At 43.1% G+C, this 1,037,356-nt stretch overlaps 7 protein-coding genes, 1 long non-coding RNA gene and 2 pseudogenes across 14 annotated transcripts; 4 read left to right on the forward strand and 6 right to left on the reverse strand.

Annotated features, from left to right (window-relative positions):
• Positions 1–282: 282 nt before the first annotated feature.
• Positions 283–22,218, reverse strand: PUS7L (pseudouridine synthase 7 like). 4 transcript variants are annotated; one of them, XM_006126498.5, is made up of 9 exons: positions 21,876–22,218; positions 17,262–18,182; positions 16,289–16,448; positions 11,227–11,422; positions 9,732–9,830; positions 7,461–7,542; positions 4,174–4,454; positions 2,785–2,838; positions 283–2,096 (listed from the first exon to the last, which is right to left on the reverse strand). In XM_006126498.5, exons 1-9 carry the CDS (start codon positions 22,216–22,218, stop codon positions 1,767–1,769), a joined length of 2,466 nt encoding a protein of 821 aa, XP_006126560.3. In that variant the 3' UTR covers positions 283–1,766. The 4 variants fall into 4 exon arrangements, with proteins under 4 accessions (XP_006126560.3, XP_006126559.2, XP_006126561.2 ...); XM_006126497.5 differs by lacking the exon at positions 21,876–22,218 and adding an exon at positions 21,661–21,851; XM_006126499.4 differs by lacking the exon at positions 21,876–22,218 and adding an exon at positions 21,564–21,851.
• IRAK4 (interleukin 1 receptor associated kinase 4) lies at positions 22,105–54,770 on the forward strand. Of its 2 annotated transcripts, XM_006126501.5 has the most exons (12): positions 22,105–22,243; positions 22,558–22,722; positions 25,343–25,488; positions 25,789–25,986; positions 26,957–27,117; positions 30,985–31,049; positions 32,220–32,334; positions 38,208–38,317; positions 47,484–47,667; positions 49,225–49,287; positions 52,441–52,599; positions 52,692–54,770. In XM_006126501.5, exons 2-12 carry the CDS (start codon positions 22,562–22,564, stop codon positions 52,722–52,724), a joined length of 1,395 nt encoding a protein of 464 aa, XP_006126563.1. In that variant the 5' UTR covers positions 22,105–22,243; positions 22,558–22,561; the 3' UTR covers positions 52,725–54,770. The 2 variants fall into 2 exon arrangements, with proteins under 2 accessions (XP_006126563.1, XP_006126565.1); XM_006126503.4 differs by lacking the exon at positions 22,558–22,722.
• A 2,424-nt stretch (positions 54,771–57,194) lies between these two features.
• On the reverse strand, positions 57,195–82,016 carry TWF1 (twinfilin actin binding protein 1). Of its 2 annotated transcripts, none has more exons than XM_075930323.2 (9): positions 81,516–82,014; positions 77,122–77,199; positions 74,475–74,653; positions 73,113–73,208; positions 69,652–69,756; positions 67,103–67,228; positions 66,806–66,956; positions 65,978–66,099; positions 57,195–61,438 (listed from the first exon to the last, which is right to left on the reverse strand). In XM_075930323.2, exons 1-9 carry the CDS (start codon positions 81,538–81,540, stop codon positions 61,268–61,270), a joined length of 1,053 nt encoding a protein of 350 aa, XP_075786438.1. In that variant the 5' UTR covers positions 81,541–82,014; the 3' UTR covers positions 57,195–61,267. The 2 variants fall into 2 exon arrangements, with proteins under 2 accessions (XP_075786438.1, XP_089635576.1); XM_089779450.1 differs by lacking the exon at positions 57,195–61,438 and adding an exon at positions 62,608–62,748 and having other exon boundaries at positions 81,516–82,016.
• Positions 82,017–114,065: 32,049 nt separating this feature from the next.
• On the forward strand, positions 114,066–486,388 carry TMEM117 (transmembrane protein 117). Its single transcript, XM_006126495.5, has 8 exons — positions 114,066–114,552; positions 116,872–117,176; positions 171,575–171,707; positions 298,208–298,307; positions 350,985–351,082; positions 399,268–399,427; positions 467,618–467,747; positions 484,290–486,388. The coding sequence occupies exons 1-8, from the start codon at positions 114,242–114,244 to the stop codon at positions 484,928–484,930; spliced, it is 1,878 nt and encodes a 625-aa protein (XP_006126557.4). The 5' UTR covers positions 114,066–114,241; the 3' UTR covers positions 484,931–486,388.
• On the reverse strand, positions 157,372–158,379 carry LOC142826545 (P2Y purinoceptor 1-like). The gene has a single exon (XM_089777548.1). It carries the CDS (start codon positions 158,377–158,379, stop codon positions 157,372–157,374), a length of 1,008 nt encoding a protein of 335 aa, XP_089633674.1.
• Positions 484,549–530,195, reverse strand: LOC102444385 (uncharacterized). Its single transcript, XR_001368522.4, has 4 exons — positions 530,053–530,195; positions 528,287–528,348; positions 494,566–494,725; positions 484,549–484,680 (listed from the first exon to the last, which is right to left on the reverse strand). It is a non-coding gene; the product is annotated as an uncharacterized LOC102444385 (long non-coding RNA).
• Positions 530,196–533,780: 3,585 nt separating this feature from the next.
• NELL2 (neural EGFL like 2) lies at positions 533,781–833,196 on the reverse strand. The gene is made up of 20 exons (XM_006126494.5): positions 832,603–833,196; positions 832,024–832,152; positions 795,869–796,019; positions 777,370–777,543; positions 777,159–777,255; positions 772,626–772,698; positions 772,364–772,446; positions 770,884–771,012; positions 769,452–769,554; positions 720,604–720,695; positions 713,976–714,078; positions 704,874–705,002; positions 681,210–681,335; positions 610,408–610,530; positions 609,031–609,126; positions 561,597–561,737; positions 550,236–550,429; positions 548,701–548,877; positions 537,200–537,424; positions 533,781–534,552 (listed from the first exon to the last, which is right to left on the reverse strand). The coding sequence occupies exons 1-20, from the start codon at positions 832,655–832,657 to the stop codon at positions 534,502–534,504; spliced, it is 2,451 nt and encodes an 816-aa protein (XP_006126556.3). The 5' UTR covers positions 832,658–833,196; the 3' UTR covers positions 533,781–534,501.
• Positions 833,197–921,914: 88,718 nt separating this feature from the next.
• Positions 921,915–927,298, forward strand: LOC149525570 (uncharacterized; annotated as a pseudogene).
• A 220-nt stretch (positions 927,299–927,518) lies between these two features.
• LOC102456053 (prolactin-like) lies at positions 927,519–934,796 on the forward strand (annotated as a pseudogene). Its single transcript, XR_016349958.1, has 4 exons — positions 927,519–928,201; positions 928,788–928,895; positions 932,683–932,862; positions 934,224–934,796. The product of XR_016349958.1 is annotated as a prolactin-like (transcript).
• Positions 934,797–944,353: 9,557 nt separating this feature from the next.
• Positions 944,354–970,728, reverse strand: DBX2 (developing brain homeobox 2). The gene is made up of 4 exons (XM_075930383.2): positions 969,681–970,728; positions 953,668–953,763; positions 948,158–948,345; positions 944,354–945,062 (listed from the first exon to the last, which is right to left on the reverse strand). The coding sequence occupies exons 1-4, from the start codon at positions 969,997–969,999 to the stop codon at positions 944,733–944,735; spliced, it is 933 nt and encodes a 310-aa protein (XP_075786498.1). The 5' UTR covers positions 970,000–970,728; the 3' UTR covers positions 944,354–944,732.
• Between the last annotated feature and the right edge of the window lie 66,628 nt (positions 970,729–1,037,356).

Below are 1,037,356 nucleotides of genomic sequence, written 5' to 3' on the forward strand. Positions count from 1 at the left end.
GAGACAACATATTTGATTTGAAAAAGATGAAATCAAAGTTCAGCTAATCCTTTAATTTGGATCATTGTTCTTCTGCTGCTAGTTTCTGGCATCCAAGTGCAGAACACAAGGAATGTAAGACTGGGGTTATTAGCTGAGTAGAATAGATGAGATCCTCAATTGGTGGAAACTGAAACTAGTATAGAAGTTAGAAGAGCTCTACAGATTTACACAAAATGTAGATCTGAGCCCCCTTTCCTCCCCCCAAAATCTGACTTCTGAAGAACAGAAATGCACAGCATATGAAGAAGCTTTTTGTCATGTGAACGTAATATAAATACATTCCATTCGGAAAACTCAGCACATTCTGATTAAATAAGATATTTGTCCAGTCTGAGTCAATAACATTAACTATTGCACATAAAAAGAAATTTTAAATTTTCCCCATGAAAAAAGCACATTTATCATCAATGACCAAAAAAATGAACATGTCACTAAGATTAAAATCACTTTTGTTAGGAAAAAAAATTCAGAGCCCTGCCTTCACTAGTATTAGCAAAATGCCTAAAAGGAAGAGTGAATACCAATAGAAACACGAAGAATAAAGTTGAGGGTTGATCAGCTCTTTGATCTTTCCGTCTTAAAATCAAATCTGTGCACAGTGATTATCTTTTTATTGGCCTGCTATAGCTCTTGTGCCTATGCAGAATGGCTTTAAGAGTCTAGTACCATGTTCCTTTCTCAGGCAAAGCTTTCATTAAAGTCAACAGTTTTTACATAAGTAAGGGTTACAGAACTGACCTGAAGGCTAGATGTATGAACAAACCTTTTGATTATTTTTACTGAAATATGACTTTTTAAATATAAACTAAACTAAGCAGGCAGAAGATCATCATATATAGAAACAATTTAATGACTACCTTGACTTTTTCCAAGTAGAATGCTTCTATTGTAGGAATTATATCCATGGACATCAGTAAATTAGCTCTTTCCACTCAGAGCTGCTAAAAGAATGGTTTGCTTAAGAAGATTAGTCCTTCCAATGCTCAGAAGTAATACTGACAAATGAGCCTAAAATTACTATAGATTAACTCAATTAACACCATCTTCTGAACATTCTTAAAATGGTAGGCCTTTCTTTGAAAAATCTTTTAATCGAACCTTTTGTGTGTCCCTTCAAATCAAGTAGCAGCTATTAACACACATTTTCCACATTTAAAATTTCATTTGTTGTGTTGATGCCAGTAAAAACTGATGATCCTGAAAACTATTCTGAACCAAGCAGTGTGAGAAAATTGAAGCATTTTGTAATTTACATATCCATTCTCAAAAAAAAAATTGCCAAAATAGATCTCTTCCACTAGTTGTTTTAAAGACACAGTGCCATCTACAGACTAACATATGCAACTCAACCTTTTGGGATAGTTCATTCACCAAATTCCCCTTCTTCCTGAATCCAGCTTTCATTATGTGGCGTAAAGATTGTGCAAATATCACTGGTTAAAAGCCAGACTTGTGACTTTTAGCTCCCCTCAATAATTATGACATTATATATAGTTTAGTATTGTTTGGCTCCAATGTAGTCAGGACTATAAATTTAATTTTAAAAAACAAAGTAATAAAACCCCAAGTTACTCATTAATTCTCTCTGAACTTCCTGACTTTCAATTGTACACTACACATGATGAACAAGATTAGCTTTCCCTATTTTACAGACAACATATGTAAAATATCTCCATTTATTATATTACTCCTGTAACTTTTTTTTTTTTTAAACAGTGAACATTCTAGAGGTCACATTTCATTATTTCTCTCAGACAAACAGTTGCATAACATGAAGGATCAAGGTCAAATGACAAAAGAAGAGATGCTTTTGATTCATTTAGATGACTGTCTTCTTCCGTTTTGATTCCCTTTACACTGTCTTCTAAGAAATGATAGGACAGATTGTGGATATATTTCAAAATGTTTCTGTAGCATCCAGGTGTGTTCAACTGTAACACAGGGACCCTGAACCTACATGTCTGCAGTCCATCCTTGGCAAGCCTTTCCTGGTACCATTGACCAACTTCATTATTGGGATACTTGATACTGTGTCCAACCATTGGAAGAACCACCTTAAGGAAAACAGAAAAGATGTGAATTCCAAATGTGTTTAAACTAAAACCACCACCATCCCCTTTAGAATAATGTAATTCCTTTAAGTTTTGGGGTCAGATTCTGCCAAAAAAAATGTGACTTTGCTTCCACTCTATGAAAGTCCAAGCATTGCTATGAAGACAGTTATTGGAGGCTTAAAATGAAAGGCACAGAAGCCAGTCAAAATGTCAGTACTCTAAAACCACAGTATACATACAAACTGATTGTTTTCTGGATTGTTCTGAGATACAGAAATAGAGAATATGTTAGTTTTCTTTATGTGTCTCCTAACCCTTGTATCTTCAGCCTTTCTGTACCCTGACTTTCAAATACTCTTGAACATTTCTCTGAGCATTGGGGGATTGAAATAAAATGATGTTTCAAGGAAATTAGAATTAGTCATTTGCTAACACTCAACTGACAGTAATAGTGCACAAAAAACATATGAAACCAAAATAACATTGGCCTTTCTGTTCAGTACATGAGTGAAGACTTTCATTTCTGTGTTTTCTGTGAGTCCAGATTAATTTGTATCCCCATTTTCCATGAAGATGCATTCTGAAGAGAAATAAATTTGTACCTGTAAGTCAATCAGATCTATTTTTAAAACAAAAGTGATCATCAACAACTCAAACCCATGAAACATGATTTTTCACACAAACTTACTTGGCTTAGGGCATATTTGTTAGCTGACTCTTCCAGAGCAGTTACTAAGTGAACCTGGTATAAAATGTTAAAAAAATACATATAACTTGACAAACAGTAGCAAAAACTAGATTATGAACCAATCATTTATTTGTATTATTATTCCCAACCTCTCTTAAAAATCAAGAATTCTAACCGTCTGATTACTCCAAGAAGAAATTATGTTTCACTCAACAAAAAATTAGAAATATTTAACACAAAGTAATCATTTTATTAGAACAAAGCCTTGCATTAAATATAAAAATAAAACTGTTAATTACTGTTATGCATGAACCTACCATTATAGTTCTAATATGCTTGCCCATCTCAGTTTCAAGGTGCCAATGTAATTTCCTGCTAGAAGAGTGGTTTTCATGCTAAGTGTGAATGTTGCAGCATTAAACTCCATTTTTTAATATTAAATTTAATAGCTCAGCTTTTCATTGAAGTTGGCCTATTCCATTTATTAAATTCACTTTTTAAAACAGCATATTGGCAATATCATAATAACAATCAGAAGTTTCTGTTTTAGCACTCTGAAGGCTATTTACAGTGACCACTAAGCTGCTCTTACTCACAGAAACATTTACATGAAATTCACTCTTCAATTAAACAATCTGGGTGACATTCTGGCTATGTATGTGATGGTATGCACAAGGCAAATAAAAAATGTATAAAATAGTAATCACATAACTGATCAAAATTCTATTGGTTACACAAATATGTTACCTGGGCATGTAGGGTTAGGGAGGGAAGGGTGCTGGAGAGCTTCCAGCTGATAGCTCTGAGGACTCCCAGCTGCAGCTGTCAGTTCCATGGGCTTCCAGCCCCATGTTCCGTATCAGAGTTTAACCATTAACAGAAACCAATAAGCACCAGTTTATCAGTTAACTGGTTACACTCTTATGTCCCTATAATATGCACACAGTTACAATAGTGCATAAATGCTATACTGGTACTGCTATGCATGAGAAAGAGAGCTACCTTTTAGGTCCTCCATGACTAGATTCACAGAAGGATGCACAAGAAAATGGCCAAGAAGCATCATGTATGAGTGACCATTCAGGCCAAGTCTAGGTCCCTACAAACACCTTCATGCATTCCTACTCTTCCCGTGAATACACTACACAGTCAGGATGGAAAAAAACTTTTATGGTGTACACAGCAGGTATATCTATTTGTGTGGGAGTGGATGGAGGACTAAGTAACTCCACATTAGCAAAAGGTAAATAGTATTTGAATAGAGTAGTAAAAGGAGCAAAAGCGGGTTAGAATGCTGAGCTAAATATAAAAGGCAGTGCTCCTATCTCTTACGATTTTTAAGTGTGTTAAGATAGTTCTACATGAAATATTTTGTGAACTCATACTCACTCTGTCATTCACAGAAGAATTTTCATCAACATTTTCTCCAGCGAGCACCAGATCACCCTCCACTACTTTTGAACCATAGGTTATAAACCTAAAAGAAGCAGCTTCATTCCAAATTTTACTGCAATATGCATGAACATAGAATACACGCATGGAATGAGGAATGCTGAGCCATCCTCGAGTACAGCCCTCTTGGTTTATACCATAGCGATTCAAGGCACGAAGCAACATCTTCTCTCTTACTTTAAATTCGGGCAACATTCCCAGAGTTCCCTTTGCATCCTCTAAAATAAACAGAAAAAATATTGGAACAATCATCTGCTTTTCAGGCTTAGTCTGATGGAAAGTGAAGAACTTAAAAATAAAGGGATAAACTAAACCAGATTAGGAAAAAGATGTCACTCATTCGTTTATACTGTTTTTTATGGTTTTATTATTCCTTGCCTTCAACTTCTTATGTCAGATAAATTGCATCTTATCTGCCTTACAACCTATGCTAATTAATTCAATTTTCTGTAATTTATACTAATCATAAATTAAAGTCTGAGCAATTTAAAACAACCTTCTTCTTTACAGAACACCAAACACACAAAATAAAAGTAATGCAATTTAAATGAAAATCCAGGATTATAAGTGAGGTACAAAGTCTTGGCTACCAAATATTTGTAAGTTAACTTTCATGTGTTTAGGAAATGCTGAACTGTTATTGTGATATTTTCCTGTATGGTAGTTTAAATAAGTTGCCAAAACAAGTGAAACCGGTGTGATTATATTGCATTATTTTGACAAATAAAATATGCAGAACTTTGCAGGTTTTTGTGGTATTGTCACAGAATTTTGGATTTCTGGTGCAAAATTTTGCATATTTTGGCAAAGACCTCCACTAACAGTAGCATCTGTACCTCATGAAGTCACATACCCTAGTTTTTCTTGAAATATAGCTGATAACCCAAATTACAGACATGGGAGATTTGGAGTCAAGAGTGACTTCAAGATTCCTGACACTGGGATAAAACAACAAGGAATCTGGTGGCACCTTAAAGACTAACAATTTTAGTATGGCATAAGCTTTCATGAGTTGCAACTCACTTCATCAGATGATGTCTGAATAGGGACTGGGAATGGCTCTCTCATTACAAACATCTGAAGAAGTGGGCTGGGCCCACGAAAGTTCATGATACCATCTACATGTTTTGTTAGTCTATAAAGTGCTACCAGACTATTTGTTGTTTTTTTAAGTTTATCCTGCACAGACTAACTTGGCTACTCCGTGAAGTTTTTTTTCTCTCATTACAGTAAGTAATTTTCCACTTTAGGTATTTTCACCTTCTTATCCACATCCACTCTGACTGAATTAGCTCTGATATAACACTCCCATTTCTGTATTCCTACTCTCTGTTTATTTTCCTTTCACTTCATGCATTTGAGTGCAACTCACGAAAGCTTATGCCATAATAAAATTGTTAATCTGTAAAGGTGCCACCTGACTCTGTTGTTTTTGATGAAGCAGACTAACACGGCTACTTCTGAAAACTGGAATAAAAGTGATGGTCTGAAGAATGGCAACAGAAAGAGATGTGACAAACAAGGCATTTTACTTAGAATATTAATATTAGATTTTGAAAATATGTTTCAGTGAAGAATGATACTCAAGACAGGAAGTAGGTCAATCAGAATGAGAGAGGGGGGTGGTGATAAATGCAGAGTTTAGTCAGTTACACAGAGGTAAAGGCCAGAGTTCTAAAATAAAGCTGTGATTTTCAAAAGACCTCAGAGAGTTTGGCATCCAACTTTCATTCATTTTCAACTGCAGTGGGACGCCTAAATTTTGTATACTCCTTTGAAATTCCCAGTAAAAAAGAATATGACAATTCAAAAGAAGAAAGGAGCTGGAGAGCACCAGAAGAGCACAGCCTTTAGGAACTTTTCCTATCTTTTCCACTACCCAGACGTAAAACCTTCACTAAAATAAAGATTTTCTGTTGCCTTGCACTTGGCAGTTACTAGCATTTTACACTCAAGGTGTAAATAATTACACAGAGTACAAGGCAGAGGAGAATCAGAAACCAGAACATTTTGAGGCTAGAGATATAAAGGAGTAACTGGTTACTTGGTAAACATTGCCTTACCAGCCTGCTTACCAGGGTAACAAGTTAACTGGGGGTCAACTCAGCCAGAGCAGTCCCCCGTCCTGCCAGGCCCAACGTGCACAGATGGGAGGCACTCCAGCCCAGCCAGAGCATCCCCTTGCCTGTGGTATGGTGGACTCTATCTGGCTGGGCTGAAGTATCCCAGCTGGGCCCACTGCACCATGGGCAGGGGACTGCTCCAACCCAGCTGGGCCCATTGTCCCGTGAGCCATGAACATATAGTTTAACCAGTTAACATTTTAAATGGGATTTTACATCTCTATTTAAGGCGCAAAATTCCAATACTCTTAAGATGTGTGGAGCGATTTATCACATTGTAAATTTACATATAAGAATGAATCAACTAGTGGCAAAAACAGAAATAGAATGAGAAAGGATTACTATTAAGAATAATTTAAAATTATAATAGAATTATTAAAAACTCATTAAATTTACACTAATTGCTAAAACTGGCTTCAATTAAAAATGTATAGGGCCAAATCCTGGGGTCTTTGGCTTTTACTCAGTTTTTATTAAGGGAAAACTCCCAGAGCCTGATTCTCCTATCACTTCTACCAGTGTAATTCCACCGGCTTTCATGGAATTATTACTGATTTACACCAGGAGAACTTAGGGTACGTCTACACTTGCTCCCTCGTTCGAACTAGGGATGCAAATGTAAGCGACCGAAATTGCTAATGAAGCGGGGATTTCAATATCCCATGCTTCATTAGCATGATCTCGCCGGCGCGTTACTCCGCTCAACAGCTGTTTCGAAAGTAAAAGTGCACGCCGGGACACGTTAGTTCAAACCAAACCCCTTGATTCGAACTAACATTACTCCTCAGAAAGTGAGGAGTAATGTTAGTTCGAACCAAGGGGTTTGGTTCGAACTAACGTGTCCCGGCGTGCACTTTTACTTTCGAAACAGCTGTTGAGCGGAGTAACGCGCCGGCGAGATCATGGTAATGAAGCTCGGGATATTGAAATCCCCGCTTCATTAGCAATTTCGGTCGCCTACATTTGCATCCCTAGTTCGAACGAGGGAGCAAGTGTAGACGTATCCTTAGAGAGAAACTCAGGCAGTGAGCAGCAAAACTGTCATCCCTAAAAACACATGCTCTAAATAATCATAAAAATCTTTTAAAATGTGGAATTTACCAGTTTGAAGAAAATATCTCTTTGCCTGATTTACAGGATCATCTGCATCTTCTGGTGTGAAAAACAACTTCACAGCTTTTACCTTTAAAAAAAACAGCACATACAAAGTTACTGCATTTTAGTGTAACTACTTTTTCAATTAAAACGATAGCCATATGTCAGTTGTGTGGTAAGACACTATATAGCAGTGCTACTCAACATGTGGCACGTGGCCTGTTTGTTTGCAGCCCGCGGTGCAGTTTGTGTTTATGCAGGGCTCAACACGCGGCCCGAGTGTGGGATCCTTTGAATATGGCCTCCACTAGGAACACGCTCCATAGTGGCAAGTCAATATAATGGTCTTCTGTTGATATGCGTTTTAGTAGGTCAATTCCTGGACTGTCATTGCTCATTAAAAGTGTTGTCATATGGGTGGAAATAAGGTCAATATTGCATTTTATTAATATCAACAGAACTGACTTAAATGGGGCCTGCGTGTTTTGTAATCCTGCCTTAATCTTTGTATTCATGCCAGTCAGTGTAAAAGAAGCTATTTGCATATGTATTTGCATGTACATGCAACCACACTTAAGATACGGCCCTCAGTATGTGCTGTATCATTGTTGCCCCCGGGGCTTCCAAAGTTGAGTAGCCCTGCTATACAGCATCTCAAAATTCTGACCATTTCTTATGCACAATGACTCAAATTCCCTCCTCCAACAGAAGAAAGTCCTCAAATGTTATGAATGTGAAATCAGAGTGCTTATTGTATTCTCCCCTTAAAAATCAAAGAGAAGGGCAGGGTATACCCTCCAGAACCTGAAAAGGAGAAGTTAACAATGCAGAGAGTGTTACTTTTTCTCTAGGTTTTGACCTGGAAATCTTCCAGGTTGCTAGGTGAGCATGCTGCTAAAGCAGTAGCCTACAGAGACCTAACTATACAAAATTCACATGGAGGGGCTTACATATCCTCACACAGAGAAAGGACAATGATTAGAAGATATAAGGAGAGAAACACCTGCACATGGTCTGTATTACAGCTTCCATTCTTCTTCTACCTGTGAAGCTATGTACTGTATGGTATTTTGTAAGTGTATGTAAGATCTTCATTGCTTTTCCCTTCACCTGTCAGTTTCAGGCAACTAGCACCTTTTTCCTGCTCATTTGTCCCCATCTATATCAGACAGAGTAGCAGAATATGTGCCTCAGAATTTTTTAGTAAAAATTGCTTAATATATTTTTATTAAACAATTTTATAATCAAAATGGTATCAGAACCAAGACAAGAGATTTAACAACTACCAATCTGCAGCAAACTAGTAATATTTATTTCTACCTAGTCTGAACTAAAAATTTTGTCAGAGTGCAAGTTATTTTGGTGGACAGCATCATGTGGGATGTAAGTGCTTGATTCTCTTTGCATGCAGGTATAACTATATTTACTTTTATTAAAGTTCTCAGATTTCTATCAGCGTAAACAAAGAGGAGAATCAGAGCCTCTATAGCTAATTCAACAATAACTTCTGATATGGACCACATTCTCAACTTCCTGGTACCTCATGTGATCATTTACTTCTGCAAACTGCCCCCCAATTAATAACAGAAAAAAAAACCAGGACATACATCTCAGGAATTATTATTTGAGAAATTAATTCAGACTGGCTTGCACAAAAAAACCCAACGTATGTGGAAACAAAACTAGTTGAGGGACAGTAATCAAAGGATAATGAGAAGACAATATAATGAGAAATGCAGATACATCTATTGTGATCTTAAAGGGTTTGGGTTTCAGATCTGGTCATATTCAATATTCTTGTGAAATTTTAGAAAAAAGTGCCTCCCAGTGTACTTAACCCAACAGACTGAATAATCACAAGTTAAAGAGCACCTGTCATCGTAAATACATTGGAAAAAAGGGCTTTTGATTTAAATTGTTCTGAGGCTAGTATTAAAAGCAGATGGTTTTATGAAAAGTTATATTACTTATGAAAATTGCAGTGCGACAGCCCTGAAAATTACTTTCCACTCTATTTAAAATACATAACCTTTAAGATTAATGTTAAAATTAAACATTTTGTTTAAATGTTAAAACACTGATGTTATGACACAATATTGTTAAATCATGGTGGGAGCTGGTTTTGCAGTCTCCTCCAAACAACACTCCCACTGCTACTGTCACACAAGGAGTTCACTGTTCAGTAGGATAGTAACCTCCAATACTTGACTCAGACATGCCAACTGTAATCATGGAAAAGAACTAGACAAGTCACTTGGATTAAGAGGTGAATTATACCATTTCTTCATTCAACAAAGCCAGTCCAATTTGATCTGTCTGAACAGTCTGTCCTTGCCCAAATCGCTGAGGTCCATAGTAGTTTACAAAACCTTTTGTCTACAATCAAAAAGAAATCAACTGGTTAAAGCATGAAAATATTAAATATTCATTAAAACAGTAAGGTGCATAGTTTTAAAGGCATTCAGTTATTGCTGGTCTACACTACATGGGAAGGTCAAAGTAAGATATGATCTTACATTGTATTTTCATGCTGTCCATGCAGCAGGAGGCCAACAAGAGCAAATGCTCCCATTGGCTTCCCTTACTCCTTGCAAGGAGTAAGAGCACTGGCACTGACGAGGTTGCCCTTTGAGTTTGATCTAGCATGGGGAACCTAAGCCCCAGGGCTGGATGCGGGCCCCTGCTTGCCTGGATCTGGTCGCTGAGGCTCAGGGCTCCCCCACCCCCAGCATCAGGGAGCCCATGCTGGCACAGAGCACACAAAAACTATTAGCCTGGGCCCCCATAAGCTCTGGTGTGCAAGGGAAATATGGGGAGTGTCTCCTGCTCAGCAATCATGGCAGTAAGGGATTTTTTTTTTTTGGCCTCTCACTTACGTGTGGCCCAGACTGATTTTTCTGTGGGTTAACAGTCCTCAACCCAAAAAAGGTTCCTCAACCCTGATCTAGTGAGTCTATACTACACTCACTAAATCAAAGATCAATTGTGGCAGCGTCAATTTCCATGTAGTGTAGATTTCCACTTAAAGCCTACGTCCCATTAACTTTCAATGAGAGGCTGCTAAGGCACAGATCCTCAAAGAATTTCAGAGGGAATTAAGCACTGAAATACTGTTGAGGATCTGGGCCTTAGGCCATGTAATGGTGAGCAGAGCAATGCCTGAATATCTTTAAAAATCTAGCCCTAAACATGTCAAATGTAAATTTTGTTTCAACGCTTATTCAAATCATTATTACAATCAGAGAACATCACTTTTTATCACTTTCTTCTGCTGCTGGCATTTTTTCCACAGTTATTATTTATCCCATCCCATTCCCATGAAAAGTCTGGCTGCACTAAAAAAAATGCAGCCAAAGTCTATAATTGGTTGGTAGGTATTACTTTACTTTTTCTTCCAGTCAGAAGTTAAGAGCATCTCCACCAGAGCCAGCCTCAAGCCTCAGCAGCTCTAGTTTAAACAAATACTCCGTATCTGTCACATTCCTCATCTGTTGTCCTGTACTACTCTGGGCTCAGAAAGCTGTGGCACAGAATGAACTCACTAAACTGTCCTTCCTTTTTGGCAAGTTGCACCATTTGAGCCACAGAGACTAGTCATCAAAGGGCACACAGCTTCTAAAATAAGTGAAATGTTGCTAGAGCTGAGTAGAGATTGCAGGTAAGAGGTAGCATGAGAACCATTTTGTTTGGGGGTGGGAGGAAGGTAGCACAATTTTTAGATGAGACAAAAATATTTCCTTGTTGAAAATGAAATCATGGCATCTCTTTTTACCTTAACATTCTCAATTGCTTCAAAAATTCTCTCTTTCAGATCTGCAGAAGAGTCATTGCTCTGAAGTTTTAGATCTCTCACAATTATATCAAAGTGGTTTCCCTTCAGCTGACCAAGTCTGAGGTGCTGGCATACTGAATGGATATTATACACATTCATTCCTTTTTTTACAATTGTGCTTCCAATTTCTTTCAACCTACACAAATGATAAATTGGGAGTTTATGAAGAACTGCTGAGAAAACATGTCAACTGGAAAAAAAATTCCTTCACAAACCCTTGCTTTGCCTCAAAACTAGTTGTGTGTCGGTATGTTAAAGACAAGTCAACTATCCGATAAGCATTTGCTTATCGGAGAGTCTGTCAACTAATCGATCCCCACCTGCTGCTGCTATAAGATAGAGGCGGCAAAGGGGGGAGGAAGGGGTACTGCAAAGTGGCAGCACCGCACAGTTAAGCCGGGGATCAGCTGTGCTCCACTGCCGCTTTGAAACCCCAAAGTGGTGTTTCAAAGGGGCAGTTTGTGTACAGCTGATCCACGGCTCAGCTGTGCAGCACTGCCCTTTTAAAACGTCGAAGTGCCATGGAATCCAGGGTCAGCTGGGGACTCCTCACCTAATCCCAGGTTCCAAGTGGCATTTCCCCAGGACTTGGAGTCAGCTGGGGAGCCCCCAGGCGACCCTGGGCTCCACAGCTGCCCCTCTGAAATGCATAGAGGTGGCATTTCAAAGGGATAGCTGCTGCACAGCTAATCCCTGGTTCAGCTGTGTGGCGCTGCCCCTTTAAAACGTGCCTTGGCACTGACCCTGGGTTCCAGGGAAGCTCCACATGGAACCTGGGTCAGCTGGGGAGTCCTCCACTGACCCTGGGCTTCATGGCTTTGAAATGCACAAGAGCCCCTACTTGGGACTCTTGTACATTTCAAGGTCGGGCTGCACGGGGGGTGCCTGAGTCAGCGGGACTTCATGCTGGCCCCAGGCTATTTGCAGAGTTCCTCATTCCTCCTTGGAAATGTACAAGAGCCCCCTAGCTCTTAATAATTTAAAGCCTTAATAATCTACTTCCTGTCTCCATATTTTTTCAGTTGCTTTTCTTGTGGTCTTCGTTCTGAACCACAGGGAAACTGGCTTTGCAATAAGGGAAAGTGATATACAGATTATTAAGGACCTGAGGCCACCTGAATATTTATCAGTACAGGTTGAACCTCTCTAATCTGGCACCCTCTGGTCTGGCATGATTTTAGTTAGCTGAATGGCCACTTATCATGGGTGTGGCCAAATTTCCTGTGGTCCCATGAGTCTGTTTACAGCCACCAGTCCTAGTTCTCAGTGTTCTGTGCTGTTATTTAGCTCTAATTTACCCCTAAAGATCTTCTAAGAGTCCAGTAAGTAGTCAAAGTGTTTGTAATGCTGCTAGACAATACTGACACCCCATGATTAGGCAAATTCTCTGGTTTGGAACTGGTCAGGTCGCCCGGGGCTGCCAGACTAGAGAAGTTCAACTTGTAGTAAAATTCTGCTCCAACTGGTCTTAAAAAACTAACTCAATAAATAATAAATTAACATAATTTTGCATTGATATTTGAATCTATAAGCACATATGCATAAACAGTACTAGCGTTCCATCTGCGGAAAATCTACATTTATGAATATATTAAAATATTTATAAATGTAACTCAAAATTCCAGATCAATCCTGCAGCTCTTATACACACAAAGCTTCTCTTGACTCAAATGATTATAAGAACTGAAAGATTAAGAGCCTACATAAAGGCCAAATATTTGAACTGTCAGTTGTGTTTTCAATTACAAGCATGTACGCTCACACTCAAGCAGAAAAATCAATGCTCAGAGTTTGCTTTTAAAAGGCTGACCAAAAGAGAGTAATTGTGTTTTAAAGACAGTTACTATAGTATAACCTTTATTATTGATGAGAAACAAATAAAAATTCAGTATAGTCAACCCTGTGAATGCTTCTAAGATATTCAAGTAACTCCATTAAGGAGCATGTCCAATAAAGGCTATAAATACAAATCAACCAAATATGTTTTTAAATATTTCTGATGTATCAAACTGACTACATAGAAGACCATCTTTAAAAAAGTTGCAATTAAAAATTAGCTAATTTTTTAATTAAGTAGGACTTTAAGATGACAATCCTGTATATGTTTATTACCGAGTGCAATATTTATTGCTGAAGTTCCACCGATGCTACGTTAGAGAGTAAGCGAACATTTGGTAGCAATTATTTGCAAGATCAAACTAAATACCACAAAGAAGGGATGTTCTTGTGATACCAAAGGAAAAAGGACCATACATTTCCCAATCCCTGGTGTTCAGTATTTATCTAGAAACTAGTTCCTGAAGCTTAAGTTTGCCACAAAGTTTCAAAATAGATGGAGAGGGGCACTACCTAACTTGCCTACTTTAGCAGGCTCTAGATAACTTGTTTATCTTGGAGAATACGTGTGTGTGGATGTTTGTGGGTGTGCTAGAGTTAATAATAAATATCTACTGAATAGTGATTTAATAGGTAGTTTTGTACCACAACTAACTTTTTCCACTTTCCAATAATGTGAGATAAATGAGTTTCTGTTCCAAATTCACGTCTCCTTTATTTATTAATGCAATCCCTAAATTTCTGAGGGGAAGCTAAAGTTACCTCAAGCTTTCAGTCATAGGAAAAAAACTATTGTTTCAGACAGACAATACTTGAGAGAACACTTACAGGGAAAAACTATTACTGTCCTTGGTCTTGTGGGGCATCTACACATCTTCCCCTCTTCTGATCCAACAGTGCTGGTTTGTTATTCATAGTCTCTGAGGGGAAAGGGCTATACAATACAGTCACCTGTTTGAGTGACATGTAGCTTCTACTCTTCATCCTCCGGGCCTAGGTCTACACTAGGGATGTTAGTTATTTAATTGAATAATCATGTATCCGCAAATATTCTCAGTCACACAATTATCTATGGTCTCCAGGGGCAGGCCAGCAGCCAATGTGCTCCCAGCCCCACTCCCAGGGAGCCCCCTGCTACTCCATGCTCCTGCCTCTAATACAGAGGCAGCAGGCCAGGGTTGCAGATAGGAGCCGATCCATGAGGGGAGCTGGTTTAAAAACTAGCTCCCCACACAAACAAGCTCCTGCCTGCTACCCCACGCTGCTGCTTCTGATACCAAGGTAGAAGCACAGGGCGGCAGCAGCCTCTGTCCACGGGGGGGCCTGAGTTCCTTGTGGACAGAGGCTGCTCCACCATCCCACGGAGCAGCCCCTGTCTGCGGCAAGCCATGGCCCACCATGGACAGAGGCTGCTCTGGGGCAGCAGCCCTTGTCTGTGGGGAGCATCCCATGGAGCAGCCTCTATCCTCGGCAAGCCTGGATCCGCCATGACAGAGGTGCCTCTGTGGCAGCAGCCCCTGTCCATGGAGAGCCCAAGCTCCTAAGAAACAGATGCTGCTCCACCACCCCATGGTGAGCCTGGGCCTGATACAGAGGCAGCAGCATGGGACTCAGAGGGACAGGTACCTCGGTGAAGCTGGTGCTCATGGGGAGCCAGGTTTTTAGCTGGCTCCCTCCAGCACTGGCTCCCACCTGCCCCTGCCCCTCCTCCCTCCCCCCCCCGCCCCCCGCTGCCTCTATGGTAGGCATGAGCCGATACGTGTGGGGAGCCGACTTGAAAGTTGGCTTCCCACGTGTACCAGCTCCAGCCTGCTCCCCTTAACCTCCGCTGCTGCTGCCTCTATATCAGATGCTGGGTGGGGGGCTGCCGTCAGCATTTGAATTGGGGGTCTACTCTACACCTGCTAAATTGAATGCTAAAAGATCGACCTCTGAAGAGTTGATCTTCTCCATAGTGTAGACATGTCCCGAGGGACTAAGAGTTTAGGACAGAGAGGGTTGATGGAATTGCAAGTCACACCCTCTCCATCCACATATTTACAGATGACAACTACTGTGCTGTTCTGACAGACAAAGCCAGGGAGTGGAGAAGAGAGCAACTTGACCTGGTTCTCATATACTGGGTGACTGTATGTCCCTAGGGAAGACACCCCTTTGTCCTCCAGTGCAACTTCTTCAGTGACATAAGTAGATTTAAGATTCGGTGTATTCCAGATGCTGCACCCTGATCACTAGATCACTGGAAAGGGAAAGGTCTCTGCAACAAGCAAGAATAAGAAAATATATACTTTTTTTTCCAAAAAGTCCAAGGTGAATCAGTGTCAAACCTGATATTCCCTACTAACAAATGCATTAAGTCACAACAAAACTGGCCTAAGCAGGCTCAAACATCAGAGGAGATGGTCTAATATAATAAGACTAGCATTAAAAGGTGCTTTCACATTTATTAACCTATTCCAGTGATGAAATTGTGGAGAACCAAAGCCACATCTACACTTCCATTTTACTGCACTGCAACTTTTTAGCACAAGGGTGTGAAAAATGCCCCCCAAATACAGTAAGTTATAGTGCTGTAAAGTGGCCATGTAAATGGGCTCCCAGTACTAGGTGTTACTGTCCTTGTTTAGGTGGTATACATAGAGTACCGGGGCCATGGCCATACTTTCACTTTAAGGGTATGTCTACACTACAGAGTTTTTTTGGAAAAACAGCCGGTTTTCCAAAAAAAAAAAACTTCAATTACATCTACACTGCAATCACATTCTTCCAAAAGAAAACTGAAAGAAGAGGGGATTTTCTGACATTGGTAATCCTCATTCTATGAGGAAGAAGGCTCTTTTGGAAAACAGCATGTGTTTTCCCTGGAAAACGGGGAAGAGGGAGTTCTTTCGAAAGAAGAGGAAAGAGGAAAAAGCACAGGTGTCCTAGTGGCCGCTCCATCCATAATAATCACAACTTACATGTGAGATAGTGTCCACACTGAATGGTCGCTATCTTTCAAAAAAGCAGATCGCTTTTTTGATGTGCTTTTGCAGTGTGGAGGCTCTCTTTTTCTCTTCCAGAAATGCTTCTTCCAAAAGAAGCCTGTAATCTAGACATAGCCTAAAGTGCTGCCACAGCACTGCTTTAATTTCCTAAGTGTAGACTTAGCCCAAGTTATTAGTACCTCTCAGGAGTCACTTTTTTCACAACCATAGCTTGGTAGGTGATGGCCTTTTTGTCTTTGATGCCTGTGTAACTGAAGTCTGAAGGAAGCACACCAAGTTCAGTAGACAAAGAGCTAATTGCTTCTAATGTTTCCAGATTTTCTTTTCGAAGGATAAAACCTGCAAAAAAATCTCAAAATTATTAGAAAACCTCCATACCAAATTATATTGGGAACTCTATCTTCACTAATGAGCTAGCCATTATTCTTTAACAATAGAATAGGATGGGATTTGATAAGAACACAGAATCAACTGTTCCCCAAACTAAACTGTAGGTAAAGAAAAACATGTTTATGTATTGAAAGGGAAAGATATAGATGACAACTGATACTCAAACTACAGCTACTATAAACCATAGCTGGACATAAAAACAACAATATTTTCAATGCTTAGAAGATGCAAATCTCTCCATATTCATTATAAAAACAAAACAATTTTAAAAGGACATACTGAACATTTCTAAAATGGTATATGGATTTAATGCTGGGCCTATAAACCACTCTAACAGGAATATCATTTTACATTTCAAAAAGTAATGGTTTTTAAAAATGAATTCAGAAATCAAACCTGACCTTATTGTAAACTGTGAGAAATAACCTAATTAATGTTATATCTTTAACATATAAAAGCGTAGGAAGACCTAACAGAACACCCACAATTCTTCAACTTATTTTAAAATGAGAAACTATAATGCATGCTATGTACACACAGAAAGAGGTTGCACTGAGGGTATTTCAAACATTTAATTCGGTGTGGTAACTGGATTAATCTCTCACACCAATTTTACACTAGTTTAACTAAACTGACATAAGTAGAATTATTCCTGATTGATGTCTGTGTAAATAAGAGGAGAACCAGGCTCTGTAATCTTTTAGAGACAATTATTTTAAAACAATTAACCAAGGAAATTATAAAACATTATTAAATGTTTACCTGTATAGACATCTTGTTTTTTCTGGCAATCAGTAGCTGGCCTTTTCCTGGACCAACTCTTCTCTCGAAACCTTACTATTATTGCTACATTATGCTGATCACAGAAGTCTGTCACAGAAAAAGACTTTGTTTCTAGAAGTTTTCCAAACTTTTGACTGATAAAATGGTGGACTGCCTTTCTGTGCTCTTTATTCCCATCAGGCTTAAAAGAAAATTTAGAGTTTTCCAATTTTGCATCTAAAAATTTAAAAAAATCAAATGCTTCCTTCTCAGATACTAGTTGACAGAGCTGTTTGTAATCACTGTTTGCTTTGACAATAATTTCATTATTCTTTGTAACAGTCATTAAGAAAGGAAATTTCTGTCTAATGGCGCTGTGTAAATCAGCTCGATTCCTCTTGTCAAGGACTGGCCCCAGTGAGAACTCGGCAGGATGAGCAGCTGGGTCGTGTTCTGAGTCCCACCCACCTTTTATGTTACAAGCAAAATGATTCAACAGTTCGTTCACAGATTCGTCTAACAAGGAATCCAATGTAGCTCCTTCATGGTGCCCACCTTTGGATGAAGCACCAGCCACAGGCTCTGTGCTGTCCTTGGCTGGCAACAAGCTCTCCTCTGGAGCAAGACTGGGATTGTCAAATGGGCCTAGCCTCTGGTAACACTCTTCACTGTGGAGCTCCAGAGGCTTTGGCCAATACCTGTGGGTGTTCTGTGGGGAGGAGCTGCTTGGGACTGCAGGCATACCACCGAGTCCAGGAAGAGTCTTGTCTACATTCTCACTAAGCAGTCGGCCGAGGGTATCAATTTCTGTCACAATGAAGTCACTGGCAGAAGTTTTTATTCTACCCTGGAAGCCGGTGTGATCACTCCGTGTGCACAGGGCACCAGGCATGGCACCTGCTCTGCCCCGAGACCACACACCTGCAAGAGAGAGTTCACCAGTCACTGCACAGCAGGCAGGGCACCCCCCACTTTTCACAAAGATCATCACTGATCACCTGCTACTAGTGGGGCCCCCTGAAACAAAATATTAATGCAAGGGTCACCGTTTCCCACCCAGCATGGGCAGCTGTCAGTGGACATGGCTCCACCCTACCCTGTGTATGCAAGGTGGCAGGAGCCTTCAAACACACTCCTGCCCTTACCCTTTATGGGGGGTCAGGAATCAGAGAAGCCAGCCCCCACCGCTCACCCTGTGTGCGTGGGGAACAGCAGTCAGCAAACCTGGTCCACCTATTGCCCTGTACGTGCAAGGGGGAGAACAGTCAGAGCAAAACCCAGGGACTGGACAGAGGACCATCAGGCAAGACACTGCCCGACCTGTCATGGAGAGTCTGCCAGCAAGGGTGCTGTCACCACAAACCCAACTAGTTCGGCTGCCTAGTGTCAGAGCCTTGGGATCAGCCTGTGTGGATGTTGCTGACTCAGGGCCGGCTCTGCACTGAGTCTCGTCATCCCTCTTTGACGATGCTGCACGTGCTGCAAGTGGGAGGGTGGAGAGGGGAGGTTACTGTGCGACATACACAAGGCTCCACAGTGCTGTCCTGTCATGAGAGGAGTGTGGGCAGAGTGACAGTTAGTGGAGAGAGGTGAGTGGACCCAGTCAGTGGGCCACCTATCCTGAGTGATTGATCAGTGGGGCAAGTCCTGCTGTGAGCTACACCCTACTTTCAGCAGCACTAATGTTTGCAGGGGTTGGGCTGACTTAGGCTCTACAGTGAAAGCTGGGCAGACCCTTCTTTCTGGCCCTGAGCGAGCCATGTAAGATCCACGTTAGGGATGTGAACAACTAGCCGATAAGCAAATGCTTATCAGATAGTCGACAGGCTAGTCGACCAGTCGCTTCCCCCCACCTTGCTGCCTCTACCAGAAAGAGGCTGCAGGAGGTGGGGGGGAGGGGAGGCAGTGTTTCAAAGCAGCAGTACTGTGTGGAGCCTGGAGCCAGACCTCAGACTACGTGCGGCACTGCTGCTCTGAAACACTGCATGTAGCCCAGGTCTAGCTGGGGTGTCCCCAGGCTACACGCAGCATTTCAAAGTGGCAGCAATGCGTGGAGCCTAGGATTAGATGAGGACTCCCCTGCTGACTCCAAGCTTTGTGAGGCGCTGCCACTTTGAAGTGCTGCGTGAAGCCTGATGCTGGGCTCCCGGCAGCGTTTCAAAGTGGCAATGCTGCATGGAGCCCAGGGTCAGTGGGGGAGTCCCCAGCTGACTCCAGGCTCCACATGGCTGTGCCACTTTGAAACCTGACTCCAGGCTCCATGTGCCACTGGTCTCCCCGTGGTGTTCCAAAGTGGCAGCGCTGCATGGAGCCTGGGGTCAGCAGGGGAGTCCCCCACTGACTGCGGCTCCTCACAGTGCTGCTGCTTTGAAATGCCATGAGCATGGAACCAGCAGAGGACTGCCCTACTGGACCCATGCTCCCCACAGCACATTTGCCTCTGAAGGCGAAAGTCACCTACAAAGGCAGAGGCACCCTATCAACTAATTGAAATTTAACATCTCTAATTCATGTCTGGCACTGGGAAGCAGCATGCTCGGTGTTGCAAAGCAGTAACTAGGCATTTTAGTCCCCAGGAGAGCAAGTATATTTGCACAACTCACCCTTTTTTTTTTGGTCATTTTCTGCCACCACACCTTTGCAGTCTGGGTTCCATCTCTGCCCTCCTGTGGCTTCCAGAGAAAGAATCCTATCTGCTAATACATATCCCAGTAAATGGGATCCACTACTATAGATGGACTCCAGCTGAGCCCTTTCTACTGTTAATAATCTGCCTCTCCCACCCTAGCCCAGAGGTAGAGCCCTGCAAATCTGCAGCTATCCACTTTATATCTGTGGGTATCTGCATCTGCAGATGTGGGTGCAGATATCTGTGACACTTTTTTTGCGGATATGGATACAGATTTTGTATGTGCTTTATATCCGTGAAGGTGGATAGCTGTGGATCATTTTTGTGGATGTGGATACCAAATTTGTATCAGCACAGGCTAAACAGCTCTCATCTGGGTGGCACTCTCACACTCAAGTCCAAGAGGCATAAAAACCTTTTCCATCAGGCAACACCAGATCAGTGTTTTGCTTCCAGAAAGGAAAGTGCATGTTTTATGGTGAAAGTAATTTCTCTGTCTCTTGATTAATAACAACAAATCAACATCCACAGCCTGGAGAAGAGAACAGAAATTAATTGACTCTGTTTTGAAACAGGGGTTCAAGTTAGTCAGTATCACCTTTTCATCCTGGTGAACTGGAATGAAATGTGATTCTTTACAGCTGTCCATTGGTAGTCTAGTTTCCACCATACACACAGCCCTTTCAATACACGTGTCAAATAAAGTAGGTACCTTCCTCTTTCACAGGTTCTGTTATTTTCCTCATTGCATTACCAAAGGTACATATTTTAACCCCCTCTCCCCTACACTTATCTAAGCTACCTATGTTTCTCCTACAAATCAAGATGATGATATCTTGGGGGAAAGAAAAATAAAAAAGAAATGGCTTTGTACTGTTTTGTTTTTCCAATTAAATAATAAAGCCATATCCCAAAGCAAATTAACAGTGTCTAAGTGTCAAAAGAGCAAGACATGATTCTCAACAGCAAAGGCACTGGGCTGGCACTGCAGGATAGAAAATGCAAGTGGAATCAGTGACATCCAAGTAACAGTAATAAGTAACGTCTGGCAATTCTCATGGCAGAATTCTGCAGTAATGGTACAAAACACAGCAAGCACTAACTGTAAGTAGGGTTTATTGGGCAGGGTACAAATCTGGAATCAGATCTGCCTCCATCCCACCTGTGCCAGCTCCCACCTGCTCCCCCTGCACTGCTGCCTCTGATACAGATTTTATCAACTTATTGTGAAGTTGACTGCACATTGATACCCCTACTTTGGATGCTGTGGAACAATTCAACAGCTTATGATTAGGGGACACCCTATTGCTTAGCATGTTTAAAATTCACCTTGACAAATAGTACTGAATGCACAAGTGGGCACAATCCTATGCTGGCCAGGGGGAAGACTAGATGGTCTACCTGATCTTTTCATTTCCACCATCTGCGATTTACAAACGTTAACTAAAGAATTCACAATTGTCCAATATGAATGGAGAGGAGACTGGAATCTGATGGTCATCAAGAGTGCAGGCTTATTTATTAAGGTGTAAGGAGTAGGCAGAATGGCTGAGAAATAGATTGGGCACTGGCCTGCGAGTCAGGAGCGGTCTGCCCAGTTCCTGGCTCCGCCACAGTCTGACCCACCATGTAATTTTAGGGTTAAGCTCTCCGTGCCTCGGTTAATTACACACCTACTAGGTCACGTTTGTAAAGTGCTTCAGCGATAGCAGGGAGGTAAGTAAGTGCAGGCAGCTACAACACTCAGGAGCGCTGCCCCCCGGAGCTCACCAGATCAATCTGCATCCGAAGAGCAGGCGGCTGTCACGCACCAAACATCACTGTTGCACTTTCGGCGGGGGGGGGGAGGGGTCCCCTGGGCAGCCCCGCGCTGGCCCACGCGCTGCACACAAACCCGCAGGCTCCGGCGCGTTCCATGTGCGCGCAGCTCAGCCCCGCCCCCCCCGCCCCCCTCCCGCCAGCCACTTGGCGCAGCGACCTCCTACCTCCGGCGCGCGACGGCGGCAGCACGTAGCGCGCGGCCCTTCCCAGCCGCCGGGGCGTTCGGGGCCCTGCCGCTGCGGTCCTAGCGCCGGCCGAGCCTGCCGGGACACCGGGCTCGCGACCCTGAGAGGAGGCGGGGCCGGGCACGAGCCCCCTGGGTTGCGGTCCGGCCCGATCCTGCGCCTCCCCGGCCGCTACCCGGCCCAGGGGCGGCGCTGCCCGCTTGCTTCCGGCCCAGCCGCCCGATCCCGCGGGCCCGGGGAAAGTGCCGGGGCAGAGGGGCTCGGGAGCCGGGCCTGGTGTGCGGGACAGGGACCCCGCCAGCCTGGCGACGAGGGTGGCCATAAGGTCACGTGGCGACGCAAGTTGGGTGCGTGCAAGTTTTAAACCCCGTGTTAGGCAACAGGCTTGCATGGGGGGGGGACTAGTGAGCTGTGTGGGAGGGAGCGGCTCGGAGGTAGACACCGATGGACACGTGTTCATCTAGCGCCTCACTCAAAGGAGCCAAACCTCATTGGCTTCTTCAGGTACCTAATGTCAACCGGGGGAAGGGTAGTGGGAATGAAAGCAGGCCGGGGTGTGATTACAAACAAGGGAATTAAAATAAGATAACAATGAGTCTTATGCTTGATGACTATTGTACTTGTAAAATCCTGTGTTTAAAAGATGCAATGCATTTGTTAGGAAGATGAGCAAATCCATAACTCCTTCAACATATTTGCGCTCCATTGGCTATAAACTCATGATGCAACTGGCTGATTTCATTGATCCCCAAGAAGGATGGAAGAAGCTAGCAGTAGATATAAAAAATCCTTCTGGTGAAAACAGATACAATCAAATGCATATAAGGTATTGTATAAAAGTCATGATAAAATAGGGTTTTTTTAATCAAATTGAGCTACTTAATATAAATATTGCTTCCTCATTCCTGTGACTTCTAACAACCTCCCTATAAGGAGAGATTAAAAAGACTGGGTCTGTTCAGCTTAAAAAAGAGACAACTGAGGTGGATATGATAGAGAACTATAACATCATGAATGTGTTGAGAAAGTCAGTAGGGAATTGTTATTTACTCCTTCACATAACACAAGAAAACTAGGGGCCAGGTGTTAACAGGTAACAATTTTAAAACAACCCAAAAGGAGGATTTGTTAACACACTGCACACTGTGCAAATCATTGCCATGGATTGTTGTGAAGGCCAACATTTAACTAAATTCAGTAAAGTTCACAGGTAAGGTTGAGATTTTTGTCAGGTTTATTTTTAATAAAATTACAGACAGATCTCAGGTGATAAAACAAAAATTCAAAACAAACATTTCAGTGATTGTTACTAAAATAAGGAGGGTGAGGGAGCTGATAACTGGGGATGGGTGACAGCTCCAGCCCCTGCTTTCTGTGGCAGCTTCTGACAGCTGTAGGGGGCCTCAAGTCTGCTTAGAGCTACAGGGCTGGAGATGGAGATTGAAGCTGAAGCAACAAATGTAACAGAAGTGTCTTAAAGTCATGGAATATGTGTCCTTCAAAACAAAATCTTGTCTTTCCTCATGGAAGATAGGAAAAATCTTAGAGACTAACAAAAATTTAGATGGTATCATGCATGAGCTTTTGTGGGCACAGCCCACTTCTACAGATGAATGGAGTTTAAGGGGTCCAGTTTTCAAATAAATAGCAGAGAGAGGGAGTGGAGAGGGGGGGAGAGAAGGAAAAAAAGGGGAAAGAAATTGTCAATTAGAGTGTCCATGCTAAATGAAGCTGGTAAGAGCACTTAGTACCCACTGATAAGTGCTCTTAACAGCTTTATGTAGCATGGACACTAATTTGATCATTTCTTTCCCTTTTTTTCCTTCTCTTCCTTCCTCCCCCCCCCCCCCCATGCTGTTTATTTGAAAACTGGACCCCTTAAATTCCATTCATCTGAAGAAATGGGTTATACCCATGAAAGCTCATGAAACCATCTACATGTTTTGTTAGTCTCTAAGATGCTACAGAACTAGTCGCTGTTTTTTAAGTTTTTCCAGTTACAGACTAACTGCTACCCCTCTGAAACTCATGGAAGGTAGGTCCATCAGTAGCTGTTAATCAAGATGGTCAGGGATACAACCCATGCTCCCGGTGTTCCTAAACTTGCACCTGCCAGAAACCAGGATTATGTGACATGGGGTGGATCACTCAAAAATTCTGTCTGACAAATATGTCTGACAAATTGGGTCAGGCCAATGGTTTATCTAGCCCAGTATTCTGTATTCTGACAGGGGCTGCTGTCAGAATACTGGGCTAGATAAACCATTGGCCTGACCCAATTTGGCCATACTTGTATAACCTGATTGGGTTTCTGAATTTCATAGCTGTTATTGTAAAAGACAAACTAAAGTCAACTTTTTAATTTGATTTATCACATTTATTTTATTCTGAGCCTAAAAAGAATGCTGGAAGATATTTAGTATTTGAGACATTAAGGTTTTAAGCCTTCATTGTGTTTTTTTTTATTTGTTTGTTTATATGAACTTGCAGAAAGTTACCATTCCAGATAGCTCCTGTCTTGTATCTCTAGACCACTACATGGATAACAAATTTGAATCTGCATCTGTATCTGCAAAACGAGCTGCAAATATCTGCAGATTTGCAGGGCTCCAAGCTTCTCCCTTACAGTAACATAAGCTATTATAAAGATTCTCAGAATGGGACAGATACAGGTGATATGGGACCCAACTAATTTCAGATGCAATTCCATTCTTTATGGAGATAAGCCAGTGAGGAATTTAGCCTATATCACTAATTAGAAGATTTACCTGACATTACTCAGCTCTTTCAGGGCAGGAGGCTGAAGGTGTGGGGGTACAGGGTTGGGGGGTGAGGAGAGGCTCAAGGTAGGGAACTGTGAGTTTGAGGGGTGCAGGAGCTGGCAGGGGCTGTGCTGGCTGGGTGGCAGCTCCCTGGTGTACCCCCCTGGCTGTGGGGTGGATCTCTGGGGCTGGCTGCAGTGGGGACTTCACTGCCTGGGTGGTGAGTGGTCAGTTTACCCTTGCCACCCAAATGAACTTATAGCTATTCCAAGCCCCATATCTGGCCCCTTGCTGCACCCTTGGCCATTACACAGTATAACTGTCCCTGCCAGCAGAGCTCGTCCTTTCTGTTTTACAGAAAATAATCTCATTCCAGGCAGATCCAGGCCCTTAACAACTAAACCCTTTCCATGCTTTAAGGTACAATAAGAGGAAGCTGTATGCTGAATTTGGTAGCCCTCGCTCTTACTGTTTAAGAGGAGTTCTTGAATAGACGGACGAAGCGACAGACTCACTCAGACAAACTAACTCTCTAAAACATTAGGAATAAACAGAAGAAAGCTTTTAAAAAAAACCCAACCTTTTCACACCTTCTCTTTATGCTATGAAGAAACCTGGATGTATCACCCTTCCACTCCCCCATATTTGCAGGATACGTAATTTGATTTTAATTTATCTTTTAAGGAGATTTGAAGGGCTAATGAAAATGGGAAAGAGCCCCACTTGTGAATTACTGTATGACTGGGGAACATCAAACTGTACAGTTGGTGATCTTGTGGAATTGTTGATCAAGAATCAGTTCCTAGCACCAGCTAGCCTTTTGCTTCCAGGTAATTCTGTTCTCCGTGGTATCTATAACTTCACAGTAGCTCTCAATTTAAAAGAAATAAATAGCTTGTTTAAATGATACACAAAGGTAGTTACATCTCTTCTTACATATTTTTTAATAATGTAGATTAAGAGTAATTGTTTAGGATGTTACATGCATATTTAAGTTTTAGACACATGTAAAACTTTTCACATTTAATGAAGCTTAGCTATCTGTTAGCTTTTATTAAATGCTGGTATTCTATAACTTATCATTTTCTGTTTCCCAGCGTTCTTAGATATATTTTTAATTTCATTTGCAGATGCTGTTAGGGTGGCAAATGATTTTACAGTACCTTTTTCTTCACAAGAAACTATGCCTATACATGAAAAACAAGTGCCTGTACAGGAAAAAAAAGTAATATCTAGAACGCCTCTTTTAGCTCAGAGTAATGTGGGACAACTTTCAGCTCCTTCCTGCTTACCTCAAGAGAATGACAATCTGCAACTTAGTGACACAGGTATGAACTTTGGAAGAATTAAATGCAGCTTCAGCTGTTGCCTTTTGTTATTACGAATATCCTTGAGCCAAATTCTGGAAGTGGAAAGGATATACAGTAGAACCTCAGAGTTACAAACACCCCAGTTGTTCGTAGTTCATAACTTGGAATAAAACATGATTATTCAGTTTACTTTTAACATAGTACAGTACTTCATTTTTGCTGTGTGTATGTGTCTCCTCTCTTTCTCTCTGCTGGTGCTGCCTGATTGCATACTTCTGATTCCAAATGACTTGTGTGGTTGATCGGTAAGTTTGTAACTGGTGTTAATAACTCTGAGCTTCTTTAGCAAACAAGGAACCAGATTTTGCTATACCTTTGCAAGTCCCTGTAAGAAACCTCCTATCCTTGGTACAATTTTTGTGCTGCCTGTACAAAGGGATTTTGGCCTGTGTTCATCAAACTTTCAGTATGCATGCTCCATCTGGATAGTGACAAAGCCACTGAGGTGGAGTATTGGATATAGAAGCTTCTCATTTCAATGTGCTCTACGTCAGTGTTAGTGATGAGGTTGGACTGTTGGAGTACTTGTTTCATGGGCTATTGGTCTCTGAGCTCCGAAATTAATGCTGAATTGATTGTGTATCTGGTTTCTTCCACACAAGGCACTGGAAGATTTGTACTTGAATTACCTGGAAGTAGTGAACAGAGTTATCAAAGTATAGCTAACGCTCATGTGATTTGTTTGCTTTTCTTTCATTCGTTCGTCCATCCGTCCGTCAACTGAGAGAGGAATTCTGGCTTAAAATGCAGAATTAATCCAAAATTAAAGATCCAAAATGCCTATTTGTATTCTGATAAATCTGTTGATTAAATAGAGCTAAAACAGGGAGATAGCCACTTTGCACACCTGTACCTTTGCACACCTGTACCTCAGTGTGAAACTGACATTTTGGTTCCATCTTATATGTGAAATATTTCTTTGTTTCAGGTTTCCACAGCTTTTGGTTCCATGAATTGAAAAATGTTACGAACAACTTTGATGAACGACCTATATCGGCTGGAGGTAATAAACTGGGAGAAGGAGGCTTTGGAGTTGTGTACAAGGGCTACATCCATGGCAGAATTGTGGCAGTGAAAAAACTTTCTGCTGTAAGTTGTCCTATCTATTTTGTATGAGTCTCATATGTTTTATGGTGTTACTATGGTGTATTTTAAGTGGACACATTCAGTAATCTTATGACAGAGATACTTCAGAATTTGACATAATTGAAAACTCAGTTGGCTGAGAATATTTCTCAGATTTTAACTCCTTTTAAAATGCATTATGATGTCATCCATTTATTAGTCACCTGTCACGACTTTTAGTAACATAGATTTTGTTTTATAAGAGGTTAATGGCTGTCTCCAAAAGGGGCCAATATCATATGTTTCAGAGGATGACACAAATTCTCTCACCTTCTGTGGTACACCAGAGGATTCAGTAGTATGCGATTGACAGAAATGAATTTTTTTCTTGGTCCGGTGATCAGTTTGTGTGCCGAAGCTTCAGAATGGGTAGTCTTTGTAATTTTATCCTAGATAAACTTAGATGCTTCCAAGATGACATGGAAGCTCAATTTAAAAAGAGCTATTTAAAGACCAAGACATTATTATAAGGAACCAATCCAGTTAATGGAAAAGGCTGGAGCAATGATTTTGTAGGTCTTTCCCATTCTGATTTTTGTGATTCAGTGCTTCAGATGTGTCTGGTCATTTTTAGGGGAGGTGAAGGGAGGTTGTTTGTTTTTAAGCTCTCTACCTTATTAGTGGGTAAGTGACTCCACAAGCTAAATATACATTCCATTAATATTTTGACTTTTATCTATTATAAACTTGCTGATTTAATATAAATATTTACTTATGTAAATGTTAAGCCCAGTATTGCAATTGGGGGGGGGGGGGGGGTAAACAGGTGATCGGGCTGCTATGCTGACATCCTAGATCCAATTACCTTACACTTAAGGAAGTATATAGTAATGCTGATGTGATATTTTCAAGTTCCATTTAAAACAACACAGTAAAAAATTAATATTTTCCAAATGTGGAAGGTAGAATTGCTAAGAAAAGACCCCTTTTAATTCTTGAAAAATATTACTACATACTGTTTTCTTGCTTTTTAAAGTAATTGACATTGTCCATTCATGAGTATTCAGAGGAACAATGTAACATGATTGTTTTGGGAGGCAAATGTAGCTTGTCTCAGATTTAAAGTGAAAAAGATACATTTTTATCTGCATTTTTGAGCTGCTATATCTTGAAACGCTGAGTAAAATATCTTAAGGTTTAGCTGCCATAATTTTGTGTAGGAGCTCAGATTTCTCTTTCTAATGGTACAGGTTTTAGCTCTTGTAACCGTTGATTTAACTGGAACCATTTGTGGGAGAATAGGCTGGAGAAGCAGACTCCCATTGTTCAGTTTACTAACAAATACAGTAAAAACGATCTGTTGGCAAACATTCACATACCAGGGAATAAGCATCTTTCTCCAACCCTGTAAAAGTTCTGATATTACCCTCCCCTCAAACTTTACTGCTGCTTTTTATCTCAGGCCCTGGATGCTCAGTGTCAAGATCACCATCTTGACTGTAGAGAATTTGGCAATTTAAGAGGGAGAGAAGTCTACGTAGTTACTTCTTTTCTTACTAAGGGGACTATTGAGAGTTCTGTGTGGAAGACCCTACACAAATTCTGTCATTCTAATCAGCATTTCCAAGAACAAGAGAATACAGTGTAACAATAATAAAGAATAACTATATAGTGTCAATGATTCTATCACAAGCAGTGGCAAAATGTTATTGTATAACCAGTCACAAGAAGGAAATGGAGAGAACATCCTTCATTGGTCCCCTGAGAAAAGTCCCTGTTGCACAGAAGCCAAATTACTTAGTCAAGTGGGCAAACATTGGGGAGGAAGGAAAGCTGTTTAACTTACAGGAAAGAGTCACAAGAATAACTGACACCAAACTGTCTATGAGTTAATTTATGCTGAAAATTAGAAGGTTTTCTAACCATCAGAGAAGTAAGGCTGTAGAGCAGTCTCCCAGTATTCCTAGTGGGAGCAAATAACCTACATAGTTTTAAAATAGAGGTTGATGCATCTGAGAAAGGGATTGCATAATGGGTTTACCTACAGGGGCACAGGGCTGAGCTCAGTGGTACATGTGTTTCCTTAAATTTCATGGCTTCTTGACTTCAGCTGGTCACCTGCAGGGGGTCAGGATTAGAGATGTTAACTATTGTTTATTTGTGTAAATGTGTAACCTGAAATTTTTAGCAGTTACATGTTTACATGCAAGGGGGAGCAAGCAGGAGCCAGTGCTGAGGGGGTGCTGACTTTTTAGATGGCTCCCTGTGATTACTGGCTTCTACCTGCCTCCACCATCTCTGATAAAGAGGCAGCAGCACAGAGGGTGAGGGGGACAGGCAGGAGCTGATACATGTGGAGAGTCGTGTTGAAAACCACTTCCTGCATGTATCAGTACCTGCCTGTCCCCCATGCTGCTGCCTCTCTTCAGAGGCAGCCGGGCGGGGGGGAAGGCGGGTGGAGGGGGAGAGACAGGCTGCTCCATGGGAGCAGGTGCTTGTGGAAAGCGGTTTTTAAGCTGGCTCCGCCAGGCACTGGTTCCTGCCTGCTCCCCATGCTGCTATCTCTGTGGGAGAAGGAGGCAGTGTAGGCAGCTCCGCAGGAGGCAGCACTGTGGGCTAGTGCTCCAAGACAGATAATCCTTTCTCATATGTTTGGCTGGTGTGTCTTGCTCACATGCTGTGCATCAAACTGATAGCTATTTTGGGGATTAGGAAGGATTTTTTTCACCATATTAAATTGGCAGCAGCCATGGGCTTTTTTGCTTTGGTATAGGTTGGGGCTGCTTGTTAGGATTATCTGGGTATATTTTACCAAACCAATTCTCTTAAAAAACAGGGGGGCTTTGCATTGGTTCATTCAGTCCCTCCTGCTCTCTGTTTGTGGCACATAGGGTTGCCAGATGGTTTCAACAAAAATACCAGACACACTTGACATTACATCATAATCTACATTACATCATATTTAGAAAATACCAGACATTTATATTTTCTCAATTTTGTTTGTTTCCCAAACAAAAAGCTCAAATACTGGACTGTCTGATTCAAAACCAGACACTTGGCAATCCTAGTGGTACACTATAGTTTAATCTCCTGAGGGTCTTAATGTTTTAGGTGGTCTCAGTACAGGAATAACTGAATGGGATTTATGATCTCATGTGCAGACTACATGATCCGGTGATCCCTTCTGGCCTTACACTCTGACTCTGTAAGGTCACAAAAGAAATCTGGGGTATTGCTAGGAATAGGATCTAGTTCAATTTCTGTAAAATATGGAATAAGGAAGTGCTCTGACTCCGTCCCCTCCTCTCTAAGTGCTGAGCACCATCTAATTTCCATTGACTTCAACTGGTGCTCCATTTATATGCTTAGACATGAATTTAAGAGCCTTACTTTAAGCATCTGTTTTTTTTTCTCTTTCTTGTTAAATCTTGGTCCAGATCTCTTAATTCTTACTCTTATGATTTAGCCACAAGACCAACCTTCCTTCCTGTTGGGATTAATACAGGAAGAACACAGTCTGTTAGATAGGACATAACAAATGCAATGACCAATGCAGTATTAAGTGTGAAATTTCCTTGCAAGAATGTGGGCATAAGTGGAGCTGTTCATCAGTTTCTGCAATGTGATATTGTTTGGGAGAGATATGGGGGAGTGGGAAGGAGTTTCATCTGTGAGAGTTACCACCTGAATATTAATCAGTACCAGTCTTTCTGGATCAGCAAAGATGTTTGATTAAGGATGTTACATAGTACATATTATAGTGCCAACTTTTTAAACTAATTTTTGTGGTTTACAAAAAAGAGATGTTCCCAGGTAAGATTTACAGTGAACTTGTTTTGTATGTAATATATCACCTACAAAATTAATGGAGAACTAATATATTTTTTGTAGATGGTTGATGTAAGCATTCAAGATCTGAAAGAGCAGTTTGATCAAGAAATTAAAATAATGGCAAAGTAGGTACTAAGTCATGTAAATTTAACATAACTGTGGATACAGACTGCCTACATTTGAAGCTATCTCCTTCTTAGCATGCTGCCTTAGGGGTTCCTTGCTATACTTTTGCACAAAATAGTTCAGAAACTGTTAAGTGAAAACATTGCAAAGCTAATATGAATCTTTTCTCCTCAAGATAAAAATTTAGGTTTATGATTAACTCTATGTAGTTTAGTAATCCCATTGAGTTTGCAGGCTGTTAGCCAATGTGATATATTCCCAAAATGCCTTGCATTTAGGCTAAGTTGTAAAACTATGAACTGAATTCCTAGAATGCTTTGTAATCACACTAAGCCCGTGGTCCCCAACACGGTGCCCGTGGGCGCCATGGCGCCCACGGGGGCCTTTGGCGGCGCCCGCCAAGTGCTCAGGGCTGGCCTGGCCCCGGGCGCACGGCGCTTGGGGGGGGGGGGGGGAGAGCGCCGGCCCGGGCGCGCGGCGCTTGGGGGCGGGGCGGGGGGGGGGGAGAGCGCCGGCTCGGGCGCGCGGCGCTTGGGGGAGGAGGGGAGAGCGCTAGCGCCGGCCCCGGGCGTGCGGCACTTGGGGGGGGGGGGGAGAGTGCTAGCGCCGGCCCCGGGCGCGCGGCGCTTGGGGGAGGGGAGGGAGAGAGCGCCCGGCAACCCCAAATGGTTGGGGACCACTGCACTAAGCTGTATTGTAGACATTTACTAATAGTTAACTGTTCAAATGTTTGTTCTCCCCATGAGTTGAATCTGTCAGAAATAAGATTTATGTATTGTTACTAATTTTATATTATATATATATTATTAGCACAAAACAGTTTATGTCTCTACATGAAACTTGTGTTTCATACTCTGCTAACATCTGGAATGTTGTTGTTTATGGTTGGTACAGAGGAGAGTAATGTATATTAATCTTCTACTTGTCATAAACAAATGGACTATTTAGGTCAAATTAAGCTCACACTTTGAGACAGACTAAACTGCTACATCTGTGTGAGCTTCTCTAGTTGTGCAGATCTACCTTTGATGAATAAACTAATTGAGCTGAGTTATCTAATGTCTTGCAATCAATAATTCACACTGAAGCACTAACAGAACTAAACTTTTTTCTAAATGTTGGAAGTTTCATGTAGCAGAACTAATTTAAAAGATTTCTCTTTGTCACAGGTGTCAACATGAGAACTTAGTAGAACTTCTTGGTTTCTCAGGGGATGGTGATCAGCCTTGTCTGGTATACGAATACATGCTCAATGGTTCACTACTTGACAGACTGGCTTGTCTGGTAAATGAAATTTATTATTTGTTTTCTAACTTTGTCGTGTACTTCGGTTGATGACTAGAAAATTATTATAATGTCCTTGAGACACTAAGGCTCTGTCTACACTGACACGATTTTGCACAAAAGCGGCCACTCTTGCGCAAGAACTTGATGTCTGTCTACACTGGCCGCATGTTCTTGTGCAAGTAAACTGACATTCTAATGTATAAAATCCGGGCTTCTTGCGCAAGAACTCAGACGCTCCCACTCAGGAATAAGTCCTCTTGCGCAAGAGCTTTTCCAAAAGAGGCCAGTGTAGACAGGCAACAGGAATTTCTTGCACAAGAAAGCCCTATGGTTAAAATGGCCATCAGAGCTTTCTTGTGCAAAAGAGCATCTACACTGGCATGTGCTTTTGCGCAAGAGATGCTCTCTTGTGGAAGAGTTTTTGCAGAAGAACTCTTCCACAAAATAGTTTTTGCGTGAGAACGCGCCAGTGTAGATGTAGCCTAATGGATTTGAAGTGGTCATACTGTGATATTCTATTGCCTTCCATTTAGAAGGCAAATACAATTAACATTTTATATAAACATTTTAATGTATTAGGAGAGTAGATATAATATAATTATATTACAATTAACTAATTATTAGAACAAGACAGACCGTTATGATTAACAACCTGTCTGGAAAAAATGGCAGCTCCCTCCAGAGACTGAAAGTTTTGTGAAGTGTTTAAATACCTGTAACTTTGTTATCAGTGACTGCCAGAGTTCATTGTTTGTTCCAGTAACAATGTCATTTAAAAACCAATCTGTTATCTTTTGTGATAAATTTCTCTCTTCCCACCCTATTTATTGTAACCATTTTTGTCAGGCATACAGGTTCTAAAACTTTGTTTCTTGTCCTAGTCCAGGAGTGGGGAACCTGGGGGCCAGATGTGGCCCCTGGCTTAACTGGATCTGGCCCCCAAAGTTCAGGGCTCTCCCCCAGCATTAGGGGGCCCACACTGGTGCTCCAGCCCTCTACCCACCCTCCCTCATGGGACTGATGCACACAAAAACTACTATCCTGGACCCCCCATGCTGTGGTGTTCCAAAGGGAATGTGGGGAGTGTCTTTCTCCTTCTCAGTTGCAGGCCTCGTCAGTGAGATGGGTTTTTTTCTTTTTGCTTCTCACTTGTGTGCAGCCCCCAACTGATCTTTCTCTGGGTCAGCTGCTCCCAACTCAAAAAAGGCTTCCCACTCCTGTCCTTGTCTCTATCCTTGTAACATCAGTTGTAACTCCAGGAACATGGGAGTCAGTGTCAACAACTGTAAACCAGTTTGCATAATGGCTTAGTAAGCAGAATGATAGTAAGTACTATTTTCTGTTAAGTACAATTCTTGTAGGTTTGAGCCCCCTGGTAACTGTAACAAATGACATCTGTGTTTGGCAAGGTGTGCAGCTGCCTACATGAGGGAGAAAATGTTAGCACAGAAATGTCAGTATGATTTACAGATATAATTTACAGAAAGAATATGAGAAGAAAGGCTTCTTACTTCATGTACAGTGTAGGGATATTAAGTATCGGTTAATTGAATAGTCGAGTAATCTCGAGAATTCTTATCGGTTAGTCGACTACTCTATAGTCCCCGGGGGTGGGGCCGGAGCCAGTGCTCTCCGGCCTAACCTCCTGAGGATTCCCCTGCCACTTCTCACTGTGTTTCTGTATTAGAGGCAACAGTGCAGGGTGCCAGGCAGGAGCTGGTCTGCGAGGGGAGCCAGTTTAAAAACCAGTTCCCTCACGGACCGGCTGCCTGTCACCCTGTGCTGCTGCTTCTGATAAAGAGGCAGCAGCGCAGGGTGGCAGCAGCCCCTCTCTAGGGTGGGTCTGAGTTCCTGAACCTGGTGTGAGCCAGAACTGAACGGGGCTGCTTGCCCACCTGGTTCCTAATACGCTTTAAATGCAGAGCCGCAGCAGGGGTAGGTCCCAGACCCATTTCAAGCCAGGACTTGATCTGAACTTCTGGCCAGCCTGCTAAAAAATTTGGGAGGAGAGGGGGGAAAATGCATGTAGTCTATAGCATTAACCTATAATCTTTTGCTTATTGGTTAATCGACTGTACTATTACATCCCTGACCAAATGAACATTACTGCCTTCTACCCACGCTGTAGTATTGCCCCTTTAGAAGACTCTGACCAAAAAAATAGTGTGTTAGTAATAAAACTAGTCAAAGATTATAAATTGAAGTATACACATTCATCTCAAGAACTTTCTTTGCAGGAAAAGAGACCTGAAAGATCACATCTTTTTTACATTTGTGACTCGGTTTTTTTTGCATTAATCTCAAGAGGAAAGCAATTGTTTAAGAAAAACTAATGATAAGAAAAAACTGTAATATGACTTTTAAATGGACCTTACATGTTGACATTTCATAATCAAGCTAAATCACTTTGTCAGGGTTAAGCTTTTAAATGCCAGTCTTGTCTATACAGAGACTTGGACCTGTTTCAGAAAAGGTGTTTGTTTGAGGTTTTTAAAACTGATTTAGTTAAACCAGTGCAAGTCTACTTGCAGATGTTCTTTATTTTGGTTTCAGAGTAGCTTATTTCAGTTTCACTTAATCCTGTAGAAAACTGAAGAACTAAACTCAAATAAGACACTCTTAAACTGAAATAAGTTTTGGTGTAAAACAGTGTCACTGTTTTAACGAAAGGGTTAAATATAGTTAAATACATTTAGTTAAACTAAGCCATTATAAACCTGGGTTAATCCACTAGAAGAGTGTCCACTTAATACTGGTATCAGTTTAATAAAATCATATTAAAAACTGACTTAAAACTAATGCAGCATCTGAGTGTAGACTAGCCCTAAGTGTCTCTGCTGCTGTAAATAGATCCACTTAAAAACAGCCCAAAACACTTTAAACTGATGCAAGTTGGCTTGTAGGCAAGCCTTGTTTTATGGAAGGGGCATATGTGAAAACCTTTTGCAAATTGTTTCTGTAACCTCAAGAATCAGCACTAAGGGTACAGCTAGATTACTAGGGTTTTTCAGGATACTGGAGGTATTCTGACAAAGACTTTGCCACATCCAGGGAACTTGTTTGCTCTTCCACCTTTTTTTGAAGAAGAGCAAACACGCTCTTTCAGAAGCCCCTGTATTCCTTGTTCCACGAGGAAGATGGGGGCTTTTGAAAGAGGGGGGGTTTCCAAAATTTGGCCCAGTCTAGATGGGCCAAATTTTGGAAAAACCTTTTCTAACAAAAGTATCGGAAAAAGATAAGCAAAATGCGGAGCGCAATTTACATATCTTTTTCCGATAGATCTTTACAGTCTAGACATACCCTGGGGAAAAAAAGAGCTGAGCAGAGCACTCACTACCTGAAGGGGAGGCAGAAATAGGCCAGGCCCTTGCAAGCAAGGGAGAGCACAAGCTTATTCCCTATTATGTGTCCAAGGATTGGCCATGCAATGACCAGAGGGGGAAATTGTGGGTGTCAGAATATTTATTATTTGCTGATTTTCAAGAACTTAACCGGGTACTTGGCACTGCTTTTTTGGCTCATCTCCTCCACTACACAGAGCCTAGGCTGAGCTGAGCTGAGCTGGAGAAAGGGCAGGGAATTCATGCCAATCCTTTTCCCTAGGTGGTTCACTGGGCTACAGATGGTGGGAGTTAAATGCTCCCATTCTTCCTGTCTAATTAGTGCCATGAACCAAAATGAAAATCTTGTGCTGGTAAATTGTATGTTGGCAGTCACTTCAAGAAAGAACATTAGCTTTTCACTTAGTCATTCGTGTTCATGAAGTTCTTTATTGACTGGCACAATTTGCCTTGGTTGTGTGGATGTGATATTGTGACTGCTGAGGCTGAAATAAAATCTAGGAAGTAAGTGTTGTTGATGTAGTTAGCTATTTGTGTTGCAATTTTGTGATTGCCAGTGTGTAATCAAAGAAATAAAGAGCATGTTGTGAAACAACCTCATGCAGCTCTTAAAGTAAAAAGAGGTGAGGGATTGATTGGGAGGGAAGAGGAAATGTAATGGGACAAATCTACACATTGCTATACATGGGAAGAAAGAGAAATGTTTACAGTATTAATCTTTAAAATGGCCTACTGAACGCAGCTATAAAACTGTCAGACCAACGTTGAAAGCAGTGCAAGAGATATGAAACATATCAGATTATCATCTCTTGAAATTTTAATATAGCCAAATGAGTTTGGATATATAAATACTGACTTTCAAGAACTTTAGTCATGTCTTTAATTATCTTAAAATGTTTCCTTTTCCATAGGTCTCTTGAGAGTTAAGGAAAAAAAAGTGTTAATGATCTAATGATAAATAGTGTTGCCTCAAGTTTATATGGCATCCAAAACCTAGTGTCTGGAATTTAGATCTTGACCTACTACATAAAATTATTTGTTGGGGCCTGTTATGGTCTATCAGTATTGAGAGAATCACAAGGGATGGCTAAAATTTAAAGTAAAAAAACTTAAAAAAACAATGAATAGTTCTATAGCACTTTAGAGACTAACAAAGTAGATGGTATCGTGTTTATGTGAGCACAACCCACTTCTTCAAATGAATGGAGTAAGGGGTCCAGCGTACAAAAAAATAGCAGGGAAAGAGAGGGGATTGGGTGGGGAAAAGAAGGAAAAAATAGGAAAATATTGTCAATTAGAGTATCTGCTAAATAAGACTAATAGAGTGGGCTATAAGTACCCAATGCTTAGCTTTTTATGACATTAAGATGTGGAATATAGCGGTCCATCCAGGTCAGGTCTTTGTTCAAACCTTGATTACAGGTGTCAAACTTGTAAGTGAAACAAAGTTCAAATGAAAAGCCCACTAGATGCCTAATTCTTATTGGCTACGTCTACACTGGCCCCTTTTCTGAAAGGGGCATGCTAATTTTACAGGTCGTAATAGGGAAATCCGCGTGGGATTTAAATATCCCCCGCGACATTTAAATAAAAATGTCCGCTGCTTTTTCCGGCTTTTAGAAAAGCCGGAAAAGAGCGTCTACACTGGCCCCGATCCTCCGGAAAAAAGCCCTTTTCCGGAGGATCTCTTATTCCTACTTTGAAGTAAGAATAAGAGATCCTCCGGAAAAGGGCTTTTTTCCGGAGGATCGGGGCCAGTGTAGATGCTTTTTTCCGGCTTTTCTAAAAGCCGGAAAAAAGCGGCGGACATTTTTATTTAAATGCCGCGGGGGATATTTAAATCTCCCGCGGATTTCCCTATTACGACCTGTAAAATTAGCATGCCCCTTTCGGAAAAGGGGCCAGTGTAGATGTAGCCATTGTGTCCATTGACTTGGGATCAGGCCTTTGTGCTGCTTTCAAGAGTTGAATACAGCCTTAGGAGGCCTTCATCTGTCTTCTAATATGGTTCAGCCTCTTTTGACTGTATTGGATTATTATGTTCCTCTTTCTGGATAGAAATGTTCCTGGATCAGAAGTCAGGCCAGATCAGCACTATGGGGACTACAGCAGCACAGCCATGGCACCATAGTGTAAATCAGCCTAAAGTGATGGAAGGGTTTTTTCTGTCTCCAGGGAAAAACCACCTGCCTGAGTAGTTAGGTCCACACAATTATTCTTCTATTGAGCTAGCTATGTCTATATGGGGATTAGGTAGGCATAACTGTGGGACTTAGTGGGTTTTTTTCACACCCCTGAGCACTGTAGATACATCAACCTGAACTTTAAGCATAGACCAGACTTCATACTTATCTGTTATCACTATAAGCAAATGTTTTCTGGGTGGAGAACGGAAACTGATGTGGCAAATAAAGAAACATGTACCAGCTAGTCCCTCATAGATTTACCTCCTCTTTTGGGATCCATATTTGTAAATCAAATACATATATTGATGCATTTTCACTTTTCCCCCTCTTTTTTTTTTTTAAGGATGACACTGCACCAATTCCTTGGAGTACAAGGTGTAACATTGCTCAAGGTACAGCAAATGGCATCAGCTTTTTACATGAAAACAATCATATTCACAGAGATGTTAAAAGGTAAAAGCTGCTAATACTCAGTAATACCCACAAAGTTTCCCACTGAATTCACTTTAGAGAGAGAGGAGAGGAAAATGGATTAGGATATCAGTGATGTAGGTCCTCTTTGCCAAGTTCTTGCAAATACCTGTGTGACAGAATTCTTATCACAATGTTTTCTGTTTTTCTATATCAGGACTGTTTACCTAAGATTTCAAGGCCTGCTTTGCCAGTCATTTTAAAGACAACTTCATTTCTTAGTGATTCACCTCTGAGAATATCAGAACAGCTGTATATCTATACAGAAACATTTTAAGCGAAGTAAATCTTTTCACATTTTCCAAAGTTTTATAGGCTTTGTCTTCACTCCTTGGAAGATAGATTTTGCTGCGAGTCTAGTTAAGACTTGCTAAATTGAACTCAGAGGGCATCCCCAGGACTGCCAGTACTCCTGGTCCTGCAAGGAGTAAGGAAATCCAATAGGAGCATTTACTCCCATTGGCCTTCTGCTGTGGGGACGATGCCAAACTTTGCTTAGAGTAAACTAACTCTAGGTATGTATTTTATGTAGCTGGAGGGGCACACCTTAAGCCAAATTTCTGGGTCTAGTGTAGATCTGGCCATAGTGGCTTTGCAACTTACTCTCACTTTAACAGTCTTTCTGGATTTTGTTTTATGCCTAATGCTTGCACTGTATGAGCATATTCTCTCTCTCTCTCTCACTTATTTGTTGTCTCTTACTAAAGTCTGCTTCATCTTTCCTCCTAAATGAAATCTTAGTGATACTGAATAGACCTACAAAACATCACTTCCAAAAGTTACTCAAGGACAGGTGAGAATTTCCATAGCTCAGAGTTCTAAAACATTGCTCCTGTCGAGATGGTTTGAGCTGCCACTGTAGAACAGCTGATGTGTAATTATTAGTGTATTCAAAAATCATTTCTTGTCTAACTGCAACTAATGTAATAATTATTGCTGTGGAACACTGCTGCACCATGACAACTTTGATGGGAGATTTTTCTGCTGAAAACGCTCTTCTTTTAAGCATTTCATCTGAATGCCTCCTGTGAGTTACTGATATTTTTAATAAAAAACTACAATCAAGTTTGTATGTCAATGGTGTACAGAGGCCTTAAGCAGAAGGGAGATTTTCTACTTGTTATCCCCAAAGCAATTTCTGCCATATCCAGCTCTTGGAGCTAAATTTTTGCATAGCATTTTTTTTAAGTAAATCAGTCCAGCTTATTTCAAGAAATAAGAGCAGTCAACCCACATCTCCTGTAGACAAGCATTTTAGTCCTTAATAAGGACCATGACTGGCTGAACTATAGGATAATGTCATGGAGAGAGGTCCTGAAGAACTTGCTATCTTCCACAATGCTTCTGCTGAATTCAGTGTCCTTTGATTCTGCAGTCCTCTTTGGGTGCTGGAAAAGAGGAGTAATTCTTACTCCAGCTCCCAACCCAAAGCCTCCTTGCTGCTTTGATTCTGTGTGTCTCAGAACCACGCCACTGCTCAAGCTCCCAAGTTGGAATTTCTAGGGAACAGAGTCTCTTCTACTTTATCTCTTCTATGGTCTCCTGACTCCTGCAAGAGGGAATTGTTTTTCCATCAGTACCACTTTGTCCTCCGTCTTTGCTTCCCTGCTTGGACTCTGTCTTTTGTCCTTTCCCACAGTGAATAATTGAATGTGAGACTGCTACTGCTGATAACTTTTTCCAAGTAGCAAGAATGCATTGTAAAGAAGGCAATTCTTGTTATAATTTCTATGTTCAAGGGGTTTCTGAATTACTGTGGAGAAATCAAACAAGATTCTGGTCTGTTTTCCCATTGCTGCAGTTTGGGAAAATGGAATAGTAACAGAAGCACTGGGGTGAGGTCTTTGCAGATTGAGGAAGCCATTATTGAACTGTTGTTTTCATTGTCACTCTTAACTCTTGATTGTGTTGCATGCAGGAAGAAAACGGGTTGGTCTTTTGTAGTAGGACGCAATCACAATAGAACAATAACAATAGAATCCTTTCTACTTTGTAAAGCATAACAAATTTTGGTCTCTCTTCTAGGCTTCTTGCCTTCTCAAGCTGAGAAGAAACTATGACTTACTCAAAAATTGTTTTTTTCACATATGGTGTTCTGACTGGTCTAGATACTATGATCATGAATTAGGGATCCTTTTATAGATAGTCTATTTATAAGATTAAGGTAGCTAGTAATCTTTCATAAGTGATGGCTAAACTTTTTGCTTAAAAGGCTCTAAGAGTAAGACTAAGAGGTTAGTGATACTAATGTTTCTAATAAGGCTTTGTCTATGTCTACATTGCAAAGCTTTTCCGAGATACTTGAAATATCCTAGAAAAGCTCTGCCGCATCCAAGGAATCCGTCCACTTTTTCGGAACAGTTTCTGAAAAAGCGTATGCATTTTTTCAGCATCCCTGTATTCCTCATTGTATGATGAATAAGGGATGTTCTGAAAGAGAAGGTTTTTCCAAAATTTGGCCCCATGTAGCCTCTTCTGAAAAAAAAAAACCCGAAAAAGATACGCAAATTGCAGTTAGCAATTTGCGTATCTTTTTCCAACATTTCTTTGCAGTCTAGACATAGCCTTTGTGTACTTCAGATGTTTCCTATTGATCTGTTATGGTTGCAAGTATGCATGTTCATAAAATGGAGAGAGAATGCCTAGGTTCAAAGTTACTTTAATACTGTTGCAGGTTCTAGAAGCCAAAAATATTTACATGTAAAAATAGCAAAATATATAACTATATTCACTAAAAAGTTCAGTTTCCCCTTCCATTGAGCTGAGTCTAGTTCAGCACAGTTTTTCTTTGAGACCATTAAAGGCATATGTGCATGGAGTGTTGCTGAAGCTGTGTTGGTCCTAAGGTGTTAGCAATACAAGTAGAGTGAGGTAATAAGTTGACATGCCTGCATAACTTCTCTTAACTTGTTATGTTCATGTCTCATGGGGAAAAGAAGCATCCTTGTATTCCTTCCACTTGCTTGGTAATTTTTGGAGGCTTCTGGATATGCACCAAAAGCAGCTCTTTGGTGTTTTGTGTAGGATGAGCTAAACTGGAATTCAGAGAATTTTGTGGAGGATTCTGCCTCAAGAACTTTACTAAAATTAATTAGGCTATACAGTTTTGCTTAAAGAAGGAGTGTTCAAGCTGTGCCTAGAATTTTGGGATGTTAATGTTACAGAATTAAGTAACATTAGTTTTGCTCCCTGTTAGTCTCCAGTTTTGCTCCCTTTTAGTCTCCAGGAGAGCTTGTGAATAGATTATTGTGCTGGCCAGACAGTTACTGATTATTTAGTGAACTATTTGTTCTTCTTCGAGAGGCATCCCTGGGGGTGCTCTACAGTAGATGCTGAGCATCCCGGCACCTCTTGATGGAGTTTCCTCTAGCAGTGCATTGGGAGCCACACGTGCGCGGAGCACACGGGCCTTCCAGGAGCCATCACACATGTGCGGCCGCCCTCCCCCCTTCAGTTCCTTTCTAGTGTCTCCGGACTCCAGACGGAACTCGGCAGTGCTCTCGTTTCTCTCAGCATAGTTATAGAATTTCTCTTCTAGTTTAGTTAGTTGTTAGTTCTAGTTCACTTGTTCAGTGTTGCTTTAGTGTTAAAAAAAACAAAATGCGGATCGGCTAGCGTGTCACTTCTTAGCCGCGTCATTGGATCTCCCAATTTCAAATGCTGCGTGCTCTGCAATGAGGTAATACTAGCCTCTGGTGGACTCAACAACTGTGTCAAGTGCCTTGGCAACTCACCTTCCCAAAAAGACTGCCCACACTGCGCTAAGCTCAAAGCGCGGGCACGTAAGTATAGAGAGCTAAGGCTTAAAATGCTGATGGCTGATAAGAGTGGACACCCTTCTTCTGACCCAGGCTCAGGTCACATTACCACAGCAAAAAGGGTTAAATCCCCTGAGGCCGTAAAAAGACAGGCAAGCTCGCTGCCTCAGCGCTCTTCTAAGAGGCACCCTGCTGACAGGCAATCAGATTCTTATAATAAGCACCTCAGCACTTCTGACCACCCAGGTGTCTCAGGCAAACAGCACAGTAAACACAAACAAAATACAGGACTATGTATTTTGTTTCAGCTACACCAGACTAACACAGCTACATTTCTATCAGTAAACACAAAAGCACTAAAACAGCTGCCCCCTCAAAGGCAACAGGCCACATAGTGCCTGCCTCCATCAACGCGGCACCGACCAGGACGCCATTTGCCTCAGCATCACTTCAGCCAAAATCTCAGGACCGCAGCACAGCACCGCCCCTCTTCCCCCCCCCCCCCATGGTTCAATTCTTCTTCCATTGTCAGGAGCAACTCCTCAGGAGGCTAGCTCTGTTCTCTCTGCACCGCAGTCAGTACACTCTGCAGCAGCACAGCTCCCACATTCTCTCGTCAGGAGCTACAGGGAGATTAAAGATTTAATAATGTCTCCTATGCTCCAATCTCCTATTCTGAGTGACAACCGATATCCTCACTCCCCCTTTTCTGAGTATTCACAATCACGTTTCCCTCTCTCAATGAAAGAGGCAGAGGACGTGGCTATGTTTTCACCACAACTATCTCCATGCTCAGAGGGGTCAGGAATGCAAGTTAACCCTGTGCAGCCAAATTTTTTCCCAATATAAACTGCTCACTGGACTTTATACCCATGGATGCCTTCACCCATGGTTTGCCCTCCACAGTGGCAAATGTGGAATCAATGCCCGCAGCAGCAACATAGAAAAAAACCATTCAAAACCAAACATTTAGAGAAACCTTGCACTTTTCTGATTAAATCACCCTCTGTACCTACTGACAGAAATGACGGTGAGGATCTATACTCTCTACACTCTTCGGTGGCATCTTATTTCAGCCTAACTCTCTTTCTACCACAGAGGTGGCAATCCTACCCCCATCTGCTAGCAATACAGAGGATATTTCGTCCTTTCAGGACTTTTTAAAAAGAGTTGCCACAGATTTAAGTATCACCATGGAAGAGGTACAAGACTCTCACTATGAGCTCACAAACATCCTCCAGGTGACACTATCTGCTAAAATAGCTCTACCTATCAATTCAGCCATACTTGAACCGGCAAAAACCTTGTGGCAGACTCCTGCCTCAATACCACCAACATCTAAAAAGGCAGATAGGAAGTATTTTGTTCCCCCTAAGGGCTCTGAATTTCTTTTTTCACGCCCTTCACCAAATTCCCTGGTAGTGGATGCTGCGCAGCAAAGAAATAAACAGCAGAACCGATCCACTCCATCTGAAAAAGACAATACAAGATTGGACTCTTTTGGTAAGAAGCTTTGTTTCTGCTACTCCTTCAGATGAAGGTAGCGAATTACACCGCATTACTCGGTAAATACGACTTTAACAACTATTCAAAATTTAACACATTTATTGAACATATCCTGATAACAAGAAGACACAGTTTAAAACTATGATTTCAGAAGGTCAAACGATATCACATATAGCATTACAACCTGCCCTTGATGAAGCAGATACAGCCATGAGGACAACAGCCACAGCAGTCACCATGAAAAGGGCCTCATGGTTCAATTCTTCTGCTTTTCCCCGTCAAGTCCAACCAGTTGTGGAAGATCTCCCATTTGATGGCGATAAGCTGTCTCAACAAAGACTAATGAACTTCTGCAGTCAATGAAGGACTCAAGGTCTATACTTTGGTCACTTGGCATCGAAACACCTGCAACAACACCAAGACAATTCAGATACCAACTATATCAGAGACAAAGGTACCCACAACCCATGTACTATTATCAGAGGCAAGACCATCTGCCATACTAACAATGCGGGCAGGGTAGACAACAAAGACAACGTACTCCGAATAAGCAAATTTGAAAGGCCAATCAAGAGACCAAAAGCCACATCACCTACCCTGGAGTCTCAAAATACATCAAACTATTCCATTTTCGTTTGTTCCCGTTAAAACAAACAAACAAAAAACCCTGAAAAACTAGTACCTCTGACAAGTGGGTAATTCAAACTATCCCCCTGCCCTCCCTCCCTTTCCCTCTTCAGAGTCTCCTCTCACAAGGCAATCTTACAACAAGAGGTGATTCACCTCCTCCAGTTAGGGGCAATAGAACTAGTGGCCCCGCACTTCCCCAGAACGGGGTTCTATTCACACTATTTCTCACAGAGCCGTCTAACAGATGTTTTCTTCGTTTTACTGAGATCTCCAACATTATCAATACATGGTCCTACCCTTGGGACTTTCTACAGCACCCAGGGTAATTTCCAAAGTGTTGGCAGTCGTTGCTGCCCATCGCAGAAGATGTGGAATCACTGTCTGTCCTTATTTAGACAATGGCCTCATCAAAGCAAGGCCTGAACATCAGTACCACCAGCATACCCTCATGGCCCTAAATTATCTGGAGGTCTTAGGACTCCAGGTAAACCACAGCAAATCAATGCTCACACCTACTCAAACCATACAATTCACTGGGGCAGATCTCAATTCCATCACAGCCACAGCCTCTCTGCCTGCTGACAGATTCATCCGTATCAGACAACTGGTACAATCTTTCCAAGAGATGCCCTCAGTACTGGCTCATGACTATCTACAACTATTAGGCCACATGGCATCATGCACCCCAGTGGTCCCCAAAGCATAACTTCTCATGAGATGTTTTCAAGGCTGGCTCCGACTCAAATACAAACCTCAGGTCCATCACATGACCAAATCACTCAGATTACCATGTGCAGTAAAGGCATCCCTATGCTGGTGGAGAAGTTCATCCAACCTGTGCACAGGGGTATCCCTTCAAATCTCAGATCCCACAATAATTATTACCACAGACGCATCCTTCATGGGATGGGGCGCTCATATGAAGGGCCAAACAGCACAAGGCCTACGGTCCTCAGCAGATCGCATCCCTCACATCAACATCCTGGAACTCAGGGCAGTCCACCTGTCATGCCAAAGACTACTTCCCCATACTACGGTGAGTCATATCTATATACGGATAAAACGGCATGCATGTTTTATATAAACGGACAAGGCAGTGCATGCTCACAGGCTTTCTGCAAGGAAGCCATAGCGCTTTGGAACTGGTATCTACCCCAAGACATATGCATAACTGCATGTTACCTCCCAGGCATCTTAAACTCCACAGCAGATGCCCTCAGCAGAGCCTTACCATGGGACCACAAGTGGGAACGCGATTATACAGTCCTCAATAATATACTCAGATGATGGGGCTCACCACTCATAGACCTACTCGCCACCAGAGCAAAAAAAAAAAAAAAAAGCCAAAGCTACTGCTCTAGGGCAGGCATGGGAAAGCACTCACTCAGAGATGCTCTCACCTTAACATGGAAGGCACCCCTGCTTTATGCGTTCACCCATTTCCCCTCCTCAACAGAGTCCTAATAAAGACACAAAGTGGCAAAGCAAAACTCATTCTCATGGCACCCTGTTGGCCTCACCAACCATGGTTTCCCCTCCGGCACAGGATGGCATGGTACCACCCAATACGCTCCCATGCACTCCGAACATCTTATACCAACCGGGAGCCACGTCTCCTCACCTTCAGTTCCAGAGACTCCACCTCAAGGCGTGGCACCTCGATGGTTCACAGGCATAGAATTTCAGTGCTCCAAACAGGTGGAGACATCTTATTACAAAGCAGAGCTCCTGCAATGAGAAAAACATATTAACAAAGGGACCCATTTCACTCACTGGGTGACCTCGCCTAATATACCACTCCCGGCTATTTTAGAATACTTACCACATCTTAGAAGACACCATAGTCTTTGCACACCCGATAACCAAATGACTTCTAAAAGGTCTACAGTCTATATACCCAGACATTGCAGCCCTAGAGAACCATGGGATCTACTTATGCCATTATCAACACTCATAAAGTCGCCATTTGAACCTATGGCTTCATGCTTCCTACGTCATTTAACATTAGAAAAACGGCTTTCTTGGTGGCAATAACTGCAGCTCGTAGAGTGAGTGAGATGGCGGCCCTTATGCCTAACCACCTTTTTACTATCTTTTTGTTTAAAGACAAACTCTGTATGTGACTATACCCAAAATTCTCACTGAAGGTGCGCTCCACTTTCCACCTCAACCAAACGATATACTTACTGTTATTTTTTCTTTTCTAAAACCTCATACGAACGCTGTTGCAGATCAGATGCACACTTTAGATGTCAGAAGGACACTTTCCTTCTATATCAGTACGACCAACGTTTCAGGTTGTCTTCGCAACTCTTCATCTCCATTGCAGATCACAGCAACAGAAATGGAATATCATCACAAAGATGATCACATTGGACTTCTGACTGCATTACTACATACTACTCTCTAAATGACTTACCTCCGCCATTTCCAATCCAAGCAAACTCCACAAGAGCGGCTGACACTTCCATCACTTAACTAAGGAAAATTCCCGTGGAGGACATATATGCAATGGCCACGTGGTCCTCAGAAGACACTTATGCAAAGCATTATGCATTCGACACGGGACCTCTCCAGCATACTAGATTAGCAAAAGCTGTGCTACAAACAGCATACTTATCTGATCCGAAGTCCCTACCTCCATACAATGTACTACTTTATAGTCACCTATTGTGGAGCACCCGTAGGGACGCCTCTCGAAGAAGAAGAAGAGGAGGTTACTCACCTTCCAGTAAATGATGTTTTTCGAGATGAGTGTCCCTGGGGGTGCTCCGCTATCCTCCCTTCTTCCCCTCTACTTTGGAAAACTTTAATATCAAGACATCAAACATCCTCGCCGGGTTCTGAATAGAGAAGGAACTGAAGGGAGGGGAGGCCGCGCATGCGCGATGGCATCGGGGAGGCCAGCGCGCTCTGTGCACCGCGCATGCGCAGCCCCCAATGCACTGCTAGAGAAAACTCTGTCAAGAGGCACTGGGATGCTCAGCATGTAATGTGGAGCACCCCCAGGGACATTAATCTCGAAGAACATCAGTTACTGGAAGGCAAGTAACCTCCTCTTTTGATAGTTATGGCAGATTCCCACCAGTGGTCACTTTCATATATGTTACTTACTAAAGTAAATCATCAACTTCAGTGAGTTTTCCAGATTCCAAATATTGGTTAAAAATGAGTACAGTTCACATACAGATATTTAAATGCTTTTTTTAAAGTGTGATTAAAAACATGTTGAGAACATTATTTTTGTTTTTCAGTGCAAATATCTTACTAAATGAATCATTTATGCCAAAAATTTCTGACTTTGGACTTGCAAGGGCATCTGTGAAATTCACACAAACCATCATGACTGATAGAATTGTGGGAACAGCAGCCTACATGGCACCTGAAGCTCTGCGTGGAGAGATAACACCCAAATCTGATATTTTCAGTTTTGGTGTGGTGAGTAGCCAAGAGAACACTGTTGTACTTACTTCCTCTTTATAAATGATTCATGAAGCTGAAAATCCAACAGTTGTCACCATTTTTTCTTGCATATACTGTGTTTACTAAAGGAAACCACTTTGTACCTTAACAGTTAATGTATTACAGGGTTGTACTTCCCTGGTCTGATATTCTCAGGACCTGACCGGTCTCGAACCAGGGAATTTGCTGCACCAGGGAAGGTCAACATGGACCCCACTGCTGTCATTGGCTGCCGGGCCCTGCTTTGGTGGCAGCAGATGGGTTGGCATTGACTAAGCAGGAGTTGTGGGAGGGGACACTCTGGGGAAGAGGCAGGGTGGCTGTGGAGTCCTGTGGCCAGGGGCTAGGAGCACAGCCCGGTGGGAACACACTAAGCCCCAATGGCTGGCTATGGAGCTGCACTTTTGGCCCCCAGCCACAGGGCTCTGCAGCCACCCGAGTATTCCCCGTTCCCATTTCTCCCTCCCTCTCACCATCCTTTCTGAGCTTGCAGTGCATTGGAAGCTCTGACAGAGTGAAGGAGGAGTTGCTGAGTGGGGATTAGCCATTCTTCATGAGTGCTCCAGCCCGGGACAATTCATGGGGATGCCAGACTGCAGAAGTTGCTGGATTATAAAAATCCAGATTACAGAAGTTGAACCTGTGTTCTGTTGTGCTGTTTGAAGATATTTGAAAGTGCTAATTAATTAGAGCTGGCATTTGAATCTTACTACTGGTGGCTGCTATTCTGCTGTAAAGTGAGTTTGATGGTGTAACTTAAGTTCCAATTTGCTTAAATACTGTCTTTACAGTCCTTAAGATGAGTTACGTTTATATGTTAAATATCGTTTCCACATGTGCACCTTAGAACAGAGAACTGGTTCTCTTAACTTCTCTGCTTTTAAAACCAACAACCCCAAATTTGACTGTTGTGTGCTGCTAAAGCACAGTAATTTATGCCAATCATGCCTGGCTTGCTCTTAAATCAGCATAAGCAGCGTATTAGTGTTCCTTGCTCTACCCGAGGGTATTCAGGAGAGTGGTGAATCCAATTCTGGAGAGATTATTCCTCATCACAAGAGTTGCTTTCTGACTAGCAGCTTGTGAGATGAAAAGACAAGGAAGAAATGTTTAAGTACCTGAAAAACACCAATCACCTGCTGAGGAGAAATGTGGTTATGAATAGGAAAATAAACACCACCCTGTGGGGTCAGGGAAGAACTGCAGGGAATGTCCATACTGCACACAAAGTGAAAAAGGAAATAGGGTGACAAACCAACTTCTACCATCAGACAGGCAGGAAAGCAAAACAATGGAGAAGCTCATTAGGAGGCGTGAGGTGAGAAAAGCCAAGGAGTTCACCTGCTCTTCTAAAAATGAGGAAAATGAGGGAAGCAAGAATCAGCTAGTTATGTCCAGAAATGCTCTCTACTTTGCAAGCTGAGATCCTAGGGACTTGCACTTGAAATTGTTATAAGTACAAGCCAAAGATTTTGTTCCTTTGTTTCAAATGATTTATGTGTTAACTATTTCTGGATGCTTTTTTTTTTATAGGTTTTACTGGAAATAATAACGGGGCTTTCACCAATAGATGAAAACCGCGAGCCACAATTACTGGTACTGACCTTTTTTTTTGTTTCATATAAAACTTTAAGTTCCTGTTTAGGGATGTCCCAGCTTTGACATCAAGCAGGTACAGATAGTGCATCCCGGTGCTGTGTCAAAGTCTGTATCAGGAGTAATGCAGGAACCCTTTCTTGAACTAGTGGGAAAGAATCTAATCAAAACCAAGAAAAACACATTGCCAGTTTTGAGGAAGCTACCCTATCTTACCTCTCTGGGCCATGGGTATCACATGGCATCAACATCTGGAAAAAGGGCCTCAGGGAATCCATAAAAGTAAATCTTAACAAAAGAAAGGTATCATTCATACTGCATCATGCATCCATCATTTCCTAAGGTAAATTTAGTTATATTGTGGCTGCTGTCATTGTAAAGAGCAGAATTGGGGAACTCAGTAAGGGATTGTTGCTCCTTAACTTGTTAAAAGTTCGCAGCTTGTATTTCACTGCCAGATAGATGCTTTAAAGGGGAGTGAACAGAAGAGGGCAATTTTTGAGTGATCCATCCCTTGTCATCCAGTTACAGTTTCTGGCAGGGAGAGATGTAGAGATACCTGATGTTGCTGCTTTGATGATCCTGGCTAATAGGTCCATAAATGGCTAGCCAAAACAAACTCATGTAATTCTTTTCTGCACTCAGTTATTCTTTTGGCCATCATAACATCACCTGACAGTTTCCACAGGTTGACTGTATTGTGTGAAGAAGCACTTCCTTATGTTTGTTTTAAACCCGCTGCCTGTTAATTTTCGTTGTGTTACTCTTGGTTCTTGTGTTATTTACGCCTTCCTGTAATATTTCCATGTTCACTTTCACTACCCCTTTCATGACTTTATAAACCTCTGTCATAACCCCCCCCCCTCTTAGTTCTTGCTTTTCCAAACTGAACATTCTTTGTGTTTTTAATCTGTCCTCATATGGAAACTCTTTCATACCCCCTAATAATTTCTGTTGCCCTTCTTTATACCTCTTCCAACTTAGATACATCTTTTTTAAAAAAAATAGGGTGACTAGAACAGTATTCAGTATTCAAGGTGTGGGCATACCATGGATTTATATAGTGGCATTGTGATATCTTCAATCTTCTTATCTATCCTGTTCATAATGGTTCTTAATATTTTGTTAGTTTTTTTACTGATGCTGCACATTGAGCAGATGTTTCAGAGAAATAACCATGATGATGCCAAGATCTCTTTCTTCCTTGAGTGATAGCAGATAATTTAGGCCCCATCATTTTGTATATTAGTTGGAATTATGTTTTTCAGTGTGCATTACAGGCAGTCCCCGACTTACGCGGATCCGACTTACGTCGGATCCGCACTTACGAACGGAGCTTTCTCGCCCCGGAAGTCGGGGCGAGAAAGCCCCGTTCGTAAGCTGCTCCGGTGCCCCTGGTCTGCTGGAGACCGTCTCCAGCAGACCAGGGGCACCGGGCGGGTTCCCGCGCTTCTGAGGCTTTGCCAGAGCAAAGCCTCAGAAGCGCGGGAACCGCTGCTGCTGCCCCTTGAGACCCAGTGCCTGTGGTCTGCTGGGGACGGTCCCCAGCAGACCACAGGCACCCGGACTGAAGCCGCAGCCGCGGGGGGTCCCGCGCCTCTGAGGCTTTGCCAGAGCAAAGCCTCAGAGGCGCGGGGAACCGCCGCTGCTGCCGCTCCAGTCCGGGTGCCTGTGGTCTGCTGGGGGCCGTCCCCAGCAGACCACAGGCACCCAGACTGAAGCCGCAGCCGTGGCGGGGTCCCTCGCCTCTGAGGCTTTGCCAGAGCAAAGCCTCAGAGGCGCGGCACCCCGCTGCCGCTGCGGCTCTGCTCCCCGTGTCCCTGGTCTGCTGGGGTGGGGGGGCGCAGCTAGTGTGCTCCCCCCCCCAGCAGACCAGGCTTTTGTTTTGGACTCTGGGGCAGAGCAGCTGGGGCGCTGCCGATTGGTCCTGCAGCGCCCGTGGGCACTACTGGACCAACCCGGCAGCACCCCAGCTGCTCTGCCCCAGGTCCTGATTCAGCCGCTGCTGGTCAGTTTCAGCAGCGGCTGAATCAGGACGTCTGGGGCAGAGCAGATGGGGTGCTGCTGGGTTGGTCCAGTAGCACCCCAGCTGCTCTGCCCCAGGCGTCCCCAAGTCAGCTTCTGCTGAAACTGACCAGCGCTGACTACAGGAAGCCCGAGGCAGAGTTGCTCTGCCCCGGGCTTCCTGGAATCAGCTGCTGATCAGTTTCAGCAGCAGCTGACTTGGGGACGCCTGGGGTTCTTAAGTTGATTCTGTATGTAAGTCAGAACTGGCGGTCAGTTTCAGCAGTGTCTGAATCTGGACGCCAGTTCCGACACATACAGATTCAACTTAAGAACAAACCTACAGTCCCTATCTTGTACGTAACCCGGGGACTGCCTGTATTTTGTGCTTATCAGCTTTGAATTTCATCTGCCATTTTGTTGTCCAGTCAGCTAGTTTTGAGATCCCTTTGTAATTCTTCACAGAAGAGGCCTGATGACTTAGTGTTTATCAATTTGTTCCAGTACCTCTTTTATTTACACCTCAATCTGGCACAGTTCCTCAGATTTGCCCCCTAAAAAGAATGGCTTGGCCACGGGCATCTCCATCACATCTTCTGCAGTGAAAACTAATGCAAAGAATTAATTTAGCTTCTTTACACTGACCTTGTCTTCTTTGAATACTCCTTTAGCACCTTGATTGTCCAATGACCCCACTGATTGTTTGACAGGCTTCTTGCTTCTGGTGTACTTTAAAAAATTACTGTAAATTTTTGTGTCTTTTTTTTGTTGTTGCTCTTCAGATTATTTTTTGGCTGCCTACTTAAACTTTTACACTTGACTTGCCAGAGATTATGCTCCTTTCTTCTGTCCTCATTAGGAGTTGGCTTCCAATTTTTAAAGGAAGCCTTTTTGCCTCCCGACTGCCTTTCTTATTCTGAGACTTAGCCATGGTGGCCTTTTTTTGTTCCTCTACATGTATATTCACCTGCTCGTGCACATATTTAAATCTTATCTCTTTCACTAACAGATGTCGATCCAATAAACAATATCATCTCACCCATTTTCTCAGTCAGTAAAATGTAAAGTACTTACATGTTTAAACCTTGCTGCTCCTTTTAAAAATGTTGTTCTATTCAGAAGTTTTAACACTACCATATCCTCTTACAGTTAAGTATCAAAGACGAAATTGAAGATGAGGAAAAGACAATTGAAGATTATGTTGATGAAAAAATGAGTGATTGGGATGCCATTTCCATTGAAAAAATGTATTCAGTTGCTAGTCAGTGTCTGAGTGAAAAAAAGAACAGGAGACCAGACATTAAGATGGTACATGGATTTTCACTTCAAGGTTTGTGTAGCCCATATGTTTTGCATGGTGGTGGTAATGTAACTAATTCATACCTATTCTATTTTTGCAGGTCCAGCAGCATCTACAAGAGATAAGGGCCTGATACCTGTTTCTGACCAGTTCCGTGCCATGCCAGCATTCCAGGCTTTTGTGGCATATATGTACAATCTTTTGTTGGAGTTTCCTCACTGTACATTCTTCCCTTGACAACTCAGGCAAGGAACTTTCTCCAAGACTTTATGCATTAGTCATTTGGAGATGATGTCTGATTAAAACAATGGGTGTCTTAGCCCCTGTAAGTCAGAATGTCTCACTTCCAGAAGACTTTCCTTGGTTGCCTTAGAGAGCAAGAATGCTGAGATTCTTATGGCAACATATTGTGCTTCTGCCACACCATCTCCACTTCGTTTTCTTAATATAGTTCCTGACTAGAATCCAGGCTTCTGCAGCAATCTGGGTAACATAGAGCTGTTACAAAGAGACAATGGTAAATAAATTGATGCCTGGTAAACTGTTTCTAAGCAGGAAGACTAGCCCTCTTCAGTTTCTACTGTAAGCAAAAACTTCAACCCCTCAACAGAAGCATTAAAAGTCTCTCTGGGCACTGCTAGAGAACACCTTCCTAAGAAATATTTGCTTTCCCATATCCCCTGGAGCTTGTGTGCACCTGTACTACCCTCTAAAATATGAAATAACATCTCAAGCATTTTTGCTTTAGTGGGTAGAGAAAGACAGACAATATCCCTTCTTGCCAACAATGCAGTAGAATAATTTGATTTATCTGTCAAATGTGCATTTGTAGTCAGCTGTTCTATAGCATTAATGGATCACTCATTTGTACGGGGGCAGCCAAGGATTTTTACAGGTTTCTAGCACAAGATTTTTTTTTCCAGCCCTGTTGTGCTGCTTCGTGCTCACCTGCAGCTCTATTTTCTATCCATACTGCAATTATAACAGTATGCTCTTTCACTCCATTATTGCAAATGATGGGTGATTTCTACTGTTCCATTTCATCAGCTGAGTGGAGTCTGTATCTCCTCAGTACACATGGATGAGTTCTTATTGTCCAATGCAAAATATTCCTTATAAGTTAAAGTACTTTCTTTCTTTCAAAAGAAAGTACTAGGCTGTTTCTTTGTAATGAAACAGGTGTAAACATAACTAGAGGGTCTTTAGCAGAGCGTTAGAACCACTGGGTGGGAGCTGATGACAGTCAAATTAGGCACAGTTGTATGGTTTTGTTTTTTAACAGCATAAGTAGCCATTGGGACAAACTACCATTGGAAAATAGTGGAGTCTCCATCTCTTGTCTTCAAATCCATTCCATTCTGAATAGTACACTTTAAGCAACCCACTTTTGAACATTTGGCTATGAACATTCTTCCTACTCTCTGCCAGAGGAGCAATAGGCAAGGCCCCCCTCTCCTTTGGGGCAGTGGGAATGCTGTTGTGTGTGTCACATGCCGATGTGGTTCAAGAAATGAGTATAATCAATCATGGTTTTCTATCTACAGAGATGAAGTGTGCTGAAAATGGAATAGACTGGTTAAAAATTAGATGTGATTAAAAGGATTTAAGTATACTTACTGTTAATAATGACAATGGCCTGGACCACTTAGGCCAGAAGATGATCCCAACTAAAACACCTAAATGGTTTTATTGAATTTAGCAAATGAAAAGGGTTTGACTCCATAACTTTTTTCTAGACTAATGCAAATTAATTGGACAGAAACTTAATACTTACTCAGAATTACTTGTGTTGCCATTTTCAGTCACTATTTTACTCTTTTGTAGTTCAGCCATAGATATTCCTATGAGCCTGTCTATAGATTTAAACCATCAAACTGGGAATATAGTTTTTACCTACATACATTTATGTTTTTTTTAAACAGGAAAAAATATTTTCATATATTTTTCCAAATTAACTCAACTCTTCATTTTAAAAAATGGACTTCAACTTAGTCTATAAAAGTCATGCAATACAGTTAATAGCAGTGGGTTATGTCAAAACAAAATCAAGTAATCTTAATTCTGTAAACTAATTATGGAATTAGAATCAACTCAACATTCAAGGGACAGATTGCTCCATCAAAGTTACTAAGTATGTACATGCAGAGAGGGGAATAAAGACTTCAAAATAAATTTTAAATGTGGCTTCTTTTGCTTCCTAACTTTAAGTATTTAAATCAATGCATCATACATACATTACCTTTCTGTAAACAGAATACTTCGTCCTTGGTCTTGCAGACTGAAAGTACTAACAAATGTGTTGGTGGTTACTTATTTTTTTAAAAAAGTCATGTACGTTAAATGGCTGCCTTGGTAGTTTTCCAAATACTTTCCTTAACATGCATAAATTCCGTGCTTACCTTTTGAACAGACACAGTAAACAACATTTTTATTTTTACAGATTAATTGTACAACTTAAGAAAAACACTCTTCACCTAAATTCAGCTACGTGTTGTGACTAGTTAAGCCCTTTAAAGAGAGTATATTCCAGGGGTGTCCAAACTTTTTTCAAAGAGGGCCAGATTTGATGAAGTGAACATGCGTGAGGGCCAACCATTTTGCCTGACATTCTTTGAACCATTAAAATTAAATGCAAATTAACTATTTTATGCAAAGTTTATTGCAAACGGCATACTTTTCATTTCGTCACATGGATGACAAATCTAAACAGGCGTTAAATCACTCTGCCTTTCATATCTGAAGGCCAGATGAAAAAAAAATCCAGGAAGCTGAAATATGTCAGGAACATTGTAAAGTACAATACATATTACTGGTAATAAAGGTTGTCTGTCAACTTTTAAGTTAAAAAATTATGAACAGGAACATAACACCAAGTATATATGTTGTGTCCAAATATATTTATAACTGATTTAGACCAACTGACATTAACTGAGATTTTACAATGTATTCATCTCAATACATATGGATTCGTTGGGGGCCATAAAAGATAGATATTGCCAAATTACCTGTGGGGCCGTATTAAACCGGAACACGGGCCACAGTTGGCCCGCGGGCCGGACTTTGGACATGCCTGGTATATTCAAAGTACAGTTAAAGAGTAACAGCTGTTCTTATGCTACCTCCCCCCCCCCCCCCCCCCCCCGCATCTAACATGGATATTTTGGACATGGGCGAATTACTGTGTGAACAAACATTAGTTACCAATAGATACTGAAAGCCTTTAGAATGTTAACCTTTAATTAGATATATTTGCATTTTGACATAACTGTAGAAAACATTTTTACTTTGAGTATCATAATAGTTAAAAGAAATTGGAAAACAGAATAATCTAAAACTACATCTTATTATTGATGTTACTTCAAAACAAGAGAAATGATGATCAAACGGTTAATACACCTTCCTTTTTGTAAGTATTTCTATGACCTTCAAGCAGTAAATGATAAAGCATCTGACAGAAGACAGGATGCACTTGTGAATTATACTAACCTGTTGTTTTTAAGTTGAGCACAACTGTGTCCATTTTCACATGAGAATGACAAGAGTGGAAGGCCAGTGTTAGTTTACACTAATGCTTATTGTACCTAAAACATTCATGCTTTGAGATTTATTTTTCTGTGTTTGAGCCCATGCACCTGAGGTACTTTAGATCATGGTAGCTCAGGTGCTAAAAGACTAAATATTTTGCAGACAACATTTCACTGATTTAAAGTGAAATTTCACTGTCTTATCTGCCTCTCAAAGCAGAAACTAAATGTAACTCTTAGAATATCTCTGCATTATGGGTATGGTTAAAGTTCAATGAACTCTTAAGAGCTGACCTATATCCCCTGACTTGGGCTCATGGGACTCAGGCTATGGGACTAAATTCACAGCGTACATGTTTGGGTTGGCACCCAAGCTCTGGGATCCTCCTTTTTATGGGGTCCCAGAGCCCCATCTGGAGCTTAGACATCTGTACTGCAATCTGACAGCTCCATGAGCCCAAGTCAACTGATACAAGTCAGATGCAGGTGTGTTATTGCACTGTAGACATACTATAAAATAGCAGCATGTTTATGTTGCCATAGCCTCATAGTGCAGATACATCTACACTGACAGGCTTTTTCTGTCTTTGTAGGAACACGACTTTCCTGGACAGCATTAATTGTATCGACAGAAGCAGTCTTCTGTCTACATAGCTGTGTGGATGCACGGGGGGTTAGCTGCATACTTGGCCACAGTTAAACCAAACCTTAGCTATAGACAGTGCTCAGTTGGTGGAAGAATTGTTCTACTGACCTAGCTGCCGCTTCCCACAGTGATGGGAGAATCAGCACTGGTAGTATCTATACTGAAGCCTAGAATAGTGCAGCTGTGCCTCTGTAGTATTTCAAGCATAAACAAACACTAAAACTCTAGTAAAGCTCTTCAGAGCAGTAATGTAGCTATGTCATTATCGACACAACCAAACTGGAGGATTGTTTCCAATCAGCACCTCTCTCCCCTAACAATGTTTTTATTCTGTGCTGTTTCTAAACATATGTTTACAGGTATGTACTTGTGTATGATAATTTTGTAATGTGAATTCCTGCTGAAATTTAATATAGAAAACCCTCACAAACACTGAACCAAAACTTCATCTTTATTGATAAATTGAAATTTACAAAATACAGGAAAGAGAGGCTTATTTAACTGAAATGTTTGAAAATGTTACATTCAATACATATATACTGGAGATAAGTTTCCATAATCAATATTTTAATGATTTTTAGATTTAATCCAATGCCTACATAGCACAAATGATATTAACAGCTTGATTCATTATACAAACTAACACAAGTGAATGTAAAAATCTCATTTTTCCCATGTTACTTTTGAAATAAGCTTTTGCAGTGTAATTTATCACTTGCTCATCTGTGTTTTTCTGGCAACAAATCTACTAAAGGGGAGAGGGAGGATTTGAGGAGTTAGTCCAGACATTCATTTGTTCTAGCAGCTACATCTTTCCCCATGTGCTTTATGAAGGCAAACAACATTTTAAAAAAGATTCATTCAACCATCAAATGACCAGTAACATTTCAAGGAACAACAGTCCAGGCTTTTATTAATGCCCTAATTGTGCGCTGCTTCTAAGCATTGACTGACAAAGTATTAACCAGATGCTAGTAGGTGCCTTTGTCTAGTGTCCATATATGACAGATTAGATAATATGGTGAATATTTCAGTAAGCGTAGCATAAGGCCCTATTCTACTCCATTGCTGTTTATGGCAGCTTCCTATTCCAATATTGTAAGCAGCTTTGTTTTTCTGGGTTGGAGTGTGGAAGAAAAGTGCAGTTACACCCCACCTTGCATGTTGCTGTATATTGGACAGACTACACAGTGCCTGCTGACCATCAGTTGACATGAAAGGCTACAGTCTGACATGGTCTGGCTTTGGGTGGGCACCAGAACAGCCCATTAGGTGATTGTGACAAGGAGCTCATAAGCAGTTGTCTGATTAAGCAATGGGGACAACAGTCTAGCCTACCCACCCTGCAGGTGGAGAAGCCAGTTCTCTCCCCACCCAGAAGCCCTTACCTCCTGATATAGGGATGATCATGTCAATCCATATCTCCCTCCATGGATCTTTAATATCATCCATTTCTCTCCCTACTGACCAGGGGTTTAAGCCTGCATAGCTGCCTGCCTTACGTTGTGATGTTCCTAGTAAGTCAGTTTGTCTAAAGGTCCATGCCTCTGCTATATTTTCTGTCCAGCGGCTATGAATAGCCTATAGCTAGCTGTTACCAGTTACCACCCAGTGTCTCTCTCAGCAATCACATTTATTCTTAAAAGTATTACACAGTAAAACATTTTAAAAAGCCAAGTTCCTATGCAGGTGCTAAAGTTTAACAGAAGTCACCCACCTTTCTGGGGACCACAGTCAGTTTTAAATCAGCCTTTTTATTTCAAAAAGCACTTTTTTGGCTGTTGGTTTCTAGTGTGACCCAAGCCTCCCAAGGAGTGGTACCTCTCTGGAGGTGTTTGCAAACAATGATTCACCTTAATAACTCCCTATTTTCAATTCCTGGTAGAGCTGTGACAACTCTCACCCATTAGAGCTGCATACAATTTCTGGCCCAAGTATTGCATAGACCTCTCATACACTTAAAGCAAAATGGTCCTCATAGCTATTGCATGCATTTGTAATATTGGTCACAAAAGCTATGAACAAATTCCTGCAGACCTACAACATGGGATCAACGGGTAGAGAAAGGACCTATAGAGAGCATCAAGTGGTACAAAGCAGCATTTATTTTGATAATTCTCACAAGCTGTAAAATTCCTTGACGAAACTGAAGAAGAATTATGTTTTTCTGTCTTTTTGTAGCAGGACCCCGGGTAGGTTACAGTAATGAAGCTACAGATTTCAGAAAGTTGCAAGGATCAACAGATCATATGATCTGTTCTATTTGATTGAGTCCTGGATTACTATAGCTAGTCCGACTATTTTAATTTAAAAATTATATTTAAATTTCTAACCCTCACCCAGTTAGAACTGCAGTGTAATAATTTTTACATATATCCTACTAGTATTGATCATTATCAAAAAATGTAAGACTAAAACTATAAGGCCTTTAATATTCCCACTTCAAAAGTAAAAGTTTAAAAAGGCACAAGTCAATTGAGCCACAAGTACAGGCTGATAAAGTTTCTGACAGAAACAGTAAGAAAACTTTTTCACTACTGAAGGGTGTTTCTAAAGTTTTGTTTGTAGCAATGCTTTTTCTTCATAAGGCTCTAACTTTACACTTTTTAAAAATGGAGTTGGGAACATGAAGTAGCTCCTTATTCAATTATTTTAATTGAACACTTCGTAATTTTATAGTGATTCATTTTACATACTGTACAGATACGTTGTGGTTAAACTAAAACATGAGTGTCTGATAGGTGCAGATGGAAGGAAAAAACCCTCTTACTACACCTCTTGGTATAAAGTCACTTGCAAGAGAGACAAAAGAAGATCAAAGCATCAAGGAAGGCGATTAACTGAAGATCAGAGAAATATTTTGAACAGTACAATATATACAATTTTTAAAAAATATAACAAATGTAACATTTTATTGCTGTATAAAATAGACTTGAAAATCTCTATTGTAGTCTTCAGATTGTTCAGTGCAGTCTCAAGAGATTAGGTAACATGTCATTGTTAATATTGCAAATAATAGGTGGAGCTAAAGTAAAATCACCCCAGGTAGTATTAGTGTCAAAGAATTATCTCCCCAGAAAATGAGATTAAAGTACATTCCCCATGAAGTAAGCATAATTGTGATGTTGCCATCTGTCAGTGTACAGGCCCAACACCTACGATATATTATGAAATGAGTCAAGACCTGAGAACCCTTTTAAAAAACAAAACAAGTGCCATTATTAAGAATATATTTTGCTCACTGGATCACTTGTTGCAATTAAGCACGTGTTAATTATTTAAGGTCATCCAGAATTTACTGTAATTCACTTCTGATACTTTATTTTTACCTACTTATTCTGAAATGTGTTTTTGCTATTCCTATTGAACAGATCACTCTACTTTAAGCAACTGTAAATGCTTCTTGGCTTAGTTCAGTAGCTGATTTTTTTTGGGGGGGGAGGGGAAGGGAAAGAGGGAGGAAACAGTAAAAGGACCAATATGAAAGTATTAAGGCTCTGCCAGAGTTGTTTTTTTAAAGTAGGTTTTGTAAATGTTCCTGCTATGAAATTTCAAACATTCTACGAAAAAAATCACTACCATAATAATACCTTTAATTCATTACATAGCAGTAGAAATGACAAATGCTTTGTGAAACCATTTGTAACCAATTTGTTTTCTCCTAAGAACTGATTTAGTATTGTGATTTAGTATTAAACAATTTTGTATCTGAGTGTACAGATGATAGTTTAACAGCATGATTTAGAAATATCTTTGTATAGTGATTATTCAGCAGCTTCATAATTGACTAAATGCACCCACTGGTGTAAACTTGTAGTGTGTTACCTGATCATACAGTATTTAACAGTTTAAGTATAAAAGTATGAACAATTCTAGTGTTTTTTACATTCAATTTCTTTAAATGACAGTTCCACAAAACTAGAAATTATTTTCAATCAGCAAATTCTCTCTGAAAAATATTCTAGCTATTCCTGAACATTTGCATCAGGTATACTAGTTTCATTCATCTCTTTTTGAAAAACCTTCAGAGATAGACATTACATACAATGAAATGTTTTGCTTCATGATGACTGCAAGCAAAAAAAAAAAAAAAAAAAAAAGTCTTATTTGGAGCGCTACCACAGAATCCACTCCTGCAAATCTTTACTAATATAAGTAGTCTCACTGGTTTCAACAGGCAACTACTGAGAGTAAATGTTTGCAAATCTAGCCCCACAGTGGCATTTAACCCAATAGTAAGAAATGACTGCAGATTACAGGGAATCAATATACAGTACAGAAATCAGGAGAAGTTGACAAAGTGTATAGCAATTAATTAACAACATTTTTTTTCCTAGTTTTGAACTGATTAACAACTCTTCCACAGTATGTGGACAATATAAATTCTAAAATATCAGAGCAAGATAAGTGCTGTGGAAAAAGAAGGCTTATTTCTAGCATATCAGTGTAGAATGATTGGAATTTTTCATCTCTTATTGTCATTACCACCAGTGAAAGTTATGGATTTTAATCAGTAGGTGTTTCAGTCTCTGCAGGACCCCTAATTAGTCTTCGGATTCCCCTTTTTCCTGCAGGACCTTTTGGCTTAGCAAAGTTTTGTTTGTGTGCATGATGTTTTGGATGAACTTCTTCATAAAGGAAGTCAGGAGTTAACTCATCACCATTATCTATTTCAATCTGCAAACACGGATAAGAGATAGTGAATCAAAATAATGAAATACACCTTACCTGTGAGTTTATATTTACTGAACCACTAAAAATACAAGCAAGTAAGTTCAATGTTCAAGGTGAAATGTTGACCCTTAATTCATGGCCAGTGCCCTCTACAAAACTGAACAAAACTTACATTTGTTTTTGAGTTTGTCAGACCCTTACTGGTATGCAGTTTGTGGGTTAGCTTCACCATTTTTTTCAAGAGTATAAACACAAATGTGCAATATATCTCATTGAAAGAAATCCTACAATCCTCATGCTATCAGTTCTTACATTTTTCTATTTAAAGTTGAGTCATTTTACCTATTTAAAAAGTTTTAAAAATAGTATTTGTAAATGTAACCAACATGCACGTTCCTTTCCCTGAAGAGAGTAAAGTGGCCTGAATGATTTGCAGCCTAATGCAGCCCAGAGTAACTGTACAGCCACAGAAGAAACTATAATACATTAAAATCTTAATCTATAAAAGCATTAAAACACAACCTGCCTGGAAGGAAACAAACAATTTTAGGCAATGACTCTAACTTTAATTGCTATCTTTCTCACACGTAAATTAGTGCTTACTAGGATTTGTAAGTAAGTGCATGCCTTTCTTATAAAGAAAGAATTGCTTCTAAACTCAAGAACTGATACTTCGGGCATTCAAATGACTGTATTCTGTGAGGTTACATTCTTAAACTGCAGCAGCTACAAATGGGGGAGAGCTTTTTAATTTTGTTTCTGTGGATCACATTTCAGTGTTAAAACATGGCAGGATTAATATTAACCAAATATTCTCTTCCATTGCACTGTTGATCGGTTGAAGCTATGTCAAATAACTTTGTGTATCTCTCTCAGATAGAGGTCAATATGCTCTCCGTTCTTTAAAATTAAGTAATGGCCTGACATGACCTTTAAAATGACTAGTTTTTCTTGAAGATTTGTTTGACCTCTTGCAGCCAAGCCGTCTCTTACTGGGCATGTTTGATGTACCAGGAAATTCAAAATGCTCAGTGGTACAGGGTGGAAGAATTTTTCAGAGATCTAAATTCATACAATAAAACCAATGGATTTTGTGTTTAGAAGAATAGTTTTTTAAAATGCACTTTATCATGAAAGTGCAACTTATAAATAGCTTTTTAACATAACTGTACTTAAGTTTCACGTGGTTTTATTTTTAAGGAAAACTACAAATAGAAGTCTGAAGGGGCATAGGAATGTTTAGCATATCTGAGAAATCTTGCAATGCTGGCTACAACAGTGACATGCAGGTATCTTCTCACTTTCAGGTGACACTGTAAATATGAAATTGGCAGAATTATATGCTGTAGATATAAACAAACATGTTTATCTTATTGACTGGCTGAACAAGAAGTAGGACTGAGTGGATTTTTATTAAACGAATTGAAAAATACTATATCTTTTATTTATATTTATTACAGTGCCAATATTTGTTATAAAAATATAAAGTTAACTCTATACATGTGTTGTAGCTGAATTAAATGTATTTGAAAAATAAGCAAAATACCAAGAATATTTAGAATAAATGTAAATTGGTATTCTATATTGCTTAAAGGGACAATTAACATTGTGATTAATCATGACTTTTTTTAAATCTAGTTAGTTTGTTTTGCATTATTCACATGCATTAACTGCAATTAATTGACAGCCCTAACATTTTTGCTTGACCTCACAAACCATTCTTAACCAATACATTCAGGCAGCATTTGGTATGGCTATGGTATGAATATGATATATATTAGTAACTAGAATCTCAGAATCATAAGGTTGGAAGAGATGTCAGGTGGTCATCGAATCCAATCCCCTGCTAAAAGGACCAATCCCAACTAAACCATCCCAGCCAGGTCTTTGTCAAGTTAGGACTTAAAAACCACTAAGGATTAGGGATATCAATGTGTAGATGACTATACAATTAACCAATTAGCCTAGACTAATTGGTTAATCTTGTTGTCTACACGCATTCCCCTCCCCACTCTGAGGCAGCAATGGGGGGGCGAGGAAAGAGGCAGGAGAGGCTGCTGCACAGCAACATCTATCTGAGACAGGTCCAGGCTCACCATGGACAGACTCTGGTCCATGGATGCCGGCGCAGCCTCTGTTTAAAGGGAGTGGAGGAGCACATGGATTGGACAGAAACATCTCTTAAGGTAGTATCTATTAATAGAGATTCTCTATGTTCTAGTAGAAGGAGAAGATGGAAGATAAAATATGGGTAAAATCAGATGAGATATAATCACATGAAAAAGAGTGCCATTGAAACACATCAAGTAATGGCAGACCGCTAAATAGTGAAATTTTTAAAGCGCTTATACACAAATACTAGAAGTCTAAATAATAAGATGGGTGAACTAAAATGCCTTGTATTAAAGGACAATATTGATATAGTAGGATCACAGAACTTGGTGGAATGAAGACAATCAATGGGACAGTCATACCAGGTACAAAATATATTGGAAGGACAGAATAAGTTATGCTGGTAGGGAAGTGGCACTATAAGTGAAAAAAATGTAGAATCAAATGAAGTAAAAATCTTAAATGAACCAACATTTTCCAAAGAATCTCTATGGATAGTAATTCCATGTTCTAATAATAAGAATATAGCAGTAGTGGTATTACTGACCACCTGACCAGGACAGTGATAGTGACTATGAAATATTAAGGAAGATTAGAGAGGCTATAAAAATAAAGAACTCAAGAACAGTGGGGGATTTCAACTATATTCATATTGACTGGGTACGTCACCTCAGGATTAAATGCAGATACAAAATTTCTTGATACCTTAAATGACTGCTTCTTGGAGCAGCTGGTACAGGAACCCACAAGGGCAATTCTCGATTTACTCCTGAGTGGAGCGCAGAATCTGGTCCAAGAGGTAACTGTAACAGGATCACTTGGAAATAGTGACCATAATAGAACAACATTTAACATTCCTATGATAGGAAGAACACCTCAGCAGCCCAAGACTGTGGCATTTACTTTCAGAAAGGGGAACTATGCAAAAATGAGGAGGTTAGTTAAATAGAAATTAAAAGGTAGAGTGACTAAAGTAAAATCCCTGCAAGCTTCATGGACACTTTTCAAAGATACCATAATAGAGGCCCGACTTAAATGTATACCCCAAATTAAAAAAACCCCACAGTAAAAGAACTAAAAAAGAGTCACCGTAGCTTAACAACCATGTAAAAAAAAAAAAAAAAAAAAAAAAAGCAGTGAAAGACAAAAAGGCATCTTTTAAAAAGTGGAAGTCAAATCCTAGTGAGGTAAATAGAAAGGAGCATAAACACTGCCAAATTAAGTCTAAAAATGTAATAAGAAAAGCCAAAAAGGAGTTTGAAGAATAGCTAGCCAAAACCTCAAAAGGTAATAAAATGTTTAAGTACATCAGAAGCAGGAAGCCTGCTAAACAACCAGTGGGGCCCCTGGATGATAGGAGCACTTAAAGATGATAAAGTCATTGTGGAGAAACTAAATGAATTCTTTGCTTCAGTCTTCACGGCTAAGGATGTTAGGAAGATTCCCAAACCTGATTCGTCCTTTGTAGGTGACAAATCTGAGGAATTGTCACAGATTGAAGTGTAATTAGAGGAGGTTTTGGAATTAATTGATAAACTTAATAGTAACAAGTCACTGGGACCAGATGACATTCACCCAAGAGTTCTGAAAACGCACATGTGAAATTCCGGAACTATTAACTGTGGTTTGTAACCTATCCTTAAAATCAGCTTTTGTACCTAATGACCGGAAGATAGCTAATATGATGCCAATATTTAACAAGATCTCTAGAGGTACTCCTGGCAATTACAAACCGGTAAATCTGATGTCAGTACCAGGCAAATTAGTTGAAACTATAGTTAAGAATAGACTTGTCAGACACATAATTTGTTGGGGGAAGTCTACATGGTTTCTGTAAGGGAAATAATGCCTTACTAATTTACTATTTACTAGAGTTCTTTTAGGGGGATCAACAAGCATGTGGACAAAGGGGCGCCAGTGGAGATAGTGTACTTAGATATCCAGAAGGCCTTTGACAAGGCCTGACTCAAAAAGGGCTCTTAAATAAAGTAAGTTTTCATGGGATAAGAGGAAAGGTCCACTCATGAAATACAGTGTTTGAAGATAAGAGATAGGAGGGGTATACCACGGTACAAGTAAAACAAGATTGTTGAGGAATTTTACTCTGGAAAGTGCCTCTTACTTGTAAGCATGTCTATTATAAAGAGAGGTAGTTTTAGGGGATGTATTTTGGTATCACCCTTTCTGTGAAATAACTGAACATGTAGCAAGAACTGGTGATGTATTAAACTCTTCCTTTTTTGTACCATACTGTTTTTTCCTATTAACAATAAATTGGCTCAGCTTGGTTATTTGGTTTCCAATATTGACTGGCAATTGTAAGCAATTGGCTATACATTAACCAAAACAATTCAGGTATACTCAAAGTAAAATTAGAGATGAAGGAAATTAACATCATTCCCTCACTCCACAGACCTCTATTATGCTTACCTTTCTAATTATCTGCATCCACAGTTGTCTTTCTACGATTTCTAACAGTGGGTTCTTGCAACTAGAGTATAGCATCCGTTCTCGAATACTGCACGTATACCCAGGCATAGAGTAGATAAACACTGCAGAAGGAAAACGTAAGATCCTGTTAAAATGATAGCTTGTTACAGACGTGTTGAACAAAATCTAACATGAAGTCTGAAAAGGATGAAATAATACCACTATACATCATTCATTACAATGTAAAATAACAAGTCATCAATGAATGGAAAGATATTGGCCAATATTTTCAAGTAACCAATAGTTTTGGCTGTCCAACTGGAGAAACACTAAACAGTGCTTATTTTCAGAGTGCACTTAGCACTTTCAAAAAAATCCATTTTAATGTTTAACACACAAGGGCACTGAAAATCACTTCCAGGGCCAGTCCACAACATTTTGGCACCTGAGGCAGGGAGCTCAAATGATGTCCCCATGCCCCTCACTTGGGCCAAAACTTTGAAAGGTCTCTTAAGCTCTCCTTCCTCTAGCAAAGCACTCTACCATCTCTGTGCATCTAGAGCAGAGAGAATACATACGCACCAGCAGCAGACAATTTTCTACACTGAGTCCTAGTAGCACCCCCCCCCCCCCCACAACGTCTGGCACCTGAGGCGGCTGCCTCAGTTCACCTCATGCTAAGGCTGGCCCTGATCACTTCTGAAAGTCTTGAGCACTGACACTATGCTGAAACTTTTATCTTTTAAATATCCTCTTCCCCATCTTAAAGATTACTTTTAAGTTACAGAAAATGAAAAAATGAAATTTCACAGATAGGAATTCTCATACCTATGGATTCCAAGTAATCTCCTTCATGGGAATGTTTATAAAGGAAAAAATGATAGCGTGCTGAATCCTTTGGAATCCTGTTTGGCAAATCTTTAAGTTCAGTATGGAGTGTGTTGGCCAAAACAATAGTTTCATTCTGTATATCAATTTCCTGTTAAACACAAATTAGAGCAGATACAGTGAGCCATGTAACCAGAGACTGTGATATGAGAAAACAGATAAGACCACACAATTTAAATAGTTATTTCATAATTGTACTCTATAAAATAACTTGAATACACTTATTTTTTTACTTGCCAGTTGCACATAGTTGAGTTGTTTATTTTTCAGTTTTTCCAAAGCCTGGATAGCTTCCTTGGTCAAAGGGAATGCTACCCCCTGTAGTGTCTGATGCTTCGTATCCACACCAACTTCCACTTGCACCTGGAATTAATATAAATCAATTCAGATTATAATCTAAAATCTTCAAAGTTCTCTCACAGATTAAGACTCAGGGTAAGTACTATTTCATTCTGCATTCAGGAGCTGACAGATTTTAAAAAGTGATTAAAATGGCATCACCTTACTCAATGGCTCTGTTTAATTTATGTTTCCATAGTTACATCTACTTACTTTTCGAAAACATACAATTTCCTGTTTTTTAATATCAGTGCCCCATAACTATTCTCTCTGCAGTGCTGAAGTATTAACAGAATAATTAGTTAATCTGCAGTTTCAGAATCTTTAATACTGGTGTCTCTGTATAAACTAGGAAGAAAAAACAGCTTGACTTTGATAGTCAAAGTAAAATCCTAGTGCTGGTTGACAATTAAAAAAAAATCCATTTTTTTTATAAGAAAAGTGCAGAGTTGATTTGGACCCCATCAAAAGCCTAGAGAGGTGGAACCAATGAGGTCACATAGGGCATGAATACACTAGGGAATTATTTTGAAATAACCACTCCCAAAGTAACTACAGGAAACCACCAACTTCCAAACGCCCGAGTTACAAAAATGGTTGTAAGTGTGGGGGATTGTAAGTGCGGAAGGGGCCAGCCTCCCCCCCCCCCAAACTTACATCCTCGCCCTGCATTTACAACAGCGCATGGCACCTATCATAAATGAGAGTTCCAGTTACGACGTCCCCAACTTGAGACACTTCCCCGGAAACAAATTGCGTTGCAAGTCGGGGGCTGCATATATTTCAAAATAGTGTTTCCACACTACAGGGAAGCCTTGGAATTAGTTGGAGGCAAGGTCCCTTAATGTGGAGGTACTACTTGAACTTTACTCCCCAGTGATTCCTGGGCTCTATGACTCTGGGGAGTAGTTATTTCAAAATAGCAGCAATGGAGCATCCATAGTACTGCTATGTTGAAATAAGCATTATTCCCCATGGAAAGCAGGAGTTATTTTGAAAAAAACAACCCCTTATTTAGAAACAACAGGCTTGGTAGTATGGATGCTTTACTTGTTATTTCGACCTACCTAGAGAAGACCAGGGCACAGAGTCATTTTCAGAGAAGAACCATTGTGGAAATGAACTGAATTCACTGCTCCTGAGTTTCATTTTCCATAGCTAACTGATCAGAATTTATCTTAGCAGCTTATTTATATAGACTATATTGGCCAAAGCCACAAAAGCATTTTCCAGTGGCTGATTTATGTTCACCACCCAAGTACAGCATTAAAAGGTTTAGATCTGATTCCAAATGAAGAGAAGTTGTTAATGTTAAATTTACAAACTGAACTCAATGCAACATTCAAGTTTAAAAATCCAAAACAATACAAAACAGGAAATGAAAAGGATGAAGTATTTGGAGCAATGCAAGATCACACACACTGTATGTGTTAAGGTATGCATTTACATTCCAGTTAGTAACTGAAAATGTGATATTCTTCATGCTTGGGCTTAGCAAGCCAGTATTGACTAGTCACAATCAGTTGACTCCAGTCAAACTGTCAAATATTCCTGCAAGAATGTCCTAATGTAGGCGTCAGCCTATATGCAATCCTACCTAGAAGTCTCGATCACTCACTAAATGCCAATTTCAGCTGTTGGGACAAAAAGATGAAATAATTGAAAACTGAGCATTGTGATTTGCTGGTATCTTTTAAAACTAGAGTGTGTGTGTATCTTTATTTGTGTGTATCATGCAATCAATGTATATAATGGTTTACAAACCACATTAAACAGGTTTAAAAAAGAATTATCTGCCTTAAAGACTTCCCCCCTGCACTTATTAAAACAGAGATCAACTCAGAAGGAAGTATGGAAAAGTACCACTGTCGTTAAAATTCCTCCTACAACGCAGAGAAAACATGCACCACCACTAAACTTTTTAAAGGGTTGGACTGCTGTCTACTTAGTATAAGTGCATTTTAAAATTACTTTTTCCTTTTATATTTGCTATATTTTTATTTTATGTTTAATTTCATTGTTCTTTTCTAACAATACTCACACTGAAATGCTAACCTAACGTTACTATAAAAAGTAACAGAAGTCATTTATTATAACTTTTTTTTGTTGTTAGTTATTTTTTAGCTCAGAAAAACACAAAGTAACTTGTTTTTTGTAATTAGGCCCAAGTATCTGTCTAAGGCTAGGCCTACTGAAGGCCACCAAATCTTACTCTTTTTTGTTACCATGCTAGTAAGTTAGTACTTTAAAATACCGGATCATTTTTGCATTATTTGACTGGTCAATTGGCCAATTGTTTGAACTACTCAAATGCCTAACCTTAGTTCATATCCCACCCATCAAACTTTCTGAAGCTTTTCAATCATTTGGTTTGCTTCCCCCCTCCTGTCAGTTTCCTCCACCAATACTTCAGGAATCCTCCACTCATCCCACAGACAATGTTGTACCTCATTAATCTTAATTTGTCGAAGTTCCTCTTCTGCTGTAGTCAGAGGGGCAGGTGAGGACTGTGATATCAAGTATTTTTTGTATCCATTCAATGAAACATCATCCTGAAAACACAAACAGTATTTGCCATCAATGATTCTTCAGTTAAAAAGTTTTCTTTGAAGATACTTAATACTCAGAAGGAAGAAAGGGAAAGAACAGTTCATTTACCTTAAAGTATTTGGTGGGATTTTTTTTTAAATGTCTGATCTGTGTGGATCTCACTCTAAGTATGCATTCACCTCACGAGTGTGAGATCACAATCTCTGAGCAACAGTGTTCTGTAGATCATAGAATCATAGAACCATAGAGCTGAAAGAGACCTCAGAAGGTCATCAAGTCCAGCCCCCTGCTCTAGGCAGGGCCAATCCCAACTAAATCAACCCGGCCAGGGCTTTGTCAAGCTGAGACTTAAACACCTCTAGCGATGGAGACTCCACTACTTCCCTAGGTAACCCATTCCAGTGCTTTACCACCCTCCTAGTGAAATAGTTTTTCCTAATATCCAACCTGGACCTCTCTGACCTCAACTTGAGACCATTGCTCCTTGTTTTGCCATCTGTCACTACTGAGAACAGCCTCTCTCCATCCTCTTTGGAACCTCCCTTCAGGAAGTTGAAGGCTGCTATCAAATCCCCCCCATCACTCTTCGCTTCTGCAGACTAAACAGACCCAACTCCCTCAGCCTCTCTTCATAGGTCATATGCTCCAACTCCCTAATCATTTTGGTTGCCCTCCGCTGGACCCTCTCCAATGTGTCCACAACCTTTTTGTAGTGGGGGGCCCAGAACTGGACACAATACTCCAGATGTGGCCTCACCAGAGCCGAATAAAGGGGAATAATGACATCTCTGGATCTGCTGGCAATATTCCTCTTAATGCAACCTAAAATGCCATTAGCCTTCTTGGCTACAAGGGCACACTGTTGACTCATATCTAGCTTCTCATCCACTGTAACCCCCAGGTCCTTTTCTGCAGAACTGCTAATTAGCTGGTTGGTCCCCAGCCTGTAACAATGCTTGGGATTCTTCCGTCCCAAGTGCAGGACTCTGCCCTTCTCCTTGCTGAACCTCATCAGATTTCTTGTGGCCCAATCCTCCAATTTGTCTAAGTCACTCTGGACCCTATCTCTGCCCTCAAGGGTATCTACCTCTCCCCCTAGCTTAGTGTCATCTGCAAACCTGCTGAGGGTGCAATCCATCTCCTCATCCAGGTCATTAATAAAGATATTGAACAAAACTGGTCCTAGAACCGAACCTTGGGGCACTCCGCTAGAAACCGACCGCCATCCTGACATTGAGCCGTTGATCACTACCCGCTGGGCCCGGCCTTCTATCCATCTTCCTGTCCATTTATCCAATCCACATTCTCTTAACTTGCTGACAAGAATATTGTCGGAGACCGTATCAAAAGCCTTGCTAAAGTCAAGGTATATCACATCCACTGACTTTCCCACATCCACAGAGCCAGTTACCTCATCATAGAAGCTAATCAGATTGGTCAGGCACGACTTTCCCTTTGTGAATCCATGCTGACTATTCCTAATCACCAAGGCTTGCCAGCTGCGCTGTCTGGCAATCTGCGCATGCGCAGATCATTCTGCGCATGCGCAGATTGCCTGAACCCAGCTCTTCCGGGTTGCAATCTACTCGCCACGGGTGAGTAGACTGCATTATTTGTTGAGCCCAGCTAATCACTTTCCTCTCTTCCAAGTGTCTCAAAATGGATTCCTTAAGGATCCTTTCCATATCCTTATGGTCTTTCCACATGAGAGTAGAGTAGCCAGAGCTATCTCTCAGTTCTTCACTAATCCAGATTAACAGCTAAAAAAGACTGAAGAAGCAAGGATGGAAGTGAATTGTGGGGTCCACACAGATACAATAACTGTGGTTCTTCAAGATGTTCTAAGGTAAATAACAATTCTTTTGAGTATTTGGCCACATGAATTGCTCTCTCTACAAAATAATATCTGTATAAATCCTTTTTGAGGCATAAAGATCTTGTGCAAAAGTGCACAAAGAGGACACCTCTAAATAGTAACGTCCAAACTGTAAAGGATTTGTGAGTGAGAATCATGCAAGATGATTCCTTCAGAGAAGCAGAATTACAAGGCAAAATGATTTTTCTTCCTCTCAAGGTATCATCTGTGCAGGAAGAGCACTTCAGTTGCAATATGAGCTCTTACATCTGTCGACAAAGGGCAAAAGGAAAGCCTTGAAAGGCATAGGGCTTTGTGGCAGCCTGACAGATGATCAGAATTCACGGGGCCTAAATTGTAGAAGATCTACCATTACTTGAACACTGTCCTCACTCTAACACAGTGGTTCTCAAACTTTTCAGCATCATGCCCCTTTTTGATTTTTGAGAAACCCTCATGCCCCCCAAAACAAGATAGCAGCAATACTTGTTGTGCAAAAAAACCCCCAAAAAACCCAACAAAAACAAAAACTGACCGGGGCCAAAAAGCAGCAGCAGCAGCCGCTTTAATTCCCGGGACCAGTATAAAAAAGGCTGCCGGTACTATAGGGGAAAAGTTGTTGACCCCCCTCCCTCCACCCCTCCAAAACTGCCCTTTTAAGAGCAGAGCAGGCATTGCCCTTTTAATGTGGCCATTTTAAAATCTGCCTGGGATGCTCTATCCTCCCTCGCCCCAGACAGCTCGAGCGTGTTCAGGCAGACATCTGAGACAGGAAAAACAGAATACACCAGACATTTCACATTGTATTTTCTGAAAAAAAATTTTTTTTAAACACACCAGACAGAGCAGGCTCCCTTTTTTTTTGGGGGGGGGGGGGGGGGGCAGGAAGAGAGAGAAGAGAGGCTATTGATGGGGGGGAGGAGGCTAGGTCACCTCGCGCCCTCCCTGGAATTTCTTCATGCCCCCAAGTTTGGGAACCTATGCTCTAGCACATAAATGCAGGATTGGAAAATCTGGAGCTCTTGATATATGGAGAAGCCTCAAATAGCTTTCTCAAAGGCATACATCACCTACATATCCACATACACCAACGTTGAGAATCATGTACGTATCTGAGTATTTCATGTAAATTTCGAAGAAAAAACAACCATCTCTCTCTCTCTATCAAGATGAAATCTGAAATTCTAGAGCACAATCTTAGGCAAATAATTTAAAAACTTGAAGATCCTCCATCTGTTCCTAGAGATGATTGATTGTTTATCCTTTATAATATTTAGGCAGAAAAACTAGACAGCCTCAAAACAAACCATAAAAGGAATAGAAAATGAAAAGATTCTTAAAATAGAACTGCTGGTTTTTTACATATTTTATACTGCTGTTCTCTTTCTAAATAAAGGAAGTTTTATATTTAAATTATTATTTTAAATATTTTACTATACAATTTAACCCATATAATTGTATTATTCCTGAAAAACAACATATATGTGGACATTAAAAAAATACCTTTGTTGTTCCAAATACTTCATCTTTAATGTGACCACCTCCAAATTCTTTCTTTAGTGTTGCCCGTGTTGCTGCATACAACATTTTTTGACGAACCTGTTATGTTGCAAAAATAATTGCTTTTGATTTGTTTATGTACAGGAAAGCTAGTGTGTATGCTAAAACTATTACTCGACTTCTAAAATATTTCTTTAAGCAAAATAAGTTACAAGAAGAACAACAGTTACATTTGGAAGTTATATTTCATAATAATAGAAATACTGTATACTATGTACTACAATGAGCTTTGGAATGAGATAATTTGAGATACTATTAACTATTTGAAGAGAGATGTCCAAACAATGTTTGATGTTCAATAATGAGAAATGTTTTACAACAACCCAATTAAAGTGATTCTAAATTGCAACTGTTAAGGTCATTTTCACAGTATTGGGGGTTGTTTGCAGAAGTTACCAATTACATAGTAACATCTTTTTTTTAAAAATGTTCTAGATTCTGTTGTTGCTGCTCCCAACACTGATGGAAGCAACTGACTTTATTATAAAAAAGAGACATACAGACAGAACAGTCTATAACTATCCCATTGATCCCTGTTTTGGTTCAATGATGGCTCTGAACAACTGTTATAACCACACACAGAATAAAAAAATAACTGGTCTATTCCATTTCAGTATTTAGATGCACTTAAGAAAAACAAATATTTAAAAAAGTACTAGAGCTTGTAAAAGTAGTATTAATCACAGGCAGCTGCCTAACAAATAGAAACAGCTCCATAAATCAGCCTTGTCAATCCGATTTTCCTTCCTGACTAGAATGGAATTTAAGAAGAGTTAAAGGAAATGACTTTTTGAGGAAGAGATATCTGTATCAAAGAAAATATTGAAGTTCTTGTTTACTTTATAGCTAAATGCTTCTAAAAAGATGGAGCATTCCTTCTTGAATTTAATTAAGGAAATAAAAATTTAGACTTCAAATAAATACATCTAATATTTGATGAAACCTTTTATTTCAATTAGCATGAAGTAGATTGTAATCTTTTCAGTTCTGGACTTCCTCAGTTACCCAGTTTTCTCTTGTCCTTTTCTTTTCCACAACCTAATCCTGAGACAGGCCAACTAGCCTACTCATTTATCCACTGTATTTGTAGAGTGCCAGTCTCCAGAGCATAATTTCTTGCTAAAATTGGCTAAACTAATAATACAATTCCTAAATCAGCATCAAATAAATTTCAAGATGCTTGCCCACATCCTTCCAGAACCAAAACACTGCCAGCTCCTACTCACCTAGAATTTAGATTGGGTGGCCTTCAGATGTTAACTTTTTTACTTTTTTTCCAAACACAAAGATAGTAATATTACTTACATGAGAATGATCTGGTGACCACGCAATAAAGATCCATTCATATCCCTGAGCATTCTGAGAATCTAATCTGTATAATATATAACATGGTTGTTTGTCTTCAAGAAGGGGAAGAATAAAGGAATCATAATCCTTTTCCCATGATTCAGCAGGCTGCCTGGAGGATCCCACTACAAGCTGCTCTATAAACAAAAAACAAACTGTAGGTAAGTACAGTGGTTTGAAACATCGAGCTTTTGCAATTAAAGATACATGTGACTTAATTCTGCAAAGATCTATCCATGAGAATGGAAAACAATAGTACTCCATGTAGAAATAGTTATACACACAACTGTAGGATCAGGGCCTACATTGCTTCAACTCTTCAATACTAGAATATAATATAATATCCACCGGTTAGTCTCCTTGGCTGTGTCTACATTGGCATCCCTTTCCGGAAAAGGGATACTAATGAGACACATCGCAATTGCAAATCTGCAGGGGATTTAACTATCCCCCGCAGCATTTGCATTTACATGGCTGCCGCTTTTTTCCGGCTTGGGGATAAGCCGGAGAAAAGCGCCAGTCTAGACGTGATTCTCCGGAAAATAAGCCCTTTTCCGGAGGATCTCTTATTCCTACTTTTATCCGCAAGCCGGAAAAAAGCGGCAGCCATGTAAATGCAAATGCCGCGGGGGATATTTACATCCCCCGCAGATTTGCAATTGCGATGTGTCTCATTAGCATCTCTTTTCCGTAAAGGGATGCCAATGTAGACACAGCCCTTTTATTGTTGGCCTGCAACATCTTCAGAACAAAGACTATTAAGTAGATGTGGAAGGGATTTTCACTTAAAATAAATCTGGTTTGAATAGAAACTAATATGTATGTAATGCTATGTAAAGAAAATCAACAGACAATTCTGTTTTTCTTTCTATATAAAAGACAAGTTCATGGGAAGCCAGGATGTTGTCCTGAGAACATTATTATTTATTGTACCTAAATGCCCCAACTGAGATCAGAGTTGCAACAGACCTGTGCATATATGCATAGGTACATCAACACTGGAAAAAATGACCCAGAGCATAGTCATGGTAGGCCAGGGTCAGCTGACTTGGATTGCAGGGCAGACTGCAGAACTAAAATTGCATATGGGCTAGCCCAGTGTTTCTCAGTGTAAAATGTTTTTAAACAAGGCTTGTGAGGGGGCATTGACAAAAGGTTTTCTTTAGATAAAGGAATCTAGTTCTGTCTGACTGACTGACCATATCTCCCATGTAAATTTAGCAAGGTGTAATCAAAGACAAACAAAAGCTCAGAACTCATTTGAAGAACAAGAAAGGAAAAACTGGTGAATTATTCTCAGTGGAGGATGGAGATTGCACCATAAGGATGCCTAACACCTTCCTACCTCTTGAAACAGGGTCAATGAATTTGAAAAAATATTATTTTTAAAGGTTACTGGTCTATACAAGAGGGACAGAGAACTCCAATGTTATCCTTCACTTGAAGAAATAGGCACAATCCCCACACGCATTGCTGGAAAAAGGAAGCTTAGTGAGAAAATTACCTGTAGCATAGGGGCTTCTCAGTTCCGAGTGTCCAGAACAACATAATGCTGTTTTTTGTTTCCACTTTTTGTATTTACACACTGAGTGTTAAATTCCCAGTGGAAGATACTCCCTACTTATTGCCTCAATACCTTGTTGCATTGTACCTTGCCAATATCAATTAAATTCAAATGGTATACAGCAGGTCAATATTTGCTATCCTCACCTGGAAAAACCCTACCACATTGCCCTGCCTACACTAGAATATCTACTGTTGCTTATTTCAGTGGTATGGATCTATAGCAGAGTTATTGCAATGGTGGGACCCTACCCAAAAATGACATGTAGAGTGGTCAGAGCAGACTCATTTACATTGAAATACCAAAAATGTTTCTGCAGCTTACAGCCCTTTCAAAACTGCTCTGATGCCTGAGCTCTGAGAACAAACTAAAAAGTCTGGTTGTGCTTAGCTATGCAGTAAGTTATGCAACGTTTCAAACAGTTTGATTCAACTATGGACTTAAAGCCAACAAGCTTTGTTTAAAAAGCTAATGGCTATAATTTAATTTAAAATAAAAAAACTTGTGAATGCCATATTTGGACTATGTAGCTTTGCATATTTGCCACAAAATATCAAAGTTCCATGTATTTCATAAAATTATTGTCAATGAAAAATATCTAGTTATTTGAGCATGAGAACTGAGGATAGTTAGCTATCCTTCTTGCAGGATGGGGGTTATACACTATATTACTGTAGTTGCAGGAACATTTAAAATTCATCCGTAAGGCTTTGTGTCAGTGTTAAAATCTTGAGTAAAAGCAAACAAATAAAAGTACACAAATATTCATAACACTCTTTACCCATTTCTCCTTTTTAACTGTTTTCATAAATTGTTTCAATCCCTTGAGATTTCTGACAACCAAACAACACTGCTTATTCTGACATGAAATGACAACTATTTTTTCCAATATAAAAATACTGGAAAACACTGAAGTGTCAATGAAATTCAATCCCATCTTCAGAATATGGTAGATCCTAGCAATGGTCAGGTTTGTGTGTTCTTTATTTCTCATTCTTTTTTCATATTGCGAGTAAAGATATATATTAAAATATAACTAACCATTTTCAATAGCTATTTTTAAAATCCTGTACTGTCCATATCTTGCTCTGGCAAAGGTATCTTTAACATCTCCACTAGCTGGAAAAGAAAAAATATATATATTAATTAATGCATTCATTTATTTAAGCCATGTGTATGCTTAAAGTACACTTGTTCATGTGATTGTAAAAAGAGATTAGTCCTAAACCATTCAGCTGCACCTTTACCAGAAGGTCAGATTGAAAACAAATACTGTAACTGTTTATATTTCCCCAATTTCCATTCACTACTTGTGCTCCACTCACATTATCTTACGAAGGTCTGGATTGCCAGTTTTGGCTAGATAGATTATCCTAGGTTTCGTCGCAATCTTTAATTAAAGATTAATCTTTAATTCTTTAATATTTAATCCAGTTCTGGAGAGCTGGCAACCCTATCTGAACAGTCATCTCTCTTTCTTATGTACCTTACTCAGCAATGAAACAGTTAACAATGCTGATATTTACGTCATCATTCTTAGGTTTCACTGAATACTCCATGGAGATGGATTTATGTTACATTTCTTGAAGCAATAGCTTCAGGATTCCTACAAACTCATGTATATAATTTTCAAATTTATAAACTGCTTATTCACTAGATACAATGAAAAATGATGTGCGAAAGAAAATCGCAAAAAGCATACATGTGGATATTTTTAGCATTTGGTTGTTTGCTTTTCCTAAAGTCCCTGAGTACTACTGATGAAGCTCCCCTTTCATCTTTCATATCTACCTCCCACATGTATGCCTCTGATAACAACTTTCAGTCTCTCACCTGTCATAATAGGACAAGTTTAGAATAAATCATCTGATTTAACCTCTAATTTCCTTTGTAGCGCTTATTTGTTGCTTTTTACAAACTCAAATATACTTTGCAAAGTCACATTTTTTCATTTTTGTAAATGAATTAATTGATTAGACCATCCAGGATGTTTGGTGTACCAGCAGGATTTGGGATTGAACTGGGACAGCTTTATTCCCCTGGAGTGTTTTTTTCCTTGTGCTCTACCATCTACGTTGTATATACAAACTAAAATACATGTGCATTTAAAAAAGGAGTTGACAGGGAGGGTTTTTTTGAGGCACTAAACGCAGTTTGACAGTCACTAAGTTAAGACACCTTTGAAAACCTCTCTGAAAGCCCTAATGATTGTGAAAATAACTTTCAAAATGCAAACTGCAAGTAAATCAATGAAGCATTGCCTCCTAATTGCTGAAAGTGAAAAGCCAGTACTGTATTTAGTTGCTGTCATCCTTCATTGCCAAGCACAGTCTACTGGGCCCTAGGAACGGAGTAGGAGAAGGTCTGTTACTCCACTTCTTCCACCAAGAAATTCAGATTTGTTTATAACTGGAGTATAAACCCCCCTTTTAAAATGAAATCTGCAACAGTCGAAAATGCAGACTGGATGCTTGTGGTTCCATTTTCAAAAGTGAAGTGATTAATATACTGGGGTTAGTAATCATAATTAGGTTTCAAATCTACCCCATCAAGATAAACAGTGGAATTCCAACATTTCTACTATTGCTATTATTTTTCTATAGCCCTATCCGCACTCTTAAACTACTATTTAAACAAAAGAAAGAGCAAACTCATTTATAAAAGCGTGTTAAAGAATTGTGTGTGGACCTGTAAGGATTATTTTAGTCTTAGCAACTCTATTGAATATATTTGAATTTAAGTGAATTTAGTTATAAGACTTACTACAGAACTGTGCATGTTGGTTTCCCAAGTAAACCCACGATATATACCGTAGTGACAGCAAAATAAAAGTCTATCAAACAGAAAAAACCCCATAAAGTCTTCATTTAGTCACATGCCCACATCAAACAGAGAGGTACATATGCTGTGTCTTACTACACTATCATCCATGTTCATGTATAAATGCTTCTGTTAATTTTCATCAGTGGTTGAGATTATCTTCTACTCTTCAAATTTTTGGTACAGGGAGCCTTTATTTCTTCCCATTATCAACCCAACACACAACTAATTAGACTAATTTCTTCCCCTTCCCCAAGGACTAACATCAGCTCTATATAATATGCTACCAAGTTTTCTTTGTCTTTCCCCTTTCCAGAAATTCTCTTTCCCCTCAAAGAAAGATACATTCACTCATCTTCCTAAGAATTGTTTTTCCCCTCCCCTAAAAATGTTATCTGCTGCTTCTTTTCCAGGATTAAACCTATGCACCAAAATGATAGCAAAACATGTAACTAGTTTTGTACTGGCGTCTAAACTGTGCATTTTCTTGAAATTTCTCACCACTGCACTATCAGTAGTACATTTGTACCGCTTGAAGTAATAAAAGGAGACAAGACCTGAATGCACAGCAGCATTTTTGCCACCAGGTCATTTATACTTTTTCTAATTAGGGTTAATAGCTTTTTAAGGCCCAAAAGGACTATTATATGATCATCTAGTCTGATCTACATAACACAGGGTCACAGAATTCCAGTAAGTGTTTCCTGCAGCTAGACTAGAAATTTATGGTTTAACTGGGGGATATCTTTTAGGAATAGGATAGTGATAAAAAGAGAGTTGAGAAATATGGTTAGTGGTATGTAAAGTAAGATTTTGTATTGACCAAAGTTGCAATACAACAACCTCAAATGTTGTGAGGTCATGATGAAATGTGACTGTGTCCCATGCAGACCAAAATCAGATAGCAGGCAGATTAAGATTGATGCCTGTATCAAAGATATGAATTTGATCTCATTAAGTTTTCCTATCCCATGTTCCAGCATGGAATTAAATAAAAGCAACATCAAAACTAGCTTGTATTTTTTTTAAAGCAGAAAACAAAATTCCTCAAAACGAGAGAGAGTCAAATACTCTGACCATCTCATTAATGCACACTGGATACAGTAAGTAACTGCAAAATAGGTTTTAAAGTAATACATCCAGTTAATATAGTATAAGCCACAACCACACACTCAAATTTACTCCAAAATGGAGCAAATAATAGATTTATATGGGGTACAAGGAAGGAGCAGAGAAGCTATAATTCCCCATCTCTTCTAAATCATCAGATTACACCTAAAACATGTAATCATTTCCCAGCCATCTCAAACACCTGTAAGGGAGAGCCTAGATTTATCTGGTCCTACTCAGTGCAGAGGGCTAGACATGACCACTTCTCAGGATGCTTCCAACCTTGCCTTTCTATTCTCCTCCTTCCAGCTATATGGTACAATCATTTACAAAATTGTTGTGCCCTACTGTTCTTCACCTTGTCCCACAAAAATACTGCTAATAAATCATAGCTGGATGCTCTAGAGCAGCACAGGGTAACAGAAGATCCAAGGGCCACAGTCAGGAACTAGGTGGCTTGTTAACACAGACAGGAAAGGGGGAGCTTGCTCTAGTTTCTAACTCAGAAAGGAAGAGGCAGAAGAAGGGGGCAATTTCATGGTTTGGAGAAGGAAGGGAAGACCAGGCAGTTCAATGCCCCAAGAGAGCAGGGGCAGTTAAAAAGTCCTAGGCTATGTCTACACTACAAGGTTTTTGTGCAAAAACCAGCCGTTTTTCGTGCAAACACCAGCAGAGCATCCACACTTCAAATGCGTTTTTACGCAAGAAAATCAACAGAACAGAGGGCTTTTGCTGGTAGAGTTATTCTTCTACCCATGAGGAATAACTCCTTTTTGCGCTACACCTTTTGTGCAAAAAAGGCATGTGTGGACATTCCGGAGGGGTTTTTGTGCAAGAAACCCCTATCAGAAAAAGCACAGGTCAATGGCAATCAGAGCTTTCTTGCGCAAGAGTGTCCATGCAGTGTGGACGCTCTCTTGCGCAAAAGCACATCACTTTTGCGATGCACTCTGAGGTCTGGACACCTTTTGTGCAAGCAGTTTTTGTGCAAGAACTCTTCAGCAAAAGGCTTCTTGCACAAAAGCTCTGCAGTGTAGACAAAGCCCTAGAGTGGGATGAGGCTTAGCTAGAAAAGAGGAAGGAGCAGTGTAGAAGCTGGGGAGACGAACAATGTGCGGTTCCATAGAGCGGGTGTGTATAGGCTGGGGTAGAGGGGAAGGGAGGAACTGTGGGGAGGAGAGGAAGGGCTACTGGGGAGCCTGGGCCCAGCAGGGGTTGAGGTGGTGAAAGGGGCACCAGGAACAGAGGAAGGGACGCTCAAGAGCCCAGGGCAGTGTAAGGAGTGGTGGGCACCAGGGGACGGTGCAGTGGCGGGGGAAAGGGGACACGGGAGAGCCCCAGGACTGGTGGGCACCAGGGAAGCCCTAGGGAGCGGCGCAGGGACTGAAGAGATGGGGCATTAGGGAGCCCCAGCGGCAGTGCAGGCGCTGGGGGAGACGGGACCAGGGCGCCCCGCGGGCGGGCAGGAACCGCGGAAGAGGCGCGGGGGAGCCCCGGGCCGGTACCTTGGATGCCGGTTTGGTGGGACATGTTGCGATGGCGCCGGGGCTGTGTCCGTCCGTCTGTCCGCGTCTCCGCCAGCAACCGGCGGGCTGGGCGGGAGGGTCAGGCTGGCCCGGGACACGCACGTGACGCGCCCTCGCCACTCAGCGGCCGGGAGCTCACCGGCTCCTTCCGGGCGGGCCCGGCGCCGCGAGCCGGTTCCGGAGGGTCCGGTTCCCGCCCAGGGCCGCCCGCGCTCCGGCCCGCCCCCCTCGACCCGAGCGGGCGGGCCAGAGCGAAGCGGCGTTTTGCCCGGGATTGGGGCGCGCTGAGCGCGCGGGGGGGTGTCTGACCGCGGCCCGCAGGCCATAGCTCAGCTGCTGCGACGCTAGGGAGTCCGCCAGGCCTCGCGGGGACCGCTGGGGGCTGCCGTGCGGAGTTCAGTGCCCCCGAGGCGGATAATGCCCAAGGACGCACCGCAGCCCCTCTCGGGCACTGCCTTTGCCTTGCCATGGAGGTGACCGCCGCGCACATCAACGGAAGGGCTTTTCGTTAAATGACTCACACGGATTGGTTAAAACCTCGCTCCTTGAGCCCGCTTGTCTGCTGAGCCTGACATTTTGCCAAGGGTCTCCATTGGCGGCAGCAGACCACAGCACAGGTGCAATTTAAGGGGCGGTAGAGATCTAACGAGAGAGTTAGAGGACGGAACCAAGTCAAGTCATAAAATGGAAAACGCTTCTCGACTTTCTGATAGTTGTGCTTAGTAATTGCAGTGATAGGTACATTGAATATGCTTGGGTAGATTGGATTCAGATATGCCACAGAGTTAATTAGTTGCCAAAGTATTTGATGAAAACACCAGATATGATCTCATGTTTTGGCTGTCTTCCGCAGCAGTATCAGTTACAGGGCAAAGGTTTCCCTAAAGCTATTCTTTCTGTTATGGCACTACTTTTTGTCCTCCTGGCATGCATATGCCTATGGTATGGAAAAACTGTTGTATTTCATTATTGCAATTTGGATGATAATTTACCAGATGACATACATCTCTGATTCCTATTTGAAAGTTTTATGCCATGGGTTAGTTTAATCAGCAGTTTCTGGGAGGATACTGCCAGGTATGGAGGGCAGAAAACAGTCAATTGACTGTTAACTCACATAAAATTACATTAAAATCTCAAATGTAATGTTGCATTAATTATACAGGTTCACAGCTTCAGGACCTTGCTTAGACCTTGATCCTGCAAAGACTTACTAACTGCTTAACTTTATGCAGTGAGACTATTTGTGGTGTTTAATTGAGCACTCACTTACGTCTTTCCAGGATAGGGGTGTTAATTTTTGTTGGTCTTCTTCATCAAGTGAGCTATTTCTGAGTAAGGACGTATTTGAATGAACTTTAACTAGGGGTAACCCTCAGGAAAATGCCTTTCAGAGTGTAACTGAACTGTAAAAGTGAGGTAAAAAACACTAAGTTCTCTCTCCTTATCTATTTCTCTCTTGTGACCTAAGAAGTTAAAAAAGAAGGAAGCATTGGGAGTAGATCTTTACCTAAGAATTTGGTAAGTAATGTTACAAGAAACTTTTTGATAAGAACTTCACCTTAAATCAGTGTTCATCAAAGTGGTCCACAAAATCTCTTGGAGAACCCTGCTAACTGACCGCTCCAGTTTGTTTACTTACCAGTGCCACGGCCATGGAGTCTTATGGCTCCTATTGGCTCTGTTTTGCCATTTGCAGCCAAAGGGGAGCCATGGAAAGTGGCATGGGCTGGGCCGGGCCGCTGTTTCTCGTGATTCCCCGTGACTGCAAACTGTGAAACAGAGCCAATAGGAGCTACAAGGCTCTGTGGGTGTGGTGCTGGTATGTAAACAGATAGGAGCGGCTACTTAGCAACTTCTCAAAGTGGTTTCAGGGACCACTTTGAGAAACACTGCCTTAAATCAAGGCTAGTTTATTAAGGCCTTGTCTACTTACTGCTGTGGGGATCAATCTCCCAGAGATCGATTAAGCAGGTCTAGTGAAGACCAGGGATCTCACTTTGTCTGACTTACTAAGGAGAGTCTGACTTACCTGAAGAGTGAGGAAAGGGTTAAGAAACTGGAAATGCACCTAGGGAGGGGGTTCAGGCAGTCAGCCAATAAAAATGTGGATAGGAATTTCAAACTGTGATGGGGGATTTTCTTTTTTCTTTGTTTGAGATCAGGGCAGTTTCTCCCAGGTATTGAGAGAGATGGGAGACAGGTTCTCCAAGAACGGACTTCTTGAAATGTGTAATTAGGGTTTATTGATTTCCTTGTTTGGGGGTTTGGAAATCATGTCTGAGCTGGCTAATTGTTTTTCTCTTTTGTAACTAAGGATTACAGCCCAGGGACTTTCCCTGAGTCTGTCACTTCATGGCTATTTAACACCTAGTCACCTACTATGCTTGCAAGGATAGTTTTGTGTTGATAATAGAGTTTTCCTTTTTGATTTGATTAACTGGTATTGGTTGATTGTTGTGTCTTTAAGTTCATGAGCCTAGTTGCAGGGGCAGACTCCATTGTTCTCAGCAGATTCCTTCTGTTTGTTTTCCTAACTCCAAGCAAAAGGGAGGTTGGAGGCAGAGGGGAGAACTGCTTTAGGAAGGGGATTCTCAAGTGATCTCTTCCCTGGAAAAGGGTTTATTTTATATTTTCTTTTAGTCACTTGGGTGGTGGCAGCGAGTGAATCAGTCTTTGGCTTTATTTGGATCTCAAGGGGACTGAGATCGAACAAACTTGTCTCTGGGAGTCACAGAGATAGGTTTTGCAGAGTTTATTCTCTTAGCTGGCCCCCATCTCTACATTCGATGTGTCAAGTTGGGGAATTGAGTCATGACATGCTTCCATCAACTTCAGCGCTACGCCAGAATGAGAGAGTCAACAAGACTGTTTTCCTTCGATCCCTCACAGTGAGGATTCGGGATGTAATAGTGTTAGGCCCTAGAGAATTGGGCCCAGAGCAGTTATGTTAAGACAAATCAAGGAAAGAGGTTAACAAAGGTTTCTGAGTAGTCCCTGAGCAGAACTAGAGACATGGTTCGAGCAAGGAGGCGCTCCCTACATACTTGCTTGAGTTGCAGAAGTAAAATAAGTAAAAGGCTGCATTCCTATACCTGTTGTAATGGGAACAGCTAGTTTGAGAACTGATAAAGTAACTCCCTGTTTCTGTTCTCACCCTGATCTTAACGAACTGTCTCTGCCCTCTGTTGTTTTAACTCCCTGTCTCTTTGTTGTTTGGTACTTGCCTTCTGGGCTGATAAGAAAGCTGTTGACGTATTATGAATTGCTTAAGGCCATGAAGTATACACATTAACACTAGAAGCTTCTAACTAATTAAGGGGGGGCTAAGATGCTTAGGCAAATGTTTTATGACGCGACGGAACTGTCTATATAATCTTACTTGTTACTGAAATCGTGGCTGGTTCACTTGGGAGACGGGCCGCTCTCTATTGTAGTGCGCACTATTCAATAAAGAGCTCGTGATTGGATCTTGCTGGTGTTGCCTGTCTCTTTGCGGTCAGACAACGAACGGAGGCCGTCCGGGTTAAAGTCCCCGACAAATTTGGCGACCCAGATGGGACCTGTCTGACTCTCCAGTGCAGAGGATCAGACTCCGAAGCAACGCAGCGCGCATCCTCTGGTTTTGAGGAGCCTTGCCAGGTGGCCTGATCTCTGCTTCGGCGATAAGGCGTGTCCTGCGAACCAGCCGGAGCCCGTAGAAATCCAGCAACGTCGACCTACCCATTGTGTAGGATCCAGGTCTTTGGGGTTAGAGTCCCTGGAGTCTTCGGGGTTAGAGTCCCTGGAGAGGTAAGTGAGCGCTCGGTATTTAGAGGTTGGGGTTAGAGTCCCTTAACCGTGGGAAATGGGACAGGGTGGCAGTAAATGCCCGGGGGACGCCCCGTTGTCCCTGGTACTCAGAGATTGGAAGGGTATCTCTGGAACAACCGGTTTAGCTAAATCTAAAATGAAAAATTTGTGTCAAATTCAATGGCCTTCTTTTACTGCCCATTTGTCCCCGGATAATGATTGGCCGGACTGCGGAACTTTCTCTGTAGAGAGAATGGATGTTTTGAGAGATGTATTAGTCAATCTTAGACTGGGACAAATGGAATATTTATTTGTATGGTACAATTATAAGCCAAAAGAGAGAGAGATGGCCCTGCAGGCCATTTGTATGAAGGAGTCTGTTAAACTTCCCCCACCCTATGCCCCGGAGGTGGTAGAAAGAACATTCCGTACCATTTTCTCTATCCATCTGCCAACCTGGGCTGATGTGAACCAATTGTTAGATACCCTCCTCATGGAAGATGAGCATCAAAAGGTTAAAGAAAAGGCTGTAGCATGTCACCAGAATCAAGCTTAAGGAAGTATGTCGACTGCTGAGCCTAATTGAATTCGGACGGGATGCAAGGGAAAGGTTTACCTGAAGTGGTTAGCATTGTGACACGGGTGTACAATGGGAAAGAAGAAAAATTAAAGCCCTGAGGGATGGAAGTAAAGCTCCGAAAAGACAGACCATAAGAGAAATAAGGAATTCTACTGAAACTTAATTGAACTGCATAAAAGAATAGAATCTATACATTGTAAATTTGTAAAACCTGAACCCTAAGGGTTAAATGTGTCTTCCAAGAAAACTAATTATTGTTTTAAAAAATCCAAGCCCAGAAACTTCACTGTGTTTCTGTTCAAGGCTAAGTTGATAACACTTTTGGCTTGCTTTCAGATCCAAGGTTGTGTGTGTCTGCAAACTGCCTGTCTGTTCTGGAAGGGGGGGCACTGTCCCCCACAAGTAAGCCTGTAACATTGCATATGATTCTTTTCAGGAAAAGAAAACCTTTTTGCTTGCTGAAATAGTAACCAGCAAGGGCCTTGTTCTCAGAAAAAGTTTCTGTGGCAGTAAATTATTTGAAGCTTCACACATTAAAGAAAAAAAAAAGAGCCTGGTCTACAGTACAAGAGGGAAACTGAAGCATGTCATCTTTAACTTAATAATTGAACAATGAAGTAATTTACTCAAACCCTCTGAAGCTGGTGTGCAAAACAAAGCATACCATTATGTAACAGCAGGCTAATAAAAAATTAGCAAAGAACACCTGTAAAGAAAAAGTATTCTAAAATATAATGCACAACCCCAATGTGGGTAGAAATGTTTCTTTGTCTTTCAAATCATCAAAAAGCGCTAATATTAGCTGAAAAGTAACTGAAGAAAAAAAAAAAAACATGGTTCTGTGTCATGACATAATAAGTTTGTGTTCTGTGTTCTATCCAAATTTGTCTTGTGTGTCCGATATTGTGATATATGTATTTCAAACATTGTTGTGTGTACAATATTGTTGTTTTAATGAAAGAATAATTGAAATCCCTTAAATAATTTTACCTTTGTGCTTTACATAGATGGTTTTTGCTTTTATAATTCTAGTGAAGTTTTAGTTTCAGACTATGCAGTTTGTACTGTCTGGAATGTAGCAGAATCTGCTCCTGTATCTGCTGTTTTTTCCCTTCTCTCCTACGATCGCCAGCTCCTTTGCCATCTCTTTCGGAACTGGCCCTCCTGCAAGACTAAGCCCCAGAATTGGGAAAGCAGGAGTGGAGACTGGCAGGGTGCACCTTGCACCCAGAGCACTACTGGTGCAGCTCTGATGGCCACATTGTTGCCCCAGTGGTCTTGCTACCTCACCTTGCCTCCGTGCTCCATGGATTGTCGCATGTTGACAAAGGTAAAACAAAATTGGTTTGCTCCCAAATTCTCCCAGGCAGCCAAAGATTATAGCCTGGCTTGCCCTGTCTGCCAAGCCCACAATGTGAGTAAACCTGTAAAGACAGTTCCGGCAACCAGACCTCCGCCTTTAGGACCATGGCTGAATTTACAAATGGACTTTATTCAGTTGCCTAAATGTAAATCTTTTGCATATGTGTTGGTTATTGTTTGCTTGTTTTTAGGATAGATAAAAGCTTATTCCCTGCAGGAAAGCTGATGCCATCACAGTGGCAAAGAAACTTCTAAATCATTACATCCCATTATGAGGAATACACTTTGTGATCTCCAGTGATAAAGTACCCACTTTACTGGACAAATTGTTTAAAAAACTGGCAAAAGTACTACTCTATCAAACAAGCACTGCACTGAGCGCGACACCCGGAGAGCGCAGGAGCAGGAGAGAAATGAAATGAGATTTTAAAGAACAAACTTGCAAAAATATGTAAAAACTCTGGCTTAACATGGGTAGAAGCACTCCCGATTGCCCTAATGAGCATGAGAGTGACTCCTAATCGGAAAACTGGACTCAGTCCACATGAAATTGCATGTGGCCGACCTATGAAATTGTTAAGCAGCCAAAAAAATTGACCTGGCTGATGCCACACTTATTAAAGAAAGCATAGTCAAGTATTGTCAAGAACTTATGAGGTGTGTACAGTCTTATCATTCTCAGGTTAAGGACGCCTTCCAGGAGGCCCTGACTGTGCCGTGCCATAAACTACAACCAAGAGATTAGGTTTGCGTGAAGGTTCACCAGTGGAAGACTGCCCTGGAACCCAGGTGGAAGGGTCCCTACCAAGTCCTTCTGACCACCCATACTGCTGTAAAGTGCGAGGAATTGCCTACCTGGATTCACACCTCCCACCGCAAACCAGTTCCAGTGCCTACATAGGTTAGCCCCAACAAGGAGCACTGCAGACCTAGTACCAGAAACCCAGGTCCAGAAGGAGACGGGGATCAGCACAGGCCTGGTACCGGCAATCCAGGCCCAGAAGCAGATGACATCGGACTTCAAGGGAGCCACGCACGTTCACCCCACCGCGAACCGGGTGAACCAGAAGCAGACGACATCTGTGCCCAGGGAAAATAGACTGCAACCCCTTTAGGCGACCTAAAGCTTTGACTTCGACTAAAGAAACCTTAAACTGGTGGTGTCCTTTCCCGAAAGGAAGGCCTCGTTTCTGGCCTGGGTTCTTATGCTTTTACTTTTATTACTTGTTATCTTTCTCTTGTAGTGGTATGGGATGTAAAGGCTGTAGAAACTAACAGCTCTCACACCTTTATTCATCTTGCACATGAGCTGAAAGCTCGAATGCCAGAATTACATAATACGTCATGTTGGATGTGTGGTAACAAGGCATACTTAATTCTTCCTCCCTTATAGAGCAGATCCTGCTACTTAGCTTGGCTAGAGCCACCTGTAGCACCCATCTTCCCAGTGGAAAGATTAGAAATGTAAGAGACGCTAAGACAGATGTTGAGAAAACTCGTCCTCTTACTTAGCGGGCTGTGAACGATTAGAAAGGCGCTTGTGCGAGGTTTCCCTTTGCCTGTGGAGAGGCCACTTATCGATTAAGAGAAGGAATAATAAGACTCCAAGAAGTCTTAGAGATAATAGAAAATGCCACTGCCGATGCCTTAATGGACTTGGCAACTGAGCAGAAGAAAATAAGGCAAATGGTTCTTCAAAATCGCTTGGCATTGGATATTCTGTTGGCCTCTCAAAGAGGAACATGTGCCTTAATTGGACAAGTGTGTTGTGTGTATATTCCTGATGTTTATAATGCCACTTAGGACAGAGCAAACCATCTTATGCAGGTAGCAAAGGACCATGGAGGAAAAAAATAAAGAATTCCTGGTAGAGTGACCTGTTTAACTGGTTTCCAAATATAGGTGGTTGGCTCCATAACTTACTTCGTAGTGCTGTCATTATTATTTGTAGTTTAGTAATTTTTTTATGCCATAATCCGTTGTAGATGTTAGATAGGCACTAAGATGTGCTCCCATCAAGTAGAAATTGTTGCAGTATGTCCCAAGAGTCCCTTCGTGGTACTCTAGGGACAAAGGGGGGACTGTTAGGCCCTAGAGAATTGGGCCCAGAGCAGTTATGTTAAGACAAATCAAGGAAAGAGGTTAACAAAGGTTTCTGAGTAGTCCCTGAGCAGAACTAGAGACATGGTTCAAGCAAGGAGGCACTCCCTACATACTTGCTTGAGTTGCAGAAGTAAAATAAGTAAAAGGCTGCATTCCTATACCGGTTGTAATGGGAACAGCTAGTTTGAGAACTGATAAAGTAACTCCCTGTTTCTGTTCTCACCCTGATCTTAACGAACAGTCTCTGCCCTCTGTTGTTTTAACTCCCTGTCTCTTTGTTGTTTGGTACTTGCCTTCTGGGCTGATAAGAAAGCTGTTGACGTATTATGAATTGCTTAAGGCCATGAAGTATACACATTAACACTAGAAGCTTCTAACTAAATAAGGGGGGGCTAAGATGCTTAGGCAAATGTTTTATGACGCGACGGAACTGTCTATATAATCTTACTTGTTACTGAAATCGTGGCTGGTTCACTTGGGAGACGGGCCGCTCTCTATTGTAGTGCGCACTATTCAATAAAGAGCTCATGATTGGATCTTGCTGGTGTTGCCTGTCTCTTTGCGGTCAGACAACGAACGGAGGCCGTCCGGGTTAAAGTCCCCGACAATAGGATAGTTTATTAGTCAATTAACCGATCAGCAAAAGCTTATAGGTTAATGCTATCCCTTCAGTGGCTCTGCATTTCAAGTGTATTAGGAGCCAGGCTACTCAGCCTGGCTAAATTCTGGCTTGTGCTGGCCCCACTCCCAGGGAGCCCTCTGCCACCCTGTACTGCTGCATCTGTATCAGTGCAGGGTAGCAGGCAGCCAGTCAACGAGGGGAGCTGGTTTTTAAACTGGCTCCCTTCACGGACCAGCTCCCACCTGGCACCCCACACTGCTGCCTGTGATGGAGATGCAGCAGCATGGGATGGCAGGGTACTCCCCAGGAGTGGGGCTGGCATCCTCAGGGTAGAATAGTCGACTAACTAATAAGAATTCATAAGGTTAATTGACTATTCAATTAACCGATATTTAACATCCCTAATAGGGATGCTGCGATAAGTCGAACTAAGATATGTTGACTCGAGCTATGCTATTCACATAGCTGGAGTTGCGTACATTAGTTCGATATTGGCCTCTAGTATAGGCCCGGCCCAAGTTTACAAAGCATTTTATCTTTATTTTTCTTGTAATCGTTTCTGACTTTAATGTCTCATTACTTGTACTCCTTGAAACCTATTCTATGTAGTTGAATAAACTTGTCTTATCTTTTAATTAAAACTAATGCAGTGTTGTGAATTTTTGGGTAGCTTCACATTAGTTAGCAGACAGTTGTAGTTTGATCTTATTGATAAACTAGGCAAATATAACTTAGATAGGGCCACGATAAGGTGGGTGCATAATTGGCTGGATAACCGTAGTCAGAGAGTTGTTGTTAACGGTTCTAAATCCTGCTGGAAAGGGATAACAAGTGGAGTTCCTCAAGGGTCTGTTTTGGGACCCGTACTATTCAATATCTTCATCAATGATGTAGATATTGGGATAGAGAGTACGCTTATTAAGTTTGCAGATGATACCAAACTGGGTGGGGTTGCGACTTCTTTGGAGGATAGGGACATAATTCAAAATGACCTTAGCAAGTTAGAGAAATGGTCAGAGGTAAACAGGATGAGATTTAATAAAGAGAAATGCAAAGTGCTCCACTTAGGAAGGAACAATCAGTTCCATACATACAAGATGGGAAGCGACTGTCTAGGAAGGAGCATGGCGGAAAGGGATCTAGGGGTCATAGTGGACCACAAGTTGAATATGAGTCAACAGTGTGATGCTGTTGCAAAAAAAAGCAAATATGATTCTAGGTTGTATCAACAGGTGTGTTGTAAACAAAACTCGTGAAGTCGTTCTGCCGCTCTACTCTGCACTAGTTAGGCCTCAGCTGGAGTACTGTGTCCAGTTCTGGGCGCCACATTTCAAGAAAGATGTGGAGAAATTGGAAAGGGTACAGAGAAGAGCGACAAGAATGATTAAAGGTTTAGAGAACATGACCTATGAAGCCAGGCTTCATGAACTGGGCTTGTTTAGTTTGGAAAAAAGAAGATTAAGGGGGGACATGATAGCGGTTTTCAAATATCTAAAAGGGTGTCACAAGGAGGAAGGAGAAAATTTGTTCCTCTTGGTTTCTGAGGACAGGACAAGGAGTAATGGGCTTAAAGTGCAGCAGGGGAGGTTTAGATTGGACATTAGGAAAAAATTCCTAACTGTCAGGGTGGTCAAATATTGGAATAAATTGCCAAGGGAGGTGGTGGAATCTCCCTCTCTGGAGATATTTAAGAACAGGTTAGATAGACATCTGTCAGGGATGGTGTAGACGGAGCTTGGTCCTGCCTTGAGGGCGGGGGGCTGGACTCGATGACCTCTCGAGGTCCCTTCCAGTCCTATGATTCTATGATCCTCTTACAAGGGCAATGGACTTAATAAATCTGGACTGCCCAGGAGAGGTATGGAAATTGCAAAACATGCATTTTGGGGAGGAAATCTGTAACTGGGCGTGTTTTGAGACTAGGGATGTCAACATGTAGACAACTAAACCATTAACTGATAAGTCTGGGCTTACTGGTTAATCCTGTCAACGACAAGCACTCCCCACCTCCGGTATCCAAGATGCCCTATCAGACACAGCAGAGCTGGTGGGAGGGGGGTAGGCGGGAGCCGATATACATGGAGAACTGAGCCGCCTGTCCCCTCCTTGCTGCCACCCATAGAGGCTGGGGAGAAGCTTAAAAGCCGGCTCCCCCTGAGCGCTTGCACCTGTGATGCTGCCTCTATCAGAGGTAGCAGCAGGGAGAGGGGCAAGATAAGCTGTTCCATGGGATGCCGGTGCAGCCTCTGTCCGTGGGGAACTTGGGCCCCCCGCGGACAGGGGCTGTTGCCATAGTGCAGTCTCTGTCCATGGCAGGTCCTGGCTCACTGTAGACAGAGGCTGCTCCATGAGATGCTGGCACTCAGGGAGCTCAGGCCCCTTGTGCTGGCCGGCTCCCGCCTGCCACCCCTTGCTGATGCCTCTGGTACAGAGGCAGCAGCACAGGCTGTCAGGGGGTTCCCTGCGAGTGGGAGTGGGGGCCGGGAGTGTACTGGCTGCTGGCCCTGCCCCGAGGGACTATTGAATAGTTATGTATCAGAGGGGTAGCCGTGTTAGTCTGAATCTGAAAAAGTGGCAAGGAGTCCTGTGGCACCTTATAGACTAACCGAAGTGTTGGAGCATAAGCTTTCATGGGCAAAGACCCAATTTGTCAGATGCATGTCATCTGACAAAGTAGGTCTTTGCCCACGAAAGCTTATGCTCCAACACTTCGGTTAGTCTATAAGGTGCCACAGGACTCATCGCTGCTTGAATAGTTATGTAAACATTACAAATTGATAAGGTTACACGAGTATTCAATTATATGCTATCCAACATCCCTAACTGAGGTCACCATGCAAGTATTAACTGAGGCTGCTGGAAGCCATTGTGTGGTTTGTGTTTGCTAACAGGTTGCTAGGGGCAGAGTGACTGGACCAGGTGTGTGGCCAGACACAGACACTCCGGGTGTGATCAGCATGCTGTTTTGGTGTTTGTGAGCAATCCTAGTTGAGAGTTACTGCAGCAAAGCTTTGTGAGGCAGTACAAGGGTGACTTAACCCCCAGTTTGCATGACAAGGGTGACCCTACTAGTCTGGATTGTGCTCTCGAATGTCATGCCCTATGTATTATTTTTCAAGGCCATGATTGTGCTGGCACAGGGATTGTATTCCAGGTCACATTATGAGAAGGTTCTTTGTTATTGTTCAATGCAGGACTTGGAATCAACAAATATTTTTATTTAGTTTTTCAGAAAATATTCTCCATATCACCTCTTGTGTGCCTTATCTTTGGTGGTTTCTTCATTTACGCATTTCATTTTCATGTTTGTTAGTTTGTGGTTAGTTTAAAAATGTCCTCTCTATTTCTTTTAGTTTAGCATTCCTGTGTGTGGTTACAATCTCTGTCTTCCCTTAGTTAGTATGTCACTGCTTTTTTAATATTGTGTCTACGTTTCCTTTTACTATAGGTTTGCTGTGAGGATCTAGTTAAATTAAATTGCATGTCCCTCCTTGATTGCCTACAATGCATAAACCTGGCCAGGGGAGCCACATATTTTGGCCTTCAGTTTTGATTACTGCCCTCTATTTATTCTTCTGGGGGAATTCTGTGCCAAAAGCTAACAATTGTGCACACAATTTTAAAATTCTTCTTTTTTGTCAAAATAATACAATATAATCATGCCCATTTCAATTGTTTTGGTAATTTATTTCAAAATGCTAGTCAGCAAGTATGTCTGTAAAAATACAGACAAAAAAGATTCAGGATTTTTTTTTTTTTTTTTACAAATGAATTTCTTATTAGGCATATAAATACTAGGCCTGTCAAAGGATTAAAAATTAATTGCACAATTAATTGCACTGTTAAACAGTAGAATATAATTTATTTAATTTTTTTTGATGTTTTCTACATTTGCAAAAATATTTAAATTACAACACAAATGTAGAGTACAGGTCAGACCTCCCTGATCCTGGATGAGGGAATTTGCTGGACAACTCAAGGTCCCCTGACACCAGCTTCTCAGCCTGCTGCCCCTCCCTGCTGCCAACTCCTTTAGCCTGGCTGGGCTACCTGCTGAGTAGCCCCAATCCCAGCTCCACTAGTGGCCAGGCAACATGCTGCCGGATTGGTCTGCCACAGCTCCAGTCCCGCTGCCAGGCAGCACGTGACCCCAGCTACACTGCTTCTGCTGGCCTACTGCAGCCCCGGCCTGGATTCCCCTTCTGGGCTGCTGTGGCCGCAGTCCCTGTCAGGCAGTCAGGCGCGGCCCGTGAGCATAGGCAGACTCGGCGTTCACCTAGAGTGCCGCCTTCAACTGGGTGCCTGGGGCGCCCCATGATGACATCATGCCATTGATGGCTGTGCAGGCGGGGGTGCCGATTGTGCATTCTACCTGGGGCGCCAGCTACCGCGGCCAGCCTCAGGTCACTCCTCCAGGCAGTAAGCAGCCCCACTCATGGTGCCACCTCTGGGTGGGCTGCTATACCAGGCTTCCCCTCCTGGGCTGTCGTGGTCCCAGCCCTGCTACCAAGCAACAGGCAGCCCTGATCGTGTTTGCTGCTGCCCAGGCTGCTGTGGCCCGGCTGCTACCAGACTTGCCTGGCTGCACTGAGCTCCCAATTGCTGGCCCTCCTGCTCCAAGGCTCTCTCATCTAGGAACATCTGTGATCATGCCAGACCACAGATGTTGCTGGACCAGAGAGTCCGGGATTTGGGAAGTGCAACCTGTATTCACTTTATAGGGTGTTTTTGGTTACAAATATTTGCATTGTAAAAAACATGAAAGATACTGTTTTTACTTCACCTAATACAAATACTCAATGATGATCCAAAGCAGTACAGACCAGCACATGTTCATCATCTTAGTCAGATGCCATCAACAGATGTTTGATTTCCTTTTTGATGGTTCCGATTCTGTTTCTGCATTGCAGTTTTCCTCTGTTAAGACTTCTGAACGCATGCACCACACCTTGTCTATCTTGGATTTCAGAAGCCACTTCAGATTCTTAAACCTTGGGTCGAGTGCTATAGCTATCTATAGAAATTTGATCTTAGAACTTTCTTTGTGTTTTATGAGATCTGCTATGAAAATGTTCTTAAATCAAGCAACATATGTTGGGTTGCCATCCAAGACTACCATAACACAAACTATATGGCAGAATGCAGGTAAAACCATGGAGTAGGAGACATACCATTCTCCTCCAATGAGCTCAGTCATAAATTTCATGAACACATTTTTTCTTTTAAAAAAAAAAGCATCAGTAGCATGGAAATCCCTCCTCTGGAATGGCGGTCAAAAGTGCCATGCGAACACCTGTTCTCAGTTTCAGGTGACATTGTAAAGGAGAAACAGGCAGCTTTATGTCCTAACTTGTTTCTGTTAGCAATTGGCTGAACAAAAGATATAGAAGTGCGCGTACTTGTGAACTCAAGTTTTGCATTGTTTTGCTTTTGAGTGCAGTTATGTAACAAATAGGGTTACCAGATGGTTTCAAAAAAAATACCAGACATACTTGATCTCAGATGCGGGGGAAGAAGGGGGACCAGTCAGGAGGAGAGTGGGGGGAGCGGGGCTGGCTGGCAGGGAATTGGCCAGTGGGGAGCAGGGCTGGCCGGAAGGGTGTCGGGGTATAGCCAGACACGAACCCCATCTTGTTTTCCCCCCCCCCCAAAGAGCAAGAGAAAGGCAGTCAGCCTTTGATGCCCTGGGAACGCAGGTGTGGTGCCTGTCCCTGACTCTACCATAAACAGAAACCAGACAGTAAATGGGCTAGCTGACGACTGGGAGGCCTCCCGTCGCCATGATGGCTAGTATCAGTAGTTGACACGCCTGCACTGTCTCAGGAGAGGAATCTTCGCCCATCACATACCAGAGGTGCCCATTGTCTGCATTTTCCCAGGTGTAAATTATGCTTTGTACCCTTCATGGGAAACTTGGCATTCAAAGCCATTTTTCCTAATTGGCCACTTGAGACCAGGAAGAAGCCCATGTGACCCAAGGGGTATAAAGAGGGTTTAGTTGCCCACCCCCTTTGAGCTCCAATCACCTACACCTGCTGGCAGGTATTGATTGTCTCCCGAGGTCCGTGGGACGCCCAACCTCGCCCTACTTCTTCCCGAGGGATTGAGAGAAAGACGCTGGCCACGCCAAGTCTGGAACACAGGGGTGAGAATTGTACCTGCAATGTGTTTTCTTTATGTGTACACTTTAATTGTCACTCTGTTGTAAGTTTAGTTACTTTATTATAGTTTTCTTAAGTCAAGCTGCTTCATTTCTATTGTACACTGCCTTTGGTAAGGTGATTTAGCTATAAACTTTGGGAATAAGTGGGGTGCCTTCATTCACTTATATATATATACTGAACCAAGTTTCTTTATTTCTTTTCTCTTTCTTTCTCCTATAAATAAGCCAGTGCGTGTCAAGCTTCTGACTTGAACCCATGCTGCTATACCCGAACCGAACACAAACAAAAGAACTTCAGCCGGTCAAAAGGGACAGGTATAGGAAGAGCTTGGGCGTTTTGGATCGTGTTGCTTCCAGGGGACAGATCCGTTGGGGCACCTCTCAGCCTCCCCAGGCTGCCCGCTGCGAAGGGATTTCTGTATCCTAGCAGCTAAAATCTGAGGTGTAATAAGCTCTTCCTATAAACTCGGGGCGTCTGAGAGCCTGTTGGCTGCCCTCTGCAACGGGACCCCGGTCCTAGCAGTAAAGTCACAGACATTAAACTATTTTTCGGGGCGCCCTCCAGCCTCCTAGGCTGCCCACTGCAACGAGACTTTGCGTCTCAGCAGTTGAAGACTTGGGTGTAACACACACGCACACACTGCCCTGACCATTTCGGCTGACACGGGGGGAGCAGGGCTGCCCAGGACAGGAGCAGGAGGGGAACTGGCTCGCGGGGAGCAGGGCTGGCCCTGGGCGCATGCAGATCCTGGAGTGCTGCCAATCCCGTGCACGGTCCTGGCAGGGTGCACGCAGATCCCAGGGTGCTACGCGTCCCGTGCACAGTCCCAGCAGAGTGCATGGGTGAGTCCAGCTCTGGGGATTCCATCCCACCCCAGAAACACCCCCCTCCTCTCTACTGTGTAGTTGCATACTGCCTGGCTGGTAGACACGCTCATGCAGTGTGAGCGTGTCTACCAGCCAGGCAGTACACAACTACGTATTGATACTCATTATAATAAAACTTACTTAATTAGAAAATACCAGACATTTATATGTCCGGTATTTTCTCAATTTGTTTCCCAGACATAAAGCTCAAATACCAGACTGTCCAGTTCAAAATCGGACACCTGGCAACCATAGTAACAAAACAAAATCTACATTTTTAAGTTTCACAATAAAGAGATTTTATTACAATGATTGTATGAGGTGAATTGAAAAAAAACTATTTATCATTTTTACAGTGCACCTATTTGTAATAAAAAATAATATAAAGTGAGCACTGTACACTTTGTATTCAGTGTTGTAATTGAAATCAATATATTTAAAAATGTAGAAAAAAATAAAAAATATTGAATAAAGTTCAATTGGTACTCTGTTGTTGAACAGTGCAATTAAAACTGATTAATCACAATTGTTGAGCTAATTGCATGAGTTAACTGCCATTAATTAACAGCCCTAATTAATACAGAACTTTGAATAATAATTCATTTAAACTCCATTGCAGAAATATATTTCCTGCATCCCTCTGAAGCAGTTCAAAGGATTGGGAGAGTCAGGGTAATGGAGGAGCTGAGGGAGGGGGAAGAAATTGCTGGGAAGGAACTTGGTTTGAACTTGGAGGGTTGTTAGGTGTGGATGGGAGACATATAAAACATTTTTTGGTTGGGGAAGGGAGCTTGAGGAGTGAAGTCGAGATGACTGGCTGAGATGACTGCCTCCCCTTATGTGCACAGCTTACTGTGGAAAGCTTATTGGAGACTGGACTGAGACCCAGTGTGGGCTACTGAACAATGGTGCTTGGTTGGTGGGAAGAATTGCAGAATCTTGGATAGGAATTGACTTAGAGACAAATTCTAAGGGCAAGGATGGTATGGGACATGAGGAAGTGATCCAGGGAGTGAGAATAGCAGTACAACATTAATGTAGGGGACACAGTAGACAATGTTATTTACAGGATCCCTGGGCAGGACCAAGAGTCGTGGGCAGACCTATGTTCACTCCCCCACCTCCCCGGCAACCCTCCAATAGCTACTGGAGGGATGGATGGAGAAATAAGTTAGTCCAGAGGAGGAAGTCACCCTGTCCTGGAGCTGGAAGAAGTAGCAAGAGTGTGTTGGCACATGCCTTCAGACAAACAGGACACTCATGAGAAGAGGACAAAGCCATTACAGTTACAAAAAGCAAAAGCACTTTTCTTTAGTACCACAAGTGACTTGTGCTTTACTCTCTGCACTGGTTCTCTGTTGAATCATTCTAAAATTTCTGACCTGATTATATTCAAAGCTCTGCATCCGTTTGTCTTCTCATTCAATGACTTTACCATAATATCTACATTTAACCACTACAGGCTAGACCTCCCTGGTCTGGCACCCTTTGGACCTGATTGATCCTAAACGAAGGGATTTGCTGGATCAGGGAAGGTCTCCTGCCATGGGCTCACCGGCCTGCCTCCCCTTATAGCCTGTGCCCAACTCCACTGCTTGGGCTTGGGCTTGGGCTCTGGTCCAGCCCTGCTGCTTCTTGGCTCTGGCCCCAGCCACCTTGCCACCAGCCAGGCCAGAGCTCCATGGGGCAACAGCTCCTTGCCAGGGCTCCCTGCTGCACCACCTGTATCCCCCCATGGGGCTCCTGGCTGAGTTGCCCACCCCCCACCGCATTCCTGGCTCAGCTGCCACACCTCCCTGTTCCTGGGCTCTGGTCCAGGAGCATCTGTGGTCCAACATGTTGCCGGACCTGAGAGTCCTGATTTAGGGAGGTACAACTTGTACAGTTACACTTGCAACAGTTCAGGGAAGTTAAACCTGGTCTCTGGAATTCATCCCGATACAATGGAAGAATGACCAGAATCCCCTTTTGAGAGCCAAGTGTAAAAACAGTATCTTCAGCTCAGCTCACCCTCAGTAATCCTTTTCTCAAATGCGCATCAACTAAACAAACCAACTAATCACATGATTTTCTCCTCTAGGCTTGAAAGGCTTGGAGAGACTGTTGTTTTTTTTTTTTTTAATATTAACTAATTTGGAGCTGTTCAGTACTGTAAAGATAGGGGCTACATGAATATCAAGATAATCTCAGTTCATTTGTCAAGAGTTTCAGCTTTCATCATTCTGAATTTTTTTGCTAAACCTTTGTATAGTCCTGTATCAGCCACTTTACATATTTTATTTAAAAAATGGACTAAAAATAGATACAGCTATTTTTTTTTCTTTTGTTTGTAATGGCTAAAATAGTCAGTTTCCAAGGTAACTTTGAACCATCTCTGTCAAAATAAAAGGGCTTAATTTTAAATGTATTGTTCTCTGTTTATAAAAGCAACCATAAGAATTTTGAACTTCTTTGCTGTTATAACAAGGGATCTTAGGATAACCAAGCCCCCCCCCCCCCCGGTCCCCCAAAAAGCTCCACACTTAGACTGACAACTTTAACTTTGTGTAGCTCTGTGAAAATGCACTGTGCTACCAGTGTACTTTGCTATACAGTTCTGAAAGTTCTGTGTCACATATATATGATAAAATGAACTAACACAATCACAAATTTAAATAATTGTTTGGAAAAATATCCATAATCTTGAAGAGGTTTCACATTCTGGTTGCCTTGGACATTTAGGATACATCTAGACTGCAAGCTTCGTTCGAAAGAAGCTTTTTCAAAAGAGATATTTTGAAAAGGCTTCTTTCAAAAGAGAACGTCCAAACTACAAAAGCAGATCAAAAAAGCAATCTGCATTTTCGAAAGAGAGTGTCCGGACTGCCTGGATGCTCTGTCGAAAAAAGGGCACCTGGAATCACTTGTGACAAGGCATGGGGGCAGCATTTACTTCCTGGTGCTGCAGCATGCCTCTTGCTTTAGAGACACATGCTGAAAGGGATCCTCCTGGACAGCCATTTCTCTGCTTCTGCAGCTGGCTTCTTGCATGCTTCTTTGAGAGCAGCAAAGCTCTTGCAGTGCCTACTGTGGTTGCCCAGCTTTCTTGGACACTGCAGCATTTTTATTTATTTATTTTGGCAACGGAGCCGGAGCTGCCACATGGCATCCGATGGCCCCACACTGCCATGTTGCAGCTTCCGTAGCAGTTTAATCGGACCGTCTCGATGGTCCTGGCCCAGCACCACTCAGAGCTTGGCCTTGAGACCCTCACCCTGGATTGGGGAATACTGGCCTTGCCCCCTAACCTCATGTTGGAGAGACAATTTTGGAGGCTGGACACCAGTTCCAACTGGTGGGACCGCCTCGTGATAGAGCGGTGGGATGACCAGCAGTGGCTCAGCAACTTCCACATGCGGAAGGCCACCTTCCTCGAGCGGTGTACCTGGCTCACCCCTGCCCTCCATCCCCCTGGAGAAGAGGGTCACTATTGCTGTGTGGAAGCTCGCCAACCCTGACAGCTACTGCTCGGTGGGACACCAGTTCAGCGTGGGGAGGTCCACCGTCGGGGCCATCATGATGGAGGTAAGGCACCCTTGGGGGACAGTCCCTGGGGGGGCGGTTTGGAAAAGGTGGACTGTTGGGAAAGGGCAGAGGGATTGCGGGAGGAGGCGGAGTGGGGACAAGGCTCGGACCCCGGGGGAGCGGAGAATGTCCTGGCCTCACCCATCCCTGCTGCTGGGGGGTCGTCCTCCAGGGGAATGGCCCCTGGTTTCTTAGGGGGAAAAGAGAGAGTAGTGGGATGGGCTCCTTCCAAGGGCTCAGGGCCCCTCTCATTCTCTGTTTTGTGTGTGTGTCTAATGTCTCCTTCTGCAGGTGGTGAGGGCCATCAACTCTGTGCTCCTGCGCAGGGTCATCTGCCTTGGAGACGTGGACCCCATCGTGGCCGGATTTGCTGCCCTTGGTTTCCTGAACTGTGGAGGAGCAGTCGACGGGACACGCATCCCGATCTGCACACCATCCCATCGGGCTGCCCAGTTTATTAACAGGAAGGGCTATTTCTTGAAGGTGCTGAGGCCCTGGTCGTCCACCAGGAACAATTTACAGACATTTGTTTGGGTGATCAGGCTGCACACATGATGCCCGCATATTTAAGAACTCCTGCCTGTACTGCAGGCTGCAGACTGGCACATTCTTCCCACAATGGGACTTTATTCTTGGGGACCTGCAGATGCTGACTTGCATTGTGGACGACATGGCCTGCTCACTGATGCCATGGTTCATGAAGCCCTGGCTGCCTGGACCTGAGCAATTTAATGCACACCTAAACCAGGCTCAGATGCAGGTGGAATGTGCCTTTGGGCATCTGAAGGGGACATTCAGATGCCTACTGACCCGCCTTGGCATGGGGGAGCACAACATCCTCGAGGTGGTGGCCGCATGTTGCGTGCTCCATAGCCTGGGGGAGAGCAAAGGGGAGGCCTTCTTCCCAGGGTGGGGGACAGAGTCTGGTGGAGAGGAGAGGCTGTTTGATCAGCCCCAGACAGCTGCCATCCGCCAGGCCCATCAGGGGGTGCGCATCCAGGAGGCCCTGAGGGAGAGGTTCTCTGAAGGAGCCCAGTAACTCTCCCAAGGGTCTCCCCAATGGGGGCTTGTGTCTTGCCCCCCCAATACAGTTCCCAAGATAACCCAAACCCTTTCTCCATTCCCAGGAAAATCAAAACAAACACTGTTTTGGAATTGAAAATAAACTTTTGTTTTAACCTGAAAATAAACTTTGTTGTAACTTTGTTTAAAGTGTGTTTTAAATTTTTACAAAACTGGTGTGGAGGGGGGGATTCAAAACCTGGAGGGGGGAAGTGGGAGGGAAGAGGGTAGGTAAGAAGCTGGAGGGAGGCAGGGAACTAGGAGGGGAGCTCAGGACTGGGAGTGCCTGCACCTGCCGCCTCAGGTCCACGGTCCTCTACATGCTCGACGGTGGGTGGGGCTTGGGAGAACAGGGGCCTCTGCGGCAGGGAGGTGGGGCTGCAGCTGATTCAGGAAGGACAGGGGAGCAGGGAGAGCCATGGGGGCAGGACCTGGGGGAGCAGCAATTGGGACACGACCTGGGTAGGCCATGACCTCCAGAATTGTGGCACAGATGTTATCTCCCTGCCGCACCATCTCTCTCAGCATGCGTTCGCTCCACTTGGCCTCCTCACGGAACTTCTGGATTAGAGTTTGCTGCATATCCCACATAACTGAGATGTGCTGGCGCATGAGTTCCCGGTGGGTCTGCCAGTGCCTGCGACTTTGGCTTCAGCTGGCCAGCTGGGCTGGTGTGGCTTATCCCTCATCAACGGCTGTTGCAGCTGTGGAGAACAAGAGGGAGAGGTGGTCAGTCATCCCTGAATACACTGCCTTGGTAGAGGGGATGCTGATGTCCAGAAACCCAGGCCCCATGTGGCCTGTCCAGCAGCCCCAGCCTCACAGGGGCCCTGAGGTGCCCAGGGGTCCATCCCGCATGCTTCCCCCTCTGTCCCCCCCACACACACTCCATTGACAAGCAGGCCAGGAAAGTGTCCATCCGGAGTGGGTTCTCAGGTGCAGGAGAGGGTCCTGGAGTGGCCTGGCAATCCCTGCTCGCTCTCCCCCCCCCCCCCCCCCCGACACACCCACACACAGTTGCACCTGGCCCATGCATGCTCTGGGACTAGCTCCTGAGACCGCATGTCGCACACTGCCACTGCACATGCTTGAACGTGCACAGCCAGGCCAAGCACGCTGTCCAGGCCGAGCTTTACAAGTGATGATCCCCTGTGAACCAGCCTCCCCCACCCTGTTCATGTGCCAACCTCACAGCACTCACCTGATGTTCCCTCCCCGGCGTCAGATGATGCCTTGGAAGTATCCTGGGCCTGAGGACCGGATCTAGGCTGAGGGTGATGGTGTCCTCCTCCTCCTGTACTGGCTGGTCATCCTCATCCCCCTGGGGCTCCGGCTGGGTGACCACAGGTGTCTCCGTTCCCGACTCCATTAGGTACCTCGGAGACTGTGCATCCCCACCACCCATGATCTGGTGGAGCTCTCTGAAGTACAGGGCAGGATGTTGAAGCTGCCCCGGAGCAAGAGCTGGTGTCACGGGCCTGAGCATACCCTTGCCACAGCTCTTTGACCTTTGCCCGTATTTGGTTAAGGGTGCCAGGGTGGCGGCCTCTCTGTGCCAGAGCAGTGGCCATCCTGCCATATATGTCGGTGTTCCTTCGCGGCGATTAAAGAGCCTGGAGTCCTCTTCAGTCCAGAGCTCCAGCCTGGACTGGATCTCAGCCCCAGACCATGCAAGTGCCCAGCATTTGTTCCCCCGGGTGGATCCTGGGATCCCTGGGGCAGCTCCCTGGAAGGGCTAGGGGGGCCTCGGGAGCCTTGTGACTGTGCCATTTCTTCTACCTGTTGTGGCAGGGTGAGCTGTGCAGTCAGTGTGCTGTCCTGAAGTCGGCTTCCTGCCACAGTGGCTTTCCTGTGTGCTTGTGCCTTTAAGTCTTGCCTGGAGACAAAAACTATAGAGCTGTGATTAGTGTAGAAAGATTGTCCACCAGGGTTTTTCCTGGAGGCCTCTTTTTTCGACAAAACTGGCTCCCCTGGGTCCACACATGCCTTGTTTTGAAAGATCTCTTTCGAAAAAGGCATTATTCCCTGTAAAAAGAGGTTTACCACTGTCGAAAAAACCACCACATTCTTTTGATTTAATTTTGAAAGAATGCAAGAGCAGTCTAGAGAGCGGGTAAAATTTTTTTGAAAAAAGGCCATTTTTTTCAAAAAACCTATGTAGTCTAGATATACACATAGCCTTTGAAGTAGGAATAAGACCCTCCGGAAAAGGGCGCTTTTTCCGGAGGATCGGGGCCAGTGTAGACGCTCTTTTCCGGCTTTTTTAAAAGCCGGAAAAAAGCGGCGGACATATTTATTTAAATGCCGCGGGGGATATTTAAATCCCCCGCGGATTTCCCTACTACGATAGGTGAAATTTACATGCCCCTTCCGGAAAAGGGGCCAGTGTAGACGAACCCCTGGTCTGGTGTTTGAAGGAACATCTACACTGCAGGGCAAAAGTCGAATTAAGATATGCATCTTCAGCTATATCAATTGTATAGCTGAAGTCGAAATAGCTTAAATCAGCTTTTGGCACTGTCACACAAGAGGAAGTCAAAGGAAGAACACTCTTCCTTCGACTTCCCTTACTCCTTGTGAGTTACAAAAGTTGGAGTAAGAAGTCCGCCATCTTGAAACTATTTTGAAATAACTACGGTACTTGCTGTGTGGATACACACTTTGTTATTTTGAAATAATGCTGCAGCGTAGATGTGCCCTCAGTGGCAAGAAACATGGAAGGTAAATAACTGCTACAGAGCTATATAGAGCAGATGACCAAATTTTCAGGGACTAATATTTTGCCAGCACAGGTGATATAGAGATCTGATAACTTTTGCTGTATTAAATATTATGGACAGTTAAGTCTCAGTATAATTTGGTAACTCTTTGATAGTGTGAAACATAGTGCAAAATGATGTATCATGAAAGATTCAGACCCGTGTATTGTGTTCCCAAAGCATAACTGGAAATTGTTCATGTTTTGTGTAAATTGTCTACCACATATAACTGGAATAAACATAATGGTATTACACAGTGTGACTCTGCAGTATCATCATCTGTTGAAGAAAAGACAGTTTCAAAATTATGTTTAATACTGTTAAATCCTAATAGATGAGCTATGAATTGACATGACAGCTGTGCTCCTCTAAGACTACAAAGCCCAGAATGAACCATGAGAGGTGAAAACAAAGCATTCTCAGTTGAAGGGTTCTGGCTTCTGGAACAAATGTCAGAGGAAACTGGATGAATCTGGATTCCAACTGTCTTTAGGAAATATTACAGAACCTTGTCATTCGAAATGTCCTTTTCCACCGTATGAATGACATTTGGAACACTGAATCTTTCTTTCTTTTCCTAAGCTCCTAAACATACCCAATCTAAAAAAAAAAAAAAAAAAAAATTTGAATATACAGGTTAAAATAAACAAATCCCTACTCCAAAATGCTGGTGATGCCATTAAATCCACTAGAGACTTTATTACTGCTTATGATTTTTATATGGAAAAGTGTTCAAATGTACTGGGGTGGCAGCCATATAATACCCTAAGGGTGCGTCTAGACTACATGGCTCTGTCAACAGAGCCATGTAAAGTAGTTTACTCGGCATAGTCAATGAAGCAGGGATTTAAATAATCCCAGCTTCATTAAAATAAACATGGCCGCCGCACTGTGCCGACAATCAGCTGATCCGGCGCAGCGCAGCAGTCTAGACGTGGAGCTGTCAACAAGGGAAGCCTTTGTCGACCGCTCCAGTATACCTCGTGAAACCGGAGGTATACCCGCAGGATGGCCCCTATCCCACGGGGCTTCTGGTGCTGCACAGCCTCTTCCTCTTCCACATATGCAGGTGGCCACTTTTACAGTGGCCGCTGCTGCTGGAGAGGGAGGGGTGGCCAGAGCTAAGGAGCCGCTCCCAGATCTCAGCATTTTAAAACTGCCGCCTGTGTCGAACCCGGCTCAGGCTCTGCCACCCCCCCACCCCCCCACCTGGGGTGCGTTCAGACTCTGCTGTCCCTCCCTCGGGGCACACTCGGGCTCTGCTCCCTCCACTCCACCTGGGCGCACTTGTGCTCTGCTGCCCCCCCCTCGGGGCACGCTTAGACTCTGCTGCCCCCAATGCGCTGCTGCTCTGTCTACCCTGTGCCCCTCCCTAGCCAGCTGGGGAAGTGGCAGAGTTTATTCTGGCAAAGACGGTCGGGATTTCTACTTCCCTCTCCTCCCCACCCTACCAGCGGGAAGCCTGGCCTGGTACTTCAGCTGCCCTGGGTTCCCCAGCGCATGGGTGGGCGAGAACTGAGCTCTCAACCCTCCCCGCCTCCAGGAACAAGAGCATGGTCCCTGGAGGCTTTCCGTGCTGCAGCAGGGTGCCAAGCCAGGTAAGTGTTCACCCTCATGCTCAGACCCCGCACCCTCACTCCCCTCCTCTGCCAAGACCCCACATTCCCAGCTTTCTTTGACACCCTGCCCCAAGTCCCCTCCTGCATCCTCCCTCCTGGCCAGACACCCTGCCACAAGACCCCTCATCTACCCTCCCTCCTGGCCAGACACCCTGCTGGCCCCTCCTCAACCCTTCCTCCTGGCCAGACACATGACCTTATTTAGCATGTTTATTATTATCCTTACTTTTTTGTGGTCTATGTTTTCAGCTCCATGTACCAGACTCTTATTAGGGCAGTCTTCCTGGGGGAGGGGAGTCGTGGCGCATTTCTACCCCCAGGTTTGGTGAGGTTTTTTTTTTTTTTTTTTGCTTAACAAAAAAAAATCTTTGGTGTTCCCCATAAAAAAAAATGTTTGGTGTTCCTCAGTCTTAAGAAGTTTAAGAAACACTGCTCTAACTACTTTTCCGTGTCATTTAACAAGTTTCCCACCTCTTATTTTCCTTGATCAATTTTCTCTATGATGCTGAAAAAATAAAGCACAAACTATTTTCTATTGAACAATAATTTGAGATGTATTTATATGAAAAAATGTACAGACATACAAATACTAAACAAAAATCCATTTGTTTCCTTACCTATGTTCAACAGGATCAGAAAACATCTTCCTATTCAAAATTCAATGATCTGGAATTTGCTTGTGTCCAGTTTATCATGCAATGTAGTTTGTGCTGCAGTGCTGATCTGCCTCTTTTTTTTTTTTTTTAACAACTCTCTCCATCTTTATGTCACCTGCAAACTGTATCAGTAATTGTAACACTGGCAGACCAATACTCCTAGTCCTCACTGAACACTGACAAATGCATAGCTGGAAAGCACTCTGATTTACCGGTGTGTTAGTATTGTTAAAATCAGCATTACATTTAGAAAAATGTGTTTAGACTTTATAAAATGCTTCAGAATTGCTACATGGATTAATCTCTCTTATAATATCTGCATCCCATATAATAAGGTAATATTTAAGTGTTTGCTCTAAGGCTTTATCTACACCACAGACCTTAGGACAGCATAGCTACACTGCCACAGCTTTGCCATTTGTAAGATATCCCGAGTAGCTGCTCTTTGTCAACAAAAGAGAGCTTTCCTGCCAGCATAATTAAACCATCCTCAATGAAGGCATTAGTGAGGTTGGTATGAGAGCCTTCTCTGCTGACCTAGTGCTGTCCACATCAGCACTTTTAGCAGTGAAATTTATGTTGATCAGGGAGGTATTTTTTTCACACATCCCAACTAACAAAAGTTTTACCAACAAAAGCCAGGAACTGCAGACCAAGTGTGAAATGCTAGTTTACCATGAGAAGCGTTAGTTACTCTCCAATAACAGAAGGCCCATAGCCATCACACAAGCCATTGTTGAATATCAATAGATAAGACTATGCTTCCCTATACCTATGAAGAGGAGACATGCTCAAACATTCATCCTATCAACTCAAGGCTGGGAATATAGAATTAAAATCTATGTCAAGAAGAAGTTGTTATCGGGGGGAGGGCAAGACTTCTAAGCATACACAAGTGTTCCCCAGATGTTTAACATGGGTTAGACCTAAAAGATATGCAGAGTTTGCACATAACAGCAGCTTCTATTACATTTTGAAATTAAAACTCTAACTCATTGTATCTGTAAGTTTCCCTCCTTTAACTTGCAAATAACTCTCCCCCCAGTAATAAAGCCTTAGCTAGTGTATTATAAGATTAGTTCCAGGGGTTCTCTTTGGTGTTGGATCTGAGATACAATTGATCTTGGTAAGTGGGTAGTTCTTTGGGACTGTGAGTAACCTGAATATTGCTGTGATTTCTTTTTTGTGTAAGGGACAAAAATTAAAATAAGCATTAAAAGTCCAGCAAGCTCCTCACTTCTTTCAAAAATTCTCAGATGCAAATTATCGAGATTGGTTGACTTAAAAATGTCTAATTTTAATAGTTGCTGTATCTCCCCAGTTACAATTTGAATAGAAATGATATAATCATGTAATATGAATACATCATCGGGTTTTTTCCCAAATACAGGGCAGAAATATTTATTTAACACTTGTGTGTTTGGGGTATTACTATAAACATTTTTAGCATGTGCAATCCTAACAGCATCTCAGTGAAAGAGGATCATAATATCTGGTAGTATGTTTCAGCTGGCCTGAACAGTTCAGTGTACTCCAGCTCACTAATGTCATAACCTGAAAAGCATCATGTATGACATCCATAAAAAGCTAATATAATATTGATCATATTAGTGTGTGGTGTATGTATGGAGGACCAAATTCAAAATTACAACATGTTGGAAATTGTTAGCAAAGTTTGTGTCAGACAGAGCTACAGTTACCCCACACTAGACAAAGGAATGTGGTTCAGCTTAGCCACCTGGAAAGTAGTTCCATGGTACATCAAGAGACATTGGGAATGCAATTTACATAGAATGTAAGCAGGACCATCAAGGCAACAAATGGAGTAAATTGCAGGAAATTGCAATTTGCATGTTAGAAAACACCAGTGGGGGAAGAAGCCAGTATAGTATGTTGGTTCCATGCTGAAAGTTCCTTCAACCAGGAGATTCCATGTTGCCTTCCTCACTGCTTGAATAAACTTTACTTGCGGGGAGATAAAGTTAGAAGAATCCATTTAAAGGTTCACTGGACTATAAGAAGAGGAGCAGAAAAAAACAAGTTATGTATTATCTAAAAAAAAGGACCCAGGCACTGTGGACTTTTGTGGGAAATCCTGATGAGAGTGCTTGGTCAGACATCTTGCAGAAGATAGTTTACTAAGGAAACTACTTTGAACAAAGGTTGTAGCTTTTGTTGTTAAGTACTAGCCTCTAGAATGTGTTATTCACTTTTTCTTGTGTGTAATAATTTCTAACTCTATCTTTTATATTCACTTAAAATTCTATTTCCTTCTATTAATACATGTTTACCTTTAATCTAAATCAACCCAGTTCTATGTTTGATTTAAAGTGAAAGTTAACTTCAGTTAATGTGGCAAACTACTCAGTACAATATCCGTAAAGCATCAAAAACTCCTTAATTTCTATTTGAATCATGCAGGAGAGGGTTGGACCATGCAGAGCATAGTTTTTGGGAAAATTCAGGTTTTTGGGCTTTCAGGGTCATCTTGCCAGGTGAAACTAAGGCTGAACGAGGTCAGAGTGTCACAAGGGTGTAACAAGCAGGCTGCTGGAATCAGATCTGCTTGAAGACATTCATTGTCTGCTTGCCTACTAGCTGGACACATCCAGACAAAGAAAACTGCAGTAGCAGAGCATTTTGAGGCACTCAGGTTTATAAGGCAGGCCCCTTATTAGCCTGGATTGCATCCTAGAACATGACACCATTTCCCACAAGTAATGAACCAATAGGATTCCTTTGTTCCTGTGTCATTACAAAAAAAACCCCAACAACCCTCCTTCATATTATCTATCCTTCCTTTTGATGGGCATCCAGGTTTGTGTATGTACTTTTGCTTCCCTTATCAAATGCCTACAGTTCATAGCATGAATATAAATTAGAAGCTATTAACTTTCCCTTTGTTCCCTTTGTTTTATATTATATATACAAATGTACAACTGCTTTTGTGTCCCTTCTGTTATCAATTGGGGATAACCTTGAATGTAGTATAAGCAGCGGCGGATATAGGGCAGGGCGAGCGGGACGGCTGCCCCGGGCCCTGCACTTCAGTGGGCCCCATGCCAGTGCCAGGGGTGGACTGGCCTGGCGGGATACTGGGAATTTCCCAGTGGGCCATCCACCGAAGGGCCAGCCGACGGCTGCTGGAGGAGGAAGGGGGGGATTGTGGCGGGGCGCCACAGCCCCGCACTTTTGAAATTCCCCAGCGCCGGCCTGTACGGGCCACGTGGGGCCGAGGGAGCGCAACAGCTGATAGGGGAGATGCCTGGGCCTGGTGTGGCGTGACGCCACGGCCCGGGACTTTAAAACCACATGGCCCAATGTTGCACTGCACGGTTCAGCACGTGGCCTGGAGCCAGGGCTGGGGCCGCAGCCACCCTGCACACTGGAAGGCAGAAGGTGGATGGCAGAGGAAGGGGGCTTGTGCTGAGGGGAGGGGGACAGGTCAGGAGAAGAAAGAGGAGGAGAGACAAATGCCAGGGGTCAAGTGGAGACAATGAGGAAGAGGGCAGGAGGGGAGGTGTTAGTCGGAGGGGGGACAGGGTGATGCTGGGAGAGGAGAGGGTAAGGGCATTGGGAGCTAAAGGGGGGAGGGGGAGGTGCTGGGAGAAGGCTTGAAAGGAGGGGTGGGCGTGAGGAAGGCGGGGATGGAGCAAGGCATGTGTGAGGGCACAGGGGCATGAGAGGAATGGGGGCAGAGGATGGCGAGGGGGTGGGCATCAGGGAAAAAGAAGGCAAAGGGCGCAGGGGCAATGAGGGAAAGGGGAGGCACCAGGAGGGTGCAGGGATAAGGGAAGGTGCAGGTGCCAGGGGATTCTGGGGGTGAAGCAGAAGGGCAGACACCTTCAGGGGAGGGACCAGCACCAGAGGAGAGAGGCATAGCAGGTGTGTAGAGGGAGGTGTTAGGAGAGGGGATGAGGAGGGGGTAGCTCACATGATCAGTGTGGGGCTACTGAAGGAGTGGGCATGGGGGGGACACCCCTTTTTTCTGTTTTTTTCCCAAAGGGGGGGCGCGATATTGTGCTGTCCTGGGCCCCGCAAAACTCTCATCTGCCCCCGAGTATAAGTATGTAAATGAGGCCTATTTACTGAAGCCATATGTGTGGATTTCTTGGCCTAGGGATACACTTTTTAAGGGACTGGATACAATTCATATTTGTATATACACTTCAAGGTTCATTTACAAATCCTGAGTAAATGAATTAGAGAATATGGATGGAGCAATACTTTTTCCAGTCACCTGTGCAACCAGTCCTTGGAATCCATATGTTGTAGGCAAACATATTTGTATCTTCATGTTGGTTTTGGACAGCACATATATACAGTTTGTAGATTGACTAGACAGACACCTGGCCTATATAAAATCCCTTGTGCTCCCACTGAGTAGGGTGCCATGGCACTTGGCTCCATCCTACATGGAGCTATGGTATTCTCTTCCTCCTTCAGAGAACCTTTCATTTTCCTGTTCCTTCCTCCCCCACCCCCCACTGTCTAGTGGAACTGCAATGGTCAGGCTACCTACTGGTTATTATACAGGTGAGCAGACTTCATTCTTGATAAAGGAAACTGCAGGAAGTACATAAGTTCGTGTTTGTTATGCATACCAATATGCATTTTTTAGAAGTACAGGCAGTCCCCGGGTTACGTACAAGATAGGGACTGTAGGTTTGTTCTTAAGTTGAATTTGTACGTAAGTCGGAACTGGTACATGTTGTAGGGGAAACTCTAGCCAAACATTTCTCCAGAGCTCAGTTTTATTCTCCCACACCTCACTTCCTTCAGTCCTTTATTCTCAAGCTGAGGTGTCTGCTGAGAAAAGCCGCTCCGCGTCTCCCTGGTCTGCTGGGGGGGGGGGGGGGCGCTAGCTTTGCGTCTCCCTGGTCTGCTGGGGGGAAGCAGCTAGTGCGGGGTTGCCTCACCCCGTTTGTAAGTAGGGATCTGATGTAAGTCGGATCCATGTAACCGGGGACTGCCTGTAGTACAAATGATATATAAATCCTATAAACACCAATCTGCAGCCCTTTACTCTAAAAGGCTTTTTTGGGTTTTTTTTAAGTGTATACACTTTGAAAGATGCAGTATTCTGGAAGCTATAGCAGCTAAGCTTGTTTTCTTGTGCTGAATAGATTTATATTTGAATGAGACAGCAGATTCTTTCACAAGAACTTTACAAGGGAAAATTACCGAACAATGCACGGGAATTCTATTTTTCCCTGACATAGGTGAAAAATTGGTTTTGTAGTGGTTGATACTGCAATAAAATAAATAGCTTCAAACTGGTGGCAACTGAACATGAAAAGATTATTCCCACATGTTACTATTACTTTATCTAGCTGCTGGTAATACTTGTGAGAGAAACCATTTAAAATGAGCCTTACTGTCAAGATGACACATCATCTTGATTCAACCTTCTTTATAGGTTTGAATAACTGATTTTGACTGGTGGCCAAAAGGGATAATTATTTAGCTGTTTGTATTTTATATTTTTGTACCACAGACAGGTTCATTTTTCAGTGAACCAAAGTATTCCCATCTACTGAAGTTATTTGCTTCAGGGCTGTTTCTCAACACCATCAAATCTGGGTTACTTTGAAAACAATTGTGTATATACACTTCAAGGTTGTGTAAGTATTTATGTTCTAAAGGATAATTTATAAACATGCCAAATTACATTTCTGAGCTGAAATTTGCCCCATTTGTTCATACTGTGCTTCTACACTTTTTATGAAAATATAAGCAAAAATAGTTCCATTGTTTTTTTTAAACAAAAGAGAATGGGGGAAATATCCAATTCCTGCAAGGATGTTTGGAGGAAGTTTTGGTTTTGGGGGGGGGGGTTCAATTTTTTGAAGAATAATAGCACTCAAAAGGAGTTGTTAGAAACATGAAATTGGTAAGGAGATAACATATGAGTGTGTGAATATGTGTGTGTATGTGTTGACTGAGTTGCAACAATTTAAACTTAGTTTGTTCTGTGGGTACAGGAAGCCTATTTGGAGAGTATTTGTCCTCCAATACACACTTCCATGTTTTCAATTCAAAGAACAGAATTTCATACAATATGAGGTCACAAACAAGGAATGGTGCCATATACAATGTTCTAGTGCTGGCTAGTAAATCGTCATATATGATGGAATTTGTTTATTTTTACGTTTCCTTAAAAAAACCCTAGAACTTTCCCTTTACAGTAAAAGAATCTTAAGGTTGCAAAGTGAAGTCCTCAAAAATCAGGAATGCCCTGGCCAATTATACCTAGCCTCAAATGCTTTATGCCAGGTCCAGCATGACCCGGGAAGTAAATGTTTCCCCTAAAACCATCTTAAAGGGCCCCAAAATTATTCTCAGAGAGGCCAAAATTATAAACTACAGCAAAATATTGACAGTGACCAAATATTACTCTCTTAACACTCTTAAAATTCAATATTTTTCAGGGATTTAACTAACCATTCCCTGGATGCCAGGTAGATGTGTGTGTGTTTTAAATAGTGACATCAGAAGTCCTCAAAATACCCTCCCCCCAAATGATGAAACCTTAGAAATGGCCCTAATTTATGCATTATCACTTACTTACTTTTGCCCACAAAAGCTCATGATACTATATATTTTTGTTAGTCTTTAAGGTGCCACAGGATTACTCCTTTTTAAAGTTACAGACCAACACAGATATCCCACTGACACTTACTTTACAGTGCAAATATATTGCTAGCATCCAGAAGTTTGTCTGTGGGAGCTAGTTTTAAGGATCAAATCCTGCAGATGGAATAAAGCCTGTATAAAATACCGAAGTATAAGCAATAAAGAAGAGCCTGGACAACCTCAGCCAGCCACACAGCTGTTCAGCTAGATTTCAGCAAATAATACATTAATAATGGGTGTGCACTACTGCTTCTCACTGAAAGCATGACTTTGATTCATAGCCACAGTGACCTTATCCCTTTCTTGTTTACAACCTGTCCCCCATAGATCTGCTGTGCAGGCCCTCTTTCCAAACCTGCAGAGCCTGCTGAGTCCTCTTGAAAGGAGCCTCCACTGTTACTATTCCCATATTTTAAACTGCTTTGGGGCCTTGCAGAGATGCCTCAGAATTTGCCCCAACAGGGGTTAATTCATCCCTTTGTAAGAGTTCATACAAGATTCAGGGACCAGAGCTGGGTGATGGGAAGCCTTTCCATGTGGATAGAGCAGCCAGTCCCTCTCCCCTTACAACTGCTTTTGAAACAAAATAAAGGACAATGTAGCATTTTAAAGACTAACAAGACGGTTTATTAGATGATGAGCTTTAGTGGGCCAGACCCACTTCCTCAGATCAAATAGTGGAAGAGAAGTGGCACCCTGGCTGTGGTTCCCAGTTCCAGCATCGGCCTGGGGGACCAGGGGGCACCCGGTGTGTAGGAGAGCAAAGGCAGCGCCCGCACTACAGAGCGGCAGGCTGCGTTTGCACAGGTGGCGCCTGGCTACAGACCCGCAGAGCAGGAACCCCGGCGGGGCACCCACGCGTGTTTTCCGCTCCGGGCGCCCCGTTCCTTCAGGCCAGAGCAGCCGGGGGGGCGGGTAATATGCAGCGGCTCGCCCCGAGCGGCGGAAATGAGATTCCCGCCGCATCCCTGCTAGTGTGCGCGGTTCCCGCCCAGCCCTCGGCCCGCGGAGCCGCCGCCCAGCTCCTGCCCTGGCGCGGGGATTCCAACTGCGGCAGGTCCCAGGCTGGGCGCGCTGCGCAGGCTGCCGCTAAGGAGGGAGGCCCTGTAAGGTCGGCGCAGCAGCAGGAGGACGCGGGCCAGCCCTCTGCAGCAGCTGCCAGTGCCCTGGCGGAGCCGGAGCCGGAGCCTGGCTCGAGTAGCAATTTCCCCTTGGAGCAAAAGGTGGCTTGGTGAGTAAACTGCGTCTGTGTTTGCGTGCAACAGCCCAGCTCCCCCCTCCCCCTTCTTGTGCTGAGGGAGTTCCGCCTGCCCCCGGGGGCGGCCGTGACCGCAGGGTAACGGGACTGAGTCTTCCCCGTGGGAAGGGGCTGGTGCAGTGAGCATCGTGACGCCCCAACGCGCGAGAGGGCAGCTCCTCTTCTGCCAGCATGTGGGCAGGAATTGTCCCCCCGCGGGTGGGGGTGGATTCCGGGAGCAGGTCCTGTTTTCCCTCTTAAAACCGATGGTCTCTGACGAGCTCCACTTAGTGCTAACAAAATAATTCTAAAAAGCAAACTCCGTGCATTGCCCGGGAAATAAAACAGGCTCAATAAACATGTTGAGCCCACACCTGTTTTTAGATCGGCTCCACATTTCCAAACCGTTGCTGGATGCAAAGAGGACTCGTCTGTTTATTTGCTAACCTAGTGCAACTAGTTAACGCATTGGTTCTGTTGTTACCAAATAATATCCACTAGGATATGTCTTTTGCTCACTATGTGGTACCTCTAAGTTAACCTTTTGGCTAAAAGATTCGTGGATGCATTTTTGTCTTGTTTGCTAGCCATCTCTTAAATTTAAGATTTCCAATTTAATAGAATATTTACAACTTTTCTTCACAGCAAAGGGTAGCCCAAAAATGACAGGAATGCATTGACTTTGTAGTGGAAGGCATTTTTGTTTTTTTTTTCAATCTGTGACCTTGCTAGTGGTCTGTCTATGTCCTTAGATTGTTTGAGTAACAACTTCTCACTTCAAGTCACTTTCTTCAATTCATAATGTTATTTCAAATATGACATACTTGCTCCTACTGGCTAATCAACTTTTAAACATGCTAATATATTATGTGCTTTCTCTGATATAATTTTTGTTTTATATGAAGTTTGACATTGTTGCCCTGACCCATAAATACATCTGTTCTTTTAAATGTTTACTGAATATTGGAATCTGACAATAAGAAAAATCAGATTTTTAAAGTTCCTACACAAAGAGCTATATACTTATCTTATGTTTTTAATTGAACCAAGTATTATTCCATAAACATTTTCAGGAAGCATCTTATTTTTTTCTAGTTTGTATAATACTGACAAAAACTGTATTGTTCAGTTGTGTATGCTATATTTTTAGATGATCACTCTGTAAAAGGAATTGTTGGATTAGTTCTCCTCTCCAGTACCCTGTCCACCCCAGTCTGGATGCTTTGACTGACTGTAGTACTCTATAGCACTCCTGGCTTGGTGTATGGATGAATACACAATGAACCGATACTATGAAATGGTTTGTTTATTATGAACAGAGAGACAAATATGTAGATGGAGAGCACTGACAGAGACCACATGGCAAAAAAATATAAATGTGTGCTCTAATAACTAACAGCATTTCAAAATCAGAATTGTTCTTGTATTCAAACAAAAGTGTTTTGAAGTGCAGGAACTGGGCATGCCCTGCTTATAAGGTTGCATTTCATTATGGTCTTTATCCCAAACCAATTGAACTTAGTAGGAAGACACTCATGATATCAATGGGTCATGCCCTTCAAAGATTAACTCTGGGATTTGTCCATTACTCCATGTGTAGTAATCTCTAATGCTGTTATTGGGAGACTCCTAAATCTTGCACGTGATGAAAGAATGGACTATGTGGCTTTCATGGGGACTTAGTTCAAGTTCTTTTCAAAAGGCGATGGAGTGGATTTACTAGTAGGCCTGAGATCTGTATGTATGTGTTCAGGAGTGTTGGAACAATTTTTAAAATGGGGATACTGAGACCCATTTAACCAAACTGAATAAATTCTGTATATAACAGAAATCACCTCAAGCCAGGTGGTGTAGAAGCACTCTTAGGTCCAGCACCTATGTATGTGTGTCAGAGAAGAGCTAGAATGTGAGAAGAAAGGTTTGGAATCAAAATTTGTGGAGATTTTTTTATATATTTTTGAGTGCATAAGTCAAGAAGTGTGAATTTCAGGTGTCATATAACATGTTTTGTGCTGACCCATATTCATATGCCACATTAATGTTGATGTATGTCTACTTTAAAAGAACGTAGACATTTTAAAAATAAAAATGATGTGCTAAAATTTATAGTATAGCATGGCTTTATGGAAATTAGCAGGAAGTCTTAATTTTTCTTTGCCTTGATACATTTTTGATTGGAACTTTTTATCACTGGATCAGTCAGGAATATCAAAAGTAAATCACTAAAATTTAGCTTTTGAAATGTCTAGGCTGCTTCTGAATTCCATGGTGATTGGTTGTGTGACAATGTACTGATATATCTTTTATATACAGGAAAACAACTGCACTGAAATATTTAAGAATGTGTAAGGACTTCCGCTACTACTTCCAGCACCCGTGGTCTCGCCTAATTGTGGCTTATTTGGTGATCTTCTTTAACTTCTTAATATTTGCTGAGGATCCAGTATCTCACAGTCAGACAGAAGCCAATGTTATTGTTGTTGGCAACTGCTTTTCCTTTGTAACAAATAAATACCCTGGAGAAGGAAGCTGGAGGTTTCTGAAGGTGCTTCTATGGCTACTTGCCATTCTCACAGGACTGATAGCTGGAAAATTCCTCTTCCATCAGCGTTTATTTGGTAAGTTCTATAACACATTAAATAACTTCACATTGTTAACATTAGTTAGTAGTTACCTCTTTTTTAAAACTTTGTATTCATTGTAATGTTTAAAGCTTTGCAATAAAAACTCTAAAACAAAGATACACTATAGCATAAACTTAAAAAACCAATAAAAGGTCTGGTAGCACTTTATAGACTAACAAAACATGTAGATGGTATCATGAGCTTTTGTGGGCACAGCCCACTTCTTCAGATGACTGTAGCGTGTGGTATAACAAAGATTACATTCTTGTGACACAGAGGCCCATTGGTGGTGTCAGCAATTCCTAACAGGCTTCACAGCTCACTTCAAGTAAAACACCACTTTCATAGTATGGATCCATAAAGAATATCATGTAAGGTATCTAGTACAAGCATATGTCATACTGATCTTTATCATTGTTGTGAGATGTATGGATAGATGATATTTGAGAAGTTATGTGTGTCCTGGTAAAATATATCCTGGTATGAATCACCAACACAGAGAGGTTTCAGATCAGGAGTGTTTGTTCATCTAGCAAGTTGAGATGTACATTGAGCATTGTATATTGTTTCACAATGGGGCTCTCTCCCATCACTAGCTTGAAATGGATGCTAATAGAAAAAGAGAGAGACATGGGAAGTAGGGATGTAAAATCCCATTTAACTGGTTAACCAGTTAAGGCAGGATGCTCCAGCCAAGCTGGGCTGGAGCACCCCTTCGCCCGCTATGGACAGGCTGCAGTAACCCCCCCATTGCAGACAGCTAATCAGGCCACACTAGTTAATCAGAAATGGTAAGTATCACCTCTTACGGATGATGCTTACAGGTTAATCAGTTAATCTTTCTTGTTCTTAGTGGTAAGTCAACAGAAAAAATAAGCATCAGGGGAAGAGATTTTATCTGGGAGTGTGCTTCAAAGGTTTACTGTTCTAGAACAAGAACAAGGTGACAAGTAAAGCATTTTGTTGTCCTGCTCTTCAGGATGTAAATCAGGCAATGTGATTGCATCTGTGAGAAGAGGCTGTCAACCGGGCTTGTTGGAAAATTCGGCAAAAAATTGGCTTTGGGAGAAACTACTTTAGACAAGGATTTTAGCTGGTTAAAATCTAGTTTATGAGATGCATGGTATACTTTCTTGTTTTCTATATAATCTTTTCTGATCCCATTATCCTTAGTATTTCTTGAATTTTAATCTTTGATAATAAATTTATTATTTTCATTATAAATATGTAGTTCAGTGCTGTGATCCTATCCATGACTTGATCCTGAATTGTACCTGGCTGCCACGCTGTGTGCACACTGTTCTTTTGGGGACAGCTTACTGGTATTTTCTATGAACCTGCAGTGATAGGGGCTGGGTGGTACAGAGGGAATACTCAAAAGTTAATGTGAGCTGTTACTAGGCTGAACAGAAAAAGCCCTGTCTGTGGAAGCCTGGAAGACAAGGCTATCATTGCCAGAGGCTTGTTCAGTTCAGAGAGCTGAGCTGCAGCAGGCTCAGATGAGACTGCTTCACTCAGAGAGAAGAAAGGTGCTGGGGAAGTGCCTCACAACCCTGGGTAACCCTGAGGAGCATCACAAGACTTCATCAAGCACTTAAATGTATATCTCAGCTCTACAAGTGGGGCTGCAGTTTAGCCTGTCTTTCTCCATCCCATCTTTTACTTCATCTACATTTTTCATCGCTTCTATTTCTGAGTTCTCACTACCACTTTTTCTTATCTCTTCTCCTCCTCCCACCTCTCTCACACACTAATTTTTGTTCCCTTTTTTTGGTTTTTTTTGGTATTCGTTCCCTCCCCCACCTTTACTACCAAGTTCTGTTTGCCAAGGGAACCATGAGCTGTTGTCTTTGCAGTCTGTCCATACCTTCTGCAGCAAGTATGAAGCTGAATGACCTTAATGAGTGCGTTTTCCTGTGTAAGATCTTGGCTCAGGAAGAAGCTGCAAAGTGAAACTGAGAGTGACTAGTCAGTTTCTCTGTGCAGCTGAGTTCAATTCAGATGGAGGGGAGAGAGAGAGAAGAGGGCTTTTCTTTTCCCTCCACCTCCTTCTGGTCAAGTCCACATCTTGTTAATTTCACTTTGTTGCTTGTCTTACAGGTGGAGTTAGGCAGGGAGAGAGTTAGAACAAAGTGTCCATCTGCATGGCCTACCATATATATCCACATTTGACACCAGTTCAACAAAGACTGATGGTATAGATTATAAATGCAGTGCTATTTGGTTGAAACATCCTAGGTTGCTACGCACAGTACAGGAGATGGGAGCAGAGTTTAGACATCATATTTTGGATAATTCATGGAGAGTTAAAGGGGTATATTCTCCCCTTGATGTGTTCTTATTAAAGTGTGTGAAATAATGGTAACGATTGGATATCTTGATTGTGAAGGGTATTTGTGAAATGCTTTACTACCCATTAACATGAAGTTCAGCCTTTGAACAAGAAGCTCCACAAGAGTTTCCCATTTTTTTTTCAGATGACTTTAATGTAAAGCATATGATAATCTGTGTAAGGAATAAAATGACAATTTTTCTCCTGTTCAGTCAAACAAGTCCTTATTTCATTTGATGATCGTCTCCAAAGAAAACAGCCATTATCTAGCATTGGTCTTATTGTGTGTGGTAAGAGTAAATTAAACTTTAAAGGCACCTTTTGGCTGTTAACACCATTACATTCTTCTTGACTTATGCTTAAGTATCTTGGTATTTGGTGAATGACAGTATTTTTCTATGCATCTAATTTTTAATTTGAAATGGAAAGTTCATAAAGGAAAAACCCAGGAGAAGAGCGATTAAAAAATATGTACCTGTTGCTGAGAAGGGAACAAACAATGACAGTTACTCAAGGATGGGGAGACGACAGCTGCCTGCTGTGCACTTACTCTAGGGATTCCCTCAAGCTTGATCATTTGTTGTCTGCTTTGATTTAAAAAAAAGCAGAAACAACTTACAAACTATCCCATTAAATGGCATTCTGTATGTAAAAATCACATTTTGCCCCAAAGTAATCTGAATTAACTCTTGTACATTAAATTCTTTTGGCTATAGTATTGTTCTAAAGGCAACACAACATCCAGCAGTATGAACAATGTATGTATTATTAAAGTTTGGCTTAACTTTATCAGATCACATGCTGGAATTATTGCATCTTGTAAGGACAAGTCATGGAGTCTTAACTTGTGCCAGATCTCTCCCACTAATTCCAAGTGTAGTCTCTAGTATAATGTGTGACAGAACAACTACATAAACATGACCCAACAAATGAACTTAGAGCATCTTCCATTTAGTAGATTCTACCTCTGAGAAGGAGACCCTGTACTAAAAATGAGAAATACATCTGAAATGGGCAATATCTGTCAAAAAAGGAGAAATATTTTCATCCCCTCATATGTATGTTGTGGTGACCTTTGTCATAATTCTCATCTCATGCATGCTCACTAACATTATATAGAAATATTCACCATCTAACAAACCTATCCACATGCATATTTATTTATTAGCTTAGCCAGAACCATAAAAGACAGATTAAAAACTGATTAAAATTGGTTGTTACAGAGACTGAGTTCAGCTTAGTGGCTAGCCAGTGTGCCTAGAGCTTTATGCTTATTTTAGCTCCTTTCTAAATAGAGTTGAGAGAGGGTAAATGCTGAGTATTTTAGGTGCAGGCAGCTATCTCTTATTTAAAACAGGAGGCACCATCATACTGCAATTATTTCCTTCAGGCAAGCAAATACTGAGTTTTTTATTAGCTCCTACCCTACAATATATAGATATGAAATACAATGATGCATTTGAATTTGAACATTGGAATGAATGCCAAATACAACCTTATTTTAGGAATTGTATTTGCCTATGGTCCTATGACGACAGTTGCACTTCAAAATAGACAAATATGTGTTCACGAGTTCACCTGTCCTGTGGTTACTAATTTAGACAAAACTCCCATTGAGTCAAGGCTTTCCAGTAGCAAGACCTATTGTGTGCAGATATCAGATTTTAAGTATTTTGCATTTATATAGTTCCTCTTTATCCTGGAGAGCCCAAAGTGCTTTGCAAACTATATAAACATATATAGCAGTCTACCATTGAAATGTATCCACCTCTGCATAAAATAGGGCATCTTTTATGCAACAATTTAGGAAATGACATTATAATAGTCAGATTGCAGAGGGAAGTTAGCTAGACAAAAATGAATTTCGGCCAAGGCAGCAAGGCCCTGAAAGTTAACAAGTCTACTTTTGGAAGAAATTTAGATCTTTAGGCAGCTCAACATAAGTTTTCTTTATCACATGGCAAGAGTTCATGAAATATGCCACCTTGATGAGTGAGCATTTTGAAATATCAAGGTGTTAACATAAAAGTTGATAGGCAAAGCATGTTCTTCATTTGCTGTCAGCAGTATATGAGATATTACAAGTAGATTTGCAGCTGTAAATAGCCAGAAACTACTTTGCAGATATTTGATTTCTACTTGATGACTCTTGGAAAATAAGAACTGACACATCTGGTAATGAATAGGTAAAAGATACTGTACTCAGTAGCCCACTCAGTATAAATGCCAGTGGCAATCACCAAGTTAATGTCATAGATGGCATTCAATTCAAGGTCTAGCTCACTGCTTCACCACAAACGTTCCTCTTTAAGTGTGTTTCTTAGCATTAGATGAAATAAAATTAGTTTTCTCCTTCACGGTCAATAGGCCCAATCTATGAACTAACTAAAAATATTTCTCCTTCCCTTCCATCACACAAGTGAATATGAGTGAGGGTTTACAAAAGTAAATCAAAATACTTGAAAAAACTGACAATCAGTCACTGCTCATGAATGAAGGTTGGTCAGTTTCCAGCATTTACTGATAGTCAATATCAAATGTTGGCTTGAAATAATCTGGGCACCATTCTTACCTGAGAAAGTCCTTCTAGTAGATATAGTGTACTTAGATTTCCAGAAAGCCTTTGATGAGGTTCCTCATCAAAGGCTTTTAAATAAAGTAAGTTGTCATGGAATAAGAGGGAAGGTCCACTTATGGATTGATAACTGGTTAAAGACAGGAAACAAAGGTCAGGAATAAATGGCAAGTTTTCAGAATGGAGAGGGGTAACTAGTGGGATCCCCCCAACGATCCTCACTGGGACCAATTCTTTTCAACCTATTTATAAATTATCTGAATTTCAGCCAAGGCATCAATGCCCTGAAAAGTTAACAAGTCTACTTTTAGTGAGGTGACAAAATGTGCAGATTATACTAAACTGCTCAAGATAGTTAAGAACGAAGCAGACTGTGAAGAGTAGGGGTGAGCAATAATTTTTGACCTGGGGCCATTTCAGAAATTTTTGAATTATTGACTGGGGCCTCATGCAGAAGGGCTGGGGCCAGGACACTTCCATGTTTCCCCACCCGCAGACCCTGATAGGTCTGAGGGTGGCAGAGTGCATGAAGTCTTTGCCCCCGCCACCCCTCCCCCAGCTGGTGGTTCTGAACAGCTGGTGGTTCCCCTAAGTTCCCATGTCTGATGGTGGGAGAAGATTTCGCATGCTCCCCTCTGCCCTCGGCCAGTCGGGTGGGGGGGAGCATGCAAAGTGTCCTCCCACCCTGCCCCCATCCTGCAAGGAATACACGGCGCTTAGAAGCGCCACAACCCTTGCAGGGTGGGAGGAGACGTCACACGCTCCCTTGCCCCCAGGCTAATCAGAGCTTGGGGGCAGGAGAAGCGTGTGAAGTCTGCTCCCGCGCTGCCCCTTTTCTGATTGGCTTGGGCGCGGGGAAGCACAAAGTCTCTTGCTCCCTCCCTCGGGCATGCGGTGCTTAGAGTCAACCACCAGGTCAACCCACCTGGTGGGCTGAATTCAGTTCACTGAGGCCCTTTTGCCCACCCCGGTGAAAAGCTTCAAAAAGATCTCACACAACTAAGTGATTGGGCAACAAAATGGCAAATGAAGTGTAATGTTGGTAAATGTAAAGTAATGCATATTGGAAAAAATAACCCCAACTATACATACAATATGATGGGGACTAATTTAACTATAACTACGCAAGAAAGAGATCTTGGAGTCATTGTGGATAGTTCTCTGAAGATATCCACTCAATGTGCAGTGGCAAGCAGAATGTTAGGAATCATTTAAAAAGGAATAGAGAATAAGACAGAGAACATCTTATTGCTGCTATATAAAACCATGGTACGCCCACATCTTGAAAACTGCATACAGATGTGGTCTCCTCATCTCAAAAAAGATATCTTGGCATTGGAAAAGGTTCAGAGAAGGCAACAAAAATGATTAGGGGTATGGAACAGGTCCCATATCAAGAGAGATTAAAAAGACTGGGATTTTTCAGCTTAGAAAAGAGGAGACTAAGAGGGGGATATGATAGAGGTCTATAAAATCATGATTGCTGTGGAAAAAGTGAATAAGGAAAAGTTCTTTACTTGTTCCCATAATGTAAGAACTAGGGGTCACCAAATGAAATGAATGGAAAGCAGGTTTAAAACACACAGAGCACAGTTGGCCTGTGGAACTCTTTGCTAGAGGAGGTTGTGAAGACCAGGACTTTAACAGGGTTCAAGAAAGAGCGACATAGATTCATGGAGGTTAGGTCCATCAATGGCTATTAGCCAGAATGGGGAGGAATGGTGTCCCTAGCCTTTGTCAGAGGCTGAGAATGGGTGACAGGAGAGAGATCTGGTGATCATTCCCTGTTCTATTCTATCCCTCTGGTGCAACTGACTTCGGCTGCTGTTGGCAGTCAGGATACTGGGCTGGATGGACCTTTGGTCTGATCCAGTATGGCCATTCTTATGTTTTTGCTCTAGTTATAAATAGAAAGGAAGCAGGTTTCCTAACTCTTTTTTTCTTTTTTCTTTTCCATTTAGAAAGGCAAAGTGACATTTTTACCTCTTCCTTTTTTAGGGCTTGAGCCACAGCCTCCAGTGAGTTTTAGGATATATCTACACTATGCTGTCATTATAGTGTTGTGTGTAAAGTAACTTGCCTTTAAACAAAGTGAAAGCTGAGTTGCTAATTCTCATGGCATTGTTGTGAGTCTCATGGTAATTATTGTTTCTTTTAAAACCCCAGCTCCTGGAATCAAGGGACTACGTGATGATTTCAGCCTCCATTCCTAAAGAAAAATGAAGTTTCTAGTCCTCATGGTTGTTGTCAGGGCTGTTCCCTATCTGACACTCAGAGTGCAGAAGGTGAGGAGGGCCTGCAAGAGAGCTTCAAAACCATGCCTCTACAGGCACTGGTTACAAAAACTTCCCCCCAGAATCACAATGCACAAATTCTGGGGAATCACTGCTACCATCAAGTGATTTTTTTATCCCTAAAAATCAGAGGTGAACACTTGAAACCACCCCCAAGCTCTTTTGCCCAAAGAGCTTGAAAAAATAAAAGAGAAAAATAAGCTGCCGTCTCTAGTAGCTGACCCCCTCAGTCTGAGGCATGCAGATACACACAGACTAACAGATCTTCCAGATACCTTCCAGGATACAAGAATCAAATATCATCTTTAAAAAAGTGATTTTTATTACAAAACAAAAGATACACTTGAGGAAGCACACTTGATTGCTAGATGTTACACAGCATCTAAGGAAAACATTAAAACACAGAGAAAAGTCTCTGGGCACAATGCAAAGTAGTAAATGGGGAGAGGGAGGCATAGAATCACGCAGAGCAGTTCAAACCAAACCACAAAATAAAAGAAAATTACCCTGAACATGACTAGATTCACTTTTCTTTTTACTTACTTACAATTTTCTCTTTGTTCCGTCCACTCCCATGCCCCAAATTCCTTGGAGACATAGTAGTCCTACCTGGGTTTAAATAATTCTGTGTCTCTCAACTCCTGGTTTATCTCTCCCACACAAAGAAAGGCAGGGGACCTATATCCAATTCAGATTTCAACACTCTATCTCAATTGGTTCTCCAGGCACTTTGGCTAACACCTTTGCTAGCTCCCTGAGTTTAACCCCTTTGTCACTGGGTGCTGGTCAGCACTCCTGTTTATTACAGTTGAGGTGAAAGCTACAAAATGAGATCCTAGCATAAAGGCTCAAAAGCAGAAGGGAAATAAAAACACTAAAGCTGTTATTTGCACATAATCTCATGAGTTTAAAGGCAATCTTATGATTTTTGAACATTTGGGGTTGGCAATACTGTGGAAGTGACTTGAAAGTGTCAGTTAAACATCTATTTAAAGCCAGTTTCTAATTAATTTTTGCAGTGGGATAGCACCCCAAGAGCCTAAGTCAGGTACACTTCCTTGTTAGGTCTGTTAGTTGAGTGGTGATTTGACTGTAGTGGGATACAAATCACCAGCAATATCCTGCCAACCCTAGGAATGATTGTACCTGTTTTTTTTTTAAATTTAGGGACAGCCACATGATTGCTTTTGATATATTTGGTATTAAAAGAGAACAAAAGGACCTGAGTCTTCCCTGTCAAAAGCCACCTGCGGACGTGTTCCTTGGATGCAGCAGAGCTTTTCTGGGATACTGGAGTCTAGTCTTAGCTAGTGATTGTGGATTATAATTTAGCCAAAACTGAATGGATGAAGTTCTGTGTCCTGCAATGTATAGGAGGCCAGACCAGATAATCATGATGATCCCTTCTACCCTTAAAGTCTGAGTCTATGAGACGTCTTTTGGCTTGCTCTTGGTCTCTTGACTGCCACTGCTCTGACTACTAGGCACGACTGCTCAAGCTTTGAGTCCGAGGGCTTTGTTTGGGGAGATGCTGTTGTTATGCCAACAGAAATACTTCTGCATGTATTGGCTGCATCTAACTAGGGGGCTATGCTGTCAATAGCCATATCAACATAGAGTGTAAAACACTATGTAGTGTAAAACACACCAGCTTTCATGTAAAAAGTGTTTCAAGTCCTCAGGTTTGCAGGGAAAAAACTGAAAATATGACCTGAGTGTATCCCCAAGGTTCAAAAAGCAAAGGCACATAGAAGGCCCACAATCTTTCTCTCCATTATTTTAAGCCCGTCTCATCATTTTTTTTATTTGGCTCATGGTGGTAATGCGTCTGAGGTAGGCTGTCCTCCCAAAACAAAGAATTTTGCACTGATGTAGCATCTATAAGAGGCTAAGTTTCAATTCTGCTGTTCCAGGAAATTAGGTAGGAGGCAGCAGCTGGCAGGAGACTATAGAGATAGTAGAAGATTATATAAATTCATATATTTTAACTATAGTTATGTGTATTTTGGAACTATATAGTAACTTTTAGGCCACTTCTGGCATGTAGATATAAGTAGCATGTAGACACAATACTTTTGTTCCTGGATTACAAGTTTCTTTACTGGTCAGTGTGCCCAGATTTTGTAGTGCTTAGAGGAGAGTGTTGCTAATGAGCAGTTTGTTTTACTTAGCCTAAAGGGAGTTGCTATAGGAACTGCTTTACTGTGTGTGGTGCAGTTTCTGGTATAGGTGCTGGAACTAGGGGTGCTTAGAGTGTATTTAACCCCTTGGCTTAAAATGATTTCCAACATATACAGAGTTTACAGTTTTGTTCAGTGGCTCTTAGCATCCCCACTATACAAATTGTTCCTGCACCATTGGTTCCTGGTGTGTCGGGTGGTTTGGGTTGGGGCTCTCACTTGGCTATTCTCTGTTGTACGTGAACAGATGTTTCATGGCATTGACTGAAGTTCTGCTTGGGCATATTTAGTCACTTTAATAGTCATGAAAATTTCCTAGTTCCCTGCAAGCTGTTGTGCTCCGCACCTCTGGGAACCAGGTGCCTTCATGTGAATTTAGCTGCCTAATTTAGGAACATCTGATTTGCCAGTTTGGATCAGACTAGAGTCCATCTAGCCATTCTCCTGACCCTAACAATGGCCAGCACCAGCTGCTGTAGAGGAAGGTGCAAAAAATATGGCAGTGGACAAATGTGGAATAGCCTGTTCACAGGGAACATTCTTCCTGACCTCAGGCAGTCAGAGTTCGGATTATGTCTTAAAGCCTGAGGGTTTCTTTCCCTTCTAAATTTCTGGTTGATTTTTTAATCCTTACTTGTGTCTCCTTGGGAATAGAACTTTCTCCATATAAAGGTTGAATCCTTTTTTGAATGTTGCTAAGATCTGTGTCTCAATGATACATGAGTTCCACAAGACCATTGTGATAGGTGGGGAAAAAAGGGATTTTTTTAACCAGTTTTAAATCAGCTGCCATTCCAAGTCCTTGAATATTTCCTTGCCCTTGAATTATGGCAAAGGGCAAAAAGATGTTCCTGATTCTCTTCTCTAGCTCAGTGGTTCCCAACCTTTTTTATACTGCAGACCAGCAAACCCAATCACAAACTTTTCGCAGACTGGTAATATTTTATTTGCATATGTTCATATTCATTATGCAAATAATGAATATGCAAATATACAGTTAACTGTCTGCCAATCAGCTCACCCGCTGACCTCATCTTGTCACTACACATTCCTCTGCTTCCGACCCTGGAACCTCCAGACCCCGGCCAGCCAACCCTAATACTCTGTGTCTCTGTATTATTAAACCTGCCAAAACTATCATCTGATATCCTCTATAATTATCCCACTAACCCCATTACCTCACAGGTCTGTCTTGCCAAGCCTGTCAGCCCAGTGCCCACCATCTCCTGCTTCCCAACAGTCTCTCTGCCAACTTCCTTTTGTCAACCACCTCCGTCTTGTCTGGAGCCTGTTCTGCATCCTCTGTCACTACCATCCTTGGCACACTGTGTCCCAGCGACCCCTGACTTAAATTGACAACCTCCCATTTCCCCAGATCCTGCCCTACCACGCCCCGTGCTCCCTGATCCTGCCCCATTACCCCAGTGCCTCTTGCTCCACAAACTCCATGACTGCTTATTGTGCCAAACACTGATCCCGCCCCACTGACCTTGCAACTGCCTGTTCTACAAGCTCTCAGCCCCCCCCAACTCTGTTCAGACACTTTCAGATCTGCTTCCCCCTGAGACAGAAGCACAAGCTGCGCTGAACCTGGCTCCATAACCACTGACCCACTGCAACCCACCCCCTCTTGTCTTTTGACCTCAGACCCCTACCCTTATTCAGCTCCAGTCCTCCCCCCTCACCTCCTAGCCCCAACCCAGCCCCTTGCTCCCACTGCCTAACACCCTTTGACCCTCACCCTTATGCCCCGTGCCCTTTGACCCTTTAATCTCTGATCCCTGCAGCCCATGCCAACACCTGCGTGGCCTGAGACCCCACCATGCCCTCACTCAACACCTCTTTGCCCTTTGACCCAACCCCCATGTTCCCCAGAGCTAGGCTGCCCTCAGGGAGTGTGGCCTTTACTCCCACACAGGCGGGAGAGTGGCCATTGTTGGCACATGCGCCCTCTCCCTCCCCAAGCATATCTCACACCCGCATGGGTAGGGGCTGGGGGTAAGTGTAGAGCCCTGTCCGGGCCACCATTTTACCCGGGTGGGAGGTTACGGGGGGGAGGAAGCAGGGAGGTGCCTCCTGCTCTGCGTCCTCTTACCGCCACCTCAGCCCCATTGCTGCTGCTGGGCAAAATCAGCTGCCACGGCTGCCAGAGCTGAAGCTGGCTGCTGTGCGGTGGCTCAGGAGGCCAAGGTGAGCTTCAGCCCCCAGAGCTGCCAGAAACATCCGGCTTTAGTTCTGGAAGCCGCTGTGGCCCAGTAGCCAGCGGACTGGCAGTTGGGAACCACTGCTCTAGATCATCTGTTATTTAGTGTAAGAAAGGGGTAAGCAGTGAGGTAGTAAAGTTTACAGATGATACAAAACTGTTTAGGATAGTCAAGACAGAAGCAGACTGTGAGGGACTCCAAGAAGATCTCACCAAACTGAGTGATTGGGCAACAAAATGGCAAATGAAATTTCATGTGGATAAGTGTAAAGTAATGCACATCGGGAAAAATAACCCCAACTATACGTACAGTATGATGGGAGCTAATTTGGCTACGACAAATCAGGAAAGAGATCTTGGAGTTATCGTGGACAGTTCTCTGAAAACTTCTACGCAGTGTGCAGCGGCGGTCAAAAAGGCAAATAGGATGCTAGGAATTATTAAGAAAGGGATAGAAAATAAGACCCAGAATATCTTACTGCCCCTGTGTAAAACTATGATATGCCCACATCTTGAATACTGTGTACAGATGTGGTCTCCTCACCTCAAAAAAGATATTTTGGCCTTGGAAAGGATTCAGAAAAGGGCAACTAAAATGATTAGGGGTTTGGAACGGGTCCCATATGAGGAGAGGTTAAAGCGACTGGGACTTTTCAGTTTAGAAAAGAGGAGACTGAGGGGGGATATGATAGAGGTCTATAAAAACATGAGTGGTGTGGAGAGGGCCGATAAAGAAAAGTTATTTATTAGTTCCCTAAATAGAAGAACTAGAGGACACCAAATGAAATTAATGGGTAGCAGGTTTAAAACTAATAAAAGAAAGTTCTTCTTCACACAGCATGTAGTCAACCTGTGGAACTCCTTGCCAGAGGAGGCTGTGAAGGCTAGGACTATAATAGAGTTTAAAGAGAAGCTAGATAATTTCATGGAGGTTAGGTCCATAAAAGGCTATTAACCAGGGGATAAAATGGTGTCCTTGGCCTCTGTTTGTCAGAGGCTGGAAAGGGATGGCAGGAGACAAATTGCTTGATCATTGTCTTTGGTCTGCCCTCTCAGGGGCACCTGGTGCTGACCACTGTCGGTAGACAGGATACTGGGCTAGATGGACCTTTGGTCTGACCCAGTACGGCCGTTCTTATGTTCTTATGTCCTTATGTAGTGTGCTATTAAGATGTCCCTTCTTCTTTGTCAACTACTTGCTACAGAAAAAGACCTGGACTCAGTTCAGTGCTGGGACAGAGATTTGGGGTGCAGGGTGAGGGCTGTGGCTGGTGTGTGGGCTTTGGGGTGGGACTAGAGATGAGGAGTTCTGTATGCAGGCTGCCCTGGGGAGAGAGAAGTGTCACCAGCCTTCTCTCACCATGGTAGGTTGGCACCAGGTGAGAAGCATCTCTCCATGGTCCCCCGCAGCTCCAGCAGACACAGAGAGGAAGGAGTGCCTGTCCCCCAGCCAGGGCAAGTCCCGGCTTGGCTGGGTGGGATTCGTGGAAGGGCAGCAGCTCTGGGGCAGATCTTGGTAGGGCACTATGTCTGGGGGGGAGGTACCCCCGGGCCCTACCACCAAGCTACCACAGCCAGGGCGTCAGAAACGGCCCGGCCCCTTCACCAGCCCCATCATGGATCAGCTGTGGTGGTTGTGTGGGGAGCGGCCTTTCCCCAGCCTTTGCATGGAACTGCCACAGGCGGGGGGAAGAGAAGCCCTCTCCCTGACCCCAACACGGACCTGCCGCAGTATGTGGAGGGGAATGGCGCCCGCTCTGAGCCCTTGCATGGGGCTAGTTGGGGAGTGGCCATGCAGCTTAGACAGAACTTAGCTGCCTACCCCAATTACCTTTGAATATAGGATGCTTTCTTAAATACCTGTCCTCAGCAGGCTTTCAGGGGCTCATTTTAATGCTGCACAACTATCACCTTCCACCTCAGGCAACTGCATTTCATTAGAAGATAAAATGGTTCCTTTTTCATGAATTTGATTCAAACCCAGTGAAGTCAATGAAGTTGACACAAAGACTCCCATCGAGTGCTGGTTCAGATCCTTTAGTCATTATGATGATTGATGATGATGAGTAGACTGGATCAAACCTTTCCTAGAGGTATCAGAAGGGCCTACTACAAAGGTTAATACAGGTTGACATTCCGTAATCCAAACTTTCGTAATCCAGCAACACACCTGGTTTGGCCTCATCGGGGTGACCCTGTAGGGCCAGGAGCATTGCCAGACTGGGGCAGGCAGAGCAAAGAGTCCCAGGCTGCAACGGAGCTGCTGCGGAGAGCCTCTGATGGCAGCAGGGCTGCTGCGCAGAGTGCAGAGGTCCCCCTCCCAGGCAGCAGCAAAGCCACTGGGCAAAATTGGAGCCCTGGGTGACAGCAGAGCTGTGGGAGAAGGGGAGCGGAGCCCCCCCTCCCATGGGGAGAGCAGAGCCCCAGATGGCAGTGTGCCTGCCAGGGGGAAGAATGGAGACCGCGGTGCATTGACCTCTCCTGGTCCAGCAAATTTCCTGGTCTGGGACCTATCAGGTCCTGTTTAGCAGCCTTTGGAAGATTCCTTGCTTATGCATCGAGTGGATTTCAGGCCAGTGAGAAAAGCAAAGGATTCTGGAGTTTTGACACCTCCTATGAGGGGCTTCATTGTAAAACAGGAAAATGAATGTATAGAATTTTTTTAAACTATAAATTAGTTTAAATTTCAAAACAGCATGAAGTCCAAAAAATTAGAACTTCTTTGTTTAGAAAAATGCTGAAAAGTGATGATGGTGAGAGTGTCTTTCAATAATTTTGAAAAGATTTTTCCCTTTTTTTGTTTAAGCAGGAAATTTGTCACAATCATTCTTCTCCCACAAACTGTTTCAGTTTCAACAAATCAGCATTTTGCAATGAGAAAGTCTTTGACATGCCCACCTGGCTCTGAACACGAGGGTTAGCCCTAGTGATGCTGGGATGCTGCATGTGGCCAGAATACAGAAACTATCAGCTCAGCTGTGAGCTCCAAGGTGACCTCTGGCCCCTTGCTTAGTACAATCCAATTCAAAGACTAGAATGCTCACTTCAGACCAGAGGCAGCAAAATATACTTAAGACCAGGGGCAGGCAAAATACGCTGAAAACCAGAGGGCAGGAAGGTGGGCTCAGTGGCTTGATCAGCGCACTGGGTGACAACCCCAAGTGGACTTCTGTGATCCAACCCATCATAAAAGGTTTGCCAGATGCCATAGGCCAGACAGTTCTGTTGTACCCCTTTGGGCACTATGACCTAGCTGAATCCTAGAATAGTCATGGGTGTGCTGTATATACGGTGGTATAACAACAACTCCTATGATATGATAATAGATAGGTTCTAGGCATTGGTGGCTGGTGAACCCCCCCCCCCTTCAGGAAGGCTAGCCTCATGACCCTGCATCCCCATATCAGGAACCCTGAGTCGTCCCAATGCCCCCTTACACAGGTAGAGAAGCCCCACTACAGCTTCAATCCTAAGCTGCCATCCTCTCCCTTTACCCCCCATGCTGCTGGAGGAGCCCCACCCCAGCTAGCCAACAGACCCAAGCCCTGGCCTGACTTTAGCCATCTGACCCCAGCCCATGGCCATCCTGAGCTGTCGCAGCCAGCCAGCTAACTCCAGTCCTGGGCCTGCTCCAGAGATGGCTGCATTCTAGTGCTAAGTAGAGTGAATTTCTCTGTAACCCTTACCTATCTCCTACCTTACAGGAGGGTTGAGAGATTTAACCAGCAAATGCCTCTGGTTCTCCATTGCCTATCTGCTTGGATACCACAGTTGATGGGAGTGGTATAATGGCCTAACTAAAAGAGAATTTCACCTTGCAGAGTCATTTAGACCTGTGCAAGCAAGACTCAGACTTGCCATTTGTAAAGGGCTTGAAATCCTTGTATGAAAATTTTAGAAGTGCAATGTAATGTTACCTTGCTATTTTTATGGCTCATTGTCAAATTTGTGAAAGCAGGTTTAAAATGCAAAAGTTGACAATGTTATTTAGATCCACCAGACAAAAATGTATTTGAAAAACAATTAAGGTCACTGAAGTGCATACACTGAAAAAAATCCAGAAAATACGTAGCTAAGCCATTCCCTGCCCACTGCAATATACAACCAGACTTTTACCTTTCCCATTATTCTACCCACATATATCACTTGCAATACACATACCTTCCTTTTGCCTTCACTTCCATACACGTGCAACCTCAAATTCCAGTCAAATGGAGTGATCAGAAATGGATGCCTTCTTAAGGTTCAGATTAAGTGTTGAACTGGTTTGAATTGTGTGGTGCAGATTTTTAGTTGGTTATTATTTTGTTTTATAAATATATTGAAAAGAATTGCTAGATACCTTTAACAAAGGTCATGGAGACAAAGAATAAAGCTAGCTGCTAACACCAATCTTTTTAAAGTCCCTCCCTATTCCCAACAAAAATCAATCTCTAAATAAAAAGTTTGGAGAAATATCTCCAAGCACAGCAGCAGAAACATTTCATTTCTTATTTACTTGAGACACTAAGATCAAAGCCTGAAATTTGGAACAATCCAGTACTTGACAAGAAATTCTAGCTGCCCGTGGACAAATGATTAGAAAAAAATACTTTCCGAGCCTGCTGCTTTACATGACTTTTCAAATCAATGTGGTTGCATAGAAGTGAGAAGAGAATATTAGTGATAATTTGCAACGTTAACACACTGGAAAGTGTAACATCTTGAACATTTTTGAGGAATAGAAAGCAGATCTGACATTAATGTTCTCCAGTGTCTGATAGACTGTTAAGGACCATCTATGATTTCTGAAATAAGTTCTGTGTATATTAGATTCAATTATATATAATTTTTTAAAAAGAGGTCACATTTTGGGACTAAAGTACCTAGATGTGTTGACTATTATTAACTAAGCATCTTTACTTAAATTATCTATTTTATCTTTCTTAGGCTCCAATTTAGGAAAACACCCCTATTTAGGAATAGCACTTAAGCATGTGCTTCAATTCATTTAATCTATTCTGTCTAGTTACTTCTTTGATGAGCTTACTGTGAGAAGCTATCAAGTACAGAATCTTATATTTGAATAATAATAAATACCTAGTAGCCCTCATGCTTCCATGGATTTAGCCACTGAACTGTGGATTAATATATACACATATATCATTTATTACAATAGTAAAATATGCAGGATTAAGTTCTGGAGCAGCTCCCATTGATGCCGGCTGAGGTGGATCGCATCTGTAGTTCACAACCCATGGCTTGGAATTGAACTTCTAGAGTTCTTGATTCTCCTTTACCAGAGATAAAGAAGAGATATTACAAAAGGAACTTTATTCCAGATAGGAGGTCAGTCTGTCCTTCAGCACTTGGATTTTTGTGTGTATATACCCAGTGTAGTCTCCTTGTTGGCTGTACAGAGTGCTAAAAGCTATTTCCAAAGAGAGAGAGAGAGGTAAAGAAAAAGCATGAATCAGTATAACTCTTGGGGAGAGTTTGTGTTCCTCAGCCCCAAACAGCAGAGTAGGTTTGAGGCTGAAAAGGGGGTGGAAGAAGGAATGAGTAGATAAAGTTCTAAGAAGGGATGAAAGGGTAGAAAAAGCTCCAGTCCAGAGAGGATGAGAGTGGAGATGAGGAAAATGGCAATCAGAATACAAAAAAATGAACTCCACTGGAACTATAGCAAGGAGCTCTATAAGAAGAAAGAGAGAGGCCACCTCCACAAGGACACAGAGAGAATTAGAGCGCAAATTGCTCGAACACAAACAAAAGACAAATAAATAAATAAAGAGCCTGAAGAAGAAGAAGGCTAATGGAGCTAATGGCTCCTACGATTCTCTACCCAGCCACCCCACTCATGCTTTAATTTTGTTGCTGAATCAGCTTAGCTAAAATGGATATACCATTTTGAATAATTTTCAGGAGGAATCAGGAAATAAAGAGTTAGGAATACCAGTATCCCTATATTCATCATGAGGGGAAAAGACAGATGATGTTCTACAAATATCAGGCTTCACTGAAAATCAACAGAATTAGTATGAACAAGTAAAAATAATGCTTGTTTATTTCACTGAGAAACCTGTGTTATCCCAAGACATTAACCAAAAAAAAAAAAAAGGTAGATGCAAGGAAAAAAGAACATAGATGATTGCATAGCATGTGCAAACTGTACAAGAATCCAGTAGAGTAAAAGTAACAATTGGAAGCATGAAGGCTATGGCAAAATCCCGGATCTATAAAAATGGAGTTTTCATAAAGACTTTGTGAGAGGAAGAGCTGAAAGAAAGGAAAGAGGAGACCACAGCAGGGAAGGCTCCAGAGCTCTCAATCTGATTGCAGCAGTGTTGAGAATAGTGAAAAAATATCCCAGAAAGAGGAAATTTCTACAGCAGACCTGGCAACAGAGTAGCAGTTATTGCTCATGGCAATAATGAGAGAATGAAAAAGAACCAGAAAAAGAGATGTCTCTGTCAGACACAACTGTACAGCTGCAGATGTCCGAGTGACATTCATCAGAATGAACTGCTGATTCTTTTGCGTCTGAGGAGCAGTTCAGTGACCATTGTAATAATAAACCTGTGCTGGATTTATCAGTACATGTAACAGATCAGCCCACAAATGCAGAGACTCTGATGCCAGTCACACAAACTAGATCAGTCCAGGAGTTTATTGCAGATGAAAACAAATAAATTCACTGGATTCAAATTAGGTTCCTCACATAATATTGGTGCTACTGTGACTTGAAAGGTGCCTAATTCACAGGAGAACTTGCAGACTGTTGCAAAAGGCAGGGAAATGAACTCTTGTTCCACAGACAGCGAGATGACAGAGTTCATGGCTGTAGTGAGAGCTATAAGAGATGTAGACTTGCAGTTGATACACATTATGAAAAGTGTGAACCAGACACTCTGGGGAACCCAGAGTTATAGAATTAAAAAAGCAGCTCCAAAGATAACAAACAAAATCAAGCCAAAGAGCAGGAAAAGGGCAGTACAGAGACAAAAGAGAATGGTCAAGAGGCAGGAGGAAAAGGGAAAGCCAAAATTGCAAGTAAAAGAAGGCAAAATAAAACTTGGTAGCAAGAAAACTTCAATATATAACACAAAGTGAAATAATTATTAGAGGTGAGGCCAGAGCAAAAAGTTTTGGCTCAAGAGCTTTAAGAAGATTGTAAATATAAATAGTTTTAAATGATTTGTGTTTTATTTTGAATTGTTTACATTAAATAAAAACAGTTTGAAAACTAGACAGAAAAGGAAATGTGGAGCTGTGTTGAACTTCCAGAGTCTTAGCCCTTAGTCTTAGTCTTAGTCCTTAGGCACCAGTAAAGACCAGGATATGTGGTAGGGGGAACTGAATAGAGAAGGACATTTAAGGTAAGAGCTCATGCTCTTGTCCTCTCTTGCTGCAATAGGGGGCAGATACTCAACTGATTTAAATTGCCATAGCACCATTGACTTCAGCATATTTACATCATCTATGGGTCTGTCACTTGCATCTGGTGTCTAACTACTCACACCACACATGGTACTGCAGTGTAGTTCCTAATACTGAACATTTTTAAGCTCAGTATTTTATGCCTACGGTTTAACAAAGGCTGTGATCAGTATGGTTATTAAATATAAATGATGCATCACATTATTATACAAAGAGATATAAGGTTTATAATAAATTGGGAGAACAGAAATAGAGGAGCACCTTCTAGTGGGACTTGCTGAAAATTACAGCTAGCTAAATAATGAATTTCTAATAGCTCAGATGAAGTGTATCATGTAACAATGGAGAAAATCTAGAATAGTAATGATTTCATTTCCTCTTAACGTTTGTTGGTAAATGGAAAATTTCTTAAAATCCTAGGGAAAAACAAAGCTTGTTTAGTGGAGAGAATATAAATGGTCACATTTGCATGCAGTGTGGTAGCCATGTCAGTCCCAGGATATTAGAGAAAGAAAGGTGGGTGAGGTGATATCTTTTACTGCACCAACTTCTGTTAGTGGGAGGAACCCTGACTTGAGGAAGAGCTCTGTGTAGCTTGAAAACTTGTCTCTCTCTAACATAAATTGGTCCACTAATAGATACTACCTAATCCACCTTGTCTATTGATCACATTTGACAGTTTTGCAGCAATTTATTTTGGAAGATCTCTTAAAATAAAAAAATGCAGCCTGTTTCTTAGCTTTTGATATGGAACCCTTCAGTGGCTCTCTGCAAAAACAAATAAAAACAAACAAACAAACAAACACAAAAACCCAAACCAGTGTAGGTGCAGCTGGACAGATGGAAGTGAGAGGTGTCAATTGATTTCTAGCATGTTGTCTGAATTACCTTTTGAGGCAAGTGATAGAAATGTAGCCGTGTTAGTCTGGGGTAGTTGAAGCAAAATGCAGGACAATGTAGCACTTTTGAGGCAAGGTACCAAAGAATTGCAAAGATGCTAAAATAACCTATTTCAATGCAGCAAATAGAAAGGCTGCCATTCTAAGGCATATCTGTGGGGTAACTTCCCTTTTCACATCTGTTTTAAAAAGTACCAGTTTTCCAATTTTTGACAGATGGATTTGGAGCAGCTGCAGCTTCTGAAAGGGTTGAAAGGTTCCCGGGGCTAGCTGCCTGCCTGCCTGATGGCAAGTAAGCTGCCTGGCTAACAGGCTCTCTGGGCTTCCCAGCTCCCTGAATGAAATACTTAGCAGGTGAGTCATTACTCAGCTGGCTCAGTGAGGAGCCTAAGTTTTGGCCAGCTCTGCAGGTCATGGCAGGGGGAGACTATGAAACCAAGTAGCTGCTGTGGGACCAGGAAGGCATGTAATGTTTTGGGAGCGCCAAAACTTTCGTACTGAGGGAGCCATTTGGTGCTTCCAAAACAAAATTTTGCAGAATTTCAGTTCAACAAAGCATATTGAGTTGTTAGTTTTTTGTCCTGATTTGAAATTTTTCATGGGAGGGAAATTCTGTTTCTCAGCGAGCTCTATTTTTTGGTTTTTGCATGGAATGCTTATCTGTCATCCTCCTTTGTAAGGCATGGAATAAAATTTAATGCTAAAACATAATGTCTTTTGCTTATTTTAATTAATATTTTAAATGCTGCAAAAATAGTCTATACTGTGAATGCATCACTAAATTATATCTAGGATTTAATACAAAGTAAATTTTACGGGGAATGTATTCATTACCTTAGCCCTGGAATTTGGGTACATTTTTGAATTCACATTTGTACATCTTCATCTGTGTCTGTGTTTTCTACAACTGTGCATGTAAAACAGGGCTTGCCAGATGCAAATAAGTATTTAGGCATTCACGTACCCAGTTTGCATATACAAATATATGCTCGGACAGCTTCACAAAAGTAAACACAAAAACCCATGCAAAATTTGGATCTTACTCTATGAAAATCTTACCCCAAACTGAATGTGTTTGTCATCTCTTCCTTCCTTCTAAAAGGAGTCCAATATTTCCTTGTCAAAACTTTGATTAACCTCCTGTTTTTTCTTGTGTTAGACTGTTGAGGGCCAGATCTTCAGCTGGTATGTATCATCTTAGCCCCCTTGAGGACCTGGCCCCAGATCATGCAGCCCTCTTGTTATGGTGAGTTGTGGCTTCAAAACTTCCATTAGAGCCTATACAATTATTTCTTCTTTGGTCCAGTGTGTCACCGTTAACTAACACAAATTGCTCCATCTCCCAGGGGATGAATTCTCTTTTAGCCTACTTGCCAGGTATTAACTTTCTGAATATAGTAATTTTCTTGAGCTAGTTTAGTTTATAGGCAACATACTGCAAAATAAATCTGCATTTGCCTATAGAGATCTTTAAATGAAAAGGTTTTGATTGTTTACTTAACATAAATTTCTACATCGGTTTGTACACATAGAAAATATGTCTTTGACAACATTCTGAAGCTTGACAACCTTGATGAAGATGCCTATGTAAATAAGATGCTGGGGCTTTCTAACATGATTGGTGAATGTTACTGAAGTCTCCTTTTCTGAGTGGAGTTATGAGCCTTAATGGGAGCTACTTGCATGAATTTTTGAGAGTCAGTTGAAGACCTGGGCTTCTATTAATTTGTACAGTATAAATATGAACTTTCTTGAGAAGCATTATTTCCAGGGTCATTTTTGCAGAGAGCCAAAAAGGGGAAGACTTAACTGAAGTTCTTCTTTCTACTTCTATGAACGTTAACTCTTTTAAGGCAGGGCTACTCAACTTTAGAAGACCTGGAGGCCACAATGATACTCATAGCATGTGCCGAGGGCTGCAACTTAAGTGTGGTTGCATATACATGCAAATAACTTCTTTCACACTGATGGGAATGAATACAAAGATTAAGGCAAGACTACACAACATGCAGGCCCCATTTAAATCAGTTCTGCTGATATTAATAAAATGCAGTATTTATCTGATTTCCACTCATATGACAGCACGTTTAATGAGCAATGACAGTCCAGGGATGTAACTACTAAAACGCATATCAACAGAAGACCATTATATTGACTACTTTTTTGTTTTGGCTCCCACCCGTGGGCCACAAACAAATGGGCCACGGGCCATGTGTCGAGTAGCCCTGCTTTCAGGCCTAGAGGCCTGGGGCCAACCAATCCTAGTTCATAAGGATTTGTCTACACTTCAAATGCTATAGTGGTATAGTTTTGTCATTGTAGCATTTCAGAGAACCTTTGGCATGTTGGGCGCATATGGGAATGGGTGATGGGACATTATTCCTACCCATCCTGGCTACCCATCCTGCTAATAGCCTAGCCTCCATGAATTTATCTAGCTCTTTCTTGAAACCTGCTAAAGTTCCGGTCTTCACAATCTCTTCTGGCAAGGAGTTCCACAGGCTGCATTGTGTGAAGATCAGATCAATCTCCTATGAAGAGCAGAAAGAAACTACAGAGATTATTTCCCAGTTTCACTGGGGCCTTTGGCTTTGTGACTGTGGGGTCTGGGCGTGAATAATTAGTCTTCACAAAATCAAAGTAAACTGGGAAGTAAAGCTTTCCCTCCACCCTTCTCAGCATATTCCTGTTGTTCTTTATAGGGGAAACCACTGATCCCTGTTGTGCAGGTGTCCCTACGGATTAAGCAGGGTTGGCTGGCCTTTGCCCTACGGCGCTTAAAAGGGCAAGCAACTCTGTTATGATCCTTAAATATCAAAGTCCAGAACTATGCATTTTTTGCAAAGGAAACATTAAAAAATCCTTAAGGGACTTCAGTTGAAGTCTGGCATATACCCCAAACTAGTGAAAGCCCATTCATATATCTCACTGTTTTCTGGTGTGGAATCATTAAACACATTTATTGAAATAGCTGATATTTTTGCTGTTTCCAGTATCTCCCGGCTTCTGAATAGGGATTGCATGGTATCTGTAAGGTAATCAAACACCTGAGACAAACTTAGTATAGCTCCTAGTTAAGATTCCCTTGTTAGATGTGTTACCTACTAACCACAAGGTCCAGATTTGAGGCTTGGTGGCTGTAATGTTCAGGTTGCAAGCAGTAAGTCAAGCCACTGGCTGGAAGACTTGATTAATTAGTTGCATCTACTTTAGTGTCTGCCACCAACAAGTAGACATGCCTGCCAATTTATAAGATGTTATGTTAGTTTCAACAGGATATGGGTGAAGGAAAACTGGTTTAAATAATCAGTTTGGAACATATTGAAAGTGCCACTCTGTTGCTGCATGAAGTCCCTCCTACTGCATATCATTAACCTTGGGTGGTAGAGTAGGGTTCTTGGTGTAATTACTTTTCTTGAAGGTACATCAAGGCATAAGAGATAGTGTTTGGGGCTGCTCAGATGTTCTTGCCACAGGGCACTCAGGAAATCAGTTAAGAACTTTGAGACCATCACAGCATTCCAAAGGCACTAAGTGAAAATATGACCAAAAAACCAAAGGAATTAATATATACATGGATTTCAAGGCCAGAAAGCACCATTGAGATCATCTATTCTGACTTCCTGTATAAGATATTACAAGAAATCATTCCTTAAGCCACAGGTCACAGAACTTCCCCAAAATAATTGAGGTATTGAGTTCTAGTGGCCAAAGCATGGTAAATAGACAGTCAAACAAAGGAACATAATCTTGTAGTGTTCAGCTGTGGCATGTTCCTTTTGGATGGCAAAACACAAAAGACTTTGTATGTGTTTATTATAAATGATGAAAGCCCATGACTACGTGAGATGTAGAAGAAGGTTAGACAAAAGACAAAGGATCACTTGGGTTCTAACTGGTGTCAAACTGAACAAATGTTGATTGAGGTCCAATTTGATTAGTTCAGTGATCTAGAACTGTAAATTGCAATTAGAGCAGAGAAAGATAGAAATAAAAAACATATGTTTTTATTTTTAAAGCATAATCTTTGACTGGGTCATAATCACTCTGGTTGTGTGCTCAGTACTGTCACTACAGGTTGAATCTCTCTAGTCTAGCACTCTCTGGTCCAGCAACCTCTGTAGTCCAGCCTGATTTTAGTTAGCTTATCCTGAGTGTGACCAAGTTTCCTGTGGATCCATAACATTTGTTGACAGCCACCAGTCCTGGCTCTCAGTGTTCTGTGCTGCTATTTAGCTCTAATTTACCTCTAAATGCCTTTTTAGAGCCTAGTAAGCAATGGACTTGTTGGTAATGCTGCTAGACAATATTGACCTCCCATGGTTCTGGTCTGGTTTGACACAAGTCAGGTCCTAAGGGTTCCAGATTAGAGAACAAATGAGCAATCATAGAAGCTCACAAAAACACAATGGAGTTTGATAGATGTAGATATTAAATAAATTGCAAGAGATGAGAGGTTCATATTCTGTGTTAGGATCGATGAATGTAGAATAAGGAATATAGCTTAAGGTCTTGATTTCTTGTAATATCTTTTTCCTCGGGACACAGTGAGAAAGAAGAGTGTACTGGGGGTGGGGAAAAGAAAGTAGAGCTGCTATGTAGTAATCTTTCTAAAGGGGCCTCTGACTTCTACTTGGAGGATCCTTTGTGCAGCATTCAAGCCCTAGAGACTATAACTCCCATGAGCCCTTGGGGAAAAATAGGGGGATGGTGGGTCTTCCAGGCATGGAGAGAGAGTTAGGGTAGGCTCCATTTTGGAGAGAGGAGCCAGACTGCTCATGTGGAGCCATTTCCAGGCCAGAAGCTGTTGTGTTGCAGCTAGAGCCTGTTACTGAGAGCCTGCTGTGGCTTGGATCTAGCAGGCTGCTTTGGGGGCTGCTGTTGATTGTCCCTGGAGGGGAGAGACTCTGACTGTGCCTGTGGCTGGGAAGAGCATACATAAACCTGCACAGGAGGTGACTGTGAGTAACTGGGATGTTTGGGAAAGTGCTGCCTGGGATGGAGAACAAAAGACAAACTGACTCTGGGTGCAACGAGAACCAGAGTGATCTGCCCAGTGAACCAGAGCTGCTGGCATTTGGTGGGGCTTGCTCCAGTGGCAGAGGGATTTTGCAGCTGGCTGCTCAGCCTGGACTAACACACACAAAACACAGTGCTGTTTCCACTCCAGCTTCAGATCTTTAAGCATGCCCATGCAAGTGTCTGGGTTTCTGAATCCAGAGCAGTGCACACCCTGGGGTGGAATAAATGGTGGCAGTGCAAATGCCAGATAGATAAGTTTCCTTTCCGTGTACTTTTTACTTTATTTTGTTCACTTTTAATCTGTTAAACCTGATTCCTTTAAGTTGTTAAGTAAAGGTGTGTGAATTCTAATGCAATCAATTAGATATATCTTATTTATAATTGTTGTCTTGTAGTTAGTTCCAGTTTATTACTGGAATAATTTTATTCCTGGAGGCTCCCAAGGCACACCATAAGTGTGTACAGAGCCAGCCAGGTGGAGGCACCGCTATTGTATATTCTTTAGGAGCAAAGGACTGCAGCAAAGAGGTGGGAACTGCAGCAAAGGGGTTTAGTTTAGGGAATCCCCAACTAAACAACATCACCGCTGGGGTATTCAGGATCTCTTTTTATATTAAAACATCAGGTGCCCAGGCACATATGTGAGCGTGACCTGCTTCTGAGAAATCCAGGGAGGAAAAAGGGGGTTACATAAGAAGAGTAATCTGTATGAATCCTATGAATGCTGTGTGTGATAATTACATGAGATAATGAGAACAGTGATGCAGCATGTCTTTTCAATTGTCTTTTAAGATTTCCTCGCTATTTATTGTTGGATGGATTAGTGTGAATCCCCAGAGGGTGAGTCTTGAGTGAGCTAGGAGGTAGGACTTTCATGATAGTAGGCCTTTCATGATAGTAGGCCTTTGCCTCCAGAATGTTGCTACCAACCACCAGAATTAATTTGAAGCAAAGACTAATCATCACAAAAGCACGTGAAAGGCAGATTTTAATACATTTCCTGAATATGTTGTGAACAATTTGGGAAAACGCATAGACTCAAATACATTTGTAAAATATATTGGTCAAAGAGTTATAAATAACAAACTCATAAATCATAATCAGTTTGTAAGCAACTCCTGAAGAGTGGAATGACTTGATTCAATGAATAAATGCTTCACAACATTAGTTTGGTAACTTCTATTTCATAGTAACATTAAATTAGTATTGAGACAGAAATCATAGCACTGCCCATTAGAGGTTAATGCTGGCATTACCTTGGATATTGAATTGAAGCTAGAGAAACAAGGAAGGTGGGTGAAGTAATATTTTATATTAGACCAACTTCTGTTGGTGAGAGTGATAAGCTTTTGAGCCTACACAGAGCTCTTCTTCAGATATTACCTCACCTACCTTGTCTGTCTAATAGCCTGGGACCAATATGGCCACAGCAGCACTGAATTCTGTACTGGAGCCATTTTTTTCAAGGCTGAAATGTCACCTTTGAAGAATCTGCATTCTAGTTAAACTCTTTCTCTGTGAAGTACTAGGAAAAAGATATTACAGGCAGTCCCCGAGTTACGCCAGATCCGCAGTTACGAACGGGGCCCTTCCTCTCCCTGGTCTCCAGAGGAAGCAAAGCGGCGGAACACGCGGCCAGCTGACAGCCCAGACGCGTCTGGGCTGTCAGCTGGCCGTGTGTTCCGCCGCTCTGCTGTGCTCTGCTCCTCCTCCCCCTCCCCCTCCCCCTCCCCCTTCCCCTCCCCCTGATCTGCAGACCAGGGGGAGGGGGAGCAGAGCAAAGCCGTGGAGCCCGAGGGCAGCAGGATAACCACGGCGCGTCTGGGCTGTCCCGCTGCCCGCGTGTTCCGCCGCTTTGCTCCCCGTCCCCCTGGTTTGCAGACCAGGGGGACGGGGAGCAAAGCAGAGCAAAGCCACGGAGCCCGAGGGCAGCAGGACAGCCACAGCGCGTCTGGGCTGACCCGCTGCCCCCGTGCTCTGCGGCTTTGCTCCGGACGCCTGTGGTACAGCAGCTGGGGCGCTGCCGGTTGGTCCCATAGCGCCGCTCTGGGCGCCACTGGACCAACCCAGCAGCACCCCAGCTGCTCTGCCCCAGGTGTCCCCAAGTCAGCAGCTGCTGAAAATGACCAGTGGCTGACTACAGGAAGCCCCTGCCCCAGGCTTCCTGGAATCAGCCGCTGATCAGTTTCAGCAGCAGCTGACTTGGGGATGCCTGGGGTTCTTAAGTTGAATCTGTATGTAAGTCAGAACTGGCGTCCAGATTCAGCCACTGTTGAAACTGATCAGTTTCAGCAGCGGCTGAATCGACGCCAGTTCCGACTTACATACAGATTCAACTTAAGAACAAACCTACAGTCCCTATCTTGTACGTAACCCGGGGACTGCCTGTATTGCCTTGGTTGGAAGTTCTGAACCAATTTATGCTGAACAATAGAATGAAGAAAGATATTGTATTAGTTTAGGAGTATAGAAGGCTACGGGAGAATTTTAATATGTTGTAGCTCCAACAGTGAACAAAAATTGGGTTTCTTTGAAATTTTAAAACTTTTCAAAAGGGGAAGACACTAAAAACATACCACCACATAGTCCCCACCTGCCTTTTAACTAACAATTTTCTATACATTGAAATTATCTAAAGAAAGAAGGAATTTATTCACTAAAATAACTTTCATTGGACATTTCATAATCTGGAATGCAGTTACATATGCTGAGCTCAAAAATCTGCACGTCAGCAAGAAACATAGTTGCTTTTTCAGCTGCTAAAAGCGGATTTCTCATCTGCTTGTTTCCTTACTGATAATTGTTCTAAAGCATTACAAGAAATCAATATCTATTTTTCACTGTTTTCTTTTAAATTGATTCATCAGCACAGTTGTCAGCCTGATGGAATACTATCAGCAATAAATACAAAATTTACATTTAAAAGGACATTATAGGTCTACTTTAAATTGATCAAAGCAAAGGAATTCAGAAATAAATTTGTCTGCTCATCATAACTCAGTCATTGGCATTAAGAGCTGGTTTAGACGATGAGTTAGTACACAGCAATCTGTTGTTTGAATCTACAGCATGCTAACTTGCTATACACTTAGTTATTGTGTGGACTCTGCTACTGTGTACTGGGAAAGGGTACATCCACACAGTGGAGATGGCTCGTCTGGGTCAGCTGACTCAGGGGCACAGGCTGTGGAACAGAAAAATTGCACTGTAGACATTTAAACTTGGTCTGGAACCTGAGCTCTGGGTCCCTGCAAATTTGGGGCATGCACCAGTACGTCTATTTTTAGCCCCATAGCCTGGGCCCCATGAATGTGAGTCAGCTGACCTGGCCCAACTATGCCTGCACCGTGGGTCTTCTATCCCTATGCAAATGTACCTAAGTTCTGTAGAGCACTTTGTCGTGCTCCCAAAGCAGACGACTGAACTTTCAGTGTGCCTTCGCGGGGTCCCAACAAATTAATGTGCCGTTATGATAGCTCTTAACTTGCCTAATCATGATTTAACTTTGACCCCTTGCCTGCTTAAGCCTGATGAGCCATCCCTGAGCCAGGGAGTGTGATGAGTCATCAGAGGCAATTACCTGCAGTCTTGTGATAGGCACCCTGTGCCATTTAGTCAGGCGAGGATCCATCTAGGTGATCTCAAAGCTGGTATACAGGCTCTTAAGGGAAGCAGTCCCTCCAGTCTGCTCAACACCACTACCTGGGAATCATGAGCCATCAGAGCATACCCACTGGCTGTTGTTCCAACAGTCTGCTCTCACTCTAGCTCCAGCCAGTCCTTACTCCTGCTCCTGCTGTAACCTATGCCTGTGAGGCATGACTTGAGGAGGGACACAAAGGAGAACACCAGCTAAGGGAGAGGTTCATGACCTCCTCACGTGACTCCTACCTGCGTCATCTCCAGTTCCTTCCCCATTCTCTGAGGGCAGGCCCCTCTGTCCTCCCACTGCGCAGACTCCCCCTAGCATGCTTGGCTGCTCTTCCTAGCATCCACGCCCTGGAGCCACTCCCAGACGCAGCCCAATGCAGCCCAGCAGCTGCCTAGGAGAATGCCTGGCTCTCCCAGACAGCCATTGCACAGCACCTGGCAGCGTCCCAGGCAGTGAGGCTGGAAGAGGAGAGGCTCTGGTCTGGCCTCTTCCCTTCTGTCTTTGTCCCCTCCCCTCTCCCTACCCAGCTTGTTGAGCATTTGACTCTGGGGGAGTCATTTGACACATTGTGCTCTTCGCATCAGTTGCTTGGTAACTCAGACAGCTGTAGATTCACACTCTGGTTTGCTGCACGCCACCTTGACATATAGATGAGGCCTCTGCCTTCCCAAAATGCCTAGATATTGAAGTTGTTCAATAATGGCATGTCTGGGTATAATAGCATTTATGTTACATTGGGATAAAGTGAAAGTAGATATGATACTTATAGCCCTTCACACTTCTTGGGTTCAACTGTTAAATGCTCTCTGCTCACACTTAACACTACAAGGGAAAGGAGACTCATTTCCCCTATGGGAAATTAACTTTACCCAGTCTGAGGTTACTTGCACCTTCCTACAAAGCAGCTGGTACTGGCCATGATCGGGGGTAGAGAAATCATTGGTTTGCTCTATAGTGAGACATTTATGTTCCTTTATGAAGTACTTGCCTTTGAAGATACAAATAGCATATCTAACAGCTAGAGCAAAATGCAGGACAATGTAGCACTTTAAAGACTAACAAGATGGTTTATTAGATGATGAGCTTTCGTGGGCCAGACCCACTTAGGCAACCTGTGCATGCCGTTATGAGGATCCACTGGCAGAACAAAATTGTCAACCTCGAGGTTCTCCAGATGCCTTGAGCATTGAGGCTATGCTGATAAAAGCTCAACTACGTTGGGTTGGGCACATCATTAGAATGATGGAACATGGATTGCACAGAAAAATTTTCTATGGAGAATTGGCACAAGGGCATTGAAAACAAAACAAAGCAAAACAAGGATGCCCCAGAATGGGCCATAAGGGCAGTGTCAGTAACTTTTATTTTACAGGCAGTCCCCGGGTTACATGGATCCGACTTACATCGGATCCCTACTTACAAATGGGGTGAGGCAACCCCACACTAGTTGCTTCCCCCCAGCAGACTAGGGAGACGCGGAGCGGCTTTTCTTAGCAGACACCTCAGCTTGAGAATAAAGGACTGAGGGAAGTGAGGTGAGAGAGAATAAAACTGAGCTCTGGAGAAATGTTTGGCTAGAGTTTCCCCTACAATATGTACCAGTTCCGACTTACATACAAATTCAACTTAAGAACAAACCTACAGTCCCTATCTTGTACGTAACCCGGGGACTGCCTGTACTGTATTTACGTAGATCAAAATGAAACCCACAATTTCTAGGAAAACTTAGTTAAGGTTATTAAAGAAGAGCCACTTTTACTTCTTAAATTTCAGTTCAGTGCAGCTCATTCTTGAGATCACAGCATTACAAAGTAAAATGTTTGTTAGTGCAGGTGTAAAGAAGCTTTTTCATATAGAAATTTCAAGACACAGGGCCTGGGCTCTGATTTATCTCTTCTACTGTAGCACTTTAATTCTTGCTTCTTTGATGAAACATTACTCAGCTCAACTGTAATAACCAATGGAGCTGGTCCTCTATTTCTGAACATAGTCCATCACATCCAGAAATGTTCAAATCTTTAAGGACTCTGCAAATTTGGAACTCGTCTGTCTGTATCCAGCCAGGCAGGGGCAGATGACCATTTTGTGGGGCCCAGGGCAGCACAATTTTGCGGGGCCCCCCTTTGCCACGGCGCATGCGCGGGGCTTCTTGAAGTGCGGGGCCCAGGGCAGCCGCCCCGCTCGCCCTGCCATATATCTGCCCCTGCAGCCAGGTTTCTAAAATGGTGCTTATCTACGAGTCTGGAAGGTGGTGCGCAATACAGTATGACCCAAATGGTGTTTGTCTAAGAGTTTGGAAGTGTTACACAATACATTATGGTCCATACCACATAAGTTGTTTTGTGGTCTAATGAATTATTATAGTGTTTAACTAATGTGTACTAACTTATTAAGAACATCTGGGCATTTTATTAGGCACCATATCTTCAGAATTAATGTAAACAGTGACCTAGGAGAACACAGTATTGCAACATGTAGTGTAATCAGTGAAAATGTTGACTTTGCTTCTTTATTATTCAGTTTATTGTTCTCTTATTGCAGCAAAATGGAATAATTTTATTTCACTTTATTTGTATATGTCAATCTGAAACGCGGAATATTATAATAAACCATTTTAGGACCATGTGTTTCCAAATGAAAATATATCTAGGTAAATATAAGCAGATGTCTCAGTGCCTTTAAACTTTTGTTTTGTAGGGAAACATTAATTTTAATCAGGATAACATGAGCATTAGCTCTTCATGGTTGAGTAAACATGTTTTAAAAATATATATACTTATAGCTGATTAAGTATATTTATCAACAAGACAGGGACCTTGCAGCAATGTTATCAGCCATAGAGGACTATACACCGTTGAATGATACAGAGATGAGTCATGGCTAGGTGGTGGTAGTAGAAGAGGGAAGGAATTTTCATAATAATCATGTAACCTAAAATTTATCTCTAAGGGTGCACGTACAGAGCAGCTGGGATATGTGATTCCCAGCTCTGACAGATGGACACACACTAGCTCTGCTCCAGCTAGTGCCTCTAACTAGCAGGGTGGCTGTGGTAGCATGGATGTTGGCTCAGACTTAATACCATAGTACCTACCCAAGAGGTTGGGTGGGGTTCTGTACTGCTGGCTAGCCTCAGCCTCTGCCTATGCTATTGTGGCTTCACTGTTATTTTTAGATACTAGTTTGAGCAGAGCTTTGTACATTTGCCTGAGCTGGGAATCACACTCCCAAGCCAATGTATAGACATACTAGAGCTACATTTTTGGCTTTGGGCTCAGCCTCGAGCAAGATGTGGAGCCTAAGACGTACCACCTTAGGAGCAGCTGCAGGGAGGCATTATGGCCCGTAGGCATTGTGCTTTGGACATATTGCTGAGTCACAGTTCTTCCTTACTTGGGGATTGAGAGCAGTCATTTGCTCCTGGCCTCTACCAATAACAAACTATAACAGCCCCTATGCTTCCTCAGCTGTGCTGGCAGTGAGAAGTGGGGATTAAGCTAACTCCCGGTCCTATTCCAGATTATGGAAACAGACACGTAGACCAGGCCATACTTTCTCACACAGAGGCCCACATGCTCTCTTCCTTTGCACAAGTGCTTTGAGTGGAACACATTCATACCGAAACTGTGTAGCTTTATTAATGCTACAAAGGCCAAATAGACTGCTGCTGGGTGTGCAGAACCACAATAAACATGAAACAGATTAGAGCAGGGGTTCCTAAACGTTTTAACACGGGGACTAGTAAATCCATTCACGAGCTTTTGGAGGACCGGTAACATTCATTTGCATATTTGCATATTCATTAAACAAATGATGAATATTCAAATAAATTTGAATTGTTTCTGGTTCTCCCAAAGCCCCCAGTGCCAGCTTAAGCAAAGCTTTTGATACGGCCACCCACAATATTCTTGCCAGCAAGTTAAGGGAACATGGATTGGATAAATGGACTGTAAGATGGATAGAAAGCTGGCTAGACCAGGGTTTCCCAAACTTTTTACTTTAGTTGGGAACCCGTTTTTTTCAGTACTGTTTTTTGCAGCCCAAAAATATAAATGCATATAAAAAAAGAATGAAAAATGAATAAATTTTCAGTGTTTTCCCCCGGCTGCATCCTCTGCCCAGCCTGGGCCAGGGCTTCAGGGACCCGGCGCCGCACGGGCACTCCAGGAGGTGGGAGCAGGAGCAGATTGGGGGTTGGGTATCTGGCTAAAAGGGAGGGTGCAAGGAGGGGTAGGTTTGCTAGGTGTCTGGTTTTGTACCGGACATTCTGGTATTTGAGGATTCTGTCTGGGAAACAAATTGGGAAAATACCAGACATATAAAATGTCCGGTATTTTCTAATTAGGTAAGTTTTATTATAATTAGGTGCATCAGTCGGTAGCTGTGAACTGGCTGGCTGGTAGATGTGCTAATGCTGTGTGAGTGTGTCTACCAGCCAGGCAGTTTTCAACTACTTGAGGGAGGGTATGGTGGGAGGAGTGTGGGGGGGCAAAATGGAACCCCCGGGTACGGACTCATTCATGTGCCCGGGTCTGCATGTGCCCAGGTCAGTCCCACTTCGCGCCGGCCAATTCGCTCTCCCCCCCCCCTTTCTCCTCCTGATCTCCCCCGTCCAGCCCTGCTACCCCCATCCTGCTCTGCTTCCGGCAGCTGGCTCCCCCCCGCTCCCCACCAATGTCCCCTGGCCAGCGCCGCTCCCCCTGACAATCCCCCTGACCAGCCCCGCTCTCCCCACCCCCTCCCAGCTGACCAATTCTCCCCCGCTTCTCCTCCCGATCTCCCCTAGCCAGCTCCGTTGCCCCCTGTCCAGCCGTGCTTCTGGAGGCTGGTTCTCCCGTCCTCCTCCTCCCGATCTCCACCAGTCCAAGCCCCCCGTCCAGCCCTGCTTCCGCCGGCTGGCCAGCCACCCAGCCCTCCCCCCATCTCTGCTGAACAGCCCCTCTAATCCCAACCCTGCTTCCCAGCGGCCAGTTTCCCCCACAAACACACCTCCTCCCAGCTCGCCCCACTCCCTCCCGGCAGCCACTCTGAGGCCCGGTATTTTTTTCCTGCTACCTGGTACTGGGCCGCAGCCCATAGTTTGGGAAACACTGGATTAGAGGATTGGGCCACAAGAAATCTGATGAGGTTCAACAAGGACAAGTGTAGAGTCCTGCACTTGGGACGGAAGAATCCCAAGTATTGTTACAGGCTGGGGACTGAATGGCTAAGTAGCAGTTCTGCTGAAAAGGACCTGGGGATTACAGTGGATGAGAAGCTGTATGTGAGTCAACAGTGTGCCCTTGTAGCCAAGAAGGCAAATGGCATATTAGGGTGCATTAGGAGGAGCATTGCCAGCAGATCCAGAGAAGTGATAATTCCCCTTTATTTGGCTCTGGTGAGGCCACATCTGGAGTATTGTGTCCAGTTCTGGGCCCTGCACTATAGAAAGGATGTAGATGCATTGGAGATGGTCCAGCGGAGGGCAACCAAAATGATTAGGGGCTGGAGCACATGAGCTATAAGGAGAGGTTGAGGGATTTAAGTTTGTTTAGTCTGCAGAAGCGAAGAGTGAGGGAGGATTTGATAGCAGCCTTCAACTTCCTGAAGGAAGGTTCTAAAGAGGATGGAGACAGGCTGTTCTCAGTAGTGACAGATGGCAGAATAAGGAGCAATGGTCTCAAGTTACAGTGGGAGAGGTCTAGGTTGGATATTAAGAAAAACTATTTCACTAGGAGGGTGGTGAAGCACTGAAATAGATTACCTAGGGAGGTGGTGGACTCTCCATCCCTAGAGGTTTTTAAGTCTCGACTTGACAAAGCCCTGGCTGGGATGATTTAGTTGGGATTGGTCCTGCTTTGGGCAGGGGGCTGGACTTAATGACCTCCTGAGGTCTCTTCGAGCTCTGTGATTCTATGATTAGCAGATTTACTGATGTTGCTCCAGTCCTTAAGGAGGGGTTCAGGATGGGGGGGCTGAGGTTGTGGGGGGTGCATGAGTCAGGGTTGGGGGGTGAAGAGTGGCTCAGGGCAGGGAACTGTGAATAAGGGAAAGACAGGGAGATCAGAGTCCCCTCCGCCTACCGATTCATACCAGGGCTGCTTGCTCTTCCCCTTCCTGTTCCTATCAGGGAGCAAGAGCAAAGTGCACAGCTCATCTGCCCCCCTGCACTCCCCAGCCAGAGTGAGGAATTTAGCATACTGTACACTTTCTATTTGCTTCCTGGGGGAGCAAGGATGCCTGGGGGGTAGGAGGCTTGGGACTGGGGCAGTCCCAGGGTGTGTGTGTGTGTGCCCCCTAGATAGGCTCTTTCACCTGCTTGGTGAGTCTGTCTCTTTTCTGTATGGTTTTATGAGAAGCAATCCCATTCCAGGCACATCCCATTTTCCTGGCACAGCCAAACCCTGACATTGTCTTTAAGTTATGATGAGTGGAAGCTGTATACCAAATCTGTTCTCTCTGACCTCCCAGCAAGGAGTGTAGAGCAGAGCCTGGAGGCTTGTTACTCGGGCTGCTGGGTACAGCCTGCATTTTGCTTCTCAAGGTGGTACTGAGGAAGCCGTGGGAATTGCTATTGTCTTAATTCTTATTCTATGAATTGGCTGCAGTGTCAATTTTTCCCAGGGTGAGGCTGTTCCCTCTCTGCTGGCTTCATCCCCATTGGCCATGTAACTGACTGTGGAGGGAGCAAAGGTAGCTGTGGGGAAGGGGATGGCCATCCCATTTTGCCACCTTCACTCTGCATGGCTTCGTTGCACAAAGGTCTGCCCTGGATAGCATAGCACACATAGTGCATACACAGCATAAAGGCCCTTGTAAGCAATGACATCTATTTACTGTCTGGTCACTGGATACCAGTGTGGTTGTGGCAATTGTTGCTCTTTGCGGATATAAAGTGTGATATAAAGTGTGTAATGTTATATTGGCTGCCAACTAAACCATTTCTTCGCTGTTATCCTTGAAAAATCATAATTCCTCCCCCCTTTCTTTTACCATGGAACGCAAGTTTCCAAAGCACTCTTCTAGAGAATCTCTGCATCCATTTTAGCAATGCTTAGAGAAAGTATTGCATACCAGTTGTTTTAGGGCTATCTATAGAACTGTCTGAAGCTTGCTATGCCTCTTCAATCCAACCTCATATGGAACTTCTAATAATACAGTCCCCAACTCTTGGTTCCTTTGTGAAAAGAGGCCAAATTCTCAGGTCTTGTAAAGATTGGCATTGTCAGTGGAAACAATTCAATCTTGCTTTCAAATCCAAAAAGTGACTTCAAGTTCAGTTCACCTGATTCCTTTGACAACAGCAACAACCACAAAAAGAACTTTCTACTTACTGTGCAATAATACTACGAACACCCAGAGCATCTAATTTGTTATCTTATTGTTGCACAAGATGTATCTTAATAGAAAACTAGCTGCCCTCCTTGCATTCATCAGTACAGGGCTCAGCCACAGGGTATATAAACTGATATAAAATATATCTAATATTTTCTATAAAAAGCTCACAAATGTAAGGCTCCTTCCTGCTGGGTGTGAAATAGCAATTTCTCTCTTTCCTATGTCATGGAGCTACTATTCCTAGCTCTGCAGGGCCATAGGGTTTGTCAGATGTTTGATTTTTACCAGAATGCCCAGTCAAAAAGGGGTTCTAGAAGTGGTGCCAGCCAAACTATGAAAAGTCCAATAGGTAGTCCAGTAGGAGGTCTGGGACTGAAGCAGGCTCCTTTCTACCCTATCTCTATGCAGCTCTCAGAAGCAACTGCCAGATCCTTGCAGCTCCGATTGGCTTGGAACCCTGACCAATGGGAGCTGTGGGGACAATGCCTGTGAGTACAAGGGATGCAGCTGAAGCCTCCCTGGCCCACCATGCACCTAGGGGCCTCAAGGACCTGGCGGCTGCTTCCTGAGAGCTGTGGTAAGTGCCACTGGGACTCTGCACCTGTCTGCCCCAGCCTGGATTTCCTTCTCTCATCCTGAACCTCCCAGAGCCCACTCTGCCCTTCACACTCCAACCTCCTAAGCCCGCCCAGAACCCGCTTGTGCATCCCAAACTCCTCATCCCCAGCCCTACTCTAGAGCAGTGGTCTCCAACCTTTTTACACCCAAGATCACTTTTTAAGTCTCAGAACAGGTGAAGATCTACCGCCCTGCCCTGCCCCTTCCTTGAAGTCCCGCCCTCTCTATTCTCCTGTCCATCACTTGCTATCCCCAACCCTTATACACTGTTAAACAGTTTATTTTTAAATTATGCAATATATAAAATTAAAATCACATGTTTATAGTTATGAAATAAATGGTCTGTTTTTTAATTCATGCTATTTAAATGTCAAATGAAGCATTTACAGTTATACATTTTGTTCTCTGCTATTTTGTAAATCTAAAATCAAGTATTGATAATTATATATTTTTTCTTCCAATAACAAAGTCTCAGTGTGACACCTGTGACTGAACAGTATCTGCCAGTGTCTTGAAGTCTGGGTTGTAGTCTGAGATTGCTAGTCGTATACAGTCCATCAGATGGGCATCTGTGATCCTGCGCTTAGCCTGGGAATCTTGCTCCAGCACAGCTGGAGCTAGAGGGCTGAACGCAGGGCAGCCGGGCTGGAGGGAAGAGAAGTGGCTGCCCAGCCAGCTGGCCATGGTGCTCAGCCAGGGTGCACCAAGCTCCACGTGGGCAGGTGCAGAGGAGAAGCTGCCGATCAGCTGGAGCATGGGGCAGCCTCTTTCAGCTGAAAGCCACAGTCAGCTTGCTGGGGTGTTTCAGCCCTCCCGACCTCCCAGCTCCCACTATTCCTTGCAGCTACTCACCTGTGTTGTTGCTCGGTGAGAAGCTGCTCCTCAAATGAGGAAATCTAATGTAAAAGTACTGCGCAGGCATGCAGTTCAGAGAGGGCTCAAGAGCTACTCTTAGAGCCCCTGAGATCTACCGGTAGCTCGCGATCTACTGGTTGGTGACCACGGCTCTAGAGACTATACTACCAGCTAGAGCCTTCACCCTCTCCTGCACCCCAGCCCCCTGCCCCAGCTTAGTGAAAGTGAGTGTTGGGGAGAGAAAGCGGCAGAGCAAGGGGGAATGGAGCGAACAGTGGGCAGTGCCTCAGAGAAGGGGTAGTGCCTTGGGGAAGGGGGTTGGGTAGGAGTGTTTGGTTTTGTGCAGTTAAAAAGCTACTAACTTTATAGGGCCAGAAGATATGTTGGACTTTACACAGGTGACATTATGACTAGGAAAGCTGTTGCTGGTCCCATACTGAATTTGGCTCACCCTGTGTTCACTGTGGCTAACTTTTAGGGCAGTATTACATTGGGAGTGGAGATGTGCATGTGGCAGGTCAATGTAAAAAAAATGGCAGCTGTTTGAAACTGTTCAGTGGGATGATACTACAAGAGATGGCCTGGTATACACAGGGCAGGGAACACCATCAAAGATATACATATTCATTCAGCCCGCGGCTGTGTAGTTCTTCACATGGAACCAGATTCTTGTGTCCAGTCTCATGAGGAGATGAACCTTACTTAATAAATGGTGTCCGAATCTGACCTCTGAATATTACTTCCACATATTTTGGATGTATGCATACATTTAATATTCTCAGTATTTGTTCAGTGTAGGGATGTGACTAGTCAACTATCAGATAAGCAAAAGTTTATTGGCTAGTTGACTAGTCCCTCAACTAGTCACTCCCTCCTACATGCTGCCTCTGTCAGAGGCAGCAAGGGTGGGGAGCAGGAGCCGGTGCTGGGGGGAGACGGATTAAAAGCCACTTCCCCATAGCACCGTCTCTGCAGGGAGAAGGGGGGTAGCAGGGACTGGGTGGCTCATGCCCAGTCCCAGACACCTCGCCTCTGCTTTTTAAATGTATTAGGAGCCTGCTGCTCTTAATACATTTAAAAATCAGAAACACAGCAGGGGGGACCCAGCACAAGCTGGGACAGCTGATTCCTGGCTCACGCTGGGTCCTCCCTGCTACACTTTAGCCTTTTAAATGTATTAAGACCCAACAGGCTCTTAACCCATTTAAAAGGCAGAGCTGCAGCAGGGTTAGCTCCTGGGCCGGGAGTTAACCCTGCTGCGGCTCCCCTGTTTATCGACTAATCATCTAGTCGATGGAAAATCCATCGACCAGTCAATTAGTTGGTTGAACTAAATTTAACATCCCATGTCCACTAAAGGCTTACACAGTGCTTTGTTAATAAGCTTGTCCAGTTTGCATTGGACAAGCATGGGACAAAACAAACTAAAAACTATAGTTTTATTTTTTCAATTTAAATAAAAACACATTTAGGATTAAGGAGCATTTGGAGGAAAGGAAGGAGCTTGTCATCTCACTGGAGTATATAACTCCTTAGGAAAGAACCAATTTAAAGGTGTACCATTTCCATTTGAAATATGGTACCTGTACTTCCATTTGCATCAGTTTAACAAGTATTTTAGATGCTTAAGACATAGTTCTTTATTTCATGGTCTCAAATAGGCAGAGACAACATCAAAAATCCATTGGACTAGATAAAGACAAATATTGTTTTTGCTTGACAGAGTTGAAACGTACTGTGTAGTGAATTTGGTCTGCATATAACATGGAATTAATTTTATATCAAGTCATGTTCAAACTATAGAAATGAAAAAATGACTTAACTATACAAATACAAGAATAGATTAGCCACAAGCTCTTGGAAAATGATTTAATATGTTTACTGACATAGCTGCTTTAACAATTAACAACTTATTGTGTAAGTGCTGTTAAAATACCTCCTCAAAAACATGAATGGATTTTGCCAGTGTAAGGTGTTCAGAAACATGTTGGAGAGCATTTTGCAGTCAGTTGCTCAGTGATCGATTACATGTTTTCCTCTTACTATTATGATGATGCTTCTGTATTTTTAGTTTGGAGATTAAGTTTCGAACTTGCTTTTTCAAGCTTTTGTTGAATTAGGTTTTGGATTTACAAACAGAGAATTTCAGTGAGATGTGGGCGCCTGACTCCATTAGTCTCCTTTGAAAATCTCTCTCAAGCTCTAGTTCAGCAACAGTTTATATGCAAATGATTTACTGTATGAAATGGACTTAAGCACGTACTTAAGTATCATGCTCATTTGGGACCCAGCTCGCTTTGCAGATAGTTTTATTTCCCACTATCAGGGTCAATGGAACTCTAGGGTGGATAAGGCATGAGTGTTTGCGTCATTGTAGGATTTCAGTCCTTGAAGGACATCAGCCTTGTGCTGGGTGTTGGTGCAGGAGTTATTTAACCCACAATGAATAAACTGCTGTTTAGACCCCTTTTTGGTTTATTCGTGCTACACTAAATATTATGCATTCCTGAAAAAGAGAGAGAGAGAGAGAAAGTGTTTGTGTGTGTGTGTGTGTGTGTGTGTGTGTACACTTGGATAAGGATATTTAAAAAATGTCATTGTTGGGGGAGGGGCTGGAGGGGGAGTGAGGGGGAGGAAAAAGCCCTGGCCTCCTTTTTCAGTGAATCCATCTGGAATTCATATTTCCCAAATGGCTTCTCAGTATTTTTGCTTTCCCCACGAGACCGTTTCAGCCATGCTGAAAACAAAATATTTAAAAGTCCATGACAGTGAATCTAACTGGCTTGTGAGAGACACCTGGGGATGTTTGGTGAATTGCAATTTAATTTAATTCAGCATTCTCTGCTGGGCCACAGTGATATCCCTGACTTTCCGTGAAAGGCAGCAGTGACACCCGGACTTAGCAGGGCATTTTATTGTTTGCAGTCTTTGATGGAAATTCTTACTTACCAGTATAAAAATGATCGGGTCTAAGCAACTGCTAATACTGCAGATGATTTCAGTGAGTTCATAAATGGTAAATATCATGCTTATATTGTTGGAGTTTAGTTGGTAATTCAATCTGTAAATTATTATTGCTATCATCATTACATGATAGGGAATGAATGCAATGGCAAAAACAATCATTGCCACAAAAACCAACAGCAGAGGTTTAATCGTCCTATTTCTTCTCTGTTGACGCTTCTTCAGTTGTCGTAATGCCTTTAGAGTCAACATGTAGCATGTAAATATGACTGTGGCTGGAATTAGGAATCCAAATACAACTCTAGAAACTGCGAATGGTACTATGAGGTGTAAAGGTTCTCCAATGTATTCGAGGCAAGCTACAGTGTTGTTTCCTTTTCCATCTGCAAACGTGTAATAAAAGTCAGGAATTGATTCAATAAAAATGAAGATCCATATTGCAATGGTACAAAATGTTGCCTTGTCTTTGTCCCACCACCTTAATGAACTGATAGGATGGACAGCACCTATATACCGGTCAAAGCTGATGACTGTCAGAAAATAGATACTTCCATAGATATTAATATTGAAAAATATTCTCTTGAACTGACAAAATATCTGACTGGAGTATATGACTAGCTTCTGGAGATTATAGTAAACTGAAAAAGGAACCATGAGAATCCAAGTAAAGTCACACAGTGCCAGATTGAACAGAAATATAGTGTTACTAGTCCATGACTTTATGTTGTATGCATAATGTATTATTGCAAATATATTTCCCAGAAATCCCAATAATAAAGCCAAAAGACAAATCATAATCAGAAAATAACAGTACCACTGCAGTTTACTATAGGTGTTGCAGATGAAAGTAATGCATGTAGCATTCAGCATCTTTCCATGGTCTCCACCTAAAAGGGAAAGTGAGACCAAAAGCTTTTAAAATAAAATAAAATAAAAGCATGAATTAATGCTATTTAATTTAGAGTAGAGAACTCTGAGGAAAACAGTTCAGAATCGACAGGCTTATTCTGTAATAGCTCATCTTCAGTACCTGAAGAATGTATATATTTTTAAAAGATAAACCAAAAGCTAGCTCAGGCTATCATCATGAACCTATAGCAAAACATTTACATTCTTTTCCGCCTAATATTTGCAAGGGGGGGGGGGGGAGAGAGAGAGAGAGAGAGAGAAAAAAACACACACAAAGCATTTTCCCACCAAATGTGCCATTACCCTGCTCTGGAGGAAATACCTCCAAGGGCAGGAGTGTAGTTAATGGTCCACACTCATTGCATTCTTGGCCTTTTTGTCTTGAATGTCAATGAGTGTTCCTGTATTAGTAGTGGCATTTGTAATATGGGCATCTGCTCTGAGGATGGCAGCCTGAGACCTGGAACTCTGAATCTTGACAATCTTGAATAAAATCCTGATTGCACTGAACTCAATGACAGTCTTTTGCCTTGAACGCTGGCTAAGTCCCTTTTTGTATAATTCTAATAACAATCCAGTCTATCAACAAAGCTTTTGCTAGAACCAAGAGGAATGAATTTTGTCTCACTTTCTATGGCATTGCCTGCACAAAGCCCAGTTACTTGACTTTATCTGATAGGAGGGATGGCAAGCAGTAGGAGGGAAAATGGTGATTTTTGACCCTGCTAGAGTAGCATAGTGTGTAGCAATATATATATTTCACACCTGGTTTTATGCTGTTAAAGTATTTTGGTAAATTGCAGAAAATAAGGGTGGTATTTGCTATTGAATATTTTTTAAGTCAGGTTAACTCTGACAAGTTAACAAGTCTCTCTTGAATGAGAGGGTTTCTTTTACTGTATCGTATGATCGTTTCAAATATTCCTTTGATCTGAGGTTCTATTAATAGTTAGCATTAGATGTATCATTTTCAGTGATTTACAGTGTTGGAGTGAAATCATACTCTGCCTTAGCTTAGCTTGCCTTTTATTTTTTCTAAGAATTTGGCATCCACAACAAATATTTTAATTGATGGTTGAACATTTTGCCAGGCTGTCTCACAATTACATCTAGCTGGTTATGTTTGTCACATCTCTGTCCAATTTACTGCAGCAGCTCCCAACTGTGGAATATCTGCCCACAGCAAAGGTGAGAGCAAGGCAATCTGTTCACTATACACACTCCAGTGGAGTTGCTCTCCATTTCTGCTGCCTAGGGAATATTCAGAAGCTTTTACCCAGAATAAAACACACATACAGCAATACTTTGTGTGAAATGATACACTGTCTTCTAACACACTACTGATTTCCTAAAAACATCAAGAATGAAGTGTCATTTCCATCATGGATCACAGACCTGCAAGTTAAGCAAATACTAGTACTGTATATGCACTTTATTAGATGGCAAAACTGAGGCTCAAATTTAAGAGTTTGATGCAGCAAAATGGTAAGGAGAATTAGTCTCTTCTGGGGACATGTGACTCTACATTGCAGTGCTATTTCAGGATACTTTCAGTATCCCAAAATAGCTATTCCACTTCTTTTGAACAAGTCCATTATTTCAAAATATAACGGGCTCACTATTAGACATTCCTGTAAACCTTGTTTCAGAACAGCAGTTTATTTTAAAATTTGTCGCTGTGTGGACAACACCAAATTTCAAAATAAGCTATTTCAAAATTAACTCGAAATAAGCTACACAATTTGCATAGCTCCAATTCTGTATCTCATTTCAAGCTCAGGGTGCAGTTTAGACGCACACTAGTTGACTTTTGGTAAAGTTTGGAAAGAGCCTGAATTTACTGACTTCTGGCTTGTAGTTGAGCAAGGACATTCTGATTATGGCTGGATATAAAGTTTTCCTTAGTAAACATACATTTGTGACTCACTCATGATGGCTAAATGATAATACCCATATTGGAAATATTAAAATAGTTGTGATGCCTGTGAAATTATTATCCTTGATTATTATTAATATTACAGTATTGATTAGAGCTTCAATCTGGATTAGGGCCACATTGTTTTATCTGCTGTAAAAACAGTCACAAAGACTTTATAGGTACTGATGATGCTTATTGTACCATACCGTACATTTATCAAAAATTTCTCGTGATAACAGAAAGTGTGTGAGAGAGATGTTACATGGAATTTATGGTAACATCATTTAAAATATTTCCTGTAATCTTATTTGAAATATTAGTTGCTGTCTTGGATTTATTACTTTCACAGGATGTTTTTGCCCATCAATTTTACCCGCTTGATCCATACTTCCTCCAGTTCCCTGACACTGTCTGCATTTGCCTGTCTGCCCCACATCACTGTTGAGTTCTTTCTTCCCACCCTGGCATCTGGTCCTTACCCACTGAAATAGTTCTTTATTGCTATACCATTTAGCACTACAAGGCTGTGTCTACACTGGCATCCCTTCCGGAAAAGGGATGCTAATGTAGCACGTTGGAATAGGCAAATCCGCAGGGGATTTAAATATCCCCCGCGGCATTTGCATTAACATGGCTGCCACTTTTTTCCGGCTTGGGGAAAAGCCGGAGAAAAGCGCCAGTCTAGACGTTATTCTCCGGAAAATAAAGCCTTTTCCGGAGGATTTCTTGAAAGTAGGAATAAGAAATCCTCCGGAAAAGGCTTTATTTTCCGGAGAATAACATCTAGACTGGCGCTTTTCTACGGCTTTTCCCCAAGCCGGAAAAAAGCGGCAGCCATGTTAATGCAAATGCCGCGGGGGATATTTAAATCCCCCGCGGATTTGCCTATTCCAACGTGCTACATTAGCATCCCTTTTCCGGAAGGGATGCCAGTGTAGACACAGCAGTATGATCCAATGGATTTGATTAGGTCCATTTAGGATTATAACATTACACTCATGAATTATAAGAATTTTGTCCCCACAAATTGCAGTGTTCAAGGCTGAGTCTATGTATTATTAATCCATAAATAACCCTTAATGATGACATAAGTAGTGGAAATTGTTAGCTCAGTGACTAAAACAATGAACAATAGAGGGATGAAAATATACTTTGTGGCTTGTGAGCAGTTGCATATGCTGCTAGTGCCCATTCTTTCTCTCACTTAAGTTGGTTTGTGTTTTGCCTTTGATTTCATCAGAAACAAGACTGTGCTCTTGGGCTTAGAAATATTCCGGAATTCTTAAATGTATTTTTTTCAGTTACTCACTGCCAGCCTTTGACCAGAGATGGACAGTTAAGAAGGGTAGATGCTAATGATAAATCAACTGATGGCGCTTCCAAAGTAAGGCAGATTCTAATGATTTGGAGATTGGGTGGATATTGGGGATTGGGTAGAATATTTGGAGATTGGGTAGAATGCTCTGTAAGCACCTGGCCAAAATCCCAGTCATCTCAGGGGCCACACTGACCTGTGCAATGTCCCTGATTTGGGAAGATGCTAGGGGAATTAAAGCTTCTTTAACCTCGTATTCACATGCGCTGCATGTTTCGTACAATGTCTAAGAGTACAGAGCAGAATTTCCTTTGTGCTTTGTTTAATAATATGCTACAGCTCTAAATAACAAAGAGGCATTTTAAGTTTTAAAATGTGATCTATTTTGTTGGGTTGATTTCCACATCTTTTCATTGGCAATGTGTCTTTTCTTTAGGATCAGAAATAAAAATGGGTTGAAACTCTGGCATCTAACCTCCCTGACTATAAATAGCTACACACGATTATAGGAGCCATGTTAGCTTCTGTTGCTAGAAAAAATCAGGTAGCTCAATTCTTTTAATTATATAGAACGTATAGGGCCTAATCTTCACCTAGTATAAATTGCCTTAGCTGCTTGAGGTATATTGCTTGTAACAGGTATGCTAATTCACATCTTGGCTTGCCTTCTGTGCTGTAAACCCCAAGAGCTCCACATCTTTCCATTGAGGGAATAACTCTTAGAATCTATACATTCTGGCAAGCAGTGAATAATGAGATAACTGAATCTTCTTTGGCGGCTACACCTGAATTAGCCTCCAAATTGTTGGGCTTAATAGAATTTGGCAGGGGTTCCCAAACTTTTTGACACAGGGACCAGTAAATCCATTCACGAGCTTTTGGAGGACCAGTAACATTCATTTGCATATTTGCATATTCATTACACAAATGATGAATATTCAAATAAGCTGTTTCTGGTCCTCCCAAAGCCCCCAGTACCAGCTTTAGCAAAGCTTTTGATACGGCCACCCACAATATTCTTGCCAGCAAGTTAAGGGAACATGGATTGGATAAATGGACTGTAAGAGGGATAGAAAGCTGGCTAGACCAGGGTTTCCCAAACTTTTTACTTTAGTTGGAACCCGGTTTTTTTCAGTATTGTTTTTTGCAGCCCAAAAATATAAATGCATATAAAAAAAGAATGAAAAATGAATAAATTTTCAGTGTTTCCCCCGGCTGCATCCTCTGCCCAGCCTGGGCCAGGGCTTCAGGGATCCAGCGCCGCACGGGCACTCCAGGAGGCGGGAGCAGGAGCAGATTGGGGGTTGGGTATCTGGCTAGAAGGGAGGGTGCAAGGAGGGGTAGGTTTGCTAGGTGTCTGGTTTGGTACCGGACATTCCAGTATTTGAGGATTCTGTCTGGGAAACAAATTGGGAAAATACCGGACATATAAAATGTCCGGTATTTTCTAATTAGGTAAGTTTTATTATAATTAGGTGCATCAGTAGGTAGCTGTGAACTGGCTGGCTGGTAGATGTGCTAATGCTGTGTGAGTGTGTCTACCAGCCAGGCAGTTTGCAACTACTCGAGGGAGGGTATGGGCGGGGGGGGGAAATGGTATCCGCGGGGCCGGACTCACTGATGTTCCCGGGTCTGCATGTGCCCGGGTCAGTCCTGCTTCCCGCCTGCCAATTCAGTTCCCCCCTCCCCCGCTTCTCCTCCCTATCTCCCCCATCCAGCCCTGCTTCCAGTGGCCGGTTTTCCTCTGCTCCTCACCAATCTCCCCTGGCCAGCCCTGCTCCCCCTGACAACCCGCCCTCCCAGCCTCACTTACCCCACCCTCTCCCAGTTGGCCGATTCTCCCCCTCTTCTCCTCCCAATCTCCCCTGGCCAGCCCCGGTGTGCCCCATCCAGCCCTGATTCCAGAGGCTGGTTCTCCCATCCTCCTCCTCCTGATCTCCCCCGGCCATCCCCTCTCCCCCCTCCCTGGTCCCAGACCCCCGTCCAGACCTGCTTCTGCCGGCTCCCTGCCCTCCCCCTATCTCTGCCGGACTGCCCCGTTGGCCCCAACCCTGCTTCTCGGCGACCAGTTCCCCCCCCCCACACACACACCTCCTCCCAGCCCGTCCTGCACCCCTCCCGGCAGCCACACTGAGACCCGGTATTTTTTCCCCACGGCCCTGTATTGGGCTGCAGCCCATAGTTTGGGAAACACTTGAGTTCGGTGTTTCTACAGAAATGGTTTATTAAACACTTTTAGACTAGGGAAGACTATATTACATCACTTAAAGGAATCTGGGCTATCCGCAGTTAATTTGTGGTTACAGCTTATTAAAAACAACCATTCATATAGCATCTAACATACAATGTTAGACAAAGATTGTCTTCCATTATATTCAGGCCAATGTACAAACGTCCTGCTCTGGTGTAACATTATTGATTTCAGTGGAGTTACACTTGGGATTAGTCTGGCTGTCTTTATTATTGAAAGATTAAATCCCACTACAGAAAGCCATTACATCACATGGTACTTATATCATTTAGTTTCTTTAGACCCAGTCTCTGTCATTTCATTTTCCTTTCTTGTCTGCTATTCATTGAAATAAATGCTGGGATTTTAAATGAATTGCTGTCTTTTTCTTTATTGATTCCCACAGTGCAACCTAGCCATTCATGACTGTATTTGAACACGTCTGGTGCTATTTAGGTTGTATTACTAGTTTTGTGGTGCTTCTTTGGTGTCTTCTCTATATTACTGTCTGTGCTACATGTAATGTATTCCCATTAATGACATATGCACTCTATACCGTATCTTGTTAGTTCATGTTCTACACAGCTTTATAAAAATAATCGAAAGAGATAGTAAGTAGAGCTTTGTTATAAATGTATTATCAAACTTAATTTACAATGTTTGTTCATGTAACATCTTACCTTTTTGGTTATTAATTGTTTGGTACATTATGTTTGCTGAACTTAGTTGCTATAATAAAATGCAATGAATTGTTAAAGTTGAACATTTCACATTTCAAGTTCAATTGCAATCAGTGTATTATATTTTCAGAATTTATATCTGTTAGAATGAATGGAACAATGCATAATATAAAACTATTCCTAGGATATTAAATGAGCACATATTGGTATTCTCTAATCTTTTGTTATTCGTTTAACATTTTAGCAGATAATCCACAGTATAAACTGTTTCTATCACCAGCCAGTGAAAGGTATGCACCTATCTGAAAGATAGAGTAAATTGAATCCCATATAGCAGAAATAAACTACAGGTGTTGGATATTTAAGAATTTGCCAAGATGAAGCAAACATTACTTCATTAAAAAGTTATATGTATTGTATGTATGTTTGTATTAATTATTGTGATTGATAGATGCATTTCTATAAAATAGGAAAAAAGAAGGCATTTTAAAAGAATAGAAAAGGAATGAATATTTAGCAAATCTTTCCCTTACCTTGACTGAAAATGCTGAAATTATCTGTGATACAGGATTCTGTGTTCCAAACCATGATTTTACTTTCCATTAATCTGGATCCTTTTCGTGGAACAATACTATTTTGCAAATATTGTCAGTAATCTGTGGATTTAGTAATAGTTCCTATACTGTGATTACTCTTTTGAGCAATCGTCAAACTGCATGAGAGAGATGTGTTTTACCATTAGGCTCCTCCTTTCAGTAAGGGAGGATACATTTCTATTACCATATCTTGTTCTGCATCCACCCAGTTTTGCCATAAAGGACAACAGAAACAGAACCATGAAAATATGCTTCAGTTACTATAGCTGATGTGTTAGGAGGGAAGAGTTTTTCCTCACTGGGCTTTTTGGAATGGAATAACTCCCTCAGCTCACCTTTGGGCAGAGGACATGCAGTATGATCACAAGCCTTGAGAAGGCATCATGAAGAAACCACTATGACTGCACCAAGTTACACATATTATTCAGTCTCCGGTGCTATTATGAGGTGAGGATAATGTATTACCAGAAAAGTCAACACTGGTTGCACATTAATTGAGCAGAGCACACCTTCCAGATTACAACATGGATGGGTCTCCAGAACACATTATCTATCACCATGCTAGAGTAACTTTGCCTCTCCAGCGGGAAATTCCACATAAACCAATAAAGAACCCAACAGGATGGAGTGTTAAAATCAGTGAAATGATTCATTCTCCAAGCCAGAGCTCAAGGAGCAAGCACCAAAGTACTTTACTCCTTAGTATCAAGTGAGGGATGAATGGTGTGTACCAAGCAGGTTTTTGTTTAAAAGGGAATAAGCACTAATCCCATCTGATTTAAGATCAGACATCATTAGATGGATATATTCTTCACACCTTGGTATAGACACATGCCTTGAATAATCCAGGGAGTATATACTGGCCAGGGATAAATATCCAGTTGAGCGTGTCCATGGGACAGTATAAAATGTGCAGAAAGTATACAGATCAACATCATCTCCATGAAATCCCAACTCTGTGAAGAGGTTGGAACAGACTTGTATACTTTTAATGATCGCAACTACCAGATGACAACAGACTACTAGTGCCATTACTGGCAGGTGAGCTATCTGCCAATGCTCAGGCAAGAATGGTGGGCAGGAAACTGATGCTTCTATTTAGCAAGGTGTGGCATACCTGACATGCTATGCTCAAAAGCTCAATCAATGAGCACCAGTACTCTGCAGCATTATTCGAATGATTTAGCACCAAAGGAGAATTTGAGCACAAGAAGTGTTTCCCTAGGTAACCAGAGTTGGCAGTAAAAGCAGTGTAGACAAAAGTGATAGGGAGGAATCCCTTGCTGGCAGCATTGGACCATTTTACAATACATTCCCCCACAATTTAGATCGGGGTGGGCAATTAAAAAACAGCAGCTCACAGGGTTAGTCCTTGGCAGACTGCCGCTGCTATGTTTACATGCACCTCCATAGGTATAGGAGGATCGCAGCTCTGGTTGGCCACAAACTGCTGTTTGCCAACTGGGCTCTGGACTGACGGTCCCTTAGCCACGGGATTGGCTCTGGTCCCACCAGACTTCCAGCCACTGGAACCCTCTGCTGCTGGACTCCCAGCCAGGACCTGTTCCCAGCTATTGGGATTCTCTTATCTTGGGTCTCTCTGGTCTGGCAATGTCTATGCTGACACGGATGTTGCTGAATCAGTGAACTCCTGGACCAGAGAGGTTCAATCTGTCTGTACCTGTAAGAAATGTAAGTGCAGGATGAAGTGTGGAGTGCTTGGATAAGGGCTTTGGGTTGGGGCGGTGCAGGAGTCAGAGCAAAGTTGGGAGGCACACAAGTCAGGGGCAGAGGGTTGTGGGGGAGGGGAGCTCAGGGCAGGGAGTTGGGGGGCTGAGAGTGAAGCTCAGGTTTGAGATTAAGGCCACCTCTGCCTGGCCACCAGCTCCTCAGGGCTGGCCATGGCAATGGGGACCATACTGCCTGGCCGCCCAAGCACCAGGGCAGTAAGGACCATGCTGCCCGACCATTTGAGCACTGAGGCTGGAGCATTGAGAGCCCTGCCCACAGCTGGCCTGTTTCTTACCAGTGCATCACACCAGTTTTCTTTCACCTTTGCCTTTGGCCCCAGCAAGTCAGCATGCTCTGGCACATGAGATAAAACAATGAATATTAAAAGGAAAGTCTTGGTACCTCCACCAACTATTTTTTCCTGTAGTCTGAGAGCCTCCCTTCATGTGGCTGGTACATGAAGGGAGGCTCTCGGACTACAGGAAAAAATAGTTGGTGGAGGTACCAAGAAGTCAGTCTGTTTTGCATAGTGCTTGAATTCTAGCTGCAGTTGCAGCATGTCTGTTAAAAAAGAGCCTGTTTAGTTTTCGAAACATGGAATGCTCTCATGTTATTATCCTGGACATGGTATGGAAATCACAGATGTTCATTGGTTAGTTTATATTTTATATATCAATATCATTATCAAAAATTTCACAGGGGTAGCTGAGTTATCAAAATAATTTTTTCCTCCACGAAACTCCTTATACAAGGAAGTATTGTTACTTATAGTTTACAACAAGGGAAACTGAACTAATACTACTATCCTCCAGAAATTATGTATTCTTGGTCCTGGATTTACTTCACCTTCCTACGCTCAGATCACGGGATCAGATTTGCCTTGCAACATGCTGATAACAAAATAATTTTTTAGAAACCAAGAGTCATGTGTCTTGTTCACAAAATCCTAATGCGGTCAGACATAAGGCCCCTTATGCCTTTTATAAAGAGCAGTGGTGCTGACTTATAAAGACAAATACTTTTAGCTTCATTTTCACATTCACCAGTGCACATTTAGGTGCTGGGACTGGTGTACATGGGCAGTGTCTACAGAAAATATACACTGATTAGAAATGAGCTGTTCAAATCTAACACTCTTGGTCAATTACATATTTCACTGCTTGTTCAAAATTGCAGTGCAGAAGCACTGTATAGAATGGCACAGCATGAAATTAAACCAGAGTTTCACATTGATTACTTGCATTTGTCATTCCCCACTCCTCCCCAAGTTCTGCTTTTGGGCTTTACCTTTATTACAAACTGTTCATGAGACTATTTGTATGTGTTGTGTGAAATCATGGCAAACATTTCTCAGACCTAGCCCTCCAAAAGACAGATGAGAGAGGGTAGGATGAATGAGTCAATAGTTGAAATGAATTGTAATGGTCAGTAAACCTTTCCAGCTCCACCTCAAAAATGCTGGTAATCTGTTGCACCGAGTTTCATATTTTGCCTGCCATGTTTGCAGATATAATATGGGAAATGTGTGGGTAAAGCACTGAGCATTTTCAGTGATTAAATGGTGAGAACATTTTAGCGGATGACCCTTTCACATTGCTGCCTACAGCTATGTACAGTAGATCACCACCTGTCATATTTAATCAGACAATCTCCTTGACTGGTTAGCAACAAGTTTCTTATGTTTCTCATATGTCGCCTCATCAGTAGAATATCCTTCTGTAGTTATTAGGTTTTTAGTAGGGTGTTAAATGTAGTGTGCTGATCTAAACCCTTTTTAAAATCTAATGTGATGTTTTCTTTCCGTTTCTGAGGGGCCTCAGGCACTGAATACAAAATAGCTTTGAACCTTCCCAATTTCACCCACCCACTCTGCCTTTGATCTTTAATCTTTACTCACTGCAAACGAAGATCCAAGCAGAAGCTAGGAGGCATTACAGCTAAGTGTAAACTGTAGACCTGGGGGATGTTATTACATTGCAGAAAGACTGTTGTGCCTATGGCAGTAAAGCCAGTCCGACTCCAAATAAACTTGTGACATGGCAAGCACATTAACATGAAAATAATCACAGCTCAGATACTCCAGAGAACATTCAGTCCTCTGATTCAATGACAAAATTGGTGTATATTTCTGGCTAGGAAATTAGAAATGATTATACAGTTTTGTTAGTAGCACAGCATGCTGTGCTTTGCAATGTGATTATTTCTGTTTCTGTTACATTAGCACTGAGAGCATTTCTACACTGAATTAGGGGAGCAAGCTTCTCAGGCTATGTACACACACTGTATTAGCTGTGTGGATGTAGCTCTAACACTGTGCTCTGGGCTCCCAAATCCACCCATGCCCACGGGCTCCCAAACCCACAGGCTTCAAAGTCCAAGCTGCAGTGTCTATGATTAGGCTCGCCATTGAGCAGGGCAAAGAGGGAGTTGCCTCTGGGCCCAGTGAGTCAAAAAGCCTGGGCCTTCTGGACACTGCTACCAAAGGAAAGATGGTAGCCAGAGTCCTGGAACTTCTGAATTGCCTCTGGAGCTCTGCACAGTGTGCTCCAAGCAGCTTTGAAGGCTGGCTGCCTCCAGACTCTCCCTTCTGCCTGAGGCCCCGCCCCTCCCAGCAGCATGGAAGAAGTCTCCTCCACCTTGTCCAAGGGCCTAACAAATCTGTTGCCTCCTCTCCCACCTCCTGTCTGTGATGCTAGATTCAGAGGGCTAGCATGAGTCTTGATAAAACAAGTCTGTGGATTTGGACTGGGAGGCTTAATCCCATGTGTAGAGGAAGTATTGCTCTTCCCATTTTACAGGTGAGAAACTAAGGCACAGAGAGTGTAATCAACTTGACCAAGGTCAGATAGGAAGTCTGCGGAAGAATCAGAAACTGAACTAGCTGTTCTGAGACCGTTCAAACCTTAGCCACCAGACCTGTGAGGCTGTCCCATCTCAGCAGCTATGCAGGGGTGAGCCTGGTCAGTACTGGAATGTGAGCCCTTCAGTGCATTGCTACAGTAGTGATTTTCAGTAGTTTAAACCATCTCAAAATCTCCAATATTGGCATTACATGGATATAGAACAGGACACATGGCAACCTGCAGAATTATGTGAACGTTTTTATTTGTTTGTTGTTTTTGGAAAGTGGTAGGCTAGGCCAACTTCTAATTTAGGAGTTCCCCATCTAAGCTTCAGTCTAACGTGCGGAGCACTGTGGGCGTGATTCAGTATAGCACTTAGCATGTGCTTAGCTTGAAGCCAATGGTATTGATCGTCTCTTTAGACCATTTAAAAATATGTTAGTGGAGAAAAAGATGATAGATGCTGAAAAAGATATGGATGTAATATTAAGTGGAAAACATATGTTTGATTGTTTATTTTACTTCTTGCAAAAAGAAAACCTATTCTTTTGCTCTAGTATGGTATTTACAGTATTTTTTCTTTTTAAAAAATGTCTTACTATTTTGCTTTTTTGTTTGTCCTGCGCCTAACTGTTTGTTTTTTGCACAGGTTGCCATTTCTTCTCGCTGCTTGCAACATGGTTCATTTTGGGGCAGAAATTACCCTACTTGTAGTAAAAAGCTTCTGAAATCTAAGCCATTTTGTAAGGCAGCTCTATGAATTTTAGCACTACTGCCAGATCTTAAAATTAAGGAACTCTACTGATGCCCTAAGACATAGATATCATTTACGAGGCGTTTAGTGGGGAATTTAAGAAGTGTGAACACAGAACTCTAAGGCACGTCCCTTGCAAAAGTATACAGTGTAAAATAGTTTTAACATTCAGCACAGCACAAAAAATGTGACTCTTGCCTTGAATATTATGTTGGATTTTAGACTGATTCCAGATACACGTTCCCCTTGTCTAGTAATTTGTTTTAATTGTTTTAATGTTATTCTCTGTGAAAAGACTAAGGCTGAAATGCTAGGCTGTGTCTACATTGGCGTGATCTTGCGCCAAAGTGGCCGCTTTTGCGCAAAAACATGCTGCCTGTCTACACTGGCGGGGAGTTCTTGCGCAAGAACACTGACGTTCTAATGTGTGAAATCAGTGCTTCTTGCGCAAGAACTATGATGCTCCCGCTCAGGAACAAGCCCTCTTGCACAACTGTTCTTGCGCAAGAGGCCAGTGTAGACAGGCAACATTAATTTCTTGCGCAAAAAAGCCCGATGGCTAAAATGGCCATCAGAGCTTTCTTGCGCAAGAGAATGTCTACACTGGCACAGATGCTCTTGCGCAAAAGCACATCTCTTGCGCAAAGGCACATGCCAGTGTAGACGCTCTCTTGTGCAAATACTTTAACACAAGAACTCTTGCATTAAAGAGTACTTGCGCAAGATCATGCCAATGTAGACGTAGCCCTACAGTTTGAGCCACTTTGAAAAGACCCTTGCTCAGCCCTTGGGATTCTGCATAGGTACAGCTGTCCATACTAGTGTATCTGATGTAAGAGCCGGGCCTAAGTTGAGTGGACATCAGTGTATGAGGTGCACACCCAAATACTTTATAATATTGAAGAATATTGAAGAAATATTCTCCAGTTACGCTAAATGCAAAATCCTGGAAAAAATTACAGAAAATTGAGCAATTGAATTTCATAAGTAAGTACATTTTAGCAAACTGATTTGCTCTTGCTATAATGTAGAGATACATTTGCATTATGGATAAAGTGGAATTGACTGCTCATAATATTCTCACCACAGGTCAGTTACTCCGGCTAAAAATGTTTCGAGAGGATCATGGCTCTTGGATGACAATGTTCTTCAGCACCATTCTCTTCCTCTTCATTTTTTCTCACATTTACAATCTCTGCCTCCTTATGGCGGAAGATATGAGGTAGGTCATGTTTTTTTTTCCTTTTCTTCTATTGGTGCATATATTCTCTCTGGGATTTATTTTATAGTGTGCCCTGTATGATTAGCAGTTTACTATAAAGAAAACTCATTAGCGTTTGAAGTCTACCTTCTTCACACCTCTGTTTTTCTCCATTTAGGCATGATGGTAATTTAGCAGCCTGACTGATTAAGAGGTTTGGATGATCAGTGAAGAGCAGTATTAAGCTGATTACTTCACAATTATAAAAATGTGATACAGTTATTAATTATTAACCCAACTTACTAATTTGTAGTTTGTTCACAGAAAAACCTTCATTAAATTGAAAGTTAAGGTTGAGTATGTATCAGTAATCTAAGGGCAAAACTATTACAGGAACAATGTAATTATCCCCATATGAAGCATTACAGCTCAGGAAATTCAGATGATTAAATGGGTAAATATCTTGTTTACTTAACAAGCCAAAAAAGATTTTATTAAAGAATGTGGTGTGTTGTTTAATGGACTGAAATGCATCAGGAAAATATAAATGTGATGTATTATGAGTCCCATTGTGCTTCAAAAAAATATATGCAGCATCTGAGGTTTCATTACCAAGATAAGATGAAATAAAAGCTGAAATTAACTAAACGGTAAAACAGTTGGGGTAATAATGTGATCACCATAATAACACCAAACAAATTATGAAGTTGTATTGGTCTAATAGAAATGAAAAAGGGTGTTAAATGTAGGATAATTCTCCCAACTCATGGGCTACGTCTACACTGGCATGAATTTCCGGAAATGCTTAAAACGGAATAGTTTTCCGTTATACGTATTTCCGGAAAAGGAGCATCTACATTGGCAGGATGCTTTTCTGGAAAAGCCCTTTTTCCGGAAAAGCGTCTGTGGCCAATGTAGATGCGCTTTTCCGGAAAAAAGCCCCGATCGTCATTTTCGCGATTGGGGCTTTTTTCCGGAAAAGACTACTGGGCTGTCTACACTGGCCCTTTTCCAGAACAGTTTTCCGGAAAAAGGACTTTTGCCCAAGCGAGAGCAGCATAGTTTTTCCGGAAAAGCAGCTGATTTCTTACAGTAGATCGTCATTGCTTTTCTGGAAATTCAAGGAGCCAGTGTAGACAGCTCGCGGCTTATTCCGGAAAAGCGGCCCAGTGTAGACATGGCCATGAGGTTTAGGCTTTAGCAGTCCATCTTGCATTTTTATCTGTTATTGACTGTGTCATTTTGTTATTATCATGCTATATTTACCTTTGATTTCCCAAAAAATAGAAGATAGAACTAGCTTTTGGAGTTAGTGGATAGTGGGTTCTGCCTTGTGACAGTCTTAAATTTGTTGCTGTAACCATGCTTCGCATTCAGAAAGTTAATTCACTGTTTCCAGCACTTCAGGGCCTCACCTTTATTACTTTTTCTCTTCATTTGTTTGCATACTGCCAGCTGTGCTGAAACAACCCTGTGGTAGTCAAAGCCCATATGCATACAGACAGAAATGACCTATTTATAAAATAGCATGCATCAGTCAAACTATCCATTTTCTTATATAACATGAAATAAAATCTCCCCATGCTTGGGGTTTATGCCAGTCTGATATATATAGAAAATTGTTATGGCACATTGACTGTACTATGCCTGGTGAATCATTTGAACTTACCAAATGCTCTGAAGGTTTACTGGAATTTGTTTAGTATATTTCTAGCATAGTGGGTAAAAATGTAAGCAAACAGTAAAAATGTCATTCTTCAATGCTGTGACTTTGATGTAGAATAAGATCACTTTCTTCCACATCAAATATGTATTTGGTATATAGGCAGTCCCTGGGTTACGTACAAGATAGGGACTATAGGTTTGTTCTTAAGTTGAATTTGTACGTAAGTCGGAACTGGCTCCAGATTCAGCCGCTGCTGCTGAAACTGACCAGGGGCTGACTACAGGAAGCCTAAGGTAGAGTTGCTCTGCCCCCAGCTTCCTGGAATCAGTCACTGACCAGTTTCAACAGCGGCTGAATCTGGAGCCTGGGACAGAACAGCTGGGGCGCTGCTGGGTAGGTCTCCCCAGGACCAACCCGGCAGCACCCCAGCTGCTCTACCCCAGGCGTCCACAACAAAAGCCTGGTCTGCTGGGGGGGGGGGGGGGGGGACGCACTAGTTGCGCCTCCCGCCCAGCAGACCAGGGAGACGCGGAGCAAAGCTAAGTTAGTTCAAATTAGCGCTGTAGTGTAGACATACCCTTAGAGAGTGGATTTCCTCTTACCATAGCAAATGTAATGCTCATGGAAGCTGCTTGTTTGACTCCATGGTTATTGCATAAACAGCAGTCTTTGCAACATGGCCTTACCAGTGCAACCCAGTCCTACTCTGGAGAAACTAGCATTGAAGGTAAAAAGGCATATCTGTAATTATGGTCATACAAAATCAATAAGGAGTCCGGTGGCATTTTAAAGACTAACAAATTTATTAGCGTATATGATTTTGTGAGATACAACTCACTTCCTCAAATGTGATATCTGTCCTAATTAAATCACAGTGAATGTGGCTCATCTCCAACCGTGATAAGAAGGTTGGAGTACCTGAAGGGGAAATTACTTACTGTAATGTGAGAACCAGTCCATGTTTCTATTTAAACCCCTTTTCAGGGTGTCAAATTTGCATATGAATTTCAGCTCATCAGTTTCTCCTTTTTTTCCCCCAAGTTTTTTTGCTTGAGAATGGCAACTTGAAAGTCTGAAACTATGTCCACAAAAGTTAAAGTGCTCCCCCACTGATTTTTGTATGTTGCCATTCTTCATGTCTGATTTGTGTCCATTTATTCATTTGTATAGAGACAGTCCAGTTTGTTCAGTGTACATGACAGAGGGCCATTGTTGGCACATGATGGCATATATTAACAGGTATCAGGTTTAAAACAAACAAAAGGAAGTACTTCTTCACTCAACACACACTCAGCCTGTGGAACTCCTTGCCAGAGGATGTTGTGAAGACCAGGACTTCAACAGGGTTGAAAAATGAGTTAGATAATTTCATGGAGGTTAGGTCCATCAATGGCCATTAGCCAGGATGAGTAGGAATGGTGTCCCTAACCTGTCAGAATCTGGGAATGGGTAACAGGGGTGGGATCACTTGCTGATTATCAGTTCTGTTCATTCCATTTAGGGGCACCTAGCAATGGCCACTGTCAGAAGAAAGGATACTGGATTAGATTGACCTTTGGTCTTATCCAGTGTCGCCGTTCTTGTGTTCTTCTTACATTAATAGATGTGCACGTGAATGAGCCTAGCTGATGTGATTAGGTCCTGTGATGGTGTCACTAGGGTAGATGTGTCACTGGCTGAGTGACTGTCTGTCTGAGAAGCTGGCACAGAGCAATGTAGTGCTATCATTTCCAATTGTCTCTCAGTTACCAGCCCAACCCAACTTGATAAGTTCAGACACTACATTTAAAAGGGGAATTCTCCCTCAGAAGGGAGTGTGTGTGGCATATCACAGCCAGTGTGCAGAGAGACTGGGTTAGGGAAGCAAAAGATCAGAAGAGCTGCTTATCCTATGGGAGAGACACCAATCTCAGTACATGGAGGCAGGGTCGTGATTTTAGGATTGTTATTTTCCAAAGATCTGTAACTCTTTAATGCTGATGAAAAGTAAAATTCCTGTGGTTAAGAAATACTTTGCTAACCCTGAGTTCCTAACCTGCCTGCCATTTTGTCTTTGCTGGGGTCAATAAAGAAGCTCAAAGCACCTACTGAGGGAATGTGCATAACTGAGTAGAAAGGCTCTAAAGAGCTGGAATGCTCTTTTGGGAATGTAAGGGAGCTAGGACTGAAGGACTTGATTGCCAGACACAGAGCATGTATCTGGGAATATGCCTGACATTCAAAGCTATAAAGTGTGACCAGCCACCAGTAGAGCAGGTTGAAAATTTTCTACAGATGTTTGTGGAAAAATGCCAATCTTTTGAAACAAAAACATTTTGTGGAAATTATTCACTTTTGATAGAAGAAGCATGTAGGCAGTGATAGGGGTGAGACAGAAAAAAAGGCCCTGGACTAACCTAGTGGCTATGGTACTCATCTGGAATATGAAAACCCTACCTTCAGGATCCTGCTTTGCTTGATTCAAAGTAAGGATAGGGTCTCCCATGTTATAGGTAAATGATCTTTGCCTCTTTTCAGTTGGAGCTGTTTCTCATTGTATAATATGCTTTGGGCTAGAGACACTGACTATGCAAGAGGTTAAGGAACACAAACAGAATGTAATGGAGCTTCAGGGGGTAGCTGAGTTAGTCTGTTATAAAAAAAACAGCAAGCAAATGGTCTGGTAGCACTTTGTACACTAATAAAACACGTAGATGGTATCGTGAGCTTTTGTGGGCACAGCTCACTTCTTCAGATGACTGGAGTTATGATTAGAGGATAAGGAAATTCAAAATAAATAGGAGAAGGGAAGGGAGGGGCGGGAAAAGGTTGTTCTGTCGCCCAGCCCCCTACCTCTAAGCATAAAGTATCAGGAGAAAGGGTTTTTCCACAAAAATCTGTAGAAAATTCTCAACCTGCTCTACTGGTGACTGTCACACTTTATAAATTTGAATGTCAGGCATATTCCCAGCTACATACTCTGTGTCTGGTCATTCAAGTTCCTGTGACCCTCACATCCTAGGAGAATTCCCTGACCCCTGGGAGTGGGTCTCTCTGTTTTTTCATTAAAACTTTCTGAAGGTTGCAGTTTTGTCCCAGCATGGAATGGGAAAAAATTTGAAATTTGTGAACATTTTCACAGGAAAGGAAAACTATTTCCTACCCAGCTATTGTCACTCTCTACACCACGGAGGCTGGGGCGATGCGGTATACAGTGGTTGGGTTTAGGGATGTTAAAAGGGTTAACCATTTTAACTCAGGGCCTGCCGCCTGGCCTGCCAACCAGCCCCAATGCGACCGTGGGGTCCTGCTGCAGGTCCTGCCATGGCTGTGAAGTCCTGTTGCTTGGCCTACTGGCCTTCCTTGGCTGGGGATGCTCTGGCCTGTCATGGCTGGTCACAAGCAGAGTTCACTGGAAAGAGCTGGTTAACCAGATAGCCAGTTAACCAGTAAGCATACAGGTAAGTCTCATGCTTACTAGTATGCTTACTGGTTAACTGTTTAACATCCATAGTTGGGTTCACTCACAACAGAATGGTGTCTGTCCAGAGAGAGGGATGAGGCCACATTGTAACAGTGACCTTCATAACAGTGTTGTCTTCAAGTCATCATTGTCAAGTCCAAGTCGAGTCTCAAGTCACTACAGTTCAAGTCTCAAGTCAAGTCTCGAGTCCCTAAAGTCACTTTCGAGTCAAGTCCCAAGTCGAGTCTCAAGTCTTAATTTAAAAAATGTCAAGTCACTTTTGTACAAGCTATCAATATCAGCATTTTCGGACAATTTTTTCACCAAGTCAATTTAACAAAATTAGCAAATCTCAAGTCGAGTCACCTAGGCGACTTAAGTCAGACTCAAGTTCAAGTTGTGGGACTCGAGTCAACAACTCTGCTTCATAATACTGAAGGGGGGGAGGGTGAGTCAAGGTGACTTTATTTCAGAAAATTTTCTTTCTTTTTCAAGAACACTAGAATTTAAAACTGATTGCAGAGAAACTGAAGAATGCTAGCATGAGTGGTGATAAAAGCTGAGATTTTTCAAAAGATCCTAAGGCGGCTATTTCACCCAACTTTCACAGGATTCCATGGGGTTTGAGTACTTAAGGCCCCTTTGAAAATCTCGTCCAGAGAACTTTGCCTGGGATCTGCCTGCTTGAGAGACTGCCTCCCGCTGCCGTATTGCCAGGACTGAGGCAATAGTGAAAAGGGTGCTTTCGAGCAATAATCCTCAGTTTTTCTATAGCACTTTTCATCCTTGGGTGTCAGAACACTGTACAAAGGACAGTGTATGTCAATGACATTGAGTGACATTGAGTCACAGAGATGAGTGATGTTCAAGGTTACATGGTAGCTACAGCACCCATGTCTCTGGACTACCAAGCCAGTGCCCTGTGTGTTTAGCCGCCTTCATATAGTTTTAATTTGCTATGGCCTTGTGTGTAAAGTTTTGCCTAGCTCCTGATGTCATGCAGGCATCTCTAGAAGATTATTGGCTCCACGATGTAATAATGCAGACAAGACTTTCAGCATCTGCTGGGGAGGTGAATAGTATGTATATGACAGGACCAACATACAGATGAAAAGCAATATTATCCTTTCTATTTCAGTGTTAATTAGAATTATTAAAGCAATAGTTGGTCTTTTGCTCTTGTGCAGTATTGCGTAATTGAGACCATTCACATTCTTACAAAACTCATCAGTGATTCTGATGCAAGAATGGAACTGATAAATGAGAAAAAGGCTGTGTTAATTTAAAGCTTCATTTGAAACATATGAAAGAAGGGGAAAATCCTTCTTAGTTAAGTGGAAAAGAATGAATTGTGAGAGAACATGGTATAAAACCAACCACCATGTTGTAATCACATAGCATTTGACATTTGTAAATGTGTTCTGGGAAAAGCCACATGAGGGCAGCAAAAGTCATGTTTTAAAAATAAATATATAATAAATGGCTGTGAGTTAAATGCAGCAGATTTTTTTCTACTAAAAGCCATTTCTTTCTGTTTTTTAGTGTCATAATCTCAAACACTGAATTTTTCTTTTCTTTTCAATCTGTATAGTTTCAACTAAGCCATTTTTCTTGAAGTGTCTATTTCATACTTCTATTATTTGACTTTAGCCCATCCAATTATACTATCGTATGGAAAGATGGTATAAGTTCATAACAAGATTAATTGAAATTTGTTTCAAATGGGAATACTTTTAAATGCAATATTGATCTCCTGTTTAAAGAAAGAGTTGTCTGTGGATGTGCTCAGATATATCATTATTCAATAGCAGAAAGTGACTTTAAAGCTAGAGCCACAACATTCTCTCTGTTGATTATGACCTTCTACTGTTGTTAATACAGTTGTCACTATAGTCTCATGTGAGAGTTGGATCTCTCATATCAGTTTTTGAAGTACTTTCTGTATGTATTCTTTCACTGGGATTCAGTTGTTTTTATATAGTTCTAGATTAATGTTTCTTGGTATTCCTGTGTCTTTACTTTTAATGTAACATATTTCAAGCGTATGCATAGGTCCTGTTGAAGTCAGCATGTGAAATGCTGGCTCCATTGAAGTTAATGACAAAACTCCCAATGACTTTAACAGAGTTAGGATTTCATCCAAAGATTGTGCTGAATCCACAGAGATCCTGAAGCCCCTAAGTTGGGTTTTTAGGGACTACTGTATACCACCAAACACCTGCTGAGTTGCTCTCTAACCCCAACAGGGGCCCGAAGTTGATCGGTTACTATGTTTTTCAGTAAAAGTTCCCTAGGTTCGTTTGATTTGGCTTCTAAGCAGTCAGGCTGCTGTCTCACTTCAGGCAAGCAGGCGCCTGTCTCCTGCCTAAACCCCAGCATAATTCGTGAACCAGATGTGCGTGCGTGTGTGCATGTGTGTTTGTAGGATTTGTCTTAGAACGTTCATCCCAGTGCATAAAGGTTCTCCCCTGGATGTAGGAAATCCTAGTTCACACCCCCTTGAGGAATAGGGAGTGGAATATTCTCCCACCTCACAGAAGAGAGCTCTCTAACCACTAAGCTATGGAAATGTTTCCACTTTAATTAAATATTAATTGGCCAAAGAAAGACCAAGAATGACACTGTAGACTAGTGGTTAGGGCACTCACCTGAGAAGTGGTAGAAGGGGATTGTGGTGCAAATATATTTGAGAAATGCTATAGTTCATTCCTATTGGGGGCACAGAGATATGTTGGCAACATCTCTTCGTCAGTTGCTGAAAGGGGTATGACAGAACTGGAACTGAGCTATTACAATTTACGAATATTGTATGTTGACCTAGCTGTTGGGATGTTTACTATGTGAACATATTGGTTTAGTTTTATAGAACCTGTAAGGAAAAACAAACAGGGTATGCAAACACATAAGGGTGTTAAAACAATGCCTGGGCAGCAAAAGACCTGGGAACATACAAGATCAAAATACTGTAGCAATTATAAAAAAAAAAAAAACCAGCCTATTTCTTAAGAGAGAAATTTTTCACAGGAATCAGCCTGAGATTCAGCCATCTGCTGGGATGTTTGAAGGTAGGCCTTCCTATATTACTAACGGAAGATGTTTACATTTAGACCTTTGTTGTTTTAAAATCCTGGAATGTTTTTTTTCTGCTGTTTAAAATAAACTGTACTTAGGATTAAGAAGGCTGTCTGATCACACTAGTGGTCACGGTCCTAAAGTGAAGAACTATAGTTGTCAGATCCTAGCTGGGCCTGCTGGGTACACACGAGTGATGCAAAAGATGCTGTAGACCAGGGCCCAGGCTAAGAGTCAGAGAATCATGTGATACATCCCTAGGAGAGGTAAAGGCATGACTGATATGAAGGGATGCTCTCAGAGAGACCAGTAAGGGGCAGAGGTGCAGCTGACCCTGCAACTATGACACAGGAGTCCAGTGGAGTTGCTATGGTGACAACTGGAATATCTTTGTGATGTAGCTGGTCGCTACACACTCTGATTCTCCCCTCCCACACACCTTACAATTAATGTCCTTTTAAATGTAAGGAATAACACAAGGCGAAATAAATTGATCATAAAGCTATATATATTTACACTTCAGGCTTAAGTTCACATACAACCCTGTTCTGTGTTTGAGATATCATCTTGTTCTTTTGAAATAGTGTATTTGTTTAACACCGGGGTGGGGAACCTTAGGCCTGGAGGGGGGGAGGGCAGATGTAGTCCCTGGCTTGCCTGGATCCAGCTCCCAGGACTCAGGGCTCATCCCTCACCACAGCACTGGGGAGTCCGTACTGGCACTCCAGCCCCTGCTGCCACCTACCCGACTAATTTTTCTGTGGGTCAGCAGCCCCCGATCCAGAAAAAGTTCCCACCCCGGTAACAAAATAAAACGAGCAATCTAAGATGCTCAAAATTTCAACTAAATGTATCTATTAATTTGTGGTAAATACTGTATAAAATTTAGCCATTACAAGACTTTTTTTTCCCCTTTTTGTTCATATTGTAAATTTGTTGTTTTTGAAATATTTGTTTCAAATGGTTAATGTACTGGCCAAATTCACTGACACTACTGAGGCTTTGCTAAGACCAGTGTTGTCACTGTGCAAACTTGGAAGCAAAAGGGGCAGTTGCCCTGGGGCACAGCAATTCTAAAGAGCTCTGGGCTCCCAGCTGCTGCCACTGCTATGGTAGCACTCGGACCCCTGGACCCTTTAAATCGCTGCTGGAGTATTGTGCAGTGCATTCCGAGCGACCCTGAGGGCTGTGAGGGGGGGGGGGGGTCACACTGTGGTCCTGCTAGTGCTGAGGATTGACTTCCCTGGCCCTGCCCTTTCCACTGGAGGCTCTTTCCCTTCTGGGAATGCGGAGCTGCCCCTTCCCTCACCTTGAACAGGGGTCCTGTGAGGCTGTCGGCTCTCCTGTGACTGACACTGCTTTGTTTCACTTTTTACATTTCAGAAAATTGCAGTATTAGATACCAATAAGGCTTTTTATTTAATCATTCTGCTCTGTTGCAGCTGTAATCTTGGATAGCAGTAGCTTTGTCCTTGTTCAAATGGATTTGGCATTAAATTTGCACTGGGCCAGAGCTTCTGCAGTGGTAATCAACATAGCATATTACAACCCTATACCAATTACCAGCCCATTTTTTCACTTTCTTATCACTGCTCAGTGAAAACCAGTTGAAGTTGCTGTGGCACTGTCATGCAAGCTTTCAGCTAAATCCATATGCAATTTTAATAGATGGAGAATTAATATGGTACAAAAAACTTCATGAAAAGTTTTTCAAGATGAAATAATTTGGGTTGTCAAAAACTATATTATTTTAAAAGAAAAATGATGTATCTGCAATATTAGTCATCAGTCCCGCAGAGACTTGCACATGTATTTAACTTCACGTTTGAATAGTCCCACAGAGTTTTGTGTAACTACTTTTGTGCATTAAAGTAAGCACATAAGTAAGCCTGTGCAGGATTGCAGCCTTAATGTTTACAGATGAGACACTAGCTAGAAAGGGCAATGTAATGATTTGAAATGTCTAAAAACAATATTTGTATCTTTTCTTCGCTAGATTCAAGTTTCAAAGTGTTTACTTTTTGAGAGAATGTTTTAATAGTATATGAGCTTGATGGAATACTTGTGATATGTTACCGCCCCAAGAATGTTAACACAATTGTAAAACATGCTACTGTATATTGTTGTCTGAATGCAAAATTAGGTCATAGAAATTGATATGAGTAATATCAGAATTTAGCAGAAGCTAATATATGGTGTCAGCCTCTATTGTTGCTTTATCCATTGTTATGCTCATCAGTCAAAACGAAACCACAGAAATCTAATTAGAAAAATTTCAACAGACTTTCCAGTTGAGAAAAAAAATCAAACATAAGATTTAGCTTTTCAGCAATTGCGAAACTTTCAGGCCCATTGAAAGGGGAAAATTATGGAAACAGAATAGAGGCATATTGACTATTCAAGGCTGAAGTGATAAAACCTGCAACACCAAACCTATTTTTCCAAGATCTGGATTTTAAACATTGAATGCCAGAGTGCTAAGTGCACAGCCAATCATGTATAGGCACACATACCTGTAGACATAAGCAACTCAGGAGCTTAGTATAAGATCCTCTGCCCTTTGAACTAAAAGCCACTTGCCTCTCAGCCTGTGCTGTAGAGGTCTCTTGTTCTTATCTGTTGCTGTGATCTAGGTGCCACTGCATGGGGCAGTGAACCACACTAGGGCTACGTCTACACTGCAGAGTTTTTGCGCAAAAACTTGCTGAGTGACCACACTACAAGAGCGTTTTTGTGCAAGTAAATTTACAGTAAATTAGAAGAAGAGAGGACTTTTTGTACAATAGTTATTCCTTTTTCTACTAGGAATAAGCCTTTTTGAGCAAGAGCTCTTGCACAAAGAGGTATGTGTGGATGGCAAACAGGTTTCTTGCGCAAAAACAGCCTATGAAAAGAAGCACAGGTACTCTGGTGGCCATTCTGTTAATGGCAATCAGAGCTTTCTTGCTAAAGAGAGTCCATGCAGTCTGGATGCTTTCTTCTGCAAAAGCACATCATGTTTGCGATGTGCTTTTGTACTGTGGACACGCTCTTGTGCAAGACTTTGCGGAAGATCTCTTTTGCAAAAAGCTTCTGTGCAAGAAGCCTGCAGAGTACATTCTTACACATCATAGTGTGTGTAGGGATTTTGAGAATATGTTTAGTATTAACTAACCATAGCATGGATCCCGGGGTCAGCGGGGGACTCTGAGTCCCCCACTGACCCTGGGCTCCATGGCTTTGAAGTGCACAAGAGTCCTCGCTGGGGACTCCTGTGCATTTCAAATGAATAATGGAATTTTCAAAAATTCTCTCCTAGTTCTTGCTACTGTTAAAAATTGAAGGAGTTGAGTATTGAAAAATGAATGAAAAATGTATTTTTATCACAAACTATAATAAGCATTTGTTTATTGGATAGTCTGTTGACTAGTCAATATCCCCCAGATAAAAGCACCAAAATGGGAGTGGGGAGGGGTTCTTCAAAGTGGCAGCACCACACAGCTGTGGGATCTGGAGAAGTGCTTCGTGGAGCCCTGGGTCAATTGGGGAGCCCTCAGCTGATCCCAGGCTCCTAGCAGCATGCAGTGTAGCATGGAGCCTGGGGTCAGCGGGAGACTCTGAGTTTCCCGCTAATCCCGGGCTCCATGGCTTTGAAATGCACAAGAGCCCCCGCTGGGGACTCTTGTGCATTTCAAAGCAGGTCCCCACATGCAGCCCAAAGTCAGTGGGACTTCTGGCTGGCCCCAGGCTGTATCCGAAGTTCTGCATTCCTCCTTTGAAATGTACAGGAGCCCCAGTGGGGTTTGTTGTACATTTCAGAGGAGGAATGTGGAAGTGCGTTATCGATTAGTTGACTAGTCAATGGAAATTCCATCGACTGGTTGACTAGTCAATTAACCTCATTTTAACATCCTTACCATAAACCCAATGCTTTTTGGACAAAAACTGAAAAAAATTAGGTTTTGGCTGAAAACTCTTCAGTTACTATTCAAAAATTTCAATAAAAAGCAGTTGTTTCTAGTAAAAAATGCATTTAGTTGAAAATCCAATTTTCCATTAAAAACATTGTAGGCAGAAAATCTTGAACCAGTCCTGCTCAGAAGACATTATAATGCAAAGGTGGAAACACCTCTTTTTGGCTCACAGTTCACTCTACAACAGTATATATCAGTATATAGCTAATACTTATACCTTCAAATACAAAAATCAAATACAGAATCAGCAAAGTATATGCTTTTAATAGACACCTCATTTAGCCCACTTTGTACGAAATTTTGGGGCAAACATCAGTGGATGCATTGATGTTCTGCATGTTCACATAAAAAATCCAATAATGTCACAGTTGCTAAGGAATAGCTTCCTTCCTAATTGGATTTTCTTGTTTCCGGGTTCTAAATATAAAAACTTCTTTGATGAATATGCTCAAATATTTGGATAGTTATAACCAATCATCACATCTGGAGTTTAAATATTGAGAAGTGAATATCCGCCATGAATTGTTCATGGTCATTCCACAGAATACTAAATTTACTCAAGAATTCATAGACTAATATTGAATTCTATTTATCTATCTCTGATAACTAATTTACTCCCGAGTGGCAGAAAATGAATCAAATAACCTTTTTATAATAAATATTTATTGAGATTTCTTTATATATACACTATTGTTTTGTTTCCTCTAGTGTTAATATTCTGAAATTAACATGGCGTTTTAAAAATCAATTAGAAGTCCTGTAGTGCCTTAAAGGCTAACACATTTATTTGGGCATAAGCTTTCATGGGCAAAACCCCACAGGACTCCTCTTCAATGATCCCTCAAATGTTTCCATGCATGTGCAGAATAAATTTTGTTATGTGTGCTGAGGGATGTGCAGATGTGCATCACCAATAGAAACACATGCCCCAGCTGTGGGTGGCTGTGGGAGCTCTGCTAATCAACTGGGCAGCATTTGAATCTCTCTTGGGTTGTCACCCAAGTGCTCATCTTACAGGTAACAATACTTCACATTTGTTTAGTGGATATAGACTAACATGGTTACTCTTCTGATATGGTCTTTTCAGTATCATTCAGATTAGGTCGATCTGCATGTATTGAGGATTCTTTCCCCATTCTACTAAATAGAACTATTCCATGAAAGTGAGAAACAGGAAGAGGAGGAGGGAAGAGAAAGAAAAAGTTGCATGTGGAGATGGGTAGGTGCATAAAGAGACTGAGGCCTTGTCTATGGTATTCCAAGCCATCGACCTACATTACACAACTTCACCTACATGAATAACAGCTGAAGTCGAAATACTTAGCCTGCTTACACAGTATCTTCAGAGCAGTAAGTCAACAGATGACGCTCTCCTGTTGGTTCTGCCTGCTCTTCTTATTTTGGTGGCATACTAGAGGCAATGGGACAATGCTCAGTAGTCAAGTTATCATGTATACACTAGATGCAATAAATCAACCCCCACTGGATTGATCACTGCTGATCAATCCAGTCGGTAGTGAAGTCATGACCTGAGGCATATTAATACACTGTTGTTTCTAAAGGACAGAAAAGAATCTTCATTAATCTAAAGCATTCACTGAATGAAATCATTGCTAAAAGTCTCTTCTTTGGAAATTTTTTCTAGATCTGTTCAAAATAAGTAAAACTCATTGCATATTATTAATCTAGGAATTCTTGAGGTAGAAAATGATCGAAGAGAAAATTCCCATGTACTCCTACAAATCTTTGTATGCAAAGATTTCTAACAGTTACTTGAAATTCTTGAGTGCTCAATGGTTTGATTAGACATTTTTTAGCTGTCATCTTCTATACTCACCTACTAAAGTGTGGGTTGGAAAGTTATTTTTAAAGCCTTTTTTCTGCAAGGGAAGCAGCAGGACTGGGATGGAGAGTATATCTTTGAGTAAAAGTTAAAATGAAACATTGACAATTACAAGCTCAGAGTCCATTTAAATGAAAGTAACTTTGTGAAAAAATTGTGATAACATTATTTTTAATTTGGAACATGTTCTGAAGTGAGGAGCAAAAAAATGTAAAATAAATAAATAAATAACAAATTAAAGGTTCCCTTTATTTCACAATACTACCATTGTACTCAAAAAGTAATGAAAACTAAGAACATAATTAATAGTGGTTAACAGTAACATTTAATACCTGGGATTAGTGCTATTAATTAATAATAAAATCAAAATAATTTTTAACAATAACAAATTCATGTACAGTAGTGAGGGTCAATTTCTGCCGTATGTAAGTCCCTATAGCTGCTGAGGGAGCTCCACTGTGCAATGAAGAGAGCAAGATTTGAGGAGATTGCACAGGGCTTCTGGATTTTAATAGCCATAGAGCTGGAATATTCCAGACTACTCCCTCTTGGGCAATGGAAGCTTTCTGCAGTCAACTATGGAAGGTAAAGGCAAGATTTTTCCTGTTTATCCTTTGAACATCGACTTGAACCACTAGTCACTATTTCCTAATAGAAACACAGATATTTATAACTGGAAAGAGTCTGAAACACACAGCAATACCCTAGCTTCTGTGCACGTAGGGGTGTAACTGGAAACTTCTCATGAAACTTAAAAAATGTGTGGCACAGAAACCAAGGTATTGCTGGGGCTAAGTTCATCCTTCTTCCGCGGGTTCTGTTGACCCACAGCTTGCACCACTGTCAATATATACTGTGACAAAAAGAGGACACCTTCGGATTTGGAAAAGACTAATCTGTGATAATGAAAAATCCTTTGTCTGGAGATAATCCAGATGTTACCTTCTGAAAGTATTTAATGCTCTGCAGTTATAGGAGTGGGATTTACATATACATACACAAAAGAGGAACATAAATTATGATAAAGGAATTATCACAGAAAAAAATCCCCTCAGTAAATTTAAACTTAAATCAATCAAGCCAGTATATAAATCTAAATTTAGTTTATGCTCAATTCCTGTGACTCAGAAATATCTGCCTTCTTAGCAGCATCAGATTTTTTCCAGTTATAATTATTTTACTCCAAGGAAATGGAGAATAAACACTCAATTCTTAGTTTAAGCAGGATCAGACAGAAAAAAAATCTGATTTTCATCTCCCAGGGTTGATTGCACAAAGATTTCAGTGTCCAAGAGGTGGTAATCTGGAATACAGACAGTCCCCGGGTTACGTACAAGATAGGGACTGTAGGTTTGTTCTTAAGTTGAATCTGTATGTAAGTCGGAACTGGCGTCCAGATTCAGCCGCTGCTGAAACTGATGAGTTTCAACAGCGGCTGAATCTGGAGGCCAGTTCTGATTTACATACAGATTCAACTTAAGAACCCCAGGCATCCCCAAGTCAGCTGCTGCTGAAACTGATCAGCAGCTGATTCCAGGAAGCCCGGGACAGGGGCTTCCTGTAGTCAGCCACTGGTCAGTTTCAGCAGCGGCTGACTTGGGGACACCTGGGGCAGAGCAGCTGGGGTGCTGCTGGGTTGGTCCAGTGGTGCCCAGAGCGGCGCTACGGGACCAACCGGCAGCGCCCCAGCTGCTGTACCACAGGCGTCCGGAGAAAGCCGCGGAGCACGGGGTAGCGGGACAGCCCAGACGTGCCGTGGCTATCCTGCTGCCCTCGGGCTCCGTGGCTTTGCTCTGCTTTGCTCCCCGTCCCCCTGGCCTGCAGACCAGGGGGACGGGGAGCAAAGCGCGGAACACGCGGGCAGCGGACAGCCCAGACGCGTCTGGGCTGTCCGCTGGCCACGTGCTCCTCGGCTCCTCGGCTTTGCTCTGCTCCACGCTGCTCCACGCTGGCCACGTGCTCCTCGTGCTCCTCGGCTTTGCTCTGCTCTGCTCCCCGTCCCCCTGGTCTACAGACCAGGGGGACGGGGAGCAGAGCAGAGCAAAGCGGCGGAACACGTGGCCAGCTGACAGCCCAGACGCGTCTGGGCTGTCTGCTGCCCGCGTGTTCCGCCGCTTTGCTCCCTGTCCCCCTGGTCTGCAGACCAGGGGGACGGGGAGCAAAGCAGAGCAAAGCCACGGAGCCCGAGGGCAGCAGGATAGTCACGGGACGTCTGGGCTGTCCCGCTGTCCCCGTGCTCCGCGGCTTTGCTCCGGACGCCTGTGGTACAGTCTGGGCTGTCAGCTGGCCGCGTGCTCCTCGGCTTTGCTCTGCTCTGCTCCCTGTCCCCCTGGTCTGCAGACCAGGGGGACGGGGACGGGGACGGGGAGCAGAGCAGAGCAAAGCGGCGGAACACGCGGCCAGCTGACAGCCCAGACGCGTCTGGGCTGTCTGCTGCCCGCGTGTTCCGCCGCTTTGCTCCCCGACCCCCTGGTCTGCAGACCAGGGGGACGGGGAGCAAAGCAGAGCAAAGCCACGGAGCCCGAGGGCAGCAGGATAGCCATGGGATGTCTGGGCTGTCCCGCTGTCCCCGTGCTCCGCGGCTTTGCTCCGGACGCCTGTGGTACAGTCTGGGCTGTCAGCTGGCCGCGTGCTCCGCGGCTTTGCTTCCTCTCCCTGGTCTGCTGGCGACCAGGGAGAGGGAGGGCCCCATTCGTAACTGCGGATCCAACGTAAGTCAGATCCGCGTAACTCGGGGACTGCCTGTAGTTCAACTCTATGTCCATTAAAATCCAGATTCTCCCTACCCGAACCTGCCTTAAAATGTGCTTCTCCAGATGAAGTAATTCACAAATAATAAGCATAGTGCATGGACTATGAGAAACAGTTCTTGGATACTATGGTGATGAGCATCATAGTAATTCATCTGGGCTTTTTCATTACATTATGAGCAACCAGCTGTGTTTGTGCCTGAAAATTACAGCAAAATAGAAGTGCCTGTAAATAAATACATTTTTAAAAAATCATGAGCTTGTGCAAAAATTAAACTTTCAGGATTTACATGGAAAAGGATTAGAGCAAAACGGGATTGATTTTATTTTAAAAAGTGATACTGGTACACCAGTTTCATGGTGAGAATAGTGTTATTGCAAACCCCAGAAAGAGATGGGCTCAACAGTAATACAAGAAACATCATCCATTCTGCTTATGGCCTTAGATGTCTATGAATATGACTCTCAGAACTGCTAATTACACAATGTTGTAGCCTGCTGACATCACTTCAGAAAATTCTTGGTCTGGCTTGTGCAGTCATGATAATATATCACAGTTTGTATTCCACTTCACAATAAGTCTGATCCTTAAATTATTGTCTCTAGTCTCACTTAATTATCAATTCTAGAATTTTCCATAACTTTGAATTTAAAGTTTCAGGTTCTTGACTATTTCTCCTTTGTTGCTCATTGTCTGTTTCTCTGACTGTTGGAGGCCTGAAGAATATCGAAGCTCATTGTTAGAGCCTGATTTCCACCTGCCGCTGGTATTATTTCATTTACGTCAGTAGAGAGACTTCTCATTTACACTGATGCAAAAGATACCCTGTACTTTTTGGTTATGTTTGTAACCCTTCGCCCAAGTGTTGTTGGCAGTAATACGTGCTGGGTTCAAGTCCATCTACATATATTGAGAATTCTTTGATATTCCTCTTCAAATGCACCATCAGTGTTGAGTCTATAGCCAACATTTCTGGGATCACTACATACCTACTTTGAGTACCTTTAATAGGCAATCTTCCCCATTCGTGAGCATTGAGTCTGTGTAATTGCGATGGGTTGGTCGAGGTACACAGTTCTCCTGCTGTAGGCCTCATGGCCTGGTCTTACCCTACCCCAGAAGAGAAGAGAGAAGTCCTCTAGGTGGCTGCAGGTGGCTGCAGGGGGCAGCCAATCAGGGGCCAGAAAGATCATATAAAAAGCAGTAACAGGCAGGACAGTCAGTTGCTACATGGAGCAGGAAGAGCCTGGCTGGCTGGAAGAGCAGCAGGACTGGGGACAACGCAATGTGGGGAAGACTGAGACCAGGAAAGGCTGCTGAAGACTGTGGGGAGCTAAAAAGGAGGTGGCTGAGGGGAGCTAGCAAGGCCTGAGCCCAGAATTTAGCCAGACCAGGCGAGGGTACTATGATAGGCCCTTCTAGTCTGATCAAAGACTAAGCCCAGGAAGGCTGCCAAACAGGACACAGAAACAGAGTATTTCAATGGGCCCCTGTTGGACTTTTATGAGAGGGCAATGTGTCTAGGGAGAAAGCCTTGGCAAGAAGATAAAGACTATATTCTGGAAGGGGTTTGTTTGTTTGTTCCACTTGAAAGCTTGACTTGGCAGAGGGCTGATTCACTGAAGAAACCACTGGGCATGGGCATGGGCATGGGCATGACACTCCTGAGAGGTGGATACCACCCCATTCCAAACTGAGAGACTACAGACATGGAACTAGTCAAAGGGAGTGCTCGCAAGAGCGGGTGCTGACTCCATTACAGTAGTAAACAAGAAGAAACATTATTGGGGAAAAGAGAACACAATAACAATATACATCTACCAGACTGATAACGAAAACACTTCCTTAGAGTACTTTTGGCCATAGTCAATTCTGTTTCCTAACTCTCACCATCTGTATTCAATAGGCAAATGTCTTTTTACTACATCAATTACTCCTAGGATTGCCAACTTTCTAATTGCAGAAAAACCAAATACTCGTGTTCCACTTGCTGCCTTACCGCTTCCTTGAGGCTCCACCACTTCTTCAAGGTCCTGCCTCCCCACTCACTCCATCCATCTCCCTCCATTCTTGATTTCTCTTGCATTTCTCTGGCCTCATAGGCTGCTCAAGTCTATTCCTGGGGAGAGCAGTCCAACTTTAGCCCCATGCTTCTGCACAACCCATTCATCCCCTGGAAGAGACCGACCAGCCCTCAGCTCTTTACCTTCTGGATGCATGGTCCCAGGACAAGCCCAGTGCAGCAGCCCTGGGGAGCTGGCTTTGGGGCCTGAGGCAGGTGGTGGCTTGCATTGTCTTCCTCCCCTGCCACCAGCTGCATGCAGCCCGTGAGGAGTGAGCCAGCTTCTTTCTCCATGCCCATTGGCCAGGAAGCAATGGGCAGGGCAGGGAGGGGGCTGAAGGTACTGCCTAAAGGCCAAAGTGCCTTCTCTGCAGGGTGCCCCCAGCCACTTTGGAAGCTGCTGCCTGAGGTTAACCCTATGGATTATCTGTTATCCAGCACTCAGTTAACCAGAAATCCCAGTTAATTGGCATTTCTGATATATCCCAATACAAATCTTCATTCTAGTAACTAGGACCAGTATACTGCCCAACAAGTTATGCATTTTCACATTCTTCACTTGTCTTCTGCCTCTTTTGCATAGAAGTAAAGTAAGCAAGCTGAAATACAGGATTTATTCAAAAAAGCAACTTCCAGGGTGTGTCATAGGGTCAGTACAGATTCAGCCCAATCTCTTACACTTCCACATCTACAATGATATAATTAATGTTTATAATGATGACCTCGAGGCACTGTAAACTCCTGAAGTTTCCCCTGAATTATGTTCTGTATAGTTTTAGTGTTTATACTTTTAGTGATCTGGGTGTATGCCAGGCGCTGCCCATAGTGATATATAGTGCCATAAGATAACCTACTGTATAGAAAACTTTACTTGTATACACTGATGTGCTTCAAGAAACCAACCACTCTGCAGTGCAGTACTAGTACTGGATTGATGAGTATCTGTACACTATTTTATACTTTATTCATTTTATTGTGTTCTGATTCTTTGAAAAGTTGTTTTTCATTGGTGAAGTGTAGCTCTCAGAGAAGCAGAATACTTGATTAACTGGCATCCCCTTTTCCCCAACATGCTGGATAGCAAATCTTTAACTGTATGTAATAAAAACAAACATATTAGACTGTAAGCTCCTGTTGCACAGAACTTGTATTCTTGTATGTGTATAAAGTACCAAGCATATTTATGATGCTAGAAATGTAGCCGTGTTAGTCTGGTGTAGCTGAAACAAAATACAGGACTATGTAGCACTTTAAAGACTAACAAGATGGTTTATTAGACGATGAGCTTTCGTGGGCCAGACCCACTTCCTCGAGGAAGTGGGTCTGGCCCACGAAAGCTCATCATCTAATAAACCATCTTGTTAGTCTTTAAAATGAAGCATATTTATGACACTCTATGATTTATAATGCAATACTAAATATTGCTAGGACTTAATCCTGAAAATTTTTGAGTATTTGCACCCTACAAGATCAGGTCCATATTTAATTAATATCAAGGTATATTATACATTTGTGACAAGCATTCAGGAGAAAACCACAAAGCATAATGACTGATATCAAGTAATTATACTCTTGAGGTTAAGATTTTAATACTGTTGAAGGAACTACATAACTGCTGTCTGCATTTGGATAACAACTTAGTAGTCAGATACTTCTGCAAACATTTTCTTTAATACCCAGGCCCAGAAAACTCATGCAAATAGGTTTTCTAATTGACTTCCAGTACTTCCTTTACAAGACTGATACATCTGCATCAAGTTGTGAACTTCATCTTGTCTTGTAGATGTCATGTGGATTCAAGGGCTCGATTCTGGTTTGTAACCTTCATGTTGAAGTGTGACTGCTGTTACGGAATAGAACATTAGTTTTATAATAGGGGCTTGATACTTTTATCAATGACAGCCTCTGAGACATAGGTACTGAATGATATAGTACCATCAGCTCTGATTGTCTCTCATTCATCAGCTCATCCCAGGGAACTGTAGAGACTCTGTACAAAAGCATAGGGGATAGGGCTGGAGTTTTCTTAACCTCAGTCCAGTGAAAAGATGGTCAGAGAAGGGGTGAGATGATGGCAATTTATGTCTGTTTATTATTTTGTAAGGATCTGTACTTTTAGAGCCTTCTTAAGAGTATGGTGGCTGGGTAAGATGTTCCTTTCCTGAGCCTGTCTTCCTTATTTGTCTGCCACTTTGTCCATGAAGGAGTTAATCAAGATACTCAGAGCATGCACAGTGAGGTGGAATTCTGAGGGAACATCTGTGTAGCTGTAGGCTTAGACGGTCTAGACACTGGTTTCGGAGGCTAAGGTACCTTGATTGGAAGCTCTGTGCCCCAAAAAATATTAGGCAGACTTCCCCTGGGACAGTGTCTTAGAGTACAAGAGCTAGGGACAGTGACCCAGCCCTGCCCAGATCCAGTTGGGTGAGGAGTGTGTGCGATCTAGCAGCTGGGTCTGCTCTTTACTCTCAATAAACAAGTGTCTATCCAGAATGGGGACTGAGCCAGGTTCCAACACATCCCATATCTGATTAGGCTGAAACTATCACAAGAAGAGTTTTTTTCCTTTGGGTATGTCTATACCGCATTCCTCTTTTGAGAGAGGAATGCAAATGCAGCCGAGCGAAATTGTAAATGAAGCACGGATTTGAATTTCCTGCACTTCATTTGCTGGCTGCTAGTTTGAAATACCCTATTTCGAGATAAAAAATGCCGTGTAGACGCGGTTATTTTGAAAGAAACCCCTTCTTTCGAAATAATCCTTACACCTTAAAAATGAGGTTTAATGGTTATTTTGAAAGAAGGGTTTTCTTTCAAAATAACTGAATCTACATGGCATTTTTTTATCTTGAAATAGGGTATTTTGAAATAGCGGCCGGGTGCGATTATGCAAATGAAACGCGGGAAATTCAATTCCAGGCTTCATTTGCAATTTCACTCAGCTGCATTTGCATTCCTCTCTTGAAAGAGGAATGCAGTATAGACATACCCTTTGAGTCCTTGTTCACATTGATTCCAATCAGTTGTGTGCATGATGCATGCGCAGGTCTAGGAGAGTTTTTCCCTTAGCAGTTCCCATTGGGTCAGCTGTGGAGCTCCCGGGAGTTGTACCTTCATGGCTCTCAATACATGGCCCTGCTGAATCGATCCCCCTTCAGTTCCTTCTTACTGTCCGTGATGGCCAGTGGAACAGAATTCACTTATTCAACACGTGCTTTCCTTAGTGTTCTCCCTAGTTAGTTTTCTAGTTACTTGTTGGCTGTGTCTAATTGGCACCCTTTTCCGGAAAAGAGATGCTAATGAGACCAGTCGGAATTGCAAATGCCGTGGGGGATTTAAATATCCCCCGCAGCATTTGCATGAACATGGCTGCCGCTTTTTTCCGGCTCGGGGCTTTGCCGGAGAAAAGCGCAAGTCTAGACGGGATCTTTCGGAAAATGAAGCCTTTTCCGGAAGATCCCTTATTCCTCTTAAAATCCTCGGGGTGGAAGCTCTCCTGAAGCCCCTTGATTGACCCCCCCCCCTCCGGATGGCAGCCTGTGGCAAGTGCAGCCGGTCTGATGGCCGAGTGCTGTGATGTGCCGAGTGTGGGCACTCAGGGCACTCCAAGCCAGGACTGCTTTGCAAGCGGGGAACCCCTGAGAACTGTCTGTCCGGGGTGGAGGTTGGGTCCCTTTAAGCACAGCCCTCGACTAGCCTGAGTCAGCAGCTCCATGCTCTAAGTCCTAATCTGATGCCCTGCCGGCACTGCTTCCGGCCATCCTTAACCCCGGTTCAGGGTCCACTCAGTGTGGACATGCTTGTTCGAATTAGCAAAACGCTAATTCAAACTAGTTTTTAAGTCTAGATGCACTAATTTGAATTAGCTTAGCTCGAATTAACTAATTCGAACTAAGTTAGTTCGAATTAGTGCTGTAGTGTAGACATACCCAGAGATAGTGGAGTGAGCCAAATCATGATGAGTCAGACACCACATACCACACCACTTAGTGTGTAAGTATAGGCTGCTCACAGGGTAGCCCATCCTGTACCTTAAATTCCATGAAATCTGAATGACTGGCCCTATAGGTCCTCAAAGTCCACAGGAGAACAGAATACTAGTCCTACAGTTGTCTTAAACCAAGGTGCCAGAATTTTTATGTTGCCTGCAGATCCTTGCTATCCCAAAGGTGAATTCCCGGAATATGTCATTCTGAACTCGAGCGCCTGGGCAATACCATTACCCACTCCCAGGACATGCACTGAATGAAAAGGTGTGTTAACTAGGCTAGCAAGTACTGTAAAACAAAAGCTCTCACCAGGCTTCTCACCCACACAGTCTTAGTCAACTGTCTATTGACAGACCGTGAATTGCAGATTGGTTGTTGCATCAGAAACAGACTTTTTTTGTTCTGAAAGTTTGCTGCTCAAGTAGCGACTGCCACCAGTATAGGAAAAAGTTCAAGGAAGGTGATGTCTGCTATAAAGCTCTGAGCCACCCAGCTTTAGAGCCACCTCTGTGTACATCATTCGCCTTATGAGTAAGCCCCAAAGCATTTGTCTCCTGAGGCCTGGCATTGTTAAAATAGTGCTAGCTCTCAAACTGAAACCTAAACTGAAACCTGAGGTGCACTGGAAGCAGCCGAAATACAGACTTGAAGTTGCATTTTGCCAACAGTGGCAGGATCACCCGGCATAACCATGGCTAGTGGAGCATCAAATGAGGAATATCTAACTGAACACTGCGGGGGACCAATGTGGTCATTGGCAGATGAGCCCTGCGGATAGGACAGATGATAATCAGCATGTATTCCCCCGTCACCTCCTTCAGTATGACACCCAGAGGAGATGTGCACAATTCTAGCATTGGAATACATCGGAAGGGGCTGCCACTTTTGCTGCTGCTCAGAGCTTCAAGAGACTTCAGAGTCTATGCCCAGAAGTGACAACGCAAGCTTATTTCCACAAATAAGCAGTAAATAAGCAGTGTTTTTTTCCTAGGGTTACTCCGTTAACAAGTTCCATGACCACTGTATCTTAAGTGGAGAAAGAGGCTTTCCCATTGGTATTGCCTACTTCTGTAGTATCTGCTAACACCCTCGGAGTTTGCAATCCCCTCTTGGAACTGCCTTCTCTTTCATAACAGGAGAGTGTGCTGTGCTGATGCCTTCACTACCCTACAGCCATGTATGTGCATTCAGAGTGAAAACATCTTTAAATGCAAAGCACACATTGGCTTTTTTATCTGCATTTTGAAGCTGAGGTTTTGCACTGATGATGCCAGCTGAGCAAGGTTGTAAGGAGTCATACACTCCAGCCAAAGGTCCCAGTCTATTTTACCACAAGGTAAACCGGGCTTTTCTGCGGCCCTCTGCCAAAATTCCCTGTCATAACTTAATCATGCTACCCACCCCCATGTGCGATGAGCCCCCACTAATTAATCCTAATACTTAAACAAGGAAATGCACTTTTTAGGGCTTCTCACATAAATTATTCTCACATAAATGCGAAAGGCTGTGGACCGGTTTGCTGGAGTTTGAGGCACCTTAGATCTGTAGCATTTGTCCTCATTTTTGTGCTTTTTGCACCCTTCCTCTCTCTGCTCTTACTTAACAGTAAGATAAATGAAAACACAGATCCCCTTTCCAGATCTTTCCTTTAACTGCTTTAGACAGATGATTCCGTAGTGCGTGATCCAATCCCGCGTAAGCTGTAGGGACATCAGCTGCCATGTCTCCTGCCTGTGTTCCGTTAGGAATGTGGAGGGACCATCCTAATTGCTCTGTATTTTCCACAAGCATCTCCCTCCATGCACACCAGAAGCTGGATGAGAGGTGTGTGGAGCAGGGCACAAGGAGCAGTGCATGTCTGTGACTTCTCCTCCTACATGCAGGAGATCCCTACCAGGTGTGTGGGAGGATGGTGGTCTCATAGATCTGGCTCCAGTAGGGCCACCTGGCACACAGTGCCAAGGTCCATTCCATCACCATAGTGGTATCCAGCGACCAGTGTTCCCTCTAAGCTGCCTGGCAGCAGAGCTTCACAGGGGACTAATCAGCCCTACCCAGTCAGTCAGCTCCATGCAGGGACTCCAGAGCCTCTGACTGGTGGGGCTGATTAACCACCTGTGAAGCTGTGCTGCCATACAGCTTAGAGGGAACACTGGCTGTGAACCCCAGCCTTCTCCAGCAAGGGCAGAGAGGAGGGCCATGGCAAGAAATTCTGCTCTCACTGGGCCACTCACAGCTGCACCAAGGCACTTCTGACTTTCCTCTCCTGGGCAGGAGGGGCCTGGACTGTAGGCTCAACCTGGGCTGTACCCTTCTGGGAACCAGGATCCCAGTGGCTTCCTTATGCAGCCTCAGCTCCCCCTTATTTTGTGCAGGGAAGATGACCAGGGAGCCCACATAGTATCCATCCGCAAGGGGGCTCCTGCTTTTATGCGGGATGCGTGTAGGGGAGGGACCCCTCACTAGGCCAGATCCTCTGCTCTAGGGAGACGGACCCCAGAATCCTTAACTCACCTTTTTCTTCATCTTGAGGAGGAGCAGGAAAATCCTGCTGCTAGAAGCTGAAAAAAGAGGCTTTAGATGGTCCTTGCACTAGGCTAAAGCCTAAAAACTGAGAAATGCTGACCAATCAGAACCATTTTCCCCCAGCTGGCCAATGGGTGCTAGTGATTCCCAGGGGAGGAGCTACCCATTGCCCCTTAGCAAGTCTGCCTTCATAGCTGCAGAAATGTCCCTGTTTCACTTCACTAGCCCCATTAATTTCCCACACCTGTTGATGCAGGTGGGTGGGATTTCATGCATCTGTGCTTTGACAAGTTTTCTATGTTCTAATGTCAAAGCTGACTTCAGTGTTGCAAAGTACGGTTGCATATTGAATTGTGGGAAGTACATAATACAATCAGTTAACATAAATTCCCAAAACCATATCAAGTGGTGTCAAGCGTCGTGCCCCAAGGGTCAATTCTAGAGCTAGTTTTGTTCAACATCTTTATTAATGACCTGGATGAGGGGATGGATTGCCCCCTCAGCAAGTTTGCAGATGATACTAACCGAGGGGTGAGGTAGATATATTGGAGGGCAGGAACAGGGTCCAGAGTGACCTAGACAAACTGGAGGATTGGTCCAAAAGAAATCTGATGAGGTTCAACAAGGACAAGTGTAGAGTCCTGCACTTGGGATAGAAGAATCCCAAGCACTGTTACAGACTAGAGACCGACTGGCTAAGCAGCAGTTTGGCAGAAAAGGACCTGGGGGTTATAGTGGATGAGAAACTGAATATGGTCAAGTGTGCCCTTGTAGCCAATAAGGCTAATGGCATATCAGGGTGCATTAGCAGGAGCATTGTCAGCTGTTCTAGGGAAGTGATTATTTCCTTTGATTTGATTTGATTGATTTGGCACTGGTGGGACCACATCTGGAATATTGTGTCCAATTCTGGGGCCCCATTACAGAAAGGATGTGGACATATTGGGGAAGGTCCAGCAGAGAGAAACAAAAATGATTAGGGGGCTGGAGCATATGAGGATAGGCTGAGGGTTTGTTTAGTCTGCAGAAGGGAAGAGTGAGGGGGGATATGATAGCAGTCTTTAATTATCTGAAGGGAGGTTCCAAAGAGGATGGAGAGAGGCTGTTCTCAGTAGTGACAGATGGCAGAACGAAGAGCAATGGTCTCAAGTTGCAGAGGGGGAGGTGTAGGTTGGATATTAGGAACATCTATTTCACTAGGAGGGTGGTGAAGCACTGGAATGGGTTACCTAGGGAGGTGGTAGAATCTCCATCCCTAGAGGCTTTTATGTCCTGCCTTGAGAGAGCTCCAGCTGGGATGATTTCATTGGTCCTGCTTTGGGCAGAGGGTTGGACTTGATGACCTCCTTAAGTGTCTTCAAGCCAAAATATTACCTATCTCTCTCTCTATCTATCAATCAATCAAATTAGTACCATGGTTATAATACTTATTAACGTGGTGAATATATTACATTCTACTTTTTCAGGTCATGCTAAGATAAAACAGGTTGATAGATTGTGACCTATTTTTATACAATCCATAGGCCAGTCTCCCCTGTTCTTCTTCTTTGAGCGATGTCCCCATGGGTGCTCCACATCAGGTCAGTACACTGCCACTGAGCCTTCAATCGGAGTTTCCAGAGCAGTGTCCCTGGGGTCACGCATGCACGCATCTGCAACCACGTGCTCCTAGTTTGCAGGCATCGCACATATGCGAGCCCTCTCTCTCCGTTTCTTCTCTACCGCCTCCAGCCAGAGACGGAGCTCAGCAGTATTCCCTACCTCATCCCATGTTTAGACAAGTAATTCCCCTTTCAGCCTATTTATTCCCCTGTTAGGTAGTCATTTAGAAGTTCTTAAAAAAAGGCTTTTTTATCCCAGTTAACTCCTTCCCTTAGTTAGACAGATAGCCAGTGCCATGGCTGGCTCATGGGGTTTTAAATGCTGTTTCCCATGCAAAGACCCAATACTGGCGTCTGAAGGACACACACAGTGTGTCCAATGCCTCAGCGAGGCACACATCTCTCACAAGTGCCCACACTGCGTGAAGTTAAAATCCAGAGCTCAACAAGACAGAGATATTTGCCTCTTAAACTCATTCTCCTTGAGAAATCACTAAGACCAGTCTCTGATCCAGGCCAGCGGCCTAAAGAGCCACAAAGACACAAAAAGCCCACGAGAAAGCGAGCTTCTTTGCCTCAAGAAACCCTGGCACCGAAACAGCCCTAGAGTAATGCTGAAACCATTTGGTACCATCAGCCACGGCAGCACCACACCTGAGCACCTAAGATGCACTGGGCATCTCTGGCACTGCAATCAAAGCAGATTGCTCAAAACCCTGCTCTGACACCTCAGGCTTTAAGTTGCCTACCTCATCTGCTGCAGTATCATCTGGCACCAATAACATTCTGCTGACACCACAAGCAACGTTGGCGCCAACTTTACCATCTGACACCAACTCTGGCACCACAGTGTCACTGACTACATTGCCTGGCTGATAGGTACCGAGACCCCATCCATCACTACAGAAAACATCAGTGCAGCTACCCATGGCACCGTCAATGCCAGCATAGCAATATATGCAACACATGGACTGCTTGGTTTCCTCCACTCTTAATTCACCTTATTCAGTACCGACTGTTCCCCCGGTATGCTGGCACTGCAACCACCTGTGTCACCGGGGAGATTTTCCTCCGACTCTGAGGATGACATGGATGTGTTTTTTTTATCTCCAGATAATTCTTCTCCCACTGACCACTACATATACTCTGCCAAAATCCATCCACCACATTCCAGACATAGAAACGTACCACCATGATACGGTAACCCCTGGATGCCACCCCCCATGCCATACCCACAATGGCAATACTGGAGCCCCTGGCATTCTCGACATAGACACCATTACACTCGGAAACATCATAGTGTACTACAACATTCCCTGCCACCACAGTCCCCATCTCGCTATCGACAGCAGACCTTAGAAGGGGGCCACTCTGATCCTTCACTTAATACCTTCCTGGACACAAATGAACCCTTATCACCAGACAAAGCAGCCATGCCTCCTCCTCCAACTACCAAAGATGATTTCACACATTTCCAGGATCTTTTTAAAAGAATATCCACCGACTTGAATATTCCCTTCCAGGTGGTCATCGAAAACCAACATGAGTTGATGGACATTCTATATTCTGTGAAATCTTCTAAAATAGCACTACCAATCAACCCAGCAATTATGGAGCCAGCAAAGACAATTTGGCAAACTCCTGAAACAGCAACACCTACTTGTAAGAGAGCTGACAAAATAATTTTGTGTTCCACCCAAGGTCTCTGAGTTTCTCTTACTCACCTTTACCTAATTTGTTGGTGGTAGAAGCTGCACACCAAAAGAGCAAGCAGCAACATTTCCAATCCACACCATCGGATAGTGACAGCAAGATCCTTGATGTGTTTGGATGCAAAGTGTACATGTCTTCTACATTACAATTCTGAGTAGCCAACTACATTGCTCTATTAATTAAATATGACTACAGGAATTATACTAAACTTAGTGATTTTATTTTTGACATTTCTAAAGCTAAGAAACAACAGTTCAAGGCCATGATTACAGAGGGCCACACAGTTTCTAGAACATCTCTACAGCCTGCCCTGGAGACAGCCAACACAGCCACATGGTCTACAGCAACTGTGATGGTAATGAGATCCTCATGGTTCAATGCCACTTCTTTCCCAAGGGAAATTCAGTCTATCATCGAAGACCTCCCATTCGATGATCAGAAGCTCTTTGACTGAACACTAACAACATCCTCCACTCAATGAAATTTTCCAGGATGACGCTCCACTTCCTAGGCATTCATAACCCAGCACCTAGAAGAAGACAGTACAGGTAGAAGGCAGTACAGGTATCAGCCTTATCCTAGGTCACGATATCCACAGTACACCCAGCAATACAATAAACAAGATCAACATCAACAGAATTGTGGCACAGGCAGAAATCAATGACAATGCCTTCCTCTTAGTAATTTGCAACAGTCACAACAATCTAACAAGCAAATTTGAATATCATGTCAAGGGTGGAGACAGACTCTCACCTATTCCGATGTGGCTGCGTCAACCTTGGTTTCCCTTCTTAACCATGATATCCCGTATACCACCAATCTCCTTACCACATACTCAGGACCTCCTCTTACAGCCTGGTATCCAGACCAGTAATCCAAATCTCAACACACTGCATCTGAAAGATTGGCTCCTGAATGGTTCTCTGAACTAGAACTAGAGGTGTTCACAACAGGTCAAAAGAGTTCTTTTGCACTGTAGAGCACAGAGCACCTGTAAGATCTACTTTCAAAAATGGAAAAGATTTTTGATAAGGTGTTTAGATCATCAGGTCACCCTCTCCCCATCTTTCTTACCCATCATTCTGGATTACTTGCTGGCAAATTTTAGGTTGGATAAAGGCCCTTGTGTAAGTGCCTACTGCTTTGCAAAAGTGTGATCTGATGGCCATGTAGTAGCTGTGCAAATGTCCTTTCCACCTTGCATAGGAATGCAATTGAGGTGGACATGGCCCTAGTGGAATGTGATCATATGTTGTTAGGAGGAACCACCTCTGACAGTGAGTAATAAAGTTTGATACAGTCCAAAATCCAGTGGGAGAGTCTTTGAGATAAGACAGAGAACCTAAAGGGTGTAGTGTGTTGTAAATAAAAGGAAAGTGCTCTGCGTAAATCAAGAGTTTGCATTTTCGCATCGAAGGAATTCACATGGGGTGTGGGAAAGAAGGTAGGAATGTGCATAGTCTGGTTGAGGTAGAAGGATGACTGTACCTTAGGAAAGGAACTTAGGGTGGGTATGTAAGGTGACCTTGTCCTTTAAAAAGGTTGTATATGGGAGGGAGGGGTCTGCCAGAAAAACTGCACTTTCTCCCACCTGTCTCGCCAAGATAATGGATACGAGAAAGGCGGTCTTCATTGATAATTGCAGAAGAGAAGGAGTAGCCATTGGTTCAAATGGAGGTCAAGTAACGGCGTTCAACACGAGATGTTGGTTGGGTGACCGCTGGGTAAAGTGCGTATAGGCCTTTCAAAAACTTCTTAGTGAGTGGATGTACAAATACCAATGAGTCATCTATCTCAAGCTGGAAGGTTGTTAAGCAGCAAGGTGAACCTTGTTGGAACTCATGGCAAGGCCCGCTTGTATAAGATGTAGTCCTCTCCACCACATTTAAGCCAGATCTGAAGACCCTACATCCATCAGTGGATATAGCTTTGTAGTCACCTGTTGTGGAGCACCCACAGGGATATCTCTAGGAGAAGAAGAAGAGGAGATTACTTACCTGTGAAGTAATTGATGTTCTTCTAGATGAGAGTCCCCATGGGTGCTCCATACCCTCCCTTCCTCACCTCTGCTTTGGAATTCTGGCCTCCTTAAGGTGTCTCATTTTTGGGGTGGAGAAGGAACTGTGAGAGGCGGGGCTCATGCATTCATGATGCCTGCAAACTAGGAGCAAATGGTTGCAGACAACCACATGCATGGCCGAAGGGACACTGCTTTGAAAACTCCTATGGAAGGCTCGGTGCCAGTGCACCGACCTGATGTGGTGCACCCACGGGGACAATCATCTCGAAGAACGTCAGTTACTACACAGGTGAGCAACCACTTCTTCTCTCCAGCACAGACACAAATTCCTTTCACACTGTTACAAAGCTACTAGTTCATTCAAGAATTCACTGTTTATGCATATAGAAAATTGTACTGAAATTATGAAATCAGAATTAAGGCAGCTAGAGGGCACTGTGGTTAAACATTTGTAATCTGTTATTTAACAAGACATACTTGCTAGAAAGTAGTTGTAATTCAGAATTGACAATAGTTTTAAACTAACCCCTCATGTCTTCTGTCATTTGTTACAATGCTGTGGATGGCTTAAAATTACCACGAAAAAATAAGCAGCCGAAGGGTATTTAGTTTGCCTATTTGGAGAGTTTCTGAATGAAGAAGAGAATGACTCCCCACAGAAGACTACAGTCATTACAAAGAACATGGATGTTTACCACATCTGTCTGCGCTTTTTCAGATGTTGAAAGCGTCTATACATTAATCTGTGTATCTAATTATTTTTCCATATATGTTTTACATAATTTATAAGGAAAGATGGTATCCGTATGTTATATCGGGACCTTTCAGAGTGTAAGCAGATGACAGATGGGATTTTTCTATATATGCCAAAATTTGAAGTCAACTATCTCTGGCTCTCAGAGAAGCTAGAGAACAAATCTTAAGGAGAAATCTAATGCATGTAGTCCATAAAATATATTTTGTATTTGATATCTGATAAGGATGATTGCAAAACTGAGTTAAATAGAAATATCTTCACTATAGCCAGATCAGTCCCATCACACAATAACAAGTAATAGTTTTACCCATGGAATGAATTTTCCTTAAGGAAGAACTTCATGATTTGACTTACTGAGAATGACAGCTTTTGAACATGCAAGGAAAGATTAAAGGTCCGATTCTGCCATCTTTCTTTCCTCTCAGTAGTATTTTACTCCTTGAGTATTCTCATTGAAATCTGTGGGATTACTTCTAAAGTAAGCTGTTACTTGTTGTGACTTAGGCTATCTGAACCTGGCCTTAAGTAAATTGTTATGAATTAAGAGGGACAGGTGCTAGATAACTCTGTCTAAATCCATCTGCTAATCTACAGTGGATATGCTATGTGTGCATAGCTGATTGATAAAATAATAGTTTGTTTCTGCTCAAAATCCATTGAACAAAGTCTACAGGATATTATAAGGAAAGATTGAGTCTTGGAGAATCTCAAAGCATGTAATAACACACAATTAGTCTGCCTTTCCTGTATAGAAAAGATGTCTGTTATGTACAGGATTACATTATTTTTTACAATATCAGAGATGTTTTGGCTTGGTGTCCCATAAAAAAAGAATGTGCATACTGATCATGGTTTTGTATCTATCTATCTATAATGCAAGTTTTATATCTCACATTTCTAAAGGCTGTTAGCTACATAAATTGCATGCTAATTAGTAATTAAGCATATATTTAATTGGACTGTCTATTTGGTGAATCATTCATTAATCACACCCACTTTGGTGTGTGCCGGCTGTTGGTGGAGATTGTGCATCTCAGCTGGGATTAGTTTCATGCTGTGTGTTGCAGCTGCACCATGACTCAATTGTTCTCTGCCTTTGTATTTTAGACAGGAAGGTAACAGTATTGGTAACAGCTGACTCTACTTATAAGTATTGGGTTTAGTAGTGGATTAGAGCTCATGCCCAAAGCAAAGATAAAATCCTTTGTCTTTAGGGGTTGATATTTTTTTTTCCACAGGCTGCTCGTAATCTAACCAATTGTTCCAACATTGTCTTGTTATTTTCCAGCCTTGCTGAAAAATGCATGTGCACGCCTTTGCACAAATTCTAAGTATCCTAAGCCAAACAGTAAATACAGATAATGAATTCTTGTTGCCCAATGCTTAGCTATCCTTTTCCTGTGAATGTTGTGCGAAGTGTACTTTAAAGAACGTTAACTGGAAACTCCTGTTGTGGTTAAAGACAAATGGTTGTTGTAAATGTGTTAATAATTTTTAAGATTTGTTACCAGCTCAACCTTCAAGACTTTTAATTAAAACAACTGATTTTATCGGTTAAGTTGTCCTTCGCTTTCCAACAGACATACTACTATAATAAACCTTTGGAAGGAAATGAAATTTTAGTGGGCAAGGCATGAAAAGAACCATGCTGACCTAGCTTAGTCCTCAATTTACAGAGAAACCACTCAGGATAATTGATTCCACCCATAATGACTCTGAGCCTCAATATGAGAGTAAACTCCTGCACATTAATGTCCTATTTGTTCTAGGGTATGTATGAAGCAGCATGACATGCAACTGATTGTTGTTATCTCTTTTTCCCCTCCCTCCATCTCAAAGGAGACTTACTTGGGTCCCTTCTCTTTGTGGTGTTAAACATCAATCTTGCAGAACATTAGGGACTCACTAGAGTGTACAGTATATTACCCATTTTAAATACAAACACTGTATTTAATAAGGAAATCCAATTCATATCTCAAAAGTCTAGGGATAATAGTTTTTCTTTTTATTTATTCAAGTAAAACTAATGTAAATGACGGAAGTTTTGCTCTGCACCATTTTTTGTGAGTGTTTAAACTTATGTACACGACTAATGAAGCCTGTAAACCACTTCTATTTGATCATTTAATAATCCCTTAGGTACAAACTTGGTCCCCTTCATATTTTTGTTGTTGTTGACATGGCACTGTAGATCTGTATATTTGAAAAACTGAGCAAGCAGAATTACCTTGGCTTGCACTTGTTCAGTCTTCCTTCACGTATTATATTCTGAACTGCTGTAGACTGGCTGGGGCTGAGCCAACTCTCACTGAAGCTAAAGCAAGACTTTCTATTGCCCTCATTGGAGATTGAGCAGGTCATACAGGATAAAGACACACAGAAATAGATGTAAGTGGTTTGCTGCAATTTTATTAACTTAATACTTGGGGTGGGACCAGGTGCTATAAACCCCATCCTCTTCCTCTCTTCCCCTCCCCCCTAACTCTCTTCTCTCAGAGATACAGAGGGTTTCTACCACATAATAATCTGTTACTTGGGTCAGACCTTACTCAGCCTGCCCATAGGATTCAGCCATGGGAACCAACAGCTTCTGTGAGTCCCCAGCAAGGTGTGTGTATGGGGAGGGTGTGGCTCTGGGCTCTCAGAAGGAGCAGGGTCTCAGGGGGAAGGGGCAAGGCTGGGGCAGCCTGGCTTCCCAGCAGCCTTGAGCGCAGCACTGCCCCTCAGAGCCCTTAGCGCTGCATGTGTGGTACTCCAGCGCCAATTTGAACAGGCTCCAGGGCCACCTCTGCTGCAGTAGCAGCGGCAGCTGGGAGCTCCAGGCCCCTTTGTATCACTGGGCAGTGGAGCAGTTGCCCCCTTTGTCTTCCCGCCTCCTCCATTGGCAGGCCTGGACTCAGCTCACTTCTGAGTCCTCTCTACCTAAGAGAGGAGTAAAAGGAAAACCCTCTTATGTGAAGATTTCAGGTTCCCCCTTCTCCAATAGGCTCAAGATCCACTAATGAAATCTCAAGGTCTCTTACCTGTGGAAGCTCGCCTTTGGCTTTATCTGCACTGACCATTGGCCAATAGTAGATCCACAGAGCTTAAGGTCAGAAAAGGCTATTAGATCACATAGTCCAGCCTTTCCTGTTTATCACAGGCCATTACATTTCACACAGTTAGCTCTTTCACAAAGGCAACCAGCCTTGATTTGAAGAGCCCAAGACGTGGAGAATCCGCTTTCCTTAGTTATTTGTTCCAAATGGCTAATCACCCTCACTGTTAAATTTTCTCGCTTCAATTCTTATTTGAATTTGTCTGGCTTTAACTTCCAACCATTAATTCTTGTCATGCCTTTCGCTGCCAGATTTAAAAATCCTTTAGTACCCTTTAGTCTCCCTGGGAAAGTACCTATTCTCTGTAATCAAGTCATCTATCAGCCTTTTTATGCTAAACTAAAAAGACTGAGCCCTTTTAAGTCTTTTCTTTTAAGACACTGGTTCCCAACCTTTCTTACACCACGGATTGGCATTCACAAACTTTTGGCAGGCTGGTAATGTTTCATTTGCATATTTGCATATTCATTATGGAAATTAATTTTAAGAGGTCACATGTTATTTTACATTGCATCTGTACGCACACAATACATGTTGTAATGGATCAGAATTTGCAGATATCTTCTTCTTAAACTCTTGTACTCCTAGTGGAGCATAGGTCATCTACAAGTCTCCTCCACTTCACTCTGTCTTGAGACAAAACTTCTAGCTGACTCCAGGAGTACCCCAATTGTCCTTCAATGATGTTATGCTAGGGGTCTATTACAGGTCACCTACCCAAGTGGACGAGGTGAACGAGGCTTTTTTTAAACAACTAACAAAATCATCAAAATGCAGGATTTGGTGGTGATGGGGTCTTCAGCTATCCAGACATATGTTGGGAAACTAACACAGCAGGGTACAGACTATCCAATAGTTCTTGGACTGCACTGAAGACAACTTTTCATTTCAGAAGGTTGAAAAAGTTACTAAGGGAGAAACTGTTCTAGATTTGATTTTAACAAATAGGGAGGAGCTGGATGAGAATTTGAAAGTGGGAGGCAGCTTGAGTGAAAGTGATCATGAAATCATAGAGTTCATGATTTTAAGGAATGGTAGAAGGGAGAACAGCATAACAGAGACAATGGATTTCAGGAAGGCAGATGTTGGTAAACTCAGAGAGTTGGTAGGTAAGATCCTATGGGAAGCAAGACTAAAGGGAAAAACAACTGAAGAGAGCTGGCAGTTTTTCAAAGGGGTATTATTAAGGGCCCAAAAGCAAGGTATTCTGCTGCGTAGGAAAGATAGAAAGCATGGCAAAAGGCCACCTTTGCTTAACCAGGAAATCTTGCATGATCTAAAAATAAAAAAGGAGTCATAAAAAGTGAAAACTAGGGCAAATTACAAAGGATGAATATAAACAGACAATACAGGTATAAGGGGAAGGATTAGAAAGGCAAAGCACAAAACGAGCTCAAGCTAGCTACAGACATTCCACAAGACTGGAAAAGGGCAAATATAGTGCCCATCTACAAAAAGGGAAATAAGAACAACCCAGAAAACTACAGAGCAGTTAGTTTAGCTTCTGTGCCAGGAAAGATAATGGAGCAAGTAATTAAGGAATTCATCTGCAAACACCTGGAAGATAATTAGGTGATAGATAATGGCCAACATGGATTTGTAAAGAACAAATAATGTCAAACCAATCTGATTGCTTTCTTTGATAGGATAATGAGTCTTGTGGATAAAGGAGAAGCGGTGGACGTGCTATACCTAGAGTCTAGGTCCTAGACTTTAGTAAGGCATTTGATACGGTCTCGTATGATCTTCTTATCAATAAACTAGGCAAATACAACTTAGATGGGGCTTCTATAAGGTGGGTGTATAACTGGCTGGATAACTGTTCTCAGAGAATAGTTATTAATAGTTCACAATCCTCTGGAAGGGCATAACAAGTGGAGTTCTGTTGGGGTCTGTTTTGGGACTGGTTCTGTTCAACATCTTCATCGACAATTTTGATTTTGGCATAGAGAGTAAACTTATTAAGTTTGCAGATGATACCAAGCTCGGAGGGGTTGCGACTGCTTTGGAGGATAGGGTCATAATTCAAAATGATCTGGACAAACTGGAGAAATGGTCTGAAGTAAATAGGATGAAGTTTAATAAGGACAAATGCAAGTGCTTCACTTTGGAAGGAACAATCAGTCTCACACATACAGAATGGGAAGTGACTGTTAAGGAAGGAGTACAGGCAGTCCCCGACTTACGCGGATCCGAATTATGTCGGATCCGCACTTACGAACGGGGCTTTTCTCGCCCCGGAGCTCGCAGGCGGCGGGACCGCCCAGAGTGCAGTGGTCCCGCCACCACGTCCTCTGGGGCGAGAAAAGCTGCTCCGGGTCTCCCTGGTGTGCTGGGGGGGGGGGCGCATTAGCACAGCAGGGAGACCCGAGCAAAGCCGCACAGGCAGCGGGACCCCGCTGCCCGTGCGGCTTTGCTCCTTTGCCCCGGAGCAAAGCTGCATACGTGGTGGGGTCCCCCGCCTGTGCGGCTTTGCTCCGGGGCAAAGGAGCAAAGCCACCTGGGCAGCGGGGTCCCGCCGCCTGTGCGGCTTTGCTCGGGTCTCCCTGCTGTGCTAGTGCGCCCCCCCCCCCAGCAGACCAGGCTTTTGTTCCGTGACGCCTGGGGTAGAGCAGCTGGGGTGCTGCCGGGTTGGTCCTGCGGGGACCTACCCGGCAGCGCCCCAGCTGTTCTGTCCCAGGAGTCCAGATTCAGCCGCTGTTGAAACTGATCAGCGGCTGATTCCAGGAAGCCGGGGGCAGATCAACTCTGCCTAGGGCTTCCTGTAGTCAGCCGCTGATCAGTTTCAGCAGTGGCTGAATCTGGAGCCAGTTCCGACTTACATACAAATTCAACTTAAGAACAAACCTATAGTCCCTATCTTGTACGTAACCCAGGGACTGCCTGTATTGCAGAAAGAAATCTAGGAAACATAATGGCCCACAAGCTAAATATGACGCTGTTGCAAAAAAAGCAAACATGATTCTGGGATGCTTTAACAGGAATATTGTGAGCAAGACATGAGAAGTCATTCTTCTGCTCTATTCTGTGCTGATTAGGCCTCAATTGGAGCATTGTGTCCAGTTGTGGGCACCACATTTCAAGAAAGACGTGGAGAAATTGGAGAAGGTCCAAAAAAAAAAAAGTAACAAGAATAATGAAAGGTCTAGAAAACATGACCTATGAGAAAAGACTGAAAGAATTGGGCTTGTTTAGCTTAGAAAAGAGAAGACTGAGAGGGTACATGACAGCAGTTTCAGGGGGTCTAAAAGGAGGAGGGAGAAAAATTATTCTGCTTAGCCTCTGAGGATAGGACAAGAAGCAATGGGCTCAAACTGCAGCTAAGGAGGTTTAGGTTGGACATTAGGAAAAACTTCCTATCAGGGGGGTGAAACATTGGAATAAGTTGCCTGGGGAGGTTGTGGAATCTCCATCTCTGGAGATATTTAAGAGCAGGTTGGATAGACACCTATCAGAGATGGTCTAGATCAGGGTTGGGCAATAATTTTTGATGGGGGGGGCCACGCCAAGATTTTGGAAAGTGGTCAAGGGCCACACTCTTCCATGATATTCATCATAGAATCACAGAATCATAGGACTGGAAGGGACCTCAAGAGGTCATTGAGTCCAGCCCCCCGCCCTCAAGGCAGGACCAAGCTCCGTCTACACCATCCCTGACAGATGTCTATCTAACCTGTTCTTAAATATCTCCAGAGAGGGAGATTCCACCACCTCCCTTGGCAATTTATTCCAATATTTGACCACCCTGACAGTTAGGAATTTTTTCCTAATGTCCAATCTAAACCTCCCTTGCTGCACTTTAAGCCTTGTCCTGTCCTCAGAAACCAAGAGGAACAAATTTTCTCCTTCCTCCTTGTGACACCCTTTTAGATATTTGAAAACCGCTATCATGTCCCCCCTTAATCTTCTTTTTTCCAAACTAAACAAGCCCAGTTCATGAAGCCTGGCTTCATAGATCATGTTCTCTAGACCTTTAATCATTCTTGTCGCTCTTCTCTGTACCCTTTCCAATTTCTCCACATCTTTCTTGAAATGTGGCGCCCAGAACTGGACACAGTACTCCAGCTTGAGGCCTAACTAGTGCAGAGTAGAGCGGCAGAATGACTTCACGAGTTTTGCTTACAACACACCTGTTGATACAACCTAGAATCGTATTTGCTTTTTTTGCAACAGCATCACACTGTTGACTCATATTCAACTTGTGGTCCACTATGACCCCTAGATCCCTTTCCGCCATGCTCCTTCCTAGACAGTCGCTTCCCATCTTGTATGTATGGAACTGATTGTTCCTTCCTAAGTGGAGCACTTTGCATTTCTCTTTATTAAACTTCATCCTGTTTACCTCTGACCATTTCTCTAACTTGCTAAGGTCATTTTGAATTATGTCCCTATCCTCCAAAGAAGTTGCAACCCCACCCAGTTTGGTATCATCTGCAAACTTAATAAGCGTACTCTCTATCCCAATATCTACATCATTGATGAAGATATTGAACAGTACGGGTCCCAAAACAGACCCTTGCGGAACTCCACTTGTTATCCCTTTCCAGCAGGATTTAGCACCGTTAACAACAACTCTCTGACTACGGTTATCCAGCCAATTATGCACCCACCTTATCGTGGCCCTATCTAAGTTATATTTGCCTAGTTTATCAATAAGAATATCATGCGAGACCGTATCAAATGCCTTACTAAAGTCTAGGTATAGGACATCCACCGCTTCTCCCTTATCCACAAGGCTCGTTATCTTATCAAAGAAAGCTGTCAGATTAGTTTGGCATGACTTGTTCTTCACAAACCCATGCTGGCTATTCCCTATCACTTTATTACCTTCCAAGTGTTTGCATATGATTTCCTTAATTACCTGCTCCATTATCTTCCCTGGGACAAACGTTAAACTGACTGGTCTGTAGTTTCCTGGGTTGTTCTTATTCCCCTTTGTATAGATGGGCACAATATTTGCCCTTTTCCAGTCTTCTGGAATCTCCCCTGTCTGCCATGATTTTTCATGGATAATAGAGATGTGGGGTCTGGAATGGAGGTTGGGTGCAGAAGGGAGCTTGGGATAAGGGACTGGGGTGCAGGAGGGAGACTGGAGTTTGGGAGGGAGTTGGCGGTTGTGATCTAGGGCAGGGGACTGGAGTGCAGGGGTTTGGGATGTGACCTAGGATAGAAGGGGATTGTGATCTGGGGCAGGAGATTGGGGCTCCAGATCTGGGAGGGGGAATGAGTATAAGAGGGGGACAGAGGGTTTGGGTATGTTGACTGGGAGGGGGCAGAGAGTTGGGGCAGGAAAGGGCTGGGGTGCCAGAAACAGGTTGTGGCCAAGAGACTTACTTGCCAGCTGCCAAACTTGCCTGCCTGCCTGCTAGGGTTGCCAGGTGTCCAATTCTCACCCGGACAGTCCGGTATTTGCAGGCTCCGTCCGGTTAAAAAACCAGGAAATACCGGACATGTGCAATGTCCGGTATTTTCTATTTCCTTGGGACGGAAGCTCAGTAACGACAGTTTTCCCCTGCTGCGTCGGGCGGGGCGGGGGAGTGAGGAGTGCAGCAGTCTAGTGAAGGGGGGGCAGGAGAGGTCAGTTGCCGTGTGCCATTCGGGGGTGGGGTTGGGTAGGGGTGGCAGCGGAGCGTGCTCTGGCCCACATGACCGGCAGAGACTGGGAGCTGGCCACGTGATATCTCCCTCTCTCTACAATGCGAGCCAAGGCAGTTGGGTCGGGTGGCAGGAGCAGCCACTTTAAAAGTCAGATTGTTCTTCCGTGCCTGGCTGTGCGCGGGGGAGGGGGAGATTTGATTGGAATGGGGCTCCCAATGCTGGGGATGCCTGCCTCAGGGTGAGGGATGAGTGCATTGGGATGGGGGGCACTAGGGGAGCCTGGGTCTGAGGCATGGGTGAGTCATAGGGATGGAGAGACTGAGGGGCCTGGCTCAGGGGGAGTGGTGGGTGTATTGTTGGTTAGTGTGTGGTCCCAAATTGGAGGAAGTGGTGCAATTTTTGCTTAACAAATTTGACTCCCCCCCACTTTTTTTTTTTTTGCTTATCAACTTTGGTCTCCCCATTTTTTTTCTTCTACAGAATTTTTTCCTGGTGTCTTTTTTTATTTTTATTTTTTTTGGTGGGGGAGGTGGCTGTTCAGTATTTTTTGTTAAACCATCTGGCAACCCTATTGCCTGCAGAGCTTAAAATGTTTCCCAGCTAGCTAGCCTGCTTGCCTGGCCATGTGCTTCATAAATAACTGAGCCTAGGAGAGGCGGTGTGATTCTTCTTATCTGCCTGTTATTCAAACAAGCAGCTCGCATTGGCTGGTTTCTGCCAAAAACCTGCCAGTGGGAATGTGCTGGGGGTGGGACAGCTCCTAAAACTTCCACCTCCCCTCCAGATTCAAAACAGAAACAGAGTCCCACAGTTCCTTCTGCTGGGCAAGCTGAGGAACCTGACTGGGGCTCCCCCCTGCCTCAGTGGGCCAGATCTGGTGGCTTGGCGGGCCAAATTTGGTCCACAGGCTAAATTTTGCCCAGACCTGGTCTAGATGGTACTGGGTCCTGCCATGAGAGCAGGGGACTGGACTTGATGATCTCGAGGTCCCTTCCAGTTCTAGTGTTCTATGAATCTATGAGCAGATTTCACAACATGCTTCATGTGCTGAACACTGAGTGCAGATGACTTCAGTCTTGAAGCTCAGATGTAATTCACCTGCCAAAATGGCTGCCCACTTGTGGGTCCAAGGCAAAACAGATTTCCTGCAAATTCAAACACTGGCTTTTTTAGGAATGTCTTCTGCAATTACAGGTAGAGGATTGTTACATTGTTTGCCTATTCCAGCATCATGCCTGTAGAGTGAGCATGGGTCTTGTAAAAGTCTGATTTCCAGCATGCTACTATCTGGGACCTCCGGGAATCAAATCCCGCTAATGTGGCCAGTGTTGCTGCTCTGATTCTGAGGGAATGTGTGCTATAGTTTGTTTAAGAAGGCTACTGCATTCTTCATTACCACTGCAAGGTGATAAGTGCACAGGTTGCTGCAATCCCCATGGTTGGACAGTGGGGCTGATTTCCAGTTCCATAAGACTAGAAGGCTTTGAGGTCTTGTAGGGGGACACATATAGATCCAAGTGTTCTCCTAGCCCTACTAATATCCCTTTTCTGATTTGGTTAATTTTTGAATACCTCAGTTTCAAGGATATAGTTCCTTACTTAAACTATGGATCTAGCCATTCTAATGCACACTGAACCTGTCCCCAGCTGCCTTTGGCTCCTGCTCAGTAACTCTGCAAGAACCAAAAAAGGCATTGCAATTGCGTTAAATAGAATTGCCTCCATTCCATCCAGAGGCAGAGTGGGGCTGGGGTGGCACAGCTCGCTGGTTTCCCAACACTGAAAGCAACACTGCCCTCAGCAGCAGCACAGAGGTAATTCTGGGCAAGCCAGGATGTCTGAGACCAGCCCCTATCTTATGTCCCCATCCACTACATAGGCCATGTGTAAGGTCTGGGGCTCCCCACAGCAGTTCAGCCTGATCTGTTCTGGCCTGCCCTGCCTGCCACAGTTGCTACTCCCTGAAGTCCCTCCACCCAAGTGGCTTTTTATGGATTGCAAATAGTCAAAGGATGGTGGGGAGGTGAGGAGAAGCCATAGCTCAAGCAGTGGCAGCAGTAGGAGGTGTTTGGGGTGCATCATAGCACCAGCCAGGATTGTGGGGCCAATTAGCCCCCAGCTTCCCTCCCGCTATCCAATGGGAGCTAGAGAGTCCCTGGAGAAGGAGGAGCCTTGTCCAGTCTTCCCAGGAATATCTCTTCTTTCCAGGCTGCATATTCCACTGCCAGGTCCATCAGCCACCCCACCTGGTGAGACTGGAATGGGTAGCAATTGATTGGACACTAAATACACTTCCTTTATCTTTTTTTCAGTTCTAAACTATGTATATGCATTGCTTAGCCAGAAAGCACTAATCAATAAAACTGCCAAATGGAAGTGGGAAAAACCCAGTCCAGTGATACTTGTTTTATCCCCAAGGGATTTCAGGGGATTTTTCATTATTTTTAATTTTTCAGCTGTAGGTATTTAAATGACTACAATACACTGGAAAGCTCTTGTTACAAAAACAAAAGGTCTGTTTTCAAGGTGGGAAAGAAAATGTTTAGACTTTAATTTTTAAAAGTTCAAGGGTACTGATGAAGCCAATAGGTCTACACTACAATTATTTCGGAATAAGCTATTCCACAATAGTAATTCCGAAATAGCTTATTTTGGAATAGCATGTCTGCACTGCAGGGAAGCCTCAAAATTAGTCCAAGGCGGGCTTCCCTAATGTAAACGTGCTATCCTGATTTAGAGCCCCAGGAGGAATAACTTAGAATGGCCCTGGTGAGGGGCGATTTTCAAAATAGCAGTCGTGGAGCATCTACACATGCCTTATTTCAAAGTAGCTATTTTGGAATAGGCATTATTCTTCATAGAATTAAGTTTACAGACATCAGAATAAGCTGTCCGTTATTTCCAAATTGTTTTGGAATTATACTGAAATAACGGAATTGCTGTGTAGGCGCTTCACATAGTTATTTTTTGTACCAAACATACAAATCACAGAGTCTGCTTACCAGCTGACCCCCAAGTATCATCTGAATCCATCCATCAAAGCACTTTGAAAAGACCCCCTTGTGTTTCTTGTAAATCTTGTTTTGAGCATACCTTAAATACTGGTTGTTGCCACAAATTTCAGTAAAGAGGAGTGAAGCAATTAAACATCCCTACTGCTAATACAATTGGAAAAATATCTTGGCTTATATCACATTTCAGAGTAATAGCTATACAATAATTTAATAATTACAGTTTATTTTGGAAAGACAAGGGGGATCCAGTAGATATAGTATACTTAGATTTTGTTGAAGCAAAGGCTTCCCTCTGCTTTGGCGGCTAACAAACAACTTTATTGATCAGTAAGCCACAGTGTGAGCCAAATATAGTCCCAGCAGAGCCCGGCCCAGTAAGGTTGGCTAATACAATGAATCCTAGTATCTTTATTCCCTTAACCAAACAGACTGATGTCAGGGCATCCAATTACAGAAATCACCAATTAAACTCAGAAAGACAAAACCGTTATCAGCAAAGATGGAGGGCAGGTACTAGGGAGTAAGGCTCCCTTTACAACCATCTCAATTAACACATTTCAATAGCACATCTGTCTGGCCTGGCACATGGGGTGATAGAAAGTTCACTCTGGTCTACGTGCTAAAGCAGGAAGCTGAAATGGTTTCTGTTATACAAGATGGCTTCTGGCTAAATATGAAAATGGTTTCCACAATTTCCAGAAAGCCTTTGACAAGGTCCCTCACCAAAGTCTCTTGTGTAAATTAGGTTGTCATGGGATAAGAGGGAAGATCCTTTCATGGATTGAGAACTGGTTAAAAGACAGGAAACAAAGGGTAAGAATAAATGGTAAATTTTCAGAATGGAGAGGGGTAACTAGTGGTGTTCCGCAAGAGTCAGTCCCAGGAACACTCCTATTCAATTTATTCATAGATGGTCTAGAGAAAGGGGCAAGCAGTGAGGTGGGAAAGTTTGCGGATGACACTAAACTGTTCAAGATAGTCAAGACAAAAGCAGACTGTGAAGAACTTCAGAAAGATCTCACCAAACTGAGTGATTGGGCAACAAAATGGCAAATGAAATTTCATGTTGATAAATGTAAAGTAATGCACATTGGAAAAAATAACCCCAACTATGCATACAATATGATGGGGGCTAATGTAGCTACAACTAATCAGGAAAGAGATCTTGCAGTTATCGTGTATAGTTCTCTGAAAACGTCCATGCAGTGTGCAGCAGCAGTCAAAAAAGCAAACAGGATGTTAGGAATGATTAAAAACAGGATAGAAAATAAGACGAAGAATATCTTACTGCCCCTATATAAAACTATGGTACGCCCACATCTTGACTATTGCATACAGATGTGGTCTCCTCACCTCAAAAAAGATATTTTGGCATTAGAAAAGGTTCAGAAAAGGGCGACTAAAATGATTAGGGGTTTGGAACGATTCCCATATGAGAAGAGGCTAAAGAGACTGGGACTTTTCAGTTTAGAAAAGAGGAGACTGAAGGGGAATATGATAGAGGTCTATAAAATCATGAGTGGTGTGGAGAAGGTGAATAAAGAAAAGTTATTTACTTGTTCCCGTAATATAAAAACTAGAGGACACCAAATGAAATTAATGGGTAGTAGGTTTAAAACTAATAAAAGAAAGTTCTTCACACAGCACAGTCAACCTGTGGAACTCATTGCCAGAGGAGGCTGTGAAGGCTAAGACTATAACGGAGTTTAAAAAGAGCTAGATAAATTCATGAAGGTTAGGTCCATAAAATGCTGTTAGCCAGGGGGGTAGGGAATGGTGTCCCTAGCCTCTGTTTGTCAAAGGCTGGAGATGGATGGTAGGAGACAAATCACTTGATCATTGTCTTCGGTTCACCCCCTCTGGGGCGCCTGGCACCAGCCACTGTCGGCAGACAGAATATTGGGCTAGATGGACCTTTGGTGTGACCCAGTATGTCTGTTCTTATATTCTTATGTTCTTATTTCAGAATAACGGCCTTTATTCCGAAATAACTGTGCAGTGTAGAAGTAGCCCAGATGACTTTGTCTTCAGCAAAAGTATTTTAAAGCATATTGAGCAGCAAAACTGATTAAGTCATGGATAAGTACTTGTAATTAGCCAGCCCTCAGCCTTGACTCAGATGTAGTCTCTTTGAGTGGCTTACACTGGGCTTCTTATGGGAGCCCCCACTCCTGGGCAATCTCATTGTTCCCAGCATGAGGTCACTTCACTTCCAAGGTCTATTCTGTGTCCAGCTACAGTTCACTTGTGTCTAGTCCTTGGAGGTATTCCCTGGCTCCTGCCACAGGTCACTGGCAAGAAGCAGTCCAGCAGGGTTGCTCATCTGTAACAAGCTTGTAGTGTCAGGTGGCCCCAAACAGAGGGAGGTGGGGAAGGAAAGGCTGAGCTGACAAGCACTTGCTAGAAACCTTTTTGATCCTGCGAAAACTCTTCCCCCTTGTCTGTGGTCAGCCTCACTTGTTAAGTACCACGTCTTCATGTGGAGCATCTTCTGCACGTGTGTCTAATGCATGCTGTGCTGCCTGAATGCAGGAATGCTTGTTAGCCTTTCTACCAGAAGGCTGGGGAGAGGTCTTCTCCTAGTACTTTTCTGTCTTTCTCTATCTGTTGATTTTTCTCTTACAGTTAGTGAATTTTTTGGGCCAGAGGCCATCTTTTTGGTCTGTATTTATACAACACCTTGCACAAGGTGGTCCTGCCCCATGCCTGGGGCTCCTCAGTGCTACACAATAAGGGTATGTCTACACTACAGCACTAATTTGAACTAACTTAATTCGAATTAGTTAATTTGAACTAAGCTAATTCGAACTAACGCGTCTAGAACTAAAAACTAGTTTGAATTAACGTTTTACTAATTCGAACTAGCATGTCCACATTGAATGGACCCTGAACGGAGGTTAAGGATGGCCGGAAGCAGTGCCGGCAGGGCATCAGATTAGGACTTAGAGCGTGGAGCTGCTGTCTCAGGCTAGCCGAGGGCTGTGCTTAAAGGGTCCTGATCCCCACCCCGGACAGACAGTTCTCAGGGGTTCCCCGCTCGCTTGTCTAACTCGATGAGGGACAGCAAAGCAGTCCTGGCTTGTAGTGCCCTGAATGCCCACACTGGGCACATCACAGCACTCGGTCATCAGCCCAGCTGCACTTGCCGCAGGCTGCCATCCGGGGGAGGGCCAATCGGGGAGATTCAGGAGAGCTTCCACCCCGAGGAGCCCGCAGAGCCAGCCCAGTCTTCCCCATCAGGGGCTCGTACTCCATTTCTCCCTCACCTCCTTCCACTTACCCCTCCCTAGCCCCCCTTCCTGATGTACAAAATAAACGACATGTGTGTTCAAAAATAGAAACTCTCTTTATTGAACAAAACTGGGGGCGACTGGGAAAAGGAGGTGGGAGAGGGGAAGAGAGAGGGTGGGAGAGGGGAGGGCAACTAAAATGATCAGGGGTTTAGAACAGGTCCCATATGAAGAGAGGCTAAAGAGACTGGGACTTTTCAGCTTAGAAAAGAGGAGACGGAGGGGCATATGATAGAGGTCTATAAAAGCACGAGTGGTGTGGAGAGGGTGCATAAAGAAAAGTTCTTCATTAGTTCCCATAATAGAAGGACTAGAGGACACCAAATGAAATGAATGGGTAGCAGGCTTCAAATTAATAACAGAAAGTTCTTCTTCACAAAGCAAATAGTCAACCTGTGGAACTCCTTGCTGCAGGAGGCTGTGAAGGCTAGAACTATAACAGAGTTTAAAGAGAAATTAGATAAATTCATGGAGGCTGGGTCCATGGAGTGCTATTAGCCAGGGGATAGAAATGGTGTCCCTGGCCTCTGTTTTGGAAGGCTGGAGATGGAAGGCACGAGACAAATGGCTTGGTCATTGTCTTCAGTCCATCCCCTCCTGTGTAGCTGGTGTTGGCCGCTGTCGGCAGACAGGCTACTCGGCTAGATGGACCTTTGATCTGACCCAGTGTGGCCGTTCTAAGTTCAGGGCTCAGGGTCGGGGGTCTCACTGGACCACCTTGATTTTCATGCACACCTGCTCCTGGGTGGCCAGGCTGGCAGCTATCCTGCCCTAGATGGCCACTTTCCTGTGCCTAGTGCGGAGGTCGTGGATGAGGTCCACAATGTCCGCACTAGATCAGGTGGGCGCCCACCTCTTGCGGCCCCGGGCAGGCTCCTGGGAGCCGCCAGCCTGGTCCCGGGAAGAGGTGGAGGGCTGAATGGCAGCGGGTGGCGGGCTCCGTAGCCAGACCATGCCCCTTTAAGGGCTCCGGGGCCGGGAGGGGGGCAGATGAGTTTCCCTGATGGTGCCCAGAGTGGCCACCAGGGAAAGCTGGGGAGAGCTAGCCTCCCACTAGTTCGAATTAAGTGGCTACACAGCCCTTAATTTGAACTACTTAATTCGAACTAGGCGTTAGTCCTCGTAGAATGAGGTTTACGTAGTTCAAATTAAGCGCTCCGCTAGTTCGAATTAAGTTCGAACTAGCGGTTTGTATGTGTAGCGCTTATCAAAGTTAATTCGAAGTAATGTCTGTTAGTTCGAATTAACTTTGTAGTGTAGACATACCCTAAGAGAAATAATAATGATTAATAATGAGCCAAAAATGAAAGTGTGAGATCACAGTGAGTCTGCTTTTAAAATTGCAGCAATACTAATTTACACCAGCTCAGGAGCTAAGCAATGCATTTAGAATTATAGAAGTCGGCCTCCCTAGGGGTGTGTCTACACAGCAGGGCATAACTCGAAATAAGCTACGCAAATTGAGCTATGTCAATTGTGTAGCTTATTTCAAAATAGCTTATTTTCTAAATTGGGAGCGTCTATGCAGCATTTATTTCAAAATAGAGCACTCTTCCTCCAACTTCCTTTACCCTTGTACAATGAAGGTTACAGGAGTCAGAGTAAGAAGTCCTCCATCTTGACAGTATTTCAACATTATTTTGAAATAACTGCCTGCTGTGTAGATGTGGACTAAGTTATTTCTAAATAACACTAGTTATTTCAAAATAATGTTGCTGTGTAGATGTACCTAGAAGATTTCTGCTGATAAATGTGTTTCTGAGGCTATGTCTACACTGCCAGTTTTTGCTGGCAGAGAGTATGCTAATGAAGTACTCATTAGCATTCGTCACGCTAAGGAGCATACTCATTAGCATTTGTCATGCTACCATTAGCATATTCTCTGCCAAAGGCTTTTTGTGCAAGAGGTTTTTGCGCAAAAAACAAGCAGTTTAGATGGATCCATTTTGCACAAAAACTCCCTTTTGAGCAACATCCTTATGCCTCAAAATAGGAGGTATACAAATCTTGCGCAAAAGGGAGTTTTTGCACAAAACGGATCCGTCTACACGGATCTTGCACAAAAGGGAGTTTTTGCACAAAACGGATACTTGTACACGGATCTTGCACAAAAGGGAGTTTTTGCACAAAACAGAGCTGTCCACAGTGCTTGTTTTTACGCAAAAACCTCTTGCACAAAAAGCCTTGGGCAGAGAATATGCTAATGACAGCATGATAAATGCTAATGAGCGCTTCATTAGCATACTCTCTGCCGACAAAAGCCAGCAATATAGACATGGCCTGAGATTACAGCATTTCCTGGTATTAAAGGCAATTACTTACATTGAAGATCTGTTAGTAAAACTAGATCTGAACAATGCTTTCCTAAGCATATTAGTCAGTCCAGTTTAGAAAAAAAAAATCCTCAAATTCGATTGGAGAGGGATTGCATATCACTACGGAGTGACAAGTTAATCTTTTTAAAGATTATCATGGATATTCAGAATGCTTCCGTTTCCTACAGTAAGTTTCCTGAGAAGTCTAGATGTGAGAGTGTTGATCCTGTCAGCAATATTCAGATTGCTACTGCTTCACGCATATTTAAGTCTTTTATTCTTGGCAGTCCATTTTCTGATGTCCATAAAAATTCAGATAACGTGAAAGATTAATAGCTTATTTCTTTAGTACATTGGTGGGCAATCTGTGGCCCACCGAGGATCTGTGTGTGTGGCCTACAAGACATTTTGTTTATCATTGCCCATGCACGCAGTTGCCAGAGTCTGCTGGTTTTAACTGCATAGATTTTTTTTCTACCATTATTACAGTAGTGACCTGCAGTTAAAGCAAGGGCATATGAAGTGAGTTACATGCTCAGGGAGCTAAGAGCCTCCATGGGCCCATAGGCAAGGTGTGTGTGGGAAGTTCAGTTCGGCGCTCCCGGAAAGGGCGCGGCCAGGGCAGCCAATCCTCTGCATCACCTGGGGCGCAGTGTGGCCCCCTCCAGCCCTGAGACCCACATGGAGCATGCAGTGCAGTACTCCAGTGGCAATTTAAAGAGGCACAGTAACAGCATCCAGGAACCCCAGGGAACATCGGGGCCCAGGGGAACAGGTCTGTCAGCAGGCCCGGGCATGCTGATTGCACACAACATTGTGAGAGCCGTGTGCTCCCTCAGCATCTAATCAGTGCTACTACAATTCAGTCAGCACACTCCACAAATTCTAGGTGCACAAAGCACAGTTAGTAAAACTGCCCTATCCCGGGTGACCATCTTGGTTACAATGATCTTGCAGCCCACTGAGATGAAGGAGGGCCACTCATGCAGCCCACTCACTAGTCTAGGTTGCCCAGTATTGAGTCAATGGCCTCCATTTATGTGATTTAGTTTGGATAAACATGGTCTGACCAGGGGACAATACTCTTCTTTTCTTAGTTCCAGTCATACTTCTACTTAAGCAGTGGGAATTTGACTATTGACTCAAACTGATTAATATTGGGATCTTTCTATTTATTGGACAAATCCTGAGGAGCATATTAATAATGACTGTGCCTCAAATAATGACTGTACAATAATAATTTTACCAACTGCTAAGCACAGCCACATGCAAAGGCAAAATGTGCCAATTAATGGTAAACCTACATAACTGGTCAGAAATACAGTCGATATGAACAATAGAGACTTTAAATGAATTAAAATAAAACAAATCCCTTTCATTAAAATTTGTATTGTTCTCTAAAACGTATTTTAGTCCTGGGAGAATTCTTCAATTGCTGAATTTGGAGCCATAGTAAAATTTCAGAAGTCTCCTAGGACTGATATTTACAACGTAAGTACAGTATTATTAGATTTGGTCTTGAGACATCTGTATTAAAATCTTAATTTTATTTTTCAATTAATTTGTGGAATTTTGTTTCTTTTTTGACTATGGTTGTGAATGTTGAGTCACACGTTTTTAGATTTAGGAGTTATTCTAGAGAAATCATCTCATCTTTGGTAATAATTTAATCAGATACAGAAACATACATAGGCTGCTTCAATTGCATGTTCATTTCGAACCTTAAGTCTTATCTGAGCTTTTATATCAGATATTTGGATTATTATAGAATCTTGGGACTTTATCAGTTAATTATAATGAATTGTAATAAAGCATATTTGTGATGTTCCTGCTTTATTATTAAACAATTATTTTCTGAGAATTAAGACTGCTCAGCAGATTTCAGAGCAGATTCTCAGTGTTGGCAAGTTGCCATAGCGCCATGGAAGTGGATAGAGCTATGGCAACTTACACCAACTAAGACTATGTCCCTTTGGGTTTCCAAAAGCCAAGTTCAGGTTTTCTAAAATATCTCAAATGCTCTATTTTCCAGGACAACAAAATGAAGCAGATCTGCCAAGTTTAAATACATGCAGCAGCCTGCACTCACATAGGCACACACACAGGGTATGTCTACACTACAAAGTTAATTCAAACTAACAGACGTTAGTTCGAATTAACTTTAATAGGCGCTACACTAGCGCTCCACTAGTTCGAATTTAAATCGAACTAGCGGAGCGCTTAGTTCGAACTGGGAAAACCTCATTTTACGAGGATTAAGCCTAGTTCGAACTAGCTAGTTCGAATTAAGGGGTGTGTGGCCCCTTAATTCGAACTAGTGGGAGGCTAGCCCTCCCCAGGTTTCCCTGGTGGCCACTCTGGCCAACACCAGGGAAACTCGTCTGCCCCCCTCCCGGCCCCGAACCCCTTAAAGGGGCACGGGCTGGCTATGGTGCCCGTGCCAGGTGCAATCCTGCCAGCACCCAGCCAGCAGACCCTGCACCTGGCATGGATCGAGCCACCCACCCGATGCCCCCCAGCCCTCCCCCTCTTCCCGGGACCAGGCTGGCGGCTCCCGGAAGCTTGCCCGGGACCACAAGAGGCGGGCACCCGCCTGGGCTAGTGCAGACATCATGGACCTCGTCCACTATCTCTGCACTAGGCACAGGAAAGTGGCCGGCTAGGGCAGGAGAGCTGCCAGCCTGGCCACCCAGGAGCAGGTGTGCAAGAGAATCAAGGGGGTCCACTGAGACCCCCGACCCTGAGCTTACAATGGCCGTCCTGGGTCAGACCAAAGGTCCATCTAGCCCAGTAGCCTGTCTGCCAACAGTGGCCAACCCTAGGGACCCTGGAGGGGATGGACCGAAGACAGTGACCAAGCCATTTGTCTCGTGCCATCCCTCTCCAGCCTTCCACAAACTTTGGGCAGGGACACCACTACTATCCCCTGGCTGATACCACTCCATGGACCCAGCCTCCATGACTTGATCTCACTTCCCTTTAAACTCTGTTCTAGTTCTAGCCTTTACAGCCTCCAGCAGCAAGGAGTTCCACAGGTTGACTCTTTGCTTTGTGAAGAACAACTTTCTGTTACTAGTTTGAAGCCTGCTACCCATTCCTTTCCTTTGGTGTCCTCTGGTCCTTCTTTATGGGAACTAATGAAGAACTTTTCTATAAGCACCGTCTCCACCCAACTCCTGCTTTTAGAGACCTCTATCCTGTCCCCCCTCCGTCTCCTCTTTTCTAAGCTGAAAAGTCCCAGTCTCTTTAACCTCTCTTCATATGGGACCTGTTCCCAACCCCTGATCATTTTAGTTGCCCTCCCCTCTCCCAGCCTCTCTCTTCCCCTCTCCCACCTCCTTTTCCCAGTCTCCCCCAGTTTTGTTCGATAAAGACAGATTCCATTTTGGAAGACACGTTATCTTTATTTTGTACATCAAGAAGAGGGGCTAGGGAAGGGTAAGTGGAAGGAGGTGAGGGAGGAATGGGGCACGAGCCCCCGATGGGGAGGACTGGGCTGGCTCTGCGGGCTTCTGGGGGTGGAAGCTCTCCTGCAGCCACCCAATTGCCCCCTCTCCCCAGATGGCAGCCTGCGGCAAGTGCAGCCGGGCTGATGGCCGAGTGCTGTGATGTGCCCAGTGTGGGTAGTCCGGGCAATCCAAGCCAGGACTGCTTTGCAAGTGGGGCACCCCTGCGAACTGTCTGTCCGGGGTGGGGGTCGGGACCCTTTAAGCACAGCCCTCGGCTAGCCTGAGACAGCATCTCCACGCTCTAAGTCCTCCTCTGATGCCCTGCTGGCGCTGCTTCCGGCCATCCTTAAGCCCGGTTCAGGGTCCACTTAATGTGGACATGCTAGTTCGAATTAGCAAAACGCTAATTCGAACTAGTTTTTAGTTCTAGACGCGTTAGTTCGAATTAGCTTAGTTCGAATTAACTAATTCGAACTAAGTTAGTTCGAATTAATGTTGTAATGTAGACATACCCACATATACAATGTACATACCTGCAGAAAATATGCATATTAATAGCCTGATAAGGCTCTTAAAATTCAGCTTTTACCATAGTGGCTAAATGCAACCAAAATGGCAAAGAGCAAATAAACTATCCAAAAGGTTACAGTCTTCTGCCCCCTTTGTTTCATTACATTCATAGAAACACAATTGTGCATGGTGTCATGACATTTGGAATGGCTTATCACTGTGAATTTCTACGTCAGGGCAGACTGTCACAAGAAGTTTGGCTGTGTGCCTTGGTTTTATGTTCTATAATGAGATTTCCCCAACCTAGTAACAAATGTGAGCTCCTGAATTACTATAACAGTCTTACAGTGGAGTCACAGACAGTCCCCATAGGATCTCCAGTCTTTCTTGTAGTTTAGGTAACCTGGACATAGTGATGAATGACCACTTACACCAAAAATCACAAAATAGTCAGGTTGCTTCCAGTTTCAAGGGACTCGTCACTTCTTTTAGATCAACTGGTTTCTTAGATCAGACACTAAAGACAATGCCTGGAGCCAAGTGTGTAATAAACAATCTAAAAGTTTATTAACTGTGAAAATGAAGCAAGAGAGCTATTCACAGGTTAAAGAAATACACATTAGATTCAGTTTACCGGTATGTCCTTAGAGTGAAAGAATTGTAGTGATCCTGTCAATCCAAAATGTCTTAGAGGGCAGAGCCAGTTTGACCTTGAGGATCTCTGCTTTATTGTAATGTATCTGGCCTTATGAGAGTTCAGATAGCAAAGAGATGAAAAATCTTGTCAACTATTTTTTTCCCTTCTTCAGTATTCAAATTGGTAGGACGAGATGTTCTGCACTTCTCCCTGGATGAGTGGGGCAATTAATGAAGCTTCTGTCTTATGCCCCATCTTGGGTGATGGTGGTAGGGAATGATTCCCATACCTAGGTTCATAAGTTCAGGGCAATTTTTTTCAAGATTATAAAGCAAAATGTACATATTGGCATATATCATGGAATACAGACATTACAAGTGAGATTAGTTTACAAACATTTCATAGAATCTGAACTCTAAATATATTCAGATAAGAATGCTATCTGCTTTAAGCAAAACTAATACATAGGCGAGCTGATTTGGTTTCCAGCTAAATGAGTTTGTCAGTTCTTAGCTAAATGCCTATGGCCTTAGCCCAAGCTGGCACTTGGTTTAGTAATGTCACCTTTCACCCCATGCAAAACTGGTGTAGGAAGGGGTGTCATTGCCATATCCTATTCTGGATAAGGCATCAGCCACTATATTTTATTTTCCCTTAATATGGATTGTTTCCATGTCAAATTCCTGTAGTGTTAAATTCAATGCATAGTTCTATAATTAATTCTCTTAGCTTGGTGTAACCATATGAGAGGGGAATTATCTGCTGAAACCTGAATTTTTTAATTGTACAAATAAAGTATAAATTGCTTCTCAGCCCAAACAACAGCATAGCGTTCAATGACAGCATAGTTCTCTTCAGTGGAGGCTAGGTTTTTTTTACTCAAGAAAGCAATGGGATGTCTTGTTTTCCACCTTATTCTCCATTAGCACTGCACCCAATTCAAAGTTAGAAGCATCAAGCATGAATGGTTGGCTGAAATCAAGGCTTACCAAATCTGCTTTTCATATCCTGAAAGCTTTTTTTCATTAGTTGGCCAGACCAATAAAGAATTGAACCTGCTTCTTGGTTTTGGGGGGCAGGCCAGCTCTTACTAGCTTTTACTTTTAAATGATCAGGTGAACAGAACCACTGCCCACCTTGTGTTAAAGATAACTCTGTAGTTCCCATTTTACACTTGAAGACTTTAATGGTGAGGTTGGCTTCCCTAAGCCTTTGTAACAGTATTCCCACATGATTCAAGAGGTCTTGCCAGGAGCTAGTGAAAATAACCAGATCATCTATAAGACCCTGGCAAAGCTCTATCTCTGCAACACTCCATAGCCTCTGAAAGGTTAATTAATTAATCTAAAAAGCATAACCTTAACCATATAAGTCAGATTCAACTATAAAAGGGGATTTTTCTTGGGCCTCAGTATCTGAGGAAATTTGCCAGTGCCCGTGAATCAGATCCACTGTGCTTATGAATTTTTCACCTCCAAATAGATCCAACAGATTCTCTAGTTAGGGTGTAGGGAATGGGTCAGGTTAGGGTGATAACATTTAACATCCTGAAGTCCACATGGTTTTATCCGTTTTAGGTTCCATCACAATAGGAGACGCCCTTGGACTTTTTGACTTAGAAATTACCCCCATCTCCAGCATGCTAGCTACATCTTCTTGTACTTGTTTCTGCATTTTTTCCTTAGCACAATATGTCTTGGAAGCCTTGAAGTTTCACTGGAATTTACAATCCTGTCAGTTAAACCTGGCTGGTTGGAAAATATGTCTGTGGTGCTTCCAAGGGGTTAACATTTCCTGCTTCTGGTCGAGATTTAGATCTTCACACATCTGAGTGCTTTCAAGGGGACTCTTTTTCTTGCTCTCCCTGACTAAACCAATGAAAGTTGGTGTGATCGGCACAACAAATTATATTCACTTTCATATCCCTTTTGTGGTAAGCTTTTAAATCTTTGACATGTACAGTTTTTACAGCTCTCCTGCCTTGAGGCGTCTGTGTACTAAAAGTAATTTCATTCACTCTTCTCATCACCTCACCTGTTATACCAAATCTTTTGAGATTTCTGACTTCTATGAGGGTTCTCTTGCACTAAATCCATCACAGCCTATAAATTATCTTTAAAATAAGTTATATATTCCCTTACAGGCCCTCCCATCTCCTTGGTACCGCACTTCCAAACCCCTGAATCAAATCTAAGGGCCTCCTCACTTGCTCCCCATACAGCAGATGAAAGGGGACAAAGCCAGTAGATTCGTGGGGATCACTTCTGTGCACAAATAGTAAAAAAAGGGAATAATCCATCCCAGTCACTCTCCTTCCTAGTGTCATGCATGGCTTTCAAAATTCTATTAAAGCGTTCTATTAGGCCATTCGTTTCCGGGTGATATGGAGAAGCCATTATATGTGCCTCTCCACATAATTCCCATACTTTTTAAAGAACTATTGTCATTTAATTTGCACAATGGTCTGTCAAGATCTCCCTGGAAAAACCTACACTCCTAAAAATGGTGAAGAAAGCTATAGCCACCATTTCAGATCACTTCTATATTAGATAGTGCTGTGGTTTCAGAGTACCCAGTGGCAGAATCCACTACAGCTAATATATATTTCTTTCCATTCCTGGAAGGTTTAGTGAGGGACCCACAATACCCACAGACACCTGGGCAAATAACTCTTTAATTATGGACAGAGGTTGTAATGGTGCTTTTCAGAGTCCCTTCAATCTCTTCTACTTCTGACATAAGTGACAACTCTTATACTAATCTTTTGAAAACAACACGTGGTCCTGTGGCACCTTAGACACTAACCAAAATATACAGAATCATGAGCTCTCATGGGCACTCCAGTTCATCTGATATAAATATCTTGGTTCCTGTTATTTTCATATAAATATATATAAAAACAGCAAAAGGAGTACCTGTCACTTGTTACATATTTGAGATGAGTGATATTGTCAAACGTTTTAAGATTTTTGTACTTCAGATCGATAGGGCTCAGGGATAATTATAAACCTTTTCAGTACATTTTCTTTAAATTTTGTATACAACTTAGCATAATCCTTCTCCATATTATTAAAAATTTGTTTTGCCTTCCCAGCTTTGCCTTCCCAGTTAATGCGACCTTATCCTTTGAAATCTTGTGGAGGTCACACAGTCTTTCAGTACTAGACAGAATTTTCTCCATACAGTCAGTCTCCTGATAAATTGAATGAGGAGGTGTTCTCACTGGCCAAGGCTGCTGCTTTTGCTACTCCAGTACTTCGAGCTGCAATGCTTGAGCTTCCATTCTGTTTTTAGCATGCTTTCTCTTCAGCTTGCAATTGTTCCATAGATCTGTGGTGTGCTTCTTCCCCAATTTCAGTGCTTGGTTTGCGTCTTTGGTAGGCTTTCTCCTTCGTCCCCTTCGTTTCCTTCTTCTTAATCTGGAGTTCCATCCTTCTGGTGCTCATGTTCTCCCTGCACTGCCTGGTGCTTCTGCCAAACCACTTCTACTGCAGTGGTCTCTGTGTCATTTGGTGTAGTGAGGTGTAGACCCTGTTCTTTGGTCAAAGTCTATGAGCAACGCTCTCAGTTCCTGATTTGCGGCTTTCTTTTAATGGACTGTTCCCCTATTTTTACATAATTTTTCAAGGTCTTTTGGGTCAAGACTTTCCTATCACTGTGATTCACACATTGTGACTAATCTTTAGCCTTTAGAAATTCTCAAATTTAAACTTAACAGCACTGGAGTTATGATTTATAACCATTTGACCTGTGGCATGTGAATCCCGCCAAGACTATACCAGTTGTCAGGCTGTCTGGAATGGCTCATGTCCATAAGTGCCTACCTGAGGACAAACTGTCAAAAGCAGGATGGAGACCTGAAGCTAGGTGTGACGGGGCGTACTCTCCCCGCAGTGAACAGAAGGGGGTTAACTCAGCCCTGAGAGACGAGAAGGCCACGGCCCCTTTACCTTACTGGGCATGCTTGGGCTGGACTGCTATAAAAGACAGCAGCTCCACTGAGTTGGGGCTGGCAACTGAAGGGAGAGGATGTGCTTGGCCAGCTCCCTGCAAACCCCAGTGACTGCCCAAATGCCGAGATCCTACCACACAGGTTCAAGACCCGAGGCATCTAGAGACTGTACAGGTTCCAGAAGCAAGTGGAAGTAGCCAGATCCTAGAGGAATGAGGGGAGATGGAGAGCCACCAGCAAGTGGAGACAAATGAAGCAGGAAGCAGCACAGGGTCAGCGATGGCTACAGGGTGAATGAGCCACTGTTGGAGAGTCAGCGTGTTGCAGCTGGAATTTCCCCACTGACACAGTGGCTACAGCAAGCCACTAGCAGGGTCCTTGGCTGGGGTCCAGTGGAGTGGGAGGGCCTGGATCCCCCTGCCAGGGGATGTAAACTTTTCCCCTATCAATTGCCTCTTAAATAGACTCTGATCATTGGGTCACATTGGGACTATTGAACTGTGCTGCCCTGCCAATAGGGGCTAGATGTAGATTCTGATCAGGGGACTAGAGGAAAGGAGTAGACAGACTTCGGTGTGTGAGGTTAGAGACACCGGCTGAGGAGAAAAGGGGTGAATGCAAATGTGGCAGGCGTCAGGCAGACGCCTTCACCCCCACCCTGAATGGGGTCTTTACCTCCGCCATGGGACACTGGGATGATATGTTCTATAACTAGATTTCACCTACCCAGTAACATGTGAACTCCTGACTTACCTATAACAATCTTACTGTGGAGTCATATGTAGTCCTCCTAAACTCTCCGGTCTATTTTACCACCCTGGTAACTTGGGCAGAGCTCTAAATGGTAACTTGCACCAAAAATCACAAAATATTCAGGTTGCTTCCAATCCCAAGAGACCAGTCACTTCCTCTGATCATCTGAAGAAGTGGGTTGTACCCACGAAAGCTCATGATACCATCTACATGTTGGTATCTTAAACCTGACAACAAAGACAATGCCCGTGGCCAATCCTTTAAAAAACTATCAAAGGGTTTATTTACTAGGAAAAAATAAGAGATTTATTTAAGGATAAAACAAGTAAGCATATAAGAGAAATTAGTTGCAATTTAAATCCCAAGAGTGACAGATTTGTAGTGGTCTGTTGGTTCAATATGTCTTTCAGAGCAGACCCAGTAGGATGTGTGTACATGTGTAGAGGGCGGGTTGGCGCACAGGCCAGCCTGATGATAGAAAGGAGAAGTGTGGTGAACATATACACTTCTGTAGTTCTGTACTAGTAAATGGGCATGGCTGATAGCATTGATTGTAATACGTTACTGTACTTTTAAAAATAATGTCATTATGATACTTAAATTTGCATACAGCTGCACTTATTTGGTGCCCAAGATTTCCCTCCATTTCATGTGGGCTTTTACCTATGGTTCTTTGAAACTGTTCACAGTCATATGTGAAATTACTTTGTTCTGCTCTTGCTGAGGGCATTCATCGTTCAATATTTGATTTTTTCTTGCCCGCTAGTGCACAATAGATCTCTCCTGTTTGTTCTTTAGTCAATAAATAAAAGTGGCTTTTACCAAACAGGTTGAGAGTTCAGCATTTTTCACTTTTCAGAGAGGAGCATTCAAACACATTTCTGAAGAACCATTCATTGGTTTCAAAATACTGCCTGCCAAGATGTGAGCTTCTTCAGACCAGAAACACTTTCTGTAAGCTCAAAAGTGTATCTCTTTCTCCAATAGGAGTTGATCCAATACAAAATATTCCCTCATCCACCTTTTGTCTCTAATATCAGGAATGATAAACCCTGGCAAATAAAAAAGAATAGTTTTAATAAAAAACACTATGTCACTGTTTTGTAGATGAGGGATGACATAAAGAATTCAGCGTTGGAAGAAGTTTTTTTCTTTTCCTAATTCATTGTTGCCAAAAAAAAAAAATCAGCAGCCAGTTGGTTAGCAGGTTTGTACTTTAAAAGATCACTAAATAATGTTAACAAATTGTAATATAATAGAGTCTGAGGGCACTGCTGAGAGGATCAAATCAGGGTGAATTGCTTAGAAACAGGGCTGCTTACAGCCAAAGACTGGGGATTCTTCATTATAAGGCACCAAATCATCCACAAGGAACACTTCAGCTGCCACACTGGCCAGCAAGAAGTCACACAAGCAACTCCCCTAGACACTTCAGCTTTTCCTGTGACACAACCAGTACCATACCCTACACTGATGAGAGGTTATGAAAACCAGTCTCACCAAATCCAAACAAGTTCTTATCCCAAAGGACCAGCCACATTCACAGGTCCACTTATACCTTAGATTTTACCCCAAAGAGCATGCTGTGCCAGTCCTCTAGAATCTAAAGATTTATTGAAAGAAAGAAAGAAAGAAAGAAAGAAAGAAAGAAAGAAAGAAAGAAAGAAAGAAAGAAAGAAAGAAAGAAAGAAAGAAAGAAAGAAAGAAAGAAAGAAAGAAAGAAAGAAAGAAAGAAAGAAAGAAAGAAAAGGTTGAAATTACATTATATGCACCAATCACAAAGTTCCTCGTGCAGGCTCTGAGCAGAAATGAAATAAACTGCTATCTTAAAAGTCTCTGGAGTACATCCTTTGTTAGGATGGGCCATCAGTTCTTTTGGGTCCAATTCAAAGCAAAGCTGCTTCTGAAGTGATAAGCTGGAGTGAAGACAAATGGAGCAGCCTCTAGGGCCGTTTTTATAATTTTGCCCATGTGGAGGGAATCCCATTGTTCTCGCTGTGTGAAGGTACCTCCCAAAATGGAATTTTTCACATGAGCAAGTCCCCTTACCGTACATGACTTGGTCCTTTTTTGGTAAGTGACCACAGTGTACCTGCTTGACTGCAGGTTTACAGCAGAATTCCTCAGATGTTTATTGGTAACATGGCCCATTGTCAAAGAAGCACTGCTATTCACTCAGGGTGTGTCTAGACTACACCTCTCTGTTGACAGAGAGATGTAGATTAGGCACATCGAAATTGCTAATGAAGCGGGGCTTTAAATATCCCACACTTCATTAGCATAAACATGGCAACTGCTTTTTTCGAAACAGAGCTTTTTTGAAAAAAAACCCCGGCAGTCTAGACACGGATCTGTTGAAAAATAAAGCCTTTTTCGAAAGATCCCTTATCCCTCATAAAATGTGGTTTACAGGATCTTTCAAAAAAGGCTTTATTTTTCGACAGATCCACATCTAGACTGACGGGTTTTTTTTTCAAAAAAGCTCCGTTTCAAAAAAAACCCGACGGCCATGTTTATGCTAATGAAGTGCGGGATATTTAAAGCCTCACTTCATTAGCAATTTTGATGTGCCTAATCTACCTCTATCTGTCAACAGAAAGGTGTAGTCTAGACACACTCTCAGTAGCCACCCTTCATACTAGGTGGGTGATGCCTGTTGCTGTCTCTCAGAAGCAACAGCGGGTGCAACAAGGATCTGCATGTTCATATTAAAATCCAGTAACATCACACAAGTACAGCAACACCATTTCAAAACCTTTGAAAGAGCTTTCTGGTGATTAACAGTGTCCCATTTTTGGTGTGCTTTGCGTAGCATGTTTTGAAGATGGACTGCACTGCTTAATTTGAGGATTTGGTAAGGAGCTGAGCTAGGATAACTATTAGGTTGGTGCCCAGTCTAAAAATCAATATAAGTAAAAGTTCATTAAAATTTGTGTGTTTTCTCCCAGATAGCCTGTATAGAAGATTATGATTGAAATGCCACTAACCACAGACCTGTTAAGTAGTGAAGGAGCCTGGCCAGTCTTACTATTCATGAATCACAGTCCTAGTATCCTGCAAACTCTACAGGGCCACTAACGCGTGTCTGCCTATCATAGTGGACCAGTCCAGTCAGTGGTGGGATTTTCCACTTCCCGTAGGCCAGTCAGAGACATTGCCTCTGGATCTTAATTTATACACCAATACAAACAACTTACATATTGCACTTCTAACATGGTCAGTTACCACCACCAGCAGAGCTTCACAGACGATTAATGAGCCCAGCCCCGTCAGTCATCTCCATGCATGGAGCTCTGAGCCTCTGACTGGGTGGGGCTGATTAAACACCTTTGAAGCTCTGCTGCTGTGTAACATAGAGGGAACACTGGCTACCACCCTCTGATGGGGCTAGTTGCCCCCCATTACTTTGTACATATTGGTTCAGTCAAAACCTCTATCCACCCTGACCTTATATTCAGTATATTCAGTATATTTCTGTATCATCCTTTGGGAGAGTGTCTGTACCATACTCACTATAAGGATATTCTGGTCCCATCCTTCGGAAATATGTTTGTGTGAGCATCTGTGTGTTTTTTGAATAACAGTCCAGTTCTTGCTAAGTTCTGTGAGCCTACACAGAGGCAGAGCCTGACTTCTGCTCACAGTCTGTCTCTTGCTAATTTTGCTTTATATTAGCAAGATTTGACCACTACTTTAGTTCAGCCCTTAGGTCTCACACTAGGCCTTTGATATAAGAGTTTATGTCTTAGGCTTCCTTTCCACTACAGATGGTATGATGACCCTCCAAAACTAAGAATATGCTGAGCTCTGAAGGGAAATCTAGCACATTTGGAAGATAAGTGATCTCACATCAGGGCTTGATGCTCTCCAACCTATCCTACCTTAACCAAATCCCTTCCCACTTTTGAGAGCTTCCTTTTGGATTTGCGGGAGAGAGGGACTCATCAAACACAGGCAGCCAACATCCTTCAGTGGGCAGATGGCTGGAAGTTGTGGCCATGTTGATTTATGCCAGCTGAGGATCTGGCCTTGTGACTAAGTTTATATAGTTTCCAAATCCTAATATGGAAAATCCTGCATATGATAGCATGCCATGTGTATTACTAGATATTAAGTTATGATTTCAATCAAGTTCTTTTCCTTCATTTTAAAGATACATTAATTAGAGTAGGAAAAGCTTTATGTTCTCATGATGCTGTTCAAACACGGGGGAGGGGGAAGCGTAATATAAAACAACAGAATGTAGCAAAGGAGATGGGAGTGAGTCAGATTATTATGAAGTATATAACTAAGTTAGAATTTAAGAATAGTCATACTAGGTCAGACTAAAGGTCCATCTAGCCCAGTATCCTGTCCTCCGACAGTGGACAGTGCCAGGTGCCCCAGGGGGAATGAGCAGAATATGTGATCATCAAGTGATCTCTCCCTTGTCACCCGTTTCCAGCCTCTGACAAAAAGAGGCTAGGGACACCACTCCTGGCTAATAAGCATTGATGGATCTAACCTCACTGAATGCATCTAGTTCTTTTTTGAACTCTGTTGAAGTGAATTGTGAGTATTGAATAAATGAAAGCTCTGGTAATGCCATATAAATATTCTTACTGTTTCTATTAGCAAGCTTTGCATTTGGGTTCTCTCAACAACATTTACAATTGTTATGAACACTTCTTTTCCCGACCTTGTTTCCTTAGGTGACAATGCAGATCAGAGAAAGAAGATGTACAGTTCAGGCATAAGATGATGGGAATGTAAAGTGAGGTTTTGAAAAGTCTGTTGCAGTGCGTTTAGATAACACTGTGAATTCAAAACGATCCCTGTATTTTCACAGTTGTATATCAGAGGTACTCTACCTATTCAAATCCTACCTTTTTTAACAAGCTTGTACAAAAGAGGAACGGCCTATTTATAGCAAAAAGTCTACCTTTTATCATTCATTTGTTGACTTATATAGCACGTTGACAGTTGTGACTACGTGCTTTCCATCAAATATTTATTATTTTTCCTAGTGTCCTAAAATAATTGCTCAATAAACCATGAGTAGCCTGTCCCTGAAGATGTCTTTTGTCATTCATATAAATGAAAAAGAAATTAAATGTTCACTCAGAAGCCTGACAGAACAGTAAATCTGTCTTTCTTCTGTCTGTTTAATATATAAATATTAGCAGATGTACCTGACGTTGCTTGGGTCTTTAAGCGAAGTAATGGGTTTTCAGATTTGTTTGGAATATAAAAGAAAAATGTACATGCTTTATGGAAATGGTTGTATTTTTAAAAAATGAAGGGAAAAAAGAAGTTTCTCTTAATAAAAGAAGGAAAGTGATTCAAACATTAGATAGAGCTTGTGGGTAGACAATATTTACAGTTTTTCTGTCTTTTGCTAGAATAAGAAGAGGGTGGGGGTGCAGGAGTGAGGGCAGGGTCTGGGAGAGTTGGGGGGCCCAGGGCAGGGAGTGGAGGGAGTTGGAGTGAGAGCAGGAGGTATGGGCTGAGGGCACAGGGTTCAGTGTGGGGGGGAGCTCAGGGCAGTAAGTGGGGGAGCAGAAGTCTGGGCAAGGATTTGCAGTATGGGGGCTCAGGGCATGGGGCACAGGGGGTAAGAGGTGGGGTGCTGGAGTGAAGGCTGGGAGTGGGGAACTCAGGTTTTGGTAAGGGTGCTCAGGGCAGCGTATGAGGCTCAGAACGGGGGGGAGCTCAGGGTGGGATATATGGATGCCGGAATTAGGGCTTAGGGTGGGAGGTACAGGACTCAGGGCAGGGGGCAAAGGGCAAAGGCTTAGAAGGCCAGGAAGGGGAACTTAAATGGGGCTGTACTCCCCAGCCAGTGGTTCCTCTTGGAGGGTTGGGGCTGTGCTCCCCAGCTGGCCCCTCCTCTGAGAGATTGTCCAGTGGCGGGGGCGGGGGGGTGGTCTGTGGGCTGACCCTGACCTCCAGTTGCCTCCCCTCACCCTGCAGCTGGTTGGAGGGTTGAGGCTCAGGAGGCTGACCCCAGGCTCCTGCAGCCCCCACATCCTGCAGCTGGTCAGGGGGGGTGATCCGGGGGGCCCGGACCCTTGGCCTGCAGCAGCCCCCGCACCTTGCAGCTGGTTGGGTGGGGTGGGGTTCTGTGATTTCTGACCTTGACCTGTTTTGCGCAGGGTGCTCTCTTGGGTGGGGGCCAGGCTGCACTGCCCAACCCCAGGGATGGTCCTGTGGAGCCTGGGGCAGAAGGGGGACTTCCCCCCATTCATCACTGTGTGAGATAGGGGACCACTTACCCAGTCCTGTGGTTGACCATGTGGTGTTCCATCCCCAGCTGGCCACTCTCCTGCTGGTGCAAGTATTTCCAGTAGTCACTCTGCAGTATAGCTGTCTCATATGCTTGCTGCCTCCAGAGGTCACTCAGAAGTATCATTGTCCTCCAAATAGCCCCTCCTCTTTCCATTTTATGGAAAGCAATCTCATTCCAGGCACTTCCCATTTTCCTGGTATAACCAGACCCTGACCTTGGCTTAAATTAGGGTAAGAGGAAGCTGCATACCAAATTTGGTGGGCCTAGCTCTTAGGGTATGTCTACACTACAGCACTAATTCGACCTAACTTAGTTCAAATTAGTTAATTCGAACTAAGCTAATTCGAATTAGCGCATCTAGACTTAAAAACTAGTTCGAATTAGCATTTTGCTAATTCAAACTAGCATGTCCACACTGAGTGGAACCTGAACCGAGGTTAAGGAAGTCCGGAAGAAGTGCCAGCAGGGCATCAGATTAGGACTTAGAGCGTAGAGCTGCTGTCTCAGGCTAGCCGAGGGCTGTGCTTAAAGGGACCCGACCCCCACCCCGGACAGACAGTTCTCAGGGGTTCCCCGCTTGCAAAGCAGTCCTGCCTCGGAGTGCCCTGAGTGCCCACACTCGGCACATCACAGCACTCGGCCATCAGCCTGGCTGCACTTGCCACAGGCTGCCATCCGGAGGGGGAGTTAATCGAGGGTTAATCGAGGCTGCAGGAGAGCTTCCACCCCGAGGAGCCCGCAGAGCCAGCCCAGTCCTCTCCATCGGGGGCTCGTACCCCATTCCTCCCTCACCTCCTTCCACTTAACCCTCCCTAGCCCCCCTTCCTGATGTACAAAATAAAGGACACGTGTGTTCAAAAATAGAAACTCTCTTTATTGAACAAAACTGGGGGAGACTGGGAAAAGGAGGTGGGAGAGGGGAAGGCAACTTAAATGATCAGGGGTTTGGAACAGATCCCATATGAAGAGAGGCTAAAGAGACTGGGACTTTTCAGCTTAGAAAAGAGGAGACTGAGGGGGGATATGATAGAGGTCTATAAAATCATGAGTGGTGTGGAGAGGGTGCATCAAGAAAAGTTCTTCATTAGTTCCCATAATAGAAGGACTAGAGGACACCAAATGAAAGGAATGGGTAGCAGGCTTCAAACTAATAACAGAAAGTTCTTCTTCAGAAAGCAAATAGTCAACCTGTGGAACTCCTTGCTGCAGGAGGCTGTGCAGGCTAGAACTATAACAGAGTTTAAAGAGAAGTTAGATCAAGTCATGGAGGTTTGGTCCATGGAGTGCTATTAGCCAGAGGGTAGGAATGGTGTCCCTGCCCTCTGTTTGTGGAAGGCTGGAGATGGATGGCATGAGACAAATGGCTTGGTCTATCCCCTCCAGGGTAACTAGTGTTGGCCGCTGTCGGCAGACAGTTGGCCGCTGTTGGCAGTGGGCTAGATGGACCTTTGTTCTGACCCAGTACGGCCATTGTAAGCTCAGGGCTCAGGGTTGGGGGTCTCACTGGATCACCATGATTTTCATGCAAACCTGTTCCTGGGTGGCCAGGCTGGCAGCTATCCTGCCCTAGACGGCCACTTTCCTGTGCCTAGTGCGGAGGTCATGGATGAGGTCCACGATCTCCGCACTAGACCAGGCGGGCGCCCGCCTCTTGCGGCCCCGGGCAGGCTCCCGGGAGCCGCCAGCCTGGTCCTGGGAAGAGGCGGAGGGCTGGGTGGCAGCGGGTGGCTGGCTCAAGCCGTGCCAGGTGCAGGGTCTGCTGGCTGGGTGCCGGCAGGCTTGCACCTGGCACGGGCACCGTAGCCAGCCCGTGCCCCTTTAAGGGCTCCGGGGCCAGGAGGGGGGCAGACGAGTTTCCCTGATGGTGCCCAGAGTGGCCACCAGGGAAAGCTGGGGACGGCTAGCCTCCCACTAGTTCGAATTAAGTGCCTACACAGCCCTTAATTCTAACTAGTTAATTCGAACTAGGCGTTAGTCCTCGTAGAATGAGGTTTACCTAGTTCGAATTAAGCGCACCACTAGTTTGAATTAAGTTCAAACTAGCGGTTTGCATGTGTAGCGCCTATCAAAGTTAATTCGAACTAATGTCTGTTAGTTCGAATTAACTTTGTAGTGTAAACATACCCTTACTGTTTAGGAGGAGTCCTTGAACATACAGACTCGCAGACAAATGGATAGACTCGCAGAGAGATACATGTACAGATCCCTAAAATATATTTATAGATACATACACAAACAACAAAATCCTATAGATATTTTAACCCGCCAAAATTAGTTACATGCATGCCACCACATCTCATTTGCATCTTGTTTGTAATTACAAATGTATGTGCCCTGCGGTTTCTATTTTATAAATCACATATGAAACGTAACAGCATTTTATTGCATGTCATTGTACAGATATATAGTATATATTTTTTATTTTTGTCAGCAGAGAACTAAACGACAGTCAAGTGCCTGCAGTGTGTATAAAGTAACATCTTGTTATGGTCTGCAGGTCCCATGTGAGAACTTGCAGTGCGCTCATTAAAATTACAGCAGCAGGATAGCCAGAATAAATTGCCACCAAACATTTGACTATGACACTTATGTCTGTTATCTCTTGTCAACGCCTATAGACATGTCACTGTGAATTATCCATGAAGATCACATTGACAGCATTATGGACTTCAGTTACTGCTCCAGCCTCCTATTTAGCTACATGGTCATAGTCTAAATAAGAGGGGATTGAGTGAGACTAGCACAGGAATAGTTATATTGTTGTGATGTGATAAATGTGAGACACTCACAGTATTGAGAGTCTCCAGGGATTTGTAAAGAGGAAAATTAGGGCAGTTGGTGTCATTCTAATTATACTCAAATAATGCAAACATAATTTCAACTCAAACAGATATTAAATTAAAAACAATTATTACAACAAGGCAGATCAAGGTTAAAATGAATATCTTACTGATTTTGTTTCAATTTTTCCAAAAAGTAGGTATTTTAAGCCTGTATTTAATTTTTAAATGTTATAATGTTTAGAAATTCTGGGATTATGATTTCATTTCTATTTGGTGTGCTAATTCCCACTGATTTATGCTTGTGTATGTGTCATAGATTTTAAGGCCAGAAGCAGGCCCGCTGACCGGGGTGGGAGAAAGGGGACAGTTGCCCAGGGCCTGGTGATTCGAATGGGCCCAGGGCTCCCGGCCACTACTGCTGTTATTACTGCAGTGGTGACAGGAGCCCTGGATCTCTTTGAATCACCACTGGTGTGCCAGAGCCACTGAGGGCTGCCCAGACCAGACCTTTCTTCCTGAGGGAGCCGGGTTCCCCTACACCTGGTCCCAACCCCACTGGCCAGAAGGGACCTTTAGGGTAATCTAGTCTGACCTCATATATCACACCTAATAATTTCTGTATCAGGTCCATAACTTCTGGTTGAGCAATAGCATATCTTTTAGAAAGATATCCAATCTTGTTTCAGGTGATGGAGAATTCCCTTAGTAAGTCATTCCACTGGTTAATTATCTTCACTGTTAAACATTTGTGCTTATTTCAACTTTGAATTTTTCTAGCTTCAGCTTTCAGCTACTGGGCCTTGTTATGCCTTCGTCTGCTAGATTAAAGAGCCCTCCATTATAAGAAATCTCTCTATGCAGCTACATGTAGACAGTGATTAAGTACCTTCTCAACCTTCTCTTTCATAAGGTAAATAGATGCAGGTTCTTAACTCTGTCAGTATAAGGCAGTTTTCCAAACCCTGTCATTCTTGTGTCACTTTTCTGAATACTTTCCAATTTTTCAGTATCTTTTTTTAAAAAGCCTGAACACTGACCTAGGCCCAATATTCCAACAGTTGACTCATTGCTATATACCAATTGTGTAATCCTATTTAATATTGCCCTGTTTATGCAGTCAGGGGTTATATTGCCCTTTTGGCTTGTGTTCAGCTGGTTGTCTGCCAGGGTCCCCAAGTCACTGCTTTCCTGGTGGGAGTTCTCCACCCTGTAAGTGTGACCTACATTCTTTATTCTTAAATGATTAATTTGTATTTGGTGATATTAAAATTTTGCGTGAATGAAAGTTTAGCAGATTACTCTGTGTCTCTAAGCTGTCATTACCACCCCTTGTATTTCTGTGTCATCTGCAGACTTTTCCAGCCATAAATTTTGTATTTCCCCGCAGATCACTGATTAAGATTTTGAATAACCCTGAACCAAAAATATACCCCTGCAGGACTCCACTACAAAGCATATCTGTTCAGTGATGAGTCCCCTTAACAATTACTTTGAGATGTGTCAGGTAGTCAGTTTTTAATTCATTTAATATTTAACTTTGACCAAGTATTTAAATCTTAGTTGCTGAAGTAGTTATTCTCTCAGATTTACACGCAACTTTGTTCTTCTGAAGGATACAGTTGTACTGCAGCTACATCTGCTATATCTATTTGGAAAGTGGACTTCTATTACTGGAGCTCTCAATCCAATTCCTGTAGGACTATTCACATCCTTAAAGATAAGCACATGTTCAAATGGCATGGGGAAGAGGCCAAAGTTCTTACAACTTTGAAATATTGATCCCTAAAAGAGGAACTTTATAACCAAATGCTCTTCTCAAGTATTTCCAAATAGGAATCCTCCCTTGTCTTGCTGAAGTGCTGATTTTCCTTTTTTTAAGGCAGATAAATCCTATGTGCAGCGTTCCCTTAAGAATGGCACAGACCAAATAAAAAGAGACCAGTGTTATAAAAAGTGCTGCATTGAGGCCCTCAGAAATGTGATATTTATCCTTTCTAGCCATTGAATTCAATGGAGCTATACCAATTTACACCAGCTGAAGATCTGCCCAGAATACCTAAAGGCTACGTCTACACTGGCCCCTTTTCCGGAAGGGGCATGTTAATTTCAGCGATCGCAATAGGGAAATCCGCGGGGGATTTAAATATCCCCCGCGGCATTTAAATAAAAATGTCCGCTGCTTTTTCCGGCTTTTAGAAAAGCCGGAAAAGAGCGTCTACACTGGCCCCGATCCTCCGGAAAAAGCGCCCTTTTCCAGAGGATCTTATTCCTACTTTTCTAAAAGCCGGAAAAAAGCGGCGGACATTTTTATTTAAATGCCGCGGGGGATATTTAAATCCCCCGCGGATTTCCCTATTGCGATCGCTGAAATTAACATGCCCCTTCCGGAAAAGGGGCCAGTGTAGATGTAGCCTATGGCTACGTCTACACTGGCCCCTTCTTCAAAGTAGGAATAAGAGATCCTCCGGAAAAGGGCTTTATTCCGGAGGATCGCGCCAGTCTAGATGCTTTTTTTCCGGCTTGGGGAAAAGCTGGAAAAAAGCATCTAGACTGGCGCGATCCTCAGGAATAAAGCCCTTTTCCGGAGGATCTCTTATTTCTACTTCAAAATAGGAATAAGAGATCCTACAGAAAAGGGCTTTATTCCGGAGGATCGCGCCAGTCTCGATGCTTTTTTCCGGCTTTTCCCCAAGCCGGAAAAAAAGCGGCGGCCATGTTTATTTAAATCCCGCGGGGGATATTTAAATCCCCCGCGGATTTCCCTATTCCCAAGTTCAAAATTAGCATGCCCCTTCCGAAGAAGGGGCCAGTGTAGACGTAGCCATATAGTTTTGAGTTCACTGACCAGCTGGACAATTAGATGTTTTGAATTTAATGATCTAGGAAAAAAAAGTTGTGACTGCTTGAGATATCCATTTCTAATATTTGCTGTTTTTTTCAATACTATTCTCTGTACTCTCAGATGAAGATGATGCTTTTCCCAACTGCATAGTGCCAGATAAAACCAAAAAAGTCCTCTCTTTCTAGACTGGTAGTAATTAAAATATCCTCTTTTCATAAGATGAATACTCTCCACTGCTCCTTTAATCTCCTCCTCTACATAGCAGTTCTCTTTCTCCCTGTTTATTCTGTAACAACTTCTCTCTTCTTTTCAAAGTCAGAGACACTAGCACCCTACAAAGAATAGTTCCCATGATGAGCAGCTGTTGCACTTGTTTTCAAACAGGTATTTCAACTGCTTGGAGATATAGACACACAATGATCCCTTGTTAGTCATCACATTTTGCAGGATGTGAGGATGGACTAGCAGACAATTAAGGGAATAAACTGCTAAAATACTATTTTGGGAGGGCTGCTTTCATTCTTTAGAATGATGCTTGCTGCTGTAGACTATAGGTATGAAATAGTTTTGATATCACAATAGGCAATGTTTTCTTCTTGGTACCATCTGTGAAAACTTGTAGCTTGAAGATGAAATATTTGTGATTAAAAGTATAAATATCCTCCCCATTTATGTGTGGAATGTGCTATCCTTTGAGTTTTATAAATTAATATTACCTTTGTTCACAACATATCATAGTTGACTATAATTTGAACAGTACACATCTTTTTTTGAAAATGGCTAACATACTTATTTTATGATGGAGTTTGATTATGTGTATACCTAATTTCTCTTTCATAAGGAACTACTGTACATGTGGAATTTAATTTGTTTTTCTTTAGTATTGCACTTTGGTGTTGACATCAGTTAACTGAACACAATTAATTCATTAGGTAGAAATTACAAAATTGTAAAACAGGTGGCCATAGAAAGGGAGAATAACAACATTTGTGGGAGATTGAAACAATTATAGTTATATTCTAGAGGTCAGAGATTTTTTTCAGATGTTACTCATGTTGAACATTATTCTAGAGATTCAGTGATGACATGTCTGTATTGAATTGTGAACCCAGTTTTGCATTGTGACTTCCATTTTGCGTGATACATGACTTTTGATGTTCTCTGTTGAAAAGCCAGTCTGCCAAGACAAGGCTAGTCTATTCCAGACACTTTCCTGCCAGGGAGGTCTGTTGGACAGCTCAGAAAAGATTATCAATGAAAGGATAATAAGGGACTATCAACTTTGAATGACTCTCAGTGACTTCCCCCCACAGAAGACAGTTGGGACTCACATAGATAGGGGCTGGAATTTTCTAGTTTGCAGAAAGGGTTTTACTTTACGAAAAGGGGAGGTCTTCCACTGCCATTGACATGTCAGCAAACTGGGCTGAAGAGCAAGAGAAAGCAACAACCTGCCTTGCTTGAACTGCTGACCTTACTCCCAGGTCTGTGTTCCCTGGAGTCTTTCTCCTGACTGACCCAAGGCTACTTTAAACCCCACAGCATGTCTCCTGTTAGTCTCATGCCTTGTTACATGTCCCTTATACTCATACTCTGGCTGGGAGGTTGGCACAAGTAAGGTGGAGCCAGCTTATACAATTCTTTAGATAGTTTACCCTTACATTTCTTTGTATTGAGAGTTTGCATCTGCTCTAAAAGAAGTGTGTTTTTGAGTGTATATATTAAATGTGTATTTTATTAGGGGATAACTTGTCTATACAAGGGGGAAGTGGAGGCACCAGGAACATTCTTTCTCTTGCAGCCCTGAGCAAGTAACTAGCACTGACACTGTGCTAGGTCAGTGCCACTGCTAGCCTCCTTTAGGGGGTAAGGTGAAGGGGAAAGTCATTTTCCCTTTACTGGCAGCAGCCAGCCACACTGAGCCACTGCAGAGAGAAGTGCATGCTGTACTCTTTGTAAGGGTAGCAGAGCATCAAGTCCAGGAACTATGGCTATCAGCCAGTATTTCTCCTCAACCTCTCTTGTGCCAATTCAGACCCTATGCATATTATTTTATGTCACAATATGCCTATGAAACCAGTAACAATAGCTAATAAAAACTCCAGTTCTGAGCCATTACTTCTCAAAAGTACTGTTCATTGTAAAGAGTTTTAAAATGCTTACATTAAATTATGAATCAGTGATTGTCATTGCAGAGCCTTTGCCATTATCTTTGAAAACTCATGGAGATCAGGAGAGATACCAGATGATTAGAAAAAGGCAAATGTAGTGCCCATCTTTAAAAAAGGGGAAGAAGGACAATCCAGGAAACTACAGACCAGTCAGCCTTACCTCAGTCCCTGGAAAAATCATGGAGAGAATCCTCAAAGAATCCATTTTGAGGCACTTGGAAGAGGGGAAAGTGATCAGGAATAGTCAACATGGATTCACAAAGGGCAAGTTGTGCCTGACCAATCTGATTAGCTTCTATGATGAGGTAACTGGCTCTGTGGATATGGGAAAGTCAGTGAATGTGATATACCTTGACTTTAGCAAAGCTTTTGATACAGTGTCCCACAATATTCTTGCCAGCAAGTTAAGGGAATATGGATTGGATAAATGGACTGTAAGATGGATAGAAAGCTGGCTAGACTGTCAGGCCCAACAGGTAGTGATCAACGGCTCGATCTCAGGTTGGTGGTCGGTTTCTAGCAGAGTACCCCTGGGATCTGTTCTAGGACCGGTTTTAGTTCAACATTTGTATTAATTACCTGGGTGAGGGGATGGATTGCATCCTCAGAAAGTTTGCAACTGACACTAAGCTAGGGGGAGAGGTAGATACACTGGAGGGCAGGGATAGGGTCCATAGTGACCTGGACAGATTAGAGGATTGGGCCAAAAGAAATCTGATGAGGTTCAACAAAGACAAGTGTAGAGTCCTGCATTTGGGAAAGAAGAATCTCAAGCATTGTTACAGACTGAGGACCGACTGGCTAAGTAGCAGTTCTGCAGAAAAGGACCTAGGGATTACAATGGATGAGAAGCTGGATATGAGTCAACAGTGTGCCCTTGTAGCCAAGAAGGCTAATGGCATATTAGAGTGCATTAGGAGGAGCATTGCCAGCAGATCTAGAGAAGTGATTTTTCCCCTTTATTAGGCTCTGGTGAGGCAACCCCTGGATTATTGCATCTAGTTCTTGCACCCCCCCCTTCCTCTTCCCACTATAGAAAGGATGTGGTCGCATTGGAGAGAGTCCAGCGAAGGGCGACCAAAATGATTAGGGGGCTGGAGTGTGTGACCTATGAAAAAAGACTGAGGGATTTGGGTTTGTTTAGTCTGCAGTAGAGAAGAGTGAGGGGGGATTTGATAGCAGCCTTCCATTTCCTGAAGGGAGGTTCCAAAGAGGAGGGCCTATTTGAAATCATGGGAAGGTGGGCAGGCAAAGCCTGCCCACGTTCTAAAAGCCCCTCCCCAACCTTATGGGAGGGACACTGAACCCATGTTCAACTGAGTCCGGGGGATCCAAAGAGGAGGGAGAAAGGCTGTCCACAGTAGTGATGGATGGCAGAACAAAGAGCAATGGTCTCAAGTTACGGTGGGAGAGGTCCAGGTTGGACATTAGGGAAACTATTTCACTAGGAGGGTGGCAAAGTACTGGAATGGGTTACATAGGGAGGTGTTGGAATCTCCATCCCTAGTGGTTTTTAAGTCTCAGCTTGACAGGGCCCTGTCTGGGTTGACTTAGTTGGGATTGGTCCTGGCTTGGTCAGGGGGCTGGACTGGATGACCTCCTGAGGTCTCTTCCAGCTCTATGATTCTATGAAATAGTTGTTTTAATAAAAACAACAATTTTGGAGATTCCTACAGTGAAAAGTTCCATGCATCAGAGAATAAGGCCATCCTTCTCTATCTGGCTGGTCACAGAAATGTATGCCACTGGAATTCTCACGTTCCTGCAGCTAATGATATTATGAATGAGTTTAAATTGGCCTTGCTCCTCTCTCTTCACTTCTCTCCCTATCCCCTGATCTCTTCTGTTTTAAGCTTTAGTCCCTTTGGGTATGTCTACCCTTGCACACTCTTTCGATAGTGGGATGGAAATGAAGACATTTGAACTTGCAAATGAAGCCAGGATTTACATATCCCATGCTTTATTTGCATAATTGCATTATGGCACTATTTCAAAATACAAAATGTGGTGTAGATGCGGTTATTTCAGGAGAACACCCTTCTTCCAAAATAACTGTTAAACTTCATTTTACGTAGTTTGCCATTCTTGGCCAATGGGAGCTGCAAGAAGTGGTGGCCCAGCCCACTTTGTGTAGCTTCCATTGGCCGGGAATGGTGTACCGCAGCTACTGAGAGCTGCAAGCAGCTATGCCTGCGGACGCTCAGATAAAAAAAAGCATCTCATGACCAGCTAGCAGCTTACTTTTACAAGCCATGGCCCAAAGTTTGAAAACCCCTTTACTAACTGATCTAATGTGAGTTTAAATCCTTCTACACTTACCTATTTTAATTAAAGATGTATAAATGTTAACTAGATTTAGATATGTCTGGTTCAGTGAGGTATATTTTGTGTCGTGGGACATTGTAGCTGTATGCCAGTATGGACATTTTCTTCTTCTTTTGAAAGAGAAGGTGGCAGTGACATTAAGCTCTGGTTAAAAGTAGCAAAGTAGCATCACAGAATTCTTAATAAAGCTTTAGTTTTGTCTGCAGGCAAAGTAGGCTGTAGTCCCTCATTAATGTTTCCGATCATGAGTTTGAATGAACTTCACCTTGCACTGGAAGGGGAATTGATAAGTATAACCAGGGTCAGAATGAACTGTGCCTTCACACCTAGAGATAAACTGGAATAAAAGACTTCCAGAGCACACCGTGTTTGCACAGACACATTTACTCTCCCTGATTGTGCAGCAGATGGAGCCGCTTTGCCAAAATGATCAATTTGGGCTGATTTGGGGTTACAAATCACTCTAGTGTTTGAATGCAGGAGTAAGGAAATGTTATCCTTACTGTGTGAGTAAAAGGTCACAGAACTGTGTGCTTGCATATCCTGATTAAGTCACTGTAAACTGAATCTCACTTGCTAAGGAAGGGGTAGAAATGCCAAATCCCAAGAAAAGGAAAGGAGTAGAAACAGGTGTTTCTGTTTGGTGGTATGGAGTTCTAGACACCATTTGACCTACCGCTCTCCCATGTTTAAAGACAGAGCTGACTGGACTCAATTGAGGGTATGTCTACACTACAGAGTTTTGTCGGAAAAACAGCTGTTTTTCTGACAAAACCTGAGTTGTGTCCACATTGCAGTTGTGTTCTTTTGAAAGTAAATCAAAAGAACAGAGGGGTTTTTCCAACTTTGGTACTCCTCTTCCTACAAGGAAGAAGCCTAGTTCTGAAAGAGCTCTTTCGGAAAAAGGCATGTGTGGACAGGGAGGAGGGTTTTCTTTCAAAAGAAGAGGCTCCCAGGAAATAACACAGGTGCCCTGGTGGACACTCCGTCCATACTGATCACAACTCTATAGTTCCTGTCTCCTGCCAGCTCTTAAAGCTGCAGGCACCCTGAGCAAGCCTTGTGGCAGGAAGCCTGTCTGAGAGCAGCAGCCTGACTGCGTAGTTCTCCCTGCCACCTCCATGGTGGAGCCACAAGCACCCCGTGACCCCCCTGGCCCTTACAGGGAGCAGCCCCAGGACCCACCCATGGGGACCAAAAGGCGGGCACCCTCCTGGTCCGAAGTGGAGATCCTGTCCCTCCTCGAGCTCAGGGGTGAGAAGGAGACATTGCAGGATCTCTGCTCCAAGCACCTCAACACCAAGATCTTCGAGCGCATGTCTGAGTCCCTTGCGGAGCGTGGACACCCACCCTGGACCTTGGAACAGGTCCAGAGTAAGGTGAAGGATCTCCGCCAGGTATATGTCCAGGCCAGAGAGCGCAGCTTGTGCTCAGGGGCAGGACCCCACACCTGCCCCTATTACCAGGAGCTCCACCAGATCCCAGGGAGTGGGGAAACGTCTTCCCCATCCGTTCTTGTGGATGCTGGCCGGAGGTCACGGCGGAGGATGAGGAGGGCCAGCAGGAGGAGGAAGAGATGGACACCGTCACCCTGTCCTTGGAGCCAGTGCCTGTCACCAGGATGTCTCCCAGGCCTCGTCTGACATCAGGAAGGGTTCTTCAGGTGAATGCTCTCAGTTTGTCACACACAGAGTGGGGGAGGCAGGCACACGGGGTGGGGTGCAAGTGTCTCGGGCTGCTCGGGCTGGACATTGTGCTGCAGTCTGTGCATGTGGAACCATGTGCAGTGTTAGTGTGTGGCACACAGATGCAGCAGGCAGCCCCTGAGCATGGGTGGGATTCTGCTGCCAGGCTCAGGAGAGGCCACACAAGTCCTGTCCCTCCCTTCCCCCCCCCTGCTCGGGGGGGGGGGAGGAGGCCATCCTGGCACCTGTCATGGCTGGAAGCAGGCTAGCCACAAGGGTGCAGGCACAACCCCAGACACCCTGAGGAGCGCTGCACATAGTACGCGGGCATGCCTGCACATGTGAAGCACATCCTGCATCCACAGACAGTGCTGCAAGCCGCAGGTGTGTGCAGACCCCAGGGAGTGCCAGGGTGCTCCCGGCTCTTCTGCCGCCCGTGGGATCCCACTGTGGATGGACACTTCCCTTGTCTGCTTGTCCGGAGGATGGGGGAAGTGGGCAGCATGGTTTCCTGGGCACCTTGGGGCCCCGTGAGGCATGGCCTGCTGTGCAGCCCACACATGGCCTTGCTCTTGGGACATACCTCTCCTCTGGCCTGAGGATTGTTGGTCGCTGCTCACACAGGAGGGCATGGCCTCAGGGACAGTGTCTGCATGGATGACTGACCATCTCTCCCTCTTTGTGTTCTCCTCAGCCGGACCAGTCGGGACTGAGGGAGGAGCCATGCCACCCGTGCCAGCTGCCTCAGCCCAGAGGAGCCAAAAGCTCCCCAGGGTCCAGGAAGACCTCCTGCAGCAGCACATCAGCCTCCTGCACAACATGCAGCAGACCCTGGCAGAGAAGATCCGTGAGGATGCTGACTTCCTGTGACCAGCCCATGCAGCGGTGCGATAGCATGTGTGCTGTCATGAGAGAAATGACGGCACACCCACCTGCTGACGCTCCTCCTGCCTACTACCCTCCTGCCACCCCTGCTATGCCCATTCCCCCTCCCCACGTGATGCCTATTGCCCCTGCCCCCCCTAACCCTGGTCCAGCCCTCCCTCCTGCCCAGCCCCTTCTGGTCCCTGGACCCACCCAACTCTGATGAGGTCCCTGCACATCTAGCCGCTCCCCATGACACTCTGTGCCCCCCCTTCCTCCAGGTTATCAGCCCCGCCCTCCTTTTTTTAATGAAAGATAAATACAGATTTCATTTTGTTGGAAATGAAACAGATGTTTTTATTAAGATGTGAGGGAAAGAGCAAAGGGGGAGGGGTTGTGTTGGGAAAGGAATGGGGCAGCAAGCCAGAGGCCCCTGTTGGGGAGGCCCTCGGGAGACTTACTGGGATCTTTGAGACAACCTCTCCCGCAGGGCCTCCCGGATGCGTGCCCCGGCCTGATGGGCCTGGCGGATGGCAGCTGTCTGTGACTGCTTGAAGGCTCGCCCCTCATGGCTGGCGTCTGCTCCCCACCCTGGGAGGAAGGCCTCGACCTTCCTCTCCACAATGTTGTGGAGGACGCAACATGCCGCTACCACCTCGGGGATGTTGTGCTCGCCCACGTCCAGGTGGGTTAGCAGGCACCTGAACCATGCCTTGAGGCGGCTGAAAGCACACTCTATCTGGATTCTGGCCTGGTTCAGGCAGGCATTAAATTGGTCCCTGCTGGGGTCTAGGTATCCGGTATAAGGCTTCACAAGCCACAGCATCAGGGGGTAAGCTGAGTCCCCCCACAATGCACAATGACATCTGCACGTCCCCAACTGCTAGTTCATGGTGGGGGAAGAATTTGCTGCCCTCAGCTTTTCGTACAGGCTACAGTTCCAAAACACGCAGGCATCATGTGCCCTTTATGATCACCCGACAAAAATGTCTGTGAATTGTCCACAGTGATCGACCAGGGCCTGTAGCACTATTGAGAAGTAGCCCTTCTTAGTAATATACTGGGCCGCTCAATGCTCTGGTGCACGGATCAGTATGTGGGTCCCATCTATGGTTGCAGTGTGGTTTGGGAACCCCAGGGCAGCAAATCCAGCCACGATCAAGTCCAGGTCTCCCAGGCAGATGACCCTCCACCTCAGGATGGAGTTGATGGCCCTCACAACCTGCAAGAGACAAACAAACACAGAAACCAGAGAATGAGAGAGGGAGTGCCTGAGCCCTTGGGAGGTGCCCGCCCCCTTTCCTTCCCTCCCCTCCCATACCCCAAACACCCCAGGGACCACCCCTTATGAAGCGATCCCCCCAGCAGCAGGCCTATGTGAGTGCAGGATGGCACAATCCCACAGGGACGGGGCTTTCCCCCACAGCTCCCAATCCCCCTGTCCCAAGGGACCCCCTTTTCCAGGGCTCCCACCCCCGCCACCTACAGGGACTGCAGTCCCAGAGTGACTTACCTCCATGAGGAGGGCCCTAACGGTGGACTTCCCCATGCCAAACTGGTTGCCCACCAATCGGTAGCTGTCTGGGGTGGCGAGCTTCCAGATGGCAACTGCGACCCGCTTTTCCGGGGGGGGGTGGCAGGCTGCAAGTGGGTGTCGTATCTCTGGAGAGGAGGGGCGAGTCAGGCACATAGCTCAAAAAAGTGGCCTTTTGCATGCAAAAGTTTTAGAGCCACTCCTGGTTGTGCCACCAGTCCATGATCTGCCGGAACTGGTGTCGAGCATCCAAAAATTCCTCTCTACTGTAGGGCGCAGTTGCCAGAGTATAACTCATGGTTCCAGGGAGAGGGTCCCTAGAATGAGCTCAGGATCAAGCTCAGTCAGAACCAGGAAAGCCGCCAGCACAAAGTTCTGCAAAAACTGCAGCATGGCCATGTGGGGCCATCACATGCCCCGTGGCAACTCTGGCTCCATGGCATCAAGAGAAAAGCTATTTGCATAGTGTCATTATGAATATCTTAAGGTAGCTGAGTGGTAGAAATGTAGCCGTGTTAGTCTGGTGCAGCTGAAACAAAAAACAGGACTATGTAGCACTTTAAAGACTAACAAGATGGTTTAATAGGTGATGAGCTTTCATGGGAAAGACCCACTTCCTCAGATTCCCACGAAAGCTCATCACCTATTAAACCATCTTGTTAGTCTTTAAAGTGCTAGACAGTCCTGTTTTTTGTTTAAGGTAGCTGAGTTTGGAGAGGTCAGTGAAGAGGAATGCACTGTGTTCAAGGACCATTCAAGACATGGAAAAGGGTTTTCATGGTGCCAAAGGCCAGGTTTTGAAGATGAAATGGTAGGATTGAGGAAGTATAGGTACAACGAGAGAAAGGACAGTGCTTAAAAACTGGGGAAGAAGAGGAATTTAGTGCAAAGATGATTGAGGAATAGCAGATTTGAACCTTGAACTTTTATAATCAGTAGCCTGCATAGACTGCACCACCATATTTAATATATAGCAAACTGCAGCAGCATTGTGTGCTTTAGGACTTGTCAGGCCACATCTGGCCACCTATAGTAAATCTGAAATTATGCTTCTGCACCTTTCAAAAGGCTCAGTCCAGGAGGAGGAGAGTCAAAGAGGCCTATTTAGCCATAAGATACTGAGCTTCTTCAGGAGTAAAAGTTGATCTACAGTCAAATTTATAGCAGCCCTAGAGGTTGCTTTAATTTATGACAGCCTTCCCCTGTTGCCTATGGCTGTTCTTCAGATCAGAATAGCCAGAATGATTATCCTGCAGTCAATCCCTCTCAAGCCCCTGGCTCTACCATAGCATGGAAGGCCTGTGTGCCGCACATACCAGCCTTGTGCTAGTCTTGCACCAGGACTGTTTCCTTGGTGACTGTACACCATTCAAGCACAATCAGGCCCAGTGGCTCTTTGCAGAAGAAAAAGTGACTTCCTTTTATTAGGGTAGGAAAGAAGCACACTGTGGGTATGTCTATACTGCATGCTAATTTCGAAATAAGCTATTCCGGAATAGTTATTCCAAAATATCTTATTTCAAAATAGCATGTCTACTCTGCAGGGAAGCCTCAAAATTAGTCCGAGGCAGGCTTCCCTAATGTAGACGTGGTATCTTGATTTAGAGCCCCAGGAGGAACTGGGGAGGAATAACTTAGAAGGACCTGGTGAGGGGCTATTTCAAAATAGCAGAAGTGGAGTGTCTACACATGCCTTATTTCAAAATAGCTATTTTGGAATAGGCATTGTTCCTCGTAGAATGAGATTTACAGATTTTGGAATAAGTCATCTGTTATTTTGAAATTATTTCGAAATAATTCAAATGGTGATATTTTCCATTATTTTGAAACACCGGAATGGCTGTGTAGACACTCTCATTGTTATTTCAAAATAATGCTAGTTATCTTGAAATAACGGTGCGGTGTAGAAGCACCCATAAGACCCAAAGTAATGAAAGAAAGGTGGACTGGAGTGCATTATTTTTTGCATAGTATCTCTTCTATTCAGCAGTTGTCACATTGTAACTAAAACAGCATTATTCCATTTGCTATACAATAATGCTGCTCTGCAGGCTCAGGAAAAGACAGTATGATTGAAAATACCACACTTTTAAGAATTTCTGCCCACCTTTTATTTATTGTATTAGCATGTACAATTCCAAATGGATAAGATGACAAAAATATTATGTTGCTTCTCTAAACAATAAAGGACCCTTTGTCGACCTGCATCTGTCAGCAGATGTGGTGCTATTAAATCTGGCAGGCCAAAGTATGACCTATTTGTGTTTTTCACTGTGGATTCACGTACTAAAAGCTTTTCCTCACTGTGCTTTTCTACTCACAGAGAGCCATCTTATAAAATTGTATCTTACTATCTGGAAGCAGAGCCAGCTAGAAAGGAACAGAGACTGCCTTGAGAAGCGTACAGAAACACTGGGTGCTGGAAACTCAGGAGTGTTGTTCCCATGTCCATCATTGTGCTGCTTCTGCTGTTACACTCTTGCATGGTACTATTGTAGTTAAAAGAGATACTGAGTCAAGAAGCAGTGCTTTCTCTTCTCCAGTACGTTGTGAGCCTAAGAGAGCTCTTCATTCTGTGTGAAGGGGCATTAGGTAGTTGAACCTTGGAAGAGCAGAAAGTGTGGCAAGAATTGCTAATGAGATCAATTGGTGTATGAAGGGGTGTCGTGAGTAAAAGTAAGGAGGCAATTTTAAGCTATATATGGAATTGGTTGGATTGATACTTGAATACCACATACAGTTCTAGTGTCCACATTTTTAAAATACTTGAAAAACTGGATATGGTGCAGAAGAGACACAAAATGATTCGATGGCTGGAGAAAATGCCTTCCAGTGAGAGACTGTAAGTGATTAATTTGTTTTGTTTATTAAAAAGAAGACCGAGGAGTGACTTGATTACTATAAGTACCTTCCTAAGAAAAATACCAAGTATTAAAGGACTGTTTAATTTAGCAGAGACAGGTAAAATCAGTGGGTGGGAGATGATGCCAGACACATTCAAATTAAAATCAACGGATAGGTGAGAATGATTGTCCACTGGAACAAACTACCAAGGAAAGTGGTAGATTCTACATCTCTTGATGTCTTCAAATGAAGGCTAGATTCCTTTCTGGAAGATAAACTTTAGTCAAACAAAAGTTATTGGGCTCAGTACAAAGTAAACCGGATGAGATTTAATGGCCAGTGATATATAGGAGGTTAGATTAGATCTAATGGTTCTTTCTAGTCTTAAATTCTATTAATTTCTGAAAGTGCCTTGTAGTGGAATGAACAGGGGAAGGGAGAAGGGAAAAAGAGATCTTGTATGGGGAATGGGAAGTGATAGGATTGCCTTTATGCACTCTGAATATAGATGAGATAGTTTGAATTGGGAGACTGTTCTGTTTGCCTGCAGAGTAAAAAGACTAAAGAGCGAGAAAAAAGAGTGTAGGGAAATTATGGTAGATGAGAATGATGGGATAACATTGCTTCCATTTCATTTGATTTAACTATTGCAGCAGCTATAGAATGGTGCCAGTTTATGCTGGTGGCTACTTGACAAATCTTTGCCAGTTTAGCCATTTAGCAATTTAAAATATTTTGAGCCTCTAGATTAAAATCTATTTTTGCTACAATAATAAAATAGCAATTCTACTTAGCACCTATGCAGTTCCCTTAATTTCAAGGCAATATTCAGACTTTATTTCATTCCACCTCAGTTCACCCTTTGTGGTAGATAATTAAGTATTATTATCATCACCAGCTTGTTAATAGGGAAAATTAGACAGACAAGTTAAATGACTCTCATATGTTGACAAAAGTAATTCTGGGGAAATACTCTAGAGCTCTTGGTTCCCAGCCCTTTGGGGACCAATGTATTCACTAAAAGCTTTTCACCACTACATCATGTCTTTCTTTTATATATCATTGCTCACGTTGGATCTATAAAATTAGGGCTGTCAGGGGATTAAAATAATTAATCATGATTAATTGTGCAATTAAAAAATTAATCATGATCAATTGAGTGATAAATAACACAGTTAAACAGTAATTGAATACTATTTATTTAGGATGTTTGCTACATTTTCAAATACAGTAAAACTCCAGTGGTCCGGGATCCAATGGTCTGGCGCTCCTGATGGTCCGGCACCATCTGGAACCAGGAAGTGCTCCGGGCAGTCGGACAATTGGAGCTGCTTTGCCCCTAGCTTCCCCGATTCAGCCGCTGCTGAAACTGACCAGCTGCTGAAACTGACCAGCTACTCTGCCCCGGGCTTCCCGAGTCAGCTGCTGGTCAGTTTCAGCAGCTGCTGTCTTGGGGAAGTCTGGGGCAGAGCAGCTGGGGTGCTGCTGAGTTGGTCCTGCAGCGCCGACGGGCGCATCCCCCCCACTCCACTCTAGACCCCTCATTGCCCCCCCTTCCGATAGTCCGGCATATCTGATAATCCGGCACCCCCTGGGTCCTAAAGGTGCTGGATTATCAGAAGTTTACTGTACATTGCTTTCAGTTACAACACAGATTATAAAGTGTACAGTACTCGCTTTATATTTTTTATTACAAATATTTGCACTGTAAAAACCCCAGTTGTTTGGTCCCAGCTGGCGGTCATGGCTACATGCTCAAAGGTTACTAAGTAAGCCTCTGGATTGTCATGTGGGCCAAGTTTGGCTAGCAGTATCCTGAGTTCTGAAGTTACCGGATTAGCAGAAACTGGGGCCGCCAGTGGTTGGAGTATTGCCTCGTGAAACTGGTGTTCTTGCTGTTGCCTCCGCTGCTGGAGCTGAAGCACCTCCAAGAGAACGTTCTGTTGTGGTGGGGCTACTTGCTGTGACTCTTGCTGAGCTTCTCACAGAGCACTGCAGAGGCACAGAGGGCCATGTTGCCGCTCGGCAGGCAGCCTCACCAGCCCCTCCATTACCCCTTGAATATAGGGGTGGCTCAAAACCCCACTCCTGGTATCAGTGTAGAGGAGTCCACCCTCTTATACGTGCCTGTGATGGACCAGGTTGGGTCTGAGCACCGCTGAGCGCATCAGTTCAGGGTGAGCTGATCAAAACTTACAGCCCTCGACTGGAAACTTTTCTCATATAGACCACAAACCAGTCACTCAGAGCACTTCAGCTGCCAATCTAACCAACAGGAAGCCTCACAAGCAAAATCCCTCAGACATTTCAGCTTTCCCTGTGCCACCATCAGACCTAGACCTTACACGGATGAGAGATTATAAAACCCAATCTCCCCCACCCTGGGATCAGAATGATCTGTTCAAAGAACCAGCCACAGTCCCAGGCCAATTTATACTTGAGATCTTACCCACAAGAGTATACATTACATCCATCACCAAATGCTTGATGCAGGCTGTCACGTTACTGGAATTTGAGGGAAGCAGCCAGATCATGGCTGCACCCATAGGTGGGAGTGCTGGCCCCAACAAGGGTATAAAAGGGGGCCACGAGGAGTAATGGTAGTTCGAACTAGGAAGCCTAGTTCGAACTACCTAGTTCGTGCCGCGTGTAGCCGCGCGGCACGGGGTTCGAACGAGCGGGGATTTAAAAATGGCGGCGCCCCGCTTATGCAAATGAAGCCCGGGAAATTCAAATCCCGGGCTTCATTTGCAATTGCGGTATGCCTACATTACCCCGCTAGTTCGAACTAGCGGGGTAGTGTAGACATACCCTGGGTGAGTAGGTAGGAATCTGTAATCTGTGTGAAAGCTGAATATTTCTCTGAATGTGGTTGAGCATTGCTATGGACAGGCTGATTAGCGAGGCCCTGTGGGACAATGGCACTCGATGGGCGAAGGACACACCTAAAGCATGAGGGCAGAGACCTAAGAGCTGCCAGCAGAGAGAGGCTGGGGGCCAGGTAACTGGCTGCATACGAGAAGAGGCCAGGAAGGAGGTATAAAGAGGCCATGTGGTTGATGCCATTTTGTTCTCAGCTCAGCACTTCATCCCAGAGGCAGCATTGCAGGGATCGAAGAGCCCGGAAGATCTGTGAACCCATCCTGATGCTAGGATGTGCAACAAGAACTTTTAAACCAGCAGCTGTAACATCTCTGCTAGAGCCTGCATTGAAGACTGGGAGATTCGGTGCATGTAACGTACTATTCTTTAACAACCTTACTCCCATACTTTTCTTGCTTGTGATAATAAACCTTTAGATATAGATTCTAAAGGATTGGCCCAGTGTGATTTGTGGGTAAGATCCAGAGGGTAAATTGACCAGGGATCTGTGGCTGGTTTCTTGGAACCAGACAGAACTTGTTCGGGGTAGGTGGGATTGGGTGCTAGGATCCCCCCCCCACCACCACCTGTGTATAGGCCCGGGGCCATCTGGGGCACGGATATTGCTGGGGTGTCGGAAGGGTTTTGCTCATGAGGCTCCAGGCAGGCAGCTGAAGCGCTCTGTGGGACTGGTTTGTGGCCTGTTTGGAGAGGTCACCATTCTGGGGACTGTAAGGAGCCCCGAAGTTGAGCAATTCGCCCTGAGCGGACGCCCTCAGTTGTGCCCAGACACAGCCCGGTCCGTCACACAGGCCCTTAGCAGAGATGTTACAAACTGCCAGTTTAAAAGTCTCTGGTGTACATCCTGTATTGGGACGGGTCAGCAAATCCTTCCTGGCTCTCTGTCACTAGCAACGGTGCATCTGGAATCAGGAGCAGGATTGAAGACAAGATGGAGATGGACTCATGGGATTTTTATATTCCTTTTTATATTTTGTCTCCCAAACTGGAGCTGGTCACATGATCAAGTGACCTGTCTGTGTTTCACATGCAAGTAGCCATTATGCACTGACTGGTCTGCAGGCTTCCAGACGCATTCCTCAGGTGTGTATTGGCCACTCTGAGAGCCATTGTCCATGACACAATGCTAGTTGGCACAGTCATCCTTCCTCACAATAGGCAGTCCAGGCCCATTGCTTCCTCCCAGACAGAAAACATTTAAAATACAAGAACAGAGCCTGTATTCACAACTTCATACAAAAATCATACAAGTACATGAGTAGCATACATAGAATCAGCAGAGCATAAGCCTTTATTTGATAGCTCACGTGGCCCACTTTGTGCAAAATTTGGGGCAAACACCCTCTGTGGCTACAACAGTGATCTGTCTGCTCACTTTAAAATCCAATAACATGACAATGTCCCTCTATGGCTGAGGGGTGTCTGGTAAGGTCTCTTCCTGGCCATCTGTGACAGAGGAAAAGTTGGTATGTGGCCTAGGACCAGGCTCCTCCTTACCCCTTTGATGTGGCTGCTTGGGAGGGGGAGGTTAGTGGGACCCAGGCACCCCACTCCTCTGGGTCTCAGCCCAGGGACCCTATAAGTAGCAGGTGCCTGCTACATCCTTGTTCCCTGGGCCACTTTCCCAGGATACTGCTCCGTCTGGTCATCTCAGGGTTCTGAGGCTAGGTTCTCAATAGACCCTGTCCAGGGTGCTAAGAGCTCTTGTAGTCTGCTTGTGGCTAGTCTTCAGCCACTGGAACTGGGCCTTACCCAGGCCTAAAGTTCAGCTTGCACTCGGAGCTGTCCATAGTGCTGCTGTTCTCCCAGTCAGTGCATAGATCTGTCTGGGTCAAACTCCTGTGAGGAACTACCAGGTCCTAGCCCTGCAGCTTCTTTTATACCAACCAGTCTGCTGGACCCTGATTAGCCGCAGCGGAGGCAGCCACTCTATCCTGGCTGGAGGACTTCTCTTCTGCTCCTCTCACTGGAGTGGGGCATGGCAAGCAAAGCAGCATTTCGAAACTGAAAATGTTCTGAACATTTTTTTACATACTACATATTTAGCCTATATTTTGTCATGTGCCTTTCTGATGGTCTAGAATAGTTCCAAATCAAACCATGGAGCAATAGTCCTGAACCCTTTCCTTTCCTTAAATCCTTGTGATTTTCCGGAAAAAATGCCTCATTTATAATGAGGTCACATAGAAATAAGAATGAAGGGGACGGGCGGGAGAATGAAAAGCTTATACAGCCTTCACACCATATCTATATATGACACGAGCTACATACGATGAAGTGATGCTGAGGTCGTTAATGATGAGCCCATATTTATATTATAGATTTAAATACAGGTACAACACTAGCTAATAACACAAATTATTCACTGAGTTTGTCCTTCTGAATAATCAGTGTTCATTCCTCTCTGTTAATTATCAATTATATTAGCATAAAAATAAGATTTTGCGTAATAGTTGCATTTGTGGTATAGTAAGTAAAAGCCACTTGAAAACAGCAGTTGAGAAAGAAAGTTAAGGCAGCAGTAAGATGCAGCAATGAATACATTAGTTTATTTGAGGGAAACTACATTAGTTTTCCATACTACCGGGCAGCGGAGCTAACAGACTCACGGAAACCCTGGGCAAGGTGTGTGTGTGTGTGGGGGGGGGGGGGTAACTTTGTGCTCCCAGAAGAGGCAGGGCCTTGGGCAAAAGGGGTACAGCTTGTGCAGCCAGGCCTCAGCACTGCTCAGCCCCACATCGTTTTCCACACTCTACCCCTCAGCATCATCTGGAGCGTGCCACCTGGGGCTATAGATTGTGCTGTGCGGTACTTTGCCAGCAATGTAAAGTGCCTGAGGTTCCAGCCACCATCACTGTTGCAGTCGCAGCAGCAGCAGTTACCCCTTTGAATCTGGGCCCTAGGGTAGTTGCTCCCTCCCCATTTCCTCACTCGTGTCAGCAGATCTGCTACCAGGACAGCAAGAGTCATGTTCTCCCCCTCAGACTGTCCATCGGAAGCACTATGCTTTATTGAAATATAGGCCAGTTCTCAACTCAGACTTCTATAAGGCTGTCAGGTCGGCTGTGTAGATGAAATATGTAAACTATCAGGACCTCACCTAGGAGTTTTCCTCCTACCTGCTGGCAAGTGCAAAATTTAGTAGCATCTTATCCTTAACAAGAGGCATTATGACAAGTTCCTGGGGAGATAACAAATAGAGAATATCTAGCCATGCTCTGCAGAAAAAAAGACTTAATATTTTTAACCTGCTGAAAGCAGTGCAAATGGTTCATAAAAACAGTTGCTTAAATGAGATGCATCAGTATTGTTTTCTTGTATTAAGACTTGTTACTGTCTGCAGCATTGAAACAAGATGTTTATGCAGATAAAAATGCTGCAAAGGCCTCTGGAGTTCTTTCTCTGAAACATTCCCAAATGCTCCATTACACCTTCCTTTTTAGATTTTTTTTCTCTTTGGGCAAGGGAAGATAAAGGAGAGGGCCTGAAAATAGCATTCAAAAACAAGAGTCCTTTTTTTGTTTATCATGAGAGGTAAATGTAGATGAAAATGTAAACAACCCACAGAACATTATCTAATTGTGACTAGACAGGAAATAAATGTGTCATGTTTCAGTATAGAGTTTGCTTAGTAAACTGCACCTTTATGTTGATCTGAAAGGACCCATTCTTTTTTGTAGCCCTAGGATTCATTTGAAATACCATCTGTTAAATTGCTAAATTTTGTGTAGTGTTTTTTGTGATAGGGGTTTTCTGTCTACTAGGGCCTAAAATTTAAACTAATTCTATTTATGATTATGACCTTGAGCTCTATTCAGGAAAGTCAGCTCTTCTGCTTTTGGCACACTCTTTCAACTGAGACAGACAGTTTCAGTAGTACAGTTTTATTTATTCTGCTGCATGGTACAGGAGGTTTTCTTGGTCTATATTCAGAATACTCATTTTAAAGAAAGCAATTTCCTTATCAACTAGGCAGATTTGCCAGGTAAGCAGCTAATAGTTCACTGTTTGGCGCTGTAATCCCTAATCTAAACAGAAAAAATGAATATAAAGAGGAGAGTGAGAAAACAAAGAACCAACATAAGCAATGAAAAGGTACAAAGAGAATTGGGAATCAGAGAAAAAGGGAGATATGCAAGGAAAGAAAGTCAGAGAAGCCTTCAGATGTCTACGGCTAGGACTGATGATGAAGTAGCACCAGCAAAAAAACAACCAAATAAACAAACAAACAAAACTTATCTCCAGTGCCAATTAATGTAAAATGCAGTAAAACAGAGAAAAGAAAACAATGCTAACAGCATGGGTACATCTAGACTACATGGCTCTGTTTACGGAGCCATGTAAAATAATTTACTCGGCATAGTCAATGAAGCGGGGATTTAAATAATCCCTGCTTCATTAAAATAGAAATGACTGCCGTGCTGTGCCAACAATCAGCTGATCCGGCACAGAGCGGCAGTGTAGACGCTGAGCGGTCAACAAGGGAAGCCTTTGTCGACTGCTCCGGTATGCCGAGGTTTACCGGAGCGGTCGACAAAGGCTTCCCTTGTCGACTGCACCGCATCTAGACTGCCGCGCTGTGCCGGATCAGCTGATTGTCGGCGCAGCGCGGCGGCCATTTTTATTTTAATGACGCGGGGATTATTTAAATTCCCGTTTCATTGACTATGCCAAGTAAACTATTTTACATGGCTCTGTCGACGGAGCCATGTAGCCTAGACGTACCCCATGTGTTTCTTCTTCTTTTAGGCCCTGAATCAGAAATGTTAAAACATCTGTTTCACTTTCACCATGTGAGTAATCTCATTGATTTCTCTATGGAACAACTCACATGCTAAAAGTTAAACATATACTTAAATACTTCATTGAATTGATTCTTCATTGTATAGCAAATCCAGAATATAAAATGAATAATATTTTGTCAGTTATTTTTCAAAACAAGATGCCTTTAATATGAAGATGCATGAGACATAGGTTCCAAAGTATAAGGGTCATCTATTTAACACACTATAGCAAATATGTTTTCTTAATATATGGGTATGTCTAGACTACATGGCTCAGTCGATGGAGCCATGTAGATGAGTTTACTAGACATAGGAAAATTAAGTGGCGATTTAAATAATTTATTAAAAAAAATAAACCTCATTTCACGAGGCATACCGGAGCGGTTGACAAAGGCTTCCCTTGTCGACCGCAGTGCGTCCAGACTGCCCTGCTGTGCCGCCAAACAGCTGATCGGCACAGCGTGGTGGCCATTTTGATGTAAATGAAGCGGCAATTATTTAAATCGCAGTTTCATTTTCCTATGTCTAGTAAACTCATCTACATGGCTCCGTTGATGGAGCCGTGTAGTCTAGACATACCCTATGAGTTAAGCCAATGACTGTAGACTTGAAAAATGTATAGATTAAAATACAAATAAAAAATAAAGGTGACTGGCAGAGATTTTCAAAGCAGTACAACATGGTTGAGACTTTGAATATTTCAACCACAGTCTATATAGATTTCCATGGTTTTTCTTATTAGTTTAGGATTATGTGAGTTTGTAATTTTTTGTAATGTATTTTTTAAAAGTTTTATTGTGAAGAGAATTTGGAATTAGATCTTCTTAAAATACAAATTTATTGGAATCCTATTCAACAATTTTATTTTAATTAAAACCTTTTTCTTAAACTTTTGCTTCTTTTGTTTGGTTAATTTGGTCTGAAGCTGTACAACTGAGCTTTTAGAATTATTGATTATAATTACTTTGAAAGCAAATGACTCCCACTGGGACTTCTTTGGAAGATGCAGTGAATCCAAGATACGAGCACTCTGACTAAGTTAGTGTACACATAAATCCCTAATCTCATCAAGCAGGTTATTTTAGGGAAGCCTCGTAGATTAGTAACATGATGCCCTTAATGAAGTCCTGTCAGAATAAATTAATGAATCACATACTGACTTTTTACGATTTTGAGCTGAATTCACAAGTAACATAGTTGGTTAACTCATTGGGTAAATCATTTTCAATATTGTTGATGTTAAAATGACAATATGTATCTTGTTATACCATTTTTCATTTTAAGGGGCATTCAGTTCATTTGTTGAAAAGACAAAAGTAATGTAATTATTTCCAGATGGAATATACTACTACAAATTACTTAGGGCACAGTCCTATGAGCTTCAATGGGAGTTCTGCACACAGAGGCTTACAGGAACAAGACATCTGGTTTGGAAAGATGTTCATTTTTGGATTCAGAATAGTTTTTTCTCTCCCAAGAACATCATCATAAAACCCTGTGTGAAACTGTATCAGGAATGAATGAATCTAACTGCCTCCATGCAGAGGAGACATAATGGATCCTTTTAAACAAAATGTCTTCTCTATCTACCGACACAAATTTTACATTTTAAAATTGAAAAAGCAATACAAGAATACATCCAACCTTGTTAGTGAAGAAGCCTGCAGCAGCAGCAGGAAGCAATCATGTCTGATAATTTTAAACATGAACAACTTAAGATCTTATTTTCACAAAGAATTATTGCACAGATGCAAAATGAAGCTGGATTGTGAATCTTTTGGGTCTTACCAAGAAGCTTTCAGCACAAGGGACCCACATGCCATGACATATTTAGATGTACCTCAGAGTGGTGTTGAAACAGTTTGTACAGCCGGGGTGCTGAAAGCCATTGAACCAAACTGCAAACCCTGTATATGATAAAAACCTTGTCAAACCTACTGCACCAGCACTCCTTGTTCTAGCACCCCTGGTACCCTAAGAGCAGTACTCAGACAGCAGTAACTTTGGAAACTCTTCCATTTGAAATGGGATGCCCGTACTTTATTCTTCATGAAACTGTGTGAAAATGTCATAAAAGGCAGGGAGAATTAAAAGGGAGGGGCAGAGATAACATACAGCAACCCTTAGCATGTATGTAACTAGTTTGTATGACAAAAACAAACTTTCAAAAAGCCAAAAATTAGGGCTTTGAAACTAGAGGCAATGCTATGTGCTGCCTGTTTTTGGTTTGCTTGTTTTGACTTTGGTGCATTTATGTTACCCTATTGAAATATAACTGTGTTTCATTGCTCATTTTTAGCTCTTTCTCTGCCATTGTAGAGGACTCAGTTCTGGTCAGGTCCCATCCAATCATCCATGGAATCAGCTGACTCTCCTAGCACGGAGAAGCGCTGCTGACTAGCGGAACCACTCAAGGCAACTTACACTGAGCTGCCTCCATCCTCAGGGACAGCTGTGCTCCACCTTTTCCCACTGCCACACTTCTGGTTTTAGCATCCTCAGTGGAGTTTGGGAAAGATCCTGGATTATTGGAAAAAGGCAAATGTAGTGCCCATATTTTTAAAAGGGAAGAAGAACAACCCAGGGAATTACAGACCAGTCAGCCTTACCTCAGTCCCTGGAAAAATCATGGAGAGAATCCTCAAAGAATCCATTTTGAGGCACTTGGAAGAGGGGAAAGTGATCAGGAATAGTCAATATGGATTCACAAAGGGCAAGTTGTGCCTGACCAATCTGATTAGCTTCTATGATGAGGTAACTGGCTCTACGGATATAGGAAAGTCAGTGGATGTGATATACCTTGACTTCAACAAAGCTTTTGATACGGTCTCCCACAATATTCTTGCCAGCAAGTTAAGGGAGTATGGATTGGATAAATGGACTGTAAGATGGATAGAAAGCTGGCTAGAATGTCGGGCCCAACGGGTAGTGATCAACGACTCGATGTCAGGTTGGTGGTTGGTTTCTAGCAGAGTGCCCGAAGGATCAGTTCTAGAGCTGGTTTTGGTCAACATTTTTATTAATTACCTAGATAAGGGGATGGATTGCACCCTCAGCAAGTTTGCAGATGACACTAAACTAGGGGGGGAGGTAGATACACTGGAGGGCAGGGATAGATGCCAGAGTGACCTAAACAGATTAGAAGATTGGGCCAAAAGAAATCTGATGAGGTTCAATAAGAACAAGTGTAGAGTCCTGCACTTAGGAAGGAAGAATCTCAAGCATTGTTACAGACTGGGGACCGACTGGCTAAGTAGCAGTTCTGCAGAAAAGGACCTGGGGATTACAGTGGATGAGAAGCTGGATATGAGTCAACATTGTGCCCTTGTAGCCAAGAAGGCTAATGGCATATTAGGGTGCATTAGGAGGAGCATTGCCAGCATATCTAGAGAAGTGATTATTCCCCTTTATTCGGCTCTGGTGAGATCACACTTGGAGTATTGCATCCAGTTCTTGGGCTCCCCCTCCCCACTATAGAAAGGATGTGGACACATTGGAGAGGGGCCAGTGGAGGGTGACCAAAATAATTAGGGGGCTGGAGCGCATGACCTATGAGGAGAGACTAGGGGTATGTCTACACTACCCTCCTAGTTCGAACTAGGAGGGTAATGTAGGCATACCGCACTTGCAAATGAAGTCCGGGATTTGAATTTCCTGGGCCCCATTTGCATAAGCGGGGCCCTGCCATTTTTAAAACCCCGCTGGTTCGATCCCCGTGTAGCGTGGCTACACCGGGCTCGAACTAGGTAGTTCGGAATAGGCTTCCTAGTCCGAACTACCGGTACACCTCGTGTAACTGGATCCCTCTGTGCTGCACGGGGTTCGAACCAGCGGGGTTTTAAAAATGGCGGCTCCCTGCTTATGCAAATGAAGCCCGGGAAATTCAAATCCCGGGCTTCATTTGCAAGTGCAGTATGCCTACATTACCCTGCTAGTTCAAACTAGCGGGGTAGTGTAGACATTCCCTTAGGGATTTGGGTTTGTTTAGTCTGCAGAAGAGAAGAGTGAGCAGGGATTTGATAGCAGCCTTCAATTTCTGAAGGGAGATTCCAAAGAGGATGGAGAAATGCGGTTCTCAGTAGTGACAGATGGCAGAAAAAGGAGCAGTAGTTTCAAGTTACAGTGGCAGAGATCTACGTTGGACATTAGGAAAAACTATTTCACTAGGAGGGTGGTGAAGCACTGGAATGGGTTACCTAGGGAAGTGGTGGAATCTCCATCCCTAGAGGTTTTTAAGTCTTGGCTTGACAGTGGCCTGTCTGGGTTGATTTAGTTGGGATTGGTCCTGCCTTGGGTAGGGGGTTGGACTTGATGACCTCCTGAGGTCCCTTCCAGCCCTAGGATTCTATGACTCTATGATCTTGATGCTTCAAAATACAGTGATGAATGTTACAGTTAACAATCTGGCAGGCAGATAGCTATTCCCCGCTGCTGGGAAGTTGCATTCCCCATCTCCAAAGCTCTTTTCTCTCCTCTGCAGCCTGTATTTATTCCTCTGGAATGAAGCGGCAGTTTGGTGTCAGAAGCATTGCTTCACTGACTTCCCCAAAGAGCCAGCACTGCTGCAGTTCTGCAGCAGTTGTTTAACTTTTTAGCTACTGCCTCAAGATTGTTTGCTAAACAGCTGCCTCTCCTTTTCTTTGCTTCTCCAAGAAAGCTTCTCCAGCTCCCCACCTTTATGTCTCCTTAACATGTACAGACCAGTTATTGGTAGATTCCTCAATTTACAGGTCAAGATTGGAGCAGCGGAAAATCAAAACATTCCTACTTTGTTGGGGAAGGAGTGGTAATTTCATGATATATAGAGCCTCTCTTAAAAATAAATAAAAAAATCAGTACCAAAAGGAATACATGTTCCATTTGTAAAGCATCTATTAAGTACAGGCTATTGCTGCAGTATGCAGTGGTCCTGTCAGCAAGTCAGCTAAATAAGTTAGGCCTTCCTCACTGCCTAGCCCCAAGTCTCTAAGCTGTCTAGTGTTTTCCTTCAGACACAGCTTAACTACCATTTTTGCAATGGTCATGGCACCACTAAACTCAGGAATCTTTCCTTCAAGCATGTGCACTTTTCACTACTCTTCATCCAGATGTTAGCAGTTAGCTCACTGCTGTTCTCTCCCTTGAAACAAGGAGGGATTATTTTCAGCTTCAACAAATAAAAACAAAAGATGTGTCCTTTCTATCTGGAAAGGTAAGAGAAGACTCACAACACGAAAAGAAGATAGATCTTTTTTCCCCTTTCTTCACTGCTGTATTAAAGGAGTAAACAACTTCTATTGTTCCATCATAGAAGAAAGGAATGTCAAGGTCTGAGAATAAATCCAGGAAAACATGTAAAATGACATCTTACTTGCTCTGCTGCTCCCTTGTCGTTTACCTGCTCACTGCTCTTCACTGATGCTCTCCTGGCTGCTCCTTGCACCTCTTTGTTGCCAGCCTCTTGCTCATCATGCCTCTCTGCCATCACCCTGCTGGCCGTCAGTCACCATCCGCTGCCACCCGCCGCTTGGCTGTGACTTCTGGCCATCAGTCTCAATTGGTATCAGCTCCCACTGATTTCAACTCATAGCAGAGTAGAAAAAACACAGCTCAACATAATTAACATAAGAAAGAGGCTCCTAATTATGCTTATTTAGCTCTATTCCTTAAATAGTGGGGGAAGAAATGGTCAAACCAATCCAAGCAGTACTCCTGGGGAGGGTCTATAGCAGGGGTGGGGAACCTTTTTTGGGTTGGGGGCTGCTGACCTACAGAAAAAAATCAGTCGAGGCCACACACAAGTGAGAAGCAAAAACAAAACAAAAACAATCCTCACTGATACTGCCCCCGACAGAGAAGAAGAAAGCCATTCCCTGCATTCCCTTCGCACTAGGGATGTAAGGGAATAGTCTACTACTAGTTGACTACTTGCATTCCTCTGCCCACTTGCTGTCTCTGTGTCATTTGATTGTGTCTCATCTGATCCAACCCATACTTCCCTCCTCTCCTCCTGACCAGAACATAGAACATCTATATTAATAGAACCTCCTCAGTGGATGTCTCTGTTTGATCCATATGCTCCTCCATACCTGCCGGCTTTCCCCTAGGCCTTAGTTTAAAAACTGCTCTATAACCTTTTTATGTTAAGTGCCAGCAGTCTGGTTCCCATTTTGGAATAGGTGAAGCCCATCCTTCCTGTATAGGCTCCCCCATCCCAAAAATTTCTCTAGTTCCTAATAAATCTAAACCCCTTCGCTCTACACCATTGTCTCATTCATGCATTGAGACTCTGAAGCTCTGTCTGCCTACCTGGCCCTGTGCGTGGAACTGGAAGCATTTCAGAGATCACTACCATAGAGGTCCCGGATTTCAATTTCTTTCCTAGCAGCCTAAATTTGGCCTCCAGAACCTCTCTCCTACCCTTCCCTATGTCATTGGTACCTACGTGTACCATGACCATAGGTCCTCCCCAGCACTACACATAAGTCTATGTAGATGTCTCAAGAGATCCTCAACCTTCACACCGTATGGTTCTCCACAAACCCAGCTATCTAATGATCAAACCCTCCATTACTAACACCTGCCTTTTCCTAACAACTGGAGTTCCCTTCCCCAGAGATGTATCCTCAGTGCGAGAGAATACGATAGCACCCTCTGGAAGGAGGGTCCCAACTATGGGATAATTTCTCTCTGTTCCAGTTGAAAGTTCTCCTTCTCTGACCCTTTCATCCTCCTTAACAGCACAGGGACTGTGACTGGAGGAGGGGTAGTTCTACAGTGTCCTGGAAAGCCTTATCTGTGTACCTCTCAGCCTCTCTTAGCTCCTCCAATTCAGCCACCCTGGCCTCAGAGCCCGTACATGGTCTCTGAGGGCCAGGAGCTCCTTGAACTGAATGCACACATATGCTACCCGCCCACAAGGCAGGTAATCATACATGTTACATTGAGTGCAAGAAACAGGACAACCCCCACTCTGTTGCTGGGTTTCTGCCTGCAGTCTCTCCTATTTAGATTATTGCGTAGGTTATTGATAGCATTTTTATTTAAATCAGGAAGTTTTGTTTTTAGTGGAGTTTAACAGTTTTAAAGAATGGCAAGTGTATTTCACCCTCTTCCAACTCCCCTTCAAAACTCCCTCTTGAAACTTCCTGTTAGCTGCCTCTGTTCGCAAAGCTCCTTGGTTGCATGCATGGGCTTTATAAAGCCCTGGCCTTCCTGATAGCCCCGCCCCCTGGCAGAGGCTTGACCAATTAACAGAGGGTTCTAGATTTCAAATCCTCATTAAGAAGCTCACAGCTTTCAACTGCCAGCCACAGCACATGATCCTTCAAACAAATAGTTCAGTACTTGAATCTCCAAACAAACAAACACAAGCTGAGCACACAGTTTCTTTCAGGCAACTAGCAAGTAACCCCAAACATAAACACACTACAGACAGCCACTTACTTCAAGAGTCCTGTATTCTCTCTCCTTCACCTGGGGAATGCCCTCAAGAAACTCCCTGTTAGCTGTCCATGTTTGCAAAGCTCCCCCCTGTTCGCAAACCAGGAGCATCAGCTCCAAAATGACCTATGCAATAATTTGCAGGGCTTCCCTGTTGTGACTAAAATCCCTTTCCCGTAGGAAAGTGTGGTACAAACTTCTCCATTCCACTGTACTATAAGCCATTTGTTTTTCTCTCACCTCTATTGGAGGACATTCCAAGACTCTGGAAAGAGTGTCTCCCAATGACATCAAAACTATGCTGGTTCAGAGGCCCATTCTGTGCTAGGTGAGTTCTAAATTGAGGCCAGTTCAGCTTAAGACAAGTGGGCAGGAGAGCAGTGAATGATAAGAGTTCTGTCAAACACCCCTGTCTTTTTCTAAATCTCTCTTCTCTTCAACTAAGTCAAAAGTTCTTCAGTCCTTTCATAAGTTTAGAGAACTGGGATCAATTGCTACAGTCTCAGTTGAAGAACAAACTACTCCAACTTTTTTCTTCATTCAAAATGTACTGAAGACTTTTTTATGATCTAGAGGACCTTCTACCATTGAATTATTCCTAAGGAAAACAAGATTTTGAAATAGAAAATATAACTCTTCTCATCCAGGAGGCAGTCCAACAGATTACCAGTTTCCATGTTTCTAATCTGATCAAAAGCCATTTTGAACTTCCACATGGATTCCAAGCACAGTCTACTGTGTTGTTATTACAAATGGACACATTAAGATATTAAGTTACTCTTTTTGATGCCACATCTTTAGATAGCTGCTATTTTGAATTACTCCATTTCTGCAAAGGGCCTGGTCTAATGATGAGCAACTAGGAAAGATGTGTTTTTAAAAATGTGTTTGGGAAAAAAGGGAAAAGGTAATATTAGAATTGATTCAATCCAATAAAATGCTAAAATTAAAATAGCTTAAATGGCAGAGAATCAAGAATTCAATCCACATTCATTTTGGGAAAAAATCCTTTTTCTCTCTTTTATGTTCAAGTAAGGTATCTCAATGGGGGTTTTTACCTAGTTCCCTGGTAGTATATATATTTTGAGAGAAATGAAAGCACCAGTTAAACACTGAATCTTGGCTCATCAATTTTTTTTGTTGAGATTAAAACTGCCATTATAGCTAACAGCAACCATAGTTAGATAATAGAAAGGACAGAAAAGATTAGAACATGCCTCTCTCTGTTGTTCCTTCACCGACATGCTCCATGCAGGATATCAGGGCCTCTCACTCATTCTGTGGATCCTGGCTCACTTCTTTAGCTGGAAACAACATATGGCTGGCACTCTCTTCTCACAGGCTCTCTTTCACAAAAAAAAAAAAGAAAAAAAGAAGACTGTTCATGTTGTTATAGCTATTGCTATACTAATTATGGTAGTATAGTGGATTGGAGTCAGTTCTAAAAGCAGTTAAGGTTGGATATTATTAGACAGAAGACAGTAAGATAGGTAGAAAAATTTCAATTTATTTAAAAACTATGTACTAGAAAAGGAGTAGCATGAATCTAAAATCATATACAGGCAGTCCCCGAGTTACGCGGATCCGACTTATGTCGGATCCGCAGTTACGAATGGGGATTTTCTCGCCCCGGAGGACTGGAGCAGCGGGACGCCTGGTCCCGCCGCCTGCCTCCTCTGGGGCAAGAATAGTTGCTCCACGTCTCCCTGGTCTGCTGGGGGAGCCAGCAGACCAGGGAGATGGGGAGCAAAGCGGCGGAGGACCCGGGGCCAGACCCGCGGCGCTTCCAGATCAGCTGGAAGCGCCGCGGTTCCGGCCCCGGGTCCTCCGCCGCTTTGCTCAGCGTCTCCCTGGTCTGCTGGGGGGGACGCAGCTAGTGCCCCCCCCAGCAGACCAGGGAGACGTGGAGCAAAGCCCGGGGCCTGTGGTAGAGCAGGTGGGGCGCTGCCGGTTGGTCCCGCAGCACAACTCCTTGGCGCTACTGGACCAACCCGGCAGCACCTCAGCTGCTCTGCCCCAGGAGTCCTGATTCAGCCGCTGCTGATCAGTTTCAGCAGCGGCTGAATCAGGATGCCTGGGGCAGAGCAGCTGGGGTGCTGCTGGGTTGGTCCAGTAGCGCCGAGGAGCGGCCGCACTACTGGACCAACCCAGCAGCACCCGAGCTGCTCTGCCCCAGGCATCCCCAAGTCAGCCGCTGCTGAAACTGACCAGCGGCTGACTACAGGAAGCCCGAGGCAGAGTTGCTCTGCCCCGGGCTTCCTGGAATCAGCTGCTGATCAGTTTCAGCAGCAGCTGACTTGGGGATGCCTGGGGTTGTTAAGTTGAATCTGTATGTAAGTCAGAACTGGTGTTCAGATTCAGCCGCTGTTGAAACTGATCAGTTTCAGCAGCGGCTGAATCTGGATGCCAGTTCCGACTTACATACAGATTCAACTTAAGAACAAACCTACAGTCCCTATCTTGTACGTAACCCGGGGACTGCCTGTATTGATAACTGGTTAAGAGCTAGGCAAAGAAAGGTAGGAATAAATGGCCAGTTTTCAGAATGGAGAGGGGTAATTAGTGATCTCCCCCAGGGATCCATACTGGGACCAATCCTATTCAACATATTCATAAATGATTTGAAGAAAGGGATAATCAGTGGGGTGACAAAATTGCTCCAGATAGGTAACTTCACAGCAGACTGCGAAGAGTTTTAAAAGGATCTCACAAAACTGGGTGACTGGGCAATAAAATGACTGATGAAATTTAATGTTGATAAATGCAAAATAAAGCATATTGGTGTGGAGAAAGTAAATAAGGAAAATTATTTACTTCTTACTATAGTATAAGTACTAGAGGTCACCAAATGGAATTAATAGGCAGCAGTTTTAAAACAAATAAAAGGAAGTACTTCTTCATCCAGTGCATAGTCAGCTTGTGGAACTCCCTGCCAGAGGATGTTGTGAAGGCCAAATCTTTAACAGGGTTCAGAAAAGAACTAGATACATTTACGAAGAATAGGTCCATTAATGGCGATTAGCCAGGATGGGCTGGGATGTTGGCCTTACTCTCTGTTTCTCAGGGCTGGGAATGAACAGGACAGGTAATTGTTAAGTGACCTGTTCTGTTCATTCCCTCTTGGGCACCTGGCATTGGCCACTGTGAGAAGACAGGATGCTGGGCTGGATGAACCGTTAGTCTGACCCAGGATAGCCCTATAGTCAAATTTTTAAACATTGTATCCGAGCAATCACTTAAGACCCAGCTGTCTTGTAGGGAATTCTGATCTGTAGTCTAGTTTCTGTCATTCCTTAGTGCTCTGTTTGTGATCTAGAAAAGTGCTCTGGTGGATAAATGCCTGCTGACAGCTAAAGACCAGAGATGGTGGTGTGTTGAATGAATATCTATTTGTGTTCCCCTACAGAAATGTTCATAAGGAATCACTAGGGGGCTATGTCCCCTGCTTACTATGCTCTCCAACCCCCCTCTCTCTGGGGGTAGGCAGCTCTGGCTCTCCCCCCAGCTGCTGGGAAGGGTCAACCAAGGCCATGGGATGGCAGCCCCAGCTCTCCTACCTGACTGCTGGGCCAAGGCCGTGGCATGGCAGCCCCAGCTCTTGCCCTCCCTCCTCCAGTCATTAGGCTGAGGCTGCGCTAGCCCTGATTCCGCCCCCCACTCCGGCCAATAGGGAGAGCTGTGCCGAGGCTGTGGCATCCCTGGCTTCCCCCCCCCCCTCCCAGAGCACTGAAGAGGGAAGGGAGGGAGGAGGCCAAGTGGCTGAGGGTGGAGCCTGTGGGATGCAGAGTGACATGATGACGTCACTCTGTCGTCCCGCAGGAAAATAATTCTTATATATATAGAGAGAAATGGCCAATCCTTATTGTCAAATTCAGATGTCCAGGCAAAGGAGGTTTCTGTGTTTAGCTAAATTGACGTATCTCCTCCTGTTTCAAGAAATTTTTTATCAATGTGATGCTAATCGTTGTAGGCAGAGATGTCAATGATTCATCACCATGTCATTTTTAGTCCAAAGCCACTTAACTCTTCCTTAACATCTTTAGATAACAATATATTTATTGACAAGGTGGCCAGAAATCATGACATTTTTTCAAAATTTTATTGAAACTTTTAATTAATTTGGAATGTTGGTCAAAAACCAAAACAAAACAAAGAAGAAAAAATGGAATTTTTGACCAGTTCAAAGATGGTCTTTTTCACTTTTCATCAACCTTATCTTAGTTTAAAATGTAAAGTCATATGGCATATAGGTTTCAACACAGAACTGTGAGTTAGAGTTTAAGGCTAGAAGGGATCACCAGCTCATCTATCTCCAGTATATCACAGGCCACCAATGCCACCCAGCACACACATATTAAACCTCATACTGAAATTAGACCAAAATTGGGATTTTATCCTTAGGACTTTCTTCTACCTCCAGTTATTTTTAAGCTGACGGTGAGTGCAGTATCCAAGCTTCAAGAAAGGATAGGCATATTTATCATGATATCTTAACAATAGACTCATCAGTTTCCAAAAAACAAGCTAGAGTCATCAAGTTCAATTCTGCAGCATTATAGTTGAATTATTAATCTCAAAACAGCTCCATAATTCCTTCCAAGGATTTCATTATCTATCTGGGGGTCTCTCACACATTCGTTAGTTTTGTTCATGGGCATGTTACAGAAATTATTGCATCATGGTCACCTTCAGTCATCCTCAAAAGTTACAGTATGGCAGTGCCTTCAGCTTCTGAGAGATATGATGGAGATTGTACTGCAGGCATTTGCCCACCTCAGACTCCTGCAGGAGTCCTGGAGATTTTGAACTTGTAGCAACACTTCTAGAAAGAATGTCCTCTACTCCTGAGTCTGAAATTGTGGCTCTCAATAAAAAAGGGTCATGCTAGGAAATCTTTTAAAAATCAAGCCTCACAAAATCCACAATAGCAGAAATCAACATGTTATTATAGGAAGCCCCCAATGAGGAGCCATTTCTGTCAAGTAAATGGTTTCTCCTGGGACTAGCCCAGGGGTGGATAATAATTTTCTCAGGGTAGTCATTTCATGAATTTTGGTATATGGTCATGGGCCAGCTCTGTGCCCCCTGGAGGGGTGGTAGGATTGGGTTTCGGGGGCTATATATAGAGAGAAAGAGTGTGTGAGTGTGAAAGAGAGACTGTGCGAGGACAAACTTTTTGACACAGATTGAGTGTGTGGAGATGGGAGAGTGTCTGAGGCAACCTGTGTGTGTGACAGTGACTGTGTATGTGTGGCACAGACTGGGTGATTATGACAGTGACACAGACTGTTTGGGCTCGTCTACATTGGCCCCTTTTCCGGAAGGGGCATGCTAATTTCAGAGATCGCAATAGGGAAATCCGCGGGGGATTTAAATATCCCCCGCGGCATTTAAATAAAAATGTCCGCCGCTTTTTTCCGGCTTTTCTAAAAGCCGGAAAAAAGCGGCGGACATTTTTATTTAAATGCCGCGGGGGATATTTAAATCCCCCGCGGATTTCCCTATTGCGATCTCTGAAATTAGCATGCCCCTTCCGGAAAAGGGGCCAATGTAGACGTAGCCTTTCTGTAGGCTACTGCTAGGTAAGTTTTGGAGAGAAGCCACAGCGTGTCTCTTTAAGACAGGAAAAGCTGTCCTGCTCTGTTGTCCACCTCCTCCCCCACTCTTCAGAGATGGTGTATGAGGGGAAATGTGGGTATGGGGGTATGCGAGAGAGAGAGAGCATGAGCACTGGAATTTTAGAATCAATGCACTCACTGCCTCTTGAGACAGGCACTCCTCTGAGTCACTTACCATCCATGCTTCAGATTCCACTGTGTGTGTCCCTCTCTCCAAGTCCTATGCAGGAAAGACGAGGTACAGGAGCAAGGGGACACCTTGATTTCAGCCCTCCCCTCCAGCCCCCTTTTTCACAGCTAGCAGGAGAATCTGGGAGCAGCTCGGCTTCAGGATGGAACAAGGTGGTGGGAGGGGAAGCTGAACAGAGGCTGCTGGCTGTATGTATATGCGCACTGCTACTCAGCTGGGCAGGCTGGAGAGCAATGCTTGGTGCGCCAGATGTGGCCCCTGGGCTGTATTTTGCCCACTTCTAAACAAGCCTCAGGCTAGATTGCCTGGAACTCAGAGTATCATCAAAGGCCAATGGAACCTGATATCCTAAAACTTCAAAACAAATCTGTACAATTCTGCTAGTAAATAGCAGCTGAACAAATCTGGTTTGTACAAACCAATAAAGAAATGCCAAAAGCTGACCTCTGTGGGTGGATGTAGTACAGCTAGATATAGCTGGAAAGTATACCAATCACAATCAGAGCAGATTACACAAAAAGAAAGTTAAACCGTCCGGTATTGTAGCTGTGTTTTAGACTGTCTCGCAGGCTAGCTGAGCCTTTGTTCCTCAACACTGCAGAGCTATGGGACCCTTCTTGTTCAAATCTCTTCTGTTATTTAATACTGTGGAAAAGTTACAGATTAGCCAGTCTAGTTGATTATGTGAATGCATATTAAGACATATAGATCTGATGCATCTGTTGTTGAAGTCAACCAGAATCTTTAATTTGACTTCAAAGACAGATGGGTTAGGGCTCTAAGAAAAAGCCATAATATAGAAGGGGAAATGTTGGAAAGCTTTGGCAGTAACTACTTTTCTAGGTATGATATATAAACGTTTTTAAATGCATTTAAAACTGTTTTTCCCCAAAATACGATATTAAATCATTCAGTAGTGCTATATAGACACTCCTGGTCAAATTTCATGTTAAAAATATTGGTACTTGTTTTTTTTTAAACTTCCTTTTAAACCAGCTATTTATTACTTAAAAGAACAGTCTTAGGAACTGATGTGCTCTATGCAAAACTCAGATACTTTTGAAATATATAAGATCTGTGAAGTATGCAAAAACCAAATTTAATCATGGACTTTTTTTCTTTTGCATTTGCATAACTTGTCCTTTTTAAAAATTGGAACAAAAAGTCAATTTGTAGGCCAAGTTTCAATACCAAGTAGACTGAAATATCATAGCTGTTTTTTTTTAAAGGGAGTGATGACAAATGGCCACCCTATAATAAAAAGTAATGCAATCTTCTAGTGAAACTAGATTCCTGCCAGGCGCAGATCTTCTGCCAGCTTCAAGCTGTTTAACCTTTCCGGGAAATCAAAGTGATGACTCAGTGTGATGCACAATTCCTGTATAACCAGTGAATCAAAAAGGACAGGGTCACAGACCATTATTTTTCCAGTGATGTAGCAGAGTATTTTGTTTTCATACGGAATATGCAAGAAGAAATGAACACACTGAATCACAAAAGTTGCAAGTTCTTGCACTGAATGTCAATCAAGGGAAGACTTTATAAAAGTTTTGTTATAAAAGAGTTACATTCCTCAACCATTTTTAACTATCAATATTTGTTTTCTATAATTTCCATTGATCTTCAATGCCTTTCCTGTTTATATTGAAATTTGTCATTGGTTAGCTAAGTAAGGTGTTTTGAAGGTTACCATTCCATAAAATTTAATAAAAAAGACTAAAGGCAGACAGTGACTGAAAGAGGATATAAGATTAATTTATAAAATAAAATAGAGTACTTTTGCAAAAACATGATTGAATTCTGAAAAAAGTAAAATGGAATTTTACAGTGTGTGAACCTTTGGTGATGTTCTTGTAAATAAATAACTTAAGTCAGTGAAGAGCTCGTACATATTTGAAACAATTAATAGTATGCTGTTTTAAATATGTCTGGTAAAGTTTTGAAAAATAGTAATATTCAGAAAGACAAGTTACCTAATTTTAATAGCTGCTGAGTGTCTCTGACAATCAGGTCATCAGCTTTATATATCACATGGCAAATTATAATTCACGTTTGAAATATTGTTGCCATAATATTTAAATAATATTACCTTAAATCAGAGTAAGTTAACTGAGAAATGCCTTTTTAGTAGTGATGAGCTCTATTTGCTACAGTATAATAGGATATAAACCAAAGGGAATTAGAAGACTGCACTGGGAGGTGTGACTGGCCACAAAACGTTAAAAATCTGCTTTAGTGCAAGTTTAATAGTTTTTGTTAAATTTAAAAAGTGCCAGAAATTAGGGGTTTTATCTGATGCTATAGCTATTTAAAGATCTCACTTTTGTCTGGAATGAACAAAAATTAAAAATAGTGATTTTTAAATGTCTGTTATAAAATGGGATTTTAAAAGTCCTAGAACATAACTGATTAAACCATAGTCTGTCTTTCTGTTGAGCAGTCATTATGGACAGGTCATCTAACATCTTATCTCCTTCAACCTTAACTGTGCATGAATGATGTATTGTGTGCCTATTACCACTTGAAAGTGCCTGAAAATAACATAGAACTATATAAAAAATAAGAAAAGCATTCCCCTGTGAAGTTCAAGTTTAAAAGTCTTGACTCTCATCATCCCTTATCTGCACTAGAGAGTTATCTCGAAATAATCCCCCTTATTTTGAAATAATAAGTGGAGCATCCACACTACCAAGCTAGTTATTTCGAAATCTGTACTCCTGCTTTCCTCAGGGAATTGCACTTATTTCAAAATAGTTATTTTGAAATAGGGTGAGCGTGGACACTCTGCTGCTGCTACTTTGAAATAACTAGTCCCCAGAGTCATTCAAAGTAATTATTCCAAAGTGCTTCCTGGGGCTCTTAAGTTGATGTAGAGTGTCCACAATAATGCAGTCTGCTTTGAGGCTCCTCCCTAGTGGGGACACACTGTTTCGATTTTGTTATTTCAGGAGTTATTACTTCGAATTTAGTTGTTTTGAAATATTTTCCTAGTGTAGACATGCCCTCAGAGAAGAACATTCTGTCTCATTTTTTACTTCAATGTAGACCTTTCTAACCACCCTCCCAGCCTCAATTAGTTTTAAACTGCCATGGGAATGTTGACAGCTGCTTTTTCTAAATAGAGACAATGATTTAAAATTGTTCTGCAAGGCTAGCCAACTGAACTATTACCACTTACTGGCTTTCAGGATGGAAGAATATCACCTTAATTAGGTAGCCTCTTCCCATAAAATCAATCATTTAAGAAAATATATATAATAAATTACACCTTTATAATTGTTCTCCTATATGTGCATCCAAAAAAAAAAAAAAAAGCTCTCCATGCATTCTTTGTAATGACCCAGTAATGGTACAGATTGTGGCATGCAGCTGTTAACCATTCAAATAGTTTAAAACAGTTTCTGAAGGAGAACATCCGTAGACAGTGATAGTATGATGTGCCTTCAAACTCTGTCACTAGGCAAAGATAGACTAGAGTTTTTACTTCAAGTTGTATCTTTTGCGGTACTCTTGAGTTCAACTGTAAAAATTAATTAATCTGTGATTTTTATTATTGCTGTCATTTCAGTTTATAATATTTTCCTTAATGTTTTAATCATTCACAATATCTTCTGTTCAATATCTTCATCAATGATGTAGATATTGGGATAGAGAGTACGCTTATTAAGTTTGCAGATGATACCAAACTGGGTGGGGTTGCAACTTCTTTGGAGGATAGGGACATAATTCAAAATGACCTTAGCAAGTTAGAGAAATGGTCAGAGGTAAACAGGATGAGGTTTAATAAAGAGAAATGCAAAGTGCTCCACTTAGGAAGGAACAATCAGTTCCATACATACAAGATGGGAAGCGACTGTCTAGGAAGGAGCATGGCGGAAAGGGATCTAGGGGTCATAGTGGACCACAAGTTGAATATGAGTCAACAGTGTGATACTGTTGCAAAAAAAGCAAATATGATTCTAGGTTGTATCAACAGGTGTGTTGTAAGCAAAACTCGTGAAGTCATTCTGCCGCTCTACTCTGCACTAGTTAGGCCTCAGCTGGAGTACTGTGTCCAGTTCTGGGCGCCACATTTCAAGAAAGATGTGGAGAAATTGGAAAGGGTACAGAGAAGAGCGACAAGAATGATTAAAGGTTTAGAGAACATGACCTATGAAGCCAGGCTTCATGAACTGGGCTTGTTTAGTTTGGAAAAAAGAAGATTAAGGGGGGACATGATAGCGGTTTTCAAATATCTAAAAGGGTGTCACAAGGAGGAAGGAGAAAATTTGTTCCTCTTGGTTTCTGAGGACAGGACAAGGAGTAATGGGCTTAAAGTGCAGCAGAGGAGGTTTAGATTGGACATTAGGAAAAAATTCCTAACTGTCAGGGTGGTCAAATATTGGAATAAATTGCCAAGGGAGGTGGTGGAATCTCCCTCTCTGGAGATATTTAAGAACAGGTTAGATAGACATCTGTCAGGGATAGTATAGATGGAGCGTGGTCCTGCCTTGAGGGCGGGGGGCTGGACTCGATGACCTCTTGAGGTCCCTTCCAGTCCTATTATTCTATGATTCTATTATTCTAATTTATAATTACTTGAGTGTACAGTCTTCAACCTAACACATAATGGATACATTTTTTCCACTTAAAATTAGTTGTTCTCATGGTGCGTGGTTGTTAGGTTTTTAAAGTAATTAACATGTAAAATCACAGTTTAGGGTCTGTGTAAGCACAAGTTTTGGCAGCAGCATTACTGGACCTTCAAAATAATTATAAAAAATAGTGCCATTCTTAAAGCATAATCCTTGTCAAGTCTTTATTGCTTAAAGACAATGGTAATATAGGGAAAGTATTTAAGTAGCTGCTTAAGTTAAAATGTGAGTAATGCCTTTAAGACATAAGCAATGCTTAAGGTCAAGTACATGTTTAAGTGCTTTACTGATTTAAGTTTGTGTTTGAATTCTTTATTAAACAAAATTTTGGACAAGGTTCCCAGCTGTGTAGAAGGATGATATCTCTCATAATAGTCAGGAAGTAGAAGCAGAAAGGAAAAATGGTGTCTCTTATTTAAGCAGGGAGTTTGTTGTAGATGAGGATAATTGGCACCAATAGTTATATAATAAAGCCATTTGAATGTAAACATTTATGAATGACCCATTCACACCTAGTGCTTAAAAAAACAGCCAAGCTAGAAAGTTCAAACACTTGTGTAACAGATATATACATATGTAGGTGTGTCACTCATACTGGGTTGTTTTTTGTTTTTGTTTTTGTTTTTTTGTTTGTTGAAGACGTGCTGGTTTTTCACTTGGGACAGATTGGAAAACTGTTCCCTTGGGGAGGAAACTGACATCATAATCTCTGTTTCCATCTCTGTCTTCTCCTTCTTGGTTTCGAGACGACAATGATGGTTTAGCAGAATCTCTTGTGGACTAATGTCCTGACATTACTATACATGATTCATTGCATGGGTCATTACAGAAAACTTTGAGTTGATTTTAGGGTAGAAACTATGCAATGGAGCATCACTAATTTATACCAGCTGAGGATCTATAAAACAGTAAGTAAAGTAACAGGGACTAAGATGGATGACAGAGCTTGTATTTTAATGTTTCTTCAAGTAATATCAACCAACAAGGTAGCCCGAAGCGAGCTGCCGGCAACTGGGGCCCTAGGTGGAATGCGCGATTGGTGCCCCCGCATCCAAAGCCCTCAATGGCGGTGCATCATCATTGGGCACCCCATTTAATGCGGCGCTCTAGGTGACTGCTGAGTCTGCCTATATGCACGGGCTGCCCCTGCAGGTGACCAAGTAATAGCAGTGTATTCTGTTTTGGTTTGTTAGATAATGGGTTATGGAGTGAGCATTCTGCTTTCTCATTGCAGTATCTGATCACAATGTCTTGATTATACCCCAAATCTTGCAGAATGACTGGCACTGGTTACTGACATAGCAAAGAAGCAACCTCGTAATTTGTTAATTTCTTTGGCACTCAATGTCTGATTCTGTCCCATCTGCTCTGCAATCTGCTGCTGTTCTGTTATAAAGGAAGCCAACCTGACCCTCAGACCAGCTTGTCAATTGTCATCCCACTTCTTCCTATCTTTTCATCTCAAAAGTATTAGTGAGGCCAAGGGTAATTATTTCTCCTCAAGGCCAACAGCTTCTATATCTCAGTCAGTCTGATTTTGTGAGCTGCAGTAGAAGGGAAAAAGCACTGGCTCAGCTGACTAATCGACTCCACTAGACATCAGATTGTGCATACTTAGCAAGAGCAAGAGATTTCTTCTGCTTTTGCTATCATAAATCATGTTTTATGGAATTACTTTCATTCCCATTGGGACGTTTGCCCACAGAATATTCATTGTTCATCGATTTTGGACTTCACAGAACTTGGATGTCATTTTATCACAGAATGTTTCTGAAATGTTTTCTTTGGAAATCTGATGTTCTTAGGGGTTCAGTGTTAACCCCATTATATTGTGTTCCAAATCTTTTATCTCAGGGAGGCAGAGCTAGTGTCTTTAGACTGAATTATCATTTTTGCAGGGATAGGTCTTTGAAGATTCTAGGAAGGATAGTTTGTCAACAATTTTTTTTTTTCAAAAATGATTCATCATTGCACAGTTCTAAACCGATCAGATGCAATTTTTCTAATGGCTTATATTCATCTTTTCATTATAAACTCTTCTTATCTACATAGGCCCTGCTTCTGCAAAGCACTTAAACATATGAGTAGTTGTCCCAGTGCCTGGGCTGGGTCACAGCTGAGAGGGCCACTCTCAGTAAAATTTTGATGAAAAGCAGCTATTAATTGGGCTATGAATGTCCATTGTTCAACACAAAATGACCCTTGTTTCAAGTTAACATTCTATTTCCTATGCAAGTACAAACAATCGAGTCACAATGATATACATGATTTAATTACAAGATATTCTTTTCAATAAGAATGGATAGGTAAGAACAATACAAGCATCTTTCCTTAATATTCATGCAGTTTTTCACATTAAGTACAGGCAGTCCCCGTCTTACGCGGATCCGACTTATGTCGGATCCGCACTTACGAACGGGGCTTTCTCGCCCCGGAGGTCGAGGTAGCGGATTGCTACCTGCGAGCTCCGGGGCGAGAAAGCCCCGTTCGTAAGCTGCTCCAGTGCCCCTGGTCTGCTGGAGACCGTCTCCAGCAGACCAGGGGCACCGGGCGGGTTCCCGCGCTTCTGAGGCTTTGCCAGAGCAAAGCCTCAGAAGCGCGGGGAACCGCCGCTGCTGCCGCTTGAGACCCGGTGCCTGTGGTCTGCTGGGGACGGTCCCCAGCAGACCACAGGCACCGGGACTGAAGCCGCAGCCGCGGGGGGGGGGTACCGCGCCTCTGAGACTTTGCCAGAGCAAAGCCTCAGAGGCGCGGCACCCCGCTGCCGCTGCTGCTCTGCTCCCCGTGTCCCTGGTCTGCTGGAGGGGGGGGGGGGCGCGGATAGTGTGCCCCCCCCAGCAGACCAGGCTTTTGTTTTGGACCCTGGAGCAGAGCAGCTGGGGCTGCCAATTGGTCCTGCAGTGCCTTCTGGGCACTACTGGACCAACCCGGCAGCACCCTAGATGCTCTGCCCCAGGTCCTGATTCAGCCGCTGCTGGTCAGTTTCAGCAGTGGCTGAATCAGGACGCCTGGGGCAGAGCAGATGGGGTGCTGCTGGGTTGGTCCAGTAGTGCCGAGGAGCAGCGCTACTGGAGCAACCCAGCAGCACCCCAGCTGCTCTGCCCCAGGCGTCCCCAAGTCAGCCGCTGCTGAAACTGACCAGCGCTGACTACAGGAAGCCCGAGGCAGAGTTGCTCTGCCCCAGGCTTCCTGGAATCAGCTGCTGATCAGTTTCAGCAGCAGCTGACTTGGGGAAGCTTGGGGTTCTTAAATTGAATCTGTATGTAAGTCAGAACTGGCGGTCAGTTTCAGCAGCGGCTGAATCTGGACGCCAGTTCCGACTTACATACAGATTCAACTTAAGAACAAACCTACAGTCCCTATCTTGTACGTAACCCGGGGACTGCCTGTAAATCGTTAGCCTGATACTACGAACTTGTGATAAACAATAAACAACAGGATATAGTCAAGAAGCTTAACAATACAGTTCATCTTACAAGTGAATTGGTTTGAACACACTATGTTCTTTTAACATCAGTTTCATTTCTGTTAAGATGTGAGTGAATTAACTTGCTGGCAACCTGTGAGGCAGCATCACAGTAGTCCAATTCATGTCAATGGATCTGCCCATGTACTTAAAATTAAGTCCATGATTGAGCGCTTTGCTGGATAGGGGCCATAATTTTTTTGTCCTTTTCATAACAGTATTTGCTTCATGGTGCACCTCTCATGACCGAGCAGCAATTTTGCAAAGGGGCCCTAAAGTAGAATTGAATATGTACACTCTTCTTTAAAGAGGATCCTAGGCAGTTCCCAGTATACTCTTCCATCCCCTGAGTTATTTGCACTCATGATTTTATTTTTTCCTTTATATTGTAACTTGTTTACACTTTGCTCCACATTGCTCTTACGTTATGTTATTTCCCTCCCCTCTGATTTAGCACTACCTCATGCTGCTTGTTATTCAGTTTTTTCTCCATTCTCCTTCCCCAACCCCTCTTTTTTAAACATTTTTTATCGTTCTTCTTTCCCTTTTGCTTTTTAATTTTCTTTGGTTTTGTCAGATTGCTTTTATCCTTCTTTAATTTGATTGTCTCTCTGTGGTATCTACGAGCTTCAGTGTTTGAGAACTTGGCATGCTGGTAGATCTAGACACCTGCTACTGGAATCTGGGGCAACAAGGTGTCAAAAATGAAAGCTAGTGGTGAAAATGTGAAATGTGGGGACAAATGTGAAAGTCAACTGAGCAGAGACAAACAAACATTCATTTCTATTAAGATTTGCCAAGTATTATATTTCCAGTTCCCTTGTACACAACTCACAAACCCTGAGGAATGCATATTTTAATTTTACTTTCCTCCTGTAGCTTTGGATTATACCATTTTATTTTTTAAGGATAAAATTCATAAACTGAATAAACTCATTCATATTTGTATGTGTGTGTACATTTATATGTACCTAAGCATAAAATATGTCTATCTCATTTTATTTTATTTTGGGAACCAATGGGAAAAAACTCCTAAATTATGGAGTAAAGTTGAATGAAGTGAGTGGCAATTTAGTCTTTCTCCAAAGACTTCAGTGTAAAGTACAGGCAGTCCCCGGGTTACATGGATCCGACTTACATCGGATCCCTACTTACAAACGGGGTGAGGCAACCCCACACTAGCTGCTTCCCCCCAGCAGACCAGGGAGACGCAAAGCTAGCGCCCCCCCCCCCCCCCCCCCCGCAGCAGAACAGGGAGATGCGGAGCAGCTTTTCTCAGCAGACACCTCAGCTTGAGAATAAAGGACTGAGGGAAGTGAGGTGTGGGAGAATAAAACTGAGCTCTGGAGAAATGTTTGGCTAGAGTTTCCCCTACAATATGTACCAGTTCCGATTTACATACAAATTCAACTTAAGAACAAACCTACAGTCCCTATCTTGTACGTAACCCGGAGACTGCCTGTATAGCAGAATATGCTTGGCTATATGTGAATCTCCCCACCCCATGCTAGGAGTGGTTCAATGGTGATGATGATTATCACATAGTGCCTAGGAGATGTACCTGTGGACCAGGACCGATATTTTAATTAGTGGATTATGTACCAGATCCTTAGCTGCACTAGAGCTGTGTCTGAGGAAGAAAGCTCAACCCATCATGAAACTGACCTCCTTAACTAGAGGATTGTGGTAGTCAGTTCTGAGCTTTGCCTACTCTACTACAGCATCCCTTTGTTGTCCTTATTTCTCTCTGTTCTTCTAATTCTGACCACTGTTCTTAAGGCTGCACACACTGATGTTATGTTACTTTGCCATTGAGATTAGTCCACAGAGATGTTTTATTCTGTTTAAAGAGTATCATTTTCAGGGACTTAGTTTTATTACCTGTTCTTACAGCAGTTACCACTATAACAATTAGATAATATATTTGTAAATAATAAAATATGATAATTATAGTCAAGTATTGAAACCAAAACTGAACAGCAATTTACCTCTCCTACTTTTAGAGGTTACGAAATGATAACATCCTCAAGTAGACTTTGAAATTTTGTATCGTTAATTTCTCTTTCTGAATTTTTCCTCATGCAGAAATATTACTGTGCTTTGCATACCATTTTTTGAAGGAGAATTGTTTCTGTCTAATTAACACCTTAGGGATTTAACTAGAGCTGAGTGGGAAATTATTTTTTGAAAAATATTCCTATTTTAATCAAACTGAAAAGTTGAAATACTTAATAATTTCACAACCCAAAAATTTGAAAAAAATTAATATTAGATCAATCACTACATGTTGCGTGATAATTTCAAAATATTTTGTTTCAGTTTTTATTTTGTTTGCTTTTTTTACTATTCACTAACTTACATTTTGAAATAAAAAGTTGTTTTAATTCAAAAAATGAGACATTCTGATAATTTTTAAACTTTTAAAAAGTTTTTACTAGCATTTTTTCAAAATGGGAATTGCATTGAAATTGATCCTTTCCAACAAACATGGTAAAGAAATGTTTAGCCAAAAAATCCCTATTCTGCTCTTTTATAAATGCCTGTATTTCATATACTGTATTCATTTACTGTAAACTGGTTATACTAGTACACTTAGCAACAAGGCACTTTTATAGTTAATTTGTAAAAGACAGAAAGCATGGACCTGAAGCCTTATTATTAACTGTGGATTTGTGGTTCATGTGCTACAGAAACTAAAGGACTTTCTTCTTTTCTCTTTTGTTATATTTAAGAACATCCTATAAGCAAACTCAATGAGCAATACAAATTAAACTAACACATTATATTGGTATATTACATTGGTAAGAGTAAGGGACAGATTTTTAAAGGTGTTTAAGTAGAAATTTTAGGTAGTGGAATTTTTGGACCTACCTATATGTCTAATGCTAATTGTTTTCCATGCAAATTAGGTGCCTAGATGTTTTTGAAAATTCTGCTAGGCATCTAAATATCTTTAAGAATCTATCCATAAGCCTTTTGGGGACCCTTGGCAGCAATGCTCTCTGTCATATGCATGCATGTGCAATTTTGATGTAAATAGAGACAGAAGTTGCCTGTTGAATCTAATTTAATTTAAAAAAATGGGCACCCACAGACAAATTGTAAAAATTTAAAGTTCTTAAGGGACTATATACTGAAGGTGGCAGAGGAAAGTACCTGCAAATAGGTTGGGTCTGAAAGGGACCATTCCAGTAGTCATGTGATAGTTCTAAATCTGTCTATGAATTCATAAATTCCTGTTTGATTTTATGAACATTTTGTTTATACCCTTACAATTGTCTTTCACTGTGCTAAGGGAAGTAGGACTGGCACCTGGCTATCTGCCTTGGAATAGTACATTAATAAGAACCATCAACAATTTAATACTGGAGGTTAGGTCCATAAAAGGCTGTTAGCCAGGGGATAAAATGGTGTCCTTGGCCTCTGTTTGTCAGAGGCTGGAGAGGGATGGTAGGAGACAAATCGCTTGATCATTGCCTTCGGTTCACCCTCTCTGGGGCACCTGGTGCTGGCCACTGTTGGCAGACAGGATACTGGGCTAGATGGACCTTTGGTCTGACCCAGTACGGCCATTCTTATGTTCTTATGTTCTATGTTCTTTTGGCTAGTAGAACAGTGAGACAACTAACCCCCAGGGAAACCCATTCTTCCAAATGACCTGGTAACAACATCTGATGAGAGATTTGAAGTCATCTGACAAAGCAGACTGCAACTTTATAAAAGGGAGGTTCTATCATGCACCATCCTGAGAAAATCAGGGGAGCAAACCAGGACTGGAAGCAGAGAAGGCTGAACACTAGGAAAAGGGGGAATCATAGGTCCCTGACAAACACTGACCACAATCAAAGGGCTCTTTGAATGGTGAGGAAACTAAAGCAGGATTTGGATACAAGTTTTGATGCTTTTGCAGAGATCTATACATGTCTTGGGCTCTCTAAGGGCTGGTCTATAGTAATGCTGTAAGTTGATCTACATTATGTAAGTTATGTAACTGAAGTCAACATAACTTAGGTCAACTTACATAGTGTTGACACCATGCTATGTCAATGAGAGATGTTCTGCCTTTGACATAGCTTCCACCTCCTGACAAGGGGGGGTACATACTTCAATAGGAGAGCTGTCTCTCTCTCATTGGCTTAGCATGACTTCTCGGGGCTTGCTAAATCGACACTGTAGACATGGCCTAAGATTAAAGTATGTGTGTAGAAATTCCTTTGCAGAAACTATGCAGTACATGCATTGTGTCATAATCTTCAAAGAGGGAAACAATATTCCTCAGAGTCCACAGCCTTTGTGGGAAAGGTGGGGAAAGCTGGAACTGATTTAAGAGACTAGGCAACAGGACTGCACGGTCCCCACTGGCAAAGATGAATGTCATACATGGGGTCAATACTTGGAATATGTGCCTGGGCTCAACCTAAAGAGACAGGCCCAAATTTTGCACAACCCCAGAAAGCCAAGAGCAGGCGGGACCCAAGTTTTGGGTTCAATGCATCAGCCTACAGATTGTCCACCAGAGGGAGCTGATGAAGGGCTGTAGCAGGCATGTTCCAACTCAGCACATACAAGTAGATAAAAGGTGTCAAAAAGAGGGTATACAATAAAAAAACCCTTTTGTTTAAAGTTATATATATCTAATGATAAACAACCCAGCACACTCAATAGCCTGTAAAACTAGATTAATATTGCAACCCTGATAGGATTCTGGTCCATATTTGATTTCACAGTATATAGTAAGGATGTTAAATTGTGGTTATCTAACTAATCATATAGCCGATACAATTTGTATTGACTACATGACTAGTCAATACTATGCAGAGCTGCAGCGGGGGCTAGCTCCAGGAGCTGGCATGAACCTGGACTGAGCAGTCCTGGCTCGTGCTGGCTCTGGGAACCACTTATGCCATGGCTCTGCATTTTCAATGTAGTAAGAGCTGCTGGGCTCTTTCTACATTTAAAATGCAGAGGCAGCGTCCCGAACCAGCACGAGCCGGGACTTCTCGATCACAGCTTATGCTGAATCCAGCAGCCCCTGTTCATGGTGGGCTTTTGCTTTTGCTTACCAAGTGGTTCACTGGGGGTACGTCTAAACTACGTGCCTCCGTCGACGGAGGCATGTAGATTAGACAGATCGGCAGAGGGAAATGAAGCCGCGATTAAAATAATCGCGGCTTCATTTAAATTTAAATGGCTGCCCCGCTCTGCCGATCAGCTGTTTGTCGGCAGATCGGGGCAGTCTGGACGCGACGCGTCGACAAAGAAGCCTTTCTTGATCGGCACAGGTAAACCTGGTTTCACGAGGCATACCTGTGCCGATCAAGAAAGGCTTCTTTGTCGACGCAGCACGTCCAGACTGCCCCCATCTGCCGACAAACAGCTGATCGGCAGAGCGTGGCAGCCATTTAAATTTAAATGAAGCCGCGATTATTTTAATCGCGGCTTCATTTCCCTCTGCCGATCTGTCTAATCTACATGCCTCCATCAACGGAGGCATGTAGTCTAGACACACCCTAGTTGACTACTTGCTTACATCCCTAGAAAGGACTTACTGTTATCAGAAAGGAATGAGCTTTAAGTATTTATGTGAAGAGTTCAAAACTTAGCACAATATTGTTCGGAGGGCATTTGACCTTTCCTTGACCCGGCAGTGGAATCCTTTCTTCTCATCAGTAAGCAAACAAGTGGTATCAACAGCTAAATAAAGCATAAATTCAATGATGTATGTTACTAAAATATAATAAAACATTGAAAAAAGTTGGTTAATATATATATTGAATGATAACAAATGCAAGACTAAACCAAAATCAGTTGATGCAATTCAAAATGTGACTGGCATGACTGGGGAATATAGGAGTTTGGAACCTGTTACATTCCTTCTGCTAGTGGAAAACAAAGGTTCCAATGTTGTCCCTTTGAAATCACACTGAAAATTAATAATATGATCAGTACAGTGTTCCTCATGTGATAAATGGGAATTAATATTGGTATTGTCCCTCCCTTTTCCCATTGTCATTGTGCTTCATATTTTGTATGTAAATACAGAGCATTGTGAGGGGTCAGAGCAGCAGAAAGTTTGAGTAGCTAGGAAGAAAAATTTGATTTTTTGGCACCTGTGAAGGAGTCAGAGTTAGTTTTTGAGACTGTGAGGTAAACATATTAATGGGAAATTTCTCCTTAATAGTTAAAAATGTCGGCATATAACTTTGAAATGAAATGTTGAAAGTATAACTCCAGATTGAGATGAAGCAGTTCTTGTCTCTCAGAACTGTTGCCTTAGGATGACAGGAGTGCATCATTTCATACTTGTTTTCAGGCCCGCTGTTGGCGGGGGGAAGGGCGAACAAAGTGGGTTGTTGCTGTAGGGCGTGGGAATTCAAAGGGGCTTGGGGCAGCTGGATGCCATGGTTGCTGGAGTAGCAGCAGCAATGTGGCTGGAACCCGCGGACTTTTAAATCACTGCCAGAGCGATGCACCACAAGCTACATGCAGCTCTGAGAGCTTGCAGGTGGTTTGCTGAACTCTGGGCGGCGTGGAGGGCTTGTTGCTCGTGGCCCCACCTCTTCCACCCAAAATCCCACCCCTTCTGGGATCATGGAGCCACTCCCCCCAATACACAGGCTGTTAGCTCCCTTGCTTTTTACATTTGAAAGAATCTCTCCACAACCTGGAGTGCTAGGAGATTCTCTCTTTTGTTTTAAGCTTGTATTACAAATCACAGTCTGAAGCAAAGAGTAGCTTCTATGGCAATTTCTGTGCATATGTAGAATCATAAAGTACACAAAGTACTGATAGTACTAAAAAACTTTCCCCTGTTTTTTCCACCATCTAGATTTGTCAGGTTCTTATAATTTGCTCAGGAATCTGAGTGCCCAGTCTGAGTATCTATCTATCTATCTATCTATCTATCTATCTATCTATCTATCTATCTATCTATCTATCTATCTATCTATCTATCTATCTATCTATCTATCTATCTATCTATCTATCTATCTATCTATCTAAGCAGCGGTGGGCAATAATTTTTGGTGGGAGGCCACTCCCAAGATTTTGGTAAGTGGTCAAGGGCTGCACGTTTCTGAAGAGGAGGTGCGGGGTCTAGGTTGGAGGTTGGCTTCAGAAGGGAGCAAGGAGTAAGGGACTGGGGTGCAGGGGACAGTGTGGGGTCTGAAAGGGTATTTGGGTGGAGGAGGGGGTTGTGACCTGGGTCAGGGGATTGGGGTGTAGGGTCAGGGAGAGAGTATGGGTGCAGGAGAGGGTTCTGGCCTGTGGGAAGATATAGGAGGGGGGTACAGAGTCTGGGAGGGAATTGTGACCTGGGGTGGGGGGTGCAGAGGGTTTGGATGGTGACTTGGGGGAGGGAGTTGGAGTGTAGGAGGGCTGGGGTGCCAGAAACAGGGCTGGCTGGGAGGAGTTTACCTAAGTATCTCTTGGCCAACAGGCACCAGCATCCCCAAGGCAGGCTGGGCTCCCTGCCTGTTGCAGCCCTAGACCACCTGAAAATACAGGCTGCTCCCTCCACATGGCTCTCAATTCCAGGTGGGGAAAAAGGCTTGCACTGTCCCAGTCTCTCAGGCCAATCGCTCAGCTCCGATTGGCTGGTTGTTTCTGGCTAATAGGAGCTGAGGATTAGGCTGGAGGTGGGGAGATCGCACAAAGCCTCCCCATCCTTGCAGAGCAGAGACCCGCAGGGACTGTGTTTTAAATTGTGGCAGCGGTGTGCCTGAGGGTCCCAGCAAGGGAGTCCGTGGGCCGGATCCGGTGGCTTGGCAGGCTAGATCCGGCCCCCTGGCCGTATTTTGCCCAGCCCTGTTTTAGAGGCATCCATGAGTCTGTTTGTCTGTCTGCGAGTCCATTTGTTAAGAACTCCTCCTAAACAGTAACAGCTAGGACCACCAAATTTGGTTTGCAGCTTCTTTTTACTTACATCAAGGACAGGATTTGGGGTTGCAGGAAAATGGGAAGTGCCTGAAATTTGATTATTTTCCATAACAAGACACACAATACTGCACAGTCACCACTGGGGGCAATGAATGCGGAGGATAGATATACTGCAGGGTGACCACAGGGGGCAGCCATACCAGAGAGGCAGTGGCCAGCTGGGGATGGGACTCACCATCTTGACAGCTACTGGTCCAGCTACGTGAGCCTCTTGCCCCAAATCCTTCCCCCTCCAGCTGTCAGCCCCACTGTTGGACTAGGGGTGGGAGCCCCACTGGTCCCATGGCTGTGCCCCCTGGAGCACCACTGGGGCGGAGCAATACAGTCCTGCCACTCCCCCAGAGAACCCAGAGGCAGCTCCTCCCAGTACCGCACGGCTACCCAGTATGGCCATGCCAGCAGGCCTGCACCGCCTGCTTTCTGCCCCCTTGTCCCAGGCCTGGGGAGTGCCATTCACCTCAAGGCCCAGACCCAGGAGCACTGCTGGGAGGTCTCCCTGTGCGCCCTCCCCCCCACCCTTAGGCTGGACCAGGGCAATGCTGGCTAAGTCTTCTAGTTTGGTCATGAGTGTAAAGGTACCTCTGTCTTTTATTGTAATCTAGGTCCTTGTCGGCACTGCCAAAAAGGGACTCATATTTCATCACTGGTGTAACTCCACCTGTGGCAGCACTGATGGAAGCTGTAACTTGCATAGAGTCAGGTGTTTTTTACCACTGTCTCTCATCTGCTCTGAGCTGTAACCAGAGTTTCATGGCATTTAGGTAAAAATCCCCATCTACATTACATACTTTCCACTATTGCTGTTACTAGTGGCGAGCATCAGTGGAGATCAGGCAAAAGAGAATTTGTCTCAAACTTGCTTCTTTGCATGCACATGAGGATTTTGCTACGTTGAAGTTAATCCCTTGGGTAGCACTGTGAAAATGTATTCTTTAAAATCAAATAATGGTGCTGTGTACTTTAAAGAAAATATGTACTTTAATTAATTCTTGAAAAGTGAGACTGCAGTAATTGAAAACAAATAAAAATTTATATTTCTAATAGTGGCCAAAATTTCTGCCATTACATATTTTGTTGTGTTCTCAAATTAAAATTATTCAAGGGTAACATAAAAGAAACAGAATAATTTTATGCCAATAGCATTAAAAAGGAATAGAAAGTATTGCATTCCTTTTCTCATTTCTAATGAGGAAATGACAAAGCCAGATATTGTTTCCTGATGTTTTAGATGAAATTTCATTTGTAGTTAATGAATAGAGCTAAAATTATACCCAGGTTATATTGCTTAATAACATCTTTATAATAATTTACTACTTTAATTATAATCCACAATTTTATGTTCATCTACATTATATCTAAATTAGACTATACTTATTTTTAAAATCAAGTGCATCATTTATATAAGGTTATTATATATTTAAACCATGTATGTGAGAGAGAGAGAGAAAATGGCAAAAGCTGTGGATTGGTATAGCAGGTCAGAGAAGATGGCATTTTGAAATTGGTTAGCACTCTTTCCTGGGTGCTCTATTCTACACTTTATTTTTGAGGATAAACTTTATGCAACCAGATACCTGTAGTCTTTATATTTTCCCTGTTCCAAAACAACAAAAATATCCTGACTAAAGGTCTGTTTTAGAGGTGCCTGCCTCCAAATTGATACAGAGCCAAAGGATGAAAACTAAACCAAAAATAAAGTGGACAATCAGTACAACTGGATTCCTTCCAGATATTTCTCCATATTTGGATATTATTGTCAACTGTCACAATTTTACCATGAATCTTAAGGGAGTTTATGTTCTTTTTAAAGCCCCAGCTAAAGCAGCCTTTAACAGACTCAGAGAACTAGTAGGTAAGTTCCTATAGGAAGAAAATCCAAGGGAAAAAGGTCTGGAGAACTAGCAGTTTCTCAAGGAGACAATATTAAAGGCAAAATGGCAAATTATCCTGATGTGAAAAGAAAGCTAGGAAAAATAGCAAGAGACCGATATAGCTCTATCAGAAGCTGTTTAATGACCTGTAAATCAAAAAGGAATCCTACATAAAGTTGAATCATGGAAGAATTGCTAAGGGGGATTACAAAAGAATAGCACAAGCATAAATGGACAAAAAAGGATAAGACACAAAATGGGTTACACTTAGCAAGGGACATAAAAGAAAATAAGATCATATTCTTTAACTACATTAGGAGCAAGAGAAAAATGAAGGAAAGTGTAGGATCTCTACATAGTTGGGAAGGAGAGTTAATAACTGATGGCATCAAGAAGATTGAAGTTGCTGGTTGCACTTCAATCTTCAATGAAAATGGTGATCACATCAAATGGTTGATCACAAACGTAATGCAGCTGCAAAAAAGACTAATATAATTCTAGGGTGTATTAACAGTAGTATCATATGTAAGACATGGGGGCTACATCTACACTGCAGGCTTCTTGTGCAAGAAGCTTTTCTCAGACAAGATCTTCTGCAAAAACGTCTTGTGCAAGAGTGTGCCCACTCTTCAAAAGCGCATCAAAAAAATGGTGTGCTTTTGTGCAAGAGAGCGTCCAGACTGCATGGACGCTCCCTCGCAAGAAAGCTCTGATTGCCATTAACAGAATGGCCACCAGGGCACCTGTGCTTCTTTTGATAGGCTGCTTTTGCGGAAAAAAACCCTGCTGCCCATCCACACACACCTTTTTGTGCAATAACTCTTGCGCAAAAAAGAATGATTCCTCATAGAAAGAGGACCACCCAGATCGCAAAAAGTCCTCTGTTCTGTCGATGAACTGTAAATTTACTTGCGCAAAAATGCGCTTGAGGTATGGACGCTTCATGGGTCCACAGTAGACGTAGCCAGGAGGTAAGTGTGCCACTCTACTTGGCTCTGGTCAGCCCTCAGCTGTAGTACTATGCCCTGTTCTTGGCACTGTACTCAGGGAAGATGTGGACAAATTGGAGTCCAAAAGAGAGCAACAGAAATTGTAGAAAACCTGACCTGTGGGAAAATATTAAAAAAAACCTGGGGATATTTAATACTGAGAAAAGAAGACTGAGGAGGTGACTGAAAACAGCCTTCAAATATGTTACGGTTTGTTAATTGTTCTCACTGAAGATAGGACAAGAACTAATGGGGTCTGCAGCAAGGGAGATTTAGGTCAGATATTAGGACACAAATTTCTAACAAGGTAGTTAAGCAATGGAATAGGCTTACAAACACCTGTCAAAGATGATCTAGGTTTATTTGATCCTGCCTCAGTGGAGGGAGCTGGATTTTATGGCTTAAGGTCCCTTCCAACCTTACATTTTTCTGATTTTCTGATTCATGGTGTCAGGTGAATACTTGAGAATTTGTGCCTTCGTTAAAAAAATGAAGTTAATTTCTAGTCCTTAGGGTTGTCGAAGAAAGCTTAAATATGAAACCTAAAGGCTCAAAAAATAGAAGAGAAAAAGAACCCCGGATGTATTATTTGAGAACATATTTTGATTGTTAAGACAATCTCAGGATGGTGTGTGACATGATTTTTGAATGCTTGGGGTTGGCAGTGCTGAGAAGGGGATATTGTAGATAAACCTGTTATTTCCCAGCATGCCTTTCTCTCCTAAGTCTCAGAGGGAGACTGACTGGAACAACCAAGAATCAGCCATTATGAAATCCTTGCTCTTTAAAGTAGGATGATCTTGGGGATTTAGTAAACTTGACATTGTTCCTTTTCTTTGTGCTTGTATTCTTTTTTTTTTCCTGTCTCAGAAGGATTTGCAATCCTACTGTAAGTTTTCAGGATGTGTTTCCAGCCTTCTAAGGGAATTCTTACTCATTCACAGTGTGAATTGATTTAATCACAGCGATTTAAATAACTGATTTAAATCACAATTTAAATCACCAAAAAACAGTGATTTAAATCAAGTTTCCCACTGATACTTCTTCACATATTTCTTCAAACAATGGTGCAAATCTGACCACTAAAACATGTTAATATACAGCTTAGTACAGCATTTCATAATATCTAAGAGGGTATTTTTTTGTGTAATTTTTTAGATAACTTGATTTTTATCAATTTAGGAAATAGTACATAATCATTACTTGTGTCAAGCTGCAGATGCAGCAGCAGTACATTAGGAATAGTAATAACTAATCACACAAACACAATAACATATTTTATGAAGCTAAATCTTTAATGTTACATAAATATTTCACATTTGCAATTTAAGCAGTCTTCTGAGTTGCCAGCTAATGGCTGTCCTTAGTGCTCAGAACACTAAATGTATGGTGTCCTTAAAACTTTTACAACTCGTTCTCATCTTCCAAACTCCCACTATCATTTTGATGCAGATCTTATTACAAGTTACCAAAAAAACCCTAAGACTGATTGTGCTTAGAGTTCACTTAATTTTGGACTAAGCCCCATTGAAAACAACTATAGGACTGGGTTAAAATGACCATCAGAGCTTTCTTGCACAAGATAGCATCTACACTGGCATGGATGCTCTTGCGCAAAAGCACATCTCTTGTGCAAAAGCACATGCCAGTGTAGATGCTCTCTTGTGGAAGAGTTTTTGCAGAAGAACTCTTCCGCAAAAGAGTTTTTGCATGAGAACGCGCCAGTGTAGATGTAGCCATTGTTTTTCTGTCATGAGACAATGCCCTAACTAACTCTACTGTGCTTGGCCCAGGTCCATCACCATATAAGCACAGAACAAAAACAATCTTGTTCAGCCTGTGTCTGTTTTTTCCTGTTTCTGTTTGCTGAGAAACAGAAACAGAAGACCCAGACTTTTCAAGAAGCAAGACCTAATTGTTCAGCTTAACAGACTAGAGCCATTGATTGATTTTTATGAGATTGAAAGTGGAGGTGTAACATGTTTGTGATAAGGTTTAATTGTAAAAGTTATTATTAAATGAGAAATTTAATATTTTATTGATGATTAAAAAAAGATGATTTAAATTAAAAAATCTGATATTTTTAAAATGTCACTGATTTTTATCAATCCTGCTTATTCACACCCTCAGAAGATGTGTGTAGTGGAGGGTGTATTTTCTTGAATTACTTTACATTATGTGGTAAATTCTCCTGGTCACAGTACTAATGTGATAAACAGTGTATGCTTCATTTCTTCAGGAGAAGCTGTCTGATGTACACCATCGGATATAGTGAATGCTCTTAAAGTTAATTTATTCAGATGATTTTTCAATGTCCATGTCACCACAGTTGTGAAATCTGCTTCCTGATACCTGTAAATGATGCCAGAATTTTGCTTTTCTTTTGTTCTTCTGACAGAGATTTTGATTTTTATTTTTTTGGGCTGCTTAACTGAATATGACAATGGTTTCTTTGTAGTATTTCATTTGTCATTTGATTAATATTTTGCATTGGTACAGGGACTTTTTTGAATACTTGGAAATTTCATAATGTGATCCAGTCCTTGCACAATTGCAGTGGATAGCAGTCAAGTTTTGCATTAATTCTAAAAATGCACGTTTTTTTTTTAAAATAAAGCCCTTCACAGAAAGGAACCAGATAGCATTTGTGAGTTAAGGCGTCTGTGTCTAGGGGCCACTCTGCAGGATTTAGAACCTACAGAAAGTGGAATGAACCTTCTGCTAGTTCATTGTGGTCTGTGTGGCTTATTAACAGCATCAGTTTTTAGGAAAGGCTGGGTGGCTGAGGCTTATGTTCGTTAATACTAAGTGAGTTCTCAATAAAGCCAAAATCTCAGGAAAGAACAAGTTTGACCTTTCACTGCGTGTATGGATTTAATCTGGGTCAGCATGTCCCTTCCTCAGACTGGGTCAAAATCTGTGCTACGCGTCTCAGGAAAGGCAACCCAGAATGCCCAGTCCTGAAGAGGGAGAGATAAAAGTGGCTTTACTGGCTTCCTAATTCTGCCTGTTTCAGTGGCTGCACTAATTTACAGTAGTCTTGCATAACTGCCTATGGCTGGCTCTCATGAACCCTTGTACACTTATATGCCAGGGGCTGTGAGCTGGGGAGGCAAAGAACCACATAAGGAAATTCCCCAGAATTTCGTTCCAGGCCCTTATGCAGGAGAAGCTAAAGAAGTGGCCTGATTTTCAGAGAGAGTGAGATCCTGTACTTCTTAGTACCTTGTGCTGTCATTTGCCTGTTGAAAATGGTTCTAAAAGGCTACTTGCCAGAATTACATTGTTTTACCTCAGCTTTATACAAGATGACACAGGGTGTGGAGGATCAGGCCGATTGTGCTTTTTTGGATGTCACTTATCAGGCATCACCACTGTTTGTTATGTTAATCATATGTTTACTTTGACTTCATGGGACTCATTTAAAAATTGCTTATAACATTTCTCTTTTTTGAGGAGTCCAACAGGAAATCTAAGATTACATTTACATGCTGTTCAACCAATTAACAAAACAGACACCGTCATGTTTTGTTTTGTTAATGACAGGCTGGCTAAGATAGCTCTAAACTGGTGTTTAAGGTTATTACCACACCGTGTACCTTACTGTTCCCAAATAAATACACAGGGTCAGATCCTGCTACTGGATCCATGCAGGCAAGATTTGACTTTAATAGGGTTCCATATAGGCACAAAGGTCATGGATACAATTGCAGGATCTGGCCCTAGATTGGGGTGAGCAATAATTTTTGCAGGGGAGCCACTTAATGAATTTTGGTATGTGGTCATGGGCCAGCCCCACTCCCATAAGGGGCAGAGCCTAAGGCAGAAGGGGCGGGGCAGTGAACTAGCCACTCCACAAGTGTTGTCCGGGGCCTGACATTTTGAATTAAAAACACAGCAAAAGGCTCACAGCTCCCAATCTCTCCCCATTACCTGGCAGCCACCTGAGATTGCGGTGGCAATTTGGGGTTTGTGGTACCAGCCCCTGCCAGGGTAGCTCCACAATTGGGAGCCGGGAACCATTTAAATAGGATTCTGCTGCCTGAGCCACCACCTTGAAATTCAGTGGTATGGGCAGCAGGATATAATAGGCTAGATGCAGTCTGTGGGCCGGATCAAAGTGTTAGGTGGGCTGGATCCAGTCCCTGGGCCACATCTTGCTCAGCCCTGCCCTACATACTATGGTGATGGAGGCATAATAAGCATTCAGATTTGCACAGTTGCTAACACTAGTTTCCAAATTGTTATTGTCAGCCGGCTGCATCACACATATTTTTTATTATACATAACATTTATATAATCTGTTGTTTTAAGAAGCCAGTAAATACATGTTTACTTGAAAAGATATAGTGGAAGACCTATTATTGTTCAGCATATTAGCTCTTACATAAATCAGTAAGAACAGGTTTTTCTTAAAAATAAATAAAAAGATTGCTGATAAAGGAAATAAATATGCACTAAGCTCTGAGTAAGAAAGACATTTCAAAATTTAGCATTGTAATATGTAGTTCCTAACTATTCCTTTTGTGATGAACTTGAAGTGGATAGAAGACCATTGAATAATGTTACAGACTCTATTTGGTCCATTGCTTGATCAGAAGGTTTAGGTTTTTGTTTTGTTTTTGTTAACTTTGAGGCTGTCTAGACTACAGAGTTTTTTCGAAAAAAGTGGCCTTTTTTTTAAAAAAAAACTTCACCTGCATCTAGAATGCCGCTGCATTCTTTCGAAATTAAATTGAAAGAACATGGCGGTTTTTCGACAGTGGTAAACCTCTTTTTATGAGGAAGAACGCCTTTTTTTGAAAGAGCTCTTTCGAAATAAAGCATTCTTGACCGCAAACAGGGCTTTTTCGAAAGAGAGCATCCAGATTGCCTGGGTGCTCTCTTTTGAAAAAGCGGATCGCTTTTTTGAAAAAAGTTGTGGCTATCTAGACGATCTTTTGGAAAAGCTTATTTTGAAGCTTCTTTTGGAAAAGCTTCTTTGAAAAGAAGCGTGCAATCTAGACATACCCTCAGTCCTTCCCTGAAATATGTCCATGAAGATTTTGAAATGTAAAAAGAACATGAAGCAATTGCTTCTCACTAGAATAAGGAAAAGGGTATTTGTACCACTATGATAAAAGACATGTGGTTGTATGACTCACAGAATTTAAGGTTAGGTGGTTCAGTTATTTTTAAAGAGACAGGAAAGGGCTTTATTATCATGGGAACTCTCCAACTGACAGAATGTGTATAGTTCTGTTTGTATTGAGGAAGAAGTGAAAAGTATAAAATCTTGTTACAGTCTTCAGAAACTTTTGTCAATCTTTTGGCTTAAAACAGTGACATGGTAGTACAACCATATTCACATATAACAAAAGAATGTGCATATCTTACAATTTGTGTGCTTATTTCCACAGGGCATACATCATAACAGACTTCATGGGCATCAGAAATGAAAGTTTTATGAAAGTTGCAGCTGTAGGAACGTGGATGGGAGACTTTGTCACTGCTTGGATGGTAAGAAATGTAATAGCAAACTTTAAATGCAAAACACAAAAACTGTATAGCTGCCGAGTAAAGCAAAACAGTCCTGAACACCTTGAAATCTAAACAGTGTTTCAACTCAGACAAGTACTGAGGTAACAATGGCAGGGGTTGGAAATATGCTGGGAATCCAAAGGAGAGTTCATTAAAATGAATTGAGCCTAATTTTACTTTTTTGATGTCAATGGCAGTTTTCTCATTGAATGCAGTGGAAGCTGAATTGGGATCCTTCTTTGCTGTGAAATAACACCAATGCAACATAGTGGTAACGTGAAAAAGCAAGTGACAGCACAAACTCTGTCTCTAGTGACAAGGAGAAAGCTGAAGAGAAAGAGTTGATTGAGTGAGATTCTAAGAATGTATCAGGAAAAGAAAAAAGAGAATCAATAATATGTCTAAGATACACACAAATGTTGTCTGGAAAAAGCCATCTAAAGGGACATTATCAGATTAAATTTGCCCCACATTTAGGTTTTTGTAAAAATAAGCTTTTCCAAAACCTAAGACTAAATGTTTTATTAAAGCTGCTTTAAATTCTGATGAAAACCATTTTTAAAACCGTGTTCCCTTGCCATCTTAGCAAACCAAACATGTTAGCAATGCATGAGAATGAGAAAGTGACAATTACACGCCAAAGTGAGTTTGCTCATGTATTTCTTTGAGCTGAGAAAAATACACTTTTTAAAAACAGGATGAATAGATAAAAATAAATAAGATTTTTAAAATTATGTTGATTTAAATAATTGAAACTTTAAGGAAAGATTTTTTTTAGAGAGAGATCTCATTCTGCGACCACTGAGTTCAGTAATGGCTTTGCAGAGAAAAGTAGCAGGTCTATGATTTTAGCCTTACAGAATCTATTGAATAGAAGTTCAATTGCCATTTTCCTGTTAGGCAGTGTCACTTTCTCTAACCAATCAATGATGCCTCAATTTCTGACTCCAAAATAATCAGAAGTGTTGAAGTTGCTTTTCCATTGATGCAGGAAATACAGCTGGAACTTTTATGACCACATTTCAGAGGAGTACAGACACATGGGGAGAAGGTGTCAGCATTTGACATGTCTAGTAATCACTGCTACCTGTGACACTGAAAACAAAGTACCAAAATAGAAAGAATTTTAGGTGATCTATAAGAATTAAGAGCAAGCACCATTTGTTAGTCCTTGGAGAATCATCTGAGTTTCTCCTCATTTATCTTCTAACCGCCACATATGTGGAGCAGCATCAAGGATTCTTTCAGCATATTGTACAGTAAGTGTCAATGGCTTGTCCAAGACAAATTACACTTTGTGAAATGCTGGCCATGAAAACCAAGTACACTTCAAATCATCCACCTGAACGGGTTTAGCATAAGAACATTGCACAGCTGATCTATGGAACTGATGTTGACATTTAATGTGTCTTTCTGTCAATCCAGTAATAAAAGTCATGGCTGCAGCTGACCCTTATTAGCATGTTCCTTCTTTTATGGCCTTCCTTAGCATTAAGCAGCTATGCAAAGACAGACAAGGCATGATCTAAATCAAACTGAGTGGGGTTGTGTCTATTCTTGATATGTGGCTCATGGTTCAAGTAGTGGATTACATGTTGGTCACAGTACGTTAAGCAGTGTTCCAATTAGTCAGCTATTCACTCCTCTCGTCCAAATTAAGTGCCACAAAGAATTAAGCAGCACTGTATATTATAACTTTAATCATTGCATAAAACAGTTGGAAAGTTAGGCTGCCATGCAAATGTCTAAGTTCAGAGACCACTAGCATCCAGAATCCTCTTTCCATATGTGAAGCTTTCTCTTTCACCCTGTAATCCTCATTGCCAAGCCTATTAAAACACTTGGTAATGTTATGCATGTTAGTTAATTCTCTACTTCCTTCTGCTAATTCTCTGCTTACTGCCGCTGTGATTTGCTGAATTTGAAGGTTGAACACTATGAAAAAATGGTTTACGGCTTCCCTCCAGTTTTCACTGATTTCCCCCTAAAACATTTGCTTCTGCATAGCAATTTAACTGTTTTTTATCTGCAAATATCAGTGTTCCCCAGGGGGAAAGGTAGTATATCTAACCTTCTGAAGTGCGTGAATTCTCATAAACACTTGCAAATATTTGAATTCATATGGATAAAGCTTCAAAGCAAAAAGGAACAGGGAGACTGCTGCTGCTGGATCAATCCTGCTATAGCTCCACCTTGCTGCAGATAGTGTGAAAAGAGCAGACTATAGCAGTGGCAACGTCTCAGAGCATCTAGGCCTAGCAACATAAAAAAAAAAGTACCAGGAGCAGAGTTATCAGGGCCATGTTTACACTAGGAAACTATTTTGAAATTAACAAATCCCAATTTAATGAATCCCAATTTAACAAAATTGAACTAAGCTATAGGGAAGCATTGAAATCCGTCTGAAGAAGGCTCCATTAATGTGGACACGCTACCTTGGACTTAGACCCCCAGGAAGCAATGGAGGGTAATTAGGTTGAATTACTCTGGGGCATAGTTATTTTGAAATAGCTGCATTGGAGCATCCACACTTTGATTATTTCAAAATAACTATTTCAGAATTAGCATTATTCCTAATGAAAAGCAGGAGTACAGATTTCGAATTCTGCAACCCGTCATTTTGAAGTAACGGGCTTGGTAATGTGGATGCTTCGCTGACAAATTAGACTGTGGCGGGATTATTTCAAAATAAAGTCCTAGTGTAGACCAGAGCCAGGAGGCACACTAATGGTTTCAGGAGAAAGCTCCTGAGTGAAAGTCTCCCCTAGAACATGAATATTTTTGTGGAAAAATCCGTCACAGAATTCAGGAACAGATTATTCTACTATTAATCTCAGTGACCATTCCTGTTCACTCCACTGGCAGCCATGGCAAATCATTTTAGCTTTGAACAGGTACTGTATCATGCTGTTTCTGCCATTTAGACTTGCTTAACACCTTTGTGAATGCTAATCACAGTACTGAGCTATATTGAAGTGGCACAAGTGATTTGTAGGCACTTTGTATTCTGAGAAGTCCCCCCGTACTGGCAGAGCTATAAAAAGGAAAAGAAGGAAAGAAACATCCCATTTTGTTGTAGGTTCTAATTTACTGTAACCATTTCACTTTGATATGCTTAAGAGGCTTCTGCAATAACTAAAAGTCAGCCATGCCTATTCTGTTAAGTATAAGATGAGAAAAAGCAAATGGTAACCTCATGTTTTTGTACTAGAATCCTGTTGGAATTTAGATCCCAAAGCTCCATTGAATTGGTGGCCGCAGAACTCAGCACTGATTCTGTCATTTGCCAAATGAATAAGAAATACAAAATGCTACACTAACACAGGGGCAAGACATTTCTTAGAAGCTGTCTTAGGACACTAACATCAGAAAATATTTGAAAGGGAAGAGTGTCCTTTGGAATTATTGCATGGTTCCTGTGTTGAGGCCATGCAATTCAAATCAGATTTACCTCCTAAACCTAAACCCACCTCTTGGGGACACTGGCTCACTCTGTGTCAGGGTATGACCTAACTCTAACTGAAGTTGATGAGAGTCTTTCTTGTTAAGATTTATAGGAGCTAGCTGAGCTGGAGGTGTGCAAGCAGAGAGCATGAGAAAGAGCTGCTCTCCCTTTGTGTCCCTGCATAGTGGCTGACTAAGATGTACTTCCCAGGGTCTACTAGCAGTGTCAGACTCTCCAAATGGGGAGGGAAAGGGACAGTAGCAGACAAGACACTGACCACCAGTGTTTATTCTGCACATGGATGGAAAAAATCTGCACATGATGGAAAAGGTTAGCAGGAATATTGCTGACCACCCTTCCTTTCTGTACTTGTCCAGGTGAGAGACGGGGGAATTATGCTACACTTGTGAAATGGGGGCAAAGCTTCTGATCTGTTGTGCTCAACCCATAAGTCTCCAGAAGCAGAGGCTCAATAGGTCGGAATACTTCCAGAGAGTCCTGTTGCAGTGTAGACTCTCTTCATCCCTTACCTACAATATGAACTGAACCACTGCCTTTGGTTTTTTGGACAGAATAATTTGTTTATCAAGTAACTGCCAAGGAGGTTGCTTAGCTCTGTGTTTCAATCTTGTTAGCAACATGTTCTTCATACATATACTACTTCAATATATGACGTGAAGTACGTTCAAGTAATACAGCATATATATTATATTTTTAAAAAGCAGTGGCTTAAACCTTCTGATATATCAGTAATAGCTGTAAGCTTTCTTCAGATTGTTTTATTGGTTGCTCTTTGTAATAAGAACAGCTCATTATTCATGGCCCTGAATTAAATTTTGTAATAGTTCTGCATATCCCATTGGCAAGAATGTGTTTTATTTTTACAGTATTTGAACACATTTATGTGTCTGTTTTGTTATCATTGTGATTCCAAAAGACTGCATTTATTTGAAGAAAGTGGGAGAACAAACTGTTAACATGACATTTTTTCACAGTGCAGCCCAGTGTCTATTAAAACAGAAGATTATTCTCACCCTCCCTTGTTCTCACACAAGCCTGCCTATCTCAGCATCCTAGAATGAAGGACACACAGATATCCAGCAATTAGTAGTTTGCACCACAACTTTATTTCTCTTTTATCTTCTAATTTGTATGTTTTGTTATGGTTTATTAAAACAAATTGAACAGAGAAGGAATTCCACTTGATGCTGGCAAAAACTGCTAAGTTGCTGGAAATAGCCTGTGCTAAAATGTACTTCAACCCAAATGGACAGAAAATAAAATAATGAAGTGGCTAAAAGAGAAACTTCCTTTACTACAGGGCTGAATTAAAAAAATGTGTTTCTTATATGCAAAAATAAAATGCAACATATTTGATAGCAATAGTAAATTCCTGAGATTCATTGTTCCCTAGAAGTAGGTTTTGGACAGTCGCACATATTCACACTAAAATTGTTTGTAAGTGAGAAAGTAATCCATCTGTCCACACATATGGTGAGAAAAGCAGAGAAATGTGTTCTGTAAAGCGCTGTACATTGTCTCATTCACAAACAGGGAAAGAACTACCATTTTTGCTGCACCCTCCATGGCAGTTTGGCGAGTTATGAGCCCTGGAGTGACTGACACCGACTCTAACTCATTATTCTGTCAAGGGTTGGGCATGACAATTCAGATTATGATCAGTGTCAGTCTTTTTGATTGTTTCCTTTCACTGACATATCAAATGACAGAATAAAACTGTAATTGAATTTGAAGAGGCATCTGAAATACAGGATAGCTAACAGCTCTGCTGTGCTACAGAGGTGGAAATGAAATTAAACTGTGAAGCATGAAATGGAAGGAGTGGAATGGATGAGAGACATTACTAAACTCACTTAAGCACATTGCACCTGCATGTAACTAATGACCTCATTGGAGGCAACAAGATTCTGCCCATTCATAGAAGCATGCCAGGTGTCAAGAGCCATTTTGTCTCATATTCCTTTCTCTTTGATATTTCACGTCTTTCTCCCCCACTGGGTTGCTAACATGAAGGGCAAAGAAGTCCAGGAGAACTGTCTGTATTTTAAAAGCCTTAATGAAGGCACAGGAACAAACCATCCCGATGCACAATAAGAAAAGCAAATATGATTGGTTACCAGTGAGTCTTAACAGTGAAATATTTGGTGAGTTTAAACACAAAAAGGAAGCTTATAAAAAGTGGAAACTTGGACAGATGGCTAGAGAGGAGTATAAAGATACTGGTCAAGCATGCAGGGGTATAATCAGGAAAGCCAAAAAGCAATTAGAATTGCAGCTAGACAGGGATGTGAATGGTAACAAAAAAGGTTTCTTCAGGCATGTTAGCAATAAGAAGGTGGTCAGGGAACATGTGGGACTCTTACTGAATGGGGGAGGTAACCTAGTGACAAGATGATGAGGTATTCTAGGGCTACTCAACTTTGGAAACCCTGGGGCCACAATGATATCCATAGCACATGATGAGAGTCTTAACTTAAGTGTGGTTGTATATATATGCAAATAAGTTATTTCACACTGACGGGCATGAATACAAAGATTAAGGCAAGACTACATAACACACAGACCCCATTTAAGTCAGTTCTGTTGATATTAATGTAAGCAGGGACTGAAGGACTGCTTGCAATGCAGCCAGCTGAAGTTGTTTAGCCCTGCAAGATAATTAACTGTGGACATGAAAATACAGCTCATGCTGGGATGGGGAAGGAAGCTGGGGCGTGGTTATGTAAATCCAATTCAGCCAGGGCTGATGGAGGATCGGTTGTTAGAATGGAGTGTGGTGTATTGTAACTAATTTGGCTGGTGTGGGGTCACAAACCATGCTACCCCTAAATATTGGAACTGTAAAATATGACATGAGTGCTTGCAGGAGAGAGACCATCATTGTAAGGGGTCTCAGATAAACAAGTCTCTCCCTTCCAGAGTTGAGTGAACTTAGTTGGGGGGGCAGGGAAAGGACTTGAGCCAGCCTGCTTCATGCCTGCCCAGTATGAGCTGCAAGACTGGTTCAGCCTGTCTCTTTCTCCCCCTTGTTCTAAGGATAGACCTAAAGCAGACTCCATCAGGAGTCTTTTTGTTATTCCAGTGAAAGCTGGAATCTTTTTGCTAGCCTAAGTGGTGGCTAAAGAGTTGAAATCACTAAGAGCTAAAGACTCTGGTGTGACCTGGAGCCAGACCCATTGCGGCCAGCAGAACAGCTGGTGAGAGCAAACAGCAGGTGGCCGGTAGGAGCAGTGGCAGGTGGCCAGCAGGGCAGCTGGCGGAAGCGACTGGCAGGCGGCCAGCAGGGCAGCTGGTGGAAGCAACCAACAGGCGGCTGGTAAAAGAAGCGGCTGGTGGCCAGCAGGGTGGCTGGTTGGAGCAACCAGCAGGTGAGTGAGCGGCCAGTAGAAGAAGTGGCAGGTGGCCAGCAGGGTGGCTGGTGGAGCAAGCAGACCACAGGAGTAGCACAAAAGTGACATGGCCTCAGGCTCAATGAGTGGAGTCATCAGGGTGATATGTCTGGGTTCGCACTGACTGGACAGAGTTATAAGTGGGGCGTTTGAAGTGGGGTACGGAGAATGCTTGGGTAGGTGAATGGGACCCTTACATTGTTGGACTAGTGAGCCTGAAAGGCAAAGGACATTGCTCAATCCATTTGAGCTGGGACAGTTACTCATGAGTTGGTTATGAACTCTGGTTATGGCATTTTCGCAAGCTAATGCCATGTGACTTCTCTTTCTTTCTTTCATTAAAAGTTTCTTTTCTACACTCAGACTCTGTGCTTGCGAGTGGGGAAGCATTGCCTCTCAAAGGCACCCAGGAGTGTGTGAATTTCTCAGGCTACTGGGTGTGGGCTCGAGCTGGTTGTGTGTGAGATGGATGAAAAGGGACCCCTAGATATTGAACCTGGCCCTGGCTGCTGCCGGCGCTCCCTGGTAGAAGGGTTACATTAATAAAATGCAATATTTGCCTGATTTCTACCCATTTGACAGCACTTTTAATGAGCAATAACAGTCCAGGAATTTAACTACTAAAACACTTATCAACAGAAGTCCATTATATTGATTACTTTTTTGTTTTGGCTTCACAATTTTAACAAATCAAACAAACTGCTAATACAATATTTACTGAAATATAAGTACAATCCATTTGAAATTATAAAGGCACTAAGGGAAGAAGTGGCATGGCTAGAAAAGGAACCCAGGAATCCTGCTTCCCAGAATCCCTCCCTTTCCCACGCCCATCACCAGGCACCACCTATCACAGTCCTCACAGAGCAGAGACTGGAACCCCCAAATCTAACCAATCTAACTGCCCATGTACAGGAAAGGAAAGCCAGAGTTTTAACATCCAGTTCCCTGCTCTAACCCAAAGCACCCACCCCTCCCACAGAACCAGGAACCCTCCAGCCCTCCCACTCCAATCCAATGTCCCTCCCCTCCCCCAGAGCCAGGCACCCCAGTCCCTTTGCTCCAGCCCAATGCCTTTTCCCTCCCTTAGAGCCAGATACCCCCCAGCCTCCCTGCTCTAACCCAACGCCCATTTCCTTCTGCAGAGCCGGGGACATAAATCTAGCAGGGTGGAGGGTAACGCCCTGGGTCTCACTGGAGCTACACGCTTTTCCCTCCAGGCACGGGGACCTGTGCGCAGAGCAGCTGTGAATGGCCCGGGTGAGTGGCTCTGAATGTCCCATTGAAGGTACATGCCACTGCTCTCTCCCCGATCCCCTTGGAAGGGCAAAAAATCATTTTTCCCTTTTAAAAAACCCATCGGGATAGTGATTTAACATGTGAAAACACGGACATGTCAGGCAAAAACCGGACATGTGGTAACCCTAACCAAGCCCCAGTGCCGACCTTTCTCACTCCAGCCTCGCTGCCTGGCTCCGCTGCCATCTCATTCTCTCAGTGCCCACTTCTCTCGTTGCCCAGCTCTGCCACTGTCTTGCCATGTGCCACGCTGTCTGGCTCCTCCGCTGGTTCTTGCTGCCCCAACAGTTCCTGTGCACGCACCGCGCTAGTCAAGCTCAGTGCCGCACCATTGGCTCTGTTTGCATGGAAGCCCTGCCACTCTGGCCAATGTGGCAGGTGTGCTCTGCCGCTGCCTCTTGCTGCCCACTCCCTGCCGTCCAGCAGCATCTGAACACGCAACCTGTCTCAATGTGGCATGGCGAGGTTCGCAGGGAGGCACTGCCACTGGAGCCCACAGCAATGAGGCAGGCAGGTAGCCCGGGAAACAGCTCAAGGTGCTGTGTGTCGCATGGAAACTTTCTTTACAAAAGGGAAGAAGGAGAATCCAGGGAACTATAGACAGGTCAGCCTCACCTCAGACCCCAGAAAAATTATGGTGGGAATCCTCAAGGAATCCCATTTTGAAACACTTGGAAGAAAGGAAAGTGATCAGGAATTGTCAATGTGGATTCGCCAAGGGCAAGTCATGCCTGACCAACCTGATTGCCTTCTATGACAAAGTAACTGGCTCTGTGGACATGGGGAAGTCAGTGAATGTGATATACTTTGACTTTAGCAAAGCCTTTGATGTGGTCTCTGATAGCATTCTTGCCAGCAAAGTTAAAGAAGTATGGATTGGATAAATGGAAGGTGGATAGAAAGCTGGCTAGATTGCAGGGCTCAATGGGTAGTGATCAATGGATTGATGTCTGGTTGGTGGTGGGCATCAAGCAGAGTGCCCTAAGGGTCGGTTTTGGGGGCTGGTTTTGATCAACATCTTTATTGATGATCTGAATGAAGGGATGGGTTGCATCCTCAGCAAGTTTGCAGATGATACTAAGCTAGAAGGAGAGGTTGGAGGGTAGGGACAGGGTCCAGAGTGACCTGGAAAATTGTAGGATCGGGCCAAAAGAAATCCAATTAGGTTCAACAATGACAAGTATGGAGTCCTGCTCTTGGGACGGAAGAATCCCAAGCACTGCTGCAGGCTGGGAAATGACTGGCTAAGCAACAGTTCTGCTGAAAAGGGCCTGCAATTTACAGTGAACAAAAAACTGAATATGAGTCAACAGTGTGCTCTTGTAGCCAAGAAGGCTAACGGCATATTGGAGTGCATCAGTAGGAGCGTTGCCAGCAGTTCTAGGGAAGTGATGATTTCCCTTTATTTGGCACTGGTGAGGTCACTGTTCTGGGCCCTCCATTACAGAATGGATGTGGATGCATTGGAGAGAGACCAGTGGAGGTCAACAAAGGGGACTGGAGCACATGACTTATGAGTAGAGGCTGAGATATTTGCACTTATTTAGACTTCAGAAGGGAAGAGTGAGGGGGGATTTGATAGCAGCCTTTAACTACCGGAAGGCAGGTTCCAAAGAGGATTGAGACAGGCTGTTCCAGTGGTGACAGTTGGCAGAAAAAGGAGCAATGGTCTCAATTTGCAATGGGGGAAGTCTAAATTGATAAAGCCCTGGCAGGGATGATTTAGTTGGGATTGATCCTGCTTTTAGCAGGAGGTTGGACTCAATTAACTCCTAGGGTCTATTCCAACCCTATGATTCTATGATTCTTTTTCAGGGCTCAATCAAATGTGTGAGGCATTTCTGATTAAATGCTGTCCTGCAACTAACTCTAACTACATAAATGCTGCAGGGGAATATATACAATCAAAATTCAAATCTAGTAAAGTTTTCTTGGACCAGAAGAGGTCTTCACTTCCCTTTAATCAACCAACAGTACTAGGCTAGACCTTCAGTGAGTCCCCTTGGTGCCAACTCTGCCCACATATATACACCAGCAACACCATCACAGGACCTAACCAGATCAGCCATACTGTCACTGGTACGTTCTCCTGCACATCTACCAACGTAATATACGCCATCATGTGCCAACAATGCCCCACTGCTATATACATCAGCCAAACTGGACAGTCCCTACGTAAAAGAATCAATGGACACAAATCAGATATTAGGAATGGCAACATACAAAAACCTGTGGGGGAACACTTCAATCTTCCTGGACACACAATTGCAGATCTAAAGGTAGCCATCCTGCAGCAAAAAAACTTCAGGACCAGACTTCAAAGAGAAACTGCTGAGCTACAGTTCATCTTCAAGTTTGACACAATCAACTCTGGATTAAACAAAGACTGTGAATGGCTTGCTAACTACAAAAGCAGCCTCTTCTCTCTTGGAATTCACATCTCCAGATCAGCTGCTAGAAGTGGGCCTCATCCTCCTTGATTGGATCCACCTCGTCATCTCCAGCCTGATCCTGGCCTGCATATTTATACCTGCCTCTGGAAATTTCCACTACATGCATCTGACGAAGTAGGTCTTTGCCCACGAAAGCTTATGCTCCTACACTTCAGTTAGTCTATAAGATGCCACAGGACTCCTCGCCGCTCTTTCATGTACACTGCTGTTCCTGATTCCTGGCTGTAGTTATTTGACATGGCATTTGTTCAACATGGAAAGGTTTTGTGAAAGAAAATTGTGCACACATGTCAAAATAGCACAGGAATAACTATACTGGAGTGACCACTGGTCCATCATGTTAGTATCTTGCCACCCTGCTATGGTCAATACTGGATGCTTCACTTCCCTCTTCGCAGGGCACTGAGACAGTTGTACACTGCTATGCCTGGAGGTTATGGTGATTTCCTGCTAGACTTTACAGTCATGACTACAGCCCTGCCTGTCCACGGATATCTGCTTCCTATCTGTGCATAGTGGAGCAGATCCCCAAAAGGTGGAAGGGGCACTGGGGTAGCCCCCTGCATTGCCAGCAGGGAAAGGACGTAAGAAGCTGTGTTCTAAATTTCCCTCGAGGAGGGGCAAAATAGTGGTCCTACCTCTTCTCCCCCCGGCCTGGTAAGCACTGACCTGCAGAACCCTTGGCACATTGTTAAAACGACCAGCAGTCTCCACAAGTGTGGAAATCTAACAGGTAGCTCTGGATTCCCCTCCCCATTTCTGTATCTAAAAACAGAAATGGCAACGCTCAAAAGAGACTAATAATAAAATATCATATGTGACAACCCCCCCACTTATACACATACATTCTCCCAGCTGCTACTTGCCTCTTCCCTGCATGACCCTGCCCCATTCTTACTCATTCATGCTCCCTCCCCCCTCCCATCTCCAGATTTCTTGTGCAGATAAAATAAAATCTGGATCGCAGATTGGGGAGTTGAGCCTGGCGGATGCAGATGCACATTTTTGTATCTGTACAGGGCTTTTGAGATGACCCTCAAGCCAAATATTTGTATTAGGCTTATCTTAGACCTATCTACATATGTTGTTATTTGCCATAATGTTTCTTAAAGTAGATCCGTACCTTGTCCATTCTAACAATATCCAAAAGTCATATGATTCTGAGATTTTTTTTAACTGTAAATATAGTATAATGCTAAATCTAATGAAACGCATTAGGCTAATCTGTTTTCCAGATGTTGCAGTAGAAAAATTTGGCTCCATTGCTTTCTCAAAAGACACAAGAGAATGAGACCGAGAGCAAGCAGAATTCCTTTTATTGGAACATCTGCTTCCAGAATTCTTAATTCTTGTCCAGTTGATATGTTTTATTGCAAGAATCTATTATGCAGTAGGTATATATATTCAGACAGAGCAGAGAGCAGAGGATGATGCCTGAACTATAAAGTACAACAGAAACATGTTGGCTGTGTCTAGACTGGCCAGTTTTTCCTGAAAATCAGCCGCTTTTCCAGAAAAACTTGCCAGCTGTCTACACAGGCCGCTTGAATTTCCGCAAAAGCACTGACTTCCTACTGTAACAAATCAGTGCTTTTTGCGGAAATACTATGCTGCTCCCGTTCAGGCAAAAGTCCCTTTTGAGCAAAACTTTTGCACAAAAGGGCCAGTGTAGACAGCTGAGATTTGTTTTGCGCAAAAGCGCATCTAGATTGGCCATGGACGCTTTTCTGCAAAAAGTGCTTTTGCGGAAAAGCGTCCGTGCCAATCTAGACGCTCTTTTCTGAAAATGCTTTTAACGGAAAACTTTTCCGTTAAAAGCATTTCCGGAAAATCATGCCAGTCTAGACGTAGCCATTCTGTACTAGAGGAGGCACATAGTCTTATCTGGGTAACTAAATCACATAATTGCATATTTAGGTATGTTATACCCAGATTCTGAATACAGTGAGGTCAATGTCAAGCTTTCTACTGACTTCAGTAGTTATAGGATCAGATCTTTTGTTTCCCTAGATGTTAATAATGAGGATGATTGCTTTCAGTCTTTCTTTTTGTGTGTGTGTGAGAATAATGCCCAGACAGAAGAGGGAAAACATAACAAGAAAGATACGTGTCCTGAGATTGTAAATATTCAATTATATCAGAATTCCTTTTCTTCCCCTGATGGACTTTGTATTGTTGCTTTTGAGATCTTTCTTCCTCCCACTTTTGATGATTAAAGAAGAAAACCATGGACTGCTTTTTTATAATAGATTTATGTTCCCATTTTTTAAATGTTAAGTTATTTCTGGACTTCATTTAAAGAAATATTTTTCTCTGTATCACTAAACACTCTCTTTTGACATACATTGAGGAGATGGGGGAGTTAAATTAAATGGAAATCAAAAATATGTGCCATCAAAAATAAATATAACAACAAAAATACAATAGTAGTTCTTCGCTCAAAATTCCTTGGCATGGCATCCAGAAATCCTGCACTCAGGATGGTGCACATTGTGACTGATGGGATACAAAGGAGAGACTATGGAAATAACAGCTCTGAAGAGCTCTAAGTACAGATGACTACCATGTAACTTGAAGCATCTGTTAGAGCCTCTAGCATGGAACACATCCTGTCAGGAACAGTTGTCTGAGTCTGTAACCTAATGGCTGACTTGTAGCATGCACAAATCTTTTACATTGCCAGAAAAATAAAGAATAATTTTCTTGGTAGTGCTGGAACTGAATCCCTTGCCAACAGCCTCAACAAACCTGCCAGGAGACATAATGAGCAGACTTGTACCAAACTTGGAGCAGCAAGGTTGATATTATCATAAGAGAAGGATTCAATTGACCATGCAAATTGAGGTAAAGAACTCCAGTGGACTAAATATATGATCAAATAAGACCCTGTGCAACTCCCAAAGGGAAGGATTAGCCGCAAATGGCAGCGACACACAGCAAAGTTTTTCTTTAATCCTAAATTCCTTCGGGGTTTGTAAAATGACATATCTGAAACTCTGAGCAAAGGAAAGAGGAAATCAGAACGCTTCGTGTGCTGATAATGCACAGCCACGTCACTCTTGATTCACAAGATGATACATAAAACTGAGTGCCCTTACTCAGTGGAAAACGCACATTTGAAATTGATATGCTTAGAGAAAGAGAGAGAACATATCTGGTATTCAAATGTGTTATAATGAAACTGTCTGGCTGTGTACAACCAGGATTATATTGTAAAGTCCAAAGAAGCAGCTGGAAGAGTCTGCTGATCCAAGTGCCTCAGCCCAAACCCTCAAAGACGTGTTGGTTCCTAAATCCTACCTTTAGGCTCTACTGTAATCCACAGAACTGCCACCTTACCCTATAGGTGCCAAACCTTACTCAGCACCTAAGTTTCATGTTCCCATGACATCTATTTCTGCCTCTGGGCATGTGCCCTGCTGCCTCTCTAAGAGCCTATGCACCTGTTTCCTTCCTAAGCCCCAGTGCCATCTGTAGAGCAGGAAAAGATAGGCAAAGGAGCATCTCTCTCGCCTGTGGCACCTGATCCAGTAAGTGTGCTGCAAACTTAAGAGATCAAATGCCATGTAAAATCCACATCGAGGTGGTGCTGCTGCTTCTGACCACCTTATAACTCTTAGCCCCATGGTTAGAGAACTCCTCAGGGATGCAGGAGAGCCAGTTTAATCCTTCCCTTTCCTGAGATAGAGAAGTGATTTAAATGGGGGCGCCTAACAGATAGTCTGATGTGCCCAGGGGGTCCCTCAGTCACTGCGACTGAAACTATTCAATTTGTATGAATAATAAAATAACCCTTGGAGTGAGTGGGGACTAGATGTCTTACTCCCCATATTCATTTCCTAACCACCACGCTATTGAGGAAGCTCCAAGGTTGCTCTTACACTGGCCCAAAGACTCCTGGGCTATGTCTACACTGCAGGCGCAGTCTTGCACAAGTAAATTTACAATAAAGCATTGGAAAAGAGGGCTTCTTGCACAAGAGTTATTCCTCTCCCCACGAAGAATAGAAGGCAGTATGGACGGGCAACAGAGGTTTCTTGCACAAGAAAGCCCTATGGCTAAAATGGCCATCAGACCTTTCTTGCACAAGAGAGCATCCACACTGCCATGGATGCTCTTGCGCAAAAGCACATGGCAGTGTGGCTGCGCTCTTGTGGAAGACCTTTTGTGAAGAACTCTTTTGTGCAAGAGCTTCTTGCACAAGAAGCCTGCAGTGTAGACATAGCCCTGATGTATTCACACACAGTGGAACAACTTCACTTGGAAGAGAGAGAGCGAGCACATCCGCAGCCCAAAGTCTGGGCCCGTTTCTGAGAGTTGGGAAACCCTGGTTCTAATCCTTTCTCCCCATCTGTCAGACTCTGCCTGGAGTCCAGGTCTCACATGTTCTGCAGTGAGTAATCTAGCCACTAGGCTAGAAGTAAGTTATAAGGCTGCCACTGCCCCCAGCACATCATCCTTCAGGCAGGTGCCTAATTCAGTCTCAGAAGCAATAATGTGGACACCTCAGCTGCCTGACTCCAGGAGAGGAGTTCCTGGCTGGGGACCACAAACAGAAATAGGTTTCTTCCTGCAGCCTAGATTTAAGTGCCAAGCTCTGTGAGAGAGATGACACTGAGGGCACCACCCTCTGGTTAGCATTTCTCATTGGCTAGTTTAGATGGCTCCTCACCATGTGTGCTAGCTTCTGTAGATCACATTCTAAGGTGCCCATCTTTCAGCATGCGTTGTATAGGGTGCCTGGGAACCTAACTCAGGCTTTGTGGACCCCACATTCTTCCAGCAATTTTCTAGGTGCCCTCAGTGTCATAGCACCTTAGTTCCTTGCGGATCCAGGCCATCCTTACCTCCTCCCATTTGTTTGAAGCCTTATGTCTTCCATCATTAAGCTGTTACTTGCCTGTATGAAATCCAGATCCCACTGAAATCAATGGCAAATATCTCATTGATTTCAGGGGGGCAGGATTTCACTCCTGTGCTGTGATTTTGGGGGCAATGTGTTTAGACTGTACCCAATATGAGAAGAAAACTCTTTGTGAATTTTCTGACCGAACAAAACCAAACACCCTTTCCCTGCCCCTTCTCCAAGGGCCTGCCCTGCTCACTCCCTCCCCCCTGCCTCACTCTCATTTTCACAGAGCTTGGGTAAAGTCCCATTTCAACTAGGTATTCGGTTGAAAACAGGGCACCTGTCAACCGTACCGGGAAGCTCTGCTGCTGTCCTGTGATGCAACAGTATTTACACTGGAATTAGCCTGAAGTGTAAAATAAAATACACTCAGAAACTGGGGGTTAACAACTGCCAGCTGCACTACCTAAGAGTATCTGGTGTTACCATAAAATATTTAGTACAGCTGGGTGCCCTGGTTCAGGAAAGCATTTAAGGACACGCTTACATCTATCCCAGTGCAGACCTAATTCTCCTTAGCAGTGTTTAGCTATTATAGGAATGGGCTGTAATAGGGTGGTAGGGCTCTTCTGTTAACCCTTCCAATTAGCAGATGTTGGAAACCTGCAGGAAGTTGTTGATGTTATATTGTGGCAGGTGCAGCTCATTAACTCCACCTAGACTAGTGGGCTCCAACCTTTTTCAATTTAAGGGCAATGTAAGACCCACCTCAAACCCAACTGCCCTGCCCTACTTCTTTCCTGTTCCTTCTTTGAGGCCCTGATGCTGATCCACCGCTTCTTTGAGGCCTCACCCTGCTCATTCCATGCCCCTTCCTCCCCTATCCTCACTCACTTTCACCAGGCTGGGGCAGGGGGTTGGGGTGCAGGCTTTGGTCTTGGGCCAAGGGGTTTGGAGTGTGGGAGGGGCTCCAATCTTAGCCCAGGGTGGAGGATTGGGGTCCAGGAGGGGTTTCAGGGAGCAAGCTCTGGGAAGGAGTTTGGGTGGAAGGGGACTCACATCTGGGGCAGGAGGTTGGATGTAGGAGAGGGGTTCAGGGCTGGGACAGGGGTTCAGGATGCAGGCTCTGGCTTGGCACCATTTAACTGAGATGGCTTCTGGGTGGTGGAGCAGTCGGGTAAGGCAGACTTGCTCCTGCTCTGGCCCTGCACCTCTCCTGAAAGCAGCTGGCATGTACAGCAATGGCTCCATGGCACCATGTGCTGCCCCTCATCTATAGGCTCTGAGCCCATAGCTTCTACTGGCCAGGATTCCCGGTTACTGATCAATGGGCATCACAGGGCTATGTGTACAGTGGCGGGTTATTGCGCAAGAACATCTCATGCAAGTGTTCTTGTGCAAGAACTCTTGCACAAAAACACGTCCACGCTGCCATGTCTGAGATGTGCTTTTGCACAAGAGTGCCCATGGCAGCGTGGACGCTTTCTTGTGCAAGAAAGCTCCGATGGCCATGTTAGCCATAGGGCTTTCTTGGGCAAGAAACCCCTGCTGAGCGTCCACACTGCCCTCTTGCGCAAGAGCTCCTGCACAAGAGGGCTTACACCTGTTAAAAAAGAGTACAGCTCTTGTGCAAGAAGCCCTCTCTTACCATGCTGTACTGTCAATTTCCTTGTGGAAGAGCGAGTGGGCAGTGTGGACGCTCTGCAGATTCTTGCGCAAGAAGGACCATACTTGTGCAAGAAGCCACGAGTGTAGACATAGCCCCAGGAGTGGTGTCTGCTGGCAAAGACAGCATGGAGAGACCACCTGCCCTGCCTTTCTCAATGGCTGCAGAGACATGCCAGCCACTCCCAGGAGAAGCAGTAATGACTTTGGCATAATTACTCCATCTTTAACAGGTTAGGCATTTGAGAACTCACTTCTCAACAAATTAGATTTAAGTGTAAGAGAGAAATGAACATTATGAAATGCACAGACCAGTCCAAAACCAAAATTAACCCACTTTGCAAGCTGTAAAAGAAGTAACAACAACCCGCCATGTATGTGTTGGGTCAGGTGATGAGAGTGAAGGACAGTTGGTGTTTGTGAGAATGAAAGACACACACACAGGCTGTGTCTAGACTGGCATGATTTTCCGGAAATGCTTTTAACGGAAAAGTTTTCAGTTAAAAGCATTTTCGGAAGAGAGCGTCTAGATTGGCACGGACACTTTTCTGCAAAAGCACTTTTTGCGGAAAAGCGTCCGTGCCAATCTAGACGCGCTTTTGTGCAAAAAAGCCCCGATCGCCTTTTTCGCGATCGGGGTGTTTTGCGGAAAACAAATCTGAGCTGTCTACACTGGCCCTTTTGCGCAAAAGCTTTGCGCAAAAGGGACTTTTGCCTGAACGCGAGCAGAATAGTATTTCCGCAAGAAGCACTGATTTCTTACAGTAGGAAATCAGTGTTTTTGCGGAAATTCAAGCAGCTAGTGTAGACAGCTGGCAAGTTTTTCCAGAAAAGATTTTCTGGAAAAACTGGCCAGTCTAGACACAGCCATTGTGTGTGAGATTGACAGAGATTTGCATTACCAAGCTCCTTTCATCCCCTTCTTTCTGTGTGGAGCTAGGGTACAGAAGTGGGGGGAGGAGGGACACCCTAACATCAGCACCCCCCCCCCCTGTCCCTCTCACACCCTGCTCAGCTAGCAGGAAGCTCCCAGGGGAGCAGCTCCAATGCAGAGGGCAGGAGCAGCATGACAGTGAGTGGAGGGGCAGCTGAAGTGCCTGCACTTGATCACTTTCTGGCCAAACCAGTCAGGATCACCTGTCAGAGGCTCCAAGAACTACCGGAAGATCCCGATCTACTGGTTGGTAATCCCTGACCTACACTAGAAGGGAGGTGGCTGATGGAATCCAGGGCTAGGATGGGGAGGTTTCAGCAAAGGAACAGCCAAACATAGACTGATGTTCATTGGCTGAGTTGTTAAAGTCAAATCACAGGAAGTGGGTAAGATTTCTGGACTAGGGCCTGTGTGCTCTGCTGAAGAAGAATAGAGATTCATCATGTTCATTTGGCTGATATAGAAAAACTTTAGATGGTATGACAGACACTGCAATACCATGCCATAGCTTTGGGGAAAGAGTGTATTAGCTTTTATGAAAGGTTCATGTGTTACTGTGGAATGGAGATTGTATGCACCTTGGAGGGCAGAGAAGTAGGTGGGTGCTAAATATAATGGGGAGTGACTAAGGTGAGTCACTCAGGCTATGTCTAGACTACACCTCTCTGTTGACAGAAAGATGTAGATTAGACACGTCAAAATTGCTAATGAAACAGGGATTTAAATATCCCATGCTTTATTACCATAAATATGGCCACTGCTTTTTTTGAAATGGAGCTTTTTCAAAAAAAAAAAAAAAAGGCTGTCTAGATGCGGATCTGTCAAAAATAAACCGTTTTGCGACAGATCCTGTAAACCTCATTTTTTGAGGAATACCGGATCTGTCAAAAAAGGGTTCATTTTTGACAGAGCCATGTCAAGACTGCCATTTTTTTTTCCGAAAAAGCTCCATTTAGAAAAAAAAGGCAGCCATGTTTATGCTAATGAAGCACGGGATATTCAAATCCCTGCTTTATTAGCACTTTTGATGTGCCTAATCTACATCTCTCTGTCGACAGAGAAGTGTAGTCTAGACATAGCCTCTGAAAGTAAACGCACTCAGTGAGGTCCCACCTGAGGAGGCTTGCGTGGACTGGTACCAACAGAGTATTTCAGAGACAAACAGGCAAAGAAAAGGGTTTTATTGATATAAAAAGGCTGAATTTAAAAGTGGATCAGAGCTATTTTTCTGATCCAGCGACCTGACAGGAGCTTCTTGCCAAGGAAAGGCCCAACTTTTGAGGAAGGGTTGGAAGCACTTTGGCTTACAAGGGCAAATAAAATTAATGGCTGACTCCTGGAAGATTTAGAATGTGCTTTAAATCTGGTGTTTTTTTGTTTTTGTTATGTGCTCTAACACTTTTTTCTGAAGAATGAATGTGCTTGCTTAGAAGGGTGGTAGCTAGTAATTGCTGGCAATGTTCTGTTCCTAGCCCTTGGAGCAGGAAGGAGGGTCAGGGGGAAAGAGTGCCATGCATAGATACTGGCCTTTAGGCACTTTGGCTTGCTGGGGATCTCAGAGCAGGGGACTGGGCAGCCTTAAATCCCCCAGCAGAAGGGAGTGACAGACAGGAGTCACTTCCCAGAGACTTGAGATCTGACTGGACACTTCAGAAGTGGAACACGGAGAAGGGGAGGGAATACAGAGTCAGTTATCCTGAAAATATGACAGTTTCTGGTAATTCAAAGCTCAGCTGAACCCAGGTCCTATTCTGCTGAATATAGACAGTAACATCAGAAGTGAATTTGGTCCCAGGACCTTAAAAATACAAGTGTATTCCTGAAAATTCAGACATTAAAATGAAAAATGTCAGTGATTCGCACTGAATCTCATTTTAATATTGTGTTTAATGAAATGGGCTTGGTACAGATCAATCTCTTGTCTTTGCTCTTTTTGTATTATTGCTTTACATGCCTTGAAATGGGAACTTCAAGTGCTTAATTAAATGGAGAAAGGTTGCTGAGTTTCACTCTAACTTTTTAAAGTACCATTTGAAACCTCCATTAGAAAGCTATTTTTACAATTTCTTACAGCAGCACACCTCTGCATATCATAAAAGTAATTGCTTCTTCTGTTCTGGATAGACTTTGTTTTTTATTTCCACAGCTAAGGAATTTAACTTCACTGCTCAATGGTGCTCCCACTTTACAAATAGGGAGACTGAGATATGTGGCCATTATGGGGTTTGTCCTTGGACTCACAGTGGCTGTGTCTAGACTGACAAGTTTTTCCGCAAAATCATCTGCTTTTGCGGAAAAACTTGCCAGCTGTCTACACTGGCCGCTTGAATTTCCACAAAAGCACTGACGATCTCATGTAAGATTATCAGTGCTTTTGCAGAAATACTATGCTTCTCCTGTTCAGGCAAAAGTCTTTTTCCGAAAAACTTTTGTGCAAAAGGGCCAGTGTAGACAACAGAGATTTGTTTTCCGCAAAAAAGCCCCGATCGCGAAAATTGCGATCGGGGCTTTTTTGCGGAAAAGCATCATGCCAATCTAGATGCACTTTTCCAAAAATACTTTTAACGGAAAACTTTTCCGTTAAAAGCATTTCCGGAAAATCATGCCAGTGTAGATGTAGCCAGTAAGTCTATGGTAGAACTGAGAATAGAATCTATATCTCTTGACTCCAGTCCTGCATTTGTACCATAAGGAGATCCCTGTTCCCAATTGTAATTGTGATAATTTTTCTTTATCTCCATCAATGGCAGATCTCTAGTGTATCTAAAAGGTGTGTCTTCTCTGCACAGTTTCCAGATATAATCTTTTAGGGAAAACCAAACCCAAATGCTAGGTCAGGTGGGCAGGGAATTGAGGAGATTTATAAGGGAAGAAGTTGGAGTTTCTCCAGGGATCCTGCATAATGCCTGGATCAACTTATATGGTTCCTCTGTGGAGAAACTGTGAATGGGAACTGCACGTTCTCACTGATTTTTCCACTGAGCTGCCTCCACCTATGCCATGCTCGTGCCTGGGAAGATCTCTTCTGGCATCACTCTCCATTGACTTGGGCTGAGTTCACACCTGTCCTGATTAATCCCATCACGGTCAATGGATTTATATTAGGGTAACTAAGAATGGTGACTCAGGTCCTGTGCATGACATCTTACCTGCAAATCAGAATATCTGCATATTGAGCATCCTGTACCCCACCGAGGACTTCACAAAAAGCAATTTGGCCTGAGCCCAAAAGGCAACACTACCATGAAACAGCCCCTTAGCCCAAGCCCCATGAGCCCAAGTCAGCTGACACTGGCCAGCTGTGGGTATTTAACAGCACTGATGTGCCCTGAGAGATGACTGCACTGAGCTATGGTATACAGGACATTAGTCCATGCTCTCATAATCCACTGCCTGTTACCACAACCTTCATCCCTTTGGTTTGTCCCACTCTCATCTCTTCTGCTCTCACTCCATCCGTCTGAACATCCCTGCTATTGTTGCCAGGTGCAGTGCACTCTCTCCTGGTCATACTCTGTTGAATTTCCCTTTTCACCAGTTTGCTCAGTCCAACTCGGGTTACCCCACATGTTTAGAATAAATTGCACCCAGCTCTATCTAACAACCCTTTGTTTTAAGGCACTAAAAACCCATCTAACCCCTGGAACATTCATGGCACAATGCCTGCAACTTCTCTCTATTTGTTCTGTCTGACTTATATGGTTTGCTTTCACTGATGCCTTTATGCTGTTAACATTTGAGGGCAAAGACCTGTTGTTTCCTTGACCCTGGTTTCCTAGTTTACAGTATGTTGTACAAGGCTATGTAAATGCTGCAGAAAGAATAGTAAATACTGGCTATAGCTGATTTCTTTGAGCTTTAGCTCACTTATGTTGCCTGCCTTCAGTATTTTTGTCCAGAGTCACAGGGCAGACAGTACACACGTATATGTCATACCATCTCTGCTGCAATTATGCACTAGCGGAGGGAGCACATGAAATTACAGCTTTCCGTCACCAAGTACAAGATCCCAGAGTTATCTGCATAGCATTGATGGTGTTTCTTTGCTATCTATGGGCTTGAATGCAGCTCAGTGGACAACACCGTGTCAAAATTGTCAATAAAATGTAAACAATTGAATACATTTTATTGAGATTTTCATCAGAGTATCCCAAAAAACTATACAGGAGCCTAATAGAGACTAAGAGAAAGACAGGAAGACAGCAGGAGCATGGCCGCACTCTTGCACTAATCAGTTCCCAGGGCTGTAATTTGACAAGGCTCTTTGAGCAAATTACAAAAGACACAATGGGCCAAATTCATCCAAGGTGTAAGTCCACTGACTTTTATGGAGTTACACTAGAAAGGAATGTGTATGGGGTAGTCTTCTATGTGCATGCTAAGTATATTCCCACCCTTACATTCAGTAAAAATGTACCATTGTGGCAGTGCCTATCCTATGTATTTGAATGGAAATGTACAGATGGTGGCTGAAAGCCACTGTCTGTAGTACTAAAAAACAAAGGATAGAGGAAATTCAGATTGGCTTCAGAAGAGTAGAGGCTCCTGAAAGTGCTAAAATATGATATGGTTCAGAAATATTGGCAGCAAATTTATAATGTATTTTTTGGTAAAGAAAATCAGATTGGGTCTATTTGTTTTGAGATAAATATGGCTTTAGGAATACAGTGTTAGCACAGGGAAAATATAATCACCTTGTTGTCTGCTGTAGCCAACACCAAAACAGATGAGTGACATCACTGGAAAAAAAAACAGTACTTTTCACAGGCATTAGTAAAATGGTAAATACAGTATACCTCTCCTTAGGGTAAAAGTCTTTGTACGCACGTTTGTCCTCTTTAACACCACCAGTACACTTAAAACAAAGTACAACTCCCACTCCTGTAGTTACATTAGTACAAAAGTGCTTATTCCTAGAAGAGAAGGGTGAACCTGTATCCTTTACACCACGATAACTGCATCCACGCCTGGGGTCGTACCTATATAACTATTTTGGCAAAAATTCACACCCCCTAACGGAACTAGTTGCACCACAAACACATTGTGTAATGGGATCACTGTTGTACTTCTTTACATGTAGACAAGGCCAAAGCAAGAGAATGTGGAAGGACACAGAAGGCAAAAGGAAGGCTCTCTTTCCTCATTCGCAGCCCTTCCCCCACCCCTTGTTCAATCCACTTTGAAGACTGAACACTCCACCCACCCCCTCTACCGTCTCACTGAGGTTACTTGGGGAGGATTGTAAATTATTCATTGTGTGTTAGACTCTTTCCCAAACTTTGTTTATAATCTATTCCATACAAAACACTGTGTCTGACTTCAGAGAAAATGTGGTTTGGATTTGGCTCTCAGGGGTCTGTTGCTGTTCACAAGCCATTCTAACAATGTTCTTATAGTTTACGATGTCAGTAGTATAGTCCCTCAAATATATTATATAGTTCACTTTAGGTCATCTGTTACCCTGTATTTTATAGTTAGTTGTATTGTTTCTGATTTTGAAATGTCTAGGAAGCTCTTACTTCATGTTGATTCTATATTATAGCAAAAGAGAGTGGCTCAGACTTTTCATTTCGATGGCTGATAGCATGAGGAGGGAAGCATTTAGGTTTCAATCCAGAGCATCCTAATAAATGTTTATAGTGGACCACATCCTTTTTCTCTTTCATACTTAGTTTTTTTCCAGTTAACTATATCTGTATAGACAAGCAATCTGAGACTGAACCTTTTTTTCTTTAATTAAAACTTTCAAAAGTATGCATTGACCTTGCGCTGGAGCAACAAGTATAATATTGCTTATTGTTTGGCGCTTGTAGGCTAATGGAAATTAAATTGGATATTACTGAAATGAGTCATTCCATTGGTCATCTTTTATTTTTTAAATAACATATTGTTCTAAGGGCTAAGTAAACTTATATGATTTAGGGCATAAGCCATCTATTAATTGGGTTTAGGATGAACTTTGTTTTAGGGTAAGTTATTCCACGCGTGGCCATTAGAAGGCTCTGACACCTTTCTTGGAAACTTCTAGCACTAACATAACCCACTGGCGTGTTCTGGTATGGCCATTCCTATGCTTATATTATAACTTGGTTTGGAAGAATTTGATTTTTATCGATGAATGTTAATTTCACTATTCTTAGAGAAACTGACAAAAATATTTGCCTCAGTAATAGAATTTGCAAAATAAGAAAAATGCTGTTTGGTGGGTGTTTTAAAAGTTACAGAGCTGTATATTTTTGAATCTCAGTATCTATAATTCAATAATGACTGCTTGACCTACATATTCTCTGATAATTTCCCATAACTAAACATTTTAATCAATTAAAATAAAAATAAAAAATGCTTAAAATAGACACCATTATCCACTGAAATAATAAAAAAATAATTTTGCCAAGCTTGGTTTTAACAATTATAATTGTAGCTCAGAAATTAGGTTAGTTGAACTGAGATGACTATACTTATTTAACTCTGTCATTAACCTTACATGAAGATAAAGAAGCCTTTACCTCTCCCACTTGTTTGCACCCTGGCTACTCCATAAGTGTGTCTACACTGTGATAAAAAATCTGCAGCACAAAATTTTGGAGTCCAGGTCAGTTGAATCAGGGCCAGGCTGTGTGGCTAATAATTGTAGCATGGATGTTTGTGCTTGGACTAGAGCCCTGCCTCTGAAACCCTTCTCCTGCACTGAGTCTCATAGCCTGGGCTCAGCTCAAGCCCAAATGTCTGCATGGTGATTGTATAGCCCCCTAGCCAGAGCCTGACTCAGCTAATGTAGGCCTACTTTGCTGAATTAGGGCCTTTCTGTTTCTCTCTCTTCTTTCCCAGTCTGTTTAAAAAAATATATTTTTTATAGTTTTTTTATAGCTTTTTTTGTTTGTTTGAGGAGTGTGCTTATGTGAAAAATAAATTAACGGAGGGAAGTTATATCCAAAAACTGAGTTTTGTATGTATTTTGTAGAAAGTGAGCTCTGCAGTTACCTTCATCTCTTGAGAATTCTCTAGGTTGAGCTTCTGTGAAAGCTAGGTCTCCTGCAGTCATGAGTAGGGTTGCCAGGTGTCCGGTTTTGAACTGGACAGTCCGGTATTTGAGGGTTCTGTCCAGGAAACAAATTGAGAAAATACCAGACATATAAAACGTCCAGTATTTTCTATTTAGGTAAGTTTTATTATTATTAGGAGTATCAGTACATAGTTGAGAATTTCCTGGCTGGTAGAAACACTCATGCTGAGAGTGTCTACCAGCCAGGCAGTACGCAACTATGTGGCGGGGAGATGGCTCGGGAGAGAATCCCTGAGGCCAGACTTGCTCGTGCTTTGCCGGGACCATGCATGGGATGGGCAGCACCCCGGGATCTGTGTGTGCCTGGGTCAATCCCACTCCGTGATGGCTGATTCTCTCCCCCCGTTCCCTCCCCTCCCCCCCAGCAAGCCCCTCGACCCTCTCCTGGACACTCCTGCTTCCCACTGGCCAGTCCTCTCCCCCACCCCTGATCTTCCACAGCCAGCCCCGCTGCCCCGTGTCCCTCCCGGCTGGTTGCCCTCCCCTTCGTCTGAGATCAAGTGTCTCCGGTATTTTTTTGAAGTCACCAGGTAACCCTAGTTATGAGCCTTTTCCCTTTGTTGACGATTTCATTGTCCTGGACCACAGCTGCAATAAGGGGTCATAGTTGCAGAGAGTGAAGCAATCAATCTGGTAGCCAGGGCCAGTCCTTTGGAGAGCTTTACATTTCATGGCAAAGGCTATAGACCCTGTACTCAGTAAGAAACCAGTGCAGAGAACAAGGGACTAGGAGAATGTGTTCACAGTGGCTTCTGCTGCTAAGCAGACTGGCAGCAACTTTTTGTATCAGTGGGAGCTTTTTCCACAATGTGCGGTTTCATTCCTGGATATAATGAGATGTAGTAAATCAAGCTTGGAAGTCAAAAATCACGGATCACAATGGCCAGGTCTGTTTCTGCTAGGAAGCCGATAAATGTGAGTGTCTCAGTTAGCAAGGACTTTTTATAAGAAAGCTTCAAAATGTGGCAGGGTCCAGACATTTTCAGAGATTGGCCACAGCGGAGAATTCGGCTTGCCTTGCAAATGAGGGAAGTTGTCATTTTCACTTGGAGGAGGAAATAGTCTGACAGGGAATAGTTCTTGCATTTGTAATGTCCACATCCAGCCCAAAGCTCCAGTCTCCAGGGTTTAGTATAACTGTTTATGTGAGTCCATTAATTCCCTATAAACCCCCTCCTAGGGAAGACACTTTGAATAGGAGATTAAGAATTTACTACTAAGGATGGTGACTAAAAGCCACAATGTAGCTGTTATTATTACACATTTGTAGCATACAGAATAATGGTTCTACTATAATGCCGTTGCTAAACACGTTTTCTAGATAACGGCTCTATTGCTGCAGAGACAACAGATGATTCATTTCTTCTAATCTGACATTTAAATTAACTTTGAAAAAAAAGTATCATCACCACTGGTCATTTGCTCTGTATAGTCTAATAACTGTTGCTATAATTTTTAAGAATTGTGTGTGTCTCTCTCTTCTGTCTTTCTCTCGTGGTAAAAAGGATTTAGTGCTCATTAGCATGACTGACAGTTGGCCTGACTATTGTGTCCTTTTCAATTTTCATGCCATGTTCTTAAATATTTTAATACATCTGCCAGGAAGATTTTTATGGATTATTCACTACAAGTTTTTGAAAATATTATTGTGCTAAAGGATATTGGGGGCTCCTATCAAGTGTGTGTCTGATCATTACACAATCGTATTTCTCTCTGAGGCTGGTGAATATGCTAGCCACTTTTCATTCAGGATGAATGTCAGAAGCAGATTGAGCAGGGCTTTAAGAGGAAGACAAGAGAGAGAAGGTTTCTTTGGTCATAGTGTTGGCCAGAAAGAGGCTTGGAAATGTGAATGAAGAAACTGCTTCCTCATGGTTGTTCCGCTGTGTTCTGGGAAACAGGACTTTGTGAATAAGCAGGATAACACCCACAAAATAACAGAGATTCTATCAGTTTTCCTTCCTATTAAAATCAACCCTCAAGCCCTGAATATTGGCCAATTGGTTGCTCAGGCCCATCAGGATTAGCAGTCTGATTCTGCACATGCTGATGTGGGCCTATCTTATAGTGCAGGAAGGGACCTTGAGAGGTCATTGAGTCTAGTCCCCTGCCCTCACAGCAGGGCTAAGTACCATCCCTGACAGATTTGCCCTAGATGGCCCCCTTAAGGATTGAATTCACAATGCTGGGTTTAGTAGACCAATGCTCAAACCACTGAGCTATCCTTCCTCCTCTAAATAACTAGTTTCTTAAACCACCTAGAGGTGTGTATTATACACCAGAGGTTAAGGTTGAACATTATAAGAAAAAGTGAACAGGCAATATCATTTGCAGTCTCTTACATTAAAGAACAGAATAAAATCTAAGTAATTGCTTTTTAATTTGTCCCCAGAAAAAATATCTTTGCTTTATAAAAAGCAAAAACAAGCTAGAACACGTTAGGATTAGTTCACACTGAACAAAAACATTTTTCTTTCCCACTTTTTATCTTTTTCCAGTTTACTCTCTTTTGTTTGAGAATCCTCATACCTCTAGGGCATGGGCGGGGAGCCTAAGGCCCAAGGGCCAGATGCGGCCCCTGGATTGGCTGGATCTGGCCCTCAGGGCTAAGGGCTCCCCCCCAGCATTGTGGAGCCTGTGCAGGCACTCCAGTTTTCACTGCCCGGGGCTAGAGCACACAAAATCTACTATCGTGGGGCTCCTAGCAGCTGGTGTGCAGGGGGAATGTGGGGAGCGCCTTTCTCCTTCTTAGTCAGGGGCCACATCAGTGAGGGTTTATGGGGTTGTTTGGTTTGTTTTACTTCTCACTTGTGTGCGGCTCCTGACTGATTTTTCTGTGGATCAGCGGTTCCCGACCTGAAAAAGGTTCCCCGCCCCTGCTCTAGGGACTGTACAGATATTGTCATTTAATAGACTACAGTCACGAATCAGGAGAAGAATCAAGTAAAGCTTGGTTAATGCGCACACAGATACTGCTGGTTGACAGGGTACTGATTTCAGATGCACAACCTTAAATCATTGAGAGCAATGATCTTGTTAAGTCAGCCAAGTTCTACAGGGTTGTGCCTAGTTAGTACTTGGTTTTAAGCCTCCCAAGATGAGCCCAGAATGGAACTGATATACTTATTTGATGTGAAATTCGTACAAGAGAGTGTCAGTGATGGTTATTCAAGAGTCATGCAATAACTCCAATATAAAGAGGCTAATGTAGTATGCTTTCCATGAAGGCCCCATTAGTGCTCCCAGGACAGCCATGAGGAGAGTTCATGGTAGTATATCTCCATTGGAGTCATGGTGCAAGGCAACCAAGAGCGGAGCAGGCAGTTCAGTGATGGAGGAAATGGTCTTGGCTCCTGTGGGTCTCTATTAGGTTTGAGGGTAGGCTCTGTTATCTGTTCTCTGAGGGGAAGGAAAGCCCATCCCCATGACAAGACAACCAAGAACTCACAGGGGACACTTCATTGAGAGATTCATCCACAGAAATAGTCCCCTCTGCAGGCTTTACCACGGTACAGGATGATTGAGGCCCTTACTCATTTTTAATCCTTACGCAGGCAAATCCTTACTGAGTTCAGTGACAGTACATTAATTTTTACTACATATGCAGATATGAAAAATTATCATCATCCAAAATTATTTCTAGCATGGTGCAAGCAGCTCATTTGCAGAAGGTCACCCAGGAACATGAAAAAAATGTAATGCAAATGTGTGGCCAGCCTTGCTAGCGCTAAAACAAACAGATCAGTATTATTTTTGTTTGTGTTAAAGTCTGGAAAACTCTTCATAATTTTAGAGAAGGGCTTCAAGTGGGACCACCAGGACTAATTTAACCCCATGTTTGGGAAAACAAGCTTTTATAAAATCTAAAATGAAATGCTTATAGTCCATCCAATAGACAACCATGAAAATAATCTTTAAAAACTTTGTGCTGCACTTGTCAGTAGCACAGAAAAAAACGAGATGAAACAGAAATGTTGACACTAATTTTAATTGTTCTCATTGTTCAAGATTAGAGGACTGGGGGAAAACCCAGAACAAGAAACCAAAAATAAAATAAGCATAAGCAAATCCCAACATAAAAGCATCAATAAAAGCAAATTAAGTTCAAAGAATTTTTTTTGCTACTAAATATTGTCCATATTGGTAATCTAGGACATTATCAGTAATTAAGTAACATTTTAAAAACATTAATATGTGCTTTTAATACATGTTAAGAAACATGAAAATGGTAATAATACAGTCTTGGTATAATACAACTCGGTAGTGAATGAAGTTTATAAGAAGTACCTCATCTTGCTGGTTTATTATGTTTCCACATTTCATTGTCCTGTCTATAGAAGTAAAGCTCAGAAACAATTAAGGTACAACTACAGAAGAATTCAGTAGCAAATCCAGTAGAATAACAAAACTGCTTTAAAGTCAATAGTTTAGAGGAAACAGCTGTGCAAGAACAATGACTTTTGAAGCACACTGGATCTTGACAGGAGCTCAGATCCCTGATATTTCAGCCTTGTTCATTTGTCAGCATAAAGGCAAGATAAAGTCTTGTGGGATTAAGCAGACTCCATGGCTAAAAATATAGTTTGACAGTTCTTGTGTGCATTTGACAAGTTTACACAAAGAATATATTAGTATTCCTTTCAGCTATGAAGGAATATATGTTTTAAGAGAGACTGCAAGCTGTTATTTGAATTTAAATGTTATTCTGTGTTATCATGGTACCTTCAAAGAATTGCAACCATGTGAGTTTCATAAGTGTACATGATAAAGATATCAGATGACAAATATTTTGCAATATCAAGTTGTATTTGGAAACTATCTTTCAATTAGTCTAAATTTGTAATGAGAAATAAATAAATAAATACATGGTTTTTCTTTTTTTAATTTCCAGCAGAAATTATTGGAATAAGGTGTTCAGAATTACTCAAAATTTGATATTTGGAGTGAACACTTCTGAAATCTTGGATTTATTTCAGATAGCGTGACTTTTTGCCAAAGTTAGACGATGGGGTCAAGAATGTGAATTTTAAGTGTTGAATGCAGGCAGGAGTGGAACCGTAAGAGATTTCTGATTTAACTGTACCTCTCATTGAGTAATATTTACAAAAGCTTATTCTTAATTTGTCCATGCAAGCCATATGAAAGCTAATTTTGCTATATGAGCTATATATTATTCATAGGAAATAAATGATAGCCAACAGTAACAGGTTTGTAATTTACATCAAAGTTCTGATGAGAATATAATAAACTGCAACTGTAAAGTGTGACTGATTTGTGATGCACCAGAATTCTAAAATAGAGTTCCAGCTTTTGAGCCAAATTTTCTTGTCTCTACCTGGTGTCTGAACTTCCTAGTTGGCATCAGTTGCATCAATGGTCTTAACTCTGGGTTTGCAGCACAAGTGCTGGAACTAGGAGCATGGGGTATGCTGCCACCCCTCCACCCCGGCTGCTGCATCCCGTGATTTTTATTATTTACAATTTGGTTCAGTGACTCCCACCATCCACACTATAAAAATTGTTCCAGCACCCCTGGTTTACAGTCACATAAAGAGCAAAATTTATCCCTTTAAGCTTTTTATCATAGTTTTCTGTGATATCGGTTTTTTTACAAGAAAAAGCTCCCACTAGAACTGCTGTGGGCCCTCGGAACTGCACCGAAGATCTTTCTCCTGCATCTCTGCTTTGCTTTTTCTGACAATCAAGTTTAACTTTCAAAGCAGTTAAAGTTTCTTTCTCATGCCAGAGGATCATCACATAACTGCTATTGCAAAGGGCAGCTGGGGATGAGAAGAAGGCCAACCTGCCCTGCTTGCCTGGTTTGAAATACAGTCTCTTGAGGGGTTTCTCATCATAGAGACTGCCTTCAACATCCAAGGATTTTGATGGTGTCACAGCCATGTCTGTATCACTCTCATCACTAAATAGACTAGAGGAAGAACAAAAGAATCTGGCAAGCCCTTATCAAATCTCACCATGGTCTGAATCAAGTAATGTAGGGCTACCTAAGTGACACAATTTAGTGATGCTTGTAGCTACAACAGCATTGGAGGGACTGGACAGAGCACAAGGGAATGTGACATGGCACTTTTTGCTGATTGCTAGCTGTCCAAAAGGTCCCTCTAGGGATCTTGGCACACATGCCTAATTTAAAGCATCCTGATCACTAAGAACTAGATCAGATTCTGGGCAGCCTTGGGATCATCACAGCTTATATGTGGTTTAATGCCATCCTTTGTCCCTCATTCCCTGGTCTTGAATTTAGCACAGCTCATCCTCATAGAGGATCTAGTCAATTACTGTTATTCTCTTTAAAAAATTTCTGAACTCAAACCATGTTAAACTGCTTTCTTATGCAAAAAGGAGCTTTATATGTTTTAAAACTGGCTGTGAATACTCAGTCCACAGAAAAAGCATGCCCAAGATGGCGCCCAGCCTTGATACCTACTGTGAAAAAAGATGTTGGTATCTTCATTATGGAACACTGTTCCTGCCTCAGTCACTGCACCATGGACACGTTCACTCAATCCACCCTAAGAGTTCTGTATACTGCTGTCTTATGTTCTTTACTTTCTAAACCACTGTCTATGGGACTGAGGGCCTTTGCCTAGTGATCTTCTCACATCCTGTAGTATCAGCGCAGCAGCAGATCTCAGAATTGCTTGTTGCCATTTCAATTTCCAACTATGACTTTTTAATATAGCAAAGTTAATCTGTAAATTTAGCAGTGCTCTTGATTTTACTTTTTAAAGATAAATTCATAAAGCTAGAGAAACTGCAGGAATCCATTACTACTTGCTTTCTAATGGACATTTTTGCTTTTATTTTTAGCCATTGTACCACACTATTTCTTGCTGTTTTGCCTCATACTGCTTGTAGTTCCTGGGAATATGATGCAGCCAAAAATATAAGATTTAATTTCAATCTGAAATCTAGTTGATTGTACCTAACAATATTTGTAAATACACTCTTATAAATAAATATGCTTATGTAATTATTTTAATGACCATGCTCTTTATAGTTAAAACATAAATTCTCCTGGGCTCATTTGGTTCTGTTTTGTACCCCTCCCCCCCTGCCCCCAAAAAACAAAAAACAAAAAAAAAGTTCTGCAAAATTGAAAAAAGCTAGAAGATTTCAAGTAAAAAAAAATACAAAGACTGAAATGAGTGAAGACAAAGAAAGAACTGTGGACTGTGTAGCCAAACATTCATCTGAATACAGGGTTTCCATCTCAGAAATTAAAATTTACATAATAATCAGAGTGTAAAACAGTAGCCAAAATAATGTAGAATGAGAAATGGTATATCTTATACTAGCAGGACTACTGTGCTTGCCGACAATCAAAGTGAATATTTCTTTAAGATTTTCCATCAGAAGTTATGTATATAGTATCACTACTTATAATGCATTGCTGTATCAGTGTTTGTATACTACTTACCTCAGCATAGTTATATTAAGAGTGGCATATAAATCCTCCGTATAAATGCTGTCTTCAGTATGAAAATGATTACTCATATAACATTGCAACTAAGAGTATGTATAATTTGCTTCACAGCATGTACCGATACAAGAGCAGGAGATAAGCTATTTCAGACAGTAGAATTTGTTGCACTTCTGCAATGTAATGTCTTCAGCTTTCTGCTTGCTTTCCTTTTAGAAGCTCTTGCTCATAGCCTGCTTTTACAATTCCCCCGCTTTTTATGTGTGGGTTTTTTATTGTTTTCCATATTGACTTCAGAGGAGTTAGGCCAGTTTACATAAGCGCAGCATCTGGCCAGCTCTTTACACACAGCAATGCAAACTAACATATGCTCTGTTTTCTCATTTACTCCAAAAAGAAATCCTTTTAGGCCCCTCCAGTGGCCATGAATGTGAGTGTAGAGACTTCCATTGAAATCAAAGGTGGCGGGTTTGGGCCTTAAATGTATACAGCACCACAAGAACTCCCCCTTATGCCAGACAACATTCTTTTCAGTTAGGAAGACAGGTCTGGGCATACTGTGGTGTGGTCAGGAAGGGCAAGGAGCTGACACATACAAAAATGAATGGCAACCCAGTATGTATGAAGTGTCAAGTCTGGTGGCTTCCTGCAGAGGGGATCTGGATGGGCAAAAGCTGTAGCATAACTCAGGAAGGTTTCTGCCTCATGGCCAGTTACAATAATTTACCATTCAGATTCATCCTGGTGTGCATCCCAAAAGAGGTGCTGGATTCATAGATGATTTGAATGTGAATGGAAGAGTCTGAAATAAGTAACAGTGGGCACTGGAATACTAGCCTGTTGTTCATAAATTGGATGAGAAGTTCAAGAACATCATAATTGATTCATGGTTTTATTTTTCATTAATGATCACTCCCCCTTTCATTTATGAATGCTACTAATGTAACTACCAACCAGTGTACTGAAGGGAGATTTTATAGGAGCTTTGTTAAATATACCAAAAGCCAAGTTTGTCATGCCAATAGCCTCACACTGACCATGTCCCTTCTGAAACCCAATCCCCTTTCTCCAGTTTCAGTCATTATTCTGTAGATTTGTTTTGTGGGGCCTTTGAGCAGAGACACTCACACTTTTAGTCCAATGTAAGGCCAGGCTATGCCATACTTGCTACATTACTCAGGGTGCGTCTACACAGCAGGGCTTAACTTGAAATAAGCTATGCAAATTGAGCTACGTCAATTGCGTGGCTAATTTCAAAAGTGGGAGTGTCTGCACAGCACTTATTTTGAAATAGAGCACTCTTCCTCCGACTTCCCATACTCCTTGTACAATGAGGATTACAGAAGTCAGAATAAGAAATTCTCCAGCTTGACAGTATTTTTCCATTATTTCAAAATAAGTGCCTGCTGTGTAGAAGCGGACTAAGTTATTTTGAAATAATGCTAGTTACTTTGAAATAATGTTGCTGTGTAGACGTACCCTCAGAAATGTTTAAAAAAACACCCCACATCCCAGAATGATTTATTAAGCCAGCCTAACTGGAGAGGTGGATAAACTACAGTGACAGAAATGGTTTTCCCATTTACACTGAAGCAATACAGCCACAGAGCTGCAGTGCATCTTGTGAAGCCTTATCTTTCTGGAAAGATGTTAGCCATTTGATTTCAGTGAGACTATTCATAATGTGCAACATTAAGCCTTGTTATAAGTATTTGAAGGATTGGGACATATTTTACTATGTTGCTGTATCTTCTGGCCTGTTTCCTCAGTTGAGAAATGACTTCCTCCTTGCAGGAGGAATAACGGTAGTTGGAATTAGTAGCTTTAATTTGAACTATCTAGTCCATGCCACGTGTAGCTGCGGGCAGGTAGTTCGAACTACGAGCATTTAAAAATGGCGCCCGCCCTGGAACATGCAAATGAAGCCCGGGATATTTAAATCCCAGGCTTCATTTGCAAGTTCGAATGCCTACATTAGCCACCCTAGTTCAAACTAGGGTGGCAATGTAGACATACCCAGAGAGGGGAAACTGATTCTGCAGTCACAGACAGATATTAAAATTAACATTAACCCAGGAATTATATGATTTATTTTTCAGAGTTAAACTGGCTAAGGAAAATGAATATGCAAATATACATGACAAAATATATCTTATATTAGTGTTAATTTTTATTTAGATTTAAATAACAAAAGATACCTATAAGACGCTCTAAGTTCCCTAACATGCAATTAGCATTGCAACAAAACCCCAGAAGCATTAGAACAATAATTCAAACAAAAATTCTGCCAGCCAGAAACCTAAAATAGAAACTCCCTTAGTTTAAAATATGTAATGCATATATTAGGCTATTCTGAGAGTCTCCATAGGACCATTTTTCTTATGGGATCTTTGGTGCCACAACCACCTTCATCACTAACACACCAAGGACTTAATCAAGAATCTCCAGAACTGATAGCATGAGCTGCTATAGGTTAAGCTAAAAAGCCAGCCTACTATAGGTGTGTTATAGCACCTCCTAGGCAGAGACTATAGAAACTCAGATCCTCTGTGGGTTGGCACAGAGGGCAACCTGTAATACATATTTTCAAGTAGTTTACATATGAAGCTACAGTACACAGTTACGCTGCCTCATCTTGCCACTTACATAGGAATCTCAGGAAAAAAACAAGTACACGTTGAACCTCCCTAGTCTGACACTCTTGGTACCTGACTGGTACTTGATGATGGATTTTGCTGGACCAGGGGAGGTCATTTCTGACCCTCTTCCTGCCCTCCCCACTCTGCTGCCCTACCAGGCTTCCCAGGAGCCCAGCTAGGTCATGTGCCAGGCTTTTTATTCCTTGTTTTGTTTAAAAAAACAAAAAATCTACATTTTTTTGACCAGCTCCATAGCTGACTAAAAAACAGTGTAATTGTTTTGGTGAAAATAATCACAAATATGTGTTTGTTCATTTAAAAATGAATTTTGATATATTTTGTTCAAGCAGCTGTAATTACTGGTTACCTTAAGACAGATTGGTATTGTAGGCACACATGTATAATACGGGTGAATATACTAGAACCAGAGAAGTGAAAGTTAAATATGATTATATCTTATTATTGGCTGAAATTTATGTGCCCCTGGGTTTTATGAAGCAGTTTTAAAATACAGAAAAATAAAAGCAGAAAAATACAAGCTGTACAAGCTGACCAGAATGTTCCAAGATTAAAACAAGGGCATTTGCACTTTTCCCACAAAACCAATAAAAGTCTTGTTAAAAGATCCTTATTGGCTCTGAATAGTATATTGTTTTCTAGGAAAATGGAAAAGAGAAAGGAGCAAGTGTAGAGGGTTTTTGGAAAGAAGGTTTTTGGAAAGAGACAAGTCTCATGGGGGGTAGCCATGTTAGTCTGTTTCAACAAAAACACCACAGTTATTAGGTCTTAAGTTTTCATGAGATTCAACTCACTTCTTCAGAAGTTTGCACATTTGCAACACCACATCATACTGACACTATCTGGCACCAATCTCTCTGGAGGAGTTTATGGCTGCCATGGATCTTCTCTAACCCTGTTGGTGCTGGTAAACATTTAGTATGGTATGACACTGGTATGAACTAACACTATTGGACATAGGGTAATCAATAGAATTGCTAGAGTGCTTTGTACAATGCCAGACTCATTTAACCCTGATGGCTCAATATCATCAAAGAAAACCCATGATGCTTGCTTCTCTGTGGGCCTCTCCATCTTGGCACCAATTGCCAAAACAGTATGGAACCTCACCTCCATCAGAAGGAGAATTGTCTACTTCCAAATCAGACATCATGTCTTACATTTCTTGTCCTTGGAGCCACTTACTACCTCTCCTCCAGATGTTTTCACTCCTGTCACAGGAGTACCATTGAGTGGTTGGCCAGCAGGTCACTGGAGGCCTATCCCGGTCCAGTCGTGACTTTGGAATCCATGGAGGGTTTTCCCCCAGTTTTGGAATTGTACTCCAAGCACTCCTATTTGATAGCCTTTGGAATGGCATGCAGCACCTACCCAGAATCTGGGCAGAATCTGTCCCTCACTCAGGTACCGAGCCCAGTACAAGACATCAAGAGCAAGCTCAGCAGGACTCTGTGGATTAAAAAAATGGAGTCCTCTTCTTCGTCCTCCCTTGAGAAGGTAGTATCAGTAAGGGGCATTTTGCCTCTCCCAGATGACAATAAGAGACACCATGAAATGTTAAAGTGGATTGCTGCACGTCTGAGCATATGGGTGGAAGAAGTAAAATAATTCTCTCTGCTTGGTCAATCTTTTAGCCACTGCGGCTCCTTTTACAGGGGCCCTGACACTTAGTGAGACCATGATGGGCCCAATTAAGGGGCTTAGGCAGACCTCTTCATCCCTTCCACCAACTTCAAAAAGGGCTGAGTACAAGTACCCTACCAAGGGTTATGAGTCTCCTGACTTTCATCCACTCCCCTCCACTTCCCTATGGTCACTGGTCGTACTATCGACTGCCAGTGGAAGGGGCAGGCAGGGGCATCAGAGTGTAACTCCAAAATCAAAAGACTCAAAGAGGACAGATTTGTTTGGTAGGAAAGTTTATTTTTCAGAGGGGTTGCAGCTCAGGATTGCAAAACAGCATGCACTTTTGTGCAGATATGAATTTAACACCTGAGACTCCCCATTAAAATGTAAAGATGTTCTCAAAAGGTGCTAAGTTCTCCTCACTAGTGGTTGAGGGGAAAGCTGTTTCAAGCGCTCAGGATAGGGCTGGCACAGTTGCCTGGTCTGTGGCTTTGGCAGTGGCCATGCATAGGATCTCCTGGTGGCATAAAAAAGCTTGCCCATGTTTCTTTTGTCAGGGAGAAATTCACTTGTGGGGATTTTGCATAGCTTGTCCAAGCAACCTGGAGTACTCTTATCTTCCAGGGCAGCAGAACAAGCTAGCAGACCACCTGAGCAAATCATTCTGAGCCATCCAGTTGGTCACTTCACCAAGATGTAGCAAGATGTATTTTTAGCATGGGAGACTCCACAGAGTTGTAAATAAATCTCACAAAAACATCACCAGAGCTCCTCTCAACAAGACCATCTAGGTTCAGTCAGAGGTGCCTGCCTCCCTTTTATCTTGGACAGGAAAGCTTTATTATGCTTTTCTCATGATATCACTCCTATGCAGAATGCTACCAAAGATCAAGCAGGACCATATCAGGTTATATTAATAGCCCCAGCATGCCCCACCTGTACTGGTTCTCCATTCTACTGTCCAATCTTACAACCATTACACACAGATCTGATCTCCCAAGACATAGTCAGATGCTTCATCCAAACCTGCAGTTCTTTCATATAATAGTCTGGAAGCTCCATGGCTAAAGCTCAGAGAACAGACTTCCTCAGAGCAAGTTTGGCAGATCTTACTAAGTAGCAGAAAGCCCTCCATCAGGGCCCCTGACCTGTCAAAATGGAAACGGTTCTCTATCTGGGATTGTCATACCAGAATTTCACCAATGCATTTGTCCATCCAATATACTGTATACTTAATCATCTGCTGCAACTGAAACAGCAAGGCTTAGCAAATTCCTCTGCCAGAGTTATCTGGCACTAGTATCAGCTTTTTGCCTTTATATGGATAACAATTGGTTTTATGACAATCATATTCCTTAAAGGCCTGGAGAGATTGTGCCATCAATAAACAGAGCCTCTTGCCCTTGGGACTTCAACTTGGTCTCATCTAGACTTATGGGACCACCATATGATCTTTTAGCAACCTATTTCTTACTACATCTTTCCTGGTATGTGGTTTCCTAATTGCTGTTACTTCTGCCAGAAGGTTCTGTGAACTACATCCACACTGTACTTAAAGCCTTTATCAGAGTTTCCTCACTAAAATAGTTTCAAATTTTCATATTAGTCAGTGTGCTTTGGGGTTTTGTTTTGTTTTGTTTTGTTTTACTCCAAGCCACATACAAATAGGGACGAGCAATGGCTACACATGTTGGATGTTAGCCAAGCTTTTGTGTTCTACTTTGACAGGACCAAACTATTTTGGGTGATCCATCTAACTCTTCGTGGCTTTAACTGAATTGAAAGGTTCTGCAAGTTCCCTACTGAAATTTCACCTCAGATAACTTTCTGCATCTGTGCTTGTTCTGACAAGGCAGGCATTTCACCACCAGACAAACTGATTGCTCACTCACAAGACTGCAAGCATTCCCAAATGGCATTACCGTCACAGATCCTTAATCAGCAACCTTGATCTTTGGTGTACATTTTCTCTTCCCATTGTGGTGTCACACAATACTCAAGGGATGGTGCCACTGCCCACCCTTCCACCCTTTACAGCAGAATTTTGAGAAAGGAGGAACTGAAGGGGCTTGGAGTCTTCTGTGCCCACTATACTGACCCCATGAGGCAAAGCAGCAGAGAGTTTGCAAGCCATCCCAGTGGGTACCACTGAGGGAAAAATACCTAGCGCCTGTGCATGGGGTACATGCACATCAAGAGTGGGGTGCAATGGAGATGTGCAATGCATCCTGAAAAACACTTATGAAAGGTTAGTAATCTTTTTTTAAATGTAATTTCCAAGAAGTTCTCCCTTAAGAGAATTATGTTAACATCATATGAGTAGCACGTGTGACAGGTTGAATGGAAAATTTGATTTTTAACCAACATGCTGTAGGTTATTTTAATATACTTGTATTCACGATAAGTATCATTTGAGCTAAATTTCATGAAAACATTAGGGAAAATATGGTGTTTACCTAATTTACATAATTAAATAAAGCAGCAAATCTTGTTGATGAGAGAAGGAGGGGTTATCAAAATCGAGAGAGAGAGAGAGAGAGAGAGAGAATAAGTCAATTTGGCACTTAAAAATAATTTTTATATGTGTAAAAGGCAAGAAGGTCAAAACTTAAGACAGGCAAAGCAAGGCAATCAAATCCTGCTATTCTCCAAGGCATTATACTGAATGTAAACAGCTTACCAGCATCATCAGAAGCTGCTTAGCAACATCATTAGTACAGGATTTAAAAATGATTGGGGAATATTTGTTATTGTTTTATAACTAAGGCAAGGCATAGTTTAAAATATTGCTTCTTAACCCTTAAAAATGATGAAACGAGGAAAAGGGTTACCTGAATAAAATGATGGAGTTAACTAGTTATCAACTAAATACCATCCAAACATGATTTCAGCAGAAGGTGCACAATCCTATGCAAAACACAGGTTCATTTAATCAAGTTAGCTGAGATGACAAACAAGACCAGCTGTAGAGCAAAGATTGTGCTATATCAGCTGTGCACACAGGTTGGCTAAGACCTGAGAATTGTCCACATTGCAGAAGTCATGATGTTGATAATTTATTGTTCAGAACAGAATCTAGTGAAAATCTACATTTCACCCCATTGATGGGATGCAGTATTTTAAAAATTGTGGTGTCTGCATCTTTGAGAGGCACCTTTCCTGTTGGTTTGTGGGAAGCTGGTCTCTGTTCATGTTCTGATTTTCTCTTTTGTTTGTTTTCTGAATACACATGTTGGTAGGCATTACAACATGTTTTATGAATATATATGAGATAGAGATGCATTTTAATGAGTGACCATTAGTAGAGTTCATATGGCTTTGTGTATGGACAATAGAGGAAGCCTGTGTTGAACAAATGATCAGTAGTTGTGTAGCAGTGAGCTAGCATTGCTTGCTCAATTACCATTCCCTATGGGAGGACTGTTTGTGAAGTAGCAATTGACAATGTGAAGTGGGGGAAGGGGGCTGAGAAGTCACTGAAATGGTATTTATGTAGAAATTTTCCATTTCCAAGTAAAGTGTAACATGAAAATAGACTTATTTTGGGAGCAGAACTTAGACATTCCTTCTATAAGACCTCTACAAGACCTGGTCTGCTTCAGAAAATTAGGTTGGATTTAACGACATCAATCAAGGGAAGAATTCTTCTATTGTCCTAGCTATTGATTTTTTTTCAGGAGGAGATTACCCATGCTAGCAGGAGAACCCTTCCCACCAGCATACCTAATATCTATACTAATGCATTACACTGTTCCTACACTTGTGTTAAATGTAGACAAGCCCTAACTGACTCACTTGAAGCTCTTAAGTTAACATTTACCGACTATCTCCATTGGTTGGTAACTACAATAGAACAGTACATCTATCTTTTATGTTACAAACCTCTGTGATTTTATAATGAGTCTTTGGTATTTCTTTTTGAAGTATTTCTCTGATATCATGTACATATGTGAAAATCTGAGCTTCCTTTAAAACATATTTTTTGACTCCATGGTTGCAGAGAAAAGCTTGAAAGCATACACCTTGAAAGCTCAAAAAAGAGAATGAAAATAACAGAAAACCTCAAAATATTTTTAATTCATGATGTTTAAAGAAGTCTTATGATATTTTGTGGGTTAGCAATATTACAGTATATTTAGCACAGGAAATGCATCCAATATTTAGGCACTGTAGTGTGGTAGCTATTGGTAAAAGCTGACTTTAATAGGAGAATCATTCTTTGCTTAACAATTAATCCCCTCAGAGTAAAATAACAGAGAGAATGAATTCCTCCAATGCGTGTGTCATCTTCTTAGTATTAAGGATGCTGGTAACCAAGCACAATCTTCCAGGTTCAGTCTTAGAGGAGCTGCTCTTTCTTGCTGTATCATAAGGGTCCCCATCTGTAGAGAGCCTCAAATCATTGCCTTTCTTTAGTGCCAGGCCTTTTAACATTTTTTTCCCTGTTAATTGAGTTTTATAAAAAATTGCTTGCCTGGCTTGTTTTTAAATAATGTAATTTAGATTGAAAGTAAACTGTCATTTTCACATGCTAGTAGTCTGTTTCAGTTTACTGGGATACGTGTGACAGAGACAGAGGAATAGTCTGGTGATTATTGGGTGTGATCAGTACCAGTAGAAGCTTAGCTTCCAGGCAGCACCTTTGTTCCCAGAAGTCTGATAGTAGAAAAGCTTTGAAAAAGTGGGATTGGCTAACTAGAGATTTATATGTTATGTGGAGAGTTTCTGTTTGCTCCAAGGGCAATATTTTTTCCGGAAATGTAATAAGCTATTGCTTAATGTAGGGATTTCTGAGCTGCTGAGGCTTTTGGTTTTTGACTGTGGTTGTAGTTTCTATACACACGGGTAATTAAAACAATATTAATGTTGCACATGTGTAATTTAAAGGATGTTTGGCAAAGGCTTATGATCTGAACAAAAATTCATTTAGTTGCCTAATTCCCTCTTGTGTGATCAAGTCAATGTTGAAGAGAGGCTTGGGAAAGGTTGCAAAATGTATTGCATAAGTAGCTTCAGTTTATTTTTTATTGACAGCTTCCATTTGCTGGTTACTCTTTGGAAAACTAGAAGCTAGTTATTTGAAGAATAGTCACAAAACATTATCTACATTTCTGTTAAGTGCTTGCATAAAATATTGTGGTAACTGTATTGGTCCCAAGATAATAGCAAGGCAAGGTGGGTGACGTAATATAATTCTTATAGGACCACTTCTGTTGGTGAGAGAGACAAGCTTACACAGAACTCTTCCTTAGGTCTGAGAAATGAACTCAGAGAATCACAGCTAAATATGAAGTAGAACAGACTGATTAGCATAAGTAAATAGGGTTGTAACCAATTAACCGGTAAGCATCACTGTGCCATGGGTAGGAAGGTGGGAGGGGGGAGGTTGCTCCAGCTCGGCCAGGCCCACAGTGCCTCAGGTGGGGGCCACTCCATCCCAGCCAGGCTGGAGCAGCTCCCCACCTGTGGTTAGATATGCTAGAGCAATGCCCCACCCATGGCACAGTGCAGCAGACCCAACCCATCCTTCACAGCCCTCATCTGCAATAGCCTTGGCCTGACCTACACAGCCCCTCACCCCAGCACAGTATGGCAGGCCAAGCCCAACCTGAGCAGCTCCTACCCATAGTGGTCTTCGCCAGACTGAGCCATGCTGCAGGCATAGAAGACTTTGGTTTAATTCCTTTTTTACCGGAGATATCCTGTGTGATTTTGAGCAAGTTGCTTAGCCTTTCTGTGCCTGAGTTTCCTATTTCTACAATAGGAATTATACTACTTGTCTTCATTAAAGGAGTGTTAGATTATGGGGTGTTCAGATGCTCCTTCCCTCCCCCCACAATTGTGGAATCTCCATCACTGGAGATACTTAAGAGCCGGTTGGATAGACATCTATTCAGGATGATTTAGATAGTGCTTGGTCCTGCCTTGAGGGCAGGGGACTGGACTCGATGACCTCTCGAGGTCCCTTCCAGTTCTGTTATTCTATGATTTTACATTATGGGGGCCATATTAGTACATAAGACAAATAAAGGAAAAATGTCTTTGTGACAAAAAGAAACCCCCAGTGTCTCAAGGTGGAGAATGTCCTTACTCCCTGATTTCCATGAGATTAAAGGGTGACATAGATATCTTCTGCCCCAATCTAATAGGAATGGGTCTATAAAAAACTCTCTGACCTTGCTCTGAAGGAGCATAGAACACATTTATCATTGCTGCTAGTTGTGAAGAGGTGTATTGATTGAGCCAGCAATACGTCCACTCTGTTCTGCATCAGAGACCTCTCATGCTGACCTTATAGTCTGTGAATTAAGTAAGTTAGCTGTCCTTTCCAGTACAGAGCCATTGGATATACTGTGTCACAGGTATTATTACGATTCATAGATTTCAGACAAAGTAGCTCGGAATGAGCACTCCCTGTTTGTTGGTACAGTTTGGACCTCCCTCATCTGGCACCCTTGGGACCTGAGTGGTCCCAAAGGAGGGATTTTGCTGGACCAGGAGAGGTCATTTATGCCACCTGCCACTGGCCTCCTAGCCTGGCTCAACTTCTGGTCTGGCCTCTCGGTGGGCTTCCCATGTGCAAGCAGCCCTGCCGCCCTGCCATGATATCCCACAGTCCTGACACTTTGCCTAAGCAAACCACTGCCTTGCCACCGGTGCGCCCAGCCCCACCAGCCCTGCCGTGGCAGCACCAGCTCCACCAGTCTGGGTCCTGCCACTGGAACTTCTGCCTTATCCTGCCCATGGCAGACTGCTGCTCAGCTGCCAGGCTACCTGACCCTGCCAGCAATTCCTGGGCAGCACCTGCCCTGCTGCCGGCATTTCTGGCCCCACCTCAGCAAACCGCTGCCCCTCCAGAGTTGGCTGGTGTTCTGGCCTCCCTACCACCAGCTCAGCCAGATTCCTGCAGCAGGAATCCCAGCTGCGGGCCTCCCTGCAGCCATCCTGGCTGAGTGCCTGGCCCCTGCAGAGCTCCTTCCTCTGGCCCTCCACTGCATTTCTCTGGCCCGGCAACAGCCATGGTAATTCTATGCTCTAATAAGAATACAGCAGTAGGGATATATTATTGACCACCTGATCAGGACAGTGACAGTGACTATGAAATGCTAAGGGAGATTAAAGAGGCTATTAAAATAAAAAAACTCAACGATAATGGAGTATTTCAACTATCCCCATATGGACTGGGTACGCATCACCTCAGGACGGGATGCAGAGATAAAATTGCTTCACACCTTAAAAGACTGCTTCTTGGAGCAGCTGGTTCTGTAACCCACAAGGGTAGAAGCTATTCTTGATTTAGTCCTAAGTGGAGTGCAGATTCTGGTTCAAGAAGTAAATATAACTGGACCGCTTGGAAATAGTGCCCATAATGTAATAGAATTTAACTTCCCTGTGGTAGGAAAAATGCCTCAGCAGCCCCAAACTGTGGCATTTAATTTCAGAAAGAGGAACTACACAAAAATGAGGAAGCTAGTTAAAGAGAAATAAAAAGGTACAGTGACAAGAGTAAAATCTCTGCAAGCTGCATGGAATCTTTTCAAAGACACCATAATAGAGGTCTAACTTAAATGTATACCCCAAATTAAAAAGCACAGTAAAAGAACTAAAAAAGTGCCATCGTGGCTTAACAACCAGGTAAAAGAATCAGAGACAGAATAAAATATGCCTTTTAAAAAGTGGAAGTCAAATCCTACTGAGGAAAATAGGACCATAAACTTTGTCAAATGAAGTGTAAAATATAATATGACAAGCCAAGAAGGAGAATGAAGAACAGCTAGCCAAAAACTCAAAAAGTAATAGTACATCAGAAGCAGGAAGCCGGCTAAACAACCAGTGGGGCCCTTTGGCAATTGACATACTAAAGGAGCACTCAAATACGATAAAGTCATTGAAGAGAAACTAAATGAGTTCTTTGCTTCAGTTTCATGGCTGAGGATATTAGGGAGATTCCCAAACCTGAGCCATTCTGTTTAGGTGACAAATCTGAGGAATTGTCCCAGATTGAAGTGTCAGAAGAGCAGGTTTTGGAACAAATTGATAAACTTAACAGTACCAAGTCACCAGGATCAGATAGCATTCACCCAAGAGTTCTGAAAGAACTCACATGTGAAATTGCGGAACTATTAACTGTGGTTTGTAACCTAACTTTTAAATTAGCTTCTGTACCTAATGACTGGAAGACAGCTAACATGACGCCAATATTTAAAAAGGGATCTAGAGGTGATCCTGGCAATTACCTGGCAATTACACATCGGTAAGTGTAATGTCAGTACCGGGCAAATTAGTTGAAACTATAGTAAAGAATATCATTGTCAGTATCATAGATGAACATCATTTGTTGGGGGAAAGTCAACATGCTTTCTGTAAAGGGAAATCTTGCCTTTCTAATCTACTAGGCTATGTCTAGACTACAGAGGGATGTAAATGAAACACTTCGAAAGAGCAAATGAAACCGGGATTTAAATATCCCACGCTTCATTTGCATAATCACTTAATGGTGCTCTTTCAAAAAAGCACTATTTTGAAATTGAAACCGCAGTCTAGATGCAGTTCTTTCGAAAACAGTTTACAGGAGGTTTACAGGATCTTTCAAAATAGCGCCCCGTTTTTGAAAGAACCGTGTCAACACTGCGGTTTCAATTTTGAAATAGTGCTTTTTCAAAAGAACGCCATTATGTGATTATGCAAATGAAGCATGGGATATTTAAATCCCGGCTTCATTTGCACTTTTGAAGTGCTTCATTTACATCCCTCTGCCGACAGAGGGATATAGTCTAGATGTAGCCCTAGAGTTCTTTTAAGGGATTAGCAAACATGTGGGCAAGGGGGATCCAGTGGGTAGAGTGTACTTAGATTTCCAGAAAGCCGCTGACAAGGTTCCTCACCAAAGACTCTTAATTAAAGTAAGTTGTCATGGGATAAGAGGGAAGATCCTTTCATGGATTGAGAACTGGATAAAAGACAGGAAACAAAGGATAGGAATAAATAGTAAGTTTTCAGAATGGAGAGAGGTAACTAGTGGTGTTCCCCAAGGGTCTGTCCTGGGACAAATCCTATTCAATTTATTTATAAATGATCTGGAGAAAGGGGTAAACCGTGAAGTGGCAAAATTTGGAGATGATACTAAACTGCTCAAGATAGTTAAGACCAAAGCAGACTGTGAAGAGCTTTCAAAAAGATCTCACCAAATTAAGTGATTGGGCAACAAAATGGCAAATGAAATTTCATGTTGATAAATGTAAAGTAATGCACATTGGAAAAAATAATCCCAACTATACATACAATATGATGGGAGCTAATTTAGCTATAACTACTCAAGAGAAAGATCTTGGAGTCATTGTGGATAGTTCTCTGAAAACATCCACTCAATGTGCAGTGGCAGTCAACAAAGCAAACAGCACGTTAGGAATCATTTTTAAAAAGGGAGAGATAATAAGACAGAGAATATTTTATTGCCTCAATATAAAACCATAGTACGCCCACATCTTGAAAAAAGGTATATTGGCAATTGGAAAAGATTCAGAGAAGGGCAACAAAAATTATTAGGGGTTTGGAATGGATCCCATATAAAGAGCAATTAAAAAGACTTGGATTTTTCAGTATAGAAAAGAGGAGACGGGGGGGGGGGGGATATGATAAAGGTGTATAAAATCATGACTGATGTAGAAAAAGTGAATAAGGAAAAGTTATTTACTTGTTACCATAATATAAGAACTAGGCATCACCAAATGAAATTAATGGGTAGCTGGATAAAAACAAACAAAAGGAAGTTTTTCTTCATGCAGAGCACAGTCAACCTGTGGAACTTCTTGCCAGAGAATTTTGTAAAGACTAGGACTTTAACAGGGTTCACAAAAAGAGCTAGATAAATTTATGGAGGTTAGGTCTATCAATGGAATGGTGTCCTTAGCCTCTGTTTGTCTGGAAGTGTATGATAGGTGAGGGATCACATGATTATTCCCTTTTCTGTTCACCCCCTCTGGGGCATCTGGCATTTGTCACTGTCAGCAGATGGGATACTGGGCTAGATGGACCTTTGGTCTGACCCAGAATAGCTGTTCTTATGTCGTGCTGCCAGGAGTCTTGGTTGAGGGAGGTTCAACCTGTGTACAGTGTTGGTGTCGTGTGGCCTATTAGAATGTAAGCTACTCAGTGCCCAAGTAGAGGCAGAAAACATTTCAGAGTCCCGTTAGAGGCTTTTAATTCTAGAGTGCACCATGGATTCCCATTATTCCATCCTCTGTTTGCTATTGAATGCTTGATCTGGTGATGACTATGTAAAGTGGTGATGACTACGTAACTGAAATATTGAAGGAAACTCCAGTGCACGCAACATGCTCTAGTTCGGGCATTTCCAAATATTTTCAGGGGGCAGCTCACTTCCTTCCCTTGATCTACATTTGTCATCTGAAGAAGTGGGTTGTACCCATGAAAGCTCGTGATACCATTTATATGTTTTGTTAATCTCTAAGGTGCTACAACACCATTGTTGTTTTTTAAATTATCATAATAGAGAAAGTATCTCGGGGTTCATTTTACACTTACTCCATTTGTTTGCATAGAAAAAAGGTTGTTATGAAAGCATTTAATTATATATATTATATATATTAATTATATATTAATATATTTTAATTATTTTAAGATGCAATTTAGCAGCTGGAAAAAAAGATGATCAGCCAGCATCAGTTGACAAACACTCTGTAGACTGCCAGTGATTGCTGCAATGACTCTAGTGTGAGAACTTCTGCTTTAGTTCCTTTCCAGGAAGGGTTTTGAAGATTTTTGAAGGAATGGTCAAGTATCCCCATGTTGTTCTTGCAGCTGGCCAGTTTTTGGAACAGGCTTCCAGTGTTTGTCTGAAACACTAGTTAGCAGAGATTGATTGAACTGTGAAAGAATTAAGTAGTTCCAGTGTTCCACTGAGGTGGCAGCACCTTTGAAGTGACTTTCCTGAGGGGGTATGGTTTGAGCCGTCCTGAGGGAAGACCTCTAATAACAGCAACTGTGGCTTTATTAAAGAAAGTCAAGCATCAGAGGAGGAATGAATTTGGACATTATAGTGTGGGATGTGCTCACACCACAGATTGGGAAAGGTTGCTGTTTGTTGTGCTTTTTCGCTAATGGATGTATCTTGTAAGATTCTCTCTGCCCCTGCTGTTTCTTCTCGAGTTGGGAGGTTAGCTTTTGTGTTGTGTTCACACTTTGGTTTTTCATTTTTTCTCTGAGGCACATGGTTTGATCTTATGTTGCTCATTTTGAATTGAGATTTTTGTTTTTCCTCCTGGGAGCTTCACCTCCCACTCAAAAGGATAGATGGGAATATTCAGCAAGCAGCATTTATACTCAGCACGGGGTGTGGTTTGCAATACTGCTTTGCTATCATGACTCTCAAAGGTTGAAAAACCTTGAGAACTAGAGAAGTTCTGTCAATCTCACACTAAGAATCCTGCAAGATGTCTTTTAAGAAACAGAACTGCACACTAATTTTCTCTGTCTGCTGTAGGTGATATCATGAGAAAGATGTGGTTTGACCAGTGGCAAATGTTGTTTATGAAAAATGAATGCAATGATAAGAATAAATAAATGAATAGCTTGCCTATAACACTTTTTTTATCTGAGTATCTCAAAGCATTTCACAAAGACGGTTACATAGGCCCAGAAACTAGGGTCATGGAATGTACCAAAGCACCCTCGGAATCCAGGCTATCGGCCCCACATTCCAGGGACCTCAGTTGTTGGACCCATGTGCTGCTGGGCTCTACTGCCAGCCTCACGCCCAAGGTCCTGGCTGCCAACCCAGCATGCAGGGCTTTGCTTCTGGCCACAGCTGGGGGGCGGAGGTAGACAGAGGTAAAGGGGTTGGATTTCGGCACCCCCACTCTTAAAAATGTTCCCATGCCACTAGAAGGATAGGTAGCTTTATACCCAATTTATACATATTTTCTACTGGTAATTGTTTTGTCTGGTAGTGGTATTTCCCATAACAAGTGCTCAATGCAAAACTTCCTGTTCTTACATGGTTGCAATATGCCATGTCAAAATGGGCCGTATCTAATTTTTTTAATCTTTAACAATTATTGTGACTCAGTATTTCAGCATATTTGACCTAATGATATAGAGAAATGTGCCACTAAGGTATTTCTGGGTTACCCTCATAAATAATGTGCAGTCACATTAATGTTTGATAAGGTAGTACTAGAAATGCCAGTTTTATTTTTCACTGAACATGCATCTGACTGCACATTATGAAATGGTAGTTTGTTAACCTTTATAGACAGTACCCATTTTTCTAATGGAACATTAAGTGAAACATAGGACTATAGATATGCATAAAAACACACACATTTTTAAACTAAGTGTGTGTAATCAATGTTAATACAGTATCACATTCCTGGTTCTTTCTTAGTTATAGATATAAAATTAATGAATTGAGTAATGGGTATTTTTAAGTGGCTTTTCCCATTTTATCTTGATTGTACAAGAGATACACATAGAATGATTAAAGAATGCATGTATTGCGTACCCTGGGACATGTACTCTGTAATATACACAACATTTTTCCTGGTAGTCTGATCTAAAGACCCTGAAGTGGGTCTGGCCCACGAAAACTCATCACCTAATAAACCATCTTGTTAGTCTTTAAAGTGCTGCATAGTCCTGTCTTTTGTTTGATCTAACAAAGGTGAATGTTTGCCAGGCAGTGCATTGGATTTTTTTAAACATGAAGAGAGAAATAAAGTCTTTTAATTTTGTATAAAACAAATAAAAGGGTTGATTTTTATTTTATTTTATTTTATTTTTTAATTTTCTGACAATGCTGGTGGAAGTTAAAATACCTTGTTGCTATTATATTGATCCAATCCAAACAAAATAATTTATATTGTGACAAAGCTGAGTACTTTCCTTCCATGCATTATTTTCCACAATGACTGTTCTTGACCAACACCAGAAAATGAATTTGATTTCTCTAATGCAAAAGGTAATTGGATTTTTCTTTATTGAATGCATCCCTCTAATGACTGCCTTTGCTTCTGCCAATTTAGCTGCAAGTGACCTGACATTGATCTGATGATAAGACTTAAAATAAATGCTGGAGCTAAGAGATGAAAAAGACCAGCTGTCTGATATCAGAATGAACATTTCCTGCTTCATCTTGCCATTTTCCTCAGCAAATGTCACTTACTTGAATGCCATTCTTATAAAACATGCTGTTGTAATAACTGATCATACAGCAGCAGATTGCTTCTTCCTAACAAATATAATAAGTATTTCCCAGAAAGTACTCCAGAGAAAACATTTTGAAAATTGAATAAAATTCATGCAGTAATCATCCTTTTCCTTGCAAATATTTATTACCGTGCAGAATCTTCCCAGAACTGGAACAGTATTTCTGAATGAAATTAATTAAAACTTGATAGGGGCTATTTAAGCATTAAATATGTATCCAAATATTTATTTAGTTAATCTTGGGGATCTTATTAAAATAAAAACTATATCATAATATGGGTGATTGGAGAGAGGAATTACCCATGGAAAACCATTAGAAATGGTAGTATTTCAGGTTTCCATCAATTCTTACATAAGAACATAAGAACATAAGAACGGCCGTACTGGGTCAGACCAAAGGTCCATCTAGCCCAGTATCCTGTCTACCGACAGTGGCCAGCACCAGGTGCCCCAGAGAGGGTGGACCGAAGACAATGATCAAGCGATTTGTCTCCTGCCATCCCTCTCCAGCCTCTGACAAACAGAGGCCAAGGACACCATTTTATCCCCTGGCTAATAGCCTTTTATGGACCTAACCTCCATGAATTTATCCAGCTTCTCTTTAAACTCTATTATAGTCCTAGCCTTCACCGCCTCCTCTGGCAAGGAGTTCCACAGGTTGACAACACGCTGTGTGAAGAAGAACTTCCTTTTATTAGTTTTAAACCTGCTACCCATTAATTTCATTTGGTGTCCTCTAGTTCTTCTATTATGGGAACTAATAAATAACATTTCTTTATCAGCCCTCTCCACACCACTCATGATTTTATAGACCTCTATCATATCCCCCCTCATCTCCTCTTTTCTAAACTGAAAAGTCCCAGTCGCTTTAGCCTCTCCTCATATGGGACCCGTTCCAAACCCCTAATCATTTTAGTTGCCCTTTTCTGAAACCTTTCCAAGGCCAAAATATCTTTTTTGAGGTGAGGAGACCACATCTGTATACAGTATTCAAGATGTGGGCGTACCATAGTTTTATACAGGGGCAGTAAGATATTCTGGGTCTTATTTTCTATCCCTTTCCTAATAATTCCTAGCATCCTATTTGCCTTTTTGACCGCCGCTGCACTCTGTGTGGAAGTTTTCAGAGAACTGTCCACGATAACTCCAGCTATAATTCTTCCAGCTATTAATGACAGAGTCCTGGAATCCTGGACTACATTTGTGTATACGCCATACTTGCTTAAAGTTCTCATCATTTAGGACCCAGTTCTGCAAAGTATTGAACATTCTTGCCTTCTGAGATTAAGAATCCTAATGTTGGGAGATACATTTGATTCAAATGTGGTTTGGATTTAAATATGGGCTACGCGTGCCTTTTGATAAACACTATCAACTGTCTTTGAATGAAAGTACTAATTCACATACTAGCTGATTACATTACAAAACCCAAACCAAAACAACTCCATACTTCAAAAATAAACCAGGGAGAAAATAAAAATAAGAGATTCTCTGTAAAACTCGATTCTATTTGGAAACGAGTAAAACTATGGTGGGGGTTTTTCCTATTTAAATCACTTCAGGAGGTGCTTTTACATTTATCAAAGCAAGTAACAGTTTAAAAGTGTACTGATGGTAGTGGTAGATAAACAATTGTTTTACTGAATTTCACAGCAAGGACTATGTACTGACTTTTTTTTAAAACTTCTGTGTGTTTCCCCCGTTACTGGGTTTTCAAAGTACGTAATAGCATGGTGGATGAAATGACGATATTATATTTTTTAATACTTTACAAGAGTGTTAATCTGAAAAAAAAAGAATATGGTTTTTTAACATGCCCAAAGATCATAGATATAAAAATCTATTGCTTCTGTTCAGGCCCATTTCTAATTCTTTTTGTAAATCATCCAAAAGTAGTACATATGTATGGGTCTCTGGGTGCAGTTTGACAGATGGTATGTTTAAATATGAGTACTGAAAATTAGAATAAGCCTTTCAATTTTTAAATACCAAGTAAGGGAGCAGCACAAGTTTTAGGTCCTATATGGCCTTTACTTTGTGTGCAAATTTCTCATTTGCATCTGGGACTGAGTGCAGATTGAGGGTAGCATATGGCCCTTAGTGTACAAGGTTTTTTGGCATAGATACTCCTGAACTGTAATCCACATTTCATAGCCAAAATTCTCCTGATACTGTGCTCCTTGAACTTGGACTTTCCTCTGTGGCTGGACTGGAACAGTGCTATTTGTCTTACACATATGGTTATGAAGAAAGTAAACTGCATCCAATTTTTTTTCTAGATCTTCGTAAGTAACTTGCTCATTTAAATTAGTGTCAGTCTTCTGTGCATCTTTGTCAATACATGAGCCTTCTCATATCTCTCACAACTGTGTATACCCCAGTTTTAGAAGGCAGACCAAAGATCAAGTAGGTTTTGAATAAGAGAGCTGCAGGTAATGTCTTTGTTCAGATTTTCAACTTAGCTGTTGTTATAAATGTTGATTAGAATGATATAAAATGAAAAAAACCTTTGTAATCTAAAAGTTTGTGTTTTAAACTTTATGATATTGATTTAAAGGTAAATTATTTCCTTCTTCCGCCATAGGTCACTGATATGATGCTTCAGGACAAGCCCTATCCTGATTGGGGGAAGTCTGCCAGAGCTTTCTGGAAGAAGGGAAATATTAGGATCATTTTATTCTGGTAAGAAAACAGTAAAAACCAATTTATTATAAGTGAACCCTGAATAAACATCCAAACCTCTGTCAAAATACCTCTAATGTTCTATGGCAGTGAAGAACTTTGAACTGACACATGATAAGAGTACAATTATTCTTAGGAGTAAAGGATTCATAGGAATAAAGGAATTAAGCTATATTTTCTAACAGTATTTGTCAGTCTATTAAAACAAGTTATATACAAATAAAAATGCTTTATGCCCATTTCAACCAATGCTGAATATGTATGTGCACCCTCTAATAAGAGTGTGACATATGAGCTACATTTTAAAATTGCCTGAACCTAGCTTCCATTTTTTTGTCCAAGCAGTTGTTGGCACAAAACTGTAGGATAAAAATTGTTGGCACATGTGATCACATTAAGATAGCTAATTACCTGTTTGTTCCTGGAAATAAGGTAATTAGACATCTACATGCCCTCTTGGGTGCCTCCAATTAAATGTGGCAACATTTTGCATTCACAACCTAATGTGGATTCAAAAATAGATAGATTGTTAAAAGAAAGACAAGAAGAAAACCTGTATGAGTCAATAACAAGGTAGAAGAGTCATATCATTAAAAGGTATGCTTCACAAAATGTAATTCCAACACAAGTCATGCTAATAAAAAGGAATATAAACTATGGCAAGTAAAATGAAAACTAGATAATCTAGAAAGGAATTTGAAGAACATTTTGTCTAAGACATTCTTTGGCTATATGAGACCTGTGACAATATCAGTGGGTCTGCTGTTCTAGCAAAGGCTAAAGGGAGAAATTCAGGAGGATATTTTCAGAGGAGATAAATGATTTCTTTCCATCAGTCCACATTCCAGTGGATACTGAGATGCAATGATACTGAGATACAGTATCCCATCTTTATTGCCTGAAAAAAGTAAGTAAGAAATGGAGGTGTCAAAAAGGTATGCCAGAAGAAATTGATAAATTAAAAAAACGACAAGTAACCAAGATCAAATGCCACACTGGAAACACTCACATGTTCTGGAGTAACTTAAGAATGAAGGGGCTGAGTTAACAAAAACAGGCAATTCTCTTTCATAAATCAAGTATATTGGTTGTGCCTATTTTTTTAATGCTGGAATGATTCTGGCAATGATCAGCCATTGACGGTTCAGTACCAGGTAATCTGATTGCAATGATAATTAAGAATAAAATGTAAAGAATCCTTAAACTATCATATGACAAAAGAAACCAGCAAAGCTTTTTTAAAGGAAAATAATCCCTCTCTGATCTGTAAGAACACTTTTGAGCACGTAAGGAAAATAGTGCATGAAGGAAAATTAGGGTATCTAATGTATTTGGATTTTCAAAAGGCCTTTTACAAAGTTACTCACATGAGTCATGGAGTGAGAGAGAAAGCAGATTAAAAATTCGTCTAAGAAATAGAAAACCGAAAGAATAAAATAGTAATTCTGCCATGTTGCAAACTAAAATGGAGTGCTCCAAAACTCTGAACTAGGATTAATGTTTAACCATGATTGGGGAAAAGGATGGCACAGTATTATGGTAAAATTTGTGGATGACATTACATCAATTAAGACTATGTGGGATATAAGAAAGCTAGGTTTATGGGCAGCACAATTGAAGATGAAATTGATTGTTTACAAATGCAAGCTAAAGTACATTGGAAGCAATAATGAGATATATTACTGTGCCTGAAATCAACTTTGTTCAGGGAAATACAATAAATGCTGGGCACGTTGTTGTGGACAGCACAATTAAAGCCTCTATTTCAGATCTAGTAGTCAAAAAGGCAAACAAACACAATGCTCAAAGACATGTCTATCATGGTAGAAAAGATCAAGTCATGACATAAATCAATGATACGCCTTCATCTGGAATAGAGCATTAAATTCTAGTCAACCTGTCTCATAAAATAGAGAGCGTCTGCTGGAGTGACTAGTTAGTCGTGAAGAGACTGTCATTTAAGATTGAAACTACTGAGACTAGTTAGAGAAGTGACAAATAAGAAACGAAATGGTAAAGATATTTTATTTTTTAGAGAGATTATTGCAAGACACAGAGAGCAATTGATATAAAAAATTTTCGTTGTCCTTACAAAAGATGTTTTGAATTTTTTAAAGGCCAAAATTGTATAAAGCGTTAATTGCTTTCACATAATATTCACACTAAAATTGCCACAAGGAGTTGAAAATAGAAATGGATTCAGTAAAAAGATGTTTCTTTTCATAAATACTTTTTAAAATAGAGCGCTTTTAATGAGGACTCAGAAGCATAAAGGGCAACATAAACTCTTTTATTTGTAGCTATCGGCAATGAAATTAAATCACCCTAGGCAAGACTCCATATTAAATAGAGACATAGTAATAAAGTGTGTGTCACGTATACAGTAACAGTAGACTTTGTGGCATTTTTTTATGAGGAGAAGAAAGGGAGAGGGAAGGCTGACTAAAATTATAGGTGGTAACATACAGTATTTGTCTTTTCTTTCTTTGCTCTGCTTAGCGACTTGTGACATAAATGGGTTCATTTTGGTAAGCTGTCTGAAAGGAACATCCTAACTAGAAAATGCCACTGAAATATATATATAGTAGAATGTGCTTAATTAGTATCTTCTAAATGGCACATCTGCTTAATTGGGATAAGTGTCAGTTGAGTGTGCTCTGGTTTAGCTACTCAAAATAAGGGATAAGTCACAAAGATGACAAAATTTTCAAAATGGCAGAAGCCTAGGGATAAAAAAGAAAATATGTGTGCTATTGAATACCTGATGCGTATGTGAAATTACAAAAATAGCACAGACTGCATATTTGAACAGACACATAACTGATAAGGGTCTAATCTTTCAAGATGCTCCTTCATGGGCGTTCATTGTTGCATAGTAAATATGATACAGTCCTTAGTCACATGATCACATAAAATTTTTTCCACACGTCCCTTGTCTCAGAGGCTATGTTTACACTGTACCATAGTTCAAAATAAGATAAGCAATTTGAGCTATGCAAATTGCATATCTTATTTCAAAATAACTTATTTTGTAATTTGGCGCTGTCTACACAGTGCCAAATTTCGAAATAACCCGCTATTCTGAAACATCTCTTGCTCCTCGTGGAATGAGGTTTACAGGTACAGGCATACCCCAACTTACGCGGATCCGACTTATGTCGGATCCGCACTTACGAACGGGGCTTTCTCGCCCTGGAGCTCACAGGCAGCGGTCAGCCACCTCGACCTCCGGGGCGAGAAAAGCTGCTCCCGGTGCCCCTGGTCTGCTGGAGACGGTCCCCAGCAGACCAGGGGCACCAGGAGCAAAGCGTCCCTCGCCAGAGCAAAGCCTCAGAGGCGAAGCACCCCCCGCTGCCGCTTTGCTCCCTGTGTCCCTGGTCTGCTGGGGGGGCGGGCGCAGCTAGTGTGCCCCCCCCAGCAGACCAGGCTTTTGTTGTGGACCCTGGGGCAGAGCAGCTGGGGCGCTGCCGGTTGGTCCCGCAGCGCCGCTCTGGGCACTACTGGACCAACCCGGCAGCACCCCAGCTGCTCTGCCCCAGGCGTCCTGATTCAGCCACTGCTGGTCAGTTTCAGCAGCGGCTGAATCAGGACTCCTGGGGCAGAGCAGCTGGAGTGCTGCTGGGTTGGTCCAGTAGCGCCGAGGAGTGGTGCTACTGGAGCAACCCAGCAGCACCCTAGCTGCTCTGCCCCAGGTGTCCCCAAGTCAGCCGTTGCTGAAACTGACCAGCGCTGACTACAGGAAGCCCGAGGCACAGTTGCTCTGCCCCAGGCTTCCTGGAATCAGCTGCTGATCAGTTTCAGCAGCAGCTGACTTGGGGTTCTTAAGTTGAATCTGTATGTAAGTCAGAACTGGCGGTCAGTTTCATCAGCGGCTGAATCTGGATGCCAGTTCCGACTTACATACAGATTCAACTTAAGAACAAACCTACAGTCCCTATCTTGTACGTAACCCGGGGACTGCCTGTACGTCGGAAATTCAGAATAGTGAGCCCGAAATACCAGGCTTGCTGTGAAGAGGTGGGATAGCTATTTTGGGATACTCCAGTATCCTGAAATAGCGTTGCAGTGTAAACATAGACAGATAGTGCATAGAATGGACACACCAGGGGAAAAAAATTAAAGTCTTACTGGCAATTGTGAATCTGGCATTTAATAACATTCATGGGCTTGTCTCTGGAACCTAAATAACTTTCTTATAATATTTTTGTGTTTTATATTTAGCTAATTTTCTTTACATTTCAGCATTTTTTTTAACTAGAAGTCATCTTAATTTGATTAACCAAGAAAAGAATATACCGTATTTTCCGGCGTATAAGACGACTTTTTATACTAAAAAACATCCCCCAAAAATCCGGGGTTGTCTTATACGCCGGGTATAAACATACAGGCAGTCCCCGACTTGCAGGTACGAACGGGGCTTTTCTCGCCCTGGAGGCCACGGACTGCGGGACCTCGTGGTCTCGCCGCCCGTGTATTCCAGGGCGAGAAAAGCTGCAGACCAGGAAGACGCGGAGCAAAGACGCGGAGCAAAGACGCGGAGGGGCTCCGGCAGCGGGGCAGCCCAGGTGCGCCTGGGCTGCCCCACTGCCCGAGCCCCTCCACGGCTTTGCAAAGCCTCGGGGGAAGCCAGCAGCAGGACAGCCCAGACGCGCCACAGCTGTCCTGCTGCCGGCATCCTCAGAGGCTTTTCTCCCGGTGTCCCTGGTCTGCTGGAGACGGTCCCCAGCAGACCAGGGGCACCGGGAGCAAAGCCGCAGCAGCGGCGCGGTGCCGCGCCTCTGAGGCTTTGCCAAAGCCTCAGAGGCGCAGCACCGCGCCGCTGCTGCGGCTTTGCTCCCGCTGCCCCTGGTCTGCTGGGGACCGTCTCCAGCAGACCAGGGACACCGGGAGAAAAGCCAGGGAGGGCGCTGCCGGTTGGCCTCTTAAGGGGGGGTAGTCTTATACGGCGAGTATAGGCGAAAACCTATGTTTTAACTAGAAAATTAGGGGGTCGTCTTATACGCCCAGTCGCCTTATACGCCAGAAAATACAGTAGGCCAAAAAGAGTTAAAGTGGTATGGGTTACACTAAGGAATGAATCAAAAGTTACTGTTATACATGGTTCCGTGTGGGAATTTTTTTACTATGTAAATATGGGAGCGTCCATCTGAGATTGATAGGCATGTCTCCAAAATGGAAATTAAAAATAGGCTTTTTAATTTGGGGGGAGGGTGCTTCTAATTGAGGCTTTGACCTGATCAGCTGTTTTTCAATACTTTTTTTTTCTTGCAGTAGTTACAATAATACATTCATTACTGGAGTAATACTTTCCTTTTACAGATTTGAAAGCAGCTCTTGTATTTGTTTCAAAAGAGAACTTATTAAAATTAGTTATTTTCATTGTGCATTGTGTTTAAAAGGACTAAGTAAATTTCTTAGTTTTGTCAGACTAAATTAAAAACTGCCCCAGACAAAACAGTCCTTTCATTAAAGTTCAGATTTCTAGACTGCATGTTACAGAAGTGTAAATCATAAAAAAAGCAAAGATGTAACTAGTTATGTTGTTCACCTTCCCATATTTCTTTCACTTGGGAGAGCTGACGTTTAGCAGTCCCTTGGTCAAGGTATCTGTCAGGGAGAGGGCGGCAGCTCCATGCTCCTAGAAGAGGTGGAGCCTCAGACAGACAGGGCGTGGCTAGGGGCAGCCAGCTGTTGGTGCTGCCCAGACCACAATGAGCCCCCTTTTCCCCAAGCCTTATTGTCCAGAGCATGTGGCCCAGACTTCTGGCAGCAATTTAAAGAACCTCGGCCTCCCAACTGCTGTTGCCACGGTAATGGTGTTGCTAGTCAGGAGGCCCGTGACCTTTTGAATCGCCAGGCCTCAAGGCAGTTGCCTCCTTTGCCCCTCCTGTTGGTAGGCCTGACTTCACTCATTAGCTCTTTCTCATTTTAAATTGGTGGAGGGTAAATACACGCTGGAGGTACACAGAGGGTACCTCAATTCATTTAAATATTTGTCTAGTTTTACAACAGGCTGCATAAAAACATTATCGAAGTCATTACAAACTAAATGACCTGTTTATTCTGCTCTATCTACTATACCCTGAAATATAAGTACAGTATTTATATTGCAGTCAACTGATTTTGTAATGATATGGTCAATATGAGAAAGTAAGCAATTTTTTAATAATAGTGTACTGTGACACCTTTGTAATTTAATGTCTGGGTTTGTAAGCAAGTAGTTTAAATGAGATGTAACTTGTGGGTGTACAGGACAAATCAGACTCCTGAAAGGCATGCAGTTCTCTGGAATGTTTGAGAGCAACTGTTCTAAATGGCTTCCCTTCCACCACCATGGTCCATGTATCAGTCAACAGATAGTGGTATGTGTCTCTAGCACTCCATCTTGCCAGCAGGCATTGATCTTGCTCAGAAAGTATTAAATGGGGTCTTTGAATTCACCAAGGCAGGTGGGTGGCTAATTACTGTGCTTGTAAATAAGGGAAGTTCTCTGGGTAGAGAGAGGAGCTAGGGTGGGGGTGACAAGTGCTGAGAGAGGAGGCCGAAGAGCTACCAAGCCTAGTGAAAAGATTTGAGATTAACTTTGTTGCTAATTTATTTTTTATAAAAAGAAAACCCAGGAAGTGCTGAGTTTGGACATTACCCAGTGTGTGGAGGGCATTTTAAGAGTCAGTGAAGATATGCACTTGCTCGCGCACAAAGCATGCTGTGGTTGAACAGTGAGTGTTTGTGCAGCTGCCATTAGGGACCACATCAGCATTGTTCTTAGAGGAGCTATGCTGCCTCAGGGGAAATAGGAGTCAGAGGGAACAATGTGTGTGGAGGCAGCAAGCCTTTGTATAAATGCCTCTTGGAACTGTGGACATCTTGGGATCTTTGTAGGTCTCAAGATTTCCTTTGAGCTCTTAAAACACAGCCCACTGTGCCAGTGTGGTAGAAAAGGGACTTGACACTGATATAATTGCCTACATGGGGTTATCCCCTGGATATCTTAGGACTGGTATGGAGGTTCCCATGATACCCAAACCCTTGCAGCCTACTACGTTTCCCTGATGTCAAACATTGAGATGGCTTTTCAAGAGTACAGTCAGTGAGTGTAAGATAGAATAGATGTAAGGGTCCAGCCACAAGCCAAAAGTGTGGTTCAGACCTCGACCTGTTCTGTGAATCTTATTCTAAAACATAAACTTCCTATTTATTTAAATTAGATTCTCAATTACAGGATTATTAGTCTTAAAATCCTTTGAAGAAATAAATACAGTAAAACTCCAATAGTCCGGCATCCAATTGAACGGTACTCCCGATAGTCCGGCATCAAAATGGCAAGAGCCTAGTGAGCGAGCTTCGGCAAAAAACAAGTCACAAGGCAGCAGCAGCAGCAGCTGAACTGAGCGAAGCCGGATGGGACCGAGTCAGTCTGCCACTGGCATTGTGTGATGCTGGACACTGCTTGTGCTACAATAAAAAGGGTTAAAAACACTTCATCTACAGTATATACTGTATACCATTTTATAGTACCTCCTGATAGTCTGGCATATCCGATAATCCAGCACTACCTAGGTCCCAAGGGTTCTGGATTATCGGAAGTCTACTGTGAGGGTGTGTCTAAACTACATGGCTCCATCGATGGAGCCATGTAGATTAGGCTGATCGGCAGAGGGAAATGAAGCCGCAATTTAAATAATCGTGGCTTCATTTAAATTTAAATGGCTGCCGCGCTTTGCCGACCAGCTGATGATCAGATGTTTGTCGGCAGATCAGGGCAGTCTGGACGCGCTGCTGTCGACAAGGAAGCCTTTGTCTACCAGCGCAGGTATGCCTCGTGAAACAGCCGTTTCAAGCCCTGGCACTGGTGCAGGCACTGGCACCACATCCAGCACCGGCCTCAATCCCAGCACCAGCCCCAATCCTGGCACCGGCACCAGCCGCCAGCTGGGTGCTGGGTGCCGTTCGCGGCACCAATGCTTCCCCCCTCCCCCGGGGGGTTTCGCAGAACACAGGGCACCAGGTCAGATGGTGCAGCAGCAGCAGATGACAACCCAGGCAGCACCAGGGACAGGGCACCCATTGTGGCCGGCGAGACGGCACCGCCGCTGAAACTGCCAATGGGGCCGGTTGTGGCACCAAGCCACTTACCATAGTCTTTGGTACTGGGGCAACTGGCGGCGTATGGCGTACTGGCACTTCTGCCCCTCCCACAACCAATCCTGGCACCAGGCCAGTTCCAGACGGACCTATCGTTGCAGCACCATCTGGTACCACAGACAACCACGGTGCTGCAGGGATATCTCCCGGCGTACCAGTTGCCGTTGGACTGTAGGCAATCCCAACACATGCCTCCCCCGGCACCGCGGCCAGGACGTAGGGGCAAGCTGTCAGCCATGGAGAGAGCAAGGTTCAACATCCCCACCGAGTCAGACTATTTGTCAGAGTCTGAGGCGGAATCAGTGAGATCTATAAGGTTGTCCTATAGATCAAGGTCTCGGCACCGGTGAAGATGAAGTATTAGGTCTGGGCCTAGTGAGCCTGCCAACCAACAGCAGTGGCAGACGTAGTGGCAGTACCAGCCTCAGTGGCTGTTCTGGACGCCATAGGCGTACCACCAGGCCCAGGGACCCCACCCCCACTCCCCAGCGGCATCAGTGGTGAGGTCATCCAGGAGGAGCAGTGTCCCTTCCACCACTCCGTTGCAGGCCCCAACACTGGACCCAGAAACCTCGGCCAGGCCACCTGCAGTGGGCTAGGTTCAGGGGTCAGCAACTACATCGGCGGCCCTGCTACAAATGGATCTCCCTCCCCTTGAGATTACAGAGGCGCCAGAGGGTGGAAAAGAACAAGTGCCACCCGGGGAGTCGTCCTCTTCCTCACCTGATGAGGCGCTGACAGACCCGGCACCCCAGCTCCCCTCTATGGATGCCAGAGCATACCAAGAACTTTTGAGGAGACTGGCAGCCAATCTGGTGGTCCAGGTAGAAGAAGTCCAAGAGGACCGAGACCCCATGGTTGACATTTTGTTGGCCTCAGGCCCCAGTAGAGTGGCGCTGCCATTGAGTAGGACTGTGGATAAACTATCTAAGATGCTGTGGCAGACACCTGCGTCTATCCTGTCAATGCAAAAGGGGGTGGAGAGATGCTACTATGTGCCCCAGGCGGGGCACGATCATCTCTTTACCCACCCCATCCCAGGATCTATAGTCGTGCAGGTGGCAGGGCAAAAAGAGTATCAGGGACCCCTGGACCCAACGCCGAAAGCCAAGGACCTCAAAAAGCTAGACCTCCTGGGTGGAAAGACCTATGCCATGGGAGGCCTGGAGCTTCGCATCGTAAACCAGCAGGTGATACTGGGGTGCTATGCCTTTAACGCCTAGGCGTCGGTGAAAAAATTTGGGGAGCGTCTTCCCCTAGAGTCCCGTCATGAGTTCGGGGCACTCATGCAAGAAGGGAAAGCAGAGGTGTGCACCACCCTTCAAGCATCCCTAGATGCAGTGGACTCTGCAGCTCGTACCATGGCCACAGCAGTGGTAATGAGGTGCAGCGTGTGGCTACAGGTATCCGGCATCCCTTCGGAAGTACAAGCAACCATACAAGATCTTCCGTTTAAACAGCCGGCCCTGTTCTCCAAGCAAATGGACTCGAAACTCCATAGCCTAAAGGACTCAAGGGCAACCTTAAAATCCCTCGGCATATATACCCCGGCATCTCTGAGACGGCCCCTCAACCGTAGACCATACCAGAGGCCGTTCCACAGGCTGTTTGGGCCAGACAGAGAGCAGTGCAGGGGGCGTAACAATGGCCACTCTGATCAATTCAGGAATAGGCACAGAGGACCTAGAGCGGAGTCGTTTTGAGGGTACGCTCGGGAGCAGAATATCAGTAGCCACCCCCCCCAACCCCCTCTTTGGTTGCCGCCTTTCCTTCTACTACCAGGCATGGGTGGAAATTACATTGGACCGCTGGGTATGGTGGCACAGGGATACACCATACCCTTCCTCAGTGCCCCCCTTCCTATCCTCCTCCTCGTCCCTTCTCAGGGACCCCTCTCACAAGACCCTTCTAAGACAGGAGGTCTCCAATCTTCTGTCTCTTGGGGCCATAGAACCGGTTCCGAAGGGACTCAGAGGGAGGGGATTCTATTCCTGATATTTTCTCATCCCCAAAGCAAAGGGAGGCCTGCGCCCTATCCTGGACCTAAGAAATCTGAACGCTTTTATAAAGAAGACAAAGTTCAAAATGGTCACCTTGGCCTGCATCATTCCATCCCTTCAGAAGGGAGACTGGTAAGCTGCTCTCGACCTAAAGGACGCCTACTTCCATATCTCAGTGACCCCCGTACACAGGAAGTTCCTCAGGTTCGTGGTGAGCTGGGACCACTTCCAGTTTACAGTGTTCCCGTTTGGTTTATGTACAGCCCCGCGGGTATTTACCAAGGGTATGGCAATAGCAGCCGCATTTATGCAATGCCACAGGATCCAAGTATACCCTTATCTAGACGATTGGTTGATAAGGGGCACATCCTGGAAACAGGTGCAAGACCACGTTGAAAGGACAAGGTTTCTGTTCAGCAGCCTCGGCCTCATAGTAAACGATGCCAAATCGTCACTGAACCCCACGCAAGTGATAGACTTTGTGGGGCCCATTTGGACTCGGTCACAGAGAGAGCCTCTTTGCCGAGACACAAGATTCTCACAATGCATTTGTTGATAATAGAGCTGCAGAAATTTCCTACTACTATGGCAAGGATCTGTATGAGGCTTCTAGGCCATATGGCGGGGTGCACATACGTGGTCCGGTACTCCAGGTTACGCATGGGACCACTACAGGGTTGTCTCAAGGCGGTGCACAACCCTGTAAGGTCACCCCTGGATGCGATGGTTGCTATTCCGGGAATGATACTTCGCTCTCTAGACTAGTAGAAGGATGAGAGCATGGTGTATATGAGAGTCCCATTTGCCAGGCAATCCTCATTGATGCGGCTGGTCACGGATGCGTCAGGCATGGGATGGGGGATGCACCTGGGCAGCCTCAGGACACAAGGTATGTGGTTACCAGGGGAAATACCCCTTCATATCAATATCAAGATGCTCAGGGTAGTTAGACTGGCATGCAGGGCGTTCCTCCCTCAGCTGGAGAACAAGATGGTGGCAGTGCTAACAGACAATACAACTGCTATGTACTATATCAACAAATGGGGGGAGTGGAGGGGGGTCTGGGGCGTGTTCCTCTCTCTGTGTCAGGAAGACCTAGAGCTTTGGGAGATGTGTATCTCTCACAATATTCACCTGGAGGCGTCGCATCTGTCAGGGGCCAAGAACGGACTGGCAGACAGACTCAGTCATTCTATTCAGGCGCATGAGTGGACTGTAAGGCAAGATGTATTACAGGAAATCTTCCACAGGTGGGGGTATCCCCAACTAGACCTGTTCGCTATGGCGGACAATGCAAAATGCTGGATGTATTGTTGATATATGGGCCACGGGCTGGGATCCAAAGGGGATGTACTACAAATAACGTAGCCCAAGGGTCTCCTGTATGCTTTTCCCTCATTTCCTCTGGTTCACGAGGTATTACTCAGGATGGTGAAATTCGGGGCACAGATGATTCTAATAGCGCTGGTGTGGCCTCGCCCACACTGCTTCGTGACCCTCCTAAAGCTGGTTAGAGAGGGACCTCTTATGCTGCCCCTAATACCGGACCTGATCTCACACAAATATGAGAGTGGGATGGCCATCCACCCGAGTCTGTCATCAGTGCACCTGGCATGTGGTGCCTGGGTGGCTGTCAGCTCTAGAGCAGGCTTGCTCAAGAGGGGTCCGGGAGGTGCTGTTAGAGAGTAGAAAGCCATCCACTAGGGTGCTGTATGAGGCTAAATGGAAAAGGTTCATGTCGTGGCTGGGGAATAGGGTGCTTACCCCAGGGGAGGTGGTGGTTCCACTTATCTAGGAGTACCTCTTCTACCTGAGTGGGCAAGGCCTTGCCACGTCCTCGCTGAGGGTTCACCTGGCAGCAATAGTGGCCTTTCACTCGGGTGAGGGCCAAAGGTCTATATTCACTAATGCAATGGTTAAACGATTTCTGAAGGGAGTGGACAGACTGTTCCCACACGAACGACCGCCAATCCCAACTTGGGACCTCAATCTGGTCTTGACTGGCCTCATGAAGCTCCCTTTCGAACCTATAGCCTCGTGCTCCCTGAAACACTTGTCATATAAGGTGGCTTTATTGGTTGCCATTCCGTCGGATAGGAGGGTGTCAGAACTTAGAGCATTGACCTCTGAGCCCCCTTATAAAGTATTCTTTAAGGATAAGGTGAGGCTGCGTCCTCACCCAGGGTTCCTACCCAAGGTGGTCTCGCACTTTCACCTATCTCAGGACATTTACCTGCCAGTATTTTACCTTAAGCTGCACTCCACACCCAGGGAACAGGCCTTGCACTGTCTGAATGTCAGGAGGACATTGGAGTTTTACAGAGATAGGACACAGGAATTTTGTAAATCACCACAGTTGTTTATTTCAGTGGCAGAGAGGATGAAAGGGACACCAGTATAAGCGCAGCGCTTATCCTTGTGGATTACTTCTTGCATCTGGGAATGCTATGAGGGTGCGGGCAAGCAGGTGCCTTAGCTGACTGCCCATTCCACGAGAACTCAGGCGACATCGGCGGCGTTTGTAGCGCATGTGCTGATCTTGGAAAGCTGCAGGGCAGCCATATGGTCATTGGTGCATACGTTCACAGAGCACTACGCAATCACGCAGCTGGCCAGGGAGGATGCCACGGTTGCAGTGGCAGTTCTGAGATCTGCAAAAGTATAGTCAGGCGTCACCTTCCAACCCGCCTCCTAGGGAATGGCTAGGGATTCACCTAATCAGAATGGACATGAGCAAGCACTCGAAGAAGAAGAAGAGGTTACTTACCTCATAACTGTTGTTCTTCGAGATGTGTTGCTCATGTCCATTCTATATCCTACCCACCTCCCCTTGTTGGAAGGAGCTGGCAAGAAGGAACTGAAGAGGTAGTAGGGCCAGCACGGGTATATATGTACCGGTATACCGGCGCCACTCCAGGGGGCTCCCACTGGCCCTATGGATACTGCTAAGGGACCGGAGACCTTGCACACGGTGCACATACACCTAATCAGAATGGACATGAACAACACATCTCGAAGAACAAAAGTTATGAGGTAAGTAACCTCTTCTTTAAGTTCGACCAGAACAATTATTTTATTTCAGGGCTTCCAGCAAACAGAAATTAACCCAACTCTGTAAGGGGCCGGATTTTACCAATGCAGGCAGTAACATGATCATCCAGACTGAAAAAAAAATAGTGTGTGGCTGCATGCAATACATAATAAATAACGGACACCCTTCCCAGTTAAGAGCTTCATAGTAAAAGTACATCATTGTTCACATCAAAACAAAATTAAATTCAGACTGTAAAGATGAGAAGCAGTTTAATCCTGGGAAATCTTCAGGCACAGAATATTTTTCTCTTTCTCCCAGGCTTCATTGTGCAGAGGCCTTGTAGACTCATGCCCCCAACATTTTACATTGGTGCTTCAAGTTCCAGCTTTATTCATCATGCTTTCAAAAATCTGTCAGACAATGACAGAAATCTCTGTGTGGAAAATATAGCCTCAGACAATGACCTATGGAAAATATGTGCTCTCAAAGACCACATTGGGCTTCAAAACTCAGTGTAGGTCAAAAACAAGCATTTCACCTTCCTAGTAGTTATAGTCGTTGTTCACAGCCTTTGTCATGGCTGAGTGCCAAAAATCAGTTCAGTTCTGCAAAATAAATATAATGATTAAAGCAATTATGGCATGTTGGAGCCATTTTTTGACTGTACAGTTCCATAATGGTATATTTAAAAATATGTGTTAGAATTTCCTGATGGCCAGTCAGACAAGCTTTCATGCATCTAATTGAACCCTTGACTCATTCTCAGAGTGTCCATTCATGTATTTTTCACCACTGTGTATTTACTCATTTTGTTTTAGAAAGCATATTAGCATGTAAGCAACCCTAAATTATACCCCCTTTTGTCTCTTGTTCATCCTGATGAGCTGACTTTGATTCCTTTTTGGGCATCATCAACAGAACTGTTTGCTAAATTATAACTGCAGGGCCAATTGGTATTGCCTGGGCAAATTCGGTCAAGACAGCAGGGTTATTCTGCTACTGCCGCTGAGAGTTGTTGACCAGTGATCCAGGACCTGATCCTATGGAGATTGAGGCAATTTAATTCATATAATTGCTTGCTAAGTTACTTTATTAAATATACATGAGATTAATGTAGGTGAAATGCAAGTAAAGAAGCTTGTAAAATGAGGAGTTTTGTTAAGGAAGGCTTAGTAGGAGGTTGAGGCCTAAGTGAGGCCTGATGGCATCGGTAGAATGTTTAACTGAGGTCAGGGATTGAATGATGTATAGCTTGTGACAAACAAACTTTGAAAAAGCAAAACTGAGTTAAAATAGCAGCTTTTTTGGATGTTGGGACACACACATTCATTAAGCAAACCCATACTGATGTATCAAAATTATTGGGAAAGGGGTTGACACAAATGACTTATGCCAGCCTGAGAAGTTTTAAGTAGCCAGAATAGCAAACAAGATTCTCTGGGATAACACACATGAGCAGGTAGGCTGTAATCTCATCAGATTTGGTCTGGAGTATGTGGAGGTTTAATGAGACAAAGGTGTACAAAGAAGCTGTTTATCCAACTCTTGTTGAGCACATTGGCTTGACAGGATAGTGTAAGCTGAATCATCACATCCCAGTTACAACGCTCCCCAATGGTTATCATCTTCTCTCTGCATTTTCTATGGTCTTGAAAGTGTGCAAGTATGACCACCCTAGGTACTTTTAAATTGTACATATATTTTGTGGGGTATGATTAATATTTTGCATAAATTTCAGTGGTAAAGTCCTTGTGTGCTTATGGATATTACTCATCCATATTCTCTGTTAAAGAGATTTGTATTTATTAAAGAGATTTGATGAGTAAAGGGTCTGTTGTTTGTGAAAAGTGAAAATTTTACCCCCAGATTAATCCAGGATACAGAGTGTAATCTGAAGACAGAATTGGATAGGCATAATTATAGTCACTTTTTGGCTCAATAAACCTTTGTACCTGGTGGTGACATGCCCAGCTTGACTGCCAGATACTAGTTTGATGCAAAGAGGTTGGGATTTTGTTTTCTGTGTGTTCTTTATATTTTTGTTTTACTTGTAAACTGAGTACATTTGGGCCTCAAATCTACAGTCATATTCACCTGGGCACTAGGTTCTGCCTTCAGAGATTTTATGCCTTAAAGTGGACAAGAACACTGAAATAATGAAACAGTGAATTGAATAGTGTTAATATTAGAAAGTCTTTTCTATTCTTTTCTATTAGGTTTTTATGCCACAACTATCGCTGGAGTAGAACCACTTTTTAATTAAAATAAATACATTATCAATGTGTATTTTAACACAACTATAAATGAGTTCACTTGTGCTCAGTTAACTTATATATAAGACCTAAATGTAAGAGTTAGGGATCTTTCTTATGTTTTTTTCCACTTGCTTTTGTATTTTGCAAAATTTATAAAGCTTTTAAACTGAAAGACTCTACTGATGGCTATCTATATTGGACATCCAACTTCTTCTTCCTTCTGGATGTAATAATGAGAATGTTGTGTTAATATTTTTATTTCATGTTATATGTAGTCTACCCATAATTATGACAGCAGAAAAAGCAGGAGCCGAAACAAAGAATGGATTAATATGTCAATAAATCACACTGTGTTAACAAAAGCTGCCCAGAAGCTTCCTGTTTTCTAATGCACATGCTGATACTTTCTTTTTTTCTTTATGGATCTCTGCTTTTTTTAATCCCTAAGAAAAATCATGTTAACAATTAATGTTCCAAGTTCTTACAATAAAACTATTTAACTGTCAGAATGTACATATTCTAATTATTCTATTCTAGCAGGTTATTCTGAGAAACATAAACCAGCTACTGTGCTCACTACAGTCAAAAGCATAGGTAAACAGCTTGTAAAACAAAGACAATGTCAGTAGAATAGTCAGTCAGTAATTATTTTGCATCTTCCCTCTATTCAGATGTTACCTACTGAAATGAGTGATCTTTCCTTGAAAAAGACCTTGACACACTCTTTTAGAGTGCTTTGCTTTGTATGTAATGGTTGCCATGGTGTGTTTGTGGGCCCCATCCTGTTTCTAATTAAGTCAATTGGAAAAGACCGTGGTTTTTAATCGAAATCGCATCAAGACGTTGTGTGTGAGGACTACAGGGGGAATGGCATTGCCATGGAAGATTATTTGAGAAAAAATTATTGGGAGAGGCTAATTTTTGGAAGCTTTTTTTCCCACATTCCTACTAGTCCATTGCCCACCAGCATCCACTAGCTCTGCCACAAAGTAACTTGAATTTAATTTCAGTAAGCAACAAGTACCAAACAATTACAAGAGGAGACACAAGCCAAGAAATTGTCAGAAGACTACATTCAAATGGAGTTGGCATACATTTAAATTCCATTAGTTGCTGCAGCAGCACTAGCCTCTTTAAAGACATGCTTGAAAGAAAAAGAACAAAATGTTGCTAAGATCAAGTATATTGTATGTGGCTTTTTCCTATAGTTGAGTACATTTTTCTCTTGGAAATAGTCTGAATCTATTTACCACCACCAGTGCAAGCTCCAAGGCCAACAAGGCTTTTGGGAATGGTGAGGTCAAAAGGAGCTTAGCGACATTACTTGTGGTGTTTGTGGTTCTGTTTGGTTGCTTGCTTTTTTATTCAGATGAGTTTGACTGAGTTTCTTATTTTAATTTTTGTAGGAATTGTTACGGGTATTTATTCAATCAGGCTATTTATTATTATTATTTAAAAGCTTCAGAGAGGTTGACGAGTTAGTCTGTAACAGGAAAAACTTAAAAAACAACAAATAGACTAGTAGCACCTTAAAGACTAACAAAACATGTAGATGGGTATCATGAGCTCTCATGGGCACAACCCACTTCTTCAGATGACTGGAGTATTAGAAGTCCAGATCCAAGAATAAATAAGGGAAGGGTGGGGGGAGGGAGAGAGGAAAAAAATGGGGGGAGAGAAAAAAGGAGGGGAGAAAAGAGAGAGACCGTGAGTAGATGGTTCAAGTACTTACAAGAGACTCATCAGAACAATTAGCATCTCCATTGTTGTGTTGGTTGGTTAAGTCATTATGATATGGAAGATAGTGTGTGAGCCAGCAGATATTATTATTATTATGCAATAATATTATGCAGTATTATTATTATTATGCAAGCACTTTGGGTTTTAAATGGGCACTTAAACACTGGAAAAATACTAAACAATTCTTTAGTAAATAAGAAAAACAGAAATAGATTTCTCAGCAGTCATCCATATATATATAATATATATATATAATTTAAAATGAGCCCATCTATACATTCTGCCTGCAGGTATTATGTACAGTAAAACTCTAATAGTCCGGCATCCAATAGTCCGGCACTTCTGATAGTCGGGCATCAAAATGGCAAGAGCCTAGTGAGTGAGTTTCAGCAAAAATGAGTCACAAGGTAACAGCGGCAGCAGCTAAACTGAGCAAAAAGGGTAAAAAAGACTTAAAAAAACTAAAACATTACAGTATACTGTATACAGTATGTACAATAAAAAGGGTTAAGAACACTTTATATACCGTATATAATGTATACAGTATATATATAACCTGCTTATAGTACCTCCTGATAGTCCGGCATATCTGATAATCCAGCACCACCTAAATCCCATAGGTTCTGGATTATCAGAAGTCTATTGTATTTGTATTAAAGTAGTACCCAGCGACCACCTAGCATAGACCAGGAGCACTTTGTGCTAGGTGATGTACAAACACAGAACAAAAAGTTGATCCCAGCCCTAAAAAGCTTACAACCCAGACATCTAACTTAGAGCAGTAGACAAAGGGAGCACAGCGCTATTGTAGTCCTCAACCATGGTGATTATGTCAACAAGACTAAATGACAACTTTCCAGCGTCACCTACTATAAGGCGCTCAAACATCCTACACCACAATTCACACAGGAATTTAAAAATATTATCAACTCCTCTCCCATATAACTCCAAGAGAAATTCTATGACCTCATCCCTTATGAACTCACCCCAGGGCTCTTAAACATGCTTCCCAAGGTACACAAACAAGAAAGCCCAAGCAGACCCATCATATCTGGCCATCACCCTCTTGAAAGAATGTCAGGGCTTGCAGAAACCGTGCTCACCACACAGAACCAACTTCCTCTGGGATACAACCAGCATCCTCCAGAAACTCTGCAACATTAATAATCTCCTTCAAAACACCATCCTTGCCAACATCAATGCTTCATTCCTCTACAGCACTAGTTGTCACCATGACAGCATCATTGCCTGCCCCAAATACAGGATACCCTTGTAATTCACAAAATCACTATTTTTGGTTCCACATATTCATGGGTGTCTCCCGTTTCAGCCTGGCAAAAATGTAGGAATTTGTTTAGCATGCACAGTAGCAGGCATCATTAAGGACAGACATTCCTGCATATATACATGCCTCCTTAGTCATCAGCTGGAAGCTCCTGGCCAGTTAGTAGTGAGGTCAGAGGTACAAAACTGGCAATCTTTCTGACCATTAGTCAGGTCCAACCCAGCCCTGCAGAAAGAAAGTAGAGCAACCAGCAATAATCCCGACTGAATCTGTGGGTTAGCTCTCAATGCACTTTTCTGTAATTTTACAGAAGTCAGTGGAAGTGAGACTGGGAAAACACCATGAAGAAGAAATCACAGGCTGGTTGTCAAATGTCTTTGTTAGGTATATTATGTTGTAGAATAAAAGACAATGCGTGAGCCTAACAGCTACTATCAGTATCGTTGTTTTAACATCTACAGACAGTATCATTTTTTTCATATTTAAAGTTGTATATGCTGAAACAATTGGTTATGTAGTACAACTAAATATTTTACAATGATATTAGTAACCAATGTGGTCTTAGCTTTCATATGATACCTGACAAACCTATACTGCATAGCATCACACAATTACAACCCAAGGGTTGACACTTGAAGGAAATCTTCCTCAAACTTGTTCTTATGGCCTTCAAACAACCATTCAATATTACCAAGTGCATCATTAGAAGCAAGTTCCCCACAAACCAGGACAGACCAAATCAAAGCAGCACCAGACCCTTCTAGATCAACAGATGCAAAACCTGCAGACCTATTTCCATCACTAGGATGGTCAATACCCCACCACAACTCACCTTTCAAGATTCCTGGGTCCTAAACATGTATCACAACATGATGTAGCTCATCGAGAGTATTAAATGCACCAACAACAAATTAGGTGGCTGGAACCAGACAATCACTATGCTCTTGACTGAACTTACAAAGAAAAATGATAAAAGATAAAAACTCCACATCACCCATGGACCTCTCAGTTCTCATCTTCAGAGGAAATCTTCACAACAACTTCAAAAGGCAAACCTCGGAATTCAAATTCACAACTTGTTTAGACACTAAAAATCATGGTCTCAACAGTGACACTGGTTCTGTGTCTCTTTTTACAACAATTTGCAACCTACTAACTCCCATTTGTCCTGTGAGTAAAGCTGTGTCTCCATCATGGAAGTTGCAAAAGTCATGGATTCCTTGACTTTCTGTGACCTCTAAGACTTCTGATGCAGCAAGTATGGCTGACTCTGGGGACCACCTGATCAGTAGTCCAGGGGCAGCTAGAGGCACCAGCTGCTGCTCAGTGGCCCTAGCTGCTGGCCCCAGGGACTACCCAGTCTGTTGGGCTGGCCTTGGGACCTTCCCAGTGTAGCGAGCCTCCTGCCACCTCCAGAGCAGCAGTGTCCTAGGGCCCTCCAGCTAAGACATAAAGTCAAGGGGTAATTTTAGTAAAAATCAGGCCATGAAATTTTGTTTATTGCCTGTGACATGTCCATGACTTTTACTAAAAATACCCATGACTAAATTGTAGCCTTGCTTTTTATTGCAGAGGTGTTAATTGCCTACTTCTTCTACAATCTTAACTGGTCTCCTGCAATATGTGTTATTTTCTTATGCTTAGCAATCTGTCCCACCATGTACTTTGGAATGACATTGTGAATGTCTTTCCCAGACCTGAAGAAGAGTTCTATGTATCTTGAAAACTTGTCCCTTCCACCAACATAAAAAGATTTTGCTCCTTCCCTGTTACCTTTTGCTTAATGATAACCAGGGATCCATTGATCCCGTTCACTTCTGGACCTCACCATGTGCAAATGGTTGACTCTACCCACCTGAGGAAAAACCTGGAAGAACGAACAAATGGGTCTTGAAGCATGACCAAAACTTGCTTTTATTCAGGTCGTATTTGTTGAGAGCCACTCTAACCTCTTCATGCTCAAGCAAGGGGACTAGTTTTATACACCTCAGCTTGTCTGGATTGCTACTTCATCGTGAAGAGATTGAGGCGCTTTCTAAGGCAAACAGGATACCTTTAAGACTCTGTTGTCTAAAAACTGTAATCTTAAAATATACCCATTAATAAAATGGAAGCCGTGGTACACCATGTAACAGAGAAGTAATATGCTGTAGATGAGAAATACCCCATACCAATGAGATTAGTGTGTTCTGTACCTGCTGAATGTTTCCATCTGGTAATGGGATCTCCAGGTAGTAGAGGTGTGTGTAACTATAGTGAGTCCTGTGACTCAGTGACACAGCTGCAGGCTTCTATTGAAGCATAGCTGAATTTCTTAGTTCAATGTGGACAAAATATTTTGCACATTGTTTTGAAATAACATTTTGCCAATGAAATGTCTATTTGAATGATACTCTCAAAAAAATGTTTTGACATTTAAAAAAAAATCACTTTTCTAGCAGAACCTATCTTCCAAATTTGACCTGAATTTGCAAATAGTTTCAGCACCTTGAAAAATGTGTTGTCCATTGAATTTGTTACTCACTGCAAAAAAATTAGCCCAGCTCTGCTCTAGGGGCTCTAATTTCTAGACAAGTCACCTGTCTGTTTGGAGTCACCATAAGTACAAGGGATACAAACCTTTTTTTTATAAGGAAAGCTAAGACACTTGGGTTATTATTGGTACCAGTGGTCTGGGCTTTTGGCTGACAATGGCCAGACTGAAGCTCGAAGCAAGGGCAGGGAAGGCACTAAGCAGGGTATCCAACAGACTCGGTGGGCCCCTGGGCAAGGTGGGAGGGCTCTGCACTCCTGGAAGGGGTGAGGCCTTGGGCAGAAGGGGCATGGATGGAGCAGCCAGCCCTCTGCATCACCTGGAGTGGAGCTGGATCCAGGCAAGCCGGGGGCCAGATTCAGTCCCTGGATTTCTTCAGCCCTGGTTTATCGACTTCACTGTGGATCATATCACAACTATGGGAAGAACAGTGTTAAGTTAAGCTTCTGCTTTCTGGTTCTATCTACAGCAGCAGAGTGCAAAACATTGCAAAGTTTCCAAAATTGTGTTTAATTTTAATTTCTCAGTAACATTGCTGTAATAGTGTACGAATTGGAGAATGTCATTATGATCAATTTAAAACGCAGCTCTGCTCTTTACAAAAGTGATTTTTGTAAAATGGCACCTACTTGCTCTTATTCATTTTTTTGTGTCTGAATTACATCTTTTTTATTTTAACTGATAGAAATAAGATTTTGCTACTTTTAACTCCTTTTAATAGTGCATGGCCAACACTGCTATAGGGGAGTGAGCTGGGTTGTATTCTGGTTCACACAACATCACAATTGTCATTCACATTCCAGTTGCTGAGAAAAATTCTGCCCTTGGTTTCACCCATGCAGTCCTATTGAAAACAGCACAGCTGCACAGGTGTGGCTGAGGACAGCATATAGTTTTTAGGCCCCTTATTTCTTGTGATAAGCAAAAAGAAAAGAACATAGTTTGACTCAGATTATATATTACTCTTACAGAGCTGGAAATTAAGGGGGAAAGCACTCTTCTTTTATCTGAATAAATTTGATATGGAAAACCTTGAAGGGCTGAATGCACATTTCAACAGAATTACCTTTCAAGTAGAACCTCACTGTAAGGCTGGCCAATTGTAAAGTCCAAGCTACTTAGGAGTAGCCTATCATATAACACACTACTGTTACTGTACTTCGTGAATCAAATATTGTAAGAGAGTATGTTTTCCTAGGAAATCTCTAAATATCAGATGTAGATTCATCTAAACTGCATGAACATTAGCTGCAGCTTATGGAATTCTATCAATGAATGTGTAGTCCTGTTGATATTTATTTTCTTTTCAATTAATTTAGTGAAGGGAGAATTTTAAACTAGCCATAGCCACATAACCTTAAAGTGAGCTAATGTGAGACCTGTACGATCAGTTTGTCAAGCTGAGCCACATCACAAGTTGCTTATATTTAACAACTTTTATATGAAGATGAACGTTTGTTTTATAATGTAATAATTTAAAATTCATATTATCTCTGTTTGAATACCATACAAAACATTTAACTCTTCCTCCCAAGTAAAGCTGAACTGTTAAAATTATTGGTATTTCTTTAGTTTTATTTTTATGAAATGTAAAAAAAATTTATACTATCTCCCAAAGCAAATTAAAGTACAAGACACAAGTACAGATGAAAGCATCTGGCATGCAGTATTAATATTTCAAAGAAAGTTTGTCCTGTGTTGCAGAAAAGCAGTCTGTTGTTGTAAGTAAAAATCTGTTTTAACTTTTGTTTATCAGAATTTGTGCAACCCATCATGTATAAGTTTTCACCAGCTATTTCTTGAAAGGCTTCTTCAGAAGGGAATTTTGATGTCTTCAGTTAAAAAGTGGCACTTTCTTCTTGTGTCACGAGATATTTCAATGACAATATATTTTCAAGTTTCGGAAAACATGCAATTTCCTTTAATCTATACACAACCTCAATTAGTGTTCAGGTCAGTAAGTGGGAAGACATTTATAGAATCAATCATTTTAGGTTAAGGAGTACATATACTGCAAGCTCACTAATGTAATCGAAATAATGCCTGGAACATCTCCAAAACAGTCACTGTCTCAATGGAGCAATTAAATATGTATGAAGAATGTTTGCAGTGAAGTTCAAACACATCAGCCTAAGGCTTATATTTTTGGTTTAATTTATTCACAGCCTTTCTGTGTGCTGCTGCTTGATGGTCCAAAAACATTTCTGAGCACGGTGCCTATTGCATCATGTATGTAGCCATTGACTGACAGATACAGTGACAGTTGCTACTTTTGATCACCATCTCAGAAACCAGAAGTAGACTGTATAGTATAAGAGACAATGTTAGTATTCAAGTTAGCAGAGTTCTATTCATTAATCCATTCGGCATCATTCCGGCTATGCGAAGCAATCTTCAGCTTTAATTCATACCATTTATCTTAGGATATGGGTGCTTAACTAAACTTCCTATTCTGGTTGCTGCAGCATTATTAGAACTTCAGATAAGAATTCCCTATGATATGGCCTGAATCCTGTATCTTCAGATCATTACTTTTATCCTCCACAAAAGAGAAGCTTATGCTATAGCTAGAAGCTGCTCTTTATACCCTCTGTGAATAATGGAGCTCTTTAGAATGTTACTGATAATATTTCCTGATAATTACACTTCTTTGCAAAACATATAAAAGAACACCTGTTATTTTGAGGATCAGTAATTCTTTGCTCTCTCCACAATTTGAAATGATAAAGAAACTCAACCCACTGCAAAGAGATTTCGTTTCAGAGTTAGATTTTCTTTGCTCTTAACATTGTGGTATGTTACTGATAAGAGGGCACCACCACTTCACTTGGTTCATTTTGTTATTAATTCATGGGCCTCGGGTAAGTGGGATTTTCACATAATTAGGCTTCTTGCTACTGACAGGGCATCTAAGCAAAACCGATATTTTCAGAGGATTGCTGATAATGTAATCATTTGTGGAAGATGTGTATGGATAGCCCCCCTATCAAAACAATATCATCCTAATGTGTTATTTAAGCAGCAACATTAGTAGAACGAGAGTTTGCACTTCAGTAATGAGATATGCTCTTGACAGATAGTGGCGCAGTGAAGCAAAGGCATTTGCGTACAGTCAATGCTGAGGCAGAGTTAGAAACATTTGGTTTTTTGAGTAAGTTTTCAGGCTGTTGTTAGAACAAAAACCTGCATTCTAATGACATAGCAACCATTTTACTAAATGCACTAGGGTTGTGATCCTTCTAAAGCTCGAAGTTTATCTCCTGTGCTGAACAAAATACCAAAGCATAGCTGTATTTGAATCTCTTGTGGCTAATAATAATGTTTACCATAGATCTGCAGTATTTATGTGGCCCCCATTGCTGTAGCATCTAAGTATCTCTGAGTCCTTAATGGATTAATCATCACAACACCACAGTGAGGTAGGAAAGTGCTATTATTTCCATTTTACAGATGGGGAATTGAAGCACAGCAAGACCAAGAGCTGAAGGCTTGAGAGTTGAAGGTTAGGAGTTTAAACAGAAGTTAGGAGCCTAATTCCTTTTGAGGATTCAGCCCCAAAAGCCAGATTTTTAATGGTATTTAGGAATCTAAAGATATAGATGGCCCAGTGGAATTTTTGAAAGCATCTGAGTGCCTAACTCATGGGATCCTTTCTACAGCTGTAGGCACAGAATACTTTTAAAAGTCTTGCTCTAAATGCTATAGACTTCCTCACACAGGAAGTCTATAGCAGGACAGGGGATTACATTTACATGTCCAAAGTCCCAGACTAGTGCCCCAGCCACAGGACCTTCCTTCCCTTCTATTTGCACTTTGACATGCTAAACACTTTGATGTGTTCTACTCCAAAAATTAGGTAATTAAGAGCATAAAAACGGAGATACTGGGTCAGAGCATAAGAACAGCCATACCTGGGTCATCCCAGGCTCAGCGGTGTGGCACTGCACCTTTGAAATGCTGAAGCGGAATTGTCCAGGGTCAGCTGGGAACTCCCCATCTGATCCCGGGCTCCACGCAGCATTTCAGCGGAACCCAGGATCAGCTGGGGACTCCTCAGCTGACCGCAGGTTCCATGCAACATTTCCCTAGAACCCAGGGTCAGCTGACCCCTGACTCCGCATGGCATTTCAAATCGGCAGCACAACATGGAGCCCTGGGACAGCAGGGGACTCTTGAGTCCCCCGCTGATCCCAGGCTCCATGAGGGTGCTTCTGTTTAGAAATGCACAAGAGCCTCTGCTGGGGTCTCTTGTACATTTCAAAGCTGGCATGCCCACATGCAGCCAGGAGTCATTGGGGCTTCTCACTGGCCCCAGGCTGCATGCAGAGTTCTGCATTCCTCCTTTGAAATGTACAAGAGCCCAACAAGAGCCCAACATTTCAAAGGAGGAATGCAGAACTGCCTATTGACTAGTCGAGTAGTTGCTGGAAATTTCATTGACTACTTGACTAGTAAATTAACCAATATTTAACATCCTGCTGCCTCGGTGTTTCAAAGCAGCAGCACCGCACAGTGGATCCTGGGCTCCGCTGTGAGACGCTGCCACTTTGAAGTATCTCCTCTTCCCCGCACCCCCTGCCCCTTTGCTGCCTCTCTCTGATAGAGGCAGCAAGGGGGAGGAATCAATTAGTTGACTGACTATCCGATAAGCCTTTGCTATCGACTAGTCCTTAACATCCTTATTCCAAACCCCTAATCATTTTTGTTGCCCTTTTCTGAGCCTTTTCTAAAGAAGGAACTCAAAACCCAGACTATTCTATTTAAAATTCTACTTAGAGCATATTGGACTCAAAAACATGAACTTTAGTATGTCAGTTCTTACTGGAGAAGTCCGGAACAAATGGGAATATCCATAGGAAATAAGAATGCACAAATATCAACATGGAGGCAGGTTTTAATACTTATGGTCAGTGTTCCCTCTAAGCTGCACTGCAGCACAACTTCACAGGTGATTAATCAGCCCCACCTAGTCAGTCAGCTCCATGCAGGGACCCCTGAGCCTCTGACTGGGCAAGGCTGATTAATCACCTGTGAAGCTGTGCTACTGTGCAACTTAGAGGGAACACTGCTCATGTTTGTGACTGCATCAGGATCTTACAGTTTGCGTTTTGAGGCCACTGATATTGGAAGTACTCCAAGGTTAAGGAGACTTGGATGTCTGCAAGAAGCTGTGGTTGTTGGCTTTTGAAGTCTACATTAGCAGGTAAGATGCTGGAACATCTCATATATATATTTCAAGGGAATAAAGGGCTGATCCTTGTCCCATTGAAATCAGTGCTGAAATTCCAGTTGACTTCAATGAGGCAGGATCAGGCTTGAGGTTGACAGATATTTAACTTCAACACTTAGCTTCTACAGTTGTAAACAAATTCCATGCTGTATATACAAGTAGATCTAGAAGCCTTTAACTGACAGGTGAGGCTTTAACTTGATGAATTACGTCTTAAAAACATTCTTCTTCAGCTTTAATAGCATCTTCCTGGATGTTACCCTAATGGTAGTTCCTTTACAATGCTGAACCATATTTTGTAATTATTCCACATGCAAAACTCCCATTAAAACCAGTGAAATACCAGTGGTAGTAAATTCTGTCCCATGATATAACTGTTTCTTGGAATATGTTTTTGTATTTGTGTATATTTCCTCTTCCACATTCCCTCATCCCTCTGTTCAGTGAGTTTTCCTTTTGGCTGGTTGTTTTTCTTAAAGGTTTATGTTCCAGTTTTGAGCAGTAATATTTTCATGATTTATGATGTATTGGAAGCCTGCTCTGCTGTTATTTTTATGACCTAGGCGTACCCAATATAGCTTTATAAATTGTAGGGTGTCACATTCTTACATTTTATGATATGAGTGTGTGAACTGTAATATTAATGTGTTCGTCTGACAGAAAATAAGAACATAAAATTGGGCAAATTGGGTTAGACCAATGGTCCATATAGCCTTCCAACAGTGGCCAGTGCCTGACACTTCTGAAGGAGTGAACAGAACAGAGCAATTTAACCGAGCCATCCATCCCCTATAGTCCAAGTCGCAGCTTCTGGCAGTCAGAGGTTAGGGCACAGGGGTTGCATCCCTGGCCATCTTGGCTGCGAGCTATTCTCCCTTATCTTATCTAATTTTTTTTAACCCTGTTTATAGTTTTGCCCTTCACAGCATCCCCTGGCAAAGAGTTCCACAGGTTGGATGTGTAAATAAGCACTTCCTTTAGAGTATGACAACTCATCTAATTAGGTTCCAACTCCCTTACAAAACCTGTTATGTTGGGGCACTGAATTACCAAGAAGGATGGTTAAAACATGGTTTGCTCATGTCTGTGTAGCGTAGAGCTCAAATTTAAGCATGCCACAGTACTATCAAGCTTCAGCTGGATGCCCTAGCAAAGTGGTAGTACAGATGGAAACTCTGCATAATACAATGCACTTATATTTTAATTGTATTAGTAAAAGCTATATATTTGAGGGTTTGTCTACACTACAGCACTAATTCGAACTAACTTAATTCAAATTAGTTAATTTGAAGTAAGCTAATTCGAACTAGTGCATCTAGACCTAAAAACTAGCTCGAATTAGCGTTTTGCTAATTCGAACTAGCATGTCCACATTGAGTGGACCCTGAACCGGGGTTAAGGATGGCCAGAAGCAGTGCCGGCAGGGCATCAGCTTAGGACTGAGAGCGTGGAGCTGCTGTCTCAGGCTAGCCGAGGGCTGTGCTCAAAGGGACTCGACCCCCACCCCGGACAGACAGTTCTCAGGGGTTCCCCGCTCGCTTGTCTAATTCGATGAGGGACAGCAAAGCAGTCCTGTCTTGGAGTACCCTAGGTGCCCGCACTTGGCACATCACAGCACTCAGCCATCAGCCCAGCTGCACTTGCCGCAGGCTGCCATCTGGGGGTGTGTGTGGTCAATTGGGGGACTGCAGGAGAGCTTCCACCCCAAGGAGCCCGCAGAGCCACCCCAGTCCTTTCCATCGGGGGCTCGTACTCCATTCCTCCCTCACCTCCTTCCACTTACCCCTGCCTAGCCCCCCTTCCTGATGTACAAAATAAAGGACACGTGTGTTCAAAAATAGAAACTCTCTTTATTGAACAAAACTCGAGGAGACTGGGAAAAGGAGGTGGGAGAGGGGAAGAGAGAGGGTGGGAGATTTTTACAGATTTGATCTTCTCACCCCTGAAAAGATATTTTGGCCTTGGAAAAGGTTCAGAAAAGGGCAACTAAAATCATCAGGGGTTTGGAACAGGTACCATATGAAGAGAGGCTAAAGAGACTGGGACTTTTCAGCTTAGAAAAGAGGAGACTGGGGGGGGGGGGATATGATAGAGGTCTATAAAAGCATGAGTGGAGTGGAGAGGGTGCATAAAGAAAAGTTCTTCATTAGTTCCCATAATAGAAGGACTAGAGTACACCAAATGAAATGAATGGGTAGCAGGCTTCAAACTAATAACAGAAAGTTCTTCTTCACAAAGCAAAGAGTCAACCTGTGGAACTCCTTGCTGCAGGAGGCTCTGAAGGCTAGAACTAGAACAGAGTTTAAAGAGAAGTTAGATAAATTCATGGAGGTTGGGTCCATGGAGTGCTATTAGCCAGGGGGTAGAAATGGTGTCCCTGGCCTCTGTTTGTGGAAGGCTGGAGAGGGATGGCACGAGACAAATGGCTTGGTCATTGTCTTCGGTCCACCACCTCCAGGGTACCTAGTGTTGGCCGCTGTCGGCAGACAGGCTACTGGGCTAGATGGACCTTTGGTCTGACCCAGTACGGCCATTCTTATGTTCTTATGTTCTAAGCTCAGGGCTCAGGGTCGAGGGTCTCACTGTACCTCCCTGATTTTCATGCAAACCTGGGTGGCCAGGCTGGCAGCTATCCTGCCCTAGACGGCCACTTTCCTGTGCCTAGTGCGGACGTCGTGGATGAGGTCCACGATCTCCACACTAGACCAGACAGGTGCCTGTCTCTTGCGGCCCCGGGCAGGCTCCTGGGAGCTGCCAGCCTGGTCCCGGGAAGAGGCGGAGGGCTAGGTGGCAGCGGGTGGCTGGCTCGTGCCGTGCCAGGTGCAGAGTCTGCTGGCTGGGTGCTGGCAGGCTTGCACCTGGCACAGGCACCGTAGCCAGACCGTGCCCCTTTAAGGGCTCCGGGGCCGGGAGGGGGGGCAGAAGAGTTTCCCTGGTGGTGCCCAGAGTGACCACCAGGGAAAGCTGGGAAGGGCTAGCCTCCCACTAGTTCGAATTAAGTGGCTACACAGCCCTTAATTCGAACTACTTAATTTGAACTAGGCGTTAGTCCTCGTAGAATGAGGTTTACCTAGTTCGAATTAAGCGCTCCGCTAGTTCGAATTAAGTTCGAACTAGCGGTTTGCCTGTGTAGCACCTATCAAAGTTAATTCGAACTAACGTCTGTTAGTTCTAATTAACTTTGTAGTGTAGACATACCCTGAGAGAGCTTGTGAGAAAATCTGTCTGTCCCTACATTTGTTCAAGAACTCCTAAATGGTAAGAGCTAGATTTGGTATGCAGCTTCCTCTTAACATAACTTAAAGCAAAGTCAGAGTCTCATTGTGTGTATGTGTGGTGGAGGAGCATTCAGGTATGTATAAAACTATATAGAAAAGAGAGAGAATCATCAGACAGGTGAAAGAGGCTGGTTTGGGGCATGCCCCCCATCTGGGACTGCCCCGACCCCGAGCCTTCCATCCCTCAGGCACCTGCTAGGGAAAGGAGGGGGCTATAGGTCCCCCCTGCATACAGGGACGTTGCTGCTGGTTCTCCTTCATCAGGGAGCAAGGGGAAAGTGCACAGTTTGCTGCATTCCTCACTCTGCCTGGGGAGCGCAGGGGGCAGACAAATCTGCCACAGCCGCAAGACGTGCACCCTTCCTCCTGGCTGTGCCTGCTGGAGCTGCAGTGGCCATGGAGAGATGCTTCTCGTCTGGCCTCAAGATGCAGTTTGGGAGACAGGGCTAGGGTTATCCTCTCTCTGGGGAAGTTTGCATACTGAACCCTCATCTCCAGCCCCATCCCAGAGCAATGATTTAAACGAAGAAAAACAAAAATTAATTGAATTAAAGGCCCAAGCAATGACAGGTAAATTTTCTAGTATGATTTTTTTATTCATTATCTATATAGTTCCACATGCTCTTCTACAGGCAGTCCCCGGGTTACGAACAAGATAAGGACTGTAGGTTTGTTCTTAAGTTGAATTTGTATGTAAGTCGGAACTGGTACATATTGTAGGGGAAACTCTAGCCAAACATTTCTCCAGAGCTCAGTTTTATTCTCCCACACCTCACTTCCCTCAGTCCTTTATTTTCAAGCTGAGGTGTCTGCTGAGAATAGCTGCTTCGCGTCTCCCTGGTCTGCTGGGAGGAAGCAGCTAGTGCGGGGTTGCCTCACCCTGTTTGTAAGTAGGGATCCGATGTAAGTCGGATCCATGTAACCCAGACACTGCCTGTATATAGCTATAATTTCACAAATTTCACAAAGCCTGGCAGAATTGAAAAAAAATATATAAAGATACATTTTCCATGTGTTAGTAGCTTTCAGGTTAGAGTGAAACAACTATGGTAGGTTAATAGTTTTCCATGCTTCCCATTATATTAGCTTTGTATTTTTTTGCTTTCTATTAGACTGATGCGATAGCAAATTTTCTGTTATTTTAGACTTCACACACTGATATCTAGCAAGATGTAAGTTCTCATTCATCAAGACTTTTGTAAATACATTTAACAATTAAATTTATGCAAAGCTTAGCAAGGTAAAATATAATTACAAGTGTTTTGAATAACTCTTTAATGCTTTTTCAAAGAGTTTCAGTAAGTATGTCTCTTTCATCTAAAAATGATGAATATGCTACTGCTATGTATATTTACAAAGAAGAAAATCCTGAAAGTATAAACTCTTTCCCAGGCAATTTATTTTATGTTAAAATAAAGAGAATACATCCCAAATGTCACTAAGGAAAGGAGGGGGTTTTTTTGCACAAATAAAAGACCCCTAATAACCAGATACATAAGTTTTGAATCAATTACACTTGTGAAAGAAATATAAGAAATCATTCAATGGAGAAAAATCTCCTTTGCTTGTTTTAAAAGATAGTAATTGAAATTAGTAGCTTCAAACAAAAAATATAAATCCTTATTATGAACTTTTACACCACAAATACAGCAAGATAGATTTATTACTGTTTGAATTAGTACATAAGAACTATAAGCTTCAGCTGTCACATTAGCATCCATTAATATTTTAAAAAACTACCTATTCAGAACGTCATCTGAAATTTGTTGCCAATAGGTACTATTTTTAGTATACATGGCTTAACCAGAGTTGACCCCTATCAATACAATAAAAGTCACAAGTGACAAATGAACATTTGTCTTTTTTAAAAAATTGAGGATAACTCACTACTTAAAAAGATATTCTTGATCTTAGACCAATAACAAGCATAAAAGATGCCGAGTTTCATGCTTTCCATTTATCTGATAATTTATCTTAAATTAAACTTTTCAAATATGAAACTAGTTTTGATAGAGGACTAAACAGAAAGAAGCTGATGAAGAGATTTGCCAGAACATACAACAAATTTGAGAGATTACATGCTTTGTGTTAAGACTAAGGGTGTGTCTAGACTACCTAGTCTAGCGGCTGCTTTTCCGGAATAAGTGGCCCAGTGTAGACACACCCTAGGAGAATTCTCCTGTGAACAAAACATGGACTTTAAAACGGATCTGACGTGGCAATGGGATTAAGCTTTCACTGCATGGCCCAAGTATGTGGTCAGGGTTCCAACTCCAGGATCCCTCATCCTACATTTGATAGCTACAGGGAAGGCATGCTGACTCCAATCTTGGGCATAGGGCCTTGTCCTGTGGAGTGCTTCCCAAGCAGAAAATTTGAAAGCCCAGAAAATTAAGATCACCTAACCCTAAAATGATCTCAGAGAAGTGTGGAGGCAGGATCTGCCAGTAGGGAAGGATTCAGAAGGGAAACATGCTTGCTCTCATTGCCACTTCCAGATATTCTGAGCTGGCTCCAGACCATGCAGCAGAATCTAAAATTCAAATCTGAATTAGTTTGGAAACCACACTAGGTACTATGGGGCATCTGTGCGGTCATCTCATTGGAGCCAGACACTGGTTGGGGGAGATGTGCCTCTGAGAATCTTTGCTATGTGAGCATAATGGATAAGCTCTTGTCTTGATTAAACTGAGAATGCAACTACATTTTAATAAGAGAACATGTTGGCTGCAGATTGAAACAGCCTCAAATTAAATAAGTGTTTTAATTTTTTTTTCAGAAATAGAGGAACAAAAATAATTTTCAACTAGGCCTTGGGTTACAAAGAGAGAAAACGTAACAAATTGTAGTAGATGTGATACAAAGAGTACTACTGTCCATCAACTACGAAAGTTCCTGGAAAATGTTTCAAAAAGTTTTACAGCAGATCCCAAAGCAGAGCTTTTTGTAGTGAAATCAGTAGAATGGCAGCCTAATTCAGATATCTGTCTTTTGGTAGGAGGTGTACTCCTTATATTCTATATTAAGCAGCAGTCAAGTTTTTTATACAACCTTCTCACTAATGACAAGCTAATAGTCTGAGAGACATTTCTAGACATAAGCTGTTCTTGCTACTGCCACTCTAAAAAGAAAAAGAGGTATGGGAATATTCACCCAGTCAGTACATCTAGCTAGTGGATGATCCTTCTGAGATCCTTTATAATATCACAAATTTAAACGAGTGCTCCTACTCGTGGGCACCTCAGCGTGCAGGCTGCCCCAACGCGGTCTGCCCAGCGTGGGCAGGCGCTCGCAGGGGCCACCCGTCCCAGTAACTGCCCCCCCCTTCTCCCAGTTAAAGGTCCCCCCCTCTCCTTTGTAAATAAAAAGTTCTGTTTTCATTTGAATCTTGTGTGGTTATTGTGTTCCTCTAGTAACTGTACAGAAGTTATGTGAGATGCCAATTAGCCACTTCAATTTAAGAGGGTTACAAACTGTGGACAACAAATTCATGACTCTATCACCAGGGGGGAGGGGGGCCTTTTTCAGTGGTCATTGGTTTGCGGCACATAAAGAAATAACTGAGACTTTTCAGTAAAGATGTAAACCAGAAACTATATTTACATAGCAACAAACAAGCAGAAAAAAAATGGTTAAAAGATGCAGTACAGTACAGATTCAAAAACATAGTTAGGCGCAGGGAGGACGATTGTGGTGTTGCTGGCCACCTCGATCCTTTGGTTCTTCCGGGCCTCAGGAGAGGAACAGCCAGGAGATCCCTCAACGGACGATTGTGGTGTTGCTGGCCACCTCGATCCTTTGGTCCTTCCGGGCCTCAGGAGAGGAAGAGCCAGGAGATCCCTCGACGGACGATTGTGGTGTTGCTGGCCATGTCAGTCCTTTGGGCCTTCCAGGCCTCAGGAGAGGAAGAGCCAGGAGATCCATCGAAGATGGCACTGATGTGAGCCTTCCGCACAAGTCCCAAATCCTGTTGGCTGTTCTTCAGGATGGCGATGGTGGCCTAAACCCTAGCCTAACTTAAAAGAAAAACCCTAACTACACCCGAGGCACCCGACGAACAGACTCGATGACGGCCGATGTACTGTGACCCGACGCTTTACTATACTATGGGGTGGGGGAGGTAAGGGGAGGCGGTGGGGAAGGGTAGGAGCTGGGACGGAGTACTCTGGGGTGACCCAAGCGACCCTGCTACGGGGCTTGGGCAAACATGTCCACCAGGGCCTCTCTAATGCGCACCGCCTCCTGGCGCGCCTGGCGGATGGCAGCTGTGTCGGGCTGGTCCAAAGTCTGTGCCTCAGCTGCCACCCATGCAGGGAGGAAGGCCTCCCCACTGCGCTCCACAATATTGTGGAGCACGCAGCATGCGGCCAGCACCTCCGTTGCATTCTGCTCACCCATGTCGAGACGGGTGAGCAAACAACGGAAGCGGGCTTTTAAGCGTCCAAACACCAGCTCCACTGGGTTTCGGGCCCGGTTGAGGCGGTCGTTGAACCGGGCCCGGTTCTGGTCCGGCTGCCCCGTGTAAGGCCGCATGAGCCAGGGCATCAGGGGGTAGGCCGCGTCCCTGACGATGCAGATGGGCATCGGCACATCCCCGACAGTCAAGTCCCGCCTTATGTTCTTATGTTCTTATGGGAAGTAGGTGCCCGCCTCCAACCTCTGAAACAGTCCTGAGTTCCGGAGGATGCGGGCGTCATGTGCCCGGCCGGACCAGCCGCCGTAGATGTCCAGGAAGCGGCCCCGGTGATCCACGAGGGCCTGCAGGACGATGGAGCAGTACCCCTTTCTGTTCATAAAGTGGGCTGCTCGATGCTCCGAGGCCTGGATGGCGATGTGGGTGGCGTCCAGGGCTCCCCCGCAGTTGGGGAACCCGAGGGCAGCGAAGCCGGCCATGGTCGCGTCGAAGTCGCGCAGGCGGATGATTCTCGGCAGCAGGACGTCATTGATGGCGTGGACGACCTGCAGAAGGGTGCAGAGAAACACAAGGGAACACATTACATACAGCCAGGGGTGAGTGTGCACTCCCTTGGGTCTCCCCCTTCATTCCCTCTGTCCTCACACACACACACACACCCCAGGACCCCCCTCGTCCACGCCCGCCCCCCCCCCCACCAGTGGGCCTGTGCAAGGGAGGGACGGCCAAAACCCCTGGGCGACCCAGCCTGGAGTCTTGGGTGTCCCTGGGCCTGGAGTGGAGCACCCTCCCCCCATCCCACTCCCCCTGGGACTTACCTGGATGACGATCACTCCAACGGTGGATCTTCCTACCCCGAACTGGTGTGCCACCGAGCGGTAGCTGTCCGGTGTGGCCAGCGTCCATAGTGCGATGGCGACCCTCTTGTTGACGGGTATGGGTGCCTGCAGCCGGGTGGCGGTTCTCTGCAGCGCGGGGGTGAGCCAGGTTCACAGCATCAAGAAGGTCCACTTCCTCATCCGAAAATTCCGGACCCACTGGTAGTCGTCCCATCGTCCGAGGACCACACGGTCCCACCAGTCGGTGCTCATCTCCAAAGTCCAGATGGGCCGGTCTATCGTCGGGTGCTGATGCCACGCGGTTGCCAGGACCTCCCTGGTGAGGGAGTCCAAGGCGATCTCTGCCTCCTGGTACATGAACACCAGGGCACCAGCCTGCAGCACGAGCTCCAGGCACCTGTACAGGTCCAACAGGGGCCCGAGCAGGTACATGGCCACCCATGGCTCCATGGCAGATAGAGCAGGGCAGAAAAAAGAAAATGCCAGGAAAAGCAGTTGGGGGGCCAAAGGGTGGTGTCCCCAAAACTCACAGGGCAACCACTGACCCTGCGAAGGGTGCCAGTCCCTGGCAGAGGTCACAAGGCACGGGAGCACGAGACCAACGGCTGCCCGGCAAGACCCCTTTAACCACGCGTCTGGACGGAGCTCCGGCCCCGCCCCCGGAAAAGTCTGGTGGCCTTTGCCCTTTTCAAAATGGTTCCGGGCTTTTTGCTTTTCCGGAAAAGTGCGCCGCCAATGTAGACGCGCTTTTCCGGAAAAGCACATCGTTATCACGGAAACTCCGCGGCCAATGTAGACGCTCCTTTTCCAGAAAAGCTGAAAACGGAATAGTATTCCGTTTTAAGCATTTCCGGAAATTCATGCCAGTGTAGACGTAGCTCCAGTGTAGTGGAATTACTGAGTGGTGTAGATCCACTTGGGAGTGGCTAGAGAAACTGTGGGCATTTCTGACAACTGCTATTACAATGGCAAAGTAGTACTTCCCGAAGGAGCTGTGTTATCACAGGAGAACAAGGAAATGTAGCACACAGAAGAATCCACAAGGTTGTCTTCCACTTCCTTCATCTCTAGGCCTTCCATGTCCTGCAGATCCTGGCATCTGATGGAGACTAAGAGACCAAGCTATATACCAGTGATGTTGAAAATCTTCTCACCTACTGATACATGTAAGATACCTTGTAATTTGCATTAGGTCATCCTGGTGGGTCAAGATTTTTAAAATTATGAGCCAAACGTTGGAATCCTCAAGATAGACCCAAAAGAGAAAATAACAGAACTCCACTTGTTATCACCTGTAGTCCACAACTCAGACCCCTCCAGCGCATTATACACAATCTACAACCCATCTTGGAAAATGAACCCTCATTCTCAGAGGCCTTGGGAGAAAAACCTATTCTCGCTTACAGACAACCCCCCCAACCAGAAACGAATTCTTTCTAGTAACCATGCCACACAACCAAATCATAAGCAGCCAGGAACACAGCCCTGCAGCCAAACATGATGCCAATTCTGCCCACATATCTATACTAGCGAATTCATCACTGGAGCCAACAACATAAGCTACCAAATCAAAAGGTCATTTGACTGTACATCCAGTAATTTGATCTATGCCAGCAATGCCCCACTGCCATATTTATTGGACAAACTGGACAGTCTCTGAGGGAAAGAATCAATGGACGCAAGTCAGATATACATAAAGGAAACATACAGAAACCTCTTGGGGAACACTTTAATCTTCCTAATCACTGTTTAAAAGATCTTCAAGTGGCTGTCTTGTGTCAAACCAATTCTACTAGCCAGATACACAGAGAAGCATTGGAATTAGAGTTCAACTGCAAATTCAATTCTCATGCTAATGGACTTAATCGTGATGAAGGATGGTTGGGACATTATCTACCTAAGGGTATGTCTACACTACCACCCTAGTTCGAACTAGGGTGGTTAATGTAGGCAACTGGAGTTGCAAATGAAGCCCGGGATTTGAATTTCCCGGGCTTCATTTGCATATTGCCGGGTGCCGCCATTTTTAAATGTCTGCTAGATTGGACTCCGTGCCCGTGGCTACACGCGGCACGAACTAGGTAGTTCGGATTAGGCTTCCTATTCCGAACTACCGGTACACCTCGTTCCACGAGGAGTAACCTACCCGGCAGCGCCCCAGCTGCTCTGTCCCAGACCAGGGAGACACGGAGCAGCTTTTCTTGCCCCGGAGGATGCGGGCGGCGGGACCACGGCGCGTTTGGCCAGTCCCGCCGCCCGCGTCCTCCGGGGCGAGAAAAGCTCCGTTCGTAAGTACGGATCCGACATAAGTCGGATCTGCGTAACTCAGGGACTGCCTGTACTTCAATTTTTGAATGCCCAACTTGAGACATTTTACAGAGGCCTGATTTTCAGAGGGTAGTTGCTTAACATTTTTTGAGTACTAGGCTCTTTTTATGTGCTCTGAGTTTGGGCACCCCAAGTTTGAAGTACCCTAAATAACTTCTCACTTTTTAAGATTTCATTAAGTCCACAGACAGACACCTTTATGATTTTTAAAAGGGCTAAATTCCCAACAGTTACTATTAAGTTCAATGGAAGTTAGGTGCTCACATTTTTGAAAATCAGGGAATATATGTTAAAAGCCTAACTTCAGGCTCTTAGGGAAACATTTTTAGCACTTTGGTTTTCAATATGCGATTTAGTCTCCTAAATCACTAAGGCGCTTTGAAAATTTCCCCCTAATTTTGAAAATTGACTTGTCTGTTTCCTGGACAAGCTGCAGCTTGCCTCTCCCCTCAAGTTTTGCTGGGAATGTAATCTGTCTCACATAAAGTAAGCCTGAAATATCATTTTATTTTTCTTTATATGCCCCCTGCTTGTGTGTTACATTTATATAAGAATTGTTTTTCAAATAGCTTCCTACTGGAGAAGAGCAATTAACTTTCGACTGTGAAAGTTGACAGAGAGTTAGAATTCTGTGACTAGAATTCATGGAAATCATGATGCTGGTGTGCCTTCCTTGTAGCTATCAAAAGTAGGATGAGGGATTTTGGAGTAAGAAGCCTGACTAGTTACTGGGGCCATATAGTGAAAACTTGTTATAAGTGTTGATTGAAGAAACTTTACAAGCAAGATCATGAACTTTCTTAGATTGCTTGCCTTTTTCTGTGTTATAGATAGGGAATGGCATTTGAAACTTGAAGCTTTAAGGCTGATGAGTTTAATTTAAATGAGCTAGTGTTTGAAACAGATAACACTTTCATTTTGGTGAATTAATGGTGTGGCAAAAGAAAACTCAAAGATGCTTCTACCTATAATAAAATATGATGCTCTCTAAAATTCTAATACTTTGCCATATAATTACATTGTCTAATCTGATTCATTTTACTGCCTGGAACACAGAAAAATATTTCCTCTACACATTAACATAAATGTAATTTTAGATTTTATACAAAAGTTAGTGGAAAAAATCAAATAATTTTGGAATCATATATTTATTGGGCATTTTGGATAATGGCTGATATCAGAGAAGAATGTATTATGGTTTATTTTGTTGGCTTTGATAATAGCATATATTATTTTGCTTTGGTGGCATAGAACATCCATCTGCATCCACATATGGATTTAAGATTTGATTATAACTTATCAACATTGCTTAAATTTTCCCACAAATATCTGATTCCAGTTTTAAAATGAACTTGTTGCCCATTTTTTCTCTTTTCTACCTATTTCCAACACATACTTGAACAAGTGAGGCCTGATCCAAAACCAACTGAAATAATCAAAATACTCCCTTTGATTTCAGTGGTCTATGTATCAGGCCCTTCAGGGTTATGAGAATGAAGGTTAGCAGAATTTCAAAATCATATGTACAGCATGTAAGTATTGAATGCTACTAGAGAATATAAGGGTGAAATATTCTAGCCGCATCAAAAAGTGGGTAAATCCACATAGCTAAGAGAGGAGAGCCTCATAAACATTTGCAAGGCCATCTCATTATCCTCCATCAAAATCCTCCTTAAAACTCTCCTTTGCCCTGATGCCTACAAAAATCTTAACAGGAAAGTTACTGGTGCGCAGAGATCACTGCCAATCAGGCTGACCAGTACTGGTCATTGAATGCGTATGAAGAAGAAGAGGACATGCTATCTACCACACAAATCATGGGCCAGTGGGCTTCCCAGGTCTCTCAGGCACTTGGGGTTGGAACAACAGCTGCAACCCCTCTACACCAGTAGTACAAATGTTTTGGCCGTTAGCAATATGAAATGTTTTGGCACACGTGAAGTGGCCAAAGGATGGATTCCAGCACATATAGCAACTGTTCAGATACCCCACGTGGAACTGTGGCATCTATATTCCTTCTGCACCTCCTATGTGAGGTTAAGATGTGTATACTCAATGCAGTTTTCATAGTAAATCAACTTAGGACTCTTTTCTCCAGCTATGGAACTTTTTGTCTGTTCACTCTTGCCTGGTCCCTTCATCTCACCTAACAGCAAAGCTTCATGAATAAACCAGGGACATCTCATGGGGAATGAGATCTCATCCCCCCATGTTTAATTTCTATTCTTTTAGAGTCCAAGGCTTGTATTCTGAGGTTACTATTTAAAAAAATCCATGTTTCTGAATGGTTCCGCTACATAGGTCCCTCTGTTATTTCCTATCCTAAGTTGAGGAGACATGTGGCATTTCAGAATTGTATGGACAAATACCACTTTTTTAATAGAGATCACTTTCCAATTAATTTCAAGTGGATGGAGAGAGATTCGGGTGAAATTTTGTCATGGTAGTGTTTCTGTCTGAAGGGATCATAGTATAGAAAGTTTAAAACAAAATTATATTTTCAGTTAAATGATATTCAACTTTGGGAAATAAAATTGCACTCTTTGCAGGTGTTTTTAATATCAGAAGTGTACAGTATCTCTAAAATATAGATTGGCATGTTTCTTTTTTCAGAACTTTTCATTAAGGCAAAGTTATAATAAAATATTAACATAGTATATCGTACATTTTTTATTACTTATTCCAGGTCATGTTAATATTTAATAAAGATTTTGGCTTGCTGGCTGGAGAGCTTGCCCCTTCTGAGCTCATTAAGAAGAGTGACCAAATTTCTAAATACCTAGCCTCTTATTGGCACTTCCCTTGTGTAAATACTTGATGTGAAAGATTTTTCATAACCGGGACCATCCATATTTTACTATATCACAGTTCCACAGGAGGAGACATCATGTTGTTCCAATACATGTACAATACACATTCATTAATTTCTAAGTGTTATCTGGTGAATGTATTGGGTAACACTACAGTTTGAGAAAGATAGCACTGGTGCTAATCCTCATTGGCCTACAGCTATAGGCTCAGTTTTGTTACCAGATGCTGCTACTTTACACTCTTATTATACAGCATCCCACAGCAAACCAACTGTAAATGAATGAATGTTGAAGTAGCCTTTGTGAATCTAGTTCTGAGCTCACTTACACCAGTGTAAATCAAGAATACCTTCATTAAAGTAATTGGAATTACATGACTGTAAAAACAAGTAAGTGAAGTCAGAATCAGGCCCACTGCTCTGAAGTGACATCATTACATGCAATAGGTCATGTCAAGAACTAAAGTCAGATCATATAAAATAAATCAAACATTACGTTAATGTTGGAATTTAAGATACTAACTGAACTATTATTATATTTGTGGCATCATTATTGCTACCTGCCTTCCACATACACCTATCCCCACTGTAGGAACAAACAGAGTCATTATTCTCTCTGATCATAGTTAAGCCAAAGGAACCCAGTGTAGATAAGTCCCGCAGTGTGTCCCCTCTGGCATTCCCAGGCTCTGCTATCTCGAGAGCAAGAACTCAGAGGCCATTCTGAAAACCAGGAAGCGGAGCCTGAGCTGGTGTAAATGATCATCACTCCACTGAGTTCATTGGAGCTGTGCCATTTTGCACTAGCTAAGGATCTGTCCAAAACGGGTGTCCAAAAGAGCAGCAAATGTTGCTGACAGCAAGGCGCTGGGCTGATTAAAAATCTTACATTTTATTTTTAAATGAATTGGATATTCATTTTTTAAACAGATTTCATACTGGAAACCTTCCTAATTAAAATAAGAAAAATAAAAAGTGTTGGCATTTGCACATGAACAGCTGCAGCTGTGTAGTGCGTTACAAGTTATTGCACACTATGGGATGGCTTTTGAGCCAGTTCTGAAATTAAAATTGATAGAAATATTTAACTTGTCAGATGATTTTTCTTTTGGAGGTTTGCAAAGCATTTCTAAAAATTGCAAAATCTAATTTTGTTTTTGCTTGTTTTTACTTTTTGCTACCCTGGCATGTTTTTGAAATATATGTGGTTATAGCTCATTGATATTCAGTGTTTATCTAATGAGTTTGAAAATGATGAATATCACTGTATTTTATGTCCCTTTAACACCTTCATCCAAGGAGCTGAAAGTGTTTGACAAATATTAATTAATTATTAATTAATATTTCCAGTTTCACTGTCCCCGCAGAAGATGCCAGTTTGTTCTATTACATAAGTACACATTAAATAAATTATTAAGTGCACATGCTTCATGCGATGATAATGATTGGTAAGTTGATATCTGATTCTTAACTCCTTGTTCAAACAAAACTTCCATTGACTTCTATGGAACTTTCATTCCAAATATTAATTCTGGGTAACTGAAGTAACGTCCTACCCAAAATAAGAACAAGTATTAAGCTGTATTCTCTTCAATGACCATTAATGGTCTTTGCCAACTCTCAGGGTACGCCTACACAGCAGGGCTAAAGTCGAATTGAGCTATGTAACTTCAGCTACATCAATTGCATAGCTGAAGTCGAAATAGCTTAATTCAGCTTGTGGTGATGTCTGTACAGCAGGAAGTTGAAGGAAGAGCACTCTTCCTTCGACTTTCCTTACTCCTCGTGAAATGAGGGTTACCATGAGTCAGAATAAGAGGTCTTCCAGCTCAACACCATTTCAAAATAAAGGCTTGTATTGTAGACACGCACTATATTATTTCAGAATAATGTCAGTTATTCCAAAATAATGGTGCTGTGGAGACATACCCTCAGTCAGCTGAGGTCAATGGGGATTATGCTTGGTTGTAAGTTCAATACAGGATTCTTAATATAGTGTGCGGCACATGTTTCAAAATTTATTTTCAGCAAGGATACTGATTTTTTTAAACAGAGAGGGAGTTGTGAAAGGGCAAAATAATATACTTTTTGCCTATCACAAAAGACAAAGAACTGAGCATCTCATTCAGAGTAGGAAAACAGTCAAAGTCTGACTTTCATCTCAACACTTGATCTTAGCAGAACTCTTTATCTCCTGATCATCAAAGCCACAACATCATAAAGGCTTTTTCAGAGGAGGAACGGTCAGGATGGGTTTAGAAGAAAATTCTAAATAAGACTTGTAATACGTAGCTCAAAGTTGCTGCAATGGTAGCTAATAATATCTACCACCTATATATGCCTGGATTTATCTTGTATGCAAACCTTCTACATTTTCAAATTTCACCTTGGAAAACTTTATTCTTGCCATGTTGCGGACTGGGAAACTAAGTTACAGGTTGTGACTTGCTTCAGGTGTGCTGTTAGGGTATTTCTACACTAGCCCCCTAGTTCAAACTAGGGAGGCTAATGTAGGCTTTTGAAGTTGCAAATGAAGCCCGAGATTTAAATATCCCGGGCTTTATTTGCATCTTCCCGTCCGGGCGCCATTTTTAAATCCCCTTAGTCTGAACTAACTGCCTGCGGCTACACACGGCAGTCAAACGTTAACTCGAACTAAGTCCTTAGTTCGAGTTAACTGTTACACCTCGGTTAACAGGTGTAACCGCAGGCAGTTAGTTCGGACTAAGGGGATTTAAAAATGGCACCCGGATGGGAAGATGCAAATAAAGCCCGGGATATTTAAATCCCGGGCTTCATTTGCAACTTTGAATGCCTACATTAGCCACCCTAGTTCGAACTAGGGGGCTAGTGTAGACATACCCTTGTAGTGGAGCAGTCATAGACCTGAGAGTCTGGATCCCAGCACTGAATTTTGTGGCCTTAGGCAGGTTACTTAACTTATCCTTAGCTTTCCAAGCTCAGATTCTGTGCTACTCAGACATCTACTCAGCACAAACAAGTGGAGGACAGGGGATCATGGTTGTTATGTTTTCCTGTTTCTATAAATTGATCTAAATTAGAGAAGCCAGCGATTACTATAGCTTGTGCCTCCCAGCCATGATCCCCAATGGAAAACATGCCATGTGAGAGATTTGGCCAGGCACAGCTGCATTCTCCACTTCTCCTGACATGTTGTCTATGCAGAGGAGAGGGCAGTTGATCGAAGATGTAGGTGTAAATTGTTTGTTTTTTTTATAACTGAGACATCTGTATCGTGGAGGGAAAACTTATCAGGCTAAACAAAGCCAGTTTCAACTGGTGTGTAAGAGCTGGCCTGATGGGAGAGAATCTGGTCTCCAAACTGTGAATTGGGGGTAATAATATTTTAACTACTTCACAGGGTGTTACAAGGCATGGCTTAAGTAATAGATGTAAAGCAATCGTTTAATTGTGTCTATAAAGATATGTGTAGAGTGAGAGAAAATTACTGTCCATCAGTTAGAGGCAAAGAAGCGAATATGACTCACAATTTCCAAGCTCTCCCCCCCCCCCCCCCCCCCGCCACATACACACACTTCCTGCCATTAGATCATTTGAATGAGGGAGAATTATTCATTTTTCTAAAGTAAACTGAGAATGGAAAAAGGTTTTTCAGGCTTTTGCAAACATCTAGAGAAGCAAAATGTTAGATTTTCCCCCCCAATATTTTGTAACATTCACCCCAATCTCTCAACTCCAAGCACCAGCAGGGAAAGAAAAACTCTGGGCCCCTTTAAGGATTGATACCCCTCTTTTTTAACTCCTCTCCTCATGGGCTTGAGGAGGGAAATAATCCTTGGCTGATTAGTTAGTTGGACAGAAAGTTACAATGCAAGCCTGCTGACTCCCATGCATCTTAGAGGAGAGCTTATAAACCTTTCCGCTTTCTAGGGCTGCATTCTGTACCTGGCAGCCAAAGATTTGTGATGGGAGTTGGGCCTGGCTTTTAGGCTTTCCTGGGGGCATGATGATTGCTGTCTTTTGGAGGCTGGTAATCCTAGCCAACTACCCCCCACCTCTCCGTCCCATTGCTAGCTAGAAAGGCCTGGGCAATATGACCTTACTGTCAGAAGCCAAGAGAACTGTTGGGAAAGGTAGATTGTTACTGTCACTATTTGGCAGGCAGCCAGTGCTGTTGTCACTACTTGGCAGGTATCTGGTGCAGGCCATTGTTCAATAGGGTGCTCAGTTCCTTGATAAGCTGGAAGTGGAAATGTATTTGAAAAAGAATTTCCTAAAGAAACTGGGGAATGGGAATGGGACTCATAATGTTTAGTACACCAAAGAGACATTTTCTCCACTATCCACTTAATCCTTGTATAAGGGGAGCCCGGTGAGGTATTAGTTATACTGTTCAGACCAGAATAACGGCTGATACGTAACAGTCCTGTCAATGGGAATGGGGGAGGCAAAGTGGGCAACTGCCCAGGTATCTGGGTCACTTCAAAGGGCAGGAGAGGGCCCTGCCATGCAGGAGACAGTAAGCTATACAGCATCTTTTGAGTGCTCCTGTTATTTTGAAATATAATGGGCTCGCTATTCTGACATCCCTGTAAACCTCATTCCACGAGAAGTAAGGGATGTTTTGGAATGGTGATTTATTTCTAAATAAGTGTTGTGTAGACAGTGCCAAATTTCAGAATAAGCTATTTCAAAATAAGATCGAAGTAAGATAAGATACGCAATTTGAGCTACGCAAATTGTGTATCTTATTTCAACCTAAGGTACAGTGTAGAAGCACCCTTCCATGCCTCCTAACTCAAAGATGACATGTGCCCCTCCCCCCGACATTGCTCCTTCCTGCTTCAGCTCATTGATCCTGGACCCTCCTGCTAGCTGTATAGAGTGAGGGGAGTGCTGATTTCAGGGTGCCTCTGCCCTGTACCCCAGGTCTGCAGAGCAGGGAGTAGGAGATAAAGGAAGCTCTGGCTCATGAGTACTCCCTTAGGTCAGAGCTGCTGCGTTCTACTTCGACGAGGGGCATGTGTTTGTGTGTTTGTGAGACTGAGTGCCAACGGGGCAACAGCCACCATGGGTAGGGTTGCCAGGTGTCTGGTATTGACCAGAACAGTCCGGTATTTTCGCCTCCTGTCTGGTAAAAAAATTCAGAAAATACTGGATACCTAACCTGTCCGGTATTTTCTGATTTTTTCCCTGCCAGAATGCAAAAATACTGGATATCTGGCAACCCTACACACACTCAGCAACTGGGCCCGGCCCCCAGGCCTCCCCGGAACCCTCTCCCACACTTACCTGGTTCCGTAGGGGAGCTGTTTTCTGGCTCGGAGCGGGAAAACAAGATGGCCGCCAGCAAAAATGCCTCAAAGGCATTTCTTAAAGGGGCCATGCTGGGTGTTTTAATTTTTTTATCTTGCTCAACAACTTTGGTCTTCCCCTTTTTTTTCCTCAACAGAATTTTTTACCCTGTTTTTTTTGGGGGGGGGGGGGGGTTGGGGAGGGTTTGGTATTTTTGGTTAAACCATCTGGCAACCCTAACCGTGGGCCCTGGAGGTGGGAGGTGGGGGCAGGTGGCAGCCAGCCCTTAGGGCTTCCTCCCCAGCCCTCAGAGTCATGGAGACGATTCAAAGGGGCCCAGGGCTCACCACCACTGATATTGAAGCAGTGATGGTAGCTGGAGTCCTGGGCTCCCTTGAATCGCTGGGCCCCAGGACAACTGGTCCCATTGTCCCCCACCTCCTGCTGGCAGGCCTGCTAAGTGCCTTCATTAAAGAGACAGCTAGACACTATTTCTGAGATTTCCTCAGTAGCCCAGCTCATACAGTCTGTCTGTCTGTCTCTCTCCCCCTGCACATGTACCCCATCTCCTGTGAGTCTCTCAACTTTCCCCAGTAACCTTGTTGTTGTTACTGCTTGGTATATTTGGTACTTCCTGCATTGCACATTCAGCCTCTGTAATTTTATTCTTTCAAAGTGTGCTATTTTAGTGTTTTGACTAGTTTCTGCATTTCATAATTTTTATTTCTCTTCCACTTAAATTTAATTCTGAGTAGTGAGTTCTAAAATGTCTAACTTGTCCTGGCTGGAGTAATTACCATTATGGTAATTTTAAAAATATATGTATTATAGCCAGGATTTTTGTTTTTACTGATGCACATCTCTGCACATGTTTCACTGCACATAACAAAATATGTTGCTCACATGGATGAAAAAAGTAAGAGGCAATGTTCTGGCAATCAGAGGGGCTGGCAGACTTGTCAGGCCCCTGGTAAAGGTGGGAGGGGTTGGCTCTGCACCCCCAGAAGGGGTGTGGCTTTGGGCAGAAGAGATGGACCTGGGGGCATTCAGCCCTCAGCACTGCCTGGAGCATGCCTCTCTACGCCTCACTATTCTCCAGGTAGCCCTCAGAGCCACCGGGACCACAATACATGTTGCTCTGGCAGCAACAGTGGCTAGAAGCCCTGAGCCCTTTTGAATGGCTAGACCCAGGGGGAAATGCCCTCTTGGCCCTCCCATCCCATTGGTAAGCCTGCCAGCAGTGCAGATACAACACCACACAAATATCAGGCAGAACGAGTTGTAGGGGTCCCATTGTCTATTTTGCCCTAGGACCCAGAATGGCTGTCAGTGGGCTTGTTATATAGCAGCGAAGGAAAGCCCTTCCCAGGTAGTATGGGTTACAAAAAAAGAGTGGCCTGCACTGGATGAGTTATTGCTAGAATAGGTCATGGTACTTAATAAAGCTGTTGTTCAATTAAAAGACATTGCTGGTATATTCTCTTTCCTTCTTCAGTGTCAGGACAGTGCTCCAATATTGCATAAATTTAGTGAACTCAAAAGCATACCAATTTTGTTTTTTATAAATAGCTACAAAAACTTGTATTAAATATTTTTCTCTGCTCCAATTTCATATGTTAAAAAAGGCAAGTGAACATTAATTGTGTTCTGTTTAATTTAGCCATTTCAAATAACCTTTCTAGTGTGACTATTTTATTGTTATCATACCTTTACTTAACTGAAGTCCCTCTGGTTTGCCCTGGTTTAAACATATAAAAAGCCAGATTTTCAAAAGTGCATGTACCCAGATTTATGCATGAAAATGCTAGTTCTCATGTTCAACCTCCATTTTGTGTATGCATCAGGATCTGAGTACAGGCAGTCCCCGGGTTACGTACAAGATAGGGACTGGAGGTTTGTTCTTAAGTTGAATTTGTATGTAAGTCGGAACTGGTACATAGTGTAGGGGAAACTCTAGCTAAACATTTCTCCAGAGCTCAGTTTTATTCTCTTCATCATCCTTGGAGGCTTCCTGTAGAAGCAGTAGTCTCTTTGCTGTTGCAGCACTGTTTTGTGGCTTGCAGTAAATAGCAGCATATATACATCAGACCAACCTTGTTCTGTGTGATGATAACATGCGTTCAGTGTATTATCAAAATGTATCTGATAGTCCACTCATGTATGCCATAGGAGTAGGGAATGAGCAATTTGCCCAAGGCCTTGTGTTTGAGAGAGTCCCCAAACTGAGTAGCAAGTTTGGCCTAGCTGCCCCTCCATTAGGTGGCTCCACTGAACCTGAGTGGCGTTGTGACCCTATATGCCATGTCACAATGTCTGAAGCAGGAAGCCCAACTTATCCCCGGCAAGACTAGCAGTTAACGTGGGGCATGCCAGCTCTCCAGTGCCTCACTCCATGCTTTTATCAGTGTTTTTGTACTGTTGGCATTTAGTGGGGAAGGGGAATGAGAGTCACTTTCAGATTTTACCCCAGGCCCTAAAAGACCTCTGAGTAGTTCTGTATGCCAAGATGCCATCTACATTTCTATTTACTCTCAACGGTTGCTTCTTCATGGCTACCTTGGGTAAGAAGAGAATCAAGGGGAAAACTTTTAAAGTGAGTTGGGTACCTAACTTTACCTTGAGCCTTGGAAAACATCCTTCTAAACAGTTCATTTGAATTTGGGATGAGCAATGTGGTCTTTTACATACAAATATTCATTTGTTATACAGTATTACTTTTGTTTTTAATAGTCTTTACAATATACATGAAATGTATGAAACTGAAATAAAAAATGATGTAGCTCAGCATTAATTTTTCAGCTCTTTTGGAAATGGCTAGCACATTTCTTTGCACTAACGATATGTCCAGCACCTTTTATACTTTGAATAAAATTACCTACATTTGCACATCATTTTCTTCAACCTCACTTGGTCTTCTGTGAAGTTCAATAAAATATTAGTTAACTGAAAGAGGAGAGAGAAAACAATGTAGGGTTTTTTTATGTAACATTTTTTCTGAAGTATTTTTTTCCTTTGCAGGACTGTTCTATTTACTTTGACCTCTGTAGTTGTGCTTGTCATCACTACTGACTGGATCAGCTGGGACAAATTGAATCGTGGATTTCTGCCAAGTGATGAGGTCTCAAGAGCCTTCCTGGCTTCTTTCATCCTAGTATTTGACCTTCTTATTATAATGCAGGTACACTGTCTTTAATGTTCCATTCAGAACGCTGAAGCTGCCTACTCACCGTATTTCCACTACAGCAAACACTGGTCACTTGAGACTTCATAAAGTTAAATAAATGTTTCGTTTGCAATCACTATTGAGAGATTTTACATCAACATTCTCAGGGACTTTGTCAAAAGCCAGTTGGCCCTTTATTGTGAAAATATTGCTGATTTGTTTTGCTAAGAGTGCCAGGTAAGAACTTGGTGACTTTCCAAATGAGAAGGTATCTTCTGCCAAAACTACAGGGGGGTGGAGAAGAGGGAAGCTAGTCATTTTGTAAATGTAAAGCCTCTATTATGAGGGTGAGAGAAACTCAACAAAGCAAGGAGTAAAAAGACTGCCAGTCAGATCAAAGTCTTACAGTATTTGAAATGTACACGATATCTGAATGCATTTTGTGATGGAAATTAACACACATTCTCAATATTCAATATTTCCACTTTCATGTAAACAATATTTTTACTCTATTCAGTGACAGTTTGCTGCATTGCAATGTCTTTCACTAGTCAGTCTAACTAAATAGATAATTTGTTGTACTCCTAATGAGTGCTCTTCTGTATATAAATCCAAATACTCATTTCATGTGACATTTCAAGGCCTTACCCTTCATCTCTGTTACTTGAGTTTTGTCATAGTGGTTTCTAAAGACAACTCCAATGCTCTATCAAGAAAGGTCACTTTGGCTGATTTGGTGCAAGAGGCTGTTTAATGTTTAAAATGGATAACCTTATTTGTCCTGAAATTGCAACATTTGGATGGAGTTTAATGAAGAGATCCATAACTGGTTCTCTTGTTTGGACATACTTTATTCATATTTACTGAAATCAACTAACAGAGGTAACCAAATCTGAGAGGTGTCCAGTGCTCTCTGATGAGGTGTCAACTTTTCTGTAAATAGTAACAAATATTACCTCATCTCCAACGTAATTACTACAGAAATGGCAATGTCATGGCTGCTAGATTTTATCAACACTATAATGGGACATCAGAGGGTTTTAAACTTCTACAGTTTTGCTTCATTTTAAGCCTCCAGGAGTAAAGCAATGTGCTATTTGTTGTTGAATAGACTTATAAGAAAAGAAGTTCAGATTAAATATCTAGTGAGCCCTTTCGAGTGACAAGGTAGGTGAGGTAATATCTTTTATTGGACCAACTTGTGTTGGTGAGTATTTTTTCATACTTTCTTTTCTCTCACTCTGCATTTTACTTTTAATTTGGTCTGTTAAATCAGGACCCTGTGATTATACTAAAGAGGAGCAAGCACATTTTGGAATTACACATTCTCTGTAAGGGCAGTGTCTGTTTTTACAGATCTCAGCAAGCTTTTCCAGGAGACTAAACAAAATCCAGTATTGGGTAAAGCCCTCTGATTTTCATCGAAGGATGGTGTTAATTAATTGCACACATGAAATCTCATTTAGTGTTCCAGTTAAGCATTGTATGGAAATATAGTTTTCTGCATTTGAATGGTAGCATTTCTTCTATTAGTTAGACTAAGTTTAGCAACAGGATAAAAGTACTGTAACTGAGTTTGGAAAGCCATTCTTGATGCTGTGAAAAATAATTACATGAATGTAAAAGAGAAGTTTGTCTGCTTAATATTATTAGAATGTAATCTTTAGACAAGCGCCCTGTGGAGCTAGGCACTTTAGAAACAAATAAAGTGACAGAACTGTGTCCTGGTGGGTTAACATTATAAATTGGTCATAACACAGCAAGTGATGCTATAAACAAAGGGTGGGAATGGCAATATGAGAGGCCAAGTGAACACAGGGAGAGTTACTAAGATATGCTGATTGTTTTGTGCACTTCTTTTTACTTCCTTTTCAGAGCCAGGAAGCATCAGGGAGCTATAGCCATCTCTTCCCTCCCCACCAACCCCACCATAATTCTATTTACTATGCATAGAGAAATAGCTCTTTCAGCTTGACTTGATGGGTGGGCATTGAGAAAGAGAGAGACTCGGACGCCATTTGCTGAAAGGTAGATTTGAGAGTCATGAATGTTGACACAGTAAATGACTCCATAAAAGCAGATACTGAATTAAATTGAAAACCCACAAAGCAGAGAAAGTTAAGGCAGGCACAGGGTGGGGGAAGAGGCTGATAGGCAAAGGCAGCAGATAGACCAAGAGTGATGAGATTGGAGAAGGCTCCTTGGATCTGGCTATAGGTACCTCACGAGCATAGAGTAGAGCAGGTAGATGTTGGAGGAGACAGCATCAAGAAGAGAAAGGAGAGCAAGTTTGAAGCCATGAGAATTTGAGGGTTAAATGCAGGAGGGAGATGATTTGGTGATTGTATTTTTTAAAAAGAAAGAGAAAACAATTTTTTTCATGCTTAAACTCAACTTTAGACATGGTGGAATCAGGTGCAAGTTCATTGACTCTAATGGAGGTCTGTTTGCTTAAATCAAGTCAGAGTTTGGCCCCAGTTTTGTCATCCTTTTCTCACATTGAAGCTAATCAAGCTGCCCATGATTCTAGTTTGGTTGCATTTTTCCTGCTATATGTGATGCCACCATCAACACGCATAGAGCCATGCAAATCCACGGGTATCTGCATCCTAGGGTGTGGTTATCTACATACCATTTTTGCACCTGGATGCATATACAAATTTTGCATTCACACAAGGCTCTAAATATAGTATCTCAAAGGTTAGGAAGCAAGCTGTCTGTAGCTTGTAGCCTATGAGGCTGCTTCACCACCTTTCAGATGCTATATTTAAAGCCCTATATGTATATTTAGTTTGCAGAACCAGCTGCCTCCATCTCCAGCTGACCTAATATGATAGTAATGAAGTCGGGAGAGGTTTCCTAAATAGCTTGGCTATTTGAACTGCTGTGATAGGAGTATGGGGGGATTTTGCTGTTTTTCTTGATCTATCATCTCCCTTCCCTCTCCCCCATATACAGAGAGAATATAGGTGGGGAAACAGCTTCATAGGTTATCAGCTGCAGACAGTTGCTTCCCCACCTTTTAGATCTTATGTGCAGTATACACGCATGCAGTATACAAGATGCTCCTTGTGGGAGGCAAAATGAGGCAGCACACTGCTTTGGATGCAGTGTGGATACGGCTATAGATAAAAGACTGAGTGCACATTGCAGAGGGGATTCAAGTTGATTCTTACAGATGCGGATCCACATTTGTGTATCTGAGCAGGGCTTTACATACAAGCAGCACATTTCTAGAGTTTCAATAGTTTATTTCCTTGGCACCACTGAAATCTTGCACCTTCATTTGATTGCCTGTAAGATCACACTTATTAATGTAACATAACATACTCTGTCTTATTTGTAATGGTTACACCTATGGATTTTTCTTCCATTTGGTGTTAATGGAAAGCTGATTAGAATAATAACAATTAAAAAAGAATCTAGCCCCCAACCCCTAAAGTACTCCATTTTGATTAATTACATTTCAGAATGTGCATTACAGTACTTATGCTATGAAGTAAAATTTTTTATATCTAGTGTTTGAAGTAAGTTTCTTAATGGCTAGAAGCCAATGGCAACTAGATGATTAAATACCATCTGTCCAGCCGAGATGAAGCACTGGATTCCTGTAGAGTATGCTGTGCGCACTTACAGGACTCTGTGGAATTGTGAAAGACGATGAAATCTTTCTAGTATGTCTGTGGAGTTACACTCTATGGTGGCCTCGCTGTGCACTTTGCAAATCTCAGGGTATATGTTTCTATACTTCTTACAATTAGTGATTTTTTTTTAACTGACAGAGCAATAAGATACAACGTCTGAAAAATATTAAAGCTGTGCAAGAATACCGTAGCATTTATCATTTGTTTCTTCAGGAAACAGAATAAACTCTGAAGTAGTACAGTGGAACAGACTGAAACTAGGCAATATTTATGTCTCAGCCTCTTTGAGAAAATGGTATCTTGGGGATATAGGGCCAAATCATGAAGTCCAGAAAGCCATAGAGCCACCGTGCCTCAATTAAGGAAGAAGACTGTTTTGCTTAAAAAAATGACCTGGTGTAGAGAGGAGGTGTAGGTACATATGCAAACAGTGAAAGGTATATAACAGATGAAAGAAAGATGAAGCTGGTCATAATGAATATAAATCAGAAACTGGAAATGGGAGAAGGTTGATCAGGACAGCAAAGAGACAAGAAGAAATCCATGGCCTGCAGAGTTAAGAAAAATAAAGAGAGTTTAGTATATTAAGGGAGAAGATCCTTTCAGTGGTATTGGTACACTCCAAGATAGAATCAGTAGTATTATCAATAACAATGTGGAAAAGACAGAGTGTTCAATAAATACTTCTGTTCTTTATTTAAGGGGAATTGTAGTAATATCATATGGTAACATTCTTCTCAAGCAGAGGAACCCCACAACAGAGGAAGAGAACATAATGGCTAAGTAAGCTGCTATGCTAAGGAGAGTTTGGCTACAGTGATAAATCAGCTAAGGCCGGGGAGGCCAAGAGATCATAATAATTAGAAAGGTACCAAGAAAAGTTTCTGGCACCCATAACACACCCATAACTTAGGCTACATTAAAAAATCCACTCAAGTGATAAAGAAAGCAGGTAGAAAACCAACAGCGTGGTGAGAGCTAACCAATTTAATGCACTGAATACCACATGTATGATTACCTGCCTCATATATAGAGAGAGAGAGACGGAGAGGGAGAGGGAGAGAGTGTGTGTTGCAAGCAACTCAAGTATCCCAGAAACAGAGTATGGGCTCTAGATGCCAGATTGACTCAGCTGGAGGAGTAGAGAGAGACAGAAAGATTCATGGAGACTTTTATAGACATAGTAGAGTGGTCCTACCTTCTGCTCAACAGCCTTTGTGTTGTTGAAGAGGATAAAAGTTTTGGGTCAGGAGTGCATTAGAGGGAAATAATTCTATTGTTGGGAGCCACCCTCCAAATGATGTAATGACATGATCTTACACTAAGGATACCCCTCTAGAGGGAGGGCCCTCTCTTCATAGGAAAAGACAGTCAGCTGCAATGAGGGACTGGATGTCTAGAAATGTGAGTAATGGGCTTTGTGATGACTAGAAGAGCCACATGATTAATTGCTTACCAGGTGCAAAGGCAACTGATATCACAAGACATCTAGATAGTCTTAGAGGCAGTGCTGTGGAGGAGCCAGTGATCATGGTACCTGTAAGTACCAGACATAGGGAAAGCTAGGAGAGAGGTCCTGGAAACCAAATTTAGGCTGGAAGGAAAGAGATTAAAGTCTAGGATCTCCATGGTAACATTCTCTGAATGCTTCCAGACCTTCCCACAGGGCCAGTAAGACAGGCTGAAATGTAAAATCTAAATGTCTGGATGACACAGTGGTGTAGGGAGGAGAAATTTAGATGTATTAGAAATCAGAGAACTATTTGTGGATGGAGTTGTCTGTACAGAGGGATGGGCTCCATCTTAACCAAAATGGAACCAGACTGGTGGCACATAAATTAAAAGGTGACAGAGTATTTTTTAAACTAAGTGGTGGAGGAAACCTGGCCATGTGGGGGAGCTCACAGTTCAGGTGGACACAATCCTTAAAGATGAATTTATTAAAGGTGGAGTTCTATATCCAACTATAGAGAATAGGAAAGAACTTGGTAAAGTACAGATGGGCACTAGTGAGGAGCAGACAATCATAAAAGCCCATTTAAACATAACACACAAAGGCAAACAACTAACTATTGACAAAATGTACATGTGTTATATTCAAGTGCTAGAACTCTAAATGCTAAGATAGGTGAATTGGAGTGTCTGGCATTAAATGAAGATATTGATACAGAAGATATTGCAGAAAGTTGGTGGAATGAGGATGAGCAATGGGACATGGTAATACCAGGGAACAAAATACACAGGAATGACAGAGTAGCTTGCACTAATGCAGGCTAGGGGTGTTAAAATTAGATTAATCAATTAATCAAATAGTTGATGGAATTTCCATTGACTATTCGATTAGTCGATAAGGGCACTTCCACTTTGAAATGTAGCAAGAGCCCACTAGGTCATTGCTACATTTCAAAGGTGGACATGCCACAAGGCACTTGTGTATTTCAAAGATTGAAACGTGGCATGGAGCCTGGAGCCAGTGGGGCACTCTTCTCTGCCATGGAGCTGGAGCCGGGGGGAACCAGCTTTTAAGCCGGATTCCCCCCAGCACCTGCTCCTTCCCCCACCCTTGCTGCAAGGGGGGGAAGTGACTAGTTGGTTAGTCACTTATATCCCTAATGAAGGAGTAGCACTGTGGCTGTGTCTACACTGGGCCACTTATTCCAGAAAAGCGGCTGCTTTTCCGGAATAAGCTGCGAGCTGTCTACACTGGCCCCTTGAATTTCCAGAAAAGCAACGACGCTCTACTGTAAGAAATCAGCTGCTTTTCTGGAAAAACTATGCTGCTCCTGCTCGGGCAAAAGTCCTTTTTCCAGAAAACTGTACCGGAAAAGGGCCAGTGTAGACAGCACAGTAGTCTTTTCCGCAAAAAAGCCCCATTGCGAAAATGGCGATAGGGGCTTTTTTCCGGAAAAGCGCGTCTACATTGGCCACGGACGCTTTTCTGGAAAAAGGGCTTTTCCGGAAAAGCATCCTGCCAATGTAGACGCTCTTTTTCCGGAAATACTTATAACGGAAAACTGTTCCGTTTTAAGCATTTCCGGAAAATCATGCCAGTGTAGACGTAGCCTGTGTGTTTTAAAAAAGCTTAGAGTCAAATAAGGTCTGAAATGAAAATCTGAAATGAATCAAACTGTATCATAGAATTTCTATGGATAGAAATTCCGTGCTTGAATAATAGGAGTATAGCAGTAGCAATGTATTACCGACCATATGACCAGGATGGTGACAATGCCTGTGAAATGCTTAAGGAGATTACAGCAGGTAAAAAACCAGAAACACAATCATATATGGGTGATTTCAAGTATCCTTATATCGATTGGGTAAATGTCTCCTTAGGAAGTGAGGCAGAGATAACATTTCTAGACACTAGTTTCCAATTTCTTGGAGCGGCTTGTGCTGGAATCCCTAAGGGGAGAGACAGTTCATGATTTTGTCCTTAGTGATATGCTGAATCTGGTCCAAGAAGTAACCCTATAGCTGAACTGCTTGGTAACAGTGATCATAATGTAATTACATTGAACATTCTTGTGGGGAGGAAATAGCCCTACCCCCTTCCAACATGGTAACATTCTAACTTTAAAAAGGGGAATTGCGCAAGAATGAAAATGCTAGTAATTAGGGTGTAAAATACTTGCAAGCAGCATGGAGTTGCCCTAAAAACACCATACCCAGGTCAAAGAAGATATATATTCCAAGTTAAAAAAAGACAGCAAGAGGCCCCAAAGAATGCCACCATGGCTGAATACCAGAATAATGGAGTCTGTTAAAGAAAAAAAAAATCCTTTAGCATTTGGAGATCAATACTTAATGAAAATAAGAAGAAGCACAAAGTCTGACGTGTAAAAGATATAAGAATAAGGGCGTAGCATTCCTCCAGCAGAGTCTGCAGTGCCTCAGCCTTCGTTCATGCTACAGCAGCCTGCCCCGGGGCAGGACCTGCACCACGTGACCCCGTAGCACTGGAGGTGCCAACTTTCTAATCGCACAAACCCAAACACTCTTGCCCATGCCTCTTCCCCAAAGCATCACCCATGCCAGGCCCCTTCTCTGAGGCTCTGTCGCCACACACACCATCCCCTTCCCTGTCACTCACTCTCTCCCACTCTCACTCACTTTCCCCAGGCTGGCATAGGGAGTTGAGGGGCAGGAGGGGGTGAGGGCTCGTGGGTGGGCCACAAACAAGGGGTTCAGGCTGTGGAAGGGGACTCCAGGCTGGAGAGGAGTTTGAGGTCTGGGAGGGAGTGAGGGATTTAGCTCAGAGGTGCAGGCTCCAAAGTGAGGTTGCGGAAGAGGGATTTAGGGTGCAGAAGGTGGCTCTAGACTGTGGCTGAGGGGTTCAGCCTGTGGGAGGGGACTCGTGGGAGGCAGAGGGTGTGTGAGCTATGGGAGAAAGTCTGGGTGTGCGAGTGGGCTCAGGCCTGGGACTGGGGGGGGAGGGGTTGGCGTACCGAGGGGAGTAAAGCATGTGGACTCCAGCCGGGGAGGGGGGACTCTTATCTTGGGCAGCTTCTGGAAGCTGCTGACCTATCCAGCTCCTAAGCTCGGGAGCGGCCATGTGGCTCTGCATGCTACCCCTGCCTCCACAACTCTCACTTGCCACAGTTCCTGGTCAGATAGAGCTGTGAAGTCAGTGCTCAGAGCAGGCTATAGGAGTAGCGTGTAGAGCTTCCCTCTCCCCCTCTCCTCACACACACACACACATTGGCTGCCCTTGAACCAAGAAGCTGAACCTACCATCCATTTCTGGGAGGTTTGTGGAGCCAGGGCAAGTGGGGAGCCTGCGCTAACCCTGCTGCACTGCCAACCAGACTGTTAATCTATTAAAATTTCCTGGATTCCTTTCAATAGTCATTGGATGATTGAGGCCAGTCTGGGAGGGGCAGCAACCCTACGTGGCACAGGTATTTCACTGACCCATCCAGAGCCCAGTCCAAAGTTATTCTTTGCAACAGCACTTCCCAGCCAGGAATGCTCCTACTCCCATATAACAGGCTCCCTTGGTGTCTGGCCTATCTTGGATCCAGTTCCTGTCCCTGCCCCATCCTTGACTGAACCTTGCTCCATCTGCCCCTGTCTTGTCCTGGCCCTCCTCTGACTCAGCTTCAGCCCTGTTACTAACCTATTCCAACCCTGCATTTCCTTCTTGCCCCCCAGATCATTGGCCTTCCTCCAAACTTCCTTCAGCCATTGGCCTGTATCTGGTCTCCAGCTAAGATACTGACCTGGCTTGTTTTTGGACTCTGACCTTGGTTCTGACTCTTGGCCTGTCCCTTGACTCTCGTCTTAGTACTGCCCTTGGCCCAGTCCTGGCCCTACAATCACCTGGCTTTAATCATCACTACAACCACCAGCCCTTGCTGCCTGCAACTAGAACCTTACAATAAGGCAGGCCAAGAACAAACTGAGAAATGACTTGCTAAAGACACAAAAACTAAGAGTAAAAAATGTAGATGAGAAGCAGAAAGCCATAGAGGCAGTGGGACCTCTAGACAACAAAGCTGTTAAAGGAATATTTGAGGAGGTCAAAGCCATTGCAAAGATAATTCTTTGTATTGGTATTTAGTGCAGAGGGTGAGGGGAAGAATTCTTCTTTTTGGATGACAAATCTGAGGTACTGTTTCAAACTGATTAGCTTACAAGTTTGTTAGATAAAGATAGATACTCTATACTTAGAGTTCTGAAAGTCTTTTCATGATACCACATGATACTGGATTAAAATCTAAAATAATATAAAAAGCCATCGCACAAATTAAATGGAGTGAAAGCTGGCTAACTGATAGGTCTCCCAATGTAATTATAAACAGGGAATGTTTCTAGTGGGGCCTTTTCAGGATCAGTTATTCTTTAACATTTTTGTCAATCTTCTTAGAATCATCTCTGATAAAGTTTGCTGATTTTACAAAAATTGGGGGTGTTGTAAATTATGAAGAGGATGGGTCACTGATTCAGAGAGATCAAAAATACTCAGTAAGCTGGGCTCAAACAAGCAATATGCATTTGAATGTGGCTAAATGTAAATGTACATATTTGAGAATAAAGCATGTGGGTTATGCTTGCAGGATGGAGGACACTGTTCTGGGAAATGGTGACTTGGGGGCTCGGTGGACAATCTGATGAATGTGTAAATTCCTGAGTCCACTGTGGCCAAAAAAGCTAACAGGGCAACCGGTGAAGCATGACATGAGGAACCACTGGCCACGTGACCACCATCCAGCCCAGAGAAGTGCCAGGACAACCCCCTTCTGCCCAGGCCTCTCGTCCCCCTATCTCCACCCTGCTCCCTCCCTGCCTTTCCTCTACCCTCTCCCAGTCTCTTCCCCACACTTTCTCTACCCATACTCCACCTCTTCCCCCAACCAATGCTGCCTGTGGGACAAGCGGGGACAAGGGACCGCCTCCCTTCTCACTGGCAATGCAGAGAGAGTCTCCTCACCTGAGCAACATAGCCAGGAGAACTGAGAGAGCCGGGATCATGTTGCTCTGCTTTCCCTACCACTCTCAATGAGTGCAGCGGGTGCGGATCCCTGCTGCAGGTGCCAGGCTCCCTTGCTCCCCTGCACGTCACCCCTCAGAGCTAAGGAGATCCTGGGAAATAGAAGAAACTCAAGAAAGAACAGAAAAGTTATTTGACTTCTGTATTTGGCCCTGGTGGAACTGCTTCTGGAATAATTTGTCCAGTTCTGCTGTCCCCAAATAAAAAAGGATGTTGGTAAATTGGAGAGAGTGAGGAGAAAAGCCACAAAAATGAAAGGATTAGAAAACATGCCTTATAGTGGTAGACTCAGCGAGATCAATCTATTTAGTTTTAACAAAGAGATGGCTAAAGAGTCACTTGATCACAATCTATAAGTAACTGCCTGGGGAATCAATTTTTAATAATGGGCTCTTCTGTATAGCAGAGAAAGATATAGCATGATCCAATGACCAGAAGTTTGAAGTTAAACAAATTCAGACTGGAAATAAAACATACATTTTAGACAAAGAGAGATTAACCATTGAAACAATCGGCCAAGTGTTCCTGGTGGATTCTCCATCACTGGCAATTTTTAAAAGTTCTGATCTAGAAATTATTTTTGGCAAATTCTATGGCCTGTGTTAGAAAGGAGATCAGACTAGGTGATCAGAATGGTTCTTTCTTGCCTTTAAAGCTAAGAAGCTATGGTCATTTATCCATGCAAGTAATCCCACTGAAATCTTTTATAAATAAATCCAGTGAAATTTAATCCACTGGATTACTTGAGAGGAAATATGATCAAATAGGTTTAAATAGTTTTTAGTCTTCTTCATCATAGGTATGGGCTCTCTGTTATTATTAGAAAAGATTAGAAGCCAAATGACAAAGATTTTAATATTTTCCGTTCTCCTATAGATCTTTTCCCAAATCTCTTCATCTGTATCTCTGAGGAAAATAGTTAATTCAGGCATTTCTCAATTAGCTATAAACCCAATACTATTAATGAATGTATATGTGCCCCTCAGAAGAGGTAGTGAATTTGCATGCACTTTACAAAGAATAATAATTACATTGCTTCATTTAAACAATCTGTTTTGTTATTCAAAGCACGTATAATGTACTCCTTTCATTGTATATAAAATTATTGGAGAAATAATTCTCATGCTAAATCATACTTTAAAAAATCTCATGCTTCTTTAGTATCAAGAGGAAGAGTTAAACATTGGCAGCAGCTTAGTAAATAGTAGAAATATAAGGAAGGTTTCACAACTGAGAGACTGATATGATTGAGAATTGGGAACTTGAATAGAGAATCTTTTAAGAGAAAATCATAACCATGAAGACGAGCATGATTCAAAAGATTTCCACACTTTCCTGGCATATACAGTACATAAATACTGTCACAATTTGTCATTAAATATGAACTATTCATGATAACTTTTATTTTACTATAGAAAATGTTTTCTAATTCCCAAGTTTTATGGAAGCATCAGTCCTTTTTTTTTGAATTTAGAAATGCTGTCTTCTCCCTTTCAATTAAGTTATGTGCTAAACTTAATAATGAACTATTATTAATAATTAATAATATAACTATTCTTTTGGTAATTTCTTCTCTGTAGCTGATACTGTAACTTTGGATGGCAAATATTAATAGGGAGATTAGAAGTTTGGTAGATAGAGAAGATTTTAATACATATCATTTTCCTATTTGTATTTCCCTCAGCCTCTTCATCTATTTCCCTGCTAAAGAAAGTAATTTATTTAGACATTTTCCATGTCTGGTATTATGAATGCTTTAATTAATACTTGATGGCTTAACAATGACATATAGACAAAATCAACAAGATTCTAATCTTATTTTCACCTGGATAAAGTAGGAGTAACTCCATTTACTTTGAGTCAGTCTGAGTTAACAGTGATGTACTGGTTAGATTAAAATTTGCTCCAATTAATAATTAATTTGTATAGTACATGAAAAAAAATCATTTATTAGCAATAAGCTGTTGATTTGAATAAATATTGTACAGAATAAAATCCCCAAACCAGGGTTCCCTCTAAGGTGCGCGCCTGCACGGCCATGCACAAAATATTCTAAGCCCGCCCACCTCCTCGGCAGAGCCATGCAACAGCACTCACCTTCCTACTGGATTTGGAAGGTGAGTGGCGTGGCTGCTTCCACAGCTGGGGCTATGTGGTGGGCAGGGCCAGAGCTGGGGGGGCGCTACTCTGGCGCTGGGGCTATCTTAGGGGCTCTTCCAGCTGCTGCTAGGTTTGAGGCTGTGGACAGGTGGCTGCTGCTGGACTTTGAAGCTGTGGGCAGGCAGGCAGGTGGCTGCCTCCAGGGTTTAGGGCTGCAGGTGGCAGGCAAGTGGATGCTGCCAGGGATTGGGGCTACAGACTGGCAAGCGGGTGTCTGCCGCCAGGGTTTGGGGCCATGGGCGGGCAGGGTGCTGCCATCGGATTGTGGCAGTGGGAGGGTTGCTGCCTGGAGTTTGAGGCAGCAACTGCATGGTGGGTGGGCAACTGCTCTGGGGCAGGGCTGTGTGGCTCAAATGCTGGGGTGGGGGTTAGAAAAGACAGAATCAGATAAAGTGAGAGCAAAATCATTATTCCATCAGTCTTGAGTGGGACTGATTCTTCTCACACACAGCTGCAAATCAGCACTAGTGATAGAACAGGTATGCAAATAAATGTTTACACTTTTTTAAAAAAGACAGATACACACAAAATAACATTTTGGGAGCTGTTTTACTACAGCTCTGGTTTTGGAGCTTACTCTGTAAATTTATATTCTGATGCATTAGAAATGGAATCACTCTGTTTTGAACTGTCATTGAAGACTAAAATGTAGAGATTTACAGCTGTTGGTGGTATGCTTAATGCACGTGATATTAGACTTCGTTCTCCCATACTTGTACTGAAATAAAAGAATCTTTAAAAATGGAAGGAAAAGGAGATTTGCTGTAGTAATCATAAGCAGTGGAATATGGAAAATCTAAACATTCTTCAATATTGCACAAAGCAAAGTCTCAGTCCATTAAACTATACATCTGTTTTTCTCTTAGCTTTAAAAAGAGTGTTGGGGTGAGGGTAAAGGTTGTCTGAGTTTCAACCAGAAAGGAGAAATTGCTGATTGTGCTTCTAATACAGTAGACTTCCGATGATCCGGCACCTTTCGGACCTAGGTGGTGCTGGATTATCAGATTTGCCAGAGAATCGGGAGATCCGGTAAAACTGCATGGCTTAACAGCTGGCCAGGACACAATCTCCCTCCCTCTCCCCTCCCCTTTCCTCTTCCCGTCTCCTCCATGCTGTAACCTGATCCTCCTCTCCCTCCCCTCCCCTTTCCCATTGGCTGAAGCAAAATGCTCTTCTCCATACTGTAACACGATCCCACTCTCCCCCCACCCCAAACCTTATGCTCCATCTGGTTACAGCCAGCACCTGTGCTGAGCGGTAGGCTTTTTAATCAGCTGGTCAGGAGCGCTTGGCATTTTGATGCCGGAGTATCAGGAGTGCTGAACAGTTGGATGCCGGACTATCGGAGTTTTACTGTAGTAACAATAACAGCACAGGCAGGAGGAATGCTGTACAACTCTTTCTTTGTATTCTTCATAGAAACATTATTAATCTGAAATTATTACTTACTTGGTGCTCTCTGTGAAACTACTGACAGTGAAATTTTTACTAATAAATGCAACTAAAACTGTTGTCAAATGCATTCTTCATCTCCCAGTACTGGCACAAACATTATTTACCAGCTGAGCGTACCATAAGCTTCTTGTGCGTTTGCCATAAATTGCATGTGTCATTAATAGTACTCATTTCTGGTTACTCTTCCCAATACAGTACAGAAAACGTATTCCACTTTGCTCTAGCTATAGTAAGTAAAAGAAGTCTTATATTACATTATTGTAATTTTGAGTCTGCATGGGTATGTCTACACTACAAAGTTAATTTGAACTAACAGCCGTTAGTTTGAATTAACTTTCATAGGCGCTACACATACAACTTAATTTGAACTAGCGGAGCGCTTAATTAGAACTAGGTAAACCTCATTCTACGAGGACTAATGCCTAGTTCGAATTAAGTAGTTCGAATTAAGGGCTGTGTAGCCATTTAATTCGACCTAGTGGGAGGCTACCCTTCCCAGCTTTCCCTGGTGGCCTCCCTGGGCCAAACCAGGGAAACTCTTCTGCCCCACTCCCGGCCCCGGAGCGGCCAACATCAGCTACCCCAGAGGGGATGGACCGAAGACAATGACCAAGCCATTTGTCTCGTGCCATCCATCAAACAGAGGCCAGGGACACCGTTCCTACTCCCTGGCTAATAGCACTCCATGGACCCAACCTCCATGAATTTATCTAACTTCTCTTTACCAGCTGAGCGTACCATAAGCTTCTTGTGCATTTGCCATAAATTGCCATTCTAGCCTTCACAGCCTCCTGTGGCAAGGAGTTCCACAGATTGACTATGAGCTGTGTGAAGAAGAACTTTCTTTTATTAGTTTGAAGCCTGCTACCCATTAATTTCATTTGGTGTCCTCTAGTCCTTATATTATGGGAACTAATGAAGAACTTTTCTTTATTCACCCTTTCCACACCACTCATGATTTTATTGACCTCTATCATATCCCCCCTCAATTTCCTCTTTTCTAAGCTGAAAAGTCCCAGTCTCTTTAGCCTCTCTTCATATGGGACCTGTTCCAAACCCCTAATAATTTTAGGTGCCCTTTTCTGAACCCTTTCCAAGGCCAAAATATCTTTTTTGAGGTAAGGAGACCACATTTGTACACAGTAGTGAAGATATGGCGTACCATAGTTTGATACTTCCCCTCCTCCTTCTTCCCCTGGCTTCCCCCTTCCAGCTCCCTCCTCCCAGGTTTCCTCCTCCCCTCTCCCACCCTCTCTCTTCTCCTCTCCCACCTCCTTTTCCCAATCTCCCCAGAGGTTAATCGCCCCCCACCCCCAGTTTTGTTAAATAAAGAGAGTTTCTATTTTTGAACACGTGTCCTTTATTTTTTACATCAGGAAGGGGGGCTAATGAGGGGTAAGTGGAAGGAGGTGCAGGAGGAATGGGGTACGAGCCCCCGATGGGGAGGACTGGGGTGGTTCTGCGGGCTTCTCGTGGTGGAAGCTCTCCTGCAGGGCCTCCTGGATCCTGACAGCCCCCGATTGACTCCCCCCCCCCGGATGGCAGCCTGTGGCAAGTGCAGCCAGGCTGATGGCCGAGTGCTGTGACGTGCCGAGTGCGGGCACTCAGGGCACTCCAGGACAGGACTTCTTTGCTGTCCCTCATTGAGGTAGACAAGCAAGCGAGGAACCCTGAGAACTGTCTGTCCGGGGTGGGGGTCGGGTCCCTTTAAGCACAGCCCTCGGCTAGCCTGAGGCAGCAGCTCCACGCTCTAAATCCTAACCTGATGCCCTGCTGGCACCTGTTCCGACCAGCCTTAACTTCGGTTCAGGGTGGACATGCTAGTTTGAATTAGCAAAACGCTAATTCGAATTAGTTTTTAGGTCTAGATGCACTAGTTCGAATTAGCTTAGTTTGAATTAACTAATTCGAATTAAGTTAGTTCAAATTAGTGCTGTAGTGTAGACATACCCCATGTTCCTTTGGAAGACCCAATGAATTAACTGTAGATGCACACTGATAAATAGTTCTTCCTTGCTGCTGATTTATCTGTCTAGGATACTGTCATTGTGTCTTTAACTATACACTGAAGACATTTGTCTAAATATAGAATATGAATTGGTCCAATGATGGCTCAGTTACATGTGATTCTGTTATTGTAATTGTGTGCACCCAGGGTTCTGAAAAGCTACAATTTTCAGGCTGCTGAAGTTCAGTTGTCTGTCAAGAAGCTTGTCTATGTCTACAATGGTCACTGAAAGACAAAGTTTATGTCCTTCAGAGGTGTTACCCTGCACCTCCCTAGACAAAAGTTTTGTAGTAGCAAATACCAGTGTGATCAGTATGTGGTGGGCAGGGGCCCTCTCCTGCTGACAATGTGAATGCTGCTTGTAGGGGGTGGAAGTATTTTGTCAACAAAAGAGCTGATAAACAGCAGCTGCACTGCTGGACTTCTAGCAGCATGCATGTGTTGCTGCGAATCCCAGGAGCTAGTGCCCTGAGAGGCCCGTTGGCTGGGGGTTGGGGGGTGGGCAAAGAGGACAGCTTCCCTGGGTCTCAGTGGCTGTATCTAGACTGCATCCCTCTGTCGACAGAGGGATGCAAATCAAGCACTTTGGAAGTGCAAATGAGCCCGGGATTTAAATATCCCGGGCTTCATTTGCATACTCACGTTCCGATGCTGTGCCAATCAGGCTCAGTGTCGAAAGTGAAAGTAAAGTGTAGCCGCGGTTCTGCCATGGTTCTACCGACAGTGGGGGCTTTTCCGGCAGATCAGTATAAGCAATGCTGCACTGTGCTTCTTTTTGGCCTCCTATGACTTCTGTGGACAGTGCAGAGTTAGAGCAGCCTTGAAAACTTTGCAATATTAATTTTCTTTTTATTTGACTTCATATTAAATAAACATTTAAAGCCATGCACCTTGTTAATTATCCCTTGTTTTAGTATTCTTTCTGCCATAACATTTTAATTATATATTAATGACTTGGGTGCCACAGTGACACACATCCAAACAAGTACACATGACCTCAATATTGGTGCACAAAGACAAAACTCACTCTGCTCATAGATGGAAAATCTTAGGAGGAACACTGCCCAGAACCCTTCTACCTGTACACAATAGCGTGAAGATTTAAGATTAACATTCTTCGCAATACTTTGAAAATCTACTCCACTGTAACACTATAATTTCACTATGGTGAAATTAATTTAGTGATGTAAATGAGAGAAGAATTCAGATTTATACTTGTGTAAGTGAAAGGAGAATCAGACCCCATAAGTACGTTGTTGTTGTTTTTTTAACTGAAGAGATGATTTTGTGGTTAATAGACAAAGCTGGAAGTACCAAAAAACCCCGAACACTTAAATGATGCATTCCTTTGAAAACAATATCCTCAAAGTGGTACATTTAGTTCAGGAATTGTGTACGTGTTTCCCTGTCTCCTGACAAACAACAGAAGAGAATGTCTATGCACAGTTTGTTCCTGAGGCAGTTTCCAAAGTTTGAAAGGCAAACTCAAGAAAAAGCTCTCCCTTTTGTCAGCTTGTTTTTAATATGCTCCTTTCCCAATTTGCATGGTTTTTGTTTGGATTAGGTTTCAGCAAATGTCTTTTTAAAAACCTCCCATTCACTGTGAAAACTTCTAAAGAAGTGAGTCTGTGAATGTCACAGTACTTTCCATGGTGCTTTTATTGGGTTTTGTAGCATTTGAAAGCACAGGAAAATGATCAAACATTAGCCAAACCCAAGGAGAGGCAACTACACTAATAGAGTTAGCAGCAATTTTGGAACTTCTCTAATGCTCTTTATGTGAGATGCTGTTACATTTTTTAAAATTTGCTGCTGTTTCTCAGAGGGAGATTTAGAAATAAGGGTGACTCTTCGATGGTTGATATTCTAGAGGAGTTAAGAAAAATGGATCTGTACCTTTAACAAAAATGTGACGACAGGTGCAAGTCTCTCACTTTCGTTCCTGGGCAATGTCATATGGCAATATTTTATTGTTAGGTGTGCTAAGCACTATGCTGTTTCTTTCACTGGTTAAATGAGGGGTTCTCTCTAGTTCAAAGTATATTGCCTTTCACTGGCAGTTTTTAAAAGCATCTGCAACATAGCATTGTTTAAAGTTTTATCAGGTATTTTGAAGATGGGCGGTATTCAGCTAGCTGCAATCCCTTTTGTAAAGGATGGTTCCACAGCACCACATCTCTCTCCTTGACATACAGGACCTCTGAAGACTGAAATAACTAAGAAGCATCAGCTCTTCTCACCTTATAACGTAACTTACAATTCCTGGATAACATGAATCACAATGGCAGACTCAAGCTCATTCATAAATACAGTTTCAGAAATATATCAGTAATGCTCCTTGTGCCATTAGTGATATCACTACAGTTCCTGCTATTGGCTCAAGCACTGATCTTTCTGGTGTACTCTTCAGCTGCTATCCTTTCTGTATCTGCCATCTCTGCTGCTATTTTTGCATTTGCGTCTGTACTATATTTTGCAGTCCTAAAGCATTTTGTTCAGTTTCCTCTTACAGTCTTCTCTGCCTCTGGGCCAAGTCCTGGCCCTTCCTGGTTTCATGGTATGGAATGCCAGAGCTGGATAGGCTGAAATGCTTCTTGAGCTCCTCAATCATGTCTCCTCAGAGCCACTTCCATAAGGCTTCCATGGATGTTTCCTGTCAGACTTCCGGTAAATCTGCCTATTGTCAGGACAGGTTGGATCATGTGATGGTTATCTATTGTGTTTTTTCCTCTCAGGCACCTGGCATTGGCCACTGTTGGCAGAGAGGACACTGGGTTAGATGGACCTTTGATCTCATCCAGTGTGACCATTCTTATGTTCCTATTAACAGGTTTTTTCCTGTCTGTCACTTGTCCAGATGAACTAAGAGGGTCAGTGGGGTCCCCAACGGTGATCCCCTAGTTCACAGTTCAGGAATGGATTTAGGATTCCCACGGAGTAAAGATAGCACTTGCCCAGTGGAGAGAGAAGTGTGAGAACTCAGACTTACCAGGGCATGGTCCCCATGCCACCACTTCCCCAACACTGACATACTCTGTGACCCAGGCAATGAGAAAAGAAAGGTGATGTATCTATAGAGGGTTGCTTTAAGAGATAGCTGGTTCTTTAGCTTTTCTTCTTGGGAAGCCCATCTGCATCCCATTGGAGCATGGTCTGATTATTCTCAGAATAGCTTAAGTCAGTTCTTTGCCATAGGCATGGGAGCAAGAGATTTCTGTGACTCTTGTTTCTGCATATAGCTCAGAACTTTATTGTCTGTTTCCAGCTTCCCATCCTCAATGCTTGCTCTGTTGGTTTTGCCAGGAAATAAAGTCGAGCTGTGCCTCCTACTAAGACTGCTAGACTTCTGGGGTTTACTTTTCCTATTAAGAATTAGTTTTGTATTTGGAAATGAATTAAAACAAAATCCTATGCTTTTATTATGTATGGAATCTGAATGAAAACTACTGTTTGGGGAGGAATTTAATATTGTAACTAGAACTGTGTGAAACATTCATAGCTAGGGCCCTACAAAATTCATAGTCATGAAAAATACACCACAGACTGTAAAATTTGATCTAGCTATTGTTGGGGAGATCAGATTTCATAGAGTTAGGTAACCAGGAGCCCAGTTCTGAAAGCAGCATTGTCACCAACAGCAACGCAGAAGGGAGGGTGGCCTGGTATAGAGAGTCATCAATTGGGGAGGGAGAGTAGGGCTGTCCTTACAGGTGGGCCCCATGGTCAGGGGGTGACATAGTCAATCCTCTCCACACAGCAAGCCCAAGGCCCCTTTGAATACCAAACACTGGACCTGGAGCTCAGGACAGGCACAGCTGATGGTGCCCCAGCTGGGCAATCCTATTGTGTGCTGGGCTCCAGCTGCTAGTCCTGTATAGACTGTAGAGGAGCAGAACTTCATCTTTTTCTGCACGGACTGCTCCCAAGGCTGGGTCAAGCCCTTCTCTGAGAATCTCCCTCAGCTGCAGGAATCTCCCACTGATGGTTGGGAGTCCAGTTCTGAAGGTAGTGCTGACGCCAGCAGCAGTACAGAAGTGAGGGTGAAATGGTATTACCACCCTTATTTCTGCACTGCTGCTGTTGGTTGCATTTCCCTCAGATGTTCTCCAACTGTTCAGCTCTGAAGGCAGCAGCACAGAAGTAAGGGTGGCAATACCACAATCTCCAAAGCCTTGCAGCCCACCTACCCATGATCCCATTTTGGTTCGGGACCCCCACAATTACAATGCAATGAAATTTCAGATTCTAAATATCTGAAACTATGAAAAATTTTATTTTTTAAATCATCTACATAAGAACATGAGAAAGGCCGTACTGGGTCAGACCAAAGGTCCATCTAGCCCAGTAGTCTGTCTGCTGACAGAGGCCAGCACCAGGTGCCCCAGAAAGGATGGAATGAAGACAATGATCAAGCGATTTGTCTCCTGCTGTCCTTCTCCAGCGTCTGACAAACAGAGGCCAAGTACACCATTTCTATCTCCTGGTTAATAGCCTTTTATGGACCTAACCTTCATGAAATTATCTAGCTTCTCTTTAAACTCTGTTATAGTCCTAGCCTTCACAGCCTCCTCTGGCAAGGAGTTCCACAGGTTGACTACACGCTGTGTGAAGAAGAACTTTCTTTTATTAGTTTTAAACTTGCTACTCATTAATTTCATTTGGTGTCCTCTAGTTCTTCTGTTATGGGAACTAATAAATAAATTTTCTCCGCCCTCTCCACACCACTTATGATTTTATAGACCTCTATCATATCCCCCCTCAGTCTCCTTTTTTCTAAACTGAAAAGTCGCAGTTGCTTTAACCTCTCTTCATATGGGATCCGTTCCAAACCCCCAATCATTTTAGTTGCCCTTTTCTGAACCCTTTCCAAGGCCAAAATATCTTTTTTGAAGTGAGGAGACCACATCTGTACACAGTATTCAAGATGTGGGCGTACCATAGTTTTATACAGGGCCAGTAAGATATTATGTGTCTTATTTTCTATCCCTTTCTTAATCATTCTTAGCATCCTATTTGCCTTTTTGACCGCCGCTGCACGCTCTGTGGAAGTTTTCAGAGATCTATCCACGATAACTCCAAGATCTCTTTCTTGATTTGTCATAGCCAAATTAGCCCCCATCATACTGTAAGTATAGTTGGGGTTATTTTTCCTGATGTGCATTACTTTACACTTATCCACATTAAATTTCATTTGCCATTTTGTTGCCCAATTGCTCAGTTTGGTGAGATCTTCTTGGAGTCCCTCACAGTCTGCTTCTGTCTTGACTATCCTAAACAGTTTGGTATCATCTGCAAACTTTACCACCTCACTGCTCACCCCTTTCTCCAGATCATTTATTTATCTGATCGTATAATTGACACATTGGGTTCTACCAAATGATTCATGAACTTGGTAGAACCCAATTCATAGCAAAATCTCAAACAAAAAAGTGACCCTAGTGGGTTTGTGGTTTCTCTCTGGAGGTGGGGAAAAACCATCACATTTCTGGGTATAATTTTCCATACCAGAAAATATTTTGTCCAAGTTGAGTTTGGAATATTTTCCATTACCTGGATGCTTGTAGAAAAATTCCAGGGCACTTTATAAATATGACTGTAAGACCTTCTCTTGTCTATCAAAAAAGACTTTACCACCTATCATAACCATGAGGGTTAGCCAGCAGCCTGGGGACTAAGGGGTTAACTGTACCTAGATAGGTAGCAGTTAGCCAATAAAAATGCAGATAGGGATTTGAAACTGGGACAAAGGAATTTTTGGTTTTTCCCTCCTTTGTCCCTGAGCAGTTCTCTCTCCAGATACTGAGGGGAACAGACAACATGTCTCTCTCTAAGGGTACGTCTAGACTACAGGGTTTTGTCGACAGAAATTTTGTCGACAGATACTGTTGACAAAGCTTCTGTCGACAAAGAGCGTCTAGACTACATCCAGTTCTGTCGACAAAGCAAGCCGCTTTGTCGACATAACAGTGTGGACGCAAAGGATGGTGTAGATGCAATAAAGCCTTCTATCGACAGAACTCTGTCAACAAAAGGCGTTATTCCTCGTAGAATGAGGTTTACATATGTCGACAAAACTGCTGAGTTTTGTCGACGTTATGTCGACATAACTCAAAGGCAGTGTGGACGCAGGTATAGTTTTGTCGACAAAAGTGGACTTTTGTCGACAAAACCCTGTAGTCTAGACACACCCTAAGAAAAGACTCTTCACCATCTGTAAGTAGGGTAAAGTTTAGATAAATCCATTAGGTTTTATTGTTTTATGGTTTGGGAATGGGAATCTGATGTCTGCGCATTTAGAAATGGGTTTTCCTCTCTTTTGAAATTAAGTTTTGTTCCCATGGGAAAATTCACTATGAGTTTATTAATTGGTGGCTCTTACCATCTAGCCAATCCAACTATGCTTGTAACAGGAGTATTGTTGTGATAATAAAAGTTCTTTTTTTTTTATTAACCTGGTATTGGTTCAGTTCTGTGTCCTGGAAAATCTGTCTATGGGATCTTCATGCCTCTGACTAGAGGGCAGCTGCCACACATTGCAACTGGTATTTTCTCTTTTCTTTTTCAAGCTCTTTGGGGAAAAGAGCTTGGGGTACCCTGGGGTTGGTTTCAGTGTCCACCTGTTTGTGGGTCCAAAAGCACTTGATGGTGGCAGCGGATTTTTATCCCCAACATCTAGGCTTTTAGGATTTTGGGGGGGGGAGTTTTATACCAAAGCCTGGGGAGACAAGATTCTGGGATACTTTTGTGAGCCCCCACTTCTGCATTCATTGTGCCAGAGTGGGGAATTAGCCTTGACACCACCTAACCTACCCTTTGTGTTCTCAACAATTGCAGTTTTGGGGACAAAAAAATGGTAAGAAACCAATCGTCCTCTGGAGAAAAATGTGTATATATTTTCTCCCACGTCTCACTTTATTTCTTCTGCTTTTCCAATTAGTGCCTTGTGATTTGGCAGGAGGCAACATTTTCATTTTGCAATCGTCTAGTTTGTTGAGCAATACTATCATTTTATGGCAGAAACTTTCTAAAGCAAGAGATGTGGGTATTGTATTTTTAAGTCAGCATTCCTTACTGCATTAATAGAGGATGGTTGAGTTTGTAATTAAAGCATTAAATGAATGTCAGGTGATACAGATTCAATTCATGGTATCACCAGACTGCCTCAATAATTTTGAGGAAAGTATTTAGGGCCATATCCTCAGTATGAAAAAGTGGTACATGACCACCGAGCTGCTGTTTACACTAGTTAAGGATTTTAGCCCTTAAACTGTATGCCACAATCCCTCATCTGTCAGAGGTGAATAATACTTTCTATCTCTTCCTAGGTACAGCCTCTAGCATAATAAAGCCCCAATCTTATTAGGGGCCTCCACATAATACTGTAATATAAAAGTAAGGCCCTACTTGATGTGTGATACTGCAGAAATTGCAGATCCTGCAATATTAGACTTCTACCACAGTTTTGATTTTAATTAGTTTACTTTGCACAGTCTAAAATTTTGCATACATTTTGAGGTATACAATATGCACTTTTTCCCCCCTCTTAGTACAGTAGAATTCCGTTTATCTGAACTGATAGTGGCTGGGAACATGAATGACTATAATAGAGTTTAAGAAAATGTCTAAATATTAAAAAAACATAGCAGGCACAACATAATACTTAAATGTTTATATTATTCTAGCAAATATTTCTTAAATAAGACTTCTCTGGTTTTTCCAAATTATTAAAATTAATAAAGGTCCATTATTACTTTTCTGCAATTTTCCATGTCTTGTCCTCAACTAACCTGCAATTATTTGACAGTCCCACAATTCAAGTAGGACTTTAATAATGTAATAGTAATAAATAATAATAATTAATTAGCACAGTTGGCTTTCAATGGCCACAGCCTTATCCTTTTACCATGTATCTGTTGTGCTAATGCCATTGTTAAAGGCCTAGTGGGTGCATCATGTGATTGAATGGCTCTGCAAAAATGGATGTAGTATTGTTCATGTACTGTTCAAACCACCATTATTGCTAAAATTCACAGAAAAGTGAACTTCCAGGAACAAGAATAGGCCTGAATTCTTTGCAATTTTTTCTGTTTCCTCACAGCTCTAATTGCAGCTCTAATACAAAGCACAGCCCTTGAAGTGATTATCCATCTGCTATAGTCACTGTCTGATAGACTTCATTGTTATGTGATGTATGTTGATGATTGCTTTGTTGTTTTGGCACATGTTAACATGAAAGGAGTTAAGAATCTATGAGCGTTTTGACTATTCTAAAGTAACATTTAGCAATGCATCATTTGACCAAGAAAATCTACTTCAGACTGAAACTTGTTACACAATTCTTCATCTTAGTGTCATGGGGCTTTTAATTGATTTGACTGTTTTTAAGTTGCAGAATTTTGAAATAGCCAAGAACAACCATATGAATGAAAGACAGAATGAAAATCCTAACTTGCCTTTGTCAGATGAAATCAGACTCTTAACATTATCTTAAGGTAATTCTGTGTATTCATATTTTTAATAGAGCTAGATGGAGTGCTGGATTTCCTGGCTGAAAGGATAATATTTGTGCATGCAGAAACACTTAGAAAAAATATTGAACACAGTAAATAAGAGGGTCTGAAGCAGTTTGTTCCCTATTAGGTTGATTGTATAGACACGAGGATAAGATATGTATTATGGTCTCAGATTGAGTGCATAATTTCTTCAAAGCTTATTAAATGGCAGTTTATAATTCCTTAGAAAGTTTGATATAGTATGTTAACTGAAAGATTGCTTATTTTTATTGTCTTTGAATTCCTGTAATGTACAATAAAGCTGCTGCATTTTTTTGCATAACAAAAGGGATGTGCATAGTCAATCACTGAGTGTCTTGGAATAATGAGTACATTAGGTATTTTAACATCTGTTGTAGTTAGACTTTATTGTGGCCCTTAATAGATTATTCTTGCACTGTACAGAGATAGGGAAATTATTTTCCCAGTGTTACACAGCAATTTGAAGTGGTAGTTGGAGTCTTTTCTTGCTTTGAAGTAATAGTTAATTATTCAACTATGTTTTATTTGGAGTCAGGTCTCTGGACAATGCAGCTGGAGTCTTAATTCAGCAAGATTTCCAGCCTCCTACAGGTCAGAACCTAAAACGTTTTAAATTTATTTTGTATTTCCTAATATTTGAGTTTGTTTGTCTGGCTATCGTGTAATACTTATTACAGGAAATGGATTCCCTAGCGTGACATTTAGCAGATCTCACAGCTAGACTGGCAACAAGCACTGCATGACACTGTGAATCTGTTTTTCCCACTGGAGCAGTGAAGTAGCTAAGACAATATGCCTGTACAATCTGCCAGACAATTTCTATAGCTGACCATAGTCATTCTGGAACCTTTTTATGTCACATCTGGACTCAAATAATTAACCCATTCTCCACCTTCGCTTAGCTAAATTGTACCTTTCAGTACATTTACAACATTGTTTAAGTGTCCCAAGTAGGGTTGCCAGATGGTTTCAACAAAAAATACTGGACGCACTTGATATTACTATTACATCACAATCTACATTACATCTTATTTAGAAAATACTGAACATTTATATTTTCTCATTTATATTTTCTCAATTTGTTTCCCGAACAGAAAGCTCAAATACTGGACTGTTCGGTTCAAAACTGGACACATGGCAACCCTAGTCCCAAGAGCCCTGGGGGAGTTTATCATTGAGTGGTATGCTATGGGAGCAATAGCATGCTGTCACTGTCTTTGAAATAATATGACTAGTGCTACACAAATTCATATTATAGTTTATAGTGAGAAAGTGACATATCTCCATAACTCTGCTTCTATAGGTGCAGCACTGTCTAGTTTCCATGCAGTGTCTCATGTCCTCAGTGTAACTCCAGTGGCCACTGGAAGTACTCTATACTCCATTAAGCAGAAGCACTGAATTTCTTTTATCCTATTAGTACTTGATTAGTCTGTGAGAATTCCATTTTTGGCAGAGCTGGTGGACTCTTGAATGTCCAAATAGTAATTCTATCATACCTGCTAGAAGGGACACTCGATAGCTGTCAGCAGCAGCAGAACTAATGTCAGCTGATCAAGAAAGGTGTAGATTTCTAGAGTAACATTTTCAAAAGGGCTCAATGATGATCATACTCTATTCCATGGGAGCCAGTGCAGGGAATCCTTAGCTGATGTAAAATAAGCATAGCTGGCTCTGTGCCACCACTTCTTACTCTACCAGCAGAAAGATTATGTCAGAGTGGCTGGTACATTCTGTGATCTAGCAGTTTCTCGGGGCTATGTGTACACCGCACCACTCTTCCGGAAAAAGCTATGCAAATTGTGAATCGCAATTTGCGTAGCTTTTTCTGCTTCTTTTTTTGAAAGAGGCTTTTCTGAAATTTGGCCCGTCTACACTGGGCCAAATGTTGGGGGGAAAAAACTTTTTTGGAACATCCCTTCTTCCTCATAAAACAAGATGTACAGGGATGCCAAAAAAGCATGTCTGCTCTTCCAAAAAATATTTCAAAAGTGCAGATGCATTCCCTGGATGCAGCAGAGTTTTTCCGGGATACCTCCAGTATCCTGGAAAAACTCTGCAGTGTTAAACATAGCCACTGTGTAACAGCGTCAAAGGGCCATTACATATCACTGCAATTTACACAAGCTCAACCAACTCTATGTCATGTCAGTGACTGAAGCAGCTCCTGGTTGGCCACAGGCCTGGAGGGTGGGGTGGGAACTGGGAGGGAAGATGGTAGAAAGCTATCTTTGTTTCCCTAGAACTCAGATGTGTATAGGCTCACTGTGCGTAGATTCAAGCCCAAATATACAAATTCTGAGAGAGAGAGTTCTTGTACTACACTATTTCCTACACAAGGTGTGATCTGAGGAATTAAATGTTATAAACAAATATAGGTCCAGGCGACTTATTCTAGCGAGTATAAATGTAAATAAGAAAATAATGCAAATATCTTCTTAAATCTATCTTGTTGGAGATTTAAGACTATAATCCTATAATCCATTTTATAATCCATCTTGGATAGCTCTTCTTTTTTAGATTCTCTCCAGTGTTCTCTCCAGCATGGGTACAATTTGCATTGCACATCAAGGTTAGAAATTACATTTAATTGCATGTTCAGAACCAAGCACACAAAGCAAACAATCTCGAACAGCAACAAAGGATGCAATTCACAGAATGCAACTAACTTTAAAAATAGGTTGCAAACTAGAACATAGCAGCATCCACAGCGATCTTCTCAGGCAGCCAGTGTTAATTGTTATTCCTGAAGTCACAGGAACACTTTTATTACCACTTGGCTTTGTTTCTAATACATATATATTTATGCCACACATTAAAGTGCATCCAAGGTGCAAACTCAGCATCCAATGGAATTCTGGAGTCTGCCCATTCCTTCTGTATCATTAGTTGTGAATGTCTAGTTAGCTACTTTCAGGCAAGATCAGCAAAATGACCTTTGGCTCCAAGAAGTTACTTTGTCCTGGCCTTAAATTATGAACAAACAACTATGTATGTTGCGTGAATGTTAAATACTCCTGGGGATGTTTCTGGAATCTGGTCCAAACAATTACTGAACTCATCTAAATTATACAGACTCCTACCATTTATCAAGGTCAGTGTGCAGAGATTTGCATAGCTAGACAAAGAGTTCCAAATACAGACAAAGCAATGAAAAGCATTGCACAAAAAAGACCAATCTCAGAAATGGTACTTGATCATTTAAACAAACATATATAATTACACACAAACCCCCTTGTTTTAAAAGAACGGTATTAGGGTTGCAAAATCAAGTTCTTGGAAGTTATGAAAAGACAGAAATAAGGTTGTCCCTGAAACCTTAATAAAGCACTCATATGCATATACATTATGATTAAGGCCCTACCTTTTTCCACAGTATTGTGGATCCCACAATATTAGGCTCCCACTCTCCTAGGCAGCTGACAGCAGAAAAAATCACCAAAAAAATAATAATAATAAAAGAACCTTATTACCATAAATGATAAGATCCCTTATTACTTTTCTGCAATTTTCCATATCTCATCCACAACTCAGTTTCAATTTTTGGACAAGCCTCCTGTAACTCAAATAGGACCTTTATTATGATACAGGCCTTAATTATGATATAATCTTTAATTAGAGGATCACGTGTTATTTCAGTCCACCCGATGGACAGTACTTAATTAATGAATTAATATTAATTCAATATTTTGCTGTGTTGTCTTAATGCACTATGTGGCCCCATGCCTCATGTACTGCACACCGTTCAAATCATGGTCTGAATCCAGAACTATTAATTTTCCTGTAAGATTGTCTATATACACCTCATCACTGTAGTATTTGAGAGCTTCACAAACATTCATGGATTTATCTTCACAAAACCCCTGTCAAAGGAGGAGCTATCATTACCCCCATTTTATATAGAGGGAGCAGAGACACAGAGAAATTAAGGTAAAAAATATTCACTAATTTTGGGTGCCCCATTTAAGACATGATTTTTTTCCAACTACATAACACTCTGTGTTGTTATCCCTTTTACCCAAGTTTAGTCAGTTTTGGGGGCCAAACAGGCTATTTTTGTTAGGAGGAGAAAATTGGTGATGGCAACAGGTATTTCTTTCCAACTCTGTTTGCAAAGAATGTTCAAAGTCTTGTTTCTCTGAACACAACTGAGATCAAACACTAGGACACCATTTCCTTGCTCACAGTTCCAAACCTCTTTCAGACCACATTTAAAGGGTGATGCTGGTGTTTCTCTGGCTTCTTTGCTCCTGTTCTGTGTCCTATGTGTTTTTGGTGCTTCTTTCTTATGCACAAACACACATAGCGCCACCAATCAAAGCCCCAGCCCCTGTGTTTGCTATATCAGTTTCCAAGGAAATCCCTTGTGTCACATGATCTAGTTTCTATTCAGGCGCTGCTATGTGCCTGTGGTTTTGGGTGGTGACACCACCAGCTTCAGTGGGTTTCACTCAGTGTTTTCCCCAGGAATTGAAATAAGGGGCGGTGTTCAAATTTATGGGAGGAGGTGTCAGGGCCTCTGAGGGGTGAGACTGTGAGTGTGAAGGTGGGCTGTATGGCACCATAGAAAAAACTGAAAATTGTTTCATGACCATTTTATTAGATTTAACTCATATTTTAAAATCACACAAATTAAAGCTGGCTACTCAAGCCTTCTATGAAGCACTATGTCTACATCCTTCTTGGTTTCTTGTTATAATTTTGCACAACTTTGTTAATGAACTTCTCGAATGCAATGCGTTCATCTTCAGTGGCATCTCATGTGTCCGGTACTTCCATTCCTTCAATTGATATGCTCATTAGTTCATTCACATGATCAGGCAGAAAGCGACTTCTTTCAGAACACAAAATTCTATTCAATGATGAAAAAGAACGCTCAACTGTAGCTGTTGTGACTGGGAGTAGCAAGAGATGAATTCCTACATCTCTCATCCCAGGAAACATAGCACAAAGATCCAGTCGAGCCACTAGTGATGATAAAAAAGAAGTTGAAGTCAAATCTTTATTCAGTCGTCGTATGATATTTCACTCTGTGTTCAAATTCTCTATTCTGTCCTGAGTACATGGCAGCCCCATTGCTGGTAGTGCCTCACTCCACTCAACTGTCGGTGTTTTATAGGACAGGCATCTGTAAAAGCTACATAGAGGTTGAATAGAATCTAGAAGTCGCTGTTATGGATTTTTAAGAATCAAGTCTGTGTACTTTTTCAGTTGACTTAACAAACACTTCCTGTCCTCTTCATTTAAGGATTCAATATAAATGCCTTCATTAGTCAACTCCTGGACTGAAATCTTTGCTTCTTCCAGTACTTTTTCAATGGATAGCTCTCTGATTGATCCAAATGTAGCTTCTATTGCTGGACAAAGATCTACCACTGTTGTAGGCGATGCCTGGATGCCATTGTTTAATGACCCAAGTGGTTTCAACAGTAGATTTATGAAAGAGAGACTGGCAATAGTCTTCTCTGAATGTAGTAGCAAAAGTAATCCACCAGACTCACTACTTAGATCCATCCCATCTTGGTAGATACTTTCCAAAGCCAGTAATAATGGCTGGAGTAATTTTAAGACAATAGCCAAAGATCGCTCATGAGAAATCTAGCGGATTTTCCCAGGTTGAACTAATTTGAACTTCAGTCCCAGTGTATCTTCTATATTTTCTAAGATATTCAGTCTTTTTGGACTCTTGATGAAAAAATAATATAATGAAGACATTAAATTTATAGCTTTTTGAATGTCTTTTGAAGATTCTGCAGCTCGTACTAGTGCTAGTTGGAGTAGATGGCCTCTGCAGTGTGTATAGGAGAGATTAGGGTTACACTTTTCTCTGAGAAAAGCTTGTACTCCACCATGTCTTCCAGAGCAGTTTACAGCGCCATCAAATGCACAAGCAGCCATCTGTTTGGGGTCCGACTGACAAGCATTTAACTCTTCTAAGATGTGAGTTGTCACAGATGCAGCCAATGTGTTTTTTATAACTTGAACATCTAGAAATGCATCTACTGGCCTACCACTGACATTAAGATAACATACACAACGACTTAATACTTGACGCCCATTTGCATCGGTGCTTTCATCAGCCATGTATGCAAATGTTGAAGTATTGTGGGGCCATGCGGGTGCATAGCATAACTGTTGGCTGAACTCTGCGAATTTATCCTCGCGCACAACTGTTTCAGATTTGGTGACACTATATACCTCCAGACCAGTGGCACTGCTATGGGCACCCGCATGGCCCCACAATACGCCAACATTTTTATGGCTGACCTGGAACAACGCTTCCTCAGCTCTCATCCACTCACGGCCCTTCTCTACCTATGCTACATCGATGACATTGTCATCATCTGGACCCATGGGAAGGAACTCTGGAAGAATTTCACCACAGTTTTAACAGCTTCCATCCTACCATCAACCTCAGCATGGACCAGTCTACACGGGAGGTCCATTTCCTGGACACCACGGTACAAATAAGTGACGGTCACATAAACACATAAACCGAAAGCCTACCGACCGCTATGCTTACCTGCATGCCTCCAGCTTCCATCATGGACACACCACACGATCCATTGTTTATAGCCAAGCACTGAGGTACAACCACATATGCTCCAACCCCTCAGACAGAGACCTACACCTACAAGATCTTCAACAAGCATTCTGGAAACTATGATACCCACACAAGGAAGTGAGGAGTCAGATTGACAGAGCCAGACGTGTACCCAGAAGCCTCCTGCTACGGGACAAGCCCAAGAAAGAAACCAACAACACCACTGGCCATCACCTATAGTCCTCAGTTAAAACCTCTCCAACGCATCATTAGTGATCTACAACCCATCCTGGACAATGATCCCTCGCTTTCACAGGCCTTGGGAGGCAGGCCAGTCCTTGCCCACAGACAGCTCGCGAACCTGAAGCAAATTCTCACCAGCAACTATACACTGCACCATAATAACTTTAACTCAGGAACCAATCCATGCAACAAACCTTGGTGTCAACTCTGCCCACATATATACACCAGCAGCACCATCACAGGACCTAACCAGATCAGCCACACTGTCACTGGTTCATTCTCCTGCACATCCACTAACGTAATATATGCCATCATGTGCCAACAATGCCCCACTGCTGTATACATCGGCCAAACTGGACAGTCCCTGCGTAGAAGAATCAATGGACACAAATCAGATATTAGGAATGGCAACATACAAAAACCTGTGGGGGAACACTTCAATCTCCCTGGACACACAATTGCAGGTCTAAGGGTAGTCATCCTGCAGCAAAAAAACTTCAGGAACAAACTTCAAAGAGAAACTGCTGAGCTACAGTTCATCATCAAGTTTGACACAATCAACTCGGGATTAAACAAAGACTGTGAATGGCTCGCTAACTACAAAAGCAGCTTCTCCTTTTTTGGAATTCACACCTACAGATCAGCTACTAGAAGTGGGCCTCATCCTCCCTGATTAGATCCACCTGGTCATCTCCAGCCTGATTCTGGCCTGCATATTTATACCTGCCTCTGGAAATTTCCACTACATGCATCTGACGAAGTGGGTCTTTGCCCACGAAAGCTTATGCTCCTACACTTCGGTTAGTCTATAAGGTGCCACAGGACTCCTCGCCGCTTTTGCAGATTCAGACTAACATGGCTACCCCTCTGATACTTGACAGCCATGTTTGTTCGCATGAACTGTGTTGTTTCTCCAGCATTCTTAACAGCCTCATTAAGTACTTCTAAAATTGACTTTAAAAGTGGGCTTATAAGGCTTTCTGCACGTTGATGCAGTCCAGAGGCCTGGTGTTTTGCTGCCTTTTCACGTAGTTTGTCAGCATTGTCAGAACTGCCTTTAGGTTTTGGAGACACTGTTTCTTCAGTAGGTATCTGTATTTGTGCTTTGGGTTGGTCGGATGTAGATACACCACTTGACCCTTCAGATGACATGTTGATATATTCTTGGTTCTTGATGTGTTCTTCACCTTGGTTAGTTTTTGAGGCCTTTGAGTGGAAAAATTGTTGTATTGTTTTTTGTCTTTTCATTTTCACTTTGACCTGCAATATATACAAGGGAGATGAATAAATTCAATGTTTTGTTAGAATAATGCAAATTTAACATAAGGATAATGAAAAATACACCAAAACACATAACAGAAAATATCATATTGCCTCTATATAAATCCCTGATACGTGCACACCTTGAATACTGTGTGCAGATCTGGTCACTCCATCCCAAAAAAGAAATATTGGAATTGGAAAAGGTACAGAGATGGGCAACTAAAATGTTTAGGGGTATGAAACAGGAGGAGAGATTAAAATGACTGGGAATTTTCAGCTTAGAAAAGAGACGACTAAGGAGGGATTATGATAGGGGGTTTATAAAATCTTGACTGGTGTGAAGAAAGTGAATAAGGAAATGTTATTTAATCCTTCACATAACACAAGAACTAGCAGTCACCCAATAAAATTAATAGGCATAAAAACAAAAGGAAGTACTTCTTCACACAACATAAAGTCAACCCGTGGAACTCTTTGCCAGGGGACGCTGTGAAGACCAAAATTATAACAGGATTAAAAAAAGAACTAGATAAATTCTTGGAAAATAGGTCCAGCAGTGGCTACTAGCTACTAGTGAAGAGCTGGGGGCTGGGGGGAAAGGCTTCAGGACCAGATTGTATTTACATGCACACCTAATCTACCTTGGTATCCAGCAAACAGAGCTGTGTTGCCCAAGTGATAGATTTTGGCTGGGGTTGGGTTACAAATCACAAATCATTTGAAATTATTAGGTTGGCCAACATCACCAAAATGAATGCACTGAAATTGTCAAAAAAACAACAGCTGTATAAGGAAGCTAGTCTATGTTCATGCTTTTCTAATCTATTATACTTTTTCAGATACACATCTTATCATACACTGTATATGCTTTTAAAATGTGTATTAATGTTTCAATTTCAATTCAAATTTCCAAATAATCACTAAATTGACATGTAACTAGTTCAGAAAACTGGGGAGGGGTGTTGGGGAAATTCTGGGGGGATATACACCCCCCTACTTTCACTGAAGCTTCCCACCACTGTGGCCTGATAGTATATTCAAGCACAACTCCCTTTGATTTCTGCGAGGGATCAGTGCGTCTGCAAATCAAACCCTAGGGCTATGTCTACATTGGCGGGTTATTGTGCAAGAATGGCTGTTCTTCCGCAGAGCGTCCACACTGCCAACCCGCTCTTGCGCAAGAAGATTTACAGTAAAGTATGGTAGGAGAGGGCTTCTTGAGCAAGAGCTACGCTGTTTTCTAACAGGTGTAAGCTCTCTTGCGCAAGAGGGCAGTGTGGATGCTCGGCAGGGGTTTCTTACGCAAGAAAGCCCTATGGCTAAAATGGCCATCAAAGCTTTTTTGCGCAAGAGAGCGTCCACACTGCCATGGATGCTCTTGCGCAAAAGCTCATCTCTCACATGGCAGTGTGGACGTGTTCTTGCACAAGAACCCTTGTGCAAAATGTTCTTGCACAAGAAGCTGCCAGTGTAGACATAGCCTAGGATTTCAAGTTTGGCACCCAGAGAAAGAGGAACACATAGCTATTGACCACCTGTGAAAAGTTTGTTTTAAGTGACTTGCCCTACATTGCATAGGAACTCTGACAGAACAGGGATAGAACTGAATTCTCCAGAGCAGCATTCAACTGTTTTCCTGCTGTTCCCTGTCTCATTCACTACATACTGTCCATCTTCTACAGGAAACATTGGTCATATAGGCACTACCCAACCTTGATTCACCCACAATGCTGTTCCACCAAGTACATTGAATGAGGAAGAGGTCCTGTGGAAGAAATAGTATGTGACTATATAACTAAAAACTGCATTGTAACACATATACATGAGGTGGCCAAATTAAGGGGTGACCCGCAACATTAATTCTGACATTTCTTTTATTTTCAGTTTAGACTTTTAACTTTAATATTCTCCTAACAGAGTTTTTTGCTTTTTAAAAAGTCAGTGTAATTACATACAATCCAAAAGTACTGAAATTTTATCACATGACATATTGACATCTTGTGATGGGGGGTGTCTTCCCCACGCTGACTCTTTAAGGATTAAAACCCAGCCATGGGAGAGAGCTGGAGTTTGGAGCCAGCAATTGAGGCAAAGACAGCCAATTACAGCCCAGCTGAGGATAGTATAAATAAAGGCTTCCGGGAGGATGGAGGCAGCCTGGGGCCACTTACTGGTGCTCCAGCTGTGGAATAGGAGGTACCTAGCTGCTTGGGAAGCTAGAGGCTTTCTGACATAGAGCAGGGCTGAGGAAAGGCAGGCAGAGCTGGGGAAGCTCTGGTCAAGCAAGCTCCCAGGCTGCAGAGCCTGAAGCAAGGCCTGAGGTAGTAGGGTTGCAAGGAGGCAGCCAGGACAGCAGGTCCACACAGCAGTTTGCCCCTGAGGAAAGGAGCTAGATGATGACTGGCAGTAGTGTCACTGAGGCAAGATGGGCATAAGGGGTTGGGAGTCCACTGAGGAGGAGGAACCCAGAGTATGGGGGCACTGTGGTAGGGCAGTACCCAGGTAGGAGAGGGTGCCATGGTCTGGGAGGAACATGGGTCCTAACACAAAACGCTAGAGAACAAAAGATAGCAGCAGGCATGACACCAGCCAAAAGGGGGTGTTTGAATGCTGAAGAGCTGATTCTGTGAGTGTCCAGCAGGAGGCGTCCCGGTGGTAAGGCGCACTGGGTTACACACCCCTGGGTTATGAGTTGGGTTGAAGCCTGTAGATCCTCACACAGATCTATGTTGCTTGAGCTAATGGAATAACTGATAGCAGTTGCTGGTTTTTCTTCTCTATGTGGATGGGTATTAGATGGGAATGAGACACACACTTTGTCAGTAGGTTTCAGATATTTGCCGATGGCAGAGGAATGCTGAGACTCAGGAATCAGGTTCCATTCCATCCTTTGGAGGGGTGTGTGCTCCAGTGGGCACAGACATCTGCCCTTTTTCCCTTGTTTTCTTGCCCCATTCCCTCCAATCTTTGCCTGTCCCAATCCTGTCTCTTCCCCATGCTTCCTCTTTCCCATTCCATTCTCCTTACCTACCCAGTCCCAGTTTTCACTCCCTCAGACTATTCATCCCTATCCCATTCTTTTTGTCTTAATTAGGCTTCGTCTCTCCTTCTGAGTTTGCACGTGAAGTCTCCTACCGTCCTGCAAGGGGTGTGGTGCTTCTAAGCATCTCTTGCTTCTTGCAGGATGGGAACAAGGTGGGAGGAGATTTTGCGCATTCCTCCCACTCCCAGGACAATCAGGGCTTGGGGGCAGGGGGAGCACATGAAGTCTCCTCCCTTCCTGCAAGGGCTCAGCACTTAAAGTCAACCACCAGCTGCCCCTCAGCAGGCGGTTGACTCTAAGCACAGCACTCCCTTGCAGGGTGGGGGCAGGAAGAATTCATGTGCTCCCCCTCCTCAGGAGCTGATTGACCTGGGGCTGCAGTGGGGATCATGTGAAGTCTCCTCCCACCGCCAGGGGCATGGGTACTTAAAGGGAACCACCAATTGTTGCGAACAGCTAGCAGTTCTCTCTTGGAAGGGCAAAGACTTTGAACGCTCCCCTACCCCCAGACCAATCAGGGTCTGTGGGTGCTGAAGCATGGAAGTGTGTTGGCCCCACCCCTTCTGCCTGAGGCCCTGCCCCTTCTGGGGTGGCCCGGGGCCACTTCAAAAATTTCTGAAGTGGTGCCCTGTCAAAAATTATTGACCACCCCTGCGTCTCTCCCATATCCTCCCCTTTGGTTCAGAATACCACTTTCCTCTTCCATCACGTTTCAGTCTCCCTGCCCTACCTGTCCCAGCCTACCCTCTCTCACCTCCCATTCCCAGTTACCCTTTCTCTTCCCACTTCAGTCTGAGACTCACCAGTCTTCTTGACCCATTCTACTTCTTTCCCTGCTCTAGCTTTTGTCTGTTCTTCATTTGAATCATATGTACAGTGACCATATCTTCTGAACCAAAAATGGGGACACATGATAGAAGGGCCCTACCATCAATCAAATGTGGAATGTAGCCATGTCCCCTGACACCGTTAGCCACCCCCTGACCTCTTAGGCCCTGCCCACCTATTCCAGACCACTGCCTCTGGGACATTTCTGTGCTCAGGGAAGGGATGGTCACTGAAAGCATAGGAGAGACTGTCTCCTGGCTCTGACTCCTGGTGCCTGCCTCAACCACACCAGGTGCAGCAATTATAGGAAAATTCCTTCTGTACTCTTGTAGACTTTGGATGCAGCTTTTTTGTTTGTCTAGAGATGGTGCATGCATTGTGCTAACCACATTAGGAGTTGAGCGGCTCAAGAATGCTCTAGTGAATGTGTTGAAATGCAATTTTTCAAAGGCTTATAATGTGGCTGCATTTGGGTGAAGGCTGCATTTGGATAGACTTCCATGTGAATGGCAAACGGCACATTCTTGACAAAAGTCATCCCTTTGCCAAATTTCAAATCCCTGTTCTAAAGCTGAGGGACAATAAAGCTTCTCAATTTTGTTTTTACCTGGACAAAATAGAGGATTTATTCCTAGTCTCGGTCTCAGAAATGGCTGAATTGTTTAGGCTAAATTTTTCCAAGGATATTCAGCCTGAGGCAGAGAGTGGGTAGGGAAATGTTCAGTCCAAATGGTTAAAGTTTAGCAAAGTTGTAAGCAACTAAAAGCAGGGTCTTATAAAAGGATGTCAGGCAACTTTAATAGGCAGCAGTACCCGTCCTACTTACATAACTATAATAAAACTCCACGTACTAGTACTCCTATTTTTATGTGGCACCTGTTACAAAGGTATCTGAGTAGCTTTTATGATGTAGGTTACATACATTATTCACCACTTTTTGCTACACAGCTATTAGAAATTATGTCAAAATTCTATTTTGGTATCATGTAAATAGTCTGTTCCATCTCTTATTTTTTTTACATCTACATTGCCTACGGGTTGAAAAGGAGGAAATCTGAGATTCCCCTTACAGAATGTTCCTGACATTTCCAAATCTGCTTGAGAGGCATTAAAGTGGGGAAGACTCTGCAAATGACTTCTATATGCCCTCCTTACTTGCTGAATTTTGGGGGTCTTCAGGGATGAGGCTCCCCTCACTGTGAGCTATTCTGGGATAGCCTCTGGCTTCATTTTCCACACCCACTCACTGATAGAATGGCCCGCAATAGAGCCATGCTGTCAGTGTTGAGTATGTTCGATTATTTTGAAATGTTTAACACTGGATATCTTCAGAGGCTTAACCCAGGTACTAGGATAATCACATCCATGCAAGCATTACATTATCTAATTTGACTAGTCAACCCTGTAGCAATAACTTAATGGATTTCTTTATACCTTCCTTTTTTTAGTTTCCTTAAATGCTCTAATACCCATTGTTAGTGCAGGAATAACATACCCATATTACAACAGGCTTACATTTTGAAAAATTATCAACTTTCCTAATTTTTTTAAAATCAGAAATATAATTGAAAACATCAGCATGGTTATTGGATATTTTTTTTGCCAAAAATCTCACCTTCATTAAATGGGGAAAAAAATTATTTCATTGGTGTTTCAGTGTTCTTTATACTGGAGAAATTGGAGTTGCAGACACATTTTGAAAAACAATAAAAATGGGTCAGTTCTAAATAACTTATAACTTGAAAATAGGTTTTCATTTTTCAGCTTTGACTGGTCAGTGAATTTGTATAATGTGTCCCAAAGCAAATATACAGGTTGAACCTCTCTAGTCTGGCATCCTCGGGACCTGATCAGTGCTGAACTACAGAATTTGCCAGACCACAGAAGGTCAATATTATCTAGCAGCATTACCAAGACTCCCACTGCTTACTGGCTCTTAGAAGACATTTAGGGGTAAATTGGAGGTAAATAACAGCACAGATCTCTGATAACCAGGACTAAGTGGCTGTAAGCAAACTTTATGGGATGGCAGGAAAATTGGCCACACCCATGATAAGTGGACATCTGGCTAACTAAAATCATGCCAGACTGCAGATGTTGCCAAAGAGTGCCAGACTAGGGAGGTTCAACCTGTATTATGTTTATTTTGTATGGAAGTCTTTATGTGGAATTAGCTGGAGGCCACACTGGCGTCTGTCAAATATAATTATTTACTGGATGAATTTCTGATTGTCTCAATAAGATTGTTATTTCTAGCACAGGAAAGTACAGTTAATCTGGTTCTGTATTTGGAAGGTAAAACCAAGTATTCAGATTATAAGATCCTTGAGGAACAGGCTATTGGATAAAGGCTATATAAAATTAAATTTAGGGTCAGAACATGGTGTCTCTGTCCTTTTAGTAATATCAAGTCCCAATAAGGTAAAAAAGCAGGTGCAATGAATTGCTTGTGAAAACATTACGTTCAATTACACAAATTAGAGGCTCAGTGATCAGGCTAGAGGATGGTTACTGATGCTACACCATTGAAATTAATGAGCGTTTTTGGCATTAGCTTCAATGGGAGCAGGATTTCGTCTCTGGTGCCAGTTAAGCAATGTAGCCCTAAATTACGGTACTGCTTTTTTGATAGAGGAACACTGCTTCATAGAAAACTAGCCCTTTTAATTTTATCTCGCTATTTTACTATCCAGGTAATTCTGCTCAGATGGGGGATCCAAATTATCCAAAAGTTTAGCTGGAATGAGAACCCATAATAAACAATGAAGCTTTTTGTCATAGGTGCAAGATAATGTAGCTTCAACCTGCAGAAATTCCCAGAACAGGAAATATTTCTGCAGGCTTCTTAAATAGTTATCTAAAAGGTGTATAAAAAGAGACCTGAGTGATATTATCTTTGTAATTTGATTCACAGTGTGAATCAAAGAGGTTAGGCACACAAGGTGAATCTTATTGGCAGCAGATACTGGCTGCAAGAAAACTCATTTGGGAAGTTAGAGAGGACGTAAAAAAAAACCACTGGCCAAAAAAATCATGAACATTTTCAGAGGAGACTGCTCTTAAAATGGCACTGTGTGCTGCTGCATAGAACTTTGTTCTGTGTGTCTGAACACTTGAAGCCATATAACTAAGCTATTTTAAGTCAAATTTCTAATTAAATTGTGTTTTTATTGGCCCTGATTACCGAAAGAGAAAGGACAAGTCAGTGAGTTTCTTCTAAATGTGTACGCTAAAAGACTGGAAGAAGCAGGGGGGTCAGCTCCGTGGCTCCTGGCCTCTTGCATCTCTCCCTGAGTTCACTGTAGAATCATAGTGAAAGGGGTTCTGCTGTGGGAAAACAACCCAAATCTAGAGAGAGTTGAGTGGCACCCTTCTAGGCACTGCAGCAGTTAATCCAGCCTCAGGGCGCTTTAACTTCTGAGTGGCCTCCCTTTGGGGATGATGGGTATATGCTGTGGCTATGCTCTAATGTGGGAACATGTGCCAAAGACAACTGACACCTCTCATTAATTGCTCTCCCCCCCTCCCCCCCGGCGCTAGTGACACTCTGAGGGTGTGACTGCATTGCAGCCAGCGGATAAGATTTTCAGCTAGGGTAGACGTATGTGTGGCTGTGCTGCCCAAGCTAAAAATAGCAGTAAGGCCAAAGCAGCAGCTTGGGCTAGTCACACAAAAACATACCCTGGGGTAGGGTAGGGTCAGTGGTGCTGGAACAGTTTTTGGAGTGGGGGTGCTGTGCTGCACATCATCTTACCTCTACCCGCATGCCTCACTGCCCCCTAGCACTGGGGCTGGGAGCAGGGCCATGGTTCTGGGAGAGGAAGTCACAGACAGGGGTAAGACAGCAGAGGCTTGGGTCAAAGCTAGGGGTGATGCAGAGCCCCAGGTGTGGAGCTAATAGCCATGACCCTGCATTCAATGCTAGAAGCCAGAACCCCAAACCGTGTGGCCAGCAGGACCCCAAGCTGGTGGCCAGAATGCCACAGGTAGGGCCAACTGTTAGAACCCTGGGGCTGGCAGTTGGGTAGGACCCTAGCGCCGGCAGCAGAGCCCCCAGGTGCGGGGCTGGCAGCAGAGTGTGACTCCAGGCCCAGGAGTGGATCCCATACATGTGGGACCAGAGGTCAAGTGGGACAAAGGGCCAGCAGCAAAGCCCTCAGGCAGCAGCAAGGCTGGTGGCCCGGACTCGATGGGGCAGGGGCAAAGGGTCAAGGGCTGGACACCTGGCACAAAACCTGGGGTAGCTGCAGTACCCCCCATACGTATGGGTGGAGTTGCATTTGGGTGCCCACAGGTACTGCTCTTTTTAGTATCCTAGCTCAATCAAAGCTAGTGTGTCATTTGCTAGAGCTGGAAATTATAACCTTGGCTGCAGCATAGACATACCCTAAGGCTACGTCTACACTGGCCCCTTCTCCGGAAGAGGCATGCTAATTTCTAACTTTGGAATAGGGAAATCCGCGGGGCATTTAAATATCCCCCGCGGGATTTAAATAAACATGGCTGCCGCTTTTTTTCCGGCTTGGGGAAAAGCCGGAAAAGAGCGTCCAGACTGGTGCGATCCTCCAGAATAAAGCCCTATTCCAGAGGATCTCTTATTCCTATTTTCAGGTAGGAATAAGAGATCCTCCGGAATAGGGCTTTATTCCGGAGGATCGCGCCAGTCTGGACTCTCTTTTCCGGCTTTTCCCCAAGCTGGAAAAAAAGCGGCGGCCATGTTTATTTAAATCCCGCGGGGGATATTTAAATGCCCAGCGGATTTCCCTATTCCAAAGTTAGAAATTAGCATGCCTCTTCTGGAGAAGGGGCCAGTGTAGACGTAGCCTAAGAGTTCTCTTCCTCTGCCTAATCCAAACCCACTGGAGTCGCTGGAATAATTCCCCTGTGCAATCACAAAGGGATGATTAGACCCATTATTTATGAATTATTATTACATTCTGTTGTGTTTCCTCTAACTCAGTCACCTAAGGCAGTGGACTTCAAATTTTTTCTCACAACACAGTTGAAGAAAATTGTTGATGCCCTCAACCCAACATAATTATGTCTCCTGACTAGAATGTGAGCGATGGGATGGGCCGGGAATGAAGGAGGGACCTCAGGGCTGAGGCAGAATTGGGGCACAGGCTTACTTCCAACAGCTCCCAGTCAGCAGTGCTGCAAGGGTGCTAAGGCAGGTTTCCTGCTTGTCCTTGCGGCCAGCAGCGGGTCTAGCTCCAAGGCAAAGATATGCAAGCAGCTCTGGGAACTGGTCTCTCCAGGCACTGCCCCCTCTCAGTCCTGCCAGCTCCCATTGGCCAGGAGCCTGGTGCTGAGGGCAGGGGCAGCACTTGGATCGCAGGAGCCTCCCCACCTAGGAGCTAGACTTCTTGCTGTCCACTTCCAGGGCACAGGATGGTCACCCTACAGCAAAGTGTCACCGTGCCTGACCTTCTGGGACCCAGTACTGGTTCATGAACCGTACTTTGAAAGCCACTAAAGGATTGCCATGTGGCAAGGCCCCCTTTTGTGGGGCCACCAGGCATCTGAGGTGCCGCTCAAGCCTGCATGTTTACCAGTTTGGGTAAGGAGGGTGCTGTGCCTCCCCTCCTGACTACACCTGTAATTCATCCTCTACCATAAGTTGTGCAGTTTCAGTCAATAACAACACCCTCCTTCTGCAGTCAGGCCTGGCAGCCAGAATCAATAACAACATCCTCCTTGCATAGGGCAGTATGGCCCAATGGTCAGTGACCATAAGAATGCCCTTCTTCCCCAGACCAGTGCAGTCTAGTGGCCAGAGGCACAAGCAATGGGTGTGGCTCCCCTTGTGCAGGTGAGGATGGAATAGGGGGACTTCAGGGGAAGCCCTGTCAGTGATGGAATGAATCCCACCAAAAGATGCTGAGATCCCAGGGATACAGCTCCCCACTCTGGGCTACTTCCTAGTAGTCTCTCCAGTGCAGTCCACCTCAGCTCTTCCCTCTGGCCTCCGGGCTTCTCCTGCAGTTCCCCCACTGACTGGTCTCCTCATCTCAGGCCATCTGCAGCTCCTCCTCAGGCACCCCACCAGAATCTCCTTCCCCATCAGCACTCAGCCCAGACTCAGCTGCTCCACAGGTCTTTATATCTGGCCTCCCCCTGGAGCATGCCCAGCAGGGCTTCTCAGTCAGTTAACCAGGTTTAATCCTTGCATTACCAGTACCGTCCCCCCCCCCCCCCCATCACAGGCACATGCAAACTAAAAGGGCAATACAAAAAAATGAAAAAAGTTCCTGAACCAGTTCCAGAACTTGAATGTGAGCAACAAACTAGCGCATTAGCTTCCTTCACACAATCAAGACAAATGGTATTTGTAATAATTCAGCGTTTGAACTTTAATGTGCAGAAACTTGTTCAATAGCTTTCAGACGAATTCACAGCAACTGGCCAATGTCAGTCACATCAGTCATTGCTGATGCAATCCTCTGGCCCAGTATATTTTAATTCCTAAATAGCACATTGCTCTAGTAATAACCTGTAGCAACTCAGTATTGCTTTACCTGTTATATTTCTCTACCTCCTATTACAGGGTATTAATTCTTTAAAACTGCAACTCTGCTTGTTACAATTTGTATGGTTCTTATTCCTTTGATGCATTTTATGCCTCACAGCTAATTTACAGGTATTCATCTATGAAAACTGGATTGTCCTCTACAAAAATTGAATTTTGTCTGCAGGAATGTTTGAGCAATCTTTCCTGTATTCAATTTAAAACATTACAGCAAGTGTATTGATCCCCAGTTCTGAATGAATTTACAAAACTTAGCAATGGTGGTGTTTCAGACAATAGTTATCCAGCCCTTGAAGGCAGAGAGGAGATCTGCTAACATGCTATGTTTTGTGTTTCTTTGATGCCTAGGAAGCTTCATTTAAGCTTGTATTTTTGAGCGTTTCTTTATTAAGATTGCCCCATACCCTTCAATGTATAATTACGTATTTGAATGAGCACAGCAACTTCAGGAAGAGACATTTGTTCTGTGATAGGAGGGTTATAATTGATGCCTCTTTTATCACTGAATGTGAAAAGATAAATGTGATGCTATATACTGTAAGTCAAAATAAATTATGGAAAATGTATAATTCACATAATGACTGTCCCTTTCATATTCAGTAACCATATCATTTGGGATAATGCCTCCTTTAGGAATGCCAGTAAAGAAAGGCTCATTCATTATCCTGACTTGGTGAATTGCTCTAAAATGGTCCCTCTGATGAGAAAATTGATTTAACATTTCTTTAAAAAATTGAAAATAAACCTTGAGTCTTATCTCTCCCCTTTCCAGAAAGTCCAAAGTTAGCTATCTGTTTTAGCTGGCTTGGTCTGGTTAAAACAAAATTCTTCTGCAGATGTTGTCCCCTCACCAGACAGACGTACAGACATGCAGTAACCTTTGAACCATCACCTGTTCTACTAATTGTACTGAGCTAGATCCTCAGCAGCTATAATGTAGCTCCATTGATGCAAATTGAGCTCTGGTAGTAGAGGATGTGGTCCACTGATCCTAGTTTGGGGTTTGGAGAACTATGTGTATATGTACATATATTTACATGTGTATATGCATGTTTGTATGTAACTTTCCTGGTAGGAATGCACCAAAGGGCACATTGAACATTTTGGGGCATCTCTACCTAGAAGTACAAAATTAAAAATGAGCACAATCTAATCCTGCCACCTGCTGAAGCTGAGGGGAAGGCTATGGCACCTCCTGCCTAAGGAAAAAAATTCTATGGGTAGGAAAGTTGTACACAGATACAGTAAAACCTGTGTTATCCAGCATGCTCAGGGATTAGGGTGTTTCATTTATCTAAACATTCCGGTTATCTGAGGGTCCCATCAACCTAAGAAAAATCAGTGAACAATAATATGGGGAAATGAAGTACAGAGCCACTCCTCTGAGAGGAGTGCAAGTAAGAGTACCTGCCCCAGGTCAAAAGGAATAAGGGTATCAGCAAAGGTTGCAGAGCCTACCCTGAGTAAATTCTCTGCATAGGAGAGCTGGCAAGCTGCTTTCCTGAAGTTCTCTGGCAGTCAGATGGGAAAGGGAATCCTTCCCAGATCAAACGTAAGGGCTGAGAAGGAAGGTTGCAGGAGGGCATCCCTGTAAATTTGGATAAGCTTCAGCCAAACATTTGAAATATGAATCCTTATCTAGACTGAATTTCTGAACCTTTTGAGGTTTGTCCATCATGCCTCGAATATGCGATTTCTTTTAAAAAATTATAATTTAGCTTTTTTCTTTTGAAAAGAGATGGTTGCTATATATAGATTCACCTCTGACTGGAAGAATTTTTTAATTCATTCCAAGCTCGCCACCGACTGATTCTGTCTTTCAGATTAAAAAAAAAGAAAAGCTTTAAATACATGCGCACTCTTTTCCTCAGGATTCTGATGAGAACAGTTTTGAAATTTAAACCAAATTGTTTTGTTTGTCAAAGCCATGATGAGTCAGTGCAATTAGAATTTGGTTCACTGTGTTTTTGACAACTCTTCCCAAGTGATTTTTAAACACTGAAAACCTTTTAGGATGAAGTTCATGTTTTCTGCATGGAGCTGGCAGAGGTAGATATATTGCTCTGGAATAAAAAGCTGAAATTGCATTTCGCTGCTTTCACACACAGTAAGGGAGCTTTTGCACTGGGATCAGATAGAGGGCTAGAGAGGAGATTTATCTTCGCTAGGTTTTTATTCACATTTGAGGCTATATTTATAGTTTTTTTATTTTGTTCATACATTAGGGTATGTAATTTATGGGTGCCTTGCATACAGACTGTGCTAGAAGCATTTCCCCAAAGGGAAGGGAGAGTGATCTGTTTGTTTTTATTTCTTAAATAATTTCTGCAACTATTAAGTCACCAAGGGTATGTCTACGCTACAAAGTTAGTTCGAACTAACGGACATTAGTTCGAACTAACTTTCATAGGCGCTACAATAGCGCTCCGTTAGTTCGAATTTAATTCGAACTAACGGAGCGCTTAGTTCGAACTAGGAAAACCTCATTTTACGAGGATTAAGCCTAGTTCGAACTAGCTAATTCGAATTAAGGGGTGTGTAGACCCTTAATTCGAACCAGTGGGAGGCTAGCCCTCCCCAGGTTTCCCTGGTGGCCACTCTGGCCAACACCAGGGAAACTCTATGCCCCCCTCCCGGCCCTGGACCCCTTAAAGGGGCACGGGCTGGCTACGGTGCCCATGCCAGGTGCAAGCCTGCCAGCACCCAGCCAGTAGACCCTGCACCTGGCACGGATCGAGCCAGCCACCCGATGCCTCCCAGCCCTCCCCCTCTTCCCGGGACCAGGCTGGCGGCTCCCAGGAGCTTGCCCGGGACCGCAAGAGGCGGGCACCCACCTGGGCTAGTGCGGACATCGTGGACCTTGTCCACGATCTCCGCACTAGGCACAGGAAAGTGGCCGGCTTGGGCAGGAGAGCTGCCAGCCTGGCCACCCAGGAGCAGGTGTGCATGAAAATCAAGGGGGTCCACTGAGACCCCCGACCCTGAGCCCTGAGCTTACAATGGCCGTCCTGGGTCAGACCAAAGGTCCATCTAGCCCAGTAGCCTGTCTGCCGACAGCGGCCAACCCTAGGGACCCTGGAGAGGATGGACCGAAGACAGTGACCAAGCCATTTGTCTCGTGCCATCCCTCTCCAGCCTTCCACAAACCTTGGGCAGGGACACCACTCCTGCCCCCTGGCTAAGACTACTCCATGGACCCAACCTCCATGACTTGATCTCACTTCCCTTTAAACTCTGTTCTAGTTCTAGCCTTCACAGACTCCTGCAACAAGGAGTTCCACAAGTTGACTCTTTGCTTTGTGAAGAACAACTTTCTGTTACTACTTTGAAGCCTGCTACCCATTCCTTTCCTTTGGTGTCCTCTAGTCCTTCTTTATGGGAACTAATGAAGAACTTTTCTGTATGCACACTCTCCACCCCACTTCTGCTTTTAGAGACCTCTATCCTGTCCCCCCTCCGTCTCCTCTTTTCTAAGCTGAAAAGTCCCAGTCTCTTTAGCCTCTCTTCATATGGGACCTGTTCCCAACCCCTGATCATTTTAGTTGCCCTCCCCTCTCCCAGCCTCTCTCTTCCCCTCTCCCACCTCCTTTTCCCAGTCTCCCCCAGTTTTGTTCAATAAAGACAGATTCCATTTTTGAAGACATGTTATCTTTATTTTGTACATCAAGAAAAGGGGCTAGGGAAGGGTAAGTGGAAGGAGGTGAGGGAGGAATGGGGCACGAGCCCCCGATGGGGAGGACTGGGCTGGCTCTGCGGGCTTCTGGGGGTGGAAGCTCTCCTGCAGCCCCCCAATTTCCCCTTCTCCCCAGATGGCAGCCTGCGGCAAGTGCTGCCAGGCTGATGGCCGAGTGGTGTGATTTGCCCAGTGTGGGTAGTCCGGGCAATCCAAGCCAGGACTGCTTTGCAAGCGGGGCACCCCTGAGAACTGTCTGTCCGGGGTGGGGGTCGGGACCCTTTAAGCACAGCCCTCGGCTAGCCTGAGACAGCATCTCCACACTAAGTCCTCATCTGATGCCCTGCCGGCACTGCTTCCGGCCATCCTTAAGCCCGGTTCAGGGTCCACTTAATGTGGACATGCTAGTTCTAATTAGCAAAATGCTAATTCAAACTAGTTTTTTAGTCTGGATTCGTTAGTTCGAATTAGCTTAGTTCGAATTAACTAATTCGAACTAAGTTAGTTCGAATTAAAGTTGTAGTGTAGACATACCCATAGACTCTTAGTAACAGACGGTTATTTCATGTCACTGAATTGCTGTGAGTGAGCAATGGAATACTGTTTTCTGGGTGAAAAGTACGGTATAATAATCCAAGCAGCTCACTAGTTTTATCTTGCCTCTTATTGTTAATATTGAAAACAATAAAACTAGTAGACCCTGCATTAATGTAAGAAGTCTATTGTTTTCTTCTTATTCTCAGAGTCTGACGACAAACCCTTGAGTAAATGAAGCACAGTAAAATGAAAAGTGTATCTTATGACACAAACCTGGCAGGGATTATTAGTCAGAAGTACTTTAAAAAATGTATTTTAGCATGCTGATATCTGGTTTGTAGATTATTTTACAACTGAAGAATATCTTGTCTTGTCATATGTGAAATGCGAAAGGATTTTGAATTTATGTGGCACCTCTGTTTTAAGCCCAGTTCCTACGATGAGCTCCATGCAGGTAAAATCCTCACTGAAGTTAATGTTATTCTTGGTGCCCACCCAGATTTCTGTGAAGACATGGGGCCATACGCTGTAAATTCTTTGGGACAGGAGCTGTACCTCTCCTTGTGTTAGTATAGAAGGTATTACTGCTTCTTCCATCACCTGCTAGACTCTTTAGATTGTCTGGGAAAAATAAGAAGATTGCTACATGTCCCTAAGATGGTGATCCGGGGCAACAGGCCACCCTCCATTGCCCGCACCTTTAGCATCAGCCAACTGTCAAGGTTCATGGTACCTTTGTGTTGAGAGACAGAGCCACAGGGCTCAATCAGTACTGTAGATTTGCTAAGCTTAGGATAAGCCTTCTGTCATTTGGATGCTTATCTAATCTGAATCTAAACATTTTTATGTTTCCTTTCAGTGCAGTTTGTGTGTGTGTCAGGGCACGTCTACACAGCAGGGCTGAAGCCAAAATAAGCTATGCAACTTGAGCTATGTCAGTTGCGTAGCTTAAGTCAAAATAGTTTATTTATTATTTATCAGCTTTTGGCGCTGTCTGCACAGCAAGAAGTCCAAGAAAGAGCACTCTTCCTCTGACTTCCCTTATTCCTCGTACAATGAGGGCTACAGGAGTCAGAGGAAGAAGTCCTCCAGCTCAACATTATTTCAACATTATATTGAAATAACTGTTTACTGTGCAGACGCAGACTATGTTATTTCAGAATAACATCAGCTATTCCGAAATAACGCTGCTGTGTAGACATAACCTCAGAGAGCTACAAGAGAAGAGCATATAAAACCAGTGCCACTATGATTTATATAATTTTTTTCAGTATTAATGCTAGTTTTGATGCATGCCCTAAAAATACAAATGTACAAATGGCAGTGGTTTTATTATATGCATAGTTAGTAGGTCTTATATATTCTCTCATATACATTTTTGCTATGCTGATATTGGGTTTCCCAGATTGTTTCTATTTTATTCTTCTGATTTTCCTAGAAGAACAGCGAAGGCTACTTAAAGGGCACAAGGAAATTATTATTTCCGTTTGAGTTAAAATGAATAGAGGCAATAGGGGAAAAAACCCACAGTCTATATTACTATTTGCTCTAAAACTAAAACACTTCTAGCCAGTTTTTGCAAAAAGCAAATGCTTGTGTTTTCTTGTCATACCTATTTTAGATTTCTTCACATTACAACATAATTCTTTGTAAAATAAAAAAAAGGTTGAAGAGAAATAACCATTCTGGAAGGAGTTCACACATGACATTTTTAAAACATGAAAAATATTTAAATTTACACAGTGTATTCAACATAGTCCCTTTTTTTAGTTTATGAAGGAGGGCAAAATTCCATCACTCATTTCATATACACCCTATTTCTTTATATGTCCTGTTCTCTGTCATTTTTAAGTTCTGTGAATTCTTCACATATTGCTTCAAATGCAGCACATCATCTTGTTTTCTTTTTTCAATGGCAAATGCGCATTACAATCTCACCGCCCTAATCACAGCAAGTTGTACATTGGACAAACTTTGCATGCAATTGCACAGGTACTTTTAATTAGAGATGAGTCAAAAGCCAAGATCAGAAGGGAAGTTTCATAATCAGACCCCAAGTCCAAACCTATGCCTTCCTTCTACATGTAGTTTGACATATTTTTGAGGTGTGTTTGTTTAGTTTTTTTAATTCAGGCCAAAGAACAGTGTATGTTGCAAATCTCCAAAGTACAACTCTCCATGTGGGAGTTCTATTTATTGTGGTACCATTTTTTCAAGATAATATAAGAACATAAAAACGGCCGTACTGGGTCAGACCAAAGGTCCATCTATCCCAGTATCCTATCTACCAACAGTGGCCAGCACCAGGTGCCCCAGAGAGAGTGGACCGAAAACAATGATCAAGCGATTTGTCTCCTGCCATCCCTCTCCAGCCTCTGACAAACAGAGGCCAAGTACACCATTTTATCCCCTGGCTAATAGCCTTTTATGGACCTAACCTCCATGAAATTATCTAGCTTCTCTTTAAACTCTATTATAGTCCTAGCCTTCACCGCCTCCTCTGGCAAGGAGTTCCACAGGTTGACTACACACTGTGTGAAGAAGAACTTTCTTTTATTAGTTTTAAACCTGCTCCCCATTAATTTCATTTGGTGTCCTCTAGTTCTTCTATTTAGGGAACTAATAAATAACATTTCTTTATCGGCCCTCTCCACACCACTCATGATTTTATATACCTCTATCATATCCCCCCTCAGTCTCCTTTTTTCTAAACTGAAAAGTCCCAGTCGCTTTAACCTCTCCTCATATGGGACCCGTTCCAAACCCCTAATCATTTTAGTTGCCCTTTTCTGAACCCTTTCTAAGGCCAAAATATCTTTTTTGAGGTGAGGAGACCACATCTGTACACAGTATTCAAGATGTGGGCGTACCATAGTTTTATAAGGGGCAGTAAGATATTCTGGGTCTTATTTTCTATCCCTTTCCTAATTATTCCTAGCATCCTATTTGCTTTTTGACCGCCGCTGCACACTGCGTGGAAGTTCTCAGAGAACTGTCCACGATAACTCCAAGATCTCTTTCCTGATTTGTCGTAGCCAAATTAGCCCCCATCATACTGTACGTATAGTTGGAGTTATTTTTCCCGATGTGCATTACTTTACACTTATCCACATTAAATTTCATTTGCCATTTTGTTGCCCAATCACTCAGTTTGGTGAGATCTTGTTGGAGTCCCCTCACAGTCTGTTTCTGTCTTGACTATCCTGAACAGTTTTGTATCATCTGCAAACTTTACTACCTCACTGCTTACCTCTTTCTCCAGATCATTTATGAATAAGTTGAAAAGGATTGGTCCCAGGACTGACCCTTGGGGTACACCACTAGTTACCCCTCTCCAATCTGAAAATTTACCATTTATTCCTACCCTTTGTTTCCTGTCTTTTAACCAGTTCTCAATCCAAGAAAGGTCCTTCCCTCTTATCCCATGGCCGTGTAATTTACACAAGAGCCTTTGGTGAGGTACCTTGTCAAAGGCTTTCTGAAAATCCAAGTATACTATATCTACTGGATCCCCCTTGTCCGCATGTTTGTTAACCCCTTCAAAGAACTCTAAGGGTATGTCTACACTACCCCGCTAGTACGAACTAGCGGGGTAATGTATGCATACCGAACGTGCAAATGAAGCCCGGGATTTGAATTTCCCGGGCTTTATTTGCATAAGCCGGCCGGCGCCATTTTTAAATGCCGGCTTGTTCGAACCCCGTGCCGCGATAGTTCCACGAGGCGTACAGATAGTTCGGATAGTTCCACGAGGCGTACAGATAGTTCGGAATGGCTTGCTAGTCCGAACTATCTAGCCCGTGCCGCGTGTAGCCGCGCGGCACGGGGTTCGAACAAGCCGGCATTTAAAAATGGCGCCAGCCGGCTTATGCAAATAAAGCCCGGGAAATTCAAATCCCGGGCTTCATTTGCACGTTCGGTATGCATACATTACCCCGCTAGTTCGCACTAGCGGGGTAGTGTAGACATACCCTAACAGATTAGTAAGACAGGATTTCCCTTTACAGAAACCATGTTGACTTTTGTCCAACAAATCATGTTCTTCTACATGCTTCACAATTTCATTCTTTACTATTGTTTCGACTAATTTGCCCGGTACTGAAGTTAGACTTACCGGTCTGTAATTGCCAGGATCGCCTCTAGAGCCCTCTTTAAATATTGGCATCACGTTGGCTACCTTCCAGTCATTAGGTACGGAAGCCGATTTAAAGGATAGGTTACAAACCACAGATAATAGCTCAGCAATTTCCCATTTGAGTTCTTTTAGAACCCTTGGATGAATTCCATCCGGTCCCGGAGATTTGTTAACATTAAGTTTTTCTATTTGTTCCAAAACCTCCTCTAATGACACTTCAATCCGTGACAGTTCCTCAGATTCATCACCCACAAAGGACGGTGCAAATTCAGGAATCTCCCCAACGTCCTCTTCCTTGAAGACTGAAGCAAAGAAATTATTTAGTTTCTCTGTAATGGCTTTATCATCCTTGATTGCTCCTTTTATAGCTCGATCATCTAGGGGACCCACAGGTTTTTTAGCAGATAACGTAGAGTGCCTTGTGAGAGTTCTACCTCGTGGGGCTAAATCTTGTGAAATAAGTGTGTGTGATTTCAGCCCTGTCAAATCAGTATCCACTTTAGTCTTGAATGGCCTTCTCATTTGAATCCTAGCATACAACCACTACAGAAGTGAATACTGCTTCATTCGCGCCTCTCTAATTTTGAGGCTGAAGCCGTGCCTTCCACCAGCAATGAGAATATACATTCCCCTGGCCTCAGATAGTCCTCATCTTTTCTTAGGGTTCACTACCATTCTGATGGCACAGCAAAAGCCCGTGGCTACTACAGCAGACTTCCGATAATCCGGCACCTTTGGAACCCAGGGGATGCCGGATTATCGGATATGCCGGACTATCAGGAGGTACTCCGGCAGGGGGGCTGTGACTGGTGGGGGGAGAGGGGAGGAGGGTCGGGCGGGGAACGGCGTGGGGTGGGGCCAACGGCGCAGTGTGGTGCTGGTGAGAGGCAGCACTGCAGGACCAATCTGGCAGCACCCCAGCTACTGTGCCCCACGGCTTCCCCAAGCCTGCCGCTGGTCAGTTTCAGCAGCAGACTTGGGGAAGCCATGGGGCAGAGAAGCTGGGATGCTGCCAGGTTGGTCCTGCAGCGCTGCTCAGGGGCGGTGCTGAGGGACCAACCAGGCAGCACCCCAGCTGCTCTGATGGTCCTTCCCCAAGTCCGCTGCTAGTCAGACTTGGAGAAGCCATGGGGCAGAACAGCTGGAGTGCTGCTGGGTTGGTCCCACAGAGCCGCTTAGGTGAGGGGCGGCACTGCGGGATCAACCCGGTAGCACCCCAGCTGCTCTGCCCCACTGCTTTCCCCAGTCCGCCGCTGCTGAAACTGACCAGTGGCGGGCTTGGGGAAGCCGTGGGGCAGAGCAGCTTGGGTGTTGCCGGGTGCTGACAGGGGGGTGAGGGGCGGCACTGCGGGACCAACCCGGCAGCACCCCAGCTCCTCTGCACCACACCGCTTCCCCAGGTCCGCAGCTGGTCAGTTTTAGCAGCAGCAGCAGACTTGGGGAAGCTGCGTAAGCAGCTCCAATTGTCCGGCTGGCCAGAGCACTTCCGGGTTCCAGTTGGTGCTGGACTATTGGGAGTGCTGGACCACTGGATGCCGGACAATCGGAGTTTTACTGTATTAGGAGAATAGCCACTCACATGTTTTACTCATCCTCAGCAGCACTAAAATACACCAGTCACTCTTTCCTCTCATCCAGCGATGGAAATCTATAAATGTGAACATTTGGGAAGAGAGAGATGGTGGTATATCTTTCAACTCAGTTGGAAAAAACTGGATCCCGAAAAATGTTAAGGGGGAGAAGAGGCAAAACAACAACTACACAGCTCAAAATAGAAACTTATCTTCTTTAATGGGGACAAACAGCATCAATACTTTTTGAAAGCCTTGAAATAGTCCAGTTTTTATATTGTTGTAGAACAGAGGGCATACCAGTTCACAACCGTGTATTTAATTAGTTATTTTATCCTTCACATTAGTAACAAGTGTCAGATATTTGGGATTTTTTTGGTGTTACCAAATTCCCAAAGTCATTAAGCTCTGTCTCTTTTCCTCCCTTTTTTTCTAGTGTTGCTTATTGACTTCATGTTGTTTCATAATGGTACAAGGTATGTTTCTGTTCATTCTAAAAATACATTCAAATACATTGCCTCCCCTCACAGTGGGCTGCAATGGTAGGAAACCTGTAAATAACATATATTGAATGTTATCAGCAAATGATCTTCACTCCTAAACTTGACACACAAATGATTTTCACAAAGTGTCTTGCTGAAGTAATTTTTAAAAACAACATTGAGGCTGTGTCTAGACTACATGCCTCTGTCGTCAGAGGCATGTAGATTAGACACATAGGCAAAGTCAAATGAAGCCACGATTTAAATGATCGCGGCTTCATTTAAATTTACATGGCTGCCGCGCTGAGCCGACAAACAGCTGATCAGCTGTTTGTCCGCTCAGCGCACTAGTCTGGACGCTCCCCTGCCGACATCAAAGCCCTTTGTCGGCAGCCCCATTATTCCTCGTGGGATGAGGTTTACCGGGGCTGCCGACAAAGGGCTTTGATGTCGGCAGGGGAGCGTCCAGACTAGCGTGCTGAGCAGACAAACAGCTGATCAGCTGTTTGTCAGCTCAGCGCGGCAGCCATGTAAATGTAAATGAAGCCGCGATCATTTAAATTGCGGCTTCATTTGACTTTGCCAAAACAACAAATCTACGTGGCTCTGTCGACGGAGCCATGTAGTTTAGACGTACCCTGAGAGATAACTTGTTGGTGATTTTTGAAATAGGACATGACAGGGTGTGGTGGCTCTCCAAGAGCTGGTTTATTTGTTTTTCCCAGGTGTAAATAATGGAACGTTTCTGACATGTTTGGTAGCAATATGACTTACGAATTAACTTCAAAAATTCAGGTTAGTTTTAATAAGCCAAAATAACTACCTGACAGATACATAGGGTGATACAAGTTTAGACTAAGTTGTAGGCAGTTAAGCAAGAATAAAGATTTAGGAAAAAATGTGCATTGGATTAAATTTTGTAGTGTGCAAAACTAGTAAAATGAAGAAAAGTAGAGCATATGCAGAGACAAAAGAGCAGCAGCACACTCATTTGAGCAGCTTTTCAGTTTAATTTTTGATAGTCATGAACAGCTAAGCAACATACAAGAATTAGATATGAGACCCAATACAGTGTTAAGGTGATAAATTAGAGCTCACTGGTGTCTGATAGGCAGGCTCATTGAGGGGGCCTGGGGGCTCCCAGAGGACACCAGTCTCCAGAAAGAGTGTACCTATCGCTATTTTTAGTATAGTATGGGCTTTCCTGAAGACATGATCTCTTCTGCTAGTCAGTGGAAGGTCCTTGCCTTCTCCCTGCCCCTTCTCAAATGCTCTGGGGTGAGTAGGACTTTCAGAAGGGCTAAGAATGAGCAGGGGAGACAGTAACTATGATTGTGCAGTGCCTACAAACAGTGTGGCAAAAAGTAGGAAATCTTTCCATGCTCTTCAACTCATTGGGCACCTGCACCTGAGTAGGATGCTATCCGGCTCAAATATAATTGATATCAGTACATATTAATATCTGTTCAAATAGCCTATCAGAAATTCAACGTTTGCCAACAGATACCACATTTTACTGCAGTTATTTCTTATTTTAAGGAGTGTGAATAAAAAGAGACTTCCCCAGGATCATTGTGTGGGAGCTATTGGCAATGCTGTCCTTTTAGTAGCAGAGACTGGCTTGTGGATTTCTACATACATGTGAGATAGATCTCAGCCAACAATTCAATGTGGATGCAAAGTTCTGTGGTGTTGGGTACCATGGCTCGATTTGGGGCTGTATGAATCCATTCCTCTTAACTTAGTTAAATGGGAGCCTGGGCACCAACTTCTGCTCTAATCAGGGGGTGCTCAACCCTTTCCACTTCATCCCAGGCCCTGACCCCACTCTAGGCCTTCCCCCCAACTCCTGCCCCTTTTTTCTCCCCCTCTCCCAAGCATGCAGTCTCCTTGATCCTTCCCCTCCCTCCCAGAGCCTCGGAATGCTGTAAACCAGCTGTTTGTCCAGGCAACAGGCACTGAGAGGAAGAGTAGATCAGTGGGGCCACAGGCAGGCAGGAAGCACTGAGGGGAGGAGAGGGACTTATGATGGAGCTTGGCTACTGGTGGATGCTGAGCACCCACTAATTTTTTTCTGTGTGTGCTACAGCCCTGAAGCACTTTTGGTATTGGCACCTATGTCTGGAAGTCGGTATAAGAGCCCCAGTTGGTTTCTTCCTCTGGTCAGGAGGCCCCAGTCCTCCTGTCAGAGTTGGGGTAGATTACAGACATTACTGTCTCTCTCTCCTCTCAAGAGCTGCAGTTGTACTTTAGGTCAGCTGCAGGGCCTCAGGCAACTGTTCCTCCAGCTAGCCCTTTTCCCATTCAGTCTTCCTGCCTTCTGCTGTCCACCCTCCTATGGAGAAGAAGGCAAAACATACGCTGGTCTCCCTTCTAGGGCTCATCCTCAATTGGTTGGGTAAGAGGGGAGCCTTACCTTGCCCACTCTGCAAGACTCGTGATCCCAGGCCCTTAAGAACCAGTGTCAGGAATTTTTCTCAAACACCACTTATTGTTCTCTTCTCATATCCTATTTATGCAGATTGCCTTGATCTTTCTATATGTCAGACTTTTCCCTATCTCAAAAGGCTACACCACATGACATGGGTGGGCTGGCCCCTAGTCATCCCCATCCTTAAGGGAGAAGATCCTGCCAGAGCATTTCATTTATTAGCAACCTCTGGGTTCCCACCCAAAAGTTGCTGCTACTCAAAGATTGCCAATAAGGAAAAGGCAGGTTGGGGGGGGGGGCTGCAGCCAGGGATTGAAGCGCGTAGTATGCCTAGCCCGGGTCCCCTATGTCAGAGCAGGGCACAGCCATAGAGTGCACAGAGAGGCACTATGTAGTCCTCAGGCCCCTGCCCTCCAAGGAAAGCCCAGCATCTGGGCTGCAGCTCCACTGTCTGCTGCTGCCGAGCCCACAGGCTCCCCTTCCAACATCACTCTGATACTTCCCAGAGATACCTGAGGTTGCGAGGCGCCTCTCTACTGTCTGCTCTTAGTATGAGGAAATTTTGCCTTTCCCTGCTGTGTATCAACTCCCTGAATCTACCAGCCTCTGGCAATACAAGGTCCTTCCTACCCATTGTATCACTCTCTATAGGGAGGGAAGGTGCACACCAACCCCGAGTCCTCCAAGTGTCCTTCGGGAGTGCTCAGCCCATGGTACACTGGCCACCGCAGAACTTTTAGGTCCGCTGTTCCCAAAGGAGCAAGTACCCAACCGGCATGTGGCATTCACCTCAGGACCTGCTCTGCTTAACATACAGCCCGTAGCATTTGGCATCTGGAGGCTTGGGTCACACTCCCCTCCAGCAGATCCTCCCCCACTAGAGAGGATGTGGGATCCCCACCTGCAGGCCAGTTTGCGAGTCTACAGTCAGGGAAGGCAGGTCCTAGCTCTGCCTGCCTGCAGTGTGCTCTTTCTTTCAAAAAAGGTTGTGAATAAGTGGCATGTGGCTCAATCTCACAAACATTATAGTCAATGGCACAGGATTGGTTCCCTGCAGAATGTGGCTTTTAACAGAACGTTATTAATATTGGGGTGGCTGTGTGTGTGTTTACATCATCTGCTGAGATTGAAAACTAAGCTCTTTAAGAGGTATCCAAGTATGAAAACATCTGAAAAGTCTCAGCATCTGAACAGTGTTTTTCTTCCCTTCACAACCCCCAGGAAACTAAGCAGATTTTTCTGAAATTAAATAATAATTGTTCTGGGCTAAAACTAAACAATTTGGACTGAAATAGACTTTTTGGGCCTTCTCAGCCTAAACTACAGTATTTCTATTGCTCCATTCCATTTCAGATCTTCCTTTGAGGGTCTGGGGGGTATGTCCTGTTATTGATTTGGGAAATTAGATGCAGTACAAGGAAATCAAAATAGTTTTGGCCTCCAGCTTGATCTCCTTTTTGCTCCTTTCCTGGTGCTCTCAGCACTGAAGCATGTCAGTTTAATGAGGCAGCCTCTGGAATTGTAAATCAGAGGGGCCCACTTTGGTGGCTGAGAGCCTGGTGTGAATTCCAAGGGCTTTAAATGCACCTGTGGCTGCTCACTCCCTGTAACTGCAGGATGAGATCAAAATGGATCAGGAGCAGGACTTGGCACTAGGGAATTCAAAGAAGCAACCATTTTTAGCCTTCTGTTCTGAGCGATACCACAATGCGCAATGCTACGAATAGCTGCATGCATTTATTTTTAAAATTACACAAATGTATATGATTGCAATCTGGTTCTAGCATTCAGGGTCCTGTTGCTAATGAAACCCTGGATATTGCAAAGCTTGGGCACCACAATAGCAAACACTGAGACTGATCAAGTAAAATATAAATTATCATCAGTTGAGAAGTGAAAGCCCACAGAATATGTCAGATGCAGTGATTAACCTTTGATGTGGCAGCAGATATCATAGTGTGAAGACTGCAAACTGTAGAGAAAAAAATATGAGGTGCATGAAGGCATGATGTAAGATACAAAATTGATTTCTAACACAACAGTGAAGAACGTGTATTTCTGTCGGATTGTAAGCTGGAGCTGTTAATTACTTCTCCTCATTAGTGGGGATAATTTCTACTGGATTCCTTGGTCTTTCTGCAAAAATTGTTGTCTATTACAGAAGCTGAGCTGTGTTTCGATCACCAATGAAGAACAATAATACCCATGCTGGGACTGCTCTGGTGACTGTTTAGGATGGTCCCCATGCGCTGTTGTTGTAGCCCAAGATATTAGAGAAATAAAGTAGGTTGGTCCACTAAAAAATATTATTCACCCACCTTGTCTCTGGATGGCCCCTATTAGTCTCAGGGTACCTGCATCTTTGGCCCTCTCCTGGCCTGCTCAAGCAATCCCTTAGGTCGCAGACCTGCAGCCTTCATGGGTAGGCACCCGCATTTCTATCCCTCTTTGCCAACCCCCTTTTACATCACTGTATTTATCACAGCCAGTGTGACTAAAGTCCAGCCCCTGCACTTTGCTTTCTTCCCCAAAGGCTGTGCTCAGTGTTGGTAACCCATAATTGAACAGTTCTCCAAAAGCACAGTACAGTTATTTGGGACAAAAGCATACAGAGAACACACAGAGTAATAAAAACATCTAAATTCATGCTAAGCGCACCAGCCATCACCTGTCTTCCCCACAGGGGAGTCAGGCTGATCAAAGTTCCCCCAAAGGAACTGAGGAACTGAGTTCCTCTTTGGATATGTCCATTTGCTGAATCAAATAGAAGGCCCCTGTGCCAGTTCAAAATGGCTCTTTATAGCCCAAGTTCTTTCTTTTTTTGGCCTGTGTCACTTGAACCCCTGAATCATTATGTGCAGACCACCTCAGGTGGGGCCCTTCTCTGGAGCTGTTTTTCATTCCTGGAAAGAATGCAGTTATCTTACCCTATGGCACAGAATACAATCCTGAGCCTACACTGGCACATTAAGGCACTAGTCCCCAAAGATACCACCTGTGGTTGCAGTATGTGTCACAGTCATCAGTTTGTTAGTTAGAAAATAGAGGGGTTCAGAGTGTGGCCAACAGTTAATAGGCTCCCCTTCCTCTTCTTTCATTGGAGAAGCAGAAAAATTTATCAAAGGGTATGTCTACACTTTGAGCTGGATATACCTCTGACCAAAGCAGTGTGCTAAAAATAGCAGTGTAGTTGCAGTAGTCCAAGCAGTGGGGAGCTCTCCAAGAACATACCTAGCATCTGCAACAGAGGGTACATCTAAACTACATCCCTTTTTCGAAAGAGGGATGTAAATTAGACATATTGAAATTGCAAATGAAGCCAGTATTTGAATTTCCCGTGCTTCATTTACATAATTGCATCACGGAGGGGTTTTTTTTGGGGGGGGGGGTTGAAAATGCTATTTTCAGGAGTACAAGATCTTTCGAAAAAGGCTTTTCTTTTCAAAAGAACCACATCTAGACTCTGAGACCCCTCTCTGCCTTTTCCATGCTATTACTAATTTGTGTAAAATGAGTATTTTTTCCGTTAACAAGATTTTCATGTTTAAGTTAGCAAGGTGTTGTTTGCATCAAAATCAAGGACCAACTCCTTGATTTCATCCCAATGGTTGGATTCACTGTTGATTATGAATACTTCACGGGAAATTGGAATGAGATTACTACTGGTTTGCCCAATCACAGTTTGTTCGTGGAATAAAGCAATAATTGAGATGGTGACACCACATTTATGACTCCCATAAATATGCATTTTATGATCAGTAAGGAAAAAGTTCCATCTGTCCATATTATAAATTACAATCTCCTCTGATTGTCTTCACTTGGTTGTCCTTAATGGACATGAGACAATAGCGACATGGCCACACAGCAGAGTAGCAGTGTCAAATACATCACATTTACACAAGTCAGGAAACTTTTCAGTAAAAAGTAAATCTTAGTTCCCATCATGACAGAACTGGTTTGTTATTTTTCCCTATTGTTATTTATACAGTGCAGAAAATGTGTCAGGCACTTTACAAAACAACTTCAAAAGACGTGATTCCTCACCAGAAGGCTTCACAATGTAATTTTAGATTTGTCTCCATGAATGAGAGTTAAAAGCAGATGGAAACATGGGGGGTGTGTCTAGACTACATGGTTCCGTCGACGGAGGCATGTAGATTAGCCAGATCGGCAGAGGGAAATGAAGCCACGATTAAAATAATCGCGGCTTCATTTAAATTTAAATGGCTGCCCCGCTCTGCCGATCAGCTGTTTGTCGGCAGATCGGGGCAGTCTGGATGCGACGCGCCAACAAAGAAGCCTTTCTTGATCGGCACAGGTATGCCTCGTGAAACCATATGAGCTTGGCTATCATATGTATTCCAATCTTACACTTCACTTCCACTGTGGATCTTGTCAGGCTTCAGCAGAAGTGATTAAGCAGAAAAAATCTACTGACTAGAGGTTTATTTAAATAAAGAAATAAACTGACAGCAAGCTAATGTCCCAGGAAAGAGGATTACTGTGCAGAGATGGGTTCTATCTATCCAATAGTGGGAAAAGCATCTTTGGGCATCATCTGACTAACCTAATAAGGAATGCTTGAGACTGGGCCTAATGGGGAATGGTGACAAAAATCTGGCCAATATGCATCAAGACTCAAGTAATGAAGACAAGGGGAAGAGGCTCATTTCTGGGGAAGGGTCAAGAAATTATTTGTGCATTGAAAAGGCAAAAAGAAAAGCCAAAGGACACTCTGCAAAATATCTCCAATGCCTGTGTACAAATGCAAGGAGTATGGGGAACAAGCAGGATGAACTGGAAGTCATGGGAAAGGAAGGAAATTATGACTCAACTAGCACCACAGAGACTTGGTGGAGCAACTCCCATGATTGGAATAGCATCAATGAGGGATATAATTTATTCTGAAAGGATAGGGGATGGGAAAAAAGGACGAAGTGTTGTGCTGTATGTCAAGAAGGCCAACACTTCTAGGTCAAAGGGAAGGTGAGTGACAGACCTATTGAGAGAATGAAAATAACACGGGGAAAGAAAAGTAGCAATGTCATTATGGGGGGGGGGCTAATCTAGACCCCCAGTTAGAAAGTAGGAGTGGAGGAGTCATTCTACAAGCAGGTAACAAGGTTAGCTCTCACACATGAGCTAATATTAATGGGAGATTTGAACTTCCCTGAGAGATGCTGGATGATTATTGCAGCAATACATAATGCAACCTGCAACTTCTTAGTGGGTACAGGGGACAGCTTTCTGATTCAGAAATTTGAAGGAACAGTTAGGGAGGTATCCATTTTGGATCTGGTTTTGACCAACAAGGATGAATTAGTTGTGAACGTGGATGAGAACTTGGGAGGAAGTGATCACAATTTGATAGAGTTCAAGATCCTATGGAAAGGAGGACATGAGAACAGAAAACAAGGACCCTGGACTTCAGAAAGGCAAATTTTGGCCAACTTGAAGGAATATTAGGCAGGGTCCCATGGAATGACCAATTAGGAAAAAAAGGAGTAAATCGGGGCTAACAGGGTATAATTTAAAAGATGTAATTCTAGAGACTCAGCATCAAGCTATTCTGATGCAGAGGAAAGATAAAAGCCACAGAAGTCGACTATGGCTGCACAAGGAGCTTTTTAGCTATTTAAAAATCAAAAGGGATAGACAGGAAATGGAAGGAGGAGCATGCCACCAAGGAAGTATACCTGGTAATGGCATGACTGTATAGGGACCAAATCAGAAAAGCAAAGGCAAAGAATGAGCTACAGCTGGCAAGATATGTTAGCAGCAACAAGAGGGGGTTTGGACAAGAAAAACCTAGGCTAGAGTGGGTCTAGTACTCAGTGGAGAAGATGGGTTGGTAAGTGAAGATAATAGCAAGGTAGAGCTGCTCAATGCCTCCTTTGCTTTCACAAAAAATAACACATGCCTGGATGACTAGTGCAGGTACCATAGACAATAAAGGGGAAAGGATGCAGATCGGGATAGGTAAAGAACACATCGGAGATCTTCTGACCAATTTAAATGAATTCAAATCAGCGGGACTTGATGCTATTCACATGTGAGTACTGAAGGAATTAGCCAAAAGAATCTTGGGGTCACTGACAATAATATTTATAAACTCATGGACAATAGGAGAGGTCCCAGAAGACTTGAGAATGGCTAAAATAGTGGTGGGAGGTTTCAAGTGGGGTTCCACAGGGATCTGTTCTGGGTACAATGTTGTTTAACATCTTTGTTAATGACCTGGATGGAGGTTTAGAGAGCATGTTCAGTTCGCAGATGACACAAAGCTAGGGTTACCATAGTTCCCTATGCTGAATACGAGACACCTGGTAAAATTACTCATATTCAAACAAGTTCAGTGACAATCAGTCAGAACAATGCAGTACAAACTTTCAAATTAACATCAAGTTGACTGAGCCCATTAAAAAGAAATACTGTGTCACTGGAGTCTTTTTATTTACCTTCAAAACTTTAAGATTTGCGTAGGGAGAGGTGACACATTCCCAACAGTTCGTACACAGGGAATGGGGGTGACTGACCCATCCCTCCCTACCCAGTGCACTCCAACATGGATACAATGTCTGCCTGGATGGACCCCCAGGAGAGACCCACCTTACCCAGTATCTGGAGTCATGTCTTCTCAAGGCAACATGTGGGGAGCACACAGGGTCACAGGCCGCCCTCCCCAGATTTCTGTCGGAATTCAAACCAGAATGTGGCCAGCAGCAGTCTTTCGGCACTGTGTGGGAGAGGTGGGATGGGAGCTGCTTCCAGGTGAAGGGGATGGGTGTAGGGATGATTTGACCTGTGTGTTTCCAGAGGTCATCTCCTCCCTCCCATCCCTGCTCCCCTTTGGTTAGAAGCAGCTTGTCCCTTCCTTAGAAAGGAAGCTAACACCTCCAAGCTGCTGCTGGTTCCTGACATAACCCAGCCACCTCCCGTTGCCTGGCTACATCTTGGGCAGGAAGGGGTTAATTCCTAAGGAGGCATTGAGCTCCGGGCCCCATAGAACTTAGCTGCAGGGCCTTCAGAGAACCCAGCCAGAGAGGTGGCTCTGTAGGGGAGGATTTCTAGGGACAGAGCAGCCCCACATTCCCTGGGGTCAGAACCTAGGTTGGGGGTCAGCATGTGAAGAAGGTGTTAAGTGCCCCTGCCTGGGGACCTACTGGGTCAGAGCTTTCTCTGTACCACTCTAGAGCTTAGCTGAGGGAAAGAGAAGCTTCCCCCATCCATGCCAGTGCTGTACAGGGCTTTGGCACATACAGGACTTAGCTCTTCCTGCAGCATTCAAGCCCTGGGAGAGAGGGATAGAGCATGAATTAGCCAATTCATGGTGCTCCAAAAGTGCCTGTAGTGGGGGGAGGGAAGGAGGAGTTGGTAAGTGCCAGGCTCCAGTGCCCCAGTGTGCGAGAGGCATTGGAGATGGGAGCAGAGGCTTGGGCCTCACGTGGAACCTCAATGGGCTGCATGCAGCCCAGAGGCTGCAGGTTGCCCACCGTTGTTCTACGCGGTACCCAACTCTACTTCTTAATGATTCACTTAGAAAAGTAGCTCTGGTTTCTTGTTCAAAACCATTTGTTGTTGCTGACAATTTTCCTTTTTCACTGCCCCATCCTGGAGAAAATGGCAATGATTATTCAAGTTAGATGATTACATAGGGCAAGCGTCCATGTGAATCAAACATCCTGTACCCTCTTAGGCAGCTGGTTCCTTTGTTTTATTTTTAGTAGTTCAGATATCTGTTGTACCCTCCTATGTGACATAAGTCCAGGTGCATATACGGGAACAGATCCAATCCTGTTTTATCAGCAGAGCTTCAGTGGTCTGCAGCTCACACTGTAACTACTCAGGCAGCAATTAGAGTGAATCTGTCAGCACTACTAGAGTTTTCAGGTTCTAGGCTTAAAGGAACATGCCATTATACCCTATTTCATACTGGCTACAACTTGGGCAGGAAGCGGTTAATCCCTAAGGACACATTTTGCCCCACGGCCCATGGGACCTAGCAGCAGCGGCTTCAGAGAACCCAGCCAGAAAGGTGGCTCAGCTGGGGAAAGTGCCTAGGAGTCAGAGCAGCAACATGTTCCCTGGAGGCAGAACCTAGGACAGGGGTCAGTCAGCATATGAAGAAGGTGCTAAGCTGGGAACCAACAGGGTTGGAGCTTCCTCCACACCACTCTAGAGCTTAGCTGATATGTAATTAAATAGGAAAATTCCACCAAATGCAGTGCCTTGCACAATAGGGCACCGGCTGGATTGGGGCCTCAAGAGACTACCATCATATAGATAGTGGCATCAACCGGAGCACTCCTCTCACTTTGAATTGGCTGCCTTAACTAGACAGCTAATTTGAACCCTGGAAGATTGAGAGCAGCAGCTTCGATCTTCCTCTATAGTGTAGATATACCCTAAGGCTATGTCTACACTGGCAGCTTCTTGCGCAAGAACAGCCGTTCATGCGCAAAAACTTGCCTGCTGTCTACACTGCACGTGTTGCCTGCTGTCTACACTGCACGTACATTCTTGCTCAAGTAAATTCACAGTATAGCGTTGTAAAACAGGGCTTCTTCCGGAAGAGTTATTCCTCTCCCCACGAGGAATAAGCCCTCTTGCACAAGAGCTCTTCCACAAGAGAGCAGTGTAGACAGGAAACATGAATTTCTTGCGCAAGAAGCTCCTATGGTTAAAATGGCCATTAGAGCTTTCTTGCACAAGAGAGCGTGCACACTGCTATGAATGCTCTTAAGCAAAAGCACGTGCCAGTGTAGACATGCTCTTGTGGAAGACTTTTTGCACAAGAACACTTCTGCAAAACAGTTCTTGTGCAAGAAGCTGCCAGTGTAGATGTAGCCTAAGTGTACTCCCTATGTCATTATCTAAATCATTGATAAATCATTTTATAGGGATGGTTCCGATCTTTGGGGCTTTCTCTTCTACAGTGCCTATTACCACAAGCCCTTTGTCCCGGTTTTTCACACTTGCTATCTGTTCATCGTATGTATAGTTATAACAACATGTGGTGTACCTTGTCTGTTGTATCAAATGCCCCCAAAACATCTATGTAGGTGAAATGAGACAATCACTGTACTCTCAAATGAACTCATACAGAAAAATTATAAAAGCAAAAAAAAAAACCTAGCACCTGTGGGTAAACACTTTCCACAAGTGATCATTCCATATCTCATCTTTGTCCTCAAGAGAAACCTTCACCTCACCTTCAAAAGGTGAACCTGGGTATTTAAATTCCTAACTCTGGTAGCCACCAAAAGCCCCTTGCCTTAACAGGGAGACTGGCTCATTCTAACACATTGTCATGCACCACAATGCCTGATTCAAAACCTTCATGCATGATAATCGAGCACCCAATTGCCCCCTTCATTTCGAGTGGCTGCCTCCAACATGTTACCTTGTCTCTCGATAGTCTGTGCCAACTTGTATTTAGCTCGGACACTGCTTCCTTCCCCAGATGTGAAGAAGAGCTCCGTGTAGCTCCAAAGCTTGTACCTTCCACCAACAAAAGTTGGTCCAGTAAAAGATATTATTTCCCCTGTCTTGTCTCTTTTGTATCCTGGGACCAATATGACTATAGCTGTGCAAACAAGTAATTAGGAGGAAGTATTTGAGTTCATTGAGACAGATTATGTTTGAGGACTATTAATAAAATTGTATAGCCAATTGCTTTACCACCACCCTTTGGTTTGTTGTGAAAAATATTTAAGGCTAAATAACCAATATCAGTCCGATTTATTACTAAAAGTCAATAATAATATAGTACAGGAAGAAAGGCTTAATCCGATACCAGTTTTCAGGAAGCTTCTCATGCAGGCTATTTAAATTCATCTCACAGAGAAGGTGTGCCCTCAAACACATACTTTTCAGCTATTAATATTTATTGGATGATTTTACAAGATACATAGCCCCTTACATATTACTAAAATCCAATACATCATTCCCAATTCTTAGCTTTTTCTTCTTGGCTGTGTCTAGACTGGCAAGTTTTTCTGCAAAAGCAATTGCTTTTGCGGAGAAACTTGACAGCTGTCTACACTGGCCGCTTGAATTTCTGCAAGAACACTGACTTCCTACTGTCTGAAGTCAGTGCTTCTTGCAGAAATACTATGCTGCTCCCATTCGGGCAAAAGTCCTTTTGCGCAAAGCTTTTGCGCAAAAGGGCCAGTGTAGACAGCTCAGATTTGTTTTGCGCAAAAAAACCCCAATCGCGAAAATGGTGATCAGGGCTTTTTTGCAGAAAAGCACGTCTAGATTGGCATGGACGCTTTTCCACAAAAAGTGCTTTTGCGGAAAAGTGTCCATGCCAATCTAGACGCTCTTTTCCGCAAATGCTTTTAACAGAAAACTTTTCCGTTAAAAGCATTTGCGGAAAATCGTGCCAGTCTAACTTGTGTTTTCCTTGTTTTTGTTTTGAGTATTACCATTCCAGGTACTGGTCCAGAAAGGTACCTCCCCAGCTTGTACAGGAACAGAACATTAATGTATTTTGCTTTTGACAAGTTTTTAATGCCAAAATTGATTCCAACTTTGCAATTTTATGGGATATTTAGCATAAATAAACAGGATTGTAAAAAGGCAATTTAGAACATGCAACTGCTGGAAATGTATGCAATGTAATGTTATATTGATATTGTGTACTTAATGCATATTAATGTAGGGGATGTGAATGGCACATATTAGTAATGTCATATGTATTAGCCCAGCATATATCAGTCAACAGATCTGACATTTGTTGCCTTGATGATTGCTATTATCAAGTCAACATCTTTGCCAAATTTAATACGTGAAACAGTGGTGAGGGCATTTATATGTTTTATATTGTTTTATGAAACTGCCTATGCAGCAATACATGATTAACACAACTAAAATGAATTATCTTGTGATATAAGCAAAACTTAAGGTAAGTTCTATCCTAGTATGGAAAAATAGTATTTTAATATCCCCTATTATGGCTAAGGCTTCTTGTGTCTTGTACATGTCATTGATAATTTGAATGACTTTTTGATTTAATAATGTTTTTAAAAATTAAGGTAAGTAGATTAATATGCACATTAAAACTGGTCATGGATTCATTTTTCAAAAACTGGACCAGTCATTATTGCAGTGTGTTCCACCATGCTACATCTGTGAGAAGTCACACACACATTTGGAGCAATTGTCTTCTGTTGGACTTCTGTGTGCACAGTACTTTCAGGATGAGGCCACTGATTGCCAGATTTGTTATCTGTAAATTGTTTGCCAAGTTAATCACAGGAGCTAAGAGTTAGATACTAAAGGTTTAGCATATCTAAGTACATAATTATATGCATTTAAAAAGTCATCATCAAATCATATATTTCTAATGTAAACAATATTCCAGTTCAGGTGGCAGATTAAGACAGAAATATCCAGAAGCAGGTGGGTATAAAAGAAAATAACAGAATCATAGAAATATAGGGTTAGAAGGAACTTTGAGAGACTATCTTGTCCCACCCTCTTTGCTGAGACAGGACCAAGTATACCCAGACCATTCCTGTTTTTCCAACCTGTTCTTAAAAATCTCCAGTGATGGGGATTCTGTAACTTCCCTTTTCCAGTGCTTAACTGTCCCTGATAATTAACATAAACCTCCCTTACTACCCACTTACTTCTTGTCCTCCCTTCAAAGGGCATGTAAAATAACCATGTTAAGAGGCGGGTAATTATCTAATCATGTAGTGAATACAATTAGTATCAATTTCATGATTAGTTGATAAAGGAAGGCACTTTGTCCCAGCTCACACCTGGTCCAGGAGCTACCCCCGCTGTGGCTCTGCAATTTAAATGTAATTTAAATGTAGTAGGAGCCGAGTGTGCAGACAGCCTGGCTCCTCCTGTATTTAAACGGCAGAGCTGTAGCAGGGGTAGGTCCTGGACCTGGCAAAAGCCAGGACTGATTCAGACTTGCTCAGTCCCGGCTCGCACTGGGTCCAGCAGCCCCTGTCCGTGAGGGATCCCAGGAAACTGCCCCCCCCCCCCCCCGCGCAGACAGGGGCTGCTTCCAGAAAAGCCTGTGTTCACGGCCAGCCTGGGCCATCATGGACAGGGATTGCTTCGTGGCACAAGCCCATCTGTGATGACCGGGGCTGGCTGCGAACAGATGCTATTCCAGCAGCAGCCTCTGTCCGTGGAATGTGGAGCAGCCTCTGCTTTTGGCGAGGCTGAATCTGCTGCAGGCAGAAGCTACTTCACGGAATCTTCCCTTTCCCCCACACTTGGGATAGGCGGCACCACAGAAACAGTGCTGGGGGAAACTGGCTATCAGGTAGTCGACTACTAGTCTAGTCACTTACATCCCTAATGTAAAACACTGATCACTATTCTCTTTGCAAATACTCTTACTATATTAAAAGATGGTTATTTGGTTGTCCTCTCCCTACTTCCTAATGTTCTTTTCTCAAAACTATACATGCCTCATTTTTTTAAACTTTTCTTCCCGGGTCAGATTTTCTAATTGCTTTATCATTTTCATTGTTCTTCTCTAGAATTTCTCCAGTTTGGTATTTTACAATATTACTTGTTGAAATTTGTGTCCTTTATTAATTTGGAACATTGTAGGGAGATAGTATTATTGTGAGAAGTTATATTTTCTGTTCTTTCTTTAACAGGATTGGGAGTTTCCACATTTCATGGGTGATGTTGATGTAAATCTTCCCGGCTTGCCATCTGCACATATGCAGTTTAAACTACCTTACTTCCAAAAGATCTTCAAGGAAGAATATCACATACATATAACAGGTATGAAGGGTATACCTGATGAGATCTATCTCACTTTTTTCTGTTGGGGTGAGTCTGTTGTCCATATGACTTTTACCCAGATTATGTTTCTTATTCAACATTACTCATTAGTGAAGAGAACAAGAATATACATCCCATGAACCAAATAGGCTTACTGTTCTACAGAGAGTTCCCAACTTGTGCCATTAAATGCCACCTATTGTTGCAGCAGAAATTATATTTATCTAAAATGATAATCCTGAGGAATTAACAGCTTATTACATTTTCATCTCTGTTCCACTTTTAGATTGCTTCAGTTTGATTTTTCATTATATTCTTTCTTAACGCTAGTCATTCTCGTTCAGGAAAGGCTGTCTCAGGTTACACTTATATATGATCATTCTACCAGCAGCTACCATGATTCTAAGGCGGTGTGGCAGGGCATTGCCCTGCATTGGCCCTTTAAGGGGCTGAGACTTGGAGTCAGGGGGAAGCCCAGCTGAGGCAGATAAGGAGGGCCCAGCTGGAAACTATAAGAGCAGCTCCTGGGAGGAAGAGAGAGACCTGTCTGCCTGCAATGAGAGTGGCCTCAGCCTAGCAAACCCAGGCTATGTAGCCTGAGGCCCAGGGCTGCAAGGTGGCAGTCATGGAGGGCGGTGCTCACATGGAGGCAGCCCTAAAAGTCCGGGCTGCAAGGAGATGGCTGCGGTAGGCTGGGTGAGTTTGAGCCAGGGAAGTCCCATGCCATAAGACCACAAGACAGGGTTGCAGGAGGCAACTGTGAAGGCAGAGGCGTGCCTTTGGCCAGGGAGGAATGGCTGGGAGAGACTACGGTCCACCTGGAGACAGGGTTAGAGAGGGACTGGTAGTGGGCCACTGAGGCCTGGAGGGTGCTGAGGAACTGTGTGTTCCAGGAGGGAGCTGGGTGTTCTCAGGAAGAACTAGGGTTCTAGGGAGTAGGGAGGACCCTGGAAGGAGGTCTGAAGGAAGAACAATGGCCACCCCCTTGGCAGGGGGGGCAGACCAAGATTGGAATGGTCACTGCCAGAGGGCAATGCCCTGAAGAGAACACCTCACCCAAAGGGGGTGCGTCGGCATCGGAGCGGCCAGCTACTTCCCCAAAGCCACCCTGAGGGAAGAAGCCGTGCAGAAAGTAAGTGAACCTGCTACAGCGGGTCAAATTTAGAAATAAAGGACCCAATCCTAAAGTATGACTGAGCTGTGTTCTGTGCTTGAGCCATGAGGACAAAGGGGGCTTTAAAATACGGCCTGAGAGGTAGTAGTATGCCTCATGGAATAAGTGTGTGTGTGTTTTAGAAGAGATTTTAATGTGAAAGGGGTTTCTTCCTGCAACATAAGGAAGGGAAGCCATTGTGTACACAGGGGCAGCATGTGACACGGTGAAAATGCACGAGCTGCAGAATGTTGAGAATGGCAGTGTTGACAGTAAAGGAAGAAGAAATGAGTGATACAGTGAAAAGGATCAGATGTGTGGTCAAGGTGGAGTTGAACAGAGGCTTGAAGCAGAGCATGGCTAGTTTAAACTTGGTACCCTGTGCAAGCAGTAGAAACCATGGTAACAGACAGTATTGTCCAGAGGTAAAATATAAGTGAAGGGGTCAGTGATAGAGCCATGTGCAAGTCCCACATGGAAGAAGAAGAAGCTATCCAAGATTATGTCTAAAATGAGGTCAGAGAGAAAGTAGGTGAATCGTGAGAGAACAGGCAAGGAGAAAGATGTTACCAAGAAGGAGGGACTAATGAACAGTACTGAAAGTCAATGAGGATGGAACTGAGCACCTCTGATTAAGACAGGAGGATGTTTTGTGACACTTAAGAGCTGGCATTTTCAGTGAAACAAATCTGATAGGAGTGGACCAAAACATGAGTTAGAGGTAAGGAAGTCAGTGCAACAATTATAAATTGCTTATTGAAAAGAAGGGCTGGTAGTAGAAAGACGGATGGGGGAAAAGGTAGTTTTGGAGGATGTGTTATACAGGGTATGCCTTAAAACTGATAGGAAAGAGATGAAAGAAGGAGTAGGTAAGAACGTAGCAAGAGAGGCCAGTAAGGGTATGTCTACATAGCAAAGTTATTTTGGGATATCAGAGGTAGCCCAAAATAGCTGCCATGAATCTTTTGAATGCGTCCCCTACTTCGAAATATAGCAGATGTGCTATTTCACCATCCCTGTAAACGTCATTGTACGAGGAGTAAGAGATGGCTTGAAATAGCACTGTATTTCAAAATTTATTGCTGTGTAGACAGTGCCAAAGGATGAAATAAGGTATTTCAAAATAGACTCGAAATAAGCTACGCAATTTTGACTTTCGGGTGCTGTGTAGACACACCCTAACAGTGAAGTACTGGAGACCATGGGATTGGAGGAGGGATTGGAAATTAGGAACATATGTGTGACCTCAAGGCCACTATACAGCGAAAGGAGGAGAAAGTAGAGAGAGGGGAGTGTCAAATGTGTATATGAAGGGAGAACAAATACATCTTCTCTTTAAAGTCAGCAAAGTCTTGTATAGAGAGAGAGACAGGAGAGGAAGAGAGAGCTGAAGGAAGGTGTCAGAAGTAGCAGATACATGACATGGGCTGTGGGTATGGGATTCAGCAACAGTGAGATGTCTCAGGTGGTAGCCATGTTAGGATGAGTCTACACAGCACCCTAAACTCGAAATAAGATGTGCAATTTGCGCTATGCAAATTGCATTTTTTGAATCTATTTTGAAATACAGGCAGTCCCCGGGTTACGTACAAGATAGGGACTGTAGGTTTGTTCTTAAGTTGAATCTGTATGTAAGTCGGAACTGGCGTCAGCCGCTGCTGAAACTGATCAGTTTCAACAGCGGCTGAATCTGGATGCCAGTTCTGACTTACATACAGATTCAACTTAAGAAACCCAGGCGTCCCCAAGTCAGCTGCTGCTGAAGCTGATAAGCGGCTGATTCCAGGAAGCCCGGGGCAGAGCAACTCTGCCTCGGGCTTCCTGTAGTCAGCCCCTGGTCAGTTTCAGCAGCGACTGACTTGGGGACGCCTGAGGCAGAGCAGCTGGGGTTCTGTCGGGTTGGTACAGTAGCGCCGAGGAGCGGCGCTGTGGGACCAACCCGGCAGCGCCCCAGCTGCTCTACCCCAGGCGTAGGCAAGAAAAGCCTGGTCTGCTGGGGGAAGAGGGGGAGCACTAGCTGCACCCCCCCAGCAGACCCCGGAGACACGGGTGGCGGGACCGCCCGCGTCCTCCACGGCTTTGCTCTGTCTCCCTGGTCTGCTGACCAGGGAGACGGGGAGCAAAGCCTTGGAGCACGCCCGCAGCGGGACAGCCCAGGCGCGCCCGGGCTGTCCTGCTGCGGGCGTGCTCCGCAGCTTTGCTCTGCATCTCCCTGGTCTGCTGGGGGGGCTCTTCCCCCCAGCAGACCAGGGTGACGTGGAGCAGCTTTTCTCGCCCCGGAGGACGGGGGCAGCAGGACTGCAGCGCATCTGGGCGTCCCGCCGCTCCAGTCCTCTGGGGCGAGAAAAGCCCCGTTTGTAACTGCGGATCTGACATAAGTCGGATCCACGTAACTCGGGGACTGCCTGTCGTTTATTTTGAAATTTGGCGTGTCTATACAGTGCCAAATTTTGAAATAATGCGCTATTTCAAGGTATCCTTTATCCCTCGTGCAACAACATTTACAGGGATGGCAAAATAGCACGCGCCCATTATTTTGAAAAATATTTTGAAATAATGGGTGCTTATGTAGACGTGGGGCAGCTATTTTGGGATACTTCCAGTACCCTGAAATAGCTGTGCAGTGCAGATGTACCCTTAGTCTGTAACTAAAAAAACTTAAACAATGAATGGTCCTGCAGCACCTTAGAGACTAACAAAATGTGTAGATTGTATCATGAACTTTCATGAGCACAGCCCACTTCTTCAGATTAAACTTCTTCAGTGGAGAAGTCGCGTGGTTTATGAGGAGCCAGTACTGTAGGGGGACATGAATTTGCAGTGGAGCAAGCCTACAAGGTCCCTAGATTTCATGCAGAGCTGTTAACTGCAGTTTGAGCAGGAGATAAGGAATGAATGGGAGAGTGAACCCTGGCTAAGTGCTTGTGGGGGAGGCTGTGCAGGGAAAGAAGGGGACAATGGAATAAAGGGTAGTAGAGAGAGTGTAGATTACAAAACAATGAATGGAAGGAGAGAGTAAAGGGAAAAGAAGAATGATGCAGAGAAGCCAAGAATATTGAAGCTCAAAGGTTGTGGAAGAGAAGGGAGAATGCGCAACATTAAAGAAAATAAGGTAGACATAAGAAACTACAACTGCTGAAATCTTTGCTTTCTCTATTGTCTGTGCTGCTGTTTGGAAACAGACAGTCTCAGGGAAACGGATACCTATGCAGTATAGAGTTCTCTGTAGACAGAAATGGAAGCCTCTTTGATTTTTTGGAGAGGAGATGTTCTTGAATGAGAATGAGTTTGAGAATAGGGACTGAAGAATATATTCTCTCCCTGCTCAGAATTAATAAGACTCGTTTATCAGATTTATTAGACAAATCAATCAATTTGAGCTCATGTCACATATCCTGGATACCGAGTGCCTGTTTTATCTGATTGCTATGCTACCCTTCAAGAGGTCTAAAAACAGCTGTTAACATAGATGGCATAAGAACCTTCCTTTGGGTGGGTGTTTTACCTATACCATCTGTTCTTGCCTGTGAGCTCTCCATCATCTTTCGGTATAGTCAGACTAGTTACTGTGTGCACATACAGCAATTCTCCATTGAAATCAAGGCGCTAACGAAAAAATAAAGAAAAAACAATTAAAATATTTAAAGACAGTAGCCTAACAAGAAATTCCCTTTCTTTTTAATGACAGTGGTGGTGTAGAGGAGTCTAGGGGTGGAAACAATGTTTAGTTTAGTATAGGGATGAGTTCAAGCTGCAAAATTGGGATCTGGATCCAAACTTTGAATATTGTCCACCCCTGAAATCTTGACCAAGGCTCAGATTGTGAGCTCTGGTCAGATCTGATGCAGATGCAGCTGATTTGCGTTGTACCCCAGGGTAATCTGTTAGTAAAACCAGCCTAGCGAAAGAGCACATGCATGTAAGGGTAGTTCTGTGTTGGCATAGAATTGGCTGCCACTAGCATAACAGGGAAGAGGAGGCATGACTGGAGAAAAGGGGTCATAGGTGGTCTGTTTCTTTGCCACCTGGAGACTGGGCTGTTTTTTGACCCTTTGAAGCAATTGCAAATCAGCATAAATTAGAGCAGCACAAATATCAGGTAAGTGCAAAGAAGGGCTCAGCCACTTCTTCTCTAATCTGCTCAGTGTGTGTTAGCCGTATTCATTGCAGCTTGAAGATTTTTTTTTTAGTTACAGCTCTCATGATTTTATCATACATCTTGTGATATTTGGTGTTTTCTTGGCTCCTAGACTCATGTGATTACACAAGCATCTCAGGGCCCATCTGAAAAAAATTGACTGCAACATGAGAGCACCCAAAACGCTCAAAAAAACCCTCACCTCCACACCAGATAAACAAAGAGGACAAATAAAAGGAATCCCACATTTATTGCTTTTAAGCCAGTCATGATTTTTTATCCTTTTGAAGTTGGTAATATTGCAGAACTAACATCTTCATACCCTAGTTCTTATGCTTTAGTGTAATTGTCATTTATTATCAAACGACTCATTTCTACTGGAAAGACAGTTTTGCTTCCTGCTTTAATTTTGTACCCAGGAACTCCTTAGTGTGTGTTTAGTCCATGCTAAATATTTCTATCCTGTTTTCATCCTTGCTTTTATCTCTGAATCTCAGAAAGAGCTTGAATTTTTGCATCTGCTTAAGTCATCTGGATTTCCCTTGACAGATGGTTCACTGCAGTATGTGTGTGTTTTCCTTCCTGGGTTGCAGTTTACAAAAGTACACAGCATAGCCTAGTTTCTACAGTACCCAGGGAAATCTGTATTACTTAAAAGTAAATGTTGTAACTGAACCTTCATATCCTTTCGTTGTTAAAAATGCTCTTTGAGGCCAGGCAGGGCTTTTTCAATATCAACCAATGTATTCTTGTGCACAGGAGATCCCGAATCTTGAGCTGCCTGATCTCAGTGGACAGGATTCAAGCTCGAAATGCTGTGTCAAAACAAGTGGTGAGCAGGGAGATTGGGCTCAGTGTTCACTAAAGCTCCTTACTGAGCAGTGTTTGGAGTGGCATTAACACCCATCTCAGAGAGGACTAGGCACTCCAGCTAAAGTTGAAAATGTCTCAGTGGTGAATGGTAAGGATGGCTTACGGAGTTAAAAGGAAAGGAGCGTATTGAGGTCTGGGATGAACACTGCCTGCACAGAGATGCCTGAGGGAACCTGTAGGCAAAAATAGAACAGTTAGAGGCAAAAACAAAGCAATCCAGGCACACAGGTTCTGAGAGAAATCTCAGAGGGTTTCCTGTTTAGTTCAGCTGCGTATAGTATATGTGTATACATCTGTCAAATGGTAACATGGCAACAAAGCACGCAGATATTCAAGTGTCTTACAGAGGTGTGTGAGCATTTTTATTCACATATTGCAAGTGGGGTAACAGACAGAAGGGCTTATGACTACTGTTTTCTTAAGTAGACTCAGATTTTGGGTGCCTAACTTGAGCCCAATGTCATTTTAGTGGGAATCCCTAGGTAGTTTAGAGCCACTCATAGTTCTCATAGCTCTTGTGTCTACAACACAGTTTCCATTTCATTTATCAAAGCAGCTCATCATATGTACAATTGTGTGGGTCAGAACGACATCAGGACATTAAAACCAACAAGCAAAAAAACACCAGAAAACTAGGTGTTGGTGTTTTGGTCCCATCAGGAAGGAATATGATCTTAATCTAAGTCTAAAGACATGGTGGTTGACGTAGTAATGTCTAAGATTAATTAGCTAGTATTTATTCGTTTTCATTGAATGCAAAACCAAAATTGCCTTGAGAATCGCAGGTTTCAAAATCAATGTTTCATTATGCCACCAAAATATAAAGCAACAAAGCTGCTAAAAACCATGAAGTGAATGCAGCAGCCTTTGAAGGGACAGTGAAATAATTTCATTAGAAAGGATAATAGAAATAATAGATAGTTTACTACCACAGCTCCATGCAGAGATACATTACACCAGTGGTCTCCAACCTTTTTAACCACAAGATCACTTTTTCAATTTAAGTGCAATGTAAGATCTACCTCAAACCTAAATACCCTTGCCCCACTTCCATCCTGCCCCTTCTCTGAGGCCCTGCCCCTGCTCCATCCCTTCTCTGAGGACTCACCCTGCCCACTCCATCCCCCTTCCTCCCCAAACCTCATTCACTTTCACCAGGCTGGGATAGGGGCTTGGGGTGCAGGCTCTGGTCTTGGGCCAAGGAGTTCAGAGTGTGGTAAGGGCTCCGAGCTTATCCCAAGGAGGGGAATTGGGGTCTAACAGGGAGTTCAGAGTGCAGGCTCTAGGAAGTCCAGGGCTTTTTAAAAGAGTGAGTCAGCGACTAGGGAGCTTGTGACCTGAAACTGCTAACGGGGAGTTTGGAGAGGGAGTTGGGAAGGAGGTGAGATACACTCACCATTCTTTAAAATCTTTTCATTACACTCCTGCCCTTCAAGGAGGCAATTAATAACTGAGGATTCTCTCAGAAGGAAGGCAGGTATGGATGGTGATAGGTCTGCTGTTATTACCTGCATGGCATGTGCCATGTTTGTCTTCCTCCCGGAAGAAAGAAAGGATTTCATCTGCACTAAGTGCAAGCTGGTCACCATTTTGGAAGAAAAAATTAGAGTACTTGAGGCCCAAGTATTGATCCTAAGTTCTATCAGGGTATGTCTACACTTGCTCCCTACCTTAAGATAAGGATGCAAATGTAGTGTACCGAAATTGCTAATGAAGTGTGGGATTTAAACATCCCGCTCTTAAATAGCATAATCGCATCTGGCCGCCATTTTGAAATCTAATTATTGTGAAATAAAATGCCCTGTGTAGCAGCATTATTTTGAGAGAAAACCCTTCTCTTGAAATAACGCTGCTACACGGGGCATTTTATTTCGCAGTAATGTGATTTCAAATAGGCGGCCAGACACGATTATGCTATTTAAGCATGGGATATTTATCATTAGCAATTTTGGTACACTACATTTGCATCCTTAACTCGAGATAAGGAGCAAGTGTAGACGTACCTTCAGAGAGGAAAGTCTATGCATTAAGTTTAGAGGTGGAAGCAACAGGGGTAATGTTGTAGTTAGTGTCTGCTATAGACCACCGGATCAGGTGGATGAGGTAGACAAGGTTTTCTTTGGACAACTGAGAGAAGATTGCAGATCGCAGGCCCTGGTTCTCATGGGCAACTTTAATCACCCTGACATCTGTTGAGAGACCAATACAGCAGTACACAGACAATCCAGGAAGGTTTTGGAGAATATTGGGGATAACGTCTTAGTACAAGCGCTGAAGGAACCGACCAGGGGCCGTGTGCAGCTTGAACTGCTGCTCACAAATAGGGAGGAACTAGTAGGGGAAGTAGAGGTAGGTGACAACCTCAGAAGCTGTGATCATGAGATGGTAGATTTCAGGATCCTGACCAAAGGAAGAAAAGAGTAGTAAAATACACACCCTGGACTTCAGACAAGTAGACTTTGACTCCCTCAGAACTGATGGGCAAGATTCCCTGGGATACTTACATGAAGGGGAAAGGAGTCCAGGAGAGCTGGCAGTATTTTAAAGAAGCCTTATTAAAGGCACAGGAAGAAATCATCCCGATGCGCAGCAAGAAAAGCAAATATGGTAGGCGACCAAATTGGCTTACTGGGGACATCCTTGGTGAGCTTAAACACAAAGGAACCTTACAAGAAATGGAAACGTGGACACATGACTAGGGAGAAATATAAATATATTGCTTGAGAATACAGGGGAGTTATCAGGAAGCCGAAAGCGCAATTGGAATTGCAGCTGGAAAGGGGTTTTGAAGGATAACAAGAGATTTCTACAGGCATGTTAGCAATAAGAAGGTGGTCAGAGAAGGTGTGGGGCCCTTACTGGATGAGGAAGGTATCCTAGTGAGATGATGTGGGAAAAGCTGAAATACTCAATGCTTTCTTTGCCTCTGTCTTCACGGACAAGGTCAGCTCCCAGACAAATGCACGAGGCAACGCAGTATGGGATGGAGGTGGACAGCCCTTGGTGGGGAAAACAAGTTAGGAACTATTTAGAAAAGCCAAATATCCACAAATCCATGGGCCCGGATTTAATGCATCCGAGGGTACTGAGGGAGTTGGCAAATGTCACTGCAGAGCCTTTAGCCATTATCTTTGAAAACTCATGGAGATCGGGAGAGATCTTGGATGATTGGAAAAAGGCAAATGTGGTGCCCATCTTTAAAAAAGGGAAGAAGAACAATCCAGGAAACTACAAACCAGTCAGCCTGAACGCAGTCCCTGGAAAAATCATGTTGGGAATTCTCAAGGAATCCATTTTGAAGCACTTTGAAGAGGGGAAAGTGATCAGGAATAGTCAACATGGATTCACAAAGGGCAAATCATGCTTGACCAATCTGATTAGCTTCTATGATGAGGTAACTGGCTCTGCAGATATGGGAAAGTCAGTGGATGTGATATACCTTGACTTTAGCAAAGCTTTTGATGCGGTGTCCCAAATTATTCTTGCCAGCAAGTTAAGGGAACATGGATTGGATAAATTGACTGTAAAATGGATAGAAAGTTGGCTAGAATGTCAGGCCCAACGGGTAATCAATGGCTCGATGTCAGGTTGGCAATCGGTTTCTAGTGGAGTGCCCTAAGGATCGGTTCTAGGACCAGTTTTGTTCAACATCTTTATTAATGACCTGGATGAGGGGATGGATTGCACCCTCAGCAAGTTTGCAGCTGACCCTAAGCTAGGGGGAGAGGTAGATACACTGGGTGACCTGGACAGACTAGAGGATTGGGCCAAAAGAAATCTGATGAGGTTCAGTAAGGACAAGTGTAGAGTTCTGCACTTGGGACGGAAGAATCCCAAGCATTGTTACAGGCTGGGGATTGCATGGCTAAGTAGCAGTTCTGCAGAAAAGGACCTGGGGGTTACAGTGGATGAGAAGCTGGATATGAGTCAACAGTGTGCCCTTGTAGCCAAGAAGGCTAATGGCATATTAGGGTGAATTAGGAGGAGCATTGCCAGCAGATCTAGAGTAGTGATTATTCCCCTTTATTCAGCACTGGTGAGGTCATATTTGGAGTATTGTATCCAGTTCTGGGCCCCCCACTATAGAAAGAATGTGGATGCATTGGAGAGGGTCCAGTGGAGGGTGACCAAAATGATTAGGGGGCTGGAGCGCATGACCTATGAGGAGAGACTGAGGGATTTGGGTTTGTTTAGTCTGCAGAAGAGAAGAGTGAGGGGGGATTTGATAGCAGCCTCCAACTTCCTGAAGCGGGGATGCAAAGAGGATGGAGAAAGGCTGTTCACAGTAGTGACAGATGGCAGAACAAGGAGCAATGGTCTCAAGTTACAGTGGGAGAGGTCTAGGTTGTATATTAGGAAAAATGATTTCACTAGGAGGGTGGTGAAGCACTGGAGTGGGTTCCCTATGGAGGTGGTGGACTCTCCATCCCTAGAGGTTTTTAAGTCTTGGCTTGGCAAAGCCCTGGCTGGGTTGATTTAGTTGGGATTGGTCCTGCCTTGGTCAGGGGGCTGGACTTGATGATCTCCTGAGGTCTCTTCCAGCTCTATGATTCTAAGGTGTTTAGGTGCAGGAGAACTCGTGTCTGGGGCTTGAGGGAGTTCAGGACTGGAACAAGGATTGAGGATGCATGCTCTGGCTGGACACCGCTTAATTGAGACAACTTGGCCCTGCACAACTCCTGAAAGCAGCTGGCGTGTACAGCAATGGCTCCATGGTGCCATGAGCTGCCCATCTGCAGGCACTGACTTCACAGCTTTTACTGGGTATGGTTCTGTTATTGATCAATGGGAGCTGCAGGAGTGGTGTCTGCAAACAAGGACAGCATGTGAAGACCCCCTGCCCTGCCTTTCTCAGGGACTGCAGGGACATGCCAGGCACTTCCAGGAGTAGGAGTTACCACAGGAATAATTACTCCAGCCACGACAGGTTAGACATTTTAGAACTCACTACTCAAAGAATTAAATTTAAGCATGAGAGAAATAGAAATTGATGAAATGCGCAGACCGGTCAAAAACCAAAAATAACCCACTTTGCAAGCAGTAAAAGTAGTAACAACAACTCATGTTTCTGTTGAGTCAGGAGATGAGTGAAGGACAATTGGTGTTTGAGAATGTGTGAGTGACAGAAATTTGCATCACCAAGCTCCCTCCATCCTCTTCTCTCTGTGTGGAGTCAGGGTACTGTAGTGGGGGTAGGAGGGACACCCTGACATCAGCACTTCCCCTTGTCCCTCCCACACCCTGCACAGCAAGCAGGAGGCTACCAGCGGGCAGCTCTGAGGCAGAGGGCAGGAGCAGCACGACAGCGGGTAGAGGGGCAACTGATGTGCCAGTGCTTGATAGCTTCCTGACCAAACCAATCAGGATCACCAGTCAGAGGCACCAAGATTTACTGGTAGATCCCGATCTACTGGCTGGTGACCACTGCATTACACTCTCTGAAATAACAGGGGCATATAGTTAAAGTAAAAATACAAAGTCTTTCATTTCCATTGACTGTTTGGTTTAAATACCTTTCAGTTATAAGATTCATTCATATAAAAAAGTCCTCATCCAGCAAAAGCCCTACGTAGTTGCTTAACTTTAAACACATGGGCAGTCATACAGATTTCAATGGGATGTATGTCCCAAGGATGCATGTTTACATCCTTTGCTGGTCCAGTAACTAAATGTTGGCCCATTTCCCAAATGCATGTTAGACATTTTGTTTTGGCTGCTTGATGACTTGTACTTCCACCCTGAAGTGCAGTTCTGAATATAATTCTATATACAACAGCTTCCATAGGAGAGGATGGGAGGGGAGGGGGAAGAGACTAGGATTGTTCAGATTGGGAAAGCAGTGATAGAGGGAGGAGATGATGGAGGTCTATCAAATGGTAAGTGGTATGGAGAAATTGAATAAGGAAGGGTTTATCTAATGCACAAACTGGGGTCACCCAATGAAATTAATAGGCAACGGGTTTCCCAAACAGAGTTCAAAACCGGACACCTGGCAACCCTACTGATGAACCGGGACAGCTCAGCTCCCTCTCTGGGAGGGGTCAGCCTGACTCAGACAAGGAAAGTAGGGTTAGTTTGAGTTTTAAAAGCTTTTGAGTTGGGAGCTGAGAGAAGGAGAACAGCTTAGGGAATCTCTGCCTTCCCCAGACCCTATTTTCCTGCACCCAATAAAGTCCCAATAGTGTTGTTTTGGGTGTCATTCTTTTGCTGCAGTTGTGCTGTGTTTGTTTCTTAAGAGGTAACTTGATCGCAGTCTCTAAGGCATAGATTCTTAAAGTATGTAAAGACCTAAAATCCATGGATTAAATGTTAGATACCTAAAGACTTTTGAAGCTCTGAGTATAAGCACCTACACAGGGAGGCTTTCTGGTAGGAGCTCTTTAATTGAGCAGACAAAGGCATAAGAACCCCTAATGGCTGAAGCGAGACAAATTCCAATTGGACAAAGGGCACATTGAGGTAATTAACCATTGTAACAATTTACCAAATGATGTGGTGGAGTCTCCATCATTTGCCGTCTTTTAAGTCAAGAGTGGATGTCTTTCTAAAAGATATGCACTAGCCCAACTAGATGTTGTGGGCATGATGCTGAAATTATTGGGTGATGTTCTTTGGTCTGCATTATGCAGAGGCTAGACCGTTAATGGTCCTTTTTGGACTGGACATCTATTGATCTATGGAGGAGTAGCAGTCTCAGTAATAACTTCCATTGCATTCTGCTTAATTTTTTTCAAATTTCCATCTCTTCCATTACTCCCCGTTTCCCTTCATTTTCATGAGCCTGAAGCTCAGTGTTGTATTCTTCCTATAAATGCCCAGAAAAGCCCACCCATTTCCTACCATCCTCTGCACCTAGTGAGACTCTCTGCAGAGCTGCCTGCCTTGTTTCCATAGAAACAAAAAGCACAGCAACATAGCCTGTTTCCTAGTGGTGCCAATCAAAGATGAAAGCATGTGAGGAGAAGCTCTTCCAGGCAGGCTGAAGAGGCATTAGAGGACCCACATAAATTCAGGTGATGGCCTCGTAGCCTGTGTGGGAGTAAGTGTGAAAACTACCAAGTGACCCATTTCCAGCTCAGAGCTTGGCATGCACACTGAACTGTACGAGCAGCCCATCAGGAATCCTCACATTCAGAGTGAACAATATAGCAGCGGTTTAGTGATGAGTATAGTGCCATAAAATATTACAATACTGGTTACTGTTGCAATCAGCACTACAAAGGGAACTGACATACACAAAAGGGGTGGTGAAATAAAACCCTAGTTTTGCATCTAGGGGCATGGTGGCTTAGAATTTGTATGTGTGTTTCTTGATATTTTGTGTTTAGTTTACATTTTCATTAGTATGATTACTGTCTCAGCGACCACTCAGGGGACTAATGTAATAGGAAATATGGGGCAAACTTCTGCTTTCAGCTACACTAGTGAAAATCCAGAATAATACTAGTAGCATAAATTGTGTTCTGAGGCTTGTTGAAAATGACAGAAGAATTTCCTTACTGGTCTTCAAGTGTAGTTTAGTTCTGGACAGGGTAATACCACAAAATTAATGCTCGTGTTTAATCTCATCGGCTATGTCTACACTACAAAGTTAGTTCGAACTAACTTTCATAGGCGCTACACTAGCGCTCTGTTAGTTCGAACTTAATTCGAACTAACGGAGCGCTTAGTTTGAACTAGGTAATCCTCATTCCACGAGGATTAAGCCTAATTTGAATTTACTAGTTTGAATTAAGGGCTGTATAGACCCTTAATTCGAACTAGGGGGAGGCTAGCCTTCCCCAGGTTTCCCTGGTGGCCACTCTGGCCAACACCAGGGAAACTCGTCTGCCCCCCTCCCGGCCCCAGACCCCTTAAAGGGTCACAGGCTGGCTACGGTGCCCATGCCAGGTGCAAGCCTGCCAGCACCCAGCCAGCAGACCCTGCACCTGGCACGGATCGAGCCAGCCACCCGATGCTCCCCAGCCCTCCCCCTCTTCCCGGGACCAGGCTGGCGGCTCCCGGGAGCTTGCCTGGGACCGCAAGAGGCGGGCACCCGCCTGGTCTACTGCGGACATCATGGACCTTGTCCACGACCTCCGCACTAGGCACAGGAAAGTGGCCGTCTAGGGCAGGAGAGCTGCCAGCCTGGCCACCCAGGAGCAGGTGTGCATGAAAATCAAGGTGGTCCACTGAGACCCCCGACCCTGAGCTTACAATGGCCGTCCTGGGTCAGACCAAAGGTCCATCTAGCCCAGTAGCCTGTCTGCCGACAGCGGCCAACCCTAGGGACCCTGGAGGGGATGGACCGAAGACAATGACCAAGCCATTTGTCTCGTGCCATCCCTCCCCAGCCTTCCACAAACCTTGGGCAGGGACACCACTCCTACCCCCTGGCTAATAGCACTCCATGGACCCAACCTCCATGACTTGATCTCACTTCTCTTTAAACTCTGTTCGAGTTCTAGCCTTCAGAGCCTCCTGCAGCAAGGAGTTCCACAGGTTGACTCTTTGCTTTGTGAAGAACAACTTTCTGTTACTAGTTTGAAGCCTGCTACCCATTCCTTTCCTTTGGTGTCCTCTAGCCCTTCTATTATGGGAACTAATGAAGAACTTTTCTGTATGCACCCTCTCCACCCCACTTCTGCTTTTAGAGACCTCTATCCTGTCCCCCCTCCGTCTCCTATTTTCTAAGCTGAAAAGTCCCAGTCTCTTTAGCCTCTCTTCAAATGGGACCTGTTCCCAACTCCTGATCATTGTAGTTGCCCTCCCCTCTCCCACCCTCTCTTACCTTTCCCTATCCCCTTTTCTTGATGTACAAAATAAAGGACAACTGTGTTCAAAAATGGAGTCTGTCTTTATTGAACAAAACTGGGGGAGACTGGGAAAAGGAGGTGGGAAAGGGGAAGTGGAAGGAGGTGAGGGAGGACTGGGGTATGAGCCCCCAATGGGGAGGACTGGGGTGGCTCTGTGGGCTTCTGGGTGTGGAAGCTCTCCTGCAGCCCTCCAATTGCCCCCTCTCCCCAGATGGCAGCCTGCGGCAAGTGCAGCCGGGCTGATGGCCGAGTGCTGTGATGTGTCCAGTGTGGGTACTCCGGGCACTCCAAGCCAGGACTGGTTTGCAAGCAGGGCACCCCTAAGAACTGTCTGTCCGGGGTGGGGGTCGGGACCCTTTAAGCTCAGCCCTCGGCTAGCCTGAGACAGCATCTCCATGCTCTAAGTCCTCCTCTGATGCCCTGCCGGCACTGCTTCCGGCCATCCTTAAGCCAGGTTCAGGGTCCACTTAATGTGGACATGCTAGTTCGAATTAGCAAAACGCTAATTCGAACTAGTTTTTAGTTCTAGACGCGTTAGTTTGAATTAGCTTAGTTCGAATTAACTAATTCGAACTAAGTTAGTTTGAATTAGCGCTGTAGTGTAGACGTACCCATCAAGAATGGCCAACTAGATTTAAAAAGCCCATTTAAAAACACAAACACCAAACTCTAAGGAATTACTTTGCTGAGACATCCAAATTAATGGCAGAGCATCAGTGCACAGCCCGACAGTAATTTCAACTACTCCACTCATTACCAAATCAATAAAGTAACTCATCTTTGAGATTCTCATGTGTATATATTTATTTACTAAAACTTAACATCAACCCAGATTAATGCCTCATTGTGGAAAATCACATAATGCAGCAGTTAGTTATGCTTGTGCATCCATAGTCCTAAAATGTCTTTAATTGTATGTGAATGTGATGGGTTCTTGGATACTGCTAATACTATGCCAAGGTAAGATATTAAGATGTGTCGTGTTAATAAGTAGGTCCCAACAACACTGCAGTGGCATCTATACAAATAATAGTTAGGAAAGTAGTATCTTGTATGTACTTTGGATACCATGTCTCAGAACTGTCATACCTCCCATGTAATGTACATATGTCTGGGCTTCATTGAAAGAGTACTCAATCACAGTACATACTACTAAAGCAATGTAATTTTCATCCTTTCAAAGCATCTCACCACTAGCATACAAAGAAAGCTATCAAATGAAGCCTTTTCAAGGAGAGTTTTCGTGCAACTATTTTTGAATTCCTGAAATGAGTTCTTTTTAGCTTGATTTATGTAAACCACATCACCTAATGGTTTAATCAACAGGTCACCTACAAACTGCAGTGTGAATTCAATTGATATACTGCTGTATTGCTTTATGAAATGATTTATTACATGCCTAGACATAATTATGAAATACCAAGAGATTCAAGACTACACCTGATATACTGAAATTCTCAGCAGAATATTGTTTTACAGGTTAATAGAAAAAAAATTCTGAGTGGCATTTACTTTATCAGCACAGTTGTAATACTTATAAAAAGGGCATCAGATGACAGTGTTTTCTTTTCTTTTTCAAACAGGTAAATGGTTTAACTATGGCATTATCTCTTTGGTTTTAATCCTGGATCTAAATATGTGGAAGAATCAAATATTTTACAAACCTCATGAATATGGTCAATATATTGGTCCTGGCCAGAAGATCTACACAGTGGAGGACTCAGAAAGCTTAAAGGATCTTAACAGAACCAAGTTATCCTGGGACTGGAGATCAAATAACACAAACCCTCTGACTAACAGAACTTATGCTGAGGGAGACATGTTCTTGCATAGCAGGTATATAGGGGCTAGTCTTGATGTCAAATGCCTGGCCTTTATTCCCAGTTTGCTGGCTTTTGCTTTGTTTGGGTTCTTCATCTGGTTCTTCGGGAGATTTCAGAAAACTGAGCAAGGCATGGAGAATCTGGACAAATCCTACACAAGAATGAAAAGGAAGTCTCCATCAGACATAGGAATGACACGAGAAAATACACAGGTTTTAGTAGAGAAACCCTTAAGTTTTCAAGATCCACATTTAGTCTCCATCAAATCAGACTTAAGTGAAATTGTCTTTAAATCTTCCCTTCTAACTTCTGAAAACTTGAGCTTACAGTTGAATGAACAAGACAGCCCATTACAACCAATGTCAGAGTCTTCTGCCCCAAAGAGTGATCCCATGACCTAGAGCCAATTACCCTGAAAAGAAAGATTTAAATAGCCAATTATTGTGAGGGTTCAGTTTTTGTAAGTTAAGGTTTACATAGCATTTAGAACAAAATCTAACCTGTACCACAAAGGTGCTCAACATGCTTTTTCTAGGAATTTTGTTTTCTATTTGTATTATATGTGCCTACTGTATAGCTGACATTCCTTTCTAGATGGCTTCTCAGAATTGCACAAACTATTTATTAATAAATTGACATTACTGTACAATTCTGTATTAGATATTTGCAGGTATAAAATTCTAACCGTGGTTGTGCCTTGAAACATTAAACTGATTTTTAACTCAAAACCTAACGATACAGAGAACAGTTCTTCTAACCTATCTTGCAAGGAATTTTTGTATACAACTATCGTTAAGAAATCAAATGACATTCTAACTAGATGTAGATATCGCTGATGAAAGGTTTCCGATAACATGTCACACGAAAGGTTGACTTTGTTATTCACTCAGCTGTAGTGTCCATGACTTTGATAACTGGACCGCAGAGAAGCGTTTTGATTACCTTTTAATTTTTTGTTGGCTGGCTGCCAAACACCTTCATAATACAGTAACAACAGAGTGATAATGCAGCATGGGTCACTAATTATGAAAATAGGACTTTCTCAATCAGTAATTGGAATGAGATGATAAGGCCAATTATGTTTTTCATAATTAAAGATAAACTGCTACTTGATTAAAAATCCTGCCCTTCACCTTTTAGAAACAAAGGTTAAAATGCATAGTTGGAGCAATAGTCGCATATCCAGATACCCAGTTATCAGCACAAACCTGTGCGGTGCCAAAGAATCAGTGTAGGGATTACAGGAAAGTGCAGAGAGCCCATAGCCTTCAGTGTTTGTACAGCTTTGTGTAACTGGTTTGGGATACATTGTATTGAAAAATGTACAACACAACTGGCAACTCTAACTTCTTCAAAGGCTGCAGCAATGATGTAGGGGGTCTTGGAGTGAATGCATGGAACAGATTAGTAAGTGAATTGTCCTGAATTTTTCCCCTCCTTTCAAGAATAAAACACTGTCCTTTAATAAATAATGGAACCCAGCAGCAAAAACATGGAGGAATTATTTTTGCAGCCTTTTTAAAGGCTACTTGGAATCTGAATTCCTCTGCTGTCTGTTCAATTATATACACTGAAAACATAGCAAATCCAAAATACTGGAAAAGCTGAATTGCCTCTAATTTAGTTTCATAAATTGTTGTTACAAGTTACTAAAGAAGTCATTTTAAAGTCTGAATTATTTCCCTGTCACTTACAGTAACATCAGTATTTTGTCTTCATGTTTTTTTTTAATCTCGCTTGTTTTGATCTATCTGCTTTTAAGTTTTCAGCATGGTGAATTTAGCATGCATAATAGAACGATGCATTTATTATCTGTCACTTGAGAGCCAATTTAATAAACATCATTCAACAATTATTTATCATGTGGCAGGAACCTATCCTCTTTGGTTTTTTGTTTTTGTTTTGTTTTAACATTTTGCCCATACTTTGTCCTATTTAGAATCATAAATATTTCTGACATTAAAAAATAGACATCAGAATCATTGTAATATCAAAACCAACCATTTTTGCCTATGGAACAGTTAATATTTTATCAAGAGAAAGTTTCCTTCTAATGAGGCTGAATTTTAATCCACCAGAAATTGTAGCTATAAAAAATATATTAGCATTTGGTTGGTTCAGTCTGTAAACTTGTTCAGTATATTTATACCCTGTATATTCAAAGACAAGCTATTAGCTTCTTGTGATAAAATAGTCAGATTCTGCCTTTACTAGTAGGAGTTGATTATGTTTATTTTTTATATTCAAGCAGAATTTGATATGGACAAATAGCCATTTTGTCTAATTCATCTTGCAAACACATGGGTCCTCTATGTGATTTGGAAGACTTACCCCAAAATGTCAACTCCTTCTGTGAATTACTTTGTTTTTCCTGTGCAAAGTTGATGGTGACTAATTCCATTAATATAAGTACAAAATGAAAGACTTACTTGAGCCTTGCTGCTTGCATGATTACATGACTTTAAAGCAACCGTTATTAAGCAACTGATCCACAGCTAAAATAATTCTGTGACCTTACATCAAGTTAATGCTTTTAAGGTCACCACAAGACTGCATACAAGAAAGAGAAAATCAAATAATCCTGAGATTTTCCATGAACGCTCAAATTAAGATTCAAGCAGAGAAATGGTGCCTAAAATGCACTCAAACGGCATTATGGGATTCAGGCACAACCCTTGCTGTCAACTCTGCACTTTAATTAAAGGAAGCAATTGAAAAGCCACTAGCTTTATAGTAACAGTCTCCATATGAATCTGTCAACACAGAAGTCAATATGTTCATTCTTTCAATGTTTTCAAACCCTTTCAGGGTATGTCTACACTACCCTCCTAGTTCGAACTAGGAGGGTAATGTAGGCATACCGCACTTGCAAATGAAGCCCGGGATTTGAATTTCCCGGGCTTCATTTGCATAAGCGGGGAGCCGCCATTTTTAAATCCCCGCTGCTTCAAACCCCGTGCAGCGCGGCTACACGGGGCTCGAACTAGGTAGTTCGGACTAGGTTCCTATTCCGAACTACCGTTACTCCTCGTGAAATGAGGTGTACAGGTAGTTCGGAATAGGCACCCTAGTCCAAACTACCTAGTTCGAGCCCCGTGTAGCCGCGCTGCACGGGGTTCGAAGCAGCGGGGATTTAAAAATGGCGGCTCCCCGCTTATGCAAATGAAGCCTGGGAAATTCAAATCCCGGGCTTCATTTGCAAGTGCGGTATGCCTACATTACCCCGCTAGTTCGAACTAGGAGGGTAGTGTAGACATACCCTTATAGACTTTTGTACATCAAAATGGAAACCTTTTCTAATCTAAGGGCCTGATCCACCACCAATGGCCTGATATGAATGTACTACTGACCATACAAAACAAAATAACGCAGAGGGACTTCAAGCTGTGTCTTCATCAGTGAGTTGGGAAGGTTCAGAAAGGAGAACTTGTGAAAGTGAGCACCCTGCCATCTGTCCCCCACACAATCACAATTTCAAGCCAGAACCATACAGGAGTTGCTGTTCCTTTATAGTTGAATTATGTCTGTGAGAGAATGTATTTGTTTCAATCACTTTTTTATTCAGATACATTGCAAGATATAAGATCTCTAAAAATAGTAGCAAAGGCCATCCAAGGGATAAGGATACAGGATTTATGAGCATACAAATGCTTAAAACATTCTCTGTATCTATAATGATTACATTTGTTGTCATAGGAATGACCTGGAACAACTAGAGGATAAGTGCATCTGTGAAACAGCCCTGCAACCCAGACTCTGCTGATTTGGCTGTAGGTTTTTATTTTTTTAATTATTTATTCAGAAGAAATAGCCCATATCCTCAAGGATACACTTTAATAACCTCTCTATTGTATTGTGTTCTATGATGGGGTGTATCAACCCTGCTCTGGGCCTGAAGGATTTAACCTGTCTCACTGGCTGAGGAAGCCCTGCCTCCACATCCTTGCTGCACATGCTCCAGCTGGAGACCGGTTATAAAGACCTATGGAGTTGCTCAGTCAGGGGGTGACTGCAGCAGGGGAAGAGGGTACCTCAGAAGCTCCAGGGAAGAACTACTAATGGACCAAGCCATAGTGGCTAGTCCACGAGGGACTGTAGATGAAGACCCCAGGCTGGAGCAGAGGGACAGAAAGGACTACCCACAAGAGACTGGTAGAATTGTATGGAGAATTGTAACCCACAGGAGGCTGACATGTTGTGCTGCTCCACTGCTGACAGGGTCCTGGGCTGGGACCCTATGGTGAGGGAGGGCCTGGGTCCCCCTACCCCCTCCTCACCAACCCCAAATGGGGATCTACACCTATTGTTCTGCCGCTGGCTACTAGGCTGTACTACCCTGACCACAGGGGGTGTTATATTGTCTTTTGGCCTCTAGGCCCTACTAACCTGACCACAGGGAGGATTATAGTGATTCCTTTGGCCATTGGGCCACACTATCCTGAAGGAGAGAGGTGTAGAATTGGACTGTGGCCGTTAGGCCACACTACCCCAAGAGACAGGGGAGTACACAGAGTTACATACAGTTCAAGGGTATTCAGGAGGCCCATTGCTGTCCTCACAGGGGTCGGGCAAGACGTCCCTCAACATGCTTCAAGAAACTCCTTCACTCTATCTCATTTCTTCCCCCATTCCTCTGGGCTCTCTTGTGACACTGATTTCATCTCTAGTCCTTCCTAACATTTGGTATTATTAGTTCTAGAATATTCTCCTCTGCTAGTGCCATTATCTGGAACAATTCTTCTAGATTCTCCCACCTGTTAGCTCTCCATCTATGAAATTCTAGCCAAACCTATATCTTTTCTCCATAGTACATGTCTCTTCTTCTCTAATAATTTTTTTAACATTTAAGCGCATTTAATGTTACATTAAACTAAATTTCAGTTCTGTTATTTGCCTCATGGAATGCTTTTGAGTTAAAGTTATCTTTTCATACAAATTTTTTGTTTTCCACTTTCAATCTAGGCACAGTAATTTGGGTTTATTTCTTGACACATTTACATCTCTCACCCCCAAATGAGTTTAGCTTTCATCTTTCCTTCTTTGAATAGCCTCCATGTTACTAGCCACGTGATAGCACATCCAATCTCTATGGTATCATAGAAGATAGAGATCTAAAACCCAACTAGATTATCAAGTAATGCAGGTAGGGCTCCATTAAATGATGCATCAGACACTCAACATACTCTCTAGATTTTTAACTAATGAATCCAATGAATTATTGTACAACAGTCTTAGTAACATGTTAACAGAAGTACAAGTGTAACCCACTTTTTCCTCCCCAGGTTACGTGGGAGCAGGTCACACTCACAGGTGTGCCTGGGTGCCTGATGGTTTTAACATAAAAGGAGATCCTGAGTACCCCAGTGGTGATGTTGTTTAGTTGGGGAAACCCTATACACCTCCTTGCTGCTGTCCCTTACTCATAAAAAACATATAATGGCAGTGCCTCCACCTGGCTGGCCCTGTACACACTTAATGGTGTGCCTTGAGAGCCTCCAGGGATAAAATTATTCCAGCAATAATCTGGATCTAGCTCCAGAACAATTCCAAATCATAAATAGTATACATCTGATAGATTACAGTAGAAAGAACAACCTTTACTTAACAATTTAAGGAAACAGAGTTTAACAGATTAACAGTGAATAACATTAACAAAGTACACAGAAATAATAGGAACGTATCTATCTGGCATTTGTACTGCCCCTGTTTATCACACACCAGAGTATGCACTCCTCAGGACTCTCAGTACCATACTCTTGCTTGCGTGGGCTCGCTTGAAGATTTTGCAGCTGGAGTGGATGATTCTAGTCTCCTTCTATGTGCTGAGTGCAGAGTAGTACTTCTAGCCACAGGTACAGCCAAAGGGCAATCAGAAGCAGCCTGCTTGATTCCAGTCCCAAAGGCTCTGAATCCAAGTCTGTAGCTGCAACATAACAGCTCCTGGACTGGCTAAAACTCCTCCACAGTAGCCTGGCTCCTCTTTTCCAAAAACAAAGGGAAGAGTCCACAGACTGCTGAGAGTCTCTCTCCACACACATGGAGAGACCCAGCACCCAAACAAAAAATCACTTCCTTCCTGGGTTCCTCTAGGGCTCATGGGAATGGTAGTCTCTGGAGCTACATTGCAGTACACAGGATCTTCCCAGAGAATAAGCAGAGGTACCTTTAGTAAGGGGACTACACAAGGAAAGTGTGTATCCCAGAAGTCAAGAAGCTGCATGTGGTTTTGACTGGCTCTTTGGATAGCACTTACAAGGAAAAGTATGAAGTTTTGAACAGACTATAAGACTAATAAAAATTAGAGATGGCTCCTACCTTGTGTAGGTGCATAAAGCTGATTATCTTGCAATTGCTGAGTATAATATGCAGATGAGGAATGAACTATATCAGATGTTAAACTGATACTATGCTTGGACTTGTGTGACGGAAATACTCAGGAAGACATACTGCAGATGCTTTGATTTAAGTTGGATTTATGGGCAAACAACTGCAAACCTTTTATCAATACAGAGATATCCCACTTAACTGCACACACATCAAATGCACAAACAGGTGTAGCGCAATTACTGCACAGCCATTCTTAGGCTAAGCTAAGGAGATGTTCCTTTTATCCATCCTCCTATCGCGAGGCACTTAAACTAGTCAGACTGTAATGCTTAGTTTCAAACTACTAGAAAGGTCCACATGAAGAAAAGCAAGGATGGACAAATTAATAATGTGTTGAATTTGTACCCCACACTTGTGATGGTGTTGAGGGCAGGGGAGTGAGAGAAATCCTTTATTTAAATAGTTCGGAAACAACCAGAAAGTTCTGGATCTTTGGCATTCTCAAAAGAAGGTGTGACCAGCACCGTACTCATATACTCTGAAATATCAGCCCCCCCCCCAAGTTGTTAAAGGAACGCATAAAAGAAACTGTACCAAATAGGGCATTTCAGTACCCTGTCTAAAGGCATAAAGAAATCTCTTTTTCCAGCCTTTAGGAAGATTTTCCACTACAGTAGGAGGGAGTTAGGCTATGCTGATGTAGAGGGTGGTATGAAAGAGAGGGTGTCATGACTTGAGAAGGAGTGAGAGAAAAGGAACACTGACTAAGTAAGGGGCACAGTCTTGAACTTCAACCCTTTGATATTTTGAGGAGGAAGAGTTTAAGTCTAACCTTCTACCTTTCACTCCATGGCAGCCCCTTACTGGAGAGGCCAATGCCCCCAGAAGAGGAAACACCAAAGACCTTTCTTTTTGCCAGCTCTTCCATAGGACAACAGAAATCCTTCTTCCTCCTTTTCACCAGCCCTTCTTGCTTCACATGAAGGAGAGCAGGCCTCCTCTTATTTCCTAGTTCCAATAGGGCCTAATCTCTTTGCTAGGTCTTGCAAGGCCCCTCTTTGAATTAGCTCAGCAATTAGTCATAATCCCACTAATAAAACACCCTGGTTACATCTACACTGGCATGATTTTCTGAAAATGCTTTTAACAGAAAACTTTTCCATTAAAAGCATTTGTGGAAAAGCACGTCTAGATTAGCAGGATGCTTTTCCTCAAAAGCACTTTTTGCAGAAAAGCGTCCGTGGCCAATCTAAACGTGGTTTTCCGCAAAAAAGCCCCGATCGCCATTTTCACAATCGGGGCTGTTTTGCGGAAAACACTACTGTGCTGTTTACACTGGCCCTTTTGCGCAAAAGTCTTTCAGAAAAAGACTTTTGCCCAAACGAGAGCAGCATAGTATTTCCGGAAAATCACTGATGATCTTACATGAGATTGTCAGTGTTTTTCCGGAAATTCAAGCGGCCAGTGTAGACAGCTGGCAAGTTTTTCCGCAAAATCAAATGATTTTGCGGAAAAACTTGCCAGTCTAGACACAGCCCCTGTGTTTACAGTGTGCTTTTCATCTGCAGAGCTCAAAGCACTGGATAGGTATTTCAAGCCACATTTTACAGTGGGGGAAGCTGAGGCATGTCCTATCAATAAGTCCAAGAGTTAGAGGGGCTCTTTAAGGTGGCAGAGTGATTCAGGCCCAGATGGAATTCAGTGGAAGAGCTGGCTTCTGCAATGGGCTTCATTTGTCCTGGGAGAGAGTTGTGGCTGCAGAGAGCTGATGGAACCCAGATGGCTAGAAGTGGAAGGCACATGTCTTAGGCTAACTCTTCAAATGAATATTCTGTTTACGTTTGTGTGAGTCTCAGCACACCTATACCATCCAGCCTTAGAAAATCCACAGTCACAACATCCTGTCTACTGGGGCTGCGACTAGACTGCAGGCTTCTTTTGGAAGAAGCTTTTCTGAAAGAGATCTTCCGAAAAAACTTCTTCCAAACGAGCACGTCCACACTGCCAAAGCACATCAAAAAAGAGATCTGCTTTTACAAAAGATAGCGTCCATACTGAATGGCTGCTATCTCGCATTTAAACTGAGATTACTATGGACGGAGAGGCCACTAGGGCACCTGTGCTTTTTCCTCTTTCCTCTTCTACGGAAAGAACTCCCTCTTCCCCATCCACACACGCCTTTTTCCAAATGAGCTGTATCACAAAAAGGCTTCTTCCTGGTAGACAGAAGATTACCAATGCCGGAAAAACCCCTCTATTCTTTCAATTTTCTTTCAAAGGAATGTAATTCCAGTATAGACGTAATTGAAGTTTTTTAGGATACCCAGACTAACACGGCTACATTTCTATCACTATTCTACATGTTAGGATAAACAGGTGTTTTTCTGAAAAAAAACCCTCTGTAGTGTAGACATACCCTGGCAGAGGGAATGAACAGAACAGGTGCTCTGGCAAACAGAAGTTAGGGACCATCCCTGCCCATCCTAGCTGGTAACTATCCTCAATGAGCTTATCTAATTCTTTTTAGAACCTGTTACATGCTTGGCCAATACAATACCCTTATAACAGCAATACTCTTAATGTTACTATTAATAGCACTTTTTGTCTTTGGTGTCAGATGCGGCCTGCAGAAATTAGGGTGCTGTAGCTTATTGTTGTAGGTGCTGCACATGGCTTCTGAATAGCTTCTCTGTGGTAGAATTCACCCTCCACTGTTTTCTCATCAGGGTTTGTTTGTTTGTTTGTCTCCTGCTTTCCCTTACATGTGCTTTATTCTTCTGACAGCCCTGAGTACAAAATGCCCATAGAAAGACCATTGTTGTTTGTGATTGTTTATAGAGTGCCATTTGGGCACAAAGCTGTGCACAATTGACAAAACTGTACCTCAGAAACAACAGGTTCCTTCCTCATAGAGTTAACAATTTGAAGACACAATGGAGTCGAAGTCAGTTCATTACAATACTGCAAAATGTTTGGGTCTGATCTTTATAACCAGGAGGTTTCTTGAAATATGTAGCGTTTTAGATTTCTGGATTGTTCATGGAACATTTATATTGGTTCAATAATATGCAAAGAAGCATAGCATGGAACAATGTCTGCTACATTTCTCTTATTCTTAAGGGATCGCTCTCTGCCCCTACAATTGCAAGAGTCTGGGAAAAGGTGGGGCTGCACGGAGAGTTGTATTTCTTCCCAGTCCCCAGCCTCCTTCTACTGCTCTCTGTCTCTTAGGCTGTGTCTAGACTGCAGGCTTCTTTCGAAAGAGGCTCTTTCGAAAGCATCTTTCGAAAGAGCCTCTTTCGAAAGATCGCGTCTAGACAGCAGGCGGATCTTTCGATAGAGGAAATCTGCTTTTTCGAAAGAGAGCACCCAGCGAGTCTGGATGCTCTCTTTCGAAGACGGCCTCTTTACATTGAAGAACGCTTTCCTTCGAAAGAGGAACTTTCGAAGGAAGGCGTTCTTCCTCGTGAAACGAGGTTTACCGCCATCAAAAGAAAAGCCGCGTTCTTTCGAAATAATTTCGAAAGAACGCAGCTTGAGTCTGGATGCAGGGGAAGTTCTTTCGAAAAAAGGCTACTTTTTTCGAAAGAACCCCTGAGTGTGGACACGGCCTTAATTCCTAGGAGCAATGTGTGACTTCAGCCCCCCATATATTTTTCCAAAGGCACAGATGATCTTTACATACATAGCCTCTACCCCTTCTCCCCACCTGCTGATTACTACAAGTTCTTGGTGCTGCTTTGTCTTTCCACAGCCCTTCAGGCTATCTGCTTTTAAGAAACCTCAGATCCTCCTTTTTCCACAACGGCTGCCCTCTGTCCCCCAGCAATGGTTCGATGGCACGGGATTGTATCTGCAGACCAGGGAGGCTGTCAGGAAGGATAATGAAAACAAGGGAGTCAATCAATCAAAAAATAACATGTAAATTTTCATTTTTAAAAATGCAAGACCAGCTCCACTCGTCCCCCCCCCCCCCCCCCCCCCGCATTGTAATTTGGGGCAGAATGGCACATTCCTTTCTTCAGTTAGGTAGTTCTGATTTTCTCTGTTGTTCCATTTTCCCATATAATTATCCCCCCCTTCCCACATTTAAATCATGCCCTTTTACATTCTTTGCATTATCATCAATTCCCCAGTACCCTTCCATTCTCCCCACTCACACCCTTTCCTGGCTCCTAATTTTGCTCTCTTTACTCAGTCCAATTAAAGAGAGCCAAGTGGACAAGGGAAGGCAACTGAGCCATTTTTTGCTTTTTGAGAGCTTTACCCTTTGGAAAGGAAGGGTTGCCGCTAAAATCAGAAGGATGCCTGCACTTTTATAACTTTGTCGCCAAGATGCTGGCAGTTGATTTAAACAGTTTTGGATGAAGGTTAATGTTGATAGAAAGGAGGAAATAGGAGTAGCAATAAACAGCAATCACACAATATGCAAGTGGCCAGCCACCACCAATGCAGACACCCACTCCACTAGAGGGACAAATTCTATACCGAACTCATAGTGCAACAACTGGAAGTCGCACATGAATAATTAACAAGCACAAATGGCTTTTCAGAGTTGAAATGAATTCAAGGAAGATTCTTTGTGATGCTGAAATGAATTGCAATGATACTTTGTACAGCTATAACTAGTATCTGTTTATTGCCTAGTATTATATTTGCATATTGATGAAGCCAATTAGCTCTGTAATTTGCAGTCCTTCGTTCATGTAAACAATTACCTGGAGTCAGTCTTTGGAATTATTCATACAAGTTACACTTGAGTGTTATTCAACTAGGAGAACTCTAGTAACATCCATTAGTTTGATTAATTTTTAAAGATTTTGGGAAAATCCCGATGGAGGCGATAGTAGAGAATCAGTATAAGATCATGATCTCAAATGTTATTAATCTATTATCTCTAGTAAATGCAAAAAGTAGAATATTAACTTAAAATGAAAAACAACATTCAGTCCAGCATGGTACAAATCAATACCATGGGCTTTATTGGAGTTTCCATTTACGAAGGAAAAAGAGAACAGCAAATATTCTGTATGTGCAACATGGACAAGCTGCAGTTGCTGGGCTTTTGTTGTTTGCTTTTAATTAATACTTACATGTTGGGCCTAGATTGCCTTCCAGTGTTCCTTTACGAATAAAAAATACCCTGCAGTAGTGAGGTTAACTGGAAGGAAGAACAACCTCTGCAGATTCTTGTTGGCAAGGCTGCAGACAAATTAGAAAGAGAACAAGAGTGGGCCAGCGACTGTGTAGAATTTCAAAGGATTAAGCACTAGCAAAATGGTTCAGATGTGTAAGGGACAGGTGGGGAATGGTTGAAGCAAATCTATATGGGAATGAAACTCGTGGGCTCAGTACAATGTGTTATTAAATGTTTGTTGCTTTAAGGACTTGCTTACAGAAAGATATGGGTCTAACATAAAGGACAGACAGACAAAAGAAACCAGAGAGATAATGTTAGCTTAAAAAGGATTGCAAAAATTTAATAACAATATTTTTTTCACTTAATAGAAATGATAAATTAGAGTCATATTAATGCTTCCTTTTTGCAACCACTTGGTCAGTTGCTACAATACTGGTGGCTGTACAGATGCCTCTATGGAGGGTTTTAATAAATTTAAACTGAATCATAGTAATGGCTATTACTTATTCTTCTAGTTGAGTCAAACAAATATTCAACCATGGTCAAAGCTTTGTCAGTTAGTCACTTGTACACATGCTGCTTCACAGCAGACACAGCTAGGACAGGTGCGTTCCAATGAGTTCCAGATCACTGTGGGTTAAAGCTGGTCCAGATGCTGGAGCTCTGTGTGAGTTTCCTTACATGTTGACTGTGAAAGCTTTGCCAGCTAGCACAGCTTAACATGCACTTGTGTTTCAGCTTGTGTGTCGTCTGGAGATAATGCAAACCTGTTCTCTCAAGTACAGATCATTTCCAATAATCATTGTTTCCATGGTGACTGTAAAAGCAAAAATGTTCTGGTTTTGCATCGTGACATGATATGAAACTGTTCTCCACAATTTTTATGAGGTAAAAATGAAATTTGGAACCCACACACAATATCCACATTATCCACCTTCCCCCATCTGTCCCTTGCCTCCTTCCACTCCCTTTACCACCCACACACGTCCCACTAGCACCAAAGAAAAGGAATTATTTAAAGAAATCCTTTGGAATCCTCTTGTACGTCAAGATAAGAGTGTAGTCCTTTAGGGACTCCTGTGCTCATTGGTGCAAAGTCAATATGTTGAGTCCTAGGGTTAGAGAGTACATTATTGACATGAGAATTGCTGTACTGGATGAGACTCAGACCCAAGAACTTGGTCTTTCTCAGTTTACACAGTGAATCCAGACTCGGTGAGGTTATTTAGGTGTTGTGTTGTGTCGTGTCTTGTGAATAGATGGCATTCCCAGGCTAGAGTGAGCCAGAGAAATCCAGCAGAGACACATACAAAGTTCTATTCAAAAGAGACCTGGATTTTTAACTTTCCTTTTATGTTGTTTATTAATGATTATTAGTCACTGGGGCGGGGCATTCACCCTCTGCCAATGAGCAATTCTAAAATTCTACAGAAATCATGCCAACATTCTAGTTCCATATCATAATTGACCATTTCTCAGGGGTGTACTTATTATGTGCTGGTATAAAGTTGTGCAAAACAACAACACATCAAGAAACCAGACAACCCTACTAGTTTCACATCACTCTATTTTTGCTGAGCGAAGCATAACCTCATCTCAGACTTTAGCTGGGCAAGCAAGGCTTCCTGAAGGCCTCTTTCTCATCTGCCACGTGCTATGGTGGAAAAATGGATTTTAGCTGAGCCACATTCCAATCTTTTCATTGTAGTTATCCTGTATATTATATTAGCAGCTAGAAGCCCCAGCCCAGGTGGGGCTCCATTGTGCAAGGTGCTGTACACAGCTAGGAAGAGCCAGTCCCTACCCTAAAGAATTTAGTACAGAGAAGACACATACAAAAGGTTTTGAGGGAAAACAGCAGCAGAGTGAGGTGATATCCCTTGCCTGGATAACTGAGCTGGTCCTGAAGCCAGGTATCCTGAGTGCTGTGCTAGTGCCCCTATATTCTCCCAGCATGCTTGAGACTGACTTTTCAGCTCGCCCACAACATAAAGGTGGGCATGTTCTGTGTTCCCTTAGGTTAGCATAGTAGGTGAAGCTCTCAGTTTGCATATTAAATGGACTTGGGGGTCCAACATTCTTTCCATATTATATATTCAAGTTTGAGGAAGGCAAGTTTTGATCACAAAAAATATTTTTGCTAATGAGTCCATATGCACCTAGTGATTTGTTGTATCCAGCAGAAATGGAAACTCACCCCAAATGTGCTGGTCTTATTTTGTAGGCAAGTATTTCATAGCTCTAAATATAGCATAGGCTGGTGCAAACCTGTATGCAAATTACACAGAGACGCATACTGGCCAGGAAATTAAAGTACCTCACAGCTGTACGTTCTTTTATTCCAAGGAATATACTGTATATATAAATTCCTGGCTTCTTTGAATGTTTTTTCTTACATTTCATCTCCTCTTATAAGTAGGTGCAGGGTTTGCTGTTTCTGGAGTTGCACTTTTAGAATTGGTGCCCATGTGTGTTCTTTTCTTAGGTTATATTGAATGTCACCAGTGAGCAAAGCTCGAAATTCAAAAGCCATGAAGTGAAAAATATCCATTTAACAGGCTCCTAGCATGTACGTTGCAAGTGCATTAATTCTTGTTTGAATGATGGGATACAGAGACCTGTAAAATAACAATGCATTTGTAATGGAACACTGCACCAAGAAACCTGATGCACTGTCTCATCCCAGATGTGAAAGAGCAGCCAGCATCAGCACGATAAATTGTATTTTTAGTGACCAGATGAGTAGAAACTGTTAGCCCAGTGAGAATCATCACAGGCAGCAGACCCACGAAAAGATCCTTGCTAGATCTCAAAATACTCACACCCAAAATGGTGTGCTCCGTCAATCAATATCAGCCATTTCATGACTCAGGAAATATGGTCTGTGGCACGTAAGAAATGTTGGGTTCTGCCGATATGCTGGGCCAAGCCCAGTGTGCTTGGCGAATCACGGAACATAGCCTGTGCCATATGAAAAACCTGACCATCCACTACTTAACTTGGGTGCCAATTCACTCCTGAAAGCAGATGGGAACTCACTGTGGGTGGACCTGCTGCTGCCATAAACTTAAGTTGCTAAATGCCATCATATTTATAACTCACTCCTGGGTGCGCTGGCCTTTAATTAACAAGTTTCCCTACCAGTTTGAATTCCAAATACAGTCTGGGTGGCTAATGGCACCATCCACAATGCTGCTCTCAGACCAAATCTGAATTGCTATAGATGTGTCGCTCCTGTTAGAACCACCTCTTCAATGAGTGGCTACTGGTTATGCTCTTTTGTAACACTCACTACATGTCAACAAAGGTCCTGATCTTACCTATATGTGGCACCAAAACAACATTAGCTGGCAGGTGCAAACAAAAGGTGAAGTTCTAGCAAATACTGGGGGAGAAAAACAGGGACCCAGCTGGGAATGCCCCTACCCCCAGAGTACTCCAGTCCCAGCAATGTGCAAAAGTAACCTTCTTCCCCTCTGGGGGGCACTAGGACCCACGTGGCACCCATTCCCCTGAGCTCTGTGGATTGGAGAAGAACACCATTCCAGGGAGGACACAGCCTCTTCAGCCAGTAGGAGTAGGTCCAGAGGCAGCCTCAGCAGGGATTGCAACAGGAGCCATGAGCACTAGTGCTGTCATCTCCTACTTAGTGCAGAATTGTCTGTGGACAGTCTCTCCCTTGTCCTGATTGGCTGATTGAGCCAACTCCCTTCTGTCCCCACCCTCACACTCTCTCTGCCTCTTCCTCACATTCTACCTACCTTCCCATGCTCCTCTTTTGCCCTCTCTGCTGTGTCCCTCACCCTTTATCTCTCCAGCTAGCTGATCACAGATAAATTAAACCTCACCCAAAAGAATGAAAGGAAAAAATACATAGCACTTTAAAGACTAACAAGATAGTTTAATAGGTGATGAGCTTTCGTGGGGCAGACCCACTTCTTCAGACCCACTTCTCTACAGAAAGCCTACTGACTGCTACACTTACCTACATGCCTCCAGCTTCCATCCAGGACACAACATATGATCCATCATCTATAGCCAAGCCCTTAGATACAACCGCATCTGCTCTAATCCCACTGACAGAGACAAAAAACTTCAAGATCTCTACTAAGCATTCGTAAAACTCAATGACCCACTAGGGGAAATAAAAAAGGGCCAGAGACATACCCAGAAACCATCTACTTCTAGATAGGCCCAAGAAAACCAACAATAGAACACTACCTGTCATTAACTATAACCCCCAACTTAAACCCCTCCAATGCATCATCAATAACCTAGAACCTATACTGGAACAGGATACTATACTCTGAGGGTATGTCTAGACTGCATCCCTCTGTCGACAGAGGAATGCAGATTAGGCAGGTCAACATTGCAAATGAGGCAGGGATTTAAATATCCAATGCCTAATTTGCATAAAAATGACCACCGCATTTTGCCGACTTAGCACTTTATCGGCAAAAAGAGGCAGTCTAGAGGGGGATCTGTCGAGAAAGAAAGCTTTTTTCGACAGATCCCTTATGCCTTCGGCAGACCTATACTCTTATAGAAAACCACCTAACCTCAGGAAGATTCTTACTAACAACCACAGGACATACCATGTTAATACTAACCCTGGAATTTTCCCTTGCAACAAACTCCGTTGCCTACTTTGTCCACATATTTACTCTGGACACACCGTTACTGGACCTAACCATGTAAGTTATACGATCAAGGGCTCATATTCCTGTACATCTGGCAATGTGATGTATGCCATCATGTGCCAGCAATGTCCCTCTGTGATGTATATTGGACAAAGTGCTCAGTCACTTCACTAAAGAATTAATGCCCACAAATCAGACATCAAATATCTTCACACTGAAAAACCTGTTAGTCAACATTTTATCTAACTGGCCATTTCCTTAAAGACCTGACAATGTGCATCTTACTTCAAAGAGACTTTAACACCAGATTACAGAGAGAGACTTCTGAACTTTTATTCATGCTTAAATTTGACACTTTGTGAATGGGCCTTAATAAAGATGCCAATTCCCTTACACATTACAAAGCCAGCCTCCCCACCTATTGATAGTCGTAGTAACTCCAGATTAACCACTTAGGGCTCATCTAGACTACGGGGAAGATATGAAAGAGGTTATGCAAATTCTTCTGGAATTTGCATATCTTCTTCCGATTGCACTTTTGAAAGTGGAGCTTCCGAAAATGAAAGTAGTCAAGACACGGGTTTTTTTGGCAATCCCCCCCTTTTTTGAAAAGGCGCTTTTCCCAAAAAATGAGGTTCACACGGCTTTTCGAAAAAGGGGGGGCTTGCTGAAAAAAATGCATCTTGACTACTTTTACTTTCAAAAGCTCTACTTTGAAAGCTCTGCTTTTGAAAGTGAGATCGGAAGATGTGCAAATTCCCATGGAATTTGCATATCCTCTTTCGAATCTTCCCCGTAATCTAGATGAGCCCGTATTGACTTTTAATAAGCTATTTCCTCCTCTCTTATCTCTTCCTTGCCCTCTCACCCTCACCTGCTGTTCCAATATCTGATTTGTCAGTACATCGTTTGTTTATTTTCTTCACTGTATTCCTTGTTATATATGGTCATGCCAATTCACTTTCAGAATATGATCTGAAGAAGTGGGTCTGCCCTATGAAAGCTCATCTCCTAATAAACTATCTTGTTAGTCTTTAAAGTGCTGCGTGTTTTTCCTTTTGTTTTACGAAGATCAGACTAACACAGCTACCTCTCTATTACTTTCCAAAGAATGAAAGAAGCATAGTGCTGGCATGCTGCTTGTAAACCATCACCTCTCACTTTGTTTGTTCTAGCCCTGCCCCACCTTGTGTCTGTTTGGATTGTAAATTCTTTGGGGCAGTGACTGTCAGCTACTCTATGCCTGTCTAGTGTCTAGCAGGGCCCCCAGGCACCCATAATAAAAAATAGCAAGTGTTATCAGAAGAGTCATTGGTACTTGGCAGCTTTCAGGACCCAGCCTCTTGTACTCAGATTGCATATAGTTGGGTGCAACAAATGCTTCACGGACACTTGCTTGAGTGATGATTATAAAAAATTATAATCCCTCATTATAGATACACTTGTGACAAAACTCCTATGGATTGGTGGCTGGAGTCTCATTAATGGTTCACAAAATTAATTGGTAATTATGGTCCAGGTTAGTATTAAACTAAAATAAGAATTCATCTCTACCTGTCTGCTGTTTGAGAATTGGAAGTACGATTTGAGTCCACGCACTGCCAGAAGAGGAGGGAGGAGGCATTGCTTCTAAGAGCAAGGTCAAGGTCAGCTGGCAAATGCTTTTTCCCTGCAGCCCCTGACCTCTGTGACAAGCTGATCTTTAAATTTCCTTCCCAAAAGATCAGCACAATATACTTTAGCAAAAATAGGCTTCAAAAGGGACAGTAGAGGTTATATTCTGTCTTGGCTTATAGCTATGCACGTAGCATTGATTTTTAGGCATTTCATTAGAAATAATCCAAACAGGAACCTTTTACCTGAACCTCCACTGAACTTTAGAGGTTTCAGATACATGGACTACAGACCCAAGCCTCTAAAAAATGTGGTTTTGCAATATTGGCTTGCAAGGGCTGTGTCTCCCTTACTGAAGAATCTTTATGCAGCTATGTCAGGAAATGGCTCACAGTGCTTAGGCATGTGTGTGTATTGGGTGCAAAAGGCTGTGACGCTCAGTTGTTTCAGTTGTCACGGTTTTCCATTAAACTTTTCTTTGGTTTTGGGTCACTGCCAGTGCTGCCTCTTGAATTTTGAGCCCAGTTTTAAATCTGAGCCCTCCTCACTCCCCGCCAAACCTTAGTCAAAACCACAGCATTTAAATTGTTAGTATGTGGAAACCAGAGACGGACTGTAAATCATAGATTTTTAAGACCCAAAGAGACAATTATGATGATCTAGTCTGACCTCTTTTGGAAGGTTCACAGTTGAGATTTGAATTTGCAGTGAAACCTAGGCTATTTTGTTTGTTTGGGGAAATTAAAAGTGTCAGACAGTTCTAGTTTGCAGTCTGTTACATTCCACTGGAATATAAACCACCAATATTTGTGGAAAAATTCCCCTTGTGACTTGAACAAATTGAGCTGCTCTCATAGCTCTCTGGAAGATAAACTGCTGAAAATGTAATACCTGCATTTGAATGTTAAATACCTCAGATTGATGTATAAATAGCCACTCTAGATGGTATCATGTTATAGATATTGGAGTGTTAAAACTGGGCAACACTGGTGTTCTCTGAGCTATGTTGATGATACACGCCCTACTGCAAAACAACCACAACAATGCTGTTGATTGTTAAGTTCCATTTATGTGTGACATTGTTTAAGGCTACTACTGTCCATTCCCAGTCATGTAACAGCTCTTCTACGTGAAACATTTGCACTGAATCCTTGAGTCAATATTCCTTACAAACTCAGACTAAGTTCATGTAAATATTTTACAAATGTTTGTGAGCATAGCACATGAACACGGGCATTCTTCCTCCACCCGGTCACTCAGTTGCCAGACTCCCCCCCGGCCTGCTACTCCCCAGCATCTGGATCTTTCAATGCTCCATTCCTAAGGTGCCCTGGCACCCTTAACTGTGGCATTGCGTACATTTTGTGTGCATGACTTTGCTACATTAATATTCTTTTAAGTCTCAGAAGGGTCGCCGTGTTAGTCTGTATCTTTAAAAAATCCACGAGTAGTCCCGTAGCATCTTGGAGACTAACAATAAATATAGTAGCCAAACTTTCATGGGCAAAACCCACTTCTTTTAAGGTATTTTTGGCTGTAATTATATTCTATAGGTAGGTGATCAATAATATGCTCAGTTATATAAATGCGCATATTCCCAAAAAGTTACATGCTTTTGTGGACATTTTACAATTTTGGTATAGCACTTTTAGACAACATTTAACACAGTGTGTTGATGTGCATTGTAACAGTACTTCAGAAGCGGATATTAAAATTGATGTTTTGTTTTGACATGTCCCACGATAGCAGTAGTGCTGAAGAATACAATCTCTGTTTCCAAGTAACCTGCCACCAGTATGCACTGCAGTAGACTTTAAGAGCTCTTTCATAGACATATACAGGGGGAAATAATTTCTTCAAAATGTACAAAAATTAAGTTTCTGTTGTATGGTCAGATAATTCTCATTGATATCTTTCTGTACACAGCAGCAGAACCAGGCTGCCTAGCAGTCTGATTAACTGTGGGAGAATTTCTTTTTAAAACTGGCGCCTGCAAGTAGGAAGCACTGTTCAGACCTATATGTGTTCACTTAGGCAGGGCCATCCCGAGCCATTCTGGCACCCTGGGCCCTGGGCATGTGGTCCCGGACCTGGGCATGTGGTCCTGCCCCCGGGCACGCAGTGCATGCACAGCCCCGCCCCAGGCGCGCAGCGCATGCGTGGCCCCGCCCCCGCCCAGCCCGGAAGCACCGCATAGCGCCCCTTACAATCGGGCACCCTGGGCTGTCGCCTGGTTGGCCCGTAGCTTGGGCCGGCTCTGCACTTAAGCTTCCCTAGTGTTGGAGGTGATTCAGAACATCCATACAATTTCTTGGCCACTCTGCATTGAGCATATTCAAAGACAGGTACCACATACAGAATTTATAATTGTATTTGGCTGGTGAGGGTATTTAGAAATACACTTACAGCAGACTCAGTATAGCCTTGAAGCTCCACCATGATGGATCTTACCTGGGAAAAGTGCTGTGAAGTTGTCAATAGCTATGTGTAATCTGTAGAGCTTGAAATAGGAAAAACATGGGTTTTTCCCCCCCTGTCAGAATGACACAGGTACTCAGCTACAGCCCTTGTCTAGCCTATCCATCTGGCTGAAGTGCAAAATAAGAGATTGATTTTTTTCTCAGACTGCACAATCAAAAGCCTAGAGGAGCCCCAAAACTGGCAAGCAACACATTTTACATTTTAAGTGAGCTGTTGGAAAACTTTTGCTAAAATATAACTCCGTATTTGGCAAAGGCATTTAATTCACTGAATTAATCAAGATGTTCTAAAACCCACTGGTCCACAGGCTCAGCCGGTGTACTTCGGTGTTGCTGGGACAACAGCTAGCCAGTTGCAGATTATGCATTCTCTAGAAATAATTGCTTTACTTGAAAATTATCTACTACGGCTAAGATTTTTTCCCATGTTATCCAACAGATTTAGACACAAAATACCTAGTCATTGTAATGGGCATCTAAATCCCCAAATCTCCTATACTTCTTTGAAAAATCTCAGCCTAAGTGCCAATCATTAGAAGCATAAGATAAAAGTGTCACGAGATCTTGTAGTCTTTCAGATCAAGTTACCCACCTGCAACAGCCAAAATAGAGAAGATGGAGGCTTCAGAGATACTAATAGGAGAGCGAGATGTTTCTCTCTACAGGATTTAGCATCATTAGCAAGTTGGCTTTATTATATTTCTGTTAGAGAAGCACAGTAGTTTAAATCTTTCTTAATAAGCTGAGCAGTCCCAGAGGGGCGTATCAGTCTATAGGAGGTCTTTTAATGATGGGCCAGCACTTGTAATATATGCCTCTGTGGTACTAACAGCTATTCCTATAATAGTCACTCTGTCTAGCTTTAAACATGAATGTGGATAAATAAACCTATATTGATTTTAAAATGTCATTACCAGTGTAATGGATAAAACAAACCAGCTGCATGACCCCAATGAATAGCTGAAGTCCTGGCAAACAAGTGCCCCTCAAGGTCACAGCATTTAACAGAATGGGCTTTTGGGTCTTATAAATTCTAACGGCAATGAACTCATTGGTCACTAGTACAGATGAAAGGTGCTCTAATGAGAGTCTTATTTAGGCAAAACAAAATGCACACAACTATTCATCGGATGGGACTATCTGACTTTTTCCACGGGAGGTGCGTGTTTGCCCTAATATTTGAAAATGAGAATTCAGGCCACTCGAAGGGAAAAGGATGATGAATATTGTACATGCTAAACTTTTGCCCTCTTGTGTCCATGTATGTAATAAGGGTTATAACTCAATGCCATGAAAACAGAGATTTGCCTAATTGGGACAATTGCCTAGGCTGAAGGAATTTAAAAAGAACTGAGTGAAATTGACACTTTCCCAGACTATAACCACCTTCCACTTCAAGAGTCATGGGCCTTGATTTCCACTGCATAGGCCAATGGAAACACAGATTAAGTTTAACTCTACAATAAGAAAACAAAATCCAAACCTAGAAATGGACAGAGCCAGACTTCATATTAAAGGACCCAAGAAAACAGACTTGCCATAGCTAAGGTACATATGTACATAAGGGTAATAATTCAAAATGATCTGGTCAAACTGGAGAAATGGTTTGAAGTAAGTAGCATGAAGTTTAATAAGGACAAATGCAAAGTACTCCACTTAGAGTATGTCTACACTACAGCATTATTTCAAAATATCTAATTTCAAAATAGTTATTTTGAAATATCTTATTTCAAAATAACACGTCTACACACAAAATGCATTTCGAAATAGCTTTTTGCATTTCAGAATAGCATTTCCACACTGATTGGACGCTGAATCGCATTTAAGACCAGCCACAACTAGTTCCGGCAGGGCATCCAGTCAGAAGTTACCTTGTGGCCAGAACAGCCAGCAGGGCACCCTGGGAAGGGTTGGAGGACCCCTATTTCAAAATAAGCTTCTACACAGCGCTTATTTCGAAATAGCAATTTCAAAATTGGCGCTATTCCTTGTGGAATGAGGTTTACCAATTTCGAAATAAGCCCTCCGCTATTTCGAATTAATTTCAAAATAGCCGTTGGCTTGTGTAGACGTTAGGAAAGTTATTTCAAAATAACGACTGTTATTTAGAAATAACTTTGCTGTGTAGGCATACCCTTAAGAAGGAACAATCAGTTTCACACATACAGAATGGGAAGTGTCTGTCTAGGAAGGAGAACTGTAGAAAGGGATGCAGGGCTCATAGTGGACCACAAGCTAAATATGAGTCAACGGTGTGACACTGGTGCAAAAAAAGCAGACATGATTCTGGGACACATTAAAGGAGTGTTGTAAGCAAGACATGAGAAGTCATTCTTCATCTTTACTCTGCGCTGATTAGGCATCCATTGGAGCACTGTGTCCACTTCTGGGCACTACATTTCAAGAAAGATCAGAAGAAGTTGGAGAAGGTCCAGAGAAGAGCAATAAAAATGATTAAAGGTCTAGAAAACATGACCTGTGAAAGAAGACTAAAAGAATTGGGTGTGTTTAGTTTGGTAAAGAGGAGACTGAGGTGGGATATGATAGTGGTTTTCAAGTATCTAAAAGAGTGTCACAACGAGGAGAGAGAAAAATTGTTCTCCTTGGCCTCTGAGGATAGGACAAGAAGCAATGGGTTTAAACTGCAGCAAGGGAGGTTTAGGTTGCACATTAGGAAAAACTTCCTGTCAGGGTGGTTAAACACTGGAATAAATTGCCTAAGGGGCTTGTGGAATCTCCATCACTGGAGATATTTAAGAACAGGTTAGACAGACACCTGTCAGGGATGACCTATATGGTGCTCAGTCCTGCCATGAGGGCAGGGGACTGGACTTGATGATCTCTCGAGGTCCCTTTCTGTTCTAGTGTTCTATGATTCTATATCAATCTAGTGAGTGCAGCGGAGTTATAAGAATCTGAGGTTGGATATTTATCCATGCTACAATGCTATTGAACGTTTGGAGACTATGCGACAAGTGCTCCTTGACAAACTCTTCCATGGGCTTGTCTAAATACAAACTGCTTCAGTGGCACCACCCCTGCTGTACTGCTGTAGCATTTTCATCAAGATGCTACCTACACCAATGAGAGAGGTTCTTTCATCAACATAGATAATCCGCCACCCTAAGGGTTGACAACGAGGACAAAAGCAGCATTCTGAGCTATGTCATTATGTTGACTTGATTTCCTATGTAGACCAGGTCCTAGCTGTATGTTCTGTGCTCTCATGTGAGCCAATGGCCTGAGCTCCTCCAGAGTATTTTGAGGAAAGAATCCCTCCTCTCCAGTGTCTTGGGAAGGCCACAGTACTCCTCAAATTCTCCATGGTCTTGGGGTGGGCACTCTCCCACTGCATCAGTTTTGCCAATGTTTCATGAATTTAACTAAGGACAAACATTGTGCTGTACAGTTGTCACCAAGCTCTAGCTTTGATAAGCGGTAGCTTCACGCTTAAGTTGCATGCAAGTTAAAGGTAATCTGTCTGGTAGCTTTGAGCTACAGATCTTTAAAGGGCATTCTTGTGGCTATATATGTTATACATGCAAAACACCCTATGAGAACAAATCAAGGCTGTGCACTTACAAAGGAGCATAAGAACATTAGAATAGCCATATTGGGTCAGACCAAAGGTCCATATAGCCCAGTATCCTGTTGGCCAACAGTGGCCAATGCCAGATACCCCAGAAGGCATGAATACAGGTAATCATCACATGGTCCCTCTCTCGTCATCCATTTCCAGACAGAGGCTAGGGACAACATTCCTACCGATGATGGCTAATAGCCATTGACGGACCTAACCTCCATGAATTTATCTAGCTCTTTTTTGAACCCTGTTAAAGTCCTGCTCTTCACAACATCCTCTGGCAAGGAGTTCCACAGATTGACTGTGCACTGTGTGAAGAAAAACTTTCTTTTGTTCATTTTAAACCTGCTATCAATTTCTTCTGGTGACTCCTAGTTCTTATATTATGGGAACAAGTAAATAACTTTTCACTTTTTCCACACCAGTCATGATTTTATAGACCTCTAGTATATTCCCTCCCCTCCCCCCTTAGTATCCACCTTTTAATCTCTTTTCATATAGGACCCATTCCAAACCCCTAATCATTTTTGTGGCCTTTTTTTATGAACCTTTTCCAATGCCAAGATAGCTTTTTTGAGACGAGGTGACCACATCTGTACTTTAAATCATTTGAAATCTTTAAAGCGTTTAAATTTAAACTTTTTGAATCTTTGGGAATTATGTAATGGCCACACCCATTACACGTGGTCCAATGAGGTCGAGTCACTTGCGGGTTCCATTTATTAATTTGAGGGGTCAGTGTTCTGACTCATTGCTTGTTCTGACTCATTTTTTACCTTTCCCACTTCTGTCGATTTGTCAATTTCTTCTTTTTTTTTTTAGCTTTTAGGTCCAGACTCAGAAGCATATTTGTTCAATTTAGAATTGGTCATAAATAGTGATGCACTATGATGTGGTAGTTTTGGTTGCTTTATCCAGTGAGCAAAACAAAGTGATTGTCACCTGCTGGTTTTACCCAGTATTTATTTGGCAGACTAGAAAAAGGATCATAAATGTGTCAGTACATGTAAAACAAAACTGGTTATTTATAGAGAACTATATTAGTTTTTTCGAAATTGCATTGGACTCCTACAATACGATCCATAATAGAAAAAAAATGCTTAAAACCCTTATGTTTGCACCACAATGAAAATTTAAATAGATAAAAATTATTAAAAATAAATATCCACATTATCTTTTAAAGTTGGACCAAGATAAAAATCAACTTCTGTCAAGCCCAGCTTATAGAACCCAAATCAACAAGGGAGTCTGAGCATTGTTCTAAGAATACTAGCCATTTGGACACCATTGTTTTTGTCTTTCTGCAGTGACCTAACACTTTCAAAAAGGTGTATTATTTATAGAGACAATTAAAGCTCTCGTGTAGAATTTGTTGTTCTTATGGAAGAATCAGAACATGGTTTATTAAGTGTGACTTGCATGACATTTTGTATATTTTCAGAACTTAATGCCCCATAGGAACACACATTTGATGAGTGCTTGCAGCCTTTATATTTAATTTTTATTAGTGGTTTTTTTTGTAATGCTCAATATGCTTCTGCTACATTGAGGAACTAATATGGGAGTTCTCCAGTGACTAATTTTAACATTTGTAAATTCCCATGGATGTTAACAAAAGACTGAGCAGGCTACTGAATAAAAGTTATGTAATAGATTACAATAGCCTTGAGCTCATATCCTGTGCGGTTTCTATTTTATTAAAAATTGTTCTTTTCTTCTCTTACCAGGCTGAATTTTCAAAAAGATTTATGTATCCATAGATGAAGTGGGCAGCTGCATGGTGAAATACCTCTTTCTCCATAGTTTGATTTACATTAAATCAATGTGGACTGTGATTGCTCAGCACCTTTCAGGATTAGGTCCCCAGTTTGTACCATTCTCATTTCTTTTTGCCTAAAATTCAAATTACTGGGAGGTATTTCACTGTGAATGCACCTGGAATTTATCTTATTCATATTAGACTTTATGAGAAAGTATTCTATGTTCTGCAGCTCAAATTCAAAACACAAACAGGGGCAAAAAGCAAATACAAAACATAAAATACAGTAGACAGGACTATGTAGCACTTTAAAGACTAACAAGATGGTTTATTAGGTGATGAGCTTTCGTGGGCCAGACCCACTTCCTCAGATCAAATTGTGGAAGAAAATTGGCATGACCATATATACCAAAAGGATACAATCAAAAAACACATATAAAATAGACAAATCAGATTTTAGAACAGAGGGGGGATGTTAATGTCTATGAGATAATGATTATAGAGGTGATAATTGGGGAAGCTATCTTTGTAATGGGTAAGATAATTAGCATCTTTGTTAAGGCCCATTCGTAAAGTGTCAAATTTAAGCATGAATGACAGTTCAGAGGCTTCTCTTTGAAATCTTGTGTTAAAATCTTTTTGAAGCAAGATGCAGTTAATCAGGTCATTGAGACAATGCCCATTCTGGTTGAAATGGCAAGAAACTATTTTTTCTTTGTGAAACTGTCTGATGTCTGTTTTGTGTGCATTGATTCTTTGGCAAAGTGTCTGAAAAGTTTGTCCGATATACATAGCAAACAGACACTGTTGACAAACCCCGTTGCCGGCTTTGTCCACATATTTACTCTGCTGACACCATCATTGGACCTAACCATTTCAGTTATAAGATCAAGAACACATACTCCTGCTCATCCAGAAATATAATTTATGCCATCATGTGCCAACAGTGTTCACTTTTTTTGATCGTATTCCTCTGGTATATATGGTCATGCCAATTTTCTTCCACAATTTGATCTGAGGAAGTGGGTCTGGCCCACAAAAGCTCATCACCTAATAAACTTTCTTGTTAGTCTTTAAAGTGCTACATAGTCCTGTCTTTTGTTTCAGCAAGACCAGACTAACACAGCTACATCTCTATTACTATAAAATACAGTATAACAGTTTGTATTCTTCTATCCCTAACAGGTACATATGGGGATAGTAAGCAACTCTCACATCATCTAATAAAAAAAAAACCTTGTTTGAGCCACAAACATATACTTTCAGGTTGCTTTTCACAGAGGTCCTGATTCAGCAAAGTTCTTAAGCATGTGCTTATGTTTAAGTGCACAAGTATTCCCATTGACTGCAGTAGGACAACTCATACATAAAGTTAGGCACACACTTCTATAGCTCACCTTGTTGACTCGCAGTCATAACAAATAACATTTGCTTGGAAAGAAAGATCCACACTTGATTTATTTCCTCACTGCTCCATAGAAGAACATTGCCAAATCTGACAATATATTGCATAGCTCAGTGATCTTCTATGTTAGTTTTCAATATATGTGTTGGAAAACATGTCTTTATGCCAATGACAAAAGGCTAGGTTTTGCTCTGTAATGGAGAAGAAAGTACAACAGATGTATAGGACTGATAACCTACTATTTATCTGTACATCAGTGAGGAATCAAACGTGATTAAAAGGAAAAATCCCATCTAATGTTAAATAACAGTTTTGTCCCAGTATAAATCAAAGTAAGCTTTCATCTGCTAGGCTGTGTCTAGACTACATGCCTCTGTCGTCAGAGGCATGTAGATTAGACACATAGGCAAAGGCAAATGAAGCCGCGATTTAAATGATCGCGGCTTCATTTAAATTTACATGGCTGCCGCGCTGAGCCGACAAACAGCTGATCAGCTGTTTGTCCGTCCAGCGCGCTAGTCTGGACGCTCCCCTGCCGACATCAAAGCCCTTTGTCGGCAGCCCCGGTAAACCTCATCCCACAAGGAATAATGGGGCTGACGACAAAGGGCTTTGATGTCGGCAGGGGAGCGTCCAGACTAGCGCGCATGTAGTCTAGACACAGCCCTACAGTATTATTCTTGGCTGTAGAAGCTATTGATGATTTGACCAGGAAAGAGTGAAAAGTTTTAAGTCAATTGAGGGCTTTGCTATCGAGTTGAATAAGAACAGGATTGGCCCAACTGCAAACGAGAGCAGAATTAGGAAGAATCACGTCTTTTAATTAGGACATAAGTATTTATTGGGGAGCCAGTCTTCTTCTTGAAACCACTGCCAATATGCAGATAAGTTGTATGTGCAGTTGGGAGTGCTAAGGTGCACAGCTATACATCTTTATCACTAACACTTAGGTCAGTCAGGGGTGTGAAAAAAAAACCCATCTGACTGACAAAAGTTTTGGTGATAAAAAGTACCAGTGTGCATAGCACTTTGTCAGTGGGAGCAGTACCCCTGTTGATGAAGCTACTGTCCTTTGTTAGGGGGTCATTTTAGTTTGTTGCCAGGAGGCTGCTCTCCAAGCAGTAAAGCACATCAAGACTGCCATTATAGCTTTAGACAAGACATTCTTCTTTCAGATAGGTTAGGTGTTTCAGTCACACATCTGCAAGTCATGCTGTTTTTGTTTTGTTGTGTGTGTGCCTCTGTGTGGGTATGTCTACACTACAGAGTTTTTTCGGAACAACTTCTATTACATCCACATTGCAATCGCGTTCTTCCGAAAGAAAATGGAAAGAACAGAGGGGTTTTCCCGACATTGGTCAACTTCTTTCTATGAGGAAGAAGCCTCTTTCCAAAAGAGCTCTTTCAGAAAAAGGCATGTGTGGATGGGGAAGAGGACGTTCTTTCAAAAGAAAAGGAAAGAGGAAAATTCACAGGTGCTCTGGTGGCCACTCCGTCCATTGTAATCACAGCTTACATGAGAGCTAGCGTCCATTCAGTGTGACCGCTATCTTTTGAAAAAGCAGATCACTTTTTCGATGCACTTTTGCTGTGTGAACGCTCTCTTTCAGAAGAAGTTTTTTCGCAAGAGCTCTTCTGGAAAAGCTTCTTCTGAAAGAAGCCTGCAGTCTAGACACAGCCTGTGTGTGTGTGTGTGAGACTTTTTTTTGTATTTTTGCTCCTAATTGCACAAGTGACATATACTGCCATCTGTCATATGGGCCATTATATTTTCAATACATAAAGAAACACTAGGGGGCTGTGCCCCTGCTCGCTTCATTCGCCAACCACCCCATCTGTCTGGCTGCTATGCACCCCCCCCCTCCAGCTGCTACGCTTGCCAATCCCTCCCCCCTCCCTCCAATCTGCTATACTCTCCCACCCTGGCCGCTATGCTTCCCAACCCCGCAGTCTGGCTACTATGCTCATCAACTTCCCCCTCTCTCTGGCCACTAGGCCCTACCACCTGCCTGCTTCTGCAACCTTCCCCCTGGCCAGACACTCAATCCCTAGCCTGCTCATGCACCGTCTGTCCTGGCCAGACCCCTACCCCCAGCCTGCTCCTGCACCCTCCCCCTTGATCCCACACCCTACCACCAGCCTGCTGCTGTACCATCCCTCCTGGCCAGACTCTGCACCCCACCCCCTCCTGCACAGCACATCCTGCCCATATCCTGCATCCCCATCCTTATCCCACTGACTGGCAGAGACAGGGGGCTCTTGTGGGAGGAGGAGGCCATGCAGCTCCCGCTTCCTCAGCCCCCGGAGCAACAGGGTCTGGGGAAGGATGAGGCCACATGGCCCTCACCTTCTGGGAGCACCCGTGTGCGTCTCTTGCCTGTGTGCATTTGTGGCAGCGGCTCTTTCAGGGGATGAAGGGTGGCTGGGATCGGGCTCAGATGGCAGCTGGGACCCAGCCACAGCAGCAGCTCCTCCCCAGCGGTGCAGCTCCCCAGGGTGTGAAGTGAGAGCCAGTGCTGAAGCAGCCCATGCCTGGAGTGGATGGCACTGAGGCTGGCCACAGCAAGTGGTTGAGGATGGGGACAGAGGTGGGCGGCAGTGGCATGAGGACGCAGATGACATGATGACATCACTCTGTCATCCCACAAGAAAAAAATTTTTACATGTAGAGATGGATGATCAGTTGAGAAATCCATGTATACAATAAACTATTGCCTTACTTGCTAACACCAGTATGAACACTGAAATAGCTTTACAACATCTTGGTTTTTCCAACTACTTTGGACTCTGAAAAACTATTTTGTTTCTCTCCAAGCTCAATTTCAGTTGTATGCCTTCATCATATAGGGTATGGCTACACTACAAAGTTAGTTCGAACTAACGTCCGTTAGTTCGAACTAACTTTCCTAGGCGCTACACTAGCGCTCCGTTAGTTCGAACTTAATTCAAACTAACGGAGTGCTTAGTTCGAACTAGGTAAACCTCATTTTACGAGGATTAAGCCTAGTTCGAACTTACTAGTTCGAACTAAGGGCTGTGTAGCCCTTTAGTTCGAACTAGTGGGCGGCTAGCCCTCCCCAGGTTCCCCCTGGTGGCCTCTCTGGGCACAACCAGGAAAACTCTTCTCTCCCCCAGCCCCGGGCCCTTAAAGGGGTAGACTCTGGCCAGATGGCACTAGAGTCAGCCAGCCCTGCCAGCAGTCTCTGCCCCTGAGCCAGTGGCTGCATGATGAGCCAGGCAGCCAGTGGCAGCGAGACGTCCCCTGCCCAGTCCCCAAGCACCCAGGGGCCAGCCAGGGGCCTAGACGGCACGCGGCCTCCTGGTCTAGTGTGGAGGTCATGGACCTCATTGAGGTTTGGGGGCAGGCCCCCAACGTCCATGATCTCCGCACTAGGAGAAGGAATGCGGCCGTCTATGGCTGCATAGCAGCCGCCATGGCCACCAGGGGACACAGGCGCACCCAGGAGCAGGTGCGCATTAAGGTGAAACAGCTGCGGCAGGGGTACGCCAGGGCCACAAGGGGCGGCGCCGCTGCAGGGGCTGCCACCTGCCCCTACTTCGCTGCCCTCCACCAACTATTGGGGGGCAGGGCGGTCCGTGCCAGCCCAGGGGACATCGAGCCAGGACCAGAGGGCCCTGACCTGGGCGCACCAGAAGGGCCACCGCCAGCAGTTCCAGCAGGGTCGTCCAGGGAGACCATACCGGGTAAGTAGTTTGAATTAAGTAGTTCGGGGGGGGAGGTGGGAGGGAGACCAGAGACCGCGCGCGTGGGCCATGCCTTCCACGGATCACGCAGACACCTGTGCACGTGCGAGCATGTGCCATGCCACCCTTGGGCAGGTGGCTCCAGCTGTGTGACACCCAGGGGCCATTGCCCAATAGGCAACTTGTGCAAAGAGACGTGACATGCTCCCGACCCCGGGGCAGGACCCAGCAGGATGATTTCCCTTCACATGTCCCCTCTACATGGAGGCAGGGGACATCTCCCCTTCCCCCCCACCACCCCGGCCACACTATACATGGCACAGGGACATGGGTGCGGTCTTGGGGCAGCTCCCAGTCCCGGGGAGAGCCAGACATCCTGACCATGGCCTCTGTACAAGCACAGCGGCTGTGACGGTGCAGGACATGGTCACCCTCACGTTGCAGAGGGGGCTGGGCATCATCCTCTGCGTCCCCAGGGAGAACTGACCACTTCTCTTCTTTCTCTACAGCTGCACCAGCTGCTCGTGCAGGGCGCACCACCCCGCCCGGGACATGCTCCCGCACCCGCGGCCTGCTCCGGACCGCCAGCACGGAGCAGGAGTACTGGGACCAGCACCTGGGGGCCCTGCGAGCCGTGCACCGCACACTACAGGCCTGGATGAGGGAAGACCTGCAGGTCCGCCACGAGCTGCTGGCTGAGCTCCAAGGGCTGAGCACCAACCTGCAGCTCCTGAGCTCTCAGAGAGACCACAGGCTTTGCAGTGTGAAATGAAAGTGACCAAATTTTGAGTGAAGTCAGATATGATGCATTCATTAAAGTACTGATACCACAAACAAATATACTTAATGGCGGTCACTGGGAATATTTGTAGTAGTAAATTTACGCCTGAGTGTAAATATTTGCAGGATCGGGGCCTAAATGCATCAGGCCAGTCTTATACCCATAGAAAGCAACAAGAACTTGACATTAATTTCAATAGGCCATGGATGAAACCTACTGTGCCCAAGCAAAAAATGTCCAAGTGTCACTTCAAATAGAGTTCATCGCCATAGTCAATTCTGCAAGAGGTAATCAGGTTATGGAAATTATAGGCCAGTCTGTGGGCACATGCCTAATGCCTTAATGTTTGCATAACAAATGCTCATTTTTAAAGGTGACTTGTGAGAATGTTACCTCTCTGCTCAACATGTTGGATCTGACTATTTCTCATTGGCTCATCGTGTGTTGTTGGAGTGGTGGACGTGAACCCACATGTTCATGATATTGGACCTTTTGACAGCAGTTACAAAGTTGACTTGCTGTTGCTCTGCAGTGATTAAATGGCTCAATGTGCAGTGTTACATTAAGAGAAGACACTACTGAGAAATCCTATTTACATCGTTGCTGTGCTATGTGAAATATTGGTTAATGACTGTTTCACGCTGGGAATGAAACAAACTATTAGGGTTGGAATTTATTAAGCAGTTTCACTGTAAACATGGAAAATTCAGGGGTTTTTTTTCCTGTGCTTTCTTTTTTATTTTTTCTCCTCACATACAAATTAGGAAGTGGTGAATGTAAAGCTGAAAGACCTGTGAAGTAGTCAGCATTGGAGTTCTGTGCATTTCTGCAGCATGGCACAACTGGCAGGCCATGTTGGCTAATCTTGTGCAGGTAACAATTTTTGCTGATGTGCTTGCTGCTTTGTGAGCATACACACAGCAGAGATACAAGGTCATGAACAAGCCTCTACAAGGATAATTACAATAAACAAATTTGAAGAAAGAGTCTCTGGCAAACTCAGCACTTTGTGTTTAGGGCCTGTCTTGTCTTCCAAGTACACTGAAGAACCCCACTATTTTCCATGACAACATAGGAATCGGTATAATCAGGGCACAAGACATATTTCCCTTCTCTAATTTATATTATTTGTTTTATTGCAAGAGGTACAACCAGTGCAGTAGCACTATATACATTATGAAACTAGACAAGGGAAACAATTTATATATGAAATTATCAGGAATTGCAAGTTTCATGAATTTTAGAACAGCCAAAAAGACTTCCCCCCTACCTGCCACTGCATTCGTATTTAAAATGTTGGTTATTTCCTCCTGAAGAAGAAAATAGGGGTCATATCTTCAGCTAGTTGCAAGCATCATAGCTCCATTAATATGCCTGGAGGATCTATCCCCAGATGACTAGTTACACATGGGGAATAGCTGCATTGAATAGCCTGCAAACAACCCTGGTGAGTGAAATATGTTTCCATCAGTTAAACAAACTAGTATATTAGTTAAAATTCACTAGAAGAATTTTTGTAAATGGGCCCATGCCTCAGCTGGGGTACGCTGGTGGCGCGCCATTGATCTCAGTGTAACTATGCCACTTTACACTTGCTCAGGATCAGGCACAATGCCTATTTCCCAAACACAATGTATAAGGTTAGTTATTAAAATAATGACTAGCAAATAAAAAGTGGCAGCTGTGATAGATACCTGCACGGCGCCGTTAGTTTTATAACTTCCTATTACAATTCTGAACATTTACAGTACTTACCTTTGCTAGCCTGATTCAGCCACCTCTACTCACAGTGAGTAGTAGCTCTTTGTTTTTTAAGTAACTGTATAGAAATTAGTGAGACTGCTCATGGAGTCAAATGCTTTTCAACATGAATAATGCAGAAGTGGGGGGGGGGAGGGTAATATCTGGTTTTCTGTGATTTTCTGATTTTTTTTTTTGTAATATCAGTGGCTTGGGGGAGAAACTGACAAAATATTCACTTTGATCTTATTTAGAACTGGAAACTGTGTGTGCAGAGAGGTTGAGGGGGCTTGAGCATGTTACTAAACATGGTTTAATTAACTCTTGTTTAAACACTGATGCAACTCATGCCTATATTCACACCTTACATCTTCATACAAAATATGCCTTTCGAGGTATCGTTTGACACATTGGTCAATAATATCATGGTGCAATGTATGTATTAACAGTAGATATCATGACATGAACATAAACATATTCCAGTCATAATTTCAATTGAGCAGATTAGTCTGTGGGAGAGGAAACCAGTTTGCGAAAGACAAAGGACAAGCTGATGCCTTTAGTCAGGTGTCATCTGAGTTCATTAATGAACACTGGTCCAATGGCTATTCTTTGACAACAGGAAGTATCTGAGGGTACGTCTACACTACAGCGCTAATTCGAACTAACTTAGCTCGAATTAGTTAATTCGAACTAAGCTAATTCGAACTAACACATCTAGAACTAAAAACTAGTTTGAATTAGCGTTTTGCTAATTCGAACTAGCGCGTCCACACTGATTGGACGCAGGGGCGCATTTAAGGGTGGCTGAAACCGGTTCTGGCAGGGCATCAGGTCAGTAGTTGCTTTGTGTGGCTGCTGTCTGAGGCTATCTGAGGCTCGTGCTTAAAGGGACCCCCCCGGACAGCCGGTTCTCAGCTTTTCCTGCTTGCTTGCCAACCTAACCTAGGGACAGCAAAGCGTTGGTCTCTGCGCCCGTCTGTGTCGGTGTTTTCCTTCGGGGACGCCGCCGCAGGTGGCAACATGGAGCCACAGCTTGCCCTGCACCTTCTGGTGCACTTTCTGGACTTGCTGCTGCAAGCCTGCCAGCAATGGCTCGAGGCTGCCTGGCACCACCTCGTGCACGTCAGCCTCCTGCCTCTCCACCTGGCCGCCCTCGGGGCCGTGGAGGAGCCGCGGCAGCGCCCCGGCACCGGCGTGCCCCGCCGCATCTGGTGTCTGGACACGAGCAGCGACTGGTGGGACCGCATCGTCCTGGAGTGCTGGGAAGACCGACAGTGGACCCAGAACTTCAGGATGAGGAGGAGCTCCTTCCTGGAGCTCTGAGAGTGGCTCGCCCCTGCTCTGCACAGAAGGGACACTCACATGAGGCCCGCCATCCCCCTCCAGAAGTGGGTGGCCATCGCCCTCTGGAAGCTTTCCATGCCGGACAGCTACCGATCCGTCAGGAACCAGTTCAGCGTGGGGAGATCCACCATCAGAGCGGTGCTCATGCAGGTATGGCACTTGTCGGCCACTGCGCTGGGGGAAGAGGGAGGCTGCAAGGAGGGGATGGGCCGCCCCAGGGACAAAGGGGAGAAGGGAGGAGGCGAAAGCACCCCGCTCCGGAGGGGTTGGTCTGTCCCGGCCGTACTACATGCCGCCAGGGGGGTTGCTTCTGGGAGTGGGGCGCGGGGCACTGCCAGGGCACGAACGCTCCCAGCCACCCGGGCGCCCCACTGATTGGCGCTTTGCTGTGTCTCTCTCCACAGGTGGTCAAGGCCATCAACCGGGTGCTGCTCCGCAGGGCGGTCCACCTCGCCGACCCGGACGCCGTCATCCGGGGATTCAGCGCCCTCAGCTTCCCCAACTGCGGGGGGCCATCGATGGGACGCACATCCCCATCCGTGCCCCGGAACACCAGGTGTTATCGCAAGGGGTACTTCTCCGTGATCCTGCAGGCCGTGTGTGACCACCGGGGACAGTTCACGGACATTAATGTGGGCTGGTCCGGCAAAGCACACGACGCCCGGGTGTACCGCAACTCCTCCATGTGCCAGCGGCTGCAGGATGGGACCTTCTTCCCCAACCGCCACATCAGGGTCGGGGACGTGGACATGCCCGTGTGCCTGGTGGGGGATGCCGCCTACCCACTGCATCCGTGGCTGATGAAGCCCTACACGGGGCACCTCAATCCCTCCCGCCAGGCCTTCAATGCCAGGCTGACCAGGGCCCGCATCGTGGTGGAGGGGGCCTTCGGACGACTGAAAGCCCGCTTTCGATGCCTCCTCACCCGCCTGGACCTGGCCAAGCACAACATCCCTCCCGTGGTGGCAGCATGTTGTGTGCTCCACAATTTATGTGAGAGAAAGGGGGAGGCTTTCCTGCCAGCCTGGATGGTTGAGGCTGACCGCATGGCTGGCCACTACGGTCAGCCCCACACCGCCGCCGTCCGGGAAGCCCAGCGGGGGGGCCGTCCGGATCCGGGAAGCCCTGCGGGAGAGCTTCCTGGTGGAGGAGGAGGACTGACCTCTTCCTTGCATGCCCCACTGGGGCCTTCTTCCACCCTACCCCGCTTCCCTTTTCCCCTCCCTACCTACTGTCAAATAAAGACACCTGTTTTTCAAACAAAAACGTCTTTTTATTTCACATAACTGGAGTGGGGGGATGGAGGAATGAGGGTGCGAGAGGGGAGGGGGAAACCTGGGACGAGGGAGCAGGAAGGGGAGGGAAGGGAGGAAGGGAAAGGAAAGGTCAGGGGTGGGGGTCCGGCTGCCTCTCCCATCTCACAACACTGTGGGTCCGGGGGCGTTGGTGGGGAATGGTTGTGGAGGGTGGGGCAGGAGGGACGGGGTGTGTGGAGGAAGCAGGAGCGAGAGCAGGAGGGGGAGCAAGGGGAGCAGGAGGGGGAGCAGGGGGAGCAGGAGCAGGAGCAGGAGCAGGAGGAATTGGGAAGCGGTCCAGCAGGCTCTGGAGGTGGCCTCGCAGGGCACGGTCCTGCTCCTCCAGGGCCTCCAAACTCCTCTGGTGCAGCCTCAGGTCCTCCTGGACCCAGTGCTCCTGGATACGGATCTGTTGCTCCAGGAACCGGAGGTGCCGCCTCTGGTACTCCTCTTGGTTCCTGGCTCTCCTGCTGGCCCGGGCGCGGGCGGCTGCTGCAGGCGGGGTGGTGCGCCCTGCAGGCCCAGGTGCTGCGGCTGTGGTGAAACCAGAACAGCGGTCAATTACCCCAGGGGCCCAGGTGTGTGAAACCCAGCTCCCCTCTGCAAGGCCAGGGCCCCTGCAGGATCCCCGGCTGCTGCTCCGTGGTGGGCAAGGCCCAGGGGCACGGTCCCTGGGCTCCCTCTCGCCCCAGTCCCCCGTACACATAAGGGGAGCACGATGGTACTCACATGTGGATGCCTCCCCGGCCTCGGACGACACAGGCGAGTGGCTCTGTGGGGTGCCTCGGGGGTCCCAGGTCCTGGGCAGGCTGCCGGCAGGCTCCTGGCTCTCGGAGCCCTCCTCCTCCGTCTCCTGGAGCGGTCCCTCTGCCCCGGGGTCTATCACGTCCTGGGGGGCAGGGACGGCATGAGCCCCCAGGAGGTGGTCCAGAGCCTGGAAGTGGGGGCAGGCCTCCGGGTCGGCCCCTGGCAGGCAGGCCCGGGAGTAGGACTGCCGCAGGTCCTTGATTTTGCAGCGCACCTGCTCCTGGCTGCGCTGGTGGCCCCTGGCGGCCAGGCTGGCAGCCATGCGGCCGTAGACTGCCGCGTTCCTGTGGCTAGTGCAGAGAGCGTGGACATTGGAGGCTTCCCCCCAAACCTCAATGAGGTCCACGATCTCCGCACTAGACCAGGCGGGCGCCCGCCTCTTGCGGACCCGGGCAGGGTTCTGGGAGCCGCCAGGCTGGTCCTGGGAAGAGGGGGAGGGCTGGGTGTCATCGGGTGGCTGGCTCATGGGTGTCAGCTGCTGGGTGTGCTGGCACGGGTGCTGGCAGCCTTGCAACTGGCACAAACTGTGTAGCCAGCCTGTGACCCTTTAAGGGCTCCGGGGCCGGGAGGGGGCAGTAGAGTTTGCCTGGTGTTGGCCAGAGTGGCCACCAGGGCAAGCTGGGAAGGGCTAGCCTCCCACTAGTTCGAATTAAGGGTCTACACAGCCCTTAATTCGAACTAGTAAGTTCGAACTAGGCTTAATCCTCGTGGAATGAGGTTTACCTAGTTCGAACTAAGCGCTCCGTTAGTTCGAATTAAATTCGAACTAACGGAGTGCTAGTGTAGCGCCTATGCAAGTTAGTTCGAACTAACTTTGTAGTGTAGACATACCCTGAGTTCATTAATGAACACTGGTCCAATGGCCATTCTTTGACAACAGGGGGTGGAAGATGTGGAACAGCTTAATCTGCATTTTAGTAACAACATGGAATCTCAAGGTTCCATCTCTCCATTCTCGCCATGCGAAGGAACTTTACCTAGGGGAAACACTCAGGAAAGTTTATTTCAAAGGGTGACTGGAGTAGAAAAGGGAGGAGCAAAAACACCCTAGGAATTCTCTCTTCCTTTCTCACCTTCTCTCACTCTTTCACCTAAGAAGACAAAGGAAACAGCCTTTGGACTTTGGGATGGGGTTTGACCTGAAAATGTGATCAGTCTTGTTGCTTGGAACATGTGGTGAGCATTTTACCTTGAATTAAATCTAGGTTGTTATGTTTTAATTGCTGTATTTCTCTTACATCCATTTTGGATCTGAATGCTCCCTCGTTGTAGTGAAATAAACTTGTCAGACTTTAATCAAAACTAAGCCCGTGTTGTAGTTAAACTGAACTGCTTGGGTCATTCCAGTTTAAGAGTAAATTGTTGAATATTGACCTCACCCTGTTTACAAACAGGACAGACTTCTAATATCTGAACTGGCTAGGAGAGGACTGGCCAGGGCAGAGCACACATAGTTGGGGGCAGGTCACCCTGCAAATGGCAACCAAGGCTGGTGGAAGCCCAAGTATGACTGGAGTATTGTTGGCTGGCTGCAGCTAGACACAGACACTTTGGTTGTGACCAGCATGCTGTTCGGCTGTTTGTGAGGGGTCCAGGTTGGGAATTATAGCAGCAAAGCATTACAATGCAGGCCGGGTTGCAGGGCAAGTGATGACCACTCACTAGTCTAGATTTCATTTCCAGGATGTGATAAACCTGTGTTAGCACCTATTGTAAACAGAGTTTAATACATTGTTAGAACTGTGGCTGGCATTGACTGACCTTATGGGCAATTAGTTAACTTGTTTTAAAGGTTCTTAAGCCCTGTCTACACTGCATATCCAAAGTAATTAATGGTGGGAGGTTTTGCTAGATGACATTCTTAACCTTGACTAAATTATCTCTTTATTAACTGGGCAGTATTTGTCCTAAGTAACTACTATTTCCTGTGGGTTTGCAGGTGATAAAAAGTACAATAATGACCAGCCATTTAATATCTGCAGTTTTGTCTCATTTCCCTCTTATCTTTCATTAAACTAGATAATAATGTGCCACTTCATTAATCTAGCACATCGCGTCTCTCGCTTTAAAGGAAAACCATGTAGTTGTCAGACTGCAGTAAACTGTATGGCAGTATTTATTACTGTAAATTTTAATGTCTCTTAGTTTCACAAAACACTAAACTACAGATGGGAAGAAATGGCCTCACGCTACCCCCTACTGACTGACTGTTCAATCAATCCATATTTACATTTCTAAAGTGCGTTAATGTACAGGCCCTAGGGTACCACAGAAGGCTAGTATAAAAATGTTTTAAATGCCAAATCTCCAAAAAACAAACAAACAAAAAACCCAAACAAACCATGATTTCAGCTTTCAAATTCAGCCTAGGTATAAGAGGTGTTACTCTGCTGATTGGCACTACACCAGGATAGATTTACTATGTGAATCCCAAATTCTACTAGATTAAAAAAAATGAAATGCAATAGCTGGGAAGCTTTATGCACAAGTGCACATTACCCATAAAAGACAATCCAAATTCATGAAGCATACAAAAAAACATTTAAAAGCCAAATGAATGAGGGAAACCTGGTTATGAGAAATAAAAAGGTCTCTTAAATGGGGTGTACGAGAGTCTGCGGGTACTCATAGCTTTACTTGAAATCAGTGAAGTGCATTCAATCTTGCTGTGATGTGATTGAAGGACTTAGATATGGGGAAAGAGCTCAGCTTACAAATTTTGTATAAACTGCAGATATTAAGCTATTGCTGGAAGACCTGGAACAATGATTTGCTATAGATTTCAATCCAGGATGAAACACAAGATTGGAAGTAAAGTTTCAGTAAAAGAAAGGAGACTCAACTAGAAAGTTTGAAGCCAGATTCAGATGTGACTCCAAATTTTCCAAGATTTGTGAGCATTAAGCCTTAAAAGGAACACTTTATGGTGAGAGGTATTTGCTGTTATAGAAACAGTTATCATTGACTAAGACATTCATAGACAACACCTCAAGCTGCTCTATCAGAGAACTGTGTGTTTAAGAAAGTTTGAAGGCCTAAAAAGTAAAAACACTGTTATGGAAAGCATCCAGAACCCTCTCAAGATATGCAGAGACTGAAAAGTGTACATCTTGGACTAGAGCAGGATGGTTAACACTTAGAGGTATCATAAGTTAGCTATGGAAGGATGAACCACCAATTTTCCACGACTGTCCAAACAGAATTCCACATGGAGGCTAATGTCACTACGAGCGGTGGCGACTCTTCTCCAGAGCTTCCACCCCATCTTTGAAGGGTCAGCCATGAGATGGTCACCAGCAGCAGTACTGATCTTAAGTGAGTCTTTCTGCTGGGAAGGAAGGGTGCGCAAAGCTTAAAGCACACAGAGAAAAGGGCATCCCTGAGACATCCACTGATTTGCAGAGTTGGCTTCTATTTTCACCACAGATTCTTTGGATCCACAGGATTTGTAGATACACTCCAGACATTGCAAGCCCTTCGCTTTTGTAAGGAGAATCAGGCGAGTTGACAGCAGGGTTTACTTTGTTGAGATAATGAGCTATTTCCCCCCTCTAGCTGAGTTGGCCATAGGATCATCAAGCTCATATATAACCAACTAGTCAGTGGAAGCATAGAACTGCAAAATACATTCCTATATAAAATTCATTCCTTTAGGGACCCCATAGTGTAAAGTCTGCATGTTGATTCCCTAGAGCTCCTGACTACATTATTATTGCTGTTAACATAGGAATTGCCGTACATCAGGCTCACAGTCCACTGACTCCAGCCTCCTGTCTGTATACAGTGGCCAAAAGCAGATGCTTAGGAGGCCAACACAAGAACCAACACTGTAGGTAGAGTGAGAGACCCTCTTTCACCCATCCAGTCCATGGAGACCTCATCCAAAACTTGACTAGTGAGAGATTGGTTTGCTCCCTGAAGCATGAGATTTTTATCCCTCCAAAACCATTTTTTTTTGCTTTAGTTGTTGTAATGATGGTTACTCTTGTTATCCCTACAAACAATTTCAATGTATATTATGAAAGCACAAAATATACACGAAGTGGTTTAAAAACAATAGGTAAATGGGCATTGCGCCAAAGAGCTCGCGTTCTAATGCTAGTCGTGGCACAGCACAAAGCAGTTAACATAGGAAGGGAAGACAGGTGCAACAGCAGTTAAAGATTATAAAAGTAATGGCACATGAATCCTTAGTCATTGCATGCCTGTATGCTGAGAACTTTCATTTCCTAATATGTACAAGATGCCTCCACACCTTAAAAGCCCCTTTAAGAGCACCATGCTCCCTAACCCCTACCAATCTATGCAATGCTGTTGAAGCAGTGTTGGTCCCAGGATACTAGATAAAAGGTGGGTTCAATAATACCTTTTATTGGTCTAACTTCCGTTGGTGAGACAAGTTTTTGAGCTACACAGAGCTGAAGAAGAGCAGAGGTCCATTGTGCTTCACCTCCATTATGCTCCTCGTGTTGCAGGTTCCCATGGCAATAGAGGATGTCACCATTCCTATCCCCAGTACCCTAATACAGTGAAAAGAGCTGGCAATGTCTCTCATGGCAGGATGAGGGGAGCTAATCCTTACAAGCTGTAAAGAGAGACATTCTTGACCCATGTGGTACCATGGGGATCCCTTGGTCCTTTTCTTGTCTGATCCCACCCTACATGGGGGAGGGGGTTATCACAGAAAAAAAACAGCAAAATCACAAGTTCTAGTTCAGCTATAAAGTAGCAGAAGGAGAACTTGTTCCTTGGGCAAGGTGTCTGCCACCTGCCACTCTGCTATGCAAGTGCCTGGATCTTGCCTGAGGGACAGGGGTTTAGTCCAGATGAGCTCCTCTTCCCCATCCGTCACTGATACATCTGTACTTGCTGTTAGTGAAACGTCTGGCTTCTAACAAGGCTGCCCCTCACCTTTGTGATATTCTGATCACAAACTATTCTGACATATTACCAGAAAAACAGACTAGGAAAAGCAATTGCAAATGGTCATAGCCAACAAAGTCAAAAGTAACATTCCAAGAGCAGCATTATATAAATATGCTATTGGCTATGGAATCTGTGAGAAATTTGTTAAAGTGGCACATACAAAAAGTTAAAAAAAAATCCACTGCCCTCTAATTTTTTCCTTCATCTTAAATGTGTCATAATTAAAAGGGAGAATGTATGCCTGAATTATTAGCAATGGGATGCTTTGGCTGATCTCATTTTATAAATTTCACTGGATGCAGAATTTTTATGGGTGATCTGCTTCTTTATTTAGGATAATATTCTAGAAGCAATGATGCAGATTAGTTTGTTTTGGCTTTGGCTTGCTGTTCAAATATGATTGTTTTTGCAGTTTAAAAAGGACCCACGGAATTGTTTATATTAGTAATTCCATACAGTTCCTCTGATGAATCCTGGGAATTATATTTACAGTACAACTTAAATGGTACAATGGTATTACTGAGAAAAAAGTCTTTTAAGAAAAATGTAATAATTATATTTGGCTACTTTACAGATAGAATATAATGTGATCGGTAGACTAGTATGGTTTGTAGTAATTAAAGTTTTGTGTTACTGAAATGATACACTAAAGTGGGTAGATCATAAGGTGCACATTTTCATTTATATTAGATCACTTGCTCTTAGTTAGCATTTTACAGATGGTGTAAATTCTGGAAATAACAAAAATACTAATGAATACCGCCCTATTTGTTGAGCTTTAGTGTGTTGGCATTTATACTTTAAGAAGTAAAGGCGTATCTATATCTGGGATTTTCAAAAGGCACTGAGTGAGATAAGCGATTAAATTCCACAGATGCAATGAAAATTGTATAGCTGATTTCCTTAGGTAGTGTAAAGATATGCCCACCTATACAATTCAATTTTCTGGACAACCTTTTTTCCAGGTTACTTTGTATTGATTGAATGGCTTATATTCTGATCATATTTTTAAAGGGACTATTTTAGATTTGCATGTATTAACTGAGATCAGAATCTAACTACAAGACTGATGCAAGCAAGGCCCATTTGAAATTAGTGGAAAAATTCCCACTTTAATGGACACTGAATCGGGCCCTTTGTGCAGCACCACTGGTCATAATAACCCCATTGTGCCCCCCAAATAAGAGTGATTAGGAGTAATGGGAAGCTGACCACCAAGGCTTGAGACACAAGCATACTATGTTACATTTCTATTATCTATTATCCCTACTACTGACACTGTTTCTTCTAATAAATATTGAAGCTCTATTTTGAGGCAAGACTGAAACAGATGGAAACTTTGGAGAAGAAAGCAACATATACTGCACCATAAATTATGCACTATTCTGTGCTATTCTAGGCTACTTTTCTAGGCTACTTTTCCCTAAGAACACAAAGAATCTCTTTCTCTTGTTTAGGCAGTTTCAATTATTTCCACAAAGTTGAAATTTGTGAACTGAGTACTTGAGCATGTATTTTTAGAATAACTCTCTCTCTCTTACACACACACTCACACCCCTTCAAAGATTTTCTCTCTCACCAACAGAAATTGGTCCAATAAATGATAGTACCTCAACCACTTTCTCTCTCACACACACTACAGACAAAGTTTCATGCGTAGTTTTAGTACTACACATCTATTCATATAAGTTTATTGTGCAATATGAGCAATATTTGGGACTCACAGTTCTTCTTCTATGAATTTAAGCTTTGGAATGAAGCTAAACATTTCACATGGAGGCTCAATTTGTTTCACATACAAATATTTAACACCAACACTGAGTGAAGAGAAAGCTAGCTTTCTCTCTGCTCTTACCCGGGGTGAATTTATAGATAACAGAACTTTCCAGTTAAAGAGTTTAATTTCAATAGTTTACAATCCAAGCTATTCATTGCCAATTTGTTTCACCATAGAATTTAATCCAATATAACTGAAGACATTTCTGCCTTTGTATCTGCAGGTCTATTAACTTAGGGAAATTACTCTGCAAAGACATAACAATTCTTCTATGAAAGTTATTGAATTCTAGTACTGAAAACAGTGCATCAATAAGGAAAGGTCAGTAGAAAAACACCACAGATCAGCTTCTTCCTGGCTGTTCATGTGAGATAGCAAAGAAGTACTGCAAATGAATTATTTTTTTAAGGAAAGTAAATGCTTGATATTACCTGTCATGGCTTCTTTAGGCCTGGAATATCTGGAGATCAGTTTTAGGTAGTAGTAACATTTTCTGTTTGGGGAAAATTAGAAACATGAACTACTAATTGCAGGATTAACTGAGCTAAGGAGCCATTGAGATGTCTTTGTGGAATTTATTGACCTTTACAAGAACTTCCAACTAATTAGCAATCCTGAACTTGCTAGATTAGAAAGCGCTCACTCAACCCATTCTCATTTTTTATTCATTCAGTTTTGTTCGACTGAATACCTTCTGCTCCTCAAATACATATAGTATTGATTGGCTGTCTAAGGATTTCAAACAAGGTTCATTTTGATAAAAACTAGTACCGTATGTCTTGGCTATATTTGATCTAGTTGTTGGTGATCGGTGGGTTGTTCAAGGAGATGGCAACAACAACAGAAACAAATCCTGTAAGACACACTGTTCCAGGGATAGGTTGGTGATGAAAAAATCTGTTTTCCATCATTCACATTATTAGTTCTGAAGAACATCTGGGATGAAGTGTAAATATTACTGTGCCTCCAAGAACCGGGGTGTGTGTGTGTGGGGGGGGGGGGGGAATTAGAAGAACCAGGGACAGGGAAACAGGGAAAAATAATCCCAATTATACATACAATATGATGGGGGCTAATTTAGCTGTAACTAGTCAAGAGGGAGATCTTGGAGACACTGTGGATAGTTCTCTGAAAACATCCACTCAATATGCAGCGGCAGTCAAAAAAGCAAACAGAATAACAGGAATCTTTAAAAGAGGGATAGAGAATGAGACAGAAATCATCTTATTGCCTCTATATAAAACCATGGTACATCCACATCTTGAATACTGCATACAGATGTGGTCACTTCATCTCACAAAGGATATATTGGCATTGGAAAAGCTTCAGAAAAAGGCAACAAAAATGCTTAGGGTTTTGGAACAGGTCCCACGTAAAGTGATATTAAAGAGACTGGTACTTCTCAGCTTACAAAAAGGAGACTAAGGGGAGATATCAAATCATGACTGATGAGGAAAAAGTGAATAAGGAAATATTATTTACTTGATCCCATAATATAAGAATTAGGGGAGGATGTCACCAAATTATATTATTAAGTTGCAGGTTTAAAACAAACAAAAGGGAGTTTTTCTTTATGCAGCACACAGTTAACCTGTGGAACTCTTTGCCAGAGGAGGTTGTGAAGACTAGGAATTTAACAGTGTTTAAAAAAGAACTAGATAAATTGATGGAGGTTAGTCCATCAATGACTATTAGCTAGGATGGATAGGAATGGTGTCCTAGCCTCTGTTTGTCAGAGGCTGGAAATGGATAACTGGAGAGGGATCATGTGATGATTGCCTGTTCTGTTCTCTCCCTCTGGGGCATCTGGCATTGGCCACTGTTGGCAGACTGGATTCTGGGCTAGATGGACCTTTCATCTGACCCAGTATGGCCATTTTTATGTAGGGGAGTGAAGAGAATTTTTCCTCGTGATTTTGTCTGATCTGTGAGCACAACCCAAGCCAGACTATAAGCAGAGATAGTACACTGGAAATTAGAAGCATATCTGGAAACAAAATCTTTCTCCAGTTCATGGAAAAGGCATTGAAAATCCATCTAGCCTCTTTGCGGTAGCTAGTATGACTCCAGGGATGGAGTAATGCCCCAAGCCTGATACTTAAGTCTCTAACAAAGATTAAGCAAATGGATTCATGTAGCTGTGGACAAATAGGACAGACTCCCCCCACATAATCTGCATGACCATTATATTCCCTACCTCTGGATCCAACGTAGAGTGCACATGCAGGTGGGCTGTGCATCTCTTGTCCTTTCTGTGTAGTGTCCATTCAGGGCTTGCTGCAGCCTTTATTTAAGCTAGAGGATTTTGCCCTCAAGCAATATGTTAACTCTTTTTTTACCCTGCACAACAAAGAACAGTCTGAGCTCTGTGTATTGGGATACAAGCACACCACTGCCATTGAAATCAACAGAAGATGTGCCTGTGTGTCTGGGGGCAAAACATGACCCCTTGGCAATTATTAGCAGACAGGAAAACAGTGCATAAAACAGCCTCTTTTTTCAAGGAGCTAACATGCTTCTTCAAGAACATTGATTGCAGCTTGTCAGAAACTGTGGATAAAACAGTAAATCCTTCGAGTAGCTATTATTTATGGACTAAGTCTTGAAGAGGAAAAAGATTTATTCAATTGAAAACCTCTAGAGCTTCAATGGTCTACTGCAGAATGTTGCACTGGCCCCTTATTTCTGAATGTTTTAGATCTTTATTTTATTTGTATTTTTTTGTCTTTTCTCTCAAATAGCACTACAGAGCTTTGGTCATGTTGCCTTCTTCTTTATTGTCACACCAGTAAGGAAAGTAAGGGTGTATCCATTTAAGATTAATTTAAGATGGCTGGATGACTGTCCTTGTATCAACAAAAATAAGTATACAGGGAGGAATCATCACATATTAGCAGAGGCTATTTTTTTAAATACAAAAATGTCTAAATTAAAGTTGTGGAGTTTAACAGCAACAAAAATAGGGCTTAGAATCTATAGAGAATTTCCCACAAGCTAGAACAGCTTTCAGAAAAGCCAAATATTGCAGCTAATCTGTTTGGCAGTGTCCTATCAACACATAGGATTTGAACCTTCAAAACTTTATGCACATGAATAGTCTCATATAGGGCTGACCCAAAGGGGTGTGCTGACCTCTTCCCACCCCTGCTCCATTCACACTCCACCATTCCCCTAAGCCTCACCTCCACTCCACCCTCACCCCACCTCTTCCCATCCCTCTCCCACCTCCATTGTACCCTTTCCCCAAAGCCTCCTCTCCCAAGTTGCATGATGTGGAGGAGAAGGACTGGCACAGAGCACCAGCTGGGATTGGGCCCCTCACGCTCACTGTGGTGGCTGACACCAGAGTGACACAGCAGCCAGCTCTGCTCCACTGCCCATCTCCCAGTCCACTGTGCTCTACTTCACTGTGGTGAAGGCAAGTGGAGCAACCCGGCCCCAGCACGTTCTGCTCCCCTGGGCCCTGTGCGTCCTGTCCATAGGAAGGTTGAGGTGGCTGCCATGGGGTCCCCCAAAGCATGGGACTTGGGGTGGCTGCCATGAACCATCCTATGGATAAGATGGATCTGGTTCTATAAAACTCAGTGGGACTGCTGACAGGAATTAAGTTATTACATGCATAACTATTTGCAAGATTACGTTGTAAAAGGTTAACACAAATATGAAATATTGAGACTGCGGGGAGAAATAACAGCTTTCAGGTATCTACAGGCTTGTTACAAGAAGGAGGGAAAAACATTATTCTACTTAACTTCTGATAAAAGGACAAGAAGCAACGGGCTTAAATTTCAGCAAGGGAGGTTTAGGTTGGACATTAAGAAAAACTTCCTACCTGTCAGGATGGTTAAGCACTGGAATAAACTACCTAGGGAGGTTGTGGAATCTCCATCATTGGAAATTTTAAAGAGCAGGTTAGACAAAATCTTGTCAGGGATGGTCTAGATCCATGGTCATCAACCAGTAGATTGCGATTGACTGGTCGATCATGGGGGCATGACCAGTCAATCATGAGGTGTTCCCAGCCCCCATTTGCTCCTCCCCAACCCCAACAAGGAGCCCACACTGGCGCTACAACCGCCTGCCTCCCACAAAAATAGAGCTAGCTCCATCTTCCTGTGGTGTGAGGGGGAAGCACCGTGGCTCTGCACCAGATCCGGCTTCTCAGGAAGTGCACTTCTTGGGAAGCCGGATCTGGCCCTCAGGACTCCCCACACACTGCAGGAAGGAAGGAAGGCAGCATGGGAAAGGAAGGGAAGACAAGAAAGTGCATACTCTTCCCCTGCCCATAACAGCGTGTACGCTTTCTTGTCTTCCCTTCCTTCCCTGTGCTCTGGGTAGGCGGTGGGGGATCGGGTGGGGTGTGTATTTAAGATGGCAGAGCAGGATCTGGAGCAGCAGGATTTTTTAAAGGAGCAGTATGTGCATTTCATCCAGTGCTGCTCACAGATCCTGCCCCAGAAAGCCTTGTCCCTGGAGACCCTCAGGTACCGGCTGAGCTGTCCCTGCCCCCTCTCTCCTGGCCTAACCCCCCGCACCACCCTGCTCCTTCCCTCGGCCAGATCCTCACCAGCACCCTGCCCTCTCTCCCCTGGCCAGACACCCACGAGAACCCTGCCCCCTCCCCCTGGCCAGACCCCCATTTGCCCCCTGCTCCCTTCCCCCTGGCCAGACACCCACCAGCAACCTGCCTCCTCCTCCTGTCCAGACACCACCAGCACCCTGCACCTGCCTCCGGGCAAGACTCCGACCAGCACCCTGTCTCCTGGCCAGACCCCCACCAGCACCCTGGCCCCAGGCCAGACACCCACTAGGACCCTGCTGCTACTCCCTGGCTAGACCTCCACCAGCATCCTGCTCTTGCCTCCTGGCTAGACACCCACCAGCACCTGCTCCTGCCCCTTCCCTCTTGGCCAGACACCTTCCGCCAGCTTGCTCATGTACCCTACTTCCCACCCAGATTCTGTACTCCCCATCCCTATCCCACTCACTGGCAGCTCTGTCCCGCAAAAATGAATCCCTCATTTTGGGTCCCAGCTCAGAGTATAGAGGGGCCCACAAAATCCACTAACCCTGGAAGCCCAGAAGAGCTAATCTGGCCTGAGGCCTTGAACCTCAGTCCTACCTACCCTCCCCCGCCCCATGGGGCTGGAGTGAGGTGTCTCAATTAGGGCCATATCAGTGAGGCTTGGAGGGTTTCAGAGGGGTTCTTTTTTTGCATCTCACTTGTGTGGTCCAGACTGATTTTTCTCTTGGTCATTGGCCCCTGACCCAAAACAGGTTCCCCGCCCCTCCCATAAATAAAGACAATGTTGAAATGTTTTGTGGTGGACATAATATTTTATTTAAAAATGAAGTCTGGCCAAATAATCCCCACATCCACAAGCCTGCAGCTTGTTCAGCACCCCAACCCTCCACCTGACTCCAACCCTCTCCAGCCTGGAGCCCCATCCCTGAGCCAGCACCCCCTTCTCCATCTCCTCCTACACCCAAATTCCCTCTCAGAGCTTGTAGCTCTCACCCCTTCCCACACCCAAATCCCTCATTCTGCACCTCCTGTCTCAAGCCATTGAGAGTGAGTAAGGGTTGGGGACAGTAAGTGATGGAGAGGAGGGAAAAGGAGGGGGCGGGGCCTCAAGGGATGGGGTCTTGGGGAAGGGATAGGGGAGATCTTGGCTTCCTCTGACATTTAAAAAGTGATTTTGGGTGTAAAAAGGTTGGAGACCGCTGGTCTAGATAGTGCTTGGCCCTGCTGTGAATGCAGAGGACTGGACCTGATGACCTCCCATTCTATGATTCTATGATAGTGTCACTGCTTTGTGACTAATAGAAACATCTGTATACAACCTTATTTAGAAAGGACAAAGAGTTATCTATAATATATAAAAATACGATCCATAACAGTGAAGGAACCACAAAACTAGAAATATTATAAGGTAAGAGAAATATTTATTTTAATTTTGCACAAGAACGAGCTTATACTGAACAAATTCAATCAAGAAATAATAAGTGCAGTAAACCAAGGAAATATAGTTGAATTTTCCCATCAGAAAACATTAAGTAGCCATGCCTGTGCATTACTTTATTACAATAACTTAAATCTTTTTTTCAGAGCATGTACTATACATAACACATCTTAGCTGCTATATTCTTTGTTCCTGAAAACATCCTCCCTTTACTCAAATTTCTGCTAGTTTCTGCAGTGAGCAATCAAACAAAATTTGTGCAGATTCAAATATTATTAGGTAAAAATCTCTGTGCCTATTGGTGTGTTGGACTTGCAAAGCTTCAGTAGGCTCAATGATCACTTCTAGTTGTCTCTGGATCTTGACATTGTTAGGCACAATGTTACAATGTGTCACTTTGCACTAACTTAATATTCTGCATAATGATGTCAGACACAGAAATAGCCAGAAGTTGAGCCTGACCTCAAAGAAAGGTTTACACATCTGAGCTTTTCTCCGGTTCCATAGATTTCATTCTAATTCAGGTAATAGTAAAGCTCACTCAATTCAGAACATTTCTGCACTTTAGATGGATAAAACTGATGTGATTTCAGTTTTGGCTTTATACAATTTTTGGTCTAAAGGTCTTTTTGTGAAGGAAAATTCTGTAACCAGAAACTGCTTGTGAGACACGGTTGTTAGCTTCACAGTTCCTGAAGGCACTGTGGATCCACTGAGCAACAAACGTGACCATTCTGTGAGAGGGGGAGGAAGGGTAAAAGAAGAGAATTAAATGGTTAGCATTATGTAAAGTCAAATTAACAACAAGAATAATTTGCCCGGTAGAAGAATTACAAATACATGTGTAAACTGGTTTTTTTTTTAGCTCTTTCTATCTTCACTTCAGTCCCATGCTCTGTGTAACATGAATCTAATGATATCCCTCATTAATCACTGCATTGTGATCCATATAATAAAATTAAGATATAGAATTGAAGTAATTTGGCAATATGCTATTTATTTCAAATATTTCAGCATTTGGTCCAGTGTGGGCTATAAAGATGGCAAAGAGAACAAAGCATTAGAACAGGGGTAGGGGACCTTTTTGGGAGGGCTGCTGATCCACAGAAGTCGGGAGCTGCACACAAGTGAGAAGGAGAAAGACACTCCCCACATTCCCTTTGCACACCAGAGCCCAGGGGGACCAAGCTAGTAGATTTTGTGTGCTCTGGCCATGCAGGGCTTCCCAATGCTGGGGGAACCCTGAGCCTCGCAGGCTGCATTAGGAGTTTTATTTAGATTTGACACAGGGAACTACAAGTTTTATTTAGCATGGATATCTCAAGTTAAGACTTGGCTGTAACTCTATCAAAGGTTAATCTTCGAATTTTTCCCTCCAGATCTTAGTTTAGACATTTTTCTATGAATGAATATTAGCAATTAATGGAACAGGTTGCTTAGATGAATAATTAAAGTAATGAAGAAAAGATATGTGTTGCATTTCTACCTCTTCTCAATATGACTCTCTTACAGGGTGTATAATTTTAAAATTACAGTAAATAAATGTAGTCAATTGAAGTACAGGGTTGATTAAAGATCAGGGAGGTAAGACTCATTCATTCATTTTCTTGACTGTATGTGGCAGTGACTAGATAACTATGCCAGAAATCCTAGCGTTCACCGTCTTGTGATTTGAAATGGTTTTGTAGCTAAGTCAGCTTGAGCTGATGCCTGGCTTTCTGATTTTGTGTAAACCTATTTTGCAATAGCTTGGTTAGAGAGGCTTATCTTAAAGCTTTGGCCTGCTATGTGATGCATTGCTAGAAAACGGTGAAATGAAACACTACAAATGAGACACATAGTGGTATGGTATTTATATTTTGTGCTACAGAACCAAACTATACAAGCTGTGCTATAGTATTTGCCTTGTTTGCTTGGATTAGACTGCTTGGGTAGAAAACAAAGTTAAAATTCTTACAGTACATGTCAAACAAGAACATGGTGTTGGAAGGAAACAAACTAGGTTTAATACTTTGACAAATGGTTCAAGTAATTTTTAAAGATTCTGGCTCTAATTATACGGTTATGCCTTGTAACACCTGAAAATTCATAACATGGAAAACCTAAAGGTAAGTAGTGAATCTAGTTTAAACAGGCATAGTGACTATTTGGTAAAAGTATTACACCAACATGGAGTACACTGGTTGAACTGGTTTCCTCTGTAAAGCCTTGCAATGGGGGCTTTGCATGAGGCATTGGGAGTCCACAGAGCTTGGTAAAGTACCTGTATTACTCTTACTGGGTCAAATTATGCTCAGAGTTTATAAAGCAATAGTTGGTACTGGTAGCTCATGGCTCTGTATAAACTGGTTGTGAAATAGAGAGATCAGTCTTGGAGTACAAAAGGGTAGAATAGATGGGAAATGGTCCATAGCTGACAGCGAGTGGAATTGATACAAATAAGTTCCATCTACATTCCCCAGGCATCTCAACAATAGGGGATTCTAATCTTGTTTCTTCTTCTAAGTGGAGCCTTAGACATTACTCTAGCCCTAGGGAAAGGACATGGGTTGAGATATGAAATTACGTGGCAGGGCTACAGATCTCCATCCTAATGGATCCTTCACTTTCTCCCTCTCTTTGTGGCTGGTCACTACTGTTGTGGAACTGCTATTTGCCATTCTTCAGTTATACACAATACAAAATACAGTGCCCCTCATACATATATAATGGAAACACTTTATTCTGGCATCCCTTCTTTACTTCTTTTTGAAGAGACAGCAGAATTCACTGAAGCTTTTCACCATTAACCTTTCTTCTAAAGATAATGTGTGCCTTAACCCTGAGGAATATTAAAGACCCAAATTATATGGATTCAGCTGTCAGTTTTAAACCAAGAAAAAGTGGAGTTTTTGCCATTACAAAACTGAAAATATTTGATCATCACAATTGTCAAGGAGAAAATAGCATTTCTGGTAATTTGATGCTCATTCCATAAAATGTATTTCCTGTATGGGGTCAGATCTTACTGACCTTTGGAAATCATTTGACACTATAAGTATCTGCAAAATAGCATGGGGCTGGCAGGAGTAAGATCTGCCATTACAGTCGAAGCAAGATGTTTCTGTGGAACAGATATGTTCAAGGTGAGATACAACAGGGACTATGATGCTATAAGATTTCTGTCTCGCTGGTGAATTTAAACCATCTGGTTCTTAAAAGCTCTCTCCCACTGACAGAAGAGACTGAAGTAAACAAAGCTGAACATTTTATATTACAACCTTTGAACAGCAAGTGTGGAAACAGACTTCCCACTGACCAGACTAAAAGTATTAATATTTATAAGCCCCGCAACCACCTGGTCAGGAGGATCCTTGGCTTGATAATCTCAATGCTGTTTACCTTGCATTGGCAGAGGGTGCACTCTGTGCCGTGTTTAATCCAAGAAGATCCAGTGAAGCGAACGACATTAGTTTCATCCAGACATGTCTTAGTGATGTCATTACGAATGGTGTCTGCCTGGCAGGGGTCAGTGACACAGCGAGGGCAACACTCACTCTTGGGGAGTACACTGAATTCACATTCCATCTCTGGACAAGGCAAAGGCCAACAGTCAACTTCACCCTGCTGTTAAAAAAAAGGAACAAAGAGAGATCACTTTAGGTATTCTATTCTGTTTCTGATGTATTTTTAGTTGTTTTATGAATCAATGTATTGTCTCTTTGGGTACGTCTACACTACAGCGCTAGTTCGAACTAACTTAGTTCGAATTAGTTAATTCGAACTAAGCTAGTTCGAACTAACGCGTCTAGAACTAAAAACTAGTTCGAACTAGCGTTTTGCTCATTCGAACTAGCAAGTCCACATTGAGTGGACTCTGAACAGGGCTTAAGGATGGCCGGAAGCAGTGCCGGCAGGGCATAAAAGGAGGACTTAGAGCATGGAGATGCTGTCTCAGGCTAGCCGAGGGCTGCGCTTAAAGGGTCCCGACCCCCACCCTGGACACACAGTTCTAAGGGGTGCCCCGCTTGCAAAGAAGTTCTGGCTTGGAGTGCCCTGAGTGCCCACACTGGGCACATCACACCACTCGGCCATCAGCCCGGCTGCACTTGCCGCAGGCTGCCATCTGGGGAGAGGGAGTAATTGGGGGGCTGCAGGAGAGCTTCCACCCCCAGAAGCCCGCAGAGCCAGCCCAGTCCTCCCCATCGGGGGCTCGTACCCCATTCCTCCCTCACCTCCTTCCACTTACCCTTCCTTAGCCCCCTTCTTATTGATGTACAAAATAAAGATAACGTTTCTTCCAACATTGACTCTGTCTTTATTGAACAAAAACTGGGGGAGACTGGGAAAAGGAGGTGGGAGAGGGGAAGAGAAAGGCTGGGAGAGGGGAGGGCAACTAACATGATCAGGGGTTGGGAACAGGTCCCAGATGAAGAGAGGCTACAGAGACTGGGACTGTTCAGCTTAGAAAAGAGGAGACGGAGGGGGGACAGGATAGAGGTCTCTAAAAGCAGGGGTTGGGTGGAGAGGGTGCATTCAGAAAAGTTCTTCCTGAGTTCCCATAAAGAAGGACTAGAGGACACCAAAGGAAAGGAATGGGTAGCAGGCTTGAAACTAGTAAGAGAAAGTTGTTGTTCTTGACAAAGCAAATAGTTAACCTGTGGAACTCCTTGCTGCAGGAGGCTGTGAAGGCTAGAACTACAACAGAGTTTAAAGGGAAGTGAGATCAAGTGATGGAGGTTGGGTCCATGGAGTCCTATTAGCCAGAGGGTAGGAGTGGTGTCCCTGCCCAAGGTTTGTGGAAGGCTGGAGAGGGATGGCATGAGACAAATGGCTTGGTCACTGTCTTCGGTCCATCCCCTCCAGGGTCCCTAGGGTTGGCCGCTGTCGGCAGACAGGCTACTGGGCTAGATGGACCTTTGGTCTGACCCAGTACGGCCATTGTAAGCTCAGGGCTCAGGGTCGGGGGTCTCAGTGGACCCCCTTGATTTTCATGCACACCTGGTCCTGGGTGGCCAGGCTGGCAGCTCTCCTGCCCTAGACGGCCACTTTCCTGTGCCTAGTGCGGAGATCGTGGACGAGGTCCACGATGTCCGCACTAGCCCAGGAAGGTGCCCGCCTCTTGCGGTCCAGGGCAAGCTCCCGGGAGCCGCCAGCCTGGTCCCGGCAAGAGGGGGTGGGCTGGGGGGCATCGGGTGGGTGGCTCTGTGCCGTGCCAGGTGCAGGGTCTGCTAGCTGGGTGCTGGCAGGCTTGCACCTGGCACGGGCACCGTAGCCAGCCCGTGCCCCTTTAAGGGGTCCGGGGCCGGGAGGGGGGCATAGAGTTTCCCTGGTGTTGGCCAGAGTGGCCACCAGGGAAACCTGGGGAGGGCTAGCCTCCCACTAGTTCGAACTAAAGGGCTACACAGCCCTTAGTTCGAACTAGCTAGTTCGAACTAGGCGTTAGTCCTCGTAAAATGAGGTTTACCTAGTTCGAACTAAGCGCTCCGCTAGTTCGATTCAAATTCGAACTAGCGGAGCGCTAGTGTAGCACCTATTAAAGTTAGTTCGAACTAACGTCCGTTAGTTCGAACTAACTTTGTAGTGTAGACATACCCTTTCTGAGGGCTGGTTCTCCCATGTGGCTCTATTTAAAAGACAATGAAAAGAATTCTGATGTTCATTTCCTGTTGACAATGTGTTTTAAAAATCAATGTATCATTTCTGAAGAATGGTGAGGGTGGCAAATGGAAGGGTGAATTGGCTTAAATCAAAACAACTTAAATTACTGAACTTGATAGATTGAAATCATTCATTTCAATGCACAGGATGGAAATTCAAATTCAATTAATAGTGAACCAAAATAGAATTGTATTTATTGATTAAATAAAACTAGCTTAAATGCACTGGAAATGTGAGAAAAAAGTGTATCTAAAAGTTCATCAAAATATGCATTGCATTTAAAACAAACAGATTTATTAAACAAATGAAGCCTTGTTTGTAGTTAGTGAATTGAAATGACTGTTTATGGTCACCATCTCCTTCAGGATTTCAGAACTAGTATATCTCATCTTCTCTCGTCTAGCTTTTATTCACAGATTGGAAGAGAAAAACGAGCTTTCCTGCTTTTATAACTCCCAATTGGTTTCTTAACTTTTAAAGACTTGGCCATTAAACTGTACTATTTGAATAAATTGGAAGCAAGAAAATATTCTCTCTGCACCTACAGATGCTATTGCTGTCAAGAGCTGGTTTAGCACTTCAAAAATCTTTAGTTACAGCTGGTTAGCCAGGAACTTCCACCAGTTCAGTGGGACTGTCTTTAAAACTTGGCTGCAAACATGCACTACTTAATATTATTTCTAGAATTTACTGTAAATGTTTTTAATATATTATATCAGGTTTAAACGTCAAAATAGGCAGTCATTATTTCAAACTTAACTTTATATAAGTTTATATTTAAAAACATACCTGTATTTAATTTAATTTTTAACAATTATTTAAATAAAAAATCTAATTTTTATTATTTTTAAATTATCAGTTTTTAGCCATCCTAGTAAATGGACACCTTTACCTCCCCATCCCCTTTTCATTCGAACATCTTATTTTGACCCTGCTATATAAGGAGAAAACTGTACTCTGATCAGAGGCACTGACTTTTACTTTTCCCAGTGGGTGCCCCAAGGTCCCACCCCAACCCACTCCAACCTACTCCACCCTTAAGGCCCCACCCTTGCTCTGACTCTTCACGCCCCTACTCCTCTGAGGCCTCATGCCAGCTGCTGAGCAGCTAAATGGCAGCCTAGCTGAACAAAAATTACGTCCAAATGCATATTGGTGGGTATTGACCACCCGCACTATTTTTAACTTGGGTGCTTGAGCCCAGGAGCACCCACAGAATTGGTACGTGTGCTTGATTCTCTCCTTACTTACAGCAGTATAAATCAGGAGCAATCCCAGTGAAATCAGCATTATATGGATATAAAATTAAAGAACTACAGGTGGTTCACCAGTCTTGGAAGTCATCTGATGAGTAGTGCTTTGGTTCATCAGCAGATATACACCCAATCTGACAAGCCAGAAAGGGCAGAGCAGACTTGTAGTACCAGCAGAATCTGAAACACACTTCTTTAATTGAAGAGTGCACTAAACTGGGGTGAGTGAAGCTGGCATAGCTATACTGCCAAAGGCACAGTAGTGTAAACAAGATCCCATTTTTTGGGCATTGTTTCTTGAACAAGAGGTGCTAGTGAGGAGACATGATTGGAGGGCACAGATCTTTAGCTATCAGCTCTGTCCTCCTCTGGCCCAACTATGCCCCTAGTAGGCTGGAAGGGCTATGGGAAGAAAGGAGGAAGGTAAACAATTTGCTGTGAGGATGCAAGAGAAATAGCAGGGAGACCCAGACTTTGTATCTACTTCAGGGAATTAATGTAAAGGAAGGGACTCATTCTGTCACAAGCCTCAGTAGTATAGATGTGGGGAGTGGCCCATTCACCTTAGTGGGGTGTGCTCAGATTAATTAGGAAGCGCCAAAAGATGTCGAGGTTAGCACAATAGCTCTGGGTGGTGTGAAATAAGCCAATCATCAGAATAGGAGTCCCCTCTCACTCAGTGAGTGTTGTCCAAGGTAATCTCACTATGCATGTCAGTTTTAGTGCAACTGGAATTTTTTATTTTTCTTATTTGGGGGGAACAGTATTTGAGGAATGCCTGAACCAAATTATTCCAAACTGGCACCAGTGCCTCTGTTGTAGCGGGCCAATATCCTTGCTAATCTCATTATGCAAGTGGATTGTAAAGTACTTTGAAAATTAAAGTTCATAATGCCTAAATCTGCACCATAAATTCTACTCTGGTCCCCGAATAGCTTTTTATTTATTGTTTCTGTCAATAGGAAATGGTGGAAATTATTCACGATTGATCCTGAGAGAGTAATATCAGGATCAGAGACATAGTTTGAGGCCCACATATGTGTAAAAAATGATTAAAAGTGTAAAATTTGGATGTTTCATGATTATTTCAATGGGACTATATCTCACTTAAATAACCTCAAAAATCTTGACTACTAAACCACCCTGTGGTTATTTTCAACACAAGATTTTTTTTGAGTGCCTCTCCCCTAATCAGCTTTTTCTTTTCCTAACCCAGGGGTGGGGAACCTCAGGCCTGGCTTGCCTGGATCCGGCCCCTGAGGCTCAGGGCTTCCCCTCCCCTGCGTTGGGGAGCCCATACTGGTGCTCCAGACCCTCCCTCCCCACAGGACTGGAGCACACAAAATCTACAAGCCTGGGCCCCACTAGGCTCTGGTGTGTGAGGAGAACGTGGGGAGTGTCCTTCTCCTTCACAGTCAAAGGCCACATTAGTGAGGGCTTGTTTGTATTATTTATTAATTATTATTATGCTTCTCACTTGTGTGCAGCCCCTGAATGATTTTTCTGTGGGTCAGCGGCTCCCACCCCAAAAAAGGTTCCCCCATACCCCTTAACATATTCTGTAAGGGTACAGAACATTATTTCGAAATAAGTAGCATTATTTTGAAATAACTTAGTCCGCGTCTACACAGCAGGCAGTTATTTTGAAATAAGTCAAAATACTGTCAAACTGGAGGACTTCTTACTCTGACTCCTGTAACTCTCATTGTATGAGGAGTAAGAGAAGTCAGAGGAAGAGTGTTCTATTTCGAAGTAAGTGCTGGGTAGACACTCCCAATTTCAAAATAAGCTACGCAACTGACATAGCTCAATTGGCATATCTTATTTCGAGTTAAGCCCCTCTGTGTAGATATACCCTAACTGTTTTGCTCCTAGAACTCTGTTGGAGATGTAAATTAGTCAGATTGAAAGTGCAAATGAAGCAGAGATTTAAATATCCTGCACTACATTTGCATAATCGCATCACAGTGTTCTTTTTAAAAATGGTATTTTGAAAGTGAAACTGTTGTCTAGATGCGATTCTTTCGAAAAAAACCCTGAAGAGTACAGGATCTTTTGAAAAAGGGTTTTTTTAAAAAAAGAACCTCGTCTAGACAGCAGTTTCACTTTTGAAATACCCTTTTTTGAAAGAACGCTGTGACACGATTATGCAAATGAAGTGCAGGATATTTAAATCCCTGCTTCATTTGCACTTTCAATCTGACTAATTTACATCCCTCTTTCAAAAGAGGGATGTAGTTTAGACATGGCCTGGGAGATGCAGATTTGGGGGCCAAAGTGTTTTTGTTTGTTTGTTTGTTTGTTTGTTTTGGGGACAGAAGATGTTGTCTCCTTTCATATAAAAAATCCAGATCCTGTCTAGCCTAGGAGACGTATGCTTTGGCTTTGTTGAGACAAGAGTTTGTGATCCTGTTATTGAGCTAATTGATTGTAAATGCTAATTGTGTTGAGGCTCTCCACAGATGTTTGTCATGAGGCACAAAATTTTGTGGTTTGCCTAAGGCTGAGCCACCATGTCCAGATACTTTGCCAATGTTTTTGTCTAGATTAGCTTTTATAGTCACTTAACAAGCAACTGGCAATCAATTGCAACAGGATGACAAATGCCAATCCAGGCAAACTATCTCCTATGATAATGGGAGAACTAGTCACATGATAAAATCACGAGTGGAAATAGAAAATTGAGCAACGGAGAGGACAAGGGATTTTAAATCATACTTTGAAAAATTCTGTTTTGTCTGATTTTGTTAACACTTATTTAACACCAGTGCCAAATGAGTATTTTGGATAAAGGATGCATGGGTAAAAGGGAGGGATGACAGAGACAAATTTGCCCAAGATTTTTCCTGCCCTGGGGGGCCTGGACAGTCTTTCCCCTTCCTCCGTTAAATGGCACCCATTAGGACAGATTCTTCCCCACCTAAGCAGAGCAGAGCAGCGTGGCACTGACAGAAATGGGGGAAGGCAAGGACTCTGCAAACCCTCCAGTGCACAAACTGTGCCCATGGTGGTCTCCTCCTCCTCTCTTGACACTGAAGTGACCTGGCTCCATCTGCCTGAAACAGGACTCGCCTAGTGCTGCCCGCACTTGGAGCCGGCCATCAAGGCTATCCTTAGGAGTATGCAGTGCCCGGGTCAACTCCTGCTCTGCCCCAGGCCCCATTCCTGCTCCTTCCCTCATTCCACCCTTTCCTCTGAGCCCCACCCCTACGCCATTCCAGCTCCACCTCTTCCCGCCCTTGGCCTGTCCCCTCTCACCCCCATTGCACCCCTCCCCCGAAACCCTCTTCTTCAAGAAATGTGGGAATTATATGGCGGGGAGAGGGCCGGAGGAGGCTGGCAGAGGCTCCCCTGCACTCAGCACAGCAGCAGAAACTGCAGGAAGTGGAGTAACCCAGCAGCCTGCTCCTCTCCACCACCATCTCCCAGCCAGGTTACTTCACTTTACCACGGTGGCAGCAAGCGGAGTGACCCAGTCCCAGCCCATTCATGGGGAGTAGAGTAGAGCTATCTGGGGCTCATGGGCTAACAGCAATACCGGAGGGTGGAAGGGCAGGGGCAGACTGGCCTGGCGGGATACCGGGAATTTCCCAGTGGGCCATCGTCAGTAGGCCGTCGTGTCCGCACGCCGTTGCCCCTCACTCCGAGTGAGTCTACGTCTGTGCTGTATGCAGCATGAAGAACCTGACCCGCCGCCTGCACCATGTGCCGGACATGACACGGGGGGTTGAGTTTCAACAGATGATCACTTGGAAACTTCATCTGGTGCAGAATGTGGCCACTTGTTTAGAAAATCACATTTTTGACAGTAGCAAAAGCCACAATGGACTATACCATTCTTGGTAGTCTACAGGTACTTTCAATTTGCTTCTGACTACAGTGCAAACTGACGATTTTGCCCTATAAATCTCTAAACAGCTTAGCATCTAGCTATACTAGAAATCACCTTTTGATATCATATTGAGCAGATTCAATCAGCATAGGCAGTAAAGCTAAGTCTCCTAGATATAAAATGGAGGAGGCTGACGTCACAGAATTTTCAGTGAGGGTCCTTATCTCTGGAGTTTACAGTGCCTTTGATCGGACCCAAGAACCAGATTAGTTGACTTCCCAGGCCTATTTTCTCAAGCTTCCACAAGGAGCTGGGTTGAAACACAGTAGGAGTGACCCAAAACAGATAATTTTATTTGTTTGGAATCTGTAGATTCTTCTCGTGATATTTCTCTATTTGTAATTTTGCATTAAAATATCAAGATGCCTCGTGCAGTAGCACTCAATGGCATGGCTTTCAGTGGGGCTACAGGTGTTTGAAGCTGGCCAAGGGACCAGTATCCAACACTGCCAAAGTATGGATTTTCAGAAGTCACAGCTGCTTGGTTGTCCTACTGTATTACTAGGTTTGGGCTCTGGAGTAGGATTCCATTCCAGATCTAGTATCTGTGTAGGTCCCTTGAACCTGGCTGGTATATTCAGGGTTTTTGTGAAGAAACCAGCATTGGGCTGTAGGAAAGTAGCTCATTTACAAAAACCACATATAATGCATTAAACAGTGATGATTTAAGTGGTCTCCAAAGCACAGAGATGAGAAAGATCATCTAGGAATCTGCTATAGCTTTTGCTTTACTTTTCCCCTTTGAGAAAATATCAGAAAGATGCTTTTTTTATACAGTTCCCTCCTGGCTCACATTTTCCTTATTCTTTAGAATCACATGAGGCTGGGAATGAACGAAACCTTAAGAAACAATGACTGACCTTGCCATTTCAATTGATTTTCTTGGATTGAAAGGAAGTACAAAGAGAAAACAGAAGAGATATCACCTAAGACATCCATTTGGTAATTGAAGGAAAGCTGGCTGTAGTTACAAAAGTAGCATCTTGAATAAAGGTGAGCTCTGCATGGAAATTACAAAATATGGAGAGCTGTATGTTTTATACATTTAATTAATCACACGGGGATCTATTTTATTGCATTTTAGCAGGAATGAACTTGAATCCTACAAAAGTTTGCCCATTTGGAATCTGGACAAAGTTCCTATTATTATTCATATCTATCAGACCAGTGAAAGCCACTGGATGGACCAAGATTTACTTTTGAAATGGAGGTAAAACACTATACATTTTCATCTGAGGATTATTTTTGACAGGAAAGTTTATTATTCCACAGGTTTTACAGGTTTTACCATTAGATCATGTAATCTGACCTCCTGTACATCACAGGACATTAAATTTCACCCACTTACCCCTATATTGAGACCAATGACTTTAGCTAGACTAAATGTATATGAGTCATCACAAGACTACACTGTTGTGTGTCACAAGCAGAGAATAGGACAGATCAAGATGGCACCAATGCCTGAAAACCTTGCAATAGCAAAGAACTGATTAACTACAATATACCCAGATGATCCTGGAAGATAAGACATCCTCCAAACTTCAGAAGGTGAAAAATTCCCAAGGTCCTTGCCAATTGGACCTGGGGAACAAACCCTTCCTGACCACAAAAAATTTCATTGACTTTTACTCTAAGCATGTGAGTAACACACATCAGCCAGGTATCTGTGTACTAGCTCACAGAATGGGTTCACCCTATTACATGTTCCATCTCCTGCTGTGGCTAACACCTAATGTTTCAGAATTTGCCAAAACAAAACAAAACAAAACAAAACAAAACAAAACAAAACAAAACAAAACAAAACAAAAAACACTCTATCCAAAACACATTTAACCAATAGTTTATTGGGGAAACATATTCCTTCCTGGCCTTTAAAGGTAACTGGTTGAAGCCCTGAAACATGAGATTTAATTATAATCATTGTCTTAATGCAGAGCTGAAAGTGCAAGTTTGAAGACAATGCAGAGCTTCTTGCTCATGCTGTGCCCCATGAAGAAAGAAAATAAACCACAGGATTCATGGATGTATAGATGCTAGGATGAGAAGAGACCACCAGGATCATTCAGCCTGACCCTTTGCACGAACAGACTGTAGGATTTCTCCCAGAAACTGGATTGAAGCTTTATTAGATATTTAATCTCAATTTACAGTCTCCAAGTGATGGTGAGTCCTTCACCATGCCTGGTGACATGCTCCAATGTTTAACTGCTCTCACTGCTAGGAAATGGAATATTATTTTAAGATTTATTTTGTTTAGCTTCAACTTCGAGAAATTGGATCTTGCTATGCCTTTGTCAACAAAACTAAAAAGCTTTCTGATATCTTCTCCATGTGTCAGTATTATACAGGGTGATCTAGTCACTTCTCAATGCTCTCTTTGACAGGTTACGTAAACTTCAGCTCATTTAGCCTGATACTATAAGATCATTTTTGTGGCCTTTTTTGAACTCTCTCAAGTATTTTTACATCTTTTTTTAAGTATGGACATCAGAACTGGAACAATATTCTAGAACAGGGGTGAAGAACCTTTTTTCGGTCGGGGCCGCAGAAAAATCAGGTGAGAGCTGCACACAAGTGAGGGAACTCCCCTAAACCCTCTCTGATGTGACTCCCATCTGAGAAGTAAAAAGACACTCCCCACATGTTCCTCATACGCCAGAGCCTAAGGGTGCCCAGACTAGCAGATTTGTGTGCTCCAGCCCTGTGGTGCGGGAGTGGGGGAAGGGGTGCTGGAGCATACCACTGCCTCAGGGGGCAGATCCAATCAAGCCCTGAGGTTCCCCACCCCTGTTCTAGAAGCTGTTTTAAAAATGCTGTGTATAAAGGCAAGATCACTTTCCTGCTGCTATGTAATATTTTTCCTTTTATTCATCCAAAAACCAAATTTGCCCTTTTTGATACACTGTGGCCTCATATGGAGTTGGTTAGCTTTGATGATCCCTAAGACCTTTTCTGAGACACTGCTTTGTGAGACAGAATCTCCCATTCTATAGCTATTGCCTGCATTTGTTGTGCTCTGATGTATTACCTTTCATTAGGTTGTATTAAAATACATTTTAATTAACTGGGTCCATCTAACTAAATAATTCAGACCACTCTATAACAGAAATCTACCCTTCCCATTATTTACTACCCAATCAATCTTTGTGTCATCTACCAATTTTATATAATTGTACAGATTACTAATTAAAAACAATTAATGGCACTGCCCCAAGAACTTATCCCTGGGATACAGCATTAGAAATGGTCCCATCCCATTAACAACTACCTTTTGAGATCTAATTGCACGGCATTATGTCTAATCTATGGAGTTTCTCTTAAAACTTGGAAGGGACATTTTTTCAAACCCGGGCAGTAAAGGGCATCTGGGTGAACAATTCTCAAGAAATAATGTATTCAGGGAATTTAATCCTTTTTAATGTTTGTGAATTGTTCAAGAAAAAACTGAGTTTTTACTAACTTGTCTTGTATTTGAAATATTCCACAAACACTTAATATCAGGCTATACACTGATCAGAAATTGCATGCTGTAATATTCATTTAAAAATTCAATATTGAGAATTCACTCTTCAGAATGTGATTGGTCACTTAAGCCACTTTTTAGTTTCTTTGACTGGATGATCCTCACTCTCTACTCAAAAACAATTATTTTCATAATTAAACAAACTTCATTTTTGTGATTAAATGAATCTTGACTATAGGCCTGAAAATTACTTTCTGCACAGAAGTTAGCAAACAGGAAACAGAAAAGGATGCATTAATTAAAAAATTCATTAAAAATGGATTCCTATTAGGTTTTGCCAAAATGCTTGGAGTTCATTTTTGTCTACACTAAAAGCGCTACATTGGTACAGCTGCACTGCTGCAACACACTTTCCTGAAAGACACTTTCCTGTTGGCATAATGCATCTACTTCAATAAGAGGCAGTAGTTAGAGAGGTGGGAGAAGTTCTCTTTCCAACATGGTGCTGTCCACCCTGGTACTTAGGTTGGTGTAACTTGCATCACTCAGGAGAGAGGTTTATTCACACCCTATAGCAATATAAGTTATGCTGACGTAAGGGCTTCCTATAGACTGCTGTTGTTGGAAGACTTACCAAGCATCGACACTGCTGACAGTTCTGCACCCAGGTATCTCCGCTGTTATATGACAGCTCCCCACTTTGATGTAGACATTGACTGCTGAGCCTTGAGTCACATTCAGGGCAACAAAACAGGTCAACTGTAGGGTTCTCACAGTCACAGACCATCCGTCGACACATCACGTACCCACTCTGTTGTTCCAAAGCCGATCAGCACATAGAGACAACAGAAATTTACATAATCTGGTCACTATACAAAATTAGGTATGTTGGTTTAATTCTAAATCCCATGGTAATTTGCATGAATTGCTGTTTTGTATATTTCATTCATAACAGCAATTCTTCCAACAGCCCTTTTCTGAAGTAATGAAATATGTATGGTTTTTCTGAGACAGTCAGATTAACAGATTTTACTAAAATTATACTAAGATTATACTTTTACTAAGAGTATATTAATTTTTGTATGCATGTTAATAAGTGTTGGAAGAAACTTTCAGACCAACCTATTTCTCCTACACCTATTGTAAAGGGTTCATATTAGAAAGACTAAACTTGGGTAGGATTCCACTAAAATTCTGGTGAAAACCTTAGCTTTTAGGGCAGGGTGGGGAACCTTATTTGGGTTGGGGCCCACTGACACATGGAAAAATTAGTCAGGCTCCTCACACAAGTGAGAAGCCAAAAAAAAAATCCCTCCCAAACCATCACGGACATGGCCTCTGATGAGAAGGAGAAAGATACTCCCCACATTCTCCTCACACACCCGAGCCTATGGGGCCAGACTAGTAAATTTTGTGTGCTCCAGTCCCTCAGTAGGCATGGGCTCCCCAATGTTAGGAGGGGAGCCCTGAGCCTTGGGGGCCAGTTCCAGGCAAGCTGAGGGCTGCATTTAACTCCCAGGCCTTAGGTTCCCTGTCCGTTTTAGGGAGTTGTTCCTGCTTTGGCCAGCAGCAAATTTGATCCAGGTTCTGTTTCAACATTTTCAGCACTAAGCATGAGTTTAGGGGGGGAAAACAGCTTCAGTCATACCTGAGAAGGATGGCCCAAATTATGTTGGGATATATGAGAGGCAGAGAGGGGAAGCAGATTTTTTTTCTTCACGTTTCATTTATTCTATCCAATCTAATTCTAGGCCTAACTAAATCTCACAGAGCTATGCATGGAGGCAAATAATCTGGGCACAAATGTGATCTCTCCCACCTGGCTAAAGGGAGACGGTATCTGTGATGGCTCTGCTTTCCTTTTTGCGGGACTGCACAACAAAGCCTCCGAGGCAATGATATCTATCTAGGGGAAAATGGCAGGGACTGAGCAGGAAAATGGCAGGGACTGAGCAGGACTGGGATGGGGAGCTCTGTGTTGGGTACACGAAGGTCAGGGAGAAACACACTGACCCCAATGGTCCTGTGGAAATCACCTTTCCTGTGATATCACCTCCATGATGGAGAGGGCCCAAGAAGAGCAGTAACAGAGTAATTTCATAGCGTTTTCTTCTACCCTTAGCACTCTTTCCCCCCAGTGACTAAGAAAACAGTGAACTTTATACTAACCTGGCATGAGCAGACGGAGCACCGGTCATTCTCCAGCACCCAAATCTGCCCATTGTGTTTGATTTTGTCATCATGGATACAGTCTCCGGTGCAGTTTTTTCCATGAGGGCATCGACAGTCATACCCGCCATCCAAGTTAAAGCAAACAGTGTCATTGGCGCAGCTGTGCCTTCCAGTCCCACATTCATCAATGTCTGTGAAAACATGCCATGTTATGCTTTTATACCACATTCAATTAACAAAAATGGTCTTGCTAGTGCCAGTATAAATGATTCTCAACCATTAAAGCCTTCAGCTGAAAATTAATTTGCACTCCACCAGTCTAGAGAGAAAAACTCACAAGTTCACAAAATGTCTTTGAAAACTCTGTTTTAAAAGAAAAAAATCATCATTTGAACTTTTCTATATCATTTTCAAAGTGAATGTTGTTGAGCTATTTAGCAAGAACAAGGAAACGACAAATGCTAGACAAGAGACACAAGATCAGAGATAACAGTAAGCCCCGGTAAGACCATTAGTTTATGAAAGCCTACATCCATGAGAAGTAAAAGGATACTTAACAAGCAAAGCAATAGACAACTGAATTTGCTTCCAAATTCTTTTGCTAGCTTTGCCTAGTGCTTTTGAGTTTCCTACACATCTATTGAAAAGTTAACATGAAAGGTGAAGTCTGACCTGTAGTTTCATTCTGTAATAAGGATCACATGGTTTATCTAAGGTACCAACTAGAGCACATTAGTTATTCGAGTTACAGAGACATCTATGATCTTTGTATCTAACATAAGAACAAAATGAATCTCAATGGGGATTAAGCTGAACAACTCTGACACAGTATTACATTTCAAAGATTTCTGAGTACGTTACAGACACATTTCATTAATGCATACACATACATCTTTCGCAAGGACAAACTAACGGCATACACTGCCATGCACTTCAATTATTTTATTTAGCTTTCTGAGCTGTCTGTCTCCTCCTATCACTAAAGGGAAAATCCCACCCACTTACTTCAGCACAGAATTCTGAAAAAGCATATAAACTCGCTATAAATGCATTGTGGGATATAGCTGAAAAATCAAAGGTCACATCCTTGGTTGTACAAATCTGGGTGGTTCCATTGGCTTTAATCAGAAATGAAACTTTATGACAATCTTACCCCCATGTTTTTAATTAGTGATTTCACTAAAAAGTGATATTTGTGATATTTATTGGGCAACAGACCAATAACAATCAATAGTCATGTGTGTATCTCTCTCTATTTTTGGTTTCAAAATGGAAAGGAACCTTCTCCAGACTGATCTTAAACCCAACTCCTAAAGCAAGACAGCTCAAATAAGTCTTTGTCTCAATGTGTAGCTACTGTCAAAAAAGTAAACAAGGTATCAGGGTGCAAAGAAATAAGATGCAGAATAATATAGAAAGTTATGTAATACTATTATCTAAATCAATGGCATGGATTCAGCTATTCAGAAGAACTGGTAGCCCCCTCTCAAGAAGGATACTGAAGAATTTAATGGGAGTCAGACCACGCTGATGAAAATAATCATAAGCCTGGAAAAAACTCTTGTAAGAAGAGAGATTAAAAGACTAGAATTATTTATCTTACAAAGCAGACAAACTAGGGGAGACATGAGAAAAAGTATTTAAAATAATGAATGGCCTACAGAAATTAAATGAGGAGATTCTGTTCTTCCAGTCTCCTGACAAAGGAATAAGGAGATGTGCAATGAAATTGAAAGGTGGTGAATTCAAATCAGATAAAAGGAAAATACTTTTTCAGAGAACACATAAATAGTGGGAATTCGTTGCTACGGGATGTTTTTGAGGCTAAAAATTTAGCAAGATCTAATATGCGACTGCACATTTATAGGGATAACAAGAATACCCAGAGTTGCAATAATTAACACTTAGGCTACGTCTACACTGGCCCCTTTTCCGGAAGGGGCATGTAAATTTCATGAGTCGTCGTAGGGAAATCCGCGGGGGATTTAAATATCCCCCGCGGCATTTAAATAAAAATGTCCGCCGCTTTTTTCCGGCTTTTAAAAAAGCCGGAAAAGAGCGTCTACACTGGCCCCGATCCTCCGGAAAAAGCGCCCTTTTCCGGAGGCTCTTATTCCTACTTTGAAGTAGGAATAAGAGCCTCCGGAAAAGGGCTTTTTTTCCGGAGGATCGGGGCCAGTGTAGACGCTCTTTTCTGGCTTTTTTAAAAGCCGGAAAAAAGCGGCGGACATTTTTATTTAAATGCCGCGGGGGATATTTAAATCCCCCGCGGATTTCCCTACGACGACTCATGAAATTTACATGCCCCTTCCGGAAAAGGGGCCAGTGTAGACGTAGCCTTACAGATTTTGGAGAAGATACTACATTTAATGCTTCAGTGTCTAACTATTAAGGATAGGAAGGACATTAAAATATAGCATGATCTAGTATGTTGATTTAAAGCACAGGATAATGCAAAAGTGATCATTATTCTGGTCACTATAGTTTGCAAGCTGCTAGAAGGACCCTTCTCATCTATGATATCACATGATTTCTGATTGGATGTCTATGTACAAGGTGTGGCTGCTAGGAACACAACCGCTCTGACAAATGGACAAGACAAATTTTTCTTTCAGAGAGTGTCATGTACAGACTGTCTTTGACTTACGAACTGGTTATGGACCAAGCAATTGGTCGTAACTCGGTTTATTCATAAGTCGGACCCCATTGAGTTACACGTGACTGCGCTGTTTGTAAGCGCGGATCGCGTTCGTAAGTTGGGATCCGCCATTTACAACATTTTTGGTCATAACTGCGAATGGCCGTAAGTCAACCGTTCGCAACTCGGGGACCGGCTGTATTTCTCTTTACTACATCGCTATACCTTTTGAGTTGTTAAATGCAGGCACTCAGGCAACTGAGTCTATTGGACACATTTCCTGCTATATGTATGTATTGTGACAGGGTCACTTAATATGGAGACATATTATTCCACCACAGCTTAAAGAAAGATTTCTTATACATCCCTTTGAAGCATCTGGTGCTAGTCACTATCAGCAAAAGGATATTGGATTAACTGGACTATGGATGTAATCCAGTGTGGCAACTGCTATATTCCTAAGAGATTAAAACACGACACATCCTGAACCTATTATAAAAATACTGCTGGCACCCAGGTGAATCAAAACTGGCATTTTGGCATTGCCTAACTACTCTATAAACTAATTTCCAAACTCCTGCAATATTGGCTATGGTAACAAGAAAAAAAACATTTACATGTTTAATATTTTAAATAGATATAGAGGGGTAACCGTGTTAGTCTGAATCTGCAAAACCGGCGAGGAGTCCTGTGGCACCTTATAGACTAACCAGTGCTGGAGCATAAGCTTTCATGGGCAAAGACCCACTCATGCATCTGACGAAGTGGGTCTTTGCCCATGAAAGCTTATGCTCCAACACTTTGGTTAGTCTATAAGGGTATGTCTACACTACCACCCTAGTTCGAACTAGGGTGGTAATGTAGGCAACCGGAGTTGCAAATGAAGCCCAGGATTTGAATTTCCCGGGCTTCATTTGCATATTGCCGGGCGCCGCCATTTTTAAATGTCCGCTAGTGCGGACTCCGTGCCCCGTGGCTACACGCGGCACGGACTAGGTAGTTCGGATTAGGCTTCCTATTCCGAACTACCGTTACTCTTCGTGGAATGAGTAACGGTAGTTAGGAATAGGAAGCCTAATCTGAAGTACCTAGTCCGTGCCGCGTGTAGCCGCGGGGCACGGAGTCCGCACTAGCGGACATTTAAAAATGGCGGTGCCCGGCAATATGCAAATGAAGCCCGGGAAATTCAAATCCCAGGCTTCATTTGCAATTCCGGTTGCCTACATTACCACCCTAGTTCGAACTAGGGTGGTAGTGTAGACATACCCTAAGGTGCCACAGGACTCCTCGCCACTTTTGCAATATTTTAAACAAGAGGATCAATTTCTAACACTGTAACTTTCTTTATTATTGTTAAGCCATTTTTATGGAGGGACTTTTTCTTGCCTAAAATGCTGTAATATACAGGGCTCCCACACTTCTAGTATCACAAATAAGTCATGTCACTTTTCTGGGTGACATTCATGTCCATGTAAATGAGAGTATCTCCATTTCAGTAAGAGGATCTGTGCCCATTTACAGCAGGCCTGAATTTAGCCATTCATATTCAGGCACATTTCACAACTTATTTATCGTAGTGGAATTTTCCAAAGGCTTCAGTGATAACTTAACTCTGTTTCCACAGAAGTCAATGGGAGCTTTTCCACTGATATTCTGACTTCAATGGAAGCAGAGTCTGGCTAACACCATCTGCTTCTGAAATTCCCACCCTTCTGCTTTTGAACTTTCAGCTTGCTAAACTCAGAAAAAGTAAATAATTTCATTCACAAAATAGTGAGGTAGCCATGTGGCTATACCTCTGAGCCTTTTCGCTATGCAAAGCACTGCATTTAGTCCGATGAAGTGGAAATTGACAAGATAGGTTAAATATCCTCAGGCCAAATCAGCAGACATCCATATTGTAATTCTAACTCAGTCTGAAACAGCAATATGCTCAAAATACAGAGAAACACAAACTTGCATACATGAACTAATATCTGCATTATTCATCAGTATCAAACTTCAGTCTTTATCTGCAAAGTGCTTAAGCACAAATCATCTTTCCCTGGCAAAAGCTTACTTCAGTGTTTTGATGTTGGACTTGCAATAAACCGTGAATTATGTTGCTGACATTTTGTTTACAGCCTTAACCGGGGCACCAAGCACCATAAACTATTGAAGGCTGGGGACTGAGCTCAGCTGCTGCTATTGCTGAGCACAATGAATGGGGAAAATAGCCCACAATGCAAATTTCCAGCAATTTCAGACCTAGGTGTTAGATCACTATTATCACTCCCATGTCGTCTTCCAAAAGCACTTAAAGATACTGCAGCCAGCTTACAACACAGTGCTTCAGAATCTAGTCATTTGAATAGTAATAGAGATGTAGCCGTGTTAGTCTGGTCTTGCTGAAACAAAAGACAGGACTATGCAGCACTTTAAAGACTAACAAGATGGTTTATTAGGTGATGAACTGTCATGAGCCAGACCCACTTCCTCAGATCAAATTCTGGAAGAAAATTGGCATGACCGTATACACCAAAGGGATATATACCAAAGGGATATCCCTTTGGTATATATGGTCATGCCAATTTTCTTCCACAATTTGATCTGAGGAAGTTGGTCTGGCCCACAAAAGCTCATCACCTAATAAACCATCTTGTTAGTCTTTAAAGTGCTGCATAGTTAGTCACTTGAATAGTATAGATAGGGATATGTGAGCCTCAAAAAAGTTTGGAGGATTGTGTTGGATAAATCTTGCAAAATGTGAATAACTTAACAGAGGGCCACATTTTGCTTATCTAACCTATATGCTATGTGGAATGGGTTTGATCTTGCACATTTGAAGGTCTTCTTTCTCCCTCCTCCTATCCTGTACCTCCCAACCATATCACATCATACGAGCATAATACTGCCTGATCCTCCTGCCCATTGCTCTGATCCCAGTGGCCTCTGTATTTCTATTTCATTGAGAAAGGAATCAAGGTTGGAACAGCCTCTCTTTTGAACATTGTCTGGTGTTTTTATATAAAGTTTGTAAAGTCCAGGTCTTGCCTAGGTCAGAGACACCTTTAAATACCCTGGTCCATTGATACAACAAGAAGCTCCTAAATCAGAGATGGGTAAGAGGTGGCTAGGAGGATGAATCCAGCCTGCCAAGCCACCGGATCTGGCTCATGACAGCCTCGCTAGGACCCTCATGGACAGTGCAGCTGTAGCTGCTTTAAATGTGACTGCTCTCAGCAATAGGAGCTGAGAAATTTTGCTGGAGGCAGGGGCAGCCAATGAAGCCTCCTCACTCCCTTCCCCTCCCCTGCCCGGATCAGAGCCTCATGGAGCAGCTTATAGATGCAGCTCAGATTTCTGCAGAGCTGCTCCTGGGAACCACCTAGGTAAGCACCTCCCAGCTGGAGCCTGCCTCTGGCACACCCTCCCCAACTACCTGCCTCAGGCCATCACCCAACACCCCCCCTTTTCCGCAGGTCACAACTCCCTCCCAGACCCTGAACCCCATCCTAAATGCCTCCCCCAGGCCAGAATCCTTTCTGGCACCCCTCCCCCCTCCCTGACCCTTCACCCCATTCCCCTGCCCCAGGTCACCACCCAAACCCTCTGCACCCCCTTCTCCCAGGTCACAACTGCCTCCCAGATCCTGCATCCCTCCAAGAGCCTCTCCCCTGAGGCCAGAATCCTCTCCTGCACCCATACCCACTTCTGGATTCTGTACTTCAACCTCTGTCCCAGATCACAACCCCCTCCTTCATCCAAACTCCCTCTCAGACTCCACCCCCCATTCTGTACCCCAGTGCCCTACCTCGAGCTCCCTTCTGCATCCAACTTCCTTCCCACTTACTCCTCCCTAACCGCCCTCCCTGATATCAAATAAAATACATGTATTTTCATGAACACAAACTCTCTTTATTTAACAAAACTGGGGGGGGGGGGGGAATGAAACTCTGGTGTGACTGGGGAAAGGAGGTGGGAGAGGGGAGAAAAGCGGGTGGGAGAGGGGAGGGGGAAACCTGGGAGGAGGGAGCTGGAAGGGGGAAGAAAGGGGAAGAAGAGGGAGTGGAAGCTCAGGGCTCAGGATTGAGAGGTCTCGCCGGACCAACTTGATTTTCATGCAAACCTGCTCCTGGGTTCACATGAGGCTTTGGGTGGCCAGGCTGGCAGCTATCCTGCCATAGACGGCCACGTTCCTCCATCTAGTGCGGAGATCATGGACATTGGGGGCATCCCCCCCAAACCTGAATAAGGTCCATGATCTCTACCCTGGACCAGGAAGGCACCCTCCTTCTCCGGGCCATGGCAGGCTCCTGGGAGCTGGCAGACTGCTCCTGGGGAGCAGTAGAGGGCTGGCTGCCAGTGGCTTGCTGCCTCATGTTTTGGGGTCACTGGGTATGGAGCAGTGACTGCTGGCTCTGGGCTGGCAGGCTTGGAGCTGGCACAAGCACTGTGGCCAGAGTCAACCCCTTTAAGGACTCTGGGGAGGGGGCGAGGGAGAGGAGTGTTCTTGGTTGAGGTCGATGTGGCCACCAGGGCACCCTGGGAAGACTGGAGGCCCCCTATTTCGATATAAGTGTCTACACAGCACTAATTTCAGAATAGCTATTTCGAATTTGGCGTTATTCCTCATGGAATTAATTTCGAAATAGCGGCTTGGCTGTGTAGACACTAGTGAAGTTATTTTGAAATAACAATTGTTATTTCGAAATAACTTTGCTGTGTAGACATACTCAAAATGTATGGTTTTGCTTACATTCAGATCAGTTTGGATACTTATCTAGACTGATAAAAGCCCCTTAGGCCTAAGAACTGGGTTAGAAATTTTGTACTTTTGTGATATTTCTCCTGCTTTGTTTTTCTACATGGGTCAGGCAGAGTATTCTTTTGCTGCCTTTGGGATCTTCCACTCCTGTTCTGGACACAAACCCACAAAGTGGAGAGACATCAGAAGTGAGGAATTTTTTTTTTTTTTTTTTAAGTTTATGAACTTCAGAAAAGCTTTGTTTTGATTAGAGTTCTGGACAGAGGTTTACCTTGGTTCTTGTTTTGTCTAATATTGCCCCCTAAATGTTCATCACTCTTAATTCCAATAAATTAGGTTGTGTTATAGCATCACACTTTTTCAGTCTTTTCTGGCCCATGCCTTCATATTCAGGCAATGAGGGCACTTCTGGATGACACTGACCTGCATTTCTCTGTGGTACTGATGGCACCGGAGAATGAGAGGCTCTAGGCAGCTCGGACAGGGAGCATGCCGGGGAAGCCCTTGTGGCTTGAGAGCCTTTGTGGGGTGATGAAGCTGCCCTACCCGAGGGCTTCTGCTGTGTCCACACCTGCTCTGGTTTGTCCATTGGTAATTGAAGAGACTTTGTCCAGATAATAGTTTTGAGCCACGGTTCGTGGTCTTTTCTTACTTTGCCATCCTATTCAGGCAATGAGGGCATTTTTGTGCCAAATGAGACTCCCCCAGGCATTTGACACATGAGGCATGGCCATCTGAGGTAGGCATTGAGTCTCCGCAGGAATCGCATTTTTTGAAGCTGGGGAAACCTGGCATTGTTGCAGTGAAGAAAAGCTGCGGCGGCTGCTGTGTTTTTTTTTCCTTTTCAGCAAAGTCAACATTGAAAAAGGACAAACTAAACAAAATGATGAGGTAAAGAGCTAAAAATAACAGAGGATTTAAATTTTTCCTGTCAGAAAGAAGAGCACTGCTGTGAATTACGTCTTCAGCCAGGGATAGTTAAAAAGGAACTGATGGGACTCACGTTGTGTGTGCATTCCACAGTTTCCGGGGGGGGGGGGGAGGGAGGGGACTGTTGTGTGCTGTGGCACGAGGGGCACTGCTACCAAAAATCTCCGATTTTAAGCATGCACTGAGACCTGAGTAGAGCACCCACAGAGACACCACTTGATGAAGAAGTAACCTTCCTTGTGTAAGCAGTGTCTGAATCAATGCTTCCATTATAGCCAGCTGGAATGGGAAAGACATCCCGGGTGTGGTTATGGAAATACAGTTCACTCAGTTTGCTTAGGCCTGCTAGATAGTCAATTGTTAGAATGGTGTTTGCCCATCATAACCAATTTGGCTGTTGTAGGGTCACAAACTGTGTTAACCCTAAATGCAGAATTGTAAGATATGACCACCAATGCTTGCAGTTATTGGGAATGCAGAAAAGTCAACTGTGTTTAACTCAGTTAAAAGGAGAGAAACTGTTGGTGTAAAGAATCTCAGATGGACAAGGCTTCCTCTGCCAAACTCAGTTAACTGAACCAGCAGGCTACATGCCCTCCAGGTGTGAGCTGTAAGACTGGTTAAGCCTGTTTCTCACTCTCCCCCGCCCCCGTTCTAATGATAGAACTAAAACAGACTCCATAAGGAGTCTCTTCATTATGGATGCTGGTATCTTTTGGCTGGACTGTTCTTTGGGCCAAGAGCTGAAATCACCAAGAAGATGAAATCACTAGGTTTGGCTCAGAGCCAAATCTATTACAAGGCCAGCTGCAGAGGCTGGCGAGAACAGCAGGTGGTAGGCAGGAACAGCAGCAGGCACTCGGTGGGATGGTTGGTGGGAGCAGCAGCAGGCGGCTGGCACGATGGAGAGAGCAGCAGCCAGCATTGTAGCTGGTGGGAGCAGCAGCCAGTAGGAGCGACCAGCCGGTGGGAGCGGATGGCAAGCACATGGTGGGAGCAGCAAGTAGATGGCATTGCCACATAACAAGGGGAGACATCATGATGATGTACCTATGAACTCCAGGTCTGCACTGACTGGGAAGAGCCACAAGTGGAGTGTTTGATGTGGGGGAAAGCACACTACATGAGTTGGGGGTTGGACTAAAGATCTTTAAGCAAAAGGCTCTGCTCTTTGGATTCTGGGGATGGTCTCTTGCTTATGGGTTTTCTTTGTTTATGTGTGTTTCCGTAGATTGATGCCCATTTACTGTTATTAAACAGACGTATCTCTATCTCTGACTTAGTGCTTGCAAGAGGGGAAGAATTCCCTCTAGAGGCACCCAGTGGGTAGGTCAGATAAAGTTTTAAATGCTCATCTTTAGTGATGGACACACTGCAAAGAATTTTAGTCCATCTAAGTTTTAATTTGGTTGTCTAGTAGCCATCACCAAATCACAGTGCTGAAGCTACAAGGCAAGTGCAGCATTACAACCCCAGATAAAAACCTGTGCTAAATATTTCCATGGACAATTGGTTAGTGCATCACTTGTGAATAGATAGATGGAGGTTCTTTGGTCAGAAAGATCAGAATTTTTCCAAACGTATCTGGCGTGTTCTAAAAGCTGATGAGTACTGAAATTTAGCTAGTTTTTGATGGAGAAGCCTAGCCTTACAAAGTCAGTAACTCATTCAAATAGCCAGGCAGCTCATCCACATGGTAGTACAGGCTTTCAAATGTAGTAAAAATGCACTGAAGAACAGGTGAGACAGATACTGAAAAGGTCACTCTTGCTCTTAGTGGAGAGCATTCTTTGACTCTGAATTGCTGAAATTAATTCCATTCCTTCCCTTTGGGATTGATGCTGCCTATAGACTGAGCTTAAACAAAGCTGAGCAGCTCCCAATGTGCGAGTGTTCCAAGTTCATAATTACCAGACACGAAGGAATATGAGCAAACCAGAGAACACGCAGGCTTGTTTGTCTTAAAACAGCCTTTCGAGTAGAGGCTCACAAATGTTTAAAGATTAAGTGCTTCATACTAGGAGAGCTGCACCTTAATATAATTGTATGCCCACTAACTTGCTGTTCCCATTTGCTACAGCTTCTGGAATGATTCTATACAGCCCCCACCCCGAGCCCTGCCAGCCTGCAGTGTTTCCAAGCTTCTGATGTTATTCCTCATATTGCCACTTTCTAAAGGCAGTAATTCTATGAGCAGGAAAGGCAGCATGATAGTACCCTGGGGGCGAGCAGTGGTTATTAGACCCCCTGAATCATTCTTTGCAATAGGACAAGTTTCTTATAGAGGAATATTTTAGCGTACAGGGTAACTGGAGAGGAGGAACTGGCTTCATTTCTGCATGTAAAAACTAGGTTCCCCAGTCAACTTTACCCTCTCTGTGATGTCACTGGTGAGAGACTAATGTAATTGATCATTCCAGCCTGTTGTTGTGTATAGGGATCATCTGGTAGTAGCATTTCATTTTGGAAAATCGCTCCCTAACCATTGGACTGGCCTTCCTCTCTTCTCCGCTTCTTTGCAGCCAGCTAGTGAAAAAAGCCAGTACATAGAGAGGCTGGAACCATCTCCTTGCTCTCTCTGGAGTGGAGGTTAATGAGAGTGAAGATCCTGCCTTCCAAAGAGCAGGGACTGTGATTCTGATTAGCTTATACTAGCTGGGCAAAGAGAATGGGAGAAGAGCTGCACACAATCTAGCCTCAATTATTACTGCACACAAGTAGGTATGAGGCCAAAAATATTCTGTTTCTGGCTCAGCCACAGACTTTATATGTGATCTCAAACTAGTCATTGAATTCCCTTGTGCTCTTCAGTTCCCCAGCTGTGCAATAAGGAAAATAACACTTCCTTTCTCCCGTTTTGTTTGTTTTATCTATTCCCATTCTAAGGTCTTTGGGGTAGCAATCACCTTTCACTTTATGTCCAGACAATGCACAGCACAATGGACGCCCACCCAGTAACATCTGGGGACTCTGTGCATTACTCTACTATAAATGATAATAATGTGTGACCTATTGGACATTTGCCCCTTTATTAGATACTGACCTTCACATGATTCTCCACTCGGTGAAAACATCCCATTGTCATGGTAGCCATCCCTGCACTCACAGTGGTACCAGCCAGGCAGGTTAATGCAGTTAGCACGGCTGTCACATTGAACAAAGCCATCTGAGCATTCATCAATGTCTGTTCAGCAACCAAAAAAGAAAACAGGAAGTCACACAGCTGAATCAACTACATCTGTCTGGCTGACAATTCAGTGTCTGCTGCATTACGGAGTTTTATAAAAATGGCTTAAATCAGTATTACTGGATCCCTATAATGGTTTGCAGTAAATCAAAAAAGAGACTGAATTTTTGAACCTCTTCTCATAAAAGCTGTAGAATAATAGTAAGACCATACTAATGAATGAAAAGGATGATTAAATCGCCTTCTCTATTGTTAAACATTAGTAACTAATTCAAACACAACAAACAGTAGGTAGTCTGTTATCTAAGTAAACCTTCCAAGGCACTAAGAAAAAAAAGAGTCCCAAGTCAAAGAATAAAAACAATATTTCCAACTATTCACCCCTTGATCAATCCAGACTGTCTGACATAACCAACATTATGTATTTCAGTAGCATATCAAGACAACAAATCCTTACTCTCACTATTAGAGAATTAATGATTTTATAAAACATTGGGGCTACGTCTACACTGGCATGATTTTCCGGAAATGCTTTTAACGGAAAAGTTTTCCGTTAAAAGCATTTTCAGAAAAGCGCGTCTAGATTGGCAGGACGCTCTTCTGGAAAAGCACTTTTTCCGGAAAAGCGTCCGTGGCCAATCTAGACGCGCTTTTCCGCAAAAAAGCCCCGATCGTCATTTTTGCGATCGGGGCTTTTTTGCGGAAAACACTACTGTGCAGTCTACACTGGCCCTTTTCCGGAACAGTTTTCCGGAAAAAGACTTTTGCCCGAACGGGAGCAGCATAGTTTTTCCAGAAAAGCACGGATGATTTTACATTAGATCGTCAGTGCTTTTCTGGAAATTCAAGTGGCCAGTGTAGACAGCTGGCAAATTTTTCTGGAAAAGCAGCTGATTTTCCGGAATAACTTGCCAGTGTAGACACAGCCTGGATGTAATAACTGAAGCAATCTGGCTGTATTAAAAAGAGAGTACCTATAGCTGGGAGGTAGGAAAGAAATTTGATATTTCACCTTAAGTATTAGTCTGTTTTCCAAACCAGACCAGATTTCTTTCCTTCAATTTTTTTCTTTTCCAAGAAGAAAGGGACAGCTTCTGGACTTGATTATGTTCCCACTTGCACCAGCTTTACATTGGTGAAATGCCATTGCACTCAAGGGATATAATCCTGATTTACACCAGATACTCCTGCTCTGAGTGTAAGGGAGAGCAGAATCAGCTTTCTATTACAAATAACTTTGAAGAGTCCAAAAAACATGGCCAGGTCTTAAGGACACAGTACAACTTACTTTTCTCCTCCGAGTGTTACCTAGTAGTTCTGTGTGATGTGGCTCTCTTAAAAGGTAGCTTTCCACTAACTAGACTTCTTCCAAAGATCCCACCCTTGAAAGGATTGCTGGACATCAGCAAGGCCTGCCCTACTGATTTCTAAAAGCTCAGTCTGTAAACTGATTTTATAAACTAAGCTTACCATACTGTGTTTATTTCCAGTACCTTACATTACATATAAAATATGATCTTCATTAACAAATACAACATACATTTCTGGAAATCTGGAAGGAATTGGCTTTTAAACCACATGCGGGATAAATCTCTAAAATTCAGCAGAGTGAGTCTAAAGTTATAGCAACCCTGCTGAAGATAACAGAGCCTATACCAAGGTCCATAAAGATGTGCTTATGTAACACGAACAGGCAGAACTGAACCTGGGACCTCTGCAGCTTAGTGCTTGAGCCTCAATAGCTTGAGCTAAAAAGCCAGCTGCCTCTCAGCTAAGGATGTAGACGTAGAGGAAGCTCATTAATAAGTAGTCTAAGTGCCACTACATGGGACAGTGCACCACACCCATCTTGCATCATATATATGTGACACCTGGCATCTTGGCCAAAGCTAGAGACTAAACCAGAGATATCCATTGCAAAAAGCATGAGTCTGTCCAACTGGAACTTAAGAGCTATGACCAAATCCTGTTTGGCTCAGGCACAGAGGAAGACACACAATACACACTGACTGTTGGGTTACACACTTCCTTTGCATGTAGGCAGCTCATCTCATGCATGCGAGGAACATATCAAATCAAATATCAGATCACCCCACATTCTTGCAATGACTGATCACTTGGTCAATGCTCATGATTGAAATGGGGATCTCCAGTGCCAGAAACATGAGTTATAGTTTGAGCTAGAGAACAAGGATCTGAAGTGTGCAGCTGAAATGGACCCCGTATCTTCTGTCGATTGGTCACACACAGTGGGTCAAAGTCCTGCCTTCACAGCCTGGCTCACATGAATGTAATCTGTTATTTCCATAGAGGACAGCATGATGCTCTTGTTCAAAGACTTAACTATAAAATGTACTAGTAACAGTAACAGTAGTATATATTGCCACTCTTATGAAACCATTCTTCAAAAAGTACATTTTAAAAAGTTCTCTCATTTCTGTACACACCACCACTAGTTTGGAGGAGCTAAGGTAGCACATTATTTCAGGGACATCTGCGTACTTCACTGCATATCCATCCTTCTTGTTGCATTTTTCCTATTCATGCTGCGAGCAAATTGCTGTTGGGTGTTTTATTTACATATGACACAGACTCAGATCTACCCTTCTGCATTAAAGGGCTGACACAGTTACTTTTACAATTATAGATAGATAGATAGATAGATAGATAGATAGATAGATAGATAGATATAGTCAAATTACCACCATATTTACTTTTAAATGGGTTATAATTAATACCAGAGTGTTTATTTCTGCTCATTCTTACTTCTCTTTCCTGATTATAGCACACACTCTGTCAAAACTCTCTAGTTACTCTACTTTACAGCATCACACTCTGTTGTCACAAAGTCTCATTCAAAAATGCTTTTACTTTTGTCTGAAAAGACTGGTGGCCATGCTGCAGATTAGGGACTTAGAAGGAAATATCCTTTGGGTCAATAACCAGAGTATTCATCTCTATAGTGTACCCCAAAGCAGGGGTTCTCAACCTTCTTCTTCCTGAGCCTCCCCCCTACTATGTTACAAAAATTCCATGGCCCACCAGTGTCACACGAACTATTTTTTCACTAGATTAAAAGCCAGGGCCAGCACTAAATAGAAGCCAGCAGAGCAAATGCCCAGGTCCCAATGTTATGGGAGGCCCTGCAAAACCAAGCTGCTCAGGCTTTAGTTTGAGCCCTAGGCAGTGAAGCATAGGATTTTCCTTTCTGCCCTGCCTCACTCCAAGTCTAATGCTGGCCCTGTTCTCTGGTTTATTTTGGCAGAACCCCTGAAATCTGCCCTCAGCCACTCCGGTCATCTGAAGAAGTGGGTTGTGCCTACGAAAGCTCATGATACCATCTACATGTTTTGTTAGTCTATACAGTGCTACCAGACTATTTGTTGTTTTCTTCTGTAACAAACTAACTCAGCTACCCCCTGAAGCTGTTTGAGAACTGCTGTCCCAAAACACCAATACAAGAAACCACACCATAGTACTAAGAAATGATAATTCTTTACAACTTTCAGCTGTTCAGTCTGTCTAGCTCTCAAACAGTACAAAGCTTCTTTATAGTGAGGAGTTGGGAGACTGCAAAAGTTCAGGAGAGTTCAGCAGAGAAAGATAAAGGAGAATTCTGTTGCTTATGTGAGAAAAAAAATGGTCTCTGCCTATGCCACTAGTGTTCCCTCAGATACTGGCAGATCTTAAAAAAAACAACAACAAATGGTCTTATAGCACTTTAAAGACTAACAAACCATGTAGATGGTATCATGAGCTTTCATGGGCACAGCCCACTTCAGATGACCAGAGTGTTGGTCCAGAACTAAAATAAATAGGGGAAAAAGGATGGGGTGGGGAGGGGGAGAAGGAAAAAATGGGAGGGAGGAGAACAAGAAGAGGTAGTGGGTATAAAAATATCAAGGGGAAAGCCGAGCTGGAATGTAACAGGAAAAACAAATAATCTCTAAGCGCCTAAAGACTGGATAGTCAAAAGAGGCTTGTTTCCCCACCCCCTCATTTTTTTCCTTCTCCCCCCCTACCCTCCTCCCGGTCTGTTTATTTTAGTTCTGGACATCCAACACTCTGGTCATCTGAAGAAGTGGGCTGGGCCCACGAACGGTCATGATACCACCTACATGTTTTATTAGTCTTTAAAGTGCTACCACATTATTTGTTGTTTTTTACGTTTATCCTGTACAGACTAACTTGGCTATACCCTGAAGCTTTAAAAAAAAGGGAGAGAGAGAATGAGAGAAAGGTCTGAAACCTTGAAACTTCCCACATCAGTTTGAGAACCAGCTTGCTTGCCAGTATATGATCGAACTCATTGTGCTAAAGGCTGGGAATTATATGTTCAATAGACGACGGTTTGTTGGGGTGGGCTGAAGCTGCAAACCCCACAGAATCAATGAAGCATATAGTCTAAAAGGTGGAGAGGGTAAAGAGTTGTTCTGACGATGCAAAACTTTAAAGCTGTTACAAAACAATATGAACTAAAATGACTTGATGGGACATTTCTCCCTTTGAAAAGTCGAATTTTCTTACTGGGGGTGACGGGGAGGCAAGAGGGTTATTAAAGTCAAAAAAGCATATATGAATTAAAACAGACCTGCGTTCCTCTCTTCAGAGAAATTTATTTGTGGATCTGTATGCTTTCTAATTATGAACACAGCACTGAAGGCACAGGCTTTATGCATCTTGATGAGCTTACTTACTGATTATTCAGGAAAAACAAGCTTTGAATGACATGCCAGTATTGGCAAATTGACAGCCCAAGTAGCTATTCTGTATTTATTTACAAACTAACTGACAAAACCTATATTACAAAAATATTACTTGGGATGAAATGATTTTATAGATGTCAATAAGCAACAAAATGCATTTTTCCCATTTCCTTATGGCTGAATACAAGATGTTGAGTGGAGTTATATCTGAATCCTTAATATGAAATGTGCTGATGGAACCATTCTGTTCATCTTTAGTTGTCATATTCTTGCCTGATTGTTTGCCTCCAAACCAATTCACTGTAACTAGTGTCTGCATCATGTTGAACAATCCATTTTCTTTTAAATGATTTTGTAGCAAACAATAGACACCCCAAAGCTTCTCCCAACAAATAATTTTTTATGCAAAAAAAAAAAAAAAAATCCAGTGTGTCTTTTGGTCGTTATTAAAACACAGATTTCTTTCGGTATGAAACCAGTTCCTAAGAAACTACAAAAAATGTAAGCATTAATTACAATAATGAGTTTTACTCTGCAGCAAGACAAAATATAACCACCACAACTTTAGGAAACAAGTAGAAAATGTGGCAGGAAAGCATTTTAGAACTGTTGAACTGCTGATTTCATGGAAATTCTTCTTGACATTTGGATAAAAGGATTTCTATTTTCAAATGGTCATATGATGTCTCAGGAAGGGCTGTGAAAGGATCTACAACTCACATGATTTTCTTAGCAAAGGAAAAGCAGCCAGAAGTAATTTTTCTCTTTGCTGTGGAGAAATGTTCTCCGATGAATCATCTTGCAGCTGCTCACTCAGAGGTATGAGTTGACAAAGGAAGAAGAACTGATTGAAAAGTTTTGCCTGGCTAGTAGCTATGGTATATCAGTGGGCTATATGCAGCTTCAACAGCTCTAATGAGCTCGTTTTATGCTATACTGGTTAGATACAAGAAAACGAAATGCTACTCACATAAGGAGGTTACCAAAACAGACATTATCCTACTTCTTTTATCTTTAAAAAAACACTTACAAAGAATGGTGTAATTCGATGAAGGGCTGTGCTTGGCATATGCTTTGTTCAGAGGGAGCTGGTGACATCTGAAGGTTGACAGGCAAAATTGACAAGTATAGGTGATGCTCAGAGCCAATTTATTTTAGCAGGAATGATCAAACTGTATCCCATTTTAATAGGGCAAATTCCTCTCATGTGTATGCTGAAGAGACTGTTGGTTTTGTTTTGAGGAGTTCCTTGTATAATCAGTGTTGCATTTTAAAGAATATTTCATTCCACAGCTTTCACTTTGCTCAACAAAACGTTTGGACAGTGGCATGAGAAATCATGAAGTGGGGGGATGGCTTAAAGAGTAAAGCCTACCATCAAACATAGGTGGGAGAAGATAGCATTTAAAATCTACAACATGATAGAACTCTTTTGGCCTATGGCTGAAATCCTGGCTTCACTGAAATCAATGGCAAAACTTCCATTGCCTTACAGGGAGCTGGGGTTTCACCCAGTATCTTTTCCCTTGGTCAGATATACAGCACAACATGTCCCAAATCCTTCATCCCACTAGGCTTTGTGCGTGGAATTATGTGGCAACTGGTGAAAACAATCTCCATACTCAAACTGGAAACAGCCACAAAGCCCACAACTGCCACCGTAGTCCAAGGCCACCAGAGTCCCTGCCCCTGCTGCAGTCCAGCTCAATGAGCTTAGATGCTGGACCAATTTGTACAGTGGGGGTCCTGAGAGCTACTGAACCAAACTGTAAACCCTGGATATAATGGAAACCACTTCAAGTCAAGGAGTATGGAAGCATACCCCCTCCCCCCACAAGCATACCCTTAGTTCCAGCAGCTATGTCACTGAGAGCTGCACAGTGACAAATCTGTCACCGAAATTCCTGCTGTTCTGAAAACTAACACTCCCGTCCCTGGGACAATGGCACTCCAGATGTGCTAGATTTGGCAAAATGGAGGGGGTGTGAAAGCTCTGCCCATGCTTCCTAAATACTCAGCTCCTGTGAAACAGTAACACATTGGCTCTACTGTCACAAAACATGGCGATTATCCTCCCCCCACTCACTATTTTTAAAAAAAATAATCCAAATTGAACCTATCTGTGATTTTTAACACTAAAATAAGCCAAACAATTCATTTCTGCACTTCTTTAAGGAAGTCTGTTGTTTTGGATGAACAAATGCTTCAAAAATCTTGTAAACGAGTCTAATAAAACACACTGGTAGCTCTTAAACCTGGAATTTTGGAATGAAGAACCACATACCTCTAACTTCTTTAAGTTGTTGAAAAAAACCCCTTTGCACCTGCTAAATCATCTATATTTATGCTTCATGAGCACTTGTTTTCTAAACTGTAGTGACAGCTTACTGTAGAGCTCAGCTATTGTATCCCTTGTTTTTGGGAAGACTGGAGCTACGTCTAGACTATACCTCTCTGTCGACAGAGAGATGTAGATTAGGCACATTGAAATTGCTAATGAAACAGGGATTTAAATATCCCACGCTTCATTAGCATACACATGGCTGCTGCTTTTTTCCGAAACGGAGAATTTTTCGGAAAAAAAAAAGAAAAAAAAAAGAAAAAACCTCATTTTTTGAGGAATACAGGATCTGTCGAAAAAGGGTTTATTTTCTACAGATCCGCATCTAGACTGACTTTTTTTTTCAAAAAACCTCAATTTCGAAAAAAAAGCTGCGGACATGTGTATGCTAATGATGCACAGGATATTTAAATCCCTGCTTCATTAGCAATTTTGACATGCCTAATCTACATCTCTGTCGATAGAGAGGTGTAATCTAGACACAGCCTAAGAAACTCTGCTTCCTAGAGAGCTGGCATATAATAGTCTACATTGATAACTGATAAAATCAAAGTAAAACACAATCTTTTCCTAATTATTGACCAGTGCCATACACCATTGTGGCAGTGAAGGAAATGGAGTAGCTGGTAGCCTGATCAATATAATTAGAAAATGTCTCCATATAAAAGCCTTTGAAACCTCACTATGGAATCAAATTGCCTTTTTAAAGCCAAGGTAATTCTTTCATCCAGTTACCTGCCTTTTGTCTGGTCAACACAGGATTGGGGGGTGGGGAGCAAAGATGGATTTACACCACCTTTGCATTCCTCTTACTTCAGTGGTTGCTGGATCAGGCCCTTATTTAGTGGAGTTATTCATATTTAACAGTAAGTACCAAATTCTGCTCTCAGAGATGTTACATCAGAGGGGTTACATTGGATAGCAGAGCAGAGTTCAGCTCTAAAATTCTTCCATTTGTGAACAACTTGTTCATCTTGATACAAACTGAATGCCTGGTAACCGTTTTCCCTCCAAATATCTGCAGGAATTTCACTTTGGTTTTTTTTTTCATTCTCTAGGCTTTTCTATGATATCCTACATTTTTAGTCTGTCAGCTGACCCTGCCAACTAGAAAAGACTTAATAACCAGTCCACTGGTAGTTGGAAAGACACTACTGTTTCACATAAGCTGTTGAACAGCCAATAGATGCTCACAGTTTTAGTCATTATTGACCTTGGCAAAATGTAAAATGGCAACTCAGACAGCCCTACGCTAACTCCCAAAGCCACATTGTCCCCAGCCGCTAACTTACTGTCAATGAGGTTCATGTGGTGAAGACACTGAAAAGGGAAATGATTTCAAAACAGATCACTGCAGAATAAGGAGACACAGCAACACTAGAGATATTTTAACTGTGAGTAGAAGGTGAACCAGAAATGGCTGCTACCTTCCAGCATCCTTTGGCTCACCCAAATACTGATATGGCAATAGATACATACTACAGTCCACAAGAGATGGCTTTTCTGCAGAGGATGCAGAAGACAGTGAGGGTGTTCATAGCAGTTAGCAAGTTCTTAATAGACAATACTATTGCTAGGTCAGGCTTGTTTGACAACTCATTTGGTTCATCAAGACTCAGAAAACTCTGTGCACCCTAAAGAAAGGACTTTGTCCCATACAGTGTTCAATACCCTTAAAATCCATTGAACAATATACCCATTTTATTAACTCACTCCTTTAGAGTAGCTGGCAAAGTGTTTCATTTCCCTGCAGCAAGTTCTAATTCACCATCTTTTATACTTAAAAACAAAAAAACTGTTTTTGTTGTTTTCATGTCACAACAGAGTTCTAATACTTGAAGAGACCCTGCTGTTCAATTGGACCTTTGATGTGAGGATCTGACCTGGATCCATGGCCCCATTGGGGAAACCTAACAGTCTGAAACTAGTTCGATATACAGCAGCTATCTCTTTTAAAACATATCAGCCTCTGGGATTTCCATCCTGTTAAACCACTGCTACATATTGTTAGAATATAACATCATACAGAGAGGTAAAAAACAGAAGAAAATAGAGCTGCCGTGGTTGAACTAAGTCGGAATCATTTCAGTTTTAGAAGAAAACCAAAGTTATTCTGCATGCCTCTTCAATTTGTTTTATAAAAGGCCACTCAGCTCTTCTAATGCTGTTGCTTATATCCAAATAAGCTTACTTTCTTAGGGTGTGTCTAGACTACATGGCTCCGTCAACAGAGCCATGTAGGTGAGTTTACTAGACATAGCAAAATGAAGTGGTGATTTAAATAATAATCAGCTGATTGTCGGAACAGCACGGTAGTCTAGATGGGGATCAGCTGACCCCAGAACCCTTTATCGTCAGTTCCTGTAAGCCTTAAACCAGAGGTGGCTAAGATATGGTCTGTGGACCATATCTGGCCTGCCAAGCCATTTGATTCGGCCTGTGGATCACACTGACATGCCTCTGCCCCTAGGACAGTCAAGATCTGGGGGCGGGGAGTGCGCAAAGTCTCTTGCTGTTCAAAGTGGCTGGTGGCTCCACCCCCCACCAGGGGCACGTGGTGCCTAGAGCGTGCCACTAGCTGTTTTGAATAGTGAATGACTTCACACACACACCTGCTCGCTGGTTCCAATTGGCCTGAGGACGGGGAAGCATCAAAGTGTCCTCCCCCTGCCTGGAGCACATGACACTAATGGAACTGCCAACTGTTCAAAATAGCTAGCAGTTCCCTGTAGGTTCTACGTACCCCTGGCAGAGTGGGACGGGGGCGGGGGAGAGCAAGAGACTTTACATGACGTCTCCTCCCCACTGCCAGGGCATGCAGCACCTAGCGGGATCCTCCCCTTTTGCTCAAAGACCCACCCCTTCTGGCGGCTGCAGCCAGCCCACGACCACTGCCAAAATAAGTGAAGTGGCCCCCCTGAAAAAGTTATTGCCCTCCCCTGCCTTAAACAATAACAGAAAACCATTTACAGTAAAACTCCAATAGTCTGGCACCCAATAGTACGGCACTCCCGATATTCTGGCACCAAAATGGCAAGTGAGTGAGCTTCCGCAAAAAACGAGTCACAAGGCAGTAGCGGCAGCAGCTGAACTGAGCGAAACCAGAAGGGATTGAGTCAGTCTGCCACTGGCATTGTGTGACGCTTGACAGTGCTGTTTTGACTTTTGAATATTTTTGCCCATCGGTGTGTACAGTAGAAATGGAGTCACAAGTGAATGAAGGTGCTAGTGTTAGTGGTAAGAAAAGTATAAAAAGGAAGCACGTAACAGTGATATTGAACCAGAAATTAGAGATAATAAAAATGCTAGATAGAGGCATAATCGAAACACTATTATAAGTGAATTTAACATTGGATCTTCGACAATCTATGACATAAAGAAACAGAAAGATAAGTTGAGAGTATTTGTTGCTGAAAATGAAGTGCCTACTAAATGTACCGAGGTACGGCAAACTCTGAAAAGACCTAAGATGGCGCAGTTGGATGTGGCTTTGTTTAAGTGGTTTAGTGCAAAGCTTTCTGAAAGTAAGCCCATTACTAGGCCAGTGCTCATAGAAAAAGCAAAACAGTTTCACAGTGAAATGAACATTAGTGAATCATGTGTGTTTTCAGAAGGTTGGTTACGTACTTTTAAGTACTGGCATGGGATCCGTAAGTTAGATATCAGTGGTGAGCAAAAGTCTGCTGATCATGTAGGCGCTGAGGAGTATAGCGCTATTTTTGAGCAGTTGGTGGAGGAACACGGTTTGTCACCTTCTCAAATATACAATGCAGATGAAACTGGGCTCTTATGGCGTTGTTTGCCGAACTGTACTCTGGTTGATGGTGGTGAAAAGTCTCCTCATGGCTTCAAAATGAACAAAGACCGCATTATAGCTCTGGTATGCGCAAATGTGTCCAGCATGCATAAGCTTAAGCTTTTTGTTGTAGGGAAGTACAAAAAGCCTAGGGCATTTAAAACTCTTACGAGTTTGCCAGTGATTTATGAGTCACAGGGGAAAGCTTGGACGATGGCAGAAATCTTTAAGGACTGGCTTTTTAATTATTTTGTGCCTGCAGTTAAGGAGAATTTTAGAAAGTGGGGGGGGGGGAGGGGTCTACCGGAGGATAGTAAAGCTGTTCTTTTGCTCGATAACTGCCCGCTTCGAAGCTTGTTAGCGGAAATATTTTTGCTACATATTTGCCAGCGAATGTGACATCTTTGATCCAACCTATGGATCAAGGCATGATACAGAACTTTAAGTGTTTCTACAGGGGGTCTTTTGTCTAAAAGCTGGTTAACTCAGACTGCAGTGTTTCTGAATTTCAATCCAATTTCAATCTTAAGGACGCTGTGAATATGGCTGCATTGGCTTGGAAAGACGTAAAGAAGGCTACACTATGAAAATGTTGGAGGAAACTTTGGCCTAGCATCATGTTTTGAGATGATTCTTCCGATGAAGAGGAATTTTGTGGCTTTAATGTTAGGCCTAAGCGCATTGGTGACATACAAGAAATAACTGAAAATATCCCTGATAAAAATGCTGTTGCAAAGTTCACAAAAAATGAGATTGAACAACAGCTTGATATGGACAAAGATGAACCTATTGTAGAAATTTTGAGTGATGCTGCTATCATTGAAACTGTTATGAATCCACAAAAACCTCAAGAAGAAGAAGAAGAAGAAGAAGAAGAAGAAGAGGAAGTGACGGAGATAGCAAAATAGACATGGCGAGAAGCAACTGATTTTATTTCCAAATTCATTGAATTTGCAGAGAGTTGCAGCCAATATAATGCAGCTAAAGTGATGAACCTTCATATTATCCTGAATAACTTTTATACCAAGAAGTCACAGTCCTCTAAGAAAGCCGATCTCAGGAATATGTTTGCAAGGGCATGGAAGATAGTTCAGCCTTTGTCTTTACCACCACCACCACCATCTATTGTTGCTGACACCCCTAAGGAAGCAGAGGAGGATATTGATAACTCGGATGATGAAGCACGGGTTTCATCAGATGATGAGTAGTTGTGCAGCATGGGAAATAAACAAAATTATAGATTTAAGTTTCAGTGTTTTGTTTAAATTCATGGTTTTTTTAGTGTTTAAGTGAATAATTTACAGACTGTATTAGTGTTGACGTGTATATACAGTAGTACCTCCTGATAGTCTGGCATATCTGGTAATCCGGCACCACTTAGGTCCCAAAGGTGCCTGATCATCGGAAGTCTACTGTATATAAATATTTTTGTATGTTTATCATGTTTTCAAATATGCTAATTTCAATTACAATATAGAGTATAAAGTGTAGGATTCTCAATTTACAAATGCAGAATTATGTACAAAAATAACTGCATTCAAAAATAAAACAATGCAAAACTTTAGAGCCTACAGTTCCACTCAATCCTGCTTTTTGGTCAGTCAATTGCTCAAACATTTTTTATATTTGCAGGAAATAATGCTGCCTGCTTCTTGTTTACAGCCTCACCTGAGTCAGTGCAACATAAGAACATAAGAATGGCCATACTGGGTCAGACGAAAGGTCCTTCCAGCCCAATATCCTGTCTTATTCTCTATCCCTTTTTTAATGATTCCTAACATCCTGTTTGCTTTTTTGACTGACGCTGCACACTGCGTGGCCGTCTTCAGTGAACTATCCACGATGACTCCAAGATCTCTTTCCTGATTAATTGCAACTAAATTAGACCCCATCATATTGCATATATAGTTGGAGTTATTTTTTCCAATGTGCATTACTTTACATTTATCCAGATTAAATGTCATTTGCCATTTTGTTGCCCAATTACTCAGGCTGCGTCTAGACTGGCCTGATTTCGCGCAAATACTTTTAATGGAAAAACTTTTCCGTTAAAAGTATTTGCGCAAAAGAGCGTCTATGTTGGCAAGTGCCTTTGCGCAAAAGATTTGCTTTTGCGCAAAAGCATCTGTGCCCAGTATAGACGTGGTTTTGTGCAAGAAAGCTCTGATGGCCATTTTTGACATCGGGGCTTTCTTATGCAAAAAATTCCTGTCCCTGTCTACACTGGCCCTCTTGTGCAAGAACACTTGTGCAAGAGGGCTTTTTCCCAAACGGGAGCATCAGAGTTCTTGCGCAAGAACACTGGCAATCTTACATTAGATCGTCAGTGTTCTTGCGCAAATTTTCGCAGCCAGTTTAAACAGCTGGGAAGATTTTGCGTGAAAGCGATCGCTGTTGAGCAAAATCTTTCCAGTCTATACGCACCCTTGGTTTGGTGAGATCTTTTTGAAGTTCTTCACAGTCTGCTTTGTTCTTAACTATCTTGAGCAACTTAGTATCATCTGCAAACTTTGCCACCTCACTGTTTACCCCTTTCTCCAGATCATTTATGAATAAGTTGAATAGGATTGGTCCTAAGACTGACGGTTGGGGAACACCACTAGTTACTTCTCTCCATTCTGAAAATTTACCATTTATTCCTACCCTTTGATACCTGTCTTTTAACCTATTCTCAATCCATAAAAGGATCTTCCCTCTTATCCCATGACAACTTAATTTACGTAAGAGCCTTTGATGAGGGACCTTGTCAAAGGCTTTCTAGAAATCTAAGTACACTATATCTACCGGATCCCCCTTGTCCACATGTTTGTTGACTCCTTCAAAGAACTCTAATAGATTAGTAAGACTTGATTTCCCTTTACGGAAATCATGTTGATTTTTTACCAACAAATTATGTTCTTCTATGTATCTGACAAAAAAAAAATTGGCATTCACATGGCACCTTAGTAGCTGGCATTGCAAGATATTTACATGTCAGATGCATTAAACATTGATATTTCTCTTCATGCTTCAATCACCATTCCAGAGGACGTGTCCATGCCAATAATCCAAACCAGGGCAGACCACTGCATGTCCATTTTCATCATTTGAAGCAGATGTCATGAGCAGAAGGATGATTTTCTTTCTTGGTTATTTGGGTACTGTAGTTTCTACATCACAATGTGGCTCTTTTAAGATTTCTGAAAGCATGCTCCACACCTCATCCCTCTCAGATTTTGGAAGGCATTACAGATTCTTAAATCTTAGGTTAAATGCTGTGGCTGTTTTTAGAAATCTCACATTGGTACCTGCTTTGCATTTTGTCAAGTGTTCTTAAACAACATTATCCAAAACTGCTATAATATGAAATATATGGTAGAATGTAGGTAAAACACAGAAAAAGAGACTTATAATTCTCTCCCAAGGAGTTCATAACAAATTTAGTTAACACATTATTTTATAACAAGTGTCATCAGTCTGTATTTATGTCCTCTGGAATTACGGCTAAAGCAAGAGGGGACATACAAATATTTAGCATATCTGGCATGTAAATACCTTGCAACACTGGCTAAAAAAGTGATTTTCAAACACCTGTTCTCAATTTTAAGTGACATTGCAAACAAGTAGTGCACAGCATTATCTCTTGCAAATGTAAATTAACTTATTATTTTAGCAATTGGTTGAACAAAAAGTAGGACTGAGTGGATTTATTGGCTCTAAAGTTTTACATTATTTCATATTTGAGTGCAGTTATGTAACAAAAAGGTCTACATTTGTAAGTTGTAATTTCATGATAAAAAGATTGCCTTAAAGTACTTGCAAAAACTTTAAAAAACAATAAATAGTTCTGCAGCAACTTAGAGAGTAACAAACAATGTAGATGGTATTATGAACTTTCATGGGCACAACCCACTTCTTCAGATGAATGGAGTAAGGGGTCGAGGGTACAAATAATTAGCAGAGAAAGAGAAGGGGTGGAGAGGGAAAAAGGAAAAAATAGGAAACAAATATTGTTAACTAGAGTGCATCGGTTAAATGAGGCTAATAGAGTGGGCGATAAGTACACGGTACTCAGTTTTTTATGCCACTAGGATGTGGAATGTAGTGGCCTATCCAGGTCAGGTGTCAAACTTGTAAATGATATCAAGTACTTGTATGAGTGAACTGAAAAATACTATTTCTTTTGCTTACTATTTTTACAGTGCAAATATCTGTAATAAAAATATTATAAAGTGAGCATTGTACACTTGGTATTCTCTGTTGTAATTGAAATCAATACTTATGAAAATGCAGAAAAACATTGAAAATATTTAATAAATTGCAATTGGTATTTGTTGTTAAATTGTGCAGTTAATTCTTTTAATCATGATTCTTTTGAGTTAATTGCATGAGTTAACTGTGATTTATTGACAGACATAATTTTCACCTTGTCCCACAGAACAGCACAAACCCCTGAACACAAGGACTTCTTCACTATAGCACAACAGGTACTAGCCAAGGCAAAAAAAGAGGAGTTATAGGAAGGGATGGAAGGTAGTGCTATGGCCCCTCCCCATGCACCATTCTGGGGAACTGGGCTAGTGCAGGAGGAAGTGCACCTTCAACTCCTTGTGAAATTGCTGCTGCTGTCTGTCTGTCCTCCCCAGAGCTCCAACAGAAATGCTGGTTGAGTCATCTTGAATCCATAATTTAGGGGTAGGAAATTAGAGCGGCGGTTCTCAAACTATGGGTCAGGGCCTCAGAGTGGGTCAGGACACCATTTTAATGGGGCCACCAGAGCCAGCATTAGATTTGCTGGGACCCAGGGCTAAAGCTGAAGCATGAGTGCTCTCCTACCCTGGGGTAAGAACATGAGAACATAAGAAGGGCCAAACTGGGTCAGATCAAAAGTCCATCCAGCCCAGTATTCTGTCTGCTGACAATGGCCAATGCCAGATGCCCTAGAGGGAGGTATTCATCACATGATCCCTCTCCTGTCACCCATTTCCAGCCACTGACAATGGGGTTTGGGCTACAGCCCCCTCTCCACCCACCCAGGGCAACGTGGCTTGTGACTACCCTGCAGAGGTTATGTAGTAACTTTATTCTTGGGGGAGGGGAAGAGAGGGGGATCAGGATGCAATGAAGTTCAAGTACCTCTGAGTTAGAGCAAAGAATACAAAAGTACATTTTCAAAACCACTTCTATGGGCTGAGTTAATACTGTAGGTTTGTTCTTCCCCATAAATTTTCTACTGTCATGTTGCATGAAAGAATAAACCTATTTTTAAAACAGGTCAGTTTTTGTACCCAAGCACGAGCATGATTGCATTTTTTAAAGTACCCTGTCCATGGAAAACTAATTTAGTTCCATTAATGAAAAAGAAGCAAAGTGTGATTGAGGATGTAATACAGAATTATAGTTCATTAATTCTTCAAGTGTGTAATTTTCCAGACTTCTGATCCCCCATTGATTTCTGTACACCCCCATAGGTCCCGCTAAATGCCAGCAAAAAGAAATTCAATTGCGTTGTTATTTCATGTGTGGCAATGGCAGCGCTCCAAAATTAGATAGAAACATTATGAAAGAGATTTTTTTTCAGTTACTGCTTCACCATGCAGCCCTGTTAACATTTCTTTGTTGTCAAAAATTGATCAATCACAGACTCACAGACAGCTGAGACTATGACAGTTTCTCATTATACAGCCAATACCATCAAAGGATATGACACTTGTAACAATTGAAGATGATAATGCAGAACACCTAATTAGGCATGATGAATTGGATGCATGCTTGAATTGTTTAAAAAAAAATCAGGTAATATATTTTTTCCATTAGGATTTGTGAAATTGGTTACGTCAGTGCCCATTAAAGAGTTAGACTAATTGATAGTACTGAGGTTCTATTTTTAGATGTTGACTAAGATGCAGTTTTGCTTTCCATGTGTTTATATTCTGTAATGCAGCAGCTAATCTTCAAACATAATTGCATGCTTCTGCTTCATCACTATTAAACTTTCCTCAAAAAAGTAAATCATTTTCCCCTTCAAAGTATATGGAAATGGCTATTTTGGGCTACAAACTTGTCTTTGGAACTTACATTGCTTCATTTGCATGTAACAGCAAGAAGACAAATTTACTTGCAGTACTTCCTTAAAATACTGTCAATTAGTGGCTTTTGGGAGCTGAAGCCTAAAGCGCTTGCATAGGTACATTATATCCAAACAGAAAGGATTTCGTTTCACAAGCCAGCATCTGAGTCTCTTTTCAAAAGGACTAATCTTTGTCTTCAATCCACATAGTAGAGACCTTATTGAAAAGAATGCAAGTTCCATGTATGGGTCAGGTATATGACCCTGAGCTTATACAGAATATGCTTGATCCTAAATATTGCAGATCAAAGTCTAGCTACAGCATACCATGGCATGCTAGAAACTTTGCTTCCAATTGTAGGGCCAGGCCCCACTGAAGCCTTTGAGTCTTGCCATCAACCGCAATGGCTTTTAGTTCAGGCTCTAGCAATATGAGGCAGAAGTTCCTGATCCTTTGGATGCATTTCAGATCCTTGTCCATATTCCTCCATGAAAAGAAACCTTGAGGGGCAAGCCAAGAGGTGTGACTGAATGTTAATGTGTGTGTTGCAATAGAGCCCGCTTGTGGAATGGAACTCATGCTGGCAAGCTCTCACTCACTTACTCATTGACAATATTAATAAATACTGAAATGTCCATTTGGGTGACATGCGTGTAATCATATGGTCAGAATCTCTAGAGGGAAGAAGCTCCCTGCCACTATCTATAGGGGAACCAGAAGAAGAGACAGAAGGAGCCAAGCTTTATTTTCATGTTGGTTACCTACCATCTCACTGCAAATATTTTGGTTAAAATATGTTTAGGTTTTGGATGTAAGGGTAACTAAGTGTTATCTTTACTGGGGAACAAAAGGGTAAGAGCACTATACTTAATATAGCTGGAAAGAGGAATCACTCTACCCAAAGTCTCAGTCCTGCATTGTTAGGTGTAGAACTTGGAGAGGAGAGAGGAGTGATGCTCCTACTTTTGGCTAGGAATGAATCCTTTCTGCTCAAAGATGATGTATGACATAGAACTACCTTCCACTGTGCAAAAATTCAGCTGAGTGAATTCTAAAAAGGGCCCCACTTACCAGAACCTGTGGGCTGGGCCAGATACAGAGAAGGCATTTCTGTAAGAGGCAGTGGTAAGGTGTCTCTTCATGGAAACCAGGCAGCATGTCTGCCCATAGTGTTTGGTCCTGTCCAAGTGCACTAACAGGCTCTAGCAAAATGCAGGACAATGTAGCACTTTTAAAGACTAACAAGATGATTTATTAGATGATGAGCTTTCGTGGGCCAGACCCACTTCCTCAGATCAAATAGTGGAAGAAAGTAGTCACAACCATATATACCAAAGGATACAATTTAAAAAAATGAACAAATATTAAAAGGACAAATCACATTGCAGAACAGGACAAAGACTTTATGCGATCCCCCACCCCCAGGCTAATTAGGGACTGTGGGTGGGGGGAGCATGCAAAGTCTCCTGGCCCTCCCCCTTCTGTCTGAGGCCCCACCACTTCCGGGATAGTCCACGGCCATTTCCAAAATTCATAAAGTGGCCCCCCTTCAAAAATTATTGCCCACTCCTGCTTGAGGATTTCACTAACCACTAACAACAAACCAGACATAAGCGGCAGCTGAGGGGAAAAGGAGAAAATGGCATATTAAAAGGATATTTAATCATTGAATGTTCATATGATCTGGTGGGGGAGGCTCAAGCAAAGGACTGGCAAAGATAGAGCTTCTGGTGGGGGAAGCTCAGGCAAACACCTGGAAAAGGTGTTTTATTATTTGTATAAAGTACTGTTGATATATTTTTGCTGTATTTCCCCCTTCATTCCTCCTTGTTTTACACAAAGGCTCACTGTGTGTGAGAGGTCAAATATTGACTGCTAAGAGCATGCAGTTAAGGTATTTAATTTTTCCTGTGTTGTTCATTGGTTAAAATATCACTGAACCTGGTAGGTGAGCATCCTTCTATTTCAGATAGCCAGGCACAACAATGAAAGCCCAGCTCAGAGAAAAGCCTAGAGAAAGTGCTTTTGAGCTGAGTGTTTGCTGAAAGGACCTTGGAACTGCAAACAAAGAAACTAATTCCTGTGGGTTTGATTTCTCCTGTGTTCAGGGAAACAGGAGTTTGTACATTCTTTGTAAATACACGCCACTGCATTAGAAAAACCTGATTCCATCAGCCATTTCTCCTCCTAACAGATAGAACCACCAGGGACCCACACTTTGGTGAAACATTGTGGTCAAAAGGAGTTACAGCAAGTTCCTGGATGGATGCTCAAGCTAGGACTTTTTGTTAATTTTAAGAGGAACCTTTGGATATGTGAATCCAGCTTTTTTTGCTGCCACCACCACTACATAGAAAATATTTTCTTACAAACTGAGAATTTTTAAATGTGTTTACAAAACTCAGTAGATCAGCAAACAGGTGACATATCCAGGAGTTAAAGCCTTCACTATTATTCTTTAGAATGAAAACAACTAGATGTAGCACAAAATGGATGAGCTATAGAAAATAAGTGAAAATACTGTGCATTTTTTCATGATTTAGTCATAAAAATACCAATGTTTGCAAATTCATTTTGGCAGATTTTTAATGGCTAATAATACATATAAATTTCAACTGGAGACTGATGCCTTGGGAACATAGTTGGTGCACATAGATATCCCTCACAATGACAAGAGAGAAAGAAACAAAAAAAAGATATAAGGATGGAAGACATTATAGACCTTATTTCCACTAACAGTAGAATGTCTCATAATTCATAAAAGAAAGAACTGAAAATGAGTTATGAAGGCAATTCCTTATTTCCTTCATATATGGCAAGACATTTTATGATATTGTTCAGCTGTGTTATACATATTCTATTATTTCATATTCCATTTTAAGAACCTAAGAATTCAGATGTTTGCTTTTAATTTTAATAAACAAATCATGTGATTTTCAAAAACAAAATAATAAGGTTAAGGCATATTTTGATAAAATATTAGAACTTTCTTTCTCCCCATTTTTTGTCTAACATGTTACTTTTTTGATCTCCTACAGCAGGGATGGGTAAAAATTTCTTAAGTGGCCCTGGGCCACACCGGAAGGGGCGGGGCCTTAAGCGGAAGGGGTGGTGCAGGGATACTTCCAGTTCCCCAACCCCAGACCATTATTGGTATGGGGGTAAGGGACCACCTTTGCCCTCCTGTCCCTCCTTCCCCCGAGATGTCCATGCCCCTGGCTGGGAGGAGACTTCCCATGCTCCCCCACCCCCGGGTAAATCAGGGTCTGGGGAGCATGCAAAGTTTCCTCTGCTCTGTCCCAGCCCTGCATGGCACTTTAAAGAGCCACATGCTCCTGGCAGGGTGGGAGGAGGCTTTGTGCGCTCCCTCACCCCCAGGCCAATCAGGGCCTGAGGGGGGGAGTGTGCAGCACTTAGAAGTGCCACGTGCTCCTCACAGAGTGGGGCCAGGATGGAGGAAACTTCGCGCGCTCCTCTGCCCCCAGGCCCTGATTGGCCTGGGAGCAGGGGAGCAGCAGGGCCACCATGGGCCAGATCCAGCCCACGGAGGCCCTTTTGCCCACCCGTCCTACACACTAGAAAGTATAGGACTGGCTTAAGCCAAACAAAACATCTCCCTCCCATTCCAGCCCCTCCTCCCCCCAAAGACATGTGGCTAAAATTTGGCTTTCTAGCATTTTTACCCTTGGTATAGAAAAAAATACCTTTTGTTATTTCACAAATACTCTGAGGAAAGAGCGGTGGGAGGCAGAGTCTCAAGCCCCTTTGAATTGCCACCAAAGCACTGCTCCATGTAGCTCTGACAGTTGCGGGGGGATGCTGCAGTCTGGGCAGTGCTAATGGCTTACTGCCATCAGCCCCACCCCTTCTACTCAATGTCTTGGCCCCTTCTGGGGGTATGGAGTCATGCCCCTTTCACCTTGCCCCATGGCGCACAGTGGCTGTGCTGGCTCTGTGCTTAAGCCCCTTTTCAGGTTATTTTTCCTCATTCCAAGTCCCCATTTTGAAAAATATAGAACTATACAAAGACATAGTACTTTTGGGACAGGCTACTTTTGTCACCCCTAATTTCGAAATGTTACTGGTCACCTCCATGGCAATGGTCTTAGTACTTTGGATCTCTCCATGATATCATTTAGGCCAAGAATTTAGCAGGCCTCAAAAAATGATTAGACATTTCTACAGATGAGAATAATCACAGCTACATTACAGACAGACAGACAGACAGACAGACAGACAGACAGACAGATAGATAGATAGATAGATAGATAGATAGATGCTTATGCCAACTACTAAGGCTACGTCCAAGGAACGCATCTGCTTTTTCAGAACAGTTTCCGAAAAAGTGGATGGCGGATGTGTTCTTTTGGCATCCCTGTATTCCTTTCGGTGAGAGGAATAAGGCATGTTCAGAAAGAGGAGTTTTTTCCAAAAAGTGGCCCTGTGTAGATGGGCCAAATTTCAGAAAAGTGTCTTACAGAAAAAAATGGAAAAAGATACGCAACTTGCGGTTGGCAATTTGCGTATCTTATTCCAACTTTTCTTGGCAGTGTAGACATAGCCTTAGTGATGGGATCAAAAGTTATTCTATAAATGTCCATATCAGAGACAGAATATTGAAGTAATGTTATCTGCAGGGAAACTTCTAAATTTCTGCTGCCACAGGCTGCTTGAACCTGCCATGGGGCTCTGGCTGTGGTCCTGTGATCTCCCCAGCCAGGCTGCTGACCCTGTTGCCCCTGGCTGGCTGGCCCACTTGCCCTTAGGCTCCCATGCTGTATGGTCCAGGAGCATCATAGTCCTGCCAGACTGCAGATGTTGCCGGACCAGCGAGTGCCAGTTTTCGGAAGTACTACCTATATTACTACTCTATGAACACAAATGTTTATAAATTATCAGAGGCACTGGAAGCTCAGGGAAATTATTTAGAGAAGACCAGTGCTAGAAAATCAATAATTTAAGAAGTTTCTCATTAATGACTAATTAAATATTTATTTACACTTATATTGGGGTTCTTAAAATGAGGGCTGGGACCCCCCAGTGCAATGTGACTCCATTTTAATGGGGTTGACAGGACTAGACTTATTGAGGCCTGGGGCTGAAGCCCTTCCACCTGGGATGGTGGGGCTTGAATTCAGGTCTCAGGTGGACTCTGGCTTACTCCGCATGGGGACATGTACAGGCAGTCCCCAGGTTACGCGGATCCGACTTATGTCAGATCCGTACTTACGAACGGGGCTTTTCTCGCCCCGGAGGACGCAGGCGGCGAGACCGCCCAGACGCACCGCGATCCCGCCGCCCGCGTCCTCCGGGGTGAGAAAAGCTGCTCCACGTCTCCCTGGTCTGCTGGGGGGCCCACCCCCCAGCAGACCAGGGAGACGTGGAGCAAAGTCACGGAGGACCCGGGCGGGGGGACAGCCCAGACGCGCCACGGTCCCGCGCCCGAGTCCTCCGTGGCTTTGCTCTGAGTCTCCCTGGTCTGCTGGGGGAGGGGGAGCCAGCAGACCAGGGAGACGCGGAGGACCCGGGCAGTGGGACCGCGTCGCGTCTCGGTCCGCCGCCCGCGTCTCCCTGGTCTGCTTGGGGGGCGGGGGGTGCAGCTAGTGCGTCCCCCCCCCAGCAGACCAGGCTTTTCTCGCGGACGCCTGGGACAGAGCACAGAGCAGCTGGGGTGCTGCCAGGTAGGTCCCCAAGTCAGCCGCTGCTGAAACTGACCAGAGTTGCTCTGCCCCAGCCTTCCTGGAATCAGCCGCTGATCACTTTCAGCAGCGGCTGACTTGGGGACGCCTGCGGTAGAGCAGCTGGGGTGCTGCCGGGTTGGTCCCCGCAGCACCGAGGTGCGGCGCTGCGGGGACCTACCCGGCAGCCCCTCAGCTGCTCTGTCCCAGGCGTCCAGATTCAGCCGCTGTTGAAACTGATCAGCAGCTGATTCCAGGAAGCCTGGGGCAGAGCAACTCTGCCTCGGGTTTCCTGTAGTCAGCCGCTGGTCAGTTTCAGCAGCGGCTGAATCTGGACGCCAGTTCCGACTTACATACAGATTCAACTTAAGAACAAACCTACAGTCCCTATCTTGTACGTAACCCGGGGACTGCCTGTAGTTATTTGAGTTGTTAGGAGGGGGGTCACGGTGCAGTGATATTTGAGAATCCTGAACTCTATCATCCATTTAATATTCAAATATACAAACAAGGAGGCACTGAGTTACTGTATTCCCACCATTAAATCAATAAATATGACTATGGAGGTTGTATGTCTGCTCACTCAAGAAGAGGACATTATATTTGTCTATATTTGGTCCATGTTTTGAATTTTACCTTTGCAACTATAAATAATGGAATCTTAATTTAAGCTTAAACACTGTAAAACATAAACACAAATTATCTCCCCACATACACACCCAGCAGAGAAAGACCCACATTTTGAGAATCCCTGATAAATAGATCTTTCAACCCATCAATAACAGAAAATTGGGGAAATGAAGGCAATTAATAAAGATAATAAAAATGCTTAAAATGTATATGACTCTCTCCATTTTCCAAGCATTGTGCAAATGTTAAATAACTAATCCTCACAAATTCTCATGTGGCAGGAATGTATTACTACCCCTCTTCATACAGAAGAGAACCTTTCACAGACAGATTATGTCACTTGCGTAGGGGGGAACACCCGGAGATGGTGCCTGGGAGTGGAGCAGGGTGTGAAGGCAAGTAAGTGGCTCCCACCCACTCATGCCAAGACCCCAGCTCTCCCATGACCACACACCCCAGTCTGCTCCTGCACCCTCCCCCCATCCAGACACCCTCCCCCACAGCCTGCTCCTGTACCCACCTGGTCAGACATCTTACCCCCAATCTGTGCCTGCACCCTTCCTTTGTTCCTGCATTCTCTCCTCTGGCCAGATACCATACCCCCAGCCTGCTCCTGTATCCTCCCTTGCTCCTGCACCCTTCCTCCTGGCCACACACTGTATGTTCTCTTGCTCCCACACCCTTCCTCCCATCCAGACCTCGCACCTTCACCCCCTCCTGTACCCCACCTCCCACCCAGATCCTGCACTCCCATTCCTCTTGCTGTCACCCTTGTCCTGCACATTGAACCCCCCGTTTTTACCCAACCCCAGAGACTACAGGGTCCAGAAAATCCACTAACCTTAGAATCCCAGAAGAGTAAATCTGGGGTTGGTCCTGTTTTGGGAAGGGTGTTGGACTCGATGACCTCCTGAGGTCTCTCCCAACCCTATTTTTTTTTCTTTCTGTGTTTTTGGGTGAGGCTTTAGAGAGGGAGTTCTCCAGGTAGAGGAGAAGCAGATACAGGACTCCTGAGGGAAGTGTGCGTTGTGTTTGGGGCTTTCTTGCTGTATGCTGAGCTTGTGTTTGTGAGTGAGGGTTGGTGTGTGTTCTTTTTTTGTTGTGTTTGGTTTTTCCCCTGTGTTTGTGAGTGAGGCTTTTTTTTTCTCTCACTTTCCCTTTGCCCTCCCCTTCCCCCTTCATGGAGTGTGTGCTGTGATTGGCAGGTGAAAGCTGTTATCTTCTAATTAAAGTTTGAATTCTAGAAGCCTCTGCTGATTGGCTGAGCCTTGGTAGGGGGAGGGACTTTCCGGCACTCCAGGGCTTTATAAGGCAGTAGGCAAGCAACCAAGGAGCTTGTGAACAGGTGAGTGCTAACAGGAAGTTTAGAGAGGGAGTTCTCCAGGTAAAGGTGAAGTAGATACAGGGCTCTTGAGGGAAGTGTGTGTTGTTATTGGGGCTTTCTTACTGTGTGCTGAGCTTGTGTTTGTGAGTGAGGGTTGGTGTGTGGTGGGGTTTTTTTTCTGTGTTTTTGAGTGAGGCGTAACGGTAGTTCGGACTAGGCTTCCTAGTCTGAACTACCTAGTTCGTGCCGCGTGTAGCCGCGCGGCACGGGGTTCGAACGAGCAGGGATTTAAAAATGGCGCCGCCCAGTTTATGCAAATGAAGCCCAGGAAATTCAAATCCCAGGCTTCATTTGCAAGTGCGGTATGCCTACATTACCCCGCTAGTTCGAACTAGCGGGGTAGTGTAGACATACCCTCAGAGACCTGATGGGCAGAAACCTCGGGGATGTTAACATAAAGGGAAAAGGAGTCCAGGACAGCTGGCAGTATTTTAAATAAGCCTTATTGAAGGCACAGAAAGAAACCATCCTGACACGTAGCAAGGATGGAGAGAGGCTGTTCTCAGTAGTGACAGATGGCAGAACAAGGAGCAATGGTCTCAAGTTGTGGTGGGAGAGGTCCAGGTTGGATATTAGGAAAAACTATTTCACTAGGAGAGTGGTGAAGCTCTGGAATGGGTTACCTAGGGAAGTAGTGGAGTCTCCATCCCTAGAGGTGTTTATGTCTCGGCTTCAGAAAGCCCTGGCTGGGTTGATTTAGTTGGGATTGGTCCTGCCTAGAGCAGGGGACTGGACGTGATGACCTTCTGAGGTCTCTTCCAGCTCTATGGTTCTATGATTCTATGACTCTATGGGAAGCCCTGAACTTCAGTCCTCCCCATTCCTTCCCTTCTCCCGGTGGGGATGGAGTGCCAGAGGAGTGAAGTGTCTCATTTGGGGGCCACATTAGTGATGGTTGGGAGTTTTTGTAGGCTAGCTTTTTTTTTTTTTTTTTTTGGTTCTTGTGTGGTCCCCAGCTGATTTTTCTAAGAGTCAGTCCATCCAAAAAAGGTTCCCCATCCTTGCCATAAATAAAGAAAACAAGGGAACCTTTTGTGTTGGACATAAATTAATATTTTACTTTATTTAATATTTTTACTTTATTTAAAATGAAGTCTGAAAAACTAACGTGGGAAAGTTAAAGCACTTAGTCTTACTGGTTAAATTAAACTATTCTCCCTAGCTGCAGCACTAGCAAAATGGCTCGGGTGTAATTAAGAACGAGTTTCCATTAGCAACTGGTGGTCCATGGAGTTTTCATTTGCATTGAGCCAGGTGGGCCACAGGTGAAAAATTCTGAGAACGGCTGTGTTAGGGGAATGGGAGAATGCTGTGTTGCAGGGTGGAGGCAGAGTGGCAGGGCTGGGGGAACGGTACCCCCACCTTTGTGGAGCAGCCTGAGCCCGGCCCCACTGGCTGGAAAGCCCACCTGCACTTGTCCAGTGCTGACCTCGCCGAGCTGGTAGAGCAGGAGCAGACAGGGGAGGCCAAGAGAGTGGGAGGCCATGGTGGCTATGCTGCCATCCATGATCCCTGAGGGTATGTCTACACTATAGTGTTATTTCGAAATATCTTATTTCGAAATATTTTATTTTGAAATATCTTATTTCAAAATAACGCGTCTACAAACAAAATGGATTTTGAAATAGCATTTTGCTATTTCAAAATAGCACATCCACAGGGAGTGGACTCTGAATTTCATTTAAGGCTGGCCAGAACCAGTTCCAGCAGAGCACCAGGTCAGGACTTACTTTGGGGGGCTGCTGCCTAAGGTCTGTACTTAAAGGGATCCTGCTGGACAGCCAGTTCTCAGGTTTCCCTGTTTGCTTGTCTACCTCTATGAGGGACAGCAAAGCATTTTGTCTCTGCGTGATCTGGTGGCCCTCACTTGGGATACCACAGCACTCTGCAACATGGAGCCAGAGCTGCCCCGCGGCTCTCTGGTGCTTTTCTTGGATGCACAGCTGTGAGCCTGGCTGCACTTTCTGCAGGCTGCCATCCAGGAGGTCCATCGGGGGCTGTCAGTATCCAGGAGGCCCTGCGGGAGAGCTTCCACCCTGAGGAGCACTAAGAGCCTCCCTGGTCTGCCCCACTGGGGGCTTGTGCCTCATTCCTCCATCATGTCCTTCCACTTACCCCTCCCTAACCCCCCTTCCTGATGTCAAATAAAATACATGTATTTTTATGAACACAAACTCTCTTAATTTAACAAAACTGGGAAGGAGGGGCAGATGAAACTCTGGTGAGACTGTGGAAAGGAGGCAGGAGAGGGAAGAGAGAGGGGAGGGGGAAACCTGGGAGGAGGGAGCTGGAAGGGGGAATCAAGGGGAAAAAAGGGGGAGGGGAAGCTCAGGGCTCAGGATTGGGGGCCTTGCCCGACCAACTTGATTTTCATGCAAACCTGCTCCTGGGTTCACATGTGGCCTTTGGTAGCTATCCTGCCATAGATGGCTGCGTTCCTCCATCTAGTGCGGAAATCATGGACGTTGGGGGCATCCCCCCCAAACCTGAATAAGGTCCACGATCTCCACCCTGGATCAGGAAGGCTCCCGACTTCTCTGGGCCGTGGCAGGCTCCTGGGGAGCGGTGGAGGGTTGGCTGCTAGTGGCTTGCTGGCTCATGTTTTGGGGCCACTGGGTCAGGGTCAGTGACTACGGGCTCTGGGCTGGCAGGCTTCGAGCCAGGGTTTGGGGGAGGGGGGGAGGGAGAGGAGTGTTCTTGGTTGAGGCTGGAGTGGCCACCAGGGCACCCTGGGAAGGCTGGAGGCCTCCTATTTCGAAATAAGTGTCTACACAGCTCTTATTTCGAAATAGCTATTTTGAATTTGGCATTATTCCTTGCAGAATGAGGTTTAACAAATTCGAAATAAGCGCTCTGCTATTTCGAATTAATTTCAAAATAGCGGTTTGGCTGTATAGATGCTAGGAAAGTTATATTGAAATAAGGGCTGTTATTTTGAAATAACTTTGCTGTGTAGACATACCCAGAAGATAAGCACTATAAAAGCTTTATTACTGTATACATTTTAGTAGATTACAGCAAAATCATTTTACCCATCACTGTTTCCACTCAATTTTTTTATTAACCTATTATGCACACTCATTGCATGACTATTTTGAACTCCTTTATAGTTAAAAAAATTGCAGTCCATGTTTACAAAAAAAGCCCAAACACACCCTCCAAAAAATTCCTGCATACCAGCCTGCTTGCCTTAGATCTGTGGTAGAACCAGGAAGAGAACTGAGGAGTTTATATCATCTAGTCCCTTTCCTCAGTCGACTAGACCATGTTGCCTCAGAGCAGAAGATCAAGGAGGAAAAGAAAAGATATGAAACTGCCCAAACATATGCACACATACCCCTACAAACTCAACACATTACAAAACTAAGGAGAGATATGACACTGGAGACATTTTAAAAACTCAACCAAACTTTGAAAATAGTTTCAGGAATTAATTAAGTACTAGTATTACTAAAAAGTTATTTTTTCTGTTTCTACAGTGGTCAGTAATGACGGTGGATGAAGATAGATACACACAAACCCCATTTATTTTGAAATGTTACAGACATTTCTGCAGTACAGTACAAAGTCTTTAATGCGTCTAAAACTGTAGTTTGTTTCCCTTTGCTTCCAGAATGAGGGTATCCAAAATAGCAGCTGTAATCAACGTCACTGAGGCCATGTTAGAAAGTTTCATTTGCATCAGAAAAATTGTATGAACAAATACAATTAAAAAGATCATTTTAAAGCAAAATAATACTTGCAAAGCATCTAAAACCACCAGCTGTTATTTCTCTTGTTACTGAGAAAAACTGCAGATGGTGACTGTGATTAGTCCAGCTTCCCATAGGACTCTGCATCCAATCAGAAACTAGCTAATTCTTAGAAGCATAGCTTTCCTGTTTGCTTATTTCATAGCTAATTCAGGCTTTTTCTGCAGTTTTATTACCTATTTTAGGATTGTTTTATCAGTCCTTTTAAAAGCTTTTGTAAAAAGATACATTTTCTTGCAATATGACCTGGACAATCGGAAAATGGCAAATGTAGTGCCCATCTTTAAAGAGAGGAAGAAGGAGAATCTGGGGAAATACAGACTGGCCAACTTCCTCTCAGGTCCTGGAAAAATCAGGTCCTGGATGATGGATTGGATTGCACCCTCACCATGTTCATGGATGACTAAGTTCGTGGGAGAGTTAATACCCTAGGCTATGTCTAGACTGCAGGCTTCTTTCGAAAGAGGCTCTTTCGAAAGCATCTTTCAAAAGAGCCTCTTTCGAAAGATCGCGTCTAGACTGCAGGCGGATCTTTCGAAAGAAAAATCCGCTTTTTCGAAAGAGAGCACCCAGCGAGTCTGGATGCTCTCTTTCAAAGACGGCCTCTTTACATTGAAGAACGCCTTCTTTCGAAAGAGGAACTTTCGAAAGAAGGCGTTCTTCCTCGTGAAATGAGGTTTACCGCCATCGAAAGAAAAGCCGCGTTCTTTCAAAATAATTTCGAAAGAACGCGGCTTGAGTCTGGACGCAGGGGAAGTTTTTTCGGGAAAAGGCTACTTTTCCCGAAAAAACCCCTGAGTCTGGACACGGCCCTAGAGAGCCAGGGATAGGGTCCAGAGTGACCTAGACAAATTGGAGAATTGAGCCAAAAGAAATCTGATGAATTTCAACAAGGACAAAGGCAGAGTATCCCATGCACTGCTACAGGTTGGGGACTGACTGGTGAAGCAGCAGGTCTACAGAAAAGGACCTGGGAATTATAGTGGATAAATATGAGTCAATAGTACACCCTTGTAACCAAGGCTAACAGCATATTGGGCTGCATTAGCAGGAGCACTGTCAGCACATTGAAGGAAGTAATCATTCTCCTCTGTTTGGCATTGGTGAGACCACATCTGGAGTACCGTGTCCAGTTTTAGGACCCCTCTACAGAAAGGATGTGGACAAATTGGAGAGTGTCCAGTAGAGATCAATGAAAATGATTAGGGGGCTGAGGCACATGACTTATGAGGAGAAGAAGATGGAACTGAACTTATTTAATTTGCAGAAGAGAAGAATTAGAGGGGAGTTGATTGCAGCCTTAAACTACCTGAAGGGAGGCTCCAAACAGAATGTTCTCAGTGGTGGCAGATGGCAGAACAGGGAGCAATGGTCTCAAGTTATGGCTGTGATCTAGGTTGGGTATTAGGAAAAACTATTTCACTAGGATAGTGATGAAGCAATGGAAAGAACTAACTAGGGTTGTGGTAGAATCTCCATCTTTAGAGATTTTTTAAGACCTAGCTTGACAAAGCCTTGGCTGGGATGGTTTTATTGGGTTTGTTCCTGCTTCAAGCAGGGGATTGGACAAGATGACCACCAGAGGTCTTTTCTAACCATAATCTTTTATGATTCTATGACCAGCTGATAACAATTCCATTTAGAATAATATGTTTTAAAATAACAGCATGTCTCTTTTCAGTGGTAATAAGCATGGTCCAAGTAGCTAGAGCACAGGCATAGAAGTCACGAGGCTATACGTTCTGCTTGACTTTCTGGCACTCACTTCCCATTTGACACTTGATGTTCACTTTGCTTCTTTATGCCTCATTTTCTACACATGTAAAATGGGGATAACAATGCTTACAAACCTTTTTAAAATGATGTGAGCTCTATGGCTGAAAAATGCTAAATAGTAGTATTTGGTATTACAGACGATACACAACTCTTGGAAACTCAGATTTGGAGCTGCCTGAAGTTTCATGAATCGATTTGGCTTATTTAAAATAATGTTTAATTTATGGAACAAAAGAGTATTTTGAAGAAAATATTATACATTTTGGAATTTAATATCTGAAATCACACAGAGAGGATCACTGCCATCCAGACACTGAAACTTTATTACGTTACCTACTGCTAGCATAGTCTCTAGCACAAGAAAGAGGAGCTACATTATTCAGATTAGGAAATGTAAGTTTTATTATTGTGCATTTGGATGACTGTATTGTTATTGTGGGGTGAAGCAGCACCACACGCTGTTGATGGAAACTTAAATGCAAGCTACTTAGCAATTAAAACTGCCACCAAAGCAGAGAGGAAATCAAAGCACAAGGTTATGTGCAACTCACTGTTCTTGTCTAGAATAGGCTTGGCAGGGCTCATAAATCTGAGGCAAAGAAATCAAGAAATCATAGCTTTGTGCTTTCTGAAAAACCCAGATCTCTGATGGGTTTTTTTCATCTTCAGTTAGTCTTATCGAAACCAGATCTAATCTGCAAATGTTATAGAGGTTATGCTGATCAATACTAATTGAAGTTTTGTATTTCTGTTTACATAGTAGAGATCTCAACTGAAGGTTTGAATTTTTTTGTTCCATGAAGAAAAATTTAAAGCTGAGGATTTCCTTTACAATATTATTGTAACCTTCTGGCAATTTTCTTTAAAGAGTAATTTGAGGTGTGGTTAAAGTAGTACCATCATATGCAAATAACTTTCGTCTATAATATAGATGTATAGAGTACAATCTGCACAAGAGAGCATTTGTTTACACCTGTATGTTGAATTCCATCCATGAATGTGTAGGTTACAAACCTTATATTTCTATACTGCCTGCAGAATGCCTACATATATATTTCTGTGGATTTTGCTAGGACTTGGAACTCTGTTCAAATCTAGCATTTGTTGTGAGAAAGTCTCATTCTCCAGAGGTCAGGGGAACATTCTGTAACAATTTCTGTGATTAACTGTAAGTAACTGTAAATCTAAAGGACAATTGGCTCTGCTTTTGCTGGCTGTCATTCAGCTGATGTCTGACAGTATTATGTGTTACAATCACAATTTAGCCAATTTATTAACTGTTTACTAAATTTTGTCTGTAATGTGGAATATGCAATATTGTTATTTCTTAAGGGGACAAATCTCTTCATACTTTATTTTACTGTTAGACTATCAGGATCAAATGCCACAAGTCCTGAAGCCAGTCTGTGGTCTAAAACCTGCAGATCCTTTTCATGGCCAAAGTATGCCCACTTGTGAAACACTTGAGGGGAGGAGGGAATGATAGAGGAGAAGTCACTAGAAACAAAGCACAACAAATCTCTATCTTTCTAATTCCTGGAGAGGATTTTCTGAATTCACTGGGAGCGAGAGGTGAGCTTGACCTAGAAACTGGAGCCTGACTACATCTGTAATACAATGGATAATTCCAGCCGTTGCAATGAAAAATAATTCAGATCGTATGTGATTGAGACCACCAGGAGGGAGTTCAATAGAAATAATTTACTTTACTTCTATGGTTTGCTCCTCAGAAAGAGCAAACTCTGTATATGACAGATGCAGCACGAGAAGCAGATGACCCACAGCCAGCCACTGCACCTAATGCACAGTCAGATGACCAAGTTGTTACGTGTTTGGGTGATGTAATTAGAAATCCAGTATGATTCACAAAAAGACTGATCTGTAGTGAACTTCAAAGAGCACAATAGCATAAATATTGTAAATGGCAGGAATATAGAACTTAAAAGGGGAAGATGGAATGGAATGCTAAGCTCTATTATATGTCCAGCCACTAGGGGGCAATGTGTGCAACATACCTTATTTAAGCTAACAGCAGCTATACTGGCAGAACATTAAAGGATCTTAAGTTGAAATGATGTGGTGTGTACCTCACTGAGAAGCAAGCTCTATAGCCAGTCTATATCTGGAAAAAGAACATGGCAACATAATTCCCAGGAATCAACAGGGCTGGTCTCAGCCACACAGCTAGGATGGATAGAGCAGGTCAGCATTTTGACCAACCAGTCTCCCTGTCCAATTGCCCAACCAGCCCTAATCAGGCAGCTGCCTAGGAAACAGGATGAAACACTTTTTTTTTTTTTTGGTTCCCCCAAAATGCATTTTTAACAATTTTTCTTCCCATGAGAAATTTGAATTTTAGATTCAGCCTGATTTGCGGCAAATTTCTTTTCCAAAAACTTTAAATTATTTGCAGGCATGAAATTGCCTTCTCCAGGCAGCTGTACACAGAAGTTATGCTGCCATGGTTTCATATTTCTGTACCTCTTTCTAACCCTCCATCTTTACTTGAGTGAAAGCATCATTAATTCCCCTGCAAGTTAGAATTAGCTCTTAAGCTTCACCAATTCTGTAACCCTCTCATTCTGTTAGCTTCCATTTATCCTCTCCCTGATTTCTATCAGGTTTTGTTCCTCTTTACTTGAGTAGAGGGGAATACTTAATCTTCAATTAATGGAAGTATTACCTGAACAGAGGCTGCAGGATTTGATCCCATACTGCTCCATGTTCTTTAGGATGTAGGGTACTAAATGTTGTAGGGTGACTTTGTAGATAAGAAAATTCAGGATGTTTTTTGTATAGAGAGTTAGATGGCTTAGAAAAAATGCATTGCACTAGATATCCTTATGTCACAAAGCATCTGTTGTAATTGACCCTAGTTTGACTTTTATTAAATCTTGGTGTATTTCTTACTTGATGAAGGGTGCAGACATTAATGGTAACCTGTTTTATCTTTATACGTGCTGAACTGGGCATCCATTCGTACAGAATACTAAAAAGGCAGGTGATTTATGGGAATGGAACTCTGAATATGTTGCACTGAATGTTACAGCTCCTTCACCCAGACTCTAGCTTAATAGAATTCCTGCTCACCCAAGTCCAGATCTACAGAAAAATTTTAAAATGTTGAGCTGTATGCAGCAACATGCTTTCTGGGTCCCAGGTTTTTTTACTACTGGTTAAATACATCAAAATGATCCTGGCAGACATTGATAGCTGAGTTGTTGTTAAACTACATTAAATTATACAATCATTTTTAGTAAGCAGGTCAGTTCTTCTTGCAGTTTTATTTTTTAATAAAAACAATTTGGAGAAAAAGAGGGATCATAACTAAAGATTAGGGGCCACAATCTTAGCTAGTGAGAGAAGCCATAAAATCACTGATTTCAGTGGGCCTACATCTATTATACCAGCTGGTATTTGGGCCCAGTTTTTCCAGAGACTGACGGCGGGATGAGGATAGGGGAGGAGGAAGAAGGGGTGGTTACTTTTTCTAAATCTGACAAGAAGGAAAACAGAAGATGTAATAAATATTTGATTGATTGCAACAATAGGAAAAATACACAATGAATGGATGCTTCTGAAACATTAGAAAAGATTAGCAGACAATTTGTTTTGTTTGTTTATAATTTTTGCTACAGATTCTGAAACGGATTGGAGAGGTTTAATCTTAGAAAAAGGTAACGACTGGTTGCTTCAGATGTGAATCTTGAGCAGACCAGCAGAAGCCAGATCTTTACAGACAAAATAAACAAAATAACCCACACAATCCTGCGTAACTCTTAATAGAAACCTTCCAGAGATGTCTTCATCTGTCATGGTGCTGAGATTGCTCATTTGTTTGACCTCAGTGGGAGCTGAAGGTGCTCAGTACCTCACAAGATTAGGCCCTTACTTTGAAGTCGAGCTTTCCAGTGCTTGTTCCCCCAGCAAGCATCCCATATGAATAGAAGCTGCCACGTGGAAACAAGGCTATACAGACAATAACTCCAGACCATGTTGCTTTATGCAAAATATAGTACCCTGGGTATGAGAGACAAAAGTCACTTTGGCATTCACTATGCTAGATCAGCCAAACAAAATTCTGGCAGACCTTACTAGGAGTCTAGGACATGACATTGCACAGTCTGGATCTGGCCTGCTCTTGTTGAGATAGCTGTTACCTTCTATTACACTGAATGTTTTTGCATATGTTACATGCCAAAAATCCTATTTTATTAGTCACATGTTACAACAACAGATAATTATAAAATGGATAGGACATGATCGATATTAACTGCTGATATACAGAGGGACTAAAGCAAATCTGAATAAAGCGACCTAAGAGTACTAAAAGTGGCCAGAACAGAGATTCAGACATATGTATTATTTCCTAAAGCTACTTTCTTGAACCAGAGTAAAGCCAGGAAGAAGAAACTGAATAAAAGCCCTGCTCAAGCATAAAGAATGCTTGAAGGCCCTGCCAACACCTCACATTCCCCTGGGGCTGCATAAGGCAAAATGGGTAGATTAATAAAATGCCAAATTTAATATTTTTAACTTACATGAAGGGTCTGAAGGTTTCCATGAGGTTTTCTGAAGTCAGTGTAATCACAGTGTTCTAATATTAGTGAAAGTAAGAGGTAATTTGCACCCCTTTTAATGAATTCTAATTTCACTGTAACATTGTGATATTATGGAAACTTACCACTCCAAGCCACTGTCAAATTTTCTATCAAATCTGAAAAAATTCTGGGGCTGATCTTCAGCTGATATAAACAGAGATAGCTCAGCAGCTAGGTCATTTTTGTTATGCTCTTCGTGCCCTATCATAGCAAAGTAGATGCTAGTAGTACAGTATCTTTTACTTTCAACAACATGAAATCTAGATGAAAGAATCATAGAACACGAGACCTAGAAGGGACCTTGAGAGGTCATCGAGTCCAGTCCCCTGCCCTCATGGCAGGACCCAGTACTGTCTAGACCATCCCTGATAGGTGTCTAACCTGCTCTTAGATATCTCCAGAGATGGAGATTCTACAACCTCCCTAGACAACTTATTCCAGTGTTTCACCACCTTGACAGTTAGGAAGTTTTTCGTAAGTCACAAGTGATGATGAATTTAGTGATTTCAATCTATTCCCAGAAAATTAGGGTGACCATCCGTCTCGTTTTTACTGGGTCAGTCCCTTATTTAAGGCCTCCTCTCAATGTCCTGATTTCAAAAAAAAAAAAACCAACGGGCACATTGTCCCATATTTCCCCTGCAGGAGGACGGGGGAGGGGAGAGGGAGGAGGGACCCGCTTGTGCTTGAAGCTTCAACCACTGGAGCCCTGAGTGCTGGTGGCTCCTCTCCTGCGCCCTGCAGAGCTGAAGCCCTGAGCGTCAACAGCTCCCCTCCCCCCACACTGTGATACCGAAGCTCCGAGTGGCGGTGGCTCCTCCCCTCCCCTCCCCTCCCCTCCCCTCCCCTGCATGGATGAAACCCTGTGTGCCCATGGCCCTCCTCTTCTCCCCATCCTGCAGGACTGAAGCCCTGAGCAACCGCACCACCCCCCACGTGGGCCTGAACCCCCAAGTGCTGGCAGCTTCCTTTCCCCTTTGTGGGGCTGAAGTCCTGAGCGCCAGGGGCTCCCCCCTCCCACTGTGGGGCTGAAGCCCCAAAAGCTGGCAGCTCCCCTCCCCGTCTGTGAAGTTGAAGCCCTGAGTGCCAGTGGCTCTCCCCTGTAATGTGGGGCTGAAGCAATTCTGGTAATTCTCTGGCAATTCTCCTCTCCCTTCCCCGGCCTCCGCTGGGCTGAAGTCATATGTGCTGGCAGCTCCCCGCCCCGGCTGGGCTAAAGCCCTGAGTGCCAGAAGGGCCCTCACCCCCTGCGGTGTCCTGTATTCCATATAGGAAAATATGGTCACCCTACAAAAAATGTCTCTCCACACTGTCAAAGTCCCCTCTCTGTGGGCCACCAAGGGTTCCCACTCACACAATTCTAGCTCTCCAGACACCATTTTTCTTGGTCACAGACATGAGTCTCTACTCATGCTAATCAGGGTAATTCCAGGTAACCTATACAGTGAATTCTCCAGCAAGTTAGACTTGGCTCAGCAGACCTGCTCTGCTTTTCTCCTCAGTGCCTAAAACAGGTGTCACAGCCCATCAGGCCTGGGCAAAATATGGCCCACAGGCCAGATTTGGCTTGCCAAGCCACCAGATCCGGCCCGTGGATGCAGCAGGGAGTCCCAGACAGGTTCCACTGCTTGCCCTGCACACTGCTCAGAAAAGTGGCTATGGGGCCATTTCTCTTTAAAAACTGTGAGCCCAGAGTGGGAGGGCTTCAGGCATAACTCCCACCCCCTAGCACAATCCCATTGGTTGGCTTCTAACCAGAAAATGGCCAATGGGAGCTGCCTGTTTATATAACAGGCAGCACACGAAGCACCCCCCCCCCCCCAGCTCAGTTATTCACACAAGCACACGGACGTGTAGGTGCAGGGCGGGCAGGCTGGCTGAGAAACTGTTTAAGCTCTGCAAGCATTTAGCTCTGCAGGCAGGCAGGCTGGTTTGGGTGCTAGCTGGTAAGTTTCCTGACCAGAGCCTGCCTCTGGCATCCGAGCCCTTCTCTTCCCCAATCCTCTGCCACCACCCCACTCAAAATACCCAAACCCTCTGTCCCCCTCCTGCACCCATATCTCCTCCCAGATCTGGCACTCCAATCCCTTACCCCAGATCACAATCTCCTCCTACCCTAGGTTACAACCCAAACTCCTGCACCCCAGTCCTCTGCTCTAGGTCACAACTGCCTCCTTTACCTAAACTCACTCCTAGACCCCACTCTTCCTCCAGCACCCCAATCCCTTACCCCAAGCTCCCTTCTGCACCCAACCTCCATCCCAGACCTTACACCTCCTCCGTTAATATCATGGAAGAGTGCAGCCCTTGAACACTTTCCAAAATCTTGGAGTGGCACCCTGTCAAAAAATTATTGACCACCTCTGGCCTAATAACAGTATCATTGCTTACAGATAAGCTACCACACAGTTGTTTCTATGCAAATACATTTATTTTTACAGCAGAAATATTTTAAAGACAATATTAAAAACAACAGAAGAACATATGTAGATGCTAATAAACTTATCGGACATCAGCCCAACTTCCAGCAAAGGCTCTGGCAGGTGATCAGTCTTTCAAAATCCACCAAAGGGTTTATTACAATGTGGTTATAAGTTTGTAACCACACTGGCTCAGAACAAACACACTCATGAAAACTGTAATTCCTTCTTCCCAGGGCCTGGGTCTTGGATTTGTGAATAAGTAATCCGTAGACAATGGTTCTCTCCCCAGGGCCTAAATTCAAAGTTGGGATTTTTGCATAGTCTGAGGAGTTGTATTTGCAAATACCTCTCCTTACAGATTTCGGTTAACTTAACCTCTTCCACTTAATTTAAAACTTCACATTGTTTCAAATACTCCTTTGAAGCTCAGAATACATCTAAAGGTTTACAGTAGCCAGGTCTCCTCCCAACAAATTTTACATGCAATCCTTCATCAGTATTTCTAAGATGAGTTTATATTTTAAATTAGGGTTACCATATTTGAACTTTCAAAAAAGAGGACACACCTGAGAGGGAGTGTATTTGTATCTGTATCAACCAACTCACGTTGTATTAATATGTTCATTGTTTTAGAAAAAGGAACACTAATTTATTGTGTGTGATCTGCATAACAATAGAGATGTTCATGAAATTTCACCATATGTTTATGCCAAAAATATATTTAAAAAGATTGTAGGCATAATAAACGAGTTTAGAGCTTACTAAGGTACTAATTTTGATGGAAGGTTCTCTTAAAATTAATCAAATACTAAGAAATAAATAAAGGGAAACTCATTTGTCCAACTATCTGGAAGAAAAGGAATGTTGTCTCTTTGGGAATGTCTACACTAGGAAATTATTTAGAAATAACTTACTTGAAATAATAACTCACAAAATAACTATTTCAAAATATCATGTCCACACTACAGAAAAGTTTTGGCATTAGTCCAAGGCAGGCTCCCTTAATATGGATGTGCTATCTCAAATTAGATCCCAGGAAGTACTGGAGAGTAATTACTTTGAATGACTCTGGGGAGTAGTTATTTTGAAATAACAGCAGTGGAGCATTCACACTACCGCTATTTTGAAATAACTATTTTGAAATAAGCATTATTCCTTGTGGAAAGCAGGAATTATTATTTTGAAATAACCGGCCCCTTATTGAGAAATAATGGGCATTGTAGTGTGGACGCTCCGTTTATTATTTTGAAACTAGCCAATTAGCCCATCATAAGATGGGATTTTCTGGTCTTTCCTCCCCTGAGCCTCCGGTCTCTTGCTCTGTCTCTCTCTCTCTCTTGCCTCCCGCTCTCTCTCTCAGCTCTTCTCCGCCTTCTGCTTCTCTCTCCATCTCTCTCTTTCTCTTCTCCCCCTCCTGCCTCTCACTTTTCCTTTCTCTTCTCCTCCTTCTCCTGCCTCTCACTCTCTCTCCGCTCCGTCTCTCTCTTTCTCCCCCTCCTGCCTCTCAGCCAAGCGCCACGGTGGGAGGCAACAGCACCCCCCAGAGGCAAGATGTAATGCTACAGCGTTACAGAATCACAGACATTGGGCTACTATATATATGATGAGGGGAGTTATTTCAAAATAACTCTCTAGTGTAGACCAGGGTTTAAGGGTTCTTTTCAGAAAAAAGGGGCTGAAAGGAGAATAGAGATGGTCATAAAGGGCAGGAAGACTTTGGAAGCATGTTTTTGTATTATAATAATTAAAATTAAAATGCATATTTTAGATAAGGGTGGAATTTTGAAGAATTTATTTAAAAAACTATATATCTGAAGATCCAAACATTTAAGTCTCAAGTTGAATATTCAGATTGTGCATCTAAAAATCTAGGCAAAGATTTTCGAGAGACAGTTTTATAAAGATTTTATCATCTTCAGCAACAAACCAGTGAAATATTTAAAGAAAATGTTGAAGAACCTGCAGATACAGTAATGCACAACTGTCAGTAAATTCAGGGTTGACAAATGTGTGTTAAATGGTTTCATTACCACTTGCTGGCTCTTTCATGGGTTCAATGTTATGCTAATAGGTCTGGTAACCTGGAAAGGTTTTCACTTGGACATATCATATATATTTCAAAATAACTTGCCTTATTTCGAAATAACAAGGTGAGCATCCACACTACCAAGCCCGTTATTTCAAAATAATGGGCTTATTATTTTGAAATAATAACACCTGCTTGTGAAAAGGAATAAGCTTATTTTGAAATAGTAATTGCAGGAGTTGTTATTTCCAAATAACTTATTTTGAATAACCTAGTAGTATAAACATAACCTAAGTTAATATATCCACTTCACTTTCAGGGAAGACGCACCATTCTGCAACAGCTTGCTTTGGGAGCCTTCAGGAACAGTCAGAATAGAGATACGACAAGGGGAGAGGTTGAACACTAAGACCCAGGGAAGGCATTGCCTCCCCTTGTCTCTCATACCCACCACCCATGTACTTAATTCAATAAAGTTTGTCCAGGATATTGTCATATCTGTCATACACATCTTGTAAGCCATCTCAGCACTTGGAATGACTTGCAGACTCTGCAACTAGTAAGAGATACAGACTCAGAATAAACGGGTTATCCTAAGTCTGATCAATATATACATAATATATAGTAACAATAATAAATCTCAGTTAAATCCGTAAAATATTAAATTGGCTATGCATTTTGGTAGGTTTCACCAAGAACAAAAGCCTGTTATTGGTGGTTGAGTTTTATTTGCATTTGTTTGTGAAAAGGTGGAGTCATAATCAGCTTAGCTAGTAAAATATATTCATTTTCAGAAATTTCCCCAAAAAATGTTTTTTTCTAAAATGTCTTAAGTTCTAAATAAGACAATTGAAAAGTTCATTGTGAATTTCTAATACAATTTTGGTACTTAGAAACTTTAATGTTTCTGGTACTAGACATTCCAGCTGTTTCAAAATGACATCAGGTCTCTACAGAGTACTGTTTAATAGCTGGGTCATATTTTCAAGTACTATTTATGACATCGTTTCTTAGATTTAGTACCTACTTACCTGGGCAGGGGCTGGCTTTGTTCCTTCTAGCTGAACACTGGGAAGCAAGAGATTAAGTCAAAGCAGTTCTCTTGTGATGTTAAAAGTGCTAAAATACTCTACCAGGTTTAGCAATATAAGCAAACTTAAAAGGCTCTGTAGTAGATTTGATAAAGAATTATATTCTGAGTACTGGTACAACTATTTTCCTAAAAGCTCTGAGCACTGGAATTAAAGGATTTTCACAAGATCCCCTAGGAATAGTAATAATCTGAACTTTTCTACTATCATGGTCAATGCACCTGAACAAATTAATTTTAAATTCCAGTAAAGAGCAACAGTCACACATACTAAATATTTAGCGTGTACAGAAAGCAGCACACAACTCTAGAGGGATCTTATCTACAGCAATTACATGGGCAAATCACTGGCATGAGTTGAATTTTAATCTTACAAATTATAGATATTAAAAAGAGTTTACTAAATTAGTTATAAATTAAATCTATTTTGAATTTTCTACACCATCAACTATTCACAAAATGTATTCTATTTGTGTGTGATATTTTCACACACTCTTAACACTTTATTAGGATAAAAATCCCACCTGGAAAAAAGTTAAAGAAAGTATATTTCTCTGATCTCTGCTACACTATATGGGTACGTCTATACTAGCTCATTAGTTCGAGCTAGGTAGGGTAATAAGGGCAAGCGGAGTTGCAAATGAAGCCCGGGATTTAAATATCCCGGGCTTCATTTGCATGTACCCGGGCGCCGCCATTTTTAAATCCCCCTTAGTCCGAACTCCGTGCCCACGGCTACACGCGGCACGCAGTAGGTAGTTCGAATTAAAGATCCTAATTCGAACTACCTACTCTGTGCAGTGTGTAGCCGCGGGCACGGAATTCGGACTAAGGGGGATTTATAAATGGCGGCGCCCGGGAACATGCAAATGAAGCCCGGGATATTTAAATCCATGGGTTCAATTGCAACTCCGCTTGCCCTCATTACCCTACCTAGCTTGAACTAACGAGCTAGTCTAGACATACCCTATGATAATAGTAGATTCATCTAGACACAGCTTTGGATGCTTTTTAGGCTACTTTAATTTAATTGATCAGAGCTGTTACATGTAGCTAGAACCCTGTGAGGATAGTAAACTGGTATCTGCATTTGCATATGTAAAAGTGATCTGTGGATATCTGTATCCACATCTGCGGATGTGGATACCTGCAGATATAAAACAGATAACCTCAGTTTTCAGGGCTTTACACATAGTATACAGTGTAATGAATTTGAAGTCATGTTAAACTGCATCTCAACAATGTAATTTAAATGACTGCTTTGTATATTCATGTATTTTCAGTAGACTGTCATGAACTGATTTATCGAAGGTTAGTAACCATATAAATAATAGACATTTCATGGCTGATTCGCTTGTCTGATGCAGGTGCAGTTACAGAATGGTAAATAATACCTAATCCTCCCCCATGTTCCCATCCTGCTAATTACAAAAACTGCCGCAAATCCCAAGAACACCATCAAAATCTTCCTACTTGATTTGATGTCCTAGCACCATAAAAATAGTTCAGAGAAATCCTCACAAAGCTCAAAATAAGGGTATGGCCTGTGAGAGGAATCAGAGAACAGCAAAAGTGCAGTAGCAACACTGGATGTATGAACTACTGATATGATGGAAGACATTCTCAGGGACACCTGGGAGTCCACTGTTAAAATTCTGGCAGCATATCAAAAAGAGAGTTGTGACAATTTCTCTGTCTCTGATAGAGCCACCCCACTCACAGGATATTAGTAAATAATCCTCTCAAGATAAAGATTTACCTCTGGGACTCAAATATTTCTGAAGAGTAAATTTTGTGGGTTTGGAATGAAAAAAAGTCTGTGATGCTGTCAGGTATTTTCAAAATATTTCCTGGGCACAGCTGTCCCCAGACTTCCCATAGATGTTTTAATCCCCTCTTATTACAACTACTGAACCCTGTGCTATACTATCAATTTTTCAAGAGCAAAGCATAAAGTTGGTTTGCTAAATAGTTCTGTCCCCTCTTTTAGCAGTGAGAAATGGCTTTGCTTTAAATGGAAAAACAAATCAACACATTTTCCATTCCCTCACCCTCATCTAGACAGTGCCTGAGGTAATCACAGGCTCAGTGAAGATTTTTTTGTGCCAGCTCCTTGTTGAAATGATTGGCAGCACTTCACTAAGCTTCACCTTGTGTGGAAGGATAAGAAGCATTTTAGAGAAGTCCTCTACCACTGTAAATGGTTGGGTTAGATGGCTTTCATTTCCTCTCCAAAAATAGCACATTTCCGCCCATGGGGGGAAAAAAACGTGAAAAGCTGTGATCAGATGTGGTACTTGAGCAGTTACCCACCTGATTCAGGAGTGAGGGAGCTGCTAGAAGTTTCTGTGCTCTTGCTTAACCTCTAAACCATTGGTCCAAAATAGCATGTATGTGTTGACCTTTGAAGCATGACATAAACATACCTATTTATCCAGTCTTCTCGGGAGGAAGGGCCCAATAAGGATTGGTGATTGTGGATGCTAGGTTATCAGATGGACTTTGATTTAATCTCCGGTCAACTGTTTTACAGTTAGGAGGTCTGGAACAAAAGTTTGTCAATTTTTATGTGATTGTTTAATTTACTGCAAAGACTCCTAAAGGAGAGTGCTGTTTGGAGCTCAGTTTTCACTTGGGAGGACACTATGATAGTTTTATGTCTGAATCAGACAGATTTTGCCTGTTATGAACAGAATTGCTGTTTGGTGCTTAGAAGGTATTTTGGATACTGTGTTTCAAAGTGACAAATAAGCTAATTAGGATCTTCTTCCAGACCTAGAAAAGAGGTATAAAGTGCAACTGGCTATCAAAAAATGTACACAGCAGCATTTCTGTCAACATTAATATTCAAACCAGGTTACCAAATCTCCTTGTACTCTTCTAGGGCTATGTCTACACAGCAGCATTATTTCAGAATAACATCAGTTATTCCAAAATAACACAGTCTGGCTGTGTCTACATTGGCAAAGATAGTTGATAAGCTTGTGTGATACTTTTCCTTTTATAGGATGTGCTCTTTGCAGCATTTCAGTATTATCAGCAAACTATACTGCAAGGCTGTGTCTACGTTGGCATCCCTTTCCGGAAAAGGGATGCTAATGTAGACTTTGGAATAGGCAAATTCGCGGGGGATTTAAATATCCCCCGCGGCATTTGCATTAACATGGCTGCCGCTTTTTTCCGGCTTGGGGAAAAGCTGGAGAAAAGCGCCAGTCTAGACGTTATTCTCCGGAAAATAAAGCCTTTTTCGGAGGATTTCTTATTCCTACTTGAAAGTAGGAATAAGGGATCCTCCGGAAAAGGGCTTATTTTCCGGAGAATCGCGTCTAGACTGGCGCTTTTCTCCGGCAAAAACCCCGAGCCGGAAAAAAAGCGGCAGCCATGTAAATGCAAATGCCACGGGGAATATTTAAATCCCCCACGGATTTGCAATTCCGAAGTGTCTCATTAGCATCCTTTTTCCGGAAAGGGATGCCAACGTAGACACAGCCTTGCAGTATAGTTTGCTGATAATACTGAAATGCTGCAAAGAGCACATCCTATAAAAGGAAAAGTATCACACAAGCTTATCAACTATCTTTGAAACTAAAGCATTATCTTAGCATACAAATCACTACAGGTACATCTACACAGCAACATTATTTCGAAATAACTAGTGTTATTTCGAAATAATGTCAAAATACTGTCAAACTAAAGGACTTCTTACTCTGACTGCTCTAACCCTCATTGTACGAGGAATAAGGGAAGTCAGAGGAAGAATGCTCTATTTTGAAATAAGTGTAGTATAGACACTCCCAATTTCAAAATAAGCAAAGCAATTGGCGGACCTCAATTTCCTTAGCTTATTTCAAGTTAAGCCCTGTAGTGTAGCTGCACCCTACAAGTAAAAAACTCTGAAAACCAAAACCATGAAACAGTACATGAAAGAGACCTTTATGTATTACCCCACATTATGTCCAGTACTGGAAAGCAGGGGTGGAGGACCTTTTTTGAATAGGGGGCCACTGACCCACAGAAAGATCAGCCAGGGGCTGGAGGCAAGTGAGAAGGAAATAAACCCCAAACCGTCACTGACATGACCCCCAGCTGAGCAGGAGAAAGACATTTCCCATATTCCCCTCGCACACTAGAGCCTAAGGGGGCCTAGCTTATTAATTTTTGCGTGCTCCAGCTCCATGGTGGGAGGGCCGGGGGGCAGGAACATCAGCATGGGCTCTCCAATGTTGGAAGGGGAGCCCTGACCCGTGGTGTCACACCCCAATAGCCCCCTCCCTCAAGGGGTCCTCCTGGGGAGATAGGTTAGCATTGAATATTGCTAAGGCTGTTGCAAGCATCGCAGGGCATTTTGGGGAAGGGTCACAGGTGTGAGTGTGGAGTGAATGAAGGATTCCTTTGCAGGTCGCGAGAGGCCAAGGGCGGGGTGTGTGTGTGCGGGGGACGGGACGAAGAGAGCAGAGAACGGGTAACTCCACACTTCTGCTAGGCACGACGATAAGACGCTGCGTCCAGCCAGCTCAAGGCCACAGCATACATCTGACTCTTGGCTACCAGCCATAAGAAAGACAGATTCAAAAGTACAAATCTGCAGAGCCAGCCCATAACAAGCAAGAAAAGCAAAGGCCAACATGGAGGAAAGCAAAGAGAACAACAGAGTCTAGCTGGTGTGTTTTGGGAAAGTCAAGGAGACCACAGAAAGCCGGTTTGGACTGTCACAAAGAGCACCAGGACTAAAGGTTGCGGAATGGAACACGCCCAAAGGAGCCCAGAACGTAAAACCCTCCTGAGAGCTGGAGCAATTCGGAGAGATCTCAGTGGACCCTGGACAACCTGTGCGCACAGGTCCGAACTCCCGTCCACCCTTTCCCCTCTTCTTCTTTCATTACACCCTGGCCTGGCCAGTCTCGGGTAGTGAGTGTGTGAGTTACACCTGCAATGAGGAGTAATGGTAGTTCAAATTAGAAGCTTTAATTCGAACTACCTAGTCCGTGCCGCGTGTAGCCGTGGGCAGGGAGTTTGAACTACGGGGCATTTAAAAATGGCGGCGCCCGGGAACATGCAAATAAAGCCCGGGATATTTAAATCCCGGGCTTCATTTGCTAGTTCAAATGCCTACATTAGCCACACTAGTTCGAACTATGGTGGCAGTGTAGACATACCCTCACAGCGGGGGCTGGGCCCAGGCAAGGGGCCTTAGGTTCCCCACCCGTGCTGTAAAGCAAATGCAATTGTCAAGAATGTTTGACATTCCTCCCGAAATAACTCAACTCTACCCGGTTGCAGCTATTTCACGCAGCGCCCCTCCTGTTCAGAACAGCATTATCCATTCTAGTTACTATGACATACAATGACAACAAGTTAACATTTCACCTCTCAAATGAACCAGAACCATTTCAGTATAAAACTCAGATCAGCCAGTATTTTTATTAAACTGGACAATATTTGCAGGTAGAACAGAGGTAATGCTTCTAAAACTACCTCTTCAACACCATGCAGAAGATTTATTGAAGACAATACAGAACAGCAACAAAAGTCAATCATTGGTGGCAGACTGTCCTTTTAGTAGGCATAGTGAGGCTAATCAATCTAAAAGAGCTTTCTCCTCTACCCTGAGGCCATTTACTGTTAGAATCCATTTAAAAATTCAACAGCCAATAAAAATGCTGAAATAATTTATTTCTATTTAGAAAAACTAAAAGACTCACCCAGCCCGAGGCAGGGGAAGGGCTGTGCACCCTGGCTGCTAGCTTCTTCCTGGTGCTGGCTGGGGGAGGGAGAAAAGGGCAACCTGACCGCTGGCTTTCCCTAGGTCCAGCCAGGAGACAGGGGCTGTGCAGGCCTCCCCCTGATGCTCCCTGGACCCAGCCTTGAGCGGGAGTGTAGGCTGTGCACCCGGACGCCAGCTTTGCCTCAGGCTCAGTGGGAGGCCACGCAGTGGCCGGCAGCTGCTCCGCAGGACAGTACAGGGTGTCGGATGCTGCTGGCCAGCGGCTTCTCACTTCTCGTTGGGGTGCTTGATGCCCTCCTGTGGTCATTCCACAGTATGGCTGTTCCTCCTACCAAACTCCTTCCTTTCCATTTTATGAGAAACCATCAAATTCCAGGCACATCCCCTTGTCCTGGCACAACCAAATCCTGACTTTGCTTTAAGTTAGGATAAGAAGAATCTGCATACCAAATTTGGTGGTCCTAACTCTTATAGTTTAGGAGGAGTTCTTGAATAAATGGACTCATAGACGGAGGGACAGACACACTTTTCTAAAAGATATAGTTAGATTATTAAGAGGCATTCCTGGTGCTAAGTATGAACAATCGAGATATCCTGCTGGACCCAAATTTTAAAAGAAAGCTTTAAAACAAGGTTTTCTTGTACTGTCATCCCCAGAGATGTCAAGAATGAAAGAAAGATTGTGAGGGCAAGTAATACAGTGGGAACCATTGAACATAAGAACATAAGAACGGCCGTACTGGGTCAGACCAAAGGTCCATCTAGCCCAGTATCCTGAGTCAGCAAAATGTGGCAGCCATTTTTATGCAAATTAGGCACGGGATATTTAAATCCCTGCCTCATTTGCAATGTCGACCTGCCCAATCTGCATCCTTCTGCAGACAGAGGGATGCAGTCTAGACATACCTCTGGTGCTGCTAACTACTTCTTTTGCAAAAGGCGGTTTACATAGACCGCTGGGAAAGCTTTCTATTCCAGTGCTTGTGCCAAGGCCACACTTTCATTCAGTTTAGAGCACTGCCGTTGCTGCTCTTTAAACTGCTGTTGCCACTACTCTTCGAGCTATTAAGTGTAGACAAAGCCTATATAGGAAGTCAATATGCTGCTATTTCAAATTGCAACCGTACATGTTTTTGTGAGGTATGTGAGAAAAGTGAGTCACTGAGTTGATCAACTGCATAACTTGAGTACTTTCCAGCAGCTGCTCCCTCTTTTTAGGAGGCACTCTAGAAATGTGGGTTTTGGTTTTTTGTGGGTTTTTTTTGAATAGTGCAGAAGGATAATTTTATACTAAATGAAATTATCATCTTACCAGTTTCACAGTTGGGTCCAGTGAAGCCCTGTGGACAGGCACAGACATTAGAAGCAATGCAGGCTCCTCCATTCCTACAACCATCTTTGCAAAATGCTGAAACAGTAAAAATAGAACATATCAGAACCTATGAAGGAAGGGCCAAGTTGCATCCAGTAACTGTGCAAGTATTTGTACCCACCCCCTGCAACTCTTCAATGCAGCTGCCAGAGCAGATTTTCTTAAATCAGAAGCTGTTCCAGTCTAGAGATACAAACCACTCTAAAAGGTGCAGGGAGGAAGCTGGGTTATGCCCCCATACAACACTAGTGCAGAAAGGGGACTAGACTGCACCATCCTGAGACATTTCAGCCTGTGCACTGCCTCTTGCTTCACAAGGGACTGTCCCTTTGAAGCATAAACCCTCCTAAGGGCTTTGCCGCTCTACAAAGCCTCCCAATATTAGACACAACTGAGCAAAAAATCAATTAGCTATTTGATTCTTGGTATTCAGCTATTAGATCCAAATTACAAAAACTAGTAGTATCACCCCAAGGGATAAAGAGCTTTATAAATTTCATCATTTATTGTCCAAAATATGTCCTTGCATTCATGCTAATGCCAATGAAGCTGCATCCATTCATGTAAGGGCTATTGTCTTCAGATACACATATTGGAATCCTGCCAGGAATCTGGGGATTCTTCCATGTTACAAGTAGTCAGCATCTTGTCTATCCTAAAAATGTGATCACTATCAGCATGGGACCCAATGCCCTCATATCACAGTAATGTCTGTAAAATGCAGCACTATACAGTCTAAAAGCTGCTTTGTAGCTCTATAAAATCAGCTTTTTTGTAAAACTAGCAATATAATGTGTACAGTTTACCAGGAGATGACAGTAGCTATAAGCAATCTGCCTCTTCTGGGGAGTAAAAATTTCAGGTTGAACATCTATGGCTGTCTTTTTCCACATACAAAAGGACACTGCATAGCCAACAACATACAATTCAATATACAGTTTATTCAGATATAATAGCAAGGGATTGATGGTGAATAAATTGCATTTGGAAATATGCTTGCCCAGCTGTAAAGTTGTTGGTTACTGTGGTTATTTTGAATGGTTTCCTCTGCATGAAAATAAAATTAGTTTGGGATAGATGTTAATAGTATTTACTCCACCACTTCAGAGCCTGCAATTTATAAATGCTAAATACTCAGACTACTTGGAACTTTGCAAAAGACCGAGTCAATGGCTATCAGCCTATCCAGTCCTCTTTGTGGAATCAGGGCTTAAATGATAATGTTCTACAGTGTCATCTTCCAGGCACACCAATAGATTAAACATTATGAGGTCCAAAGACAATGCATGTTACAGCCCAGGGTTTCTGATAACTTACCTTTACACACAGTACCATTCCCGGTATAACCAGGCTTGCACACACAGTTATGCCCACCCACAGTGTTGAAGCAGAGTGCATTTTCATCACAGTTGTGCTGGTTTGTGATGCATTCATCATGCTCTGTGAAATGAAACAAATGACTGTTATTGAATTGTGACCCTACAGCAACATAACAGCTTTCATATATTTCCATGTAAATAAATCACAAACTCTGTAGTAACTAAGCAGGATCTTCATATTGCTCAGACATGGGTTAATCAGTGGGCAACACTGAAATTTGACAGGCTGCTTTCCTTTGTTATTCACTAAACACTCAGTTCTGATCTTTGGTCAGAAAAAATGAGTAACTTGAAAACAAACAGTGTGCCTCCTGTTTTAGGGAAATGGGACCCTTATTCTGTTCTTGGTTTTGTCAGATCAGCACTCACAGGCTAGCTAGGCTACTATCTATGTTTCCATGCTGCTTTTAGCAAATGTGGTCACTGTTAATACATTTGTATTTATTTACCATATGCCTTGCTCTGGCTGTCCAATCCAAAACAAACTTCTACTTCAGGCATGATCTAATGGCCTCAGCATGGAATTGGGACCCAGGAACTGCTGAGATTTTAATTTGGACTCTGCTACTTTCTTCTGTGGCCTTGATCACATCACAAAGCCTGGGTTTCCAATTTGGGCTAATATCATCTACTTCACAGGGCTGTTATGAGCATTAATCCTGTTAGTGTTTGCAAAACACTAAATAAGAGGTAGTTATGATAATTAACCATCTATTTTCTGGATATAAAATTCTGAGTGTACAGAATTTGTTTTAATGACCTCTGACCCATCGTGTCTGTAATTCTGGCTCTTGTAATGACAAATATCTTCTGCTTCAAATGATGGTTAAAGCCTCTCCGATGTAACTAGCCAACTATACATTACTGTATGGGTAGAAGAAAGGTGGAGAACTTGTCTTTTCTTTATATTCACCTACAAGCCAGGGAACCTATGCCTGAGCAATACCTCTGAGTACTAGAAGAATACCAATAATAACAATACAATACAATACAAGCTGAGGCCCCAATCCTGTAATCTTCACTGAGTTGAGCATCCTATTGAGTTTAATGAGTAAGGACTGCAGGCATGACTCTTGTGGCATGAGATTTAATTACCCTGATCTCAGCAAACATTTACAAATGTTCTTGTTCATAAAATGATCTGGCTCTTTTTAAAATCCAGTTGCTGTCTTCAGCTCTGACATCCTGCACCAGTGAATTCCACAGGTTAACTTCATGCTGGGTGCAGTAATATTTACGTGGGATCAGTGCATTATGAAAAAGAACCCCCCTTCCCCCCCACACACACAAATTAGGCACAAAAGTATCAGTTGTGCTGTACTGATTTCCTGGCTTTATGTCATTTTCTTAATGGTATTTACATATAGTTTAATTGTCTTGCTTTTTTCATTCCATACAACAAAACAGAAGAACAACTATGGAAGTCTCAGAGGGGTAGCCGTGTTAGTCTTGGGCTATGGGAAGGTTTGGCAACAAAAGTGCTGTCAACATGCGAAAGTCGCCAAAAGTGAAAACCGATAATAATGTTTCTTCTGCTTCCCATTGTCAACATTTCTAGCAGCCTGTCTACCGATACCAGCAAAGCAATGGGGGTAAGCATCCCACAGTGCTGTGTTATGGGAAGGCAGAGCTGAGCCCTGTGCTTCTTGGGATTTCCTCGTAGCTCTGTGAACTTTCCATGCTGAGGAATGTCAAAGCAGCATAGCAGATTCTCCAGCCCTCCCCCTGCAGCAGCAGTATGCCTGCTGCTGTGTTCCTAACAGGAAAGAACAGAAGTATTCTACTTGTTTGCTCCCCAAATGGAGCAGCTCACTCAGCTGTCAGATGCTTCCCAGAGCTTTGAAAGGGGAGGGGTGCATGCCTGTAGGGCAGCAGAGATCATAAAGCACTGAACACAGCCATCAGAGCAGACATTGTGGGATACTGGTAGAAGCCAATTCTCTCGACAAAACAAACAGCAGAGTCCACACTGGCTTTTTGTTGACAATAAAGAGAGGGAAAAAGAAAAAAATCTCTTGCAAGGCTGGAAATTTTTTGTTGCCAAACCTGTTTTTTTTTTCCCCAACAAAAGTCGCACAGCAGTGTAAACGCTCTCACTGTTGTGTCACCAAAAGGTAGTTTTTTGAGACTAAATGCGTCAATGTGTACAAGACCTGGATCTGCAAAAACAACGAGGAATCCTTTGGCACCTTAAAGACTAAAAGATTTATGTGGGCATGAGTGGGTAAAAACCACTGATATATCCAACTGTGACGGGGCAGAGCAGCCCCGCCACTCGCTAACGTTACCCGGAGCCGCCGGGGGGGGGGGCACGGACGCGGCAGGCCGCTCAGGCCTAGAAGGAGGGAGCGAGGAGGGCGTGGCGCGTCATCACGGTGCGCCCAGGAACGTGACGGGTGACGTCACGGGTGCGACGACGGAGGGGGAGGGGGGAACCCGGAAGAGCCGGGACAGTAGAAAGGAGGCGAGGGGAGACGCGAGGGAGACGGACGGCGTGGAGGGAGCAGAGAGAGAGGGTGCAGCAGTGGGGGAGACCTCTGCAGGAAGAGCCCCGGAGGAGGAGGCCCCAAGCGGGGCGGCCGGATAGCCGGCGCGGCAGGCCGGCGGAGTGGAGGTAGACCCAGGGCGGGTCGTGGAACCCGGGAGCAGGTGTGTTTGGGGTGCTAACCCCCCTGCTACCACCGAGAGGCACGCTCTCGGTGTCAGGGCCCTGGGTCGGGGTCCGGAGTGAGGGTGAACCCGGACCCCCCACTCCGCCTAGGAGGTGCGGAAGCGAGCGGTGCATTGTGCACAATCTAACTTCTAGCGGGGCGGGGCGGCAGTCTGAGCCGCGCCCCGTGACACCAACAAAGTGGTTTTTACCCACAAAAGCTAATGCCCACATAAATCTGTTAGGCTACGTTTAGACTACATCCCTCTGTCGGCAGAGGGATATAAATGAAGCACTTCGAAAGTGCAAATGAAGCCGGGATTTAAATATTCCACGCTTCATTTGCATAATCACGTAATGGCGCTCTTTCAAAAAAGTGCTACTTCAAAATTGAAACCACAGTCTAAACGTGGTTCTTTTGAAAACGGAGCTCTTTTTCGAAAGATCCTGTAAACCTTGAGGATCTTTGAGGTTTACAGGATCTTTTGAAAAGCGCCCCGTTTTTGAAAGAACCGGGTCTAGACTGCGGTTTCAATTTCAGAATAGCACTTTTTCAAAAGAGCGCCATTACGTGATTATGGAAATGAAGCATGGGATATTTAAATCCTGGCTTCATTTGCATGTTCAAAGTGCTTCATTTACATCCCTCTGCCGACAGAGGGATGTAGTCTAGACATAGCCTTAGTCTTTAACTGTGGAAGTGTAGGAAAAATATTTTCCCATGCCATTCTGATGGTATTTCCTGAATCACAGGATATGTACACCAATACTTTGTAGTTACTGGGGTCCTCATCGCAACATACTGGATTTTGCAAGTTAACTATCACACTCAGCCATGAAGTGTGCCCAACTGCACTGTTACCAGAAGATTCTGGGGTAGGGTAAACTCCTTTAATATCATTCCAACATTCTCCACTTACCCTAGTTTACAGACAAATGTATCCTGGAGAAAGAGAGCACATCAGAGGCTGCAGAGCTAGAAAGGGCAGTACTAAGCAGCTGATAGGGAAAGCTCCAAAAGACTAGAGTGGCATACACAGTTGCTGAGTTATGGAGCTGTTGTGGGCTTCCAGACCAAGGAGACTTGGCTCTACATTCTAAACACTTAAATATATAAGTACTCCCACTGAAATCAATAGGCTAATTCATGCATTTAAGAAATCAATTGGAACCTTAGCGTGGCTAGTATGATATATGTCCTACAAAGAAATACAAAACTACTATACTTTGAATGTTGCTCAGCCTAGAGATTACAGTATTTTCCTTAAAATAAATGGTTATAGATTAAATAAATTCTTTAGCAGCGAAATAATAGAGCTTGGATTTTAAAAGTTTTTTTTTTTTTTTGCCTTTTCTATCTCATATTCAAAGTGAGAAAGTTCATGGCAAAATGGCTATTATTCCTCCCAGACCTGTGGCTAAATTGCTCAAAATTGTGCTAGATTTTTTTCCTTTCTATCTAATACAATATATGATTCTCAAAATGACACTTAGATAACTAGTTTAAAAGAAAATGTGTAAGAGCAACAAGATTTTTAGACTCAGATACAGAAAGGGACTTTATATTATCTATCATTTGCTGCTGGTATATTATTGTTGAAACTGTTTAAATTTAAGGCTCAAGTCGCTAACATTTATGTAATGTAAAATGCACCAAAATCATGACAAAGCCATGAACAGCCAATCAGAACTTTTTCAAAGCTGTTGATCTATATTTACATATATATTACAATATAGCCAGAGTTACACGATAAGGTCTATTAGACCTTACACATTTTAAATGAACATTTTAAAAATTGAGTACATGCTTATTTATGATAGATTGTAAAAGCATTATTTTGTTTAAAAGCTAATGAATTCTCAAATCTGTTATTTTGGTTTCTTTTTCTAAAATGTTAAATTTAAATAAATACAGACATGATAAGGACTTACGTTAGCAATCTCACACACATAACAACCATATGTTGCAAATAGCTGATGTGAACAGATATCATGAAGAAGAAGAAGAAGAAGAAGAAGAAGAAGAAGAAGAAGAAGAAAGGAATAAAATCAACATTTAAAAATACATTGCAGCTCATCCGTTTGGTAAGTATAACAAATTCTACACAAATGAGAACTGTAAATACAGAACAAACATACTATTTCTTACAGAAGAAGTATAACAGGACTTAATATTTAGGCCATTTATTTCAAGTACCTTTAGTAATAATGTGGCAGATTTAACACAAGTCTAATATTCACTTCACTGCACATCATTATGATGATGGCATGATCATGCCAGCTACAACAGTAATAAAGACTCAAGGAAATAAAATTACTTTTGCAAAGAGATTTTAATGATTTACAAATCTGAATTTGCATAAATGCACTTTCCATAAAAAGCAAATGTTTCACTGATTACTTCTAAAGCTATATTATCTAATACATCTAAAATCCATTTAACACTGGCCAGGACTCTGCTCAAGTGCATTAACATTCATAATATCTTTGCTTTGGGAATCAACTGAAAACTTAAATATGGCATTCACATTGCTTAAACTGTTTCTAGAGCAATGGACTCTACAGATACAAAAACCATTTTAGCTGCAAAATTCAGCAAGCTTTTGCTACTACTTCACAGTGACAATACGTGCATATGTATGTTCCACCCATATCCTTCAAAAAGCAGAGGTCTTAGTTAAAGAAATATAAAAGTGTGACTCTGCAAGTTGTTTCTCTATAAAGTTCACAGGTCAGTTAGAATACCATCACTTTATTTCATTTTACTTCTTTACAAAACAATGTTCAACACTGTATTTCAGTAACAAGGCAGACTGGACCCTGCAGCTAGAAAGGGCCATAGAGAAGTCCTGCAGGCTGGCTAGAAGGGCTGGGAAGAGACCAGCCAATCAACCCTGGGCTACGTCTAGACTACATCCCTCTGTTGGCAGAGGGATGTAAATGAAGCGCTTCAAAAGTGCAAATGAAGCCAGGATTTAAATAACCCGTGCTTCATTTGCACTTTTGAAGTGCTTCATTTACATCCCTCTGCTGACAGAGGGATGTAGTCTAGACACAGCCCAGGTGTACACTAGGGAGTTATTTTGAAATAACTCCCCTTATTTTGAAATAACAAGCAAAGTGTCCACACTACCAAGCCCGTTATTTTTAAATAGTAACTCCTGCTTTCCATGAGGAATGGTGCTTATATCAAAATAATTATTTTAGGAGTTATTTTGAAATAAATTATTTTGAAATAATTTCCTAGTGTAGACATGCCCTCAGGGACCAGGACGAACTACATAAGAAGCTGCAGCACTAGAGTCAGTATAGTTGCAGCCCAGACCTGAGGGAGAGAGGACGGGGGGGAACTGAATGGCCTAAGGGAGTGGCTCCAGGGGGAGAGCTGCTTAGAGACTATGAACTTGAAGATAAAGTCTTGTGCTAAGGGCAAAGGGAGTTGTCTGCAGGAGAAGGAGCCCAGGAGTCACCACTCTTGATCTGAGTGCGGCAACAAACTGAGAGAATGGACTGGACTCAGACACTCTACAGAGGGCACCGGGATGGGCCCCTACTAGAAGTGTATTCTGGGAAGGCTTGCAATTTCACACAGCAGTGAGACTCAGCTGGAGGGCTGAGTAGCCAAAAAGTATTTTAAAGAGACAGTGCAGGCAAATACACTCAACCAGATGGGGGCTCTCATGGGAGATGAGTGTGCCCTGTTACAATTTCATAATGCCTTCTATTTGATAAAATGTTATTATTTTGCTCCAAAAGACTATAAAATCCTGAACATAAATTCAGTTGATCATAACTCCTGCTTGTGAAAATAAATAACAGGAATTCTGAGGGCAAAAGTACTTCCTCAAAGGGACAGATCCCCAGCTGTTATAAATTGTCTTAGCTGCAGAGACTTCAGTAAGGTAGGACAAGTTATACCAACTGTCTCAAGTGATATGGAGAGTCCAGAAGAACTAAGGTAGTAAAATCCAGCGTGTACACAAGAGACATGAAACCCTTCCCTTCTTTTCCTACTCCCTTGTTCCTGTGAACTAAACTTGATCATATTTCCCCTCACTCCATACTCTACTAATATATTTTTTAAACCATTTAAAAGAAATATGAGACTAATATGGCTTTCACCACTCTTCAATCTGCTTATGTGATGTGACCCTTTTCACTCTTCCTACGTTTTTCTTTCTGTATTTACATTCTTCAGGACATTGGCCCATTATCCAGGGCAGTGAGAGTGTAAGAATAATTATATTAAAAAGGTCCATTATAAAACCAGCTTTCCTTACATTCAACATTCCATTGACATCAAAAGCTAAGTATGGGACACTCCCAGACCACTCAATTAGCCTCATTAGGTAATTGATAGCTACTTCCCACCCCTTCTTTTTCTGTTATCAACTCTTAGGGTCCACCACCACCCTTTTTTTCCCCACTCAAGCTCATCTGAAGAAGTGGATTTTGCCCATGAAAGCTCATACTATATATTTGTTAGTCTCTAAGGTGCCACAAGACTACTTGTTTTTATATTAAAAAGAAGTTAAGATTGAGAGTATAGCAGTAACATGAGGGTAAAACATATTACCAGGATACTATAATTATTCCCAAACTAAGTATTACAAAGGCAAGAAATTGAGATTTAAAGTCATACTTAGAAGAAATAAAAAGTGGATTAAGGAATGGAAATACACAAATGAGGCACCCACATAGACCTAACTCTGCCCTGTAGTGATACCCTGATTTTGTAATTCTGGCTCAGATAAGGTAAATGGTTTTAAAAGACATTATATTTTTTTCATATTTTCCTTCTTATGATGTGATACAGGGGCTCCATTTCAGATTTTGATGGGTGTGTGTTTGGAGGGTGAGAGGCAGCTTTAAACATGATTCCAGGGTCTACTTAGGCACTTGAAAACTCTAGCTTCCTGGCAGATAATTTAGCTGTTAACTGACAGGAGCCCTGTATCTAATTCAGGGGCGGGCAATAATTTTTGACTGGGGGCCACTCCAAGATTTTGGTAAGTGGTTGAGGCTGCACTTTTCCATGATATTAATGGAGGAGATGTGGGGTCTCGGATGGAGGCTGGGTACAGAAGGGAGTTTTGGGTAAGGGACTAGGGTGCAGGAGGGAGACTAGAGTCTGGGAGGGAGTTGGATGAAGCAGGCGGTTGTGACCTAGGGCAGGGACTGGACTGCAGGGGTTTGGAATGTGACCTACGGTAGGAGAGGATTGTGATTTGGGGCAGGAGATTGGGGTGCCAGATCTGGGAGGGGGTATGCATGTAAGAGAGGGACAGAGGTTTGGGTATGTAGAGTGTGGAAGGGCAGAGAGTTGGGGCAGGAAAGGGCTCGGGTGCCAGAAGCAGGCTGTGGCCAAGAGACTTACTTGCCAGCTGCCAAACTAGCCTGCCTGTCTGGCCATGTGCTTTATGAATAACTAAGCCCAGGAGAGATGGTGTGGATCTTCTTAGCTGCCTGTTATTCCAACAAGCGGCTCCCATTGGCTGGATTCTGCCAGAAGCCAGCCAATGGGAATGTGCTGAGGGTGGGGCAGCTCCTAAAACTTCCCCCTTCCCCTCCAGTTTCAAAACAGAAACAGAGCCCTGCCACCTGCATTTTTGCACAGCGCATGGGGCTGTGGGGCAAGCTGGGGAGCCTGCCTGGGGCTCCCCACTGCCCCCACAGGCCAGATCCGGTGGCTTGATGGGCTGTATTTTTCCCAGGCCTGATCTAATCCCTGTATACAAGAAAGACAAATAAATATTTGACCCACTCAGCTCTAATAATAACATGCTCTGACATCTTGTGGCAATTAACTTAAGGAACATAATTAGATTGTTAGCTCTGGGAGAGGAATGGGGTCTAGCAGGTTACAGCAGGGACAGATACGTCTGGGCACATGATAGCGGTTTTCAAATATCTAAAAGGGTGTCACAAGGAGGAAGGAGAAAATTTGTTCCTCTTGGTTTCTGAGGACAGGACAAGGAGTAATGGGCTTAAAGTGCAGCAAGGGAGGTTTAGATTGGACATTAGGAAAAAATTCCTAACTGTCAGGGTGGTCAAATATTGGAATAAATTGCCAAGGGAGGTGGTGGAATCTCCCTCTCTGGAGATATTTAAGAACAGGTTAGATAGACATCTGTCAGGGATGGTGTAGGTGGAGCTTGGTCCTGCCTTGAGGGCGGGGGGCTGGACTCGATGACCTCTTGAGGTCCCTTCCAGTCCTATTATTCTATGATTCTATGATTCTATGAAAAGCACGAGTGGTGTGGAGAGGGTGCATAAAGAAAAGTTCTTCATTAGTTCCCATAATAGAAGGACTAGAGGACACCAAATGAAATGAATGGGTAGCAGGCTTCAAACTAATAACAGAAAGTTCTTCTTCACAAAGCAAAGAGTCAACCTGTGGAACTCCTTGCTGCAGGAGGCTGTGAAGGCTAGAACTAGAACAGAGTTTAAAGAGAAGTTAGATAAATTCATGGAGGTTGGGTCCATGGAGTGCTATTAGCCAGGGGGTAGAAATGGTGTCCCTGGCCTCTGTTTGTGGAAGGCTGGAGATGGATGGCACGAGACAAATGGCTTGGTCATTGTCTTCGGTCCACCACCTCCAGGGTACCTAGTGTTGGCCGCTGTCGGCAGACAGGCTACTGGTCTAGATGGACCTTTGGTCTGACCCAGTACGGCCATTCTTATGTTCTTATGTTCTAAGCTCAGGGCTCAGGGTCGAGGGTCTCACTGTACCTCCCTGATTTTCATGCAAACCTGGGTGGCCAGGCTGGCAGCTATCCTGCCCTAGACGGCCACTTTCCTGTGCCCAGTGCAGACGTCATGGATGAGGTCCACGATGTCTGCACTAGACCAGGCAGGCCCCCACCTCTTGCGGATCTGGGCAGGCTCCCGGGAGCCGCCAGCCTGGTCCTGGGAAGAGGCAGAGGGCTGGGTGGCAGCGGGTGGCTGGCTTGAACCGTGCCAGGTGCAGGGTCTGCTGGCTGGGTGCTGGCAGGCTTGCACCTGTCACGGGCACCGTAGCCAGCCCGTGCCCCTTTAAGGGGTCCGGGGCCGGGAGGGGGGCAGAAGAGTTTCCCTGGTGGTGCCCAGAGTGGCTACCAGGGAAAGCTGGGGAGGGCTAGCCTCCCACTAGTTCGAATTAAGTGGCTACACAGCCCTTAATTCGAACTACTTAATTCGAACTAGTGGGAGGCTTTAGTCCTCGTAGAATGAGGTCTACCTTGTTCGAATTAAGCGCTCCACTAGTTTGAATTAAGTTCGAACTAGCGGTTTGCTAGTGTAGCGCCTATCAAAGTTAATTCGAACTAATGGCTGTTAGTTCGAATTAACTTTGTAGTGTAGACATACCCTATGTAAGAACATCAGAGTGGCCATACTGGGTCAGATCAAAGGTCTTCCAACAGGTGCTTCAGAGGGAACGAACACAAAAGTGAATCATTGAGTAATTCATCCGGCTACCCATTCCCAGCTTCTGGCAAACATAGGCAAGGGACATGCAGAACATGGTACTGGATCCCTGCCCACCCTAGCTAACAGCCATTGAGGGACCCATTATGCATGAACCTATCTAGTTTTTTTTTAGTGCCTGTTACAGTCTTGGCCTTCTCAATATCTTCTGGTAAAGAGTTCCACAGGATTTTTGTTTGTTTGTTTGTTTGAAATCTGCCTATTAATTTAATTGCATGACTAATAGTTCTTATGTTATTGGAAGGAATAAATAACACTTCTTCATTCTGAATGTATAGACCTCTGTCATATCTCCCCCTTAATCATCTCTTTTCCAAACTGCAAAGTCCCAGTCTTTTTAATCTCTTATCATATGGATTGTGATCAGAACTTCTAGTAATTTCTGTTGTACTTTTCTGTACCTTTTCTAAATCCAGTGTATCCTTTTTGAGATGAGGTGACCAAATCTGCACATAGTATTCAATATGTGGACATACCATGGATTTATATAGAAGCAATATGATATTTGCTGTCTTATTTTCTATCCTTTTCCTAATGGCTGTGTCTACATTGGCACCCTTTTCCTGATTTTAAGAGGAATAAGGGATTTTCCGGAAAAGGCTTTATTTTTCAAAAGATCCCGTCTAGACTGGCGCTTTTCTCCGGCAAAGCCCCGAGCCGGAAAAAAGCGGCAGCCATGTTCATGCAAATGCCGTGGGGGATATTTAAATCCCCCGTGGCATTTGCAATTCCGACTTGTCTCATTAGCATCCCTTTTCTGGAAAAGGGTGCCAATTTAGACACAGCCACCAAGTCCCAATATTTTGTTAGTTTTTTGGATTACCACTAGACACGGAACAGATATTTTCAGAGAGCTAACCACAATGATTCCATAATTGCTTTATTGATGTAGTCAGATAATTTGGACCCCATGATTTTGTATGCATATTTGAGATTGTATTTTGTCATGTCCATTACTTTGCATTTATTAACTTTGAATTTCATCTGCCATTGTGTTGCCCAGTTACCCAGTTTTGTGAAATCCACTGGTAACTCTTTACAGTCATTGTACTTAATTTTCTTGAATTCATTTTGTATCTTCTGCAAATTTTGCCAACTTATTGTTTATCCCTTTTCCCAGATCATTTATGAATGTGTTAAACAGTCCTGGTCCCAGTGAGGAACAACACTGTTTACTTCTCTCCATTCTAACAGTTTATTCCCACCTTCTGTTTCCTATCTTTTAATGGGAGTGCTTGACCACCTTTTGGGATCATCTAATGACCCTTAAAATTTACTTTAATGACAAACCTTTTGTTATCATAATCACCTTGCCTCTGTTTATAAACAGGCTCCTTGCCACAAAGGCTGTGCTATGTTGCAGTTAAGAACTGTTTGGGGTTAGGGTGAGTACACCCTGGTACAAAATTCATGAGAGAGCTATAGCTCTTCCTTCCCACATTCTCCTACATCAGTGGTTCCCAAACTTTTCAGCATCATGCTGCCTTTTTGATTTTTGAAAAACCCCCATGCTCTTCCCACACCCCTCAACAACAAAACTTGTTGAACAAAAAAAAAAAAAAAAAAAAGGAACTGACCAGGGCAGTTTGGGAACCCGTGTCCTACAAGGTGCTTCTGATGTCATGAGTCCCGAATGTCTCTGTGCTTTAAGAGCTCCTCATACGCCTCAGAAGTGGAGCTGAGACAGCAAGGCCATGGGAAGCTTTTCACTCCCTAGGAATCTTTAAAGAGCAGGGGATACCTGAGCCAAATAATCTACCACATACATCCAATCTCAATTATTAGAATGGTCAGGATTGGTTGAATTACCTCAATGTCATAATGACTAGACTGGTGTGAATCATGGACTTTTCAGTTTATTAGCAATTCCCTTCACCCATTTTTTAAATTTTGAACAAAAAATGAAATTATCTATGAATTGAAAAGTGGAAAAATGCCATTTGGGTTGAATGAAATGTTGTTTGATCCAAAAAATGTTTTATTGATTTAAAATATTTAATGTTTTCACATTCTTAAATAAAAATTAAAGGACATTTTGAAAAAAAATCATTTTGAAATGAAAAATTGAAATGTTCTGTGGAGTTCTTTGGAATTTTTTAACATGAATAATTCAGTAAAATTGATATGAATTTAGGCAACATTTTGGTGTCAGTGAATCCGTATTTTTTGGCTACAAGTTTTGGCTGACAAATGCCATCCAGCTCTAATTCTTATACTGCTTGAATGTCACCTGAACTGTTGGACCCACATGAGGCTATAGAGTGAGTAATCAGAACAATCACTAATAATTTAGCTTAAATACAAATAATTCCTTCTTGTATAGCTCATGCACAAGATTTAAATTAATTTTAACTAAATGAAATTACACAGTCTCTTCAAACTTTCAGTAATTAGGATCATTTGGGAAAAGACAGATGTTACATTTCTTAAAGGACCCCGTTTTAATTAATTTTAACTCAAACTAATTAACAGTTTTACTTGCAAATTCTCAGAAAATTCATTCTAAGCTCAAAGCAGTAAGCTTGAGGATGATCTGCCGTGTTTTTTATACATAAGCAATTGGCCCCCGCTTTAAGTGTAACATGAAATCACCCTTAATTACAGAATCATGACAAGTGCCACTACAATGAGTTTGCAGCATAAATAATATTAGTAGTAATAAATGGTTCTGGCGTGGAATGTTCCTGAAATGGTTCTTCTCTTTGTAGCCGTATAGAGACCACTGTGATCTCTGAAATGCCATTTGTCTGTAATTACTCAGCCCATCATTGTTCTTCAGGGAGAACAGAGCTACCATTATGCTCATCCAACTGTCAGCATCTCTTTGTTTTTATTTATTGGTTCACTTACTTATTCTACATTTGGAGTCAATACAACAACAACACAACACCCAGTTTAGGACCCACTAACAAAACTTCAGAGAAAAACCCTATCATTGTACACAATAAACATGCAGCATCCATTTTCACATCCATTGCTAGAAAGATTCAGGAGCTCACAAAACCTGGTACTAATGAGCAGAACAGAAGGGGAGAGCATGTCATCAAATGAGAGAAGTAGATCAATCAATCGGCTGAGCAGTAAGAGGTCAGCAGAAGGCAGTGGGAGTGACAGTGGAGAAGGAGACTGGGGACCAGAAGAGGCAGTGACAAGGCAGCTGTTCTTGGTGGCTGGCAATATTAAGTGAGAAGGGGTTTCAGGAGTTGCCCTGGTACAGTTTGCCCTATCTCCATTTGAGGTTAACAGAATTCATGTGCATAGTGTAAATGAATTATGAATTCTGTAATGCTGGGTTTCTCTAACAACAGAAATTGATCTGCTGCATGGCCCTGAAAATTGACAATGCCTAGGCTGAGAGACCTCAATTCAGTTCAAGGCCAATTTTGGGAAGGGGGAAGGGAGGGCGATATGGAGCACTTGGATAGAAGCGGAATTGACAAATACAGAAATGCAGTGGGATACTCATTCCTGTTCCCATATATTTTAAATAATTTCTCTATACTGATACTACCTCTGTGCCTTTTCTTTAACCTCTGAAGGGGACTTCTAGCCCTGCTGCTTCCCATGCTTACACACCAGTAGCATTAATAATATCTTCACCTATCAACATGATAAAATCTTTATGTGCGCACTGACATTGTTTGTCAAGTGAAGAGAAATCCTAAAGCTTTTGGTCTGGTAGCAAAACCCTCTGCTAAAATATCTCCGGTCTCTAACCTCACATGATCCTTTCTCACTAGGAAAGCCTGCATTGCTTTCTACCTCCATGAAGAGATAAGAAAACCTCTTAAGCCAGTTAAACCTAAGAGAAATGTTTCAGTATTATCTTCAAATACAGCTTTTCCATATGAAATCTAATTCCAAATCCTTCTGAACTGTGCTCTTTGAGAATGTCATTTAAGAAACTCACCACAGATTTTCTGGCAAAATGTCTCATTTCACTATGAACTCTCACACTCGGGGAAAAGACAGGGGCAGCTTCACAGACCACAAGGCCTGCTGCAGCAGCAGAATTCATTCATCTTCTCACCGTGTTTGCCTCGCAAATTGGAGAAATAGATAATCCTCATCTAGGAGTCTCTTTGGGTCATGCTGTAGTGATTCTAATTATGGATTTTATGGCTCAATGAGAACAGGATATTTTCCAGCCTCCTCCAAATACTGGACAGCTGGTATGTAGGTAAAACGTCACCTCTTACTCAGGTTAGGCTCTTTCACATACCATCTTTGCCCAGTCAGATGTGTCAGTCTTAGGGCATGCTCTTCCATTTCTCTCAAACTCCCCATGTAACCTGGGAGTTGCCAGAGAACCCTAGTGTGTAAGTATTCCGTGGTGTCTGACTATTCATGCGCCAGTTTTATTACTTCCTAGAGCACATAAGAGCCCAAAAGTGTTCCCTATCTCATCTCACAACAGTTGGTCAGGGTAATAACTGAGAAGTCTCCACCTACTGTCAGCCCTCCCAAACTCCTATCTACAGCAATTAAGGATAAGGATAATTAGGTCGGGAATATTTCCAGAAATCCTCAGCGGTCACCTGGGCTTTGGTGATCCAGGAGCCCACTTCTAACTAAATCCTTTCACACTAATGCCTGGGGAAAGCTCAATATACTAGACCACTTGCTATTCTCTTCTTATCTGCATGGGCCAAGTCCACACATGGAAATCCCATTACCTCAGTAAGACCACAAGTCTCTTGAACAGAAAGACTCCATATATGGACGCAGCTTTAAAAGCCCTTGTCAACAAAGAAAGGAAACAATCAGAGGAGCTGGGAAGTCTCCCTTCAGTTCCAGGTAGGCATCCATGTCTTTTTTGGGTCTCCTCTTGGAGTCTGTGAATCCTTCACCTTAGGCTATATTGACTTCTTGACTTTAGGATCCAGCCATAGACCTGATAGTCTGAAAGGCAGCAGTGTGGGGTAGCAGGCAGCTGGTCTATGCTGGGAGCTGATTTTCAAACTGGCTTCCCTTGTGGATTGGCTCCCTCCTGGCACCCCAAGCTGCTGCCTCTGATAGAAAGGCAGCAGCGTGGGCTGGCAGGGGCTCCCTGAAAGAGGGGTCGGGAGCACACTGGCTGCTGGCCTTGCCCCCACAGGGACTGTTGAATAGTCGTGTAACCGCTAAAATTTCATGCAGTTACACTACCATTTAATTACATGATACATCCCTAAATGAAACCCAAATAGGTAGCTCAAGATTACTGCAGCACACTGGAAGGAATGGTCACTTTACTCAAATGAACAAGATACATTTGTGAATCATGTTTTGCTAGGGAAAGATGGGAAAAATAGATTAGAATAGACTTAGAGAAATAGAATGTGGTTTCTTGATCATCCTTGACTTTGTATTCAAGTTATTGCTCACTCTTGGCTCAACATATCCTGAGATATGCAGTTTCCTTAAGGCACTCACTAGGGATTGTCCCTAAATAACAGTATCCAGGACCACCCACCCACACCCTTTTATACTAGAAGATTTAGGCTTGTGTCCTTAACTTAATAATTTTTTTTCTTCATTTAAATCATTGTTCTGGGGTGGGGCTAGGGATGAGGGTTCCAGTATTCAGGCTTCACTTTTCTCACCACAGCAGTTTGGGGACAGGTGAGAAGTGCCTCTCAGTGGCTCCTGTAGCTCCAGTGGGCAAATCTAGGGGAGTGATGTGTCCCCTGGCAGGGGTAGGTACAGGTTTGTCTGCCCCCTGCATTCCCCAGCCAGAGTGAGGAATGCAGCAAACGGCACTTTTCCCTCGCTCCCTGACAGAGAACAGCCAGCAATGTTCCCATCTGAATCTGAGAAGAGGTGGGAACTTCAGTGCCCCCTCTCCCTAATGGGCACCTGCGGGATGTGTCAAGCTGGAACAGTTCTGGATGGGGGGGACGCACCCTCAGTTGGCCTCTTGCACCTGTCTTAAGAAACAATCCCACTCCAGGCAAATCCCATTCTCCTGGCACAAACAAATTCTTACCTTGCTTTAAATTATGATAAGAGGAAGCTGAATACCAAATGTGGTGGTTCTAGCTCCTACCAAATAGGAGCAATTCTTGAACAAACAGACAGACTTGCAGATAGACAAACTTTCTCAAATATATAGTAGATTTTGTAACATACACATATATATTTTGAAGCACTTGGAAGAGGGGAAAGTGATCAAGAATAGTCAATATGGATTCACCAAAGGCAAGTCATGCCTGACCAATTTGATCAGCTTTTATGATGAGGTTCTGTGGACAAGGGGAAGTCAGTGGATGTGATATATCTTGACTTTAGCAAAGCTTTTGATACAGTCTCCCACAATATTTGTGCCAGAAAGTTAAGGTATTATGCACTGGATAAATGAACTGTAAGGTGGCTGGACAGTTGGCTGGATTGTCGGGCTCAACAGGTAGTGATCAATGGCTCAATGTCTAGCTGGTGGTTGGTTTCAAGCAGAGTGCCCCAAGGACCGGTTCAAGGGCTGGTTTTGTTCAACATCTTCAATAATGACCTTGATGGGGGGATGGATTGCACCTTCAGCCAGTTTGTGGATGACACTAAACTAGGGGGAGAAGTAGATATGTTGGAGGGTTGAGATAGGGTCCAGAGTGACGTAGACAAATTAGAAGATTGGGCCAAAAGAGATCTGGTGAGGTTCAACAAGGACAAGTGCAGAGTCCTTCACTTGGGACGGAAGAATCCCAAGTATTTTTACAAGATGGGGACTGACTGGCTAAGTAGCAATTCAGCAGAAAAGGACCTGGGGATTACAGTGGATGAGAAGCTGGATATGAGTCAACAGTGTGCATTAGGAGAAGCATTTCCAACAGATGTAGATAAGTTATTATTCCCCTTTATTCAGCATTGGCGAGTAGTGCATCCAGTTCTGGGCTCCCCCAACTATAGAAAGGATGTGGGTGCATTAGAGAGGGTCCAGTGGAGCCTCTCTAATGGTTAGGGGGCTGGAGCACATGGCCTATAAGGAGTGGTTGAGGTATTTGGGCTTATTTAGTCTGCAGAAGAGAAGAGTTAGGGGGGATTTGATAGTAGCCTTCAACTTCCTGAAGGGAGGTTCCAAGAGGATGGAGAGAGGTTGTTCACAGTAGTGACGGATGGCAGAACAAACAGCAATGGTCTCAAGTTACAGTGGGGTGATCTAGCTTGGATATTAGGAAAAACTATTTCACTAGGACGATACTGAAATGGGTTACCTAGGGAGGTGGTGGAATCTCCATTCCTAGAGGTTTTTAAATCTCAACTTGACAAAGTCCTGGCTGGGCTGATTTAGTTGGGGTTGATCCTGCTTTGGGCAGGGGGCTGGACTTGATGACCAACTAAGGTCTCTTCCAGCTCTAGGATTCTATGACTCTATGGTTCTATAATTCTACAACCAGGGCCTAAGTAATAAATTCTTCTTACCAAATATTTTTACACTCCCATATTTCCAAATTTATTAAAAGCACAGGAAAAATCTGGAGCAGCAATATTCCAAGAAAGCAATCCTAACCAAAAACTGCCCAGTTATGCACTGTCTACCACTTTAAAACCTTCATTTTCATTGTGTTTTTAAATGTACCATCACTAAGACGTTGTACAGTTTTTCAGACCCTTGAACGTCAAAGCTAACAGTGTGTGACAGCTGGTATGTCCCAAACTCGTCACATTCAGTGGTCTGTAACAGGGTAAATGACACTATTACCTGCTGTAATTACTGTTGCTGACAATATATTTTCCCTAGTGATTTCTTTACGAGATTCAAAGCTGCTTATCTTGTCAGTCCAATCCAAACCTCAGTTTGCATGTAATGCAGATATTAACTTCCTAAATATTTAAGAATTAATTCCAGAATCAATAGAGACATATATTTAAAATGATGAAAATAGTGTAAATATATTTTGCATGGTTAAACAGCCTATGAGTTTAATGTTTTGCACTACAAGGCAAGTATTCATAATGAAAATATGTTTTCTGTTCACATTCTGTGGTCACTGATCTTATGACTACATTGGAAGAGGTGTGCAAAGTTATGGGTCATAAAGAGGGCTGGATTTACACAGTATGTGCCTTTGGGCACAGCAACATTAACCTACAGCTGACCTTTGTGTTTTCCATAAAATATTACATTTTTAGCCCACTTTTTAACTTTTCAGTGCTCCTAGAATGCCAGCATCTCTAGGCATGCACCTAATTCGAGATCTGGCCCTGGTCATAAGATGGATAAAAAAAATTACAAAATTATCATTTACAAAAGTAAGACCTGATTTAAAAAATACAGCCACCCAGATTAAGGCATTCTGTTCTTGATTGTCCTCTCACTCTTACAGTATAACTCTACTGATTACTTTAATAGTTATTCCTGATTTAGACCAGTGGAAATGACAGACTAAATTCTTACTGAATTTCATCCATGAATGTATGACAGTACTTATGTAGACATATGGAAAGTGTGAGGCTATGTCTACACTGCCAGTTTTGCTGGTAGTGAGTATGCAAATGAGGCGTGAATTAACATATCACCACACCTCATTTGCATAATTTATTCAATGCATATTTGCACACAGGAAAACCAGATTAGTAAACCTCCTTTTTTGGGGCATAAAGATCTGGCAGGAAAAAAGGTTTTTGTGCAAAAAGAAGATGTCCACACTACTTTTTTTCTGCAAAAACACCTTGCCTAAATTATGCAAATGAGGTGCGATGATATGCTAATCTGTGCCTCATTTGCATGCTCACTGCCAGCAAAACCGACAGTGAAGATGTAACCTAATAGTTTGCTGCTTCAAGATCTGACAAACAGCCATAACCTCACACAGGATTACAGGCTATAGGTTATAGGTGGCTTGTCAGAAGCATGAAAAACATTCACTGAAGCCTGGTAGGTAAAACAACCTCCTCTTAGTATTAAAATTATTCCCCACAATGCTAATTCTTAACACAGAAGCTAAGAATTTCATAATATCTATTGGAACTATAGGAATTATTTTTTTACAAATAGTAAATTTGGAAAAAATGCTTTCTGGGGTTCACTAAGATTATTTGAGAATTACTTGATTAATAGTTTCGAGTGAAAGAAATATATAATTTGTCAACAAGTCAAAACTGTACATTAAAGGCATTTCAAAATTAAACATTCTGACTTTGTTTCTAAGGCCATGTCTAGAGTACAGGCAGTCCCCGGGTTACGTACAAGATAGGGACTGTAGGTTTGTTCTTAAGTTGAATTTGTATGTAAGTCGGAACTGGTACATATTGTAGGGGAAACTCTAGCCAAACATTTTTTTTAGTTTTGGATAGCATAGGGAAAGGTTAACTCCCCTCTAATGTTTGTTTTGCTGTCTGTTCCCCTGTTCAGAAGATTTCACATCTATTTCTGTCCCTGTGACAAACTCAGGACTAAAGGAGTAACTCATCAAATACCAAACAGCTCTGCACCATGCTTTGAGCTAATAGCTTTATTTCCACACACCACCCAGGGTTCTAGGAGGAGGGTCCTTTTTTTGCTAACACAATGAGGCCAGCACTTTGTTTGTTTTGGTGGAGTCTTTGTTTGCCCAGGGAGCCCAGCATGTATAGGGGGAGGAGGGGCGGAGAGGCTGCTTTTGTCTGCTGTTCGGCAGCCTGTTGCTCAGGGGAGGGGGCAGCCTGTTGCTGGCAGGGGGGGAGGGGGGAGGCGTGCAGGATGCGAGGCGGGGGGGGGGGGCAGCGGGCGTGGGGAGGCACTTTTCCTCTGCCCGGCAGCTCTGCGGGATCCCTGTCCCTGTGGCCAGCTGCTGCAGGCAGAGGCCAGTTGGAGCCGGCCGAAGAGGAGGAGAAGGTGGATTCTAGGACCCAGGAGAGCGAGCCCCGGGGACGCTGCTGCGCTCTGGGAGCCCGGCATGTATAGAGGGGAGGAGGGGCAGAGAGGCTGCTTTTGTCTGCTGTTCGGCAGCCTGTTGCTGGCAGGGGGGTGGGGGGGGCACTTTTCCTCTGCCCGGCAGCTCTGCGAGACCCCAGTCGTAGCCGGCCCGAGGAGGAGGAGGATCCTAGGACCCAGGTGAGCGAGCCCCGGGAATGCTGCTGTGCATGTGCGGGAGTTGCCTCACCCCGTTCGTATCTAGGGATCCGACGTAAGTCGGATCCACGTAAGTCGGGGACTGCCTGTACATCCCTTTATTGAAAAAGGGATGTAAATTAAACATATCGAAATTGTAAATGAAGGCGGGATTTGAATTTCCTGTGCTTCATTTACATAATGGCGGCCGCGGCTTTCTTTTGAAAAGCCGCTTGTTGAAAAAAAAACATGGTTAAGATGGGGATCTTTTGAAATAAATGCCCCTTTTTGAAAGATCATGTAAACCTCATTTTTTGAGGATTACAGGATTTTTTGAAAAGGGGCATTTATTTCAAAAGATCTCTGTCTTAATCGCGGGGTTTTTTTGAAAAGCGGCTTTTCGAAAAAAAGCCGCGGTCGCCATTATATAAATGAAGCACGGGAAATTCAAATCCTGCCTTCGTTTACAATTTCGATATGTCTAATTTACATCCCTTTTTCGATAAAAAGGATGTATTCTAGACATAGCCTAAATGTTTTATTTAGAAATTTAGCCATATTCATTAAAAAAGGCAAAACAAAACAAAGAAATTGTTTTGGATCAAAGAACATCCTGAAATTAAAATAAAACCTGAAAATGCACCAGTTCAGGTCTTTGTTTCATTTCTGATTTTTTTTACCTAAAATGATTTGGGGGGTTCATTTTGGCAAGAAAAGACAAAAATCATTTTGGGCACCCAAAAGTCACTAGTAATTTTAAAAGATTTTAGCGCCTTTATATTATTCAAATATTCACACATAAATGCAATACTTTGGACACTCTGGTTTCAAAAGCATGCTCCTGCAATTTATACCTTAACTCATCAGATCAGACTTCATGTAGTACAATCATAATTGCCTAATACAAACAGTGGGGCTTCCAATATCTTTTATATCTTAATAAGATAGGTTAATACTTCTTCCAGGATATAAAATGGCCCCCTATATTAATATATGAAAAGTTTGGGCTTTTTTAGTGTATTTAAGCTTGTCTGAGTTCCAAATTCAGTAACATTATGCATGGCATATTTATAGAAATAAGAGATGAACAAAGCGTATTGAGTCATTTTGGCTTCCTCTCTTGTGATGGCTCACTCCACCTAGGGTGCATGCAGGATTATTCAGAACAGTATATTGTATCTTACTATGGCTTGCCTATATAGGTTTAAATGTCTCCAGGAATAGAGCTTCCCTTGGGATTCTATTCCAAAACCTAAGAGTTTGCACAGAAGTGAGCTCTTATCTTTGGAGCTCTTATCTTTCCTCATGTGTCAGTTCCTTTAGCCCCATCTACATGTTTTGTTAGTCTATAAAGTGCTACCAGACTATTTGTTGTTTTTTAAGTTTATCCTGTATAGACTAACTCGGCTACCCCCTGAAGCTTCTTAATTATTTTAATTACTCTACTCTTTACTCCTCTCAATTCATCTGCATCTCTCAGGTAATGAGCTTTAGCACTGACGGCAATATTCCAGGGGTGGTTTCAGAAGACCTCGTACGAAGATATGCTTTTTTTAACATACTTTCATTGGCTTTTCTTGCTGCCATATCACATTGCAAACTCTTGTCTAATTTGTTGTCCCCTATTATTACTAAGTTTCTACTAGCATTCCTGTGTTTCAGGTTTCTCCTTCCCACTGACCATCACCTATTACCACATTGGACGCCATCATCAAACAATAATAGTGCATATCAATGGGAACCCCAGCTGGAAATAAATCTTTCCAGAACCCCCACTCTGGTCTTGAAACACTCCCCAAACTTCTCCAATCTCATCATCAGAAGCCAGACCAGGACACACCAACTCATAGAGTATGTCTACACAGCAAAGTTATTCCGAAATAACAACCGGTATTTCGAAATAACTTTACCAGAGTCTACACAGCCAAACTGCTATTTCGAAATTAATTCAAAACAGCGGAGCGCTTATTTCAAATTTGGTAAACCTCATTCCACGAGGAATAATGCCAAATTCGAAATAGCTAAATTGAAATAAGTGCTGTGCTGACGCTTATTTCGAAATAGGGGGCCTCCAGACCTTCCCAGGGTGCCCTGGTGGCCACTTTGGGCCAAACTTGGAAAACTCTTCTCCTCCCCACTAAGCCCCGGAGCCCTTAAAGGGGTAAGACTCTGGCCACAGTGCCTGTGCCAGCTGCAAGCCTGCCAGCGCAGAGCCAGCAGTCGCTGCCCATGGCACAGAATGAGCCAGCAACCCACTGGTACCCAGCCCTCCACCGCTCCCCAGGAGCAGGCTGGCAGCTCCCAGGAGCCTACCAGGGGCCACAAAAGGTGGGCGCCTTCCTGGTCCAGTGTGGAGATCATGGACCTGATTGGGAGGGAGGCCTCCAATGTCCATGATCTCCGTACTAGATGCAGGAACGTGGCTGTCTACAGGTGGATAGCTGACAGTCTGGTCACTAAAGGCCACATGTGCACCCAGGAGCAGGTGCGCATGAAGATAAAGGAGCTGCGGCAGACCTATGCCAGGGCCACAGGGGGCAGCTCCCAAACAGGGGTTGACCCAGATCCCTGCCCCTATTATGATGCCCTGGACTGCATCCTGGGAGGGCAGATGGTCCGTGCCCCCCAGGTGGTCATTGACCTTAGGGCGGAGGGCCCTGACCAGGGCATGGAGGAGGAGAAGGAGGATGACGGCCAGGAGTCGCAGGAGCCTGGTGGGAGTGTGGCACCAGGACCCCCGAGGCATCACAACAGCCATGTCACCGGTGTCGTCACCAACAGAAGGTGGTCCAATAAAATATATTACCTCATCTACCTTGTCTCTCTATATCATGGATGGCCAGACTGTGGCTTACAAGTCACATGCAGATCTTTTACCTTAAAATGAGGCTTAAAGTGTCCCCCATGACCTCCCGTTCTCCACCTATCAAACTGTGAAAGGGAGTTTGAGAATTCTTCCTTGCAGCAGGGTGATAGGATAGGAGCTTCTGCCCAGGGAAGCAGGGAATCTTGGGCTACTGCCCTATAGAGGAAATCTGCCTGGGCTTGGAGTTTCAGCAGGTGCAGGGATAAAGCTCCAATTCCTGGCAAGCACCTACCACAGGGCTGAAAACTTGAACCCCAGCTAGCATGCCCCATGTCTCAAACTTTTGAAGATTGTCATATATGAGTCACAGTCAATAAGCTTGGCCCCTTGCTCTATATTATGGTTAGTAAACCACATCTTATTAAGAGAGGCGGTGCAAAAAGCAAAGTGGGATTTTCCAAAGCGATTCTGGTGACTCAGCCAAAGAATCCTCAAGGACCACCACTGTACATGTCACATGATGGGCTCCAGTACCTTTCACAGCAGGCAGCACTGATTCCTCCTTGCCAACTTAGTTCCTCTGGGTGACATGGCAGGAGAATGAGTCCAGGGGACTCTGCCGCACCCAGTCATCTTGTGGGCTCCATTTGGTAGCTGCTGTGCTCAAGGAGGGTAAGCTCCAGAATTATAGGAATGCACGGATAAGAGAAGTTTCCTTTGACTTCTCATACACAACCGTGAAGGAGCAAGCACAATCTTGCATGGGATCATATACTAATTTTAGTGTGAACAGTCATGTGCAGAACTAAAAATATATGTGTTTTGGAATTACATGTGGGAGTGCAGACACTGAATGAGGAGTGAGTGAGTGAAGTGGATAAGCCTGATAGGTATATTTTGTGAGCCAAATCTTTTCAGAGAAAATTTCACCCAAATGTGATATGCAAGGAAGTACCAATAAGGGTTGTCTAAACTACATGCCTCTGTCGGCAGAGGCATGTAGATTTGTTTTTTTGGCAAAGGCAAATGAAGCCGCAATTTAAATGATCGCGGCTTCATTTACATTTACATGGCTGCCGCGCTGAGCCAACGAACAGCTGATCAGCTGTTTGTCGGCTCGCGTGCTAGTCTGGACGTTCCCCCTGTCGACATCAAAGCCCTTTGTCGGCAGCCCCGGTAAACCTCATTCCACGAGGAATAATGGGGCTGCCGACAAAGGGCTTTGATGTCGGCAGGGGAGCGTCCAGACTAGCGCGAGAGCTGACAAACAGCTGATCAGCTGTTTGTCGGCTCAGCATGGCAGCCATGTAAATGTAAATGAAGCTGCGATCATTTAAATCGCGGCTTCATTTGCCTTTGCCTATGTGTCTAATCTACATGCCTCTGCCGACAAAGGCATGTAGTCTAGACACAGCCTCAGTGTGCAACTCCTGCTGTTGATCGGAGGCACCACATGAACCAAGCAAGTAAGACCACTAATCCAAGATGTATGTGAAAAAGACTTTTCCAATGTGTGTCAAACAGTTGTGAATCGTTTTGGCTGCTGCAGTGACCAATTACCTTTAATTTAAAGAAACAGTTTGATACAATATTTAAGTAGAATCCATTTGTTAAGCTGACAGACCCTGGTTGTTAGCAGAGGATTGAACCTGTGACCTTAGAGCCTAAAGCCATGTGCTTCTACAGCATGAAGGAATGTCTGCACTGAAGACTTTTTTCAGAAAAATGGCCGTTTTCCTGAAAAAAACTTCACTTACATCCACACTACAATCACATTCTTTTGAAAGAAAATCGAAAGGACAAAGGGGTTTTTCCGACATTGGTAAACCTCTTTCTATGAGGAAGAAAAGTTTTTCTGATAGAGCTCTTTTGGAAAAAGGTGTGTGTGGACGGGGAAGAAAGAGTTACTCACCTGTGCAGTAACATCTGTTCTTCGAGATGTGTATCCCCGTAGATGCTCCACTAATGGTGTCGGGCTCGTCCCGGTGCCGCAGCTTGGAGAGTTTTCTCTAGCAGTAGCCCCTGCCGGACCGCGCATGCGCAGATGCCGCCTCATGCCGTTCACGCCCTTTCTGCGGCACGCGGTCCGGCCCACTAGTTCCTCCTAGCTGGAACCACCTGAAAAACACAAAGACAGTAGTTCCGAAGCATGGAGGAGGGCGGGTCGTGGAGCACCCATGGGGACACACATCTCAAAGAACAGATGTTACTGCATAGGTGAGTAACACTTTCTTCTTCGTCGAGTAGCATCCCTGTGGGTGCTCCACTAAAGGTGAGTATGAAGCAGTGGTTCAATGTTAATGCTGTGCTTCGGAATCAAGGTCTCTGCACCGTGGACAGGACCGCCTGAGCCACTGTAGCATTGGTCACTAGCATGCTTGTGAGGTATTCCTGGCAAAGGTCAAAGTAGAGGACCATGCAGCAGCACAGCGTATGTCCCGCAATGGTACACCCTTGAGGAAGGCCATGGAAGTTGCAAGGCCTCTAGCAGAATGTGCCTTTGGTCTGCAAGGTAATGATTTATTACGGAAGGAGTAGCAGCGAGTGATGCAAGATACGATGAAGGTGGAAATAAGTTGTGAGGAAAGTTGCTGGCCCTTAAAACGGTCCACCACAGATAATAAGAGATGCTGCGATTTCCGAAAGGGGCGCGTCCTTTCCAGATAAAAGGCAAGCACTCTCCTGATGTCCAGCGTATGTAAGCGCATCTCTCCCACTGTGGAGTGCAGTTTTGGGTAAAAGGTAGGTAAACTTATAGGTTCGTTTATATGGAAAGGCAAATTAACCTTTGGCAGAAAGGCTGGGTGATTGCGAAGTGTTACTCCCTGCTTGATAAATAACGTATACGGGGGATCAGCGGAGAGTGCAGCAAACTAACTCACGCACTACGCGTAGGTAATGGCAAGCAGGAATGTCACTTTCATAGTGAGCGTGTGAAGGTCGCATGTCGCTAATGGTTCGAAGGGGGGACGAGTCAGCATGGCTCCGGAGGTGGTTTATGAGGAGGATATAGATTTGCAATCTCCTTTAAAAATCTTTTGGTCAGTGGGTGAGCGAAGACTAAACAGCTGTTGATAGGCGGATGAAAGGTGGAAACTGCTGCCAAATGGACCTTAAGTGAGGACATTGCTAGGTCTCCTGACTTCAGGAGTAGAATATAATAGAGAATTTGTTGGATGGGTATAGACAGAAGGTCAATACCTCTTGTGTCACACCACAACTGAAATCAATACCATTTGTGAAGGTAGGTCTTTTGTGTGGTCTGGCGTCTACTATGGATAAGAGTATTTTTCACTGCCTGACAAGTCATTTCTGGGCCCTAGAGCCAGCTAGGAGCAATGCTGTAAGGTACATGTCGATGTGAGGGTGAAGGAGTGACCCTTGCCACTGCGACAGTTAAGTTGTGTAACAGTGAAAGTCATCATGGTTGTGATACAGACATCCGCATTAACTGGGTCAGTCACGTCTGTCAGGGCCAAAATGGTGCTCTCATTATTGCTGTCGTCCCATCCATAGCCATTTTCTCTAGCACTAGTGGAATGAGTGGGATGGGGGGGAAAGCGTACAGTAAGTGGTGCGTTCCCCAATCGATAAGGAAGGCATCTCCCAGGGAAGTTGTGCCTATGCCTGCTCTCGAGCAATAGAGGCAGCACTTTCTGTTGTCCCGAGTGGCAAAAAGGTCCATGTTGGGATATCCCCAGTGCTCAAAGAGGCTGCGGGCTACTTCGTCGAGCAATTCCCACACGTGTTGTAGAGGAAAGGTCCTGCTGAGAGCATCGGAAATAGTATTGTTCTTGCCAGTGAGTTATGTGGCCGTGAGTGTGATTCTATGCTGAATAGCCCAATTCTATAAGCGGATGGACTCAGCGCAGAGGAATCGGGATCTGGCACTCCCATGCCGTAGGATGTAGTAGACAGTGCAAATGTTGTTGGTTAGGATCTGTACTGTGAGGCCTCATATTATGTGCAGGAAATGTTTGCAGGCATTGAACACCACCCGCAACTCTAAAAAGTTTGTGTGCAGCAGGGATTCCCGATGCGTCCATAGTCCCTGAGTCCGGTAGTGGCGCATATGGGCTCCCCAACTGATTAAGGATGCATCTGTGGTGATTTGTGTGGCTGGTTTGGGCCGTGAAAGGGAACGCCCACTAGGATATTCTTTGGATTGAGCCACCACAGTAACAAGTCTCTCATGTGCTTGGGACAACAACAGGTTTGCGTGTACTCTGGGTGCCTGGTGTATATATCGTGAGTACCCAATGTTGAAGGCACCTCAAGTGGAGTCTCACATGGGGAACCACATAAGTGGTGGCTGACATGTACCCCAGCAGTTTCAGGAAGGCGAGTATGGGAGTTTTGGGGGCAGTGAGTAAAGTGTTCCTCAGGTCTTGGATGGTATGAAACCTGTCCAGCAGTAAGTAGGCGGCAGTGATTATGGAATCTAGTCTCTCCCCGATGAACTCAAGAGACTGGGAAAGAGTCAGGGAAGACTTCGGGAGGTTGATAATGAGTCCTAGGGCTTCGAATGTTACCCTGGTTGTGTTAACTGCCGCCATAGCTTCGTCTGCTGTAGGGGCCTTCAGTAGGCAGTCATCCAAATAGGGAAAGATGGTGATGCCAAGACGTCGGAGGTAGGGTTTTGGAGAATACACTCTGGGTATGTCTACACTACCCTCCTAGTTCGAACTAGGAGGGTAATGTAGGCATACCGCACTTGCAAATGAAGCCAGGGATTTGAATTTCCCGGGCTTCATTTGCATAAGCGGGGAGCCGCCATTTTTAAAACCCCGCTGGTTCGAACCCTGTGCAGCGCAGCTACACGGGGCTCGAACTAGGTAGTTCGAACTAGGATTCCTATTCCGAATTACTGGTACACCTCGTGGAAATAGCGGGGTAGTGTAGACATACCCTCAGTGCTGCCGAGAGGCCGAACGGTGACATGCAGTACTGATAATGTTCTTCGCCCAGTGTGAAACAGAGGAATCCCCTGTGAGCTGGGTGTACCTGGAAATACGCATCCTGAAGATCGAGGGATGTGAACCAATCCCCTTTGTTTAATGCTGGAATGATAGAGGCTAACGTGACCATCTTGAATTTTTGTTTTCGAAGGTGACGGTTGAGTCTGCGCAGGTCCAGGATAGGTCTCCATCCTTCAGACTTCTTTTGTGTGAGGAAGTACCAGGAATAGAAGCCTTTCCCTCTGAATTGATTCAGTACCTTCTCCACTGCCCCGATGGTAAGTGGGCGTGGAACCTCTTGGTGCAGAATTGGTTCGTGAGGGGATCCTCGAAGAAGAACGGGGAAGGAAGGGTGGAAGGGGGCCGGGTAGAAAACAGGATGGTGAGGCCGGATGTGATGATCTCCCTGACCCAACGGTCTGTGGTTACAGCAAACCAGCAGAAGTGGCACGGTCTCAACCGATGCTGGAATAATTTGGTCGTGTTGTGTGGAGCCTCTGTAAGGGGAATAGCACGCATTCAGCACGTCAAAGCTGCTGCCAAGCGTATTGTTGGTTGGACATTTTGCTGGAATGTTGGCAGTGTTACTGAGGTTGTTGCCTCTGCCTCGGCTGATCATATGGCCTGAAGCGGGGCGCAGCATAGAAGAATGGTCTCTGTTTATTATAGGAGCCAAATTTCTTGCGCCTGTATGGTGGAGTGTACATTCCAAACGTCCTCAGAGTGGTGCGACAGTCTGCCGGAATGAAAGATCTGATCAGTATTCTGAGTGAACAGCAGCTGACAATCGAAGGGTAAGTCCTCTACTTTTGGTTGTAGGTTTTTCGGTACGGATGCCAGGTGAAACCAGGAAGCACATCACATGACCACCAATGTCGCTGTGGCCAAGAGGCCATGTCGGCAATATCGAGGGCAATTTTCAGCGCTGTATGGGCTGCTGTGTAACCCTCCTGTACTACAGCCTTCAAGACTTACCTCTTAGCCTCAGGTAAGTATTCTATGAGAGCGACAAGTTTGGAATAATTGTCGAAATCATGATTGGTGAGAAGAGCCGCGTAATTAGCCATCCTGAGGGTTGCCGTGGCAGAAGAATAGATTTTTCTGCCCCACAAGTCCAATTGTTTTGCATCCTTGTGAGGTGTTGCATTCCTGCCCAGTGCCGTCTTTGATCTTTGTTGGGTGGCATCCAAAATGATGGAATTGGGCTAGGGATGCGTGAATAAGAATTCCGTATCCTTAGTGGCTACAAAATATTTCTTATCCGCCCGCTTGTTCGTTGGTGGTGCGGAAGCTGAAGTTTGCAATATGTTGTTGGCAATTTCCAGGATGGCCTTGTCAAAGGGGAGCGCCAACTTACATTTCTGGGGAAATGGAGGAGGTGGAAGAGAAGGCTCGGGAGAAAAGACAGCTGTCTCCAGACTTGGCATTGGTGTGTGCACATGCCTAGACTTCCACTGTGCCTTAGTAGGTATTTCAGAGACATGCAAAGGACTAGTTGGTGAGGAGGAGAAGGACCTCAGTTTCGACATCTCCTGGCATCGAGGTGGTGTTAGCGGTGCTGGTGTTGGTGATGCTGGTGCAGGCAATAGCGCCAGAGTTGGTGCCAATGACGACAGTGCCGATGGTGGAAGGTGCAGTGCCACTGGTTCCACCCAATTTGGAGCCAAGGGTGTCAGTGCCAAGGGTTTCGGTCTCAGAGCAGCCCGAAGCTCGCTCAGTGTCGTCGCCAGTGCCGATTCAGGTCACGGTGCCATGCGTGTCATCGGCACCGGGATAGACGGAATCGGGGGACTAGGTGCGGATGTGCTGCAGCCTTTAGGTGCCTTGCCCGTAGCATGCTTGGGCGGCAGCCCCGACGAGCTCAGTGCATCTCCCGCACTAACACTCCTGGAAGAAGCAGAGCTCCTCTTGTCATGGGACTTATGTGCCCCAGGAGCATCATCTGGTGAATTCTCTGTGATCAGCAGCTGTAATGCCTTGTTGAACAGCAGCATTTTCAGCTGCATTTCTCTGTCCTGCCTGGTGCAGGATGTTAATTTTGAGCAGTGTATGCACTTTTGGGGGATATGACCTTCCCCAAGGCACTTTATGCAACAGGAATGGCCATCCGATGCTGGCATGGCATCCCAGCATGACACACACTTCTTAAACCCGGGGGAGCCGGGCATGGTGGTAAAAGACAGTCTATCAGGCTCAGTCTCTGTGTATCCAGTTGACAAGACTGAATAACTATATACATAAAACTCTCTCTTTTTTTTTCATGGAACAAAGTGAACTAGAACTATTGGGAAGGGGCTAAACTGGGACAAAAACCAAACTTTCTACTTCCTAAATTTGTTCTCCTATTTCTCTTCAGGATGGAGGAGGAGGTCGTCCAAACTCTGTCTGCGGCCGTAGACAGCTAGGAGGAACTGGTGAGCCGGACCGTGCGCCTCAGAAAGAGCACAAATGGCGCAAGGTGGCATCTGCACATGCGCGGTCTGGCAGGGGCTACTGCTAGAGAAAACTCTTCAAGCTGCGGCACCGGGACGAGTCTGACACCTTTAGTGGAGCACCCATGGGGACACTACTCGACGAAGAAGAGGGAGTTTTTTCAAAAGAAGAGGAAAGAGAAAAAAGTACAGGTGCCCTGGTGGCTACTCCATCCATAGTAATCATAGCTTAAATGTGAGATAGCATCCATTCAGTGTGGACGCTATCTTTCGAAAAAGCAGATCACTTTTTCGATGCGCTTTTGCTATGTAGACGCTGTCTTTCGGAATACGTTTTTTCGGAAGATCTTTCAGAAAAGCTTCTTCCGAAAGAATCCTGTAGTATAGACATAGCCTGAGCTAAAATCCAACTAAAGCTGTACAGCAGACTTCAGTCTCCCTTGTCAGTGGGCTCAGTGCTCCTGGGTTACATAGTTAAATAAATGAATCAAAGATTATCAGTCCCAACGATCTAGAGAGGAAAATATTAGTGATATGATTTACCCCACACAATAAAATATAATAAGATTATCCAATATTGGGGGTGGAGAGGAAGACACAATAAAGAAACAGTTTGTCATATAGCTTAGGGCAGGTTTACTCTTTATAAAGATGTTGCAAAAAGGCAAAGTACATAGACAACTGTCACAAGTCACTGTACAAGCGGTTATAGACTGTGATGTTCAAATCAGTCAAAGGATAAAGAACTAAAAATTATTCATTGTCACGGACATTCTTCCTAGAAGTAATTCACAGATCTGCCTTTTGAAGGAAGCCACAGCCATTTTTATTAAAATGAAGCCTTTTTTGATTATAATATTAAAGGGAAAAGACTCTGCTGGCATGGGTAAAACCAAACAATGGTGTATTGCTTTTCATAAGTCTCCTGAGGCAAATGGTTATTTTTATTTTTTTTTCTTGTTACTCCTGTGTTATTATTGTGGAATAACAAACATTTTTTATTAACAACCTTGCAAGTATCTAACATTCAGACTGAAAATGTTGGCTGCTAAATTATCCACATTCAGGTAGCAACACCTAACATCTTCAAAAATTGGGCTACTTTGTTACGGTTTCTGCTGTAATTGTAGTAGTTTTTATTTTTATTGTACATGTGCAGAAAGCTGTGCTTGGCTTTTAAGAGTCATAATGCCCTAACCTCCAATGACCTGACTGTTTCTGTATAAAAACTGCACACTTTGCATAGATTGGCTCCAGCCTCTCTCATGGATGCTGGGCTAAATTCTCTTCCACATCAGGCCAGCAGATCTGCCCACCTGAGGATTCCTCCAGCATGAGGAAGCTCCTAACTGGCCCAAAGCTGATACAACTGTCTCCCCTCCTGCAACTGCCACTCAGAGCCCCAGTTTAGTAGATGCTTTGGAGATGTTGTTACTGTGGATCTGAGGGAAGGGAATGTGTCTGGAGACCCAAGATTCATAACTAATGGACACAGTAAAAACTTGAAAAACAACAAATGGTCTGGTAGCACTTCATAGACTAACAAAACATGTAGATGACATCATAAGCTTTCGCAGGCATGTGATACCATCTACATGTTTTGTTAAGTCTTTAAAGTGCTACCAGACCATTTGTTGTTTTTTAAGTTTATCCTGTACAGACTAACTCGGCTACCCCCTGAAGCTAATGGACATAGGTAAGAGCAACTTTAAAGCTCCTTTGATTGGAGTCTGGACCTCGGTTGGTATAAAACCAGCCCTAGAATCAGGGAGCAGTAGCTGTCTCCTTTGTGGTTAGTCATTGAAGCTGCAGTTCCAGGTCCTTGCCCTGCGCTAAACTCATTGCTGCTCACATAGCTGAGCCTGTTCCCTCTCCTTTACAAGATCAGAGAGCTCTCGAGGAGGGAGATCATAGTGCTTCTGTATAACTCCTGCTGTGTGGAACAGTCTTACTTTATCTCCCTGGTTAACTGATTCTCACCTCCCTTCCAATGGAACAATGTCTTCTTTATCTTGTCTTACCTCTAAACTTCTTTTTTACTTTTAAATGCAGGTCTATAAGGGTTTTCTTTACTCAGAAATGTAAATTAGTGTAAATTTTGTATTTGTAAGCTGAGCAAGACTTAGTTTTCAGTGAGCTATGTGATGCTTTAAAGAATACATCCTATACCATAAAAATAAAACTGTATTCAATATGCCATAATTCAGTCCCTAGATCAGAGCTTTGAAGCCTCCTTCCTTCAAACTTTTTTCTACCCATGTTAGCTGAAGGACATAGTTGTGGATTTCCTCTTCCTTAACCCAGTGAGATCGTTACAATCCAGAAGGATATCACCCTTGGAAAAAAAATTGTGTATTTTTCAATTGCCACCTGCTCCCTGGGTTGATCTACAGGGTGGCCATCTTAGACTGTGGTTGTAGCTCTACAGAAAGGCTACTGAGGGATGTAGTGAATCAGTGCATTATGTGGGCCATGCTCCCATCCCAGGAGAATGCCATGCACTCTTGGGATGACACCTGCTGGGAAAACAGTCCCCATGTCTTATTATATAACCACAGCTTTACTCTAGATGGATTTTGGTAGCCCTTTGCCCTGGGTAATGCTAACAATGGCTGCCATAGCCTCTGTATGCAAGCAAGTCTGCAAAGCTGTATTTTCTTAAAATAAAGCTTGCAATAAAAGGAACTAAGCCAACTTATTGTAAGTGACTAGCTGTTAATTGGTACCAGTGTCTAATAAATGGCAAGTAATTATAGCTTCCTTTAGCATTCAGTGTAATAACATCAATCATTTAGAAACAGCTTGATATTCATGAGCAGTAATGTTTAATTCCATACACATTTCTTTGTATTTAGCATTACTTGATCTGTACTTATAATACGTAACTGAGCAATTAAAAGAATATATGTTTGAGCAGGCACTCACGTATAGAAAGAAATACAATGAGTTAGCGCATCTCCACTGTTCTGGCCCCAATATACCACGGAAGCAAAGAGGAGGCAGAATCTGGACACGGGCTCCACTGCAAATGCTCTCACTGCTTTGCTAACTGCCTCAATAAGAAATATATCGAACAGATACTCCTTGTATCATTAATAACTCATGAATCCTTCTGACCCTCAACTAATTAGAAAAGCTATCTTGTTTATCCCAGAATGGGATCCACCTACAAAGACAATAATAAAATGGTTCATATAATGTGAGACACTTTGTCTAAGGATCCACAGATCAGTCAAAGTTGGGCAGTCCCCTTCCTAACTTATAAAAACCAAAATGACTGAAGAAGTGTATTTGTTAATTACCTAGGCAAGAATCTTTCATTATTTGCCTATATATAATCCTCTTTCTCTTTCCAACCTTGTTAAAAAGAATTCCAAGTTACCCAGCAAGGGTTACACCTTGCTTTCCTACTTTTCCATGTTTTTACCCTAGAGTATATAGCCTATAGAATGTGTTCATTATAAATTGAATATATAGTAAATAATCTTTCACCCCAAATCAGAATCTGCCCATTTCTTTGCTTTATGAGTCAGATCTGCATCTTTCCATACGTGAAAAATGTCTCTCATTCTATTGTAAGTTCTAAATGTGGTGAAAAGCTAATGTATAAGCACATAATGTCTAGAGCATGTCCAGCTAATTTAGGGGATGGTTAGTTTTCACTGCAAGTGATCGTTGTACTCTAGAAGTAATAGGAATTGTCTGGCATACAGAAGAAGAAAAGTTAAGATATAAACCAGGGTATATTAAGAGAAATTGCTCAGAAGCAGAAATACCAATTGACAGCAGAGCAGTGGTACTCAAACTTTTGAGAATTGTGCCCCTCTTCCGCAGTCTGTACCCCTCCGATCTTCTCAGACCAAAGGCCAGGACCCTGTGGCTCTTGGGGGCATAGGGCAGAGAAAACAGACAGGAGTGAGGGGGCTGAGGCTGGGGCTGGGAAAGGAGCCACAGCCAGGGGCTGAGGCTGGAAGCAGGAGCAAAGCCACAGTCGGAACACAGCAAGAGGCTGGCAGCCAAGCCTCCAGACAGTTGCAGAGCTGTACTAAGGTTGTGGTCAGGTGCAGGGCTGAGGCGGGACCAAGCTGGCACCAGCACTGGGTGGGGTTTCCTTTGTGTCTCCTGAATGCACACACCATAGTTGAGGAGTGCTGCAAGATGAACTAATTATGAAATACAGATCTTGAAATCAAACTTAAAATGCCTCCAATAAGAAAAGAATTACAGAAATTTGTTGGACATCTATATCTTCTACTGGATACCAGTGGAAGCAGTAGAGAAATGAAGAGAGCTAAAATCCAAGCACTTACTTGACATGTGCCCAATAGGAAACCAGTATGACATGTGCCCAATAGGAAACCAGTGGATGGCCTTTTCATATTAAGCTCTGAATTTAGCATATATAAAACTGAGATCACTATGCCCTGGTCTATAGTAAAAAACAACAAATGGTCTGGTAGCACTTTATAGACTAATGAAACATGTAGATGGTATCATGAGCTTTCATGGGCACAGCTGCATGCCCACTTCCCCTGAAGCTCCTGGTCTATAGTAGATAGTTATTTCAAAATAACAAGCAAAAGGTCCACACTAACAAGCCTGTTATTTAGAAATAACGGGCTGCTTATATTAAAATAGTAACTCCTGCTTTCCATGAAGAAATAATACTTATTTCAAAATTGTTATTTCTAAATGGCATGATTGTGGACGCTCAGCTGCTGCTACTTCGAAATAATTGGCCTCCAAAGGCAGGACACTGCCAGTGACAAACCCAGCATGTGCAGGACACAGCAGGCAGCCGAGCCACCCCATCCCCTCCTCCCACCCACAAGCTCCTGGCCTGATAGGCACCTTCTCACGCCTGTTTGTCCCCAGGCTGTGGGTGTAGTGAAGCTCTCCTGGGATGTCTGGGCCAGTGCAAGAAAGTGCCCACTGTCTAGGCAACATATGGCCTTGCTCGAAGCTTATCACCATTGTCTGAACTGAGACCTTCAGTCAGAGCCGGCCCAAGCTACAGGCTGACTGGGCTACTGCCCAGAGCACCCCATTGTTGAGGGCGCTGCGCGGGGCTGCCGGACCAGGCGGGGGTGGGGCTGCACATGCGCCGCACTCCCGCGGGCGGGGCCGCGCTCCCGGGGTGCACGAATGGCTCGGGCTGGCCCTGCCTTCAGTGTCGGCACAGAGATTAGGGCTCGGCTTCATACACACTGTCTCCTGGGATGACTGCTCTTATAACTTTTCTTCACAGCTGTGCCAGCTGCGAGCATGTTGTGTCTACCACCTCCCATGCCATCTTCCTGACTCTGCAGGATCCACTGCAGGAAGCAAACCTGGGAAGACCTGCTGTGGGACCAGATGGCCTGCCTCCAGTCCCTCATCCGGAGGCTCGACAAGGAGCATCGGGAGTGGTTGCTGATTGGGAGCAGTGGAAGACCACCAGCGGCCACCTGGCACCCATGTGCTCCTCCCTAAGCTCTATGATGGAGAGCATGGCTGCATGCATGTAGCGGTCCATCAGCAACCCCCCTGCCCTCACCTGCCTAACTCTCTGACCCCACCCTCCCAACTCCCCACCCCCACTTGGCTTCCCCTCCTAGCCCTCCAAGGAGCTGCTGGTGCCCCAGAACATGTGATGGTGGGACCTCTCAGGCAGCCAAAGCCTTCCAAGCTACCCGAGGCAGGCACCACAGCCAGCCCCATCCCTGAGTCACCTCTCCCCTCTTTCCCCCTCCTCCATTCCAGGTTCTTTCCCCAGTCCCTCCCTTGTTATATATTCCCTATATAAAAAGAGGGGTTTTTTTTAATTTAAAAAAGCTGCTTCATTTGCTCTGAAGGGGAGGGGGCAGTGGAAGGGAAGGCAGGAGAAGGTAGGGGCGAGGGAGGAAAAGCACACAGGAAATCTAGGGGCCCCTTTTGGAGAAGCACAGGGGAGAATCTCACAGGTGGCCTTGGCTGAAACTCTCCCTCAAGTCCTCCTAGATGAGCATAGTCCCTTGATGTGCTCATTGAATGGCACTGGTGTTCAGCTGCTCGTAAGTCCTGGCCAGCCATTCAGCTTCTGCTCCCCATCCTGGCAGGAAAGTCTCCCCCTTGCTTTCACACAGGCTGTGGAGTACATATCAGGCTGTCACAATGATGGGGATGTTGCACTTGTTCATATGTAGGTGGGTGAGGAGACTCCTGAACCTCCCCCTTAAGCAGCCGAACACACACTCCACCACCTGCTCAGCACCTACTCAGCCTGGAGTTGAAGTTCTTATTGGTGGGGTCCAGGCTGCCCATGTAGGGCTTCATAAGCCAGGAGAGCAAGGGGTAGACTGCATCACCCAGGATGTAGATGGGGATGTCCACATCCTCGACACTGATGGTAGGATCAGGAAAAAAGTGCCAGCATGCATCTTCTGGAACAGGCAGTAGTTCTGGAAGATACGGGCATCATGCGCCTTCCCCAACCAGCCAGCATTAATGTCCGGGAACCCTCCCTTGTGGTCCACAAGGGCCTGGAGTACAATAGAGAAGTATCCCTTTCTGTTTATATAGTTTGAGGTATGGTGATTGGGGTCCAGGATGCGGATGTGTGCGCCATGTATGCCCCCTCCCCAACACACAGCTGGGGAAGCCCATCCACAATGGTGTCAATGGCAGCAAAGCCATCCACAATGGTGTCAATGTCCTCCACAGCAAGGTGTTATTGATGGCCTTGACTACCTACGGGAGCACGGCCCTGACTGCAGATTTCCCTATGCAGAACTGGTTTCACACAGAGCAGTAGCTGTCCGACATGGTAAACTTCCAGAATATGATGGTGATATGCTTCTGCAGCAGGATGGCAGGTCGTGGTTGGGTGTCCTGTCGCCTGAAGGAAGGGTGAGCCATTTGCAGAGCTCCAGGAAGATGGCTTTGCACATGCAGAAGTTCTAGAGTCATTGCTTTTCATCCCATCGCCACAGGACAATGTGGTCACCTGTTGGAACTGGTCTCCCTCAGCCAGAGGCGGCGTTCCATGGTGTGCAGGGGATTGAGGATCATTTGCTGCTTCATAGTGTAGACATGCCCCATGCGCTCAACAGAGTGAACAGAGCCCTACACAAGAAGCTGAAAGATCCTAAGTGCAATCAATGCTCAGACTAGCTATTTGGAAAGATCTCTCCCCTATCTCAGAGTTAACAGAATAACAAGAAGTGAAATTTTATTTCAAAAAATTCAAAAATTGTATTTTCCCTCTGTTCTTTAATATAAATAACTGTTGGCTATCTTGCTTAGTCTATATTTTCTAGTCAGACCTTAAGAAACCATATTTTAGATTGGAGCTCCTTTATAAGATGAGCTATTAGACTAATAGAAATTGAAAAGAATTGTTTTAAGCAATTGCATTAAATATTGTAAATTTGCCCTTTATGGACCAATCTATTCCAAAAGAAGTAACCACACTTTTCAAAGTGTTGTAAAGACAAGTGCACCCTTGGAAGTATGATAAATGTGTTCGGTGAACTGAGAATTGTTGATTGTAAGTAAATGTAACAAGAAATCTTGGTAATTTGCATTGTTCTTTGATATAAATGCTGAGAATTTCATTGAATAAAATATTGAAATGAATAATGCAATCAGTGCAGTATTCCTTATACAGTTTATTTTGCTAATATATTCCATTTATTTTGCTCTGCCCCTTCACATTTAATTTGCAATGTGCCATATATTTCTGCAGTGAGAACACATAATAGCTTTGTAGATGTTAGGAAGCAGAAACTGGAGGCTTTGACAGCTTTTAGCACCTGGGAATGTGTTGGTAAGTACCTTTTTTGGATATTTATACTGACTCTATTAGAGAAATATTGGCCAATGCTGACATTTATAATGATCATCAATAGGTTTCAGAGTTAATGTGGAATTAAGATGAATGGAAGCTTCACTCTTTCCATGATTATTATTTCAAATGGTTTGCAGACTTAAGAATACACCACTGCATCCTTATGCACAGTTGGAATATTTTCTTTACTACAGCAAAGGCTAGAAATGTATTTAATGTAAAATGAAAAGCACTGATGCATGAATTCTGGAGTCCAGTTCTTTGGCAAGAAGTGGATTTTGTGCATATAGTGCAGTTCTGGAACTTCTGAATATCTGAAGACATAAGCATAAGTAGCACCTTCTTTATTTCTCCATTGCAGAAAATACAAGAAGTGCAAGGTATTCATTACTCAGCCAGAGGAATCAGAATCTTAGGGTCTATAGTGAACACACAACTAACATGTGCCATGTGGCTGACTAATGATTTACATTTAAGAACATAAGAACGGCCGTACTGGGTCAGGCCAAAGGTCCTTCTAGCCCAGTATCCTGTCTGCCGACAGTGGCCAGCACCAGGTGCCCCAGAGAGGGTGGACCGAAGACACGATCAAGCGATTTGTCCTCTGCCATATCTCTCCAGCCTCTGACAAACAGAGGCCAAGGACACTATTTTATCCCCTGGCAAATAGCCTTTTATGGACCTAACCTCCATGAAATTATCTAGCTTCTCTTTAAACTCTGTTATAGTCCTAGCCTTCACAGCCTCCTCTGGCAAGGAGTTCCACAGGTTGACTACACGCTGTGTAAAGAAGAACTTTCTTTTATTAGTTTTAAACCTGCAACCCATTAATTTCATTTGGTGTCCTCTAGTTCTTCTATTTAGGGAACTAATAAATAACTTTTCTTTATCGGCCCTCTCCACACCACTCATGATTTTATAGACCTCTATCATATCCCCTCTCAGTCTCCTCTTCTCTAAACTGAAAAGTCCCAGTCGTTTTAACCTCTCCTCATATGGGACCCGTGCCAAACCCCTAATCATTTTAGTTGCCCTTTTCTGAACCCTTTCTAAGGCCAAAATATCTTTTTTGAGGTGAGGAGACCACATCTGTACACAGTATTCAAGATGTGGGTGTACCATAGCTTTATACAGGGGCAGTAAAATATTCTGGGTCTTATTTTCTATCCCTTTCCTAATAATTCCTAGCATCCTATTTGCCTTTTTGACCGCCGCTGCATACTGTGTGGAAGTTTTCAGAGAACTGTCCACGATAACTCCAAGATCTCTTTCCTGATTTGTCGTAGCCAAATTAGCCCCCATCATACTGTATGTATAGTTGGCGTTATTTTTCCCGATGTGCATTACTTTACACTTATCCACATTAAATTTCATTTGCCATTTTGTTGCCCAATCACTCAGTTTGGTGAGATCTTCTTGGAGTCCCTCACAGTCTGCTTCTGTCTTGACTATCCTAAACAGTTTGGTATCATCTGCAAACTTTACTACCTCACTGCTTACCCCTTTCGCCAGATCATTTATGAATAAGTTGAAAAGAATTGGTCCCAGGACTGACCCTTGGGGGACACCACTCATTACCCCTCTCCAATCTGAAAATTTACCATTTATTCCTACCCTTTGTTTCCTGTCTTTTAACCAGTTCTCAATCCAAGAAAGGACCTTCCCTCTTATCCCATGGCCATGTAATTTACACAAGAGCCTTTGATGAGGGACCTTGTCAAAGGCTTTCTGAAAATCTAAGTATACTATATCTACTGGATCCCCCTTATCTGCATGTTTGTTAACCCCTTCAAAGAACTCTAAGGGTATGTCTACACTACAGCGCTAATTCAAACTAACTTAGGGTACATCTAGACTACAAGCTTTTGTCGACAGAAATTTTGTCGACAGATACTGTCGACAAAGCTTCTGTCGACAAAGAGCATCTAGACTACATTCAGTTCTGTCGACAAAGCAAGCTGCTTTGTCAACAAAACCCTGTAGTCTAGACACAACCTTAGATGTAATAACACCTTCTGTTGACAGAACTCTGTCGACAAAAGGCATTATGCCTCGTAAAATGAGGTTTACCAGCATCGTTATGTCGACAGAACTCAGCGGTAGTGTAGACACAGGTATAGTTTTGTCGAAAAAAGTCCACTTTTGTCGACAAAACTCTGTAGTCTAGATACACCCTTAGTTCGAATTAGTTAATTCGAACTAAGCTAATTCGAACTAATGGATCCAGACTAAAAAACTAGTTCGAATTAGCGTTTTGCTAATTCGAACTAGCATGTCCACATTAAGTGGACCCTGAACCGGGATTAAGGATAGCCAGAAGCAGTGACGGCAGGGCATCAGATGAAGACTTAGAACATGGAGCTGCTGCCTCAGGCTAGCCGAGGGCTGTGCTTAAAAGGACCTGACCCCCATCCCGGACAGACAGTTCTCAGGGGTGCCCCGCTTGCAAACCAGTCCTGGCTTGGAGTGCCCTGAGTGCCCACACTAGGCACATCACAGCACTCAGCCATCAGCCCGGCGGCACTTGCCGCAGGCTGCCATCTGGGGAGAGGGAGCGATTGGGGGCTGCAGGAGAGCTTCCACCCCCAGAAGCCCGCAGAGCCAGCCCAGTCCTCCCCAGCGGGGGCTCATACCCCATTCCTCCCTCACCTCCTTCCACTTACCCCTCCCTAGCCCCCCTTCCTGATGTACAAAATAAAGAAAACGTGTGTTCAAAAATAGAATCTCTCTTTATTGAACAAAACTCGGGGAGACTGGGAAAAGGAGGTGGGAGAGGGGAAGAGAGAGGGTGGGAGAGGGGAGGGCAACAAAAATGATCAGAGGTTTGGAACAGGTCCCATATGAAGAGAGGCTAAAGAGACTGGGACTTTTCAGTTTAGAAAAGAGGAGACTGAGGGGGGGATAGGCTAGAGCTCTATAAAAGCATGAGTGGGGTGGGGAGGGTGCATCAAGAAAAGTTCTTCATTAGTTCCCATAATAGAAGGACTAGAGGACACCAAAGGAAAGGAATGGGTAGAAGGCTTCAAACTAGTAACAGAAAGTTGTTGTTCACAAAGCAGAGTCAACCTGTGGAACTCCTTGCTGCAGGAGGCTGTGAAGGCTAGAACTAGAACAGAGTTTAAAGAGAAGTGAGATAAAGTCATGGAGGTTGGGTCCATGGAGTGGTATTAGCCAGGGGGTAAGAGTGGTGTCACTGCCCAAAGTTTGTGGAAGGCTGGAGAGGGATGGCACGAGACAAATGGCTTGGTCACTGTCTTCGGTCCATCCCCTCCAGGGTCCCTAGGGTTGGCCGCTGTCGGCAGACAGGCTACTGGGCTAGATGGACCTTTGGTCTGAGCCAGTATGGCCATTGTAAGCTCAGGGCTCAGGGTCGGGGGTCTCAGTGGATCACCTTGATTTTCATGCACTCCAGCTCCTGGGTGGCCAGGCTGGCAGCTCTCCTGTCCTAGCCGGCCACTTTCCTGTGCCTAGTGCGGATGTCGTGGACGAGGTCCATGATGTCCGCACAAGACCAGGCGGGTGCCCGCCTCTTGCGGTCCCGGGCAAGCTCCTGGGAGCCGCCAGCCTGGTCCCGGGAAGAGGGGGAGGGCTGGGGGGCATCGGGTGGCTGGCTCGAGCCGTGCCAGGTGCAGGGTCTGCTAGCTGGGTGCTGGCAGGCTTGCACCTGGCACGGGCACCGTAGCCAGCCCGTGCCCCTTTAAGGGCTCCGGGGCTGGGAGGGGGGCAATAGAGTTTCCCTGGTGTTGGCCAGAGTGGCCACCAGGGAAAGCTGGGGAGGGCTAGCCTCCCACTATTTCGAATTAAGGGGCTACACACCCCTTAATTCGAACTAGTAAGTTCGAACTAGGCTTAGTCCTCGTACAATGAGGTTTACCTAGTTCGAACTAAGCGCTCCGCTAGTTCGAATTAAGTTCGAACTAGCGGAGCGCTAGTGTAGCACCTATCAAAGTTAATTCGAACTAACGTCCGTTAGTTTGAATTAACTTTGTAGTGTAGACATACCCTAATAGATTAGTAAGACAGGATTTCCCTTTACAGAAACCATGTTGACTTTTGTCCAACAAATTATGTTCTTCTACATGTTTCACAATTTTATTTTTCATTATTGTTTCTACTAATTAGCCCGATACTGAAGTTAGACTTACCGGTCTGTAATTGCCAGGATTGCCTCTAGAGCCCTTTTTAAATATTGGTGTCACATTGGCTACCTTCCAGTCATTAGGTACGGAAGCCGATTTAAGGGATAGGTTACAAACCACAGATAATAGCTCAGAAATTTCCCATTTGAGTTCTTTTAGAACCCTTGGATGAATGCCATCCGTTCCCAGAGATTTGTTAACATTAAGTTTTTCTATTTGTTCCAAAACCTCCTCTAATGACACTTCAATCCGGGACAGTTCCTCAGATTCATCACCCACAAAGGACGGTGCAGATTCAGGAATTTCCCCAACATCCTCAGTCGTGAAGACTGAAGTAAAGAAATCATTTAGTTTCTCCGCAATGGCTTTATCGTCCTTGATTGCTCCTTTTATAGCTCGATCATCTTGGGGACCCACAGGTTTTTTAGCAGGCTTCCTGCTTCTAATGTACTTAAAAAACATTTTGTTATTTCTTTTTGAGTTTTTGGCTAGCTGTTCCTCAAAATCTTTTTTTGCTTTTCTTATTGCATTTTTACACTTGATTTGACAGTGTTTATGTTCCTTTCTATTTATCTCACTAGGATTGGACTTCCACTTCTTAAAAGATACCTTTTTGTCCCGCACTGCTTCTTTTACATGGTGGTTAAGCCACAGTGACACTTTTTTAGGTCTCTTGCTGTGTTTTTTAATTTGGGGTATACATTTAAGTTGGGCCTCTGTTACGGTGTCTTTGAAAAGTTTCCATGCAGCTTTCAGGGATTTGGCTCTAGTCACTTTGCCTTTTAATTTCTGTTTAAATAACCTCATTTTTGTGTAATTCCCCTTTTTGAAATTAAATGCCAGGGTGCTGGACTGCTGAGGTGTTCTTCCCACCACAGGAATGTTGAATGTTATTATATTATGGTCACTATTCCCAAGCAGTCCTGTAACAGTTATTTCCTGGACCTGATCCTGCACTCCACTCAGGAGTAAGCCGAGAATTGCCTGTCCCCTTGTGGGTTCCTGCACCAGCTGCTCCAAGAAGCAGTCATTTAAGCCATTGAGAAATTTTATCTCTGGTTCTCTTCCTGAGGTGACATGTATCCAGTCAATATGGGGATAATTAAAATTCCCCATTATTATAGAGTTCTCTATTTTGGTAGCCTCTCTAATCTCCCTCAGCATTTCAATGTCAGTATCGCTGTCCTGGTCAGGTGGTCGGTAATATATCCCTACTGCTAATTTCTTATTATTGGAGCATGGAATTACTATCCATCGCGATTCTATAGAACATGTTGATTCACTTAATATTTTTATTTCATTTGATTCTACACTATCTTTCACATACAGTGCCACTCCGCCACCCATCTGGCCTACTCTATCCTTTCTATATATTTTATATCCCGGTATGATTGTGTCCCACAGATTTTCCTCATTCCACCAGGTTTCGGTGATGCCTATTATGTCAATGTCCTCATTTAATACGAGGTACTCTAGTTCACCCATCTTATTAGTCAGACTCCTAGCATTTGTGTACAAGCACTTTAAAAATTTGCCACTGCTTATTTGTGTGCCCTTCCCTGATGCATTGGATTCATTTATATGCGGTTGTTTGTCTGCTCTGGTCCATGGTTTGCCCTCTCCCCTCCTCTCTTTCTGACTACAGCCTAGAGAATCTTTATCAATAGATTCTCCTCTAAGAGAAGTCTCCCTCCGATTTACGTGCATCTCCGCACCAATCGGCTTTCCCCCATCTCTTAGTTTAAAAACTGCTCTACAGTCTTTTTAATGTTTAGTGCCAGCAGTCTGGTTCCACCCTGGTTTAGGTGGAGCCCATCCTTCCTGTATAGGCTCCCCCTCTCCCAAAAGTGTCCCCAGTTCCTAATAAATCTAAACCCCTCTTCCCTACACCATTGTCTCATCCACGCATTGAGACTCTGAAGCTCTGCCTGCCTACCTGGCCCTGCGCGTGGAACTGGAAGCATTTCCGAGAACGCCACCATAGGGAACGCCAAATATTGTACAATCGTACAAACAATATATATTTGTTAAAAGGGCAATCCTTTTAAACCAAGCTTCCAATCTGCAAAATATAAGAAATCTTATAGTCCTGCGAGACATATGAATGTATGTTCTGCTTATCAACTCTAAACGCATTTCAACAGAACTGTTCTTTAACAAGGTTGTCTTTTGAGTACCTTCCTCAACTTCTGGATCTATTCCTCTCCTTTTCATGGTGCTGGCTATGTTAGCCATACAGAAAATCTTCTGCTTCCATATGAATCCTTCCTAGCTGCTGCTCTCAACTTCTTTCACTGCATCATTTAGGCAAAGCTGAATGTTTCTATACCTCTCAGCACTTTCCGATTATGAACAAATTTATGTGATACATCTTTGGCAAACACTGGATGAAAGTCCTCAGAGGCCTGACCCTGTGTTATAGGTGGCTGTGGCAATGAACAAGACCACATCTGGGTTCCAGACCAAATTAATTAATAGGTAAGAGTCAGGAGAGCACGTGGGTTAGTGAAAGAAACAGAGAAACAGATCCAGCTATAATTGAATAGCTAGATGAACAGTTGCTCTGGTTTGGAACTGGAACTTGAACATCCAATAAAATAAAAGGTCTGAACTAAGAACTTCACCAATAACCCAAGAGAATCCAAATGAAGCAGAAATATAAGCTCCTATAAGGAGGATATAGTATAGTGTTGGCCAAACTGTAGTCCACAGGTGATGTCTGGCTCTTCAGACTTTTTAGTCCAATCCTTGAGGATTGCTGGCCAGTAAGGCTTGCCCCACTCCATCCATGCCATGGCTCCACATGGCTAACGGAAGCACTTCCATGTCCTCCATCCAGCTCCTACACGTAGGGGCAGCCAAGGAGCTCTGCACACTGCCCCCACCCCAAGTGTCAGCTCTGCAGCTCCCATTGGCTGGAAACCATGGCCAATGGGAGCTGTGGGAGTGGTGCCTGTAGAAGGGGCACTGAGCAGAGGTGCCTGGCCACACTTCCATATAGGAGCTGGAGAGGGAACATACCACTGTTTCTGGGAGCCGCTGAAGGAAAATACCCCCCAGAGCCTGCAGCCCTAAACCCCCTAACACTTCTAACCTTCTGCTCCAGTCCTGATACCCCTCCTGCCCTCCAAAATCTTTGATCCCAGCCCATACTCTTCATCCCAAACTCACAACCCCCAGCCGGAGCCCTCTCTCTCCAGCATCCCAACCCTCAGTTTTATGAGCACTTATGGCCTGACATACAATTTCCATATTGAGATGTGGTCCTCAGACCAAATAGTTTGCCCCACCTTGATCTAGCAGGTATATAATACTGACTTCTGCTGCTATTTTAGTAGTTAAGTAGCATAGCAACCTATATACTCAGTCTCCACTTCTAGTTTTTGAGAATTATTTTAGGGCTAGAAAGTGGACATTGTACAATAGATTATGAGAGAAATTATCCCAAAAGAGATTAGAGCTCTTCATGTGGATTAAAATAACATAAAATACAATAAAATGGTACTCAGTGAAGCAAACCAGAATCAAACTGGTTGCAAGTTACAATGCTTTATGCACATAAACTAGTTTTTGGAATGTTTATTATTAACAGCAATCCTGCAACCACAGCCAGCCCTCATTATTTTTGCTTGTTTTAGATTACATAGGGTTGTATACAGTTTTTCCAGTACTTGTAGTTTTATATTATTTTTATTATAATTTCTGATTCTGGAAGAAATCACAGAAATGATAGATGGGAGACAGATAGTCCACTTTACTACCCATGTCACTGTCAAATCAGAATTGCTCCCCATAGCATTTTCTTGGGTGGTTTTCTGAATCTAATATTAAATTACTCAAGATATGTCATTTCACTGCTTCCATGGTCTAGCAAAGCCCTCTGTGAGGGAATTTTTCCCATATTCAGTATGATTATGTCCTCTGTCTAGGTGTATGTCATTACTTTTAGTCATCCTTGTCCCTGTACAATTTTTTTTAGTCATTTATTATTTAAATGCAGGCAATATGCTCAACTCGCAACCATAAAAATTAGGACATTTTGAAAAGATGGCAGTTTTATAAACAGTCCCAGAAAAGAAATGACATTCACTGGAGGGAAGTAGCTAAAATATTTATCACTATTATTAAAGAAGGCCAAAATTTTCAAACATGTCAATAACAAGAAGGGCTGCTAGAATAAGAAGAGCTAAAATGTTGTTCTCAGGGGTACAATTTTTGATTTGTTCCTCTTCATAACTATAATGGACAAATGGCAATGATGAATGTTTAAAGTTAGATTTTTGAGTTTGTATTTTCCTCAGTGGAAAGTGGCCATATTTTCAAAAGGTAATGAGCACCAGTCACTCTTGTTCATTTCATACTGTGTATGGTAAGGCATACTCTGAAAAATCTGGTCATTTTGTATAGGTAATAAACTATGGATTTAAGTGTCTAAGAGCAGGCACATAAGTCTGAAAGCCTGATTTAACCCTGTCTTATTCCTGTGTCATTCACTGAAATCAACTGAGTTATTCCATCAAAAGATTAGAGAGCTATGATGTTGAATTGGAGCCCCAAATTGTTGTGCAAACTATTTTTTTTATTTATAGTCTGAGAAAAATGGGCAAAGGAGGAGGTGATGCTCACCTTCAAACTAGTTGCGCAGTGGTTTAGGCTACACAGCTAGGATATAGGAGACCCAGGTTCACCTCTCCTCATCTGCCTGATGAAGAGAAAGGATTTGAACACCTGACTTCCACCTCTAAAAAGAGGGCTTTAGCTGCTAAGCTATGGGATATTCTGCAATCTCTTCTATTCAAGTTCAGATGCATCCTTCAGGAGTCCCTGGAGCCTGGGTGAGTGTTCTTACTATCAGGCTACAGATTAGTAACCTTTCAGAAGTGGTGTGCTGAGATTTAACTTATTCACTTCTATTTACGGGTCTGTGTGCTGTCGATACTGTTTAAAGTCAATAATAGTCCTACTTACAGCAGCTTCATTAATAAATAAAGATGCAGATCTTACGCCATTAACACCTACGTAAACTTTGTTTGAAATGTAATCATGCAAATGGCTTTCTAGCATACACACCCCCATGCAGTCTGCTTTCCTCTCCCACTCCAACCCAGCCAGCCAGAAAGGACTGCAATCTGGATTGCAACAAATGAGTCAGACACCCCAAATAAACTGTGTCCTGCTTCTACCTACCTGCAAAGATCCCTGCACCCACCCACCTCCTTCCCCCCCGCCCCCCACCAGTTGGGAGCTGGGATAAAATCCTGCTTCTCAAAGTAGCAGGCACCATCAGAGTAGCTGTCCTAACTCCCAGCTAAAGTACAAACAAATTATCTACAACTCCCCCACCTCACTGCACAAACAAACTACCTCCCTGCCTCCACCTCACCCCAGTGCCAACACCCATCCACCCCCTTATTCTCCCCACCTAGCGCATGCAGTCAGCTCCTTACCTCCCCCTTCCCAGGAGGCTTGAGAGTGCTGAGTTTTTGCCTCTTTCATGCATAAGGAATTCTCCAAACTCCCCTCCCCTCTGACTCCCCCTCCCAATTACCCACTCATCTTCTCCCACTGCCTAGTCACTTATTCTCTCTTTATCTTGCTTTTTATTACCTGCTCTGGGAGCTGCTCCGTTTTAAGCACGAAGCAATGCCCCATCCCTTGTGGATTAGCTGAGCTCCCTGCCTGTGCGGGAGCTTTGAACTTCTGAGCAGAGCTCAGAAAACAGTTGCGGGAGGGGGGGGGACAAGGGGCGGGGCTGAGCTCCTCTCCCCACCCTCCGGCGTGCCACTGAAAATTGGCTCATGTGCCACTTATGGCACATATACTGAAGGTTGCCGACCCCTCTTCCCTTTGTCCTCACCCACAACTACTTCCAATTAGGAAACTATCTCCAAGTCAGCGGCACGGCCATGGGCACTTGCATGGCACCACACAATATGCTAACATCTTTATGGCTGACCTTGAACAACGTTTCCTCAACTCTTGCCCCCTAATATCCCTACTTTACTTATGCTACATCGATGACATCTTCATTATATGGACCCACAGAAAAGAGACTCTTGAAGAATTTCACAAGGATTTCAACAACTTCCATCCCACCATCAACCTCAGCCTGGACAGTCCACATGAGAAATTCACTTCCTGGACACTACAGTACAGTTAAATAATGGACAGATTTTCACCACCCTGTACCAGAAGCCCACCAACCGCTACACTTACCTTCATGCCTCCAGCTTCCATCCCAGACACATTTCTCAGTCTATTGTATACAGCCAAGCCCTAAGATACAACCGGATTTGCTCTGATCCCACAGACAGAGACAATCACCTACAGGATCTTTACAGAGCATTCCTAAAACTGAAATATCCACGTGGAGAAGTTAACAAAGAAATGGAAAGAGCCAAAAAAGTACCCAGACATGAACTACTTCAAAACAGACCCAAAAGAGAAAATAACAACTCCACTTGGGTATGTCTACACTACCCCGCTAGTTCGAACTAGCGGGGGTAATGTAGTCATCCGCAATTGCAAATGAAGCCCGGGATTTGAATTTCCCGGGCTTCATTTGCATGAAGCCAGTCAGCGCCATTTTTAAATGCCGGCTAGTTCGAACCCCGTGCCGCGCGGCTACACGCGGCACGCAGTAGCTAGTTCAGATTAGGCTTCCTAATCCGAACTAGCTGTACTCCTCATTCCACGAGGAGTACAGCTAGTTCGGATTAGAAGCCTAATCTGAACTAGCTACTCCATGCCGTGTGTAGCCGCGCAGCACGGGGTTCGAACTAGCCGGCATTTTAAAATGGCGCCGGCCGGCTTCATGCAAATGAAGCCCGGGAAATTCAAATCCCGGGCTTCATTTGCAATTGCGGATGACTACATTACCCCCGCTAGTTCGAACTAGCGGGGTAGTGTAGACATACCCCTTGTTATTACCTATAGTCCACAACTCAGACCCTTCCAGCGCATTATACACAATCTACAACCCATCTTGGAAAATGATCCCTTACTCTCAGAGGCCTTGGGAGAAAGCCTATTCTTGCTTACAGAACCCCTCCCTCCCAACCTGAAACAAATTCTTTCCGGTAACCATGCCACACAACCACATCATAAGCATCCAGGAACCCAGCCCTGCAAACAAACACGATGCCAATTCTGCCCACATAGCTATACTAGCAAATTCATCACTGGAGCCAACAACATAAGCTACCAAATCAAAAGGTCATTTGACTGCACATCCTGTAATTTGATCTATGCCATCAAATGCCAGCAATGCCCCACTGCTATATATATATTGGAAAAACTGGACAGTCTCTGCGAGAAAGAATCAATGGACAAAAATCAGATATACATAAAGGAAACATACAGAAACCTGTTGGGGAACACTTTAATCTTCCTAATCACTGTTTAAAAGATCTTCGAGTGGCTGTTTTGTCACAAACAAATTCTACTAGCCAGACGCAAAGAGAAGCATTGGAATTAGAGTTCATCTGCAAATTCAATTTGCATGCTAATGGACTCAATCGTGATGAAGGATGGTTGGGACACTATCAACCTAACAGTCAATGAAGGCGCAAACAGCTCTTTGTGTAGATTCCTATGTCAGGAAGGATACTATCAATTAACTTTGATTCTTATCTGCTTCGTTTTAACTACCCAATCTTCAGATACTTACTGATTCCCTCTTCCTTCTTGATTTTCTATACCCTCTGCTCCCTGTCTCCCAATCCCCTTATTTTTTTTCCTTGTCTCCTCCACCCCTATTTATTTTGGGTCTGCACATCCTAAACTCAAAACTCTGGTCATCTGAAGAAGTAGGCTGTGCCCACGAAAGCTCATGATACCATCTACCTGTTTTGTTAGTATATAAAGTGCTACCAGACCATTTGTTGTTTTTTTCTGTACAGACTAACTTGGCTACCTCCTGAAGCTTCCTATAGAGTCATTCTTACTTTTCCTTTCTGGCCCAATGTCTTTGTAAGTAGAGGTTGAACCTCTTTAAACCAGGACTCCCTGGTCCATTTTCTAGGACCAGAGAGTTCCAGTGAAGGTCTGGTGCCCATGCTACCGAATTTCCAGGTGGTGGCTCAGACAACAGGATTCTATTTAAATGGCTCATATTTGCAGCACTACCTCAGCAGAGGCCAGTGCCACGAGCCTTTTAAATAGCTGCAGCAACTCCGGGCAGCTTCCAGACAATGTGATAATGGTGGGGCTGGGAGCCGCGAGCCCTTTGCTGTGTTTTTACTTCAAAACCTCTGGCCCTCGACAACTCTGGGGGGAGGCTAGTCTACAGCCCCACCCCTTCAAGGGAGGGAGCCTATGACCAGTACCAAAATGAATTAAGTGCTCTCCCCCCCAGTGAAAATTATTGCCCAGATGGAGCCTAACAGCTGGGCTTCTGCTCGGCAGTGCAGCTGCCCAGAGGGTCTGGGAGGCAGCAGGGCTGTCCAGCAGTAGGGCTGGGAACTTGACAACTGAGTTGCTAAGCAGTAGGGGTGGGAGCCAGGGAGCAGGGTTACTGTCCAGTGGTGCAGCCAGGAGCCTTGCAGTCCTACTGCCACCTGACGGAGCTGCTTGGAGTGGCCAGGAGGCACCAGGGCGCTCACCAGGTGGTGCAGCTGACCCCCGGCCATGAGGACTCAGAAGCTCAACTTCCTGGAGGAACTGACAGGCAGAGCAGATGCCCCATGGTGCCAGGAGCACTGTGCGTGGAGGAGTCTGAGGTGGGAGGAACAGGCCAGGAGGCTGGCAGCCAAGCCATGGCTGGCAGGGGGCTGGTAGCAAGGGGGCGACAGATATGATCTCCCATTGTCTGGCAAAATCCCTCATCTGAGATTGGTCAGGTCCAGAGGGTGCTGGATTAGAGAGATCCAACCTGTATTTACCCAAGGTGGAACAAGCTTCAACAGAAGATATTGAGGAAAACCAACACTAAAATATTCTTTGGCCAATTCTGAATGGGGCCCAGTATGGAAGGAATGTTCTGAACGACCTATTCAAATGGGTTTTACGGTTAAGTTAAATGGACCAATGTGTATCTTCCCCTGGTTTGCAGATTGTGCCAGAGCTTTGGTGGCCGAGGTGGACAACTAAAGTGAGATAGCAGTCATATGCCTGGAGGCAGAAATAAAGGTTTTGTGGATGCCAGTGATGTCTTAAGTTCCTGTGTTTCCCTTTGTGGATCTGGGCCAAAGACAGGAGTGGGAGTAGGAAATAAATGGGCATTGAGGCTGGCATTCTTGATGGAGCAAACTTCCTAAGGGATATACAATAAAATAAAGTCCAAGATATACAACATATTTTGGTGGGATTTTGCAGGCCTTGCTATTTTCATCCTTCAAATAATTATGAATTAGTATTATTATCACATTCTCAGCTTTCCACGCATTCTTATCATAATGCAGATAAGCTACAGTATGAAAATTTCTCTTTAAATCTTTCCCATATGTCATGTCAATCTCTCAATTATTTTATTGCTGTTGTCACAATTTCTTCCAATTTGCCAACAGATTTGTGGTTTAATTTAATTTGACAAATATGCATAGCTTTCAGAATTCCATGGCATTAACATTTCATGTGTCATTCAAATTTAATAATAAAGTGATCTAGACAATTTACTCAGAAACAATTATTAGACTTCACTATCACAGATTATTCAGAAAAATATGAAATGCTTCTGAATTTAGCAATAGAGTTATGGAAAATGTTGGAGAATGTTGAGCCCTGTACATGACTCTTATGCTGTATAAGCCTAATCCAGTGCCTATTTAAATAAATGATAGGCCTTCCATTGACTTCAGTGCACTTTAGATCATGGCTGAGATTATATAAAAGAACTGAAGATCAAGGCTATGCATCTAGCATGTTCATTCCTGGAGTACGTGAGGACCAACCTTTTGATTTATTTAGTAGCAGATTCTGCTATGCTATCCTCCTCATAGTGAATAATACCTGACTCTGCAGCAGTACACTGAAAATGGAAGAATCTGACCATTTAATTGTCCTTGTTTTTGGTGGCTATGTTACACATTGGCTGAATAAGTAATTTCCAAAATACTGACTTTGTCAGGGATCTGTCTAGTTAAAAGATTTTGCATTTGCTGAATCAAGTTTCTGTTAATATAAATGGAACTTTTGCAACAGAGTTTAAAATAGAAATGTAAAATCCTGTTTAATTAGTTAACTGGTTAAATGTTAAGTTTTACCAGTTAACTGATTAAACAAGGGCAGGCGGGGGTGGAGGGGTCGTTCCAGCCTACTGGGCTGGAGCAGTCCCCCTGTCTGTCACAGCCAGGTTGGAGCAACCCTCAAGCAGAGGTGGAGGGACAGAGGCGGAAGCGGGGGCTTATCCAGTTACCCTTTCACATCCCTATTTTAAAAACAATATTTTTTTAAATTGGAGAACTCTATCATCTGCTGAGCATATCTACACAAACTAATGTATACAACTGTTAATGTCAGAAAACTCATTATCACGATGATTATAAGGAGCAATTCATTCATTTTACTTAATAATGTTCGATACTTGTTGAGAGAAATACTGTTTAGGAGAGCACTTTACAATTAAGTCTCACATATTAGAAAACAATTACAGTACATAGCTTACTCAAAATGATCTTGTATCAGAAGTTGAAAGATAATTTTATATGACATTTGTCAGTAGTTTCTTAAAAGACTGAAAAAAGTAAGTGGGGTGAACAGAAGCATGATAGTACTTACTAATAATACATAATAATATTCACGTAGCCTTTTAGCATTTGTTGGTGTATTTTGACATTTCATTTGGCCTCCACATTTTTTCTTTGGAAAAATGAAAGTTGCATCCAAAATTCAAGTGGCACTTGATCAAGTTAAAGGAGAAATGGAGGACAAAACTCCCTGGAAGATGCTTAGCAAAAGGTTATGAAAACAGTCCCCAGTTAAGCTAATATTTATGCAGCCAATATATTGAGCTCAATGTACCTACTCACAAGGATTACATTAGTCATGTTTTAGTTGTTTTTGATGGCCACAGCATGCAACATACACAACAGAATGTAACAGTTAATCAGTTAAGATTCCAAATGTATTTGTTTCAGAGCATGTCCCTTGGATCTGTGTGAAGAGGGAAATCTTCCTTGTCAACCTCCTTATGGCCACATAAAGTGAAGGAAGAAGGAGAAAGAGAGAGAGTCGAATGCCTCCATAGCATGGTGCCTTCCACCACCCTCTGTCTAGCACCCCATGTAGAGTCCTGATGCCCCACTCACCAACACTCTCAAACTTTTCGCCCAGTAACAGCCCCCTAAGGAATCTAGTCATAAAGCCAGCAGGCAGAGGCAGCCTCCCTTAAAGAAGAGATTCAGGGATAGCTACTGGCAGGAGAAAGGCTGCCAGCATGGCTTTACCGTATCATGCTGATTAAAAGCTGGGTAGTACAGCAGGTGGCTTGATGGTAGAGTGCCTCATACAGATGGGTTTGAATGGTCCCAGGAAAATTCAATAGTGAGACTCGTTAAGAATTTGGTTACCCAATTTCCCTTTCACAGGTTTTTCATAAGACTCTATTGCTAGTGCTTTTCTATGCCAACACATCTATTTTTCACACCGGCTACGTCTACACTGGGATGATTATCCAGAAATGCTTTTAACAGAAAAGGTTTTCTGTTAAAAGTATTTCCAGAAAAGCGCGTCTAGATTGGCAGGACGCTTTTCCGGAAAAGCGTCCAGGGCCAATCTAGACGCGCTTTTCCGCAAAAAAGCCCCGATCGTCATTTTTGCGATCGGGGCTTTTTTGTGGAAAACACTACTGTGCTGTCTACACTGGCCCTTTTCCAGAACAGTTTTCTGGAAAAAGACTTTTGCCCAAACGGGAGCAGCATAGTGCTTTTCCGGAAAAACACTGACAATCTTACATGAGATCGTCAGTGCTTTTCCGGAAATTCAAGCGGCTAGTGTAGACAGCTGGCAAGTTTTTCCGGAAAAGCGGCTAATTTTCTGGAATAACTTGCCAGTGTAGACACAGCCACCTTGTTTTGTATATTTATCCTGCATATGGTTCGTTTCCCATGCTCAAATTAAGGGCTGAACCTGCATGGTGCAGGAAGGAGATGGGAGAGGCACTAGACTGGTGACAGGACTGCTCATCTGGAAGTGGAGTTATTCAGCATCTGGTGGGGTTGGAGGTGGCACTGTCTGAATTCTTACAGATAGCAGGGATACCTTTATTTTTTCCAAGAAAATGACTGATGCCCTCATCAGTTCCAGAGTGTGATAAAGGGTACAGCACTACTGCCCCAGCTGGATACTAAGGCCCAACACAGTATCTTTTGGGTCTTGCCCCAGACATCTGAAAAGGGTGAGAAAACACAGATACTTGCTCAATGTGCTAAGCATGGACACATTTTTTATGGCTTGCATTTGCTGCCTGTGAATCTCTTGAGCATTTGGGTGAAGATAAGCACTCATCTCCCATCCAAACTGCACATGGACTTGAAAGCTCAGTCTCTGCATAGAAAATAGTCAATGAGCAATAGATTCTGGGGAAAATATGTTTCTGACTGGTCCAATTTATAAAAGACTCACCACTAAGACAACAACTGTAAATAACAAAAATCTTACATGGATGTTGTTCACTACCACTCCTGTTGTGGAAATCAAAATGGAATACAGATATAATGTAACATTTCCATTAACATGCCATGAAGAGACTTTGGCTGCTTTGGAGACTGTTAATAGCTAAATTCTTTCTTTTATGCATAGACTTTGACAGAGACAGATAATACTGATTTCTTTTTAGGTTTTTCATCTAAGAAAAAACAAAGTCACTCTCCCAGCTTCTATTCATCTCTTCTGTTATGAGCAATGACTGCTGGGTTGTGTGTGCATGCATGTGTGTTTCAGGGAGGAGAAAGAATACATTTTACATTACTCTGCTAACAAACAGTTAAATAGAACTGGGATCACTTACTCATTTTGTCATCAAGATTCGTACCTCTGTTACAGCCATCCTGTGCAAATAATGATTTTAATATCAAACTCTGACATATTTTCTTCTAGTTTACTGACATTCCTAACCATGGACCACAAAGAGTTTTGATTTCAACTCACAATAAGTCAGCTATTAAATAGACACAAGTCAGATTTTATATAACCAAAATTATTCATCATCACTATAAAATGAAGTGCCTCAAATGGATTTGCTCACACAATGCTATAGCAGATGGTACTTGTTGTTGCTAGACTTATGCAACCAAAGATCTGGCCCTAAAGTAGGGTTACCAACTTGCTAATATCAGAAAATGGATCACTCTTGCCCTGCCCTATCCCCGAGGCCCCATTCCTACTCTAAGACCCCTCACCCTGCTCACTCCACCCCCCCTCTCTCCATCCCTTTCTCTCCCTCATCCTCGCTTACTCACTCATTTTCACTAGGCTGAGACTGGGGGATAGAAGGGGTTGAAGGCTCCAACTGTGGCTGTAGGCTCATGGTGGGGGGCTGGGATGAGGGGTTTGAGGAGCAGGAGGGGGGCTCCAGGCTGGGGCAGGGGATTGGGGCATAGGAGGGGGTGAGGCTCTAGCTGCAGGTGCAGTCTCTGGAGTGGGATTAGGAAGAAGAGATTTGGAATGTAGGAAGGGGCTCCAGGCCAGGGCAGGGGATTGGTGTCTGGGAAGTGGTGTGGGCTCTTGGAGGGAGTTTGGGTATTTGAGGGAGCTCAAGGCTGAGCAGGGGTTTGGGGCATGGGAAGGGGTTAGGGGTGCTTGGCCTATAACAAGAAATATACTTACCAAAGTGTATATTTAGGAATCTAGGGTGGGGAGTCAATTGTTGCTTGTTCTCTTTAATAGTTCCAGAGTTGCTTCAGCGAGAAGCAAGAATCTTCCACAGCATGAATGGAGACTTGGCAAAAGTAAACGAGAGCTAAATAACTAATTCACTTGTACAGCATGGTAAACTCAATACAAAATGCACCAGTGTATTACAAGAATGCTTATTACACTTGTTATAAGCTCAAGCATTGAGAAGCTAGGCCAAGATAACATAAAATATAACTAAATCATTATGCAGCCACGCCAACTTTACTCTAACTTTAGGTAGGGTTGCCGGTGGTGTCTGGTTTTTGTCTGGAACATCTGGTCAAAAATGGGACTCCAGGCAGTTCCTGTCAACACTGCTGACTGACAGGGCCAGCCCACAACATTTTAGCACCTGAGGCGGGGAGCTCAAATGATGCTCTCATACCCCCCTCGCTTGGGCAAAAACTTTGAAAGGTCTCAATTCTGCCTTCTTCCTGTTCTAATCTCATGGTACTGCTCTGCTACTGTGAAAGTAGAAAGAATTATACTGTAAGAGAAAGACGAATTGTGCTGTAATAATTGAATAAGTTGAAGGAATACTGTTTGTCTCTGAAGAGGAAGAAGGAAAGTATGTTAATGTTGTTTGTAGATATGCAGATCAGAGTGCTAGCCAGGTGGGCCTGAGTTAATAGGAAAAGGAACATTAGGTGTTAGGCAGAAAGCAATTGAGAAAACCAGGGAGATATGGACAGGAGATTGCTGTGTGCTTGATGTGCAAATGAAGATACTTGACTAGCCTCACACTCTAATCATGTGAAGTTTTGCCCCTCTTTTAATCCTGTTAACTTGGCTTTCTTTTGACTGTATAAATAAAGGAGTTTGATTCTTGTGGGGTACTCACATTTTTCTGGGTGAATTAGCAGAGCGGCTTTTCTAATAAACAGAGTGGTCTGACAAATCTCAGTGAGTCCTGTCTGATTTTGACACTACCTGCGCCAATAAAGGAGAACTAACAACTTAAAATGCCTTGTTCAAAAATTTTAAGTAATACTTCACTTTCGAACGAAAAGTGCTACATAGTCCTGTATTTTGTTTCAGCTACACCAGACTAACACGGCTACATTTCTATCACTGAACAGCAAATGTAACTTTTCTTGTGTGCATAGTAAACACTGGCATTGTTGTCTGTTTGAAAAATCAAAGTACCTTCTTGGTTGCAAAGATTTGAACTGCTTCCTGAAGGTCCACAGTCTGGGCCAGCTCATGCTCTATTGAGATAGTTGCAAGGCCGACCAGCCTCTCCTGTGTCATTGTGGAGCATAGATGTGTTTTTATTAACTTCAGCTTGGAGAAGCTGTGTTCTCCACTGGCAACTGTTCCAGGAAGTGTTAGAAGTATGCATAGAGGAACAAAAGCATTTGGAAAGAGGGTGGTCATCTTATTTGTGCATATATGTTCCAGAACAGCCTTTGGAGTTGATCCTGCTGAAATGTACCTTGAAAGGGCTTTCAGTTCAGCACCTAAATCACTCGCATCAATATTGCGCATGTCATCATGTGTCAACACTGTCTCTAGTGCCCTGCATTGCTGGTGTAGGTCTTCTTCAGGTATAGTGAGGAATTTTGGAATATCATACTACATCCCAAATATACTGCTGTGTTACTTGAGCTGCATGAAACCTTCAACTGACTGTATTGCACTATCTAGCACCTGGTTAAATAATTCAACTGGGGTCTCTTATGGGATTATCCCATGCCTCGTAATCAAAATGTCTTCTTCTTCGGTGACTCTTGTATTCTTGAATGGGTGGGAAAATAGTTTCAGTGTGAAGTTCCTCTGCCAACTTCTTTGCACTCTTCAGAACATTTTGAAATTTCTCATCTGACCGGTAAGACTGTAGGTATGACTTTGCTTTGTCCAGTTGTTCCATTGCTCCAGATATATCAAGGTCAACACCTTGGAGTCTCTTGCTTACAACATTTATTTCAAACAGTATGTCATGCCACAACACTAAGCCACACAGAAATTTGAAGTTATGTATGTTTCTGGTGATTCCATTTCCTTCTGCCACTGTTCTCCAACGAACAGTTCCTGTCATAGTATTTTCCTCCATAATGGCAACTATGGCATCATCTATCTTCCCAATTTGGTGTTTGATAAGCTTTATCGCCTCCACTCAACTTTCCCATCACGTGGCATTCAGTAGTTTCAGTGTCAAAGAGGATGTTCCCAGATGTTGCTTCAAAATTTGCCATCAATGAGTTGATGCAAAGAAAAATACATAGATGCTTTGAATCACATTAAAAAATTCAGCAGCCTCACTAGAAGCTGATGCTGCATCACTGACCACCAAGTTCAATGAATGAGAACTACATGGAACAAAAAAGCTTGAGGGTTTAACTCTCAGATCTGTGTCTGCACTCCTCTGTTCTTTCCTCTCATGTTGGCACCATTATCATAGCCCTGACCTCTCATGTCTGCTATCGCAATTCCTGTATCTTCCATCTTTTTTAAGAAGCACATTTGATATACCAGTTCCTGTAGTATCATCAATGTCAATACATTCTAAAAAATGCTCTCTGACAGTCATCATTGCAGGGACATTTTCACTAGGTTCTGTTGTTGTTACAAAACGCACTATTCATAGAATCATAGAATAGGACTGGAAGGGACCTCAAGAGGTCATCGAGTCCAGCCCCCCGCCCTCAAGGCAGGACCACGCTCCGTCTACACCATCCCTGACAGATGTCTATCTAACCTGTTCTTAAATATCTCCAAAGAGGGAGATTCCACCACCTCCCTTGGCAATCTATTCCAATATTTGACCACCCTGACAGTTAGGAATTTTTTCCTAATGTCCAATCTAAACCTCCCCTGCTGCACTTTAAGCCCATTACTCCTTGTCCTGTCCTCAGAAACCAAGAGGAACAAATTTTCGCCTTCCTCCTTGTGACACCCTTTTAGATATTTGAAAACCGCTATCATGTCCCCCCTTAATCTTCTTTTTTCCAAACTAAACAAGCCCAGTTCATGAAGCCTGGCTTCATAGGTCATGTTCTCTAAACCTTTAATCATTCTTGTCGCTCTTCTCTGTACCCTTTCCAATTTCTCCACATCTTTCTTGAAATGTGGCGCCCAGAACTGGACACAGTACTCCAGCTGAGGCCTAACTAGTGCAGAGTAGAGCGGCAGAATGACTTCACGAGTTTTGCTTACAACACACCTGTTGATACAACCTAAAATCATATTTGCTTTTTTTGCAACAGCATCACACTGTTGACTCATATTCAACTTGTGGTCCACTATGACACCTAGATCCCTTTCCGCCATGCTCCTTCCTAGACAGTCGCTTCCCATCTTGTATGTATGGAACTGATTGTTCCTTCCTAAGTGGAGCACTTTGCATTTCTCTTTATTAAACCTCATCCTGTTTACCTCTGACCATTTCTCTAACTTGCTAAGGTCATTTTGAATTATGTCCCTATCCTCCAAAGAAGTTGCAACCCCACCCAGTTTGGTATCATCTGCAAACTTAATAAGCGTACTCTCTATCCCAATATCTACATCACTGATGAAGATATTGAACAGTACGGGTCCCAAAACAGACCCTTGAGGAACTCCACTTGTTATCCCTTTCCAGCAGGATTTAGAACCGTTAACAACAACTCTCTGACTACGGTTATCCAGCCAATTATGCACCCACCTTATCGTGGCCCTATCTAAGTTATATTTGCCTAGTTTATCAATAAGAATATCATGCGAGACCGTATCAAATGCCTTACTAAAGTCTAGGTATATGACATCCACCGCTTCTCCCTTATCCACAAGGCTCGTTATCTTATCAAAGAAAGCTATCAGATTAGTTTGGCATGATTTGTTCTTCATAAACCCATGCTGGCTATTCCCTATCCCTTTATTACCTTCCAAGTGTTTGCATATGATTTCCTTAATTACCTGCTCCATTATCTTCCCTGGGACAGACGTTAAACTGACCGGTCTGTAGTTTCCTGGGTTGTTCTTATTCCCCTTTTTATAGATGGGTACAATATTTGCCCTTTTCCAGTCTTCTGGAATCTCCCCTGTCTGCCATGATTTTTCAAAGATCATAGCTAAAGGCTCAGATACCTCCTCTATCAGCTCCTTGAGTATCCTGGGATGCATTTCATCAGGACCTGGTGACTTGCTGACATCTAACTTTCCTAAGTGATTTTTAACTTGTTCTTTGTGTATCCTATCTTCTAAACTTACCCTCTCTCTGCTTGTATTCACTACGTTAGGCACTCTTCCAGACTTCTCGGTGAAGACCGAAACAAAGAAGTCATTGAGCATCTCCGCCATTTCCAAGTTTCCTGTTACTGCTTCTCCCTCCTCACTAAGCAGTGGGCCTACCCTGTCCTTGGTCTTCCTCTTGCTTTTAATGTATTTATAAAAGGTCTTCTTGTTTCCCTTTATGCCTGTAGCTAGTTTGATCTCATTTTGTGCCTTTGCCTTTCTAATCTTGCCCCTGCATTCCCGTGTTGCTTGCTTATATTCATCCTTTGTTATTTGTCCTAGTTTCCATTTTTTATATGACTCCTTTTTTATTTTGAGATCATGCAAGATCTCCTTGTTAAGCCAAGCTGGTCTTTTGCCATATTTTCTATCTTTCCTACACAGCGGAATTGTTTGCTTTTGGGCCCTTAACAACGTCCCTTTGAAATACTTCCAACTCTCCTCGGTTGTTTTTCCCTTCAGTCTTGCTTCCCTATTAAAATCATTTGTTCCATATGGCTGATGTCAGGTGTGCAGTCCAGAATAACAGAGTAATATCTTGCTGACTTCAGATCTGCCACAATCTTCTGTTTGACTTTTGTTGCCAGTAACTGTATGATCTCATTTTGAATTGTTTTTCAAAGGTAGTGGTGTGTGTACATTTCTTGGGTGGTGATTCTTTTTAGATGCTCCTGGAGTAAAGCATCAAACTTAGCCATCAGCTCTGCAATTTTAAGGAAGCTTCCATTGTTTGGCACATACAGCTGATCTGAAGTGCCATACAGTGCTAGGTTTTGGGTAGCAAACATTCTCACAATGGCAATGAGCCTTTTCAGAACATTTTGCCAGTAAAGAGACTCTGATGCAATCTTCTCTTGATGCTGATCATCTATGGTGGCCTTTAACCTCAGTCTCATCTCAAGCTCTTTCCGCCTATGGAATGTTCTCTGGTGATTTGCTGCCTTCTCATGGCATGTCAGTTTTCTAGACAGATTTTTCCAGTCCTTTGTTCCTATAGAACCCAATGTGGCTGTGTGGATAAACCTCTGTAACATTTCCATATAACCATGTATCATTCTCATATAACTTTGTATTAAGAGATTATATATATACACATATCTTGTTCTTTTAGATATATCTTTATGTTAAGCTTTCTTATAGAATCCTTGTATTAAGAAAAACTTTGTATCCAGTCTTTTCCATAGTATCAGAGGGGTAGCTGTGTTAGTCTGAATCTGCAAAAGCGGCGCGGAGTCCTGGGGCACCTTAGACTAACTGAAGTGTAGGAGCATAAGCTTTCATGGGCAAAGACTCACTTCGTCACATGCATTCGTCACCTTGCCGCTTTTGCAGTCTTTTCCATAGAAACTTTGTATCAGCTCTTTATGCTATAGTTCTTACGAACAGTTAAAGTAAAGAAAATTGTCTTTTGCTAGAAGTAGAATAGATCTCTCCCCTTTCCTTGATTGCCCTGTTGAAATGAATGAGGTGTGAATGGAGAATGAAAGGTGAGCACATCCAGCAGCAGTTGCAAGGCTGGAGAGAGTCTGGGAGCCAGATCCAAGACAATACCTGTGAAGTGAGCTCATTAAGAAGACTGGACATACTGAGGGCCTTGGGAGTTCAGCAGCAAACACCTGCCCTTGGAAGAACTATGGCAGGTGGAAGAGCCGGAGAGGGCAGTATGGGACCAGGAAAAGAGCTGGCAGTATATAACTTCTAGGAGGGGAAAAAGGCCAGCACATGATTCCACCAATGCTATAGAGGTAAGTAATCGCTTTCAGGCTTTCTCCACAGGCTCTGCAGTGGTGAATGCTTTGGAAGGGACCTCACAAGGAAGAAACGCAAGGGAACACCATCTACTGGAAGGCATAGGATGCGTAGTCTTAGGGATGGGTGTTCCACGACCACAACCCCCAAAAGAAGACGACAGGTGGTGGTGGTCGGGGACTCCGTCCTAAGAGGGACTGAGCCATCCATCTGCCGTCTGGACCTGGAATCTCGAGAGGTGTGCTGCTTACTGGGAGCTCGAATTCAGGATGTGACTGAGAGGCTTACCAAATTGATCAAACCTTCAGATCGCTACCCCTTCCTGCTTCTCCACGTGGGAACTAACGATACGGCCAAGAATGAATTTGAGAGGGTTACTGCGGATTATGTAGCACTGGGAAGAAGGATCCAAGAATCCGGAGCGCAAGTGGTGTTCTCGTCCATCCTCCCGGTTGAAAGGAAAAGACTGGGCAGGGATCGTCGAATTGAGGAAGTAAATGCGTGGTTATTTAGATCATGTCGCAGTGAGGGCTTTGGTTTCTTTAACCATGGGACTCTGTTCCGGGCACAAGGATTGTTAGGAAAAGATGGGATCCACCTAACCAAGAGAGGAAGGAGCATCTTCATGGGCAGGCTTGCAAACCTAGTGAGGAGGGCTTTAAACTAGGTTCATTGGGGGACGGTGACCAAAACCCCGAGGGGAGTGGGAAAGTAGGATATCGGGAAGAAACGCAAAGAGGAACGAGCAAGAAAGGAGGACCCCTGATTCGAATGGAGAAGATAGGGCAATAAACTGGTTATCTGAGGTGTTTATACACTAATGCGAGAAGCCTGGGCAACAAACAGGAAGAACTGGAGGTCCTGGCCCAGTCCAAAAAATATGATTTAATTGGGATAACAAAGACTTGGTGGGATGACTCGCTTGACTGGAGCGCTGTCATGGAAGGGTATAGACTGTTCAGGAAGAATAGGCAGGGGAGAAAAGGAGGAGGAGTTGCACTATACGTAAGAGAGCACTATGATTGCTCTGAACTCCAGTATATAGAGGGAGAAAAACCTGTTGAGAGTCTATGGGTTAAGTTTAGAGGTGCAAACAACAGCAGTGATGTTGTTGTTGGTGTCTATTACAGGCCACCGAATCAGGTGGATGAGGTAGATGACGCTTTCTTTGGACAACTGAGAGAAGTTTCCAGATTGCAGGCCCTGGTTCTCGTGGGGGACTTTAATCACCCTGACATCTGTTGGGAAACCAATACGGCAGTACACAGGCAATCCAGGAAGTTTTTGGAGAATGTTGGGGATAACTTCTTGGTACAAGTGCTGAAGGATCCGACCAGGGGCCGTGCGCAGCTTGACCTTCTGCTCACAAACAGGGAGGAACTAATAGGGGAAGTAGAGGTGGGTGACAACCTGGGAAGCAGTGATCATGAGATGGTAGATTTCAGGATCCTGACCAAAGGAAGAAAAGAGAATAGTAAAATACATACCTTGGACATCAGAAAAGCAGATTTTGACTCCTTCAGAGACCTGATGGGTAGAATCCCCTGGAATGCTAACATGAAGGGGAAAGGAGTCCAGGACAGCTGGCAGTATTTTAAAGAAGCCTTACTGAAGGCACAGAAAGATACCATCCCAATGCATAGCAAGAGAGGCAAACATTGTAGGTGACCAGATTGGCTTATGTGGGAAATCCTTGGTGAACTTAAGCAAAAAAAGGAAGCTTACAAAAAGTGGAACCTTGGACAAATGACCAGGGAGGGGTTTAAATGTATAGCTCGAGAATGCCAGGGGGTTATCAGTAAGGCGAAAGCACAAGTGGAACTGCGACTGGCAAAGGATATGAAGGATAACAAGAAAGGTTTCTACAGGCATGTTAATAAGAAGAAGGTGATCAGAGAGGGTGTGGGGCCCCTACTGGATGAAGTAGGTAACCTAGTGACAGATGATGTGGAGAAAGATGAAGTACTCAATGCTTTCTTTGCCTCTGTATTCATGGACAAGGTCGGCTCCCGGACTAGTGTGCTAAGTGACGCAATATGGGACGAAGGTGGGACAGCCCTTGGTGGATAAAGAACAGGTTAGGAACTATTTAGAAAAGCTAAACGTACACAAATCCATGGGTCTAGACTTAATGCAACCGACGGTACTGAGGGAGTTGGCAAATGTCATTGAGAAGCCTTTGGCCATTATCTTTGAAAAGTTGTGGAGATCGGGAGAGATCCCGGATGATTGGAAAAAGGCAAATGTAGTGCCCATCTTCAAAAAAGGGAAGAAGGCCAATCCAGGGAACTATAGGCTGGTCAGTCTTACCTTGGTTCCTGGAAAAATTGTGAAAGGGATCCTTAAGGAATCCATTTTGAGGCACTTGGAAGAGAGGAAAGTGATTAGGAATAGTCAGCATGGATTCACAAAGGGCAAGTCATGCCTGACCAATCTGATTAGCTTCTATGATGAGGAACTGACTCTGTGGACATAGGAAAGTCAGTGGATGTGATATACCTTGACTTTAGCAAGGCTTTTGATACGGTCTCCCACAATATTCTTGCCAGCAAGTTAATGGAATATGGATTGGATAAATGGACTGCAAGATGGATAGAAAGGGGGCTAGAAGGCCGGGCCCGGCGGGTAGTGATCAACGGCTTGATGTCAAGATGGCGGTCGGTTTCTAGCAGAGTGCCCCAAGGTTTGGTTATAGGACTGGTTTTGTTCAATATCTTTATTAATGACCTGAATGAGGGGATGAATTGCACCCTCAGCAAGTTTGCAGATGACACTAAGCTAGGGGGAGAGGTAGATACGCTTGAGGGCAGAGATAGGGTCCAGAGTGACTTAGACAAATTGGAGGATTGGGCCACAAGAAATCTGACGAAGTTCAACAAGGACAAGTGCAGAGTCCTGCCCTTGGGATGGAAGAATCCCAAGCATTGTTACAGGTTGGGGACCAACCAGCTAAGTAGTAGTTCTGCAGAAAAGGACCTGGGGGTTACAGTGGATGAGAAGCTGGATATGAGTCAACAGTGTGCCCTTGTAGCCAAGAAGGCTAATGGCATATTACGTTGTATTAAGAGGAGCACTGCCAGCAGATCCAGAGATGTCATTATTCCCTTTTATTTGGCTCTGGTGAGGCCACATCTGGAGTACTGTGTCCAGTTCTGAGCCCCCCACTACAAAAAGGATGTGGATGCATTGGAGAGGGTCCAGCGGAGGGCAACCAAAATGATTAGGGGGCTGGAGCATATGACCTATGAGGAACGGCTGAAGGAGTTGGGTCTGTTTAGTCTGCAGAAGTGAAGAGTGAGGGGGGATTTGATAGCAGCCTTCAACTTCCTAAAGGGAGCTTCTAAAGAGGATGGAGAAAGGCTGTTCTCAGTGGTGACAGATGGCAGAACAAGGAGCAATGGTCTCAAGTTGCGGTGGGAGAGGTCCAGGTTGGATATTAGGAAAAACTATTTCACTAGGAGAGTGGTGAAGCATTGGAATGGGTTACCTAGAGAAGTAGTGGAGTCTCCTAAAGGTGTTTAAGTCTCGGCTTCACAAAGCCCTGGCTGGGTTGATTTAGTTGGGATTGGTCCTGCCTAGAGCAGGGGGCTGGACTTGATGACCTTCTGAAGTCTTTTCCAGCTCTATGAGTCTATGAAATTTGGTGGCCCTTAGGGTTGTTTCTGAAGAGTCTGCCATACCTCAACATAATGGTCCAGACTAAATGTGTTGGATGGTTTATAGAACATCACATTATTATTTCTTTTCATTAAGTTCTAGCTCTCGCCCAACTTTATTCAGTACTGCTGTGCTAAACACGTCTTGCTGTGACATAACCTAAATAAGAAAAACTAGTTGTTATTTAGAATCCCCATAGGTTCTTAGAATACAATGAATTTCTTCAAGGCAGTCAATGTTAAGCACTTCGACAGTGGATATGAAGGAAAATCTCCTCTAAGTACATGTAAAAATAATTAAGACATACCTTCATAATTTATGTTCACAGCACTTACCAGATTTATAACTGGGAGAAGCAGTTCAAGTGAATGTCTCAAAAATTAAAAGTTAATATCTGAAGCACATTATTAAAGAAATAGATTGTAAACCCACTGAAGAGATAAATTCATGCTTCCATCACTATGGTAAGACTACAACAATCTCATATGAAGATTTATGACCCTCCTATCTGCTTTAACAAATTGCTATAGTGTAAACGCTTTCTGTGGCAGGAATACAGGCTAATAAAAGCATAAAGTGCTTTTTATGGATCAAAGCAGTTGCCTTAAAAAGTTATCTATGTATCACACAGATTTTTAATTTTTTTTTCAATTATTTACTTTTATTATATCTTATAGTTGACTGAAATGCAAGATCCTCTTATCCCAGGGTAAGTGCATTTAGGAAATATTTTCCAAAATACTGTACTGCTGTTCAGAGATGGGTGTGTCACAGTCACACTATCTAAGGTTCTTCTCAAGCTACAGATGTTTGAGGAGCTCAGAAATTTTCCAGTACTGTTCAATCCACTGTCTATCTTGTAGTTTCCTTTTTTGATCAATATGGTCAAAAGTGGGATAGGAGAAGAATGGAGAGAGGAAATAATTCATTTTGTTATTCCAAAAAGCATGGTTGATTCCATTAGCAATTCCATTATACTCATTTCAGGATCTGGGTCAGAGCTTGGTTTAGAAGGTGAGAAAGACAAGTTTGGTAGAGGCACCCAATTTTTTTGTTTTTTTAATGATATTGTATTTTGCAGCTATGTCTTTCAGCAAATTTGGGACACACCTCATATCCTAAGCTGCAAGATATTCTCAGGTTTCAACACTCAATATGCATGAACTTACAAGAGTGACTTCAGGATGAATTAAAGGACCAGTGTACTAGATATATTAATTCCCAACACTAACTTCCATTTAAGGCTATATGAATCTAGAGCAAATAACTCCAAGAAGGTTTTATAGCATAAATATTTTCTTTTTCATAAAGGACAAATGGATTCCACAGGGTAAATAAAATAGTTTCTCCCCCACCATATTTTTCATTGCCAAATGAATGTCTCAGAACTTTGAACGGCATCTGCATTATCTGTCTAATGTGGAAATAAATGGGCCCCTCCCAGGAGCTGCAAGAGAGTGAGAAGTAATCCCTTTTAAAATGTGTCTGTATTTGATTTTAAATGATAATTTTATATCCTCAAGTTGGTTTGTAATAGAACAGAAGATTGGGAGAACAGAGCTGTACTGCAGGGAGCCCATACAGACTGGAGTCTATCCTGAGAGGAATCTAATGGCAAAGAGTCAAGAATGGAAGCTCCATGCAACCTCCATCTAGATTATGGATAATGATACAGATAATGGTACAGAAAGGCTGCAGGCTTATGGCCCTTTGAGGGGAATGGTACTGAAAGGGCATCAGTCACAAAGGGTGACTCCTTCATAGCAACTCTCAGAACTCTAAAGAGGGCAGGCAGGAGCGACTGGTGTGTGCAGGGAGAGGGAGTCCAGCCAGAGAGGCAGGTAGGGGATATTTGGCGGGTGTAGTGGAGCGTGTAGGGATGTAAAATCCCCTTTAATCAGTTAACTGGTTAAACGTTAAGTTTAACCAATGAACTGATTAAACAGGAGTGGGGAGAGCTTTCTATCCCGCTGGGCTGAAGTGGCTCCCCCACCTGTCACAGCTGGGCTAGATCAGTCCCCATACTGCAGGCAGGGGCTATTCCAGCGTTGCTGCTCCAGCTCGGAGGGGCTGCTGGCTTCCATCCCACACAGGCTGTGGGGCTCTAGCAGCCCTCTTCCTGCAGCAGGCGGCGGTGGGGTTGCTGTTCCCAAGTTACAGTTAACCATTATTCAATAAGAGCCACCTATTAAGGATGATGCTTATCGGGTAGCCGGTTAATTGGTTACTCGTTCACATTCCTAACACCCCATGTGACAATTAAAATTTTGGTGGGAGTGTACTGGGGGCGATGCACATCCTGGGTGCTACTATGAGTCACCTATGAGTGTAGGGTGAGTATAGCCACTGTTCTATATAATGTCTACTCCCCTCTGTGTATAGCACTGATCACCAGTGGGAATGCCCCATTCTCCGCTCTCTCCCTCCATATTTTAGACACTAGTGCCAATGATGTTGCTAGCCTCGAATAAACTTTAAACTCAGGAGAGGACAAGAACTGCAGGTGTGCCCTTCACCTGTGTTAGCGATACACAAACCCCTAAAGCACTCTGTGATGGGTTGGATCACAGGGGTCCTCTTGGAATTGTCATATGCCTACACTACAGAGCTTTTTCGGAAAAACCGCCATTTTTAAAAAAAAAAAACCTTATTACGCCCACATTGCAATCGTGTTCTTTCGAAAGAAAATTGAAAGAACAGAGGGGTTTTTCCAGCATCGGTAATCCTCTTTCCACAAGGAAGAAGCCTTTTTCCGAAAGAGCTCTTTCGGAAAAAGGTGTGTGTGGACGGGGAAGAGGGAGTTCTTTCAGAAGAAGAGGAAAGAGGAAAAAGCACAGGTGCCCTAGTGGCCACTCCGTCCATAGTAATCACAGTTTAAATACAAGATAGTGTCCATTCAGTGTGGACACTGTCTTTCAAAAAAGCAGATCTCTTTTTCAATGTGGTTTAAACAAAATACAGGACTATGTAGCATTTTAAAGACTAACAAGATGGTAGTCTTTAAAGTGCTACATAGTCCTGTATTTTGTTTCAGCTACACCAGACTAACACGGCTACATTTCTATCACTATTCAATGTGGTTTGGCAGTGTGAATGTGTTCTTTCGGAAGAAGTTTTCTTGGAAGATCTCTTTGGAAAAGCTTCTTCTGAAAGAAGCCTGCAGTCTAGACGTAGCCCCATTGTACTGGTCATGCAACTGAGCACATCTACCTGCCCTCTGGAGCACCCCACCACTCTGTCTTGCTGGCCCAGAAACTCTGGTCTACTTGAGCCAAGGCACAGAGTTAGAGTAACAGCTCCTGAGCAGAGCAACACATTGAAACATAGCTCTGGATGGGCTCAGGTGTACACACTGACAGCACCAAGGAACGCAGCCCCCAAGGAGGATCAAATAAACTCATTTTACTCAGTATAAATGTTTTACACAGAGAAAGCTTGTAAGTTCATCCTCTTTATAATGAAAGAGAGATATACACAGTGGTAACCCCTAGGTAACTATTATTTACACTGAGCTTGATAATAACCAAAAGTGTTTTATTAAGTATAAAAAATAAGATTTACTCATAGACTCATACACTTTAAGGTCAGAAGGGACCATTATGATCATCTAGTCTGACCCCCTGCACAGTGCAGACCACAGAATCTCACCCACCCCTCCTAGAATAATCCTCTCACCTATATCTCAGATATTGAAGCCTTCAAATACTTTGAAGACCCCAAGATGCAGAGAATCCTCCAGCTGTGATCTATACCCCATGCTACAGAGGAAGGCGAAAAACCTCCAGGGCCTCTGCCAATCTACCCTGGAGGAAAATTCCTTCTCGACCCCAAATATGGCGATCAGCTAAACCCTGAGCATGTGGGCAAGACTCACCAGCCAGACACCCAGAAAGTACTCTATAGTAACTCCTATCATCCCTCCATTGACCGATTTAAGTGATTGCAAGTAAAAACAGACAGCTCAAAGTAAGTTATTAAGCCAGAATAAACAAAAACAAACCCTTTAATCCTAATACACTAAGAAACTAGTTACATGCAAATTCCTACCTTAACAGTTGTCCTACTCATCCCTCCTTGCTTAGGCCCAATCCTTCCCCATGTTCAGTCTTAGATTTTCGAGCAGGCATTGTAGGTGCTAAGTGGGGGGAGGGGAGTGTCTTCTGGCATCTGGCCACTCCTTCTATTATTTGGTTCCCTCCTTTATATCCCTTTTGCCCAAGATGGGAATTCTTTGTGTTCAGTTCAAATTTTCCTCACCTTGAGTGGAAAAGTACCAGTGGAAAAGTACCAGATCCAAAAATGGGTTCCATCATCAGGAGGCATGGTCACATGTCTTTGTAGGACCAATCACAGTTTGGGCTTGCAGGAAAAACAAAACCCTTCAAAGATTTTTTACTTTGCCACCCAGCCAGTAAGTTCCTAAAATATCACTAGTGGCTTTTACTAGAATATCTGCACTAATAAAACAAATTCCCACTTAATGTTTATATATTCACATACAAGAAAGATACATGCATACAAATAGACTATACAGGTTCAGTGGATTACAACTTTTAGAGTGACATGTCACATGCTGTACTTCACATAAAGCATCTTTGAGTTATGAATATTCATATTCAGAAGCCAATTTTCATAAAGCACAGAGGGCTGTGTTACACCCCACATAATGGCCCATGTGAAAGCTCAGCATCATCTGGCCCTACAGAATTATCATAGTGCTCTTTTACCCATGTCAGGCTCTCTCATCCAATCCCTTTTTCCCTACAAAAGCAAAATAAAAAGTGTGTATTTAACATTGCAAGCTGGCATGGTCTCTATATTGGGGAAATGATGCAACATGTGTATGACTTGCAATATGTACCAGTTTTTCTGAAAACTGTACTCCTGTAATTATTCTGATGCTTCTATTTTGTATAGAATTTCAATCTAAAATAACAAATTAACTAAAATAAATTTTAGAATAGCATTTGAGAGAATTGATATGACTATCAGTTATTTTTCTTTGATAAATAATCAGTTCTTACCTGTGCAGGAATAATCATCAATTCGTATATATCCTGTTCTGCAGATGCACATGAAAGATCCCGGTGTATTTACACACATGGTATTCTCACGACAATAATGCCGTCCTTCAGCACACTCATCAATATCTGTGAACAAAACGGGGGAGGAGGGGCAATTTATCAAATGATACTGAGTTCTTCAGACCCACTCAATCTATCACTCTATTCACTTCCACCAGTATTTAACTGGACTAAAAAGTTGCTTGAATAGCAAAGCATTTTGGAAAGTTGTTAAGTTTTCTCTTTTAAAATAACTGTTTGAAGTGTTCAAATAACAGGAGCAGCATGAGCTTTGTGGGTACAGCTGTTAGTGGAGGTACAAATAAGATTACATCAGCTTAGATGTTTTCTAACTCCTTTTGAAATGTCTGTGTTGTTCTGTCTATGATTTAAGTAAGACCAGCATATATCTAAAGGCCTGAAGACCAGCCTGGCTGCACCAGCACTGCAGTGCCATTTGTCATTATATATACTACCTTTGATCCAATGGGTAGCCTTTTTTATCATAGGGAGGCCATGGGCAAGTTCTTAACAGATATTAAAACTTATTAAAAGTTTTTCTTAGAAACATGAAGTCACCAATTGGTAGTTCACTAGATATGTAGGTAGATATTTAGTCAAATCTGTGAACGTTACATAGGAGCCTAAAAGGAACCTATTTATGTAGAGATTTCATACGATGGAGAAATTTGTATCCTGATAAAGTCTCACATCATATCAAACACCTGTTGCAATGTTAATTCATAGAGCAAGTTCCCCATGAAAACTATTGTAGACATAGAGCTTGACTAATCTGGAGCTCACTAGGTACATAGTATTAGTTAATTTCAGGTGGTGTGCTATAATGGATAAAAGAATATGAAGTATGTGCATATGTACGCCACAACTTCTGCACAATATATTACTGTATTTGCTGCTGCTAAAAAAAGAGGGGGGTTATACTGATTTGGGAGTGGTTAGTAACAGACTGACTCATGATACCATTGCATAGACAAGTACCACACAAATATCAATGAGCTGTTCAGTGCATGCACGGATCCCTAATTTTATTAGCAAGCAAAGCCTCAGACATTTTTCACAATTCCATGGCCATGGAATTTGCCATGGAACCTAACATTGTTACAAAATTCCAGCCTAGATATTAAGAGTTGGGAGTCTGTTTGTTTTCTTTTTAAATTATGCTCATGATGGGAAAAAAAAGCCAACCTCCCTAACCCCCCTACCCCCAAAACCAAAACCCAACACTAGACAGAAAGCAAAGTGTAAACTTGTTTTCCTGAGTCTGCTGAGAGGTCAAAATAGAGACCGGAATTAAAAACTCAACTGCATGTTGATTTGCAGTGATGAAAAATTAAATATCAGCAATGATAGCTACTGTACCTTACTGCTGATCCTTTTAGCACTAGTATCCAGATAATATTCTAATCCTTCAACACCTTCCCTTCCGCACTGGCAAAAGCATCAACTATCTGCTACCCAGCTGCCACCATCTCTTGCCTTCCACCCTACAACTCCAAAATACAATTTTGCATTATTTGTATAAAGGTTTGTGTCACATTGGGCATTTAGAAGCAGAGTAAATCAAATAAACGCTGCATGTATACTGCACTGATTCTGTCTTTATTTTCATACTTCAAAAAAATCCTCTGTTCTTTCTTTATCTGAAGCTGCTGTAAATATTTTCAGTTCTGAGCGTCACAGAAAACAATTAGCATAGCTGAAGTCAATGCACTTACTGCAGTGCTTTCTGTGTGGTAAGGTTGGTAGGAGCTGCTCTCCCATTGACTTTAACCACTCTTCTCATCCTGGTGGAGTCCCGGAGTCAATGGGAGAGCACTTGGAGATCGATTTATCACGTCCAAGCAGACACAAAAAATCGACTGCTGGTGGATCAACCGTTGAATTTCTGGTAAGTGCAGACCTGCTACTATTTTCATGGCTCTTCTCTGTACTCTTCTCAGTTTACCAACATCCTTCTTGAATTGTGGGCACCAGAACTAGACACGGTATTCCAATAGCTCTCACAGCAGAGCCAAATATAGAAGTAGAATAACCTCTGCTTCTAATCAAAACTCTTCTCTTTATGCTTCCAAGGATTGCATTTTTCTCATTTGGCCATAGAATCACACTTTGAGGCTAGGTCTACACTATTGGGTTTTATCGGAAAAAGCTCCGCAAATTGCACTCAGCAATTTGTGTAGCTTTTTCGATCGCTTTTCCGGAAAAGGCATTTCCGTCATTTGGCCCTGTCTAGGCGGGGCCAAATGGCAGAAAAGCCTCCTTTTTCAGAGGAATCCTTATTCCTTGTGAAATGAGGAATATAGGGCTTCCCGAAAGAATGCGTTTGCTCTTCTGCAAAGAAAAGTGGAAGAGCAAATGCGTTCCCTGGACACGGTAGGGTGTTTTTGGGATACCTAAACCCCCACAGTGTAGACATAGCCTGAGAGCATGTTCAGTTGATTTATTCATTACAACCCCCATATCTTTTTCAAAGTCACTGCTTCCCAGGAGCAAGATCACCATTCTGTAAGTATGGCCTACATTCTTTGCTCTTAAATGTATACATTTAGCCATATTAAAATGCATATTGTTTGTTTGTGCCTAATTTATTATATGATCAATAATGCTCTGCGTGACCTGTGTTCTCCATTCTTTACCACTTCCTGATTTTTGTGATATATGAACACCTTCTCTGTGATGGTTTTATCTTTTCTTCCAATCACTGATAAAAATGTTAAATAGCATATGGTCAAGAACTGACCCCTGAAAGGACATCCATATATCAGTTGCTCTATTATCCTGCCTGCAATTGATGTTAGGCTGACAGACCTATAATTACCTACGTCATCTCATTCACTCTTTTTCAATATTGGCACAACAACACAGGGATGTAAAATCCCATTTAATCAGTTGGACTGGACTGGAATGCTCCCAGCCCATGACGTGGTGGTACCAGTTGAGCTCTCGGTTAGCCCGTTACTGGTAAGCATCACCCTTAAATGCATCACCCAGTTAAACATACAACATTAGCTTTCATCTAGACTTTTGGGAGAAGCCCTGTGTCCAATACTTATTGAAAATCAACAGTCATGACCAGTGAGATTTTCTGCTAGCTCTTTCAAAATTCTTGGATGCAAGTTATCTGAATCTGATGATTTTAAAATGTCTGACTTTAGTACCTTCTGTTTCGCATCATCCAGTTGTACTATTGGAATGGAAATATCGTTATCATCTAATGAGGCTAAATCATCTGTTTTTCCCACAAATACAGAACAGAATATATATATTGAATATTTCTCTCTTTTTTGCATTATTATTGATAATTCTATCACTTCCATCTAGTAATGGAACAATAGCATTATCAGGATTATTTTTGGTCCCTTTACATTTTAAAAACTTTTGTTTATTGTCCTTAATACTGCTGGCCATAGATTTCTCCTTGCATCCTTTGCTTCCCTTATCAATTTTCTGCAATTCCTAATTTCTGATTTACCTTCATTACAATGAACTTCACCTTTCTTCCATTTGTTAAATATATTATTGTTTTATATAAGGTACCTTCACTTGTCCTCTAAACCAGGTCATTTTTTAAAACAGCACGACCTTCTTCCTCAATTGTGGAATTGTGGCTTTGGGACATCTAATAAACTGTTCTCCGATTATTCCCAATTATTATTCTTCACATGTTTCTGATTAAATTCTTCACCTCAGATGTGTTGGCTCATAATTACTTTCAGCTTTGTAAGACTGGCTCTATTAAAGCATCAAATATATATTAGTACGGAGTTCATTCTACTTGCACATATTAAATGTGATCAAGTCATGATTACCTGTACCTAAGTTATTATTCTTTTTTGTCCTCTGATCAGTTTCTTTTCATCTGTTAAAACAAGGTCTAAAACACAATTCCCCAATGTTGGCTGCAACACTTTATGTTAAAAAATACTAATCTATAATACTCAGAAATTCCAAGCATGTTTTAGTACTGGCAATATAAAACCTCTAGCATATGTTACTCAAACTGAAGTCCCTCATGATCATACAGCTTTTATCCTAATATTATAGATACATGTATACAGAGCTGGGTATCCTGTTCCCCTAATGTGATTCAGTGGTCTGTAGCAGACCCACACTATTGACCCTCTTTTTACTTTATCTGTTAGGACATGGATCCATAAGCATTCAAGATACTTTTCTACTGAGTTATCAGGGACTTAGAAGCAGGTAATGCCGTTTTTGATATCCAGTACCATTTCCCCTCCATTTTTGCTCACTCAGTCCTTCCTAAATAGGTTATAACCATTTATTTTAACATTCGAATAATGCAAATCATCCCACCAGGTTTCAGCAATACTAAGTAGATAGAATTTATTAACATAATGAGCAATTCTAATTCCTCCTCTTTGCTACCCAGGCTCCTAGAAGTGGAGTATAGGCAATTCAATAATACGTTTTCTTTCTGCCCTTTGATTAATTTTGTTTTCAATATCTAAGGCTTTTTTAGTCCCGATTTTTATCCTCCCATTTATTATTAGTCTCTCACCCTCCTGACTACTCTAGCCAGCCTTGATCAAGACAGTAAAAAAAATCCACAACCAGGAAGCAAGAGGTCAGAGTAGCATTCCGCATGACTTGAGACAGATGGGGATGGGTACAGATGGGGATGGGTATTCTGTGGCTACCAGAAATAAGAGAAGCAAGAGGAATTCCACATAAGTAGAAATTTCAGATTAATACCAAGTCCTAAATATGGAAAATACCTGTCAGGATCCACTAGATCCAAAGGAAGAAAGAAATACATGGGACATACGTGTGGATGGCAACTCAGCCAAACCTATAAGAAAAATCAAGCTTTCCCACAAACAACTCTCCAATTGCCAGTCTAGACGCAGCCTGTATGTGTTAGTTCACACCAAATGGAGGACTCCATTTTGTAGAGCAAAATAGCATTCTCTATAGATCATGTTCTTACGTGTGTGTGTGAGGTCACACTAGTGGGGACAGTCCAGTAGCAAATAGAACTACACCACTGGGTTTTGTTGTTTTTTTTCTTGGATTATCAATTCTTGGATTATCAATTTTCTTGGATTATCAATTTCAAGATTTTTGTGTGTCTTGGTTCAAATTGGGGGATCAAATTGAAATCTCAAAAACTCCTTTGGAATAAGAGAGCTGTTTCTCACTTTACCCATTTAAGAACAAATGGAAATATTATTTTTTAATTGCAGTAGCACCTAGACATCCCAATTAGAGATCAAGACCCTAATGTAGGTTGGCATTATATTCATAGCAAATTAAAAAGTCCCTTCCACCAAGAATTTATAATCTTAGCATTTGATAAGACACAGTGGAGGAAAAAGCAAAGAAGCAGGACGAAGAGAGATTAAGGGAAAGGACAAGATAACAGTCAAATGACAACCCACAGTTTCACAATACCAAGAGCTGACGTATTGTGACAAAAAATTCCAAATCAAATAAAGCAGCATATTCTTCAGGGCATTAATTGATACCAATTTTGAAGGCTACAAATGAAGTCAGACTATTTTGCCAGAGAAGAAGAAAGTTCACTATAGAAATCACCAAAATAGACATAATTTTATCTCAGCTACTAACTGAAACAATTGTTTAGCCTTTAAGTCACCTTTAGCTCCAGACTCACTCAACACAATGGAAAGCTCAATGCATTTTGAAACCTAAGAAAGACTATAGTACTTATCAGAATTGTATCCTATCAAAAAGCCTGTTAGCACATTAATGGCCATTAATCATAGAATAATAGAATAATAATAGAACTGGAAAGGCCCTGAGAGATCATCACGTCCAGTTCTCTGCCCTCACAGCAGGACCAGCCACCATCTAGATCATCCCTGATAGATGTCTATCTAACCTGCTTTTAATATCTCCAGTGATGGAGATTCCACAACCTCCCTAGGCAATTTATTCCAGTGTTTTACTACCCTGACAGTTAGGAAGTTTTTCCTAATGTCCAACCTAAACCTCCCTTGCTGCAGTTTAAGCCCATTGCTTCTTGGGGTACATCTACACTGTGAGGTTTCTCTGGGATACTGGAGGTATCTTGGAAAAACTCTGCCACATCCAAGGAATGCATTTGCTCTTCCACTTTTTTTTGCGGAAGAGCAAACGTGCTCTTTCGGGGAGCCCTGTATATCTTGTTCTATGATGGCTAAGGGCTTCACCAAAAGAGGAGGCTTTTCCACCATTTGGTCCCATCTCTACTGGGCCAAATGGAAGAAAAGCCTCTTCTGGAAAAGCAATCGAAAAAGCTATGCAAACTCAGGATCACAATTTGCATAGCTTTTTCCAAAAAACAAAACAAAACTATAGTGTAACTTTGTCCTATCATCAGAGGTCAAGGAAAACAATTGTTCTCCTTCCTCCATGTAACACCCTTCTACATACTTGAAAACCACTATCATGTCCCCCCTCAGTCTTCTCTTTTCCCCATTCTTTCAGTCTTCCCTGATAGGTCATGTTTTCTAGACCTTTAATCATTTTTGTTGCTATTCTCTGGACCTTTTCCAATTTCTCTACATCCTTCTTGAAATGTGCTGCCCAGGAATGGATACAATACTCTGAGGTTTAATCAGTGCAGAATACAGCAGAAGAATCACTTTTCATGTCTTGCTCACAATACTCCTGTTAATGCATCACGGAATCATATTTGCCTTTTTTGCAATAGTGTCACACTGTTGACTCATATTTAACTTGTGATCCACTATGATCCCTAGATCTCTTTCTGCAGTACTCCTTCCTAGATAGTTTCTTCCCATTCTGTATATGTGAAACCGATTGTTTCTTCCTAAGCGTATTACTTTGCATTTGTCTTTATTAAACTTCATCCTATTTATCTCAGACCATTTCTCCAGTTTGTCCAGATCATTTTGAATTATGACTCTATCATTCAAAGCACTTGCAATCCGTCCCAGCTTGGTATCAGCTGCAAACTTAATAAGCATACTCTCTATGCCAATATCTAAATAATTGATGAAGATATTGAACAGAACTGGTCCCAAAACTGACCCCTGCAGAATTCCACTTGTTATGCCCCTCCAGCATGACTGTGAACCATTAATAACTATTCTCTGAGCATGGTTATCCAGCCAGTTATGCACCCACCTTATAGTAGCCCCATCTAGGTTGTATTTCCCTAGTTTATTGATAAGAAGGTCATGTGAGACCATATCAAATGCTTTACAATATAAGTATACCATGTCCACTGCTTCCCCCTTATCTACAAGACTTGTTATCCTATCAAAGAAAGCTGTCAGATTGGTTTGACATGCTTTGTTCTTTACAAATCCATGCTGGCTGTTATCCATGCTATCACCTTATTATCTTCCAGATGTTTGCAGATGAATTCCTTAATTATTTGAACCATTATCTTTCCTGGCACAGAAACTAAGCTGACTGGGCTGTAGTTTCCTGGGCTGTTCTTATTTCCCTTCTTATAGATGGGCACCATATTTGCCCTTTTCCAGGCTTCTGGAATCTCTCCTGACTTCCATGACTTTTTGAAGATGATAGCTACAGGTTCAGATACATCCTCTATCAGCTCCTTGAGTATTCTAGGATGCATTTCATCAAGCCCTGGTGACTTAAAGATATCTAATTTTTCTAAGTAATATTTAACTTGTTCTTTTTCTATTTTAACTTCTAAACCTATCCCAATTCCAATAGCTTTCAGTACACTAGCCAACCATCAATCAATCTTCTCGGTGAAAACCGAAACAAAAAAGTCATTAAGCACTTCTGCCATTTCCAAGTTTTTCCCACTTCACTGAGCAATGGGACTACCCTGTCGTTGGTGTTCCTCTTTTTCTAATATATTTGTAGAATGATTAGATATTTGTAGATATTAATTTCTCATTGCTTAGCAGGTAAGATCCTGGAGACAATCAGGTCAGTAGGTTGAATACATCATTCCAACAGTTTTACATACTTGAGGATAATACAAGCTAGCATGATTTAGGTCTGTGGTTTGACACCGTGCCACCATTTCTGACATACTAGAAGATACTCCGATATGTAGTCATGGAATCATGGAGATCAACATGCTTGGTCCCAGTGGAACAGACAGAGGAAATTCCAGGAAAACTGGTTATAGGGAAAGCAGCAAAATAAGTACTTCTATCTTTTTATTCATTTTATAAAAAACATTCAAAGATATTTTCTTGAATATAATCTAGAGTAATGATGCAGTATAAATTAGCCTGATAAATAAAACTGCTTTTTATATAAATGAATTCAACTATAACCAAACTCGTAGAATTAGCATGTATTCCAACAAGTCAACCTATGTTCTGTGTACTAATGTGAAGCAATAACCCCCAAAATGGCAGTAATCATGCTGCTGACACCAAAATAAGCCTTTTCAGAACTGAATGGGAAGGTAGTGCTATTATTCTTTTAAAAATAACTGTGTGAATTTTAGTGCTTGTGAAAGGTTTTGGCTTGACAGCCCTGGAGAACAAAGCTCTATATTTATCCACTGAAAAGGAACAGCATGGGCTAGCTCTCCCATACCGCTTCATCAACAAGTCTCAATCTTGACCTGAAGGAACCACCTCCAAGCTAAGGGTGTAATTCGCTCGCCGCTTCTCTTCAGTCTTTGGTCTCTGTGCTCAGACTGCTAAATAAGGTTAATACCATTTCCAAGGACCCTTTAAGTGATGCATACACGGGTCAATTGGAAACTGAAGTCAGACAACCAGGAAGTTAAGTGACAGCACATTATTCATTACATGTATATTACTGACTAGCCAATAGATATAATTTTTGACTGTTTCAAATGTTAACCTGGCTCACATTTAAACAGACAAACTAGTTTAGAAAAGCTGTACTATATATCCAACTATAAGGCATCCAAAAAAGGAAAAGGGGTATTTTAAATCTTAGAGCATAATGTTGTTATTCGTCTGCTAACAACTGTATTAATCATCGTTGGCTTTTCCTTCCCTCTTTAGAATCACAGGAATATGATGGTGAAGAGCAAATATGGCTGATTACTGCAAATGCAATCAGGAAAGGAGGATGAATGGATTACACAGATATTATACCCAGGCAATATATTTTAATGAGTTACATGTAAAGGGATTGTTTGTAATCCATGCTACACACCCCATGGCTGGATTACCACAACACACTTTCATTTATTACATATGATTCAAAATACAGCATTCCAAATGTTCTGTACCATGGAAAAACAGACAATAGTAGCACATTACACACTGCTCTGTGCTCTGCCTGCTCTTCGCTCCACCTTTCTTCTGATGTTTCTAAACACTTGGGCTACGTCTACACTGGCCCCTTTTCCGGAAGGGGCATGTAAATTTCACCAGTCGTCGTAGGGAAATCCGCGGGGGATTTAAATATCCCCCGCGGCATTTAAATAAAAATGTCCGCCGCTTTTTTCCGGCTTTTAAAAAAGCCGGAAAAGAGCATCTACACTGGCCCCGATCCTCCGGAAAAAGTGCCCTTTTCCGGAGGGTCTTATTCCTACTTTGAAGTATTTTGAAGTAGGAATAAGACCCTCCGGAAAAGGGCACTTTTTCCGGAGGATCGGGGCCAGTGTAGACGCTCTTTTCCGGCTTTTTTAAAAGCCGGAAAAAAGCGGCGGACATTTTTATTTAAATGCCGCGGGGGATATTTAAATCCCCCACGGATTTCCCTACGACGACTGGTGAAATTTACATGCCCCTTCTGGAAAAGGGGCCAGTGTAGACGTAGCCTTGCAGAATCCCCTCCCCGCTTTTAGACAGGTTCTCTTCTCCAGAACTGCCTTACTCCTTGACAAACAGCATTAGTTTTCTATCCTCAATTAAAGTATTTTCCACAACACAGTTGCTTATATGCAACTTTCAACTCCCTTCTAAAACTCTCCCCAGCCTTCTTCAAAGTGAAATTAAGATGTGCCATATTGCCTTTCCTTTCCTCAATACCAACTCCTTCTTCCCCCCCTCCCAATCATCGACACCGTCTGCTTTTCTCCTTAAACCCCCTCTCCACCTGCCCTAGTGACATACCCTCTCACTGCCAGATCTGCTTCACCCTAACTGCCAGCCTATTCTGGTCCCTTCATCCAATGCTTCACTCTCCCCTGGCTCCTTCCCTTCACAAAACAGGCACAGACTAATTTCCCCTAATCTCAAACCTGTCTCTTGATGCCATCTGTCTCTCCTAATACTGCCTTAAAGAATCAAAGGACTGGAAGGGACCTGAGAGTTCATCTAGTCCAGTCCCCTACACTCATTGCAGGGACTAAGTATTATCTAAATTTGACAAGTGTTTGTCTAACCTACTCTAATTATAGAGAGTCCACAAGCTCCTTGGGCAATTTATTCCCAGGCTTAACCATCCTGTCAGTACGGAAGCTTTCCCTACTATCCAACATAAACTGCCCTTGCTGCACTTTAAGCCCATTGCTTCTACTTCTGTCCTCGGAGGTTAACAAACTTTTATGTACACTACCTGAAAACAGTTATGTTCCATCTCAGTCTCCAGGCTAAACAAACCCAAGTTTTTCAATCTTCCTTCATAGGTCATGTTTTCTAGACCTTTAATAATTGTTGCTGCTCTTTTCTGGATGTTCTCTAATTTGTCCACTGCTTTTCTGAAATGCAGCACCCAGAACTGGACACAATACTCCCGTTGAGGCCTAATCAACACAGATTAAAGTGGAAGAATTACTTTTTCTGTCTTGCTTACAACATTCCTGCTAATACACTCCAGAATGATTGCTTTTTTGCAACTTTCGTACACTGTAGAGTCATATTTAACTTGTGATCCAGTATGATACGCTGAGGCAATTCTCTGTCAAAAAATGAAAAATTCCGTGCCAAAAAATGAAAAATTCTTCAGACAATATTTTGAGATTCTGTTTAATTCTGCAAATTTTATTTCTCAGACTAACATTATATAATCAGGACAGTATCAATCACTGTGGTAATTTATTTGCAAATACATGTCAGCAAGTATGTCTGTAATAAAATACAGGCACACATAAAAGACCACCCTGGAGTAGAGAGTCAGAGAAACTTTTGACAACCTAGTTCCTGATGTTCTGCTCCCTTCCCTTCATAACTCAGACACAGGGCCAGACGCTCACACTCTCTATCCCCTGAAATCAGACATGGAGGCCCCTACAGCCCAAACACTCGCATTTGGTACACCCAGAGCACAGGGATGCAGAGGGAGAAACAGCCTGATTCAAGGTCCCAATCTTGCAGTTTCCTGCATGCCATGTCCTTGCATCAGGGCATTCTGGGAATTGTAGCTTATGGGAATCCTCCATTCCCTTCCCCACCCCACTCCTTTGCATTGTCTTCTGGGTTCTAGTAATCCTATTCTGGCCAAAATCTCTGCAGTCCATTTCTGTGTGGGAAGGAAAAGGAAATTCTGCACACCCAATATTAAGGGCACGTCTAGACTTCCCACAGCTTTCAAAAGAAGATATGCAAATTTGTGCCGATATGCAAAGAAGCCTAAGGGATTTAGATGCTCTACTTCTATTGTATTTTAATAAGATAAAGGCATTTAAATCCCTCAAGCACCTTTGAAAATTCCAATGCCATAGTTGAAAACTGGGAACAAACTGAGGTTTATTCAATTATTATTGTGTTTCTGATTTAGGTGGCTTAAAGGAAATTAAGATCTTAATTCAGAGCCTTCTCCAATAAAGGGAAGCTCTTCCATTTAAGACATTAGCATGCATCGTGAATGACAGTGGCTAGAGAATTTGAAAGTTTACAGAGGGCTCCAGTCAATGTCAGCCACGGTTGGAGAGAGATGACAGAGGTCAGTCTGAAAATCCTTTATACAAAATCAAATACCATAGATCTGATTCTGCAACTCACATTTGCTCAAATTGGTCCATAAATAAAGTCAATGAGACTATTCATTTGTGTTTCAAATAAGCAGAGCTTTTTAGATGCATATCTAATTTTGAGTCAGTGAGAAAACTCGCATGCTTAAAGTTAGGAATATGTTATAGTGCCTTACCAGACTTCAGCCTCAGGGAAGAACAAGATTGGGCCTACCCTTTGTAAGCCACATTGCTATAGTAAGATTAGCCCAATAATTCTAAGTATCATACTGATGGGAAAAACTGACATTCATTGCCTTTGTTCAGAAAAATAAGTGCAACTTCCTTTCTTTATGTTTAATTACTTTTTAATATACATTTTGAAATCATGTTCTGCCCTCCTGGAAAGAAAGCTTTTCAACTTGATTAATTTTCCAGCCCAACCTGACAAGGTAATCACTCAAATGCTGCCAGTTAATGGAGATGGAAATCTCAATTCCTTAGTTACAAGCAATTTAAATGCAGAATCCCCCTTACAAAATGGAATTTTTGTAAGCAATCCTCCCGGGTACAACTGAAGACTGACAATCCTTATAATTTCAGAGCTCCTAGTAGAACCCAGTTATATCTACCCTTCCTGTGGAGTGTGATACTTAATGTCAATAGAACTATGCTTGGTAGGAAACATTACAGTTTTTAATAATGACTTGCAGTATTTAACATAATATATTTAGGTATCTGGGTTTTTTTGACTATTCAAATATCTCCATTTCATTTTAATGGAAACATTTTATCACAGAGTTAAAAAAAAAGAAAGCTGGTATCAGGAGATGATGCTTTTTTCCAATCAATTCATAGTCTAGTATAAAAGAAAGATCTGAAATTCAACCTGACTTTTTTTTGCTGCTGAATGATACAGCACTACACACCACTAAACCACAGAGAACAGAGTTCCCTAGAGCTGGTCAGAATTTTCTGTATTAACTAGGGTGTCAACTGATGTGTGTTAATGCCTGCAATTAATGCAGGGAAGGATTAATTTTTTTAACGCCTTAAGCACAGGCATTAATGCTACGCTGCCCCTTTGAAGCGCCACTCCGACACTTCAAAGGGGTAGTGCAATGTGGAGCTGGGGATCAGCTGGGCACTCCAGCTGATCCCCGGCTCTGTGTTACACTGCCCCTTTGAAGCACCGGTCTGGAGCTTCAAAGGGGCAGCGCATTAGGAGCTGGGGATCAGCTGGGCACTCCAGCTGATCCCCGGCTCCTAATGTGCTGCCCCTTTGAGGGGCCAAGGTGCTGCCCCTTGGAAACGCCGGGGCGACCTTTCCAAGGGACATCTGCACTGAGTCTGGGGTCAGCTGAGAATTCCAGCGGATCCCGGGCTTCTGCAGTGCTGCTCCTTTGAGACGCCGCTGCAGCATTTCAAAGGGGCAATGCACGCGATTAATCGCAATTACTTTTTTTAATTGCTTGACAGCTCTAGTATTAACATTTTTCAATGAAATCTTTTGTGGAAAAATGAGAAAAAACAATTGATTACATTTTTACCAATATTTCCCCTTCTGCTATTCCGGTAGTTCTTAGGCTTTCAGCAGGAAATTGCAATTTCATACAGCTCTGAACACATGCTAAATTCATTTATTCTGACTCTTCTCAATTTTTAATATTGCAGTTTTCTATGCAGAGTGTTTTGCATACTTTGCACTGATAGGATATTGAAGCACATATAAATGTTACAGATATTCTATGGCAATCAGATTTCTTCCTTCTGTCCTCTGCAGAATTCACTTGTCATACCACAATCCTTAAAAGCCTGTTTCTATAACTGGTTAGCATTCTGAAATAATTAGCGTTAATTACTATCTTTCACAAAATGTATTTTGTCATTTATTTGGCATGTCAGTAGTTAAGAAAGCTGATTAATAGCATTAAATTATACACAGTTAAAATGAGGAAACATTTTTTTTACAACATACTTGTATTTTACAACTTATATCGGGATAGAAATGAGATGCAGTAACTGTAACTTAAACTTTAAGCAATATAGATCGCTAAATTATAAGAATATTGAAGATGATGGGAAAGTAGAAGACCTAACTGAGTATTCACAGAAATAGCTGATCATAGTTCTGTTCAATGGATTACAGGTATATGAAATTATTAGGCTCTCACACTTTTATTCTAGCTCCCATTAAGGCAAAACTTTCACAGCTACAACTGGCAGTAATTGGCACCCTTACTAGCATTCTCACCAGACAGAAAGAAGATTTGAAGATTTCAACAGACTTAGCCTACATCTACACTAGACCCGCTAAATCAAACACTAGAAGATCGACATTTGGAAGATCAATCTTCTCTGTAGTGTAGACATGCCCTTAGATATTGAATCACAACACTCCTAAGTCTGGTCTACTTTGGAAAATTGCTCCATCCATGTCAATGGATGTCAGCAACAGTTGCATCTGAACCAGTGCCAAACATGATTTAACTGTATGGTACACCAGGGTGAGGAACCTCTGGCACAATAGCCACATACAGTTCATCAGGGTTAGCAATGGCAGGCTGCCAGATGCTCTGTTTACCTGAGCATCCACAGGCATGGAGCCCCACAGAACCCAGGGGCTGCAGTTCACCATTCCTGGCCAAGGGAGCTGTGGGAAATGGCATAGGCTGGGCCACTTCTTCCAAGGCTCCCATTGGCTGGGCCACTGCTTCCAGCAGTTCCCATTGGCCAGGAATGGTGAACCATGGCCACTGGGAATTGTGGGGCTCCATGCCTGTGGATACTCAGGTAAACAAACACACTGCCCACCAGTGATTAACCCTGATGGACCATGTATGGCCCATGGACTGTAAGTTCCCCTCTCCTGCTGCAGACCGTGGCAATCAGTGTTCAGACCCATTTGAGATACTGAGGTTGTAATCTGAACAGGCTTACATAGGAGCAACTAAAATCAGAAAATGCCCTTTGAAAGCTGGCATCAAGAGGCAATGTTTTCATTTAAACCTAAGTCTTAGTATTACAATGGCCCAGTGGTAACTTGTGCCCTTCTAGCATGTGAAGAACAACTACATTTAAAACACTGAAAACCAGGAAACCCAAAGTTAAGGATTACACCACCACAGCAATCATTTCTCTGTTGCCTCCTGCACTCTACCCTTGAATCCCTAGCAAAAGCCAAGAGAAATTGTTCAATAAGCTGTTCAATGGCTAAACTTTCAAGGGAAGTGGGAGCTTCTCCATCTTAATGTTTTCAGCTCAAGACTGGATGCTTTAGTGAGAGATGCTTTTGTTAATCGTAACATATTAGATTCAATACAGGAGTATCTGGACAAAATGTTCTGGCATGCATAATGATTGAGGTAAGACTATATGGTTTAATGCTCCCTTCAAACCTTAAATATATGACTGTACAGTACTTTGTATGAAGTGCTATAGTTTGTATTGTGTTCTATAGATTTGAATTCCAGCATTTATGTGCACACGCTCCAGCTACCTTCACTAGGTTAGGAGTAGTTGTACCGCATGGTGGAGGGAATATCTGGGGCAGTTTGAAAGAATTGGGACTATAATATGAAGAGAGGGTCATGTGGAATTTGAAGGATCAAGTATTCCTCATTTCAGGACTGAATTTTGTAGGCTGAGCTAATAGAGAGGCACAAGGGTATCTTCTTGCCGTGAGGTTTCTGACCAGTATGGTGACAGACTTGATAGTGGTCTCTAAGGCTTAGTTAAGGGTTAGTGAAGACAGTGTCCAAGAGGGATCTATTGGTTAATTTTCTGGTGAAAGGGTGGTGCTAGCTGGCAATGCTGGGGTGGTTTTGTGGAAAAGGCTTAGTATTTAAGTGATGGTCATATGTTGGTAGCTCGTTTGTTGTGCCTAACTAAACCCAAGTTTCACTGTAGCAAAGAGAACTTGTTAGCTTTGTCTTACAGTGCGCATGTACTCTGCAGCATCTGTGAGGGTAGAGTGTTAGCATATATGGTGGGCGAATGTCTGGCTTGGGGAGATAAGCCCCAGCTCTGCCCCTTATGCCCAAGGCCCTGCCCCTTTCTTGATAACTGGAGCCCTTCCCCCATTATGGTCACTGGCTCCTGCCCAAGACTAGCACCTTCCCCTCGCCCCCATGCCAGGTAACTGTACAGCACAAGCACCCCCCCCCCCCCAGCTCTGGAGCCCTGGGCAGCCACACAGCCCTAGCCCCTGGAGCAACCGCAAGGCCCCAGCCTTCCCGACCAGGCAGAGCACCAGTTGGTTGCACTGTGGCCCCAGCTTTCCCAGCCAACTGAAGCATGGGTGGGGTTACCCATCTTTTTGGGAAGGCAATGCCTTCCCTTGCGTACATTACCCACTGCCCATGAGTGTTAGTTTGTGTACTTGACATGTCGGAGCATTGCTAAAAGAGGAGAGAGATAAAGTTACATAGCAGAGATTAACTTTGCATTTCCTGCTTGTGTGCAGTATATGTTACACATGCTGTACATTCAGAAAGGGCATGAGGTACCACTGGGCAACCGTAACTCTATGTTAATGAAATTTTGAGGCATTTCATTTCCTTCATTTTTAACAAGTAATAACATTTCAATGTCCTGATGTATCACAGCCCAGTTATTTCAGTCCAATGTCTCTGGCTCATTGTCAATGATTAGCCTAGCTACAGAATGCACTGGCTGCCTTTTGGTTTCTTCATTGCCTCTGCATCATCCCTCACCTGGCTGTCTGCTCAGCACAGCCCAATTCTCCCTCCTCAGACCTTCTATCCATGGAAAGATGGGCATAAGCATGAACTCTGCAGATGGAAGATGTGGGAAAAGGATACAGGAAGAATGTAGGGACTAGCCTGGAGTCATTGTGGTGTTTTGGAGACAGACACAAACTTTTGAGAGACATACCCCACCCTGTCTTTCCAATATCCTAAGCAGACACGGCTTCAACTAAGTTGCACATACAAAGAATTAACATTTAAAAAAAATCATATATAGGTTATTAAGACTGCAAAGTCAAGTGCTCAACAGTAGGAAATACTGGTATTAAGGTTGTCTGTATAACCTTAAGTCTGTCTCATAATGCATTATAATACATGATCATATTTTTTCCACAAGGCCTCTGACTCATTCAGTGCATAAATAGGCACAAAGCAGCAGCAGGATCTATTCTGTGTTCTGTCCAGAGTTTGAACTGTTTTTGTGAAATAATGTTGCCAGGATGGTACACACACTGTGCTATAGAACATTAACAATTTATACCAGGTAGTCAAAGACAAGGTGAATTACATTAAAAAAAAACCACACAGAAAATGGTTATTATGAACAGTTTATAACTCATCCAAACCTGAATGGGTTTACATCAGGCCATTTTTAAAAGACATACAGTATCCCTGAGTTCACTACGATCTTCCTACCAAATTTCAAAATCCCTCTTCAAATCATGGAAGTGCTAGAGCTCCTTTTAAAAAATTCATATTTTATTTTTACAGCAGAATTCATTAGCAAACTTTAATATAGTTTACTGCTTTGCTTGCTGTAATAAATGGAGACTATGGAACATTCAAGAAAGTATTTTTGAGTAAAAAGAAAAAAGAGAGAGGTATGAGCTAGAGGAAAATATGCGAACGAAGGAATGTATCTGGAGATCTTTAAGGTTAGCTGGTTCTACGTGGGCCTATAAATGGAAGAATAAACCCCAGAGAGAAGACTAGGATATATTTAATGTTAATATCAAATACTGCATTACAAAAACTAAGACAGAAACAGTAAAAGCTACCATAGGTAGGAAATTGAGACTCACTACAGTAAGTATCATAGAAATAATCCAGATTGAGACTAGGTTGTTTATTAAATAAGAGCCCAATCTTTACATACAAGCCTTACTCATGTGTGTAAAAATTATTCATGGATTTTATCCCATCCATCTCAATGTGAGTAAGAATTTCTTAATCAGCACCTATCGGTTTTAGAAGGGATTTTTTTTAGCCAATAAGACTCCTCACCAAAATAAATCCGGTCATTGATTTTACTGTATTTTTAAGGCCTGGTCTATACTACAACATTAGGTCAATGTATGTTGCCTTACATTGATTTAGCTGCAGAGAGGACTTTTCTTCAATCTGGCTCCTGCTGACATAAGAGATTCTCTACACCAAATTAGTAACACCACCTCCCAAAGCAGCAGAGAGTCACACTCAATGTAATTAGGTCAACACAGTGCCAGTAAGAGACTGCTTTGCTTATGTCAACTGTTACTGGCTTTCAGCAGCCATTACATAGTGCCTGACACTGCTAGTACAAGCACTCTTGTACACTGCCAACTCAAGGACCCAAGCATGCACACATGTATGCTATTTAATAACTGTCATGGTTGTTTGCCAGTGTAATTTTGTAGTGTAGTCTTGGCCTAAATAACAAGCACAAGTTATTCACTGTATCAACCTTCATGGGTTTTCTGAAGGTGCATAAGCAGATTGTTAAATCAATGTGAAGGCATGTGCAGTGGGGCGGCTGCACCACTCTGGCAACAGAATGGTTAAAAGCAGGTTGGAGGGAGTTGGCACAAATCAAACCAATTAGGGCGAACTAGAGATGGCCGGTCAGGGCCAGGCTAGGCCCTACAAGAAGACTGAAGGATGGAGAATGACTCACCGTTTTCCTGATCAACAAGGGGAAAAGAGTTGGGTCCAAGTAGGGAAGGGAACCAGCATCATTTGGGACAAAGCAGTGCTGCGCAGGCTCAGGGGAGCAGTAGCAGGAGAACTCCAGCCTGACCCCAGCCAGATTGAGTCTCCTGATAAAAGGGATAGAGGGTGCTATAGGAAAGTGGCTTTGAGAATACTGGAAGTAAAGGGAAGTGGGGAAGGAGGGCAAAAGGAGGCTGCCACCTCAGAGTCCCTGGGTTGTGACTCAGAGTAATGGGTGGGCCAGAGATGCCCTTACACTGTACCTTGCCACCACTGAAGTATGGCCAATACAGACTATGGCTTGTCCATGAGGTGAGAGATTGAGTTGCAGTTGGCCATGGAGGCATGTGTGAGCCTGAGGACTACTCATACTCCAAGAAAGGGGGAGAACAAAATGATGGGTACTTTCGGAGGACAGTGTCCTGACATGGACACTGCAGTGCAAGAGAGTGATGTAGGTCCAGAGAGACACGATGGAGACAGCTGAGCAGCATGAGGATGGACAAAGCACACCCGCAAAGGGGGCCTTGTTGATGAACTGAGCTGATTCCCAGACTGAACAGCAGGAGGCACCAATGTGGTGAGTACGATCTATTATAGCAGTGGTTCCCAACCGGTTGTCCACGGACACCCCAACCTGCCGGGCTGTGGCACATTGCCTAGCCACGCCCCCAGCTTTTGATTAGCCCCGCCTGCTAGAGTACCCTATAAAGAAATCCCCTTCTGCCCACTTCACCATGCAGCAGCAGGGTGAGTGGAGCAGTGGGCAGGTCTGGAGATGGAGCCAAGGCACAGTGAGGCTGTCCCTACTGGGGCAACCTCACCATGGCCCCAGTTCCAGCTCTGACAGCCACTACACGGCCCAGCTGGCGGGGCCGTGTGGAGAATGGCTGTGATGCTAGGGGAAGAGCCTATGCCACGGACATATGGTGAGCAGCTGGGGCCTGTTCTGGCAGCTGGGGGCGGGGTCTGTGCCACAGCTGCATGGTAAGTGGCTGGGTCCTGCTCTGGCAGGGGAGCTGGGGCCTGCTCGGGAGAGGGGAGGGGGCTAGGGCCTGTCACTTGACAGGGAGGCTGGCACCTGCTGTGGCTGCGTGGCAAGAGAGGCCAAGGCCTGCTGGGGGAGTTAGGAGAGAGCAGGGACCTGCTGCAGGAGGAGGGCGACGGTACCTGCTACATGGCAGGGGGCCGGGATCTGCTCCGTCCGGTGGGCAGCTGCTCTGGTCGCTGCGGCTGAATAAAATAATATGGGAGGCCACAGGAGTCAGGTTTGGAATGTATGAGGGGGCAGGGATAGATATTTTGCCAAACAGCAAATGTTTTATTTGCATATTTTTTATTTGAATAATGAATATGCAAATATTGCCGATATAAAAAGGCTGGGAACCACTGTATTATAGCACATTTAGTTACAAGTGAATTTTCGCAAACCACATTTATGTTAAGAAACTCTAAAAGACTTGCACAAAAACCAGTTGCACAAACAGTTACTACTCCAATTCAGCTCCATAGAAGCAGATGGGTTTGGCCCTAGTTATGAAAATCTGCTGTTTCCTCATCCAAACCATTTCACTAAAAGTATCATGGATAAGGTTCTCATTTTTCATATATAGTGTGAGGAGGAACTGCTAATATAGCAGGCTCTAACTGAATTTTATATTGGGGAGATCCACACCACAAAGATAAGGATTCCTTCTCTCCCTTACAGGCTGTAAAGTAGAGCAACACTGAAGCCATTATTAAAGGCACAGGCTGATAGTATTCTTCACAGCTTCCACACTGCCCTTTCAACTAGGAAATAGAGGGTGGTTCCATATAGTTACAGACCCATGACCTCAGCCATCCCTAATAACTTCAGCATCCTTCCCTGCCTACATAAAAGAGGTATATGCAGGCCTGTATATGGGAGAGAGGGAGTGATGGGTGCAAACGTACCACTCCTCCCCATGGTCTCCCAAGTAAGCATGAGGGGGCTTTGTTAGGGCAGCTGTTCTCAAACTGCTGCCTTCCAGATGGTCCACAGCTCGAGCACAGCTCCCTTTCCCTTCTACCTTTCCTCCCTCTCCCAGCAGTATGGTGCCCACACTAGTGCTCCAGCCTTGAGTGCCCTCCCTTGCAAAGCTGGAGTGCCAGCGCTGGCTTCCCTTTGGTCGGGGGGAGAGGAGCCCTGAGCCTCCCCACCAGATCCACTTCATAGGGAAGAAGCGGAGCAAAGTGGAGCCAGAAGTGCCTCCATGTGCTACCACTCCCCCTCCCCTGTCCACACCTAGGGAAACAGCAGTGCACTCGCACGCTACCTGGAGGTTTTCCCCATTGCTCCCATTGGCCAGAATCCAATTGGGAGAGCCATGGGGCATGAAAGCAATTAAGTGCCCTCCACCCCCTCAAGTCCAGACCCCAAGCTCCTATTATGCTCTTATACCACCTCCTGTCGAGACCCCGCATCCTCAGCACGTGCCTGCACCCTTCCCCCTGGCCTATACCACCTCCTGTTGAGACCCCCCACCCCCAACCTGCTCCTGTACCCTCCCAAGCTCCTGTGCCTCCCTCCTGGCCACACTCAGCACCTTCCCTTGCTCTTGCCCCCTCCCCCTTGCCAGACACTCTACTTCCAGCCTGCTCCTGCACCCCATCTCCAGCCCAGATCCTGTACTCTCATCCCTATCCCACTCGCTGTCAGTTCTATCAATCACACTGAACCCCTCATTTTTATCCCCTCCCCAGAGCCTGGCATCCACAAAATCCACTAACCCCAAAACCCCAGAAGAGTAAATCCAGCCCATGGGAAGCTCTGAACCTCAGTCTTCCCTGTCCCTCCCCCTCACCCCGGGAGGCTGGAGTGCCAGAGGAGTGAGATGTCTCAGTGGGGGCCACATCAGTGAAGGTTGTGGGTTTTGGAGTGGTTTTTTTTGCTTCTCACATGTGTAGTCCCCAACTGGTTTTTCTGAGGGTCAGTGGCTTCTGATCCAAAAAAAGTTCCCCACCCCTGCCATAATAAAGAAAACATTGAAACCTTTTGTGTTGGACTTAAATTAATATTTTACTTTATTTAAAACGAAGTTTGATAAATTAGCATAAGAAAGTTAAAGCACTCAATCTGTTTAATAATTTAATATTTCCTTGCTTACTGGTTAAATTAAATTGTTCTCCCTAGATGCAGCACTAGCAAAGTGGTGTAATTATGTAACTAAAAGCAAGTTTCCATTAGGAACTGTTGGTCTGTGGAAAGGTTTGCTTTGAGCCAGATGGGCCATAGGCCAAAAAGTTTGAAAACCACTGTGTTAGGGGGATGGGGGAGTGCTGTGTTGTGAGGGATGGGAAGGCGGGGCTTGAGACAGCACAGCAGGGAGAACAGTGATCCCCTACCCACATGGAGTGGCCCAGGCCTGGCCCTGCTGGCTAGAAGCCCTGTCACTAAGGCAGATCAGCAGCAGGCAGAGGCAGCCAAAGAAGCAGAGGACTATGGTGGCCGCACTGCCTGCCATGATCCCAGAAGGTAATTTCTATAAACCTTTTTTACTGTATAAAATGCTGTATGTTATAATAAAATCATTTTACCAATAACTGTTTCCACTCAATTTTTTCATCAATTTCTCGTATGCACACTCATTGCATGACTTTTTTGAACTCTTTTATATTTAAAAAAACTGCGGTCCACATTTACAAACAAAGCGCACACACCCCCACAGAAATTCCTGTGTACAGGCCTGGCATAGGTTGTCCTGCAGCCAAATCTCTGCAAGACCATGGAAGGGAAGAGGAACAGGATTTTTCCTGATGTCTACTCAAGACAACAGGTCACAAAATGCGGTCCTGGTTTTAAGGCTTGTCTCCACTACATGATGGATCAACACTGCATCAATCAGATCAATCTACCTCCAAGCACTTTCCCATTGACTTTGGTAGGACGAGAAGAGTAGGCAGCATGCTGGGAGAGAATCAGCAGCTGATTTTACCGCATGGAAGACACCGTGGTAAGAAGGTCTAAGTACGTCTGCTTCAGCTATATGAATAGCGTAACTGAAGTTGTGTATCTTAGATTGACGTGGAGACATAATGTAGAACAGGCCTTAGAGTAAACACTGAACTGTGTTCTCCGTGAAATAGAATTAATTGTACAGTCTAATCCTGCAGATTCTTATGCACATTATTAATTTTACATGTGAGTAGTCCCACTAAAGTCAATGGGACTACTTATTAGAATAAAATTACATGTATTACAAAGTTGGAATCAAAGGAATCAACCCAAAGTCCTTACAGATTGAGGGCTCTTATCCACAAACACTTATGCCTTGCATGTGAGTTCAGTCTCATGGAAAGCTATTTATGTTGTAAGTGTTTGCAGAATCAGGGCCTTCATAAGAAAGGCACAGATGGATGGTGGGAGACAGAAAGGCAATATGAAACAGAGTGATTGTGTGATGATATTTGGCACATATCTTGCTACAGCTGGGATGTTTATATTAGAATTTTATGAGCATGTGAAAATCCAAACTATAGAAATTGCCTCAGTAGAAACTGCCTCAATCTAAGGTAAGTGGAGCATTGGCTTTAAAATAGTGGGACTGTTTAAAATAGTAAGTTTTTACTCAGTGCGAGGAAAGGTGTTAGAATCTGGTCCTACTATCTACTTACTAAACTGGAGGCAGGAGATTACCTGCAAAATCTAAAAGCTACATTAAAATGTCTTCCAACTAAAAGCTATTTTAATATATGACTTAGATTATCTGAATACCTGTATAATGAAAAGACAAAAGATTTTGCAATGGAAGTATTGCTTCAAATTCAAGAACTTAGCCTTATGAATTTATAACTGATACTAATCAGGGTTTTAAAAAATTCTTAATTTGAGAGATCATTATTTTAGCTGATTAATATTCTGCAACTTAGATTTGCTGCGTTTAGTAGGCCCATCACTTTGAGAATTTGTGAATTAGTGCATTCTTTATGCAAAAACAATGAACAGTCTTGTGGCACCTTAGAAGCTAACACATTTGTTAGTCTTTAAGGTGTCATAGGACTGCTAGTTGTTTTTACTGTTCCAGACTAACCTGGCTACCGCTCTGAGATTCCTTATGCAGTAATCCAAAGTAATTTACATAGCTGAGCATCTTCACAATGGAATACCTTCACAGTAAGCATTGTCCTCTCGAAGGGCTCTGAAACCATCTCGGCAGCTACACACTGCTCTGTCCTCTAAATTTCTGCAGACAGAATGCTCCATGCAGCTATGTCCTTCAGCACAAAAGTTATGGCCTGTATGAAAACAAAAGAGATTGTTAAAAACAGGCTTGAAAGGATTAGATATATTTACCAATAAGTGTCAGTAAACATCCATTTCACCATATATGCCCAAACGGATAAAAAATATTTCCATCAATAATCATCAAAATTTACAGACAGGCAAAGCGAGAAAAATGTAGCTAGAGCCCAGTCTTAATGTGTATACAATGGGTTGTAATGCCATAGATAGTGGAACTGGAACAGAGTGTCACTTAGGTAGTTTTAAAATTTTTATCTAGTGGTCTGCCATTAAATAATTATTGTCTGGCAAACATACACACAAACAGAATTTTACATGACTGAAAAATTTAAACCCAAAACTAACAAAATGCTTAAAAATAAAAATCTACATAATCCATCAAAATTACAAAAAATAAGTCAAATTCTCAAGCCTAGTTAAAAAGTAACCAAAGATAACAAATCATCTACTCTATTGAATGCATTCCATACATAGACCAACTATACAAGCCAAATACACAAGAAGGATTGGAACTACATTCATTCACAAGTTTAATTCTCATGCTAATGGTTTAAATTGAGATACTGGATGGCTGGGACATTATCAACCAACCAGACAATGAAGGTGCCAATACAGGCAATCCCTGACTTACGCGGATCCGACTTATGTCGGATCCGCACTTACGAATGGGCCTTTTCTCGCCCCAGAGCTCACGGGCGGCGGGTCGCCACCCGTGTCCTCCGGGGCGAGAAAAACTTCTCCCGGTCTCCCTGGTCTGCTGGGGGGGTCCAGCTAAGCTGCTGGACCCCCCCAGCAGACCAGGGACACCCGAGCAAAGCTGCCGCCTGGGCGGCTTTCCTCGTTTGCCCGGGAGCAAAGCCGCCCAGGCAGCGGGACCCCCGCCGCCTGGGCGGCTTTGCTTCTGTCCCCCTGGTCTCCTGGGGGGGTCCAGCAAAGGCGGCGGCTTTGTTCTGGTGTCCCTGGTCTGTTGGGGGGGTCCAGCGGCTTTGCTGGACCCCCCCAGCAGACCAGGGGAACAGGAGCAAAGCCTTGGAGCACGCCCGCAGCGGGACAGCCCAGGCACGCTTGGGCTGTCCCGCTGCGGGCATGCTCCGCGGCTTTGCTCCCCGTCTCCCTGGTCTGACCAGCAGACCAGGGAGATGGGGAGCAAAGCCTCGGAGCATGCCAACAGTGGGACAGCCACGGCGCGCCTGGACTGTCCCGCTGCCAGCGTGCTCTGCGGCTTTGCTCCGCGTCTCACAGGTCAGCAGACCAGGGAGACGGAGCAAAGCCGTGGAGGACTTGGGCGGTCCGCCACCCCCGTCTCCCTGGTCTGCTGGGGAGGGTGCAGCTAGTGCCCCCCCCCCCCCCAGCAGACCAGGCTTTTCTTACCTACCCCTGGGGTAGAGCAGCTGGGGGCTGCCGGGTTGGTCCCGCAGCGCCGCTCCGGACCAACCTGGCAGCACCCTAGCTGCTCTGCCCCAGGCGTCCTGATTCAACCGCTTCTGGTCAGTTTCAGCAGCGGCTGAATCAGGACGCCTGGGACAGAGCAGCTGGGGTGCTGCTGGGTTGCTCCAGTAGCGCCAAGGAGCCGCGCTACTGGAGCAACCCAGCAGCACCCCAGCTGCTCTGCCCCAGGCGTCCCCAAGTCAGCCGCTGCTGAAACTGACCAGCGGCTGACTACAGGAAGCCCGAGGCAGAGTTGCTCTGCCCCAGGCTTCCTGGAATCAGCCGCTGATCAGTTTCAGCAGCAGCTGACTTGGGGACGCCTGGGTTTCTTAAATTGAATCTGTATGGGTATGTCTACACTAGAAAGTTAGTTCGAACTAACGGACGTTAGTTCGAACTAACTTTCCTATGCGCTACACTAGCGCTCCGCTAGTTCGAATTTGAATCGAACTAGCGGAGCGCTTAGTTCGAACTAGGTAAACCTCATTTTACGAGGACTAACGCCTAGTTCGAACTAGCTAGTTCGAACTAAGGGCTGTGTAGCCCTTTAGTTCGAACTAGTGGGAGGCTAGCCCTCCCCAGGTTTCCCTGGTGGCCACTCTGGCCAACACCAGGGAAACTCTATGCCCCCCTCCCGGCCCCGGACCCCTTAAAGGGGCACGGGCTGGCTACGGTGCCCGTGCCAGGTGCAAGCCTGCCAGCACCCAGCTAGCAGACCCTGCACCTGGCACGGCACAGAGCCACCCACCCGATGCCCCCCAGCCCACCCCCTCTTGCCGGGACCAGGCTGGCGGCTCCCGGGAGCTTGCCCTGGACCGCAAGAGGCGGGCATCTTCCTGACTAGTGCGGACATCGTGGACCTTGTCCACGATCTCCGCACTAGGCACAGGAAAGTGGCCGTCTAGGGCAGGAGAGCTGCCAGCCTGGCCACCCAGGAGCAGGTGTGCATGAAAATCAAGGGGGTCCACTGAGACCCCCGACACTGAGCCCTGAGCTTACAATGGCCGTCCTGGGTCAGACCAAAGGTCCATCTAGCCCAGTAGCCTGTCTGCCCACAGCGGCCAACCCTAGGGACCCTGGAGGGGATGGACCGAAGACAATGACCAAGCCATTTGTCTCGTGCCATCCCTCTCCAGCCTTCCACAAACTTTGGGCAGGGACACCACTCCTACCCTCTGGCTAATAGGACTCCATGGACCCAACCTCCATGACTTGATCTCACTTTCCTTTAAACTCTGTTCTAGTTGTAGCCTTCACAGCCTCCTGCAGCAAGGAGTTCCACAGGTTAACTATTTGCTTTGTCAAGAACAACTTTCTCTTACTAGTTTCAAGCCTGCTACCCATTCCTTTCCTTTGGTGTCCTCTAGTCCTTCTTTATGGGAACTCATGAAGAACTTTTCTGAATGCACCCTCTCCACCCAACCCCTGCTTTTACAGACCTCTATCCTGTCCCCCCTCCGTCTCCTCTTTTCTAAGCTGAACAGTCCCAGTCTCTGTAGCCTCTCTTCATCTGGGACCTGTTCCCAACCCCTGATCATGTTAGTTGCCCTCCCCTCTCCCAGCCTTTCTCTTCCCCTCTCCCACCTCCTTTTCCCAGTCTCCCCCAGTTTTTTTCAATAAAGACAGAGTCAATGTTGGAAGAAACGTTATCTTTATTTTGTACATCAAGAAGAAGGGGGGCTAGGGAAGGGCAAGTGGAAGGAGGTGAGGGAGGAATGGGGTACGAGCCCCCGATGGGGAGGACTGGGCTGGCTCTGCGGGCTTCTGGGGGTGGAAGCTCTCCTGCAGCCCCCCAATTACTCCCTCTCCCCAGATGGCAGCCTGCGGCAAGTGCAGCCGGGCTGATGGCCGAGTGGTGTGATGTGCCCAGTGTGGGCACTCAGGGCACTCCAAGCCAGAACTTCTTTGCAAGCGGGGCACCCCTTAGAACTGTGTGTCCGGGGTGGGGGTCGGGACCCTTTAAGCGCAGCCCTCGGCTAGCCTGAGACAGTATCTCCATGCTCTAAGTCCTCCTTTTATGCCCTGCCGGCACTGCTTCCGGCCATCATTAAGCCCTGTTCAGAGTCCACTCAATGTGGACTTACTAGTTCGAACTAGCAAAACGCTAGTTCGAACTAGTTTTTAGTTCTAGATGCGTTAGTTCGAACTAGCTTAGTTCGAATTAACTAATTCGAACTAAGTTAGTTCGAACTAGCGCTGTAGTGTAGACGTACCCTATGTAAGTCAGAACTGGCATCCAGATTCAGCCGCGGTTGAAACTGATCAGTTTCAGCAGCGGCTGACGCCAGTTCCGACTTACATACAGATTCAACTTAAGAACAAACCTACAGTCCCTATCTTGTACGTAACCCGGGGAGTTCCTGTAGTTCTTTATGTCTGTGTAGAGTCTGGTTTTAGTTCTCTTCCTCTCTAATAGCTAAGGGTACGTCTACACTACAGCGCTAGTTCGAACTAACGCATCTAGAACTAAAAACTAGTTCAAATTAGCGTTTTGCTAATTCGAACTAGCAAGTCCACATTGAGTGGACTCTGAACAGGGCTTAAGGATGGCCGGAAGCAGTGCCGGCAGGGCATAAAAGGAGGACTTAGAGCGTGGAGATGCTGTCTCAGGCTAGCCGAGGGCTGCGCTTAAAGGGTCCCGACCCCCACCCCGGACACACAGTTCTAAGGGGTGCCCCGCTTGCAAAGAAGTTCTGGCTTGGAGTGCCCGGAGTACCCACACTGGGCATATCACACCACTCGGCCATCAGCCCGGCTGCACTTGCCGCAGGCTGCCATCTGGGGAGAGGGGGTAATTGGGGGGCTGCAGGAGAGCTTCCACCCCCAGAAGCCCGCAGAGCCAGCCCAGTCCTCCCCGTCGGGGGCTCGTACCCCATTCCTCCCTCACCTCCTTCCACTTACCCTTCCCTAGCCCCCCTTCTTATTGATGTACAAAATAAAGATAACGTTTCTTCCAACATTGACTCTGTCTTTATTGAAAAAAACTGGGGGAGACTGGGAAAAGGAGGTGGGAGAGGGGAAGAGAAAGGCTGGGAGAAGGGAGGGCAACTAACATGATCAGGGGTTGGGAACAGGTCCCAGATGAAGAAAGGCTACAGAGACTGGGACTGTTCAGCTTAGAAAAGAGGAGACGGAGGGGGGACAGGATAGAGGTCTCTAAAAGCAGGGGTTGGGTGGAGAGGGTGCATTCATAAAAGTTCTTCCTGAGTTCCCATAAAGAAGGACTAGAGGACACCAAAGGAAAGGAATGGGTAGCAGGCTTGAAACTAGTAAGAGAAAGTTGTTGTTCTTGACAAAGCAAATAGTTAACCTGCGGAACTCCTTGATGCAGGAGGCTGTGAAGGCTACAACTAGAACAGAGTTTAAAGGGAAGTGAGATCAAGTCATGGAGGTTGGGTCCATGGAGTAGTCTTAGCCAGGGGGTAGGAGTGGTGTCCCTGCCCAAAGTTTGTGGAAGGCTGGAGAGGGATGGCACGAGACAAATGGCTTGGTCACTATCTTCGGTCCATCCCCTCCAGGGTCCCTAGGGTTGGCCGCTGTCGGCAGACAGGCTACTGGGCTAGATGGACCTTTGGTCTGACCCAGGACGGCCATTGTAAGCTCAGGGCTCAGGGTCGGGGGTCTCAGTGGACCCCCTTGATTTTCATGCACACCTGCTCCTGGGTGGCCAGGCTGGCAGCTCTCCTGCCCTAGCCGGCCACTTTCCTGTGCCTAGTGCGGAGATCGTGGACGAGGTCCACGATGTCCGCACTAGCCCAGGAAGGTGCCCGCCTCTTGCGGTCCAGGGCAAGCTCCCGGGAGCCGCCAGCCTGGTCCCGGCAAGAGGGGGTGGGCTGGGGGACATCGGGTGGGTGGCTCTGTGCCGTGCCAGGTGCAGGGTCTGCTAGCTGGGTGCTGGCAGGCTTGCACCTGGCACGGGCACCGTAGCCAGCCCGTGCCCCTTTAAGAGGTCCGGGGCCGGGAGGGGGGCATAGAGTTTCCCTGGTGTTGGCCAGAGTGGCCACCAGGGAAACCTGGGGAGGGCTAGCCTCCCACTAGTTTGAACTAAAGGGCTACACAGCCCTTAGTTCGAACTAGCTAGTTCGAACTAGGCGTTAGTCCTCGTACAATGAGGTTTACCTAGTTCGAACTAAGCGCTCCGCTAGTTCGATTCAAATTCGAACTAGCGGAGCGCTAGTGTAGCACCTATTAAAGTTAGTTCGAACTAACGTCCGTTAGTTCGAACTAACTTTGTAGTGTAGACATACCCTCCCTAATGGTTCTTATCTGCCTCTTTTAACTATTTAGTTTTTAGGTGCTAATAGACTATGTCATTTTCCAGTTTTTCCAGTTGCATACATACTCGGCTTTCTCTTTTATATTTATCTACCCTCTGCCTCTTTCTGTTTCTTCCCCCTCCCTGCTCTCCCCCCCCCCCCCCCGCTCCCTCTTTCCTCATTTATTTTGGTTCTAGACATCCAACACGCCAGTCATCTGAAGAAGTGGGCTGTGCCCATGAAAGCTCATGATACCATCTACATATTTTGTTAGTCTTTAAAATGCTACCAGAGTATTTGTTGTTTTTTAAGTTTTTCCTGTTACAGACTAACTCGGCTACCCCTCTGAGTCTTTTCTCTGTTAGAGAATCCCATTCGGGAAACTGTTTTTCTTAGAAGACACACAATGTACCTTCAGATTAGGAGTGCAGCATCTGTAGGGAGTAGTATAGGCTACAGACCCTGTCATCTCTTGCTTTCCAGTTCAACTCCAGGTCAGCGATGAAAAGAATCTATTATCATCTCATCTGTTAGGTGGCATATTTAAATCCCTTTACCTTATTTGTATCAATGGTTATATTGCATCACCTTCTTTAACCGTTTTTCTTTTTTCTCATTCAAGTTGGACTTGAAAGAAGTTGCTCAGTAATTCAGCAGCCCATTTATTATTGGGATTGCTTTTCTCCAAGCACTTCTTGTTCATGAGTATATTTGTAAAACCGTTTCATATTCCCTGAAAGCTTTGGCTAACGTTTTATTTTGCTTTTTTGTTACCCTTATCTTTTCCCTTCAAGCCCTGACTGAATATTCTTGTATAAGTATTTCCTCTTTGATATTTAACTTTTCATTTTTAATCTTATTGTTAGCAGCTCCTCTTGAAGCCACATTGGTTCCTTATTCCTTGCTTTGCTCTTTTTAAAGAGAAACTTTTAAAATGCATTTTTAATAGCAATCTCTAGCTTTCTCTCAAATGGAAGATTTTAATTGAGTCTTTCCACTCCCTCAGTAGATTTCTTCCCCATATTCGCTTTCCTAAAATCCAGCACCACTGTATTGCTATACTTGGTGAGTCTGTTCTTTAGTGTGGTGAGTTTACATGGGTTATAGGTAATTTTAAGCTTCCAGAAAAAAAATCACACACTATATAAATATTTTGTACAGTTGGGCTGCACCACCTTTTCACTTTTTTATTAATATTTTCAGTGATTTAATTGCTCTAGACTTGAAATCAGCATTAGAATTAGCTAAACAGTAATTTTTTCAATATTTTTTTCAGTTCCTGCTTCCTTGAGTAAGGTTCCTGTAGTACAATGAGCAGAACTGGTCAGGTTTCAGGAGGGACCTAGATTAGTGTGACAGGAGTGGCTGAATAGTGCAAGCTGGGATAGGCTGCCACCAGGATATACCCAAACCTATCAGTATGCATCCTCAGTAAAGATCTTTCCCTAAAACTCCACTTGCCTGCTGCATCATTTCTTGTTAATGAAACAGCCCCCATCTTCTTCAACTTTATAGCAATGTTTATGTTAGCATTTCAAATAGAAAAAAATAGAATCTGCTTGGAGGGCATAGTAAGAGGTGTGGGGGTCATTTCTGTTTTGGCTCAGGGAGGGTGTATCTGTATGTATGAGTTCAATCCAAAGAAGCAAGAGCCAGGCAGATTACGATTGCAGGAGAAAAAACAATGGTACAGGCAGAGAGAACTTTGAATGCTGATATGATCATGATACTAACCCAGGAATGGGCAATAATTTTTTATGGGGGGCCACTCCAAGATTTTGGAAAGTGGTTGAGGGCTGCACTCTTTCATGATATTAATCGTGATGCAGGGTCTGGGATGGAGGTTGGGTGCAGGAGTAAGGTTCTGGGGTGCAGGAGGGAGACTGGAGTCTGGGATGGAGTTGGGATGAAGCAGGCGGTTCTGACCTAGGGAAGGGGACTGAAGTGCAGGGGTTTGAGATGTGACCTATGGTAGGAGAGGATTGTGATCTGGGGCAGGAGATTGGGGTGTCAGATCTGGGTGGGGGTATGGGTGTAAGAGAGGGACAGAGGGTTTGGGTATGTTGAGTGTGGAAGGGCGGACAGTTGGGGCAGGAAAGAGCTGGGATGCCAGAAGCAGGCTGTGGCCAAGAGACTTACATGCCAGCTGCCAAACTAGTCTGCCTGCCTGCATAGCTTAAAATGTTTCCCAGCCAGCCTGTCTACCTGGCCATGTGCTTCATGAATAACTGAGCCCAGGAGAGGGGGCGTGATTCTTCTTAGCTGCATGTTATTCTAACAAGCAGCTCGCATTGGCTGGTTTCTACCAGAAACCGGCCAATGGGAATGTGCTGGGGGCGGGGCGGCTCCTAAAACTTCCCCTCTCTCCTCCAGTTTCAAAACAGAAATGTAGCCCTGCCAGCTGTGTTTCTGCACAGCGCATGGGGCTGTGGGGCAAGGTGGGGAGCCTGCCTGGGGCTCCCTGCTGCCTCTGCAGGCTGGATCTGATGGCTTGGTGGGCTGAATTCAGTCCGTGGGTCATATTTTGCCCAGGCCTGTACTAACTTCATGGACCTACCATGGTAACTGAAGCACACCTTTTTAAGTACTTCAATACCCCCTTCCACTGCATGCGTTCCTGCAGTAGTGTACATGCATTTTACAATGCAACATTCATTTGTATTTGTTAAGCTGCCACACTGTTATGTGAAACAATGGGGCACAGAGCCCTGGGCAATTTCTTCCATCTCTATCTTTGCACTGAAAGTCCAGGAACATTCCATCTGTTTTGCCCATGTGTAAAAATTTGAGAACTATACTATAATCCCCAAAGCTTTTCTTTCTATATTTAGAAGACAATTTAAAGGCATTAAGACAAGGGGGAAATGATATAAACTTAGTCTAATTACCTATAGATCAGCTAAGTACATGTCCACTGCAGAAGAGGCCAAAAATGTTGTGGAACACTGAGATTTCTCTAATCTCCAGGCTTTTTTGGGGGGCGGGGGGTGCATGCAAGCATAAATGAAACACTTTAAAAGGGTGACACCAATCATGTATAATTCCTTAGGAATTCTCTCATGTATGAAATACATGAATGCAACCAGCCCCATTCAATAAAATTTACATTATTACATCTCATTCAAACAATTTTTCAGAGTCCATGATGTGTAAATTACCTAATCAGTTTTACAGAATCTGCAATGATAAAAAAAATGTCTTAGTCCAAAAGGATAAAAAAATTAATGAGTGATAAATACCGCTCATTATATTAAGCACAGGAAGATCCTGCTATGTTCTTACCTTTACAAACTTTGCAGCAACTATGAGACAAGGAGATTTGTTGAGAATCTGGGCAGTTCAAGGTTGGGCAGTCCAATTTTGTAGTGCGCTGCATTTTGTGGTCCTGTTAAATTAAGATAATTATTCAATCCTGGAGATAACAAATGCAGCTGAATAACTCCTGTACTGTATTTATGTATTTAGATTTATAACAGACAGCAAAAGATGCCTCTCTCAAACTCCAGGTACCTATGACAATTTGAAATTACAACTAAACTTAACAAAACCAGTGAGCACCTCCATTACATGAGAGAAGCCATATCTGTATAGTAAATGAAAAATAAGGAAACGTTCCTCACTTTTCCCCAAAAATTATCCTCATGAAGCTTCCCTGACTTCTCCAGAAATCATTCCTAAAAGATCAACAAATTAGCTTTGTTACAGACTGCATTTGAGGGATTAAGGCAGTGGTCTCCAACCTTTTTTAAGCATGAGATCACTTTTTGAATTTAAATGCAATCCAGGATTTACCTCAGCCCAAATACTCTTGCCCTGCCTCCTTCTCACCCATTCTCAGAGGCCCCGCCTCTTTTTACTCCATCTTCCCTCATCCTCACTCATTTTTATCAGGCTGGGGTGTGGGGGAGGGAGATGCAGACTCAGATCTTGGTCTAAAGGATTTACGTGTGGGAGGGGTTCTGAGCTAAGCCTGGGGCAGGGAGTTGAGGTGCAGGTTCAGGGTGCAGGCTGTGGGAGGGAGTTTGGGTGCTGGGGGACCCAGGGCTAAGGCAGGAGTCTGGGGTGCAGGAGGGTTCAGGTCTGGGTCTGGGGTTTGGAATGTGGGCTCCAGGTGGCTTCTGGGTGGTGGTGCAGGGAAATAAGGCAGGCTCACCCCTACTCTAGCCCTGCACCACTCCCAAAAGCAGCTAGCAAATTCTTTCCATCCCTGCCTCCCCACCACTCTGTGGAGATGGGGTACAGAGTGGGGAGAGGGGCATCCTGACATTAGTGCCCCCTCCTTTTCTTCCTGAGCCCTGCACAACAAGCAAGAGGCTCCAGTGGGGGGGGAGGAGAAAGCCCCAAGGCAGAGCGCAGGAGCAGCACAGCAGTGCTGAGATGGGTAGATAAAGTGCCAGCACTTGATAGCCTCCCATCCAAACCTGTCAGGATCACCTGTCAAAGGCTCCAAGATCTACCAGTAGATCCCGATCTACTGGTTGGTAAGCACTGGATTAAGGTAAGGGGGTCTACACAAGTAATGCTATGCTAGCAGCTTCCTTTATTTTACCTAAAGAAAATTCTAGCCTGAGTAGCCTCTCTGATCTCAACTATGCAATAAGGCCCAAGAGAAAGGCAGTGGTATCTTATGAGGAGAGAGAAAGAGAGTTTCTCAAGTAGATTGGTGCCAGGACATTGAGCAGTTCAGAGGTGAAAATCAGTACATTAACAGGCAGCCAATCGAGATCAGAGAGAATAAATGTCTTACACTCAAGGTAAGACAGTTCTGGCCAGTTTAACAAGCAGGCTGCTACAATATGGTCTGTCTTTAGTTTCTGAATGGCCCCAAATAGAATGCATTTAATTGATGTAGTCTTGGAGATACAAAGGCACAAACCACAGAAGCCCAACTTCCTGAAAAGCTCTAGAGTCTTTTGAAATTCAAGAAATGTTCTCAGAATATACAGATCTGTGTATGGAACACACCTAATGGATTGCATTGCATATGCCATTATTATATAGTTGATGTTTAATTTAAAATTATTTTCCCAAGACAAAAAGTGAGGATGAGCCATGATAACCAAAATAGTAAGCATCAGAAACCATTGTTCAGTCTTCACTGAATGATCTTCCCAGATACCATAGCACATTACCAAAATGAAACCAGAACCTGCACCAATAAACTAAATCTTGAACTATACTGTATGTCATTCACAATAATCAAATCACCTCAAAGTGAACAAATTTATGTTGGGGTACGTCTACACTAGCCCCTTATGTCGATCTAGGGAGGCTAATGTGGGCAACCCAGAATTGCAAATCAAGCCCAGGATTTAAATATCCCTCGCTTGATTTGCATGTTCCCGTCTGGTCGCCATTTTAGAAATTGACTAGCCCGAAGTAACTGCCCGTGTCTACACGCAGCAGTGAAACGGGATTCCGGAATAAAGCCCCTAAATCAAATTAGGTGGTATTCCTCGTGGAATGAGGTTTACCACCTAATTTGATTTAGGGGCTTTATTCCAGAATCCCATTTCACTGCCGCGTGCAGATGCGGGCAGTTACTTTGGGCTAGTCAATTTCTAAAATGGCGACCAGCCGGGAACATGCAAATCAAGCGCAGGATATTTAAATCCCGGGCTTGATTTGCAATTCCGGGTCGCCCTCATTAGCCTCTCTAGATCGATCTAGGGGGCTAGTGTAGACGTACCCTTAGAGTGCATGCTGAAGATTGGCCATTATAACAATCTGGTCTATTACAGGTTATACCTCCCAAATCCAGGGACTCTCTGGTCTGGCAACATTTGTGGTCTGGCAGGGCCATGGATGTTGCTGGACCAAAGATCCTGGGAGGAGCAAGTGGGAGCCAGGCGGAGAATTTGGGGATGGGTAGCCCCAGCCCAGCAGGAACCACTAGCATCAGCAGGGCCAGGTGGAGATGAGGAGCCTCACCTCGACCAGAGAACCCCTGGCATTAGCAGGGCTAGATGGTGGGCGGGAGCCCCTGCCTCAGCCAGGGAACCCCAACCGCAGTGGGGCCAGGGAACCTCTGGTGTCAATGGGGCCAGGCAGCTGGAGAGCCCCAGCAGGAGAACCCAGAGAATCCCCGGCAGTGGCAGGGATGGGCCACCAGAGACCCCCTGAAGCAGCGGAGCCAGGAAGCAGCAGGAGAGTCTTGGCTCCCCGGGGAATTCCCAGTGGCAGTGGGGCTGGCACCTTCTGAGCGGGGCTGGTGGTGGCCAGGTGGCCCCGGAATGGAATCTCAGGAACAGTGGCAGGGCCAAAAGCAGCCAGGAGGTCCTGTCCAGAACCTGGGGAACTCTGATGGCAATGAGCAGCAGCAGAGTGGGAGCCCCAGCCTTGGGAGCCCAGGAGCAGGGCAGCCAGCAGTGGAGAATGGACCTCCTTTGGTCCAGCAAACTCCCTGTTTCAGGACTTGCCAGGTCCTGAGGATGCCAGACCAAGGAGGACCAACCTGTACTAAACACAACAGAAATGTTGCAGAGTTTCTATTTGTTTTTGGTTTTGTTTTTTTCGTTTTGGTTTGGTTTGTTTTTTTCAGAGTTGAATAGGAAAATACATGCTTAAAAAAAAAAGAAAAAAGTAGAAAAGTGATTTTTTCCATGTTTATGCATAACAAAATCCAGAAGGGGAAATTCCCTAAACTGCCCTGATAACATCAACACTAATCTACAAGCAAGAAATCGGTAACTGTGCCATCACTCTCAAGTCTCTCTTGAGCAGAGGTCATTATCTAGATTCTACTATGTGTAGAAATATGTGTGTAATAAAACAGCATCTGCCTTTGCGTCCCCATTTTACCTACACTTCTGACAGTATGTGGATTTGTTGCTCTGAAATGTCTTTCCTAGTGTTGCTTTTGGCAGCAATAAGTTTTCTGGGGCTTGAAACTGAGAATTTTTATCAACAAAGTCACCATACTACATTTCTGGCAGCACAGTCAATGACAAGTAAGGTGGCCAAATAGGTACAAACTTGCCAATAGTCAGGCAGAGTCAAGCCAGGTGTGCTGGCTCTTTGTGTTCACTAATGTGACCTCATAATTTCTAAATGAAATAAATATAATGTGGCCTCATGCAGACTTTACTCGTTGTTATTCATATACAGACGGATCACCAACAGGGATCAGTGTTGAAAATAGCAATTCACAGACCGTAAAACTGTAGAGTGGATTAAGCTATATTCTCAGAATTATTTCAGAGCCTATTTCTCTAGCAGCTGGTTTATGCCCTCCCCAAATGCCTTGCCCCTTGATTTCAATGTGACTGGGGGTACATCTACACTACAAAGTTAATTTGAACAAACAGACGTTAGTTCGAATTAACTTTGATAGGCGCTACACTAGCGCTCCGCTAGTTTGAACTTAATTCGAACTAGCGGAGCGCTTAATTCGAACTAGGTAAACCTCATTTTACGAGGACTAACGCCTAGTTCGAATTAACTAGTTCGAATTAAGGGCTGTGTAGCCACTTAATTCGAACTAGTGGGAGGCTAGCCCTCCCCAGCTTTCCCTGGTGGCCACTCTGGGCACCACCAGGGAAACTCTTCTGCCCCCATCCTGGCCCCGGAGCCCTTACAGGGGCACGGGCTGGCTACGGTGCCCTTGCCAGGTGCAAGCCTGCCAGCACCCAACCAGCAGACCCTGCACCTGGCACGGCTCGAGCCAGCCACCCGCTGCCACTCAGCCCTCCGCCTCTTCCTGGGACCAGGCTGGCGGCTCCCGGGAGCCTGCCCAGGTCCGCAAGAGGCGGGCGCCCACCTGGTCTACTGCTGAGATCGTGGACCTCATCCACGACCTCCGCACTAGGCACAGGAAAGTGGCCGGCTAGGGCAGGATAGCTGCCAGCCTGGCCACCCAGGAGCAGGTGTGCATGAAAATTAGGGTGGTCCAGTGAGATCCCTGACCCTGAGCTTAGAATGGCCGTAGTGGGTCAGACCAAAGGTTCATCTAGACCAGTAGCCTGTCTGCCGACAGTGGCCAACACTAGGGATCCTGGAGGGGATGGACCGAAACAATGACCAAGCCATTTGTCTCGTGCCATCCCTCTCCAGCCTTCCACAAACAGAGGCCAGGGACACCATTCCTACCCCCTGGCTAATACCAATCCATGGACCCACCCTCCATGACTTTATCTCACTTCTCTTTAAACTCTGTTCTAGTTCTAGCCTTCACAGCCTCCTACAGCAAGGAGTTCCACAGGTTGACTATTTGCTTTGTGAAGAAGAACTGTCTGTTAGTTTGAAGCCTGCTACCCATTCATTTCACTTGGTGTCCTCTAGTCCTTCTATTATGGGAACTAATGAAGTACTTTTCTTGATGCACCCTCTCCACCCCACTCATGCTTTTAGAGACCTTTATCATATTCCCCCTCAGTCTCCTCTTTTCTAAGCTGAGAAGTCCCAGTCTCTTTAGCCTCTCTTCATATGGGACCTGTTCCAAACCCCTGATATTGTAGTTGCCCTCCCCTGTCCCACCCTCTCTCTTCCCCTCTCCCACCTCCTTTTCCCAGTCTCCCCGAGTTTTGTTCAATAAAGAGAGATTCTATTTTTGAACACACGTGTCCTTTATTTTGTACATCAGGAAGGGGGGCTAGGGAGGGGTAAGTGGAAGGAGGTGAGGGAGGAATGGGGTCCGAGTCCCCGATGGGGAGGACTGGGCTGGCTCTGTGGGCTCCTCAGGGTGGAAGCTCTCCTGAAGGCCCTTGATTGACCCGCCCTCCGGATGGCAGCCTGCAGCAAATGCAGCCGGGCTGATGGCCGAGTGCTGTGATGTGCCGAGTGTGGGCACTAAGGGCACTCCAAGCCAGGACTGCTTAGCAAGCGGGGAACCCCTGAGAACTGTCTGTGTGGGGTGCGGGTCGGGACCCTTTAAGCACAGCCCTCGGCTAGCCTGAGACAGCAGCTCCATGCTTTAAGTCCTAATCTGATGCCCTGCCAGCACTGCTTCCGGCCAGCCTTAACCTCGGTTCAGGGTCCACTCAGTGTGGACATGCTAGTTCGAATTAGCAAAACGCTAATTCGAACTAGTTTTTAAGTCTAGATGCACTAATTCGAATTAGCTTAGTTCGAATTAACTAATTCGAACTAAGTTACTTCGAATTAGTGCTGTAGTGTAGACATACCCTAGTAGAGAGGTAAGGCACTACTCCCAATGACTAATGCTAACAGCATGTATCCCTTCGTCTATAGACATCATTTCTAAAACAGATTTATTGACAAATTATAATCTTAAAGTCATAAAGCTACAGTGAAGTGGCCCAGAAAGCAGCTCTGGCACAATATCCTGATGCAGGTGAGTGTGAGGTCAAAGGACACAAATGGGGAAAAGGTCTTGTAGATTCAGGAGAAGCACCAGCCCTAGGACTGAGGCTGAAGTATTGCCTGCCACATTTATCTGACATCCAGATCTTTAAGGGGATGGAGCAGGGAGAATCTTTGCTCCAATTCTGTTTGGTAGCACAGTTTCTTCCAACTGAGACCTTGTGGAATGTATTTGCTCTTGCATATGACAGTTGCACTCGGAAACAACATTACCATTAGCAGACAGGTCTCTTCCCTCCACTAAACACACAGTTCTTCAGCTCCACACTGAAGTATGCATTTCTCAAACCAATAGCAAGCTCCACACCTAATGAAGCAGAGTAACATTCCACCACACTATCTCTCTGTACACTTTCCACACAGAAAAGCACACTGAAGCATCTTGCCCTACTTGGTAAAGGGACAGGTCAAGGCTGCGTGTTTAGTGTGTCTGTGACTCAATATCACACATGCTCCCTGTAAGCATGGATGCCCCTTTAAAAGTCACTTTTCACAGTAGATACATATGCATTTTTAATTATTGGGACATTATAAGACATTTTAAACACATGTATTGAAAGAAAAGAGAGTTCCATCAATGTATTCTTACCTTGCACTCAAAAAGAACACAGTCCCCTGAATTTGAATACACAGTTTCTCTTTGTCCTTCAAAGTAAGTTCTGCCTTCAAATATGCACACCGCTTTAGGATAAAACAAAACAATGATTTGAGTAAGAAAGTTTTCAGTACTCTAGCTATAAAATTGTTTTATTTTCTTAAATCTATGCATATTTCAAAATTAAGTGATTCAACAACGAGCATATTCCATTCCAGGACACAGGAGTTTGGATAAAAGCAAACAAACAAAAAAAAAAGAGCCACAAGGGGAGAAGGACTCAAAATCTAGGAGAGAAAAAGGTGTCAAGAAAAAACAGAGCTTTAAAGAAAGCAAAAAAAAAAAAAAACAGACGCCACAAGTCTTAGATATGAACAAATCACTGATGACCATACTAAGAGCATTTTCAGCCAAATGCAGAAGGTAGAAACCAGGTTAAAGGGGATTTAGTAGAAGGCAAGTCAAGGTAGACAGTCTATAAAAGGCAAGTCAAGGTAGACAGTCTAAAGTGCGCATCTGAAGATTTACAGGTGAAAAAGAGGAGGACGTTAGGAGTGGGACAGATGGATGGAAAGTCAGTTTCTTGAGAATGTGTAATGGGGTGTGCTTCCCATCGCAATTGCCACAACACTACAACAGAGTTAAATCCATATTATGGGTGGCGGAAGTCCTGCCCCCAAAGTCAGACTGGGCATGGGCCAGATGCTTCAGCAGTATAAAGGGAGAAAGCCCAGATCATTCTGTGTAGGTGACTGGAGGGGAAGAACCTGTGCAGGAAGCTCCTCCTGAAGACGCCCCTACCTGCAGAGATTAGAGGCCCCAAATGCCAGCTTAGACCCCCTAAGATTGATGGAACCCCTGGAAGCACTTGTGTTACAGACCTGGAGACCCAAAGCCTCGTGAAATGCCTCACCAGAGACAATGGCAGTAAGTGACCTAAGGAACATGATGCAGTGGTATCTGCCCATCAGATAAGCTCTGCATGTTTTGGTAGGATTCCACACTGAACTAGAGTTGGACTACTCTGCCACTGCTAAAGCCCAGCACGGGGGGTAAGTTGGTGTAGTTGGATGGGCCTGTTTCCTTTTGCCTGGGCTACTAACACCCTCTTTTACTGGTGACCCCTCAGGTGCTAGATATTAGGCCACACAGTTCTGCACCAAATGACTGCTCTGTTGACTCTGGCCATTAAGTCCTGCTGTCTTGTTTCAATGAGCCACTCGGTTAACTCAGTTAGGTCTTGCGCCATGTACTGGGGCTATCACCTTTGCTATAGTCCTTAAACACTAGGATAGTATGCTTGGTGATAGATAAGCAGACTAAACAGGTGTGCACATACCCACTAACCCTCTCTTTTCCATACACACAGGATGTTCATAAACCACCATAGGATGCTACTGCATGATGGGAAATCACTGAAATTGAATATGTTATTTGTTATTTTAGCTCTGATATTTAACCACTCCAGGTATGTATTCAAAAGTTCACCATTGCTACCTCATTTTCTTCATTATTTATGTTTATGTTTAAATTATATTTTATAATTTCAGAACAGATGTTCATTGCACATGATTTACTTGTACTGAAAGCAGGATTGGACCTATTACTCTCAAATAGCACGGATATATATCAACCATATATCATGGTTGCACCAAATTGCTTAGGGTATGTCTACACTACAATGTTAGTTCGAACTAACGGACGTTAGTTCGAACTAACATTCATAGGCGCTACACTAACGCTCTGCTAGTTCGAATTTGAATCGAACTAGCGGAGCGCTTAGTTCGAACTAGGAAAACCTCATTTTACGAGGATTAAGCCTAGTTTGAACTTACTAGTTCGAATTAAGGGGTGTGTAGCCCCTTAATTCGAACTAGTGGGAGGCTAGCCCTCCCCAGGTTTCCCTATGGGGAAATCTATGCCCCCCTCCACCAGGGAAACTCTATGCCCCCCTCCCGGCCCCGGACCCCTTAAAGGGGCACAGGCTGGCTACGGTGCCCGTGCCAGGTGCAAGCCTGTCAGCACCCAGCCAGCAGACCCTGCACCTGGCACGGCACAGAGCCACCCACCCGATGTCCCCCAGCCCACCCCCTCTTCCTGGGACCAGGCTGGCGGCTCCCGGGAGCTTGCCCTGGACCGCAAGAGGCGGGCACCTTCCTGGGCTAGTGCGGACATCGTGGACCTCGTCCATGATCTCCGCACTAGGCACAGGAAAGTGGCCGTCTAGGGCAAGAGAGCTGCCAGCCTGGCCAGCCAGGAGCAGGTGTGCATGAAAATCAAGGGGGTCCACTGAGACCCCCGACCCTGAGCCCTGAGCTTACAATGGCCGTCCTGGGTCAGACCAAAGGTCCATCTAGCCCAGTAGCCTGTCTGCCGACAGCGGCCAACCCTAGGGACCCTGGAGGGGATGGACCGAAGACAGTGACCAAGCCATTTGTCTCGTGCCATCCCTCTCCAGCCTTCCACAAACTTTGGGCAGGGACACCACTCCTACCCCCTGGCTAAGACTACTCCATGGACCCAACCTCCATGACTTGATCTCACTTCCCTTTAAACTCTGTTCTAGTTTTAGCCTTCACAGCCTCCTGCAGCAAGGAATTCCACAGGTTAACTATTTGCTTTGTGAACAACAACTTTCTCTTACTAGTTTGAAGCCTGCTACCCATTCCTTTCCTTTGCTGTCCTCTAGTCCTTCTTTATGGGAACTCATGAAGAACTTTTATGAATGCACCCTCTCCACCCAACCCCTGCTTTTAGAGACCTCTATCCTGTCCCCGCTCCATCTCCTCTTTTCTAAGCTGAACAGTCCCAGTCTCTGTGGCCTCTCTTCATCTGGGACCTGTTCCCAACCCCTGATCATTGTAGTTGCCCTCCCCTCTCCCAGCCTTTCTCTTCCCCTCTCCCACCTCCTTTTCCCAGTCTCCCCTAGTTTTGTTCAATAAAGACAGAGTCAATGTTGGAAGAAACGTTATCTTTATTTTGTACATAAGGAAGGGGGGCTAGGAAAGGGTAAGTGGAAGGAGGTGAGGGAGGAATGGGGTACGAGCCCCCGATGGGGAGGACTGGGCTGGTTCTGCAGCCCCCCAATTGCCCCCTCTCCCTAGATGGCAGCCTGCGGCAAGTGCAGCCGGGCTGATGGCCGAGTGGTGTGATGTGCCCAGTGTGGGTACTCCGGGCAATCCAAGCCAGGACTGGTTTTCAAGCGGGGCACCCCTTAGAACTGTCTGTCCGGGGTGTGGGTCGGGACCCTTTAAGCGCAGCCCTCAGCTAGCCTGAGACAGCATCTCCACGCTCTAAGTCCTCCTCTGATGCCCTGCCGGCACTGCTTCCGGCCATCCTTAAGCCCTGTTCAGGGTCCACTCAATGTGGACTTGCTAGTTCGAATTAGCAAAACGCTAATTCGAACTAATTTTTAGTTCTAGACGCGTTAGTTCGAATTAGCTTAGTTCGAATTAACTAATTCGAACTAAGTTAGTTCGAATTAACATTGTAGTGTAGACATACCCTTAGAGAGTACCTTTTTTAGTATGTAAAAGTTTATATAAAATGTTTTCACACAACTTTTTTCCTTTTAAAAGGAGAGAGCTATTACAATTATTATGTGGAAAACTATAAAGACTGAATAGTGAAAATACAAGAAATATAAAATCTTATATGTCTGTGTTGCTCATCATCTAATAAACCATCTTGTTAGTCTTTAAAGTGCTACATAGTCCTGTATTTTGTTTTAGCTACACCAGACTAACACGGCTACATTTCTATCACTATTCTACATGCAAGGCACTACATTTAGCCGTTTGGAATGGAAATCCATCAACCATATGAAGAAACTTGCACAGATACAGACAGACATCATCTTTCTATCCTAGTGCAAGAAGATGGACATCGTACATAAGGGACTGAAAGTGAACAATCCATTAAGATCAACATACTGTACTGACTGCAGTGAAAGACTCTGCATCACACTATCCAAGAAATTAAGGAATCACCTGCTAAGCATTTTATACAAGAAACAGAAAAACATCAAGAATGACATTTCCAACTTAGAGAGTCTCATTTCAAGACAAACATCCACACCAACTGACACCTTGCAAGACTTTTGTTCCACCAGATAAGAAATCTACTATACACACTTCTATTCCCTACAACAAAGAAAAGACAATAAATTTTCCAAACTGCTCCACACCACAGGCTACAACAGCAACAACCTCAACCCACCGGATAATATTGTTAGCCTCTCCAGCTACAAACTCAATCCAGCAGAAGAGTCTGTCTTGTCCAGGGGTCTCTCTTTGGCTGTGTCCAGACTCAGGGGTTTTTTCAAAAAAAGTAGCCTTTTTTCGAAAAAACTTCACCTGCGTCTAGACTGCAGCCGCATTCTTTCGAAATTAAATCGAAAGAATGCGGCTTTTCTTTCGACGGTGGTAAACCAAATTCCACAAGGAAGAACGCCTTCTTTCGAAAGTGCTCTTTCGAAAGATGGCGTTCTTGAAAGCAAACAGGCTTTTTAGAAAGAGAGCATCCAGACTCACTGGGTGCTTTCTTTCGAAAAAGCGGCTTGCTTTTTCGAAATTCCGCGTGCAGTCTAGACGCTCTCTTTCGAAAGAGGCTCTTTCGAAAGTATCTTTCGAAAGAGCCTCTTTCGAAAGAGGCTTGCAGTCTAGACATAGCCTTTCTGCCCCATGTCCCCCACAAACTGGATACAATTCTGTGGTGACCTTGAAGCTTTTTTTCGCCGCCTCCGCCTCTGAGAATATTTCCAAACCACCAATGAACACCAATCTGACCTACCAGATCCCCCCTATCAACACAAAAGGAAGAATAATTCTATATGGACTCCCCCTGATGGTCAGAATTACAATCTGGATTTCTATATACAAAGCTTCCGCAACAACGCACAGACTGACATTATTCGCAAACAACAACAAGCGACACACAATCTCAGCCACGCTGAACAACATGCCATCCAGAGTCTCAAAAACAACCTGGACATTATAACCAAACCAGCTGACAAAGGTGGTGCTGTGGTCATTATGAATAAGGCCGACGATGACATCTTTATGATCTGGACGCATGGCCATGAAACACTGGAGACATTCCACAGAGATTTCAACAACCTACACCTCACCATTAACCTCAGCCTGGACCATTCCACACGAGAGATCCATTTCCTGGACACCACAGTACAAATCAACAATGGAAAATTAGACACCACCCTATATAGAAAACCCACTGACTCATACAGTTACCTACATGCTTCCAGCTCCCATCCAGCACACACCATACGATCCATCATCTATAGCCAAGCCCTTCGATACAACCGCATCTGCTCTAATCCCACTGACAGAGACCAGAAACTTCAGGATCTCTACCAAGCATTTATAAACCTCAACTACCCACCCGGAGAAATAAAAAAGCAAATTGAAAGAGCCATACGAATACCTAGAAACCATCTACTTCAAGACAGACCCAAGAAAACCAACAATAGAACACCACTTGTCATCACCTACAGCTCCCAACTTAAACCTGTCCAACACGTTATCAATAAATTACAGCCAATACTGGAACAGGACACTAAACTCCAAGAAGCTCTGGGAGACAGACCCATAGTCTCCTATAGACAACCACCTAACCTCAAGATGATTCTTACCAACAACCACAGGACATACCACACTAATACCAACCCTGATTCTTTCCCTTGCAACAAACCCCGTTGCCAGCTTTGTCCACATATTCACTCTGCTGACACCATTATTGGGCCTAACCAAGTGAGTTATAAGATCAAGAATACATATTCCTGCACCTCCAGAAATGTAATCTATGCTATTATGTGCCGAAAGTGTCCGTCTGCTATGTACATTGGACAAACGTCTCAGACACTTCGCCAAAGGATCAATGCCCACAAAACAGACATTAGACAGGATCACAAAGAAAAAACAGTTGCTTGCCATTTCAACCAGAAAGGACACTGTCTCAATTACCTACTCACCTGCATCCTACTTCAGAAGACATTCAAATCTGCACTTGAAAGAGAATCCTCTGAACTGGCATTCATGCTAAAATTCGACACTCTCCGCGGAGGCCTGAACAAAGACTCCAGCTATCTTACCCATTACAAAAATAGCCTCCCTAATTATCACCTCTAACACTATTAACTCACAGACATCTACCCTTCCCTACCTCTAATATCATTAACTCACAGGCATTCACCTTCCTTTCTCCCCCCCCCCCCCCCCCCCGCATCCCTCTTCTGTTCTGAAATGTGATTTGTCCTTTTCATATGTGTTCACTTTTTTTAAATTGTATCCTTTGGTATATATGGCTGTGACTATTTTCTTCCACTATTTGATCTGAGGAAGTGGGTCTGGCCCACGAAAGCTCATCATCTAATAAACCATCTTGTTAGTCTTTAAAGTGCTACATAGTCCTGTATTTTGTGTTGCTTAGGACACTGGCAGAACTTAAATGGCAATAATCAAACAGTAATAGATATAAGGCTTTAAATACTAGGTTAAAGAAGAAACGTCTCATTTACTAATCATTGATGCAAAAACAATTTCCAGATTTGTGGAACAGCATAACTAGATGAAAAAAATAATACCTAGTAACATAGTTGGATGAAATTCAGTCCCTATTTGGTTATTTACTTATTTGATTGATTAGCAGAGAGAAATGGAGAAGGATTCTGAGAGCTTTCCTAATGTCTAAGAATATAATTCTAATTCAATACAAGTCTACTCCTGCTACACAGTTACATATGAAGGAGGCAAGACCAACATCATAAAAGCCTTATTAAGGGTCAGTATCAAAGGACATGAATGAACAGAATGCACGTTATGATTCCAGTGATTGCACTAGTATTCCAGTAGTGCTCCATATATTCATGTGGTCCATTTGCTAGCATCATGGGAATAACATGATTCAAATCCTTTTAATTACTGATTTGTTTTAAAAAAAATAACCAGGGCATATTAGAATAAGATGTCAGAGAGCCGTTTAGGGACCTGATCCAAAGCCAACTGAAGTTGATGGAAAGTTTCCCATTAGCATCAGAAGGTTCTGAATTAGGCCTTAAATCATCTAATCCATCTCTCTGACAGTACAGAATTGTTCATACTGAATGTTTTACAGTGCTTTGTCCAGTCCTCTCTTAAATAACTTGCTTGAGGGTGCTTCCAGCATTTGTTAGTGGAATAATCTCCCCTATGTAAAAGCTTTTACTGTGGGGTAATGTCCTTGCTTTTCATCTTAAATTTCCTTTTCTTAATGCCATTCCATTGCACAGATATTTAGATTTCCTACAGCTCCAAACAATTTCTCTCCATCTGTGGAGTGTGTTTCATTCAAATAGCTAAACAGGTTTTAAAAAACTACCATTTCTCTCACTTTCACACGCAGATGTTACCTAAGAACAATCCCTCAAATGCAACTCAGAAACAAGCATTCACATTGTACCAGTCCATTAAACAGATCTAGTATGTGTAAACCATATGAACTAGATCACAATTTGGATGCTACATAATCTACATTATAATTACTAGCTGAGCCCCGCTTCATGGCTGCAGTGCAGTGGGCTGAGGGATGGCAGAGATGGGAGGAGGTGGCGACAAGGTGCAGTGGGCAAGTGGGTGGAGCAGGGGGCAGGTGCAGGGAGGTCAGGGTACAGGAAGACCCGGAGAAGACCGAAGGGGGGCTAACAGAGGGATGGGTAGAGTGTGGCAGGCAGGGACTTACCGCCAGCCCCACCGTTCACAGCATCTCCCGCTTCTTTTTGTCCCTGGGCCGATGTGCCACTTGGAGGAATCATTGTGCGGCGGCAGCAGCTACTCAATAGACCATGAAGGACTGCCCCTCACCTTCGCCCTGCTCCCACCTGCCAGACAGGCAGCCCCCCGGACGCAGGAGCAGCATGGTGCCCCAGCCCATGAGCCGCCCAGTCCAGTGGGCACAGGTCTGCATGGTGTGACTACCGCCCAGCTCCCTGCCGCACCTGCTGGCTACTTGCTGGGGAGGCGCCAAGCTCTGCCCTGAGCCCTCACCAATGGCAGCCAGAGGGGAGGGGCCCCAGCCGCACCTCACCCAACGCGGCTCTCTTGGCCATGTGCCACAGCACCTGCTCCTGCCAAAGGGCAGAGTTCCCCAAACTCATCATTTCTCACTCATTCTGGCTTTTTCTAGAAACTTCTGAAGTCTTGCAGTGTATTCTCAAATGTTCTCTGAGACAGACGGTGTGACAGACACCTCTCCTTTTATAATAGTTTAGATTCTATTTTACATATTATATATACACACACACACAGCCCCCTAACCATAAAGTAGGGCCTGCTCCAGGCCTTCCTAAGTCAAACGGTGAAATCCTGGTCCCACTGTTAAAACTCCCATTTGCTTCAGGAGGGCTAGAATTTTATCCCACAGCTATTGATTATTCCAACAGAAAGAGGATTGAGCTTATAACATCCACGTGTAAGTCTCCTTGCTTTTGTTCTATTAAAATGTCAAGCTTGATGTTAGATTAGCATACACATATAAGAAATTTCATAGCTGTGTTAGGCTATGTCTACACTGCATGTTTATTTCATAATAAGCTATTTCGGAATAAAAACTCCAAAATAGCTTATTTTGAAACAGAGTGTCCACACTACTAATGCCCACTGAAATAGCACTGAGCTATTTTGAAATAGAGCATCCAAACTGATTGGGGCCTGAATCGCATTTAAAGCCCCCCAGAAGTACTTCAGGCAGGGCATCAGGACAGCACTCACTTCCTGGAGCTGCTGCCTGAGGCTATCTGAGGCTCATGCTTAAAGAGACCCCCCTGTACAATCATGTCTTGGGCTCCTCTCCTTTGCCTACCTCCTTGAAGGACAGCAAAGCCTTTTCACTGCCTGATCTGGTTATCCTTGCAGAGACCACAGCACTCCAGCCATGGAGCCAGACCTGCCTCAAAGCAGTTGCCGGCTCTTAGACTTCATGTTGCATCCCCTGGTGTAGTTGCTGTAGGCTGCCTTTTTTGCTCTGCAGAAACAGGACCCCCAGCTCATTGCAGGGCACCTCCTCTCCTCTCTCTAGGCATTGTTCATGCAGCACAGGTCCTCCACCCTCCCCTGAAGACCATGCACCGCTGCTTCTGGCAACAGGACACCAGTTCTGACTGGTGGGACCGCATCGTATGGAGCAGTGGGACAACCAGCAATGCTCCAGAATTTCGGTATGTAGAAGGACACCTTCCTGGAGGTCTGCGAGTAGCTCGCCCCTGTCCTCCAGCGATGGGACACCTTCATGAGACCCACCATCCCCTCCAGTAGCCCACCATCACTATTTGGAAGCTTGCCATGATGCTGCTGGGGTCCCCTCCACTTCCTCCCTCTTGCCCTCCTGGCAGGCTCCCTTGGCAGGGGACTGGTGTCTTCTGTCTTGCAGTGCTGGCCCAGGAATGCATGCTGGCTCAGGAATGCAGACATGCCCATTCGCCGTGTGCAGCACTGCTATGTGTGTGTTTGTGACCCCATCTTCCCTAGTGGGGGCTTGCGGTGGGAAGGTGTCCCACTGTACGGTCAGGAGTAAAGCAGGCGTCTCCAGAAATCCCGTGAGCAGGAGCGCTAGGTTCCCGAGCGGCTGCCTCATTGCAGCTGTGTGTTCCAGACTGGCACTCCATGTGCACCAATGTGCACAGGCTGCTGTGAGATCCTCAGACTGAGAAGGCTGGGTGAGGAGTGTGCAGCCCCTCACCACCCGCCATCTCCCTCCACATGTGTCCAGGGAAAGTAATGCAACTTACCTGATGCTCCTTCCCCAGCCTCGTCCGAGCCCTGGTTGACATCCTGGGAGGTGCCACAGACAGGCTGACTTCATGGATGGTGGGCATGGTTGTCTGTGCTGACCACCTTCTCCTCATAGTCATCCTTGTCATCCTACTCTACAGCCATGCCCTCCGGGAGGCTGACAACAGGCGTATCCAGGTTGAAGTGGATGACAAAGGGAGGGAAGGCAACCTTCCCCCCTTCCAGGATGCCATCCAGCTGGATGAAGAAGTGTCAGGTCTGAGCTGCCACTCTCAATTAGGAACTTCTTTCCCTGGACTTGGTTTAGGCCTGCCAAAGTTCTTTTATTTTCATTCGCACCTGGGCCAGAGTGCAGCTGTGCCCTCTCTGGACCAGGCTGTCGGCCATATGGGTGTAGACATCTGCATTTTGCCATCTGATGCTGAGATCCTGGAAGTTGGAGTGTTCCTCCCAGATCTCGGTGAGATTCAGAATCTCCACCTCAGTCCACAAGGGCACCCTTCTCTTTCATCCCCAGGCAGTGGCTTGAGAGGTGGTTGCCTAGTCCCTTGCAGCAGTGGGAGGGCTCAGAGGGAGCATGGGGATCTGTCATGGCAGCAGTGAAAGCAGTCAGTGCTCTGCTGTTTGGCATGGTGCGAGCAGGGCCTGCTTTGTGCTATAAGCCCTTTGTGCCATAATCTCATGGCTGCACCTTTAAGGGTTGCAGGGGAAGGGAAACTATAGAGTTCTGATGACTGTGGTCAGAGTGGCCAGCAGGGCACCTGGGAGAAGCTCTAGAGACCAATAATTTTGAAATAACTTCAGCTGCACTGTCTACACACACCCTATTTCAAAATAACTATTTTGAAATAGGCATTATTCCTCATAAAATAAGGGTTACAGAAGTTGAAATAAGAAGCCTGTTATTTCGAAATTATTTTGAAATAATGGGCTTGCTGTGTAGGTGCTCACTTTGTTATTTCAAAATAACACTGCTGTGTAGACATGTCTTTACTGATCTCTCTAACACCACACGGAAATGTGAAATATACTAAAGAAAAGTGGTCTGCCTTTGAACATGTAAGCACATTAATGTAAATTAGAAAATTATTAAAATAATGTCATTATAAAAGCTTTCTAAATGTTTTCATTTACAGATGAATGCACTTCATCACAGACTGAAAAATGAAATCTCATTTAAAAAAATTTTCACACAACCAACTTAAAATAAATGACTTTTATGTACTATTCTGTTGAAATACATCAATTAGAAATGCCAAAGAACTAAGTAGAAAAACATGAGGATTTTCCAAAGAAATGTCCCAAAATTTTAATAAATATGTATTTACTCTTGCAATCTGTAGCAGACTATTTAAGGTATGTATAAATTTTTAATTGAACTTTCACACTAAGAAATATTATCTTCAGTGTTCACTAATGATAGTATGGAATTGAGAATTAATCACGTCAATTTCTAACATTTTCTTTTGTGTTAATAGCCAAGGGAATATTTATTTTATAATAATAATTTGATATAACATATAATTGCAAAAAATTGCACCATTATTGAGCCATCACACGTCTGAACATCACTGTCAAGGAAACATACCCAAAAACATATGCTCTAAAGTCTAATGTTCATATTTAGAGTACGTAGGAGGTTCGTTTTCAGCACAAACACAAGGAGTTATCTGCAAAAAATTTCTTCAATTGAAGTCAGTGAGGGTTGCACATATAATGTAGATTTACTTTGAAACCATTTTAATACTAAAAGTGTTACTTGTAACATTTGTTTCCTCCATTTCCCATACTGTGTAAAACAAAGAAGGTAAGAGGATACATCATGGGCTCATGCAAATCTCTGACTACTAGCCCGTGGGGATGGATAACACATTCTAGAACATCTGATAAACTGCCTCTTCTATTCACTCCCTCTGAAGCACATGGAACTGGCTTGTTATACTGGATGACCCATTGCTCTGAGCCACTTCTTGTGTCTAGAGCTGAAGAAATGCCTGAAGAGCTAGTTATATTCCCTTTCCTTCTAACTTAATGGCCCATGAGATGGGGGGAAATGGGGAGAGAGAAGGATCAGATGAGAGAAAGGGGATTTGGGGAATCTCTCTCTCCCCACTAGTTACACAGCATCTAAGGGGTTCTGAGCAGAGAGATGGGATTTGTTGAATGAAATGTTGGACCATCAAGGATGTTTGGTAATTGAAAGTACCTGGTGAGTTGTCATATGAAGTGTTGAGACACAAACCATTCCACAATATTTGGACAGTTCCCTTCAATGAGAACATACACCTGAGGAGGAAGAAGGTGAGAAAGTTCTTGTGCTGAGGACCAGCACCTAGATTCCTGATCCTTTCATCCAAGCTAATCCACCAACAGGGCCGCCCCAGGAAAATAGAAGCAGCAGCATACTGGGTGTATCATGAATGACAAAAAAAAGTAGATTCTTTCCAGTTTGTCATCATACTTTGTGAAACTCCAAAGGCTTGTCTGTTGACATTCACAAAAATGTGTTAGTGCCAGACCTTCTCCCCCCCACACTTTCCTCAGAAGGCACTTGGACCTACTTTCTTGTCAATACAGGACACAGCATGTTTTTCCTTCCTTCTGCCAGCAGATGTCACAAGTTTGTAGGTGACCCATGATGATGGGAACTTTATATTTTTATTTAGCTTAGGAAGTCTAAGAACATGAACATCTGGACCATAATTCTGTAACTGCAAAGTCCAGTCAAGATTTAATCGTTACCTAGCGAAACACTTCACAGAAGGGAATGAGTGATTAGTTTGCCATTGGTAATTCTCTGGAGGGCCATATTGTAATAGGCTATTCCATATTCTTTATGGTAGTATGCTTATTAATGACATAACTGGACTATGCTTTATGCAAGATCCTTCATGGGAGATATCATTAGAAAGCTTGTAATCTACTGAATATGATTATATCATTTGTATGCATGCATTATTCCTCTCTTTGACGTTAGAAATATGAAGTATAAACCTGTGTTTCTAATAAAGTCATGCTAAGTGAAGACCAATAGTAATACTCAAGGAACTTAATGGCCCAATACTCAGAACAAAGATCTGTGAATGGACTTGTTTTTCCTATAAGCCTGGGAGATGGGGCTATGGTGGTTCCTACCAAGACATGTGGCCATGTCACCTGATGCTGGAGTCCACCTTTGATTTTGTATTTTTCCACAAGAGCAGAGAGAAACTTAAGACTGAAAACAAAGGATTCCCACCTTATGCAAAACCTATTTAAGAGTAGAGAGTGAAGTAATCTAGGTTGTCAGTCCTCTCTGGCTACCCAACCCAAGACGACTGCTGAAAACATCTAAAACTGAATTAAGGGAAGGACTAGGTCCAGGCTGGAAGGCTTTCTAGTCCATGAAAAAAGCTTATTAGAACAACTTTGAAGGTGAAATATTACAAGTAACTAGTCTCATAGGGTATGTCTACACTACCACCCTAGTTCGAACTAGGGTGGTAATGTAGGCAACCGGAGTTGCAAATGAAGCCTGGGATTTGAATTTCCCGGGCTTCATTTGCATAAAGCCGGGCGCCGCCATTTTTAAATGTCCGTTAGTGCAGACTCCGTGCCACACAGCTATACGCGGCACGGACTAGGTAGTTCGGACTAGGCTTCTTAGTTCGAACTAGGGTGGTAGTGTAGACATACCCTTAGTGTATTAAGCTTAGCTTGTGTGTTCTGTTTTGTATTATTTAGTAACTGACATTGCTCTGTGTGCTATCTCTTATGTTAAATCCTACTTTTCATAAAATTACTTTTGATTATTAATAAACCCAGTATAAATAATTGCTATCTGGGGAGCAAGGAGTCTGTGCATCTCTCTCTTTACATCTAGAAAGGGGGCAAATGTCATGAAATTATACTGTATAGATCACCATACAGCATAAGACAGATTTATCTAGGGTTCAACTCCCAGAGGCGCTGTGTACTTGAGTGCAGGAAACAAGTATCTCCCTGTGTTGTTTTCAGTTAAAGTCTGTAGTTTTGGGGGCATGGCCACGGATGTCAGTGAACTTTACCATCCATCTTATTGAATCATCTATGTTGCGTGTCTGATTCAATAAGACAGGGTACCGAGGGCCCAAGCTAGCAGAGAAAGCAGGTTCAGTGGGATCTCAGCACATCTGATAATAGTCCCAAGAGGAGGGGGGAGGGCTTGACCCTCAAGCATCATATTTCATTTTCTAAACTCCTCCTTTCCCAACGGACTAATTACCTGATACTTGATTGTTCTGGGACTTGATAGTTATTATCTGGGTGGGATTCTATCACAGATGGAATCTCACACAGACAACAGCTATGAAGTCACAGAATTATACCACAAATTAATCTGTCCCACCATTTCACTGAATCAATCACCTTCCCAAGCCCCTATCTAGAAAACAACTACTTCAAGCAGAAATTTCTAAAAAGGCAGAAGAGCAGGGAATCTTTGAAATCTATTAGGGATTCTTCATGTCTGTTTGTACCTCATACCAGAATATTATATTCAATATGCTATTGATAGCTCATTGGCAAGCCATCATCTGTCCTCCATAATAACTTTTCCCCCTTATTGACCTCAAGGTGATGCTATCCCTTCATGTGCTTTTTAGCATGCTGTTCTTTTGACACAAAACAAGCAGCCCAACTCTTGCTATCTTTGCTATCCAGGTCACTTGCTTATTGCTGTGAGGTGTGTGTGCACATTTCCCTGTGGTGCCTAAGCTAATTCTGTTTTAAACTTATCACCAAGTGACAGAGGGTAACTCAGGATGCCAGTGAACTATTCCATACATCTTATTGAATCATCTTCCTCATCATCTGGGGAGCAACAAACTGATTTGAAAATTTAAGAGAGAGATTTCATAATTCTGACATATTTTAACTCTTGGAATCTTCTTAGCTTTCCCCATCAGCTGTTTGCCACAAAATATTGTCTAGCTCTTTTCTGCCGATTTTATAGCTTCCTCTTTGGCCTCCTCTTTGTGGCGCTGTGTAGTCATCCTGTAGGTTTATGTCCTACGTATTTGGAGGGCGTAACTGGAACCTAGCCCTTTTGCTAGTCTTTATCCCTGTAAATTTACACAATGGTGCATTTCATCCTTTGTGAATTTCTGTCCATCTAACGCCAAGACACTATTAAGTTAATGTTCTTTTCCTTCTCTCATTTATCCTTTGTGGTGTTTCATAAAATTTCTTCTTTGCTCACTTCCTGAGTATATGATGCTTTGTCAGAGTAGATTGTGAATCATGAACTTCTTCCATTCTTATTCTATGCTATCTCCTTTAACAATTTAAAGTGATTCTAGTTTTCAAGATAGAAAACTTGATGCTAGCTTTTCAACTTTGTTAAATAACAGTGGAAATGTAGGCTTCAGCAACTTCAGCAGAGAAAATCTGATTTTAAATTTCCTAGTGATCAGAAATTAAATACTATATATATGGGTATGTCTACACTACCACCCTAGTTCGAACTAGGGTGGTTAATGTAGGCAATCGAAGTTGCAAATGAAGCCCGGGATTTAAGGGGTGATGAGTCAATCCAAAATAATACAGATATCTTTATAGAAATGTTTCTTATAATGTCATGGTCCTTGCCTACTATGGAGAAATTATAAAATGTATTGTGCTCACCTGTTCCTAATAGAAAGTCTCCTTAGGCATTTATCTTACCCCTAAACTGAAGGCTCGTCTCAGTACTCTTTGGCTGTCTACACTGCAGGATTCTTGCGCAAGAAACTTTTTGCGGAACAGAAGCAAACTGCAAAAGTGCATCGGAAAAGCACTTTTGCATGAACACTCTCTCACAAGAAAGCTCTGATTGCCATTAACAGAATGACCACCAGGGCACCTGTGCGTCTTTCGATAGGCTGTTCTTGCACAAGAAACCCCTGCTGCCTGTCCACACACACCTTTTTGCGCAATAACTCTTGTGCAAAAAGAAGTTATTCCTCGTAGAAAGAGGAATACGTATGCCGCAAAAAAACCCTCTGTTCTGTCGATTCACTGTAAATTTTCTTGTGCAAAAATGTACTTGAGGTAAGGACACTCCATGAGTGTCTTCCAAAAATGGCCGTTTTTGCACAAAAACTATGCAGTGTAGACGTAGCCTTTGTGTGATCTTTCACAAACCAAAAAGCAATTACATCATTGTCTATAAAGGAGATGCTTGCAGAAATGTCAACTGGGGTGGCAGTCTAGGAAGTACTGTTGGAGCCAGCACAGTAGAGACAGATGGATTTGACACATGAAGTAAAGCTTTTGCATTAGACTGCAGGACAGAGCGTTTGGGAGAGAAAGAGTTTGGACGGCTACGTCTACACTGTCACCCTTTTCCGGAAATGCTTAAAACGGAACAGTTTTCCATTATAAGTATTTCCAGAAAAAGCGCGTCTACATTGGCAGGATGCTTTTCTGGAAAAGCACTTTTTCCGGAAAAGCGTCCGTGGCCAATGTAGACGCGCTTATCCGGAAAAAAGCCCCAATCGTCATTTTCGCTATCAGGGCTTTTTTGCGGAAAAGACTACTGTGCTGTCTACACTGGCCCTTTTCTGGAACAGTTTTTCCGGAAAAGACTTTTGCCCGAACGGGAGCAGCATAGTTTTTCCGGAAAAACACTGACAATATTACAGTAGATCGTCATTGCTTTTCCAGAAAAGCAAGCGGCAAGTGTAGACAGCTGGCAAGTTATTCCGGAAAAGTGGCTGCTTTTCCGGAATAAGTGGCTCAGTGTAGACACAGCCCAATTGTATAAAGACAATTAGGAGATCACATCAGAACATAAGAATGGCCATATTGGGTCAGACCAAAGTTCCATCTAGCCCAGTATCCTGTCTGCTGACAGTAGTCAATACCAGATGCCCCAGAGGGAGGGATCGCAACAAGTAATTCTCATGTGATCCCTCCCCTGTCTCCCACTTCCATAGAAACAAAGGCTAGGGACACTATTCCTACGCATACTGGCTAACAGCCATTGATGTACCTAACCTCCATGAATATATCTAGCTCTTTTTTGAACCCTGTTAAAGTTCTAGCCTTTACCACATCCTCTGGCAAGGAGTTCCACAGGTTGACTGTGTGCTGAGTGAAGAAAAACTTCCTTTTGTTTGTTTTAAACCTGCTGCCTATTAATTTCATTTGGTGACCCCCCTAGTTCTTATATTGTGGAGATAAGTAAATAACTTTTCCTTATTACTTTTTCCACACCAATCATGATTTTATAGACCTCTAGCATATCCCCCTTAGTCTCCTCTTTTCTAAGCTGAAAAGTCCAAGTCTTTTTAATCATTTTTCATATGGGACCCATTCCAAACCCCTAGTCATTTTTGTTGCCGTTTTCTGAACCTTTTCCAATGCCAACAGATCTTTTTTGAGATAAGGCGACCACATCTGTACTCAGTATTCAAGATGTGGGTGTACCATAGTTTTATACAGAGACAATAAGATATTTTCTATCTTATTCTCTCTCCCTTTTTTAATGACTCCTAACATTCTATTTACTTTTTTCAATGCTGCTGCACACTGAGTAGATGTTTTCAGAAAACTATCCGCAATGACTCCAAGATCTCTCTCTTGAGTAGCTGTGGCCAAATTAGTCCCCATCATATTATATGTATAGTTGCGCTTATGTTTTCCAATGTGCATTACTTTACTTTTATCCACACTAAATTTCATTTAACATTTTGTTTGGTGAGATCTTTTTGAAGCTTTTCACAGTCTGTAAAGAAAAGTGAATGTGTGGCTGCCTATACAGACAGTCCCCGGGTTACGTACAAGATAGGGACTGTAGGTTTGTTCTTAAGTTGAATCTGTATGTAAGTCGGAACTGGCATCAGCCGCTGCTGAAACTGATCAGTTTCAACTGCGGCTGAATCTGGATGCCAGTTCTGACTTACATACAGATTCAACGTAAAAAACCCAGGCGTCCCCAAGTCAGCTGCTGCTGAAATTGATCAGCGGCTGATTCCAGGAAGCCTGGGGCAGAGCAACTCTGCCTCAGGCTTCCTGTAGTTAGCCCCTGGTCAGTTTCAGCAGCGGCTGACTAGGGGACACCTGGGACAGAGCAGCTGGGGTGCTGCTGGGTTGCTCCAGTAGCGCGGCTCCTCGGCGCTACTGGAGCAACCAGTAGCGGCTGAAACTGACCAGCAGCGGCTGAATCAGGACGCCTGGGGCAGAGCAGCTGGGGTGCTGCCGGGTTGGTCCAGAGCGGCGCTGCGGGACCAACCCGGCAGCCCCCAGCTGCTCTACCCCAGGGGTAGGCAAGAAAAGCCTGCTCTGCTGGAGGGGGGCCACTAGCTGCACCCCCCACCCCCCCAGCAGACCAGGGGGACAGGAGCAAAGCCGCGGAGCACGCCCGCAGCGGGACAGCCCAAGCGCGCCCGGGCTGCCCCGCTGCGGGCATGCTCCAAGGCTTTGCTCCCCGTCTCCCAGCAGACCAGGGAGACGGAGAGCAAAGCCGCGGAGCACGCCCACAGCGGGACAGCTCCGTGGCTTTGCTCGTGTCCCACTGGTCTGCTGAGGGGGTCCAGCAAAGCTGCTGGACCCCCCCCAGCAGACCAGGGACACCGGAGCAAAGCCGCCGCCTGGACCCCCACCAGCAGACCAGGGGTCAGGAGCAAAGCCGCCCTGGCGGCGGGAGTCCCGCTGCCTGGGAGGCTTTGCTCTGGGGCAAACGAGCAAAGCTGCCCAGGCGGCGGGACTCCCGCCGCCTGGGCGGCTTTGCTTGGGTGTCCCTGGTCTGCTGGTGGGGGTCCAGCGGCTTTGCTGGACGCCCCCAGCAGACCAGGGAGACCGGGAGAAGTTTTTCTCGCCCCGGAGGACATGGGTGGCGACCCGCCGCCCGTGAGCTCCAGGGCAAGAAAAGCCCCGTTCGTAAGTGCAGATCCGACATAAGTCGGATCCACGTAAGTCGGGGACTGCCTGTAGTTAAAAAAAGACAAGTCAGTCAACATTGGAACAGTAGTGGCTAAAGGTATCTGACTAATCAGATCGAAGCACAACCAACAAGAGGCAGAGCCAGATCACATTCCGCAATAGAGTGACTCTATCAGTGGTACTTATATGGTACCAATCACCATAGTATCTATGTGCCACAGATTCCACAACCAAATACGCATACTGGAGTTGAGAAGACAGTAAGTTAGAGATCACAAATATGGAAAAGTTAATTCATGCCATCAAATAAGCCTCTATTGAAACAGGATAAAAATATCTTAAAAATAAAAGTAAGCTATGAAACATGTAAATAGTTATAGCCTCTCTTAAACTTAAAACGTATTGTGTTGAGACATGTCACAACAATATGAAAAGCCAACAGGAATGTACCTCTCTAAGCTAATTCGAACTAACGCGTCTAGAACTAAAAACTAGTTCGAATTAGCGTTTTGCTAATTCGAACTAGCATGTCCACATTAAGTGGACCCTGAACCAGGCTTAAGGATGGCCGGAAGCAGTGCCGGCAGGGCATCAGAGGAGGACTTAGAGCGTGGAGATGCTGTCTCAGGCTAGCTGAGGGCTGTGCTTAAAGGGTCCCGACCCCCACCCCGGACAGACAGTTCTCAGGGTTCCCCGCTTGCAAAGCAGTCCTGGCTTGGAGTGCCTGGACTACCCACACTAGACACATCACACCACTCAGGCATCAGCCCGGCTGCACTTGCCGCAGGTTGCCATCTGGAGAGAAGGGGCAATTGGGGGGCTGCAGGAGAGCTTCTACCCCTAGAAGCCCGCAGAGCCAGCCCAGTCCTCCCCATCGGGGGCTCGTACCCCATTCCTCCCTCACCTCCTTCCACTTACCCTTCCCTAGCCCCTCTTCTTTATGTACAAAATAAAGGACAATTGTGTTCAAAAATGGAATCTGTCTTTATTGAACAAAACTGGGGGAGACTGGGAAAAGGAGGTGGGAGAGGTGAAGAGAGAGGCTGGGAGAGGGGAGGGCAACTAAAATGATCAGGGGTTGGGAACAGGTCCCATATGAAGAGAGGCTAAAGAAACTGGGACTTTTCAGCTTACAAAAGAGGAGACGGAGGGGGGACAGGATAGAGGTCTCTAAAAGCAGGAGTTGGGTGGAGAGGGTGCATACATAAAAGTTCTTCATTAGTTCCCATAAAGAAGGACTAGAGGACACCAAAGGAAATGAATGGGTAGCAGGCTTCAAACTAGTAACAGAAAGTTCTTCTTCACAAAGCAAAGAGTCAACATGTGGAACTCCTTGCTGCAGGAGGCTGTGAAGGCTAGAACTAGTACAGAGTTTAAAGGGAAGTGAGATCAAGTCATGGAGGCTGGGTCCATGGAGTGGTATTAGCCAGGAGGTCGGAGTGGTGTCCCTGCCCAAGGTTTGTGGAAGGCTGGAGAGGGATGGCACGAGACAAATGGCTTGGTCACTGTCTTCGGTCCATCCCCTCCAGGGTACCTAGGGTTAGCCGCTGTCGGCAGACAGGCTACTGGGCTAGATGGACCTTTGGTCTGACCCAGGACGGCCATTGTAAGCTCAGGGCTCGGGGGTCTCAGTGGACCCCCTTGATTTTCATGCACACCTGCTCCTGGGTGGCCAGGCTGGCAGCTCTCCTGCCCTAGCTGGCCACTTTCCTGTGCCTAGTGCGGAGATTGTGGACGAGGTCCACGATGTCCGCACTAGCCCAGGCGGGTGCCCGCCTCTTGCGGTCCCGGGCAAGCTCCCGGGAGCTACCAGCCTGGTCCCGGGAAGAGGAGGAGGGCTGGGGGGCATCGGGTGGCTGGCTCGATCCGTGCAGGGTCTGCTGGCTGGGTGCTGGCAGGCTTGCACCTGGTATGGGCACCGTAGCCAGCCCGTGCCCCTTTGAGGGGTCCGGTGCCGGGAGGGGGGCAGACGAGTTTCCCAGGTGTTGGCCAGAGTGGCCACCAGGGAAACCTGGGGAGGACTAGCCTCCCACTAGTTCGAATTAAGGGTCTACCTCGAATCCTCGAATGAGGATTACCTAGTTCGAACTAAGCGCTCCATTAGTTCAAATTAAATTCGAACTAACAGAGCGCTAGTGTAGCGCCTATGAAAGTTAGTTCGAACTAACGGACGTTAGTTCGAACTAACTTTGTAGTGTAGACATACCCTCTCTCTAGCAAAGGGGAATAATTTTAATGAAAGCTTCCAAAGTAGCCTTCTGTGGAGGAATAAGGCTTTATACCAAAACTAACAATAGTTGTGTTATGGTAACTGGCAGTGACAGGTATACTGTTATCTTAATACCATGCTATCTTAAGTGGAAGATTTAAAAAGGATTCCTCCCACCACTTTACACACACATAGTGGTACTTCAGACTGTCAATCTCAATATAGTGGGACAGCTCACTTCAAGAAAGTAGTCTAGTATTCTCTCATATGTACAAGAGGTTTACAGCAATAGGAACAGGAAACTATTTGCTTTTGAAAATGTTTTCATCATGTATGGTGGCACACTGTTTATTCAGTGTCCATTCACAGTGAAAAATCACAATACGGGGACCCTCCCTTTTTGATCATATTCTAAAATTCTTATTCCACAACCTTTATGCACAGAAAGTAGCAGTTACTAATTAGTGGGAAAAATTTTAAAATGTTCTGGGTTTTTTTTCCAATATTATCCCTGAAAATTATGTTCTCAAGAAAAATCAAAAAGGAAAAAAACTGCCTTTCAAAAAAAAAAAGTTGACTTTTGGTTTTTTGTATTGCCAAATATATATATATAAATAAAATGTTAACCAAAATGAAAGTTTTCTCTATACATTTTTATTTTAGCCAAAGCCCCTCCTTTCTTAACAAAAAGTTATGACAAAAACATACTCTGTTCCAGCAGTTTTCAAACTGTGGGTCAGGATCTAAAGTGCTTCATAACGTTGTTTTCATGGGGTCATCAGGTCTTCAATTTGCTGGGGACAAAGATGAAGCCCAAGCTCCACCACACAGGGCTGAGGTGGTACCCACAGTCTTCAGCCCTTGGCAGAGAGGCTCAGGTTATGGCTACTTTTCTGGGACTGAAAGCCTCGGGCTTCAACTTTGGCTTTCCTGCCCAGGGCAGTACAATGCAGGCTTTGGCCTGCCTACTCAAGGTAGTGGGGCTTGGGCAGGTCCAGGGTTCAATCTCCACTCCTTGGATCATGTAGTGGTTTTTCTTATCATAAGGGAGACATGATACAATGAATTTTGAGAATCCTCACTCTGATTACTTGTACAATTAGTTCTCGTGGAGCTCTCTCAAATGCTATTCAACGTGAGTAAGAATGTCCTCTAATGATAACATGTTTGAGGAAACTATTATATCCTCTTCTGTGTTTTGTACATAACACCAAGAATACTGTCAGCATACAACAAATAATTAAAACCAAAACAGATATGCTCCTCATATCTGTTGATAAGGCACATTAAATCATAAATGTTGTTTTTGCAGAAGAACGCACTTTACATAGGGAAGTTAGAGAACGAATTTGATATAATTGTCTCTGTAAAAATATTAGGCTGTTATTAACCACATGTAAACTATAACGTAGGTTGCAAACCTCATCCAAAAGACTAGATATTGAGAGACATGGATGACTCTGATTGGCTGTATGAGAGTATACCATATTGTGTTTGCTCAAATAGTACTGGGATTTTTTTGTCTTATAAACCAGGATTTTGAAAGCTTGGGCATGGCTAATCCAATCAAAATGTCAGCAGCCAAATAAACTGAATTGGCCATCCAATGCCCAAAGCCACTTTTTCATGTGGAATAGTGATAGAAATTTAGCTGTGTTAGTCTGGTGTAGCTGAAATAAAATACAGGACTATGTAGCACTTTAAAGACTAACAAGATGGTTTATTAGATGATGAGCTTTCGTGGGCCAGACCCACTTCCTCAGATCAAATAGTGGAAGAAAAAAGTCACAACCATATATACCAAAGGATACAATTAAAAAAAAGAACACATATGAAAAGGACAAATCAAATTTCAGAACAGAAGGGCGATGCAGGGGGGGAAGAAAGGTAAATGTCTGTGAGCTAATGGTATTAGAGGTGGGGAAAGGTAAATGTCTGTGAGCTAATGGTATTAGAGGTGATAACTGGGGAAGCTATCTTTGTAATGGGTAAGATAGCTGGGGTCTTTGTTGAGACCCACGCGTAGAGTGTCGAATTTTAGCATGAATGACAGTTCAGAGGATACCCTTTCAAGTGCAGATTTAAAAGGCATCTGAAGCACTAGTGCTCTGTTAGTTCGAATTTAATTCGAACTAACGGAGCGCTTAGTTTGAACTAGGTAATCCTCATTCGAGGATTCAAGGTAGACCCTTAATTCGAACTAGTGGGAGGCTAGTCCTGCCCAGGTTTCCCTGGTGGCCACTCTGGCCAACGCCAGGGAAACTCGTCTGCCCCTCTCCCCGCCCCGGACCCCTTAAAGGGGCAAGGGCTGGCTACGGTGCCCGTACCAGATGCAAGCCTGCCAGCACCCAGCCAGCAGACCCTGCACCTGGCACGGATCGAGCCAGCCACCCGATGCCCCCCAGCCCTCCCCCTCTTCCCGGGACCAGGCTGGCGGCTCCCGGGAGCTTGCCCGGGACAGCAAGAGGCGGGCACCCGCCTGGTCCAGTGCAGACATCGTGGACCTTGTCCACGACCTCCGCACTAGGCACAGGAAAGCGGCCATCTAGGGCAGGAGAGCTGCCAGCCTGGCCACCCAGGAGCAGGTTGGCATGAAAATCAAGGTGGTCCACTGAGACCCCCAACCCTGAGCCCTGAGCTTACAATGGCCATCCTGGGTCAAACCAAAGGTCCATCTAGTCCAGTAGCCTGTCTGCCGACAGCTGCCAACCCTAGGTATCCTGGAGGGGATGGACCAAAGACAGTAACCAAGCCATTTGTCTCGTGCCATCCATCTCCAGCCTTCCACAAACTTTGGGCAGGGACACCATTTCTACCCCCTGGCTAATAGCACTCCATGGACCCAACCTCCATGACTTGATCTAACTTCTCTTTAAACTCTGTTCTAGTTCTAGCCTTCACAGCCTCCTGCAGCAAGGAGTTCCACAGGTTGACTCTTTGCTTTGTGAAGAAGAACTTTCTGTTACTAGTTTGAAGCCTGCTACCCATTCCTTTCCTTTGGTGTCCTCTAGTCCTTCTTTATGGGAACTAATGAAGAACTTTTCTGTATGCACCCTCTCCACCCAACTCTTGCTTTTAGAGACCTATATCCTGTCCCCCCTCCGTCTCCTCTTTTCTAAGCTGAAAAGTCCCAGTTTCTTTAGCCTCTCTTCATATGGGACCTGTTCCCAACCCCTGATCATTTTAGTTGCCCTCCCCTCTCCCACCCTCTCTCTTCCCCTCTCCCACCTCTTTTTCCCAGTCTTCCCCAGTTTTGTTCAATAAAGAGAGATTCTATTTTTGAACACACGTTTTCTTTATTTTGTACATCAGGAAGGGGGGCTAGGGAAGGGTAAGTGGAAGGAGGTGAGGGAGGAATGGGGCACGAGCCCCTGATGGGGAGGACTGGGCTGGCTCTGTGGGCTTCTCGGGGTGGAAGTTCTCCTGCAGCCCCCCGATTGCACCTGCCCCCGGATGACAGCCTGCGGCAAGTGCAGCTGGGCTGATGGCCGAGTGCTGTTATGTTCCGCGTGTGGGCACTCAGGGCACTCCAAGCCAGGACTGCTTTGCAAGCGGGGAACCCTGAGAACTGTCTGTCCGGGGTGGGGGTCGGGTCCCTTTAAGCACAGCCCTCGGCTATCCTGAGACAGCAGCTCCACGCTCTAAGTCCTCATCTGATGCCCTGCCGGCACTGCTTCCGGCCATCCTTAACCTCTGTTCAGGGTCCACTCTGTGTGGACATGCTAGTTCGAATTAGCAAAACGCTAATTCGAACTAGTTTTTAAGTCTAGCTGCGCTAATTCAAATTATCTTAGTTCGAATTAACTAATTTGAATTAAGTTAGTTCAAATTAGCGCTGTAGTGTAGACATACCCTGAGACGTTTGTCCAATGTACAAAGCAGACGGACACTTACACATGAGCATTCAGACAATTAAATCTCATACCAGAGAGGAAATATTACAGGCTATCTAGAGAAAAGAAACGATTACATCCATTTAATAACTATTGTCCTCTGGTATACATGAAAGGATTTATGAATAATACAACAGCTAGCAAGGCCAATTGAGCAAGGATAGAAATTTAATTACACTAATATTGTCTCATGCATGCTTAAGTCCCACATGATGGAATTAGCCATTTTATCAGGGGAGACCCTCAAAAGTAGCTGACTTTATCAGCAGTGGCACTGAATATTGGATCAGAGATAGATAGCTAGTGGATACAGGAGATTCTCTGGTTATTTCAATCCCAGCTGCTCCCAGCAGGTATTGCTGAGGAGAACTGCAGAAGAAGCCTCTCTGGAGAATTTTGTGGATGGAGAAGTGGTGAAAAGGAAAAAAAAAAAGATGCACATCTCCACTAATATATTTTATCAGTTTCTCACTTGTTTAATCCACAAATTAAATCCACATCATTTCAGGTAAGAAGCTGCCAATGAGAGAATGCATTAGCAATAGGCACAGTTTTAGGCAGCTGGTAGGAGTGTCAAATTAAGGAGCTGCAAAGATAATAAATGGCAGCTTAAAAACTCATATGCTTTTTATTATTTTAAAGGGAAAGTATAAGATAAAATAATGTATCATCATTAAATTATTTCGAAGAAAACAGGGTGTTTTTCATTCTCACATCTCAGCTGGGGATGCAGAAACACAAAAATGATTACAGATGATAAATAACCTATAGAGGGGGGGATGCAGCGATTTCTATTTGGACTATTTCCTTAATAGGTTATCTAGGACACAGCCTCTTAGAAGCCAGTGAAACTTCGCTTGTCGGTAGCTCTTGCACTCTCCCATAGGGAAAGGTGCCATTCAATATATATGGAAGTTATCAAAAGAGCTGGATATAGGCACACTTTCACTAGCATATCAAAAGTGATTGCTAGGTTATGGTTTCGTGAAAGATCTTTACCCATGGACCTACATGCAATAGGAAATTGACTAGCACTTTGCTCTCCCATCCCTTCTGCTTTACCCCTTCTCTCTTTACTCTATCTGAATTCCATACCCTTCTTTTCTCCTCCCCTGAAATGCTATGACGACAAAAGTAATTGGCAAATTACTCCATTAAAACTCCATTCATATGAAGAAATGGCTTGTGCCCTCAAAAGCTCATGATACCATCTACATGTTTTGTTAGGTCAGTAAGGTACAGGAAGACTTTTAAAGTACTTGGAAGAGGGGAAAGTGATCAGGACTAGTCAACATGGATTCACCAAGGGCAAGTCATGCCTGACCAATTTTATTAGCTTCTATGATGAGGTAACTGGCTCTGTGGACATGGGAAAATCAGTGGATGTGATATACCTTGACTTTAGCAAAGCTTTTGATACGGTCTCCCACAATATACTTGCCAGCAAGTTAAGGAAGTATGGATTGGATAAATGGACTGCAAGATGGATAGAAAGCTGGCTAGACTGTTGGGCTCAACGGGCAGTTATCAACAGCTTGATGTCAGGTTGGTGATCGGTTTCTAGTGGAGTGCCCCAACAATCGGTTCTAGGGCCTGTTTTGTTCAAGGTCTTTATTAACGACATGGATGACGGGATGGATTGCACCCTCAGCAAGTTTGCAGATGACACGATAGAGGGAGAGGAAGATACGTTGGAGGGCAGGAATAGGGTCCAAAGTGACCCAGACAGATTAGAGGATCGGGCCAAAAGAAATCTGATGAGGTTCAACAAGGACAAGCGTAGAGTCCTGCACTTGGGAAGGAAGAATCCCAAGCATTTTTACAAGCTAGGGCCCGAATGGCTAAGTAGCAGTTCGGCAGAAAAGTATCTGGGGATTACAGTAGATGAGAAGCCAGATATGAGTCAACAGTGTGCCCTTGTAGCCAAGAAAGCGAATGGAATATTAGGTTGCATTAGGAGGTGCATTGCCAGCAGATCTAGAGAAGTGATTATTCCCCTTTATTCAGCTCTGGTGAGGCCACACCTGGGGTATATAGAAGAACTAGAGGACACCAAATGAAATTAAGCCTGTGAAGGCTAGGACTATAACAGAGTTTAAAGAGAAGCTAGATAATTTCATGGAGGTTAGGTCCATAAAAGGCTGTTAGCCAGGGGATAAAATGGTGTCCTTGGCCTTTGTTTGTCAGAGGCTGGAGAGGGATGGCAGGAGACAAATCGCTTGATCATTGTCTGTGGCCCACCCTCTCTAGGGCACCTGGTGCTGGCCACTATCGGCAGACAGGATACTGGGCTAGATGGACCTTTGGTCTGACCAGTACGGCCATTCTTATGTTCTTATGTCTAGACTGAATCTGTCGGCATAGGGATGCAGATTAGGCAGGTCGACATTGCAAATGAGGCAGGGATTTAAATATCCCGTGCCTAATTTGCATAAAAATGGCCACTGTGTTGTGCTGACTCAGCACTTTGTCGGCAAAAAGCGGCAGTCTAGAGGGGGGATCTGTGAGAAAGAAAGCCTTTTTCGACAGATCCCTTATGCCTCCTGCCAACGACATTTACAGGATATTTAAATCCCTGCCTCATTTGCAATGTCGACATGCCTAATCTGCATCCCTCTGGCGGCAGAGGGATGCAGTCTAGACATACCCCTGGAGTATTGCGTCCAGTACTGGGCCCCCACTACAAAAAGGATGTGGACGCATTGGAGAGGGTCCAGCGGAGGGCAACCAAAATGATTAGGGGGCTGTAGCACATGACCTATAAAGACAGGCTGAGGGATTTGGGTTTGTTTAGTCTGCAGAAGAGAAGAGTGAGTGGGGATTTGATAGAAACCTTCAACTTCCTGAAGGGAGGTTCCAAAGAGGATGGAGAGAGGCTGTTCTCAGTAGTGACAGATGGCAGAACAAGGAGCAATGGTCTCAAGTTACAGTGGGGGAGGTGTAGTTTGGATATTAAGAAAAACTATTTCACTGGGAGGGTGGTGAAGTACTGGAATGTGTTACATATGGGGGTAGTGGAATCTCCAGTCCTAGAGATTTTTAAGTCTTGGCTTGACAAAGCCCTGGCTGGGTTGATTTAGTTGGGATTGGTCCTGCTTTGGGCAGGAGGCGGGACTCGATGACCCCCTGAGGTCTCTTACAGCCCTATGATTTTATGATTTATGATTAAGTTTTAACAGTAGTTTTTCATTTAATTTTAGGGAGTCTTGTAAAACTGAAAACAGGGTAAGCATATGTTTTGTCAATCTTGATTAAATTCAGTTATGCAAAACGACACAAATTAGTTCTATATTCAGTCTCAACATTCATTATCAAATAGCACATAATCAAGAGGGAATCAAAATCAGGCATCACTAACAGAATCAGATTTTTAAAAAGTAGAGACATTATATAGGGTTTTATTTAGTTCTAATTCTGAGCCCAAATTAGAAAGCAGTGTTATTCAATATACTTTCCAAAATGTTAATTTTCTCTTGTAACTACGGTGTCTACAAAGGATGTTAAAATCGTAAGCCAGTTCAAGATCTGAAATCCTTAAATGGGTATGTGAATATGTTTTCAATATATTATTACCAAATAATTTGTTTTCCTATGAAAACTGAAGAGTTTAGAAAAAAACAATATAATTGTCAATTCTCAACCTTTACAGATAGGTAAAATCACAAGATTACCTCTGTACTCACAAGATTGAGCCACACCTGGGAACTTCAATACATGATGTGACACCATCAACCATGGTCACTCTGGCTGGCATAATAGTCCTCAATAGATTATGCATGTTTAATGATGAGGGTTATAGTACTAAACTATAAAGACTGACAAATTAGCTATCGTATCTCTAAATGGTAAATAAGTGAGTATCAGAGGGTATGTCTACCCTAGCCCCCCAGTTCAAACTAGGGAGGCTAATGAGGGTGACCAAAATTGCAAATGAAGCATGGGATTTAAATATCCCACGCTTCATTAGCATGTTCCTGGGCAGTCGCCATTTTGGAAATTGACTAGCCCGGAAGAACAGCCCGCGTCTACACACGGCAGTGAAGGGCGATTCCGACATAACCTCATGGAATGAGGTTTAACTGTTAATTCGAAGTAAGGGGTTTATTTTGGAATCATAGAATCATAGAACCACAGAGCTGGAAAAGACCTCAGAAGGTCATCAAGTCCAGCCTCCTGCTCTAGGCAGGACCAATCCCAACTAAATCAACCCAGCTAGGGCTTTGTCAAGTCGAGACTTAAACACCGCTAGGGATGGAGACTTCACAACTTCCCTAGGTAACCCATTCAAGTGCTTCACCACTCTCTTAGTGAAATAGTTTTTCCTAATATCCAACCTGGACCTCTCCCACCACCACTTGAGACCATTGCTCCTTGTTCTGCTATCTGTGAACAGCCTTTCTCCATCCTCTTTGGAACCTCTCTTTAGGAAGTTGAAGGCTGCTATCAAATCCCCTCTCACTCTTCTCTTCTGCAGACTAAACAGACCCAACTCCCTCAGCCTCTCCTCATAAGTCATATGCTCCAGTCCGCTAATCATTTTGGTTGCCCTCCACTGGACCCTCTTCAATGCATCCACATCCTTTTTGTAGTGGGGGGTCCAGAACTGGACACAATACTCCAGATGTGGCCTCACCAGAGCCGAATAAAGAGGAATAATGACATCTCTGGATCTGCTGGCAATGCTCCTCTCTGTCCATGACAGGAGAGAGAATCACCCGTCTCTGCCGCGTGTAGAGGCAAGCAGTTCTTCCCGGCTAGTCAATTTCCAAAATGGCAACTGCCTGGGAACATGCTAATGAAGCGCGGGATATTTAAATCCCGCTCTTCATTTGCAATTTCGGTCGCCCTCGTTCGCCTCCCTCATTCGAACTAAGGGGCTAGTGTAGACGTACCCTGAGAGACAGGTAGTGAAGAAGGGAAAATTTGGTGCTAGAAACATCTCTCGCAAGTTAAAGATCATGGATCAACCATAAGCTTTGAAACTCAGAGTCTGCTAACTGGAACATTGGACACAGACAGCTGTGAGAGGATCTCTAGATAAAGAAATTTAACTGGACTATATCTCATTAGCTCCTTTTGCTGTCCTGTACGTCTGTATCCACCTGTTCCCACTAAAGTTATAAGTTCTCAGGAGCAGAAACAGTCTTTTAGTTCTGTCTTTGTACAGCATCTAGCACAAAAAAGGGGTCTGTGACAGAGTGCGGCCCTTAAGCACAACCCCCAATGGCTCAGTACCACACATTAGGAATGTAATAGTATAGCCGATTAACCGATAATCAAAACCTTATAGGTTAATGCTATAGACTACCCGCATTTTCCTCCCCCCACCCTTGATAGTAAATTTTTTAGCACGCTGGCCAACAGCACACCTCAGTTCTGGCTCGCATCAGATCCAGAACCTACTCCTGCTGTGGCTCTGCATTTAAAGTGTATTAGGAGCCAGGCAGGCAGGCAGGCCGACTCCACTTAGGGAGTTTGTGCAATCTCCATCTCTGGAGATCATAGAATCATAGAATACTAGAACTGGAAGGGACCTCGAGAGGTCATCGAGTCCAGTCCCCTCATGGCAGGACCCAGAACCATCTAGACCATCCCTGATAGACATTTATCTAACCTACTCTTAATATCTCCACAGATGGAGATTCTACAACCTCCCTGGGCAATTTATTCCAGTGGTTAAGCACCCTGACAGGTGGGGATTTTTTCCTAATGTCCAACCTAAACCTTCCTGCAGTTTAAGCCCATTGCTTCTTGTTCTACCCTCAGGGGCGAGGAAGAACAATTTTTCTCCCTCCTCCTCGTGACACCCTTTTAGATACCTGAAAAACACTATCATGTCCCCTCTCAGTCTTCTCTTTTTGAAACTAAACAAGCCCAATTCTTTCAGTTTTCCTTCATACGTCATGTTTTCTAGACCTTTAATCATTCTTGTTGCTCTTCTCCGGACCTTCTCCAATTTCTCCACATCCTTCTTGAAGTGTGGTGCCCAGAACTGGACACAATACTCCAATTGAGGCCTAATCAGTGCAGAGTAGAGCAGAAGAATGACTCCTCGTGTCTTGCTCACAACACTCCTGTTAATGCATCCCAGAATCACGTTTGCTTTTTTTACAACAGTATTACACTGTTAGCTCATATTTACATTGTGGTCCACTATGATCCCTAGATCCCTGTTTGCCGTACTCCTTCCTAGACAGTTTCTTCCCATTCTGTATGTGTGATAGGGATGCTAAATATCAATTAATTGAATAATCAAGTAACTTCATGAATTCTTATCGGTTAGTCGACTAGTCTATAGTCCCCAGGGATGGGGACGGCACCACTGTATCAGAGGCAGCAGTGAAGGGTGTCAGGCGGGAAAGCCAGTTTAAAAACCAGATCCCCTTGTGTTCTGACTGCCTGTTGCCCAATGCTACTGCCCCTGATAAAGAGATAGCAGCACTGGGTGGCAGCAGCCCCTGTCTAAGGTGGGTCTGAGCCCTAGACCTAAGAGCATATTTAAGAGCAGGCGGTTTCTTAAACTGTGTTAAACCGGTGTGCTATGGAGAATAGAGTTCAAAATGGCTGCCCTTAAAGGGGCAGGCAACTTTTTTTTTTTTTTGCTCAACAACTTCTCCCCGACCCCCTTTTTTTTTCCTCAACAAAAAATCCTTGGTGTTCTGCGTTTAAGAAAATTATTGTTCGGTGTTCCTCAGTCTTAAAAAGTTTAAGAAACACTGGTGAAGACCATACTGGTTCCTGCGGTGAGGGCAGGGGACTGGACTCAATGACCTCTTGAGGTCCCTTCCAGTTCTAGTGTTCTATGATTCTAGTATGGCTTTCAGGTACAACAGCCCTAAGTTCCCTTCACTTAGTTGCAATCATTTTCTCAAACCTAGGTACTGAGAATAAGATACCCCTTTCGGGGGGTTTCTTTTATTACTTCTTTATAGGATGCAAAAAGCTTTCTTGCTTAGCCCCCAAGTCCAACCCTTCTTCTAATGAAGTGGCTCTCCAACTGTGGGTCAGGACCCCAAAGTGAGTCACATTGCACTTGCTGGGACCCAGGGCCCAAGCCCAAGCCCTCAGGGCCGAAGCTCAAGTCTGAGATCTGGGTGGTTGGGCTCAGGTTACAGACCCCTCACCCAGTACTAAAGCCCTTGGACTTCTTCTTTGGCCAGCTTGCGGGCTTGGCTTTGGCCCCCCTAGCATGTGTAGGCTCAGTCTTCAGTACCTCCTCCTGGAATCAGCTCCTCCTCCTAGGCAGTAATTTTGGTTGTCAGAAGGGAGTCATAGTGCAAGAAAGTTTGACAACCTCTGTTCTCACACCAATAAGCATCTCCCCCAAGTTCAGGAGTCTTCAACTACTCCTTTGGGAGCTGTGTTATAATTTAAACAGTCTCAGTGTACTAAATGAGGACTCCATGACTCTTGTCCCCGATGTAGATTATAATTCAGGCCAGATGCAGTCTTCCAACAATTTCTCTCAAACTGATTCCTTTTTACTCAGTCCTGTCAGCTTGGAGAAGTCAGCAGACCTCTTGCTGCTAGTCTGTCTCTTCTGATGGAGAAGGCATCACAGATGCTGCCCTCCTTCCCAGGACTCCTCCTGATAGGCTCCCCTCCGTCCCAGACTTTCTCCATCCTGTATCTCAACACTTCTTCTGGGCTCTTAAAGGAGTGATAGCATGTGTTCTCCCCCAACCACTAATTATTATCTTGTAACCCCTTCCTCCCTCCAAGTATGTGCCTCTGTCCCTTCCTAGGGCTTGTGTATATCCAGTCTCCCAAAATTTTAAAGAACCATGCCATGGAACAGGTATTGGCTGACTCTACTACCTTTAAAAGGGATAGACCAGCACTATTATAGGGTCCTGATGTATGCCTTAGGGTACGGCTACACTGTGGGGGGGGGGGGCATTTTCGAAGAAGATATGCAAATTGTGCTCACATTTGCATATCATCTTCCGATTCTTTTTCCAGAAGAGGCTTTTCCAATATTTAGCCCATCTACACAGGGCCAAATGTCGGGAAAAAACTCTTTCGGAAGCTCCCTTACTCCTTGTAAAATGAGGTGTGCAGGGGCAACCAAAAGAGGGTTTTTTCTGACATTTGGACCCTGTCCATGGGCCAAATATCAGAGAAGCCTCTTCCGGAAAAATAATTGGAAGAAGATATGCATATGTGAGTGCAATTTGCATACCTTTTTGAAAAAACCCCCCACAGTGTAGCCAAACGCTGAGGCTGCAAGATTCTGCTACAATATCAATAATAACAACAAGTACAAATATTGTTTAAATGAACTTACTTGTCCTTAAATAACATTTTTCAATTAAAGATCTAATGATATATCTGGCTGTAAGTCAACCATAGAACGTTGAACGTTGCTTTCTAAAATCTACAAATCTATTTGTTTCACAATATGAGTTTCCATTTCCAGAACACGGAATAGGCACAGAACTATCATTCTTCTTAAGGAACTCTTCTCCTTTTTAGAATATATTTTAGATGTTTTTATTTAACAAATAATAAAACATCTTGAGATGTTTTTGAGTGTGCATCCTTCCCTTGCCAATAACCTAGCACATATGGAGGTAAAATACGTAATGGTCAATGTTTAAGGCTATAATGAGTTTTACAATTTTATGATTTCTATCCTGATTAAAGGCCTACAATTGTATTGCACTGCATACTGTACATAAAAGTTGACATTACCTCTCTGTTTATACTGGAAATTACTTGTCTGCTGTTATAGATGAACAAAGGATTAATTCCAAATCATTTCTGTGGCTAGAATGCCATAGAATAATAAAACCTACCATTCTACAAGTCTGTAAAATTGGATTAAAAGAGGATACAACAATTTCAAGAATTCATGGAAGTGATCTTCTCAAAACTAGAACAAATGTTTACAACTAGAAATCTGTATTTGTTATGGGGGAAAAACCTGAATATAAATGCCAGACACAAAAGAAATCTGAAAATGCAAATGTGAGCCTAATTTAAGAGAGGCACCTCAAGAAACTGAAGTTAGAGTTTAGATGTCTTTCCCAAGAGAGAGAAGATATATGGTGAATCAAAGTAGTTCATCATTTTTGCATTAATGGAGAATGAAAAAAAATATACTCACTATGAAAATACAGACAGTTCTCAGACTTACAACATATTTGGTTCCTGAAAATTGTGTTATAAGTCAAAATGTCATAACTCAGAATGGCAATCCACTCCACTGTGGGACGAAGTGTCATAAAGTTAAACGTCGGAGTTTGAATCAATAAGTCAGTTCAGAAATTGTGACTTTGTTGTAAGTCGAATATCATAAAATCCAAGATTGCCTATAAGTATTTGGGTGCCTTTTGCAGAACAATCTAGAAAAAAATCTTACTTTTAAGTTCAAAACTTCCTCTGCTAATAGTCACCAAACTTTTCATCCCCATTTTATTGCATTAGGCAATGATACCACTGCAGCACAGTTTTAATGCCATAATATGTAACTAAGATACAGTAGTCAAAACAAGTCAGCTATGAAAACTTCCCAGCCCTAGCACAAAATCTACTCACGCTATCCCTCCTTTACTATGATGATTGATGATAATGTAAAACAAAAACAGATAATGGGGTAATGATATTTTATATTTTACTCGTTAGAAAAAACATGAGAGAAAATTTCCACCAATTAAAGAACTGGCTAAAATGCAATTAAGGAAACCAGAATTAAAAATTGAAATACACAGTCCTCTTTCCAAGATAGAGAATTATAATGGGGAGCTCGAACCTACAATCAAAATTTATGTAACCAGACATTCCTGATAAGCAAGTAGTAAATTTGATAGATAGATAGAAACAGTAGACAGAAGCTACTCAGCTACTTTAAGCTGTCACTTAATTTTTTACATAAGTGGATAGCACTGTCCTCAATGCAAATAAATATAGAAGAAAGCAAGAAAAAAAGAGAAGCCAAATTCACTTCTACATGCTTAAAGATGCACAATAATGAAGAGAGAAGAAATTTGGGGACAATTGTAACCTTGAGCCCAATGCTCGACGTCAGTGAAATAAGAAAAAATTTGATGGCAGGGAACATTAGCTAAGTCAGGAGAGTTTCTAAGGATAGGAATAGGAAGACAATGATCATTTTGAAGGGGACAGCCACAAATCAAACTAAGGAATGTATGAAAGGACTGTCACTATATGTCCTCAGCCCTTTACAGGTTTAGCTTTTTATGTCATTACCAGCATGTGTCATATGGCCTAAGATTGCCTCAGTAAGAATTTCAGGATGCCTTACAGACTCTTTATACAATGAGATGTAGGACAGAAAAGCAATGTCAAACTAATGTATAACCTGAAAAGTAAGCCTCTCTTAATTCCAATGCAAGAAATATTGGATTCTTTACTAAGCTCATCAAGAGATGCTCTTGGTATAGTATTTATATTTTTAAAGCAGCAAAATTTTTATATTATTTTTGTTATCCCTGTTATCCATTTTCCCAGTTCATCTTTCAACCTTCTTTTATAACGCCAAGTAAGATCACACTCTTGTTTTGTTTTTAATTTAGTTGTATTCTCCCCATCCCTTCAATTTGTTTGTTTCTCACTATCTAGGAGCTGTTGGGAACTATACGCATGGTTTCTTCAACAATGACACCTTGCCTTTTTGCAGCACCTCCCCTTCTATGATCCTCTCCCTTCCTTCGAGATTGCCCTGTCCAGTGAAGTAGTTCTGCCTCAAAAAGACCTGAGATTGCCATTGTGCTTTTTTATTTTTTGCACAAATTACACAGCTCCCACCGAGTCCTAAATCTGTTTTGACAGTCTAGCCCATCAGCCGCTGTGATGTGCTCTCATGCTGCACTTTGTTATTCCTTTGTGACCTTGACGGATCTTTTCAAACCTTTCAACGCTTGGGTTTTCAGGTATGACTAGACTCATCCTTTTAAGAGCACACAGTACTCTACAGATCACTGTTGCTAGTATCACAGGTATTGTACTCCAAAATATGAGTTTTCAAGCATGTGCCAGAATATCCAGGAGAGGCTGGTGAATTGGCAGAGCACTCCCTAAAATAGAACTTGAAAAAAACTCAAATAGGACAAATGCAGAGTGCCATTAGCTTATTACCAACAAGAATCTTCCTTTCTCACACACACACACACTCTCACACACATTGTGCGTTTCCTACAGAAACATAATAAAATGACAAGTTTTGATTAAATGAAAACTACTGAAGTAGAAATAGTGACATACTAAAAAGATTACAGCACTGCCGAGAATCCCATTCCCATTAGGTATGAGTGCAAAAATATTCATATCTAACATATGTTGGATTTTATTTGCACTGGAAATAAAAATAATAATTTGCTGCAGGGATTTTATATTTTGTGAACTCCCTGGTGAGAATGTAATGAAAAGGAAAGGAAAAGAGCGAAAGTTCTAAACTAGAATCTATTATGAGGGGAAAAGAGGCCTACAGCAAGTTTTCAGTGTGGAAACATTTTCCATTCTCTAATGATGAAATTACCAATATTGTATTTCAGTTTGCTCTTAACACACAAAATTGCTATATGAGAATTCTGATATTTTAATGTTGTTAATATTCTTAAATTTATTTTATTTTATAATTCATTCCTTAGGCAGCCAAAGAACCTAAAGTTAGGTTACTTATTAACTGAAATTTTTGTAATACACTGATACATTGCCCCCAGACTCACAGTCTTCCAGTTGAGTGCCATTCTGTGCAGATGCCCCAGAACCATTAAAAAACAATTATCCTAAGAGGAAGCCAGGCACTCTGATGTGAGAGCTTGTAGAGTGGCACAATGCATTTACTCATTCAGTTCATGCTTGTTCAGGATACTAAGGCCATGTCTATACTACAAGATAAGGTCGAATGTATTTAGGTTGATTTTTTAGCACCAGATTCGGTAAAGTCTAAGGTGCATGTTTCCACTGTGCACAAGCATTCAACATAGTTCAAAGTAGTGCAACCCCATTAGAGTAGCTACCATTGATTCTGAGAGCGATGCACGGTGGGTGGCTATCCCACAGCGCCTGCAACCCTTTGTATCCTGGGTTATGTTCCCAGTGCATCCTGGGAACAAAATTGCAGCAGATGTTTCTGGGTACATTTCCTCCCTCCCCTCATTTCCCCCAAAACCACCACCACTTCTCGAGAGCAACAGCAAATAGTCTTTTGCACCCTTTTCCCTTTTATCTGTGCAGATGCTAGAGCAACATTAAGTATGGAGCTCATCATGAATCCCATTGAGCATCGAAGCACTATGATGATGATGTTAACATTGGTGTGCCTATTGCTGGAGAATGTCCAGAGCATATCCAGAGTCCACAGGAAAGAGGACGACTCAGGAGGCCATGAATCTTGGGAGGACACTTTTCTGTGAAGCACTTGAGTGAACATCAAATGCCACCAGCATTCTATCCTCTGGACACAGCAGAACACTGGTTCTGCTGCTGTCAGACAGGCACAAATTGGTGGGACTGTATTGTGATGAGCGTATGGGACGATTAGCAGTGGCCGCATAACTTCCATATGTGTAAGGCCAATTTCAAGGAGGTTGGTGCATTGCTTTCTCCCACCCTGAAGCGCAAGAATACAAGAATGAGACTTGCTCTGACAGTGGACAAGTGCATGGCAATTGCCCTGTGGAAGCTTGCAATGGCAGACAGCTACTGGTTAATCGCGAACCAATTCAGAGAGGGGAAATCTACAGTGGGAGCTGTTGTGATCCAAGTAGCCAAGGCAATCAATATCCTTCTGCTACAGATTGTAGTGGCTCTGGAAAATGTGAAGGACATAGGGAATCCCAGCATGGCCACGCCTTCCACTAACTATGGTGGGGCGATAGAGGGAACACACATCCCCATCCTGGCACTTGACCACCTTGCTAATTATTACAAAAACCACAAGGGGTACTTCTTGTCAATGCTGCAGGGGCTGGTGGATCACAAGGGCAGTTTCACCAACATCAACATGGAAAAGGTCAGAAAAGGTACATGACATGTACATCTTTAGGAACTCCTGCATCATCAGCAAGCTGCAAGCTGGAACTTTTATCCCAGTCTGGAAAAATTACAATTGGAGACATGGGCAACCCACCCTACCCCTTGCTGCTGTGGTTCATGAAGCTGTGCATAGATATCCGACACTGCAATAAAGAGCAATTCAACTACACTAGGGTATGTCTACACTACCCCGCTAGTTCGAACTAAGGTGGTAATGTAGGCATACCGCACTTGCAAATGAAGCCCGGGATTTGAATTTCCCGGGTTTCATTTGCATAAGCCGGCCGGCGCCATTTTTAAATGCCGGCTTGTTCGGACCCCGTGCCGCGCGCCTAAACGCGGCACGTGCTAGATAGTTCGAACTAGCAAGCCATTCCGAACTATCTGTACACCGCGTTCCATGAGGCGTACAGATAGTTCGGAATGGCTTGCTAGTTCGACCTATCTAGCCCGTGCCGCGTGTAGCCGCGCGGCACGGGGTTCGAACAAGCCAGCATTTAAAAATGGCGCCGGCCGGCTTATGCAAATGAAGCCCGGGAAATTCAAATCCCGGGCTTCATTTGCAAGTTCGGTATGCCTACATTACCACCCTAGTTCGAACTAGTGTGGTAGTGTAGACATACCCCTAGAGATTAAGTGCAGAATGGTGGTAAAATGTTTAAAGGGAAGGTTCCACGGTCTAATGACGAGGTTAGACCTCAGCAAATGCAACATTCCCTTTGTGGTAGTAGCCTGCAGCATGGTCCATAATATTTCTGAGAATAAGGGGGAAGGTATCTAACAAGGTGGGGGTCCAAAGCAGAGTTCGTAGCCATGGATTTTGAGAATCCAGACACCAGGGCAATAAGGAGAGCACAGTGAGGGGCAGGGCAAATCAGAGAGAGGCTTTGAAAGAAAGTTTTATGAATGGCCAGTTTTGAGAGTTATGCATGTTGCTCTCAGTGAGGTGCTTCTGCAGTCAGTGTGCTTTGCTATAAGACCTGCCCCCTTCTGTTTTTCAGAAAGCATGCATTTTTATTTAGGGAACACAGACAGGACAGAAAAGGAGCCCAGGGAGGGAGCTTCAGGGGTAGTGGAGTAATCACAATTCCAAGGAGGACAGCCTTTTGCTTTGCAACGCATCCCTGAGGATTGAATGTGAGGCTGTCCTTGAATACTCCCCACCATGTTCTAAGGCCCCTACGAGAGAAGAATTACATGCAGCTATTCATAGAACTGGCTTGTTTGCAGCAATGCTCCAGACCAGGGGTTGGCAACCTTTCAGAAGTGGCATGCCAAGATTTAGCTTATTCACTTCTATTTATGGATCTGTGTGCCAGGGGAAGGGGCAGGCTGCATACGGTGACCATATTTTCTGAACCAGCTGCAGCTAGAGAGAACAGTTGAATTTAAATTATTAAACAGATTAAGCATTTTAATTTTCTCATGTTAGTTTATCAAACTTCATTTAAAAAGAAGTAAAATATTAATTTATGTCCAACACAAAAGGTTTCAATGGTTGTTTTTTTTTTCTTTTTGGCAGGGGAGGGGAACCTTTTTTGGGTTATGGGCCACTGACACACAGAAAAATCAGTTGGGGACTACAAAAGTGAGAAGAAAAAAACTCCTCAAAAACTCCCAGCCCTCACTGATGTGGCCCCCAACTGAGACACCTCACTTTTGGGGCGAGGGGAAATGTCAGGGAGGACTGAGGTTCAGGGTTTCCCATAAGCCAGATTTACTTTTCTGGACATCCAGGGTTAAAGGATTTTGGGGACCCCCTTAGGCTCTGAGGTGGGGACAAAAATGAGGGGTCCAGGGTGTTGGACAGGGCTGCCAATGTATGGGACAGGGATGGGGTTCAGGATCTGGGTGGGAGATGAGGTGCAGAAGCAGGCTGGGAGTAGGGTATCAGGCCAGGGGAAGAGAGCAGGAGCAGGGGAGGGTGCAGAGTGGCCAGGAGGAAGGGTGCAGGAGCAATGGTGAATGCAGGAGCAGGGTGGGAGTAGGTGTCTGGCCAGGAGGGAGAGTGTCAGTCCAGGAGAGAGCTTGGGACAGGGTGTCTGTCTAGGAGGGACCGTGCAGGAGCAAGGGAGGGTCTCCGAGCAAGCTGAGGGTGTGGGTCTTGGCAGGGGGAGGGTAGTGAGTGAAGGGGATTGGGGTGTAGAGGTCGGGGCATGAGGAGGGATGATTACCTGGCTTTGTGCCCCCTTGCAGTGGGGAAAGCCTCCAGCCAGCGCACTGCCATTCCCCCAGGAAGTGGAAACGGGGAGGAAGCTCACCCCTTCCGCAGAGTGGGGATCCTGGTGCGGGGGGGGTGGTGGAGAAACTCCGACCTTTCCCACCAGATCTTGCTCACTGCCGCTCCCCCAGCGGAGTGGGGAGAGGCAGAGGGAGAGAGAAAAGCACCTGCCAAGCCTGAGCTCATCCCACCCCACAGTAACCAGCTGGGCTCCATGAAACCCCTGCTGGGACTGAAGCGGCAGTTCCAAAGCATGAAGGTCTGGGAGTGGCTCTGCTAGGTTTTACCTTGGACCCGCCCAGGTCCCCCAGTAGTAGCGGCAGCTGCTGTACCAACAAGTGGCTTGGAAAAGGAGGAGGCAATGTGACCGGACCAGGGGCCCCACGTGCCAAAGGCAGTCCCTGTGGGGAGGGAGGAGGCCGTGCGGTGGTGGGGCAGTGGGTGGTGGAGTGGCTGGAAAATGCACACCACCAGAAGCCAGCCCAGCTGCCTTCCAGCAAAGCTCCAGTGGAGCCGCCTACACATTCTGCGGGGGGAGGGGGAGGAGGCTGCTGCACTGTGCGAGGAGCAATAGCAATTAAAATCAGGGCAGATCCTTATGGCCAGTGAATGGATGTGGCGGGGAGGCTCAAATGCCAGTGAAAATTGGCTCGTGGGGCACTTACAGCACGCATGCCATACATTGCTGACCCCTGCTCCAGACCATCCATTAGCCTCCTTTCTCTTTTCGTTCAACTGCCTCAGCTCCTTTATTTCTACTTAGCACTTCTGGGTGTTCTTGGCACATCCTTTCTCCTCCATGCCCCTTGCAATCTTGGCATAGATATCTGTGTTTCTTTTGCTGTTCATAGTTCTGTGAGAACACATTCCCCTCCCCACACAGCAATAAGGTCCAGGATCTCCTGCGTGCTCCATGCTGGTGCTCGTCTGCAACCCTGGGAGTTCATGGAGCTCCTGGAATTTATGGTGTGCTACCAGCTCTGAGGTCTACTTACCATGCTGGCCACACAGGAAATGAAATTCATATTTTCCCAGGGCTTTTCTTGTTCACCCGGTGAGGAGTAGAGTTGAAAGTTGTGGTCAGAGTGGTCACCATGGGGCACTGTCGGACACCTCCCAGAGGCAGAGAATGTCGACTTCCAAAGCACTGTGTCTGCACTGCTGCAAAGTTGACTATGCAAGGTTGAATTTAGTGGTTACTCCTCATGAAAGCAAGAGTACAGAAATCGATTTAACGCCCCTTAAATTTGATGTAAAGGGTTTGGTGGTGTGGACTCATTGTTTAGAAAATTGACCTAATGTGACTAAATTCAACCCAATCTTCCAATGTAGATCAGGCCTGAGAATGAATAAAAGAAGACAGAGGAATGCGGGAGAGTTGGATTGTGCGGAAACAATCTATTCGGGAAATTCCTATAATCATAAATAAACTATGTTTTAATTTCCAGAAAGTTGCCTCGACAGTGCAGGAGACTAACTGGCAATTGTTTTCTTTCTTAGAAAGGAACCATTGTGTAGTTAGTAGATAGAGAGATGAGAGACTGTAGAACTGTTTTCCTCATGCAAGCAACTCAGCTTTTTTATAGCTTCAGAATGTAGTGCTCATTGACGGAACAAGCCAAGCCTCAAGTGGTTGCCTATAGTGCTTGGTAATGGAACCAAAATGATTGATTTAGAATATAGAAGTTGTTACCGCCCTAGATTAATAGGCCACACAAAAATCTTTTGTCGAGAAAATCAAAGCAAGAATGGAGGAGTTAAAGCCAACTGCTTCTATACTTTTATTCTCCATGCAAGACTAAGCACATCAGACTTGATCCAATGCCAGGTGAAATCCAGTGGACTATTTCCATTGACTTTAATAGACTTTGGATCAGTTGCCTAGTTAAGTGTACAGTACTCTTTTAGAGTAGCTGAATTTTAAAAGCTCCAGAAAATTTCTGAGAGGAATTGTGGGGACAGTTACATGAAGATGAATAAATACTGAGGACCAAATTCTTTTTTAAGTTATATCTCTGAAATCTGGAGTAACTCCATTGATTTCATTGATCTAAACAGATGCAGCAATATTTTTCACTCACATTTGTTTCTTTTTGTTTGCTTGTTTTTAGTCATTGATACTATTCCTATATTAAGGAGAATTCCATTTCATATGAGACACTAAAATTCTAGACACAATATTGCAGAACACTAATACACCCTGGGTAAATATCCAGTAGAGTATGCTGTGACATTATAATTAATCTCTGTGGGGAAAGCTGGTATATAATGCAGTAACTTCCTTCATTATCATGTAGTACTATCACTGTACTGTATATCATTCAAAGGCTTAGGAATCAGGTAATGAAAGTCATTTCAGCACAGATTATATAGAGAGCAAAAATGTTAGGGATACTACTCAGCTAAAATGGTAAGTAGCATTCAGAAAGCATGCATACCATAAACAGGAGTCCACCATAATTGTAATTATTCCATAGAACAATCTAATGACTGGTCTGTCTAGACCTCTTTTGCTGGTACTTTGAAAGTACTCCGTCCAACCCCTCCATTTTTTCAGAAACCCATTCCAGAACTGTGAGCCAAACCCTCTGTCCCCATCCTAAGCCCATACCCCCTCCCAGATAATGCACCTGAACTCCCTGCCCTAGGTTACAGCCCCTCCTGCCCTATATCACTACCCAAACTCCTGCAACTCCTCCTGTACCCCAGTCCTCTGCCCTAGGTCACAACCCTCTCTTGCCCTAGGTCACAACCCAAACCTTGTCCCCCAATCTTCTGCCCTTAGTCCCAACCCCCTCCTGCCTTAGGTCACAACTCAAACCCCTGCACACCAGTCCCATGCCCCAGGTCACAACTGCCTCCTTCACCCAAACTCCCTCCCAGATCTCACAGGCCCTCCTACACCCCAACCGCTTACCCCAAGCTCCCTTCTGCACTCAACCTTCATTCCAGACCCCACACCACCTCCATTAATGTCATGGAAGAGTGCGGCCCTCACCCCCTTTCCAAAATCTTGGAGTGCCCCCCCATCAAAAATTACTGCCGACCCCTGCTGTAGTATCACTGCCAGAGAAACAACAAACCAGAAAACAAAACAATTGGCCCAAAGCACTCTCACCATATCTTTGATCTATTCACTATCTCAAGACTTATTGCAGTCCATCAAAAAGGCTCTGGATTTAAATGGCCTTTGGATCAGGCTCTATTTAAACTATTCTTGAATCTGCAGCTATGATGTCTTCTCTCAGTGGTCTATTTCACCTTTCCACTAGATTACATTATAAAGACTATATTACAGGTGACTGGGAGGCAGCATGCTCTGGACTGAATGAGGAGCTGGAAGTCAAGAAATGCTGAGTCCATTGTTTGATCACACAGTGTGGGAGAATGACCCCTTGCAGCTTTCTCCAACTTTCCAAATTTTGACAATACATTTATAGTCCGCAAGTTTTCTAACAAATATATAGAGTCACATAGTTAAAGACTAGAAGGAACCACTTGATCCTCTAGTCTGATCTCCCTAATCACCATCCTTTCACCTCTGAACCAACAACAATAATCAGAATTAAAACAAAGTATTACTAAACTGAGTGCCAGCAAAGAACAGAAGGGACCATTTTGTTATGTGCACTAAGGCATGTGCAGATGTGCACCATCAGGAGAAACTCATACTGCCAGCTGTGGGAGGCCGTCGGCACTCTGCTAATCAGCTGGGCAGCATTTGAATCTTTCCTGGGTGGCCACCTAAAGCACACAGTTTACAGGGAACACTTCTGGAAAGGAGATCTCAAGAAGTCATCAAGTCCAGCCCCTCCCTCCTGCCTTAAGTCAGAACCAAATAAACCAGTTCTTAAAAATGACCAATGATGGGAATTCTGCAACTTCCCTTAGAAACTTATTCCAGATCTTAGCAATCCTTATAGTTAAAAGAGCTCTTCCAAATATCTAACTTAAATCTCCCTTGCTGAAAATAAACCCACTACTTCTTGTCCTATTTTCACTAGACATGGAGATTATTCACATTACCATTGTTTTTATAACCACCCTTGACATACTTGAAGAATGTTATCAAGTCATTTCCCTTCCACCCCTGAATCTTCTTCTCTCATGACTAAACATGTCCATGTTTTAACTTCTTCTGATTGGTCATGTTTCTAAACTCTCTATTGTTTTTCTTGGTCTCTTTCTGGACAAATTGGAAAGAGTTCAATCTTTCCCCATTTGACAATGAACCATTGATAACTATCCTTTAATTACAATCTTTCAACTAGCCATGCACCCACCTTATAGTAATTTCATCTGGACTACCTTTTTCTACTTTTTCTAATAAGAATGTTATATGGCATGGTGTCAAAAGCGTTATGACAAATCAAGATATAGGTTGGTTTGGCATGATGGTTGATTTTAGCTTTAAAATCTAAGGGAAACCAGCTATGTTAAAAATGCACTTGTTCCATGAAATACCACACTATAAGTGATACAATACATTATTAATACCCTGACACATAGGATAATTACACATGGAGCTTTTGCTTCAGTTAAATAGAGAAAGGCATTGGCACACTTCTCTTTCTCTGTATCTACTTTTGGGTTATATATCAGTGCCTATCACAGTACATGAGCACCTTTTATCAGGGTGCAGAAATAATATTCTGAATGACTCTCATATAACAGCTTCTGAGTCCGGATTAAACTGCATTGGGGAAAAGGATGGAAAGTTTTCTTTGCTCTGCAGCTCTCCATGGGAGGCACCCATTGATCTACAAAAATATGCTTCAGTAGCCTCACTAGGCTTTGTGCTGAATAGTGTGCCTGTGGCTGAAGCAGATCCACATTTTCCAAATTAGGTGCCCCAAAAAAACTGCAGATCTTTTCAGCTCATTAAGGCTAATAGAAAAGAGAACACTAATTTGCACATCCTGTTCTTCCTACTGTCGGCAACACCTACTTTCACACAACAAACATAGGCACTGACTCTGCGAGTACTCCAGGGGAAAAATAGTGGGCGCTCAGCACCCCCCAGCAGCCCTGTGGATCAACCCCTCTCCCGTCCCAGCACCTCCCATCCATTGACAGACCTGCCAAACAGTTCCTCCCCTTCCCTTCCAGCACCTGCCTTCCACCACAATTAGCTGTCCAGCGGCATGCAAGAGGTGCTGTGGAAGAGAGAGAGAAGCAGGGAGAGGGAGCAGAAAGAGGCAGGGAAGGGAGCAGGGCATGGTGGGGGAAGGCTTGGAGGCAGGGAAGGAGTAGAGACAGGGACTGCGGTGGAACAGAGATCCAGCATCCCTAGGGAAGTCACAAAGTCAGCACCTCTCTGACAACAAATGCAATGGACCACATTTATCTCTGGTGCTCCTCTATCAGAACTAGAGCTGGCTTGGAGTTTATAAAGTGTCCACAAAATGAAACCAAAGTAATGAAAATTTTCAACAAGACTTCACACATTTAATTCTTCACTAATTGGAAGGTTAAGAAGAACTGAAAAAGCTGCTTTTGACTGAACAATCCAAATTTGTACATTTTAAAAAGAGTTGCTAAAGAAGAAGCCTCTCCAGCCTCTTTTCCACCAAGATATGTAGGATAATGGATTAAGTGTGAGGCTGGTCCTAAATTTCCATCTCTTCTAATGTCAGGTGTAAGCAATATTTTGCACCCAAATAGCACTTTAGAAACATCTGGTTGTGAGATATGAAAATTTCTTATCGTTATTAGACAGATGAGTAAACACAGTCTCAGAGGCATAGCCAAGATTACACAGCAATTTAGTGTCAGAACAAAGAAACCAAGTAATTCCTAAACCATCAGATTCCCTATTAGAGTAATTTAAATAGTTCATAAACCTGTAAAATACTTAGCAGCCTGCCATCTTAAATCCTGTACATCTCCAGATTTCATATATGTCAGATAGTATTAAGCCAGATCCTGGACCCTTCTCACACCCTGGCTACGTCTAGACTGGCCTCTATTCTGAGATAGCCATGCTAATTTCCAACTTTGGAAAAGGGAAATCCGCGGGGGATTTAAATATCCCCCGCGGGATTTAAATAAACATGTCCGCCGCTTTTTTTCCGGCTTGGGGAAAAGCCGGAAAAAAGCGTCTAGACTGGAATAAAGCCCTTTTCCGGAGGATCTCTTATTCCTACCTGAAAGTAGGATTTCCCTTTTCCAAAGTTGGAAATTAGCATGGCTATCTCGGAATACTGCCTGGGTGCTCTCTTTCAAAAAAGCGCCTTGCTTTTTTGAAAGTACTGTTGTAGTCGAGACACTCTTTTTTGAAAGAGGCTTGTAGTCTAGACGTACCCTTAGGCTGTGTCAAGACTACACCCCTTTTGCGGAAAAGGGATGCAGATTAGACACATCGCAATTGCAAATGAAGTGGGGATTTAAATCTCCCCCGCTTCATTTGTATACACGTGACTGCCGCTTTTTTCTGGCTCAGGGCTTTGCCGGCAAAAAGTGCCAGTCTAGACGGGGATCTTTCAGAAAATAAAGCCTTTTCCAAAAGATCCCTTATTCCTGATTTTAAGAGGAATAAGGGACCATTCAAAAGCACAGGACAAGTGGCCTTGTACTGGTACTTGTTTCTGATAAGCAAAAAGTACAGATGCAATCATAAAACTGTCAACTATGCACATAGCAACAACATCCTGAATAGCAGGATGTACGTCAAATAGGGCTTTGAGCATTTTATGTATCCTACACAATACGTAATAAATTGGTAAATATTACTAGAATGAACAAGTCTCGCTTTGCTATAAATTGGGTTTAGTAAGAACAATCGATGGGAGGGAATGGTCAGGATTGACCCACATGTCCTGCTCGATGTAAATAGAAATGATTAGGCCCTTCACACTGGCTGCCCAGTGCATGGCATTCCAATGCATGGGAAGAAACGGAACCATAACCTCCTGCCTGGCACTGTAGGTAGAATACAGTTGAAGTATATGTGAATTAGGCTTTATTATTGTATATCATAGATATTTTAGTAAGTGCTTTTGCATTGCTTTGCGCTATATTAATTGCTTTCAAATTTATAGTGTTTAAGATTTAAATTGTATAATAATTGTTCTTAAGGCTTGTAAAACTTCAACAACTGTATTAACTGCTTAAAACTTGCAATAAATAAGAAAGTGGTTAAGTAGCACTGGTGTTCCCTGGTTTCCTTTGGATCTAAAATAAATCAAACCACATGACACAATTATTTCACATAATGTAGAAGATTGCAAAATGCATTTCAAATGTCTCGATCTCTTTCAACATGGGCAAAGTTTGAAACACAATCCTAGAGCTGACAAGTCTCATATCCCATTACAAATTCCTAGAGCCATCTATTCCTCACAGAAACTCTATAATGCTGATAAAAAGTATATCTGAATTCCCTTTTTCTCTCAATTAGAGTTAATCTATTAAAATAAGTTAATTAGATTTCATAACATGGAATGGTTTTTATGTAACGTCTAGCAAAATTAAATATAAATGAACTCCTATGGGAGTAAGATCAATGGAGTACAAAATGTCTTTTTGAATTGTATCTTACAACACATCATACTAATCAGCTGTGAGTTCTCACATACTGGATAAGAAAAAATTATACACAACAGCAGGGTACAATGAAACACACATGACCTTAAAAATTCTAGTACATAGAAATACACATACAGCTTAATGTACCAAAGCTTAAACCATTGCTTAGGATAACTAAATGCTTCATATGTGTTCACTATGGAACATAATCAATCAGAAGTACTATATCAGTGGATTTAATTAATTTAAACATTCTCCTTCATGATCCCAATCGCAATCAGCCCAAAATACAGTAAGACCATAGATAAACCCCTATCTTAAGTGATCACTTTAAATTATCCTCATGCACTATCCAGTAGAATTTTATACGACCTTTTGTGAAAGAACATCTCTAGTGATTTTTTCTATCTCTGGAGTGGTCCTTTAAGCCACGGTTTACTGTTTCCTTAATTTCACAATAAGATCCATAAAGTGGAATATTATTTCTAGTTTTGTAACATTATTTGGAAGTACATTCTTCCAGACTGGAATAATACTGAAAAATGAGTTCAAGGCACAAGTATTCTACGCATTTTCTCTATCAGGTGCTTCGCTGGCTAATTCTTGCTTATATGCTCAGAGTCCAACTCCTGTCATATGTGGGGTCAGGAGGGAATTTCTCCCAGGTTCACCTTCCTCTGCACCATATAGATATGGGTCACTTGCCAGGATTATCTGGCTATGTCTCATTGAAACATTTCCCTGACGGGTCTTAGGCACAGGTGCACGTCTGTCCCATCTATTCTTTGTCTGTGGCACATAATAATCTAGTCTTCTATGAGTCTCATTTACTTTGGTCTTATTTCCATTGTTGAATTTAGTGTGTGGGTGCCATGTGGTGTTGGTGCCCTGTGACGAACTAGATGATCAGGTGTCCCTTCTCACCTTAAACTCTGTGACTTCATGTATCTGCATGTCCAGGCAGCCTACCAATCAAATAAGACTGAGTTCAAAGATGGGGATAGTGGTAACTAGGACTTGTTGAAACAATTTTGGCTGATTTTCTTATTAATGGAAAATAAGGTTTTAGACTAAATGAAAATTCACAAAATATATTGGGTTTCTTTTCAGGAAACCAAAGCTCCCCGAGTCATACAAATTTTGGCTGACAACTGAAAAAATGCCAGTTCCTAAAAAATTGCTCTTTTCCAAGAAAGTTGAAATTTTCTATAGAAATCCCCAAATGATTTTATAACCATTGGCGACACCTCTACTAAAAGGGTCATCTTCCTTTAGGTTTCAAATAATTTGATAGAAAGAAGCATCATACAAAAAAAAAAACTTACACTGGCATTCTTTACAGCACTTGCCATCCACATATGCAGGCGCATAATTCAATAGGCAATCAGATAATGGGCAAATCAATGCTTCGCATTGTACAGTACCATTCTGGGAAGAAAAAAAGGTGTTTTAATACAAAGCAAAGCTTTTGTGAAATCAATCATTTGCAAGTTTTTTCTTAAATGTGAAAAAATTCTTCAGCAATACCAAAATAAGTCAATTTACATTGTTTTCTTTATTATTATTATGAAAACACAACCTTAAGTCTTTAAAAAATTATTATTGCAAGTAGGCTTTTTATATGAATCTGAGATGCTCATTAAGATGAAAATAGTTTTGCTTGGTTAAAAAAATCTTAAATCATTTGGAGCATAGACTCTGTGCCAATCAATTACAAATTGATAGGTTAGTGCAAGTAAAAAAACCTCATAGGACAATATTGTGCCTTATAAAATTCACATGAAAGACTGCATCCATTTTTTAAAAGATAATAATATCATAGCTATATGAAAATTCTGAGACAAAAACATACCATGAATATAACACTTTATCTCAATCACAGGCATTTTATCTGACTATATCAGACTAAAGTTATTACTAGTAGTACCTTCTACCTACAACTTCTACTACCTAATAACTGTTAAAAACTGAACTGGTATTTTTTTCCCCCAGAAATTTGTGGAACAAAAAGACAATAAGTCTAAGAAGAACAGTTAAAAGTAATAAAGACTGCAGCACATCAATCTAGGGCTTTGTTGCCTAATCCAAAATGCACTGGAGTCAATGGGAATCTTTTCATTGATTTCTAATAGGCTTTGGATCATGCATTTTATGAGTGTTTTAAGATGGATATGAATTAACCTAGACATTATAATTTGGTACTTGCAAAGATACATGCAATTAATTCTGGAATTTTGGTACCTCAGAGGGTTTTTCATTGACCTTAAAACAAACCCTTTTTTATTTGTAATATAACAGCACATACATATACCACGGGCATTTTACATTTTATTATGTGTTGATACTGATGTAACCAAAGGAGGTTTAATGGAATCAGGCACAAGGGATCAATTAAATCATCTGCTAAGAACAAAGCTGTATTTATAGTATATGAAAGAACCAGGGAATTAATTATCCAGAGAAATGGTCTGCAATACAGTATTTGATAAAAACTTGATCAGTAAGTATATTTCTTCCAGTATAGCTCATACTTTGCCTATGCATGCAAGAAAAATGGGGCAGAACTATGTATGCTAGGTCTGCAGGAAAATATATAAACATTTTTAATATAGGGTGGTTCTTTGGAAAAACAGGTTTGCTACCTTGATTGTTGCTATCTTGAGGAAACTGAAAGTTTCCTCATTGTATTTTCTCATTAAATATGTAGACTAAAGGGACACCAGAGTCCCTGAGTCTCTACTCAAATTGTAGCCGTACCATGCAAGTGCAGTTCTTACAGCCATCTGTCCAGGATTCAAATTCTCTGTAGGTGGTGCCCTTCATGGTGCAGGTCCTTTCACAATAACACTGATCCAATTTAGTCATCTTCTGCTCAGCTCGGGACAGCTGTATGCATTGCACAAAGAGGAGTTATTTACATTGGTACACTGTTTCCATATAAATGAATAATTATCTAAAAGCCCACTACCATCCAGGTTTGCAGAGAGAAAAAGTAATATGGTCAGATGATGATGAAGTAGTTATTATGAAATGATTGAATATTTAGCTATTCAGAGTAGAAAAATCAGAAGCAAAGATATGCTACTACTGCTTACTTAACTCTCACATAGTCCCCATAACATCATGGGACTGCCAATGTGAGTAGAGCAAAAAGGATTTGGCCAGGGCCATGCCATCTTTATGTTCTGAAGCACCCATATTACAACACCCAAACTACTTGCAGGTAATTATCAGGACATGTGCACAACACATGAACTTGAAAGATGGGGAATGAAGAGTTCTTGTTAATTGTAACTAAAGCTCCCATTTTACAAGTATAATACTTATTCCTGCATTTGAACCAAAATACTCCCATAGTTTTTGCTATGTTATAAACCAGTGGTGGGCAACCTGCAGCACACAAGCCGCATACAGCTCATCAGGGCAATCTGATTGTGAGGTGCAAGACATTTTGGTGACATTGACCATCTGCAGGCACCATCCCCCACAGCTTGTAACCACAGTTCTCTTTTCCTGGCCAAGGGGAGCTGAGGGTAGCATTAGCCAGCATGTCCCTATGGCTCCTTCACCTGCAGGCACCATCCCACAACTCCCATTGATTGGGAACAGAGAACTGCAATCACTGGGAAGTGGAGAGGATGGTACCCATGGACGAACAACATCATGAAAAGTTCTCGAAGCCCGCAATCAAACTACCTTATGGGCAGCATGTGGGTTGCCCACCACTGTTGTAAACCAATGCATGGTAAGATTAAAGAATGCAGTATCAAACCAATGAGCCAGTAGCACTGCTTCAGACTTTTTTTAAATAAAGGTGTAAGCCCATATATATCCATTGGTAGTTGGGAATGTTTTTTACATAATCATCAGATAGCAGATGTAGATATTGCTTGAGAGTCCTCAGCCCCAGAACATGCATATTTTTGGTCTATTCTTTGACCCGTTCAGGTTTTAAAAAGTCTTAACCCAATAAAGCCTGTTGGAATGTGCAATGTAAATGTGGTGACCTGTTCCATTCCGGTTTTATTGAATCATTAGTCTGACAGGTACAGCTTGAATATTTATAAAACCTTGTTGGTGAATTTTGATGCTATTTGTTATTAAAACGTACTATTTTATGGAAACATTGAACTGTAAGACAGCTCTTTGAATGGAACATCTGTATTTTTTGAGAGACAACTAAACCAAAACCAGAAAATTCCCTATGGCCCACGTCATATCTCTGAGTAACTGTTACCTTAGCTGATGTTTTCGCTAAAATGTCCTGCAGCTCCATGATTTTCTGTACAAGTCCATGGAAGTCATTACAAGTTGGGCATGCTGGAATTACAAACACTGCATTTGTTACATTTGTCAGATTGTATGTACAACAGGTTTACTCTATACAAGACACAGCGGACGGCAAATATATTGGAGCTTAAGATTTTAGGGGGTTGCAGGACAAAAATTAAGCAAAGAGCACACCTTTCATTCTATGGTATATGAACCACTAGACTTACTGCGATTAAGATCTGGGCACTGAGAAATAAATCCTTGAGGCATGACAAGTAGTTGTACATCTTGCATTATGCCCTGTACACAAGTGGGGATAGAAAAGAAAAAAGAGGATTATTTTTACCTTTCAAAACAATATTCCACAAGCAACATTAGAGCTCACACAGAAAAACTGCATCACTTTTTATGAATATGTTACTTCTTATTTGCTTCCACTATGGTGATAGGAGAGTAAAGAGTAAGTAACATAGATCGTTGTACATGTTCACACATACGGAACCATTTTAAAGGCATACAATTAAATATCAAGATGTAATTAAATGACAAGGGTTTGGTTGTTTTGAATGTATTGTTATTTTTAGTTACTCTTGGAAATAAAGCTTGAAAATTACATTTAAAGCAACTTTTTTAAAAATCATTTTGGGGACTTTGAAACACTTTTTAAATAAAATGCAGATTCTCACTGAACTACTCTTCTCAAACAAAAGCGGAGATTAATGAAACTTGAGTCATAAAATATAGATTCAAACAAGCATTGTGTAATTTTTGATATGGACCTTTTCATACAACAAGAAGTAACATATCTATGACAATGGTACAGAGCAGCATGTTGACAATGTAGGAGAACAGGACTTTTGGCATGGAATTCAAATATGCCAGCTGGAAATGACCTGTGATTGGGCCTTCTGGGTGAAACATGTTTACAGGCATCATTTACATGCATCTTTAGACATTAAGATATAATTAGCAACCACTTTGCTGCTCTCCTAAAGCAAAGGCCAAATGGCAATTTACAAATGAACTATTCTATCACACGCACACTGCAGGTGTCCCTTTCATCTACCCTTCCTTTCCTGCTTTACACTGTTCTTCAAAACTCATCCTTTAAAAAAAAATGCAATGAACTGGCAATTCATTACAACAGGATTTATAGTGCTATGAAGAAAAGGTATCAAATCATTGTGGGCTCAATCCTAACAAAGGCCAAATCCTCACAGCCCTGATGTTCACCAATCCCCAGACTGGAGCATCCTCCTCTCCACAGGCAAAGGCTGCTGAGGCCTAGCTGAAGCAGACCCTGCCTGCAGTGGGGAAGCCACTCTAGCCCAGCCACAATGGGTAAGGGAGCCACACAAGCCCAGCCATGGAGAGCTGGGGGAATGCTATAGCCCAGCCAGGCTGGAGGGGTCCCCCCACATACTCTCTCTTTAATCAGTTAACTAGTTAAACAGTGTTTAACTGGTTAACCACTCAAACCGGATTTTACATCGCTAGTTCTCAGTGCAGACAGCTCCCATCTGAATTGTTGCCCACAATTCTTTTCAAATGACACTTCTAGTCTTATCCAAATCAGTTCTTGCTCTTGTTATGTGGCTTCCTCTATTATTTTCTGTCATTAGAGTTGCCAGTTTTGATTGGACATATTTCTGATGGTTTTGTCACGTCATAATTTTTTATCAGAGATAACTCTTTAATTCATGGAGACTCCAGGACAATCTTGGAGCACTGGCAACTCTGTCATGAAGCTTCCATCTCTTCATTTCCCATGTCCAATTGTTTTTTCAGGGCCTGTATCTGGCTTCACGTCTCCTGTTCAATACCCTATGCTACATTTCCCCAGTCCATTGAGTAACCACACCATAGCCCTGTCTCTAGGCCACTTGGGCCTAACAGACTGTGCCCAGATAAGGGTTGCCTTATAATTACTTTGTTTACATTACCCTCTCTCGTAATAGAGATGGGAAATTAGAACAGTGTTCCTCTACAATTAGGGTAGTGGAGAGGTTTCTTAATATACCAACCCTCAGACTTTACATTTCTTTTTCTGTGTCTGCTGTTTGGTAGATTCATGCCTCTCCGTGCATGAATGAGATGTGCACCTGCAGATACCAATCTGTTTTCATGGTTAGACGTCTACCCTTTCGAACCAGTGTCTGCATGCAGCTGGAATCAATCTGTCCTCTCATTTCATATCCAGCCACATAAACATTTATGGTAGACTGGAGCATGGCCCCTCTGGAGGGAGCATACCAAGCCACAGACTTGCCTGTAGAAACAATCCAAACAGCCGTAATCCATGGGAAGGCAGTCCATTCTTTTATGACTTGGTTGACCACAAACCACTGTGTTCTCCTGGCCAATTTCTGGATGCTTATCTTGGGTACCCAGTGATGACTGAGGTCCCACCCTCTCTTCTGGTTTCTTATGTACCAGATTGCCTAAGAACTTCTCCTCCCATATGTTCCCCTTGCCATTCCAAAGTCAGGATTCTCTGCTTTCCTTGGAACAGTCCCCCTTGAACTACCCCCCCCCCCCTTATTTAGGTAGTTCAATATTATCTGCTTCTATGTGGGCAGAGAAGACTCTTAGTAATTGTTCTAGTATCATAAGGTCCGCCACCACCTTGTCTAAAGAGAGAACCACTCTAGGGCATAAGGAAAGGCTCCCCCTTAAACCCGTGTTGGTATGCTTCCAAGGTCAGTCCCACCCCAACCAGAACGGTTTCTTTCACTATTTGTAGGACCATGCCTGCTTGTCGAGTTCGGTTGGCTGCTTCTCCCAAGAGGAACGGAGTCGATCAAGCTGCCCAAAATGATCTGGCCCACCTTACTGCAATTGCTCTCAAAAGTGCTCAAGGCCTCTGGATTACTACTGGACACAATTTTGCCAGGCCAGAAACTGGTCAGGCAAAATTTTGTTCTCCTCCAACTATTCTAGGCCCGAGCAGGAAAGGTTCTCACCGACTCCACTGAGCCTCTTGCTGCTATTGTTGCTGTTGTCCTTATAACAGGCACAACCGGAGAGCACGTGTCTGCTCCTGTTGCTCTGTCAGCATGCAGCAAACCTCCTACATGTTCCCCAAAGGGGGAAAAAAGGACTTAGTCTATCCATCTGCCCCTCACTTGTAACGTGTTTGATATCTCCCACCTTTCTTACAGGGTGGGTGTCTCCACAACCCCACTTCTGGTACTACTATGTGGCAGGGCTCACTCACCTTCAGCACATGCCTTTGAAGGTGTTGCCAATCTCTTCAGCTCCTGCACCTCCTTGTACCTACTGTCAGCCACCTGCCTCGAGCCACAGGTCTTTGTGGCTCAGGCTCTGGCCAGGTTATGTAAGTTCAGACCACTTCCAGGGTATCATAAACAAGTCTGAATGAAACTGAAATTTACACACCTAATGTTGATTTCCACACAAAAGGCAGGATTCGCATTGGAAACTAAAATAATGGTGTTCTATCCAAGATATAAAAATTAGCAGAGCAGATTAAACTAGACCACAGGGCCCAGCAGCCAAAGTACCCTAGCCTCAAGTACCAGAACATTCTTGTGTAGACAGGGCTGCAGGGCTGCAAAGTGTCTGAAACTTCTGTTCTGCACACAACCCATCTCAGCCAGCTCTCGAAATGAGTGAGGTCAAACCACTGAAAGAGAGTGTGACCAAGGAGTCATTGCATAGGAACTAAGCCATACATCTTACCATTTTCTAGTACAAATGTAAAAACTTACTTCTTAAACCTTGTTTTCCCATATAGCAACATGTAATCAGTCGTTGTAAAGTTAAAATGCAAAATAAAACACTTGTAGCTTCTCTCTCAGGGGAGGAAATTTCTCTTTACTAATGTTAAACACTTAACCCTGGAAGATGATCCGAGACCATGGTGAGATGTGTAGTTTAAGAACCTAAACACAGCAGAAGGATAATGGCACTGAGGACCACATATTGTAGTAGAGTAGATTGCTCTTTCCTTTTGTGAAATATATTCTGAGACAGAAAATATACATCTAACTGTGCAATGGGTAATACAAAACCTATTCTGTTACCTCCAAGAAGTCCTTTTCATCTTGGTCACCAGTCATGCCCCTATTAAATTGCTCTAGGCTACAAAAGAAACCAATACCAACACTGGTATCTGACTTTCTGGCCTTATTTATTCACAGTGCACCATAATTTGGCAGTAGCCTAACTGAACACAGATTTCTTTGCTCATGTGGTTTTGGGGCTCCTGATGCACATGTTGTGGACCTCATTTGATGGAAGGAGGTATGAGACAGGATACACACTGGTTATGGCAACTTATTTTCAACTTTAACTAAAAAACTGTGGCTCCAATGACAATTCCTTGCAGATCACTGCAGTTTAATTTCAGATGAGTAACCCTACAAGCTGATTCCGCACATAGGTTCAGACATCTTCCTCTGTAGAACCTCTTACAGACTCCTGATCACAAGATAAACCTTACTTGTCTCAGGCAAACCCCTGAGAGGAAGGTGGTGGGGCAAAGATCCTCTCACTTTCCATGACAGTGAATTTCTCTGGAACACCACTGCCCGCACAGCTGATGGAGGATGAAGTTTTTGCATGCCCTTATGCCAATAAGTATATTCTGCTTAACTGGTAACTGGACCAATAGCATTCTCACTTGATGTAGTCTTTACATAACACAGTATTTAAATGTTTTCAGTGCTTCAGATATAGAAGAAAAACTATTGCCATTTTTGCCTAAGTTCAGTCTTTTCCTCTCAAGGAAAGCCTACCTTAAAATAACCATGTGCATTATTCCTTTGTCCCAACCAAAATGCAGTACCCGATGGTAAATCCATGTAGGGCTTTTCCACAATCCTTTCATAAATTCTGTTAAGAAATAATAGAAGAAAAAAACCCTTAAATCATTATCACTTCATTTAGTACTGAGCAGGAATGTTCCAGCCCACCACTAATTAATATGAAATATCATTCTTCACTTACCTATTACAGTCCACATGTAAAATCAAGTGTGAGGCACTGATTGCCAAGGAAAGCCTGTGCCACTTATCATCTGCCAAAATGTATGGAAACACTTCCGTGTGTGAGCGATGGCCGCCTGAACGATAATGCAACCTGATTTCATTTCTATGTCCACTGCTTTCTAGTTCCAAGTACCTACACCAAAGGCACAACATTAAGTCATAAAGCATTTGTATCAAGACAGGAGAATTCAACATTACATATAATGTGGTGGCTGATTATCATGTTTCAATAATTAACAAGAGAAAGAAACCAAAAGAAGGAGGCACTCAGAGTCAAAATAGAGACTCTGCAATGTTGATCTCATATTTTCCTTTTAAATAACTCTTTTAGGGGCAGAGTGCAACCTTCATGCAAGTGAGTCAGATTTCAAGCTAATAAGAGTTCTACTTATATCATCAAATTAGATCTCTTCTGCTGCTTTTTGACACCGGTGTGTTCTTTAACATAATACCATTACAAATTCAATTCTTTCTATTATTAAAACAATCTGATCCAGAATCACAATAAAATCCAGCAAACTATCCTCAGAAAGTGGACAGAACTGATCTGCTCAGAACCCCACTAGAAACACACCCTCTTGATGACGATTCCCCATTTATAATTACATATTGAGACCTATAAGATAGCCAGCTTTTATGTTTTAGTGTATGCCATGTTAATTTTATAATGTTCTGATTTTTTTATCAAAATGTCATGTACCTCGTCAAATACCTCACAGAAGTATAAGAATATTACATCAATACCATTAACTTTGTCAATTAAACTTGTAATCTCATCCAAAAAGATACCAAGTTAGTTTGATAACACTTGCTGTAAACCCACATTTATTTGCCTTAAAGTAGCCTCCTTTAAATTAATGGAGCTTGCCTATCTCCTAGAACTAGAAAGGACCTTGAAAGGTCATTGAGTCTAGTCTCCTGCCTACACAGCAGGACAAAGTACCATCACCAACAAATTTTTGCCCCAAATTCCTAAATGGTCTCCACAAGGATTGAACTCACAACCCTGGGTTTAGCAGGCCAATACTCAAACCACTGAGCTATCCCTCCCTTTAATTCTTTATTAATAAAGTCCCCTATCAGGTGCTGCATTAGCTGTGTGCTATCAAGGTCAAACCAATAGGCCTATAATTGCCCACATCATTCCATTTACTCTTTTTTAAAAATTGGCACAACATTAGCTTTCTTCCAGTCATCTGGAAATTCCACAGTGCTCCAAGACATTTGAAAAATCAACATGAATAGTACAGAAAGCTCCTCAACTTGCTCTTTTAACTTCCATTCAAGAGTTTCATCTGGATCTACTGATTTTAAAATCTCTAACTTTAGTAACTTCTGTTTAATATCCTCAGGAGAACAAAAGGAATTTTATCATCACCATATGATGAGACAGTATTATCCGTTTTTCCCAAAATACAGAATAGAATTATTTACTGAACATTTCTGCCTTTTCTGCATTATTATTGATTATTCTACATTGTCATCTAGTAACAGACCAACACCATTGTTAGGATTCTTTTTGTTCCTAATATGTTTTGTTCCTAATAAATGCCTCCTTATTGTTCTTATTTCTGCTGGCTGTAGAGTTTCCCTTACGTCTCTTGGCTTGCCTTATCAATTTTCTACAATTACTAACTTCCGATTTACATTCATTACTATCAACTTTCCCTTTCTTCAATTTGTTGTTTATAAATTTACAGTTGCCTTCACTTCCCCTCTGAATCACAATGGTATATTAAAATACATGATCTTTTCTCTCAGTTGTGGGATTGTGGCTTTTGGGAAAAAATATAATCTGAGGAATCCATTAGGTGGTGGCAGGCTCTAGCAGGAAGCTTTCAATGGTGCTGTAGAGTCCCTGTTGGAAGACATACCACCACAGGATGCTGAGTATGTGGCAGAAGTTATAAAAGCCAACATCAGGCTTGGATGCATTTTTTAAAAAGAGATTTAAAATGGGGAAGATATAATGATACTGAGTCTTACAATGGGTTTCTCCAGTCTAGCTAACTCTGTCCACAGGAGCTCTCCCTATCTTGTGATGTTATAAAAGAGACTAACCAGATTTTGAGAAGGAAAATGGAGATGGTTAGAGTTAGAGTACAACTTAAAGATATCTAAAAGCTAGCATTAGGTAGTCTGGAAAAAGGAAAACGCTGGAGAGAGGGTTTTTTAATTTGAAAAGAGTATTTAATCTATTGACTGGGGTAAGTCCTACTCCCTGATAAAAGTCAACAGAAATTCTGCCAGCTACATCAATAGAAACGTATCAGATGGAGAAAGATTCTGAAACCCACTAGCAGCTGCTCCAGAAAGGATAATAGCTGTATTAATAAAAATTCTATTTTAGCTCAAACACTACAGACCAGGGGTGGGGAACCGAAGACCATGAGGCCAGATGTGGCCCCCAGCTTGCCTGGATTCGACTCCCAGCATTGGGGAGCCCTCGGGCTGGAGCACATGCAATTTACTAGCCTGGACCCCACTCGGCTCTGGTGTGCAAGGGGAATGTGTGGTGCATCTTTCTTCTCAGCGGGGGGCCACATCAGTGAGGATTTTATATATTTATTTCTCACTTTTGTGTGGCCCTCCTGACTAATTTTTTTCTGAGTCAGTGGCTCACAACCCAAAAAAGTTCCCCTAAATTATTCATATACATACACGATGTACAGTGAAAATGTATCAATTTACCCTTTTGGCTCTGTCCTGTAATATGAAGATGAAAAGGAGAATACTCAATGGAATGAAAGGGCAGCAAGTATAGAATAGACTGAAATATTAATCTACATTATTGAAACATTCCAGCTAGATTTTTGAAATGGATGGGACTGTGACTATTGAGATCTGTTGTTATGCAAACTAAGGTAATGATAAGAGTAAGCAAATCATATTCTTCCAGACAAAGGTTCTAGAAGGATTTAGAGATGTATTAGGGTACTCGTGTAACCACTGAAAATCTCAGCAGTTGCATGGTTACCGGCACTGTGGGCTATGCTTTATACTGCAGAGCCTGCAGCGAAGCCTCCTCTCCAGGAGCAGAGCGGGCCACCTTCGCCTGCCCCGATCCCGGGGAGGTGGCTGTGCTGACCTGCTAAGTGTAACTGAGACCATTAACCAAAAAGCATCAGCATATCAGTTAAACGGTTAGTCAGTTACATTGTAACATCCCAAGAAGGCATCAACACCATTCATGCAGCACTGCCCAACTGGCTAAATAAATCAGCTCATTGTATTCCATGATGATACATGTGGCATTATAATGAGGCATTCAGAATGAGAAACCCTATATTCCAATTAGTAACTGGTGTTAAGTGCTATGAAGGATTAAATAGGCTTCTCCCCACTGCCCCTTCCCCTAAAACAGATGATGCGTATAATAAAAAATCCTCATACTCTATATTCTAAATGCCAAATATATAAGTAATATATCATGAATGTCCTTATACTCATCTCTACTCACTGTCACTTCGATTCAATGGCTTTGCCCTTTTCTCTGTCCTGCCTAGAGCACTATCCAGGGAAGAAATTACTAACAATGAAAAAATGAGTGACAGTTGAGCAAGACAGAAAATAATGCAATAATGGCTGTAGCTTTAATAGATAATTTCATAGCACCTAATGCAAGTACAATGGGAGAAAATGCTACCAGCTCATTTTCTGCATCTATCTCTTGCTTACTACATTTGTATTAAGGGAATTTGAAGACTGGGGGGATCTTTGAATGTTTCATTCCTTTGCTTCTCATTCCTTCCCATCCACTTCATTTACCAAGATGGTTTTTTTCTGTGTAGTTTTACTACTGCAGTCCCACTGGCTCAAATATTTCCTTTCTAACATCAGCTGCCCTGTTTTCCTACCAAAACTTGGAAATGGCAGAGATGCTTAATGACTTCTTTGTTTCGGTCTTCACTGAGAAGTCTGAAGGAATGCCTAACATAGTGAATGCTAGTGGGAAGGAGGGAGGTTTAGAAGATAAAATAAAAAAAGAACAAGTTAAAAATCACCTAGAAAAGTTAGATGCCTGCAAGTCACCAGGGCCTGATGAAATGCATCCTAGAATACTCAAGGAGCTGATAGAGGAGGTATCTGAGCCTCTAGCTATCATCTTTGGAAAATCATGGGAGACAGGAGAGATTCCAGAAGACTGGGAAAGGGCAAATATAGTGCCCATTTATAAAAAGGGAAATAAGAACAACGCAGGAAACTACAGACCAGTTAGTTTAACTTCTGTGCCAGGGAAGATAATGGAACAAGTAATTAAGGAAATCATCTGTAAACACTTGGAAGGTGGCAAGATAATAGGGAACAGCCAGCATGGATTTGTAAAGAGCAAATCATGTCAAACCAATCTGATAGCTTTCTTTAACAGGCTAACGAGTCTTGTGCTTCGCTCAATACTCACAACTTCCCTTTCAAGATCCATGAGTCCTACACACATACCTATCACAATATGTGGTGTACCTCCTCCGGTGCATTAAATGTCCCAACACATAAGTGCGTGAGACCAATCACTGCACTCTCCCATGAACTCACAAGAAAAACAATAAAAGACAAAATCACATACCACAGACAAGTGAAAACTTTTCACAACGTGTTCACTATATATATACATATCTGTCCTATCAGTCCTCATCTTCAAATGAAATCTGCACAACATTTTCAAAAAGTGAACCTAGGAGCTTAAATTCATAACTTTGCGAGACACTAAAAATCATGGTAAATAAAGATGCTGGATTTATGGCTTATTACAATACTTGTAACCCACTTCCACCCTTCTATGTGATTACAGGGGTGGTGATGGGCCCGTTCACCTTGAACAGTCCTTTAAAATATTTGCTGACTATTTATGCTAAACTATCTGTTCAATCTTTTATTTAGCTCCGACACTGAGCACTCTCAGATCTGAGGAAGAAAGCTGTGTAGCTGGAAAACATGTCTCTGTCACCAGCAGAAGTTAGTCCAATAAAAGATACCACCTCACCCACCTTGTCTTTCTACTATCCTGGAACCAACATACTTACAATAATATTACATACAAACTGCCCATGTCAGTCTTCTTCCTCCTGATCTGTGACATACACATTTTTATTTTACAGTAGTATTTTCTAATTGACAGTAAAGGAATAGTAAAAGCTGTCAACACACTCACTTAAACCATTCTACATCATGTGAAATATTTCTCATAGTTTCAAATAACATGGAATAAACCTTTCAGCTCTTATTCAGGCAAACTGTCCCATTACAGTCAGGATAGTTTTGCTTGATTTTAAGGAACTGAGTAAAGACTAAAGGATCTAGCCTCATATGAACACTGTGGGACAGATTCTCAGATGATGTAAATCAACATATCTCCATTGGCTAAGATGGTACTATCCCAACTTATATTAACGGAAGGTCTGTCCCAGTCAATTTAACTTAAGTTGCCAGGAAGGTGTTTATAATGTGGGTATATTCACCACCTAGAATAATTTACATCCTGTTGTCAAAATTCATATTTTTCCATTGTCAAGAAGTATAAACTAACTGAAGGTTAGTCTGCAAAGGAAAATAGGCAATACTGACAGGTCGTCAGTCAATTTTATAACATCCTTTACAACCAACAGTTAAAGGATAAGGTCACTCCTAACTTGAGAAACAGGATATAAACCAAGAATCTTTCAACTGTCCTAAAAACATTTCCATCCAACCATGGATGCAAATATAATTAAAAGAGTCAAACAGACAATCTCTGAAACCTAGAAAAATAAAGGACTCATTAATGGGTAGAAGAGAAAATTCATGTGAAGTGACAGTATCCATACATAGCAGAATTTTTTTTGCTCATGGGATGTTCAACACTACAGAAATAAGAATCAGAATGAATGAAAAAAAAACCTAAAAAATGATCTTTTAAGATACCCTTTTCAACAGACATATAAACCCAATCAAAAAGAAAACTAGGTTGGACCCAGTCCAATTATAAATTTCTAGATGAAACTGATGCAAAAGCAATAGATTGCTCTCATCACAACGTTCTGGAGGCTTCACACTTACATCACATGGAAATATACAGCAACTGAGATCTTCCACCAAAAAGTAAGATATATTGCAACATTTCTCTATGTTAGCAAAGAATACCAATATGCCAAAGGCTAGCAAGATACAGGCAGTCCCCGGGTTACGTACAAGATAGGGACTGTAGGTTTGTTCTTAAGTTGAATCTGTATGTAAGTCGGAACTGGCGTCCAGATTCAGCCGCTGCTGAAACTGATCAGTTTCAACAGTGGCTGAATCTGGACGCCAGTTCTGACTTACATACAGATTCAACTTAAGAACCCCAGGCATCCCCAAGTCAGCTGCTGCTGAAACTGATCAGTGGCTGATTCCAGGAAGCCCGGGGCAGGGGCTTCCTGTAATCAGCCACTGGTCATTTTCAGCAGCTGCTGACTTGGGGACACCTGGGGCAGAGCAGCTGGGGTGCTGCTGGGTTGGTCCAGTGGCGCCCAGAGCGGCGCTACGGGACCAACCGGCAGCGCCCCAGCTGCTGTACCACAGGCGTCCGGAGCAAAGCCGCGGAGCACGCGGGCAGCGGGACAGCCCAGACGCGCCGTGGCTATCCTGCTGCCCTCGGGCTCCGCGGCTTTGCTCTGCTCTGCTCTGCTCCCCCTCTCCCTGGTCTGGGCTGTCAGCTGGCCGCGTGTTCCGCCGCTTTGCTTCCTCTCCCTGGTCTGCTGGAGACCAGGGAGAGGAAGGGCCCCGTTCGTAACTGCGGATCCGACATAAGTCGGATCCGCGTAACTCGGGGACTGCCTGTATGTTGGTTTAGGCTATGTCTAGACTGCAGAGCTTTTCTGGGATACCAGAGATGTCCCGGAAAAGCTGTGCCCCATCCAAGGACTGCATCCACTTTTTCGGAACAGTTTCCGAAAAAGCAGACGTGTTCTTTTGGCATCCCTGTATTCCTCTCAGTGAGAGGAATAAGGGATGTTCCGAAAGAGGAGTTTTTTCCAAATTTGGCCCAATGTAGATGGGTCAAATTTTGGAAAAGCCTCTTTTGGAAAAAAACGGAATAAGATACGCAAATTGTGGTTCACAATTTGCCTATCTTCTTCCAACTGTTCTCCACAGTGTAGACATGGCCTTAGAAACAGAAAATGACTGTTCCTTATTGGCATGGGGTAACTAACAAATGGCTTTAATATTCTAAGATCAATCCTAAATTACTGCTTACTCATCACCTACTCTGGAAGCTACTAGAATACTAAACAAACAAACACACTACACCCAGAGATGGTGCAAATGTAACATATTGAGAGCTCTTCTCTTTCACTGGAAGCCACCATCTCTGTTATTGCACTAAGTTCTGTGATGGCAGAAGGCAGAAAAGACACTACGGACTATGATTAAGAAATATATCACACTGCAAAAATAAGGAATGTTTAGTTCTTGAACTATGTTACAGGGAGTTAAATGATACAGTGATGTAATTATTTTATGATTAATCATATTTATTATAGTAGTGGATAAAGACTATCCCTGTTGTGCTATGCACCACACAAAATACTGCATTACAGACAGCCCTTTCCCTAAAGATCTTATAATCTAATTAGGCAAAACAGACATAGGGTGGGGGAAGAAATAGAACACACAAGCAGCATGAACAATATGAGAGCAGCAAATGTCATGTGAGTTCCATAATTGTGGAAGAGGAAGGGAAGGTGAGTTTACTAAGGACAGGATAAGCTAAATGGGATGAAAAATGTAGGCAATGGGGTTAGAGGAACAAGGCAGGGGAGGGAAGGATCAGAGGAGTAGGTGTAGAGTGAAGCTGAGATGAAGGAAGTATGAGGAAGGAGAAGAGAGTTAGTTGGAGCAAACAGCCAATCACAGTGCAGGACAGAGAAACCCCAGTTGAAAGTACAGAAAATTTTCTGACTCTCTGTGACGGGACGAGTGGCCTCCACCCTGCGAAGGCAGACCCACCCCGCACTGACCCCACGGTCACGCTAATCTCCTGGGGGCGACCTTGGAAGCGTGGGTGGCGTGCGGCCTCTGTACCCTGTACCAGCTGAGAGGCAGGGGATGGGCCAGAGCAGAGCGCCAGCTGGCATGCCGAGGCCAGGCGGAGTTACATGTTGGCCGTGACGTGCGCGGCAGGTGACGTCACGCCGGGAGGATGCCAGCGCGGTATTTAAACCCGGGAGGGAGGGAGGAAAGGGACACCCGGGGGAAGGAGGATGCCTGGGAGGGAGGCAGGAAAGAGGACGCCTGGGGGAAGGAGGACACCTGGGAGGGACCCGGGAGGAAGCACGCCCAGGAGGGGAAACACCCGGGAAGGGAGTCACACGGCGGGAGCCAGTCCCACGGGGACGGTAGTAGGACCAGAGAGAGAGAGACTGTGGGGTAGGAAGTAGCCCAGGGCGGGGCTTGGAGCCAGTGAACCGGTAAGTTGCGGGCATTAGTCCCGCCAGCTGGGCAGGTTCCAGCGAACCTGTCCTTAGGGCCCTAGGCTGGGGCCCATGAGAGAGGGCGGGCCCAGGCCCCCCTACCCCCACGTCCTGGCAATAACGGTCGAACCAAGCGCCTGACGACGGGGGAGAGCCAACGAAAGGTACTGAGGACCTACCCCAGGTGGGGGGAACACGAGTGGAGGCAGCTAAGCACGCGTCTGACTGGGTAGGGCTGGCGCCCCACTCGTACACTGTCCAAAGAATCGAAAGGTCTCTGCTTTAGCTGCTTCTGTTCCTCTGGCTGGCATCTCTGAGATAACTCCTCTATGTTTTCTACCAATGAGATATAGCACAGAGGGCAAGAATCCTAGTGCCTTCCAGAATGGGAGTGGGGGTTGTCTCCTCTGCACAGTTCTGGATCAAAGGGCGTTTTGGCTGAATGAGGGGCCCCAGATTTATCCCTATTCCCCAGTGCAGTAGCCATTACTGGCTGGAATCTCTGGTTAAATGCTCTGGGTGTTCAGCTCAGGCAACTTGTTTCTAAATGTGGATTAATGCACAGATGAAAACACTTTGATGATCTAAGACAATTCCCTTGTGGACACTGAAACAGGTCTAAAAACACTATATATTATGGTACAATTCAGGATATATGGCAGTATATGGTCTGGAAAGGCCAACAAGTGAGAAAACAAAAATTGTGTAAGACAGGAATGAAATACATTGGCAGAGATATACACTGAAGCCTAAGGAATAACTGGTTTCACTATTCCATTGATTTAAGGGCTTCATCTTATGTCATTAAAACATTAAATGAAGAAAAGAATAATTGAACTAAAATCAAATGATTTCATCCGTTAAGGCCTTCATTATGAAGAAATGAAATAGATGAATACAGCATTGGTAGCATATGTCCATCTGGCCATAAAGTGAAGAAAAGGCTTATTACACATTCTCATTGTGGCCAATCAGATAAAACCTATGATGGCGCATCAGGAGCTAACCTATGATAAAATCCTGTCACGGATTAAAATGGTTAGTTTGCTGATTCATTCATCAGGAAGAAGCTGAAAGGTTAATTCAAAAGTTAGATAAAGAAACAGACAGCAAAGCAGAGAGCAAGAGCTCAGCAATCACTGTTTAATAATGCCTTTATTCTCTTGGGGTATGTCTACACTTGGCCCCTAGTTCGAACTAGGGAGACAAATGAAGCATACCGAAGTTGCTAATGCAGCGCGGGCTTTAAATCTCCCGCGCTTGATTAGTATATTCGTGGCCAGTTGCCATTTTAAAATGCTGGTAGCTCAAATTAACTCGCCACGTGTAGACGCGGTAGTCCGATCCAAAACCCTTCCCTCAAATTAACTGTTACTCCTCATTGCATGAGGAAGGAAGATGGCCACCTTCACAGGGTCCTCATACCGACACGATGGCCAAATGAGGAAAGATGGACTAATGGCCTAAAAAGCAACTCAAGTGACGATCTCAAGCAAAATGGCCCTTTCCCAACCACATATTGAAATCTGGGCTCAAACCTAAGTGCTATGCCAACTCAGGAGAGAAGACTTTTCTAAAACACAATGCAATTACTTAACCAAGCAACTATGCAAACAGAAGATCAATGTCCTTGATCTACAAGAGAGACTCAACAATGCCAGGTTCATCAACCTTCTTAAATGGCTGTGAAAAGAAACATCTCATCAGGCTTCAGGAAAGTCTATACTGCTTGCCGGTTGGCAGACAGTGTAGCTCATCTACAGGATTACAGGGCAGCAGGTAACCCTGTGGCTGCCATTCACCAGAGCAGTGGTTCTCAACCTTTTTTCCTCTGGGACTTTCTGTGAAAATGTCTGACTAGGATGACACATACACCCATACCATGCCACCCTTACCTCTGCACTACTTGTGGTGAGGTGGCTGCCTTCAGACCTTGGTGCCCATCCAGCAATCGCTACTTTCTATCCACACAGCTCTGAAAGCAGCACAGTCCCCTCCCTACCAGTTGGGAGAGACTCACTATTCTGTCCTCTGCAGGGAAGTGATGTTGCCATATATATTAAAAATGTTTAACCCTGGAGTAAGGTTGGGATAGAAATAGGAGACAGATTTGTTGAAACTTTCTGGGTAGGAGTAAAAGGGGTAAAAAACAAGGGTGATGTCATGATAGGGAACTGTGACAGGGTGTACCAACTCTGCACTGGCCTGGGAGGAGTTATCTAGTCCTGCTGGGCTGAGAAGGCCTCTCCCCCATAGTCCTGCTAGCCATGCTCCAACGGCAGACCCAGTCTCAAGGCCAGAGGAGCAGTTCAGCTGGGGCTGACCACAGGAGGGGAAGGAGCTCCTGCTGGAACTCAGGAGCAGCTGCCCCTGCTGGCCCAGCAGCTGCCACAGCAGAAGCCACCACAGGTGGGGAATATGCCAGCCAGCAGGCTGAGGTAGGAAGTAGCCCAGGGCAGGAAGCAGGAGGCCTCCTGGCAAGCTCAGCGTGTTTTGGGCGGATTCCCCACCGAGCCACTGGTGGGATATGCCTACTACTGACAAGGCCATAGGCTGGGCCCTGTGGAGAGGGAGGGCCTGGGTCCCCCTAACCCCATCTCCCTTGACCCCCCCCCCCGGGGGAGGGAGGACAACAAACCTAACAAAGTGTAGACTTGGCCACTGGGCCTTACTGCCCCGCAGACAGGGGCACCATACACTTGGCCACTAGGCCTTACCAAGAGAGGGCCCTACAGCCTAGGCCGCCAGGCCATAATACCCAACAAATAGGGGTTATAACCAGGGCCAGGCTATGGGGTGTGGCACCCAGCCTGGTAGCACAGGGGGACAGGCTATGCACCCTGTGACAGGAACTCTTACAGATGATCTAATCAGGAAGAAGACATGGGTGAGGCTTTTTTAAACAACTAACAAAATCATCCAAAGCACAAGAGTTTGTGGTGACGGGGAACTTCCACTATCTAGGCATCTACTGGGAAAGTAACACAATGGGGCATAGATTATCGAACAACCTCTTGGAATGTATTAGAAACAGTTTTTTTATTTCAGAAGGTGGAGAAAGCTATTAGGGGAAGGCTGTTCTAGATTTGATTTGGACATATAGGGAGGAACTGGTTGAGAATTTGAAAGTGGAAGGTTAGGTTGGTGGAAAGTGATTATGAAATAATAGAATTCATGATTCTAAGAAATGGTAGGATGGAGAACAGCAAAATAAAGACAATGGATTTTAAGAAGGCAGACTTAGCAAACTCAAGGGGCTAGTAGCTAACATCCAATGGGAATCAAGCCTAAGAGGAAAAACAACTGGAAACAGTTGGCAGTTTTTCAGAGAGACATTATTAAGGGCACAAGAGACAACTATTCCTCTGCGTAGGAAAGCCAGGAAGTATGGCAAGAGATACCATGGCTTAACCAGGAGATCTTGAATGATTTAAAGATAAAAAAGGAATCCTACCAAAGTGAAAACTAGTTCACATTACAAAGGATGACTATAAAGAAACACCACAAGTATGTAAGGGCAAAGTTAGAAAGGTCAAGGCACAAAATGAGATCAAACTAGGTAGTGACATACAGAGTAAAAAGGAAGCATTCTACAGATACATTAGAAGTAAGAGGAAGACCAAGACCAAGGACAGGGCAGGCTCATTTCTCAATAAAGAGGGTGAAACAACAACAGAAAATGTGGAAGTGGCAGAGATGTTTAATAACTTCTTTGTTTTGGTTTTCACCAAGAAGGTTGCTGGCAATTAGATGCCTAATATAGTGAATGCTGGAGAAAATATGGTAGGATCAGAGGCTAAAATAGGGAAAGAACAAATTAAAAATTACTTAGACAAGTTAGACTTAGACTTGAAGACACCAGAGCCTGATTAAATGCATTCTAAGATACTCAAGGAGCTGATTGAGGAGATACCTCAGCCATTATTTATTATCTTTGAAAAGTCATGGAAAAAAGAAAAGATTCCAAAAGACTGAAAAAGGCAAATACAACACCTTCTATAAAAAGGGAAATAAGGACAACCCAGGGAATTACAAACCAGTCAGCTTAACTTCTCTACCAAGAAAGATAATGGAGCATATAATTAAAGAAACAATTTGCAAACAACTAGAAGCAAATAAGGTGATAAGCAATAGTCAGCATGAATTTGTGAAAATCAAATCATGTCAAACTAACCTGATAGCTTTCTTTGACAGGGTAACAAGCCTTGTGTACAGGGGGACAAGCTGTAAATGTGTTATATCTAGACTTTAGTAAGTCTTTCAATACAGTCTTGCATAACTGAGAATAGTTACCAATGGTTCACAGTAGAAATGTAAAAGAGTAGTTGATTAATTGACTACTCACATATCCCCCACACCCTGCTGCTTCTATATCCAGTGCAGGGTAGGGAAGTCAGCTTAAAAGCTGGTTCCTCTCAGCACCGTCTCTGCAGTGCCACTCCCTCCCCCCTTCCCCAAAGCGCTGCTGCCTCTATCCGAGGTTTAACTGTTAATTCGAACGAAGGGGTTTATCTCAGAATCGCTCTTCTCTGCCGCATGTAGATGCGGGCAGTTACTTCGGGCTAGTCAGTTTCCAAAATGGCGACCGGCTGGGAATATGCTAATCAAGCACAGGATATTTAAATCCCACACTTCATTAGCAAGTTTGGTCGCCCTCATTAGCCTCCCTAGTTCGAACTAGGGGGCTAATGTAGATGTACCCAGGGTGATTAATCACGGAATAACTTGCCTGGGGAGGTTGTGGAATCTCCATCACAGGAGATTTTTGAGCTGATTAGACAGACACCTCTCAGGAATGTTCTAGATTGTGCTTGGTCCTGCCACGAGTGCAAGGGCCTGGAATTGATGATCGCTTGATGTCCTTTCCACTCCTATGATACTATGCTTCTATTATGTTTTAGGTTCACAGTCTCACATGCAACTAATATCTGACAAAGACCACTGCCAAGATAAAGACTGAGGACTAAATAATCCACAAACTAGCCAGGATCAGCTGTTCACCCATTGTGGGCAGCCACAATGGTGTTCATATTTTCAATAGCTGAATACCATGAACCAGCATGGTCTGGTAGAGCACGTACAAAATTTGTTAACATGCAACTGAATGCTACTATGAAGTCTCACAGATATATCTTATCTCTGTCCTTCTAAAGAAGAGCCGAATACAAAAATACAACGGTTATGTGATAATAAATCCAGATGTGACCATCTATGATGATCTCCAGGTCCCTTCCCTCCCTCAAGATATAGCATTAATTTAGAACTCCTTTTGGTTAAGTAGTCAAAGCTCTGAACACCTTGGGACTGTCACCAAAAGAGAAGTGGGGAAACAACGGGGTCAAAAATCAAGACCTGATTATGGATCCTACAGATCAACTACCCAGCTTCACCATGCCATTTAACATCTGGATCACAGAGAATGGTATCAGAACCTAATACATATGGTGCAGTTACCTACTGTACAAGTGGAAAATGAAGAGAAGCCCAATATGTGAATGTGGAGAAGACATCCAAATCATGGTACAACTAGTGAACCACTGGCCTTTAAAACTCTTCTCTGGAGGAACAGCTTTGATTCATTCCACATCACCGGAAATTATACAGAGTATTACAAGCTCAGACATCAACCTTTAATGTTGCTTTTCAAGTTGCTATGTGTAAGAAGGTGACAACAACTTTAATCTCAACATTCAAAATATTTAGCCTTATTGTAAAATAAAGTCAATTTCCAGCATTACATGTACAGTCTAGCTGATTTCCTCAATTAAAAGCAGCATTTGTAACTGAAATGTATGAATTTTCCCAAAGATAGGTATTTAGCTGCCTGAAAATCAGCTATATGATTATTATTACAAAATTCTGATTTACTCACACTAAAAGAGCTTTTCCCAAGAAAAGATCACCATTTTCTGAACTCCCCAGTCATTTCAGGTCAATGGGGAGGAGAGGGACTACTGTAGGCACAAATAGGGCGATTAGAAAGTAACAGCTAACAGATTTATAGATATTTTCACTTTTAAATCACCATAAACCAACTTGAAAGTAAAAAATATTAGACAAAACACAGTCACAACAGAAGGAGAAGGAAGAAATTTTAATCCTGAGAACTTTAATTACCAGCTAAAAGAAAAATAAAAGCATGTCATTCCCTTTAACTGCCAAAACAGAAGATGACCATATTCCTAATGCATCCCTCTGGAAGCTGTGATTAGAACCTTATATGGCAACAGCCACCACATGACAACTACATCAAGTATCCATGTCTCTGCTCCCACATTCAGATCCACACAGGCAGGCTGTGTCTACACTGGGCCACTTATTCTGGAAAATCAGCCGCTTTTCCGGAATAAACTGCTAGCTGTCTACACTGGCCCTTGAATTTCCGGAAAAGCAACGACGCTCTACTGTACAAAATCAGCCACTATTCCGGAAAAGCTACGCTGCTCCCGCTCGGGCATAAGTCCTTATTCCGGAACACTGTTCCGGAAAAGGGCCAGTGTAGACAGCCCAGTAGTCTTTTCCGGAAAAAAGCCCCGATCGCGAAAATGACAATCGGGGCTCTTTTCCGGAAAAGCGTGTCTACGTTGGCCACAGATGCTTTTCCAGAAAAAGGGCTTTTCAGGAAAAGCAGCCTGCCAATGTAGACGCTCCTTTTCCGGAAAAACGTAAAACGGAATAGTATTCTGTTTTAAGCAGTTCCGGAAATTCATGCCAGTGTAGACACAGCCACAGAGTTTTGTGTCTGTGTGAAGGCTCACTGATGTCAATGGAATTGTGTGGGATTAAGGATTCATCCTCATGAATCCAACTGCAGCATGGAGGTCCAAGAGTGGGAATGATCTTGTCAGGTGCGGAGTGCCATCAGTTTCCATACTGTTCAACAGTAGATGAGTGCAGTCAGCATCTCTCAGGAAGTAAGCAGCACCTTGCTAGACTAGACCCACTCTGGAAGTCCTAAGTAGTAATGTCTGATAAAACTGTACTGGCAAAAGAGAAAAGAAAAAGTGAAAACACTGAACTTGATATGATGGAATAAATCAAGGAAATCATCAAAAATACCTAAATTAAAAATAAAATGGTAATGAATGATTGGGGCAGATCTGCAATCATGTAAAGAAACATCTCTCTATTGATGTCACTGTGGCTACACCAACGACAGGCAACCAAGACTAGTGAGTGGGCCATGTGAGTGGCCCTCCTTGGTCTCAGTGGGATGCATGATTACCGGTGGTGGGCAACCTGCGGCCCACTGGGGTTCCACCCGATCTCTGCCCCCTTTCCTCATGCCTCTGGCGCACCGGAGCCCTGCACTTCCTATTCCTCTCAGCACTTTCACAGCACTGTGAATCCACTGATTCACGCTCCATCCCTACTCCTCTTCTTCCCAGAGCTCAAAGAGCCATGAACAGCTGACAACAAAAATTACTACATAATCTCCTGACAGGGGGACCAAAGCCTAAAGCCCACTGCCCAGGGGAATATTAAGTCTGCAGATGATACCAAGCTGGGAGGGGTTGCAAATGTTTTGGAGGATGGGGTCATAATTCAAAATGATCTGGACAAACTAGAGAAATGGTCTGAGGTAAATAGGATGAAGTTTAACAAGGACAAATGCAAAGTACTCCACTTAGGAAAGAACAATCCATTTTACACATACACAATGGGAAGTGAGTGTCTAGGAAGGAGTACGGCAGAAAGGGATCTAGAGGACATAGTGGACCACAAGCCAAATATGAGTCAATAATGTCACTGTTGAAAAAAAAAAAGCAAACATGATTTTGGAATGCATTAACAGGAGTGCTGTGAGCAAGACACGAGAAGTCATTCTTCTGCTCTACTCTGCACTGATTAGGCCTCAACTGGAGTATAGTGTTCTGGGCATCACATTTCAAGAAAGATGTGGAGAAATTGGAGAAGGTCAAGGGAAGAGCAACAAAAATGATTCAATGTCTAGAAAATATGACCTATAAGGGAAGACTGAAAAAACTGGGCTTGTTTAGTTTAGAAACGAGAAGACTGAGAGGGCATGTGATAGCAGTTTTCAAGCAACTAAAAGGGTGATACAAGGAGGAGGGAGAAAAATTGTTCTGCTTGGCCTCTGATGACAGGATAAGAAGCAATGGGTTTAAATTGCAGCAAGGTGATTACACACTGGAATAAATTGCCAAGGCAGTTTGTGGAATCTCCATCACTGGAAATATTTAAGAGCAGGTTAGACAGATATCTATCAGGGATGATCTAGACAGTGCTTAGTCTTGCCGCGAGGGCAGGGGACTGGACTTGATGATCTCAAGGTCCCTTACAGCTCTAGTATTCTATGATTCTAAGATACTAACCCACAAGTTGAGAACCACTGGGGTGGGGTGGGGTGGGTTCAATATTGTCACCAAGTCATTGGTGAAGATATTGAACACAGCCAGACCCAGAATTGATCCCTTTGGTTCTCCACTTGTTACGCTCTTCCAGCTTGACTGTGAACCACTGATAACTACTGTCTGGGAACTCTTTTCCCACCAGTTATATAACCACTTTGTATTAGCTCCATCTGAGTCCTTATTTGTTTATGGGGTCAAGTGAAACAGAACTAAAAGCCTTATTAAATTCAAGATATACCAAATCTACACTTCCCCTTATTCAAAATGCTTGTTATCTGTCAAAGAAAGCTATCCGTTTTTTCTATATGTTCTTGACATATCTGTGTAATTGTTACTGATCATCTTATTATCCTTCACTGGCTGGCCTACATGAACTAGCACATCCTTTTCATTATTGTTATTACTTAGTTATCCAAAGATGAGCTGAGCACCTCCCAAACAAACATAAGTTATTATTGCTACTCAGAGAAATTTTACAAACTAATGATGAACGTGATATATGAGGAGTTAATAAAACCGAAGAGTCAGGAAGAGGGGAGGCAGTATATTATTGAAGTATCTGAGAAGGAAAATTAAGGTCTGGCATCACAGAGCTACCCCAGACCAGGAGGAGGCACTCAGGAGACAGCTGGTCCTGCTACAATGGGAGAGATGGGTAGTTAATAAAAAAATGTAAACTTCAAATTAGTTCCAAGTTTTGGGTAAATGTTTGAAAAGAAGGGGAAGGAGAATTGCCCTTATGATACTGAAATCTGTTTTCTTATATCTAGTAATATACTGGTTTTCCAATAATAGTAGTCCTTTTATGAAAGAGTTTATTTTATAATCAGCCTCTTTAAAATCATACATACAACTGTTTCATTTAGTAGCGCAACTATCAAGAAGGAAAATATTACAGTAATGTATCAGAAAAAGAAACTAATGGTCTACAAACTGAAGAGAAAGAAGGTCTGTTACCAGGGTGATGACTAATTTATTCAGAAAAAAAATTACAGGTTTTGTAAATTCCTTCTTCCATTTTAACAGAACTTGCTGGCTTTAGTAACTATAACTGATACAGAAAATATAAGGAATTTTCTTCCTTTTCTCAAACAGTGATTATCCAATCAGAAAGAATTAAACCTCAAATGCTCAATGTCATTTACTTTAGTCTTTCAAACCTAAAAGATGTTCTTTACAAACCACTGTGTTAGTTTTTATAGGAGTATGTCCATAACAAACAGGAAGTTTTTACAATCTTTAGAGACTTACGAGGCAGCTAGCTTGTTAAGTATCACAGTTATAGTGTGGATCCAGAGCTCATGTAAATTGATATAGCTCTATTGACTACAATGGAGCTATGCTGATTTACACCATTTGGGTATATGGCACATAAAGTTATGACCAACAACAGCGAAATGGCTTTTTATGCCCTTAGCAGCAGGAGACATTTAACAAGACACAGTGGTTCCACATTCTGTTGGCAGATTTAGATTTGTAAATATCTATGAATTTGCATAGTGAGAGTTGCCTTACACTATAGCTGCTTCAAAATGATCTTCTGCTCAACAGATCTTACCTTTGTTTCCTTTAGCTTATTTTTCTGATTTAATTAAAGGCATGTAGCTGTATGTAGTAGTTTACCAATAGTATAGGTAATACAAGTGGCGGTACTTACCTGTGATCTAAATGATGAATAGAAAGAATAACACCTGAATTTAAATGGGCTTGTTTTAGAGTCACCAAAACTGTGAATTCATATTTATTTCTTAACTTCTGAAAAAAGACTTCAGCTGTTTCTGAGGATGCTTTTACATTTCTTGAAGTATCTAAAAAAAAGAAAATAATTGAAAATAGTATTGGGATTTTTATAGCATCCGCTCATTTCAAAATAATGAGTTCCATATTAGTAAAGTGGACAAACAAGCAAGAACAGCATCATATTATGGGCAATAGTATCTTACACACAGCTCTGGACAGCAGACCCGTTTTAAATGAAGAGAATGTATTTTCTAAGACGCAAGTGCTATCCCCTGTTCTTTTTAAGAAAGTGCCTTAGGCTCTTTTATTTCATCCATAGATTGACAGATGGTACCTTTAATAACTCATCCAAAGTATGGCAGCTCTAACAATGCAGCTATCCTGCACTTTACCACATAGGGTGTTAACACTGTATATGAGCCTAAGCTGTGGTATGACACATGAACGCTGATCTTATAGCTTCTACAAAAACAAGCCTGCCTAGTATCAAAAGATAATTTATTTTGTTTAAAAAATCATGAGCTCTTTACAGAAGGTTTACTCAATTTAAAAGGTTTACTATCAATAGATTAAAAACACAACAACTTTCAAAAACCTTTCAACGTGTAAAGCTCACCAAAATGAGTGTTGTGATTTTTGCTGCTACAGCTGCTTTTTACATCTGTGAGTGTATGCTTTTGCTTGCCAGAGACGAATTGTAAAAATGAACTAGTTAAAAAAAATTGAAACACAAACAACAGTACAGGGTAGACTAGATCTTCATTCTAATCTGCACATATAATTAGCAGAGCACAACTTTGAATCCTACAGAGCCATATTTATGTCACATGATCAAAATGAGGAAACAATTCCCAGATTTTTCATAATGCATTATGCTAGGAAAATACTGAAGAGATGTATTTTATATAGAGAATAAATTCATCAGAGTGTTTAATCAACCATGTAAAATCTAAATCAATTCATAAGTTTCCTGTCATTGCAATTTGAGCAACCAGCACTAATGCAATGTCATCAACAGTAAACAGCCAACTGTAATGTAAATGCTGACTTCTCAGCCGGTAACACTGGCTGAGCTCACAACAAGCTTATATCGTTATTCTGGAAACATGTATTAAGACAGGGGTGGGGAGCCTATTTTTGAGTCAGGGGCCGCTGACCCACAGAAAAATCAGTCAGGGGCTGCACACAAGTGATAAGCAAAAGGGAGAAGCCCCTGCCCCTGACTGAGAAGGAAAAAGTCATCTTCTCATTCCCCTCACACACCTGAGCCTAGGGGAGGACCGGTTAGTAGATTTTGTATACTCCAGCCCTGTGGGTGAGTAGCAAGGGGGCTGGAGTACCAGACCAGGCTCCCCAATGTGGTGGGGATCCCTGATCCTTGGGGGCCAGATCCAGGCAAGCATCTGGCCACGGGCCTGAGGTTTCCCACCCGTTTTAAGCTTTAATAAGTACCTACAGAAAATGGTACACTGCATCCCTAAACAAACATGTTTATTATTTTGAAAAGAAAGACTTTATAAATGTGGATAGAGGGAATGCAGAAATTTATAACCTGGAGAAATCTGAGCCAACTCATCCAGGTTTTTACATCAGCACTAAAATTTGGTCGTATTTTCTTTGAGATGGTAGACACAAAAGCCAGAAAGTTTCCTTTAAAATGCCTTTATGGTTTTTGGATTTTCTATTGTGGTTTATATAACACCCTTTATATAGCAGACATCCATGGTATTTTAATGAAACTATTAATAAATTATGAAGCAACTCAAGTCAAATTACATCAAAATGTTCATTTTTAGCCATGGGACACTAGCAGAGTGGAATGACATAGTTTTGCATGCTACAAGATGGTTTAACTGCATTAACAGTTTCTAGCAATATAAACAATTTATTTCCAACAGATAGAGATGGGAAAAGAAAAGGCACACACGGGACTGCCATCCAATATCACGAATTCTTAGTGCACACAAAATTCCTCCTAAATGCACTGAGAGTATAGGGTATAATACAGGAAATGCAGGATAAGACTGAAGAACTAGAAACAAAACTCAGTCTAAGGTTAAGCTAACAGAAGCATCTATCAAGATGCAGAAAAACACAAGCAGTGAGGCTATATCTACATTGGCATGATTTTGCGCAAAAGCACTTGCTTTTGCGCAAAAACTTGTTGCCTGTCTACACTGGCCGCGAGTTCTTGCGCAAGAACACTGATGTTCTAATGTATGAAGTCAGTGCTTCTTGCGCAAATACTCTGATGCTCCCGCTCAGGAAGAAGCCGTCTTGCACAACTGTTCTTGTGCAAGAGGCTAGTGTAGACAGGCAGCCAAGACATTTTGCGCAAAAGCAGTCTAAACAGAAAAAAGCCCTTGTGGCCGCTTGGACGCTCAGTACCTGCAGGCAGCTCCCGGACTTCCTGGTAACCCGAGCCTCCTTAAAGGCAGACACAGCCTGCAGAGGCCACGAGGCAGAAGCAGCTTTGCCAGCTCTGCCACCCAGCTCTGCCACACGGGGGCCAGCCAAGGCACCAGGAGCGATCTTGTGCCAGAGCTATGCAAATGAGGCTAAGTGTGGAATATTGCTGAGCCTCATTCCTGAATATGCTGATTATTTTCAGGAATAACAGCATTGCGCAAGGTGGCTTTTATTGCACAAGAAGGGGCAGTGTAGACAGCTTCTTCTTGCGCAAGAGCCTCTTCTGCAAAAATGGCGGCTCATTAGATATGCAAATGAGGCTCGAAGATATTCCACGCTTAGCCTCATTTGCATAGCTCTAGCTCAAGATCGCGCCAGTGTAGACATAGCCATAGTGTAGCCGTAGCCTCTATGTTTCTATAATGCCAAACACAGTGGGATCCTGGTCCAAGAATTCAGCTCCGAGTTAATACAAATATTAAACAAGAATCTCCACACTGAAAAGCTTATGGTCCAAGAAGTCTCAAAGTAGTGGAGTAAGTGACAACTCAGAGTGGGTAGAAGAAGAAAGTAAGTCCCAAGTGAGTTAAAACCAGAGAACAACTGTTCTATTCACTTGAAATAGATAGAAATTTTCTTTGGAATCTAAATTTAATTTATTAAACAAACGATGGTAATGTTTCAAGATTTAGGCACATTATTGTACAAGAGTTGCAGCCAACCTTTATAGGGTTTCATCACAACTTTATACTTGAATATTAAATTCAGCTTTGGACTTTTCACCTTTGGATCTTTGTGCTATTGCACATTTTTTGCAATTAGGATGCACATTAGGATGCTCTGAATTCCAACACATGAGAGAGAGAAAAATCAAATTTAATTCCCTGAATATGATACTGCCAATCTCCTGGTCACCAAGCACCATTACTCCAGGCAGGTCTGCTTGTGCTCATTATACTAGAGAAATTGAGTGTTCTTTTGGAAACTAATGTATAAGTAATCAGGTCTCACAAAACACAGTATATACTGAGCACAGCGGGAGTGGAGAAGGACTGCCATTCCATGGACAGTATGGCAAAATTGGCCACTGGAGTTTTCATAGCACCCTAAAGGCATTAGGGGTACTGGACCTAATAGGACCAGTTCTCTAATACAATAAGGCAAATCTTTTATTTAGATTACCCTTAAAATACCAAAAAGTCAGTGTTTGATAGAATACCTACCATGCTGAATAAATGTTAATACACAGTTAATTTTGATACCTGACAAAGTAAATTTTTATGAGTTAATGAAAACCCCTTATTATTTACACCTTTTCAGATATGTTCACAATCCCCAAATTTCTTAGAACAGAAGTTTTCAATCTGTAAATAATAGACCACTGGCTGTCCACAAACTATATCTAAGACAGGGATGGGAAACCTAAGACCCAGGGGCTGGATGTGGCCTCCACTTGACTGAATCTAGCCCCCCAGGCTCAGGAGCCCTCCCTGCATTGGGAAGCCTACATTGGTGCTCTAGCTCTCCTCACTGTCCCACTGAAGGGCTGGAGCACACAAAATCCAATAGGCTGCCCCCCCCCCCCCCCCCCCGCCAGTCTCTGGTGTAAAAGAGGAATGTGGGGAGTGCTTTTCTCCTTCTCCGTCGGTTTTTGGGGTTTTTTGCTTCTCTCTTGTGTGTGGCCCCCACATGACTTTTCTATACGTCAGTGGCCCCTGACCCAAAAAAGGTTCCCCACCCCGGTCTAAGATTTCAAAAAACATCCTGTTCAAAATTCAAAATTTTTTAGGTGTCTGCAAACAGTGACGGATATAGGGCAGGGTGAGCGGGGCGGCCACCCCGGGCCCCGCGCTTCAAGAAGCCCTGCGCATGCGCCGTGGCAAAGGGGGAGCCCTGCGAAATTGTGCTGCCCTGGGCCCCGCAAAATCCTCATCTGCCCCTGTCTGCAAATGAAAAAGGCTAAAAACTACTGTCTTAGAATAATGCTCCCTCTGGTGTAATCCAGATTAATAAATTGTGATTTAATAAATCACTAGCATTTGGAACCCCAAAATATATAACTCTAAGGCTATCCATTTGTATTAGAAAATTACTTCTGACAGAGATACCTGAACAGAAGGTTTAACTTTACTATAATACTACAAATGCATGTGAGAGATTTAGACCCTTCATAATAATTCAAAATCCAAAAGTGTTGTCACTCAGTTTGTATATTCCATAAGAATAAACTGTATAGTGACAATGAGAAAAAAAACAAAAGATTAAATTTCATAGTCTGCTACATGTCTGAGATTGTTCTGCTTAGCAGCTGCAGCATGACAATGTCCTGTGGTAAAGGTAATAATGCCCATGGAGAAAGTTTTATTAGTAGATTTGAGACAGCTCAGTTGTAAAAAGTATCAAAAAAGATGCAGTTAGCAGTTTTTTTTAAATGTACAGTCTTAATCCTGGTCAATAAGAATGGCAATGTATTAAATAAATAGCTTAATGCCTTTTCTCCCAAAACCAAGTGCAATACAATGTTGGGGCTAAGTGACATATTACTGTAGGGCCCACCCTACAAGATGCTGAGCAACCTTAACTCTCACACAAGAGCAATGTTAACAATAGAGCTCTTTTCTTCACAGAAGATATTCAGGGTCCCTTAGAATCACAGCCATGATATGTACAGATGCTATTTCTGCTCTATAACTGAAGTACTGAAGCCCATCTGACCACCCATCAGAAATACCATGCAACTGCATACAAAATGTTTAAGAAATAATAACCTATTGCAGATACTCTCTTGGCTAAGATAAAAATAGATACTTATTAAAATAAATAGGTAGCCACGCCTAACAGATGGTATGTCTTCAATTGTTCAGGGTTTTTCCCCCCCTATCTGGAGCTAAACTTACAATATGTACTTAACTGTTGAAAGAGAAATCTTGCAGAAAAGTCCTTTAAGGAACACTTGCTAATGATTCAAGCTCTGCATTTTCAGCATAATGTGCATACAATCAGCTTTTAATAGCTATAAATCAATTCTGTACCTAAGTGAAGATGTGCTGAACTATCTGAATTAAATTCTAGTGGCTTGTGAGAGAAGGAGGAGGAGCACTGAAAGGTATAACAGTACTGTGAATGTAATAAGGCTAGTTTGATTTTGTACCATTTTCCAATGCATTGTGGAACATAATAGAACATAAACACATATTCGCATTGTGTCATTTCTTCTTATTATTACAGTCTTTGAGGAAGAACCTTTTGACTGAAGATTTTTAATTCTTTTGTCTGCAAAGGACACAGATATTCAGCACTATATTTGCTTTACATTGTTCTTTATCCTAACTAGCTGATATGCAGGCTCAGGTTCTTTTGGTAAATGAGGTAGAATGGCAAGCCAATCAACATGCAGAATCTTTACAAGGTTGAAATAACAGCAGAGTCTCAAGTGTAATACTGTGAATTCAAATTCATGACTCTCACTATTGTCAGCGGCGGATATAGAGCAGAGCGAGCGAGCGGGGCGACTGCCCCGGGCCCCGCGCTTCAATAGGCCCCGCGCCAGCCCCGCTCACCCTGCCGTATATCTGTCGTTGCTGCCCTTACCTGCTGGAGCCGCCTCCGCCGCTGCCCTTCGCTGCGTGTCCACGAGCGGCTTTGTTAGCCTGTGGCATGTACGCGGTGGCGGCTCATTGCTATGGAGGCAAGGGCGACACCTGGCCATGGTGCCCGGGTATCCCGCTGCCCCACCCTCCTGCCCAGTCCAGAGAGAGGCTGGGGATGGCGCGGTCTCTTCCCCGAGGGGAGCCTAGACCCCTTTCCCGCCACGCCCGGGGGCAGAGCGACCCGCCTGCCAGGGAGACCCTGTCTCCTCCCGCCAGTTACCACCTCCCCCACTCGTGGGTGCAGCGCAACCCAGCTCCACAGACAGCGCCCCCCCCCCCCCCACACACACACACACATCCCTGGGAGCAGGGGGAGTTGTCAGCTGCCCCCGCCCAGCCAGGAGCTGTTCGAGAGGCTGAAATAGTAATTTTGGCCTGTCTGATGAGTCAGACACCCCTGCCCGCTGGTCCTCCCTATGGCCCATCTGTGTGCCATCTTCCACGTAGCCACACCCTGCCTGCCCCCCAACCCAAGTACCCACACACTGCCTGCCGCCCAAATCCCAGCACCCACACACTGCCTGTCCCCCCCAAATCCCAACACCTAATGCTGCCTGGCCCCCCAAGGCCCAACACCCACACTCCACCTCGCCCCTGCAAGTCCCAATGACTGCCGAACACCCAATGCTGCACGGCAAATACCAGCCATGGGCAGTCAAAGAGAATCTACTGTGATCCAGGAGCATTTTGTAGGTCTTTCGATTTTATCGATTGAAAATGACCTGTGTAAAGAAATGGACTTTACTGACATAATTGAAGAATGTGCTGCCAAAAGAGCTAAACAGCTATAGTAGACTTAAATACAAATTAAAATGTTTAATTATTAATGCAGAATTGTGTTTAAGAATGAATTACAATATAATTAAAATAAAAATTATCCTACTAAATTAAGTTTCTATCAAATTTACCCAATTCACATTTAATATGAAAAATAGCCTTCAATTTGCGTATTTGCCGCCTTTTTTCTATTTTCTCTCCAAAGGGGGGGGCCCCGCAAAATTGTACTGCCCTGGGCCCCGCAAAACTCTCATCCGACCCTGACTATTGTAACAATGATTGTAATGAAATCCAATAATAACCTGGAACTAACTAAATAAGATAAATCTAATTGATTACATTAGAATTAACACACCTTTACTTAACTTAAAGAAACCAGGTTTAACGGATTAAAAGTGAACAACATCAATTAAAAAGTACACAAAAAGAAAGGAAGCTTATCTGACATTTGCACTGCCACCATTTATCCCACCCCAGAGTGTGCACTCCTCTGGATTCAGAGTCCCAGATGATTGTGTGGGTGCGTTTGAAGGTCTGCAGCTGGAGTGGAGACAGCATTGTGTTCTGTGTGTGTTAGTCCACGCTGAGCAGCCAGTTGCAAAATCCCTCTGACACTGGAGCAGGCCCTGTCAAGTGCCAGCATCTCTGGTTCACTGGGCTAGTCACTCTGCCTCTCTTTGGACCCAGAGTCAGTCTATTCTCTGAGGTCTGTCCCAAGCAGCACTTTCCCAAAGAACCCAGTTACTCACAGTTCCCCTTGGGCAGGTTTATGTAGGCCTCTCTTGGCCACACGTGATTAGCTGCATGGCTGCTGCCCCTTTGAAACCACCACTTCTGCGTGATTCAAAGGGGCAAGGGATCCCATAGCATGGAGCCCGGGGTCAACAGGGGACTGTGAGTCCCCCACTGACCCCAGCCTCCATGGCTTTGAAATGCACAAGAGCCCGCATTGGGGCTCTTGTACATTTCAAAAGAGGAATGCAGAAGTGCCTATTGACTAGTCAATTAACCACATTTTAACATCCTTAATTTGAACCTGGGACCTCAAGGTAGGAGCCTCTACAGCTTGAGCTAAAAAGCCTGGGGGCTCTCATCTTAGGTGGTAGAGCTTACTCATTTTTAGCTCTCACTATAAGTGTTCTAAGTACCACTACATGTGGCAGTGAACCACACCCACTATATGTATGGGTACACTAGCACCAAATAACTCCAATGGCTATTGATGGGATACTAGATGGGAGGGAGTTCTGAGTTACAGGACGGAATTCTTTCCCATGTGGCTGCAGCAGGGTCTTGATGAATGCCCTATTCACCTGAGTTGGGGCTGGGGATTGTCCCCTGGGTCACATTGATAGAAACCCTTGAAGGTTTTCACCTTCCTCTGCAGCTTGAGGAACTGGTCAGTCACAAGTTTAAACTAGTGTAAATGGTGTGTTTTCTATAACTTGAAGTCTTTAAACATTATTTGAGGATATCAGTAACTCAGCCATAGGTTAGGGATCTATTACAGCAGTTAGTGAGTGTGGTTCTGTAACTTGCAATATGCAGCTAAATAATCATGATGGTCCCTATGAGCCTAATATATATAGGATGATCTTTTGACACCATTAAAATCAATGGAAAAACTCCAATTTATTTCAATGGGACTAAGATTTCATTATGTTTCAAAAAAAGGTCCACTGGTTGTGGTTGACTATTTTTTTACCAGAAAAAAGTGAAAACTTAGGCATCAATAACAGCTAAAATGAAAAACAGCAAAACTAAAAAAAAGTGTACTGAAGCCAAATAACTACATTAGATAAAAGCAAGGGAGAAATTTCAATTTGTTCTCCAACATATGGTGAAGTTCCAATCATCCTGTTTTGCAGCTTTCTCTACTCTGAACGTCAGCCAAGTTCTTGATGTGCAGTCCACAAAGAGATATCCTCTAAAACAACTTCAATTTACTTTGATACTTGTAGGTAAAACTTGATGGTCTACACTACATTTGGAAAAAATATCTACTTGTGCTTCATGTGTAAAACTTGACAATTGCACACCTAATTTAGGTCACGTAATATACACTAACCTTTTCTATGGTTGGCACTTCTCAACAATAGCTCCAGTGTGCACACAAATCAATCTCGGTGTAGAGAGGGAATAGACATCTGTTTAGGGCTGCAATGTAGATTTGTGTATTCAAAAAATGGTGGGAGATCACTCATTGCTGAGAATGATCATCTTCCATGGGAGTTGTGGACACTCAGGTGGCTGATAAGGCCGATCTTTGAACCACAAGTTCTATTACAGTGAGGACAGATGTTTCCAGGTACAGCAGGAAGCTGTTGACCATGACTAGAAGCCAGTCTCCCCTTCCTCCTGCACCTCTTCTCCTCTTCAGCACGTCAGTGGGCAAATTCAAAATGCAGGAAGCCATTGCATAGTTCTTGACTCCATTTTGAGTGATCCTGGGCAAGTGTCTCCCAAGTGTCAATGTCAATGGTGCACATCTTTGACTCATAGAATCATAGAGCTGGAAGAGACCTCAGGAGGTCATCAAGTCCAGCCCCCTGACCAAGATAGGACCAATCTCAACTAAATCAACTCAGCCAAGCCTTTGTCAAGCAGAGACTTAAAAACCTCTAGGGATGGAGATTCCACCACCACCCTAGGTAACCCATTTCAGTGCTTCACCACCCTCCTAATGAAATAGTTTTTCCTAATGTCCAACCTAGACCTCTCCTGCTGTAACTTGAGACCATCACTCCTTGTTCTGCCATCCGTCACTACTGTGAACATCCTCTCTCCATCCCCTTTGGAACCTCCCTTCAGGAAATTGAAGGCTATCATCAAATCCCCCCTCACTCTTCTCTTCTGCAGACTAAACATACCCAAATCCCTCAGGGTATGTCTACACTACAATGTTAGTTCAAACTAACGGACGTTAGTTCGAACTAACATTCATAGGCGCTACACTAGCGCTCCACTAGTTCGAACTTAAATCGAACTAGCGGAGCGCTTAGTTCGAACTAGGAAAACCTCATTTTACGAGGATTAAGCCTAGTTCGAACTTACTAGTTCGAATTAAGGGGTGTGTAGCCCCTTAATTCGAACTAGCGGGAGGCTAGCCCTCCCCAGCTTTCCCTGGTGGCCACTCTGGCCAACACCAGGGAAACTCGTCTGCCCCCCTCCCGGCCCCGGACCCCTTAAAGGGGCATGGGCTGGCTACGGTGCCCCTGCCAGGTGCAAGCCTGCCAGCACCCAGCCAGCAGACCCTGCACCTGGCACGGCAGAGCCACCCACCCGATGTCCCCCAGCCCACCCCCTCTTCCCGGGACCAGGCTGGCGGCTCCCGGGAGCTTGCCCAGGACCGCAAAAGGCGGGCACCTTCCTGGGCTAGTGCAGACATTGTGGACCTCGTCCACGATCTCCGCACTAGGCACAGGAAAGTGGCCGTCTAGGGCAGGAGAGCTGCCAGCCTGGCCACCCAGGAGCAGGTGTGCATGAAAATCAAGGGGGTCCACTGAGACCCCCGACCCTGAGCCCTGAGCTTACAATGGCCGTACTGGGTCAGACCAAAGGTCCATCTAGCCCAGTAGCCTGACTGCCGACAGCGGCCAACCCTAGGGACCCTGGAGGGGATGGACCGAAGACAGTGACCAAGCCATTTGTCTCATGCCATCCCTCTCCAGCCTTCCACAAACTTTGGGCAGGGACACCACTTCTACCCCGTGGCTAAGACTACTCCATGGACCCAACCTCCATGACTTGATCTCACTTCCCTTTAAACTCTGTTCTAGTTGTAGCCTTCACAGCCTCCTGCAGCAAGGAGTTCCACAGGTTAACTATTTGCTTTGTCAAGAACAACAACTTTCTCTTACTAGTTTGAAGCCTGCTACCCAGTCCTTTCCTTTGGTGTCCTCTAGTCCTCCTTTATGGGAACTCATGAAGAACTTTTATGAATGCACCCTCTCCACCCAACCCCTGCTTTTAGAGACCTCTATCCTGTCCCCACTCCATCTCCTCTTTTCTAAGCTGAACAGTCCCAGTCTCTGTAGCCTCTCTTCATCTGGGACCTGTTCCCAACCCCTGATCATGTTAGTTGCCCTCCCCTCTCCCAGCCTTTCTCTTCGCCTCTCCCACCTCCTTTTCCCAGTCTCCCCCAGTTTTGTTCAATAAAGACAGAGTCAATGTTGGAAGAAACGTTATCTTTATTTTGTACATCAGGAAGGGGGGCTAGGGAAGGGTAAGTGGAAGGAGGTGAGGGAGGAAGGGGGTACGAGCCCCCGATGGGGAGGATTGGGCTGGCTCTGCGGGCTTCTGGGGGTGGAAGCTCTCCTGCAGCCCCCCCAATTGCCCCCTCTCCCCAGATGGCAGCCTGCGGCAAGTGCAGCCGGTCTGATGGCCGAGTGCTGTGATGTGCCCAGTGTGGGCACTCCGGGCACTCCAAGCCAGGACTGGTTTGCAAGCGGGGCACCCCTGAGAACTGTCTGTCGGGGGGAGGGGGGGTCGGGTCCCTTTAAGCGCAGCCCTCGGCTAGCCTGAGACAGCATCTCCACGCTCTAAGTCCTCCTCTGATGCCCTGCCGGCACTGCTTCCGGCCATCCTTAAGCCCTGTTCAGGGTCCACTTAATGTGGACATGCTAGTTCGAATTAGCAAAATGCTAATTTGAACTAGTTTTTAGTTCTAGACGCGTTAGTTTGAATTAGCTTAGTTCGAATTAGTTAATTCGAACTAAGTTAGTTCGAACAAACTCTGTAGTGTAGACATACCCTCAGTCTCTCCTCATAGGTCATGCGCTCCAGCCCTCTAATCATTTTGATCACTCTCCGCTGGACCCTCTCCAATGCATCCACATCCTTTCTATAGTGGGGGGCCCAGAACTGGACACAATACTCCAGATGTGGCCTCACCAGAGTCGAATAAAGGGGAATAATCACTTCTCTGGATCTGCTGGCAATGCTCCTCCTAATGCACCCTAATATCCCATTAACCTTCTTGGCTACAAGGGCACACCGTTGGCTCATATCAAGCTTCTCATCCACTGTAATCCCCAGGTCCTTTTCTGCAGAACTGCTGCTTAGCCATTTGGTCCCCAGCCTGTAACAATGCTAGGGATTCTTCCGTTCCTAGTGCAGGACTCTACACTTGTTCTCGTTGAACCTCATCAGATTTCTTTTGGCCCAATCCTCTAATCTGTCCAGGTTACTCTGGACCCTATCCCCGCCTTCCAGCATATCTACCTCTCCCCCAGCTTAGTGTCATCTGCAAACTTGCTGAGTGTGCAATCCATCCCCTTATCTAGATCATTAATAAAAATGTTGAACAAGTTATCCTTTAGCAATTCCTTATAATGCTTCTGTTTTCCTCCCACATTAAAGTATCCTTTTTCAGCTGAGGAAACAGGGCCTATTTTGGGAGGCTATGGTCTGGCATCCGAACAACGTGACTAGTCCAAAAAAGTTGCTGACAGATGATCATTGTCTCAATACTGGTGCTCTTTGCCTATTCTAGAACACTTATATTAGTGTGCCTGTCTTCCCATTTGAACTTCAAGATCTTGCAGAGGCAGCATTGGTGACACCCCTCAAGGACTTTCAAGTGATGTCTGTAGGTTGTCCAGGTTTCAGACCTAAACAATAGTGTTGGAAGAATGACAGCTTGATAGACAAGAAGTTTGGTGTCTGTTTGAATGTCGTGATCTTCAAAAATTTTGTGCTACAAACGAGCAAAGCTGTTCTGGCACAGCTCAGACGATGTTGGATTTCTACATCAATATCTGCCTTGGATGAAATATAACTTCCAAAGTAGAGAAAATGATCAACATTCTCCAGTGCCTCTCTGTTGATTTTAATAGATGAGCACATGTTACCTCATTTGGAGAGGGCTGATGGAGCACTTTTGTCTTCTTGATATTGAGGGTAAGACCAAGACATACATAAGCATCAGTAAAACACATTCACGATAGCCTGAAGATCTTTCTCAGAGTGGGCAAAAACTGCATTGTCATCAGCATACTGAAGTTCCACGACAGATGTAGTGGAAATCTTACTCTTAGCTTTCAGTGTGCTAAGCCTAAACAGCTTTCCAGCCATTCTGTAGATGATTTCAATGCCAGCTGAGAGCTTCCCAGCAATTAGGTTGAAAATTACTCTAATAAAGACCACAAACATGGTTGGGGTAATGATACAGCCCTCTTTGACTCCTGTTTGAAAAGTTCACTCTGAAAAATTTGAAAAGTTCACTCTGGAAGCCAGTGCTGCTCAGAACAATCGCTTTCATGTTATCATGAAACAACTTTAGGACATTGAGGTGTTTATCAGGACACACAATCTTCAGAAGTACTGTCCAAAGGGCACGGAGATTCACCGAGTCAAAGACTTTAGTTAGATCAATAAAAGCCATAAACAGTGGTCAGTTTTGCTCCCAACACTTCTCTTGCAGCTGCCATGCAATGAAGATCATATCCGCAGTTCCACAACATAATTGGAAACCACTCTGTGATTCTGGTAAAATTTCTTCTGACGGGGCAGAAGACGGGTTGCAAGGACCCGTGCCAGAACTTTGCCAGCAACAGCAAGGAGAGAGATACCACAATAGTTTCCACGGTCTGCTTTATCCCCTTTTTTTAAAGAATGTAACAATCAGAGCATCCCTCATTTCACTGGGTATCTCCTCCATTATCCAGATTTTAAGGATAAGCAGGCTGAGGTACCAAATTAATTCTGGTCCACCATCTTTAAAGATTTCAGCAGGGATCCCATCTGGACTTGCTGCCTTGTTGTTCTTCATTTGCTTGATGGCAGTGTATACCTCACACAAATTGGGAGGATTTCCAAGCTCATCCCTAGAAGGTCATTGGGGGATTTGCTCAAGAACTTCATCTGCAACCAAGGAATTACTATTAAGAAGATCTTCAAAATGTTCTTTCCAGTAAAAATTAATGGCTACATTATCCTTCAAAAGTGTGGTTCCATCCTTTGAGCAAAGGGGGTTCATGCCATGACAAGCTGGCTAAGAAACAGCCTTAATAGCACTAAAGAAACCACGGCTACGTCTACACTGGCACCCTTTTCCGGAAATGCTTAAAACGGAACAGTTTTTCCGTTATAAGAATTTCCGGAAAAGCACGTCTACATTGGCAGGATGCTTTTCCGGAAAAGCACTTTTTCCGGAAGAGTGTCCGTGCCAATGTAGACGCGCTTTTCCGCAAAAAAGCCCCAATCGTCATTTTCGCGATCGAGGCTTTTTTGCGGAAAAGACTACTGTGCTGTCTACACTGGCCCTTTTCCGGAACAGTTTTTCCGGAAAAGGACTTTTGCTCGAACGGGAGCAATATAGTTTTTCCAGAAAAACAATGACGATTTTACATTAGATCATCATTGCTTTGCCGGAAAAGCAAGTGGCCAGTGTAGACAGCTAGCAGCTTATTCCGGAAAAGCAGCTGCTTTTCCAGAATAAGTGGCCAAGTGTAGACACAGCCCACATGTATTATGGGTATTCACCAAATGTTGGAGTTCTTGCGCTCTCTCAGTCCACCATTTGAGTTCTCTGGTTTTACATTGGACTTCTGTCTTCGCCTTAGCAAGGGCTTCTCTCTGTCTTGCAATTTATATCATTCTGCCAAGCACAAAATGCCATTTTCTTCTCACTGATGAGCTGCTCAGTTTCAGTATCATTCTTATCAAACCAGTTCTGATGGCTTCTGATGTGGTAGCCAATGGTTTCCTCACAAGTATTGATGATTACTGCTTTCAGCTGGCTCTAATGTTCCTCAGTTTCTCCCTGAAACTCTGCTGGAAACTTTTTTCTAAGACTGCTTGGAAGTGGTCATGTTTAATGGGATTCTACAGAGCTTGAACCTTCAGCATGTGCCTGATCTGTTTCTTTTGCAGCCTCCATTTGGGGGTGATCTTAATTTTCATTGTGGATTGAATGAGTTGATGATCAGTCCAGCAGTCATCAGCACTTGTCATTGCTCCTGTGAGAAGTATGTCACTACTATCTCGAGCATGAACAATGACATAGTCAAGAAGATGCCAGTGCTTTGAATGTGGGTGTCTCCAAAATGTTTTGAACTTGTCCTTTTGTCAAAAATGGGTGTTCATGGTGATAAGTCTATGTTCAATACCCTCGGTCAGGAGCAGGATTCCATTTGAGTTGCTTTTGCCAACTCCTTTCCTAATTGTTCCTTTCCACTGGTCTGAGTCTCGTCCAACACGTGCATTGAAATCCCTCAGAAGAATGATCTTATCTTCTTTAGGGATCTCCGATAAAATGGTTTCCAACAGAGTAGAAATCTTTCTTTACATCCTCATCAGCATCCATTGTTGGCACACAGAACCTCACAATAGTGTTGGTTTTTGGTGAGCCTCAATTGGAGTGTCATAAGCTGCTCATTAATGCCTACGTGCAGCACAGAAAGGCACCTTACGAGCTTGTTCTTAATAGCAAAGCCTACTCCACACAATCCAGGTTCATCTAAAGATTTTTTCCTTCCAGAAGTAGGTGTATCCTCCTTTCTCCTCCCTCACGTGTCCTTCGTCAGCTCTTCTAGTTTCAGACAAGGCAGCAGTATCGATGTTAAAATCAATTCAATTCATGAGCAATGATAGCTGTATATCACTCTGCTCAGTCACTGTCTGAGTTGTCCATCAGGGTATGAATGTTCCAGGTTCCGAAGTTTAAACATTTCTTACATTTTCGACTGCTGGGGTGGTGATCCTGCTGGATGTGGCTATACAGCCAGGAGGAAAAGAGGCAAGACTATTGTTAGGGCACTTTTTCTAGCCCTCTCCCCATGTGGGGTGAGCAGAGTGGGTCCTAATGAGGACTGCTCAGTCATGGGTGCAGCTGCCAAGATGTACAACCTGCCTGAGGACCTCAAGCAAGACAGCTGAATCTCATACCTGTGACTAGGAACTTCCAGATCTCACTGTCCTGTTCCTGTTGCCATTCACCATTTACCACCTGACTTTTAACTTGTGCAGGTATTGTTTTCCCAAAAAACTGTAAAATACCTGTGTGGGACTTCTTTTAAGTTGGAGAGACTGATGCACAACAGTCACCACACTGTCCTTGACAGATAGAGGGCTTGAAACCAATAACATGGCATGGTCTCCATGTATCATCACCTTGTAGTGGTGGAGAGGCTTGCGTGTTCCAACGATCCCCAAGAGCAACGTTGCCTGGAGTCATTTACTCCCTTAGGACCACCCATGGAAGAACAGTCAAGGGCGAGGTTCCAGACAAAGTGTGATCCAAGAAGTCCTCAACGGCAGAGCAGACTGAGGATAACTGCACAATAGAGTTGAAACTGTTGTGTAATGTTACAGCAGCTGTGAAAGCAGATGGAGCATATCCAATCCAAAAAATATAGCATTAAGCACTTAACTTGCATGCCTAACTTTTAATAGTCTGTATCTGCATAAGTATTCATTATTTCTTTCAAAACTATCTGTAATGCTTTGTTTTCCGTTTCTTGGGGAGTGACAATTTATTGGTTTTTCCTTTCTATTAATTTTTTACATACTTTATGACAGAAATTGTCAATGGTAACAAGAAAACAAGAAAAAACACTAGGCAATTTAGTACAATATGATGGCTGACTGAAAACAACCATCCAACCTTGGAACAACAGGCAGCTCCTCAGGACAGGTTTGCAAACCTATAGCTAGGGCTACACTACAGAGTTTTGTGCAAAAATAGCCATTTTTGTGCAAAAGCTCACAGAGCGTCAACACCTCAATTGCGTTTTTGCACAAGTAAAATGAAAGAAGAGAGAGTTTTTTCCAGTGTAGGTATTCTTCATTCTATGAGGAATAACTCCTTTTTTTTGAAACGGTTATTTTGCAAAAAGGTGTGAGGGGACGGGCAAGAACGATTTTTTGCACAAAAGAGGGAAGAGGAAAAAGCACAGGTGAACTGGTGGCCATTCTGTCCATAGCAATCACTGCTTACTTGTGAGAGATCATCCAGGCAGTCTGGACACTCTCTTTCACAAAAGCACATCGCTTTTTAGATGCGCTTTTGCAGTGTGGACGCTCTCTTCCGCAAGAAGTTTTTGCGGAAGATCTCTTCCACAAAAATCTTCTTGCACAAAAAGCCTGTAGTCTAGACATAGCCTAAGACTGTCTCAGTCAAATCAGAACTGTTGGAATGTTAGGTGTTCAATGTTAATCAATAATAGTGTTGCATATCAATGCTGGAGCACACTGCAAAACACATGGGCTGTGTCTACACTTGGCCACTTATTCTGGAAAAGCAGCTGCTTTTCCGGAATAAGCTGCTAGCTGTCTACACTGGCCACTTGCTTTTCCGACAAAGCAATGATGATCTAATGTAAAATCATCATTGTTTTTCTGGAAAAACTATATTGCTCCCGTTCGGGCAAAAGTCCTTTTCCGGAAAAACTGTTCCAGAAAAGGGCCAGTGTAGACAGCACAGTAGTCTTTTCCGCAAAAAAGCCCCGATCGCGAAAATGACGATTGGGGCTTTTTTGCGGAAAAGCGCGTCTACATTGGCACGGACGCTCTTCCGGAAAAAGTGCTTTTCCGGAAAAGCATCCTGCCAATGTAGACGCGCTTTTCCGGAAATTCTTATAACGGAAAAACTGTTCCGTTTTAAGCATTTCCGGAAAAGGGTGCCAGTGTAGACGTAGCCATGATGAAACACTAGGGTGAAAACAACTATGCAGTGCTCAGCCTCTGAATGGGCCCAAGCTTGAGGAAAGTCATGCTAAGCTGAGGGTTTGTGCAGCACCTTTTCTCAAACCTGATTCCTGAATGAGTATTGAAAATAACGATCATTAGCATTTTTGTGAGCCTACAAAACAGTTTTTGAGCTCCTACACCTCTCAATCAGGATTATACTGGGGATGTGAAAAGTTAACCGATTTACAGGTAAGCATCACTCTTTTATTCACTTTTATTTTAATTACCAATTTTCCATAGCCCCACAGTCTATGTTCTGACAGTCTTAGTAATACTTAGTGTAAATTTAGAAGATGCTCTCTTTTGTTTGCTTTTCTTATGAGTAGGTTTTTTCTGTGCTGGTTCAGAAAGGGTCAACAGCTGCCACTGCAGTGCAGAAGTAAAAGTGGCAATACTGCAACCTCCCTAAAATAACCTTGTGACCTTCCTGAAATCCCTTCTTGGATCAGGGCCCCCAATTTAAGAAACACTGGTCTCTCCCAGTAAATCTAGTACAAGATAAAAGCACACAAAACACCAGATTTCACTGTGGGAAGAGACTATATTTCACATTCTGTGATGCATTTTTCATGGCCGTGAATTTGGTAGGGCTCTACTTATTAGATACTACAAAACATCTATCATATTTTCCTGCATTACCTGGCCAGCAAGCTTTTTCATGAGTTATTTAGGGCTGATGCCACCAAAGAAGTCAAGCCATTATGCTGGAACAAGGTCTTAGAAGTATTAATGAACAGCGGAATTTCTGTTTGTTTTAAGTCATCCTCCCATTCTATTTGGAGTCTGTGACTAGTATACATAATTTTTTTAACTCTTGAAAGCATCTAGAAAACTGTTTTGGAAAACCTTAAATCTGTGGAGAAAATTGTATGCTGCCAAATGAACACATTGTATCAAGCTGACCTACCAAAAAAATAAATAAATCACATTGAGCAATGCTGCTATGGCTGACCCCCAAACTAAAGCAAGCAAGGAAAATATCCTAGTATCTTGCAGCAACACTAGCACTGTAAAAAAGCACACAGCACAACTTACAAAAAACTGATCTTATTTCTTAATGTGAGTTCCACATCACAGGTCAGGATTACAAAAGGCTATATCATGTCAGAAGTTGATATATTTTTCAAAAGAAAAAGAAAGAGAAAATAATTGATCAAAACAATAAACACAAACTAAAAGTCAATGATTACTTTGCATAAATAGGAAAATTTAAGTTCAAGGTCAGGGTAATGACCTGAATTACTCTGATCTCCAAAGAGGTGAGAGAGTTATAATGAGTTATTGTACAGATGTCAATAAAGTTCAGAGACCAATGGTCTCTGATCACAAGCCACTTCTTGTTCACCTCACAATTTCTTCTGTTGTGGCATATTTCGCTGCCAAGGTAGATTTAACACCTGAAGTTTGTTTGCTGCTTTGGTGTTTTTGTATTGTCAGCGACCACGTGGGCATGTGATACTTCTCTCAGTAGCATTCTGAAGATCCTATACCTGTGTTCTCTGGTTTTCTGCAGATGTCTTCTGTTCTTCCTATACTACTGATCCTCATAGATATTTATATGGATGATTCTAGAAGATGGTATAGACGTTATCTCAATAGGTTGCCAGCTATTTTCTGTTTGGAAGATAACCCCTCCCATTTGCAAAGGTGGTTTTTGTTATAGTATCTATTGTGAACCAATTAACTGGTGTATAGTTCTTTTGTAACTACTTCAGGGTTAACTGACTGGACCCACAAGCCTGTGCTAAAGTTTTTCAGCTAAATTGATGAACCTATTAAAGTGTTAGTAGAGACTGATCTTTATTTCCTAGTCCCAAACACATGACATGGTTCATAATTACTAAATATTAAGCTCCTGAGACATGAAGGGTCAGTAGCAATTGACTTGGAGGTGATCAAAAACTAAATTCTGCTATTTTAACTTTTCTTTTCATGCCAAAGTGGGATAATCAGTTGAAATATAAAAACTTTTTGTGAAAAGAGAAGTTTTGTAAATCAATTTTTTTCTGAATGTCAGAGGAAGAGATTTCCATATGTGATGGGATATGTAGTTCAGCTCGCCCTAATCTACATTAGGGAGTTATTTTGAAATAATTCCCCTTATTTCAAAATAACAAACAGAGTGTCCACACTACCAAGTACATTAATTTGAAATAATGTGCTAGTTATTTCAAACTCCTGCTTTCCACAAGGAATAACACTAATTTCAAAAGAGTTATTTCAAAATAGCAATAGTTTGGACATTCCAGTACAGGGTGGGCAATAATTTTTGCCTGTGGGCCACTTCAAAATTATTTGAAGTAGCCCCTTTGCCCCCTCTTTCTCCTGGGCACCCATGCTCTGGAAGAGGTTAGGCACACTCTACCACCCCCAAGCCAATCAGGGCCTGGAGGCGGGGGAGCACAAGAAGCCTCCTCCCGCTCTGCCAGGAGCACGTGGCACTTTGAAGTGCCGTGGGCTCCTCGCAGGGCTGGGGCAGGGCAAAGGAAGCTTCATGCAACTCCCCCGCCCCCCAGGCCTTCATTGGCTTGGGGGCAGGGGAGCAGCAGGGCCTCTGCGGGCCAGATCCACCTGCTTGGTGGGCCGGATCCAGCCCGCGGAGGCCCTTTTGCCCACGCCTGCTCCAGTACCACAATTTCAAAATAACTACTCCCCAGAGTAATTGTAACTAAATTACTCCCCAGTGCTTCCTGGGGCTCTATGTCAAGGTAGTACATACACATTAACAGAGCCTGCCTTGGACTAATTTGAGGCTTCCCCGTAGTGCAGACACATTATTTCAAAATTATAATTTGGGGAGTTATTATTTCATTTCAAAATAATTGCCTAGTGTAAACATGCCCCCTAGTGAGCACAGCCCGTGATGGGAAGAACAGGGATATGAGGGAAGCAGATCTTCAACTCCCATGAGACACCACACTAGAGATTAATATTGAGCGAACTCAGACAATTTAGTTTTAATTTTTTCTGATGGAAAATTGTGCCCAAGTCAAATTTCAGTAAATGCCCATTTTTCTAGGAAAATATTTTATTTGCAGGGGGTTTTTTACCAGTCCCAGCAAACACTATCACAGGTACTGAAAATAACGCCCAGTCTACAACTCTAAGATAAATAAACATTAGAACAGCAATCTAAACTCATTTTTTCTGAATTTATGTTTACATTGTTATGTCAGTTTTATATAAAAACACTTTTAAAGTACATTCTAAAATACATTAAAATTACAGGAATGATTTTCAAAGGCACAAAAGGAAACCCTTTTATTTTAATTGTTATGTTAGGCATTTAATGCCCCTTTGTATCATTAAAAATCTGCCACTGTAACTCCCCCCCCCCCCCCTTATTATGTTCCAATGGATTCTTTATCACCACAGATTTATATAAAATAGGTCAGCTAATCGGTCCCCACCCAGTGCATTAAATGCACTATGACTATAATCTAGCTTATAATTTTCTAGAATTTTTCCACTGTACCTTTACAAGAGCAAAGTGCTGGCGGAATTCCATCACTTCCTTTCACTGATTAAGCCACAGTATAATCTAGCTCACTGTCAGGAAGGATTTTCCTGATTGTTATTTGAAAACATTTTATTTTAGCTCACTTTTCAGATTAATAAAGCATTCCTTCCTTCTTAGGGTTTACAGCCTTCTAAAACTTATAGACCAGCAATGAGCAACTTAGGCTAATGAATGGGCCTCATGAGTCATCCTCCTTCATCTCAATGGGCCACAATACTGTTGTAACCAAGATATTCTCCCAGGGTAGGTTGTGTACCTAGAATGTGCGGATTGTGTTGAATGAACCATAGCAGCGGGAACACATGTCTCTCACAGTCAATGTTATGTGCAATCAGCATGCACCTCGCTTCACATGCCCTTGCTTTAAGTGTGTGTCACTTTAGTAACACTGGTAAGAAAAAACATACAGGACTATGTAGCACTTTAAAGACTAACAAGATGGTTTATTAGATGATGAGCTTTCGTGGGCCAGACCCGGTCTGGCCCACAAAAGCTCATCATCTAATAAACCATCTTGTTAGTCTTTAAAGTGCTACATAGTCCTGTATTTTGTTTCAGCTACACCAGACTAACACGGCTACGTCTCTATCACTATTCTACTGGTAAGAAAAAAAACATACAGACAGAAATCAGCGGAATCTGGCAACCCTGCACATAGACAGCAGTAAACAAAATGCCTTGCGGGCCCCACACAACCCCAGTGGGCCCTTAGGCTTCAGGTTGCCCACCACTGTTGTAAACTATTATCATCTTACATCATAGTCATTGCTTAGATAAGCGATATATATTTAGTTCCTTTAATCTCTCAGTGAGTCAATCTTCTCTTGCGGTATAAACCTTTTGTGTTGTTGTCCTCTGCATGCCTCGCTATGTATCAGTGTCTTCTTTGAGATGGAAGAGCCCGGAAATTAATGCAAAATTGCAGGTGTGGCCTCAGAGTAAATCTGTGCAAACTATCACATTCCTGATCCATAATTGAGTGCCTTTGCCCTCACAGCAAAAATCCTGCCCAAGACCCGCAAGGTTCATTGTATTAATCCATTTAAACCCCAAGTTTTAAAAAATGATAATTTTTATTTGGGAAAAAATTAAAGAGGATTATTGACCAGAGAACCTATTTGTTCCTGTTGGGTCCTTATGACTTGCACAGGTCATGATGTTTAAAGTCCAAATAATATTAATTCCATAGATAGTGATTATAGGAACTCCTTTGAATGGTCTATTATACAATTATGCATTTAGAAAGTTATTAAACAAGATTTTTTTATCTCAATGCCACAAAAGCTCCTTTGGCAAATTTCTGGTTTATTACGTAGTTGCCTTCAGAGACATTTCCAGTGCAGTCTATGTTGTCAAGGTTGATATAAGTCTTCTTTATGATGGGGCTCCATGCCACTATAAACTATAGCCACTGAAGTCTAATTAGGTTAAATTTCACTAAAAGTCCTCAGTTTATAGATCACTAACAATATGAATTTTAATAGCTAAGTGGAAACATGAAAGTCTGCCTCTAATATTTTGCTGATGCAAATATATGTCCAATATATATGCTAAAACCTTCTTGAACACTGTTTTCAAAGTTCTGTTCTATTCCATTTATGTTCTTGTGCCATCTCAAGTCATCTATTAAGACTAGCATCCGTCAAGAGTTGCTGGCTAGATACAGAATCCACTTTTCTAAAGTCATATTATACAACTGTCTCCCCAAATCCTCAGGCTCACCAAACAGACTAAAGATGAGCAGTGCTGACCAAAAATATATATATATTTTTTAATTGTAGGAGTGCAAAACAACTTTTGAAATGACTTTCTATTTTTATCTGCAAGCCTGTACATTAATAAAGGCTACACTTTTTCTTCAAGTTTAATAAATATAAACATACTCCCAGGCTGAACCTTAATCATGTTGTGTTAGCCCTAAAATAAAAAAAAAATGTTCCTAAGTTATAATTACCTGAAATATCCAAATACGCATAAATAAGGGAAAATCAATGTAGCTATTGCTACCTCTAACTGAAGTGTGCCAAGATAATATTGGAGCCCCATTCACATCATATTAAGTCTATTTTTTCTAGGGCAAAACTATTAGGGTATGTCTACACTACCCCCCTAGTTCGAACTAGGGGGGGTAATGTAGTCATACGGAGTTGCAAATGAAGCCCAGGATTTGAATTTCCCGGGCTTCATTTGCATAAAGCCGGCCAGCGCCATTTTTAAATGCCGGCTAGTTCGGACCCCGTGCCACGCGGCTACACGCGGCACGGACTAGCTAGTTCGGATTAGGTTTCCTAATCCGAACTAGCTGTACACCTCGTTCTACAAGGCCAGGCCTACACTAAAATTCCATCTATTTTAATTACATAGCTTGAGTTGACATACCTTGTTTTGTGGCACGTCCCCAAAGCAGGAGGCCCACAGAAGCAAATGCTCCCATTGGCTTTTCTTAGTCCTTGCACACGCAGGAGTACCGGCAGCCAGCGGGGCACCCTCTAAGTATGATTTAGCGAGTCTAGTTAAGACTTGCTAAATCAAACTCCAGAAGATCGATTGCAGCAGTAGCAATCTTCTGTTTAGTATATATATTGCCTAATATGACACAGGCAGCTATACTAAATTTGAAACCTGAAGAGTAACCACATAAAAGGGGTATTTCCCATGACAGCCAAATGTAATCTCAAACTCTTACCAACAGACTTTAAATTCATAAACTCAGCTATTTACCTGCTTGAGACATACAGAAGGCAGCCAAATACTTAAGGACCACCTCTGTGTAACACTTTCATATGGAAAATATCTTGCCCGTGTGAAGAAAAATACTCGGTGGCAGATACTGCAAACCTCATGCAATATCTTTAGGGACTATTGCATTAAGATTATAAATGGTTTACATACCATTTGTTCTACTCCATGGGGGAGGGTAACCATACATCCTCCGGGAACTAAAACCAGCAGGTTATTAAGGCAAGTCACTGACACCAAACAATCCAGAGAGGTATTACCCTCTGCATGTATCATGATCAATGGAACTGGAGTCAGAGGGTCTATGTTCCCCACAAGGACTATTATTGAAAGGACACGAGTGGAACAGGGAATGCTCAGAGATAGGCCACATGGACAAAGCAATTCACAGAGTTTAATAAATATCATGCACCTGCCTCAACAGGTGAGGGAACTTCATGTAGCTGGTGGTGAAAGAGGGACAGTCCCAGGAGCAAAAAAGGGAGACACTTGATAGGAGGCACTAGGTAGATCCTCTCCTCAGGAGTCTCTGACACCTATTAGCCACCACATTTGAACACAGAGGAGGGATGCTGATTGGTCAGCATTCTCCAGCTCCCAGGATCTAACCCACTATGGGGGCTGAGTTAAGAGCACAGGTGAAAGTAAGTGGATGTGCCCTGGTGTGCAACTCCAACAAAAGCTGACTGAGTTGCAACAACACCCAGCAAGGAGCAATTTAAAGAGTTGCCAGGGACCCACAATAGGACAGTACCTGTGAGAAATTTCAAGTTACTTTTACCACTGCCTAAGAAAATAACATTTCAGGTCTTTTACTTAATGGATCTTGGGCTCAAAGGTTGGGGTCAGACCTGAGTGGGCACTTTTGGAGTGCACTATGAAAGGAAGCATATTGGTGAAGTCAGCCTGAATCTGTGACAGACTCTACATTCAGCAAGCATTTCTACAGCTATCTTTCCTTCTCCTGTGTCTATGTGCTTTGGACAACATCAGTTAAAAGTGAGTAGGCGGGACTGGAGCACAGGAACATTCAGGCACACTGTTCCTCATATCAGACCTGTGCTTTCACACACAGCAGACACAGGCGTTGGATGAAGCTGAAGGGAAGAAAAATACATTCATGCTCTGATCCAGAGTACAGGCAGTCCCCGGGTTACGTACAAGATAGGAACTGTAGGTTTGTTCTTAAGCTGAATTTCTATGTAAGTCGGAACTGGTACATATTGTAGGGGAAACTCTAGCCAAACATTTCTCCAGAGCTCAGTTTTATTCTCCCACACCTCACTTCCCTCAGTCCTTTATTCTCAAGCTGAGGTGTCTGCTGAGAAAAGCCGCTCCGCGTCTCCCTGGTCTGCTGGGCGGGGCGCTAGCTTCGCGTCTCCCTGGTCTGCTGGGAGGAAGCAGCTAGTGTGGGGTTGCCTCACCCCGTTTGTAAGTAGGGATCCAATGTAAGTTGGATCCATGTAACCCGGGGACTGCCTGTATTAAGCACTGTGCAGGAAATTTCTATATCTTCCCCATACCAGCTGAACACTATTGCTGTGAAAAACCCACAAAAGCCCTTGTGTCATCATTATGCGCCTAATCAGAGATAGAATGGCAATACTTCACTCATCCGTTGTCATCTCTTTGCTCTGAGAGTACAGATCAGTTATATGAAGGCAACTCTTGACAAGTACCAGATACATAGAAAGCCCTATCCCCTTATCTCAGTACACATAATGGATCAAGATGCCATGCACTATATCAGATGTAAAACATAGTTTTTCTGTCAACATAAGGTATTTTACTTCAGCTGAGTCCATTATGTTCTGGTATACTTTCAACCGAGGTTGTCTTGTGAGCTGCAATCCATGCTTATCTACTCCTGACCAGCTGCCTAGATGTCCTGTTACATGCAGAGTAATGCACATTCCACTTGCTGGTCTTCATTCTTCTGACTAACCCAATACTCTCCCTCATCATCAATATAAGCAAGAATTTATCCCCTCATTCCAATATACTGGTACTGAGTGCATGTATTTTCCTCCATGTCATACCTCTGGAGCTATGCACTATACTCATCTGTCGCTGGCTTTCATGCAAATACACTGAATTGAGCCCTTTGTGTTTAGGGATACAATCAGCCAAGTTGGAATTTTGTACTTGAGAGTCTATTAAATTGGCATGTGGGCCTTCTTCAAGAACTGGGAAGTGATGTACAACAGTAATTATTATTTTATGGCTATAAGTGAATAGCTTTAGCCAACAGTTACTGTGTAAAAGGTGTGTAATTATTTGCATTACACCAGCTAATAGAATTGCTATGGAAAAGGCAATTCTTTAAAAAAAGGTTTGCCCAGATAGTTACCTGAGTCCCACAGATTTCTGCTCATATGCCTAAAAATAGAAGGGCCCCATTCTCTCGCCCTTATGTGAACAGTACCTTACTCCACAAGTAGTCCTATTAAAATCAGTAGGGTTACTTGCAGAATTAGGTATTACTCATTCTGACAGAATCAAGCCCCAACTGATTATTAAGTGAATTGATATGGTACTAAGGCACTCTCACCATTGTAAGTATTCCTAGAATTCAACAATACCTACTATATATAGGTATACAATTAAATAGCAGGGGTAGAGGAAGTAATTCAATGCATTTGAAACTGAATTAATTACCAGATTCTAACTAGACTGACCCTTCTACTCCTACTCCCTCCACAACCATTGAAAATTAACTCTATTGATACAGGCTGTGATACAATAGAGAAATACCAGTCCTACTGCATCATCTGCCCCTTCCTCAGAAACTGTGAAAACCATGAAGGGATAAAAGTCTCAGAGGGATAGCTGTGTTAGTCTGTAACTGAAAAAAAAAATAAAAAACAAAACAACAAATTTAAAGAATTTAAAAAAATTAAACTGAAATTTTTTTAAAAACAACTTTTTTTAAATTTAAAAAAATTTTAAAAACAAATTTAAAATAGTTCTGCAGCACTTTAGAGACTAACAAAAATGTAGATTGTGTCACGCGTTTTCGTAGGCACAACCAACTTCTTCAGATGAATGGAGCAAAAGGTTCAGAGTTACAAATGAAGGGATAGTTACTTTCTTTGGCATCATATCTCCTCCACCCACCCTAACCTCGCAAGATTTTGGCAGGTAAACTACGGTGTTCATGTCAGCATAGACGTATCTCCTCCTTCTCTCCCCCCAACTCAAGCTTTCCTCCCACACAGTATCTTCCTGCCAGAATCATGCTCCTACGGAACTGGAAAGGCCCAAAAAGAGCCAGTCTGCAGTACAAAGGCACACAGCCTTCATGCTTACAGTCCTAGCCTCTAGGGAGAGCCAAACTCCAGCTATTTCCATAGAGACAAACCACAATCTCTCCAAAAATAGAAAGGGAATGATTGCAAGTACAACCTTGTGAAGTGCAAAGCCAAAATCAAATCTTGAGGAACGATGAGGACAGGAAGCATGGGAAGATGCTGAGCTTCATGCAAATAGGGGAGGTTTCTGGGGGTAGGTCTGACACAGCTTCAGCCACTTCTTGCAGAGGAAAAGTAAGTCTTATACTTTCCTGCCTCCAGCCCACGTGGGACTAGCAGCTGATCCCAGATCAGGGTAGGAGTCACTGGCTGGGTGTCCCCTAGCCCTGTGATGATTTATCCCTCTGCAGGCTGCTGTGGGCATCTGAAATCATCTTACCGTATAGCTAGGGAGTGATGAATGACTGCTCTTGAGGCCTCCCTTTGCTTCTCTGTCAGAAATTCATTTTTCTGTGGGAAAGCAATATGGGGAGGACATGAATTCTGCACACATGCAGTGGTGCAGAATTCCCGCAGGGGTAATAAGATAAATTGTAATCCTGTACTGCTAACCTTTATATATACTGAGCTAGCTGTCTAAGTAGTCATGATGAGCCATTGTACAAATTGGCCTATTTTAGTTTTAATTTCTGGCAGTAATTTGTACCAGTTCAAAAGCCAGTAGTACTAGTCATCCATAATTCATAGAGCAGATTGAATCTGTCAGTTTAATTTTTTAATGTCACATCTCATTCTTTATCAGAACCTACTGCCACCAGAATCATTTCTGCTCTTCAAATATATCTGGCATTTGTCTATAACATTTAAATGCTAAATATTTCAACTGAAGAAACTAGTTGCTTTTCTGAATGGTCCAAAATCCAGCATTCCAATTACAAGATTTCTTAGTCTCTCTATACTTTCATATTGTTTTAATATTTATCATATATAAAGTCACTACAGTTAAAAACATTACAGTATTTATTTACCATCTGACTGAACTTTTCTGTCAGTCCTCTTATTTTCTCTTTCCTTTGATGGATATATACTTTTCCTATTCTTTTGTCCAACAACACACACATCACCATTCCTTGATTCTCTTTTTATTAGCGATTTTTAGATATTGACTAATTTAATAACGCAACCACATCAAAATTTAGCAGATACACAATTACTTGATAGTCCCTATGGGTGGGGCCGGCAGCCAGTGCACTCCCAGCCCCACTCCTAGGGAGCCCCTGCCACCTTATGCTGCTGTCTCTGTACCGTCGATAGTATGCCTGCGCAGCCTCTGTCTGTGGGGAGGAGAATGCATGTAGTCGATAGGATTAACTGATAAATTGACTACACCTGGACATCCCTACTTTTTGTATGCCTATTTTTGCATGATGTAAAGCAGTGGCCACCAACCAGTAGATCGGGATCTACTGATAGATCTTGGAACCTCTAACAGGTGATCCTGACTGGCCAAGAGGCTATCAAGTGCCAGCACTTCAACCGCCCTTCCCCCCACAACAGCTCATCTTGTGCCCTTTCCCTTGGAGCTGTCCCCTCAGGAGTCTCCTGCTTTCTGTGCAAAGCTGGGGAGGGAGAATAGGGGTGCTGATGTCAAAGTGCCTCCTTCTCCCGCTTTGTGTCCTATCTCCACAGAGCAGAGAAGGATCACAACAAGAACTGGGGTGGGGGGTGAGTTTGTTGGCTTCTTTCAGGAGTGGTGTAGGGCCAGAACAGGGGTGACCATGCCTAAGTCCCACTACACCACCATCCAGGAGCCACCTGAGGTAAGCAGGGCCCAGTGGCAGCCCAGTACCCTACCCCAGTCATGAACACCCTCCTACACCCCAAACCACTGCCCTAGCCCTGAGCACCCCTGTATTAAATGCCCTCTCAGAACCTGTACCTAGAACCCCCTCCTGCAACCCAATCTCAGCTCAGAGCCACTCTCATACTCCAAATCCCTTAACCCAAGACCAGAACCTGCACCCCAACCCTCTGTCCCTACCTGCTGAAAGTTGGTGATAATGGAGGAGGGAGGGAAGAAGAGAGGGAGGATAAAGTGAGCAGGGGTGGGGCATTGGAAAAGAAGCTCAAAGGAGGTGGATAAGGTTATTTGGGTTTGAGGTAGATCTTGGATTGCATTTAAATTCAAAAAGTGATCTCGTGCTTAAAAAGGTTGGAGACTCCGATATAGAGTGATCTGTTTGCCCATTCCACAGCTCCTATAATGGATGCAAAAAGAATACATGACAGACTATCTGGTCATTTGTGTTTGTACAACATCCAGAGCAAAGGTACTGAAGCTTCTAGACAGTCTATTGTATAAATTATATGAAGCCTCATACTTCAGAGACAGAATGATAACAAAAAAAAAAAAAAAAAAAAAAAAGACTGCTCACAGTAGTGGAATCAAGAAACTAAGTTACACTTACTGTCCTTATTTTGGGGATAAAATCAGAGAACACAATTTTCTATTAGCAATTTAAATAATTTACTTCAATGGGACTATGTATGTGTATAAATATTTTACTGGACTCTGACAAGCTCAGCATTTGTCAGGATCAAGCCCATAATGTTCAAACTTTTCATTAGCCTCTAATCTCTAATCCATGCTCTAGTTGTCCATGAAATTCCTGAGATAAACAAGGGCAATTCAAAATGCAACAAGTACACTTACAGTCGTGAGTTTCAGAAAGAAAAGCTACACCTATTTTGCCCTCCTTGATCTATGATAACTATATCATACTGCAGATTTACAGAGAAAGAAGTATAATTAATAATAATATCTGGCATTTCTATAGTGCCTGCCTCCTAAGGATCTCGAAGGACTTTTTAATGAACAACCAGGGCCGCTTTTAGGCCGATTCGCCCGATTCCCCCCAAATCGGACCCCGCACCTAAGAGGGCCCTGCGCCCTAAAGCCGGAAGTGTGCTGGCATGCCGGGCACGCTGCGGGAGGGGGCATCATCCCCAGAGGAGGAGCGCGGCGTCTTCTCTGCACCGCAGGAGGGGTGAGTCGAGCGCAAGGGTTTGGCGGGAAGGCGGGACTCTGCCCTGTAGCTGGAGATTTAAAGGGGCCATGGCTCTTTTTTTGTGTGCTGGTTTTTGGGGGGTTTTTTGCTCAACAAAAAATCCTGGCTGCCAGGGCCCCATCGAAACTGTTCAAATTGGGTCCTGCACTTCCTAAAGCTGGCCCTGTGAACAATGCAGATTGCACCTCCACTAACAGATGTAAAGTTATCATGATGTTCAATTGCTGTTTCATTTGAACATTATGTTGTTATTTCTGATTGGTGGATGAAATGTTAGGGCAGGCCTTCATTTAAAATGCTGCATCAGTACAACTGTACCTCTGTAGCACTTAAGTGAAAATGCTCCTATGCCCATGGGGATTGTTTTCACTTGGCATTATTAATCTCTCTCTCTGAGAGGGGGTGGCTATGTCAATGGGAGAAGCTCTCCCATCAACATAGTTCTATCAACACAAATCAGTATAACTATGTAGGTTGGGGGTGGATTTTTCATACCCCCGAGCAATATAGTTATTCCATCATTAGAAGATTTACCCAGGGTAAATTCAAATAAGGGTTCTTAACTCAAATAAGTTTTTTTTTCATTTATATAATTGTTCTGGGCTGGGTCTTGGAATGAGGGGGTTCAGTATGCAGGCTGCCCCAGGGAGAGAGGACAGTCCCAGCCCACTCTCACCACAGCAGATTGAGGTCAGGTAAGAAGCTCCTCTCCATGGCTGCTGCAGCTACAGCAGGCACAGCTGGGGGAGAGGTGTGTGATAGACAGACACACAAATGGACAAGCTTGAAATATATAGTAGATAGCTGTCCCTTTCTCCACCTCTGCCAGCCCAAAGAGGTTATAGCTGTCCTGGTCTCCATCTCTGGCCTTTGCTGTCCCCCTATGGTGATTCTGCAGTATAACTGTCCCTCTTGCCAGATCCCTCCCTTTCCATTTTATGAGGAAAAAATAAATTTCAGGCACATCCCATTGTCCTGGCACAACCAAACCCTGACCTTGCCTTAAGTTATGATAAGAGGAAGCTGCAAACCAAATTCAGTGGTTCTAACTCTTACCATTTAGGAGGAATTCTTGAACAAACAGACTCACACATGAACAGACACACATTTTGAAAATATGTAGTAAGAGAGGTCTGTAGTGTATACCTGTCTTAGTCCTGCTTGAGGTGCCAGAGTTGTTCCTTGAAGTGTCCCAATATGTCCTTTGGTTACTATAAGCGAGTATTACAACTGATATTTCAACATGGTAAAACCACTTTTGCCTGAGAAGCAATTTACAGGCCGTCTTTGCTATAAGTCCAAGATATATTCAAAAAAACTTGGACTTATAGAGAATCAACTTAAAGTGGGGAATTGTTTTCCTGTGGCTGACTTCCATTTGCGCAAATTGTTTTGGGTTTTTGTTGTTGTTGTTGTTATTGGTTGGGGTTTTTTGCACGCGACTTAAGAGCGGGGAATGCGAGAACTTATAACACATCAGTTCCTACAAGCATTTATAAGACTACTAAGAGGGGGATTGCCCTTTCTGAAATAGTGGAAAGACACAACATATGATATACCTCATGCAATGCACTAAATGCCACAAAACAACTATGTGGATGAAACCAATCACAGCACTCTTGAATGAGCTCACAAAGGAATATGACAAAAGACAAAAACACCCTATCATCAGTCGGTGAACATTTCACAAAGTGATCCCTCTATAAAACCTACCAGTTTTCATCTTCAAAGGAAACCTGAATAACACTTTCAAAAAATGTGTCTGGGAGAGTAAAATGTATCAGTTAGCTAGACACTAAATATCATGGTCTTTATAAAGACACTGGATTTATAGTTTATTACAACAATCTATAACCCACTAACCTCCCCCCACACCTTTTTGTCCTGTAACTACAGGAGTGTTAACGGGCCACTTCTCCTTGAATGGGTCATCAGATTATGTGCTAACTACTTATTCTCTTTGACCTTATATTTAGCTGTAACACTCTGAGCACATTTCCCTCATCTGAAGAAGAGGTCTGTATACCTTGAAAGTCTGTATAGCTTGAAAGACTACCTTTCTCAACAACAGAAGTTGGTCTAATAAAAAAAATATATCTTCACCCAGACACATACCTTGTCTCTCTAACATCCTGGGACAAACATGGCTACAACACTGCATACAAGCTAGCTGGTGGCAAGTAAGGGAACTCCTACATAGTTATTTGTGTGCACAGAGGAGACCAGTTGACAGGGCTTTCCCCATGTCAGGCTGTCCAGAAGATGGCTTCAGTGAGGAAGAACCTACTGTGCCAAATTTGGAACTGGCAACGCAGAGGGAAGGCTATGAGCAGTGGCAAATGATGGGAGAATCCTGTGAGACAAGATAGTTTATAGTTTAACAGGAGAACTCCATAACTTGCTGCTGAAGGACAATAACCTATAAGATAAATCTATACACCTGATTATACACAGTTACACATATGAAAGCAGAAAGAGAAGTTTCTTTAAAGGTGTCAAATGTGAACTTCCAACCTCAGGGAGAGTTCTTTATACCAGGTACAGCTGGGTGGGTGAAACTGCAAAACTACACCTTTTCTCAATGCAACTGTAATTGTTTCAGTCCTTTCATTCTTCACTGACTGCCACATTTTGAGATGTCATACACAACCAGCAAATACCAACATGCAGTTGGTGTTCTTGGTTGTGGACCTTTCAAATCAATTTGTGTGAAATCCCAGGATTTACAAGATTTGGGCCTTTCCTCTAAAAGAGTTTTTGCCATATTTGTGTTTGTGGTTGCATGGAGAATAGTATATACACATATTTAGCTGCACTCCTTTTTTGGAGATTTTCTCCCATTTTCTATTTAAAAATGGGTGCTCCCTTCAGCAACAGTGAAGTACTTACAATTATCATGCAATTATATCTTTGTAGTGATGGAAACCCTTGTAGCTACATAGTGCTTCATCTTGATCCTTTTGAAGTCAGTGGCAAAAGTACCAATGACTTTAATAGTGCAGGATCAGGCTGACACAGAATAAGAGGGTCTTAGTAGCTCTGAATTCGGAATGTTGAATTATTCTTGAAATAGAAACTGTATATGGAGCAATCTAGATTCTACTGAAGGGACCATAAAGAGTGAAACTATATTCATAATCCATTAGTGAAATATATTTCCTGGAAATACAGGTTCCTCTGAGAATTAATTCTGAAAAGAAAATTTTATCTGAATAGATAAGTAGGCAAAACAAATCCCGTGTTAACAAATTGTTACAGGGCCCAGTTCTGCAGTTTCTTCTCTGACAAAGCTCTCACATATATCAAAATGACTTTTTTTTCTCCAGGTATGGATGCAGGAGACACCACTATTTTACATTCCCTTTTTCCTTTAGTTTCTTTAATTGTCCTGTGCCTGTTAGCTGTTCATGCCTCCACTCTTCTAAAATGTTTAAAGAAAATGATACATTCTATGTTCAGTTCTTGTGTGTAACAACAATATTTGTTGTGAGTAGGATGGAATTTAGGGCCTTATTCTGCATGCATTCAATTTTGCCAAGAACATAAATAGAAGGAACGACACACATTAACAAATAAGCAATAGCTACGACACTGATTTACACCAGCTCAGAGTGTAGCCTAAAGATAATCTTGATTGGCCAAACAGCGAAATATCATGTTGTTAAGCTATATGATAAACCTTCAGTTTTCTGCAGAATCCAAAGAGGAGAGAGACCCCACAAAACTAGTAAAGAATACAGGATGTCTCAGTTCTGTTCATTTCAACCTTTTCTATTATTTGGCTCTTTCAGAATATCACTAAGGATTTATGTCTCTGACTATGGCCCTGGAAAGGGTCAGGAAAAATAAAAATCAATAATTTTGCATTCAGCAAATTTATACATAGGAAGTAAAGATGGCCTTGATCACCTTTATTGTCTAAGACCAGAATAAAAATGATTAAATTGACCACTAGTCTGATATGGGCTGGCAATTCCCAAATTATATATTCCCAAGATGCAAGTAAGAAAAATACTAGTCTGTTCATCCAGAGAGATCTCTACTGTAGGAAAAAGCAGTCATTTAATACTACAGGAATAGGAGAAATGTATCCAATCCTGCAACATGCTGAAGGCTTTCCATGACATGCTGAGTATCCTCAGCTACCACTTTAGAAAAAAAAATTATATTAGATACAATTAATATAATATAAATCACCATTTTAAAAAAAGCCTGAGAGTTTAAGGTCCTATTAGTCCCATTTGTTTAGGGTCCTTGACCTTTAAAAGAAGCATTGTATCCGATTAGATCTGTAACACATCCGAGAACTACAAAGCAGAAACACAAGGAAAAAGGCGATAGATAAAACACCTCCAGTAATTTTTAGGCACCCTAGTAATTTGTTTTTCCAAACACTCTGAAAATATACAATAAAACAAACTATTCTTGAAAATGGCCAATCCTGTTACCATTGAAATTAATGGGAGTTTTGACTTTTTTTCCCCAGTGAAAACATGATGGGGTCTTAAATTGGAACAACTAGCTATACATGAAAAATACTTTAGGACTCAAACCACAGAGTCACACAAACATGTTGCCATTCTAAGAACTATCCATTCATATAGAAGTTGAAGCTCTGAAATAATGAGTCCATTTCTGTTTAAATACAGCATGTGTCAGCATTTCAATGTTAATGATCACAGTGACACATGCTGGCTGTACCAGGGAAACACAACACTTTTGAGATTCCCCTTTAAAAAGCCCTTCAGTGACTATTAGCTTTTGGATAAATTATCTCATTAATGCAAAACTGACAAAGAATTTCTATTCCTACATTATTTGTCTCTCAGCCTTCAATTACACTTTCCGGGCAGCACTAACTCTTTGCCTGTTGCACCAGAAATCACTTCAGATCAGAGTAAAAACTCCTAACCTAACAAATGATGCTAACAATCAATCATCTCTTTTAAAACTGCAGAGAGATGCAGGGCTTTATTCTCACTCCACAGTATGTTGAACTATTTTCCTGCTCCTGTTTCACGACATTTAAAAAGCACATTTTAGTAGCTTTCAAATGAGAAACCTACTTTCAAACATCCACCTTTCAGAATTGTTTTTAATGAAGGATGAAGTTTCTTTCCCTCTGAATTTATTTCTTGTCAGCAGTTTGATTTAAAATCTCATGACATTTTAAAACTGTAATTAAAAATTAATTTGAAAATTAACGGGTATAGACAAAATAAACCAACTCAGTGAGTTCAAATTATATTTTTATCATGACTATTGCATTAAAAATGAGAACTACATTATATGAGAATTATTATTTTGGCATTAACACCTGAGATTTATTTATTCAAACTGTGATAAGAGTACTGTTTTCTGTCCTTTGGCTGGCACGAGGAAAACAATCCGATTTTTTGAGACATGGACAAAATGAATTCATTCTTCCTTTCTTACAATGGGTGCAACATTATATTTCAGAAGGGTTTCTTTTGTTCCCCCCAAATATTCATATTTTAGCCTCATGCCTCAAGTCGCTGGCCAGTTCATTTCAGCATTTTGCTTTATTCACATAAAACTTTCAGCGAGTATTTTCTTGGCTAGAACTGGAGCTTAGTTTAACGTTTTCCAACTAAGTCAATTGTCCCCAGCTCAGAAGAGTGTGTTATTATTCATTGCTCCCCACGACTCACAAAATAAGCCATCTGCCATCACTGTCCCTGCTGTACATTAATTACGTTTCTATCAATCAAAAAAAATGGGCAAGGGAGTGAAAGAAAGGCAGGCAAAGGGGGGGGGGGAGTGACTAAAGAGCAGGAAGCAACCTTGCTGTTAAAAATGGATCATCTGTGCATCATCCCACAGGAACAGTGTCAGCCATCAAGCTAATGCAAAAGTTCAGTCAAACACATTTGCCAGGGAATTCAGAAATTATTCAAATGGCCTTGGTTGACCCCAGCCTGGAGTATAAGAAAGATGCTCGGTACCTTGGAAGAGAAATGCTTTGCTCCCATTGTGCAGCCCTTGGACCTGCAGCACTCCAGCTATGGAATTTCCCAGCTGCAGTTCTGACAGCACGTCAATCTGCAGCGAGGGGTCCACGCCAAACCCTAAAACTGACCCAGAAATGATTAGTTACTCCACTGGCCCCCAGCACTTAACTTTTCGACTGCGGGAAGGTGCCACAGTGGGACTCCTCGTTGGTTTTGCAAGAGAACTAGCCGACTAATCCCCTAGCAGGCTCCTTCCTAGCCTGGTACCTGTGAGCAGCAGCGGCCGGGAGAGCCAAGCCCTCAGTCCGACTGACGTGACCTACTTTAGCTACATCTCGCCATAAAGTTCCATTTTGACTCGAAAAGCAACACGAGTTTCCCCCGGGAAATGCACGCGGGTAACCCAGGTCCCCTCCCTGCCTGCTGGGAAGAGACAGGTCGCTCTGGCTGCTCTTATTCCAGCTGCTCCTGCCCCGATTTGGGGAAGTTATTTATGGGACTAGGGTGGGGGGGGGGGCAGTTGTTCCTCTCTCCATCTCTCGGGCTCGCTCTTCATGCTGGGCGCCCACTTACCTGGTGTCAGACAGAGGAGAAAGCAGAAGGTGCTTAACGAACTCGCGGGCTCCATGGCACACAGCTAGTCAGTCCATATTCCCCCTTCGCAAGCTGCTGGGAACAAAACCTCAGCGCCACGCACCCGAGCCGCCGCCGCCGCCGCTTTCAATAGAAAGCTCGGACCCAACACGCGTGCGAGCAACTCCGCTTCCCCGATGCGCACATCATTCCTGGCCCCGGAGCAGCCGCCGCCGCCGCCCCAGCCCCGCGCCCGCTCGCCCCAGGAGCCAGGTGCTGGTTCCCGAGCACACACCCAGGCGCGCGGCCGGCCAATGGAGCGAGCCGGCGGGAGTGAGGAGCGCAGCCCGGTCCCGCCGCCAGGCAGAGACAATGGAGCGCCCAGCGGGCTACGGGGGAATAAATTGCTCCGCTGGGGCGGGGGAGGAGGAGACGCGCCTGTGGCCCTCTGCTCCCGCGGGCTCGGTCTCCAAGACTCGCCGCCGTTTCCTAGCGCCGCTCCTGGGCTCACGAGCAGCTGGCGCCGCCGCCGCCTCCCCCTTCGCGGGAACCTGCTGGAGCTTCAGTCTCCTCCCCGAGCTCGGAGTGGGAGGAGGGGGGAACCCGAGGGGCAGGGGGCGGGCTGGATGCTGGTCCTAGCCTTGGGCCAATAAGTGCAGGCCTTGGGAGCTGGTCCACACCCAGCCACCCGTCACGGCTCCGCCCCCCAAGTACCCTACTAGTTTGAGCTGGGGCTCAGTTTCCCCAGGGTGCTGCCTGAGATAGGGCCCTCCCCCGAACACGGATCTGCTCTGTTCAAGCGCTAGGAGCCCCAGCTCTCAGCACCTTTCACACCCTGTGGCTCCTGGGCAGAAGATGAGGATCCCGTTACCAATAGGAGCTACTGGGCTGAGAGATGGAGAGATCCCAGCTCCCCTCTGCACCCCACTGGCTAAGGGGCTAACAAGAAGTTGCTTGGAACAGGGGATCCCATCAATATAGGGAGCATTGGGATGATTTTCATGCACCTCATTAAGGGGGAGCCAGGACCCCTCCAGCCCCAGGCTACGGTGCATAGTGCAGGGAGAGTACAACTTTCCCCTGCATGTCCCACTGGGCCTCTAGCTAAAGGGCAAGGCAGCAGGTAGCCCCACCTGCAGTGAGGATGGGATTACAGTTTACTGGGTGCTCTGGAAACAGCAGGTGAAGTGTGGGGGTGAGTGGCAGCATGGGCAGTTGGTGAACGTACGGCTGGGGGCTTGCTTTCCCCAGCCCCACTCCCAGTCCCCACTTCAATTGAGGCTCCACTCTCCACAGGAGTCAAGCTACCTCTCTGCCCCCTCCCACCAGGGGGAGGGGCAGAGAAGAGAGGAGGGGGGTGGCGCACATCTCCAGCCTTCGCAGAGCATGGGGAGGGTGGGTGGCTCCAGTATGCCTCATTTTTTCAGGAATACAGGTTCCTCGAAAAAGGGGCTTTTTTCCAAAAGAACGGCATCTAAACTGCACTTTCACTTTCGAAAAACCCTTTTCGCAAATGAAGCGTGGGATATTTAAATCCATGCTTCATTTGCACTTTCAATTTGCCTCATTTACATTCCCCTTTCGAAAGAGGAATTTAGTCTAGACATAACCTGGGACACGCCTCAGTATCCCTCTGCCTCTCATGCTACAGAAAGGGTGAGGCACACGCACACACACACCATGCCTCTCAGGGAAAATCATATACAAGTTTCCTGTTAAAATACCCTGTTCTCTAAGGTGTGAGAATGCTGGTGAATAACAAGTTCACACCGAACAATGCAAACTGTCATTTCCCCATTGGACGGGAGCCACAGATCTTTTAATAAGCCCATTTACCACTTACTGTTTGATAGTGATGCTGCTTTACCGCTTTATTTTCATGTCTCCTGTTGGGGATCAGTGTCAAATATAAAAGTAAGCCTTACATACTCTTCCAGCATATCATTTTCTACACTTGAGTGAAATCTCAGATTGATCTTTGAGTACAAATAATAATAAAAATTAGACACCTCCAGTAATTAAATAAAACTTGGGTATGAAGTGGCACATTAGCCAGTGCAGTGATTTTTCAGCATAATGGGGAAAACCGGTATCTAAACTGAGTTGCTAGAGGGTAATGTTAGAGAAGTTCACCTTTCTCATATGCTCCACCACCAAAACTTCCACACCTGAATTAGGAAAGAGAAACCAGACAGCCCACACCTATTTTGTCTAATAATAACAAAATGATTTTTTTACTCTTAAGAATAGGTGAAAATTCAGTTTGTCTACTTGATATTTTTGTATCAAAATGGAAACTTTTCAGAGAGGACATTTTGAAAATCATGAAGAAAGGTGTGCTGGGGAGCACATAATCATAGAAAAAGGGTTAATCATGTGTGCCCCAAAAGGAGCAATAGAGGTGAGCCCTCCAAATAGCCCAGTGAGGTTGTATGAGGCACAGCCAACCAGAGAGGCATTCCAGGGAGAAACCAATTGGGCAGGTGAGCTCAGATAAAAGGGACCTGCAGGGAAGAGTATAGGTCATTTGTTGATCGGAGTCCAGAGATTAAAGACTCTATCCATGGAGGGCTAAGAGAAAAGTAAGTACCTTAGATAGAGCATTGGCTGCCTGCCGGGACTGAGCAGCTGAGTGCCCTGAGAGGAGGGTAAAGATGTTGCGGATATGAGAAAGTGTCCTAGGAATATATAGCAGCATTGACAGAGGTTATAGAAAAGTAGCAGGAGTCTGCTATTTACAGGATCCCTGGGTTGGGACCCAGGATAGTGAACAACCTTGCTATCTGGAGGTCACAGAGGATACAGCAATTCTGAGACTGAGAAAGGAGCTATAGGTGGGAGCAGAGACAGAGTATATGGATATTGGCGTTGGCCACCAGCGAATCCCCAGCATGACCAGAAAGAGCCGTGAGTCTAGAAATAAGGGCTGCACCCCATGGCAACAGGATTTTTATTTGTTCCTGTGGCCCTGCCTCTAGCAGAATGAACCTTAAATTTGTACAAAGGTTCCGAAACAAACTTTCTTTGTGCAAGATACTTACATTTCCACACCTTGGTTGCCATACCACTAAGTGGGAGAAAGAGTAATTATTTGTCTTTGTCAAATGGAAGAAAAAAGTGCAAAATGTTATTACTGGTTTATCAAATCTTACTAATTCACTATCATTTTATGATTGTTGCAAATGTCACATTCATGCCTATGGTATTTTATAGTCACCTTGTGACTTTTTATTTCCTGCCCAAAAATAGCCTTTTACTAATGACAAAACAGCACCTACAAGTATCAGGGTTTTCCTTTTTGTTCAAAGGGCTCCATGGAAGTCAATGGCAAAACTTCTGAGATCAGATCCAAAGCAGTGAAAAAGTAAAGTAATCAGAACATGCACATGTCAAGGGGACATGTCAAGGGACATGTCAAGGGAACTGCACATGTCAAGGGAACTCCACTCTGCTTCCATAAAACCTGAGTAAGTAGGTTTCTTGAATATGCAGTGCAGGTGGCTTGTGAAGGTGAAATTCAAACCAAATCCAAAACAGCTGTAGCACAACACCCATTGACCTATGCTATAGCCCATGCAAACCTCTATAGTCATAGACTCTTTGCCTTATTTGCTCAAAGTATTGGTCTCATTGCATTCATGCTGGAACTACCTATAACCAGATGTATTTTACCTGATTTGCAAATCACAGAATAGATCTGATGCAGGAATCCTGATGATTTTCAGTCCACTCAATAGGACAGAATAAACCAGCTGCCTAGTCTAGGAGTGAGTGTCTTGTGATCACAGTCATGAGACTTTTGTATCCTGATGGATGTCTCTTACACAAAGTCTTGAGATCCCATGTACATTTTTGCAAACCATGTTATTCTCCCAGGCTACGTCTCCACTGCAACACTATTTGAGGATACCAGAGTATCCCGAAATAGCTATCCTGCATCTTCACAGCAAGTTCATTATTTTGGGCTTGCTATTCTGATATCCCTGAAAACTTCATTCTACAAGGACTAAGGGACATTTTGGAATAGCGCTTTTTTCCAAAACTTGGTGCTGTGTAGACAGCGCCAAATGATGAAATAAGTTATTTTAAAATAGCATTGAAATAAGATATGCAATTTGAGTAGCTCAAATTGCGTATGTTATTTCGAGTTACGGTGCAGTGTAGACGCACCCTCAGATCGTTGCTGGGCCAATCTACATATTGGTCATATAGCACACTTGAACATCAGTTTAGGAGTAGGCAAGGAGTTATTAACATTGCTTTACTACCCTTGAGGATAATCACCTCCTCCACAACAGAGTAAAAGCTTTGCCTCCCACCCATCAAGGAGTGGGAACAATACGCCTGGTTTGACACTGGAGACATGAAGCAAACAAGCGCCCAGAGCAACTTAAATGAATGTGCTGTATTGCTACAAGATCAAATCACTCCTTCACCTTCTTTTAGGAGATGTCCACACTGGAGCTAGAATTGCAATTTCCAGATTGGTTAGACACATGGTTCTTGAACAAGCCAACATACCAAAAATTAAAGTAAGATATTTCTCTTTGCAAAATGCTTGGAATAGCTCTCCTGAAGAAAGCACTCTAATATCATAGTAATGGACACAGTGTGGTCCTTTAGGCCATGTCTACACTAGGAAACTATTTCAAAGTAACTAAATGCAACTTAATAACTCCCAATGTTACAAAATTGAAATAGTGTGTCTCCATTATGGGGAAGCCTCGAAATTAGTCCGAGGCAGTCTCCATTATTGTGGACATGCTACCTCAATTTAGAGCCCCAAGAAGCACTGGGGAGTAATTAGTTCAAATTACCCTGGGGAGTAGTTATTTCAAAATAGTGGCACTGGAGCATCCACACTAACATAATTTTGTAATAACTATTTTGGAATTAGTGTTATTTCCCCCAAAAAAGCAGGAGTACAGATTTCAAAATAAGTGGCCTGTTTTTTCAAAATAACGGGCTTTAGTAGTATGAACACTCCGCTTAAAAATTTGACCTCAAGGGGATTATTTCGAAGTAAAGCCCTAGTGTAGACCAGGCCTTAGATGTTCTTCATGAAGGCTGTAGGTGACTGTGAACTTTCTGAGGTTGTATATACACAGTTTCTTATTTCTGTTAAGGAAGGGGAAGATTAGAAACATAATTCAACCCATTGCAGAAGGAGCAAAGATGTTCAGAACTCAACATGTTGACCATAAAAGATCTGTGCATAATTTGGGGATTTAAGAGATCAGGGCCACCAGTGAAGAGGCCATGTGTCTTCATGCTGGCTCTACATTCCCATATCAGTGCACCTCCCACTTGTTGCCAGAACCCCCACTCCTAGTCCTCATGCAGGAGGAATCGCAGCATGCAGAAGAACCAATTCAAGAAAATGCTGATTCTCGCAGTTGGCCCCATGAGCTGGGTGAAGATTGTTTGGGGTAAGGATGTGGGATGTGATTACAAAAACTAAAAGTCATCCTCCATCTTGATAGGTGGCCTCTGGGAACCAGTGAGGAAACCACACAGCCCACTATGGACTCTGTGCTCTACCGTATTTAAATGCAAATAATTAAATTGTTAAATACAAGAGGACAGATCCTCAGATGGTGTAAACTGTGAGCTGTGACAGTTTGCACTAGCTGAAGACCTGCCCCATCCTCTCTATTCTCTGAGAAGAAAACCACAGAAGTATTGATGTGAAGAAAATAACTGTTACCCCTGCCATGCTGCCCACCCAACACACAGATGCCTGTACCCGCAGAGCTCCTCTGATAGTATTTCCACAAGGACAGACTAGTAGAACCATGCCACAAAGCCAGCTCTTCTGCTTCTTTCCCCTCCGGTTGGCAGAGATGGAGGGAGCAATTCAGCCTAACTTACACTGAAATGAGTGAATTAAGAACAGATTTCTGGCAAGTTAATATTGCATTTTTATGAGAGCTTCTGGATAAAGGAAAATGTCAAGATAAATAGTGAACAATGACTATTAGACTAGAATGTCTTAGAATCTACAATACAAAAATTAAAACTGTTTAAAATTGTCTTGGCTTGCATGAAAAATTAAAGTTAGAGAAAATTTAAAAGCATCAGATTAATGAATAACTTTACTGCAAGGAGAAACTCATGAATTGTGTGATGGTAATAAGATAAACTGAAAAAGCTCAGAGCATGCTGATGACAACATTGCATTAGAAAAACCCTACACTGTTACTGCAGCTCAACCGAGTGTATTTATTTTTAAAGAAAAACATAAATATTTTATTGGACAGCAGCTTTAGCCATGTATTCCTATCCCTGAATCTGGAGAGTCCATGTGAGTTTATATATAAAGAGTTATCACTGACCTACTTATAAAGTATCAATATGCCTTACCTTGCACTCTCTTTTTTCTAAGACTTATAAGAAACTGTGCCTCTAATATTGTAAAGCATATACAGTTGTTTACTCAGCACTGTAAATTGGAATGTTTTAATGTGACATTGATACAGAAAAGGATTTGTTAAAGATGGTGCTACGTAGTTTGAAGTGCAGATAGTCTATTTTCACAGAGAAACAACTTTTAAATTTGGTGTGAATTTGATGCTGCTGAAGGTGAGGGTCTTTATGAGATCAAGTTAAGGAAACTGCAGATGAATTGTGCTCTGGGAGATTCTTCTCATACACTTTAAGCTGGACCTTTACTGCCTCTGCTATTACAGCTGAGGACTGCCCCCTGCACAGAAAGTGCTACATGTGCAAATTGTGAGAATGTTTTATGATGTGGAAAAATGTCATATGGGACTAAGGTGAAACTACCAAACCCATTTTCGCTCTTTTTGAACCAGGGTTTCAGCTAGAGAGGAACAAATCATAGGTGCTCTTCTGTTCTGTTTGGATTAGCCTCAAAATGTTTACATGCCTATCCACTCCTTATGAGGTCTTCTCCACTTTCCCTTCCTCCAGCTTCCTGATCTGATTCATCTATAAACCTTTGGCAGTCTCTCTCCTAGCTATATATGTGTATAATCAGAAGACTATTTCTTGCCACCCCAATAATACCCTACTTGCATGCATTTCCTGGTATCATTCTCAATTTTTCCTCAGACATTCTTTTCTTCCTGACTCCTCAGCTGCTTCCTGGTTTTTAACAGCCTCTCTCTCACACACACACAAACTGCTGATATTCCTTTGCCAGGTATCATCAGGTTCTCAGTTTCTTGCTGGGTCAAGTCTGACAGCTGGAGTACAATCTTGCACACATCTGGGTTGGGTTCCCTGCTCAAGAATGCATTGTTTGGCTCTTACCAGGGAAGCCCTAGAGAGCTCAAAATTTAAATAGATCACTTGGCCTGTACTCAGCAGAGACTGTCAGACTAGCTAAGATCTGAAAGCTACACACCCCACTGTGACTTTATCAGCATCACTAGAAAGTCTGGTAGGCATCAGAGGTACTTCTCTTCAATATACATCAACTTGGGGGCATTTCTTGTTTTACTTACTTCTATACCTGCATTCCACACAATTACTCTGCCCTCACTTTTAACATTGCAAATTATTTACATCAGAAATAAAGATTCATGACACTCAGATTATAGTTATGTACAGCAAATGAATAAATCTCACATTAGCTTCCTAACTTAATTTTTGCGTGTCCCTCATTTTGGGATGTCACACATGCTGCAGACTAAATTTAGACCTTGGTATAGTCACAGGTGGAAAAAGAAGAATGTGGCAACAGAGGTACACAGGAGTTCCTAAATCAGCACAGGCCGATTAATCAGAATACAGAAAACAGGACTGTAATCATTTGAAAACTAACAAGGGAGATTAAGATATTTTCCAGCTATATTTACATATTTCTTGTTTGAGTCAGGACTAATGGAGAAAGGCTGAAAGTTAAGGCTAGGTTTTATTTTTCCTCAGATTTGAACCATGATCTCCAGAGGTGAAAGGTGACCATATTTACCTAGCTTGCTAATTCCAGTATGCTTTATTTTCTTAAATCAAACTCAGTCACACTACACTTGATAGATGTGGTAGAAAAGCAATCCTGCTGACAATGTTTACAAATTATGGTGCCCAAAATTTCTATTTTTAGCAATGATCAGCTACTTCATCTAGTTAGGAGGTTTGGCATTATATGTACAACTGCACCAAACAACAACAGGGATGATTCAAACAAGTTTATGATCAGGATTGTAATTATTTCAGTTTTGTTAACATTTGCAAAGCCCAGACCTAGCTTCAAAATAATACTTACAGAAGGTGTAGGCACTCATATACTGTGGTGATGAATACACTGTAAGAAACTATCTACAAAATTAACATACTCTAAGTATACATCTATTCTACTGTATTATAATTTTGCTGTCTAAAACATTGTCGTTAAAGAGGAGTCAGCATTTCTATCCAAAATGTTTCCCATGGTACTATTACCTTGGTATATAAAACCTCTAATCTACTAGGATGTATTTAACATTTTGTACTTAAGAAAACATCTATGATCATTCTTGTAGCCAAATATCGTCTGGTGATTAAGCCAATAATAGCGAGCACGTGACATTTTTCTACTCCCTACTTCCTGCTCCAATGAGGGGACTCAGTCATGGTCTGTCTGCAAAGTACCTACAGGGGGATAAAATTTCTGGTAGCAGAGAGCTCTTAATCTAGCAGGCAAACTCAGACTGGAAAAAAAGACAATTTTTTTAACAGTGATGAACTGGAACGATTTATCTAAGGATGTGATGGATTTTCCATCACTTCAAATGTTGATAGCAAGACTGAATGTCTTTCTTGAAGACATGCTCTTGCTCAGCTAGAAGTTATGGCTTGAACAGAAATTGTTGGATGAAATTCTAAAGGTAGGAGTGGCAAAACTGGGGGGAGGAGTGGGAGCTAGTGCCCATGCAATGGAAATATTGTGGGAGCTCATCTATATTTCTGCCCTGCATGCAGTTCCCTCTAAAAGGCTCAAACACATGGGGGGACAGAGGGGAAGAAGGGAAGGTGCAATCAGGATTCAAGGGAGCTGGAGCAGCTGCTATGGAGAACTGAGAGCAACCCCACCCCTGCCAAGTCTCATTTGCTCCCATCATTCCCTGTGCAGAGTACTCACCCCACTCTCTCTGCTACCCCAGATTCCCCAACCTCCTCCCTTTGCCCCGCTCTCACTCCTGCTCCCCAAACTAAGAACCTCCACTGTGCCCCCCACCATATAAACAAGCTTCCGCTGACTCTGACATGTCCTGTCTGCCCTTCATATTTATGAATCAATAAACTGAAAACGCAATGAAATCAGCTAACAGATTGCAGTGGACTTTGGCTCAAGCCTCTATTTTGAATCCCACCCAAACCTTGCAAAAAGTTCATTTTCTTCCTTATTTGGAGCCAGAGAGTGGCAAAGGCATGTAGTCAGAAGTCCATTTCTCCCCCAGAGTACATACCAATCTTAGCACAGCAAAGAGTCTTCAAGACCTTATGCAGATTATGCCGAACAAAAATACACAGAAACGCATTAAAGCTAGTTTTGTAGCAATTATGTGCATTCATTTGTGTGGTAATTTAGTGGAGCTAGATTTTGGCTCTTGTATTATACAAGAAAAAAAAGGTTTAAAATGTGGTTTTGACTTTACATAACTCAAAAGCTGAAATGTAACATTCTCTGCTCTCATCTGCAACACTGAAAAAGAACATATAATGATATCTGTTATGCTCGGGATAACAAAGAATAGGCTTTTCAAATTTGATATGCAGCATTTGTAGATCCTAAGACATTTATTTGGTGAATTGAAACAGTTTCAATTATTAATATCTATTCAGGTAGTCATCTATCAGACAATTAATGAGACTTTTATGAAAAGTTAATCCAGGAGTAGGATGGCAACAACATGAAACTTAGATTCCAAAGTTAATTTGGATTTCTGCTGTCCAAGGAGTGAGAATTTAGACAGTGCAGAGGAGAGGTTGGAAACAGGGGGATAATGTTTGTCAGACAAGTACTTCCTATGGCTAAAGGAACAATGGTTGTCAGAAGAGACAATATTAATGCACATAGATGCTTCAGTCTGGATCAAACTATATTGGGTTAGTTCTATGGATGTGACAAAAATATGTAAAACTCTTTTGTAAGAGTCAAATACCAAAAAAATTGCATTAAATTTAATCAGCTACCAATCCTAGATTACAAAGACATTGTACATTTTAAAGAGAGATGTATCTTGGCAGTGCTTTCAAAGCCACATCACTACAAAACTCCAAGATATAGAATAGAGAGTTTACCACCAAGCATGATAGCCATTCATCTCCTTTTTCAGACAGAGGGGAAAAAAACCAAATCAAGGAAGATTGTGACCCAGATTTTAAAAAAGAATGTCTATAGTTAGACTCTTAACTCTATATTTAGGCATCTAAATAAGTGGACTGATTTTCAAAAGCACTGAGCACTCAGCATCTCTCCCTTGACTCCAGTAGCTTAGGATCAGATCCTGAGTGATTTACTCAAAAGTCCCACAGCAAATCAGTGACACAGGATCAGAACTAAATCCATTCCTATGAGTTCTTGGAGCCCAGCTTCTTGCTCTTAGCACTAGACCTGAGTAGAGCTAGTCATAGCATCAAAGGTTGAGAATGCTTTTCATTTAAATTTCAAATTTCAATAAAAAAAAGAAATATTTCCACAAAAATTACACCCTGTTTTCAACCAGCTTTATCCATGACACTACTTACTTTTTGTGTCACAACCAATGTACAAATGGAGACTCTCAAACCTTAACTTACCCGATTTTCTGCTTCAGTGCTGCATATTCAGTCAGGGGGCTTAGAATTATAATGGCACAAATGGCTAACAAATATCTATATTGACAAAGTGGATTTTTGCCCACAAAAGCTTATGCCCAAATAAATCTGTTTGTTGGTCTTTAAGATGCCACAGGACTCTTCATTGTTTTTGTGGGTACAGACTAACCTGGCTTATCCCTCTAACACAGTATCTGTATTGTTACCCAATCTTTAGTATCAGATAGTTGGTGTAAAAATCCAGATTGAAGTTGGATATTCTTCGCATCCTTACCTTAAATAGCTAAAGACAATAAAATCGCTACATAAATAAATTGATCAATCAATTAATTAATAAAATAATAAAATAATTAATAATTGATCATTAGAGGCCTGAAACCAACCAGCAGTTTCTTCTTTAGGGGAGGAAAAGAGAGACTAGGGGTGGGTGTAACAGGGAATACACAATGCACGGGTACTTGCCATACTCCCATATGTTCAGCAATTACATACTGTTTGAGTTGCTGAAGCACAGATGACTAAGAAACAGAAAGATGAGCAGACCAGGTGGAACTGGCATACTCATAGTAAAAAAGGCAGTACTGCATGTATCAAGGAGGAATGAATGGGTAATTTTCCTTGGAAGGAAACTCTTTTTCAGCAAGAAATGGTAGAGGTGATCATTCTTCTGACAGCAAGAAAGCCTTTTATGGTGAAGGTTGGACTGAACTGTACTAAGCAAACAGGTTGCAGAGGCTGGGAACGCAGGAATATAGATATACTAGCGGGTGAGGCCCATCGTTGACTGGGCAAAGTCATTTTACATAGATTACACTTACAGAAAAGTTAAAGAAAACTAATATATAAAGGAGAATGTTTGTATGTTTGTGCACTAATAACTTGGACACTATAAGAGCTACCACAACCAAACTTTTCATGGGATAACCTTTTATCCAGGAGAAGGTTTTAAGGAACTATGGGAGAGAAGAGATGAGAGACCGACACCTCTCCCCAGGGCTGCGGCAGGGCCAGTCACTTTGGGTGTGTCTAGACTACATGCCTCCTTCGACGGAGGCATGTAGATTAGCCAGATCGGAAGAGGGAAATGAAGCCGCGATTAAAATAATCGCGGCTTCATTTAAATTTAAATGGCTGCCCCGATCTGCCGATCAGCTGTTTGTCGGCAGATCGGGGCAGTCTGGACGCGATGCCCCGACAAAGAAGCCTTTCTTCATCGACACAGGTAAGCCTGGTTTCACGAGGCTTACCTGTGTCGATGAAGAAAGGCTTCTTTGTCGGGGCATCGCGTCCAGACTCCCCCGATCTGCCGACAAACAGCTGATCGGCAGATCGGGGCAGCCATTTAAATTTAAATGAAGCCGCGATTATTTTAATCGCGGCTTCATTTCCCTCTTCCGATCTGGCTAATCTACATGCCTCCGTCGAAGGAGGCATGTAGTCTAGACACACCCTTACTAAGGCTGGTGAAGGGACAAGGAAGTGGAGGGCAGGCTCAGGCGCCAACAGCAGGCGCCCAGCTCCCTTCCCCCTCCCTCCCCTCAGCCTCCTCACCTCAGTTATATCAATTGTCAACTTATATTTCAACAATGTATACTGACAAAGCGCAAGGACAGTCACTTAAAGTAGTTGGAATTGATTTGGAGACATCTTGCTTTTCACATGGACAACTCTATGTAGCGTGTTCAAGAGTTGGAAGTGGAAAAAATTTGTACATATTTGTTAAGAATAATGAAACAAAAAATATAGTTTACAATAATTTTTTTGATGATAACATGTACAGTTGCTTGTTTTATACTTTTTAATATATATTTTAATCCCTATAGAACTCAGTGCAACTTTTCTACCATTCAAAAAATGATAATGGACTACTGTTTTTCTAAATTTTGTTCCTCCACTTTCCCGAGCAATGCCGAGTAACTCCCACTAGTTAAATATATGTAACAGAATCTTTTATTAATATGCTTACAAAAGGGAAGTAAAAGAACAGTTTTAAATTTGTAGGATTTCAACTTCAAACATTATTCATTTTATTGAAAATTATCATGCACAGTAAATTTGAATCAGAAATTCATAGCACTTCCATTACTCTTTCCATAACTAATCTGAATTATTTTGTGATTTGTAATAATCTAAATTTTCTTTGCACTAAAATGATAGTTGAATAGACGACTCGATTTTAATTTTGTTAGCGAATATTTTTATGAACTGTAATCATAATAGTCAAGACTTTTTTCTAATGAAAAACAAAAATAATTATTTAAACCTTTCAACCAGCATATTCCGGTATAAAAAGTAGTACATTCAGCTAATTTAAATAGCAGGATTGTTTATGAAAAATTTGATGTTTATAGGTAATCACGAAGTATGGCTTCATTTTGCACAAAGAAATCCACATACAAACTCTTCAAAATATATAATAATTGGGTGTAGGATGACCATGAGTAACCTCAAGTAATGTGTCCAGTAGGAATAAAATGTGAGATGTCGTGAGTAACATAGATAGCCTTTTAGAGAGACTGTTACAAACTGGTTATCATACAAATTCCAGAGCTTAAAACCAACCAACCAACCAACCAAACAAAGCACTGAAAGCATACAACAGACCTCTTGATCAAAGCAGTGGTAGAGTGCTGAGAGGGATCAGATAGAGCAAAATCCACTAGCACAAAAATGAAAGTAATTGATTCAGGAACTAGTTAGTGTGGTTATAACACTGTAAGAATGATCAAAATGAGACAGATTTTGATCCCCTAATTTACATGAGTAATCCCATTGAAATTAATGGGATTACCAATATATGAGCAAAGGAGATCACAATCTGGCTATACAGTTAAGTTTATATATCAAGAGGCAGTGTTTTCTCATTATGTTTCAAATGATGATTTGTTTCTTTAATTGAAAAAACATTTGGAATGAAAGGGAAAGTTAGGAAATTGTTGTTTATAATTTCAACAAGAAAGTCTCACAAAAGTCTCTCAAAAAGTCGTGGAAGGTCTGAATATTTCAGAAAAAAATAAAGGAAAGGAAAAACAGCATGATTAAATGGCAAAGTACAAAGTTTCATCTGCATCCTCCATGTATCCTTCAGAAATAGAAATCCAGCTACAGCAATGCTAATAGAATTGAACATTTGGCAGACAATGTCTAACACAGAGCGTAAAAGGAAGTTAAGAGGACATATAAAGTACAAAGAGTCAAAGATATTGAGATAAAGAATAAGAAATTATTTAAGAAAATTATTTAAGTACATCATACACAGGAAGCTGGCTACAGTAAGTGGCTTTGCTACATCACTAAGTGTTAAGAGGGCAAGCAAAGAGCATAAAGAGATTTCAGTGAAGCTAAATGATTTATTTGACTGTCTTCACTACAAGAGGTTGGGATGAATTTTTACCCTGAAGTTATTCAAGTTTCAGATAGTGATGCTGAAGCCCTAATGGATAAAAGCTATTAAAATATTGGTGATGGAACAACTTAAGAAATTTCATTTGTAATAAATCATAGGATCATATTATATGTATCTGAGGTTCTGAAGGAACTATAGAATGAAACACAATATCTGGCATACTATAATTTATCACTAAAGATGTGTAATTTATGAGTACAACAGACATTCTCCTGGATAAGTGGAAAGTGGCCAACATTGTACCGATCTTTAAAATAGCTCTTACAGCTGACCCTAGGAAGCGAAGATCAGAGAGGCTTAATTCAGTAACAGGAAAAATAGTTGAGTAAATCATTGAAAATAATTATGAAACACCCACAGTAGATAGGTATGAGAGAGAGAGAGAGAGAGAGAGAGATTCAGTATGGTTAAATTGCAAGACACCACAGATAAACTGATATCCATATCAGCGAGGAAAAATTGTGCCTCCAAAACCTGTTACATTTTTATAAAAGAGTTAGTAAAATATTGAATAAAAAGAATCAGTGGATATACATTGAGAGAGACACTTCAAAGGTTTTCAATACTATCATTCACAAGAGACTTTTAAGGAAACTTGGTGACTGGGTGATAAGAGATAAAGTTTTTGTTATGGATTAACGGGAAAGAGAAAAGGACAGGAGAATATGGCCAGGGCTTAGCATGGAAAGATGTTAATGGTGGGATGACACAAGGAGAACTACAGGATCAGTACTGGGATCTATGTCACCTCTCCCTCTAGCACCATGTATTCATTAATGACTGGGGAGAGGATGAATAATGAGGTGGCAAAATTTCGACAATACAAAGCCATTTAAATTGGACAAAACTAACTCCTAGATGATGTAACAAAACCAGCAACAGGGTGGCAAATGCAATAGCATGTAGCCAAATGCAAAGTAACAGATATAGAACAAATTGTTTACACTATTTGCACATATTAATGGATTCAGAGTGAATTACACTAGAATCATAGAATCATAGAATACTAGAACTGGAAGGGACCATGGTAAGCCATTTCCAGGACCAAGTACCATCCAAATCAGTGGTTCCCAACCTTTTTTATACCAGGGACCGGCATACCCATTAACAAACTCTTGGCAGACTGGTAACAAAGGTATAGCAAGGGTGTTATGCACCCAGGGGCAAAGGCAAAATTTGTGCCTCCCCCACCACACAGCGGGGCCCTGAACCTGGCGCATGGCTGAGCCTGACCCTGGGAGGAGCGGAGGAACTTGTACCGTGTCTTCCCCCTCCCTCTCTAGTTTCAGGCTGGGCCCCTGCATGCACTAACCCACCAGCAGAGATGGAGGAAGATTGGATTGGGGGCAGAGAGGCAGTGGAGGAGAAGCAAGCGAGCAGAGGGATGACAGAAGGAGACTAAATTGGCACCCCCCTAGTATGGCGCCTGGGGCAACTGCCCCTCCCCCCGTCACCTCCCCGCTACGCCACTAACCGGTAACATTTGGATATTTGCATATTCATTAGTTTCATAATGAATATGCAAATATCCATATAAAATGTTACTGGTCCACCAAAAACCCCAGCCCCCAGCACCCCCCAGTGCCAACCCTAACCCCGGGAGCTCCCCACCACTCCACTACTGCCCAGCACAAACCACTGACCCGAGTCCCCTGCATTGAACCCAGGGCCGGACAGAGGCATGGGCAAACTGGGCAGCTTCCCAGGGCGCCAACTGATGGGGGGCGCCTAATGGCAGCTGTAAGGAGTGCGCGGCATCCCTTACAGCAGCCATCAGGCACCGCGCACCCGGCTCCTGCAGCGCAGCCCGCCTGCATCCCCGCGGCGCCGGCCAACAGTGCTCTTCCCCCCATGGCTGCGGGGCCCTACATGGCCTGGCGCGTGTGCCAGCAGCAACAGCCAGGCAGGACTGGGCTGCGCTTGCGCCATGTGTCCTAGAGGTGGGCCCCGGGCTGCGCACCAGCGGCCGTATCCAGGCTGCGCATGCACCGTGCACCCCGGGGTGGGCCTGCGCACCCCAGGGGGGCGGGCCAGCTCTCTATGGGTGTGCCCGCGCATGCGCCATGCGCCTAGGGGCAGCGCCGCGCACCCATGCCCAGGGCGCCAGAATACCTTGGGCCAGCCCTGACTGAACCCCCACAGTGGCAGCCTTCTGCCCTTAGAACCTCCCCAGTACCAGTCCCTGACCCCTTAGAGGCCTCCCCACCAGATCCCCCAGTGCCAGCCTCCTGTTTCCAGAGCCCCACTGCACCCAACCCCCCCAGAGCCAGCCCCCAGTCCCAAATATTAGTCCTACCCACAGAGCCCCCTAATACCAGCTCTGCACCCATAGACCCCCCAGTACTAGCCCTGCACTCAGAGCCCCCCCAGTGCCAGCCCCCACCTCTTAGAGCTCCTGAGCCCCAGAGTTCCCCAGCACTAGCCCTGCCTCCCTCACTTAGCCCTGTGCTGCCTCCCAGCTGCCAGCTGACCTCTGCTGCCCTGGTCGCAGCTGCTCTAAGGCTGCCATGTTGAGCTCCATGCAGCCCTTCCGCTACGCAGCAAAGTGCTTTTCTGTGGCTGGGTAAAGACTCTGTCCCTGTTCTGCCATGCCTGGCAACAGCCCACCCCCCGACGCACGCACAGGATCGGTGGTGTCTGCTCACAGGTGACAGGGGTGGGCACACATTTCTGGTGGCTCAAGAGTTCCTCTCCAGGCCATTAACAGTCAGGGCCTAGAGGTGCAGGGTCACTCAGCCATGCGCATCTCAGGCTCACGGCACCCACCCAACAGCCAGGCAGTACTAGCCCCCTCTGACACTGCTGGTTTGAGTCATGGAGCCCAACTCCTCCCCCACACAACTCCTATCAGTGCTGCAGGCTGCAGCGCCCCGGGACATTGGGAAGCAGCCAGATACATGGAGAGACCCTGCATGGGAAGATGGGCCCTGCCTGGAGGAGGGGTGGAAATTATGGACACCTAGCATGGCTTCTCGGAGCCTCTAACCTGATCCTCCTCAGGACACTCATGGCCATGAAGGCTCCGCTCCCTGGTCCCAAACACACTGCCCACAACAGAAAGGACACAGAGCAGCCGCCCATAATGCAGTCATGCCAGCTGGGCCACGTGACTGCTTCCAGGACTGGAACCAGTAGGTACAGCTCCACCATGGCCCAGCTCCAACCGTGGCACACTGGGACAGCCTGCAGCACTACTCAGCATGGGAGGAGAATTTTTAGAGTGCACTTAGGCACGCACCTTATAGGGAACGGAGCTCACCAGCAAGCAGGGATGGTGTAGGTGGAGCTTGGTCCTGCCTTGAGGGCGGGGGGCTGGACTCGATGACCTCTTGAGGTCCCTTCCAGTCCTATTATTCTATGATTCTATGATTAGCAGCTGGGGGTGTGGCTGGCAGAGTGCCACGGCCTGGCAGAGAGGGGTTAGCAGCCCGTCACCAGTCCACCGACTGGTGGTTGGGAACCGCTGATCTAGATCACTGGTTTTCAAACTATGGGTTGCGACTCAGTACTAGGTCATGGAATGTCAGGCACTGGGTCTCGTTGCTGCAGGGTGATCAGGAGACTAGTGGGGGTAGTACTACCTGCCTGTCCTGGCATTGCAGACTGTGCTGTGCCCCAGTAGAGGCCAGCAGTAGGCCCAGCTCCTAGGGGAGGGGGCAGAGAGAGTGAAAAGGGCTCTGCACACTGCTGCTTCTGGGATGCAGCATTGTCTGCAGTGCAAGGAGAGGTAGAAAGCCTGCCTTAGCACCCCTGTTGCACTGCTATCTCAGATCCGCTTGAGGATCCTGTCTCCCACAGCCTTGACCCTCCCCAAAAGCTGAAACCCTCTCCTATGCCACAAAGCTCTCATCCTTAGCCCCACCCCAGAGACCTCACTCTAGTTAAATTATGGTGTGTCACAGGCATCAACAATTTTCTTCAACTGAGTTATGAGGGGAAAAAAAGTTTGAAAACCATTGATCTATCATCCCTGACAGATGTTTATCTAACCTGTTCTTAAATATTTCCAGTGATGAAGGTTTTACAGCCTCTCTAGGCAATTTATTAAAGTGTTTAACCACCCTGACAGTTAGAAAACTTTTCCCAATGTCCAAACTGAACCTCCCTTATTGCAATTTTAGCCCTTTGCTTCCTGTCCTATCAAGAGGTTGAGAATAATTTTTCTCCATCTTGCTTGTAACACCCTTTTAGTTACATGAAAGCTGTTTGCTCCCATCAGCTTCCTGCTGTGGGGCAGGGAAACTCAAAATAAGGTATGTCAACTCCAGCTACGTAATTAACGTAGCCGGAGTTGCGTGTTTTGATTTGACCTTCCCATTTAGTGTAGACTTGGCCCCGGTCTTCTCTTTTCCAAGCTAAACAAACCCAGTTCTTTCAGTCTTCACTCATAGGTCATGTTTTCTATACCTTTAATCATTTTTCTTGCTCTTATCTTCTCCAATTTCTCTGCATCTTTCCTGAAATGTGGTGACCAGAACTGGACACAATATTCCAGTTGAGGCCTAAGCAGCACAGAGTAGAGTGGAAGAATTACTTCTTGTGTCTTGCTTACAACACTCCTTTTTAGTGTTTCCAGAATAGTGTGGGGGAGGGGGGGTTGTTTTTGTTTTTTTAACAACCGTGAAATAGTGATGACTCATATTTAGCTTGTGGTCCACTATGACCCTTAGATCCCATTCTGCAGTACTCCTTCCTAGATAGTCACTTCCAATTTTATATGTGTGAAACCAATTGTTCCTTTCTAACTGGAGCACTTTGCATTTGTCTTTATTGAACTTCATCCTATTTACCTAAGACCGTTTCTCCAGTTTGTCCAGACCATTTTGAATCATAACAGTAGAATCTTGCTAGTTAGCATAAAAAGCTTGGAAAATTATTAAACTTTGTTGCTAATTTATAAGTGAACAAAATAATAACACAAAGCAGGTATGATATTCTGTTAATCTATTTTTAAAATATTGTCTTTCATTTTATTTTTGTACTTCATAAGGTACGAGTTACGCATGGTTAACATGATCATTTGCCATTGCTTGGGGAGGCAGGGCTGCAAAGTGTTTGCCTCTCGTATACGGTCTCAGCAGGCAAACAATTCTGAAGAGTGGCCATCTAAAGAACCTGTCCTTCCTTTACCCAAACACAGATCCAGATGGCTCCTGCTGTGGGGAATTCTCAGATGCCTTCTTAAAAAACACAGACCTGGGCCAGAAAGCAAGCAGAAAGCAACCTCCCCAAAAGGAAAGTCTGACCATTCCCAGATGTTCATATACAAAGGGGAGCTTCTGGATGGAAGGTGTGGTGAGCCACAACTAGAACATCAAGTAATCTTCTTCTGATCCTGGGTTAGGCCAGGGAGACATGAACAGAGAGGAGAAAGAATGGGAAAGCTCAGAACAAGACCTGGGTAGGGGGAACAAGTTAATTTATGTTTGCCCTAAGCTTCCCTTTACTTACGCTGGCATAAATCAGGAGCGTGTCCACTAAAGTCAACAAAGTTATCCTGATGTAAAACTGATATAAGTGAGATCAGAATCAGTCCCATAGTCTCTTCTTCAATTTCTCAGAAGCTCACACAGTTTAAAACCATATCAGCTTCTGAATGAGAGGCAGCAGCAGGCAAAGAAAACTCCAAATGAACTAAATGTGTACAAGTATTTAGGGGAAGGGATGGGTAAACAGAATAGGACAGGAAGCAACAGAATCCGAGCAGTCCGTTCTGAAGTATCCAGCAGTGGAAGAGTAAATGGATTGTGAAATTTCCTATAAGTCAACGAATGTCGACAGATTGTATGATCTCTTTCAGTTGCTTCGGACAATGCGGCCAGTGCTTCATTCCTCAGAGATCCCCAAGCCATTCAGCCCCAACCCATAAAAACCAGGGAAAATGCTAATGTGGTATATTGAGCTTAAAACGACATGTTTTGTGAAGTACATGTTATACTCTGTGCTGAGAGCTCCATGGTAACCATTTGAAACCTTGTAACATCATGATGTCTCCTGACCACAGGGTGGGTCTTTAAACACAATGGGTTTGCCCCACCTGTGACTGCCTCCCAAGTGATGGGCTGCCAATAGGGATCCTTAGTTAAGACCTATAAGCAGGTCATTTGGGTGATAAGAGAAACCTGCAGGATGCCCTAGGAAGAGGTCAGAACTACTTTATTGGTTTAATTTATATTAAACTGTTTTGATTTAAGAAATAAACCCATCCCAGAGAAAGGATAGGATCCTTTCTGCTACAGTTGCTGGAATCCTTATTTCTTACCTGATCAGAGAGCTGTACCACTGGCTTATACTCACTCTTTTTTATGGCTCTAGTCTAGAAGAAGCACATCAGAGATTTCACCACATGTATCTTGTGTCTAACAAAAAGTCTCTATCCATTATGTACCTAATACTGTATGGAAACATGTACTAACCTCTGTGGAAATGCACCTCCGTTCTAAAAACTGGAATGGCAAAGGGATCCAACATCAGGAATTTTCAGTGCATCTTGCAATATATGGATTTGTTTGAGTCAAGCAATTGCATGATAAATCTCAGCTTTCATTTTTTTAAAAAAAGTGAACAAAATCTTGAACATGTGACCCAGGTTTATCTTAAAGGGTCCAAACCCAGAAGGTAAATAAAGAGAACCCAGAATGTATTATCATTAAATATGCATGATTCCTAAGGCAAATTCATGGCTTGGGAGGTCTGACTCACGATTTTTAATTGCTTGAGGTTGTCAGTACTGTGGTAATGGGTGGGAAAGAGGACCACATTGTGAGAGGCCACTGTGAAGATGTGCAGTGGGAGAAGGGGGACAGAGCACACAAAAAGCCTTTCGCAATTTCAGAGACTCTTCTTTGAGATTGCCCCGGGGTGTGGAAACCACTCACTCCCCAGACTTCCATCACACCAAACACAGCAGGCTTCATCATCCTAAAGGCTCTCTCCCCAAGCTCCTGAAGTGGTGCTGCAGCTCATAACTTAATCTGTGACACACTGCTTAAAATGGTTACCATGGATGCAACTTTGGAAGCAAATCATGTATATTCATCAGCTGTGTTTACATTGTTCTTCTCATACAGGTGGAACATATATTATACACATTAAGATACTCTGAGAAGCCCCTAGCTATGATTTGAACACATCACCCAAATAGCAACAATACCATTATTGCCCTATGATGATATCTCAACAATAAAGCAAAATTGTGGTAGAAGGGCAGGACCATTTAAAGCCAAAGCTTTTCTGTTCTACCAGTTATGTTGGGTCCCAGAGGAAGGTATTGTGATATCTATTTTATCTTGTCCTCTGTTATATATTTATTAAATAACTTTCAGTACATAATTTAAAAAGAAGTTTAGTATGGCAGCACAAGAAGAGTATATAGATTTCTGAGAAAGGAATTAAGGGTTAGATCTTGAAAAGAGCTAGTAACTAATAAAGAGATTGTCCAAGTATAAACAATAGGAGTAGGAGCCTTCCGTTATTTTCAGACATCATTTTCCATAAGTATTTTACTTTTCTTTGTTTTTTTCTCACTAACTGTTAAAAACACACTTGTATAGTTTTGCAGCAGAATACAGAGTCCATGTGGATGCCATCTCATCTTAGTGTTTACAAGGTTATCGTAAATAAAACAACACAAAGCATTAATAAGGAGCAGAATAACATGTAATGCAATTCTGAAGAATTCACACTACTGTTATTCATCTTCTGTGACTAAATAATAGTGGAGGTGTCTGAGAGGACAGATGGGAATTGAAAGCAATGCACTTGGAAGAAAATGGAGATTACAACTATCCCTCCGATAATTTGAAACTTATTCTCAAGCTTCTTCAAAAATAAATGCAGAGCTCAAGGTCAGAAAATACATTACTTAGAATCAACCATCAGAATGCAGAACAGCCTCATAACAGACTTTGCTGCCTGCCAAGATCTTGCATTTGTCTTCATCAGTAGTGCAGTATTCCAGGACTAAGAGTGTCTTGATTTAAAATATTATGACTGTATTGAAGTAACTTATTGATTATAGCATGACTAGCTACTCAATACTTTCTATACTACAGATATCCCGTTCTGAAATACACTGGACCTGGTATAACATTTGTGATGGACTCTTGGGGCTCTTGCTTTCTCCCTTTCAGTTGTTCTGAAACCCTGGTTAGGAATTTGGTGGGGTTACACACTTCTCCCCCACGCCCCAAAATGAAAATTAGCTTTGGTTCATAATAGACTGCTCTGAAAGAAATTGGTGGCTTTCTGAGGATGCTGGTAGATATTATTCTGCAAGTGAGCATCCTTCTACTCTGGATGAAGTGCTTGCGAGATTGAGCCTCTCAGGCAGGGCATTATTATAAGGTCATCACAGAAGAGGGTCAGAATGAAACAACTGCAATAATCAGTGGCAGATTTACCATCGGGCCAATTGTTCCCAGACACCAGGCCCAAGTTCAGAAGGGTCAAGTTTCTCTCCCTTCCTCCCTGCAGCATTGGGGCTGAGGGGAGCCCAAGGTCCTCTGGGAGCTGTAGTTTCTTGGCCCGCTCCCTGCCTAGCAATGATGTGACTCTGGAGCAGGGAAGAGACAACATTCCCCAGCACGCTATTGGCTGCTAGCAATAGGAATGGGAAGGGGGAGGAGTGGGAGAAGCTGTGAACTGAGCACAGCTGCAGCTTGCTGTGAATGGAGAAGTGGCTACAGGTGGGACCTCCCTGATCTGGCAACCTCTGGACCTGACTGGTCCCAGATAAGGGATTTTTCTGGACTAAGGGAGGTCATTTTTGGCCCCCCAGTTGCCGGTCCCTCCCTTCCCCCACCCTCAGGTTTCCTAACTCCCCCCTAAAGCCCAGCTGGGTCGCATGTCACCCCCCCCCCCCGCCCCCATAGCACTAGGCTCCTGGCCCCCTTACCCTGCAGCACACCAGGACTCTGTGGACCACAGATGTTGCCGGATCAGGGAGTTCCAGTTAATAGAGGTGCAACCTGTACTAGAAGGGGCTGGTGCTAGCAATGGAGAACATGAGTGCATAGGTAGTAGCCAGCTTTGACCCAGATCTCACCCTCAGAAACCTTCCCCAAATTGGATTAGGGATGCTACTGGCCTCAGGCAGTGGTTCCCAATCTTTTTGATACCAGGAACCAGCAAACCCATTCACAAACTTTTGGCAGACTGGTAACATTTGCATATTATGAATATGAAAATATGAAAATATTCACATAAAATGTTACAGGTTCGCCAACAGCCCTGGCCTCTAGAGCCCTCCAGTGCCAGCCCTAACCCCTAGAGCCCCCCCCCCACCCTTCCACTACCCCCCCAGTGTCATCCACTGAACCCAGAGTCCCCTGAACTGAATCCTCCCAGTGCCAGCCTCTCACCCCTTAGAGTCCCCCACCATCAGACCCGCCCAGTGCCAGCCTTCTGTTTCCAGAGTCCCACTGCACCCAGCCCCCCTGATTCCTCCCCTCAGTGTCAGCCCCCAGTCCTCAATATTAGCCCCGTCCCTACAGACTTCCCCCCAGTGCCAGCCCTGCCCCAATAGACCCCTCAATACTAGCCCCACCCTCAGAGTCCCCCAGTGCTTGCCCCGCCACCCTCACCTAGCCCCACGCTGCCTCCCAGCTGCCAGCTGAGTGCTGCTGCTTGGGTCACAGCTGCTCTTACATGGTTTCTCCAAAATCAAATACTGATCCACTGTAATTTGTTGCAGAAAAAAAGTAGGATAAAATTGAGCAACACATGCTGGCATCTTCCCAGTGCTAATTGGGCTTGGAGTTGCCATTTTCAGCTGTCATTACCAGGTGGGGTTTCTTTTTTATTTTCATCTTTTAAAAAGAAGACAGTAATATTCCCCACAGAAACAACGGGTGGAACCAAAGAACAACAAAGGTACCTCAACTTCTCCTCATTACGTGGGACAGTCTTACAATATGGATTCAGACATCCCCCAGTCACACAAATTGAAAATTGTTCCAGTTTTACTGGGTGCTAGGGTAGGTATTTATCAGAACTGATCAAGTAGCTGCTGGCTGTGGAACTTTATTGAGCTGAGAACAGGGCCACATACAATGACGGGTGAAATAGGGTGGTCCTGGAGACATGGCTATAGAATATCTGGATGAGGAAGGAGATAAATCCCTGGGCAGTTTGCCCTGATTACTGTGAAATTTCTGGTCACTTGGACACCTACATGGGTGTACAGCCCAATGAGAGAAACTAGAGGCTGAGGAAGCTGTGTATAGCAGTACATTCAATCTTGCAGATGTGTGTGATCAAAATGAAATATGCCTCTGAGACTTAGTACTGGGTATACTATAGCACTGCCACACACTCACAAAGGACTGAATACATGGAGGCCCACAAATATGTTTGGCACTAGGCCCACAAAATGTTAATCCAGCCCTGGAAATAGTTAAGTACAGAAGGAATGCAAATGACGTTTCTTCTCATGCTCACTCTTTAATCTGACCATTCAATGTAGTTGACTGATGCCTAAGATGTCTGACTTCAGGAAAGTGATCCTAGTTGTGGATCACTAGCAAGGATAGGTGCCCCCAGAGGAGTTGACAGCCTCAATGGGCTGCTGGGCAAAGTGTGGGGGTGGCTCTGCATTACCAGAAGGGACAGGGACTTGGCAGAAGGGGCAGAGCCAGTACAGCCTGCTCTCTGCACTGCCCGGACTGTAGCACTTTTAGAGGGCACATTGTTAGATGCCTATCTTTCCCTGGGCATTGTATAGGGAGGTAGGGCACCTAATGCAGGCTTTGTGGATCCTAGTGTTGTTCTCAAGTTACAGTGGGAGAGGTCTAGGTTGGATATTAGAAAAAGCTATTTCATCAGGAGGGTGGTGAAGTACTGGAATGGGTTACCTAGGGAGGTGGTGGAATCTCCATCACTAGAGGTTTTTAAGTCTCAGCTTGACCAAGACTTGGCTGGGATGATTTAGTTGGGGTTGGTCCTGCTTTGGACAGGGGGCTAGACTCGATGACCTCCAGAGGTCTCTTCCAGCCCTATGATTCCAGTGATTTTCTAGATGCCTAGAAGTTAAATTCCGCAACACTGAGTGTTGCAACTCCTATGTCACTTTGTGGATCCATGCCAACGAGTTCAATCTATTGATTTTATCAAAGAGAAGTTAAAAGGGGGACTTTATCAGCATCTACAAGTATCTACATGATGACAAATGTAGACTAGAAAAAAGGTACAAAATTTAACAATGGAAAACAACTATTGAAACAACTTACCACACATTTTGATAGATTCTTCATTATGGGAAATTTTAAATCAAGACCAGATGTTTAAGAACATAAGAATGGCCAACTGTGTCAGACCAAAGGTCCATCTAGCCCAGTATCCTGTCTGCTGACAGTGGCCAATGTCAGATGCCCCTGAAAGAGTGAACAGAACAGGTAATCATCAAGTGATCCTTTTCCTGTTATCTTTTTCCAGCCTCTGACAAACCATTCCTACCCATTCTGCCTAATAAGTATCGATGGACCTATCTTCTAGCAATTTATCTAGTACTTTATTGAACCCAGTTAAAGTCCTGGTCTTCACAACATCTTCTGGCAAGGAATTCCATAGGTTGACTGTGCGCTGCATGAAGAAATACTCAAAGGATATGCTAAAATTCAAATGGGGATTAATTCAGGAAAGTCCTATGGCTTGTATTATGCAGGTGGTCAGATTAAATGATCCCAAGAGGTCCCTTTTACCCTTATCACCTCACCCTGTAATCAGTCATCTGTGACTTCAAGTTTTTATTTTAAGTTGGCCATTGAGTGGAACAGAATAATTTGTATTTTGAGAATTTAATACCACTGACCTGTAAACAAGCATTTCCATTATTTGGCTTGTACCAGTGGAATGACAGCTTGTCATGAGATATCTTACATTACAGTTCTTATCTGTCATTGCTTTAGGGATGGCAGAAGAGAGAGAAAAGTGTGGATGAGCTTCTACTGTTTCCATGGCTCTTATATTGGCAGCTGTTGGAGATGAAAGCTATGGTATGTGGGGCATTGTAGGTTTGGAATGTGAGCATCCAACATTCTACACAGTGTGGGCTACTTCCTGGCACTTGAATAATTAAGCGTAGGTTGCATATGGATTCCAGTAGATCTGAGCTCTTTAAAGTAAAACCAAGTGACAGATGGATGTCTATGAGTAAAAACAAGTGTGCATCCCCAGAAAATGACAAGGGCTTCTTATTCAGTTTGAGAGTCCTAAACCATAGGACATGGTATGCCATTTGGCTGTGTTCACCACTTTGTGTTAGTGTTTTTCCTAAGGCAAAAGGGTTATAAGTGAGATTTGGCCCAAGGGATCATGAGGTCAGTCCTAAAGGAATGGAAGAATAGAAGTAAGGTTGTTCAGGATAAGGGCATGTTCCTGGCAAGAGTTTGGGATCTCCCACCTTGCTGTGCCCTAACCAGCCATGTAGAGTTTGCTGCCATCCACTAAGAGATCCATAGTGCACTTTGATCTACTGCTGCAGGAGAACAAGTTGCACAACACAACTTTTAGGATCTGGGAGCAAGGACCACATGGCCGCAAGTACAGTCTAGTGTACAGAGCTTCTGGAGAGGGCTATACCTCTGCCTGCAGCACACTAAGAATGCACCTACACTACACCATTATTTCAAGATAACTAGCATTATTTCAAAATAACAATGTGAGCGTCTACACAGCCATTCTGTTATTTCAAAATAATTTCAAAATAATGGATGGCTTATTCTGAAATCTGTATACCTAATTCTACATGGAATAACACCTATTCCAAAACAGCTATTTCAAAATAAGGTGAGTGTAGACACTCCACTGCTGCTATTTCAAAATAGACCATCACCGGGACCATTCTAAGTTATTTGTTCCCAGTTCCTCCTGGGGCTCTAAATTGAGATAGCACGTCTACATTAGGGAAGTCTGCCTTGGACTAATTTTGAGGCTTCCCTGCAGTGTAGACATGCTATTCCAAAATAAGCTATTTCAGAATAACTATTCCAGAATAGCTTATTTTGAAATAGCCATGCAGTGTAGATGTATCCTAAGTGTCCATGTACACAAGCCCTAAGAAACGCAGTGTACCACCGAGATTAATTGATTAGGAAAAACTGACACTACATAATGTTAAATCCTCCTGTCCAGTCACTTATCATTAAAAATAGAAGAGGAGGTGGTAAAGAAAAATTAGTATGAGATATGAAAAAATAAGCTCTCTCAGCAGACAAAATTATAAAAGGAACACTTCTTCATAAAAAAGACTATAAAATTTGGCATTTGCATATTTAATCATTGCTTTTTAAAGATCTTTCCACTTTGAAATTTCAGAGCATAAGGAATTTGTCAGTAAAAAGACTTGTGAGAAATTATTTTGTATTGAATTTGAATATATTACACTTTTGATTGTAACCTTTATTCAAAGAGATCATTTTGATGTATTCTCATTTAACATTAACAGATAGATATTCTGTGCAGCCAAGTGTTTAATTTATGTAAGGACTGCCATTATTTTTAACTCTTTTCTAAAAGTCTTTAAAGCTGTGCAGATAAGCCTGGTCATCTTCATAGGTAGACAATTTTGTTCCAAGTATGTTTTAAAAGTAGACTTGATTTCACATTAAAAACATTTTGGAAATCATAGGAAAACTATTCAAGTCATTGAAATGTGTTAGTATCCTTATTTAATATGTTTGGAAGCAGGCCCACCCACAGGAGATGCTGGGAATAAAGGTGGTGGGGAACCTCTGGGGCCAAGTGATTCAAAAGGGCCTGCGGTTCCCCGCCACCACTGCTACTTCAGCAGCTGCTGCAGTCACAGCCCCAGGCCCTTTAAATCTGCAAGGAAGCCCAGGTGGTGTCCTCTAGGTAGCACTGAAGACTGCTTGGGGTAGGCATGGCACGCTCCAGGTGGCACTGAGGTTCTGGAGGAAGCTAGCCCCTATCCCTTCTGCTCGCCTTCCCAGGGACCTAGCAAGTGTTTTGGCCCTAATGTTTGGACATTAGTAAACTAGACCTGAAGTTTTAGTGTGAATAGTACTCCATATTACAAGTCCATTGTATATGGGTGCAGAGCACAAATGGCAAAGAGAACATGTTTTAGATACCACAAGGCAGTTTTACATTATGGCTATGTCTGCACAGCGGCATTATTTCGGAATAACTGATGTTATTCCAAAATAACACAGTCCGCGTCTACACAGCAAGCAGTTATTTCAACATAATGTCGAAATAATGTCAAGCTGGACGACTTCTTACTCCAACTCCTGTAACCCTCAATTCGGACTTCCTGCTGTGCAGACAGCACCAAAAGTCAAAATAAGCTATTTCGACTTAAGCTACGCAATTGACGTAGCTCAGGTGGCATAGCTTATTTAGTCTTTAGCTCTACTGTGTAGCCATGCCCAAAGTGACTATGCCACCTTGTAACCTGATAGGTTCATTTCAAGTGTACATAGTGTTACTTATACTTTCTCCTTTGCTATCTTTTTCCTTATAGTCATAATAGGAACAGCTTGCACCAAAACTGTCATTTTTTTAACAAAAAAGTCTGTCAACACACAACACATATTCTGTGGGAAAATGTCACGGTTCATTTTCCTGATATGCATGTCATGCATCCTTTTCATCAAGCATTTATTTTTAGGTTTGCAAAATGCAAGGCTTTTTTACTTTCTGGAATAACACTCGTCATTACTTAATATTTGGGGGAACATTTTTTGCATTTTACACTAGTTTCTAAAAACATTTTCACATCACAATATCTAAGTAAAGTCAAACTCTTCGTATCATAAATCTGTTGTCCATCAACGGAGTGTCTATTTTGTTATCTATTGTTTGTCATTTTCTTACTAGTTTAGGGCATTTCTGTGTCATGGCAATATATGTATAAAAACAAAATAAAAAATTCTATATTTTAGAAAAAGGTATGGATTCTATTTCATTGCCCATTTGCATTCATAACTTGTATGCTGTGTCTCATATTGGAATACAATGTATAGTAAGCATCAACTGTTATGATACAGGTTGAACCTCTCTAGTCCAAGACCCTGTGGTCTGGCAACATCTGTGGTTCAGCATCGTCAGGAACCCCATGAGTATTCTAGGAGTAGAGCACTCATAGGGGAAAAGTCGTGCAATAGGACCATGGATATTGCCAACCAGGAGAGCTAGGAGCGAAGTCCAGGGATTGGAGCTCAGAGGCTGGGACTGGAGCTGAAGGCTGGGAGCAGAGCCCAGAGGTCTGGGCTGGGGGCTGGTGACTGGCGACTGGGATCAGAGTCTGACAGGGCTGGGCACTAGGAGCAAAGCCTGGTGTCTGGCAGCAGAGCCTGATGGCAGGAGCAGAGCCAGGAATCCAGAGGCCACCAGCAGAGGGGCTGGGATTGACCTCCCTAGTCCAGCAAACTCCCTGATTCGGGACTGGTCGGGTCCCCGAGGGTGCCGTTAATATGAAATCTCACTGATGGGGGTCAGACAACTCACTTTCCTCTGTTTTCATTTTGCCGTATACGAATTAACTTTCTAAACAGAAAGGTTTCTGCTACTAGTTACTACCATTGATAATGCAGAGAAATTCTTCTATTATAAATAAACAAATTGCTTTATTCAGCTTAGAGCAGGGGTGAGGAACCTAAGGCCCGGGGGCTGGATGCAGCCCCCAGCTTGACTTGATCCAGCCCCCGAGACTTGGGGATGTTCCTCAGCATTTGGAAGCCCATGCTGATGCTCCAGCCCCACCGCTGTCCTCCGTGGGGCTGGAGCACACAAAATCTACTAGCCTAGGGAGTGTCTTTCTCCCTTTCTTCTTCTCGGCCAGGGGCCACATCAGTGAGGGTTTGTTTGGTTTTTTTCGTTTTTGCTTCACTCATGTGTGGCCCCCAACTGATTTTTCTGAGGGTCAGCAGCCCCCAACCCAAAAAAAGTTTCCCAGCCCTGGCTTAGAGGTTCATAGAATCATAGAACTTGAAGTGACCTCAAGAGGTCATTGGGTCCAGTCCCCTGCCCTCAAGGCAGGACCAAGCACTGTCCAGATCATCCCTGACAGGTGTCTCTCTAACCTGCTCTTAAATATCTCCAGAGATGGAGATTCCACAACCCCCAAGCAATTTATTCCAGTGGTTAGCCACCCTGACAGGAAGTTTTTCCTAATGTCCAATATAAACCTTGCTGCAGTTTAAGCCCATTGCTTCTTGTTCCATCTTCAGAGGCCAAGGAGAACAATTTTTCTCCCTCCTCCTTGTAACACCCTTTTAGATATTTGACAACCTCTATCATGTCCCCTCTCAGTCTTCTCTTTTTTTACTAACTAAACAAGCCCAGTTCTTTCAGTCTTCCCTCATAGATCATGTTTTCTAGACCTTTAATCATTTTTGTTTCTCTTCTCTGGACTTCTCCAATTTTTCCACATCTTTCTTGAAATGTGATGCCCAGAACTAGACACAGTACTCCAACTGAGGTCTAAATCAGCACAGAATAGAGTGGAAGAATCACTTCTCATGTCTTGCTTACAACACTCCTGTTAATGCATCCCAAGTTATAGGGGATGATCATGCTGTGACCAATTAAAAAACCCTGAGATTTGAACATCCCAGTGAATAAGATCTCATTGTATTAATATTCATCCAAGGAGTCCTGAGAGCAAGAGTAAAGGAAGCACAGCTATACAAACCCATAGGGTTAATCTACACTGCAACCTTAGCTTGAAATAAGCTATGCAATTTGCATAGCTCTAATTGTGTTGCTTATTTTGAGTGTATTTCAAAATAGATTGTCATAATTTTGCGCCATCTACACAGCGCCAAATTTCAAAATAAACCACTATTCTGAAATGTCCCTTAATCCTTGTAGAATGAGGTTTACAGGGATGGCAAAATAGCATGACTATTATTTTGAAAGGTATTTCAAAATAACTGGCACGCTGTGAAAACATGGAATAGCTATTTTGGGATACCGGAAGTATCCCAAAATAGCTCCGCAGTGTAGATGTACCCATAGAAAATAGACACAGACTAGAGATTAGCCAACTCTTGTGAATCCTTTATTTCCTGGACATCTCTAAGGGGAAAACCTCTAGTTATTTGTAATACAGAATGAGATGGGAAACTGATTTTATGCTCACAACCAGCTTTTCCTATTCCATATCCATGTTCATTTGTCAGTGATATTTTATTTTCATTGTAGTGAATTTCTTTTCAAGGGTTTAATTGCAGCTGTTACCACAAAAATACTACTGAAGTGAATTCCAATATCCAGCATTTCCTTAAACTGTGATCAACAAGAAACCATTTCAAGAAGCTTCAATTCAGAGGACCTTCCCTTTTCTAATTGCCATTCTGGTGCCAGGCCCGGTTCCAAAAAATTCTCCCTGGAGGCCACATTTCTTAGAAGAGAAGAAAGTCCCTCCCACTTATGTTCTATCCAGTCATGAATACACCTGTTCCTGTCACAGTTGCAGTGCAGCAGTCTTTCTGAAACAATTCTATCTGGCTTGCTGGAGGGACTAAGCACTACCTTGTCAAAAATCTTCAATGTTTCCAAGCTGAGTTGAAGAGAAAGCAAATAAACAAGCCTTGGAGTCCTGGAGATGTCTCAGGCTGCAGGGCTCAAAATAGCACTGCAGGTATTTGAGCTGGAGTCCACACTCTGAAACTGGGCAGGGAGGGTCTCAAAGCTTGAGCTCCAAACTAAGCCAAAACATCTACATGGCTATTTTTAGCCACACAGTGCAAGCCCCATGAATCCAAATCAATCGACCTGGGCTCTGAGATTAGCTGCTGGGGAGGGGGATTGCTATGTAGCCATATTCTAAGTGACTTCAGAGCTAAAATCCTACTGACATTCTCAAGTCAGCTAGGCACTTTTGCAGATTGTACCCACTGACGTATCCATTTTCTGTAAAGGTGGAGCCTTGTCCTTCCCTGAGTGACTCTAAATGTAAGCAGGATCTGAATGAGCTCTCCCTTGGCACCAAGGGAGGAGCTCAGGAAGAGGATTTCAGGAGCCAATTTTGTGTGCATGGCCTCACCTGCCCTGCCTAGGGGCTCAGCATGATGAAGCTGCTTTGCCCAAATGATCAATATTGTCTGATATTGGGGGGCAAGCATACAAAAGGGTTATCATCCTGATTGTGTGAATCAAGGGCAGCAGAACTTGGCTTGGCATACCCTGGTTGAGGGATTCACCCTTAGCTAAACTGCACTTGCCAGACAGGAGACACGGGTACAAAAGCTCAGGATCATTTTGATTAACAAAAAAGTGAGAGAACTAAATCAGCAGAACTGATTAGGAAATTTCCTAATTTTGAATTTCTTCAGTGGCAAAAAAACATATGGGGTTGGAGGATACCACTTTTCAAACAGCTCTAAAAATCAGATACTGGGAGGAGAGAGAATTGGGCCGGACTCTCAGCTGGTTTCATCAATTGGCATAGTTTCATCAATCACGCCAGCTGACAATCTGGCTGATTGTGCACAAGGAATGGCATCTAGCAGAAACATTACCAACATGTTGCATGATTATTTATTTTAGAAGAAATAAAAAAACCTTGGCCTTTCATAGTTCAGATACTGAGGGACCCTCTGTTACCAGATTTGTCCATTACTTTGGTGTTAGAGTTGCTCTTCTGTGAGGGATTCAGTAATTCTATCACTGTGCAACTTGTGTCACTTTGTTCTCATGTGGAACTCTACTTCTCCCTTCTGCCAGTTCCCTCTCAATGGAGTTAGCCTGCTGGACACAGAGCATGTCTGAGAGGACTGAGTTAATCAATGCTTCTAATCTGACTTTTATATGTCGCTGGACTCTGTAGGCTGGGTCAAACTACCCTTCCAAACTGTTGCTCTCCTGTGGCATAGGCACTGCACTAGAACAGAGGAGTACACCTGTAACCCTTCTGCTAGGTAGCGCTGGCAGCAGCCAGGGCCCGGTTCAATATCTAGGGGTTCCTTTCCATCCATCCAACACAGAACTGGCTCAAGCCCCCACCCAGTTGCCTGGGAAATTCACACCCACCCACCCCTGGGAGCCTCTGAGAGGCGATGCTTCCCCACTCGCAAGCACAAAGTCTGAGTGCAGAAAAGAAACTTTTAATGAAAGAGGGAGAGAAGTAACATGGCATTAACATGGGAAAATAACAGAGTTCATAACCAACCCATGAGTGAACGTCCCAGCTCAAGTGGATTGAGCAATGTCCTTTGCCTCTCATGCTCACAAGTCTAGCAATGTAAGTGTCCCATTCACATGCCCAACCTTTCTCCATACCCCACTCACAGTTGCTACCTTTGGTCAGGGCAGACCAGAGCTTAGAGGTGATTTTCAGAGCTCACGTCCCACCCTTGGTGGGGGGGAAGGAGGCATCTCACCCACTCGGTTGGCCACTCGCCATTGCTCTTGCCAGCCGCTCCTGCTGGCCACTCCTGCTGGCTGCCTGCTGGCCGCTCCTACCGGCCACCTGCCAGCTGCGTGCTCCTGCCAGTTGCCCTGCTGGCCATGTGCTGCCGCTCCTGCTGGACACCTGCCAGCTGGCCATCTGCTGCCACTCCACATCCTGCTGTCTGTCTGTTGCCAATGGGTTTGGATCTGGGGAAGAGTGGCCCCCCTCTACCGGGGCCTGGCTGGGCGGGAGGGGGTCTGGAGAGCCGTTGGAGGGCGGTTGGGGGAGCAGAAAGGAGGGGGAGCCCTGGGAGTGTCTACCCCCTCAGTCTGTTCCTGCACACTCCCCCTTGGCCAGACACCCTACTCCCAGGCTATGTCTACACTGCAGGGGTTTTCTGGATACTGGAGGTACCCTTTACTTCCGGTCATGTGTTCATCTTGACCTCGGAAATACTATCCTAGGGCTGGGATTTCCTGTGCCAGGTGGGTGGGGGCTAAGGGGTCAGGAGTGTAGCTAATGGTTTCAGGGGGTGTGGCCAAGGTGTCCCTATTTTTTGGTACAGAAAATATGGTCACCAGAAACCAGTCTTACAGCTCATGCCTGGAGGGCATGTAGCCTGCTGGTTCAGAGCAGAGCAGAGCTCAGCTCAGCTCAGCTCAGCTCTGCTCTGCTCTGCTCTCTGCCCACTTCCTCCCCCGCCATCCAATCCACTTGAGTCTGGAAGGGAAAGCTTGTCCATCTGAGATTCTTTACAATGATAGTGTCTCTCCTGCAGCCACTGGTGTCATATCTTACAATTCCTACATGTAGGGTTAACATGGTTTGTGATCCCACAACAGCCAAATTAGTTATAACAGGCAAAATATCATTTTAACAATTGAGCATCCATCAGACCTAGAGCACTGACTGAACTGGATTTACATTAACACACCCAGAATTTCTTTTCCATTCCAGCAGGAACTGTATTTACATAACAACAGTTGAATACCTTACAGCAACGGTCCCCAACCATTTGGTGCTGCTGGCTGCCTGGGGGCGGGCTGCACAGGCACCACACACCCAGGGACGGGGTCCCCCATGAGCCGCGTGCCTGGGGCCAGCAACCCCATGCGTCACGCGGCCAGAGGCGAGGCCGGCGCTCCCCATTCGCCGCGCGGCCAAGGGTGGGGTCACTCATTTGCCACAAGCCCAGGGTCGGCGCTGCCCATTCACCGCGTGCCTGGGGCCGGCACTCCCCATAGCTGCATGCCCGGGGCCGGGGCAGCCAATTCTCCACGTGCCTGGGGCCAGCACTCCTCATGCGCCACGTGCCAGGGGCAGCCAATTTGCTGCATGCCTGGCGCTGGCGCCCCCCATAGCTGCACACCCAGGACTGGCGCTCCCCATGTGGTGCGCACTCGGGGCCGGTGCCATGAATGTGCAGTGCACCCAGAGCAGCACCGCGCATGTGCCACGCGCCCAGGACAGGGCTGGCCCCGAGCACTTGGCGGGGGCACACAAATGCCCCGACGGACGCCATGGCACCCGCGGGCACTGTGTTGGGGACCACTGCCTTACAGGGCTAAACAACTGAGTGAGCATAACCACACCCATGATTCCTTTCCCCTTTTAGCTGGCTGCATTGGAAGCAGTGATTCAGACCCTGCTTACACACCTAAGCAGGCTGGGTCAAGCAGCATTTTTATGCTGCCAACTTCATATATCCCTGGACTTAGCAGGCTATGTTGAACAGCACTTCCAGACTGCCTCCCTCATAAGCCCAGGTCCAGCACATCCCTATTCCCACTTTCATGTTACAATTGTTAGGCAGTAACCCACCTGAAGGGCAAACTCCACAGGATTTTGGGCATTACAGTAATATTTAGCTTAGGTCTGAGAAGCATCACTGCAAAGCAATGGGAAAGCCAAGAATACCCACAAGTTATAATATGAAAGCTAGCTTAAATTTGATTACAAAGGATCAGGTTAAGCAAACTATAACTGATCACACAAGTCAGGTCAGATGGCCATACAGAGAGAGAGAGAGAGAGAGAGAGAGAGAGAGAGAGAGGTTCTCACCACTCCAGAAAGCTTGAATTAACCAGGGTTCCCAGCTGCTGTAGCTGAGGGTCCGGAGTGCTGGAGACAGGCAGAGTCCCCAAGGATATGTCTACACTACCCCGCTAGTTCGAACTAGCGGGGATAATGTAGTCATCCACAGTTGCAAATGAAGCCCAGGATTTGAATTTCCCAGGCTTCATTTGCATGAAGCCGGCCGGCGCCATTTTTAAATGCTGGCTAGTTCGGACTCCGTGCCGTGCGGCTACACGCAGCACAGACTAGCTAGTTCAGATTAGGCTTCTAATCCGAACTAGCTAGTCCGTGCTGCGTGTAGCCGCGCGGCACAGAGTCCAAACTAGCCGGCATTTAAAAATGGCTCCGGCCGGCTTCATGCAAATGAAGCCCGGGAAATTCAAATCCCGAGCTTCATTTGCAACTGTGGATGAATACATTACCCCCGCTAGTTCGAACTAGCGGGGTGATGTAGACATACCCCAACACAATGGGGCTGTGTCTAGACTGGCCAGTTTTTCCAGAAAATCAGCCGCTTTTCCGGAAAAACTTGCCAGCTGTCTACACTGGCCACTTGAATTTCCACAAAAGCACTGACTTCCTACTGTAAGAAATCGGTGCTTCTTGCAGAAATACTATTCTGCTCCCGTTCAGGCAAAAGTCCCTTTTGCGCAAAGCTTTTGCACAAAAGGGTCAGTGTAGACAACTCAGATTTGTTTTCCGCAAAAAAGCCCCGATTGTGAAAATGGCAACTGGGGCTTTTTTGCGGAAAAGCGCGTCTAGATTGGCACGGACGCTTTTCCGTAAAAAGTGCTTTTGCGGAAAAGCGTCCATGCCAATCTAGATGCTCTGTTCCGAAAATGCTTTTAACGGAAAACTTTTCCGTTAAAAGCATTTCTGGAAAATCATGCCAATCTAGACGCAGCCAGTCAGTCAGAGAAGATGAAGATGCAATGGAACTGATGCACATTTTGGATCTAGACATCACAACACACTTTACCTGAGCATGAGTAGTGGTTTGTGGAGGGAAAGAAAAACAGTTCAAGATTTGTTTATGGGTAAATGGATGGTTTAAGGGAGTGTATCAAACTTGGTTTGTTAGGGCTAGACAATAGGAACTTTTTGTTCCTGGCTAATAGCAGTTTTCCTTCCAAGGAGCTCATAATGCAATTAGGCAGCTTCAGTATTTTGGAGATCAGTAAGAGGATTTAGTACTAGAATTGGTCTAATAACTACTGAGCTGTGGTTGCAGGCTGTGTATTCAGGTTCATTAACTGCTGGAGCAGAGATTCCTCACCACGCAGGATATCCCTGCTTCCTTGGTCCCAGAGTTCACTGCAGTTCTTGCCATGGAATCTCTGTTTTCCATTCTGTGTGCTATTGGAGATGCCTCCCTGTCCCATCTTTTGTGCAAATGAGGCTAAGAGAGTTTCCTTAACCCCATCACCCTTGTGAGGAGGGGGGAAAGGGAGGGTTTACATGCTTCTTTCCTGGTCTTTTCATTGATTTTTGTAAGTCTTTCTTCTGATCAGCTTTGGCGGTATCCTTCTGACAGGTTGGATACTGTGCCCTGGTTCCCAAAGAACACAGAGCTGGTAGGTAAAACCTCAGCTACAACAGTCAAAGAACATTGCAAACATCACACGACCTGTGAATGAAAATCACCTTGTCAATTGCATTAGTAAAATATTGTCTGATTATGTCAATTGAAAACTTTATTAGTTTGTTTAGATTAAATTGTTTGTTTGCTTGCAGGTACATTTTGTGACTGCAACTGCCATCATTTTTTGGGAAGAGGAGGGGGGAGATTAAAAGCCACTCTAAATGGGAAATGTGAAGAAAAAAAGGTGGTCAGATGAGTGTTTCTCTCCCACTTTTGGAACTTCATTTGTTGTTCACACTGGGCCAGATTTAGTTCCCAGTGAGCTAATGGGAGATTTTTTTATTCAACACCAATTGGAGCAGCATAGGACTAATATGTGCATTTCCCTTTGCTTCAGCCTGGACAAACCCTCTCTGCACCATATCTTTTGCCTTTGGAAAGACTGTGTGTAAGGAATGTTGATTCTCCAACTATCAAGTGGCCAGCCAGATCTCTGCACACACTGCATCCTTCAATCCTTTATTATCAAGGAAGCCCACAGCTGGTAGTACAGCAACATAATCACTTTGGTTCCGAGAAGAAAGATAAATTCCTCAGAAGCTAATTGGATAAGATGGATTAATGGCCTTCCTGGAGCTAAGCCAAAACAATGCAAAGAACATTAAAGCAAGAATTATGCATTTCCTGCAAAATCCTTCCAGTGAAACAGACAAAGCCACTAATGCTGGAGCTATGGACCTAATGTTATGATTGAACATCTATGACTGACCTTAAAGAAACTGTAGCTTCGTTGTGCTTTTGTAGCTTTAAAGACATTTATTCACTGTCTGTGTGTTTATATCCTAATATAAAAAGGTCCAAGAGAAATGGCTGAGTTCTCATGATGGCAACAAGCCATCCCCAGTAAAGGAGGCAGTAATAGCCTGATGGGATGTAAATGCTCAGCATCCTTGCTTAATTTAGATTTGGGGTTATAGAAACCACCATTTTTTAAAGCAAAGACTGTTGGCAGATAAATGGAGCAAGCACTTTCTACAAAAGGCACATCATAATATGCCAGGCTTTTGTGAGAAGGAGCCAGATTTACAGGGAGCAATGCCAGCTGTTTACCATCCCAGTCAGTGGCCACACACCCCACATAGTCTAGGATTAGCAACCAAGAAACTATACTAGTTAAACAGGGATCAATCTACTAGGAGTAGAACGGGGGTCTCCTTGAAACTGGATACAAGAAGTAGCTCAAAAAGGCTTGGTTTAGCCCAGAAGAGGCCACATAGAATACAAGGGCATAGTATTTTGTGAGGCTATGCCTAACCACAATTTGATCCCAAATATTTGAGCAAGACCCACCAGACAGGCATGTAAGACACAGAATTCACAGAGGATAGGTTCTTGTGTCCAGTATTCAGCCTTCGACTGTGGCTAATCTTTGATACTTCAGGGGAGAGTAACTCCCACCCTACCCTATCTCCTGGAATATAGATAGTTAATTTTGCATGGGGGAAGGCAAACATTCTTTCTTGACCCCATCAGGCAACTGGCTGAAGCACTGAAGCATTAGAGTTGATCATTTGAATTCATCACTTCAACTCCAGAACTGTTATGGCAATGTTGAGGGCAATGCAGGCAGTCCTGTTCTCCCCCAGTTCATGAAGAGAGGGAACGAACAGGGGGATTCATAGATTGATATATAGATTCCAATACCAGGAGTGATCAGCTTGACCACCCAGCTTGATCCCTGCCCATAGGCAGGAGAATTGCTCCCAGACATATCTTCTAGAACAATACCTAGTCTCCTTTTAAAAATCCAAGTGATGGCAAGTCCACAGCCTCCCATGGTAAACTGTACCAATGTTTAATTACCCTTGCTGCTAGGAAACCGAATTTCATTTTAAAGTGGATACGCTCCCCACTACCAGATATAGTTTTCCATGTGACTGTACCTATACACATGATGAAGTCATCTTTAGCCCTTCAATAAGATGAATAAGTTGATCTCCTTAAGACTCCCATCATAAGACTTGCTTTCTAGCTTCTGGGTCATTTTTGTGACTCTCCTTAGAATTTTCTACAGTATTTCTACATGATTCTTCCTGTAGCATGGATGTCAAAAGTGGGGACAGTACTCTAGTAGTGGTCTCACCTGTGCTGTTAAAGTGGCAAGATCATTACCCTATTTCTGTTTTACAGTCCCCTCTTTATACATCCAAGGATCACATTACATTTTCAAAAGAATGACACTGTAAGTTGATGTTGAGGGAATTACTTATAAAGAACCTTAAATCCTTCTCTGAGTTATTTTTTTTCCAAAACAGAGTCTCCTTGCCTCTAGATACAACATTCATTCTTGTTCCCAGATGCATTAGCTTGCATTTGTTGTGTTACATCTCATTTTGTTGGATTTGTCCATTTAACCAGGCAATTCAAATCACTCTCTAACAATCAGCTGTCCTCTTCATTATTGTCACCTCACCAATCTTTGAAGACTTTGTCATCTGCAGACTTTATCAGCAAAATATACATCATGCTCTAGATTGTGGATAAAAATGTTGAATAGCACTGGACCAAGAACCAATCCCTGGAGGTCTCTGCTGGTAATAACCCCATTCATTGAGATCTTCCTATTACCAACTTCATTTTGAGATTTGTCAGAGACACAGTGTTTAATCCAACTAAATAAGTGACCTGTTAAATTCCATACGATTAAAGCTTTTTCATCAAAATGCTAAATGGTATTAAGTCAAATGCCTTAGGGAACTCCCAGTATAGTTTATCAACATAGTTGCCTTTATCAACCCAACCTGTAATCTTCTTTAAAATAATAAAAAAGGAGTATAGATTTGTTTGACAAGATTTAGCTACCAAGAAATAATGCAAACCAGCATTAGTTATAGTTTAAGACTCTAATTTTTTGTTGATGGAGATCCAAATTAATCATTCCATTAATTTACCTGGGATTGATATCAAGCTAATAGATATACAGTTCACTGGGTCATCTTTTTTACCTGTTTTAAATAGTAGAATTACATATGTAGTCCTCAAAACCTTTGGAATTTCCCCAGATTTCCAAGGTTTATTAAAAATTAACAGCTAGTTGATTGTAAATTATCCAGGCCTTTTGATTTGAAAATATTTAATTTTAGCAAATCCTGCCTCACAACCTCCTTTGTTACAGATGGTAAACTTTCTATTCCACCTACACCATCATATGGGATGGATATATCCTCCTACTTCATTCTAAATACAGAACAGAAATATCTATTCAACATTTCTGCCTCTGCATCATTATTTTCAATTTTACCATCTGCATCTAGCAATGAATCTACATCTGAAATAAAAGGGAGTTTGGGTTTTGTTTTAATATATTTTCAAAATGCCTTATTGTAATTAACCCTACTGGCCATTAATATTTCTTTGATTCCTTTTGCATCCCTTATCAGTCACCTATGTTTCCTAGCTTATAATATATACTCTATTACTACTCAACTTTGGAAGCCCTGGGGGCCACAATGATACTCATAGCACATGCTCTCTTAAGTGTGGTTGAATATACATGCAAATATATATGCAAATAGCTTCTTTCACACTGACGGGCATGAATACAAAGATTAAGGCAAGACTACACAACACACAGGCCCCATTTAAGTCAGTTCTGCTGATATTAACAAAATGCAATATTTACCCAATTTCCACCCATATGACAGCACTTTTAATGAGCAATGACAGTCCAGGAATGTAACTACTAAAACGCATACCAACAGAAGATCATTATATTGACTCACCATTATGGAGTGTGTTCCCAGTGGAGGCCATGTTCAAAGGATCCCACCTGCAGGCCGTGTGTTGAGCCTTGCCCAAACTGCACCACGGGCCACAAACAAACAGGCCGCAGGCTGCATGCGGCCCACAGGCCATGTGTTGAGTAGCCCTATTCTACTATCTATAGTTACCCAATGTCATGCATTACTAAAAGGTTTGCACTTAGGATAACATTGTATAGACATGAATTACATTCCCAGCATCCTTAATACTTACGCAAAAAGAAAATACATTAGCAGGTGAATTGTATATAAACTCTGCTCCTGGGTATATGTAGGAACTGTCAGAGATAAGATGTATGTCTTGCTAAGGCCTGTCAAATTGCACTTTGCGCTGGTACAGAGTGATAAGGATTGTTGGTATGATGTCTCTGTGACTTGAAAAATATGTTCAAAACAAAGACAAGAACCAGCAAGAACACTCTGTGTTATACATTTTATTTATTTATGTATGTATCTGTTTGTTTGTTTATTTATTTATTTGTCCAGCTAATGAATGCTGCAGGTCTAGTCTTCTGAAATTTAATTTGCAAAGTGTTAATCCTGTCCTTTCTATGCATGTGACAAATGAAGCTGATTGAGCCTTGGTTATTTGATGTCTCATCAATAATTTAAATTGAATCCTAACACTACTTCCCCTTTTTGCATCTTCATATATTGATTTTTTTTATTGCTGCTTCTTGTCAAACAAACTTTTTACTGCCTGTGGAATTGTGGCTATTGGAGCCTTCTAGCAGGATGTCTTTAACAATTACCAGTTTTTCTTAGCACTTCCCACTTTAAATGCATGTTCTTAGTCAGTTATGCTGGCAATTGCTTTAAGATTTGGCAAACTGCCCCTTTTAAAGTTCCAAATATACATATCATTGGCTGGTACCATAATCTGCGTGCACAAAATAGATGTAACCAGATCATGGTCACTAGAATCGAGATCAATGTTTTTCAAATTTGGGTCATGAGGCAGCTATGGTAAGCTGCTGGTGGACCCATGCAGCCTTGTTTACTTAATGTGTCACGAAGCCTCACTGCTCTCATTGGCTGCAGTTCACCATTTCCAGACAAGAGGAGCTGCAAGGCTCCGTGGCTACAGACACATTGGCTACGTCTAGACTGGCACGATTTTCCGCAAATGCTTTTAACGGAAAAGTTTTTCCGTTAAAAGCATTTGTGGAAAAGAGCGTCTAGATTGGCACGGATGCTTTTGCACAAAAGCACATTTTGCGGAAAAGCGTCTGTGCCAATCTAGATGCGGTTTTGCGCAAGAAAGCCCCGATTGCCATTTTCACCATCGGGGCTTTTTTGCGCAAAACAGTTCTCAGCTGTCTACACTGGCCCTCTTGCACAAAAGCATTTGTGAAAGAAGGCTTCTTCCTGAACGGGAGAGTCATTGTATTTGCGGAAGAACACTGACAATCTTACATTAGATCGTCAGTGTTCTTGTGCATATTCAAAGCGGCCAGTGTAGACAGCTGGCAAGTTTTTCCGCAAAAGCAGCCACTTTTGCGGACAAACTTGCCAGTCTAGACGCAGCCATTAAGTAAACAAAATGGCGCATGCCCGCCAATGGCTTATGCTGGCAACCCTGTGACCCAAGTTTGAAAAATGCTGATCTAGATAACCAAATTTTAGGTCAGGAATTAACTCTTCATTTTCTATCAGAATGAAGCCAAACATGAATGGGGTTATTTGAGATCTGTCTGGTTTCAGCAGCGCAGCTTTTCTCCATTTTTTCTTGCACTCTTTCCTTTCCTCCAGCTGCTTTTGCATTTCATCCTATTCAGACGTCATACTCAGGACAAGGTTGTGATTTGGTATTCCCAGGTGTGGAGATATCCTTCTGGTGGTGACAAATTTAAGTAAAGGCGGCTGTTGTCTGCAGGACCGGTGCCTCATTTGTTGAAGAGCTTGGAACGCGCACAGCGAATGAAGCAGAAGATTGCCGGGAGGAAAAGGAGGGCTTCAGGGTTTAAACAGTTGAATACCAGTTTGGAGACCAGTTTGGGTTCTATTCCTGCATCTGCCACAGAGTTATGTTATTCTAGAAGAGTCACTTAAAAGCAAATTTTCGTAAGTGGTCTCTAATGGTGTGCTTCTCATCCTCTGGATGCCTGGGGTGAGACCTCGCGGCCTGATTTGTTAGAAATGCTGAATACTCACAGCTGCAACTGAAGACAGTGGGAGTTGTTCTTGAGTATATAAAGTGATACATAATGCCATATACTCCGAAGAATCAGGATTTAGGTGTCTCAGATTGGACACCTAAAATTAGTGCATGCTTTTGACCATAATCTCCCTGAACCTAAGCAGTTACTTTTGGACAAGTAGAAAAGAGGGTCTTCTAATGGAAAATGTCAGGTAACTTTAGTAATGGGTACTGCTACCTGCCCTGCTGCCAATAACACCAGAGGTATAGAAAAACATGTGGTGCTAAAGCAGTGTAAATTATTAAAAGCAATGCACTGTACGGAATGTAATATAATGTTAACTATTCCAGAATATTATAAAAGAACACTACATGTTAAAGAAATAATTATCTTTTGCTGCAACACACTGGGGTAGTTGGTTTTTTTGTTTGTTTGGGGGGTTTTTTGTTTGTTTTTTTGGCTGCTTCATTAAAAAAATCAAATGTTTCTGACACTAAATTCTTCCTAACTCGCTCTGAAAACTGCTTGTTTCCCTCCTTAGTTTCTATATAGTCCAAAGTAGAAAGCAGAACGTGATCATGTAACAAGGAAGATGTCATTTATCAATAATGAGCCTGTGAATTTTTTGGTGCTCTGTATTTTTTTTTTCACTAACACATTCTGTGAAACTGTGCAATTGGTATATACTGGAAAATATTAGCTATCACTTTGTACCTTATAATTTTATGAAAGATAATATTTTTATAACCTCCTTCATATAGCTTAACCATCAATTACAGAGAACTGTAGTCTACTGTAATAATTGATGTGCACATTGTACAGCTCACATAACCTCAGTCATTGCTGTTCTAGCTACTAATGGGAATTCAGTTACATTAGAAGTCTATTCTATACATCAGGGATTCACAAACTTTGTGATATCGCGACCCCCCTCTAAGTTGCTCACGACCCCCCGGGAGGTCAGGACCCACAATTTGAGAAACGTGGCTATACATTAAAAGTATCTTATTTTACCAGATACACTTGTTGATGTTTGAGCAGAATCACAATATACCTAACAAGGGCGAAAGTTTTGCCAAACTTTAGATTGTACCAACAGTGTAACATCATACTCTACAATAAATACATGCAGCTACCCTTTTTCCTGTAATAGTGTGTCATCATGGCTTGGCTAAGTTCTTATTCTAATTATTTAGTAGAATTACAGCAGCACCCAGGGTTCTGCGTAAATATGCACAGTAAGAGACCATCCCTAATGCAAGAACACTTGTGCTCTAAATAGACAAAACAATCACAGGAGAAAGAAAGGAATAATACATTATAATTTCCATTTTACAGATGAGGACTGAGGAAAAGGAAGGGTAATTGAATTACCCAAGGACTTACAGGGAGTCTGGCAGAATAAGAAATTGCACACAGATCCTTTTGAGTTCCATTCCAGAGCATAAAGCATTAGACCATCCTCATCATCTTTAAAAAACCAGCTTCTGCAAGAGAACATTGTAATAAAATGAAATTGTTTGAGCATATTTTATTCTATGGAATAACGAACATATTGGTGTTCCTTAATTTTCTTCTGAATGCTGTGGGGGCAGCTAGATTCAATGATCAGCTCTGCCACAGGTGCCACCTTTACAAAGTACTGAGGGACCTTGATTCACAGCTCTGCCCCAAACCCCACCTTCACTCCACCCCTTCCCCGCAAAGTTCCATGCCTGTTTCACTCCTACCTTTTCCTGACTCCTCCTCTGAGCATGCCACATTCTTGCACCTCCCCCATCCAAAGCAAGGTGGAAAGGAGGGGGAGTTGCTGATTGGGAGGGCCCACTAGCAAGCGGGAGGTTCTGGTGGGGAGAGCACATAGGGGCACTGCTGGTGGTGGCTCAGCACTCACCACCTTTCCCAGTAAGTGTACCAACCCCAGAGTGCCATGGAATCAGTGCCCCTGAATTCTGTCCTTTGTATCATCACTAGTGCAGCCCAGACAACTCCAGTTTCCACTCTTCTAATCCCAACTGGCATTGTGCCGACTTCATAATAAGAGAACCTAATTAAGCATTCACAGCCTACAGAGAACCAGGGAGCAGCCTGTGCTGAGAAGCCTGGAGATCCTGAAGATTCATGGACTAACACGCCACCAACTATGGTAAGAAGTGACCCAGGGCGGGCAAGCAAGTGGTACCTGCCACTGGGGAGAGGTGAGAGTGTTTCAGTAGGATGCCCTGATGGGTGTGGACCACAGTCCCACTGCCTGGGCTCTGAGTCAGGAAACCCTTCTTGGGCTGCCAGCCCCTTGTTGACAGTGCTACACTGCCATTGGCTATTAGGACCCACCACCCTGAAGTGCTGGGGTAAGTGCCTTTGCTTTAGGCCAGGGGTGGGGAATCTAAAGCCTGGGGGCCAGATGCAGCCCCTGGCTTGCCTGGATCTGGCCCCAAAAGCTTGGGGCTCCCCCTCAGCAATGGGGAGCCTGTGCTGGTGCTCCAGCCCCCCTGCTGACCTTTGTGGGACTGGAGCACACAAAATCTACTACCCTGGGCCCGGCTAGGCTCTGGTGTGTGAGGGAAATGTCTTTCTCCTTCTCATTCAGGGGCCACATCAGTGAGGGTTTGGTGGATTTATTTTTGTTTGTTTGTTTGGGGGTTTTATGGTTATTTTGTTGGTTTTTTTTGTTTTGTTTTGGGGTTTTTTGTTTGTTTGTTTTGGTGCTTCTTACTTGTGTGTGGCCCTGGCTGATTTTTCTGTTAGTCAGCAGCCTCCGACCCAGAAAAAGTTCCTTACTCATGCTTTAGGCCTTGGGTGATGGGGGTTGTGAAGCCTGCTAGGCACCCTCTCAAAGCTTATCATGGTGTCTATGTAAACCACACACCTCGTGTGGTTCGCCATCCCATGTAGTGGCATAGACCACTCACGGTGAGAGATAAGGGTGCTCTATAGCCTAGATAGCCAATTGGCTTTTTGGCTTAAGCTGTAGAGGATCCTATACTGAAGTCCCAGGTTCAGATTCGACCGGTGGCAGTTACAGTTACACACCCCTCAGACCCATGCCTGTACAGGATAGGGTGTGCATACATTGCAACAGTAACTTATAACATTTGTATCCCATATAATAAGGTAACATTTGAGCAGCTGTTTTGCAAACCTCTATGTCACGTAAACCACCAGACAGAATAATGACATTAATTAGTGTGAAGGACTGATTTTTAATTAAAAGAAAGACTCATTGACAGCAGATAGACTATTGTGGGACCATGCAACTGGAATTTCCTGATAGACCATCAACAAAAGGACAAAAGAAAATGTCTGCCCTTCTCCCCACAAAGGCGAGTCACGTAAGTGGATTCCTCCCATCATGTGAGTTTGCAGCAAAGTGTGTGTGGCAGAAAGGGAATAAAACCTGTAACAAGTAGAAACTGATTATTTCTATGCTGCTTGGACTCCAGGGAGCAAGGTTTTCTAGGCATAAGCAAGAAATCCAGAGCAGCTTAGCTTGTGTTAGCCCTAAAGGACATGTAGCATTTGCTCATTATAGAAGCTTCTATTGCCGTCTGAAACTTAAGACTGTAGCTCATTTGTGTGCTTATATTTACTCACTTTAACCTTTTAAATAACTCTCTACTTCCCTTTTCCTATTTAATAAATATTTATATAGCACTTTCTTTGGTGTGAAATCTAAGGTGCAATTGACCTGCTGTAAGTAACTGATCCTTTAGGACTAGGACTCACCTGAATATTGCTGTGATTCTTGGTGTAAGGGAACATCTATCAAAAAAAGGCACACTCAGCTGGGTGGCAAGACAGACTTGAGAAATGGGGCCTGTCTGTGTCACCACGTTAAGGCTGTTATAGGACCCAAGGAGTATACACTTAAGAACTGATTAGTGAAAGCTAAGTGCACAATTCACAGCCAATCTGGGATTTTTGCCATGGTTCCTAACAATCTGACCTGAGGATGTTACTCCTGCTCTTGAGTCAGTACAAGTAATGAATTTAATTAAAGATTAACCTTTACAGACATTGTTCCAGGTGCATTTGAATAGATAAAAGGTAAGTCCAAATCCTGGCACCTTCAAATCCAGAATTCACTGCCAAATTACAGAAAAATCATTCTGACTTGAAAATCAGGCGTTTAATACATACATTTGAGCTAATAGCTCCACAATCATTATTTTTCCTTCTCTGCTGGGATTCCTGAATTAATTTCAACTGTCACCTACATGGATATTTCTGGGCCAAATATAATGCTGGGAAATCACCCAGCATTATATTTGCAGTGATTTTGCATCTGTTTTGGGAGGGGTGCAGTGGCAAAGAGGCCCAGATTTTGACCTAGTTTGGTCTAAAGCCTTCATTCAGCAAAGTGCTTATGCACATTGTCCAACCTTCAGCATTCATAGGTTTTTTTCTACTAGGATTTTAAAGTTGTTGTTATAAAATCTGCTAGAAACTGTCTCTTCATTGAATTGTTTCCTATGCATGTTTTGAACGTTTGTATCTAAAAAGTACATTCTTTTAAAAATATGATTGTCCTGCCCTTACTATTATCTGTAGGATTATAGTGCCATCTTGTGGGAGAAAATCTATTTCTCATTTCAGATAAAATGCTGACCATGATTCACAAGAAGATAAAATAAAAACAAGATTTTAAAAATTAAATATGTTGGCTGATGCAAGATATTCCAACTCCAAAATATATTTTGATATGAAAACTTTCATAAAACGCAAAAAAAATCATAAAATATTAGTGCAGCTCCAGAAGCTGGGCAAATCTTTAAAAATTGAGTAGCTTATTTAAAAAAAAAATCACAACATTCATCTAAGTGTTCCATTAGAAATATCTAAGGGTATGTCTACACTAGCTCGGTAGTTCCAACTAGGTGGGCAAATGAGGGCAACTGGAGTTGCAAATGAAGGCCGGGATATTTAAATCCCGGGCTTCATTTGCATGTTCTCGGGCGCCGCCATTTTTAAATCCCCCTTAGTCCGAACTCCGTGCCTGCGGCTACACGTGGCACGGAGTAGGTAGTTCGAATTAGGATCTCTAATTTGAACTACCGTTACTCCTCGTGGAACTACCTTCTCCGTGCTGCGTGTAGCCGCGGGCACGGAGTTCGGACTAAGGGGGATTTAAAAATGGTGGCGCCCAGGAACATGCAAATGAAGCCCGGTATATTTAAATCCCGGGCTTCATTTGCAACTCCGGTTGCCCTCATTTGCCTACCTAGCTCGAACTACCGAGCTAGTGTAGACAGACCCTAATTAGCTGTAGTCTAACCCTTAGGCCACCTTCCACAGCAATAGCCTTCCAATTGTTAGGAATCTCCTAGTATAGTACCTTCCAAAATAGAGTTATAGTTTATAAGAGCAGAGACAAAACATGTATTTCAAATGGACAGTTGTGATAATCTGAAAACATTTAATAGCCTTCACACTTAATACTTCACTAACTGATCTAACTGAACAAAATGTCAGTACCTGCAGGCTTAAAAGCAGTGAAAATTTGTTATCCTGTATTTTAATTGTTTAGAATATACATAATTCTTTTGTAATTACTGGGTACTTCAAATAAGGGAGAGTGGTTTTATGGCTTGCTCCAATTAACCTTCCTTTGTCCTACAGAGCTAGTAATTGCTCACTTTATTTAAAAGTCGGCGTGGAGAACTTTTTTGGGGTCTGGAGCCACTGACCCACAGAAAAATCAGCCAGGGGCCACACACAAGTGAGAAACAAAAAATCCCAAACCAAAATAACCCACACTGACCTGGCCCCCAAATCACAAGGAGAAAAAACTCCTCACAGATGCCCCCTCCCATGAGAAGCAGGGGGGAAAAGACACTTCCCTCAAGCTCCAGCCAGGAATTGCAGCTAATGGAAGTGATGGGAGGCCAGTGCCCATAGGGAACTTTTCCCTGCAGCATGCAAAGTCACTTCTCTCCCTGTCAGACAAAGTCTGAGGGCCAGAGTAAGCCTGTGGCTGGCCTTGATCGGGCCCGCAAGGCTCCTCCTGGGGGCAGGGAGCAAGCTCCAAGCCTTGTGCACCAGATCAAGGCATGCCGCAGGTCGCATCCAGCCTGGTGGTCTCATGTAACATGTATTAACCCCATATCTGTCCCACCTGGGACATCATAGTTACTTTTTCCAAACCCAAAGAAGAGTTCTATGAAATTTGAGCGCTGTTTTTTTCCATCAACAGAAGTTGGTTCAATAAAAGATATTACCTCATCCACCTTGTCCTTATATCCTGGGATCAACATAGCTACCACAATACAGCAAACAATAATGCTGACAATGCACTAGCTGTTTTTGCAAACACACATGTTGTCTGTGATCATAAAGCGAATGCAGTTTATCCGAGCTTCCATTACCAGGCTCCCTGTATTAACCAAACAGCCAGCGCTCATACTGGAATATGAGAAATTCAGTCACTTCCATGTTTTATGTCTTTTCAGCCTTTTAAAATGACTGTGACTATTAAACAAAAATGTGTAGTTCTGTGAATGGATGCTAAAATATAGATTAATACATTTTTTTTGAAAGGAGTCACTGGCAACATCTATTTCTCTATTCATAAATTATCAAAACATTATTTGCAAGAACTAATGGGAGCTATATTCTGTTAAGTAGATAAAAAAGAAGGCATATTTTAATGTTTTTCCAGGAGGGGTGAGCTAGTTTAAAAGAAGGTCCACATCTTAAAATAATGGATAGAAAGTTCTTTACCCCTTCTCTTGGTTATCTGATCTGGCCCCTGTTCCAGTTAGATTGGCTCAATAGGATTCTACCATAGTTAAATATGGAAATACGGTTATTTTTGCTATCTAGTTCTGGTAAAACATGAACACCTGGTTATTGACCTCCCTACCATTGTATGAACCGCCAAGGAGGTATGGTGGGGGTGGTAGATGGGGTGATATATAGCCATGGCAGCCCAGAATTCTTTGCTAGGGTCAAACATAACTAGAAATTCAAAAGTTCTACCTCTTTTCCATATCTACAAGCCCTTAAGTTTGAGGAGGTACTATATTTGGCTAGATGAGTTTGTCCATCCCTAAAAGTCATGCTGAACTGCTCTCATCTTATAGAAGAGCTGTAACATTCATTTACATTTGAGTTAGTACATTTGCAGTCACAGTAAAGGAGGGAAACTGTTTTATTCACTACTGTCAAAGTTCCATGTTGAGTTCAGCTATTTTTCACCTGCCTTAACATCTGAAACAACTTCCACTAAAGTCAATAGAAAACCTCTCACTGACTTCCAGGGACTGAACAAACAAGCTTTGGTAACATCTGGGAACGCCTCTGTTCTCACAAATAGCTTTGCTCTTCAGCTGGCACTGAACACTTCCTTTTCCTTTTCCTTTGTGCTGTCATCTGGTGGCCCTCCTTTTGCAGCTGCTTCCATGGATATCTTTGCAGGCCTCAAGAGGGGCCCATCAGCTCACTCTGGTGAGGTGTGAGGCCAGCCCTCTGTTTTGCAGTCCACAAAGATTACCTGTTTACTTGCCTATTACACCAGTCCCATGCATCAGGATACTAACCAAAGGAGGACCAGTGGCACCATGGTGTAGAGGTTCATTCTGTTTCTCATGGGCAGCAATATTTTGTAGACTCCTTCCTTTTTTATTCTCAAATATAATTTCCTGCACCTCACTCTCACTCTCATTGATGCTCTCCTAAATCAATTTCAACATTATCATGTTCACTAAGTAGCTCAATACTATTACCAGACTCATTAGTAACACACTGGCATCTCCTTAAACCAGTCCCACAGCATTTGATCCCTGCATTTTGGTTGACTTGATCACCCTTAAGCATTTGAAATTCAATGTTAAATATAACATCACATGTCCCTGTTGTTTGAAGGACTAATTGACTGACAGGTGGATGGATAATAAGGAAGATGCTCTTGAGTCCTGGTCACTGCCCTCCTTATGTCTGGCCACAAGCCCATGAAAAATGAGTCACATCAGAGTCACATCTGATACTACCAATCGCTCGCGCTTTTTTTTTCTGGTTTTGTGAAAAATTCACCAGTGTGGAAACAGAAAGAACTCTGACCTCCATGACAAATGCATAATACTTTCCCGTTAGAATGGAGGGCCAGATTTTCAGCTGGCGTACATCAGTGTAGCTCTACTGAGCCAATTCACATCAGCTGAAGATATGACCTGGAGTTTCTAGTTAAACCACCACTGAACCATCACAGAAAAAGGAAAAAAGTTTGCCTTGTCACTGAATCAAGGTCTCTGCTCTGGAGTTGCTCTCAGTGAAGTCAGACAGAACTCTAGGGAAGTATGTCTCCCTTCAGGGCACACTCTTACTAGACAAGAAACCTCCTTGGCTTTTCTGCCTTCTGGGTCTGGCCTCAGAGCATTCAGCACCCCTGCTCACACCATACATTTCCCTCGAGGAGCCCACCTGAATGGGACACATTGGGAAGTCTTACATGCCCTGGAACGTCAGTCAGCAACGACTCTCAACCAGTGTCGGAAAACAGAATGGTTTATTAGTGGTTGGCAACACAGTGTAGAGTGGATCTCATTAGTGCAGAAAGAAAGAAGTGACAGCACCTTGAGGGTGGGACCAAATCAGCCCTCGCTCCCCTCTCCCCCTTCAAGAACAAACTGAACAGCATCAATTCAGCCTGTAACCTGGGGAAGTTCAAACCCACCAATTTCCAGAGATGCCACAGCATCTCTCCCACACCCTTCCAGTCCAATGCCCTCACTTCAGACTATAACTCTGCCAGCTGCCCTTCTCTGGTTAGCAGGGAAGAACACTCTTCTTGGGGCCATTAATAATGATCCATCAGGCAGATTGCTTGTGTCTGTATTTGATGTTAACACAGAAGGAGATCAGAAGGATCCTTGTGATTCAGCATGATCACACTGTTGCGCTTAGGAGTAGTTAGAATATAGGTTGTGTTATAAAGAAAATACGATGAATGATTAGAAGTTTGTATTAGCACAGGCCTGGACAAAATACAGCCTGTGGGTGCAGTGGGGAGCGCCAGGCAGGTTTCCTTGCTTGCCCCACAGCCCGGCTCAGAAAAGTGGCTGTGAGGCTGTTTCTCTTTCAAAACTGTGAGCCCAGAGGGGAGGGGAGAAGGCTTCAGGCACTGCTCCCGCCTCTAGCACAATCCCATTGGCCTGTTTCTGGCGAGAAACGGGTCAATGGAAGCTGCCTGTTTGAATAACAGGTAGCACATGATGTACCACGCCCCTACCCCTTCGGCTCAGTTATTCACACAAGCACATGGCCCTGCAGCCTGTGCAGGCATAGGGCAGGCAGGCTGGCTGAGAAATGTTTCAAACTCTACAAGCATTTAGCTCTGCAGACAGGCAGGCAGGCTGACTGGGCTGCTGGCTGGTAAGTCTTCTGGACAGAGCCTGCCTCTGGCAATCCAGCCCCTCCCTTCCCCAACCCTCTGTCCCCCCACTCAACATACTCAAACTCTATCCCCCTCCTGCACCCATACCCTCTCCCAGATGTGGCATTCCAATCCCGTGCCCCATAACTGCAATTATGTACTTTCTGGGGAGGGAGAGTGAATGAATTTGGAATGTGAGTGTTTGGAAAAAGATAACTTTTGAGGCTCAGCAGTTTCAGAGTTCAGATGGTCAAGGAAGGGAGAGAAGAACAAAGCAGACTGATGCAGGACATATGGACGGCTTTGGAATTAAGGGCGAGAATGTCCTTAGTTCGAATTAACTGTTACTCCTCATTCCACGAGGCAGCCTCCCTTAATGTGGACGTGCTACCTTAACTTAGAGCCCAAGGAAGCACTAGGGAGTAATTACTCTGAATGACTCTGGGGAGTAGTTATTTCAAAATAGCAGCAGTGGAGCACTCACACTAATGCTATTTAAAAACAACTATTTTGAAATAAATGTTATTCCTCATAGAAAGCAGGAGTTATTATTTTGAAATAACCAGCCCCTTATTTTGAAATAATGGACTTGATAGTGTGGATGCTCCATTTATTATTTCAAAAACAGGGGAGTTATTTTTAAATAACTCACTATTGTAGACCAGGGCTAAGGTGCCATAGGACTACTCATTTTTATTAATAATTGTTTTTAAAGTTATAGACTAACACAGGGTATGTCTAACTACCACCCTAGTTTGAACTAGGGTGGTAATGTAGGCAACCGGAGTTGCAAATGAAGCCCGGGATTTGAATTTCCCAGGCTTCATTTGCATGAAGCCGGGCGCCGCCATTTTTAAATGTCCGCTAGTGCGGACTCCGTGCCGCGCGGCTACACGCGGCTCGGACTAGTTAGTTCGGACTAGGTTTCCTAGTCCGAACGACCGTTACTCCTCGTGAAGTTACTCCTAGTCCGTGCCGCGTGTAGCCGCGCGGCACAGAGTCCGCACTAGCGGACATTTAAAAATGGCGGCGCCCGGCTTTATGCAAATGAAGCCTGGGAAATTCAAATCCCGGGGCTTCATTTGCAACTCCGGTTGCCTATATTACCACCCTAGTTCGAACTAGGGTGGTAGTGTAGACATACCCACAGAGAGTTATAGCTACCTCTCTGAGGCTGTATCTATTGTATTAGGCACAAGTTTATTGGTCTTATCGTATATTGGTTTGGTGGCCTTTCAACTCAAGTCAACTTTGCTTTACCATGGAAGAGATCATAAATTTATTGTGTGTAGGAAGAAAGGCACTTTGATCAAAGGATGATTACAATTTAATGAGTATAGAGCTAAAACACCCTTGTATGCAACTGGAGAGCAATACTGCAGGTCAGAATTAAAATCAATTTACAGAACAGAATAGTCAATCCTGTATTGTGATCTCTCTCTCTTTCTCTTTCTCTCTGTCTCAGTAAAATGGAGTAAATCCTAATAAAGGTCATGCTTATTTAACCTTGCATTATGAAATGGCTTAGTCTCTGCCTCCTAGCTATTAAAAATCTATCAGATGATAGGGACACTAGTCAAAAACTAGTTCTACACGTCTCGCTCATGCTCCCAGCACACTTTTAATGATCTGAGTCACATGAGTCACACATTTGCTAATGGGCAAAAGCAAATATTACAAACAAGACTGAGTTTTCTAGACAATATTTATTGCACAAAACCGACTCTGAATGATATTTTCAAAGACATAAAAGGCAACTAGTTCTCCAACTCCCACTGAAGGTCAGGGGGAGATGGGCACCAGTCCCCATTTTGTCTTTGGATAATCTCTCCCTAAATTATATTCTCAAGAAATGAACTCACTAGCTGGTATAAGGCACTCTATCAATATTACTTTTAGTCATTACAGGCAGTCCCCGGGTTACATGGATCCGACTTACATCAGATCCCTACTTACAAACGGGGTGAGGCAACCCCGCACTAGCTGCTTCCCCCCAGCAGACCAGGGAGACGCGGAGCGGCTTTTCTCAGCAGATACCTCAGCTTGAGAATAAAGGACTGAGGGAAGTGAGGTGTGGGAGAATAAAACTGAGCTCTGGAGAAATGTTTGGCTAGAGTTTCCCTTACAGTATGTACCAGTTCCGACTTACATACAAATTCAACTTAAGAACAAACCTACAGTCCCTATCTTGTACGTAACCCGGGGACTGCCTGTATTATAAATTATTATTTTGATAGTCAAGTGGTACCACATTTTCAAAGGAGCTCAGCAGCCAAAGTGTTTTGTAGTGATGATTGCAACATGGGAGATCTGTCATAGTAGTCAGAGGATGAGTCAGGGACTTGCTCAGCTGAGACATCAGGGTTGCTTCTACACTGCATCATAAATCGAAATAAGATACACAATTTGAGCTACACAAAATGTGTATCTTATTTTGATGTTATTTGAAAATAGATTATTTTGAAATTTGGTGCTGTCTACACAGCTCTTATTTTGAAATAAATCTCTATTCTGAAACATCCCTTACTCCTCATGGAATGAGGTTTACAGGGATATTGGAATAGCAAGCCCATTACATTTCGAAATAACAGGTGTGCTCAAAAGACATGGAATAGCTATTTCAGTGCTGCAGTGTAGATGTAGCCCAGGAGATCAGAGCCTGAGATATGCTAGAAGTCAGACAGAGTCAGGTGTCAGACAAAGTCATATTACCAAGTCAGAGGCCAAAACATAAGCCAAAAGTTAGGTGACAGTGTAGGAGTGGGATTTTATATTTATATTTCAGGTTTCATAAAGTAGTAATATATGACTTAATTTCATCCTGCCAGCCACCCTCTTTATGTCCCTCTGGGGCATTGGTAGAAATGCATCTGACAGACTGCTAGTGTCTGTACCGATGTTAAGGCAGGGACAGATCATTAGGCCCTTTAGTTAAATATACATTTCTTTGTTTTAAGGTTTAGTAAGTAAAAGACAGGATCTTGTATTGTTTCTATGTTAATAAGATTAGAGGAATGTTGTAGGCCTGGGCCAAAATGTGAACTGTTTTGATTACAAGATTTAGTAAGGTTTAATTTACAATGCTTTTTATTGCTCAATATAAAACACTGCTGGTAGTATACTTTTGAAGGTCTCCGTGAAAGACTGTTTGGCTGTGTCTAGACTGGCAAGTTTTTCCGCAAAAGCATCTGCTTTTGCGGAAAAACTTGCCAGCTGTCTACACTGGCCGCTTGAATTTCCGGAAAAGCACTGATGATCTGATGTAAGATCATCAGTGCTTTTCCGGAAATACTATGCTGCTCCCGTTCAGGCAAAAGTCTTTTCCCGAAAGACTTTTGCGCAAAAGGGCCAGTGTAGACAGCAGAGATTTGTTTTCCGCAAAAAAGCCCCGATCGCGAAAATGGCGATCGGGGCTTTTTTGCGGAAAAGCGCGTCTAGATTGGCCACGGACACTTTTCCGCAAAAAGTGCTTTTGCAGAAAAGCATCCTGCCAATCTAGACGCGCTTTTCCGAAAATGCTTTTAACGGAAAACTTTTCCGTTAAAAGCATTTCTGGAAAATCATGCCAGTGTAGACGTAGCCTTTGTGTGAATGAGGAATGTATGCATCAGAAGAAGATAAGGTGTGAAGGCCATTGTTAAAACCAGATGGTTAAGAGAGGAGGGGAGAATTTAACGAGACTTATCAACGCCCAAGAACAATCAACGCGCATCCATGATTAAGGAAGGGCAGATTGATGACTCTAAGGGGGAGCTGGCACCCCTAAAGACAAAAAAAACCCTCCCAGGATCAGAGCAAGAAACACTAAATTCTCCTCTTGTGCTCAGTCTTGCTATGGCTGAGGGTGTATGCATCTAGGACTTCTTTCAGTTTGGAGCGAGGATCTCTGAGTCCTCCTCCTACTGCCTGACCTTGCTATGATCGGGGGTATACCCACCTCCAATTATTCTGCCCCCCAACTGTCTAGGGTGGAGAGAGGGATGCTAAACCTTTCTCCTGTTACTCAGCCCTGCTGCGACCAAGGGTGTGTATACCTTGTAATCATAAAAATTTTCAATTCATAAAATACCAACAATAAATACAATATTGATCACAACTAATTTATTGACCACTATCTCTATGTCCGGGGTGTGCACACCTGAATGATCAATCACCTTTAAGTGTATGGAATACCTTTTTAGCAGTATTGTCAATAATTACAGCGCATATTCTTCCCCCTTTCGTAACTCTCCACCAAAAAAGTTATGTTCATATAAAGCACACAAGATCTTTTATAGGGGAGAAGGCAGTACACCGCATTTATTGAGAATACAACAGTAGAATATGTTTTTCAGTCACACACACACACACACACACACACACACACACACACACACACACACACACACAAACACACCATGCACACAGTCCCGCCAGTCAATGTTATAGTTACCAATCCAGAGTCTGGATCAATCTAGTGGCCATCCAGATTGATCGCAGAGGGGAGCCGGGCTTTGTCGATCTCTATCCAATGCTCTTGGAATTGGTGGCAAGATGAACCCAAAGTCCCATGGCAAAGCACTCTGCTCTTATAACCCTCTTTTCTCTGTTGAAGTCTATGGATTTTGTTGTGTCAATTTGTGACCAGTTACTCCTTAATTGGTGTTATCTTTTGATGTTAACATTCTAAAACACCTCTGAGAGGGTCATCCTGTCCTGGACTGAGTTAATCAATTGTCTTTAGGGGGTGCCAGCTCCACCTTAGAGTCATCAATCTGCCCTTCCTTAATCATGGACGTGCGTTGATGGTTCTCTGGCATCGTTCTTTATAAATGTGGTGTGCTGCCTTCTCCCCGATAAACGATCTCATGTGCATTGTATGAACATAACAAAAGGAGGCAGGCAGGGTCAGGTTTCCAGGAGTCATGCAGCAGAAAGAGGTAGTGCAAGGGAAGCTGTTCTAAGCAGGGGAAATCCAGCTGCAAAGATAGCTTCTTGATCCTGTGCTTGTTAGTTCCAATAAAAGCCGGGGACCTGTCAGGAGCCCCAGAATTCTATCAGTCAGAGGCCAGCTCTGAAGTTGAGCCAAGTCTGAGTTGAGCTGCTAGTTCTGGCCTTGGTTAGCAGGTTGGAACATACTAGCTTCTCAGAGCCCTGAAGACCTGCAGTCCCTGACATTTAGCATGGGGCTAGAGGTGAGCATGAATCCCAAGTCCAGAGATGAACTGTGAAAAAATTTCATGTCTCTTTAACTGAATTTTGTTTTGAGGTGATTGTATTACGGAAAGGTTCTCTTTAGAGTCCTCACTTCTTGGCCTTCCACCTCTAGAACAATGAGACCACACAAACTGTGTTGGGGATCTCCATGGGTGCAGAGGTGGGGATAGGATCCATATCTAAGATTTCAGGCTCTGATTCAGCAAGCTGTTTACGGAAGTATACATTTGAACGGACAACATCAGGGTGCTTAAGGGAGCATGCATATGCTTGCACTACATGCCAGATCCTGAAACTTTATATTCACTTTATTTGATATTATTTTATTCTACTTCCTTCGGTGCATGAATTTTCATTAAGACTTAAGCTTTCCTTGGCATTGAAAGATGGCCATTGAATCATTTAGTTATATTCATTTCAGCCATCTTAAAATATGTTTAGCCAAATGCTTATTATGTACCCATATGGCTTTTTAATGTCTTACTCTTATCATTGAAATGTAAATTTATATTATAGATTTATTGAGACTCTGAGAAAATTTTTTTAAATAATCTCAGAACAAGAGGAATTCATTTTAACTTCAGGTGAACCAAGAAACACACCAAATTATAGAAATATGAACACAAATTTAAAAATAAATGGACTGTTGTTCTTAATGATCCTTTATTTTATAGCTTTAGTATGATCATTAAATAAATAATGTTCTGATTTAAATAAGAAAGATGCTCTGACAATGTATTTGACTCTAAAATTCCCACAGTGTTTAGTTCAGTAATTCTAAACTAAATAGATTCTTGGCAATTAAGTTTTACTGTCAACATGTTCAGTCTGTAGTTTAAACAAACGAACATTTGCTAATGAGTCTGTCTTTAATGATTTCCTCAGGGTTCACATGTTCCACTAGTGAACTCTATGTCAATTTTGCTGATAGGCATTCTCTTTCTTAAGGATCATTGATAGCTGTTGACACACAATTTTCTCTTATTTCTTAATGACGTATATAATATTCCACATCATCCCATGATGAATAATTCAAATGCGCACATATAACTAAAAATACCTGCTTTTCCAAAAAGAATTAAGCAGTTTAACCATGCAAACCATGATGACGCATTCATCACACAACTTTAAGAAATGCACAGCCTAGTAAATTACTTTGTTTTTCCAGAAAACTTCTGTCAGTTGCTTTTGCAGCACATTTCAAAAACCCAATTAATATTGTAAATTGTAACGTATTCAAAGCTCTATTAAAATGAAATTAAATGTAAAGTATGTTTGGATCCAAAGTTTTGAGTTGGGCCATTTTCTGGGAAATAGGACTAACTGACCTAAAAGTATAATTCCATGAGACCCATGGTGTGCAAAGGCTAAGTGGCCACAGTAGGAGCCTAAAAGGAAGATACACTGCAGAGCAGAGTTGTATGGAACAGAAGCCTTCTGACCTCCCTAAGATAGACACAGATGGATGGTAATTCCAGAGGAGCAGAGCAAACAAAAATACACTTCATCTGATTCCTAGGTCTTTCCTTTCTCTCAAGGAAACCCAGAGGGGCTCAACAAACTGTTCGAACACCAGAAGAATCGATAACTCAAATGAGATGGACAGATCTACACAGAGCTGGCCTGCCTGCTTTTCCTCACCTCAGAGGAACCTGATTCAGTCTTCCCACTGGATAACAGCGTGAAGGCTGAGTTTCTCTTCATGCAAGTCCAATTGCTCCTTCACAGTCTTCTAGGATGGATGTAATTGTCAGGCCCCTTTGGGGCTTTAACAAATGAAAAGATCATCCCTTCACCAGGAGAGCCACTCCCCAAAACATCTTCCCTCCCTTTTACTCTGATTAGTCCTTCTAGGCTTGATAGTTCTAGCATTAAGGGAGGAAGCTACTGCAGTTTTAGTGGCAAGTATGACCATTTACTTCTTCCTGATAAGCTTAATGTGGGATTTGTACACGCCCTTTAATCAGGCTTTCCTTATTTTTCTCTCCCCTTTTCATTTTGGTTTAAATCACATTCTTTCTCCTGCCTCCTTCCATTTCATTCTAACCACCTCTTACTGTAAAATCTCGAGTATAATGTGCGCCTATGAAAAGGTGCACCTATCTTTTAAATGTCCAAATCCCAGAATAAACTGAACTCTTATCTATAGCGTGCACCCCGACTTTGCCGTATTTTGTTTTGCCTTTTTGTATTGCTGGGTAATCACGTGTGAGTGCACGAGTATATAGTGTGCAGTGTTCCATGCTCTCTTTGGGATGCCATGAGTTGTTGGTGATCTTACATGACCGCTGAAAAACTGAAAGTTGTTAGCTATGCTGAGGCTCATGGCAACAGAGCTACCTGCCTTGAATTTGATGACATAGCAGAGTCTAACATTCGGCTTTGGAGACAGCAGAAAGAGTGCCTGCAAGCGCTGCCTAGGATGAAGATGGCTGAGCGAGGTAAAAGCACTGCGTATCCTGAGTTGGAGGCCAAGCTGGTTGAATAGATTGCTGAGCGTAGACAGCAAGGTGGTGGTATTAGCATTGTGGAGGTTAGAATGAAGGCTTTGACCATTGCCAAAAAGTGTGCTAACTCAGCCAGGTTTAAAGTTTCATATGGCTGGGGCAATCAGTTCATGAATCGCCATGGCCTATCAGTCCGACGCCAAACAACAATCACACAGAAGCTACCCATGGACTCAGACACCAAATTACTGCAGTTCCAAAAGTTTATCATAAAGCTACAGAAGAAGCACTGCTACAACCTTTCATTAATTGGTAACACAGATCAGACACCATTAAATTTCGATAATCCCTACGACAGAACACTGGAACTGAAAGGTGCCAAGACTGTCTCCATTGCTACCACCGGACATGAAAAGTCTAGGTAATGCTTGCTTGCATGGCCGACGGAATGAAGCTGCCTCCTTATATTGTGTTAAAGCACAAGACAATGCCAAAGAATGTAATTTTCCCGAACACCGTTCACGTGTGTGTTCACCCTAAAGGCTGGATTGATGAAGCTTTAATGCTTGATTGGCTACAGACGGTTTGGGCGAAGCAGCCGGGTGGACTTATGAGAAAGCGGTCTCTAATAGTTTTCGATGCATTTTGGTGTCATCGTATGCCATCCATCAAGAAAAGGATTCAGCAGGACAAAACAGACTTGGTAATTATTCCTGGTGGAATGTCCAAAATGTTGTAGCCGCTTGACGTGACAGTTAACAAGCCAATGAAAGATGCACTACGCAGGAAATGGAACACCTGGTTGTTGGAAGGTGAACATACATTTACTGCAGGTGGATATATGCGAACACCAACGCTGCAAGATGTTACCCAGTGGATAGCGGATGTCTGGCTTGAACCTGATCCCACTATGAGAAGGAAGGGGTTTCTGAAATGCAGCATCTCTAATGCTATGGATGGCAGCGAGGATGATGCCCTGTGTATGGATCCGAGCGATGATGAATCGGCCGAGGGAGATTTACTGGTATGCGAAGATGACAATGATTTGTATTACCTGGATGAAGATGTCGAGGGCTATAACCCGGAAGATATTGCTTGACTGTTCAAGGAAGATTCTAACAAAAGCGAATTTGAGGGCTTCAAAGATGAGTAGATGATCAATTAACATACCGGTGTTTGCTTGTTTGTGCTGCAGTGTTGATTTCATTTGTTTAACTTACCTTTTTGAAACTGTGTTGCTTGTCGATGCTAATAAAAATCAACTTAACCTCTGGTGTCCAGCGATTAATTAACTGCCGTGAACCGCCAAATGAAAACTTTTAAAAAAAACCTCGTATGGATAATGCGCACCCTGACTTTAATGCTAAAAAAACCGGGGGGAAAGTGCACATTATACCCGAGGTTTTATGGTATTTCTTTCCTGCTTTCCTATCTCTCTTCCTTTTATCTCTTTGGAAAACTGCATCTCCTTTTCTCAACTTGTCCTTTAGTACTTCACTTCACCCAATATTGTATTGTTCTTTCCTCTTGTTCCTTTCCATATTACATGGTGTTTTCTCTTTTCTTCCTTTTCTTATCTCTGTTTTCTTTGTTCCTTATTTCTGTCCCCAACCTTTTTTCCTCTCCTCTCTATCCCATTTTCTCTCTCCTGTTCTCCTCCTCTCTGTGGAATCTTCCCTCTCTCAGGTTATGTCTATCCAACACGGCCAAAGTTGAATTAAGATACACAACTTCAGCTATGTCACCTGTGTAGCTGAAGTTGAAATAGCTTAATTCGGCTTTTGGAGCTGTCTACACAGCAGGAACTTGAAAGAAGAACACTCTTCCTTCGACTTCCCTTACTACTCGTGAATTGAGGGTTACTGTAGTTGGAGTAAAAAGTCCTCCATCTCAACATCATTTTGAAATAATGGCTTTCTGTGTAGACGCACATTTTGTTATTTTGAAATAACAAAAGTTATTCCGAAATAACGCTGCTGTGTAGATGTACCCTCAGGAACTAGAACCTCTCTTCTTGCACCTCACACCCAACTTTTGTTCTTCTTGTTGCCTCCCTAGTCATTCCCTGGCAGGTTTCTTTTATTCTCATGCTCTCTCTTCAACTTCTTTTTCCCCTCCAAATTGCATGGAGTTAGAGAGGTCAGCCTGAACAAAAAGAAAAGTCAGCAATGGTTAGGATATGTGGTGCTGGTTCTTCTTTTCTTCTGTGCCAATGTTTGGAACACTTTTGGTGAGTGCTTATGGAGGCACCAAGATTCCCCTTCCTCTATCAACGGCTTGATGTCAGGTTGGTGGTTGGTTTCAAGTGGAGTGCCCCAAGGATCGGTTCTAGGGCCGGTTTTATTCAACATCTTTATTAATTACCTGTAGGAGGGGATGGATTGCACCCTCAGCAAGTTTGCGGATGACACTGAGCTAGGGGGAAGAGGTAGATACATTGGAGGGCAGACATAGGGGTCCAGAGTGACCTAAAAATTAGAGGATTGGGTCAAAAGAAATCTGATGAGGTTCAACAAGGACAAGTGCAGTGTCTTGCACTTGGAACAGAAGAATTCTAAGCACTGTTACAGGCTGGAGACTGACTGGCTAAGCACTAGTTCAACAGAAAAGGACCTAGGAATTACGGTGGATGAGAAGCTGGACTTGAGTCAACAGTGTGCCCTTTTAGCCAAAAAGGCTAATGGCATATTAGGGTGCATTAGGAAGAGCATTTCCGCAGATCTAGAAAAGTTATTATTCCTCTTTATTCGGCACTGGTGAGGCCACATCTGGAGTATTGTGTCCAGTTCTGGGTCCCATACTCCAGAAAGGATGTGGATACAGGTCCACATTGCAGAAGGTCCAATGAAAGGCAAACAAAATGTTTAGGGGGCTGGAGCACATGACCTATGAGGAGAAGCTGAGGAATTTGGGCTTATTTAGTCTGCAGAACAGAAGAGTGAGGTTGGGGCGGGGGGGGGGGGAGAGATATGATAGCAGCCTTCAACTTCCTGAAGGGAGGTTCCAAAGAGGATGGAGAGAGGCTGTTCTCAGTAGTGACAGATGGCAGAACAAGGAGCAATGGTCTCGAGTTACAGTGGGGGAGGTCTAGGTTGGATATTAGGAAAAACTATTTCACTAGGAGAGTGGTGAAGTACTGGAATGGATTACCTAGGGTCGAATCTCTGTCCTTAGAGGTTTTTAAGTCCCGGCTTGACAAAGCCCTTCCTGGGATGATTTAGTTGGGATTGGTCCTGCTTTGGGCAGGGGGTGGGACTCGAAGACCTCCTGAGGTCTCTTCCAGCCGTAGGATTCTATGGTTCTGTGTCTATACTTATAGGGCACTTCAGTCACCTACAGACCTGGAACTGACTTGCAATTAGCTTCTGGTGAAGAGATTTGCACGTTTCAGTCAAAAATTATGTAAGATCCTATAATCTTTTCACATGGAGCAAATGCCACACTTGAAAACAGCTGGCCTTCTCCACCCCATGTGCATTTTATGTGAGCTGTGGGCTATCATATCCATCAACTTAACTGTAGATCTACAGCTTTCCCAGCAGCATACACAAATCCTAGTTATGGTCAGTCTTCTATCCAAGATGCCACGTGACCTGTTATGCCATCACGTCTGCCTGGGAAATGGCTTTCTTCTTCCTGTAGAACATCTTTCATCTCCATGGATTTCCAAAAATCATTGTGTCAGATCCTGTTTCTCAATACATGTCTTGGTTTTGGTGGGAATTTCTAAAGCTTTTAAGGATTCCTCTCTTCTCAACTGCTTTCCCTCCACACCCAAATGGACCAAAGGAGCAAGTCAACCAGATTTTCAAGCAATACCTTTGCTGCTTCCTGAATTATCATCAGGACAGTTGGTTGTCTCTGCTTCCATATGATGAGCTTGCTTATAATAACGCAAACCTTCATCCCATAAACTGGTACCCATCACTGGTACCTGCTGTCTGAGATCTAGCCACCCATTTCCACCAAGTATACTAGGAACAAAAAGCACAATTACAACTTACCACTAAGGAAGCATGTAAGCATTGCACAGCCTAGAAATGTCAGAGAGCCCCTTACCTGGTTATAAGAGACACAATCTGGCTGTCTACCCACAATTTTAAATTGACTTGTGCCTGGGTCAAACTGGACCACCACTATTTAGGCTTTTTAGTATTCAGACACAGTTCAATCTGTAACATGCAGGTTTCAATTACATGAGTCCATGAAGATTCACTATTTCATGTCTCCTTCCTGGAGCTGTATACTTAGAACACCTACCCACACCATTTCTGCCCTCTACCCTACCCTTAACAATTCCAGAGTATGATGAGTATATAGTGCAAAAAAACTTGACTTTTGACATATTCCAAGACGGCCCCAATAGTTAGTGGACTGGGAGGCTTAAGGCCTGAACAAATGGTACTAAGAACCAATGGAACACATCCATGCCATAAGCTCTTCACTGAAACCATCCTGAGAAGCCAGGCTTGACAGGGTGTCTGGGAGGAAAACATTGAAGCAGGGGATACAGTCAAGTATAAGACTATGCAACCTCACTAGTTCAGTCCCCTAACAATTTAATGAGGATAGCTGGGTTACATCAGTTAGACCATCTAACCAAACAATGCTCCTGATTGGCTGATTATTTGCTCTTAAGCCCAGCAACAGCATTTCATTGGTTGCTCAAAGCTTTTGCCTACAGCTCTTGTGTTTACTTATTTTCAGCCTTGCCCCCACCTTATACCAAGTTTGGATCCAGTCTGGTTCCTACTTTGGCCCAATTTTGCCTCACTGCATGTAACCCAGCTCTGACCCTTGGCTCCAGCTCCTGACTCCAGGACCTGGGCTCCTATTCCCATCTTACCATCTCCTAGGCCTGATGCCTGATTCAAGACCCCAAGAGCTACTGTAGTCCTATGGTAGATATGGTCTTTGGATTCATATGGAGAAAGCAAATGTTGTCCTCTGTGACTCAATATAGAAGTCTTTTCTTATTCATTAAAATGCTTCTAGTTCTTAAGAACATGAAGGATTTTAGGAAATGTTACCGTAACTGATAATATAATATGGTTCCCAAAATATTGCATGCAGTTGCAATATCTTAGGGGATCATATTGTCAGTGCTTTTTTTTGTGATGGTACTGCCCAGTACGCAGTACAGGCACTTCCAGATGCAGTACCAGCACCTCCAGTCAGAGATCAGCAACTTTTCCCCTAGAGTACCAGCACTGCATATTGTATTAAGTTTATGTATCACTGAGGGTCTGGAATTGTACACAACTTCAGGAGGGGAGGGTTTCCACAAATGCTCCAGGAATTGAACAATGAGTGGTGATATAGGTGAATCATTTAGCCTGTAAACACCTCCAAAGAGGTATCATCCTGGAAAGGTTTGAATACACTAGTTCAAACTAGTTTTCAGAGACTAACAAAGAAAAGGGTTTTGATATAAAAAAGAATGGGTTTACACTGATGTAGAGCTTTCTTTCTGGTCCAACAATGAGACAGGACCTTCTATCCAAAAGAGCCCAACCCTTGCGAGGGGAAGGAGAGAGGATTAGCAAGATTTTAGCTCCATAAAACTGGTGGGTGACCTCTACTAGGTTTATAGCATGTGCCTACAATGATACACATGCGCTTATATGCTCCAATTTGTTTTATTATTTTTCATCCTTGTCAAATAAAGCATGCAGCTATAGAAGTGACTATATAAGTGGTTGTATTTTTCCAGTGAGTTTTCACACAGACACACAACGTCCTTGCAGAGACTTACAGTCCATGTGGCAATAAATAAATGAAGAGAAAGATGCCACTCTGAGTGAACTATTTGCATCATATTATATAAGAAAGTGGAAAGTTGGCTACTTGTTCCAATCTACAAAATGGTTTGCAGCAGTTTATTAAGAAAACCTTCAGGCTTTCTCACTGTTGTTTGTCGTCATGTGGCTACTGTCAGAGAATAATGGAAGGGTAAAGCCCACCAGCATGTGAATATAAATGGAAGCAGACGTCAGTAATTTAGAAAGAAAGAAAGAAAGAAAGAAAGAAAGAAAGAAAGAAAGAAAGAAAGAAAGAAAGAAAGAAAGAAAGAAAGAAAGAAAGAAAGAAAGAAAGAAAGAAAGAAAGAAAGAAAGAAAGAAAATCTGATGTTTTATAGCTTCTAAATAGGAGCAACTTTGCTGTTTTAAGCAATATATTAAAAGTTATGGAGCATAAATCAGATGTTTACTACAAATCACACAACAAGCACTAGAAAAAGTACTGTATGAAACAGTTCTGCACTGGCTAGGAGATCAACTGTATGTTCTAAGAAGGATGATTTGGGGGCTAGAACATAGGACCCAGAACCAAAAGATATGGATTCTAGTCTTGGCACTATCCCAAAACTGCCTATAATACTTTATCTCTGACTGAATCCGTTCTCCCATAGATATAATGATGTTTGACACACCCTTTCCAGACCCTGAATGGAACACAAGTGCACATTATTCAGTTAATTTTCTATTACAAATACAAAAGATGAAGGGAGGGGTTCTTCCTCCCATTGAGAACTCAACACACTGCAGTGGTGGCAAAGAGGGGCCACCAAAAGTCCCTTAGCCAGGCAAGGGAGGTTACTTACCGGTAACTGTAGCTTCTTAGAGATGTGTGCTCCCTTTATGTATTCCACTGAGTATTTATGCATGTGCACAAAATATCCAGAGCCAAAGAACTTGAAAGTAATAATGTCCATTGGTCTATGCATGCACCCTGAGTCATCTCGTGGTTTTGTCCAAGGTGAGAAAGGGCAGAGAGGGTCAACCGTGTCTCCATTTCCATTTCCACCTGTTTGTTGTACCAAATAAAAGCAAGCAGGATCTTATGAGGGGGATAAGGCAAAAAGCCACATTTATTGTAAAGATAATAATAAAAAAATAAAGAAAAGATAGAAGCAAACAACGTTGTTTAACTACTTATTCCTAACACTACTTAACCCTTATACACTTTATTGGAAGTTGCTTGTGACAGAATACTGGCCAGGTATTCTGTACACAAGTGATGGTAGTGGGGAGCGAAGTCCTGATCAGATGCGCATCTGAAGCTCCTGGTAGGCTGGCAGCAGAACCTTGGACTCTGATTCCATAGTTTTTTAGTCCAGTTCTTATAGGAATTTTTTCCTATGCCAGTCTATGGAAATTGCTGCATCATACTGATGTCTCTAGGGTGGCTGCCAGGTGCTCGTCAGTGATCTCATCGGGTGGACCTCCAGTACTTGGTTTTCTCCACTTGACACCTTTTGGTTGCACTGGCACCTGACGCCTTCTTCAGCCCTTTGTTGCTGTATTCTCAGGCTGCACCTCTCAGAACCATTCATTCATCATCCAAGCACTCTCTCTCTCTCTTACATACATTCCCTAATTAATGTTTCCCATACAGTATTTTGTATAATAATAAAAGTTGTAGTTACAAAAGTTTCTGGGTGGTATTGCTTAAAACATTCTCTGAGTGCTGAGTAAAGTTACAATGTTTTAAAGAGAACAGGCGTCAATTATGTAACAATGCCCTTAGTCAATTACAGGGCTTGGCTCCCATAGCAGAGTTAGTGGCTTGACAATGCATTGTTACAATGTATCTCTGCAATGTCAATTTCAAGCAGCCCCTTGCACAAGCTTGAGCATGCCCTGGGACACAGAGGGGGGGCTGTTTCTGGCTACATAGGATTATATTCTTAACATTTCTAAGTTATATGACCTAATACATTATTCTAAAGGGGCAATAATAATAATAAATCTAAACATTTAACAATCTTAACGAAGAAGAAGAAGAAGAAGAAGAATTAATAATAAATCTAAACACTTTAAGTTGTGGGGAACAAATTATGGGGAGTCACTTCCATTTGGGGGAATCATTTTCAATACATTAATATGTTATCCCTACATGTTGGCTTTGTGATCTTCAGCACAGAGGCAAGAGGATGGAATACAGATAGGAAGCACATATCTAAAAGAAACCTCCAGCTCCTGGCAAGTAAAAGCCTCTTCTTCTCCAATTGTATTCCACTGGGAATGGCTAGCAAGCAGTACAGAAATTGGAGGAGTGTGCCAGGATGAAGGCAGGTGTTGAGTGGAAGACAGCTGTGCTAAAGAAAACATCTGTCGCAGAGTCCTGTGCTAAGGCATAATGTATAGTAAAGGTAACAAGCAGTCCTGTGACACCTGAGGGCATGTCTACACTAGGAAATTATTTCAAAATAACTTATTTTGAAATAATAACTCCCAAAATAACTATTTTGAAATAAGCGTTATTCCTCATGACAAATGGGAGTTATTTCAACATAACTATCCTGTTATTTCAAAATAATGGGCATGATAGTTTGGATGCTCTGCTTGTTATTTCAAAATAAGGGGAGTTATTTCAAAATAACTCCCTAGTGTAGACCAGGGCTCAGAGACTAACAAATATATTAGATCATGAGCTCTTGCAGGTAAAACCAAATTCCATATGGCTACTCTACAGATATCTCAAAATGGCACATCATGGAAGGAGACCATGGTCAAAGCCTGGGTTCTCACTGAATGAGCTGCCACCCCTGAGGAAGGCTTGATGACTGATAGCAGGGCATAATGCATCTTGAAGTCCACTTAGATATTCATTGTGTGGAGACTGACTGCTCCTTAACTCTTTTGGCATTTGCAACAAACAGTCTGGGGGATCTCCTGATCAGTTTTTACCGCTGCAGATAGAAGGCTGAGGCCCAACGAATATTGAAAAAGTGGCATCACTGTTCCTCTTCCAAATCATGTCGCTTTGGGAAGAAAGCAGGTAAATGGATAGATTGAGTAACATGAAATTGGCAGATGTCATTTGGCCATACATTTGGATGCAGGCACAGAGATACTTTATCTTTACAAAAAGCCATGAAAGGAGGATCTGCATTGTAGCCCCAGGCTCACTGGCCCTTGTCCTTGACATAGAGCAATAAGGAAAGCCACCTTCTTGAAAAGCAGGGACACTGAACACAATGCCAGTGGTCTGAAGGGTGCTTTTGTCAGAACAGATAGAGATAAGTTGAAATCCCACTGGGAACAATGGCTTTATAGATAGGAGAGTTCAAACAATGTCCTTCCAAAATAGAGCAGTCAACAGGTGAGTTCTTCCACAGGGGATGAAAGGTTTGTTGACTGTAAATTATGATATTAAGGCCAAGGACATTTACAATCATAAGGACACTGAAATCAAAATGGAGTCTTGGATTTTACACAGAAATTAAAATGGAACCCAAAGAATTAAAGGACTTTGCCGCCAAAACCATCTTCTGCACACAGCACATGGCTGTGCACACAGCACTAAAGTCTGCACCAGGAACGCTAGTTTGCACCCAACACCACACCTTGTGCACTAGAGACACTTCTGCTGTTTTCCCGCCTTGAGATCTTTATAAGCTCAGGCCCCTGAAGAGATCGGTTTGGTTCATCTTCACTCGTTCGGTTCATTTGTCCACCTGTTCGTAAGCAGCTTGCTGTTCTTAAGGACCGTGGTGAAGGCCGGAACCTACTTCGGGACAGATCACCATTTCTAGCTACTTACAGGGTGCTTCAGTTCACTACTGTGGCAACTGCCCAGTGTTGTGGACTCTAGCTACCTGCATCACCAAACCAAGCATACCACCTAGTTCTACTCCGATTATTGTGGCAAAAGCCCTTATCCCGGAGCCAAAAACCATTTCCACCGGGTGTGTTTGTGTGTGCTACTCACGTGCTGTCACATAATTGACAGATCAACATCTACATTTGGACTCCTCGGTGTTCCTCCCCTGAGGCTGCCTAAGCCAACGGGTTGAAGGTCCTGAGCCTCGGCTGTCATCTACCCCTAGAACAGACTGAGTATAGTGTTTCTATTGATATACTGTCTGTGCTATCTTCTATCACTTCTGGGGTGAGGGGTTGGTTTATGCAGTGTTGTATTCAGGGGTTATTCTTTGTGTTATCTGTTGTATTCAATATATCTTTTAAATTTGACATTCATGTCTGTGTTTATTTCGGACTGGAGAAATCCGCTGGTGATAGATACAGTAGTTTCCAGGTCAGACCACCTTCTGGGACAAAGGCATTTTCCATCCGTTTGGCCTCACACTAAATTTAGTTTACTAGTGCGCCTTTGCTGGTAACAGGCTCTAATTGCCAGTAGGTGGATCTTGATGTGTGAGACCTATCTGTTGTATTTGCAGTCATCAGTCCAGAAGGAGGGGAATCTCCATGGCTTTTGTGTTCTGCCGAGGAAGCAAAGTGTGTCCACTTGACTGAATAACAGTACCCAGTGGATTCCTTCTTGCTGTTGGAGAGGGTGTTTTGCACATGTAGAGAAGATGCCCACCAAATACTGAGCTCTGAAGTGACACATCTGTGGATTAGGACTGGCTGATCTTGCTGTTCTGTTGTGTCACCAGAGCAGGGAGAGCAGGGATGGGATTTGGGGGATGAACAGACAGACAAAGGAGGCTGGGAAACCTAAACTGTCTGGCCCAGTAAGGGGCAATCAGAACGTCTGTTTCTTTGTCCTGTCTGATGTTGTGATGAAGCAAAAGAGGAGGGAAGGCATAAACTAAGTTAGTCCAACCAATTCCTGGCATTCCTAGCTCCAAGTCCAGCAATAACAGATACGCTTCTCCAGCTGTCACGTGGCATTGCAGGCACAAGTCCAAAATGAACATTTTGCACATGTTCAGAAGAGAGGTTATATTTTAGCAGTTATATTCCTGGAAGATTCAGTCTATACTGAACATGCTTCAACCTAGCATTGAACAAGATTTTGTCTTCAGTTGTTACAAACCCTGCTAGGTTTCAGCAAGTGAGCGGAGGGCACAGAGACTCTCTCTCCTGTGCTCTGATTCCCACATCTGCTGGGCCCAGAAAGTATTGAGGATGACGCTGTCAGATTCAAATGCAGAGGGGATTACACCCAGGCTGGGGTTTGTGGGTAAAGGTGGAAATGGGAATGGCTAGGCAAGAAGACTGGTCCTGAGTATTAGGGTCAGTGGGCGGGAAGTATAACATGGGATCATGTAGCATTAGGGAGCTGCATTAAAGTTGCATAGGTAATCCTAGTTCTGCTATTTTCTAACTTTATTGTCCTTGATTTTGCTATCTTCCTAATATTTTGATGTACAGGCAGTCCCCGGGTTACATGGATCCGAATTACATCGGATCCCTACGTACAAACGGGGTAAGGCAACCCCGCACTAGCTGCTTCCCCCCAGCAGACCAGGGAGACGCGAAGCTAGCGCACCCTCCCCCACTCCCCCCGCCCAGCAGACCAGGGAGACGCGGAGCGGCTTTTCTCAGCAGACACCTCAGCTTGAGAATAAAGGACTGAGGGAAGTGAGGTGAGAGAGAATAAAACTGAGCTCTGGAGAAATGTTTGGCTAGAGTTTCCCCTACAACATGTACCAGTTCCGACTTAGATACAAATTCAACTTAAGAACAAACCTACAGTCCCTATCTTGTACGTAACCTGGGGACTGCCTGTACTTGTATGTAATCAGAGCTGTTTCCTGATCCTAATCTCCCATTCACTTCTTAGGACCCACAGTTAATATTTCAGTTTTTAATAAGGAATATTTTAAATGAGAAACTATTTTTGTAACATAAGGGAACAATGAAAAAGTAGCAGAAAACTACCACGTTTGACAAAATAGAGGACAAATGTATCCATATCATTTTCCCCATGAGCCATGCTACAAACATAAAAGCTGAGATTTTGCCAAGTACTTTATGCTGCAAAACATTATTATGCCAGTGAGGAACACATAGCCTGACAACATCTGGCACGAGCAGTTAATTTAACTGAAATTAGCGTAGTCCATATAACAGACATAAAATGCTACAGTTTGGAGATGCAGTATCTCAGCTATAGCACAATATGATTCCCTTCCACAGTGATGAGTTCAATATGGCGGCAGATGGGAAGCCACAAGTTGAGACATTGTTTCAAATCAATGGATAGTCCCAAAGGAAAAAAGATAGAAATTTTTTTAAAAAATGAGGGCCAATCAGAACAGTGTGCTTCTGTTTTAGTAAAATTCTCAAGTTCTCTATAACAATCAAATAGAGGATGCTACATAATTTTAATCTGATATAATTTCTGAAAACAGTGAATGTAAAAAAATTAATATTACAGAATTAATGCTGCAGGTAACATTCATTTATAAGTAAGGGAACTAAACAATAATACAGACTTGGGATCTGATTCCAGTCTCCCTGATGTTGAAATAAATCCAGACTAAATCCACTGAAGTCAAATCAGCTACAGCAGTATCAGGATCTAAACCAAAGTCTTTGTAAAGATTCCCATGTATTTCATTGGTCTTTAACTCAGCTGTGCATTGCTGCAGATATTAGGATCCTGATGTATCTTAATTACTTCAAATTGTGAGAGCTCTCAGTTGACCACTTTATCTGAAAGTTATCTCCAAAGAAGGTTGGTTATCAAACTATAAGCATTTGTCCCTTTTAAAAAAAAATAACATGCATTTCCAACCTATAATGTTGGAAATGCGACCAGGGGAGCGAGAGCAGTGCGACCAGGGGAGCGAAGCGGACAGGGGACTGCAGACAGGGGAGTTGAAGAGGGAGAGCAAAGTGACCCCACCGCCGAAGAGGCTACCTGGTGAGAGTACAAGCTGTGGTGTGAGTGTGTGTGTGCCTGACTGTTTGAATTTTACAGTTTGAAGTGTGAATTGAGAGTCTGATTCCAGGTGAGTGCTAGCAGTTTCAGTTTCAGCTTCTGTGGCAGTTGGGACTGAGAGCCTGCCATTGTTCCCTTGATTGCCTCTGATTAGCCTCAGGCTCAGCCTTCCCCTGTGTGACTCAGAAGGGGGCAGGCCTGACCTAGGCAAGCAGGCTTTAAAAAGCCAGAGCAGTGTGACCAGGGGAGTGAAGCGAACAGGGGACTGCAGACAGGGGAGTTGAAGAGGGAGTTGAGCAGAGGGAGTGACTGATGGTGATGAAGACCCGAAGCGCTTGTGCCAGTACTTCTCCTGTCTCCTCCACCTGTGCCTGTATCCAGACAGAGAACCCGAGCATGGATGCCTCTACCCAGGTCCTGGTGTGGTTTTGCTGTATTTGTGGCTTGCAATTCCCACTGAGTGATCTCCAGGCTGGGGGAGACAACCGTTGTGAAAGGTGCCTGCTGGTGGAATCTCTCAGGCAGCAGGTGGGAGAGCTACAGGAGGAGGTGGCCAGGCTGAGGAGCAGTCGAAGCCATGAGGAATTCCTGGACAGTATTCCTGTGGAGTCCACGGAGGTCACTGTCCTAGGATGTGGGACTGTTGACCAGCCACTTATGGAGGAGGCAGTGGTGCAGGGTGAGCACTGGCAGCTGGTTACTTCCGGCAGCAGGCAGTGTTTCACCCCTGCTCCTAACCCTCCCACTGTGTTGTTACATAACCGTTACACTTTACTTTCAGCAGGAGACAAGGAGTCACCCCCCACAGTGGAGGAGACCAGGCCTTGCACCGCCAAGGTTGAGCAGTCTCCTGCCACCACTGCGAGGAGGAAACGTAGGGTAGTGGTGGTTGGAGACTCTCTTCTGAGGGGAACGGAGGCACCCATCTGTCGCCCTGACAGCTCATCTCGAGAGGTATGCTGTCTGCCAGGGGCCCGTATCCGAGATGTTACGGAGGCATTGTCGAGGATTATCCGGCCCTCTGACTACTACCCCATGCTACTCATCCACGTGGGCACAAATGATACTGCCAGGTGTGACACTGAGCGGATCAAGTGTGACTACAGGGCTTTGGGAGTACTGGTGAAGGAGTTTGGAGCGCAGGTGGTATTCTCTTCTATCCTTCCTGTCAAAGGTAGGGGCCCGGGCAGAGAGAGGTGCATCCTGGAGGTGAATGCCTGGCTGCGACGATGGTGTCACCAGGAGGGATTCGGCTTCCTTGATCACGGGGTGCTCTTCCAGGAAGGACTGCTTGGCGGAGATGGAGTTCACCTTTCCAGGAGCGGGAAGGCCTTGTTTGGACACAGACGGGCTAACCTTGTGAGGAGGGCTTTAAACTAGGTTTGTCGGGGGCAGGTGAGCAAAGCCCACAGGTAAGTGCTGCATGTGCAGGACTAGGAGATGGGTTGGAAATGGGGGGGACTACGGCCTATAATGTCAAGGAGAAAGGAGGGTCAGGGCACAACAGGGAGGCAAGATCAAATCAGTATCTTAGATGCCTATATACAAATGCGAGAAGTATGGGTAATAAGCAGGAAGAACTGGAATTGCTAACCAATAAATACAACTATGATATCATTGGTATTACAGAAACCTGGTGGGATGGGACGCATGATTGGAATGTTGGTATGGAAGGGTACGGCTTGCTCAGGAAGGACAGACAGGGAAAAAAGGGAGGAGGGGTTGCCTTGTATATTAAAAATGTACACACTTGGACTGAAGTGGAGATGAACGTAGGAGATAGCTGTGTAGAGAGTCTCTGGGTTAAGCTAAAAGGGGTAGAAAACGAGGGTGATATCATGCTAGGAGTCTACTACAGGCCACCTAGCCAGGTGGAAGAGGTGGATGAGGCCTTTTTTAAACAATTAACAAAACTATCCAAAGCCCAAGATTTGGTGGTGATGGGGGACTTCAACTATCCAGACATATGTTGGGAAACTAACACAGCGAGGCACAGGCTATCCAATAACTTTCTGGACTGCATTGGAGACAACTTTCTGTTTCAGAAGGTTGAAAAAGCTACCAGAGGAGAAGCTGTTCTGGATTTGGTTTTAACAAATAGGGAGGAACTAGTTGAGAACTTGAAAGTGGAAGACAGTATAGGGGACAGTGATCACGAAATAATAGAGTTCATGATCTTAAGGAAAGGTAGAAGGGAGACCAGCACAATTGAGGTAATGGATTTCAGGAAGGCAGATTTTGATAAGCTCAGAGAACTTGTAGGTAAGGTCCCATGGGAAGCAAGACTGAAGGGAAAAACAACTGAGGAGAGTTGGAAGTATTTCAAAGGGACGTTGTTAAGGGCCCAAAAGCAAACAATTCTGCTGTGTAGGAAAGATAGAAAATATGGCAAAAGACCAGCTTGGCTTAACAAGGAGATCTTGCACGATCTCAAAATAAAAAAGGAGTCATATAAAAAATGGAAACTAGGACAACTAACAAAGGATGAATATAGGCAAGCAACACGGGAATGCAGGGGCAAGATTAGAAAGGCAAAGGCACAAAATGAGATCAAACTAGCTACAGGCATAAAGGGAAACAAGAAGACCTTTTATAAATACATTAAAAGCAAGAGGAAGACCAAGGACAGGGTAGGCCCACTGCTTAGTGAGGAGGGAGAAGCAGTAACAGGAAACTTGGAAATGGTGGAGATGCTCAATGACTTCTTTGTTTCGGTCTTCACTGAGAAGTCTGGAGGTGTGCCTAACGTAGTGAATACAAGCAGAGAGAGGGTAAGTTTAGAAGATAGGATACACAAAGAACAAGTTAAAAATCACTTAGGAAAGTTAGATGTCAGCAAGTCACCAGGTCCTGATGAAATGCATCCCAGGATACTCAAGGAGCTGATAGAGGAGGTATCTGAGCCTTTAGCTACGATCTTTGAAAAATCATGGCAGACAGGGGAGATTCCAGAAGACTGGAAAAGGGCAAATATTGTGCCCATCTATAAAAAGGGGAATAAGAACAACCCAGGAAACTATAGACCGGTCAGTTTAACGTCTGTCCCAGGGAAGATAATGGAGCAGGTAATTAAGGAAATCATATGCAAACACTTGGAAGGTAATAAAGTGATAGGGAATAGCCAGCATGGGTTTGTGAAGAACAAGTCATGCCAAACTAATCTGATAGCTTTCTTTGATAAGATAACGAGCCTTGTGGATAAGGGAGAAGCGGTGGATGTCATATACCTAGACTTTAGTAAGGCATTTGATACGGTCTCACATGATATTCTTATTGATAAACTAGGCAAATATAACTTAGATAGGGCCACGATAAGGTGGGTGCATAATTGGCTGGATAACCGTAGTCAGAGAGTTGTTGTTAATGGTTCTAAATCCTGCTGGAAAGGGATAACAAGTGGAGTTCCTCAAGGGTCTGTTTTGGGACCCGTACTGTTCAATATCTTCATTAATGATGTAGATACTGGGATAGAGAGTACACTTATTAAGTTTGCAGATGATACCAAACTGGGTGGGGTTGCGACTTCTTTGGAGGATAGGGACATAATTCAAAATGACCTTAGCAAGTTAGAGAAATGGTCAGAGGTAAACAGGATGAGGTTTAATAAAGAGAAATGCAAAGTGCTCCACTTAGGAAGGAACAATCAGTTCCATACATACAAGATGGGAAGCGACTGTCTAGGAAGGAGCATGGCAGAAAGGGATCTAGGGATCATAGTGGACCACAAGTTGAATATGAGTCAACAGTGTGATGCTGTTGCAAAAAAAGCAAATATGATTCTAGGTTGTATCAACAGGTGTGTTGTAAGCAAAACTCGTGAAGTCATTCTGCCGCTCTACTCTGCACTAGTTAGGCCTCAGCTGGAGTACTGTGTCCAGTTCTGGGCGCCACATTTCAAGAAAGATGTGGAGAAATTGGAAAGGGTACAGAGAAGAGCGACAAGAATGATTAAAGGTCTAGAGAACATGACCTATGAAGCCAGGCTTCATGAACTGGGCTTGTTTAGTTTGGAAAAAAGAAGATTAAGGGGGGACATGATAGCGGCTTTCAAATATCTAAAAGGGTGTCACAAGGAGGAAGGCGAAAATTTGTTCCTCTTGGTTTCTGAGGACAGGACAAGGAGTAATGGGCTTAAAGTGCAGCAGGGGAGGTTTAGATTGGACATTAGGAAAAAATTCCTAACTGTCAGGGTGGTCAAATATTGGAATAAATTGCCAAGGGAGGTGGTGGAATCTCCCTCTCTGGAGATATTTAAGAACAGGTTAGATAGACATCTGTCAGGGATGGTGTAGGTGGAGCTTGGTCCTGCCTTGAGGGCGGGGGGCTGGACTCGATGACCTCTCGAGGTCCCTTCCAGTCCTATGATTCTATGATTCTATGAATGTTCCTTTTAATGTATCAACATATAAAAGGCATATTATTTCAAATATAAGCATACCCTCTGCAGATTTCAGTGATCACTGAAATAAAAAATAGTTTCCATAATTTTTGTACACCATAAGTGTAACCCTTCTGCCGGGTAGGCCTGGCAGTAACCAGGGCTGGGTTCAATATCTTGGGGTCAATCTCACAAAGAACCAGCTCGAGCCCCCACCCAGTGATCTGGGAAATTCACGCACCCCGGGCGCCTTTGAGAGGCAATGCTTCCCTACTCGCAAGCACTGAGTCTGAGTGTAGGAAAAGAACATTTAATGAAACAGAGAGAGAATTCATACGGCATTAGCTTGGGGAAAACACCACAAACAGAGATCATAACCCAAACATGAGCCAAGCCCCCACCCCAGCCAAGAATCGCCCAAAGTCCACAGAATCTGACTCCCCAAAAGTCTCTGTCCCCACAAGTCTCTGTGCCACCCAGAGTCCCAAAGTTCACCCGCAGGGTTTCACCTCCCAACCAGAGTAGAAATGGGAGTGGGGGGAAAGATAGGGGGCACCTTATACGAAACTCCGCCACGCTTCACCAGCTGTCTCGTCCCACACCTCTGGACCTCCGCTGGGCACCTGTCACCGCTTCTCGCCTGCCGCCACTCCACGCCACGCCACTGGTCACCACTCCTCACCTGCCGCTGCTCCACGCCACGCCGCTGACGGCCCCTCCTCGCCTGCTGCCGCTCCACGCCACGCCGCTGATGGCCGCTCCTCATCCGCCGTCGCTCCACGCCACACCGCTGATGGCTGCTCTTCGCCTGCCGCTGCTCCACGCCAGGCCACTGATTGCCGCCACTTTACTGGCTGCAATAGGTCTGGCTCTCAGCCAAACCAGTGATTTCAACTCTCAGCCAAACCAGTGACTTCAGCTCTCAGTGATTTCAACTCTTTAGCCACCAGCTGGGCTGTCAAATGAATCCAGCTTTCACTGGACTAGTAAACAAAAAAGACTCCTCAGGGAGTCTGCTTTAGGTCTGTCCTTAAAACAAAGGGGGAAAGGTGCAGGCTGGGCCAGTCTTATAGCTCACACCTGGCAGGTGTGAAGCAGGCTGACTCAAGTCCTTTAACTCTTTCCCCCAGCTCTGTTCACTCAACTCTGGAAGGGGGGAGGCTTGCTCTTCCGAGACCTCTTACCATGATGGTGGTGTCTCTCCTGCAAGCACTGGTGGCATGTTTTACAGTTCCCACATTTAGGGGTAGCATGATTAGTTACCCCCACAACAGTCCCAAATTATATACAATTCTCCACATTCCATTCCAACACTGACCCTCCATCAGCCCTGGCTGAATGGGATTTACATAGCCACACCTCGGATTCTCTCCTGAGCTGTATTTACATGTCAACAGTTAACAGTTAATTACCTTGTAGATGGGAGTGGAGGTGGCACACTCACGCCTCCTTTTAGCTGGCTGACAGGAAGCAGCAGTTCAGCCCCTGCTTACATCAGCAAATCTGAGTGGACAAGATTGGCATATATCTATATAGTGAGGGAGCAAGTTCCAGTGACAAATGTTAGTCCCTGTTAAAAATGTTTTCCGCAACATGAAGTTTTATTTTAGTATATTGTACAAAATCTATAGTTGGTAGACTATGGTGACTATTTCAACTTTGACTATAAGATCAATTGCAGGTATTTGTGGAGTAGGACCCAATCATGTCTAACACTCATTCTTTTAATTCTTTCCAGATCCATTCACTTCAATATTCTTAGGCATGTGGGACTGTCTCAGCTAACTGAAATCCATGGACATACACTCACTCAAACCAAAGTTCAGTTTGTCCTAATGATTTATGGAAATCTTTTTATTTTATGACGATTTTGAACCAGGTTGTCATGTTCTGTTTGTTAACATGTGAGTGTAGTCGACCTGCTCCTTCCAGTCATCTTGTACTGGCATTCTCCCTCCCTATTTACAGTCTCTATGAGATACACTATAACATACCCATGTCTGGTATGAAATCAAAAGAACATTTTTTTTCTGTAAAAAACACAACTTAACATTTCTAACTCAGATGGCAGGGTTCTTGTTTTATTTTGTTTGTTTGTTTGTTTGTTTGTTTATTTAAGTAGATTGAAGCTCTTTTTGGGAAAGGAGTTACTTTTGTTTTATTCCTGGCCAAACCATATAGTTGGAGGTTATTATCAAATCTAGCGAGCGAAATTCATCCCTCGTGTAACTGTATTCAATTTCACTGAAGTCAATAGAATTTTACACCAGAAGCCATCTTATTCAAATGATCTGTGGAAAGTGCTTGTTCCAGATCAAATTTAATAAATTTATTATAGATTATCCTGCATTCTAATGTCTTATGTTTCTCAGAGCAAAAAATTTTTTAAATTGTAGACTTTGTTATAACCAAAGGCTCATGACAAATATAGAAGTAGAATATGATACAGAATTTAATTACAATGTCCTAAAAGGGCTCTATTGTAGAATAAGCACAATTTATTACTTGAGATAGCATACTATTCTTTCATCTTTGGTGACCAAAGTTCAAATTTAAATCGGGTTCACAAGCAACACAACTGTGCTGTTCTTATCCTAGTTTCCAAACACACACACAATCAGCTCATCACTGTGCAATGGCTGCACTAGAAAATTAAATGCCAGTGATCTTGCAACACAAGGTTGACACAGTTTCCTCAGTACCTGCTTCTCCCTGTGCCCGACTCAATATCTTTGATTCAATAGCATTAAATTAATTGACAAAATAGTCTGAATTCTGCTCTCATACCCCATGCAATACCACTGAAGTCAACAGAATTGGTGGTAAAATTCTCCTCCTTCAAATAAAAATATAAAAGTGCTCCTTCAGATGTGAAATATTATGACATTGATCATATCACTTCATTTCTGTGATGAAAGGCTTTTTATCCTTTCTCTGATGGAAATTATTGATTTTGAGCTAGGAACTCTTTCCAATAAGGCAACTCTCTCACATGCACAGTCCCACCTCCACTCCCATCCCGCTTTACACAATTGATTCTATTCCCTTAGCAGTGGAAGCTGTTCCTCCACACACAACATTTGAATTTTACTTAAATAGACAGATGTAAAATGTTACTTTCCAGTCATGTGCATGCTGTTCAGCTCATAAGATGCTATGCCAGCTCTTTCTGAAAAATAAATGTCAGCAGTTCACCTAATGAATGGAAGTTTTACTTTGTTTTATTGTTCATAGTTCTCCAGAAAGTGAGAAGACAGTGTTGATTCCACTAGTTTCTCTCTCCACAACCCTCTCTTGAACCTCTATACTACACTCACCAAAGACAAAACACTTTTGCATAGCTGCTGAAGCAATTTGAGGACAACCTTTCTAGCCCAAAGTGAAATAGATGTGACAAACTTTGGGTGTTTGACATACCCAAAGAGAGTTTGAGAGGGGTAGTGATTGAACCTAAATTACTTCAAAATGGATTTAACCCAGTATTTGTTCATGTACATTTGTACAGCATCTAGTACATTTTTATTAGCTGCACAAGCAATGGGCTCAGGCTTCTGGAACCAATAGGCTAACAATGGGCATGCCTACAATCTGAATATATAATCATTCCCATACTAATTTTACATCATCTTATTTGCATAGTTATGCCAGTATTCATAACATGGTATCTATCCTAACAGATTTATTGAGACTCCCAGATTTTGACTCCAACAATTAGAAAATGCTGCCTCCTCTGAATAGATAATCAATTTCTCTTTTACCTATCTGCTAAGACCCACGTTCATTATTCTCTGTTTCTTCTTCAAGAGCTGACATGACCTTTAGAGCAGGGTGCACTGAATGTGTCTTCCTGTACTGGTAAAGAGTACATATTATTAATGGTTGCAAGAAAAATAAATAAGCAAACTCTGAAACTGGGTACAGACTGGAGGAAAGCCATGGAATTGCAAGAGTACAAAGCTGTTAAAACAGACTTCAAAGACATAAAATCTCTCATTGTAAAGACAGAAAAGAATTACATAAAGACATCTCATTAAAAGTACACACAGTGCATAAGCAAACACATTTTATAAGAACTCATAAGTCAATACACTGTAGACCATCTCTCTCCCAGTTGCATATCATTAACTGTGTAATTAGCTAAATTGATTTTCCCTTCAACTAATCAAACAACCCCCACCCCCTGCCATAAACTCAGAAGTTCTCTTTAGATGTATAGAAAATCTGCTGCAGAGTAAGACTTGCATATTTCAGGGCTACTGACAGGCCTACTAAAAACAAAAGAGAAGAGCTGCTGGCCAGTCAATAAATTACACATGCCCATTTATTAACAGACATCCCCTTTCCCCAACACATACTGACAGTGACCATCAGATCCTGTCATATGCATGATTATTGCTGTCCCTGGAGTGATTGGCTGCTAATATCCAAACCAACATTTATCACACGTAACAAAAAGGCTTGCTATTGAAGAAGCTCAGTGCAGTTACCAAAAGTTAGTGTACCATGATTCCTATGAATAAATTATAGTGCAGTCCACTACTCTAACTTCTAAAATTAACTGTCCTCAACTTATTATCAAGGAGCCTAGAAATCTGTTTGCCATGGAATGTGTTTTTAGAGAAACTTTAATGTTTATGATTTGTGAAAAAAAAATAAAAAAGATATTAACTAAATTCTGCTGAAAGCACCAGTGTCACTTATCCCACGTGTGTAACTTCCCCCTCTCGTGGTTTTGAATGTGCTTTACATTTACAGTGGAACTGTTTATCAGCTCAAACGGGTATCCACATCTGAGGATGCCAATGCAGCTATCCAAGGCTCATTTTTTGTGGATGCAAATGTGGGTGTGGATACAAATTTTGTTTCCGCACAGGGCTCTACTAATTGGGAACAAGGCCAGAGAGGATAATCAAAAATTGGCATAATCAGGAGAACTGGCACAGAGCTTTCTACTCCTTATTTTAAGCTAGGAAGACTCAGGCAGTCAGCAAGCACCTGGTGGTTTGGTTAATACAGCAAGCCAGATAACAGAGGCTCTGATAAACAGGGTTCCACTGCATATCAATGAAACACTGTGTTCAACAGATAGCCATATCAATATATATTCTAGCTAGGAGAAAGAGAAGTTACTCACTGTGCAGTAATGACGGTTCTCCAGGATGTGTCCCCGTGGGTGCTCCACTGTTGGTGTCAGGCTCATCCCGGCACCACAGATCGGAGACTTTTAGAGCAGTGTCCAATCGGACTGCACATGCACAAGCGGCGCACAGTGTTCCCACCTTTGAAGTTAGCATGTACAGTCCAACTACCCTCTGTTTCTTCTTTGACGCCCTCCTGGCAAGTTATTAATGCCCAAAGAAGCGGGGAGGAGGGCAGGTAGTGGAGGACTCACAGGGACACACATCAAAGAACCATTGCTGCTGCACAGAGTGAGTAACTTCTCTTTCTTCTTCGAGTGATAGCCCCTTCGAGTGATATCCCTGGTGGTGACTGAGTAGCAGTGCCCATTTATATGGAAGGTGGTCTTCAGCTAATTGTTACAGCCTGCAGAGAAGACTCCAGTGGCTACTGCAGTATATGTTGTCGAACATGGTAGAATTGCATAATGCTCTGTGAAGGTGTGATTGGACAACCATGTAGCTTCTCAACGTATTTCATAGAGTGGGATTCCCCTGAGAAAGGCAGTTGACGTTGCCATCGCTCTGGTGGACTGGCCTTTAGGAGTCATCGGTAATACTCTATTCTGGAGTGAGTAGCATGTGGTAATACAGAATGTTATCCATTTTAATATGCGCTGGGAAGAAAGTGGTTTTCCCTTAAACCTTTCGGCTAGGGATACAAGCAATCTCAGCGGGTATGTCTACACTACAAAGTTAGTTCGAACTAACGGACGTTAGTTCGAACTAACTTTAATAGGCGCTACACTAGCGCTCTGCTAGTTCGAATTTGAATCGAACTAGCAGAGTGCTTAGTTCGAACTAGGTAAACCTCATTTTACGAGGATTAAGCCTAGTTCGAACTAGCTAGTTCGAATTAAGGGGTGTGTAGCCCCTTAATTCGAACTAGTGGGAGGCTAGCCCTCCCCAGGTTTCCCTGGTGGCCACTCTGGCCAACACCAGGGAAACTCTATGCCCCCTTCCCGGCCCCGGACCCCTTAAAGGGGCACGGGCTGGCTACGGTGCCCGTGCCAGGTGCAAGCCTGCCAGCACCCAGCCAGCAGATCCTGCACCTGGCACGGCACAGAGCCACCCACCCGATGTCCCCCAGCCCACCCTCTCTTCCCGGGACCAGGCTGGCGGCTCCCGGGAGCTTGCCCTGGACCTCAAGAGGCAGGCACCTTCCTGGCCTAGTGCGGACATCGTGGACCTTGTCCACGATCTCCGCACTAGGCACAGGAAAGTGGCCGTCTAGGGCAGGAGAGCTGCCAGCCTGGCCACCCAGGAGCAGGTGTGCATGAAAATCAAGGGGATCCACTGAGACCCCCGACCCTGAGCCCTGAGCTTACAGTGGCCGTCCTGGGTCAGACCAAAGGTCCATCTAGCCCAGTAGCCTGTCTGCCGACAGCGGCCAACCCTAGGGACCCTGGAGGGGATGGACCGAAGACAGTGACCAAGCCATTTGTCTCCTGCCATCCCTCTCCAGCCTTCCACAAACTTTGGGCAGGGACACCACTCCTACCCCCTGGCTAAGACCACACCATGGACCCAACCTCCATGACTTGATCTCACTTCCCTTTCAACTCTGTTCTAGTTGTAGCCTTCACAGCCTCCTGCAGCAAGGAGTTCCGCAGGTTAACTATTTGCTTTGTCAAGAACAACAACTTTCTCTTACTAGTTTCAAGCCTGCTACCCATTCCTTTCCTTTGGTGTCCTCTAGTCCTTCTTTATGGGAACTCAGGAAGAACTTTTATGAATGCACCCTCTCCACCCAACCCCTGCTTTTAGAGACCTCTAGCCTGTCCCCCCTCCGTCTCCTCTTTTCTAAGCTGAACAGTCCCAGTCTCTGTAGCCTTTCTTCATCTGGGACCTGTTCCCAACCCCTGATCATGTTAGTTGCCCTCCCCTCTCCCACCTCCTTTTCCCAGTCTCCCCCAGTTTTGTTCAATAAAGACAGAGTCAATGTTGGAAGAAACGTTATCTTTATTTTGTACATCAATAAGAAGGGGGGCTAGGGAGGGGTAAGTGGAAGGAGGTGAGGGAGGAATGGGGTACGAGCCCCCGATGGGGAGGACTGGGCTGGCTCTGCAGGCTTCTGGGGGTGGAAGCTCTCCTGCAGCCCCCCAATTGCCCCCTCTCCCCAGATGGCAGCCTGCGGCAAGTGCAGCCGGGCTGATGGCCGAGTGGTGTGATGTGCCCAGTGTGGGTACTCCGGGCACTCCAAGCCAGGACTGCTTTGCAAGCGGGGTACCCGGGACCCTTTAAGCGCAGCCCTCGGCTAGCCTGAGACAGCATCTCCACGCTCTAAGTCCTCCTCTGATGCCCTGCCGGCACTGCTTCCGGCCATCCTTAAGCCCTGTTCAGAGTCCACTCAATGTGGACTTGCTAGTTCGAATTAGCAAAACGCTAATTCGAACTAGTTTTTAGTTCTAGATGCGTTAGTTCGAATTAGCTTAGTTCGAATTAACTAATTCGAACTAAGTTAGTTCGAATTAACGTTGTAGTGTAGACGTACCCTGAGATAGTCAAAAAGGCTAAGTCCTGTCTAAATAGAAGAAAATGGCCCTTCTCACATCTAGAGTGTGCAATATGGCCTCCTCCCTGGAGTGATGTGGGTTTGGGTAGAAGGTGGGAAGCACTATTGGTTCATTGATATGAAATTCAGAACCAACTTTGGGTAGGAAGGAGGGATGAGGACGTAGAATACCTTGATGCTTGTGAAAGATCATGTATGGAGGCGATGCAGTTAGAGCTGCCAGTTCGCTAACCCTTCTTGTAGACGTGATTGCCAGCAGGAACTATGTTTTCATGTTGAGAAAGGTACATGATGAATTTGCCATTGGCCTGAAGGGTGGTTTTGTGAGTGAGTGGAGAACCAGTTCTAAATCCCATATGGGAGGTACAGGTTTACACGGTGGGTGAAGGTTCTATAGGCCCTTCCAAAACCTCCATGGGCAAATATAGAGAACCCATCTATCGGGGGGTGAATGGCCATAATTGCGGCCAGGTGAACTCAGAGTGATGAAAGAGATAAATGTTGTTGTTTCAGGTGCATGATGTATTCCGGTATCAAATGAAGTAGAGCCACAGATGGTTGGACTCCCGTCTGGGTGCACCACTGTGTAAACCATTACCATTTGAACAGGTAAGTATTATGTGTAGTTGGTCTCCTACAGCAGCACAGTCCTCATTTTTTGCGAGCACTGTTACTCTGCTTCTGAGAACCAGATAGATACTGTGTTTGTGGCTGGAGATGAAGTATTGCACCCTTGTTCTGGGAGAGGAGGTCTGGGCAAGGAGATCATAGAGACAGTTGATAAAGACATGGAAACCATGTCTGTCAAGGCCACGCTGGGGCTATTAAAATTACATGGGCCCCATCTGTCTGTATCTTCTGGAGAACTTTGGGGATGAGAGGGATAGGAGGGAAGGCATATAACAGGTAAGTATTCCATGGGAAGAACACTGCGTCTCCCAAGGAGTTGTGCCCTATTCCCGCTTTCAAACAATATTGGAGGCATTTGGAATTTTGGCTGGTTGCAAAGAGATCTATTTGTGGTTGACTCCAGCATGGGAATAGATCATGGGTGATCTCACTGTGCAGTTTCTATTCGTGCTCTGTGTGAAAGTGCTGGTTGAGGGTATCGGCCATGGTATTCTTGTCCCTCAGTATGTTGTACCAAATAAAACCAAGCAGGATCTTATGAGGGGGATAAGGCAAAAAGCCACATTTATTGTAAAGATAATAATAAAAATAAAGAAAAGATAGAAGCAAACAACGTTGTTTAAATACTTATTCCTATCACTACTTAACCCTTATACACTTGTGTATATATATATATATATATATAACCATTCATTCATACATCCATTCATTCAAGTTCTGTGTATAGTTACCAGCCTGGAAGTTGCTTGTGACAGAATACTGGCCAGGTACTCTGTACACAAGTGATGGTAGTGGGGAGCGAAGTCCTGATCAGATGCGCATCTGAAGCTCCTGGTGGGCTGGCAGCAGAACCTTGGACTCTGATTCCATAGTTTTTTAGTCCAGTTCTTATAGGAATTTCTTCCTATGCCAGTCTATGGAAATTGCTGTATCATGCTGATGTCTCCAGGGTGGCTGCCAGGTGCTCATCAGTGATCTCATCGGGTGGACCTCCAGTTTCTCCACTTGACACCTTTTGGTTGCACTGGCACCTGACGCCTTCTTCAGCCCTTTGTTGCTGTATTCTCAGGCTGGCACCTCTCAGAGCCATTCATTCATCATCCAAGCACTCTCTCATACATTCATACAGTATTTTGTATAATAATAAAAGTTGTAGTTACAGAAAGTTTCTGGGTGGTATTGCTTAAAACATTCTCTGAGTGCTGAATAAAGTTACAAAGTTTTAAAGAGAACAGGCGTGAATTATGTAACAATGCCCTTAGTTAATTACAGGGCTTGGCTCCCATAGCAGAGTTAGTGGCTTGACAATGCATCCTTACAATGTATCTCTGCAATGTCAATTTCAAGCAGCCCCTTGCACAAGCTTGAGCATGCCCTGGAGCACAGAGAGGGGGGGAGGCTGTTTCTGGCTACATAGGATTATATTCTTAACAGTTCTAAGTTACATGAGCTAATACATTATATTCTAAAGGGGCAATAATAATCATAAATCTAAACATTTAACAATCTTAACAATTAATAATAATAATAAGAAGAAGAATTAATAATAAATCTAAACACTAAGTTGTGGGGAACAAATTATGGGGAGTCACTTCCATTTGGAGGAATCATTTTCAATACATTAATATGTTATCCCTACAAGTAGGTATGCCGCCATGACGGTTATGTTATGGCAGATACACCAATTCCAAAGCCGAATTGCCTCTGCACATAGAAAAGGAGATCTGGCACCCCCTTGGCAGTTGATGTAAAATATCATGGTCATATTGTCAGTGAGGATATGCACTGAAGATCCCTGAATATGTGAAAGTAAGTACTTGCACGCGTTGTGAGCTGCTCGAAGCTGTGGAGCTTGGACTCATCTTTGGACCACTTGCTTTGCATATATCAATGTTGGAAGTGTGCACCCAAATCTAGAAGTGAGGCATCTGTAGTGATTTATTTGGATGGCTGATCTTGGTGGAATGGCACCCCACTGCAGAGGTTCTGTACCTGGGTCCACCATTGTAACGAGGTAAGGACTTTTAGAGGAGGTGAAACGTGCCTGTGGACATGGTAGTTAGTTGGTGTATACACTGAGGAAATCCAGTGTTGGAAACATGGAAAGCACAGTCTGGCATGTGGGACAACCTATGTGGCGGCTGCCATATGCCCCATGAGTTTGAGGCAGGTAAGAATAGGAATGGTTGGGCTGGTGGTTATAATAGTGACCAGGCTTTTAATATATTGTCAAAATGTTGATTGGGGAGACAGGCACGTACTGTTTTGGAATTTATGCAAGCCCCTGTGAACTTTAGGGATTGTGTGGGGTGTAGAGTGGACTTTTGGTTGTTGATAATGACACCTAGAGACTGAAGGAAGGCCTTTGTGAATGAAATCATGTCCCTTGTGGTCTATTGGAAGAGACCTTGGACAAAACGATTGTCCAAATAAGGAAAGATTGTGATGCCTTTTCTTCGGAGATGCACTACTGCAACTGCCAGGGTCTTGGAGAAGACTCGGGGGCAGAGAAGAGTCCGAATGCAAGGACTCAGTATTGAAAATAGTGAAATGCTATAGTGAAGCATAGAAAACATCTGTGCGTGGGATGTATCATGATATGGAAGTATGCACCTTGTAGGTCCAGGGCTGCAAACCAGTCCTCCCTGTTCACTGTGGGAATAATATGGTGAGCGTAATCATTTTGAAACGCTGCTTGCAGAGGTATTTGTTTAGTTGACGAAAGTCTAAGATAGGTCTCCAACCCCGTTCTCTTTTCAGTGAGAGAGTAGTTTGAGTAAAAACCTCTCCCTTCATATTGTTTGGGGACCCGTTCTACAGCTCCTATGTTGAGAAGGTGTTGAACTATTTGGCGGAGCAAGATTTCATGAGAAAGGTCCCTGAAGAGGGAGGGAGAGGGTGGAGAGGTTGGTGGGATTGTATGAAAGGGATAGAATACCCTTGGCTGATGATTTCTAAAACCCACTGATCTGTGGTGATTGCTGCCCACTGATTGTAAAAAGGACACAAGTGGTGGTGAAAGATGTTGGACTTGCCTGGCAGTGGTGTGGAGGGGAGGTTGGGCAGACCCTCGATCAGATTCTCAAACCTGCTGTCTAGAGGTCTGAATCATGGAAGAGCGTGTGTTTGGGGCTCTTCTTTGTTGGTTTTATGGTCAGAAGCAGTTTTGGTCAAATGATCAATACTGCTGCTGCCTGCCAAAGATTGCATTGTTATGTTTTTGGTAGGGAGTGTAGCACTTCCTTCGGCGGGGGGAGAGGAGGGGAGTATACATTCCCAATATGCATAAGGTGGTGCGTGAGTCTTTGCTAGAATGCAAGGCTTTGTCAGTCCTTGCAATAAACAATTTGGCCTTATCGAATCATAGGTCTTCTACCTTGGCCTGGAGGTCCTTAGGAACTCCTGCTGCTTGTAGCCAGGATGAATGTCTCATTACTATGGATATTGCCACTGTGTCTACAGCACTGAGGGCCATCTGTAGCTTTAACAGTTTATGGTGTTTTTCCTGCACCTCTGATAATACAACCTCCTGACTGACGGCCACCCTTTTGAATCACTCTTGAAATTGTTTTAGGTCATCACTAGGTGATGGACTACATGGGATAACTGCTTCATCAGGTACAGAAGATGAGTTATCATTTGGTGGCATGTCTGATTGTTGGATGGGTGGATCATCCTCGATCTGCCCTTCCTCGAGATCCGTGCCCACCAATGCAGAGTGTAATGGACCAGCGTGTATAGATGGCAATGATCTCTGTTTTGGTGTAGGAAGGGCAGTGGAGCTGTGTCGTGGTGCCCAATAGCGATATGGGGACCATTGGCTATTATGCTGGGAATAGTCCTGCCAGTCGTGGTGCCACAGTGGATATTGATAATGCTGTTGCCCATATGCCCTGTATGATGCATGCGCTGTGTCTGGGGATGAGTGTTGTGAGGAGAACACACTCCTTGTATCCCCCTGAGTTGTGATAGAGTAGGTGAGCTTGTGAGGAGAGAGAGAGCCTCTCATTGATAATGGGGAGTGAGAATGGTGCCGTGCTGAGGACTTGGCCGGAGATCTGGTTCTCATTCTCCTGTCATTTATGTTTTGTGCAGTGCGGAATGGTGGTGGCGTGATGATTTATGACTCAGTGTCAAGTTTGCTGGTGCCAGCAATGGCGGCATCGGTGCAGTTGAGACCCCGGGAAATCTGGGGTTAATTTGAAGCGTGGAAAGGCAGTTGGAGTTAGCCCTGTTATTTCTGAGCGCCGGCAGTGAAAGCTGCGCCAGGGACTCACACCGCGCTGGAGATATCGCTGGTGCCGGTGGCATCACAGGTGCCAGTAGTGCCTCTGTTGATTCGGGGCCCTTAGTACCCTTTTTGATGGTTGGGGAGCTGGTTTCACAGCTTGTTTAGAGTGAGCTTTTGAGCCTGTTAGTGAAAAGGCTCAAGATTTTCCAATGCCGGAGGTGCCAGGCTCATCTCCCTTACTCATTCGTGAGGGGAGGGAGCGGTCTGGTGAGGGCTTTGTTTTTGAATGCGCTTTCTGTGGTGAAGGGCTTTCAGAGGTTCCCCTGAGGGGATGTCGCACCAAGCCCATATTGCCCCCTTTATACGTATAGGGGGTTAGTGCTTTATCAATGAACAACATGCATATTCTGAGCTCTCTATCCCTGCAAGCTCTTGCTTTCAGGCTGCAATAATGGATGCATTTCTGTGAAACATGCATCTCTCCCAAACAGCATATGAATTTGCCGTAGCCATCAGAGGCTAGCATAGAGTCCCGGCATTTTTTCAATCTTCTGCACATTAGGAGAGCCCGGCATCTCTCCCTGTGGCAGACTATGCCACTTATAGTTGTAAACTGTTAGTTATGAGTAAAACTGCCTGTTCTGTCAAGGGGGGGTTGCAGTCTATAGATTGCTGTGGCTTGTTGCTGTGCAGCAGTAAACTGTTATTCTGACTAAACTATAAACAAGCTAAAGGAAAAAAATGGGTTGGGATTTCTTTCTTTCTTTTCTTTTTTTTATTTTAACTGTTTCACAGGAAAGAACTAACAGGTAAGTCTATACTATCTATCTAAAAACATCTTTTTTTTCAATAGTGCGCTGAGGAGAGAGTTGAAAATCCAAGGGCAGGGAAGAAGGAGCTGAGGGGAGTCAGGCTGTGCATGCTAACTTCAAAGACAGAAACACCGCACGCTGATCACACATGCGCAGCCTGACTGGACACTGCTCTAAAAGTCTCTGATTTGTGGTGCTGGGACAAACCTGACACCAACAGTGGAGCCCCTATGGGGACATCACTCGAAGAAGAACTAAAGTTCAACATTTCACTTTAATTGTGCAAAAATGTGGATTTTTATATCTTTATGAGAATATTTTGGGAGTTTTATCACAAAAATGAAGATCCCTTTTATTAGTGAAAGATATGGCAGAGCTAAGAAAGTGAGGGCAACATTGTATTGACTTTAATGAACTACTTTAAAAATTAACTTACGGATTCCCAAGGAGGCACAAGCAAAATGCAGGACAAGGAGGCACAAGTATTCAAGTTCTTGCAACAAAGTATCACGTGTATCTATGCCACAGCCAACCCTTCCAAGGTTAAGTCAGAGAGCCACAGCTAAACTGACGGACTCAGAAGATATGTGAATTTGTATTAAAAATGTGGACTTCTTAGGGTGGGAAGAGGCAGCATGGATTAGCGTGGGGGGGGGGATTTCATATATTTACATTAACAAAATCAATTTATCTTTTGCTTAAATTAATTAAGTTAATCTAAAATAGGGTCTTGCACTTATTTAGCTAAATCAGTTTTAAAGAAATGTTGTTAAATCAGTACAACTGTTATAATATACTATTTATACTATAGACCAATATTCCATGCTCACATATAGTTCTCTCTTCACAGAGAAAAGTCATCTTCTTATGAGAAGAATGTGTGAATGATAGCTAAATAGATAATGCATGAAAGGCATTTCACTATTTTTCTTTTTTTCAAATCTCTACAGCTCACTATCTTTTCAACCTTTCTTGAGAGAAGAAAGGAATCTCATTTTCTCATCCCCCACTTAAAGATTTGTCCAGTTAACAAAGAGAGTAGCGTTTAGCTAAAGCTGGAAGGAAAAGGTTTTTTAGGAAAAGCCAAGGCTCTTACCAGCATGGGAAAGCAATTGTTGTTTTTTTCTTTCTATTTGCCTCCAGAAAGAAGCTGAACTTGATTTCAGCAATATTCTGATAACTGGTTTTCATTAGCCCTCAGCCAACACAACAGTGGCTAATTTACTTAAGTGACAGGTTCAGTAATCATAGGTCAGCAGAAACAGAGGTAACTTGGGTGTCCTGCTGTACAAAAAGTCTCCTGTAGAAGCTTCTCTGATTCTGTCATGTAGCGCTTCACAGGGAATAAAATACCAGTGAACATGTTAAGAATTATATAGGGTCCGATTCTCTACTGTTATTCCAGATTTTTTTTTCTGGTAAACTGTAATAAAACTAGTGCTACATCATGGAGCCTGGGCTCTGGAATCCAAAGGTACAAGAAGATGAGAAGCTATAATCTACAATTATTTGTAATGTTTCTCATTTAGCTAATGTTTTTATTGTGCTTACCCTGGATTGTTATTTTCAAAACTATCCATGGTTCTTGCCTGGTGATGTATTCAACCTGAAAAAAAACATAGAATTATGAATATTCATGAGCAAGAGACAATGCAAGCATTGTTGATGTTGGTGATAAATAGACTGGAGGACATTTTACCTTCTGGATGAGAGCGGTATCAGTTCTCAGAGGGGTAGCCCTGTTAGTCTGTATCTGCAAAAAATGAGAAGTCCTGTGGCAACTTAAAGACAACATATTTATTTGGGCATAAGCTTTCATGGATAAAAAAACTCTGCATCTGACAAAGTCGTTTTTATCCACAAAAGCTTATGCCCAAACAAATCTGTTAGTCTTTAAGGTGCCACAGGATTCCTCATTGTTTTATTAATATCAGAGGTTACCAGAAAAATGTAAATGTAAAAGTCCACAAAAGGACATAGGTGCCTAACTTTCAACTTTGAACATCTAAATCCAAGATTTGGGCATCACTGAGATCCTCAAAACCCCTACTCAGATGCTGCTCAATTCTGTAGGAACAGTATTCCCTGTAAGCTGTGCACTTATGTGGCTGCTTAGGAGAGATTCCTATGCTGCCCAGCTGATTAACAGAGCTCCCACAGCTATTTGTGGTGCACATTCGCACATGCCTCAATGCACAGAAAAAAAACCCACTGCACATGGAAGGAAAAGATGAGTGAGAACATTGCTTGGCACCTTTTTGCTGTAAAAGTTCCCTAGAAATGCAACTAACACTTCACTCTAGGGCTATGTCTACACTGGCGGGTTTTTGCGCAGGAATATCTTGTGCAAGACCTCTTGCACAAGAAAACGTCTATACTGGCCAGAACCGCACTATAAGAACGCTGAGCTCTTGCGCAAGAAAGCGTCCACACTGGCGGGAAGCCCTTGTGCAAGAATGTGTCTCCGGAAGCATATCGGCCATGTCAAGAGGTCACCAGCAGGGTCTGTGGACATGCACCAGACCCCCACTGGGAAACGTACGTAAAGGGACTCCTGGACGGCCGTTTCCCTGTGGCTGCATGCTCACACACCCTTTTGAGGGAACGAGAGCCAGAACAGCACCTGTCACCTCTGTTCCTGGCAAATGCCCCTGGGCACCCTCGCTGCCACCATCACAGCCATGGAGCAGGAGGAGGACCCCAGCCAGCAACATCTACTCCTCACGGCCATTACAGAGGCTGTGGAGCTCCTCCACCAGGTAGCCACATTGCTCCAGCAGGAGCTGGAGACTGGGCAGCAGGTACAGGACCTCGCCATGGCTGCAGCTGGGTTCGGGTCCCCGCACCTCACCACTGACGGGTGCCTCTGGAGCTAAGACACCAGTGGGGACTGGTGGGGGCACCTGGTGCTGGGACAATGGGGAGACTAGCAATGGATGCAGAACTTTTGGATGCGCAGGGGGACATTCCATGAGCTCTGCACCTGGCTCACCCCTGCGCTCCAGAAGCAGGACACCCGCCTGCGCCCCGCCATCCCTGTGGAGAAGAGGGTTGTGATTGGACTCTGGAAACTGGCCACCCCAGACAGCTACCGCTCTGTAGCAAACCAGTTCAGGGTGGGCAGGTCCACCGTCGGTGCGGTCGTCCGGTAGGTAAGGCCCTCCGTGGACCATGGGCTCATCCTGGGAGAGGAAAAGGGCCAGACCGGAGGAAGCCCCGCACACAGAGTGTCACGCTGTCCCTCCTGCACACAGCACTGCTGATGGGGGAGGGAGAGATCCCGGGGGGCAGAGGACCCTGGCCTGCGTGGGGGGAGGGGCCATTAAAGGGAGGGTGAGCACACTCCATGGGCCCATGTAAGCACTGTGTCTCATTCCATGCATCCCTCTGCAGGTCGTCAACGCCATCAATGACGTGCTGCTCCAGAAGGTGATACGCCCCCGGGACGTGGACACCACCATTACTGGCTTCGCCAGCCTTGGGTTCCCGAACTGTGGGGGAGCTGTAGACAGGACCCACATCCCCATCTGGGCACCAGAGCACCAAGCGGCCCGGTTCATAAACCGGAAGGGCTACTGCTCCATGGTGCTTCAGGCGCTAGTGGACCACCAGGGCCGGTTTCAGGACATTTATGTGGGGTGGTCCAGGTGGGCCCACGACATTCACATCTTCAGGCACTCAGGCCTGTGCCTCAGGCTGGAGGTGGGCACCTACTTCCCCCAGCGGGAATTCACCATTGGGGATATCAGGATGCCAGTGTGCATCTTGGGGGATGCGGCCTACCCCCGATGGCCTGGCTGATGCGGCCATACACCGGCCACCTGGACTACAGCCAGGCCACCTTCAACAGCCACCTGGACCGGGCCCGCAATCCCATCGAGTGCGCCTTTGGCCATCTGAAGGCACAGATTAGGTGCCTCCTGACCCGCCTGGACATGGGGGAGCACCACATCTCAGAGGTCATCTCGGCAAGTTGCGTGCTCCACAATATTATTGAGGCGAGGGGGGAGGCCTTCTTCCCAGGGTGGATGGTAGATGAGGGCCAGGCCTACCAGCAGTCCCACATGGCCGCCACCCAGCAGACCAACCACCACGGGGTTCGGGTCTGGGAAGCCATCCGGGTGAGGCTGGACCAGGCTCCACAATAGGCCACTCCTACACCTCTGACCGCAGTTTGGGTGCTTGCCTGCCCCCCATCACACTTTTAAGAAACTTCCATCACTCCTGCACCAAGCTGTTGACTGGCCAGGCTCTCCCCAGCCACCCATACCCCCTGGCTGTGATGCTCTGGTGATGCAGCCCAAGGTGAGTTCTCCGGCTTGTGCTAGATCAGGCCTAATTCCACTGGAGTCAATGGAGGGACTGGTTTCCAAGTGGGGAGGCAGAGGGAAAATCTGGCCCCTGCCCATTGACAAGGGGCCTGTGCGCGCCGATTCCTACCGCGCAACAAGCCAGTTCTCTTACCCGCTGACCCTCGCGCTTCCACAGGCGCCTAGTTCCCGTCGGGGGACTGACGCTGGCGCCTCGGGGCAGCGCGTGGAAGGGCTGCTGCGTGCCCGGGCGCCAGGCCCCTCCGCGCCATGTGCTAATCCCCGCTGCCGGCAGGGCAAGTCCGCAGGAACCCAGCAATGACGAACAGCGGCCGCCCCGCCCGCACCCGCGCGGCCTTGGCTCACCCTGGGTGCCCATCTCCACGCGCGGCGCCCATATATAGGGGAGCCAGGCACCCACCGCAACCCGGCCCGTCGCTGCCGCCTGCACCATGGGCGCCGCGCGCCAAGGTAAGTAGCCGCCCCTACGCCCGCCTGGCCTGCAGAGCAGCGCGCCGGGCTGGCTCCATCCGTGCGCTCTCCCCGCTCTTTGCAGGGTCCGCCTGGCTGTGCGCCCTGCTCTGCCTGCTGGGGAAGCCGCCCGGAGCCGCTGTCGTGGCGATTTGTGGCCGGCAGGGAGACTCCAGCTGCCGCTTCTTGTCCGTGTCCGAGCTTTTCGACCGGGTGATCCAGCACTCGGACAGGATCCACAGCCTGTCCACGGCGCTCTACTCGGACCTGGTGAGCGCCCTGTCCCGCCGCCCCGGCCTCCCGAAGGTCGGCGCTGCTGCCCCCGGCACGCCGCGATCTCTGGCCTCGGGGCGGGTTTACCAACCCCTTCGGCGTCCTCTCTCCTCCCGTCGCTTTCCAACCTGGGCTGGGTGGCGGTCGGTCCGTTGCCTGCTGCTGTCTCCGTTCTGGGCCGCTGATCGCTACGGGAGCTGCAGGAGTTTCTTCGCACTGGCACATGCAGACCTTGGCTCGGCGTCCTTTGCACACCCAGGGCCCCCACGTGGGGGGAGGGCACATTGCGGCCCAGGCTGCAAAGTAGTGTGTGTGTGGCGGGGCGGGGGGAGGGGGTGCAAGTTTGTACGGGGCCCGAAAACTAAGCTTGGGCTCTGAACCACGTGAGCCATGGTAGCCGCGCGGGCTAGCTGCAGTGCAGAGCAAGTTATCCCGCGCTGTGTGTCCGTGGGGAGGAGGGGACGGGTGGTAAAAGGGAATATGCAAGGTGTCAAAATAGCGATTGCAAGCCTCCACGTTACAAACTACAGTTCTAAAATATCGGCTGTGTTGGATTCTCCCTCTCCCCCCGCCTCCTTTTTAGGAAAAAAGCTTTCTACCTAATGGCAATGAGTTGGGGAAATCGACAGGCAAATGCCACACCGCCAGGATGCTCACGCCTAATGGCAAGGAGTATGCCCAAAAAATACCGGTAAGATCTCATTAGCTTGCATTGGGCTAATAGGCGTGGCACTGATGTCAGATAAGGCCGCTATTTGTACGGGGATGGGGAAACTAAAGCCTGGCTTGTCAAACTCTGCTGTGCCTTCTTCAAGCTACTGGAGGGGAGGGGGAGGACAGTTGTCACTGAAGAGACAGGCACTATCCTGCAAAGTTGGGTATCCTCCACTCTCATGGGCTTCAAAGGAAGTTGAAAACCCTCAGCACCTGCTGGTAGGGAGTTCTACCTGGCTAATAAGCAAACTTTCAGCATAGTCCCAGCCAAGGGGATTTTGTATCTTTGGAATATTATAGATGATGATTCCTCTCTAAAGTTCTTGCATCCTACATATTTTCAGAGTGTAAACTGATGATTTTGAGTTCTCAGAATGAATCACAATTTCCTTCTACATTGTAAGAAATAATATTTGTGGGGTTCAATATGATAAATTCACCTTTTTATAAAAAAAGGCACTGAACTATTTTAAGATCAAACATCGCAAAGGACAGAAAGCGATACATTTTCCCTTTAATTTACTCCGGCACAATGAAAGAAATCTAGGAAGTAGGTGTGAACTATCCAAATTTCATTAATCAGTACTACTGTAAAACTTAGAAAGCAATTAGGAGAAAACCAAAACAGTTTATCACAGTTGTAAAGCTATAATTATGTGCTCAAGAGGGAAGAGAAGCAAACAGTTTTAAATAGAGAAAAATTATAGTGAGGAACAGAAATCAAGCAAGGAAACTGTAGGTAATCAATGCTAAAAAATAATATTTTTAAAATAGTGATAAAAAGCAGACTTTGAAAAACCAAGGGCACAGACAGATGTAAAAATATTATAAAAGGGGGGTGGATAAAAAGAAAAATGGGGAGGAGAAAAAGCAATCAACAAAAGTAATTTAGCAATATTTCCTCTTTGGTTTTGATAGTTATGCTTTTTCTATGACTTTCCTCTCTGCAAGTAAATACAGTTTGGCTTAGAATACATAAAGCTGAAAAGAAAGGATAACTTTTGTAAAAGCAACTAAGGGACTTGAGAACTTAAGTGCCATTTTCAAAAGCAGTTTAGGTATTTAGGAGCTTAAATCTCATGGAAAGTCAGAGGCTTAGGCTCCTAAGTCCCAGATCGAGAGCTGTTTAGATGCCTAAGCACAGAACCAGTGTCATTCTCATGCTCTCTGGACCACTGACTATTTAATTATTTATCTACAGTGGTAATGTAACTGAGTCAAAGAAAGAGAGAAAGACTTGTAGTCTAGAGATGAGGGCACTCACAGAAGATGGAAGACCCCAAATTTAGTTTCCCCCATTCCAATCACTCTTTCATTAGTTAGCCACAGTGGAAGAACTTGAGACTGAGCCCATCAAACTATTCCATACTTCAATGGCTATGGTGCTGAGAAGTGGAAGCCTCCCACTTACAGCTCTTCTCTCACTTGGGTAGAGGGGGGGAACTGAAGTGTTATCTCCCTCATCCCAAAGGAATGTTCCAACCATTCAGCTAAAACAGTAAGAACAGTAGGAACCAGCAACTGCTCGTTCCAGCTGTTTTGTGTGGAACAATACAGGTGCCTAACTCATTCCCACAAACTACTTAGAGGCTGTGTCTACATTGGCACCCCTTTCGGAAAAGGGATGCTAATGTAGCACGTTGGAATAGGCAAATCCGCGGGGGATTTAAATATCCCCCGCGGCATTTGCATTAACATGGCTGCCGCTTTTTTTCGGCTTGGGGAAAAGCCGGAGAAAAGCGCCAGTCTAGACGTTATTCTCCGGAAAATAAAGCCTTTTCCGGAGGATTTCTTATTCCTACTTGAACATGTAGGAATAAGAAATCCTCCGGAAAAGGCTTTATTTTCCGGAGAATAACATCTAGACTGGCGCTTTTCTCCGGCTTTTCCCCAAGCCGGAAAAAAGCGGCAGCCATGTTAATGCAAATGCCGCGGGGGATATTTAAATCCCCCGCGGATTTGCCTATTCCAACGTGCTACATTAGCATCCCTTTTCCGAAAGGGGTGCCAATGTAGACACAGCCAAAGTGTGTCTACACAACACCAAATTCCAAAATAATGTGCTATTTCGAGATATCCCTTAACCCTCGTGGAATGAATTTACCAGCATGCAAAAATAGCACACCCATTATTTTGAAAAATAGTTTGAAATAACAGGTGGCTTGTGACAATGCAGGGTAGCTATTTCGGGATATCTTTGGTATCCTAAAATAGCCGAGCAGTTAAACGTACCCATAGACATCTAGGCTCCTTGATTCCAGGAGAGGGGTTTTCCTTTGTAATTGCTAAGCACAGATAGGCACCTTCCTTCTGAAGAGGGGCTAGATTCATTCCACACCGCTCCCATTAGACTCTCTATTGGCTAACTATTGTGGTCTATGTTATATCTCAAGAGAGAAACAACTGTAGCTATACCTCTCTAGTGCTCATTGTAGCTTGAACTATGGTGTTGACTTGAAGTGGTTTCCATTACTTACGTGGTTTACAATTTGATTAAATAGCTCTCAGCACTCCCACTATAGAAGTTGTTTCAGTACCCTTCCATTGTTGACCCTGCCTATGCCAATGGAGTGGTTCTCCCTTTGATGAAGGCAATCTGCCTCCCCAAGAGGCAGTAGCTAAGCTGATGGAAGAATTCTTCCATTGGCCTGGTGCTGTCTACACATCTTCCAGGGTTTGATTTAGTGGGTCTAGAATAGACCAGCTAGATCTAACTCAAAGGCTATGGCTACACTGTAGCCTTCTTCCAGAAGAGTTTATGCAAATGAAGCATGGTGTGGAATATTGCTGTGCTTCATTTGCATAATTAATGAGCAGCCACTTTTGCGCAAAAAGGAGCTGAGTAGATGGTCCCTTTTTGCGCAAAAACCTCCTCTTGCACAAGAGCTGTCCTTCCTCATTTTTTCAGGAAGAACGGCTCTTGTGCAAGAGAGGGTTTTTGCGCAAACAGGAGCCATCTACACAGCTCCTTTTTGTGCAAAAGCGACTGCTAATTAATTATGCAAATGAAGCACGGCGATATTCCACGCTGCACTTCATTTGCATAAGCTTTTCCAGAAGAAAGCTACAGTGTAGCCGTAGCCAAAGAATGCCCCAGTTGGCACTCCTGCTCCTCAGGAGAAGTAAGGAAAGTTGATGGGACTAACTTAGGCATTTTACTTTGACATTCCCATGCAATGGAGGCCTGAGTGATGTAGCTGATGTAAGTTCCCAGGGTAGAGCAGCCCTATTTATTGTGTAGGGAGTTAGGCATATAACTCAGGCTTTGTGGATCTTAGTGTTGCTCCTGTGATTTTTCTAGGCACCTAAAAGATAAGAGCAGCAATGCTTGGCATTGCAATGCCTAAGTCCTTTTGTGGATCTGGGCCTTACGCACTTCTGAACATTTTACCTCAACACTTTTTCCATTTAACAACTCAGCAGTTCAACATTTAATTTCAATTTAGCGCTCTTTAAGAACGTTCCACTATGCTGCGTCATTTTAAGACATTACAGAATGAGATTCTAAGCAATTTGGAAGACAGTTGCATGTGTAAAGTCATTCTGTTTTTTTATCATACAAAAGTACAACTAAAGAAGCCCATGAAACTGTTATTTTCTAAACACAGGAAACTTAGTTAATAATGGTATACATGGAGATTTTAAGTATACCCAAATTTGTAAGTGTCATTACTGGATAAGTATACTGTACCCAGTGAGAACATTACTGTTCAGGTGCTTTGATGCATGCTAATAGGAAAAGTCTTCTGTATTATGTCTTTAAGAGAGAAGAACTAACTCACTTGATACTGAGACTTTTGCAAGCCTGGAAGGAACCCCTTTCCCATTTTGACCAGTATATTGGTCATCATCAAGAATTATCTAGTGACAGCCTGAGCAAAGCAAAGCAAATCAGCAATATGGTACATGAACTGAAGACTGGAATGGAGAAAGTAACAGAGAAGGCAAGATTTTCAACCAATTTTTTTCTAGTATCTGTTATACTGAGATACCAAACGAACCTGGAGCCAAATTCTGCTGTTACAAAAAAACTACACAGGTGCCCAAGCTAGGGGAAGAGTTCCAGTTCATGGACATTTAGCAGAGCGAGGCTTCTCCCTGCAAACTTGACAGAGGGGTCTATCTCTTAAAAAAGGGGCAGGGCTTAGAATGTCAGCATCTCCCATTGGCTAACTTGGGCGTCTCCCTGCCTAGCATGCTGGCTTTTTTGGATCTCATTCTTAGATGGATTTCTCTCCCCATTCATTGAATAGGGTGCCTAACTTAGCTTTGTGGATCACAGAGTTGTTCTTGTGATTTGGTAGGCCCTAAAAGTTAGGCATTACAACACTGAGGCTACGTCTAGACTGGCATGATTTTCCGCAAATGCTTTTAACGGAAAAGTTTTCCGTTAAAAGCATTTGTGGAAAAGAGTGTCTAGATTGGCACGGACGCTTTTCCACAAAAAGTGCTTTTGTGGAAAAGCGTCTGTGCCAATCTAGACGTGCTTTTGCACAAAAAAAGCCCCGATCGCCATTTTTGCGATCGGGACTTTTTTGCACAAAACAAATCTGAGCTGTCTACACTGGCCCTTTTGTGCAAAAGCTTTGCGCAAAAGGACTTTTGCCCGAACAGGAGCAGCATCGTATTTCCACAAGAAGCACTGATTTCTTACATGAGATCGTCAGTGTTCTTGCAGAAATTCAAGCGGCCAATGTAGACAGCTGGCAAGTTTTTCCACAAAAGCAGGTGCTTTTGCGGAAAAACTTGCCAGTCTAGACACAGCCCATGTGTCACAACACCTAAGCCTCTTTCTGGCTTCCACCCTTCTATGCTTATATATCCATTTTAAAGCTCTGCTAGAAGCCTAGGCATTTTACTAGATTAAGCTTGTTAACTAAGGCTACAAGTCTGAAGAAAACGGATTGACTGTCCTGTCTTGAGATGGGGCAGCCATATTGAAGAAGGGATTTTACTTACTCCATGTTCAAGGGGTGTTATGTTCTTGATAGTATTGCCAAAGTTCTGCTTCCACAGGTGGAATTTCTTAAAATTCTATGAGACTACTTCAGGCTAGTAAGAATCTTGTGTAGGCCCTGGTAGCAGTAACTGTGATACTAGACTTTCTCTAGAGCACTTTGCACATATATTTTCAGTACTTGCATTAAAAACCCTAGAGGTGAGCAGTCTACATTAGCTAATGATTTCATTAGTGAGTGTTTTATATAAACCCTGATCTTGTTAGCTTCAACACTAGCATTTGGATTCTATGAACCTTTATATCAATTGACAGGTTACATTCATACATATTCTGTTTTCAATACAGATGCAGTCAATGGGAATCATTAGCAATTCATTGAATGGAATGGGATCATCAGAAGCAGCTGGTTTATCCATTAGTAATGAAGCAAATGTGATGAGTGACTATGAGTTTATTCATTGCTTCAGGAGAGACTCTAATAAAGTACAAAGCTACTTAAAAATTCTTAAATGTAGGATTTTGCCAGGAAATAGTTGTTGAGTTTTAATTGCTGACGGAGGATTTTCAGAATTAATGTTACATATTGCCTGCAAAGATGGAACAAAATAATTTATAAAGGTTTTATGACATTTATAGCAATAGTTAATCAACAAAGAAAATTAGTTTTAAATAGCTTAGCCAATTATTTAGTTTACATTGTTAACCTACCTAGTTGAAATATTAAATAAAGGATCATCCGTATCTGTGTATTTCACACACCAGGTAGAGTGGGTTTCAGTGGCAGTGCATAAATCAGTTTCTGTATTTACTATATGTCAAACTGCAGTTTAAATAGTTTACACGGTTACAGGTGTCCATGTTGTCACTGAAGCTAAACATCAATAAATTATGTATGTCTTGTACCAAGACTCAGCTAGATTTTAAATAAAGTATATTTTTACAATAAAAGTAGATTCACCATGTGGAAAAAGTACTTATGCTTAAGAGTAAGCAATGTATGGTGTCAATGGCCCTAGTAGCCTATGAACGCGTGTCGGTTGGTGAACCTTCCCATGATGGATGGGGGCACGCCACCCCAAGTTATTCTAGCCCTGTTTTTGGTGGTCACGAGGCCCAGTCCTTGGTGATGAGGCTTACTGCCATTGTCCGGGGAGGTAGCAGTCTATAGGGCTTTAATGACTTTCCTGGGTTGCCTGCTTTCCTGCCCACGGGCCTCCCCGTGGCAGCTGTCACATACGGGGCCGACTCCTGCTTCGTTCCCCAGCCTACCACGGCGGAGCAGCCAGAGGCTTGTGTCAAATAGTCTGTCGTTGCTAGTCCCAGCCTTTAGCCTAGCTCTGCATGCGTCTCTGTTGGCGGAGGTGGGATAGAAGAGCCCGGGGGGGGGGACCCTAGTCTTTCAGGGTGTTCGATGGAACCAGTTCTGGTGCTATCCCCGGCAACTGCCAGCTCCCCTCTGCCCTGGGCCGTTTCCTACCCCACTATAGGCTCTGCCATCTGCTCTACCCTCGACCGTGGCTTCTATGCCGCACCTCCTCCTCCCATCCATTGTCGCTGAGACAAGATAGGATCCTTGTCTGTGAGGCTCCCATGTCATGACTGGCTTCAGTGGCCCCCAGGTCCCTGGCTCTGAGCACTTGCCTTCTGCTACAGGGGGGATTGGTGGCGGTCCTGCAGCTTGCCTGCCTGCCCCGAGCTGGTGTTCTCCGTTGGCCCTGAGAAGCTTAGTGCTCCCTCAGGGCTGCCGCTGTGTGGGATGTCTCTCCCCTGTCGCCCTCACCTCTGCTTCTCCCCACATGCCCTTCTGGCCTTGTTCTGTCTCTAGGCCTCCCGGTAGGTCTGGCTCCCTTCCACCCAGCCCCACTCCCCCAGATGCTGGGCACTCCTCTGTCTCTCCCTTTCTCCTCCTCTCACCTTCCCCCGTCCCCTCCTGGGATGCTACTCGCTTGCTCCGCAGCCAGACGCCCGTTGCTTCCAGGTTCCCGCCAGCCTCCCCCACCAAGCGCATTGGTGCTGCTTTTAAGCATCCCGCCAGCCGCTCAAGCATGTGCCGCAGGGTTTCGGCCCACCATGGTGCTCACCCCCGAGTGCTGTGGCTGGCTATGAAGGGGGCGGGGCGAGGGCACCCCGTCACATATGGTATTACTGACTGTTTCATAAGGATACCTGACTACCCTTTTTCCCCATCATACGTCTCTCTTCCTTTCCTAAATTGCTGCAAGCTTTTACAAATATTGATGTAGTTTCAAGAGCCTCTAAGAGCAAGTGTCTGATACCCTGATGTTGAGAAGCACATTATTCCATTAATAGTCCCACTAGGAGCTTTTATGAGAAAAAAACACTATGGCACATGAGTAAGGTTCTAATTAATGGTTCAGTCTCAGTGCCAAGTTTGGATGGTGGATAGGGGTGTGTTTCCTGCACACGTAGCCAGAGTCAATACCAAGATATGGGTGCTGTAAATTCCTTGGTATAGAAAAACCATTAATTCATCTGAGTGATAAAGATGGAGCTATTTTACTGCTAACTGTAATGAATGGATGGTACATAATTACTAGTCTGGAATGAAAGATCTCTGCCTTTTCAGTCCAGATGATGCATATGAATAAGAGGCATTTATCACTGATTTGGACTCAGTATTGACATTCATAATTGCCTGAGCTTTTATTCTGCAAGTACTTATGCATGTGCTTAACTTTACTACTGTGAGGCATGCCACTGAGACTACTTGTGTACATTTTTGCACGAATTAGGACAGTTTGCAAGCACATGCACACTTACCATGGGATGCCATAGAAAGTCAAAGATACAACTTAGAATTGAACATCGAGCAGCAACTTCTCAAGTTACTTCTGAGCATCCATAAGCTCAACCAATGCAGAATTGGCCTGACTTTTTTAGAGGGTATCTGTGAGAACTCAGCACCTCTGCAACTCAGCCATAGTGGCTTCCTCATGTCTTCAGACAGCTGAGTGGAAAAGGTCACATTTGGGTTGTGCCCACGAAAGTTCATGATACCATCTACATGTTTTTTAGTCTCTAAGGTGCTGCAAGACTATTTGTTGTTTTTTTAAGTTTTTCCAGCATAATGTTATCCTGAGAGTGCTAGACTCACACAGGGAAAAAGGAAACTAAGTCAAATATTTAGGAGCCACTCCCATTCACAAACTCCCTATTCAGCTGCCACCCAACATCTAGTGATTTCTTTTACCTGAGTAACAGACCTAGAAAGCAATTCACAAACACCTTTTTCTACCTGAAGTTGACATCAAGCAAATATGTAAGTTGGTCATCAAAACTATGGTCATAGCCATAGCTATGAACCAATACAGCAAATTTTCTCTGTACTATGGGCAAAAATCACTCTAAGCTGCAGTCTAGTATTGCCATTCTTGTCAATATTGTTATTTACATGATTCATTCTGATCTCTCCTATGCTAGTTTTATACTCCTGTGTTTCCATTGGCCGTGGTGGAGTTACTCTTTCATGGAGGTAAATGAGATCAGAATCAAGCCCACAAGCACGCATATGAATTTGCTGCATATAACAATGCCAGGCAGGGATGGTTCTAGTCTCTGTGATGCCAAAAAGGAGAGAGAACTATAGGAATACACATTAAGGCAAAAAGATTTTCTCTGATGTAATCCGCCTACTTACCAACATCCTCTCTGCAAAGTTCGTGGCAGTCAGAAGCTTGTACTTTGATACAGGTATCACAAATCAAGAATCCAAACACAAAAAATACTCTAAAGGTTAAATCATCAAAAATAGAACCAGCAAGGGCACACTGTGAAAGAACAGCGTCCTTATGACGCATATAATATGAATGTGTCAGCCATAAAAAGTATTTCTACTTCTTTGATCTCATTGAATCTTATGAGAAAGGAGGCAATACATTGTCTCGCCTATCAGAAAGCTTCAAGAATGGGATTCTTTTAAGTGGTGCAGCCTAAAGCCAACAGGCAGGTAAAAGGCTTAAGGACAAAGGAATTTCTCGAGCCAATATGGGCTAATAAAAATAGCCAATATGTATGTGGGGCATAGTGGGGAACAAATCTGATGCTTTCTTTTCATATTCTTTGATGTGATATTCAAGGTGCCTGTATTAAAATAAACATTTTGAATGCTGTCCCCATTCCTCAGTTTACAACTGCCAGGTGGATTTCATTTTCTGTTTCTTAATCTTTTTGTTTGAGCTCTAGGCAATCGTTGGCTCCGTCTACACATGCTTCCATTGCTGCAGGGCCAGAAATGCCTAAGAGCCAGGCCAAAATACTTTCCCCTCCTTCACTTTCCATTTAAACACTGGTCGATTTTCAAAGTGAAACTAGCTAATGCAGTGGATGTCATTCATTCTGATCTCTCCTATGCTGGTTCTATACTCCTGTGTTTCCATTGGCTGTGGCAGAGTTACTCTTTCATGGAGGTAAATGAGATCAGAAACAAGCCCACAATGTTTTATGGGACACAGAGGAGGGTAGCAGGTATCAGTGACTGATGTACTCAGGGTGCACTAGCACTTGCTGCCACTAAGGGACTCCCGCAAGGGTTGAAGGCATTCCAGCCACTGGAGGCTGCAGCACGCCCTCCCTGCTGTGGGAGCCTCTGGGCTCTGCAGCACAAATACTGCAGGCAGTAGAAGGAGGAAGCACAGAACGGAGTTCAGGCTTCTGTGGGGCTGATTTCTTTCACTTCCACAGAGGCCAAATACAAGGCTCTTTGCATACACATGTCTCCAGCATAGAGCCCCTCCTGTCCCTGTAGTGAATGGCCTGCAAAGGAGCAGAGGTAGGGTTACCACTGCTGAGGTACAAAAAACAAGACAAGGAGGACCCCGAGCCCATGAAACAGCCTATAGAGTTCCCTGCTCACATGCCCAGCAGCCACAGTTTATTTCTGCTTCTGCTCCTGCATGTCCAGGGCCAGCATGAAATAGGGGAGGGCACGGTGGTGACTCTTGGAGAGTCAAGGGTTTCTGAACTGGATGATGGTAGTGGGTGCCAGCTAGAGAGAGCCAGGCTTCTGAGCTGGAGGTGGGTTTTGTGATCTTGGGGGTTGTGTCAGTGGTATTCTGAGTCTGGGTAGGAGAGGTTAGAGAGCTGAGGAAGTGGTTTAGAATTACAAAGAGGCTTGGTAGGATGTATAAGGGATTCTCAGCATGGAAGCTCAAGTATGTGCTGTATGTCTATGAGCAGGAGTGGCGAGAGGCTGGGGAGTTTCTGAACTAAGATGGGAACAAGATGAACTGGCAGGGCTGAGAGTGATTTGGGTGCATGTAGATAGAGATGCAGGAGGAAATGCGTATCACTCATTTCTGCTTTCCTTTGTTTTGCCGTAACTAGGACCCTACCAAATTCACAGCTATGAAAAATGTGTCATGGACTATGAAATCTGGCCTCGGGGTACTTTTACTCTATGCCATACAGATTTCATAAAGACCAGTGTTTCTCAAACTAGAGGTCCTGAACAAAAAAGGGTTATGCAGGATCGGGGGGTACAGGTGGGAGGGTGCAGCAAGGTTATTGTAGGAAGTGTTGCAGTACTTCTGCACTGCCTTGAGAGTTGGGTTGCTGGAGAGCAGTAGTGCTGGCCATGAGGCAAACCCTGAAAGGAATGCCCCGCCAGCAGTAGCACATACTTAAAGGTGCCAATACTATACCATGCCACCCTTACAGCTGCACTCCTGCCTTCAGAGCTGGGTTGGGATTAGGAACAACCTTCCCCCTCTTCCCCCCATTACAACACTGTGAAATTTCAGATTTAAATATCTGAAGCATGGAATTTATAATTTTTAAATCTTGGTGGAAATTGACCAAAATTTGTCTGTGAAGTTGGTAGGTTCCTTGTCATAACTGATGTTCATAAATTATTTAAAGGAAATGCACACATACTATTTGATCCATCACTAAAGTATGACATTTTAGAGAATGGCAAAGTAAATATCGTGATATTTACTACATTCATGATGAGTAATACTTCCTATATGCTGAAATGTCACAATGCAAGCTAAAGGGAATGTCCCCCTTTAAACAGCATAAAACTAAAAGGATTGGCTTTAACTTTATTTGGTGCTATGAACTCAGACCTATTTTAGTTATGGTCCAAAATTCTTATGGTGTTCCTGGGGAACTGAAGAAAGTTAGATTGACATTGTAGAAAACATTTAAAATCAAGATGTTGAAACTTTTCTCTTTACTCTTTGGAAGTCTTGTTTCACATGTAGAGCATCGTATGGCCAGATCCTCAAAAGGTATGTGCTTAACTGCCTCTTTGTGTGGTTGCTACTGCTGCTGTCTAACCGTGTAGAGCCTATTTTTCCTCTGATGGGTATGCACAAAGCCACCTAAACTTTGACACCAACCCCACAGTTAAACTACTCAGAACCATAGTACAAGGCAAAGCCCCAGCAGTTCCGAATTATCAGGATTCTCAAACAAGGGATGTCCCTGTATATCTTATCAGTGGGGCTTGACCCTTTACTTGTGGATTTGAGTACACCAAGGGGATGTCTACATTGCAAAAAACCTCTGCAGCAATAAGTCTCAATGCTTCAGGGCTAAAAATAGCAGCATAAATATTTCCACTTGGGCTGGAGCCTAAGCTCTGAAACCCAGCAAGGAAGATGGGTCTCAGAACCCAGGTTCCAGCCTAAGTGGGAAGGAATGTCTACACTTGTTTTAGCCCAAATACACACAAGCCCAAATCAGTTGATGCAGGCTTTGAGATTTACTGCCACAAATTGTTTTCATTTTTCAGTGTAGACATACTCGTCCAGGCTCAGGCCCTGCATAAGAGAGAAAGGGACAAATGTCAGAATAATTTCATAGTTTAAGTACTTGTGTGGCAATAGAGAGGCTTCATGGTGGAGTGTGCCTCCCTCAGGCCCACGAATCAGGTTCCTGAAGCTAAAAGAAATGGGAATTAGGTCCCTGAATTCCTTTGAGATTTTGGCCATACACCATACCCCTTTCCTCTGCATTTCACTGTCAGCTGGCTTATATGGCTCCCTACTCAGCTTGTTGGCTTCTGAGGATCTGGGCAACTAACTGGCTGTGAATTCCAGCAGCCAGCTGGGAGCCCAAGAGTTACAGTGTCTACAAACATTTGTATCCAATCTTAAAGTGTCACCTCATCAGAGTCTCTTCCTCCCTTTTTACCAAGCCCATGAGCAGCTTGGAGTTTTTGTCTCTCAGCACTGTACATGCTAGGAGTTTCATGCAGCTTCTGGGCTCAGTACTTCTAGTTCTTTAAAAGAAGAAATGAGTGGAAACTCTGTTCACTCCATATGGCCAATCATTCAATGCACAGCCTTGAGATTAAAAGTTTCAGAGGGGGTAGGCATGTTAGTCTGTAACTGGAAAAACTTAAACAACAAATAGTCTTGCAGCACCTTAGAAACTAACAAAAAATGTAGATGGTGTCATGAGCTTGAGAGGGCACAACCTACTTCCTCAGATGAATGGAGTTTAGTTACTCTTCCCAGGTAATCTTAGCCTTGAGATTAATTACTCTTCCCAAGAGGCAGGGTTGGGGGGAGGCAGCCAATCAGAGTCTGCAGCTATATCCCCAGTAGGAGGCACTAAAGATCTGCAAGTTATGGAGTAAACCCGGTAGGGGTGGCAGCTTGAATGTAAGTATATAGAAATAAATTCTTAGTGTCTCTGTGTTTCTGGCTAGCTGAGTTGACCTTTAGCCAACTGTACCTGTTAACTCTATATCTGTGGTGTCCACCACGCTAGCCACTAGCCACTGTCCAACACACTAACTACACGTGGCTATTTGTCTGGTTGAGTGTGGCTAGTTGGCTTGAAAAATGTGACTATTTGGCCAGTTGAGTGTGGCTAGCTTGCTATAGCTATATCCAAATCTAGTTCGATACCAGAGCTCTACATGGATCCAATACAGTCCTTACACATGTGAGTAGTTCCTGTGACCTCAATGGCACAATTTGAGAGAGAAATTCACCACTGTGGATGAGCCATCCATTCAGATAGGGCAGGGATTGGCCATGTGTGGCACGCAAGATGATTTTCAGTGGTACAATGAACGGGCTCCCCCTCCCTCCCACCAACCCACAACAAGAAGTCCATGCTGGCAATCCAGCATTGCGCCCCCGCAAGTCTGTAGCCAGCACTGGCTTCCTGTGGAGGGGGAAGTGAGGGGGAGCCCATTCACTGCATGTAAGACTGAGGTGAGGGTGGGAGGGGGAGAAGAGTCTAGGCACAATCATATGCCATCACTGCAGGGTGAATAACATGGCATTACATGTGTGTCAACTCTGCTTGCGGAAGTGGAAATGATGTATGTCAACTGAGCTACCCCTCCCGGCAGTTTGGCCCCATCTCCTTCTCCATCTGGGGCAGTGACTTCATGATGCGCTACTTCATGATGCGTTCCTGGCTCTGTCACAGTCCCCGGAAGCACACGTGTGCACTGAAAGCCAAAGTCTGGCAGCTCAGGCTGGCCGGGGAAGCCCTGACGCTCCACGCCGGATCTGGCTTACAGGAAAGCATGTGCAGGCTGCTTCTCCCCTCCCCACAGGTGAAACCAAAGCAGAGTCCAGGGCAGGAGACCAAGTGGGGCATATAGTGGAAAGAGCCTTCCCTCCCACGGGAGAGCGGTACAGCCCAGAGCAGGACAATTAAATTTTGGCAAGCCACTTCGGAAAGTTGACAATTCCTGAGATGGGGTTTATGAGGGATTCACATGGTGCCCAGGGCCCTGAGACCCTGGACTCCTCAGAATAGGAGAGATTTTCGTCTCTAATGACTTAATTACCCATTTGAGAGATGGATACGTTAGATTGTGTGGAGCCAGTTTCAATGACAGATACTTGGTGGTATTTGCCAACTAGTGCTTGTTATTTAGAGAACAAATGACTTGTTTTTCTTTGCTTTCATAAAAACCTAGTTAAAAACTACATTAGAGAGTGCAACATTAAGACTGCACGTTTTAGCACTCAAAAAAAAGTCAGGAAATGCAGAAGGCTCAGAACATAACTCTGCCTGTTTATGCAATACAAATGATTATATGATGTCTGTTTATACAATATAAAGTTAGATATATACAAGAATCTAAAATTGCAGAAAATATTTCATTGATTAGCATTATAGTATATTATTTGTTATGTAATGAATGATAACTTAGAAAAAAACCTTTTAATCAAAATTTAATTTATTTCTAAAAGACATGCTCTGGTCCATCCCCTAGTTACAGGGATCCAGGCAGGAAGTAACAGGTGAAATTCTATAGTATGTTGTACAAGAGGTCAGAATATATGATCATAAATAATGATCCGCTCTGGCCTTAAAAATCTATGAAGGGAGTCAAACAGATTTTCTTTTTTAGGTCATAAATTTCATAAAACAGAGAATTACAGGTATTATAACTGACAGAGAAATATTTCTAACAATTCTGCTCAACAAATACATTCATAAAAATATACATTAAGAAAAATATTCTTCTCTTTTGGAGCTAGAAAGCTTCTCAACTGAACAATAACTGATTCTTAAATCCTATAGAGTGATTTTCTTAGAGTGGATGAAGCAAGCAAATAATTTCATGTAAAGCAATTTTAATACTACTATTACTACTATTTCAGGTTACTTATGCACATCAAATACATCAAATAGAAATAGACGCATGCCCACTAGAACCAGCTTAGATACAGAATATTAATGGTCAAGTACTTTTTTTTTTTTTTTTTTTTTAAACAGAGCAAGAGTGGCAGTTTGCACAATTAGGGTACATCTGCACAGCAACATTATTTTAAAATAACAGTCTACAGAGCAAGCAGTTATAATGTCAAAATACTGTCAAGCTGGAGGACTTCTTACTTCGACTTTTGTAATCCTCATTGTATGAGGAGTAAGGGAAGTTGGAGGAAGAGTGCTCTATTTCGAAATAAGTGCTGTGCAGATGTTCTCAATTTTGAAATAAGCTATTTCAGAATAAGATACGCAATTGATGTAGCTCAATTTAAGTAGCTTATTTCGAGTTAAGCCCTGCTGTGTAGATACACCATTATAGTATTGCTGCCGATTCCATGTGGACTCTACTTTTCCCTTGTGCTATCACCAATTTTTAAAGCAAAACATGATATGAGAGACTTGGACACTGTGACAGAGACTACTAAAGCAAAGGACGTTGTGTTTTTCATCTTCAAGAGAAAATAATTGACTCAGTAAGTTGCATTTCCTAGCATTTCCGAGTTTGTGTCCAAATTAAAGTGATATAAAACACAGGGGTTTTTTTGTGTTCAATTTTTTCATTAGGATAACTCATCTGGGTATTTGTGACATCAAATAGCCAATCGGATACTGACATAAATTGAGGAAAGCTGGAGAAATACCACTACAAATCCTTGATATTTTCAATATGACCCCATTGTGAGCATCATACACTATAACCAACTACAAAAAAAACTTACAAGTTTTCTCTAGAGTTTTTCTTCTACTCTGGGGGGGGGGGGGGGGGGGGGGGGAGGAACTTAATGAGTCTGACTACAATAAGAAAAAAAGTATGGTATCAATGTGCTTTAATGAATATGTGTATACAGCACAGTATGCAAATCGAAGCAAAATGTCAGTTTCATAGTCTTCGTTTCCTTTTACTTACCATTCCTTCCTAATTTACTTTTATGTTCCATATAAGACCAGAAAAAACATGAGAATAAATTGAATATTAAAGAATATTTCTTGCAGCATTAATTGTTTGTCATTGTAATGGTGTTAGATTTTAGTAACTGATGAGGTATAAACTAGTTAGCTTTTCAATGTTGAACGCTGTTAGTTTTAAAAGACCAACCATTTAAAGTCTGTTATTGGATCAATTTGCAGAACTCCATCATTCCTTTATACTGATGATGCAACTGTCTTGTCTCCATCGTCATGTTCAGGATACAAATACAATGTGCCCTGAAATGAATCTGCTCTTTGAGGTGGCTGCACACTATTTCTATTATTCAGTCTTTCTGAAGGTTCTGGAGAACTCTCCCTCCATCTTGGACTTGCCTGCTGTTGAGACATTTCCCACACAGAAGGGCATGGGGAGCTAAAATTCAGAGTGGCTCTTGAGAGGTAGTTCTCTTGAAGACCCTCTTCTTGGAGGCACCTGTTTGAAAGCACTTCTTTTTCTTTGGAGTTACGCCATTTCATCCTTCGGTTCTGAAACCAAATTTTCACCTGTTGCCAAGTTAATAGGAGATTGTTGTTGTTTTCTTAAAATAATTTTTACCTGAATACCTTTTTTCTTTAAATCCCTTCAATTTGAAACTCCCCTCTCTGGGCTTGACTTAAGTCAAGTTCAGCATAGTTCCATGGAAATCAGCAAAGCTATGCCAACTAACACCAGCTGAGAATCCAGCCTATCAGTCCAAACATTCTCCTCCCCTTACCAGCAGAGACAAGGTGAGGATTCAGCTCAGCAGACTTGTCAAGTGGTAGCCAAGGAGATAACAGCTTACTACAGCGTTATCTCCTTAAGCCCACAAGAATTCCTAGTGTAAATAAAGGCTCTTACTTCCCACAACAATGTAAATCCTTTCATTTACAAGACATCAGCATAGCTAGAGGAGCAATGGCTCTTACACCCACAAAAGAAGCTGAGCATGGCTAGCTGCAGTAATGAAGCGATTGACATGGGTCTACTAGCCCAAAGGCAGAGTGGTGACATTGTCTGGATGATTGAAGGCTCCAGGGATCTCCTAGGATTCACCTGGCTCTCATGCAGTTTTTGGAATGAAATCCTCTTCCCTGTCCTTATGTGGTAAAATCTCATCTCCAAAGACTACAGTCGATTTGTAGTTTGACACTAGTCTCTCCTGTCTTTTATATAGGAAAAGTCAAAAGAAAGTAGAAAGGAAATGCTTGCAATATACAGAATGAGAATATGCACTGCAAAGATTTTAGAAAGCTCACTGCAGTGTGATTGTACATTGTCAGCAAGAAAAGAACGTTTGTCCATTGGAAATTACTATTCTGCTTTAGCTAGTAGATTGGAAAGGGTCTCAGTCTGTGCATTCTCCATTGTTTATGGTTGAAGTGTTCAAGTTAAAAATTACAATAATGTACAGCGCTCCACCAGCACTTCCATCCTTTGCAGCCCACCAATTAGGTGACTATGGGAAGATAGGAAATGTGTTGGGAATGTTACTCTTCTTATTCCCTTTCTGTCATTCTCCCATTCTTGCAGCTTCCCCTCTCCCTGCCCATTACTTCCATGTAATGAATGAAAGTGTGCCAATCACAGGTGTTCTCTTCCTGTCCCCATCTTTTGTTTGTCTCTTTTAGACTGAAAGCCCTCCAGGGCAGATGCTATCACTTTAACTATATTTGTACAGAGATCAAAGCCCTGGGATCCCAAACCTGACAGGCATCATAATCTTACTACATGAGTATGGTATATACAACTATACAGATATTAAACAGTGGGACAAATCCTGAACTCCTATACTGAGCCAGATCATACTCTCATATGGAAAAACCCATTGAAAGTGGCCAAATAAGAGAGGTGGGAACTTCCAGTAAGGTCACCTCATGGAATTTCCATTCTTAATGCTTCTCTCAACCCCATATGTCTCCCTCTGCCTAGAGCCAGGATCAGCTCTATAGGGAAGGTTGCTGCTTCCACTGTCCCATCTCCCTTGATGGCATGAGTCCAGTAAAGTTGCATTGCTATCAGCATACTTTCCCGGTGGCTACTCAGTAACAGGTGAAAAAACAGAGAAAGGTAAAAGAGCTCTGAGTGTGGATTTCTATGCTGACATTGTGGGAGAAAAATCAAACAACTCCAATTGTGTTAAAGAGGGGAAACTGGAGGAAATCAAAACTCTCTAAAAGAAAACTGCTGTAAGAGTTAAAAGTTTTCCAGGTCTCTCTCTCTCTAATCAAGACCCTTACAATGCCTCCTATCTCAACTTCATGGAGACTCCTAGTCTGTCACAATTTGCCTTGTAGACTCCTCACTGAGGTTATCATGTGCCTTTGTACTGTAAAACTTACTTCTAGCACTTCTGGTGTGAATAGAAACATCTCAGAATACTTCTGCTGAGACTTTGATATGTTAAAGAAAACAAATCAACAACTAAACTGTCTGAACATACTGTATAAAGGATCCCTGAAACTGTCTCTTAGGGCTGCTGCTGCTCTCACTCTAGTAGCTGTCAGCCTGCCTGCATGCATAATAAAGTTTTCCTTCTAGATTTCTCTCTTGCCTCACTGCTTTGACCTCCAGCCTCGGACCTTTCTGGGGACTCTTTACCCCAGGGGAGTGAGATTTCCCCAACAACATCTAAAAGCAAAGCAGAAGACAGTGCCCTCCCACCAATCCCTGCAGAGTTTTGTGCATGCAGAGTGAGGTTCCCTCTAAGCTGCGTGGCAGCATGGCCACGCAGCTGCTTAACGAGCCTGCCGAAGGGCTCAAAGTTGCCACACATGCAGCTGCCTGGCTGGGAGAGGGGCACATCTCCCTTAGCTACAGCAGCAGCTCCCTGCTGGGGACAGAGCAGCGAGTTTCTCCCAGCTGACAGGGGCTCTCTCTCAGCCAGGCAGCTCCATGCATGGCAGCCCTGCGCCTTTGGGCAGCACACAAGGGCACCATTTCAAGCATATGAGGGGGCAGCAGCTGTGTAATTAGGGACACGACTAGCTTTTCATTCCATTCCCTAGAAGCTAAGAGAGTGAGGGGAAATGAGCAAAGGTGCTTGCATTCCATGCATACCTCTCACACCTGGCAAGCACTTTCCCCTCACTCCCTGAGCATCCGGAGAACAGGATGAAAAGCTAGCCACCCTCCCGGAGTGCATGGCTGCTGCCCCAATTATGTGCTGGAAATGGCACCTTTGCTCATTAAGCAGTTGTGCTGCTGTGCAGCTTAGAGTGAACCTTAATGCAGAGCCAAAAAGTGTCCATGAGTTAGGAGAATGGGGATAGAGGCTGTTAGCGTTCAGAAGTGATTTTTCTCTATCTTTGCATGGAAATGGAGATATCAACTTTTGAATGCAGATCACTATAGGATTGGATTCTCTTTTATACATTCTTTAAAATGGTCATTGACTTTAATGAGACTTTGTTGAAGTGAAGACTATAGGACTGGCCCTGGGCTGTTAATACCCCCCTTCAGCAAAGATATTTGGAAAGTTTTTGTTTCAAAGACAGAACTATGAAATATTGTTATGATTATTAATTACTTGTCTGATAGTAGCACCTAGGAGCCCTAAATCATGTACCGGAACCCCATTTTGCTAAGTGCTGTACAGTGTCCGCACATCCCGCCATACCTGTGACTCTTTCAGACCCAGGTTATTTGCGAGTTTCTTTCTGTCTGTTTTGCTGATATATTTTTGTTTCTGAAACATCTTCTCCAAAGCTCTTCTCTGGTCTTCAGAAAAGACAGCTCTTCTTAAAATTCCTCTCCGGGCTTTAGAGTTGGAGTCCTGGGTCAACAGTGGCAGAATGCTTTCCTCTCCTAGAGGAAATGGAAGATAGTATGATACTAAGTATAACATATATCAGAGGAATATGAAGCATTATACTTTACCCTATCTATACTTCTATCTGACCTCTATCTCACTTTTGAGTTGTTGGTGTTACAAATGTGTCAGAATTATTCTGTCATGTTCAAGACACATTAGATTCTACACAGGATGCAGAGATATAGCTCTCATCAACTTCAGGTTAATGCTGGGATCTAGATGTGTTATAGATGGCCAAGATTCTACTTTTTGGAGTGGGGAAAAAGCATAAATGCATGAGTCTATGTAGATGGTTGAGTATAAATCTCTTTTTACTGTGAAATCCAGATATGGTCAGAGAGAAACATCTATACTTTTCCTTACAAAATATGATTAGGGTCAGCAAATTGCAGTGAGTTTTTCATGGGTACTCATTGTGCCCCTTCCCTGTATAAAATGCATAATGAGGTAAGAATGGTTTACATAATCATTTCAAATAATCTAAGTAAGCCATACTACGTATATATAGTGTAATGACAGGGCTTTCATGGTAAACTTTTCCTTAGAAAATTATTTGCCATTCACATCTTGACTATTCTGGAAAGGCTTTTTGGAGTACTCAAAGGATTAGAAATAAGACTAAATGGAATACATTTAACAGCTGTCAGCAAACCCTGTCTGGCTGTTTATTCTAGGCTCAGTCACACCACTTTGGTCTGTGCTCTGAAGGTACCTACTGCTCGTTCATTGGAACACTCACATCATCCTTTCATCAGCCCGAGAGAAAGAATAATAAAGCTCAGAGCTGTATCAATTTTTCCTTCCCCCCACATCTCCAAAGATCCATTTTTACATGGGAATCCATAAAGCAGCTGCTGGCCAGGAGTGCTCTGGCAGTGCACCGAACTCCAAAGAGCAGGGCTCGGGGAAGGTTTCAGAGGCCTGCACTGATCCCAAATGTTACATGTGGTTTCTGGGCAAGGGCAAGCATACTCCATAACCACTATATGACACTGTACCCTCATATTTTTATGGAAATGTATTTTAAATATGAATATGCATAACTCAAATATGCTTTATGCAAAATGGGGCAAGTAACCTATCACTCAAGAGATTGTAACCCCTGAATATGTATATACTTTTGTGTGCATATATCATTTGTGCATGTGAAGTTAGAAATATAAAGTGTAAACCCATTTATTCATCTAGGCTGCTACTAAAAGTCATTAATGGTACTTACAGAACTTAATGGCCTAATGCTCAAGACAAGGATTTGTGAATAAGCTTGTTTTTCCTGCAAGCCTAAACTATGGTTGGTCCTAGAAAGACATGTGACCATGCCATCGGTGCTGGAATTCATCAAAATAATTTCAAGATTTAACATTTTTCCAACAACAAAAATTTGACAAAACAATCAATGAAATTGTATCCCTTCTTCTGACAATTTTTATAATGTCAGCAGTTAAAAAAAAATATCATAAAATTTTTCACAAAAAAGTTCTTATTGAAATATTAATCAAATTCTGTTGCAGCTTTCACTAATCAACAATTGTGAATATACTAATCTTTAACTTTTACATATTATACTTACATGCTGCTCATGTCCTTAACGCAAATAAGTTTTGTTTTTCTTTATTTACATCATTATCCTGGTGTGGGATTGGGAATGAAGGATTCAGTATGCAGGCTGCCCTGGGGAGGGGGGGGGGACAACCCTAGCCCTCTATCACTGCAGCAGTTTGGGGCCATGAGAAACATTTGTCCATAGCCACTGCAACGACAGAGGACACAGCTGGGGGAGAGGTGCATGTTGCCAGGCTGGGGGGGCAGGCGGGGGAGACAGACAAATTCATAAACAGACAAACTCTCTAAAATATATAGTAGATAGCTGTCCCTTTCCCTTGTTGGTCCAATGGGGTATAGCTGTCCTGATCCCCTGTGGTCATTCTGCAGTATAATTGTCCCTCCTACCAGACCCCTCCCTTTCCATTTTATGAGAAAACTGGATTCCACATATATCCCATTATCCTAGCATAACCAAACCTTGACCTTGCTTTAAGTTATGATGAAGCAGCAGCTGCATACCAAATTTGGAGGTCCTAGTTCTTACCATTTAGGAGTTCTTGAATGGACAGACTCACAGATGGGTGGACAAACAGATGCACATTTCTAAAATATATAGTAAGATGTGTGTGTCATAGGCAGATACACTCACACCTATATGTCCCCATTGTATATATATCACAATTTATTAGATATTTCTGCGATATACATCTGAGCGGTTTTAAAATTAAATATTAGTATGTATAAAGTTACAGCTTGATACAGTTACATTTCAACTTTAAAACTGATATTTCAGACACAGACATCAGAATTTACCGGATACTTTTGTTATGTTTATGTACGTAATGGGACATAGTAGGATTCTGTTCAGACTCAAATATGCTGACTATGGCACACAAATCCCAGCTATTCATGGAAAATTTCTACACAGTGCATACATAACCAACACCAGGCAGATTTGAACCTGGGATCTCTGGAGCTGAGTACAGGAGCCTCTACTCTCTGAGCTAAAAGCCAGCTGGCTCCCAGCCCATGCTGTAGAGGTCTCTTGGTCTTAACTGTTGCTGTGGGCTAGGTGCCACTGCATGGTAACCACACTAGGTGTGTGGGTTACACATAGAACTATCTAAAATCCCATTCTGCTGTTTGGAGCTTCTTGGAGGCAAGAACCTCATGTACATCAACATGTGGCCTCTCATATATTACATCTTCCTGATCAAGGATGACGTTCATTGCCTCCCCCTTTTCCTTCTCTGGTAAGGGTAAGCAGCAGGGAAATACAGCCTTAAAGCTGTGGTCACCTCATACGTGGCTACAGTACGAGGGAAAGAGTTAAGTCTAAACTGCAGTTCCTGACCAGTCCTTAAAGCCTTCAATGAAACAGGTGGAAGGGAAATCTCCTATCATCCCTACAATTGCTACATGTGAAGAAGAAAATGTTTTAGTCAATAAGGCTGGTCCACACCTCACCTCCCTTGCTCAGCTCCAAAACAGAATTATCAGCTAAGGACAGGTTATCAGATTATGTGACCCCTTTATCAGTCTCTCAGCAAGGAAGTAAAATTGTAGTCACTTACCTGTCTGCTGGGCATGGCATTTAAATGCTTGAACTCAGTGTTATAGTGGCAGTTTCTTAGGTAAGTGACTGTTTTAATATCAATATTAGAATTATATAGCAGGGAATAGCCCACCCAATTTGGGAAGAAATCTCTCTGACTCTGTAAGCCACAGTAGTGGGTGTAGTCTAAATGCCTAGCTAAACAAAAACTAACAGTGAACGTAACCAGAGAAAAGCACTAGTGAAAAGTGGAGCCAGCCACTTTTAGATTTTAAAGCTAACATTTTTAGGGAGATGAACATTCAGATAAGAAGGTGGTCTAGAAATTTTGTTTTTAATTGTTCTATATTAAACAATATAAACATGCAAAAACTGTATCCATAAAAACCAACCCTATGATCTTGTGGATGGAGTGAATACGCTAACCGTACAAATGAAACCCACCAAATGTACACTGTCTATTTTTCTGATACTAGGGGGCATGAGCTCACCCACACAGCACAACAGTTATGTCAAAATGAATTAAGCGAAGCAAGTCTGCAGTCTGTCCTGCTGAACACACACTGAAAGGTTTAATACCATGTTGACATAAATGCTAATATGGTACCAAATGTTTAGCATGGGGTTTTTTGTTTGTTTTTTTTTTAAAGTCTTTCCTTCGTAGGCTAGTATATGGTGATAAATGTCTTCTTAATCTGTGGAACAATCTTAATTTGCCTTCATGGCAGAGACCACCTTGAAGGAGTGAGTAAAAGCTTTAGTCATGGTTTCCATTTTTTCATGTGAATTCAATACATTCTAGTTAAATGGACAATTAATAGGTCACTTCCAAAATAGTAGTGTATCAGTCCTGGTTAATAAACAATCCCCACAGTTGATAATGGGCCCTATGTATTCAGCAAGTCCCTGTATACACTCAGCTCATCCACTAAATCCCTTTTCAGGTAGACAGGGTTATATGGGAAGATGAGCTAGAATGAGTCTATAAAAGTCAGTTTCATTCACTGCTTTATTTTTCAGTCAAGTGCTTTAAATGCTGTCCAGAAATTCTCTTGGAATGTGAGACAGGAGAAAAGACTGGAACATAGAGCATTGCTTTATGACCATACAAAAGGGCAACTGACCCTTGCCCAGGCCTTTTCAATATGAAATGGTTCCTAAAGTTCATCTGCACAGTGAAAAATTGTGGTGAGGTCGCGTGTGGATGCGTAAAGTGAAAGTGGTGATTGGTCATGGTGCTGTCAGCCATTGTGATCTAGCCTGGGCCATGTAAAATGCTCTGTGGGAAAGTGTCAACTCCCTAAAGAGGTGCTCAGAAACTTGCAGCTCATTAAACTGCCAGCATTTGCTGCCTCACTTGTCAGGAATCATTGGACTTAGCAACTGCCCTTCAGAAACATTCATAAAACACATGCACATAGTCAGCAGTGGTTTGAATTTTACTGTGATAAAAATATATGGTCCAGAATGCATTAATTGCAATTTCTATTTGGATTGACATACCATGCTGTATTTTATAATCAATTCTGAGGAACTAAGACATGTATGTTCAGCTTTTCTTCCTGAGTCATGAACATCCAAACTCTTTAATAATCTCATAATATGATACACAATAAACCTCAAAAATGAAGGTTAAATTTGGACTCTGATTAAGTGGAAATACATAACTAAGCTTCCATCCCAAATGTATAAATACAAGGACCAAATCATCTTCCGGTTATAACATTATAATCTAAAACAAAATTAAATGGATAGAAGTGTTTGTGTGCTATGATCAGAATAGTTGGGTTTTGAGGATTTTTTTTAAATAAAGGTAATATTTCCTGAATCATAATTTATGCCAAGCAGACATTAATATGCAGTGTCCATTTTATGATCTTTCAGTTCTTTTCTTTTCCTGTTTGCAAATACATATTGATACAGTTTTTTAAAAGTGTTATTGACTCTGAAAGGATCTTTTCTAGAAAACTGAAAACAAGAAGTGTTCCTTGATTAGCTGCCTGCACATCCAAATGCCATTAGAAATTTCTCACAATTGCTCAGTGTACTTAAGTTTGATAAATCTTTGGAAACAGTCTGAATAGGATCGCTGTGATTTTACTGAGGAATTAGCTGCTACCATTGCATCACCAATTAGTTTTCCAGGACACATTAAGTCCTGCTGCTTTGGTTTACAGAATAACTCAAGCATTACTGATGAAGCATAAAAACTTACTTGGAAAAGCAGTGGGGGATACAGGGTGCTGACAGGACCCACCGCAGAATGCTGAGTAGAATGGTGAGGCTCGGAGAAAAAAATGTTTGGAAAGAACTGCAAATAAAGCATAGATCTAATTGATTATCTACCAAACATAAGTGATATTTACAAAAACCATTTTCAAAAAGTCAGCATCTTAAGTCCTGCCTCACAAACTCGGCTTCCCTTTTCTTAAACAGAGATTTTTAATAGAAAAAAAGATGATCAGCCAAGTAATCTTTAGGAAACTTTATCAAAGGTCGTTTTAATTAATGTATTGCTTAAATTATGACATAATGAACAACCACAGTACATTTATCACAAGACTGCAATCCCAAGGATTCAATATTTATTTGTTCTGGTGATATGCATCCTAAGTAATATATTTGAACACAATGGTCAAAATTCATAGCTAAGTGAAATTCGATCAAAAAGTTATTTTATTAAACTTTTCTACGTATTGGGGAAGTACACCTTTAAAAAACAGAACTGACAGGTTCTGCCTGGCAATGAGTATCTTATTTACAGGTCAGAGTTTTTTTTACTTTTACTCACATGGAGTAAGGAAATCAATAAAGTAGCTTTTATGAAAATGCCTATAAAATGGAATCTGGATAAACCAATTAAGTTCTATAGAATTATTCTAAAACTACAAAGCCTGATTCTGCCATTCTTCTGTTCAATAGTATCTCATACACAAATAATCCCATTTATTTATAAAGAACTCTCAGAGGAAGAGTCTATTAAATACAGCTAAGAGTTGCAGAACTGGGCTCAGAATTTGATATCACTATGGGTTTTTTAAGATTAGCCTACAGAATTTTGTGTTAATTTCTACAGAATGCAAAGAACACACACACACCACACCTACAAAAAAAAAATCACATCGGCTACATCTACATTACGAATTTTCTCAGCAAAAAATATGCTAATGATGCTAATGAAGGACTCATCTGCATGAGTCATGATATCATTTGCATATTTTCTGCCGATCCGTTTTTGCGTTAGGGTTTTTGCTCAAAAACAAGCAATGTGGACATTTTCTTTTTGCGCAAAACCCCCTTTTTCTGCAAGATCGGTAAACCTCCATTTTGGGGCATAAGGATCTTGTGGGAAAAGGGGCTTTTGCGCAAAAAGAAAACATCCACACTGCTTGTTTCTGCGTAAAAACGGATCCTCAAAAAATATACAAATGAGATCGTGACTCATGCAAATTAGTCCCTCATTAGCATATTTCTTGCAGAGAAAACTCTTAGAAAAGACGTAGCCATTCTGTAGTAAATTTTATAGGGCATTTCCATAAGTATCATTTTTTCTAAGCATACTCTTGATTATATTTATATTTTTGCCAGCAGCAATTAGCTTCATCTTTCCTTTTTTCTTCCATGATGAAGGCAAACATGTTTCAATTTAAAATAAATATACATATATATTTTCAACGTTTGATTTGTAATGTAACAACCACATCAGTTGCTTGGTTTATTTTATGAGGGTAAGCCTCTATTTTCTGTGTTGTAATCTGTCCAATTCTACAGTGTAACATCTGAATAAAAATATTTTGTAATAAACTGCTTATTTTTAAAAAAAAATCACGATATTCTTTTCTATAAGCCGTAAATAATCAGAATTAAAGATAGACAAATGTAAGTTTTTAATCAATCTCCCTCATTTATATGATTTTAAATTTTTCTTTTATATTGTTTTTAAAAATGAGCCCTCAAAATTAGGCTTGAATCCATATTCATACACGATCAAAGCAGCTTGATTTTCAAATGTGCTGTGCACTTCCCATTGTAATCAAATGTGATCTTTGAAACCTAACTTTAAGAACTCATTTGTTTACATCTTGGCCTTTACATTAAATTTATCTTACCTTAAAGACCCCTATTGTAAATTTATTCTCTTTTGATTATACAGAAACAAAGATGTTAATTGATTTGTAGCTGCAACTGTTCATCAGTACTTTGGAATACCAGGTGCAATACAACTCAATACAGGCAGTCCCCGGGTTACGTACAAGATAGGGACTGTAGGTTTGTTCTTGAGTTGAATTTGTATGTAAGTCGGAACTGGTACATATTGTATGGGAAACTCTAGCCAAACATTTCTCCAGAGCTCAGTTTTATTCTCCCACACCTCACTTCCCTCAGTCCTTTATTCTCAAGCTGAGGTGTCTGCTGAGAAAAACCACTCCGCATCTCCCTGTTCTGCTGGGGGGAGGGGAGCGCTAGCTTCGCGTCTCCCTGGTCTGCTGGGGGGAAGCAGCTAGTGCGGGGTTGCCTCACCCCGTTTGTAAGTAGGGATCCGATGTAAGTCGGATCCATGTAACCCGGGGACTTCCTGTACACTAACAAAACTGATCATAAGCTGGGCTTTGGGGGAACTTACAAACAGACAGGATCATCATTGGAGAAAGTTATAGTAAGCAGTTTAAAGGACATAAAAAATACAGAGCCAAAACTTGTCCAGCTTATTCATCCAAAGTGTCCCACTGGCATCACAACGACTTTAGGTACAGGGCATCAATAAAATTTCTGGAGCAAGTAAGATGGGCACATTTGGTAGCAATTTCAGAATCACAGAAAACTGAGATGGAAAATATCTATTGGATTATACTGTCAGTATAATTAAGGCTTGTCCCTTCCAGTGCACATGCTAAGGTTTTGCCCAGTGTAGCTTTCACAGTTGCAAGTGAGGGGATTCACTGCTTTCCTTGAGAGAATTACTACAGCCAAACAGGTCTTTCTATTACAGACTATTCCCTGTCAATCAGCCTAAATTATGTATTTCGGAATCACAGTCTGTTAGTCATCACTATATCCTATGTACCACACTTCCTCGATGTTTCAATCATTGAAATATCTAATCTGTGAGGTGTTAATCAGACCCTTCCTGCCTTTGGTCATCCTATATCAATTTAGGTTTTTTTTTATCTTTGCAAGTCATTTCCCTGTTGTCCTCTCATCTTTTTTGTTGCTCAGCATTGAATTTCCTCCAATTTCTTAAAATGTTCTTGATGACATTCTCTCTATGACCTTAAAACATGCATATTGCTGCAGAGAGATTTTAACTCCAGACTTCAAAGAGAAGCTTCAGAATTGTCATTCATGCTTAAATTTGACACTTTATGTATAGGTCTCAACAAAGATGCTAATTATCTCACCCATTACAAAGATAGCTTCCCCAATTATCACCCCTAATGTCATTACCTCACAGACACTAACCTTCCCCCCCCCCCACCCTCACTCTGTTCTAAAATTTGATTTGTCAATTTTATATGTGTTAATTTTTTTTTTATTGTATCACTTTGGTATAAATGGTCGTGCCAATTTTCTTCCACAAATTGATCTGAGGAAGTGGGTCTGGCCCACAAAAGCTCATCACCTAATAAACCATCTTGTTAGTCTTTAAAGTGCTACATAGTTTTGTCTTTTGTTTTAGCTAGACCAGACTAACACGGCTGCATCTCTATCACTTGAAATACTGTATTATACTCTAGTTACCTGGATATACCACAATTGACTATATCATCGCATCCAAAGGGGGGGATAGCATATTACAACGTATAGAGTTCTTTCCAGTCATTAAACCTTTATGCTTCTATGCATGACTTGTACCCATAAAAGGCCAGCTCCTGCTCCTATTAAAGTCACTATTAAAATTCCCATTTACTTTAATGAGAGCAGCATCAGAATCCAAAGCCTACAGCAAAATCTGGGATTCTGCCATAATGCAAAAAGCAAAGATCTTTAAGGGCCTGCTCTCATGTCCAGCAGAGTCAGTGGGAATCTTTCCTTTGATTTCAGTGGTCTTTTGATCAGACCCCCAAACGCTCTGCTGTATTTGTAACGCACCTAGAAATAAGATGCAGATGATATCTTTCCATTGATCTGTGAAACAAGTGGCTTCTGAGGCAGGAATTTTAGATTAATATATTCCAGACCTTATGGGATAAATAACAGACTTGAGTTTCTTAGATGTATAGCCAATGATCATTAAACATCTTTAATATCTTTCAGCTATACAAGGTATCTACATGCAAATTCTTAGAGACACTGGATCAGATTTTCAAAAGATGTATACCAGTGTAGTTTAGTGTTTCTCAAAGTGGCCCCTGAAACCACTTTGAGAAAGCTGCTAACTGGCAGCGCTGGTGTGTTTATTTACCGGCAGCATGACCATGGAGCCTTGCGGATCCCATTGACTCCAGTTTGCTGTTTGCAGACAAGGGGAGCTGCAGGAAGGATTTTATTTCCTCGTCATAAACAAAATGATAAACCAAATTCATTTTCAACCAAACATTTTAAAGTCCTTAAATAAGGCTGAAAGCAGCTACAAAGCTGGTTGGTTGCTAGGAAACCGGGGGGGGGGGGGCACACAGAGAAGGGGTTTGATAGCCAGAACTAAGCACATGGTAGCCATAAAGCTTCTTATGTATAGCCCCATTTGTGAATTAAATATATAAGCACTATACAGGTTTGGTCACATAAATCATGAAAATCAAAAGTCAGACTAAGCAATACATTTTACTGACCTGATTACAAAAGGAAGAGCTCAACAAATTATTTTATGTACTTTTTTCTTGAAAGTCACACTACCTGGTCCTAAAACTTAGAGGATTTAGTATATGAATTGATGATAGATTCTTGTTATACTGTATCAGGCTGGTTAATACAAAATATACTTAATAATACCTATTTATATTCAGCCTTATAAATCCAAAGCATTTTACAAATACTCAACAGTTAAGTTGAAATATACTGTACACATAACTGAACCTCAGAATTCAGCAAACTGCAATACTTAGCACTGAGACACTGACATCCTAAAATGCAATACTTAGCACTGAGACACTGACATCCTAAAATGCACTGAGATACTGACATCTGCAATACTGAGATACTGACATCCTAAAATGTTCTCCAAATTCGAAAACAAAATAGTTCTAAAGATGAAAATTCTGCCATGCTAGAAAGTCATGTCTATAACGCAGATAAAATCCCAAAGCACAGTCCTTTGTATAGTTAAGTTCTTAAGTACATCATGTGAAATGAGCTTAGACAGAATCATCATATTCTAAAGTGACTCGTTTTCAAGGGGCTTCAGGGAGGGGTATTTTTTTTTAACTGAGCAGTTTTAAACATACTAGGAAGTATTCTAGGCCCCATTTGTACAATTTACTGTGTTGCATCTATGTGGAGACCTATTACTTTCAACTGCAACACTGAGGCTCTCCTTTCTGCAGGAGTAAAGACTAAGACAAACTTATTTGAAAACATACTTTTCCAAAATATTAGACCTGAATGAATAATGTGTCTGACAAATTTAGCCTCTTTTACTACCCATGGAGTAAATACTAAAAACAATTGTGATTTCCTCATATTTATTCATTCTTCAGAATAATAAAAACTCATTTTCAGAAAACAAAATTTAACTCTATAGAATAATCATAAAAGTTATCTGCAAATATCCAATATCCAGGGGGACTGATTAATTATGACTAGCCAAACAAGTCACATGGTGTTTCTGTTCAGAGACTGGAAAAATGTTTAAATGTAAGACCATGACTGCATATATACTATGGTCATCAGCAGGGATCGTTACCAAGACTTTTAAAAACAAAATCACAAGGTTTTCCCTCTTGACCTAAATGTGATCTTCCTATCTGAGAGACAGTAACAGATTGAAGAGTTGCTGAGCTCTGCCACCAGAGGGAAGCACAATCACATGCTCTTGGCTAATGTATTGTGCAAGCTCTTCTGATGCATCTATTATTGCAAGTTTACAGTTGGGTTCTGTAATACAGGCAGTCCCCGCACTTACGAACGGGGCCCTCTCCCTGGTCTCCAGCAGACCAGGGAGAGGAAGCAAAGCGGCGGAACACGCGGGCAGCGGGCAGCCCAGACGCGTCTGGGCTGTCCGCTGCCCGCGTGCTCCGGGGCTTTGCTCTGCTTTGCTCCCCCTGGGGGACGGGGAGCAAAGCAGAGCAAAGCCGCAGAGCACGCAGGCAGCGGACAGCCCAGACGCGTCTGGGCTGCCCGCTGCCCGTGTGTTCCGCCGCTTTGCTCCCCGTGCCCTTGGTCTGTAGACCAGGGGGACGGGGAGCAAAGCAGAGCAAAGCCGCGGAGCCCGAGGGCAGCAGGACAGCCACGGCGCATCTGGGCTGCCCGCTGCCCCCGTGCTCCGCGGCTTTGCTCCGGGCGGCTGTGGTACAGCAGCTGGGGCGCTGCCGGTTGGTCCCGTAGCGCCGCTCTGGGCGCTACGGGCCCAACCCGGCAGCACCCCAGCTGCTCTGCCCCAGGCGTCCCGATTCAGCCACTGCTGGTCAGTTTCAGCAGCAGCTGAATCAGGACGCCTGGGGCAGAGCAGCTTGGGTGCTGCTGGGTTGGTCCAGCGGCGGCGCTACTGGACCAACCCAGCAGCACCCCAGCTGCTCTGCCCCAGGCGTCCCCAAGTCAGCCGCTGCTGAAACTGACCAGTGGCTGACTACAGGAAGATGCCTGGGGTTCTTAAGTTGAATCTGTATGTAAGTCAGAACTGGCGTCCAGATTCAGCCACTGTTGAAACTGATCAGTTTCAGCAGCGGCTGAATCTGGACGCCAGTTCCGACTTACATACAGATTCAACTTAAGAACAAACCTACAGTCCCTATCTTGTACGTAACCCGGGGACTGCCTGTATTCACATATACCTTTTCTTTCCGAGAACATTCATGCCAATAAAACCTGATGTTCAGAAGCAAACACAAAAGCAGTGCATGCATGGAAGAAGCAGATCTGTTTAAAATGTAAGCAAATACTCATTCATTCAAAGTATGTTGCAATTATTTAAAAAAATGTATTTAAAAATCCTGCATAGAAAGTGGACAGAAAATTATAACGTTTTCATTTTTATGTTATTAGTTTTCAATTGGACTTTCAAAAATTAGCCAGACACTCTAAAAAAAGATTAGTCATGGGATTGAAATGTGCAAGTAGTAAGATGATCTTTTCCCTTCAATCACAAAAATCAGGCAGGTGATAAAGTCACATCTAAGGTCAGATGACAACACTGAGGCACTTTCATTTTTGTAAAATTGTCATCTTAGGAGCTCATGCAGAATTAGGCACATGCCTCTATATAACCTTATCATGAAGACCATCTACATCTTGAAGCTTGTGATGAAAGCATACCATATGAGCACACTTTGGATAATGGTATAGCTGGCATGAATGTCACATTTGGGAACTAGAAGCAATCTGACACTCTGCAAACCTTAACACCACATGTACACTGCAAAACAATGGTAGAGTATACAGACTCATTGGTTTTGTAGCACGGGTTTAGTCAAACAGCCTCAGCAAATTCTGATGATGCCTATAAAACTAACACTTCTAACACAGTAGGGACCAATCATGTCCATTAGTTAGCTGTATTGGAGCGTGGGCAGAAGCCTCAAAGAACAGAAAACCTCCAGCTCAAGAAACAGAACAGCAGTGGCAATGATCTGTGAAGACTATTTCCACCTATTGGCTGAAATTACGGTTGCCAATAGTCCATTATAAAGGATGGCCCTTATTTATTCAGCTCTGTTCAACAAGATTGGGAATTGCTGAGTGTTGCAAAAAGGAGCAAGAAATACCACTGGTGAAAATAGGTGAGTATGGCTCAGTACTATTATTGATTATCTTAAAGATGAAGGGTGGGGCAGTAGTGCTTAGAAAACAGTCCCTTATTTTTTTTAAATGAAAAGGTGGCAACCGTAGAAGTATCTTTCCATTCCTTTTTTACACATCGATCCTGCCCTGGTTGTGGGTTTTTTTTTTTAAAGCTGCCTACTTGTGGCTATGCCAGGGAATCTTTGCTGCAGATCTATTGTCTTATTGTGATGCTAGATTTCTCAGTGAGAATTTTCCTCCTGCCTACTACCCACCCACACTCTCTCTCATACACACACAGAGGCACACATGTATAACATCAAAAGAATATCCTTCATTGTATCACTATTAATGACGTCATAATAGGCAAGACAACAGAATTCAGCCATAAATGGATTGACATTTTTCTTGTATTCTACATGAAATGTCTTTGTTTAGAAATTATTCCCTGAACCCAAGTGAAATTGGGGTTATGCTGTACAATTGATTAGAGAACTTGCCTTTTGCTATAGCAGACCTGATTTAAAATTGTGCCATGGGCTACAAGTAAAGGATTTTCATCATGTGCAAATGAAATTCTAGTCCTGGGCCTCTCTTGGTCAAAAAACTTCCCAATTAAGATTAAGATGTTAAAAATAAAAAAAATTGGGTTATTTTTATTTGCCTTCTGTTTTTAAGCCTTTAAGGTTTACTTTTGCAAGCTTTTCAGTACAAACACAAGGACTAGTATTTTATATTTGTTAAAATTAAAACAGAGATACTTATCGTGACTCCAGGAACTAGGCTTTAAGAAAGACACCAAATATCACAAGACTCATATTGTATAATAGCCTAGTTTGATAATATACAGAAACTGGCATCCTGCTGACAGGAGAGCTGTGGGAATAAGGACTGCAAGATCAGGCCCCTATGCTATTTAAAACTCACTCTCCTACCCTAAGAAATAAGTGTCTGAAGATCTGATCCTAGAATCTGACCCACATACTGCAAAAGCAGCAAGAAAAGGTCCTGTATCATACAAAAATTAATGTTACCTAATATCTAATTCCCACAAAATCCTGTGTCTCCCGAGAGGATCATGGGTACAGTACTGTGAAAATCCCTAATTCTTAAGACAAGGAGTCCGAATTACCCTAGAGAGAATTTGATAGTTAAAAGCACTTGATTATTTTCTTTCTTTAATTTCGAAGAAACCTACAGTGTTCCAGGTCACTTTAAGACATATTCTGGTTGTCAGCCCATTTGGAAGAAATAAGAAATAATGTCTTTTAGTATAAATCATAAAAAGGGATATGGCTGGAAAACAATGTAATTTTAGTAAAACATTTACCAATTTCTAGATTTTAGTAGTGATATACACATTTGCCACAAGTTTCCTATATGGCCTTGGCAAGTCAGTTTCTGAGCCTCAGTCCTCCATCCATGAAAAGATGGTGCTGGCAGTCCCCTACCTTACAAATGACTTGTGAAAATAACTGCATTGAAGACAGTGAGGTATTCTGCTACTGTGGTAATAGAATTTTGTAAGTACTTTAGCTAGATTTGTGTTAGTATCTGATTTACTATATACTTGTTATAGTCTCGCATATATTTTACTGTTGGCAAAAATCCAATGGGTTCAGTATCCCAGCAAAGCTGGTAGTGCAAGTATGCCCACTGTTTTATTTATTTATTTCCTTTCAATATATATCAGCTGTGCCTATCAGTTACTCTAGGCACATTAAAAAATATAAAAGCACAAAACTCAATTTTGTTTACATTTACCAGGGCTGGCCTTACCATGAGGTGAACTGAGGCGGCCGCCTCAGGTGCCAGACACTGGGGGGGGGGAGGCGCCACTAGGACCCTGAGTGTAGAAAATTGTGTCTGCTGCTGGTTGAGTGAGGGGACATGGGGACATCATTTGAGTTCCCTGCTTCGGGTGCCAAAATGTTGTGGGGCGGCCCTGACATTTACCCTAATGAAAATGCATTGGTACCAATATATTTGCAGCCATTTTGCACTATGTAGACTACTTGAGCAATACACAGCTTTCCAAGGACTGATTTTTCAGAACTGTTGAGCAATTGCAATGTTCAAGGAAATCAATATGAGCTGTGGTCATTTGGACCTTCTGGAAAACCTGCCAAGAAGCCTCCTGAAAGCCTTCCCAACACCAAAACAAATTACAACCCATCAGCCCCTAATGTACCTCTCTGACTCTAAAAAACGCTTGGGAAAAAAATGAGTATTGCTGTACAGTATAAAGATAACCATGCCCATGCTTTGATGAACCAGTGACAGAAACAAATTCCAGAGCCAAAGAACATCTGCTCTTACCAGTCCCCTCCCATTTAAAGTAGACCCGTTAGTTTGGTCAGCAGAACCAAAATCTTAAACTTCAGCCCCTTAGAAATGGATAGTGCATAGCTATGATGAGACTCTCATGACTCCAGGAACTGGAGCTCCATTGGGTAAAACACTGCATAGTAAGCATGCCACTAGGTTCTACATCATCTGTAATTTGTAATGATTAAATGGTATAGCTCAGTGTTTCTTAAACTGTGTTCTGTGGCAGTCAGAGTTATGCCGCGGAGAAAAACAGAGTTCAAAATGGTCGCCCTTTAAGGGACAGGCGACCTTTTTTTATTTGGCTCAATAAACCCCCGCCTCTCTCTCTCTTCTCCCACCCCCACTCAACAAAAAATCCTTAGTGTTCCTCATAAAAAAAAAATTACTGCCTGGTGTTCCTCCATCTTAAAAAATTTAAGAAACACTGGTATAGCCCCACGTAACGTGCATTGAAGAAATTCATTGTTTAAAATGATGGCATGATTTTTCATAGCCTTGCACTTTGTGCTGTGTAGGGTATGTCTACACTGCGGGTTAATGTCAAGGTAAGATACACAACTTCATCTATGTTAATTGCGTAGCTGAAGTCAAAGTACCTTAACTCAACTTTTAGCAATGTTCACACAGCAGAAAGTCAAAGGAAAAACACTCTTCTTTCAACTTCCTGTATTCCTCATGAAGGACGGTTACAGAAGTCGGAGTAAGAAGCCTGTTATTTTGAAATCATTTTGAAATCATGGGCTTGCTGTGTAGATGTGCACTTTGTTATTTCAGCATAACATAATTTATTTTGAAATAAGCATACACTGTAGACATAGCCTCAGACTTCAGAGTGAAAAGTGGATGTCAATTTTAAACACATTAGAAAGGCAGAATTTTACACAGTTGTAAATGACTACAGTGGAGCATCAGAATCAAGCCCACACTATACAAAATAGGACACGTTTTATCTTCAATTACATCGAAACGTAAGTATTGTATTATTAGATCAGACTAATGGTTTATCTAGCCCAGCATCCTGACACCCTATAGCCAGAACCTGATGTTTCGGAGAAGGTATAAGAAACCCAGCAGTAGATGGCTATAGGATAACCTGCCTCCAGGCAACCTTCCCACATTAACTCCCAGTAGTTAGGCTGGCTTATGCTCTGTGGCATTCTTCAAAAACTCCATTTTATTATTTTAACACTTTATTATTATCACTTGCTGTGATAACTCAAGGTACTCTTGTTATTAATATAAAGTGTCTAATTCTTTTAAAAATCCTACTAATAAAAGGTAATGAGTTCCATAGGCTAATTAAGCGTGTAATTCCAGAGTTAGTGGCCATGGACATTTAAGCATCAGATTCAACAGGTAAACCATTTTTCTTTACTAGCTGTGGTGCAAGAGATCCTCAGTTGGTGTAACTGAGAGTTAAGGTTCAAACAGAAACCAGGATTTGGGATCTCACATGCTGTGAGGTTTTATAAATCAAGCCAATTTGTTCATTTGTTTTCAGTTTTTTACAGAAGTTGTGGATACTTGTTAATTTCAGAACTATAGCAAAGGTTCAATTTATTCATCATTTCAGTTTCTAGATAGTACATTCCTTGCTCCACTAATACTTAGTCCGATTAACCTCACTGGACATTTTGGACACACAAGCAACACAGGATGAATGCAATATTTATGATACATTTCAGTTCCCCTTACTTGAAAAGTGTGCTTTTTCTTTTAAAAGACAACTGAATGCTAAGAAATTCTGCTACAGTAACTAGGTCAACAAGTCATAAGAGCTCAATTTGCTTTGTCATGATCATTCTTTTTAGTTAAGACTTGGGCCAAGATTTTCATCAGGACCAACTGGTTTTGAGTTCTGAACTTGAGATAACTGAGAAGGGGTTGATATTCAAAAGGTGGGTGGCTTGCCCAGCACTTTCTGAAAATCAAGCCCTTGTAAGTGGGCTTGAATTGCATATCCAAAAACTAAGGCATCTAAATTCAGTGGTTGAAAATTTTGGCCTATGAGAATTATGCTGCTGGAATATATACCACCTCTGTGCACATTTACTATATGAAGAAAATTCTTATAAACAAACATTGTGACATTATCCAAGCTTATAGCTTTAAAATGGAAAAAAGTAAGTATCCTTACATACCACATTAGAATCAGTGATCAATAAGAGTATACAGTATAAATCTTCTAATCAAAACACCTTTATTTTACTTCAATCCTATAGTTCTTATTGTGACAAAACTCTTGTCCTTTTTATTGCTGCACCAACAAGAAAAAAAATGTACCTTTACTCATAAATATAGCCCTGAATCATTATGAGTTCCATTGGGATTACCCAATGAGACAAGATTCATTGCCTGAATATAGGCTGTAGAATCCAGCAGTAAATCGAAAACTGGCCTTCACGATTACTAAAGTTCAGGACACCTCTTACAAGGTAACAGCTTCTACGTTTATACTGGTGTAATGGAGATCAGAATATCTCATTATAATATTTTATTGGCTTTTTAAAAACTTTATTGGGAATTTTGCTTGAGTAAATAAAGAAGGATTGAACCCAGCATTCCTTGTTTCAACTATAAGAGACTGATCCTTCAACCCAAGATTCCTACTGAAGTCAGTGAAAACTTTGAGCTCAAGAGGTACCCAGATTAGTTCCACTGGCATTTGGGGCATGTCTACACTACAGAGAAGATCGAAGCTGCCGCTGTCGATCTTGCAGGTTTGAATGAGCAGGTCTAGTGAAGACACGCTAATTTGAACTGACCAGAGTGCCCCTCTCAATGCTAGTAGTCCTGCTTACACAAGAAGTATGGGAAGTCAAAGGGAAAATGTTCTCCCTTCGACTTCCTGCAGCATGGACAGTGCCAAAAGTCAAGGTAAGGTATTTTGACTTCAGCTACACAATTAACATAGCTGAAGTTGTGTATCTTAATTCTTATTCCATAGTGTAGACTTACTCTTGGAGCGCTTCACCCTGCCACCTTTTAATCATCTGAGTATCCAGAACTCATGTGCATAGTCTTAATGGCCTGCTAAACAGAGCAAGGACTAATCATGCAAATATTTTCAAGACTGGGCACTAAGTAACTTTCACTTAGTTTCTAATATAGTAACTTAGAAATAGTGATGAGATATTTGAGGAATTAACCTTTTTCATTAGCATTTTTTAAATAAATTCATTTTAACATAACATTTGCACAACATCAGGTGAAATGTGCTTCCTTTCCTCAATGGCTTTAAACTGGGTTGGTATAAAGTAAGGGGAGAAACAAGTTAATAGTTTTTAATTTGAAACATACACTTACCTGGCCCTATCCTGCTCATTTTTCATTCAAGTCAATAGAACTACAAGTAGGAGCTACTTGCAGGATTTAATTTAAAATAAAATTTAAAATTATTTTGGAGAATGTAAAAAGAATATACCAGATTTTTATTTTCAATACATACCTTTTGCAGTTATAATTTAAGATTGTACTCCAAATAATATTTTACTTTGATTTTAAATACATATTTCTTTATTTAAATATACTCCAAACCTCTGAAAATATTATATTATATTGGTCTACAAGTAGAAATGTTCTAGTGGGAATTTTAATAGATTTACACATAAATTATTATTCATTGTAATGGTTTTCTAACCCATTTTGAACACTTCTGTAACGACACAACATATACATGTATTTCTCAAATCTATTTTTAATTTTTTAAAACAATATGTACATGAAAAGTAACATACTAAAGAAACAATTTATCTGGGAAAGCTTTGTATTGTTTAAACTTGCAGTGTAGTTAAACCTAGGCATACATAAAAAACCATGACTGCCTCATACTACAGAAAAACTTTGCATGGTTCAGATTGCCGCCAAGCCATTTTACCAATTTAAGTGACAAATCTTTCAGAATATCTATTGTCTAATAAACCATAAACTAGAAGCTTTTATTTTACCTTGAAGAGACTATATTTAACGTAGTTTGCAACAAAGTTTTTGAGGTGAATTTTGACACTAATATTTTGTCAGATTCAATAAAGTTAATTGTGCCTCAATTCAATTACTTTTTTGCTACAAAAGGCCCAATCTTACATCCTTTGTTGAATCTATTGAGGTCCATAGGATTTTGGGGGTGGCCAAGGACATTAGTACTCAGACTTATCATTACTTAAGAATCTGTGGTCTTTCTTGTATTTCCTAGACTCAGAAAGTCTATCCTGTGTGTTTGTTCCTGGTTAACACTCTGAGATCATTTCAGATTGCAATCATTTAGCAGCTCTGAAAAGATCTAGGAGTATAGAAGATTTAAAGTCCTCATTATAATGTCAGGAATTGTTAGCTAAATATTTTGCCGTGGTTATTACTCCACAGGCATGTAGGACAGTAACCTTGTTTTAATCAGATGTTCTATGAGGAAATGGGTAAAATATGACAGATTAATGTTTAGTAGTCATTCTGTACTACTCTCTCTAACAAGGACCACAACAGACTTTATTTCATAAACCTTCCATTCAGAACTGATTTAAAGAACATTCTACAGAGAAAAATTTTCCTTAAGAAAATTAAAGCCCTTTGTAGTAGTATATTATGTCATATAACAGCATAATCAACCTTTTAATTTGGACACAAGGTTCTATTTTTAATCTGATTGCTGGTAGACAGTGCTGCAATGAAATCAAAATCCAAATTCCCATTGAGATTTCAGTGGGAGCAGAAGGAGCCCAATGAAAGGCTCTCAGTTTTCATAGCATCAATCCTAATTTCCCCAGAGGTATCTGAAAACACTAAAATGTTAATAAAAGAAAAAAAAGTTAAAATCATCTAATTGGTATAGCCACTCTGATTCCAAGATAGCAGTTTTTTTGAGGAAAGAAAAACTGTACTTGAATATCTCTCACCCCCTCTATATAAACTAGATAGATAGTAAGGTAATTTGGGGACAGAACCTACAATTACTTTTACTCAGTCAATAGAACTCTATATAAGGAATACTATTTATGTCAATATTACTAAGAGGAGGCAGGGGGAAATTTACTACAATCAATTATTGATTTTCCAAATATTGGTGCAAACGTTAATTTTTAAATGAGAGCACATTTGTTTGAGCTGTATAACTATTTACCAATACTCTGCACCTAGCCCACCTCACTCCACCAACACTTCTCTCAAGGAATAGTCTTGCAGCACTTTAGAAACTAACAAATTTGTGGATAGTATCATGAGCATTGGTGGGCACAATACATTTCTTCAAATGAATGGAGTTAAGGAGTCCAAGTTCCAAATAAATAGCAGAGAAAGAGTGGGGATGGGGGAGGGGGAGTTAGAAGAGAAGGAAAAAAGGAAATAATTGTAGAGTGTCCATGCTAAATGAACCTGATAGAGTGGATACTAAGAGCACTTAGATTGGGTACTAAGAGTGTGTAAGTGCTCTTAGTACACACTCTATCAGCTTCATTTAGGATATACATTGACACTTTTTTTCCCACTTTTTCTCCCTTTCTCCTCTCCCCTTCCATCCTCTCTCTTTCTCTGCTATTTATTGAGAACCTGGACTCCTTAACTCCATTCATCTGAAGAAGTGGGCTGTGCCCACAAAAACTGATGAGACTATCTCCATGGGGTTTGTTTAGTCTCTAAGGTGCTGCAAGACTATTCCTTATTTTTTTTCAGGTTTTTCAGTTACAGACTAACAGGGCTACCCCCTCGGAGCCCTCTCTCAAGGTGTTTGCCACACAAGTAAATAACCAGCCCTCAACATTAGCGGTGTCCATGGAGGACAGGTCTGGGCAATTACGCAGCTGGACACAACTGAGCGAATCATCACAATTAAAGCCAAGCTTATTCCTGGGCAGGGAGGGCGAGGACTGCGGGCCCAGGGGAGCGCTGCTGGGGCACGGCAGGGTCAGGCTTTCCCGCCCCGGGAGGGAACGGAGCCTAGCGGTGTCTCTCACCGGCAGGGGTCCCGGCCCAGCGAGCTGCCGCGCCGCGGGGGGCTCTACCTGGCGGCTGTCGGGGCGAGGGGCGCGCGCTCACCTGTGGCTGCAGGAGGGAAGATGCCGCCGGCTCTGTCCGGAGCCCGCGCTGTCAGCCCGCTGCTGGCCGCGCCGAAGGGGGGGAGCCGGGGACAAGCCCAGCGGGCCGGGCCGGGGCCCCCCGCGGGGCTGGCAGCCTGCGCCGCCGGGCACAGCGTGAGCGGGCCGGGGAGGGGCCGGGCGGGGCTCGGCGGCGCCCCCGCCCGCAGCAAGTTCTCGATGAGGAAACTTTTGCCCAGGTTGCCGGAGCCCGGCGGCGCCGGCAGGTCGAGCAGCGCCGAGGAGCCCGCGACGCCCCAGCCCAGGGCGCTGGGCAGCATCGCGGGGCCGCGCCTCGCCCGGGGCCCGATCCGGCGGCCCCGGCTCCTGCGCTGGGGAGCCGGGGTCAGAGGCAGGCGGCCGCTGTGCGGGGCCGCGGCGCAGGGACGGGAAGGTGTGTCCGCGCGCGGCCGCAGGAGGGACCCGCAATAAAGGGCTGCGGGGGTCCAGCCCCTGACCGGCCTTCGCGCGGGGCGGGAGCGGGGCCCCTGGCACTAGCACGCAGGCCGAGCCCACCCCCGGCAGAGCCCTCCGCGCCGCCCTGCTGGGGCTTCCCTCAGCGCCGAGCTCAGCCCGCCCCTGGGAGTGGCAGCTGCGATCCCGGGCCCGTGGCAAAGTCAAAGCAACAAGCTGGCGGGGAAGCGGGTTCAGACCCCTTATGGAGCAAAGGCTGGAGGAGCTCCAGGTCATGCTTGCCCTAGAGCACTGGCAGGCTTGCTCCTACAAGAGCACGGCAGTGGGAGGGCGGGGTCACTGTTATCAAGACCAAAGTAGATTAATCACGTCCCGTGCTCCCGTTTTAAAACCAGAACCAAGCCCTCGCCCCGTTCAGTCCAAAGGATTTCCAACAGAGCTACTGCGCTTTAGCTGAGACCATTGGGCCACTGCTGCTTGCATGGTTATGGACAGATATCTCTGTTACTAGTTTAGAAATTGACGCTCGATAAAGAACAATGAAGCAAGCTCATTTATTTCTCAAGATGTCACAAGCTAAGGTATAGTTCTACGTTCTGGGCATTTATATTTGCTTGCTACATCTGGTTTATATTTTAAACATTTGTGTCAATAACCCTAATAAAATCAATGCTGTGTGATTACTAATCCGCAGAGTTCTGAAGATGTTTTCTAGAATTATGAAAATATTTTGGTACAAGGACTGAATATATCCGGTTCCCATGGTAAGATGGTATATAAAAAAAACCTTGGCAAAAATCCTAAAATATTTTCTCAGTTATAAGACACAAAGAAAGAGTCACGGAAATGTTCCCAAAATTAATAAAGTGGAATAAAAGAAATCCAGACTCATATGAACTCTTTTACTTCAAAGAGCAGCAGCAAAATATCTCTTCTTTCCTTGTATGTGCCTCTCTATATAGAGTGACCAGCTAGCAAGTGTGAAAAATCAGGACAGGATGGGGAATAATATGTGAATATATAAGAAAAAACCCCAAATAGCAGGTCTGTTCCTATAAAACACACATCTGATCACCCTATCAAGGACAGTCTTCTCATAGGTGTTTGAATAACAATTGGACCATGATTCCTCACTGGAGTGTCTAGGCATTACCACACAGAATAACTACCTTGGGAGTCTTTTTTTTTTTTTTTTTTTTTTTTAAATATACACATGTGCAGGTAGGTGAGGAGAAGGCTTGCTTTGATGTTAAGGCACTCACTGGTTAAGACTGACAAGAAGTGTGTTCAATTCCTTATTGCATCTTGGTGCACTTTGGCTGAGAGCCTGGCCCTACTGAAGTCAGAGCTAGTTTTGCCATTGACTCCAATGTAACTTAAGTTGATCTTATCTGGAGGCTCTAGGTGCTATTGTAATATAAATAATAATAGTGGACACAGACTTATTTTTTATTCTTTTTAAAAAGCCTGGGGATACACATCTTCCCAGGAGAGCTTTTGGTGTTGAGCAAGACAGATAGCTAGTTATTTTACCAACTAACCTGCAAGAATCTAGCCCACTTCTTCACATCTGAAAAAGTGGGCTGTGCCCACAAAAGTTCATGATACTATCTATATGTTTTGTAAATCTATAAGTGTAACCAAACCAGTTTTTGTTTTTTAAGCTTATCCTGTACAAACTAACTCAGCTACCCCCTAAAGCTTCAAGAATCTGTTCATATTGAAAGGTTTATCCTGCCACCGTTCAAACTCCCATTAGGGGGCTGATACATTGAAAGTATCTAAAAACACAAATTCAGCACTTGGGAAAGTTTTTTTAGAAAACAACTAGTATGTTCCTAAATGCATTAATAAAAAATGCTCATCAATCAAACATGACAGCCCCAGCAAATCAGGGGACAGCCCTACCTAATCCAGTCCAAATGTAAGTCTCCATATCTTATCTTTACAGTTTTCTCCAGTGTAAACCTTCAAGAAAACTGTCACCACCAAAAATAAAAATTTCATAAACATTAAATAATTTAAATGTTCTTTACACTCTGCCACATACAGCCCACAGATACACTGGCCTCGCTGTCATTGACACCCACAGAAGTTCTATTTTATGGGAGTTTTCTGTACATTTTTCATTATACAGGTTAGACCTCGCTGGTCCTGAGTGGTCTTGAAAAATGGAGTTTGCCAGACCAGGGGAGATCAGGCTTTGGGTTCTCCTGGGGTTCCCCTCCTGGTCACAATCCAAGCCAGTGCACTGCCTGCAGCCCTCGGATGGGGCTTCCCTACAGGCCACCAGCAAGGTACCCTGCCCCCAGCCAGTGGGGCTCCATGCTCCTAGCCGGCAAGATTTCTCTCCAGCCGCCAGCCTCACTCTGGCCAGCAGTGCTCAGCGCTGTTCTGGCCAGTGGGGTTCCCTGCCCCCAGCCAGCGGGGCTTCTCTCTGGCCACCAGCCTCACTCCGTGGTACTCCACTCCCCCAGCCAGAGGATCTCTACATCACCCACCTCATTCTAGTTGACAGGGCTCCGTGCCCTAGCTGGCAAGGCTCCCACCCAGCTGCCAGGCCACTGGCTGGGCTCCCAGCCCCCAGGCTACTGGCCCTGAGGGGAACAACCTCTGTGGCTGAGGCTCTTTGGTCCAGAAACATCCATGGTCCTGCCGGACCATGGATGTTGCCAGGCCAGAGAGTCCCAGATCATAGAGGTCCATCCTGTATACAAATATCTGGTATATTTTTGCTCACATTTGCCCTAAAATATACCATTAGTGAAATACTAAGCCTGAAAAATATTAGCTTGAAAGGTGAGAATTTCAGAAAGTCATGAAAGAGTGGAAACAGGAATTAAAATGGAAATCAGTGTGGATCCTTCAGCATATGTCTACACTACAGAGTTTTGTCGAAAAAATTGCTGTTTTTCCAACAAACTTGCGGAACGTCCATACTGCAGTTGTGTTCTTTCTAAAGTAAATCAAAAGAACAGAGGGCTTTTTGCAGCATTGGTACTCCTCTTTCTACCAGCTTGCGCCTGGTTCTCTTCTCCTCTCCCTCCCTCCCACTGTGCCTGTCCCTTTTAAATGGCAGCTCTTAACACATTTAAGAGCTCAGGTAGTTCTTAAAACATTTAAAAGGCAGAGCCACAGTGGGGTTAGCTCCCAGGGCCAGGAGCTAACCACACTGCAGCTCTGCAGTTTCCTTCCTTATTGACTAATTGAGTAGTTGATGGACATTCCATTGCCTACTCGATTCACTGATTAAATGCAATTTAACATATCTATTAGGCATAGGAACCTCTAACAATATGAAATTCCATCTGAGCAAATATGCTTTATAGGAACCTCCTACTGCAATTCCATGAAAAGCTTCCAGTGCTCTTCATTTCAATGATGGAACTGATTCATTTCGAACTTGGCTTATTCCTTAGATCTCAACAAGTTGTAAACAAAGAGTCCAAGTTTGAAAATAAATTGGTGATGTATTATATATGCACAATATTTTTTACTGAAACATGAAATAAGGTTCTTGTGTCATTTTAACACACATGGAACTGTAGCTTTATAGAGGACTTTACATCAGAATAATATGAGCAAAGGAGGTTGTTATATATGGAAGTTGCAAGACCTGCTATTCCAAATATAACATAAAATTCAGCAGACTATATTTGAAACATACAGTGTGTTCCCAAAGCTAAGTTACATTCCCAATATTAATTGCATTTCCTGTCAGCAGTTAAAATAGGAACAGGACAGATCATGGATGATTGGAAAAAGGCAAATGTAGTGCCCGTCTTCAAAAAAGGGAAGAAGGACAATTCAAGGAAATACAGACCAGTCAGCCTTACCTCAGTCCCTGGAAAAATCATGGAGGGGATACTCAAGGAATAAATTTTGAAGCACTTGGAAGAAGGGAAAGTGATCAGGAATAGTCAACATGGATTCACCAAAGGCAAGTTATGCCTGACCAATCTGATTAGCTTCTATGATGAGGTAACTGGCTCTGTGGACATGGGGAAGTCAGTGGATGTGATATACCTTGACTTTAACAAAGGTTTTGATATGGTCTCACACAATATTCTTGCCAGCAAGTTAAGGAAATATGGATTGGATAAATGGACTATACGGTGGATAGAAAGCTGACTAGATTGTCGGGCCCCAGAGGTAGTGATCAGCAGCTCGATATCAGGATGGTGGTTGGTTTCAAGTGGAGTGCCCCAAAGATCTGTTCTAGGGCTGGTTTTGTTCAATATCTTCATTAATGACCTGAATGAGGGGATGGATTGCACCCTCAGCAAGTTTGCAGATGACACTAAGATAGGGGGGAGTTGTAGATACATTGGAGGGCAGGTACATGGTCCAGAGTGTCCTAGACAGATTAGAGGATTGGGCCAAAAGAAATCTGATGAGGTTCAACAAGGACAAGTGCAGAGTCCTGCACTTGGGATGGAAGGATCCCAAACATTGTTACAGACTGGGGACCGAATGGCTAGGTAGCAGCTTAGCAGGAAAGGACCTGGGGATTACAGTGGATGAGAAGCTGGATATGAGTCAATTGTTAACAGTGAATAGTGTGCCCTTGTAGTCTGCAGAAGAGACAAATGAGGGGGTATTTGATAGCAGCCTTGAGCTTCCTGAGGGGAGGTTCCAAAGAGGATGGAGAGAGGCTGTTCTCAGTAGTGACAGATGGCAGAACAAGGAGCAATGGTCTCAAGTTAAAGTGGGGGAGGTCCAGGTTGGATATTAGGAAAAACTATTTCACTAGGAGGGTAGTGAAGCACTGGAATGGGTTACCTAGGGAGGTGATGGAATCTCCATCCCTAGATGTTTTTAAGTCTCGGCTTGACAAAGCCCTGGCTGGGATGATTTAGTTGGGATTGGTCCTTCTTTGGGCAGGGAACTAGACTCAATGACCTCCTGCGGTCTCTTCCAGCCCTATAATTCTATGATTCTAACCTCCAGCATAGTCTACTATACACTGACATGAATTACTGCCAACACAGAGGTGCATTGTTTTCCTCACTAGTCTGCTAATACTGTAAGAAAACATTTCCTGAAAGTTTTCTGTGTCTCATGTATTTCAAGAAGCTAGTACTGTTTTCCTTTTCACTCTGAGGGAAGTGAAGTTGTTGCCAGGGTGTGTGCTTGTTTTAGTGAAGACATTTTAGGTATTGAACTAATTGAATGAAGTATATGTAGCCAGGCCCACCAAGGGGTGGGCCAATGGGGTCTTGCCCTGGGGCCTGGCAATTTAAAAGGGCCCAGGACTCTTGGCGGCCGCCACTGCTACCATAGGAGCAGCAGCCAGAGTCCCAGGCCTTTTAAATCTCTGCTGAAGCATTGCATGGAGTGCTCTAAGCAGTTCTTAGAGCTGGGGGGGGCCTGGAATGCTCCCGGCGGTGCTGAAACCCCATCTCTTCTGCCTAAGGCCCTGCTCCTCCAGGAGCACAGAGCCATCCCCTACACCTTGCCCAGGGGCCTGGCAAGTCTTTCAGCCTCCCTGTATATAGCATGTGTTCCTGTAGTCAGAGCAGGGCAATTTTCTAGAGGGGCTTACTTTTTACTGTATTTAAATATGAATTAAATATTATGTAAGTTCTCTGGGGCAAAAGACTTCCATGTTATCAGGCAAATTTTCCACTGACAGAACTAGAAAATTTGCCTGAGTAAGGATTGTAGGATTGTTGCCAATAAAGGTAGAGGTATATACAGTGGGACCTGTAGGATTCCATATATAATCCATTCATTTTAAGTATGAAGCAAATGCTCCACCAGCGCTTGACTTTTTGAAGGAAGCTTATTAGAAAAATTACATTTTGTGCTGAGGATATGCATACTCCATACTTTATCTTCCCAATTCAAGTCTTTTATGATTTGTATGCACATGGCTGCTTCTCAGAGCCGATAAACTCTTCGCACTTTCTTTGAAACAATCATGATTAATTTATTTTTTAAAACACCTTTAAATGTTGGAAATAATTGTTTCCCAAAATAGCACTGAATCAAGGACCATCTGTGGGGGAAAAGGAAAAGAACACTGGCTTGCTTTATTTGACCTACTTAATTAATTTCTGTTAAATTTAGTAATGTAATGCTAGGGAGTTACTATAGGTGCATTAGCATTTCACCTTTATAGATCCCGTTTCAAATTTTGATTAAGTCCCCAATGGTTATGGATTTGGAGGTGGGAGGTGTTATTACTCAGGAAGAATAATGTAAGAGAGCGGCAAAGGCAGATAATTCTTTCTTTTGTGACTTCCAATTTGCCAAAGGACATAAAACTGAGAGTCAGCTCTCATCCCAGCTTTTAGCATCCAGTTGTGCAACCCTTCTTCAGACAAAATTCTCACAAAGTCAGCCTGAGGCTATGTGTAGACTACATGGCTCCGTCGACGGAGCCATGTAAAGTAGTTTATTCGGCATAGTCAAAGAAGTGGGGATTTAAATAATCCCTGCTTCATTAAAATAAAAATTGCCACCGTGCTGTGCCAACAATCAGCTGATCCGGCACAGCGCGGCAGTCTAGACATGGCGCGGTCGACAAAGGAAGCCTTTGTCGACCACGCCAGTATGTTTCCTTTGTTGACCACGCTGCGTCTAGACTGCCGCTCTGTGCTGGATAAGCTGATCGTCGGCACAGCGCAGCGGCCATTTTTATTTTAATGAAGTGGGGATTATTTAAATCCCCGCTTCTTTGACTATGCCGAATAAACTATTTTACATCGCTCCGTCAATGGAGCCATGTAGTCTAGATGCAGCCTGAGTGATGAACTGAAGGATTGGGCCCTTAGTAAGAGTTTCCCTGTATCACATTATCATACAATTTAGCATGTTGTAGGATTACCATTTTTCCCAGTCCTGATGAAGATCTCTGTGGCACTCAAAAATTTGTCTGACCATAGAAGTTTGTCCAATAAAATATAATACCTCACCCACCTTGTCTCTAAGGCTATGTCTCTAAGGCTATGTCGTCTACACAGCAGCATGGACCCCATCATCACCAGCTTTTCCGCCATGGACTTCCCCAACTGTGGGGTAGCTATTGACAGCACCCACATCCCCATCCGGGCCCCTGACCACCAGGCATTTGAGTACATCAACTGAAAGGGGTACTTTTCAGTGGTCCTGCAAGCTCTTGTTGACCACCACAGCCAGTTCTCTGACATCTACATAGGGTGGTCGGGGAAGGTGCACAGCACATGTGTCTTCTGAAACTCCAGCCTTTTCTGGAAGCTGCACGCCAGCACTTTTTTCCCCAACAGAACTATCAGGGTCAGGGGCATGGACATGCTTGTCTGTGTTGTAGGGAATGCAGCCTACCCTATGCTCTCCTGGCTTATGAAGCCCTACACTGGACATCTTGACCCCATCAAGGAACATAATAACGCCAGGCTCAGTATTGTGGTAGTGGGCACCTTTGGGCATCTCAAGGGGAGGTTCCATTGCCTCCTCACCCAGCTAGACCTTGGTAAATGGAATGTCCCCCATGTAGTGGCAGCCTGCTGTGTCCTCCACAATCTTTGTGAAAGGATGGGAGAGATGTTCCAGCCAGGGTAGGGGACAGAGACTGATCAGATTGGCAGGGCCTGTGAGCATCCATGCACAGCTGTTATCCGACAGGCCTGTCAGGGGGCTGTGCAAATACAGAAGGTGCTGGGGGAGAGCTTCTCACAAGGACCCTAGTGACACTCTCCCCTGGGCTTCCTCATAAGGGGCTGTGCATTGCCCCTCTTTCCATTTCTTCCACACTCCTCCCTTCCTCCCTACACCTCCCTCAGGGTATGTCTACACTGCTACCCTAGTTCAAACTAGGGTGGCTAATGTAGGCATTCGAAGTTGCAAATGAAGCCCAGGATTTAAATATCCCAGGCTTCATTTGCATCTTGCTGGCGCCGCCATTTTTAAATCTCCGTTAGTGCGGACTCCATGCCCACGGCTACACGCGGCATGGAGTAGGTAGTTCGAATTAGGCTCTCTAATTCGAACTACCGTTACTCCTTGTGGAAATTAGAGAGCCTAATTTCGAGAGCCTAATTCGAACTACCTACTCCGTGCCGCGTGTAGCCGCGGGCACGGAGTCCGCACTAACGGGGATTTAAAAATGGCGGCGCCTGGCAAGATGCAAATGAAGCCCGGGATATTTAAATCCTGGGCTTCGTTTGCAACTTCGAATGCCTGTAGTAGCCACCCTAGTTCGAACTAGGGTGGCAGTGTAGACATACCCTCAGAGACAATAAACTACACATTTTGTTTGGAAACAATCAACTCTTTTATTTTTATTGGGGTGAATGTAACTGGGGAGAGACTGAGGAAAGAACCTGGGAGGGGGGAGGAGGAGAGGAGGGAGGTGAAAGAGAGAGGAGGGGGAGGAGAGGCTCAGGGCTGGGGCTGGGAGTGTTGCCTGCATCAGGTGGTGCTAACACCTCATGTGTGGGGCCCTCACCAGCCAATGGGGAGAGGCTAGGGGAGAAGCTGAAAGGGTGGGAGCCGGTGCAGGAGCAGCCACCAGGCATTCGATGACCATATGGAAGGCTGTGCTGCTGGATAAACCCTGCTGCAGCAGCTGCAGGTTCTCCCTCAGTCTCCAGTTGTGCTAGTCCATGGAGCGCTGCAGGGCTCGCAGAGCAGTGATATGCTCCTCTCTGGCGCTGGCGGATAACACAAGGTTGGGACAATGGCCCAGGGGGTGGCAACCGCTCCCCTCTTGCAGCTGGTCCAGGTGTGGAAAACAAAGAGAAGGGCAGTCATCCCAGAAGACACCATGCACGAAGCCTACCCTTAATCTCTAAACTGAGACCGAAGGCCTCAGATCAAAGGTGATATGATTGAGCAAGGCCACCTGAGGGCTAGAGAGGGAGCCCTTTCCTAAAGGGCCCTTGCCACAGATTTCCAGGGGACAGCCTCACTGCCCCCATGTCCCAAAGACAAGCAGGCATGGGAAGGTGCCCGCCAGACTGGGAGCGGGCAGGAGGGGGCCACAGGGACCCTGTGCCATATCTACACACACACTATTCCGAAATAGCTATTTCGGAATAGGCATTATTCCTCATAGAATGAGGATTACAAACTCCATTATAAGCTGCCCGTTATTTCAAAATTATTTCAAAATTATTTTGAAATAGCAGGCTTGTTGTGTAGATGCTCGCATAGTTATTTTGAAATAACTCTGCTGTGTAGACATGCCCTTAGAAGTTTATACCGTGCTTACCAAGGCACGTGAACACCATTAACGTCCATAGGACTATGCTTTGCAAGAATGGGTCTTATAATTTCCCAAAGGAAATCTTTTAATTTTGTTCTCATAGCTGTTTTTGCTATGTAGAGGCAGTTTTCCCTCCACCCTCTCTCCCCTTCCCCCAATTGCTTTTCCTTTTCATGGCAAATAAGCGAAGGACTTGAGACAGAGACCTTATATGTCTTGCATCTTAAGAAACAACTAAATATGTTTCATAAGTAGTGAAAAAAAAATTACCAAGTTCCAGTCACAACTGAGGCCTAACAATAGAATAGGTTAGGGATCTTGCATAAGATCTGTTACCCATACAACACTATTATTTCTATAAACACAGAACTGACCAAGTAATGCCATTAAGAAGACAATAGTTTCTGTGAAAATGATCATTAGGATCAAATACTGCTTATAAAAGTTCACCCTGTTGGTTTCAGTTGACTAACCATTAGAGTAAACGAAAGGGAGCAGGATTAAATGCTACTGAAACAATCCTAAAAGGATGTTTTGCAGTTCATCTCCCACTTTCTGGGGAAGTCTGCACATTTTTTTCCAAACTCAACTCCTTTTATTTTATTTTGCACAAACAATTGTTTTAATGACATAATAACCCATATGGGGTTAGCTTCAGACATTTTCTTCACATGTTCAAAATATATTTAAAATCCCTTATTTTTCCACAGCAACAACCTTGGCATTGAAGTTGGGGTGAAACCTTTCAAAGCTAATTGCTTGTTTATAGCTTATTTAGAATTGAATAACACTATTTTGGGATGTGCTTTACATTTAATTAACTTTAACTATCACAGAAATTCTGTTGCATTGATTAAATTGTTTCTCTTGTACTGTGTATTTGCCAGACAGAAGAAAGCACTTATTGTACTTCTTACCATTGATACTGATAACAGAAAAACTTATTTACTTTTGCACACAAATGTCTTACCAATAATATTCCTGAATGTTTTGAAGAACTCATGTGTACGAATATAGTTCACTTGTCTCAAGTGAACGTCTGCCAGGCAGGAACTGGCCTGTCAGCTTCATCCCATCAAAAATACTTTTGGTGCCATGAGCTGAAGGCAGGTTCCAATTCTTAAGTCATTCTGGCCTGGACTGAATTGAAAGTCAGGCTCCTGTGGTTAACAGAAGTAGCTGCAAATGATTGTTCAGAAAGTGGCATTAAAATCATATGTCTAATGATTATTCTTTTGACTCCTTTGCCCTTCTGCATTTTATTTTCATATCCACTGGAAACTGAGGGCAGTGAATACTGCATAAGGGCAACAAATACGGCATAATAGTTCTTGTTTTGGTACATTCACTTAGTAGTGATTTATTAAGGTCTGCTGAATGAGCCTGATTAAAATGCATAAACAGTTCTGAACAGTAAACAACCATGTCTAAGGATGAAAAAATGGGACCCACATGCTGTGCATGGAAATTGCCCTTAACAACATGGTCTATTGTTGAACAGATAGGAAGCCAAAGGTTGCTTGTAATCAAATTTGAAGTTTCCCATCACTTATAAAAGCAACACTTCCTTGTGTAAATGTTTCAATTGGTTCTTAAAAATTGCTTCCTGACTTAATCCTTACAGGAGTTCTTTGGCTGCTAGGTAGAAAGACAATTTCAGACAGAAGAGCATTTAGATTTTAAAAAGGTAAAATAAATGCACAAAGCACACACATTCCCACAGAAATAAATTTTTAAAGATTTTAGATTGAGGATAATTAGGAAAACACTGAACCAACTCAATATTATTCTTTTCTGAAACTCTCCTGCAGATTAAATAATGCAAAATAATAGGGAGACGTATGGCACAGTACAGCAGAACTTCAGTTACTTGGTGTAATGAATGGGGAGACCACTGCAGATCACAGAAGTAAGACTAGTTAAAGACAGGAATTTGCAAAGAAAGGGGTTAATTATGATGTCCACTGGAACCAACAAAGTTTTCCCACTATCTCCAGTGGCCTTTATAAACAAACATCTCCAGTGGCCTTTAAAAATCAAAGATGCCTTGTTAATTTCTTTTAACAAAGTTGAAGAATTTTACTGATAATGCTTCAAAATAATGAAGACTTAAATCTCAACTACCCCATAAATCCTGTGAGGTGAAATCCTGGCCCCTTTGTAGATCATGGGAGTTCCGCCATAGACTTCAGTGGAACCAGGATTTCACCCATCGTGTTTTGGGACTCAATTACAATATGTTGTCCTCTGATGTAAGGAACTCTGGTTTGGTCTCGCTAACATTTTAACTCGTGTCTCAAACCTTTCTAAAAGTTGAAAGCGATAACATGATTCAGGAGCAGGATTAAATATACTTCAGTCTAATCTATACTACAGGACAGAACCATGTTTTAATAATGCTGCAATTGGGGTACCCCATGTGCCAGAATTTTTCAAAACAGGTTGAACATCTAAAATCTGGGACTCTGTTTTGGCAACATCCAGACTGTTGATATTGCTGGACCAGAGAGTCCCAGCTGGTCAGGTTCAGATGTGCAGCCCAGGCCAGGCTGGCATTGTGGAGTATAGGCCCACCTGGGCCAGCAGCAATGGCAACGGCATAGTGGGGAGCACAGCCCTGGCTGGGGCCAGCGGCCAGGAGCACAGCTTGGGCCAGGGCTGGTGGCCTGAAGAGCAACCTGGGCCAGGGCCGGTAGCAGTGAGCACTGCCTTGGCCAGAGCTGGTGATGGGGAATGCAGCCTGGGCCGGGCTGGATGCAGCAGAACTGGCATAAGGAAGTGCAGTCTCAGCTGGGGCCAGGAGCAGAGCCCACTGGCTGGGCTGGCACTTGGAAGCAAGGCCAACAGCTGGGAGGGGAGCCCTGATCTCCCCTAGTCCAGCAAACTCCATGGTTTGTGACTGCTCAGGTCCCCAGGGTGCCGAACCAGGGAGATCCAACCTAAATTTGCTGACAGAGTGAAGGGTGGGGGAGAGGGAACAGTATTGTGCTGAATCCAAACTTAGGTTAAAATTAAATTGTTTAGTATAGGTGAAATATGTCAGGATGTTATTTTAATCTACAAATGTTGTATACAATTGTTACTGAAAGAAAACAAAGAATGAAGGCAAATAAACAGAGTGTACTGAACTTGTCTGGATGAAAGGGCTTAAATTCCAGTGAGGGAGATTTAGGTTGGATATTAGGAAAAACTTCCTAATTGTCAGGGTGATTAAGTTCTGAAATAAACTGCCTAAGCAGGTTGTGGAATCTCTATCTTTGGAGGTTTTAAGAGCACATTAGACAAACATCTCTCAGCTCTGGTCTACACTTTATTTTGAAATAACAAGCACACCATCCACACTACCAAGGTGACTTGTTAAGGTCCCTTCAAGTTCTAGCCTTCTATGATTCTACAAAAGAAGGTGCTAATTTGAGATTTTTCAAAACTTTTGGCAAAGCTCTGCACAGCTGTTCTAACAACAAAGCAGAATTGTGTCAAGATGAGAGGAAATCTCATATATCTTACCAGAATGTACTTTATTTAGACAATGCTAATGCAACTAGTTTGCCATCCTTTGGGGCATTTATTTTGCATGCAGAATTTGATAACTTATTAAATATGGCACAGAGCTTTGACTAGCAGTATCTTGACCATAGTGACCAGCATTGGCATCATGATCTTGACCACCACTATTCCATGCTGTGACCTAATATGCTTTGATTGGACTAGATAACCATCTCCATGGCTGGGTTCTCAGCAGTATCCAAGATGTCCCTATCATGTCAATTTCCATCCTCACATTATTTCTCCCATCTCTTTCTCTCTTCTCTTTTTGCCCTCTGTTCAATAATCATCCTACTTAGACAGGACAAATCTAACTTTAACTCTATACCATGGTCAATTTGGCAAGTTAAAAATCATAGAAAAGTAGGGCTGGATAGGGATCTTATGAGCTTATCTCTTCTGAGGCAGGCAAAGTAAACCTAAACCATCCCAAACAGGTGAATGTCTAATCTGTTATTTAATACCTCCAATTATGAGGATTCCATGATCTCCTTTAGTAACCTGTTCCAGAGCTTAACTACCATTGTACTTGGAAATTTGTTCTTGATATCTAATTCCTGGCCCAGCTGTGAAGAACAGAAGGAAGGCCAGTCATCCCAGCAGAAGTGTCTGCCTCCCTGAGTACTTTTATTTTCATGCGCACTTGCTCTTGGGTGTGCATGTGGGCCTTCTGGCCCAGGATGGTGGCCATCTGGCCATAAACATCCATGTTCCTGCACCTGGTGTGGAGATCCTGGAGGTTTGCCTCCTCTCCCCGGACCTTAATGCAATCCAGAATCTCCACACCAGACCAGGAAGGGGCCTTCTTCTTCTGCCCCGGGCAGGGGCTTGTAAGCTGGCTGCCAGCTCGCTAGCAGCCAGGGTGAGGGGGCTCAGTGGGAGCACTGGGATCAGCCATTGTTGCACAAACTGTTTCTGCCTACATCACTGTCATCAACTGCCTGCTCGCTGCAAATGAGTGGTCCAGCAGCCTCTCCTTCCCAAGTCATAGAATCATAGAATACTAGGACTGGAAGAGACCTCAAGAGGTCATCGAGTCCAGTCCCCTGTACTCATGGCAGGATCAAATACTGTCTAGACCATCCCTGATAGACATTTATCTAACCTACTCTTAAATATCTCCAGAGATGGGGATTTCACAACCTCCCTGGGCAATTTATTCCAGTGTTTGACTACCCTGACAGTTAGGAACTTTTTCCTAATGTCCAACCTAAACCTCCCTTACTGCAGTTTAAGCCCGTTGCTTCTTGTTCTATCCCCAGAGGCCAAGATGAACAAGTTTTCCTCTTCCTCCTTATGACACCCTTTTAGATATCTGAAAACTGCTATCATGTCCCCCCTCGATCTTCTCTTTTCTAAACTAAACAAACTCAATACCTTCAGCCTTTCCTCATAGGTCAAGTTCTCTAGACCTTTAATCATTCTCGTTGCTCTTCTCTGGACCCTCTCCAATTTCTCCACACCTTTCTTGAAATGTGGTGCCCAGAACTGGACACAATACTCCAACTGAGGCCTAACAAGCGCAGAGTAGAGAGGAAGAATGACTTCTCATGTCTTGCTCACAACACACCTGTTAATGCATCTCAGAATCATGTTTGCTTTTTTTGCAACAGCATCACACTGCTGACTCATATTCAACTTGTGGTCCACTATAACCCCTAGATCCCTTTCTGCCGTACTCCTTCCTAGACAGTCGCTTCCCATTCCGTATGTATGAAACTGATTGTTCCTTCCTAAGTGGAGCACTTTGCAATTGTCTTTATTAAACTTCATCTTATTTACCTCAGACCATTTCTCCAATTTGTCCAGGTCATTTTGAATTATGACCCTATCCTCCAGAGCAGTCGCAACCCCTCCCAGCTTGGTATCATCTGCATACTTAATAAGCGTACTTTCTATACCAATATCTAAATCGTTGATGAAGATATTGAACAGAGTCGGTCCCAAAACAGACCCCTGCAGAACCCCACTTGTTATACCTTTCCAGTAGGATTGTGAGCCATTAATAACTACTCTCTGAGTACAGTGATCCAGCCAGATATGCACCCACCTTACAGTAGCCCCATCTAAGTTGTATTTGCCTAGTTTATTGATAAGAATATAATGCGAGACCGTATCAAACGCCTTACTAAAGTCTAGGTATACCACATCCACTGCTTCTCCATTATCCACAAGACTCGTTATCCTATCAAAGAAAGCTATCAGATTGGTATGACATGATTTGTTCTTTACAAATCCATGCTGGCTGTTTCCTATCACCTTGCCACTTTCCAAGTGTTTACAGATGATTTCCTTAATTACTTGCTCCATTATCTTCCCTGGCACAGAAATTAAACTAACTGGTCTGTAGTTTCCTGGGTTGTTCTTGTTTCCCTTTTTATAGATGGACACTATGTTTGCCCTTTTCCGGTCTTCTGGAATCTCTCCTGTCTCCCATGATTTTCCAAAGATGATAGCTAGAGGCTCAGATACCTCCTCTATCAGCTCCTTGAATATTCTAGGATGCATTTCATCAGGCCCTGGTGACTTGCAGGCATCTAACTTTTCTAGGTGATTTTTAACTTGTTCTTTTTTTATTTTATCTTCTAAAACTACCCCCTTTCCACTAGCATTCACTATGTTAGGCATTCCTTCAGACTTCTCGGTGAAGACTGAAACAAAGAAGTCATTAAGCATCTCTGCCATTTGCAAGTTTCCTGTTACTGTTTCTCCCTCCTCACTGACCAGTGGGCCTACCCTCTCCTTGGTCTCCCCTTGCTTCTAATGTATTTATAAAATGTCTTCTTGTTTCCCTTTATTCCCGTAGCTAGTTTGAGCTCATTCTGTGCCTTTGCCTTTCTAATCTTGCCCCTGCATTCCTGTGCTGTTTGCCTATATTCATCTTTTGTTATTTGTCCTAGTTTCCATTTTTTTATATGATTCCTTTTTTATTTTTAGATCATGCAAGATCTCATGGTTAAGCCAAGGTGGTCTTTTGCCATATTTTCTATTTTTCTGACACATCGGAATAGCTTGCTTTTGGGCCCTTAACAATGACCCTTTGAAAAACTGCCGACTCTCCTCAGTTGTTTTTTTTCCCTCAGTCTCGAGTCCCATGGGAATCCCCATACCTACTCCTCACACCTACTCCTGCTCCTGTCCTAGGGCCGGTATGGTGCCACCAGAAGTTTCCCCTGTGGCTACAGCTTTAACAGCTAAATGGGGGGGGAGGGGAGACTATAGCATTTTGAGGGGTGTGGACAGAGTGACCAATCTGTGAGAAGCTCCGGAGGCCAAATATATTTAAATAACCCCAGCTGCACCGTCCACACACATCCTTTTCCTAAATAGCTATTTTGAAATAGGCATTATTTCTCATGAAATGAGGGTTAATTATTCCAGAATAAGAAGTCTGTTATTTCAAAATGATTTTAAAATAAAGAGCTTGCTGTGTGGACACTTGCCTTGTTATTTCAAAATAATGTGAGCAGGGCCGGACTGAGCCATTCCGGCGCCCCGGGCAGACAGATTAATTGCACCCCCTGGGTTGGGGGAGGGCGCATGCATGGCCCCGCTCCCGCCCAGCAGGTGGAGCTGGCAGCAGCAGGACGCATGTGCCTGGCTCAGCCCAGCCTGGCTACCGCCGCTGGCTCACAGCCCAGGGCCGCCCAGGGTGAGCTGAGCCTGGCCGTGCATGGCCCCGTGGCCGTGGGGGGAAGGGCGCTGCTGGCCAGCACTGCGGGGGTTAACATGGCCCCTGCCCCAGGCAGCGCTGCAGGGTGGCTGCTGGGAGCTGCTGCAGCCCGCAATCCAGAAGCTGAGCACTTAGCGCCTGATGGCAGCTATAAGGGGCGCTGCACACCCCTTAGGGTGTGTCTACACTACCCTTCTAGTTCGAACTAGGAGGGTAATGTAGGCATACCGCACTTGCAAATGAAGCCCGGGATTTGAATTTCCCAGGCTTCATTGGCATAAACTGGGCGCAGCCATTTTTAAATCCCTGCTCGTTCGAACCCCGTGCCGCGCGGCTACATGCGGCACGAACTAGGTAGTTCGGACTAGGCTTCCTAGTCCGAACTACCGTTACTCCTCATTCCACGAGGAGTAATGGTAGTTCGGACTAGGAAGCCTAGTCCGAACTACCTAGTTCGTGCCCCGTGTAGCCACGCGGCACGGGGTTCGAACGAGCAGGGATTTAAAAATGGCGGCGCCCAGTTTATGCCAATGAAGCCTGGGAAATTCAAATCCCGGGCTTCATTTGCAAGTGCGGTATGCCTACATTACCCTCCTAGTTCGAACTAGCGGGGTAGTGTAGACATACCCTTACAGCTGCCATCAGGCACCCCGCATAGGTTGGAGCCCCGGGCAGCTGCCTGGCTAGCCCATGCCTTAATCCAGCCCTGAATGTGAGTTGTTTTGAAATAAGCTGTAGTGTAGACATGCTCTTATGGTCCAGGAGTATCTAAATAGGTCATATACTGTGCTTATGGTCTTCCAGTACTTTAAAGCCTGAGATGAAAGTTGAATGTTCCTGTCTTTTGCCATTCATTTCTTCTCTCCCACCCCTACCTTTGTGTACATTTGCCTTGTTTAGCTTTAGGACAAAACAACACTGGATTTAAAACAATAGAGCCACGTACACCTGATATTTTTCCCCAATAAGGACATTTCATACCACATGAGAGATTTTCAACCAAGAAACTTTCCCTTAAAAGCTTTATGGGGCCATATTATCACTTTAGGCACAAACCTAAGCAAGGGGTGGCACATAAATGTAGCATTCCAGGATTAGCCTTGGGAAGCATTGTAATTATATTGCAATCATAAGATTCAGTTGTGATTCCAGTCATCACACCCAAGATTGCTTTCATCTATTTTGGGTACTAAAGCAACAACACACAGTACATCACACTTCAGCATGGGCTAGCCTCTCAGAAATGACCCAAGGTTCCAGGTGTGTCTTTGCTGTGTCACCAGAATGTGTATGTTTAAGTTTTATATAAAGATTCTGAATGTACTTCCAGCCTAAATGAGCATTCATGCTTTTCAGGCTCATCAGTATAAATGAACACACACTGCCTTTACTAATATTGAAGAAGTGGGTTGTGCCCACGAAAGCTCCTGATACCATCTACATGTTTTGTTAGTCTTTAAAGTGCTACTAAAGTTGTTTTTTAAGTTTTTACTAATAAACTGGTTTGCTCAAAAAAATCGACAGTTGGTTGGTTAATCAGTGTATTGCTTCAATGCTTGGCCCAACTTTTCTCTGACTTTTGTTTGTTTTAAAACCTTGAGGACACTTTTCTGAGACAACTTTTTCTTCATCAGGTTGTTAAGGTTGAGCACCTTAAATATTTTAAGGCTGATGAGATTTGTTATCCTGTGGGAATGTAGACTGTATATGGAAAAGTATTATGTTGTGGTGAAATTACAGGATTGAGTGTCCAGGAATCCTTCATTTTATTGACAACTCTGTCAAAATTTTCTCTGTGACCATGGTTAACTCTGTTTCCTCATCCAGAAGAATAGTGATGATACTTATTTGCCTTGCAGGGTTGTTGTGATTTTTAAATTATTGTTATTATATGTAGATATTGCAGACACGCACAGTCTTTGCTACTGTCTGCACCTTTCCATTTTTCATTTTGCTTCCTGTAATATGATTCCAAAGATGTATATAGAGCTCAAGATAATGTCTCACAAGACCTTTTTGCTGTTAAGATTTCTTTTCATTTACATTCCATTCTTCTATAGAGCCAAACAAACTTGTGCGCTGTTAATTTCCCCAGTTACTGGCAAATAATAAACAAGGTACTTGGCCTTTCTGCTAGTACTTCACAACGTTTTTTCTCTTTTTTTTATGGTAGGGGAGCAACATCTGACTAGGGCATAAACCATTTTGACCTTATTTTCATCCAATATTTAATACATTTGTTATATTCCATGGCACATTTTTCAACCAATAGATGCATCTCTTTCCTTAGATGAACACAAATTTTGACTTAAGCTAGCATAGCCCAGGTTGCGTAGCTTATTTCTAGTTTAGCCCTGCTATGTAGATATGCTCTGAATGTTATGATCTTTTGATTGAGCATGTGTTTATCTGTTCATCTACACAGCACCCTAAACTTGAAATAAGATCTAGAATTTGTGCTACACAAATTGCGCACCTTATTTTGATTCTATTTTGAAATAGCTTATTTTGAAATTTGGCACATCTACACAGCACCACATTTTGAAATAATGCACTATTTTGAGACATCCATTTACCCTCATGGAACGAGGGTTACAGGAGTGCCAAAATAGCATGCCTGTTATTTCAAAAAATATTTCAAAATAACAAGCGCATTTAAAAGACACGAGATAGATATTTCGGGATACCTTTGGTATCCCAAAATAGCTCCACTGTCTAGATGTACCCTTACTGTTTGTCAGTCTGTCTTGTTTATTTAAGACTTGAACCAGCAATTGACTGTTTTGCAGGAACTTATCAATTTAGCCAAATTTTTCAATGAATAATTATCAAAATATTCAATTTCAGTAAAGTCAAAGCAGTTCATTTTTACTTCATTTCAACTATGATCTCATATTCAGTTGTATCAAACATTGATAGGATCATTTCAGTATTTGCAAAGGTTTCCAGAAATGTCATTTAAAGAGACAGTTTGACATTTTTCTTCCAGTTTGAGATCAAAGAAAATTTCAAAATGTCAGAATTTCCCACAGAACAGACATTCTGATTTTGACCAGCTCTGTAAGTCCAAGTTTATATGTATTTAGTTTTCTGGTTGTTCATTCATCCCAGCATCAAAGGTATCATGTTAGCTTCTCTCCAACTTCTGTGTGTGTAAAATTAAAGCTCACAGTTACAGTGAGTTCACTTTGACAGTTATTGGGTACAGATCATCCATTGCTATAGCCTCATCTGCTTCTAGATGGTCCATTTTATTACTGTTTACTTTTAAACTTAGCTTATTCTCTGTTGACTCATTTCCAAACTTTACTGTTTTCTTCCCCAGCTGCCAAAAATGTATCTGTACAGCAGCATATTTTTACATCTCTGCTTCGCAAACCTTGAGGTGAAGGAATTACAATTTCTGCAACATCCATCCTTTCTTCACAAGGGAACCTTACATTGCTTTTACCAACCTCTTGCTCCTCGTACAATGTGTTTGTCTTTCTATCCACATCCTATGCAACAACCTCTCTTTCTGACCTTATTAAAATCCTTTCCTTACATTTTCTCCCTTCAGGTATTACATTCTAGTATGGATCCTATTAGTTTTATATCATTATCTTTTAGACCCATTTTATTTATTTTTTTCCTTATTTGCTACATTTTTCTGATTATGTATATTGATTCTATTCAATGTCCAGTGCTATGCACAATAGCTGCTCTCCCTACAGTTAACCTTTGCAGCTCTTGCAAACTCCTACTTCTCTTAAAATAGATCTTAGTTTCTCTATTATTATTACTGTTTAACATTTACATCCTGCTAATACCTGCAGGTTAGCCCACACAGAGCCCCATTGCACTAGGCATGATATCATGGCTGTGTCTAGACTGGCAAGTTTTTCCACAAAAGCAGGTGCTTTTGCGAAAAAACTTGTCAGCTGTCTACACTGGTCGCTTGAATTTGTGCAAGAACACTGACGATCTAATGTAAGATTGTCAGTGTTCTTGCGCAAATACTATGCTGCTCCCCTTCAGGAAAAAGCCCTCTTGTGCAAATGTATTTGTGCAAGAGGGCCAGTGTAGACAGCTAAAAACTGTTTTGCGCAAAAAAGCCCAGATGGCGAAAATGGCGATCGGGGCTTTTTTGCACAAAACCATGTCTAGATTGGCATGGACGCTTTTCCGCAAAAAGTGCTTTTGCGCAAAAGCGTCCATGCCAATCTAGATGCTCTTTTCCGCAAATGCTTTTAATGGAAAAACTTTTCCGTTAAAGCATTTGCAAAAAATCATGCCAGTCTAGACACAGCCTAAGAGTATTGATTCAGTAATAGGTGCATGGATCTAGGTGTCCCAGAGATGGTATTTTTATTTCAAGAAATTATGCATGAAACAACATGTGAAGTCCTACAGTACAGCACTGGGCCTCCAAAACATGGCATTCAGGACCTCATCCTATTTGTACAATTTTATTTGTGTATATTTATTTCTATTGTCAATTTGCATTAACCTTCAGACTTGTTGTTCACAAGTGCTAAGGAATTCAGTGAGACTGCCACACAGTATTTCTCCTGGGCTCAGACAGCTCCACTCTACACCCTATTAATGGGCAGTGGTTAAAAGCCACAACAGAATGGAGAGAGACCTCACAACAGACAAGGGCTAATCATTTTACCTATTCAAAGTGCAGTGCACCAAAAGTGTCCAAGAACAGGGCACCACACCTTCATATTAAAGAGTGCAAATAAATTCAAACACAAAATATTAACATAATCAACAACCTATTAATGTTTTGTGGTAGGTTTTATCTAACAAGCCATCAAGTTGGATAACAATGACTTTTAGCAGACTCTGTTAAATTAACTATGTGGCTTCCGCTTTGTATTCAGTGTATCAGAAGAACAGCAGCTAGAAGTACAATTTATAAAAATAGATGTTGACACTATACCTGAATGAACAAAGAGAAAATCCCAGATTAATAAAGTGATACATTGAGGGTGCTTCCTGTTTACAGGGGAATGGCCACCTCTGAGATTAAATACATTGGAGGTCCAGGATTTAATTAGCACAAGATACATTAATTGCCAAATCACAGGAGACACCCTTAAGTTATAATTATACTGAACTGTGTGCACTGTCCTTTCAGACTTGTGTTTCTCTTAGGGTATGTCTACACTTGCACCCTTATTTTGCAGTAACGTTAGTTCGAACCAAGGGAATCATGCTAATGAAGCGCAGGATATTTAAATCCCCACTTCATTGACTATTTCGAATGCCTGCATTTGCATCCCTAGTTCGAACTAGGGTGCAAGTGTAGACATAGCCTTAGCTACTATAAAGCTATACTTGGCCATTACTACCAGAATTCTCCATCCATGAAGCTAGAGTAAACATGTCCAAGTCAACCTTTGGCCTTGTCCCTACTCTGCCACTCCATCTAACAGCCTGAATATCTTCTCTTTTACTCCTATTGCCCTTTGAAGAAGGACCCTCTCTCCCAGTGTGATTCCTTAAACTATATTTAATATCTGGAAGTAGGTAGAAAGCCAGAGTGAGAGTTAGAAACTGAGGTGGACATGTTTGCATGGACTAGTGGATAAGAAATCTGGAGCTGCAGTGTAAAAGAGAATTATATAATCATGGTATAGTTACTAAAAATTAACCTCACAGTTGGTTATATAAAGCAGAATACTGGGATTTGTAATGGCTCTCAGCTGGGCAGTACACAGGAGTTTGTGTATCATTTAGATACAGGGGATAAATTAGACAGTCATTATACTAATTGGCTCCATTCAGACAGTCAGAAAGCATGGATGGAGAAATAAATGTCAACTCATAAGTCAGATACCATAAAATATCTCTGCTCTCTGGTTGATATAATTCCATCTTGATGTAATTGCAGAGATTTGACATTTTTGTCACATATTCTGGTTCTAGCTTTTTTTTTTTTGGTTGGTTGGTTGGTTGGTTGGTTGGTTGGTTGGTTGGTTTTTATTTTGTATGATTATGGTGATAATTGGCTCAAATGACTTTCTAGTATAATGCTATTGAAGTAAAAAAAAATTCAATTGGACTAACATCACTATTTTTTTCTGGCCCTATAGATGCAATTCAGTTTTAGCTACATGTTCTAGACACATTAAACGGAATAATAAACATTATCTATCTATCTATCTATCTATCTATCTATCTATCTATCTATCTATCTATCTATCTATCTATCTATCTATCTATCTATCTATCTATCTATCTATCTATTTTAGAGTGCATTTGTCTGTGTGACTGTGAGTCCATTTGATCAAGAACTCCTCCTAAACAGTAAGAACTAGGTCAACCAAATTGAGTATGCAGCTTCCTCTTCTCCTGACTTAAAACAAGGTCAGGGTTTGGTTGTGTCAGGACAACTGGTAGTCTTGGAAAAAGACTGTTTTCCATAACACGCAAAAGGTGGGTCTGCTGTTTGAAGGGACACAGTATGAAGTGGCCATTGGGGGCAGCTGCATCACCAAGGAAGTGGGCAGCATGGCTGGGGCTCTGCCATCTTGCCTGCCAGTACACTGAGTAAGTAGCGCCCCATCCCCAAACACTTTCCCCCTCCTGGCCCTTCACTGTAGCACTGGGGGAGAGGGAGAAAAAAGGCCTCTGGCAGCTGGGGGGAGGGAGCTGTGGAGAGAAAAAAAAGGCCTATAGAAGCTGTGGGAGACTGGGGTTGAGAAAAAAGGCTTCTGGTGGCTGGTGGGAGGGGGCTGGAGGGAGAAAAAGGGCCCTTGGCAGCCAGAGGAGGCTGGGGAGAAAAAAGGCCTCAGGCAGCCAGGGGGAGAGGTCTGGGGGGAATAAAGGCCCCTGGAGGCTGAGGTGGGGGTTGAAGGGATGGGGGACAGAAAACACTCCTGGAGGCTAGGGGGAGGGCAAGGGCACCATTTTGGGAGATTAGAGGGGCAGCAGCCAGATGTGAGAGGCATGCATACAGTGCAAGCACTTTCCCCTCACTCCCCGATAGTCTGGGGAACAGATGAAAAGCAAGCTGCATCCTGGAGCGCACGGCTTCCAGCCCCCTCCCCAGTCTGCCAAAATGGTACCTTTGGTGGAGTGCTGGGGGGACAGAAAATGCTCCTGGAGGCCAAGGGTTGAGAGGGAGAGAAAAGACCCGTGCCAGCTTGGAATCCCCTGCTCTGAGCCCCTCCTCAGTCGCCAACCCTCACTCTCCTACACTCCCCCCACCTACATCCCCAAAGCCCTGCCCTGAGTCCAGCATCCCCTACACTGCCAGCACCCTGCCCTGAAGGACCTGGGCAATGTCAGGTAAGTCTGCTCGTTATACATAAAGAGAAGCGATAAATACCCCATCTAGATCTGATGTGTACACAAAACAGAACTTCACTAATTTTGATTTTCATTGAGTGTAGGAAGCTAAATGTAGACCCGTAAACATCCATTGCCATTTTTATTTTCTTAAATCAAAATATTGCTGTATGAGTTTGGCAAAAACCCAGATACTAAGTAAGCAGGATTTTACTGGAGAAGGATGTTCTGTGTTGAAATATTAACGGCAAAATTATCTTTATTTTTTCTTGTTTCCTACAAACACACACACACAACACTTAAAGCTTGATTGGAAAAAGTGAGACCACTTTAGTTTGCAAATTTGTTGTAACTGTGCTTCCTAGAGGGTGGCAGTTCTGAAAGTGATATTGGACATCACTCTGCAAGCAGCTGTTTCTACTGGACAATGAGCTCAACATTTCAAAGAAAATATTGTAATTGATTAAAAACCAGAGCTTTTTTCAGTGCCATAAATATCAATGCATAATTCAAAATATACTTAGGGCAGTTGGCTACACTGTTATGAGTTGAGAGACAACCCTGCATGGAGCTGAGTGCCCTCAGCAGACAGTACTCTGTACCTTGGAGGTGGAGGCATTTTATAGAGAATGAAAACCTATAGTGACTTTTTTGTATGCTAAAAATGACCTATACTGAATGTATCAAACACATTGCTATTTTTAAGAGACAAAGAGAAGATGGAACATGGACCAAGAAGGGAAAACCCTGATTTTAATGGTAGAAGAACAGTTCTATAATCTCACCATATTCAGGGCCAGATTCTGGAATCCGTACTCCCCTTCAGTAGTGACTGGCTACTCAAGTAGTCCCAAAGAAGTCAAGAACCAGTATAGTGGCACTGGAGGTGAGTAAACCTCAGAACATGGCCTTTATTCTATAAAAGCTCTGCAGAAAAGTCTGTTAAAAATAGGCTGTGAGTGATTGTTTCCTTGCCTTTGGAACAAACAAATAAAGTCACCAAATCCTGAGTTAAGAATTGGCAGCATAGTCCTGTCCTTCACATGTCAGCTAATTTAAAATGTTGCCCTAAATGTAACTGGAATTTCAGGAAGCAAAGTTAAGGGATGCTGGTAAATGAATCTCTACTACAAAGGATGAAATGCTGGATTACAAATGAGCACTCCCTTTAGTTAGCTTGCTAAATTGGTGTGCAGGACTGGAAAAAGAGAACAATGAACACCTCCTGACACCAGGCTGTTTGTCTGGTGAGTATCCCTCAGTGCAAATGTTGGTACTGTGGGGGTATTTTTTGTGTTTCTATAAAGTCCTAATGAGCTCCTTGGGTGAGAGTGAAACCCTTTGCTTTTTCACACTGTGCTCAAGACCCATAAACTTCTTGGGGTCAGGCCTAAAGAAAGGGTAATGGACCATGAGGTCCAGCTTAATAGACCCGATATTAACACAGCAGCAAGAATGTCACCAAATGCAAAGTTTAGGGCAGGCAATGAATGAAGTATTTGTTACACTTAAATAATATACAAAGATTATAACAGAGTAGCAGCACTACATCAATGTCATCACTGCAGGACTTTGAAAATACCCCATGTATGAAATAACTTTGCAATGCATCCTTCCATTACAACAGCCAGACTCTATTTACACACACTAAATGATACATTATATCAGGACAACCTAAATGTCATATCTGACCAGTAACAACTCTCACTATTATTTGAAAAATCTCGTATTATAGAAAACTTCTGCAGTGTACCAGATCCAAGTAATACAAAATTTGCATATGAGAAACAAACCATTCTTTGGGAGAGAGACTCTAGTATTAATGGGTCTGTTCATGAGAACATTTTTTGCTGAATTATAGAAAATAGAAGAATAAATTATGCTCACTTGGGCTTAATCCTGCAAGTTCTTTCTTGTGTAAGATTCCCATTGATCTGTGAGCTTGTGCAACATCATGTGCTAAGCTGTGAACCAATGTGGGATCTGAGGAATTTTGATTCAGATTTAACAAATGTTATAATATGAGCTGATATAATAGTGCTCTCTAATGAGATAAAAGTGGCAGTGTGCATAAAAAGGACTTATGCAGACATGGAGAGCAACATCACAGGTCACCAGCAGAACTACTGCGGCAGACAAATCTTTCCTCAGTCTTCTTCTCCAGTGTTGGTGACAAGGAAGCTGCTTACCATTTCACTCAAAATCATACTATGTTTAATTTCATTTTTATTTTTAAACAAATGAAGATGCCTTTACACTTTTTCCCAATTTGGCTTGTTACCAACACTTAAAAAAAAGTAGCAAAAAGATTAATCTCTGGTGAGTTACTAGTTGTAAATATGACAATACTTTTTCTTTTAATAGAAACTCCTTTTTATTTTCTTTTTCTTTTTTGTGGCATGGCTGAGTCTCACAGCCCTGTTTACACATTTTAATAATTGATGGGGATTGTTAAACACTCTTCACGATTCATTTTAATTAAGAATGAAAGTTTAAAACTACTCAGTGGTAGATGGATGAAGCTCCTTGAAGTAAGACCCTGCCCAAGTGTAAGGAAGATGTCTGGTACACAAAAGTAAAATCAGGTCAATCTAATATTTTAAAAAGTTAATATGGTTTACAATATTAAATGTTATTGTGATGTTAGAAAGAAAAAGAAATGCCACAAATGTGGCTATAGGACTGGATCTGATCTGAGTTTAACCTTGGTAAATTTGGAGCAATTCCACTGCAGTCAACAGCATGGAAGCATTTTTTTCCCCCAGTATATATGGAGTAAAAAAAATAAAGGATCCCTGTGTGATTTAAAGCCTACATTTCATTGACACTCAGTAGAACACAGCATAGAATTTTCTAAGGTTAGGAATAAGTCCCAGTTTGCTTTCAAAAGCAAAAGGTATTTTGGACTTAGGAGCCTAACCTCCATTGATTTTCAATGAGGCTAAGTGCCTATGTGACATTTGAAATAGGATCTAAGCATTTTGGAAAATGGTAAACTACATGTCAGCTCTGGCCAAGATAGTAGGCATTAGTTAAGAATTAAACTCACAGCTGAAAAATCAAACCAGTTTATCTATACATTAGATTTGTTTAAAATAGTTATTAGTATCATAAGAATGTATTTAGTATTTAGACTGTATGAAATGCTTGTGTAAAAGCTGTTCCCCACTCTGGTACTTCGAGTGCAGAAGGTGGGGACCCACAAGAGAGACTAAAAAAATCTTGCCCCTAAAGGTTTGTGTTAAAATCCCAAAATCAAAGGTTTCCTGGCCTTGGCTTGGTATTGCTGCCACCACTCAAATGCAAAAACTACTTTGAGAACTCAGTAAGGCTCATTTGGGAATTCCTTCCTGTAGGGTACCCTCAAGCTCTTTAATGCTCCCTCTGAGAGAGTTTGAAAAACTGTGATTTCTCTTCATAGCTGGCTTTGTGATCTTAGACACGTGCACACAGAACCTCCTGCCTTCTAGTATACAGGAATCAGATCATGGTCTTAAAAGGTTAATTTTATTAACACCAACTTCAAAAAGAAAACATACTTGTGAAACATGAATTGGTTGCTAGGCATTACAGAGCAAATTTTAAAAAAGAAAGATTAAAACAGAGAATTACTTCCCTGGGATTCAGTTTGGAAAGTTAGGCTAAGTCTACACAGCAGCATTATTTTGGAATGACTGACATTGTTCCAAAATAACAAAAAGCATGTCTAGTCTGCAAGCCATTATTTCAAAATAATGGCCAACTGGAGGACTTCTTACTCCAACTCCTGTAACCCTCATTTCACGAGGAGTAAGGGAAGTCAAAGGAATATTGTTTTTCCTTTGACTTCCTGCTCTGCAGATGGTGCCAAAAGCCGAATTAAGATATTTCAATTTAAGCTACGCAATTGACGTAGTTTAAATTGCATAGATTAATTTGACTTTTGCCCTACTGTGTAGACATGCCCTTACAGTATAAGGGTATGTCTACACTAGCCCCCTAGTTCGAACTAGGGAGGCTAATGTAGGCATTCAAAGTTGAAAATGAAAAATATCCCGGGCTTTATTTGCATCTTCCCGTCCGGTCACCATTTTTAAATGCCACTAGTCTGGACTAACTGCCCGCGGCTACACGTGGCAGGGAGCCGGTAGTTTGAATTAAAGCCCCTAATTCGAACTACCAGTAAACCTCCTTGAAGGAGGAATAACAGGTAGTTCGAATTAGGGCTTTAAATGAATTCTGATTATTTGGGGATTTTTTTAATGACACCAGAAAATCTTTCATAAGCAAATATCTAAGCCTTTCCACCAGGAAGATATGCAGCATGGATCTTCTGTTCCTGATGTGCAACTGAACATTCCATATTTTTCCATCTGGTCCCTTCTGTACAAAGGGGTCTTTGATGTCTACAATCTGAATGATGCTCCTGCATGGTGTTCTGGGAATGCCATTCCCCTCATACACCAGCAATAGAGAAGATTGCCTTAGGAGTGTTATTCTCCTCCTCCCATCCCTTTTGCTAGCATGACATATGAAACAGTTTTATACTATCTATGGGATTAGAGAAGCAGGCAGGAATTTCATCCAGATCAAGTGGGAACCAGTAGGAGGAAGGAACTGAAGCTCCATTAAAGTCAGTAGGACAGCAGAAATGTGCCAGTGCTGGAAGCCCAACTCTGGTGCGTAGATGGCAGGAAAAGGCCTGAGTACCTCACTATATGCCTGTCTCTCTGCTGGGACCTTCTTGAAGAGATACATTTCTGGATCCTGTGTTCACCTGAGCAAGTGACACATTTGCAACACAATATTGCAATATGGCAGCAAGGCTGCCAAACCTAAATTCTCAATATTTCAGGTTCATTTCTGCAGGTGGGGGTTTCCCCTTCCTCTGAATGATCATGCGTTGGACGCTGAAATCAAGAAGGCTGCATATGATTAACTGAAGACAGAATCAGGCCCAGTAGTTGTGCATCATGTATATTAATCCTTTACAGGGGACTAGACAGTAAGTCATACCCAGATATTCCCATTTCAGGGTGATGAGTTAAACTTTGGTGTTATTCATACAAAACATTTACACTTTTATGTACGTGATCAAAATTACTTCTTGTAATTTACATCATTATCATAATGGTAATAAATGCAGGATGCCAGTTTCCTTAAAAATTTGACTAAAATACATATCTTAAAGGAGAATGGAAATATGGCCCAGGACATTTAATTAAGTTGGCCAAAATACTGTGAATTTGATTCCAAAAAGTAGAGAATCCTGGTTTTGTGAAAATAAATGCTGCCACATCTTTGTCAGTTGCAGAGAATTACTGGTAATCCCTCACTCTTTGCCTCAACTGTTGGTTCAGATTGTAAATTGAGACACTGCTGCCACCTGGAGGCCTCTCTGCATGACATGTTCTATGTTTCACTACATTGGTTTGACTTCTGTTCCATAAACAATCTTAGTGCCTTTCACAGAGCTACTGAGGATATAAATAGCAATGGGAAAGAAGTAATGAGCTACCTTAGAGCTATGATTAAAAGTTACAGTAGTCAGGTGGCTGTTAATGCCAACATTAGGCATGTGCAGAGGAACCAGATAGGTTACGGGAAGCAAGAAGTGCCCATGCAATTATATATTTCTGCTTATATGATTATGACAATTAATTGTTAATTTAATCAATAAACACATTGTATTTACATTGGGACACTGTTCAGAATAGTAACACCTAATCAGCTATTTATGTCTATATATGGGGCTAAATCGGGGTGGGCAATAATTTTTGATAGGGAGTTGCTCCAAGAATTTGAAAAGTGGTCAACGGCTGCACTCTTCCATTATATTAATGGAGGAAGTGTAGGGTCTGAGATGGAGGTTGGGTGCAAATGGGAGGTTGGGGTGTAGGAAGAGGTGTAGAGTCTGGGAGGGTTTCTGGGTGAAGGAGACAGTTATGATCTGGGGAAGGTGTGCAGGAGAGGATGCGGGTGTTTAGGCTGTGACCCACTAGACCCCATAAATCCCCTAAACCTCTTTGGGCAGGAGAGGGCTTTGACCTGGGGCAGGGGATTTGGATGCAGGGTCTGGAGGGGGTATAAGTACAGAAGGGGGCAGAGGGTTTGGATTATGTAGGGTAGGGGTGTAGAAGTGGGAAGGCAGAGGGTTGGGGGGAGGAAAGGGATGGGGTGCCAGAGGTAGGCTCTGGCAGGAAGACTTACCTAGATGACTCTCAGCCAGTAGTCCAGCATGTTTCTCAGGCAGTTTCTCCCTGCCTGCCCTGCCCTTGCACTGTCTGCAGGGGCCATGCATGTCTGTGAATAGCTACAAGCCTGAATGGAAGGGGGGAAGGACACTTTGCACACTACCCGCACTTCAAACAGGCAGTTGCCATTGGCCAGAAACTGGCCAATGGGATTGTGCTGGGGGCAGGGGCAGGGGCAGGGGAAGTGCATGAATCTTCTCCCTCTTCCTCCTTCTCCCCCTGCAACTATTGAAAGACAAATGGTCTGGCAGCCGCTTTTCTGAGCCATGTGCAGAGAGTGCAGGACAGGCACATTCCTGAGGCTCCCCACAATATATATTGGCTGGATCCAGTGGCTTAGCAGGCTAGGTGCGGCCTGCCCTGGGCTAGAACCTCAACACCATATATACAGCACTGATGTAATTAGGGTTGCCAGGTGTCCGGTATTGACCCAGACAGTCTGGTATTTTCACCTTCTGTCCGGTATAAAAATTCAGAAAATATCGGACACCTAAACTGTCCGGTATTTTCTTATTTTTTTCCCTGCCAGGAGGCAAAAATACCAAACACCTGGCAACCCTATGAGACACTTAGCAACTGGGCCCAGCCCCCGGCCCTCCCCAGTCCCCCCACCAGGCCCTCCCGGAAGCTCCTTCCCCCACCTCCCCCGCTTACCTGGTTCTGCAAGGGCTTGTCTTGTGGCTGGAACAGAAAAACAAAATGGCCACCTGCAAAAAAGCCTCTTCTTAAAGGGGCCATGCTGAATTTTTTTTTCTCAACAACTTTGGTCTCCCCCTTTTTTGTTCTCAACAGAATTTTTTTCCTGGTGGGGTTTTTTTGGGGGGGGGGGGGGAAGGGAGGTTCAGTATTTTTTGTTAAACCATCTGGCAACCCTAGATGTAATACCATTGAAATCAATGGACCTATGACAATACACACCAGCTGAGGATCTGTCTCTTAACCAGCTGCTCCCATAGATGTACATTTCCAACAGCAAAATTTTGCCCAAAAACTTAACAAGGAGTCCCTTTCCCCCCTTTCGTTTATATAATATCTAACCTCTGAAACATCCAGTACATCTATCCCCTGGAAATACAGATCAAGTTTTAAAGAAAACAGTAGTATTTTGTTTAAACCAAAACCAAAACCACAAGTGATATTGTTTAGTGTTAAGAGTAGAGGATTCCCTTTCCTTTCCCCCAATTCTTAAGACTGTCTTTCACTTGGAAAAGTTATTTAGTGCCCTGAGATCCTGAGATTAAAATTGGCTACATAATATGAGAAATTAGTATCTCTACAAATCTTAAAGGAGTTTAAAATAATAAATGCATGTCATACTTTCTGACAGTAATTAAAACAACAGCTGTTTAGCCTTTCTAGAACAGCTAATTTCAAACAAAAGTAACATCATGGAATATATGAGTTTACAGCTCATAGTGATGAGGATGTTTTATAGATCTCAATGATCACTAGCCAATATTACCCACAGTTACATGAAAGGCCTATTACAGATCCTCTATGCATTGGGGGGAAGGATGGTGGACAAATGGGTAGGCCTTAGTATTACTTAAGAAAGTGATACATCATTTCTCCATCCCTTGTCCTCCATATACACAGGGATACGCAACATGTGGTACGTTAATTCTGATCGCATCAGTGTTAACTTACATCAGCATCTCTGCTATAGAGTGAATTCCTCTTTAAGTGGAAAGATTGAAGGGCAGCAAAATATGGAGATTATGTTTTAGATATATTTTATAATATTAAAATAACTCGATGTGTAAAATTATACTTTTAAATTTTGTATATGATACATAACTTGTTTTGTTGAAATAAACACAAGTATAGTCCATAGTTAATCAAATAGAACAGGCTTCTGTGAAAATTTGAGATACTTTGTGGGTGCGTCTAGACTGGCAAGATTTTGCGCAAAAGCTACTGCTTTTGCGAAAAAAACTTGCCAGCTGTCTACACTGGCCACTTGAATTTGCGCAAGAGCACTGACTTTGTAATGTACAAAATCAGTGCTTCTTGCGCAAATACTTTCACGCTCCCGCTCGGGAAAAAGCCCTCTTGCACAAGAATACTTGCGCAAGAGGGCCAGTGTAGACAGGGAAGAACTATTTTGTGCAAAAAAGCCCTGATGGCTAAAATGGCGATCAGGGCTTTCTTACGCAAAATCGCGTCTAGACTGGCCACAGATGCTTTTGCGCAAAAGCACTTTTTGTGCAAAAGCATCCGTGCCAATCTAGATGTGCTTTTGCGGAAATACTTTTAATGGAAAAACTTTTCCATTAAAAGTATTTCCGCAGAATCATGCCAGTGTAGACGCAGCCTGTAAATTTGAGATTTTTCATAAAGATATAATTATTCATGCAATTACAAAAAATTGACATATTTATTGATATAAAATGAATATACATTTTGTGATTTTATTTGGGAATAAATAAATAAAAACAAAATATTAACAAACTAACCCCTTTCTCTCCCCCAGAGCCAAGCACTCCCAACCCCCCCCCCCCCAACCTATTGCCTCCCTCCTACCCAGAGCCAGGCTCTCCCAGAGCCTCCCCCCAACCTAATACCTGGGTCCAGGAGTCGACGTTGCTGCCTGAGGCACTGGGCCAGCATGAGCACAGTGGCCAGCTGTGAGCGCCTGCTGGAGCACCCAGCTCAGAGTGCCCAGCCGGCCATGAGCGCGTGCACAGAGCAGCCCGGCCAGCTGTGAGCAGTCACTGCAACGCAGAGCAGCCCGGCTGGCTGTGAACAGGCACTCGGCCATGTGCTCCAAGCGGACAGTGGGCTGCACTTCATTCTTTTATAAAAATGTTCTTGGCAGCCACAAAAAAATTTGATCGGGCCACATGCGGCCCTCAAAACACCAGTTTGACATGCCTGATTTAGATCTCAATAGATCTGCTACTTTCGTGGGCTGAAGCTGGATCCTCCTTTTCTACTTTGAATTGGGGGAAGGAGTGAATTTTGTATTTACGATCCCCTGCGCATCAATAACCCTCACAAGGGATGGCTTGGGCTATAAATATTTCAGCATGCAAGTGTTGTGTGATTTCAAAAAGCTGAATTCTAGCTGGAATAGCCAAATTCCAAAGATCACTTTTCACTCTTATTAAAACAATCAATTATTTTCTAGTTTTACTAAAAGCTGGCAGAAAGATGGCCCCCCCCCCCCCCCCATGGTATTGTTTATTGTGGGAATATTTCATCTACTAACCTGGTTTTTTCCTCATATTCATAAAGAGATAGTGAATCTCTTTGAATAGCGGAATGCTTTGTACCATTATCTGCAACTAAAACAGCCAGAACCATTGGCAATTCATTCTTAATGAAAGCGTGTGTTTAGAAAACTAGAATTTTGCTTTGTTTTCTATTTCTACCATTTTGGTGCTATTCCATAGTCCAGATACAAAAAAAATGTTTAAAAAAATAAGTAGGACTTGGCTCTTCCATAGTTTTTTTTAATGAGTATAACTACAGAAAGTTTCAAAACTAACTGAAGGATTAACTAGCCCCATAAGGATCAGCCTATCAAATGCCGAAAAAAATAAACGGCAGTTGGTCGCTGTTTTCAGGCTTGAGCTCCCTTCCTATTTTAACTTCTGCTGAGCCTTCAGTTCACAGATTCCCTTTTGGATTCCTTCTCCCCCATCTCTCCTTTTGCACATAGCTCATGAAGGTCTTTTATTCCTACTACTATTCATTTACTGACCCACTTCAAGACTTGGCTGATCCTCTGTAGGTGATGTCACAGGCATAAAAGCTACAATGATTATTTTCCTTGTTTGCAGAAGAGATGTATTATGGATTTGTAAAGAACAAATCATGTCAAACCAATCTGATAGTGTTCTTTGATAGGATATCAAGCCTTGTGGATAAGGGAGAAGCGGTAGACATGGTATACCTAGACTTTAGTAAGGCATTTGACACGGTCTCACATGACCGTCTTATCAATAAACTAGGGAAATACAACATAGATGGGGCTACTCTAAGATGGGTGCATAATTAGCTGGATAACTATTCTAAGAGAGTACTTATTAATGGTCTGTTTTGGGACCAGTTCTATTCAATATCTTCATCAATGATTTAGATGACAGCATAGAGAGTACACTTATTAAGTTTGCAGATGATACTAAGCTGGGAGGGGTTGCAAGTGCTTTGGAGAACAGGGTCATAATTCAAAATGATCTGAACAAACTAGAGAAATGGTCTGAGGTAAATAGGATGAAGTTTAATAAGGACAAATGCATAGTACTCCACTTAGGAAGGAACAATCAGATTCACACATACAGAATGGGAAGCAAATATCTGGGAAGCAGTACTGCTGAAAGGGATTTAGGGGTCATAGTGGACCACAGGTTAAACATGAGTCAACAGTGTGATGCTGTTGCAAAAAAACCAAACATGATTCTGGGATGCATTAACAGGAGTGTTGTGAGCAAGACATAAGGAGTCGTTCTTCTGCTCTACTCTGCGCTGATTAGGCCTCAGTTGGAGTATTGTGTCCAGTTCTGGGCACCACATTTCAAGAAAGATGTGGAGAAATTGGAGAAGGTCAAGAGAAGAGCAACAAGAATGATTAAAGGTCATGACCCATGAAGGAAGACTGAAAGAATTAGGCTTGTTTAGTTTGGAAAGGAGAAAACTGAGAGGGGACATGATAGCAGTTATCAGGTATCTAAAAGGGTGTCACAAGGAGGGGGGAGAAAAATTGTTCTCCTTAGCCTCTGAGAATAGGACAAGAAGCAATGGGCTTAAACTGCAGCAAGGGAGGTTTAGGTTGGACATTAGGAAAAAATTCCTAACTGTCAAGGTGACTAAACACTGGAATAAGTTGCCTACGGAGCTTGTGGGATCTCCATCTCTGGTGATATTTAATAGCAGGTTAGATAGACATCTATCAGGGATAGTCTAGACAGTGCTGAGTCCTGTCATGAGGCAGGGGACTGGATTCGATGATCTCTCGAGGTCCCTTCCAGTTCTAGGATTCTAGGATTCTATCAGTTTAGCTCTGTTTTACAAGTCAGTAAGTCATGGAGATGAAAGATCAGCACATCCCTGCAACAGTTTATACTATTATGGTCACTGCTTTTATAAAACTATGATAAATTTTTGTATAAAGTGTGCCCTGTGATATATCATTTAAAAACTCATAATCTGCTGACAATTATTGTCCTGGTAAAGTATATGTATCAACATTGTATGTAAAGTTATAAGTTTCTACTGCATAACATGTTCCAGAGTTAGAAAGGCAGGTTCATACCAGTTTTTCAGAGACAACGCTCCATTGGCACTTCCAGAGAGGTATCAACTAAGTGAAGTGGACTTCTTAAGCAGCTATTCTTCATCAATGGAAAGGTTTTTTAAAGACATTTAAATTGCACGAGAGGAATGTTTCAAACCTCATGTCCACTAGGGCATATGTGACCATGACCCAGGTTATGTCTACACTGGAAAGTTTTGATGACTAAAGTGCTGTTTTGACATGCAGAAGTCACCAAAAAGAAAGTTGCCAAATCATGTATATGTTGCCACACTCTGTCGACATATCATTGCCATAGTGCTGGGTGGGTCAAATCAGGGTGAATTGCTTATAACAAAGGCTACTTACAATCCAAGACTGGGGTCCTCCTCTGAAAGACCTCAAACCAGTCACACATTGCACTTCAGCTGCCAGTCTGGCCAGAAAGAAGTTGCACAAGCAAATCATTTAGATGCTCCTGCTATATCTGTACCGCAACCAACACCACACATCACGCAGATGAGAGGTTATGAAAACCAATCTCACCAACTCCAGACAGGTTCTCCTGTTCCAAAGGACTAGCCACAGTCCCGGGTCAGTTTATACCTCAGATCTTACCCAAAAGAACATGCTGTGTCAATCCTTTAGAATCTAAAATCTAAAGATTTATTAATAAACGAAAGAAAAGGTCAAGAGTAAGATTGTTAAAGAAAATTCATTATATACATCAATCAATCAAAGTTCTTGATGCAGGCTCTTAGCAGAGATGTAACAAACTGCCAACTTAAAAGTCTCTGGTGTACATCCTATGTTAGGATGGGTCCACAAATACTTCTGGGCCCTCTGTCCTTAGCAAAGGTGCTTCTGGAGCTGAGGAGAGGAGCTAAGACAAAGATGAAGGCATCCCCAAGACCCTTTTTAGAACCTTGCCCATTCGGAGGGAAATCCATTGTTCTCCTGGTGATGGTGCCTCCCAAAACTGGGCTGATCACATGACCAACAAACCAGCTTATGTCTTTTTTAGGCAAGGAGCCAAGAAGTATCCAGGTGTGTCCTTCTCAGGCAAGGGGCCATTGTGTGCTCCTCAGGTCTACTGGCAACCCTTTGTCTATGCAGCATTGACCAACCACCCCTCACAATAGGTGGTCAACCTACTGCTGTCTCTCAGACAGAAAATATAAGTACAAAGGCCATATTTATAACTTTTCACACAAAAATCGTACATGTATATGAGTAGCGTAGACAGAATCAGCATAGCATATGCTTTCATTTGACACCTCTCATGGCCTACTTTGCACTGAATATGGGGCGAACCCACAAAGGTGGGTGCAACTACAATCTGCCTATTTACATTAAAATCCAGCAATGTAACAGTATGCATCCCACAGTGCCTGGCATCACCTTCAGTCGCTAGGCACTGTGAGAACACACAATGTAGTACAAGGCATTTTGGGAGTGTGAAAAATGTCCCGTCAGCCACCTCTTTGCTCCACAGCCCTCTCAAGACTCGTGGCTTACTTTCGCACCATTCGAAACTGATAGTCCTTGGTGTAAACTCCAGCATTTGCTGTAAGAAATCATGGATTCCAGACTTCTCTCCTATGCTGTGTTCAGTATGCTTAGGACATCATGACAAAACTTGCCAGTGTGGACTACGGATGTTAAAATTTGGTTAAATATATGACCATGTAACTGCTGAAAATCTCAGCGGTTACACAGTTACATGTTTTGGGCTCTGCAGTATAAAGCATAATAAACTTTATATTGCAGATCCCGCGGAGAAGCCTCCTCCAGGAGCTGGCTCAGTGTAAATTACATCATTAACCAATAAGTATCAGCTTATCAGTTAAACCATTGGTCAATTACACTCTAACATCCCTAGTGCAGACAACCCTCAGCAAAGATGTTTCTAAGACAAATAACTGAGTTACAAAGGGGGGAGGAAAGCACTTGATTTCACTTTTCCTTCTCTCTTCTCTCTATTCATAATAACAATTCTCAAGAACTGAACTAATATGGGAGTGGTCCCAGGCTTGAAGGAGACCCAGCCTGTGAAATTTACTACAATGTCTGGAGAAACAACAAAATGTTTGCTTTTAAATTCACTTACACTGTTAAAGTATGCATTAGCTTGATTATTACTCTAATTTCTTTTGTAACCAATACTGATTTTAATGAATAATGCATTTATCCATTACCACTTTTAATAATCAGTTAACCAGCTTTTTTGGATTAAAGTGTGTGGAAAACTCTATGGGAAAACAAGGGTGGTGCATTACAATTTTCCTTTGATGAAATGATGGACTTACTGTGAGCTTGTACTGTCCAGGAGGATACTATGCAGTATAAGAGCTACATTTCTGTGAAAAAGTTTGGTACTAACTAATTTGCAGGTGTCACCCTGTACCTAATCCATGAGTGTCTGGTCAGAGTGCTCATGTCATGTATCTACCTGCAAGTAATTTACATGCTGAAAGCTGCATGAGTAGATCAGGAGTAGCAGTTTTGGTAGCAAAGCAATGTAAAAGACACCCAAGCTAGAAAGTAAAGGGACCACTCACTGCTATCCAACTAGAGGAAAGAAGCTGTCAGGACTCCAATGAAAGATCCTCCTCAAGGCTGTGTCTAGACTACATGCCTCTGTCGGCAGAGGCATGTAGATTAGACACATAGGCAAAGTCAAATGAAGCCGCGATTTAAATGATCGCGGCTTCATTTAAATTTACATGGCTGCCGCGCTGAGCTGACAAACAGCTGATCAGCTGTTTGTCCGCTCAGCGCGCTAGTCTGGACGCTCCCCTGCCGACATCAAAGCCCTTTGTCGGCAGCCCCGTTATTCCTCGTGGGATGAGGTTTACCAGGGCTGCCAACAAAGGGCTTTGATGTCAACAGGGTAGCGTCCAGACTAGCGCGCTGAGCGGACAAACAGCTGATCAGCTGTTTGTCGGCTCAGCGCGGCAGCCATGTAAATTTAAATGAAGCCGCAATCATTTAAATCGCGGCTTCATTTGACTTTGCCAAACAAACAAATCTACATGGCTCCGTCGATGGAGCCATGTAGTTTAGACGTACCCCAATAGTACAGTAATGACTGACCATTTATGCACTTCAGCCTCCTGCAGAGCCAGATACCACCCTGCTCCTTGCACTGAATGAGCAGAGGGATTGCTCAAGACTAGTACTGACAGGAACAATGATCTCCCCAAAGACACACGATCTGGCCTTTATAGCTTCCCTTATACACAGAAGATGCACATGATGCATCCTCTAAATGGCTGTGGGAGGGACTGCTCCACAGAGGAATTGTGCCTGCCTCAGGCAATATAGTACCCACAGTATCTGCTCAGTCATGGGCCTCAACAACCTGATGTTATGGGTCAGAGCTTTAAAGGCCCAACTTCATTTTATATTTGTATTAACAAGGCCACATGTTGACAGTCAGCTTTCTAGTAGTCCCACATGAGTAAGGGGAACACAGACTGTTATTCTAGGTCAGATAATACGATATACACAAGCAAGTTATTATCTGATTTATTATTATATACTGGCCTCATTTATGGGATTTTTAACAGCCGAAATGGCTTCAGTTGCGAGTTGTATAGAACATACCTTCTAACCAGGAATTATGTTCAGAGTCCAGAAGCCAAGTGGTGCTGCATTTTGGAATGGGACAGTATTCTGGAGAATACCACTTGATACTCCATTTGACCTTACAAGTTCACCAATATTCAGGATTTTGCAGGTTGTTTCTGTTACGAGGAGACATTTGGTGGAGTCCAGGATTTTGTTTGATGCAATCCTGTTTATTTACAGAGGATCTACAAAATCCTGTTTCCCTGCACACCATAGGAATCAAAGTGCAGGAGACAGTTTCTCTGACTACAGTTCCAAGCCTCTTTCTAGCCAACATCCTCCCAAAAAGCTCTCTTGGCTTTTCTCTCATGGCCATATTCCCAGTTCTTGTTCTGGCTGTCTTATACACAGCTTGTATTTGGGCAATCTCTCCTATTGTTTCAGCTTATCCTGAAGAAGCTCCAAAGAGATTTCACTCCAGCCCTCAGCATCACACATTTAAATGCTTCAACCCATCACAGCCTTCATTTAAGCCACATTTTCAGCATGAAATAATTGCAGATCTGATTTTGGGATTTGACCTTTAGCAAAGTTTGAACTTCCTACAGCAGTAGTCACTAACCAGTAGATCGGGATCTACTGGTACATCTTGGAGCCTCTGACAGGTGATCCTGACTGGTTTGGCCAAAAGGTCATTATCAAACACAGCACTTCAGCTGCCCCTCCCTCCACTGCTATGTGTCTCCTGCCCTTTGCCTTGGAGCTGCCTACCCCCGGAGCCTCGTGCTTGCTGGGCAGGGCAGGGAAGGAAGAGGAGGGGTGCTGATGTCAGGGTGCCCTCTCTCCCACCCTGTATTCTTTCTCCATGGAACGGAGGTGGGGGGCACAACAGGACTTGAGATGGAGGGAGTTTGCTGGCTGCCTTCGGGAGTGGTGCAGGGCCCAGCCTCATTGGACCACCACCCAGGAGCCACCTGAGGTAAGCAGTGTCCAGCTGGAGCCAGCTCCAAACCCCTGCCCCAAGTCATCAACCCCCTCCTGCATCCCCTGGCCCAGCCCTGAGCCCCCTGAACCCAAACTCCCTCCCAAAGCCTGCACCCTAACTCCCTGCCCCAGGCTCAGCTCAGAGCCCCTCACACACTCCAAATCCCTTAGCCCAAGACTAGAGCCTGTGCCCCAACCTTCTACCTCCACCTGGTGAAAGGGAGGGAGGATGGAGGGAGCAAGGGCAGAGCCTCAGAGAAGGGACACGAAGGAGGTGGGACAAGGGTATTTGGGTGTGAGGTAGATCTTACATTGCACTGAAATTCAAAAAGTCATCTTGTGGCTAAAAGGGTTGGAGACCACTGTCCTACAGAAAGCTAATGCGAAGTTCCTTTTTCTAGTGATCAGACACAACAGTGAGTAACTCCAGGATTAAAAAAAATTGGGAAAGACTCTCCCTCTTCTGCAACAGAAATATAAAACCAGCACAAAATGCTGTATCATGGAACTGAAAGGCAAAGACATTTCAGGTGGTACTTGTGACAAAAGTGCTACGAGTCCCAGCTCTTGAATCCAAAGCATTGAGTAAGGGAAACTTATGATATCTCCTGGTATAAATCAGAATATACCACTGGGTGGCACCAGAGTTGTGCTTCTCTATTTCAGCTATGTAGAGGAGTTACGTGTTCTTTCCTGATCTGACCCTTGCAGTGTGTTATGTGCAGGTGATTATGTTTCTAAGTTAAATATTGTTGCAATAGTACTGCAGAGTTACCTAAAATCTTCTTCCACCCAGAAAAAATGAACAAAACAAACAAAAAACCCTTCACTTGGAATGAAATGGTCAGAAGAATCTGTGGGGTTTAGGAGGACTTTGCTTTGTGTGGCAAACTGAATGGATGGATTAATGCCAAGGTAACTTGCTATTTGCTGTGCTTATCTAGGATGCAAAGGCATTCCTTTTCTAAAGCTTGACCCTGAGCTACATGACTTGTTTCAACAGCAGATAGCCCTGAAATGTGTGTGGCTCTGCTGAGTTACCACATAACTTTGAGTGACAACTGCAGAACATGGAAAGAAAGTTAATATAGTTAACGTTCACATGTAGCTGTAGTGTCTCAAGACTGGTTGACAAAACTTCCCCCAGAACTTACCAATCACCTTTCTGCATCCCAGTATCCCAGGACACCTGTCCCTAAATTCATTGGCTGCTGAACTGGGAGTCAAATATACATGTATGTATGTATGTACAATCTAGGCTAGACTCAGTAGTATAACAAACACACACAAAAGCTTCAGAGGGGTAGCTGAGTTAGTCTGTAACAGGAAAAACTTAAAAAACGGCAATAGACTAGTAGCACCTTAAAGACTAACAAAACATGTAGATGGTATCATGAGCTTTCATGGGCACAGCCCACTTCTTCAGATGACTGGACTCCTGTGCCCACAAAAGCTCATGATACCATCTACATATTGTACTAGTCTTTAAGGTGCTACTAGTCTATTGTTGGACAGAGGACTAGGGATGAATCAGAGTTGTATAGTGAAGGAGAAAGTTGTTTGGAGGATTTTGTGCAAGTTGCAAGGTGTGCAGTGAAAGAGGCAGATAGGATAAGAAAAGTCCTGTCATCTGAAGAAGTGGGCTGTGCACACGAAAGTTCATGATCCCATCTACATGTTTTGTTAGTCTTTAAGGTGCTACTAGTCTATTGTTGTTTTTTAAGTTTTTACACACACACAAGCTATATTAAAAGGACTTTAAGATTGCAAAGTCAAGTGCCCAAAAGTTAGGAAGTACCAGAGTTAAGATTGACAGTGTAACTTTAATCCATAAGCAGAAAGTGGCCAAATAATGTAATGAATCAATCTTTAATTATATGATTATCTTAGATTATTTTTTCTACAGGACTACTACCTCATTCGGAGCACAAGATGGATGATCTTCAAAGAATGGGCAGCTATTCAATAATTTGTTTTATATTCATTATTCAAAATGTGGCCCCAGACCTTATTTACTGCACACTGTTTGAATGGACTGCTGAATACAGAATTATTAATTTCCTTGTTATAATACCAGAATGCTTCACGAATATTAATAATTTATCTTCACAACAACCCTCTGAGGTGAGAGGATGCTAATATTCCCATTTTAATGATGAGGAATAATAATGCCATTAATAGCTAATGTACTTTTGGGTACCCAATTTGAGACAGATAGGCCCTGATTTTTTCCAGAGTACTTAGAATTCTATGTTCAAAGCACAGCTCCCATTGACTTTAGTTACAGCTGAGAGTGCACAGCAGTTGTGCTAATCAGACACTAGGGTCCCAGGTCAGGCACCCAGAAAGTAGGAATAAGAGATCCTCCGGAAAAGGGCTTTATTCCGGAGGATCGCGCCAGTCTAGATGCTTTTTTCCGGCTTTTCCCCAAGCCGGAAAAAAAGCGGCGGACATGTTTATTTAAATCCCGCGGGGGATATTTAAATCCTCCGCGGATTTCCCTATTCTGAAGTTGGAAATTAACATGCCTCTTCCGGAGAAGGGGCCAATGTAGACGTAGCCTTAGTGTATTTTCAAAGGATTTGCTAAAGACAGCACATTCCTTTCATAATTAACATGATACTGAAAGTTCCAGTGAAGCAGCAAAACACTAGATAGGACCAGTAGTTGTTTATGGAAAAAACTTAAGTGAGGATGAAAACTCAGGTGTTTTTTTCTTGTTAACAATAAGGGCATGTATAGACTACATGGCTCCGTCGAAGGAGCCATGTAGATTAGGGTTGTAGGCGAAGGGAAATGAAGTAGCAATTTAAATAATCGCTGCTTCATTTAAATTAAAATGGCTGCCACACTGTGCTGATCAGCTGTTTGGCAGCACAGTCCTGTAGTCTGGACGCTCCGCAGTCGACATCAAAGGAATTTGTCAACTTCCCTGTTATGCCTCATAGGATTAGGTTTACCAGGGAGGTCGACAAATGCCTTTGATGTTGACCACGGAGCGTCCAGACTACAGCACTATGCTGCCAAACAGCTGATCGGCACAGTGCAGCAGCCATTTTAATTTAAATGAAGCGGTGATTATTTAAATCGCCGCTTCTTTTCCCTTTGCCAAGTAAACAAATCTACATGGCTCCATTGACGGAGCCATGTAGTCTAGACGTGCCCTAAAAGTCCTGTGTCAAAGACTCCACAGGTTTTGCACAAAATTGAACATGAGAAAAATTAATGCTTCAGTCACTTACAACCCTCATATGCTTCTGGCAGAAATAACTTTGCTGGTGGCAATAGCAAGATGGTAAAAGGCATCCCAGGCGTTCTGAAGGCCTGGCACAATGCAGCATCAATTAGGGATGTTAGGAAGCGAGTAATCAACTAATTGTGTTGTCAACAGAATTTCTATCGACTACATGTTTAGTTGATCAGGGAAGAAGCCTCCAGGAACTACTCCCCAGTTGGGAATTGCAGGACCAGGGTGGGCAGACAGTGGAAGCTGGGCTGCAACCTGAGCTCTGCTTGCAATGCATGAGCCCCTCTCAGCCACTTGCCCTGCTCTGCACCTTCAGGCTGTGGCGCGCCCTGGCTGAGCCACAGAGCACCAGCATTCCCTCTGAGCTACGCGGCCGCACAGCTTCAGCCCCACCCAGTCAGAGGCCCATGGCTCTGTGCCAAGCCAAGCAGTGAGCCCAGCCGCACTGGCTTGGCTGCCAAAGCCTCCTCCCAGGTGCCCTTGGGGTGCAGCCAGGCTCCCTGAGCACCCTGCCTGTCCAGCCCACAGGGAGCCCTGAGCACCACCAGCCCAGGGCGCCGCACAACACTACTGGCAGGATCGGCCCAGCTTGTCAAGAAAACCAACTGCAGAGCGATGCCAGCCTGGCCAGTCTTCATCTCCCCAAGCCCAGCCTAGGAGTGTCGAGCTTGCCTGGCCACTGCCCTCTACTCACCCAGGCTTTGGTCATTGGCTCCTGGCCCAGTGCCGGGTAGCACTAGCCACTTCCCCACCTGCCATGTGTGAGCGGAGCTCCTGGGAGAGCAGTGCCAGCCCGGCACGTGGGATGAGCAGAGAGTAGACCTGTGACTCAGATGGCCCCAGAGCAGCAGGCTTGTTCTGGGTCCTTGCCAGTCCTGGACTCTCCCCTTCTGCACTGCACTGAGCATGGGCAGAGGGGGTGAATGTGAGCAGTCGTCTCAACTACTCACATCCCTAGTATCAATTACTGAAAGATAGCCTCCATGAATTGTGAGAATGTTAGGGTTACTGAATGGGCTTCCAAGGGCTGGATTAAGGCGGGGGGCTAGCCGGGCAGCTGCCCGGAGCACAAACTTATGGGGGGGTGCCTGATGGCAGCTGTAGGGGGTGCTACGTGCTCAGCCGCACGGCACCCCTTAGAGCTGCAATCAGGTGCCCAGGGCCAGGGGCCACACAGCACCCCTTAGAGCTGCCATCAGGGGGAGGGGCCATGCATGCGCCATGTGCTCGGGGGCGGAGCCACACATGTGTCGCACGCCCGCTTCCTGGGGCGCAGGAATGGCTCGAGCTGGCTCTGGGGCTACCAAACATGGGCCCAAAATATCCAGAATGAGTTGAATCTGAAAATTTAAAGCAGTTCCATGAACTGGATTATTTTACATTTTTATTTTTGAAAGGGGCAGTGTGGAAGATGTCATACTCTTTAGTTTTTACATTCTTTATAACACAAGAAAAGAGGAAAAGGTACTGGGTACATTTCTGAAAGCTGTCAACATAAAATGAAACACCAATGCTTATGAAAATAAAACTGCTCCTGCAAAATTTATATTCACATCTTTGTGTGCCAGTTTGCACATGGAATTAGTTACCAATTTTACACATTAAAGTATGTTTGTCCACACAAATCTGGGGAGTGTAACAGAAGTGTCTATTTTTGACCATCTCTATAACTGATAATGCCATGCCATCTGAATTTTCTCATTTTACAATTTTATCCAAAGTTATCACTACAAAAAGCCGTGTTTGTCAGTTTTAGATATTAGTTAATAGACTAGTGCAGGCCATTTGCAGTTGGCAATGTCAAAATGCTTGTACCAAATGACAATATTCATTGTTTTATGCAAAAGGATTTGAAGAATTTCTCAATAAAAGCACTTTCGTTTACGAACATTATTTAATGGATACTCACAACAACCCAGTAAAATAGAAAGAATTTATCAAAATTCCCATTTCATAGATGGGTAACTAATGCAAAGGAGTTAAGTATTTTACTCAAGGCCTTAAGCAAGTAGATGTCATCACTTGGATTAGCTGTGAAGTGGTTGAGGATGCCACAAACCTATTAGATGGCTGTTCATCCTGTGCTAGTCTATCAAGGGGACTTTCCAGACTCCATACAGCTGACCCTACGGCTAAAATGTGTGATACTTAAGCCCTTTGAACTTCTTGTCTTATTTTGACTTGTACACCACTGTTTTCTCTACTTTATAATTTGTATTTTAAACTTTTCCCCATCTTTATTATATCACTAGAAGATTTACCCAGGATTGCTTGGGTCCTTAACTTAAATAATTTTGGGTTTTCTTCATTGAAATCATTGTTCGGGGGGAGGGAAGAGAGGGGTTCAGTATGCAGGCTGCTGCCCCGGGGAGAGAGGATAACCTCAGCTCTCTCTCACTGTAGTAGCTCGGGGCCAGGTGAGAAGCACCTGTCCATGGCTGCTGCAACTACACTGGGCACAGTAGTGGGAGAAGTGTACAGACATACAAACAATCAGACACACAAACTCTCTAAAATATATAGTAGATAGCTGTACCTTTCTCCACCCCTGCCCCCTGCTGTTCAAATGGGATTATAGCTACCCCAGACCCCTTCTCTGGCCCCTGGCTGCCACCCTGTGGTCATTCTACAGTATAACTGTAGCTTGTGCAATATTTACCCCCTTTTCTGAACGGATTACCTGTTTCAGTTTCTCTCTGATTTCCAGGTCTTGCCCACCAGATCACTCATTTTCCATTTTTATGAGAAACAATCAAATTCTAGCCACATTCCATTGCCCTGGCACAACCAAACCCTGGCCTTGCTTTAAGTTATGATAAGAGGAAGCTGTGTACCAAATGTGGTGGTCCTAACTCTTACCATTTAGGAGGAGTTCTTGAGCAAACTGACTCACAGACTGACAGACAGATGTACATTTCTAAAATATATTATAAGATTTGTGCATTTGCTAATGTGAACAACTGAAGTGTTTTGATCCCCAAGCTATTTCACGGTTTCTCTTTACATGAAAATAAGGCTATTGATCAGTTATAATACACTAAAGTTCTTATGAATTCATCATCTGGAAAAGAGAAGGAGATAGGGAAGTTTTGTCTACAGAAATATTAGGACTAAAATGACAGCACTTATCACTAGTGGCTATGAATCGTTTTGTTAGCTGGATGAATCTAGATGAGGGTTCCTGACATAACACCATCAATGAAGCTTGTGCAACATTTACCCCCTTTTCTGAACTGATTACCTGTTTCAGTTTCTCTCTGATTTCCAGGTCTTGCCCTTCTCTTGTCTTTAGCCTGTCTTACACAATAAACTTGGGGCTCAGTTCAGAAGCACATAGCTAGGTCCCAGCAGCAGCTTAGTGTTATTTTCTTGGACAATGGTAGCACCTATGGGCTCTAACCATAGATTAGGACCCCACTGTGCTAGGCACTATACAAACACCTCACAGCCTCCTGTTGCTATCAGATCAAGAGGGGGAAGAGGAGTAACTGCTCATCCATATTCTCTGGATCCCTGCAGAAGACAAATGACTTGAAGCAGTGCTATGGATGTGCTCTCTACTCCTGCTGTGTCATATAAGTGACCTGCCCGGCAATAGCTTGTGGCCTGCTGTGCTGAGTAGTGAAGTAGTATAAGCATTACTAATAATGTTTTGCAGTAGTGTTTAGGAACTCCACTCAAGCCTCAGGGCCCCATTGTGCTAGGCAATGTAGAAACTCATTTAAAAAAGCACCTTGTATTTGCCAAGAAAAATGGGAACTGCCTTTGGAAGAACTCATGCCTTTCTTGTATGGTGAACAACCACTTTGTTTACTGCTACTAGAAACTACCAACCAACCCTTTAGGAAAGGGAACCTATTGAGCCCGCTTAAAAGCATCTCCAAAGCCAAGTGACACAAAAACCTGTTCAACTATCGCCTCATCTAAGAACATTTTCTATATCCCCAGTGTCCATTCTTAAGCAGGTTAGGTTGAGTGTGCAATTGCAGATGGCCTGTGAGTAACATACAGGTTGCCCGAAGGAGATGAGATCAGATGCTAGGGTGTCTCTGGCACTGATATTTAGGTTGCTGGAAAAGTCAACTAGAGGTTTCTAGCACATGCTGAGAGAAGTTCCATTGCTTACTTGAGGAAATCAACAGGTTGGAAAGTCTGTCCTTGGACCACAGTTATTTGTTTCCTTCACCTCACACTTCTGGTGGACACATTAAAATATTTTTGTTTCTTGTGTGGAATATTATGTATCTGGGGTTGAAGGAGAACAAGACTCCATTTTATTTCTTTTCGGTCATTCTGGATCTCTCTTGGCTTGTAGGCACTCACAACATGTTATTTATAAGCTGTAATTTTAAGTTCAGCAACAAGAATATTCACAATGGGCCAAATCCTGCCTTTGTTTACACTTTGATACTACAGAGAATGAATTGGGGTGTTGCCTGGAATAAGGGTATATCTACACTGCCATCACTGATGGGATAGCAGCCATAGGTGGCAAGTTATATGGGCTTGTGGTGCCCATGCTCCAGGAATATTCAGAGACCGAGGCCCTGCTCCACCAATATTTGGAGCTGGGTCCCTCCCCTAGCCCTGCCTGGAGAGGGCCCTGGACTCTACCTGCAGCTCTTCCCCCACCCCAGCATGTCCCTGCTAGAATGAAAGCTGTGCACGGCTCTCCCCATGCTTACCTGGTTCTGCAACCCCCGCCCCCTTTTTTTTCCCTTCAACAGAATTTTTTCCCAGTGGGCGGGGGGGGGGGAGGGGGACTAGACCCATTCTGGGCACCACCAAAAGTTATATAAACCTGGCCCCCCAATTGCAGCATATGTAAATATACCCAAGCTAGCTCTGATCCAGCTAGCTCAAGAAATAGCACTGTACAAATCTATCCAGGACTCTTAGTACATACTCAAGAGGTTAGCCTGTACTTCTGCTTCATTACTATTGCTAGTCAAACTAGCTAGATCAAATATGTCTACACATGCTGCAGGCCACACCACTAAACTATCATGTACATACCATGAGTTAGGGCAGGATTTAATCCAGGAATCATAGAATCATAGAATACTAGGACTAGAAGGGACCTCGAGAGGTCATCGAGTCCAGTCCCCTGCCCCCAAGGCAGGACCAAGTACTGACTAGACCAGTGATCACCAACCAGCAGATCGGGATCTACTGGTAGATCTTGGAGCCTCTGACAGGTGATCCTGACTGGTTTGGCTAAGAGGCTATCAAGTGCTGGCACTTTAGCTGCCCCTCTCCCTTACCGCTGCACATCACCTGCCCTTTACCTTTGAGCTGTCTCCCCCTACCCATGGGAGTCTCCTGCTTGCTGTGCAGGGCAGGGGAAGGAGAGGAGGAGCTGCTGATGCCAAGGTGCCCCCTTCCACTCTGTATTCTATGTCTACAGAACAGAATGAGGGGCACAACAGGACTTGGGAGGGAGTTTGCTGGCTGTCTTTGGGAGCAGTGCAAGGCCAGGGCAGGGGTGACCCTGCCTTAGCCACCTGAGGTAAGCCGTGCCCAGTCAGAGCCCACATCCTGCAGCCCTACCCCAGTCATGAACCCCCTCGTGCAGCTCAAGTCCGTGCCCCAGCCTCAAGCACCCCTGCATCCAAACACCTTCCCAGAGCCTGCACCTAGAACCCCCTTTGGCATGCCAACTGTCTGCTGCAAGATCAGCTCAGAGACCCTCTCACACTCCAGATCCCTTAATCCAAGACCAGAGCCTGCACCCCAACCTGCTGCCCCACCTGGTGAAAGTGAGGAAGGATGGGGGAGGGAGGAAGGATGGAGCGAGCAGGAGGTGGGGCCTCAGAGAAGGGGCACAAAGGAGGCAGGGCAAGGATATTTGGGTTTGAGGTAGATCTTGGATTGCGCTTAAATTTAAAAAGTGATCTCGTGCTTAAAAAGGTTGGAGACCACTGGACTAGACCATCCATGATAGACATTTATCTAACCTACTCTTAAATATCTCCAGAGATGGAGATTCCACAACCTCCCTGGGCAATTTATTCCAGTGTTTGACTACCCTGACAGTTAGGAAGTTTTTCCTAATGTCCAACCTAAACCTCCCTTGCTGCAGTTAAGCATCTCTGCCATTTCCAAGTTTCCTGTTACTGTTTCTCTCTCCTCACTGACCAGTGGGCCGACCCTCTCCTTGGTCTTCCTCTTGCTTCTAATGTATTTATAAAAAGTCTTCTTGTGTCCCTTTATTCTTGAAGCTAGTTTGAGCTCATTTTGTGCCTTTGCCTTTCTAATCTTGTCCCTGCATTCCTGTGTTGTTTGCCTATATTCATCCTTTGTATTTGTCCTAGTTTCCATTTTTATATGACTCTTTTTTATTTTTAGACCATGCAAGATCTCGTGGTTAAGCCAAGGCGGTCTTTTGCTATATTTTCTATCTTTCCTACACAGCGGAATAGCTTGCTTTTGGGCCCTTAATAATGTCCCTTTGAAAAACTGCCAACTCTCCTCAGTTGTTTTTCCCCTCAGTCTTGATTCCCATGGGACCTTACCTATCAGCTCTCTGAGCTTACCAAAATCCACCTTCCTGAAATCCATTGTCTCTATTTTGCTGTTCTCCCTTCTACCCTTCCTTAGAATTGTGAACTCTATGATTTCATGATCACTTTCACCCAAGCTGCCTTCCACTTTCAAATTCTCAACCAGTTCCTCCCTATTTGTTAAAATCAAATCTAGAACAGCTTCCCCCGGTAGCTTTTTCAACCTTCTGAAATAAAAAGTTGTCTCCAATGCAGTCCAAGAACTTATTGAATAGTCTGTGCCCCTCTGTGTTATTTTCCCAGCATATATTTGGATAGTTGAAGTCCCTCATCACCACCAAATCTTGGACTTTGGATGATTTGTTAGTTGTTTAAAAAAAAGCCTCATCCACCTCTTCCACCTGGGTAGGTGGTCTGTAGTAGATTCCTAGCATGACATCCCCCTTGTTTTTTACCCCTTTTAGTCTAGCCCAGAGACTCTCAACACTTCCATCTCCTATATCCATCTCCACCTCCATCCAAGTGTGCACATTTTTAATATATAAGGCAACACCTCCTCTCTTTTTTCCCTGTCTATCCTTCCTGAGCAAGCTGTACCCTTCCATACCAACATTCCAATCATGTGTATTATCCCACCAAGTTTCTGTGATGCCAGCAATGTCATAGTTGTATTTATTTATTAGCATTTCCAGTTCTTCCTGCTTATTACCCATACTTCTCGCATTTGTATATATGTTTATATATATACATATATGTTTATTTATACATATTTGTATATAGGCATCTAAGATACCGATTTGATCTTGCCTCCCAGTTTTGCCCTGACCCTCCTTTCTCTCTGCCATTATAGCCCACGCTCGCTCCCATTTCTGACCCATCTCCCAGGTCTCCATGTTCTCCACTTACCTGTGGGCTTTGGTCACCTGTCCCCGTCGAACCTGGTTTAAAGCCCTCCTCCCTAGGTCTGTGTCCAAACAGGGTCATCCCCCTGCTTGAAAAGTGAATGCCATCCCTACCTAGCAATCCTTCCTAGAATAGCATCCCGTAGTCAAGGAAGCCAAAGCCCTCCTGGCGACACCATCTTCGCAGCCAGGCATTCACCTCCAGGATGCACCTGTCCCTGCCTGGGCCCCTACCTTTGACAGGAAGGATCGAAGAGAATACCACCTGTGCTCTAGACTCCTTCACCCATACTCCCAGAGACCTGTAGTCACTCTTGATCTGCTCAGTGTCATACCTCGCAGTATCATTTGTGCCCACATGGATGAGTAGCATGGGGTAGTAGTCAGAGGGCCAGATAATCCTTGACAGTGCCTCCATAACATCTCGGATATGGGTTCCCGGCAGACAGCATACCTCCCGAGATGAAATGTCAAGGCAACAGATGTGCACCTCCATCCTCCTCAGAAGAGAGTCTCCGACCACCGCTACCCTACGTTTCCTATTCGCAGTGGTCGCAGCAGACCTCCCAGCCTTGGGGATACAAGGCTTCTCCTCCTCCATTGTAGGGGGTGATTCCTTATCTCCTGTATCAAGAAGAGCATAACGGTTTCCTAGTACCACAGCAGGAGGGTTCAAAGCAGGGGTGGAGCACTGCCCGCTGCCAGAAGTAACCAGCTGCCGCTGTCCACCCTGAGCCGTCTCCTCCCCCACCGGTGATGTGTCCACAGTCCTGTGTACTGGGACAGCTACATCAGCTGTCTCCTCATGAACACTGTCCAGGAATTGCTCTTGGATTCGGATGCTCCTCAAGCTAGCCATGTAGCTAGCTCAAACTCTCGGCCCATGGATCATCTCTGTTGGACCATTTTCACAATTTATCTAGTGGTCCAGGGAGGAAGTGTCTGTCTCTATCCTCCATGCTCCGCCACTTTCTGCCACTGCCCTGCCCTTTCCCCCACCCATTGCATCTTGTCTCCTGAGGGTATTTGTACATAGCAGGGCTATTTCAGGATATTGGAAGTATTCTGAAATAGCTACCCTGTGTCTTTTGAACATGCCCACTATTTTGAGATAGGCCTTTGTTACACTGAGGGAAGCTTGTACCTAAATTTGCATCTGATTATTAATTAAGCCTCAGTGGAAGTTGCAGATACCACCAAACCTCATCTATCATAGGTGTTTGCTGACCCAAGAATGCCGCAGTAAATAAAAACGTTGCTCACTTTAAAGGGGCTAAACCATATATTGTAAAAGTTTTAAAGGTACAACAAGAAAGGCAGGTAAACAGTAATATTTCCCAACCCCAAGAAGGAAAGAAGATAGAAAAGTAGCCCACAAACACAAGGTTACACAAAATACAATAATTACACAGTCCAGTAGTTGACAGTGGGTGAGAAGCTCCTGTCTCTCAAACCTTTGGCTAATTAAAAGCCTCTGGTGAAAGACAAGGAGGAGATCCCTCGCAGCGGTGACCCTCTGCGGTGCTCTCCACCTCAAGCCTTAGGCTCCTTCCGAGCCCTTAGCGAGGAACAGAGAGGCGATCCCTTGGAGACCCTGGGGACGGGTGTGGTGCAGGCAGGTGGTGATGATCCTCGTCTGGGGCCTTCCGCTCCTAGGCGCAGGAATCACCGGTGGAGACTTGCCTGGCACTGATCTTCCGGTGGCTTCTGCTCTTCAGCAGGAACCGATGATAGACAGCTACCTATCCCTACTACCTGGAAACAAAACCTGACTAGCTAGACTCGACGCTCCCGTCACAGACAAGTACCCGGCCGCTGGTGCAGTGAACCGACGCACTAATCCTAACAGACACACTCGATGACGAGATCTAGCTAACCCTAACTAACTAACAGAGACTGACAGGGTGACAGAAACACAAGCAAGGTGGAAAAGGCATGAACACTGGATAGCTGTTAGCCAGGCCTTCAAAGCACCCTTCTCATAAATATTCATGATCTTTATCTTTACAATCATTGGACCCTGTACAGGAAAACAAGGGTCCCTGAGTGGTTGCTTTGATAAACAAGTTGTAACAGCCTGGATCAGTGTGCTGCATGCAGCAGCACAGTGTGACATGTGCAGCTACTTGTGTGCCGTGTGCAACACTCCTAGAAACTTCTATATTAACATTCTTAACAGCTACTACATATTCATAACAAATCATACATATTAATGATTGATTATACATATTAATGAGGTGTCAAAAATGAGCAGGCTACACCTTGAAATAGCGGACGCTCTATTTTGGAATCCCTGTAGCCCTAGTTCCATGAGGGTTAAGGGATGTCTCGAAATAGCACATTATTTCAAAATCTGTCATTGTGTAGACATGCCAAATTTCAAAATATGCTATTTTGAAATTCAATCGAAATAAGATACACAATTTGTGTAGCGCAAATTGTATATCTTAGTTCGAGTTTATGGTGCTGTGTAGATGCACCCCGAGGAACCTGGCCTCAGGGATTACCGGGGGGGGGTGGAAGAGGGGGCGAGGCTGACAGAGGGAAGGAGCAGCTGTTGGGCTCCCCTTCGTGCCCTGTGGTGTTTGGGAACCGCATCTGGCTCCTAGGCCTAAGGTTCCCTACTCCTGGCCTACGGGCTATGAGACCCCTGAAATCTTTAGCATCCTATCCTGTAAATCTTACTCAGGCAAAACTTGCATGGATTTCTTCATATTGATGCACTGAGCAACGGAAGGGAACATATGCTCATGTAAGTGGCCATGGTAACCAGTTCTTGAGTTTCCTAGGTGATTTCACTGGCAAACAGCCAAAGGAAGGAAACTAACAAAGTAGGATGCAATGCACAGGAAACACATGGGATTCCTTGGTGAAAAATGCTGCTTGAGTATAGTAATATTAGCATCAAGTGACAAACTATAGCAACTAACATTCACAGCTCCCAGACTTAAGAATATTGGTAAGTGTCAAACATGGAACAAAGAGTCCAACTAAATACACTATTTTAGTCTTTGTGAAACTGATAAACTTTGTGTGTCTCTCTCGCTACGCCTGCTATCCCAGTTGGTGGCAAATTTTTTCAAACTAACAGCAAAAGATTTCTATAGCTAGCTATAATAGAAAAGACTGCAAAGTGTTCCTAAGAAAAAAAGTAGGCAGTTGTTTTCAGCCCTTCAGAGTAGTAAATAATTTAGTGCTCATATTGCTCACATTTTTCAAATAACTGTACAATTATTAGGAAAGGGATTGATTTTCTTCAACCTCCCATGAAGGATGGTAGAGAAGCTACACAGTTCCCCAGAGTTTGCAGCAGGCATTCTGGAAAAGTCTGTCAGAATGCCTCCTGGTGCTTCAAGCATGGCTGCTCCACAACCTTGAAGAGGATAGAGAACATCCATGCTAGATCTACTGACCACTTAGGATGGTGAAGGAATCTTTGCCCAGCCCTTCTCTAGCAGCGAGGAGGAGAGTGTCTGAGAGCTTACAAGGCATGGGGCCAGAAACTTCTCCCTGTTAATGGAGCAGGAGAAGATGTGTTCACACAAACATGCCCTTTAAGTAGTTCATAAGCATAAAGGACAGACTGTCAGATTTTCCTAAAACAAAGAATCATGTGATCTCCCCACTCTGCAGAGAACTGATGTGACTGGACAAACAAGTATAGAATCAGAAGCCAAATATCCACCATTAGCAGAGTTACATTAGTGACAGCTTAATAAGAGCCAGATCACAGGCTGCTCTGAACCCAGGAGAAGACTGTCCGAACTGCAGTGGTGTTGAGATTATAAAATGACTGATCCGGAAATAAGAGTAAGCTGTTTCCTTTCTGTTGAAAGGGAGAAGCCAAAGGAGTGTTGAGTATCAAAATCATAATATGAATCAAAGATTTTTGCTACTGATGCCAACTATTTATTTCTATATTTATTTTCAAGCCTTCAGCTGCAAGTATTACTCCATGAAGCTCAATTGCCAATTTTTGTATTAAAGTCAGAGGGAACTATTCCATCCCCACTACAGTTCCAATTGGGCAAACAATAGGTTTCTTGATTTACTGGCAAGTCTGTGCAGAGGGGACATTCATTTTAAATAAGTCATTTATTTTCTGTTTTGAGGTATTTAACATTTTAGGTTTTAAAAAATATATATTGAAGGATATTTTGAAATGAAAAGTTGTTCCCAGTCAAAAATGTGATCTGAATCAATGCTTTCATTACAGCCAACTGGAATGGGAAAGACATCCTGGATGTGCTTAAGTAAATACGGTTTGTCCCTGCTTTGCTTGGATGTGTTAGATATTTGGTTGTTACAATGGCATTTTGCTCACGGTAGTCAACTTGGCTGGTGATGGGTCATAAATTCTGTTGATACTAATTGCAATGCCTGTAATTATTGGGGGAATACAAAAGATAAGAAGAGAGTCTGTACTTAACCTGGCGTAGAGGTAGAAAACATTCTCAATTTAAAGAATGAGATTCTGGACATGTGCATGTAAATATAGTTCACACAGTTTGCTTAGGCCTACTGGATATTCAACTGATAGAATGGTGTTTTGCCCATTGTAACCTATTTGGCTGTTATTGGGTCACAAACTGTGTTAACACTAAATGCAATAATTATGAGATATGATCACCAATGCTTGCAGTTACTGTGGGAAGGCAGAAAAGTCAGACTGTGTTTAACTCCGTTCAAAGGAGAGAAACTGTCACTTTGGACGGTTCAGGCTTCCCCTGCCAAAACTCTGTGAAGTTAACTGGGAGTAGGGCAGTACTTTGAATCAGCAGGCTACATGCACTCCAGGTATAAGCTGTAAGACTGGTTCAACCTGTTTCTCCCCCCCTGTTCTAATGATAGAACTAGAGCAGACTCCATAAGGAGTCTCTTTATTACTTTAAATTTACTCCAGTGGATGCTGGAATTTCTTGTGACTGGACTGGGCTTTGGGCTAAGAGCTGAAATCACTAGGTTTGGCCCAGAGCCAAATCCACCACAAACCAGTGTAAGGTGTGATGAGCGGCCAGCAGAGCGGCGGTCAGTGATGGAGAGAAGTAATGAGCAGCCACCAGAGCAGCAGCAGTGAGGTGAGATGAATGATTAACAAGGCAATAGCAGACAGCAGCGAGCAGGTTGATGGCGAGCGGGCAGCAGAGTGAGTAAGATGCCTCCCTACCTCCCCATTCAGGATAGGTGGTGAACTCTGCAGATGCACCTCTGAACTCTGGGTCTGCCCTGACCAAGGGCAGCAACTGTGAGTGGGGTACAGAGAAGGGTTGGGCATGTGAAGGGGACATTTACATTGCTGGATTTAAGAACTTGAGAGAAAAAGGACATTGCCCAACCTATTTGGGGTGGGACTGTTACTCATGGTTTTGGTTATGAACTCTGTTCGGGGCATTTTCCAAAATGAATGCCACACTACTTCCCTCCCCTTTTATTAAAGGTTTCTTTTCTACACTGAGACTCTGTGCTTGTGAGTAGAGAAGCATTGCCTCTAAGAGACACCCAGGGGTGGTGTGTGAATTTCCCAGGTTACTGAGTCAGGGCTTGAGCCTGTTCTGTTTTGGATGGATGAAGAGGAATCCCTAGATATTGAACTGGCCCTGGCTGTTGTTGGCACAACCTGGCAGAAGGGTTACATTTCTGTAGTAAGGCAGCTGCCTCTGGAGAGTCCCTCATTGCCAGGGTTCACTCTGCAGCATACTGCTTCTGTTTCCCTCTCTGAGGTAACAGTGAGTTCACTTTAACAGCCTGAAAATATAAGACAAACCCTCTTGGTCAGTGTCTCTCTTTACATGGAGCTTTCTGGAAAAAGACGTTACAGTTTGCAGCCTTTTACCTCAGAACCCAGGCAAAAAAGTCCCCAAACAAGAAGTGTCTTGGGTTCAGCAACAGCTTCTGTAAGGCCCCAGGCTTGTTCAGATCTCTCCTTGCCTGAAGACCTTAGAAATCTCTTTGTTCACAGTCATTCTCAGACTTGCATACCTTTGAAGATCCCTGCTGCTCTTCTATAAGGGAAATCATATGATCCCTGGGACTACTTATCAACTAGACTTAGCTAGCCCCAGGCCTCTTGACCGTAAAGGGGCAAGCTACCCTGTTAGTTTCATTTTTTTAATGAATGTCAGAAGTAAGGCCGTCAAGCAATTTAAAAACTGCATCACAATTAATTGTGATTATTTGCACTGTTAAACAATAATCAAATGCCATTTATTATATTTTTTTGATTTGTCTACATTTTCAAATATATTAATTTCAATTAGAACACAGAATGCAAAATATACACCGCTCATTTTATATTTATTTTTTATTACAAATATTTGCATTGTAAAAAACAAAATAAACAGTATTCTTCAATTCACCTAATGCAAATACTGTAGTGCGATCTCTTTATGAAAGCTGAACTTACAAATATAGATTTATGTACAAAAAAACTGCACTAAAAATAAAACAATGTAAATCTTTAGGACCTATGAGTCCACTCAGTCCTATTTCTTGTTCAGCCAATTGTTTAGACAAACAAGTTTGGTTACAATTTGCAGGAAATAATGCTGCTCACTTCTTGTTTACAATGTCACTTGAAAGTGAGAACAGGCATTTGCATGGCACTTGTTGTGGCCCATAATGCATATTTATGTGCCAGATGTGCTAATGATACGTGTGTCCCCAGGCCCAATGACAAGGAAGGGGAAGGGATAAACTGCCCCAGGGCCTGGCTACTGTAGCAGTGGTAGATGGAGCTCCAGGCCCTTTCAATAGTGGCTGTAACTCCACGCACAATTCTCCCTCAGGGAGCTGAGTCACAAATTTAATTAACACATTTTAACAAGCATCATTAGCATGGAAGCATGTCCTTTGGGATGGTGGCTGAAGCATGAAGGGTCATATGAATGTTTAACATATCTGGCACATACTTTGCAACTCCAGCTACAAAGGTGCCATGCAAACATCTGTTCTCACATTCAGGTGACATTGTAAACAAGAAGCAGGCAGCATTATCTCCCATAAATATATACACACTTGTTTGTTTAATTAACTTGTTTGTTTAAGGACTAGTCTACACTAACCCCCACCATAGACCTACTTCAGAGACACAAATAGCATCACTGAAGTCAATGTAATTACTGCAGCACCTTATATGTGGTAAGGTTGGTGGGGGCTGTTCTCCCATCGACACCGGCTACTCTTCTTGTCCTGGTGGAGTACCTGGGTTGACAGGAGAGCACTGAGAGGTCAATTTATCATGTCTAAGCAGATACAATAAATTTATGGCTGGTGGATTTGTCACTGCAGTCTTGATCCCCAGGCATAGTGAAGACAAGCCCAGGGACTCTAAAGTTTTACATTGTTTTGTTTGAGATCAGTTATGTAACAAAAACAATTCTACATTTGTAAGTTGCACTTTCACAGTAAGAAATTTGCACTACACTAGTTCCATGAGGTGAACTGAAAGATACTATTTTTTTATCATTTTTACAGTGTAAATATTTGTAATCAAATGATAAGCACTGTATACTTTGTATTGTGTTATAATAAATATCAATATATTTGAAAATGTAGAAAAATATCCAATATATTTAATACATTTCAAATAGTATTCTATATAACAGTGCAATTAATCACATGAGTTAACTGCAATTAATTGACAGCCCTAGTCAGAAAAAAATATTGGATTTTTAAAAGATTTTTTCTATTGAAACAGACTAAAGCGGCACAAATTCTTGAAATTTTTCAATGTCGCCAAATCTGAGGGAGAGGGGGATTTCCTGCCCCAAAAAATTTTTGGTTGAAAAATGTTGTTCCTCTCTAACTACAATTATGGATGAGTTATATGAAGCTCCTGTTTCATGGCCATGGAGGTAGAAACAAGTTAACACTGAAGTTATCTTACTCTTCTCTCTTCCTCTTGTGTTCTTTGCTATCATAACTTTTCAAATCAGGCATATGCCAAGCTGTTTTAGGGGAAGGTGCACAGCACTGATGACATTTAGCTTGCTGAAATAGGCAGAATGCCTCTAGAGGGAGCTCAGAAATAGCACATAATTTTTGTTAGTGCAGTACAAGTTAACAGACTCAGCTTGGACCATCAGCCACAGTGCAGGAACAGAGGGCGTTGGCCATGCCCCAGCTTTGCACCTTATATGTGCTCACCATCTTCAGTTATTTTATTTTTCCTTTGCATATTATACAGTAATTCCTCATTTAACACGTGCCTGCTTAACACGTTTTCGTGATAGCACGATTTTTTGGGGGGGGGAACATTTTTTTAAATTACACGACCATCCCTGGAATAACACGATTTCCCCAGCTGGCCCGTCGCCGGCAGCTGTGCGGGGCTTCCCCCACCTCCCTGCAAAGCGGCAAAGGGTTCACTGCTCGCCGCACCGTTCCCCGCTGACTCCCCCTCGCCGGACGCCTTGCCCCCTCTCCTCTGCCCCCGCTTGCAGGCTGGTGGCTGCACAGGGCTCCCCCACCTCCCTGCAAAGTGGTGGAGGGTTCGCCGCTCACCACACCGCTCTCTGGCGACCCCCCCCCCCCTCGCCAGACACAGTGCGGATCCCGGCAGACCTGTCACAGGGGCATACTCCCAACCCAATCCTCCTCTCCTCTCCTGCCCATCCTTTCCCCAGAGCCAAACACCTCCCCTCCCTGCTGTAACCCAGTCCCCTTTCTCCCCCAACCTTATGTCCCGGTCCCAACAGATACCACCACTTGAAACACAACCCCCACCTTTTCCATTATTTTCAATGGGAATATTGACCCTGCATAACCCGTTTTCATGTAACACAATCATTTTCTGAAACATATCTATAGTGTTAAATGAGGAATTACTGTACTCAAAAAGCAGTGAGTTCTTTGACAAATCAGATAGATAATATGGGGAAAGCCCTGAAGCCCTTTTCATAACTTTATAATTGTAGCCAGAATCTGGTGCTTACTTTGTAAATCTTTCGAATAGAGACCAATTGCTGCATTTATTTAGGCCTATAATATCCAAATGTAAGGCACAGTCCTACAGTCTTTGTACAGATAAAATTGAATAAAAATTTTACTTATACAAGAATCCCAGGATTCAACCCAGAATTTACATCAGAGTAAACAACTAAAGGCTGAGTTCACAAAAGTTTATAGGCCCTTAACTGTCACTTTATGCACCAGAGAGTCCGCCCCCCCTCGGATTCACATTGCAGTATATCAAATCCTTGAGGCACCTACATTTGCTGGTGCCTTAATTTTGCAGTAAAAGTTTCCTTGGTGCCAAAGTTTCTGAATCTGTGCAAGCTTGTTTCTGCTCCCTTCTAGGACAGCCTCACCTCAGAGTGATGCATGAACTGGGGGGAGATAGGCATTCCTCCACCTAAGTCGCACGAGGGGCCCAATCCTGTAAATGTGCTTATAGTTTGCCTCCCAGATTAGTACCATGTAGGTGAACTCTCACAAAATGAGGGAGAAAATTAGGGTCATAATTCAAAATGATCTGGACAAATTGGAGAAATGGTCTGAGGTAAATAGGATGAAGTTTAATAAAGACAAATGCAAAGTGCTCCACTTAGGAAGGAACAATCAGTTTCACGCATACAGAATGGGAAGCGACTGTCTAGGAAGGAGTAGGGCAGAAAGGGATCTAGGGGTTATAGTGGACCACAAGCTGAATATGAGTCAGCATTGTGAGGCTGTTGCAAAAAAAGCAAACATGATTCTGGGATGCATTAACAGAAGTGTTGTGAGCAAGACACGAGAAGTCATTCTTCTGCTCTACTCTGTGCTAGTTAGGTCTCAGTTGGAGTATTGTGTCCAATTCTGGGCACCACATTTTAAGAAGGATGTGGAGAAATTGGAGAGGGTCCAGAGAAGAGCAACAAGAATGATTAAAGGTCTAGAGAACATGACCTATGAGGGAAGGCTGAAAGAATTGGGTTTGTTTAGTTTAGAAAAGAGAAGATTGAGGGGGGACATGATAGCAGTTTTCAGGTATCTAAAAGGGTGTCAAGGAGGAAGGAGAAAACTTGTTCATCTTGGCCTCTGAGGATAGAACAAGAAGCAATGGGCTTAAACTGCAGCAAGGGAGGTTTAGGTTGGACATTAGGAAAAAGTTCCTCACTGTCAGGGTGGTCAAACACTGGAATAAATTGCTCAGGGAGGTTGTGGAATCTCCATCTGTGGAGATATTTAAGAGTAGGCTAGATAAATCTCTATCAGGGATGGTCTAGACCAGGGGTCTCCAAACTTTTCAGCCCGAGGGCTGCATTAGCTATCAAACAGCAGTTCGGGGGCCGACTACACACTTGAGGTCCAAATAAAAAACAATCAAAACATGGATGTTGTTTTTAATTATGTATTTAATATTATTTTATTCAGTTATTATTTAATAACACATTCATACACTACACATGAACACCTGTATTAGTGTGAATGGTGAAATTGTTTCCTGGATGCCAAAATAGCAGACATTTCTGGCTTTAGATTTGTTGTCCCTAACATCAACAGTGACCTGAGATTATCATCGGACAAGTTTGTTCTCAAATTGTTCTTCACGTATTTCATTCTTGAAAATGTTTGTTCACACAGGTATGTTGTTCCAAAGATTGAAAGGTACCTTGATGCAAAAGTTTTGACATTAGGAAAGTCTTCCTTGGGCAAAAACTGGTAAAAACCCACCAGTCCTATTTTGAACTTGTCCCTAAGGAGGTCATTTGCTTGCAACTCAATGACTTCCAGCTGCAGTTCATCTGGGCAACTGGCCACATCTGCTTCAAATGGGTTTTGAAACAATCTCACTTCTTCTGCCTTTGAATCCAAAAAGATCTCCACGGGCCGGATGAGAGGGCCTCGCGGGCCGCATCCAGCCCCCGGGCCGTAGTTTGGAGACCCCTGGTCTAGACAGTATTTGGTCCTGCCATGAGGGCAGGGAGCTGGACTTGATGACCTCTCGAGGTCCCTTCCAGTCCTAGTATTCTATGAGTCTATAAGGGGGGCACTGGTCACATGACTGCCTCCACTCCACCTCTTTCCCTAACCACCCCCTGTCCCTGCTCTGGTCCTCTTCACCTCTTTCTACCTCTGCTCTGACCCCACCATGACTCCATCCCTTCCCCAAGCGACACAGTTTGGGGGACTAATAGAGGGAGACTGGCTGCCATTGAGTCTTGGGGGGGGGGGGCAAATCCTAGGGGTTCAACTAGACTACAGGAAATGGTGGAAAGAAGATCTCCCGATCTCACTTTTGAAAGCAGAAATTTGCATATCCTCTTTTGACCATTCCACGTAGTCTAGATATGCTTGTTGCATCAGAAGCAGCTGCTTCCCACCAGCACCAGACCTTGTGCTGGTTCCCTGGGCTCATGCAGGGCTCCCCAGAGCATGGGACCCAGGATGGCTCTGTCCACTTGCTGCTGACTCCTTGCCCCTCCCCTGATGGATTTTGGGGGCATGTGATCCTTTGTGCCTCCCACATAAATGGTGTAGGTATGGTACCTATACTCAAAGGCTATGTCTAGACTGGCATGATTTTCCGCAAATGCTTTTAACAGAAAAGTTTTCCATTAAAAGCATCTGCAGAAAAGAGCATCTAGATTGGCATGGACGCTTTTCCGCAGAAGCACTTTTTGCGGAAAAGCGTCTGTGCCAATCTAGATGTGCTTTTCTGCTAAAAAGCTCCAATTGCCATTTTTGTGATCTGGGCTTTTTTGCGCAAAACAAATCTGAGCTGTCTACACTGGCCCTTTTGTGCAAAAGCTGGCAAGTTTTTCTGCAAAAGCAGCTGCTTTTGTGGAAAAACTTGCCAGTCTAGACGCAGCCAAAGAGTATCCCTCAGTATCTCCCTCCCACTGGTTAGTTTGGGTAGGAAGCTGCCAGGCTTTGGGGGGCAAGGAGGAGGTAAGACTTGAACCCATAACTCTCTTTTTCCTAGACTAGCGCCCCAGCCCCTATACCACACAAGAAGCTACCCCACCACCTTGCCGTCAGGATGCCCCTTATCCCTCCAGCCCTGGGGCCGAATGGCTGTGGCCAACCCAAGGTATCTTTATAATCACTGTGCAGGAAACCCAGGCTCTGTGAATCCCAGAGACTTCCAAATACCTTAAAAGTCAGCATCCTCACACTGGAGTTATTTCATGAATCTAGAGTCTTTGGGGTCAGTTGTTCCTTCAGATACTCCTTATGTAACTCCCCACGGCTGCAAAGGGTTAAAAAAGGAACTACATAGTTTGAGATCTGGAAAACATGTCTCACAGTGAGAGACTGAAGAAAGACTGATCTATTTCGTTTATGAAGAAAGGTTAAGAAGTGACTTGACCAAAGGTCACCACATGTCCCTATGTTTATCTCAAGCAGGAGATATTTCAATAAACTGACAAGTATGTATCTGAAATATTAGTGAAGAGAATTAGAACAAACTATGTCATAGACCCTATACTGCAAACATCAAACTGAGATTCTCCTTCAGTTTTGGTTTTGGGGCTTTTTCTTTTGAAATAAGAAAATCTGATCTCTCTCCCTCTATGCTGTTGGCATTAGGGTGAATATGGCCGAAGTATACAGAACTGTGACAATAGTGGAATTAAAGGGGGTTATCAACTTGTTACCATAATTTTAAAAGAACACCATCAACTTAAATTTGGCCCAAAGTTTAATTTTGTTTAAAAAAAATCTAGCTTTTACAAGTCTAAGGCCAAATAGAAATGTTTCCTCAATTTAAAAAAAAAAACCACAAAGTTCATAATGAAATAAATGTAAGTTCCTTGCAGTGCCTGAAACCTAATCACAGCAGCACTAATGGTATGAAAGTGAGTATGAGCAAAAACAAAACATACAAGTGAAAAAACAGAGTGAGCAGGCATAGTACCAAGTAAATTGATTTTATACTCATGTCCTTTTTAATAAACTAAAATATTATTATTAACAAAAATGTTTATTTATAATGTATGATTTTTATATTGCAAGTGTCGCAGCTTCAAGCTGCCTTCAAATTACAGGCAGTCCCCGGGTTACGTACAAGATAGGGACTGTAGGTTTGTTCTTAAGTTGAATTTGTATGTAAGTCGGAACTGGTACATATTGTAGGGGAAACTCTAGCCAAACATTACTCCAGAGCTCAGTTTTATTCTCCCACACCTCACTTCCCTCAGTCCTTTATTCTCAAGCTGAGGTGTCTGCTGAGAAAAGCCGCTCGCGTCTCCCTGGTCTGCTGGGGGGAAGCAGCTAGTCCGGGGTTGCCTCACCCCGTTTGTAAGTAGGGATCCGATGTAAGTCGGATCCATGTAACCCGGGGACTGCCTGTAATCTAAACCAAGGGAGCATCCTTCCCCAAGTTAGTGAGTTTAGCAAGTCTGAGTGAAGCAGGTGGTTTACACATTACATGGAGATAATGATCCAAGAACTAAAGAAATATGTTACTTCTATCTAGGGCTTGTCTTGATTGCAACAGTTAGTTTAGTTTACTACACTCAAGATCCTCTATGTATGAGGGCTGAGCTACACTACAAGTGCTTTGCCAGCAGAGTTAGATGAATAGCTATGCTGCTAACACCCTCTAGTGGAGATGGAGGTTAATACTGACCAAAGAAGATAATCTGCTGGTATAGTTAGACCACTTTCTCAAACAACATATGGGCTACGTCTACACTGGCCCCTTTTTCGGAAGGGGCATGCTAATTTTGAAAGTGGGAATAGGGAAATCCGCGGGGGATTTAAATATCCCCTGCGGATTTAAATAAACATGTCCGCCGCTTTTTTTCCGGCTTGGGGAAAAGCCGGAAAAAAAGCGTCTAGACTGGCCCGATCCTCCGGAATAAAGCCCTATTCCGGAGGATCTCTTATTCCTACTTTGAAGTAGGAATGTCCAAAAAAGCGGAAAAAAAGCGGCGGACATGTTTATTTAATCCGCGGTGGATATTTAAATCCCCCGCGGATTTCCCTATTCCCACTTTCAAAATTAGCATGCCCCTTCTGAAAAAGGGGCCAGTGTAGACGTAGCCCATAAGTGCATTGGCAAAGGGATTCTTTTCCTGGTATAAACGAGTATACAATAGGGCAGTGCTTCTTAATCTTTTTGGGTTCAGATCCCTTTCTAAATGTTAGTCTGGGAGGTGGAGGCCCTGGGACAGAACCATAACTAGGCATTTTAGTGCTCAAGGAAAGGAAGCATATTTGTACCCCCTACCAAAGGCAGTGTTTGGGGGGGGGACCAGGGGCAGCTCTAGACTAGCTGCCAGCAACTGGCACCCTAGGTGAACCATGCAATCCTCCACCTCCAAACCCCTCAACAATATTGCACCACCATTTAACTTGGCACCCTAGGCAACCGCCTAGTTCGCCTATATGGACGGGCCGCCCCTGGGGGGGATGTACACAGGGTCACGTGCCTTCTCAGATTTTTTGGTTGCCCCCTCAACCCAGACGATTGGTTGACCCATTGTGGTGAGTTGGGGGTAGAGATAGTGATCCCTCCCTGAGCCCTGCTGGTCCCACCATGCTTTGCTGCACAGGGCTGGCCCAAGCTGCCTGGTGTTGCTGACCCGAGCCACCCTTATGGTGTTTGTGCCCTGCCAGCTGCCACCTTGCCCCACCATGGTTACAGCCCTGCCCTGGAGTGGTTTCAGTCAGGTCCAGTTGTGTCCTGACCAGCACTCACCCCACAAAGTCAGCTCTGGCAGGCTTTGTGCTCTGGGGCTGGCTGGGCTTGTCTCTCCTCTCTGGGCATTGTAGCCATTGTGACCTCTGAGCCTGTAGCCTGTAAATTACTTGGGTTTATCCCCACCCATCTAATTGATCCAAATATGCGTGAGTGGAGCTGTGTCCTGGCTCATGGGGCTGCAGTGCTACTCGCTCAAATTTGGCTGGCCCAGGCTCTCCTCCTCATGACAGCTGGGCCAAAACAGAGTAGTGCTGGGACCCCAGAGGCTGCAGTGCTTGGAGCAGGGATATGAGCCCAGCCAGTCTCATGGGACAGAAGCCACAGCAACTGCCATGGGACTCTGTGAAACATTCTGGTGACCCAGTTTTGGGTCCTGACCCATGGGCTGAGAAACCTTACAATAGGCATTCCAACTAGGTTGAGCTCATCTCCTTTTACCAGAAATAGGGTTCTATGGTGTCCAGGGAACTGAGCAGCATGCACAGTAGCAGGAGTGCCAGGACCTGGGTGAGCAGGGACTACAGGCCACACTAGGGTTCATCCTGCAGGTCCTGGTCTTTGTCCTGCTGGAATAGTATGTGGGCAGTTTGGAAATACTGTGCCATGAGGCGCAGCATGGGGCATGTGAGTCTAGCAGTGCTCTGCAGTAGTTCTGGCTCCATGCTGTGAGTGCTGTGGCATCAGCAAGGGCAACCAGAGTATGAGAAAGCACATGCCCACGGCGTCCCTTTTGTGTCTCACAAGTGGAGGAGTGGCTTGTGAGACTTGGATGTAGAGAGAAGCCCCTGAAAGCACACGTCGCAGCTTGCCTGACCAAGCAGGCACAGGAAGTATCTGCCCTCGTGGTACCCTCCCCAGAGTGCTTCTGGCAGGTCTAAGTCTGAGGCAGACTCCAATCAGTGCGGATGCACTATTTCAAAAGAATTCTAATTAATTTCAATGCTTTCAATGCAGTGGGGGGACACTATTTCAATTTTGTTAAATCAGGAGTTATGATGTTGATTTTAGTAATTTCAAAATAATTTCCTAGTGTAGACGTGAGAAAATGAATTAGTACCTCAGGAAAAGCTTCAACACCATCTCCCAGCAAGATTCTATTGAGATTCCTATGTGCACCAGTGCCCTGTTTGGACATAATGCCAGCAAGGCAGAGCTTAGCCAGCGCACAGAAATACACACTGTGGGTGCCCCATGCCACTGACCCCATCCTTCTCCCCGGCTGCAACAGAGCAACTTTCATGTTGCTGCCTGCCCCACCCCCATGCCAGTGCGATACACAGCAACCAGACATGCTGACAGGAGGGGCAAAGGGGACAACTGCCCTAGGGCTCAGCCATTTAAAGGGACTCGGAACTCCCAGCCGCTACCATTGCTACTGTGGCAGCAGTGGCAGCCGGAGCCCCGGGCCAATTTGAACTACCCCAGGAGCTCCAGAGCACTTCTCCACATGGCTTTGAGGGCTGGGGGAGGGCCCAGCGCCACAGTCTGGGCAGCTCTAAGGGCTGGTGTCCTCGGCCCCACCTCTTCCTCCCTCAGCACTGCCTCTTCTGGGAGTCCGGAACCACCCCTCCATCTTGCCCCAAGGCCTGCGGTAGCTGTTGGCCCTGCTGACAGCAACTTACTGCCCCATGCTGCCGCTGTCTCCCCTTCCCTGGCTGCAATAGAACAACTTACCGTGCAGCTGGCGCCCTCATTCCCTGGCTGCAGTAGAGCAACTTACCGCCCCATATAGCTGCAGCCCCACCCGCACTCGCAATAAAGTAACTTACCCTGCATCTCTTCCCTTGCTTCATTTTCCATTTATAATTGTTGAGACTCTTCATGAGCCTTGGGACTTGAGAACAATTCCTGACTGCCTGCCACACTGGTTGACCCTGCAGTGAGCCCCTCCTCCTCACCTGCTTCCAAGTCTTCATCAAGAACTTTTGCCTCTAGGTTAAGTCTTGTTTCTCACTCTGTGCTATGGAGAGTGCCTGGCTGTGGATGTGGGGTTCCCACCTAGGAGTGTGTCCAGTTCTTTATAAACATAGCATGTTGTGGGTGTAGCACCAGACTCTGCAGTTTGCCGTCTTCACCCTTTGGTACACCTTTATCTTGGCTCTGCATTGCAGGATGTGTTGCTCATACCTCTTCTCACATGGGACTCAGGAAATGTGGCCATATGCGTCCCAGTTCATATGGGTCACTTGCAGCTGTGATTGCATGGATTCTTCACTCCAAACAC

Source organism: Pelodiscus sinensis, chromosome 1 (genome assembly GCF_052426305.1).
Source record: "Pelodiscus sinensis isolate ZL-2025 chromosome 1, ASM5242630v1, whole genome shotgun sequence".
In the NCBI taxonomy this organism is placed as follows: Eukaryota; Metazoa; Chordata; order Testudines; family Trionychidae; genus Pelodiscus; species Pelodiscus sinensis.

What these genes read in the sequence shown, in the direction of transcription:
- PUS7L (XM_006126498.5), bottom strand. Translation starts at nt 22,218, where the DNA reads ATGGCCACCCTCGTCGCCAGGCTGGCGGGGTCCCTGTCCCGCACACCA. An exon ending in AAAAAAGTGACTCCTGAGAG is followed by an intron (nt 11,423 to 16,288) that starts GTACTAATAACT and finishes TCATTTGTGTAG; the next exon opens with GTTGAAAGAAATTGGAAGCA. An exon ending in ACAAATATGCCCTAAGCCAA is followed by an intron (nt 2,097 to 2,784) that starts GTAAGTTTGTGT and finishes GTTTTCCTTAAG; the next exon opens with GTGGTTCTTCCAATGGTTGG.
- IRAK4 (XM_006126501.5), top strand. Translation starts at nt 22,562, where the DNA reads ATGAGCAAATCCATAACTCCTTCAACATATTTGCGCTCCATTGGCTAT. An exon ending in TACAATCAAATGCATATAAG is followed by an intron (nt 22,723 to 25,342) that starts GTATTGTATAAA and finishes TTATCTTTTAAG; the next exon opens with GAGATTTGAAGGGCTAATGA. An exon ending in ACCGCGAGCCACAATTACTG is followed by an intron (nt 49,288 to 52,440) that starts GTACTGACCTTT and finishes ATCCTCTTACAG; the next exon opens with TTAAGTATCAAAGACGAAAT.
- TWF1 (XM_075930323.2), bottom strand. Translation starts at nt 81,540, where the DNA reads ATGTCCCACCAAACCGGCATCCAAG. An exon ending in AGATTACTTGGAATCCATAG is followed by an intron (nt 66,100 to 66,805) that starts GTATGAGAATTC and finishes TTCCTTCTGCAG; the next exon opens with TGTTTATCTACTCTATGCCT. An exon ending in GGATGCAGATAATTAGAAAG is followed by an intron (nt 61,439 to 65,977) that starts GTAAGCATAATA and finishes CCGTGTTTGCAG; the next exon opens with ATTGAAATAGATAATGGTGA.
- TMEM117 (XM_006126495.5), top strand. Translation starts at nt 114,242, where the DNA reads ATGCAGCGGCTCGCCCCGAGCGGCGGAAATGAGATTCCCGCCGCATCC. An exon ending in TTGGAGCAAAAGGTGGCTTG is followed by an intron (nt 114,553 to 116,871) that starts GTGAGTAAACTG and finishes TTTTATATACAG; the next exon opens with GAAAACAACTGCACTGAAAT. An exon ending in CTTATGGCGGAAGATATGAG is followed by an intron (nt 171,708 to 298,207) that starts GTAGGTCATGTT and finishes TTATTTCCACAG; the next exon opens with GGCATACATCATAACAGACT.
- LOC142826545 (XM_089777548.1), bottom strand. Translation starts at nt 158,379, where the DNA reads ATGCTGAATGCTACATGCATTACTTTCATCTGCAACACCTATAGTAAA.
- NELL2 (XM_006126494.5), bottom strand. Translation starts at nt 832,657, where the DNA reads ATGGAGCCCGCGAGTTCGTTAAGCACCTTCTGCTTTCTCCTCTGTCTG. An exon ending in TCTCCTCTGTCTGACACCAG is followed by an intron (nt 832,153 to 832,602) that starts GTAAGTGGGCGC and finishes TTTCTGGGTCAG; the next exon opens with TTTTAGGGTTTGGCGTGGAC. An exon ending in ATTCATCATTTAGATCACAG is followed by an intron (nt 777,544 to 795,868) that starts GTAAGTACCGCC and finishes CCTTTGGTGTAG; the next exon opens with GTACTTGGAACTAGAAAGCA.
- DBX2 (XM_075930383.2), bottom strand. Translation starts at nt 969,999, where the DNA reads ATGCTGCCCAGCGCCCTGGGCTGGGGCGTCGCGGGCTCCTCGGCGCTG. An exon ending in CTTCCCTCCTGCAGCCACAG is followed by an intron (nt 953,764 to 969,680) that starts GTGAGCGCGCGC and finishes CTTTATTTGCAG; the next exon opens with TTCTTTCCAAACATTTTTTT. An exon ending in ATCCCCCACTGCTTTTCCAA is followed by an intron (nt 948,346 to 953,667) that starts GTAAGTTTTTAT and finishes CATTTCCTCTAG; the next exon opens with GAGAGGAAAGCATTCTGCCA.